The 1153433-nt window shown below is 41.1% G+C and overlaps 2 protein-coding genes across 2 annotated transcripts; both read right to left on the bottom strand.

Moving 5' to 3' along the window:
• Positions 1 to 68805: 68805 nt before the first annotated feature.
• OXGR1 (oxoglutarate receptor 1) lies at positions 68806 to 95220 on the bottom strand. Its single transcript, XM_089679999.1, has 2 exons — positions 95067 to 95220; positions 68806 to 72033 (listed from the first exon to the last, which is right to left on the bottom strand). Exon 2 carries the CDS (start codon positions 72024 to 72026, stop codon positions 71040 to 71042), a length of 987 nt encoding a protein of 328 aa, XP_089536125.1. The 5' UTR covers positions 72027 to 72033; positions 95067 to 95220; the 3' UTR covers positions 68806 to 71039.
• A 108364-nt stretch (positions 95221 to 203584) lies between these two features.
• On the bottom strand, positions 203585 to 919796 carry LOC149460211 (heparan-sulfate 6-O-sulfotransferase 3-like). The gene is made up of 2 exons (XM_089679996.1): positions 918865 to 919796; positions 203585 to 209442 (listed from the first exon to the last, which is right to left on the bottom strand). Exons 1-2 carry the CDS (start codon positions 919488 to 919490, stop codon positions 208734 to 208736), a joined length of 1335 nt encoding a protein of 444 aa, XP_089536122.1. The 5' UTR covers positions 919491 to 919796; the 3' UTR covers positions 203585 to 208733.
• Between the last annotated feature and the right edge of the window lie 233637 nt (positions 919797 to 1153433).

Consider the following 1153433-nt stretch of genomic DNA (forward strand, 5'->3'; position numbering starts at 1 on the left):
CTGATAGGTGTCCGTTCACTCGCACTCGCGCTGTGGGGGCTTTATATAGAGACATAATATAGGTCAAAAAGCGCAAAGGCAGTCCAATGCCAATCAAAACTGCCTCTAGGTAATCCCAAGCTAGTCTGTCAAATGCCTTCTCGGCATCTAAAGAGAGAAAGAATCCGGACTGTTGATTTTGGGTTAACCAATGATGTATATTTATGGCCCTTATTGTGTTATCTCTGGCTTCTCTTCCCGGAACAAAACCCACCTGATCCGGAGATACGATGGAGTCTATAACATGTAGTAGACGATTAGCCAGAATCTTGGCAAAGATCTTCAGATCAACATTCAATAGGGAAATAGGTCGGTAGTTTGCTGGGGACGTGTGATCCTTATTCTCTTTGGGTATAACCGTAATGTGAGGCTCGGAAAGATTGCGCATGGACTGCCCCGGAGTGTTTAATGAATTGAAAGCCTGGAGAAATGGGAGTGCTAATACGTCAAGAAAAGATTTGTAATAAGAATTAATAAAACCGTCAGGTCCTGGACTTTTACCAGGTTTCAACTGCGTAATAGCTTGTTGTAGTTCCGCTAACGTCAGAGCACTCTCTAAATCTTTTGCTTGCGATCTAGAGATCGGTTTAGGAAGATATTGTGTGAGGAATGACTGTATAATGACCTCACGTGGCCTAGTATCAGCTGCTGGTTTGGACGGTAGGGATAAATTATATAAATTAAAGTAATACTCCTCAAATTCCGCTGCAATATCCGACGGTGTTTTCAGTATGCGTCTATTTTTGGAATGGAGCTGATATACGTGCCGAGCAGCCTTTTTGGATTGTAAAGCCCGAGCAAGAAATTTGCCACTCTTATTTCCATGTTCGTAGAAAAGTTTTTGTTGAAGAATAAAATTACGTTTAGATTTCTTTTCCACTACCTCGCTGAGTTGTTTACGTGCTTGCTCCAGCTCATTAAAAGATCTTAATGCCATAGATCGTTTATGGGAGCACTCAAGTGTGCGGACTTTGTGCAATAATGCGTTGAATGATGCTTGCGCCATACGTTTTCGCTCAGACGAGATAGATATTAGAATTCCACGTATCACACATTTGTGCGCCTCCCACCGTACGAGAGGGGATGTGTCCGAGGATGCATTTTCTTGAAAGTAGTTCGTCAAAGAACTACGGATCTGAAGAATAACTGATGCGTCCGTTAGGAGAAATGGGTCCAGTCTCCATATTTTGGAAGTACTTGGTGTATCCAGGAATTGCAAAGTGATCATAATCGGGTGATGGTCTGAAAGGATCTTCGGTTCGATCGAGGCTGACTTCAAGGCGTATAAATCTTGTTGCGAAAGAAAGAAATAATCAATTCTTGAATGGCGTTTGTGAGGCGCAGAGTAAAAGGTGTAATCTTTGTCCGAAGGGTGCAAAGTACGCCAAGCATCATGTAGGAGAAGGTCTTTCAATTCAATTTTAATTTGCTTAAGTGCTTGGAACGGGGTGGATGAGACCCCCGAAGATGTATCTTCCAATGGGTTCAATGCTACATTAAAGTCGCCGCCTAGAATCACAATACCCGATTGAAATGTAGCAAGTAACTTAGCTATGTTACGAAAAAATCCTACTTGTGCTGTATTGGGACTATAAATGTTGACTAAGGTAAGTGGTTTATTAAAGAGGGTGCCTTTAAGAAAAAGGAATCTTCCCTCAGGATCCTCGAGCGATTCAGAAAGTTCAAACGGAAGAGTCTTGGAAAGTAAAATGGATACCCCCTTGGCTTTCACCTCCGCATTAATCGAATGGTATGCCGTGGGATAATGAACATTGGAGAATCTAGGGACTTGGTCTGCTCGGAAATGAGTTTCTTGGATAAAGAGCACATCAGCACGAAGGCTTTTCATGTAGGTAAGAAGTTGCGAGCGTTTTTCAGGTACGTTTAGGCCCCTCGCGTTAAGAGAGGCCACGGAAAGTGTGCGAATTGACCGATTCGATGTGTGGTTGTTCGTCATTCTGTGTTTTTTCATTATCCACAATGAGACACACATACAAGTCCAATTACCTTGGAGTCAAGTCACTTTGAACAAGCGCAGGTTGAATAACCCCTCATTGACTCATTGACTTTATACCTTATACTCCTAACCTCAGATATCCCAGAATCCACTATATTTCTCAAAACTGGATAGGGGATATCCCCATGGTGAAGACTGAGGCATGGGGTGACATGCTAATTACCAATGGAATTCAGATAATCTCTGCCAAAGATCATTTTATCCAATTGATAATGCAACATAAGGGTACACTTGATCATTCTTGCATATGATGTGGGCTTGTCTATATATCAGGGACTATTGGCAACAGGTTTTTTTACTGCCATAGGCATGATTGTGGACACAGTGTTAATGGGTGACCTGGCCTTTTTCTCTTGGGTTTAAAGTATGTACGAAGCTATCACGAGCTACTGAACTCTTTATATTATTTATTTATCATAAAATTTTTATGCCCAGAAAAACATTTTCTTATATTGCAAGCTGCAAGACCCTCCTGCATTCTCAGAATAGAAATCTTTGGTCAATCCAGTTATTCCTCTGTGTAAACTAACTTATCTTAGTTGTAACTGTCTTAAGAAATTTGGGAAAATCTGGTCTGACTGGCTGACGTGTTTGTTCTGATGAATAGCTCCTCATAATCCTCTGAATTTGCCACGGTAAAGGAATTGTAAATTCTGTATACAATTGTATTCTATTTTGTATGCCTTGCCTATATATTGCACACTGCACTCATTGTGCACACTGCATTAATAATGTTTTAATTATGTGTGCATTCTTTAGAAACATTGAAACTTAGAAACATAGAAAAGTGACAGCAGAAAAAGACAGAGCGGTCCATCGAGTCCGGCCATTTGTTGTTGTTTTTTTGGGGTTTTTTGTTTTATTTTTATTTATTTTTTTCTGTCTTTGTCTGAGTATAGATCTATGCTTGTCCCAAGCATGTTTGAAGCTATTTACTGTTGACTAGCTCACTTCCTCTGTTGGAAGTTTATTCCAAGCATCAACTACGCTTTCAGTAAAATAATACTTTCTGAGATTAGTTTTGAACTTTCCTCCAGTTTGTTTAAGGTCATGTCCCCGTGTTCTTGATTTTGGTTTCATGTTGAAAAAAATTACCCTCCTGAACCTTAATCACCCCCTTGATGTATTTGAAGTTTTCAGTCATGTCTCCCCTTTCCCTTCTTTCCTTCAGACTGTACATATTCAGTTCCTGAAGTCACTCTTGATAAGTTTTATCCCCCCAGCACTTTCACCATTTTTGTTGCTCATCTCTGGATTTGTTATATCTTATCAATATCATTTTGTAAGTGAGGTCTCCAGAACTGGACACAGTATTCTAAATGAGATCTAACTAAAGATCTATACAGGGAAATCAGAACCTCATTCCTCCTGCTGGTGATCCCTCTAGTGAAGCATCCTAGAATTCTATTGTCTTTTCCCACTCCTTGGCCACACTGTTTGCTTATTTTGCAATCATTTGAAAAAAGTACCCCAAATCCTTCTCCTCTGTAGTGCTGGGCAACATTGTACCCCCAATGTTATACTCTCTCAAGAGATTATTTTTCCCCAGGTGCATTATTTTACATTTAGAAACATTGAACTGCAATTTCCACTTCTTTGACCAATCTTCCAGCAATGACAAATCATGTTCCATGTTACATCTACAGGGATATCAACCATATTGCAAACCTTTGTGTCATCAGCAAAAAGACATACCTTACCCGAAAAACCTTTAGTTATGTCACTTATATATAGATTACATAGAAGAGGACTTAGTACAGAAGTTTGGGGTACACCACTAGTGACTGGTCTGTGTTCCTAGTGAACCCCATTTACAACCACACTCTGGTATCTATCCTTTAGCCAGCTGCATATCACTGAACCACCCAAGGGCTAAGTTCTAGCTTGTACAACATTTGTATTAGATCATTAAGTTGAACTGTATCAAATACCTTGCTGAAATCAAGATATGCTATCTCCACAGCACCACCCTAGTCCAAAACTTTGGTAATATAGTAACACAATCCAATCAGATTAGTCTGACATGATCTGCTCTCTGTAAAGCCATGCTGCTTTGGGTCCAGTAAATTGTGTGTTTTTAAAGTGATCAATGAGTCCATTAACTTGACTACAACCAATGTTAAACTCACTGGTCTTTAATTGCCAGCTTCTACCTTGCTGCCCTTCTTGTGAATAGATACAATATTGGCTGTCCTCCAGTCATGGGGAACTTCTCCTGTTAGAAGAGATTGATTAAAAAGATCTGGTAATGGTCCAATAACTATACATCGAAGTTCTCTGAACTCTGAGATGAATACCATCAGGGCCCATTGCTTTATTCATCTTTAACCAAGGCAATTCCTCTGCTACCTCTGTCTCCAGAAATCCTAAAATCCTGATTAGAAATTAGCCTGCTTACATAACGTCCCTTGTTACCATCAAAGTACAATTGCTATATTAAAGTGATACATACATAATCATGTGTATAAAAGACATTTATTAGCACCAAATAAACAGAACAGTTATTTGAAAAGATGTAGAATGTATCTTTCTGTGTCTGTTTCCTACTGAAGTAGTTATTATTAATTTGGAACCACTAATCAATATGAGGATAGGAGCTTTATACCTCTGTACATTAACTACCTGTGCAATACTTGTGGGGCCTGTTCTATAAGAAGACTACAGTATGGTATTGCTCTTCATATGACCATGTCTTATTGTTAAAATGTCTCTGCATGCCTTTCTGTGACCCCTCAATGTCAAATGTCACTAATCTGTACCCATTATGTTTGTATTGTGTTGTATTGTATTTGTATTGTGTTGAAGGCAGAAAGAACCTCAACTGATAGAAAAAAAAATGTGTGACCGTGAATTTGAAAGCTTCTTCCAACTAAGGTACAGTAATGCAGTAAGAGAGATATAAATCAAATCAAGGACAGATATGGCCCTTCAGAGTTATTTGCCTCGCATTGGTTGCCTGCTAACTCACTAGCTATTATACTGAAGGGCTGTCTCAATTTCTCCTATTTTATTTGAGTACTGTCCGTGATACATTTTTTATTTGCACTAACAAACAATTTTGAGGACAAGCTTTCGGGGAGTGTCCCCTTCTTCAGGTCCAAGCAGTACTGCTTGGACCTGAAAAAGGGGACACTTCCCGAAAGCTTGTCCTCACAATTGTTTGTTAGTGCAAATAAAAAAGTATTGCGAACAGTACTCAATTGTTTCTGCCGCAAATGCACTAATACGGCTACAATCACCTCAAGCTCCTATTTTATTTGACACCTTGTTGGGTTCATACCCTACTTTTGTACTTTCCTGTTCTATACTTACACACAATCTCTTTTTTACTTACTCTGTTTTGATATATTCTTTATTTTAATCATTTTTAAATATACAAAATTCAGAAAACAAAGTTAATTACATGTAACAGAAAGGTAAAATAAAAAAGCTGAAGAAAATATAATTCAGTATTTCAGACCAATGGTTAAATTAAAATGCATTTAAAGAAAAAGAATAAATCATCTGCAGGCAAGAACTATGTTATCTGATATTTTAACTTTTACGTTTGTCTCACGTGGGTTAATACTTATATTTGCTATCACTGTAGTTTAGGGTTCTGAATTATTAGAATGTGGAAGAAATCTTTTGAACCTCACTGTCTGTTTAAAATGTGATACATTCAGGGTCGGTGCAAGGATTTTTGTTTACACAGATGAAGGTGCATTTTGCTGCCCCTACTACACCCCCCCTCCCCATTGTCCTCCCACCACCCCCTTTCCCTCTATAATGGCAGTGTGTAATGAGGGCATGCATTTGCTGGCTACAGGCAGTTGGCTAACTAAACTTTTCACTCAGTGCAATATTGGGGAACTTTTTGTTTACATATTTTAAAAATCATTTTAGACCTAAAGATTACTTAAAACCCGCAAAACATGATATATTTTTTGAAAGTAGATACCCTAAAGAATAAAATGTTGGTAGTTCCATTTTTTTTATGTTACACAATAATGACACAATGGTTTATTAAACACAGCATTTCAGTAAAAAACACACTAAAGTTAAAATTTGGACACATAAATGCAATTTATTACCCACTTTTTGATAAAATATAAAAGATTAGCTGTGCTGAGTAAATAGATAACCAGCATATCAAACCTTAAAATTGCATGTACCCGTGAAACAGTGAAAAACTTCAGTACCCTATAATTTTTTCCTAGGCAATGCTTCAAAAGACCCTGCAGTTCATTAATTTAGAGTTACACAGGAGCTCTGATGCTAAAATTATTGCTCTCACTCTGCATGTGCAGTGATATATAACATGTGTAGGGAAATCGCCGTTTTCCTATGTAGGTGCCCAATGCATGTGTTTTTGTATGTGTGTGTAGGGGGATTCTAAAGCTTTTTTTCTTTCTATATTTTATGTGGCTCTTTTAATGCTTTTTTACCTATTTATTTTTACATGACTGTATTGCTATCCCATAGAGGACCAATAGCCTCCTATATGATAGCATATTGATGACAGGTTCTCTTAATGAGACATCCGGAGTCTATTAGACCCTGGTAGTCTCCTCTGTACTCCACTGCAGTTGAGCAGTGTGAATGACAGTTTAGAACCAGGAAGTAACGTCATACACCTCACTTTCTGGTCTTTGCACAGGAGAGAAGCTCAGCGGATGGATGTCCATTGAGCTCCGCTCCGGTCCTACTCAGCGACATCTGCCATGATTGCATCGGGCCCACATGTGGGACAGCGGTGTCTGGTAAAAATGGTTTGTGGAAGTGATCAGTAGCTTCACAGCTGCTTGCATCACTTTCACATTGAAAACCAAAAGCTGGCTTTACAAAAGTACACACACAGAATAGCAGCCAATAGTGTGTTAAAAAACACGTCGGCATAATGGTAAAGATCCAAATCCCCAGCAATCTCCCCAATCCAGATGCCCTAAGGTGGCTGCCTAAGCTGCCTTATGGTTGCGCATGCCCTGAATACTTTTATCACTGGCTTGACTTTTATCCCCACCTACTGGCATCAGGAACTATACTCAGTACAGGTGGAGAGGGGTCTGAGAGCAAGACTGGTATTGACTGCCTTCTTGAGGCCAGACTTTAGCCCTGACCCCCGGAGCAAGCAGTAAGAGGACCATGAGGTTGCTTGATAAGAGCAGGGCACTCTGCTTCAAAGATGAGAGTGCTTGCTGCTTGATAACTCAACTTCAGAGTGACACAGGCTGCATTAGAGAGGTTGGGAAGAGCTTGAAGACATTGTACCATGGGCTGAGCTGCTAGTTCTGTACAGGGCAGAGAAACAGAAAGTTGCAGAGGACCCAGGAAGGGAACCAGGCTGCAGAGAGTGCCGCTGTGTTGAGCCAGAGGATTCACATGGGCATCAATCACAGGCTGAAGCTTGACAGGGCCCCAGCGTGTGGTGTGACCTCTTGTTTTGCCTCCCAAGAATGAAACACTGAGACTTGGAGACACCTATACAGAATCAGTGGTGAGAGACCTTTTTGGCCACCAGCTTTTGTGCTAATCTTGCTTGCTAGTTCCCTTGAGACTTTGCTGCCATAGAAAAATCCAGCCCTGACAATTTGGAGAGTTTCCTTGTGGATTACAAATTCTCTCAACAGGAGACAGGGTGCTCCAAGAAAAGTCACAGACTCTATCACCGGAAGATTGTATATCTATTCTCCTACTGACCAGTGGTATATTCAGCACTAAAAGATAAGCTACCCTGCTATTTTTTATGAATGTGGTGATATTTGCTTCTGCAAGTTAACACAGTTGTTCCCTTTATTTATTTTTATTATTATTATGATTGTTATTATAATACAGGATTTATATAGCGCCAACAGTTTGCTCCACTCTTTACAATATAATGGGAGACAATACAGCAACAATACAGTTCAATACAAGAGGGATAGGAGGGCCCTGCTCCTTGGAGCTTACAATCTTTATTTAGTCTAATGTGTTCCATCTGGACCCTTGACAGGCAATTTAAAGGAACAAATATTATTTGTGCAACTGTGTTAACCATTACTTTAGTTATAAAACCCTTTGCTCAGTTATCGGTGTGTTGGAGAGCTTTCGGGTCTAGATTTGGATAATCTCCTCCTCTATGAGCCGATGCATACAGTCTTGAAACATCGGTCTTGAGGGTTGCTCGGCATATACTGGGGAGCATTATATCCAAGTTTTGCTTTACTAAAAGGGATATACAGTCCAAGTGGGAATACCTGTCTTTGAAGTCCTATACCATATCCCCTAATCTATGGGGTAGAATGAGGAGGAGGTGTCGAAAGATCTGGATGTTTACACACTTAATGTGACCTGTGGTGTGCCCTTCTGATCTATGCCTGGGGGGTTTCCACTATGTCCGGGTTCACCCAGTCTTCCAACCATAGGAGGCGGCAGCATTTTAAAGTACCATGTCTTTTAAATGGGTTGAAAACTCAACAATTTTTTCTGCACTTTCATGTATTATGATGTCACCCATATGCAGAGTTCTTCTTTTTCCCTGAAGAAGGAGTGAAGTCACTGCAAAACGCGTTGGTTCATAGAGAAAGTATCTTTGTAATCATATGTATGGATGGTGATGTTACAACATTTTTAGTGGCTAGTCAAACATAGTCATACTGGGTATCCTTATCATGCAATTTATACTTTTGATGGTGATGCTATACTATGACTTTGGATGATGTATTGTATGGTATGTCTACCTGTTAAAATACGTTTTTGACACGATAAAAGGCTTGTACTTTTTATAAAATATTTTTCGGTACATATTAATGCCTTCAAAGTCCCAAGTCCTACAGGGAGTCTTTTCCCTTTATTTATCTAGTTAAGGGCAGGTCATCACTAGGAAGGGCTGTAGAACCCAAACATTCCAGCATTTCCTGGGAGGAGTCACTGCTATATAAAGAAGATGCTTCTTTCAACCATGTGTGAACTATTGGCGCTTTATAAATACTGTATAATAATATAATAATAATGTGTGTAGACCTTATTTCTCTAGTTTCTTCTTGTCTCCCTAAGACAGTCTCAGAACAGCATTTGTCAGCCAGTAGATAAACAGTACTCTAGAAACATACTTTCTCTTTTTCTCTTGCCTTCTAACTGCTGTACTATTGATTTACAGGAGCATAAGGGTCTTGCTGCCTTTGGGCAAACAAGTGGTATCATCAGCCAAGTGGAGAAAAAGGGAAAGAAACAAATGGACATGATTAGTCTGTGGCTCAAAACAGATTCTGACTGGTGCAAACCTTAATAAAGGTAGGTGGTATGTAGACTTGTTTGCGATAGTAATTTAACCTCACTAACTGGGATATTGACTAAGGGGGCAGAGGCTGTTTACTAAGCAAGTGAATGTTTACTTTGCAAGGTGTCTATTGATGAAACTTAGAAAAGTGAAGCTTTGTTCATTTTAAATGCCCATGATTGCACAAGATTGGATAGGTAAAGTGAATTCAGCTTCACCTCTTTTACAAAGCTTAGTGAATGTACACTTAACAATGTGAAAATGTTCTATTACTTTAGTAAATAAACCCCAGTATTAGGAATTGGTACAAACAAAAGACATTCTAAATGTGTTTTGTTCATCTCTAGATTTCCTAACAATAAATAAATAGTATAACTTGTATAACTGAGAGAACTTATATTTGGCCTTTAAAATTGCCCTGTGTTTAAGGTGCTTAAGGTTATTGCCAAGCAAGTTTCAGTTTAAAAGCTGTATTGTTTTCTGTTCGGTTAATACGCTTGGTTGTTTACAAATCCAAACTATTAGTCACACAGGCTTGAAATAGCAAGATCACGCTTCCTTGGAGAGCACATTCCTAATGACTATCAAACTGGTTGATTATGTAAGAAAATGTATCAAGGGAATAAACTCAACATACTTAGGAAAAGAGTGATCATAACAAGCAACACATTATCAATTATATTTATTTAAACTAAGAAACTAAGTTATCTTTATAAAAGTATTAATGCATGCATATAGTAGTAAATACCAGTCTAATGATAGTATAATGAATGTTGTGTTGGAAATAGAGAACGTACTTAAAATATATGGTGGAAATGAAAAAACTTTACAGAAGAATTCCAGCCATCGACTTGTTACATTGATTCAGCTTGGACCAGAGTAACTATGTATATAACATACTTGGTCGTTGCCCCTGGAAGCAGGAAATCACTGAAGTAGACAATGCTACTTCAGTGATCTCCACCTCCCCAGAGACTCCGGAGTGCAGGGATTAGTAGAGATGCTGGTGTCAATTGAGAGACCAGGGCCAAAGAATCTCTTGAGGCACAGGTGTGGAGGAGTCGCTGGAAGCACAGGAGTGCAAGGATCTCTGGAGGCACAAGAGTGAAGGGGTCTCTGAAGGCACAGAAGTCACAGTCACTGGAAGCAAGGAAACACAGGAGACACAGGAAGATGCAGGAGGCATGGGGGAGCTAGGCTTAGGCATAGCTTCATGTTGCTTGAACATCGAGCAATCTGGTAATAGTGCTGGCAGATGTATGCGAGAGGGAGACTCAGGGCTGGATCCCAGAAACAATATACAGTATATGATAATACCATATTATTATACACCAGCACCATAATAATATCTTCCAGCACAATGATAATATTCATCAGCAATATAATGTACACCAGCATGTTATGTACTAGTTCCAGTACCACAATAATATCGAGCGTAACCTTAATAAAGTCTGCCAGCGCATAACAAGATGTCCACCAACAGCCAACACTAAATATAAGTATAAACAGTTGTACATTTAAATGTGTATGCTACCCTTTTTTAACTTTTAGTCACTTGAAACTTATTTTCAGCTTTGCAAATAAATTATTTCTTAGAAAATATATAAACATAATGCAGGGTTTCTCAAGCAGGGTTCCTCCAGAAGTTGCCAGGGGTTCCTTGAACAATGAGCAATTTTTGCCTCTTGGGTAAGAGAAACACCGTTGATCGTTTTAGCATTATGTAAGGTAATTCTTTCCAATGACCACAAGTGTAAGGAGCATTCTTACCTCTGACTATCACACTAATGTATCATGAATTGTAGATATAATAATTTTTAGCAGGGGTTCCCTGAGACCGGGAGGTTAGGTCAACATTTCCTCTGAGTTGAAAAGGTTGAGAAAGGCTGACATAATGTATCACTATTAGTACTGCCCTAGATATTGACTTTCAGATGACTAACAGTTACATTACAAATGTCCCAACCACACTTACATGGCAATAAAGTCCCAGAAACATTCAAAAAATTTTTCCCAGGGTGGAATAAAGAAATGGGCTCATATTGGTTAAAGTGTAACAGGTTCACTGCAGAGTGGAATTAGGTGGGGAAGAAGGTAAAGAGTAAGACAGGATATCCCACAGGATTGAGTCAAAGACCAGGCTAGGCTGTAATCCATTTCCAAAGCCTCACTTTTAACAGTCTGTCATATTTATTTACCTCCTGCAATCCAGTGGCAATACCCCCATGCTACTGTAAGGCTGTGGGCACTGATTTTTTGTGGAGTGTCATGGCTGCACCACTTGATGTGGTGGTGCTCTGGATCTATCATTTAAACTCAAACAGGACACATAGTCCCCACTCAAGCAATGAGCTACTATGCTTCCCTGAGTTCCTGCAGTCTCTGTATACCAGAGCTTCAGCATATGCAATCATACCTCCACTGCAACTGCAACCAAGTCTCCACTTGCATTTAGTTTTTCCCTTTAATAGATATTAAAGCACAGTTTGTACCTTTGCAGTCTCCACTGCATCCATATTCTGAACTTCTGCAGTCTACGCATCATCAACAGTCTGAAGCTCTTCAGGCTCCGCTGCATCCACAGTCTGCACCTCTGCAGTTCCTGCTGCATTCACGGCCTGCAACTTTGCACTTCCTTTCTCATAGTTTCAGGGAATGCCTGAATGATTCATTTAGTCAGATAAATCAAAGGATCCACATTGCCTCCAATACAAAATAACTTTATGACTTAATTATTTTGAGTTCTTTTGCCATGCTGACTTATTTAAATAACCCAAAATTGATGTAAGTACAGACTGCACAATATCAAAAATAAATATAATAAGCTACAGCAAGGGTTATTGTAATTGGCCTATTAATTTATGCAAGCAAAATCACCAGAAATTATAATTACCCTCCATGTATCAGGTAGGCTTTTAAGTAGGTGATGACCACACCCAAAGATGGTTGCCGATTAATGGGTGAAATTTGTCTTCCCCAAAATGATGTCTAGCTGTGCTGGAGCTGTGTCTCCAATGGTGTGATGGTATGATCTCTAGATGATGGGCATCTGTCCAGATGAGGGGCTGTGTTTCTTCAGATGATGTGTGTGTGTCCCTCTCTGTCACTTGACTTGCCATCTTATTGAGTGGCAAACAATACACTCAAACAATATTAATAAACCTGGCCCAGAAGGTGTAACTTCCGCTATGACTATTGGGTCAGTATAATTGTCAACCCTGTGTTTGCATATGTATTAACTCACTTGGTCACCAGATGGAAACCTAGGGCTAGAAATGACTTTCAGTTTTCCAGTGGAAATGGATTTTATAACATAATCTGTTATAGGACAATTTAATATTTTACATGTTGGACTAGATGATTCTATCTAAAATACTGTATATCAAATGCCTAGGAGAGTCTAGTGATTTCTAATTTATGGTAGCAACAATTAAATGGGAAATTTTAACTATAACATACACATACAGAGTAAAGAACATAAAAAAAAATTTGTATACTTAAACTTCTTATTGATTATAGCCACCCTATAACACAAATATGTTTTTAACAATGGAGATCACTTACAAACAAACCGTATTCATATTAAGAAACCCTTTTTACTCGTAATGGGAGATATTGTAATGATAAACTATTTTTGTGTCCAATCATCGTATATACCTTGCAATATTGTGTTACAATTTAAAGTCCAATATTTATAGATAGGTCCATGATAACTATAGTGACTTTGTCTGGTAAAAGAGTTTATAATCCATTAGCTTGTAAGCACGCACAGATATACAATATATATTGTATATATATATATATATATATTTACACACACACACTCATGGGCCACTTTATTTGGTACACCTTGCTTGTGCCAGGTTGGTCCCCCTTTTGCCTTCAGAACTGCCTTAATTCTTTGTGGCATAGATTCAACAAGGTGATGGAAACATTCAGAGATTTTGGTCCATGTTGACATGATAGCATCATGCAATTGCTGCACATTTGTTGGCTGCACATCCATGAACCGTTGCAAAAAGGCAGGATGGATCCATGCGTTCATGTTGTGTACACTAAATTCTGACCTTACCATCTGAATGTCGCAGCTGAAATCGAGACTCATCAGACCAGGCAACGGTTTTCCAATCTTCTTTTGTCCAATTTTGGTGAGCCTGTGTGAATTGTAGCCTCTGTTTCCTGTTCTTAGCTGACAGGAGTGGCACCCGGAGTGGTCTTCTGCTGCTGTGAGTTCAGAGATGGTATTCTGCATACCTTGGCTGGCATGAGTGGTTATTTGAGTTACTGCTGCCTTTCTATCATCTTGAACCAGTCTGCCCATTCTCTTCTGCCCTCTGACATCAACAAGGCATTCTTGTTGCTCAACGGATATTTTTTCTTTTTTGGACCATTCTCTGTAAACCCTAGAGATGGTTGTGCATGAAAATCCCAGTAGCTCAGCAGTTTTTGAAATACTCAGACCAATCTATCTGGCACCCACAACCATGACACGTTCAAAGTCACTTAAGTCCCCTTTCTTCCCAATTCTGATGCTTGGTTTATATTTTGGCAAGTCGTTTTCTCCACATCTAGATGCCTAAATGCATTGAGTTGCACCTAATAAAGTGGCCGGTGAGTATATATATATATATATATTGTATATGCTATTAGACAGTGTCATGAAGGCTTAACCTTATGACTTATATAGAGTCTATGAACTGTCTAATTTTATATAAATACTTTGAATTAGGGAAATAATAGATATTTATAAGCAGTTCATTTCTGTGAGTGGACTCTTGTCCTGTGTTTCTTTCCCAAAGCTGAGACAATGGTGAGTCACTGGATAACCAAGCTTGTTTACAAACTGAATTGGTCCAGTTTCTACCTTTTGGTAAAACTGTCCCTTGACCTGTTTGAAATCTGGTTATATGTTAATAGGGCCATGTCTCTATCTTGGCTAGAAAACTCCTATAGTCCAAAACTAAAATGATAATATATATATATTTATCTCATAACAGTTCTGACAGTAGGGAACAATCATTATTGTTTCCTCTAGTTCAAGCACATTTTAGTCTCCAGCTGACAAAATTTTCCGGAAAATCTCAAAGGAGGGAAGATCTCTGCTTCTACCAGATCCCCAGGCACAAAGACCTTCGGAGAGAGACAGCAAGATATTTACAGCAATATCTTCACAGGGGGGAAAAAGCCGAGGAAGGAAGAGGTAGAACAGGATGTGTCCCAAATATGTAACAGCTCTCCAGCTCACAGACCTTCCAGGCTGCTAATTGGCTAGGTCATTAACCACTTCCCACCTGGCCTATAGCAATTTGATATCCCAGCAGGGCTTTTGACGGTGGATGTCACTTGACGTCTTCCTGGAACAAGACTGTGGGGCCACACTACGAGCGCAATCTGTCATGGCAGTGTCCATCGGACATAGCTGATGATTGATCAGTGTACCGGCCTGCTTCTGGTACCATGTGATCGCTGTGACCAATCACAGCAGACCACATGACAACTGTAAACAATGAAAACGATTCATCCATTCATTGTTACAATTGTTAGCTGTGATTGGTCACAGTGTTCGCATGGTACAGACAGGGCCAATCACAGCTTATCTGTACTATGTGATTAGCTGTGGCCAATCACAGCTAATCACAACAAAACTAAATGAATGAATTGATTTCATTCAGTAAAATGCTTGCTTATAGCAGTAAAATTCAATGCGGGTACGTCGCTTTGCCTGTATATGAAAAAGTACTGCGGGTGGTCGGCAAGTGTGTGTGTATATGTGTATATATATATATATATATATAATTATAAATACTTTATTTTCTTTTTAATAAGTGATCACATTACCTCTGTTCTAAGGTGCTGTAAGGTAAACCAGATTCCCAGCACTAGAAAACCAGCCCGGACTTATGCTCATGTTCGTGCGCATGCGCATTGCACACAGCAGCAGTTGCTAAATGATCTTCAGCTTGCACCTGTATTCCTGAGTACTGATCCACTGAACCTGCTTACTGTACCTGACTTGGCTTTCCCCTGGACTTTGCCTTTGCTCCTGTCTTGATCTGATCATTCTGAACTTGTCTTTGCCTGCTGATTCTTTACTGTACTACCCGGCTGTTACCGACCTTGGCCTGTTTTCTGTACTTGCTCTGTCTGCTGACTAGGTCCCTCGTTGCCTAGCTGTTGCTGGTCGCTGCCTGTAAACTGGCTCTGCCACCATCTCCTGCTCTGGTCCAAGCTGCTTCAGCATCCTGTCCTGAGGACAGCTACTCTGGCACTCGTGCCATTTCGTACCCTCACACTCTCCATCTCTACCTTCAGGAGTGTTGTGCAGGAGATGCAAGAGGGGCCTCTATAACATTCCAGTCATCACCAGGCACATGATAGCTGCATAAAGTTCTGAGGGTGGAGAAACATCCGCACACTAATCTCCCCAGTGAATGGTTGTGTGTTCCAGCACAAGTCTTGGCCATTGGAGGACAGGCAGACTGTCAACCCAGCATTGCCAGAAAACTGATCATGGATGTGGATGGATGTGCTTCTATGCCTAGAATGGTCACTTTGAAATAGGAGTGTAGGGAGGCTAAAAGGAACACCAGGCATTTCACACAGAGGAAGCAATACAAAGAGAACAGGATACTTTTTTAACACAAGTCCATGGTACAACAAACACATATTAGGAATATGAAATGTTGGGGTAACATATTCTTTAACCACTTGCCCTCCAGAGGATTTACTCCCCTTCCTGGCCAGGCCATTTTTTGCGTTACTTTAACTGACAATTGTGCGGTCATGCAACAGTGCACCCAAATTAAATGTATGTCCCTTTTTCCCCACAAATAGAGCATTCTTTTGGGGGTATGTGATCACATCTGCGTTTTTTATATTTTGCGCTATAAAAAAAAGCAGCTACCCAAAAATGCAAAATCACATATATATGTGATTTTGCACACCTGTGCCACACTGTAGCAGTATATCTGCTATAGGGTGGACGGTTAATGCTATGCTATAACCAGCCTGCCCTGATTTTTACATGTTCTGTAGGTTTTCCCTAAGCCTGGTGAGCTGATTACTTTACCCTTTTGCTAGGAGGAGGCTCCTGTGGTCAGTGTGTAAAGGATTAACTGTTATGTAGCAGGGGAGCTTGTCAGCTTTTTATCCATTTCCTGCTCACTCCCAGGAAGAGTGACCTTGTCTTAACAGTGTACCATGGGCACAAGCCTTCCCCCAGGGGTAGCAGCAGTAGGGTCACCTGTCTTGGCTCAGCCAGTACCTACTGGCAGTCCTCTGTAAACCTTTTTTATGCCTTAAACCAACAGACCCTGCTTGACTCTTGGGCAAAAGATTTTTTTTGAGGAGATGCTCCCGTATGAAGGTTAGAAGAAGGATGAGTCCTTGCCAGAAATGCCTATTAATAGTACTAAGTCAAAAAAGCAGATCTATTTGCACACTTCCCTTGAAGTTGATGGCATTAAGCTCCAGTTACAAATAAACCAGAATAGTTCAGAGAAATATGATGTGAGAGGAGGGATAGGAGGCCTTCTACTGAAGGGTGTATCAGAGTCCAAAACCTCAAAACATGGGAATGAGAGAAGTACCATAAAATAAATAATGTCCATCTACTGCTCTAGGCTTTCCTTCTATGGAGATACTAAAAGAATAAAGCCCAATTGCCTATATGTTGACCTGTTCTGGTTCGCCCACAGAGAAAACCCAGTAGTCACTATGCTTGTGACTACTCAGAGGTATACGCTGGAGAGATGAAAACTGTTTGGGAGCACCTTTCCAGAACTCTCTTATCCCTTCTCCTTTGAGGGAGGTCTGTGTGAAAGACTGCTGTCAAGGCCTGGCCTCAGCATGAACCATGTTTCTAGGGACCTGGATACCAAGCCACTGATGGAAGTGCATACCTGAATGGAGTTGGGCTGAACAGAGATACTCTTGCCTAAAGAGGGCCGCAGGTTAGCTGGGTAGGAGTTGCTTTCTGAAACCAGTAAGAGTGTTCTTTGCCCAGAGACTCAGATATTTTTCTCTGGTTACAGAGTGACAGAGGTCAGATTCAGGAGCAATGAACACCATGGCTGCTCTCAAAGGGTCACAGATTTATTTGATTTTCCCCTGTCTATTAGCACCTAGAGGTTGCTCTCATAGAACCTGATTAAGTATATCTTTCCTCCCCATTTGTGCTTATAGGGTATCCCACACCCCTTTAAACCCTCTCTCCAGTTAAGGAACTCCATTAAAATTAAAAAGACCCTTGACTGCAAGTTTAACATTGAGGTCTTGGATCCAGATGAAGGGCAGGTAGCCAAGGTACAGGAGTAGTAACAAAACTCAATTATTAAAATTTACTCTCTTGGAGTCGTCACTATATTTTTGGTAAGCCCAAAAAACTAGCAGTTGATCTTGACAGAAATGTAATCTTTTAATATTGTTTGCAGGACTACAGAACACTTTCTCCTTATAGTATGAAGACGAGGCTAGGGGGAGGAGTTCTGCAGTCATGTCCTAGAGTAACAATGCTGATCCTCCACAGATATAGTATGGTAAGTGAGTGTTGTCACTGGAGGACAAGATGGGGTTGATTTTCTAAAGATAACTAGACTGTGCACTTTGCAGGTGTGGTTGCCCCCATTTTCCCCAGAGTTTACTGAGAATGTGATGAAGCTTTACTCTGTAAATAATACGCAATCAGATGCAAGGAAAATAAAGAAACAGCATTTTTGTCTGCACATGACTGGATAATGGAAATCAACAGAGCTTCACCACATTCCCTAAGCTCTGGGGAAAATAATTGATACTGCTGTTGCAAAGTGCATAGCCTATTTACCTCTAGTAAATCAACCCTGAAGTGTTTTAATGACAGGATCTTCAGGATAAAATAAAGGAAAAGAAGCCTGAAAAAAGAAACCCAATGAATCCACCACATCTAAGAACTGTTAAACTTCAATAAATAAAATTTTTGTTCTTTGATTTAGAAACACTTTAAATTTGTTGTGGGGTTCATATTATAAATCAGTTCAAATTCTATATTAATGGTACCACAAAAATGTAAAAATAAAAAGACAGAAGCAAGATATGCTAAAATTACAATTTAACACATTTAATTGTGTCCTTTCCAAGAAAATGTCACCTATTTCTATTTATAAAATCCTTAGCCATCTGTTCAGATGGCTTTATTAATTTTGGTAAAATGCAATAATTGACAAGATGATAATGCTACTATATGCCTGCGGCGGGTGCTGGTAGAGATGCTAAAACATTGTCTGTGAAGCTTTGAGTATCACATTGGCACTTTGTACTTGAGAATAAACTCCTTAACATATGTTCCAAAGATAATTTGCTTGATTTAGCCATATTATATGGCACTGTTTGTAATTGTTAACACTGTGGACTTTTAAAGAGCTAGAATATTTATTTTTCATTGAGAAAACATAGAGAAACCATATTCCTTGGTGATTATCTTCTCACTTTTCAGATCAGATTGACATGAACACACATTTATAAATGTATTTGAAAAAATGTTGGAGCAGAAAAGTGTTTTTTGAAGAGTACTGCAGTACAATAATCCTAGGGATGAGCTTCTGGTTCTTGTTGATCATGAGTTAGATCTGAACCCAAGCTGTTTACAGTTCATTGAATGAGTGCAAATTTATTTAGCCGGTCTGTCTGCCTGCCCAAACCACTTGCTGACATGTCCTAAAGTCATTAATTTTGTGGCAGTATTACTACCACTACTAAATGAAGATTCCAGCTGCCTGCCTGCTGGCTTGTTTCATTTTGTAAACAACCCTTTGGACATCCCAGATGAAATCAAGACCAAATATGGTCAAGATAATATTTGGTGAATGGTGTCTGCCAAGTTCCCCAGGTGTCTGGTGATAAGAGTCCAGTGGGAAAGGCAGTAGTGCACAAGTTGTCCTGTTTGTTTCAGTGGTGCGTCATTCATTGTGATTGACAATGGATCTATAACAATGTACAATGTGATTGACATTGCGGACTAAGTGGAGTTCTCTTGGTGGGCGGGGGATTTTTGCTGACAGGATGAGGTTTTTCTTTTTTGTGAATAGTGGATTTTTCTCTACTGTGGTAAGGATGTTTTTTTTTTTACTGAAGATGGAAGGAGGTTTTCATGGGGGTTTCTGCTGATGGGGATTATTGAGGAGCAGGGGCGGACTGACCATTCGAGCACTGTCCAAGGGCCCGGGGTCAGTAGGGGGCCCCATGAGATGCCCGTGGTACCTTTCCTTGGCTTTTTCATAGGCCTTTTTGGGTGTGGGCAAGGACACAGGGGCCCCATGATTTCCTATTGCCTGGGAGCTCCATGAGTTGTAAATCCGCCCCTGTTGAGGAGTGTGTTTTTTTGCTGCTGGTAGAGATCAGGGATTTTATTTGGGAGGCAGATTTTTGAGGTGAGGAAAAGCCTTGAGGAAAAGATGTTTGCTTCAGTGCATTAAGATTTGTGCTGGGGGTAGAATTTTTAGTACTGATGAGGTGATGCTGGAGGTTTTGAAGGGTTTGTTACAGGATGGCAATTTGTATTTAGGGGGAGGGTTGCCTACTCCTATCTCCTGTATGCTGTAGATTACATATTACTAACATTTTCTTTTTGTGCATTACATACCCCTAACCCCCATACTCTGTACTTTACTATACTTAATACTTAATACTTAATACTTAATTCAGCACTTGTGCATTACGTACTACTGACATCTGCACTCTGTGAGTTACATACTTCTGACCCTGACACTCCGTACATAACAAACTAGCACTTGTGCAATATATACTTCTGTCCCCTGCATTCTGTGAATTACATATTACTGATCCACGTACTCTGTACATTGTACACTCCTGACCTCTGCACACTGTACATTACATAATACTGACCCATGAACTTTGTACATATTACATATTACTGTCCCCTGCATGCTGTGCCTTATAAACTTTTGATCCCTGCATTCTCTGTATTATGTACTCCAGACTCCTGCAGGCTGTGCATTACATACCCCTGTACTCTGTGTTTTACATGTGACTGGCCCTTGCACTTTGTTTGTTACATACGTCTGACCCCTGCATGCTTTACATTACATACCAATGACCCTTGTATGCTGTACATTACATACTCCTAACCCTGTCATGCTGCACAATACATTCCTTACCTCTGCACTCTATATGCAATAATATACACAATATACTCCAAATTTTATGAGTACAAGGACTTTGGCATATGTGCGAGTAGGCTTAGGTTCTATTTAACTATTCCTTTTTAGGTCCCTTCCACTTCTAGCACAATATGAGGAAGCAGGGGGAAACAGCAGGTGCTTATGCACCCACAGGGAAAATGTGTCTGCTGCCAATGCACTCAGAAATAGTGACTGGGACATAGGGTGGCTCATCTCTAATTACAAGTAAAGTACGTACAAGTACAATCATACACAAATATGTTTTTATTGTTACATGATAAACAATTGCTAAGTGAAACTCACACTCAAAGTGAAGCTGTCCTCAGCAAAGGTACGTGGAATCAGCTTTAGAGCTGAATAGCAGGTATAATTTGGTGCCTATACAATTTACCACAGTTTTGAGTAAATTGCACTCCAACAGACCCTTGGACACATGTTGTATGCAAATGCTAACTTCTCCAAAAATGTATCTCTCCTTCCCACAAAGCAATCTGTGTCATTTTGTATACGTATTTGTATAAGTACCTGTAGTGCTCACACTACACACAGCAGGATACCTGTTATTGCTCAATATTTCTGTAAATATATGTCCTGGGTTTGGGGGGTTTCCAGAATAAGCAGCAGTGCTCATTTTGATGTCAAATATCAATTTAGTTTTAGTCATAGTCTGTTGACTAAAATGCCATTTTAGTTTTAGTCATATTTCAGCCATTTGAATTGTTTTAGTATTAATGGTATTTTAGTTGACTAAAATCTAATAAGTTCAAGTAAATTGTAATTAAGCATTTCTCTAGAATTACCAAACTCATTATATATTCTAAGAGTAAAAATCTAATAACATGGTATTATTTATAGTATTAAGGTTTTAAACCTACACTACAGATTTAGCCACTGTGATATATAACATCTTTACCCTGGGTTCACACTTCTGCGGTGCGATATATCGCATGTGATTCGCACAAGAACCACATCACATCCCTGTGCAAATAACATGCAAATTCTGTGTGGTGCAATTTGAGCCATACATTTTGTATGGTTCAAATCGCACCGCATCTGCACCAAAAAAGTGCAGGACCCTTTTTTTTGTCCGTACTAGAATCGGCTCACATGGGCATTCACACCCATGCAATCCGAATCTGCCCATCGCACCATCTTTTGCAAAACAATTTCGGGGTGTTGTTAACTTAACATACACACTCGGAGTGGTTCACATGTACGGGGTGCTATTATGATGCGGTGCGGAATTCGCACAGAAACTGGTGCATCAGTGTGAACCCAGGCTCAGATATAAAACTAAGTTTCATTAACAAACAAGAATATCACTTTAAGTGCTTTTAAAAAAAAAAAACCCTGTAAACTATATTGGCGTGGCTGTAATGCCATTGCACATATTACATGAATATAAAAACTTTAACAGTTCAAGTAACTTAACACAACAAAAAATGTCTGCAGCTACAAGCACAGGCCCAGCATAACTAAACCAATACTCGAGGGTAATTATTATTTCTATCATAAGAATCAGTTTACTGTTCACAGTTTATTATTTCAACAGTTCTAATTCTCAAATACATTCAAAGAAAAATTGCACAGTCTACAATGTCATTAGTGTGTGGAACTATAGCAATCACCACTTTTTATCAACTCCTCTCTCAGCATTGACAATAGAGGTAAATTTCACACTAAGAACACACCCTTAACCCCTTCCTGCCAGCGCCCTGCAGCCCTTTAAGATTTTTCAGGCAGAGGTGGACATTTCGGTTATGTGACTGCCGTCATTGACTATCACAGTGGTTACCTGATCAGAAAGCTCCCCGATTGCAAGTAGTGATCAGGAGCTTTCTGTTACCTACCAGTAATTGTGCCTGGAGCGTGCAGGGTGCGCACTCTTGATGTAGCATTGTTTACATTTTGGTACGCATATATGCAGCCTCTCAGTGTTAAGGCCCACCCACTGAGAGGCTGCATATATGCGTACAACCGGTGGGAAAAACTTAACTTACAATGAGATGAATATTGTTGCTTTAGGAAGTGCTGTCAATAGCAGAGATTAGCATTCAGTTTATTGACAGCACATGAGCATCTATAGCCACGACTATATTTACATTTCTGGCACCACATTGGACAGGTGTAAGGTAGGACAGCCTTATGCTAAGGTTCTGGTGGCTCTGCTAGAGGGAGGACCCTGACATGACCCTGACGTAATGTTGCCCTATACAAAGCGCTGGACAGGCATTGAATAGGGCAGCCTTACGCTGAGGTGTCTGGGGTCCTTGCAATGCACCGCAGGATACCAGAAACCTCAGCAAATAGGCAGAAAAGGCACTTGCACAGCACCCCTCTATGGATGGTGCTTGTATGCACGCGCCTACTCTGCCTAATTATAAATCCATCCCTGCATAAAGGTTTAGGAAGTACTGTCAATAGCAGTAATTACTATTCACTGCTATTGACAGCATTCATTCCAACAATATGTATCTAATTGTAAGTAACTGGTCTATTTTTCTTTTTCTTTAGTGTGCTATTAACCTCTATTGTTAATGCTAAGAGAGAGAGAGGAGTTGATATAAAGTGGTGGTTGCTGTAGTTCCACATACTAATAGCATTGTAGACTGTGCATTGAATAATAATTTGCAATAACCAAAATCCACAAGTATTTAGGTATGATTCTTATGTTATAAATAACTGGAGAATAAAACAGTTCTGTATGCTTCAATTCATTTTAAGGAAAGGACTTTGTGCCAACCTGACTTTGCTCTATTCCACTGGCCTCTAGAGAAGTCACCTGTGACACTAAATACCCTCTCTGCAATGGCTTAAGAAGCTGTAATAGCCAACAGGTATAATGCACAAGGTTTTAGATAGTGATAAAAAGTATCATTATTTGCCGGCCATAAATCTGTGCTGGAGTCATCAGTAATGGGTTATTGCAAAAGATCTTCCTTTTTTCTGATCAGCGGCTCTATGCTGTTTGGTCTGCTGCATTTTGAGAGATCGAACGATGTGGATGGTGCTTATTCCTTTGATCTTTCAATGTTCTCCTCTTCCACATCATCTTCATTCAGATCCTTATCTTGTGTTTGGGGCAATATGAATTTTCTTACCACATGCTTCTTTGCCTTTTTAAGCAGTTCCTTAATATTATCATCAGCCACATCAACAAGGCTTTCACAGACAGTAGAATTGAAAATACAAGCAGTTGCTGCAAGTGACGAGCACATTTCATCAGTTGGATCTACTGTAAGAATGATGCAAAATGCTGGTTCACATTTCCTTTCATTTTCTGTGCAATTGTGGCAAGGTCTTGATAGCCAGTGTTCTGTTTAAAGTCCTCAAGGTGGCTGAGAAGGCCAAAGGGGAAGGGACAGCCATGGACCCACCCTGGAGGATTTTAGTATGTTCCACAAAAATCAGCAGTAGTTCATGCAATGATGTAAGCTTCTGCCATTAACTAGGGAGCAAGCTGTCCCATTCCATGCTGTTTGCAATTTGGCAGGCCGACTTGTTCAGTTTGAGGAGTCTTGCGATCATATTCAATGTGCTTGACTAGTGTGTGGGGCAGTCATTTAAAACAGTAAAGCCACACTGCTTGAATATCTTCTATGTTGCAATGGAAGACTTATGGAAGAGGTTCACTACTGATCTTACTTTATCTCTTAACACTTGCCTCCTTTTGCACCGTGTGGACCACAAGTTGTAAGGTATGCACCACACACGGTGTCCGGTCCATGTCAGTCTGTTGGTACCTAACAGGAGGAATACAGTCAAATAAACATAAAGTATAGAAAAGTTTTCCATTCCATTTTAACCCTCAAAATCTTCATAATGGGAACACTTTTACACAAGATTACAAATAAAGTGTTAAAATATTAAAGATACACCAGTAGAGCATACAGCCCCAATATTTATTATAGGTACTTCTATAGTGCCATCAATTTACGCAGCTCTTTACATATATATATTGTACATTGACATCAGTCCCTAACCCTCAAGGGGTGTACAATCTAAGGTACAATACCAATCATCTCATATCCATGTGAAAATTGATTGCCATGTAAAAAAATAACAAATAAAAATAACTCACTGCAGATCATCAATTTGGGAGTCACTTTACATCATGGGAGAGTATTCCTTACTAGAGCTGGGTGGTTCTTCTGCTGCTGCTGCGGTTTGTTTAAATGCTGCCACCATATTACTCTCACCAAATTATCACTGTAAGGATCTTCCTTTTTTGTATGTCCCACTCTTGCAAGCATTTGTCCACTCATAATTTGATTGACTGTGCAGTGTGTTGGTGTGCTATTTGTTCAAGGGCCAACAATAAGTGTTCAAGTTTATTTTATTCAACACCAAAGTAGAACGCACTTATAGCAAGGAATTAAGCTGTTAGTCTTTATTTTTGTCCACAGATACTCTCCTGGGCCAGGCAACTGCAAGTCTCTTTGAATTTTTGTTTTTCATCTTCATGTTTGTCAATCAGATTGTTTATTTTGGTTTTCTTTGGGACAGTTAGCTTCCTGTCTACTGTCTGCATTGTGTTAACAAAGTCCACATCTTTAATTGTTCTGACTGGTTCACCCAATCCATTTTGCTATGGCCTTCTCCCTGGCCTGTTTTTTCTTGATTGGCTTGATTGACCCATCATTGGAAGCTTTCTGTATCTGTGGGGTTGAATATAAAGAAATACCAATTAAGTTTTTGCTTTCTCTCTCACCCATCCACATGTACACACAGCTTCAAGTTGTCATTCTATAATATACTATATTTATGCCCCCTCCCAGGGCTGGCCTTTAGGGGCCCTGTGCTAAAATTCTTCACAGTACCCTTCCCTGACCACATCCCTCTGTATATATAAGAGAGTGTGTGACACGTGTGAAAGATATACAGTATGTTTGTGTGTGTGTGTGTGTGTAAGAGAGATACACATATGTTTATTCACTAAAAGGTAAATTGCTGAAGAGTTTAAAGATCTAGGTCAAAATAGGCACATCGGGAAACATTCTCCAATTTAGTTCATTTTGCAAATCAGAAAACACACCAGTTTGGTTACCTGACTAAATAACATTAGCCTAAAAAACATTTCAGTGTGCTTACCTTAGTGTGAATTGTGGGATGACTTGTCTGCAAATGGTGCTTCAAGTTTGTTGTATTTTTACCAGCGATTGTTGCTCCACATGGTTTTCAAAGGGTCTTGTTCTCCTTAGTATCAAATGTAAAATGTATCCATAGATCTCTTCTTTTTCTCCCAGCCCCAGACGCCAAGTTTTCTGTACAGTTTGTGCAGCAAGTGAGGATGGGGAAGTAAATGGGAGTGAGGGAGTGCACATGGCAAAGAACTGGACGGTCTGGGAAGGTTGTTATTTTTCACAGTGCTAAGCACTAAGCACTGCTACCTTGCTGGGAGGGGAAACACTCACCTTGTGGTTTGAAGGGTAGGGCACTCCCAGGCAGTAGGCAGACAGTGGGAGCCTGCGTCTCTCAGCCAATACAGCTTGCCGATAGAGTCAAGGGGCTGGTACTTTACCAAACAGACAGGTGGCACTACGAGGAAAGTGGAAGTTCAGGTGGGTAAACGTCCCTCCCTCACATGTTTGTTCCATTTTTGTTTGTTGATGAATATTGGAATTGATTTTAGTTTAGTTTTCAGCACTAAAAACATGCAGCTGATGAAAAATATGATGAAAATATTTTCACATGGGATATGCAGTCCACAGAAACGGAAAGTAAACAGCAGAGGAGAAGCTGCAAAATATGCAGGGAGTCCATGCCGTTGTAGAAAGAGATGGCCAATAGACATTCAAAACTTATACCCTGAAAGGAGATTTTTCAATTATATTAGCATTTTAAAAATAACTGTTTGCATTGCTATTACAATACTGATGTTATAAAATCATCATAGAGTATTCAGATATGAGAACACCATAACTTTATTGAATTAAGTTACATTTTAAATTTAAAGGACCCTCACAATGGTTAAAACATGATGTGGTAAGGAACATAAAATGTTAAAGAGAGATATAAATGATATAGCAGTATACAAGTTGAAAGCTGTAACGTTGCATTTTATCCTATTTCATCCAATGTAAATTCTTCAGGGTCTGCTGTGCAGTGGTGTTGGGTATGTCTCTGAAGGGGCCTCTTATCTACAGGTAATCTTCTTTGCTGTACCTGCAAGAATGTTGGTTTCCTTGGTGAAAAGGAAATCCTATCACTAAGCCTAATCCCTTTGCATGGTGACAGTGTGTTGCTGTCCCTGAGAAATGAACTGCAATTTGAAGTGAAAATTCCCCTTTATAGCAAGCCTATAGTTTGAGGGTTTGCCACTTGTTTATAGATAATGAAGAAAGACCAGCCACAATTTTGAGAAAAGTCTTTTGCTTACAGTATCACATATGACTGTGCCTGCGCAAACTACAACAAATGATCTTTAGTGGAAGAATAGTCTCAAATGGTTGCTCATGTTTGGTTGCTTAATAATACATGCTATTTAGACAATGCAGATTTCAACAATATTTATAGGGATCTCTGGAAATAGCTATTTAAAAGAACTGTGATGAACTGAAAGATGATACTGTATTCTATCTGAAAAGATCCCTTACCTAGACACAGAATTCATGCAGAAGATATTATAGGATGCTCCCAGCTACCAGCAGAGCAGTAAAAAGCACTTACCAAGGATGCTTACACTAGTGATATCTGAGGTCTACTGAAACCACACATTGTATAGTTGGAGTCTGAACCCTAGGATAGCCATGCTGGTAGCAACACGCAGGTCTGACGAACCAAGAAGGAGTGCAAGTTGGAATCATAAGGCACTGTCATTGTCAATGTCAGGACAAAGCTTAGTTACTAGCAGACTTCCTAACAGGCAGTGCACCTTCAGAAAAATGTTCACTTTTAAGATGAAAAAAACAAGTTCCCACATTAGAGAATGTCTACTAGCATATACTCCTAATCAATCTCCATTTATCAAGGGGCACTCACCTAGAGGCTTGTGGAAAAGGCCATGAAAATGAGGGAGGAAAGAGCAGGTGAGTTTCACATGGGCCTATTTTACAGCATCTTCAAGTCTGTACTTCAGCTACTGGACCTTGGCTTTAGGCCTTTCAGTTTTAGATAATCCCTCTCAAACATGATCCCATTCAAAACCACAAATCTGAGGTTTGCTGAATAATATGGCTGAATATTTAAATGGGCGTTAGTTCATTTTTAAGGCACATCCCATTTAACCTGAGTAATCTGCTTTTATTTGGAATATCTGCCTGGGTCACATGGGCCTGTGTTAAGAAAGGCTTACAGGAGACTGTGGCTAAAGCTGTACAAGCCTCTAAGCAGTTTGAATATTACACTAAAGTGTGTGCCAACTCCAGGTTGGAACAAGCCAAATGTGTCTGACTAGGTTTTGGTTTAGTTTTGTTACAGCTGCCATAATAGAATATAGCAGTTTAGTGATGAAGAAGTTTAACAGAGAAGCATAGGGAAACATTAACACCGATTTGAGCCAATGTTGTGCATCCACTTCCAAATGTTTTAGGAAAGTGCTATATATTTGCCACAGAAATATGAGAAGATTGCTTCTTTAGATCACTCAATCACTTATTTAATTTTTTATGACTGTTACCTTGGCAACCAGAAGATAGATATTCCCATAGTAACAACTGTATTGGCAACAATAGGTAGCAAGAAAAGACTATGAAAAAGATTAATGAAGAGCTTAGGGCAATGAAAATAGAAGAAGATAAGCAACAAATACCTTTTCAGAAACAATTTTCTTGTGGATTAACGAGTGGATAGAGATGGTCTTTTATCCATCTCCTTCATGTCTATTTATGTTTAACAATGGATAAATGTATTTTATTATTTCAAATAGTTTTTTTTTAAATTGAAATTTGTAAAACAAATATAGAAGATGTTGTTATATATATATGTGTTTCACATTTTTCTAGAACTGATGGTTCATGCAGTTTTATTTGCAATTTTTCAGTTCACAATAGTATTTTTTCACCAACACAAGTGAGAAAAAAAGTCAATTATCTCAGTGCTGTCCTGACCCTCACCTGCCATAACACGGTCAAATATAACGATAGGATAACTCACCCACAGCAACACAAGCTGGCTACTACATTTGTCGAAGAGAGACCAGTGTAGTAGCTGCCAGCATATGTTTTTGTGGGCTTGTATTCTTGGGAATGATGCCACTCCTCTCCAGCCACCATCATTCTCAATACAAGCTGCCAGCTACAACTTAAGTATTCTCCTCTAAACTAGCTCACAGGTCCAGGAGGATGTGGGCTCAGCTTTTATCAGTACAAAGAAGGGAGCAGATGATGCACCGGGCAGTATAACAGGGAGGGTTGAAGAATAGAGAGGAGGCTGTGGCTTCAGTGCTGCCTATGTTTCCTGCAGGAATGCCCACAATTTGGACTTCTGACTGGGTGGAGCAACAGCCAGCACTTTCAGAAATAAAAATGACATTGTTTTTTCAAAACATAGCATAGATTTTAATGGGGCCAATGCTATGTGCACTGGGCTCCCTGGGGATTTAACAGGTCATTTTAACTTCAGGTGAGAGTTCTTCTTTAAGGAGTTAATGTTTGATTTAAGGGATGGTTTAAGAGTAAAAGATTTAGGTTCTGAGAACATTGGCCAAGTTTCTTTGAGGTGCTACTTATAAAGGAAAGGTTTCCAGGTTGGCTAAAGGAGGGCAAGTTATACAATAATAAGGATATAATGATACACTGTAGAGGTAATACTATACTGGAGGGTTAAATTGGAGGGAATGACTGAAATTTATGCAGTCAATTTATAAAACATTTTGCTGTTTTTTTTATCTCGGAAAATGTTTACTACAATTTATGCCACAGTAAACCAGGCAGGACCTCTTATTTTCAAAGCAGAGTACAATGAAAAATATTTTTGTCTTGATGGTGTAATTTATTTTCTATGTATTTGAAAGTTTATTTTGATTAGTTTTTGCTAATCTATGCTGTTAACATTTTAAAACATCTTTTACTTCATGTTAACATTGCAACTTCAATTTGCTCATTACTAGAGATGAGCGAATCGAACTTGGCGAAGTGGAATTCGTTTCGAATATTAGGAAAATTAGCAGACTTCGGATGCGCGAATCGAAATTTTTCCAAAAATGGCGGCGACATGTGCGGCGATGGAGCGGGGATCTCTGGGAAGGCGCGCAGACAAGGTGCGCTGACCCATAATGCATTCATTCATGACATGTGATCGCATTAGCCAATCAGCAGCCAGCCAGCCAGCACTGTGTAATGGTCGAGCTATAAATTGCGGCCATTTTAGAATTCTCCATTAGCCTCCAGTCATTCAAGAGAGACAGACCACCTGTCTGTATTGAGGGACAGAGTTAGGGCCACAGAATCGTTACTTAGGGACACAGAACCGTTACTTAGGGACACAGAACCGTTACTTAGGGACACACAATCGTTACTTAGGGACACAGAACCGTTACTTAGGGACACAGAACCATTACTTAGGGACACAGAACCGTTACATAGGGACACAGAATTGTTACTCAGGGACAGACACAGAATTGTTACTCAGGGACAGACACAGAATTGTTACTGAGGGACACAGAATTGTTACTGAGGGACACAGAATTGTTACTGAGGGACACAGAATTGTTACTCAGGGACAGACACAGAATTGTTACTCAGGGACAGACACAGAATTGTTACTCAGGGACAGACACAGCATTGTTACTCAGGGACAGACACAGAATTGTTACTGAGGGACACAGAATTGTTACTGAGGGACACAGAATTGTTACTCAGGGACAGACACAGAATTGTTACTCAGGGACAGACACAGAATTGTTACTCAGGGACAGACACAGAATTTTTACTGAGGGACACAGAATTGTTACTGAGGGACACAGAATTGTTACTGAGGGACACAGAATTGTTACTCAGGGACACAGAATTGTTACTCAGGGACACAGAATTGTTACTCAGGGACAGACACAGAATTGTTACTGAGGGACACAGAATTGTTACTCAGGGACACAGAATTGTTACTCAGGGACACAGAATTGTTACTCAGGGACAGACACAGAATTGTTACTCAGGGACAGACACAGAATTGTTACTGAGGGACACAGAATTGTTACTGAGGGACACAGAATTGTTACTGAGGGACACAGAATTGTTACTCAGGGACACAGAATTGTTACTCAGGGACAGACACAGAATTGTTACTGAGGGACACAGAATTGTTACTGAGGGACACAGAATTGTTACTCAGGGACACAGAATTGTTACTCAGGGACACAGAATTGTTACTCAGGGACAGACACAGAATTGTTACTGAGGGACACAGAATTGTTACTGAGGGACACAGAATTGTTACTCAGGGACAGACACAGAATTGTTACTGAGGGACACAGAATTGTTACTGAGGGACACAGAATTGTTACTCAGGGACACAGAATTGTTACTAAGGGACACAGAATTGTTACTCAGGGACACAGAATTGTTACTCAGGGACAGACACAGAATTGTTACTCAGGGACACAGAATTGTTACTGAGGGACACAGAATTGTTACTGAGGGACACAGAATTGTTACTCAGGGACAGACACAGAATGGTTACTGAGGGACACAGAATTGTTACTGAGGGACACAGAATTGTTACTGAGGGACACAGAATTGTTTCTCAGGGACACAGAATTGTTACTCAGGGACAGACACAGAATTGTTACTGAGGGACACAGAATTGTTACTCAGGGACACAGAATTGTTACTCAGGGACAGACACAGAATTGTTACTGAGGGACACAGAATTGTTACTGAGGGACACAGAATTGTTACTCAGGGACAGACACAGAATTGTTACTGAGGGACACAGAATTGTTACTGAGGGACACAGAATTGTTACTCAGGGACAGACACAGAATTGTTACTGAGGGACACAGAATTGTTACTGAGGGACACAGAATTGTTACTCAGGGACACAGAATTGTTACTGAGGGACACAGAATTGTTACTCAGGGACAGACACAGAATTGTTACTGAGGGACACAGAATTGTTACTGAGGGACACAGAATTGTTACTCAGGGACACAGAATTGTTACTGAGGGACACAGAATTGTTACTCAGGGACACAGAATTGTTACTCAGGGATAGACACAGAATTGTTACTGAGGGACACAGAATTGTTACTGAGGGACACAGAATTGTTACTCAGGGACAGACACAGAATTGTTACTGAGGGACACAGAATTGTTACTGAGGGACACAGAATTGTTACTGAGGGACACAGAATTGTTACTCAGGGACACAGAATTGTTACTCAGGGACAGACACAGAATTGTTACTGAGGGACACAGAATTGTTACTCAGGGACACAGAATTGTTACTCAGGGACACAGAATTGTTACTCAGGGACAGACACAGAATTGTTACTGAGGGACACAGAATTGTTACTCAGGGACACAGAATCGTTGAATTAAAGAGTATGTCAGACAACACGCAGAGGAGTGGCAGAGGAGGCAATGTTTTAGGAGCGAGCAGACGTGGCAGCAGAGGAAGGGGTCGAGGCAGCACTAGTCGCAGCCAGAGGCCAGTGCTCCCGGTGTCATCCAGCGGTCGTGTCCCCACCGACAACCCTGCCGTCATCGATTGGTTGGCTCGGTCGTCTTCCTCTTCCCAGGTCACCTCTGACACCTACAGCCAACGGTAGGTGGGTACGTCAGACACAACCGTTAGTTGGCATGGCCCGGGAGCAAGTCCACTGAAATCACGTGTCCTCTACCTGCCCCTGTCCTTTGGTGTTCCCTCACCAAGCGAAGTATCGCATGCTGTGGGCTCAGCCCCACTGTACAGTGAGGAAGAGCTAACAGAGGGCGGTCAGGAACGGGGGGAGACATCCGCCTCTTCAGCAGCCAGGCGAAGAAGTAGTGGCGAGGAGAGTGGCTCGGTAGCCGGTCTAGAGACAGGTCTGTCTCCTGACCCACACGCAGCCGAGGGGGCTAGTAGTGAGGCGGAGACCGTAATTGATGATGATGAGGCTGATCGCACTTGGCAGCCTCGTCGTCATCAGGCTATTGCTTCCGCATCATCAGGAGAAGAGGGTGCCAGCTTGGCAGCGAGCAAAACAGTCGGTGGGTTGCCCAGGAGGCAGCAGGGTCGCAGCAGTGTCAGTGGAGGCAAACGGCCACGGAGTAGAGCACCAGCTCCACTGCAGCCTACCACCACGGCCAGTAGTGGTGCCGGTGTGCACGGAGGAAGTAGCAGTCAGCCAGTGAGGAGTAGCGGGGGCAAAGTTTCCTACTCGGCGGTGTGGCAATTTTTCGTCAAGCCGCCCGAGGAAGTAAACGTAGCCGTATGTCGACTATGTGGCCAGAAAGTCAAGCGTGGCCAGGGGGCCCATGTTGGGACTACAGCGTTGCGTCAGCATATGCAGCGTCGCCATTTGGTGGCCTGGGAAAACCGTGATAAAGATACGACGGTTCTGCCTGCCCCAGCCCCCGCTCCATCACCCGCTCCATTACTTGCTCCGTCACCCGACGTCAATTGCCCTCTATCAGCCAGTCAAGGCTCCAACACCTCTGCTGAGGGGAGTTGTCGCTCGTTGGCATCTTCCGCTCGTTCAGATGCTCCTTCTCCTGCTACTCCTCTTCACGGATTCCGTCAGCAGTCTTTCTTGGAATCCGTTTCCAAGAGACAACAGTTTGCGAGCACGCACCCGACGGTGCAGAAGCTGAACGTCCTCCTGTCCAAGTTGCTGGTGCTGCAGTCTCTCCCTTTCCAAGTGGTGGACTCAGCACCTTTCCGAGAAATGATGGCTTGTGCCGTGCCGCGGTGGAGAGTGCCAAGCCGGCATTTCTTCGCCAAAAAGGCAGTGCCAGCCCTGCATTCACATGTAGAAGAGATGTCGGGCCAGTCTTTGAGCATGTCGGTCTCTGCCAAAGTGCACGGCAGCGCCGACGTGTGGAGCTGTAACTACGGTCAGGGACAGTACATGTCATTTACGGCCCACTGGGTGAACGTGGTGCCGGCACAGCCGCACCAGCAACTTGGACAGGTCATGCCGCTTTTGCCTCCACGTTTGCACGTCCTTGGTCCAGCAAAGATGTCCGCCTCTACCACCTCTTCTTCCGCCATGTCCTCAGCCGCCACCCCCGTGCCAAGTCCCATTACCCGACCGGCATATCACATGTGCAGGGCGCAACGGTGTCACGCTGTGCTGCACCTGGTATGCCTTGGCGAACGTAGTCACACAGGGGAGGAACTTCTGAGTGTAATGAACAGAGAAATCGACAGATGGCTGTCTCCGCGCAAACTGAAAATCGGAACCATGTTGACCGACAACGGAAAGAACATGGTGTCTGCTCTGCGTCAAGGAAGGTTGTGCCATGCGCCATGCATGGCTCACATGTTCAATCTGGTTGTCAAGCGGTTCCTAAAATCCACCATCCCACTGCAAGACATCTTTAAAATGTCACGTAAACTTTGCATGCATTTCAGCCATTCCTACACCGCAAAGCACACCCTCCTTGAGCTGCAGCGGCAGAATGGAATTCCACAGCATCGCCTGATCTGCGACGTTGCAACAAGGTGGAATTCAACCCTACACATGTTAGACCGCCTTTACGAACAGCGAAAGGCCATCACCGATTTCCTGATGTTACAAGCGGATAAAGGTACTCCCCTGTGTAACTTTGATGTCAGCCATTGGCAGCTCATGCGTGACACCTGCCGCTTGCTCAGGCCCTTTGAGGAGGCCACTCTATTCGTGAGTCGGCAGGACTATGGGATGAACGACGTCATTCCTCTGTTGCACGTCCTGGAACAAATGCTGTTAACAATGGCTGGTCAGGGTGCGGTAGACGTGGCGCACAGATCTCAACGCCACATGACCCCTGTGGGGGCAGGACAGGAAGAAGAGGAGGAGGTAGAGGAGGACATTGGTGCTCTGGAATTATTGAGTGAAATGGGTGGTTTTTCCACTCAGCGGACAGGAGTGGAGGAGCAGGAGCATCTGGTAGAGGAGGAGGAGGAGGAGACAGAGGACCCAGACGCACCGTGGCAGTATGCTGTGGAGATGGAGGCAGGGAGTCCCTCGCATTCCTTGGCACAAATGGCCCATAGCATGCTCGGTTGCTTGCGTAGCGACAGCCGAATAATAACCATCAGACAGAGGGATGACTTTTGGCTGTCCACCTTGTTGGACCCTCGCTACCGTTCAAAAATGGTGGCCTTTTTCACACCTGCTGAGAGGGAGGCCAAAATAACGTACTATAAAAACCACCTATGTAGTCAGTTGGTCTCTGCCTTTGTGCGCCAACGTCCATCCTCAGACACTGTGGGCCCTGTGCACTCGCGTTCCGCTGCCATGGCAGCAGGGGAGGGGTGGGGTGGTAGGAGCAGTGGCAGCTCCACCAGCAGCGGCTGCCTCAGTCTGCAGTCGATGATGAGTAGCTTTCTTCACCAGCGCAGTGAGGAAACTACTAACCAGCCGCAGCAGCAGCAGCATCAGGTGGACCTGGAGCAGGACCTCAAACAACAGGCTTGGGCCTACTTGGACAGCACCCTGCCAACCGAGGTAGACAATCCCCTTGACTACTGGGCAACGAAACTTGACCTTTGGCCCCAACTAGCTGAATTTGCCCTTGAAAGGCTGTCATGCCCGGCCAGTAGCGTGGCATCGGAGCGCGTGTTTAGTGCGGCAGGAGGTATTGTAACTCCGCGGAGGACACGACTGTCCACCCAAACTGTGGAGAGACTCACGTTTGTGAAAATGAATCAGGCGTGGATTAGTCTGGATTTCAAACCACCAGTTCCTGACACAACTGACTAAATCCGCCATGAATCATGCCCCAAACATGTTAACTCTGCCATGTGCCACTTTCAAGTCTCCTCACACTGCTGGTGTGTTCCATTTTGTCATAGGGTGCTGGCAGATTACGGGCCTCCCATTGCTGCTGCCAGGCCCGTAATCTGCCATGGGCCCCTGTACCGCCTCCTCATGCTGCTGCCAGGTCCAGAGTCTCTCATGGGTCCCTGTACGGCCTCCCATTGCTGCTGTCTCCATCGCCACACTCTGCCATGTGCCACTTTCAGGTCTCCTCACACTGCTGGTGGGTTCCATTTTGTCATAGGGTGCTGGCAGATTACGGGCCTCCCATTGCTGCTGCCAGGCCCCTAATCTGCCATGGGCCCCTGTACCGCCTCCTCATGCTGCTGCCAGGTCCAGAGTCTCTCATGGGTCCCTGTACGGCCTCCCATTGCTGCTGTCTCCATCGCCACACTCTGCCATGTGCCACTTTCAGGTCTCCTCACACTGCTGGTGTGTTCCATTTTGTCATAGGGTGCTGGCAGATTACGGGCCTCCCATTGCTGCTGCCAGGCCCGTAATCTGCCATGGGCCCCCGTACCGCCTCCTCATGCTGCTGCCAGGTCCAGAGTCTCTCATGGGTCCCTGTACGGCCTCCCATTGCTGCTGTCTCCATCGCCACACTCTGCCATGTGCCACTTTCAGGTCTCCTCACACTGCTGTTGGGTTCCGTTTTGTCATAGGGTGCTGGCAGATTACGGGCCTCCCATTGCTGCTGCCAGGCCCGTAATCTGCCATGGGCCCCTGTACCGCCTCCTCATGCTGCTGCCAGGTCCAGAGTCTCTCACGGGTCCCTGTACGGCCTCCCATTGCTGCTGTCTCCATCGCCACACTCTGCCATGTGCCACTTTCAGGTCTCCTCACACTGCTGGTGGGTTCCATTTTGTCATAGGGTGCTGGCAGATTACGGGCCTCCCATTGCTGCTGCCAGGCCCGTAATCTGCCATGGGCCCCTGTACCGCCTCCTCATGCTGCTGCCAGGTCCAGAGTCTCTCATGGGTCCCTGTACGGCCTCCCATTGCTGCTGTCTCCATCGCCACACTCTGCCATGTGCCACTTTCAGGTCTCCTCACACTGCTGGTGTGTTCCATTTTGTCATAGGGTGCTGGCAGATTACGGGCCTCCCATTGCTGCTGCCAGGCCCGTAATCTGCCATGGGCACCTGTACCACCTCCTCATGCTGCTGCCAGGTCCAGAGTCTCTTATGGGTCCCTGTACGGCCTCCCATTGCTGCTGTCTCCATCGCCACACTCTGCCATGTGCCACTTTCAGGTCTCCTCACACTGCTGGTGGGTTCCATTTTGTCATAGGGTGCTGGCAGATTACGGGCCTCTCATTGCTGCTGCCAGGCCCGTAATCTGCCATGGGCCCCTGTACCGCCTCCTCATGCTGCTGCCAGGTCCAGAGTCTCTCATGGGTCCCTGTACGGCCTCCCATTGCTGCTGTCTCCATCGCCACACTCTGCCATGTGCCACTTTCAGGTCTCCTCACACTGCTGGTGGGTTCCATTTTGTCATAGGGTGCTGGCAGATTACGGGCCTCCCATTGCTGCTGCCAGGCCCGTAATCTGCCATGGGCCCCTGTACCGCCTCCTCATGCTGCTGCCAGGTCCAGAGTCTCTCATGGGTCCCTGTACGGCCTCCCATTGCTGCTGTCTCCATCGCCACACTCTGCCATGTGCCACTTTCAGGTCTCCTCACACTGCTGGTGTGTTCCATTTTGTCATAGGGTGCTGGCAGATTACGGGCCTCCCATTGCTGCTGCCAGGCCCGTAATCTGCCATGGGCCCCCGTACCGCCTCCTCATGCTGCTGCCAGGTCCAGAGTCTCTCATGGGTCCCTGTACGGCCTCCCATTGTTGCTGTCTCCATCGCCACACTCTGCCATGTGCCACTTTTAGGTCTCCTCACACTGCTGGTGTGTTCCATTTTGTCATAGGGTGCTGGCAGATTACGGGCCTCCCATTGCTGCTGCCAGGCCCGTCATCTGCCACGGGCCCCCGTACCGCCTCCTCATGCTGCTGCCAGGTCCAGAGTCTCTCATGGGTCCCTGTACGGCCTCCCATTGCTGCTGTCTCCATCGCCACACTCTGCCATGTGCCACTTTCAGGTCTCCTCACACTGCTGGTGGGTTCCATTTTGTCATAGGGTGCTGGCAGATTACGGGCCTCCCATTGCTGCTGCCAGGCCCGTAATCTGCCATGGGCCCCCGTACCGCCTCCTCATGCTGCTGCCAGGTCCAGAGTCTCTCATGGGTCCCTGTACGGCCTCCCATTGCTGCTGTCTCCATCGCCACACTCTGCCATGTGCCACTTTCAGGTCTCCTCACACTGCTGGTGTGTTCCATTTTGTCATAGGGTGCTGGCAGATTACGGGCCTCCCATTGCTGCTGCCAGGCCCGTAATCTGCCATGGGCCCCTTTACCGCCTCCTCATGCTGCTGCCAGGTCCAGAGTCTCTCATGGGTCCCTGTACGGCCTCCCATTGCTGCTGTCTCCATCGCCACACTCTGCCATGTGCCACTTTCAGGTCTCCTCACACTGCTGGTGTGTTCCATTTTGTCATAGGGTGCTGGCAGATTATGGGCCTCCCATTGCTGCTGCCAGGCCCGTCATCTGCCACGGGCCCCCGTACCGCCTCCTCATGCTGCTGCCAGGTCCAGAGTCTCTCATGGGTCCCTGTACGGCCTCCCATTGCCGCTGTCTCCATCGCCACACTCTGCCATGTGCCACTTTCAGGTCTCCTCACACTGCTGGTGGGTTCCATTTTGTCATAGGGTGCTGGCAGATTACGGGCCTCCCATTGCTGCTGCCAGGCCCGTAATCTGCCATGGGCCCCCGTACCGCCTCCTCATGCTGCTGCCAGGTCCAGAGTCTCTCATGGGTCCCTGTACGGCCTCCCATTGCTGCTGTCTCCATCGCCACACTCTGCCATGTGCCACTTTCAGGTCTCCTCACACTGCTGGTGGATTCCATTTTGTCATAGGGTGCTGGCAGATTACGGGCCTCCCATTGCTGCTGCCAGGCCCGTAATCTGCCATGGGCCCCTGTACCGCCTCCTCATGCTGCTGCCAGGTCCAGAGTCTCTCATGGGTCCCTGTACGGCCTCCCATTGCTGCTGTCTCCATTGCCACACTCTGCCATGTGCCACTTTCAGGTCTCCTCACACTGCTGGTGTGTTCCATTTTGTCATAGGGTGCTGGCAGATTACGGGCCTCCCATTGCTGCTGCCAGGCCCGTAATCTGCCATGGGCCCCCGTACCGCCTCCTCATGCTGCTGCCAGGTCCAGAGTCTCTCATGGGTCCCTGTACGGCCTCCCATTGTTGCTGTCTCCATCGCCACACTCTGCCATGTGCCACTTTTAGGTCTCCTCACACTGCTGGTGTGTTCCATTTTGTCATAGGGTGCTGGCAGATTACGGGCCTCCCATTGCTGCTGCCAGGCCCGTCATCTGCCACGGGCCCCCGTACCGCCTCCTCATGCTGCTGCCAGGTCCAGAGTCTCTCATGGGTCCCTGTACGGCCTCCCATTGCTGCTGTCTCCATCGCCACACTCTGCCATGTGCCACTTTCAGGTCTCCTCACACTGCTGGTGGGTTCCATTTTGTCATAGGGTGCTGGCAGATTACGGGCCTCCCATTGCTGCTGCCAGGCCCGTAATCTGCCATGGGCCCCCGTACCGCCTCCTCATGCTGCTGCCAGGTCCAGAGTCTCTCATGGGTCCCTGTACGGCCTCCCATTGCTGCTGTCTCCATCGCCACACTCTGCCATGTGCCACTTTCAGGTCTCCTCACACTGCTGGTGTGTTCCATTTTGTCATAGGGTGCTGGCAGATTACGGGCCTCCCATTGCTGCTGCCAGGCCCGTAATCTGCCATGGGCCCCTTTACCGCCTCCTCATGCTGCTGCCAGGTCCAGAGTCTCTCATGGGTCCCTGTACGGCCTCCCATTGCTGCTGTCTCCATCGCCACACTCTGCCATGTGCCACTTTCAGGTCTCCTCACACTGCTGGTGTGTTCCATTTTGTCATAGGGTGCTGGCAGATTACGGGCCTCCCATTGCTGCTGCCAGGCCCGTCATCTGCCACGGGCCCCCGTACCGCCTCCTCATGCTGCTGCCAGGTCCAGAGTCTCTCATGGGTCCCTGTACGGCCTCCCATTGCTGCTGTCTCCATCGCCACACTCTGCCATGTGCCACTTTCAGGTCTCCTCACACTGCTGGTGGGTTCCATTTTGTCATAGGGTGCTGGCAGATTACGGGCCTCCCATTGCTGCTGCCAGGCCCGTAATCTGCCATGGGCCCCCGTACCGCCTCCTCATGCTGCTGCCAGGTCCAGAGTCTCTCATGGGTCCCTGTACGGCCTCCCATTGCTGCTGTCTCCATCGCCACACTCTGCCATGTGCCACTTTCAGGTCTCCTCACACTGCTGGTGGGTTCCATTTTGTCATAGGGTGCTGGCAGATTACGGGCCTCCCATTGCTGCTGCCAGGCCCGTAATCTGCCATGGGCCCCTTTACCGCCTCCTCATGCTGCTGCCAGGTCCAGAGTCTCTCATGGGTCCCTGTACGGCCTCCCATTGCTGCTGTCTCCATCGCCACACTCTGCCATGTGCCACTTTCAGGTCTCCTCACACTGCTGGTGTGTTCCATTTTGTCATAGGGTGCTGGCAGATTACGGGCCTCCCATTGCTGCTGCCAGGCCCGTAATCTGCCATGGGCCCCCGTACCGCCTCCTCATGCTGCTGCCAGGTCCAGAGTCTCTCATGGGTCCCTGTACGGCCTCCCTTTGCTGCTGTCTCCATCGCCACACTCTGCCATGTGCCACTTTCAGGTCTCCTCACACTGCTGGTGGGTTCCATTTTGTCATAGGGTGCTGGCAGATTACGGGCCTCCCATTGCTGTTGCCAGGCCCGTAATCTGCCATGGGCCCCTGTACCGCCTCCTCATGCTGCTGCCAGGTCCAGAGTCTCTCATGGGTCCCTGTACGGCCTCCCATTGCTGCTGTCTCTATCGCCACACTCTGCCATGTGCCACTTTCAGGTCTCCTCACACTGCTGGTGTGTTCCATTTTGTCATAGGGTGCTGGCAGATTACGGGCCTCCCATTGCTGCTGCCAGGCCCGTCATCTGCCACGGGCCCCTGTACCGCCTCCTCATGCTGCTGCCAGGTCCAGAGTCTCTCATGGGTCCCTGTATGGCCTCCCATTGCTGCTGTCTCCATCGCCACAGTCTGCCATGTGCCACTTTCAGGTCTCCTCACACTGCTGGTGGGTTCCATTTTGTCATAGGGTGCTGGCAGATTACGGGCCTCCCATTGCTGCTGCCAGGCCCGTAATCTGCCATGGGCCCCCGTACCGCCTCCTCATGCTGCTGCCAGGTCCAGAGTCTCTCATGGGTCCCTGTACGGCCTCCCATTGCTGCTGTCTCCATCGCCACACTCTGCCATGTACCATTTTCAGGTCTCCTCACACTGCTGGTGTGTTCCATTTTGTCATAGGGTGCTGGCAGATTACGGGCCTCCCATAGCTGCTGCCAGGCCCGTAATCTGCCATGGGCCCCTGTACCGCCTCCTCATGCTGCTGCCAGGTCCAGAGTCTCTCATGGGTCCCTGTACGGTCTCCCATTGCTGCTGTCTCCATCGCCACACTCTGCCATGTGCCACTTTCAGGTCTCCTCACACTGCTGGTGGGTTCCATTTTGTCATAGGGTGCTGGCAGATTACGGGCCTCCCATTGCTGCTGCCAGGCCCGTAATCTGCCATGGGCCCCCGTACCGCCTCCTCATGCTGCTGCCAGGTCCAGAGTCTCTCATGGGTCCCTGTACGGCCTCCCATTGCTGCTGTCTCCATCGCCACACTCTGCCATGTGCCACTTTCAGGTCTCCTCACACTGCTGGTGTGTTCCATTTTGTCATAGGGTGCTGGCAGATTACGGGCCTCCCATTGCTGCTGCCAGGCCCGTAATCTGCCATGGGCCCCCGTACCGCCTCCTCATGCTGCTGCCAGGTCCAGAGTCTCTCATGGGTCCCTGTACGGCCTCCCATTGCTGCTGTCTCCATCGCCACACTCTGCCATGTGCCACTTTCAGGTCTCCTCACACTGCTGGTGGGTTCCATTTTGTCATAGGGTGCTGGCAGATTACGGGCCTCCCATTGCTGCTGCCAGGCCCGTAATCTGCCATGGGCCCCTGTACTGCCTCCTCATGCTGCTGCCAGGTCCAGAGTCTCTCATGGGTCCCTGTACGGCCTCCCATTGCTGCTGTCTCCATCGCCACACTCTGCCATGTGCCACTTTCAGGTCTCCTCACACTGCTGGTGGGTTCCATTTTGTCATAGGGTGCTGGCAGATTACGGGCCTCCCATTGCTGCTGCCAGGCCCGTAATCTGCCATGGGCCCCTGTACCGCCTCCTCATGCTGCTGCCAGGTCCAGAGTCTCTCATGGGTCCCTGTACGGCCTCCCATTGCTGCTGTCTCCATCGCCACACTCTGCCATGTGCCACTTTCAGGTCTCCTCACACTGCTGGTGGGTTCCATTTTGTCATAGGGTGCTGGCAGATTACGGGCCTCCCATTGCTGCTGCCAGGCCCGTAATCTGCCATGGGCCCCCGTACCGCCTCCTCATGCTGCTGCCAGGTCCAGAGTCTCTTATGGGTCCCTGTACGGCCTCCCATTGCTGCTGTCTCCATCGCCACACTCTGCCATGTGCCACTTTCAGGTCTCCTCACACTGCTGGTGTGTTCCATTTTGTCATAGGGTGCTGGCAGATTACGGGCCTCCCATTGCTGCTGCCAGGCCCGTAATCTGCCATGGGCCCCTGTACCGCCTCCTCATGCTGCTGCCAGGTCCAGAGTCTCTCATGGGTCCCTGTACGGCCTCCCATTGCTGCTGTCTCCATCGCCACACTCTGCCATGTGCCACTTTCAGGTCTCCTCACACTGCTGGTGGGTTCCATTTTGTCATAGGGTGCTGGCAGATTACGGGCCTCCCATTGCTGCTGCCAGGCCCGTAATCTGCCATGGGCCCCTGTACCGCCTCCTCATGCTGCTGCCAGGTCCAGAGTCTCTCATGGGTCCCTGTACGGCCTCCCATTGTTGCTGTCTCCATCGCCACACTCTGCCATGTGCCACTTTTAGGTCTCCTCACACTGCTGGTGTGTTCCATTTTGTCATAGGGTGCTGGCAGATTACGGGCCTCCCATTGCTGCTGCCAGGCCCGTCATCTGCCACGGGCCCCCGTACCGCCTCCTCATGCTGCTGCCAGGTCCAGAGTCTCTCATGGGTCCCTGTACGGCCTCCCATTGCTGCTGTCTCCATCGCCACACTCTGCCATGTGCCACTTTCAGGTCTCCTCACACTGCTGGTGGGTTCCATTTTGTCATAGGGTGCTGGCAGATTACGGGCCTCCCATTGCTGCTGCCAGGCCCGTAATCTGCCATGGGCCCCCGTACCGCCTCCTCATGCTGCTGCCAGGTCCAGAGTCTCTCATGGGTCCCTGTACGGCCTCCCATTGCTGCTGTCTCCATCGCCACACTCTGCCATGTGCCACTTTCAGGTCTCCTCACACTGCTGGTGTGTTCCATTTTGTCATAGGGTGCTGGCAGATTACGGGCCTCCCATTGCTGCTGCCAGGCCCGTAATCTGCCATGGGCCCCTTTACCGCCTCCTCATGCTGCTGCCAGGTCCAGAGTCTCTCATGGGTCCCTGTACGGCCTCCCATTGCTGCTGTCTCCATCGCCACACTCTGCCATGTGCCACTTTCAGGTCTCCTCACACTGCTGGTGTGTTCCATTTTGTCATAGGGTGCTGGCAGATTACGGGCCTCCCATTGCTGCTGCCAGGCCCGTCATCTGCCACGGGCCCCCGTACCGCCTCCTCATGCTGCTGCCAGGTCCAGAGTCTCTCATGGGTCCCTGTACGGCCTCCCATTGCCGCTGTCTCCATCGCCACACTCTGCCATGTGCCACTTTCAGGTCTCCTCACACTGCTGGTGGGTTCCATTTTGTCATAGGGTGCTGGCAGATTACGGGCCTCCCATTGCTGCTGCCAGGCCCGTAATCTGCCATGGGCCCCCGTACCGCCTCCTCATGCTGCTGCCAGGTCCAGAGTCTCTCATGGGTCCCTGTACGGCCTCCCATTGCTGCTGTCTCCATCGCCACACTCTGCCATGTGCCACTTTCAGGTCTCCTCACACTGCTGGTGGATTCCATTTTGTCATAGGGTGCTGGCAGATTACGGGCCTCCCATTGCTGCTGCCAGGCCCGTAATCTGCCATGGGCCCCTGTACCGCCTCCTCATGCTGCTGCCAGGTCCAGAGTCTCTCATGGGTCCCTGTACGGCCTCCCATTGCTGCTGTCTCCATCGCCACACTCTGCCATGTGCCACTTTCAGGTCTCCTCACACTGCTGGTGTGTTCCATTTTGTCATAGGGTGCTGGCAGATTACGGGCCTCCCATTGCTGCTGCCAGGCCCGTAATCTGCCATGGGCCCCCGTACCGCCTCCTCATGCTGCTGCCAGGTCCAGAGTCTCTCATGGGTCCCTGTACGGCCTCCCATTGTTGCTGTCTCCATCGCCACACTCTGCCATGTGCCACTTTTAGGTCTCCTCACACTGCTGGTGTGTTCCATTTTGTCATAGGGTGCTGGCAGATTACGGGCCTCCCATTGCTGCTGCCAGGCCCGTCATCTGCCACGGGCCCCCGTACCGCCTCCTCATGCTGCTGCCAGGTCCAGAGTCTCTCATGGGTCCCTGTACGGCCTCCCATTGCTGCTGTCTCCATCGCCACACTCTGCCATGTGCCACTTTCAGGTCTCCTCACACTGCTGGTGTGTTCCATTTTGTCATAGGGTGCTGGCAGATTACGGGCCTCCCATTGCTGCTGCCAGGCCCGTCATCTGCCACGGGCCCCCGTACCGCCTCCTCATGCTGCTGCCAGGTCCAGAGTCTCTCATGGGTCCCTGTACGGCCTCCCATTGCTGCTGTCTCCATCGCCACACTCTGCCATGTGCCACTTTCAGGTCTCCTCACACTGCTGGTGGGTTCCATTTTGTCATAGGGTGCTGGCAGATTACGGGCCTCCCATTGCTGCTGCCAGGCCCGTAATCTGCCATGGGCCCCCGTACCGCCTCCTCATGCTGCTGCCAGGTCCAGAGTCTCTCATGGGTCCCTGTACGGCCTCCCATTGCTGCTGTCTCCATCGCCACACTCTGCCATGTGCCACTTTCAGGTCTCCTCACACTGCTGGTGGGTTCCATTTTGTCATAGGGTGCTGGCAGATTACGGGCCTCCCATTGCTGCTGCCAGGCCCGTAATCTGCCATGGGCCCCTTTACCGCCTCCTCATGCTGCTGCCAGGTCCAGAGTCTCTCATGGGTCCCTGTACGGCCTCCCATTGCTGCTGTCTCCATCGCCACACTCTGCCATGTGCCACTTTCAGGTCTCCTCACACTGCTGGTGTGTTCCATTTTGTCATAGGGTGCTGGCAGATTACGGGCCTCCCATTGCTGCTGCCAGGCCCGTAATCTGCCATGGGCCCCCGTACCGCCTCCTCATGCTGCTGCCAGGTCCAGAGTCTCTCATGGGTCCCTGTACGGCCTCCCATTGCTGCTGTCTCCATCGCCACACTCTGCCATGTGCCACTTTCAGGTCTCCTCACACTGCTGGTGGGTTCCATTTTGTCATAGGGTGCTGGCAGATTACGGGCCTCCCATTGCTGTTGCCAGGCCCGTAATCTGCCATGGGCCCCTGTTCCGCCTCCTCATGCTGCTGCCAGGTCCAGAGTCTCTCATGGGTCCCTGTACGGCCTCCCATTGCTGCTGTCTCTATCGCCACACTCTGCCATGTGCCACTTTCAGGTCTCCTCACACTGCTGGTGTGTTCCATTTTGTCATAGGGTGCTGGCAGATTACGGGCCTCCCATTGCTGCTGCCAGGCCCGTCATCTGCCACGGGCCCCTGTACCGCCTCCTCATGCTGCTGCCAGGTCCAGAGTCTCTCATGGGTCCCTGTATGGCCTCCCATTGCTGCTGTCTCCATCGCCACAGTCTGCCATGTGCCACTTTCAGGTCTCCTCACACTGCTGGTGGGTTCCATTTTGTCATACGGTGCTGGCAGATTACGGGCCTCCCATTGCTGCTGCCAGGCCCGTAATCTGCCATGGGCCCCCGTACCGCCTCCTCATGCTGCTGCCAGGTCCAGAGTCTCTCATGGGTCCCTGTACGGCCTCCCATTGCTGCTGTCTCCATCGCCACACTCTGCCATGTACCATTTTCAGGTCTCCTCACACTGCTGGTGTGTTCCATTTTGTCATAGGGTGCTGGCAGATTACGGGCCTCCCATAGCTGCTGCCAGGCCCCTAATCTGCCATGGGCCCCTGTACCGCCTCCTCATGCTGCTGCCAGGTCCAGAGTCTCTCATGGGTCCCTGTACGGTCTCCCATTGCTGCTGTCTCCATCGCCACACTCTGCCATGTGCCACTTTCAGGTCTCCTCACACTGCTGGTGGGTTCCATTTTGTCATAGGGTGCTGGCAGATTACGGGCCTCCCATTGCTGCTGCCAGGCCCGTAATCTGCCATGGGCCCCCGTACCGCCTCCTCATGCTGCTGCCAGGTCCAGAGTCTCTCATGGGTCCCTGTACGGCCTCCCATTGCTGCTGTCTCCATCGCCACACTCTGCCATGTGCCACTTTCAGGTCTCCTCACACTGCTGGTGTGTTCCATTTTGTCATAGGGTGCTGGCAGATTACGGGCCTCCCATTGCTGCTGCCAGGCCCGTAATCTGCCATGGGCCCCCGTACCGCCTCCTCATGCTGCTGCCAGGTCCAGAGTCTCTCATGGGTCCCTGTACGGCCTCCCATTGCTGCTGTCTCCATCGCCACACTCTGCCATGTGCCACTTTCAGGTCTCCTCACACTGCTGGTGGGTTCCATTTTGTCATAGGGTGCTGGCAGATTACGGGCCTCCCATTGCTGCTGCCAGGCCCGTAATCTGCCATGGGCCCCTGTACTGCCTCCTCATGCTGCTGCCAGGTCCAGAGTCTCTCATGGGTCCCTGTACGGCCTCCCATTGCTGCTGTCTCCATCGCCACACTCTGCCATGTGCCACTTTCAGGTCTCCTCACACTGCTGGTGGGTTCCATTTTGTCATAGGGTGCTGGCAGATTACGGGCCTCCCATTGCTGCTGCCAGGCCCGTAATCTGCCATGGGCCCCTGTACCGCCTCCTCATGCTGCTGCCAGGTCCAGAGTCTCTCATGGGTCCCTGTACGGCCTCCCATTGCTGCTGTCTCCATCGCCACACTCTGCCATGTGCCACTTTCAGGTCTCCTCACACTGCTGGTGGGTTCCATTTTGTCATAGGGTGCTGGCAGATTACGGGCCTCCCATTGCTGCTGCCAGGCCCGTAATCTGCCATGGGCCCCCGTACCGCCTCCTCATGCTGCTGCCAGGTCCAGAGTCTCTTATGGGTCCCTGTACGGCCTCCCATTGCTGCTGTCTCCATCGCCACACTCTGCCATGTGCCACTTTCAGGTCTCCTCACACTGCTGGTGGGTTCCATTTTGTCATAGGGTGCTGGCAGATTACGGGCCTCCCATTGCTGCTGCCAGGCCCGTAATCTGCCATGGGCCCCTGTACCGCCTCCTCATGCTGCTGCCAGGTCCAGAGTCTCTCATGGGTCCCTGTACGGCCTCCCATTGCTGCTGTCTCCATCGCCACACTCTGCCATGTGCCACTTTCAGGTCTCCTCACACTGCTGGTGGGTTCCATTTTGTCATAGGGTGCTGGCAGATTACGGGCCTCCCATTGCTGCTGCCAGGCCCGTAATCTGCCATGGGCCCCTGTACCGCCTCCTCATGCTGCTGCCAGGTCCAGAGTCTCTCATGGGTCCCTGTACGGCCTCCCATTGCTGCTGTCTCCATCGCCACACTCTGCCATGTGCCACTTTCAGGTCTCCTCACACTGCTGGTGTGTTCCATTTTGTCATAGGGTGCTGGCAGATTACGGGCCTCCCATTGCTGCTGCCAGGCCCGTAATCTGCCATGGGCCCCTGTACCGCCTCCTCATGTTGCTGCCAGGTCCATAGTCTCTCATGGGTCCCTGTACGGCCTCCCATTGCTGCTGTCTCCATCGCCACACTCTGCCATGTGCCACTTTCAGGTCTCCTCACACTGCTGTTGGGTTCCATTTTGTCATAGGGTGCTGTATGGCCTCCCATTGCTGCTGTCTCCACTGCCACACTGTGGCTCCACACTCTGGTTTTGGCCCCGTGACTGCCAAAATGAGTGAAGTGTGCGGTGATTCTAAGATCGACGGCACTCATCTGCATGTCATACTGACTGACAGTATTATTTCTCTTCCCCAGCAGACTCCAAGGGCATTTAAATTAAAGGTACAGTGTTCTGCACTAATATAAAGGCTCTCTGAAGCCTAGAAACACCCTTTTTATAAGTTAAATTCGCAGCGAATATATTCGCATCGAATCAAATTTATTCCTCGAATTCGCCGAATCAGCCGAATCGAATTTTTGAATACTTCGCTCATCTCTACTCATTACTAATGCCAAACCTCCAAATCAACTGCTCCTTGCAGAATAGGAAGTAAAATACTATAGATCCAGGTATTACTAGACTTTTATGCTGTATGTCATTCACAGATTTCTATATCCAGCCATCAGCCTTAATACAGTGTTGCTTGTGTTTGTACCAGTGTATGTTAATATATGTTACGTCCGTAAAGCACTTTGTAATTATATGAAAACTTCAGTGAAGAATCAACAGAAATTGTACAACATGATATGTCCACCTAATATTTATTTCAAATGTGAGCACCAGTGGTCTGTGTTTTGTAGATGGCACCCTTTAGTGTGCTACTAGAATAGTATAGGGAAATCTATTGTGTATGACTCATGGTTACTGTGTAAGTCTATGATTAAGGTTGGGTTACTGCAGGTCAAGCTAAATGACTTAACAGGCTGGGGACTCTATTGCCTCCACCTTGTTCTGGAGGACCATGGGAGCCTTTTAGAAGCCAGTAGATGGAATAGGTGGAGACCTAATCTGCATGTTTGTGGGAGTCTAACCAACTCCCAGTTTTGAGGCCCTGGTTCAGTGGTGGACCAGTCCATAAATATGTGATAGTGAGGCCCGCTAGGGAGTAGGTTGGAAGATGTAGTGCTGAGGAGACTGTTGGTGGCCTGGAAGGGGTCCCCTAGGTCTGGGGGGGGGGTCTTCAGGCTGGGGTCTAGCTGACTCAGGAGGATCCATTTATCAACAAGGCATGAGCAGGATCAAGGCCTGGGAGCAGTGGAAGCAAAGGGGACAGAGTGAGCCACTGAACCCCAGCAGTGGCTGAGGTTCATGTTCATCCTATGTTAAGTCCTTCTAAAGTCAGTGTGAACTGTGTAATCTTGTCCACAGCAACCGGTATGGCCTATTGCTTTGTGGATTACAAATGCCCAGTTGCCCAACCGTGGCTGGGGCCCTGGCCCCAGCCACATAGAAATCTGTAAACGACATACAGCATAAAAGTCTAGTAATACCTGGTTACATGCCATATTATTTTGAGACACGTTCTGCAAATATCAGTGGAATGTTCTTGTGTCTCTGCCAGAAACAGCTCTTCTTAAGCCTGCAACCCAGTCAGTACACGCCTGCTCACCTGAGCAGGGATTATCACAAGTGTGGGAAAAGTCCTGCAAAACAGTGCTACTGGCGCCAAAAAGTCTGAGTGAGGGGCGTGGCCACGCCTTAAAGTCCGCCCAGTGCACCCAGCGTGGAGAGTGTGAGAAAGAGGAGAAACACGGTAGGTTACCTGCAGCTTCATGACCAAATGGCAAGTTTTGCTACAGTACCGGGGTCGGTACCAGACTATCAGATGGTGGATACTGGGGTGCACCTGGAACTCTGGGAGGGATTCGCTCTTGGCATGATCAACAGAATGGAGAGATTTTGCCTTCTGTGTCCTGACTGACGGAAACCCACTGCAGTGATTAGAGCCTGACTAAGGTGTGGGCACTGTGACAAATCACTGCTGAGACTGGAGGCCAGCAACCTGCCACAGGTAATTTATTCTGTGGATCTCAAGTCGGGACTATGTGTTGAGAGGAAAGAGGAATCCCAGTTGGCTGGAGGAAATCAAGAGGTGTGTGGCGTGCAATCCTCCAATTGGTCAGGTATCCGCCACTACGCTAACCAATCCTAGGTTTGGAGGCCCTGGTAGGGTGGTGGACCAGCCCTTAAATATGGGATAGTCAGGGCTGGGGAGCCAGGTGGAAGAAGGAATGCTGAGGAAACTGTTGGTGGCCTGGGAGGGGTCCCCTAGGTCCTCTAGGTTTGGGGGAGAGGCTGGCCTCCAGGCTGGGCTCTGGCTGGCCCAGGAGGATCCATTCAGCAGCACAGCATGAACAGGATCAAGGCCTGGAAGCAGTGGGAGAAAAGAGGACAGAGTAAGTACATAAGCACACCCTGAGATTCACAATGGGAGAGACTGCCATCTCCTGGGAGATCTTCAGAGCAGCCAAGGGGGCTGGTAGTGTCTGCAGCTTGTGGAGCTGGGAACAGTTCTGCAGGGGAGAGGAGACATATTTGCATGTAGCCTACAAGAAGCTAAGTTGATTTCAGAGGGTCTATGAGTTCCTTGTCTGTAACGGGCTGTTGCTACTGATCCGCAATGACTGATGGTTATCAAGGAAAAGAACAGTCCAGGATCTTGTCTGATCATGATCATACTTGATGTAATAAAAACACATAACCAAAATTATACTTGTTTTAAATTTTCATAGTACAAACTAAGTTATATTTTAGATTGTGTGTAATATATCCATTCTTGCTTGTTCTGGTGCTTTTGCTAGTATAAAAAAATGTATACCCCCTGTTGTGTTCAGCTGCAGTACTGCAGCCGAATGCAACCCATTCAGTTGAATTGGGCTGCGCAGCAAGTCAAATGTTGGGCAACAAATTTCTACAAAACAATTGGGATCTTGCTTAGTGTCCTGAAATTGCACAGGCTACTTTTCACATGAAGAATCTATTAAATAGCAAAGAGTAAGTCATGTCTAGTGTAAGACTTTGGCTAATGATGGTCCCAGCTCAGACATTATAAAAGGCTACTCTCCCAGCAGCCCATTTTTAGTTTGTTGGAGTTCAGTAAGAGTAAGGGACAGCTGAAAAAAAAGGCTTGGGGCCCCCCACAAACTCCATACCAGACCCATGTTGATGTAAGGGATACTTCTTTTCATTCACATAACACTTTAAATAGTAACTAAATACATCAGGCACTTTGACAAATGTCCAAGGGAAAGATAAATACATCAATCATGATGACCCATATCAATCATGCAGAACAATGGCAACAGACCTACCAAAAGTAAAATCATTCCGACGTCTAAGAGGATCTGCTGCCAATTACTGCTCACTTTAATAAAATAAGAGAGAGATAACTGTGGGCATCCCTTACTTTGAAGAGGGCTTAAGGAAGGCTTCCAGAGTCAGGTATACCTTCCTCATACTACAAAGCGAAACAAAAACGAGAAGCACACAGACCTTGCGCATTACCTCAATAAACAAAAATTTATTAATAAGAAAAGGTACAAACAGCGAATAAAATCAGGCATGTAAGTCCTCACAGAGACTTCAAAGATAAGGAGCCAGAGCGAGTCCCATCGTGGGGGTAGACACTCAGTTCACTGACGCGTTTCGAAGGCCATACCTTCTTCATCAGAGCAGGTATGGCCTTCGAAACGCGTCAGAAGAACTGAGTGTCTACCCCCAAGATGGGACTCGCGCTGGCTCCTTATCTTTGAAGTCCCTGTGAGGACTTACATGCCTGATTTTATTCGCTGTTTGTGAGTACCTTTTCTTATTAATAAATTTTTGTTAATTGAGGTAATGCGCAAGGTCTGTGCGCTGCTCGTTTTTGTTTCGCTTTGTAGTGTTGGTCGGGCTTCCCCAGCCTTGTTTGGAGCTGCACAACCTTTGATGCACTGGTGGTCGCTTTTTTTCAGTTTTGGGTCCATCAATTTGCCACCCGCCTGGGTCCTAGAGCGCAGAAGAAATCGTGTTTGGTCTAATACCTATCTCATAGACTGTTTCATAGACAGGTTTTGGGCATCCCCCAAGCTTGGCACTTAAAAGAATTTTGCAATTTTAATGTTTTACTTTAAGCATTATTAAAATCGCTGCTCCCTGACAACATTTTTTTTTAATGGTAACGCCCTCTAAGTTAGCTAGATAGAGTTTGTTCTTTTCTTTTTTTAAATGGAGGCTGAGTAGCAGCCTGGTATGAGTCAGCTTGGGAGTGAGGAACTGAGTTCACCTCAGTGCAGACTGGAAGGTTCTACATGGCAGGGCCTCTGGAGCCCTTCCACCAGAAACGTAAGAACTTTCTGGAACAAGGGTGGAGGAGGGGAGGAAGTTCAGATCTGCATGTTTGAGGGACTCTGGCCAATTCCCCCAGGAGGCTGGGCATGGTGACCAGGGCAACCCTCAAATATCATAGAGCCTGGGGAGGAAGGGGAGTCAGGTGGAAGATGGATTGAGAGAAGGCTGAAGTGTGGAACCTCGGAGGGGGCCCCAGGAAGGGGAACCTACCTACAGGCTGGTTGCTGGACAGGGGGATCTCCACTGCCCAAAGTCCTGAGCAGCAGGGAAGGAGCCAGTCCAGCAAAAGGTGTGAAAGTAGCTACCAATCCACCACACTGACAGGACAGGACTACTACACTCCCTGGGCCAGATAAGGGGAGAGGATGGTCAGGTGCAATATCCAACTAATCTTCATCCAGGACGGCTTACCTGCAAACTCTTGGGACCCCCCTTGATCAGGGATACCCATAGTACAGCTGGGTGAACAGGATGCTTCATCCGGGGTCTGAGGAGGTACACCAAAAAGGGACAGTACTATATATTTGCTAGTCCACATTTTCTGTACATAGCTGCTAAGAAGTTCGACCTCAGGTTTTACACTTCCTTGGGTATTCCATATACTCCCAGATCCCATCCAAGTTGTTAACCCCTTAATAAAAACAACTAAAAAACAGCTCAAGGACTGTTGTACTGACTCTGAAAGTACAAGTGTGAAAAAATACATGTTGCCTGGCTGTGCTAAGCTTAGGGGGACCAGATCAAATCCAGCAGCCCTTACAATGGTAGTGCTACATAATTTAGTTTTTTTTTTCATTTGGGCACGTCTCCCAGGACAGTACCTAGCTCCCCATGCCCTTTATGTCATAATCCCTTGCCTTTTATTCTAATGGCCATTACAGATTTCAGATATTCAGCTCCATTTGATTTCAGTGGGGTTTGGATTCGTAATCTGAACTTCAGGAACTGAATCTGGGTACATTCGTATCATCACTAGTGAAGAGTAAGTATTGCTTCAGTAACAGGATTGGTCTCAACATTTGAAATAAAAAGCCAGAGTTAGTACATTATAGTAGAACCTCAAAAAAGCTGATATCCTGATATAAAATAAAAGGAAAGGTTAATTTGTCCTTGAGACTGAAGTTAAAGCCATTGGATTTAGATCATTCTTTAACTTGGTGGAATTTCAGATAAATATAGTTTTTTAAATGGCTTCAACATGCATTATACCTGACCTAAAATGAAAAGGTTGATTTCAAGAGAGTATTAAATACATATTTTGCTCTTAAATGCGTTGAATGAACAATGTCTATATAATATATAATAATCCATAACATACTGTATCCTTGTTCAAGAAAAAAACACATTTCCCACTCTTGCTAAGATATTGTTTAAAAAGAGCAAGGGACTGTGTTCCTGGTAAAGAAAAAAATGTCAATACAACTGAATTTTAATCCATCTAGCTGAGAGAAAAAAAGCTTTTTTAACCCATGAGCCTGCAGGGCACTTATAACCCCTTCCTGCCCAGGCTAATTTCTAGCTTTCAGCGCTGTTGCACTTTGAATGACAATTGCGCGGTCATGCAACACTGTACCCATATGAAATTTTTATCATTTTTTTGTGACAGATAGAGCTTTATTTTGGTGGTATTTAATCACCTCTGGGTTTTTTATTTTTTCTTAAACAAACCAAAAACTACTGAAAATTTTGAAAAAAAACGTTTTTTCTTAGTTTTTGTTATAAAATTTTGTAAATAAGTGATTTTTCTCCTTCACTGATGTGCGCTAATGAGGCTGCAGTGATGGGCACTGATAGGCTACACTGATGGACATTGATAGGTGGCACTGAAGGGCACTGATGAGGAGGCACTGGTAAGTGGCACTGATGGGCATTGACAGACATCACTGATGGGCACTGAAAGGCAGCACTAATATATGGCACTGATAGTCGGCACTGATAGGTGGCACTGATGGGCACTGATGAGGAGGCACTGGTAAGTGGCACTGATGGGCATTGACAGGCATCACTGATGGGCACTGAAAGGCGGCACTCATATATGGCGCTGATAGTCGGCACTGATAGGTGGCACTGACTGGCACTGATAAGTGGCACTGACTGGCACTGTTAGGGGGCACTGTTAGGCGGCACTGATAGGCAGCACTGGCGGGCACTGTTAGGCGGCACTGATGCACACTGATAGGTGGCACTGATTGGCAGCACTGATTGGTGGCACTGACTGGCATTGATAGGTGGCACTGACTGGCACTGATGGGTGACACTGAAAGGCAGCTCAGATGGGCACTGATATGTGGCATTAATGTGACACTGATGGGCACTGAAATGTGGCACTGATGTGGCACTGATGGGCACTGACAGGTGGCATGGATGAGCACTGAGAGCTGGCACTGATGGACACTGACAGGTGGCGCTGCTGGGGCTTCACAGATCATCAGGGCACACTGATCATCAGTGCTCTGATGATCTGTGTACATGTCCCCTCCGAGGAATGCCGATTACAGGCTCTCCCCTCTTCACGAGCTGTCAGCGTGACAGCTCGTGGGGAGAGAAATGCCAATAACCGGCATTTCCCTGTTTACATGTGATCAGCTGTGATTGGACACAGCTGATGACATGACCGAGCCAACATCTTCGGCTCATTTTGTGGATCGGTGATCCGCTGTGTCCGAGGGACACAGCGCACTGCTGATCGCCTCCGGGAGCCGCGCATGCGCAGTTAGAATGGGAGAACATCATATGACGTCCTCCCAGAACGAGAGAACCACCTTGCGTCTGTCATATTACTATATGGCAGGCGAGAGGCGGTTAAAATTAATCTTTCATAGTTAAAGGCTAATTTCACAAAATGCAGAACTTTGTAGGAAACAGTATGCTAAGAACATGTTCATGGCCTTACCTCCAAGATCATGTACTTTGTCAGTCATTCATGTTTATGTGTCTATCAGTACATTTTGTCATCCTGGGCAAGCTCCATCATCCATCTCACAGACTGAGTGATCCTACCTTTAGTCAGACACCCGTGGTCCCCCATTTAGATGCCAAAACTCAAGATAAAGTTCCTCACCACAGGAAGACCCTGTGTCATTTGAGACCATTTACTACATGCCATGAACTCTGTCTGGAACAATGGGTGTGAATGAATGAGTGAGGGCATTTGCCTTCCCCTATCATTGTTCAGCCAAGTGTTTCACAATGACGTTAGTGTATTTAAAGATAAAATTGTTTTAGTTTTGGATAGAGTAAGGACTCGCTATCATATTTTATTGTGGTCTGTGTTTCCCTTGGGGAGATCCACCCCTATATTAGTTCTGGTGACCATTATCTCCAAGACAGAAAGTGAGGAGAAATTCCACATCCATTGGGGACAAATATTCTGGTGACAACTGTCTAAGATGGGAATGCCACTTATTTTGCAGAAAGGTCTTCTGAAGATACTGTGAACTCAAGAGGGTAGGAAATGCTTTTTTCACTTTTGCCTTTTTGTCACAATACAAACATCCTCTAGAGAAATTAACAGTGGATGTATAACTTGATATCTCCAGTCCATCAATCAGTTTTTCCACCCTTGGCTGAAACTATTGCTTATGTTTCAAACTTTGACACTTTGCTTAACTTCCTTGGACTACATTCACAAAGCAGTTTAGCAGTCGATAATTTGCTGCAATCAAATGCTGCTCAGATGAGCGGTAACATGCAAACAGTAATGGTGCCGGTCAATGATGTTGACAGCTGTTTGAACACAGTGCGCTGATTTACTAAAGACAAATAGACTGTAGACTTAATAAGGAAGTGTAACCCAGAGTTTAGTGAATTAGGTGAAGCTCTGCTGACTCCCATCATTTAATCTTGTGCAAGCAAATTATGTCTTATAATTGGAAGTGGTTAATAACATGATAAAATATAGAAAAACAGAAAATTGTATCATACTTACCATAATTTTCCTTTCCTGACGCCAATCCATGGCAGCATACATGAGATATATCTCCGCCCCTATATCCACCCACGGGACCTGTGTATATCTATAAAAGTCTGACTGAGAGCAACCTCCCACATTCTCCAAACAATCAAAATCAAACAAGGGAGGGTTCATATGCTGCCATGGATTGGCGTCAGGAAAATAAAATTATGGTAAATATGATACAATTTTCCGTTTTCCTGATGCCAATATGGCAGCATACATGTGATAAATAACTAGCTAAACAGGGAGGGCTAAACTGTATAATCAAACTGCATTACAATGGACATGGAAGCCTAGACTACTATTCTGTTGAAGTCCATTGACGTATAAACCCCTGGATCTCTCCTGTAGCGACTGAGGTAGGTGCACTTTGGTAACTAGCCTGCTGTTTTGCAAAAGTCTTCATAGACACTTTGCATGCGCTGCCCCAAATGTAGAGATGGACCTGGCTTAATAAGCCTCTACCACTTCTGGAGGCTCTAGCCTGGCTGCATTATGTTTTCAGGATGACCTTGACTGCAGCTTCCTCCTCTGAATTTGCCTGTTGGAAACACGAACAGTCTCCCAGAGGATTTAAACCAGGAAGCAGCTTGAAGGTAGGCATCTTAGATACCTGGTATATCCAGCTTGTGTTGGTTAGGTACCATCTGTGCCAGAAAGGATGGACTCACTAATTTTTCAGATGAAAACTGAAGCCACCTGGGGCCAAAGGTGCTCGAGGGGCATAGGCCACAACTTATTCAGAAGAAAGAAGGAGGACTCTGCAGCTTGAAGTGCTTGCAGGTCCAAAACTCTGCCCCTTGAAGTTATCGAGGGACACTGCTTCGAGTGATGTCCTACTGAAGACTCCTTTCTATTGGTGCAAACAGAGACCTGGCAAGAAAATCCAGTGCCAGAATAAAACCCCATGGGGAAATGTTTGTCTCAGGACCAACCTCCTGAAACACTCATATTCCCTGAAGAAGCTGAAATGGCTGAAAATCCCAAAAATGGGCTTTACCATATGTGCGGCAAATCAGCCACACTAGCCTGCGGGGGGTCCTCTCAACAAAACTCCTGTAGGGGTTGAAAGGAACGAAATGGACCATGGCTGTTCTTTCTTCAGAAAGGTGCCTTTACACACTCTTCCACCAGCTCTTGAAGTTTCTCACTCTGGCGAAATAGTCTTGAGTCTTGAAATGTAAAGTGCGTCAAACTAGCCAAGAGAACTGACCTGAGCCTTGACCCCCTATGAAGGGGAAAGCCAAACTAACCATTGACAGCTCTTGAAATAGTGCTTAGCGTAGGGATGCTGATTGGTATACAGAGCTGCCTGTCAAACAAGAGCATTAGGGCTTGTTTGCATGGGCAGATAACATCCTCTGAAAAGTGATCCCACATAGTCGCTTTTTATAGGGCATTTAACAGTTGGTTTAGTATTGTCCATATCTTTACAGTGGAGTGCAGTGCTGTAATGTGTGTTACTGCAATGCATGTTAAGTGCGTTAGCATGTGGCCCTGCCATTATCTTCAACAGAGAATTGGTATTTTCCTCCTGGATAGGGTATAATTTTGCAGCTGCTTACTAATGAAAAACGTTATACCACTATTGCCACTCCTCTTGAACAACCTCTTCATCCTTCCATTCATTGGGGGCAGTGCAAAGTTGTGCCTTGAAAATGTGAAGTATGTTCTGACTTCGAAAGGCAGTCATCTGGCTCATCCTGTTCTGGGCCTGCTACCCTAATGAATGACTGGACCCAAGAGACACTTGAACCCTGCTTAACCTTGTCAAGGAGGATGATTGACCTTCTTCCACCTCTGGTGAAGCCAGGTGCAAGGCAAAAGTGAATGGCTTGGATAAAGCTGCCTCCAGAGCCAGGAATAAAGATGGCTATGATGGACTTGGGGCCCCCTTGGTAAGGAGGGCCATGGTGCCCTGTACTGCTGTGCAGAGCTGCATCCTTGACGTTTTGCCCGGAGTCTACTGGCATAATTGATTGGAGAACTCAGAGGATCATTAACTATTTGTCCATGAAGGACCGTGACTTGCTGGCTCCCAGCCTCCTTTGTCCTTAGAGAGGTTTCAGTGGTAATATCATCAGACATGTTACTCTGGTATTAGGTCCATGCCACAGACTCAGCACTCTATCCTTTGTCACTCTTAGAGCTCAGGGAAGCAGAGATGCCAACACTCACTGGGAATTCTGCGGGGCTGGAAGAGCCACTGGACTCGTCATGGCATGGCAACGGTATTTCAGCTTGACCTTAGGGTCGGTTCACACTATAGAAATGCAGTCCAGATGTGTTCCGGATGCGTTTTTGCATGCTCATTTTTTACGTGTTTTCAGCATGTCACAGTGAGTTTTTTATGCATTCCAGTGAGTTTTTCCCTTCTCTATTGCTTCAATTAAAATAGGGACATATGCATTCCAGTGCATTTTTGGCGCATTTTGGTGCATTGCGGTGTGTTCCAGTGCACTTTACTGCGTTCTAGTACAGTTCTGTGCAGAAATTTTTTAAAATTGAATTTAAAAGTTTAACCAAGAGCTTAGTGAATTAGGTGAAGCTCTGCTGACTCCCGTCATTTAATCACGTGCAAGCAAATTATGTTATATAATTGGAAGTGGTTAATAACATGATAGAATATAGAAAAGTATTTTGCTGTATCCAGGGGCGGACTGATCATTCGAGCACTCGGGCACTGCCCGAGGGCCCGGGGCCAGTAAGGGGCCCCATGAGATGCCCTTGGTACCTTTCATTGGCTTTTTCATAGGCTTTTTTGGGTGTTGGCGAGTTCACAGGGGCCCCATGATCCCCTATTGCCCGGGGGCCCCATGAGTTGTCAGTCCGCCCCTGGCCGTATCATATGAGTAGGAGGAGTTAAGATAAGATATTAAAATATAATAAGGGGTGTAGTTACTGAAATAAAGATTTGAAACAGTATACAGATAGTTTAATAGTATAATTTGTACAGAAGGAATAGTGAATTCACCAAACATAAGCATGAAGTCAACCAGGACTATCTACACCCTTCTAACATTTAGAGAATGTTATAAAGTTTGATCCATGCTCGTCTCAATGGGAAAGATAGAGCCTTCACTTGGTCAAAGCATATGGCAACTTCACTTCCTGGTCAGCTTTGTTGTTTCCCCAAAAGTTACATGGTCAAGTCCCTCATCACTTTTTCCCAAATCCATTTCATCCCCTGTAACTATCTGTTTAACCAGACTTTTCAGACCAGCTAGGCAACAGCATTAGAATTTTACCCACTACCCACTGACCTGGCACATATAAGGGCCCTTTTGGTGGGTGGGCTTTAATGTTGAGCAGGCAAGTATATGTGTCTCTAGGTAAACACTATACTTCACTGAGAGCACACTCCCTGCGCGCTCCCAGCACAGTAACAAGCGAGTACCAGAAAGCTCATGGAGCACTTGCGATCGGGAGCTTTCCAATCATGTAACTGCTATGCCTGCCAATCACAGCGGTCATGATCGAAATGCCCACCTCCCGGCATTTAGATCCTTTTAAAAGGCTGGGAAGCAGCAGTGGGAATATGTTAACAGAGGAAGCCCAGCTACTGAGAGAAATTAGCTGAAAACACAATGAACCCCTTAACTTCTATACAGGGGCTAACAGTGATTTTAGACTATTATTATTAAAATATTTTATAAAAATATGGTCTTATTTTTACCATCACCTGGATAACTTTCTACTATGCTGATGTATTTTAGAATGTACATATATGCTGTCACTGGCTCTGTATGGACAATTTGGAACTACTTTGATGTTTCTTTTTTTGGAATGTTCAATTAACTTTCTTCTGATTACAAAAAAATAAATAAAAATATGGTCATGCCTTATAATTACTGCCAGCTGAATCCAGTGGGTGGAATGCAGTGTGAATAGAAAAAGGGCACACAGAGAACCTCTGCAAGCACTGCTGCAAGTGCTGTGTTTTACTAAGGGATTGGCAAGTGAAATATAATAGGCAACAGACAAGAACTGGTAATCTGCTTATTTATTGTGTTACTGCATATTATTAAGTGTTCTTGCATGGCAAGACCACTTACTGTTATCTCACATATATATTCTTATTATTATAGCCAAATGTACCACCCTAACTGCTCCCACAGTTTTTACACTACATAGACAGTAATATACCGAAACGTGCGGATTGTTCCCGATTGGTGTGCTATTACTTTGTGGAATGTTTCGCCGAATGGTTCACAAAATATCGGCTTTTTGTGTGGTGAAATTGGTCCCATAGGAATGAATGGCGGAATGTTCAAAACTAGAGTGGGAGCTGACAAAAGCTAGAGTGGGAGCTGAAAAATCAGGACATGATTTCTAAACTGCCATCACTCCCTCATTTTCAAGCCCACCTACACAAATCTTATATCAAAATGTTCAGCTATCCCTGCTGCCACTAAAAATGTCCACGGCTAAGCCATAGTCCTGATAGTTTTCACAATATGACCATTTGTTTGCAACTCACGCCACCCATTGACATTCATTGAAACTCCACTCTAGCCGCCTCAAATTTGAAGGGCAATTTCTAAACCGCGACTGTGCCTTCATTTTTAATATTTCACAGACATACTATGCATCAAAATGTAGGTCTGGGTCTTGTGATTCTCTTCGATGTAGGATTTATAATTTTGAAACTACAATCGTTTGAAGATGGCAACTGCCAGTGAATTGAGCAAGTTGGAGCAGTTTGTTTTTAACTGCTCTTCTCTGCCCTTGCTGTAGAGTGAGTTGCCATAGGAACCCAGGTATGTGAGCAGGCAGCAGAGTGACAAAAGCTAGTTACTCAAGCCACTCCACTCAGTTACTCCACCCACTCCAGTTGTAGACTACTGGTGGAGGCAAGAACACTTCACACAATTTCCACAGAAATTGTAGCTTTTCTAGTTTTACATGTTTTTATATTGTTTTAAAGCAGCGGTTCTCAACCTGTGGGTCGTGACCCCTTTGGGGGTCGAACGACCCTTTCTCAGGGGTCGTCTAAGACCATCGGAAAACACATATTTCCGATGGTCTTAGGAACTGAGACACCGCTTCTCTATATGTCTCCAGGTGGGTCCGCCCACATGCAGATACGCCCACATATGAGTACCCGGTGTGATGACATCATCACGCCAACCCCATCACATACAGTGCAGGCAATTGCTGACTGTGCAAGCAGCTTGCCAGCCTGCCAATGCATTGTATGGGCTGAGCAGCCATCGCTATTTGTGCACACTGGTCATTCCAGACATAGGAATCGGCACATTCCTGCAGCTGGGGAGGGGGGAAATCGCAATATGTGCCAATAACTGGTCTGATCAATGCTTTCTGCCTGCTGCAGCAGAAGTCTGATGGGTCAGGTAGTAAAAAAAGACTATGAAAGTTTCAAGACAAGGAAAACTTGTTGAATCAGTCATAAAAAGTCTGCCAAGAGTCCAAGTTCATTAAATTAATTTCTGTAAATGACAAAGTGGCTTTGCTACAGAAAACCCCTCATCTGTGTACAGAAAAATCCCTGCAAATCTTGGTGAACACCTACCCTTTTTACAAAACACCGCCACACAGAAGGGCATGGGACTCTAGAACCACAAGGTTTTGTGCACAATGAAAATAATTTTATGGTTGGGGGTCACCACAACACGAGGAACTGTATTAAAGGGTCGCGGCATTAGGAAGGTTAAGAACCACTGTTTTAAAGGATCTGTTATCTGCCTGTCTTTATCTGTTAAATAATATTGCAGCCTTGGTTAAGAGAAGCACTACACCCTAATAAAAATCATTTTCAAGTCACTAAAACATAAAAATGTAGAAACAACAGATTATAAGCTACAATTAACAAATTCAAAATGTCAACCATCTGCATGGGTTGCCAAGCTAACATCAGTAACATCAATTTGGCAAGCTTATTATAAATCTGTTTTGCATGTTATTTTCTCAAAGGCAAATAACACATTGCAAGAGCTTTGATCTATAAAAGCTCCACCAATAACATTATGTGACTGTTAAAATGAAAATCAATCCAAAGTGACCTTTTTGCCTTGAAGTATTGTTTGCTTAATATTTAAACATTTAAAAATCTATCAGTCTATCAGCTGCATGTTACACTCCCTTACCAAAGCTTTGCTACTAGATTTAACATAAATGTTCAAAGGTTACCAAAAAAAGAAACAAAAATAAAGTAAAAATTATGAAGGTATTTTTAGTTATACCTTTCACTTGCCATACTGCCCAAAGCTCAGCCCAAGTAGCACCTCAAGGTACAAATAACTATAATCAGAAAAGAAGCCTCCCATCTATCCTTTGCATTGCAAGGAACACTGCCACTAAGCCATACACAGCACATTAAATCTCATAAACCTGCTATAAGGCTGCATTCATATCTGAGTGTTGCTTTTTTTCGGGTGTTTTGTTGTGCATTGTATGAGTGTTTTTGAGCTTTGGTGTATTTTTTAATAGCCAATGGAAAAAAAAATCATCTGTTTAATCATTTGTTGCTAGGTTTTTTAGCTTTGTTTAGCTTTTCCATCCAGCTTCCCTTCCATCTTTTATTTCATTTTTTACTATTATTCATTTTTTATTATTATTATTTTTTTTTGTTAGGGTAAGGGGTTAGAGTTAAGGTTAGGTGTAGAGTCAGGGGTTGGGTTAGGGGTTAGAGTTAGGTGTAGAGTTAGGGGTTGGGGTCAGGGTTAGGGGTTAGGGTTAGGCGTTAGATTTAGGGTTAGGTGTAGAGTTAGGGGTTGGGGTTAGGGTTAGGATTTAGGGGTTAGGGTTAGGCATTTGAGTTAGGGTTAGGTGTAGAGTTAGGGTTAGGGGTTGGGGTTAGGGTTAGGAGTAAGGGGTTAGAGTTAGGAGTAGGGGGTTAGAGTTAGGGTTAGGTGTAGAGTTAGGGGTTAGGGTTAGGGGTTAGAGTTAGGAGTTAGGGGTTAGAGTTAGGGTTAGGTGTAGAGTTAGGGTTAGGGGTTAGGGTTAGGAGTTAGGGGTTAGAGTTAGGAGTAGGGGGTTAGAGTTAGGGTTAGGTGTAGAGTTAGGGTTAGGGGTTGGGGTTAGGGGTTAGAGTTAGGGTTAGGTGTAGAGTTAGGGTTAGGGGTTGGGGTTAGGGGTTGGGGTTAGGGTTAGGGTTAGGGGTTAGAGTTAGGAGTTAGGGGTTAGAGTTAGGGTTAGGTGTAGAGTTAGGATTAGGGGTTGGGGTTAGGGTTAGGAGTAAGGGGTTAGGGTTAAGGGTTAGAGTTTTGAGTTAGGGGTTAGAGTTAGGTTAGGTGTAGAGTTAGGGTTAGGGGTTGGGGTTAGGAGTTAGGGGTAGGGGTTAGAGTTAGGGTTTAGGGTTAGGTGTTAGGTATTAGGGTTAGTATTAGGATTAGGGGTTAAATTTAGGGTTAGGTGCTAAGGTTGGGAATTAGAGTAAGGGGTTAGGTGTTGGGGTTAGGATTTGAGTTAGGGGTTAATATTTTATTTATTGTCTTCTTATTATGAATGTATTCATTTATTTTGTGTTAGGGTGTTTATTTATTTTATTATTATAATTTTTATTATTATTATAAATAATAATAATAATAATGAATAAATAAATATATTTTTTGTTAGGGTTAGGGGGTTAAGGTTAGGGGTCATTTTAATTTCTTTATTATTACATTGTTTTTTATTAATTTTATTCATTATTTATTTATGATGATTATTATTTATTTTTGTGTTTATTTTAAAAAATTTTTTCATTTGAGCAGAAAAACACTTCTAAAGCGCATGACAAAATGCACCAAAATGCAATAAGGAATGAAAAACACTCAAAATTGCACAAATCTGCCCAATTTGAGTAACAAAAAGCTCCAAAACATAAGCTTCGGGCATTTGACTTCAGCCGACTTGGAGTGGAGATGTGAACTATCTATTGAGAATCATTTTGGAGTTTCGAGTTACAAATTGCTCAAGTATGAATGGGGCCTAAGAAACTACATGTTTTGTACTGGTAGATTATTCAAAAATGCCCTGAAACTGTTTACGTTTGTTTGGTGTATTCACATGTTACAGAGAAAAATAATAATACAGTCATTCCTGCTAAAATTTATATTTCAAATTGACTAGATTTTAAAATGATGACAAATGTTTTCAAATGGTAACATGCTTTATACATTTTATGCTGAATCTGTAGCTAATTATTTAGTAATTTTAATATTATTTATTTGTGCTGCAAATGTTCACAGACTGGACTGGTCTGTATGCTTATTTTATTCTTCTTAATTAATGCTGCACAAAATAAGTAAGAAATATGTTTTATGCAGGAGTGCCATCCAGTGTTCAACAGAAGGAACTGCAACTTCAAGGAAAGTACCATGGCTAAAGGTGAAAAAAAAACCTCTCTGGTGCATTAAGGTTCTTCTCATGAATCTCTTGAAAAGATTCATCTGCTGAAAGATTATCAAAATCTGGAACACTTCCAGGTGTCCTGTAGATATTTAATGTTAGGTGGGAGCAACCACAGCTTGCTGTGGGGGACCAGGCATCCACAACATCCAGAAGTTTGTTGGATGTTTAAACAATAGATCAAAGACAGTCATGGTGAATCAGAAAAGCATGTCTTTTTTTTTTTTTTTAAATCATGGCCCTTTGCTCTATGGGCACATACAATATTCACTAGCCCACCATCAGAGTTGTTTGAAATGCTATCCTCACATTTCACCATGTGACCATTTCTCCATACAGGTTCCTGAAACACTGAAGAAATCTGTTTATCTGCACATGATTAAAGCTATGTATTTATGCCCTAATAAAATTTGCACAACTGAATTGTATACTTTGCATGGTGATCCATGGCTATATGTCTTAATTTTCCGACTATACTTTTCAACTTAATTAGATTTTTATAAGTTCTTACATTGCTACAATATTGCAAACTTTCAATAAAAATGGATTGAAATAGAATAATACATTTTTTAGATGACAATGTTGTTTTATAGGATAGGTTGGCAATTAACAATCTGATAAGGAGGGGTAGGCAATGGCATTCCTTACACTTCTCTCTCACTCTAATTTAAACATCAATGAATACTATGTTTTTTAGAATCTACAAAGTGGGGTGACTAATTAGCCTCTTTATGATTCTATCCTTTTCAAGTGGACTCCTATCATTTTATGTGTAAGTCAATTTTTTAAATGATGTCTATTTTTAAATAAAATAGTAATAAACATTAAATAATAGTTGCAGATAATTTGTATTGTATTGTAATTGTAGATACTTTTATATGCAAGTCAATTTTTTAAATAATGTTTTAAAATTGGAGATCATTTTTTACAGTGGGGGGGGGGGACATGCATTGTTGTTGCTGGGGGTCTATTGGTGCTGGGGTGGATCTATTGTTTTCTTGTTATCATTAACAAATTCCATACAAATTACTTGGCACCACAAACTATATTTGGTTCTATATTCTCTAAAAGGAGCAGTACTGGGAGGTGGGTAAGGAGTGGAACCAAAGGACGGTGCTCAGAGGTGGGTGGGAGGCAAATAGTGACTCAGAAGGGGAGAGTTCCTGCACCTATTTTGAGAAAAAATCCCTGTGTAGTATAATAAAAAAAAATCAATTTTTCCAAGGTCTTGTAAAATAAACGTTATATTGTGGATACAGAAGACATGTAGAATCCATCATTGAAGGAGAAGTACGAACAAACCTTTTTTGGCCACATTTCTCTTGTGGGTCACAGAAGTGCTCTACTTTTGCTCTCCTGTGATCCAAAATCAGACGAATGACAGCGGCATTCAGAGTAAGCAATATATTCTATCATTACATAAAGGTTGTGGAAGCTTTCTATTCATTGATAAAATACATCGCTTAATGGCTGAGCAGTGCACCACAGTGACAGACCCTATTGTGTTCCGTGTCTAAGACTGGCAGTCTCCATTTGAATCCGGAACAAAGTGTGGTATGCTGTATGTAGCCACAGGTATACTATATACCAAGTTTATACTGCATTCAGTGGCCTCACAGGTTAATGGGGGACATAGTTTGTTTGGGCCAAGCTGGTCCAAATGAACTATGTAAAGTATAGCGAAAGGTGAAGATTAGCATTAACACTTCTGCTGCCACTGATTTAAGGCCACGTTCATAGCTGTGACTGGGCCCAACACCGATTATATGTGAGTACCCCAGCAGGGATTCTCAGCAATTACCTGCAGAAGGAAGCCTCATTTAAAGCAACGGGAGGCTGCTGCTTCCGCAGCTAGTTCTGGCTTCTCATATGTAATTGCTCATGCTGCAATTAACTGCGAGTATTCAGTCCTGGGTGCAGACTGTCCCTATTAGGAGTCCAGACCATGTCTACATCCAGGGCTGATCACTCACAGGTGATCTCTGCATGAGCCATTACAAGTGAGCAGCTGCAATTAGCTGCGGGAGCCTATAACCTTCTATTGAGTTCAATGAGACTGCTTCCTGCAGCAAATCTCTTGGAACCCCCGCTGGGGTTCGATGTTGGGTCCATTCTAATGTGTGAGCATAGCCTTACGGCAGGGGGCAGCAGAAGGGTGGATTAGGGGGCATACAGCAGATTCCTGTGGCTGGGATCATAGGCGTCTGTGAACAGTGGTGGGGGGAAAGTCTGTTCAAAGTAATGACAGGCTGACAGGAGCCGTGGCCATTCTCATGTATCCACACGCCTGCAGATAGGGACAGATGTCCAACCCAGGTCTTTCTGTGTCCAGGGTCGCTCATCCATCAATAACCATAGCTGACCCATGGATGTACGGATACATGGGAAAAGCTGTGGCTGCTGTCAGTCTGTCATTGCTTTGTATTACCCAAGACTGGGGCATTTCTGATAAAAAATAAAATAATACAATATTTAATAGCATCTGAATCTATACCTTTCAATCAACATGTCATTTTAGCATGCTGCTTACACAAGAATGGAAATTCTGGTAAAAATAAAATATGCTTGATTTACCTCAATACTGCTCTAACCACTTGCTGACCTACCACAGTACATTTACTGCGGCAGGGCGGCACATGCAGGCTCAGTCACGTACTGTACATATTCACATGATTGTGCCTGCTTCAGTTTAAGAGAGTTTAACTGAACCTCTCCAAAACCGAGTTTCTTGTCTTCCCCCCAGCCCGGACCCCACCCCCCATTGACTTCTCCATCACATCCAACAACGCCAATATCAAATCCGCCCTGCAGGCCAGAGTACTTGGTGTCATTCTGGACTCCAACCTCTCCTTCCAGCCCCAAGTCCAATCTTTAACAAACTCGTGCAGACTCCACCTCCGCAACATCGCCAAAATCCGCACGTTCCTAACCCCAGAAACCACTAAACAGCTCATCCACTCCCTCATCGTATCACGACTCGACTACTGCAACTCCCTCCTCACTGGCCTGCCTCGCCGCTGGCTATCCCCGCTTCAGTCGATCCTGAATACGGCTGCCAGACTCATTCACCTGTCCAACCGCTCTGTCTCCGCCACCCCCCTCTGCCAATCCCTCCACTGGCTTCCGATTGCGCAACGGATCAAATTCAATATCCTAAAACTGACGTACAAAGCCGTCCACCATACTGCCCCGAACGACATCACTGACCTAATATCCAAGTACTGCCTAGCACGCACACTCCGCTCCTCACAAGACCTCCTTCTCTCTAGTTCCCTGGTCTCCTCCTCCCATGCCCGCCTCCAGGACTTCTCCAGGGTGTCACCCATCCTCTGGAACTCCCTGCCCCAACCCATCAGATTATCACCTACTCTCCTCTCCTTTAGGCGCACCCTGAAAACCCATCTCTTCAGGGAAGCCTACCCAACCCCCGGCTAACTTGACTGACCTCCTCCACTCTTCCTACCACCCCATCCCCCACAGCTATCTCCTCCTGTACCACTATTCCCTCCCTCCTAGATTGTAAGCTCGAAAGAGCAGGGCCCTCAATCCCCTCATGTTTTGCATTGTATTGGTATTGTTCTGTCACATGTTCTGTCCCCCTTTGTAAAGTACAGCGCTGAGCGAACTATTGGCGCTTTATAAATACTGTTTAATAATAATAATAATAATAATAATAATAAGAGAGCACAGCGTGCCCTGTTATCATGTGATCGCTATGATTGGTCGCAATCACATGATAACAATGTAAACAACCTGCCATGAATGGCTTTCCTTTCAAGAACAGCTTGCTTACTGTTGTGATCTGTGATTGGCTCACAGCAAACACAAGGTATCTGACTACCTGTACTATATGATTGGCTGAACAAAAGAGTAAGCAAGCTGTTCATGAATGGGAAACCCATTCATTTCAGCTAATCCTGTTCTTTATACAGTGATCAGCACTGTATAAGTGATAGCAGTGTAAATAATCCCTGATCACCCCCACCCCCCTTCCCCCAGAGTAGTACAGTGTCACTATGATGACAAGATGTAAAAAAAAGTAGAAAAAAGAAAAGACTGTTAAAAAAAGAAAAAATTATAAAAAATTTTTTACTACTGTCATCCGTCAGTATACCTGATCACCACCACATCTACTTTCCAAAAACAGATCATTTGGGGGGTGTTTGCACTGTCCTGGAATTTTAAGGGTCTAAAAAAAATGAAATATGCAGTCAGCACATACTGTATATATATATCTATCTATCTATAGATAGATAGATATAGATATATATCATAGTTTGTAGACACTATAACTTTTACACAAACCAGTTAATATACACTTTTTGCGAATTTTGTCTTTACATGCAGCAGAATACATTCTGGCCTAAATTTTTGAAGAAATTTTAATTTTTTTTATTTTTTTTATTGGCTATGCTCTATAACAGAATGTAGAAAACATTGTTTTTGTTTTTTAAATTTTCAGTCTTTTTCTGTTTATATAATAAAACATAAAAAAAACCCAGTGGTGGTCAAATACCACCCAAAAAAATCTCTATTTGTGTGGAAAAAAATTATATAAATTGCATTTGTGTACAATGTTGCATGACTGCACATTTGCCAGTTAAATTGACACAAGTGGTTGCTGCAGTTGAGAAACACAGTTCGGTTACTTCCCTACCCCCAACTTGTGAATGAGCAGTGATGGAGGAGCAACAGATTGGATGACTCTTTTTGTTTTCTCTGCTGTTTAATTTCAGATTATATGCTTATGGTACCCTAGTGGCCCCAAATGAAGTTGTACAGGGGTTTACAAGAGACTGAGATCAAGATAAATACAAATTAGTTTATTTGCTACGCCTTCCATGCCAGGAAAATCAAAATTGTTTTTGAAAATATAATTAACATTGGATAAAAATATGTGTCATTGGCAACTACACATGACCTATGATTACAGTTTACCATTCAAACTTTGTTTTGTACACAGCAGTCCCCTATTATTTCAAGTACAATCATAGTAATGTAATATTAAATACAACATATATTGGTACTCTGTGTCATTAGCAGCATGTCCTTTGCAAAGAATACTGTACTCTTGACAGCTCATACATTTAATTATTCACTAGAATCTTTGAGGGAAAATTCGTTCCATGTTTCAGACTAAAACTGTTCCTACAGATAGGCAATATTTCATTTATAATAATATATTTTTATAATATATATTTGAATACATTTTTTTAATAATATATATGGAATTTGCTTTGTCTAGGTAAAATATTTACAACAAAAGTTTACATGTTATATTTATATATACACCATAGTGACTGTTTGGGTGAAATACATTAACACAATAATTTTCCTATTCACCTGTGATAGATGGTATTGTAAAGGTTAAATACTGTACTGAAACTACTAGGATATACTATTTTTCCAAGACAGAGAAAGCTTTACAGTATGCTCAAAGAGATTTGAAGTCTTTAGCAAAATCTTTCACTGTGCCACAAAACCCATGTGAATAATGCTGAACTTCAACTCCCATGAGGTCTAGCAAATGATCTTCCTTTCCACAAGTTCATCCCTTTGTGAGAAGCTGAAATATAGAAACATTTTGATATAGCAGAAAAAGTGGTCCATAGAGTGTGTCCCTTTTTTGATTTATTTTTTTATTTTTATTTCACTTTAACCTTTTTTGACTGATTATAATCAGTCTGTTTTAATCTGTTTTAATTCACTTACTGTTAAGTGACTCATGACCTCTGCTGGAAATCTTTTCCAAGTATCAACTACTGTGAAATAATACTTTCTAAGGTTACTTTTGAACATTCCTTCTCCTGGTTTGATGTCATGTCTCTTTGTTCTTGACCAGAGCTTCATAGTAAAACGTATTTCCACCCTTACAGCAGTATTAAACCCCAAAACAAACAAAGAAGTGATCTTTTTTTATTTCTTTTTGCAATATATTACATTTTTGGTTTTGGGTTTAATACCGCTGTAATGTATTTAAAGGTTTTAGTCCCTTCTTTCCTCAAGACCAGGGGCAGACTGACCATTTGGAAACTCGGGCGCTGCCCGAGGGCCCGGGGTCAGTAGGGGGCCCCATGAGATGCCCCTGGTACCTTTTTCATAGGATTTTTTGAGTTTGGGCAGGGACACAGGGGCCCCATGATCCCCTATTGCCCGGGGGCCCCATGAGTTGTCAGTCCGCCCCTGCTCAAGACTGTACATATTATCATCCTACAGTTTCTCTTTAATGTTTTATCCCTCAGACCTTTAACCATTTTTGTTGCTCAACTCTGGACTCATTCTATATTATCAATATCTTTTTGTAAGTAAAACTAATTCACAGAATGAGAGCTGCTACCAAATAAGGTAGATAAACTGTATCGAATCTGACAGATCCTTTAAAATGTATGCACTGTGAACATAGGATCTTACAAGGGACTAACTTTCTTTGGATTTTATTTTAAGCTGACATTGATTAATGAAAGGCTGTTAATATGTGGGGCAAAGTGATCTACTGCTGAAAGGTGTTGAAAAGCACCTTTGAACTCTGATGCAAACATTGTCTGGAGTCCTATAACAACTTATATTAGTGCCTCAGGAAATATGACACATTTCTTAGCACATGTATCGTCTAGCTGATAAACACACTGGTTGGTGGGGGAGGGTGGGATTTACTAAAACTGGAGGGTGCAACATCTAGTGCAGCTCTGTAGTAAGCGTCCAGGTTTTATTGTCAAGTTTTAACTGAGCAAGCTAAAGTTAAAAGCTGATTGGCTACCCCATGCACAGCCGCACCAGAGTATGAGTGCTCCAATTTTAGTAAATCCCCGTCAATATGATGAATCTTTCACTGGCATAACGATGGGGAAATGTGAGCCCACCGAGCCAGTAGCAGGTGCAACCTTGGATATTCCAGTTACTGCATTACTCTTCCTTGAAATCTTTTATGAGTTAATATAGTTCATACAGTTATTACTTTTTTGCATATTATCAGTCTAAAAGGTGCAGACTGCTGGTTACATTAAGTAACAATTATTGGTACAAATGTGTATTTTAGGGAGCCTTATGGCTGCTGTTTATAAGGATTGGACTTATAAATTGACTGAATAGCCTGCTGAAAGTTCCCTCCTACCACAACATAAAGTAACAAATTGCCAAATGTATTCAGTGAAGCTATTGGTCTAGAGGCTAAATATATAGCATGAATATGTTTTTCATATACACAGTTTACATGGTGTAGTCGTGTTTCAATACGAATAGCTCTAAAAATATGTAAAGGAAAAAAACAAACATAAAACACCACCAAAAGAATGACAACAAGCCTACGAGCCTTTTTCTTTTGGACATCATCAGTATAGGGTCCATTTGCCAGGCTACAGTTGATACAGGTGTAGCAAAGAGTCACCACCAACAATGGTAAAGCAAACCCAATAGTAGTGAGACAAGCATTGTACCAGCGTACATTGTACCTTTCCAGAGACACTGCAAAATCCATGCAAGCTACAGTATCTTGTATGTCTCTCATAAAAATAACCATTGGAAGGACCTCAATTAGTGCAATCACCCAAACAGCTGCACAAGCTATAACTGCCCATCTCCGTTTATGAATGGAATGAAATTTCATTGGATGAACAATGACAATATAGCGGAAGATGCTGAAACAGGTGAGGAAAAGAATGCTCCCATACAAGTTGAAATGAAAAACAATGCGGATCAGTTTGCACATGAAGTCCCCAAGAGTCCAGTGCTCTTGATTAACATAATTGTAAACCAAGAATGGGAGGCTGCTGAGATGCATGAGGTCTGTGATGGCCAAATTCAGCAAGATGATGATACTTGTTCTCCATGGCCTCATCTTCAAAACATACACTGAAATTGAAATAATATTCCCTGGAAATCCTATTATGAAAATGATACTGTACATTGTTGGTAGAAAGTAAACCTTTATTATACTGTCTACTATGGCACTTGTACAGTTTGTTGTTGGTTCTTCAGTGCTGTACATAAGCGTGGTGTTGGTGGTAAAGTCAGATTCATTGTTTATGGTCATCTTCCCACTGAAAAAAAAAATCATATCATATTCACAGGTACAGTATTTACAGTAAATATATCAACTGCAAAACATATTAATAATAAAGAATATTTCATATAATAATTAGAGATGAGCGAAGAAATGAAAAATTCGATTCGACTGATTCGGCGAATTCGTGGACAATATTCGATTCGAGTCGAATAAATTCGCTGTGAATTTAACTTAAAAAAGGGTGTTTCTAGGCTTCAGAGAGACTTAATATTAGTGCAGAACACTGTACCTTTAATTTAAATGCCCTTGGAGTCTGCTGGGGAAGAGAAATAATACTGTCAGTCAGTATGACATGCAGATGAGTGCCGTCGATCTTAGAATCACCGCACACTTCACTCATTTGGGCAGTCACGGGGCCAAAACCAGAGTGTGGAGCCACAGTGTGGCGGTGGAGGCAGCAGCAATGGGAGGCCATACAGCACCCTATGACAAAAATGGAAACCACCAGCAGTGTGAGGAGACCTGAAAGTGGCACATGGCAGAGTGTGGCGATAGAGACAGCAGCAATGGGAGGCCGTACAGGGACCCATGACACACTCTGGACCTGGCAGCAGCATGAGGAGGCGGTACAGGGGCCCATGACAGATTACGGGCCTGGCAGCAGCATGAGGAGTCGGTACAGGGGCCCATGGCAGATTACGGGCCTGGCAGCAGCAATGGGAGGCCGTACAGGGACCCATGACACACTCTGGACCTGGCAGCAGCATGGGGAGGCGGTACAGGGGCCCATGACAGATTACGGGCCTGGCAGCAGCATGAGGAGTCGGTACGGGGGCCCATGACACACTCTGGACCTGGCAGCAGCATGAGGAGGCGGTACAGGGGCGCATGACAGATTACGAGCCTGGCAGCAGCAACTTGGACAGGAGGACGTTCAGCTTCTGCACCGTCGGGTGCGTGCTCGCAAACTGTTGTCTCTTGGAAACGGATTCCAAGAAAGACTGCTGACGGAATCCGTGAAGAGGAGTAGCAGGAGAAGGAGCATCTGAACGAGCGGAATATGCCAACAAGCGACAACAGTGGCCCATGACAGATTACGGGCCTGGCAGCAGCATGAGGAGTCGGTACGGGGGCCCATGGCAGATTACGGGCCTGGCAGCAGCTATGGGAGGCCCGTAATCTGCCAGCACCCTATGACAAAAAATGGAACCCACCAGCAGTGTGAGGAGACCTGAAAGTGGCACATGGCAGAGTGTGGCGATGGAGACAGCAGCAATGGGAGGCCGTACAGGGACCCATGAGAGACTCTGGACCTGGCAGCAGCATGAGGAGGCGGTATAGGGGCCCATGGCAGATTAGGGGCCTGGCAGCAGCTATGGGAGGCCCGTAATCTGCCAGCACCCTATGACAAAAAATGGAACACACCAGCAGTGTGAGGAGACCTGAAAGTGGCACATGTTTGGGGCATGATTCATGGCGGATTTAGTCAGTTGTGTCAGGAACTGGTGGTTTGAAATCCAGACTAATCCACGCCTGATTCATTTTCACAAACGTGAGTCTCTCCACACTTTGGGTGGACAGTCGTGTCCTCCGCGGAGTTGCAATACCTCCTGCCGCACTAAACACGCGCTCCGATGCCACGCTACTGGCCGGGCATGACAGCCTTTCAAGGGCAAATTCAGCTAGTTGGGGCCAAAGGTCAAGTTTCGTTGCCCAGTAGTCAAGGGGATTGTCTACCTCGGTTGGCAGGGTGCTGTCCAAGTAGGCCTAAGCCTGTTGTTTGAGGTCCTGCTCCAGGTCCACCTGATGCTGCTGCTGCTGCTGCGGCTGGTTAGTAGTTTCCTCACTGCGCTGGTGAAGAAAGCTACTCATCATCGACTGCAGACTGAGGCAGCCGCTGCTGGTGGAGCTGCCACTGCTCCTACCACCCCACCCCTCCCCTGCTGCCATGGCAGCGGAACACGAGCGCACAGGGCCCACAGTGTCTGAGGATGGACGTTGGCGCAGACAGGCAGAGACCAGCTGACTACATAGGTGTTTTTTATAGTACGTTATTTTGGCCTCCCTCTCAGCAGGTGTGAAAAAGGCCACCATTTTTGAACGGTAGCGAGGGTCCAACAAGGTGGACAGCCAAAAGTCATCCCTCTGTCTGATGGTTATTATTCGGCTGTCGCTACGCAAGCAACCGAGCATGCTATGGGCCATTTGTGCCAAGGAATGCGAGGGACTCCCTGCCTCCATCTCCACAGCATACTGCCACGGTGCGTCTAGGTCCTCTGTCTCCTCTTCCTCCTCCTCTACCAGATGCTCCTGCTCCTCCACTCCTGTCCGCTGAGTGGAAAAACCACCCATTTCACTCAATAATTCCTGAGCACCAATGTCCTCCTCTACCTCCTCCTCTTCTTCCAGTCCTGCCCCCACAGGGGCCATGTGGCGTTGAGATCTGTGCGCCACGTCTACCGCACCCTGACCAGCCATTGTTAACAGCATTTGTTCCAGGACGTGCAACAGAGGAATGACGTCGTTCATCCCATAGTCCTGCCGACTCACGAATAGCGTGGCCTCCTCAAAGGGCCTGAGCAAGCGCAGGTGTCACGCATGAGCTGCCAATGGCTGACATCTAAGTTACACAGGGAGTACCTTTATCTGCTTTTAACATCAGGAAATCTGTGATGGCCTTTTGCTGTTCGTAAAGGCGGTCTAACATATGTAGGGTTGAATTCCACCTTGTTGCAACGTCACAGCATGAGGAGTCGGTATAGGGGCCCATGGCAGATTAGGGGCCTGGCAGCAGTTATGGGAGGCCCATAATCTGCCAGCACCCTATGACAAAAAATGGAACACACCAGCAGTGTGAGGAGACCTGAAAGTGGCACATGGCAGAGTGTGGCGATGGAGACAGCAGCAATGGGAGGCCGTACAGGGACCCATGAGAGACTCTGGACCTGGCAGCAGCATGAGGAGGCGGTATATAGGGGCCTACGGCAGATTAGGGGCCTGGCAGCAGCTATAGGAGGCCCGTAATCTGCCAGCACCCTATGTCAAAAAATTCAACACACCAGCAGTGTGTGAGGAGACCTGAAAGTGGCACATGGCAGAGTGTGGCGATGGAGACAGCAGCAATGGGAGGCCGTACAGGGACCCATGACAGACTCTGGACTTGGCAGCAGCATGAGGAGGCGGTATATAGGGGCTTATGGCAGATTAGGGGCCTGGCAGCAGCTATAGGAGGCCCGTAATCTGCCAGCACCCTATGTCAAAAAATTCAACACACCAGCAGTGTGAGGAGACCTGAAAGTGGCACATGGCAGAGTGTGGCGATGGAGACAGCAGCAATGGGAGGCCGTACAGGGACCCATGACAGACTCTGAACTTGGCAGCAGCATGAGGAGGCGGTATATAGGGGCCCATGGCAGATTAGGGGCCTGGCAGCAGCTATAGGAGGCCCGTAATCTGCCAGCACCCTATGTCAAAAAATTCAACACACCAGCAGTGTGAGGAGACCTGAAAGTGGCACATGGCAGAGTGTGGCGATGGAGACAGCAGCAATGGGAGGCCGTACAGGGACCCATGACAGACTCTGGACTTGGCAGCAGCATGAGGAGGCGGTATATAGGGGCCCATGGCAGATTAGGGGCCTGGCAGCAGCTATGGGAGGCCCGTAATCTGCCAGCACCCTATGTCAAAAAATTCTACACACCAGCAGTGTGTGAGGAGACCTGAAAGTGGCACATGGCAGAGTGTGGCGATGGAGACAGCAGCAATGGGAGGCCGTACAGGGACCCATGACAGACTCTGGACTTGGCAGCAGCATGAGGAGGCGGTATATAGGGGCCCATGGCAGATTAGGGGCCTGGCAGCAGCTATGGGAGGCCCGTAATCTGCCAGCACCCTATGTCAAAAAATTCAACACACCAGCAGTGTGTGAGGAGACCTGAAAGTGGCACATGGCAGAGTGTGGCGATGGAGAAAGCAGCAATGGGAGGCCGTACAGGGACCCATGAGAGACTCTGGACCTGGCAGCAGCATGAGGAGGCGGTATATAGGGGCCCATGGCAGATTAGGGGCCTGGCAGCAGCTATGTGAGGCCCGTAATCTGCCTGCACCCTATGTCAAAAAATTAAACACACCAGCAGTGTGAAGAGACCTGAAAGTGGCACATGGCATGAGAGACTCTGGACCTGGCAGCAGCAGGAGGAGGCGGTATAGGGGCCCATGGCTGATTAGGGGCCTGGCAGCAGCTATGTGAGGCCCGTTATCTTGCAGCACCCTATGTCAAAAAATTTAACACACCAGCAGTGTGAAGATACCTGAAAGTGGCACATGGCAGCAGAGTGTGGCGATGGAGACAGCAGCAATGGGAGGCCGTACAGGGACCCATGAGAGACTCTGGACCTGGCAGCAGCAGGAGGAGGTGGTATATAGGGGCCCATGGCAGATTAGGGGCCTGGCAGCAGCTATGTGAGGCCCGTAATCTGCCTGCACCCTATGTCAAAAAATTTAACACACCAGCAGTGTGAAGAGACCTGAAAGTGGCACATGGCAGCAGAGTGTGGCGATGGAGACAGCAGCAATGGGAGGCCGTACAGGGACCATGACAGACTCTGGACTTGGCAGCAGCATGAGGAGGCGGTATATAGGGGCCTATGGCAGATTAGGGGCCTGGCAGCAGCTATGTGAGGCCCGTAATCTGCCTGCACCCTATGTCAAAAAATTTAACACACCAGCAGTGTGAAGAGACCTGAAAGTGGCACATGGCAGCAGAGTGTGGCGATGGAGACAGCAGCAATGGGAGGCCGTACAGGGACCATGACAGACTCTGGACTTGGCAGCAGCATGAGGAGGCGGTATATAGGGGCCCATGGCAGATTAGGGGCCTGGCAGCAGCTATGTGAGGCCCGTAATCTGCCTGCACCCTATGTCAAAAAATTTAACACACCAGCAGTGTGAAGAGACCTGAAAGTGGCACATGGCAGCAGAGTGTGGCGATGGAGACAGCAGCAATGGGAGGCCGTACAGGGACCATGACAGACTCTGGACTTGGCAGCAGCATGAGGAGGCGGTATATAGGGGCCCATGGCAGATTAGGGGCCTGGCAGCAGCTATGTGAGGCCCGTAATCTGCCTGCACCCTATGTCAAAAAATTTAACACACCAGCAGTGTGAAGAGACCTGAAAGTGGCACATGGCAGCAGAGTGTGGCGATGGAGACAGCAGCAATGGGAGGCCGTACAGGGACCATGACAGACTCTGGACTTGGCAGCAGCATGAGGAGGCGGTATATAGGGGCCCATGGCAGATTAGGGGCCTGGCAGCAGCTATGTGAGGCCCGTAATCTGCCTGCACCCTATGTCAAAAAATTTAACACACCAGCAGTGTGAAGAGACCTGAAAGTGGCACATGGCATGAGAGACTCTGGACCTGGCAGCAGCAGGAGGAGGCGGTATAGGGGCCCATGGCTGATTAGGGGCCTGGCAGCAGCTATGTGAGGCCCGTTATCTTGCAGCACCCTATGTCAAAAAATTTAACACACCAGCAGTGTGAAGAGACCTGAAAGTGGCACATGGCAGCAGAGTGTGGCGATGGAGACAGCAGCAATGGGAGGCCGTACAGGGACCCATGAGAGACTCTGGACCTGGCAGCAGCAGGAGGAGGTGGTATATAGGGGCCCATGGCAGATTAGGGGCCTGGCAGCAGCTATGTGAGGCCCGTAATCTGCCTGCACCCTATGTCAAAAAATTTAACACACCAGCAGTGTGAAGAGACCTGAAAGTGGCACATGGCAGCAGAGTGTGGCGATGGAGACAGCAGCAATGGGAGGCCGTACAGGGACCATGACAGACTCTGGACTTGGCAGCAGCATGAGGAGGCGGTATATAGGGGCCCATGGCAGATTAGGGGCCTGGCAGCAGCTATGTGAGGCCCGTAATCTGCCTGCACCCTATGTCAAAAAATTTAACACACCAGCAGTGTGAAGAGACCTGAAAGTGGCACATGGCAGCAGAGTGTGGCGATGGAGACAGCAGCAATGGGAGGCCGTACAGGGACCATGACAGACTATGGACTTGGCAGCAGCATGAGGAGGCGGTATATAGGGGCCCATGGCAGATTAGGGGCCTGGCAGCAGCTATGTGAGGCCCGTTATCTTGCAGCACCCTATGTCAAAAAATTTAACACACCAGCAGTGTGAAGAGACCTGAAAGTGGCACATGGCAGCAGAGTGTGGCGATGGAGACAGCAGCAATGGGAGGCCGTACAGGGACCCATGAGAGACTCTGGACCTGGCAGCAGCAGGAGGAGGTGGTATATAGGGGCCCATGGCAGATTAGGGGCCTGGCAGCAGCTATGTGAGGCCCGTAATCTGCCTGCACCCTATGTCAAAAAATTTAACACACCAGCAGTGTGAAGAGACCTGAAAGTGGCACATGGCAGCAGAGTGTGGCGATGGAGACAGCAGCAATGGGAGGCCGTACAGGGACCATGACAGACTCTGGACTTGGCAGCAGCATGAGGAGGCGGTATATAGGGGCCCATGGCAGATTAGGGGCCTGGCAGCAGCTATGTGAGGCCCGTAATCTGCCTGCACCCTATGTCAAAAAATTTAACACACCAGCAGTGTGAAGAGACCTGAAAGTGGCACATGGCAGCAGAGTGTGGCGATGGAGACAGCAGCAATGGGAGGCCGTACAGGGACCATGACAGACTATGGACTTGGCAGCAGCATGAGGAGGCGGTATATAGGGGCCCATGGCAGATTAGGGGCCTGGCAGCAGCTATGTGAGGCCCGTTATCTTGCAGCACCCTATGTCAAAAAATTAAACACACCAGCAGTGTGAAGAGACCTGAAAGTGGCACATGGCAGCAGAGTGTGGCGATGGAGACAGCAGCAATGGGAGGCCGTACAGGGACCCATGAGAGACTCTGGACTTGGCAGCAGCATGAGGAGGCGGTATATAGGGGCCCATGGCAGATTAGGGGCCTGGCAGCAGCTATGTGAGGCCCGTTATCTTGCAGCACCCTATGTCAAAAAATTAAACACACCAGCAGTGTGAAGAGACCTGAAAGTGGCACATGGCAGCAGAGTGTGGCGATGGAGACAGCAGCAATGGGAGGCCGTACAGGGACCCATGAGAGACTCTAGACTTGGCAGCAGCATGAGGAGGCGGTTTATAGGGGCCCATGGCAGATTAGGGGCCTGGCAGCAGCTATGTGAGGCCCGTAATCTGCCTGCACCCTATGTCAAAAAATTTAACACACCAGCAGTGTGAAGAGACCTGAAAGTGGCACATGGCAGCAGAGTGTGGCGATGGAGACAGCAGCAATGGGAGGCCGTACAGGGACCCATGAGAGACTCTAGACTTGGCAGCAGCATGAGGAGGCGGTATATAGGGGCCCATGGCAGATTAGGGGCCTGGCAGCAGCTATGTGAGGCCCGTAATCTGCCTGCACCCTATGTCAAAAAATTTAACACACCAGCAGTGTGAAGAGACCTGAAAGTGGCACATGGCAGCAGAGTGTGGCGATGGAGACAGCAGCAATGGGAGGCCGTACAGGGACCCATGAGAGACTCTGGACTTGGCAGCAGCATGAGGAGGCGGTATATAGGGGCCCATGGCAGATTAGGGGCCTGGCAGCAGCTATGTGAGGCCCGTAATCTGCCTGCACCCTATGTCAAAAAATTTAACACACCAGCAGTGTGAAGAGACCTGAAAGTGGCACATGGCAGCAGAGTGTGGCGATGGAGACAGCAGCAATGGGAGGCCGTACAGGGACCCATGAGAGACTCTGGACTTGGCAGCAGCATGAGGAGGCGGTATATAGGGGCCTATGGCAGATTAGGGGCCTGGCAGCAGCTATGTGAGGCCCGTAATCTGCCTGCACCCTATGTCAAAAAATTTAACACACCAGCAGTGTGAAGAGACCTGAAAGTGGCACATGGCAGCAGAGTGTGGCGATGGAGACAGCAGCAATGGGAGGCCGTACAGGGACCCATGAGAGACTCTGGACCTGGCAGCAGCAGGAGGAGGTGGTATATAGGGGCCCATGGCAGATTAGGGGCCTGGCAGCAGCTATGTGAGGCCCGTAATCTGCCTGCACCCTATGTCAAAAAATTTAACACACCAGCAGTGTGAAGAGACCTGAAAGTGGCACATGGCAGCAGAGTGTGGCGATGGAGACAGCAGCAATGGGAGGCCGTACAGGGACCCATGAGAGACTCTGGACCTGGCAGCAGCAGGAGGAGGTGGTATATAGGGGCCTATGGCAGATTAGGGGCCTGGCAGCAGCTATAGGAGGCCCGTAATCTGCCAGCACCCTATGTCAAAAAATTCAACACACCAGCAGTGTGAGGAGACCTGAAAGTGGCACATGTTTGAGGCATGATTCATGGCGGATTTAGTCAGTTGTGTCAGGAACTGGTGGTTTGAAATCCAGACTAATCCACGCCTGATTCATTTTCACAAACGTGAGTCTCTCCACACTTTGGGTGGACAGTCGTGTCCTCCGCGGAGTTACAATACCTCCTGCCGCACTAAACACGCGCTCCGATGCCACGCTACTGGCCGGGCATGACAGCCTTTCAAGGGCAAATTCAGCTAGTTGGGGCCAAAGGTCAAGTTTCGTTGCCCAGTAGTCAAGGGGATTGTCTACCTCGGTTGGCAGGGTGCTGTCCAAGTAGGCCCAAGCCTGTTGTTTGAGCTCCTGCTCCAGGTCCACCTGATGCTGCTGCTGCTGCTGCGGCTGGTTAGTAGTTTCCTCACTGCGCTGGTGAAGAAAGCTACTCATCATCGACTGCAGACTGAGGCAGCCGCTGCTGGTGGAGCTGCCGCTGCTCCTACCACCCCACCCCTCCCCTGCTGCCATGCCAGCGGAACGCGAGCGCACAGGGCCCACAGTGTCTGAGGATGGACGATGGCGCACAAAGGCAGAGACCAACTGACTACATAGGTGGTTTTTATAGTACGTAATTTTGGCCTCCCTCTCAGCAGGTGTGAAAAAGGCCACCATTTTGGACCGGTAGCGAGGGTCCAACAAGGTGGACAGCCAAAAGTCATCCCTCTGTCTGATGGTTATTATTCGGCTGTCGCTACGCAAGCAACCGAGCATGCTATGGGCCATTTGTGCCAAGGAATGCGAGGGACTCCCTGCCTCCATCTCCACAGCATACTGCCACGGTGCGTCTGGGTCCTCTGTCTCCTCCTCCTCCTCCTCTACCAGATGCTCCTGCTCCTCCACTCCTGTCCGCTGAGTGGAAAAACCACCCATTTCACTCAATAATTCCTGAGCACAAATGTCCTCCTCTACCTCCTCCTCTTCTTCCTGTCCTGCCCCCACAGGGGTCATGTGGCGTTGAGATCTGTGCGCCACGTCTACCGCACCCTGACCAGCCATTGTTAACAGCATTTGTTCCAGGACGTGCAACAGAGGAATGACGTCGTTCATCCCATAGTCCTGCCGACTCACGAATAGCGTGGCCTCCTCAAAGGGCCTGAGCAAGCGGCAGGTGTCACGCATGAGCTGCCAATGGCTGACATCTAAGTTACACAGGGGAGTACCTTTATCCGCTTGTAACATCAGGAAATCGGTGATGGCCTTTCGCTGCTCGTAAAGGCGGTCTAACATGTGTAGGGTTGAATTCCACCTTGTTGCAACGTCGCAGATCAGGCGATGCTGTGGAATTCCGTTCTGCCGCTGCAGCTCAATGAGGGTGTTCTTTGCGGTGTAGGAATGGCTGAAATGCATGCACAGTTTACGTGACATTTTAAGGATGTCTTGCAGTGGGATGGTGGATTTTAGGAACCGCTTGACAACCAGATTGAACACGTGAGCCATGCATGGCGCATGGCACAACCTTCCTTGACGCAGAGCAGACACCATGTTCTTTCCGTTGTCAGTCAACATGGTTCCGATTTTTAGTTTGCGCGGAGACAGCCATCTGTCGATTTCTCTGTTCATTACACTCAGCAGTTCCTCCCCTGTGTGACTACGTTCGCCAAGGCATACCAGGTGCAGCACAGCGTGACACCGTTGCGCCCTGCACATGTGATATGCCGGTCGGGTAATGGGACTTGGCACGGGGGTGGCGGCTGAGGACACGGCGGAAAAAGAGGTGGTAGAGGCGGACATGCTTGCTGGACCAAGGACGTGCAAACGTGGAGGCAAAAGCGTCGTGACCTGTCCAAGTTGCTGGTGCGGCTGTGCCGGCACCACGTTCACCCAGTGGGCCGTAAATGACATGTACTGTCCCTGACCGTAGTTACAGCTCCACACGTCGGCGCTGCCGTGCACTTTGGCAGAGACCGACATGCTCAAAGACTGGCCCACCATCTCTTCTACATGTGAATGCAGGGCTGGCACTGCCTTTTGGGCAAAGAAATGACGGCTTGGCACTCTCCACCGCGGCGCGGCACAAGCCATCATTTCTCGGAAAGGTGCTGAGTCCACCAGTTGGAAAGGGAGGGACTGCAGCACCAGCAACTTGGACAGGAGGACGTTCAGCTTTTGCACCGTCGGGTGCGTGCTCGCAAACTGTTGTCTCTTGGATACGGATTCCAAGAAAGACTGTTGACGGAATCCGAGAAGAGGAGTAGCAGGAGAAGGAGCATCTGAACGAGCGGAAGATGCCAACGAGCGACAACTCCCCTCAGCAGAGGTGTTGGAGCCTTGACTGGCTGATAGAGGGCGATTGACGACGTCGGGTGACGGAGCAAGTAACGGAGCGGGTGATGGAGCGGGGGCTGGGGCAGGCAGAACCGCCGTATGTTTATCACGGTTTTCCCAGGCCACCGAATGGTGACGCTGCATATGCTGACGCAACGCTGTAGTCCCAACATGGGCCCCCTGGCCACGCTTGCATTTCTGGCCACATAGTCGACATACGGCTACGTTTACTTCCTCGGGCGGCTTGAGGAAAAATTGCCACACCACCGAGTAGGAAACTTTGCCCCCGCTACTCTTCACTGGCTGACTGCTACTTCCTCCGTGCGCACCGGCACCACTACTGGCCGTGGTGGTAGGCTGCAGTGGAGCTGGTGCTCTACTCCGTGGACGTTTGGCTCCACTGACACTGATGCGACCCTGCTGCTGTCTCCTGGGCAACCCACCGACTGTTTTGCTCGCTGCCAAGCTGCCACCCTCTTCTCCTGATGATGCGGAAGAAATTGCCTGATGACGACGAGGCTGCCAAGTGCGATCAACCTCCTCATCATCAAGTAGGGTCTCCGCCTCACTACTAGCCCCCTCGGCTGCGTCTGGGTCAGGAGACAGACCTGTCTCTAGACCGGCTACCGAGCCACTCTCCTCGCCAGTACTTGTTCGCTTGGCTGCTGAAAAGGCCGATGTCTCCCCCCGTTCCTGACCGCCCTCTGTTAGCTCTTCCTCACTGTACAGTGGGGCTGAGCCCACAGCATGCGATACTTCGCTTGGTGAGGGAACAGCAAAGGACAGGGGCAGGTAGAGGACACGTGATTTCAGTGGGCTTGGTCCCGGGCCATGCCAACTAACGGTTGTGTCTGACGTACCCACCGACCGTTGGCTGTAGGTGTCAGAGGTGACCTGGGAAGAGGAAGACGACCGAGCCAACCAATCAATGACGGCAGGGTTGTCGGTGGAGACACGACCGCTGGATGACACCGGGAGCACTGGCCTCTGGCTGCGAATACTGCTGCCTCGACCCCTTCCTCTGCTGCCACGTCTGCTCGCTCCTAAAACATTGCCTCCTCTGCCACTCCTCTGCATGTTGTCTGACATACTATTTAATTCAACGATTAGGTGTCCCTGAGTAACAATTCTCTGGCACTCAGTAACAATTCTGTCTGTCCCTGAGTATGAATTCTGTGGCCCTGAGTAACAATTCTGTGTCTGTGCGAGTAACAATTCTGTGTCTGTGCGAGTAACAATTCTGTGTCTGTGCAAGTAACAATTTTGTGTCTGTGCGAGTAACAATTCTCTGGCACTCAGTAACAATTCTGTCTGTCCCTGAGTAACAATTCTCTGGCACTCAGTAACAATTCTGTCTGTCCCTGAGTAACAATTCTCTGGCACTCAGTAACAATTCTGTCTGTCCCTGAGTAACAATTCTCTGGCACTCAGTAACAATTCTGTCTGTCCCTGAGTATGAATTCTGTGGCCCTGAGTAACAATTCTGTGTCTGCGCGAGTAACAATTCTGTGTCTGTGCAAGTAACAATTTTGTGTCTGTGCAAGTAACAATTTTGTGTCTGTGCGAGTAACAATTCTCTGGCACTCAGTAACAATTCTGTCTGTCCCTGAGTAACAATTCTCTGGCACTCAGTAACAATTCTGACTGTCCCTGAGTAACAATTCTCTGGCACTCAGTAACAATTCTGTCTGTCCCTGAGTAACAATTCTCTGGCACTCAGTAACAATTGTGTGTCTGTGCAAGTAACAATTCTGTGTCTGTGCAAGTAACAATTTTGTGTCTGTGAGAGTAACAATTCTCTGGCACTCAGTAACAATTCTGTCTGTCCCTGAGTAACAATTCTCTGGCACTCAGTAACAATTCTGTCTGTCCCTGAGTATGAATTCTGTGGCCCTGAGTAACAATTCTGTCTCTGTGCGAGTAACAATTCTGTGTCTGTGCAAGTAACAATTTTGTGTCTGTGAGAGTAACAATTCCCTGGCACTCAGTAACAATTCTGTCTGTCCCTGAGTAACAATTCTCTGGCACTCAGTAACAATTCTGTCTTCCCTGAGTAACAATTCTCTGGCACTCAGTAACAATTCTGTCTGTCCCTGAGTATGAATTCTGTGGCCCTGAGTAACAATTCTGTCTCTGTGCGAGTAACAATTCTGTGTCTGTGCAAGTAACAATTTTGTGTCTGTGAGAGTAACAATTCTCTGGCACTCAGTAACAATTCTGTCTGTCCCTGAGTAACAATTCTCTGGCACTCAGTAACAATTCTGTCTGTCCCTGAGTATGAATTCTGTGGCCCTGAGTAACAATTGTGTGTCTGTGCAAGTAACAATTCTGTGTCTGTGCAAGTAACAATTTTGTGTCTGTGAGAGTAACAATTCTCTGGCACTCAGTAACAATTCTGTCTGTCCCTGAGTAACAATTCTCTGGCACTCAGTAACAATTCTGTCTGTCCCTGAGTAACAATTCTGTCTGTCCCTGAGTATGAATTCTGTGGCCCTGAGTAAGAATTCTCTGGCACTCAGTAACAATTCTGTCTGTCCCTGAGTATGAATTCTGTGGCCCTGAGTAACAATTGTGTGTCTGTGCAAGTAACAATTCTGTGTCTGTGCAAGTAACAATTTTGTGTCTGTGAGAGTAACAATTCTCTGGCACTCAGTAACAATTCTGTCTGTCCCTGAGTAACAATTCTCTGGCACTCAGTAACAATTCTGTCTGTCCCTGAGTATGAATTCTGTGGCCCTGAGTAACAATTCTGTCTCTGTGCGAGTAACAATTCTGTCTCTGTGCGAGTAACAATTCTGTGTCTGTGCAAGTAACAATTTTGTGTCTGTGAGAGTAACAATTCTCTGGCACTCAGTAACAATTCTGTCTGTCCCTGAGTAAGAATTCTCTGGCACTCAGTAACAATTCTGTCTGTCCCTGAGTAACAATTCTCTGGCACTCAGTAACAATTCTGTCTGTCCCTGAGTAACAATTCTGTCTGTCCCTGAGTATGAATTCTGTGGCCCTGAGTAAGAATTCTCTGGCACTCAGTAACAATTCTGTCTGTCCCTGAGTATGAATTCTGTGGCCCTGAGTAACAATTGTGTGTCTGTGCAAGTAACAATTCTGTGTCTGTGCAAGTAACAATTTTGTGTCTGTGAGAGTAACAATTCTCTGGCACTCAGTAACAATTCTGTCTGTCCCTGAGTAACAATTCTCTGGCACTCAGTAACAATTCTGTCTGTCCCTGAGTAACAATTCTCTGGCACTCAGTAACAATTCTGTCTGTCCCTGAGTAACAATTCTCTGGCACTCAGTAACAATTCTGTCTGTCCCTGAGTAACAATTCTGTCTGTCCCTGAGAATGAATTCTGTGGCCCTGAGTAAGAATTCTCTGGCACTCAGTAACAATTCTGTCTGTCCCTGAGTAACAATTCTCTGGCACTCAGTAACAATTCTGTCTGTCCCTGAGTATGAATTCTGTGGCCCTGAGTAACAATTGTGTGTCTGTGCAAGTAACAATTCTGTGTCTGTGCAAGTAACAATTTTGTGTCTGTGAGAGTAACAATTCTCTGGCACTCAGTAACAATTCTGTCTGTCCCTGAGTAACAATTCTCTGGCACTCAGTAACAATTCTGTCTGTCCCTGAGTAACAATTCTGTCTGTCCCTGAGTATGAATTCTGTGGCCCTGAGTAAGAATTCTCTGGCACTCAGTAACAATTCTGTCTGTCCCTGAGTATGAATTCTGTGGCCCTGAGTAACAATTGTGTGTCTGTGCAAGTAACAATTCTGTGTCTGTGCAAGTAACAATTTTGTGTCTGTGAGAGTAACAATTCTCTGGCACTCAGTAACAATTCTGTCTGTCCCTGAGTAACAATTCTCTGGCACTCAGTAACAATTCTCTCTGTCCCTGAGTATGAATTCTGTGGCCCTGAGTAACAATTCTGTCTCTGTGCGAGTAACAATTCTGTCTCTGTGCGAGTAACAATTCTGTGTCTGTGCAAGTAACAATTTTGTGTCTGTGAGAGTAACAATTCTCTGGCACTCAGTAACAATTCTGTCTGTCCCTGAGTAAGAATTCTCTGGCACTCAGTAACAATTCTGTCTGTCCCTGAGTAACAATTCTCTGGCACTCAGTAACAATTCTGTCTGTCCCTGAGTAACAATTCTGTCTGTCCCTGAGTATGAATTCTGTGGCCCTGAGTAAGAATTCTCTGGCACTCAGTAACAATTCTGTCTGTCCCTGAGTATGAATTCTGTGGCCCTGAGTAACAATTGTGTGTCTGTGCAAGTAACAATTCTGTGTCTGTGCAAGTAACAATTTTGTGTCTGTGAGAGTAACAATTCTCTGGCACTCAGTAACAATTCTGTCTGTCCCTGAGTAACAATTCTCTGGCACTCAGTAACAATTCTGTCTGTCCCTGAGTAACAATTCTCTGGCACTCAGTAACAATTCTGTCTGTCCCTGAGTAACAATTCTCTGGCACTCAGTAACAATTCTGTCTGTCCCTGAGTAACAATTCTGTCTGTCCCTGAGAATGAATTCTGTGGCCCTGAGTAAGAATTCTCTGGCACTCAGTAACAATTCTGTCTGTCCCTGAGTAACAATTCTCTGGCACTCAGTAACAATTCTGTCTGTCCCTGAGTATGAATTCTGTGGCCCTGAGTAACAATTGTGTGTCTGTGCAAGTAACAATTCTGTGTCTGTGCAAGTAACAATTTTGTGTCTGTGAGAGTAACAATTCTCTGGCACTCAGTAACAATTCTGTCTGTCCCTGAGTAACAATTCTCTGGCACTCAGTAACAATTCTGTCTGTCCCTGAGTAACAATTCTGTCTGTCCCTGAGTATGAATTCTGTGGCCCTGAGTAAGAATTCTCTGGCACTCAGTAACAATTCTGTCTGTCCCTGAGTATGAATTCTGTGGCCCTGAGTAACAATTGTGTGTCTGTGCAAGTAACAATTCTGTGTCTGTGCAAGTAACAATTTTGTGTCTGTGAGAGTAACAATTCTCTGGCACTCAGTAACAATTCTGTCTGTCCCTGAGTAACAATTCTCTGGCACTCAGTAACAATTCTGTCTGTCCCTGAGTATGAATTCTGTGGCCCTGAGTAACAATTCTGTCTCTGTGCGAGTAACAATTCTGTGTCTGTGCAAGTAACAATTTTGTGTCTGTGAGAGTAACAATTCTCTGGCACTCAGTAACAATTCTGTCTGTCCCTGAGTAAGAATTCTCTGGCACTCAGTAACAATTCTGTCTGTCCCTGAGTAACAATTCTCTGGCACTCAGTAACAATTCTGTCTGTCCCTGAGTAACAATTCTGTCTGTCCCTGAGTATGAATTCTGTGGCCCTGAGTAAGAATTCTCTGGCACTCAGTAACAATTCTGTCTGTCCCTGAGTATGAATTCTGTGGCCCTGAGTAACAATTGTGTGTCTGTGCAAGTAACAATTCTGTGTCTGTGCAAGTAACAATTTTGTGTCTGTGAGAGTAACAATTCTCTGGCACTCAGTAACAATTCTGTCTGTCCCTGAGTAACAATTCTCTGGCACTCAGTAACAATTCTGTCTGTCCCTGAGTAACAATTCTCTGGCACTCAGTAACAATTCTGTCTGTCCCTGAGTAACAATTCTCTGGCACTCAGTAACAATTCTGTCTGTCCCTGAGTAACAATTCTGTCTGTCCCTGAGAATGAATTCTGTGGCCCTGAGTAAGAATTCTCTGGCACTCAGTAACAATTCTGTCTGTCCCTGAGTAACAATTCTCTGGCACTCAGTAACAATTCTGTCTGTCCCTGAGTAAAAATTCTGTGGCCCTAATAACGTTTCTGTGGCCCTAAGTAACAATTCTCTGGCACTGAGTAACAATTCTGTCTGTCCCTGAGTATGAATTCTGTGGCCCTAACTAGCGTTTCTTTGTCCCTAAATAACGATTCTGTGGCCCTCATTAACAAGTCTGTGTCCCTGAGTAATGGTTCTCTGTCCCTAAGTAACTTCTCTCTGTCCCCAATTCTCGTTTCTGTGGCCCTAACTCTGTCCCTGTCCCTAGTACAGAGCGGTCTGCCTCTGTTCAATGACTGCAGGCAAATGAAGATTTCCAAAATGGCCGCTATATATACCTCGACCATTACACAGTGCTGGCTGGCTGGCTGCTGATTGGCTGATGCGATCACATGTCGTTGAGGAATGCATTATGGGGCAGCGCGCCTTGTCTGCGCGCCTTCCCCGACATCCCCGCTCCGTCGCCGCACATGTCAGCCGCCATTTTCGGAAAAATTTCGATTCGCGCGTCCGAATTAGGCTGTTTTTCGGATTCGGCACGAATCGAAATTTTTCCGATATTCGACTCGAATTCCACTTCGGATACTTCGATTCGCTCATCTCTAATAATAATGTACTAACATATCTAGTAGTGTGTTACAGATTAGAAAATCAACAAAAAGCCACTCTGCTATTGATTCTCCCAATCCACTGCATTTGCTAGTCTACTGGTATTTATTTATTTATATAAAGATGAGGTTGGGAGGGTTTACATATTTGCTTGGAGTGATGGTCTGATATTTTAAGGAATGTACTACATGTAGCTTTTAATGTAATGTAATAAATTTAATTGTAATTTAATAGTTAAGTAATACCTTATAATAGCTGTAAACAATATTACAAAAAGAAACAGATCACACTATGACCAGAAATTTCTTGGAATTTACCTCATTCATTGTTGGGTTACTCAGTGCTTTTATACATTTACCTTACTGGCATGTTTTCCTGACAAATACTGAAACACTTTTTTTTTATTATCAACAATTTCTAGTTATACTGTATTTATGGATTTAATGTACAAAAAATGGAGAGTGCAAAATCGGGTGCAGCTTTGCATAAAAATCAATCAGCTTCCACGTTTATTTTGTCAATGCTTAATTGAACAAGCTGCAGTTACAAGCTGATTGGCTACCATGCACAGTTGCGCCAGATTTTGCACACTCCCGTTCTAGTAAATCAATCCTTATATGTCAGGCAGAGAGGAGTAGCAGTCATGGTTTGATTAGTGAGGTGTATAAGTCTAGCAACAGCATTAGTGAAAGACTTATATACAGGGTATGGCCTGTATAAAGGTAGGCCAATGAGAAGAGAGTTGCAGTAGTCCAGGCGGAATATAACCAAGGAGAAAATAAATTGTTTTGTTATGTAGTTAGTTAGGAAGGGGAGAATTCTGGAAATGTTGCAGAGATTAAGGCAGCAAGATTTAGCCAGTTATTGGATGTGGGTTCCAAAGGAGAGGTTGAAGACGAAGATTAAATCTACCACCCTTATATATGTGAAGGGACCAATAATTGTGCTGTTGATCTCAGTGGTAAAGTCATGAGGGGGATACTGGGGAGGAGGAAATATTACAACCTCAGTTTAAGACAGATTGAGTTTGAGGAAATGGTGTGACATCCATACTGATATGTCACTCAATAAATTTGTGATATATGACGAGATTGGGGGTATGAACTGGGGAGTACAGAAATAGATCTGGGTTTCATTGGAATAGAGGTGGTATTGGAAGCCTTGGGAGGTTATCAATTGGCCCAGGGAAGAGGTGTAGAGAGAGAATAGGAGGGGCCCATGGGCAGAGCCTTGGGGTACCCCAACAAAAAGTGGAAGAGAAGCGGAGGAGATAGAGTTGTAGGTGACACAGAAGGTGTGCTGAGATAGGTAGGAGAAGAACCAGGAAAAAGCAGAATCATGGAGTCCAAGGGAGTGGAGTTTGTTGAGGAGGAGTGGGTGGTCAACTGTGTATGGAGTAATGGCTGTTGGTTTTAGCAGTTGGTAGGTCATTAGTGAGTTTTAGTAGGGCAGTTTCAGTGGAATGTTGTGGGTGGAAGCCAGACTGTAGGGGGTTGAAAAGGTTGTTATCAGTGAGGTAGCAACTCATATGGTTATGGAAAAGGTGTTTAAGAGGCTTGGAAGAAAACAGGTGCAGAGGGATGTGTCTTAAGTTATTCAAACAGGTGGGGTCCAGTGAGGGTTTTTTTAAGTATAGGGATAACCAGTGCATGTTCAAGCAGGGAGGGGAAAGTGCCAGTGAAGAGGGAGAGTTTGAAGATGTGGTTTAGAGAGTGTAGGATAAAGCAGGAAAGGGAATGTAGTAGTTATGAGGGGACAGGGTCCAAAGGACAAGTGGTGAGATAGGCCTCAGAAAGGAGTTTGGCAACTTCCTCAGTGGTGACAGTGTTAAAGGAGGAAAGTATTGAGTGTTGGAGGAGAAAGTTGGACACTGGAAATCTCATCATGAATTGTATCAATCTTATTTTTAAAATGACTGGCAATCTCCTGGGCAGTAAGTGGGTTAGTGGGGCAAGAGTTGTATTTGAGAAGGGCAGATTTGTAGAGGGTGAAGTCTTGCAGGGATTTAGTTTTACACCATTCTAGCTCAAGAATATGGCTATGTCTCTTGTGACTTCTGTAGAGAGAGGAGCAATTGTGTCTAGAGAGCATTAAAGTAAGTTGCTGTAGACAGAAGTGGCTAGGTCAGGGCAGGACAGGGGTATGATTTTGTGGAAGGGTTGAGGTGGTGAAGGTTTCTATGGGTAACTGTTTCTGTTTGGAGGCATAGGAGGTTTGCAGTTAGAGACAGGAAGAGCATGAAACTGATAAGGTTGTGATTGGATTGGTTGTGATTTCAAAAGGGTCTTTGAAAAAGTCATAGGAAGTGACGAAACGCGTCAGTGACACGTGACGTCAGACGTATCGACGCTGACCGGAAGTGCGATCGCGGCCATCTTGGAAGTGGGAACATGTGGCTAATGTTTCCCTAACTTGTCTGCACCTGTATCCCTGTGAGGAGGAGCTGCTTCACCCATATCTTTATGTAAGTTGCTAAATAAAGAAGACTGTGTTTTATCTACCATTGGTAATTGTGGATTCTCTCATGAGGGAAATGGAGGAATAACCCTTACATTGGATGAAAACCTGAAACCTGAATGATGAGATGTTAACCCAGAGTGGTGCTAAGCCTTGTCATTTCTGACATAGGGTAATTATCCATCAGCACATGAGTTGGAGTTTGCTGGTTTGGGTTTAAGGTGTACACTAATGTATATAGAGTGTGGTGATACACATAGTTGCAGTAACAATTTTGAGTTCGTTTTCACTTACTGTGTAGTTGACACTTTATGTGAGTGTTTTTATTTATATATGTATTTTAGGTACACATTTTATTATTTGCATGTGTATTGATACTCACCTATAGAGTATACACACTTTTATAGAGATTTTGCATGTTGCACAGAGAGTGGCACGTGTGTTTTTATTATTTAAAAGATATGACACTATGTTGAGTTTTTTTTTCTTTTGAGGTTTATTGTCATCAGGATCTGCGGGTGTTGAAAAAGATAGTTTGAAGAAGAAAGAATATAATGATTTATGTTTGTGAGGATTAATTTTGACAATTTTTGATATTTTGGACATTATTTTGATATTTTGGACACTTTTTTTTTGTACGGGTGGATATGTTGATATATCTAATTTATATTTTCTGTTAAAAAGAAAAGTTTTATATTTTGTTTTGTTTGTTTGGCCTTCAAGGGTGGAGGTGGATAACTTTTCTGGGATATTATATTGGGATTTTTTTTTTTTTTGCTGTGTATTTTTATATAGGTTAAAAGAAGAGGTTAGGTTGAATAGTTGAGAGGTTGTTGCGGTGTTACCATTGACTTGAATGTTAAAGTCACTGAGGATGATTGTGGGTACTTCAGAGGAGGGAAAGTAGGGTATCCATGGACAGAAGTCATCGAAAAAGCACAAGACTGGACCAAGAGGCCAGTAAATCACTGCAGTCCTCACAGAAACTGGAGAAAACAGACAAGAGTGCACTTCAAAGGAGCAAAGGGACTTAGAGAGAGGTGTAGGGAGAGTCACATGGGTGCTTTGTTGGGAAAGGAGAAGTGCAACTCTGCCTTCTTTTTCTTCTGCTTGGTCTGGGTGTGTGAGACCAGTGACGACCACCATGGGAAAGGGCAGCTGGAGAGTCAGAGCTGGATTCCTGGAGCCAGGTTTCAGTAACAGCAAATGGGTTGCTCATTGACAAAGGCAAATTTGTTAGAGCCTGAGTGGACATTCCAAAGGGTACATAATAAGGGGGAGGGGGGATGGGAGCTGGCTCATGGAAGCAGAGGAATTGGCACACTGAGCAATTAAGCTTTGACAAAAAAAGATGAAGCTGATTGGTTTCTATGAAGAGCTGCACCAGATTTTGCACTCTCCAGTTTAAGTAAATCCTCCCATTGTGTGTAACACTCTACATGCTTCCAATGAGGCTAAAATTATAAGAAAACATACTTCAACCTGTTGTATTATCAGTTGGGCAAAGTTATAGGAAGGCAGGTTATATCAGTGATACAAGTTATTTTAATGTTGACCATGGTTTTTAATATGACTTCAATTACATGTGCTATGCAATTAAACGTATGACATATTAATAGGTGACTTGTGGTTTGTGAATATTTTCACATTTAAACATTTTAGTTGTTTTATATATTCATTGAATCCACAATTCAGCTGTTGCTTTTTCGTACACATATTGATTTATTTACTGGTGGGAGGCTTTTGAACTTAATATTTTAAGTGCAACGCAAAGCCATTACATTTATTTTAGACTATTCAGCCCCAAACTTTTAATTTAGTAAATGTTATATTTCCATACCCTATTTATATTGAGGTATTGGGTGTTATAATAGCTTAACCAATAGCCGCCTGGCCAATAGCCGTTTGGCGGCTGGGAAAAGGCTGTAGATTTCTGGGAGGATGCCATATGGTGTCCTCCCGCATATGCGCAGTTTTCACGCTTGCAGAGCCGCGCAGTGGCGCAATCTGTCACCGGCCGTGTACCTCGGACTCGGAAAAAAAATACTGATCACTTCCCCAAAGTAGTACAATGTTACTATGGTAACATTGTACTACTTTGGACATAGTGAAATATGAAAAAGAAATCTTAAAAAAAGAAAAAAAAATTAATAAAAAATGTAAAATAATAGAAAAAAAAAAAACCCTGATCACCGCCATGCCAGTTATATGATGACGCTGTACTGCGCTGCACTGGTAACAGTATGTAAAAAAAAAATAGTGAAAATAATTTTTTACATTTTTTCATTTTCCGAAAAATTATGAAAAAAAAAATACAACTTCAAATAACTCGCCATGCCTCTTATGAAGTACGTTGGATTGTCTACTTTGCAAAAAGGGGTCATTTGGGGGATATATGTACTGTTCTGACATTCTTGGACCTCAAGAAATTAGATTAGCTGTCAGAACTTCAGGATTGGTCAATATTCAGATCTATACCATAGTTTGTGAACTCTGTAACTTTCTTACAAACTAAAAAATACATCCTAATTTGTTTTTTTTTCACCAAAGACATGTAGTAGAATACATCTTGGCCTAAATTTATGAAGAACAATTATTTATTTGCAAACTTTTATAACAGAAACAAAGAAAAACGTGTTTTTTTTTCAAAATTTTTGGTCTTTTTTTGTTAATTTAGCAAAAAATAAAAAAACCCAGCGGTGATTAAATACCACCAAAAGAAAGCTCTAGTTGTGTGAAGAAAATGATAAAATTTTAGTTTGGGTACAGTGTTGTATGACCGCGCAATTGTCATTCAAAGTGTGAGAGCGCTGAAACCTGAAAAATGGCCTGGGAAGGAAGGGGTAAAAGTGCCCGGTATGGAAATGGTTAAAAACTATATTTAAGTACGTTTAAAATTACTGGGAAAATGTGCTTCTAAAAAAGTGATAGCATTAGGTACATTTCTATTGTTTTAAAACAAGAAAAGCTTTAGCTTCTTTTGATATACCCAACTTTTCAACAATCATACCATTCCCCAATTATGCATTTAGTATTTGTGAAATATAACACTGAACATATAACTAATGCATCATACCTCTAGATTATCAGATTATGGCTATGTTACTACACAAGGTTAATTATAGGCAGTTTGTTATCTGTTCTGCAATTTTAAATTTTGGTTGGCAAAAGTATAAAATACTCAGTAAATAGTTTATCTATCTATCTATCTATCTATCTATCTATCTATCTATCTATCTATCTATCTATCTATCTATCAGTTTATCTATCTATCTATCTATCTATCTATCTATCTATCTATCTGTAAGATAAACACCTTCCAGAATGATAACAATTTCTCTGTAATATGGGTTTGAAATCTTAATTATATTGATGTCACACCTCTTACGATTGTCATTAGTTGATTTTACCTTGAAGTACATCTTGACGATCTGTTTTAAGTGCTAATTTAAGTCTAATTTAATTTTAGTGCCTAAAAAGCAGTATAAATGACAATATACATATTATTAGTTGCACCACTCAGTACATTTGTATTGTTTGTACAATATATTATAGCTACATATTATATATAAAATACCTCTTACCTGTCCTAAAATAGAGGTCTTGTCAGTGTTGGTCACTGTTGTTGTTGTTTGAAAAAGCAGAAAATAATTCTGTGGACATGCTGTTATGGAGAAAATCTTTGGTTAGACAAAACTGTCTGCTTGGCCCTGTAAAGAAGTGCACAGAGAAAGGACAGCTACGTTTTGAAACATCAAAACAGCATTTAGTAATTCAGACTAAACTACTGCCAGATTCACTCCTCCCACTGGTAATTACATATTGACATATTAAAGGGAGCAGGTCTACTTTTGAGTCTTGTTGACGTAAGATGCTGTGTCATCCATGGCCATGAAAAAAAACTTAGTGTTTCCATCAGTTGGCTCACTAGAATGTTCTGCATTGTAGTGTACTGGAAATTCTGCATGCTGTATTTTCTATATGTGCATCTACAGTTTGGCTTTCAAGTCAGTTCAAATACAGACTATTACAAATGCAAAGCAACACATACATGCCAAAGCAACGATTATTAATGTAAGATTTCTGGTGAGGACGAGCATTTAGAGTAGGTTCACACTAGAATACATAAGAATTTAATTTACCTGACGTGAATAGCAAATTAACAAAATACAGAATATAGGACTTTTTACAGCACACTGCAGTACAAAAATTTTGCTTGAACAAGTCCATGTATTTTTTTCTACAAATCACAATACAGCAAATGCATGGCAGCATGCCTGGACTGAACTGCCCATGAAGTTGGCAATAGATTGTAGTGCCGGTTAGCTGAGCAGGCTCAGTAAGACTGCCTGCAGACATATTTTCCTGTTAGAGAAGTGTATAACCACTTGCTGCCCCGTCACTGTACATATACTGTGGTACAGTCACGTATATACAGTACATGTACATAGTACATGTGACTGCTATCTTCCTGGTCTGGGGCTTGGGCGCCCCCTGCCAACCCGTGTTGTGATTGGACACAGCACGAATTTGGCAGCTGATTTCAGACAATGCTTTTGGCTGAAATCAGCTGATCGGCTGCGTCCAATCACAACACAGACTTCTAAGTTTACAAAACACAGAGCTTTGTACACAGAAATCAGGGCTCTGGCTGTTTTTTCTCCCAACACAGCAGGGAGCAAAAAAAACCCATATAATAAAGTAAAAGCAGTACATATTACACATTATTAGGCACACAGTTAACCTTTTAATTGCCCCTAGATAATAACCCCTTCCCAGCCAGTGTCATTAGTACAGAGATGGTGTAAAGTATTAGCACTGATCACTGTATTACTGTCACTATTGATGTCAGTTAGTGTACCTCCCAGCCAGCATCAGCTATTGCCAGATTGCCTGCCAAACTATCACAGTCCCACTATAAATCGCTGATCACCGCCATTACTAATATAGCCTCATAGCTGAGCAAATTCCAGTATCTACAGTATGCTAGAGTTTGCAGACGCTATAACTTTCGCACAAACCAATTAATATACACTTATTGAGAATTTTTTTTTTACCAAAGACATACATTTTACATGTATAGCAGAATACATTTTGGCCTACTTTTTTTATTGTTTGATTTTTTTTCATTAGATATGTTTTATAACAGAAAGTAGAAAATATTTTTTTTCATTTATTTAGAAAAAAATAAAAATCAAAGGGTGATAAAAAGAAAGAGCTCTTGTGTGAAAGAAATTATATAAATTTAATTTGCGTACAGTTTGGCATGACCGTGCAATTACCAGTTAAACAAGTGCAGTGCTGAATATCAAAAAATGTTCTGGTCATGAATGGCTAATGGAGGTCAAGTGGATAAATATGCATAAATATGCATTGTTTGAATGTTCATGCTTATGGAGATGTAAAGAGGAGCATACTCAAAAGTCTTCAGCACCAGCTGACAGTAATCCAGTTTAGCCAGTTTCCTGTAACATCTGTTGGGGTCTGGGATTGACCATAAATTTAAAGATCATCTGATAGCTATGATCACCTAAATTAATCTGCAGCATACAAATCTGAGTCCCCCAAACATGTGTACCTTATTCAAAATATACTTTGTTGGTGTTCTGGCCACAAAAGAGATTGGTAATTCAGCTAAATGAGATGTTATGATATTTCAACGTTTTTTGGTGATGCGAATATGTTAATTAAGCCTCTCAAAATCCATCCCTTGGCCTTTGGCCCTTGGCTTTGCTGTTGGGCCATTCTGCCAGAAAGATTTGGTAGTTGGGGATCAGTTACTGTGGTGATGGGGCAGCTAAGGATAATGTAGTCTTGACCCAAGTATAAAGTTACCTGTGGTTGTTTCACATACAAATACCAATCTTGAGTTTTCAGCTGATTGCATGGAAGACCCTACTAAATATGAATGTAAAACTGTGAGAAAGATGCATTTAAGGTACTTTCCAAACACATTTTTTAATTCAGCTTCTCAATCCTGCATACAAATGCATAGAATATTCTTCAATGACACTGAAGCAGTACAGTCCCTATCTTTATTGTTCAAGATTTTCAGTTGTTTTTTCTGAATACACAGACAACTTCCTTTGGCAGTTAGAATGTTTAAAACTGCACATTAGTAAACATAATTCTTTAAAGAGTGCAATGGCAGAAACAATGTACATCATATTGCTGTTTAAAAGACACATCCATAATAATATACGCACACACAGACACATATATAGTATATTGTATATACAGTATATATCAATCAGCCCTTTTCAACCAGGGTGCCTTCAGGTTTCTTAGGGGTGCCTTAGCAAATGGCCTAATAATTACCCAAAAATTATATACAAGCCTGTCACGTACCTGGTTGGGGAGCCTGACGTGGAGAGGAAGCGTCCTCTTATGACTCCCGCTCGGAGCCCCTGATAGTGGGAACAGAGGGTGCAGAGCCAGGAGTGGCACAAGTGCCGGGTAGGTCTGGAGCTGGCGGCAGGTAGCTGAAGACCCAGGAGATCCGGATGCAGGCCAGGTGCAGATGCAGGAACATAGGTGCAGCAGCAGGCAGGTATGGCGGCAATCAGGATGCAGACTGGGACTGGACACAGGAGTGTGGATGCAGCTGCAGGCAGGTATAGCAGTGACCAGGATGCAGGCTGGGTGCAGTACCGTGGGTGCAGCAGCAGGTAAGTATGGCGGTGACCAGGATGCAGGCCAGGTGCAGGACCGTGGGTGGAGCAGCAGGTAAGTATGGCAGCCGTCAGGGTGCAAGCCAGGTGCAGGTACAGGTAAGTAGGTGCAGCAGAGTCAGACAAGCCGGGTCAGTATCGCACGAGCAGATCAAGTACAAGGGAGCAGGCAAGCAGATAGTAAGGGATAGCCGAGGTCAGTGCAGGTGGAATTCTTTCTTAGTCAGGTCAGATCAGGATACAGGCAACAGAATCAGGTAATAGAGTGCAGGGACATTATAGACCAGAAGGCATTGATTACACTGTACTGCAGGTTTAAATAGCCCACCTTGCAGTGACGTGTACGCTACTGTGCATGCGCGCACTTGCACGCTTCTGCACAGGCGCACCCACACGCTTCTGTGCATGCGCACTCTCACCGCCACAGCCTAAGGGGATCCGTCGCACGGCTGCACGGCGACAGGATCCCTGACAAAGCCGGTGGATTATCCTACATTTTAATTACACATAACCACAGGTTTTCCTTGTGCACCATTAAAACTTTCTAACTACTGGCGTCCTAACAACCAATGATGTTGATAAGGAGGACATTAGGTGCCTACACAACATTCTTGGTTGCACCTCCTCTGCCCCTCTCTGTCAGCACTGGGGTCACATTAACTGAGTGAGGGACAGAAACGGAAGGAGAAGAAAAACATTGGAATACTAATCAGTACCAGTGTGCAAAGGTGTATTTGCTTGGAAGAATTTATCCTGTTTGTAAATGTTGCTCCGTTATGTAAAACTATTATTGTAGTTTTTTTACATTTTAGAACAAGGTGCCCTGAGATTGTGCATAATTTTAAAGGGTTCCTTGACTGAAAAAAGGTTGAGAAACACTGGTATATATTATGAAAACCCTCATTTTGTGCTAAAATAGATATAGCAGTCACCAAAGGTGAAGGTTTTATCTTGAATCAGTCTGATGATAACAGGAACATACAATCATCTTTGTTGAAGTGAAGAAGGCCTGGTCTAAGTTATCAAATAGAGTGTACAACCCTCACACTCTTCCTCCCTTATCAATGACAGCTACTCTATCCTAAGATTCAATGTCACCCTCATCACCACACGTCACTAAGTGAGATGCTTAGTAAAGACAGAGCCTGTTGGGATACATGGTTTTAGTAGAATTGCTTTGCTTTTTCCAGTTCATGCCATTAAATCTGTTGGGATAAGGGAAAATTATATCATAAAGTCAACAATATGACATAATTTGTGTTTAAGAAGATTGCAAAAATTGTGGGAACACTCTCTGCTGTCGATTTGTTTGCTGACTTTGCCGTTACAATCACTCCCACCCTGGCCTCTTGTAGTTGGCATGAATGGGGAGATGGAATTATCTGTGCTTGACCCATACCCTTCTTTCATGCTGACATTGGGGTGGATTTAGACTATTTGGCAAATAAAACTGTGCAATTTTCAAGGGAAGTTGAACCCATTTTCCCCATGCCACAGTTTTACCGCCTCCCAACAGCTACCCCCTTTAGCTGTGGATACAGCTGTTGGGAATGTACACATGCCATGGCCACGATGATTTTCTTCACAGCCGTGGCAGGAATTATGCCCCCTTTCACGTTTGACAGGTGAATGGGGGCGCTTTTGTGATGTCCAAAGGGTTAAAGCAGACAGTTAAGGTGGGTGCAGGATTGAAAGAACATTTTAATAGATTGTAAGCTCTAACGAGCAAGGTCCTCTTTCCTCTTGTACCAAATTGTGTTGTAACTGTTATGTCTACCTTCATTTTGTAAAGCATTGAGCAAACTGTTGATGCTATATAAATCCTGTATAATAATAATAACAATAATATGACCTCTCAAAACTATCAAAACTAGGAAGCTCTCACCTGGCCATTTACCTACAGTCACTTGGTGGGAAGCAGTTAAATTAAATTTGCTTGCTTTCTCCTTTAGAAATAGTGGCCTGTCCAAAAAGGGTATGAAAGCTGTGCTGCCAGTCAGTCTGTTTTCCACATCAGTCTGGAGAAAAAATAATTTTTATTGTAAGGTGCAATGTGCTTTCTCTCTCTCTCTCAGAAAAAATGGACAGTCTAAAAAGGTTTAACAGTTGTGCAATAAATTTGTAAAACATAAGTGTAAAAAAGGAGACCATTTTTATTGCAAATGCCATATGATTACATTTCTATCACTAATACATTATGACATTGTCAATCAAGACTTCAAAGTTGTACTGAAAAGATGTAAGTTTTTTTTAAATTTAAATGTACAAATATTAACATGTCACATATGCTTCATGAATTTAGTGCAATAAATTATCCAAAAGGATTAATGCCAGAAAAGTTGGGCAGCAGCTTTATTTAATTCCCTCTATTGTTTGTTTATTACAGATCAATTTTGCCTGCTCTCTTCTGACATAGCATCTAACCAAAAAGGCATGCATATGGTCCCGCAAACCAATTCAGTTTTCCTGGCTTGTGGCTCTGAATAGCACATTCTAATTTTTTACATGATACAACTGGCTGAGTTGCCACCTCATTGAGAATAACCTTCTCGATCCTCTTCAGTCTGGATTTCACCCACAACACTCCACAAAAACTGCTCTCCTATAACTCACAAACGACTTACTAACAGCTAAAACCAATGGTCACTATTCCGTACTCTTACATTTGGCCCTCTCTGCTGCCTTTGACACAGTTGACCACCCCCTTCTCCTCAAACTCTATTTACACGGCCTCTGTGACTGTACTCTCTGTTGGTTCAAATCTTACCTATCTCACCGCACCTTCAGTGTCACTTATAACTCTACTTCTTCCTTTCCTACTCCTCTTACTGTCGGCATCCCCCAAGGTTCTGTCCTTGGACCTCTCCTATTCTCGCTGATAGCTTCCCATGGTTTCCAATACCATTTCTATGCTGATGACAAACAAATCTATCTCTCTACGCCTCAGCTCACCCCATCAGTTTCCTCACATATCACCAATTTACTAACAGACATAGCAGACTGGATGTCACATCACTTCCTAAAACTCAATCTATCCAAAACTGGGCTCATAATATTTCCTCCCCCACGTGCCTCTTCCCCTGATTTCTCGGTCAGGATCAATAGCACAACTAAAAAACCCATCCCCACATACCAGGGTGCTGGGGGTAAACCTGGATTCTGAACTATCCTTTCAGTCCCACATCCAATCCCTGTCCAAATCATGCCGCCTCAACCTCCGCAATGATATCACAAAGCTCCTAATTCACTCACTGGTTATCTTTTGCCTTGACTGCTGCAACTCCCACATCATTGACTTACCTTTACATAGGCTATCCCTCCTCCAGTCCATCATGAATGCTTCTGCCAGGTGCATCCACTTTACCAACCATTCAGTGTCTGCTGCCCCTCTCTGCCAATCCTTTCACTGGCTTCCACTTGCCCAATGGATAAAATTCAAAATACTGACAACAACTTACAAAGACATCCACCACTGTGCCCCCAACTACATCACCAACCTGGGCTCAAAATATCAACCAAACCACTCTCTTTGATCCTCCCAAGACCTTCTGCTCTCTTGTTCCCATGTCACCTCCTCCCATGCTTGCCTACAAAACTTCTCCCGAGCTTCTATCATCCTATGGAACTCTCTACCCCAATCTGTCTGGCTATCTCCTAATCTATCCACCTTTAGAAGATCCCTGAAAACCTTTCTCTTTAAAGAAGCCTATCCTGCTTCTAACTAGTAAACTGCCTTTTATTTCCTCCATCAGCTCATCCCCCACAGCTATTACCTTTTGTATTACTCCACCCTTCCCCTTAAATTGTAATGTCTACCTTCATTTTTTTATGCGCTGTGCAAAATGTTGGTGTTATATAAATCCTGTATAATAATAATAATAATAATACAGCCTGCCTAGTCACTCTGTCTTGCATTGTGGCCTGCTAAAAATGCATTCATCAGTGGCATAACTACCAGAGTTGCAAAGGTCGCACTTGTGATCGAGCCCTGGAGTTCAACCACTGTGTGGGTGTCCCCAAGAGCCCAGACTGTGGCTCCCCAGTGGGGTTGCTGACTGCAGGGCTCTGATCTGAGAGTGTATCTCTCACATAGCCCAGAGCCAGTGCTGACAATTCTCCCCTCCCTCCCTTATCTCTTTTGCCTCCCAGTGAGCACACTGGGTAAGAAAGACTCAGATGTAAGGGGTGCTCTGTGGACTCTGATGTAGGGGGGCTTCGGTGAGCAGATACCCCATTACATCAGATTTTCGCTTTAAATTCCCCAATCCACAGCATTCCCCCTACATCGGAGCCCCCTTTAATCAGGGTTCCTGTTTACATTGAAGAATCTGCACAGATCTCCTTTACAGTGTAAGTGGAAATTCTGCAGACTCTGATGTAAGAGACGCTCTGCAAACTCTGATGTAAGAGACGCTCTGCAAACTCTGATGTAAGGGGCTCTCTGCAGGCTCTGATGTAAGGGGCTCTCTGAGGACTCTGATGTAAGGAAGCTCTGCAGACTCTGTAGATTCAGATGTAAGGGAAAGCTCTGCGGATTCATATATAAAGGAGAACTATGCAAATTCAGATGCAAGTGGAAACTCTGCAGATTCAGATGTTAAGGGAAACTATACGGATTCATAGTTACATGAAAAAAAGACAAAAGTCCATTCGGTTCAACCAAAAAAAAAGAAAACCAACAATTGATCCAGAGTAAGGCAAAAAACCCAGCAAAGCATGATCCAATTTGCTCCTGCAGGGGAAAAAATTCCTTTTTGATCCCCCGAGAGGTAATCGGATATTCCCTGGATTAACTTTACCTATAAATGTTAGTATCCAGTTATATTCTGTGTATCCAAGAAAGAATCCAGGCCTTTTTTAAAGCAATCCACTGAGCTGACCAGAACCAACTCTTGAGGGAGTCTATTCCACATTTTCACAGCTTTTACTATGAAGAAACCTTTTTAAAAATATATTTTTTTAAGATATATTCTTCCGATTTTTTTTCACATATAAAAAAGTCATTTTAACATATATTTTTACATATATTTGTAAATGCATTCCAAAAATGTAGATTTGTATTTTTAAAGACATACAGTATATTTGAGATGTATTTCTGAAAATATCATTTCATATATTTTGTAATAAAAACACATTTCAACATGCAGTATACTGTATATATATATATATATATATATATACACATATATATATATATTTATTGAAATATATTTTGAAATATATTGAAAATGGCCAAAATTGTAGCATTTCAAATATATGGCAATATATTTGGGAAGAAAATTTTTAAAGTATATTTCAAATATATTTTTCTGCCATATGGGTACACTCTGTCATTCTCAGGGTGACCCTGAATTTGACTGGCTCCACAAAATTCGGCCCGTCGTAAATCACCTTAACCAAAACTTTGCAGATGTCTATACTCCTCAGCAAAAAATCTGCGTTCTGGCCGCCTTGCATTCAAACAATTTCTCCCCAGCAAGCGTGCCAGATATGGGGTCAAGATGTATAAAACCTGTGAGAGGGCAACAGGCTATACATATAGGTTTCAGATTTACGAGGGAAAGGATAGTCACATGGAGTCCCCCGCATGCCCAGACTACATGGGGAGTAGTGGCAAGATAGTTTGGCACTTGGTGTCATCCATATGGGGTACCACTTATACGTGGACAATTTTTATTCAAGCGTGCCACTATTTAGAAATCTGTACAATCTTGGAATTGGAGCATGCGACACCTTGCAACCTATTGGGTATCCACCATTAGAAGTGGGTGGATGCAGGGCGGTATATTCTAATGGTGGGCATACCACACACTTTCTGGCAGAGATTTCTTCTCTTTTCTTCATTCAGCCGACAGGCTACATACAAAAAAAAAAGAACATAGCATATACACCCAACAAGGACCATCGACGTACTGGTACATCACTGGACTTTGAATGGTTATACCAGGATGATGCCTACAGCTGCAGGCATCATCCAGGTATAGTTTTTTTCAGCCGGCGATCGGCTTTCATATAAAAGCAATTCTATTGGCTAATTAGCTGCAGGATTGCTTTCACAAGCAGCGGGAGATGTTTCCCTCCCTTGCTGCCTTCCACGGCCTTCTCGGGCAGTCCCGTGGCATGGGAGGAGCCTGAGAATGCAGCCGGTGTTTCTGCTAGCTTACCATAGAGCTGATTGGAGACTGGAATGGTGCCAATCATCTCTATAGCCTAGGAAATCAGAAGCTACAAGCATTTAATCACTTCAGTTTCACAGGATATAAGCAGCGCCATTTGTAAATTGGGAAAGCATCTGATCACACAGATCTTGGTTGATTAGACTAGGGTGTCTGCTTTAAAAAAAATATATAATGTTTGGGGGTTCAAAGTAATTTCCTAGCAAAAAATACAGATTTTTTTCATGTGAACAAAAAGTGTCAGAAAAGGCTTGGTCTTCAGGTGGTTAGAAGAGTGAATGATGTGTGGCATAAACTTCTAATGCTGGGCATAAAATGCCCCCACCCCCCAAAATGACTCCTCTTTGGAAAGTAGGCACCCCCAAACTATTTGCTGAGAGGCATGTTGAGTCAATAGAAGAATTTATTTTTTTACCTCAAATTTATGGAAAATGAAAAAAAAAATTTTTTTTTTTTACACAAAATTGTCACTTAAATGATTTATTGCTCACACATGCCATGGGTATATGCGGAATTACTCCCCAAAATACATTCTGCTACTTCTCCTGAGTATGGGGGTACCACATGTGAGAGACTTTTTGGCAGTCTTGTCAAGTACAGGACCCCAAAATCCAATAAGCACCTTCAGGCTTTTAAAGGGCTTTATTTCCTCATTACACTTCCTGACTACCTATCACAGTTTCGGAGGCCCTGAAATGCTAGGATAGCACCAAACCCCCCAAAATGACCCCTTTTTGGAATGTAGATACCCCAAGGAATTTGATAAGAACCATGGTGAGTGTTTTGCAGATCTTGTTTTTTGCAACACGTTTTTGGAAAATAAAGAAAGAAAACAAAAACATATTTTTTCTTTTTTTTATGTTTCAAAAACATTGTGAGAAAAAATTAGATCTGCAAAATACTCACCATGCCTCTTTTTAAATTCCTTGGGGTGTCTACTTTCCAAAAAGGGGTCATGGGGGGGGGTTGGTGCTATCCTGGCATTTCAGGGCCTCCGGAACTGTGATAGATAGTGAGGAAGTGAAACGAGGAAGTTACGCACCTTCAGGCTTTCAAAGTGGTCATTGGATTTCAGGCTCCTGTATGTAGCTAGTCTCCCAAAAAGTCTCACACAGTATGCCTCTCAGCAGACAGCTTAGGGGTCATTTGGGGGTGTTTGTACTATCCTGGTATTTTAGCACCTCAAGATATGTAATGGGCAGTCAGAAAGTAAAAGCTGTGTAAATACCATTATCTATACCATAGTTTGTAGATGCTATAACTTTCACACAAAGCAATCAATATACACTTATAGGGATTTTTTTAACCAAAAACATGTTGCAGAATACATTTTGGCCTAAATTTATGACGAAATTTGAGTTTTTGGGATATTTTTATAACAGAAATGAGAAAATACAGTTTTTTCAATAATTGTTTTTTTTAAAAAACTTTTTTGTTTATAGCACCAAAAATAAAAAGTGCACAGGTGATCAAATACCACCAAAGAAAGCTCTATTTGTGTGAAAAAAAGCATAAATTTCATTTATGTACCATATTGCATTTGTCAGTTAAACTAGCGCAGCGCTGTATAGCAAAAAAATGGTGTAAATTGCAGTATCTATACCATAGTTTGTATAACTTTCACACAAAGCAATCAATATACACTTATTGGGAATTTTTTACCAAAAACATGTAGCAGAATACATTTTGGCCTAAATTTATGACTAACTTTGAGTTTACTATATACTTTTATAGCTGAAAGTAAAAAATTATAATTTTTCTTCAAAAATTTTGGTGTTTTTTTGTTTATAGTGCAAAAAATAAAAAGCGCACAGGTGACCAAATACCACCGAAAGAAAGCTCTATTTTTCGGAAAAAAAGGATGTAATTGCATTTGTGTATAGCATTGAATGACCGTGCAATTATCAGTTGAAATACTGCAGCGCCGAATAGCAAAAAGAGGTCATTAAGCGGGGTAAATCCTCAGGATGGCAAGTGGTTAATTAAAGAAAAATGTCCAGATGCTCTTACACAATTAGAGGTAATTCAAAAAGAAAATGACATGCTGCTCTATTGTAAACAGTACATATTAGAGTGACTTTTTTAAGTGGCATATTGTCCTTCTTTAGAAAATTTTACATTATGCTCCTAGTTAATTGCTTAATTCATAAAATCCCCAATGGTACATCTTTTGGTGTAATTTAGAATATTTAAATTGTAATCATTGACACTATTTAGAAACCTTGAAGTATCATGTTATATTGTCTAATGTTCAGGTTGATTAAAAATGTTAATTGTTTATGAATAAAGGTTGCTGATTGAAAACATTTTTTACATCATAATTATTTACAGTCCGGTTACTACTTCAGTTTACTGGTCAAAGATATTTAAAAAAATGTTTTAATTAGGTTCTGCATGCTGGTAACTGCTGAATGCTGGAGAACTTTGTACTGCATATTTCCTATGAGTGCCCTCCCCAACATTTACCTGCTATTATTTGAAAATGGATTCACTGTCTGTAAATAATGTAAATGAGATGTAATTTGCAATATATACTCCTTCAAACAGGCTATATAAAAAAACAAAAAAAAGGGAACAGAGCTCTAATTCTCAGCTTGCAGATGCACCTATTTTGGCACAGTATATATTCGCAGAGAATGATGGACATGTTCCACACTGCTATAGTCTGTGTATAAACCTCATAATGGACAATGGCACACAGACCGATTGTTAATGTTTATACAATGAGCAGCCACCTCTGCCAAATATTATACACACACTGCCCACCTCCCAACCTGTGCCCCATTTCCTTTTGGAAACCAATTTTCACAGAGCTTTACAGCAGGGACATAGATATTTTTTTTTCTGGGTGGGAGGGGTCAGTTCTCTAAAATTATTAAGTATTGTTTACACTTGGGGGTAGTGGTTTGGTAAAAACATGTGGCAGTGGAGTGGGGACCATGATGTTTTGCATTGCAGTGCAGCAAAAATGACCTCCCTATCATGTTCACATGTATCAATGTATCACATGTATCAATGCCACAAAAAAAGCCTGGGCAGGCGTGTCGGGGTGTTGTTGGGTATATTGTAACTGGTCTTTTTTGTGGCAATAGTGCAGTAAAGGCTTCTTTCTGGCAACTCAATCATGCAGCGGATCTTGGTAATTGGGACCCAGTGATCGCTATGTGATCACATGATCACAATGTTAGCAAAGCTGTTATGAATCAATCTGATTCCTCACAGCTTTGCTTTTTTCCTGGTGAGCTGTGATTGGCCCACAACTCTCACATGGGCTAATCACAGAAGTATATAATATGTGATTAGCTATAGCCAATCATAGAGCACTATTATTTTGAACTGTCCTGAACTTAACCCATTCATGACAGTTCAAAGCAAGTATTACATTGCAGGAGCAATAATCTCTGTACTCCTGAAATGCAGTGTAAAAAAAGAAAATCCTTGATCATCCCCCCAGAGTAGTACTACTCTGATGAAAGTATTTTTAAAAAATAAATAAATAAAAAATAACATTAAAAAAATTTGAGAAATTAAAAAAAAACATTTTCAACTACCTGCTGTCTGCAATGTGAGGGCGAGCGGCGGCTCTGGGCAAAGCAACATACCCTTACATTGCTTTCATTTTCAGGTGTGAGCGCGCATGTGTGTGCCCCCCACTGCCCCCCCGTTGGTCCAGGAAGAGAAGAGAGAACACCACACTGTGAGTAAAAGCACTACATTTTACACACGTAAAAACATCAGTTAGAGTAAGTGTCAGTGCTCCTCCCAGTCAGGGTCAGCTCGCGTTAGATTGCCTACACACTATCGCACTCACACTAGAGGTTGCTGATCACCGCCATTACTAGTCTAGTGTTTGTACGGATCAGTATATTGATCATGAACAGAACTATACTAGTTGTACCATTAGCATAGTGTCCCCAAAAACGCAGTGTTAGTAGGATTAGCCCCGTTCACTGCCAGCACCTCCACTGTGTTTCACTGAAGATTTGTATCAATTGATTGCGGACCAAAGCAATTTATATGCACAACAATGCATCGCTGCCCACCCAAATTCAGCTCTTGCCAGACAAATCTCATGGAAACCAATCACGGTTTCCAAACTTAAATCTTTTTTGGGCCTAACCCTCAACATGGACATTGCAAAAAACAAATTAATTACGGTAATATTGGTCCACAGACCCAATTCATCATTTGTCCATGTTCTCTGTTGTTACATATACTGTATGCCCAACAAGGAACAGCAACGTACTGGTATGTTGCTGGACTTTGAGTGGTTATACCAGGATGAAGCCTGCAGCTACAGACATCATCCTCATATACATCCACTATCTCCTGCACTCAAGGACTAAGACCAGAGGAAGATTATTTAACAACCAGTATATTTATCCAATGCTGATCAGAGGTTGTGCAGCTCTATCATGAAGCTGGGGAAGCTTGATAAAACTGTAGAAGTGGATAAAAGAAAGAGCACACCAACCTTGCGCATTACCTCAGTAAAGAATTTGTAATTTTATTAAAGAAATATACTCACAAGAGTAGCGATAAAACAGGCATAAAATAACCATAGTCCACACAGGGTTACAGGTCACATGCAAATTCCATCCAAAGGGGAGATAAAAGCTAACGCCTTTTGAAGGGTGATCCCTTCTTCATCAGAGCTGGGTTTGGCAGATAACAAAGCCTCAATTCGGCAGAGTTCCCATAGCTAGGATGCATTCAGCCATTGAGTGTCAGTATTAGCTTATATCTCCCCTTTGGATGGAATTTGCATGTCATATTTGGTATCTATTTACTTGGCATAACATCACTATTTATATCTTATCAAACAATTGGAAAATATATTGTGTGTTTGAGCATTAAAATTCAAAAACGTACTTTTTTCCCAAAAATTGCGTTTGAAAAATCGCTGTACAAATACTGTGTGACATAAAAAATTGCGACCCCCAATGTTTTATTCCCTAGGGTCTCTGCTTTAAAAAAATATATAGTGTTTGGGGGTTCAAAGTAATTTTATAGCAACAAAAACAGTTTTTTTCATGTAAACAAAGTGTCAGAAAAGGCTTGGTCTTCAAGTGGTTAGAAGAGTGGGTGATGTGTGGCATAAACGTTTAATGTTGGCCCTGAAATGCCAGGATAGTAGAAACCCCCCCCTTCCAAATGACCCCTTTGTGGAAAGTAGACACTCCAAGGTATTTGCTAAGGGGCAGATCTCATTTGTTGCCACATGTTTTTGGAAAACAAAGAAAAAACAAAAATGCATTTTATAGTTTATTTTTGTATTTTTCAAAACCCTGTGACAAAGAAATTACATCTGAAAAATACCTAAAATGCCTATTATAAAATTCCTTTGGATGTAAAAAAAAAGGGGGGGGGGGGGTGTTTGTACTATCCTGGCATTTTAGAAATATGTTCTTTGAAAGCCAGGAGGTGGTCATTGGATTTTGAGGGCCTGTATGTGGCTAGGCTGCCAAAAGGTCTCTCACATTTGGTATCCTCATTTAAGTGAGAAGTGTGTAGAAAAAACAATTGGTCATTTTTCACAAATGTGTGACAAAACTAAAATCTTCCATAGACTCAATGTGCCCTTCAGCAAATTCTTCAAATTCCTTGGGGTGTCTACTTTCCAGAAAGGGGTCATGGGGGGGGGGGGGGTAGTACTGCCCTGGTATTTTAGAACCTCAAGAAATGTGACAATGTGATAAGCAGTCAGAAAGTAAAAGCTGTGTAAATTCCAATATACTGTATATACTATAGTTTGTGGACGCTATAACTTTCACACAAACCAGTTAATATACACATAATGTTAGATACAATATTTCCTTCTCTATTTGTAAATTATTCATAATAGCACTTCCATTTATGTCCATAATACCCACTTTCCAGGGCAGTGTGGGTGGAGTGATTCAAAGAGCATCTAAATCTTAGGGCTTTTTTACAAAGATTTTTTTACTGGAGAAAGTAAGAAGCATTCGGTTGATGGCAGATGAGTATTTGTATTTGCATTCTATGGTTTATTTCTGTTCTTTTAATACTAAAGATGTGGTTCATAAACAGAGTACTGCAGCTGGAACACTGCTGTAATTGTATTATGAAATTCATAGTTAAAGCCCTGTGTGTATGTAATTCACATTGGACAATGAATGCCTTTTAAATGTAAATATCTATATTGTACTTATTATACAGTATCTATATTGTACTTATGTACTCTTGCAAAATTCATTCAAAATGTATATACCAAAAAACATAAATTGCACATTTTGTGTAGGCAGAGCACACAAGACATTTTGCAAACCTCCTTCAGTGAAAACTTTCATGCAGCACAAGGGAAAAGGTTCAGAATACTAAGCAAGTACAGTTTAGTAAACACTGATACTATAATTATACAGCTATGTGATTTTAATAACAGCTTGGATATCACATTACAATACAAAACAGTAATATTACTTATGAGATTTCATTTACAAACAACAAAATGTAATATGCCAAAAAAAGGCCAAACAATATATATATAACATTACAAATGATCCAGATTTTGGTCTGACAGCAGGATAGAATATGAGTGTTATCTATAAAGTCTTCATTAGATGGCTAGAGGACCTTCCAGTCCCATGGGATTGCAATTAGCTATGTGGACCATGATCCCTCTGTCTAGTGTTTTTGTGTTATATGCTCTCTGGCATCAGCTTTTATTTGTGTGATCATAGTAATATCTAGTTGTAGAGCACAAAGCAGCAGCATGGTACCCTAATGAGTCCAAGAGTCTACAGCATTACATTTACTATATTTGTATATTTACTACCTATGATAAAAAACAATAAAATTCTTATACCCCAAGAGTCTGCAGCATGGACATTATTATACCGAGCTGTAAAATACTCTGCAACTTGTGAATGTCACAAGCAGCATGGCATGAGAATGCTTACATTTAACTATCAATTTAATAGTACACGTTGTAGTAATAAATTAATATGTTTGCTACACCAACAATACAGCTGGAAGCATATGGCACTGATCTGTGAAGCAAAATAAATCAAATGAAACTGTTGCTCATAGAACTTAATTTCTTCTGTTGCTGTTCCAAAGTAGTCATTTACTGTATATATACAGTACATATGCACGGGAGTGCATTCTTGTGAGCCTGGGTTCACACTGATGTGGTGCGGAATTCGCAGCATTTTCTTTGCGAATTCCGCACCACATCAGAATCGCACCCCTTTCATGCGAACTGCTGCGGGTGTGTATGTTAAGATAACAACACCCCGAAATCAGTCCAAAAAACGTGGTGCAATGTGCAGAATCAGATCGCATGGGTGTGAATATTCATGCGATCCGACTGTTTATTGTTTATTTACTGTTTATTTACTTAATTTGCACGTAACTGAATGATTAAAGTGAATATTCACACAAGTAAAACAGTCAATAGTGTTAGGAATAGGATTTTACGTTGCCTGTGTGTGACTTCTGTTTTTGGGTGTGCTGTCTGGAAAAAAAGGTAATGTACCATATAAATCTGAGCATACACAAACTCTTTTTCGACTTCTACATTTCTACTCTGTACTGTAGTGATATGGAGCCAGCAGTAAGAAGCAGTGAGAGCTGTGGGAGACACAACTGATCAACAATTGGGAAATGCCAATTTTAAAAGAAACATTATGCAGTAATTTTTCTTCATTGGAGCCAAGTAGTGGCAAGTATATATATTCTCCTTTACAGGTAACTCTTTAGTTTAAATTTTTATATTGGTGACAGGCAGTGGTGTATTTAGATTTTGCACGGCCCTAGGCAACACAAAAATTTTGTACCCCCCCCCCCCCAATGAGAAAGCAAGAGAGTTCAATAAGTGTGTGTATGTATATATGATTCTCTCTCTCCCTCTCTTTCATTTCTCTCTTTCCTTTCTTTTCTCTCTCTCTCTTCCCTTTCTCTTCTCTCTCTCTTCCCTTTCTCTTCTCTCTCTCTTCCCTTTCTCTTCTCTCTCTTCCCTCTCTCTTCTATCGCTCTCTCTCTTTCTTCCCTCCCTCTCTTTCTATCCCCCCCTCTCTCTCTCTCTCTTCCCTCACTCTCTCTCTTCCCTCTCTCTATTCCTCTTCCACCTCTCTCTCACTCTTTGCTGTCTTTCCTCTCCCTCTCTTCTCTCTCTCTTCCATCTCTTCTCTCTCTTCCCTCTCTCTTTCCTCTCTCATCCCTTGCTCTCTCTCTCTCTTCCCTTGCTCTCTCTCTTCCCTTTCTATGCCCCTTCCCTTCCTCTATCTCTCCCTCTTCTCTCTCTCTCCCCTTTCTCTGCCCCCCCCCTCCTCTCTCTCCTATCTCTCACTCCCCCCCACTCTCTACAACCCTCTCTCTTTCCACCCTCTCATCCCCCTCTCTCTTCCCTCTTCCTTCTCTCTTCTCTCTCTCTCTGCCCTCAATTCTTTCCCACTCTCTTCTCTCCCCTCTCTTCCCTATCTCTCCCCCCTCTCTCCCTCTTCCCTACCCCCCCCTCTCTATCTCTCCTTACTCCCCCCTCTCTCTTCCCTCTCTTTCTCTCTTCCCTCTCTTTCTCTCTTCCCTCTCCCTCTTCCTCCTCTTTCTCCCTCTTCCCTCTCTCTTCTCTCTGTCTTCCCTCTCCCCCCTTTCTCTCTCTTATCTCCCCCCCTCTCCCTCTCTCTCTCTTACCTCTCTCTCTCTCTTCTCTCTCTCTTCCCCCTCTCTCTTCACTCTCTCTTCTCTCTCTCCATTCTCTCTCTTCCCTCTCTCTTCCCTTTCTCTCTTCTCTCTGTCTATAGGGTATCAGCCCTATAGCAGTAATGAAGATGTAATTTTTTGCAGCACTCTGTAGATAAACATGAGACCATATTGTGCCTTGTACGTAGTTGCCAGAGTTGGGGATTCTTGTGGTGATATTTCAAACTGGGCTGAAGCTATATGAAACCAGCATGTGATTTAACATTCCAGCAACCAATGAAATGAATGGTTGTGGTTAAAGTCTGACTTATAACATTGTAAGATTACTGGCAAGAGCAAAATTTAAAATTAACAACTTAATTGAACTAACTGTATCTGAAGCCCAATATCCTAATCCCGTAGATAAGCCAAGTTTTTTTCTCTTGTTGATCTTTGTTTTCTATAAAAGAGACATTTATCTGTCTGGCAAATTGTCAAAATTGTGTTGTCAAGGAGATTTCTGCATCACTTGAGGACATGTCAGTTCTAAAACTTGGGAACAGTCATAATACTAATTTGGAGTTTGTGCAGTAATATTACTGTTAGTAGTAAACAAGAATCTTGGCCAGTAAAAGTCAGATTAATCCACCCTTGCGTCCAATGAAATATACTTCTCCAAAACCAAAATACAATGCCTGGTTTTCTATATCCAAGATGTTTCTGTAAGCCTTGAAATGTGGAGGAATCAGGCACATTGATCTGGTTTTGGGCAGTACAAATGTCTAAAAATGTAGCTTACTAATGTTATGGATCTTTGTACAGTACAGACGTCACTTCTGTAGAACAACTTTTACCAAAATCAGTTGGTGAGATCAAATGCTGTACGACAGACAGCTCAAACAAGAAATTTGTATATCAGATAAGGTCAACACAAAGCTTGAGGCAAGACTGCTAAGACACTAAGGGGTTGATTTATCAAAACTGGAGAGTGCAAAATCTGGTGCAGCTCTTCATAGAAAACAATCAGCTTCCATTTTTTTTATCAAAGCTTAAGTGAACAAACTGAACTTAGACGCTGATTGCCTACCATGCACAGTTGCACAAGATATTGCACTTTTCAGTCTTAGTAAATCAACTCCTAAGAGGCATGTTTATAAAGTTTTAAATGTATAAATTCCACAAACATTCACACATGTTTAATCATTGCTTGTATTTGAAACTCATGCAGCAGGAATATTAACCTGGAATAAATATTTCATGAATGCCACATTCACTGCCCTATAAATATGCCCTCAGAGGTTTCAGACTCAAGACAAACTCAGGTTGTACAGTAGGAATTCAGTGAACTGCAGGTGGGTTCTGCAAGAATTTCCATTGTGACAATTTTTATAGAGGTATCAATATGGCACTTCCAAACTTTGTGCAACACATGTTAGCAAAAAGTTAAATTAGTGGCATAAAGGCACCTATTTTGGCAACACAAGCAGATTTTGATAATGTATAACATTTTCCGTGTCTAACAAGTACAAGCCCTTCCTCTTCTTCATCATCAATCCCATTTCCATCAAAAACTCAAACTGTATCACCACCATCTCCTGCTACAATTTGTTCACAGTATCCATTTCTTTTTTGGCAAACAATTCTTTGTCATCTTCAACAATTACCAAAAAAAGGAACAGGCAATGCAAAAACAGCCTGGCGTACAATACCACAGTTTTTTGTTGTACTGGGCCATTATCACTCCTACCAGCAATGGTATCAATCTTGCTTCCAGACCTGCAAAGCAGCCTTCCATTGTAATATGTCTGGATAGGAAATCTTAGTTATATGATTGTCTGCTTGCTAAATTCTAACAAGAAGATCTTGTTGCACTCACTGTATAGTTAGTCAATTACCACTTGTAGTACTTTCAACTCCAATGGAGTATATAGCTATACCATCATTTTTATAACAAAACTTCCCCTGTGAGATATGCTGAATGCTAAAATGGTCATTTCCTGTAGCCAGGTACATTCAACAATGAGAATTCATGGCAGAAGCTATGGCAAGTGACATTATTTATATTTAAGAGTGCATGAAGCCACCTGATTATCCAGCAGTAACAATGCACAGTGCTTATAACCTTTAATACCATCTATCATATACATAGCATAGAGGACAAAGTGATGAGAGGGCTTCCCTTACACCTTTGGTCCAAACACCCTTGAAAGTGGTGGCAGGGAGTGAAAGGGCACAAAGTGGCATGTGTAATGAGATCCCAGTCCACTGGTAACAGTGCTGGTGGGTAGCTTGGCAGAGAAGTACTTTTGTAGATTGCTGAGGAGTTCACTTGAGAACCAGAAGAAGAAGCCACTGAGGAGCAGACTGGATCAAGTTACTGACAGAGGCACCAGCACCAATGTCTCTGCCGGAACCAGAGACAGAGGTGGCCAGTAGTAGGCAACCTGGAAGGCAGATATCAGGTGAAACAGAAGGCAAACCTGGTCAGGAGGCAAGTTGAGGTCAGTGATGGATACACAACAGGATCATTGTCAGGAGGCAAGACAAAGTTAGCAATGGATTGACAGCAGGATTGTGGTCAGGAGGCAAGCTGAGGTCAGAAATGGATAAACAGCATGATTCCCTTCTACAGTATATCCCTCTTTTAACAGTGATCCTCATCTTTAAAAGTCACTGCTGCTCCCCTTACTCTATTATACTGTAAGTTGAAATGATTCAATGCTGTAGTGCAGCTCATGATTCTGGGGTCAGGAGCCAGCTAAGCAATGGTTCCCTGATCATATACTGTATATACTAGCACACTGTTGGTCCCCCCTCCCCACAGGGTATAGTTATCAGCAAGAAAAGCAAAAGCTTTTTCACTCACTTTTTCTTGGGCTAGGAAGGCCAGAAATCACTGTCTCAAGTACCAAAACTTTTTCAAATACCAAAAACAAGACTGTAGGGGCAGAATTCCTGAAGCTTATGCTATGTAACATCCTATCTCTCTCTCTCTAACCTTGCACAATTGCAATGAGTTTGCAGTGTGTATTCCAACATTAGCAACAAGTGTTTTCCAGAACAAAATATGCCTAAAAATCCAAACCTACAAATGGAAGCATGGCTCTAAGCAAGGTAGAATGTGCATGTTACATATATCTCAAAACTTATTTTTCAATTTTGACTAACGTTTACCTCAAAAATGCTCTCTTGACCATGCAGGGATGTTTGTCATTTTTAATAGTTATTCTAAAAAGGTCTCTGCAGTGCTATTCTATTCTATAAGTCCCTGATTGCTTATTTGAGCAACTAAAAGCATTACTACATTATAAATCTCTATTTACCCAAGCTAGGATTATAAACACAATTGTGAAAATGCCAAGAAAAAACTAATAAGACAACTAAAGTTGCCGCTATTACAAAGGTTCTGTAACCTTAAATGATGATATCCAAATGCACAGCACTGCCCACCTCTAATACATGAATACATTCAAATATTAAACCACAAAATAACGAAGCATGTACTGTCTAAATATAAATAATGATCAGTGTCCAATACAATCTCCATAATCTTGTGCTGGTGTTGAATAAACCTGTGCATTTGTTCGATTGCTTGTGCTGATGTGCAGCTACTTCTCATATCTGGTGTATGAATCACAGTGCTGTGCCCCCCTCCAGTGTTCCCACACTCAACAAAGGCTGTAGACTCCCATACAAAAGCTTTGAGAGTCATATACATTTAATATGCAGGTATTTCTGACACCTAAGGGTTTTCTGGATGTACACTCCTCTGTATCTCTCCACTCTCCCATAGCGTAGTTCCATTTTATTGTACAAGCCCACAGAAATTGTTTACACTCACTTAAAACTGATGATATGACAGATGAAATCGCTAGATCCAAGCAACCTGGCTTATCATGATAAACGCCAGCAATGAACATGATGACGATATCAGCAAAGAATTGTAATGGGTTCGAGAAAGCAATGCAAGTCTGACATTATGGACTATTAAGTATGCAAAGTGGACCATTGACATAAAGAATATGTAAACACAACATTTCATATTCTTGATATGTGCCTGCTGTACCATGTACTTGTATGAAAAAGTATCCTGTGCTCTTTGTATTGCTTCCTTTGTGTGGTATATCTGGTGTTCCTGCCAGTCCCTCTGCTTTCTTAAAAAAAAATTGACCACACTAATCAGGAAAGCATATGTGGTGTAGACCAAAATCTGGGCTTCAATATTATCAAGGGGCAAATATCACCCATGGCAACCCTGTTCCAGAGACCTTGTCCTCTCATTCCTTAATTAAAGCTATTGTAAAGGTGTCACATACATCTCTCCTCCTGTGCATTCACTGGTTACTCTGTGGTACCTGGTTCTTTCAACCATTCACAGGCAACTCTTTTTCTTCATCTTTGCATGGCAGGTCTCTGAGTTAGTACCTTATCCAGTAAAAAGCCTTTCCTAATGTTACACAAGACAAGAGCCTCCTGAAGCCAAGAGCCTCTTTCCTCCCTTACGTGGTTTCCTCCTACCATCTCAACCAGGACATGGTCCTTGCTTTCTTCCATATGTTCTGCCTTGAAACATCCCAAAGAAATTTCTCTCCACTGTCTTAACATAGTACTCACTGAAAGTCTACATCTTGGCCAGAGCCTCCTTTAGACAATAGATTCCCTCTTTAAACTTCACAAGGGCTCTCCACAGTTGCTAGGTGGATTATATATACAAGTCCCAATTTGAGCTTAGTCTATAGGATAGGCTTCTGTGCCTGTTAATGTTCACTTTACCAGATTTGTTAATGGTTCATGGGATTTTCAGCATCAGGCATCTGTTTATTAGATTTGCAAGACTACAGCCTGGGGTTCTATTCACACGTTTGCTCTACCAGATGGATGTTCAGGTTTCCTTTGATGCTAGTTTCATGTGTAGGGTACTATGTACTGCTCACTGTTTCTCTTTATTTTTTTTATTAGGTTGGCCTGATGGTGTTTGTTTGCTTTGATGCCCACCCTTCAGTTGGACTGCTTTTGACCATCCCTTGTTTTAAGACTTGTCCTGTACTGTACAACTAATCTCCTGATTGCTTACTGTAAAACTGAGGCTAGCTTTGAATAGGAGGGGTTATATAGGGATATGTCCCTACAACATTCTCTTTTTCCATTGTGCATTCACCTGAAGGTATCTGCATATAATCTATGGTTTAAGACTAAGATCCTGTTTCCTGTACCCTACTCCAGGAAACACATTTTTACAGGTTAGTAAAAAATCCTATTTTTCCTAGCAATGAGATTTAAAGGCAGCTTTTTTTGCTTTGGACAAACTCCTAATTTTTCAGATGTCAGTTTACACACAAATATGATATTCTCTTCAGGGCATTTTATTTTTTTCATGGGCAAACTGGAAAAAAAATGAGCACAACATTTTCAGGAGGTGAAGGTAAGAATCTGATCCCCTAGGGCCAACACACAAAAGATCAACCAAAATTTACCATGATTGCCCCTGGCCAATGTAACTAATCACAATGAATGACTATATTAGGGTATTCCAATGCCGACTTCAAATTGAAGCAATCATAACCCCGCTCATCAACTGACCAGAAAATGAAATCCTTCAGAATAGTCATGCTATTCTCCCCTTTCCTGGTCACATATTTACTTCTCTGCACACTACTAGCCCAGATGAACTTAAATCAATGAAAAATTTGAACATTAATGTCTAAAATGGTAGTATGCCCTACACTTACATACACTTCTATTGCAGACCCATCCCCTAAACTGCCATTTTGTGACTTAAATAATGAGGGGAAAGTCCCCTTGGCTTTGAGCCACCAACAGCTCCTCCTTGCATTTGTTTTGGAGACTCCATAAATTGCATCTATAATGAAATTTCTTGATGACCCCATCTCAGGGACAGACATAAAGACATATGCAGACAAAAATTTTCAACATAGGTCAACCATGTATTGCACCAAATACATTGTATATATCTTCAGAATTGAGTGTAAATAACAGATGAGGCCAGAGCACCAATATGATGATTTCTCATCAATAATGCTTCCCAGTATTACAAAAGTCTAAAGCCAGTTATAAAGTGTGCAAGGAATCAGATGATATGTATGCCTTTCCTTGTCCTCCTCTCTTCTACATGTCCTTTATTGTGTTCTTATTTTTCAGTGGCAAAGTGGCAAAAGAGTAAAAATGTGAATGTTTCAGACTTTCTCCCTAAGCTCTTCTCTTAACATATGCCCTCAAAAGTCCTTCAAAACCAAAATGTGCTTCACTTTGCAACCTCTGATATTGGCACTGATTTATCACCCTGTTTACCTCACCCTTATCCTTACCTTATGTGGTAATAGGGACCACTGAGGAATCAACACCAGCCAGCATTGCTACAGAAACTGCGCTGCTAATGTTAATTTGATGTCACACCACTTTTGGGCCAAGAAAGCATAAAACCAGGGTTTGGTGCAGGAATTTTAAAAGCCCTTTCTTCTTCCCTTCGTCTTTCCTTGTGGCTTTAAGAGCAATTCTGATTGGTCATGTGCTGGCACAAAACCACTTTGACCAATCCAAATTTTTGGCTCTGTGCTTAGCAGTTAATTATACATTTATTTCCTATTCATGCTTCACCACATTTAGTCACTATTTAGAATTTAGTTCTTTAGATATCTAAAAAGCACTAAAATGAAAAGATGTACTTGCAAAGAACTAAAAAAAATGGTAAAATGTGACCAAGCCATTGGAATGGGGGACAGATTCACAATTTAGAATAAATTTACAGTGATCATGAAGCAAAAATCAAACTGTTTAATTTCTTGTATAAATAGAATGTAAAGAGTGACATGGAAAAACCTACAAAAAAGCAGCAAAATTATAAATGCATTATGGTAAAAAACCTTTTGAGTTTAGAATCACTTTTAGAATGTAGAAGAGATTTTGGGGGAACTGTAATTAAATTAACCTATTTTGCATTTCAATATGTATTCAGCAATATTAGGCCTAGTAACACAATTTTTGTATTGTAGATGAGGTGTATAAATTTGTACCCACACCATTGACTGTATATTGGTATTTTCTCCCTTGGGCCAGTAATGCTAAGATTATTGTTGAAGATTATTTACTGTGTTTAAAGTAGACCTAACATCAGATACTAAATATTTTTTTCAATTTTAATTGGGGATTAAGAAAACTGAGAGTTTCCATTTTCTCAAAATTTCATGCTGAAGAAATGCATTGGTGTCAATGGGCAAGGATAAATTAGAATGATTTTTAAGTATACAATGGGCTTTATATGGCATCTGAGAGTTACAGAAGCTGCTTTTACCTACCCGGGACCTATTCTTGTGCCAAATAATGGGTCCTCACTAGCCTCATTATTTTGCACAATATTTTATATAAAAGAATTTAAAGCAACAACAAATGCACAAAAAAACAGGAAACAACTTTAACACAAAGGTCATTAATTTAAATACATTAAACTACCCAAAATAGGACCCAACCAACCCCAAAAACCCTCTAAAAAATGTGAAATGTGTATTCTTTTTACCAAACACATTTCACCAGTGTTTAACAGCCCAATTACCAATATTGAGAGTTCAGCTAAATTTACCAACAGTAAAATCAATTTCACAGAAATAACTCTACACACCCTTAACCACTTGCCGTCTTGGCACAGTAAATGTACAGTGGCGGGGGAGCACGGGCAGGTACAGTCACGTATATATACATGATGTGCCTTCTTCCAGGTTTGCGCAAACTGCATTGTTTGAAAAAATAAGTATTGAAGACTATTGCTGCTTAGTAGATGGCAATAGTATGTTAGGGTTTATTCACACCATTCTCTGTGTTACAATGCAGCAGCTGATGTGTGGTGCGATCCGGTGGGATCACCGCGGTGCCGACATGTTGATCTTGGTGCATCACACCGTTAACGTTTTGTAGAAAGGAACTTTATTGAAATGTCATACAAACATTAAGTTCAGTTGGCTGCCACATGGTTTGAGACAGTGGTTTGACTTGCACTGCGCTGTGCTGAAAAAAGTATACTGCAATCAGTATATTTTCACTGCACAGTGTCCACGCACCACCACAATGCAGTGGTATGAACTTTTGCCTTTTCATGCTGTAGAATTGTTCTGAAAAAATCTGCCCAAAACAGTTCCACCGCATCTGGTGAAAGTAAACTCTTACATAGTTACATAGTTAGTCAGGTTGAAAAAAGCCCATTTGGTTCAACCAATAAAAGGGGGAAAAAAGGCAAAAAAACCCCTGCAAAGCATGACTCAATCTCTCCAGCAGGGGAAAAAATCCTTTCCTGATCCCCCAAGAGGCAATAGCATATTCCCTGGATCAACTTTACCTATAAATGTTAGTATCCAGTTATATTATGTGCACATCTACTGAGCTAGTGTCAGGAACCATGAACCATGAACCAGAGGCAGAAAGTACAGTTAAAACCATACCTTTAATGAAACAGCAAATATAACATAGATCAGGGACGTAGTCAAAACAGAAGCCAGGATTTGTATGCCAAAGCGGGAAATCAGATGAGCCAAAGTCAGTAAAACCAGAAGTCAGTGTAGTCAGGAGCCAAAAAACAGAAACAGAAATTGGAAGAGAAGTCAGCCAGACCGAGTTGTACACAGGAACACACTGGAGATCACAGACCATGCAAGGTCAAGGAGAAAATTAACTAAGCTGCTAAAATAGGCTGAACTAATGAGGCAGGTAATGGTATTCAAGTGAGTCACTGTGGAGGCAATGAGTGGTTAGTAACTAACCGACAGCTGAGCAGCTTCTGAGCACTGAAAGAAAAGAGCTGCTTGTTAAGTAGCAGGAGCCCAGCCCTGACAGTGCCCCCTCCTTAGCGACCCCTACCTTGGGGGGGGCACCAGACTTGAGAGGAAAATGTAAATGTAAAGCATGGAGGAGGGCAGGAGAATGTACTCCCGAGGATGAGACCCAACTGCAATCTTCCAGATGTAACCCCTCCAGTGAACTAGATATTCTATGAGTCCACTAAACCTACAGGAGTCAATGATAGATTGTATCTCATATTCCTCATGGTTGTCAATCTGAACCGGGCGAGAGTGTAGTCTGAGGTGGTATAGCAGTTACACACCAAACATTTTAATAAGGAAACATGGAATACAATGGAAATACGCATGTTGGAAGGAAGATCTAATGCGTATGCCACTGGGTTAATTCTACAAAGTATGTGAAAAGGCCCTATGGAGTCAGAGATTATGGGAAGACAGCCAGACCCTCTCCCCAACTTGATCGGAGGGTGCAGGTAGGCATAGGCATTGCAAGTATTCTTCCATCTGCACCCAAATAGAATGGAGTTCTCGAAGATGTTCCTCTAATGCAGGAATTCCCTGTGGAACGAAATTATCAGACAACATGCATGGCTGGAACCCATAGTTTGCCATAAATGGCGATAATCGGGAGGCGGCAATGATGGCATTATTGTGAGAAAACTCCGGCCAAGGTAACAGGTCCGACCAGTTGTTATGTTAGTCTGAAATATAGCAACGTAGGAACTGTTCCAAGGTTTGGTTGGTGTGACAGAACCAACTAGGACAGGATATTTTGGAGAGGACTAGGGGCTAGCCTTCTACCCACTGATTATGGCCCATGGAGTGAGCAGATCATTCTCTAATGATGGATAACCATGTGATCAATACTAAGAGTGAGGCTTGGATTAATTATCTGCATAAAGATAGTAAATCTTCCATTCTGGAGTGGATGGAAAGATGTAATATTAATCTTGCCAGCAGTGCTCTGCCCTGTTGCCAGCGCTTCAGCTCGGGACCCCACATCCTCTGCTCTGGCTAACTGTTGAGGAGGGAGGACGACCACTTCCTCTCCCGGGCTGTGGACTTGGGGAGGTGAGCCAGCTGCTCCATCTTCCATACCCTCATCCGGTTCCTGGGATGACATTTCTCTGGTACTGTCTCCCAGGTGCGCGGAGCATTGCTGGGGAGGGAAAACAGTTTCCTACATGCTGGCTGACTGTTGGGGAGGGAGTACGACTACCTTTTTTCCTGGACTGTGGAACCGTCACTCGGGATAGAGGACGACCACCTCCTCTCCCAGACTGTGGATCTTCTGCTGGGGAGGGAGGAAAACCACCTCCTTTCCCTTGGCCCCTGAACTGCTGCTCTGTGTGGGGCAGAGGTTTTGGATCCTCTGTCTTTCACAGTACGAAGTGCGGGTGCCATTATTGGGGAAACAACCATACAAGGAGTGGACAGCTGAATTAAGCAGGCTGGTCTGGGCAGAGATGTGGGTGGACGAGAGCTACAGAGCTCTCCGCTGGTATGTAGCCCAAGTGTGCTATTGGACAGCAGACGACAGCCTGATGGAAGGCTTTGGCTATGGAGGAGCCACTCCTTGGGGCTGTTGTATGTAAAGCTGTCATGGGACCCTGACTTCGGGAGCGATCTGGAGTGGCATTTGGATGAAATCATGGATTACAGAGACAAGATGCTGAACATCTCAGAAGTGGGTATGGGTTGCAGAACACCTACTGGAAGGTGTCGGGATGTTTTATTCTGAGCACACACAGGAGCACACATGGGACAAGCAGCTACAAAAGTGGTCACATCAGCATGGAGACTAGGCCACCAGAATTGTTGAGACATAGACGATATGAGTTGATTTTCCCCTGGGTGCCCAGGTGCTTTAAAAGAATATTAGGTCTGGAGCAAAGCAGTAGGTCTGGAGAAAAGCAGTGCAGAGATTCTCGGGGAGAAAGCAGCGGTCATGAGGTTTTCCAGGAGGAGAATAGATTTAAGAAGCCAAAATTCTCTCACCCAAAGGTGAAGTGAGACTAGTGTGAATAGTGGACAAAATGCAGTTCGGAGGTATCACAGGAGTGGGAACAGAAATAATTTTGGAAGAGGAGGAAAACTGCCGCGATAATGCATCTGCTCTTATATTCTTTGTATAGGGTAGGAATGAGATTATGTAATTGAAGCTTGACAGAAAAAGGGCCCACTGAGCCCTTCTAGAAGATAAGCATTTGGCCTCAGACAAGAATGTGAGATTCTTATGGTCAGTCAAAGGGAGGACCGGCACAGTAGTACCCTGGCGGAGATGCCTCCAATCTTTAAGAGCTAAAATGATGGCTAATAATTCTTTGTCCTTAATTTCATAATTTCACTCTGCTGGAGACAATTTTTTAGAAAAGTAGCCACAAAGATGCATAGGGCCCACAGGGGTAGGACATTGAAGCAGGAGAGTGCCTACTCCAGTCTCAGACGCATCAACCTCAATAATGAAGGGTAACATTGGATCAGGATGTTCTAGCACTGGGACTGCAGCAAAGTCAGGCTTTAACCACCTCCCATCCGTTGTATATAAATGGCCGGACGGTGGCAGTGCAGGGTCGGGTGGCACCCTGCTTGTGCGTGCTCCTTGGGAGCGCGCAGCACCGCGATCCGGTGACCGCTCTGTCCTCCGGACACAGTGAAACACCAATTGTTGTACGGGACCTCTGTACGAGGTCCCGATCATGTGATCACTGATTGGCCAATCAGTGATCACATGCGAAGTCGTAAGCAAGATGTCACTTGTGACATCATTGCTTATTACGTGTGAAATCTGTGAATGATCACAGAGGTCACATGGTACAAGGCTATTCACAACAGCCTTGTACCATGTGACCAATCACAGCTCACTCAGTAGTTCTCAATGGCTGCAAGAATGCAGCCAGAGAGAAGGAGAAATGATTGCTTTTACATCCTTTCAGTGTAAAAAAAAAAAAAATCTTTATCACCCCCACAAGTAGTACAGTGTCACCATGGTGACACTGTACTGCTAGGGTGACAGTATGTAAAAAAAAAAATAAATAAAATATAATATAAAAAAAATGTAAAAAAAATGTTTAAAAATTATAATTTTTGGTTATAAACTAATTTGGGTTATTTTTTTTTACTAAAAATATAACGGAATAAATTTTGGCCAATATTTATGATGCAATACTATTTATTTTTAATTTGCATAGCAAAAAAAAATAAAAATCCCAGTGGTGAATAAATACCACCAAAATAAAGCTTTATCTGTCTCAAAAAAATGCTAAAATTTTCATATGGGTACAGTGTTGCATGACCGCGCAATTGTCATTCAAAGTGTGATAGCACTGAAAGCTGAAAATTGGCCTGGACAGGAAGGGGGTAAAAGTGTCCTGACTGAAAGTGGTTAAAGGAATCCAGAGACCAATTCTGTAGGTTGTCCTCCTTTCTGGTCATATCAGTCAGCGGTTTGACCAGAGAAAATAGATTATAAATACATTTCCAAATTGGCGAAGCCAAGAAAACGGTGTAGAGGATGTAGACCTATTGGTTGAGGCCGCTGTAAGACTGCAGACAGTTTCTCATGTTCCATCGAAAACCCAGCAGCAGACGACATAACTCAAAAATGTAACCTGATCATGATGAAACTTGCAACTTTCCAACTTGCAATACAGGTTGTTCTCTCCCAATCCCTGTAGCACACGGGAGACATCTGTGTAGTGGTTCTGTAGGGATTTTGAATATATGAGAATATCATTGAGGTATACCACCACACATTGCTGCAGCATATCTTGGAGGACATTGTTAATACATTTCTGAAAACTGGTATTTGTAGTGTCTGCTCCTAGTATTAAATGCAGTTTTTCATTTGTAGCCCCTTTAATCCTCACAAGATTGTATGCCCCTCTCAAATCAAGCTTAGTGAAGACCATTGCTCCCTTGAGGTGGTCAAATAATTCCGTTATCAATGGGATCGGATAAGCATTTTTAATAGTAATGCAATTGAGACCCCTATAATAGATGCAGGGTCTCAGTTCACAACTCTTCTTTTTCACAAAAAAAACCCCAGCACCAGCAGGAGAAGAGGATTTGTGGATAAGACCCTACCCACTTTCTGAAATAAGTATAGTGCATTGTGGTGACAGATCCTTGGCTCTATGCCAATCAAATGAAGGATTGTGCTTCTGTAACCAAGGATAACCAATGACAACTGGGTAATGAGGTGAGGAAATGATTTGGAACTGGATTTTCTCATGGTGAAGGGCCCTTACAGCCATGGTCAATGGAGCTGTTTTATGGGTCACATCAGGGCCTGATCTAGCAGAGGGCAGATGACAGGAATTATCAGAGCAAAGGGCAGAGATCAGCAGTTGTAGGGCAGTGTACAGGGGGTCATCAGGACAGAAGACGGTCAGTCAGCAAAGCAGAGGACAAGGGTCAGTATGGTAGTATATTGCAGGGTTCAGCAGTTTGTAGGCCAGTGTACAAGGGGTCAGCAGGGCAGAGAACAGACAGTCAGCAGGGTGGAGGACAGGGGTCAGTATGGTAGTGTATTGCAGGGTTCAGCAGTTTTTAGGCCAGTGTACAGGGGTCAGCAGGGCAGAGGATGGTTAGTCAGAGGGGGAGTGGACAGGAGTCAGTATGGCAGTGTACAGGGGTCAGCAGTGCGCAGGACATATATGTTTTTAAAGGCAAACTTAGCTTCTAAACTGTATAAACAATATCTAAACGTTGACAATATTAACAATACTCATAACAAGTAATCTGGCTGGTTTTACAATTAAAAAGTCAAATCAGGATGACAAAGTGTGAGCAAGATTGGGATTATAAAAGACATGGGGCACCCTGGGAAAGAACAGAGAAATACGTTCTGTGGCTGGCTAGTGGGAGGGTCTTAAAGGGGGATTGAACAGAATCTGTGTCTGCTGTGTACAATGCACACCTATACCACACTCCTCGTACCCACAAAATACTAAATAAGTGTCACAACTGACAGTCTCAAAGACACAAACCTCAGGACAAAGGAACATTTTTTTTTAATTAAATGTTTCCATTGCATATGTTTTTATGCACACAAAAGTTATATTTTTTTCCTTGGCGACCATACATGGATCAAAATTCCTCTGCTTCAGTGGGCAGTCACTGGTTGAATTCCGATCCATGTATGTGCAGGCTGGTTGTACAGAAGTCAATGTACCGATCAACTTCTGTACAATCAGTCTCTAGGAAAATTTCTGCATGATCAGCAACGCCGACTATAGCTGGCAGCACTGATCAGTGTATTCTGGCGGCATTGAAATCTCTTCACTTTCAGAGCACATTACTTCAGCGGGAGTAATCAAGCTATTTATTTTTTGTTCAACCCACTGTTGAACAAAAAAAATAACTAACGTATAGGCTAATGTACAGGCTGCTTTACTGAGCCTTTCCTGAAAGAAGAACTTTATTAAAACCAGTACAGGGGTCAGGAGTATGTAAAAAACAAAACATATGGAGTGTAGCAGTCAGGATGAACATCACGTTGGGGTGTACACATACTGCCACTGTGATGTTCTGTGGCCATGGCAGAAATGATATCCTCTGTTGCATTATGTGGGCACAGTGCCTGCTGAATGTGACCCATTCAAGTGAATGAGGGTGCTCTGCAAGCACCCCACAACTGCACTAGTGTTCTAGGCATTAAAGCAGGTGGTGAGGAGGCAATACAGCATCTCCTCACTGCCAGCCAACTGCTCTCTGAAGAGTTATCTGAATTCAGATCTCTCTTTAGAGACCAAAGCTCATGTGATCAATCCCCTAAAGGATGGGCAGGAAGGGGTTAAACATAAGCAACACAAACTTGAGAGAAACCTCTATCAGTTTATCCAGCCAGCAGATTGTCAGCCATCCCCAATAATACTACATTTTTCCCTGAGTGTTAACTGGACAAGAACATAGAGGGGGAAATGGAGGGGGGGGGAGGAGAGAAGGAGGGGGGAATGGAGGGGGGAAGGGGGAGAGAAGGAGAGAGAAAAGGAGGGGGGAGATGGAGGGGGGAGAGAAGGGAGGCAATGAAAGGGGGAGAGAAGGAGGGAGATGGAGGGAGGAGAGGGGGAGAGAAGGAGGGAGATGGAGGGGGGAGAGAAGGAGGGAGATAGAGGGGGGAGAGAAGAAGGAGGGAAATGGAGGGGGGAGAAGAAGGAGGGAGATGGAGGAGGGGTAGAGAAGGGGGGAGAAGGACAAAGGGTATAAAAGGAGGGAGATGGAGGGGGAGAGAAGAAGAGAGATGGAGGGTGGAGGGGAAGGGAGGGAAATGGAGGGGGGAGAGAAGAAGAAGGGAGATGGAGGGGGGGAAAAAAGAAGAAAAAAGATGGAGAGAGAGAGAGAGAAGAAGGAGGGAAATGAAGGGGGGGAGAAGAAGGGGGGAAATGGAGGAGGTAGAAAAGAAGGAGGGAGATGGAGGAGGGAGAGAAGAAGGAGGGAGATGGAGGGGGGAGAGAAGGAGGTAAATTGAGGTGGGAGAGAAGGAGGAAAATGGAGGGGGGAGAGAAGAAGGGGGGAAATGGAGGGGGGAGAGAAGAAGGAGGCAGATGGAGGAGGGAGAGAAGAAGGAGGGAGATGGAGGGGGGAGAGAAGGAGGGAAATTGAGGTGGGAGAGAAGGAGGGAAATGAAGGGGGGAAAGAAGAAAAAGGAAAATAGAGGGGGGAGAGAAGGAGAAAGGACATGGAGGGGGGAGCTGCTCGTTAAGTGGCAGGAGCCCAGCCTTGACAGTTAGCCAGAACCAGCTCTTGATTGGGTCTATTACACGTTTTCACAGCTCTTAATGTGAAGAAACCTTTCCGTATCTGGAAATTAAATCTCTTTTTCTCCAGACATAAAAAGTGACCCCTTATCCTTTGTGCTAACCTTAAAGTGAATAACGACACCAAGTTCACTATGTGGATGACTTATGTATTTATACATATTGATCATATTCCCCCTTAATCTCCTCTTCTGAAGAAAGAATACATTCAGTTCTTCTAATCTTTCCTCATAGCTGAGCTCCTCCATGCCTCTTATAAGTTTGGTTGGCTATCTCTGCACTCTATTCTCCAATTCCCTGATATCCTTTTTTTGAATGTGTGCCTAAAACTGAACTGCATAGTCTAGATGAGGTATTGCTATACCTTTCTTAATACAAGAAAGGATTTTGCCTTCTTTGGATACCACAGCTTGGCATTGCATGCCATTATTAAGCTTATGATCTACCAGAACACCCTGATCCTTCTCCACCATTGATTCTCCCGGTGCATAACATTACATTTATCAACATTAAACCTCATTTGCAACATAGTTGCACAATAAAAAAGTTTTAATATAATATATTAAAAAGTAAGGGTCCCAGCACTGAACCTTAGGGTACACCACTAACAACCCTAGACCATTTAGAGTATGAATCATTAACCACTACTCTCTAAAAATGGTCTTTTAGCCAGTTTTCTATCCAGTTATAAACTGATTTTTCCAAGCCTGTAGAATTTACCTCACACCTTAGCTGTGTGTGGGGAACACTTTTGCAAAATCTAAATATTCTATGTCCACAGCCATTCTTTTGTCTAAGGCTTTTCTTACCTCATAAAAAGAAATCAGATTTGTTTGACAATCCTAGATTGTAAGCTCCGAGGAGCAGGGCCCTCCTATCCCTCTTGTATTGAATTGTACTGTTGCTGTATTGTCTCCCATTATATTGTAAAGCACTGAGCAAACTGTTGGCGCTATATAAATCCTGTATAATAATAATAATAATAATAATAATAATACTTTCTGTCTTTCATGAATCCATGCTGTCTGTTGCTTAAAATATCTTTTCCAGCAGGAGGTCATCTATGTGGTCATTAATTAAACTCTCCAGTATCTTCCCAACTATAGAAAAGTAACTAACAGATCTTACTTGGTAAAGACTTGATCCCTTTTTAAATATAGGCACCACATGGTACTACGTTAGTCATTAAAGAGTCCCTAAACATTAGAAACAATCGCTTTGAAATGGCAGAACTCAATTCATTTAGGACCTGTGGGTGTATGCCATCTACTCCAGGAGCTTTATTCACCTTTATTCTGTCTAAGTATTTCTGGACCATATCAATTTTAAGCCTTTGTATATACAGAGCTGAAGAATATATCTAATAAATTTTCCTTGTCTTTGTCCCCAGCCACCCACTCTAGATTATTTTGTAAAGGGACTACATGCTCAGATTTTACTTTTTTCTTATTAACATATTTAAAGAATTTTTGAGGGTTTGTCCTACCACCCTTAGCAATTTGTAGCTCGTTTTGAATTTTTGCAGCCTTTTTTTACATGTTCTGTTATATTCCTTGCAACAATTAAGTAATGATAGCATTCCTTAATTTTTATATTTTTTAAACGCTCTTTTCTATTTATAGCTTTTTTAACTTTGGCCGTGATCCACAAGTTCTAGCTTTAGAATAAGGAAATAAGGAAAGAAAGTAGAGCAGAAGAGGGAAAACGGAAAGAGGTAAGGAAATGAGGGGGAGAGAAGAAGAAGAAAAAAAAAAAAAAAAGAAATTAAAAGGGGGGAAAGAAAAATCATGTCGAGTCTCCTTCTGAATGCAGTACATACAAAAGGAATGGAGCAGAGAGAGATTTCGAAGCTGAGTATAGACTTTACACATCAGTTAATCGTGGATTCATGATCTTTTGGTAATGAGAAGATGATTGGAAATGTATCCAGCACATCCAAGTTTTCCGAAATTTATCCATCTATCTAACGATGTGGCTATCAACTCCTCCATCTCAACAGTGTGATTGTGTCTCGAAAACCAATCCTTCAAGGATGGAGTTCTAGTTTGTTTCCAAAACACTGGGATACACATACGAGCTGCACTGATCATGTGCATGACCAGAGATTTGCAGTAGGATCGTCCCATGGATACAGAATGATGAATCAGGTATTGTAGTGGGGAGAAGTCGATTTGATATGAGGATACCCTCACGATTATCTCATGTACTTGCAACCAGAAAGGGCTAATCTTGGGGCAATCCCACCAGATGTGGGTCATTGTACCTGTCCTAGAACAACAGCATCAGCAAGTATCTGGGACCTGAGGAAAGATTTTATGAAGAAAATTGGGTGTTCTCTACCACTGTATAAGGACTTTGTAATTGTGTTCTTGAGTTGAAACATTCAGAGAGCCCTTGTGGACCGAAAGACAAACACTCTCCCAATCCTCTGTAGAGAGATCAAGAGAGTGCTCCGCATCCCAAGCCTTAATAATAGGTCAGAGGTATTGTGAGTCGAGTCCTGAAAGCATAGAATAAATGGAAGATATCAGATGTCTCTGCGGCATAGTGGGCGAACATAAATTTTCAAAAGGAGTCAAGGATCAGTTAAATTCCTCTCTGAATTTGGAGCAAATTAGGAGGTGTCCAAGTTGTAAGTACAACCACCAGGACAAAGGTAATAAGGGGGATTGAATAAAATATCTTCCAGAGTGTGAAACCAACCTCGTTGGAAGAATTGATGGGCCCTAATACTCATGTTTGACTGGTCCAATCCCCAAAAGTTGGGCTCCAGCCCTGGGGGGAAGGAAGGATTGTTACCTATTGGAGTCTTAGGGCCAGGAATCCCAGTCAGGGAGCCGTCGTTGCCTGTTCCCTTCATACTACACAATGTAGGAGTGATAAGCGAATGAGGTTTGCAAGATTCGATGCTTATAGTCGGGGAAAGCCACGTGATGTCAGTCAGAGCACCATTTGCCCAGTGTTGTTCCAAAGAAACCCAGTCCTTGAGGCATCTATGCACGTGCCAGTCCACCACTCTGGTCAGGAGTGATGCTCTATGATACCATTTTAAGTTCGGTAGGCCAACACCGCCTTCCTCCTTAAAGGCCATGAGTCTTGCCAAGCTAAGTCTGGGTGTCTGTTCTTTCCAAAGGTATGCCGTCCAAATCAAATGAATAGTTGTAAAGAAGGTGGAAGGTAAGTGGATGGGAATGGTCTGAGATAAATATAGGAAGCGGGGTAGAATATTCATCTTAAGTGCCGCAACTCGACCAAATCAGGGGAGATTAGGATGATCCCATCCGATAAGGTCTTTTTAATCTCTTGAATAAAAGGGTGGAAGTTTAGTAGGTAAAGATCCGATTAAGGTTAAAGGGAAGCTGTATACCCAAATATGTAATGGATGCCATGAGAAGGGAAAAGAGTCTCGACATTCCTGAGCAAGTAGTGTGGGCATGGAGACGTTCAACGGAAAAGACTTAGCGAAATTTATTTTGAAATTGGGTAGTTTCCCAAAGTATCGTAGTACTGAAATTAGGGCAGGGAGGGTAGTTAATGGGTCAGTAAAAAAAAAGAGAATATCGTCCGCGAATGCTGCGATTTTATAGGTCCTACGGCCTACCTGCACTCCCTGTATGTCCAGGTGTGATCTAATACATCTTAACAGGGGTTAAATTGTTAGAACAAAAATAATTGGGAAAAGAGTGCACCCCTGTGTAGTTCCATTTCTGATTGCAACATTGCATCTCACAATTAACGAACAACTGAACAACAATTAAAAGATTTTGTTGCTCAATTGGTCATTAATTGTCCTTCCACCAAACATATATATATGTTTGGCTATGGCCTCTGCCCCTAGTTTGACAAGGGAGCGCGTTTTCGCCCTTAGTGGTTTAGAGCATGCTCCTAAACATGTTGCTATGCATGCTGGTCCACACACGTTATCACGTTGATGCCGACGTTGCGCCTCAAGGTGCATTCCAGACGCCATCTTTAGAAGACAGTACATGCCGGCCGGCAACCTTGATACATCTACGATCTTCTTAGTGCGGACGCGGCTGACATGGAAAGGACACAGCCATCCACCTACTCAGTTGAGCTTACTTTGAGTTTACACAATGTGAGTGGTTCTACATTGTTTGCCAATAAACATTGTCTTATACTGCACTTAGAGGCGCTTCTTTTTCTCTTACTTTCATACAGAGTTTACTACTACTACATGAAGCTGGCCCTAGTGCTCTATGGACTTTTAGCCTTAAATTGGACTTTTATGCTTTATAATAAATGTTTTAATAGCACTTCCTAATATATAGGAGCTGGGTGTTTGCTCTTTGCACTGATTTTCCTCTGTAGAAAGATTGGTCCAAGCCTATTGATGTCAAAACCGCTTCCATGAAGTCCCAGGTGATCCTGTCGAAGGGCTTTTCCGTGTCAGTCAATAAAAAGAAGCTCTCTGAACCAGAGGAAGATAGCCAGTGGTGAATATTAATGGCCTTGATCGTATTGTCACGTGCTTCTCTACCTGGTATGAAACCAACTTGATACTAAGATATCAACCAAGGAAGAAAAGGAAGCAATCTATTCGCAAGGATCTTGGCAAAGATCTTAACATCTACATTAAATAGTGAAATGGGCCTGTAATTTTGAACCTGCGTGCTATCTTTGTCCTTCTTATGTATAACGGTAATATGCGCCTCTAGTAGCTGAGGATTATGGTGCATCTGCTGTGAAATGGTCTTAAAAGCTCCCAAAAAATATGGTGCTAGCTTTGATGAAAAACTCTTGTAGCATTAAGCAGGAAAGCCATCAGGCCAGTCATGAATAGGTTATATGCATGATGGAGGGACAGGAGCGCAGGAGTCACTGGTAGTGAGATTGTATAAATCCGAATAATAGTCTGCAAATTGTTGTGCAATATCTTCATTTTTGTTAAAGCATTTACCTGACTTATTACGAATAGAATGAATAGTCATTTGAGTCCTTCTACAATGAAGCATTTTGGCCAGAAGTTTGCCACTTTTGTTTGTCTGCTCATAGTATAGTTTGGACACTAAGACAAAATTATAGCGTGTTTTAGCACTGAGGGCTTCAAGGAGATCCTTCCTGGCATCCACTAAGGTGTCAAAAACTTCCTTCGCCCTACTCTGTGTATGAGATAGTTCTAGAGAGCGAATTCGTGCAAGAAGAGCTGAGATATGAGCCTGATGTTGTTTCTTATTCTGGGTAGTCAAAGAGATGCATTCCCCATGAAGTACACATTTCTGGGCCAGCCAAAGATTCATGGCTGAGGTTTAAGTCGATGCATTAAGAGAGAAGTAGTCAAGTAAAGATGAGTGGAGTTTAGCAAGATTCGCCGAATCACCTAGTAGGGAGGAATTTAGTATCAATCGGTTGGGTTTGGCCTGTATTTCAGGGAAACGCAAGGAAATAGTCACAGGATGGTGGTCCGAGATGTACATGGGTTTGATGCTGGCAGAATGGAGAAGCGGGAGGTCAGTTTGTGAGATAAAAAAATAGTCAATAAGTGAGTATTTGCGGTGAGGCGATGAGTAGAACGTACTGTATAGTCTTTAGTATCTGGGTTTAGCATCCTCCAAGAATTATGTAAAGATAGTAGATGCAACTGAGATTTCATTTGCTTAAGAGCCCTATACAGAATGGCAGAAGTGCCGGTAGAGGAATCTAAAAGCGTGTTCAGGGGGACATTCATATCTACACCCAGTATTATGATACCTTCATAAAAATGGACTAAATGGTTGGTTACCCTGCGGATAAATGAGACTTGACCCTCGTTGGGACAATATACATTCACAAGTGTAATAGGGCGTCCATAGATCCTCCCTTTCAAGAAAAGAAAACAACCCTCTTTATCCACTAGGTTGTCAGATATTTGGATGGAAAGATTCTTTGATATTAGGATAGCCACACCACAGAAGGTTTTTTACCTTCATGCATAGAATGCCTGAAGGTAAAAAAACCTTGAGCCTTTACAACCACTTTAAGTGATTAACATCTCTTGGGAAAGTGTTTCATTTCTGTGTTTGCATATGTGTATGTTCATTAAGTTGTTTACCAAAGATACTGTCTGTTGTCTTGGGCTAGTTCAGATTACACTCACTGGACACTTTATTAGGTACACCTTGCTAGTACCAGGTTGGACCCCCTTTTACCTTCACAGCTGCCTTAATTCTTTGTGGCATAGATTCAACAAGGTGTTTGAAACATTCCTCAGAGATTTTGGTCCATATTGACATGAGTTACTGTTGCCTTTCTATCATCTAGAACCAGTCTGCCCATTCTCCTTTGACCTCTGACATCAACAAAGCATTTTTGTCCACGCAACTGCTGCTCACTGGATATTTTCTCTGTAACCCCTAGAGATGGTCGTGCGTGAAAATCCCAGTGGATCAGCAGTTTTTTGAAATACTCAGACCAGCCCATCTGGCACCAATAACTATGCCACGTTCAAAGTCACTCAAATCCCCTTTCTTCCTTATTCTGATGCTCAATTTGAACTTCAGCCATCTTTACCATGTTTAGATGCCTAAGAGCTGGTACCATGTGATTGATTAGCAATTTGTGAAACCAAGCAATTGAAGAGGTGTACTCAATAAAGTGGCTGGTGAGTGCACATCTCAAGCCATTTTTTTTCTCAGTTTTAGATGATAGTGAAGGGTTCACATGCCTGTTTTTTTATTGCATTTTGTATTCCTGCTGGGTAAATTTACATTCCTATCTGATGGCAGTTTACCTTGGGCTAAAATATTAATTTTGAGCTATCTCAGAATAGGAATAAAGGGGAAATCTTCCAGTGGGGACACTTCTACTGACAACGGTCTAAGAGGATCAACCCCACATGAAGATTAACCCTATATTTCTGTTGTTTACATGACAGTTATTGAAAGCAAATCTCTTGAAGGGACAATGTTTTAAAAAAAATTGACAGGTGTATTAATCTTTTATTTCAATATGCAATATCTTAGGTAAACATGCTGGTTGTACTGAAATCAATCAATTGGTCAGCTTCAGTACAACCAGTCTGCCCATAGATGGATAGAAATTTTGATCCATCTATGGTTGGCTTAAGACTTGACCATTCCCTTCTTCTTGAACAGGCTTGTTCCCCCAAACATTGACTCCATGAAACAGTACTTCAGGTAGCAAAATTAAATGGATCATTGGAGATGTAGTATCATCAAGTTTCAAGAAATGATGTCTAAGTAATCTATCCCCCCCCCCCCAACATTACCTAGTGATTTGGGTGGAGGGAGCATAGATATAATGTCATAGTGACTATAAGAAATTATTTAAGGATGCAAGAATGCTTTATTAAAAGAAATTACCCATAGCAGAACAGTAGTGGTAGTGGAAGAGAACATTTAATCTTGTCTTCAGGTAACCTTTTGTTGTACTTTATTATTACCATTCTAATATAGCTCTTGTAGAGCATTTTATATTTTTGTAAGGAATATGGTAAAAAAAAAAGGTTTCACAAATCTTGATATACTTTTCCTGTTATCTAGAAAGCACAGATTTCCAAATTATTATGAAATTATGCTGAAGAAATAAAAGTCGAGGGAAATGGAAAAGGTGATGCAAGGTAAAGAAAATAATGACTATAGAAGCTAAGATGTAGTTTTAAGGTATGTAATTTACAATCTACAAATGGCATTATGACTCAACTAACTATAAAAATAGATTAAACCCATACCTCAAAAAACTGCAGTAACAAATATGTGAATGTTAAACTGAACAGACAGGATGCATAGCTTTAATATATATGCAAAGGAAGAGAAAGAAATGTAGAAATGTATTTCCTTTGTCTAGTGTTAAAACAGCTATAACTACTAGATGAGACTGACATAATGATGATGCCCTTCTGTATGTGGTTTTGGTATCATTGCACTTTATCCTTGTACATGGGGAGGTGTATAATTTCATAGGACTGGGTATAGCAATTTATCCAGCCTTGAGAGCACAAAGCACTTTCAGTCTCTGCTGTCATACTGGTTTTGTCACCAGATCTTCTGGAGTTTTATACTAGCATAATGGACATAATGATTCTAAGCCCATAGGCAAGTTCCATTATTTAATCTACACAGTGAAAGGTCAGTTTAAGAAAGTAAATTTAGATTTGTTAGGAAAATTAATAGTGAAATGCCTTTTCAGTATCTTTGGGGTTGGGATGTTAATGTGGAATTGCAGTCAGTTTTAGTTTGAAAAGATTGGGTCAGTAGTTAGGCCCTATCAAGCATTTATTGCCATCTGTGTCACTGCTGGGAAGATTTCTCATTTTCTGGCCTGTGACACAGCAGGAAGGAAGACAGCAATACAATCTCACAGAGGCTCTAACCCTTCACACTATATTAAAAAAAAAAAGAAAAAAAAAACATTTCAGCTGGAGCACCCCATCGAGTGTGGGAATGAGCAGGATGTTCCATGGGACTGGTCAATGAAACCCACTTGCCATCTAATGAAAAAATCAACACAACTTTAAAAACTGTTTCAGGACAAGGAACGTAACATCTATCTATTTATCTATATAAATCTATCTATCAGCTATCTATCCTGTATTTTGATATATGGTCATTAAACACAGTGGTGGTGAGCATTTTTATGTAAGTATATGTCAGTCCAAATTGGGTTTAAGGGTTTTCTGTCCCACTTTTATTAAAAGGGAAAAAAACGTAAGCCAAAGTTCAAACAAGTTTGCCCATGCAGAGGATTTCCAAAAGCTCACAGATAATGGAAAAATGCCAAGTGACCTGGCTATCTTGTCAGTAACACCGCTGCTATTGGCATTTGGTCCTTCAGACCCGGCTCTCTGGCTCTCCTGACTTACTTGTTGCAGCCTTGCTTGTTGTAGCACCTTACTGCACAGGTCTAGTCCTGAACTTTAGATAGGGGTTTTCTTGACACCCTGTACTCTTTCACTCCTCTGAGGCTCACAGAATTCCTCCTGTCACTGGATTCAATAGTTACCTCAGCTCTCTCAGTCCTGCTGACTTGCTCAGCTGTTCCAAACTTCCCAGTCCTGCATGTAAGGAATATATCCCATATGAAGCTCTGTCTCCCAAGTGGATCACTTCTGGCTGAAGCACACCTCTATTTCTAACCATGATTCCTGAGCTATGGTCCTGATGAAGTCACAAGGTCACGTGACGCAACGTATCAACGGCATTCACGTGTGACGTACTCCCGGCTTGTCGCCATTTTTAAATACCTATCAGCACTTTTTCTTCATGCTGTATACCTTGCACATTGGATTCTACCTTGATTCATGCTGTATACCTCGATCATTGGATTCTACCTTGATTCAAGCAACATTTATGTGAGTGCACTTCTGGCTTCTTATCTATATGCCATTAAACAGTAATACACTATGGAGATTGTGTTCTCTTCTCGTTTTATGGGCATATGAGTTGTGATGTTTATGAGAGTGCTAATCTGCCTGCTGACCTGTCCAGTGGAGTAGTGAATACTTATGACCTGCTGACACCATCTGGTTAAAAGAGCGGTTACTCTGAGGATCCAGAGGGGAGATATTTTGCTTTATGACCCTGCAGGGTCATGAAGTAGAGGTGAGAAGCCATTTTTCTGTGATGTGTGTTTCACATGGTGTTATATTTTGATCCCTCAGCAGGGATTCACTTCTGTGTTTGTTACTGTTATATTGTGTCCCAATAGGGCACCTGGGGTCACGATTTAATTTATCCCCATGTATATTGGGGTCACGATTGTCTATATGATCACCTATCGGTCTGCTTTCTAGACCTTTCATACGTATATAATTTGTTTTATACACTTTATATCACCCATGATTGTTTATTTTAATTAGCACTGCATCATTAATATGTTTATTTGATTTAAGACCTATATGGTAAGCTAGCTGCTTTTTAGCGTTTATATATTTTCTTTCTTTTCCAACATAAGAGCACAGGTGGATTTTGTCTTTTTTATTTGTTTCTCTCCTGAACTATGACCAGCTCCTGTTTTATAATGAATAAGCACACCTATACACGCATATGGCTTTCAGGTCTCCAGCAAGACCTGGACACAAAATTGAAGGCTTTGTCCCACCAAATACATTTTGAAGCCTTCAAGCTCCAGACCTCAATCCGGGCTTACAAAACCTGGATAAAGCTGCAAAAACAGTTTTCCTTGCTTGGCAAAAACACTCTGAAGCTTCACACTCTGCCCTAATGCAAATCCTGTGTTTTTCCTGCCTATACTCACACAGTGGCAGGGCCTATAGCTATATTGTGACAGTGTGAAAGACAAAGTGATTGATGGACACTATAGTGTCACGTCGCATGCGTTCATATGTAGGGAACTAAAGTGGAATCTGGTCCGGGTTTTCCAAGTCACAAAATTTAAAACACAATTACGATAATGTTCATTTATCATAGCATAGATTAGTGAGAGTAAATTTCAGAGAAAGAAAGACACTAAATACAGTGTCCATTATATTTTAAAAATAGCTAAGGTCAAGTCTTAATTATATCTCAAATGTATTGAGAGAAGGTATGTTACAAACTACTGCACTTACAAAAGCTTTTGCTGGAATTAACCTAACAATTTTCCCATCTTAGTTGGTAAACAAAAATATCTCTTGTAAGCAAGCCTGTAAGTCCTGCCCAGTTGCAAGCCTGGTAAGTGCATTTTTCACTCTTTGACTGTCCTGTGTATCTCTATTGTATGCTGTACAAAGGACAATAACATACAGGGCCATGGATAAGAGGGTACCACCAGTCCTCATGTACAGGGAGGGGGTACCACCAGTCCTATTGGATGTAGGCAGGGAGGGTAATTGGTATGGTGGGAGGGGGAAATTACTGGAACCAATCCCCTGTATGACTCTCTCTGCAGCAGCTGAAAGTTGGCTTCTTCTCCTCTCCTTCCTTCTGGCTTTCAGCTGCTATAAAGAGAGCCATACAGGGGATCGTTTCCAATAAAAACCCCCCCTTCTGCCCAGGCCCCCTTTGTGTGCTCACCCCCACAGTGCTGCCAGCTTCCCTCCTCTACTTTCAGCACCTGCAAACACACAATACAATCTTTCAGGATGGAGAGTGGGGAAAGAGTCCAGTAAATACATCACATTTACCAGCACGTTCCTTTTCTGAATGAAAAAAATGAGTGATTGGTACCAATGACTAACTGTGTACATTAATACCTGCAGGATAGTAGACTATGTTTTTCTGGAAGGGGGGCTGCAAGGCTGGCTGTATGGGCCCCATGGTTTCTAACAGCAGCCCTGATAACAGAGGCTGTCTTCTACTGTTTTTGCTGAATAAAACTTCTGAACTTCTCTACTGAGTATAATCACAAGACTTGCTATATGTGAAAGGAAGAATAGTCTTTGAGTGTGTGCCCCAGCATCATAAATAGGTATATTTCAAGGTCACAAGCAAAAAGGATTGAGGTGATCTAATGCAGGAAAGCAAATTCTGCAAAACCTAGGCTTTTCTCCCAAATATGCTAAGTCTTAGTTCTCAAGTCTAACTGAAGTAAGAAGTGCATTACTATTACTGCCATTACTTGTTTAGGTTTGGCACTTTATTATCACTGACTTGAAACAATCATGCAGCAAATAAAAGATAGAATAAAGTCAGAATTCTATACTTGTTTTGGTTCAGAGACCCAATGTATTCAAACAAAAGCACAGGCATATGACAGCCAGGCAACTAGTTTAATTAAACTATTGCAGGTAGAGGTAGATAAGCAGACTGGAGTCCAATTCAGATCTGGAATCACGTGTTATTGGTAGAATTGCAAGCAATGCAGAGTATTCATAAGATTAGCAAAGTGCTCATGCGCTATAGTCAAAGCATTATTTATTGCTAACTTGCTGAAGGAAACCCTTGAATGCCGCTGCATGCACCAGATATCAACTTGTCAGCTGCACCTTGACAATTATAATTAAAGAAGTCTCTCTGTGCCACACAGACATGTCAAAAGGAGAAGAAGCAAGCCCTACGGTTGGTTTTTACAGCAATTTTGCTGTGTTTTTACTACATTTGCAGAGCATTTTTTGAGTCACATGTCCTTAAAAAATGCATTTCAATGGGGAGGTGCATTTTTGGTGCATTTGTTTACTGCACCAAACCTGCATCAAAAATGCAGCAGGTTTCACTGGACCCGCAACAGATTAGTGTGAGGAGCTCCATAGGAATACATGGTCACCCTTTTTAATGCAAAAGCAGATGAAAAATGGATCAGTGTGAAAGCAGTCTAATTATAACAGTACAGCAATATAGCAAAAATCAAACTACAGTATATCTCAAACTTTTGCCTGTAAAACAGTGTCTAGAAACATTAAAACTTCACATAATCCACCAAAGACTACATAAACGTGAGACTGGGGAAAGTTTGTTTGAGGGTCACACACAGGGGCGGACTGACAACTCATGGTGCCCCCAGGCAATAGGGGATCATGGGGCCCCTGTGTCCTTGCCCAAACTCAAAAAAGCCTATGAAAAAGGTACCAGGGGCATCTCATGGGGCCCCCTACTGACCCCGGGCCCTTGGGCAGTGCCCGAGTTTCCAAATGGTCAGTCTGCCCCTGGTCACACATAATACTAGAAAGGATATTTTGGTCTTAATATTATTAACTCAAAAACAGCCTGGAAAAAAAAATAGAGAGAGAAGAAAAATATCCTTGCCTGCAATTTCAGAAAAAGGCTCCAATCTCAGTGGGGATTCAAGCCCTGACAAGCCCTGGAACATAGTCTTTGTATGCCACATATGTCTTGCTTTTCACTTACTTTTCACAAAAAAATAAAAAATGTACTAACACCCTATGCCCTACTAACCACCCCCAGTCCCTGCTACACTTACTGGATGGTCATGGATAATCAGCTGTCACTGCCCAGCAGTCTGGGGATTCAAAATTCACAGTGAACAATAGACAACAAACTGATTCAAAGGATCGCTGTCCCCCAACCACATTATCAGCAGATCATCTAGCTTCCATATTATTGTAGACTCAGAAAGGGGTTATGATCTGAAAAAATACTGTACTCCTCTCACCACCCCCTGTATAAGTTTGCCAGAGAGAGAGAGAAAAGTAGTTGTGGGCTACAAAAACTCCACTGTTTAATTATGAATTCCTGCAACTCTTTCGTATAACTGCTGTAAGTTTTTAATTGATGTTTTAAGGCTATAACACCCAAATCATGGGGAATTGATAAGTACAGTGGTTTAACATCCAATGTCACCCATGATAAACTCTCTTTCCAGGATAGACATTGGATGTGAGAAAAGACTGTACTTGCGTACAAGAGGAGCAGGGTTTCCTTCAGTAAGTTACCTATGATTAAGTCTTCAGCTAAAATGCGTTAGCACTTTACTGATCATATGATGCTTGCAATCTTACTTGAAGTTGAAACTTTAAAATGTGATTCAGGATCTGAAATGGACTCCAGCCTACTTACGGTTTTGGAGGTATACAGGAACCTAGGCTTTTTGAAACCAAAAGATTTACATTATGTTGCTATGTAGGTAGAGTCACTTTCTGTGGTGTTTTAAACTAAAGTAGGTACCTATATTTTACTTAGTAGTTGCTTTTTGCAATCCCCTATAAAGAAACAGACTGGCTAAAGGAAGGATCAGTACAGGTAGTGGGATAAGGTGTGCTGCAAATTGTGCTGCAAATGTACTGACAATGGAAGAGAGAGCAGAGTGAGTAAAGATATGACCTTATTAATCTTCTGCTGCTCCTTCACTGCCCAATCAGCAGTCTGCATGGTGAATATGTGACACCACTGTGTTCGTTATCTGTAAGCTCTCATGCACACTGGACGTTTTGATAATGCTGGTAATGTTAGCTGTGTAAAGTCACATTAAAAACGTATGTTTTTCAAATTTTTTTAGTGGTTTTGCATTAGTGTTTAGCTACATTTCGCCGCAATTAGTAGTGTTTCCCGCGTTTTCCCACGTTTGCATTTTTTAGCAGTTTTTAGTGTTTTTTTAACAAAAAATATAATTTTTTTGGTCAAAAAAACTCCAAAAACGCTGATTTGCAGCGTTTTACTGCGTTTTGCTGCGTTTTGAGCATTTCTCAGCGTTAGAGTGTTTTTACAGATAAAAAACTCCTCTAGAAACCCACTAGTCCTGTGTTTTTTTCCAGCCCAAAAACATCCCTGCCAAAAAAAGTTGATTACAGTCTATGTGTGCATGGACACATAAGATAACATGCTGGGGGTTTACTAGCTCTAGAAAAAAACGTCAAAAGCCAAAAACAGCAGTTGTAAAAACATCAAGTGTGCATGAGGACTAAAGAGAAAGTTCTGCCGTCTGCCTGATTGAGATATGTAATGGTACTCTGCAAATCTCACTATAGTATTGAAAAGAATGCAAATCAGGTGGCTGATAAAACAGTTCCTGTATATGTATTTAGATGTTTTTCCAGGGTTTAGCTTTAACTGAAACAAATTATGGCTGTTAAAAAAATTGTTAACGCAAAAGAATATATTATATGTTATAAAATGACAAGAGAACATACAGAAGTCATCTACAATTTTAGTCAAGCTAAATGAATAATCAGGTAAAACAACTTCTTTAAAGAAGTGCAGTAAAACATTTTACCTTCAGCTTGTGTACCAGTTCATCAGAATTATATTTAATTCTGCTGCCTCCCTTTCCTAATACAACCATTGCAATCTGAGGTGCCATTTAGATGAGAAATACCTTGACACATTTCATGGAACAATAATGTTTTTATTTGTGTGAACATACAGTACTCTCTGGAGAAAATGCTAGGAAATTAGGGGTTGATTTAGTAGAAAAGACATGTTTTACTTAGCCCAAAATATCTCTGTCTGCATCAAATCACCTGGAAATGTAATCAGTACTGAGTGAAATATACAGGATGCCAATATAGTTCAATCCTTCTTAAAATACTAATTGCCTGGCTGTCATTGTATTCCAATGGTTCTGCTTTTTCTAAGTCACTGACTTGGAAGAAGCATTCAAGGAGGGATTTGAATTCTGTCTGACCTTACCCACTTTTTAGTTGTTTCAGGTTAGTGACTTGACTTGACAGTGTTAAAGATAGAGACAGCCAGGAAAATAGCATTTTCAGTAGCATATCAGCTATGACATCTTTTTTTATTTCTCTAGGTGCAATATTTTTTATAAATTTCGATCCCCTCATGTTTTGCATTGTATTGTTGTTGTTCTGTCACATGTTCTGTCCCCCTTTGTAATGTACAGCGCTGAGCGAACTATTGGCATGCATTGTATGCAGATTTGGTGTGTCACATGAGCACAGGTTTAGTGATAAAAGCTAGTGAATGACCCCCCTGTAGCAAGAAAAGCAAAAGACAGATTGCCATCCATTTTCTTAAAGCCAATGTAAGCTCATACCTATACTTTATAGAAGTTCTAACCTTTCTGCACTCTATCCAAAAGGTAGAATCTGACATAGGTTTTAGAACCCTGCCCATTCACGGTTGGCAGTTCCACCAAAAAAATCTGGTATTTGGCCACCATAGTAACCAGTACACTTTCTGGCCTTTACACTTAGATCAGTGAGCTGAGAAGGACCAATATAGGGGCTTTTACATAAGCCAGCATTCTCACTGTAAGAGGTTTGGTTTCCACATGCCACATTAACAATGTGCTTTAGCTGTGAAAGGGAAAACATAGGAAATGCTCCTGGTAATGTCCAGTGTAGGGCTTGTAGGCACTGAATCATGGGTGTTTTATGTTTAATCTCTTTTTATTGTAAAGTATAAAGCATTTTTAAATAATACAAAAGTGCATTGCATTTAAACAAAGCATATGAATAACTAAGTAAAAGTATAACATCCTCATGCGTAACACACAATATAAAATTATAAAGCTATAACAGAGAGGAATAATACGCAAAACAGCTATGACCAGATATAGCCAAAGCCTTGGGATCAATTATGCTATCATACCCCATACCAGTAAGAGAGATAACATCCGGAAAGCATACTTAAAGTCAATGCGCCCTGTATATAAGTGATATCATAACACTGTGAAGCTGTTATTGAATAGGACAAAAGAATAGGAACCAGAAAGGGTAGAAAAAGAAAGAAGAAAGAGAATAAAAAGAATATAGAAGAAAGAGAAAAAAAAGAGGAGGGGGGAGTATATTCAATTAAAAAAAAAACAGGGGGGGGGGGGGGAATGTCAACCTAAGCTGAAATGAAGGAGTGAAACCCTGTTAACAATCTGAAGTGAGACCACACTGTCCACATAAGTTTGAATGATTCAGATTTATTCTCATCCCAAGTAATCATCCATTCCATATACTCAATCTTGTCAACCTCACAAGTCCATTCCGCTATAGATGGAGCCTCAGTCTGACGCCAATACCTGGTGATTACAGAACGAGCTGCCGTAATAAAGTGTTGCACCAGACTTCTTTTAATTTGCTTATATAAACCTGGCAGTATAGAAAATATAGAAATCCTAGGCTCATTTGGAATGTAGTCTCCCACTAATGTAGTGAACAAATTGAGAATCTTCTCCAAAAAAGGTAACATTTTTGGGCGAGTGCCCCAAATATGGGCCATGGTCTCAGGTTCTCTCAAGCATCTCCAGCATGTCTCAGGGATAGATGGGTCAATTTTATGCAAAATCGTAGGGCAATCATACCATCTAGACAGGATTTTGTAATTGCGTTCATGAGCATAAGAAGATACAGATAATTTGTATGATACAGCCAGAATCTTGTCCCAGTCCAGTCCCTCCGCCAATGTGTTTAATTCCTGCTCCTGTTTAGAAAGGAATAGAGGGGGATGCCGTTATGAATCCATATACAATCAGATAAGATACCATTGGACCGAATCCTTGCAGGACAGGTATATAATGCCAGGATTTTAGCATCATGGGTGTTTTATGATATATGTGGGCCTATGTGCAAGCTCATAAGTTAGGCCCTATTGCATGGAATAAAAAATGTAGCATGCTTAAAGCGAAGTTCCAGTGAAAATAAGAAAATATAAAAATCAGCAGCTACAAAAACTTTACACTTACCTGTCCATCAGTGTGTACCCCGCAGCCAGTTTCACCAGCTGCCCTGTGTTCCTGGCACCAGCATCTTCAGTGTGGGCACCCAGCTATGACAGCCAGGTGCTCACTGTGCATGCGCGAGTAGCACTGCGATTTATGAATGGTCTCATAGTCTTCTGGGACCTATCACGTGTCCAAAAAGACTATGTGGAGGGAGGGAGGGGGGAAAGGACAAGTGGGAGTGGGTTTCTGTCAATTTCGGGTACCCACCTCCCCCCCCCACTCTCCTAAAGGTGCCAATCCTTAATAGGGAGCGAGGGACCAATCCTTAAAGTGGAACTTCTGCTTTTGGGTGAAGCTCCACTTTAATGCACCATGGTGAAGAGTGGTCATTGTTTTCATTGGACCAGGAGTGTTGCCAGAATTAGGGCACCTTCAGTAGATCAGTAATGCCAAATTGTGTTAACAGTTAATTGTCTAATAAAAACGTGAAAGTCTTTTGTATATATAAAATATCCTTAGATTGCCGTGTCACAAGTAAGAGTCTCACATAAATGTACAAACCTCAGCATCATTTTTTTTTTTTTAACAAAACTCTTCCATTACATATGATTTTGTGTACACTGAAAATAGACAGAGAGAGGGCTAACACTTTAGCAAACAACAACTGTGGAGAAAATTAACACATTGTTCTGTATAGTGTATAAAATTCAGGAGTCTGTAATCTATAATATAGCATATGTAGTGCAGGAGTTTATAATATACAATATGGTGCAGGACCCTGTTAAGCTGCCCAAAGATGATTAGATTTTTTTTCTTTTTCAGCCAGTGAAAAGAGATTCCTCCATCCAAACAAGTTAGGTGGATAGAGATATCTCTCCTACTGGGACATTGTCTGTCTCCCAGTACAATACCCCCCAAGTCAGTCTGGCCCCTACTATAATCCCCCACAAGTCAGTCTGGCCCCCCAGTACAATCTCCCCTGTTAGTCCTTCTTGGGGGGGGGGGGGGACAGATTGACTGTACTGGAGGGCAGACTGACCAGAGGGAGGAATGATTGTGCTCAGGGACGGACAGACCTAGGGGGATTGTACTAGGGGACAAACTGATCTGGAGTATAATTGTACTAGGGAACATACTAAGTCTGTTTTCCAATGCAACCCTTTTAGGTCAGTTTGTCTACTAGTATAATCATCCTCCCCTGGCAAGTCTGCCTCTAAGTATAATCACCCCCGCCCCCCCAGATCAGTCTGCCCTCCAATACAGTCAGTCTGCCCTCCAGCACAATACTCCCCCCAGGTCAGTCTGTCCCCCCGTAGAGTCAATCTGTCCCCCAGCACAGCCACTCCTCCCAGGTCAGTCTGTCCCAGGGGCGGACTGACAACTCATGGGGCCCCCGGGCTATAGGGGATCATGGGGCCCCTGTGTCCTCAATCACAGCCAAAAAAAGCCTATGAAAAAGCCATTTAAAGGTACATTTTTGGGCGAGTGCCCCAAATATGGGCCATGGTCTCAGGTTCTCTCAAGCATCTCCAGCATGTCTCAGGGATAGATGGGTCAATTTTATGCAAAATCGTAGGGCAATCATACCATCTAGACAGGATTTTGTAATTGCGTTCATGAGCATAAGAAGATACAGATAATTTGTATGATCTGATCTGATCTGGAGTATAATTGTACTAGGGAACATACTAAGTCTGTTTTCCAATGCAACCCTTTTAGGTCAGTTTGTCTACTAGTGTAATCATCCTCCCCTGGCAAGTCTGCCTCTAAGTATAATCACCCCCGCCCCCCCAGATCAGTCTGCCCTCCAGTACAGTCAGTCTGCCCTCCAGCACAATACTCCCCCCAGGTCAGTCTGTCCCCCCGTAGAGTCAATCTGTCCCCCAGCACAGCCACTCCTCCCAGGTCAGTCTGTCCCAGGGGCGGACTGACAACTCATGGGGCCCCCGGGCTATAGGAGATCATGGGGCCCCTGTGTCCTCAATCACAGCCAAAAAAAGCCTATGAAAAAGCCAATTAAAGGTACTAGGAGCATCTTATGGGGCCCCCTACTGACCCCGGGCCCTGGGGCAGTGCCCGAATGCCCAAATGGTCAGCCCGCCCCTGGTCTGTCCCCCAGTACAATCACCCCCTAGGTCTTGCTGTACTCCAGCACAATTACCCCACAGGTCAGTCTATCTATCAATATAGTCAGTCTGTCCCCTAGCACAATCACTCTCCCTGGTCAGTCTATTGCTCAGTATAATCAGTGTATCCCCCAGTACAGTCAGTCTGTCCCCCAGAACAATCTCCCCACTTCTCTGAAAGACCTCAGACAGACCTCAGGGGGATATGAGATTTCCTTCATCCAGGGCTCAGGATGATATCAGTGCCCTGTCCCCCAGTGATGCTAAACTTGTACCCAGAGTTGACAGCCACCTTTGGATCCCAGACAGCAACAGGTAGTGGGGACACAGGCAGTGGGGTCAAAGGAAACAGGCAGTGATGAGCAGGGCTGCAGTGCCTACATATTTAAGGAGCACTCCGCATGACCGTCATTATTTTGGTATCTTAGTTCCCCTCCATGGGATCATTGTTTGTCAGAACAAAGTGAGCCCCACCTCTCTTGGGGTCCATGTGCACTGCACACTTTGCACCCATGGATGACATACCACTGCACTGGCTGCTTGTTTAAGGTAGATTTCTGGGTTTTTACTAACCATGACTAAAAACACCCCCCAACACCTATATCCTGTGACAAAAATGTATATACTTACTTCTTCTCAGGCCACTGCGGTCTGCTCACATGATCTCCCCTGTGTCAGCTGGCATATTTTCTAATTGTTGTCTCTACAATTATTTGTTTTCACAGTTTCTTTGTAGGTTGCCTCTGTCCACATGCACTACAGTGATAACAAGCTTCATGTCCTTTTTTCCTATTTATTTTTGGCTATGATTGTTTTTTTTTTAAACTCTTTCCAGCCTGTCTCTGTCTACTTGGTGGAAGTTGTTTTTTTCACATGGCTTATATAATTGGTGACAAGTAGGGTTACACTTGCCTCTCCTAAGACCTAGTGTGAGGACTCTCCAGCATGTGGCAGTTGGCACTTCCAGACTTCACTCTGTCAGGAAGTTTGGATGAATAATTAAGTCAGTGATATTGATTGCTTAACTGACAGACATATGACGGTGCCTCTAATATAACATACATTATTAAATATAAATACATTGACTCAGTTAGTAATTCCCTGAATTTGTGTTCTATGCAGATATTTTTAAGCACAATACAATTGTGTGAAAACATGGGCTGCAAAAATAGAAAAATAAACTAAGATGTAATTAACAATTAAGTCAGTAACAATCAGCAGCAGGATAGCAACAGGATAAATAGTATGACATAGACACATAAAATATATATTCCATACTAAAATCATTACTTATACGGCTAAAATTGTATGCCTAATAATAGAATAAATTGGATAATTTATTTCCACTTGTAGACCTCGGAAGCCAGGTACAGACTATCAATAATCGAACTAACCTAGCGGACAATAGGTCCGCATTTATCAGACCGTCCCTTTTGCTTCCTCTGCAGCAGAATAAAGGGGGTCAAGTCCATCTACAGACTATGATGATACAGCTTGGATATGATTACTTATTTCCTAGGGGATTGTGATACTGGCAGTGGCAGGTAATGTCAAAATCCAGCACACAAATAAGGAAATATATCCAGGTAAGTTACATTCAGGAGTAAGGATTTTTTCTAGGTAATGATCACATTATACATTACCCAGAAAGTAATTAGTGTTGAATTAGGAGCCACATCCCAGTAGGATCTTCAGGATTGGATTGGATTACTTATTTCCTAGGGGATTGTGATACTGGAAGTGGCAGGTTATGTCAAAATCCAGCATACAAATAAGGAAATATATCTAGGTAATTTATATTCAGGAGTAAGGATTTTTTCAAGGTAATGATCACATTATACATTACCCAGAAAGTAATTAGTGTTGAATTAGGAGCCACATCCCAGTAGGATGTTCAGGGAAATCAACTGAGCATCTAAGACTGAGAGAGTGTGCTGTACAAGAGCGTGCTGATGGTGATGATAAGGATGATGATGATGATCAAAGATGACGATTAAAGAGGATGAAGCTGAAAAGATGATGATCATCCCTTTTCTCTCTGAATCTCCATTTTTATTCCCCAAAATCCTGCTATCTAGGGACCAGCCTAGAGGGTGTAGTTTGGAATATTTCCTCACTTCTGGGACTAATATCACCAATTATCTGATTGTTTGCACAGTCAGTGGTTTCACTTGTCCACCAGATGGCACTGTAAGACCATATTATCCTAATATAGTCCTAATGTTAGTTCCCAGAGGACCTAATATCCCTATATTAGGTCTTCTGGGAATAACTTTAGATTTTATTCAATCTTATCAGGGATATAATAGTTTTATCCGTAGATTAACTTAAATATGTTAGTTTACTTATAGGGTATATATATTTCTAATGACATCTGTGGTGTATGATCTAAATATTTGCTGCATTATCATCTTAATCATGTAACACTGGCTAAAGATGTGTGATTTTATCCAGTGATCCATGTTAAGGTATTAATTATTACTCCTCAAAGGATGTAAAGTTATTCACTTTGAGGTCATCACAGAGGACAGGGGGGCACTCTTTACTTCTGGAGGAAAAGAAATTTAATCTCCAAACATTTCTTCACAGTAAGAGCTGTGAATATGTGGAATAGACTCCCTCAAAAGTTGGTTCTGGCCAGCTCAGTGGATTGCTTTAAAAAAGGCCTGGATTATTTCTTGGATACACACAATATAACTGGATACTAACATGTATAGGTAAAGTTGATCCAGGGAATATCCGATTGCCTCTCGGAGAATCAGCTGGGGCACATCAGGATAGGAGGGGGGGCAGGTAGGCCCCAGTGGGACAGGAAGGGGGCAGCGGGACAGGTGGGGCACAGTGGGACAGGAGGGGGGACATGTGGGGGCAGTGGGACAGGTGGGGCACAGCGGGACAGGAGGGAGGACAAGTGAAGCACAGTGGGACAGGAAGAGGGACAGGTGGGGGGCAGTGGGACAGGTGGGGCACAGTGGGACAAGAGGGGGGACAGGTGGGGCACAGCAACACAGGAGGGGGGACAGGTGGGGCACAGTGAGACAGGAAGGGGGAAGCGGGACAGGTGGGGCACAGTGGGACAGGAGGGGGGACAAGTGGGGCACAGTGGGACAGGAGGGGGACAGGTGGGGAACAGTGGGACAGGAAGAGGGTAGCCGGACAGGAAGGGGGCAGTGGGACAGGTGTGGCACAATGGGACAGGAAGGGGATCAGGTGGGGCACAGCAGGACAGGAAGGGGGCAGTGGGACAGGTAGGGAGCAGTGCAACAAGAAAGGGGCAGTAGGACAGGTGGGGCACAGCAGGACAGGAGGGGGGACAGGTGGGGCACAGAGGCACAGGAAGTGGACAGCGGGACAGGAAGGGAGCAGTGAGACAGGAAGGGGGCAGTGGGACAGGTGTTGCACAGTGGAACAGTAGGGGGGACAGGTGGGGCACAGTGGAACAGTAGGGGGGACAGGTGGGGCACAGTGGGACAGGAAGGGGGCAGCGGGACAGGTGGGGCACAGCAGGACAAGAAGGGGGCAGTGGGGCACAGCGGGCCAGAAGGGGACAGCAGACATCCCTCTGCTGTCACGATGGCAGTAGGATAGTGTGTGTGTGTGTGTGTGTGTGTGTAGGGGGGGGGGGGCTGCTGGATGGAGGGGAGGAGAAGAGTCACCAAAATGCTCCTGTGTACTGTAGACACAAATCCTTGCACTGGCCCTGAGTGTGAATCAGCATGTCACTGTGTGTTCTCATCAGCAGGTGCTGCATGGCTGTCACAGTGTTACATAGATGTTGGGGGCTGACTTTGGTAACTTCTGGCTGTACTGTATTACTTACAGTCTAATCTGTTACACACAGTACAGTCAGAAATCACCAAAGTCAGCCCCCAACATCTATGTAACACTGTGACAGCCATACAGCACCTGCTGATGAGAACACACAGTGAGGACTCTACCCAGATATTCCTGTCACTCACTGTGTGCAGCTACCCTCCGATATAAGACCCCCTCCTGCTCCTAATAGCTCTCAGTCTGCCCTGAGCCTGCCACAGTCCTGCCATGCTGATGATTTCCTCTCAGCCAGAGCCCACCCTCTTCTCAGCAGTCAGGAAAGAAGATTATATAATTCCGCCATCTGCAAGGAGTGTGAGCTGGTCATTTATGTGGGAATGCTGCACAGTCTGCTGTGTGAATCCGCCTGTGCCAAAAAAGAAAAAAAAGTCCTTCTATTTTACAGTCTCCCGGGCCCCTCTGGATGAACTGATGGGCCGACCCACAGCCCAGGGAATATGATTTATTACTTTGGAGCCACAGGGGAACAATAGATGTTTACATTATTTATGCACATGTGTACTACATTATGAGGTAGGAAGCTGCTGCTGGCCGGGCCCTCCTGTTAAAGTGATGAAGTCGGGCCCCCTACAGGAGGCCTGGTGGTACCCCCTTATCAGTGGTCCTGCCCATCAGTGCTCCCTCATCAGTGCCCATCAGTACAGCCTATCATGTCCATCAGTGTTCCCTCATCAGTGCCCATCAGTACAGCCTATCAGTGTACATCAGTGTTCCCTCATCAGTGCCCATCAGTACAGCCTCATCAGCGCACATCAGTGAGGGAGAAAAATTACTTATTTGAAAAACAATTTAACAGAAATAAAAACTTTTTTCAAAATGTTTGGTCTTTTTTAATATGCTAAGCAAAACGTAAAAAAAAAAAACACTGTTGATTAAATACCTCCAAAAGGATGCTCTATCTGTCTAAAAAAAATAAACATTTTGTTTGGATATAGTGTTGCATGACCTCACAATTGTCATTCAAACTGTGATACCACTGAAAGCTGAAAATTGTCCTGGGAAGGAATTGGGTGGAAGTGTCCAATATTGAAGCAGTTAATATCAGAAAAACCCTGACAACTCAGGAGACAGTTCTCTTGTCTGGTGCCACAGCCAATCAGTAGATAGAACTCTTGATTGGTTCCACCTCAAGTGGTGAGGCAATATGTAGCTTGGCATTTATGCAACACATTGCTATGCTTCAGCTAAGTCCCCTTCTACAGTTCTCCCTTGTGCACTTTATGCATCCTATAGTATCTTAGCATTCTGTGTCATCTGTGTGCCCTATGACTCCAGGGCTCCGCACGGCATCTGAGCATCCTGTCACCTGTGTGCCCCCTGACTCCAGTGCACCTCACAGCATATGAATATCCTATGCACTCCATGACCAGTGCACCCCACAAGATCTGAACATCCTGTGTCATCTGTGTACCCAAAGACATCAAAGCACCCCGTGTCACCTTGCTACCCCAATACATCTCTTTGCATGCCATTAACGCCAGTGCACCACAGTGCATCCTTTGCTACCTAGTGACCCCACTGATTTTCTGTGTGTGCCATGACTCCATTGCACCCCAGTGCATTCTGTGCCATCTAGTGACTCCTTGTGCACCTCTGTGATAAGAGTGTCTCTACACAGTCTATTGTTAGTACCCTCTGTTGCCTCTCTATCGTCAGGTATGCTCCTGCTATTACCCAGACAGTCCTTCTCTCACTGAATATAAACCCCTGTCTATGACAGTTTGCTTGTACCATACACCCATCTGAGCTACCCATGCTGGCTACTGATTCTAGCTATTATCTCTATCAAAGATTCAATTCCCAGGAAGTGAGCCAAGTCCAGGAGATCTGACATATCCAGGCCCTCTCGATCTCCTTGGATCAACCACAGGTCTCTTTCTAGTTCTTCCGAACAAATCTCCATCATATACTTCTCCAGTGCAGCTGATTGTCTCACCTGTACCCTTCACTTACTGTCTCCAGGTTTGTAAATCATTGTAATATTAACTTTGAGCTATGTCTGCCAAACTTTCCTAAGGATTGTGCTAAAGTGGCCTATATAATCTCAAGCTCTCTAGGGAAGCATTGACCCGGGCATTCCCGACCTAGGAAAAAAGTGACTCTATGACCCACAACATTTTTGCACTTCTGGTTCCCTTTTGGAGAATCTTTGATAAGCCTGCTAGGCAAGTGCGCATCAATGGCTTTGCCAAAATTTGTTTGCAGTTGGCCAGGACATAGTTACATAGTTAGTCTGGCTGAAAAAAGACAAAAGTCCATCCAGTTCAACCATTAAAAAAAAAAATTATAATTCTATACCAACAGTTGATCCAGAGGAAGGCAAAAACTCAAGCAAAGCATGATCCAATTTGCTCCTGCAGGAAAAAAAATTCCTTCCTGATCCCCCGAGAGGCAATTGGATATTCACTGGATCAACTTTACCTATAAATGTTAGAAACCAGTTATATTCTGTATCTAGGAAAGAATTCAGGCCTTTTTTAAAGCAATCCACGGAGCTGGCCAGAACCAACTCTTGAGGGAGTCTATTCCACATTTTAACAGCTCTCACTGTGAAGAAACCTTTCCATGTTTGGAGATTAAATATCTCTTCCTACAGAGTGCCCCCTCTGTCGTCTGTGATGACCTCAAGGTGAATAGCTCTACACACTATATGAACCATTGATGTATTTATACATGTTGATCATATCCCCCTTAATCTCTTCTTCTCAAGAGAGAATAAATTCAGTTCCTCTAATGTTTCCTCATAGCTGAGCTCCTCCATGCCTCTTATCAGTTTGGTTGCCCTTCTCTGTACTTTCTCCAGTTCCCCAATGTTCTTTTTGAGAATTGGTGCCCAAAACTGAACTGCATATTCCAGATGAGATCTTACTAATGATTTGTACAGGGGTAAAATGATTTCTCTCTCTCTGGAGTTTATACCTCGTTTAATACAAGAGAGGATTTTGCTTGCATTAGATATCGCAGCTTGCCATTATTAAGCTTGTGATCTCCCAGAACTCCCAGATCCTTCTCGACCATTGATTCCCCCAATTGTACCCCCCCCAGTATGTATGATGCATGAATATTCTTAGCCCCCAAGTACATAACCTTACCTTTATCAACATTAAACATGATTCAGTTCTGAAATCTTGCAGCTGAACTCACCTGATATATTGGGCATTTAGGACCACCTTCTGGCAGAGGTTGTCTGAATAAATGAAAGATCAGTTGGCTGAACACCAGTTTTAGGAGCGCTCACCAATGGAACTCACCTGTGAAAGGCTTTTTACACTCCTCCAGAACCAGCTTTCCTGCAACACTCTGAACTGGCCATGGCCTCTGTTTCATATCCCCAAGCAGAGCGTGTGCAACTTGGTCACTCATGGTTATTCCATGAAGAAAGGACCTGGCATCGGCCCCAAGGTATTTTTCTGTGATCCAAAAAAGGACTCTTTGTTAAGAACTGTCCTCAGCAGCAAGGAAACGCAAATGTCAAGCATGCCTGGAGGGAGGGCATGCTTTACCTCTCTTTTCACCCCTCTTCCCCATGCCTGATGATTTCTGTGCATTTAAACAAATCCACTATTACCTTGAAAGACATCCTGGATATGGCAGCAACTGGCAACTTTCTTCTTCCTTTGAATATCTCCCCCAATCCCTTTGTTTCCACAGTAGATGTTAACGTATTTTCCAGTGGACACATCTGATCTCATACCACGCCCAATGAAGATGTCTGTTGGTGTGCTTCACCAAAAGACCATCTCCTTTCCCTTTTTTCCAGAAGCCACTTTTCTGCTCATGCTGGACCTTTACAATGGACTCTCACTCTCCTTTAACACCCAAGACTCTGAAGATCATTTTTCTGACAACTGGCATCTTAGCCATGACATATATCCACTATTCTTGCAGATGAAGGAGGTTTCTAGATATCTCTTTGTAGTTTTCTTTGGCCTATCATCCACAGAATAATGGACACACTGAGAAGACCAATCAATTATTTGCAACAATACCTTCATGCCCTAGTGTGTGCCTTTCATGATGGGTTTCCTACCTGCCTTGGGCAGAATTTGATCTTAGTGTTTCAACAAGGAGTCTCCATTCTTCATTGTTTATGGCAGGCATGTTTGTCTTCCTTTACCCATACCTTGTTCACCAGAGGTGCTATGCAGCTATGCAGAAAGACTTTAACCAAACATGGTTCCAGACTCTAGATGAACTCCCACACTCTGCCCTCAGACACAAGATATTTGCAGATCAGCAACCTTGAAAAGCTCTGGATTCTTTAACCTAGGGATAAAGTTTGGATAGCCACAGAAAAACATTTGTATCAAGGTTCCCTCCATGAAGGTGGCTCTGAATTTTATTGAGCCTTATGTAATGAATCCAATCTACTACAAACGTTTCTTTCCGCTGTATCTCAGGTTATTGAATTATTTCCTAGTTTAATTGCTGAAACCTTTGATCCTGAATAGATTATCTCAGTATCATCTCTAGCTACTCCCTCAGCCAAACCAGATCAACAATGTGAGATTTTCCAAATCCTTTGCTCCAAATTTTCCTTGGAAAAGGAAAGCAGTTTTTGCTGATAGTCTGCTTATGAGCTGAAATATTTACAGTACCTTGATGTATCCTTAAAAAAACAAAAAAAACAAAAACACTGTGCACCCAAAACACTTCACACCCTCACTTCAGGTGCACCAGAATCTCTTACTATAATCCCCATAAACCCATATAGTGTTTGGTCTTTTATTAGTTAAACAAAAATAAAATGAACGTATTGATTTTTTTGGTAACATCTGCATTGGATATTTGGCAGTCCTCTGTGATCCAGTTCTGATTCAATTTAATAAAAGTCAATTTCTCAGTCACAAATCCTTCCTGCAGCACTGAAGGCCCTCTTTGCCATAACAGGACAGGGTAGGCTAGTACCTCGAATGGATAATATCTTATAGTCAACTATTGGGCTACCTCTATCAGCTACAATTTTTGTTTTTTTAAAGTGTTAGTTCACCTTTAAAGAAAAATATGTACGGGGCAAATATTACCTCCAACAGTCCCTACTGTACTTATCTCTCAGGTTGCTGTACTGTCAGCACCCCTGCAGCCAGTCCAGCGGTCCAGGGATTTGAAATTCCCCACTCTTCTCCCTCTTCTCTGTGAAGCACTTCCAGGATGGACCAGATGAATTCTGTCTCAGTGAATCAATCTTTTCTGGTGGGAGAAGAGTAGGGATTTGAAATCCTTGGACCGCTGGGTTGGCTGCAGGATGTAAGTATAGCAGGGAATGGGGGGTGGATGAGGAGGGTGTATTATGTTAGTTCACCTTAACAATTTTTTTCTAAAGGTGAACTAACCCATTAAATCTCCTAGAATATTGTACCCATTCACAAGAAGGGTTGCAAAGTAGAACCTGGTAACAACTACAGGCTAATGAGTTTAACATCTATTGTAATAGAATCAGTGGAATCACTCCTAAAAAGAAGGATCGATGACCAACTGGAAACACAACTTGCTGGACCCAACCTGGCACCATGTTACACTCTATATAGGAGTGTAAAAAGTAATAAGGTGTCAAAGTTTGAGTTAGCCTTTCAATGCTTTGGGGGGGATAAGGTAACATCAATGGAAAGCACCTTTCCAGGTTCTGCTGACTACTGCTACATCAACATTGAGAGTAAGCCCACCTGGATCTATGCCTCCCAGTGTCAGAATGTTTTACTCTTATCTAAGAAAACCTTTTTTCAAGTTGGAATGAATCAGATTGAATTGCTGTTGTTACATTTAAGCCAAACAAAATGTAATAGTTAAAAAAATAAATTACACACCCAAAATATGTGATGTCAGAATGTGGAGTTGCAGACACTGTCCTTGAAAATTGTATTGTTCTGTACCGCATTCAGTTTAAAGGCATCTCCCAAGCATGTCATTTAAAGGATTGGTAGTTTTCCCATGTCACCTTCAAAGTCATATTAAAAGGACTCCTTCTCCACTGTATGGCATTTTCTTGTTTTGGCAAATGTTCCCCATGGAAGTAACTAGCTCTATATGTTCTTTTTTGGACAATAGCTTGTCTATTAGCTTTGAAAATAGTCAGAATTTATTATCAAAACCATAGACTTCAATAGGGCTTGCTGCTAAGTTTGGAGTTCTTGGATTTCAAGCAAAGTTCAATCCCCCCCCCCCCAACCCCCGGAACTGAACTTGGACACCTTTGTTCATCCTTAATCTAAATGTTTCTGATAAAGTTTCCCTACTTTTGGAAGAATAATGGCTAATACTGGCCACTGGATATGTTCAAGATAAGAAGGGCCACAAATAATTCTGTAAACAGAGTAGATGGACACGTGGTAAACCATTCATTGGTTATTTAGTAAAATCCAAATAGCGCAGGAGTTCCAATGGTGAATTCTGGGGTCAATTATGATGGCCATATACGTAAGGATAAAAATGAAGTAGATCTGGTTATGCAAATGATGAAAACTTTGTCATGTCTCTATGGGTTGATTTACTAAAGCTGGAGAGTGCAAAATCCGGTGCAGCTCTGCATATAAACCAATCAGCTATTAGTTTTTTTTTTTTTGTCAAAGCTTAATTGAACAAACTGAAGTTAGAAACCGATTGGCTACCATGCACAGCTGCACCAGATTTTCCACTCTTCAGTTTTAGTAAATCAATGCCATTTTGGTATTTACATTGATTATTCAGCATATGTTGGCTGATTTTTCTTGTTACCTAACAGATAGCTGTGTCATTGACAACTGCTCCAGTGGTTTGCTGGTGCAATGTTTCCAATTTAGCTCATTTTGTTGTACTACTGTATCATTACTGCTCTAAAAACTATGGTATACTACTCTTTTCTTGTATTTGATAATTTTAACTTGCTATTATATGATGTTTTCTATTTTTAGAGTATTTTATTTAATATATTTGGAAACAGGGAGGTCAGTTCTTTTTGAAAGGTACGACACCATACATTCTTTTAGGCTATCTATTCTTTTTAGTTAGATTGTACATTCTAAAAAAAAGTACCAAAGTTAAATATTTCTTGCAATGTTCTGACCTTTTACAATATGAAAAATTTGCACTCAGACCCGACAGGACCTAAAGATAGTCTGTCAAATAATGTGCAATCTTGTGAGGCTTTCACTAAATATAACTGGATCGTTTCTGAATACTTCAGTGGAATGCTACACAAGCTGATAATATGAAAAGTTGTCTGTATATACTAATGTATTTTTGTTCAGTTAATATAGCAAGTAATTAAACTGAATAAAGAATTTCCAGGCTGAGGCACATGACTAAATGTTTGAAACTAGAATATTATTTCTAATAAAAGTAATATATTTTCATAATTAAATAGGGATAATTTCCAGCAGAGTTGGAGTGATTTCGGATGCTAAATTACTCAATGTTTTTTTCAGTTGATTTATGTCCTTGTTAACCATTGCTCCAAAACATAATGCAATTGTTTTACCACATGAATCAAATGCAGTCTACTATATTGTAGATTAAATATGCTGTCTCTTACATGTGCCGATTTTATTAGTTTAGTTTCTTCAGAACTTGTTAATCAGTTTTGTTAAAACTCCACAGATAACTGGTATGGAGAGCCCCTTTTTCCAGCATTCCATCTCTACCAGAACACACAGGTAATTCAAGATTACAGTTGGCAAAAGCATAACACAATTTACATTACAATGTGTTAAATAAAGATGAGCTCTGGGAAAGAAAAAAACGTTACCTGTGCAGTCAATCACTCACTGCACTAGAAGGATTAACTGCCCATTTTGCCTAGGGTATGATGAATGATGTGATATTTGTACCTTAATTCTCACTGGCAGCTGGTGCTCTCCACCACTGTCAGACTTCTTGAGCTGTTTTGCAGGTTCTCTGCATCCCCATGTACAGTGCAAAAGTGTTGTTCATGCATTACATGGGATGATCATATAGCTGTGACCAGTTGTGCAGTGAAGAGGATTGTCCTTGGGAGACCGGTTGTATGTGGAGGAAGCCTAGAAAAACAAGCAATTAACCCTTGCAGTGCGGAGGGGTTTCCACTGCAAGGGTAAGGTTTTTTCTTCTTTGGAGTATGGCTTTACATTTTTATTGTTTAAAAGTGATTTTTGTATTCAATAAAGGCATCACCATGTTGTTCAGGCAATTTCTAGGTATTTTAACTCACAGATTATCACTCCTTCAGATAAAGCTAGCTTTAGGATGATGATAATTGCATTTTAATGAGGTGTCTCCAAAGGAGAGTAGGAAATGTAGCCCTTTAGATTACCTGTCATGACTGTCAATACCAATACAAGAGGGCGAGTTCACTGCAAGGGACCTGACTGGTCAACTTGGAAACAATGGAAACAAATATAATCCCAGATGTCATAGAAAGAAGCTTCTGTTTTGTAGAATTAAATAGATAATTTTACATTTTGACCACAGATACACATTACCAACAGTAATTAATTACTATGCAATAATTGGTTGAATAAATACCTAGTGTTCAAAAGATTTTCAGCATTAAAACAAAGCAAGATCCAGAGATCAGAGAGGAAGAATGCTAAGGCCAGCAGATCTTACTGCTCAAAGTCTGTTGTAAGTTGAGATGTTAGGATCTTAAGAAGCTAATTGGATAACTAAATAAAACATAGTTGTAAAAGGCAAATAAAAAGGAACAGTCAGTGCATACTGTTGAACTTAAACCAGGGATGGCACCAGGTGGGTGCTTGGGGCTGCTGAATCAGCCCCAAAAATTCTTTTGGCACCCCCAAAGTGTACACACTTGAATTTGCAATATAATGTTACATAATTTTTTAAATAGCATTTTACCTGCATGTCCTGTGTGCAGAGAAGGTCTGGGAAATCTTTCTTATAGAGGATAGATACAGCATCCCTGGCTGCATAAGCCGATTATTTTCAGTGAGTCCCAGCAGGTGGATTGATCCCAGTGCTGTACAGAAATGCTAGATTATAAAAGTACTGGGACACATGGCGCCTCTGCATTTGCCGGCCACGCTAAGGAAAGGAAAGAGGGAGAAGCTTGTTGCCCAGCCCATGGAGGAAGGTAATTATGCACTCTCTCTCCCTGCATACAAGCCGCATCCAGACCTCTTTCTCAACACCACACCAGTCACCACCAGGCAGACAGGTGCTGTGGTTCCTTGTATGGAGCTGCCTGCAGGCACAGGATAAGAGGGTTTTTTTTCTTGCCTCAGCCCTGGAGAAGGAAGGATTATTTCTTCTGGAAATGCAAGCAGGCACCTGCCCGGCTCTGTTCCCTATTATGGAGCTGCCTGTTGTTCCAGGACAATGAAGGGGGGCAGTCCTTATCTATGCAGAAATTATAAGACTTGTCTTTTTGATAACAGGCTGCTCCTGTCCCTCACCACCTCACAAAGTGCAATGACAGGCGGGTGCCTGTTTCTTATGGAGGAAGGGACAAGGAATGGGGGGGTTATCTAGTCCTCATTTATGGTGGCGGGTGGCACAGTAGGCACTGATCTAGGGGAATGCCTGGTCTGGATCTTTAAGGGGAGTCCTGTGCTCTGGGCACTGCAATCATTAGAGTGCCCGGGTCAGGTGTCCCCATTTAGATTGCACCATTAGACTCTAAAGGAGTCTCTCCTGCCTGCTCTGGGCACTCTAAGGGGACACTCTCCTGCCTGCTCTGGGCACTGTAAGGAGTCACTCCTGCTTTCTCTGGGCACTCTAAGTGGGCACTATCATGCTCTGGGCATTCTGTGGGGACACTATCTGGCTCTGGGTACTCAAAGGAGACACTCCTGCTCTGGGCACTCTAAAAAGGAAGCTGCAGAAACCTATTTATTTTTCTATTTAGCCTCAAAACAGTAATATAGTATTTCTGTTGCTTTTTAGTTTATTTGCTGTTATTAAATTGAAGACTACTTCAAGTTTGATTATGCTTCAGATTTCTATATCTATCTGGGCCTGTTAGAGAAATTTTCCCTCATTTACTGCTGTGTGAACAAAGGTTCTACCAGACAGTTAAAAACCTCTGGTAGCAGCACAGGCAGCTATAAGAATATATATGTTTTATAGTTGTAGGTTTTATAGTAGGTTTATAGTAGGTGAATGCTAGAACCTTTGTCAGCTTTTTATTGCTGTCTGTTACCCTGTTGCAGATTTCCTTTGTCTTGAGCCTGCTTTGAAAGCTCAACCCCTGCTGACACCACCTTAAACCTTTGACTAGGAGGACCCCCTGGCTAGGAACCATATATAAACACACACAGTTTAGGGGAACAAGTATTCTGATTATATTGAGGTCAGAATAATAAGAGTGCAAGCACAACAAAAAGATACCGATAGATGAGCAGGAAATTAAAGTTAAATGGTCTAGAAGGTTTAAGAAAGTATTGTAACACAGTATCACTTTAAGCAACTCCCATACAACCTGCAGGATCAGAATTTACCATCAGTCCAAGATCCTGAGATATCTCTACCCAAGTGAGCTGGAAGGAACTATCTAACTGTCAGACTAACTCACTTTTGGGCTCTCAGTTGCTGGTGACTGGGTTTAACTCTAGAGGTGAAGTCCTTGGTGAAAAGCACCAATGTCCCCTTTTGGTATCTCTTTTTTTTTTAGAAAAAGTGTCCAATCTTCTGCACGCTCGATGGGGCCCTATTTGGTGCACATTAAGGTTCAGATTATTTTTCCCTTGTATGAAAGCAAGTTTCCCTCAAGATGGAGTTGTCTCAGTTAAAGAAAACTCTTCCTTGAAGTGATGTTGAATTTAAGTGAAATGTCTTTAATACAAAGGGTGAAGGCAAAGATTTACTAAGATTGTAAAAAGGGCAGAAGCAGACTTTAGCAAAAATGAACTCTTCCTCAAAGGTGGTGAGCTAGTCCAAAGAAACAAATTCCTTGGGTGCTATAAGAGACTTGAAAGGAGACACTAAAGTGATTTTGTATACAGGGTGTCTATACTGTAGCAAAGTTCTGCTCCTTAGAATGTTAATTAGGATCTAATCAGTAGGCCGCAATAAGCTGGACAGTCTGGGCCTCAGTATGATAAGCTGTGATGTGAGGTACACTGAACTGAAAGAAACAATTGAACCTAACACAGTCACTTGCAACTTGTGATGATCAGGGTATGGAACCCTCTCACCCTGTCTGCAGCCATGGTAGCGTAGCAGGTAGTCTGTCAGTAGGGGGCCACCTGTGTTCTTTTGGTCCCTCTGTTAAGGAGTGATGTTGATGGCATTACCACAATCCGTCTGCCTGCAGGAATGTCTGTTCTCCTTGTCATTGATACCAGTGGTCTGTGGTCCACTTCTTCGCTCTGCAGCTTGGCCTGGTCTGGATCTCCAACATTCTTCACAACATTCTCCACACTCCCATTCTCTGTCCCTCACCATCCACTTCCTTCCTGTAAAGTTTCCAGGATCTGAATATATATGCTCTTGCGGTTTATTGATTTTCACTTTTACACATTTGTTTATATGTTTTAGGGATTAATGCTGGAATATATATTACCTTATATCTATTTCATGTTTTTTATATAGATGTGATTTACTATATCCTGATTTAAAGGATAAATTCACCTTTTGCAACATGTAACATGTTACAAAAGGGTCGGCTCCTGCTCCCCCGCAGTCCTCCATTTTGAAAGCTAGCGAGGGATCTTCTCCTTCTATGTCACAATAACAGTGGCTGTGCAGTGCTCTGCTGCCCGTGCACCTGCCTGGCCGCATCACTCATTTACAGTATTCTGTGAATAGGAAAACTACAAGTTCCGACAGGCTTTGTGGCTGTCAGCTTGTAGTTCTCATTGGAGTAACACGGTGCTGTTGAGTTCATTGATTTTTCCTGTCAATGTGTATCTGCTTGCCCATACGAGGTACAGGTACACTGACAGGTCTGCAGGAGTCCTGAATTGCACCACAATTTTGCTGATTGCTGGTGCAATGCTTTACAGGCTCCAAAAACAAAAATAATAGGGAAAGCACATTTTGTTACCTGCAAAAAAAATGTGCATTTATTATTTTTTGTTAAAAGGTAAACTTATACTTTAAAGTAAGGTAGCAGCAGTGAATTTTGGAGTATTATTTTGTGAGGTCAGGGTCAGGGTGGTGCTGTGGACATAGCATATTTTGATTTCAGCAAGGCATTTGATACAGTTTCATATGATCTAATACAAAAGTTGTACAAGCTAAGACTTAGCCCTTGGGTGGTTCAGTGAATATGCAACTGGCTAAAGAATAGATACCAGAGTGTGGTTGTAAATAGGATTCATTCGAAAAAGAGGCCAGACACTAGTTGTGTACCACACGGCTCTGTATGAGGCCCTGTTCTATGTAATCTATGTGTAAGTGACATAACTAAAGGTGTGTTGGGTAAGGTATGTATTTTCGCTGATGACACGAAGGTGTGCTATAGGGTTGATATCCTGGGAGGTGTATGTAACATTGAACATGATTTGGCAATGCTGGAAGATTGGTCAAAGAAATGGAAAATGCAGTTCAATGTTTCTAAATGTAAAATAATGCACCTTGGGAAAAATAATCTCTTGAGAGAGTACAACACTGGGGGTACATCGTTGACCAGCACTACAGAGGAAAAGGACTTGGGGGTACTTATTTCAGATGATTGCAAAATGAGTAAACAATGTGGCCAGGCAGTGGGGAAAGCAAACAGAATTCTAGGATGCATCACTAGTGGGGTCACCAGCAGGAGGAAGGAGGTCCTCATCCCCTATATAGATCTTTAGTTAGATCTCATTTACAATAATGTGTCCAGTTCTGGAGACCTCACTTACAAAAAGATATTGATAAAATAGAACAATTTCAGACAGGTAAGAAAAATGGTGAAAGGTCTGGGGGATAAAATATATCAAGAGAGACTTCAGGAACCTAATATGTACAGCATGGATGAAAGAAGGGAAAGGGGAGACATGATTGAAACCTTTAAATACATCAAGGAAATGAATAAGTTTCAGGAGGGCAGTATGTTAAACACAAAACCAGAATCAAGAAAAGAGGAATATGACTTTAAACTAACTATAGAAAAGTTCAAAACTATTCTCAGAAAGTACTAATTTACTGAAAGAGTATTTGATGCTTGGAATAAACTTCCAGCAGATGTAGTGAGCCAGTCAACAGTACATAGCTTCAAACATGCTTGGAACCAGCAGAGATCTATGTACTGTATGTATTTTTTTAGCTAAAAAGTAAAAAAAACCCCAAAAAACTCAAAAACCCAACACAAAAAAACAAACACCCCCTAAAAAAACAAAACACACACACATACACACACACAAATGCAGACTCAATGGACCACTCGGTCTTTTTCTGCTGCCACTTTTCTATGTGTCTGTGTTTCTAAGAGGTACACTGGTTATAGATAGGATCAATTATTATGATCATTTTTGTTAACATTTTTTTGGTGCTTCTGCCTTGTTGGCACAGTATTTTGAGTTATTTGATACTTCCCATAGTGTTGGATTCCTGGGCCCTCCTTTCCCCATGGGTTGTGGTTCTATCCACTCTATCCACCAATAGCCACTATAGGACATAGCAATGATGTAGGGGTTTGTGGACTGAGCCACATCGTGCAACAGAGGACACAGGAATTCAACACTACCAGAAGTGCTGGATGCTAAATTCTGGTGGAAGCTGCAGAGGTGGAACGGAGAGATACATGGAGGCACCAGAGAGGTGAGTAGATTTTATCTTCTACTGCTCAACACTTTTAGTTTTTTTTTTTTTAACAATGCAGTATTTACGAAATAAAGTTCCACATACTTTGAAAGTCAGCAACTTGTAATCAAAACATCAGCTACTGAATTTACAGAAACAGTGACAGGCAATTTTGAAGTGCACTTATTGAATTAGTAAGAGGTTCAAGTACAAGTCTTACTTTTGTTTGTTTTAAGTTTTTGTAAAAAAGCAGCAAAAAAAAAAGTTTTAACAGGCCTGAAAATCTACTTAGCGCTAGCAACAATTTTAGGAGAATATTATAATTTTGTTATGAAAAATACTCTTATTTGTTCGGTTGTCTTCCAGGGGGTGAAGACCCGGATGAATGCTATGCTGATTAATGAACAGATGTCTAGTATTCTTCATGATTCTCATCCGAGATTCCTTAAGGTTTGGGAACCTTGGATACGTTATTCCTTGCCATCCTTGCCTCCTACTAGTTATGGCCTCTTATAGTCGCTGCCTGTGCTAGCCCTGGATCTGTGATTCTTCTAGTTTCTCTTTCCTCCATGTTTTCTTTCTGATTCCTTTTTTTTTTGTCGTCTTATGTTCTTTATCCTTTCCTCTAACCTTTTTTCTTTTTTCTTCTTTTTCCGGAACTATGTTGGATTACTGCTGCTATTATTTGGTTCGACTTTTTGCCGTCCCTCCTTGATGTCATTTGTCATTGGACATTTTGTTATTTGGCTAATACAAGTCAGCAGGACGTATCTGTCTATGTGTTATTGTTCTGCTCTGCCCCTGCGTGGGTGTATCTTAAGCTTGTTATATTCTTAAAACAAAACTTTCTTAATAAAAATATTGAAACAGAAAAATACTCTTATTTGGAAATGTCATGAAGTGTACTTTTTAAAGAGTGATGAAGTGAGAAACAATTGGATGCAAAGCTCATTTAAAATTGCATTGGTCATATTAACCAGTTGCCGCCCTGCGTATAGCCAGATGGTAGCTGGGCAACAGCTCGTCCCTCCGGGTGGATGCCAAATGGCGTCTTTTTCAGGCATGCGCATTGCGCCTGCCTGCAGGGCCGCGCAGCGGGGCTATCTGTCACCGGCCATGTACCTCGGACACGGCCGATGACAGATCTGTGTACCTGCCCCGTTGCCAGTACCATGTGACCTTCTGTGAACAATCACAGCAGGTCACATGACAGTTGTATACAATGGATGGCTTCCTTTCATGCCATTCATTGTATACAAGTGTGTCTAGCTGTGAATAGTGACAGCGATCACATGCACAAGCTTGGCCAATCACAGCCCAGCTGTGTCATGTGATTAGCTAAGGCCAAATTACAGCTAAGCATGAATAAAAACCCTGAATGAATCGATTTCATTCAGGTAAAAGGTTGCTTATAGCAAAGTAATTCTTTGCTATAAGCAAATTATGTAAAAAAATAAAAAAATACTGATCACTTCCCCAAAGTAGTACAATGTTACTATGGTAACATTGTACTACTTTGGTCATAGTGAAATATGAAAAATTTTTTAAAAAAGAGACAAAAATTGTCAGGGCAGGGCTGTGGAACGGACAGGTAGGCCTAGTGGCAGGGTAAGGCACTGGCTGACGACAACCACCACCAACAGACCGAAGTCCCTCAGGGCGCGGAGTCTAAGTCCCAGGCTGCCCTTCACCAGGGCCCCTGATGGTGGGGATGGACTTGACGCAGCCAGGAACCAGGTCGCGGCCCCCGAGATACCCCGGCTGCGGTAATGGCCGCCGCCAATGGCGTGTAGCTGGTGAGAATGACAATAGCGTAGTCAGGCAAGCCGAGTCGACAACAACAGGACAAAACAGTACAGAACAGTAGACAGAGAATCACAGGTCACGGGCCGGGTTCAGCAACGGAAGGTCAGATCGAAGGAAAACACAGAGAATGGTCTTAGTCACAAGCCGAGTCAGAATACCAGAAGAGTCACGAGCATATACACAGAGCTGTAGCAAGACAAAGACACAAGACACAAGTGCAAAGAGCATGTGCGGATCACAGGCTTATATGTACTCAGCCACACCCCTCTGGGGGATGGACCTCAGAGACCTGAAGGCATAAAAGCTTCCCACCATGCTCAGCAGAAATCCAAGATGGATGCCAGCAAATGGAGTAACATAACCTCTGGGAAAAGGTAGGACCTTGACAGTACCTCCTCCTCAAGGGCCCCTCCGCGGCTCAACAAAAGGTTTCTGAGGAAAGCGGGTATGAAAAGCGCGGAGGAGGGCAGGAGCATGGACATCCGCGGAAGGAACCCAGGAACGCTCCTCGGGACCATAACCGCGCTAATGAACCAGGAACTGTAATCGACCGCGTACCAATCGAGAGTCCAGGATCCGACTCACCTCATACTCCTCATGACCGTCAACCCGAATGGGACGGGGCCGAGGCAGAGAGGCAGTGAAGCGATTGCAGATCAGAGGTTTCAACAGTGATACATGAAAGGTATTGGAGATCCGCATCCCAGGTGGAAGGGCAAGGGCATAGGCCACCGGATTCACCTTGCGGAGAATGCGAAAAGGACCGACAAAACGGGGAGCTAGTTTGGGTGTGGGCACCCGAAGATTGAGGTTACGAGTAGACAACCACACCCGATCGCCGACCTGGTATGAAGGAGCGAGCAACCGTCTGCGATCAGCCTGGAACTTCTGACGCTGAGCCGAGTCCCTCAAAGCCCTCTGGATCTGCCCCCATGAAGAACGCAGGGCAGCAAGATGGTTCTCCACAGCCGGAATGTCCTGTGGTGAGAACCTCTCAGGTAATACCGCGGGTTGGTACCCATAGTTGGCCATGAAGGGAGACATCCCGGAGGAGGAGTTGACCGCTGAGTTCCTGGCAAACTCTGCCCAAGGCAGGAGATCAGCCCAATCGTCCTGATGGTCCGAGACATAACACCTAAGGAATTGTTCTAAGGCCTGATTGGAACGCTCCGCAGCCCCATTGGACTGCGGGTGGTAGGCTGAAGAAAAGGAGAGACTAATACCCAACTGGGAGCAGAAGGCGCGCCAGAATCTGGACACGAACTGACTCCCACGGTCCGAGACAATCACCTTGGGCAACCCATGCAGGCGAAAAATCTCCCTGGAAAAGACCGTGGCCAGTTCTTGCACTGTTGGTAACTTCCTGAGTGGAATACAATGGCACATTTTGGAAAAACGATCGACAACCATGAGAATGACCGTATGACCCCGAGACACAGGGAGGTCTACAATAAAGTCCATGCCCAGGTGTGACCAAGGACGCTCCCCATTGGGAATGGGTTGCAGAAGACCCATTGGAAGATGCCGTGGAGATTTATTCTGGGCACAGATCGAACATGCCGCTACATAAGAGGCGATGTCGGCACGGAGAGTTGGCCACCAGAACATCCGAGAGATGACCCAAGACAACTGGTTCCTCCCCAGATGCCCGGCAGTTTTGGAGTTATGGTAAGTACGCAGCAGATGGGTACGCAACCCCTCGGGTACAAAACATCTACCGTCTGGTCTCTCGGGAGGAGCGTCAGTTTGAGCCGCCAAAATCTGCTCCCCAAGGGGAGAAGTCAGACTGGTGCGAATGGCAGCCAGGATCTGATCCGGAGGTATGACCGAGGTTGGCTCAGAGTCCTCCCTGGACAACTCAGAGTATTGCCTCGATAATGCATCAGCCCTGACATTCTTGGAACCAGGCAAATAGGAGACCACATAGTTGAACCGCGACAAGAACAAGGCCCATCTGGCTTGACGGGGTGTCAATCTTTTGGCCTCCGAAAGATAAGTCAGGTTCTTATGATCGGTAAGAATGAGGACCGGAACCGCGGAGCCCTCGAGCAGGTGCCTCCATTCCTTGAGAGCCAGAATGATTGCCAACAACTCCCTATCTCCAATCTGGTAGTTGCACTCTGCAGAGGAAAGCTTCCTGGAGTAGAACCCACAGGGAAGTAGGGGTCCATCGGGTGACCGACGTTGAGACAGGAGAGCGCCTACTCCTGTCTCGGATGCATCGACCTCAAGGACGAAGGGCAATCCAGGATTGGGATGAGACAGTATCGGAGCTGAAGCGAAGGTGGATTTCAGAGCCTCGAAAGCTACGATGGCCTCAGATGGCCACTCGTGAGGGTTACTGCCCTTCTTGGTTAGGTCTGAGAGAGGCTTTGCCAGCGTGGAGAAGTTCCTGATGAACTTCCGATAGTAGTTGGCAAAACCCAAAAAGCGCTGAATGGGCCGAAGACCATTGGGACGAGGCCACTGCAGAACCGCCGAAACCTTTTGAGGGTCCATGGAGAATCCCTCCGCAGAAATGATGTAGCCTAAAAAGGCAACTTGGGATCGATGGAACTCGCACTTCTCGAGCTTACAAAAGAGTTTGTTCTCCCGTAATCGTTGCAGCACCCGCTTGACATCCTGGATATGGGACTCCATGGAGGTAGAGTAAACCAGGATGTCATCCAGGTAAACCACTACGCACTGCTGCAACAAGTCACGAAGGACATCATTTATGAATTTCTGAAAAACTGCGGGCGCGTTACACAACCCGAAGGGCATCACCAGGTATTCGTAGTGGCCGGTTCTGGTGTTAAACGCGGTCTTCCACTAATCCCCCTGTTTGATCAGTATGAGGTTGTACGCCGCCCTAAGGTCAAGTTTGGTAAAGACTGTTGCCCCCTTAAGGCGGTCGAACAACTCAGTAATCAAGGGAATCGGGTATGCATTCTTAGTGGTGATTCGATTGAGACCCCTATATATCAATGCAAGGCCTCAATTCACCACCCCTCTTCTTTACAAAGAAAAAGTCCGCTCCTGCTGGGGAAGTAGACTTACGAATGTGCCCCCGGGAACCGGCCCACGGATGCACCCGGCCCCACACTGTGGAGACCACGAGAGAATCTCGGCAGTTTGCCAATTGAAGGTTGGATTGTGCATCTGGAGCCAGGGATACCCCAAAACCACCGAATAGTGTGGAGAAGAAATCACCTGGAAACAGGCCAACTCCCTGTGAACAGCCCCAATAGCTACCTCAACTGGCATAGTCTCGTGGGTAACCTGCGGTGGTTGCAGGGGCCTGCCTTCTATTGCCTCAAGAACCGATGGGGTAACTCGAGCCGGCCCCAGAATCTACCAACGCCTGGGCCGTCACCGAGCCCTCCGCCCAAGAGAGGACAACGGTGATCAGTGGCTTATCTCTGCGGAACGCCGGGGACGAGGAGACTCCACCCAAGATCTGTCCCCGACAGGATCTCAGGTGCGAGCGTTTCCCGGACGGACCGGACAGGACTGCCGAAAGTGCCCACCAAGACCACAGTACAGGCAGCGACCCTCCCGACGCCGAGCGGCCCGCTCTCCCTCGGAAAGGCGAGCAAACCCCAGCTGCATGGGCTCACCACCAGACAATCTATCCCCAGGAGGCGTGGGAGGAGAGGGAGGAATGGGTGGGACAGAAAACGCAGGTGCCAGTCGATTGGAAGGCCTCCGCAGGCGTTCCTTGAGTGAAGGCCTCTCCCTGAGCCTGGTATCAATCAGGATCAGGAAGGAAATTAGTGCTTCCAGCTCCACAGGCAATTCCTTGGCTGCGATCTCGTCCTTCAATGCATCAGAAAGACCCTGAGAAAACGCAGCCACCAGAGCCTCATTGTTCCAACCCACCTCTGCTGCCAGGGTATGAAACTCTATGGCGTACTCGGCAACGGTCCGTGAACCCTGATGCATAGACATGAGCAGCTTGGCAGCCGAGGCGGAGCGAGCCGGTACGTCGAATACCCTACAGAAGGCATCGACAAAACCGGAAAACTCATGAATCACTGGGTCATTCCTCTCCCATAAGGGATTCGCCCAGGCCAAGGCCTTGTCTGAGAGTAGCGATATTAGGAAACCCACCTTTGACCTCTCAGTCGGAAAAGCGTGGGGTATTAATTCGAAGTAAATCCCCACCTGGTTGAGGAACCCACGACACTGACTCGGCTCACCCCCAAAGCGCTGTGGAAGAGGGGCTGAACCAGTCATACCTTTGGGTGCCGCGGGTGCCGCAGCAGTCACGGCTGTAGGCGCAACAAGCGGAACAGCAGCGGGAGCGACCACCGGAGTGACAACCGGCCTAATAACACCAGGAGTAAGGTGCGCGGTGCGTGCCAGCAGAGTTTGCAACGCCTGAGCGAACTGATCCAACAGGAGATCCAGTCAACATTGGAAGCGAAGGCGTACCTGCACCGTCAGGATTCATGGCACTTGTGTAATGTCAGGGCAGGGCTGTGGAATGGACAGGTAGGCCTAGTGGCAGGGTAAGGCACTGGCTGACGACAACCACCACCAACAGACCGAAGTCCCTCAGGGTGCGGAGTCTAAGTCCCGGGCTGCCCTTCACCAGGGCACCTGATGGTGGGGATGGACTTGACGCAGCCAGGAACCAGGTCACGGCCCCCGAGATACCCTGGCTGCGGTAATGGCCGCCGCCAATGGCGTGTAGCTGGTGAGAATGACAATAGCGTAGTCAGGCAAGCCGAGTCGACAACGACAGGACAAAACAGTACAGAACAGTAGACAGAGAATCACAGGTCACGGGCCGGGTTCAGCAACGGAAGGTCAGATCGAAGGAAAACACAGAGAATGGTCTTAGTCACAAGCCGAGTCAGAATACCAGAAGAGTCACGAGCATATACACAGAGCTGTAGCAAGACAAAGACACAAGTGCAAAGAGCATGTGCGGATCACAGGCTTATATGTACTCAGCCACACCCCTCTGGGGGATGGACCTCAGAGACCTGAAGGCATAAAAGCTTCCCACCATGCTCAGCAGAAATCCAAGATGGATGCCAGCACATGGAGTAACATAACCTCTGGGAAAAGGTAGGACCTTGACAAAAATGTAATAAAAAATAAAAAATAGTAAAAAAAAAAAAAATGAAAAAGAAATTATCAATTTTTTTTTTTCGTACTGTCACCAGTCTGTGTCCCTGATCACCGCCATGCCAGTTAGATGATGATGCTGTACTGCACTGGTGACAGTATGTAAAAAAAAAAATAGTAAAAATCATTTTTTAAATTTTTTCTTTTCCGAAAAATTATGACAAAAAAATTACAACTTCAAAAAACTCGCAATGCCTCTTATAAAATATGTCAGACTGTCTACTTTGCAAAAAGGGGTCATTTGGGGAAATATCTGTACTGTTCTGACATTCTTGGACCTCAAGAAATTAGATTGGCCGTCAGTACTTCAGGATTGATCGATTTCCAGATATATCCCATAGTTGTGAACTCTATAACTTTCCTACAGACTAAATAATGCATCCGAATATGGGTTATTTTCACCAAAGAAATGTAACAGAAACAAAGAAAAACGTGTTTTTTTTCAAAATTTTTGGTCTTTTTTTGTTAATTTAGCAAAAAATAAAAACCCCAGTGGTGATTAAATACCACCAAAAGAAAGCTCTAGTTGTGTGAAGAAAATGATAAAATTTTAGTTTGGGTACAATGTTGTATGACCGCGCAATTGTCATTCAGAGTGTGACAGCGCTGAGACCTGAAAATTGGCCTGGGCAGGAAGAGGGTAAAAGTGCCCTTTATGGAAGTGGTTAAAGAAACTATTTAGAGCACCTTGATAAATTGCAATGGAACTTTTTTTTGTGACAAATGGGTCACTCTAAGTTTAATATTCCCTATTATCTAAAAAATGTGAAATATATCTCAGAATTTTAAGGGGTTGTGTCACAAATCTGGTATGTTATATCAGATTGCTCTGAGATTTTATTTAGAATGCAGTGACTTTAAGGATAATTTACTAAAGAAGACAGTGTGGTAATGAGACAGTTCACATAATAAATTGTGTGAAGATTCACTTTCTTATCCAATCATGTGAAAATAATATTCATGTTTACCCAAATTTATCTGCATAAGATTTGTATAACTAAAGTACCGGTATATCTTCAGTCAATTGAACATTTTCAAATCTTTAAGTAGATATTTTGATTGTTCTGAAAAATTATTTCATTATTGTCAGAGGGTTTTGAAGTCTTATTTTTACTTGGTGCCAGAACTCTTCAATAACGTATTTCATAACTAAACAAGTAAAATGGATTAAAGATTCATTACAGAAGAATTAAAGTGCTTCTAAAGGTTGTAATATTGTTCTTATAATAAAAAACATGTTATACAGTATTTACCTGCTCTGTGCAATAGTTTTACAACCCTGATCCTCCTCTTATTGGATCCCCTGCCAGCAGTCCTGGCTCCTCCCCCATGCTGAGTGCTGCCAATAGCAAGCCTCTTGTGGGCACTCAAGCAGGCTCGCTCCTGAGGTGTGCTCCTGTGAATGAACATGTTGTGTGAGCCAATGAGGAGGGAGAGACCCAGCAGAGTTGCTGCTCTCATGCACATCTCTGTATTGAGATGGGGCTCAGGTAAGTATAAGGGAGGGGGGGATGCTGGGAGGCAATGCACCCAGAAAGTTTTTTACCTTAATGCATAGAATGTTCCTAAATTCAGAGCAGAGTTGCCACACTAATGTAGGCTGTGCTTGCTTGCGCTAAAGTGGATGAGAAACTGTTGTGGGGGCGTGGTTATCAGCATTGTCACTGCTGATTAGCTTATCGATAAGCACATGGCCAGAATTGTATGTAAAGAGATATAACGTGTATGTACACTCAAAAGAGAATTATGGGAATAAAAGGAAAGAAAGAAAAAGAGGACAAATAAAAATGGAAAGAAATATGAAAATAACTATCTCCATTACTCCACATGGGTCAGTCCAAGCAGCGTCCATATTTCCCTTGTGACTCTATACTCCTGGATGGTGTTCAGGATTCCTGCTCCCACTTCCAGCACATCAACGGGATTACCTTATATTGTCCGAGTTAGAGCGGCGCCGCAAGCCTGCTACATAACTCTGCCCACTGCTTTCTTTATTGACAGCACTGCCTCTGTTGCTGAAACCTTCCCACATTGAGCTGCAGTTGCAGACAAAAATGAAGGAGGATAAGGCTCAGTCAAGTAAATTAATGTACACTCACCGGTCACTTTATTAGTTACACCTGTTCAATTGCTTGGTAACACAAATTGCTAATCAGCCAATCACATGGCAGCAACTCAATGCATTTAGGCATCTAGACGTGGTGAAGATGACTTGCTGGAGTTCAAACCAAGCATCAGAATGGGGAAGAAAGGGGATTTAAGTGACTTTGAATGTGACATAGTTGTTGGTGCCGACAGGCTGCTCTTAGTATTTCAAAACCTGCTAATCTACAGGGATTTACACACACAACCATCTCTAGGGTTTACAGAGAATGGTTCAAAAAAGAAAATATCCAGTGAGTGGCAGTTGTATGGACGAAAATGCCTTGTTGATGAGGTCAGAGAAGAATGGGCAGACTGGATCGAGATGATAGAGAGGCAACCGTAACTCAAATAACTACTCGTTACAACCAAGGTATGCAGAATGCCATCTCTGAACACACAACAAGTCGAACCTTGAAGCAGATGGGCTACAGCAAAAGACCACACCAGGTGCCACTCCTGTCAGCTAAGAACAGGAAATGGAGGCTACAATTCACACAGACTCACCAAAATTGGATAGAAGATTGGAAAAATGTTGCCTGGTCCAATTTCAGCTACGGCATTTACATGGTAGGGTCAGAATTTGGTGTAAACAACATGAGAGCATAGATCCATCCTGCCTTGTATCAGCGGTTCAGGCTGGTGGTGGTGTAATGGTGTGGGGGATTTTTTTGGCACACTTTAAGCCCCTTATTACCAACTGAGCATTGTTTAATTGCCACGGCTTACTTGAGTGTTTTTGCTGACCATGTCCATCCCTTTATGACTAGAGTATACCCATCTTCTGATGACTACTTCCAGCGGGATAATGCACCATGTTACAAAGTTCAAATCATTTCAAACTGGTTTCTTGGATATGATAATGCGTTCACTGTATCCAATGGCGTTCACTGTATCCAGTCGCCAGATCTCTATACAATAGAGCACATTTGGGATGTGGTGGAACGGGAGATTCGCATTATGGATGTGCAGCCATCAAATCTGCAGCAACTGTGTGATGCTATCATGTCAATAAGGATCAAAATCTCTGAGGAATGTTTCCAATGCCTTGTTGAATCTATGCCACAAAGAACTTAGGCAGTTCTGAAGGCAATATAACATTCATCAAACATACCCTGGAAGTGAATCAACCATTATAATTTGAAACACATGCACCTGGAAGATAAACCTGCAGTGAATATTCGGTTAATGTCTTGTTCCCTGCTTTATAAATGTGCTTCTCTTGTATGTTTGTTGTAATATGGTCTTCTTTAAAGGTTACAGTGTTTTCAAACATTAAATACATGTGAAATTCATTTTTATACACATTTCATGGATTTGCATTTTCAGGGGGGGCTTGTTTTCAGTACAATTACATGCTTTTTCAGTGTTTTTTTCCCTACATATTCAAATTAAATGGAAGTATCATACAAAGTGTACATATGTACATGAAGTTTCTTAAAATTAGTACTTTAATATATTACACACTGCAATTAAAGTTTTTTAATGGTTTATTTTTTTGATGGTTAGATAGTCCTTCATTAGTTAGAATATTTTTACCATGCTCTTTGTTAATTAGTAACAAAAATTCCCCGATGGTACATTTTTTAAATTTAATTTAGAATATTTAGATTGCAATCAATTTCTAAGTTTATACGTCTTGAATCTTTGATGTTATATTTATTCAGTAGACAGTGCATTTTCAGAACCTTTCTAGTTGATTAAAACTTTTAATTGTTTATGTATAAAGGTTGCAAATTGATTACATGGTATTTCAACATCATAATTCATTTAAGTTTGGTCATAATTTATTATAGTTCAGTTATGCAGAACAAGTTTTAGGCTACAGTAATGGTTGAGTAAAAGTTTTTTTTATACTGATAATTACAACTGTGTTTAACAAAGTGGTGCTCAGCGTCGCCCCTGAAGGTTAATAAAAGGGCCTTCCTAATTGTGTCAAACTTATATTGGCTAGGAAATTATTTCCTTAACAACAATATACAGTACCCCCAAGGTTCATAGCAGAGGCATTGAAGTTGCAGCCCCTTGCCTCCTTGTCAATAGGGACATGGCAGCCAGCCTTTTAATGGGAATACACTTCAGGTCCTCAGCAACAATTGCAACCCATCTCTGTTGTGAACTTTAACAATAAATTACTTCACATTAGCTGCTGCTATAGAGTCACTACTACTTGATAAGAATGTGTAAATACTTTAATGTCCATGGCTACAGCTTCACATCAATCTTAAACTCGAGCAATCGTTTCATGAAAATACTCCACAAGTCTAAACTTAACCCCCATGACCCTTACCCCAAACCTAAAGTAACCTTTAATCTAGTGCCTAACACTAACTTACCTATAAAATTCTATTTTTGTCAGGAGCCGTATCTATCTGTTCAGAAGAAGCAACACTGAGCTGAAATCTGTTTGTGCACCTGATGGTACAGAACACAATGAGAGACACTTTGGTGTGCCACACATTTACTGGCCCTCCAACCACTAGAATACAAGTTAGAATATGTAGCATAAATGTATCAATAAGTCAGGTTTCAGTCAGTTTAAAGTATTAAAGAAAATTAAAGCATATTTCAATGCAACATAAATAATAAAAAATATGCAGCACAATACATACACATTTCGTATATTTTATTCCTTTAAAGACCCTGCAAATATGGAAAAATACCTTTTGATCTGCCAAAAATGCACTGAACTGTTAAGCCCTGTTGTAGGCTGACAACAAACAGCTTTTTTTGGACTGGGTGGTGTCAGACCTCCCAGTGACTATAGCTAAACTATTACATTAAAACTGTTAGAGCTCTTCAACACAAGGTCGAATTATTCTGTAGTTGAAGATAAGGATTAGGAGGGATCTTTGTGATAACACAGAAGACATACGACAGTTCTAAATTTCTCACAAGCAGATATAACTAAGCTAAAGTTGAAGAAAGCCGACAACACAGTCTCGTTTTCAGCAATCAATCCTTTACTGCATGGTAAAATCTGGTACAGAATGATGCACGTTTCTATTAGATTCTCTAATCATACCAGATTTTACCATGCAGTAAATAAAGGACTAATTGTCAAAAACAAGACCATGTTCCCAGCTTTCTTTAACTTTTATTGGTATCGAAAAGTTATCAGTTACTCTTGCTTCTGCACTGGTCCCTTCAGTCCTTCAGGATTTAAGAGTTTGAACACTGCTGTGTCTCTATTATATATAACCAAATGCTTCCAATGGTATATCAAACAGTACTGTCAAATCTTGGGTGAGAACCTTCTTCCATCAGCCAGGGCATTGAAAATGGGTCGTGGATGGGTATTCCAGCATGACAATGACCCAAAACACACTGCCAAGCCAACAAAGGAGTGACTCAAGAAGAAGCACATTAAGGTCCTGGAGTGGCCTAGCCAGTCTCCAGACCTTAATCCGATTGAAAATCTGTGGATGGAGCAGAAAGTTCAAGTTGTCAAACATCACCCACCAAACCTTAATGACTTGGAGAGGATCTGCCAAGAGGAGCGGGCCAAAATCCCTCCTGAGATGTGTGCAAACCTGGTGGCCAACTACAGGAAACATCTGACCTCTGTGATTGCCAACAAGAGATTTGCCGCAAAGTACTAAGTCAAGTTAAGGGAGTCAAATACTTTTTTCCCTCATGAACATGCAAATCAGTGCATAATTTGTTAGACATGCATTTCTTTAGATTTTTTTGTTGCTATTCTGTCTCTCAGTGCTACAATTCACCTACCATTCGATTTTTAGACTGATCATTTCTTTGTGAGTGGGCAAGCATTCAAAATCAGCAGGGGATCAAATACTTATTTCCTTCACTATATATATATATATATATATATATATATATATATATATATATGTATATTTATTTATTTATTGAAATATATTTTGAAATATATTGAATATGGCCAAAATTGTAGCATTTCAAATATATGTCAATATATTTGGGAAGAATATTTTTAAAATATATTTCAAATATATTTTTCTTCCATATGGGTTGGTAGGAACATTTAACATGTTCCAGCAGGTGCACCCTCTCCCCCCTCCCTGTGACAATTAGCGGGGGATCTTTTCCCTGTGCCTGTTGTTACTATTTGAAAAAAACAGCTGTGCGAGGCTATGTCCACACAGTTGCATCCTTCATTCACAGTTTCCTATGAATGCACAAACTACAACTACTGTCAGCCTTTGTGGCTGATGGCCTGTAGTACTGAATGGGCTGTGAGGTTGCTGATGAGTGGACTCGTAGTTCATTCACAAGCCTTGCAGCTTGTACACAATCAGCCCATATGCAGGTGTGGGCTGAAAGCTGCAGGCTTGTCTACAGGAGTCTGGCATTGCACCCCTGATCCACTGATCATGGGTACAATGCTTTCCAGGCTCCTTAGGGTAAAAATAATAAATGCACATTTTTTTCCTGCAAAAATTGTGCATTTATTATTCTTTCTCAAAAGGTGAACCTATCCCTTAAAAATTTGTACACTGTACCTGATTTCAAAGAAATGATAGTGCTGCTTAAGTTCTGGGATAGATCTTAGTGTGGATTTTACTGACCTTTAACAGGAGGACACTTTAATGTGGCTTTAACATACAAACAAGTCACAAGGTTTGTTTTCACACTACCTTAAACACACAGGTAAGCAAAGTCCAAACTTTGGTATGATCTGGTTGCATGTAGGACATGTAGAAGCAAGAGCATCCCAAACATAATCTGGAAAAGCAGTAATAAGTTTCCTTTTCCCAAAAATCCAATTAAAAAAAAAATTATCACTTTAAAAACGCTAAAAAACGGCCATTTTGGCGTTTTACCGTGTTTCAGCATTTTTACAGCTGAAAAACTCCTCTAGAAACCCACTAGTTTTGGGTTTTTTTCTAGCCAAAAGACACATCCAAGCCACAAAACGTTGGTTATAGTCTATGTGTGCATGGACACATAGGATAACATGCTGGGGGGTTTACTGGCTGTAGATAAAAATGTCAAAAGACAAAAAAATACAGCTGTAAGAACATCAAGTGTGCATGAGGACTAAAGATAATGTGAAAGTCACTTCAACATCCATGCCACAGACATCTGTTGCTTCTGCATCAGTATTTCTTGACATTGTATAGTTTGTCTGCCAGCACCTTTGACTAACTGGCTATTACCAACCAACACAGCCAAATAAGCCTTCCACTGGCATTGACTAAATAAGGTATACACTTTGAAAAAAATCTATTTCATTTATTTATTATTTTTCTTCACAGATTCCTTGCTTGGTTTGTTCATTATTTTGCTGTTCTTAGAATACTCCAAGAAAATGTTAAATTAAGAATTCTCTATTGTTAAAAAATCAATTTTTAACTTCTTTTTCTTGTGCATCATCATCAACATAAGTAGCTTAGCTGCCTGGTCGGTTCTGAATGCTGCACTTAAAAAAGAAAAAATCAATTTTCTCCTTAGGCTTCTCTGCTTTCTTGCTTCTCCTGGAGCTACCCCAACAGTGCTGCAAAGAAAAAAGAACATTTGAGACTGCCAGCCCCATGCTCAGACTCTTTTAGAAAGAAACTGTCCACAAATGTAACTTACTCTATTGCCTTCAGCAAAAAAACTTTATTTTCCTGTAATCATTTCTGGGTACATTCACACCGGTGTGTTTATCTCTAAATGAGAACTCAGTAGGGAGCATTTCTCCTCTGTTTTTCCATGACAAAAATTAATTTAACCACTTCAATCCCAAAAGTTAAAATTCAGGATTTGCTTGCAGGTAAGTATTTGGAAAGTAAGCCACATAAGTGAGTTAGGTAGTTTGTCAGTGCATGTGTCTGTGTTCTTGAGAACACCTGAGATTCATTGAATATAAAGTCCTAAGACCTAAATTTCTTTACATCACAAATGTTTAGTAATTCTGTGGTGTAATGGCTTGTTCACACTATGTGTGGTGACCTTCATTTTTCATGCAGAACAATTGTTTTCTTTGTGCCATGTTTACACCACAACGCTGATGTGATGTGCGGTTTGTAGAGCATGTCACCACACTGCGGAACCATGCACTACAGTATGTGACTTCAAATAAAAAAAATAAATTACGGAGTATGATGTGCACATCAATTCACACATCACATCGCTCCCTGTTGGAGCTCAGCTGAAGCTCACACTGCCTGCATAGTAAAATGTTCTGTTTTACTGTGAAGATGAATGTGAACATAATCTGCTTCACTGCAACACCCCAGATAGAGACTTCCCTTTATTGTTATTGCAGCTTCCTGTGTTACCTCTTTTCTCTTTGGAATGTAAAAGAGCATGGTCATACTGCTGAGGTCCTCTATGTGCTCTTCTGCTCTTATCAACTTCCAAAAAACCTTTGCTTCCATATCTAGAACCTGAAAATGTGTCCGGGGCAAAGCATTGTGCACTGACAGAGAATATAATTTACTCTCACTAGTACTGGATTTTGAGCAGATGCTACAAAGTTGGATTCCTGAAAGTTATATGGTCTCAGTTTTGAAACACATTACATGACTTTTGTTTTGTACATTATGTCTTAACTGTACCAAAGGGTACTTCTAAGACTTACTTCCATTTTTCTTTGCTAGTTGGGAATAAAGTAGCATAACACTATACAAAGCCAGGTTACATGCTGTGTCAAACACTTGCAAAGACTGATGGAAAAAATGCAAAGGAAAGGAGTAACGGAGTTAATGTGCATTTAAGGTAAGCTTCAAAAAGAAGTGCAGGAAAAGAAAAAACAAACATACTTACTTACCTGAAAATAAAAGATATTAGCGAGCGCTAACAAAAATAGCAGCAATGCACCAGAAAAAAGGAACTACAAGTCCTTTCAAAAACAATCATATAAAACTCACAATAGTGCAGCGCATGATAAATATATGCAAAAACAACCAATTAATATACCGGTATGTGAAGAAATGTATGAGTCTTAGGTATGGGAGTGTTACTTGGGCAAAGGATATCCACCAAGTGTTTCACATATATTCTGGAAGCAAGGAAGCAGCCATAAGATGGTGAGTAAATGACATCCGGTGGTGTGCGAAAGATTAGTGGAATTGCAAGGTCACCAGAAGCGCAATCGTAATGCACATTGGATAATAATAATCAGCCTGGAGAACTCCCATCAATGGAACCTGGTCTGGGCATCACCCCTTCTGAGGACGTATATTTATATGAAACGTGTTAAGGAGGAGCCCCACTACCCAGAGAAGTCACGCCGCCGGATCACAGAGGTCCAGCGGCCATTACATCTAACTGACTGGTCAGCAACATTGCCAGCACAGGCACATGGCTGCTTCCTTGCTTTCAGAATATATGTGAAACACTTGGTGGATATCCTTTGCCCAAGTAACACTCCCATACCTAAGACTAATACATTTCTGCACATATATTAATTGGTTGTTTTTGCATTCATTTATCATGTGCTGCACTATTGTGAGTTTTAAATGATACTTACTTACCTAGGTGGATACAGCACCAATGCGATGTTGCATCTGTCCCCCACTAAGGACTGAGCATTCAAAGACTGATGATCGCTCAGTTCTTCATCTTCAGTGAGCAGAGAGCTGGTGACTATCAATCACTGACTCTCTGCTCTGCAAATCCAACGATGACTGGAGCACCGAGCTCTGGAGGAGGCAGAAGCAGCTGGCTCAGGCTCTCAGTGGCTCGATGACAGTCTGAGCCAGCTGCCAGCCCAGGCATCTGGGTGGATCCTGCCTTTAAACTGGAGATCTCTCCAGAGAATGAACTGACTGAGTGACATCAGCTGACCTGTCAGGACCTGGTTTTCCTGCTGGCGGTGTTGGGGTTCTCTGGTCAGAAAGATGTAGTTTCAGTGTCCACCAGCAGGTGTCTCCTAGCAGCCAGCAAGTTACAGCAATCAGCTCCACCTGTCCCAGCAGGAAGTTTACTTAAGCCTTCTCTCTACTAATACATCTGTCATCAGTGTTTCGGCTGTCTTGTTTGCTGCCAGATTGTGAATGCTGGTTTATCCTGCTCCTGTGCTAGCCTTGCATCATGTACCCTGCTGCTTTACTTCTGTTCCTGCGCCCAGTCCTGATTCCTTCCTTTCCTTGCATTGCTGGTATCTCCCTGTTACCCATGCTTCTCATATTGTATATATTTTGTACATATTGTACAGTATATAGTTAGTTTGCTAGGTTTCTGTTTAGGCATTTTTGCTTGTGGGTCACTTTTTTTTATGTTCACTGTTTACTGATGTGTTCTTGTCTTTTGCTTTGCTGTTATGACTTCTTTATATATTGTTTGGTCCCAGTTAATTTGTGTAGCTACACATATCTGGTCATCTCTGCAGCAGACTCCTGGCATAACACTGAAGCCCACTAATGACCAATCAGCTGCACTTGGGAATTGGGAGCCATTTGCGCTGAGTATTTGCTACTCTTTTATCAAGATGCTTTTAGTGAAGGTTATTTGTCATATTAATTGGCATTAGAAAATAAAGATCATTGTCGCTTGATTTGGCAGGATTTCACTGTTGAGGAACCATTGGAATGTGCTCAGAAAACACATACCTTAGTTGATCATGGCAGATTTTCACTTAGTGAAACATAACCTTTGGTTCAGGTCTGTTCTGAATTAGTTTTGCATGCTGTATCTCATGGCCATGATGTTTTCTCTCCTCCCTTTAGTGTGCTTCAGGTTACGTTTTTGGTATGGTTGCTGGCAAAAGGCACAAGTTTCTTTGAGCAGTATTCATCTTGTTCACAACAGGTGCTCTTAGATTGTATTACTGCTGTGAACTCTTTAGTCAAGCTAGGGAAATGCAAACTGACCTTAATTCAGTCCCCATTAGGAGCCTGGTCAGAAATACTACACCCAGGTTCAGATAAGTCACACCATTTCTACCACTAAAGATCAGCAATCTCTTCCTTTATTACCCTAATTAGCAACCACAACTGCTACTGAGTGTTCCCTCTCTGTCTCATGTAGATCAGTACTCTGCTTTCATTAACCACACTTTCCTTGCATTTAACCTATTGAAGGCTCACCCAGCAGTTCAGTTACCCATAGCAACCTCTCAGACACCTTCCTCTGCTTCTGTTCTTTCTACGATTCCCAGTACTGAAACTACCTTTCCATCAGCAGCACAGTCTAGTCAGCACCCTACAATTACTTGCAGTTCTCCAGCATTTAAGCCAAAAAAATAAACAAGACTCATTTCCTACTCATACAATCCTGCCACTGTCCACTGCTGCTTCAGCTGTTATTCAGCGAGTTCCAGGTTCCATGCGGCCTGATGAGGGGGCTCAGTCCACTTCCATGCTGCCTGATGATAGGGTCTAGTCAAATTCCATGCTGCCTGATGGGTTCCAGTCCACTTCCATGTTGCCTAATGATGGGGTCCAGTCCACTTCCATGCTGCCTGATGATGGGATCCGGTCAGCTCCAATGCTGCCTGATGATGGGTTCCAGTCTGCTTCGATTCTGTCTGATGAATGGGGACCAGTCTGCCTCAATGCCTGTTGGTGGGGTGCAGCTTACCTCAATTCCTGCTGGTAGGGTTTAGCTTGCCTCAATGCCATCTGATGGGGTGCAGCCTATCTCAATCCTTGCCAATGGGGTGCAGTCTGCCACTGGTGACCTACTGTCTACTGGCAAGCCTGCAGCTGGTGCCCTGCTGTCTGCTGCCAAACTTATTGATGGTGATCTGCTGTTTGTGGGCCAACCTGCCTCTGGTGACCTGCTGTCTACTTCCATCCTTTAGATTGTAAGCTCCACGAGCAGGGCCCTCACATTCCTTCTGTACTGAAATGTATTGTAATTGTACTGTCTCTCTTATATTGTAAAGCTCTGCTCAAACTGTTGGCACCATATAAATCCTGTATTATAATAATAATAATAATAATAATAATAATATGATTGCCTCAGGAGAACCTCTGTCTTCTGCCAAGCCTGTTTGTGATCAGCTGGTCAATGCTGATCGCTGCCCAGCTGAACTATGCTGATTCCCTGGCCACTGTCCAGCCAGACAATTCTGATTCCTGCCCAGTTGGGCTATGCTGATTCCCTACTTGTTTCCCAGCTGGACTCTGCTAATTGTCTTAAGCTCCTGCCTGCTGAGAGAGTCTGACGCTTCTAAGAGGAGTCCATTACATGGCTTGCATGGGTCCGGGAAGTCCAGATACACACTTTGAATGTGAGCGCTGCACCTACTATTGCAGGCCCAGTAGTACTAGAATTATGTTTAAGCCTTGTCCTGACCTAGGCAGTATCTCTGCAATCCCAGGTGCATTTGGGGACCTGAGTTGAGTAACCCATGCCCTGGGTTAGGTAGCAGTTAAAATGCGTGGCAGTCTCTAGCTACCTAAATGGTGAAGGTTCAGTTGTGATGGGACAGTCTGGCATCAATGTACCTTTATGGAATGTGTAGTCTAGTGTTAAGCCTTCAGGCTGCCTTTGGAATCCCAGCATTGGGACTGCATGTTTCAGAAATTGCAAGCTTCAAGTGTTGCGCCTTCTCTGGGACCTGGCCAGCAGGGAGTTCAGCAAAATGAAATAAAAAACAAAAAGCGCACCAGCCTTGCGCATTACCTCAGTAACCAAAATTTATTACTTGTAAAAAACATACTCACAAACAGCGAATAAAATCAGGCATGTAAGTCCTCTCAGGGACTTGGAGATAACATGAGTCCCATCAGGGGAATTGGTGTTCAGTACAGCTGACGCGTTTCGAAGGGGGTCCCTTCTTCCTCAGAGCTAACTGAACCATAAGTGCTCCCTCCTATATATACACATACCTCTGGACTAAAACTAGGCCCTCCCTACCGGGTTGGGCAGTCTCAGGATAGTAGGAGGGGCCAGAATCTTGTAAACTGACCATCAAAATTTGCAATAACATTAGAGAGAAATAACATAAATTATAAAATATATAAAATATATAAAAAATGCATAAAACACACATACAAAACAAAAAATAAATAAAAAACTCATATATATAAAAAGACCACATTTTGCACCCACCACTTAGTGTGCATCTAATCCCTCAATTTAACAGTGACATCAAAGGAGATGATGATCATCAACAATTATAAATAGTTGTCATGTTCCATGTTACATTAATGAACCATGTGTCCTATGGACATTTCATCTAGAGGACTTGTCATAACGCTGGATGGAAATATAGCGATCAATGTGACAATAGACATAAATTGTTAATATAGATTGTTCATCAACGGTTATCTATTGGTTAAGAATCCATAGTGACACAACTGCATGTATATATATGTATGTACAAGCATATAGACTTAACCACCCACACTCAGGCCTTCAGCCCGGAGCTGTGTGTTTTTTGCACCTCCAGGCAGCTGCATGCGTTTCATAAATGATGAGGGGGATTAGATCGACTGCTCTTGGATCCATGATGCTTTGTAGTCAGCTGCAGAGGGAGCAATGGATCCAAGAGCAGTCGATCTAATCCCCCTCATCATCGGATTATGAAAGGCATGTGGCCGTCTGGTATTATAAAACATAGAGCTTCGGGGTGAAGGTCAGAGTGTGGATGGATATGTCGGTGGGTCTGTAAATATATGTAGATGTATATACATGTGGATTAAGAGTATTGATCTAATCCTCTCTACCATCGGATCATGAAACGCATGCAGCTGCCTGGAGGTGCAAAAAACACACAGCTCCGGGCTGAAGGCCTGAGTGTGGGTGGTTAAGTCTATATGCTTGTACATACATATATATACATGCAGTTGTGTCACTATGGATTCTTAACCAATAGATAACCGTTGATGAACAATCTATATTAACAATTTATGTCTATTGTCACATTGATCGCTATATTTCCATCCAGCGTTATGACAAGTCCTCTAGATGAAATGTCCATAGGACACATGGTTCATTAATGTAACATGGAACATGACAACTATTTATAATTGTTGATGATCATCATCTCCTTTGATGTCACTGTTAAATTGAGGGATTAGATGCACACTAAGTGGTGGGTGCAAAATGTGGTCTTTTTATATATATGAGTTTTTTATTTATTTTTTGTTTTGTATGTGTGTTTTATGCATTTTTTATATATTTTATATATTTTATAATTTATGTTATTTCTCTCTAATGGCATTGCAAATTTTGATGGTCAGTTTACAAGATTCTGGCCCCTCCTACTATCCTGAGACTGCCCAACCCGGTAGGGAGGGCCTAGTTTTAGTCCAGAGGTATGTGTATATATAGGAGGGAGCACTTATGGTTCAGTTAGCTCTGAGGAAGAAGGGACCCCCTTCGAAACGCGTCAGCTGTACTGAACACCAATTCCCCTGATGGGACTCATGTTATCTCCAAGTCCCTGAGAGGACTTACATGCCTGATTTTATTCGCTGTTTGTGAGTATGTTTTTTACAAGTAATAAATTTTGGTTACTGAGGTAATGCGCAAGGCTGGTGCGCTTTTTGTTTTTTATTTCATTTTGCAGTGCTGATTGGGCTTCCCCAGCCTTGGTTTGGAGCTGCACAGCCCTTTATGCAGTGGTGGACGTTCTCCCCAGGCCTGGTTCCATCTTGTGCCACCTGTCTGGGTCCCGGAGCGCAGGAGAATTCTCGTTTGTTTTTTCAGCAGGGAGTTCAGCCAGGTTTTGAACTCCTGTGGCGGGGTACCCAGTCAGCTTCCAGACCCTGGCAATGGAGCGTCCAGATGCTGCTTCTTAAAGCAGGTAACTACAATATCAGGACCTTGTTCACCTGCCGGTGATGCTGTGGTTCTCTGGTGTGTGCATGTCTTTTGCTTTGCTGTTAATAAATTTACTTCATCATGTATTGTGGTCCCAGGTTCCTTGTGTAGCTACACATATGTGGTCACCTCTGCTGGAGACACTACTGGGGGGGGGGGGGACTACAGAAGCAGAGGTTGAGGGCAGCTCTGTGTAATACCATTGCACAGAGCAGGTAAGTATAATGTTTGTTATTTTAGAAAAAAAATAAGCTTTACTACTTTAAATTGATTTTACAAAGTAACTTTCCACCATATTTAATCCTGTTTTCCAAAGCTCAGAAACAGCATATACAACTGCAGATAACCTCCTTCCCCCCCTGACTGACACTCTCAACGCTTACCTCCAGTCCTGGCTGCTGTGACTGTGTCTATGAGTTACTCCTATGCTGACTGAGACTTTCTACCTCTCATGTCTCAGCCAGCCAAGATGCTGTATACCTGCTCTGCCTCTTCTCCACTGGTTTCTGGGATAGAGTCAAAATGTGGTAGTAGGGGAAGGGGGTGCAGCTATAATGTAGGCATGGTGTGATTGGCTGAGACTTTGGGAGGTGGAGCATATGATCACAAAAGATATCTCCCCATGATAGCTTTGGACAGAAGGCTGACAACCCTTGGTCACCATTGCTCTAAAAGAACTGTTGAGATAAGAGATCAGTCACCAAGGGAGTAAATAATATTTCTTCTGACTCATTAGGGAGAGTGCAACATCTGATGCATCTGTGCATAGAAACCAATCAGCATCCAGGTTTTTTCTGCCTAATTAAACAAGCTGAAGTTAGAAGCTGATTGGCTACCATGCACAACTGCACCAGATTTTTCACTCTCCAGTTTTAGAAAAAAAACTCCATTGGATTTAATTTACTAATAAATATGTGTGCATGTTCACACATTGATGAATTTACTGTATGCGCATAAATATGCATGCCCGGGGTACAGCATATTAACATGGAATTTATAAACAAGTGTGGTTTTCTATAGAATGTAAGCTCCAGGATGCCAGTTAAGCCATGTACTTAAAATAAAATGTGATTTCTATACTGTATTTCTGTCTTTCTACACTCTTGGAATTTTTAAAATATGAATATGGTATAGGAATAATCTTCCATTTTGCTTGAGGTGATTGTAGCCGTATTTGTGCATTTGCGACAGAAACAATTGGGTACTGTCCGTGATACTTTTTTTATTTGCACTAATATACAATTTTGAGGACAAGCTTTAGGGGAGTGTCCCCTTCTTCAAGGTCCAAGCAGTACTATACAAAATCCAAGATTTTGTATAGTACTGCTTGGACATTAAAGAAGGGGACACTCCCCGAAAGCTTGTCCTCAAAATTGTATATTAGTGCAAATAAAAAAAGTATCACGGACAGTACCCAATTGTTTCTGTATAGGAATAAAAAATGCAGCAAGTACGCATTGCTATTATTAACACTGGGTTTACACTTTTCTGGAGTGATGCATTGCAATAACACACTTTTTTTGTATGTTAACATGCCTGGCATTAAGACATTCAAGTGAAAGACTGGCAATAAATTGAAATGTCCTTTTAAAAATGACAGGCACCCTTTTTGCCAATGCAGTGCACCTCAATGCTTTGGTGTGCTTTCGTGCACTGCATTGCATGTACTTTGGAGCTGCATTGCTGGGGAGCTGCACATACATACATACATATACATCAGTGTATGTCAACTAGGTAGTTAGGTATAGGGATCGAGATCACTATATGTGCAAACATCTGAACATGCATGGAGACCAGCAATCTAAACATGTAGCACAGCAAACCTGCATATACCGAGTAATATGGCTGCCACTATGTATAAAAGATAATTTAAAATTATGCATAGAAACATCATTTTAAAAACATTAACATTCTGATATGATTATTTAATCAGCTTCATTTTTTGATGGATTTATCTGCACAAAAACTGAAAGGAGTATGCAGTAAATTCCCTTTAACAAGAAACTGCAGTTCTGTAAAATGACCAGCAGATGACACTATAGCACAAAATAAGCTCTTACTCTGAGGCTCTGCTTTCTGAAGATTCACTGCACCTAGGGGCTTACTTCTTGGTGTTTTTAGTTGAAAGCCAATGTAAAGACAGTATGCTTGCATCTGTAAACCCTATGTTTTGACATATCAATTTAATAGAAAGGTTTCAAGATACAGGTGAATTATTAAATGTCATTAACGAAGGCTATGATACTGTACAGATGACTACGTTTATGTTACCTTTACAAGATTGAAACTCATCTGTCAATTGTAGTCTGTATATGTGTTGCATACTAAGCAAAATAAACCAAAAAATCAGTGAATGTGACATTCACAAGAAATTCTCAGGTGGGTAATCATTTTGTGTCATGGTAAAGCACATTAACGAGGGAGATTCACCTGCAGTGAATATTTTGTGAATGCTGTATAAACATGCTGTAACATTGTATTGCAGAATGAGACACTGTAGAAACTACTACTCTGACTGCTACTGCCTAAAATCCTGGTTGGACTTATGAGCAACTGCTCCGGAAAAATCAAAGATTTTTTCTATTATTTTTTTAAATCTGTGACAATTTAGGTTTTGAAAATACAGTATCAAACAATATACATCATTAATTGTATATATCTGATTTTCAGTGAAAAATACTATAACACAACTCTTTTAAATACATAGTGCTTCTTCATTCATATGGCATGTCTGTTTTATACACAGGATCCTGCATATAAGTGCTCTGTGCACTGCACACATGTAACATTTAGCCTCTTCCCGCCCATGTACATAAACGGCCGGATGGGAGCAGTGCAGGAGCGGGTTGCTGTTCATAAATGGCGCCAGCATGTTCAGCCTGTGTGCGATCCGGAACACCGATCTCTGTACGGGACCTCTGTGTGAGGTCCCGATCATGTGATCACTGATTGGCCAATAAGTGATCACATGAATAGTAGCAAGCAAGATGTCACTTCTGACATCATTGCTTACTACTAGTGAAATCTGTGAATGATCACAGAGGTCACATGGTACAAGGCTATTCGCAACAGCCTTGTACTATGTGACAAACTGTGACCAATCACAGCTCTCACAGTATTTCTCAATGGCTGCAAGAATGCAGCCAGAGAGAAGGAGAAATGATTGCTTTTACAGCCTTTATAGGTGTAAAAGCAATCAGTGTAAATAAAAAAAAAAAAACCTTCGACCCCCACAAGTAGTACATTGTCATTATGGTGACACTGTGCTACTAGGGTGACAGTATATTAAAAAAAAACATATATAATAATATAAAAATAATAAAATAAAAATGTAAAAAAATATTTAGAAAAATTATATTTTTGGGTTATGAACTAATTTGGGTTATTTTTTTTTTTACTAAAAAGATAGCTGAATACATTTTGGCCAATATTTATGAAGAAAGATTATTTATTTGCAAAATTTTATAAGAAAAACACTTTTTTTTCAAAATGTTTGGACTTTTTCATTTATATAGCAAAATAAATAAAATTCCCAGTGGTGAATAAATACCACCAAAATAAAGTTTTCTCTGTCTCAAAAAAATGCAAAAAAATTCATATGGGTACAGTGTTGCATGACCGCGCAATTGTCATTCAAAGTGTGATAGCGCTGAAAGCTGAAAATTGGCTTGGACAAGAAGGGGGTAAAAGTGTCCGGACTGGAAGTGGTTAAGCAACATTTGCATGTGTACAGCCTTACAGTGCAAATAGCTTGTATTGACCACCACCACTGCTCAGCTAGATGCTAGGACACTGCATCCTAGCAATGAAGGATGCCAATCCTGCCACCAATGCCTATATAATTGCACAAGCACTCAGCTCCCCATTAGATCCATTCCAATGGCTGGTGGGAGGAGCAACAACACACTAGCACCATTCTGACTCCACCTCCACATGTACCATTAATTTGGCTTTGAGGGTGGTGGGAGGAGCTGTTTCTCACTATGAAGAATTTAATGGTCCAGGGCCAATCAAATTCTGCAAATACAAAGTGGCCCCACTCACTTGCCATCAGGCAGACCTGATAGGGGACAGTAACACACTAAAACCATGTCCCATTAGATCCTCTCTGAGCATTGAAGCACTAGCGCCTCTAACATAATGTCGAATTAATGACTTACGCATGTACTATCAATAGTGTGCAATCAGCCCTTATGACTTTCACATTTGTTCATATTTACATATTGGCCCTGAGTAGTAGCAGCAGCCAATAATACCACCGTGTGCTGTATGTGAATATGCATGTAAAGGTTGCAGAAATGTTGATAAGATAAGCTAGCCACACCTGCCAATATATATATATATATATATATATATATATATATACACAGCATATCAAATGTATGCTATTTGTTTAATCATTTAATTCACTATATTATGATCACATTGTACTGCATAAAAATGGGAATACATACAAGTGTTCTGTGTCAGTCTCTGCTTCAGAGCTACAGTAGCATTTTATAAAAATGAGTGGAAATCATCATCTTTATTGTGTAATTTTCATTTTACCTTGACTAGACAAAAGGAAAACTTACTACTTATTGCAGTCCAATGGACAACTGAACACACTGCAGACTGACAATGCTGCTGCTATTTACGAGTCACCAGTATATCATTAAAAATGATTTCATTAAGAGGCATGGTACCAAAAGCACCTAAAAATAAACTTGGGGGTTTCGTAAACCTTAAACTGATTGCCATGGGAGAGTACATACAATTCTTTTTTGTTAACCATTTGCTGACCTCATAACCTAGTTATATGGTGGCAGAGTGGTTCTCCTGTGCATTACTGGTATAATATAAATAAATAAATAAACAAACAAATAAATAAGTAAAAATTCCAGTATATATATCATATGTTGTAGATGCTATATCGTTTCTGTAAATCAATCAATATATGCTTATTGGGATTTTTTTTACCAAAAATATGTAGCAGAATACATAACATCCTAAATTTATGAAGAAATTAGATTTAAAAAAAAAATGTTTTCATTGGATGTTTTATAGCAGAAAGTAAAAAATATTGTTTGTTTTTCAAAATTTTTCTTTCTCATTTATAGCACAAAAAATGAAAAACAAACAATGGTGATCAAATACCACCAAAAGAAAGATCTATTTGTAGGAAAAAAATTATATAATTTTATTTGTGTACAGTGTTGCATGGCTATGCAATTGTCAGCTAAAGAAATGCAGTGCCAAAAATCAAAAAATGACCTGGACATGAAGGGAGGTCAAGTGGTTAATAAACAAGCTAACTGCATGCATTTATTAAACCTTTACATAGCACTGTAAGAACATTTGTACGTTGAAGTGTCTTACCTCTAGGTTTCCGTTAGCAAGTGGCATGGACTAATGACGATTAGGAGATAAGAGCAATAATGAAAATTAGAGATAAAAGATAACCTAATATGTCCAATTACTCTGTTATTCATCCGTACTGAAAGAATATTTGTTTTGCCCAAGATAATTGTGAATTGGTAAAAAGTAACCAACATTTCAGTTTGCAAATTGAAAATCAGGCCCCCAACAGAATACCTTTTTAAAAATTTCCAACGTTCCTGTTTGGCAGAAGTTGATCCTTAGATTGACTTCTATTGAGTGGGAAGGACTATAAATGGATTGAAATTCAGCCAATTCCATCTATAGCTTAAAGCTACGCTATAAATCAGGGGCGGACTGACAACACATGGGGCCAACGGGCAATAGGGGATCATGGGGCCCCTGTGTCCTTGCCCAAACTCAAAAAAGCCTATGAAAAAGGTACCAGGGGCATCTCATGGGGCCCCCTACTGACCCCGGGCCCTCGGGCAGTGCCCGGGTTTCCAAATGGTCAGTCCACCCCTGCTATAGATGGAATCTGCTGAATTTCAATCCATCTATAGTCCTTCCCACTCAATAGAAGTCAATCTAAGGATCAACTTCTGTCAAACAGGAATGTTGGAAATTTTTATTTGATGCAGTTAATCAACTGCAGCACTTATTAGTGTATTCTGACAGTGGAAGAGTCCCCACTATCAGAATACAATAGCACAGTGGGTAGGATTCCTCCAGACACCTTGCAGCAGGCTGATTGAAAAAAAAAATGACCCATCTATACCCAGTTTTAGTCCAAACAAGATTATATTGTAAATAATTTTCCATGTTTTATGTTCAAATTATTCATGTACAATGGCCCAGAGGAGAAATCTACCCAAAAATGGCAGGTCATTCTTAAAATATACTTCCTGGGTTCATCAGTGACTCAGGACCCTATTTATAAAAGCACCAGTGTAACCCAACTGGGCCATAATGCTGATTAGAAAAATAACCATGCCACATTTATAAAGCAGAGTCATGTACTCCTTTACGCCCCATATAGAATTGTAAGTGTCATACCCTGCTAAGATTTATTCTGTGCATTTGTGTCCACCATAAGTTCCTACTGATAACCCAGCAAGGGGTGAATGACATATGTAAAACCAATGCTTGGCATAAATCATAGTGTGTCAAAGCCACAGAAAAATAGATGAAGTTGGGTTTGTAGGGATATACTTCTTATGCTTTATAGTGTATTATAGAGAGGTTTTAATTTAATTTATATTTCTATAGCACTTAGGAGGTGAGGCAGCCATCTTGGGCACACTAATTTGGAGTGTGGGAGGAGCCTGAAGTACCCAAAGGAAACCCACACAACTACAGGGAAAACATGCAAACTCCATGCAGGTAGTATTCCAACTGGGATTCAAACTTAGGCCCCTAGTGCTGCAAGGTGGCTAACCCCTAAAAAACAGTGCAACTCAACCTTTTATAGCTTAGCGGATTGTTAAAGTGTTACTAAAGCAGGATCCTGCATTCACTATATCTGGTCTCCCACATTACACAGATAATACAGTATGAAGCAGCTGAACAAGAACATCGAGCAAGGACTGGTCAATGATCTACAAGTCATATAAACTTTCATTTCAGGTACAGTATATTGCAAAAATGTACCTGACTAAATGTTTGAGATTGTAGAATTTAAAATGTTACTAAACCCAGGCCCCCGCATTCACTATATCTGATCTCCCACAGTACACAGAACATGGCAATGCAATTATTTTAGTAAATATAAACGGCTAAATACCTTTTCTCATTAGCAGTTAGAGCAGTCTGTGAATTTTATCAGTGTCCAGCAGAGTACTGGTTACAGCTTGTAGGAGGAGTTTTCTTTCTCCTGTAGGAGGATGCAGGACCTCTGACCTCTGTCTAGAGAGTGCTTATTGGACCTGTGCTGATCACATGCACTCTCCCAAGAAAATAAAAACTCTCTATCAATACACTGCAAACTGAGCATGAGCAGCTCATCCCTAGCCTCTGTTCTAGCAGGAGATATTTGGGAGACACTGAAAGAAGAGGAGGATCACAGAAGAGAGGATCAAACATCCCTTTTACACAATGCAGAGGATTAACCCCTTAGGTTCCACAGTGAGTATAACAAGCATGCTTTACTGCATATACAGACTGATCAGTTGTTAGAGCAGTCTTGTGACTTCTATCAGTGTCCAGCAGAGCACTGGTAAAGCTTGTAGGATGAGTTTTCTTTCTGCTCTAGGAGGATGCAAAACCCCTGACCTCTGTCTGGACAGTGCTGATTGGCCCTGTGCTGATCACATACATCATCCCAAGAAAAAAAATAAACCTCTCTAGCAATACACACCAAACTGAGCATGTGCAGAGTGTCTCCACATGATATGTCTTATCAGGACATAAGAGGGAGGCACTAGAAGAAGGGGAGGATCAGAAAAGTCAGGATCAAACAGCGTCTTTACACAATGCAGAGGATTAACCCCTTAGGTTCCACCGTGAGTATAACAAGCATGCTTTACTGCATATACAGACTGATTTTACTGTTGTTGGTTTAGTAACACTTTAAGCTCATCCTAAATTCATCAAAAGGAAAACAGTCTATTTTGTTTGGACTTATCTTTTAAAAAAGCTGCTCATTTATTGTGATATTTGTTTGATAAGGCTCCAATTATGCTGCCATAAGGTAAACTGTATCATATTAGTTTATAGAATACACAGATGATTACTGTTCTATATATCTCTTCAAAGAGTTCTGATAATTAATTTACATTGTTTATTCTTAAAATAGTTTATGTAAAATTAATGAGCCAGACTTAGGCTGCAAATAAACAATAATTGTTTGGGTTTTTTTTATAATATTTCAGCATATGTAAATAAAACTACAGTATTTCCCTATAGTCAATAATAAAATGCTTAGCAAAACTACTTTTTTTAATCACAGTGTGAGCAGTGTGATATGAAAATGTAATTAGATAAAGGTTACAGTTACTGCATTGCTAATATTGAAGGGAAACTTTTCCTAGCTATATTAGTATTTGAAATGATTGAATTATTAATCATGAACTTCGTGTTGAAGACATACTGCAAATTAGTCATACTTTGTTCACTGAGTTCTGTGTGTAGCATAACAAATTATGAGTACATTTTATGGAAACTAGCAGGATGATAAAGCATGTTTGTTTTTTAGGTTTTTTTAAATTTTACTTTTTCTTTTTAGCTAAAACATAATCTGAAAGATGGAAAAGAGCCCTTCATCTTGTGACTTTCTTATACAGGTTATAAATTGATATTATTGTAAAGAATCTGTCAAAGTTGAGTATAACCAAAACAAATATTTTTATATTAGGTTAATGCCTTCAATTAAAACTAAACAAATGGATCCCACATGGTATAGGATGGCATAAATCACTGGTGAAATAAACCTTGGGAAGTCATAAATTACTGGCCTGCCAACAGATATTTATTTTAAGGATTGTATTGTCATTAAAATGATAGGCAAAATATCCCACATTTGATTTACAATTAGGAGAAACTACTGGAAACTGGATAAAAACAATCCTTGGGGGCAGCACAGTATAATTGGCTTAGGGCTCACATAAATAAATCTGGCCTTGGAAGTATATAAAACACAAACAGAAATGTGTTTGATTTGTAGAAAACACAAAAAGATCCACCTCTACTCATCATGATGTTCTGTGCTATTAAGAGATCTTTGTCACTTGAAAAGGGAACACCCTTAATACTATTTAGAGCTTGCACACTCAGGACCAGAATTTGGTGATTGGGGTTATAGGAACGCCATATTCCTAGATCCTGGATGACAGTGTATTTTGTTTTATAGCAAGCCATAGTAACTGTGTTTGCTTTCTCGAGATATGAGCATAGGGATGGGAATATTGGTGGCTTCCACATAAGCAAACTTATGTTTTCTATCTTGGGAGGAGAGATAAATGTAAAACAGTGCTTACTTTTTTAAGACATCAGTATGTGGTCCAGTTATATGTGTAGTACTACTCCCAAAGGAGCCGCTTGGTAATTTTGGGTTCATTGTTCTGTGCCTCGACTCCAAGATACCCCCTCATGCACATCCGGGTAGTGATAGACACTATAATACCAGAATTTAGACTCACACACAGATTAGAGTAGACTGATATAAGGTTTATATTAAACTTCAATGTAAACAGTGCAAGCTGATATTGATAATTGAAATAGCAATAATTACTCTTACAACAACTCTAAGCAAACAAGCAACACCTATAGCAGAAGCTCAATCAATGTTAGCAGTCCTGCTTTTTAGAAATGTACCCAATGCCTCTGACCTGAGATGATGTCAACTCCAGTGAGGAACGAGGACTAGCAACAATGAGACTAGCTCACATTGAGCCCTCAGAATCTAACGGCAAGGTTTAAATCTGAATTAAAGAGCTCTTTGACTATTGTAGTCAATGTTCCTTTACATGCAGTGAAGACCCTTCTGCACGCTAACTGGGACCCAGTTGGTGCACAAATAGACAATGATGTAGGTGATAGTCCCTGACAGGATTGATACAAAGGGGAGGTAGAAGAAAGAACAAAGACTTTCCCTTTAAATGACACTTGACTTGGGTGTTTATACCTTCAATGCGCTGGAAAAAAACAGCTTCTAAGCAAATAAAGTATTAACTGACAAATGGGCTTGTTGGCAAAAGGGCAACTCCACTATGGGATGCGGTAACCAACGGTAATGTCAGGGCTCCGGGGTGTGACCAGAGGTATGTGACTGACGCAGGGAAACGCAGGCTTCAGATAAGTTATAAACAATATAATTTATTAAAGACTAACAATACAAACATAAACGCAGTGCAATACTAAAACATAACACAGTGCAAACGAACCAAACCAAACCACCCACAGATAACAGTACATACAATGCAAGCGTCATCAGGCAGGCCGGGTCAATAACAATCGGGCAGGTAGGTACAGGGGGTCAGGCAGAGAATGGTCGGGGTCACAAGCCAGGGATGAAACAGGAGAAGTCAGCAGAGGTCCGGATCAGGCAGGGTCAGCAACGAATCAGACAGAGACAGAGACAGGGACAGGGACAGGAATGCAGGAACAAGATACAGGGCCCAAGAAAAACACACACCAAGGCAGAGACTGCAGGTCTGGCCATCCCTTAAATACACCTGTATAATCAACTTCAGGTGTTTGGCTGGCTGCAGGGTTGAGTCTCTGATTGCTGGGAGCACCCGCTGGCCAACCCTGGTACTGCAGCCCACAAGGCAGGTGAGCCCCACCATTACTGGCAAGTCCATTCCTGACAGGTAATGGTGGTAGAAGTTCCTTTAGAAGGATAGGCAAATGGTTCAGAGAGCACTGATGGCATCTGGCCTGCAGGAGGCGAGGTCAGCTCTGCTGGTTTGACTGTACTGCCTATGTGTTCAATGGTAGCAGCTATAAGAGATAGGCCACAATATGTGTTAACTGAATGTAATGTCCACAACTGAGTACAAGTATAGTAGCAGGTATAAAGAGAATGTGTGTTCTCTAGCTTAACTGGTGTATGGGACTCTCTCACCCAATCGGTGGCTTCCAGAAGATCCTGGTTGTTTCTCTATCTCGGTGGATGGGGCCCCCACAAGTGCAGCAGCCTCACGTGCATCCGGTCACTGCTCTCTGGGTCACCTGCTGGCAGACTGCCTCACTGAACAAGATGGCAAGGTCAGCGGCTCCTCCTTACTTCTTCTCTCTGACGGCCTGGTCCAGTTCTCTGGCAGTTGGCATCATTCTCTCCCTCTCAGATGTGCCAGGTGGCGTGGTTGTCCCTTCTTGATCTCCCCAGATCTCCTCTCCTGGGTCAGCCCTCTCCTTCTCTTGCTGCTAGGGCATACTGGGGGCTGAAGTTCATGCCGTATTGTATCCTAAGGGCAGACTGTCTTCTGGAGCTACATATCCCCTGGTGCACCAGTCCTGTCCCCTCATTGGTCTCTGGCTCTGACCAATGGGGAAGGTAGTGAGGGAGGAGTCAAGCAGTCAGCATGCCCATTCAGAGCGTCTCTCTCTCTCTCTACCTCTCCCGTGCTCCTGACAGAGGAAAAAGGGGAGCCAGCGGTGTGTGTGTGTGTGGGGGGGCAATAACAGCCCATGCTCACCTTCCCCTTGCGCAGGTCCATGGTGTCCATGGCTCGGTCGGGGGGGGGGGGGGAAGAGCACCGCACCTGTCACCCTCCCTGTGAGGGAGGGACATTGCTACAACCCTGCTTCGTATGGTTAACATGTTGGTCATTTAGTTGGTGGAAAACAAAGGATCATATATTTTAGTAGATGGTATCAATACAAATCAGTTTATATCCACTGCTGAATTTGGAGGAAATTAAATCTATTTTTACATAGCACTGTAAGAACAATTGTATGTTGAAGTGTCTTACCTGGACTAATGAACTAATGAAGACTAATGGACTAATGAAGATTAAGAGATAAGAACACTGGTGATAATTAGAGATAAAAGATAACCTGATATGTCCAATTACTCTGTTATTCATCCGTACAACAGAATACCATTTTTATAAAGGAAGATTTAAGCTGGCTATGGATGGAACCAGCTGAATTTCAATCCATCTATTATCATTCTCACTCAATAGAAGTCAATCTAAGGATCAACTTCTGTCAAACAGGAATGTTGGAAATTTTTATTTGATGCAACCAATCAACTGCACTTATTAGTGTATTCTGAAAGTAGAAGAGTCCCCACTATCAGAATACAATAGCACAGTGGGTAGGATTCTTCCAGCCACCTTGCAGCAGGCTGATTAAAAAAAAAATGACCCATCTATACCCAGCTTTAGTCCAAACAAGATTATTTTGTAAATAATTTTCCATGTTTTATGTTCAAATTATTCATCTACAATGGCCCTGAGGAGAAATCTATCCAAATAGGTGAAACCATCTTTTTGTAGATGGTATCAATTTAAATTCAGTTTATATCCACTGCTGAATTTGGAGGAAATTAAATCTAGATTTTTTTGAGAACTTTCAATCCATATTAAGAAGGAAGATCTACTTTTTGTACTAGAGGTTTTAAAAACATTAAACAACTAATGCCCCTCTGTCATTATCTACATATTAAAAATGTATGCCGCAGGAGAGCATGTTTCGGGGAGGACATCCCAGAACTAGCCTACCTCTCTGTAGCAGTCTTTTGGATATAGCGTGGTTGGCAAATGGTTAATGTATGTTATCACAGTATTTTTAATCACATATGCTGCCTTCTACGTATGATGTTTAAAAAAAAATTCAAAAACTATCATCAAATGTCCTGTTGCATTTGCAAGTCAAAGCAGAACCATGATAAAATTAAGTGAATTGAGGGAATAGCTACCTTGTGATATAAACCAGATAAGGAATTTAAGTAACATGCTATTTATTGTGTCACTATTATTTTATTTCCATTTTTACCAGAAAACTAAAAATGACTCTTGCAATTTGTAAAGAAAATATGGGAAAGCAATTCAATAGTTTGTCACTTTCAGACAAAATAATGGCAATTTAGGGTTTTGAAAAACATCAATGGAAAGTCTTTGCTGTACTTTAGTACTAAGCAGTAATTCTTATGATTCTCATGGTTACATGATTCTGTACAAGTAAAATGAAGGTGTACTGGCTTCTGCATATTAAAATAAAAAAGTTGCAGCTAGGTTCCTTGCCTCTTAATCACTAGAGCAGAATCTGAAATGAAGGAATTTCTCCAATTAGCACTGGTATGCAGTCATCCTTTTAAACAGAAAAGTCAGGCAATAAATGATACCAGTCTGTAAGATACAGAATAATTCCAGCAAATGTTACAGCTGTGCTAAAATCAGAACGCTCTTTCACCTTACTCTGAGAAGCCTGTTATTTACTGTTGAAAGCAGCTCACAGGTTTACTGGGTGTGTGTTTCCTTGACCAATGCTGTGTAACTTGCTCTGACTCCCTCTGCTTCCTGTATCACCAATCACATTCAGATTTACAAGCAAGTCAGAATCAGAAATTTGGCTTTAAAAAACAGCTTTCAAACCTGCATGCCAGGTCCTCAGATAATCAGATTTCTGATGGAATAGTGTAGAGCCTTACAGCCACACCTACATAAGTAAAAGCACTGATCAGGTAGGTTGTGCTTTCTGTTCATATCCCAAGGTTCCATGGTTTCACATTTTTATTTAAAATTATATCTAAAGTGTTACTAAACCCACAACAGTAAACTCAGTCTGTATATGCAGTAAATCATGCGTGTTATACTTACTGTGGAACCTAAGGGGTGTAAAAATGATGTTTGATCCTCTCTTCTCTAATCCTCCCCTTCTTCCAGTGTCTCCCAAATATCTCCTGATAGATCAGAGGCTAGGGATAAGCTGCACATGCTCAGTTTGGTGTGTATTGCTAGAGATTTTTTTATTTTCATGGGAGAGTTCATGTGCACAGGTCCAATCAGCACTCTCTAGACAGAGATCAGAGGTCCTGCATCCTCCTACAGGAGAAAGAAAACTCCTCCTACAAGCTTTAACCAGTGCTCTGCTGGACACTGATAAAAGTTACAAGACTGCTCTAACTCCTAATGAGAAAAGGTATTTAGCAGTTTATATTTACTAAAATAATTGCATTGCCATGTTCTGTGTACTGTGGGAGACCAGATATAGTAAATGTAGGGGCCTGGGTTTAGTAACATTTTAAATTCCATAATCTCAAACATTTAGTCAGGTGCATTTTTGCAATATACTATACCTGAAATGAAAGTTTATATGACTTGTAGATCATTGACCAGTCCTTGCTCGTTGCTCTTGTTCAGCTGCTTCATACTGTATTATCCAATTTAAACCACAATAAAAATTATATTAAACATATAGCAAAAAAGCATGCATTTGATGCTTTTTTATACTTTTTACTTCAACTAACACTTACAGTTCCAATCCAGTTCCAGTCTTCAAGGTGAAAACACTACTATTCAATTTCACTGCAGAACAAACAACATTGTCACCCTATCACAGGAAGTGAATAACAGATTTACTAGCAGGATCAACAGGTAATAAAACTATGTGACTGCATTATATATTTATTTTTTTATTTTGCGGTTGGTTTACCTTAAGCAAGTGTTTAATTACAGAGACACAACTGATAGTGGGGCTAGTTCATTAAAATTAAAAGAAATTCTCACACGAGAAGTTATTGCCAATAATGACCAACCATATTTCTTTTGTTTTCTTTTGGAAATATTAAACAGGAATTCTGTTTGGTTACTTAGGGCAGTAGCTCCATTTTTTTGCTAATTTTTTTTACAGGTTTTAATGAATTGGGACCAGAGTGTTTCTCCACCTGTATGTTTTCTACCATAATTTGACCACTAATGGTTCTTTTCCCATCCATTCTTCTTTGTCATTCAGCTAATGCAGGCTATCCTATTGCTACCCATTTAATGTTAAGTTACAAACTTTTGTTACCTTCTAAAGAGACTCCAGGTCCATTGAGATGGCCTCCTTGTGTCTATGGATTATCTTTAGAGAATCTCAGGACCTTCAAAATTTGGGCACCTTAATACCTTAAAGTGCACCTTAGTGCACTTTAAACAATGCATGGATTCAGAAATATAGGCAAAAGTATTTACATTGCTAACCTGTATCTGTCTATTTAAATGTAGAGCTTTCCTCTATCCACTCTAAACCTTCCTATTGTTCCTCTCCTGTAATGGGGTGCCTTACCAATGAAGAGAGAGGAAGGAGGCAATGCAAATCAGCTTTTACAGGACAAATTAAGATTTGCATATAAATTAAAATTCTTGTATCTGGCAATAAAATTGTTGATGTGCATGAAGGGATATATCTAAACTAAAGAATGGAAGATGAATAGGAATGTTGTTTCCCCTGAAAGATAATAGGGATGCAAATGTACATGTTGTGCATTCCACTTTTAATAAGTTAACTAAAACTGAAATGAAAGATAGTAAAGTAGATAATTGTACTCTATACTTTATTTGTTTAATACCTAATTTTATTAAGTGGCAGTTTCTGTGTTACAAACTGATCCTTGAGAGTTGAAAGAAAAGGTGTATAATAAAGGCATGTTGTGGATTTAAGGGATTCCTTTCTGGATAGATCCATAATGTGTGTAATGGGTAGTTGGTGACTTGTTAAAGACAGACTTCAATTTGTGCAATTCATCTAAACTTTATTGAATACCATTTTCCTTTCCTTTCCTTCACAGGTAAAATAGCTTTCCAGTTTAAAGGTTTACTATTGATATTGCATGTTGCATAGAGTTCCTTTAAAATGGAACTCTCAGTAACTTTACAAGTCTGCATGAAACGTTTCTTTAAATATAACAGTATAATTTTTTTTAAAGCTGGACCTTTTTTCATTAAAAACACACCTTGATCCCAAAACCGACAACTTTGCCTAGGCTGAGATGATGGCATCAGTCTACTACAGAGGGAATGAAGAATGTCCTCAGTTACAGGCAGGGGTGGACTGACAACTCATGGGGCCCCCAGGCAATAGGGGATCATGGGGCCCCTGTGTCCTTGCCCAAACTCAAAAAAGCCTATGAAAAAGGTACCAGGGGCATCTCATGGGGCCTCCTACTGACCCCGGGCCCTCGGGCAGTGCCCGAGTTTCCAAATTGTCAGTCCACCCCTGGTTACAGGAATTGGATGATAACCATAAATAGTGCCTAAAAATAATGATGCTAGACTTCTCATAAGAAAGAGGTGGAGACATTGTTAAGAAGAGTACAGAGATCTATGCAAGAGCTAACCAATACAGTAAGTGCATTGCATAGCATGTAACATAAAAAATATATCTGAAGTTAGGTCCAGTTTAAGTCAAAAATCTAAAAATGCTGAAAATGATACTGGTGCCATATAATATGAAATGTCAGGAGACCTGGATGATGAAAGATTATAGTGGTTGCAACTGCTGCCTCTTCTGATAAAAGCTAGTCACTCCGCTATCATGCTGTTTCAATGGCTTTTATTCTTCTGATGCACAGACCTGGAAAAAGTTTGCTGATCAGGAATTCTACCTTCACTCTGACTGGCTGGATACTTATTCTAGGTCAGTAAGTATTGAAGTAAGAGGCAGCTGTGTAAATGATATTTTCAGAAGGAAAACCACAATTGCAGTTACCATATTTCTACTACTGCAGGTTTTCTTTAAAATGTGCTGTTGGGAACTTTAGCTGCAGCATATACTCCTGTATTTTAGACAGTAGAGAGCATCATTGTACAAGCTTCTAAAAGATCAACTCTGGCATACTGGACTGCATTGGAGGAGTCTGCATTAGGGAGGATTGCAGTCCATGCTGAGATGATGTGGAAATAAAACTCAATTTATGAAAAACAAACCCATAAGAGAAATCATAGCAATGTCTTTTCTTTCTTGACACATCTTTATTATAATGACCATGTACATATGTAATAATGGATAGTAGTTTATTGTTGACCAGGTACATAATGGCACACTACCTTATCAATTGTTTATGTTTATAAAATAAATTGAACAAAATCCTCAGAACCTGACTTTTTTTCTGTGATTTTTAAAAAAAAATCTTTGTGACATTTGCACTTTTTTAATAAAGCAAATTAAATATGAATAATGTTCTTACATTTTAATAGTATAAACAAATGGTCTCGTGTTCACTTGTGGCTGTTACATGGAATTAACCATTTTGATTAAACCACAACAGATGAGAATATAGTAAATTAATTTTGAATATGACTGCAATTTCAGTAAACATTATACATTTGTACTGCAGGCTATGAAAAAAATGCCATGATCTTTTGTGAGGATATAGTAAGACGCTGATTTACCAAAGGAATCGAACATTTTCATTCAAACAATTGATTAAATATTCATTTCAGTTATTGAATCATGTTATAAGCAAAATCCCTGTTACTTATTTCAACTGCACATTACTTTTTTTTTTAATGAATAGGAAATAGCTTCTATCATGATTGCATAACTGAAGAGAAAATTCATCCTATATATATATATATATATATATATATATATATATGCCTCCACCCCAAAAAAGTGCATTTCAGCATTTCACGTCAGCCTGTTTCACCTTGTAGGTCTATGATCATAAACTGACTTAGTAGGTAGAGGTATAGTGCTGGTAAAAAGACTTTAAGTAAACCTGTCATGACATGATACTGTTGCTCCAACCAGCTGCCAAATGCTACAGAGTTCATTTTGACAACAAACTACATTCTTCTACACATACAAATCACTGTCCAAGTCCACACAAACTGATCTCTTATTTCAATAAGCCTGGATGAACCCAATTAATGTTTGGAATAAAACCTCACTTTGGACTCTATTTTGGTTGTGTGTTTCAGATTTAAATATTGTCTTCACATCCCAAGATTTTTGTGGTAGTTCCTTGGTGGAAAGAAGCAGCCCATATACATACAACATTGTTAAAATATATTTGGAACACAAAAAAGCATCACTTACCATTATCCTAAGGTTTCCAAGCCATCAGTTTACTACTTTAAGCATGACAGAATAAAAGGTTGCCATTTCTGGCATTCTGAAGAAAATACTAGTTGCCTGAATGTCATGCCAACCCATTGGATTTAATAATCTCTGAATCAGATACAAGATACTGTAAATCTGGTAAGTAATATAAGATATTCCTTATTCCTGTTCTGGATTTGTATTCTTGTTCAGGATGAGTGACTCAAAATACTGGAGCAAGAGGATCAGCATGAGAGTCAGGCAGCTAACATCTTTAGAAAAAGGCCAACAATGGCGTCCTTCATGTTTCTCTATTGATAGGTATAGCCTAAGGGCTGACTTCAGCTTGAGGTCTGCTGTTACACATATTAGCCAGAAAATGGCATACTTGCCTATTCATTTTATTAATATTACAAAGAAAACAAAACAGACAATGAGAATTGGTTTAGAAGAATTCCATATTTTTTGGAGTTGCGTAGAAATAGGTGACAATCTGATCGATTCCTATAGACAGCATATTCAGTGGTCTCACCTCACTCTTAAAATGATTGTAAATGTTCAAGTTTTTCCTCTATGGCACCTTAATATTTGAATATATCCAATTCTGGACTCAATCAATAAGGTAGCATACACATTGCTTTGTTCTCCCTTTTCCTCCTGTGTAGTTATTTACAGATACTGTATATCATTTTTTCTATTAAAATTCCTTCACCCCTTTCTTTTTTATGTCCCCTCCTTTTTTCTTACAGAAATGGGCTGGAAGTTTTGTAGAGATTTACTGATCCCCTTCTTTTCATCCTATACACCCTGCCACGGGGCAGTTAGTGGGAATTAGTAAGAGTGTAACTGATACTTCTGCTGGTACATGTTACTGTATCGGACTTCGTTATTGTACCTTTCTTTAGATGAGTCTTGTAAGATGCTTGTGTTTTCTTTTCCCTAGTGGGTTGTGATCGGATAGTATCTATTAGTTGCTAATGTTTGTTAATTTATTTAAGATGAATCATTAATCGTTTTTGACTCTATTAGCATGAAAACAGCTTTATTGAATGTCCTGAGGAAGGAAAAGGCATAGACAGAAGTTGATGTGTCTAGATGAAGTCTACAATTTTCTTTATGGGGTTATAGCTTTCTAATAGATTTAATATTTTGTAATCAATAAAAAGGATCTTTATATAATATTTTAGGTTGTGAAGTTTCATGTACAACATTGGGTAAGGTATATTTAAAGTCCCATATATTCCCCACAGGGGGGTTTTGGTTGTTTGTTTTGCACCCCAGGTTCCTTCCCTTTTCTATGTGCCACCGCATAAGTCCTTTTCCTATGGTGGCACACATGCAGGCGTAATCCTGAGCTGTGTGCATCTATTGATGCACACAATGAGGCTCGGCCCTGCCCTCACTCAGTCCTCATAGAATTTGATTGACAACAGCAGGAACCAGTGGTACAGCACTGCATTGGGCACAGCGCTGCATTGGGCACAGCACTGGGACCAGATTGGGCTCAGGTAATTATTTAAGGGGGTAGGAGGAGCTTTTTTACTTTTATGAAGAAAATGCTTTAAGGTAAAAACCTTTACAATCACTTTAACTTAGACACTAGTGATGAAAGTTGATATTTGTGCTTAAAACAGATTATTTCGATATGTATTGTTTAAACAAACATTTTTTTTTAAGAGCTTTGTGTAAGGTTACTACAACTATAGTTAACAAGTAAAGCAAAAAAAACACAGGATTCTCTGAGCTGATATTTTGTGAGGATATTTTTCAGTGTAAGGCTTTGTGTAGCATGACAGTTTATATGGCAAGTGTTCTGCTTCTGTAAAATTTTGGTTTTATTGAGGAAATCCAGATTATACCTCTTTTTTAGCATGGGTCAAAGTATGAGCATGTGTACACAGGGGAGGACTCACCATTTGGAAACTCGGGCACTGCCCGTGGGCCTGGGGTCAGTAGAGGGCCACATGAGATGCCCCTGGTACCTTTTTCATAGGCTTTTTTGAGTTTGGGCAAGGACAGAGGGGCCCCATGATCCCCTAATACCTGGGGGCCCCATGAGTTGTCAGTCCCCCCCGTGTGTACAGTAAGTGCTTTCTCAATGCAGTTAAAACTGAACTTTAGGCAAACACAGATGAAATACATACCTCATTTGCATTTCTGTTAATCTAATTCTGCAATTTACACAGATCTTCACTACAGCACAGTCTTGTTTGGCAGGAGAAGAGTTCTGATCTTTCATTGCTTCAGTTTCACTATCACCTACAGGCTTCCTCACCACTCCCACTGGACTGGACAATGAAAAAAGAAGCAGTACATTGATATGCTTATGTCTGTCACACCGAGTGTTCCTTTTTTCAGCATGTCATTTGCACTTGGCTCCTTGTTCTGCTTCTCATTCATCTGCTCTGAGATCTGCTATGCAGACTGTGCAGTAGACTTCAGGAGGCTAATGCAAAGTGGAATTCAAGTACTTACACTGATTCTGTTTTAAAATACTTTTATTAATGTATTACCTATTACAAAGCTGCATTAATTTGTGTCTGTTTTATCTGCCTGGAGTTCAACCACAACAGTCATGATCTGTGTTTTGCCATTGTTTAGAATATATACATTTTGTCTGAATTTTTTGGGGTATGTATCGTTCATTAGTTTTATATCTTCTTGTGTATCACAGATATAGTACATAATGGTATGGTTTCTATATAACTTTAAGTATTTTAGTGTAGAAAGTACATAGAAAGCGGGAATGGAGAAGTCAAGGAATAATTTTGCAAAAATCAAGGAAGTAAAACCTATATCATATAGGCAACTTAGATAGTCATCAATAAATCTCTGGTATACTTCTAATGAACATATATGTGGGTTCATTGATAATTGATGGAAAGAAAACCTTTGAATATGTTGAAACATATTCAATAGTAGAGCAACACATGAAAACTAAAATTAGTTCTATTGGCCTATTCAATAAATCAGTGCAAAAAGACCAAAGTAGTGGTTTTTAGTATAGTACCAAATCGTTCACTCTTTCATATTTATAACTGTAGGAAACTGAAATGCGATTGGTTGCATTAAGTTACCTGTTCTTTGCACTGATGATTGCATCTAGAAGAACTTCCTTAAATAGTATTCCAGCTTACATTTCCTTCTCTCTCTTCTCTCCCTAAAGTCGCTGGACACGTAAAAAAAAAATACCTTTATACTTACCTTTAAACCAGCAGTCTTCAAGTTGGTCTGTGGACATCATGGATCCTTTTTCTTCTCTTCGGTCCTTCCTTCTGGACAACATGAAGGGCAATCTCATAATCACTTGTGAATGCCACTCTGTCCAGGAGTACTGTGGACCTAGGCTGTTTGATGATGCACCCCCATATGGCGTATCCATGATTGTCTTGGTTCACAAGAAGTGGGCATCAAGTGATACTGATGATCATTCAACCCAGTAGAAGACTGGCAGAGGAGGGAGTTGGAGACCATGATGGAAGTGTGGAGAGGGGAGTGGTGCTTTTGGACTTTTTTTTAATACTGGAGGGGCAGGAAGTATTTTTTAAGAAAAAAAGGGTAGAGTTAAACTTTGTAAAACACAACATTTTCTTTTCATTTTATCACACACTGTACACATTAAAAAAGGGTATTTCAATCTACTGCAAAGTATAGGAAACAAGCTGTTTAAAAAAAAAAGCACAATAGTTCATTTGACATTTTCACAATTCTACCTGTGTGTCTAATGCTGACATTTTACATCTGAAGTTTTAATGTATGATGCCAGCAAAGACCATGTCACAAAAGTAAAGAAGTTTAAAAAGTTTGAAGAATAATTTTTGTATATTATGGTAACACTCCATAGAATTAAACTGACAATAAGTGCAACTCATCCAGGAAATGCTCAGAAAGTCTTTTACTATTTCCTGTCTTATTGACTTTTTTTTTACTTTGAAATAACCACGTTAACTTGATCAATTAGGCTTGAAAAGTTCAAATTGAAAAGATTAAAAAAATGTTTGATAACAAATGAATGTTCATTACCCTATAGTTCTTTTTAAAGAAAAACCTGGCAATATCACCATCTTGCCACTTGACTATTATAATCTTCAGTTGTGGCAATTTCTGATGATCTTTCTTCCTTGTGCAGAATGTGGGATTTATGTTCTCTAAGAAGTCTTCTTTCCTCCTTTCTCTTTTCTCTTTTCCTCTGATGTTCTAATTGTCTGGTGTACTGGAAACGTTGTAGAAAAAGGTCCTTAGCATATTCATACAGTTGCATGTCCAAATAATTAAGTTCCTTTATTCTTTCACGAGACCATTTATCAATGTCCACATTTGAAGCCCTGGTAGTATTGAACTGCGTAAATGGTGAAATAAACTTGAGATTGAATGTCCTCTCAAATAGGTATTGTGTTTTTCTTTGAAATTCAGTTAAGCCATAAAAGGCCATATTTTTAAGATTATTTTTGGCACTCTGTAGAAGAATGTCATTCCTTTCACTTTCATTCATAAAAGTTAAATTGTAACAGCCAACAAGGCTAAGGTCTGCTAGCATGCGGACTTGGCGATTGTTGGCTAGGTTGTAGCTACAGTCCATGAATTCTCGGAGTGTGACTCCAGACCAGTCATCTCCAAGATAACATGTTGGCAGCTCATCTGGGGTGGGGCTTCTTCCATCACAAACATGGAGGGATGCCTTCCAGGTTGCGCCTCTCTGGACATGTTTCCATTCACTTAGGTATCTGGACACTGGGTCTCTCAACATTGTTATATAGTAAAAGTTCCTGTAAGGAAGAATAAGGAAATATTATTCTACCATCAAAAATTCTCAGAAAATATTTTTAAACTGTGTGTTTTTCTATTGGACACAAAACAAGTAGATAAAGAGCATGTTCATTCTGTGATCTACGAAGGGCTAATATTTTTTACAAAACCTTACATTAGCAGAAACCAGTTTCTGGAGGAACCAAGGATACAAAATGTTGTCAACAATTCCACAGGAAAGCTTCTCTTTACAGAGTGTTTCGTAGACACATGTAACTGGGTACAGCTGTGGGTAATACTTAATCTAATCATATAATAAGACAACATTAAGAATTTCTGGATAAGTTGCTAAAAATTACAATGTTTTGCAACATGCATTTAAAATGAAACTATAATATATTTGTGTCAACTGTATTTGATTTTTTTGTTTTATGTCAATCTTTATTATGAATGTAAAATCTTTAGTTCATAATTGAATATTTGGTACAGGGTTCATCCATGGCACTATTATTGCAAAGCAACCTAGCTTATCTAAAAAAGAAAGTTTAAAGAGGAGTTCTAGGCTCCCCCACAAAAATTACAAGTCAGCAGCTACAAATACTGTAGCTGCTGACTTTTACTATAAGGACACTTACCTGTCCAGAGGTCCAGCGTCCCTTTCACCCGGGCTAGTTCTTCACTAGCTTCCGGGTTCCAGGCGCCAGCATTGCAAATAAGATAAACTGGAAGTGCAGCCTTGTGCCTTCACATCTGGTTTCCTACTGCGCATGCGTGGGTCATACTGTGCTTTGTGATTGCTCCCATAGTCTTCTTGGACCTGCAAAGTATCCCAGAAGACTGCGGGGGTGGGGGAAGGAGGAAGAGGGGTGAACTGAGCCAAAAAACTGCCAAATGTGACAGTGGAGAGGGGCAGGTGTAAGCAAGTTTCCCTTTTGGAGTTTTTCTAGCAGCTCAGTTTGTGACTGTCTCTGTAACTGAAACTCCATGCTGTGGGTAAAGTGGAACATCAGTTACTCAGTTGTATAGACAGCGTGTTTCTTTCAGTAAAGCAGTAAAAATTTGCCTGATAAACATGTGAAAAAGTGCCCAGAGCAAACCCATTGGATGAAAGCAGTTAATATAAAATATTCATAAGCAATATTTGTATTTAGCTTATTAAATGAGATCAATATAATGACAGTTTGAGCTTAGGAACTGTTACATTCATAGTATTGTACATTTGGCAAAGTAATTGAGACCTGCATTTCCCTTTAAAAAAATGAGTGCGGTGAACAAAATTCAAAACAGTGCATGAATGGGGAAAGTGCTTTTTAAAATCAGTATGGTGAACCATGTCATAGGACCCAGTGGATGACTGTTCAGTAAGGATTTGACAAAAAAATCAGTTAGTAAACTATATACCAGGGTTTTTGGCATTTTAAGCAAACGTTTTATAGAACTCCTGTTATTTAAGCTACATTTTGTCCAACCTTGGTTACTAGAACAATAAATATGGATAATTATGTCTAAACATCTAGTTTAATTTTTCATTAAAATGGTTCTAGACAGCATCCTTGCAAAACATATGACATCATGAATTTGCTTGTTTTAATAATCAATAGTCTATTCTCAAACCACTCTTCTTAAAGAAAACAGTATACAGTATTTAAATTAGGTGTATGCCTACAAGATTTAACACATAGCCCCAGTAATAGAAATATACCGTTGATTATTAGTGGTAGATCATAAAGCTAATTTTAGAGGGGGTCACTCTGAATATTAAGTAGTCAGATTGCACTAAATGCATTTGGGTCAATTAACCCAAGGTCAGTGCAGGCATAGACAACAAGTTTAGCTTCAAATCAGTATAGGCATTAGAGTTTGCACTTTTCTCTATTATATGTATGCATATAGAGAAATAAACAAATGCATTAAAATATACATTTTTCAACAGCACAATGATATATTCCATTTGAGTAAAAATGGCCACCAAATTCACCTGGTACATTGGAAATAGACAAATAATTAGTAATTCTACTGTGTGCAAAAAGTATGTAGAAACCCTTCAATTTATATTCTTTTTCTTTGGATCTTCTCTGACAACTCAGTGCAGTAAAGTTCTGGAGAAATTTTCCCCTTACTTTCACTGACTTTAACAATAGTATGTGCTAAAAAGACTGATATTTCTAAGAACATGTAAATGAGAGCTGTCATGGCTTGTACAGCTTTAAAGAGTCCTATCTAATACAATAATTACATTCACTGTAGCCATTCCCTTGCTCTCCATTGTGACATATTATAACGTCATAATATTATTGTTCAAACAGTTTTAAGAAAGTTAAAGTGTTATATAATTTGAATGTCATGGCTGTTTGTACCTAATGTTTAGAAATACAGTATATCTATCTAATGCTGTCAGACTTGTATAGGAGCTATGCATCTAAACATTAAGAGATGCACATACCAGTTAGGGTACCCACAATGAACATTTTGCAAATTTGAACATGCTGTTTCTCCACATTCTACTGGCATGTGCATTAAAGAGACACTGTTGCCTTTCTCATTTAGGGCAAAGTGACAGTTCTCTGCAAAGGGCTTCCTCCTATCCTGTATAACATATTTGACCTGCACTCCTCACCACTCCTTGCTCATCCACAGCCAGCAATGATAGGTGTTTGTGGCTCTGATAATATGGTACTCCATACCAGAAAGTTCTGAGTATTGTCATCAAGTGCAAAGGAGGAAAGATTTGCAGGAGAGGGCTTGTAAGGTGAATATAGGGGTCAGGTGAATCTTTGCAAATACGTTGTCACACTTCAGAGACATTCCCACATGTAGAACAATGCACCTGCTCAATGTGCAATGCATTGCAGTGCTATTAATTGCACAGTAGAGCACAATGAACCACAGCTCATCTCAATGCACCACAGCTAACCTCTATAAGGACCCATTCACACCAATTGTGGCTTGCAAAATGTGCATTTCTGTGCTCATTAGCCACATCACACAGGATGTGTGCCCTCATTAGAAGTCTGAGGGGGCTATTAGCTGTTATTGCATCTAACAAACATGCACAGGTTGTGACCACCACACAGCATGGTACCACAGTGCCATGAGATTTGGTGCAGTTCATTTTTAAAAGTCATGCCTGACATAGGAATGTGCAAAAACCCTTGCGCATTCTGGTGTGAACAGGCCCCAAGTAGGAATTGTGTGAAAAGAAACAAACAGAGGGCGCATGAGCCTAGTGCATTACCTTCTAAAAATGAGATTTATTGAATAAAAGTAGTATACTCACAAAAGAATAAAATCAAAGGCACATCACAAAAAAGACAGCATGGTCCAATCTTCCTAGATGGTGGCTGTTGGGGGACTGTAGGCCTCCAAATGGCTGACGCGCTTCAAGGCAGAACCTCTTCCTCAGAGCCAAACTTTGTTGTGTTTGTGATGTGCCTTTGATTTTATTCTTTTGTGAGTATACTACTTTTATTCAATAAATCTAATTTTTAGAAGGTAATGCACTAAGCCCGTGTGCCCTCTGTTTGTTTCTTTGCACACAGCTCCTTTGGATTTCCCTGGTCCGTTGAGGGCAGCAAGGCTTGCATTCCCAAAAGTACTCCATGTGGGGTTACTGACATTGTGGAGCTCATCATCCAGTGCAGGAGTTTCAACATTCATTTGCTCATGCTTTTTTATCACATTTCCCAAGTGGGAATTGCCCCAGACTATTGTCACCTGAATAGGTGACTCCCTTGGAAGATACTTTCAATACTCCTATTCTAGTGATCTGTAAAATATCGGATTTCCCCTCACCCTCTGTCCCATTGATAGTGGTCATCATGACAAATAGTGAGGGTATATCTCCTCTGCATGGACACAGAAATGAAAACATGAAAAAATTACTACATGTTCAACACTATCCAAAACAAGAAAAAGAGTTTTGGGCGGAAGTGCTAACTAATCCCTTTAATTACTGACTGATCTGAATTACAAAAGTTACATGGCTGAATAAATTCAAGTATGGCACAGAATTAATAAAAATAGAATCTGTATGGTTTACAAGTCAGTAATTAAAGAGATGAATTGTCAGTGCTAAGTGATAATAGTAAGAGAATTCTTTTAAGAAATGTGATTATTTGTGGGTCATCACTGAGAAGGTCAATGCTGCATACTGAGAACGTTCAGCTTCAGCTCAGCAGCAAGTATAACAGGAATTCTGTGGCATGTGAGACAGGTATAGCTAAATCACAGCAACCTATGAGGTTAATTTTCAGGAATCCCCAAATCACTGAAAGTGTTTTTAGCAAGTTTCAACAACATCCAGACAAGATAATTGTTTGTTGTCTGAGCTCTAAATTAATTAAACTGCCCTTTCTAAGCATAATTTCATTAGTCCTATAAAGGTTTAATGCCGCAAGCAAATATATGATTTACAGCCTTTGAACTGTGTAGCCATAGTGCCATATCTGCTTCATCTTAAAATTGACCAACAATTAAAAAGTAAAAATTTGTTACATTATACGCAACATTTGGAAACGTCTTTTGTGCCCAAACAATATCCGGAAAATGAAGCTTTTCTCTGAAAAATAGCATTGCATTTCTTGGTATGTGAGTGTGCCTAAGCAAGTTTCAGATCTCCAGTGTGAGATCATCTAAGGCACTGCTGCTAGTTCAGATTTGGTGATGTTACTACTGTGCTGCATGCTGGAGAGGAATTTACACTTCATGCACTTCCCTGCTACTGCTTAATTCATTTTGTGGATCTGTGCTTTGTGAACTGCTCCTGCTGCTTTCAAATGTTTCCCTCACAAGTTGCTAGGGGACAACTCTTACATGAGAAACTTAGCCTTTCTCCTTCACCCAGATGGCTGCCTCTACAAAGCAACACAATACAGAACAAGACTTAGTAAGTTAGTAATGAAGAAAATATCTGCTGCAGTGGGCCCATAGGAAATACCGGGGATAGTGCTTTGTCCTCTTTCTGCAGAGTTCAGGTCCTATGCCAGCAGAGCTTGCAGAGTTCAGGCTCTCTTTAAACCCAAGCCACATGTAGCCAAATTATTCAGGCATAAAATCAGTGGGTAGTAGTGACCGTGGAGCCCAATACATATTTCTATGAGTAGACTCTAGAACCCCTTTTCAGCTTTTACTGAATCTGTTCAGCTCTTGCACTTCTACACCCGTCATGGGCCACAGCATTTTTAAATTTCAGCCTTGAGTCTAATCATTTAATGAAAATGTTGTCTTTACTTAAAGTGATATTAAAGTCATTTTTTACCAAATAAGCTGCTAATACCACAACTTACATGGTCTTGCTGTTGTTTTTATAATATTTCATTTTGGAGCTTTCTTCTCATACTGCTTACCTGCTGCATCACCCAACTCCAAAGTGTCTGCCAGGACCTATGGATTCCCTCTGGAGTGTCCACTCCTTCCACTATTTAGAACTTAATCCTTTCATGCAGCTGTTCCCAAGAGGGACACAGACCCAAAGCCATGCCGAACCACTGACCCTCTGTCAATTATTGCTGCAAAGGAAAAGGACAGGCATGGCTTTGCCTCTGTGACTCTTTCACTCTGCCTGAGTATGTACGGTGCTGGGAATTGTTGCACAAAAGATTGTAGCTCTAAATAAAAGCAAGCACATAGTGTAGACTCCAGTGGGACTCCATAGGTTGCACCCACGTACCTGGAGTTGGGTTGCATGACCAGGGGGCAGTATAAGAAAGAGTCGCAGAGGAGAACAATTATGAAAACCAGCAAGAGCATGTACTTTCTGCTATATATGAATAATACATACCATATATAAGGTCATATTTTGGTACAAATAATGCTTTCTCTATTTTCTTTTCTTTTGAATCTGTAGACTAAAGATGTAACAAAATGAAAAAATATTTTATATTTTGACCAGTGTTAGTTTTAAACCAAATACTGTTAGTGCACATTTTATTCCATAAACTGAGTACCTATGACACTAGAAGTATGTTTTTATTGTTACAAAGCATGGCAAAGTTATTTACAATTTAAATCATGATTTTCTTCAATAATTTTTTTAATGTGTCATTTAACAATGAAATAACAAATAGAATAAAAAAGAAGATTAATAAAAATGTAATACATTAGCAGCAAAAAAAAAAGCTAAGGTTAAAAATAAAGGAAGAAGTTAAAGAGTATGTTACTCCAAAATTTCACATTCCTGATATGTGTCTGTTGTACTGTTGTGCAGGATACCTAGTAATGCTGTCAGTCCCCCTGCTTTCCTATTTCAAACTTACCATCCTTGGCATGGTAGCACATTCATCCTACAGTGGACCATCTCTGTCTGTGCTGCCTGCCTGTTCTTCAATGGCCAAGACTTGTGAAAACACACTCTTCTTCACAGCTTCTCTCTGGGAAGATAAGTGTACTTCTCTCTCTCTGCCCCCTGCTGACACACCCATGCAGTCTTCACCATAACCTCTCTTAGCCCATTATGCAATGGAGAACAGAGGTCATGTGTTCATGGTATTCATAATGTTATATATATATATATACTGTATATATGCGCACACACACATGCACACACATACACACAAATGTTTTGCCTTTTATTTTTTATTTTTTTACTGAGTGGGTTCACATATACTTTAGGGTTTTATGTGGACTGTGCCTTGACCCTTATAGGAAAAAAGTGTAAGAGGTTGTGGAAGTTCTCCTTATCGTCACAAATGTGATGTTCAGAAGAGACAGTTCTCTTTTCATTAGCGATAAAAAAAGGCAGTCAGACCTTAAAGGCAGATTGAGCCAACAGGGATAATGCTTTTGAACTGCAGTGAGCTAGACCAATAATTTTGAGATTTGGGTTTGAGTTGAACATCAGACAATCAGCTGAATAAACTGGCCATATTTTCCCACTTTGTCTGCCGTTATCCCCAGCTGCTAGAATGCAACTGCCTGAGATTCCAGATGAGATCATTAAGCAAATATGGTCATGGCCATTCTTGGTTAATGATGTGACCTAGCACCTTCAGGGCTTTATATTTACATTAGGGCAGTGCAGGAGATTCTGTTCCAGGAATAGCGGAGGGCAGTGAGTCATCATCAGACAGAGTTAACAAGGTGGTGAGAAAACATTGTCAGATGGTGGGTCATCGTGACTGATATGGATTTACATCACTGGACAATGAGATTGATGATGGTTGCCTATTTTTTTTGGGCCAATAAAAGCACTTCAGGGTGCCTGTGTTTATTTAATTTTGACTAATTTGGGAGAATACTACTTACCCAGTACTCATTCACTTGAGAGAGGGTGGCTATCTGGAGGGCCCTTTATTCTGAAGGGGGCTTAGGAGGATGTGGGGAAGAGGTTCTTGTCCCTCAACCTTTGGATAAGGTACCTTGCCTTGCAGGGTGGATATCAAAGGGGGATCCATTAATGACCTGCTGTCTGAAGATGTTACCCCACTGTACTATAACCACTAAATGACAGATCCCTGGTACTGTAGTGATTTAAACACGAGTCCAAGGATCCTGGATGTTGTAATTGACTAGATATGGTAATGACAGCTTTATGGCATTCCCCAAGCATGTTATTTATATTTCAATATATTTATTAAGAATTTTTAGAAACATTATACAGAAAAACAGGAGATGCAACCCGCCAACATGACGAGTTGCAAAACATAAACAATAAGACAATAAATTCAAGTACAATGTGTAGCAACATAACAGAATCGACCAATAGAGCGTAATGAGGAATACACTGGCAGCATAAACAAAGATTGGTCGATTATGAGCAAATTGCTCCATAAACAAGGTGGTATGAATAATATCATTAATAATAGACAAAAATATAGTGAACAATAAAAAAAATGAGGAAAGAACTAAAGAAGAAAATAAAGAATAAAACCCAGGAGAAAAAAAAAAATAAGAGAGAGGGACAGCCAAGAGTTTGTTAAATAGCAGAAATATACCGAATCCATGGATCCCAAGTGCTCTCAAATTTAGAAGTATTGTTGTTAAGTATACTAGTAAGTTTATCATTACTCATAATCCAATTAAGTTTCTGCTTAACTAATTCCAGCGAAATTTTTGACTGTTTCCAACATTTGGCTATTGTAATTATCGCCGCCAACAGGATATAAAGAATCAGTTTAACCAATTTCTTAGGAATATCAGTGGCCAATAAATGAAATAGAGCTATTTCAGGGGATCGTTGAATATTAACCCCCGTTGCCGAATAAAGAAAGTTAAATAAATGGACAACAGGGCATTTCCACCATAGTACCCTCTTGTCCACAATGTCAAAAACAGCTGGGTGACACCGAAGGGTACATTTTAGCAAGATGTGTATGGACCAGATACCACCGAAGAAGCGTTTTGCAATTAGATTCAATAAGTGTAGTGTTAATCGAGATTTTAGATAGAGCATCAGCCGTATTCCGCCAAGTGTCCAGCTCCAAAGAAATATTTAAATCCCTTTCCTAATGTACCATATAAGAGAGCTTAATATTTGGATAAACAAGGGAAGTATATGTATTAGACAGACGACCTTTCACTGTCCCTGTAACCAAGCATGTTATTTAAAGGATTTGTATATTTGTTAAGTTGTCTTGTAAGCCACATAAAAAAGCTCTTACCACCAAACTTTTTTTTTTTTCATTTATTTGTAATTTTTTATGTCTACACCTTATGTTCATACCAGAAGGGGAGATAGATGTCTCACCTTATATCATTCATGTTGACATGTATTCTCACCTATTGCCATCCTACCTCTTAAAATCTCTGCTGCTGGTTTGACACAGAAAAACTCCAGCTTAAACATTTTATTTTCTCCCTGCTACAATAATATTATAGCAATTATTATGCTTGTCATTTAGTCTTGACATTTACCACCCTAAAATACCCCTTGTGCAAATTATGCTAAAGCATTTGGTGTTTACTTAACTGACCTGGCTAACAATGCTGCTCCAAATTTTCATGTCCTTCCTTATTTATAATAACATTTTTATGTCAAAATTAATTGTAGAATTACATAGCAGAAATAGGAAAGTGTGCACAATGAAAAAAAGGAAACAAAGGCATTGAAAATAGGAAATAAAATGACTTCAATGTAGTTTGAAGGTATGTAATTTGCTACATGCACATGGCAGTACGACTAACCTAACAATAAAAATAGATTAAACCCATACATCAAAGTACTGCAGTTGCAAATATGTGAATTTTAAACTAAACATACAGGACACAGCAGATTAAAACCAAGAGAATTAAATTAATTATAGAAAAACTATGAATAATTAAACTGTGTCAAATAAACTGTGTGTACCATTGAATATATGCATAAATGTGTACATTTGGAACAGTCAGAATGCTATAAAATTGACTGTGTTTCTGCAACAGTGACCAATGTCTTACGTGTATTTTCTGTTTTTCCCTGGTTCACTGCCCTTTGCTCCATCTATTATTTTTTCTTTATACATCTGTACATCTTTTTTCTGTTTCTCTGTATGTGCCCATGATTCTCAAGAATTGGCATGTAATGCCTAGGTCTCGTCAAGTCTGGCAATGGTTGCACCCTTTTATTCACCATGTTGAAAGAGTTATCTTTACATCCTCTTTATCACTTTTCCTAAGTTAGCTGATAAATGTTAAAGCGGAACTTTACCCATAACAATTTGATTAAAAAGAATGCTCTTTAGAAAGGAACATACATTCCACATTAATAATTATGCTACCAAAATCAGAAAGTGCTGTTAATTGCCCCCAGCATTGATTCTGTTTCTTCTTGCTGGAGGCTGCCATTTCATTGAAGCGCAGAACACAGTGCTGAAAAATAGAGAGCAACAGAGCATGTGCAGACCAGGGTGAGACAGTGTTTTACAATTTTAAACAAAATAGGCACTTATTTATAACGTTTTACGTAGCAATACATGCAAAAGGGGCCAACCTGAAGTGATTTACCAGGATTTAGCTTTCTAAGTAAAGTTCCACTTAAAATCTCAGGTAATGTCAGAACTGCTGCAATCAGAGTTTACATTTATGAGACAAAAAAGTGATCAGTGCTAAAAATATGCACTGACACTGTACTAATGACACTGGCTGGGAAAAGGTTAAACATCTGATCAAGGGGTTAACTGTGTGCCTAGCTATGTGTAATGTTTACTGTGTGTGCTGTTTTCACTAGGTAATGTGCTGAATTCTATTCCCTGCTTGCAGGGAAAGAGAATCCAGCACATTGCCACTAATAGGACACAGATCTGCCTTTTTTATAAATGCAGAGCTGTGTTCTGTTAATCTCCTAGACAATCGGCGGGTGCCAGCGCTTATCCATTGGCTGGCACCCACTGATCGGCTTCTGCTGTGACCAGTCAGAAGTGGCACACCAGCGACATGAATGTGCACCGCAACCAGGAAGTGCAGAATCAAATTTTTATACGTGATTTTGCATAGCGCGGCCAGCCTGTAGCAGTATATCTGCTATGGGGTGGTCGGCAAATGGATATAGCCATATTTGGGATCTATCTGAGTTGTATGTTTTCTATAGTAATGTAACCCATTTTAGGAATGTAACTCTGATACAGTAGAAATCATGGAATATTTATGAAAGCTGGTTGTGGGGGTCAGTACCCCAATCTCACAGTTGTACATTCCTAAACAGCATACCAGACCATTTACAATGTGGCCATTTAAAGCAGGGCTTCATCAGATGTCCTTTGAAGAACCTTGGCTAATTAAGTTTAATGATGCCTGTACATTTCCTCTAAGTTGAGTTTTGTTAAATGTACTGTATTCCATGGCTGCTCAATCAAACATAGGAGATTTCAATCTGAAAAACACACCAATTGAAGGAAACGAACCAAAGGATAAAAAAGTCCAAATTAATGTATTAACAGTAAAAACAGACATTTTGTGAGTTAGAATAAATAATTTCATGCTGTGGTCCAGCGCTCCTTCCATTGGTGCATGTTTATTTATCGCACTCATTTTGTATGAGCTCACATCAAAGTTCCAGCACCTCCTAGATGTTTTTTTTTTTTCTTATTCATAAGAAGTTTTGATCTGACTGTCTTTTAACCAACATTTGAATATTTGGAAAATGATGGTAGCATTATGTTCAGCACCACTTCCCAATTCTCCGCACAGTTTTGGGTTTGTCAGACCTTACTATGATTACACAGGCACCTTGTGGAGCATGCAAGAACCAGCATTTGTCTTCAGTTTAATTGCCTTGTACAGTGCAGAACCCGAGATCTTAGGAACAGTCTATATAACAGGCATTGACATTCTCAGAATTAGGATCAACCCCTGCATCCTCTGGACACTAAGCCATGTCAGTAACAACAAATTCTCTGACATTTGACAAATGCAAGGTAGACAGTTGAAATGTTTTCTAGAAGGGGCTGGGGGTTAATGCTGACTTAACAAAAATGTTAAGGTACCATACATTGCTAGTAATATTCATTTATATACTTTGGTGGATATGACAGGTTTTAGATACACTTATCTTTGAAAAAAATGTAAAACTGTTACAAGTTAGTGAAATAGCTATTTTTCAACTAGGCCAAGGCTTGTAGGGTAGATTGTAACATAAAGCTAAAAGAAGTATAGACACATTTGGCAGTTAAATATTACATTTACTTGTACAAATTTCTACATCAGATTCTGGGTTTTAGGGTTGCTATACACACTACAATCCTTAAACAGTTGCAGTTACATTTTCCAAAACTATTTAATATGAGTAAACATCTATACCATTCAGTTAATTCTATCTAATCACACAGCCTTCTGTATAGCACAGTTTTTAGTGGAACTAAAGTAAATTCTACAATCAGATTGTATAACGTATGGCCAGCTTAACATGGAAGAATTAGTTCCACAACTAGACTTCACGTCCAATTATGCCATAGAAAAATACTGTTTGCTTCAGCCTAAAAAAGCTGCTGATATAACAGAGCATGTATGTTGATCCTTTTGTTCAATACTAATGTCTAGTGGCGATGTCCCTGTGCTTGCATTCCCACTGATGAAGCTCCCCTGATGCAGTAGGAAGCACTTGGCTTTTTCATCTTTGGCACCGTTTAAATTGGATTTAATAAAAACAACAACACGGTAATTCTATGCATGTCATGAGCAAGCATGTGTGAAGAGTCACTAAGTTGGCACAAGCTATTTTCCACCTTTGTTAGCAACTAACATGATTATCATGTTTTTATAGAACAAAAATTGTAAATTGATGTTAATTGGAGAGTCATCATTTTGTTGCCTGGTATGTGACTGCTTCATGCATTACAGAATATTTGCAACAAGCTGTTATCTCTAATCCCAGCACTAAACAATGCTATGTAGTGTTAATTTGCTAAGTCTTAAAAGACTAATACACTTAACTCATAAGGTGTTTTTTGCATAAGAAAAAGCAATAACAGTTGCAAATATCTTTAACAATGTAGCCATACCTGTACAAAAACTGCACAAGGTTACAATGAATTTAAGAAAACTGGGCATTCAATTGTCTGTTGTTATCAGTCACCTTAGGCTATTGGCTATTTAAGGTACCTACAGACCTTGAAAAAAATTGCAAAATACAACACCTGCAAGGTGATCAGCTTGGGTGATATTTCCCATCTGATCACCATCATTCCTCACTTTTGTGTGACCTACAGTATATGATCCCAAACCTTTATTACTGAGAAGAGAAAATGAAGTTGTTAATCTCAACTGTGCCACTTTGGGTGGATCATGTGTGAAATAGTGTTGTCAACTGCCACAAAACAACAGGTGAATGTAGCTTTTTCTATTTTTCTCAAAAGAGCAAGCATTGTAGGAACATCTCTGTACATAATAAACACCTTTGAATTTGATGATGTCCATTGATGCTTAAAACTCAACTTTAACACAATCTGATAATTGCAAATGATGCTCGTATGAGGAATATTGGTATGACCAAGTATGACCATTCTTACAAATAGTAAGTGGTAGTATTCCTACTTTGGATTACCCAAACGTAAGATGTGTGCAAACAAATGTTTAATTCAGGTATATTCACTTCTAATAAACTCCCAATATCTTTTATATGTTTTAACATAGAATGCATTAAGGTGAAAAACCTTTTACTTTTAGAACCGCTTTAAATTATAATATGGCTGGTGTAGCAATTATATATGTTAGATATTTTTTAAATTTTATATATATATATATATATATATATATATCGAAAAGTATTGGGATGCCTGCCTTTACATGCACATGAACTTCAATGGCATCCTAGTCTTAGTCCGAGGGTTCAGTATTGAGTTGGCCCACCCTTTACAGCTATAACAGCTTCAACTCTTCTGGGAAGGCTGTCCACAAGGTTTAGGAGTGTGTCTATGGGAATGTTTGACCATTGTTCCAGAAATGCATTTGTGAGGTCAGGCACTGATGTCATCTGAGAAGGCCTGGCAAGCAGTCTCCGCTCTAATTCATCCCAAAGGTGTTCTATCGAGTTAAGATCAGGACTCTGTGCAGGCCAGTCAAGTTCCTCCACCATACTCACTCATCCATGTCTTTATGGACCTTGCTTTGTGCACTGGTGCGCAGTCATGTTGGAACAGGAAGGGGGCATCTCCAAACTGTTCCCACAAAGTTGGGAGCATGAAATTGTCCAAAATGCCTTGATATGATGACGCTTTAAGAGTTCCCTTCACTGGAACTAAGGGACTAAGCCCAACACCTGAAAAACAACCCCACACCATAATCCCACTTTACACTTGGCACAATGCAGCCAGGCAAGTACAGTTCTCCTGGCAACCACCTAACCCAGACTTGTCCATCGGATTGCCAGACAGAGAAGTGTGATTTGTCACTCCAGAGAACATGTCTACACTTTTCTAGAGTCCAGTGGTGGCGTGCTTTACCCCACTGCATCTGATGCTTTGCATTGCACTTGGTGATGTAAGGCTTGGATGCAGCTGCTCGGCCATGGAAACCCATTTCATGAAGCTCTCTATGCACTGTTGTTGTGCTAATCTGAAGACCGTATGAAGTTTAGAGAGCTTTAGCTATTGACTGCAGACAGTTGGTGACTTCTGGCTCTGTGTGCTTCAGCATACACTGACCCTGCTCTGCTGTTGTTCCCAGTTGCTTCCATTTTGTTACAATACCACTAACAGTTGACTGTGGAATATTTGGTACCACGCTTGAATTCACTGAGCTCCTGAAAGCGACCCATTCTTTTACAAATGTTTGTAGAAGCAGTCTGCATGCCTAGGTGATTCATGCCTGAATCCACCAATGATTTAGAAGGGTGTCCCAATACTTTTGGCAATATAGTGTGTGTATATATATATATTTATTTATTTTTAACGAATGTGAAGTTTTCACCTCAGCATACCTCTAAAACTATCTTCCATCCAGAAATCATGATGGTTCTTGTATTGTATTTTATATGGTGTAAGTAAAAGTAGACTATTTAATCCTAGCAAGTGCTTATCCTTCATCTGTACCCCATGTAATTAAGCTCTAGGGCTATGCAGGCTTATGCTATTTTGTCTACTGACCAATGCCTGTGCAGAGAAAGGACTGTTTCATTTAGAAGCGTAAGTTCAGTCATCTCACGTCTTTGAGAGACAGAAACTTTCAAGTGCTGTGCTTTATTGTGTGTTTTAATTAGATGTCCGCTACTATTTCCAGTAATGGGCTGCACTCTGCTCAAGGACCAAACTTCTGGCCATGACATCTGAAAGAATTATGCTAAGTATTTGTAACACATTCTGTCGAAGCTCAACATAACTTGCATTTATTTTAATATAAACAGCGGTACAGTACTTCTATTTCCTGCTCGATATAATGACATGGCAAACTATATCTAGGGAATGCTGGTTTTGCAGTCTCAGACAATAGGATACATTCTGCATTTGGAATTTTGATTTGTTCTTTTTTGCTACATTTTTCCTAATCTGTCCGAATTGAAGAAACATGCTCTAAATCACTAAATTATAAAGATTTACAAAGTTCCCAAGAGTTTTGCTGACTTCTAGCTGTCTCCAAACTTTTAAAGCTATGCCATGGTGGATTTTTTACAACAGAAACAGCTGTGTGTGACAGAATAGCAGTGTTTATTTATCACCGGCATCAAGAGCTAAACACTTGGGAAAGCATAGTGGGGCTATATGAAGATTAATGATCCACCAAAGAATAACATTCTAAGATGCATCTATCTTACACTAATCAATATCAGTCTTAAAATGATCTCTCTGTGAAACACTATTCTTGTAGGCATAGCTGCCAGGCTTCCTTCGATCACATGTCATGTTTTTACCCAATAAATCTTTTCACTGGCAAGGGCTACTCAAATTCCAGGGAGGACAAGTGCCAACCTGCAACAGGATCTTAAACAAAGCGGGCATAAATGCCAATTACACTGAACATATTGTTTTAAATAGAATTCAGTGGCCTCATTGACGAGTCCAAACAGGTGGTTAAATGAAAACTGCTGTGCAGGGCTGAATTTAGACATCATGCTGCCCTAGGCAGTGTGTGTGTGAATAATGACCCTTTTTTTCACAAGCCCCGCACATTTTGCCATTTGTTCATTTAGGTATAACCTATTGTTAGAATGCACTATTAAGACTTGTTTACACATGCTCACTTGGATCACTTTTCATAGGCATTTGACAGGCAGTGAGGAGGCAATATTTCACCTCATCACCACCTGTTTTAACCCCTTAACCACTTCAAGTCCGGACACTTTCACCCCCTTCCTGTCCAGGCCAATTTTCAGCTTTCAGTGCTATCACACTTTGAATGACAATTGCGTGGTCATGCAACACTGTACCCATATGACTTTTTTAGCATTTTTTTGAGACAGATAAAACTTTATTTTGGTGGTATTTGTTCACCACTGGGATTTTTATTTTTTTGCTATATAAATGAAAAAGTCCAAAAATTTTGAAAAAAAAGTGTTTTTCTTATAACATTTTGCAAATAAATAATCTTTCTTCATATATCTTGGCCAAAATTTATGAAGTTATCATTTTAGTAAAAAAAATAAACCAAATTAGTTTATAACCAAAATTATCATTTTTAAAACTTTTTTAAATTTTTTTAATATTATTATTTATGTTTTTTTTTAACATACTGTCACCCTAGCAGTACAGTGTCACCATAGTGACACTGTACTACTTGTGGGGGTGATGAAGATTTTTTTTTTTCTTTTACACTGATTGGTTTTACATCCATAAAGGCTGTAAAAACAATAATTTCTCCTTCTCCCTGGCTGCAGTCTTGCAGTCATTGAGAAATACTGAGAGCTATGATTGGTCACAGCTTGTCACATGGTACAAGGCTGTTGTGAATAGCCTTGTACCATGTGACCTCTGTGATCATTCACAGATTTCACAAGTAGTAAGCAATGATGGCAGAAGTGACATCTTGCTTACTACTATTCATGTGTTGAGGGCATGTCACCTACGGTCCCCCCCCTTTTTCCTGGCCTGCCAGGCATGTGCTCAGATCAAGAGTCTGGTAGGAATTTAGGGGGGATCCCATGCTTTTGTTCCAACATTTTTTGGGGGTGGGGTTCCCCTAAATGTCCTACCAGCAATCAAAAATGACTGTCCCTTTAAAAATGGTACTTTTTGAAATGTATTATTTCTCTGATTCAGGTCTCTCAGTGCAGTACCTGTCACCATACCCCTTTTATGGCCAATAACCTGCATATAAGCATTCAAAATGGGCAATTTTGAGTTTACAAGTTCGAGTCCCATAGACTTGCATTGGGGGCACTAGGTTATCGCATGCGTTATGTCGGTCACATGACCACATACTAAAAATGTCAATTCACTAAGCTAAAACACTCGTTACATAGCGCATAAAAAGACCTTAAAGTCAATTCACTAAAGGAAGTAAATAATTAAATGCATGCAGTAATTAAGTAGTTGTCCAGGCATGTGATATGTATTGGTATCTGTCAGTAACTATCATGGCTTAAGGAGTGGGTGGCCGCTGAGTTCTTAACACCCTCTGAGTCATTAGCCCATGAAATTGCAAAAGCATGACTGCAACTTTTACAGGGTGTTCAGTGATTGTGTGCCTTTAAGGCCCCCTTTGCAGGACCTATCTTATTCAGTGGAATGAAAAAGCTACCACGACCAAGCCAAACTCAAGTGGTTTGGCTTGGTCAAACTACCTATCCCAGGTAAGTATTCATTTTTTTAAATGTTAACTCTTGCTGTACTACTAGTCTGCCAGGGTGGTCCCACAGGTGGGGGGGGGGGGCATTACATGCCCTACCCCCCACCATTCTGGTACTGTTGGCAGATCAAATTATTAAAGAAATATAACGCTGGACTCAAACTGTGGATTGATAGGCCATGGCCCTTTATTATAGGTATTCAAGACTTTTTTAATCCAATAACTTACAAATGTTATTTAATTAACATACGCTTAAAAACTTATAATAAAACATACATAAACAGCTTGTTTAGCTCAGCTATTGAAGCTCGAGCTAACTATACTACAACTTACAGTTCCATACGCCAGGCTCAACCACAAAGAGCCTGGTACCCCACCCGGTCCACGGCCAACTCAATACAATTTTGCAAGTCCAGGTTCAATATTTCCAGTGCAATGTCAGATAAGTGAACATTGTCAGGTCTGTAAAAACCCAGCAAGCCACCTTTAAGATCAACATGTAGGAGAAACCATTCAATAATGGCATACATTTTGCAACAGCCCTGTTTGACCTATTTGCGGATCTTTTCAATATATTTAGATTCAGAGCTATACCAACATAATCGAAGAATGATCTACGAAAAAACAAGGACACAGCTTGGCAAAACAGTGTTCAGATGCAATAAATCCAATTTAATATGTGAAATAATGTCCACTTGAGACCAAGATCATTTCCAGCCAAATGGAAAATAATAACCTGAGGGGCAGGCCAAGACAAATACAATGAAGATAGGGCTGAATGTAAATCCTGTAATTTCATCCCCCTCATATCATACCAATAAACATCAAATTTAAATATCAGCAAGCCCAAAGTAGGACCGTAAATTCTGTCTTCTGGTCTTCTCTTGGCCCAAAATATATATGAATGGCCGACAATCCAAACTGTAAACGGCATTTCTGAAATTAAGGACAAAAGTTCGGTCTTACATATGAACAATGAACTATAACAATTTGATCTCCATCCCCCAATACACTTAATACCAGATTCAGAAAAAAACAGCTGAGCTGCTTCCGTAGCCACCCCTATCCTAAATTAAATGCAAAGGTGGCCAAGATGCAAAAAAGACAAACATTTTTTTAACACTGCATTAAACTGATAAATGCTTAAAGGAGATCCCGAAGCATGAATAAGAAATTGCTTTTCAAAGGCAAGCCTCTGTAACAAAAATTGCCATACAAGGGAATAAACACAAATTGCCGAACTGCGACAAGGTCGCAGTGCAACCCTAGCCAAATTGATCTGTCTTGCTCTTGTGAAGTATGATTTGTAGAGCATCCCAATGCAAAAACAAATCTGAAAACATTAAACCAGAAACAGCTCATACATTATGCGGAAGCAATACCGAAATTCAAAGTGCCCTAAAAAAACAAAGGCTGAAAGCCATTTTAGAAAGAAAAGAAGAAAATTAAATTGATTTGGTATCTATACAAATACGCTCCAAAAGATCTGCAGAGAGAGGGAGCTGACGATCAGCTACAACATTACTCTTATGGTAACCCTTCATTGCATGCTGCACTGAATAAAAACTAATGCAGGGGGGTTTTCCACATAAACGCAAGAAGAAAGACACTCCTGCTAAAATTTTCAAAATGTGAGAAGAATAATAATTCCCAGATATTAGCAAATGTATAAATAACAAAATCAAATTTTTAGAAACCACATCAAAAGGCAAATTGAGACTCGATAAAAAAGAGAGCCAAGAAGTCCATGCTGCTCTGTAATACACCCACATGGACGGTGCTAATGAGCCATGCAACACAGTAGCTATTGGCATCAAATTAAGTCCCACAAATGTGGAGGGCACTCACAGACAACTGGATTTGCCTCCAGCACCATCTCCTGAAAGCGCTCCATCTGTAGACGTGACAAAGAATCAGCAACAATATTGGTTGTTCCCGAAACATATTTAGCTTTCAGATATTGAAATTCAAACACTTAAAAACTAAATGTGGAAGAACTAAAATAACTGGCAATGATTTTGACAATAAACAATTTATCGCAAAAACGACCCCTTTGTTGTCATAATGCAACAATATCCTGTGATTCTAAAAATGACCCCATAACTATAGAGCTACAAGAACTGGAAAGATTTCTAAAAGAACAGTATTACTCATAAAGCCTTTTTCACGCCACTTTTTCAAGGTGCCAAGCCCCAGCAGACCAATGGCCTTGCCAAAATGCCCCATAATCATGCAAACCCTGTAATTAAATGCATCTGTAAATAAATTCAAAGCCAAAGCAACACATAATGATGTTTACCATAAAAAGTTACCATTAAAGGAAGACAAAAAATTACTCCAAGCTAATAAATCCTCCCTAGCATGTGACGAAATTCTCACAAAATGGAATGGAGGAGAAATGCCGGACATAGAACAGTATAAACATTTAGAAAATATTCTGCCCATGGGCATAATTCTCAATGCAAAGGCCAAAAGACCCAATAACAATTGAATCGTCTTAAGTTTTACCTTACGTTTGGACAAAATAAAATTAATAGATAACGAATTTTAATTATTTTGTCCTGAGGAAGACAAAATTCCATAGCTGTTGTGTCGATTGTGATACCCAAAAAAAAACGAAACACGTCATCGTATAGACTGACTTTTCAGAAACTAATGGAATACCAAGAGATCTACAGACAATCTGAAATTCTGTAAACAAGTATAAACAATCATCAGTACCAGCGTTCCCGATGAAAAGAAAATCATCTAGGTAATGCAATAAATTATTAGAACCCACTTGAACACTCACTATCCATTCAAGAAAGGAAGAAAATAACTTAATTTATTTGCAAGATAGGGCATTTATCGAAGTAAAATTTGCCCTGAAAGTAAAAACCCAATGTATTGAATGCTGTCAGATGGATAGGTAGCAATAGAAAAGCAGATTTAATATCTGCTTTTGCTAAAAGAGCAGAAGATCCAACATTTCAAATTTTAACCAGAGCATCATCGAAAGAGGAATAAGAAACCGGACACAAGGTCTGGTCAATTTTGTCATTCAACGACAAACTATCAGGTTAGGACAGATGATGGATTAAACTAAACAAATTTGGTTCTTTTTAGGAAGAGCTCCTTGTGGCAACACCCAAAAATTACTAAAAGGAGGAGAGGCAAATGGGCCTGCAATTTTACCTCCAAAATTTTATCATGAACAATCTGAAGGTGTTCCTTAACCGAAAGTAAATTTTCAAAAATTGTGCAACCTACACCACAAAATGATGGCAACTGGAAGCCATAAGAAAATCCATCATATAACATGGTTGCTGTCAGGCAGTCTGGATACAGATGAAGCCATGGTAATATGTTTTTTAGTATCACTGGAGTTACTGCTTTTTTGAAAAAGATCCCTGGACGTCATTGTATTGGACACCAATTTTTTAAAACACAAGGAAGCAGGGTGGACCCCAGAACAGTGACCACATTAATGCTTATACTTGCAAGTGTTAGGCCACTTGCACTGTCCCTCATTAAAGGTTAAACACATGCCCTGTCAAAATAATCCCATCACAGTCGTAGTTTGCTTAAATTGTGGCTTCTGTGATATAAGCAAGTTCAACCACAAACCGACGTCCTTCATTCCTCATTTCAAGGAACGATGAACAGCAAGCTTCTGACTAAATGATTCATCATAAAAGAACAATGCCAGGCCTGGAAAGTTCTTATACTAGAATTATATCTACATGTTGGAACAAACCACTGCATAGTTCAGGACAACATTCACCCATGACACCAGCATAGAACAAAATGCTTGCAACCATTTATTGAAGCTGCGAATCACAGATTTACACTTATCATGTTCAAATTTATGAGCATCTTTTTTCTCCAGTCTGTTATCTTTAGCTGATGGGAGCAGAGATAAGATATTAACATACTCCCTTTTCCAAATTCTCTCTTTGATAGAACCTTGCTAATGAAAACCTAATGGAGAAACTTCACAAGAGAGAACTTATTTCATACAGGCTTCTGGAAAAGAAGAAGGATAAGTAATTGGAGCTCTCGCAGGCACCTGTGAAGTGACAGAAGTTGTCACTGGAATAGAGGTCGGTACAATAAGAGGAACAGTATTAGCATCGTTGTCTGTCCAAATTGAAGTAATACCTGAATTTGTTTGCATATTAACATTAGAAGACAACATCTTAGTTAACAAACCAGCAAAATCATTCAGTAAATCTGTATTTAACTCTCCTGCAGACATAGGCCCGGCCATCATTGGAGGAGTATCCCCCTCTATTGATGAAAGGACAGAGGTCCCAACTATTTGCGCAATAATAGGTACATCAATGGACACCTCATCCAGGCCTTGTTGCTGCCCAGGAATAGCCACTGCTGCACCATCTTGCAGGGTAGAAGTAGGCCAGACTTAGGCCTATTAGTAATAGTAGTACCTTTTTTATGTGAAATTTACCTGTCTTTAATTTTTTTTTCACTTGCCTTGCAGTGGATTTGAATCTGCCAGGTCTCCTATGCTGCCTCTTTGTTTTCTACCTTTTGCCGGCACTGCGCATGTGCCCGCCAGAAAGTTTTGAGACGAGAAGTGAAGAAGAAGTCAGAAGGAGGATCCATAGCTGAAGATTGCTGTTCACATGACCTGGAAGAAGACGCAGTCGGAAGAAGAGGATGTGAGGGAGCCGATGTGTCTTCTTGTGACAATGGCCGAGAAGTGAGCATGGAAGGAGGGAATGGAGACCTACCAGAGGGAGATGGAGAAGAAGGAAAGGAAAGGCAGCGCAGCATCCACTCATCGCTGTCGGCAACCCCGGCCCTCTCTATCACTTGTCACAGTAAGGACTTCATTCTTAGCAACCACATATGTGCCTTTTCATCTGTCCACCGCCAACTGCTTCACTAATGATGCATTTCTTTTGTATTCATAGACTGCAGCTCGTGCCCAGGACCATTTGACCGCTCAACTATCAATCCCAGGTAAGTATTATTTTTTTTAATTGTAACCCTTGCTGTACTACTAGTCTGCCATGGTCCCACAGTTAGGTACAGTTAGGCATTTCATGCCCTACCCCCCACCATTATACATTAAATATAGTATGAGAAGGTTAGATCTTCAATAACATGTGCAGACATTGTATTAGTAGACAAGAACCTTCAGGTCCTTGGATGTCAGCTCTGCCTTGGCTGGATTCTCTGGGGGAGTTTGTTGATATGCCTGAAACCTGAGCTTCACAACAAATCTCATGGAGGATTGTGTGTGAGTTTACCCTGCAGCAACTATTAGAAATTTGGAGTAGGTTGCAAACTTTGAGGAGCAATGCAGAATTTACCCCAAAAACAAGCAACAAAGAACAGACAGTGAAGAGTGCTGTGGCATTCTGTTTACATTCAGTATGTGAGAGCACAGCCCCAGGGTACCTAACTCACTGCTCCTGGCCTGGTGGGCGCCTTGTATGCGGTTAGAGTCTGGGGGGGCATTACTTTCTACTAGCTTGATTGTGGCATGAACTCCCTGACCCCTGCAACCAATTGCCTCTCTGCATTGCCTCACAGGACAATGTCTGGAGACTGTCTATGTGGTGAATTGTCCCCTTTTTACTGCCTGAGCCCACTATCAACTACCCCACTGTATAAATGTGAAAGGGCACCACCTGGATTGTGTGTGTGGGGGAGATTTACTAAAACTAGTGCTCTCAGAATCTGGTGCAGCTTTGCATGGTAGCCAATCAGCTTCTAACGTCAGCATGTTCAATTAGGCTTTGGCAATAAAACCTGGAAGCTGATAGGTTTCTATGCAAAGTTGCACCAGATTTTGCACTTAGCAGTTTTAATAAATAGCCCCCTAAATGGTGTATAGACTTGCAGTTAATTCTGTTTAATAAGATAATATTTGGACCTGCACATTTATATATATAATTGATTTGCATTTGCACCCGACTTTCCTGGGAAACTGGGCTGTATTCTCTTTAAGTAATTTTTTATTACATGTTAGAGTTGGTTTTGCATATTTATAAGAGAAAAGGTAATGTTAGTAAGGTTGCAATCTCATAAGACAAGCTAGAGAGAGGGTTTGGGCAAGAGAATAATTTACTTACATCCTTTTGTATACTGACAGTTTTTTCTATGTAAGATGGCAAAATCAGTTTTAACTACAGGATCCTGAAATATAAATGTCACTATGACATAGTAGAACATATTACTTTACCAGATTCTGATCCCCTTTATAGCCTAGACAAATCTGTCGAGGAAGACATTAAACAGATGTTGTGCCACTCCTGCAAAACCTTATGACAGTTTCATTTGGTGAAATATTGAATCAAGTGCCTCAATGCTGAAAAAATTGTGATTGACAGAAGATTGCATGTGTTCAAAAGCAGTTGTGAAATTATGTTACACCTATCTTGACAGGTAAGATGTCAAGCAGCTTTAGAATAATTACTATGTAGCTGTAGAGGCAACATTTTTTTTAGGGTGTTTTAATTTGATACATGTATGAATATAATTTGATGTTATTGCTCATGAAGGGTTCAAATGCAAACATAGAGGACATATATATAATGTTTGTAGTCCTACTGACCTGAATGCAAACCTGTGCCCATGCAGGAACCCTTCACCACTACCACTATCACCTAAAACCTAAGCCCAGCTGGAATCAGAAATACAGTAAATATTCAGACAGACAGACAGACTTTGTACTAATAACCTCCATCTGTATTGTTTATGAGGCTACTCATCTATACCAGCTAACAGTACTGGAATGGAAAGGCAGAAGATGCATTTTCAGGAAAAAAGGTATTTAAAAATATTTTAAGTAAAAATCAGTCCCAAATCATAACATACAGTGATACAACACTATAAAGAAAAAAGGCTGTGAAATTCAAATTGGGCTTTAAGTTGTGACATATTATCCACTGCTCTGGCTACAAAGGAGCTACAGCCACAGCAGTGGGGCATGTGGGTACTAATAATAGGTGAGATCTGTGTTCAAGCAGACCCACTGATTGGTTGGATCTACCTAAATAAAACCCATGAGACAATAAACAAGAAAAAAAAAGTTAAGGTTGGAGATACATATTATTCTTTTTTACAAATAATATTCACTTTATAAGAAAAAAAAAAGTATTTTTTTATTAAATACTGTGTTCCTGGTTAAAGGGAGTCTTTTTACCTGTACCTCTTTCCTGACCCTCACTTTACACTTGCCTATACACGGAGCCTAAAAAGTATAATATAGGATGAGATGGCCCTCAATTTGGAATACAGATAGGTATTTAGACAAAGGGTCTGGACTAGGCAGCAACGAGTAAATTCTGTACTCTTTCAGTAGTAAAATGTGTAGATGCACATTTAGTTTATCAGTCCCATCTGCTCGACAAACTTCAATGCATAGTCTGTTCAACACATCCTAGCCTTTTCTTGAAAATCATAATTTTGGGTTATTGTCCTCCAATCTATGTGCATTGAAAGCTCCATTCATTAAAAAAAAAAAAAAAAAAAAAACATACTCCACCTGCTCCATTGGCATATTGATGGCAGCACATCAGTGGAGGAGGAGCAGGATCTGAAAATAAAGATTTCCAAGCAGAGGCTATACATTGCTGAGCTGCAAATTGTTTAGAGGGAGGGCATCAGAGCCTGTTAAGGCCATGTTTCTATGTTTCTGCTGTCATGCATTTTTTCTAGTTTTGTTCATAGTGTTTGTGTGTTTTTGTTATTAACCAATGAAAATGCTTTTCCTGTAGTGACATCTTGAGGGACAGTGCTTCAATGTATTGAGTTGAGGAAACATGGCTCATTTTACACCCCTGTTTGCAACTTCCAAGGTGTCCAGGGAAGATGCTTGTAACCATGGGATGACAAGCTGCCATGTGCTCACCCACAACAAGTTAAAACTGCATGAAAAAATAAATGAAAAAAATGCAATAAAATGCACAATGCATACTCATGTACTTCCATAGATGTCAGTGGACAATAAATGCAGATAAATGTGTGTAAAATCAGACATGGCTCATTTTTTACAACACAGTGCAATGCAGCAAAACGTGAACAGCTTTGTTGGACTTAATGTAATTCTATGACACATGCATTTTATATGCTGAAGATCGCACAGTAAAACACACACGTGTGAACTAGACTTAATGCCAAGTACACTAAAAATACTTTTGTTATTATTATTATTGGTCTTCTTAGCTTACTTATTGTCCTTTCTGAATAACTGTCCATGACCATTTTAACATAATTTGTTTTTAACTGTGACCGGCTGAGTGAAGAGGTATTATTTCATTTTGATTGGACAACATCATTAAAGAGCATGTATGGTATAAACCAGGGGTGGGCAAACTTTTTGACTTGAGGGCCGCAATGGGTTCATATATTGGACCCGGGGGCCGGACCAAGAGTAGATGAATGATGTGTATGTGTCATCCATAGTAAGTATAGTAATATTCCCCCATAGTAAGCATAGTAATTAATCCCCCATAGTAATTAATCCCCCATATAGTAATTCATCCCCCATATAGTAATTCATCCCCCATATAGTAATTCATCCCCCATAGTAATTCATCCCCCATATAGTAATTCGTCCCCCATATAGTAATTCGTCCCCCATATAGTAATTCGTCCCCCATAGTAATTCATCCCCCCTATAGTAATTCATCCCCCATAGTAATTCATCCCCCATATAGTAATTCATCCCCCATAGTAATTCATCCCCCACATAGTAATTCATCCCCCACATAGTAATTCATCCCCCATATTAATTCATCCCCCATATTAATTCATCCCCCATATAGTAATTCATCCCCCATATAGTAAGTCCTCCATATAGTAATTCATTCCCCATATAGTATGTCCTCCATATAGTAATTCATTCCCCATATAGTAAGTCCCCCATATAGTAATTCATTCCCCATATAGTAAGTCCTCCATATAGTAATTCATTCCCCATATAGTAAGTCCTCCATATAGTAATTAATTCCCCATATAGTAAGTCCCCCATATAGTAATTCATCCCCCATATAGTAAGTCCTCCATATAGTAATTCATTCCCCATATAGTAAGTCCTCCATATAGTAATTCATTCCCCATATAGTAAGTCCTCCATATAGTAATTAATTCCCCATATAGTAAGTCCCCCATATAGTAATTCATTCCCCATATAGTAAGTCCCCCCTATAGTAATTCATCCCCCATATAGTAAGTCCCCCATATAGTAAGTCCCCCCCCTGTGTCAATTCACTTACCTTTGGTCCGCGCGTTCCTCTCGTATTCCCGCGCCGTTCTGGTCTTCAGGGAGGACTGTGAGAGGAGTTCGTCACGCTGCCCCGCCTACATCCTGGCTGCCCCGCCTACATCCTGACAGCTGCAGAGTCCTGACGTCCGAGAGGAGGGAGGGGGGCGGCCATCCGAGAGGGGGGGCGGCCATCCGAGAGGAGAGGAGGGGAGAGGAGGGAGGGGAGCGGGCGCCCGGCACACAGGAGAGCCGCATCTAAATTTGTAAAGAGCCGCGGCTTGCCGACCACTGGCCTTGCGGGAGCCTAGCTCCGCGGGCCGGATTAAAAGGTCCGCCGGGCCGTATACGGCCCGCGGGCCGTAGTTTGCCCATTGCTGGTATAAACCCTTTCCTGCAGATCTATTTTTTGGTAGAACAAGAGCTGAAAATCAATTTTTCACCAACTGCTGCACCATATGCATGAAATTGCGGTCAGCCAGTCAATAAAACAAACAGAAGGATAAGGGTTCTCTCTACTACAAGGAAATCTGGGCTATAAGGTCATCTCTGTGTAAGTATATGAAAGAATCAGAACCCGCTGAGCATTTATTTTATTATTAAGGAGCCCTAAAGGTGGTCTCTCAAAGATGGCTGTAGCCGTCACACTTAAAACATGCCACATTACCAAGCTCTTACATTTTTGTTTTTCATTATACTGTTTATATCATTAAAACATAATTATCTCCTTATCTGAATTGCAGGGCAGCAGGTAAAATTACCTGACAGGAAAAAACAATAAGAATTATTACACTGACCTACAGACTTTCCCTTCAAATTAATCCAAGTGTAGAGATGATATAAACCAGTTTATTCCTGTCGACAGTTTCCAAATAACTTGATGCTTTTTAATTACTGGGGTAATTAACCTCTGCAGTATTGCAGTTTGTTTTATTTCTTAAAGAAACCATTTATAGGACCTCAAGTATCTTCAAAGTAAAAAAAAAAACCAAAAAACCTATTTGTATGGAATACTGTTGATATGCACTTCATTTGTGTGTTTATATGTATGAACGTTTTTATTTAATGCATTTGAGACTGCAGAATCAGTTGAATTTCATTTAGAACAGATCACCCTCTTTATGAAATCAGAATATTTATATTTTTATCATGCTGTCACAACCAGGGATGAGGACCCTGCTCTGCTGTGTGGTAGATGGTGCTCCACCATTGACTCCCTCACAGGGGTTTGGCTCCTGGCTACTCCCTGGAAGCAATAGTAAGACCTGAGGCTGGGGTTGCTCGAGATGGTGCAGCAGAGGTTCAGACTGCAAATGTAGCTGAGCATGCGTGTGCAGAGATGGTGCAACAAAGACTATGTATACAGCTGAGATGCAGCGGAGATCCTGCAGAGACTATGGTAGTAACAAAGGTGCAGACTGTAGACACTGCAGCTATTGAGGTGCAATATATAGTGCAGATGAAGCAGAGTGCAGTGGGGATGAAGGGTTGGCTGCAATTGCAGTGGAGACTGTGGATGTAGCAGAGAGAATCAGAGGTGCAAAGGTGGCTGTGGGTGCAGTGGAGACTGTTAGATATAGCAAAGGGCAACCAAGGTACAAGAGTGGCTGAAAGTGCAGCAGAGACTGTTGGAAGTAATAGGTTGCAGCAGAGGTGCAAGAGTGGCTTCAGATACAGCAGGCATTAGGGCTTACATCATTTCCAGTTTACTCAGAATTAAAAGGCGCCATTTAAAAAAAAGAAAAACATTTAATCACACCAAGCTTGGTGTGATTAAATGCTTTTAAGGGCAGTGGTGGTATCTGGGGTCATATTGGCCACAGATCTCTCCATAAAGAGTACCTGACACATGCCTATTGCTGTGACAAGGGATGTTTATATTCTTTGTGAAAGCAATTAAACGGATCAAAAAACAATTTTAAAGCAATAGTGTAAACATAACAAAAATTATAAATAATACATACAAAAAAAATGTAAAAACTTAAGTACCTCTGCTCTTGAGTGCAAAGGCAAACACACGTGTCGGTCCCTAACACACTCAAACAGCAATCGTCCCACACATAGAAGGTATCGCTGCTAATGTCAGATCATGGCCAGTAATTCTAGCACCAGACCTCCTCTGTAAAACTAAAGTGGTAGAGGCTTTTAAAGGGTTTCCTATGGATAGTAAAATTTATGTAGTTTGTTGCCATTACACAGGTGTGCACAATTTTAAAGCTTGACATGTTGGGTATCTATTTATTCGGCGTAACATCATCTTTAATATTTTACCAAAATCGGGTTATGTTTTTTTTGTGCTAAAATTTTGAAAAGGGTATTTTCCCCAAAAATTGCATTTGAAAAATGTGACATACAAATTGCAAAACCCACCAATTTATTCTGTAGGGTGTTAAAAAATATACATAATGTTTGGAGGTTCTAAGAAATTTTGTAGCACAAAATACTGATTGCTACATGTAAACAAACAGTGCCAGAAAAGGCTTGGTCTTGAATCAAACCCTAAGTGCAAATAAATCAGAGCTGATCTTGTGTTAAGTGAATTCTGCTTTGCTGCTATAAAGTTTGTTGCTTTACTTCTTGCATAGTCTATTAAATATATCTATTTTGATTAACCACATGAGGAAAAACTGTTGTTAAGGTTCTGAACTGAAAAATACATCAATTGTACCTGTATAACAGCTAAAATACTTCAGAACAAATTAGTGGCAATCAAACTTTCAGTCATCTTTAATTTACCCAGCCAGAGCTCATAAGTTTTTAAAAAGATTTTGTCAAAAGCAGAATCACTATATTTCTCTGGAAACAGACATGAGGCTAAATTCAATTGTTTTATTTGATTATATAATGAGTTGACTGCTAAACCAATCTAAAGCTTTTTCCACCATTAAAAGTAAATTAGGTTATGGTGCGCATCAATTGAAATCAGAAGTATATAAATGGATTCTTGTATAATTGTATCATTGTTTCCCAGACTTTAATTAGTTGTTCATCACCATCAAAGTGCTTGATTGCTGATTGTCCAGTTATAAGAACCTGTAACATTTTGGCTCATTTACATACCTTCCTGTTACTTCCTTTGACAGTGACAAATAGTGCCAAAACTTCACATGTATCCTAAATAACAAATAGACACTCTGATGCTAAATATTATGTGAATGCCATGTGCAAACAATTAACCCCTTCCCACCCAATATATATATATGGAATCTTTGTCGATTTGGGTAGACGCAAATGCAATTGGTGTCTCGTACATGGCTCCTAGAATGCATATCCATGAGCCCTGTGATCTTTGTGTTCCCCAAACACAGTTGATCACATGACTGGGTACAGGACCAAAAATATCACAATGATGTAGCAGTAAAAGTATCACAAAATTTAAATACATGCTGTATGAGGAAGCCATGGGCTCCCTTTGCTTACATAGCAGAAAAAGCTGATACTAATATTATAAGTGTTGCACAGTCTGTCACACTGTGTTCATACATAAAACACACTACCAGCCAGCTAACAGTGTCCGTGATCTCTGCCCAACAGTCCCTGGAATTTATAAAGACTGGTGCAGACAGATTTTGCGGAAGTGTCTCTCATGTATCCTAAAAGGGTGCAGCAGGACCCAAACTCATGTACCTGTCTAGAAGTTGGACTCAAATTTAATGCATTGTGCACCACTTTTTGAATACATGTGAGACACTTAAAATCTGTTTGCACCAGTTTCTTTCTCTGTAGAGAGTTGGTCTAAATTAGCTCCATTTTCAATAGATGCAAACTGTTGGTACTATGTTTTGAATTTTATGCATTCATTGCACCAACATGTAAAAGTGACACATTTTAGAACTACTTCAATTTGGTCCAAGAGTCATTGTCAGTGGTGTTGCATATGTTTCATGAATTTGGTGCAATACATTAACAAGAGGGTTAATGCCAGAAAAGTGGCACACCAGCTCTATCTCCCCCCCATGTGTAGTGTGAATAAATTGCACCGAGCCACCTGTTACCTTCCCAGTGTCACCAGTGCCAGAAACAGTGTACCTAACTACTAGTTACACCAGTCGGTGTCACCAGACCAGTGGTTCCAGCCTGTGTCCCTAACTGCAGTGACTGCCAGACTGCTTTACAGCAGCACCAGTGTCCTGATTACTGCCATACCAAAGTCTTGATCACTGACATAACAGTGTTCTGATCACCGCCACATTAACCACTTCCCAAATGCTGCTACAGGGTGGCAGGGCTGCGCAAAATCATGTATATATACTTACGTGATTTTGTATTACCAGGTAGGGGTGCGTGCGTCCTCCCCCTGCGCCACCATTGGTGGCTACAGCTGTCAATCACTGGGTCCCAGCCAGAGATTCCCTGCCGGCACCCGGCGATTCATGAGTATCACTGACTGAGTAGAGGTCTGTATGCAAACAATACAGATCTCTCCCCTGTCAGCTCCAGCATGCTGTTTTGTATTGCTCTGCATAGCAGAGCAATACAAAACAGCATGCCTCCCTAGTAAAACACACACATAGCACATAGTAAAATACACACAGCACACAACCCTTTGATCACCCCAAGTGTTAAATCCTCTGGAGTGCAAGTGGCTAATATTCACAGAGCCAGTGTCCCTGATTACAGTGATGCCACACTGCAATACACCAGTACCAGTGTCCTTGTCACTGCCAGTACCAGTGTCCTGATCACCGTCCATGATTTCCACACTAGTGTCAAGAGACAGTGTTCCTGATTGCAGACCTCTATACAACAGCACCAGTTTCCTGATCAATACCACCCCAGTTTACAGTACAGTTTCACCAGAACTTGCACTCCATATCCATAAAAATGTCCACATGTGTGGAAGCATTCAAGATTCTGAGCATGGCAGACGACAGTAGCAGGGAATTCTCACTTCAGATTTAGATTCTGAATATGAACCCTTGGAGAGCAGCAGTTCAATACAAATTCAGAGGAGGAAAGGGTCCCAACAATAAAAATGAGGTATTCTGAAAAGCAGCAATCACCAGCAGCGCAATGCATCCCTGTGAAGTGGCAGCACCAGCAATGCAGAACACCCAGACGAAATGCCAAGTACAAGTAGTTGGGTGTCACATCAGCCATGAAGGATAAGGGCCCACACTAGTGCCCCTGAGGTACTTTCAAATCCTGTATGGCTACCTTCAAATTATGTCTATAATCCCCCATTTACAACGCAGCCAGGCATTCAGGCAGAAACAACACATTTTTTTGCCCATTTGGTTTTTTTAATTACATTTTCACAGAAGATTTTTTCAATTCCGTTGTGGATCAATGCAATCTTTATGCCAAGCAGTGCATCACCAAAAATCCCAGTTATGCTTATGATCATCCTTTTGAGTTAAAACTTGTCACAGTTCAAGAATTTAAAGTGTTTCTTGGCCACCAAAAAAAACACGAACTGCAGTCATATTGGTCCACTCACCCCATTCATCGTATGATACTCTATTCCTATATTATGTACAGGACAAGTTATGAATTAATTGTGCAATTTCCATATTTCAATGACAATTCCCCCCCTCTGAAATCACCCCACATTTAGCAATTTTTTGAAAATGTAGCCACTGATCAATTACTTTATCCCAAAATATTGCAAAATGTATACTCCTCACAGCCGTGTTGTTGATAAAGTCTTAAAGTGCTCCTTGGATTTTGTGCCACTCTATTTGACTAGGCTGTGGAAAAGTATCACATAGCAGAATGTGTTTTGAGGTGTATTTTTAAGTATGCCTATTGCCTTTGTTAGAAATATCTTAATAATTGACAACTTTGTGTAAGAAAATACATTTTTATTTTGTTTCCACATTTTACAAAAGCTTGCATCAAAAATGACACTTTCAAAAGCCTCACTGTGTCTCTTAGAAAATGTGTGAGGAGTTTCTTTCCAAAATGTGGTCATTTTGTGGGTGTTTCCATTGTCCTGGTGCTCCAGGGCCTCCAAAAATGTGATAGGTATTCAGAAAATGATATGCATAATTTATGCCCCTTGAAAGCCTGAAGGTGTTCCTTGAATTTTGGGCTTTGTGATTACCAGAAGACAGTGAGCAGTGTCTATAGCTAATAACAGGTAGTCAATCACAAGGGGAGAAGATCTGATGGGAAACTAGTGTCTGAGAGATGAGTCTTGGACCTCCAAACTTTAAAACTTCTCAGCACTATGCATTCTGTGTGACATTTGCAGCAGTGGGAGGAAGCTCAGCTATACTGCCGGCAGAATGTCCATACAGACAGGCCATTTTCACTGTGTCTCCACATGTTGTGCATGCCCCAGAATCATATACCTGTTTACAACATGTACATGAATATGCCACCCACACCAAAATTTGTTGTATGAAGGCACGTCACAATTTTAAAGAATCCTAGTCACTCTTTAGAATTCTGTTTATTCTGTATAATTCTGTATATATTTGTTTACACCTACAAATAAACTTCCTGGAAATAATTATAATGCATATTAGTAAGTCAAAGCTGTAACTGTAAATATGCTGTAAGTAGAGATGGCTTCTACCTAAATTACAATTTGCATGCAAGTTTTGACAAACTGCAATTAAACAAAATCTTGCATTTTGCTTGTTCAGGTGCACATTTTCAGTACCTGGTTGGCCTTCCTATAATGTCTTAGATGCATTATGTGCCTCCCTTGGTCCTTTCACCACTTACAATAGATTACTGTAGTAGGGTACATCCCTCATTTAAAAGCTTACATTAGATACTGTGAAATAGAGTTTGCTAATATAACTGTTAAACTTAAGCAAAAAGTAGTTTCTGATTTTTTTTTCTAGCAGTTGCAGATTTGTGTGTGTGTCCTTCAGAATCACTTTGATCCATAAGCGGAGACTGGCTGTTTAGGGATACAAAAAGGTTGGGGTGTTGCAGGTTGTAGAGACAGATAATAAAGAATGGGTCAGAGAAGAAAAACAGGGGGAAAGATCTCAGCCACCTGTGTAACTTAAGGTTTCGTAAGGTACAAAAAGGGCATTACAGGGCAAAAAAAGTGACAATTCTGTAGAATGCTAAAAGGTTTATTTTACACATTTTTACATTTTAGTGTCTGACATGATAAAGCATTAAACTGTGGCATTATTTCACACTGTGTTTTTGAGGGTCTTTTGTGATGTGTAACTAAAATTACAATCAATTTTTCCTCATTGCATTCCTTGTTCTTCTTACTAGGGATGAGCTTTGGGCTTAGGTTGAGAATGGTTTTGCAGTGAACCCATCTCTTTCTGATGGGTCGCCCTTCTGATAGATGAGTCACTGGTTGTTAGTATGCCAGCGGGTGTCAGCTTCCTAGCAACCAGGAGAAAACTGTCATATTCAGCAGTGGTAATAATGCCACTAATAAAGGTTACTGTAAACTTTACTCAGCAGCTGGAGGTTCACTCTGCCATTCCCACAATATTCTCCATAGACTACACACAGTGCAGAAGTCTCCCTATGTTATGTCTTTTGCTAGTCAAATGTACTTAGCCTGTTAATTCTCAGGCTGAATGTCTTTAAGCAATTTTTTTGTTAGGGTCAAATGTTAGGGATTGTTGTATTCACCCGGCTAAAGGCAACAGGAAAACTTTTACAACATATTTTGAAAATTATAGGAATTATTTGTCATGCTTGCACGAATGCTAAAGCATCTGCAAAGCAAATGTTTTTAATAAAATGACCCCCAAGACTCAAAGAACATAGGAACAATGGCATGCAAATCTCACCACTGAAATCCTCCATAGATACAATATAAGAAGTCAGTAGGTTACTCATTCTACCAGGCTCACCCATTGCAAAAAAGTCATTTATTGATGAAGCGTCCCTTTAATAATTACAAGTGACCAAAAATAGAATGTATTTATGAAAAATATATTTTGTACAAATGAATTTTAAAAAAATGAACAAGTACTGAAACATTTTTTATTCAAATACTGCAATACTTTACTACAGCAAGTGAAGACTGAAGTATTCAGCTGCACTTCTATCACTTTGAAATGACCTTCTCAAAAGTTATACATTCAAAATCTATTGCTGCCATATTGACTTTATACTTCCCTTGAGGATAGAAAAGTAGAACATTCATAATCATGCCAGGCTTTTGTTACATTGTCTGAAAAAAAAATGCCAAGAGTATATGCAGAAAGCTTGTGAAGAAAAAAAAATGTACAACACTTAAAAAAACAGCTCTTAGGCTGAACCTATTAAATTCATATCAGGAGTAAATCAATAGTTCTTGCATGGAACAAGAGAAAAATAAAATTCTGTTACAGACTGTGAAACTGGGAAAGAATTATTATATCATGCCGCTGTAATCAGATTTGAAGAAATATTAGTATAGTCAAACTGGGTACAGTACAAAGGGTTTTGATTCAGTAAAGATCGATAAAACAGTAGGTCATATCAAACTAATATTTAGATTTGTTTCATTTACACGTATTCTTGAGATGTGAAAGTAATATGAAACAATTTAGAAATAGTATTTTTATAGAATTCTTAATTTTTGCACATATTAAAATTCATATTTGAAAGGTTTTAAGTATTTATCTGTTTTCTGTTAAAAAACACAGCTATCTATTAAAAAATGCAGTTTTATTGCATATAGACACATATACAGTATATGTAGGAAAAGCCATATAAGACAAGTTTCATGTAAACAGCACCAAACTGGCATGTTTAAATACATTTTGCTAATTTAATTTTTCTCTGATCACATATGGTCACCTAAGAGATGGTATCATTAACCACTTGCCTACCAGGCACTTATACCCCCTTATTTACCAGGCCAATTTTCAGCTTTCAGCGCTGCCGCACTTTGATTGACAATTGCGCGGTCATGCAACATTGTACCCATATGAAATTTTGATCATTTTTTTCTCACAAATAGAGCTTTCTTTTGGTGGTATTTAATCGCCACTGGGCACTTTACTTTTTGCGCTATAAATAAAAAAAGTGCAAAAAATTTGAAAAAAAAAAAAAAGTTTCTTTGTTTCTATTATAAAATTTTTCAAACAGGTATTTTTTCTCCTTCACTGATGTGCGTTGATGAGGCAGCACTGATGGGCACTGATAGGCGGCACTGATTGGCACTGATAGGCAGCACTAAAGGGCACTGATAGGCAGTACTAATGAGGTGGCATGGATAGGCGGCACTGATAGACAGCACTAATGAGGTGTCACGGATAGGCGGCACTAATATGCAGCACTGATAGGCGGCACTGATAGGTGACACTGATGATGGATACCGATAGACGGCACTGACTGGCATCACTGCTGGGCACTGACTGGCAGCACTGACTGGCACAACCCCTGGGCACTGACTGGTGGCACTGACTGGCAGCACTGCTGGGCTGCACTGGTGGGTGGCACTGGTGGGCAGCACTGGTGGGTGGGCACAGGTGGGTGGCACTGGTGGGCACAGGTGGGTGGGCACAGGTGGGTGGCACTGCTGGGCACAGGTAGGTGGCACTTCTGGGCACAGGTAGGTGGCACTGCAGAGTGGCACAGGTGGGTGCACTGCTGGGCACAGGTGGGTGCACTGCTGGGCACAGGTGGGTGATCTGGGCACAGGTGGGCGGAGCTAGTGGGCGCACTGCTGGGCGGAACTTGCGGGTGGCACTGCTGGGCACCGATCATCAGGGCACTGATCATCAGTGCCCTGATGATCGGTGCCGATCCCCGCTCTGACAACTGCCGGTCCTCGGCAGTACTTTCCTCACGATCTGACAGCGTGAGGAAAGTGCAGCCGAGAACCGGCACTTGCATTTCCCTCTGATCAGCATGTCATTGGACACCGCTGATCATGTGGTAAAAGGCCGCTGGGAGTGGCCTTTTACCACATCACGTGATCAGCTGTGTCCGTAGGACACAGCGATCACGGAGATCGCCGGGTGCGCGCCCCCTGGGGCGCGCAGGAGAGCGCGTTCTGGGAGGACGTCATATGACGTCCACTCAGAACTGGCCGGCCGCAGTGTAGCCGTCATTTGGCTATCTGCGGTCGGCAGCTAGTTAATGATCACTGCAGTCGTAAAACAGCTTTGATGTCTCCACTAGGGATAAGCCTATGGTTAGATCTGAACCTAGGTTTAGACTGAACTTTAGCAGTTTGGTCATTCGGACGAATGCCCAAACTTACTCCACAAAGTTTCCTCTTTCACTGGTTCCTAAGGAAGCACCTACCATGTCCCTAGGTACCGCTAACATCACCAGTAAGCCTTGCCATGTAAGCAAAGAGGCAGGGATATCAGTGACATCACTGCCCAAATATGGTCACTGGCCATATTCAATCAGTGATGTCATCACTATCACAGGTCCTTCCCTTACAAAGCTTATAACAGCTCGCAGAGCTGTCATTCAACTATGTGTGCCATTGGGATCAGTTGTGTGCACTGAGTTGTCGGGTTTTTGTTTTCAGTTAGTTGCCAGGCATTGGCATTAAGATTGATGATGGATTTACAACTAGGAATCTTTGCTTGGGATTTTTACTTTTTTAATAACTTGTCAACAGTTTGAGCTTCTTTATTTCTAAGATACATTTTCTGGTGAATGAGTAGTGGTAATGTGTACCCCATACTCATTTACCTGGGGTCCCCCTTATGATTAAAGGGAGATTCCAGATTTCAATAATCTCCCTGCCCACAAACCCCACACAACCATTGACCAGGGTTGTGGGGAAGAGGCCCTTGTCCTCACCAATATGGAGACAGGGTGATTTTCCGGGGGGGGGGCATGTTAAGGGTATAAGGCCTGGTATGGTTCAGAAGGAGGGGCTGCACACTCATCCCCTACCTTCCTAATGCTTTGTGATACTTGTTTCCCTTCGGCTGCCGAAACTAGGAAGGAAGTGGACAGTGACCTGCACAGGCTGAGCATTCAGCAGGAATCTGTGCACTGCCTGCTATGTCAGACACAGCCCAGAGCATTGCACCCCTCATTGTTCTATTAAGGTCAGCCAGGCTGCCTGGAGGGAAACTGACTGACTGCCACAAGGGAATAGGAGGCAGGGGATGCCTATGGGTTGCTCCAAAGCTTATTGTGATTATGGGTGACTGGGGAGATTGTTAGTGCCGTGTCCCAGGAATGAGGAAGTGTGCAGTGAATTGGATGTGGAGTCCATGTTGTCACCTACCTTAGCCACCCAAGCACCCATAGTCACACAGGACCGGGATACTGCAAACCTCGTGGCACCTTCCAGCAGTCTGCCTATACTGCATACACATTTGAGGTGTGTTTATGTCTGAGACACGACAGTTTAGATGAGAAATTAATTTTAGTGTACCCAAAGGTTTGTTCATTCATACTTACTAATCAATAGAGACATCGTATAAGTTATAGCAACATTAGTCAGCTAGTAAGAATGTTCACATACCATTAGTAAGACAGGGACATACTGCATGATGCAGTACTCAGTGATAGTAAACAGTCCATCTGTAGACCTTATCCCCATAGTATATACCTTAGTATATCCTATAGTGTATCTTAAAGTATGTACCCTGTTATTAATGCCTGTAGGCTTACCAGCTACACCCTAGTGATGGGCTCCATAGTACATGTGTGGCATGTGCACAGTATTGCCTGTGCCCTTTAATTGTGTTTGAATGTTTTATAAGAAATTTTTAAGAGATATAACTTTACTTATAATTACACTGCAACATCAAACTGTTTTGAATTTATGTAAAAGTAGAAGTACAGTACATCCCGAAACTATCAAAGGTATTGCATGGGCCGGGGGGATGGTGGCGATGCCTTCAAGTTCGTACTGCTGTTAAACAAAGCTGGTGTTAGATGGCCTTCACTTTCTGATGAGAAGACATGGGAACCTAGTCATCAATAAGGCTTAGTTCTCAAATTAAAATTATGTTGCATGCAAATTGCACTTTTACACATGCTTTATGTTAGTTTTAGATATGTTAGCTTTAAGCTCTATGTAACATATGTTTGGATTGAAACTACATCACGGATGAACCAAGCAGTGTTTTTTTACCCGTAATGCAACTTCCGCATACAGAAATGAATTGGTCCTTAGATCACTGAGTCTTTGGCTCCTGGGTTCTAAACTCCTGTCCACCCAAAGGATCACAGAAGTAGCGATGTCAGAGTTATGAACCCAATTAAAGCTGAAACAGTGTAACACACTGAAAATGTTGGAAAACAAAATGATGGAATGGTGAGCTGTGTTTTTGCCTCCTCTACATTCTTCTGGCCATTAAAAAAGACCTCTTTAACTGGAAGGAAAAGGAGGTACTTTATGCTGCTGTGCCCTGCATAGAGTCAATTAGGTAACGTGGAGTTAGATTACCAAAATTTCCAGTGCATTGTCAATGGGAGAAGTGGAGCTGCGTGTGTGTGTGTGTGTGTGTGTGTGTGTGTGTGTGTGCGTGTGTGTGTGGGGGGGTTCTTTTATCCATGCTCAACAGGGTCTTATGATTTCTAATGGCAATGGGAGGGGTGGGACATATGTCTGTGTGTGTCTGTGTGTGCGTGTGGGGAAATATGTACATATTTGCCAGCACACCATGGATCTTCAATATGGTCCAAAAAAAGGTTTTTAATCCAAAAATCACAACAGAAAGTACAACGGATCAGAGCCACGCAGGACCCCTTCGTCAGGCATGTGATCACGAAGGGGTCCTGAACGGCTCTGAAACATTGCACTTTCTTTTGTGAAGTGATCTTTTTGGAATTAAAACCTTTTTTTGGACTATATTGGAGATCCATGGTGTGCTAGCGAATATGTATGTTTGCTTATGATGTTTACGGTCCCAGCTGGTAGTCGCTACAGCACCCTCCATTGATGAGCCATACTTCCAGGAATGTGTTCGAAGGGAATATAGTTATAGACTGTGTATGTGGGGCTTCTGTTATCTATGCTGTAGAGGGCAGCATGATTTTAACGGCAGCTTTACACTCACAGCTCAGCCATTGACTAAAAAGCAAGCAAACAGACATCCCTTTCCTCCTCTTACTCCGGGAGTTGCAGAAAATGACAATGATCAGTCAGAATGAATGATAACTGAGATAAGGGTAGACTGATGAAATGTGTAAAATTAGATCAAATGGGGCACCACACCAAACCTAAACGTGAAATAAAGGGAGAAAAAAGGGAAGCAGCTCTTTACAGTATAAACTACTCTGTGTAAAAAAAAATATGTTTATAAAAAAGGCGCTCACCCCACTAAAAATACATTTGTTCCCAATCTGTAAAAAACATATCACAAATACATCAAAGTGCTAATATTATTAAATGTTAATCAAAACATGATTTAAATAATGTCCAATAAATATAATTAATACATTAAAGAGTGTCCATAAATAAAAGTCAATCTACTGATTTTTCATCCCTTATGTGCCCAACACCTGTGTAAATTCCACTTGCTGCTGATTCGCCAACACATGCATTAAAATTAAATGCTTACCAGAGCCATAATAATTCATGCATGCCCAAAAACAAGAAAGAAGCAGATGCCACCAGGATCTTCTTTTCGAATAAACCAGTATGACAATACACACACTCAAGAAACAAAGATGCTTCCCATAGTGTAGTAAAGTTTATTAAATCCAAAAATATTAAAGAAGAAAAATACACTCACATTTAATAGTGCCGCCCCCAGCACTTGCACAAAGTGTAATTGTGGCTAAGTCTCCAAACACTGCCACTCCAACAAGTTGAGCCAGCGTGCATTCCACAGACTGCAAACCAAGTCACCGTAAGTGGTGCATTCAGGGACGGGATATGACAAGAACGGCCAGGCCTCAATGCATTTCATGGAGTCACGTCATCAGGAAGCTCAGGAAATGCCTCACTCTGTCTGCAGCACATTGATACGACATCATTTTGGCAGAATGCACCTCTCAGACTTTGAGAAATTGTGTTTGACTGCAGTAACGTAACTGGAGTTAAATGACTTATTTTTACTGAGAAATAGGTAATTAAACTGTTGCTAAAATTTTTGAGATGCCAGACTTGTCAAGACTTGTAACGCTGCTAATTGGTTTACAATAATGTTTGACAACAAAGGCAAGCAAAAGAATTCCAGTCAAATAACCAGTAAAATAAAAATGAATTGGAAGGAATTAGAAGCATAAGCAGGAAGGATTAATGCATAAGGTCGTTCTAAGCTTCTTACATACGATATATATATTTTTTGGTAGCCCATAAAAGAAATTGTATTCAGCACATAAAAAAAAGCTTTTCAAATAGCACTCATAGCCGAAATGTAAATGTTCATAATTTGGCCATAAAGATCCTAGTTAGCAGAAGCCTGTGCTAACACATTGTCAGGAGACAACATGCCTAGTCTGGAGCAGCTCATTAAAACAGATTTATCATTTATAACACTAGGCGTGTCTCTGCACTTTATAACTTTAGATCCTCTCGTGTGTAATCCAATACATTAATAAAATAAATTACCTATATACTGTATATATTTCTGCCAAGCATAATGACAAGCATTCCAGTGACATGCGATATGCTGGATAAATGTAAAATGTAAGCCATTTATATTTGGATCTTCTTTTAAGCTGCAAAGATAATTTAATGCAGTTTAATGTAATGTGGGTTAGAAAATTCTGTGCATAAGGATTTTCAATCTCTAAGCTATTTTAATGTAGTATTTTGTACAGAAATTTAAAGCAAAGGATTTTTAATCCATGGGAATCTACATTCAAAGTTAATGTTTGCTTAAAATCTATGTATAAAATGGAATAAGCTATGAACCAGATTTTACCATTTATATTTTCTCTTTATATACTTGTAAAGCAAAATAACTACATAACGTACTTAATAATTCCCAACAACAATTTAGCAACATATATCCTTTGAACTCTGCACTAATTTTTGAGAAAGCTGTGAGCACAAGGCTAAGCAACCAAGTTCAAACGCATTTACCTTCCATTAGATTTATGCCCTTTTTGGGGTGTTCCAAACTGCTCTTGGGACAATTGGAAGGTTATTTTGATTTTTGACTTCCTACTAGCTATATAGTGCAGTTCCTGATGGTCCCAGTTATGAGTTTGTTTCTCTGTCTACTAGGGCATAAATGTGCTGTACCTACAGGGGTTGATTTACTAAAACTGAGGAGTGCATCAGCGTCCGGGCTTTTTGTCAAAGCTTAATCAAATTTAGAAGCTGATTGGCTACCATGCACAGCTACACCAGATTTTGCACTTTCCAGTTTTAGTAAATCAACCCCACAGTATTTATACCCTTGAAAAACAAGGAAATTTTTGCATTGTTTGAGATAGAGAATTCCTGCTACATACTGGAGGTGCTGCCTGTCACCAATCTTTTGAACTTAATTTCAGTAACTAGTATTGACCGAATAGTAGGGGTGTTGCCATTTATCTTATTTCAACTTTTAATATCCATGTCAAAATTGAAAGACAGTATTCAACTATGACATTATGCTTCTTTTTGGTATATAGTGTCATAATTAAACCCCAAGTTTACTTAAATGAAAAAACACAGCACAGGGGACATTACTTATCTTCTGTGAGTTGTATCCCCTGTGCTGCTGTGTGCTCCCTTCACCAAAATCTTCATCCTCCTATTCCAGGAATGAATCAGGATCTGTGAATAGAGGAGGGGTGGATGATTGATAGGTTGGCTCCCTCCATTCACTGATCCTATTTCATTCATAGAAGCTGCAGTAACAGCTTATTTGAATAGAGAAGCTTTGCATAAAGGGTGGGCATAGTTACTTGATGAGTGCCTGTCAAAATCCCTTAGTTCTATTAACCCCTGTTGCATCTGAAGATTGCAGTACTGGGGGTGGGGGTGGGGTGGGGGTACTGGAGAAGGAAGATTTCACCAAAAAGTAGTATACAGCAGCACAGGGGACACATTTTGCTGAAGGTAAGTGATGCCCCTTGTGTTGATTTTTACATTTTTTTGTTTTAGGTAAACAGAGAAGTTTAACAATACCTTACAGGTGCTATTGAAGAGCAAAAAGCAAACAGAAGGAACTATACATCTTATAAGAGATATAAATATACTTGTGGACGTGAACTGTACTTACATTTTGTCATCCATTCATTATGTAGCAAGTAAAGCTCTAGAAGAGGTGTTATTAAGTAAGAAAAACTACTAAGTAAAACTACCTAGGTATTATTAAGTTGACATAAATGTACACAAAGAGAAAGCTCCATCCGTAGCATATTGTGATATAAATAACTATGCCTGAAGAATTAATGAATATGTAAAGGAAAAGAGGACACTGAAATAGGAAAGGAAATTACTATAGTTATGTTGATGCCTACAAATACTTGTTCTAAAAATATTCCCCCCTATTGCTATAATTATTTTAGTATTTTGGCATTTGACTATGCTAAAACAGTGTAGGAATAAAGGTTGTTCTCTAGTTTTGAATCTATCTTTGTTTTTTTTTCTAAGAAAACATGAGTTAGAGCTAGAGATGAGCGAATCGAAGTATCCGAAGTGGAATTCGAGTCGAATTTCGGAAAAATTTCGATTCGTGCCGAATCCGAAAAACAGCCTAATTCGGACGCGCGAATCGAAATTTTTCCGAAAATGGCGGCTGACATGTGCGGCGACGGAGCGGGGATGTCGGGGAAGGCGCGCAGACAAGGCGCGCTGCCCCATAATGCATTCCTCAACGACATGTGATCGCATCAGCCAATCAGCAGCCAGCCAGCCAGCACTGTGTAATGGTCGAGGTATATATAGCGGCCATTTTGGAAATCTTCATTTGCCTGCAGTCATTGAACAGAGGCAGACCGCTCTGTACTAGGGACAGGGACAGAGTTAGGGCCACAGAAACAATACTTGGGGACAGAGAGAAGTTACTTAGGGACAGAGAACCATTACTCAGGGACACAGACTTGTTAATGAGGGCCACAGAATCGTTCTTTAGGGACAAAGAAACGCTAGTTAGGGCCACAGAATTCATACTCAGGGACAGACAGAATTGTTACTCAGTGCCAGAGAATTGTTACTTAGGGCCACAGAAACGTTATTAGGGCCACAGAATTTTTACTCAGGGACAGACAGAATTGTTACTGAGTGCCAGAGAATTGTTACTCAGGGACAGACAGAATTGTTACTGAGTGCCAGAGAATTCTTACTCAGGGCCACAGAATTCATTCTCAGGGACAGACAGAATTGTTACTCAGGGACAGACAGAATTGTTACTGAGTGCCAGAGAATTGTTACTCAGGGACAGACAGAATTGTTACTGAGTGCCAGAGAATTGTTACTCAGGGACAGACAGAATTGTTACTGAGTGCCAGAGAATTGTTACTCTCACAGACACAAAATTGTTACTTGCACAGACACAGAATTGTTACTTGCACAGACACACAATTGTTACTCAGGGCCACAGAATTCATACTCAGGGACAGACAGAATTGTTACTGAGTGCCAGAGAATTCTTACTCAGGTCCACAGAATTCATACTCAGGGACAGACAGAATTGTTACTCAGGGACAGACAGAATTGTTACTGAGTGCCAGAGAATTGTTACTCAGGGACAGACAGAATTGTTACTGAGTGCCAGAGAATTGTTACTCTCACAGACACAAAATTGTTACTTGCACAGACACAGAATTGTTACTTGCACAGACACACAATTGTTACTCAGGGCCACAGAATTCATACTCAGGGACAGACAGAATTGTTACTGAGTGCCAGAGAATTGTTACTCAGGGACAGACAGAATTGTTACTGAGTGCCAGAGAATTGTTACTCTCACAGACACAAAATTGTTACTTGCACAGACACAGAATTGTTACTTGCACAGACACACAATTGTTACTGAGTGCCAGAGAATTGTTACTCAGGGACAGACAGAATTGTTACTGAGTGCCAGAGAATTGTTACTCAGGGACAGACAGAATTGTTACTGAGTGCCAGAGAATTGTTACTCAGGGACAGACAGAATTGTTACTGAGTGCCAGAGAATTGTTACTCTCACAGACACAAAATTGTTACTTGCACAGACACAGAATTGTTACTCGCACAGAGACAGAATTGTTACTCAGGGCCACAGAATTCATACTCAGGGACAGACAGAATTGTTACTGAGTGCCAGAGAATTGTTACTCAGGGACAGACAGAATTGTTACTGAGTGCCAGAGAATTGTTACTCTCACAGACACAAAATTGTTACTTGCACAGACACAGAATTGTTACTTGCACAGACACACAATTGTTACTGAGTGCCAGAGAATTGTTACTCAGGGACAGACAGAATTGTTACTGAGTGCCAGAGAATTGTTACTCAGGGACAGACAGAATTGTTACTGAGTGCCAGAGAATTGTTACTCTCACAGACACAAAATTGTTACTTGCACAGACACAGAATTGTTACTCGCACAGAGACAGAATTGTTACTCAGGGCCACAGAATTCATACTCAGGGACAGACAGAATTGTTACTGAGTGCCAGAGAATTGTTACTCAGGGAAGACAGAATTGTTACTGAGTGCCATAGAATTGTTACTCAGGGACAGACAGAATTGTTACTGAGTGCCAGAGAATTGTTACTCTCACAGACACAAAATTGTTACTTGCACAGACACAGAATTGTTACTCGCACAGAGACAGAATTGTTACTCAGGGCCACAGAATTCATACTCAGGGACAGACAGAATTGTTACTGAGTGCCAGAGAATTGTTACTCAGGGACAGACAGAATTGTTACTGAGTGCCAGAGAATTGTTACTCTCACAGACACAAAATTGTTACTTGCACAGACACAGAATTGTTACTTGCACAGACACACAATTGTTACTGAGTGCCAGAGAATTGTTACTCAGGGACAGACAGAATTGTTACTGAGTGCCAGAGAATTGTTACTCAGGGACAGACAGAATTGTTACTGAGTGCCAGAGAATTGTTACTCAGGGACAGACAGAATTGTTACTGAGTGCCAGAGAATTGTTACTCTCACAGACACAAAATTGTTACTTGCACAGACACAGAATTGTTACTCGCACAGAGACAGAATTGTTACTCAGGGCCACAGAATTCATACTCAGGGACAGACAGAATTGTTACTGAGTGCCAGAGAATTGTTACTCAGGGACAGACAGAATTGTTACTGAGTGCCAGAGAATTGTTACTCTCACAGACACAAAATTGTTACTTGCACAGACACAGAATTGTTACTTGCACAGACACACAATTGTTACTCAGGGCCACAGAATTCATACTCAGGGACAGACAGAATTGTTACTGAGTGCCAGAGAATTCTTACTCAGGGCCACAGAATTCATACTCAGGGACAGACAGAATTGTTACTCAGGGACAGACAGAATTGTTACTGAGTGCCAGAGAATTGTTACTCAGGGACAGACAGAATTGTTACTGAGTGCCAGAGAATTGTTACTCTCACAGACACAAAATTGTTACTTGCACAGACACAGAATTGTTACTTGCACAGACACACAATTGTTACTCAGGGCCACAGAATTCATACTCAGGGACAGACAGAATTGTTACTGAGTGCCAGAGAATTGTTACTCAGGGACACCTAATCGTTGAATTAAATAGTATGTCAGACAACATGCAGAGGAGTGGCAGAGGAGGCAATGTTTTAGGAGCGAGCAGACGTGGCAGCAGAGGAAGGGGTCGAGGCAGCAGTATTCGCAGCCAGAGGCCAGTGCTCCCGGTGTCATCCAGCGGTCGTGTCTCCACCGACAACCCTGCCGTCATTGATTGGTTGGCTCGGTCGTCTTCCTCTTCCCAGGTCACCTCTGACACCTACAGCCAACGGTCGGTGGGTACGTCAGACACAACCGTTAGTTGGCATGGCCCGGGACCAAGCCCACTGAAATCACGTGTCCTCTACCTGCCCCTGTCCTTTGCTGTTCCCTCACCAAGCGAAGTATCGCATGCTGTGGGCTCAGCCCCACTGTACAGTGAGGAAGAGCTAACAGAGGGCGGTCAGGAACGGGGGGAGACATCGGCCTTTTCAGCAGCCAAGCGAACAAGTACTGGCGAGGAGAGTGGCTCGGTAGCCGGTCTAGAGACAGGTCTGTCTCCTGACCCAGACGCAGCCGAGGGGGCTAGTAGTGAGGCGGAGACCCTACTTGATGATGAGGAGGTTGATCGCACTTGGCAGCCTCGTCGTCATCAGGCAATTTCTTCCGCATCATCAGGAGAAGAGGGTGGCAGCTTGGCAGCGAGCAAAACAGTCGGTGGGTTGCCCAGGAGACAGCAGCAGGGTCGCATCAGTGTCAGTGGAGCCAAACGTCCACGGAGTAGAGCACCAGCTCCACTGCAGCCTACCACCACGGCCAGTAGTGGTGCCGGTGCGCACGGAGGAAGTAGCAGTCAGCCAGTGAAGAGTAGCGGGGGCAAAGTTTCCTACTCGGTGGTGTGGCAATTTTTCCTCAAGCCGCCCGAGGAAGTAAACGTAGCCGTATGTCGACTATGTGGCCAGAAATGCAAGCGTGGCCAGGGGGCCCATGTTGGGACTACAGCGTTGCGTCAGCATATGCAGCGTCACCATTCGGTGGCCTGGGAAAACCGTGATAAACATACGGCGGTTCTGCCTGCCCCAGCCCCCGCTCCATCACCCGCTCCGTTACTTGCTCCGTCACCCGACGTCGTCAATCGCCCTCTATCAGCCAGTCAAGGCTCCAACACCTCTGCTGAGGGGAGTTGTCGCTCATTGGCATCTTCCGCTCGTTCAGATGCTCCTTCTCCTGCTACTCCTCTTCTCGGATTCCGTCAACAGTCTTTCTTGGAATCCGTATCCAAGAGACAACAGTTTGCGAGCACGCACCCGACGGTGCAAAAGCTGAACGTCCTCCTGTCCAAGTTGCTGGTGCTGCAGTCCCTCCCTTTCCAACTGGTGGACTCAGCACCTTTCCGAGAAATGATGGCTTGTGCCGCGCCGCGGTGGAGAGTGCCAAGCCGTCATTTCTTTGCCCAAAAGGCAGTGCCAGCCCTGCATTCACATGTAGAAGAGATGGTGGGCCAGTCTTTGAGCATGTCGGTCTCTGCCAAAGTGCACGGCAGCGCCGACGTGTGGAGCTGTAACTACGGTCAGGGACAGTACATGTCATTTACGGCCCACTGGGTGAACGTGGTGCCGGCACAGCCGCACCAGCAACTTGGACAGGTCACGACGCTTTTGCCTCCACGTTTGCACGTCCTTGGTCCAGCAAGCATGTCCGCCTCTACCACCTCTTTTTCCGCCGTGTCCTCAGCCGCCACCCCCGTGCCAAGTCCCATTACCCGACCGGCATATCACATGTGCAGGGCGCAACGGTGTCACGCTGTGCTGCACCTGGTATGCCTTGGCGAACGTAGTCACACAGGGGAGGAACTGCTGAGTGTAATGAACAGAGAAATCGACAGATGGCTGTCTCCGCGCAAACTAAAAATCGGAACCATGTTGACTGACAACGGAAAGAACATGGTGTCTGCTCTGCGTCAAGGAAGGTTGTGCCATGCGCCATGCATGGCTCACGTGTTCAATCTGGTTGTCAAGCGGTTCCTAAAATCCACCATCCCACTGCAAGACATCCTTAAAATGTCACGTAAACTGTGCATGCATTTCAGCCATTCCTACACCGCAAAGAACACCCTCATTGAGCTGCAGCGGCAGAACGGAATTCCACAGCATCGCCTGATCTGCGACGTTGCAACAAGGTGGAATTCAACCCTACACATGTTAGACCGCCTTTACGAGCAGCGAAAGGCCATCACCGATTTCCTGATGTTACAAGCGGATAAAGGTACTCCCCTGTGTAACTTAGATGTCAGCCATTGGCAGCTCATGCGTGACACCTGCCGCTTGCTCAGGCCCTTTGAGGAGGCCACGCTATTCGTGAGTCGGCAGGACTATGGGATGAACGACGTCATTCCTCTGTTGCACGTCCTGGAACAAATGCTGTTAACAATGGCTGGTCAGGGTGCGGTAGACGTGGCGCACAGATCTCAACGCCACATGACCCCTGTGGGGGCAGGACAGGAAGAAGAGGAGGAGGTAGAGGAGGACATTTGTGCTCAGGAATTATTGAGTGAAATGGGTGGTTTTTCCACTCAGCGGACAGGAGTGGAGGAGCAGGAGCATCTGGTAGAGGAGGAGGAGGAGGAGACAGAGGACCCAGACGCACCGTGGCAGTATGCTGTGGAGATGGAGGCAGGGAGTCCCTCGCATTCCTTGGCACAAATGGCCCATAGCATGCTCGGTTGCTTGCGTAGCGACAGCCGAATAATAACCATCAGACAGAGGGATGACTTTTGGCTGTCCACCTTGTTGGACCCTCGCTACCGGTCCAAAATGGTGGCCTTTTTCACACCTGCTGAGAGGGAGGCCAAAATTACGTACTATAAAAACCACCTATGTAGTCAGTTGGTCTCTGCCTTTGTGCGCCAACGTCCATCCTCAGACACTGTGGGCCCTGTGCGCTCGCGTTCCGCTGGCATGGCAGCAGGGGAGGGGTGGGGTGGTAGGAGCAGTGGCAGCTCCACCAGCAGCGGCTGCCTCAGTCTGCAGTCGATGATGAGTAGCTTTCTTCACCAGCGCAGTGAGGAAACTACTAACCAGCCGCAGCAGCAGCAGCAGCATCAGGTGGACCTGGAGCAGGAGCTCAAACAACAGGCTTGGGCCTACTTGGACAGCACCCTGCCAACCGAGGTAGACAATCCCCTTGACTACTGGGCAACGAAACTTGACCTTTGGCCCCAACTAGCTGAATTTGCCCTTGAAAGGCTGTCATGCCCGGCCAGTAGCGTGGCATCGGAGCGCGTGTTTAGTGCGGCAGGAGGTATTGTAACTCCGCGGAGGACACGACTGTCCACCCAAAGTGTGGAGAGACTCACGTTTGTGAAAATGAATCAGGCGTGGATTAGTCTGGATTTCAAACCACCAGTTCCTGACACAACTGACTAAATCCGCCATGAATCATGCCTCAAACATGTGCCACTTTCAGGTCTCCTCACACTGCTGGTGTGTTGAATTTTTTGACATAGGGTGCTGGCAGATTACGGGCCTCCTATAGCTGCTGCCAGGCCCCTAATCTGCCATAGGCCCCTATATACCGCCTCCTCCTGCTGCTGCCAGGTCCAGAGTCTCTCATGGGTCCCTGTACGGCCTCCCATTGCTGCTGTCTCCATCGCCACACTCTGCTGCCATGTGCCACTTTCAGGTCTCTTCACACTGCTGGTGTGTTAAATTTTTTGACATAGGGTGCAGGCAGATTACGGGCCTCACATAGCTGCTGCCAGGCCCCTAATCTGCCATGGGCCCCTATATACCACCTCCTCCTGCTGCTGCCAGGTCCAGAGTCTCTCATGGGTCCCTGTACGGCCTCCCATTGCTGCTGTCTCCATCGCCACACTCTGCTGCCATGTGCCACTTTCAGGTCTCTTCACACTGCTGGTGTGTAAAATTTTTTGACATAGGGTGCTGCAAGATAACGGGCCTCACATAGCTGCTGCCAGGCCCCTAATCTGCCATGGGCCCCAATATACCGCCTCCTCATGCTGCTGCCAGGTCCAGAGTCTCTCATGGGTCCCTGTACGGCCTCCCATTGCTGCTGTCTCCATCGCCACACTCTGCTGCCATGTGCCACTTTCAGGTCTCTTCACACTGCTGGTGTGTTAAATTTTTTGACATAGGGTGCTGCAAGATAACGGGCCTCACATAGCTGCTGCCAGGCCCCTAATCTGCCATGGGCCCCTATATACCACCTCCTCCTGCTGCTGCCAGGTCCAGAGTCTCTCATGGGTCCCTGTACGGCCTCCCATTGCTGCTGTCTCCATCGCCACACTCTGCTGCCATGTGCCACTTTCAGGTCTCTTCACACTGCTGGTGTGTAAAATTTTTTGACATAGGGTGCTGCAAGATAACGGGCCTCACATAGCTGCTGCCAGGCCCCTAATCTGCCATGGGCCCCTATATACCGCCTCCTCATGCTGCTGCCAAGTCCAGAGTCTGTCATGGTCCCTGTACGGCCTCCCATTGCTGCTGTCTCCATCGCCACACTCTGCTGCCATGTGCCACTTTCAGGTCTCTTCACACTGCTGGTGTGTTAAATTTTTTGACATAGGGTGATGGCAGATTACGGGCCTCCTATAGCTGCTGCCAGGCCCCTAATCTGCCATGGGCCCCTATATACCGCCTCCTCATGCTGCTGCCAAGTTCAGAGTCTGTCATGGGTCCCTGTACGGCCTCCCATTGCTGCTGTCTCCATCGCCACACTCTGCTGCCATGTGCCACTTTCAGGTCTCTTCACACTGCTGGTGTGTTAAATTTTTTGACATAGGGTGCAGGCAGATTACGGGCCTCACATAGCTGCTGCCAGGCCCCTAATCTGCCATGGGCCCCTATATACCGCCTCCTCCTGCTGCTGCCAGGTCCAGAGTCTCTCATGGGTCCCTGTACGGCCTCCCATTGCTGCTGTCTCCATCGCCACACTCTGCTGCCATGTGCCACTTTCAGGTCTCTTCACACTGCTGGTGTGTTAAATTTTTTGACATAGGGTGCAGGCAGATTACGGGCCTCACATAGCTGCTGCCAGGCCCCTAATCTGCCATGGGCCCCTATATACCGCCTCCTCCTGCTGCTGCCAGGTCCAGAGTCTCTCATGGGTCCCTGTACGGCCTCCCATTGCTGCTGTCTCCATCGCCACACTCTGCTGCCATGTGCCACTTTCAGGTCTCTTCACACTGCTGGTGTGTTAAATTTTTTGACATAGGGTGCTGCAAGATAACGGGCCTCACATAGCTGCTGCCAGGCCCCTAATCTGCCATGGGCCCCTATATACCGCCTCCTCATGCTGCTGCCAAGTCCAGAGTCTGTCATGGTCCCTGTACGGCCTCCCATTGCTGCTGTCTCCATCGCCACACTCTGCTGCCATGTGCCACTTTCAGGTCTCTTCACACTGCTGGTGTGTTAAATTTTTTGACATAGGGTGCAGGCAGATTACGGGCCTCACATAGCTGCTGCCAGGCCCCTAATCTGCCATGGGCCCCTATATACCGCCTCCTCATGCTGCTGCCAAGTTCAGAGTCTGTCATGGGTCCCTGTACGGCCTCCCATTGCTGCTGTCTCCATCGCCACACTCTGCTGCCATGTGCCACTTTCAGGTCTCTTCACACTGCTGGTGTGTTAAATTTTTTGACATAGGGTGCAGGCAGATTACGGGCCTCACATAGCTGCTGCCAGGCCCCTAATCTGCCATGGGCCCCTATATACCGCCTCCTCCTGCTGCTGCCAGGTCCAGAGTCTCTCATGGGTCCCTGTACGGCCTCCCATTGCTGCTGTCTCCATCGCCACACTCTGCTGCCATGTGCCACTTTCAGGTCTCTTCACACTGCTGGTGTGTTAAATTTTTTGACATAGGGTGCTGCAAGATAACGGGCCTCACATAGCTGCTGCCAGGCCCCTAATCTGCCATGGGCCCCTATATACCGCCTCCTCATGCTGCTGCCAAGTCCAGAGTCTGTCATGGTCCCTGTACGGCCTCCCATTGCTGCTGTCTCCATCGCCACACTCTGCTGCCATGTGCCACTTTCAGGTCTCTTCACACTGCTGGTGTGTTAAATTTTTTGACATAGGGTGCAGGCAGATTACGGGCCTCACATAGCTGCTGCCAGGCCCCTAATCTGCCATGGGCCCCTATATACCGCCTCCTCCTGCTGCTGCCAGGTCCAGAGTCTCTCATGGGTCCCTGTACGGCCTCCCATTGCTGCTGTCTCCATCGCCACACTCTGCTGCCATGTGCCACTTTCAGGTCTCTTCACACTGCTGGTGTGTTAAATTTTTTGACATAGGGTGCAGGCAGATTACGGGCCTCACATAGCTGCTGCCAGGCCCCTAATCTGCCATGGGCCCCTATATACCGCCTCCTCCTGCTGCTGCCAGGTCCAGAGTCTCTCATGGGTCCCTGTACGGCCTCCCATTGCTGCTGTCTCCATCGCCACACTCTGCTGCCATGTGCCACTTTCAGGTCTCTTCACACTGCTGGTGTGTTAAATTTTTTGACATAGGGTGCAGGCAGATTACGGGCCTCACATAGCTGCTGCCAGGCCCCTAATCTGCCATGGGCCCCTATATACCGCCTCCTCCTGCTGCTGCCAGGTCCAGAGTCTCTCATGGGTCCCTGTACGGCCTCCCATTGCTGCTGTCTCCATCGCCACACTCTGCTGCCATGTGCCACTTTCAGGTCTCTTCACACTGCTGGTGTGTTAAATTTTTTGACATAGGGTGCTGGCAGATTACGGGCCTCACATAGCTGCTGCCAGGCCCCTAATCTGCCATGGGCCCCTATATACCGCCTCCTCATGCTGCTGCCAAGTCCAGAGTCTGTCATGGTCCCTGTACGGCCTCCCATTGCTGCTGTCTCCATCGCCACACTCTGCTGCCATGTGCCACTTTCAGGTCTCTTCACACTGCTGGTGTGTTAAATTTTTTGACATAGGGTGCAGGCAGATTACGGGCCTCACATAGCTGCTGCCAGGCCCCTAATCTGCCATGGGCCCCTATATACCGCCTCCTCCTGCTGCTGCCAGGTCCAGAGTCTCTCATGGGTCCCTGTACGGCCTCCCATTGCTGCTGTCTCCATCGCCACACTCTGCTGCCATGTGCCACTTTCAGGTCTCTTCACACTGCTGGTGTGTTAAATTTTTTGACATAGGGTGCTGCAAGATAACGGGCCTCACATAGCTGCTGCCAGGCCCCTAATCTGCCATGGGCCCCTATATACCGCCTCCTCATGCTGCTGCCAAGTCCAGAGTCTGTCATGGTCCCTGTACGGCCTCCCATTGCTGCTGTCTCCATCGCCACACTCTGCTGCCATGTGCCACTTTCAGGTCTCTTCACACTGCTGGTGTGTTAAATTTTTTGACATAGGGTGCAGGCAGATTACGGGCCTCACATAGCTGCTGCCAGGCCCCTAATCTGCCATGGGCCCCTATATACCGCCTCCTCCTGCTGCTGCCAGGTCCAGAGTCTCTCATGGGTCCCTGTACGGCCTCCCATTGCTGCTGTCTCCATCGCCACACTCTGCTGCCATGTGCCACTTTCAGGTCTCTTCACACTGCTGGTGTGTTAAATTTTTTGACATAGGGTGCAGGCAGATTACGGGCCTCACATAGCTGCTGCCAGGCCCCTAATCTGCCATGGGCCCCTATATACCGCCTCCTCCTGCTGCTGCCAGGTCCAGAGTCTCTCATGGGTCCCTGTACGGCCTCCCATTGCTGCTGTCTCCATCGCCACACTCTGCTGCCATGTGCCACTTTCAGGTCTCTTCACACTGCTGGTGTGTTAAATTTTTTGACATAGGGTGCAGGCAGATTACGGGCCTCACATAGCTGCTGCCAGGCCCCTAATCTGCCATGGGCCCCTATATACCGCCTCCTCCTGCTGCTGCCAGGTCCAGAGTCTCTCATGGGTCCCTGTACGGCCTCCCATTGCTGCTGTCTCCATCGCCACACTCTGCTGCCATGTGCCACTTTCAGGTCTCTTCACACTGCTGGTGTGTTAAATTTTTTGACATAGGGTGCTGGCAGATTACGGGCCTCACATAGCTGCTGCCAGGCCCCTAATCTGCCATGGGCCCCTATATACCGCCTCCTCATGCTGCTGCCAAGTCCAGAGTCTGTCATGGTCCCTGTACGGCCTCCCATTGCTGCTGTCTCCATCGCCACACTCTGCTGCCATGTGCCACTTTCAGGTCTCTTCACACTGCTGGTGTGTTAAATTTTTTGACATAGGGTGCAGGCAGATTACGGGCCTCACATAGCTGCTGCCAGGCCCCTAATCTGCCATGGGCCCCTATATACCGCCTCCTCCTGCTGCTGCCAGGTCCAGAGTCTCTCATGGGTCCCTGTACGGCCTCCCATTGCTGCTGTCTCCATCGCCACACTCTGCTGCCATGTGCCACTTTCAGGTCTCTTCACACTGCTGGTGTGTTAAATTTTTTGACATAGGGTGCAGGCAGATTACGGGCCTCACATAGCTGCTGCCAGGCCCCTAATCTGCCATGGGCCCCTATATACCGCCTCCTCCTGCTGCTGCCAGGTCCAGAGTCTCTCATGGGTCCCTGTACGGCCTCCCATTGCTGCTGTCTCCATCGCCACACTCTGCTGCCATGTGCCACTTTCAGGTCTCTTCACACTGCTGGTGTGTTAAATTTTTTGACATAGGGTGCTGGCAGATTACGGGCCTCACATAGCTGCTGCCAGGCCCCTAATCTGCCATGGGCCCCTATATACCGCCTCCTCATGCTGCTGCCAAGTCCAGAGTCTGTCATGGTCCCTGTACGGCCTCCCATTGCTGCTGTCTCCATCGCCACACTCTGCTGCCATGTGCCACTTTCAGGTCTCTTCACACTGCTGGTGTGTTAAATTTTTTGACATAGGGTGCTGGCAGATTACGGGCCTCACATAGCTGCTGCCAGGCCCCTAATCTGCCATGGGCCCCTATATACCGCCTCCTCATGCTGCTGCCAAGTCCAGAGTCTGTCATGGTCCCTGTACGGCCTCCCATTGCTGCTGTCTCCATCGCCACACTCTGCTGCCATGTGCCACTTTCAGGTCTCTTCACACTGCTGGTGTGTTAAATTTTTTGACATAGGGTGCAGGCAGATTACGGGCCTCACATAGCTGCTGCCAGGCCCCTAATCTGCCATGGGCCCCTATATACCGCCTCCTCCTGCTGCTGCCAGGTCCAGAGTCTCTCATGGGTCCCTGTACGGCCTCCCATTGCTGCTGTCTCCATCGCCACACTCTGCTGCCATGTGCCACTTTCAGGTCTCTTCACACTGCTGGTGTGTTAAATTTTTTGACATAGGGTGCAGGCAGATTACGGGCCTCACATAGCTGCTGCCAGGCCCCTAATCTGCCATGGGCCCCTATATACCGCCTCCTCCTGCTGCTGCCAGGTCCAGAGTCTCTCATGGGTCCCTGTACGGCCTCCCATTGCTGCTGTCTCCATCGCCACACTCTGCTGCCATGTGCCACTTTCAGGTCTCTTCACACTGCTGGTGTGTTAAATTTTTTGACATAGGGTGCTGGCAGATTACGGGCCTCACATAGCTGCTGCCAGGCCCCTAATCTGCCATGGGCCCCTATATACCGCCTCCTCATGCTGCTGCCAAGTCCAGAGTCTGTCATGGTCCCTGTACGGCCTCCCATTGCTGCTGTCTCCATCGCCACACTCTGCTGCCATGTGCCACTTTCAGGTCTCTTCACACTGCTGGTGTGTTAAATTTTTTGACATAGGGTGCTGGCAGATTACGGGCCTCCTATAGCTGCTGCCAGGCCCCTAATCTGCCATGGGCCCCTATATACCGCCTCCTCATGCTGCTGCCAAGTTCAGAGTCTGTCATGGGTCCCTGTACGGCCTCCCATTGCTGCTGTCTCCATCGCCACACTCTGCTGCCATGTGCCACTTTCAGGTCTCTTCACACTGCTGGTGTGTTAAATTTTTTGACATAGGGTGCAGGCAGATTACGGGCCTCACATAGCTGCTGCCAGGCCCCTAATCTGCCATGGGCCCCTATATACCGCCTCCTCCTGCTGCTGCCAGGTCCAGAGTCTCTCATGGGTCCCTGTACGGCCTCCCATTGCTGCTGTCTCCATCGCCACACTCTGCTGCCATGTGCCACTTTCAGGTCTCTTCACACTGCTGGTGTGTTAAATTTTTTGACATAGGGTGCAGGCAGATTACGGGCCTCACATAGCTGCTGCCAGGCCCCTAATCTGCCATGGGCCCCTATATACCGCCTCCTCCTGCTGCTGCCAGGTCCAGAGTCTCTCATGGGTCCCTGTACGGCCTCCCATTGCTGCTGTCTCCATCGCCACACTCTGCTGCCATGTGCCACTTTCAGGTCTCTTCACACTGCTGGTGTGTTAAATTTTTTGACATAGGGTGCTGCAAGATAACGGGCCTCACATAGCTGCTGCCAGGCCCCTAATCTGCCATGGGCCCCTATATACCGCCTCCTCATGCTGCTGCCAAGTCCAGAGTCTGTCATGGTCCCTGTACGGCCTCCCATTGCTGCTGTCTCCATCGCCACACTCTGCTGCCATGTGCCACTTTCAGGTCTCTTCACACTGCTGGTGTGTTAAATTTTTTGACATAGGGTGCTGGCAGATTACGGGCCTCACATAGCTGCTGCCAGGCCCCTAATCTGCCATGGGCCCCTATATACCGCCTCCTCATGCTGCTGCCAAGTCCAGAGTCTGTCATGGTCCCTGTACGGCCTCCCATTGCTGCTGTCTCCATCGCCACACTCTGCTGCCATGTGCCACTTTCAGGTCTCTTCACACTGCTGGTGTGTTAAATTTTTTGACATAGGGTGCAGGCAGATTACGGGCCTCACATAGCTGCTGCCAGGCCCCTAATCTGCCATGGGCCCCTATATACCGCCTCCTCATGCTGCTGCCAAGTTCAGAGTCTGTCATGGGTCCCTGTACGGCCTCCCATTGCTGCTGTCTCCATCGCCACACTCTGCTGCCATGTGCCACTTTCAGGTCTCTTCACACTGCTGGTGTGTTAAATTTTTTGACATAGGGTGCAGGCAGATTACGGGCCTCACATAGCTGCTGCCAGGCCCCTAATCTGCCATGGGCCCCTATATACCGCCTCCTCCTGCTGCTGCCAGGTCCAGAGTCTCTCATGGGTCCCTGTACGGCCTCCCATTGCTGCTGTCTCCATCGCCACACTCTGCTGCCATGTGCCACTTTCAGGTCTCTTCACACTGCTGGTGTGTTAAATTTTTTGACATAGGGTGCTGCAAGATAACGGGCCTCACATAGCTGCTGCCAGGCCCCTAATCTGCCATGGGCCCCTATATACCGCCTCCTCATGCTGCTGCCAAGTCCAGAGTCTGTCATGGTCCCTGTACGGCCTCCCATTGCTGCTGTCTCCATCGCCACACTCTGCTGCCATGTGCCACTTTCAGGTCTCTTCACACTGCTGGTGTGTTAAATTTTTTGACATAGGGTGCTGGCAGATTACGGGCCTCACATAGCTGCTGCCAGGCCCCTAATCTGCCATGGGCCCCTATATACCGCCTCCTCATGCTGCTGCCAAGTCCAGAGTCTGTCATGGTCCCTGTACGGCCTCCCATTGCTGCTGTCTCCATCGCCACACTCTGCTGCCATGTGCCACTTTCAGGTCTCTTCACACTGCTGGTGTGTTAAATTTTTTGACATAGGGTGCAGGCAGATTACGGGCCTCACATAGCTGCTGCCAGGCCCCTAATCTGCCATGGGCCCCTATATACCACCTCCTCCTGCTGCTGCCAGGTCCAGAGTCTCTCATGGGTCCCTGTACGGCCTCCCATTGCTGCTGTCTCCATCGCCACACTCTGCTGCCATGTGCCACTTTCAGGTCTCTTCACACTGCTGGTGTGTAAAATTTTTTGACATAGGGTGCTGCAAGATAACGGGCCTCACATAGCTGCTGCCAGGCCCCTAATCTGCCATGGGCCCCAATATACCGCCTCCTCATGCTGCTGCCAGGTCCAGAGTCTCTCATGGGTCCCTGTACGGCCTCCCATTGCTGCTGTCTCCATCGCCACACTCTGCTGCCATGTGCCACTTTCAGGTCTCTTCACACTGCTGGTGTGTTAAATTTTTTGACATAGGGTGCTGCAAGATAACGGGCCTCACATAGCTGCTGCCAGGCCCCTAATCTGCCATGGGCCCCTATATACCGCCTCCTCATGCTGCTGCCAAGTCCAGAGTCTGTCATGGGTCCCTGTACGGCCTCCCATTGCTGCTGTCTCCATCGCCACACTCTGCTGCCATGTGCCACTTTCAGGTCTCTTCACACTGCTGGTGTGTTAAATTTTTTGACATAGGGTGCAGGCAGATTACGGGCCTCACATAGCTGCTGCCAGGCCCCTAATCTGCCATGGGCCCCTATATACCGCCTCCTCCTGCTGCTGCCAGGTCCAGAGTCTCTCATGGGTCCCTGTACGGCCTCCCATTGCTGCTGTCTCCATCGCCACACTCTGCTGCCATGTGCCACTTTCAGGTCTCTTCACACTGCTGGTGTGTTAAATTTTTTGACATAGGGTGCTGCAAGATAACGGGCCTCACATAGCTGCTGCCAGGCCCCTAATCTGCCATGGGCCCCTATATACCGCCTCCTCATGCTGCTGCCAAGTCCAGAGTCTGTCATGGTCCCTGTACGGCCTCCCATTGCTGCTGTCTCCATCGCCACACTCTGCTGCCATGTGCCACTTTCAGGTCTCTTCACACTGCTGGTGTGTTAAATTTTTTGACATAGGGTGCAGGCAGATTACGGGCCTCACATAGCTGCTGCCAGGCCCCTAATCTGCCATGGGCCCCTATATAACGCCTCCTCATGCTGCTGCCAAGTTCAGAGTCTGTCATGGGTCCCTGTACGGCCTCCCATTGCTGCTGTCTCCATCGCCACACTCTGCCATGTGCCACTTTCAGGTCTCCTCACACTGCTGGTGTGTTGAATTTTTTGACATAGGGTGCTGGCAGATTACGGGCCTCCTATAGCTGCTGCCAGGCCCCTAATCTGCCATAAGCCCCTATATACCGCCTCCTCATGCTGCTGCCAAGTCCAGAGTCTGTCATGGGTCCCTGTACGGCCTCCCATTGCTGCTGTCTCCATCGCCACACTCTGCCATGTGCCACTTTCAGGTCTCCTCACACACTGCTGGTGTGTTGAATTTTTTGACATAGGGTGCTGGCAGATTACGGGCCTCCTATAGCTGCTGCCAGGCCCCTAATCTGCCGTAGGCCCCTATATACCGCCTCCTCATGCTGCTGCCAGGTCCAGAGTCTCTCATGGGTCCCTGTACGGCCTCCCATTGCTGCTGTCTCCATCGCCACACTCTGCCATGTGCCACTTTCAGGTCTCCTCACACTGCTGGTGTGTTCCATTTTTTGTCATAGGGTGCTGGCAGATTATGGGCCTCCCATAACTGCTGCCAGGCCCCTAATCTGCCATGGGCCCCTATACCGACTCCTCATGCTGTGACGTTGCAACAAGGTGGAATTCAACCCTACATATGTTAGACCGCCTTTACGAACAGCAAAAGGCCATCACAGATTTCCTGATGTTAAAAGCAGATAAAGGTACTCCCTGTGTAACTTAGATGTCAGCCATTGGCAGCTCATGCGTGACACCTGCGCTTGCTCAGGCCCTTTGAGGAGGCCACGCTATTCGTGAGTCGGCAGGACTATGGGATGAACGACGTCATTCCTCTGTTGCACGTCCTGGAACAAATGCTGTTAACAATGGCTGGTCAGGGTGCGGTAGACGTGGCGCACAGATCTCAACGCCACATGGCCCCTGTGGGGGCAGGACTGGAAGAAGAGGAGGAGGTAGAGGAGGACATTGGTGCTCAGGAATTATTGAGTGAAATGGGTGGTTTTTCCACTCAGCGGACAGGAGTGGAGGAGCAGGAGCATCTGGTAGAGGAGGAGGAAGAGGAGACAGAGGACCTAGACGCACCGTGGCAGTATGCTGTGGAGATGGAGGCAGGGAGTCCCTCGCATTCCTTGGCACAAATGGCCCATAGCATGCTCGGTTGCTTGCGTAGCGACAGCCGAATAATAACCATCAGACAGAGGGATGACTTTTGGCTGTCCACCTTGTTGGACCCTCGCTACCGTTCAAAAATGGTGGCCTTTTTCACACCTGCTGAGAGGGAGGCCAAAATAACGTACTATAAAAAACACCTATGTAGTCAGCTGGTCTCTGCCTGTCTGCGCCAACGTCCATCCTCAGACACTGTGGGCCCTGTGCGCTCGTGTTCCGCTGCCATGGCAGCAGGGGAGGGGTGGGGTGGTAGGAGCAGTGGCAGCTCCACCAGCAGCGGCTGCCTCAGTCTGCAGTCGATGATGAGTAGCTTTCTTCACCAGCGCAGTGAGGAAACTACTAACCAGCCGCAGCAGCAGCAGCAGCATCAGGTGGACCTGGAGCAGGACCTCAAACAACAGGCTTAGGCCTACTTGGACAGCACCCTGCCAACCGAGGTAGACAATCCCCTTGACTACTGGGCAACGAAACTTGACCTTTGGCCCCAACTAGCTGAATTTGCCCTTGAAAGGCTGTCATGCCCGGCCAGTAGCGTGGCATCGGAGCGCGTGTTTAGTGCGGCAGGAGGTATTGCAACTCCGCGGAGGACACGACTGTCCACCCAAAGTGTGGAGAGACTCACGTTTGTGAAAATGAATCAGGCGTGGATTAGTCTGGATTTCAAACCACCAGTTCCTGACACAACTGACTAAATCCGCCATGAATCATGCCCCAAACATGTGCCACTTTCAGGTCTCCTCACACTGCTGGTGTGTTCCATTTTTTGTCATAGGGTGCTGGCAGATTACGGGCCTCCCATAGCTGCTGCCAGGCCCCTAATCTGCCATGGGCCCCTATACCGCCTCCTCATGCTGCTGCCAAGTCCAGAGTCTCTCATGGGTCCCTGTACGGCCTCCCATTGCTGCTGCCTCCATCGCCACACTCTGCCATGTGCCACTTTCAGGTCTCCTCACACTGCTGGTGTGTTCCATTTTTTGTCATAGGGTGCTGGCAGATTACGGGCCTCCCATAGCTGCTGCCAGGCCCCTAATCTGCCATGGGCCCCTATACCGCCTCCTCATGCTGCTGCCAGGTCCAGAGTCTCTCATGGGTCCCTGTACGGCCTCCCATTGCTGCTGTCTCCATCGCCACACTCTGCCATGTGCCACTTTCAGGTCTCCTCACACTGCTGGTGGGTTCCATTTTTTGTCATAGGGTGCTGGCAGATTACGGGCCTCCCATAGCTGCTGCCAGGCCCGTAATCTGCCATGGGCCCCCGTACCGACTCCTCATGCTGCTGCCAGGCCCGTAATCTGTCATGGGCCACTGTTGTCGCTTGTTGGCATATTCCGCTCGTTCAGATGCTCCTTCTCCTGCTACTCCTCTTCACGGATTCCGTCAGCAGTCTTTCTTGGAATCCGTTTCCAAGAGACAACAGTTTGCGAGCACGCACCCGACGGTGCAGAAGCTGAACGTCCTCCTGTCCAAGTTGCTGCTGCCAGGCTCGTAATCTGTCATGCGCCCCTGTACCGCCTCCTCATGCTGCTGCCAGGTCCAGAGTGTGTCATGGGCCCCCGTACCGACTCCTCATGCTGCTGCCAGGCCCGTAATCTGTCATGGGCCCCTGTACCGCCTCCCCATGCTGCTGCCAGGTCCAGAGTGTGTCATGGGTCCCTGTACGGCCTCCCATTGCTGCTGCCAGGCCCGTAATCTGCCATGGGCCCCTGTACCGACTCCTCATGCTGCTGCCAGGCCCGTAATCTGTCATGGGCCCCTGTACCGCCTCCTCATGCTGCTGCCAGGTCCAGAGTGTGTCATGGGTCCCTGTACGGCCTCCCATTGCTGCTGTCTCTATCGCCACACTCTGCCATGTGCCACTTTCAGGTCTCCTCACACTGCTGGTGGTTTCCATTTTTGTCATAGGGTGCTGTATGGCCTCCCATTGCTGCTGCCTCCACCGCCACACTGTGGCTCCACACTCTGGTTTTGGCCCCGTGACTGCCCAAATGAGTGAAGTGTGCGGTGATTCTAAGATCGACGGCACTCATCTGCATGTCATACTGACTGACAGTATTATTTCTCTTCCCCAGCAGACTCCAAGGGCATTTAAATTAAAGGTACAGTGTTCTGCACTAATATTAAGTCTCTCTGAAGCCTAGAAACACCCTTTTTTAAGTTAAATTCACAGCGAATTTATTCGACTCGAATCGAATATTGTCCACGAATTCGCCGAATCAGTCGAATCGAATTTTTCATTTCTTCGCTCATCTCTAGTTAGAGCATTAAGTAGGCAATTAGAAAAAAAGTACCACTGCATATTGCAAATCCTTCAATACAAAAAAATCCTGGCTCTGACTATAAATCCTAAAACATTATTTATTAATAATCTCAATACAGCACACCAAATAGGATATACAAAATGATCATAAAATCAACACCTTATTATTCAAAATATCACAAATGCTGATAAGATCTGCCCTTTTGGTTAAACACTTGTGTTACAGTCAGTAGAAGAGTCCACATTGTCATTCATAAGGTAAGTCACGGTAATATTCCATGGAATATATACAGTAGAATGAACTCAGTGAGCATATAACACTAACTGCCACATATTCTTCAAAGACATACATAGAAAGTAATTGTCATAATCAACCATGCAAGTAATCATACCATTGCATATTCATATTTCTTCAGAGTGGTACACTTGCAAAGCTTATCTTCAACATATTCTGTTATGTTTATACAATATTCAAGTTTAAATTGCTCTATGATCACATATATTCATCCTAAAATGATCCTAAAAGCTATTTAGGTGCCACAAATAATTACGAGTCCAAACACCATTCCATTCTCATAGTCTATATGGCTAATTACCCACTGTGGCTAAGTGTCTAGCACTTTCCCCTTTTAGCACTAATCATCGGTCATCAGTTCAAATCCCAACCATGGCACTACCTGTCTGGGGCAGGGGCAGACTGACCATTTGGAAACTCAGGCACTGCCCGAGGGCCTGGGGTCAGTAGGGGGCCCCATGAGATGCCCCTGGTACCTTTTTCATAGGCCTTTTTGAGTTTGGGAAAGGACACAGGGGCCCCATGATCCCCTATTTCCCAGGGGTCCCATGAGTTGTCAGTCCGCCTCTGGTCTGGGGTATTCATATTCTCCCTGTGCCTGTGTGGGTTTCCTCTCACACTCCAAAGACATGCTGGTAGGTTTATTGGCTCCTGTCTAAATTGGCCCTAATATATGTATGAATGTGTTAGGGACCTTAGATTGTAAGCTACTTGAGGGTTAGGGACTAATGTGAATGTACAACATATATGTAAAGTGCTGCGTAAATTGTAAATTGCACTATATAAGTACCTGTAATACTGTAACAATCCACCTGTGGCTGCAGTGTGTACACAGTCCGCAGTCAGCAAGCTCATTCTCTTCTTCTGGAGTACATAGAAAGGTTTATATTTGCCGGACCTGCAGCCTCCCCTCTAACATATACTGGACATTTCTCATTACTGTAGTGCACTCTTTTCACAACTGACCTCATTAGCAGTGTGTAGATTGAAATCAGTCCTTTCTTTCTGCACTGGATTAAAGTGCATATTTCCATACAACTGTATTTTGAATTCTGATTCAGTAAGATTTTTTTTTGATCATCTACCTTTGGCATTGCACCTTGCCAAGAGATCTGGCCCCTACTGGTGAAATGGAGGATCCACCGTATCCTGTGAAATAGTTGGTCCACTATATCCCTGTTGCTATTACAAAAAAAGGAAACCTTCTGTGGTTGTTATACAGACAGTTTTCAATTACTTACACAAATGAGTTGCCGCTAAATAATAAATTATAAAGATTTATTCTCTTGCCTTTTGATAACAAATTGCTATTGTAAGGGGGTACTGAGGTACAACTAGAGAGGTACTTGTTTCTAATTTCTCCTATAACTAATCTACCATTTAGGTGCATGCACTCATTCTTCTTGTACCAAATAAACTTTATTGTGACAAAAAAATTACAAACCTCACAAGTGCAGAAGTAATGGCAAGATAGCTGGGCAGTCACAAAAAAAGCACAAATTAACATGCCCACACAGGGACAATACATTTTGCATGAAGAAAAGCTGAACATGTATGTGTACAAGGCAAATTCTGAAACAGCTTGGAATAGAGTTGCCACCGAGGAATCCAAAGAAAGAAAAACAATTAGCTTAGAGAAAAGGGAATATCCGATTGCCTCTTGGGGGATCAGGAAGGAATTTTTTTTCCCTGCAGGAGCAAATTGGATCATGCTTTGCTGGGTTTTTTGCCTTCCTCTGGATCAACTGTGGGTATAGGAGTATAACTTTTTTTTTCTTTTTTTTAATGGTTGAACTGGATGGACTTTTGTCTTTTTACAGCCAGACTAACTATGTAACAAAAGCTAATCACTTTATGCTTGATGCTGTCCTATTTCTTTCATGGATAACTTTGAGGGCCTACTCTGCCTGGAATAATAACCTTGCTTACAGAGCCATGATATGAATGAAATGATGACAAAGTAATGTAAATGATGACAAAGTAATGTAAAGTAGAGGTATACCAAGAAAAAATCATGAAATCAAAAGGCATATGTGGAGGATGGGTGTAGGGTTAATATTCCCTCTGGAGGTACCATACCTCGATATAAATGTGAAACAACAGCACTTGGAGTTGGGACTATAAGTGTACCTCCCAAGGTATAAAACAAAAACAAATATCAGTACATAAAAGCAATGGATTAAAATGGCGACAGAGAGGAATTTTGACGATGTGCTCCATGGTGGTTGGTGGTATAATATTTGGACTGGGATCCTAGATCCATCTTTTTGGATACCAAGCAATACTTATAGACAACATATGGTTGGTGTTTCAAATCCAATAACTAAATGGAGTTGTGTTGCTAGTGATGTTACATCTATTTTTGAAATCCATTGGGTTTTATAATGTTGATTTTTGAGTAGTCCTTTGCAAGCGTTGCTGATTTTGGGCCCCTCCCCACAGGCCCGGCAGGTGCATGTCATTGGACACACATTTTCGCACATGTGAACACACATTTTTTTTACAAACTAGATCCAAGGTCCTGAGGAAGCCATTTTTTTTCCAGTGAAAGAATGTTGTTCAGGTCCCTTTCTAAGCAATTACAATAGAGGGGAACCTTATCAAATGTTTTGCTCAATATTGAGCTGTATAATAAAAACAAAACACCTTTTTATAGTTGAGGTAGTTCTGCAGAGGGATTAGAAAGTTTTGAGAGATTTGGGGGAATCATCAGTAGAGATTCCACAAAGTACCATAGTTGCAAATAGCAAAAAAGTTCCCTAGATGGGACTTGATGAGATTCCCAAATATGTTCATATGAAAGTGCTCCTCCTCTCAGAGGGCGATCAAAAAGATGTAGATGAGGTAAATGAGCCGATGCCAATCTTGACGAGTTTTTAATTGAATCCCAAACATGCAGTGTGTGAGCTAGGACTTGTTGAGATTCTTAGGCTGAGATGACGTTGTGAGCCATATGAGAGAATATAGTGGGATATGTGTGTAAATCAACTATATTGAGAAGATCCCAGAGTGATAGGTCACAACCAGAATATAGCTGAACCAAGTGAGTGATTTGAGCTGCTGTATAATAGTGGTGTACACCAGGCACCCCAAACCCCCTCAAACATCAGATGCTTATAGTAGCTGTCTACTCAACCTAGGCCACATGGAGCTCCACTTGAATCTCAAAACTTGGGACAGCAAAATGCACAAAATGTGGGATGGAACACAGATCAGTAGAACTTGTCATGGGTGGAATAATTTGGGTAGGTATGTCATCTTATTGTATGTCTGTGGCCAAACCAGAAAAAAGACATATGATCCCATAGTGCTAAAAATCTTTTAAGATTTATGTATATGGGAGGGATGTTACCATGATAAGTGAATCATAAGCGGGTATAAGTGCAATTCCCAAATATGGAAGGGTAGAGGACCAGATGAGTGGGAATCAACGAGGTTGATATAAACTTGGTGTACTGAGTCTGAATAGACTGGAGGACTGAAGCCAAAAGGGAGACATTCATGGCTATAGATTTGGATGGGTGTACATGGAGGCCAGACATATTAGCAAATTGAGAGAGAAGCACCAGCAGATTCGGAAATGAGACATGTGGGGTTGTGAGATATATCAGTATGCACACATGTTTCAACAGATATGGCTTTTGCAGCTAATTGTAGTGCTCTATGTTCTTTTTGGCAATGTGCTAGTTCATCCTAGGTAGAATAATATTGTTATCATTAAGGTCCAGCGAAAATAAAAAAAAAATTTGAATAGGGTGTGGAGGGGTTAGATTCCTTGTCAGGATTTTTGCCATTATGACCTAGTTAAAGAGACTTTCTTACACTTTCTGTCCTACTAAATGAGGGAAAGTGAGGGAAATTCTGAAGCAGAATTTTTCTGCTTCTGAAGCAAGAAGCATTTTTATTTCTTTCTATGTTGCATTTGGGGATTACCCCACCCACTTACTATCTAGTGAAGCCATTGTCAGCAGAGCAGAAAGTGAGGGGAAATATATAATGCAAATTCCAGATAGCAGTGAAATCTAACAGGGGTTTTAACTTTTGCCCACTATAAAAAAAAAAGTTTTGCTTTGGCATGCAGTTTGAAGAGGCTAGTCACAATTTAGCTTATGCAAGAATCGGCAGTGCACTAATCTGTCCTCTGCTGTGTCCCATGGACACAGAGCTTCACTGATGCAGGTAAACAGCCAATGAAATTGTCTGTTTACCATGTGATCAGCTGTGTTCTATCACAGCCCATCACAAGTGTAAACAGACATCGGTAACTTGCTGTTACCGCTTCTCCTTCTCACACACGGATCCTGTGCACCACACTGCCCTGATTGCTGTCACACTGCTCTGATTGCCTGTCACAGCTGCCCATCAGTGTACATGTCAGGGGCGGACTGACCATTTGGGAACTCGGGCACTGCCCGAGGGCCCGGGGTCAGTAGGGGGCCCCATGAGATACCCCTGGTACCTTTCATAGACTTTTTTGAGTGTGGTTTGAGTGTGAACGAGGACACAGGGGCCCCATGATCCCCTATTGCCCTGGGGCCCCATGAGTTGTCAGTCCGCCCCTGGTACCGGCTAGAGCTGCGCATCAGTGTACCTGTCACAGATGCCCATCAGTGTACCTGTTACAGCTGCCCATCAGTGTACCTGTCACAGCAGCTGCCCATCAGTGTACCTCTCACAGCTGCCCATCGGTGTACCTCTCACAGCTGCCCATCAGTGTACCTGTCACCAGGCCATCAGTGTACCTGTCACCATCCCATCAGTGTACCTGTCACCAGCCCATCAGCGTACCTGGTACATGTCACCAGTCCATCAGCATACCTGTCGTTATCCCATCAGCGTACCTGTCGCCAGTCTGTCAGCGTACCTGTCGAAACCCATCTGCGTACCTGTCAGCATAGCCCTTTATATACCTGTCAGCACAGCTCATCAGTGTACCTGTTGTATAGCCCATCAGTGCACCTGTCATATAGCCCATCACGTACCTGTCAGCACAGCCCATCAGTGTACTTGTCATGCAGCCTGTCAGTGTACCTGTCAGTACTGCCCGTTAGCGGACTTGTCAGCACAGCCCATCACATACCTGCCAGCACAGTCTATCAGTGTACCTCTTTCAGTCTGCAAGCACAGCCCATCAGTGTACCTGTCGTTCAGCCTGTCAGCACAGACCATCAGTGTACCTGTCAGTACAGCCCATGTACCTGTTACAGCTGCCCATCAGTGTACCTGTCACAGCTGCCCATCAGTGTACCTGTCACAGCTGCCCATCAGTGTACCTGTCACAGCTGCCCACCAGTGTACCTGTCACAGCTGCCTGCCATAGAGCCAAGATGTCAAAAAAAAATTCACTAGTGAGGAGGCTTTCAAAATCCTTAGCATGACTGACAAGAACAGTGGGGAGCTTTCACCATCCAATTCTGATTCGGAATATGAGCCAGTAGAAAGCAATGGATTGGTGACAGTGTACCTGTCAGGCAGCCTGTCAGTGGATTGGTGACCGAATCGGAAGAGGAAGCAGTCCCTCCTAAAAGAGTAAGATGCTCTGAAGAGCAGGCAACCATGAGCAGCGCTAACGTACCAGTGCCATTACACCCAAATGGTCAATCGGCAAATGCCAATGGAGCTAGACCCCAGGATGAAAGGCCCAGTACCAGCACTGGAATATCACGCCAGACCCCAAGAGTCAGGGCCCAAACTTACCTCCCAGATGCTGGCAAACCCTTTGTGGCTACCTTCCAGCTCAGGATCAGCTACAATCCCCCCTTTTACCGTGCAACCAGGCATGCAGCCCAACACAGAAAATTGTTCCCCAATTTATTTTTTACATTTGTTTTCCCCTGATGATTTCTTTCAATTTATTGTGGATCAGACAACCTGTTTGCCCAACAATATATCGAAGACAACCCCAATTCACGCTATGCCCGTCCATTTGAGTGGAGACGACTAACAGTAGAGGAGTTTAACCCCATTCATGCCTAAGGGCAAAACAAATCTTAACGCCTAATCTTGCAACTTTGACACGTGTTAGTAAAACCCTACATATCATCACAACTACTTTGTACATCCAGGTGAATTATACCTTGTTTTTTTTTCAGGACAAATTGGGCTTTCATTTGGTGGTAAGTGGTAAAGGATATCTCCTGATTTTTTTTTATTATCAAAGGAAAACTGGCCCAAAATAGTAAAAAAAAAAAATCTTTTTTTTTTTAATGTAGCTGTGTGTTTCTTGTTACTACCATAATCTACCACCAAAGAACAACCCAAAATAAAATTTTCAGCTCTTGACAATCACAGCAATACCATATATGTGCATGTTGTTTTTGTTGTTTGTGCCTGTACTACAGCCTAGTAACAATAGTGAGCATTTTGTTTTTTGGGTTTTTTTTTTTACCTAAAACACACTGACACTGACTGACACTGATACAAATTAAAAAAAAAAAATTCTGACCTTTGACCTTGTCATTTGACTATGGTCTTGAAGCAAACACTAACCCTGGCACTGAACTAAATCAAACCTTGATCTAGGTATTTTTTCTTTTCTTTTTTTAAATATTTATTTATATATATATATATATATATATATATATATATATATATTTTTTTTTTTTACAAACAGTTTTTTTTCTCTACAAGGAGATACAATGTATCTCTCTCCTTAATTCAGAGAGAAAAAAAAACAAGGGGGGTGGGCTTCACAGGGACTGATCACTGTGATAGCCAATCAGAGGCTATCACAGCAATCATGTGACCTGGAATCAGGAGTCCTGATTCCTGTTCGTTAGAACGGGAACCGGGGCTCTCAGTGACACCCCGGTCTTTGTGCTGGGAGCATGCTGTGCGGCATGCTCCCAGCACAAAGACATGTACGCAAATATGTGGCCCCACTGAAAAAAGCCCAGTTCTGTGATGCTGCATATTTGTGTGACGTTGGTGTGAAGGGGTTAAATTGTTTTTGGGCCTTACGATCAACATGGGACTTACAAAAAAAATTATTTACATTCATATTGGTCCACCCACCCCATCCATCACATTCCCATCTTTAACAGCTGTAATGTCCAGGTCACGCTATAACATGATAATGCGCTTCCTGCTTTTCAGTGACAATTCCCAGTGCCCTCCCTGTGATCAGCCTGGCTATGACAAACTCTATAAAATTCGCCCACTTATTAATTTTTTTTCTAAAATATATTCTAAACTTTATGTCCCTAACCAAAATATCTATGTGGAGGAATCTCTTGTCCACTTTACTGGCCAGCTGGGAATCAAGCAATACATTCCCAGTAAAAGGGTCAAGTATGGACTGAAGCTCAACAAGCTCTGTGAAAGTGCCACGGGATATGTTCATGCCTTCCACGTGTATGAAGGCAAAGACTCCCAGCTCCAGCCCCCTGGGTGCCCAACTTACATTGGCACAAGTGGAAAAATTGTCTGTTACCTAGCCTTTCCACTTTTCAGAAAGGGGTATCACATCTATCTAGACAATTATTAAACAAGCCTGCCCCTTTCCGCCACCTGTACCTTGAAAAAACGATGGCCTGCGGTACCACCCGAACAAACAGGAAGGGTTTCCCACAAAATTTAGAGAACACAAGGCTACAAAGGGGGGAATCTGCAAGTCTGAGGAACGAGGAAGTGTTGGCCATGAGGTGGAGGGGTAGGAGAGATGTTTACGCCCTGTCCACCATCCATACTGACACCATGGTGAAAATTCACGGAAGACGAGGTCCCAACCCGAAAGCCAGAGTGTATCCACAATTATAATCTATTCATGGGGGGTGGATTTAAACAATCAGATGCTGCAGCCCCATTTATCAAGAAGGAACCTTTTTGTTTCTTCTAACCTCTTCTGGTTTAAAAAAGTTACAATATACTTTTTCCACATGGTCATTTTTAGTGCATACATCACCTATCCAAAGTCAATGGAAAGACCTACCACCTTCCTCAAATTTATAGAAGATTTTGTCACTGCCCTAATCTATCAGCAAGGATCTCCACCACAAAGCATGTGCTCCGATTGCGTCAGCCGACTTCATGAACGCCATTTCCCTCAGAACGTTTCACCATCAGAAACAGAAGACACCAAAAAAATATAGGGTATGCAACAGGAGAGACACCAGTTTTCATTGTCTCCAATGTACCTCCCAACCAGCCCTATGCATTGGAGACTGCTTCCGACGTTATCACACGTTACGTAAAATATTAGTTCCCCATATTTTTAACAGCCTGCAATTTCCCCATTTTTTTTAATCTGTGCTGATCTTTTGCCTGCTGCCTTGATTGACCATGCCTCTGCTTTGTACAATAACTGACCCTGGCCTGTTTACCGACAATGCCTCTGCTTGCTGTCTGAATTGTTTCTAAACCACATTCTGCCTCCCACCGGAACTAACCCTGGCCTGTTTATCAACTATGCTTTTGCCTGCCATCTAGATTATCAACCACATTTATGCCGTCTTCCTGGACTGACCTCGGCCTATTAAATCGACAATGTTTTTTGCCTGCCACTTGGATTAATCTTTTGCCCTGCTACTGCAGTAGTGGGATTCAAGAAAACACATAGGTCTCACATATGTGAGGGGCTTCGGAGTAGAGAAAAAACAGTTTTTGGTTATCTCCAGGTTTTGTAATTCCTGGAACATGGTCTGTTTGTCTGGAGTCTTCAAAGAGATTGGGTGGCACAAAGCCTCTACCCCTGTGCGCCGGTCCTACCTGACCTAGGCCCTAAGCCTGATGTTCCTGCCTGCTGCCTGGACCAATACTTTAGCTGTGCTGATCATATCTCTACCTGCTGCCTGTATTGACCCAGGACTTTTTATGGACTATGTTCTTGACTGTTGCCTGAACCAATACTTTGGCTGTGCTGACCATATCTCCTCTTGCTACTTGTACTGACCCAAGACTTTTTCGGACCCTGTTCCTGCCTGCTACCTGAATGTCAACCTTCTCCCTGTTCTGACCCTGGCTTGTTTATCCACCATAGTCCTGCCTGCTGCCTGGGCGATTCCTGTGGCTTTTGCCTGCTTCCTGGTCCAATGCTCTTCTCTGTGGATAACTGCTCTACTAAAACCACAGGTAATCTTTTGTTTATCCTTTCTTCAGCTAGGCTGTGAAAAAGTATCACATGTGGCATTGTCATGTTCAGGAGGAGTAGCAAAATTTATTTTTTAGTATAGAAGAAATATCCTATAAATTGACATATTTGTGTAATATAGAATATACGTTGGAGTGTTTTCTTTCCAATATGTGGTCATTTTGTTTGTTTTTCCATTGTTCTGGTGCCTGGGGCCTTCAAAACTGTGATAGGTAGTCAGGAAATTACATGCGTAATTTATGCTCCTTTTATGCTCCTAGAATGCGGGAAGTTTCCTTGCATGTTGGGTCTCTGTATGTGACCAGTCTGTGGAAAAGTCTCACACATGTGGTATCACCGTACTCAGAAGGAGTAGTAGAATGCGTTTTGGGGCATCATTCTTGGTATGTACATGCTGTGTGTTAGAAATATCTTATACATTGACAACTTTGTGTGAAAAAATGTTTTAATTTTTCTTTCCACATTTTGTAAAAACGTTTGGAAAAAAATAACATTTTCAAAAGACTCATTATGCCTGATTAAATATACTGTGGGATGTTTGCTTTCCAAAATGGGGTCATTCTGTGGGTGTTTCCATCGTTCTGGTGCTCTAGGGCCTTAAAAACTGTGGTAGGTAGTCAGGAAATTAGATGTGTAATTTATGCCCCTTTTATGGTCCTAGAACGCGTGAAGGTGCTACTTGGATATTGGGTCTCTGTATGTGGCCAGATTGTGGAAATGTCTTGCACATGTGGTATAACAATATTCAGGCGGAGTAGCAGAATGTGTTTTGGGGTACAATTGCAAGTATGTCTGTGCCAGGTGTGAGAAATAACTTGTTATTTTGACAATTAAGTTTGAAGAAAAAAAAAAATTCTTCATTTTCCAAAGAATTGTGGGAAAAAATTACAACTTCAAAAAACTCAACATGTCTTTTACTAAATACCTTGGACTGCCTATTTTCCAAAAAGGAGTCTTTTGGGGGTTATTTGTAATTTCCTAACATGTTAAGACCTCAAGAAATGAAAGGTGTGATCAGGTGTGATCAATTTTAAATGATTGGTGTCATAGCTTATAGACTCTATAACTTTCATGCAGACTAAATAATATACTGATTTGGATTATTTTTACCAAAGAAATGTAGCAGTATACATTTTTGCCTAAATTTATGAAGAAAAATTACTTATTTGCAAAATTTTATAATAGAAAAAAAAAACCTTTTTTATTTAAAAAATGTTGGTCTTTTTTTGTTTATAGTGCAAAAAATAAAAAATCCAGTGGTGATTAATTACCACCAAAGGAAAGCTCTATTTGTATGAAAAAATGATAATTATTATTATTATTATTATTATACAGTATTTATAAAGCGCCAATAGTTCGCTCAGCGCTGTACATTACAAAGGGAGACAGAACATGTGACAGAACAATACCAATACAATGCAAAACATGAGGGGATCAAGGGCCCTGCTCTTTCGAGCTTACAATCTAGGAGGGAGGGGGTGGTGGCACAGGAGGAGATAGCTGTGGGGGATGGAGTGGTAGGAAGAGTGGAGGAGGGAGGCAAGTTAGCAGGGGGTGGGGTAGGCTTCCCTGAAGAGATGGGTTTTCAGGGTGCGCCTAAAGGAGAGGAGAGTAGGTGATAATCTGATGGGTTGGGGCAGGGAGTTCCAGAGGATGGGTGACACCCTGGAGAAGTCCTGGAGGCGGGCATGGGAGGAGGAGACCAGGGAACTAGAGAGAAGGAGGTCTTGTGAGGAGCGGAGTGTGCGTGCTGGGCGGTACTTGGATATTAGGTCAGTTCTTAGAATAAGTTCATATGGGTACAGTGTTGTATGACCACACAATTATCATTCAAAATGCAACAGCACTGAAAGCTGAAAATTGGCCTGGGCAGGAAGGGGGTAAAAGTGCCCAGTATGGAAGTGGTTAAAATACATTGAGACATTGGTATTGATATGCTAAAAGCACATAGGCGGTTCACTTTTGCATTTTGCAAGGAAACTTGCCCCAGGGCTTAGTAAATGTGCTGAAATTTTACTTTGCAGAGAGTACCCGATCTTGTGCAAAGGAAATAAAAAGGCAACATTTTTGCTTGCACATGCCTGGATCATGTATGTCAGCACAGCGTATCTTCATTCATTAAGCCCTGTGAATAATTCCCTTGCAAAGTGAATATTCTATTTGCCTTTAGTAGATTAACCCCACTGACCTTGACCAATCAAGCAGATTAAGAGCACGAGACCAAAGTGCTTTTCTGCATTATTATTCACATGAGTGACTTTACAATGTGCTAAAGCCATTGCACCAGTACGATAGCCAGGGAACTATTCTTTTCACAAGGGGCAGTCAGCAATGGCAGCTTTCATCCTTCCTCATTCCATGTTTCATTCAAAGTTGTTCTAAAGCCAAATTTTTTTACCTCAATGCATTTCCTTTCATTTTCTTCACAGGAGGACCCAGGCAGCAGCAGGAGTCAATGGTTGCTGTCAATCAAATGCTGTGAGGAAAAAGTGAGGGGCGGGGGCCAAGCTGCACAGTGTGTCTATGGATTATGGTTTCATAGAGGCACACAGCTCAGGAGCAAGCATAAATGTGTGCCCCCATAGCGGGCAGCTTGCTATGGGGACATATGGAGCAGAGGATGAGCCAAGATCACCAGCGGGGGACTCCAGAAGAAGAGGTTCAGGGCTGCTGTGTTCAATACCATTGAATAGAGAAGGTGAGTATAACATGTTTATTATTTTTTTAATACCTTTAGTAACACTTTAACTATGGGAACTGTTATTTGACAATGTTGCAGCCATAGGTACACCAACTGTCAAACTGCAGCTGAGGTTTCTGAAGGCTATTTCTAAAGCTAAACAAGGTGCAATTTAAGTAAGAGCAATTAGGAGGGTAATTATAAACCTTTCTAAAGCCTGCACAGATATAATATTTTAAGAATGAACATTCACATTCTTGCATAAGCCCACTAACGGTTGGCTCCTTCTTAAAAAAAAGATTATAGAAAAAAATAAGAAAACCTTAAAATGTTACTGTTAGCCACAGTAGTCAAGTCTACATTTCAACACCTGCAGTAGGTGCTAAACAATCAAGTTTCACACCATCCAAGTGGGAGTGTGATGTTTAGAACAAGTTGGAGCACACCTTGTAGAATTAAAATAGCAAGTTTGGTGCTTTTGTTTAAATATAGAATTAATGCTCTTAGTTTCAGAAGCATACAATAAAAAGAATGCTTACTGTATTAGACTGACACTTTAACTAACTTTGAAAAATTATGCTTATTTTACCCTAGAAAAGAAGATAAATGTCTTCGTCATTTACATTCCAGCCATGCCAAACCATATAATATACTTAGTTTGTTGCTATAGTTCTCCTGTCTCCTTCAAAGAGGGATGCAAGCAACACACTTTAGTACCATGAAATATATTCCACAACAACAGTCCATAAGTCTCAGCACAGTTATTATTTTTCAGTTGACAAACAACAAAGTCACAGATATTCTATAATTGGGACCTGGATGGACAATAGCCTTATCTGCGCAATGCACTGTATAAATCAAAATAAAACACTAACTTTGCTGTGGCACATAGATCCTGGAAGGCCAAGGATTATACGGAGCAACCATAAGTATTAAACATTACAATGGAACAATGCACATTTTTCCTAAAGCTACTCTTCCATTTTAATTTTAAGTTTGCTTGCTTTAAATGTGTCCTGTCAGCTGAGACCTTTACTTCACTTATTCCAAATGAAAGAGGCATCACTTTATATTAGATTTTATTCATTTCACGCTGTTTCTGAGCTATTATGAAATATGAAACCAAGCGTCAAAATCTAAGAACAAATTTTAGCTCTACCAATATGTAGCTTATACAATATTTCCAGCCTCCAATCCATCTATAAATAGAAAATTCCACTGATTAATAAAATGTGGAGTTAAATGGAAACAAAAATGTACACATTGAAATTATAATAAATGAGATGCAAAAAGAAATATGGGAAATTTTAACAATGTATTTTTACTTGCAACCTAATGGTATGGAAAGAGATTTTGTGATATACAGAATGCTTCTAAATGAAATTGTTCAAAACAATATATGATGGGCTGTAAACTTATCAAGGCTGGAAAATTATCAAGAAAATGTTAACTTTTAAACTTTTTAGTGGTCCAGAAGAAGGACTACAGAAGCATCATGCACTGGAGCATTGAGCAGGAGGACTAAATGCAGGGCACACTCTTTTTATTGCATCACAGAACATCAAGAGTAGTGTGACAGCTGACCAGTCAGACAAACTCATTAAGTCCCCAGTCGCAATCCCCAGTCGCTAAGATTTACAGCAACAGAGCCCCGGGATTCAAATGTATTTTTAGATATTCCAAAAGCTGAACCCTAAACAAGGGTTAACAAGCTCCTTCTATCCTCATATAACAGAGTTCAAGGTTGAGCCTGTCAGGAAGACAAGGATATTGTCAGGTGTTTCTCCATACCCATATGAACCATTTATTTATGGAGCTCCAGTGGAGTATGTGGAAAGCAGTAGAGCACAAAGAATGAAACTTTCCTTACCTTACATTGCCAGTTTTGTAGTGATCCCCTTACTTTGCATATTGGGAGTGAAGTATAAGTTTCTTTTAAACTATATGTTGAAAATGAGAGGACTGCTATAATACACGTCAAGAATGATGCTCTAAATGAGGTAAGAACCAAATGTTCTCTGAATGTAAAGTAGCTATATACTGCATTAATTAAAAGAAGCAAATTCAACTGACAGACGAGTCAGATGAATTTTGGCATGGTGCACAGATAATTTCTAACTATACATTTTTTTAAGGTGCAGGTTTATTAACATGTATGGAATGCACAGTTTTATGTCATGACAGGAGTGATGTACAATGGTATTCGTAAACAGTAAGTATCATAAATTAAAGCATGGGTATTATCAATAAGTATTAAGAATTGTTACATGTAAATGGGAATATATCAGTGTAAACGCTAAGAGTGTTTTATATTTTTAAAATTCTTACAAATAATATAATAATATATATAATAAAACTAAATAGGTAAACAGTAATGACTTGGCTTAACATGAATTGATGTGTTATGCTAACAATATAAAGTTGACAATGTCACCCTAGTCTTTACCTTTTTTATTTGCTATCTGAGTAAAAAGTTTAACTACACAGTCTAACTCATTTGATTTTTCTGGTCCTGGGACCTTAGAATTTTGTGGTTTATAGCATACAACCTGCTTTGTTTCAGTACAGAGATGCTCCTGATACAGAATAATGTAAGAAAGGGGGATAGGGCTAATTTTTGCTAGGACTTAGTTTAGTGTAACGTTGGATAGAGAAGGGAATGATTAAAACAATTTTTTTTATTTTTGATCTCATTTGAGAGTATTCCCTTCATGTCCTTTAATGTAAGCACAACAGGAAGTAAGAAGAAATCTCTTAAGTGAGATAAATCCCCTCTTAAACAATTGTTGCTGGAACATGTGTTCCTATTGGAAGATTTATTCTCTATTTTTGGTCTGGTCATAACTCAGAATGTTTGATTTTCTTTTACTTTTAGTCCTGGTGACAGTATTCACCAGGGCAAAGAGAGAGAGTGAGAGAGAAAGAGAGTGAGAGAGAGAGAGAGAGAGAGAGAAAGAGAAAGAGAGAGAGATTAAATTTCCCTAGCAGGGACACAGTCAGCACTAAAAATAAAACAGAGGTTCTGAGCCCTTACTATTCTATCAATAGCCATATCTAAATAAAAGTTTTGGCTTTAGATACACTTCAAGGCATTAGATTAGCTTAAAAATGAAAGTGGTTCTCCACCCACAAGGAAAAGTTCTGCTATCCCCCGCACCCCATTAAGGATTGGCACCTTTGGGGAGTAGAAGGGAATGGGTACCTATCAAAATTGGATCGCCTAGGCTATCAAAAGCTGAAGCTTTCCCCCCTCGCCTCAGTCTTCTGGGACACATTACAGGTCCCAGAGGACTATGGGACCATTCGGAATGCATAGCGCTGCTCGCTTGCTCGTGCACATTGCACACCCAGCTGTGACAGCTTGCTCTTAAGATGCTGGCGCTGGGGACACAGAAAGGCTGGTTAACCTGGCTCTGGTGAGGACACCGTTGGATCCTAGGGCAGGTGAGTGGCTGTTTTTTTTGTAGGTGCTGACTTTTATTTTTTTTCAAAAGAAAGTGCAGCTCTGCTTTAAGTTTCATTTGCTTATTGGTTTTGTTATATCTAAAATTTTATTTTAAAAAATACTTTATCGGGGTTAACGCTCCTCTGTAGTGCAACACAGTGCATTAATACACTACATTACAATACAGTCCAATCACATAGTAAATTACATTCACTCAGTGGTAGGATGCATGTCATGCATGATGCCACTTTGCCCAGTATCAGCAAAATATCTAGCAGCACAATGTTAGACATGCAGTGCCTGAGTTGGAACCTGAACCATGTGTCTTGCATAGCCACACAGCAAAAAATCAACTGTGCAATACTTCAACAAGGAGCATGTGTGCTAGGGTATAGGGAAGTGGTAAAGGGGGGGATGAGTTTACAGGCCCAAAAGTTTATTGACAAAGACACATAGGGGAGAGTGGGGGAATGGAACAATCTTCTCCGACATCCTCTTCCTCCTTCAAATCCATAAGGTCTCTGAGCTCTATAGACTAGTCATCAACTAATCCTCTCCCTTTGCTAGTTGAGGCACTCACTTCTGCATCACGAAGCATCCTTAAAGCAATACAGCACCCACCAGGTGCCATTAATGTCCTCTTGTGCAAATGCACCACAAAATAGGTGATGAAGCACCCCAAAGTGGGTGATGCCTGTTTGTGGTACAAAGTCTTTCAGTGCATGTTCCAGAGCCCTCAAAAGATTCTGTACAAAGAGGCATTGCCAGAAGACATGCAAAACATTTTCTTTGTAAATGATACAAAAGAGGTAGTGCCTATATCTGCACAAGCTTCTGGCATGCATTAAAGTCCTCAAATTTTAAAGTTTAATTGACTTATATTTTGCCTTACCTGGTCCTTCCCTTCTCCCCTCATCAACATGCTAATAAAACTGGAAAGTGTTTCTTCTTTATTCAATGTAGACAGATCATGGTGGATAGTGCCAGCAGGATGCTGTACATAGTTCCTGAAAACATCACAGCACCTTGCCTCTGTACTTCTTTCAGGATGCAAGCAGTGAATTGGTTCTTTGGAGGAGTTATGCAAATATCAATATGTTCTGATGAGTGAATGTCAGTCTCAAATAGTGAACATTCCTAGGCAGGTTGCTTTTCCATGCAGACTGCCCTAGGCAATGTCCACATGTGTTTCAGATCCTTCATGACTAAATGAACTAAAATCTATTGAATGAAATAAAGGCAGGACAGGGGCAGTCAGGCTGGGGATGAAACAGCTAAAGCAGTGGTCTCCACACTGCAGCCCTTGGATCAAATGTGGTCCTTTGCTAGCCTTTATCTTACCCTTGGGGTGCTATTCCTCCCACTGATAGAGGCATTTTTCCTCACACTGACACAGATAGAGGGGCATAGTTCCTAACACTGAAACCAATAAAGGGGCACTATTTGTCCCATTGATATCAATGATGGGACACTATTGTTACCACTAATGCTAATGATGGATACTCCTCCTCCCACTAATACCAATGATAGGACTCTATTCCTCCCACTGAAACAAATGATGGGGACCTATTCCTACCCTACTGACCACAGGTGCTAGGTAGAAATTTGACTCTCAACAACCACCAAACCAGAGGCATTGTTTACTCTCATCGATGCGGGGACATTTTCTACCCCATTGGACATAATCCAGCCCCTGTAAATCTTTAATGACTGTAAACTGGCCCTTTGTTTAGAAAGTTTGGAGACCCCTGTACTAGTGATGAGCCAAACACCCCACTGTTCGTTTCGCGGTCGAACATCTGAACCTACCGAAAGTTGGACCATGAACCTTGAACAGGGACAATTCACTAAGCAGTATCTTACTGCATCTGAGTAAGCTACTAAAATACCGCATAAGTTTTATTATTATGTCATGTGGTATTTTAGTAGTGAAGACATTCTTTAATGTTTCAGCTGTCAGCGGGGTTCGCTGCTGACAGCTGAATGTAAAAAGAATTGTCAGCCCTTCGGGTTTTGTATTGTTTTTGAGGGGAACCCCCATGCCCCTAAACCATTCCAGGCCACATGCCCTCAACATAGGGGGCTGCTTTGGGTAGGGGGGCCCAAAGCACCTTGTCCACATGCTGATGGGGACAAGGGCCTCCTCCCCACAACCTTGGCCGGTGGTTGTGGGGGTCTACAGGCAGTGGATTATTGGAATCTGGAAGCCCCCTTTAACAAGGGTGCCCCCAGATCCTGGCCCCCCATGTGAATGAGTATGGGGTACACGGAACCGCTACCCATCCACAAAAAAAAGCATAGTGTAAAAATGACAATTTCTTTATCAAAAAAAAAAATTTTAAAAATGCCTCCCAAAGTAAATCCAATGTCAATCAAAATGCCTGCTGCCACTGCCGAAAAAAGAAAAAAAATGCTCCGTTCTTGATGCTGGGTCCCGCCGCGTGACAGCTGCGCCGGGATGACAGTTCTTAAATACTGTGATGACGTCATAAAGGGTGGGGTCACCCCGCCCCATTGTGACATCATCTTGTGTTATGTTTGGCCAAAGCATTGCACCTGACTCGAACATGAAGCCCAACCCTACTCTGTACTGTTGTACATCTGTAATGTTGGATGTCTGTACATCTCTGTACATGTTGTAAATCTGTAATATTGGATGTCCTCCAGTCAGGAAATGACATGGGTTCTCTTTTACTTGATGCTGCTTTTAATGTACAGAGTAAGTGGGAGAGGAAGGGAGCCTGTACTGCTGTGTAAGATGGAAGGTAAGTCTGAAGTTCAGCTTTAAATGTGGGCCAGTACCCTAATCTGAAATAACCTATTTTGGTTTCACTGATCATCTTTACATCATGTATGCAATTTTTTGAAATGCTATATACATTTTGGATACTATGTCAGGGAAATAAAGACATTTAAAAGGGATATTAAGATAATGTACTTATTTAATTACATGGTATATTATGAACAAGCCCTTAACCGTACAGACAGCACTGCCCTTTTTATTATAATAAGTATGTATTCTTTGCAACTTCTGATGTATAAATGAATATTATCTCTACCTGATAAGAACTCATTTACTTTCCATATCGTGAGTCTATTTAAGTGGGTAAATGATCTGCTTAATCCCTTTTCTCAACAGAATTATTATCTTTGCATTAACATCATAAAATTAAATCAAACTGACAGACATTATTATTTTGTCTTTCTGCCACTGGGCAAAGTTATTACTGTATTAGACAGTAATGAATCCAAGAATCTAGATGTCAAAAGGAGAAAGTTTACTTTTGAAAATATATGGGGCATGATCTGTACATCAAAGTCAGTAGTAATATACTACCTAAACATAGTAGATTAAGGGCACCTGATATGGACACAGACATGAAATGATAATTGGATCTGCGTGCATAATCTGATTGGTAAACAACCTTTGTAGACCCTAACAATGACAAAGCCACATCTGTCATAGATTAATTAGAGCAATTTATTGCATAGTTTGATTTATTTACATAATTGATAGTACAAAATGAAAATGTAAAAATTTCAAAACTGAGGCTATATCACTCATGGAACTCATATAAAAGGTTTCAAAAAACATTCCCAGTGAGCAATATACAGAAAAAAATATAGACATACAGAGATCCTTAAAGCGTCAGGTGCCTAGGCATCTACTAAATTATGGTCAGGTCTGTTACAACTGTGAAATCATTACATGCACTAAGTTTCTACTATTTATTTCTATTTTATTTCATTTTAATGTATGTGTATCAATAAAGTTGTTTATACTTTTTTATATACATGCTCACATATATTTCTTGCCTACAATAGTCCCAACCAGTAGAGGGTATTCTTTTTGATATATGTTATGGGGATGAGGGCATTCCCAAAAGCACTCTACCGTATCTTTTGTATAGCAAATTGAATACTGTGACTAGCATTGGGAATTATACAGAGAGGGTATGTGAGAAGTTGAAAATCCTTCTACAACCTTGAATATAATTCCAGCATGCACATACTGGATTTGAAAGAGAATGATGTTTTCATGGTTTCTAGTTGTGAGAATGGAAGAGAAATATTTTGTGAAGACAATTTTTTTTATAGCTGATCTTTAAATTGGAGATAAAGCTAGAATGGTCATGGGCTGTTATTAAATTAGTGATAGAGATATGTGATTGAGAAATAAACAAAAGGAGGCCATCAGTAAAAATAGGCAATGTAGATTTCCTTGTGACCTATACATATACATGGATAGAGGGGTGTAGGTTAAGGTATCTAATGAAGAGTTCTAAGATCAAGATAAAAAAGGATAGGGGAAAGTAGGTATCCCTGGAGGGTACTATGGGTGAGGTGTATAAAGAAATTATCCAACATTTTTCAGGGTGGCTCACATATAGTATAGTCACAAACAACTTTGTTGAAGGCCTTCTCTAAAATAAAGGATTGGAGAAGGCCCTTGAATTTATTTATTTCAGGTACTTATATAGTGCCGTCAATTTAAACAGTGCTTTACATACATGTATTGTACATTCACATCAGTCCTTAACCCTCAAGGAGCATACAATCTAAAGTCCCTAACTCACATTCATACATACACATACTAGGGACAATTTAGACAGGATCCAATTAACCTACCAGCATGTCTTTGGAGTGTGGGAGAAAACAGGAGTACCTGGAGGAAACCCACACAGTCACAGGGAGAACATGCAAACTCCAGGCAGGTGGTGTCGGGGTTGGGATTTGAACCAGCGACCTTAGTACTGCCAGGCGGAAGTGCTAACCATTTAGCCACTGTGCTGCCCCAATCACTTTCTTTTTAAACTTCTGCAGTGCTGGAAACATGTCACTGGGAATAAGAAAAAGGCTGTGGATGTTAATTGTGAAAGTAGAGATAAGGGAGCTCTTACAATCTTTCTTTTTCTTTTTTACAAGTGTATATCTGCCCATAAGGTGATATGATTATGGTGGAAGCTCTTTCCAGGGTATAGTGCGTTTATACTCCTTGAACTTGTGCATTGACCAGGGTAATATGCAAGAAATATATAGGAAAATCCTGTTCCTTAACAGACCTGTACAAATTCAAGTCTCTGGTTATGGCAGTGATAAATGTAACAATTAAAATTCATCAAAAAACGCTCACCTATTGCATGCCCCCATATTTCTTTATTGATAAGATTACAATATTAATATATGTTATGACAAAAAAAATGTTCATTTCTTCTGCATATATACAATTTTATAAATTGTGCCTAGATTTTAAGAACTTAGTTTTATGTCTTGATGATATGGCTGGAGGTAAAGATTAGGTACATGTAATGGCCGCTCCTAAGAGAAATTATTGTGTTTAGTGTGTTATATTTTATCCTTGATGAAACCCTATAGGCATTATTAAGTAAACGAAGACTTATTCCTCTACTTTGGTTTTTAATTGTTGCAAGGCCTGGCACATGTATTTCCTTTGTAGTGAATTAGTAATAGCTCCTGTGACAGTCTCCCTAGGACACTGAGTAATATTTGATTACCCTGCAGCCAAAGCAAGTAAAGCTTATCTTCATTCTGCAGGTATTCCACCACAATTGTTCTGCTGGAAGGGATGCAACATCTGCCAAGATAAACTTGTTTGTGTTTGTACGGAAGAAAAGAGAAGCAGCCATTACTCTTTCTTTCTACTGGAGCTTACATATTAGATATTTCACAAAAAACAAGAGAAAGTGTTCATACACAAAATAATGTGTGTCAATATATATCAATCTGTCTGCTTATCTGTCTATCTATCTAGCTGGAAACATCCTGAATCCTGCCCCAGGTTGTAGGTTGTTGGTTGTTGTGTGGAGGATAATGCTGCATATAGACTTGCCTAGGTAACAGCATTGTGCAGGTTAGAATAATAAGACATAGAGGATCACTACTACGAAGATGTTGGCCAATATACAGAAATTAGATTAATGAGATGCTCACTAACATCTTCACTCTAGTGACCACCTCTAATGATGCACAGGGAGCACTAGAAAAGGTAGCTTGGTGCCTTGTTTAAAAGATGAGACTTCAACACCTTCCATAAATTGACCATGATTATGAAGTACTGAAATACTTCAACATAGCCTGCTGAAACTTTTGGTCTCCTTGTTTGTAAACAGATGTGTTCATGCACATATCTCAAATTGCTAATTGACCACCAAAGATCCCGTGCAATGGTAACATGTATGACTGTAATGCCTGATGGCTTCAAAGGACCCTTGTTGAACTGTCTGATGAGGACTATAGAAGAGGAAGACATGTCCCCATAGTGTAGAGAGGTGTAGTTAGTTTTTAAATGCTTCTTCAGGAAAAGAAAACCCTCACAGAGTGCCATACGTCACTGGGTACTGGAGAAGTACTAAAAGAAATAGTATCCTGAAATGTAATAATCACATTTAGCATATGAGTAGATGAATGAATTGTGAAACATTAAAAACTGTTAATGCTATCCAAAAAAAAAGAGACCAGTTGATATGAAATACTGCATATCAATACAACATGTCTGATTGCAGGCTTTTTCATAAATGCATTGAGTGCTAATTTGTGACAAGATGGCAGCTTTGGAATGTTCTTTACACTGATTTACCTGCATATGGATAGCTACTCCATGCTGTTCCATCTTAACAATCTGGTTACTAAAAAAAGACAGTACCTTTTTTGCTTTATACAATAACAGCAATCTACAGTATAACATAGGTGCTGACTACTTGTATGTATAAATTGAATAATTACATTATACTTGAACATCTGTCACTGGGTCAGAATAAGCAATGCTTCAAGTTAATTACCATTATCATAACCCTTAATTTTGAGTCATCTGAAAATAAACTTAATTGGATAAATAAGGCATGAAATCAACTTAGACACAGGGGGATAGAGGAAGTGAAACGCCAAGCCTGTATAATGAGATTATTTTTTTTTTCATATAGCCGAGACAAAAACTAAAAACAATGTCATATCATGCCACTAAGGCAGACATCAGAACAGCATGTATAGTCAGCTTATTTAGTATTTTGGTTTCTGGCAGTTTGCCTCCTGGAACTATTTGCTGTTAGACTTTGTTAGTCAACATATCTTCTTCATCCTCCCTGATAAATGACTATGCTTCCCATGTGCATTAGAGTTCATTTTCATTAGGACTTTCATTAGACTTTACACTCGGGTCCCATTATGTTTTGCATCCACAGTTTCCAGACAGGCATGTACTTCCCAAGCTCAAAATGCTGCCTAACTGGCATACATACTTTGAGCAGACAGTGCCACTTTTACAGTGGCAGAAAAAAGAACAGATGCTCTGGGTCCATCAGTGCCCCAATGAACAATGTTTTGGTTTGTTATCCATAAGCCTGCTTGCATAATTTACTTGTCACATCACCCTCATCTACGTGGTCTGGATTTGAGCCCTTTGATCATTGGCTGCTCAGGCTGTATTGTGCATGCTGGTCTGCGCAGACAACTGTAGCATCATGAATACTAGATTGTTTTAGAGAAGAATGTGCTAAATCCATTCTCATTTTTTTACCACGTGTGTCCAGTTGGTTAGATTTCCCTTCACTTCTTGTCCCAGGGAGACAACATGAAAACTGAAAAAATTTTACAAAGTTAGGGGAAATCCCCTTCTTAGACAGTTGTCACCAGACCAAGTGTCTCCTTTAGAAAAAGTACCCGCTCCTCTTGCTCTGGTGACAGATCTAAAATTGTGGATAGCCCATCACTTACTGTCTCAACGACAATGATCACCAGCACCTAATAGGAACATACACTGCAAACAAAAAAAAACCAACATGGGTTCTAATGCTTCTCAACTAGAAGCAAAACTGAAAAACGTTTTGGCTTTAAATACCCTCCTAAACTGAACTCCTGGCATGTAACTACAACCTCTCTTGTTCTCCTGCTGTCCTCACAGCCCCCACACCACTGTGACATACTTTAACATGCTTTAGATATCCTCATTGTGTGAATGTACAGTCATAGGTATGTATTGTTAAGCATATGGTACAGTATTTCAGAAACATCTCTGAACATTAGCTGCATGACTGTTATTTTTAATTAATGACTCATAACTTTCCCAATAAATTTATAGTGCAAATTACAGGTTTATAACATTAACAAGAGTGTCTATGGCTAGAAAGGAAATTTGAATACAATTTGAATACTATTAAAACATCAGTGCTGTATGGCTTGTACAGATTGCAGAAAGATGGCAGACGGATTCAAAAATGTAAACACAATGCATTTATATATATATATGTATATATATATATACAGGGCTTGAAAAGCCGCTCGCCCGCTCACCAAATGCAAAGGGAAATTCTTGTGTGGCGAGCACAGATGGAGCGGCTCCACCTGCTCTCCAAGCCTCATTGTGAAGCCAAGTTCCAGTTTCCAACTTCTGGCTTCTTCTTCGGCATCGCCATTACACTGGCAGCACCGCTGAGGGGACAGGTGCAGGAGAGGTCCGCTCCCCTCCGCTGAGAGGAGACACCCGCTCTTCACTGCCGCGGGGGACTCGAGGAGAGGTCCACTCTTCCCTGCTGCGGGGGACACGAGGAGAGGCCCGCTCTCCATCGCCTTGGGGGACACGAGGCCCGCTCTCCACCGCTTTGGGGGACATGAGGCCCGCTCTCCACTGCCTTGGGGGACAGGAGTCCCACTCTCCACCACCTTGGGGGACACGAGGCCCGCTCTTCGCCGCCTTGGGGGACACGAGGCCCACTCTACACTGCCTTGGGGGACACGAGGAGATGCCCGCTCTATACCGCCTTCGGGGACACGAGGAGAGACCCGCTCTACACCACCTTGGGGAATACGAGAAGAGGCCCGCTCTACGCCACCTTGGGGGACAGGAGGAGAGGCATGCTCTACACCGCCTTTGGGGACACGAGGAGAGGCCCTCCCTAAACTGGTGTGGGCGACACGTGAAGGAGAGACCCGCCAACGGTGCACATCACTATACCATCCAGCTTAAGGTAAATTACATTTTTTGTGCTGTGCTTTGGGGTTAAAATGATTTTGAAAAGAGTAAAAAAAAAAAACCCCAACAACGTTAAAAAAAATCCAACCACGCCATTTTAGTGCTGCTCTCAAGGGGCCTAAATATTTCAAAAAGTAAAAAACAAAAGGAAAAAAAAAGCACAGCACACCTATGCACAATCAGCTACAAATTTAATTTAAAATAAAAAAAATATTTTCAATAACATTGGTAGCTGACTATGCATAGGAACACATCCTCATATGGTAGTGATGAAAATTATAAGTGCCCTCCCAGTTTTGGACTGTCGTATCTTATATGCACCCTGTTTATTTTCCAAGGGTCACCATTGGTCCCTCACAATTGTAATGTGTGGACAGACCCACCAAGCAAGCAGCTGTGCTTCACCCTGCTTTTGAAAGGCAGCCCAGCCAGCAGACACACTGAGCCACCAGAGGAACCTTCAAGCAGACCAGGCTTCAATCAGGCCAGCCTTTAATCTGAACTGCCTTTAATCTGAACTGCTGTTAATCTGAAATGCCTTTAATCTGAACTGTCTTTAATCTGAAGCGGCGTTAATCTGAAGTGGCATTGAGCTGAACTGCCATTGAGCTGAACTGCCTTGTTTAATCTGACCTGCCGTTGAGCTGAACTGCCATTGAGCTGAACTGCCTTTGATCTGAACTTCCTTTAATCTGAACTGCCGTTGAGCTGAACTGCCTTGCTTAATCTGAACTGCTGTTGAGCTGAACTGCCTTGTTTAATCTGACCTGCCATTGAACTGACCTGTCGTTGAGCTGACCTGCTGTTGAGCTGACCTGCCGTTGAGCTGAGCTGCCTTTGATCTGAAATGCTATTGAGCTGAACTGCCTTGTTTAATCTGAACTGCCATTGAGCTGACCTGCCATTGAGCTGACCTGCCGTTGAGCTGAACTGCTGTTGAGCTGAACTGCCGTTGAGCTGAACTGGCCGTTAATCTGAACTGCCTTTGATCTGAATTGCCTTTAATCTGAACTGCCGTTGAATTGAACTGCCTTGTTTAATCTGAACTGTCTTTAATCTGAACTGCTGTTAATCTGAACCGCTGTTAATCTGAACTGCCTTTGATCTGAATTGCCTTTAAACTGAACTGCCATTGAATTGAACTGCCTTGTTTAAACTGAACTGCCTTTAATGTGAACTGCCGTTAATGTGAACTGCCGTTAATCTGAACTGCCTTGTTTAATCTGACCTGCCGTTGAGCTGAACTGCCTTGTTTAATCTGACCTGCCGTTGAGCTGAACTGCCATTGAGCTGAACTGCCTTTGATCTGAACTTCCTTTAATCTGAACTGCCGCTGAGCTGAACTGCCTTGCTTAATCTGAACTGCCGTTGAGCTGAACTGCCTTGTTTAATCTGACCTGCCATTGAACTGACCTGTCGTTGAGCTGACCTGCTGTTGAGCTGACCTGCCGTTGAGCTGAACTGCCTTTGATCTGAACTGCTATTGAGCTGAACTGCCTTATTTAATCTGAACTGCCGTTGAGCTGACCTGCCATTGAGCTGACCTGCCATTGTGCTGAACTGCTGTTGAGCTGAACTGCCGTTGATCTGAACTGGCCGTTAATCTGAACTGCCTTTGATCTGAATTGCCTATATAAAAATATACTTAAAATAACATAAAAATTAAAAATTAAAAATTTGTGAGAAAACAATTCAAATCTATATCGACATTTAACCCAAATGGTTGCAAGGAATTTAGTGGATTTATTTGGATTTATGAACTAAATTCCTTGCAACCATTTGGGTTAAATGTCGATATAGATTTGAATTGTTTTCTCACAAATTTTTAATTTTTAATTTTTATGTTATTTTAAGTATATTTTTATATAGGCAACTATGATATGATATATGGGAGATTGTATGCTTTTTGTACAATTTTTGCATTATTTTTGTATTATTACTAGAGTTCCCCTTTATTTGTGTTTAAAGTGTTACTGGCCCTTTAAGTTCCCTTTTTGAAACACAGTCTTAGAGGGTGCTGGCCCGTTAATGTATTTATTTATTTAATTTATTTATCATTAGTGTTTTATTTAAATTTTTTTATTCTATTTTTGTTCTCTTGTTTTAAAGTTTTTTTGCTTGTGATGGCAAATATATTGGATACATTGTATATCCTTTGTGGACTCCTGTCATCTGTGGGGCGGCTTGCTTTGCTTGATTCCCCATTGATGTCAGCTGTTCGTTTCCTGTGAGTGAATATTTAAGGAGGTTGAGACGTCTCACATCTATCCGCTCCGTGAGGACGTCGATGACGAAACGCGTAGGGCGGAGCTTGATTGATGTGACGTCATTACGTTTTTGGCTGCCAGCTACTGCGCATGTGCTGAGTAGCCAGGCTCGTTTATGTGATTGCTGTTATGCTGTTGATGCTGGTGTCGGCTGGGACACCTCTTGAGTAAGTGCAATGAGTACCTAATAAAGGAATTGGTTTTTATAATATTGCACCATGAAGTCTTTCTGTTTCTCTCGAGTGCTTGGCATTTCCCCCCATGGATACGTTTGAAGGTGGTCCTTTATCTATTGGAGAAGTGGATTTTCGATTAACTACAAAGTTTTTCATCCTGTTATTTCGATCGATGAGGATTGGTGTGTTGCAGAGTTTCCGTTTCTGAAGATATATTTATGGATGATCTGCCATTATATTATCAAGGTTTTTTGGTGAAATTTTTCATATTTAGACACTTTTTTTGCACAAAAGTTTTTTGCACTTAAAAGTTTTTTTTTTTTTTTATATATTTTTTTGTGGTATTGGCATATATATTTTTTTTTTCTGGACTTATGATTTGATGATTTCTTTATATATATTTATATATTTATACACATTTACTAGCGCAAATTATTTATTTATTGGTACATGTAAAGTTTGCAGTCGGTACCCCCAAATTTCAGATGAAAAATGGGAAATGGCTTAAAAGCTCCATTTAAAAGAGAAACTTTTGTATGGCATGACAAATGTAATAAACACAAAGAGAATATTGATAAGGCAAAGGCTAGAGACAACCCTGAAGAAAGACCTTTAGCTATGTGTATCAGAAAAATGGACGCAGCAATGTTTCAGCACATGACACACATGTTTAACATTGCTTATTACGTAGCTAAATGTGAAAAGCCATTTCTAGATTTCCCTGATTTATTAACATTGAGTGCCAAACTAGATGTGCCAGTTCTTCAGAAATATGGAAGTAATGTTCAATGCAAACAATTCATTCATTACATTGCAAGAATAATCAGAGAAAGTCTTGTGGCAAACATTAAAAAGTCACCTTTTGTTAGCATCATGATTGACGGATCTACAGATCGAACCTACACTAAACATGCAAACATTTATATCCGTTATGTTTCAGAAGGAGACGTCAAAGAAGATTTTTTGGGTACATTTGCGCTAGAAAATGCTACAGCCGAGGTTATTTCAAAGAATTGACTGCCTTTATGGATAATTTGCATCTTAATTACAGAGGCTCTCCATGGGTTGCAGGCTTGGGAACGGATGGAGCTGCAAGCATGCTTGGCCACAAGTCAGGTTTAGCAGTCCAGATGAAAGAAGTCTGCCCACAGATGATCAGCATACATTGTGTGGCTCATCGCTTGCAGCTTGCGATCTTGGATGTTTGCAAGGAAATGCCATACCTATAAACATTTAATGAGGTGGTGCGGCGTGTTTTCAAATATTATCATTGCTCAGCAAACCGCCTTATGCAACGTAAAGATCTCGCAAACACTTTAAGTGAGGAAATCTTGACAATGAAAGATGTACACACAGTGCGCTGATTATACAGCTAAGTTGAGGCCTTGCATGCTTTTCTGCAAAACTGGAAGACAGTAGTGAGCCATTTTGAGCAGATATCAACTGAGGGATCATCTGAACCTGCTAAAGTTAAAGGCATCCTGAAAGACCTGAAACAGCTGAAGTTTGTGAAACTTTTGCATTTGATATTCGATTTTTATAGCAAGCTGAAACCTTTGTCAGAGGGTCTTCAGAACAAGGAACTTATGATCTGTTAGGTAAAAAACAAACTAGAACATGCAGTTAAAACGTTTCAGGATCTTTCTGATGGGAAAGGAAAAAACGAACTTGAATTTCTTAGTAAGTTTACAGAAGATGAAAAACTACATGGGCTGCAGCTGACCAACCTTCAAGCTGGTGACAGAGAATTTCAGTATATACGCCAATCTGTATTGGCCAAAGCAGAAAGATATTTAAATTTGAGGCTTTCCTCATTCTCCTCAGATATTGTACAATCTTTCAATATATTTAACAGCGTGTCTTGGCCAGACAAAGCACACGTCCTCAACTTTGGATTGACTGAATTGCACACAATTGCAAAACATGTAATGTCAACATGTAACATATTGATAATCAGTTTGAAGACAAAATAGACCTGTTAGAAGCAGAGATGGCTGACCTAAAACTCTCCATTGAAAATGGACTCTCGGTTAATGAGTTAATGAGACTGAAAAGATTGAATCAGCAGAAAGAAAGATTCCACAACATACTCCCTCTGGTCAATTTCTGTGCCGTGCTTCCCCCAACAACCACCTCATGTGAACGTGGCTTTAGCTGCCAAAACAGAATAAAGATGGTATATCGTTCATCACTGACACTGGAGACTTTGGATGATCTTTTGATGATTGCCGTTAATGGACCACCACTAAAAGATTACAACCCAAACACAGCCATTGATAAGTGGTCATTTTCATCAGAAAGGGGACATTACACAAGTCTTGGTCCTGCTGTACAACGAAAACCATAGGAATTCTTGATGTGAAACTGGCTTCCTACTGCTTTTTGGCATCCAAAAAATGATTTTTTGGTGTGTTTTTCTCTTAATTGAATAGAATGCAATCCACACACAGCCATTGAAGTGGTATTTTGCATCAGAAAACGGGTATTATACAGGTCTTGGTGCTGCTGTACAACACAAACCATGGTTGCTCTATTAGCACATCTTTGGTAAAATGTTTTCTATTGTTATGCCATGTTTTTTTGGCATCTAAATAAGCACTTTTTTGTTTTTTCTTAATGCACTAATTCTCTAAGCTCTCTTTTAATAAGATGCTGGAGATAAAAAATGCAAAATGTTTACATTATTTTATGCAATTTTTTTGGCCATCAAAAGAGGCACTTTTTCTTATGCTATACTTCTGTAAACTAAACTTACATCTTTTAAAAGAGACTTTAGTTACTAAAGTCTCTTTTTAAAGATGCAGGAGATAAACAATAAAATTACAAAATGTTCACTACAGGTTTAAAGCTGTAAAACTTGATATTTTGATTGCACCCTATTGCTATTAAACTATTGCTGTTATGTTTAAATTGACATAATAAAGCTATGTTATAATTGCAGTTTCTTATATTTTGGACTCTTTATTCTAAAGAAAAATGTAAATTCATAAGCTTTAAGGGGTCATGGTTGGGGGAAGGGCTGGGGCGGCTCTGGGGATGGGCCAGGGGTGGGGTTGGAGGCGGGCCTGGGCAAGGTTGGGTGGGCAACTGGTGGAGAGTAAGCTTTGTGCCTGGGTAGTAGGTCTGGACTCAAAATTTTAAGCACTGTATTATATATATATGTGTAGATAACACAGCTCAGACAGGAAGTATAAACCTCGCAGAACCTGGATGCACAAAAAAATATAAAAATAAAATATATATTGATTTGAAAGACGTGTCTGCACAGCACTGCATAAACTTCAAATGTCCTAAAGCACCAAGGTACTGTCCTTGGAAATAGTGTAAATATATATATATATATATACTGTATACACTATATTTCTGACACTTTTTCTTTACATGAAAAAACAGGGTTTTCTTTGCTAGAAAATTACTTTGAACCTCCAGACATTAAATATTTTTAAAGCAGAGGCCCTAGAGGATAAAATGGTGGGTGTTGAAATTTTTTTATGCCACACAGTATTTACGCAGCAATTTTTCAAACGTAATTTTTTGCGGAAAAAATACACTTTTTAGAACTTTATTGCACAAAAACACAATATATTGCCAAATTGTTTGATAAACGTTAAAAGATAATGCTACAGCGAGTAAATGGATACCAAACATGACATGCTTTAAAATGGCGCATGTCCGTGCAATGGCGACAAACTGAGTACATTTTAAATATCCATAGGTGACACTTTAAAATCCCTTACAGGTCACCACTTTTGATTTACATAGGAGGTCTAGTGCTATAATTATTTACCTCAATCTGATGTTTGTGGTGATACCTCACATGCATGGTGCAATCTCTGTTTACATGCTGACGCATTTGCATGTCTCACTGTCTACATTCCTGCAATTCACCAGTGCCACCCATCCTCTGTGGACAACTGTACTACTGAAACCACAGGTACTCTTTTTTTTACCCTTTGCTCAACCCTTTGTACTTCCCAGCTAGTGAACATAGCATTGTGCTATGGGGGCAGTCACGTACCAGGTATGTTAGGCCTGCTTGGCTTTTAGGAACAAGGACTGCTGTAGGTGAAGCTACACTATGCTATTTTCACTGAACATTCCTACAGAGGAGACCATTACACTACACTTTCTGTACAGTGTGCTGCGTGTTAGAAATATCCTATTAATTGACAAGTTTGTGTTAAAAAAACACATTTTAATTTTCTTTCCACAATTTCCAAAAACATGGGGCAAAAAATTACATTTTTATTTGCTCTCCAAAATGTGGTCATTTTGTGGGTGTTTCTGTTGTCCTGAAACTCCAAAAAGGTGATAGGTTGTCAGGAAATTAGATGTATATTGTATGCCACTATAACACCTGAAGGTGCTCATTGGGTGTTGGGCTCCTCTGTGTGGCTAGGCTGTGAAAAATTCTGACAGGTGTGTGATATTGTCATACTCAGAAGCAGTAGCAGAATGTGTTTTGAAGTGTAATTCTAAGGTTGCCTATGCTGTGTGTGAGAATTAACTTGTTAAAATGACAATTCTGTAAAAATAAGAAACTTAATTTACGTTCATAATTCTCCATAGTATTTTGGCAAAACATTACAACTTCAAAAAACGTATCATGTATCTCAGTGATTACCCCAGACTGTCTACTTTCCAAAAAGTTGGGGGGTATTTGTGCTCTCCTGGCATTTGAGGGCTTCAAGGAATGAGATTGGCAGCCAGTACATCAGGAGTGATCAATTTTTAAATATATATACCATGGTTTGTAGATTCTAACTCTTTCACTCTTTCACACTAAATACTATACACTGATATGTGTTATTTTCACCAAAGAAATGTAGAATATACTTTGGACTAAATTTTAAAGAAATATTAAATATATGCAAAAACAAAGAAAAAAATGTTTTTTGTTATTAGCAAAAAAAAAAAAATGAGTGGTGGTTAAATACCACCAGGAGAAAGCTCTATCTCAAAAAATGATAAGCATAATAAACATTTAATTTGGGTACAGTGCTGTTTGACTGTAATTGTCATTCAAAGCGTGACAGCCCTGAAAGCTGAAAATTGGCTTGGACTGAATGGGGATGAAAGTGTCCGGACTTGAGGTAAAGTACTACTAAAGTGTCACAGTTTTGCCCTAAATACATTTGTATTGGTCAGTTGAACATAGGACATAGAATCTTTGCTTTTCAAAATGTCCAGAAACACTAAGAACTGATATGTTTAGTGCCCCCATTCTCCAGCTTGCTGTGTGCTGCTTCCCTGAACTTCCAGTTGGGGAGAGTTCATTGTACACTGCACACCATCACCAATGAGTACTTTTTTGGTAGCCACTCTAAACAAAGCTATTGGAAGAAGAGTTGGGGCATGACTTTAAATACAGGGCTTAGAGGCTTCCTGCAAGGAGCACACTCATATGGATGTCTCCCAGGTACCCTGAAAAAAAACAGAGCCACCCTATAGACATTAGTGTAGTAAAGAGATATTATAAAAAGAATTGACAGGCTGGAAACAAACTGCATACTTTAAGCAGAGGAGGAAGTAAAGTGTGTCGCTATATACAGTATGTTTTTTCATATGGAGTGTTTAACAACATTTTAATACAAACATTGAAAAATGCATAATTTTCCTCTAAGTCCAGCAATGATAATATCAGATCTAAAAAATTATTCCAACAAAGTTGTGTAATCCACAAGTTATTCGCCATATTAGAGTGAAAGAAACCAAGTTCACTGTAATTTAAAGAAACATTGTCCATGGAAACTGGGTTAAAAAAAGCAACCATAGTTGATTGCAACTAGTCACATATGATTGCATTCACACCTGAGCAAAGTGTATTCCTGGTGATTTTGAGGTGTTTTCGAGGGATTTAAGGAAATTCTATGGGCATTTTACAAGCGTATTACAAGCATTTTGCATCAGTGTCAAGCTTCAGGAGTAGCTTTCCTGGCTGGGCAAGGAGAGGAGAGCAGTTCTTTAGTAGGAGGGAATTTCTTCAGGGGTAAAAATGCAAGTATCATACATTTATTTTGCTCCCATTGAAGTCTATGGGACCAAAGATGCTTGAATATGCTAAAAAGCTCATGTATTTTTTTGAGCCTAGGGGCTTGAAACATAGGGTGACTATGTACACAAGTGTGAACAATTAGAAAGAATGGAATTCTACATGTTAAGTGTAGTCAGGTGTAGGTAAATGAGCATAAAAACACTCACATGTGAATGAAAGCCAGTGGTGGTAAAAATAATGATTAATCCATAGAAGCATTGTCCCTTGAGACAGTAAAAATCCAAGTTAAGGCTGTGGGATGATGCCACCCCAGGGGCTGGGTGCATTCCTGAGCTGAGGAAATAAGTTTATTGATACTGGTCATCAGGGGCGGACTGACAACTCATGGGGCCCCCGGGCAATAGAGGATCATGGGGCCCCTGTGTCCTTGACCAAACTCAAAAAAGCCTATGAAAAAGGTACCAGGGGCATCTCATGGGGCCCCCTACTGAACCTGGGCCCTCGGGCAGTTCCCGAGTTTCCAAATGGTCAGTCCACCCCTGCTGGTCATAGCATACACAGGCTTTTGAGAGAAGCTAAAATGAGCCTGCATCTAGGCTATGGACATTTAAATAATTACATATTCTTAAGCAGTAAAACAACTTTAAATCAAGACCTTACTGACCTCTCTCACTGCATATACTTGTATCCTCAAGATTCAAAAGTGGTTGTAGTCAGTTTCTCAGCAAGCTCTGCTCCCTCTGCTCCTTCTCACAGCAATGACTTGACAGCATGCGCTTATTACCATTATCTCCTAATTGTAGATAACTGTTTTACAAGTTTTAGGTCACTAAAGAATTTCCTTAAGTCTTATGAACAGTTTATTATTTATTAGAACTCTATACTGACATGATAAATATAGCAAGCAGAGGTACCGCTTGAACCTGTCAACAGTACCCCTAAGATACATATACAACTGGCAGACAACTTTTTATAATATATTTTACACATTTGGAAATCTGGTAAGTAGTAATGGCATCACTATTGTTAGGAAAAGGCTTTTGTGATATCATTAAAAATATAAAATAAGCAAGAAAAGGAAGTATTAGAGGAAGAAACCATCATATAAATCTTACATTTTTTAAGATTTATCTAAGAATATAATACATTTAGAGGGTATATTTATAAAGCAGTAAATGTGACATTCACCAAACATTTACAGCAGGAGTATCTTCCTGGGGCATCTGTTTTAAATCACAGTGATAGGTTTACCTGCAGGGGATGTTTAGTGAATGTCAACACTGCTTTATAAATATGACTCTTAATGTAAATAATCTAAATGATGTAAAGTGCCTTTAAAGCATAGTTTATGTGTATGGTTTATGTACAATAAGTAAAAAAGACAATGCTTTCTGCTTAGTAGTATTTCACAATAACTTCTTTACTGCTCCTCTCTGTGCAAATCCATGCGACTGAAAACAATGTTAACTGAGCATCTCTCAACACTCATTAAGTAGGCTCACTAATCATATTCCCTAATCTATAAAACAGCCAGCAAATAAAAAAAGTTGGAAGTCACATAAAAACTGACCTCTAGGTAAATGTTACAGTAATAACACAAAATGGGTACTGGAAGTACACTGAATTGTTATTTTTTTAAATGTGGTCTATGATGGAAATTTTAACATACATTTGGATATAAAAACCACTATAAAGGAGATGTTTGCCCAGAGTACTTAGTATGTGGACTAAGATTTGTTTATATTTGCGCTCTAAATTTTGTTGTATGCTTTTACAATGATAATAAAGCTTTCTATTCAATTCTGTGTTTATGGGACAGTTTCAATGAGCAATGCATTCCTTCTGTTAAAGAAAGATATTGGAGGTTCATCGATGTTCCATGACATATACTGTATACAAATAATCATCTAGGTAGCTATGGAATACCTTTGCCCATTATTATTTTATTTACTTACAGTAGGTAGTGCACCATCATAACAGTGGTTGATTTCTCTATGAATGGCTTATATATAGTACACCAGAATAGTTGCTAGGGTTCTACAGTAAAAGATCCGGGGCACCCTTAGGCACCTAGATTAAAATGTAACCAGCAATTCACTAAAAATGCCGTAATCCCAAATTCACTAAATTATCTACCTTAAATTATTTTAAAAACTGTGAGGGAAAAACGAGTTATGTATATATATAGGTTAGCATGTATGTACAAAATGCAAAATATATTTTACAGCCAAGTCTAGAAAATATTGAAATATGTTTGCCTACAGTATCATTTACTGCAAAGAAGACTTGGACCACTCAGTAGAAGACCCAGGTATGTACCCTTGTACCAAGGTCTAGCAACACCCCTGCAGTACACTGATAGTGTGGAGATTCCCATAGACCTAAGAGATTATTTGGCCTTGCAGGCACAATCTGACCACCATCCAGCACCTGTAATCCTGGGCAGGGTAATGACTAACAGAACTCTCGGCTGGGCAGATTGTTCCTATTTATGTCTGTAAAGAGAAGGGGAATGGAGAATGGATTGGGCGTTGCTCAGTGAGTGGGACAGTCACAGAGGTGGGATTTCTAGGCTGTATGATCCATGAATGGTCAGTGAATGTCTGCTTGCCCACATTGAGAACATCACCTAGTCCTGACATTTTTAGTCAACTGTCTTCTCCTGTATGTGGGTTGCTTTAGCCTTTAGAATTCAGCATAATTTAAAACTTTAGTTAGTTTGCTCATCACATTTCATAGAAGTGTTGTTTAATCTAGCAGCTGCAGTTGAGGAAAGTTAAAAATGTGGCTCAACCCCATGTTTTTACCCCCCTACCCAGACACATGTGTGAATGAGGCCTAGTACTTGGATCTTTCCTAAATGGCACAGCATAAATATAGCAAGCATAATGATCTGGAAGAGAATATGCAGCTTATTAGTATGTGTACTGTTTACAGAGTGAACTGAATAAAGGTGTGACTTTTCAGGGAGAATGTTGCAGTGTTCCTAATTTTTATATTTTCAAATTGACAACAATGAAAACTTTGCTAGTTATGCTAAAAATGTATAGAGTATCTCTGAGATCTGCACTACATGACTGGAGCTGTTGTTTGCCATAAATTCACTTGAAATGTTTTTTTTTATTAGAATTCTGAAAACTACAATCCCTTTTTCTAAAAGCATTTTAAATGTTTTCTGGTTGAAAAGCATTCACAACTATGACATAAACACACACAAATAAAACATATAAATGACAAAATATCAAAAGATATTTTTAATTTTAAGAAACCAAAATGTGGCAATGTTCTTTTTTGTGATATTTCACTTTAACATGACAGACCAATAAATGTTTTGTGGCTCCATCTGATAAAAGGCAAGGCACTAAAAAAATATGTTTCTCTAAATAGAAAATCTTGTCAAAATGCAGTAGTGAACATCTAAAAGAATTAGAATAAGAATATTAAGAACAAGAATATATATGATATATAGGAATAATATAGAATATATAAGAAAAGCAATTCCCCTTAAACATTTCAGTAAACAGTATTAATTCAGTACATGTGATCTGCAATTCTACCAAAAAAAGGAATGCATTAACCTTTAAACGGCCATCTTCTAATACTGAGCAAGTAGAAATCTAGTGAAACACAATTTAAGCATTCCATCTGCATATGTTCAAGGTGTTATTTGCTTTTTATGACTTCACTATTTGCAAGTTATCCATCTGGTGGTCAAGTGAAGCACTAGATTATAGCCTATGGCATGAATAAATGATGGCCATTTGACAAGCCCTGTGCCAGATCACTGCCTTGCTTGCCAAATTAAATCCAGCAATTTATCACAGTAAAAATGTTTGTGTTATTTCCACAGGTTGCTACTTTTAAGCTTTCACAGTAAATAGACAAACGTAAAATATATTTAGTCCATCAAAAAATAAGACGGCTTTTTAACACAAAACACAAACCTGAATGTAAATGCTTTTTTATTTATGATTTCATTCCCATGTGTAATGTGTGTAACTTGTAAGGTTTCACAGCAGTATTTTATAATTCTGTTCAATGCAGATGATGAACAAGGAGATGCTGAAGAAGCCATAATGTTCTTGGTTCTTTCATAGATTTCTTTTGGAATCCTGATTCTGAAACATCTAGGATGTAATGGGATGAATCTTTTCCCATTGTACATGCCTCACTGGCTTTCTTTTTACCCTGTGTCTGTATATGTGCAGTTTAGCCTCTAAGAATTTTATGGGGCTGGTAGATGGATCACCTCTATCCTTCCATTGGTCTGATGGAAACTTTGTTCAAACATTTTCTTAACCCTAAAGTAAAGCATATATTGACATATTGGAAATTCATAGCATAAAAAAACAGGCAGTTGGCAGGCACCTAGAGGTCATTTTGCATACATTCTATACCTTTAGTGCACCCATTCTGCTGGAATGCTGGAATATTTTGATCAAGCAAAGCTCCACGATTATTCGGTAGTGTCAAATTTGCTCACTTTCTCCCATCCCCAAAAATTGGCTCATAGTTATGATTGCTTGTACCAATGGCCAGCAATGTGGGAGGGGCAAACAAGCTTCATAGTCATGGCAATAAGAATAAAACCTGTTTTCTACTTACCACAATACCAGAGTAGTAAGCTTTGACCACTCAGAGGAATTCCAAAAGGAATTAGTTTATAGCTTTAGAAATGAATATGGGGTATCCCACAATTACTTAAATGTTATACATTTTCAAGTCACCTAAATATGTGTGTGCATATTTTTCTTTTCTTTTTTTTACCAAAAATTACGTTATTCATGAACCCTGATTACATAGATCTACAAAGTACAAAATACATAGTACATAGTTCTCTACAGAATGACCCCCAAAGTTGCAACCTGTTAAAAATATATACCAGCTTTGCCCAATGTTTCAATCAATCACTTATTTGAAATGTTAATCAAAAGATGCAGCTAAGATAATACACCCAAGAATACACTTCAATACTTTTAGCATTAAACTCAAGGGGCCAAGCCTTAAGAGTTTGCTATCCATCTGCTTTCCTTCTGTAGTAATGAATTATGCAAGTCTGTTGACCTATTTTTTTCACTACCTTGGGCATATGAGTGCCAAATTTGATAAAATATTTCAGAGAAGTCTACACATCAAATCAATTCTGTTACATTTTATGGCCATTCAGGCAGCTAAAAGTAGAGAAAGAATGTTGGTTGACATATTGTTAAACATTACATTAAAGATTACATATATGGATAATGAAAGTGAACTGCTGTAATTTAGGGAGAGGACCACACTGAATGACTCACAGGAATGTTAGGTGAATGATTTGGGGGGACTGGTTAACTATTTGTTTTTTATCTTGCAGAAGCATTTTAATTATGGCTTAGCAACTGCCTCCCACAGCTTAACTATACAGCCACTCAGTGATCAGAATCTTCTGATCAATCACCTGAAATTAGCTAAGCAACAACATCTGAATGGCTAAAATTTGGTCAGTTTTCTACGGAATGCATAGCTCCACCTTAAAACGTACAGCTAATGGTTTCTCCTGCAGCCTGTGGAGATGGATAATCATCCAGCTAGGACCTCCATTGGGCTGCTCTTTTTGACTACATAATCACCCCTTGACCCCTTTTTATCTTCCCTAATAGAGGCACTTCTGAGGGAATTTATCTTATCAGCTGAAAGTAAAGATAGAGTGGAGTAGCACCTGTTTAGCCCTACCCCCCCTTACTATACAGCCTGCAGACAAAGCCTAAGATAAAGTTCAATCCCCCCAGACCTTGACAGCACAAGTGGCTTTCAGTACAGCAGCCCCCTGAACACTCACTGCCTGGTAGTATTTATTACAGTGGAACTGGTGCAATAGCTCTAGTAGACACTCTCACTTACAGAATCAACAACACTCTCTTCTATCTACTTCTTCCAGGGATCTGACCAAAAACCAAGATAACACTGAAAAAGACTGACACAGGGATGTTCCTAGATCATCTACTAAGCTTACTTAGTTAGCTTTGGGCCTTTTGCATATATTCTGTTGTAAAAAGAAAAAAAAAAAATCTGTGTGCTGGTTTATTTCATCATGAGGATATTATTTTAGAAGCATATTGTAATTTTGGTGGTTTAACGTTGTATGCTTGTGGTGAAAGTTTTTGTCAAAAACTGGCAGTAAACCCATCCCATGAAATCCTTTGAATAAGAAAAAGGTATTGTTAAATGATGATCAATCTTTACTTTGCTTTTGTCTTTTTTGTCTAGGGTAATCCCCAGGGGTGGATGTTTTTTTTTTTAAAAGTTTGTCTATGACCCCTAGAGGTTTGAAAAGTATTTACTGTCATGTTCATGTTTCTAGAAATGTAAATGAAGATCTCTAACTCTGTCACCTGTGTCCTGAAAATTTTATTGAACGTACAGTTTGGCAGACAGAATATATAGATAATATGGTAGTTAGTATTTTTGCTTATGCCTCAGGTTCAATTAGGTTTGGAAAATTTTTGGAAGGACACTGGTATGCTAGGCCATGAAATGCTATTAAATCCTCGAGGTTAAAAGGAACATGGTTTTATTTGAATTATCTCCTGTTGTTGTCTCCTTGGTAATATTAGATGAGTGTTTATGTATTTCATGTTGTGAACCCCTATGCAGAGACTAATGTTTAATGTTGTTTAATACATTTTTAATGGTATACAATAATGTTATTTTTATAAAGCTCAATTTTCTTCTATATATCCACACAAAGTCCATGACTACTTATTATGTTTATAATTGTACATATTGAAACATTTTTACCTTAATGCAGGGAATGCATTAAGAGAAAAAAATGTTTAAGACTTACAACCACTTTAATATATACAACTTGCTGCCAGCAGGTGTATACAAGTTCTACCCTCTATAACATTTCTTACCTTTAGTCAAAGCACAGATCCCCTCCCCCAAACCCCTCTTGGCTATCAAAGTAGATAATATCCTTAAGTAGTGGATTGAGCCAGTAAGCATAAAGGTAGTGTTGGATTTTCTTTTTAGAAAGCCAGGGATGTTTTTCATGCAGAATGTTATGGATGTATGAAAGGGTTATTTGCAAAATATAAATGAAATGCAAATAATAAAAAGATAACACAAATATCAGTTTATAAACTATTAAAAAATATAAAATAAAACTGTCCTAAAATCATTATATCATCATGGTTTCTCTTAATTACTCCATTTGTTTTTGCTTAAAATTGCTTAGTATACTTTTAATGAATGTAATGTCTGACAATGCTAGTTACACTTAAAAATATTATAGTTGGGGGGCACAGTCTCTGATGGGGGTGCTGCTTCAGATTGAGTGCGGCTTAGAACGAGTGCATAGAAGAAGCAGTTAAACGCAGCAATCTAATTATGCCTTCTCTACTTTCACAGGTAAATGCACCTTTCTCCCACCTCCACTCTTAACTCCAAAACGCATTGACTCCTGCTGCCTTCCTCCTGGGTAAATGCACCTTTCTCCTACCTCCACTCTTAACTCCAAAACGCATTGACTCCTGCTATATTCAGAACAAATGGTGTATTTATATTTGTGTATATGTTGACCAGCTCTCACCTTTAGCTGCACCCGTTTTACGATTGTTGTCTGTTTCCTGAGAGAAACATCCCCCACTACTCATGTGATCCTTATTAGCTTCTAATTGGGGTGAAGTTGAATGCTCATTTGAGCATCTCCCTATAAATTTAGATCAGCTCATGGGGGAGATCTCTGATGGGGGGCACAGTCTCTGATGGGGGTGTTGCTTCAGATTGAGTGCGGCTTAGAACGAGTGCATAGAAGAAGCAGTTAAACGCAGCAGTTGAACTAAAGCAGGAGAACTCAAGCAGCAGGAAGACACAACAACAGCAAGAAGCTCTACTGCATGCTGGAAGACTGCAAGCAAACACCCTGGGAAACCTCTTACATGCCTGAGTCCCACTCTGTGTACCTTTATATAATACATCCCCTCTTCTCCTTATCATATTACTATCCTCTGTTCCCAAATCTCATTTCTTTACCCCTCTGCTCCACCCCACAACCTGTACATCTCCCCCTCACTGCTATCATCTCCTTACTATTGCTCTCTTCACCTCCCCAAAATGCCTCTTCCACTCCTCCTTCTCATGTTTCTCTCCTCCATTCCCAAAATCCATTCACTATATCCCTCTGCCCCTCCCAAACAATTGTATATTGTGTCCTCACTGCTCCCTTCGCCCCTCTATGGCACCCACCACCTCCTCCTATTACTCCGCTCTCCCACTGACCCCAACACCTCCACTAGGAGTTTCTCACGCTCCTGCACATCCCGCTCCCATGCCACCTTTCTCACCCTTCTCCTCCTCCTAACCGTGGGGGACATCTCCCCGAATCCTGGCCCTCCACCTCCCTCACCCGCTCAACACCCTCCCACCTCCACGTCCTACTGCAACCCCCACAACTTAGTATCTGTCCCCCTGCTCCCTAAAATCTCCCCCCCATTTTCATGTGCACTCCTGAACGCCCGTTCGGTGTGCAACAAGCTTACCGCCATCCACGACCTCTTTGTTTCCCGCTCCCTCAACCTCCTAGCGATCACGGAAACCTGGATCCAGCCCACTTACTCTACCTCCCCTGCTGCACTCTCCTACGGAGGTCTCACCTGGACCCACTCACCCAGGCCTAACGGTCGTAAAGGTGGTGGGGTTGGTCTGCTCCTGTCACCGCAGAGCACCTTCTGAGTCCTCCCACACCCCCCCTCCCTATCCTTCTCCTCCTTCGAGGCCCACTGCGTCCGACTATTCTCCCCAACCCCCCTGAAGATTGCTGTGATATACCGGCCTCCTGGATCCATACCCCACTTCCTGGATGACTTCTCCTCCTGGCTACCCTTCTTCCTCTCCTCTGAGCTACCCACCATCATCCTTGGGGATTTCAACATCCCTGTCAACCTCGACAACCCAGACACAGCCCGTCTCCTCCACCTAACCTCCGCCTTTGCACTTGCACAGTGCATACAATCCTCCACCCACTGCGACGGAAATATCCTGGACCTTGTCTTCTCCAACCGCTGCGCTCCCCACAACCTCACTAACACCCCCTTCCCTCTCTCTGACCACAACCTGATCACCTTCTCTATCTCCTCGTCCTCCAACGCCTACCCCTCCAAATGTCACACTACTACCAGCCGTAACCTCCGCAACCTTAACCCTGCCTCCCTCCACTCTGCAGCTGATCAACTCCACGACCGCATCCTCCCCCTGTCCTGCCCCCACTTGGCTTTAACCGCCTACAACAATGCGCTCTCAACAGCCCTTGACTCACTAGCACCTTTAACCACACGCAACATCAGACCCCGACCGCTCCAGCCCTGGCAGACTGATCACACCAAAACCCTCAAACGACAAAGTCGTGCCCTGGAGAGACTATGGCGCAAAACCAAATCCCAACAAGCCTTCACCCGCTATAAATCTGCCTTCCGCACCTACACCTCCTCCCTCCATGCTGCCAAACAGGCATACTTCTTGACCCTCATCAATGCCCTCTCCTCCAATCCTCGCCGACTCTTCTCTGCCTTCAGCTCTCTACTCTCTCCACCCCCACCTCCACCCAGCACCTCACTCACTGCCCTTGAGATTGCCAATCACTTCAAAAACAAGATTGACACAATTCGCAAGGACATTGCCGCAACTCACACGCCCTCTCAACCCGTCCCCTCTCACACAGCTACCCCCTTATCCCCCCTCCCCCTTGACATAACCCTGCTCAAACTCTCTCCAACCCCCTTCACCCTCACTCAGCTACCCCCTCATCACCCCTCTCCCACGGCCCCACCACTGCTCTGACCTCCTCTTCCACCCCACCCTACATTCCTCATACTGAAGCTCCCCCCACACTCCGCACCTTTGACCTTACTACCATCGAGGAAGTCTCCAAGATCCTCTCTGATGCGCGCCTCACCACCTGCCCCCTCGACCCTATCCCCTCACAACTCCTACGACCTTCCTCCTCCTCCATCCTATGCTCCCTCACCCACATATTCAATCTCTCCCTCTCCTCAGGCACTTTCCCCTCCCCTCTGAAACATGCACACATCACCCCCATACTTAAAAAGCCCTCCCTGGACCCCAATGACCCGAACAACCTCAGACCCATCTCCCTGCTCCCATTTACATCTAAACTCCTCGAGCGCCTAGTCTACACCCGCCTATGCTCTCACCTCAACGACAACAACCTCCTCGATCCCCTACAGTCCGGCTTCCGTCCCCTACACTCCACCGAAACTGCCTTACTCAAATTCTCCAACGACCTGCTAACCGCCAAAGCTAATGGCCACTATTCAGTGCTCCTACTCCTTGACCTCTCTGCGGCCTTCGACACAGTCCCCCCCACACTGGGGTATTTAAGGGATGGCCAGACCCACAGACTCTGCCTTGGTGTTGTGTTTGTCCTGGGCCCTGTATCCTGTTTCTGTCCTGCATCCTGTTTCTGTCCTGCATCCTGTTTCTGAACCGCTGCTGACTTCTCCTGCTCTGATCCCGGCTCGCTCCTGACCATCCCTCTGCCTGACCCTCTGTACTACGCTGCTTGCTACCTGCTGAACCTGGCCTGTGACCCCGACCAATCTCCGCTTGCTCCCCCTGTACCTACCTGCCCTATTGATATTGACCCGGCCTGCCTGACGACGCTTGCTTGTATGTACTGTTATCTGTGGGTGGTTGGTTTGGTTTGGTTGCACTGTATTATGTTTTAGTATTGCACTGCGTTTATGTTTGTATTGTTAGTGTTAATAAATTATATTGTTTATAACATATCTGAGGTCTGCGTGTCCCTGCGTCAGCCACACACCTCTGGTCACACCTGGGAGCCCTGACACAGACACAGAATTGTTACTGAGGGACACAGAATTGTTACTGAGGGACACAGAAGTGTTACTGAGGGACACAGAATTGTTACTCAGGGACACAGAATTGTTACTCAGGGACAGACACAGAATTGTTACTCAGGGACACAGAATTGTTACTCAGGGACACATAATCGTTGAATTAAAGAGTATGTCAGACAACATGCAGAGGAGTGGCAGAGGAGGCAATGTTTTAGGAGCGAGCAGACGTGGCAGCAGAGGAAGGGGTCGAGGCAACACTAGTCGCAGCCAGAGGCCATTGCTCCCGGTGTCATCCAGTGGTCGTGTCTCCACCGACAACCCTGCCGTCATCGATTGGTTGGCTCGGTCGTCTTCCTCTTCCCAGGTCACCTCTGACACCTACAGCCAACGGTCGGTGGGTACGTCAGACACAACCGTTAGTTGGCATGGCCCGGGAGCAAGCCCACTGAAATCACGTGTCCTCTACCTGCCCCTGTCCTTTGGTGTTCCCTCACCAAGCGAAGTATCGCATGCTGTGGGCTCAGCCCCACTGTACAGTGAGGAAGAGCTAACAGAGGGCGGTCAGGAACGGGGGGAGACATCTGCCTCTTCAGCAGCCAGGCGAAGAAGTAGTGGCGAGGAGAGTGGCTCGGTAGCCGGTCTAGAGACAGGTCTGTCTCCTGACCCACACGCAGCCGAGGGGGCTAGTAGTGAGGCGGAGACCCTAATTGATGATGATGAGGCTGATCGCACTTGGCAGCCTCGTCGTCATCAGGCTATTGCTTCCGCATCATCAGGAGAAGAGGGTGGCAGCTTGGCAGCGAGCAAAACAGTCGGTGGGTTGCCCAGGAGGCAGCAGGGTCGCAGCAGTGTCAGTGGAGGCAAACGGCCACGGAGTAGAGCACCAGCTCCACTGCAGCCTACCACCACGGCCAGTAGTGGTGCCAGTGTGCACGGAGGAAGTAACAGTCAGCCAGTGAGGAGTATCGGGGGCAAAGTTTCCTACTCGGCGGTGTGGCAATTTTTCGTCAAGCCGCCCGAGGAAGTAAACGTAGCCGTATGTCGACTATGTGGCCAGAAAGTCAAGCGTGGCCAGGGGGCCCATGTTGGGACTACAGCGTTGCGGAAGCATATGCAGCGTCGCCATTTGGTGGCCTGGGAAAACCGTGATAAAGATACGGCGGTTCTGCCTGCCCCAGCCCCCGCTCCATCACCCGCTCCGTTACTTGCTCCGTCACCCGACGTCAGTCGCCCTCTATCAGCCAGTCAAGGCTCCAACACCTCTGCTGAGGGGAGTTGTCGCACATTGGCATCTTCCGCTCGTTCAGATGCTCCTTCTCCTGCTACTCCTCTTCACGGATTCCGTCAGCAGTCTTTCTTGGAATCCGTTTCCATGAGACAACAGTTTGCGAGCACGCACCCGACGGTGCAAAAGCTGAACGTCCTCCTGTCCAAGTTGCTGGTGCTGCAGTCCCTCCCTTTCCAAGTGGTGGACTCAGCACCTTTCCGAGAAATGATGGCTTGTGCCGCGCCGCGGTGGAGAGTGCCAAGCCGTCATTTCTTCGCCAAAAAGGCAGTGCCAGCCCTGCATTCACATGTAGAAGAGATGGTGGGCCAGTCTTTGAGCATGTCGGTCTCTGCCAAAGTGCACGGCAGCGCCGACGTGTGGAGCTGTAACTACGGTCAGGGACAGTACATGTCATTTACGGCCCACTGGGTGAACGTGGTGCCGTCACAGCCGCACCAGCAACTTGAACAGGTCACGCCGCTTTTGCCTCCACGTTTGCACGTCCTTGGTCCACAAAAGATGTCCGCCTCTACCACCTCTTCTTCCTTTGTGTCCTCAGCCGCCACCCCCGTGCCAAGTCCCATTACCCGATCGGCATATCACATGTGCAGGGCGCAACGGTGTCACGCTGTGCTGCACCTGGTATGCCTTGGCGAACGTAGTCACACAGGGGAGGAACTTCTGAGTGTAATGAACAGAGAAATCGACAGATGGCTGTCTCCGCGCAAACTGAAAATCGGAACCATGTTGACCGACAACGGAAAGAACATGGTGTCTGCTCTGCGTCAAGGAAGGTTGTGCCATGCGCCATGCATGGCTCACGTGTTCAATCTGGTTGTCAAGCGGTTCCTAAAATCCACCATCCCACTGCAAGACATCCTTAAAATGTCACGTAAACTTTGCATGCATTTCAGCCATTCCTACACCGCAAAGCACACCCTCCTTGAGCTGCAGCGGCAGAACGGAATTCCACAGCATCGCCTGATCTGCGACGTTGCAACAAGGTGGAATTCAACCCTACACATGTTAGACCGCCTTTACGAACAGCGAAAGGCCATCACCGATTTCCTGATGTTACAAGCGGATAAAGGTACTCCCCTGCGTAACTTCGATGTCAGCCATTGGCAGCTCATGCGTGACACCTGCCGCTTGCTCAGGCCCTTTGAGGAGGCCACGCTATTCGTGAGTCGGCAGGACTATGGGATGAACGACGTCATTCCTCTGTTGCACGTCCTGGAACAAATGCTGTTAACAATGGCTGGTCAGGGTGCGGTAGACGTGGCGCACAGATCTCAACGCCACATGACCCCTGTGGGGGCAGGACAGGAAGAAGAGGAGGAGGTAGAGGAGGACATTTGTGCTCAGGAATTATTGAGTGAAATGGGTGGTTTTTCCACTCATCGGACAGGAGTGGAGGAGCAGGAGCATCTGGTAGAGGAGGAGGAGACAGAGGACCCAGACGCACCGTGGCAGTATGCTGTGGAGATGGAGGCAGGGAGTCCCTCGCATTCCTTGGCACAAATGGCCCATAGCATGCTCGGTTGCTTGCATAGCGACAGCCGAATAATAACCATCAGACAGAGGGATGACTTTTGGCTGTCCACCTTGTTGGACCCTCGCTACCGTTCAAAAATGGTGGCCTTTTTCACACCTGCTGAGAGGGAGGCCAAAATAACGTACTATAAAAACCACCTATGTAGTCAGTTGGTCTCTGCCTTTGTGCGCCAACGTCCATCCTCAGACACTGTGGGCCCTGTGCGCTCGCGTTCCGCTGCCATGGCAGCAGGGGAGGGGTGGGGTGGTAGGAGCAGTGGCAGCTCCACCAGCAGCGGCTGCCTCAGTCTGCAGTCGATGATGAGTAGCTTTCTTCACCAGCGCAGTGAGGAAACTACTAACCAGCCGCAGCAGCATCAGGTGGACCTGGAGCAGGACCTCAAACAACAGGCTTGGGCCTACTTGGACAGCACCCTGCCAACCGAGGTAGACAATCCCCTTGACTACTGGGCAACGAAACTTGACCTTTAGCCCCAACTAGCTGAATTTGCCCTTGAAAGGCTGTCATGCCCGGCCAGTAGCGTGGCATCGGAGCGCGTGTTTAGTGCGGCAGGAGGTATTGTAACTCCGCGGAGGACACGGCTGTCCACCCAAAGTGTGGAGAGACTCACGTTTGTGAAAATGAATCAGGCGTGGATTAGTCTGGATTTCAAACCACCAGTTCCTGACACAACTGACTAAATCCGCCATGAATCATGCCCCAAACATGTGCCACTTTCAGGTCTCCTCACACTGCTGGTGTGTTCCATTTTTTGTCATAGGGTGCTGGCAGATTACGGGCCTCCCATTGCTGCTGCCAGGCCCGTAATCTGCCATGGGCCCCAGTACCGCCTCCTCATGCTGCTGCCAGGTCCAGAATCTCTCATGGGTCCCTGTACGGCCTCCCATTGCTGCTGTCTCCATCGCCACACTCTGCCATGTGCCACTTTCAGGTCTCCTCACACACTGCTGGTGTGTTCCATTTTTTGTCATAGGGTGCTGGCAGATTACGGGCCTCCCATTGCTGCTGCCAGGCCCGTAATCTGCCATGGGCCCCCGTACCGACTCCTCATGCTGCTGCCAGGCCCGTAATCTGTCATGGGCCCCTGTTGTCGCTTGTTGGCATATTCCGCTCGTTCAGATGCTCCTTCTCCTGCTACTCCTCTTCACGGATTCCGTCAGCAGTCTTTCTTGGAATCCGTTTCCAAGAGACAACAGTTTGCGAGCATGCACCCGACGGTGCAGAAGCTGAACGTCCTCCTGTCCAAGTTGCTGCTGCCAGGCTCGTAATCTGTCATGCGCTCCTGTACCGCCTCCTCATGCTGCTGCCAGGTCCAGAGTGTGTCATGGACCCCCGTACCGACTCCTCATGCTGCTGCCAGGCCTGTAATCTGTCATGGGCCCCTGTCCCGCCTCCTCATGCTGCTGCCAGGTCCAGAGTGTGTCATGGGTCCCTGTACGGCCTCCCATTGCTGCTGCCAGGCCCGTAATCTGCCATGGGCCCCCGTACCAACTCCTCATGCTGCTGCCAGGCCCGTAATCTGTCATGGGCCCCTGTACCGCCTCCTCATGCTGCTGCCAGGTCCAGAGTCTCTCATGGGTCCCTGTACGGCCTCCCATTGCTGCTGTCTCCATCGCCACACTCTGCCATGTGCCACTTTCAGGTCTCCTCAAACTGCTGGTGGGTTCCATTTTTGTCATAGGGTGCTGTATGGCCTCCCATTGCTGCTGCCTCCACCGCCACACTGTGGCTCCACACTCTGGTTTTGGCCCCGTGACTGCCCAAATGAGTGAAGTGTGCGGTGATTCTAAGATCGACGGCACTCATCTGCATGTCATACTGACTGACAGTATTATTTCTCTTCCCCAGCAGACTCCAAGGGCATTTAAATTAAAGGTGCAGTGTTCTGCACTAATATAAAGGCTCTCTGAAGCCTAGAAACACCCTTTTATAAGTTAAATTCGCAGCGAATATATTCGACTCGAATCGAAATTTTTTCACGAATTCGCCGAATCAGTCGAATCAAATTTTTGAATAATTCGCTCATCTCTAGTTCTGAACATTCTTCACTCTTCTTGAAAATGTGTTTTTCTACTGTCTGTGTTTCTGTTGAAGAAATTTTCCTTTTTTTTCCTTTTCTGCCTAACACCAATCTAATAAATAGAAACTTCTGTCTTCTTGTTCTAGCTACCAAATGAAGAAACATACAGCAATAAAAAGTTGGAATGCACTATAACCCTTCCCCATGCCATGTTAAACTAAATGCCATGTAAAAACCATAGCAGGAGTTAGACCGAAACAGTGGTGGCCATGCCCAAAAAGTGGAGTTCTGGAGTTCCCAGAAAATAGCATCTAAAAAAGTAGTGAAGAGCAAAGATGTTATAACAGTAAGATTACACGCTATATTGCACATGGGATCTCATTTTTCTGTTTTTAAAATCTTCAAGAGTACAGTTGCAAGAAAAAGTATGTGAACCCCTTGGGATTACGTGGAGTTTTGCATGAATTGGGCATAAAATGTGCTCTGAACGTCATCTAAGTCACAACAATAGAAGAACACAGTCTGCTGAACATAATACTACACAAACATTAGATGTTGCCATGATTTAATTGCACATAACATGCAAACATTCACAGTGCAGGGAGAAAGAAGTATGTGAACCTTTGGACTTAATACCTGGTTGACCCTCCTTTGGCAGCAATAACCTCAACCAAACATTTCCTGTATTTGCAGATCAGACCTGCACAACGATCTGGAGTAAGTTTGGACCAATCCTCTTCACAAAACTGTTTCAGTGTAGCAATATTCTTGGGATGTCTGGTGTGAATCGCTCTCTTAAGGTCATGCCACAGCATTTCAATCGGGTTGAGGTCAGGACTCTGACTGGGCCACTCCAGAAGGCGTATTCTGTGCTGTTGCAGCCATTGTTTTGTTGAATTACTTGTATGCTTTGGGTCATTGTCCTGTTGCATCACCCATCCTCTGCGGAGCTTCAGTTGGCGGACAGATGGTCGTACGTTTTCCTGCAAAATGTCTTGATAAACTCTGGAATTCATTTTCCCATCAATGACAACAATCCGTCCAGGCCCTGAGGCAGCAAAGCAGCCCCAAACCATGATGCTCCCTCCGCCATGTTTTACAGTGGGGATGAGGTTTTGATGTTGGTGTGCTGTGCCTTTTTTTCTCCACACATAGCGTTGTGTGTTCTTCCCAAACAACTCAATCTTGGTTTCATCTGTCCACAGTATATTTTGCCAGTAGTGCTGTGGAACATCCAGGTGCTCTTTTGCAAACTTCAAACGTGCTGCAATATTCCTTTTGGACAGCAATGGCTTCCTCCGTGGTGTCCTCCCATGTACTCCATTCTTGTTTAATGTTTTCCTTATTGTAGATGTGTCAACAAAAATGTTAGCATGTGCCAGAGATTTCTGTAGGTCTTTAGCTGACACTCTGGGATTCTTCTTTACCTCATGCAGCATTCTGCGCTGTGCTCTTGCAGTCATTTTTACAGGACGACCACACCTAGGGAGAGTAGCAACAGTGCTAAACTTTCTCCATTTGTAGACAGTCTGTCTTACCATGGATACATGAACATCAAGGCTTTTGGGGATACTTTTGTAACCCTTTCCAGCTTCATGCAAGTCAACAATTCTTGATTGTAGGTCTTCTGAGAGCTCTTTTCTGCGAGGCATGGTTCACATCAGACAGTGCTTCTTGAAACCAGAAAACCCAAACCAGGTGTGTGCTTTTTAAGGGCAGGACAGCTGTCAGTAACACATCCAATATCATCACACTGATTGGAGTCAAGGTTGGCTCACTCCTGGCTCCAATTAGCTCTGGGAGAAGTCATTAAGCTTGGGCCTCACATACTTTTTCCTCCCTGCACTGTGAATGTTTACATGTTATGTGCAATTAAACCATGGCAACATCTAATGTTTGTGTAGTATTATGTTCAGCAGACTGTGTTCTTCTATTGTTGTGACTTAGATGACGTTCAGAGCACATTTTATGCCCAATTCATGCAAAACTCCACGTAATCCCAAGGGGTTCACATACTTTTTCTTGCAACTGTATTTTGCATTGTTGTAAGGAGGAGATATTGTCCAGTACTGCTGCAATTCAAGTTTAGTGGCTCTTTTTGTGCTTGAGGAGAATGTTTCAAAGGCTATTTCAATAGATTTCTGGAGCCGTCAATTTTTTTGGGTGAAGCAACTTGAAGGGATTTTAGAAACTTATTCACTGGTGGCTTTAGTGCTAGTAGTTGAGGTTGGTGGGAGAACATCAGCAAAAGTAACATCTAGGTCTAGCATAGTGCTAGAAGGAAATAAATTAGAAAGAAGAAAAGGCCTTAATATCCACAGGATTTAATTTTGGCATTTTTTTTGCATATGACTGAAGAATGCTGTTTGCCAACATATTTATCCATGGTTCAAAAAAAAAAAAAAGTCAATAAATCCAAGTGTGAAAATAATTAAATTATGTTAGTCAGTACTTAAAAAAAAACAAGATTACAACTTTCAGGGAGTTTGCCAGGTATGTGGTATTGTGTGGGGATGTTAGGTGGTCAAAAGTTGCATGGGTATTACTATGTAGTCAGCAAAATAGGGAAAACAGTGTCAAGCACCAGCAGATATTGTAAAAAAACAGTACAACCCCTGAACAATACAGTAGATATTGCTTTCCTGGCACAATCAGGTAGCCACATTAGGCCACCCAGTAGATGTGAAGAGTCCTCTAACAAAGGTTTCAGTGTAATGTTTCTCCTGCAGACTAGTTGTTCAGTTAAAAGGAGGAAAGTACCACAGCAGGGAATGTAAAAATAGTCTAGCTCCATAGTGGGTAGGAGACAGATGTTCCAATGAAAGCTACAACTGTTTCATAGTAAGACATCTAGGTGATGCCAGAGGCAAGCTGATGTCCTCTTGAAGACTACTCACTGCTCCTGTACTTATTTCTATTGTGGTGCACAGTGGTCCCATTGAACTCTGTCTACTTTTATTTGGTCTCTAGATGGCTTGCACTGGGGTATTGAGGTGGCCTGTCCCTATTGGGAGCTGCAAAAATTTGCAGCACATGTGCAGGAGAGGCATGGGTGGCTGACACCAAGCAATAGCAATGCTCACTGTGCTGATCTGATGCAGCTTCCAGACCTCCTAGGACGTTGCGCCCTGGGATATATGGTCAGTGGAATACTGCAAAGAAATAGAATGACTATTTTTCTGCAACTAAATCAGGCTGCATGGAGCCGTGGTTAAATGCAGCTTTTCACTGTGGCTCCACCTACAGAAGTCTATCTTTGCAGCTTTAAATTATCTGTCCTCATTCTACAATGAAGCTGTTATGTTGTGTTATGGACACAGCAAACCTTTATGGCATGTTGTTTTCACTTAGATAGTAAAGACAGTATGACAGTGCTAATTGAATATTACAAAGACATAGCAGAAAAGGTTATTTATCATTATTTCTGAAGTAAATGTCTAAATTGGTCTACAGCAACCAATGTAATTTATTTTCTCCAGCTCTCATTATGTAGTGCACCTGATTAGTTGCTATGGAGCAACACCTTTTTCACATTAGACAATAATTAATGGCAATAAGGCAAAAAGGGCAATAATACTAGGCGGCTGGTTCCTTTGCATTAGCCATTCAGTTTATCCAGTGAAGCAAATCCATTGGCAACATACATAGTTTGTACATTTCCCTTTGTAGGTATGTACTGTAGGTTGCCTTTTCTGCAAAATGCTATTAATCTGGCTATCAAGCTGACTCAGCATTCTGTATAGAGATTCAGAGTTTTGATTTCACTTTTACGCTAATGCCTAATTATTATGCATTAATGACTCAAAAAAAAAAAAGAAATCAGCTAACAGAACAAAATATCTGCCACGCATAGCACTTTTGGAAAAAAAGTACAACCTGCTTATTTCTTTTTTTTTTTTTTATACAAAGTTTTACCATAAAGCAAATCTGTCACACTTGAATGCTCAGAACAGAGGGAATGGCACAAGTGGATGGACTGTTCACTTAAATAAACTTTTATTTGAAGTGGGTATCTGGTTTGCAGCCTTCATTTTTCTAGATTTTGGAAGATAACACTGGCAATGCCAAGTAAATAGCAGAAGAAACTTCTTGATACCACTTTATGCTCTATGCCCAAACACAGATGGATTGATTTACTAAAGGCAAATAATCCATTCACTTTACAAAGGAAGTTGTACTTTACAACGGAATTTGCCATTACTTAGTAAATGTGGTAAAATTTCACTATTTAAACCATACTTAATCATATGCAAGAAAAAAAATAGAACTTTGTGTGCACATGATTGGATGGTGAAATCAGCAGAACTTCACCTTATTTGCTAAGTTCTGGGGCAAATTTCTTTACAAAGTGCAACTACCCTTGCAAAGTGAACAGTCTATTTACCTTTAGTTAATCAACCCCAAAGGATTAAATATTCAGTAGCGTTGTATACTAGAGAAGTAAAAGAATATTCACTGTGCAAACTGATTGTGCACTTAGCTTGATAAATAATGCAACACTCTATTCCCTTTAAATATCGAATTGTCTGCAAGGGAAATAAAAAACAAAAAATGTTTTTTGCTTGTACATTATTAGATAGAATAATTACACATTAATATGGACACTGAGAGACTCAACAGAAAAATTTTATTGAATCCAGCTATTGAACAGCTGCATGCTAAAGTGCCCCTTTAGTGGCCTTGAAATATTTATCGAAGAGAATCTGAAAACTAACTTCATTCCAATCAGCATATTGCCAGAAAGAAAACTGCCACTCATGCAATGACCTTTTTTTCCATAAATGAAATGTATTGCCTCCTTTGCCTTGTTCATGTAGGATGAACACTGCAAACATTTGATATTAATACGATCTTTAGACAAGATATGAGATTACTCAGACTAGATCAGATGTTCTCTGCTATGAGGGAACTGTGTGATAGCCACCAGCCATTCATTTGCATTCTGCTACCTAAGGCACATTCTGCGCTTTAAGTAGAGGCAGAAATAACATTGCATCAAGACTCGGTCCCCTTGAAGACTTCATGCAGAGTGTGCAAAATAAAAACAGTATCTTACTGTGCAGAATATTTCACTTTTTGTACAGAGCAATAAAAAGCAAACAATTTTCTTTTCTATTGAAAATATTGCTAAAGGGGCAAAATTGCCAGATAAGGTCAACAAGCTGCCAAATAATAACCTTTTCATTTTGTTTTATAATGAAATCTTTAAACCACAGTCTACCAAACATTACTAATTACACTAAAGGCTCACATGCAAGGCTTGCAAATGTGAATGCAAAAGTAATTCAAGACAGCTTAAAGCAGCTCAAAACCACTCCTTCAGAAACTCAAATTCAAGTGAAAGCAAGCCAGAAGCATCCAAATAAGACTTCATTTGATACCTGTGCATGTGATATTTAATACACCGCTCAAAAAAATTAAAGGAACACTTTGAAAACACATCAGATCTCAATAGGGAAAAATATTGTGCTGGATATCTATACTGATATGGACTGGGTAATGTGTTAGGAACATAAGGATGTCTCTTATTTTGATGGAAATTAAAATTATCAACCTACAGAAGACTGAATTCAAAGACAGCCCGAAAATCAAAGTGAAAAAATGATGCGGTGGGCTAGTCCATTTTGCTGAAATTTCATTGCAGCAACTCAAAATGGTATTCAGTAGTTTGTATATATATATATAAATATATATATATATATATATATATATATATTTTTTTTTTTTTATATGCCTCCCCAGACCATCACTGACCCACCACCTAAACTGTCATGTTGAACGATGTTACAAGCAGCATAATGTTCTCCATGGTTTCTACAGGCCATTTCATGTCTGTCCCATGTGCTCAGGGTGAACCTTCTCTCCTCTGTGAAAAGCACAGGACACCAGTGGCGGACCTGAAAATTCTGGTATTCAATGGCAAATGCCAATCGAGCTCTATGATGCCTGGCAGTGAAAACAAGGCCCACTAGAGGACGTCAGGCCCTCAAGCCATCCTCATGAAGTCTGTTTCTGATTGTTTGGTCAGTGACATTCACAACAGTGGCCTGCTAGAGGTCATTTTGTAGGGCTCTGGCAGTGCTCATCCTGTTCCTCCTTGCACAAAGGAGCAGATATTAGTCCTGCTGATGGGTTAAGGACCTTCTACGGCCACATCCAGCTCTCCTAGAGTAACTGACTGTCTCCTGGAATCTCCTCCATGCTCTTGAGACTGTGCTGGGAGACACAGCAAACCTTTTGGCAATGGCATGTATTGATGTGCCATTCTGGAGGAGTTGGACTGCCTGTGCAACCACGTTAGGGTCCAGGTATTGCCTCATGCTACCAGTAGTGACACTGACCAAATGCAAAACTAGTGAAAAACAGTCATAAAAGATGAGTAGGGAAACAAATGTCAGTGGCCTCCACCTGTAAAACCATTCCTGTTTTGGGGTCGTCTCATTCTTGTCCATCTAGTGTACCTGTTCTTAATTTCAATAACACCAAAGCAGCTGAAACTGATTAACAACCCCCTCTGATATTTAACTGACCAGATCAATATCCCAGGAGTTTAAATGACTTGATGCTATACTCTTATTAAAAAGTGTTCCTTTAATTTTTTGGAGCAGTGTACATTTTAGTTTGTGCTTTGAATAGTCCTGTGAAATGTAAGCTTGCTATAACTAAAGTGGTTGTAAACCCTTACATATATCCAGTGAAGTGACTGGCCTCAGAGATGAGGCAAATCATCCTACATAATTTGTACCTGTTTGTCTGCAGCCATTTGTCCTGTACATCCTTGAAAACTCAGAGATGAATACAAGATATGCATGCAAATAAGTGATTCAAAGCACTGGTCAAGGTGTGGGAGACCGCAAACGGCGCTCAAATGAACTACTCAGTTTTGTGTTTTTCCGTCCATGTAGATATATTGGTCTAAACAGAAGGGATATATTAACTAGTACACATCTCAGGATATAAATTCATTCAAGCCCACATTCACATACATACACATACAACACCCCCACCCCACACACACACACACACACACACACACACATACATATAAACATGTACTTTGTGCAGGCTGATGATGTATTCATGGAAAATGCTGCAATCAATACGAGGCTCTGCAATAGAGACATTCTTTACTGATGATGCATTAAGGAAAGATGCTGCAATCATTATGAATATCTGCAAACAAAATGAACAAACTTTTAATACATACAAGTCAGCTTTTGAAAAGAAATATCATGAAAGGTGGGTTTCTAACAGCCGCCTGTCTGCTGCCCTTATAAATACCAGCATATCTCCTCATTCACTGTACCTCCATTGCTGGTGGAATAAAGATATTTTACCAAGAAGCTCAAAAACACAGAAAATGTAGATTATCAACACACATCTTTATGCATTTCAGAAAAGCTCATTTGAAGGTTATTTGAAAAGTAAAGATAACACACACAGTGGGGAAGCAAATCTCATTATGGATAATCTCTTACCAAACTGCACATCTTTCCTTACACATATTTATGGTCAGCTTATAGTTTTTCTAATTGTTGTTTGCTTTGTAAATAACTAAACTCATTCAGCATGTAGTTTATTTTCCAAATCTGCCTCTCCTACTGTTGCTCATTACATAATATAAAAATAACACCCCTAACTCACTCCAAAAAGTTCAGAAATACTGTACACAAATGAAGCTCTTTTGTTTGAAATAGGCTTCCTAAAGTGAACCTGTCACAAGCCTAATGCACATCTGTTACCTCAATGAGTACCCAGTGCTTCCTGAACAGAAAATCATACAGCTGCTGCATTGTTTCCACCTAAAAATGGATGAGGACCTGTCATTAACTCAAATACCTGTCTGCTGGAAGCTGCTATTGACTACTATACAAGCTGCATGCTAGTTCCAGAACAGTCACCACATTCTTAGGGCTCATGTGCACTGCAGCTGATAAACTCACGTTTTGGAGCTGTTCAGCTTTTTTTCAGCAGCCCCTGAACTCACCCTAATGTTTTGCTATGTGTCCATGTACACATCTTCATTTACAGTCATTTGAGTTTAAAGTGTTTTTTTGAACACAGAAAACTTGCGTTCAGCAGTCGATTTTTATCAGCGTTTCAAATCCAAAATGCTTCTAAATGCGGCAAATCGTGTTTATAAGCATTTGCATTTGAAATTTTTTTTTAATCCTTTCAGTTCCCAATGCTGTCCAGAGCCTTTTTTCATCATGAAAAATGCATGGAAAGTGTTTTCAAGGTACTCAACTGGACAAAACACTGAACACAGAATGTTCCCACCAAGCTTGTCACACATTGTAATAACCAATTCACACCTCAGACCTTTCCCATCCTTGGAAACAAAAGATATGTTAATGACCATTCACACCTCAAATTCCACATGAAGACCCCCTGCCAGGTGGCCTTAATGACTCACTGCACCAGACACCTTTCCCACCCTTGGAAACAAAAGAAATGTTAATGAGCAACTCACACCTGCTAAACTCAGCACATACTGCTGTCTCTGCTTCTACTCTCTGTATTTCTCTGAAACAGTCTGAAATAGTTAACAATTTACCACTTTTCAGTGCATTCTGGGCATTTGGGAGGTTCTCCAGTGCTTATCTTTAAAAAACGCTTCTAAACTCAAACGCACATAAACGCGCATAAACACGTTATGCAAACGCAGCTAAACAGACATTTTTTAACCTGTTTTCCATCAGTCAGTTTCCATCGTTCAGAAGTGTCCCGTGTACATGGAGCCTTAGTGATGCTAAACTGCTGCTGTGCTGCCTTGAAATTAGCAAGAACAATGTAAATAAAACAATTAACTAAATTCACTAAAATAAAAAGTACACATTTTTATCAACTTCTCATGCATTTTTGAGCTTGGAGAAACAGTTTGCATGTACCAGAACGATGCATAGTATTGTGTGTTTCTCTGCCAATATTCTTTGTGGGTTAAATTTTTCACATGCTCACTGGATCTTTTGCAGAAAATTTTGCATGCTCAGATGACAGAAAGCACACAAAATATAGTAATAACAAGGAGGAGAGTATTCCCAGATTGATGCAGCTAGACAAGAAAATTGCCAAGAGGCAGGCTAAGAAGGGATATCTTATATTATCTAACAAATGAAGCACAATATAAAATAGAATATAATTTTCAACACCTATGACTAAAAAACAAAGTTTTAGGCTTCATCACATGGCCCTAAATAAAAAAGCATATACGAGTGTTTTTTTTAAATTATGGATCTGAACACAACTGCATTCAGAACCATAACACAGAATCCAAAAATCGGCATCTGAGAACATGCACTTTATGCACTTATGCTAATAAACACGTGTTTGTAAGTGTGTAAAAATGATCATTATGCAGTTTTCAAAGAACCCTGCCACTTAACAGCCAATAGTAAATTTCTACATGATGCACGCAATGAAGTAAGCACCTAAAAAAAGGACCCAACCTCCACTTGCAGAAAGAATAGAAAAAATTCAGGACCCATAGATGGGGAGAGCACACACCAGTTCAGTTTACAGGAACATTTTATTGTCAAATGTATAAATATTGAACTTATTTTGGAAACCCTGTGAAACTTATTAAGGATTCTGCCTCCTGGCAACTCCTTGAGGATACTGAGAAGCAACACTTTGACATACAGTTTTTGATTAATGTAATTACCTTGGGTGCCATCATGATTGCCCACCCACTTTGAATTTGCTTCTGGCTTGTCCTCTTTGGATCTTGCGGAGTCACACTTCCACAACTCCTGGGTGAGACTCCCATGGCGATCACCATTTGGAAATACTGTCATATGTATTTTTAGCTGATTTATATTATACATGCATTTACTCCTGAAGAAGTGAACAAAGAGTCATGAAACGCATCAAAATTTTGGATGCAATTTTAACGTAATTATGTATTGACATCTGGATTGTATACGGTCAATAGTATATCCAATTATGTATGAAATGCATTAATATGGATTTATTACATATCGGCTTGTTACCATTTTATCCTCTTTTTGTATGCAATGAGAAGTTTATTCATTTATTAAAAATGAATGTCGGAAAATAGTTATTCAATGGTCATGTGTGTTATGCCTCATTTAAAGTCCCAGGACAAAAACATTGGTTGTATGGACATGTTAAGGAATGGAGGCACATCACTGGGTGCATCAGGTCACATTCTATCTTTGTTCCAAAGCTTCCAGAAAACACTCAATCTCCCCTGTTTTTAGCTAAATATCACATGCTGTAAAAAGTAGGAAAATGGGTTGTCTCGGTTTTATACTTTACCACTAGAAAATCATTGGCAGATTAGATACAGAAAGCACATGATGCTTGGTCATTGTGTCATCAAAGTGGTAAAAAAATTGTGGATTCTTAGAGTTGAGCTTGCAAAAACATTTGCAAATTAATATTGTCCAATAATGGATTTAGAGCAAATTACCATGTAATGTTAAAATTCCCTAGTAAAGTGAACCGACTATTTGCCTTTAATAAATTAACCCTGTAGTTGCATAGTTGATCAGACTGAAAAAAATACAGGTCAGTCTGGTTCCATTTGGTTCAGTCAAAGTTTGTGTGTATATGCGTGTGAGTTTGAGTCTCTAAGAATTGCCATAACTCTGTATATTATTTTAGTGAGGAAGTAATATATAAAATTTAATGTACAAAGCCAGAAAGATACATATCAAAGGATTACTAATATATCCCATAGATGGACTACAATGATGGTTGATTTTTTAGAATATCCCTCAAGTTCATCATTGTAGTCCATCTATGGGATATATTAATAATCCTCAGTGACATTGGTAGTTATATAATCAGGATTTAAACCTTTGATATGTATCTTTCTGGCTTTATACATTAAATTTATATTTTATGATATATACATTAGATATATCCATGAAGGGAGGGTATATCAATATAATGTTAAAATTGCGGAGGTAGGAAATGCTTAGGCTACAAGAAAATGGCCACAGGTTCGATTATATAAACTTCTAGAGCTTGGGGGTGTCCAATCATATCACCCTGAGGAAGCCACATGACCCTGTGGCGTAATGCGCAGGGGAGGGTCTTGATAATGTCACGAAGCTTGCGGTCAGCCGTTACACTGATACCACAGATATGCATACGAGGTGACATTTTGGAAGTATATGTGCATGATATCAGGTGCGATTGAGCATCTACACAATATGAGTGGCCATTTTTATGTTTTTTATTAAAGTAGTGTCAGTAATCCGGATAAGACTAGAGATGTGTGGACTGACACAGGGAATATCAGGCTTCAAGAGTGATGTAGATAATCTAATTTATTGTGAGATACACCAGTATACAAAATGCACAGTGCAAACAAAAACCAAATAACCAAAACCTTCACCCAATATATCCATGTACAGAAATAAAAGCGTAGTCAACGCTAGCCAGGGTCATACACAGGAGATCAAGCATGGGGTGCAGGTGGGAAGACAGGACATGGAATAAAAGCGTAGTCAGGGCTAGCCGGGGTCATACACAAGAGATCAAGCATGGGGCGCAGGGAGGAAGACAGGACATGGAGTGGATCACAGGAGTAGGTAACAGGTAACAGGTTCAGGGAAACAGGATCACAGGATAACACAGGCTCATGGGAAACAAACACCAAGGCACTGATTACAGGCCTGATTACTGTTTAAGTACACCTCCTGCAATCAGCCTAAGGTGATGGCTTGATTGCAGGAGGTGAGATCCTGGCTGCTGAAAGACACTCACTGGGAAGTCCCGGTACTGAAGCCCATAGAACAGGTGAGCCACAGCACCACCAACGGTGGGCCCTTTCCTGACAGTAGTGTGTTAAAAGGATAAAGCAGTATTGTGTTTTACTCATTTTCTCCAACATATGCATGCTGAGTGGAGGAGGAAGGATTAAAGGGATCATTCACCACTGGAGGAAGATTCTAGATACAAGACATTCCCGCGCATTACATTACACTTCAAGGGATACATGCGTTTTTTGATCTAACTTTGTGTGAGGTCAAAAACTCCAGGGCACATCTGGTATTTGTGGTGGTGGATTAATCTTAAGAAGACATTTAGCTATATTGGATTTTTTGAGGCAGAAGAAGCATCATTATTAAGAGACTTTGCAATTAGGATTGTTCACAATATTTTATAATATTTGTTTGTATTTACATGTGATTTTTTGGGGGGTATTCAGAGGAAGCGCAGCACTATATGTTTATTTTATTTAGGTTGTGCACATGTTATGAGTATATGTAAGTGTGAGCAGCTTTCTGGTTTGTAGGTATTTAGTTACACTCACTGAATAAGCTGATATAGTGTGGAATAATATTTAAATTGTTTTCTTTTTTCATTTTGGCTGCTCGTGAGAATTAATTGATTTTATTGGTTCCACGTTTTCACAGTTGTAAATCAAACCTCTATTTGTCTGGTCTTAACTTGTGGCCACGTGTATTCTTCTGGGACCGTAGAGTAAACAGTTTATTACTGTTACTGGAGTCACCTTTGTTATAGATGTACATTGAGATCATATTCTCTTATAAGCACCTCCTCTCTGGAGTAAATAGATCTAATCTTTGTAATTGTTACCTATAGCTGAGGTACTCCAACCCTTCTAATAATTTTGTTGCCCTTCACTAAACTCTTTTTAGTTCACAGATGCATCCTGGAAAAGCTACATCACCAGTGCCTTCCCCTTAGATGATGTGCTATATCACATGGTCTCTTCCTCCCATTAATGTTTTACAAATCACATGTTCCAGGAGACAAACCTAGAGTTCTTGGCAGAGTTCCAAGGAGTAAAGGGAAACAGATTAATCTACCCTTACTGAAAATGGCCATCATGAAAGGAATGGGGAGGAAAAGAAAATTAAGGTATATGCACTTCCTCATTCCTTGTTAAGAGTTTGATCTGAAAAGTACAGTTTTTCATAATTGCCTATAGTCCTTTACCATTCCTTCAAATGATTTTTATACAATGCATGTTAGGCTGGCTGGGCTATAGTTTCCAGGTATTCCTGGTAGTTTTCTTTTTAAAATATTGGTACCATGTTTGCTTTATGCCAATCAGTTTGTACCATTCCAGTCAGTGTGGTGTCTTTAAAAATTAGAAATAGTGATTTACCTATAACAGAGCTAAGTTACCTGAGGACATGTGGATATAAGTAATCTGGTTCTGGTGATTTTTTCACATTGCGTTTTTTCTGGGCCCGTTTTGAACGTAGAATTCTGTCAGCTAGTATATGCAATATATACTAAAGAGAAAAATTAATTCATAATATTTTTGCCTTCTCATTGTCAAAAAAACAATTTGCACCCAATAGTCTATATTATCAAGATAGACACACATTGGCATTGACATGCAAATTGTTCTACTGAAAACCAATCAGACATAAACATTGAGGAGATATATGTGTTGCTGTCATTCATCTTTTGTAGAGTTGGATATAAATGACAGTATGCTTTAGGTATAGCTTACATAATTTGTAAGTGTTTGCATATGTTCCAGATAGCCTATTTATGTTTCTAAGTCATTTGAAAAATCTATTTTGCATCCCAATTGCTTGAGGTACTAAGCTGGCACCAACAAAGTTAGCTTATTATTTAAAAGACAGTCCAAATACTGCAATAACCATGGTAAACAGGTTGGGATGACTACCTTCAGATTTAATTACATAAGGTTACTTACATTTCTGACATCAGTAGTCTGAAGACTGGTAATGTCATCACTAACACTTATAGCTTCTGTCTACAACATACAATAAAATCCAATAAATCTATTGTTAATGAAAATGTCTTCAAACTCCACTGTATTTTTGTGCCAATTTGTGACAAAATGTGTCAAACTTAAATTTTTTAGTTTTCAAACTGAAGAGGTCACATCAGTATGACAGTAGAGTGGTAAATATCACCAAGCAGTCAGTGAACCTTTTTAACTAAATTAGGTTTTCTTCTATAGTTGACATTTCAAGATATTTAAAAGGCTGGAATAATTTTATGTGAGATGACACATACACACTTATTAACTTAGAGCAATATTTTTACATTCATAGAAAATTGGGAATTAAACTTACAAAATTATGAGATCTGAAAGGAAAAATTTTGCTGGATATAAAATAATGAGGAACCAACTTATAAAACTTATAACAAGAAAAGTGAAGGAGTTGATACCAAAAAAAAGGAATTGCAACTAACTTTCCATATTAGAACCCAAAAAGTTGGAATATTCAGCCATCATTTATCTACTTCTTTTCTTTTTTTACTTTAGATGTACTAAGGCATTATCTTGTAAAGAACACTTTTGTGCTTTTGTTTTTGCAGTATATGAGCTAATTATCTTTTCGTTGCATCAGGCCATGGCAGATACAGCTTTAGAAGAGATTACAGTAATGTCTTTGAGAAATGTGTTTTTTCAAGATTTTTTTTTATTCTTTCTTTATATTTTGAACTAAAATATATTATTAAATATATATTATTATTTTATACAGGCACATGTGAAATACAAATTTCAGATTGAAAGTAGTTTTTTTATTTAATAAGATCACTGCACTTACACAGACAGCACATCAGGCCCCCTTGTACCAGATCTGGGCCATATCAGTTCAAAAGGAGGGCTCGGGCACCTTCAGAACAGGAGTACTGGCTGTTCTGCCTTATCTCAAACACTGATGCTCTTCTGGCTCGCCCTGCAGTACTTCCGGCTTCTCCTCTCTCGATCTTCAGCTGCACTACAGGGGAATTGAATCTTGTATTTGTGCCTCCCTCCCAAGCTCTAATCATCCCAACCCTGCTGCTGTCTGGCTCCCCCTTTGTGTTCCCTTTCACCTACTATCTGGGCCCGCTGTGTGCCCATTTCCTTGCAGTGCTGTTGGCTTCCCTCCTTCCTTGTGACAGCTGAGGGCACACAGGGGGGTCATTTCAGGGGAGAGTGGAGCAGGCAGTAAATATGTTATATTTAATATTTGTTGCATAGTATTATATGTATTAGCCTGGTATTCTTAGTATGCTGCTGCATTATAGCTGCATTATAGCATTACTAATGACAGAAAAATGGCTGCTGCACTCCGCCCAACTGATTAGGATCAGGTGCGGACTGCATTTAAATGGAGTCCGTGGTCACCAGCTCTGTATCCCTGGAGAAGTCACATGTTATCGTGATACAACATGTTGGACTAGAGTGTGGTGATGCAATTACGCATGGACGGCAGCCATCTTTGGACTCCCTATGCAAATACCCTGACTGTGGTTTATACAGTTCATGCCTGGTGGGTCTATGACCTGATTTTAATGTGTGAGTAGGTCTTTTGCATTTGTGTATGGTACAATAAACTTTACTTTATTACACTATGGTGGCTTTTTCTCTGATTCCCTGTTTATGAGGCATTGGGAGAGTGAAGGAGTTTTTTAAAGGTGCCTTACCATTGTAATGGTTGATTAACCGTGGACTGTGTGGAAGCTGATGCTGTGTCCATCCAGAGAGTGAGATTCATCCCACCTGGGACTAACTGGTGATTTGTTATGCCTTATGACTCCTTGAGGGTCAAAGAGTGGAGGTAAGCATGCACGCGAGACGGTGACAGATGGTCTGATGCACTTGAGCACGTATTAATTTTCACGGTCAAAGATTGATTCATCACAGTTATACGTTTTGGACTTTGTGCTATATGATTTATGAATATTGTTCATTTATGATCACATGTATTTATATTTGGTTAATATTTGTTTCACTTACTGTATATCGCCTATCACTTATATTTAGTCACATTCTTGATGGCATGTTTTTGGCCTACACATTAGGTGCACCACTGTACACCTATATATTTATTCATATAATTTATGTATTCACCCATTTAATATCGAGTCCTTTATTTATTTTTTATGTTTATTTTCATATGGTACTAGCGCTACACCACCTTATCTACTTATGTCATATTTACCAGCCCCTTCCTTTTCTAAATGAACACAGTGAGTGATTGGTACCAATTGTTCACTGTGGTCACTCATCACTGAAGCATAGTAAACTGTGTTTACTATGTTTCAGTTTGTGAATAAACAGGAATCCTCCTGAGCACTCTCTATTCATTCAAATTGAACTAGGGAAACTAGGCCCTCAAGTAAAAAATTTAAATTTTAAAACAGGTTAAAAAAACATCTAAAACATTATTTTTGAAAAATGAAGCGCTTGGTCAAATGTGCTTTGCTTTCTGAAGAGCAGTCAGCATTCTCTTCAGAGAGCATTTGACAGAGAGTGAGGAGGAATATCATCTCCTCGCTGCCTGCTTTAGCCCTGCATTAGCATTTCGCAACTGTGTGTTTTGTACCTGGTTACAAGGCACTTGCAGAGCAGCACTATTCACTTGATTGGGTCTTGTTCAACAGGGGTATAATTTCTGCCATGGCATAGTATTGTGGCTGTGGAATGTGAACACCCCTATCCACTGCCTCTGTCTGTGTTCAGGTCTGTACACCTGTACCCACATTCCTTTCAATTTAGGACTTGTGGCTGTGTTCGTGTAGCACCTGTGTCCCCATAGCATAACACAGGCTGCCTGCACACAGACGGTTCCAGCCTCATATACAAACCACTGATTCACACTGTACAGGCCACAGCACCCAAGTGTGTAGGAACTGTGTTGTGTCTGTATCCACTAATAATGATTTTAGTGTATTTTTAGCGAAAATACTATTTTATATTTTTGGGACGGGGGGGAAGTCGGGTAGACTGTACAGGGCCCCGTAATTTCTAACAGCAGCCCTGCATACATAAATCAAAATTCATCCCATTCCTGCTGAACAAATGTCAAACCATATATGGCCTGCTTATGTTCGCGTTTCAAGACAATTATCTGATAATTAACTGTTCTATAATAATTATCCACCTTTTTCATTACATCCACTTGTTTTATGGACTAAAAATAAGAGAAATGTGTTAACGTGAAATAATCATACTAATAAGTATATTAAAATGGTTCTACTGTGATTTGTACATTCAAATATTTTGAACATATAGCCAAGAAAACATTCTGAGGATGCTGTGTGCACCTTTTAGAATAGAAGAAAAAAGTCTGTAGAATTACATTGAATCAATGTGAAATGCTACCATAACAGCTAAGAAAACAGCAGTTTACTGGAAATAGATAAACTAGCAAAAACCCAACGGCATAAAAATACTGACAATCTAGATATTTATATTTTTAGCCTGACAAATGAAATATGAAACATGCAATATTTAATAAGCATACATACAGTATTAATTTATTTATGGTATCCTTATAATGAGATGCATATGATATAAATGTATTCCAATGACTAAAAAATAACTTGTTCAACAAAATGATTAAAAAGTGGCATTCTTTTAAATAATGCAAATTCAATTTTCTAACAATTACACAAATATTTAAAATATTTTTGGCACATAATTATCAATACAATATAACTCTTTGGTGACATAGTATTTTGTGTGTGTGGGGAAAATCCATTATAAATAGTTAATGAAATAGATAAAGTTTAATACCATGAATGATGCCTAAAACTAGTCAAGAAATAGGGAAACCTGACATGCAGCCAAAGAACAATTTGATTGGTGGGCATCACAAAAACAATCAACATATGAAGCCAATGCTAAACTACATTTGCATAAATAAGGCAACAAAGCCTAAAAAATGCTAGGCCATTTAACTAGAGGTAACCAATGAAAGACTCACATTGTTTCTCTCAATGATCACAATAACACCCCCACCACTGACCCAAAACAAATAAATTCTATACTAGAGCATTTTTATCATCTACCTTAATTGTCATGACCCATTGCCACAGAAGGCAGAGAAAGTTTTCTGAACAATATTACATTGCCTACTTTTCCCCACAAACCTCTAGCTAACATAAATAGACCAATAACAACTGTGGAAATTGAAACTTCCATAAAAAAATCTACCGAATGGCAAAATTCCTTGGCTAGACAACTACACAGGGGAATTATAAAAATGACTACAGACTCAACTACTAAACACCCTACACCTAATATATAATAACATGTGGGAGGGAAGCAAATACTTACCCACAGACAAAGAAACATATATCAAAATAATTCATAAAAAGCTAAAGATCAAACTTTACCTAGCTCATATCCCCCAGTATTCTTAAGCTGGTCATAGATGGTTTGGAGCTCGGCTGGTTCAGCAGGGATGAACCGTGATTCAAACCATCTATGGGCAGACTGATTGTACCGAGTTCGATTGTTGTACGACTTGGGGACAACCAGACTGTCGAGTTTGTCATGAGATTATTGTCAGTGGCTATAGCCACTGGCAATAATCATTGTGTCCTCCCAGAAGGGACGGCTCCCCCCGGGCCCTCCAATTCCAGGAAAACACTATATCTCTGTGGGTGGGATTCCCCCATCATCACTGACTGTGCTGATGGGGAAAACAAGCTCTTTTCTTTCCTGCAACCCGTGGTTGCAGGAAAGAAAAGTCGCATCATCTATTGCCAGCTTTAATCAACATGGATGTCACTGATATGTGCCGTAATAAATGCTTATAATGCAAACCTTTCTTATGCATGACTACCTAGGCAAAAAATTATTTGTATGTAGCTGACTGGCTTTTGTAACACGTCTGGACATACACTGCTGAAAAAAATGAAAAGGAACACATTGAAAACACATCAGATCTCAAAGGGGAAAAATATCATGCTGGATATCTATACTGATATGGACTGGGTAATGTGTTAGGAATGTAAGGATGCCCCATCATTTAATGGAAATGAAAATTATCAACATACAGCGGACTGAATTCAAAGACACCCCAAAAATCAAAGTAAAAAAATGATGAAGCAGGCTTGTCCATTTTGCTAAAATTTCATTGCAACAACTCAAAATGGTACTTAGTAGTTTGTATGGCCCCCACGTGCTTGTATGCATGCCTGACAACATCTGGGCATGCTCCTAATGAGGCAACTGATGGTGTCCTGGGGTATTATCTCTCAGATCTGGTCCAGGGCATCACTGAGCTCCTGGACAGTCTGAGGTGCAACTTGGCAGCGTCGGATGGACCTAAACATGATATACCAGAGGTGTTCTATTGGATTTAGGTCAGGTGAGTATGGGTGCCATTCAATGGTATTAATTCCTTCATCCTCCAGGAACCGCCAGCATACTCTTGCCACATGAGGCCAGGCATTGTCATGCACTAGGAGGAACCCAGGACCCACTGCACCAGTGTAGGGTCTGACAATGAGTCCAAGGATTTCATCATCCACCAAAACTGTCTTGCTGAACGATGTTACAAGCAGCATAATGTTCTCCATGGCTTCTCCAGACCCTGTCACCTGTTCTCATCTGTGAAAAGCACAGGGCGCCAGTGGTGGACCTGCCAATTCTGGTGTTCAGTGGCAAATGCCAATCGAACTCTATGGTTCTGGGCAGTGAGCATAGGGCCCACTAGAGGACGGCGGGCCCTCAGGCCACTCTCATGAAGTCTGTTTCTGATTGTTTGGTCAGAGACATTCACACCAGTGGCCTGGTGGAGGTCATTTTGTAGGCTCTTGCAGTGCTCACCCTGTTCCTCCTTGCACAAACGAGCAGATACTAGTTCTGTTGATGGGTTAAGAACCTTCACGGCCCTGTCCAACTCTCCTAGAGTAGCTGCCTGTCTCCTGGAATCTCCTCCATGTTCTTGAGACTGTACTGGGAGACACAGAATACCTTCTGGCAATTGCACGTATTGATGTGCCATCCTGGAGGAATTGGACTGACTGTGCAATCTCTGTAAGGTCCAGGTATCGCCTCACGCTACCAGTAGTGACACTGACCCTAGCCAAATGCAAAACTAGTGAAAAACAGTCAGAAAAGATGAGTAGAGAAAAAAATGTCAGTGGCCTCCACCTGTAAAACCATTCCTGTTTTGGGGCTCGTCTCATTGTTCCCCATCTAGTGCATCTGTTGTTAATTTCATTAACACCAAATCAGCTGAAACTGATTAACAATCCCCTCTGCTACTTAACTGACCAGATCAATATCCCGGGAGTTTAATTGACTTGATGCTATGCTTAGAAAGTGTTTCTTTAATTTTTTTGAGCAGTGTATATTAATATATTATGTATAATTGTATTAATTTATGTACTTGCAAAAAAAATGTAATAAAATGTTCTGGAAATTTTTTCAAAAAAGAGATATAAATATACTATATACAGTATATATACATATATATATATATTTATTTATTTAAAATATATACTGCATATCACTGAAAACCACAAGTCGTTTGGGGATAAAATTCAGAGGCATAAAATAAGGTAATGAAATTATGTACGCTATAGAAAATGTGCTCAATTCTCAATGGTCTTCCACAGGTAATTTCAAATATATTTCCTGTGGACCCCAGCTTTAAAAATATCCCTACAATATGCTGCCATCTCTATAGGAAAGGAATTTATCATTATGCCCCGTAGACTTAAATTTACTGTGGAAAACTTTGAGTGATAAGCCTTGAAATACAGATAGATAGGCAATAACCCATTTGGCAATAGATAAAACCTAGGTTCACAGGGGCTACAAGAACATTTAAAAAAATAAAAGATATCTTCCAGATACATTTAATTAAATAAAAAACTGGATTTTAAGCCTGCTTGGTTACAGTTACAATTAACACAATGACTGAGATCTCCAATAAAATGTCCTCATTATTGCAATTTCCCACATTTTCTCCCAGAGATCTAAAATATTATACTATAGTAAACTTTAAAGTAAAAATGTAGGCACATAAAATACCTTAATTTAACTCAGGTATACATTAATGAACTGCTTGCCCACCCGCAATGTACTGCGGACAGGCGGCAGCTACAGGCAAAGCAACGTACAGGTACATCGCTCTTGCTGTACTAATACAGGGGGGCTCACCACCCACGACCGCTGTGTCCGTTATGCAATCACATGATCACAATGTTAGCAAAACTGTTTTGAATCAATATTATTCATAACAGCGCTGCTTCTCTTCCTGATGAGCTGTCATTGGCTCACAGCTCTCACATGATACATGGGGCCAATCACAAAACCCTGTACCATGTGACCAGCTGTAGCCAATTACAAATCACTATTATATTGCACTGTCATGAACTTAACTCATTCATGACAGTTCAAAGCAAGCTTTGCATTGCAGAACAATAATCTTTATTTGCTCTTGCAAAGCAAAGTGGAAATCCCTGCAACACTGCACTACTCTGATAAAATTGTTTGAAAAAATGAATGAATAAATAAATAAGTAAATAAAAGTAATAAAATTAAATGAAATTAAAAATACTGTATTGAGAATTTCCCCCAAATTTTTTTTAAAGGTTTTTTTTTTTAAACTACTCACTGACCGCCTGCCTGCCTTGTGCGGGTGTGCAGCGGCTCTGGGCAAAGAGACGTAACCTTATGTCACTTTCTATTTTGGACTGTGAACGCGCCTGCGCCCTACGCTGCCCCCCCCCCCCCCACGTTTTTCCAGGGAGAGAAGAGAGAACACCACACTGTGAGTAAAAGCACTACATTTTACACACACACACACACACATTAGATTAGAACATTTAACCCTCTGATCATCCTTATTAACCATTTGATCACCCTATCATCCAGCTAGTGCCATTAGTGTCAGTATATAGAATTTTTCACTGCCACTAGTGACATCAGATAACATCAAGGTCTGTAAGCTCCCCTCCCAGCTAGGGTCAGCTAGCATTAAATTGCCTGCACACTATCGCACTCACGTTATAGGTCACTGATCACCACCATTACTAGTATAGTGTTTGTGCGGATCAATATATTGATCGCCAACAGAACTATACCAGTACCTCCTTTGTATAGTGTCTCCAGTGCTAGCAGTGATCAGCCCCATTCACTGCCAGCACTAGCATTTAGCCCCTCCACTGTTTTTCACAGACGATTTGTATGAATTGATTGTGGACCAAAGCAATTTATACACACAATAATACATCACTGCCCACCAAAATTCAGCTCTTTCCAGACAATTCACATGGAAATCTATCACAGTTTCCGAATTTTAACTTTTTTTGGGCCTAACCCTCAACATGGGCATTACAAAACAGAATAAATTATGGCCATATTGGCCCACAGAGCTGATTCATCATATGCCCATGTTCTCTGCTGTTACATATATACCCACCAAGGACCAGCAATGTATTGGTACATTGCTGGACTTGGAGTGGTTATACTGGGATGATGACTGCAGCTACAGGAATAATCCTGCTATTGTTTTTTTTCAGCTGGTGGTCAGAATTCATGTAAAAGCAATCCTAGTAGCCAATTAGCTGCTGGATGGTTTTTATAAGCAGCGGACGTTCCTCCCCCCTCCCTCCGCCTTCCATGGCTTTCTTGGGCTCTCCGGTCCCACAGGGGAATTTGAAAATGCAGCCGGCAGTTCTGCCGGCTGACCATAGAACTGTTTGGAGGCCAGAATGGCTCTGATGATCTCTATGGTCTAAGAAACTGGAAGCTACAAGCATTTCATCATTTTGCCAGATATTAAAAGCGCCATTTTTAAGGGCAGAGGAGAAATCTAGAGTCTAAAATACCCCAGATTTTTCAGAAAAGAGCACCTGTCATTGCCTATTGCTATCACAGGGGATATTTACATTCCATGTGATAACAATAAAAGTGATCAAAAAATAAAAAAGAATGGGACAGTGTAAGAAAAATAAAATAAATAATAAAAAAAAAAAATCACCCCCCCGCCCCCCCTTCCCGTGCTCATGCACAAAGGTTAAATCAAGTGTTGGTCCAGTGTCGATATGTAAACAGAGATTGCACCATACATGTCAGCTATCACTACGAATGTCATATCAAGGGCAGTAATTCTAGCACTAGACTTCCTGTGTAAAAATAAAGTGGTGACCAGTAAAGGCTTTTAAAGCGTTGCCTATCGATATTAAAAATGTACGTAGTTTGTCGCTGTTGCATGAGCATGTGCAATTTTAAAGTATGTCATGTTTGGTATCTGTTTATTTGGCATAACATTACCTTTTTATTTTATCAAACAATTAGGTAATATATTGTGTTTTTGTTCATTAAGTTTCAAAAAAGTGTATTTTTTCCAATAAATTAGCGTTTGAAAAATTGCTGTGCAAATATTGTGTGACATAAAAAATTGCAACACCCACCATTGTATTCTCTAGGACCATTGCTTTAAAAAATATAGAATGTTTGGGGATTACCACAGATTTTTGGAAAATTTATTTTTTCTTTTCTTTTTTCTTTTTCAAAACCCTGTGACAAAAATGATATCGGTAAAATTCTCACTGTGACTCCTATAAAATTCATTGGATTATCTACTTTCCAAAAGGGGTCATTTTGGGGGTGTTTGTACTATCCTGGCATTTTAGGGACTCTGAAACTGTGATAGATAGTGAGGAAGTGATATGAGGAAATATGCCCTTTGAAAGTCTGAAAGTGGTCATAGGATTTTGGGGGCCTGTATTTGGACAGGCTGCCAAAAAGACTCTCACATGTGGTATCCCCACACTTGAGAGAAGTAGCAGAATGTGTTTTGGGGTGTTATTCCACATATACCCATGGCATACATGAGCAATATATTATTTAAGTCATAACTTTGTGTAAAAAAAAAAAAAAATTTTTAAACAATTTGTGGCAAAAAAATTAAATGTTCAATGGACTTAACATTCCTCTCAGCAAATTGCTTAGGGTGTCTACTTTCCAAAAAGGGGGATATTTGTACTGTCCTGGCATTTTAGCACCTCAAGAAATGTGATAGGCAGTCAGAAAGTAAAAGCTGTGTAAATTCCATTATCTATACCATAGTTTGTAGATGCTATAACTTTCATACAAAGCAATTAATATACACTTATTGGGGTTTTTTTTTTACCAAAGACATGTAGCAGAATACATTTTGGCCTAAATTTATGACTAACTTTGAGTTTATTGGATATTTTTGGTAACCAAAAGTAGAAAATATCTTTTTTTTTTTCCAAATTTTTGGGAATTTTTTTGTTCATATCACAAAAAAAATAAAAAACCCAGTGGTGATCAAATACCACTAAAAGAAAGCTCTATTTGTGTGAAAAACACCGCATACATTTTGTTTACCAGTTGAAATAGTGCAGCGCTGAATAGCAAAAAATGGCCTGGTCAGGATGGGGGGCAAGTGGTTAAAAACATCCTTAACGTGATACTAAACCTTTTCTTTTCATTAAAATAAAACATATGTTATACTTACCTGCAAGGATTTTGTACAAAGCTGTGGCTTACCTCCACTTTTTTTGGACTCCTATCTGCACTGTCTCCTCCTTCCTGCAGTTGCCCTCTGAGCAAGTCATGTGCAGAGGGGCACCTGTGAGGGCGCACTCCTGAGTCGGGCTGTGCGAGTCTGTAGACACACACAGTGTGGTTCAGTCACATCCCCTGTTCCCTCCATACAGGATTTGGCTGACAGCAGCAACAGGAACCTATGACTCTTGCTGGTCTTAGAGTCTCTTGTGAGACTAGGAAGAGAGAGCAGTAGTGTTGCAGATGGGACAGTAGTGGGATGTTTGTTCCCTTAAGGCAGGGAATGCATTAAGGTAAAATCATTTTAACTTTAGAACCATTTTAAAATAAATGTAAACCTTAAAGGTTACCTTGATCTCATTCCTCTCATAACTTATGATCCACCTAGATGACATCACTGCCACAAACTCTACATTCCACGTAGTGGCCTATAAAGAATATATCCCAAAGTGGAGCATACTACCAGCTGATACTAGATGACTTTTGCCTAGCCTTTGAACAACCAAATTGGGCACCTCTGCCAATAAGACTACAGATGGGTTTTTTTTTTTGCACTGAGTCATCCTACCAATTTGTTCACCCACCTAGGAACCCCACAGAGCACCCAGAATGGGAATACAGGCATAGAAAGTAACCACACTGACCATGCGTAGAGATAGGTTTTCATCTAGGAAGGCAATGTTTTCCCCCATTCCTTTGTGACCACAGCCTCAACAGTTGTAAGCTCAATTTGACTCTTTTAACTTTTATTGTGGAAACACTTTATCCTTGTTTATGAATTCATATACTACACTATAAGGGCTCTCTCACCTCCATCTCTTTTCTTTTTTCAGGGGATAAACTGAGCTTTACCAGAGACCCTGGTCAGCTCCTCAGCATCTTTTGGTTCACAATCTACTACCACACCTTAGACCCAAGGGCAGTAATGTGACAGGAATCTCTGTATTAGAAATCCAAAAGTAATTTTTTTTAAAATTTGTTATCAGCTATGATAGTCCATCGATCTTTGATCGAAACAAGTTGAGGTTTGATGATGCAACTTCCGCTGATGTCACATCCAGCCTATGGAATGCACACTGCTGTGAGGAGCTCTTAGCACAGCGGCTTCCACACATCAATAATAAGGCTGAGTACACCAGGTGCCCGGCACAGGCGCTTTACTTGTGAGTGCAATTTTTTACTTATTCTTTAATAAAACATTATACAGTTTTACACTGTGGATACCCCTTCTTGCTCTTTTTGTGATATGTCCATCCCGAACTTGTGGTGATCTGGAGAGAACCAACTTCACTGGGTTATACTCCACAAGCATTGTAGACCACTCTAGAAATAGATGGTAATCGGCTAAGGGTGAGTTTTAGCCCATGTGGGGCACCTTTTTTTGAGCACTACAATTTATTTTGTATATTACTGTAATGTTTGAGTCATCTGCACTTAATTATATGTATAATATCAATGTGCGGTCTGCCTAGACCTTTATAGTCAATACTTACATACTTCCATTGAAAATTTAGTTATTTGCATTTGCTTCCACTTTAAGTTTTAACTCAAATGACTCCTTTATGAGAAAATTATGAGGGTTGCAATTGCTGGGCCTTCATTGATAATACTAGTTGCCTGGCTGTGTCTGGCAATTAAAGTGGAAGTAAAGAGTCCAAATTGTCTTGTCAAAAACATTTCAGCTAGTTTTCAGATCCTAATATTTCTGGCAGACAGCACTGATAGTATTTGAAATGGCTTTTCTCTAGTGAAGAGGCAGAAACACACTTATTAGGTCAGCCCTGTGCTTTCCTCTCCTGCCAGCCAGTTCCTTGTGCACTGTGCAATCTAGTAAAACCTGATTGACTTGCAGTGCTGCCCATTCCTCCCCATTATGAATCATGATGTACAGGGTTCTACAAGAGGCTAATTTAAAGATTGACTGAGGTGTTAATAAACACATAATTAAGGATTTTTAAATTTATAATTATACAATATTTATATAGCGCCAATAGTTTGCTCAGCGCTGTAAGTTAAATAAATATATAACTTGGTTAAACTGCAGCATATTCTATCTGCTTACATTTTTCCTTTAAATATAATGTATCACCTGAGCAAAAATGTTTTTTTTAATATGAAGCTCATAAATAAACTGAAATAATTGAAAGAGCTTAATACCTGTTTGATCAACAGGATCGCCCAATGTTTTAATAGCAACATCTGCCATCTTTGAAAAAAAGAACAAATGAGAATTTGAGAAAAAGCTTGATAATCTGCAATAGTAATCAAAGACAGGCAACGGAAACACAACTTACAACAATTTCTGAAATGTAAAATCACTTAAAACGGATTTCTTATTTCTCTTCTTTGAATATGTTGGTGCCATTGAAAATTAGACAAATTAAATTTTAAACAAAGACTCTTTTTTAGTGAATTAGGCCAAGATCCAGTACTATGGCAATTTGTCAGGTTATATGTGTTTTCTTTATTTTAGCCACTTAAATCTTGCTTCTGGCTCCTGTGCATATGCACGTTACTAAGGAGTACATGGCTAAGTGGAAGAGGTTCATATGTGCTTCATAAATGTGGCAAAATGTTTATTTTCTTGTACATGAATGGATGATGGAAGTCAGCAGAGCTTCACCTCATTCACTAATATAAGGAAAAATCAAACTGCAAAGTAAACAGCTTATTTGCCTTTAGTAAATCAACATCACAGATTGTGAATCTTTAAATCATCAGTAGATCTGTGCAATGGATTTTTTTCAAATAGGATTACTTCCTTTTATAACTAAAAGTGAACATATTAATTTCATCAATTTTATATTGGAGGTCACAACAAAATCAGTGATTTTGTGAGAACAACTTTGCAGTTATGCAGTCTAGCTTTGCAAGTCAACACTTTCACAAATTTTTCCCATTTGTGATAAATCCCCAAATAAAAGAGAAAACTGCAGCATACAAAACTGGGCAATCTATACCACTATTAATTCCAAGATGGGTCTGTAATTTTCTAAATAAACTAACAGGCAATCTAGAGAGAATGCAGGGAGCAGCTTAATTTCTATTGATCCCAGGCCTATATTTCAATTTTATGGTGCATTCCCCCATAACAAATGATGATATACATAGCTAATTACTTTCAGCTTGATTTCTTCTGTAGTGTTGAGGACATCATGCTAGTAATCCAAACAGATTTTTCAGTTTTAATGAGTGTCAGGAACATACCCCAGCATTTATAGCTACACAGATAACTCAGTCACCTTAATTCATTAACCATATAATTTGTCAAGGATCAGTGTTGATTGATCAGGAACGTGGTGGGAAGTTTAAAAGTTTGGAAGCCACCCTATTTTACATAAACTAGTTACCATTTTGCCATGAAGTCTGGAACATTTTTGCTATACTCCTGCACCGGTTACAAGGTGTACACCTCAACATGAATGACCATTTATCTCAGAAGGTTCTCAGTAGTCACCAAAAGTGGCCATGGCACAGTTAGCAGTTAGTCACATTCTACTGGACTTGTTCTGATAACAATTGAAGAAGCTGCTCGGATAATTAGTGAAATGCATTTAACATTACATAACAAGTCTAAATAATTATGAACTACTTCTAGCTATACTACCAACCCTTTTGTAAATTGTTATTCTTGCAGAAACTACTTTTGATGGAGTTTTCTGTTTTTCATAGGCAGAGCTACATTTCCTTTGTACAGACTAGAGTTGAGATTCAATCTTGATCAAGTGCAAATAACTTTTAGTGCAGCACTCCGCAATTACAATTCAGAAACAAACATATATAAATTAGTGTTAATAATAAGCAGTGAATAATTCATAACCTGCAAATAATTGTACTCGAGTAAATTATAAATGCATAAACATACATAACAAATAATTGTGCTCAAATAAAACAATTAGGGTATACATTGTAAATAAAGCCCTATATACAATGTTGTGTTGTGATTACTTATGTGTCCGTTTATGAACCAGCGGTAATAGATCGCTGCTCAGTTCTCCAGCATTCTCAGAGAACACAGTTCTCCTGTGAATGCAGTTTATGAAGCAGTGTAGATCAGTTCTCCAAACGAAGGGAGAATGGTCTACAAACGCTGGAGAACGGTCCACAAACTCTGGAAAACGGATGATTTTACTATAATCTCACGAGATTACAGTAAAAGATCAGTTTACTAAGCAGAGATAAATTATCGCTGCTTAGTTTGCGGTCCCTCCGATTCTCCAGCTCTGGGTTGGAGAATCTGGAGGGAGAACACAGATCTCCAGTGAAGGGCTGAACATGTTCTCTGCTGATCTCCTGAGTGTCATAAACTGTGAATGACCAGAGAATAGCTGCGATCCTCTGAATTGCAGCTATTCTCTGTGCCATAAACAGACACCAATGTCCTTTGCTACATATCACACCAAGAAAAGTATGTATTATATATCACATAAAAAATGTTCCACAATGTTCATCAATCAAAATTTTACATGTATCACAGTCTCTTTTTGAACAAAACTGACACTTTGTTATCCTCCACCTTCACCAAATATGGTGTGCAGGCTGGCTCTTTTACTAGGATTTTGAGTTGTTGAACAATGGTACACATTTTGTATAGTTTCAAACTTGGTTTAACCTCCCTAGCAGTATGATTATGTCAGTATTTCTATGCTCAAAGCGGTACATTGTTTTCAATGGAAATATGTTGTTTTTTTATTGTAGGCCTGTAATTCTTAGGAATAACTCACTGAAATCTGTCCGAACAAGAATCTAGTAAACATCCTGGGTATGATACAATTTGAAACACGAAATCATAAATTATAATATAATAAATAATCATAAAAATAATAATAATAAATTTAATTTAATAATATAATCAAACCAAAAACACTGAAATTTGAAACGGGGCGCCAAGTTTGCACATCACTGAGCTCAGTCGCAGAATCGTTTTCAGTGTCTGATGACGAATTTCCCCATGAATCATTATCACTCAATTCTGCAAGTGGTTCTAATTTACTATCACTGTTCTCTAAAACTGCTTTTGACCTAAAGGGACACTTTTTGGTCGCCATGGACGTTTCTCTGTTTCCAGGCAGAAAGAACAGTAAAAATGCAAGCAGGGCACAGGACAAAGCACTAGGGACAAAATGTATGTGAAATGGTTTGATACAGTAATGTGATACTATCAGATTTTAGTGTATTATGTGTATGTAAAATATTGATATTTTTGAATCTCCCGCCAGTTCCGTCCCTCGTATGTCCCTACACTCGTAGGGAATGAAACCCGGAAGATGGATGCCAGCATCGGCAGGAGGACATGGCCGGGGACGCAGCGGAGGACAGCGTGGGATTGCGGGACAAGGTAAGTGATCCAGGGATCCCAGAGCAATGCTGAAGTGTCATCCTGAGTGCAGCTCAGGGTTACCGCTTCTGGTACTGAAACTTAACCCCTAGCTACACTTGGGAATACCGCCAGGGGGGTTAACACCTTCCAACCTGGTCTATAGCAGATTGACAGCCAGGCGGTACACCCTTCTGAGTGGGCATCATATGACGCCCTATGAGAAGGTGCCGCTCACACGGCTGCGGTGCCGCGCAGTGGCGTGATCTGTCAACGGCTGTGTCCACAGGACACAATCAAAATCAGATCACTACACCGGCCCGCTACCAGTGACAAATCATAGCAGATCACATAACAATTGTATACAGTGGATGGCTTGCTTTCATGCCATCCTTGTATATAATTGTGATGTTAGCTGTGATTGGTCACAGTGGTCACATGGTACAGACAGGGCCAATCACAGCCCATTTGTACCATGTGATGAGCTTTGCCCAATCACAGCTAATCACAACAAAAGACTGAATGAATCAGTTTCATTCAGTAAAAATGGTTGCTAATATCAATGAAATACATTGGTATTAGCAATTATAATTAGCAATAAAAAAAAATCCTGATCACATGCCTGGAGTAGTACAATATTACTATGGTAACATTGTATTGTTCTGGTCACAGTGTTTTGAAAAAATAGTAAACAAAAAGAAACAAAATATATAAAAGAAACAAAACAATAGAAAAAATAGAAAAAAATAAAAATTAAATCATTATTCTTGTATATTTTTTATTACTTTCTGTCACAAATCAGCGTCCCTGATCACCACCACACCAGTTATATTATAACACTGTACTGGACTGGTGACAATATGTGAAAAAACATTCATTTTCCCAAAAAATTGTGACAAAAAATTACAACTTCAAAAAACTCGCCATGCCTCCTACTAAATACCTTGGACTGTCTATTATCCAAAAATGGGTCATTTAGTGGGTATTTGTACTATCCTGGCATTTTTCTGGCCCTCAAGAAATTAGATTGGCCATCAGTATATCAGGATCGATCAATTGTCAAATATATATTCCATAGTTTGTGGACTCTATAACTTATTATTATTATAATACAGGATTTATATAGTGCCAAAAGTTTGCTCAACGCTTTACAATATAACGGGAGACAATACAATACAACAAAAATACAGTTCAATACAAGAGGGGTAGGAGAGCCCTGCTCCTTGGAGCTTACAATCTAAAAGGGAGGGGCTAGTGGTACAAAAGGTAGTAACTGTAGGGGATGAACTGGTAGGAGGAGTAGAAGATTCCATTATTAGCTGAGGGCAGGATAGGCTTCCCTGAAGAGATAGGTTTTCAGAAATTGCCTAAAAGTGAGCAGAGTAGGCATTAGTCTGATAAATTGGGGTAGAGAGTTCCAGAGAATGGGGGAAGCTCTGGAGAAGTCCTGGAGATGAGCATGGGAGGAGGAGACAAGGGAGCTAGAGAGCAGGAGGTTGTGCAAGGAACGGAGAGTACTGTTTGGGTGATATTTGGGGACAAGATCGGTGATGTAATTTGGGGCAGAGTTATAAATGGCTTTATATGTTATTGTTAATGGTTTGAATTTTATCCGTTGGGCAATGAGAAGTCAGTGGAGGGATTGGCAGAGAGGGGTGGCAGATACAGAACGGTTAGTAAGGTGGATGAGTCTGGCAGCAGCATTCATGATAGACTGAAGAGGGGATAGCCTGCGATGAGGTAGGCCAATGAGGAGGGAGATACAATAGTCAAGGCAAGAGATAACAAGGGAGTGAATAAGTTGCTTAGTAGTTTCAGAGGTTAAGAACGGGCGTATCTTGGAGATGTTGTGGAGTTGAAGTCTACAAGATTTGGACAGCAATTGGATATGGGGCTGAAAGGACAGATGGGAGTCCAGGATTACATCTAGTACCCTGGCATGAAGGGAGGGGCTGATGGTTGTATTATTGATCAGGGGAGGGGGCACGGGCTGGTGGGAATACTAAGAGCTCAGTTTTAGAAAGATTGAATTTGAGGAAGTGACGTGACATCCATGCCGATATGTCACTTAGTAGGTTAGTTTCCTACAGACTGCATAATATACACTTTTTGGGGTATTTTCACCAAAGAAATGTAGCAGAATGCATTTTGACCTAAATTTATGAAGAAAGGTTATTTATTTGCAAAATTTTGTAACAGAAAGTTTACTAAAACTGGTGCACTCCAAATCTGGTGCAGCTGTGCATGGTAGCCAATAAGCTTTTAACTTCAGCTTGTTCAATTTAACTTTGGCAACAAAACCTGGAAGCTGATCGCTTTCTATGCAGAAGTGAGCCTGATTTTGCACTCTCCAGCTTTAGTAAATAAACACCACTATATACATAATTAGTATTTATTTTGTTTGTAACACTAGGCATTCTGGGCTATACACTTACAGGAAAATTAAATATATATTGAAACATAACAAAATCCAAACTTCAGTTTCTAAAGTATCATTTTTATCAGACCTGCCATTTTATTTTAGCAAGCTAAACATTAATTCAAACTCTCAAACTCTAAAACTCTTTTGCAAAGAAAACACAATAAATAGAAGAATGGGGATCCCTTATTTTGTAATACCATCAAGCAATTTAATGAATACAAATAAAATAGGATCAAATAAATGTGTAGTCATAAAACAGGAGACTATAAACACAGTAGAAAACTTTGCATCAAGAATACGAAAATATAAAGTGAAGCATGATATGAAGATAGAGATAACCATAAACTTGAAAATGTATACAATTAAAATGCCAAAACTCAGTAACTTGCCTTGTTATATGACATGGTACTTACTCTGTTAAATTATGTACAGTAAGTTACACTAATTCTTAATATACTGTATGTAACTGATGGGTGATATCATATGTAATATAAAAATAAAGATTTGGTGATACAATCATAAAAACATGCCAAAAACCATGCTGAAGCGTGGAAAATATGTGCAGGTAGTTTTTTCCAAAAAAGAAAGTGAACAAGCAGTGGCCCAATATAATTTGATATCCTTGATTTAAACAGGAATGTACAATGTATAATATACTTTTTCACTGTAAAAGTACTTAGTAGTCACTTTGCTATCTGTAGCCCCTGTCAAGGGTAAAACTCAATTTCTCTAATAGAAGTCTTGAAATGGGCAGGTATAAAACTGAGCTGAGACTCAAGTGTTTCTTTTTCTTCCCAAATATCTTGCATTGCAGCTGTAATGATGCAGTAGGTTACAGTTGTTTTGTAACATGCAGGTTTGCCTTAAAGTAGATGAAAACTCTATCTAAAGCACTGTCTACAAGAAGCAACTCTAATTTATTCTAATAAAATATTGTTTTTGCTAATTATTCATCTTTGGTTTATCGCACTGTTGCTGATTTTGTGAAGCCTCTTTAACCCCCCTGGCGGTATTCCCGAGTGTAGCTCGGGATAAACTTTCAGTACCAAAAGCGGTATCCCTGAGCCACACTCGGGAATACCTTGCAGCGTTGCTCTGGGATCCCTGTTTCACTTACCTTGTCCTGCGCTCCCGCAACATCCCCCCTGCAGCGTCCCATGCCATCTCCTCTGGCCGATGCTGGCATCTGTCTTCTGGGTTCCGGTCCCTGCGACGTCAGGACATACGGGGGATGGAACCGGCGGTAAAATCAAAAATTTTAAAAGTGACATTCAGTCAATACACTAAAATCACATAGTATAACATTACTGTTTCAAAGCATTTCACATACATTTTGTCCCGAGTGCTTTGTCCTGTGCCCTGCCTGCATTTTTACCGTTCTTTCTGCCTGGAAACTGGCGTCCATGGGTCCAAAAAGTGTCCTTTTAGGTCAAAAGTGGTTTCAGACCAGCTAGAGAACAGCGATAGTAAATCAGAACCACTTGCAGAATCGAGTGATAGTGATTCGTGGGGAAATTCGTCATCAGACACTGAAAACGATTTTGCGACTAAGCTCAGTGATGTGCGAACTTGGCGCTACATTTCAAATTTCAGTGTTTTTGGTTTGATTATATTATTGAATTAAATGTATTATTATTATATTATTATTTTTTATGATTATTTATTATATTATAATTTATGATTTCGTGTTTCAAGTTTTATCCTACCCGGGATATTTACTAGACTCTTGTTCGAACAGATTTCAGTGAGTTATTCCTAAAAATTACAGGCCTACTATAAAAAAAACAACATATTTCCATGCAAACAAATGTACCGCTTTGAGCACAGAAATATTGACATAATCATACCTCTAGGGAGGTTAAATTAATTCCTGTCTACATGGACTGACTGCAGAGATAGGTGCATGAGATTTTACAGGGTTTCCTGATGGTGATCTCATCAGACCGTGCCTGCATAATATATGATAAAATGGCCACTAGTCTACAAGGAAAACCTGTGTGACAGGGTGGTAACACAGGAGCACAATCGGGAGACAGGCGTTAACACACTATAAAAGGAAGTGCCTGGATTTTCATGTCAGGATCGCCAGATATTATTTTACTAAAAAGATCTAAAGATTAGAAATAATTTTTGACATGACAATGAAAAGCTTATATGGAATTTTAGTTATTACGCTTACATACACTTTAAATAGAATTCTCATACCATTTTAGTTTGAAACATTATAAACGTATCAAATGATGTTCCCAAAGTATATCCCTGTGTTTCCTCACTTTCTTCTCATTAGACGCAGACTGACAGCATGATATTGCTGCCTCCAAAGATTGCTGCAGGAACAATGCTTCTTTGGAGATAAGCCACTCTAAAAATGTATGGATAAATGGAGCTGCAATTCATGCAACACTATTTATTTTATCCCTCGTTTACTAGACAGTACACTTCAAGCATCATAACCTCATGGGTATTTCAGAATTCCTGTAAAGGCTAAAGGCTTACATTAGTGACATTTAAGCAAGCCATTGACTTGCAAATGAAAATGTCATATTTCAGAAAAGTAAATCAGAGGGCATTTAATATGATGTTTCAGGCACTGACTTAATCTGATATATGTCGTTCCTTTCTTATTAGACTATCATTATATTTTTTAAATATCAGTACAGAAAACACGACAAACGTAGATTTTGAAAATGGAGCTTGGTTGTATACAAAGTTGTAAACTGTACTTTCCAGTAGCACCCATGAAAAGTAGGAGCTTTGCACTACGTAAACAATCCTCTATTAACATTACTTTATCCCAAAAAAACAACAAGGCTGCATACGAAAAGAAAGATATGAGGTGTACTCTGTAAACTCACAACACCCAGATTTCCTTTTTTACAGTCAGATAATAGGTTATTAATGGTTATTGCTACTGGTAACTATAATTGACATTCCTATTTGCTCTAATTTATTGATGATTTTACTATCAGTTTAGGAAAGGTTTTACAGAATATGCATTGCCTTCACTGCCCAAACACTGGGGGGTGAACAGTTTGTATTGCTTAAATGCAGTAGAGAAAAGTCAGGCCAACATCTTGACTGTTGTCTCCTGTCTTTGAAGATCTCAGGAGTGAATGGACAGACATAAAAATACTTTTGCATGTATGTCTGTAATGGTATTTCAATGTTATATTTCTTTATGTACCTAGAGTCCAGAATTAAGCACTTATCCTTGGTTAGATTTATTATTTGGGTCACTGTATTCATCTTCAGACATTATAAGCTTCCAGGTGGTAGCCAAATGTCTCCAATTATCCCAAAGATTGTGGAAATTACTTTCAGATAAACTATTTGTATACCCATTCATCATACTATGTTATTTTCTAACTGTTTACAAAATGAAATGAAGGATGGGGTTAGGTTAATCAAATTCATATCAAGAAGGGTGGGATATAATTGATGCCTAGTACATACTGGCTATATTGAATTTGCTGAACTCATCAATTTGAATACATTCAACCCTTAGGATGTGTTCATATGTGTAATACAGTAAATGTGTACAAAGAGCTCTAGCCAGGATAGATACTATTGCTGCTAGCTAGATTCATCAACAGCTATGATAAAAATTATCTATCTTCAGCTCCTTTGTTTACATGGCAGAGGATTCCTGGCTTTGTAACTGAATGGGGCTGGTGACATCAAGTTAAAGACTTGGCAATGCCTGCACCCACTAGCATCCTTAACAACAATTGACAGTGGAAAGCTTTCATGTATGATAATGACAGTGATAACACTATTATATACAATTTTTGGCTCCCAGTGGATGGATAAATGTTTGGGCATTCATCATTGTGTCTGAACAGCCAAGGTTCTGTCCGAACATGTGTTCAGACTAAACTTCATGCTCATCCCTAATTATCACTGCATGGGTAAGGTAACATTGTCACTGCATTGGCAAGGTTACAATATCTTAATGGAATCCCATCACGGTTCTCAGCTGGCAGACATCATAGTCATTCCTTGCTGTGTATTTGGAAGAAGGAAGAATTTAGTTCTTTTGTCCATCTTCTTGTTGCTCATTAACCCTGTCACATCCAGCTGAGCCCTTTTGCCTCTGCCTGCCAATACTGCAGAGCTACTTCCTTCTGCCTTTGTCACTGCTGCTGCCTTAAATATATACAAATTTGTTGACTTCTTTCCAACTAAAGTTCAGAACTGGACTAGGATGAGTCTTGTGTAGACAGGCAACTCACTGGGCTTACAAACAAACAAACAAACAAACCTGCAAGTCTCTGCTGCTTTACTGTATCATAAATATAACTCTCTCTCTCTCTCTCTCTCTCTCTCTCTCTCTATATACACACTATATTGCCAAAAGTAATAGGACACCCCTCCAAATCATTGGATTTAGGTGTTCCCATCACCTCCATGGCCACAGTTGTATAAAATCAAGCACCTAGGCATGCAGACTGCTTCTACAAACATTTGTGAAAGAATGGGTTGCTCTCAGGAGCTCAGTGAATTCAAGCGTGGTACCGTGATAGGTTGCCACTTGTGCAATAAGTCCATCCATGAAATTTCTTTGCTACTAAATATTCCACAGTCAACTGTTAGTGGTATTATAACAAAGTGGAAGAAACTGGGAACAACAGCAACTCAGACACGAAGTGGTAGGCCATGTAAAATGACAGAGTGGGGTCAGCGCATGCTGAAGCACACCTTGTGCAGAAGTTGCCAACTGTCTGCAAAGTCAATAGCTAAAGACCTCCAAACTTTGTGTGGCCTTCAGATTAGCACAACAACAGTGCTTAGAGAGCTTCATGGAATGGGTTTCTATGGCCGAGCAGCTGCATCCAGGCCTTAAATCATTAAGTGCAATGCAAAGCGTTGGATGCAGTGGTGTGAAGCACGCCGCCACTGGACTCTAGAGCTGTGGAGACGTTTTCTCTGGAGTGACGAATTACACTTCTCTGTCTGGCAATCTGATGGACATTTCTGGATTTGGGGGTTGCCAGGAGAACGGTACTTGCCTGACTGCATTGTGCCAAGTGTAAAGTTTGGAGGAGGAGGGGTTATGGTGTGGGGTTGTTTTTCAGGGGTTGAGCTTGGCCCCTTAGTTATAGTGAAGGGAACTCTTAAGGCATGAGCATACTAAGAGATTTTGGACAATTTCATGCTCCCAACTTTGTGGGAACAGTTTGGGCATGATCCTTTCCTGTTCCAACATGACTGTGCACCAATGCACAAAGCAAGGTCCAAAAAGATATGGACAAATGAGTTTGAGGTGGAAGAACTTGACTGGCCTGTGATAGAACACCTTTGAGATGAATTAAAGCAGAGACTGCGAGCCAGGCTTTCTCGTCTGACATCAGTGCCTGATCTAACAAATGCACTTCTGTAAGAATGGTCAAAATTCTCCATAGACACGCTCTAAACCTTGTGGACAGCCTTCCCAGAAAAGCTGAAGTTGTTATAGCTGCAAAGGGTGGGCCAACTCAATATTGAACCCTACGGACTAAGACTGAGAGGCCTTTAAAGTTCATGTGCGTGTAAAGGCAGGCATCCCAATACTTTTGGCAATATAGTGTAAATATATATATATATATATATATATATATATATGATCAGCCACAACATTAAGATAAATGACAGGTAAAGTGAGTGACATAATTATCTTGTTACAATGGCATTTGAAAGTCTGTGGGATATATCAGACAGCAAGTTACCATATTGTCCATGAAGTTGATGTGTTGAAAGCAAAAAATGGTCATCACAGTTTATTGGGTATGGGGCTTTGTACTCACAGACTAGTCAGGGTGCCCATGCTGACCTGTGTCCGTAGCCAAAAGCACCTACAATGGGTTTGTGAGCATCAGCAATGGACCACAGAGAAATGGAAGAAGTTGGCCTGGTTTGATTAATCACATTTTCTTTTATTTCTTTTAGTTATTTACTTATTACAGGTACTTATATAGAACAGTCTATTTATGCAGAGCTTTACATATATTTTGTACAATCACATCAGTCCCTGCCTTCAGGGGCTTACAATCTAAGGTCCCTAACTCACATTCATACATACACATATTATTGCCAAGTTAGACAGGATTCAATTAACATTGTGTGGATGTCTGGGTGTGATGGCACTGTGGTGCAGTATGGCAAAAAGACAAGTCAGGAAGGAAGTGTGATGCTTTGGGTAATATTCTTATGGGAAACTTCGGTCCTGTCATTCATGTGAATGTTACTTTGGCACGTACAGTGACCTCTTTCAGCAGGATAATGCAGTCTGCTTCACTGCAAATATGGTTCATGTATAGTTTGAAGAGCACGGCAATGCATTCAAGTAGTTGACTTGGCCTTCAAATTCCTCAAAACTCAATCAATCAGGCATCTGTGGAATGTGGAGGCCCCACTTAGCAACTTACAGGACTTAAATGATCATCTACTGTTGGCTTGGTACTAGATACCACAGCATACCTTCAAAGGTCTAGTGACATTCATGCCGCAATGTGTCAGAGCTATCTTGGTGGCCAAAGGGGCTGTTTTGGCTGCAAAAGTGGGGCCTATCCAATATAAGGTGGGTCATCATAAATATATATATTAAGGATGCAATAAGAAGAAGGGTCAGCCGCACACCGGAGGATAGATGAATATAATGTGTATTTATTGATCCATAGGACACACAAAACACCAGGACATGAATACAGGACTTGTTAACGCATTTCACATGATCTCATGCTTAATCATAACTAACTCTTTTATAGAAGAGTACGAGTACTGATACTTTTGGTCAAGCACTCTCTGATACAGAGTACTGATACTTTGCTTTGCGATTTGCACCAATACCAAATTTATGGACACAAATTGCACCACAAAAGAATAGAATGTGATTTGAATAGGAATTCAGTTTCTGTCCAAGTCACATGTAGTTTCTCCACTGCTCCTGTATGAACCCAGGAGTGGTCCAGGGAAGTTTTTGGCAGGGGAGAGTGGGCATGTGGGGATGTATACTATGGAGGCAGATGCTCCATATTCTCAGTGGTAGGAGAGAAAGTGAATTTGAGATTTGCGTGGCTTTATCTCCTCTCCTTGCAGGGATGACAGTTAGGGCTAGAGGGCTTTTGATTGATCAGCACTATCACATGGATGGTGCTGACCAATGAGATGCCGTTTAGCCTGTACTGTCATTCCTGCAAGGAGAGGGAAGAAAGCAGTAGGGAGAGCATAAAGGGTAAATATAGGCAATAGGGATATACTACAAATAAAAAGAAAAGTATTATCAGAATATGAATAATCAGAAAATGTTTCATTACAGGTAAAATATTTTTCATTCCTCCATCACATTACCAGACCTGCTTTGGATCTGTTTGTCCTTCAGGTGCTGTTTACTGGCAGCTCTGCCTATGTACAAGTGTTCAATGCACAGCAACATGGATTGTGCTGTTCTTTTTATGTTCTACTTTCATCTTTCCCTTGGTGGCTAAATATACTCCTAACTATGCCTCTGGAATAAAGAGAAACATAGGCAGAACAGTCAAAGCTGTATTTCAGCATCACTGTAGGTCATTAATGTGTGTCTATGCTTGTTACTTTGATTATTTATTAAAGCGTTATAAAAAGTCTGTTTATCTGGAACTATACAGTAGAATGCTTAAACTCCAGGAAGAAAATGAGCAGAGAATGCCATGTGTATAGACACCTGTGCTTATAGAATTCAGCAACATTGTTCAGCATGTCCTGGCCAATGTACTTTGCTACTAGTTACGGCTGGCTCTAAAGTCACAACTATACTGCTTCATTTGAGCTTTGTATTGCTACAGAACAGATTTCACATACATTTAACAAATATAGCTTTTATCAGCATTAAAGTACTCAATTAGAATGTTTATTATGTATTGAATCTGTTTTTTTATATACAGAATTAAAAGAAAAATAATCTTGTATGTGAAATTATTTAAAGTCTTGAGTTAAAATTATATGTAACAATTACTAGTAAGGGGAAAAAAAAAGAAACAAAAAAAAAAAAGGAGAGGAGAAAGATAACAGAAGAGTTCTCTCCAAAGAGTCAAAGAAGAAAAAGGAGAAAGGATAGAAAAGAAGAGGGAGAAATAGAAAAGAGAACAATGGGAGACCTAGGCGACCAAGGAGAGAAGATAGTGCTTAATCAAGTTTGAGAAGAAAGTAATGCTCTATCTTCATAAAGGATGCCCACGGTTCCCATGTGAGATTCAAACATAGATTGTTTACCATTAATCACACTAGCAACCTTTTCTTGGATCATAATCCAGGAAATCTTATGTTTTATGCAGTTTTTGGAAACAGAGGACCTCTTCAATGACCCTGAAATGGTGATTTTGGCCGCCAACAGGACAAAATAGACCAAGCGGCACATGGGATGTGGCAAACCTGGTGGTGGCTCATTCAACAGTGCTATCTGTATTCGCTGTTCTATTGGAGTCCCAAATAAATTGCGAAGCATGGAAAAGACCTTGTTCCAGAAACCGCGTATGCTAGGGCATTCCCACCAAACATGAAGCATGGTGCCACTCAGTGAGCAGCCCCTGAAACACTCAGATGATGCCATTGGGAACATTCTAGCCAGGTGGGGAGGTATTAAATACCTTGAGACCAGCTTCTATGAGAGAAACATTTAATATGCCCTTGTAGGATTTTTGAAGCCTAGAGCACCAAACCTCTGGCTCTATTTCACAACCCAGGTCCTGTTCCCATGCAATAATACTGTATAGGGCTGTTTCTGAGGAGAAGAAAGCAAAGAGGTATATGCCATTGAGATACCACTTCTTGAGTCCTGGTCCTTAGTACACCACTTTTCATAAGCTGTGAAGGAGGGAGGGTCCTCAGCAGAGTAGAGAGTCCCCAAAAAATGAGCAATCTGGGCAAACTGAAACCATTCAGTAGTAGGCATTTCCAGATTTGTACTACAGTGGGAGAGAGTAAAAGGACCTCTATAAGGGAAAAATGTCCTATGCGATATAGCCTTATCAGTCCACCATTGAAAAGCTTGAATATCCATACCTGGAGGGAATTTCGGATTATGAAACAAATGATCTAGAGGGGTAAAAGCGAACACTAGTGTGGGACTACAACATAAACGATCCGAAAGCATGGGATAACATCGGTGCTAATATGGAGGGTCTATCCATGGGGAACACCACAAGAGGAAGTCAATAGTATGGGAAGGGACTGCCTGATGCTCCATGTGTACCCAATCAGGTCATTCATGGTGGGAGTACACCACCAACAATTGTATTAATTGGGCAGCCCTATAATAGGCCCAAAGGTCAGGGACCCCAAGCTCGCCATTATTCCAAGGGGTGTATAATGTAGCACGAGCTAGTCTATGGCCTTTAGCTCCCCATATAAATTTGAGAATTTTCATTTAAAGTGGCGCGAGATCCCTCCTGCAAAGGGGTATAGGCAATGAACAAAACAAATAGAGTATTTTGGGCAATAAGGCCATTTTGACTGCATGTATTTTCCCAATCCATGAAAGATCGTGCAGGGCCCATCCTGACAGGAGACCTTCCAAGCAGTGGAAGAGGGGAGGGTAATTAACTTAATTAAATAAGAAGCAAAAAGGTATATACCTAGATAGGGTAGAACCTCATCTTGCCATGGGAACAGAAAGGTGCCATGCATGTTTTGATACAAAGGACCGGGAATATTAAAATAAAGGGCAGAGGACTTGGTCTCGTTTACTTATAATCCCGAATGCACGCCAATGTCTCATAGTGTCTGGATGATAATGGGAAGGGAGGTGAGAGGGGACATAAAAAAAGGAGAGCATCATCCACAAATAGCGTGCATTTATGTTCCGCAGGACCACACATCACTCCTTTGATGTCAGGATTGGTCTGTATGTCTATAGCAAACTGTTTCAATTGCAATTGCAAAAATAGGAGGAAACGGGACACCCTTGATGAGTGCCCCTCACAATTTCAATGGGGTCAGAATGGTAACCTGCTAACCCAACCTTAGCCTTTGGGTGTGAGTATAAAGTTCCCATAATCCTAAGAAAGTAGGGCTTGAATCCCCAGGCCTTCAGAACTTAAAACATGCATGTCCAAGACACCAAATCAATGCTTTCTGCAATTGACAGATAAGAGCAATCCTGCCTGAGGAGTACCTCCTGCCCATCCCGATTGCATATGTAAGATAATATTAATAGCTCTCCTTATCTGATCCAGGCCTTGTCTGTCAGGGATAAAGCCCATCTCGTCCTTGTGAGTCTAACTCCGGATAAAGGAGGACAATCTGGTGGCCAATACCTTCGTGAATAATTTAAGATCATTGTCAATCAGAGAAATTGGGTGATAATTGCCCACTTCACCCGGATCTTTAGCAGGCTTTGGCAACAAAGATATGTGCTAATTGTGAAGGAGGACCTAGGGGAGCTCCATCCAGTAAGACGTTAAAGAACCCGGCCATATGGGGGTCCAGTAGGTTTTGGAATTTGCTATAATATAGAGCTGGAAAGCCATCTGGGCCCAGGGCAGAGCCTGTTTTCCTAGTTTTAATCGCCGCCAATGTTTTGGGCACCATACGTTCCTTATATTCAGAAGATATCTTAGGCAAAGCCCTGCAAATATCGTGCACAAGATTGAGGGTTGTCCCCCGCTGGGGCTTTATATAAAGAAGAGTAATAGTGTCTGAAGATTATCAAGACCTTCTGGGGGTTAAGCTCAAGCCTTGTCTGTTCAATGAGTTGGAGGAGAGAAGGACTGGATAAGTTTACTCTGTGCTGTCTCTTTATGTGCAGCCCATATGGATACTGGAGAGACATTTTCTGTGACATTGTCCCTGGATATACCGAGTCAAGCTAAGCCTGATCTCCGCACCCTGAAAAGGATCTGTGAAGAGGGATTCATTTAGACACCATTGCATTGCTTAAGGGGGCACAGATAGAGTTGATGTGGAAGCATACACTAGGGAATGGTCGGACCAGGCAACTTCTCTAATAGTGGTGTTGACTGTACTAGGCATCAGAGCACACAAAACAAAAATATGATCTATGCGGGAATAAGTGGAGAGAGGGGCTGAATAAAAAGTGTAATTTTGCATGGAGGGTGAAGTTCCCGCCATACATCCACTAAATTGTAATCATGCAGACGTTTAGCCACACCAGTGCCTGCTTTATGAGCCCTCTTGAGTACAGAGTGCTTGGGAGTTGACTTATCCAGGCTCAGGTCAAGAGCCAAATTATAATTTGACCCTCCAGGTATGAATCCAAAGCCCGCATCAGTTTAGTCATAAAAATGGCTTGGCCATTGTTCAGGGCATAGTAAGATATAAAAGGGCAAAGCTGTTCACCCACCAAATCCTTCACCAAGAGGAATCGCCCATCAGGGTTTCTGATCTTTTGTTGTAAGGTGAAGGAGATACATTTGGCAAAACATATAGTAACACCTCTAGTTTTGTCAGGGGCATTTGCCAAGAAAAATACTGGGCAATGTTTGTGTAAAAAAAGAGGGCCTGTAGGATTGGGGAAAATGTGTCTCCTGCAAAAGGAGGATATCACCCCGACATGCATGGTAATGTTGAAACGCCTTTCAGCTGTTGACGGGAGAATTAAGACCCTGTGTATTGTGGGACGATACCCAACAGGGGATTGGGGAAGTAATAGGTGTACTCATAGTATCAAAGCAGAATCTCCATGGCATATTACAACACTTACCTTCTCCCAATAAGTGCGGATTCCACTAAATCAGTGCATGCTGACATGGACGGCAAGGCACAAACCAGGGCCTAGGTCTCCAAGGAAAAAGAAAAGGTTAGTAAGAGAGAGAAAAAAATACAAGGTAAGTTGACATAATATATAACCAGGGGGTAAAAAAGGAAACCCCAGGTTAGGGCAAAATAAATTCGCACCACGGGGTACAAAAAGCGGGCCAAAAGCCTGCAAAAGCAAGATATCAGCTTGATAGCTTGAAGGGTGTACAACAGCTGATCAGGCCAAAGCCATAAACTACTGTAATGAAAGAACCCTAGCAAAAGTAGAAACATAATATATGTGCAATAAAAACTAAAGACTCCATGTCACCCAAAATAAAGTACAACTGGAGAGTCCCTGTCCCGGGAAGGCCCACAGGCCCCCAGACAGGGAGTTTCCCGAAACAACTCTCCAGGAGACAAAAAGTTAAACATTTAAGTAGCTAAAGTTAAAAACCCAGTCAGTGATCGGTTCTTCAGGACCCGCCACTCCTAACAGGGAGAAGAGCAAATAAAGTGAGGTGAGGCCTCCAGTCCCCATATGGGACCATCCTGGCAGTTTCGGGGGGTTTAGAGGTCCCAGCTCACCTAGAAGAAACTTTGTACCAGAATGGAGACAGAGAGTGGGCAGAGCTGTTAGGGGAGTCAGTGGTCATAGAGGCAAAGGTTTTCAATGGAGAGCCATCTTGAGAAATCAGGCCAAGACGCAGTAACAGTTCCTCTCCCTCCTGGAAGGTCGTGAAGGATATACAAAAAGGGAATGCCCATCTATAATTGAAAGCCTTGCGTGTCAGCACCTGCAGTAAGGGCTTCAAGGTCCTGCATTTCTGAGCTGCGAAAGGGGAAATGTCCCTAAAAACTTGGATATCATGGCCAAGGTGGGAAAGGGAAGATGCTTCCCTAGACTTCTGCATAACCAGCTCCTTGTTTTTGTAGTAGTGAGGCTTGACAATGATATCCCAAGGTGGGCCATCAGAGAGTACCAGTTGCAACGCACGGTGGACCCTGTCCAGATAAAGGCATTGGACAGGCAGCTCAGGTAATAACTCGGAGAGAAAGATGTGCATAGCAGAATCAAAATCAGTGATCGATTCTGGCAGTCCACGAATATGGAAGTTATACCTCTTGGAACGATTCTCTAAGCCATTGATTTTGGCCAGGGCCTCTCAAGGCAGGCCATGTTCTGATTGGTACAAGTGACCGTGGCCTCCAGGTTATGTTCAATGGAAACAATCCTGACGCCCAGCTCTTGCAAATCAGCCTTGATCGTTGTAGCAATATGTTTAGCCATTTTAGCTTGTTCCAACAAATCCAAAAATTTAGCAAAGAGAGCCTGGTGATCCATGTCCTCAATGGGGATCGAGCTAGCCAGTGTTTCAAAGCCGGTCAAGCTAGCCGGGGATTGTATGGGCTGGGAGGAGATTAAATCAACCATCTCAAGCAGTGACTCAGTGGAGACTGGGGATTGATGTGGTGGAGGAGACTTAATTAGAGAGGAGGGGGAGCCTTGATTCTGCATAGGTTGCTCAGGATGCTTTGCACCCCCAGAAGGTCTTACTTGCTGAAAATAAGACTTACTAGGAACAGGCACAATCTTGCTTGAGGCGGCCGAGGAGCAAGTGGATGGTGGGGGGGCTGTAGCAGTCCCAGCGCTCAGTTCCTCCAGCCATCTGGCGATGCCCCAAGGCAGGGGACTCTTGGGTGAACAGCTGCAAGCAAGCAGCTATCTTGGAAGCTGTGCGGATGCGCCCTGCCCCAAAACTGAAATTTACTATTTTAAGCAGGCAGTGGTGGTATTAAAGTGCAATTCTCTCATAAATAGACCTTCTAATTTTCTGTTAATGCTGAGAATCTAGGGGATAAGGAAATATTTCACACTATTATCTGACATGTCAGTTGCAGTCATAGCGAGAAGCCACAATGTCAACCTAACAACTACTGCAAAAAATGAAATTTCTTTATTGTACATGACAGAACACAGAGCAGGCTATTCATGACTATGTGGGTTACAGGTGAATGGACACTGGCCAACCAATAAGAAAGGAGATCCTCTCCTATATAACCCCTCCTATACAGGATGTTTTTTCGCCAGTTTCTGTAAGGTGTATGGTCACTGAATGTGTTGCTGTGCTCTTGGAGCATACCTGAAAGTCCAGAGAATCGGGCACTTTAATTGGATCCATTCGGAAGGCTAGGAGCTAAAATGGATGGTACACAAGGCTTGGTGGATAAGGAGAAGAATCCTCAAGGTTTTGCCTGTAATGCAGCCTTACGGTTCTGGAACCCATGCAGATGGAACCCTGTGCAGTTTTAAACCTGACCAAGGCACTTCCAGTGGGGTGTTGTATGGGTCAAAAGGCATTAGCCCCTCATCATGGGGACTGACTGCTTGAAGGTCTGTATGACAATGACCACAGTGAAGGGTGAAGGTCAGTGCCTGACGGAAGTCAAGGACCTGCGGCAGGACTGGAAAGATATCTCCTTTTTTTCTCTCTGTAAAGAGAAACCAACAAAGCTATAAATTGGAGGTAAAAGCAGAGATGTTGTGAATGTGCATACTCCCCTGAGGGGGAGGTGTGGACCAGTAAGTCAGGAGCTGACCTAGTTGGCTCATAAGGCAGCATTTGCATTGAGTGTTTTTTTCAGCACACTACTTGCATAGCTGTAACACTGTGATCTGTGTTACTAGTGGAGGTGCACAGGTTTGTGCTATTTGAAGTAATGTCTTCCAGAAAGCAGAGTGGGGAGGTGCAGCAGGAAAGCTCACTAATGTACCACTGCCAGGTCCTCAGGAACCTAGCCAAAGGTCCGCTGTAATATCCTCTCCTAACAGACCAGAAGTGAAGAAGCGACTGGGTAGTCTGAGCTGCTACTTCTATCTGGCATTGTGGCTACTCCTGGGGCTTCTGCCCCAGCATATGTAACCATGGATGACTTTGCTTCAGTGGGTTTAGAAGACAAAATCACTGGGATGATTGCATCAGTTTCTCAGGGGACTAAGAAGCGGGATAGATCAATGACAATAATGGTAGTTATGCGCTGCCTAGGCATAATTACACCAACATATGCATATTGTCTCATACAATAATTCTTCACATAGTCCATACACTGTGTATAACTGTGCAATCTGTAACTGTATCTGTGCTGTGATCTTCTTAGAGGTTGTGTATTCAAGACTGCTCGAAAGTGTTCAGGGCCACTTTGCACTTTCAGCCAAGATGGAGACACAGGACATTAAACCGATATTTTCTATGCAACATCAGTGGTGGTGTGATGAAGGAAAGGAACAAACCTCATAGAGTATCAATATATCTGGAGCTGTAGAATGGCACACACGGTGGCCTCACCTGCTGCCTCACACTGACTGCTCTTCCGTTTCTAGGAACATTTATTACAGAACATGGAAGGCTTAAATTGCCTGGTGTGAAGTTCACAAATGGCACCCACAAAAGTATGTGATTGGCAGGATTCTGTTGTTTATTCAAACAGGGTTGCAGACGAATTTGGCTGTTGGTACCATTAAGGGGCAGGTTTCAGCATTAGCTATTTTTTTCCAGAGGCCCATTGCATCTCACTCTTTGGTCCACACTTTTTTACAAGGAGTGATGTGTATTGCTCCTCCTGTCAGATTGCCTTTGTATCCTGAACTTGGTTTTTGGAGGTTTTGCAAAAGCCACCATTTGAATCTCTTAGAAAGATTCCACTGGTCCTGTTGACTCGTAAGGTGTTGTTTCTAGTGGCAATCACTTCTATGAGAAGGGTGTAGGAGCTGGCAGCTCTATCTTGCAGAGAACCATTTCTGGTTTTGCATCATGATAAGGTGGTGTTGCGACCTCATTAATGCCTTTTTACAAAGGTGGTTTCTGGTTTTCATCTCAATCAGGACATAGTTCTGCCTTCATTCTTTCCTAGGCCTCAGTCAGCAAGAGAAATATCTCTGCATACCTTGGATGTGGTTCTTGCTGTAAGGGTCTTTTTTAAGGCGACAGCACAGGTCAGGAGGTCAGATGCTCTATTTGTGCTGCCAGAGGGGTTTAGGAAGGGGCAGGCGGCATCCAAGGTAACTAGTTCTCATTGGATCTGCCAATTGATCATTCAAGCCTATGGTTTGAAAGGTAAAGTCCCACCTGTTCAGATGAAGGCACACTCCACCAAGAGTGTGGGGGCATCTTGGGCAATCCGCCACCAGGTGTCAATGTGTCAGGTTTGCAAGGCTGCTACATGATCTTTGGTTCACACATTCACAAGGTTCTACGAGGGTGATGTCAGAGTCGCAGAGGATTCTGCCTTTGGCTACAATGTTTTACGGACAGCTGAGTAGGTCCTGAGGGGTTATTGACAGTGGCTATCATGGTGTCACCCTCCCCTCAAATTTCTTATTGCTTTATGACATCCCACATAGTCATGAATAGCCTGCTCTGTGTCCCATGATGTACGATAAAGAAAATTGGATTTTTTTCTACATACTTCTCTGTAAAATCCATTTCTTGGAGTACATTAGGGCACACAGAGATCCTGCACCTCTTTCTGGAATGTCATTACTTGGTACAAAAACTAAAGTACTTCCTGTACAGGAGGAGTTATATAGGGGAGGACCTCCTCTCTGATTAGTCGGCCAGTGTCCATTCACCTAATGGTGGTCTATAACCCACTTAGTCATGAATAGCCTGCTCTGTGTCCCATGATGTACTCCAAGAAATGGATTTTACAGGTATGTAGAATAAAATCCAGTTATCATTTCAGGTGTAGTTGCCCTTTAATAGTGCCAAGGTCAAGGTCTCTGATAAAACTGGAGCAATTAAATACTGGAGTTTGGGTTGCTGAAGAGCACTGTCCTATATGCTAGGTCAGGGCTCAAAATTTCCACTCGCCTGCTCGCATTTGGCGAGTGAAAACAACATGGGGGCGAGTGTTATTGTTGGCTACTCCTTGCCCATTACTGACTGCTCCTGCACCTTCTATCACTCCCTTTTTTTTCCCTATCAACTGTACTGTATGAGGTTCTCCTGCCTCCCCCCGTGCTTGTGTCCTGTGGCTCATCTAGCTGTCTGTATCCGATGGCCATTCTGGCGTCAGATGTTGATATGGTGATGTTGGGTGCATGCAAACCCCCTCACACAACCTCCTCTCTTCTCCCGGGACTGGAAGACAGACTGATCAGGATCCCAGAGAACGGGGACGGACTGGAGGTGCAGGCAGCCACGGACCGCTCCATCTCACATCACATAGATTCGCTGGAAGGAACAGAGCACCTCCTGTCCTCACCAAGGCCAAGACCGGACCTTGCCCCCCTCCTGGCTTTCATGCACATCCTGCTGACATGGAAGGTATCGTACTGAGCATCACACACACCTTATCACACACAGCAGATGAGTATTGGGACAAGGGGGCACAGGAGGAACTGCAGACAGGGACAGGCTAGGGGTCTCTCACACCCCTCTCTCTATGACTCCCCATCCCTCTCTCTCACACCCCCTCTCTCTCTTTCTCACCCCCTCTCTATGACCCCCCTCCCACTTTCTATACCCCTCTCTCTTTCTCCCCCCCTCTCTCTGACCCCCCTCCCTCGTTCTCACACTCCCCCCTCTCTCTTTCTCATCCCATCTCTCTGACCCCCCTCTCTTTTTCACCCCCCCCTCACCCCTCTCTTTGAGGTTGAGGTGCCTAGATTTCAGTCCATGGACACCTCCACCCTAAACTGAAAGTCCGAGGACCTCGGTGTCTCCACCACCATACAATAGTTCTACTTCATTCCTTCTCCACTGAAGCATGCAGCATGTATGATGGTGGATATGCTGAGATTCCCTGGATTCTCAGTTAAGGCTGGAGGTGTACACAATTCAGTGTAGGAGGAATGAAGTGGGACTATTGCATGGTGGAGGAGACTCCAAGGTTCCCTGGATTTTAATTGGGAGTAGTAGTGCCTTAACTTTGGTTTCAGTGGAAAGAATAACACATCAGCGTTTGTATCAGTGGGAGGAATTATACCCTGTCATTGGTGTCAGTAAAAGGAACAATGCCCCATGCTTGGTGTCAGTGGGAGGAATAGTGCCCCATGCTTGGTGTCAGTGGTAGGAATAGTGCTCCATGCTTGGTGTCAGAGGGAGGAATAGTGCCCCATGATTGGTATCAGTGGGAGGAATAACGCCCCATCATTGGTGCCAATGGGAGGAATAGTGCCCCATGCTTGGTGTCAGTAGGAGGAATAGTGCCCCATGATTGGCGCAGTGGGAGGAATAGTGCCCCATCATAGGTGTCTGTGGGAGGAATAGTGCCTCATCATTGGTGTCAGTGGGAGGAATAGTGTCCCGTCATTGGTGTCAGTGGGAGGAATAGTGCCCCATCATTGGTATCTGTGGGAGGAATAACACCTCAGCTTTGGTATCACTAGTGCCTCAGCCTCATAATGATGTAAAGCACTCATTTTCCTTTTATGTTTACATTGCTATATGCTAATATTGTTAAAGGTGTTGTTAATATTTATTTATAGTAACTTTATTTTGCATAAAACATTTAACAGTGTCATTTTATGAGTTAATTTTTGAGGGCATGTTTAGGGACGGGATTAGGGGTGGGGAAGGGTAGGGCACAGGGGCGGACTGACAACTCATGGGGCCCCCCAGGCAATAGGGGATGATGGGGCCCCTGTGTCCTTGCCCGAACTCAAAAAAGCCTATGAAAAAGGTACCAGGGGCACCTCATGGGGCCCCCTACTGACCCCGGGCCCTCGGGCAGTGACAAGTTTCCAAATGGTCAGTCCGCCCCTGGTAGGGCAACTGGTGGTGAGTAACTCTTAAGGCCTGGATAGTAGCTCAGGACTTGAAATTTTGAGCCCTAAGTCAGTCTAAGTATTAGTCAGTTTAATACTTAGACTGACTTAAAGAAACATTAGAATAAAATAGGTTTTCTTCAGTTTATCTGCTTTTGCTGCTCACTTCCTCATTTGCTAAAATAAACCTTCAATCTCACAGTGATTGATTGCAAGCATATTCAGACATGGCTCTGCAATGCTTCTTGGTATAGTTTTGTTTTTTTGCCATAAAACTGTAAGCGCTTGTCATTGTAAACAATTTGTATGCTGTCTGTATCATCCATCCTTGTTATATCTATTTTTTTTTAACAGATAGAGTTTATGAAAGTTTGATACAAATATGTGGTTTGCAATTAACAATAGCCAGTAGTTAAACAGTCAGTACAGTGCACTGGGTGGATACAGCAAAGGTAAAGGCACATGACCATAAATCATCCAGAACAAGATGTAGGTCACAAGCAGGGGTGGACTGACAACTCATGGGGCCCCTGGGCAATAAGGGATCATGGGGCCCCTGTGTCCTTGCCCAAACTCAAAAAAGCCTATGAAAAAGGTACCAGGGGCATCTCATGGGGCCCCGAGTGATTCCGGGCCTCGGGCAGTGCCCGAGTTTCCAAATGGTCAGTCCGCCCCTGGTCACAAGTGTATGCACCTAGATCTCATTATAACCAGGGTGCAATCAGACAAATGGCCACCCTTCTTTCAATTCACCAACTTAGGAGCCATAACAAGGGTAAGAATGTAGCAGAGGGGACAGGGGAGAGGAACATGAGGTGGAAGTAAGCGGGGGGGATGGTTGAAAGAAGGAAACGCAGGAGGGGGGGAGAGGGTAGGGGATGGGGAGGAGGAGGGGGTCAAAGTACTGAGGGAGGAAATTAACAGCAGAGGTATCCAAGGCTCAGCCAAGTTCTAAATCACCTCCCAAGGAATCTATCCAGGTTTTCCATTAACTTATCAAGTTTCTTAGGACAATTGAGACTGGCATAGGTAAGTTTTTTTGTGGCGAGTCAGCGTCACTGGATGCCGTGGTTTATGATAGATTAAAGAGATGGAAACTTTTTTTGGCTTTGTTTTTTTTTTGTTCAATAAAGGAATTTTTCAAACGTCTAGTGTCTATTTTTTACTGAATTTAACCCTTTTGTGAATGGGTGGGGGTTCAAGTACCCCTTACTCATTCACAAGGGGGGCAGCATCAGGTAGCCCTCTTATTTAAAGGGGTACCCTGATGCTAATGAGCTCCCCTGCCCGAAGGCCTCCACAACCACAGGGCCAGGGTTGTGGGGAAGAGACCATCCCAATGCTGAGGGCACATGGCCTAGTAAGCCACAGGGAGGGGTGGGGCACTCGATCCCTCCCTCTTTCCTGGCCTGCCAGACCTGTGCTCAGATCAAGGTCTAGTAGGAATTTAGGGAGGCACGCTTTTTGCCCCCATTTTTCAGGGGTGGGGTTACCCTTAAAAGTCCTACCAGGCCTAAAGGGCCTGTAATGGCTTTTAGGGGGAGCCCCATGCACTTTTCCCCCCATTGGACCTTAAGGGCCTGGTATGGCTTTTAGGGGGAACCCCACACTCTTTTAAAAAAATTTTTTTTTACTGTGGGGCCCCTCCTTACTTTCCTACCAGACCTTAAGTGGGGGGGGGCACACTGTTTTTTTTGTATAAAAATGCATTTTTTTATGTCAGTCCTGCATGAGGTTCTATACATTGTACAGAGGTGCAACTTTGCAGGTAGTTTAAGGGGACCCCCAGGCATGATATTTAAAGGAATTTTTCCTTTTCTTTATTTTTTTTAGTTTAAGCAGTGAAAAATTACTACCCCTTTAAAATTGGTACTTTTTTTATTTGTTTTTCACTGATTCATGTCCCTAAGGGCAGTACATGAGTCCCTATACCGCTTTTTTGGCCAATAACGTGCATATAAGCCTTTGGCACTTTTTAATTTACAAGTTTGAGTCCCATAGACTTGCATTGAGTTCAAAGTTTGTGGTTGAACATTCATTAGGTTTGAATGTTCAACTGCAAGCTGAACACAGGGGTGAATCAAAAAATCCAGGGCAGATAGAGACCCTGAAAGGAAGTTTCAATGGGAACATGCAGCATATATTTTAATAGATTTATTGAGAAAAAAGATGTATGTACAGTATCAAAATGTATACATATAGAAAAGGAGCTAAAAACCCCTATCCACCACCACTTTAACCCCCCCCCATTTCCCTTCCGCTCCATGCCCCCACACTTACTTTCTTCCTGTCCATCACATGACCAGCTCTTTTTCTTGGCTGTAGGGAATCCTCACTACTTTATAGAATGGTGCTCATGTAACATGTGAGTGCTGTTCTATGCAGCATTATAGTGTGAGCTCAGGATGCATAATGGTGTACCCCCAAGGGTGTGTTATTGACAACCTGGGCTCACAGGAAGTAGATTGATTGATACTCTCTGTAATTCAACCTGTAATAGGATGTGTGGCCAGTAATGGAGTGGGAAGAATGGGGAAAGTAAATTGTACTTTACAAAGTACTTTTTGAGCCACTGGGGGATGAGATTTTAAAATGTACCAAAAGCTGGGTTTAAGGAAGGCTCAAGATGACAACCCCCGGAGTGCACACCTTTAAATACATGTTAGCAATGGCAGTACTCATATTTCTTATAGGTTCACTTTACAGTGCTTTTCAACAGTATATAATGCATTGTGCTAGATACCTGTACAAATCTGTGACTAAGATGGGCTAATTTATCTGTCAGAAACTCTAAAACTAATCAATTCAAGTCTAACACAAATCCCTTTTGTATTAAAAGTTTTAAAGTTTCTGCCAGAAACTCACAAACCTCCGAAAGCAGATAAGAGATTACAGAGCAGTTGAAGTAAAAAGTCTGTAATCTTTTGAGCATGGAAGACTATTTCTCATCCATGCAATATCTGCTTCTAAAGAGGAAGAGAGAAAGAAAGCATCTTTTCAAATCTCATGGAAAAATAACTTGTCTCATCCACAATTTAGCTACTGACAAATTTCATATTACCCCAAAAGCAATATGTGCAGATAATAACATTTTTCAGAGGAGATAAATCTAATTGATGTGAGTGATTGTATATTTCTTTGTCCCTAAACTTCCAACATAAAACCAAAAGGAGAAGCATCAGCACTTAAAGTACCTGAAATATTCGGTGATATCAGTTTGGTCTGAGCCATTGCATTGTTAGAAAGATTAAACTGTAACAGTAGAAAGGGGGAGATAGCCAGAAAACAGTTATACTTTGATTGTATTATTTTGGCACATTTTGACAAGTCTAGCAATTTTTTGCCAAAGATGTCTTTAGAATATTTTAAGCCTTTAAACATTTTTTACTGGCATTACTGTTATTTTGTTATTTAAACACAAGTGAACTTTCCATTTAAATGAATTAAATACAGTCCAGGTGCATCAAGACAAAAGATGTGCAAAACCTTACTGTTTTTTTTTTTTTTTAGAAAGCAGCCTTGCTCTCTGTGTGAAAGCCCTGTCCAGGGGCGGACTGACCATTTGAAAACTCGGGCATTGCCTGAGGGCCCGGGGCCAGTAGGAGGCCCCATGAGATGCCCCTGGTACCTTTTTCATAGGCTTTTTTGAGTTTGGGCAAGGACACAGGGGCTCCATGATCCCTTATTGCCCGGGGGCCCCATGAGTTGTCAGTCTGCCCCTGGCCCTGTCCTTTGAGATCCAGCACAAACTCTGCTGAGTCACAGCTGAAGCTAGTGCTCCCTGATGATTGAAGAGCTCTAGCTGTGAACAGGTGTCTAACGGGTGTTAGACTTCTGCAGAGAGACCACTGCTTCCATAGAAAAAGCAAAGGTCCATCTCTTCATCATGCTGGATGGGACAAGTATATTTTCAGACAGTAGTTACTTTCTAAATAATATGACCTGTAAGACACCTTTTGTTTTCATGCACCTGGAATGCATCTAGCTGATTTGACCTCTGTAAGGTTTCCCCCCTTCATGATCAGGGTATTTTTTGTTATTCAGCACTGTGCTACTTTAACTGACAATTGCTTGGTTATGCAACAGTGTACCCAAATTAAATAAGTATTATTTTTTTTACATACATAGGGCTTTATTTTGGTGGTATTTGATCACCACTGGGTTTTTATTTTTTATTATATAAAACATATCCTATAAAAAATCAGAAAATCTAATTTCTTCATAAATTTAGGTCAAAATGTATTCTGCTACATGTCTATGGTAAAAAAAAATCACAAAAATGTATATTAATTGGTTTGTGTGAAAGTTACAAACTATAGTATATATACTGGACTTTACACAGCTTTGGACACTGCACTAGTAATGGCAGTGATCAGTGACTTATAGTGGGACTGTGATAGTGTGATGGGCGCTAATAGACATTGGTTGGGAGGGACATTACCTGATTACCTGACACTGACATACCTAGTGGCACTAATACAGTGATCAGATATAATACTGTACACTGTACTAATGACACTGGATGGGAAAGGTTTAACATCTAGGGAAAATCAAGGAGTTAACTGTGTGCCTAACAAGTGTAATGTGTGTAATGGGTGCTGCTTTTACTCATAGATCTGGCTGTTTTTCCTCCCTGCTTTTTAGGAAGAACGAACAGCCTCATTGCTCCTTTGTTTACACAGAGTTCTGTATGTTTGTAAAAACAGAACTCTGTGCTGTGATTGGACACAGTTGATCAGCACGTTTCTGACAAAATGAAACTTGCTGACAAACTCATGCTGTGTCCAATCACAGCATGGGTCGGCAGAGGCTAGCACATACACACACAAAACCCAGAAGCCAGTATGGGTACGCCACCTAGCCTGGCTGTGCTGTCAGCCTGCAGTACATATGCTGTGGGTGGACAGAAAGCGGTTAAACTGAATGTACAATTGGGCTTAAGGTATAAACAAAATGTTAAAATCTCAAAAACTGATTTCTGCTAATAATTTTAGAAGTATGGTTTTAGAAAAAGCAAATTGCTACTAAATTAGTAGACTGAGTGAGATGGGGAATATATGAGTGCCTAGGCCTTTTGGATCAGATCTGATATTTGTGATTTCTATATTTGGAATGCTGCTTATCTGTTACTGTAATTGAAATATATTTTTTAATTATTTCAGTTGTTCCTTTCAACTAATTATGTGCAATTAAATACTGAAACCCACTTACTCTGCAAAGAGAATACCAGCACTCAGCATTGACAATATTGCCTGATAGTGCCATTGAATCCAAAATGTAAATTGTTTATGTCCTAGTTTGTTCAAACAAATAGGAGTCAAATGAGTAAAAATAGCGTATCTGATGTCAAAGGCTACGTAGATTGAAATGGGCTGTTGATTGAGCGTTGTGTAAGGAAAAATGAACTGTTAACTAAAGAGGAAGGGTTCATAAAATGAACCAGCTGGTATCCAGGGGAATCCGATGATTAGCAGCAGGGGGACACAGGATGGGTAAACATTGGCAGCAATAAGAAGCATGGCTTGAACACAAGCAATACACAAATTCCTAAACAAGCCAGATGGTGTGCTGAAAACTAAGCTACCACACTGCTGTGTTCAGTCAATGGTGTAATATATGTTAAGTACCACTATAAAAGAATTACATGGAATGTTAGGAAGATAGTGTCTGCCTTATGACAAGGCAGTGCTGTGTTCAGAGAATTTTAAGAGCCATCATATGATCCTAAATGCATTTGCCTTTACGCAATTGTAAATTTAACAAAGTTCATTTTCAGGTGTTTAAAGGAATGCTGTCACCAAGAAAAGAATGCTTTGACATGAAGCCATTCACTAATTAGGAGAGATAACGTGTTTCCTCCTAGGCAGTAAATGTTTAGAATAAAGTAATATACACTATACTAAATATATATATTTACAATATATATATAAACAAACCAAATAATTTCCTGGCACTAGCAAAAACAGAAAATAAAGACTGCTGCATCTACTACACAATCTAGATACTAGATGTAAAACAACTACTTGAAAAAAAAAATTCCAAATTCCAAAGTGCAATTGTGCATACAATATCAAACCATATTATTTTAGAGAAAATAGATAATGTGAGCTCAATATATGCAATAATCTAAATAAATATAAAAATAACATCACAAATAAGGTAGTGTCAAAACACCATAATCAACTTTCAAATAAATAAATAAATACATAAATAATAAACCTAGAAGAGTATATATCCGTACAGATGGACAAATGTGTGTATGGACAATAATAAGCTAGATGCCTGAATATGTCGAAAGCACGCAAACCTAAAAGGTGTATGTGATATAACCCAGTACTCCACTGTCAAAATAGCAAAACCATTATAAAAGTGTATATATGCATACAGATGGGCAAATGTACATATGGACAAAAGTTAAATGAACAAGCATAAATATTGCAAACAAAGTTGAAGATGAATAAAGCAATCAAATGTGCAAAATGTCAGTACAGATGAATAAGTATCCTGATGAACAGTCCAAAATCAGGATAGAAAATTCCAAAGGAAAAGAAGATACACGTCTAAGTGTAAGATGGAGAGCATTCAGTGCTACAGGAATAGAGGGTGCAAGGATATCACACCACCCATATGTAAGGTGAACTCCTTACCAGAAACACTGATCCCACATAGAGATCATGAAGCACCTTGCTGTCCCACAGCACACAATATTCAGACACGCAACTCCATTTGGATGCGATCTTGTGTACATGTGTTCAGTACAGAGGAGTTAATCAAGAAGGGACCACCATAGTGCAGTATGTTAAAACCAAGGGCTTTTAATATGGTAATGTATTTACAATAACAATTACAATAACAAATGATGAGCATCACAGGATTCTGCCAGCATGTATAATAGCATCACTTATTTGGCCCTGCAACAACGCGTTTCACTGTAAACAGCGTCTTCAGAGGATAGAGGCATAACATGGGACATCCATTGCTTTCTCTATAATAATATGGTTTAATATTGTATGCGCAATTGCATTTTGGAATTTTTAGGAGACAGAGCACCCCTTTTTTTCAAGGATATATATATATATATGCAAATAAAATAAATACAACATACACCAAAATTCACTCTGAACACAGCTATATTGAACAACTACTAGTCCAGGAATATATAATCATCTGTACCTGACTCTATTGCTCTATGTCATTTTATGTGTAGTCTTTGGAGATTTTAATATACTACAAACTCCTGATTCTGCATCCGTGATGAAACATTGACAGCAACTTCTTGAGGACGAGTTAACAGTAGAATGGACAGCTGCTGGTACAGCAGCATGCTGTTGTACAGTGTCTGTTGTACAGTATGATAAAAGGCATTTTACCACAGCATGCTGCTGTTTTTTGTGTGTCCTTGTGATGAACGGATTTTTACAATGCACTAATGCGCCTGTCACCACACTATGTGTGAGTTTACCCTCAATGTTTTAGCTTGCACTATAACACCATGAACCTGCCTCACATCTGACAGACTGCTTCAAGTGTTACTCAAGTGTTACATAGTTCCATAGTTAGTCTGGCTGAAAAAAGACAAAAGTCCATCCAGTTCAACCATTAAAAAAAAAAAAAAAAAGTTATAATCCTATACCCTCAGTTGATCCAGAGGAAGGCAAAAACACAGCAAAGCATGATCCAATTTGCTCCTGCAGGGGAAAAAGATTCCTTCCTGATTTCCCCATGCTGTAAAAATGTGTGGTAAATGTGGCAATGTACTGTCAATATTCCCATTGCACATATTCCTGCACATAGGCTCATCAGTAACAACCAGCTGGAAACTGGGTTCATCATGAATCAACACACATATTCTCCAGCACACCATGGATCATCAAATATCATGCAAAGCTTTTACTACAGAAAGATCACATCACAAAGGACTAAGTGAAAAGTTTCTAAGCCACGCAGGATTTTTCTATAGGACCATTTTGTAAAAGTGCATGGTAAATGTGGTAAGGGGACTTAAAAGACATATCCAACCCAAAATGGATTATTTAAATTGGATTTCCTTTAGCAAGACCTCTTCTGGGTTGTGTGATTTGGAGTGGTTAGGCTCTTAGAGAGATGTGCTTTTAAGTGAGATTGCGTCACTCTGAACTGTATTTTAAAAGGTTTAGCAGTCTACTTATATTGAAAAAAAGGCAAACCAAAGTCCAACACAATGTACTGTTTACATAAATTTTCCCACACAGGGTTTTTCAGCAGAATGACAAATAACTGAAAATGCTAAAATGCTAGCTCACCTGGCTATTCTTCAGCAGCTCCACTGCAATTAGCACTCTTCTCTAAGACAATGGGTTCTTCAGGCCCACTTGGCCTTTTTGTCATAGCACCTAAATTAATGGGCCCACTCCTGGCCTCCAGAGTGGGTTCTATCATCAAACAATTCTCAAGAATTCTAACTCCTTCAACCTCTTTCCCCATGGACCTGCTAGTCCTCTCAGATTTCTCAGAGTCTCTAGACCAAGTAGCTGTGATGACTCTCCCAGTCCTGTGGGCAAGAGGTCCCCCCCCCCAACATTGGGTCTTGGCTCCTGAGTAGGTCACTCCTCCTGGCTGGAGCACACCACTAGCTACACACAAAGCCTGTATCTCCAAATGGCACCAACTACCGTGATATATTCTCAGACTTGGTTTAAATGACCCTGCACACCTGTGTACTCACACAGGCTGCAGTCCTCCAGCAAAACTCAGACCCAGGATGGAAGGTTCCATCCATTCCAATACACCTTGGAAACTTCAAGTTCCAGGCCGTGACATGGACTACCAAACCCAGAGAAAACTTAAAACGCAGCTTTCTCTTCTCAGAGACAATGGTCTGGAACTTTGCATTAAACCTTATTGCCAACCCTGTGTCATTTTTGTCATTTCTACCTTCATTTGCTAATCTCACATTGTTGCAGGGCCTCGCACTGTCACCATTGCTAAAGAAAACTTGCAGAGGATAGATATCCTCACCCAGAAGAGCTTTATGCTGCAAATCAGTGACCCTATGCAGTGCTGCCTTTCTATATTCCAGTAGAAAAGATCTATAAGATGGTGACAAAGGCACCTGTGTCCAAGAGACACTTACACCCTTGCCACTCAACTCCTTTTGGAAGTAATTAATTCTGATGGATTTACTATTTTCTCTCTTTCATGACTAATTTAAGAGGCAGAGAACTTGAATCTAAAGTATCAGGCAACACCTCTGTAAAATAATTGATCACTTTTATGCTGCATAATAGCAATCCAGATCCACTGAACATCATAAAGATATACAGCTTATATACAGCTCATTTTAGTCAGGTCTTAACAGACTGGATGATATATTGCTGCTTTTCAGTATTCAGCTCTGATATCTGGTTGGATCATAGAATATTGCACACTTCTTTATTTGACCGAATACCATCACTAATAAAGATTATGTCTGAAGTAGTACCTCCAGTTTAATGTGGTCCTACTGTTCAGAATCCCCAATCCATAGCATTTTACTGCTCTTTTCTGGTGTGTGTTCTTGTATTTAAATAAATGCTTATTATATAAGCAGAGAGAACACAGGAGCCGGAATAAACCAATGAGCATAACATTTGGGTGCATGCCTGTATGTGTGAGTGAGCATGCACATTTGTATTGCTCCCAAGCCCTTTAAGAACTTATTTAGCTGATCATACATTCATTTTCAAAAAGTTTTGTGTGGTTCGCTCTTGCTGTGCTTTTACACCCCCTGTTCCTGTAAGGTGCACCACCAGTTTTTAAGAATAACCTGAAACCAAAAATTGTGACTCATTCAGCAATGAAATGCTCATATGCCAAGCTAAAAGGTATTTACAAAACTCCTGTTATATAAAAGGGCAGGTGTACTGTATGTACAAGTATTTATCATTGGAATCTGTATTCTAAGCAGCAGCTGATGGAATATTGTAGGCTAACTAGTATTTGAACTTTTGAGACTACTCACAAAGATCTGTGCATGTGCAGTATGATACCCCTCTATATATGGCTCACTGGGGCTTTTCATATTTAGACAATCATTTTTTTTTGCAATCTTCTTTAAAGTAGAAGTGTAGTATAGGCATATAATACCTTCCTCTGTCCCTTTCTCCCCTGTGATCAACCTGCAATTAAAATTGTTCAAGAAGAACATTTAATTTTCAAGGAAATTTTGAGACCCAGTGACATCACCACTGGGTTTTTCTACTGATCTTTGCTCCAAAGTAAGACCACATTTGGTGGGAGGAGTCAGCAGGCTTTTGTAAACTTTGCAGCACCCTGCCTTGGGTCTTCTTTCAAGACTATGATGTGCATGCTCTTCCCTGCTGCAAACTTTAGCAGTGCAATCTGTTGTTCTCTTGGAGTGTAATGATTACAGATTGTACAGCTTAAGTCCGCACTGCCCAGTGGCCAGCAGTGTGGAGCATGCACATCTAAAGGAATGCAGGGGATGTGTTCTTTTACATAATGTTCGGAAACAGCAGGACAGTGATTGACACCAGCTCTAAAAATCTTGCCCACACATGATGAAGAGCAAAAATGCTTGATGTCAGAGAAAGCTGAGAGATCTGAGAAGTGGCCCAATGATACTACAAATCAAGAGAATGGGAAATTGATGATAAGTGAAGCAATTCAGATAGGAAATTAAAGATGGTGCAGTTTCAAAGGCTTATATTGTGAAATTGAAAGTTTACAGGGATTTGAGATTTGATAAGTGTCATTAAAAGGGGTGAGACTGAAGTTCAGCTTTAATGTGGCAACTACATCTAAAAATGCTAACACTATTTAGACCCAAAAATAAAGAAAACAAATCATATTGGCATTTTAGGCATGTTACAGTTTAGCTCGTGTGCTTTGGGGACTGGCACATTCATTGTATACAGAAGGCAAAGCACACATGTTAATAAATTTTGCATATGTTTTCTATAGCCTGTGTATAATTATTCTAGCACAGTGCAGACAAACAATAAATTCCTTGAGCACAGATTTTGCTAATCTACATTCCATCATTGTGCGATTGTACGTGTTTATATATTAATAATTCAGACCCACTGTGATGGCCCTGTTAAGTTTCATAGACTACTAGGCCCAATATATACATCTGGGTGTTTGAAACTCATTTTGAATAGTATTATCATTATTTAAACATGTAGTTCCTGCATTTTTCCAACTGCATGTGCAAAGTAAAGAAACAAAATATGCCTAATTATGTACAATTTTAAATAAGGTATTTTCCTCATCACTGTTTCTGTGTTCACTAAATTATTATGTCTCATTAACAATTTTAACTTTCACAAATTCTGAACTGGAAGCCACATTTAAAAAACTATATATGACAGGGGTCACATTTTATGATATTTTTTGTTTTATACCTGTGAATGTTTAAACTTTCTTCTTCTTTTTTTCTATCTCACCCTTTTTCTAAGATGACCAGAATAAGCAAGAAACATAGGCATAATGATGAAAAATTATGTCTGTGTTTCTATGGTTTGAGCTACCTTTGGAGGCCTGTTGAGAGAAGCCTTGCTATGTGGGGGCAGCCACTCCACAGCTATTGAGTTTGCTTGAAGTTTTCCTTCATCTGACTACACTTGCAAGTTTAAAAAGTCCCAGCGCCTCTTTGAGTATGTTGCTCAACAGTGCTAAACAAGTGTAGAGGAGGGAAGATCATCTACAGTGAGACCACAGGTAATACTGGAAAGCGGTCCATTGCTGTCTGCCTGCCTTGTTTTTGGCACAGCCTTCACAGATTTGTTCATTGTCAATGTACTATACAGATTTAGACTTGTACATTTTTAAAATAAAAATCTTTTATGGTTGACCTCCTTAGAACCCTAGCAGTAACAACAATAGGAAATACATATGCATTGCTGTTCTATGGGTCTTGTAATGCCGCAATGTTGTCTTCTAGAAAAGCTCTCATTTCAGATCTCACAACAGTTTAAAACATAATCAAGCATTCACATAAAAAGTATTTTAGGATTGGTCATCTGCAAAATATTTCACCAGATGATTTTGTTATTCTTCAACCAAAAGACGAAGACTAGAATATCTGATTTTTTTTATACCTAAATTTAGTCAGTGGCTATGTATTACATAATATCTCTAAAACTGAAAAACCCACAGTATGTAAAATAGAGAAATAACATGGAATAGCTTTGGTCCCCATTGTTTTGGGCGATGTTAGTTATTTAATGGTGTGTTATTAAAGAAAAATATCACATGCAATATTTTGTGTAGCCTTGCCACATTGTCCTATTTTATTTGTTAATGTAGTATGAGTTGTGATGAAAGGCTGGCTAAATCAGCTTAAATCATGCTAAAAATTGCATGCAATTTACATCTCAGAATTTATTAATCTTCTATATGTGGAGTTTCGGAAAGATCTTCAAAAAAACAGCACTGCATTTTACCTTTAACTCATCGTTATTATAAAATCCATCTGAGTAGTTGGCAAACAATGTACAGCTAACCAGTGTCCTTCTCTAATATAATTTGACATGTTCTCTTCTATTATGCCAGCCAAGCAGAGTGCAACTATAAATAGCCATGTGAATAGGTCACAGGCTTATCTATAGACAGCATCTCACACACGAAGATGTGAAGCTCTTTAAATTAATAATACAAGCTTCTCCATCTGATCCATCACAGTGTCACCACCATTAGCAAATGATTGTCATTGGATAGCTGCAATAAAATCATATCTAATTAATTAATTAGGAGAAAATTAATTAGATAAAGCGTATTTCAGTCCTCTAATGTCACATGTAATTATCATGACTTTCACACTCTGATTAAGTATGAAAGAACATTATTTTAATTGCTTTAAGTCAAAATAACAAGCTGTTACATTAAACATAAATCATTTTAATGATGGATGTGGGAAAATCATCAACAGACCCATACGCCAGTTTCCAACCCTCGAGATGTCATTGACGGAGACCTGGTTTTTCTGATGATATCCCTCAGATCACCGAAAAGGGAACAGTTGTCGCATCTACTCAATCCGTGAAGCTATTGAAAGAGTCAGTATCATGTTAATATTGTGCTGTTTTGTGAGTGTTGATTTTTTTCTAGACTTGTACTATATAGTTGGTTTGAGTTCTCAAGCTTCATAGAACTGAACTTTAGTCTTTGTTTTACAAAAGCTTGCTTAAAGTTCCTACATGGTGTTCAGCTTAATTGAATGCATTCTTAAAATCTATATTATACTTATCTATATTATGCCTAGTACAGTTTAGTCGTAAATGTTTATGCTAGTGGACTGTGCAAAGTGCAGTGCAATAAAACTATAAAATGGTAATATTACCTAAATGTCCTCTGCCCCAATGTATACAGTATAGTGTACATCAGTTAGCCCTGGAACTTGGTGAAAAGGTCAGCAGGGCAGAAAGTAAGGAGGGCATTTCTTTAATGCACACAGTCATTCTCCTTATTGCAGAAAGCCAGTTCAGTGTCCTTCAGACTTTTGAGGGGGGCTGACTGCTGCCAGTGGGAATAGAAAATGTCTGTCAGTGGTCAATGGAAGTAAACAGTTCCAAAGTTTCTGTGGTCAGTAGGAGCAAAAAAATGACTTAGCACCTGAGGTCAGTAGGAGGAGAAATAATGCTCTGCCTTAATGTTTGTATCAGTGGAAGGAAACGTGCCTTATTGTTGGTGTCAGTGGCAGAAATGCATCAGTGGAAGGCAATATAACTCTTCATTGATGCCAGTGGAAAAAACAGCATTTTTTCATTGGTGTCAGTTGAAGGAATAGTGCCCTATAATATCAATGGGAGGAATATGGCCCCGATGGTAGGGTTAAGGTGTGTGCTGTATCTGGCCCTAAGGCTGCAGTTTGGGGACTACCATTCTATTCAAAATCTGTTTTAGCTAAAATTACAATTTAACCAACCAAAATAAATTACCATTTGATGAAATGAATCATAACAGTATTATCCAATGTGTGGGACAAATACCACAAGATTATTGTACCTAATGCTTTGTGAAAAGAAATTCTGCCATTTGCAGAAGTTGGAGTAAGCAAGTTAATTTAACATACAGATTGGGGACATCTGTGTCTATTTTGGAGGCAATTGCTAGATGGAATGTTAGAGCTGTAGTTGATTTGCACATTTGATAGCTTAGCCAAATAAAATAATCTAAATATGCATCCAGATATAAATAATATAAGTATAAAAGCAGAGGAAAAGGTAACATTGGTTAGATTGTTAGTTTGAATTCTACATGCTTCTAAATGTGTATCCCTTTTCATATGTATGCCAGTTCTACACCAGGTAACTTCTGGCAAATGTGTGAGGCACATTAAATTGTTTCAGTCCAATAACATGAGTATACAAAGTAGTTTCATGTTTCTTTGCCAACAATCTGTCTACAAACCTTAACACCACAGATACTTCATGCTGAAAGGTAATACAGACGCCGAAAGCAGCAGACTATACTCATGTCAAATGAGGAATAAAAATTGAATTTTGCAAAGTGTGCTACATTGACACAGAAACCCCATCACGGTCCAGGAATATAACTGTAATCTCTTATCTGTTTCTAAATTGCCTGAGTGATTTAGTCCCTGTTACTGTTGAAATGATTTTCTCTCATTTTGCAGATGCTTGGAGTCACAAGGTTTCATGTGATACATAGTAGTTCATTGGGTCCTCATTACTCACCATACTTACCAGTCTTCTCTTATTGAGGTTTTATTAACTAATAACACAGGAAAATACATGCATTTTCTATAGCAGCTACTCTGTCAAGGGAGATCCTGGGTTTGGAAAATATGACAAGCAATTTATATGGCACAGATATGGTTTTTTTTTTTTACAGTGGTAAAATTATGTCATTCAAATTACTAAGAGAATGTCTAATATTTGCTCTCACAATTAGGTTAGCTGTGAATCACTGCAATGTTCTTAGTCTTATTGTTAGAATTATTGAAAACGATGGATGAAGACCATGCCTGAGCTATGTTCTCAGGTGTCCAAGGTAAAAAATTCTTCATTAGCATGCCAGCCAGCAGACCTGGTATTCTCACAACCTAAAGACCACAGCTAGTATTCCACACAAGCAGATATATTTTTTATTTTATACCTTTTTTTCCACAGTCTGTTTTTCATACACAAAGTAACTCTAGTAACATGCTCTCTGGCTTCAGTTTTTCTTTTAAAATCATATTTAACTACTAGCTGTCATGGTATTAACCTTGAATGTGATTTCCCAAAGTTAAGAACGTGTAAGAAATAGAACAATTTTTTAAAATCATATTATAAGCAGAAAATGTTCAGAATAACCCAATTCACCAACTGGCATAACAAGACATTAAAAAACCTTTACTTTCCACTGAAATTTTGTCAGGGACTTCTGGAAGTTTAGTACAAATCACCTAAATTCCTATTGGCTATTGGGTAATTTTCAAATTATAAATATAAAATATATATATACTGTACATATACACACTATGTTGCCAAAAGTATTGGGACGCCTGCCTTTACACACACATGAACTTTAATGACATCCCAGTCTTAGTCTGTGGGGTTCAGTATTGAGTTGGACCACCCTGTGCAGCTATAACAACTCTTCTGGGAAGGCTGTCCACAAAGATTAGGAGTGTGTCTATGGGAATATTTGACCATTCTTCCAGAAGTGCATTTGTGAAGTCAGGCACTGATGTCGGACAAGACCTGGCTCGCAGTCTCTGCTCTAAATAATCCCAAAGGTTTTCTATTGGGTTGAGGTCAGGCCAGTCAAGTTCCTCTACCCCAAACCTGGTCATCCCTGTCTTTATGGACCTTGCTTTGTGCACTGGTGCACAGTGATGTTGGAAAAAGAAGGGGCCATCCCTAAACTGTTCCCACAAAGTTGGGAGCATGAAATTGTCCATAATGTCTTAGTATGCTGATGCCTTATGAGTTCTCTTCACTGGAACTAAGGGGCCACGCCCAAACCCTGAAAAACAACCCCACACCATAATCCCACCTCCACCAAACTTTACACTTGGCACAATTCAGTCAGGCAAATACCGTTCTCCTGGCAACCTCCAAACCCAGACACGTCCATCAGATTGCCAGACAGAGAAGCGTGATTCGTCACTCCAGAGAACACATCTCCACTTCTCTTGAGTCCAGTGGCGGTATGCTTTACACCACTGCATCCGATGCTTTGCATTGCACTTGGTGATGTAAGGCTTGGATGCAGATGCTCAGGCATAAAAACACATTCTATGAAGCTCTCTATACACTGTTGTTGTGCTAATCTGAAGGCCACACGAAGTTTAGAGGTGTTAACTATTGACTCTGCAGACAGTTGGTGACTTCTGCACACTGGGTGCTTCGGCATGCATTTACCCCGCTCTGTCATATTTCATGGCTGAGTTGCTGTTATTCTCAGTTGCTTCCAGTTTGTTATAATACCACTAACAGCTGACCGAGAAATATTTAGTAAGGAAATTTCACAGATGGACTTATTGCACAGGTGGCAACCTATCACGGTACCATGCTTGAATTCATTGCATGCCTAGGTGCTTGATTTTATACACCTGTGACCATGGAGGAGATTGGAACACTTGAATCCAATGATTTTGAGGGGTGTCCCAATACTTTTGGCAATAACTATATATATATATTTATTCATTTATTACAGGTACGTATATCCGTCCATCCATCCATAGGTCCATCAATTTACGCAGCACTTTACATGTATATTTTACATTCACATCTGTCCCTGCCTTTAAGGAGCTTACAATCTAAGGTCTCCCATTCATACATATACTAGGGGCAATTTAGACAGGATGCAATTAACCATGGTTGGGATTCAAACTGACGACCCTAGTGCTGGTAGGCAGAAGTACTAACCACCTAGCCACTGTGTTGCCCAATATATATATATATATATATATATACTAGATAGATAGATAGTGTAAGGGATTTCCGGTAAGACGAATCCCGATCGGAAATGCGCATGCACATAGGAATTCCCGCAGGAGAATTGCTGGTTGTGCGCATGCGAGCAGAAATGCGCGATCGCGCATGCGCACGGCAAAGATTAGCGCCAGATGGCCTATTTAAGGAGTGTCTCTGCTCATGTTAAGTGCTGACTGGTCTTCAGCTCCCCGGTGTCCTGCTTGTTCCTGTGCAATTCCTCTGTTACCGACCCAGCTTGTTCCTGACCTGACTCTGATTGCTCTCCTGATACTGGTTCCTGACTTCAGCTCTGCTCTTGACCTTGGCTTTTCCTTCTGATTCTGTACCGTGCTGACAGACTGTTGATGACCCTGGCTATTCCATGACACTGCTCCTGTCACTTGTCCTCACTACCTGCCTTACTCTGGTGCACGCCTGGCAATCTACAAAACCTGCTCTGCCTACTACTACTGTGCCAAAATCAGAGGATCATCAGCCTTCCAAGGTCATCATCTGCAAGAGCTGCAAACAACAACCACTGGCGCTCTTGTCCCCCTGGTCCCTAGACTCCCTCTGTTCCAACTCCAGCAGGGTCAGGGCTAGTGACACAAGTGAGGCCGACCTCGTCATTTCAGTCTCCCATTAGGTACGTGACAGATAGATAGATAGATAGATAGATAGATAGATAGATAGATAGATAGATAGATAGATCGTTTTTTATTTATTTATTTTTTGTTTACTATTTACAACCAGATCCCTGTTCCATCTCTCTAAATAGGCAAGGAAAACACTGAAAATGATCACCACTGTTCTTAGTTTAGTTTTGACTATGGTACAGACAGTTCACACTACCTACTTAGCTGAACATTTTATTTTCCTTCTGCTAGTCTCCTGACTAGAATTACAGCTTTCATACATCATATCATTCAAACAGATAAACACTGTACTTTACAATGCACACATCTGTCTCATGTGGGTAAAGCCCATTGGCTTGTTTCTACTTTTAGGTTTCCTTCCAAATATAAATGTTTTTTACAACACTAATTTTATCACATAAGTTTGTTACCAGAATTGAACTTTATATTTCCTTGGGTACCATTAGTTTACATGCATTAATTTTCCTGCCAGTGTATTTAGGTGGGAATATTTAAGAGACACTGGGATTTCTATCCTTTCAAAAGCTCATTGTGTATGGTAAGTTGGCTCCCAAAGCAAACAAGTCTACATTGATGGGTACCTGGAAGCTGATTAACATGCAAACATGCAGAAATAGGCACTGACCAAAACAAGTATTAATGAACCCCTTAGTTACTAAGGGTAAAACAAATCTAAATGCCTAAACACAATTTTGCAACTTTAACATGTGTTAGTAAAATTGTACATATCATCACAACTACATTGTGTCTCCAGGTGGATTATACCTTGGTTTTTTTTGTTACTACCATAACCTACCAGCAAAAAACATCCCAAAAAATTTTTTACTGCTCCTGACGATTGCAGTGACACCACAGTTGTGTATCTTATTTGTTGTTTGTACTTGTAGTAAGGCCCAGCAACAATAGTGCACATTTTGCTTTTTTTATCCTACATAAAACACACTGACACTGATATTAACTGACACTGATGCGTCTTCTAAAAATGTTTTTTTTTAAATCCTGCCCAAAATTGACTGATCATGACCTTTGACCCTGACCTTCACCTCTTTACTTGATCCTAACATTAACCCTGGCACTGACCTAGATCTAACATTGATCTATGCATTTTTCTTTATTTATTCTTTTATTTTTAAAAATCTTTATTTTATTTTTTTACACACTTTTACACAATGTCTTCCTGCATGAGGGAAAGAAACATTATTTCTCTCCTGCATTCAGAGAGAAAAGAAAACACAGAGGTGGGTTGTACAGTGACTGATAGCCAATCAGAGGCTATCACAGTGATCAGGTGACCTGAAACTGAGAGTCCTATGTCCCGATCATTACTATGACAGCATGGTATCTGTGCTGGAAGTATGCTGTGCAGCATGCTCCCAGCAGAAACACAAGTAAGCATATATGCGGCCCAATGGGAAACAGCCCAGTTCTGTAGGGCCGCATATATGCATACTGTTGGCTGACTTGTAAGAATTAAAAATTAATTTTTCCATTGGCCAGACCTACTATCACATCATGTGACATCATCAGAATGAAATGAATGAAAGTAATTAATTTGTTAATTTATTCATACATTTTCTTTCAGATTCATTGACATTTGTTACTACCGTATTTTCCGGCGTATAAGACGACTTTTCAACCCCTGAAAATCTTCTGAAAAGTCGGGGGTCGTCTTATACGCCGGTGCGAGCCGGAGTCAGGGCGGCACTTTTTCGAGGGGCGGCGCGGCGCCGCCCCCCCTCCTCCTCCAACGGGCACTAAGTACAGGGGTGGGCAGAGGAGCTGCTGTACCTTACCTGGCTCCGGTCCCACGACGATCCGGTCCAGGAAGCGCGGCTGCTTCTTCTTTCAGTTCGGCCGCTCGATGGTCACGCTGCCGCTCGGCTCCGCCTCCTCACCGGTGATTGGGCGCCAGCACTGGAAAGGCACACAAGCGACCAAACACCGGCGAGGAGGCGGAGCCGAGCGGCCCTGCGAAAATCGAGCGGCCAAACTGGAAGAAGGAGCAGCCGCTCCTCTCCCCCACTGACACTAACGATGGGGCACTATTGCTCCTCCACACTGACACCAACGATGAGGCACTGTTCCTCCCCCACTGACACCAACGATGAGGCACTGTTCTCCCCACTGATACCAATGATGGGGCACTATTCCTCCTCCCCACTGATACCAATGATGGGGCACTATTCCTCCCACTGACACCAACGATGGGGCACTATTCTCCCCACTGATACCAATGATGGAGCACTACTTCTCCTCCCCACTGACACCAACGATGGGGCACTATTCCTCCTCCCCACTGACACCAACGATGGGGCACTATTCCTCCTCCCCACTGACACCAACGATGGGGCACTATTCCTCCTCCAGACTGACACCAACGATGGGGCACTATTCCTCCTCCCCACTGACACCAACGATGGGGCACTATACCTCCTCCCCACTGACACCAACGATGGGGCACTATTCCTCCTCCCCACTGACACCAACGATGGGGCACTATTCCTCCTCCCCACTGATACCAACGATGGGGCGCAATTCCTCCCACTGACATCAACGATGGAGCACTATTACTCCCACTGACACCAACGATGGAGCACTATTCCTCCCACTGACACCAATGATGGGACACTATTCCTCCCACTGACACCAATGATGGGGCACGATTCTTCCCACTGACACCAATGATGGGGCACTATTCCTCCCACTGACTAATGATGGGGCACTATTCGTCACACACTGACACTAATGATGGGGCACCATCATTGGTGTCAGTGGGAGGAATAGTGTCCCATCATTAATATCAGTGGGAGGAATAGTGCCCCATCATTGGTTTCAGTGGATGAAATAGTGCGCCATCATTGGTGTCAGTGGGAGGAGTAGTGCCTCATCATTGGTGTCAGTGAGAGGAATAGCACCCCATCATTGGAATACCATACTGAAATAGCATACCATATTGAAATCAAATCTGATGTTTTTTCATTTTTATTTGGTGTGCGTTGGAAGAGGGGTAGTCTTATATGGCGAGTATAGCTCAAACCCTATATTTTAACAGGAAAAGTAGGGGGTCGTCTTATACGCCCAGTCGTCTTATACGCCGGAAAATACGGTATGTCCATTCAGAGATTTATATACATCCAAATTTTCAAAAATCAAAAATCGTTACAAAATACAACGCACAAGTCTAATGGTTTTCTTAAAAGGACACACTGGGTAGTAGTTTTGTTTTAGTGATGTGGATTTTAGTTATGATAGATGAGTTTAGAGGTAAGAGTTGCCCTAAATGAATATGTCTGGATAAAAAATCAAAACTGGTATCTACTGTATCTTTAGAAATCTATATGCAGAAAACATACAGAGAGACATATGATGCAAGTTCTCTGTTGCAAAGATTGTGTGCAGTTTCCTTGGTTATTATTACTGGAATCAGCACTATGAAACACTGCAACTGTGAAACCTGTCACATGTGGTTTAGTCAGTCATAGTACAGGGTGACTGTAACATGCACCATTATCTTTTGCATTAAGTGGGAGTGGGATAAGCAGCTTCTGTTACAGTTTCCGTACATCAATGACACAGAAGGAAAATCCGGGTCATATCTTGACAATACTTTTTGACATCAGTTGTTGAAAAGGCTAAATTAAGTCTGACACATTTCTGCCAGATAACTCCAATTACAAACACAATTTGTTTTAATGTCTAACACATGCACTTTACAATGTCTACCAGCAGCTTAAATTAAATTTTCATTGTCTGATGAGTGATAGGTCCCACGTTGCCAAGCTTGTCTGTCAAACAATAAAGCAACAAATAGACTGAAACTTTTTTTTTGGGATTGCTGTATCGATATTTTAGTTTTATTTTGGCAAATCCTTGTCAATCAAGTTTAAAAAATTAAAGCTAATGTCATGATTGAAATCAACAGCAACTGAATACTAAATGACAGTATTAGCATAATCACATAACATTTTAATATTTGAGAACTGAATATGCCATCAGAAAATATCAGTGCAAAGAATTCTTGAGAACTGCCATATAGGACTGACAAGCAGGACGTTATATTTATCCAACATTGTCATTTGTCAATGTTCACTATAAACATCTGATCTATTCACTCAACTCTTAATTACTTAAGCAAAAGATAAAACCAGCTGTTTCATGATCAATAAGAGGGCAGCTAATGGGGGGACAGAGTTCCTGCAATTGGGTTCTGATATAGACTGTAGCTCAGAGCCCATCATCTCCTCAAAAAAGCATCAACTAAACACTCAAATACCTCATAAAACATAATTGGGTTAATTTACTAAAACTGAAGAGTGCAAAATCTGGCTGAGCTGTGCATGGTAGCCAATCAGTGTCTAACTTCAGCTTGTTCAATAAGCTTTGATAAAATAGACCTGGATGTGGATTGCTTTCTATTCAGAGATGCACCAAATTTGGCACTCTCCAGTTTTAGTAAATCAACCCCAATATGCTTGTAAGCATGAAGTCCTTCCCTAAATGTTTAACCACTTGAGCCCAAAACCAGTTCAGACATTCCTCTCCTACATGTAAAAATCAGCATTTTACTTTTGCTAGAAAGCTACTTAGAACCACCAAATATTTTTTATATATATTATTTTGGCAGAGGCCTTAGAAAATAAAATGGTGGGTGTTGCAATTTTTTATGTCACACTGTATTTGCGTATTTGTGTATTTTCAAATGCAATTTCAACACTTTTCACATGATTGGATAATTGAGATGAATATGTAAAGTTAAAATTTAGGTATGGATTGTATTGCATAGGTATGTATGCATGTGTCATACCTGCAAGATTCCTGTGGAAGCAGAAATCACTGTATTATGCACAGCTATTACAGTGATTGCCTATATCCATGTCTTATGCTGAGCAGATGCTTTGCAGCTTAGTGAACACAGAAGGTTGCTTGCTCAACATGGGCACCATTCAGAGAACACTTCGCATTTTCTCAGTGATTTTAAAGCATTTTCTGATTGGTCAAAGTGGAAAGATGGGGTGTTGATGCCTTAATCTACAGGTTAGTCTAGAGACTAGGTAATTCATCAAAGCAAACAATTTACTCCCCATACCTGAAAATCTGTATAGAAACTAGATAAGAACTTTACATCCTGAGTTCCTTACCCAATCAGAAAGAGGTACATTTCTCTGTAGACCTTCAATGGGGTAGAACATTGAGTGTACAAAATGTCAGTTCCAACCACATATGAGGACCTTCACATTCATGTCATCTGTGTGGGCCAAGATCCAAGATGGTTGTGTGATACAGGAGCTCCTGTCAGCCAGAGACCTTGCATCGATATTAGCAGAGGAGCGGGTGAGACAGAGCCATTACATGATGGGGAAAGCGGACCGGAAGGTCACCAGCTCCCATTCCTGCTCTCCGCGGGCACATAACCCCCAGCAATCTAGACATATTCAGGAGCTGTTCAGCTCTCAGCAGAGGGACAGGCCACATGCAGCATTCCCCTCTCCCCCCCTCCTCCCTCCACTACAGCAACATGTGCTCAGAGCGCAGACACTGGGGCTGGCATTGCATCTGTCCCACAGCATGATCTCTCTTCAGACACTCATACACTTTTTTTAAGAGATCTGCAGGCAGTTGCAGCTGACATTAAAGCTACTTTTACCACAGCCCTCAGTGACCTAAGGGAAGACCTTCATTTGTTAAGTACAAGAATAGCGGAGGGTGGAATTCACAAGCAGATCTAATGCTGATGCTATAGTGGAGATACAGCAGTTGTCAGTATTGTACACATCTCATATCCGTGATTTTTATAGACAGATTGAAGATCTGGATAATAGAGGTTGCAGACATAATATCAGATTGCGTGGCTTGCCTGAATCTGTGGAGCCGAGCGACATCCCCAAAACAGTAATTGCGATCTTCAATGATCTGCTGGGCCATCCACCTGCTGCACCCATTGATCTGGAACGTGCACACAGCGCTTCGCTCCAGAGGCAGAGATTCTGACCCCCCAAGAGATGTGGTGTGTTGCTTGGTCAGCTTTCCAATCAAAGAAGACATTCTCAGAAGGGCCAGAGAAAGAAGACGCCTTTTATTTCAGGGTAATGAGATACACCTGTTCCAGGACCTCTCCTCCATAACCTTGCAACAAAGGCGAGAACTTCGCCCCCTGCTGGACACACTTCGCTCTCATAACATACCATACAGGTGGCGATTTTCGTACTGTCTCTCCGCTCAAGCTCAGGGGCGCACAGCCTACCTGCGAGTTCCAGAGGATCTCCCCAGCTTCTGTCCGCACTGGACATTCCTCTAGTTGAGCTTCCAGATTGGTACAGATCTTTGCGTCTTCCAAATGCTACTGAATCTGGTCAAGTACCAAGTGACATGGATTGGCAAGGCCCCCATCTCCGCAGCCGCCGATCGGTCCCTTCCACTCCCCTGAGACTTCCTGCCAGAGGCTCCACCACCAACAACAGCCCAATGGCCTCTCCAGACCCCACCATGATGCCTAAAGGCCTTTCTTTGATCTTTTCCCTGACTTTCTCTCATCAGCAATACTTATCCAGATTATGATCTTATCGGATTCCTCTCATCCGACTCCAGGACCATGCCGGTAGCACCTCGGGTCCTATTTGGCCCCTTAACTGGACACCTTCACCCTTTCATTTTCTGCTCTCTAACCCATCCGCCCTGGTCCAGGTCTTTTGATGCCCCTGCAGATGTTGCCAAATTCGCCTCATCGATCATGAAGACCTTTTCCCTCTCCGTCTCAGCTTCTTCAATGGACCGCCAGTCCTGATGTACCTCTGCAGGCACCCTCCATGTCACTGGCCTTTTTATTGCTGCATTTTCACTACCTCTAATGGAAGCCTGGGGGATGGTACTACAGTCTTTTTCTAGCCCTGTTAGTAATGTATATACTGATTTGTCCGCTGCATAGAGTCTCTGGAGAGTATGGATCTCCAGACCCTCTATGTCCGGCCCCTGTTTGGTTGTATGGCCTCCCAGGGGTCTTTTGATGATCTTGCAGTGGTCAGAGGTGAATTCCATGCCCTCCATTACATATTGTCTGTATTTCCCTGACCATGATCCCTACTGTTCTTCATTAGAGTTTACTGTGAGAGGTTTCATACTCCAGCTCACCTTTATACCTTTTCCAGGGGTGGTGTGGGATGGTGGGGGGAGACTGGGTTGGGGGGAGGAGGGGATCCAGGACCCGGGCTGTCATTTCAATACTATTATTATTTTACATATCTGTTTGAAATCAAGTATCACCTTGTTACACTCTCCAGGTGTTGTTCCCTGCAGGGTCCGGCCCCCTCCTTCACCTCATGTCATAACACCCATCTAAACCACATTTACTGCTTACAAGTTTTGAAACCTTCATTCGGAGTTTCTGCTGAGCTCCCCCCCAGTCCCGTCCTCTCCCCTTTCCCCTTGCCTAGCTACCGCTATTTTTTCTTTTTAGACACGAGGTGCTACTTGGTTTTTAGAATGTCATGGAGTCCTGCGGGAGCGGGGTGGGAGATGGTTGGTTTGAGCTTTTGAGAGGGAGCCAGGAAGAGAAGAGTTAGGACAGATGAGAGATACCTTAGGGTTCCAAAAAGAAATGGCGCACTATGTCTCATTTTTCCCAATTGTTTCCTTTAATGGTTGCTTTTTTTTTTTTTGAATGGTTGTCCTGCTGTTTCTGTGATGTTGCATTGTTTTTGCCATAAACAGATTATGATACGATTTGCTTTTCATCTTAATGATATGCAGGTTTTCCATCTGGCTTTCACTGATGTTTTATTTTCAGCATGGACTCGCACACTGGCCCTACCACGGCACACCTACGATACCACAACTCTGCCCATAACTTTAGGATCATGCCACAACTGCATTCCACTTAGATGTGCATTTTCTCATTTCCCTACATACAATGCTTCCACCACTATACGCTCTAATGACATATATTCGGTTTCCTTGCCCTCATGACATTTATTACATTTTCCTTCTGATATCCCTAAGCTTGTTGCTGCGTCTTACCTCACCCATTATGTTGGATGATGGCTGTTGTGCCCCCATCTATATCTTCATTCAAACGAATTGTGCTCACCCTCCCTCCCTGATTCTTGCATTTTTTTAAGGTCCATGACCCAGCGGACTCTTTCTTTTTGGATCTAAGTCCACCGCGTTTCCCACACAGCGAGCTTTGAGAGCTCTCGCTGAACTTTTTCCAGCCGTCTTTACTCTCTTGTCCTCTGCCTCTCATCTCCTTTCATTCCTTGTTCCTCTTTCTGCTATTTCCCTCCTACCCATTCTTCTTTCTTGTTCTTCTTTCCTCCTTCCCGTAACTTGGTGGGTCAGCTGGTCTACCCCCACAGCCGGTTATCTCTCTCTCTCTTTTCTCCCATTTCCCTCTTCCTTTTCATTTCCTTTCTTTTCCTTCCCCTCTCCCCCCCTTCTTTTCTATTTTTTTTTTCTTTCCTCTCTTCTCTCTCTTCCCGATACCCCCTTTCCCATCCCTTTAGGTTCACTTTACTCTCTCGGACATGCCTTCTCTCAATTCCCTGTCAGGACATATTTTGCTGAAAGTTCTGTCTATTAATGTGAAGGGTCTGAATACCCCTGAAAAGCGCTCTCTCCTGCTTTCGCACCTTTATAAACAGAGAGCGTATATTGTTTTTCTTCAGGAAACACACTTCCGTCACGATGCCATACCCAAGCTTACTAACTCCCGTTTTCCGACAGTTTATCATGCTCCTAACTCTCATGCTAAATCTAAAGGTGTTTCCATTTTGATTGCAAAGCACCTCCCTCTGGTTATCTCGGAGTCACTTCCGGATCCGGATGGTAGATTCCTGTTTCTAAAAGGTAATTTTGCCAATAGGCCCATCACTTTAGCAATTCTTTACACACCCAACACTAGACAGGTATCCTTTTTCCGCTCCATTACCTTTTCACTCTCCTCCTTCCAGACGGGTATCCTAATCTTGGGAGGTGATCTTAACATTCCCCTATGCCCTTTATTGGACTCTTCCTCGGGAAGCTCTTTCTTGCCATATAAATCCATTAGACAGATTCACACTCAACTTCATGATCTGAAACTTCACAACTCTTGGTGAGTCCTTAACCCGAATGTCAAAGACTATACATTTTTCTCCCCTCCACACAACAAATATTCCAGAATCGATTACCTCTTTATCACGCAAGCTGACTTCTCTTTCCTCCATGATTCTTCCATCGAACCGATGATCCTCTCTGATCATCACCCTATCACTATGACATTACGATTTCCAGAGAAACATTCCCGTTCTAAGATATGGCGTTTGGATGCCTCTCTTCTTTCTGACTCGGCCAATGAAGCAGAGGTTCGCTCCCAATTAACGGACTACTTTTCGAACAATCAAACTCCAGATACCTCTTCGTTAACTCAATGGGAGGCACATAAATGCGTCATTCGAAGAGTCCTAATAGCCATGGCCACAAAACGTAAAAAAGAGAGACAGACTCGCTTACAACAACTCTCAGATCACATTAAATTCCTGGACAAGGCGCACAAACATAATCAGGCTGCCTTGACTTTATCTGATCTTACGGACACCCGCACACAGCTCTTAAATGAACTAGGCAAGGCAGCTAAGCGCAGATTCATTTTGTCGCACAAACTTTTTTATGAATTTGCTAACAAAAGATTCTTAGCCAGATCCCTCCAAACAAAAAAGTCGAGTTTAACGGTTCACAAGATTAGGGGCTCGGATTGCTCTTTGGCCACCTCAAATGCAGATATAGCGTCTCACTTCAAGCAATACTACAAAACATTATACAATCTCCCTCCAGAATGTCGCCCTTCTGAGGCCAATAAGCCTAGAGACACCCTAATCTCTGACTTTCTTCACCTCTATAGTCCTTCCACTGTACCTGATCATACTGTTCAGGATTTCCTCTCCCGAGCCGTCCAGCAAATGAAACCTGGTAAAAGCCCAGGCCCTGATGGTCTTTCTGTGGCATATTACAAGGAGTTTCTAGATATTTTGAGTGGGCCCTTCCTCTCCGCCTTCAACAATTTCTCTTCACCCTCCACGCAACAGCATTGCCTCCTGGAAGCTCATATCACTGTCATCCCCAAAGAAGGTAAAGATGTCACTTTGGTTACCAATTATAGACCCATCTCTCTTTTGAACGTAGACATCAAAATCTACACAAAGATCCTAGCCAACCGTCTCCTTCTCTTGTTACCCTCCCTGATTGACCTTGACCAAGTGGGCTTCATCCCGGGAAGGGAAGCAAGGGATAACACCATCAAGGCTCTTAACCTTCTCCACCGGCTTTACGATTCTCGCAGTTCAGGATTTATTCTTTCCCTAGATGCCGAGAAGGCTTTTGATAGGGTGTCCTGGGATTACTTAAAGGCATCCCTACAGGCGATTGGTTTAGGGGACACCATGCTCAATTTCATTATGGCACTGTATTCTGCTCCAACAGCTCAGGTCCGTGTGAATGGGCATCTATCTCATCCATTCCCTCTTGGGAATGGTACGCGCCAAGGTTGCCCCCTATCCCCGGTTCTTTTTGTGATATCACTAGAACCATTGTTACGCAAACTCCGCTTAAACCCAGATATCAGGGGTATTTTCGTGGCGAACAAGGAATACAAACTTGCTGCCTATGCAGGCGACATTCTTTTGTTTTTGACGGAGCCCCGGATCACCCTGCCCAACCTACTTAAGGATTTTTCCTTTTTTCAATATATCTCGAACCTCAAAATTAATCATTCCAAAGCCTATGCCTGAAACATTACTCTTCCTCCAGACCTGGTTTCCTTTTGTCAGTCACAGTTCCCATTTCAATGGGAAAGGGACTCCCTTACCTATCTGGGAATACAGCTTACGAGTAAACTCTTTGATCTTTATGTCAAAAACTTTCTTTCAACCCTTGGTGCCATCCGAGCAGACCTAACTAGGTGGCATCGCCCATGCTTCTCCTGGTTTGGTAGGGCTGCTATACTAAAAATGAATATCCTCCCGTGCCTCCTCTTTCTATTTCAAACCTTACCTATCCATTTACCACCCGCCTTTTTTGTTTCATGCAGAAGAATGTGCTCTCTTTTTCTCTGGAATCATAAACGGCCACGTATTTCCTTCTCCCAACTTGTGCTCCCCAAATCCAAAGGGGGGATTGGACTACCTGACCTGCAACTCTACCATCGGGCCTGCCATCTTACTAGGATAATCAATTGGAATATTCACTTTATCACCAAAGGGTGGGTCCAGCTGGAACACTCTTGTTCCACTTCCCCCTTGGCATCGATCCCGTGGCTTCTGACCAAACACATTCCTCAAGACCTCCTCCTACATCCAATAATCGGTCCTTCCCTTAAAACCTTTCGCTTAGCCTGTAAATCGGCCTCCATTTCGGATGCCCCCAACCCACTAACTTCTCTTCGCCTCAATCCGGACTTCCCTCCTGGTATGTATAAGTCCTTTCCATCAGCACATTGGCCACACAGTCAAGTTTTAGCGAACCATTTTTTTCACAAAGGTCAGCTGAAGTCTTGTTCTTCCCTGGCAAGTACTATGGGTGATCTCACTTTTCCCTTTTGGGCCTATCTTCAAATCAGACATTTTCTTCTCTCTCCTGCATATTGCCATAAATGGGTCCACCCTCTCACCTCCTTTGAGTCACTCTGTTCAAAGGCTGAACCTGAGGCATTTAGTATCATTTACCTATCTGCTTCTTCTTGGTGACAGAACCTCTGATTCACTTCCCGTCTGCAAAGCTTGGAAAAGAGACTTAAACATTGACTTTTCTTCCTCTGATTGGGACCAAATCTTTACCTTTTCTCATAAGTGCTCCTTGAATGTTTCGGTACAAGAAAACGAATACAAGTTGGCGACACGTTGGTACAATACACCTTCTAGAATCCATCATTTTAATCCATCCAGACCCAGTATTTGTTGGAGATGCGGGGCTCCTGTTGGATCTCTTCTTCATATCTAGTGGGACTGCCCTATGGTTCAGCCCTTTTGGCAGGAGGTACATCGGATTACTTCTTCGGTGTCTACTTTTGATATTGAGTTCTCTCCGGCCCAACTCTTCCTCCACCACACTCCGCTTCCCAAACGTCTATATTTCAAATCTCTGGCTATGCATATGCTTAACGCGGCCAAACTCTGCTTACCGGTTCTCTGGGGGTCTGTGCACCCCCCCACAGTGCGAGATTGGTTCATACGCTTGAACAGAATTGCTGAAATGGAAGAGCTGATTGCTTCTTCTCTGGATAACCCTACTAAATTTTCTCATATGTGGTCCTGTTGGATTCACTTCTGAACGACTCCTGAATATTGTTCTTTCATGGGCTTTGCTGATTGATTCTGAATCTCTGATACCCTGTAGTGTTTCTGGCGATATATCGGCTCTCTGTTTTTTCAAGGTTGGGATTGAGGTCCTTTGTCTTGATGTCCTGTACTGCTTGGAGCAAGCTACGCTTGGCAGCCTGATACGCCTGCAACTGTCCCCAGCTCGCTTCTCTGCCAGGGTTGCGCATATCTCTCATGTCCTGGGAGTCTAGAGTAAAGGTGACTTACCTACCCTCCTACTCCTCCACACCTCCTCCCCGTCCGACCCTTCCCCAACCCCCCACCCCCCCCACCCCTCCCCCCCCCCTTTTTTTTTTCTTTTTCTTCTCCTCTCTTCCCTTCTTTTTCATGCTTATTCTTAAATTCTTAATTCCCATTTCTCTGCTTTCTTACTCAGAGTTTAGCTTTCATTCTCCCCTTTCTATTTTGGTACACTTCTCTACTCATAGGAGCCCTACTCCCTATCTGCAATCCAGCTGCGCATATGTTTTACTTTTACATATCTCCTTTCCCGAACCCTTTACCCACGTGCTGGCAACCTGTAGTGGGTTACCTCAGTTTCATCAAAAGTACAAGGCCATATCCTACAAGCCCTTGCACCCCCCCCTCCACACCTACTGTATACATTTCCAATGCATACCTTTGACTCACTGGCCCTGCTCTTTGCTGCTGCTCGGTAACTGAGGTTATATATCATGGACCCTGCCAGTGCTGTGATTCCAATATGCTGAATAAGGGCTTGAGACCAGATATGCCTTTAATGTTCCTGCACTCGCATGTTCTCATTTTTCCCCTGTTTTCTTTTCCCTAGGATGACTTACATCTGATTCTTTGTCTATGTATTGCTATGTATCTTTTAGTTCACTGTATGTGCATTACCTCCTATTGTATTTCCGACTGATACCTTGTATTACCTGTACTTATTGTATGCTCTGAGTTTATTAATAAACTTTATGGAAAAAAAAAATGTCATCTGTGTGGTTTACCAGATAAAGTCAATAATAAGGTGAATGGTCCACAGTTGTAACAGTACACCCCCTTTAGCAGTACACCTTATCATAGGACTAGCTCTGTCTCAATGCAAGAGAATTAGTCTATGGCCCTATGCAAGTTCAAGCTGGATTGGAACTTACACGGAACATCTTCACTCCCATTTCCAGTGGCTGAACAGAGAGGGAGGGTAGTATAGAAAGGTAAACTGCTGCACTGGGGGGGGGGGGGGTTTGAATCTTTTACTTTACACTTTATGGGCAAAGAAAAGGTTCACATTAAAGCTAATCATATTAAAATGGATGTATAGCAAAAAAACCCTCTTTTTTGTTTTATATAAAGAAAAATGTAATCACTATCAACTAGTGTGAAGAGTTACGCTGCTTGTCCACCCACTTGTGTGCTCTCTGCCATTCAGAATGCTTGTATTACTATTCTAACACATTATGTTCTGTGAATGGAGGAGCAGCTGACTAACAGGATCTCCAATGACCATTCACAGAACACCATGCAATGTGGGAGAAGTTTCCCTTATTCTCTGTCTTGGTGGCAAATACAGGGGTGAATCTTCCCTCTCTCTCCGCAGCGACAAGGACATCAATAAAAATCTAAAAAATTGTATTAAACTTTTAAACTGATCGAATACAAACACATACTATATATATATATATATATATATATATATACACACACCGCTCAGCATGAATGAGTACACCCCAACAGATTTGTCAGAAAACCTTTACTTTCCTTTCAGAACCAACATTTTCTATTTGACACTATACTACAAAACATTCCCAAAAATGTGGGTCATTGTTTGTAAACATTTATTAATTTGCACACACAAAATATAATTTTTCCAAAATATTTCATTCAAGACCATGTTGCAAAAATGAATACACCCCATTGAAAGCTCTAGGAGCAAAGCTAAATTTTAGACAAAAAAGTATTGACAAAAATTCAACTACAGGGGAGTCTAATTATTCATTAAACAGGTGTCCAGCAGACAGTTGATTATAAAAGGGCATTACTTAACAAAGAAAACCCCTTTCCATTTCATGCTATCAGCAGTGGCACCACATGGAAGAGAAATGTCACAAGGCCTGAGAAAGCAAATAATTTCTTTACACAAGAAAGGTGATGGCTACAATAAGATCAGCAAAGCTTTACTTATGAGTCAGAATACTGTAGAAAAAGTGATACAAAAATTTATGGAACTGTAACCATCTCACAGAGACGTCCAGGCCATCCACAAGAGTTAACACTTCAACGAGAGCATCTTCTGATGAGAAGGATTAAAAAAAATTGCCATGCAAGTTCACTGCAGTTAGCTAAAGAAGTAGAAAGCTAAGCTGGAGTGATTTTTTTCTCATGGCACAATACGGTGTATGCTGCAGAGGAATGGCATGCATGGGTGTTGTTCATGAAGGAAGCCTCTCCTAAAGCCCATGCACAAAAAAGCCCACCTAGAATTTGTCAAGGCCCATGCTGAAAAATAAGACGACTACTGAGACTGATGAGACCAAGGTAAATGTTTTTGGAACTGATGGCTTCAAACCAGTATGGCATAGCAAAGGTGAGGAGTACAAAGAAAATGCATGGTGCCTACAGTGAAATATGGTGGTGGCAGTATCCTTCTGTGGGGCTGCATGAGTGCTGCTAGTGTCCTGGAGCTGCATTTCATTGATAGTATCACGAATTTACAGGTGTTCTGCTCTACAGTATATTGAAAGAGAAGATGCTACCATCACTTTTTGCCCTTGGTCGTTGTGCACTTTTCCAACATGACAATGATTCAAAACACACATCTAAGGCCACTGTTGAATTTCTGAAGAAGAACGGGGGGAAAGTGATTCAGTGGCCAAGTATGTCTCCTGAACTGATTGAAATCAAACACCTATGGGGAATTCTGAAGAGACAAGTTGAGCATCACTCTCCATCCAGCATCCAGGCTCTACAAGAGGTACTTCTTGAATAATGGAAAAAGACAGATGTTGCAACATGTTGCCAACTTGTTAATTCCATGCCTAGAAGACTTGTTGCTGTCCTTACAAATCATGGAGGTCATACAAAATACTAGATGTAGTAGTTTTTGTTGTGGGGTGTATTAATTTTTGCATCAACCAATTTGAGTAAAACTGAAGATTTTGAAATCTAAGTTATATTATTAACGTCACTTTCATGTAATGAGCAAAACAAATGCTCTTTAAAACTCAGCAAGAGACGGAGTGGAAAATTAAGCAGGAAATAGAGCAATTCTTTGAAGAAAATGTCTCTGAGGAAGTGTCGGTAGCTACGGTATGGGAAGCACACAAGGTTTATATTAGAGGTATTTTAATAGCGATAGGAGCAAAAAAGAAGAGGGAAAAAAGAGAAAAAGTAAACACACTCTTAAGGGAACTTTGTGATTTAGAGCTGACACATAAAAATAGAGTAACAAAAGAGATTACGCAGAAGATATTAAATAAAAGAGAAGAATTAAATAACGTCCTGGAGGAAGAGAAGAGGAGAGTGTTTAATAAAATGATAACTGAGAGGTATAGATGGGGGGATAGACCAGGAAGTATTTAATGAGGGCTCAGAGAAAAAAAATCTAGGAATTATATTGAGAAAATAAGAGATAATAAAGAAGAGTTCGTTCATTCAACCAAAGATATAGTCAAAGTGTTTAAAGAATATTACAATAAGTTATATAATATTAAGCCCCAGGGTACTATAGGAGAAAATTAAGTTAGAGATAAAGAGAAAAGACAGGCATATTTAAAAAAGGCAGGACTACTGAAATTAGGTGAAGAACAATTAGAATCCCTTGAAACGGCAATAACGCAGGAAGAAATACACCTTGCATTAAAAAGTACAGTAGCGGGGAAAAGTCCAGGACCTGATCGGTATACCGTGAGATATAAAAAAATATGAAGAAATTCTATTACCTAAATTGAGAATATATATAAATTCTTTGGGAAGAGAGAATGGAGATGAGAAAGGAATCCCTGCAAGCTCATGTTGTTCTCATACAAAAGGAAGGTAAAGATAATACTCACTGCTCAAGCTATAGACCGATTTCCTTATTAAATATGGACACTAAATTATATGCAAAAGTTTTGTCAAGTAGATTGAAGGACTTAATGCCAAGTTGGATACATATAGATCAAGTGGGATTTGTACCAGGGAGAGAGGGTAGAGACAATGGTTTAAGATCTTTGTTCCTTATACAAAAAAGTAGGAAAGAAAAAACTCTGGTGTTGGCACTTTCGATTGATGCTGAGAAAGCATTTGATAGAGTAAATTGGGGATATATGTTAGATACCTTAGAAGTAATAGGTATAGGACCCAGAATGAGAGAATGGATTAGGAAATTATATAGCCAACCCTCGGCAGCAATAATGGTAAATGGGGAATTATCCGAGTATATTGAGATGCAGAATGGAACAAGACAGGGATGCCCTATGTCCTATCTTTGTAATCTCTTTTGGCTACTATTAGGAATAATATAGATATAAAAGGAATCTGGGTAGGAGAAATCGAGCATAAGGTGGCAGCTTATGCAGATGACATGTTGTTCTATGTAGAAAACCCGAGGATAACATTACCAAACCTAATGCAATCTTTAAAAGAATATGGAGAAATGTCAAACTTAAAAATTAACCCAACTAAAACAGAGATCTTAAATATAAACCTTAGAAATAGAGAGAAAAAAATGTTACAGGAGGAATTCCCTTTTATTTGGAGAGAAAGAGATCTAAAATATTTGGGTATAAAACTTACTGTATCTTTAAAGAACTTATATAGATTAAATTATATCCCACTATTAAATGAGATTAAGGACAAAATAAAGAAATTAGGAAGAGGATTTCAGTCATGGATTGGTCGGATAAACTTGCTAAAAATAGTAATCGTTCCTAAAATTCTATATAAATTTCAAATGATACCAATTAAGCTCCCGGAGGCATATTTTACAAAAATTAAAAAACTTATAACATCATTTATACGGAGAAATAAGAAGCCCAGAATAAGCTATGAAATCTTAAGTAGAGATAAAAGAAAAGGCGGATTGGGGGTACCGGATATGAAGAGATACTATAACTCAGTAATATTGGCAAGAATTTTTGATTGGACACATAATGCACAGGGAAAAAGTTGGGTAAATTTAGAAAATACATTAAGTCACACGAATTTAGGTAGAATCATTTGGTTACCTCCTCAATTTAGAGGATTAAAAGATAGCACAAATTTGTTTACACATAATGTTTTGAGAGTTTGGGATATTTTACATAAACAAAGGGGGTGGGAATTTAATTCCTTGTTAATGCCCCTGGGATCTACAGAGTTTTTTCCTCCAGGTAAAGAGAGTATTACATGGAAGTGGATAAAGAAGAACGATGTTCATTTAAAAGATATAATGGTGGGAGAAGAATTGTGTCCACTTAGAGAACTGGAAAGTAAGAGGGATATAGTTACGAGGATGGATGAATGGAGGTATGGACAACTAAAACATTTTGTAGGTAGTCTCTCAATGCCATTAAGAAAAAAAAAGACTGGAACCCCTTTGAGCACTTATAAGATACAAGAGGAGATGGGAAGCATGGGATCACTAAAATATATAACATTCTCACAGAATTAATCACGGCTACAAGGCCACTATTTATAGAGAAGTGAGAAAGGGATTTAGAAGTAATAATTGATGAGGGAAAACAAAAGAAAATATATAGTTTAATTCACAGGAATGTAAATATGAAGGAAACGGAAATTAATTATAAGTGTTTAGTAAGATGGTATATTACACCGAATGTAGCACACAGGATAAGTGGAGATAACTCACCTTTATGTTGGCGGGGATGTGGAGAGAGAGGTACAATGATACACTTATGGTGGGAGTGTCACAAAATTCAAGAATACTGGGAGGGCATAGTGAGTATAATTCAAGAAAAATAACAGAGGTAAATATTCCTAAGGACCCCGAGACTTGCCTTCTTTTTGGTACCGAGTTTTCGGTTAAAAAATATAAAAAAACTGGATTATTGTATTATCTAAATGCAGCGAAGGGACTGATACCCAAGTTTTGGAGGAAACAACAGACACCGAAAATAAAGGATTGGGTAGAAAGAGTGGAGAAGATATACAGAATGGAGGAACGTTGCCATATGGAGGAAGATAAAATGGAGGTATTTTGTACAAGTTGGGAAAAGTGGGTACAGTTTAAAAAGTCAGAGGCATACCCAGAATATGTGAAATAGGGAAAAGAAGGGAAAGGGGATAATTATGGTACAGTACAATACCAGTAACAGCTAAGGATCAGGATTTCTAGAATTAAGTTAAAAATGCATACTCAAAGGGGGGAGATAGGAAAGGGGAGGGGTAAAAGGTCACCGAGAGTAAGGTTATTTCTGGGGAGTGTTATGACAGAGATGTGTGATGTATGCTGTCTGTTTTATTAGCTTTTGTACATTTGATATGGTGATTTGAAAAACAATAAAAGATTTAAATAAAAAAAAAAGTTAAAAAAAAAGGAAAAAGCCAGATGTTGCAACATGTTGCCAACTTGTTAATTCCGTGCCTAGAAGACTTGGTGCTGTCCTTTTAAAATTATGGAGGTCATACACAATACTAGATGTAGTAGTTTTTGTTGTGGGGTGTATTCATTTTTGCATCAACCAGTTTGAGTAAAACTGAAGATTTTGAAATCTAAGTTATATTATTAACTTCACTTTCACGTAATGAGCAAAACAAATGCTCTTTAAAATTCAGTTTTGTCATAATTTGGAAATTGTTCTTGTGTTCATTGAGATATTGTTTTAAATCTTACTGTTCAAAAGGGGTGTACTCATTTATGCTGAGCACTGTATATGTATATACACACACACACACATACATATATATATATATATATATATATATATATATATATATATTATAATTTGCACTTACATGCACGTGAACTTTAATGGCATCCCAGTCTTAGTCAGTAGGGTTCAATATTGAGTTGGCCTACCCTATTGCATCTATAACAGCTTCAACTTTTCTGGAAACACTATCCACAAGGTTTAAGAGTGTGTCTATGGGAGTGTTTGATCATTCTTCCAGAAGCACATTTGTGAAGTCAGGCACAAATGTTGGAGAAGAAGGCCTGGCAAACATTCTCCACTCTAATTCATCCCAAAGGTGTTCTATCAGGTTGAGGTCAGGACTCTGTGCAGGCCAGTCACTTCAGAGAAAACAGCTCTAGAGTCCAGTGGTGGCATGATTTACACCACTGTATCTGATGCTTTGCTTTTCACTTGGTGAGGTAAGGCTTGGATGCAGTTGCTCAGCCAAGCAAACCCATTCCATGAAGCTCTCTATGCACTGTTGTGCTAATCTGAAGGCCACACGAAGTTTGGAGGTCTTTAGCTATTGACTCTGCAGACAGTTGGTGTCAGGGCTCCCAGGTATGACCAGAGGTGTGTGACTGATGCAGGGAAACGCAGACTTCAGGTATGTGATAAACAATACAATTTATTAACACTAACCATACAAACATAAACGCAGTGCAATACTAAACATAATACAGTGCAAACAAACCAAACCAAACCACCCACAGATAACAGTACATACAAGCAAGCGTCGTCAGGCAGGTCGGGTCAATATCAATTGGGCAGGTAGGTACAGGGGGAGCAAGCAGAGAATGGTCGGGGTCACAGGCCAGGTTCAGCAGGTAGCAAGCAGCGTAGTACAGAGGGTCAGGCAGAGGGATGGTCAGGGTCACAAGCCAGAGATCAAAACAGGTAACAAGCAGCGTAATACAGAGGGTCAGGCAGAGGGACAGAAACAGGATGCAGGACAGATACAGGGCCCAGGACAAACACAACACCAAGGCAGAGTCTGTGGGTCTGGCCATCCCTTAAATACCCCAGCATCATCAGTTCCAGGTGTTAGCTGGCTGAAAGGTTGAGTCTCTGATTGCTGGGAGCACCCGCTGGCCAGCCCTGGTACTGCAGATCAAAAGGCAGGTGAGTCCCACCATTGCTGGCCAGTCCATTCCTAACAGTACCCCCCCCCAAGGAGCGGCCTCAGGACGCTCCAAACAGTCCCAGCTGGGCAAAATGTTCCACCGCCCGGGTCTGGTAACTGGCGGGATATCAAAGACTGGCACACCGGGCAGGACTCCGGGCAGCGGCACACCGGGCTGGACTCCGGGCAGAGGCACACCGGGCTGGACTCCGGGCAGAGGCATATCGAGCAGAGGCACACCGGGCAGAGGCACATCGAGCAGAGGCACACCGGGCAGAGGCACATCGAGCAGAGGCACACTGGGCAGAGGCACATCGGGCAGGACTCCGGGCAGAGGCACATCGGGCAGAGGCACATCGGGCAGGACTCCGGGCAGAGGCACATCGGGCAGGACTCCGGGCAGAGGCACATCGGGCAGGACTCCGGGCAGAGGCACATCGGATTACCAGGCGAAGCAGCAGGCACCGGGCCCCCAGGCGGAGCAGCAGGCACCGGGACCCCGGGTGGAGCAGCAGGCACCGGACCCCGGGCGGGGCGACCGGGCCCCCGGGCGGGGCGGCAGGCATCGGGCCCCCGGGCGGGGCGACAGGCATCGGGCCCCCGGGCGGGGCGACAGGCATCGTGCCCCCGGGCGGAGCAGCAGGCACCGGGCCCCCGGGCGGAGCAGCAGGCACCGGGCCCCCGGGCGGAGCAGCAGGCACCGGGCCCCCGGGCGGGGCGACCGGGCCCCCAGGCGGGGCGGCGGGCGCCGGGCTCCCAGGTGGAGCGACAGGTCTCGGGCCCTCAGGCGGAGCGGCGGGCGCCGGACCCCCAGGCGGTGCGACAGGTCTCGGGCCCTCAGGCGGAGCGACAGGTCTCGGGCCCCCAGGCGGGGCGGCGGGCGCCGGACCCCCAGGTGGAGCGGCGGGCGCTGGACCCCCAGGCGGAGCGACAGGTCTCGGGCCCCCAGGCGGAGCAGCGGGCACCGAGTCACCAGGCACGACAGTGGGCTCCGAGTCAACTGGCATGACCGCGGGCACTGGGTCAGACATTGGATCGTCTGACCGGACAGCGGGCATCGGGTCACCAGGCATCAGGTCATTTGGCTCGACAGCGGGCACCGCGTCATCTGGCAAGGCAGTGGGCTCCGAGTCAACAGGCACGACAGTGAGCACCGGGTCATCAGGTACCGGATTGTCTGGCTCGACAGCGGGCATCGGGTCACCAGGTATGACAGCGGGCACTGGGTCACCAGGCATCAGGTCATTTGGCTCGACAGCGGGCACCGGATCAGGTACCGAATCATCTGGATCAACAGCGGGCATCGAGTCAACTGGCCTAATAGGATCGTCAGGCTGGATCAGTTCATCATGCTGGGTAGAGGCATCAGGCTGAATGCCGGCGTCCGGCTGAGTAGAGGCTTCAGGCCGAGTAGAGGCTTCAGGCCGAGTAGAGGCATCAGGCCGAGTAGAGGCATCAGGCCGAGTAGAGGCATCAGGCCGAGTAGAGGCTTCAGGCCGAGTAGAGGCATCAGGCCGAGTAGAGGCTTCAGGCCGAGTAGAGGCATCAGGCCGAGTAGAGGCTTCAGGCCGAGTAGAGGCTTCAGGCCGAGTAGAGGCTTCAGGCCGAGTAGAGGCTTCAGGCCGAGTAGAGGCATCAGGCTGAAGAGAGGCATCAGGCTGCATACAGGCATCAGGCTGAAGAGAGGCATCAGGCTGCGTACCGGCATCAGGCTGAAGAGAGGCTTCAGGCTGAGTAGAGGCTTCAGGCTGAGTAGAGGCATCAGGCTGAGTAGAGGCATCAGGCTGAGTAGAGGCTTCAGGCTGAGTAGAGGCTTCAGGCTGAGTAGAGGCTTCAGGCTGAACCACGGAAGGCAGGCTCACCGGTTTGGATACTGGCAGGATGGTATTGGTTGGAAAGAATTTTCGCTTTTTTCTGGTTTTAACTACTGGAGCACTGCAAGTAAACGCAGGTCTGCAAACGAATGGAGCAGCTGGAGACAGAGAAGAACTGGAGGATGGAACAGGAGAGGGAGCAGTTGCTACAGAGGGCTCTTTTACAGGGTTAAAGGCAGGATAGGTGCAGCGAGTGGGAACAGGGTACTGACATGCGGTAGATAGCAGGGCAGGAGGAGCTGTTGGGAATGCAGGAATAGAGTTTTTGAGGAAATAGATTAGAAGCAGGACTGGGTCTTTGTAAGCTGACTGAAGCTGGGTGCAACAAATCTGTCCATGTCTGCAGTATGGGTTGAACAAAGCTGAGCTTACACAAAGCCTGTCTGGTCAATGACTGCACTGCGTTTATACAATCTCTTAGTGTCTGTGGTGAACATGTGGAATAACGCTCCAGAAAGTAACCCACATCATCCTCTAATAACCACACCAGGGATTCTACCTGGTCTGCACTAAATGGTGGCAAAAATTCATCCCTGCATTCGGGGGAACCAGATGAAACCAACTCAGCACAAACCTCAATCAAAGGCTGCACCTCAGAGAACTCTGTGCCCTGATCTACTAGAACATGAGCGAGCCGTATACATTCTAGCAGTTCATCCCGGGTATACTCCTTCAGAGTTTGATAAGCATACTCCCTGTCATCAAACACTAGCAGAGATAAATACTCAACCTCATCAAGATCCATCCTTCCCATCAACAAGCCAAGATGGCTTCCCTGTGCAGCCACTTCTGGTCAGGATTGGCCTTGGTGTAATGTCAGGGCTCCCAGGTATGACCAGAGGTGTGTGACTGATGCAGGGAAACGCAGACTTCAGGTATGTGATAAACAATACAATTTATTAACACTAACCATACAAACATAAACGCAGTGCAATACTAAACATAATACAGTGCAAACAAACCAAACCAAACCACCCACAGATAACAGTACATACAAGCAAGCGTCGTCAGGCAGGCCGGGTCAATATCAATTGGGCAGGTAGGTACAGGGGGAGCAAGCAGAGAATGGTCGGGGTCACAGGCCAGGTTCAGCAGGTAGCAAGCAGCGTAGTACAGAGGGTCAGGCAGAGGGATGGTCAGGGTCACAAGCCAGAGATCAAAACAGGTAACAAGCAGCGTAGTACAGAGGGTCAGGCAGAGGGACAGAAACAGGATGCAGGACAGATACAGGGCCCAGGACAAACACAACACCAAGGCAGAGTCTGTGGGTCTGGCCATCCCTTAAATACCCCAGCATCATCAGTTCCAGGTGTTAGCTGGCTGAAAGGTTGAGTCTCTGATTGCTGGGAGCACCCGCTGGCCAGCCCTGGTACTGCAGATCAAAAGGCAGGTGAGTCCCACCATTGCTGGCCAGTCCATTCCTAACAGTTGGCCTCTTCTGTGCACTGTGCACTTCAGCATGCCCACTCCGGCATTTTACGTGGCCTACCATTTTATTGCTGAGTTGCTATTGTTCCCAGTTGCTTCCACTTTGTTATAATACCACTAACAGTTGACCATGGAATATTTATTAGCAAGGAAATTTTATGGATGCACAGGTGGCAACCTATCACGGTACCAAGCTTTAATTCACTGAGCTCCTGAGAGCAACCCATTCTTTCACAAATGTTTATAGAAGCAGTCTGCATGCCTAGGTGCTTTATTTAATACACCTGTGGCCATGGAGGCGACTGGAACACCTGAATCCAATGATTTGGAGGGGGTTCCCAATACTTTTGGCAATATGTATTAGGCATGATCTTCATAGCTGCAGGATGATGTGGAACTACATAGATGCATACATACAGTATTACAGAGCATAAGCAGCACATTTCTGTGATACTTTCTAAATGAAAGTAGAGCATGAATGTGATATTCAGTTTATCTAGGGAAACACTTCTGAATACCCAGCATTGACTAAATGGAGTAAATCTGTTTAAATAAGGTTAAGGTTACTTTCAAGAAAGCCATAAGGACTTAAATTTAATGAAGTGTGAATTAGTTTGAATGTATATTCAAGCTGGGATCATTTGATTCCCTTAAAACCACTTGCCTTTTCAGAGTCTTAAAAGGAATATCATTAGAAGTACACTTTTTTTCTTTCTATTCCAATGCTTTTAAAATGTTCTTTCTTTTAGGATTTGTCAAGCTTGTATATGTTCTGTAGGAGGCCAGTGAATCGAGGGGGTCCCAATGAACAACATTACTTTCGCAGCAAGCCAGCTTTTTATAGTTCTGAAAAAAATTTTACTTTAGAAAGTTTACCCTCTAATCACCAAAATGTAATAGTGAGATTATTCCAAAATTACAGCTAAAATGTTTTTAGTCTGTGTCCAGATTCAAACAGAGTGGTTTACTAATAGGGCCAGATCTCTGTATTGCCAATATAGGACATGGCACACAATCACCAACACATCATGTTATTGACTGCCAGGAACACATTTCTGTGCATAATAACAAACTGCTGCCATAGCTGCCAGTTCACCTAATTTGGGTCTGAACCTAATTGTTATCAGTTTAAAAGGGTGATAGTTTTCCCTTTTTGTGCTGTCATTTCTAATTGTATTGATGTAGAGTGGCAAACTACTGTACTTTTTTGGCTTCTCTGGCCCTGGGCGGCATGCCTTTCATGGCTCTGACTTTGGATATTTTAGTGTTACTGTATATTAGAGCTAGCAATTTTATTGGGATAGGAGGTGGATAGCACAAGGCAAGTCTAGTTGGGCAATATAAATCTGTTTCTTTTGAGTAAGCAATCATTCCATTTAAGAAATTGAATTCTCATCAACTGACGTTCCAACATTATAGGAGGAACCATCATCTGGCTTGTATCCTTAGCTGTCTTGAAGATATTGATGTTTTTTAGAAATTCTCACCTCCCATGTCACAAGGCATGGGCTAGTTCAATGACCAATAGTGAAATATAGGATGAAACAGGCTTTGCAGATAAAATTAATATTTGCAATTTAGCATGGCTTTTGAGACTAGAGATGAGCGAATTATTCACAAATTCGATTCGGCTGATTCGCTGAATTTGCGGAATAAATTTGATTCGATGAGAATTTATTCGCTGCGAATTTAACTTATTAAAAGGGTTTCTAGGCTTCAGAGAGCCTTTATATTAGTGCAGAACACTGTACCTTTAATTTAAATGCCCTTGTAGTCTGCTGGGGAAGAGAAATAATACTGTCAGTCAGTATGACATGCAGATGAGTGCCGTCGATCTTAGAATCACCGCACACTTCACTCATTTGGGCAGTCACGGGGCACGACGAAGAAGATGAAGAAGAAGATGAAGAAGAAGAAGAAGATGAAGAAGAAGAAGAAGATGAAGAAGAAGATGAAGAAGAAGAAGATGAAGAAGAAGAAGAAAGAGAAGAAGATGAAGAAGAAGATGAAGAAGAAGAAGAAGATGAAGAAGAAGATGATGAAGAAGATGATGATGAAGAAGATGATGAAGAAGAAGATGATGAAGAAGAAGATGATGAAGAAGAAGAAGATGAAGAAGAAGAAGAAGAAGATGAAGAAGAAGAAGAAGAAGAAGAAGAAGAAGAAGAAGATGAGGATGAAGAAGAAGATGAGGATGAAGAAGAAGAAGATGAGGATGAAGAAGAAGAAGAAGATGAGGATGAAGAAGAAGAAGAAGATGAGGAAGAAGAAGAAGAAGGAAAATAGGAAGAAGAAAAAGAAGAAGAAGAAGAAGAAGAAGAAGAAGAAGGAAAATAAGAAGAAGAAGAAGGAAAATAAGAAGAAGAAGAAGGAAAATAAGAAGAAGAAGAAGAAGGAAAATAAGAAGAAGAAGAAGAAGGAAAATGATGAAGAAGATGATGAAGAAGAAGAAGATGAAGAAGAAGAAGATGAAGAAGAAGAAGAAGAAGAAGAAGAAGATGAGGATGAAGAAGAAGAAGAAGAAGATGAGGATGAATAAGAAGAAGAAGAAGAAGATGAAGAAGAAAATGAAGAAGATGAAGAAGAAGATGAAGAAGAAGAAGAAGAAGATGAAGAAGAAGATGATGAAGAAGATGATGATGAAGAAGATGATGAAGAAGAAGATGATGAAGAAGAAGATGATGAAGAAGAAGAAGATGAAGAAGAAGAAGATGAAGAAGATGAGGATGAAGAAGAAGATGAGGATGAAGAAGAAGAAGATGAGGATGAAGAAGAAGAAGAAGATGAGGATGAAGAAGAAGAAGAAGAAGAAGATGAGGAAGAAGAAGAAGAAGGAAAATAAGAAGAAGAAGGAAAATAAGAAGAAGAAGAGGAAGAAGAAGGAAAATAAGAAGAAGAAGAAGGAAAATAAGAAGAAGAAGAAGGAAAATAAGAAGAAGAAGAAGAAGAAGTAGGAAAATAAGAAGAAGAAGAAGAAGGAAAATGATGAAGAAGATGATGAAGAAGAAGAAGATGAAGAAGAAGAAGAAGAAGAAGATGAAGAAGAATAAGAAGAAGAAGAAGATGAGGATGAAGAAGAAGAAGAAGAAGATGAGGATGAATAAGAAGAAGAAGAAGAAGAAGAAGGAAAATAAGAAGAAGAAGAAGGAAAATAAGAAGAAGAAGAAGAAGAAGGAAAAGAAGAAGAAGAAGAAGGAAAATAAGAAGAAGAAGAAGAAGAAGAAGAAGAAGAAGAAGGAAAATAAGAAGAAGAAGCAGAAGAAGAAGAAGGAAAATAATAAGAAGAAGAAGAAGAAGGAAAATAATAATAATAATAAGAAGAAGAAGAAGAAGGAAAATAAGAAGGAGAAGAAGAAGAAGAAGAAGAAGGAAAATAAGAAGAAGAAGAAGAGAAGAAGGAAAAGAAGAAGAAGAAGAAGAAGAAGAAGAAGAAGAAGGAAAATAAGAAGAAGAAGAAGAAGAAGAAGAAGGAAAATAAGAAGAAGAAGAAGGAAAAGAAGAAGAAGAAGAAGAGAAGAAGGAAAAGAAGAAGAAGAAGAAGTAGAAGAAGAAGAAGGAAAATAAGAAGAAGAAGAAGAAGGAAAATAAGAAGAAGAAGAAGGAAAATAAGAAGAAGAAGAAGGAAAATAATAAGAAGAAGAAGAAGAAGGAAAATAAGAAGAAGAAGAAGGAAAATAAGAAGAGGAAGAAGAAGAAGAAGAAGAAGAAGAAGAAGAAGAAGGAAAATAAGAAGAAGAAGAAGAAGAAGAAGAAGAAGGAAAATAATAATAATAAGAAGAAGAAGAAGAAGAGAAAGAAGAAGAAGGAAAATAAGAAGAAGAAGAAGAAGGAAAATAAGAAGAAGAAGAAGAAGAAGAAGAAGGAAAATAAGAAGAAGAAGAAGAAGAAGAAGAAGAAGAAGGAAAATAAGAAGAAGAAGAAGAAGAAGAAGAAGAAGGAAAATAAGAAGAAGAAGAAGAAGAAGAAGAAGGAAAATAAGAAGAAGAAGAAGAAGAAGAAGAAGAAGAAGGAAAATAATAATAAGAAGAATGAAAATAAGAAGAAGAAGAAGAAGAAGGAAAATAAGAAGAAGAAGAAGAATGAAAATAAGAAGAAGAAGAAGAATGAAAAGAAGAAGGAGAAGAAGAAGGAGAAGAAGAATGAAAATAAGAAGAAGAGAAGAGAAGAAGGAAAAGAAGAAGAAGAAGAAGGAAAATAAGAAGAAGAAGAAGAAGAAGAAGAAGAAGGAAAATAAGAAGAAGAAGAAGGAAAAGAAGAAGAAGAAGAAGAGAAGAAGGAAAAGAAGAAGAAGAAGAAGAAGAAGAAGAAGAAGTAGAAGAAGAAGAAGGAAAATAAGAAGAAGAAGAAGAAGGAAAATAAGAAGAAGAAGAAGGAAAATAAGAAGAAGAAGAAGGAAAATAAGAAGAAGAAGAAGAAGAAGGAAAATAAGAAGAAGAAGAAGGAAAATAAGAAGAGGAAGAAGAAGAAGAAGAAGAAGAAGAAGAAGAAGGAAAATAAGAAGAAGAAGAAGAAGAAGGAAAATAATAATAATAAGAAGAAGAAGAAGAAGAGAAAGAAGAAGAAGGAAAATAAGAAGAAGAAGAAGAAGGAAAATAAGAAGAAGAAGAAGAAGAAGAAGGAAAATAAGAAGAAGAAGAAGAAGAAGAAGAAGAAGGAAAATAAGAAGAAGAAGAAGAAGAAGAAGAAGAAGAAGGAAAATAAGAAGAAGAAGAAGAAGAAGAAGAAGAAGAAGAAGAAGAAGAAGGAAAATAAGAAGAAGAAGAAGAAGAAGAAGGAAAATAATAATAAGAAGAATGAAAATAAGAAGAAGAAGAAGAAGAAGGAAAATAAGAAGAAGAAGAAGAATGAAAATAAGAAGAAGAAGAAGAATGAAAAGAAGAAGGAGAAGAAGAAGGAGAAGAGGAATGAAAATAAGAAGAAGAAGAAGAATGAAAATAATAAGAAGAATGAAAATAAGAAGAAGAAGAATGAAAATAAGAAGAAGAAGAATGAAAAGAAGAAGAAGAAGGAGAAGAAGAATGAAAAGAAGAAGGAGAAGAAGAATGAAAAGAAGAAGGAGAAGAAGAAGGAGAAGAAGAATGAAAATAAGAAGTAGAAGAATGAAAATAAGAAGAAGAAGAAGAATAAAAATAAGAATTCCAGTACAGCAAAAAGTGTATCTGCAGAGAGCTCCGCTATTTCTGACAGTTCTCTGACAGTTCCTTCACATTTACAGCGGTTGAAACATTGTATCTATTTGTTTCCGAATAAAAACATCTGTATCCTAAATGGAAACAAATAGATACAATGTTTCAACCGCTGTAGATGTGAAGGAACTGTCAGAGAACTGTCAGAAATAGCGGAGCTCTCTGCAGGGACACTTTTTGCCGGCTGTAGAATAGATGAAAATCGGCCGATCGGGAAAAATTCGATTCGTGCATCCGAAGTTTGCTAATTTTCGGATTCGGTGCGAATCGAATTTTTCCTAATATTCGAAACGAATTCCACTTCGCCAAGTTCGATTCGCTCATCTCTATTTGAGACTTTAGAACTCTAGGAAATAACTGTCTGGAGTTCAATTTACAAGGAAACAATTACCTACAGGTATACCACCAGCATATTACTACTCTGGAACATGATGCATATAAGAAAAGAGGATAGTAGCAGAGATCCTGCTTGACTCGTGCAGTTGAGTTCACAAATAACCTTTGTAACCATTATAACTGTGTTATTTTTATTACTTATTGACATCAAGAAAAGCATGCAGTAAATTATATGACAATCTAGCCAATTAAGGGTTTAGTGTTACATATCTCTATTTACATTGTCATATATACATAATGTACACTCACAAATACCCAGCCTGCTGTCACAAAAACTAAACAAAGTGGTTTGGTTTTCTAACAACTGCATACTTACATATGATAGCAATATGCAGAGACCACTGCATATGTTGAACTTGTATCTGATTAATATGTTAGTCATATTTTTAGTATTTCTTTATTCTATTTCTCTACTAGAATACTTCAGGTACCATAGCAAAGCAACAAAGATCCATGATAACAATTGTCCAGCAGCAAAAACAGCAGTTTGAAGTGGATTACATAATACTTCCATAAAGAGAATTGATTGGTAATTGTTTAATCAACTCAGCCAGTGAGTGCCATGGATATTTCTTATTTCCTTTTGGAATCTGAAGCTTAGCTCAAAGCAGAAAGCACAAAGCAATCATGTAACTCATTATAGCCAAAAAGAATTCCATTTATAGCAAATTACATTGGACTGACCACTTATGATTAACTGCCATAGGTAGGTACCCATCACAAGTATAATACTGTGGCATGCAAAATAAGCAAGCCTTGAGGTCATGCTATCAGAACAATCCTAAACATGAAGTTGTAATTGGGTGACTTTTTGAACTTCAGATGGTAATAAAACTATTTTACCAATGTACTATGTCCTTAAAAATATCAAAATACATATAATTAATGAAGCCCATATTTCAATTTACATTATTCAAATGTTTGGGTGTGTCTGTGTTTTTCTGTATTTTTACTCTAAAAATCTTCCAACCTCTACCCACTATAGAGTGTGCTTGACTTTGTGGAATTAGTGAAGTATACATGAGCATTCAGATTTCTTAAAGAAATAAAATACTAGCTTTTTGCCCTAGCAGATATGTTTTTTTTCAGCCTGTAAAATCAGATAGGAATTTCGTACTGTCAAAGCTGATTTCCAGCAAACAGGTAAATATATTTAAGGGTACTGTTGTAACTGCCAAATTATGTCTATTCAGTCCTGAGACTTACACAGCTCAGACATCCAGCAGAGTTGTTCTGCTGCAATCTACTTCTTCTTTCAGGTCCCATGCCATCATCTTCCTCTGTGATGTCATAAGGAGGAGGCAGTATCTTCCAGACTTGGGCAACCACCTCCCCATGATGCACCGGTATGCCTGCCACTCTGCTTCTTTCATGCATGAGAGCTGATACCTCCTGGAATATGTGGAGTGCATATCCCTGGAGGCTCTGGGGACCCAATGCATCATGGAACTGTAGGCAGTAAAATAAAGACCACAACTCTTCTTGTTGTTTGGTGCTAACTTGGCCATAGCCGTTTTATTATTGGTTTAAATATTATTTTTATATTAACACTTTTATTTATACATATAGACTTACAAATCATTGTAAAACCTTTTTAAACTTAAAGTTGTATTACTCAAAATCCCAACTTAGTCACTATGACTCAAGCTGTACTTTTTAACAAAATACACTTATCAACCATACTCAGCAAGTATACAACATTTTAAATGTACATACTTTCTTTATTTCGTAATCTGTAAATAATAAATACCAATAGCAAATATCCATTCTAATAACACTTCATTAACACATATTAACTTAAATCAAAGCATTCAAAACCTGAGCTTAGTCACTATGACTCAAGCTGCACTGAATAATATACTTACCAATATACTTACCAATAATAATTGGCCATGACAAAATAGGGCAGGTGGGAGGGAGCACCACAGAGATGCCTCCCAAGATACTGATGGTGACTGTTAGAAGACCCCCTTTATATAGCCCTCTCCACCTTCCTTCAAACTCTTTACCTCATTGGTCAATTTTACCATCCAGGAATGTCCAGGTGTAGTGGGCGGCTAAAAACTGTCCCTTTCTGGAATATTCCTCATTATATCATATACCCAGGGGTGAACTTGAAACTTCACAGGTGTAATGGGGGGCTTAAATCTGCTTTTTTACAGAAGCTTCCCCATTGTATTGATATACCATTGGGGGGCTTGAAATGTTTTTTCTTCCCTCATGCCAGTTGGAGGGACTGAAAACGCTCCTGCTTCTAAAATGTTCCCCCACTGTAAATATACAGTGGGGGACTTGAAACCTTATCTCCCAGCCACAGTCCCATAACAAAAAGGGGGCCCTTATTTTCCCCTTTTCTTTTACCATTCTGGCCTACAAAATTAAGGTACTTACACTAGCTGCATTCAATACATTTAATTATTTATGAAAGAATACAGTACATAGTTGCATTATTTGTGTCTTTACTATATACCCAAAATTCAGATTTAAAATGTATTATTCAGATTAACCACTTGACCTCTGGAAAATTTACGCCCTTTCATGACCAGGCCATTTTTTGTGATACAGCACTGCTTTATTTTAACTGACAATTTTGCGGTCATGCAGTGTTGTACCCAAATAAAATTTATGTTTTTTCCCCACAAATAGAGCTTTCTTTTGGTGATGGTTTTGGTGTGTTTTTTATTTTTTGTGCTATAAACAAAAAAGATCAACAATCTTGAAAAAAAAACAATATTTTTTACTTTCTGCCATAAAACATCCAATAAAAAAATATAAATATCAAATTTCTTTATAAATTCAGGCCAATATGTATTCTGCTACATATTTTTAGTAAAACAAATCCCAATAAGCATATATTCATTGGTTTGCTGAAAAGTTATAGATCTGCAATCTATGGTATATTTTCTGGAATTTTTAAAAATTTATACTAGTCATGGCGGCGATCAGCGACTTATGGCGGGACTGCGATAGTGCGGCGGACAATAAATTACACTTTTGACACTTTGTGGGAACCAGTGACACTAATACAGTGATCAGTTCTAAAAATATGAACTGACACTGTATTAAGGACACTCACTAGGAAGGGGTTAAACATCTAGGGCGATCAAAGGGTTAACTGTGTGCCTAGCTAGTGTTTTATTGTGCACTGTGTTCTGCTTTTACTATGGGAAGTGATGGATCTTATTCCCTGCTTTGCAGGGACAAAATATCCATCACTCCCCCCTGTCAGAATGGAGCTCTGCTCTGCCTTGTTTACATAAGCAGAGCTCCATTCTGTGTCTCTGCCCCACGATCGGCGGGTGCTGGCGGACATGGCCGAAACCTGCAGATCAGTTTCTGCTGTGAGTAATCACAGCAGAAGTAGCCTGTCAGTGGTGTTAATGCATGCCCCCTAGCCCCCTAGGCAGAAGTGAAGAATCACATTTATATACATGATTTTGCACAGGAGGGTCACCCTGTAGCAGTATATCTGCTATAGAGTGGTCTTTAAGTGTTGAGTTTTTTTTTTTTAGACATTTAGACATTTATTACACTGACAGAAAACTACTAAATACATTTTTAAAATGTAATACACTGTTTACATAATGGCACAAATATACCCAGAATAGTATTTGCAATTAGACTTTTTTTCTAATTCATGATGCTGTTGCTTTAGAAACATAAAACCATTATTATGCAGAATACATCTAAGACTTTTCTAGTATATTGAGAACTTTAATAGAGAGAATATATTCTTGTTTCTATGGCTGATGACATTGATCTCCTTAATAATTTTTTGAAATGTTTTAACATTAACTAAATTTACATGACAAACATTTATAAAGAATATACGATTGTACTCAGTTGCTTAGCTGCTGTTGTTTAACAGCAGTTCTCTTTTTATTACAGATCCATCTTGTGCTTTTTCAGCTTCAATTGATTCTGAAATTATATATTTTGCATTAAGTTCTGTGTTTATAAATATACAAACACACACACTTTCATAATTAAAATAAAAATATTTATTAGGGATTTCCGCACTCTTATGCACAATATATCATGTTTTACTTTAATAGTTTGGTAGTAAGAGAAATTAAACTTTTTACACTTACACTTTTAAACAAAATGTTTAAAGAAAACCAAAGTTAATTCAAACATTGAAATATACGTCACTAATGAAAAAAGCCTTCAACTATTTTCCTTTAATCATCAGTCTTTTTCTAACTAGCATTCCTGTTAGGAAAGTGATAAGAAAGCCTTAAGGTACCCACGGACATTAGACACTCATCAACAGGTTCAGATGATGAACAGACTATCAGTTGGGCACTGACAGCTACAGCTGGAGATCTCTGATTGTGAAAAACGTAGTTTAAAGATTGGAAAAAATCAACATAAGGTCTGGAAAAGTGAAGTAATGGGTATAGGCTATGATGGGCTGATGGTTCAATGAAAAAGATGGGAGGTGAGGCTACCCCCCAACCTCCAAACCACAGTCTTCTTTTTTATATATGTGTAACTTTCCATTTATTTATTTTTCACTGTGCACACTTCTTATGGTTCATATGATTTTATGATTGTCACTAGTTTCAATGGTTTTATTTATACACATATATATATATATATATACATATTTGTATAGACCTTTTGTGTTTACTTACACTATGTCAATTGCCACTGTGACTCCTCCACCTGCACAGGGGAGTGTCCAGGATGGCCCATGTGACCTTTGGTTTAACTAGTAGTGAGCATATAAAAGAGGGAGCAGACATTTGGTCAGTTGGCTCTGAGGGAGAGGCAAGTCCTCGAAACGCGTCATCCTTTTGGATGTCTACACGCCCTATTGCGGACTGTTACTCAGCGCGGTGTTGACCCAGCTGTTCTTTGTGATGTGCCTTGACTATATTGTTGTTTGTGAGTACAACACCTACTTTATTTTTTATTAAACATTTTTTATGGTAATGCACTAGGCCTGTGCGCCCTCTCTTTGTTCTTTCCCCATACAGTCTTCTTTTGACCTGGCCAAATGTTGATTTGGCACTGGTCCATTAACACTTTCCTCCATGTGAAAAGAAGAAAGACTGGTGCGTATTACATTGAGATTTTATAATTAGTTAAAAATCTCCAAGTTCAATAATGGAAAATTCCAAAAGTCAGACCTTTTACTGCTACATATTAATGCCTACATTGCCTAATCATAGCAGGTAATTCTCAGATCTACCTGAGTTTGGGCCATGTATGACCATGGCAATGAGCGGTGAATGAAGGGAATATTTACACCCTATGAGTACAAATTCATATATAACAGGTGGGGCACTGCTTCAAATTATACAGATGGGGAAAAAAATTAATGTATGATCCTAAGTGTGATATTGACTAAGCTTTATTGCTTCACCCCCCTATAGCTAATTCCACAGTAGACTAAGCAAAAAACAAAGGCATGACCAAGTACCAGGGGTGGACTGACAACTCATGGGGCCCCCCGGCAATAGGGGATCAAGGGGCCCCTGTGTCCTTGCTCATGCTAAAAGCACACCCAAAAAAGCTTTTAAAACGTACCAGAGGCATTCCACTGGGCCCCCTACTGACCCCGAGCCCTCGGGCAGCGCCCGAGTGCTCGAGTGGTCAGTCCGCCCCTGCCAGGTACAGAAACATAGGAAGAATTCCTTACTTGAGTTAAAGGGGAATCAATCTGTCACCCTACATACTCAGATAATGTAAAGTAAATGTTTAGCAAGGGACCTTCAGATTTTCAAAACGCTCAACAGAAAAACATATATAGATCTTTTTGAGCTTATACACAGAGATAACTAGAAGAAAACATTTTGAAGGAAAGTGTTATATAACAAAACATTTTAAAGACATAAATAATAGGTGAACCTCTACAATTATATTTCACTTCATCAGCTATATCATAGGTCTGGCAGTTCAAAACATAAAATATTGAAGTACAAGGAACTTCTTATTGAAGTTAAGGGTAAATTATATTGTATACAATATAAATCAGTTGTGGTACAACACAGCAGCAGTACAAGTCCACCAGTCTGTATCTCAGATGATAGAAACATTGTGGATCTAAGGCAGACCTCTAAAAGCATGATTAGCACATTTTGACAGTGGCAAAACACGCTGTTGTAATTATCTGTCTAATCATTATCAACACTTCCAGATCACATGTTTGCCATTGCAGTTTTGCTTGATTTGGTTGTAATTCTTACCCATAAATGTGAAGCATTGTCAGCGTTATGTGTTAGCACTTCAGTCTTGTTAAAGACTCTGTGGGTAACCTGTTAAGTTCCTATGATGTGTGATAAATACTTTATATTGTATGAAATAAACTTTACATTTTGATTGGAACTCAGGTGCACTGTTCTTGGTGTGTGATCTTTCTTTGGGAGAAAATTTAAAAGTCCTGCTCACCTCTTCATCCCCAATATTTCTGTTTTAACACGTACCAACAAAATAATTGAAACTTAAACAATAATTAAATCCCTTCTTTATTCACAGTTAGGGCCTGTTTGCACTTTTTCATTTTGATGTAGCTTAATTCTTGTATTTTGCTGAATGAAAATGCATGTCTAGTTGGGATTGAGATGAAAGAAAACCCTCTGTTTTTAATGTAAATTGTTAGACATGGCCAATTTGGTTGTTTTGAAGGTTGGCTGGTAAGTATGCTGGGAAATTTGTTTGTTTACAATCTGATTTGCCCTTCCATGTGCACCTTGACCAGTTATAGATTAGGGTGGTTGTCACTTTTTTGTACAGTTGGACAAATTGGGTGCAATGAAGCACTAGATGCCTTTGTTGCCATTGTACTCTTGCTGGGCGTCAAATGTATTCCTGTGCCTTTAAGAAGGGGTAGGCTTTCTCCAGGCACACCTGCCCTTAATTTATCCATTTTTATATGTGCTCCTACTATGGAGGCTCTGGCAAGGGCACTGCAGCTAACACATGTATTTGAAAATGTGTGCAAACCAAACCCTCTGTTTTTAATGTAAACTGTTAGACAGGGCCAGTTTGGTTGGCTGATAAATGTCCTGGGAAATGCTGTGTTTGTTTGTGATGTGCTTTGCCCCTCCATGTGAACCTTGCTGCTAAGCCCAGTTTTAGGTTGGGGTGGTTGCCACTTTTTTTTTACATTAGGACGAATTGGGTGCAGTGATGCATTTTGCATTTTGGTCATGCTTCACACGCCAAAAAAAAAGTAATTTTAAACTGGACGTGTGTTGCATGTCCAGTCCTTCTGCCCTGCTCCTCCCTCCTAGTACACAGCAATCTGGCTCTGATTAATCAAAGTCAGGATTAATGTGTACACAGAGAAGGTCTGAGAAGCTGCATCTGTAAAAAAAAAAAGCAGTAAAACAATGTTTATGAACAAGCTACACAGATGCTATACAAAGATACAAAGTAATAATGTTACTTTTGTATATATTCTGTTCTGTTCAAAGGGTTCAACTTGAATCTGCAGAAGATGGCAGTTAAAGCAACCTGACAAGTAAAACATTTTTTAAATGCTTTAAAATATTTGACTGTTTAACTCTTAGTTTGCTCCAATCAGCCCTGATTAACTACTTATTCTCCTTATTCATTCAGTTATTATTGTCCTGCTGTTCCATTATATTAAACATTAATATTAAAAAAAAAATGTTTTTATGTGTTTTGTTTGTTAATATTTTAACATGTTTAACATATATAGTCATTACCAGATCTGGAGCAGTTGGTGAGAGAGGAGTGGTCCAAAATTCCAGTGGAGAGGTGTAAGAAACTCATTGATTGTTCCAGGAAGTGATTGATTTCAGTTATTTTTTCCTAATACTAAATATTAAACTGAGGTTACCAATAATTTTGTCCAGTCCATTTTTTGAGTTTTACATTTAATGTGTCATATTTGGCTTTTTCTTTCTCCACTTTTTTATGTCATACCAATACAAACAAAAGAAATAAACATGAGAATGCCTAAATATTTGTAATTGCAAAACTTTTCTGGGTGAAGTAGTGCATTGTCTGATAGAAATGCAGGGGTGCCGATATATTTGGCCACAACTGTATTTACGCATTTTAAAAAACTCAAAATTGAAAAAATAAACTTTATTTGATTTGTAAATACATTTGTAATACTTTCCTACCAGAATCATAATTTTAGTGCCATTTTAAACAGAACAAATTACAGAATAAAATGCACACTTTTATTTTCAGTAACACTATTTATTTTTAAGCTAACACTTGTCACAAAAAGAAAATGTTCATTTTGTTTAGTGTTGTTAGGTTTATTTGTCTAAGAATTGCAAAAAAATAATTCTTGCAAGACAATAACTACAAAAAAGCCTTGTATGTCCTAAAAAATCTAAACTTGTATTACCTTGTTATCTTAAGTAATGAAAAAGTTGTCCATAGAAGATATGTACAAATTGCTCTGGTCCATAGAGGGTGAACAGGTGTGAGAAACAAAGTAGTTGCACAAATAATTGCTTATTTTTTGGGACTGAACATTAAAGACTGAAAAATTGTACAGATTTGCACCACAGCTATTAAGTTTTTGTGGACAGGCTGCAATTTCCCAAGGACTCACCAGGCCTTTTGCATCTGGAAAGAAATAAAATGCGTCTGTTTCAAATTGAAGATAAAGGTGTCCTATTATCATGCAGTGATAATAACCACTGCTCAGTTCTCTGGCATTCTCAGAGGAGAGAGTTCTCCTCTGAATGCCTTTTATCGCTTCATAAAAATTTCTCCGAATGAAGAGAGAAGTGATCTACAAATGCTTTGAACTCTAGAAAACAGCTGCTTTTACTGCATTTTCACAAGATTACAGTAAGAGATCAAACACTGTTTACTAAGCAGCGGTAAATTACCACTGCTTCATTTGCGGTTTCCCCGATTCTCCAGCTCTGGGCTGGAGAATCTGAAGGGAGAACACAGATCTCCAGTGAAGGGCTGAGATCACTCCATATACTGGCCATCTGTGTGCTGAGATGATCAGCGGAGAACATGTTCTCTGCTGATCATCTCTGTTTCCTAAACCACTAATGATCTGAGATCAGCAACGATCCTTAGGATCGCGGCTGATCTCTGTTTCATAAAAGGACACCAAAAAGTACAGATTTGCAGTATACCTTTTAAGCCTTTTTATGGTCAGAGAGAGAGAAAGCACACTTCATTTTGAAGTATTTTTCTTTTAAGAGTCTAAAATCAGAAAAATGTTACAGACTTACACCACACATCATAAGCCTGTATGAACAAGCTGCAAAATCTGACTGACAGAGTAAGCAGGTGACTTGCATCTGGAACAAAAAAAATGTGTCTTCATTGCCTTAATTCATAGATTAAGAAGAGAAAAATATTACTGTTCATCATCAGAGCTCAAAAAGCCTTTCTGGACAGGTCAAAATGTCTTATGGATTGAGCAGGCATATTGAATCTGGGATGAAAAAAATTAGTGTCTAAGAAATAGTTTATCGGAACAGAAGAGGAGTGAGGCCTTTTTCCTGCCAATTGCTAGCATTCAGGTGCTGCTCCCAATGAGCTACATGGTGAAAAGTGGTGTGTCTCTTTATACACGTAATTCCCTAAATGAGTGATGGTATTGCCACGCTTGATGCACTTTAGGCAGAGACTGCAAATTACTATAGTGTGGTCTATAGCACATGTTTTGAAAATGGTCCACACAGCTTAGCTCTGGAGAGCAGACTATGGTAAAACAGTGTCCTGCACCCATGGAGCTCTGCTATCCCATGGAATAGAATGGCTTATCTATCCACTCCATGCGTCTTGTCTCCGAATGACATCCTGCCTTGCTGATGTTATGCCTCTCATTCACTTTCCTCCTCTGCTATATCTAGCACCAAAGTACAGTCAGAGACCTCACCCCCTCCTCATCACTGGAGGCAGCTTAGCAGTAGCCTGCAGCTGCAAGAACAATGCATCTGTGTCAATCAGTTCTTTTTGCCTGTTGTCATCTCTCTCCATGCATTGTTCTTCATCTTTATTGATGCCCATCATCATGCAGTAAGAGGCTGACACTCAAATAACTCATCCAACTCCTCCATGTCAGTTGGAGGGACAACAGCAGGAGTAGCTGTGGATGAGTAGGCAGAACAGAGTGCTTTAGCAGCTAATGATGACTTTAGCCCCTTCACTCCGGCGCCTCCTGGCCCTTTAAGGGTTTCACAAGCCAGGAGGCGGGGTGGGGTTTAGGGTCAAATGACCGCCATGACACGCCGTCACGGTGGTCACATGATCGGGAAAGGTCTCAATCAAAAGAGGAGATCGGGACCTTTCCATGAGTACCAGACATGTGTGCTGGGAGCACGCTTTTTTAATAGAATGCAAATGTGCGGCCACTCGGCGTCTAGATCCAGATGCCTGGGAGGCCGCACATTTGCATTCAGCTGGCGTGAAGAGGTTAAGCTACTCTGCTAATTAGAGACAGAGGAAGAGGAGGATAAAGGCTTGGTTAGCCCCTCCACCACCTCATCTGCATGCTCTAGTTATAGACCATACCCACTGCCAGATAAGAAAGCAAGGCACACATGACGCACCTCTAGATGCTGCACCACTGCCTTGGCATGTGGATACAGATGCTGCTGGCAAGAGCTGTATTTGGGATGTGGTGCTTGGATCAGGGGCAGACTGACAACTCATGGGGCCCCCGGGCAATAGTGGATCATGGGGCCCCTGTGTCCTTGCCCAAACTCAAAAAAGACTATGAAAAAGGTACCAGGGGCATCTCATGGGGCCCCCTACTGACCCTGGGCCCTCAGGCAGTGCCCGAGTTTCCAAATGGTCAGTCTGACCCTGGCTTGGATGATCTTGGAAATCAGGTGTTTTTGTAGACAAAAATAATATGTGATGTTCCACTGTAAACAAAATGCAGCTTTTGTGGTGTCACAAAAAAAAATACCTTAACAAAATGAAACACAAATAAGATACAGTTGAAGGACAAAAACGTAATATATCTAAAAAGCAGCTACTCTAAGAAACCATACAAGCACAATAAAATACCTTTCTTTTTAATGCAGAAAAAAAGTAAATGCTAAAGACAAATAAAGAGAAAAAAATAAATACCTCTAAAAAAGCAAATAAAAAAGAGGTAGAGCAACACATTACCAGACGTTGTTGCTGACACCCAGGTAGTCCTAAAAAGGACTGATAGGTCTTAGCAAGGGTTTCAAGCTAAAGAAACACCCGCCTTCCCTCCCTCTCCATCATCTTACAGAGGGAGGTTCCATTTTTCACAGAAAGTCAGCATGTTTTCTTGTAACCGTCTTTGAATGTTGATGTTAATTTTAGCCACATATACAAAGTATGTTGTCTCTATACTCTTTTTATACATTTTTGTAATAAAGTGCATCTATATATTTTATATGCAGATATGTTGCCTTTAAAGTCCCATAACTCAGGGGAAAATTTTTTGGTCTATACCTCTGAGATGTTGGCAAGCAGGCAATGAAACCTGTGGTGTATCCATTTGTTCGATGGGTCTTAAAAAAGCACAGTAAATACAGGTGGGCTTACAGGTCACTCAAAATGCAATTTGCTGTTAAGTATCACTGGCAATTTACAGCACTGAATATGATGCTGTGTATAACACTGTATAGCTGTAGAAGTACACTACGCACAACTGTGCCTTACACTAAACTCCCACATACTGACAAAAGGCTAGGACACTGTTTGGGTTGTAACTGTGTTAAAAACCATCATTGCCCAAAGTCTTGTACCAAGACTAGGTACTAGACATTGGGTGAGAAGAGCTTTTGCAATGCATTGTATTATGGGATGTTCAGAGGAGCAATTTCCGCTAAACTTCCCTACAGTTCAGATTTGATCCAAGCAGCCGAACAGTCAAAATTCAGAATCTAAGTTCAGACATATTTCTCAGTGTAACAGTATAACTCCATCAATAATGAGTTTGTACATCCCACACCACTCCTTTAAATAATTACAATATTACCCTGTATTTTAAATACTAAGCAAAGGAAAAAAAAACATTAAGCACAGACAAAAATGAGCAGCTTAAAAAAGATATGAACATAAAAATGTTTTAAGGTGTCAAATTTTGCCTACTTTTCAAATAATGAAAACAGCTACTGTACATTGAAAAAATATCCAACATGTACTAAAATAGTAAATTTTAGCTAGAACATTGTATGTGTGCAGCAAACTGCACATTAAATCTCAGAACCTAAGCAAGGTCCCATTAAACTAGGACTGGCTGCAATGTTTCTTTCAAAGCCAACCAAACACTATATGGAGAAATGAGCAGAAATGTTGCAACAAACTAGTACAGCTAATGCTAATTCTTCTGCAGCTCATGCTAATTCTTCTGCAGGTACTGCTCATTCTCGTGCAGCCAATGCTCTTGCACGTGTACCAGAACACAGACAAGCCCAGGCTAATATCAACTGCGCACTGACTCGTAGGTGCATTTCTGTGTGCCAGTGCGCATTGCCGTGCACATCTTTGCGCACTGGTGCCAAGCTGCCTATTTAAAGCAGACTCTGCTGTGTACTATCCGCTGGATGTTCTTCAGCTTTCTGTGTTCCTGTTTGTACTGACTGATCTTCTGTTGATCTGACTCATTCCTGAACTTGCTCTTTGGATTCTGGATTCTGACCTCGGCTTGTCTTAGACTACTCTCTGTCTGATCTCCTGGTGCTGATCACGGCTTGCCTTTGACTACTCTTTGCCTGATCTCCTCGTTTTGACCTCAGCTTGCCTCTGACTATTCTCTGCTTGATCTCCTGGTGCTGACCTTGGCTTGTTACTGGACCTTGCCCTGCTTGCTAACCTGGTACTGACCCCAGCCTACCTCCTGACTATGCTGCTGTCTCACTCTGCATGACTCTGGCTCAGCTTGACTACATCCCTGACTGTGGCAGTCACCTGCTGTCAAGTTACTGGCACTCATGCTTCTTTGAGTCTTGTACTTCTGTCACCACATTCAGGGGTGCTCGGACCAGAGCTGCAAGGGAAGCCCTTGCATCAACTTGGCCTCCAACCAAGGTATGTGACACATACATTTCAGTTCTTCAATCTCTTTTTCTTCTAACTGTATTACTGTCACATGTGGTCAGCTATGCTTCATGTGACAGCTTAATGGACTATCTTTGGAGAGTCTTTTAGCCCTCTGAAAGGACCAGAGATTGATTAGATAACCACAAGATCATCTGGTAATTTTTAGGGAGTTGCCTATGTTCTCTTTTTGTGCTGCCATGTTAACTCTCTTTCTTGTATTTTGAAGTGACTGTGCAGTGACATTAAATAAGATATTAGAGCTTTTCAGTACTTAGGGATTGGTCCTTGTGTCTGTTCCTGGCATTGCTGGGTCATTGGCTGTAGAAGCAGAAGTACTCAGCACTCAGCAGAACTGGGTTCATTCAATGCTGTTAAGAGAATGTTAACTTTTTCAAATATTTAGGTGAAAACTGTGGGCTAGTTTGGATATAACCAAGCAGTTGTTTGTACATAGACCAAACATCAGATTATTCATTTAAATAACCTGTCATGGTTGGGTGCCTGCTTTAAAGTAAACTTGCTGGCAATGGAAGGGCTAATGAACATCTATGCTGTTTAAGAGCAAGTAATAGTAGCATAGTTCTTACCTGTTAGCAGCATTTGAAATCAGAAAGCCAAGACACAGGCATATGTGTTACAGTGAACAAATCGAGTTCATCAACATGTAAAAAAAAATAGAAGAAATATGTTAACCTTTAATATTAATTAACAAATTAATATCTTTAATACCTTTAATATCAACACATTATTTTGTTAATGTATTTAATGTCAAAATATCACATTACATGTGTTAGTGAGAAGAATAAAAATATTTTTTTCAACAGTTACTCAAGAGGCTTGTGGGTATTTTTCTTATTCTACGTACATTATTGCAACCATTCACAAAGTGTATACTTTATTGCCAATGGCTTGCATTATAATCATTGACTATTTTGGATTGCAGTGATTGTCCTAAAGTCATCCACATCTCAATGGTATCAATCACAGTTAGGACAATTGATGATGAACTAATAATAAAAAAAATACCCTACTAGCAGTTTAAAGATCTGAAACTTTTATCAAGTGAACTATTTTATTTTTGTAATTACTGTTTTTTATAACGTAATGAAAAAGCATATCCCCCTTCCCTGTGGGGAACAACAAACATTAGGCTTACAGACAGGTATCCCCATAGCAAGATAATTTTGTACTTCCTACTCACTGGTACATTATTCTTCATGTTCTTAGGTATTGAGCAGGTCTTTCAGAAAATGGCTCCTTTTCTCAAACCCTAGACCAAAACTGATTGAGTCTGGGACCCTTGACTCTTCTTCCTAATTGTTTCCCAGAAGGTGGTACAAGAACTGGGAGTGGTCAAGAATGTTAAACCCATGACTTGCTCACCTTGATGTAAGTAAAATTTTAAACAAACAGCTCAGCTCTGCTGTTGCAATGTTTCTTACTCATTCCATGAAGTTTCGAGCCATGACATCTTTGGAAACACGGCATAGGAACCCTTCCAAAATGCTATACTCCAGTTAACAATATGATTCCTAGTGATATTTATTCTGGACTTGGACACTTAAAGCAAAGATTTTGTGGTGCACTTCCACGTTAATCCTAAATAGTCAGTCTGCCAGTGGGCCCTAAGGGATGCCAAGTAGGACTTCAGACTACAGGACTAAATACATTATCCTATTGGGTGGGTGAGAAAGGAGGTAGTGTATTACAATTTTCAGAGAATTTAACATGAGTAGTAAATAATGTGAACATCAAAATATGTGTTTCTTAGCAAAGAATGTTTTGTGTTTTATCCCTTGACTAATAACAGTGGATGCCACATTACCAAGATAAAAAGTTAAAATATTCATGAACATATATGTAAACCAATTTTTAGTTAGAAAATAAATACCCAAGATAAACCCATTACATACTCTCGTTTGACACTTGTAAAAATAGCATGTACTGTACATCCATGACTTCTCTATTTAATGTCCTGGCATTGATCAAAATGAAGGATTCAACTAGGGCAATGATGGAGAAAACTAATTTCATGGTGAAATAATTCTAAAATGTACTTTGAGCACACTGGCTCAGCTATTTTTAAGAGAATCTGATTTCCAAGACATTTATGCAAAGATTGTATTCTGGACATGTATGATCACTGAAGGGAAACTATAGCATTTTTTCTATTATTCCAGGTCAAGTTCCTTGCCCAGGCCAGTATAAGAGGGACACATGGATAACCTATTGATTACTGGAATAAGCCAAGGAAATCATAAAGCTTAAAGCTAAACACATTTTTAAACTTATTTGTGTTTTAAGCTTTTAGTTAGCAGTGACAGTTTTTTTTTCTTTATAGAAGCAAAATGCCAAGACTTAAAAATGCTTACATTTTCATTATCTTTGTCTTAGAAAATGTAGAAGTAGCCTATGGATCTCTTTATTGTTTGGATCAATTAAGAGGCAGACAGGCACAGCTAAAGCAAAGCTGTGCCCGTTCTACATCAGCCCGAACCTGAAAGCAATAAGTCAGTCAGGTTGCTCTACAGATTCATTTTCATTGTTTTAGAAAAGTACCAACAGACAGAGTAGGCAGCTGGAGGGCAATGACAAACAGGTTCCTGGTGTGAAATTCATCAAATATATTCTGAAAATGAGCGATTTTGATGGCCCTAATTGGAAACTAAAAAAATTAAAGCAGGATTACACTAACATGACTTCATGTTTAAACGATAAAATAGATGATTTACAGAAAAACAACAAGCATGTAAGAAATCCTAAATTTTGGAAAGTGCTATTCAAACTGCTGGTGTTATATAAATCCTGTATAATAGTGATAAAAGTAAATAAATAATAATGCATTATAATTTTAAAGTACTGAACACTCACCAAGGAATTCAACAAACTAGAATTCCAAGTCACAATTTGCTACTGTCGAGTGGGACTATCAAATTGGTAAACTAGAAAACATAGAAGAGTTACTTATTTGTTAGAATCTTTCCTAATGTGCAGTGAAATTAACTGTCTGAAGCTATATACCACATTGCTATGGAAGAACTGATTGCGACTGCACTTGACATGCCGACCAAATACTCTCATGTATGGGCCTGCTGGACCCACTTTCTAACCACTCCCACATACAGATCCCTCATGGGTCAAGATATCTGATCTAACTTAGCCCTACTGCTGGTGATATTCCTTTACCCTCCATGGACTGGATGGCAGTGCTCTTCACCCGACTGCTTGACACTGGTGATAGTCTAGAGCACAGGCTCATCCATTTTTGACCTACTGTACTGACGACAACACAAAATCCGCAAGTTTCCACCTCCCATACCTCATCCCCTCCCACTGCTCCCCTCCCCCCTCCCCTCCCTCCCCCCCCCCTTTTTTTTTTTTTTGTGTTTCCCCTACTCCCAACTTTTCTTCTCTTTTCTTCCTTCTCTTACAGGTTCCTATATATATATATATATATATATATATATATATATATATATATATATATTTCAGTTATTCCTTACAGGAACATTTGGCAGGTGGATAGCATACCGCCCTTATTTTTATTAGTGGCTCTCACTACAGTTCACACTTGTATTCCGATATCTCTATCATCTTACGATTGTAATAATAACTTTTACATATGTTCCGAATATATCCTCCCTCCCTGTACAGACTTACACATTGACATATATTTGATGGCGGTACGACGCTTCAATCCTCTATAGCGCTTAAGAATAACACCTGAGTATTACAGGCCTATCCTTGTCGTGACCCGATGTGTTAATTTTACTCACAGTGTTGCATTTCCTTCCATTTTTCCTGTTTCTTGTTTTATGCTTTGTCAAACACCTGATATCTGATTCATACGCATATTTCCTGTACCATTCTGTATCTCACTAATAAACTTTTATGGAATAAAAAATATAAGGTAGAAAAAAATATATACCACATTGTTCTAGCATTTGTACAGTTTCCTTGTCTGGTTGTGGCTGCATTTAATTTATGGACTCTGTCTACGTCACTAGGATCAACTTTCTTGGAAATCACATGGACTTTTTCCATTCCCTGCTTAGTGTACATTAGTGCATTCATTCTGGTTGCTGGTATATTGTGCGCATGCTCACAGGGTATTGCCTTTATGTGTACAGCATTTTTGGCTGTTTCTACAAGTGGGATGTTCTGAATGTCTGTCAGTACATATCAGAATTTGTAGACTGTAGAAAATGAGCACACCCACATCATCATTCTAGCTAATTTCCCTATACCCTCATGGAAAAACAAAAATGAGTAGTAGCATAAAAGCACAGCCCAAAATACACATGTAACCCAAAACTAAGATGGATAAACTACAAAAATGATTATATACTACAACAAAGACCTAATGGCAGCTAAGATGACTTCTTCAAAACCTACAGCCACAAAAGTGTAATTACCCTTTAACATAACAAAAATCATTAAAACAATATTGTCCATAGGAGAGAGAGTCTTTTTAATGCGACTTCCAGAGCAAAATAAGAAACACATCGATCTTTGCCCACTTTGTCTGAACATTTTGAGCTGAAACCCCTCCCATAAACTCTAGTGGAAATTTGTTTCACTTTTGTTATATTTTTATATTTACTTTGTTTTCATATGACAGAAATATAGTGAACAATGTTTCCAAAAATAGAAGCTACTGTGACATATTTATCCTGTATTGTTGCCTTTACCATTAATTTCTATTTTCATGTAAGATTTAACAAAACTAACCACGTACTCACATGGTTGGAGGTCTAAAAATGTACTTTTAAAAATGTTTTATTTAGAAATACACTTCATGTATTTCTATATTGTAGCACAGTCCGTACTCAGAGGTCTTTCAGGGTGAAACAGAATACAATTTAAGCATTAGAAAAATCTGTTCAAAGATACCAGGTGTTTCTAGGCTGGCAAAGGCTCTAAGCACTGGTCTGAATCCAAAACTTGGTAATTCAATAAAGTGAATATTGCTGGTGTGGGCATACTTTTTGGAACTTTATGGATCTGTATTTACAGAATGATTAAACTTCTTAGGTCAGTTCAGTGATTCAGAGTTAGGGATAAAAGAGCACAATTTCAGAGTAAAATACTATAAAAAGTATGTGTCTTTATTAAAATGTCAAATAAATGAGAAACTGCTGATACTCTACTCATGATGCTTTCAAAAGCTTAACATGTATTCCTCCTAGCAGGAAGCGATATTCTGCTTTAGTTCCTGTTCCAGCATTTTTTGTGTAATCTCTTTTTACTAAAATACATTTTTCCAAACAAAATACAAAGAGAGTACAAGACATAGAAAGAAACAGATACGGAGACAAACATACTGTAGCCATGTATTTATATGTCGAGTAGCCATCTGCCTGCTGTCAGTGCATCAGGTACAGGCATTTAATAAACCACAGAAGGACCCCAGTGGCTATGCAGGGGCTACGTCTCTGCACATGACCAGTAGGTTCTCAAATTGGAGTCTGGTTTTGTCTTATCAAAATCACTGAAACAAAAGAATGACTTAAACAAACTTGTTTGATGGCATGCAAATGTGAGAAGTCTAGCTACAGGCATGGGAAAAACAGAAAACTCCTTTAGTACATTCTAACGTCAATCTGCCAGCATGCTGCATTTAAAGGGTAATCTATGGTTATATAGTGATATCTATGCTTACTGGGAGCAATTTAAGAGTTCAGGCACTAATTAACCTTCTGATTCATTTATTTTAAGTTCTTTTGAAGCTGTCAATAGTTTTATTGCATAATACCTAAAAAAAAATGTATATATAATATTCAGTTAGTAATAATAAACAAAGTACATAATAGGGCTGATTTACTAAGGAAGGAAAAATGTGCACACATTGGGGTTTATTTACTAAAACTGGAGTGTGCAAAATCTGCTGCAACTCTACATAGAAACCAATCACCTTCCAAGTTTTTTTTTTTGTTCCATAATATTTTTATTGAAAATTTGTACAGAGACATATACAATAACACAACACAATAGGACACCTCCAAGAAGCCATTATATATGTTGAAACCATCATGCCAGTCACTGGGCCATCGCCAGCTATGCAAGGCCTACCCGCATTGGAGAATCTGAAACAGGACATGTGTATTATAGTGAAACAAAATACAAAATAAGACAACAGAAGATAAACATAAAGGATGTCAAGATAGGAAAAGAAATGAATGCAAGTTAGTTCCAGAGCCAACATCTGGGTATCATTGTGATCATGTTCACAATCTAATACAAATAAAGCCCTAATGTCAGCAAGAACATTAGACATGTGAAAAAGCTAGAGGAAACCAATTCACTCCCAAGGCATGAAGGGTAGAGAAAAAGAGGGGGAGAAATGTGAGGGGGAGTACACTGGGGAAAAAGGGAGGGACTTAGGTGGAAGTGAGGAGGAGGGGAAGGGAAATAGAAGGTGGGTGCCCTACTTGGCCAGGCAGCAGCATGCTTCAGACTGAACCACCCCATCCTGCAGACCCAGCCACCAGCTGTGGAGCAGTCCATCAATGGAGTGCATAAGCAGAACGGTTATAGCAAATGCTAAGATAAGCAAAAGTATCAGATCAATGAATTAACACCAGCTAGGGCTACAGCTCCCAAAACTGCCTAAATCAGAAACATAACTCGTTTGTACTCACCTATACTTTTATAGTGTATCCAGCTTGCCTAGGTTGTGGTAAAAGATTAAATTCTGTCATGGGCGGTAAGGATCAAATCCTCCATCACTAGATTCCAGGGTTTGTTTCAAAGCCTAATTGATCAAGCTGAAGTTAAAAGCTGATTGGCTATCACACCCAGCTGCACCAGATTTAGCACTCTCCAGTTTTAGTAACTCAACCCCAAGAGAAGATTACTGCGATCAATCAAACTTTCTGTTAATTTGCTTTTCAATAAAAAGAGAAGTTATACCTGATTGGTTGCTACTAACAACAGTTTAATTTTGTGTTTATTTCTTTTCTCTAGCTTTAATGACTTACTGCCAACTGCTGCTTTGTGTATATCTTCAGTAACTTCTCAATTATTTAATATATTAAGTGCAGGCAGAAGAATGATTTTTTTTTTCTATTTCCTTTGCCCAATATTCATAAATTAGCCCTGGCAAAAATGCACAAAGATGTGGAGGGTGTGTCTAAAAGCTTCTTAAATTCTAGATAATGTTATGCTTACTCTTATAAGCCTGTGGACCCTATAGGTCAGATGGCCCAACCATGACAGTTACTTCCTGTTTTATGCCAGATACTCTATATGCATAAATTATGTTCCATAAAGATTATACCAGGTTTTTCTCTTTCTTGTTTCCTTTTTCTTTCTTATTTGCTGTTTTAGCCTCTAGGCTTAGAAAGATTAAAAGTAAGGTGAAAGTTTCCCCAGCTGTATTAAAAATTGGTACCTCAGGAACAGTAAGAAACATAGATAGTAGAACTCCAGACAGATAGTAAAAACACACCATTAAAGTCCTTTTATAGATGTTTTTAATAATTTCTACATGTGTGCTTTTACAAAAACAAAAATAAATACCTAAAATCTCATTGATATAAACCTCTTGTAACCCCTTGCATAGTAACACTCAGATTGAGACAGGTAGAGACAGTACTCTAAGCCAATCAACATCCTTAACCACTTTTCTACCAGGGCAGTATTTTATTTATTCACAGAGGGGCGGACTGACCATTTGGAAACTCAGGCACTGCCCGAGGGCCCGGGGTCAGTAGGGGGCCCCATGACATGCCCCTGGTACATTTTTCATAGGCTTTTTTGAATCTGGGCAAGGACACAGGAGCCCCATGATCCCCTATTGCCCGGGGGGCCCCATGAGTTGTCAGTCCGCCCCTGTATTCACACATGTTAAAATCTGCATTTCTGTGATTGACAGCAGCAGAAGTCAATGGGCCAATGAGGAGACAGAGACCCAGGATAGCCATTTCTCTCATACACATCACTAGATTGAGAAGGAGCTCTGATTAGTATGAGTGGGCACTGCACCCAGAAGGTTTTTTACCTTAATGCATAGAATGCATTAAGGTTAAATAAAACCTTCTGTCTTTTGAACCACTATAAACAGAGGCCCTGTAGAATATGTAGAATAAAATTATACACTAAAATGAATTTTAGCATACACAAACTATGATGCCAAAAATTATGCTGTTTACATTAACATGCATGTCCTATGTGCATTTTCAGTCAGGTGTGCATATGTTAATTTTCTTTAGAACTGCTTTTAACTTTTTTTTCAGCTAACTGTATTGCTATTATAGGGGGTAAACAAGCCACCAAGCCTCATATGTGATAGCAGGGGCAAGTGACAGATCGTTATTATATTGGATCCCTAATGTCACCTCTGCCCACCCCTGCAACTAACCAGACACCAATTGTGCTTGATTAGCTGCTTTTCCAGCCACAGAAGTGGGGGAATGGCAGCAGTGAACCTAGGAGTGACTAAATGCTTAAATGCTTGTCATTTTCAGGTTAACTCATCCCTTTCCATTCTGAGGCAATTTATCACAATCTTGGGCTCACTGTGTGTGTGTGGGGGGGGGGGAGGGGCATTCATTATACAGTAAAAGTGAGCACTTTTACATGAATGCCTAACCCTGAGCTTGTTTTATCAGGATATTTATAATAATACCTTGATAGACAAGAAGCTAAACAGACCCTGTCACCAGACCATTAATTTCAACAAAATGTTTTCCTTAAGATTAAAATGTATTTAACATATTTAATGCATGTTATATATCTGTAAAAGCTTTCCTTGTGTAGAAATCCATAAACCCTGGGTCTGGATGTAATGTCAGCAGCCCCAGAAGACTTAGAGCTGTCATTCAAACAATTCATAGTTTTCCCTTTGTTTTTCCCCAGGCAGCTACATAAAAGATTATAAAGGAAGGTGAGGGGGAGAGGTGGAGAATTTAAAGATAGATTCACCTTTTAGAACATGTTACATGTTATATCATATTTAGGGAGCGCAGCATAGTTGAACACTTTCAAAAGGGGAGAAGACTATGACAGAAGGGGGGGGGGGGGGTTGCTAGGTAACTAACTAGTCAATTTTTCTAGCAAGTTTAAAGGCACAATTCAAGTTAAGAATAGTTTATGGAAAACAAAAGCACTACAAGCTAGCATTACAATGCTTGATTTTTCTGTGCTTTTACCTGAAAATTTTTAACGTTGGTGACAGAGTCTCTTTAAAGTAGAAGAGAGAAGATTGATGTTGTATTGTGTGCTGCTGCTTCTTCATCATTGTCTAATCATAAGGTGGAAGCAGGTTGGCGACCAAGATCTACTACTTAAAAGCACAAAGGGAAAAGTACGGTCACCACCTTCCTTACTTTGAACATGTAAAACAGTTTGTGTATATGCATTTCAACCATCTATTTAGCTGTTTGCATTAGGTTTAGCTTTAAGATATAATAGGGTCCCATTTTAAAGCTTTAACTGCAGTGTCCTGTGGTTTCTCACATGTTGTGGATGAATGAAATAGAGAAAAAGTAAAGGTATATTGTGTTTTTATTCCTGAGGATAGCTATACACAGCCTAATCAAAGCAGACAGTGATAATGAGCACTTCCAAGCAGAAAAGCACTGTTATCGCAAGGAGATATTCTCTGACATATTGGAAAATGACTGTGACTGACAGCGATCGTTTTCATTATTTCACAGAAAATGGAAAGCTTTCATCATCAGCTTGGCAATCTCTATGAAGATAGGCATGTCGCTCACCACTCATGCTATTTGGCGATAGATCTATCCATGGATGAATTCCCATAGTGAAGCACATTTGAGACACTCTCTACTGAATGTAAGAAAGAAAAGGTCCTAAATAAATCTTCTGGTGTGCCAAGTTACTAACTCAAATGAGCAAGAAGCTAGATCTCAACACCAAAAGACAGATAATAACAGGAGTTTTTATAGTGGGAAGAGGATACTGCCATCTGCTAGACACTGAAAAGTTACCCCATAACATACCTGAATTTTACATTTCATTTGTAAAATGCAGATCATAGTGGGGAGCCTGTGGTGTTATAAGAAGTTACGGTTTACCACAGCAGAGAGAACTTCAAGAATTGAAAACAGGATAATGACTGGTCATGTAACCAGGCTCTCCTCTTGTCCTTTTTTTCAAAACTTTATTCATATATACAGTGTACATTTGGAGTTCCAAAGCAAGTGGAGCAATGGGTGGGCTATTCTTTGCAATTTATTAAGATAAGGAAAATTTTTCATTTCAAAGTGACAGAAACAATTGAGTACTGTCCTTGATACTTTTTTTTATTTGCACTAACATACAATTTTGAGGACAAGCTTTCGGGGAGTGTCCCCTTCTTCAAGGTCCAAGCAGTAGTACTCAATTGTTTCTGTCGCAAATGCACTAATACGGCTACAATCACCTCATTTCAAAGTTAAAATGTCCTTGCAAACAAACAGCCTTTTTGTCTTTAGTAAATCAGCCCCATTATGTCACAGAAGGAGAAATAATTTCACATTACTCTGTTTATGTTGCATACTAAGAGGACTGATTAAATTTGGCAAGACTATTGGGTAGGCTGCTTTGGTTTTCAAAAAAGTGCAATATAAAGTGCTATATAAATCATAACTAACCACAGGGCAAGCAGTAGAGATCCACAATGTTAAAATAATTACTATATAATTAAATATATTTGCCTTAAAATTGCAAATATAAATCTTCAAAATTAAATCTATCTGACCCTTTTAATCTTACCTAATAAATGTATTTCCTTGTGGATTGGGAAATGCCATCGAAGGCTATGAAGAGATAGTCCCTTTCTGCTTTTGGTAGAAGAAAGATTTACAAGAGCATTTACATATTTCACATAATTACATATATATTACAACCTGTAAAAATGATGAATCTTCATTTTTAAGCAGACTATTTCCCCTTTGAAATCATTATAATCCTATAATGACAATTTCATTGCGAAATGAACACAGGCACCTTTATGTGCCATGAAAGTAGACTCATATTGATTAAATTATGTTAAGCTCCAACTCATCTCCCTATTGGTGAGTATTTTGCTGGCTCAGAGTATCCTTTAAGAGGCAAAGAAGTGCTTTGAATCAATACTGTCCTACCCAATTGTTCCTCATTGCTATCAAGGACACTTTTGTAATTAAGAAGCTATTCCATTAAAATGTTTCAGCTTCCAGAGGGAATAATCTGTAAAGTGTCCTACAAAATACATTTCATTTCTCAGCTTTGTATAACATAAGTGTATGCTATGCTAATGCAGCATCTGCAAGTAGGAAAAATATAGTTTTACCTTGCGAAAACTGTAGTTTTTCCCACACACCTCATGCAAAATAATAATCACATATTAAGTTTTATTAAAAAATGCGTTTAAATATAATGCCTTTACCAGATTTCACTGGCAGTTACATCAACGAACTTAGTTCTAGCTTCTGTGGCCTGAGTGTTGTGCAGCATCATGTTAGTCCTTATGCTCTATTGCTATGCTTTATTGCCTAATTATTTAATTAAAGAAACTTGATTGAAGGAAGAATAGGTGAAAGTGTTTTAGATATCTGAAGTGATATCTGGTAGAGATGCACAAAAGGAGATCACAGATAAAGGACCAGATGTGTGGCCAGATCCAGGTAAAAAAATGGCTGCAAACTATACAATCTGATTGTAAAATTTCTACACTATCTCCTTTAGCTTTACCAAACTATACAATATGAGAAGAACCCAAAACAATTAAATCAATTTGTATCCAATCAGACAGCCCCTTGTGATAAATAGTTGTTCGCATATTTAAAAGGGATTGAACAATCAGCCTCAATTAATCTCTCAAAACAGTGTCCCCTTTACAAGAGTAATTTACACAATTAGAAATGTGGATACCTGCACTCTTATGGAGTATTTAAGTGACAACTAAGGATGAACTAAGGTTCTGGCAGAACTCAGTTTGGCCTGAACCCACAGGAAACTGTTACATGACAGCAGACCACCTTCCCAGTTGAAACTAGTGTGTAGAGCTTCTATAGCACGGCTCCTGGCTTCAGAGGTCTCTGAAAACCTCCAATCTCCAATGAACATAAGTAAAGATTGGTGCCAGTGTAGATCAGCTAAAACATGCAGTCCTTTATTGATAACAGTGACAAAAAGCCATAAAAAGCCAATGTGTTTCAGCTCTTAGTTACTTTTGGCCATGAAATTCCCCACTGTGCAGCTGAACATAATAAAGGGATGGGGATTCTAGTGGCACTATTCACATAATATGGCCAGGTGGCCATATTATGACACTGTCCATCCCTAGTGGAACATTTCAAAACACAGTCTATTGGTAAGATAAGTATATATCCTTTTCTTTTTATCAGGACATTCTGATTTAACTTTTAGCCCTGCAGTGACAGTAAACAACGCGAATTCCTTTTCTACCAGGGAAATGTTATAATTATTTCATAAACTCATGAAAAACTAAACTTTAATCTGTTTATTAATAATCAGGTAGATTAAATAAATTGTTATGTTGTCATTTTTGCTAATGGCATACAATTATGAAAAATTAAAACCAGTGAGTTGATGTAGTGAGGTGCCACAGATGTGTTTGACAAAATGGCAACATAGACAGTTAAATTGAAACACAGAAGCTGGCCACAAATTTAACATACAGTGAAATATTGGAAAAACTGAGTTTGTTCTTTTTGGAAAAAAGATGTCTACTGTATAAGGCAACTAAAAGCAAAACTTTATTTTTTAGTTTTTGATAGAGTGGAGAGGGATTAAAACATCTGTAAGTTGTTATTGCTGGCTATGCCCCCATTAGGGATATTCACCCCCTCTATTCATCCTGTTTACTATTATCATTGAAAGTGACACAAGCTGTCTTTGATGGGATGCAAGCCAACAAACTTTTCTCAACCTTTCTCTTCCAATGCTTTCAGCTTCCTAGCGTTCTTCCCTAGAAGAACTTACAGAACTTGAGGTCATGAATTCTATCAAGTCTCTAAAACCTAATAAATGACCTGGCCCAGGTGGCCTTTACAGCCTTATATTAGAAAAAGTTCACTAATCTTCTTTCACCCTCATTGCATTTAATGCCTTACTCAAAGGGCATTCCTTTTGCCCAGACTCCCTAATAGCTGGAATCTCTTTGTTGCCTAGGCCCCAATCTGATCATACCACATGGCAGACAATTACAGACCCATCTCCCTTCTTAATTTAGATATTAAAATCCTGGGCAAAATCCTATCTGCACAGCTGGACTCTATCATAGGCACCTTAATACACAAAGTTCAGGTGGTCTTTATCCCCCTCTGCCAAGCTGGAAACAATGTACGCAGAGCGGTTTTGCTAGCACATGCAGCTCGCACATGCCTCATACCTGCCTGTTTCCTCTCCATAGACATAAGCCTTTGATACAGTCTCATGGCCATATTTACAGTTCATCCTACGCAGATGGGGTTTTGGCACTCACTTTCTCCAATAGATATCCTCCCTTTACACTTCTCCGAGGACATATTTGAGCTATGCAGGATACAAGTCAGACCTTTTTCCCATATAATGGGGGAAAAGGCAAGGGTGCCCCTTGCCCCCCCTCCTCTTCTCCCTAGCTACTGAACGTTTAGTGCAGCTGATTAGAAGTAACCCAAACATTAAAGGACTAGAGCTTGGTGGACACCAACAAAAGTTATGCTTATTTGCTAACGGCATTCTCCTCTTTATGTCCTCTCCTTTGGTCTCAGCACCTAACCTTCTCCAATTCCTAGACAAATTTGAAGCATTCTTGGGCCTGGTTATGAATCCCAAAACGTCTACAGTGCATAATGTTCCTTTACCCTCCTCAACCATATCTCAACTACATAACTCTTTGCCATTCTCTTGGTCAAGCCAGTATATCAATTATTTTGGAATCAAACTGACAGCTGACCTCAATACTCTATATTCTGCTAACTACCCTCCTATTTTAACAGACCTTACAAATTTTATGTCATCCTGGTCCAAACTACCCCTTTCATGGATGGGTCATATCACGGTTGTAAAAATGTAAATTCTGACCAAAATCTTATATTTTTTTTAGGTCTTACTCATATCTATACCTTCCCACTTTCATCAAATATTACAGTCACATGCAACCACTTATGTATGGGGCACTGTTAAACCATGTCTACCCAAATACATTCTTACTATACCAAAACTTAAGGGCAGTCTGAGACTTCTGAATTTTTTAAAATATTTTCAAGTGGCACATCTTGCTTAACTCCCTAAGAACCACTCAGTAAAAGAAGTCCCTCTATGGGTTGCTTTAGAGTCAGTACATTGTGACCCCTTGTTAGTTGCCAATTTAACATGGTTGCACCCCAGTGACCGTCGCTCACTTCAAAACCCAATCACTCAACACTACCTATCTATCTGGGACAGTCTTAAGCTTCGATACACCTTACAGTCTCCTTATAACCCACTTCTATCTTACCTCTGCAACCCAGCCTTTTATCAAGCGTGGATATCTCCATCTTCTATTCATTCTTGGTCTAGAGCTAGCCTAATTCAAACTCATAATTTCGTGACACCAGACTCTTTTATATCTTTTCCGACTCTATGTGACTGTCATGAAATCTCTGCATCTGAAATTTGTAGATTACTTTAGATCAAACACTTTTATTCCCCGCTCTTACACACTGATACCTCCCTTCCAGACATAACTAGGTTTGAACACATATATAAATGTGACCCCCATGCCAGAGGTTTGATTTCCACCTTATATGCACAGTTGTTAGCTCCACCACCTCACACTTCTCTACCATATACAACCAAATGGGAGACCTACACTTGGAAGAGATTGACTGGGCTGACATGTGGTTTGCTACAAAATCCTCCTCCCAAAATATAGTAGCCATAGAGACTAATTACAAAACTCTCATGTGCTAGTACCTGATCCCTGCCCGGATTGCTACATTTGTCCCATCCTACTCCCCCACTTGTTTCCATGGTTGCTCTGAAACAGGCACCCACCTCCACATTTGGTGGACTTGCCCGGCTACTGCCTTACTTAATTATAAACCCCAAGAAATAGGAATTTAAACTACTCCTTCAGATCACCACTGTGGCTAAACAAATGATTGCAAAACCTGGAAAAACCGCCGCCTCAGTATCACTGAATCTTAGAATAGGGTCACTCGAGCCATAATGCATGCTAAAGTAGAAGCGGTCAGGTTAGACAGAGTACATAAGTACGAACAATTATGGCAACCGTGGGTTGACCATTTTCAGCCCTAAAATTTTGATGAAACTTTACTCTCACTGTAGCCTCAAGACCACTAAGTAACCCACTACTCACTTGCTATCCCACACAGGCTCGCCTCCTCCCCCTGGGACCATCTCCTTCCCCCTTGTCTGTACCCACTTTTGCCACTACTGATGTTCTTTTCTCTCCGTTGCTTTCTTCCTTTTCTTCTTTCCTCTCACCTTCTCATTAGCTCTTTACTTCTTGCGGGTTTTCCCTAATCAGGGCAACCTACACTACCAGTTTGCAGTGGAGCCGGCAGGTCATCCACCCGTCTACTGACAGTACTTACATACATGTTGAAATATTATCAATTAAGTGCCTCAAACATATACTCCAACTAACAGAGTACTAGAAATTACCATATGGTATACAGTAAGCAACATGTGCCAGTCTCTCGACATTTACTCCTCCCGATATCACTGTTATCCTTTGTTAAAGTTACTGAGTAAGAACTTTGTTTGTACTGTACAAATTATAACCAGTAAGCTACCTTTAAGGGTTGCACCTCTTCTGACGTACTGTTGTTTTATGACTACTTAGTTCAACTAAGTCCTGGAAACATATTGCTATGAGATCTTTGCAACACTGTTACTTTTTTCCAATTAAATTTATAAACAAGAAAGTGAAAATAAAAGAAAATCCCAAATTTTGGGTTGACATCTGAACAGTAATGGAGGGGAAGTCTTTCAATGGGGACACTCCAGGATTCCCTCACTTTGGAAGGATTTCCTCTCAAATCCTGTTTTAGCTATAGGGCAGGAAGTGAAGGAAAATCTCTCCAATGGGACACAGACAATGGCAAAACAAACTGACAAGGGTTATAACGCTCCCTTACTCTTCACAAAATGAAAAAAAAAAACGTTTTGTCTTTAGTTACACTTTAATTAACATGTGTAAATTTTGCCAAGGCCAATATAATTAATCCCAAGGAATGTAAGGACTAAAAAAAAACTGCCATTAAAAATAACATTTATATAAAATAAAATTAAAAATGCATACCTTGGCCCAGCTTCCAGAGGGCACGAGTGATTTTTCTCACAATCCCACAGATTGTGCTTCAGCCCACTGGGAAGTTTCTGAGATCAGGCTGAAATAAGTATTTTTTTTTTTTATAAACTTTTTTCATTTTAATTTTTAAATCCATTTGTGTTTTGGAATGGGGATGGAGTCCCACTTTAATGTTAGTTTATATTCTACAAATCATTTCACAATTGTCCTGTTTATTATTTATAATAAATATATTGTCCCTTAAGTTATTCAAAATGAGCTATATTCATTTGTTAGCTATCATCTATTGTACGTTATTACAGTGATCACCCACTATGCAAGGCCATTCTTAGCAATTGAAATGCATATATGTTTTGCAGAGAAAAATACATTATTACGTAAGCATCATTATGATAGAAAGAGTCAACATTGTCACCTTTTCTGGCAGAATGAGTGCACTTTTAGTAAATCAGCACCACTGCCTGTTTTATTTCTCCACTAAAACCTATAGCTATTAGAACGATTTTGTTTTGCAGTGAAATACTGCACTTGTGACAGAAGCCATTTAGCTTTTTACTACTGCAACAGATAACCATCTTGATTAGAAACTCTGAATAACCAGGGTTCAACAAATTAAGTGGATAGATACTGTGACTTCTTTTACGAAGTAGCTAGTCAATGCACTGGAAGATCACAATGCAGATTTAACTCAGGTACAACCATTCAATCACCAAGTTGCTAAAGCCAAAAAATGTCACAGCCAATATATCAAAAGAGCTACTGCCACATTATATGCATCTATTCCTTGGAGTTCTATAACAATTTCCTCCACTTCATTTATACAAAATGCCAAATGCCAGTGTCAGCTTTACAATTCCCAGTACTGCTAAACAGATATATGTGACTCTTCCTTGGTTGGTTACAAAATGAGCCAACTTTACATCAAAAAGCAACAGAAAAGGCATATACATTTTCATTCCACATCTATTTGTGAAGTTTTTTGTTGTTGTTTTAGATTTCTTAAGTAGATTTAAACCATGCATTGATACCATTTAGTTTGCTAAAGCACTGTGTATCAGAAAAAAACTATGATTTTATCTTTAATTACTGTTTTTGCACCTAAATACTGCTGATTTTCCCTAGTCTCTTTGTAGCCATGTCTGTTCACATGTGCCTGCTCCAATGTAGGCTAAATAACATTACTCAGGGTCAGCATTCTGATACAGTGGTGAAAGAGGCCAAGAGGCCTGGGCAGTATGCTTCAGTAGCACAGCCACTTGTTGTCTCCACCAAAGAGCACATGAAGATAACAACACAGGAGAGCATTTGGGAGGCAGGGACAGAGCACTATTCTACCATAGCAGGATGTGCCTAAACAGGGACCTTTATGGCAGGATCACCAAGTATTATTTAAATGAAAGCTGTATATGTAAAATGATTTGTTTTGTGTTTTCATGCTTAAGGCTAAGGTCTAATGAAGTGCCCATTTACTCACACGCTCAGATGCAGGTGCAGCCGTTTAAATCCATCTTCCTCCACACCCTGGGTTCTAGGACATTTCCAGGAAAGACACATTTCTCTGATTCCCTCCATCAGTGATCAGAGAGACCACACCTGGTGAGGCAGATGTAGCTGGGCAGGGGATTTGCAGCCAGGTGAGAGGCTGTCCACTGTCAGAACTAGGGTGCAGGCAACTGTACCAGAGCACATGGCTGCTCCTAAAGTCTCAAATACTTTGAGGAGCACCTCACTAATTGTTATAGGAGTTCTGCAGCTCTAGGGCAATGACACTTTACCCTCAGTTCTTGGATCCCTTGACATGGTCCCCTGAGAGGGATTCTGCATATTAGGATAAGTGCAAGTTTCTGTTCTGAATTGTTTTACTGAAGTTGTGGTTCTCGGCCAGACTCTTTTTGTTGCTATGAAGCATCCTTTCTCAACCTTTTAACCTCAATAAACCGCTAAAAACATTTTAAGATCTGGGAGAACCCCCAGAATAATTTTCTTATCTAAAACTTGCGGTACATCAGTGAGTTGTAGATATCGCAATGAATATGTAGATGTAAAAAACTCAAACACTGATAAAATATAAAAACTAATATATAAATATATTTATCTAAATGACAGGGTCACAAAAACACTGAATATGCAAAACTAGCTTTGCATTGGTGCCCAGTGTAAAATTCAAACTTTGCATTTGTGTTTAGTAAAAATGCAAAGGAAAACTTATAAAATTGCTGCACAAACCATTTTGCTATTTAATGTTATTTAAAATTACCTTTCCAATTTAATCTTCAGGCATTGTAATTTTCTAAAGATGTAAAAATAAATTACGTGCAATATGGCAACCTGGAGGCATTCCATACACCACTATGTAGTTTCCTGTTTGTGTGATTGTCTCATTGATTTTCCAGACTTCTGCAATAAGATACAAGTAAACGTTTAGGCATCCCCTGCAATAAGAATTTCATTTTTAGTAAGATACTTTCTAAGGGGTTAACTACTTCTAAAGCAAAGGAGACACTGCAGCTTTCTCTATCAGAACACTGAGAGTGCACCAGGTGGTTTTAATGAACATAGGAATCATTCTGAAAAGGACATGGCAAACTAAACAGCTTTTTCACCAGAACAGAAAAAGGAAGGATTCTGCTGCAAAGTTTATTAAAATCCTTGAAATGTACATTGATTAACCAGAGGTTTTTTTTCTCAACAAAAGTGGAGTTATACTTTAAGTTTCACTGGTGTTCAGAAAATGTCCAACCTTGCATTGGCTTTTGCAGAAAACTTTAATGGTATGTAATAGATGAGGATGAGATTGCAAGGCAGAGGCAGGCTACTTAAATACTGTCTAACGCAGCACAAATACAGGGCTCTGGCATCTCTCTTCCAGCATCCCCTGCCCTGGAGTCATCAGCTTTTTCAAGGGGCCTCTCCACCCCCTCTCACCTACCAAGCTGAGATCTGCCTGCACCGTCTCAGCTCATGCAATGTTCTCTTCTCTACTCAGGTCAGGAGAGGTGCTCCTACTGTGCACGCACTGGAGACCATATAGATTGCCTGGGTTGGGAGTGCCGTGCAAAAGCTCAGGGACTCTAATCAGTGGGGCGTTGTCAGTGCGATGGGGACACTTTGTGAAATTTCTAAACAGCCAGAAGTATAAGTCACTCTAAGCACCCTTGTTGTCCTTATATCAATTAGTGCCAGTTGCAAGAGGAAATGTGAAGCACTTTTGGGTGGAAATACATCTCCTGCAATGGCAGAAGAACTCCTGGGGACCTCTCACAGAACCCTGAAGTTACACAAAGCCCAACTGAGAAATCCTGCTATAGAGTCTTGAAGGGACTATGCTATCTAGCCACATGTTACCCTGATTAAGCCACAGAGACATTGCTGTGAAGAATCCATGATTGTACAGCTGTCATAATCTATTCTGTATTATTCTGTAGTGTAGCCTTGCGCTTTGCCATTCTGGCCCTGTTTTGCATTATTGATTCTACTTTTCACCTGCTTAGAAAACTGCAAGTTCCACTTACTCTGTGCCTGATCCTCGGCTGATCACCAGTCCTGTTACACTATTAACAAGCTTTTATGATCATTTGTAATTGGGTCTAGGTTTACCTTAAATTTAAGCTCACTGTGTTTCAAATTATGAACAATGAAAGTAAGCATAACTAACGAAGACACATAAATCACTTGATCAATGGCTTAATTAAAAGTGAGTCAACCACTGGAAAGTAATATATGTGAGCAGTCTAAATCAATCATATAGCCAGATTAGCTAAACAGACTGATAGACAATCCACGAATAGACAGACAACAGGTGGGATCTTTCTTGTGTCTGTTTACAACCAGATACCTCTGATCTAGCAAAAACAAACTGAAGGGGGATCCGTCTGGTTGGATCAGATTGGGGGGCAGTTGGGTGTAAACAGACAGTTTACATCTGACTACCCATAGAGCAGAGCAGGCTGTGTCTGTGTCCCCTCCGGATAAGGGGCACGGTCGTCTGGCCGCTCAGCTAAGCAGGGGATCTGACCTGTGTGAAAGGGGCCTAATAGGTTGGTCACAATGTTGCTGTGATTGCAGTACTCACAAAGGTCATGAACTATTTCAGGATGATGTTGCTTATCACTCAGTTTTATCACCCATCTTATCATCCAGTATTATTGGATCTTTGATACCTTCCATTTTTTCACTGTGACAAATTAATATTTAATTTACACACAGCATTCCTCAGAGCTGCAGCAGATATTGGCTTGCAAAAGAATACATCCTTGTACTTTTATGGAGCAATGAAGTCTACTGCAGCATTAAGTTGTATTCTGAGAGAATGAGAACACCTTTGTGGTTTTAATACATATGCAGATGTGTGTGGAAATTGCAGTGAAGAGGTGTATCTGTCTGATGCTGTGCCGAAAGACAATTGTTATATGCAAAATACAAAATATAGCAGCCAGATTTTATCATATGGTAATAGAACTAATATAAGATAAACACACTCTTCATTAAATGATTAGTTCTCATTTGTGTGGTTGAGGGGATTTGCCTGTAGGAGCTGTAGAAGTGAAATGATTGAGAAGCCCAAGGTAAAGTCTAGTCACTGCTGCAGTCTGTTTGTTTTTTTTTGGTTTTTTTTTATAATTCTTTTATTTGTGGAATTAACATACAGTAAAAAAAAATCCAGGAGAAACGTTCACCAGTATACAGAGAACAATGGTACAAATATCTAAATAATGCTTGAAATAGTCACTGGGTGGCACAGTGGCTTAGTGGTTAGCACGTCTGCCTTACAGTAAATGGGTCATGGTTTTGATTCCCGACCATGGCATGGAGTTTGCATGTTCTCCCTGTGCTTGCGTGTGTTTCCCCCGGGTACTCCGGTTTCCTCCCACACTCCAAATGCTAGTAGGTTAATTGGATCCTGTCTAAATTGGCCCTAATATGTGTATGTAAGTTAGGGACCTTAGATTGTATGCCCCTTGAGGGTTAAGGACTGATGTGAATGTTCAATATATATGTGTAAAGTGCTGCGTAAATTGACAGCGCTATATAAGTACCTGAAGTAAATAAAAAAACTAAAATAAATAGTCACTTTGAATCTTTAGGGGTTCATCAAGTTAGTATGTGAGATTAATGGACCATGAGCAGAAATATCACATATATGATGACAAAGCAGGACCAGAACAAATTATTGTGTGATAGTTTAAATAACATCCTAAGGGAAGGGGGGATTATGCCAGAGCATAAAGAATGTGGACTGACTGTATGGTTACAAAGATGTGAAAGGTAATGTATAAAAGGATATTGAACTGACATAGCAAAGACTATACCAGTATTGAAAAAGTCATATTAATATGAGGAGAGAAAGTGAGGGGGGAACACCGCAGTAAAACACTGTAGGGGCCAGTGTAAAATGGAGAAAAGAAAAAAGGTTAGAACAGCGCAGAGGGAGTTAAATGAAAAAGGAGGGGAGCAAAGGGAGAGAAAAGATGGGGTATAGGAGAAACAGAGCAAGATCCCCTGGGATTTGCATCCCTTCCCGGGGTGTGAAATCAAGGCAGGTAGAGGCAGGACTTCAGTGAGTGTGAGTAAATTCAGCCAGGTATGCATCTGTAAATACAAAGTATTGCCAATGGCGCCAGGTGTCCTGAAAGAACTCCTCTGTATTATACAGAGTGGCCGCAAGATCCTCCATGTCCCTAAGCTCGTTCACCTTGGAGAACCACAATGAAAGGGTAGGAGGGTGGTTGTCTTTCCACCCTATAGGGATGCAAGCCTTGGCCGCGTTAAGCAGATGAATAGTGAGAGAGGCCTTATATTTTTGATGGGTCTCCCCGAAAGATGCAACAGGCAGCCCATCGGGTCATCAGTCTGTTTTATTGCGATAAGCAAAGAAAATGTCTCATTAAAGATTTGTGAGCATTAAGACAATTATCCACAATAAGCCATCACTGCATCTAGTGTATTCTGTGCAGTGCTGCAAGGTTACCCTCTAGATGTAAGGTTTTAACTTCTGTATGTATACAAATATCTAAATCTGTATTTGTATCTAAAACTAGGAACTTAAAATTAGGTCCCTTTCATATGGGGTTCGGCAGAGGTGAAGACCCACACCCGACTCATATGATTCGTGCAGTAAATATTCATTATTATGTTTTTGTTTTTGTGTGAAAATCATGTTTTAATGGTTTTGTTCTTTGTTCTTAACGGTTTTGTTCATTTTGTGCACCTATGTATAAATATATACCTATGTTTTGAATTTTAAAAATCATATTTTATTTTTCCAATTAAGAAGGGTTCGGTGAATGCGCATATGAAACTGGTGGGGTTCAGTACCTCCAACAAGGTTAAGAATCACTGGTCTAGATTCATCTGTCGGTTTTTCAGATGGATCCAGAATGAACCACAATGTATGTCTATGGGTAGGCGGATGTAAACAGATGATCATCTCGTTACATCCGCCTACATCATGTCCATTCAGGTCTGTTTTTTTTAAAATGGAACAGCCAATGTCTAGATGTGTTGAAGTGGAAGAGAATGGATGTAAACGGATGCCATCTGTTTACGTCCATTCCACTTATGTCCATTTTTAGGAAAGAGACATTGTTTGTTTATACTTTTGTCACCTCTGATTGGTCTCTGCAACAGCTTAGAAAAAACAGATGCAAAAAAGGATGTAGACTGATGTAAACTGATGTAAACTGAACTAAAGTACAAACTGATGCAAAGTGAGATAAACTGAACTGAAAAATGAATGTGCAAACTGATGTATACTGAATCTGTTTTTTCTTTGAATAGATGTGACTGAGCGGATAAGGTCTGTGTGAAAGGGGCTTTAAAAAAGAAATGATTCAAAGAGTTTATACATGTTACTAAGGGAAAATGGCAAACTTTGGCTGTATTAGTATTATTTTTTCCATGTCATTTTAAAAGTATTTCATGTTTTGACATGGCTTTTCATATTTGATATCAGTTCAAGAAGGGGCAAAGCTATATTTTATTCTTTGTACATTTCTCCGTAGAGTGCACCTAAGATGAAAAGATCTGGTTTGACAAAATAACAGTTGAAAAAAGCTAAAATGCCATGTGTCAAGGTTCATTGAACATTAATTAGTGAAGTTTCAACAGTTGTGTATCATATTAACACAGACAATATACACAGTAAGTGTTTTATCTGCAGCAAACTATGGGTCAGCAGTGGTTCAGTGATCTCACAAATAACATAAGCGGAAATTCCCCGAGGAAACATTTAACTGTTTCCTTTGCTTGCAATATTGTCAAATCTTCTTATAAGAAGTCCATCTGTTCTTGTTGCAGTCATTTGTATGGACTGTAAATAATCAGAAGCACAGTTAGTAGCAGATCAGGGTAATTAACCACTTTCCCTTCGGGAGATTTTACCACCCTTATGACCGGGCTATTTTTTGCTATTTGGCACTGAGTTATTTTAGCTGACAATTGCACGGTCATGCAACACTGTACCCAAAAGAAATTGATATAATTTTTGCACACAAAAAGATATTTATTTTGGTTGCATTTGATCACCACTGGATTTTTTATTTTTGTACTTTCTGCAATAAAATATATCCAATATTTTTTTTAACAATCAAATTTCTTCAAACATTTAGGCCAAAATGTATTCTGCTTCATGTTTTTGGTAAAAAATATCCCAATAAGTGTATATTGATTGGTTTGCACAAAAGTTCTAGTGTCTACCAGGGGCGGACTGAACATTTGTAAACTCGGGCACTGCCCGAGGGCCCGGGGTCAGTAGGGGGCCCCATGAGATGCCCCTGGTACCTTTTTCATAGGCTTTTTTGAGTTTGGGCAAGGACACAGGGGCCCCATGATCCCCTATTGCCCAGGGGCCCCATGAGTTGTCAGTCCGCCCCTGGTGTCTACAAACTTTGGAACATATACTGGAATTTGTATTTATTTATTTTTATACTAGTAATGGCAGTGATCAGCAACTTATAGTGTGACTGTGTTAGTACGGTGGGCAATCTGACACTAAGGGGTTTATTTACTAAACCTGGTTGACTCAGAATCTTGCCCACTTCTGCATAAAAACCAATCAGCTTCCAGGTTTTATTGCTGAAGCTTAACTGAACATGCTAAGGTTAGAAGCTGATTGGCTACCATGCACAGGTGCCCAAGATTCTGAGTCAACCAGTTTTAGTAAATCTCCTATTAACTGACACTTTTGACACTTTGTGGGAATCAGTGACACTAATGCAGTGATCAATGCTAATAATATACACTGACACTGGGCACAATTCACTAAGGCTTATCGCAAGAGTTAAGTCAGTCACATGACCACATATCGCATGCGATACTCCCTTTAGCAAGGGGGCCCCCAGATCCTGCCCCCCTATGTGAATGAGTATGGGGTACATGGTATCGCTACTTGTGAAAGAACTGACCCAGTACGCCCAGGTCGATGATGTCACATGGGGGTAGGGTCACATGGGTTATATCTCTGGGTGGCCCCACCCCTTGCATATTTAAGAACTGTCAAGCCAGCAAAGCAGTCAGACGGCCGGGAGCTAGCGTTGGGAGCCTTTTTTTCTTTTTTTGAGCGGTGGTGGCAGGAATCGTGATTGATGTTGAATCTACTCCGGGGGACATTCTTTTATTTTCCTTCTTTTAATAAAGGACTTGGCAAAGCTTATCTCCTGTCTTTTTTCACACTACAGATTTTTTTTGTGAATGGATAGCAGTACCATGTACCCCATACTCATTCACATAGAGGGGCGCCAAGATCTGGGGGCCCTCTTGTTAAAGGGGGCTTCCAGATTCCAATAAGCCCCCCACCCACAGACCCCCACAGCCAGCGGCCTACCTGCCCCAAAGCACCCCCCCATGTTGAGGGCATGTGGTCAGGTATGCTTCAGGAGGGGACGCCTACTCACCCCCCCCCCTTTTCTGACTTGCTGGGCTGCATGCTCATATATAAGGGTCTGGTATGGATTTTACAGGGGACCCCTAGACCATTTTTTAAAAATTTTTAAATTTTGGCATGGGGGTTCCCCTCAATCCATACCAGACCCGAAGGGCTCGGTATGGATGGGGGGTGACCCCACACAATTTTTTAAATTATTTTTTAATGTCCAGCAATTATTTCTTTTACATTCAGCTGTCAGTGGGGAACCCCGCTGACAGTTGCAACTTTAACGCATGGTTTTCACTACTAAAATAACACATGACTTGATAAAATAACTCTTGCAGTATTTTAGTAGCATTTTTTAGTAAATTCAAACTTTTTTTAAAAAATGCTGTGCGGTATCCTACCACATACTTGAATGCGGTAAGATACCGCTTTGTGAATTTTGCCCACTGTACTAATGACACTGGCTGGGAAGGGACAATCAAAGGGTTAACTGTGTGCCTAACAGTACTTGGTGCATTCACTATGTGCTGTTTTTACTAAGGGATGTGCTGGTTTTTATTCCCTGCTTTGCAGGGAAACAAAAACTGTCTCATTCACACTGTAATGACAGAGCTCTGTGTTGTTTACAATCACAGAGTTCTGTCCTGTCTTCCTCTTCACCAATCAGCGGGTCCCAGCTGTCAATTATTGGCCAAGACCCATTGATCAGCTTGTGCTGTGACTAAGCACAGCACAGCTGGGGCGACAAGAGCTGGATCACATATTATATACATAATGCAGCGCAGGAGAGCCGGTCTGCTTCCGTACTCCTACATGAGGAGGTCGGCAAGGGGTTAAAGAGGTTAGAATATCTGACTGTAAACAGCTTTAAAGGAAACCTCTGCTGAGAGGGATATTGAGATTGTCAGTCATTCTAAAAATATTTGGTGTCTGTCATGTTGATCCAGTTTCTTCAATACTGTCATTCAGTCAGAATAAACATGCATACAAAGAAACAAACAAACAAACAGAGAGCTCATGGGCCTAGTGCATTACTTTTTAAAAGATCATTTATTGTGTAAAAAAGTGGTAATATACTCAGAAAGGAACAAATATCAAGGGCACATCATGTAAAGTACGGCAAGGTCCAGTCACTCTGGATGATATCCGTAACGGGACTCCTAGACCTCCAAATGGCTGAGCCGGCTCTGAGGAAGAGGCAAGCCCTTGAAACGCGTCAGCCATTTGATATAATAAATGATCTTTTAAAAGATAATGCACTAGGCCCATGCACCCTCTGTTTGTTTCTTTGCATGCAGTACTCTGGATCCCCTGGTCCGTTAAGGGCAGCAAGGCATGCAGCTTCTAGGCATCCTACTTGTGATTTTAACCTCTGTGGAGTCCATCCTCCAGCGCAGGAGTATATGCTTATGCCATTCTTTGTCAGAACAAACATGAAACCTGCGCAAGCGGGCCAAAATGGCGTCACCGCTCTCCACCACGCATGTGCGCGATACACTATAAATATCTTCATACGGCTAGGGCATGCTCGTAGCACAAAACGCGTAAGGGTGGAGCCTAGCTGGTGACGTCACTCCACTCGGGCCAAGTGGAGGCCAGCGGCCATCTTTACTCCTGTCTCATGCTGATGTGAGTTGTTTTGTCTTATGTGATCCATTAATAAACTGGAAATTACTACACTATCGAGATCTCTGCTTAGGATCGTTTTATTGCTAGCTCCCCCCTTTCAAGGTGGATCCCCATTTCTGGTGCCACATACCTAGCATTTATGAGGTCTTCCATGGTGGATGGCATAGTATTTCTAACACTTGGTTCCTGACCCCCTGCTGGACGGATGAGTAATAGCAACTGGAGAGAGATGATACAGCAATCACCTGTCGTGCTGAGATTTTGAGAGATGATCACCTGATCCATTCCTTTCCAGACCCAGATGACCAGGAGTGGTCAGACAACTCAAAGGTGCACGTATATGCGCTATCTGGTTAGTGCATTATAGACTCATTCAGAATCACAGGAATCACTGATCTCACCATTGCTGTGATTTGAGGACGTTATGGAAATATAAATGATGGGCTAATATGAACAGATATGGAGATAGCATTATATTTATAAGCATGCACAATTGTCAAATAAAATCTATCCAAGTATAGCTGAACAAAATCCATGCTCCTCCTTAAAGTTATACTCACAAATGCTTGTAATGTGGAGAAAGAGAGACGAATATTTCTGACCAGGTCCGTGAGGCCTTGTTCACACTTGTGGCCAGGGGCAGTAATAACAAGTTGTTGATCCATGTTTTTACTAGACCAACCACCCACCTTAACCTTGCAATGGGGGCCAGAGGCAGCACATAAAAAATGTTACAGCTTGTCATATTTGTTAGGTGAAACCACCACCAAACATAACCCATTCAATTAAATGTACACGCACCACAATGGTCCTGCAGCCGCATGTAATGCATGTGGTTGCAGTACTGCAGGCTTTCAATGATTAAAACAGGAGGCAACATTTTGTTTATGAGTCACCTGTCAATTGCTTCTAAAAAGTGATCCACTGTGCACCACTTTTCAGAGTGGCAGTAAACAACACCACACATGTAAACCAGCTCTTAGAGTGCACTGTACATTGGGGTTAAACTCTGGTGCCTCTTTGACACACATTTAGACGCATTGCACAATTGCTTTAACTGAAATGTGTAGTTGACTGTACAAATGGAAGTTTTAAATAAAAAAGCATATTCACAAAGTGTGTCCAGCAGCAATCACAGCAGGTAATCACTGGCTGTGTGAGCAGCCATGGATACTGTAGCTGCAGCCACAGGCGATCTACCACTTAAGTGTCCTAGCTGTTCAAGGTTGGCAAACATAGCAGCAGGAATCAGAAGATTCCTGCCGCTGCCATTCTCACCAGGACTCAACACCCAAGAGAATTGTGCTTCCCAGGTTGCACATCTTTAGTACATGAGTAGCTTGCAAAAGAATATTATTCTTTATAAAAAGGCATTTTGAAACTTAACATTTTCACAACAATTCTGTGATAATCATTACTATAGTGGCTAACAAACCTTAGCAAGCAGGGAAGTGCAAGACATTTTCTGTTAAGAAAACAGCTGAATTTAAAATATCCCATTTACATCACTCTAATGGTCATGTTTAAAGAGATTGCAAGGTCATCAGAGACAAGAGTTATTTACGACCTTCATATTGTAAAAATGCACTTATGTTCATAACCTTTCTTTAAATGTATTATCATCATTGTCATTATCATCCCTTATTACACCTCCTGGCATGTAAGGCAGCAATGAAGGTCTTTCAGTTCTGCTTGTCTCAGACCAGTCCTGCCATTGTGCCCTCTGTCTTTTATAAGCTCCTCTGCTTCCACTGTATTTTTGCTCAGTCCATCCCGTGCGTTTCCCTTCTGGTGTGCAGCAAAGGGCAATGCTAATGATTAAATTGTCCTTTAACACTTTTCTTTTAATAATTCTGTATAACTTTTTTATAGCATGTGTCATATTTAATTGATGTATTTATAAATAATGCAATTTTCTATAATTTCTCATTATTTCAAATGTACAAAACATCTATCAATGTAGTTCAGGAATGCAAGAACTTGGCATCTTAGTGTAACATGTTTGAAGCCCAGGGCATGTTAGCCCAATTTTGTCTTTTTGAGATAGCTGTGACAGATTGAATGGCTTTGAGGGTCTGTCAGTAACAGTTAGAGAATGTCATACGTGTGTTAATTATAAAAGTATGATAAAAATTATACTACAATGAATGGCCTAGTATATTTTTTATAGTAAGATTGCATTTATAAGCATGCCCCTTTCAAAGTTTTGTATTGGATTATGTTTTGTTATCTTTTCTTTAAAAACATTTTTATTTTCTTTGAGGTGACATAATTTAATTTAAAAATATATCATATATTGAAATTATTATTATTTTTTTTTTTCCAAAAAAGTTTTATTGAAGTATGAAAGGCAAAACAAGTCATAGATAGATACGGATCGCAGTCCGTGCACATCCTCTTACATGTTCTCCCGTAACGCAGACGGGATCAGGACATTAGATTAAATTGTAGATCATCATGAAACGAAGTCCCACAGTAAGGCAGATGCAAAAGATATAACCATAGCAGTACTGATAACAATATGTAATTTAGATAAATACGGTATACACTAGTCTCTATGTAGGGAGAGCTCAAATAACAGGACTATGAAGTGCAAGACAAAAGTATCATCTCAAGGCATATATGTCCTATGTTTCCATATCCGAAAAGTGTGGGTTAGTTTTGTGGATTATTGTTACACTTGTACATCTATGAGTGTTCCGTACCTTATGAAAAATATAGCTAGTTAGAATATGAGAAAAGGGGGTGCAAAAGAGAGAAAGAAAAGAAAAGAAAGAGACGAGCGTGGGAATGGAGGAAGAATATGAAAGGTAATATCATAATGAGGTGGGGGGGAACATAGAGGACAAATAGATAGGGAAGATGGGGAAAAAAAAAAAAGGGGGGGGGGGAGGATGAGGTTTAGAATTAAATTGGCATAACCAAACCAATCACATCAATTAGCATCGCCAGGCTGTAACAGATTCTATCTTTAATTAGGGATATAATTCAGTGAAAGTCCATTAATGGAGTTATTCCTGAGGTGAAAGTGCTAGAGGCTTTCCGTGTCTCCAAATCTTTCTCGCTCATTCCTTCATTAAGCCATGATAAGTATCAGTAGATTGGAAATGAGTCCAACAAGCCCAAGTCTTCCTGAATTGCTCGGGGTGTTCTTTTGCCACTGAGATCAGCTCCTCCATTTCCGCGATCCTATTGATCCTAAGAATCCACTCACGCACGGTGGGAATATAGTCTGATCGCCAATAAACAGGAATACACTGCTTTGCCGCATTTATCATGTGTAATGCAAGCGACTTACGATAAGTCCTCACAGGAAGTGAGGAGTGATGGAGTAGACATTGTGCTGGGGTAAAGTCTAGGGTGCATGTAGTTACTTGTGCGATTATGTCCAATACTTTTCTCCAGAAGGGCTGCAGCAGCGGGCATTCCCACCATATATGTAGAAGAGTACCTGTTGCCTGGCAACATCTCCAGCATAAATCTGGAACGTTAGGATCAAATTTATGAATCACAGATGGAACTCTGTACCATCTGGAGAATACTTTATAGTTGCCTTCTTGTGTAGAAACACATATGGAACCTTTATGCATGTGGTCATAAATGTGGTCCCAATCCTCTGGTGAGATTGGAATTTGTAGATCACGCTGCCAGGCTGCACAGGTCTTCCGCGAGTAAGATGTATTGGCACTTTCCAAAAAGGAATATATCTTAGATATTACATGCCTCTGAGGGAGGTCTGTAAAGCAGAGCTTCTCAAATGCAGTAAGCGGTCTTGAATAATCCTTTAGATGTGGGGAGTTACGTAAGAAGTGGTGGATTTGTCTATACATCCAAGGCGTTAGAGTAAGGGATGGCCACACCTTTGTAATGTCTTCTCTAGATAAGAGCTTAGAATCTTTGAGGAATTGACGTACTGTTAGGTTATCTTCTCGGTTATACCCAGCGAGAAAGGTCGGAGACATCCCTTGAATAAAGTCCGGATTCATTTTGATTGGAGTAAGAGGGCTCGGAGAGGAAGAAAGTTCTTTTTTCTGGAACAATTGCAAGCTACAGCATAAAGTGGGACCTATAAGTGGGTGTTTCCGAAACTCAGAAGGGACGTGGGAGGTTTTCAGCCATGGGGAGGTGGAGAGTGGTATCTTTGAGAAATCAGCCTCCAAACCAACCCAGACCTTTTTGAATGTGGTTCGTGGTCCAGTCTACTAATCTGGCTAGGTGGCAAGACCTGTAGTAACGTGAAATTATATTTCCTTATATATATTACAAAAATTAAAAATACCTGTATATGGCCATGCGTTATTCTGAGTACAGTATTTGTTTTTCTGTACCAGCGTATCACAAATATACTTATTTGACTTTCCTGGATTTTTTTTCTTGTGCTGTTGTTATACATATCCTATTGTATAGAGTAAAACATTATTTAACATTACATAGTGTGAAAAGTAATTAAAACAGACTTCGGGAACTTTCACATCACTCTAAGATTAGTTTTCCTATACAAATTCAAAATAAAAACGTTTATATTCTTTTATGAATGCTGATAGTGGTTTCCTTGCCCTAACCCACTAATGTCAACAGCATATTTCTCCTTAGAAGTGACTTCATAAAATTTAAAGCCTTTTAAATACTTAACTACAGTTAGGTCCTTATAGATTTGGACACAGGCACAATTTTTGTTTTTTTCAGGAATTGACCAAAACATATTCAAGCTATAGTTATATAATGGATATGAGGGTATGTACATCCAAATTGGAGGAAAGGTTTAGGAATTACAGCTCTTAAGAGTAGCCATCCCCCTTTTTCAAAGGGCCAAAAGTAATAGGACAATTGAATATTATCATAAATAAAATGTTAATTTTTAATATTTTGTTGAGAATCCTTTACTGGCAATGACTGCCTGAAGTTTGGAACCCATGGACATTACCAAAGACAGGGTTTCCTCCTTTCTGATGCTTTGCCAGGCTCTAACTGCAGCTGTCTTCAGTTGTTCTTTGTTTGTTGGTCTTTCTGCCTTTAGTTTTGCCTTCAGCAAGTGAAATGCATGCTCATTTGGGTTGAGATCAGGTGATTGACTTGGCCATTGCACAATATTCCACTTCTTTTCCTTTAAAAGCACCTGGGTTGCTTTTGCAGTCTGTTTTGGATCATTCTCCATGTGTACTGTGAAGCGCTGTCCAATCAAGTTTGCTGCATTTGGCTGTATCTGGGCTGACAGTATATCTCTAAACACTGCAGAATTAATCCGGCTGCTTCTGTCTTCTGTCACATCATCAATAAACACCAATGATCCAGTGCCAATGGAAGCCATGCATGCCCATGCCATCACACTGCCTCCACCATGTTTTACAGATGACATTGTGTGCTTTGGACCATGAGCTGTTCCAAGCCTTCTCCACACTTCTTTCTTCCCGACATTTAGGTACAGATTAATCTTAGTTTCATCCGTCCAAAGAATGCTTTTCCAGAACTGGTCTGGCTTTTTTAGATATTTTTTGGCAAAGTCTAATCTGGCTTTTCTATTCTTCAGGCTTATGTATGGATTGCACCTTGTGGTGAATCCTCTGTATTTGCTCTCATGAAGTCTTCTCTTGATTGTAAACTTTGACAATGATACGCTCACCTCCTGGAGAGTGTCCTTCACTTGTCTGGATGTTGTGAAGGGTTTTTCTTTTCCATAGAGAGGAGCTGCGATCATCTACCATTGTTGTCTTCCATGGACATCCATGCCTTTTTATGTTGCTGAGCTCACCAGTGCATTCTTCTTTCCTCAGAATGTACCAAACAGTTGATTTGGCCACTCCTAATGTTGCTGCTATCTCTCTGATGGATTTGTTTCATTTTTGAAACCTTACAGTGGCCTGTTTCATTTGCATGGACAGCTCCTTTGAACGCATTATGCAGGTTCACAGCAATAGATTCCAAATGCAAATACCACACTTAAAATCAACTCCAAATCTTTTACCTGCTTAATTGATGAAGAAATAACGAAGGAGTAACCCACAACTGGCCATGAAACAGCTTTCGCTTCCCTTGAAAAGGGGGGGTTGCTACTCTTAAGACCTGTAATTCCTAAACCCTTCCTCCAATTTGGATGTTCATACCCTCAAATTAAACCTGAGAGTGAGCACTTTTGGCCCATATCCATAGCTTGAATATGTTTTGGCCAATACCTGAAAAAATACAAAAATTGTGCCTGTGTCCAAATATATCGGGACCTAACTGTACATTTCTAACTTGAAAAGCCGCTGTTGGCTGTTGGTTATGTCAATCACTGGGTCCCGGCCTGCAATTTCCAGCCAGGACTCAGTGATCTTCATCAGGCCTGAGAGGGGAGAGATCTGTGTGTAAACAACACAGATCTCTCTCCTGTCAGCATGGACGTGCTGCTTTGTATCTCTCTGCACAGCAGAGAGATACAATGCAGCATTTCTCCCAAGTAAAACAGCACACAGCACACATAGTAAAACACACACAGCACACTGTTAACCGTTTGATTGCCCTAGATGTTAACCCCTTCCTGCCCAGTGTCATTAGTACAAGAAAAATTGTGTTCAGAAGGGAGTACAACAACACCACATCCCTAAATTAGGAAATATGCCAAGAGAAGAAAAGAAAAAATAGAGAGAAAGAAAAGAATGAGGAGAAAAAACTCCTATATGAAAAGAAATATCCTGGGATTTTTAAGGTGCCAAAAAATATATATATAACAATGAACGCTAAAATGTCACAATACATTGAAATATATCAAAATTCATGATGATACTTATTCAAAAATATATCCGGTGCAATATTTCTCTCAGAATGACCTCTTAGCATATGTTATTAGTTCAGTGACAGTGCTTTTTATTAGCACTGACCACTGTACTAGTGTCGCTGGAGATATATATCCGTTGCAATATTTCTCTCAGAATGACCTCTTGGCATATGTCATTAGTACAGTGACAGTGCTTTTTATTAGCCCTGATCACTGTATTAGTGTCACTGGAGATGTCAGTGGCAATTAGTCAGTTCCCACCCAGTGTCAGAATGCCTGCTGCAGTTCCGCTGTCCTGCTATAAGTCGCTGATTGCCACCATTACTAGTATAAAAAAATTAAAAATAAAATTCCAGTATATATACTGCCATTTGTAGATGCTATAACTTTCATGTAAACCAATTAATTTACACTTACTGGGAATTTTTTTTAAGCAAAGACATGTAGCAGAATACATTTTGGCCTACATTTTATTTTTTTATTTTTTTTTTATTTAATATGTTTTGTAGCAAAAAGGCAAAAATATTGTTTTTTACTCAAAATTGTCAGTCTTTTTTTGTTTACAGTGCAAAAAATAAAAAATGCAGAGGCGATCAAATACCACCAAAAGAAAGCAATATTTGTGGGAAAAAAGTACATAAATTTAATATGGGTGCAGCTTTGCATGACCATGCAATTATCAGTTAAAGTACTGACTGGCTGACTTCTGGTGTATGTCTTTAAAAATGACAGCTCACTAAGTGTGAATGTTTGGTGAAAATCACATTTACTGCTTTATAAATATACCCCTTAGTGTATATGCAGGTATACCACCTTGATAATATTAAAGTGTATGCCACAAAATGATGTATATAAAAAGCCAAACAATCCTCTATACATATGTTAAGCAGGTCATAGACAAGTCAAAAACCTAACTAATCTTTTTGTTGATCATCTGTTTTTCGCATCATGTGCCAGCTGTGACACCTTATTTTGTGTGCCTCAATCGAAAGTGCCTTATCCAACATGCTGAATTTTTTTTTCGAAAAACGAAACAAATGATGGCACAATCATATGCACCATTTCCTTTTTAGGATCAACAGAAGGTTCATTTTTTTGAATCGTTTATAGCAGGCCGTAGTTAAAGAAAAGTAAAAAACTTATAAAGCCATGGATCAAGGGATCATGGAATCAAGGGATGAAGGGAATCAGCAACATAGCTGAGTCAAAATGTGTTTAGTGCTACAATTTACAACAAAAATAAACAAACAAAAAATAAATAAAATAAAATGAATAAAAATGGAATACTGTATATATAATAAAGTTGTATGTTTCTACAGATTACATTCTATGGGCTTTGTCTATTATTTCTGTCTGTGTAATACGAGCAAGATATAAGATGACCCTTATATGCAAATGTATCTTTTGGTTTTGTAGAAAAACATGAATGCCTGTATGCATGCATATGAACTTATGAGTTGTGAATTCATGCAGCACTTTCATATTATTCCATCTCTTGCTATAGCAATGCATATAGGGGCCTCCTGTCTAGGTTTTATTCTTTTTCCCACAGTCTTCCTATTGAACGGTCTTTTCTTTAGAAACATATTTCCAATAATGATATCAGATTGCTCTTGATCGCACTGCAATTTTGCAACAAACAATAAGCAATGCTGCCAACGTGTATTTCCACCTTTGCATGCAAATTAGGTTTAACCCTTATTTTATATTTGTTACATGTTACATAGTATAACAGTATAAAAAAAGTGCAGTTTACCTTTTTATATTTTTATATGTTTTTACTGAAAAGCTCAGGCCTGAAATCATGTTTTGTTGTTCCTTACTATGTAATATTTATGAGGTGGACTGTGAGTGGTGTTTGCCATAATTATTCTTGTCTGTACTGTGCTGTTTCATTATCAGTCGCTAAATTGATGTGCAGGACTGCCTGTCCTAACAAAGGGTTACACATCCCATGGCCTGGGTGGTACATTGTATGTTAATGCAAAATCTCTCAGTCTGTCCATTCACTCTGCCCCTTATCCCCACATTTCCATCTATTGAAGGCAATAGGAAATGTCTAAAGCTGGAAAAACATAGTCCAAACCAAGAACCAGCCAACATCTGGACCATGTGTACAGCTGTCCTTCTGACACAAGCCAGTCTAAGGACTGCCTTTTGTCAAAGGGACATGCTTGAGAACCATCATACGATCAGCGCTCACAGCCAATGGCTGACAATTCTAATTGCTGTGTTCTGGCTGGGGGACTCCCCTTTCAGAGCACAAAGGCACATTGGGAGAGATCGCTGCACTAACATTGCTTAGTTAGAACAGCAATCTTTCATTTTTTTTTTTTTTGTTCAGCCTGCTGGGAAAAGAAAATTATTGTGTATACTAGGCATTATGTATGTATAAAGCTGCACCAAATAATCACTATAAGGGTAAGAAATATTGTACAATATATATTTCTAGTGCAAATGAGAACACATAATAAACATAGTTTTTATAGTTTCAAATTTGACTGGAAAGGGGGACATAAACGTTAAAAGATAAGTTCACCTTTTCTAACATGTTACATGTTACACCCGTATTCAGGATGTAACATTTAATATGTTAGTGCTGCAGCAGCCCCCGTGCCCCACTCGAATCCCCACTGTAACAGCAGATTGGGGATCTTCTGCCCATGTCTGCTGTCACAATTCAAAAAAGATGCAGCAGCACGGAACCAGCTGCATCATTCATTCTTGTACAGACCTGTCTGTAGTTCTGAACTACTATGGCACTGTTGAGCACTGCGGTAGTTCTTTCTCTCTTCCTTTCCTGTCTGTTAATATCTGCCTGCTCATATGAGGTACGAGCAGGGGCGAACTGACCATTTGGAAACTCGGGCACTGCCCGAGGGCCCGGGGTCAGTAGGGGGCCCCATGAGATGCCCCTGGTACCTTTTTCATAGGCTTTTTTGAGTTTGGGCAAGGACACAGGGGCCCCATGATCCCCTATTGCCCAGGGGCCCCATGAGTTGTCAGTCCGCCCCTGGGTACGAGCACACAGATATACAGACAGATCTGCAGGAGTCCTGCATGGCACTCATGATCTGCTGATCACTGGTGCAATGCTTTCTAGGCTTCAAGTAAAAAAAATAATAAATACACATTTTTTACCTGCAAAAATATGTGCATTTATTATTTTTTTTACAAAGATGAGCTTATCCTTTAAGGTAACATTTGGAGTGACAGTTAGAAATCTAGAACATTACATGCCCAGGGCTAATGTATTTCTGTTAATAATGGCAATGAATGGTGAATTGTTTTTGTATTTAAAATCTTAAAACAATGGAATTTGCAAGGTAATTCTAATATCTACATGTTCGTCTTCTGCAAATAAAATATGAGCACCTATTTAAGTAAAAGCTGAATGATTCTAGCAACAAACAATCCAATTTTTTTCTTGTGATGTGATCAATGCACACAGTAATGGAGTAGCTTAGGCAGTGTGTTTCTAAGACATTATGCTGCCTGAGGCAAAGAGTAAAAGGTGTTCTCCTCTTAAAAAAACAAAAAGTAAAAATAAAAGTATCTTATAAATCCAAGCCCTACAGATGTCATGTGATCAATCAATTTGGTAACTAGTAAAAGAATATGACTATAATTTATCACACAAAGCCAGTGACTATACTTGAGAGAAAGCCTGATTCCCTGAATTGTAGAAATATAAATATAAGAAACACCATTTTGTGAAGGTGTAAAATTACTCATACCTGAATGACTTGAATACCAAACACTATAAAATGATAATGTGTATGCAGTACATGTAGATTGTAAGAAAGGTAAAATATAATATATAATATAATTATACAGTTTTCCATCCCAGAAGCCATTCAGTATACGTCCCACCTCAGCAGCCAAACATCCTCCAACCCTAACCCCATCTCTACCATTTTCCAACACATATAAGCATCCATTCAATTTAAGGCTCAACTCCACAAAAGTATGGATAGATCATGTAAGAGTTTTATTTTTAACTCTTTATTGCTATCTGTTTCTCTGTTACAGGGATTACCTCACTTGCTTCCACAGACAAGAAAAACATTTTTGAAAGAGTGGAAAAGGGTAAGAATTTCTGGCAATGTTTTCTATTTCTTGTATCAGAAATCTCACCAATCAGGTCACATGCAGAAATAAAAACCTGAACAGACATGTCTCAGCAGATGGCAGGTTTTGTTCTTTCAGTGGACTGGTGGGAGGCTGCATCATGATTAATGCAGCTTTACATCACTAAATGTTGTGATTGATGTCAGATGTACATCATGGGACTTTTGTTTTTATTTTTAAAATGGCTTGTCTTTATTTACGCTTTACATTTTTTGTGCATGAGTAGGTACTATGTACCCCATACTCATTCACATGGTTGGGACAGTATCTGGGCACCCCTTTATTATTAAAGGGGGCATCCAGATTCTGATAAGCCCCTCACCTGCAAACCCCCACAGCCACGAGGCCAAGGTTATGGGGAAGAAGCCTTTGTCCTCATCAGCCTACTGTATTATCCCAAGGGTACTTTATTGATAAAGTATAAAAACATACTCACAAACAATAAAGAGATTACAGCATGTAGAGCCACCTGCTCATGGCAAAGTTGGAACCAGAAAGTACAAATTCCGAGTAGACGCCGTCCGGGATCCAAAAACAGCTAGATGGCTTACATGTTTTGCAGGTAACTCCTCGTCATCAGAGCCAAATGTATACAGCAATTGTTTTTACTTTGTTCTAATCAACATTGCGAAAAGGTGCTTTGCCAGGAAAGACCCCCCCTGGCAAGGTATCCCCCCATGTTGAGCGAAGGTTGCCTGGTATCGTTCAAGAGCGGGGTTTGCATGATTGTCCTTCCCCTTTCCTGGCCTGCCAGTTTGCATGCTTGGATAACAGTCTGGTGTGGATTTTTGGGAGGGGCCCTAATTTATATCTATTTTAGACCCTCACCTGGGAAGTTGGTCTGTCATAGATAAAACTGAATCCGCTCTGGTAACAAAAAGAATGAAGACGCTGGCAGCTGTTGTTTACCAGCAATTTAAAACTGGAAATGTCAGTCTTGCTGCAGTAAGTTGAATACATCACACATCACCACTTTCTAGGCAGGGTTAGGGCACCCCCAGGCATGTTATTTACTGCCAAATTTGCATTTTAATATTTAAATTTAAGCATTACTAAATGAATATACCATGCAAACATAATTTTAAAACTTGTATTTTTTTGTATATTTTCAGCAGGTCAGTGCCCATCCCCCAGTTCCATGTGTTTATCAATGCATTGCCTTTTGGCTTAGACATTGGCTACTACTGTTTTTTAACATTTGGTTCTTGTTTTCATTGGGATTCAGATTAGGCCCCCAGCCTTTAGTCATGTTTACTGAGCCTGTCACCAACCAAATCAGCTCTTCACTACACACAAAGCGGATCTTAAAAAGTGAGAAGCATATAAATGTGATTCTCATAGAAAAATCTAACACAAATGGGACAATTGGCTTATTTACTCTAAAGTCTTGATTGTAATTTGACTTATTAAATCCTTGGTTAATGAGATCTATTACCCAAAGTGGTATGGCCCACACCAACATGCATCTGCAGAAGCTGTGACATCCCCTTCATTTTTGATTTTGTCCTTTTTCCAGTTCAGTCCCAGTTGTTCTAGTTTTTGCAGTGCTTATGTTCTCATGTAGCATTTTACACCATCAGCCACACTATGTTTGTGATACCATCAACAATTTCCTCAGGTACACATTGCATATGATATATGACATGACATCCTCTTTTGTCCCCACCAGAAATGTCTAATCTTGAATGAAGTGTTTATGTGAAACAAAGTAAAGCATTATACTGTATGGAGCAAGAACCTATTGTATATCTGATACTGTGATGATGGGAATGTAATCTTAAAGCATTCCACCTTTTGCTGTTATATTTACACACAAGCCTTTAAAACCAATGACTCCGAATGAATGTAAAATGTAGAATCTATAGTTAAATGAGATGTCATCCCAGTGTGTCTGTCCTTGAAGCTCTTGCAGCATTGTTTTTCCTGTATGAAAAATGCTGCCTAGCTGTCTTGCTAACTCTTTGGATTCTGAGTCATTGAATAAGAACAAGAACTTATAGAAAAAATTCTGACTTTTTCCTGACTTTTATTTACATTACACTTGCTCCAGGGTTTTGAATAAAAATAATGAAAGCAGAGAAAGACAGACAAATACTAGTGTCCTCCTATTTGCTTCTTGGTAGATTTCCTTCAAATGAAAAAATTAAATTTCTAAACCTTGGAAAAAATTAAAAGCCCACAAAGTAGGAGTTCTGCTGTGCTGTGAGTTTTTAGCACTCTGACCAAAAACACTTCATTGCCTAAACATTGAAAATTACCTTGTTATACCTTGCTACTTGACTGCTAAACTCTTTTATAGTGGTGGTACTCCAGGTATCATCTTTTTTTTAAACTTACATTGGTCCAGCTTGGCTCAATGTGAGTATCCCTATCATATATGCAGAGGACTGCTGAAATTCACAGTAGTACAGTGAAAAACGTTTGGGTGCTGTTTCAAGCTTCCCCTCTGCACGCTGAATGCAGGGGATCGCTGACTCAGCATCACCACCATTAGGAGAATGCCTTTGAGTATTTTCAATGAATAGAAGGCATTCTCTGATTGGGTGTGGTAGAGATCCTCAAATCCACATCCATTAAGAGAATGGTTTGTATTTCTTTTTCTAAATACAAGGGGTTTTCTGAATGGTGGCAGTGCCGATTAAGCAACCCCCTGCAGTCAGTGTGCAAAAGGGAAGACACTGGAGCAGCACATGAAAGATAATGGCTTTTACTGTATGTAGTGCAGACTACTAAAGCTATTACTGTATGTAGTGCAGATTACTAAAGTTATTTTCAGCACCCCTAGCAGCCTTCCAGATATCAGATACACAGTAGATCCTTAAATTGAACCATGCTGAATCAATGTAAGTATGAAAAAATATATATATACACACACACACACACACACACTAAATTGCTAAAAGTATTGGGTCACCCCTGCAAATCATTAGATTCAGATGTTCCAATCACCTCCATGGCCACAGGTGTATGCAATCAAGCACTTAGGCATTCATACTGCTTCTACAAACATTTGTGAAAGAATGGGTCGCTCTCAGGAGCTCAGTGAATTCAAGTGTGATACCGTGATAGGTTGCCACCTGTGCAATAAGTCCATCCGTGAAATTTCCTTGTTATTAAATATTCCACAGTCAATTGTTAGTGGTATTATAACACAGTGGAAGTAATTGGGAACAACATCAACTCAGCCACGAAGTAGTAGGCCATGTAAAATGACAGAGCGGGGTCTGGCAAGGTATCCCCCCATGTTGAGGGAAGGTTGCCTGGTATCGTTCAAGATAGGGGTTTGCATGCTTGTCCTCCCCCTTTCCTGGCCTGCCAGTTTACATGCTTGGATAAGAGTCTGGTGTAGATTTTTGGGAGGGGCCCTAATTTACTGACACCAATGATCTTTTAGCTATCTGTAAGGGAACATTCTTCCCAATGATCCCCACATTGATGTACTCTGAGCTGTAAATATAGTAATTATCAGCAAGAGTTCTCTGAGTCAAGTTATTTCATAGGTTCCAGCAGGTTAAAAAGTTTGAGAAAGGCTGAAATAATATATTGGAAACCTAACTAATTCAACTTGACTATTCTGACGAAACTATGATCTTGCTAGTACTAACTATAATTGAAACTAGTGTTAATCATTTAATATGGAAATCCTGGGAATCATTTTCTTTCTCCAGTCAGTCGAAGTAGAACTTTACATTCCTGTTCAAAAAAAGTTTTCCATTGACAAGCCTTCTTCTCTACTCTATTGAATTTTCCAAGCTGAGTTGATATATTAAGCCTGATGCAGGCAGGAGCAAGCCTTTTCTCTTTTTCTTCTCCCCCAGTGACCTCTCTGATTGCAACATTGTAACATTGTAGAAAATCACATGGTGAAAGCAATGAACTAAGCTTTCAAGGAATTTGTAAGCACTGCAACACAGGTACTAGGATATATGTCTGTGTCATCTCTAGGCTTTTGGTAGCTTAAGAAGAAGATATTAACACCTCCTATGAGAGAAGTAGTGGTCAAATAATGAAAGATGTAAGTGTAAAATACTCATTTTGCAGCACATTCATACAAAAGGGCTGTATGGAAATGAACGGGAGGAAATTATTGAAGACAATGAACAGCAGAAAATCTAGAAATGCATAAATAGCAGTGAATATTAACTAATCCAGAAAATGTGCCAGTGACAGATGTGCTTTATATCTATGGTAAATGATAGCAAAACAACCCAATGGTCAAATATGTGTTAAATATGACGAAAATGAATTGATGATTCACCTCTTTAGAAATACGGCACTATAGTTTGATTCGATGTAAACATAAACAAAAATGCAGCCTTTATCAACCACCATGAACCCTAGGGTTCCTCCAGAGATTGCTAGGGGTTCCTTGAGCAATGACGAGCAACTTCTGCCTCTCAAATGAACATGCACCTACTCTTTCAGCTACCCAAAGGCATTTACATCTAGCAAAATTTTCTCCGGTAATATATATAACTTACAGCATCTTAACAATCAATTCAATACACTGTTTACCTGCTACAGATTTTTGATTGTGGATTTATTCTATAAAAATAATAAAATAGAAATGGTATTAATCAAAGTGGTTGTATTCTGTAGCATCTTGCAATGCCTGTGTTTTAAGGCTGTAGGACTACTCTGCAACCTTGAGAGTTTTCATGCCAGTTCCATTCATGGCTACAGGAAGTCTGAGTGACAGCATCATTTATCTACAACAACAGGGGAGATAGTTTGTTCAATCCATCTAGGTTTCCCAGGAGAATCCATCCATACTTTCATTAGAAGAACTTGATGTATTTTCTTTGCAGAAATTCCCATTTTCAAATGTTCCTTGTAACTCTTCTCCCTATGCTTTAAAAGACTGCACTGTCCCTGTTCTTATGCAAAACTGATAAAATCTTTATAACACATTTATATACAGAACGTCTCCAACATGTTATTTTTTCCTTCACTATTTTAAACAGTGTATTTATTTATTTGCAAATCCCATGCCCCGATGTCACGGGGAAGGGGGATTGGGGGGAGAGGGTGCAGATGCTGAAACATGTTACATGTTCTACCCTAAACACGGGTGGAACATGCAACATGCTCCAAAGGTGAACCTATCCTTCAAATACATTTGTATTTGTTGTTTATGTTTTTGGTACTCAAAAGTATAAAAAAAAACATTAAATAGTATAATAACTGCTGTTCTCAGCTATGTAATAACAGTACTACTTACCCTCCAGATTTGTAGCAGATAAAAATGGAATGATGGACAAACTTCATTATGTGAGCTCTATTCTAGTTAGGCATTGACAAAGATTTCAGGATTTATACTGTTCAGGGACAATGTAGGCATCATTTGGTAAACATAAAGAAATTAAAATAAGTACTAAATTTGGAGGTGTTGCCAAGGCAAAACATTTTACCATTCCACCATTCTTTGCACAGAATTCACAGCATTCCAGTGGAGCTGACAGATATTGTGGATGTTTCACTAAAGGAGTAAAGCATATTCACTTTGAAAATTGGATTTTTACACATTTTTTTTATTACAGAATTTGTTTATTGAGAAAGATAAGACAGCATACAAGAATACCTGCAATCAGGTGGCATAACAAAGGCAGGCAATTTGACATAGGTCATAGGTAGAGAAATGTCATATATTCATATCTCTCTAAGCAATGAATGTTTTAAGAATTTGAAACATACTGCAGCAGATACTTCCTAAGTAATGGGTTATCTAAAAACCTCTAGGCACACCAGGGATCTAGGTGTTTTAAGAAGATGAGGAAGGGAAGAGACAAAGGAAACTGGAAGAAGGCATAAAGAGAGAGAGAGCACCAGCTCTCTTGAACCCTACTCCCCCATCCAGAAATTGTGGTATCCCTCAAGGAGTCTGCAGGAAGACATAAGGTGACGTTTCTCACCCCCATCATTTCTATACTGTTTGGATTCCAATTGTTTACCAATAACTGTGACAGACTTCAGTTGTTTTGAAATGAGTCTAACAATACCAGGCAGTATTACATTTTTTAATTAATTTTCAGTTTATTTCACCTCATTTACTAAGATCAGTGAAAAGTTAGTTTGCAAGGTGAAAAGTCACTTTAAAAGTAAATATGCTATACATCGATGTTTACAGCTACAGTCTTTGCAAATAAAGTATGCAAGCAGCACAGTGCAATAATCTATAACAAGAAATCAAAATTCTCTACTCTCTTACTAAATCCAGACCAGTGCTTGATGGATTGCAATGGGCTAACTGGCTGCTAGTACACTCTGCTTCTTGCACTGTTTTATTTGGCAAACCTGTTAGGTTGCGTTGGATAAGGGGTGATGTAGGCTTTTTTTTAAATTGCCTTGTGTTTTCACCTGTGACCTTATGAGAAAGGAGATTTGGACTGTGGCACACAATTTCTGAGGAAACTCATTCCTATTACCCAGCAGTCCAATGTGTGCAGGAAAAATCTAATTTCTCTGAAAGGGCGCTAATATTACCAGCTATAAAGAGCAATGTGGTGCCTTTGGGGAAGCAGACATTTATAATACAGCTGTGTTATGAAACATGCAATGGAAAAGCTCTCCCTAAAAAAGCAAGCATTGTTTGAGGTACCAGGTATATTAAAATAAAAGACATACTGGGCTTGCTACCATTGACCAAGTCGCAAAGTATTCAATTATTTTTGGTCAGTACCACAATCTATTGTTCTTCTACCTCTGTAGTGAATTCAGGCAAATTTCGAAGATACATTTTTCAATTTTGTTGCCATCCTCCTGCATAAACACACATTTATCAGATCTTTGTTACTGTATTAATATGGTAATCTTAGCCTAAGACAGTCACATTTGTTCTATCAAAGAAACTATTAAAAAGTCCAACTGTATTTATGAAGAAAACCAGAGTCTCCATTGTTTCCTAGCTATATAATCACAACATAAAAATGGGATTACAGACATTTTCAATTAATGCTACATTCATCAATAGTGTGATACAGCACCCACACGGCATGTTCCAAATACCACAAAACTGTTAATGTGGATATTTTATAGAAGAACAGCTAATCTTTTAGGTGTATGAGATTTGTGTAATCATTCAATATTTAAAGGTGGGTATACAGATACAACAAATGGTATACCTTGCAATACTATTAATATTAGCCCTCTAATGTGATTTTGTGTAGTTCATCTTGTTCTTGTAACCTCAAATATTATTTCATAAGACACTAACATATCACTATCTTACCTTAAACTGTACACCACTAATATTCTATGTACAATAAAATAACATTTACTTTTCCTGGTTTTAAGTAACTTTAAGGCAAAAGCAGAATGTGTAGGCTGTTCACTTTGCAAGGGAATTATCACTTAGCTTAGTGAATGAGGTGAAACTCATCATCTTCCATCATCTAACCATGTGCAAGCAAAAATATTTATTTATTTCCCTTGAATATTATTTGGCATTCCTTGCAAAGTGAATATTACCACATAAACCAAGCTAGGGGTAAATTCCCTTGTAAAGGGAACAGCTGAATTGCCTTTTAGTAAATCAGCTCCATTACTGTGAAAGTCCTTGTAACATGATTCTAGTTGCTAAGTAGGCTTTCACTAATTAAAAAGGCATGAATAAAGAAGCATTTGAGTCTTAAAGCAGAACTAAATCCACCTATCTGTTACAGCCAAGAAAGCCCCCCCCCTACAAAAAAAAGAAAATCCCCAAAACAACCAAATAGGTAAATCAATTACACCAGGACAAAGTGAATGCAGAACGTTAGTGAAATGGTACTTAAATGCCTACTTTGCTTGTTGCACAATGCTTATAGTGCAATTGTCATTAAATCCCACATGGAAAATACTCATTGGTTATGGCACAAATTTGCCTCAGTGTTATTGTGCTATGCAATGCAAGCTATACACTAGTTGTGAACTATTACAACATATATATTTTATTAAAAATAAACTTTAAAACCACCCTGACATCTACTATATTTGAAAAAAGGAAACTATTTACAGGATATGGAACTCCAAAAGGGTTTGTAACAAACAATGGCCCTCAGTTTAACTCAACAGAATTGTATGGAAGGTTTGCTAAAGATAATTTTCAGCATACAACTTCAAGTCCCAACTTCTTATAGTTAAATGGATAGACTGAGAGAAATAGCTAGACAGTCAAACTTTTGCCCTCAAAAGCAAATTTGAAGAGATCCATAAATGCACTTGCTGAACATTAGAGTACAGCTACAACTACAGGTACAGGATCACCTGTTATTGAGTTAGCAGTTGCATTCAGCTCTTAATATGACAAGGCAAGCAGATTTAACCACGGGTCATTACACAAGTTATTGTCAGTCAACTGTCAAGATTAAATAACAAATACAAGCTAAACACTACATCAAATGCACCATGTGGGTGGCCGTGTTGGGAACACCAAGATCAAGAAAAGTCAATTTCTCAATCAAATTTATGCTGAGAGAACTGGGTGGAAAATTGTAAGCCAGTCAGAACCTGTATCAAATGTATTTTGAAAACCAGTGGTGCCTCTGTAAGTGTGAATGGAGAAATCTGTTAGATTTTCCCATTCAACCTATAGGCTGTGTATTGCCATCATAGGAAAAGACAATATAGAGAATACAGAAGGACATCAGGCAGCAGAGACAAAAACTGATTAAATGTATACCAATGGTTTGGCCAGTGCAAACGTACTATAAAATGGTTGCTACTAATTCTAAAACTTTCTCTTTGCATTTATTACATTTATATGTTTGTATGAAATAATGAAGATGTAACATACATTAGTGAACGCCAGGTTGCAGCATGACAAGGTGTAAACAATCTTGTAGTTGTTGAATATACTGTTTGGAAAAACCTTATATTTCTACTGTGTCCAGATGCCAAGCAAGCACATAAAATATCACAGCAGAACTTTACACCTTATGAGATCTGTGCATGCAAGCCATCTGCTGCTCGGTTTGGGGGGGGGGGGGGGTGGTGGAAGATCACCCAGCAGTATAATCCATGTAACAAATGCTTAGTTAAAAAAAAAAAATTAGTCAGAGGGTTGCCACCACTAGACTTGCTATCTTGAGTTGTTAAACCATGTTTAAATGCATACATTTTAAATTGCTATCAGTTTTCTTACTTGAACATGAAACTTATTCAGTACTCAATCAGCATTTCTTCACCTATATAAGCCAAGTTCATATATCCTATAGATGTGAATGTAAAAAGTTCAAGTAAAACAAAGTGTAACAGAAGTGATAAGTAGAGGGTAGCTGTCGGTATGATAAAAACGGTTAAATGTGTCCTAAAATTAGAGATTGAGTGTGTTATAACTCTGTACAGAGGACAAAACTCCCCCCCCCCTTTCCTAGACACCATTGGCTTAGTTAATTGTTCACATGTTAATCACAATATTTATTTATATAATTTTTTTTACAACAAACTGATGTACCAATAAATCTCTTTAGCTTTGCTGGGCTCTGAAACATATTTGGATACTGCCCAGGTTAATTCATGTAATGTTCCATAATGTGCATTTAAAATAATTGCTATAATGACTTGCATTCATTATCGAACTTCAGGTAAATAGTAGCTACTGTAAATGCTGCCATTATTATTCATAAAACAAAGAGGTTCCTAGAGAGGTAATCCTTAAAACAATGAAATATTAAAATTCTCTTGTAAAATGTCTTGGAGAAAGGGAAAGTTTTTAATGATTTTTACTTTGATTATTTGATTATTTAGATTATTTAAATATTTTTTTTAAACGATAGGATAAAAATAACATATATTCCTATTATTCTAAAAGAGTACGTAGATTAATAATGACCATCGCACATACTAGTTGATTCTGTTGGATTGTCTATTCATTCATGTATATGCTTGCTAATCCTCCTAAAACTGCTGAGTGTCTAGCTGTTTCCTGTCCATTCTCATTGACCTGGAATGCAAATGCAGCACGTGATGTCTGAGTAAAGTCAGAGCACCTAATCTCTGTACCTAAAGCAGAATTAAACCCTCTTGTCCTTAGAAAAACTGAAGGTGGCATCACCTTAGCTTCTGTATCAGGGGCGGATTGACCATTTGGAAACTCGGGCACTGCCGAGGGCCCAGGGTCAGTAGGGGGCCCCATGAGATGCCCCTGGTACCTTTTTCATAGGCTTTTTTGAGTTTGGGCAAGGACATAGGGGCCCCATGATCCCCTATTGCCAGGGGCCCCATGAGTTGTCAGTCCGCCCCTGTTCTGTATGGATCTGCAGATGCCATGGTACTGCACATGTGATCAGCCGTTGCTGTCATGGTGCAAGCAATCTGTGTTCTAGGCATTCATTCCTGGGCTCATACTGTCTTAAACTTTAATACCACTCGGCTCACCATCCAGCCCTGTCCAGCAGCAGCTGACGGCCTCTCATAGAGTTTTACAGGCTGTTAGTAGCTGGACTGGATAGTGCACCTTTGCCTTGCAACTGCACCTAAACTCAGAAGTCTGGTGCACCAGGGCTAAACACCCAGCATGCACAAGGCCTTACATGACAGATTATAAGGCACAATAGTGATCTCTTGACAGACACATCACCGTCATATGTAGTAGACAGCAATGGCAGGCACTAAGGTACTTGAGTGTCTTCTTATGTCTTTGATCCTTTTTGTATGTTGAGGTAAATTTCTCACAGTCTTCCAGTTACAGCTACATACTCACCGTTATCTCCACTCCTCGGTGTCTTCATCAGGTAGCAGAATTAGCCAACATCAGGACTTATTAATGTTGAATAAAGTTGTGTTGATTAGATGGAATTTTGCAAAATGAATAATTTCTTATGAAAATCTAATTTTTATCAGTACATTGTCATTAAAAAAATAAAAACATTTTATTCAAAAAGGAAAAATACATCTCAAGCTGAGGACTGCACAGGATTCCTTTTTCAGGGCATTCTAATTTTGCCTCAAGAAGAGGATTCCAAAACTTCAGGTAATTATGTATTTTTTTTATCTTTGTGTACAAGCAAAACAATTAATTTGCATGAAGGTGCAGTGGTGAAAATTTCAGCTTTCTGTGGTGGCACTATCCACCAATTCACTACAACATTCAGTAAAATCAATGTGCACCCCCCTGGTAATGAATAGAACCGCATTCCTAATGGAAAAAGAAAGACTGCACTGCTTCCAGCTCCTAAAACAGCCCCTGGGGATGTCCACTGCTCTGGGTGCAGGTCCCAGGAGCTCGTCTAGCTCAGTATGTATAGCAGGATCGAATAACAAGGCTGCACTCCACGGACATCCCACTGGTGGGTTTGTTGTGTGTGGCTGGCTGTTGACACAGTCCCGGCCCTTGTGCCACAGTCCTCTGACAGGTTTTGCCCCTCCACGGTCTATGATAAAGCCATTGGATGGGTGAAGCATGTCGGGGGGTGTGGTATGGGGACGGGGCTGTGTCGGCTTCCAGCTACGCACAGTGAACTTGCCAGTGGGATCTCCATGGAGTGTGGTCTCATTTTTGGATTTTGCTAAGCAATCCTAATGGATTTCTCATTCTGATGACCAGAGCTATAGAAGTTACTGCTGCTCATAACATTAATTTGAATGGACTCCTGTGCCCCGGGAGTCCATTCACTTGGGAAATTGCAGCCGCGGGGAAACCAAGGTTCCCAGTACAGTTGGGATTTCCAGTGCGGGCGACATGCCATTAAAATTAATGGTATCCGCCTGCGGGTCCCACATTCCTCTGGGTGGGTGGTGCAGGTATTTGTGCGAGTCCCACAGCGGCACCACCCACACAGATGTGAACCAGGAGTTATTAACCCCTTTACGCCGGGCCACACACAAATGTGTGGCCTCCTGGTGTCTGGGCCTAGACGCCGAGTGGCCGCACATTTGTGTGCAATTAACAAAAAACATATGTGCTGAGAGCACGCGCCCTGCACGCTCCCAGCCCACATGTCTGGTACTCACGGAAAGGTCCCAGTCTGCTCTTTCGATTGGGACCTTTCCCAATCATGTGACCGCCATCGTCACGGCAGTCACATAATCCGTAAACCCTGCCTCCTGGCTTCTGGAACTCTTAAAGGGCTGGGAGGCGCCGGCAGGAAGGGGTTAAACTAAAGGCTGAGTTAGCGTGAGTCCCAAACCACTGAACTGTGCTGTGCTGTCTGTACTAATATTCTGAATCTGATTCCGCCACATTCTACCATCTGATTCTGCCAGGATTCCGCCCTCTGCGGACTTTTAATTGCCATATATGACGTGACATTTTTGGAGGAAATATTTTCACCAGCGGTGCACTCTGGATGTATATACTGAGATAAAGGGGGTTACTAAAATATTTGAACTTTACCTTTTCAAAAGATAAGTAATGGATAGTTCATGTTATGACAGGTTTGCTTTTCCTATATAATGTTTATAGATGTTATACACTCATATTACCTACTCTCCTTTAGGCGCACCCTGAAAACCCACCTCTTCAGGGAAGCCTACCCCGCCCCCTGCTAATTGCCGATCTCCTCCACTCTTCCTACCACTCCATCCCCCACAGCTTTTCCTCCTGTACCACTCCCTCCTAGATTGTAAGCTCCAAGGAGCAGGGCCCTGGAACCCCTCGTGTATTGCATTGTATTGTTACTGTACTGTCTCATGTATTGTCTCCCATTGTAATGTACAGCGCTGAGCGAACGATTGGCACTTTATAAATACTGTATAATAATAATAATAATAATAATGTGGGTAAGCCTTTATGGTTTTCAGTAAACACACCATCTTTATTCATGATTTCTTGTGGAGTCTTTAGCTATTTTGCCTTTTTGCTCTACCAGCAAATATAGGCTAAAAATACAAGTTCATTTAAGCAGGTGACCATACTTGAATTCACCCATTCTATTTAAATGTTCCTAACCCAATACTGCCACTGTATATGTGATAGTCATCCTGCTGCATTCTCTGCATTGTTCAAAATAGACAGTAAAAATAAACAGTGAAATCAAATGCAGAAAAGTTTGGGCATCAGCCCTAATATTTATAAGATGATGGTGTAAGAGACTGTTATCTGCCCAAAACGAAAATGTGAATGTTGAGTGAGATCTTTGTATAGTAGAAAATAAAAGATTATGCCCTGACTGTTAAAATGCAACCCCTTTTTGCAATGGTTTATCATTGTATTTACCAAATTAAAAAAGAAAAAAGCGCCACTTACAAAAAACACCAAAGTGTCAGCAGCATATCCCACCCAAAAAAAATTTTGGCAACAATAATCCAAATTAAAAGGTATGCGCTAATAACAAACTTATACAAAAGTGTATATCATCATCCAAAAAACATTAGTGTTTTAAATAAATTATAGTGTCCAAACATAAATTAGTGTCCAAAAAAATATATATATATCTTCAGTGACTTGAACCAATTGTGAGAAATCCACCACCAAAGGAGATTAAATGAACTCACCAGAGCTAATGGCTGGTCAGATTATAAACCAGCAACAGCACTTGTGCTCTGGGAGCAATGAACCCGATGTCCAAATAGATATGGTGATGTTTCAGATACTTCCAGATAATAATAATCACAGCCAAACAACTTTGCAGCCCAAGCTCTTATGATGAACTTCTCCACTCTTTCTCATACCTCCATGAGAGCATGCAGTACAGTCAGGGACAAAAAAGAGAACATAATGGTGCAATACGTTTTTTTCATTTATCTCTTTAATAAAAAAGTATAAGGAAACTCACAAACAAGGTGTCCAACAGATACCAGCTTGAATCGCAAAAAAGGGTTGAGATACAGTTAACGCTCACCGCAGATCTCTCCCATACAGCACAGACCAGCAAGGCTCTCTAACGTCCACATCAAATAGGCTACGCCCAACCGGTTTCGTCACACCGAGGTCATTAAGGGGCGGTACAGATGGGAACGTCAGACAGCTCTTATAAATACCACCCTTCATCTACATAGTTTTAACACCCAGCCAATCACTGCGTTCCTAGTCTCCTTAATCACGCCGGCTAGAACAGGTGTTTCCCAATTTAATTATACATATACACTCTAAACAAAAAAGCTAAATATATATACCCTGCAGGTTTGAACCAGCACAATACCGTTCTCCTTCAAAATCACCCACAAAAAAATATAAATATAAAAACATAAATATATGCAGAAAAGCAATATATACCATCCTGTGCATGGCTCTTCAAACCACAGAAAAACCCTTAAAGGGCCATGCACAGAACTTAAAGCACAACTCTTCTCATACACAAAAAAATTTAAAAAATAACATTTTTTTATAAAAATATAAATCAAATTAAAATAAACTATATATAACGATCACTACATGTAATCAATATTTTCAAATATTTATCTTAAAAATTAGTCAAAAAACTATTTAAATCAATATCTATGTTTAAACCTCTTGGTACTAAAGACTCCAATTCATATATCCAAAAAGTCTCCTTTTTTGATATTTCTTTAATCAGATCTGAACCCCTCCAATGACTTTTTACTCTCTCAATTCCATAAAATGTCGCTAAACTCGGATCACTATTGTGTCTTAATTTAAAATGACTTGAAACACTATGTTTGTCAAACCCTCTCTTTATATTGTTCAAATGTTCATTTATCCTAGTCTTCAACTGTCTCCCTGTTCTTCCAACGTACTGAAAATGACACGGGCATTCCAAAACATAAATCACATGAGAGGAATTACACGAAATAAGTTGTTCGATCTTATATTCTTTCTTAGTTATATTTGAAATAAATTTCTTCCTCTTTATTTTATTCGATCTATTTATCGTTCTACATGCTTTACACCTGTTACAATGAACAAATCCCTTCAAATCGGGAAAAAAAATCCACCTCTTTTGGTGGATCTAGAACATTATACACTAATTTCGTCCTTATAGATCGATTTTTCTTATAAATAAATTTAGGTTTTTTTGGGATGATCTTTTTCAATACCTCATCTTTTAACAAAATCGGCCAATATTTCTTGAAAATACCCTCAATCTCTTTATACTGATTATTAAAGTTGGTAATAAAAGCCATATCAAAGTTGTTATTCTTTATCTTTCTATCAGACAGAAAAGTACTTCTATCCTTTTTATCAATCATTTCCCTTTCTGTTGACAAAAAAGGTTTTTTATATCCTTTCTCAATAAACCAATCGATCAATACATCAGTTTGATCAACAAAATCTTTCCTTAAACTGAAATTCCTTTTAATTCTCGTAAACTGACTTCTTGGGGTATTATATAGCCATTTAGGATGATGTCCACTTGAAACCGGGATATAGCTGTTTTTATCAATATCTTTAAAAAAAGTTTTAGTATAAATCTGTCCATCATATTTATATAAGATCAAATCCAAATAATTAACCTTTTCAAAATCTTTAGTAACAGTAAACTTCAACCCATAACGGTTTTTATTAATATAGTTTGAAAATCCTTCAAGATCTATTTCAGAACCCCTCCAAATTACTATAATATCGTCTATGTAGCGCCTATACAGCGCCACCTGTGGCCATTTTTCAAATATACATTCTTCTTCCCATTTATCCATAACGATATTAGCTACACTGGGAGCATACTTAGCACCCATAGCAACGCCCCTACATTGCTGAAAAAAAGTATTATTATACCAGAAGAAGTTATTCGACATCACAAATTCTAGTAATTCACAAATAAATGCTCTTTGAGTTCTTTTAATATGTGATTTATGTTTCAATGCCCATTTAACTGCTTTCAAACCATCATCTTGTTTAATGTTGGTATATAAGGACTCAACATCAATAGTGACCAAGTAGCAACCTTCAATATTCTCTAAACGCGCCAAAATACCAATAAGTTATTTATAAGAGCTGTCTGACGTTCCCATCTGTACCGCCCCTTGATGACGTCGGTGTGACGAAACCGGTTGGGTGTAGCCTATTTGATGTGGACGTTAAAGAGCCTTGCTGGTCTGTGCTGTATGGGAGAGATCTGCGGTGAGCGTTAACTGTATCTCAACCCTTTTTTGCGATTGAAGCTGGTGTCTGTTGGACACCTTGTTTGTGAGTTTCCTTATACTTTTTTATTAAAGAGATAAATGAAAAAAACGTATTGCACCATTATGTTCTCTTTTTTGTCCCTGAGTGTACTGCATGCTCTCATGGAGGTATGAGAAAGAGTGGAGAAGTTCATCATAAGAGCTTGGGCTGCAAAGTTGTTTGGCTGTGATTATTATTATCTGGAAGTATTTGAAACATCACCATATCTATTTGGACATCGGGTTCATTGCTCCCAGAGCACAAGCGCTGTTGCTGGTTTATAATCTGACCAGCCATTAGCTCTGGTGAGTTCATTTAATCTCCTTTGGTGGTGGATTTCCCACAATTGGTTCAAGTCACTGAAGATATATATATTTTTTTTTGGACACTAATTTATGTTTGGACACTATAATTTATTTAAAACACTAATGTTTTTTGGATGATGATATACACTTTTGTATAAGTTTGTTATTAGCGCATACCTTTTAATTTGGATTATCATTGTATTTGCCTAGATTTGATTTTTGAAACAGGCTCCAAATATAAATTACACTGTTCAACAGGTAAAAAGTTTTGGGCATAAAATTAGCTACTCTTACATAATTTTGAGGTGCTGAAAACAAAAATGACCCTAAAAAATGTTGATTGGCTCTAGTTTCCATGATATATTCACCCATCTAATGACGTAAGCCATTCAAAATTATGATGCAACTTCAGCTGCATATTGCGCAATTGATACTGGTGACCAATAGAAGATTGCATGTATACTGAGATGATGCAATATTAGCCTTTAATTGCATCACTTCACTGCATAAAAGCTGCAGTATCTGTAGCTGATTGTAGTTCGACAGCGTCTTTACATTTTGTTTTATGCTTATATAGCCTACTCAGTAATGCCTCGAACTTGTGTGAATAAAGCAGATAATTTCTGCTATATCTGCGGTGAAATAACTTTTATCTCACAAAAAAGGAGGATAACAGGAATGATTAAGAAAGCCTACAACTTGTCTTTTGGCTGCAAGATAGGAGACCAGGACAAGAGCTGGGCACCACATATATGCTGCAATTCTTGTGGGACGGCACTGGAGCAATGGTTGAATGGAAAAAAGCCATCTATGCCTTTCGCTGTGCCAATGATTTGGAGAGAGCCAACAGATCATGTTAGTAATTGTTACTTTTGTATGGTGCCTCCAATTGTAAAAGGGCTAAATAAGAAGAAAAAGTTATCTGTGCACTATCCAAATATTCCATCGGCAATACGTCCAGTTCCTCATGGAGAGGGGCTACCAATTTCTAAAGCACCAGAATCCTTCGTGGTTGAGTCAAGTGAGGAAGAACCTGAAGCGTGTAGTGACGTGCAGTTGTAAGAGATAGCCCTTTCCTCGAATACAAGAGAAAAGCCAAGAGAAGCAAAACCGACACAAACTGAAGACAAAACTAGTGAGAATCCTAAGTGAGAATCCTAAGTATTAAAATGATTCAACTTAGCTTATGGCTATAATTTTTCTTGGTAATCCTATGCAATATATTATGCCATTTAGGCTTTGTTATGTAGTCAATATCACTTGCTTTATATTTGTGGAAAGACATCTATCTATATAATTATTGTGCATTATGTAGTCATTACGCCTATAGTAGAAAACTTTCCGTTTACAGAAAAACTAGAGCCAATTGACAAATTTCATTGTTATATTTGAACTCAGAATGTGAAATTCATTAAGAAATGGATCCTTTTGTTTCCAAAACTGGCAAAAAATAAAAATTTGTTGAACAGTGTTACCTTTATTAAGATCTTCCATACAAACTGATGCTTCATGTCAACTGTACAACAGGTGATTTCATAAAAAATATCAATTACAAGAGCTTCATACACACATAAGCATAACTATCAAATCTTTCTTCATTTAAATTCCAAGCAAAGCATTAGCTGAAAAACTCAATTACTCATTGAGTCTGCCCATTTAATAATCCGTCAACTAAAGGGATTAACGTGCCTCATGTTTTTGGAATTATGGGGCAGCTCTGTCACAGTCTGAACCAAAGAGCTATTAAAGAACACAATCTTAGCATGTATTAATATTTCTGAGCTGCCATCGGATAATATATCCCCTATGTGTTGAGAAAAATGTCACGTCTTTGAAAAGTTATGTGCCACAGTGCATAATATAATTAATTAATGCTAATTCAGGTGCCTTGCTTGACACTTATTCAAATTATTTTTTTTTTCTTTGCAATAACATTTGGAAATATTTTTTGATTCAAAGTTGTACAAAATTATAGCAAAACCTGTCAAAATAAATTGTGACATACTCAGAAAGGTAAAACTGTGACTGCCCTGGCTGCTTAAATGCAATTTTAGACTATCAACTGAAAATGGATATTTGTCAAGGAGAAAAATAATACATTTGGTTTCAATCATCGAGATAAACCACAAGTAGTGTCAGACCTTAAGCATGATCTCTGGTTTTTCAAATGTATATAAATTAAATCAGATCATGAATATCAGTCTAACTTAATAAAGACATAAAAAGCACAATATGGATTTGCAAAGTTTAATAGTAGCAGTAGTACCACAGCAAGCAACCAACTAAAAAGAATATCTCAATAGATTTGACTACAGCAAAATAACTGTAGACAATGGGTTACTGTACTTTTGATATTGCTGCTTGCACTACTTTATTGAAAAAGAATCACCAAAAACCATAATTTCCTACAGTTTTCATTCTAACAACACCAAGCCACCTTGCTGGTACTGCTGAGTAATCTAGTGTCCAATAGTACATGGGAGAAGTGAAGCCTCTCCTCTTTCAAGTAACTAGTCACTGCAACTAATGTAAGGGAACACCTCTGACCATTAATAAATGGGGCACTTTACAACCCATGACCTATCTAAAGTAGTGCGAAGGGTCGCTAAATCCCCCAATGGATAAAGCATCAATCCAATGCTGCATCTGTCTCCCGAAGGTTCTGCAGTGAGAACTGAGAGATCAAACACCGCTTATCGCTCAGTTCTCCCCCTTCATTCTTAGCAGAGCTGGGACTATTACTCACTGGAGTGCTGGGCTGTGGCCACAGTTCTCACTGCAGAACCTTCGGGGACAGATGCAGCATTGGTTTGATGCTTTATCCATCTAAATCTGCAGTCTTGTTTGTCATCAAATGAAGTCTGTCCCATGCAAGCTGAAGTATAGAATTTTTGGATTTATAAAAGGACATAAAGAGGTTTTAAAGGTTTCCTGTGAGCTTCTGACAGCACCACCTTACCTAGAGGGAGGATTATCCTGGATTAGGATCATATCCAACTCCTAAAAGGGACCGCTACAGATTCATTTAATGCGTATATACATTACGCATCTGGTGAATGCGTAATTTTACCACACTATTTGGATCACAAATACTGGATTCTACTGCTAATTCACACCCAGATCTGCACAGACTGTCACCTTTTAATTTGGTTGATTCTTGGCATATAATTTTAACCTGTTTAAATGTTTATGGACATTATTAATATATTTATGATTTTAGCACTGCACCTATTTATTTAGTATGATTTTCTGAAGGTTTTTTATTGGTTGCCTTTGGTGCTTTAGCTGCTGATTAGAGAGCGCTCACTTTTCCATTGTATTTTTATTATCCAAATATTGAGTGGGCAGAAGGAACAGTTCACTCATTAAAGGATCGTCATTTCCTAAATATCTTACATGACAACTTCATGTGCCAATTGGTAGATGCCCTGACTAGAAAGAATGCATTGCTAGACCAATTAATTACAAATAACACAGATCTGGTCACAGATGTGGAAATAGGGGACAACTTGGGGACCAGTGATCAAAGGATAATTACATTTAACATAAATCATAGGAAAAGGAGGCACAAGGGAAGTACAGGAACACAAAATTTCAAAAGAGCCAACTTTTGTAAACTGTGCTCAATAGTACAAGTTTTTTTTTCTTTTTAAAATTTACGTTTATTGCATGTTCAATAGGCAGGTTCCATGGTAACATATTACATATCAAACATATCTGACAAATACAATAGGCAGCAGAGAACTGAAGCTGTGAGTGTATATACTCAAAGGAAATTAGCATTCAAGGGAAATCAAACATGTCAATTCACATCCAATATCCAATCTAAAGGCCTCTCCAGAGAACACCATGTCCTCTATCCATGAGCAGTCAGAACATGTTATGCATAACTCAGTGAGTCCAAAGACATAGACCAGAGGAAGGGGATTCTGACACACAAGTTTTTATCTTTTATTGTTTTTCCCTTTATTTTGGGGGTCTGCAGATAAGAGAAATAAGAAAAACAGATAAGAGAATAACAAAGTATACAAGGAATAGTAAGAAAAGTAAAGAAAAGCAAGAACAGGGATGGAGAATATGAGGCAGAAGGGTTAGGTAACAAGAAGAGGGGAGGACAAAAAAAGGGGAGGGAAAATGGGAGGGTACTTCTGGTACAAACCAGGGAAGGGAGCAATGCAAATTGCTAATCATCAGATCCCACCTCAAAGAGTATTTTTCCCTCATTGGAATACACAAGCATATCCCACAAAGTCCAAGTTTCGGAATACACATGTCGTTTATGCTGTGAAGTCAACACCAAATCTTCCCTCAAATTTATTTCCTCCATCTTCTGAAGCCATAAGCCTAAAGATAGTGGTTGTGTTTTTTTCCATGTCAGAGGGATTCAAGACTTGGTAGCGTTAAAGAGATGGCAAAGTATTGACAGGATTAAATTATGGTCGGGATATTGGAAATGTGTAGAAAGAACAATGCCGGGTCATTCAGGAGACTGTAATGAGTACATTTTTGGGCTATTCTTTGATTACCTGCCAATAGACCATCAACTTGGAGCACGGTCAAAAGAGTAATAATGTATAAAGCTTCTAAAGGGGGCACTAACTGTCTTGAACAAAATGATATATAGGATCAATCACAATAGTACATATATGCAAAAATTAGTCTAAACGTATATACATAGTTCAGTCTATAGACTGTACAATATACAAACAAAATGTGCAATAGACAATTAATCTTACTGTGCATGTAAACAAAAATAGTAGTATCCATAAATCATCCGATTGAATCCAAAGGAACTGTGAGTCTACAATGTTGTAGGGTGCAAAAAATCCTTCATCTTGACATATCCACACATCACCCAGTGGTGTGGTATAACTAAATAACTCACCAGATGAACATATCCTCTTTAAATCAATATTCATACCATGTGGGCTCAAAGTATTAAGTTCATATATCCAATAGGTTTCATTTTTTTATATTTGTTTAGTAAGATTACTACCCCTCCAATTTTTAAAAACTCTGTAGCATAAAATCTAAGTAATGTAAGATCTTTATTATGCCAGAGATGAAAATGATTAGATACACTATGATGTTTAAACCCCCTTTTGATATTGTTCACATGTTCATTTATTCTAATAATCAAATTACGTGTTGTTCTGCCCACGTATTCAATACAACAATGTTATTCCAACACATAAGTGATAAACTTTGTGTCACAAGTGATAAACTGTTTGATCTTATAATGTTTGTTGGCACTAAAAGGTTGAAAACCCTGTATTTTAATTTTTTTGCTATTAGTTCTTCTACGTGCTTTACATCTCTTGCACCGATAAAATCCAACCCTATTCCTAAGCCCCGGGGCCTTTCTATAAACAAACTGGGGTTTCTTGGGGAGAAGACTACCAAGGGTAGTGTCCTTCAATAGAATGAGCCAAATTTTTTTGAAGGCCTGTTCAACTTCTGTGTATTGGATATTGAAACCAGTAATAAAGGTCATTTCTGGTCCTTTGGGGGTTTTTGTTCTACTCTCCAGGAGTGAAGTTCTATCCATGCTAAAAACTTTATCCCTGATCTGTACTAACTCTTTTCTATTATATCCCTTTTCCAAAAATCTGTTCATGAGTATCTTGTATTGGGCCCAATAGTCCATATCCTTATCGCAATTGCTCACAAAAGAGTAATAATGTTCTTTCTTCCATACATCACCAACACCTATTCATAGCATTGGAATAGTATTTATGTAGCAGTGAGGTACCACCGCACGAGGATATTAAAGTTAGTTTCCTGGTATTTCATACAGGTAGATGATTTTAACGAGAACCGTATTATGTTCGCCTTCTGTACATCACTAAAAGTCCAATTCAGGTCTGTCGCCCCTTGGTCTAAGAAAGGTGGACTGAATTCCTCCAATAGAGCAATCAAAAAAAACATACATTTTTGAAAGTGTATGGGGCACAACCCCTTAGTCAGTAAAAATGTTTTCCAGCTGGATCAACCCACATGGAAGAAAAATATATTTGAAATATATTTTAAAAATATTCTTCCCAAATATATTGACATATATTTGAAATACTACAATTTTGGCCGTATTCAATATATTTCACAATATATTTCAATATATATATATATATATATATATATATATATATATATATATACTGTATATTGAAATGCGTTTTTATTACAAAATATATGAAAATATTTTTTAAAATACATTTTCAAATATACTGTATGTCTTTAAAAATAGATTTAATCTACATTTTTAGAATGCATTTACAAATATATATGTAAAAATATATGTTAAAATTACTTTTTTATATGTTAAAAAAATCTAAAGAATATATTTAAAAAATATATATTTTTAAAAATATTTTTCATATATTTTGTAACATGCAGTATATATATATATATATATATATATATATATATATGTATTTTGAAATATATTGAATATGGCCAAAATTGTAGTATTTCAAATATATGTCAATATATTTGGGAAGAATATTTTAAAAATATATTTCAAATATATTTTTCTTCCATGTGGAAATCTACAGTTGAATTTGGCTGGAGAGGATTAAGATCTCAAAAAATGGTGCAGTTGTACGTCCCGCCAGAAGTCCAGACAAAAAGGTCCACTGGCCATCAGATGCTGTAAGGAGGGCCAGGTACCCCCAACCAAAAAGTGTGAAGCCTGATAGTACCTTGTTTCCATGATAAAATGGAAGAATCCATCTTGCAAGTACGGGTTCCCCAAAACGGGGAAAAGGGAAGAGTCTGCAGAAGAAAGGTCTGTAGTGGAAAATAGCTGAAAGCAGATACGAACTGTCGTGCCTATGAATGGGTGAGCTTTAAAAGAAAGAGATAGGATACTATAGCTTTGGCCTTGTTCTGTGTGTAGCCATAGTGTCAAATCTCTATGCTGACACTGTCTATAAGACAGGCCATATAGGCCGCCTGATAATATTTATGAAGGTCATAGGCAAAGTCAGAAAATGACAATGGAGTAGAGGGCATTTTTTATCCCAAATAAACTCAGTGATAAGGGCCTGGGCATGTTTGAGATAACTAGAGGGAATTTTGATGGAGAGCACTTGGAAGAGATACAAACATTTTGATAGGACACACATTTTAATTGTATTGCAGCTCCCAAACCAGGAATGCAGGCCTTTATGTCATGTCTCCAGAAGTGTGCATATAGTTTTAAGTAATGGCAGAAAGTTAAGAGCAAAAGTACGAGGTAGACTTGCTGGGATATAATTACCCAGGTATTTAATAGCTACATCCATCCACTTAAATTTAAAGCTACATTGGAGAGATCGAAGAAGGGTTGGCTGTACTGCTTTAGCAAAGTTTATTTTAAGATAGGATAAGGCACCAAAGACCTCATATTCTTTGAAGAGATTATGTAGTGATACCGCCAGATTAGTAATCGAGAAGAGCATATTGTTGTTGTATGCCAAAACTTTATGCTGAGTGCTTCCGACCCCCAGTCCAGTGATATCAGGATTCAGGTGTATCTCACATAGGAACGGAGTGTAATGGCAAATAGAAGAGATGACAAGGGGCACCTTTGCCTAATCCCATTAGTAATGAGAAATGCCCCTGAAGAGATGCCATTTATCTTGACCTGTGCAAATGATTGGGAATAAATACTGGAGTTCCAAATGCAGCATGTTATCCCCCAAACTAAGGTAGCATAGTACCGTAAACATAAATTGCCAGTACACTCGGTAAAAGGCTTTTTCTGCATCTGTTCCAAGAAATATGCAAGGGTGTGAGTATGACCAGCCACCTGTACCAGGTTAAGAACCTGAATAGTATTGTCACTGGTTTCTTGAGCTGGGATGAAGCCAACCTGGTCTAGATCGAACAACTGTGGTACATGTTGCTGAAGACGGGTGGCTAAAATTTTGGTAAACAGCTTCAGATCAGTGTTCAGCAATGATATTGGCCTGTAACTGCCACAGACCGAGGGGTCCTTTCCTGTCTTCGGTAAAACCGATAGATGGTCTTTGAGGGACTCAGAATGAAAAGACACCTAGCTGCCAAGAGCAATAAACATGTTAACCATCCTTTTTTTTTTGCTACAATAACATTTAAAGGAAAAAGCTGCTGAAACGCATGTAGTGCATTTTTGCCACGTTTTGGGTTTTTCTCTGCCCAACAACATAAAATTTAAAAAAAAACACACGTAAAAACGCACGTGTAAAAATGCAAAGTACAATGCAAAAAGCATTATAAAATGGATCAAAAGCAAAAAGCATAGGTGTGAACCAAGTCTTCCTCTCATTTCTTATTTTGGCTATGAGACAGTAATTGAAGGGAAATCTCCCCAATGGGACACTGATGACATTGGTTATAACCCCTTCTTACTCTATCCAAACTGAAATGAGTCTTACCTTTAGTTCTAAAAGCAAAGAAGAACTAATCTTTATTTTTCCCTGCCAGTGAGTCACTTATCCACTTTCCTTTACCTCATTTGTAAAGGTTCATATCCACAAAAAAAATATACAGTTAACTTTGCACACTAAAAGGCAACAGAGATTCAGCATAGTGATAAGGGTAATCTTCGATTGTATGTGCATTTATTGTTCTGACTGCCCAAAGATGTAGAAAGTTAACAGAAATGTATCATTGTTATTGATTTACATATGTCACTTTTATGTATTCATCATTAAATATGTCTGCTCCTCTCCATCTGTTATACAATCTAAAGATAAATTGCTCTGCACAATGGGATTAAAATCTTTCTATAACATACCATATGTTTTTCCTTTTCTGACTAATTATTGTAGAAACAAATGTCCACATAGAAACATATTACTGATAAATATGAATAATAATAGAATTTAAATGTGCTTTGTATCAATCAAAATTACATTTTTCTTAACATTCTTCACACTCTTTATCCTTGGATAACACTCTTTGATGTCTAATTGTCTAGACATACACTATACACATTTTCTGTGAGAAATTATTCATCTTGCACTTTTGTTTAGCCATGCTACCATCATCTCTCCTTCAAACAAGATAAAACAGTATAATGAAAATAAAAACAAGAACGCTACTAACTGTTTGTTAGAAAAAGTCACCACAGAAATGATTTACTAAGGGACATGTGTTGTTTGCATGTCCAGTGATGTTTTGTCCGTCGTAAAGCTCTACCCGGTCTTACTGGAAATAAAACATAAAAATGTACTCATCAGAGTGGTCTTCCCATTTTATACCATATCTGAAGCACCACTGCAAGTATTGTAGCCATGAATTAAGATATGATGTATCATACCTACAGTGTGCACTTCGGTCTGCTCAGTATTTCTAAACAACAGAAGAATATGTGCATTGTTGCTTCCCCAGGATATTACTTCTTTAAATCTAAGAAACTCCTTTAAAATAATAATAAACCCCTACATAGGCCCATGGAGATTACTAGCCTCAAGAGATGAAACAAATCTTCCCAAATATGCTGTAACTGTTTATCTGCAACCCTCTCTTCTTCAGAGCCCCCCAAATTACACAGACTAAATGGCACTTCATAGCGTCCATGAGATAGGGGATGGGATCTGATGTTACACATTCCACAGCACAAAGCAGAGAGCTGAGCAAAACCTGCTGGGTGCTAGAGGAATGGAAGAGGCAGGCCATTATATTGGATTGCCTGCTGTTGGGGAAAACTGCCAAGTGGCAGATGCAGATTGCAGGGGAAGGAGAGGGCAGTCAGGATTCACACTGTGCACTATGGATTGAGGTAAGTACATTTTATATGAGTATATGCTTTGTTCATGTTTCACTTTGTTAGATAATGAGTTTATGTGAAATCTCCATTAATGGATGTAAATAATGTTATAATTACAAGTATATTTTAGTTAGATGGAAATATACAGTATTTAAACCATTGAGTGTTTTGCAGCATCAAAACTTTCTAGCTTCCATACTGGTGTAAATATATATAGAGTTTTCCACTATACAAGTTCTGGCCTTTTGTTGTCCCCTTAGCATATCTCACATGAGTGGTAAACAGCAGCCTTCTGTGAACTTCCAATCAGGCTGTGCCCAATATACCTTGGCTAGGTACAGAGTAAAATTAGTGAGCATTATATTAGCCATAGTACAGACAGGAGGGGGGGATATAAGGCCTGGTCACCCAGCTGGAGGTCTCTTTGTGCTGGGACGGCCAGCAGGCAGCATGAGCAGACCTGAAGTACCTCTCAGTAGTTACCTGAGAGGTAACTAAATTTATACCTGTATTGTACATTGTATTGTAAACATGGTTTTGTGGGTAAATTGTAAATATCGTATAAGTCAAGAGACTTAAACTGTACATTGTGTTATAAATACTGATTAGCCTCTAAGTTGTATATATTATGTACATCTATCAATAAATGTATATTGCAGATGGAACTACCTCTTTTGTGTAGGAACTCTCAGATCTAGCTGGATATATGTAAATACTCCTACAAGGATCGGGGTGTATTCACAAATACAAGTAACCTAGTCAACAATTTAGGAGAATTAAATGTTGAAATAAACCAAACCCTTGTAAACGAGGAATCTGTGACTATAGTCTAGTGTTCATTTACTAAAGGGGTAGAGCATGTCCAGTTTGCAAAGTGAGTTCTAACTTTGCAAAGTTATATTTCACTTTGCTAAAATGATACAATCATGTAGAAGGAATAAACAGAAGCATTTTCATGCACTGAATTGAACAATAGAAGCTCAGCCTCATTAACTAGGTTAGGAAAAAATTAACTTCGTTACGTGACAGATATCTATGACATTAACATCAATAACAAGCTAATTTGCTAAAGGAGCTGATAATCTTCACAGAGTAAACTGTAACAATCAAAACCAGAGGATGCCTTTGTTTTATACATTTACAAGTACTCTGTGGACACCATCCCTAAATTAAATCAAAACACCACTCAACCCAAATCCAAGCAAGGTGGGGTATACGTATAAGATGGGCCTTTAGGTGTGCCACTCAGAGAAAAACAGACACAAAAAACAATACTAATTTATTTTAAAAATTAAAAAGTGTGTTTAACACTTATAAAATATGACCATCCATGAATATTAACAGAATTTCAACATGGATCACATCATATACATTTTTTGTCTATGTATGACATCTGACAATATACACTTCAATTATCCAGTCATGTGAAATGTGAATTCCTGTTCACTTTCAGTACCTAATGATGTGCAGATTAAATTAGTAAATAAAAATTTGCTTTTCACAGATGCTTCTTTACTAAATCATTCTCATTTGTGTGGAGAGGGGGGATTAACAGTATACATATACACATATAAAAGGAGCATAACGTAATGAGTGCAAGCCCTCAGTTCTCTGTTCGCTCTGCTCATGTAGTAACTGCACTAGCAGAGGGAGGGAAGTGGGCTGTCTGGTGACAGCTTACATCCTGTATACCATGTTAGATGTGGCTGGGATTTTGGGCACTTTTCTATATGGAAAACGGTTGCAATCTCTTTGTTAAATGGGTGCAGACCCTGGGTGCAGGTGGCACAGATAGACCTGAAACAAGTATCTGGTAAGCTAATGTGGCACATGCCACTCCCAACAGTTTCCTGTGCCATTATAATGGTGGAGGAAGCTCAGTTAATGCCCCAGATTGTGTTTGTATGGTTTTGTGACAGCACCAGGTGGCACAACAGGCACAATCTAATCTTGCAGTTCTAAGTCCTAGCAGTGCAGCAGGCACAGTTGCCAATTTAAGTGTAAAACACCCAGAAATATTTTAATGAGGCAGAAAAAAATGCCTTTTTCTTACAATTAAAGCTGTTATATGCAGTATATAACCAGATAGTGCACCTGTCTTCATCAGTGACAACATATTACCTTACTACATAGTAGTGAGACTGTAGATCAGTAAAAGCAACAATAAAACGCAATAATTCCTCTAAAGAACTGGAATTATACGTCCAGGTCTTCTTGGAGGAGTTATAAAAATATCCTTCTGATCAATTTTTATCTTCTCACATCACCCACAACATTCTGTCAAATCCAGTTTCTGACACAACATTGTCAAACTAATCAGAAAATTATACATTTCTGTAAAATGTTCTATTTTTCCCATGAAATATGATTAGGATGCATTTTGAGGGGAAGTCTATTTGTGCAGGAAATTGCCAAAAATGATTTACTTTACACCCTGGCTTCCATCCATGACATCTAAGTGAGGGTGACATCATAGCCTTCTGGAATGATGGTGGGAACAATTAGGGTACCAAATCTCACAAGAAGATGCACCAGCACCATGTACTTGTGTCATTTCAATGTTCCCAGAATCTTGTCAGAAGGTCCCTGGTATTACCTTCACCTAGGTTCCAGGGCTGGAACCTATGATGTATGGTAAGTATATATATATTTTAATTTTCTAACATTTTTGTATGCAGTCTTTTTTACAACAGACTAACTAATTAGAAGATACTGCATTTTGATGCAAGGTCAGCATTAATCTACACATTTATATTAAGCAAATAAAAAGATGAAAATAATAATAAGACCCTAACATGACCATAGGCATTGATTATTGTTACTCAATCCTGTTGATTTTTGCACAATGTGGATGTCTGTGGGATTTTTAAGAGCTAAGCAGAAGTCCAACACCATCTATGTTCAGGCATCATCCAGGGTTAGCATCTACTTCCTGCACTGAGATACTGACCCACAGATAAATAATTTGTCTTTTACCTTGTGACAAAATTATAAAGTGATTAGGGTGAACACTAGAAAGAGGGGACAGGGGAAATGCTTCCTCCTGTATGTGCAAGACTGATGATATCATGAAGGGAGGAAATCTTATGGATATGGGGAAGGGTAGACAACAGCAGAAAGTGTAGAATCCTACAGCCATAGACTGTCTGCCCTTCCGCAAATGAGAACTGTCTAAAAAATGAAGGCAAGCCTAAAATGAGAGCTAGAAGTGCTGCTACATGAATGTAATAGGTGGAAAGCCTTGCTAACGTGGCCTCCTCCTTCTACCCCTCTTCCATCTTCTCCCCCCTCTATTCTTTCTACCCTTCCTCCTTCACTCCTCTTCCTATCTCAGTATGGCTCTGGGGAGTTGGAGTCATCTCTGCCCTAGTTAACACCTTCCCAGCCTATAGCAGATTTATGGCGGGACATCCTTCCTTCTGAGTGGACATCATATGATATCCTCTCAAAAGGTGCTGATCAAATTGCTGCAGGGTCATGCAGCGGCGCGATCTGTCACTGCCTGTGTCTACTGGACACAGCCGATGACTGATCAATTGTAAAAAATGGATGGCTTCCTTTCATGCCACCCATTGTATAAAATTTTGTTGCTAGATGTGATTGGTCAAAGAAATCACATGGTACAGACATGGCCAATCACAGCCTTCTGTACCATGTGATCAGCTTTGGCTAATCACAGCTAATCACAATAAATGAATCAGATTCATTCAGTGAAAATGGTTGCTTATATCAATCAAATTCATTCCCCAAAAGTAGTAGTGTTACTATGGTAACACTGTATTGCTCTACACACAGTGTGTTAAAAAAAAGTAGTAAAAAAGAAAACAAAATGTAAATTGTTATTATTAATATTTTGTATTCACATATTGTCTCCAGTCAGTGTCCATGATCCCTGACTCACCAGTTCTATGATAACGCTGTGCTGAACTGGTGACAATATGTAGAAAAAAAATGTGAAAAGAACATTTAATATCTTAATTTTCCAAAACATTTGGACAAAAAAATTACAACTTCAAAAAACTCACCATGCCTCTTACTAAATACCTTGGACTGTCTACTTTACAAAAAGGGGTCATTTGGGGGGTATTTGTTCTATCCTGGCATTTTCAGGCCTCAAGAAATGAGATTGGCTGTTAGTACATTAGGACTGATCAATTTTCAGATATATATAATATATCTGTGGATTCTATAACTTTCCTACAGACTAAATAATATACTGATCTGGGTTATTTTCACCAAAGAAATGTAGCAGAATACAATTTGACCTAAATTTATGAAGAAAGGTTATTTATTTGCAAAATTGTATAACAGAAACAAAGATAAATGTGTCTGTTTTTAAAATTTTCAGTCTTTTTTTGTATTTAGCAAAAATAAAAAAAGGTGTTGATTTAAATACCACCAAATGAGAACACTATTTGTGTGAAAAAAATATAAGAATTTCTTATGGGTAAAGTGTACACCGTGCAATTGCCATTCATAATGCGACAGCACTGAAAGCTGAAAATCGGCAGAAAATGTAGAGGCCAATTAGCCTAAAGATTTACTGCTGTTCAGGAGCTCCGGGCCTCAGCAAAATGACAGCTTCCAGCAAAAAGAAACAGGAACAATGCTGGAAGCAATTTACAACACACACTAATTTTGGTAGTATAATTATTATTGTGGAATGTATGCTCCTTGCTAAAGAACATGGTTGTTATGGGAAAAGCTTTAAGGGCCTGCACACACTACAATGCCATGCTCCCCAATGAATGCATTTTTGTGCATCATACCATGTTGCAGAATTCTCTGTTAGTCAGCTAATTTAAAAGTGTTTTTCAACACAATTCAACAATTGATTTAAAAGTGCAGGCTGTGTTACAGCAGAGCCTTGGTGTGAATGGATTCAAAAGAAAAAAATACTCAACAGTGGATGTAAATGGAGATCAGTGAGGGCTTGTGTTAAAGTTTATTTACTGCTTGTCAAGAATAATTAAATAGCAAAATGTCCGTAACCTGACCACAGTTCTACTATAAGCACAGTAAGTGTTTTAAACAAATACTACTGGTCCAATGGTTTGCATACGAGGTACCATGACTCACCAATAGTTTAATCTATTTATTTCCCTATATCCTAATTAACTATATTCTACAATAGAATATATAACCTCTATAGATGTTCTTATTTTGTTACAATTTCTTTACTTGTAAATATGAAGCTATTATTCTTATTATTCTTATTATTATTATAGTTCATCTCCAGGAAAATGTAATGTTTTCCCTTGCAGTGGGGCTGAGCCTGCACTGGAAAGCTTAACTGCTTTTTTCTGTTGGAGATGGTAAAAGTGGTTTTACTTACCCAATCCTTCACTTCCCTGGCAGGCGGTGCTTCCCCATACTCCGGAAGTGGACCATCCCTTGGCATCCTCGTGTCCAATGCAAGACTATGGGCTCTGCATCAGTCTTGATGACATCAGAAGTTCTTAGACTATTGGGACATAGGAGAGAATATACTGAAGGGACAGTCTAGTAGTGTAGAGGAGTTTGGGGAAGGGAGGATCAGGCAAGTAAAACTGCTGTACCCATTCCATTAGAAAGAAGCAAGCAAGTAACTCTTGCAGTGTGGGCAGAACCCCTCTGCAAAGGGGGATATTTAGTTATCCCAGGGTTCAGGTTTAATATTGTTATTATTATTATTATATGATGCTGGTAGTAGTATTAATAGTAAGCTCCAGGAGCAGGACCCACCTATTCCTTCTGTATTGAACTGTATTATAACCATTCTGTCTCCCTTTATAGTGTAAAGCACTGTGCAAATTGTTGGTGCTATATAAATCCTGTATATTAATAATGATCTTATTCCTTACCACATTGTAAAATACAGTTTCCCATAGTAACCATAGTAATTCAGCTTTTTACCATACTGTTCCTGTAAATTGAGGCCTAATTTGCTCTACTATAGTAAACCATATTAGTAGAAATAGAACATCATCGTGATAGTCAAAGTAGCAATAAGATTATAATTGGTGTTCATGAAAAATGTAAAAACTCTAAACACATAATGTAAAAAGTATTTTGTTAATTAAGTCACTGAAACACTCACAGCTTTAGTAGAATGTCATATCATTTGTAATATACCTAAATTACTGCTACTCATAAATGCATAATTGTCTCTGCTATCAGCATATGCTAGAGCTATTCTTGCCAATGTTGTTAACAAGTGGGTAAGTAAACTGAGAAAATTAACAGGTTGTGCCCTTTGAATGTGCTGATAAATTACACAGTGTCTGCAAACTCCCCTGTACCTAAAATAATTATTCAGCATATGGTTTGTAAATGGATCAGTTAAAGGGAATCTTTCCATTCTGTAAGCATGTAAGCAAAGTAGTACATTCATAATCCTCTCCATCAACTATTTAAAATATGCTCCTCCTTAAAGAATAACTAAAGGGAAAACCTCTTTTTTAGATTGAGATTTAGAGTGGTGGCAGTTGGAACCACTGTGAGGTTGTTATTACTGTCTGTGTTCCCATTTGGGAGATCCACTCTCTTTAACTGACCTGATCACCAATGTCACAGGAACTAACTGAGAGTAAATTCAAAACTTTGAATTGGAATCATAAAAGCAATAGAGGGGAAACCTTCCATAGGGAACACTTGTTCCCATGTCAACTGTCTATTAGGGGATTTCTCTTACACTGGAAAAATATTCTCTTACAGGATAGATATTAACCCGAAATATGCAGCCTAAGCAGACCAAACAGTGGTGTTACTGATATTCAAATGTAGAATTTTCATTAAATGTCAAAGTTAAGCCTTTATCAGGTCAGGGAAGTCTTTAACGTGCAGGCTGTCCCTGACGGGTTGACCTCACCTTCTTTTTACTGAGCAATTGGCAAGATGGAAGCACCCCTTGTGGGGGTAGCTGGCAATGACAATTTAAAGTGGCTTTGAAAACATTTGCCAAAGAAAGGTTTGTATCAACAATTTAACATTATACACAGTAAATTACATGAACCAATAAATGGCACACTAATATGCTGTGATCAAATCGGTAATATGCAACAGCTTTGGTCTAAACTTTTGTATGTGAGAGTTTATGTATAGTTAAGAGGTTTTTTTGTACAGTGTAGGAAAAGGTTAAAATACCCATCAGTTGTTGTTTTGCTTTTTGTGTCTCATTTGGGAGCTATCCCTTTACTTCTTGTCTTGGAGACACAACACTCAATTTCTGACTCAGTGACAATGGTTACAAGGTCAAAAAGAAAGGGTAAATCTACATAGCAGTGACACAGACAGCAATAAAAACCTGACAGGGGTTCTAACTCCTTACTATACAAAAAAATGATTTCACTATACATCCATTCATGCATACTGTATCTATACTAAAACACAGGGATGCATGTGATGCCTACTTCCACTAACCTATTAATTTTTCAGTGTTAGGTCAGAGAGCCTACTGGTGAGTCTCAAACTTTAGCTCATGGTCCTAAGAAAATTCAATGTTTTAGGTTTCAGAGAGTGATAAAAAGTGAAATTCAATTTTTCTTGAAAAACCATACATAGTGGAATATTGCTACATAATGTGAGTAACTGGGTCAAAATTGTACAACAAGTTTCTGAGATAAAGGGCGGTAACGATAACATGAGATGAGCTGATTAGCTGATTTCCCACATTCTCTGCTGATTGAACAAAGGCAAGCCAATTTTCTCGATCATGGTACTCTAGTTGACATGCTGTTCTTTATTCAGCAAACAAACCAAACGGTATGCAAGCAAAGTGTACAAAGGCTCTAATGTAGCTTATGTTGTAAGTTCTTACTAGATGATGTGCTTTGGATTGCTTATGACCTCTGATCGAATGCATAATATAATCATTATTGTTATTTTTAATATTAGTGTTTCAATTGCAAAATACATATTATTAGACCCTTATGTTAATAAAGTATTGTTTTCCTTCTGTAGTTAAATTTTGAAATTAAAGCTAGACTCCAAATAAAAATACAAAAACGAATGGAGGTCAGTATTCATAAACACGCTTTTAAATTTATTTTTTAAGATCAGGCAATATAAGTACCTGAAATTGACTCAGAATCTACCTTTTGCAGTCCCTGTACAACAGACAGCAGAACAGGAATGGAGAAGCAGCACAGGCAATCAGTCAGTTGTTCTACAGTGCAAGGAACATCCTGATAAGAGGGAAGAGCAGAGAGTCAAATCCGGTCTCCTGCCCTGCCCTACCCTGCCCTGTGGCGTGGCATAGCTATGTAAAACTCAGGACTGCAAGAGTAGAAATTCAGATTTAAATACTATACATCATAAGATCATTTTTATTTTGATTATCCTATCATTTTCAGATTTAATTAAAACCGTGAAGAAAATTAAAGAGGAAAAAAAACTGTTGTATCACATATTTTGTATTATTCATTCAATTTAATTGCCACTAATTCAGTTTAATTATGTAAATACAAAGATATTCATAGAAGTTAAACAACTGTGATTTTTATAGCAGGTAGGTATGTAACAAAGGTTGAAAGGACAAGCTTAATGGAGCATACACAATTGCCAAGTAAAACTTAAAAAAAAAAAATTACAGTAGAGCCCGCTATCTTCAAGTATAGGCCCAGTCACTACTATATGATTAGAATATGCTTAAAGTTGGCCATAGGTTAGCAGATTTTCTTTTTTTTTTGTTTACAAACAATTTTATTTTTCAAGAAATAGACTGTAAAATGACATTACAGCTTCAAACGGTGTGTAAAACAGTAACAAGGCACAACTGAAATGTACATTTCAAAAAGGCACAATCATATAAGGTGAAGAAAAAGTTAAGAGAAGAAGAAAGAATAGAGTTTGAGTACATGAGCAATATAAATAAAGAGGTAGTCAGAGTTATACAAGTACCAACAGAGAAAGTCAAACAACCCAAATAAGAAACGTCTTTAGTCATGTAGTATATGTCTATGAGTTCTCCAAATTTCCCATTTTTTATCAAATAAGTGCATCTTGTCCAGTAAAGTGTAATGAATTCTTTCCATGAGCATCACAGCATCAACTATATGTAGAACAGAGGCCAATGATACTGTGATAGATTTCCAGTGTAGGGCGATGGCCCATAGTGTGGATATACAAATTGTATGGATTAGCCTCAAAACCTCAGTCTGAACCCCCCGGGATACGAGCTCCCAATAGGTAGGACTGCATAGTCAGATGCACCAGGGTACCCGCCATTGCAGAAGCTACCTCAGAGATCTTGCGCCACACCAAGGAGAGGACTGGGCAAGCCTAGAATGTATGCACCAGAGTACCAGCAAGGCTAGATTAGCAGATTTTCAAATGAACATTTGCACAAATATTCATATGAATATTCATACTAAATTTCTCAGTGCATTTGTTGACTTGGTAAAATTGTATTTAGTTTTGAATTAAATGAATTTTACCAAATGAAAACCATATTCACTGTTAGAAATGCATTTGTTTGAGAAACGTTTTCCATCCTTCTTTGAATTTTCTTATCTCTGTAGTTGAAAATGAAAGTTGATTTGACCCCACTAATGATTAGAAAAACCAAATTAATATTTTTAAAATAAAAAATTTCAAATGAAATTCTACTAGTATATGGTCAGCTAAACGGCTCACTATAGCATGGTTTGTGCTTTTTAGTTTACTTTGTTTGCATTCATATTTTTCATTGAATGGTTAATATGAAAAGGACATATGTTTTTCCCCAATCAAAATCTAAAACAGTACATTATTGTACAATCAAATTAATCTAATTAAATGACCTTTTGGTTTCCACTTTTTAGAAACTGTAAGGCTCTATAAAAGATTAGCCTGTCATATACACTCACCGACCACTTTATTAGGTACACCTTGCTAGTGTTAAGAAAATATCCCCGACATCATTACACCACCACCACCAGCCTGAACCTTTGATATAAGACACGATGGATCCATGCTTTCATGTCGTCTAAGCCAAATTCTGATCTACCATCTGAATGTTGCAGCAACAAGTCTGCCCATTCTTCTCTGATGCCTGACATCAACAAGGCATTTTCATCCACACAACTGCGCTCACTAGATATTTTCTCTTTTTTGGACCATTCTCTTTGATGGTTATGTGTGAAAATCCCAAAAGTTCAGCAGTTTTCGAAATCCTCAAACCAGCCCGTGTTGCACCAACAACCATGCCACGTTTAAAGTCACTTAAATCCCCTTTCTTCCCAATTTGAACTTCAGCAAGTCACTTCACTACATCCAACTGCCTAAATGCATTGAGTTACTGCCATGTGATTGGCTGAATTAGCAATTTGTGTTCCCAAGCAATTGAACCGGTGTACCTAATAAAGTAGCCGGTGACTGTACATTGCAACAGATTTTGATGAACTAAATATAGGGGGCACTAACCAGTTTACTTTAAATAGCTTTCTGATTTGTATATCTCTACATAAATATGTAGTCATATCAGAGTATGTTTACAAAACTGTAATCATCCTTATTAAATTATGGAGACTTTTTAATGGCTGGGGTTTTATTTTGATTCCTTACATATTTAGACTGTTTATGATCTAAACAATAAAACACAATTTCAGAATTCTACCAAGCAATAAAATGCAAGATAATTATATTTTTTATAACCCAAGATGAAAATGATATATTTGCTGATTTTGAGCAGAACACAATATTATAATATTGGGCTTAATGACATTAAAGCGCAGCTGCAGTCTCCTGTGAAACAAAATTATTATCAGCAGCAACAGAAACTGTAGCTTCTGACTTTTAAAAAACAGCCGCTCACCTGTTCCTCAATCTAGCAGTGTGCTCACCTCTAAACTCTGTCTTGAGCTCTGGCATCCTAAGTGTGGAAACCTGGCTATGACAGATTGCAGCTTCACAGCCGGGTTCCCAGTGCACATGCGCAAGCAGTGCTACACAATGTATATGGTCCCCCAGTCTTCTGGGACCTGTCACGTGTCCCAGAAGACTGCAGAAGGGGAGGGAACCCACTACCACCCCCCCCCCACTCCCCAAAGGTGCCAATCCTTAAAGGGGAATATGTTACAAGTCCTAAAGTGGAAATTCCACTGTAATTATTTGCAACATTCATTTAAAATAGTTAATGTGTCTGCAAAATGCAAAACTTTTAAAAATCCAGAAAACCAAAAAAACAGAGCAGCAAGAAAGATATGTCAGTAATATAAAGGTTGATATACACAAAGACATTGGTTATTAAACACAATTTATAATGTGTGTTATGTATGATGTGTGTTATTTTTTTTATCATGTTTTCTGTTTACTTATTCTAATGGGAGGGAAATTCTCAAAACAGTACCTTCCCCTCACGTTAAAGCCCCAGTATGTATTTTATACATTTACACCTTTTCCAAGATCTTCCCTGGCCCTTTTTAGATCTTCCCTGGCTGTGGACTCAGAACTCAAAACAGCAGAGAGCAGCACTAATGTGATAAAATCATTGCATTATTGCAAGTAAGTGCAGGTCAATGTTGTGATTGTCCCAAAGGAGGTGGGTCCATAGTGCCTCTCAATCACAGGATACCCTTAGATTAAGAACATCTAGTGTGGTAAAGGAATTACTGGGGTTTTTTTTAACTGCTGGGGTACAGTTTATTAATCCTTTTTTAATCCTTTGACGGCCAGAGCTGTTTTTGCTTGTTTGCACATATGGTATGTTTAAATGCATGTTTTAGACTTGAAGATTAGTTAAAATCCTCAAACATTATTAATTTTCTGCACCTGGAGATTAACATGGCAGTAGCTACAAATGTTATTTCACACAATATTAGTGCATCTCTTTGGCAAACACATATTTTCGGTTAAAAATTACACTAAAGTTAAAAGAGAATTAGGTATGAGGCTTTTTTGTGAGTCACAGAAGTGCACTCACTTATGCTCTCCTCTGAACCGGAAACAGCTGAAGCCCACTGCCATTTAACATAGCACAGCCGCTCCAGGCAGGATTCTCCCAGCTGCTTAATTGACAACTGGCTCTGGCTTTCAGCTGCACCCTTCTCCTAACCAGCCCAGTGATTCAGTGAGCACTGGAAGGGCAGAGTGGATAGCAGTGACTGACAGTCAATGCTCTTCACTCCAGAAAGACCAAGAACTGAGTGATCAGCAGTCATGTGATTGCTCAGTTCTCGGTCATTGAGCCAACATCACAGTGATGCTGCAGCAAAGAGGTGAGTATCAATGTTTGTTTTTTATCAACCCCATACATCTCCTTTATTTTTAGTGCACAAACCTTATATATTGTATTACCCAATTTTTACAAAACAATAAAATACTGTCAGAACTTTTAGAAACAAAATAAGTATATTTTATCATTTTTATGCTTGGACTGTATGAAACAAATGTCAAACAAATCAAAGTAATACTTGCAGTTTAAGTTTTACCTTCCCATCAGAGAATCTCTGTTTTTCTCAACTGAAACTGCTGAGAGTCTACAAACAAAGCTGTTTACAGAGCTAATCTTTTTGAATGAATAAAATGGATCCCCCCCCCATTTTAAGTCTAAGAGAGATTCTCATGATTTTCGTGCATATACTATTTATTTGACAAGTCCTTGGAGCTAACAAATACAGAACAACATTTAATGGCACAAGACACAGAATGTCAGGGGGAACATAAATACATAAATAAAAGCACTGGTCTGGGTTTGTGAGAATCTGGATTTATTTGTCCAGGTGGACACAACAAGTTAACAGACTAGCCATTCAATAACTTACCATTTTTTCAACTCTGGGAAGGGTAAACAAGAGACAAACACCACTCATTAAAAGGATTTTCCATGGGAAGTTAAACAGATGAACCTTTGAACTATTTATATGTTTAAAACTATCCCCATAACTAAACTCTTTTTGTGGACAAAACCATTATGAATATCATGGACTTATTTTGAAATATATAATTTTAAATTATAACACAATTTCACAGGGTATCTATAGAAGATTTTATCCAGAAACAAGGTCTTATTACTAGAAAGGTATTCTGAATATTAACACCAGTTTTTATGTGTAATCCCACTATATTTACTGTGTTGAAATGTATCTTTTTGCAGAAATAGTGTATGTGTGCTGCCATATCTCTAATCAATAAGTAGTTAAGTATGTGAATTATTAGGTTTATATGTAGATATACTACAGTTAGGTCCATATATATTTGGACACAGACACAATTTTAGATTTTTTCAGTTATTGACCAAAACATATTCAAGCTATAGTTATATAATGGATATGGGCTCAAAGTGCACACTCTCAGGTTTAATTTGAGGGTATGTACTGTACATCCAAATTGGAAGAAAGGTTTAGGAATTACAGCTCTTAAGAGTAGCCACCCACCTTTATTCAAGGGACCAAAAGTAATTGAACAAATGAATATAATCATAATTATAATGTTCATTTTTAATATTTTGTTGAGAATCCTTTACTGGCAATGACTGCCTGAAGTCTGGAACCCATGGACATTACCAGAGACTGGGTTTCCTCCTTTCTGATGCTTTGCCAGGCTCTAACTGCAGCTGTCTTCAGTTGTTCTTTGTTTGGTGGTCTTTCTGCCTTTAGTTTTGCTTTCAGCAAGTGAAATGCATGCTCAATTGGGTTGAGATCAGGTGATTGACTTGGCCATTGCAGGATATTCCACTTCTTTTCCTTCAAAAGCTCCTGGGTTCCTTCCATCAGGACACACAACCTTCTATCTGACTCCATCTGACCATCGATCTTACTGCATATCTGACACACAACTCCTGCCTATCCATTTTGTGAGAGCTCATCTTTGGTTTACCTGAGAATTCGAGGGTAGCTATAATCTATATTCTGGTAATTCTGCTTGACTAAATGAATAAGCATATTGTAATTTTTGTGGTAACCTAATTGTCTCCTCATGATAAAGTAACCACCCACATTTATATATTTTAGTTTTTGGTGTTATTATTATTTTTGTTCTTGGGCCATTGAGGCATTCAGTTTTTGACATTTATCCCATCTGCAGGGGAATAATTATTGAAATTCTGTAAAACACAGGTCTGCCACTAAAAAGCGGTTTGATTATTTTCATCTAATTTCCATGTATTTTGGTGTGCTGAAAACAAATAAAATATTGAAAAAACTCCTAGACGTCATGATTTGCCACAAAATGCAAAACTGTCTTCAAATTTATCACATTTTTTTTAATTTTTGGTATTTTTTTATATTATGGGTTTTTAACCAAATTTAAAGTCCAAATTACTATTAATTAATTCACATAAGTGCATTTAAGATATAAAATGCCAAAAAAACCTTAAATGGGTTGTCCGAGTTATGTAAAAAAAAAATATAGCACTGTAAATCTGATGGTCAGCAAAATATTTATAAGCTAAGGAAGTTTTAGGGAAAAAAATGCTATTTCCTCATTTCCCTAGTTCTCTTCTGGCCCTTTGTTGTTAATTGCAGGTAAGCAATCTCTGCCCCTCCTCCCCTGAAAAGGGGGTGAATACAAGTGCTGCTCTGAGTGACATGTCTGACTACGGGGATACTCAGCAGCATGCTGTATGTGTAATCCTCAGCCCTGAGTCTGTGCTTCTAATAGTAGAAGGGGTTAATCTTTCCTGATGACTCAGTGGGAGGGATACCAAATACCCTTGTTTTCTGTGTCTATGGGACAGTCGAGACCGACAAAATTACTGGACCAAGAAGAGTTGGCAGCCAAGGGTGCTAACAGTCGGTGAAAAAAATGTCCTCCAAGAAACTTTGGTACCACCTTGACTACTTTCCTGAAAATGTGGGAGCTGTGAGTGAGGAACAATGTGAACGATTCCACCAAGACATTAAAGAGATGGAAAGGAGATACCAGGGAAAATGGAGCATTACAATGATGGCAGACTACTGTTGGATGCTTCAGAGAGACATTCCAGATGCTACTCACAAGCGTAAATGCACCAAGAGGAGCCTCACAGGGAAGAAGAATCAAGTTTAGTGTGTGTAGGTGAGCTCATTTCAGTTTAAAAAAGGATTTTCATGAAAAAATTTTAATAAAATTTTTATTTTATGAGTCTATTTCCATATATTTTGAGGTATTGCCTTATTTAACATATTTACCTAAATTGTCAGGAAACGTGATGTCCTATGACAACATGGAGGTCATTTTCGGATTCAGCGCACCACAAAACATAAAGATTACGTGGAATAACCAAAACAGCTATTGTAAAAAATTTTTTTGCATACCTGTGTTATTGTCTGATAGTTATATTAATGGTTATTTTGTGTATAAATTAATTATTGAATTAATTCATCCATATCTATATATATATGTAAGTTATTGACACATTTTGTGGTGTTTATGAACATTTTCTTGGTATCTACGTGCATCACAATCAGCTGTTATATTATGTGTTTGTATGTGACTTATTGTAAATAAATAATAATTTATTTCATAATTTGTAGTCCATATTTACACTGATCGAATTTGTGTTTTTAAAAAAAGAATTTTGTTTGGCTCAAAATTAACTCAGATATATTAATTAGGTCAGTTAAATTATTTTTATAAATTATTGTTATATTTGGAAGCACCTTTATCTGACTAAATTAACTGTCCAGGCATTTCCTGGCATAACAATGCACAGCTGTGTCAAATAAATACTTATGAAACAGGAGTTTGAGCTGTTTTGAGCTTTTATTTTTCCCTTCCTGTAAACTCCTTTAGATGTTAGCCTATGTGTCCATGCACACTATAGGCGTTTTCAGGAGTTTAGTGGAAAGGGTGTTTACAGGCAGAAAAAAAAACATCACTTGTGCGTCCAGGAGAGGAGTTTTTCAGCATAAAAATTGCACAAGAGTGAAAAAATGCTCATTAGTGCGCATAAACGCCAGACATAGGAATGCGCTTTAATGAGCATGCAAAAATGCAGCTTTTGACTGCGCTTTGATGCTGAAAACTCCTGTGGGGGGAAAACGTTTTTGAGCTTCACAGTGGCCTTATAATTATGCGAATGTGTGAAATGACAACAAACTTCAGTACCCAACATTGTTCATAGATGATGCTTTAAAAGGCTTTATGGGACATCAGTTTTGATATAATTGTTTAAGATGATGACTCTAGAATTATTGCCCTCACTCTTCCATATGCATCAATATGTAACATATGTAGGACAATCATGCGTAGCTGCACTCAATGCATGCACTCATCTATGTATATGTATATACATGGGGCGGAGCCTATACTTATTGTTTGAGGGTTTTTATACAGCATGTTTCTTTAATTTGTTAAATTTTTTTACTTAACTTTATTAACCCCTTTGCGCCGGCCGCACACAAATGTGCAGCCTCCCGGCGTCTGGGCCTAGACGCCGAGCGGCCGCACATTTGCGTCCATGTAACTAAATACATATGTGCTGAGAGCGCGCGCCCTGCGCGCTCCCAGCACACATGTGTGGTACTCACGGAAAGGTCCCGGTCCGCTCTTTCGAACGGGACCTTTCCCGTTCATGTGACCGCCATGACGCGTCATCACGGTGGTCACATGATTCCTAAACCACGCCCCAACCGCCCCGCCTCCCGGCGTCTGAATCTCTTAAAGGGCCGGGAGGCGTCGGCGGGAAGGGGTTAACATCACATTGGGCGTCAATAGCCCCCTATGTGATAGCATGCTGTATATGACATGTCCCCTCAAAAGCGACATCGGGGTTATACTATACCCATGATGTCACCTATGATCCCCACAAAAGCTGATAAAGCACAGATTATGCTTGATCAGCTCCTACCCAGCCACAGAGGCTAGGAATGACAGCGCTAAACCTAAAGGGGACAAAATACATGTCATTTAGGTGTTCATTTACAAAAGAAGAGCAAACATATGTTCTTTCTGCTCTACCCAGCGACACATGCAATTGTCATCCCTAGTCCATATGTAAGACAGCAGAGCAGCGATGTCACATAGGGTGAGAGGGTTGTTTTTGGGAGTAATTCACTTCCACCTAAAAGTCCACAGTTGGCAAACCAAATGTAAACACTTTCCTGCTTCCTTTAGAAGTCAGAAGTGTGTGTAAAAGCCCATGTAAATCCTATGTCAGTGGTAGCAAAAGGGGTAAACCACATCATATGTGTAGAAATTATTAACATGCATGTACATGCATTCTGAATGTGCTATAATGTTAGTGTTGCTATGGGAGCTGTGCTTTCTCTAGTCCACACAAATGAGAAACTTAACTTTTTGTGACTCCTGTGTTATGGGTGTATCCTATATTTAATGTTTATTTGCCCCAGCAATACTGGACTCTCTGCTGAAAGAAATCGGGCTGTTTTGTTCAATGTGAGAGAAATTGTCTGCTGTAAAAACGAGCTGGTAAAGAAAACAAGAAAAGTAAACCATGATTTACAAGTTGTATTGACTGCCAAAAAAAATATTATATAAATAGGCTATATACTTCTTAACCTCTTCCCAACTGCCCTATAGCAAATACACTGATTCAGGGGTGTGCAAAATCACGTATATGTACACATATTTTTGCATTTCCGGGTAGGGAATTTGCGGCTGGTTATTATTTGCCGGCGCCCTGTGATTGACAAGCATCTCTGATGGGGAGGAGAACTGTATGTAAACAATACAGTTCACCTCCCTGTCAACTCGTGCACACTGCTTTGGATGGCTGTGCGCAATCACACACACAGACACAAATAAAACAGCACACAGTTAACCCTTTGATTGCCCCTCATGTTAACCCCTTCCTGCTCGGTGCCCTTAGAACAGTGTCAGTGTCAGAATTCCTGTCACAGTCCCGCAGTCCTACTATTGCCACCACTACTAGTAAAAATTAAAAAAAAGAAAAAATTCCAGTATCTATACAGCCATTTGTAAATGCTATAACTTTCACGTAAACCAATTAATTTACATGTATTGGGAATTTTTTAAGCAAAGACATGTAGCAGAATACATTTTGGCCTAAATTTATGACGAAATTTGATTTTTTAAATTATTTTTACTGGACATGTTTAATAGTGAAAAGTAAAAAATATTGTTATTTTCTCAAAATTGTCAGCCTTTTTTTTTATAGTGCAAAAAAAAAATGCACAAGTGATCAAATACCACCTAAAGAAAGCTCAATTTGTGGGAAAAAAAGGACGGAAATTTAATTTAGGTGCAGCGTTGCATTACCACGCAATTGTCAGTTAGAGTAAAGCAGCGCCGTAACGCAAAAAATGGCCTGGTCAGGAAAGGGGGTAAATCCTCAGGAGGGCAAGTGGTTAAAAGAGAAGTAAGGGTTTGATTTTCCCCCCACATTATACTTACCTAGGTGGATGCAGCATCTGTCCAATGTTGCATCTGTCCCCCACAGGCTCTAAGTGTAAGAACTCAGCGATCACATGACCGCTGATCACTTAGTTCTCACAGCCATTCTCAGCAGACAGAGGTGACTGTCAGTCACTACTCTCTGCTCTGCGCCCCGTGCAGAGCTGTAGAGGGGGAGGGAGTAGCTGGCTCAGGTTCTTTTTAGCCAGGTGCTGCTCCAGACTGTAGGGTGGATCCTGACTTTAGGGTGGGTTCACACTGATGCGGTGCAGAATTTGCAGAATTTCCTGTGCAAATTCCGCACCGCATCAGAATTGCATCCCGTTCATGCGAACCGATGCGGGTGTGTATGTTATGTTAACAACACTTCAAAATTGGTCCGCAAAACGCGGTGCAATGTGCATAATCGGATCACATGGGTGTAAATACCCATGTGTTCCGATTCTAGTGCGGACCCAAAAAAGGGTCCTGCACCTTTCTGGTGTGGGTGAGCTGTGATTTGAGCCATACATAATGTATGGCTCCAATCGCACCGCACAAAAATCACGTGATTTGCACAGGAATGCGGTGCAGTTCTTGTGCGAATCATACTGTATGCGATGTACCACACCGCATGAGTGTGAACTCAACCTTAAAGTCAGAATCTTTCCCCAGACTGGGCCTACTGAATGATGTCAGCCAACAGCAATATTCAGCCCACTGTCAGCTGGAAACAGGTCACAGGAGTGCAGAATGAACTACACTCCTGTGATCCACAGCAGAAGTACAGACAAAAGCGCTTTGGCTGTACATCTCCTTAAATATCATCAATTGAGTTTGAACAAAATAACTGCCTTGGAGGCTGTAAAGGCTGCACAGTATTTTCTGTGAGCACAAATTAATGAAAATGAATAACAGCTTTCTGAGAGGTGACAATAATATTTTGTTCTTTGCTTGCAAAATCCACAAAAGACTGGGGACTGTCTACAGACCTACAGGACTGTGGCATCATCAGTTATTTGGATGCCAAAATGTTAAGGACAGTTATATGCTAAAAGAGTTTTCAATTGTAATGTATAAGCTCTTTAAAATATTTTGCCCTTAAACCTAGTATTATCCTTTAGAGGGAGACCTAGTTGCCTTTAGAGGGCGACCTTCTATTTATGTTGCCCTGGGGAATGGCAGAGCGTTGGTATTATACATTTTTCTGTCATTATGAATAAGATGAGGGCAGGCTGGTCATTTCTTGTGTAAAGTGCCATCACTGCACTAAGTGCATGACACTTAACACGGGAACACTTTTAACATGGGAATATCTCATTATCCTCTCATCATGTCTTCTCTGCTCTGCTCCTTCAGGTAATTGAGTCCACTCATCCCTGCAAAACTAAGCCACTTTGTATGAATACAATCCTCATCTGCCTTGCCGTCACCGTCAGTAAATGACTCCACTCTTCTCTGAAACACTGGGCTATTTTACATGACTGAAATCAATATCTGGCTTGCTAAGACTTTTCAAACTGCTGTTTATACTTATATATATACAAAGGTGCAGCACTGGTATCAATCTATGTGAAAAATGCAAATAAACATGTGAACTAATATCCAATAATTGTGCAAAAAAAAAATATGACATGAATTATAAATAAAGTCTAAAAAAGGGTTCAATGTCCAACAATATTGTGTGAATCAATGGTGATCAATAGAGATGAGCGAATTATTCAAAAATTCGATTCGGCTGATTCGCCGAATTTGAGGAAGAAATTCGATTCGATGCGAATTTATTCGCTGCGAATTTAACTTATAAAAAGGGTTTCTAGGCTTCAGAGAGCCTTTATATTAGTGCAGAACACTGTACTTTTAATTTAAATGCCCTTGGAGATGAGGAAGGAGAAGGAGAAGGAGAAGGATGAGAAGAAGGAGAAGGAGAAGGATGAGAAGAAGGAGAAGGATGAGAAGAAGGAGAAGGATGAGAAGAAGGAGAAGGATGAGAAGAAGGAGAAGGATGAGAAGAAGGAGAAGGAGAAGGATGAGAAGAAGGAGAAGGATGAGAAGAAGGAGAAGGATGAGAAGAAGGAGAAGGAGAAGGATGAGAAGAAGGAGAAGGAGAAGGATGAGAAGAAGGAGAAGGATGAGAAGAAGGAGAAGGAGAAGGATGAGAAGAAGGAGAAGGATGAGAAGAAGGAGAAGGATGAGAAGAAGGATGAGAAGAAGGAGAAGGATGAGAAGAAGGATGAGAAGAAGGAGAAGGATGAGAAGAAGAAGGATAAGAAGAAGAAGAAGGATGAGAAGAAGGAGAAGGATGAGAAGAAGAAGAAGGATGAGAAGAAGAAGAAGGATGAGAAGAAGAAGAAGGATGAGAAGAAGGAGAAGGATGAGAAGAAGGAGAAGGATGAGAAGAAGAAGAAGGATGAGAAGAAGAAGAAGGATGAGAAGAAGGAGAAGGATGAGAAGAAGAAGAAGGATGAGAAGAAGAAGAAGGATGAGAAGAAGGAGAATTCCAAGCCGGCAAAAAGTGTATCTGCAGAGCTCCGCTATTTCTTAGCGGAGCTCTGCAGATACACTTAGCGGAGCTCTGCAGATACACTTTTTGCCGGCTTGGAATTCTTCTTATTTTCATCCTACTTCTTCTTCATCCTCATCCTCATCCTCTTCTTCTTCTTCTGAGGATGAGGATGAAGAAAAAGAAGAAGAAGAAGTAGGATGAAAATAAGAAGAATTCCAAGCCGGAGTGTATAAATGGAAACAAATAGATACAATGTTTCAACCGCTGTATCTATCTGCAGAGCTCCGCTAAGTGTATCTGCAGAGCTCCGCTATTTCTGACAGTTCTCTGACATTCACTCCATACAGCGGTTGAAACATTGTATCTATTTGTTTCCATAAATGGAAACAAATAGATACAATGTTTCAACCGCTGTATCTATCTGCAGAGCTCCGCTAAGTGTATCTGCAGAGCTCCGTTATTTCTGACAGTTCTCTGACATTCACTCCATACAGCGGTTGAAACATTGTATCTATTTGTTTCCATAAATGGAAACAAATAGATACAATGTTTCAACCGCTGTATGGAGTGAATGTCAGAGAACTGTCAGAAATAGCGGAGCTCTGCAGATACACTTAGCGGAGCTCTGCAGATACACTTTTTGCCGGCTTGGAATTCTTCTTATTTTCATCCTACTTCTTCTTCTTCTTCATCCTCATCCTCATCCTCTTCTTCTTCTTCTGAGGATGAGGATGAAGAAGAAGAAGAAGAAGTAGGATGAAAATAAGAAGAATTCCAAGCCGGCAAAAAGTGTATCTGCAGAGCTCCGCTAAGTGTATCTGCAGAGCTCCGCTATTTCTGACAGTTCTCTGACATTCACTCCATACAGCGGTTGAAACATTGTATCTATTTGTTTCCATAAATGGAAACAAATAGATACAATGTTTCAACCGCTGTAAATGTGAATGTCAGAGAACTGTCAGAAATAGAGGAGCTCTGCAGATACACTTTTTGCCGGCTTGGAATTCTTCTTATTTTCATCCTACTTCTTCTTCTTCTTCTTCATCCTCATCCTCATCCTCAGAAGAAGAAGAAGAATGAAAAGAAGAAGAAGAAGAATGAAAAGAAGAATGAAAAGAAGAAGAAGAATGAAAAGAAGAAGAAGAAGAATGAAAAGAAGAATGAGAAGAATGAAAAGATTCTTCTTCTTCTTCTTCTTTTCATTCTTCTTTTCATTCTTCTTCTTCTTTTCATTCTTCTTCTTCTTTTCATTCTTCTTTTCATTCTTCTCATTCTTCTTTTCATTCTTCTCATTCTTCTTCTCATTCTTCTTTTCATTCTTCTTCTCATTCTTCTTTTCATTCTTCTTCTTCTTTTCATTCTTCTTTTCATTCTTCTCATTCTTCTTTTCATTCTTCTTCTCATTCTTCTTTTCATTCTTCTTCTTTTCATTCTTCTTTTCGTTCTTCTTCTTCTTCTTTTCATTCTTCTTCTCCTTCTTTTCATTCTTCTTTTCATTCTTCTCATTCTTCTTTTCATTCTTCTCATTCTTCTTCTCATTCTTCTTTTCATTCTTCTTCTTCTTTTCATTCTTCTTTTCATTCTTCTCATTCTTCTTTTCATTCTTCTTCTCATTCTTCTTTTCATGAAGAAGAAAAGAAGAATGAGAAGAATGAAAAGAAGAATGAAAAGAAGAAGAAGAAGAATGAAAAGAAGAATGAGAAGAAGAATGAAAAGAAGAATGAAAAGAAGAATGAGAAGAATGAAAAGAAGAAGGAAAAGAAGAATGAAAAGAAGAAGAATGAAAAGAAGAAGAAGAATGAAAAGAAGAATGAAAAGAAGAAGAAGAATGAAAAGAAGAAGAATGAAAAGAAGAATGAAAAGAAGAAGAAGAATGAAAAGAAGAAGAAGAAGAATGAAAAGAAAAAGAAGAAGAATGAAAAGAAGAAGAATAATGAAAAGAAGAAGAAGAAGAATGAAAAGAAGAATGAGAAGAATGAAAAGAAGAAGAAGAATGAAAAGAAGAATGAAAAGAAGAAGAAGAATGAAAAGAAGAAGAAGAAGAATGAAAAGAAGAATGAAAAGAAGAATGAGAAGAATGAAAAGATTCTTCTTCTTCTTCTTCTTTTCATTCTTCTTTTCACTCTTCTTCTTCTTTTCATTCTTCTTCTTTTCATTCTTCTTTTCATTCTTCTCATTCTTCTTTTCATTCTTCTCATTCTTCTTCTCATTCTTCTTTTCATTCTTCTTCTCATTCTTCTTTTCATTCTTCTTCTTCTTTTCATTCTTCTTTTCATTCTTCTCATTCTTCTTTTCATTCTTCTTTTCATTCTTCTTCTCATTCTTCTTTTCATTCTTCTTCTTCTTTTCATTCTTCTTTTCATTCTTCTTCTCATTCTTCTTTTCATTCTTCTTTTCATTCTTCTTCTCATTCTTCTTTTCATTCTTCTTCTTCTTTTCATTCTTCTTTTCATTCTTCTTCTTCTTCTTTTCATTCTTCTTCTTCTTCTTTTCATTCTTCTTTTCATTCTTCTCATTCTTCTTTTCATTCTTCTCATTCTTCTTCTCATTCTTCTTTTCATTCTTTTTCTCATTCTTCTTTTCATTCTTCTTCTTTTCATTCTTCTCATTCTTCTTTTCATTCTTCTTTTCATTCTTCTTCTCATTCTTCTTTTCATGAAGAAGAAAAGAAGAATGAGAAGAATGAAAAGAAGAATGAAAAGAAGAATGAGAAGAATGAAAAGAAGAATGAAAAGAAGAATGAGAAGAATGAAAAGAAGAATAAAAAGAAGAAGTATTCCAGTACAGCAAAAAGTGTATCTGCAGAGAGCTCCGCAATTTCTGACAGTTCTCTGACAGTTCCTTCACATTTACAGCGGTTGAAACATTGTATCTATTTCCGAATAAAAACATCTGTATCCTAAATGGAAACAAATAGATACAATGTTTCAACCGCTGTACATGTGAAGTAACTGTCAGAGAACTGTCAGAAATAGCGGAGCTCTCTGCAGGGACACTTTTGCCGGCTGATCGGGAAAAATCCGATTCGCGCACCCGAAGTATGCTAATATTCGGATTCGCCGCGAATCGAATTTTCCTGAAATTCGAAACGAATTCCACTTCGCCTGGTTCGATTCGCTCATCTCTAGTGATCAACGGTGTGAGGTGACATCTGTGAAGGGTACATCTGTAACAATCCTCCACCACTATGCGCTCACCAGAAGCAAGTAATAAATAGGCTCTGTACAGAAATCCCTCCAAGAGATATAACCTTTCCACTGCAGGAAGTAGGTATATGGCAAAAACAACATTCACTGCGCTGAGCTCTATATGGTCATTCCTTAAGATGGATCTCCCAGCTCCCATACACCAATCAGCGATCAATCCAGATGTGGCAAATTCTGAAAAAAGATCAAATACCAGAGCCCAGAGACAGCAGTATATAGTGTAGTATTTTATTCAGTAAAAATACAAGGCATCCACGTGGAGCATAAAAACAATCAACAATCACTCACATGGACTCGGCGGAGTGACGGCAGCACGTAGACTCCTTCTGACGCATTTCTTCCACACACACGCACTCAGAGTGAACCTACTCCTGCTGTTTATACTTGTTTGTATTGAATTACATTTATTTATCATGGTTCCTTGGCCAAGATCAAACATTTAGCTTTGTAAACATCTTTTGCTGTCTCTATCCTGCTTTGCAATTTGTTTAGAGCAGAAAACCTTCACTTTCACAATGTGTCCTCCCCCTACTCCATCCAAGTATAAATTCAGAAAAACTCTTGGGATGGCTGGCTAGGGGAAGTGCATGGCACTTATAATATGGTAACATTTTAACTATGCCATTTCAACAAAGGCAAGTAGAAACATTTGCACTCCCCTCCAAGTTCATCTTTTCTCTCTTTCCTTAGTCTTCTTTTCCCCTCTCTTCATCTTATAACATGCTTTTGCTAATCTTTTTCTTTGCAACAATGCCCTCTCTCCTCAAACTCCCAATTCCTCTCCTCTCCACCCCACAACCTGAACATATCACCCTCACTTCTGCCCTCTCATTATTACTGCACTTATCATCTCCTGATTCCTCTGAACCCACATAATGTCACTACTTCCAATTCATTGCAACATTTTCCCTTGTATAAATCTGGCTCCCACCTCACCGCCCTCACCCTCTGATTACTCCTCATTTCTGGAGATATCACCCCAAACCTGGCCCTCCACTATCCAACTCTCACCCCCAGAACCGACAGTCTCCCTTCTCTGGCAGCAGCCGCAACCATCACTCTCTTATTTCAATTCCCCTGCTTCCACGAAAAATTCCCCCCTCATATGTCTCTGTAATGCCTACTCAGTCTCTAATGAACCAAAAACTTTTTCCTCTCCAACTCCCTCAATCTACTTACTATTACTGAAACCCAGCTCCAGAAATCTGACTCTGTCTTTCCAGCTGCCCTCTCCCATGCTGGCCTCCTCTGAACTCACCCAGACCCAGTGGAAAAAAACAAGGCAGAGTTGAACTCCTTTCCCACAAAGCACCTTCTAAGTTATTCCCACACCCCCTCTCTGTCCCTCTGCTCTTTTGAAGTGAACTGTGTTCGTCTTTTTTTCTTGCAGTCATTTGTCAGCCTCCTGGCCCAGTGTCATGCTTTCTCAATAACTTCTTTGCATGGATACCCTAATTTTTCTCCTCTGAAGTACTCATTATCATCCTTGGTAACTTTACCTTCCAGTCAATGTTAACACCTCAGCCACTTCTGCCTTTATGATAAAATCGCATCCCTGCCCTGCTCAGATCTGGCCACTTCTGTCTAGAAAACGTACTGTCATCCTCCCTGGACACACTTCCTCCTCTCTTTACACACAGAACCAGACCTCACCTGCTATGACATTGGGAAACAGATGACACCGGAAGTCTCAAGAAATGCAGCCACGCCCTTGAGCGAGCATGACGTAAAACAAAATCTCTGCAGAACTTCGCCCACTGCAGATCTGCCCTTCTCAAATACAACTCCTCCCTCCATGCTTCTAATCAAACCTCCTACACCACTCTCATCAAACCCTCTCATCCAATCCTCTGAAATTCTTTTCTACCCTTAATTCCTTACTTCACCCCCCCCCCCCGCTTCAACCCACCAACGTATTTATTGCTCTGGAGATTGCTAGTCATTTCAGAAACAAGATCAATACAATTCGTGAGGAGATCTCCAGTGTCCAGCTTTCTCCAACCAACATAAAAAGTCCAACATTACAACATTTTTTTTCCTTTGACCCTGTTACCAAGTTGCCGAACTCCTTTCGGATGCCCACCACAACACCTGCCACCTGGACACTGTGCCCTCACAATTTTTACAACCCCCTTTGTTGCTCTATCCTAAACTCTCTAACCCACATCTTTAACCTCTCCCTCTCCGCTAGCACCTTTTCTTCCCTGCTTAAACATGCACTGGTTACCCCCCATGCTTCAAAAACCTTCACTGGACTCAACCATTTTGAATAACTTAAGACCCATCTCCCTGCTTCCATTTCACTCCAAGCTTCTTGAATGCCATGTCCGCAACAGTATGAGTTGCCACCTCACTGACAACAACCTTCTCGATCGCCATGAGCATGGCTTCCACCCACAACATTCCACTGAAACTGCTCACCTAAAACTCACTAACAATCTACTAACTGCTAAAATGGCCATTACTCCATACTCATACTCTTAGACCTTTCCACTGCCTTTGATACAGTTAACCACCTGCACCTCCTCCTCAATAAACTCCAGTCTCTTGGCCTCCACAACACTGCTCTCTCCTGGTTCTCCTCTTACCTATCTCAGTGCACTTTCAGCATCACATACAGCACCATCTACTCTGCTCCTCTTCCTCCTCACATATCACAAATTTATTGAGCGACATATAGTATCAGTATGGATGTCGCACTATTTCCTCAAACTCAATCTTTCTAAAACCTAGCTTGTAATATTTCCTCCTCAATCCCCTAAACCCCCATCACTTTACCATTGAGATCAACAGCACAACCACTGATCCCTCTACACATGCCAGGGTGCTAGGTGTAATCCTAGACTCTGACCTCTCCTTCGAGCAAGACATCCAATCACTGGCTAAATCTTTAACCTCTGCAACATTTCTGGAATTCTCCCCTTCCTGACTAACAACACCACACAATGATGCATTTACTCCTTGGTTATATCCCGCCTTGACTACTGAAACTCCCTTTTCACCTTTACACAGTCTATCCTCCCTTCAGTCTATTATGAATGCTGCTGCTAGACCTATATACCTTGCTAACTGATTCATGACTGCTGCCCCTCTCTGCCAATCCCTTCACTGGCTTTCACTAACCCAATGTATACAATTCAAAATACTAACCACAATTTACAAAGCTATCCACAACACTGCTCGCCTTCAGGACTTTTCCGGAACCTCTCCCATCCTCTGGAACTCCCTACCCCAGTACGCCCAGACAACTCCTATCCAATCTGCCTTTAGGCAATCATTGAAAACGCATTTATTCAGGGAAGCCTACCTCACTTCCACCTAAAAACCGTACTTGAGTCGCCTCAATTAGATCATCCCTTCAGCTATTACTTTTGTCCCACCTCCCCCTCTCTTTAGATTGTAAGCTCCACAAGCAGGGCCCTCCTATTCCTTCTGGATTGAACTCTGTTGTAATTGTACTGTCCCCTTTATACTGTAAAGTGCTGAGCAAATTGTTGGCACAATGTAAATCCTGTCTAATAATACTAATATAAATAATAATTATAAAATAAGGGCTCTCAACAGCAAACAATAGTTGATAAATTTGTTCACATATTGTCAGCTCTATATTTGTGAGCTGATCAATGTATTTGATCTGTGGATAAATTATGTTTAGACTCTCCCCTTTATGAAAATTTCCCATAATTGGAAGAAAATTTAGCCAATGGTGGCTATAGCCAGAAACCTCTCAGTCAAGAAAAATAATAATTTTATTGGAAATATTGGAAATTTACATGTTTGCTTCAATGGAGTAATTTTACTGGGCATAACGCAGTCAAATGAGAAGTTTGATATTGCAATAAGATATTCATTATGTCTCCCAAAAAACTAGAGACAAAAGGCTCAAAAATGCTTCGGATGATAAGTCTATATGTAGGCTTAATGATGCATTCAGTGAAATAAAAAAAAATGGTGGACACCACAACAACTCATTTTGTCACGTATTTATGGAAAGTATGCAAAAAGAAATGTCAGTCATTTTTTAGGAGAACGGTAGAGGTAGAAACATGAATATCTGCCCTAGAAAATCAAGTTATTTGAGCATGTACTCACAAAACTATAAAAAGAGAATGTCTGACTAACAGATAAAGCGGATTATCTGTAAAGAAGATCAACGTGGGAAAAAATCAAAATAGTGGGCCTGAGTCTGTTGTGGGAGGGCAAGAGATTGGAGGAATTTGTTTCTGGAATACTACCTTAGTTTTTAGATGTGAGAAAGGAGAATATCCTAATTGAAAGAGTCCAAAAGACAGACCATCCAACAACAAAAAACATGGGATGGATATCTTTAGATGAATGAATTTCCAGGAAAAAACTGAGGAATTTAACTTTTGGCAGAGAAAATAATATTTTTTCTTTATTATACAGAGCCAAACTTCACCTGGAGACTGACCAATTCCCAACCTTCTTTATGGTTGTTATACTACTGAACGAGTTCCTGAACCAGGTTAGGATCTAGAGCTTCAAAGAAGTCAGAAAAATTATGAGGGGGCACAGTAGGGGCTGAAACTGAGATGTGTGTTTTCGAATTTGGTTTTCATTCCCCTATTAGAAGACATAGAATAGTAAGATTTGTAACAAGGATAAAGGCTAATATATTGTGTTTACATGAGACAGTGCAGTTTATATATATATATATATATATATATATATATATAGTGACAGTATGAACGGTGAGGTGATTGATGGACGCTCTCGTATGCGATCATACTTGGGAGTTTAAGGTGAAGTCCACTCCAGGTTTTCTGGGCCACTATGGCAGAGGCGGTTTCACACCTGATTTTGTGGTCCATTGATGACCACCAGCAGGTGCTATAAATCAGGCAGGGCTGGAGCAAGAAGCTGCTCATGGCCTGGGACTCAGAGAGCCATTCCTGAGAGAGCTGTGCATTGAAGTGTGTGTTATACAAACAAGAGAAAAGGTTTGCTTATTGTTTTGGTTTTGTTGGTGACAGGGAGAAGACCTTCACTAGTGAAAGAGGTAAACTTCCATGTTTAGTTAGTGCCTGGATGGCAAGGGTTTATTTTGTGTTTTGTTTGTGTTTGATATTTTGCAACCTTTAATAAAACTGATGACCAGTCAGATTTTAAAAAGAGCCTGCTGTGCGGTCTACCTTTTTTCCCAGGGAAGGTGATCCTCAACCTGAGCTAACCCCACTATATATATATATATATATATATATATATATATATATATATATATATATATATATATATATCTCAAGTAAGATTCTAATCAATATCTCAATGAACACAAGAACTATTTTTTCAAAATTTTGACAAAACTGAGTTTTATAGAACATTTGTTTAGCTCATTACATCAAAGTAAGATTAATAATATAACTTAGATTACAAAATATTTAGTTTTACTCAAATTAGTTGATGCAAAAAATGAATACACCCCACAACAAAAACTACTCCGTCTAGTGTTTTGTATGACCTTCATGATTTTTAAGGACAACACCAAGTCTTCTAGGCATGGAATGAACAAGTTGGTGACATATTGCAACATCTATCTTTTTCCATTCTTCAAGAATGACCCCCTTTTAGAGCCTGGAGGCTGGATGGAGAGTGATGCTCAACTTGTATCCTCAAATGTCCCCATAGGTGTTCGATTGGGTTCAGATCAGGAGACATATTTGGCCACGGATTCACTTTCACCCTGCTCTGCTTCAGAAATGCAGGGTGAAAGTGAAGGCCTTAGATGTGTGTTTTGGATCATTGTTATGTTGAAAAAGTGCACAATGGTCAAGGACACGGAGTGATGGTAGCATCTTTCCCTTCAATATGGAGCAGTACATCTGTGAATTCATGATACCATCAATAAAATGCAGCTCCCTGACACCAGCTGCACTCATGCAGCTCCACAGAAGAACACTGCCACCACCACCAATATTATTATACAGGATTTATATAGCGTCAACAGTTTGCTCAGCACTTTACAATATAAAGGGAGGCAATACAGCAATTGGGTGTAGAGTTATAAATGGCTTTATATGTTAATGTTGATGTTTTGAATTTTATTTGTTGGGCAATGGAAGCCAGTGGAGGGATTGGCAGAGAGGGATGGCAGACATGGAATGGTTGGTAAGGTCGATGAGTCTGGCAACAGCATTCATGATAGTCTGAAGAGGGGACAGCCTGAGATTAGGTAGGCAAATGAGGAGGGAGTTACAAAAGTCAAGGTGAGAGATAACAAGGTAGTGAATAAGTTGCTTAGTGGTTTCAGTGGTTAAAAATGGGCGTAATTTAGAGATGTTACAGAGGTGAAGTCTGCAAGATTTGGATCGTGATTGCATTTGGGGCTGAAAGAACAGATGGGAGTTCAGGATTATACCTAGTATCCTAGCATGAGGGGAGGGAATGATGGTTGTAATATTGATCTTGATGGAGAAGTCAGGTGAGGGTAAACGGGCTGAAGGGAATATTAGGAGTTCAGTTTTAGAAAGATTGAGTTTGAGGAAGTGGAGTGATATCCATGCTGATATGTCACTTAGTAGATTAATGATGTGACAGGAGACTGAAGGGGTGCGGTGAGGAGTAGAAAGATAGGCTTGTGTATCATCAGCATAGAGATGGTACTTAAACCATGGGAGTTTATCAAGTGACCAAGGAAGGAGGTGTAGATGGTGAAGAGTAGGGCCCCAAGGACAGAACCTTGAAGGTCCCCTACAGAAAGTGGAAGTGGAGAGGAGGAGATAGAGTTATACGTAACACTGAAGGAGTGCTGCAATAGGTACCAGGAGAACCAGGAGAGAGCAGAGTCTCAGTGGCCAAGAGTGTGGAGTTTTTTGAGGAGGCAGGCATGGTCAACAGTATCAAAAGCCGCAGAGAGGTCAAGTAGTATGAGTATGCAGTAGTGGCCACTGGTTTTAGCAGTTAATAAATCATTAGTGAGTTTTAGTAGGGCAGTTTCAGTGGAGTGGAGTGAAAGAAAGCCGGACTGTAAAGGGTCAAAATTTTAGAGGTAAACAGGAGAAGGGAGATGGGTCTTAAGTTGTTAAGGTTGGTGGTGTCCAGTGAGGGCTTTTTAAGTATGGGAGTGATCTGTGCATGCTTTAGTGGGGAGGGGAAGGTGTCAGTAGAGAGGGAGAGATTGAAAATGTGAGAGAGGGAGCATAGGATAGAAGAAGAGGGTGACCGTAGTAGTTGTGAGGCAACAAGATCCAGGGGGCAAGTGGTGATACAGGCTTCTGAGAAAACTTTAGTGACCTCTTCGGTAGTAGCAAAGTCAAAAGAGGAAAGTGTTGAGGGAGATTTAGTATAAGGTATGCTAAGTGGGATAGATGTCTGTGCACTGAAGGTGTTTCACTGTAAGCACCATGCATTTTTCTTTGTACTCCTCCCCTTTGCGACACCATACAGTTTTGAAGGCATCAGTTCCAAAAACATTTATCTTGGTCTCATCACTCCAGAGTACAGAGTCCCAGTAGCCTTCTTCTTTTATCAGCATGGGCCCTAGCAAATTCTAGGTGGGCATTTTTGTTCATGGGCTTTAGGAGAGGCTTCCTTCATGGACAACACCCATGTATGCCATTCCTCTGCAATGTATGCCATATTGTGTCACGGGAAACAATCACCCCAGTATGGCTTACAACTTCTTTAGCTAACTGCAGTGAACTTGCATGGCAATTTTATTTAACCCTTCTCATTAAAAGACGCTCCTGTCACGGTATTAACTTTCATGCACGCCTGGATGTCTCTGTTAGATGGTTGCTGTTCCATCTTTGTTAAGATTTTGAATCACTTTTGCTACAGTATTCTGACTGATAAGTAAAGCTTTGCCAATCTTCTTCTGGCCTTTCTTGTGTAAAGAAATTATTTGCTTTCTCAGGCCTTGTGACATTTATCTTCCATGTGGTTCCATTGCTGACAGCATGAAATGGGAAGGGGTTTTCCTTGTTAAGTAACGCTCTTTTCTAATTAACTGTCTGCTGGACACCTGTTTAATGAATAATTGGACTATCCTGTAGTTGAATTCATGTTAATTAGGATTTTGTTGTCTAAAATTTAGCTTTGCTCCTAAGACTTTCATTGGGGTGTGTTCATTTTTGCAACACTGTCTTTGTTAGGAAAAATACTTTTTTCCTAACAAAGACTTTTACACAAAATACTTTTTTGTGTGCAAATTAACAAATCTTGTTTGCGGGAGTATTTTGTAGTACAGTGTGGAATAATAACTTTCTGATAGAAAAATAAACGTTTGCTGACAAATCTGTCGGGGTGTACTTATTTATGCTGAGCACTGTGTGTATGTGTGTGTGTGTGTGTGTATATATATATATATATATATATATATATATATATATATATATACACACATACTGTGTATATATATAAATATATATATTTGTGAATTTTGTTATAGAAAATAGATTATAATAGGAGAATAGTTTCTTTGAAAAATGAGATCTACTTTTAGTTGGGGATTTTAACATAATTCAGTCTATTCAGGGACATTTTAGGAGACATGAATGGGTCCAAACAGAGACTGAGTGAAAAGAAAAGTGAGGCATCTATTATAACAAAGGTTAGGATGCAATTGGATTTGTTTGATCCATGGAGGGTGTGAAAATAGCTGTACTTAAAATTGTCATGGGTGACACTTTGAATGCCTTTACAGCTAATCAGTTTAAGTTAACTATAAATAAGGGACCTAGAATTATTGCTCTCACTCTGACTTGCAGATATGTGGCACAATAATTTGATTCACTGTGTGAATCCATTTTTTTTTTCTACATTTAGCTTTACATTGCTATTGCAGGCTATATATATACTAGTTGTTGAACTAGTTATAAATAAATAAACAGCAGTTTGGGTCCATTGCAAATAAAAACAAATAGATGTTACTCTGCTAAAAAGTTAAATGCTACTATAACACAATAAAGAGACTCTTGGTCTAGATAGATATAGTTCAGACTTTTATAGAACACTATATAGAGAAACAGTTTCTAGTTTATCTAAAATGTACAAGTCATGAGATCGCTGAGTTCTCGGCCCGAGGCACTCTCACAGCCACTCTACCTAACACTTACCCTGCAATATCGGCTCTCTCAACTCTGCTGGAGACAGAGACTACCACTGGGCACTCTTTTTGCTACACCATCCTGGGGATAGAACATTTTCTATGGATTAATTCACAAGCGGCCTCTATTAGAAGTTTGAACATTATAGCTTCCGCCAAAAAACAAAACACCCCCTACTACTCCTATCTACTGATGCCAAAAAGGCATTTTATAGAGTAAATTGGACCTTCCTGTTTGAAACACTTAAGCATTTGGGAATGCCCTCCTCTATCTTATCCTGGAATAGTGCCCTTTATTCTTTTATTCCTACAGCTACCATCCAGGTAACTGTCTTTAACTCTGACCCTTTTGTAGTCTCCAACAGCAGTAGACAGGGTTGCCCTCTTTCACCTCCCCTCTTTGTGCTTACCCTAGAACATTTTCTCCCACACGTCAGCGACAACCCGAATGTGAAAGGTCTGCAAGCTTCAAATTACCACTCAAAGTTGCGGGTCATGCGGTAGACCTCCACTTTTATGTTTCGGACCCTTTCATCTCCTTACCTTCCTTGTTACAAGAACTAAAGATTTATGATTCCCTATCCAATTTCAAAGTGAATCTGCAAAAATCAGAAGCCCTCAACATTTCATTAACGGACAATGTCCTCTCCAAGATAAGTCCAGATTTTCTTTTCTGCTGGGCTACAAATTACATACAATATCTAGGGTCGAAAATTCTGACCTTACCACCACCTTTAAACTTAATTATATTTACTACAGGCTTTGCCAATTAAAATCCCACAGACTTACAGTATTTCTATGCTGTGCGGTCATCCTCTATAAACGTTATGTGGTACGGGAGAACACCGCACCTTGGTAGGGCCCTCTTACTTAGACCAAAATTGAAAGGTGGTCTAGGTTTTCCGGATCCTGCATTGTACTATACTGTAGTTCATATGACTAGAGTAGTGGACTGGCGCAGACATAGCTCCCACAAATTATGGGTTTCTATGGAACAAGACTTTGTAAAGGCTCCATTGATAGGCCTACCCTGGGTGGTGTCCTACATGCTAATTATCATTCTTCTCACCCTCTGATTGGTCCCACTCTGGCTGAAATCGGAAGGTTGTACAAACACACATACTTGCAGTGCTTCTGTTTGACAACATCAATTATAGGCCACCCAGCATTTCACCCATGTCTTTCGGATCCAAGGTTTGTTGAACATGCCCCTCAGGGGCTATTACATGCCTCTTTCTTTCTTCGGACAACAGGTTGGATACCAAGTACCAATCTCTTCATCAGTTTGGGTCCCCACCCGATGAACCACTGGAGGGAACTCCAGTTATAAGATTTTCAAACAAACACCACCCAAACCACATCTCTTTCAGAGTACCCTAACTCAGTTTGAGGAACTATGCATGGTAGATAGATCGATCCGAAAAATGCTATCCTCCTTCCATATGCACATTAAAAACTTGGATGCACATTACTATGGCTTGTAGCCTTTGAGTATGATGAATCCTTGATCTGCTCTGACTTGTACTTCTGGTATGCCGTACCTCCAACTACACTCTAGAGTATTATTTGGACATTTAACTCCTATAGTCCTTAATGTTGGATACCCAGAAGTATTGATACAAATATTGTATTGTCAGAGATTACCTTACCTATTTGTTAAGTATTTTTTCTATGGTCTGTTGACTTTTTTGATGGAACACAAGCACTGTATTATTTGATATTCTGTTACTTTTTGTGCATCTCTAAATAAATATAAAAAAAAACCAGGATGCAGAATGACCTCCTATTGCTTCATATCTTGATATTGTTGAATGTCTGGAGAATATCGTATGGCTAATAATTAGCAGTCATATATCTAAGATTGTTGAGATTTCCTGAGGGGTAAGACAGGTTGTCCGCTCTTACCCTTGATTTTTAATCTTTAGTGGAAATGCTAGCTGTTATGCTTGGAAAACACCTGCCAGCTGTACTGGAGGTAATGAAATCAGTAGATGTTTTGTTTAATGCAGATGATTTGGTTTTGTATATTTCTGAACCAAGCCTGCACTTATCAAACATTACTGATCTGATTGAAAGATTTAGGTCTTTTGCAAAATATAATATTTATTCTGAAAAATCAGAATATACGTATATGGCCAAATAATAATTGTGGGCATGCCCCTCCTGGTAAGGAATGTGAGAAGAGGTTTCAATATTTGAGACTATACTTTGTAAGTTGGATAAAATATATGCTTTAACCACTTAACCCACATCTGCATTGCTTCTCATCCACTGTTTATAGACTGTGGGTGGATGGGAAGCAGCACTGATGCAGGTTAATGTAGCTGTATGTCAGCCCACATTGGTGGCTCCTGATCAGCTCACAGAGTGCATACCCGTGAGCCCTGTGATCTGTGTGTCGCCCAGACACAGCAGATCACATTACTGCTTTGTCATGTTATAATACTGCTGTATTGGTAAGAATTGCTTTAGTCTCACCTTTAACAAATGACGATGTAACTGATTTGTTTCGAAAATATGAAGAATGCAAGTCTGAGAATTCATACTATCTGCCTACCCTACTTTCTCTCCTCTGAAATACCCCCTATCATTCTTGGTGATTTTAACATCCCCATTAATGTTAACAGCCCAGTTACCCAACTTTTCAACCTAACCTCATCTTTTGCCCTAACACAATGGACACAGTCATCCACTCACTCTAATGGGAATACCTTAGACCTTGTTTTCTCCCATCTTTGCACTCTCTACAACCTCACTGACACCCCCGTTCCTCTCTCTGATCCAGCCTCATTACATTCACAGTGTCCTTGCTTTCAACCACCTATCCCCCCAAGCAGCAAACAGATACCCACAGAAACTTTTGACACTTTAATTCTTTCTCGTTTCTATTCTGCCACCTCTATAACAGAATGTCTCCCCTGTCCTGCCCTGATCTGGCCACTTCTGTCTACAACAGTTCACTTTCATCCACACTGCACTCACTTGCTTCTCTAACAACACGAAATATCAGGCTATGACCATTCCAACTTTGGCAGACTGAGGACACCAGAAATCCTAGAAGACATAGCAGTGCACTGGATTGATTGTTGCATAAAACCAAATCCCAGCAAGCATTTACCCTATATAAATCTGCTTTCTTAAAATACAATTTCCTCCCTCCATGCTGCCAAACAAACCTACTTTGTCACTCTTATTAATCCCTTGTCAACCAGTCCTTATTGTCTCTTATCTACTTTTAACTCTCTACTTTCTCCGCCACCCCCATCAAGTAACTCACTCACTGTTCACAAGATTGCCAATAATTTCAGAAACAAGATTGATGTAGTTCATGGGGGCATCTCCACTTTACAGATATCAATCACACTTAGCATATTTTATAGAAAACTGCCCTCAATACTTTTCTCTTATGACCTTGCTACTACCAAAGTTTTCTCAGAAGCTTGTCTTACCACCTGTCCCCTAGATCCTGTCCCCTCACAACTACTGCGGTAACCTTCTTCTTCTATCCTTTGCTCCCTCACTCACATCTTCATTCTCTCCCTCTCTACTGGCACCTTCCTCTCCCCTCCAAAACATGCGCTGATCACCTCTATACTTAAAAAGCCCTTACTGAACCCCACCACCTGAACAACGTAAGACCCATCTCCCTGCTCCTGTTTACCTATAAACTCTTAGAACACTTAGTCTGCAAGCATCTGAGCACCTATCTCACTGATAACAATCTTCTTAACGCCTTACAGTCTGACTTTCGCTTACTACACGCCACTGAAACTGCCCTACTAAAACTCACTAATGATTTACTAACTGCTAAAACCAATGGTCAATACTACATACTCTTACTACTAGACTTCTCTGCAGCTTTTGATACTGTTGACCATCCCCTCCTCCTCAAAAAAACTCCACTCTCTTGGCCACCGAGACTCTGCTCTCTCCTGGTTCTCCTCCTATCTATCACAGTTCTCCTTCAGTGTTACCTATAACTCTGTCTCCTCCTCTCCACTCCCTCTTGCTCTAGGGGTCCCCCAAGGTTTTGTACTCGGTCCCCTTCTCTTCTCCATCTACACCTCCTCCCTTGGTCACTTGATAAACTCCCATGACTTCAAATACCATCTCTATGCTGATGACATACAACTCTATCTTTCTACTCCTAACTTCACCCCTTCAGTCTCCTTTCACATTCTAAATTACTAACTGACATATCAGCATGGATGTCACACCACTTCTTCAAACTCAATCTTTCTAAAGCTGAGCACATATTATTCCCTCATGCCTGGTACCCCTCCCCTGACTTCTCCATCAAAATCAGTAATACAACTATCAGTCCTTCCCCTCATGCCAGGGTACTAGGTATATTCCTGGACTCCAATCTGTCCTTTCAGCACCAAATCCAATCACTGTCCAAATCTTGTAGACGTCACCTCTGTAACATCTCCAAAATACACCCCTTTTTAATCACTGAAACCACTAAGCAACTTATTCACTCCCTTGTTATCTCTCGCCTTGACTATTGTAACTCCCTCCTCATTTGCCTACCTAAGCGCAGGCTGTTCCCTCCTCAATCTATCATGAATACTGCTGCCAGACCACCTTACCAAGTGTTCCATGTCTGCCATCCCTCCATGTCTGCCAATCCCTCCACTGGCTTCACTGGCTTCCCATTGATTAAAATTCAAAACAAAAACATATAAACTACAACTCTGCCCCAAATTACATCACCAATCTTGTCTCCAAATATCACAAATACCATCCTCTCCACTCCTCCCAAGACCTCCTGCTCTCTAGCTCCCTAGTCTCCTCCTCTCATGCTCATCTCCAGAACTTCTCCAGAGCCTCCCCAATCCTCTGGAACTCTCTACCCCAATCTGTCTAACTAGCACCTACTCTGTCCACTTCTAATAATAATAACTAAAATAATTAAGTCTCATTTAGGAAATTTTTTCAAAATTGTTTTTGGAAAAAATCCTACTAGAGTTGTAATGTATATAATTTAATTAACACTTTAAATCAACAAAAATAAAAGACCAATTTATTAAGAAGTGGATGACTACCTTCCTTGAAATGAAAGACCTAGAAGAATTAATAGAGGATGGCTTGAATATGGTTTGTTAAAAAATCTGGGGTCCAACCTTATAGACATGTACTGCAAAATGATCAGCCAGAGCTTTTATTTCTACATCAAGATGCTGGGAGTGGAAACTTGATAGTAACTCTTGTTTGAAGTGTGGGACTCTATTTAAAATCTAAACCATACTGTATATTATTCAATTGTTGTCAAGAGGCTTTGGAAAAGGGCTGTGGGGTGGATCTGTGGTTGCTGGAGAGACATATAAACTTAATTAAAATTATTGTGCTCCTTCCTAGTCCCAAAGAAAGAGATGGCAACTTAATATTTATGGTAATAATGATTATATTAAAAGAACTGCTTAAAAGATGGCCTGGGGGAAATTTACCTTGAATAAGCAATATTATATATCAAATTTTAGATTTTTATTATTGGAGTTTTAAGGAGTTTTTGGTAATAAAAGAAAGAATACCTTTAAATTCAAATGAGCCAAATATGGAGATTATTTTTCGGCATCCCAATCAACTGAATAGGGTAATGTGTTTACCTTGACTTCATATAATTTTTCTATTTATGCATTTTTATTATGTGTATGTCGTTTTGATGTGAAAAAATAAATTTAAATGGAAAAACAACAAAATGTAATTTTAGGAAGGCTTTATTAAATTCTCGGTTCTTTTCTAATGCCTTTGGAACAAAATTCCCTGAAAATTTGTGTATGCTAATATGCCATAGCATTGGCACAATTCCGTCTAGATATATAATTTCCAGCTAGTATTTTTTTTAGCTTAATACTACTTCATACTTCAGCTTTGTCATATTTTTCTGGTAATAGAAGTCTCATACGGTTGTCTATTCACAAAAATGCTTTTTAAGTAAAAGAATTCCATACATATTTATAGATTTGATAAATGTGAATATTTATCTTTCATGAAAAGACATTTTTAGTTGACTTGACAAAAATGGCACAACAGGGATTCATGCAGGGAACATATAAAGCAATATTCTGCCTTTACGATTATTATTGTAGATGTTGATTTAGCTTTTAGTGTTAATCTACTTCTGACAACACTTGCAGAGCCAAATGACTTGCATTCAATGTGCACAATAATTGTTATAAAATTCAAAATGTAGGCTTTGACTGAGAACACTTCAGTGAATTGCTACCAGCAGGGGTCATTTAGTAACATTTTACAAGGCAGATTTTTTTTGCTACACAGTCACTTTAAAAAGCAACCATAACATGGTATAGTGTTTTTTGTGGTCTGCAGAACATTTTACAATTTGTAGTTTAAAAGAATCTATTCATCTGGCTCACAAATAGCAATCTTCCACAGCACCTTAGCATTAAAGAAAGATTTAAGTTGTTTTGAATGTTGACGTCAAACACAAGTCCAAAAACGTTTAAAATAAAACTTTTAGAGTACACTTAGAGTACGCTTTGAGCACACAGACTTATTCATATATCTGTTTCACATATTTTTCTAATAGTTTATATGCTTTCTTTGTATTTTTCTGCAGGATTGCTTTGACAATTGAATTTTACAGTTAAGAGTATATTTAGACCAAGTAGATCTAAACCCAATCCCTAAAATCTAGTTTACTAGGTTAATGACCTCTCCAAAGCTATTTTTAATCTTTCTTATGGAGTGACAACTGTCTCCCGGCTGTGCTAGAACCCCTTTTTAAAGCAGTCAAGATGCATGCTTTGATTACGGGTCTGGTATAGATTTTTGGGGGGACATCATGCATTGTTTTGTGTGTGGAGATCCCCTATACTCCATAACAGACTCTAATGCAGGCCATAGATGGGGAGAAAAACGGCAGATTTTTCTTTTAAAAAACGAAAATTCGGTCGTTCAAGCGGCCGACGTTGCCATCAATGGTAAAAAAAATCGGCCGATTTTCATCCCTTCTACAGCCAGCAAAAAGTGTCCCTGAAGAGAGCTCTGCTATTTCTGACAGTTCCTTGACATTTACAGCGGTTGAAACATTGTATCTATTTATTTCCATTTAGGATACAGATGTTTTTATTCGGAAACAAATAGATACAATGTTTTAACCGCTGTAAATGTCAAGGAACTGTCAGAGAACTGTCAGAAATAGCGGAGCTCTCTGCAGATACACTTTTTGCTGGACTGGAATTATTCTTATTTTCATCCTACTTCTTCTTCTTCTTCTTCTTCTTCATCCTCATCCTCTTCTTCTTCTTCTTCTTCTTCTTCTTCTTCATCCTCTTCTTCTTCTTCTTCTTCATCCTCATCCTCTTCTTCATCCTCATCCTCTTCTTCATCCTCATCCTCTTCTTCTTCATCCTCATCCTCTTCTTCTTCATCCTCATCCTCTTCTTCTTCATCCTCATCCTCATCCTCTTCTTCTTCATCATCATCCTCTTCTTCTTCTTCTTCTTCATCCTCATCCTCTTCTTCTTCTTCATCCTCATCCTCTTCTTCTTCATCCTCTTCTTCTTCTTCATCCTCATCCTCTTCTTCTTCTTCTTCTTCTTCTTCATCCTCATCCTCTTCATCCTCATCCTCTTCTTCTTCTTCTTCTTCTTCTTCTTCATCATCCTCATCCTCTTCTTCTTCTTCATCATCCTCCTCCTCATCCTCTTCTTCTTCTTCATCATCCTCCTCCTCTTCTTCATCCTCATCCTCTTCTTCATCCTCATCCTCTTCTTCTTCTTCATCCTCATCCTCTTCTTCATCCTCATCCTCTTCTTCTTCTTCATCCTCTTCTTCATCCTCTTCTTCATCCTCTTCTTCATCCTCTTCCTCTTCTTCTTTTTCTTCTTTTTGTCTTCCTCTTGCAGGTCACTGCTCATGCGCAGTTTTTTTATCGGTAAAAAATCGGCCGATTCGCCCACTAATTGCCGCGAAAATCGGCCGATTTTTTTCCAACTTTACCGAAAAGAAAAATGGCCAAAATACCAAAAATCGGCCGACCAAATCGCGCACTAACGATCCGAAAATCGGCCGATTTTATTTTCGGCCGAAAAATCAGCCGATTTTCGACCCATCTATGGCCTGCATAAGGGGGTTATTTACTAAAACTGCAGAGTGAAAAATCTGGTGCAGCTCTGCATAGTAACCTGTCAGCTTCCAGGTTTGATTTCCAAAGCTTAATTGATCAAGCTGAAGTTAGAAGCTGATTGGCTACCATGCACAGCTGCACCAGATTTTGAGTGCTCCAGTTTTAGTAAAATCCACCCCTAAGGCTGGCCATACATTATACAATTATCTTCTAATTTTCTGCCCAATTTCCTTTAGATTTACCTTCAACTGTGTAGTGCAAGGGCCTGCCTAATTGGATACAACTGAAAGTGTTGTTTAGGTTTGTCCTCCTATTATATGGTTTTTGGTAAATCTAAACCAAAAATCTCCAGATAATTGTATAATGTATGGCCAGCCTAAGAGTCACACCTTTTTTCCATTCAGTAGGATGTGCTACAGCAAAAGTGACATTTTAAAAAAAAAAAGAAAAACATAGTACAGAGTAACACAGACCTTTTGAGGGCTCTGTGTGCTGTTTTTATTTTAGAAGCTGGGGATGAAATGTCAGTTGCTGGTAATTTCAGCAAAGATGTGCCCTTCACAGGCAGGATTTGTGGAATCCCCAGGCATGTGGCATTTTTAATGTTTCACTTAAAGCATTTAAAACATTTTACAATTTTTATTTGCATTTTTTATTTGCATTGGTGCATGTTACTCCCCCCCCCCCTTGCTTTTGTTTTAAACTCCCCTGCCTATTAGCCCAGAAATGAGCATTTTAATTAGACAGATTCAGCTCCAATTAATTTCACTGGGGTACGAATTCAGCATCCAGAGTCTCTTTGAAGTCCTCTGAACCCTACTCAAAGTGAGCTCAGGGCAGTTCAGCTCATCCCTAGTCCAGAGCAATAATATGAAATTGATGCCAGAGTGAGTGCACAAAGAGAGGAATTGGCTAAAAAGGGCTGCTGGTAATCAGTACCTAGGAGATGGAAAAGTGGATTTACAAATTATGAAAGGAACACAGTTGTTTTAGCAAACTAAACATAATGCATTTAAGATTTAGATCCAGTATAAGTGTAACAATGTACAGGTGAAACTCGAAAAATTAGAATATGGTGCAAAAGTTCATTTATTTCAGTAATGCAACTTAAAAAGTGAAACTAATATATGAGGTAGACTCATTACATGCAAAGCAAGATAGTTCAAGCCGTGATTTGTCATAATTGTGATGATTATGGCTTACAGCTCATGAAAACCCCAAATCCACGATCTCAGAAAATTAGACTATTACATGCAATCAATAAAACAAGGATTGTACATAGAACAATATCGGACCTCTGAAAAGTATAAACATGCATATGCACTCAGTACTTGGTTTGGGCCCCTTTTGCAGCAATTACTCCCTCAATGCGGCGTGGCATGGAAGCTATCAGCCTGTGGAACTGCTGAGGTGTTATGGAAGACCAGGATGCTTCAATAGCAGCCTTCAGCTCTTCTGCATTGTTCGGTCTCATGTCTCTCATCTTTCTCTTGGCAATGCCCCATAGATTCTCTATAGAGTTCAGGTCAGGCGAGTTTGCTGGCCAATCAAGCACAGTAATCCCACAGTCATTGAACCAGGTTTTGGTGCTTTTGGAAGTGTGGGCAGGTGCCAAGTTCTGCTGGAAAATGAAGTTAGCATCCCCATAAAGCTCGTCTGCGGAAGGAAGCATGAAGTACTCCAAAATCTCCTGGTAGACGGCTGCGTTGACCCTGGACTTAATGAAGCACAGTGCACCAACACCAGCAGATGACATGGCTCCCCAAATCAACACAGACTGTGGAAACTTCACACTGGACTTCAAGCATCTTGCAGTTTGTGCCTCTCCATTCTTCCTACATACTCTGGGTCCTTGGTTTCCAAATGAGATGCAAAAGTTGCTCTCATCAGAAAAGAGGACTTTGGACCACTGAGCAACAGACCAGGTCTGTTTTTCTTTAGTTCAGGTAAGATGCTTCTGACATTGTTTGTTGTTCAGGAGCTGCTTGACAAGAGGAATACGACATTTGAAGGCCATGTCCAGGATCCGTCTGTGTGTGGGGGCTCTTGATGCACTGACTTCAGCCTCAGTCCACTCCTTGTGAAAGTCCCCAACACTTTTGAATGGCCTTTTCCTGACAATCCTCTCCAGGCTGCGGTCATCCCTGCTGCTTGTGCACCTTTTTCTTCCACACTTTTCCCTTCCACATAACTTTCTATTAATGTGCTTTAATACAGCACTTTGGGAACATCCAACTTGTTTTGCAATTACCTTTTGAGGCTTTCCCTCCTTATGGAGGGTGTCAATGATGGTATTCTGCACAACTGTCAGGTCAGCAGTCTTTCCCATGATTGTGATTCCTACTGAACCAGATTGAGAGACCATTTAAAGGCTCAGGAACCCTTTGCAGGTGTTATGGCTTAATTAGCTGATTATAGTGGGACACTTTGAGCCTAGAATATTGCACCTTTTCACAATATTCTAATTTTCTGAGATTGTGGATTTGGGGTTTTCATGAGCTGTAAGCCATAATCATCACAATTATGACAAATCACGGCTTGAACTATCTTGCTTTGCATGTAATGAGTTTATCTCATATATTAGTGTCACGTTTTAAGTTGCATTACTGAAATAAATGAACTTTTGCAGGATATTCTAATTTTTCGAGCTTCACCTGAATGCTCTGGCATTGGCAACCTTTTGGCAGCCAGGAAAGTTTAAGTTATCTTTTCTTTTCACCTCATTAGTGGATACTGATGGGTCTTTTTCTGTTGTAAGCTATTTACCTGTTTATTATTAGGTTTCACAAGAGCATTGTTTTTGTTAACTGTTTAAGACACAAGAAAGTGATTCTAAACATATTTAAAGCATGGTTTACTTGACCATTTAAGTCTGTAACTGGCATCAGTTAATGTTATACTAAAAAGTTGTTTTCAAAATTATTCTTGAGTCTCCAAAGTTGGCAAAAGAATTTTGGGATATTCATCTGATATAAAAACAATTTAACAAACAGCAGTTGGAACATAGCTTGCAAGTACTATGATTTGGAAAAAAAAATGCCAGTCATTGCTGAACTCCACCTTCCTGTCAGGAGGCATGTTTGCTAATGCTGGGTACACACAAGAAGTTTTTTTTCTCCCAAACCAGTTGGCTGTTTGAAAAAACCTTACAGATTGCCGTGCTAACATAAAGACTGCTTTTACCTGTGTTGCTACAGATCACATGGGGGAGATTTACTAAAACTGGTACTCTCAGAATCTGGTGCAGCTGTACATGGTAGCCAATCAGCTTCTAACTTCAGCTTGTTCAATTAAGCTTTGGCAATAAAACTTGGAAGCTGACTGGTTTCTTTGCTGCAGAGCTGCACCATATTTTGCACTCTCCAGATTTAATTAATAACCCTCAGTGCTGTTGTTATAAAATATGACATGCCAACACACCATGCAATTGTTTACAAATATAGCAGAAGGCTCACACCCATCACAATGCTCCAGTATTGCCATTTCCAAGCCTGAAAGCCTAAAAGGATGATTATTGGATAATTTTTGAATTATACTTTTGTAAGAAAAAGATATTAGCATCTTACTTATCTATGGTAATACTAGATATACAGTATTTTTGTAAACATTCAGATAATTTGTTATACTTTTTCAGCTGTGAGCTATGATATATTTTTGATCATGTTGAATATGATCAAAAATATATTAGTTGGGTCAGGGATTATAGTTAGTGCTACATCTATTCCATATGCTTTCCTTTTTATAAATATTCTATAAACCTCACAAAATTTTAAATGGAATTCTCATTAAAATGTGTGGTACCATACTATCCACACTGCATAAGAAAAAGAAAACACAATTACAGCAAGCTAAGCTGAAATGTTGCTAATTATTATTTCTAATGCCATAGTAAAATACTAACATGCCAAAGAAAACACGACAGCAGGCTTCAAAGCTATAAATGTCCCATTTATGGTTCCAAAAGTGGACAGCTCACTCATAATGCCTCATTCCAGACCACTAGACATATACAGGGTACTAAAAAGAATTTCACAATTCGAGTCTTGCACAAACAACCAGATATTTAGGCTGTAACAAATTTGACTTGAGAAAGGATAGAAAGATTACCTAAAACTTTGATGTTAAATGGTACATTTGTGATTGCTAATAGGCACATAAAACAACTTGTTCTCATGAGTAGGGATGAGCATTTGGTTCAGGTCGAGCATGGGTTCACGGCAAACCCAAGCTGCTCACAGTTCATGAAAACAGTGATCTAATGTGGCCATTTGCTGCCATAACAGCTAACAACCAACAATGTACTTCTTGGCCTTTAGACTTGGGTCAGGTGGCTTAGAATTGCCAATAATGGGCACTTTGTTAGGTGCCAGCTGGCCCCCTTACTCTAAAAGGAAGAGTTGCTGCTAATCATATTGAAAGTGTGCTTAGCTGAGACAGGTAAAGCATAGGAAGTGCTAATAACGTGCATAGTGACAGCTTAGTGTAGGACGTATAGGCCCTGATCTCTTAAAGTAGATTTAAACCATTAATAAATGTCTTCTAGCAAAATGCTGTGTATCTTTGAGGGGGGGGGGTATTTACATCTTAATGCTGCTGTAACTTTTTTACATCCTCTACGCATGTACTGTCTACAGTCATAATAGGCTCAAAGTAAAAGTTCACTCAAAACCTAAATAACTCTAAACCTACTCACAGCCACATTCTAAAACTAATCTATTTAGCCCTGTAAAGAAGAAATCGCTATACATACCTTTTCTGAAGCCAATCCAGTCCGTTCTTCAGCGGCGGATGCTGTGTGCAGGAAAGAACCAGCAACTGCTGTGAAATCCCTGGGAAGTGACATCATCCATAGACTTACTATGGGGCTTCCATTGTCAGCTTCCTCTCCTGCACACGCCTATACACTGAAGCTGCTGCTGCCAGCTCAACGTGGGACAGGACCGGAGCAGCTGCAGAACAGGTATGTATAGCGGTTTCTTCTTTACAGGGATCAATAGATTAGTTTTATAATGTGGCTGCGAGTAGGCATAGATAAATTCATATAGGCTTACAATGCAACACAATAAGCAGTGTTCACTGGGAAAGGGTGATCTAAGTGTATACACAGGTTTAGATTTGGCAAGCCCTAGGGCAATGCCTCTATATGTGTAGTAGAAGGGGAGATTTACTAAATGGTAGCATGCAGAATATGGTGCAGGTCTGCATAGAAACCAATCAGCTTAAGGTTATATTGTCAAAGCTTAGTTGAAACGTTTGGTTGAGGTTATTGCTGCCAAAGGAGGGTCAACCAGTTAAGTCCAAAGGTTCACATACTTTTTCCTCCCTGCACTGTGAATGTTTACATGTTATGTGCAATTAAACCATGGCAACATCTAATGTTTGTGTAGTATTATGTTCAGCAGACTGTGTTATTCTATTGTTGTGACTTAGATGACGTTCAGAGCACATTTTATGCCCAATTCATGCAAAACTCCACGTAATCCCAAGGGGTTCACATACCTTTTCTTGCAACTGTAGCTGATACACAGCTGCACCAGATTCTGAGTGCTCTGGTAAATCTCCTTGAATGTATCACATTCACCATATCTCCAAAAGAAAGTCCCATTGCCTCAGAAATAGTTGCCATTGAATCCATTATAGGGGTGCGTGAGAGAGAAGGTAACCATATCAAATTAACAATATTGACATACAGGGGCAATTCATGGATGAATAGTAAATATGCTAAAGACACAACCTGAGTAGCTTATGTAATATTTTGGTGATATAGATGCAAATGCCAATCACAGCTTGCAGTCATTCCATATAAATTTCAGGAGTTTCCTTTGCACAGCACATATTATATATTTAGGAATTGGGAATGGCAGGACCCTAAAGTTATAAAGATGTTTTGGTAAATATGTCATTTAAAGGACATGGATCCTGAAGAGGTAAGAAGGGCAGAAAGTTCCTTAAAGAGAGTAGGGTATTTCACTCTCTGGTACTCAAAAGAAGGGGTGAAGGTGATGCCCAGCTAAAGTAAGGAGGTGGGCTAGATAAAATGATAGTTTTCACCATCTGGCAGAAAAGTCAAGGACACAAAGTCAAGTTCAGGACCTTGGATTGAATAATCCACAAATGTTCTACATACGTTTGGTAAAGAGATGTGGGGGGAGGAGACATGCAAGAGAATGTTGTTGCCCACCAATTATACACCCCTAATAGTAGGGAGCACATGGATTGCAGCTGCCCAAGGCTCAAAGGTCAAGATAAAGAGGATCAGGGTTAACAACAGCCCAGCTGGCTAATCAAGAAACATTTGAAGCTGTATGCTGCAAAAGTGCATGTTATAAAAACGGTAATGGCCAATTTCTAGGCTAATATTCTAGAGACTGTAAAAAAAAAGCAAAAGAAAAAAATTATATATATATCATGCCTGGGGGCTACCCTGTCCCCACTTATGAAGTGGTGCATCTGTATAATGTGTACAACCCACTGTGGCAAAATTGACTATTACAAAGAAAAAAGTGTCTAAATTTCTGGCAAACTGACAGCTCCAAATTGCTTTATTCTTTTTGTTGAGGGTCCTTTCATTTATACCAGACCTTTATCCCAGGTGAAAGTCTGATACAGATTTTATTGAGGAACGCAATGCAAAAAATGTGGTTTGGTGTGGTTCAGATTGGAAGCTGCACACTCATTCCCTTCTTTTCTTTCCTGCCAAGTTGCATGCTCTGATAAGGGCCTGGTGTGGATTTTTGGGGGGACCCCACACTTTTTTTATTGGGCTTATTTCTTAACTTCTATATTAAATCCATAGGGTCTGGTATAAGATTTAAGAGAACCTCACCCCTTTCTTTTATTAAATTAGGCCTGCCCCTTTAATGGCAAGTGAATGGGGCCAGTGACATCACTGGTTGTTAAGGACACAGCATTCTTACCAACTAATGATAGGGCAAGTGTTATGTATAGTAGTAGTAGCAATACTGCTATTTTAGATGATGTTTAGGTCCAGCTGAATGGTTAAATGATAGTCATTTGTTTAAAAGCCCAAACAGCTAAGGTTCATACATGATGTCCTCTGGCAATCCCCATCTGAGAAGGGTAAAAAACATGTTTTGACAAGAAAGAGTTCAACCAAAACCTTTGTCAATACATTCCCATGCATGGTTAAGAGTGAGATGGGTCAATAGTTAAACTGGGAGTAAGGGCGAGAGGGTGGTTTGGGTATCATGGCAACATGGGACTGCAGGGATTCCAGGGGGAGATTGTTCCCTTTCTTAAGATAGGTACAAGTTGATGAGAAATGGGGAACAAGGACTCCTGATAATTTTTTTACAGAATAAGACAGTATAGCTATCAGAAGCCGATAGTTTGCCAGGTTTAAAGCTTTTAATAGCCAGGCAAATTTCATCCCCTGTAATGTCAGCAGTCAAGAAGGAAAGATTTTGGCCAGAGATGGTAGAAACTTGTCTCTCTCTCCTTCCTATGTTGGTCCCTTTGACTCAATGTCAGGAAGCAATTTGAATCAAATGACTTTCACAACTGCCTTGTATGCCTCCCAGACCATAGTGGGAGAGTAGATGGAATCCATGTTAAGCTGAAAATATTCAAATGTGATGGTCCATAACATACAAAAGGGACCAAGATAACATTTTGGATCTTTGTAGAAGGGGGAGACAATGGAGAACAACTTGATCATGGTCATATCAGTGTACAGAGAGGATAGTAATAGACATGTGCATGCCGAAAAGTTTTGTTTCGTTTTGTTTCAGATGCATTTGTTCATTACAGAATTTTGTTTAGTTATATTCATTATGTTGAACAGATTTGTTTTGTATCTTCAGCAATGATTTTGTATATCTGTTGGTTAGGGTGGATTAAACAAATTTAGCAGTTTTTCTGGTAGATATCTATATATATTCGTTATATTATCAGATCAGATAGATTTAAATTGGAAGGAGGTAGATAGCAGGCTGGGAAGTTCCGTGGGGATGACCCTGCTCAGGTCAGAGAGACCAAGGAGTGGTATCAGAGTGTAGGAAGGGAGGATACGTATTCAGACTGATACCACACATCCCAAATTTGATTAAATTGTAATAAAGTATTATTGACTGAGGCCGTTAGATATTCCATTCTATGGATATCAGTTATAATATTCAAAAGTAAGGCAAGGGTGGGTGGTGGGTAGTTCCACTAATAACCAGCACATCAGGATGGCTCTTTGTGCAGCCAGTAAAATATGGGAAATCAACTGTTTAACTGATTTGCTAAGACCCAAAAAGGGAAGACCACGCAGATAATGAATTGGATCCAATGGTAGAGATACATTAAATAGTGTTTGTAGGTGGGACATCACGGTAGTCCAGAAGGGTTGTATCAGGAAACACTGCCAAAAAATATAAAAATGAGAACCTATGCCAGCACTGCATTATCAACATAATTGGGAAAGTGATGAGTCATAGCAATGCAGAACGATAATAACTTAAAAGCAATCCCTTGCAGCACCATACATCAAGATGACTTAGAAACGGAGCTCCAATATGTTTCCAAACAAGGAAGGGGTATGGGCCTATGTAGTGCATAAGTCCTTTTTTTATATCAGACTGGAGATCTGCAGTGAGGGGAGTGGCTTCATGAAGTAATTTGTAGATGGAGAAAATTAGATGGAGTTGATAATGGCCTTGGGTGCAGATATTTTCAAATTTGGTGGGCCTGTCCGAGGAAAGGAATGGAGACAAAGATGAAAAATGGTGTTTAACTTGGAGGTAGGAGTAATGCAAATGTTTGGAAATATGATATTTTATTTGCAGGTCTCCAAAAGAAAGCAGCTTATAAGCGGTTAACAAAGTGGTGTAGCTGAAACAAGGTAGCTTGGGCCCAAGGACCCTTTAGAAAGATATTAGGTATAAGAGGATTGAAGAGTACAGTGGGGGGGGGGGCATGGTGAAGAGAGAGTTCCTTTTATTAGTAGCACACCAGATCTACATAGTAAATAACATAGGGGCTAAACAAAAATGTTTTGATACAGTATCAGTATGTAGAGATTGGGACCACAACAAAGTGCAAGGATGCATAGGGTAGAGAGAGCCCATTTCAATTTCTGACCATCAATTTGGAACATATTGGATGGACCAAGACGCAATGGTGCATAGGTGGGTAGCACAGTAATATTTAATGATATCAGGGGCCCCCAAACCCCCACGTGTTTAGGGAGAAAATACCAGAGAGCTGGCAATATAATAAGCCTTGTTATGCAATATAAAATTAAGAAACCAGTGATGAAGTTTTAAGTTGGGACATATGTATGGGAACAGGTAAGATTTCAAAAAGGTAGAGTAGTTTAGGTAATATAGACATTTTTAGGATGTTTATCCTACCCAAAAGTGAGATAGGGTATGTTTACCACTGTTTCAACATACAATTAATGTCTTTAAGGAGAGGGGGATAGTTGGCAGTGTAAAAGGAGGAGTGTGTGGGCATCAAATGGACTCCTAGATATTTAAGGAACTGGGACACCATCTATAAGGATACGTCTGTTGTAAAGTGGCTACGGGATCAAGGGGATGAGGAATACGAGAGATTCCGTTTTGGAACAGTTAATCTTAAAACCTAAGATATGTGAAAAGCTTTTAGAGTACCTATAAGGGAGTCCATCTGAACCAGGAGACTTACAGAATGTGACGGTAAATGTTTGATGACATGTGTTTGCTCTTCTAAAGATGCGTTCAATAACTGTTAGTTAGAAGAAGATAGTTTGGGTAGGTTTAAAATAGCAGGTTTTTAGGTTTCAAACAGTTATAGAGCTTTGGGTAAAAGTCTCCCATATGGAAGAAAAATATATTTGAAATATATTTTAATAATATTCTTCCCAAATATATTGACATATATTTGAATTACTACAATTGTGGCCATCATTTTCTGAAAGCATGGGGCCATTAGAATAAAAAGATGGTGCTATTGATATTGTAGGTCATATGATTTTTGCGCAAATGTTTATCAAACCAATATTTTTTATAAAAATACTCTATTTGTATTCTATTTGTTTATATATAATTATTTGTAAACTTTAAATTATGCCTTCTGGAGGCTGGCTGCACATCTTTGGTTGTGGTAATGCTGATCGACATTGCCTTTTCTGTTCTGTGTTGATATGTATTGCAATAAAATGGTTCAGGCCTTCATTTTATTGCAAAACTGTGCAGCAATTCATCTCAGTATGCTGCTGCATATAATGTTGAAATAATGTAATTTAAAAAAATGTTTTAAATAAGTAAAACAATAAGCGTTGTGATGTGTTATGTGTTACAACAATGCACTGCAATACATAGGCATAACGTTATTTGCATTATGTGCACCAACACACAAAATGTGCATTACCACAATGTGTAGGGCACATGTGCATTTAAGGTGTGTCATTTGTGTATTTAAGTGTTAGGTTCACTTTTAAACATGTTGCATGTTACACCCATATTTAGGGTGTAACATGTAACATATTCACACAACCCCCCCATTCCCCCAATCCCCCCTTCCTTGTGACAGTGGGTGGGAGTTCTTCTCCACAGCCGATGTCCCATTTTAAAATGTAGGGCAGCCCATGGAAATCAAAGAGCTGCCCTATGTGTGTTATGGGAAAAACGAGCTAAGAAATGTGCACTCCCACTACACTATGTGTGAATGGGACTTGAAAGTGAAATTGGTATGTTTACACAAGAACAGTGAGATTCCAGTCACATTCTGAATGCATTGTAAACTGCACATAAAATGCATGTTTTACATGCGTTACAGAGACAAGCTACAAATTCATCAAAAGGCACGGTAAATAATGCACCACGCTCAACTCTAAAAAAGTTCTAGAGCTTCTTTGGGGCCTCTTTCAAGTGAATGGGCTGCCCTATGCATGAATAGCAGAAACGCTCCAATACAAAAAAAAAAACGTGAGTTCCCGCTATGTGAAAATCTGAACGGGGCCTGATAGCTGAATGCTTCCATCCAATCCCTCCTATTTACTTGTATAAAGCTGGCCATACACTATGCACTATAATCTTCTTTATATTTACCACAACTGGTATAAGAGTACCCACTTGAACAAATCTATTCAATTTGTATCAAATTAAATCAGGCCCTTGCACCACATAGCCGATGGGAGATATAAAGGAGCTTGTACAATCAGATTGTAATGTGTATGGTCACCTTAAGAGAAGAAGTAGGAAAGTGGGTAGAAATAAAACAAGAGGCGGTAGTATAGTAATGAGGTGTGGTTCAGACGGGTAATACATGAGCTATCACACCCTTTTCTGTGATGCAACAACACAGTGAATGATGGGAGATGACCTATAGGAAGTAATGCAAGCAAAAATAATTTTTTAAAACTCAGACAGAAAGATGAAATTTCAAACCCTCTGTGGATGAGGTAACAGAGATAAGAACATTGGGATGGCTGGGCCAAAAATGATATTACAAAAGAATTTGATTTTTTAAAAGTGAAACTCTGCACGAAAAGGTGAACTTTGCCTTTTTATAAACTTTTTTTTATTTAGATTTCATCTTTTTTCCTACTTAACTGGTAAAGCCTCCTATGTAATATCACAAAGGAAATGACAGGTTCTCTTTATTGAGACATTACAGGTTTATTAAACCTGCTGTCAGAGTCTGAATCTGGGACCCTTCTAGCTGTAACTCTTCTTGCTGTGCTACCAGAGATACTGGACAGCTCCCTGCTTGGTCCCTTGGGCAACCTGCCCTGTTTCTTGTTTCTGTTTAAGCTCTCCCATGAACTTCCTAATTTAAGCCATGTCTCTGCACTTCCTGCTTGCCAGATTACTGTGCTCTATCCTTGTTCCTCGATTACACTACTGCTTAATTCCAACATGCAACCATTAGTTACTGACCTTTAGCTTGTTTACTGACTATGCTTCTGCTTAATCCCGACCTACTACATCTATTACCAGATCCTGACTTGCTCACCTCTTGGTAGGGCAATCCTGAGGACTGGCACTATCATGCAGGAACTCTGGAGAAGACCAATTAGTGTTATACCCCGTACCTAGGTTAAGCCCATGTCATCCACCAGGGTGGCCTGCTTGTGTACTTATCCTGCTGGTTGGTGTGAATCTCTCTACTGCTTTAGCTACTGGTCTCTAAGGCTGACCCCTGACTGTGACACCTGTACTCCATTGAAGCTAATCAATGACAAACTGTGCTTGATTGGCTTCTTTCACAGCCACAATAGCTCTGAAGCCAGAATTGATTAAATTCTCATCTCTTCTGACATCATTAACTACAACTCTCCCTTCTGACATTGCTGACAATTGCCATGGATATCCTGGGTGCCCAGGAGGGGCAATGGGGCCTGGGATACGTGGTAGAGGGGTAAGTTATGAGGGACAGCACATTATTGCATCCATGGAAGTGAATAAATAACTTACATAAGAAGGCCAACAGTTTCCATGAAGAAGTACACATGCTCCTGGCTATATGGCAAGCAGCCTAAGGGCAAATGATTAGGAACTGAACTTGTCTGCCCTTACCCCTGGCCATAAGAGACCCTTATCCATTTCCCAAAGTAGGCGATCCCACAACCCTAAGAAAATGTGGCAAAAATGTTGTAACAGCACATCCTGAAAGTAAAACATTTTGGTCTTCATTTGAGAAGATGGCAGTAAATGCCCCATTTATACCCTTGTATTGGGGAGAGGAGCAGCACAGTGGCTTAGTGGTTAGCACTTCTGCTTTGCAGTAATTGGGTCATGGGTCCGATTCCCAACCATGGCTCCTCCTGCATGGAGTTTGCATGTTCTCACTGTGTTTGCGTGGGTTTCCTCCTGGTACTCCGGTTTCCTCCCACACTCCAAAGACATGCTGGCAGGTTAATTGGCTCCTGCCTAAAATTGTCCTAGTTTCATCCCTGGCCATGCGGGATCTCCTGCATGGCAGGAGTTGGGGAAAGACCTGGCAACCTACCCTGTAAAAATAATTGCTAAGAGAATTCATGGAAAAAGTCGCTTTCGAGTGACAGTCCATGCAATCGCCAAGGGTACGGCTGAATGGATAGATAGAGATTGGGGAGAGCTGAAACATCCTCCCTGAATCTATCCCAAATTTCCCCTTCCTCACTACCAACACGCCAATCCTGCTCCTTACTGCCAGCACCTCTTCTGCCTCCTGCTGCCACATGGCACCAAACATTCTGCTAGAGGGCAGGGATGGCATTCCATGCAATTTAGTGGTGGCTTATGTATTGCTTTCTGGGCAAATTAATGGTGGCTGAGTATCTGACACAGTGGTGTAACACAGTCCACAAACTTGCATAAAGTGGTGTTTGGCAAAGCTGGCACAAAATGTTTTGCATGGGGATGATTTGTGGAATTTTTCTCTTCTGCTCCTGCAGCAGAACTGGTAACAGCAATGAAAAGGTCAGACAACTGCTTGTTACAGTTGGTGGATCTATTGCAGGATTACCTAAAGTAGAATAGGGAGAGGAAAAATAGAGACACAAGTAACAGTGTAAAAAATCTGCTCTCTGCATACTAGAAGAGAAGGAGGAATAAAATAATGAAGAACACTTTTAGAAATTAAGAGGCATGGTGATATTTGAGGAGATAGAAAGGGTGCATCAGCAGCACCTAAAAAGTAACTGCTATGTGCCCTTTATCAAGGGAAGGAAACATCAATATTAGTATCCATTGAAGGCAAGTGGATGCTCTGCTCCTGTGTAGAGAAAGGAGAGAAAAACTTTGCTAGACACTTTATTTTCTCCTATATGATTCACCCCTGGTAGGGTGAAAAAAATAAATTCTCATAATTTCTCCAAACTGCCATTCTGATATGTGTGACTTCAAAGGAAAACTTGGAGATGGATGGGCAGCCTATGGGCATAGGATTCATCACTCACTTTTTTAACTTTTGTTGACCTTATTCCTCCTCCCCTCCTTTCTGCAATTTGCACATTTTTTAGGAGGGATATCTATTTTCAGCAGAGCTCACCCAGCACTTCTGCCATTCTCACCTAGGCAAGAATGATTTTACCCCTTACCCACCTGAAGCCTCCTGGGATAGCAGTGGCATGCGTCCCAGACTTATGTAAAACCCACTGTGCATCTGTAGGTGTCATTAGGAGGGTGGCTGCCAGGACCCAAAATAGACAGTTGACCTCCTGATGATGTCAAAAAGAACAGACCCAGGTGTCTTTTGTTGGGTTACAGCAGAAAAACACTGGACATCACTGGAAGAGTGAGTATGCTTTTTCAGCTCAATCTGATCAGGTAAGAATGGATTCATTTTAAAATTATCTAAGCGAGTGATGTTTCTATTTAACATTTTGCTGCTGCCTGCATTTCCCTCTGAATATAGAATGTGTCCTCTCCATATGCTGCTGCCTTCCCTCCCTCCTGTATTGTGGGGGGCAGCCTTTTTTTTTCTTGCATAGGAACAAGGAAATGATTAAGCTTAGGACTTCCTTTTTCATAAAGGTAGGTAGTACTGAATTTGCATTGCTGTCCCTGTCTTTGTTTCACCAGGGCAGGCCTTAAAGAAAGAAACACAAAACAAAAAAAAATAACAATTATAAAATAAAACTGTAATTCTATACATACTATTAAAAAAACAAAGGTACTACCTTTGCATGCAGAACCTTTGCCTCTCACTTGCCCACTTTCCCTTTTTTTATAAAAAGGAATGCTGTGACTGTCCTTGGTAAAATAAAGAAGCCTTTGTTTGAAAGCTTGCCAGCTTTTCTCTTTCCACAAAAGACACTAAAACACACAAGCATTAAATAAGAGATGATAAAAATTTCACCAGAAGAATATGTTCCACTTCACAGAGTTTGGTCAGTTTATGGTAGAAAGCTAATCATGTTTTTGACAATTAAGCACTAAATGAGCCTTTTGGTACTGTTAATACCAGCACCTAAGAAAAATATAATAAGTAATTTAATGTTGATACATCTGTCTTATCCAACCAATTACTAATAATATCTAGTAGTTAAATGTATATCCATTTACCTGTTTTAAAAAAGGCAGTTTTAAAACATTTCCTTAATGGAAGGGACATCCAAGTAAATTATACTTTTGCATGCTGATTAAAAAAAAACTTGCTGGATAAAAAAAATCTACCAAAAGCATTGCTGTGTACAAACAGCCTTTACCTAAAGGCTGTTTCTTCCTTTAAAGAAGCATATCTGGATATATTTGCTAGTGAGCATTGCCTACAATCCCCTAATTGTGAGAACTTTCATTTAGTGTTTTACATGTTGATCAAAACCACCAGTCTTAAGCAGCCCATACATTATGCAATTTTATTTCCTTCCACCATAGGTGGAAGAAAAGAAAATTGCTTGATTTCCCAATTGACTGTGTTGATGGGGGAATCCCTTCGGGCAGTGCTATTAAGTTCTGCTGGCAGGTGGAAGAGGAGGGGAAAGAAGGGAGGGAGGAGAAAGAGAGCACATTATAAAGGATGCTCTTCCCTCTGATATAGGATTTCCCTTCTCTATTTGTTACTGCTTGCCCTTCCCCCTGCATGGTGCAGGGTTTGGCAGCCTATGACAGTAGGTTTTCCCCCTACAGTTATGCCTCCAGTGCCCTGACTATACTAAAATAAAGGAGATATAAAAATAAATTCAAGATAAATATAAAGACCCTCACCGTGCCACATCCTAAAAATTGTACACGTTTATTTGAACAAAGTTACCAAATAAGAAAAGGCTAAGTTTATTGGCACAACATAAGGCAACTTAATTTCTTAAAAAAATACATATTTTATTTCCACATAAATTAATATTTGAATAAAAGACTGAATAACATAATTTCAGTGAGGGTCCTCTAAACTAGTGTCCACAATGTCTCTAAGCTCAAAAGTCAATGCACTTTGCAAAGATTACTCGCTTTCTCAGGACTGGTTGGGTGGGCACTGTTGTAAGTTGAAGAGTACAACAATAGTATAAGTATCTAAAATATACAAATACTCATGTCTCAACATTCATATACATCTTTCATGTATTCATAATATGCTTGCCTGATCAGGACATCTGTAAGAGATAGATGGTTAAAAAGGTCTTGGGGGCGAATGCAGGAGCATACAGAAAGAATTATTCCTGGGTTGGACCCCAGATGGACTAGTGGGCAGTCCACAGACTGTACAGATTCAGATCTTGCAGAATGAACTAAATAAAATACAGAATATAGCAATATGGCAGGCAATGTAATATGCATTATCCTAGGTGGTAGATCAGTTGCCTCATGTTGTGCTGATAAAGTGCGCCTTTGTTTATTTGGTAACATTGTTGCAAATAAACTTGTACAATTTTTAGGATGTGGCACAGTGAGGGTCTTTATACTTTTTTTATTTTAGTATAGTCAGGGCACTGGAGGCTGCACAGGGAAAACCTACTGCCATAAGCTGCCAAACCCTGCACCATGCAGGAGGGAGTGCATGGCCTCTGCTAAGTGCAGCCCAACCACTGCATCAATACCAGAAAATACAGAAAGAAAATTAAAGCTGCCATCCAAAGCTGCACTTTACAGCCACTGTACAATATTTATGGCTATTGTCTCTGAAATAAGACGTTTTAATGTTTATTCATAATAAATATTATGTTAATGAATAATAATAATAATATGATATTGATCTCTAACTAAGCTACCATTTGTGCAAAGGGGGAGATTTACTAAAACTGGCACATTCAGAATCTGATATAGCTGTGCATGGTAGCCAATCAGCTTTTAACTTCAGCTTGTTCAATTAAGCTTTGACAATAAAACCTGGAAGCTGATTGATTTCTATGCAGAGTTGCACTAGATTTAGCACTCTCCAGCTTTAGTAAATAGCCCGCAAAGTGTCCAGCCACTTAACAACATTTGTGGATAAGATAAGATAAATCTTTTAGATAATGCACGCTAATTTTAATTGCAAGATAAACCCTGCCTTGTCTATTTTTATTTGCTGCTTATTTAAAAGCTGCTGTACTGTCCTTGTGCCAGCCAATTTCTAAAAAACACATACCTGAAGTCTATATTCTCAATATATGGGAATAATTTGGGATACCAGAAATTTAGGGGGGTTAGAGAAAGTGAGGTTGGAGGCTAGGACATTTTTTTGTGCACTCTGCTTTGACATTTTAATAAACATTTAAGACAATACAGTGTGATACTTAAAAAAGAGGCTCACAAGCTATATTACTAAACAGTTTTTTGCCTGTGTCCAATTTGTATCAAATTGAGGGTTTTAGCTTTATTTTTAGTAAATGTTCCAAAAGCTTTTTGATCTATTGTGGCTGCTACTTTCATCAATAAATTCAGGCCCCTTATTGCTTAATATTAGTGACACCCGGCACCCTATATCATCTATTTGGCTGTCCCCTGACAGCTTCCCTCACAGTCGGATGCTGAGCCCTGGTGTTGTGAACCTTGTCACTTCCACCTGTCTCCTACTTTCTCTTGTGAGTGCAACTTTAAATTTTTTAAATAAAGTGTTAGTGTTTATTACACTATGGTGCCTGTTTTCTCTTTTCCTGTGCGTGTATCTTGGATGGAGTATCCCCTCCTGATCTGAGGGGCTGCGACACCCACCTGTCAGTGTACCATTTCTTTGCATAATGTTGTCTACCCACTCAACAGATTCCATTGTTGTATATTAATTTGTGGTATCACATCTCCTTTTTGAAATTATTAAATGCTATACTGCTACTTTGACATCACACATTAACTATTTGGTTTCACTATTTTGTTTTCGCCTAACCTTTCAGGGGCTGCTTTGTGGAACGCTGTGGTCTCAGTGGATTTCTACTGGGCAAAAATTTAATGTCATCTACCTTTGGTTATCTTTTTCCATGTCATCCTCAAAGTTTCAATAAAAGTTAACACTTTTTGGGGGAGAGGGGTTGCTAAATGTCCCCAATAGTAGTGCCCAGCTCCCTGTGCCATTTTTAACAGTAGCTAGCCTATTAGCCTTCAATATGTCCAAAACTGATTATAAATATTCACCCTTTCCCCTTCCCCATAACTCCAACTGGGTCCTCTGCAAAGTTCAGGTTTGACAAATTTGAAATAGGGTTCAACATTTTCACAACCATAATTCTAAATATCAAGCTGTGTTCAGAGCTAAACCATGTAGAGGTATGACTGAAAACTTAAGCAAGCAGTCTGACTTTACTATTACCTGTGGAGCAGACAATGACAAAGATAATACTCAAGCAGTTTAGAAGCCAAGCAAATCCTGTGCTTTGCTAAGAATACACAGTTCTTGCATAATTTTTGCTGAACTGCAATAAAAGTTAAGGTTTACAAATAAAATAGGCTTTCACTTAAAATAAATAATTGCTCAGTTTTATCACCTCTCCATGTTTTTTTAAATGCTACCCATTTACCCATTATATTTAGTGATGATGCTAGCAAGGTGAGGGTTAGATGTGCCTGTAATGATTGTCAAACAATATTTGTTCAGTAAATTAGCACATAATGCTTTTATTGCATGAGTTTGCATGATATATGCCTGTGTTCTCAGCTTACAACATTCAGCTTCAAAAATAACAGGTTGAGAAATCAAATCTATCAAATAGAGTTTCCCTTCAAGTTTTGTCATCTGCAGGCATCTCACAAGGTATGAATGTACCAAAAGTATCTTTTATTTATCTAGTGTCATGGAGCTAAACGATGAGACCATGATTTATATTTATGTAAACCGCTCCATTTATAGGTCTAAACAGGAGCAATGTTTCTAAACAGTATTATGCATGAATCTTAAATGAAATTCCCTTAGACATTAATGCCATTGCTCTTTCACTCTGCGTCTTTATTATTCCTGACATATATCAGCTGCAGACTGATGTACCACAGCAGATAGTTTGAGTCAAATGAGGTTGACTAATTGCTATATAACTCATTGCCACTGCAGCCTGAGGAAATGATTTATGTAAACACATAAACACATTTCATGACATGTTTCCACTTAAATTTTTCCAATTTGTCTTCCTAGAATACACTTAAATATAGTGGAATAGATTGGAAGTTATTTGTCACAGTAACTTTCATGCTCCATGTAATAAGACAAAGAACAAGGTTTTGTTAAGACTAATTATAGCTATTATGTAAGGGTAGTTTTGCCACCTATTTAAAGGTAATGCTGCACATTGCAACAGTGATTTAATAACAAGAGATGTACTTTGTTGCTTAACTGAATTAAGTATTCACCGATCAGCTCTGCTAAAGTGTAATTAATGTCACTTGTCATTTGGTACTTAAATATATATCTTAATTCAGTTTATATAGCAACTAGTACTTTTGGAAACAGAACATATTTAACCACTTCAACTCACATTCCTGTGGACCAGCGCATTCTGACATCTCTATTATGGGCCTGTTTATTAGGCAATGACTTGCCATTACTTAGGATAACAAAGTAACACATATATAGTTTTCTTTTAAGGACAAACAGGGCATAGCAGTGCAATGACTTCTCTGGCTCCATGTTTTAAAGGGTATAGATGATATGAACAGTGTTACTTTGCCAAGAAGGTACAGTCCTGCTGAACTCCTGCACATTAATAGTACTTCTCCTGCCTCATTTCCATCTGATTTTAGAGCAGTGCTTGGCAGGCTGCATCATCTGCAAACACAGGTCTCAGCTGTATCAGACTGGAGAAACAGATTACAATGGCTCAGAGGCATAGAGAAGTGGTGTGCACAGAAGCAGAAGAGGTACAAACTTGCTGGTTGTTGGATAAACTTAGAATTAACAGGCCAGCTAACTCATTTATCTTTCCGTTATTGTTTATTCACTGGATAACATAATGAATCTGATTAGGCTGAGACTGAATATTTGTCAGGAGATGAGGAACGGTGGTCTTTTTCCTCAAACACAAGCTAGGCTTGGCTTCAGAACTTGGCTTTCTAACTAAATGGGATGCTATTCCTTTTAGCATATCATGATCATCTGTCAGGGAAAACTCAAGGAGGTATGCACATTAACAAAGGTTGGTGTAGATATTGTTTCCTGGTTGGTAGTAACAGTAGAATGCTGACCACATTATTTTCTTTGGGAGTTTACAGTAGTGCTTATTGTTGCTGTTTATGTTCCCCCAAGTGTTAAGGCTAATGATGAATTGAAGGATCTTCATGACAACATCCACTCACTTCAAAATAGGCACCCAGTGGCTTTCTGTGTGATTGCTGTGAATTTTAATTATGTCAGCTTGGCAGGCATTTTAGCAATGTTTCAGCACATCAGCATTGCCACCTGAGTAGTGAACATGCTCATTAGAGCTATCCCTCATCCCCAATTGGACCTTTTCAACCACATTCCCATCATGTTTGTCCCTGCATACCTTGCCTAAACCTACAACATAGGCTATTGAAGCGTGGACTGTGTTGAATTTACTAATTGGCAGATCTTTAGAGAGGAAATGTAAAGCGTCATAAATACGGACCTAGAGGAATAGGCATCATCAGTTATGGGCTACGTCAGCAAGTGTGTGAAGGATGCACAACTAAAATGATTACTACAAGGAGTCTTCAAAAAGATTCTGCACTTTTATATAAATATACAGTATATGTTTAAAAACATGGAAATGTTTTGAAGAACTCTTGTATCTATCCCAACAAGAAAACCTGGGTGAATGCAGATGCTTGCTCTCTACTTAAAACCTGAGAGTCTATGGCCATGACTGGTGACGCATTTTTACTCAGAGCAACAAGGAGAATACTCATTTGGGTATAAGGAGGGCCAAGGCTAACTATGCTCTCAAAATTCAGTCACTTTTCTATCAACCTCTCTATGAAATATGTGGATGAGCCAAATACAGAACAGTATTATGTTTTATTTGTCTCTGTGCCTGTGGGGAAAATCAATTACATGGTCAGCAGCTGAACACAATTTTGCGGACCAGACTGGTACAAAAATGCAATGCAAGTGAAAAAAAGTACAGCTCTATACCTTAAAAACTATGCATAAAGAATGTGTAAAATAAAATAAAACTTTTTTTTTAGAAAAACATTTGATGTGTTTGTTATTATTTCAATATTAAAATATAATGAAATAAAAATAACTTTCATTCCATACTGTATCTTCAATTTCTGTGCTAAACCATAGAACTGTGCAAAATCACAGATTATGGCTCCATACTATCTGCAGAGTAAAGATCTTCAATCCTTACGGTGTCTTCAATTTCTGTGCAAAACTGCAGATTATTGCTCCATACCATCTGCAGAGTATTACTCTTAAACTTATAATAGGGTATAATTAACCACTTCCCACCTGGTCACTGTACATAAATGACCAGCTGGGAGCTTCACCATTCGGACATACCCACATGTCTTGCAAAAACTGGAGCAATGCAATGGCACAATCCTGTGATGGCTGTGTCCCTTGGACAAAGCACATCACAGATCAGGACATGGGCTCTGTGATTGGCCCTCCCAAACATGTGATGGCTGTGTCCAATCACAGCCATCACACAATCTAAACAGACACATGTCTCTGTAGCTGCTCTCCCACTGAGATCAGTGAGAGCTCAGTGTGTGTGTGTATGTGGGGGGGGGGGGGATTACTGCTGCCTGTCAGATCTCTGTGTAGCTGATGACTTTACTGTTCATCTACACAGAGATCACAGTTAGTGCAGCCATCCCACATAGAATACCAAGCACCATCTGTCCCTGTCCAAGTGTCCCATCGACATCTGTACCAGTATCACATTAACATCTGTACTAGTGTACCAGTGCACAAACATCTGTCACAGAGAACTAGTGTCCCATGAACATTTGTCACAGTGTACCAGTGTCACAACAATATCTGTCACAATGTACCAGTGCACAAAACATTTGCAATAGTGTTCCATTGCAACACCAACATCTGTCAGTGTCCCTAGTAGACTGTTAACATCTGACAGTGTCTGCCAGTGGATGATCAACATCTGTCACAGTGTACAGGTGCACAAAAACATCTGTCACAATATACAAGCGCACAAAAACATCTGTCATTTTACCAGTGCCCCATCAACATCTGTCGCAGTGTACACACTGATCTTGTGATCAGATGCTTTTAGGCCAGAAGAGACATCTGGGGTCTAATAGACCCCAGATCTCTTCATAAAGAGTACATTTCACTGCCTATTGCTGTCACAAGGGATGTTTACATTTCTTGTCACAGCAATAAAAGTGCTAAAAAAATTTAATGAAGCAGTGTAAAAATTTAAATGCATAAATACATAATTTAAAGTGCCCCCTGTACTTGAGTGCAAAGGCAAACGCATGCGTTGGTCCCATATACGCATATGTAAACAGCGATCACACTACACATGTGAGGTATTGCCATGAATGTCAGAGCAAGAGCAATAGTTCTAGCACCAGACCTCCTCTGTAACTCTAAACTGGTAACTTGCAAAGACTTATAATACTTTCGCGTATGGAGATTTTTAAATACCAATGTTTGGCACCAATTGCATGCGCAATTTTAAAGCATGATATGTTTGGTATCTATTTACTCAGTGCAACAATATATACTATATTTTACAAAAAAAATTGGGTATCCTATTTGTGTGCATTAAATTTCATTAAAGTATATTTTTGTGTTAGTGTGTAAAATTGCAATAAAAAAACTACTGTGCAAATATCATGTGACATAAAAAATTGCAAAACCCACCATTTTATTCCATAGGGCCTCTCATTAAAAAATTTAATGTTTAGGGTTCTAAGTAATTTTCTAGAAAAAAATACAGATTTTTACTTGCAAACAAAAAGTTTCAGAAGAAGGCCTGGTCTCAAAATGGATAATGCCTCAAGATGTTCCTTGGATGTTGGGCCTCTCTATGTTGCTAGGCTGTGAAAAAAGTCTCACATATGTGGTATCGCCATACTCAGGAAGAGTTGCAAAATGTGTTTTGTGGTGTAGTTGCAAGTATCCCTATGCCATGTGTGAGAAATAACTGGTTAATATGACATTTTTGTAAAAAAAAGAACACATTTTTATTTAACTTCTTCATTTATCAAAGAAGTTTGTTAAAGTACAACTTCAAAAAACTCACAATGCATCTTATTAAATACCTTGGACTGTCTACTCTCCAAAAAGGGGTCATTTGGGGGGTATTTGTACTGTCCTGGCATGTTAGGGTCTCAAGAAATCGGATAGGCACTCAGTACATCAGGTGTGATCAATTTTCAACGATAGGTACCATAGCTTGCAGACTCTATAACTTTCACACAGACCAAATAATATGCACTGATTTGGGTTATATTTACCAAAGAAATGTAGTAGTCAGTCAGTACATCAGGTGTGATCAATTTTCAACGACAGGTACCATAGCTTGTAGACTCTATAACTTGCACACAGACCAAATAATATACACTGATTTGTGTTATGTTCTTCAAAGAAATGTAGCAGTATACATCAAAATGTATAAAGAAAAAATACTTATTTGAATTTTATAAAAGAAACGGAGAAAAACATTTTTTTTCAACATTGTTGGTCTTTTTTTGTTTATAGCACAAAAAATAAATACCTAGTGGTGATTAAATACCATCAAAAGATTTATTTGTCTCAGAAAAATGATAAAAATGTCATATGGGTACAGTAGTGCATGACTGAGTAATTGGCCTGGACAGGAGGGGGTGAAAGCTTCCTGTGTTGAGGTAGATAAACAATGCTGTATCCTTTGTGAAAATAAACATAAATTGTGCAAACTGCAAAAAATATTGTTCACCGTGTCTTGCAGAATATTGTTCTTATGTTTCCAATATCTTGCCATACAAAAACTGCAGATTATTGCTCCATAACATTTCCAAACACATTATTAAAGTGCATTCAAACAGTGTCCTCACTTTCTGTGCAGAAACTGTGCAAACTGCAGAGTATTCTTCTGTGAGATAAAACAGAAATATCTGCATGTACTGTAAAACCTTCTTTATTTATTATCTTCACAAACTTCATTTCATACAATCACATAAAATCGCCATAGGCTTGTTTTCTTTCTAGTAATCAAACACTTCCTGGTTTCCAAGATGGCAGTGTGGTTCACCAAGTGGAAGTGGCATCACTGATGAAACCCCGCCCCACGCTCACAGAGATTTTTCCAGATTCTCAAATCTTTTTGTGATACTATGTACTGTAGATGATATTATATTTAACCACTTCCATACTGGACACTTTTACCCCCTTCCTGCCCAGGTCATTTTTCAGGTTTCAGTGCTCTCACACTTTGAATGACAATTGCGCAGTCATACAACATTGTACCCAAACTAAAATTTTATCATTTTCTTAACACAACTAGAGCTTTCTTTTGGTGGTATTTAATCATCGCTGGGGTTTTTATTTTTTGCTAAATTAACAAAAAAAGACCAAACATTTTTAAAAAACAACAACAAGTTTTTCTTTGTTTCTGTTATAAAAGTTTGCAAATAAATAATTGTTCTTAATAAATTTAGGCCAAAATGTATTCTACTACATTTCTTTGGTGAAAATAATCCAAATTAGTATTTATTATTTAGTTTGTAGGAAAGTTATAGAGTTCACAAACTATGGTATATATCTGAAAATTGATCAATCCTGAAGTACTGACGGCCAATCTAATTTCTTGAGGTCCAAGAATGTCAGAACAGTACAGATATCCCCCAAATGACCCCTTTTTACAAAGTAGACAGTCCGATGTATTTCACAAGAGGCATGTCGAGTTTTTTCAAGTTGTAATTTTTTTGTCATAATTTTTCGGAAATGAAGAAATAAAAAAAAATATTTTCACTATTTTTTTTTTTACATACTGTCACCAGTGCAGTACAGCATCATCATATAACTGGCATGGTGGTGATCAGGGACACTGACTGGTGACAGTATGAAAAAAAGAAAATTATAATTTATTTTTATTATTTTTTATTTTTTTATTACATTTTTTTCTCTTTTTTTAAGATTTATTTTTCATATTTCACTATAACCAAAGTAGTACAATGTTACCATAGTAACATTGTACTACTTTTGGGAAGTGATCTATATATATATATATATATATATATATATATATATATTTACACAATTTGCTTATAGCAAAGAATTATTTTGCTATAAGCAAGCATTTACCTGAATGAAATCGATTCATTCAGGATTTTTTTTTCTTAACTGTGATTTGGCCACAGCTAATCACATGACACAGCTGGGCTGTGATTGGCCCAGTTTGTGCATGTGATCCCTGTGACCATTCACAGCTAGCCACACTTGTATACAATGGATGGCATGATAGGAAGCCATCCATTGTATACAACTGTCATGTGCCCTGCTGTGATTGGTCACAGCAGGTCACATGGTACTGGCAACGGGGCCGGTACACAGATCTGTCATTGGCTGTGTCCGAGGTACACGGCCGGTGACAGATTGCGCCGCTGTGCGGCTCTGCTGGCATGCAAGCTGTGCATGCCTGAAAGGACGCTATATGGCGTCCACCCGGAGGGACGAGGGTTTTTGCCGGCCGCCATTCGGCCATAGGCCGGGCGGGAACCGGTTAATGTCTTTGAAAATGTAAAATTTTATATTGAGGAGCATTATTCTGAAATTGTTCAACAATTTTTAGACACAGCTTTTCACAGGTTGGTTAAGCTCTGCCCATCTTTACTTCTGAGACACTGTCATTCTCTGAGATGCTCTTTTTATACCCAATCATGTTATTGAACAATCGCCAATTAATCTAGTTAGTTGCAAAATCTTCTTCCAGCTCTTTCGTGTTAGTTTGACTTACTTAGCCAGCTTTTTATTGCCCTGTCTTAACTTTTTTGAGATGTGTTGCTGCCATTAATTTCACAATTACCTTTTATTTCCTTAAAATTGTAAATTTTCTCAGTTTAAACATTTGATATGTTTTCTGTTTTCTATTGAGAATGAAATATGGGTCTATGAGACTTGCAAATCATTGCATTCTGTTTTTATGTAGGTTTTACACAGCGTCCCAACTTTTTGGGGTTATAAAAGCTAATAAAAAAAGGTAGGGTAAAGCGAATAATTTAAAAAAGTGAGAGCCATCGCTGCATCAAATCTTACTTTAAAAAAAACTTAAATTATAATACCATTTGGAGGTACATTACCTAAAATTACCTAAAATATTTCTTTCTTTAAATATAAAAGGCAGAAAGTGAAAGGCACATTTTACTGGAAATATAAAACTCTCATGAGGCAAAATTTAAAATTCAAATATATGCACTCCTAAAGTGCAAACATTAATACAATATTCTTCTTTTTCTTTTATATGCCACAAAAACTAGAATGGACTACCTAAGATTCAAAACCTTATAAGCTCCAGTATGAGACAAGCTAATAACAAGCCATATCATCAGATCTTTTAAACAGCAGAAAATCCTGCAACTTGCTGGTAATCGTCTTCCTTAAAGAACTGCCAACACACTGATAGGAGAATGTTCCTATTTATAGACTTGGCAGTATTCTAGCTAGCAATTCACAATTTAAGATATATTTTTAGAGCTTCACAATTTTAGGAAAATCCTATTTAACATACATTCAGTATCATATTTATGAAAATCATCTGAGCAAGGTAAATTATCTTAAGCTGCTGTCTTTAACTTAAAATAAGCGTGATTATTTGTATTTAAATGTGTGATACTTCTTCATACTGACAGAGCTGAGAAAATATATACATTTTTCCCAACATTGGACAAGTTTATTGCTATATATTTTATTAAATCTAGGTTCAAAGTAAGTCTAGCGCTGTATCCATGGAATATACAGTATTTGATCATATTTTCATAGCAAACTGTAAAATCAATACGGTGTGGTAATTTCAAATGAACCTGGTGCTAGAAAGTCAGAAGCCATTTTGCTTCTTTAGTCTTCCATATTAAATTCTACATGTCTTTTCATATTACAGAACAGTGCAGTACATAACCAAAAAAACTAGATAATAACTATAGTCAGAGTTATGGATTGCTGAATCCAGCAAACCTAACAGCTTGTTTAGATGTTTATAAAATAATTTACTGTATTCCTCTGTTTTATGGCATGTTTATTTAGTTTTGTTTTAAAAATGCAGCGCTAAAGCTCTATGTTTAAAATATACTAAGCGTTGCCCAGAAACTACATGAACTTCTGACCAAATTCATACTTTTTTAATGTGAGTCATGTAATTGTGAAAGTGATGTCAAATGGATTTTCCAGGTATAAAACGAAAGAATCTCTGTCCTGATATACAAAGATATGGTGTAGCAATAAAGAAGGGACAGCATGAAACACTTCTAAAAATGTTTTCACACTGTGGCAAGTCAAAATTCTTGGAAAACTCAGGGAATATGCAATCATTAGTAAGGAAAAAGAGGCATTTTTTTTTTTTTTTTAAAAAGAGTACAGTATATGAAAGTGACTCTTCATATATAATGCTACTGCACTTAATATAAAACTCTGTGGTTCTGCAGAGCTTTGTTTAAAGTGCAGTATCAGAAACGTCTGGCTGTAGACTATTCTTTAAATTATAACTGAAGGTAAAACTTTTTGTTTGGTTGAGGAATTAGAGCTCCTGTCAGGTTTTGTTGCTCAAGTGTCCCAATTAGGAAGACTCACCCTCTCTATTTGTTCTGGTGACCACTGTCACTGAAAGCAAAAGATTAAAAAGAAAAACAATTTCTGAGTGGTATCCAGAACAGGAATGGAGGGAAGACAAGAAGTGAAGGGCATGCATCTTTCCAATGGGACACAGATGGCAAAAAAGACATGGGTTATAATCCTCCCTTACTCTATCTTACTCAGCAAGTGAAGGGCATGAATCTTCCCAATGGGACAGATGGAAAAAAGATATGGGTATAATCCTCCCTTACTCTATCCAGAAAAAAATGTTGCCTACACTCCTACTTTAAGGTATTTGAGAGCTCAATAAGAAAAAAAAAACTCATTGGTAGGCCTCAAATTGTATTAGGAAGTTAGAGCTTTGGTTTTAAAGGCTATGTTCACCTTTGTAAAAGAAAAGTAATAAATGCACATTTGCAGGAAAAAAAATGTGCATTTATTCTTTTTTTCAAAGGAGCCTGCAGTGGATTATGGATGCAATGTGAGGTTACTGCAGACAGCTCTGTGCGCATACCACTGGATGAGCTGTAAGTTTCAGAGCTGTAGGAAGTGTGAATGGACTACAAATGCGCTGATCAGCATGCTTGCAGTCCATTGAAAGTACAAGTCAATCTGCTATGGGGGCTATTGTAGCTTTTGCATTCAAAGATGGCTGTGAACGAATGACATGTAAATGTATTAATAGCTGTGGGGGAGAAGAATCCTAGCCTGCTGTCATGGGAGGGGGGTTAGGAGATGATGGGGTTGTGCTGTGCAGGAACATGTGGCATGTTATGCCCTAAATGCAGGTGTAACATTTAACATGTTCAACAAGGAGAGCCAATCCTTTAATCTGGGAATGAATGTAATTTTAGAACAATGTAAACATCAAAGTATATTTAACCTTAAATTGGATGTCATTTAGTTTCCACTATGTAACCTAAACAGTTACCATGTTTTTTTTCTTTTAAAAAATTATAATTTTCAAATTTTTAAAGCTATATTGTGGCTGCCTTGGGGTTTATTTACTAAAGCTGAAGAGTGCAAAATCTAGCACTTCACTTTGCATTGTGGTGATGGGGGAGGGGGGAGGATTCAGAGCATGTACCAGAGAGGGAGAGAACTGAAGTAAAGGCATCATGCGATGGAGGATGCAACACAGGGGATACTTTTTTTGTGTGATGAAGGGAGCTGATTTTTAAGATTGTGCACAGTGCTTTTTAGCTACAATGGCCCCTTTACAAGAACATTGAAAATATTTAAAAGTGAACTAAGCCTTTAAAGCATTCTATATTTCCTACACAGACACTTGTGAGTCACAATGAAATGTTCCAAATTATATTAATTAAGTTAATATGAAATGATGCTTCCCATTTGTTGACACAGCACAGCATTCCACATCCACAAGGGAAGCTGTTTCAAGCTGCTAATTACAGCAACTTTTGCAAAACCCATTTTGTCCAAAATTGCAGTGGCAGTATTTGGTGGATCCAATGTTAGTTTATATTTAATAAAAATCTAATTAAAAAGACATGTTTAAAATTATGTAGAGAAAAATAAATAAAAAAAATGCCATATTCTAATAAAGGTCATGTCACGTCTCCTTTCCTAATGTGCACAATAAGCCTACTACAGGCATGAGCAGTAAATCACAGCATGGAAAAAGGATTTGGTGGAAAGGATAATACCAGGGGCAGACTGAGAACTCATGGGCCCCCCCGGGCAATAGGGGATCATGGGGCCCCTGTGTCCACACCCACACTCAAACCACACCCAAAAAAACCTATGAAAGGTACTAGGGGCACCGCATGGGGCCCCCTACTGACCCTGGGCACTCGGGCAGTGCCCGAGTGCCCGAATGGTCAGTTTGCCCCTAGACAATACTACTTTATTTTACAGGAGTTAGGTTGGGATTTCTGGAAATATGCCTTATTAGCACCCCATAGATAAAACTTTGTACCACAAGTTCGTAATGTATCTTAAACCATGAATACAAATGTAATATATTGCAGGTTACCAATCTTTATAAGTAGTAGTTGCATTCATTTTCTATTTTTTCATAATTGTCCTAATTTATATTAGTCTGCTGAGGCTACTAATACACTTCCTGTCCTAGGGTGGCAACTCTTATTTACTGTACAGTTTTATGTAGGAGCAATGCAGTCCCACTAGCTTTCCCTATTAATTTGGACCACAATCACTTATCCCTATCTCTATAACATAATGCATAGGTACATTGTAGTCCACAGAATAGACTTGGAAAGGCTGATAACATTGTATAAGATGTCAGTTCTGTATATACAAATGTACAAGCTGGGTTTCTGGCAGGTTCAACACATAATTTTGTACTTGCACTGCAACTTTTTTTTTTTGCTTAATATTCAATCCTTTGTTAATTTATAACCTGTCACTACAATGTATGTCACATGCTGTTTTGCTTTTATATAAAATGTTTAAAAGTATAAAAAGTGTTTAAAGGCTAAGTTCACTTTTTAGAGTATATTACCCATTACACCCATATTTCGAGTGTAACATGTAACCTGCTTCACCACCTGCCCCCTGCACCCCCCAACCTCCCCCCCATGACAGTGGGTGGGGGTTCCTCTTCCCTGCACCTGCTGTCACATTTCAAAATTGGCATAATTCAATTACAGGAATCTGTGAATTAAAAAAACTAGTTCTACCACAGCAGATGGTTTGAGGTTTTCAATGAACTGCGAGGACGCTGATGAACATCCTCATAGTTTATTGACACTTCCTCCAGCTTTCAAACTGGCAGCCTGTTCAGAGGTATTGGCAAGAAAGCTGGAGGCAGTGTCTGCAGGAGCCTGAAATTGCACCTGCAATCACTGATTATGGGTGCAATGCTCTGCAGGTTTCTGTGAAAACAAATAATAAATGCACATTTTTTTCTGCAAAATTATGTGAATTTTTTTTTCAAAGGTGAACTTAGCCTTTCATTTAAAAAAATACACATATGAGGGGCATTCATCTTGTCACAAGCAGTACTGGAAATAGTGTATGCCAACATATATCCTAACAATCTGTTTTATCATGCTGTAATAACTCAACTTATTTTGACACGTTTTTGATGTGTTCACAATATGTTTCTTTCAAGAATATCCTGCTGCTCTTCAAACATGTCGTACTTCACTCATCTCATGCATCATGTTCTCAAATCTCACTCATAAGCCTTATCCATGGGTCATCAGACCTCCACATGTCTTCACCTCCACTGAACATTTTCAGGCAAAATGACTGCAGGATGCTCTGCTTACTATAGTGGTGGAAAGCTAATTTTCTTTTTTTATAAGAATTTAGGCCAACTGCTTTTTTCTTCCTTGTTTAAGACATTAATATATAAAGCATATATGCAAAGTATACTGTTTGATTGGACACACATACACACAAATATAAAACTTTATTTATCATCCTAGGTTCTGTGAGTGTCCTTACCTACTTGCCGCTACTTATATTTTTATGAGAAATCCAACACATTTTTAAGGATTATTATTCTATAGTATTCCATTTACCCAGCTCTACGAAATTGAAGAATCCTTATTAGCATCCAAAAAATACCTCCCAGACACAACATATGACATGACCTGGCAAAAAGATTTATATTGAAACACCAAACACAGTTTGAAGCACTGTTTGCATTTGTTACTTACATACTATCCCAGTTCACCAGCTATAGCTCTCTACAGTACATGATTAAACAAATTAAAATATAGTTTTTTAAAAAACTCAGTTCAACCATGTTAAATACCTTAACTTTTTGATTTGTAAACAAACTTAGGTATCTTTCAAACACCAACAGTTTAGTACTAATGAAACTTTAAAGAAGAATAAATATCAGTTTTGTACCGTAATTAATCTATAACAGATCATACATCTTTAGTCCCATTGGAATCACCAGTGGCACATGTTGATATCTTCTTTTGCCTTTAAAATTTCCTTCTTTTACTGAACTTTTGGCATGTGCAATTCATCTTTGTCAAGGGTCCACGGGCCCACCCACACATTATTTCATGAGAACTATTTTATTACTTATACAGGACCTCACCATTGTACTGTATAAATATTTTTTTTCCTATTAAAAAGCTATTAGACTTTTGGATTTTACTATTTAGTAAATTCCAAAGAAACTCCCCCTAAACATTTTGTACTTATCACACATTTGCATATACCTTTTATCTAATTCAAATAAGCCTGACTTTAGAATAATATGTATATTTTAATTTGTGAGAAGCAGGGGGGTTGGTCATTTTATTCTTTTCTTACATGGTGAATTTAGATTACCAGTACAGGTCACTTGATATGTATATCCAATCTGTAAATCCTAAATTTTAAATATAAAGTGCTAAATATTCCATTAAAAGTGCATAGTACCAAAAAAGTGCAAATAACGATATACAATAATTATTGCTTTGAGTCATCATAAGAAAAATGCAACACTCTGTGACTTTCCAACTCACAACAAACTTTTCACTGTATTAGGTGCCCCACAATTTTCTGTGACCAAATTTACCAAATGATGTTGACTACCCGAGTGTATACTGAGGTAGGTCAAAAATGCTATCTCACAGTCCTGCTGTGTATGACAAATATCTCAGGGTCACTGCATTTCTGATTATCTCATGTCTATTTTGTTCCTCTGTTCTCTTAGCAGCTTTTTGACGTCCTGCTATTCAGGGAGGTGAGAATTGCCTACAGATTTCTTCAAACAACCATAAAATGTCCCACTCCACTGTGATCAAAATTTTACCTTTACATGTTGGGCCTAATGAATGAAGTGAATGAAATGACAACAAAAAAAGCACCAACATATTTTGGATCCTAAAACCCCTTTCATCAGGGCTCTAAAAAGAGATGATATTCACGGGGGATTGAGCTGCATCATCAGTCAAGTTATTTAACACTCTTTTTTTGGCTTACATACACATATAAATATCTATATTAGGCAATAGTCATCATCACTATTCCCATCTCTTTTTCTCATTATAGTTTTTGACTTCTATGAGGCTATCAAAATGTATATTGGTTGATGATACTTTGCATAAGTTTGTGAAATTTGCAGACTGTTTGAGATTTGTGTAAAAACTGCATTGCATTCCAGTTTAATTTAAATCTGAACAGATACATTGAGGACAATGAAAAAGATACATATATATATATATATATATATATATATATATACATGTACTGTATGTATATATAAAAGATATGCTCTGAATCCCCCCCCCACCTAAGTGCAAGTCCAAAATCCAAGGCTTAGGCAGCAGGCTACAGAAAAAAGCTGTTTATCTCTGTGTAGGGAAGCAGATCACTTAAAGCATTCAGTCATGCCTCCTGCTGAGTCACAACCACAATTGGCCATCAAATAAAGCATTTGGCATTGAAAAAGTAGAATGCTATTAGGTGTCTGGATATTGGCTAGAGGCTTTGGATTTATGAGATTATTGTATTGGTGGAGGGAATGTTGAATGTCAAGGGCCCACTTTAGCGAGGTTAAGTATTATTATCAACAGAGGGAAGGTTAAATGTTAAGAGGCTGCTTTAGGGTAGGTTAAGTATTAAAGGCTCACTCTAGAGGTTAGGTCAAGTGTTAGCACTGTTAGTGAGTTTTATGAATCAGATTAAGGGTTAAAGAGACTCTGTTATGAACTTAGAAAATTTGCTGATAAAAGCAAAAAATAATTTTAATGCTTACTTTTTTCTCTTCCCTAATTATTTTTTATTACGTTGCAATGTGCCTACTGCCATGACATAGCCCTATAATCTTCTTTGAGTGTCTATTTGCTCTTTGTGCTGGCCTAGCGTATCCACCCCTCCCTTTACCTTCCTACATAACCTATTATGTAGCCAGAGTGAGGAGAGATACATCAATTTAGTAAGAGCTTTGAGTCTTTTGGGGCTGCTGACATCATATTCAAGATGGTAGCACTCAGCAGCAGTCTTCAGTCTCAGTTTCACCCTTTTTAGTGACCAGAATGTGATTGGAAATCCACGTTTTGGCTAGATACACATTTTAGGTGTTACATAGTCGGGACTCATTTTGTAGGGAACAGGTGTCAATAGTGAGGTTAATCTGTTACTAAACTCACAACGATAAAATCAGTCTGTATATGCAGTAAAGCATGCTTGTTATACTCATTGTGGAACCTAAGGGGTTAATCATCTGCATTGTGTAAAAATGCTGTTTGATCTTGACTTCTCTAATCTTCCCATTCTTCCAGTGTCCCCCCTCTTATCGTCTGATAACTGATAAGATATATCATGTGGAGACACTCTTCATATGCTCAGGTTAGTGTGTATTGCTAGAGAGGTTTATTTTTTCATTGGGAGAGTGCATGTGATCAGCACAGGGCCAATCAGCACTGTCCAGACAGAGGTCAAGGTTTTTGCATCCTCCTAGAGCAGAAAGAAAGCTCCTCCCACAAGCTTTACCAGTGCTCTGCTGAACACTGACTGCTCTAACTTCTGATGAGAAAAGGTATTTAGCAGTTTATATTTACTAAAATAATTTCATTTCCATGTTGTGTGTACTGTGGGAGACCAGATAGAGCTAATGCAGGGGCCTGGGTTTAGTAACACTTTAAGTGTTAGGGGGATGCTTTATTCTAGGGTATATATTCTTTAATTCCTAAAGGACCTGCTTATCCTTAACCTGTTTTCTCATATTTTTCCTATATTGTAAAGGAAAATCATTAGGCATACTTACTGCATATTTAGGTTTAGGCCTTTTGGCTTAATACAACAATTTGGCCTCTTCTCCACGACCCTCAACTATAGTTGTAGGAGTCTGTGGGCAGGGGGCTTATTGGAATCTGGAAACTCCCAGATCCTGCCCCCCCCCATGTGAAGAGTATGGGGTACATGGTACCGCTACTCATTCACAAAAAAATAAGTGTAGTGTAAAAAATGACAGTAGACAGTCTTTGACAAGTTCTTTATTAAAACAACAAAAATTTAAAAATGTCCCTTGAAGTAGATCCAACATCAATCATGATGCCCACCACCACTGACCCCCCCCCCAAAAAAAGAAGCTCTGATCTTGACGCTGGCTCCCACCATGTAACAGCTCCGCCAGCCTGACAGTTCTTAAATGTCTAAGGGGCAGGGCCACTCGGTGATGTCGCCAGGGCATGCTGGGCAGATGATGTCACAAGTGGGCGCTCAAACAGATGCTGACTGGAGAAAACTATTTCCCTTTCATTTCTACTGCTCTAATACGCAGTGTGAAATATTTGTTATTGCTGTAGATCTATGTTCTTTCTGAGTGATGTGGTGGGTGGCACTGCTTCTGACAAGTGCAAACGATTGTCTGCCACAACTATCAAGAGACTGGTAACACACTTAAAACAATACACAAAAATGCCTAAAACAACATATGTAAAAGTGACACTAAACTAAATCCTTATTGTCCAAATGTAATCCATACACATACACTACTCAATAGCCTTGTAATCAATTTTTCATAAAATTATTTCTTACTACATTTTTCTGCCTTGTGTGTAGGGTCCTCTGTGGGCTTCTGAACTTCTCCTTTTCCCCTTCCCTTCCATTTGAGAAACAAGCAGTGCACGTTAGTTGCGGTCATGTGTACTGCTCTATACACACTACAAATCCCCTAGTTCATAGTCCAGAGTCTATAGTCCATCTCTGGAGCAAGCAAGCAAGTGTGGATATGTTGCTACATACAAATGGACCAAGGAGAACGAACATAGCCACTTTCAAACAGGAAGTTGGATCACAGCAGCAAAAGCAAAAGGTATGTAGAGATTTGGAGGAGGCTGAGAGCAAAAAAAAGGTACTTTTTGAGTTTAGAATAGATACATGAATAGAAAATATGCCTTATATAAATCTTTAAACCAGAGTTTAGTGTCACTTTATTGTATACGTGGCAATGCATATACTAATGCACATTGTAAATGCATAAAAATAGAGACACACACAATCTTTTAGTTTTATTGTGAAGTTTCCTAATGACTGTTCAACCTGTCACAACTCAAATATTAATCACTAAAGGACACATTACTTACACTAAACCTGCAGGGTGAAAACCAAAAAACATAAGCTGGCTGTCTTCACACAAATTGGCTTTGGTCGTACCATTTATACGTGGCACAGGAAAAGATGTCCTTTGCATGTTGCCCTTTTTTTAATGTTCCAAGATTTTAAAAAAAGTCTTATTCAATGAGTGAGAGGCCCACAGTTTCTTAACTGCTTCCCGACCACCCTATAGCAGAAATACTGCTACAGGGCAGCATGGTTCCGCAAAATCACATATATATATATATGTGACTTTTAATTTCCTGGTATGGTGCCGCGGCTGCCAATCACCGGGTCCCGGGCGGTGATTACATATGGGCACCTGGCGGTTTCCGAGGATCTCCGATGGGGAGGAGAACTGTTTTATTTACTAACAGTTCTCCCTTTAAGCTCGGGCACACTCAGGGGCGGACTGACCATTTGGAAACTCGGGCACTGCCCGAGGGCCCGGGGTCAGTAGGGGGCCCCATGAGATGCCCCTGGTACCTTTTTCATAGGCTTTTCTGAGTTTGGGCAAGGACACAGGGGCCCCATAATCCCCTATTGCCCGGGGGCCCCCATGAAGTGTCAGTCTGCCCCTGGGCACACTGCTTTGGATGGCTATGAACTACACAGCTATCCAAATCAGTGTGAGAACAGTGAATCACACTGACACAGCCCCCTAGTAAAACACTCCCAGCACACAGTTAACCCTTATGTTAACCCCTTCCTGCCCAGTGCCATTAGTACAGTGTCAGTGCTTTTTTTTAGCACTGATCACTGTATTGGTGTCACTGGGGATGTCAGTGACACCAATTCAATTCCCCCTAGTGTCAAAGTGTCCAATGCAGTACCACAGTCCTGCTATAAGTCACTGATTGCCACCATTACTAGTAACAATAAAAAATAAAAAATCCCAGTATATATACTGCCATTTGTAAACGCTATAACTTTCACATAAACCAATTAATGTACATGTATTGGGATTTTTTTTAGCAAAGACATGTAGCAGAATACATTTTTGCCTAAATTTACAATGAAATTTGATTTTTTCAATATTTTTACAGGACATGTTTAATAACAAAAAGTCAAAAATATAGTTTTTTTCTCAAAATTCTTGGCCTTTGTTTTCTATAGCACAAAAAATAAAAAACGCACACACGATCAAATACCACCAAAAAAAAGCTCAATTTGTGGGAAAACCTAGCATTAACATTAATTTTTTTTTTATATCTACAACCTTTTATAATAAAGCCTGCTGTCTACAGTCTGCTTATGTATTCCCCTCAAGTCTGAGTGTACCTTAACCTCAGAAATACTGAACTCTGAAAGAGTACATATGGATATATATGCTCTATATTGCCAACGTTTTGGGATGCCTGCCTTTACACACACATGAACTTTAATGGCATCCCAGTCTTAGTCCGTGGGGTTCAATATTGAGTTGGCCCACCCTTTACAGCTATGCCAGCTTCAACTCTTCTGGGAAGGCTGTCCACAAGGTTTAGGTGTGTCTATGGGAATGTTTAACCATTCTTCCAGAAGCACATTTGTGAGGTTATGCACTAATGTTGGATGAAAAGCCCTGGCTCGCAGCGTCCGCACTAATTCATCCCAAAGGTGTTCTATCGTGTTGAGGTCAGGACTCTGTGCAGGCCAGTTAAGTTCCTCCACCCCAAACCCGCTCATCCATGTGTTTATGGACCTTGCTTTGTGCACTGGTGCACAGTTATGTTGGAACAGGAGGGGGCCATCCCCAAACTGTTCCCACAAAGGTGGGAGCATGGAACTGTCCAAAATGTCTTGGTATGCTGACGCCTTGAGAGTTACCTTTTCTGAAACTAAGGGGCCAAGCCCAACCCCTGAAAAGTAATCCCATAATTCCCCCTCCACCAAACTTTACACTTGGTGCAATGCAGTCAGGAAAGTACTGTTCTCCTGGCAACCACCAAACCCAAACACGTCCATCAGATTGTCATACAGAGAAGCGTGATTCATAACTCCAGAGAACACTTTTCACTGCTCTGGAGTCCATTGGCGGAGTGCTTTACACCACTGTATCTAACAGTTTGCATTGCACTTGGTGATGTAAGGCTTGGATGCAGCTGCTTGGCCATGGACACCCATTCCATGAAGCTCTCTACACACTGTTATTGTACTAATCTTAAGGCCACATGAACTTTGGAAGTTTAGCTACTGACTCTGCAGACATTTGGCAACTTCTGCACACTGACCCGGCTCTGCCATTTTACATGGCCTACCACTTTGTGGCTGAGTTGCTATTGTTCCCAGTTGCTTCCACTTTGTTATAATACCACTAACAGTTGACTGTGGAATATTTAGTAGCAAGGAAATTTCACGGATGGATTTAGTGTACATGTGGCAACCTATCACGGTACTACGCTTTAATTCACTGAGCTCCTGAAAGCGACCCATTCTTTCACAAATGTTTGTAGAAGCAGTCTGCATGCTTACGTGCCTAATTTTATACACCTTGGCCATGGAGGTGATTAGAACACCTGAATCCAAAAATTTGAAGGGGAGTCCCAATACTTATATAATTTCAATACTTATATAATTTCAATATACTTCAATATATTTAAATATATTTATCATTTCAGTTTTTTTTGCATTTAGAGCATTTAGAAGAATATACAAAAAGGATTAAAAAAAACATATTTAAATTATTCCATTTATGGAAGATGTCACTGTAGGAAGTGTGTACTGTATTAGCCAAGCATACTCTAAATAGCACTTGGCTGACAAAGGAATAAAAGATTAAATAGCAGGGTCACTGTAAATTCACAGCACCAGTAAACAATCCTGGGGTCTTGGCAACAGCATCTAAAAATATGTCTTCAAACAAAGAAAACAAATGTTGCCTATCAGCAATGAACTGAGGAGTAAAACACCATCTGAGCTTTTTTTTTTTTAACCAAGGCTACAATTAATTTGTCAGTGTGATCTTAAATCATGATCCCTTGCTTTTCAAAGTTGTATTTTAGCAGCAATTGAGCTAAAATGGAGAAACTACAAGCTTAATAGTCAACATTTTAGGTGTCCATAGTGTATGCAAATTGCTATACCTTTGCTTCTTTCCAGCGAAGGCATTCATAGTTTTTAATTTTTAATTTATTTATTTTTAAATGAATGCTCCAATTTACAGAATAAAAGGAAACGTATTTTGAGAGACTCAGACTGGGTTCACACCAATGCGGTGCGGGATACCACAAGTAATTCACATAGGAATTGCACCACACAGACGTTGCATTTAGTTCACACAAGAATGCGTTGCCATTCCTGTGTAAATTACATGCGGTATCCCACACCACATTAGTGTGAATCCAATCTGAGTCTTTCAAAATTCGTTTCCTTTTATTTTTTAAATTGGAGCATTAGTTAACAAAAAATATGTTTGTATTTTGTATGACTCAAACCGCATTGCATCCGCACCAAAAAAGATGCAGGACCCTTTTTTTCTCACTTCTGAAATTTGCATCACGTTTTGCAATCTGTTTCAGGGTGTCATTAAGTCAGCATTGAAACCTGCACTAGATTGCAGGAACGCCATGTGCTTGCAATGCCCTGCAGGAAACGCACAGGATTCACAGCGTTTCCCTCACCGCATCAGTTTGAACCTGGTCTCAAGGTGGCTAAGTTATTCGCACTTCATTTTTTATTTTAGCTTGTGATAATTTTCACCTAAAATTTTTTTACTAAAAAATATAAATATTGCTTGGAGCGGAATTGCTATTGTTATCCATGAAATGGGCCATTAAGTGTTGAGCCTTAGTTTTACATTTCTACCCTCTTCACGTAAATTCACATTTCACAAATTTCAAGCCCCTGTCTACGCAAAGGACTAAATGTGGTTTAAAGTGCTAATAGATTTGTGTGTGTAAGGATTTGCACTTCTGCTAGGTTTTTATTGCTTTTTGTGACCCTGATGGGGAGACCTCTCCTTACTTTCAGGTTACCTGTCATCTGGACTAGGGAATCACTTTAATAGAAACATGTTTTACATGATGGTGATTGCTGTCTGTTCCACAATGGGGAGATTTTGCACTGTATGTCAGGATGTTATAAGGTGTTACTGGGATAAGCAGTGGTGGGAAATCTCTGAATATGTGAAGGAGAAAAGAATAAAAGAAGAATCAGACAAAAGGGAAAGGAAAATAAACCAATTTTAGGAAGCCATTTACATTCACTAAAATCCTGTAAACTTGAGAAGAAGCTCTAACCTTTTTTTATCCAAAAATAACACAAACTGAAGATTCAAACACATTAGGAAGAAAAAAATGTGGTTCCATCATTCTGAAAAGCAATAAGATGACATATTGAACAAGCGCAACAGCTAATCATGTCATTTGAAGTAGCAGAGAAGAATGTTCTTTTCTAAGAAGAGTGCATACATTTTAATATTTGAACATACGGATGAGAAGGCAAATCAATTCCAGGATCATCACTACGCTGTAAAATAACAGATTTTTATGTATAAATGTTTCTTGGAACTGAAGTAATCAATTCAGTTCAGAAAATGTGCAACATATAAATTGATTTGTTCATACTATACGTGCATTATTGTATTGTTTTTCTGTAACAGTGCTATTCTAAAATTGTACAGCAAAATCAGTGGATTAAAAACAACAACAGTAGTAGTATTTTATATGAGATTTTATGAAAACATAAATAAATGTAGTCCCATTGCTGGCACTGCTGGAAGTCCAGATAACTCCACACAGTGGGGTTTATTTACTAAAGCTGGAGAGTGCAAAATCAGACTCCCTTCTGCATAGAAACCAATCAGCTTCCAGGTTTCATTGCCAAAGCTTCATTGAACAAGCTGAGGTTAGAAGCTGATTGGTTTCTGTGTAGAAGGGAGTCTGATTTTGGACTCTCCAGCTTTATTAAATAAACCCCATTATGTCAGTCTTTGAAGTCTATGATAACTATCCTTCTCCAGGATAGACACTGGTTATATAGAAACTAAATCAGTACATATCCAGATGATGACCTCAGTTAATATTTGAGATCTTCTAATTTTCAATACATATATACAGTATGTCATAATTTTTTAAAATCCAAACAACTTTTATTGTCTAGAGAACAAAGAAAATGGAACAGCACTTACAGAATCCACAATGATATTACTGCATCAACAGGATTACACATAAATAGAACAATGTGGATACACAGATCCCGTAATGGACAGAATAACAGAAATGGTAATCAAACAAAACAGAGACCACGAGGATCCAAAACCTTCTTGACAATACTTTGCTTTTTCCTTTTTACCTTGTATTCCTTCCAGTCCAGATGTAAACATAAATGGGGGAAAGGAACAAAACCCAAAACATGCCTTCAAACAAAAAAAAAACCACATCAACAACATCTGGTTCACCCGAGACATCTAGTCAGAAAAAATGGGGGATGCACATGATCTCCCCTAAGGGGAAGAGTGGAGCCACACACCTAATATCAAATGTAACACACGCAAAAGTCGGTGCAGTATCAATTGAGGAGGGGAGAGCCCAGGTGTATCTAGCCAACCCTGGCATACCTGCTGGAACTTGCTATAAGCATCGCGATGTTGGTACGTGAGTTTTTCCCACGGGAGTTACAAACTAACATAATCTATGCATTGCTTATTAGTCGGTGGAGCCGACGATAACCAGTACCTTGCTATCAAATTCTTAGCCAGATTTAAAAGTTTAGATACTATAATATACACTCCTGGTTGGTCCAGTGCCCCCAGCAAACATCCCAAGGGATTCTGGGGGACAGTATATTGTGATTCTAGAGAAATAAACTGGAGAACCTCACTCTTATTTCTATGTATTTTGGGGCAGCGCCAGCAGGGGCGTATTTGCCACGAGGCAAACAAGGCATTTGCCTAGGGCGGCACTTTTCAGGGGGCTGGCACAGCGGCAGTGCTGCCCCCCCTTTCCCACAGAAGGGACACTTCCGTGGGAAAGGGACAGGGGCAGGGCTGAGGGTACAGCAAGGAGGGTCACCTGGGCCAAGGGAACCAGCTGCAGAGGAGAGTGGAGTGGTGGGTGGATCATCGGTGAGCGCTTGGAGCACTTGAGAGGCGAGACGCGCTGTGAGTGTGCTGGGATGTGCAGGAAGGTGCCAGCGAAGGAGGAAGCAGAAGAGGACGAGAGTCTGGGTGGAGGAGCCCACATGCTCTTTTGCAGCCGCCACCACCAGAGATCATGTCATTGACACCAATGAGGGGGCACTTTTCCTCCCACTGACACCAATGATGGGGCACTATTCCTCCCACTGACACCAATGATGGGGCACTATGACTCCCACTGACACCAATGATGGGGCACGTTTCCTCCCACTGACACCAATGATGGGGCACGATTCCTCACACTGACACTAATGATGGGGCACTTCCTCCCACTGATACCAATGATGGGGCACTATTCCTCCCACTGACACCAATGATGGGGCACTATTCCTCCCCCTGACACCAATGATGGGGCACGATTCCTCCCACTGACACCAATGATGGGGCACGATTCCTCCTACTGACACCAATGATGGGGCATGATTCTTCCCCCTGACACTAATGATGGAGTACTATTCCTCCCACTAATTCCAATGATGGGGCACTATTCCTCACACACTGACACTAATGATGGGCTCCTCCACCGCCGCCGCGACCACATGGAGGTTCGGCGGCCATCTTAAGAATTGCATATGGTCAGTGTTTTATGTTTCTTGTTACCTACATTCAATTTAATAAAAATACTTTGGAATACTGCACTATGGGCTTCCCTCTTTCTGGCTCCTTGTGAGCGGATACTGATACAGAGCCCATTCTGGAGGACGGCTTGAGGTGCTGCAGATTACCCAGGGAAAGGGGATACATCTCTCTTTGACCAGACCAAGCTGCTCATATCCTTAAGGGGACCTCCGGCAGACAACACCATATATATATATATTGTGACAGTAGGCAGGTGAGATCACCTGGTTGCGTCCTGGATGGACGATACATTTGTCCAAGGTTCAGACTTTATGGGGATTTGTTCCACTAGAGGGAAGTGCTGAGTCTTTCAGCACTGAGGCAATGAGCCCAGCTGAAGGTAGTGGGCTCATTAAGGCCATTATAAAACTTCCCAGCTTGCTTAGGGAGTTGCTCCAACCTTGAACCAGATCTATGCCTGAGCTGACTGGGGAGCAAACATCTTATCTGTGTGCAGGGAGACAAAAGCCTGTGTGGCTAGCCTCCAACTACTAGCAACTTGGTATAGCATCAGGCTGTACCTAGTGGGTAGCTAGGGAAAGCTGTTGGTACAGTAAATAGCCAAGTTGGCCAGGATTTAATTTGATATTTCTTTTTGGTTTGACATTTTCTGTACATTTTGTAAATAAACTGCACCTTTTTGTTTTTTCACCTCCACTGTTGTGCTGTGCCTGTCTTTTTGTGTTGTGCACCCATCCAGGGGGTCACACACACCCGCTGCCAAGCGAATCCCGTTACAATATATATATATATATATATATATGTGTGTGTGTGCGTTACGATTGCGCATCTGGTGAGTGCGTAATCCTAACATATTCACAGCACATCAACTGGATGATATACGGAGCACTTACCTGAGATCTTTCAGACAGACCCTCACATTCTAGCACTTTTTTGAACATTTAAAGATTATAAAAGATATCTAGCACCATCTAGTGCTCACTAATACCACTTGGTACACTCTGATGCGTATTATTATGTATTTGCACTTCGTCATGTTATACACCACATATATGTGATTTGTGCATTTCATATGGATGTATATGTATATGTAGGATTGCATTTATATCTACTTGTGGTTCTAGCGCCGCACCTTTCTGTTTTTGATTATTTTGGAGGTTGTTTTGGTTTGCCTTTACAGTGCATTGGCTGCTTGTGATTGTTTAGCGCTCGCTTACCCTACTTTACACACTGATTCATAAAGGGCTTGGGACTCTTTCCAGGTGGTGCAGTTACCCCATACTCATTCACATGTGGGGGGGCTGGGATCTGGGATCCCCACCACCAGGGTTGTGGGGAAGAGACCCTTGTTCCCTTCAACATGGGGACAAGGTGCTATGAGGAAGAGCCCCCCTCCCTCAAAGCACCACTCATGTTGAAAGCATGTGGACTTATATGGTTTGGGGGGGTGCTCGCTTGTCCCCCCTTTCCTGTACTTCCGGGATGCATGCTCTGATAGGGGTCTAGTATGGATTTTGGGGCCCAACGCTATTTAAAAAAATATTTTGGCGTGGGGTTCCCCTCAAAATCCATGCCAAGTCCAAAGAACCTGGCATGGATTAGGAGGGACTCCAATACTTTTTTGTAATCAGTTGCCCTTCGCCCTAAACAGAGCTAACAGGGGAGAGACCTGTGTGTAAACAACACAGGTCTCTGCTGTCAGCATGAATATGCTGTTTTTATCTCTCTGCACAGTCCCTAGTAAAACACAACACACATCACACAGTAAAACACACACTTTACACAGTTAACCCTTTGATTGCCCCCAGATGTCAACCCCTTCCTGCCCAGTGTCGTTAGTACAGTGTCAGTGCTTTTTATTAGCACTGATCACTGTATTAGTGTCACTAGGGATGTCAGTGGCAGTTAGTCAGTTCACATCCAGTGTCAGAATTCCCACCGCAGTCCTGCTATAAGACGCTGATCGTCACCATTACTAGAAAAAAATAAATTCCAGTATATATACCTCCACTTAACCCAATTAATTTACACGTATTGGGATTTTTTTTAAGCAAAGGCATGTAGCAAAATACATTTTGACCTGAATTTATGAAGAAATTAGATTTTTTTTACATTTTTATTGGATATGGATTATGGCAAAAAGTAAAAAATATTGGGGGGGTTTTTTCAAAATTGTCAGTCTTTTTTTGTGTATAGCGCAAAAAAAAACCACAGAGGTGATTAAATACCATCAAAAGAAAGCTCTATTTGTGGAAAAAAATTACATAAATTTCATTTATGTACAGTGTTGCATGACCGCACAATTTCTAGTTAAAGTAATGCAGCACCATATCACAAAAAATGGCCTGGTCAGGAAGGGGGTAAATCAACTGCACTTCTTTTGTTTACATTTGTCTGTCAGCAGTGAATCAGATGACAGCCAATGAATCATGGTTGTTATGGGCGGAGCAACCACCAGATCATTAACTACTACAGATATTCAAAATGATTTCAGATCCATCTGAAGTTATACCTGGTGGATTATAAAACTTTTTTAATCCACCTGGTAAGACAAATATACACAGCAAATCCCGAAGAAACTAAACAAATCCCTAAAATTAACTTGATGCAAAGTTTATCCAACTTGCACAGCACTTTTTTGATTATCATTAAACCTGAAGGCTTGAATAATCTGTTAACACCAAGAAGAGATATTTGGAGTGGTAAACTTTTTTTTATAGCTGTTTCTGTTAAATGATTGCAGTGCAGCTTTCCTTCATTTATATTTCATATTAAATTATGTGTGTACCAAAAAAGGCTCCCATTAAAAAAGTAATTATAGTATAGTTAAGGAGATTAATTCAGTTAGGAGGAATAATGTGGTTAATGAAAATTATTGCATTATTACAGCTACTGTCGTATGTCAAAGTCATCGTTAACCATCAATGGTAAAGAAAATCATTATTCTCATTCTCTCATTTGCAAGTAATATTGGTGATTATCTGTTCATATTTAAGAGGATTTTTAATATTCTAGTTTTTTTTTTACAGATTTTTATTTACAAAGTCTTACAGCAAGCTTTCTGCATAGAAATGTGATACCAGTGCCACTGTGTTGTGTGTAAGGAAGCAACTGGAGGTAAGCATTGAAGAATACTTTAAGTTCTTTTATGCTTTCAGGGCCCTGATACCCTTCATCGTTTCAGAAATGCAGTAACTTTACTGGAAGTGCTGCTCAGGGGAGATCTGCCCTCTGTGGTCTGCCAGAAGCACCACAGCCTGTACTCAAAATCCTCTCATCATTTACATCACTTTTCTGAGTTCCACTGACTCCAGTAGTAGTTGCAGATAAATATAACAGGAATTATTGATGGTCACAGTACCATATCCCCAACTATACATTCTTACATGCATGTAATCCAAGTGATTCAACTATATATTAAAAAGAGATAATATTTGAACCACATCCCAACCGCCATATAGCAGATATACTGCTACAGGGTGGCAGGGGTGCTCAAAATCATGTATATATATATGTGATTTTGTACTTCCGGGTAAGGGCACGCGTGATCCACGTGCACGTCCTACCCGAACTGCCATTCGCGGCTTCGGCTGTCAATCACCAGGTGATTACCCGCCGGAGCCTGGTGGTTACTGAGAATCTCCGATAGGGAGGAGGACTGCTCTGTTTACTAACAGTCCTCCTCCCTGTTGGCTCGGACACACTGCTCTGGATGGCTGTGCTGTGCAGTGCCATCCAGAGCAGTGTGCTTACAGTGAAGCACCAACACACCGCCCCCCAGTGAAACACCCCCAGCACACAGGTAACCCTTTGATAGCCCCTCATGTTAACCCCCTTCCTGCCCAGTACCATTAGTACAGTGTCAGTGCTTTTTGTTAGCACTGATCACTCTATTGGTGTCACCAATGGAAGGGGCTCTTCTATAAGTGAACAGAGGTTTGGGAGGAATAATTTGAGAAATTCTGGAAACGGACCTAAGTAGATGCCAGTATTTTTCAACGTATTTTTTTACTGTTTCATGTTGATATTTGCAAATCACGATAATCCTAAAAGGTAATTCTATTCCCCAACAAAAGGTGAGTGCAGAACTGGTTACAGGCTCAGTTGAATGCTTTCTATAAACAAGATTTTAAGTATCCCCTGTCTAGTAACCAAATCCTAAGGTCATTGGTCTGCTACTCCGAATTCATATGGTATGTATGGTACGGTATGGTATTTATATGCTATATCTAGCCTGTGGGGGCTTTTTATCATCTTACAAATAAAATATTGATACTTTCATATTGCTGTGTGTTTTGGTACCTCAAAGTTCCAGTTCCGTATTTTCCTGTTTGTGGTTTCACTGTTGTAGTACTATTGGGACATGGTACATCTAGTTTTTCACTGGAGGTCAGGAACAGATTTTATTTCATTTAGTGCCCTATAGTTGCTTCATAGGTGTCATCTCAGTGGTAAACATGTATGGTTTAAAACCTAACCTAAACCTACTTTTTCAACGTTCTGTTGATTTTATTGTAAGCACTTGTTTGACCACTGCAGGTCTTTAACCGCTTGCCGTCAACCCTATAGCAGAAATACTGTTACAGGGTGGCACAGGTGCGCAAAATCATGTATATATAGGTGATTTTGCAGTTCCAAGTAGGGGGTGCGTTCAGTTGTCTCCCCTGTCAGCTCCTGCACACCATATCGCAAAAAATGGCCTGGTCAGGAAGGGGGGCAAATCCTCTGGAGGGCAAGTGATTAAGTTATTTCTTTAAGGAGAAGAGACATGCATACAGTACTGATCTGGCTTTTTGGTTTCTGTTTGTGTCTATCTCACTTTTCTGTCCTAAGCACTGCATGGCACATTCAGTAGCTGCTTGTTCTTGAACCCTCTAGACTCTGGTTTGTTACAATGACTGTTGTAGAAAAAATGAATGGAATTATTGTGACACACATTAACATGTGACACAATACATGTTTACTAGTGTACTGCAAATGTGATTCAGGCCAATAGGAATCAAGCAAGCTAGCAACAATTCGAAGTGTGAATGGTGAATTTAGTGTGGTGAACAGGTATCATACGATGATGCCTATTACTGTACGTATATTACTGCATGCAAGATTTGGGAATGACCTGGGGTATGCAGATCAGCATGAACAGTGATATGAAGACACCTCAAATTCCAAATCTCAGCAGGTGCAGCAAAGTTTGCGCCTCAAATATCCAACTATGAGTAGAGAGGTTCTATTATTAAAAACACTGCACAGGATTTGATGCTTATGTTTACATCAATATACTTTACCTCGCTGAAATTCATCTACTCCAAATTTTCGTAAATCAGACCCTTAGGCCTTGCTACAATGTGCCATACTAAAACAATAAAAGTGTGAGATTAAATTATTATCATTAATATATATTTTTTAAAACATGCAATTGATTTACATTTTTCTCTAAAAAACCTAACCAAATGTACACTGGCAGTCTACAAAATATATCTAATGGTATAAATAGTTTATTTTGAAAACTACTATTACTACAACATTAAAGCTAAACTCCAGGCACAAAAAAACATTAAAATATATTTCTTAATAGCGAAAAAAAGAAATAAATCCACTCCATGTGCACCAAAAACTATTGCAAACCCAATTATAACCATATAAAGTAACAGAGACATTATCACTGTACTGTAAGTAGCCTGTGCAGACTGTAGAGCTGTGGAAGGGACCCAGTAGGCCCACCCACTACAGGAGGCATACAGAAAACTACAGGGGGCAGATACAAGACCAGTCAGCCTGCACAAGGAGATCCAGTAGCAGTGACTGTTCTTTATTACAGGAAGTTCCCGCACAAAGGCAAATACTATTTTTTGGTTAGTGCAATGATCAGGATGTAGCATACAAATCACACCAAGATTCATCTAAGAATGAATATGTCTTTTGTATTTAGACAATATTTGCTTATCCAAGAGTTCAACTTTACTAGAGTCAATATTTTTGTAGAATCATGTGTTTCTGAAATGCTTTTATTCCCACTTGAATTACTTTGATTTGCCTTTCAGTTGCTTAAATAGAATCTTTGAGTTGCTTCCGAATTGCTGTTAATTGATTTGAGTTGCTTTTGCTGTCACATCGACTGGCATGGGAAAGAAAAACATCTCAGACACAAACAAAACACCATGTATAAGTCTTCACCTTGTCTTGTTTGTTTAGCCATTCTTGAAATTTTGTAGTAGACAATGCTTTTAATCATTATTTCCATCTGCATGACCTAATTATTGATTATTATCAATAGACTTTTTATTTTGTTTTCAGCTTTTACGGTAAGTAAATAATTGTTTTCAGATATCAGATAACATCTAGATTTCTTCATAGATTTCTTTATCTTTTGCTCACCATACCCTGGCTTTCTGCAAGAGATTATTAAAATCATTCTAAAGACTTCTTGATTACACAAACATAGAACAATTATCCACTTATGGATCTGTTCCCAAAGCTCATTTCAAGCATAAAGTTCTTAGTAACTATACTCTAGAATTGCCGGGTTCCCTTTATGTGTGGTATATTTTGTGCTTACTTACCAGGACTATGCCTTAGAGAAATGAAGAGAATCAATTTTAAATGCATGCAGTATTACATTTAAAATATGTATCCCCTTGAAAGACATTTAGGAATTATGCAGACTTTATGTTAGAAATCACCTAGCTCTCCAGAGTGTTATTGACTTACAGTATACTATACCTCAGTAAATTAGTATAGATAGTTGAAGTGTGTTTGTGCTGAGCACTGCTAAACAAGTAGAGCTAATTGAAGCTGTTTGGTGTTTCTAAGCTCTGTGACCTTGTTTGGAATATTCCAATGCTCCCTCTCATTAGGCTTTGTAATTTCTTAATGCAATTCTTATAAAGACAGTTTTATTGCCTGTGTATTATAGGACTAAGGTTGAAACTGAACTTTACTTTTTTTAGCTAGCTAGATCCTATGGCTGCATTGTGGCTTGTTACAAATGTCCGAAGGCACCGTTTATTAGAAATCCATTAAAAATACAACCCCTATATTTTTTATGCCCATAATGTCATCCTCAAGTACCATATTTAACCTTAATCAATAAAGGAGTTCTTTTTTAAAAGTTAACATGTGCCCAGGTCATGCACACTAAAGTATTTAGAAATTCTGAGCAGGCAGTAAAAGCAATTCAAAACAAGCCCTCATTCACCTCTGTATCTATAGGCATTGTGGAGAAATTAATTTTCCAAATTCAAAACACGGTCATTGCAACTGACTTTAGAGTCTTTTTTGTGATCTTTGACGATTTGTGAGACTGAATAACGTCTCATTAGAAGCTGCTAGAAATGAGCATGATGGCTTATTTTGAAGTTCTTTTACTGCTTGTTAAGAATATATAGTTTTACATCCATAGTCTGGACACAGGTGCAATTTAATATTTAAAAAACAACAATAAATTAGAATGTACTCTGTTAGAGTCAGACCAGTACAGTTTAGGGTCTGATTGGTAACTATAGGTTAACTGCACCTAAAAGGTAACTATATCTTTAAAATAAAATTGCAAGCAGCAAGACCTTTTATTTGATTAGAAGCATACTATGTCTTTCCTGCAATAAAAGCTTCTTACCTTCCTGCTTACAATCTTTTCACAGCTCATCATGTCTGAGGCTAGGAGAGAGGTGACATCACCCCCTTTGTCAAGTGACAGTGCTTGGGCCTAGTGATTGGCTGCTAGTTCAATGTTATGTTATTGGGAAGAGGACACATGATAACCATGGTGTATCTACAGTGGGGAAAATAATTATTTGATCCCCTGTAGATTTAGTAAGTGTGCCCACTTACAAAGAAATGAAGGATCTATAATTTTTATCATAGGTATATTTTAAATGATAGAGACATAATATCAACCAAAAATCTAGAAAAACACAATACAAATGTTATAAATTGAGTTGCAGTTCAGTGAGTAATATAAGTATTTTGATCCCCAAGCAAAACATGACTTATTACTTGGTAGAGAAACCCTTGTTGGCAAGCAAAGAGATAAGACTTTTCTTGTAGATGGTTACCAGGTTTGCACACATCTTAGGAGGGATTTTGGTCCACTCTTCTTTACAGATCTTTTCTAAATCCTTCAGGTTTCTTGGCTGTCACTTGGCAACTCAATGTTTCAGCTCCCTCCATAAATATGATAAAAATTATAGACCCTTCATTTCTTTGTAAGTGGGCAAACTTACAAAATATGCAGGGGATCAAATCATTTTTTCCCCCACTGTATCTATTGACTATGTATGTTTGTGTGTATGTGTATAGTGTTTATAATGTATAGAGAGTCCAGTATATTGTATTGTTACATATTTCAAATAATCAGTTGCCTTGAAAAGATACACACTTGTATGAGTACAGAAAATGTATATCCATTGCTGTTCTCTTTGCACATTTTTGTATCAAGAAGGTAACAGTAGACATAATTTACTGAAAAACATTAAGTATAAATAAATAAATGAAGAGAATGCTGTTTGCGTACAGAATTTTAGTATCCCATGTGTTTTTTTTAAATACCAGATGTTCTGAGAAGAAATAATAAAACAAGTCTAGAATTCCTCCCTCCTAGTGGCACAAGGGGTCCACTTTGAGCAAAATCTTTACCATCCAGCTGGGTAAACACAAATGAGTTCACAGTAACATGCAGCAAGAGGCTTAGGAGATCGGCTAGCCATGCATGAAATTGATTTTTTAATAACAAGTATCTGTTGCCTTCTATAAAGCACACACCTAATTCTAAAAATGGGTAACAATAAAAGCAAATCATTAACTGTTCCTAGGAAATGAAGCATAGCAAAATATGAAAGAAATCTTCTGCAAGATTGACCCTAAAGTTTATCCAATGTCTGAGTAATTAAATTATAGGATTTGTTAATTAGATCACACATTTGTCTTTGAAGTGCTGACTTTTCATTCATTTGATGGGATAGCTGGTATCAACCCAAGAAAACAAAGTAAAGCTGTTTGAAACCATATACTTCAAGCAATATTTACCAAAAGCAAACAAAAAAAAAAGAAAAGAGACTTAAAAAACAAACAAACAAACAAACAAACAAGAAACAATACATGGGAGAGCCTATGTAGGTTAACCAATCTAAATATTAAATATGTACAATAATTAATTGGAAAAAATATATATGACCAGAGACTGCAGACACAGTCTGTGAATGGCCCGGCGTCTTCTGGGACACATGACAGATCCCAGAAGATGCTGGGCCATTCACAAAGTGCAGCGCTTCTCGCGCATGCGCAGTGTCACAGCCAGGTGCCCACACTAAAGATGCTGGCGCGGGAAGACTGTACAGCACTGGACCACGGATCAGGTAAGGTCCTGCTGCAGAGAAGAGCTGAGCAGCTGGCCCAGTATTCTGACATGGTGTCGGCGGCGGAAATACCGGACCGGCCGCTCCATATCCGCTCCATAAGACACACTGACATTTTCCCCCCTTTTTTGGGGGGAAAAAAGTGCGTCTTATGGAGCAAAAATACGGTATATATATATATTAATACAGAGTCATGCTAGAGCTTACTGCACTTCAAAAAGGGCTAATTTTTGGTGCCTGATTACCTGGTGCCTCTGTGACTGAAGTTGCCCATTTATTTGCAGTGTCATGAGGTACAGTATCAAAGGTTATGACAGTTTATATACAGTAGTTTCTGGGAAAACATCAACTGATAAGCTGATAAGCATAAATGCGGTCGACATGGTCAACTAACCGAAAGAGGCAAAAGGACAGGATTGTAAGAAAATAACTGCTGCAAAAGTCCTATCCTGAGTGCATTGTCTCTTCAATGCTATACCTATGATCTATTTTTCACACCCATACCTTCATAGGATGGATTTTTTTGATTTGCCAGAACCTGGGGATCAGGCTTTTAGCAGCGTTTAGTGTGGTAAGAGGGACATCGTATATTGCACTATGATTTGTTATGATTAGTTATTTGATTCTGTGTTATGGAATAAGTATCTCCAGGGCTCGACTGGTATTTGCTCTCCTGTTATTTCTATGATTGTTTTTATACTTTCCTACCAGAAAGCCTATATTCTAGGGCACTCCCACCACAGGTGCGCAAAGGTTCCTGGTGAATTGCATCCCCCCCAAACCCCTGGGCCCTCACCGGGGTTACATACCATCCTGCAAAAAGCTTGAAACACATTTCATTCATCTTTGCATCAACTGGGGAAAAACATAATTTTAGATTCTTCCTCTTCTGATATTCATTCAGTTCAACTCTCAATTCTTGCTCCCATCTCCTAAAATAGGGTGGGAACTTAGGTTCCTCTCTCTTCGCCAAAACATTCTGAAATGCTGTGCAGTATACTGGAGGGAGAACTGAATAACCTCTCTATTGGTCGTCAGTTGTCGCTATCCTGTAATGGCCATGGCAGTGTCTGTACAAAGTGTTGTATTAGTACATATCTCCATCTACCTAGTAGCATACTACCCCTTTTTTGCCTTAAATCAAGCAATGAGCATAAGCTATCCCCTTTATTACATATTTCAACTGTTCAACCTTCAACATCTATCACCTCTTTTTTGCCCACCTAGTGAAATATAAATCATCCTCTTTTCCTGGTGTAAAATAATTTGTATTTAGGAAAGAAATCAAAGGTGAGTTATGATCCCAGTGGTACTGCCTACAGAGTCCATCCCATATTCTAAAAACATTTCTCGTTAATGGGTTAGCACTATTAGCTAATTCTCAACATGGTTGTGGAATTCAAATCATCTTACCCAGATCCACCTTACTCTGTGTCAACTCTATCACTATCCAACTTTTACCTGTATCATTGTGAATCCAGTCAACTATTCATTAAATATTAGCCGCTTGATTATATTTTTTAAAGTCTGGTAGTTCTAGTCCTCCTGCCTTTTTATCCTTAGCCAGTACAGCATAAGAAATCCTTGAACACTTATGTAACCATATGTACAGTATTTTAATTCAATGAATCTCAATTTCCTAAAATATTCATGTGGAAGAATAATCAGGAGCATTTGAAATTTACACATTAGCTTGGGCTAAACTTTCATTTTTAACTAATTTATTCTGCCCAACCACAAAAGTGGTCTATATTTCAGAGAGTTTAACTCCTCTTTAATCGCATTAGGTAATAGGATATAATTAGCTTTATTCAGGGCCTTCAGTGATGCTGTTAGTGTATTGCCATGATATCTAAGTTCATATTTATGCGGCACAAAAGAGAACATGGGCTGAATTTCCTACTGTTCTGACAGTGGCACTGTTATATTCACAATCTCCAACTTAGATGTATTAACTTTAAAATTAGATCGTTTTCCATACCAACTTAACTCCTCTGTGAGATATAAAAGAGTGTACATTTGTATACTCAGCAACTATATACTTCTCCCCAATTTTGGAACCTTTTACATTTATGCTCTTTCAAATTGCAGCTAACAAAGGCACCAAAGACAGGACAAATAAAATTGGTGATAAGGGGCAACCCTGCATGGTTCCACTTAATAACTCAAAAGGCAAGGCTAGACTTCCATTTACTTGTACATTCGCCATCAGATGATAATATAACGCTGTGTTCTGCTGCATCCTCCTAGGACCTACTCCTAAGTGCCTCAGGGTTTCAAATATAAAACCCCAGTCTACCTTGTCAAAAGATTTCTCCTCCCTGACTCGTCTCGTGCTACGCACATACTCATAGGGGGTATGCTATCCCCCTATGAGTATGTGCGTAGCACAAAACGTGTCAGTGAGAAGCTACAACGCTGTGACGTCAAGCTGCTGAGACCCTGTAGTGGTCCAGCAGCCATCTTGCCTACATATGGTCAGTGTTTTTTTCTGTTACCTACTATATACCTTAAGTGGAAAATACAATTTTGAAGCAGTATCACGCTATGTAGCCTCCTCCTTTTTTGGACTCTTTATGAGTCCAACCATCTGCAGAGTTCTGTTCAGAGGACAGGGAAGCTGCTATCATCCAGGAGGTACCCAGGGAGGAATCCATATCAGATGGGAGAAGCCCTCTTCAAGGCACTCCAGCTGACCCAGTGAGATATTGTTTTCTCAAATGCGCAATTACTTTGTGCATCTGGTGAGTGCGCAATTTATTTATTTATTACCAGAAGTGGTTGGGAAGATATCCTCAACACCATATTTCATATCTTGATCATTACATGGACTTTTGATTGTGCACCACATACTAATTTATATGCTTATTTACCGCATGATATATATTGTTGATTTTACAAGCGCTGCACCTTTATTTTCATTTTAATTTCCCAGACTTGTTACTACGCAAATATCTCTCTTTCATAACAATTTGGAATGCACGCTTTGTTTCTTTCTCCATAAGCACACCCCATTCTTCCCTTTTCCTGATCAATTCCTGTTGCTATGGTATACCCTTTAGCTTAGACAGATGATAAAAGTTGCCAAGCCACCTGGCTCCCTCTTCAGAGGCACCACTGTTCCTTTCACTGGTCTCTCAGAATGTCTCACCCAGCTTCTCCCGGCTCTCTGGGCTTTTCTGGTACACTCAGTCTGTGGTTACAGCACCCTGCTGTACGGGCCCGCTCCTGGCCTTTCAATAGGAGTTATCCTGACACGTCAGGCTCTCTCTCACCTCTAAGACTTACAGATTCCTTCAGTTCCCTGAACTTGCCTAGTTGTCCAAGCTTAATCAGTCTCTCATACTCGCTTAGCTGCCTTAACTCTACCAGTATTATTGACATAGAATCTCTTCTCCAGCATGGAGAGCTGTCTATTGAGTAGAACACTTCTGTATCCTAACAGAAGAATGCACACCTGCCTCCAAATGGGAGGACTGAACTATCCCCTAGCCTAACATTATATTGGCACACCTGCACACTCAGCCTGCTGGTCTTCTGCAAGATCTGCAAGATTTCTGCCCATCCAAAACACTTCAAAATCTCCAAACTATGGTGCCCAATCCAGGAATAACAAAATACAGATAAATTCGTAAAAACTGTTTTCTCTGCTTGTAATCAATACTCCTGATGAAAGGATCATTTACTGTAAAAAATACATCTCTTGCTTCTCATTATTAAAAATATTTTTAATTTGTCAAAATTTAGTCAGGTAATTTTTGATTGCCAAAATGCTAAATCATATTTCATTGTTTTTCCAATATGTAGGTTCATGAACTGTGTATTTAAAACTGCACATTATGTGTAAGTAACTGGAAAACAACATATTTTAGAATGTCATGTCTGTATGGCTTCACTGAATTATAACATGTTTACATCTCTTCTTACCAAGCCCTGTAAAGTTTACATTTTTCTTTTATAATATTTTCTTGCTTGAGGCCAAAATAATGTAAATCCATTCTCCACACTCTAGTGATCTACAGCTCTTATGAGAGCCTTACAAATCACCACATACCTTGCAGTCCCTGAAATAAAATTGACAGAGATAGATGTGTTTTAATGAATTCCTTATATTTTATAATCTTATCTTACCTTCTTTGCACACCAAATGTATATCAAATATCCTAGCGTGTTTTTATGACATCTAAGCATAAGCTTTTTTAATGATAGCATATGAAAGCATACCTCAGTGTGCTGTATCTTATAAATCTATTTCAAAGCAATAAAGTTTGGGAGTTCAGAATATTAGCTTGGCATTTGTGTTATTTCTACCATATATTTCAAAGCCAGAAATTATTTTAAAAGTTAATGAAAGTGAATTCTGTCTTTTCAATGCATAACAATTACATTACTTTGTTAGATTAATGTTATTGGTGTAAATAGGAGAATTACAGATGTCTAGTTAAAAAGCATTCATATGGAAATTCCTGTGCAACTAATCCAAACCCCTTATTAGTGATTCACCAACAAATATGGAGTGGGTGGGACACAAATCTTTAAACTCATCTCCATCTTTGTAAAAGGAATATCCCCTTCCTTATCCTCCTCCCTAAAGCTCCTATTGCTCCCATTAAAAAAAAAAATAAACACAGCTTGAATCCAGCTGATTTTGGCAAGTCTGTTGACCAGTCCTTCAACTACTACTCCAGCAATTACAGAGCACAGTCCTTACTGAGGACTAACTCATGTAAAGCTGTAAGAGCAGGATTCTGTGCTGTAATACCTAAAGTCATGACCAGCATGTTGAAGTTGGTTATATGAAGCTGGCTTTCATTTAACATGGAAGAGGAGAGCCATCTAGCAGTTAAGAGGACATTCTGCAGGGGACAATGCAAGAATGAAGGTGAGTTTTGCAGCAAAAGTTGATTTTTTTTCTATATTTTATTTTAACCTTTTTTTTCCCTCATGCTGGTTGATTTTGTTTATAGCAGTCATGGCTGAGAAATATGAGTTTTGACAGATTGTCTAAAGCTCATCATACACTATGCAATCTATTTGTACTTTTAGATCTACTCAGAGATGTAGTTCAAAGGACTGTTGGTTTTGATACAAATTTAATGGATTGTTTAGTTGTGTCGTACCACATAGTTTAGGCAAAATCTAAAGGAGATTGCATAGATAATGTATAGTGGTCTAATGGTCATATCAAGTTTACTTCACTTTGTTTAAAGATCTAATTAAAATTAACTAATTAGAAGTATAATTAATGCATTGTTATCCATTGAAAATTCACATTTCTATGTACAGTAATGTTTGCTGAATGTAATTTCCCAGTATATCATATACACCATTGGCACCCAAGTTATTAGAGCCATGGAAAATATAAATGTGGCTTCCTAAAATCAGTTTCAGGGGGAGTAGTGTTTTAAAGAAATACACGTCGCCCAGTTTTATTTATACACTTCAACACGAAATGACAAAATCTGCAGTAAATCTGTTCTGGTAATGTAAGACAATAAAACAAGAATTGAATGAATTCACCATAGAAATCGATATTTCATTTTTATACTTCACTTAGGAGAAATTCCATAAAGCAAGTCATTTGTAATACATACAATAATTCCTGCACCTAGTAGGTTACCATGGATTGTTTGATTAGAATCATATTGCAATTATCTTTAATGAGGAAACATTCTTTATTAGCATTGTTGGCAGTTCTAGCCTGTATTTGTAAAATCCATTAAACTACATTTTTTTTTTACTTTTGCTATATACAAATATTCTCTATATCTAAATTAGTAAAGCCAACTTTAAAATGTGTTTTATTAAAAAAAAAAAAAGAAGATAGCAAGATAAGGCTATTCATACTTCTATTCATCATGTTGAGTGAGAAATAATACACCTACCAAATTTCAATAATCATAGCAACTTCAGGACTAAATGCTATTTAATCCTTATGGACCATACCAATCTTAAATGTTTCTATGTAATCACATTGCCTTCAGTCTTTCTCTCTGTCTGATTGAAACTCTGTATAGCCCCATCTGAACAGATTAGGGAGGGGGAAAACTGGGGAGGTGAGTCCCTCTTCTGAGTCATTGGGGTTGATTTACTAAAACTGAGGAGTGCAAAACCTGGTGCAGCTCTGCGTAGATGTCAGGAATGGACTAGCCAGCAATGGTGGGACTCACCTGCCTTTTGATCTGCAGTACCAGGGCTGGCCAGCGGATGCTCCCAGCAATCAGAGACTCAACTTTGCAGCCAGCTAACACCTGGAACTGATTATGCTGGGGTATTTAAGGGATGGCCAGACTTGCAGACTCTGCCTTGGTGTTGTGTTTCTCTTGGGCCCTGTATCCTGTTCCTGCTCTCTGTTCCTGTCTGATTCTCTGCTACCTGTTCTGATCCCTGGCTTGTCTGACCATCCCTCTGCCTGACCCTCTGTACTACGCTGCCTGCTACCTGTTCTGATCCCTGGCTTGTGACCCTGACCATCCCTCTGCCTGACCCTCTGTACTACGCTGCTAGCTACCTGCTGAACCTGGCCTGTGACCCTGACCAATCTCCGCTTGCTCCCCCTGTACCTACCTGCCCAATTGATATTGACCCGGCCTGCCTGACGACGCTTGCTTGTATGTACTGTTATCTGTGGGTGGTTGGTTTGGTTTGTTTGCACTGTATTATGTTTAGTATTGCACTGCGTTTATGTTTGTATTGTTAGTGTTAATAAATTATATTGTTTATCACATATCTGAAGTCTGCGTTTCCCTGCGTCAGTCACACACCTCTGGTCACACCTGGGAGCCCTGACAGTAGAAACCAATTAGCTTCCAGGTTTTTTGTCAAAGCTTAATTAAACAAACTGAAGCTGGAAGCTGATCGACTACCATGGGCAGCTGCACCAGATTTTGCACTCTTCAGTTTTATTAAATCAACCCCAAAGAGTTATGTAAGTTGAATATTAAGCTTTGTAAGGCTGCTTTAACACTGATCCATTTTTCTTACACTTTTGCATTTAAAAAAGTGGAAGAAAAACATAGAACCATGTATTCAAATGGAACTCTTCACATTAATAAATATATAAACAAATAAATAAAATGTAACTGCATGCAAAAACACTATCACAATCTCTTTATAGTGATATGGGCACAGACACAAAAACATTCTCAGTGTCAGTGTATTGTTTATAGAATCAGTTATTATGTAATTTACCAGCCACTACCATTTCAGAAACAAAAATAATTATTTAATTGAGTAAATGGAGTCTATTTAGTAAATTAGGTTATATTTTCAGAGCTATACTTCTCTGCCATTGAAAAGTATAGAATTTTTTTTTTGGGATCAGACTTCTTTCAACAGAAGAGAATCAGACATACTTTTCAGGCGAATTTTAATTTGATAAGCTTCCTGAATATGTTTGTGTTAATTTGCTCCATAACTGGAGCCCTTGTTGCCAGCATAAACTTCATATTTTTGGGATCAGTCTAATGGATACATGCATATTCAAGAGAATCATTGAATCATCATTCCTCTAGGTCTGTTTTGATTACTTAAATCAGAAATAAACAGAATTCATTTAGTCATCTTCAAGTAATTGCCTTATTAGAATATCACAATCTCTATCCATCTACAGATTTTCTATCCAAACTATTAAAAAAATGTAGATGGTTTAAGTAATACAACTCGCAGTGAAAAAGTACAGATCATACTGTATACTCATATATTCTGTAAAAGAGGTGTATCTTATGTTTCTCATAGCAACAGATCAGTTTCTTTAATTCATCTTGATACAGACAAGTTAACTGCAATACTATCGGCTGCTCAAGACCAGTGGGGGCAACTTGTTAGCTTTGGAGGCTTTAAATGTGGTCTTTAAATCATCTTTATTTTTACTCACTGTCTTGTTGTTGATTGGGTACGTCATAAAATGATCATATGAATATAATAATAAATACTGAAATGAACAAGAGAAGTGATCTTCACTACTGCTAGAATTTGCTTTGCCAAGCATGCTAAGGGGTAGAATTACTAATACTGGTGCATGCAGAATCTGGTGCAGCTGTGCATGGTATCCAATCAGCTTCTAACTTCAGCTTGTTCAATTAAACTTTGGCGATAAAACCTGGAAGCTCAGTGGTTACTATGTGAAGCTGCACCAGATTTGGTGTCCACCAGTTTTAGTAAATCCCCCAAGAGTAAAATTAAAATATAACTTTTGTAAAGGTAAAAACCCCTGTCAGTTTTCTTCCCATCTGTGCCCCCATTGAAAGATTTCTTCTCTATTCTTACTTTGGAGGCAACTCAAAAATTTTGTTTCTCCCTCACTTTCATTAGTAGCTATTATATTTTAATAGGATATACTATTATACTATACTATTTGCATTAGCTATTTTAGGTTTCCATATTTTTCACATATGCATGGTAAAGGTCCTTTTGAAAAAAAAAAAGAACAAAATTACCTTTTTTTTTTCTTAACATGAATTGAGGGCATCCAAGGTTGCCCAGTAGGGATGCAACTGTAATTGTGTAAGTTACAGCTCTACTTTGCCTTTAATATTCACATGTTTTCCTTAACATATAAAGCTATACTTGAGTATTAAAAGTTCGCAATTATTACCTACAGTTCAGCAATTTTAGATATAAGTAGTTCTGTAATTATCTGCAATTTTCTACAGAATCATTATTGCCCTCAGAAAGGCTAACAATATACTGTATAACAAGCATGGGCAAAATATACTAAAAGGTATTTTTCAAGATGCAAAACATTGTGAATACAATGATCAATAGCAAAGTCTGCTACCCACTAAATGTGGCAAAAACAAGAAAACCCATCTTACATTGAGTTCAGTGTTCACTAAGGGCTAGTAGATGCTCAAAGTTAACCTGAGCTGGAATCAATTATTTCTAAGGTTACAAAATTAGTAAATTACAGTACCTGTGTTAGTCTTGAAATCAATCCCTGTGTTCCTGTGGAGCCCCTAACATCCTATGCCCAATCTCTGAATGAAGCATTGGCTGTTGCCCAAATTTATATTAAGACCTGTACCTCCAGATGCTAAGAAATGTGTCTGTATTTCGACTATCAATTTCCAAAACTGCCTGCATTTGACAGTTAAATGATGGAGGCAGATTTGGTGCAAGAAGGGGTGGGGCTTAATCTTTCTTGGGCGAAAGGTGATAAGCCCCATACACAGCATAGATGACATAGTGGGGTTTATTTACTAAAGTTGGAGAGTCCAAAATCAGACTCCCTTCTGCATAGAAACCAATCAGCTTCTAACCTCAGCTTGTTCAATGAAGCTTTGGCAATGAAACCTGGAAGCTGATTGGTTTCTATGCAGAAGGGAGTCTGATTTTGGACTCTCCAGCTTTAGTAAATAAACCCCAGTGTATCTCATCAGCTCACCAGCAAGCTTGTTTTAAAGTGCAAAGCTCTTTATTCTAGTCTTATCATATAGAAAAACAATGTGTACCAAGCAGGAAACCCTCTTTAGGCATATCATCATATGCCTGAGGAGGAATACCTGCCTGGTCCCAAAACATTGGTATTCTAGGTGATCATACAAGAATAAAGAGCGTTGTACTTTGAACCAAGCTTGCAGTGCCCTGGTGACATATTTTATCTATGCTGTACACCAAGACCAAATTGCAGTTGTTGCAGCACCATTTAAAAACATGGTCAATTCCAGTATGGTATGTAAGTGGAATATTCCACATACTATACACAGCACAGGGCCACAATGTATCCAGAAATCCCTAACAAGTGTTTGCAGATGACATAAATAACATAAGCTGCCTGCACTGTTGTTTTATGCGGTGTCAGGTTTACTTTAAGGCTGACGTTGATACTTTGGAATTTCTATTGAATTCAGAGGTGCATATATTTGGTATTGTAAAAGAGTGTTTAAAACTGTGGTGTGGCTGTAGGTCATTTATAGGTACATACCAATCAATAGACTCAAGAACTGTATCGTGTAATTTGAAGCTCCTCAACCACAAATATTCATTTTCTTTTCTATTTCACTAATTGATGAGTTCACATACCATCGTTCCTTTAATTTGCGCGACAAACAAAGGCATTTAAATTATGAAATGGAGCAAACACAGATGATATAGCTGGGAAGCAGGCAATGATCTTCAACAGATATTCTTTAAATGGAAAACATAAGACCTAACTAATAGTGTTTGAGATTTTAAAATACTTTTGAAATACTTATAGTGTTTGAGGTTTTAAAATACTAGGAAGTGGTTAAATTGAACCTAGATGTAATATTTTTTTTTAAATCAGAAATAACGTTTTTTAACGTTAAAGTCATACAAATCTCAAAACGACAAAGCAAATACAGAATGATATCAAAGACTCAATCATTAATAAACTGAACAGCATAATAAATTAAACCTTCCATCGTCATCAATTAGACAAGAAATTCAAGAGTATCTGCATCATTACAGAGATAACATATTACAATGCAATCAAATGACATGGTAATTTGCACATACAAGACAATAGGAGTATCCCCACAACAGTAGACCCACAGGAAACAGAGAGCACCCCGACCACCACCAGAGAATGCAGGAGAGGCATAGGCTAGCCATGAAAAAGCCATAATCAAATTACAATTAGGGACAATTATAACAGCCTATGCATTATTAAATCAAAAGGGGTTAACCCTGGAGAGGCCAACCAAGCAACCCAAAGTTTCTCAAATTTACCCGAACTTCCTCTATGCTGGTAAACTGCACATTATCGTAAAATAATTCCCATATTCTGCTTCCAGTTGGCAACAGTGCGAGGAGTATCTGAGGTCCAGTGCACATGAAGAGCCTTGAGCACCTGAAATAAGGCCTTGGAAAGGGCCTCCAATATACCCAAAAGCACTGCTTAGGATCCAACATTAAATTAGTTTGAAACACCAAGTTAAGGGTAGTCACCACCTCCTCCCAATACAGTTTTGGACATCTCCACAGCATATGGATCAGATCTTCGTGGTCTCGCTTGCATCTACCACAAAGGGGGTCCTGACGAAGCCCCATCTTGTACAATTTTGCAGGGGTGTAATGAACCCTAAGCAGAATATACAATTGAGAAATGCGGTGGGAAACCGTCAATGAACTAAGATGTACAGAATGCAAAGCAGCCTACAACTGGTCATTCTTGAAAGTCCCAACATCTCATCTCATCTCATTCTCCATTAGCTGTGCCTGATGAGTGACCTGAGCCTTAAATTTCCTTGTTTTAGTTTTCAATGCAGAGATCTCAGACATGAATACGCCTCTGAGAAATGCTTTAAATGCATCCCAGATTAGTAGAGGGTCAGAGGAAAGGTAAAAATTGGAAAAAATGGTCAATCTGTTGTGTCACCGATTTATGAGAAGGAATCAGCTTCAACCAAAAATCATTTAGTTTCCATGAGGCCCTAGGGAGGGACGACCCAGGACCAACACGGAGCTGGAGCACCAAGGGGGAGTGGTCAGACACACTTTGTGGGCTATTGGAAATTGTTTTGACAAAGGAACCTGCTGCTAAGGAGTTACCTACACACATATCTATTTGGGACAGGGTACCGTGAGTTTTGGGAAAACAGGAGAACTGGTGGGAAGTCGTGTACCGTATCCGGCAGAAATCCACCCAGATCACCTCAGCCAAAAAACAACTAAGGGGGATGCTTATCCAAAATAGGGTCCAGGTACCCAATGAAATCATCCAAGACAAACAACGGTACATCAGGATTGTCCAGCAAAAACTCTACAAGTCGCCCCTAAATAGCAGTGGAAAAGGGTGGTGGCACATAAATACAGCTAGCACACAGGTAACAGAATATATCATGCAAAACAAAAATACAAATCTACTCTCAGGATCAGTTTCACATGCCAACTCCCTGTAATGAATGGCCCTATGTATCAACACACACCCCTTGGGAATAGGTGGTGTGGGTGGAGTGATACAAATGCCCAGCCCAAGAAAACTGTCCGAAAGCCAAAGTGTCCACAGTGAGATGAGTTTCCTGTAGGCCACAGATAACAGGATGATGCTTGCACAGTATGGTCGATATCATAATCTTCTTCAAGGGGTCATTGAGGCCTCTAATGTTCCAAGAAATCAATAAGATGCTCTCCATAGCCAAGTAAATGGGTCAGGGAAGGGGTAATTATTGATAAGGGGAAAATCCACAGCAAATTCCCCTGGCTCCCCCAATAGGCAAGGGGCATACTCCATCCTGCGGAATACTATAGGACTCTTGGAAAAAAATGGCATAAAAGGCACTGAGCACTGGAAAAAAGACTGGAAAGGTCAAACAAAACTGATGCACAACAGTGACTAACAAAACATATCCAAAAAACAATCAGTGAACCCATAACTCGCATATCCACTCGGGTCAGGCAACCGGCCCCCAAGTGCAAGTAGATGACATCAAATAATGGTAACTGCCACTGAACTAGTAACATGAGCACACACTGTAACAGTAAGCAGAATCAGAGCTCAAAATTGCAGCAGTCCATAGATGTCTCTTCCTGGTGAGATAGGAACAGAACATATCAGGGATCTCCACATACTAGCAGGATTATAATAGCAGGGATTAATTATCTGGATTGCGTGGGCGATGATGCAGATAAGCTTCATGCGCATCCACCCAATCTGAGGCTGCAGCAGCAGAATAAAAAAACCGTGCTTGCTTATTGGCAATGATTTTCAGGCGGGCATGATACAGCATAGAATATGTCAGTTGAAGGTTCCGGAGGCGGCATTTAATCTCAAGGAATTTAAACCTTTTGTGTTGCACCTCTGCAGAAAAGTCAGGGTAAAAGGAAATCTTGGCCCCATTAAAATGAATGTCGGCATGTTCCCTGGCAAGACGCAGTATGATCTCACAGTCCTTGTAGTTGAATAAACGTGCCAGGACAGGCTGGGGTGGTCGTCCAACCGGCAATGGTTGAGTAGGGGGTAAGGTGTGACCTATCTAGTGCAAAAAGAGGAGAAAATACTTATTTGCCACAATACGCACATTGTTGCTTCACAGACGGTTTTCAAGATCATCCATTCTGACATTATTAACCTTAGCCAAATGCGCAGTGGAGTGGGTATCCAAGAGCAACGGGGGGAGTCTATCTTCCAGATCACTTATGCGACTTTCTACTGCCGTGGTCCTTTCTCTAATCTTCTGAATATCATGACGGAGAAAGTTCACCTCTTCTCTCAGATCTCCCACATGCTCCTTCACTGAGTGTACCAATGCAGTAGAGTGTCACACTGCCTTGAGGATATCTATTAACATGGGTTGTTCCTGCTCAATATTATCAATGTCCTTCTCAGCACCCTGCTCGGCACTCATGTCCATCTCCACTCCCAAAAGTTGCTGCTGCTATGGTGTAGTAGGCTGCACAGGGGGATAAAGGATGGAAGTCCCCTGAACATCCAGGTCCAATGACCCTGTAATCCTCTGGGTATAATAAAGCATGTCCCTGGAGCCTTCCTTCCCCGCAGGGTGGCCCGGCTAACCAGACCTTCCAGCGGTCTCCTTCAGCTTATCACCTCCTCCTCTGTTCACACTCTGCGGCTGTGGAGTGCCGGTGCCATTTTAGATGTCCGTGCCAGCCGTTTTTTCCCTATTTTTCTGGGTCATCATGGCAGGGAAAAGCTGACCCTGGGGATGCAGAGGTGCTCCGAACCAAGACCGCTGCACAGGAGCAGCAAAAAGTGCAAAAATCTTACCGGTACAGGATCAATGACAGGATGATTAGCGGGAGCTCAGTGAAGCACAGCCACTCACATGTCCTGCATGGCCACGCCACGCTACCTAGATGTAATATATAAGATGTAACAGTTTTCAGAAGCACATCCTCATGTTTCCTGCTTTTGTAAGGTGTCATTATTTAATTTAATCAGCTTATCTAAAATAAAAGTGTAAAAGTGTATAAAAGCAACTCAACATGGTGTCATGTAATGCCAGGGGTCATTACTAAAATTTACCAACATTTTGATTTTTCATTTTCCATAAAAATCAGATAACATATATTGTGTATGTCTAGTTTTCCATAATTCCTTCATATTTATTTTGTAGCCCTGTAAAATATCCTGACTGGATATTATTTGCATAAGGATGACTTTGCCCACCCACTGTAGTTATTAAAAAGAAAAAGAGCACTGAGAAAAATATGTTGGCTGTTGCTCCAGGCAGGGCCATGGATAAGGGGGTACAACCAGTCCTCTTGTATAGGGTCCAGGCCAGCAGGGGGGCTCAGACTGAGTGAATTGGATGTGGGCATGAAGGGTGATCAGCATGGGGTGGGGGGGGAGTGAGGGAAGGGTCCCTTCCTTTCCTGATTGAACACAATTAGTGATTGGTACCAATCACTCATTGTGTTCATTCATAACTGAAGTTTAGTAAACTGTTTTTTTAGGGGGTGTGGGGCTGTCAGACTGGTTGTATGGAGTCCTGTGGTTTCTAACATCAGCCCAGGCTGCAAGTCACACCTTTTGAAAATGCTCATTGCCAGGCTGTCATGCTGATCAAATTAGGCTAATTGTTTACTTTGATTATTCCATTGTGTGCAAGGAAAGGTAAAAACACAAGAAGATATTTGCTAGCACATGCATGGCTAAATATCCTTTTAATATTTTTAAGCTCAGTGAATAGTTACTGTTGCTAACAGTCTGTAAATGGCTTTACTGCTCCCTGAATAACTGACCTTGAAAAGTATGTAATCAGAAGTTTTCATTTCACCTGTTGTGTGCTTGTTCTATGTCAGTAATGAAGGCTGAAGCAGCAAGGCAATTTGCATTTTAGAAATACTGTAGGTCCACAATGGCAGACATGTATAACACTTAAATATAAATGATTAAATATTATATTATTAATAAACAGTAGCTACACCTCCATTCACTGTTACATACTGTATATGACATACACATTATTTATGTAAGTAGATTTTTTCTGTGTTTCATAGCCCTCGGCATCCTGGTAAGGAAGATCAATATCTATCTCCTACCAGGGTTACCCATTTCATACCAATGTGTCAATGACCTTTGGACATGGTAAAGTGGTTTATATCATATTGAATGTTTTTAAAGGGGTTATAGAGGCACCATGTGTGATATACTGTACACATTGATGTATGATTTCTTGAATAAATAAATCAGTAATTACTTTGAATATATCTCTTGCAGGTTTAGTTTTTTGTTACAGCCCTCATTTTAGTACTAACTGCTACACAGCAAACAGATTGATAGGTATGCCTTATAAATTCAACACATTGGTTAATAATAATAATTGTATAATAATGCAGAGAGCATGACAGGTGACATAACTAGCTAATACTGCACATGAAGCTCTCAAAATTAATTGCTGTACATATACTGTAGCTATAGCTTAATTTTTTTAATGTCGCTGATGTTTAATGTTTGTACTGGAATTCCCACGAAGTGACTTGGGATACTCCACCTACTACTACTATCACTTTAGAGGACTGTTTTTAAGGTTTGTAAATATGATACCTCTTTTTGAAGAGCTAAATAACTGAGACATTAAACAGGCTAAAATGGTTCTGAAGAAACTGTACTGCAATGGATTGTGATCACGTATACATGTTTCATTTATTAAACTCAAAACTTATAACAATTCCAGATCAATGCTGAATGCCTTCTCCTACTGAGGGTTAAATATCATTCTTTTTCTTAGGCCTTTATCAAGGCATAGCCCAAATGTACCTATTAATGAAATGGAACCTATCAATTCCCTTTTGGAAGCTTTCTAAATTTCTTACATCTAGATAGTACTTTGGGATTGTAAGGGACCGCCTGACAGCACCTCTATCAATCCCCTGGCAGAGCCTCCCCAGAGTGCAGAGTCTAAGCACCGGAGCACTTGTTCACCAGGGCCCCTGATGGTGGGGATGGACTTGGAGCGCTCTGGTACCAGGTTGCAGCTGCTAGGCATCTCCAACAGGGGTAGAGGAGTCTGACAGGAGCTCCGGGGGCTAAGAGTCTGATGTGAGGGAGCCTAGTGATCCCTGCGGGATGGATGGATGAGCTAAATCAGAGTCATACAGGCCAGGTTGGTAACTAGCGGGTCGGTGAGGTACAAAACGGTAGGCAAAGGATAGTCAGGTCACACGCAGGGTCAATACCAAAAGATCAGATTTAAAGGGGAACATCCAGGAGCAGAGTCAGGCAGGCCAAGGGTCAGAATAGGAGAAGGCAGCAAGGTCAAACAATCCAGATCAAGATACTCACAACACAGGTAACAGCATACAAAGACCATTCGGCAACAAGCGTTTGTGCAGAGCTGGTTTAAATAGCTCGCCCTGCACCTGACAGGCGTAGCCTAGGTCCTAGTGCCTGCCTAGTACTCTCAAGACGATGGGTGCGCCTGGGTCCTAGTGCCCTGCCACCTACACGTCTTGGCAGACACCTACGCCTGTGTAGACCCATGCGTCGCGATGGTCCCTGACAGGGATATTGTCCTTTCCATGCAGAGATTCAGGAAATTGTCTGCCAATACAACATACTGAGGCAGCCAGACACAGACTTTTCACTTCACTGTATCCCAACCAAATTAATTTACAAGATTTTACTGCTATCTGTTAAGAGAGTCAATTAGGTGCAATATTAGAAGGCTCATCCTGCATATTTCTGAAAGAACTGGTTGCATTATTTTCCAGCATGTGGCTAGTGGAGTTCATAGCTTTCTACCAGCCAGCAGGTGGAGCTTTCAGCTCAAATTTAAATGCTTTCCAGTATCTACTCTTCCCTTGTGCTATAAAAAGTCTGTTTCTACCTAGCTAAATAATGTAAGGTGACATTTACTTACTAGTGAGTGGGCCAGACCTCACTGCTAGGTTTTATAAGTGAAATTATGCCTAAAAGAAGACAGCTACTGCTATGCTCTCTATTCAGAAAGAAAAGTGCTCTAAAATCGTTTGTTATGTACTAAAGGTTTATTTATAAAATGTATGGCCATATATCAGTAAATTGTCCTCCTTTACTCAACCACCTGAACCATTTACGTCATTGTTCAACCATAACATATACAGTAGATTGTCATGCAGATCTGTCCAGACAGACCATCATCTCCTAAACAAAGTATGCAGATTGGGAAAAGACAAAAAAAGAAGATATAAAATGACCACAAACTTTGACACACATGGTAGTGTATGGTTTATCCAAATTCTTCTTCTCTTCCCCTTACATCTCCCCCTACTTTCAAAACTGCAGGAACTAATAGTAGGGCATTTTGTTTAGAAGGTAGAGTGGATTATGTAAGGACTGGCAATCAAGCCATGTACCACGGATACATATCCTTGTCGTTGTGTCCCATAGAGGCCAGGCCACAAAGAGGGCAATCATTATCTACAGCACTGGCACACCCCTCTGTCAAACTCCACTATAAGATATTGCTGCATGTTTCTACAGTTGCTAAATTAAACATATTCCTTCTACTGCACTGATAGTAAAAGTGGCACAGATACTACTACATATTACAATATTACCAGAGCATTACTATTATTACAGATATTATTATTTAAAAGTAACATTTTCCTACATCATAGGTTTTTTGTGCTAAATAATCATGTATACAAATGATGGGATCACACAACTGTTAAATCTATTACGAAATAAGCACTGCTAAAAAAGCATGTTGAGCCAAGGATTCAGCTGCATATCATGACCGGCAGCATGCCAAGAGACTGTAAAAATGTCCTTAATGAGCACTCTTGGGTCCTCTGTACAAGACTATAAAATTAATTTTGCTGAAACACCATTTGGCATGATATAGCCTAAAATTCTTATTAAAGAAAGAAATTTATTTTGGAAAGACAGATGTGGACCTTGTACATCATTTCATTTCAATCACTGGACATCACAATGTTTCCACTCTGTTCACAATTAGTATTATATATATATATATATATATATATATGCAGTGATAACAGGGTACGTTTTTTGGATATGCAAACCGCTTCATATTTTCTGGATCACATTTCCAAGAAATATTGTAGAGATAAAGGTACACCAAGAAAAGTGTTCTTGTAATTAACATAAATGCTCAGTGCTTGAGGCAGCTTTTCGACTTTCCATTTGTCAAAACACTAGACCTAGTATGAGGTTGCTTACGTGCCCAATTGGATGCCTTCAGGGTGAGAAGCACATAAATTACTGAGTTTGCAAAACAGGGTAAAAGAAAGTTTTCTTAACTGTCATTGGTCAATAACAATCTGTAACTGTATTTTGTTTCCTGGCTGCTAGTATTGACTTCCCTTCATAACATACAATATTATATGGCTCTGGAGAGTAAGTTAGGGTTCTTTTAGCATTATTCTTCATAACTAGCTCAATTCTGATGGGATGTGTTACTTGTAAACAATCTAATGATGTTGCACTACTTTTCTCTTTTAAAGTTTCTAACAATTTCTTATAGATCTTCAATCTATTGCTCTAGTCAAACTTTTATGTTAAACAACAGAGCAAACTTTTAAAGGGAATCTGTTACCTATCCAATGATACCAGCCAGCAATACAGGCTCCAACTACATGAATCCTCAAATTGGTGCCAGCTCAGGGACAACCATGTCACTGGCAACCATGTAGCTGATGTCCACTGCCAAAAGTATTAACACTACCTCTGGGAATATTCTAGTGGCAGCATCCATGCCAAGTTGAGAGCCTTAGCCATTATAGATACCACCCAATTCAATGCTGATTTAAAGGATGAGTTTACCTTTTGCACAAAAATAATAAATGCACATTTTTTTGCAGGTAAAAAAATGTGCATTTATTTTTTTAGCTGCTGTAGCCTGTAAGGCATTACACCATTAGTAGATCGCTGGTGCCATGTAGGTCTTGCAGACCTGTCATTATATCCTGAAATATTGAGAGGAAGAATCAATAAACTACCACGGCACTGTGGAGAACTACATTGTAGTTCATTGAGAACTACAAGACGACAGCCGCTAAGTCTGTCAGGACTTGTAGTTTATTAATTCACAGAACACTGTGAATGAATTACGCGGCTGTGTGGGTGAAGCCCCGCATGGCTGTGCTGTTATTAATTACTGACAGCTAATATGGGGAACTTCTCCCTGTACTTCTGTCACAGGGAGGGGGCAGCGGGGGGCGGCTGCAGCATAGGAAGCATGCTACGTGTTCCACCCCAAAAAACGGAAGGAACATGTAGCATGTTCCCAAAAGTGAACTTATCCTTTAATGTTAAAGATGAGCCCCATCTTTACCTGTAATCTGTCCCAATTGTACAGCCCTCTCTCCTGATAATAGAATATATAGTGTGCACTATTTGCTGCTTTATCACTAAACTTCCTTTATGGGCTGTAAGGCACCAAGATACATCCAGTCCCTTCTTTCCCAGCCTGGCTGTCATCAGCCCTCCCCTTTCATTTTACTAAACTGCAGATGTGAAAAGAAGCCTCACTAAGCCTAAGATATTATACAAATGCATATGTCCTTTTTTTCGGTGAAATCTCTAGTTAATACAGAAAACTGCAGCTTCATCTACTCTTAATTTGTTATCTTGTGATCTAGGTCCTATTTGATAATTGTGCCATCACAAGTGTAACGTATGATGGATCTGCTGTCTTTCTGTTCTTTTTCTTGATACTATGCTGCAAGTTTAGTTTGAAGAAAATTATTTTCTTTTTCATGTTCTTATCAATAATACCTGCTTCACATTTTGACATTTGCTAATGGCATACAAAGAAATAAAATATTCAGTTCCACTAGTTCTTGTTATATGGGAGCAAATAAAAACAGCAAACACTATACATGCTGAAAATTAATTAAACAAAACAAAGAGCAAATATTACACATAAATCTAATCACTTATATGCCAAGAACTTATTTGAAAATCTGCCCTTGACAGATTGCCATGGGTTACAGCACTTTACATTTTTTTCTCAGCATAACATTTTAAACAAATGCCATTTTATATTTGGCCACACTTACGGTGATTCTAAACTCATTTTTTAAAATAACAAACATGTCACACTTGCTCTGTGCAATGCTTTTGCACATAGCATCCTAGATCGATCTCTTCTTGGGTCATCTGTTGGCACTCCTGGATCCTCCTTCCTGTTGAGGGCCCCCATACCAAGCAGATTGCTATGGGGGTACTTCTGCAGGCTCACTCTCGAGCTGGCACTGTGTGTCCATAGACACATCAGCCCTGCCCCCGCTCTTTCCTCACTGGCTGTAATTACTGCCTTTCTGTCTAGTGAGGAGAGAGAGAGTCGCTGCTCCCATGTTCTTCACTGGATTGAGATTGGATTTAGGTAAGTATTTAGGGGGCTGGGTATGAGCTGCATGCAGAAGTGTTTCTTACCTTAATGCAGAAAATGCATTAAGGTAAAATCATTCTGCCTTTAGAACCCCTTTAAAGGATTAATTCACAGAAAAGTACTTTTCTGGTAGAAGCAGGGGCGGACTGACCATTGGAAACTCGGGCATTGCCCGAGGGCCCGGGTCAGTAGGGGGCCCCATGAGATGCCCCTGTTACCTTTTTCATAGGCTTTTTTGAGTTTGGGCAAGGACACAGAGGCTCCATGATCCACTATTGCCCGGGGGCCCCATGAGTTGTCAGTCTGCCCCTGGGTAGAAGCAAGCAATATTGTGCATTAATTTAACACTTGGCTGATAGCAATATTAGACATACATCAGCTTGTGTATTCCATAGTGTAAGAGTTCCTGCAGCATCTCAGTAAGATCTGGGGAGATCAAAAACTAAAGCAGAATAGAAGATAGACAAGTGTGCAGGAGAGGGTTAAAATGCTGAGACAATGACACACTTACATAGAAATAACCTATCTCCATTACAATTAACATTCACAGAGGTGCAATGCAGCAGCAGCCAGGAGGTCCCATGCAGCACAGAATGGTAGATGCTAAGCTCTAGTATTGGCCCACTGGATCCACTATAATAAAGCTGGTCATAGATGGATCGATATTTGGCCTGTTCACCAGGAACCAGATGAATTTTGATCCATCTATGGCTAGTCCTGTTTAAGCATAGTCAAGCTACTGAATGACTGCTCATGAACAGGCTTGTTCAAAAACTTTAGTTTGATCAGCACCGCTGCCAAAAGACTGCAGTGCTGATCAATGTATTCCAAAAGTGGAGACCTCCGGCTGACTCTTCTGCAGTCAGAATACAATGACACATCGGGGAGGATTCCCCCACCCACCTCAAGATTGTGTGGATGCAGGAATTGATTAATTTTTTTACATATTTCATGACTGCAAGCAGTGTTTGCACTGTATACTATTACTACTCCTGTCAAGAATAGTAATAGTATAGCAAACACTACAGCCTGTGTCACATTCTAATACTATACACATATTAGAACCCTACCAAAAAAAAATTGCTTAGATCTTGCAAGCCTGCCACTGCTGTTGCCCCCTGCAGGAGCTCTAATCCAGCTCTCAGGACACATTCCCGTGCACCAAACTTACTGAGGGAGTTAGGCAGATATACCTCTCTGCCAGGGCTGCAGTGACCGGAACTAAAAACTTAGTATTTGCAAATGCAGACTGGCCATCACCTCATCCATGCCAAAAATTAAAAGAGGTTCTGTGGCTACTACCTACAGCCTCCTGGTCCCCCATGATCTAATGAAACGATGGGGCCCATGGAAATGCTATGGACCTATATTTTCCCCATGTGAGTAGTATGTGTTAGGGCACAGTCGGCTCCCTTTCCCTAAGAGCCCATGTGTTAAAGCTCATTCAAAGCTGAACTCTAGGGAGATATAAAACACAAATGAATGTAGCTCTGTAATCAGTAATACATCAATATATTTATTTTTAAATACAGTGTAAGTACCTGATTTGGGTAAAATATCAGCCTCTTGCAGTCCCTGTACAACAAGGCTATAATGTGAGAGAAAGAAGCAGTATAAAGACCAAATAAGTTCATGTGCTGCCAAGACGAATACTGATAGGAAGAGAACGCAGACTGACAGAGCTTGGGAGTTCATCACTGTGCCATTTGGTATTTCACTGTCCAATCACAGGCTGAGGCAGGTCCAGAATTACCTGGCCTTATAGAACGAGGGTTGAATGGTGTTGACCATCATTGGCTGAGGACATCAAGTGGCAGTAAAAGCTGGTTTTGTTATTTTATCTTGTAATGTTTGCATTAATATAATATTAGGTATAATTTATTGAGTACTTTTAGATCCACATTATTGTTAACAGGGTAAGGTGGAGAAAAAGAGCAGCAGAAAATGTGCCCATCCAAGCCAATCATCCTCTGCTTTATAAGACCTTTGCTTATACACCCAAATCTGCAGCAGTGTCATTGTACAGTGCAAATACATTTGAGATACTGTGAATATATGGCCTTCCTGCAGACAGAGAAAGGAATCATAATTTATACATATCCACTTCAGAGTCAGTATCACTTCTATACCTTATTTAGGGTCCATTCACACCACACATTATATTTGTTTCTACAAGAATGTTACTACAACACATCATTGCAAACTGTACATTACCATGTGTTGTGGTTACACTCAGTAAAATGTATGCTTTACTGCAAGTTGCAGCAACACACAAGCCTGAATAGGCTCCTAATTTATTTATAACAAGTCAACACACTTGGACATATTCATTAACCCCTTTAACACCGTGCTATAGCCAAAAGACGCTTTGGGCATGCTCTGTGATTGCTCTGTCCTTTGGATACAGCTGATCACAAATCGGGGTAAAGGGCCAATTTACAGTGGCCCTATACCATGTGATAGCTGTTTCCAATAACAGGTGATCACATATAAACAGACTTGCTGGTTATCGGCAGTCCTTCCCTCACATGCTGTGTCTGTGTGGGGAAAGGAGAGCCAATAACCAGCAAGGCTGTCAGTACATGGTTTAAAACTGATTATCAGTGAAGCCCCATCAGTGAAAATCAATGCTCATCAGTGTAGCATATCAGTGTCCATCAGTGCCTAGGGGCAGACTGATCATTCGAGCACTCGGGCACTGCCTGAGGGCCCTGGGTAAGTAGGGGGCCCCATTAAATGCCCCTGGTACCTTTTTATAGGTTTTTTTGGGTGTGCTTTGTGTGTGGGCAAGGACACAAGGGCCCCATTATCCCCTATTGCCCAGGGGCCCCATGAATTGTCAGTCTGCTCCTGTCAGTGCACATTGGTGCCACCCATCCATGCTCATCAGCACCACCTATCAGTGCCACCTCATCAGTACTGCCTCATCTATGCCCATTAGTGCAGCTTATCAGTGCCCATCAGTGCCACCTCATCAATGCCACCTCATCAGTGCAGCCTCATCTGTGCGTATCAGTGCAGCTTATTAGTGCCCATCAGTGCAACCTCATCAGTGCACATCAGTGAAGAAGAAAAATTACCTATGTGCAATATTTTATAACAGAAATGCTTTGTTTTCTATGTAGAAGTGAGCCTGATTTTACACTTTCCAGCTTTAGTAATAAAAACACATAGTATATATACCCTACACATTTTGTAGCTACTACATAACAGGATTCTGAATGTTCTATATATTCTGTCACTGATTTCCCCACATAAAATGAAAAAAGGGAAAAGATACTGTTCTTGTGTAAGCATAGCCTTTTATGTTTTAGCATCCATAAAAAGGTGTATAAACTTGTTTATTTTAAGTATGTGGTATGCCCATTCAGGATATGATTTCTCTGCGCTATAGACTAGAGCTGTAAATTACACAGCAGCAGCAAAAGATCATTTCAGAAGTTTGAACAATCAAATAAAACTGCAAGTTTCCTTGTTTTGGGAACTTCCCTAAAATCTTGTTTCATGAAACTCTTGCTACATTGATCACTTTGTTTAGAAACAAAGAGAAATATCAATATAAAATAAATGTGTATCATCCATCTTCATTTGTGCAAAATGTCACAAACATCTTAACTATCTGTAGAGATTTCAATAAAACAATTACTGTAGATTTCAAGCAGTAAATTAAACCATTCCTGTAATCATTGCCAGTAGATTGCTTGTGTTGCAATTATACAGCTTCCTTCCATTTCCAGTAAACATTCACTACAAGCTTCTCTATTTCCATTCTGGACTTTATTGGCTGTGATAAGGAAATTGGTGAACTTGAAATAAGTAAAACTTCAAGGGAAATCCTTCAGGAATCCCAAAACATTGCTAAAAGATACACATTTATCTGTGAGAAGTGAAGATATTTATATACAGTACACTGCAAACAAAAATATGGTAGCACATGGTAGAATATCAGTGCTGCATTTAAATATGTTCATTTTAAAAAAACAATTAAGTTATTAGGTGTGGTGTAGACCTGCCTTTCTCAAACATTTTTTCATGGAAGAATTCTTAACATAGTTTTAGGTCTCCGGGAACTTCCATTTAAATTATGATACCTGCAGCTTATCGTACAACAGCACAATCAGTAGTTTACGGAGAGTTTTAATTAAAGAATAAAGAATGGAGTGAGCATAACCTAACCACTTGCTCTAAATTGTTTGATTGACCAATTCTTAGTCACATAATAATTGCTAGTAATTGATCCATATAATGTGTTAGCTCATAATGAATCACCAGTATAACCCCAGTAAGGGTAGTATCAGCCTTTTACCTCTATGTACCTTTTATATTATATTATTTTTATGTGTGCTTACTTATGTTTAAATACCAAATAAACATTGTTCTTTAAAAAAAAAGACAGAAATGAAACACATGCAGCAAATAGGCTTAGTAGGGTGTTGTGTTTTTCTCAGTTGAGTTATTTAAGTCCATCTCCAGCCAAAACCTGTTATTTTTCTTTGGATAGAGCTTAGGAAGGTTAGTGCTTCTGTCAGGTTGGTATTGCAATCTTTGCCCCTTTTGTGAAGACTATTCCTTATTTATTTCCTCAATGGGGGTACACACAAAGCAAACATAAATAAAAACCTTTTGTAACTATTCCCTACTATATCCAAATTTAAAAGGAATTAAGCTGTAGTTAGGCTTTAAACACATTTACCCCCATCATGTGTAAATATAGTAATTTGTAGCAACGACTGCAGAAGGAGCCACTGACAAAACTGGGTCCTCCTTACTTGTCCAGAGGATGCCAATCTTGTTTCCAGTCCCAATAGCTCACCAACAAACTCAGGCTCAAGTCTTACTACTATGTATTTCAGATCTCAAACAAAAATGCAGGGAGGAGGGTTAAGAGTCTAGTCTACCTTAGACAGAAGAAAATCTCTGAGGATAGCTTCAGGAAACATCCCAGCATTAACAGGCACTTTAGGCAGCAATCAGAAAGTACTACTGACTAAAAGGGGATAGCCACATAAACCCATGACTCTTTGACAGCAGTCACAGTCTTTCTGTAGTTCCATATGGTATTTGACCCTTAGTAAGAAAGCTCCGCAATATTTGGAGCTGTAGGTTATAAGTCCTTCTAGGTCCTTCTCACAATGTTAGGATGGCAACATTCACTGAGGTCCCCGTCAACACTCTTCAGTGAGGGATTTTTTCTCCAGCCCAGCTTCAACAGATGTTTCTTTTTCAGGCTTCCAGTCCATTAGCACAAGCTGGCGCAGTACAGGTGGAGGTTTCACAAACACACATGCCTTTTCCCAGGGGAAGCCCGAGGTGAGGGAAAGACTGTTTAGCTCCTCCCAAATATTTACCCTTCTCCCAACCATACCTTCTGAGCTAGCCTTCCAAGGATTGGATCAGTTGGATACATATTCATAATTCCAGAGGCTAATCCTCCCGCTCTATTTACTGGAACATTCTGCCACCAACAGGCAGAAGTAATCAAGCACCGGATTTAGGGAGAGCCTGCAGAATCCTAACAGTTTGATTAAGCTCAGCTGGTTACAGCTTAGCCATAGCACAACATTTTGTCAGCCCAGGATAGGAGCACTATACAATAATATGAACTTTTTAACACATTTTCAAAATATACTAAGACAGGTTAGGACCATTAAAAAGTGCTTGTTTTTAAATAAGTGATCCTGGCAGAGGAAGCAGTGTTTTGGGCACCAAACGATGTGTGCTTACAGGCTCCAGTAATGGAAATCCAGTTCTGGCAGTATCTGCACTAGCTATTATAGAAAATATCAGGGGCATTAGTATAGCAACTGATATGATAGTGGTAGGGGGATAGACAAAATAATATCCATATTAGTTATATTTGTATGGTTGATTTAAAATTACAAGTTACACAGGCAGAAGAGGTAATGTTGCTTGAAGATAGATTCCACATGTGTTTTATTTTAAGGCATCATGACACTGCACTGTTACTTAACTGAATTGTATAATTGTAAGGCAGTAATAATTGATTATTTCCATTTTAGAGTGGATACAAAATAGGCTCATTTACTGCAGTTATTTTAAAAGCAAATATGTATGTAGGTTGCTATTGCAGACCTCTGAAAATGCTACCTGCTCAGCTGTCAATTTAATCTTATGACTTTCTGTGTCCCTGACCTGGAAAAAGAATACAGATCAACAGTTCTTATTGTAAATGCTGCACATTTTCACTGGGTTAGCACTCCAGAAAGTAAGAAGTAAGCAATGGGAATCTACATACTTCTCTTAACACAGGTTTACATTAATATATATATACAGTGTGTAACGTAAGTGCTTGAAATAAGATAATACAAATCACAGGTTATTTGTTGGCTGATTTTGAGACGTATGTCAATTAATAGAAATGAAAACCAATCATCTAGTACAGCTTTCTGTAAACTTTTATTCTGTCTGTGGTCCCAGTATGGACAACAAATGTTATGCTTACTGCAGACTGTGGTGAAACTACTGGCTGCACCACTAAGACAATATTCATTTAAGTGATTTTGAACATGGCATGGTTATTTGTGACAGATGGGCTGGTCTGAGTATTTAAAACACTGCTGATCTACTGGAATTTTCATGCATAATCATCTCTAAGGTTTACAGAGAATGGTCCAAAAAAGAGAAAATCCAGTGAGCAGCAGTTGTGTGGACAAAATGCCTTGTTGATGGCAGAGGTCAGAGGAGAATGGGCAGACCAGTTCGAGATGATAAAAAGGCAACAGTAACTCCTGTCAATATGGACCAAAATCTTTGAGGAATGTTTCCAGCATCTTGTTAAATCTATGCCAGGAAGAATTAAGGCAAGAGGGGGCACAACGTGCTACTAGCAAGGTGTACCTAATAGAGTGACCAGTGAGTGAAAGTGCATATTATTTGCTGTTTGTGTTAGTAGTAGGGTCAGGGAAAAAAATGGCACATTTTGCTTTTTCTTACCTTTTTTTTGCTTTTTCTCCACTTCCAACACTAGGTCAATTCTGACACTTCTCACATTTATGTAAAAATCTTCATATTTTTTCCCTAGAAAATATCTTAGTATCCCACACATCATATATATATATATATATATATAATTTTTAGCAGAGACCCTAGAGACTAAAATGTTGGGTGTTGCAATGTATTATCTCTTATGGCATTTGCACAGTGGCTTTTCAAACACAATTGTTTTGGGAAAAATACATATTCATAAATCGTATTGGACATGAAAAAAATACAATACCCACTTTTTGGTAAAATATAAAAGATGATATGCAGAGTAAATAGATACCTAACATGTGATGCTTTAAAATTGTGTATGCCCGTGTAATGACGCCAAACTATAGTACATAAAATCCTCCATAGGCAACGCTTTAAACACCTTAACAGGTTACCGGTTTAGAGTTACACAGTAAATCTGAAGCTAAAATTATTGTTCTCACTCTGACATTCGCAACGATACCTCACATGTGTGGTGTGAACACCGTTTACACATGTATGCGTACTTTAGTGTACGTTCGCATTTCCTCGTGAGCATAGGGGCACTTTAAAACTGGGCCATGACAGGTCTCTATATGGCCTGTCATGGCCTCCAATGCAGCTGATCAAACACAGATTGGTCTGCTTGGCTGCTTCCCTGGCTACTCACGGTCAGTTAAACAAAGATTTGAAACCGGAAGTGGCGAAATCCCCATTTCTTATGGTTTCTGGGGTCACAGTGAAAGAGGAACAATGTTAGTTCCTTTCTTTCTGTGTAAGGCAAATGATGCTGACAGTCAGAGTTGTCATGAGAGCCCAGGAAAGGTGGCATCAGGGGGGGAATCCCCTTCCACCGCCCGCAGACATGATCGAGTGGCTGTATCTCCTGATTTGCAGGGCATCAGTTGCTGTAAATTTTAAAACTGGGATGATGCCTCATGTCAGAGGCCCCATAACATCAGAGCAGGGGCGGACTGAAAACTCATGGGGCCCCCGGGCAATAGGGGATCATGGGGCCCCTGTGTCCTTGCCCAAACTCAAAAAAGCCTATGAAAAAGGTACCAGGGGCATCTCATGGGGCCTCCTACTGACCCCGGGCCCTTGGGCAGTGCCCGAGTTTCCAAATGGTCAGTCCGCCCCTGCATCAGAGCCTTCTATTGATCAGAGGCTTTCCATATATTAGAGCCCCCTGATACTGGGAAACCTGGGTCCAATAATATAGATTGTACAACTTAGCTGATCGATCTCAGTGTTGTAACAGCAGGTGGAGGCATCATCCTGGTATAACAGCTGAAAGCCCAGGACATCATGTGATGTTCACTCGGGTGAAGTGGTTTCTCCCACCTAAACACAAATAAATAAATAAAAAGTGACATTCGACTTCTGACCTTTGAATCTTAATTGTGACCTTTGACCCTGACAGGAACCCAGATCAGAACCCAGTCCTGAACTATTTTGTCTTTTTAATTATTATTATTATTACGCACTGGCTTTTTTTTTTTGTTTACATTTTTCTCCTCTGCCTAGGTGAAAAGATATAAGATGCAATATACCTTTTTCTCCACTCAAACAGAGAAACAGAGTTCAGGGACAGGTTCTACTGACTGATCATAGTCATAGCCAATGGTGATCACACAATCAACTACTGGTTCTCCTGGCCCCCGATCATTAGTGCAAGACCCAGAGTTGTCGGTGACAGCTCAGTTTCTGTGCTCTATGGAAAGAGCTTTTAGCTGCCAGTGTGCATGTGGTGTCTCTGGAGATGGCCCATTTCTGAGATGCCACATATATTTGGGATGCTGGCAGAAAAAGGTTAAACACTTTTTGCTTTGATGCACCTGGAATGCATTTAGCTGCTTTAAATGGAGGGTCCAGTTGGGCTTTTAACTTTCAGCTAAATTGCAGTCTGTGCTATAAATCTGGAAAAAAAGGAAGAATGTTTGTGGCTCATGTGATTTCATAGTCTGCAATCATTATTTAATGTTTATGGCTTTTAGCTTAAAATATACTATAATTGCAATTTATGCAAAGCAAACATAGGAACTGTGGAAGCTGAACTAGTTACAATGCAGCCAATCAACTCAAGTGTAAGTAATGTCAGCAGGAGGCATGTGGCTGCTTCCTCCTGTAATACATTTTGGTTTCTCATTAAGTGCCCTCCATTAAAAATTGTTTCTAAATTTCACCATAGCACCAGCTTTCCCTAATGTGGCTTTCATCTGCTTTACTCAATAACAGTGTTTTTCAGTCTCATTCCAATCCTTTCTTTTTCCTGATATACAGCAGTAGCCAAAGCCACAAAACATATTACCAGAGTTATGAAAGTGTGCACATTATCTCCTGCTTTACTTAGATTGAATAAATGCTGCACATTAGAGCTTTGTCACATCCAGAGTACTTCTCTTGTACTCCTACAGCTTTTACAAATGATGACTGTTTTCCTTGTTGTTTCAGAGTGCTGACATCTCTGGAGCTTAGCATACTTAAATCAATCATTCTACAACATGGTCTGTCAACTTGAAATCTTCTCTTTGTATTCAATTCCATTGTATCTAAACTAACTGTGCTAGCCAGTGTTTTAAATACAGATATGATATTAGGCTGCATTATTTCAAACACAGACTGTGTTTGTATGCAGATCAAGGTTTCCATTTGAGCTTGAAGAAGTGTAATTTTTGGAAATGTAACAACTGGCACATTTTGCATTGCTATTTTATTTTACAGTATTAAAATCGTCACCATATTAAAAATGCCAGGTATCCATCATTTTTTAATAACAAACATGTTATACTTATCTGTTCTGTGCAATGGATTTGCACAGAGCAACCCCGATCCTCCTCTTCTTGGGTCCCATGCTGGTGCTCCAAGCCCCTCCCTCCTGCCTAGTGCCCCAAAGCAAGCAACTTGTTCTTGGGGAACTCATACGTGCCTGCTTACGAGCCACTGCTCTGTCCATTCGCAAATGGAGCGTGGCTCGGCCACACCCTTGTTCCCTCCTCATTGGCTCACTGGCTGTTATTGATAGTAGCAGGAGACAATGGCTACAGTTGGTGTCTCAGCCAATGCAAAGTGAAAGCTCCGGGAGAGCGCGAGGCTTTCATGCACATCGCTGGATCGAGATGGGACAAAACCTTGAGCCTTTACAACTACATTAAAATGTCCTGTGCCCAAGGCCAGTGCTTCCACTAGGCAAACTAGGCGGCCGCCTAGGGAGACTACCATTTATGGGTGCCTGGGTGCAGCACTCTCACTCTCTGTGTGTGACGTCGCCACGTCATGAATTATCCTGCAGCTGAGAGCAAGGGGCGGCAGAGGGGAGGAAGAAAGGACAGAGGAAGATGCCCATTGTCTCGGGCCAGTGTAGCAGCTGAGCTGCCACTCCTTACAGGATTCCTCTCAGACTCAGTCTTTTACTGCAAGCCAGCTGACGGCTGCTGATCATTGTGGAGTTCCAGCCCTTCTCTTCTCATTCAACAGCAAAGGCGGAACTGTGCCTGTGGAGGAAGGTAATGTCTGACTCTGATGTCTCGTGTCTGTGTTAGTGTGACCCAGCCAGCTATTCATCACATGTGCAATGTGTCAGTGAGTGATGACATTATCACAATCCCACAGCCTGCTCTTCTAGTGCATGATGGGCCTGCTAATCTGTGTGAGTGTTGGTGGTGGTATGTTGTGTCTGATCTGTCCCTGTTTGGGATTGCTCAGTTTAGGTGTTCTCTGTGTGTGTGTGTGTGTGTGTGTGTGTGTGTGTGTGTGTGTGTGTGTGTGTGTGTGTGTATGGGTTGGGCTGCCTGCTGTCACAGCATTTTATCTCCCCCCATTGCCTGGGGAATTCCAGCCTGGGATCTGTCAGTCTGGATCCATCATCCTCCAGTCACTGCTACTGTCACCCTGCCACTGCCAGTCACAGATACAATCCATCCATGACACTGATCTTGTCTTTATTATTGGTGATGGTGGCATCTTATGGCACTTGTTTTTGCAAACCAAAAGAAATTTAGCAGTTTCATGTTTTGTTGATTTAATATTTTCTGCTGTTTTTAAAAATGTGTGTTTATTTATATTTTTTTTTTTTGGGGGGGGGGGGCGCAAGTAGCTGGTCTTACCTATGGTGCAAAATAGTCTAGCACCGGCCCTGCCTGTGCCAGTTGGTGTTTCAAGGGGGGGTTTGGCTTTCTTTTCTATTTAATACATTCTTTAGGTCTGAGCATAAGACAACTGCTTGATAAGCTTTAGGAACACATAGCCACCACTCAAATGTAATGTCCCTGTACACTATACAGCCTATCTATCAAGAGATACATTTTACTTTTCTTCACAATAATTCACCTTACAAAATGTAACAAGCTGTCAAATGTAATTTCAATACTGTTCACACTAATTCCCTCTCTAAAAGTGCAATTTGCCCACAAGGAAACTAAAAAAATTCAATGAAAATGTTTGCCATTTTGGAGGGTGGCTATTCTTAATTTAGAAGCTTGTTTTTGATTTGATATATTTTTTATAAAAATCAAAATGCAGAAATTGTGCTTCCCATAAATTGAGCTAGCAAGGGATCCTTTAGACTGCTTACCTGTTTGACTTGAGGCCCCATATAATATGGAAGGTCTTTAGAATTAAAATAATGACTTTTCACTAATGATTTTAAATAGTGAGTTAGTATAGTGTTGACTATACTGAAAGACTACTCACTATATGTATACATATATTATTTTTAATATTTTGTTTTTATATAAAAGCAGAACAAAACCTTTTATGACCCCATGTCAGGGAGCAATGCTCCCTATCACCCCGTTTTACATCAGTTCTTAATAGGAATATTATTAATACAGAATTCCCTTGGAGGAATAATGGCTTTTTAGATCCAATTATACCTTTCTAATTAACTTGGCTTTTCTGAAGAATTACTTTAATGACATAAACTTCACTCTTTGAGATTTTACCTCAAAACCAGAAAGAAAAGAATATTTAACTTGAATTACAGAAAAAGGGTAGAACTGAAGGTTTGCAATGCCAGTGTTCAATGTTTTTTAAATATGCCCATCCCAAATAGCTGTTTCCATCATATCATTGCCCGTATGCTCTGACATGTTATTTAAATGATAGCTAAGCTCCAAATCCAGTGCATGCCATAACTGTTAATATTATTTTTTGTCAGTACAGTACAAAGACACCCAACTCATTACAGATCTGGAGAGATCCTCCTAAGCAAACTAAAGCAATGCAGGCCTGTAGAATTTACTTTTCTGTGTTTCTGTCAGCTCTTTCATAACATCTAACATAAAGCAATGGGTTTTTTTTCAAATCCCGTGACTATTAAAGATTTAATTTGCTAAGTATCATTGTGATAATGTATGTGATACATTCTGTAAAGTATCAGCCTCAATTCTTTAAAATTTGAATGTTCATGCTTCATAAAGGCGGATGGAATATTTAAATTTTTCAGTTTACATATTTCATTACATCCCCTGATTTTAGAATGCCACCACCACAGACACACCTCATTAAATCTTGCATTTGGATGCTGCTCTGACTAGAGCTTGTGTGACATAATTGCAAAGTTGGCAGCATTTTGGAGGATGATTCCAAAGACAGATTCTTAAATAACATCAATCTTCTGTACCTTGTCTTCACAGAGAAGGTGGCTCAGGTGAAATGAATTTATATACATCACATAATACTATACTGCCAAGGCAAAAGTCTGCACAAGCTCTGTTTTCCTATCTAGAAAATTTTGAGCGTCAAGGTCCAAAAACCAGATTTCTAAAATAATACTGTTAGGCTATGGTTGTACATACAAAAGCCTATTGTGAATCACTATTTATTTTAACCGCTTGTCGACCCGCCGTGTTTTTACTGCGGCAGGGCGGCACCTGTACGCACAGCGCTGTCTTTTAACGTCTCTGTGCAAAACAGGTAGGGGGCGCGTGCCTGCCCTACCCGTCCTGCCGATCGTGGCAGCGGGTGTCCGTCACTGGCTCCAGGCAGGTAATTTCCCGCCGGGTGCTGACGATTACAAGTAATCACTGACAGATAGCACGGCTGCAGTGTTTACATTGCACCTCTGCTATCTGTCAGTTTAGAGAACGCTGAACCTGAGAGAAGACTTTATCTCTTCGGATCAGCGGATCAGCGTGTTCCTGTGAAGTACACACCCACGCCCCCTAGTAAAACACTCCCCTCACACAGTTAACCCTATCATTACCTAATAAAAGTTAACCCCTTCCTCCCCAGTGCCATTAGTACAGTGTCAGTGTTTTTTTTTGCACTGATCACTGTATTGACTGTATTGGAGTCACTGGGGATGTCAGTGACCCCAAGTCAGTTCCCCCCCAGTGTCAAAATGTCCGCCGCAGTCCTGCAGTCCCGCCATAAGTCACTGATCACTGTCATAAATCGCTGATCACCACCATAAGTCGCTGATTGCCGCCATTATTAGTATAATTTTTTAAAAAATCCCAGTATCTTTCCCGCCATTTGTAGACGCTATAACTTTCATGTAAACCAATTAATTTACACGTATTGGGATTTTGACATGTCACAGAATACATTTTGGCAGAAATTCATGACTAAATTTGATTTTTACATTTTTTTTTACTGGACATGTTTTATAGCAAAAAGTCCAAAATATTGTTTTTTTTCTCAAAATTGTCAGCCTTTTTTTTTATAGCGTAAAAAATAAAAAACACACAGGTGATCAAATACCACCAAACGAAAGCTCAATTTGTGGGGAAAAAAAAGGATGTAAATTTCATTTATGTACCATATTGCATGACCGCGCAATTGTCCGTTAAACTAGCGCAGCGCTGTATAGCAGAAAAATCGCGTAAATTGCAGTATCTATACCATAATTTGTAGACGCTTTAACTTTCACACAAAGAAATCAATATACTCTTATTGGGATTTTTTTTACCAAAAACATGTAGCAGAATACATTTTGGTCTAAATTTATAACTAAGTTTGAGTTTACTATATATTTTTTATAGCTGAAAGTAAAAAATATTGTTTTTCTTCAAAAATTTTGTTTTTTTTTGTTTATAGCGTGAAAAATAAAAAGCGCACAGGTGATCAAATACCACCGAAAGAAAGCTCTATTTGTGTGAAAAAAAGGGCGTAAATTTCGTTTGGGTGCAGCATTGCATGAACGTGCAATTATCAGTTGAATTAGTGCAGCGCCAAGTAGCAAGAAGAGGCCTGGTCAGGAAGGGGGGGGGGGTAAATTCTCAGGAGGGCAAGTAGTTAAAGATATTTTTATAGTTAGTGTTATGTACTTAGCAGTGTAAAAGCATATAGCAAAATCATAAATCTAGCTGTGCTATTGTATGCAGGGATCTCTCTGGCTGTGCTATTGTATGCAGGGATCTCTCTGTCTGTGCTATTGTATGCAGGGATCTCTCTGGCTGTGCTATTGTATGCAGGGATCTCTCTGGCTGTGCTATTGTATGCAGGGATCTCTCTGGCTGTGCTATTGTATGCAGGGATCTCTCTGTCTGTGCTATTGTATGGAGGGATCTCTCTGTCTGTGCTATTGTATGCAGGGATCTCTCTGGCTGTGCTATTGTATGCAGGGATCTCTCTGGCTGTGCTATTGTATGCAGGGATCTCTCTGGCTGTGCTATTGTATGCAGGGATCTCTCTGTCTGTGCTATTGTATGCAGGGATCTCTCTGGCTGTGCTATTGTATGGAGGGATCTCTCTGGCTGTGCTATTGTATGGAGGGATCTCTCCGGCTGTGCTATTGTATGCAGGGATCTCTCTGGCTGTGCTATTGTATGGAGGGATCTCTCCGGCTGTGCTATTGTCAGGCTCCGCCCAACGGGATCTCTAGTGGTCCACGGCACGGGGTTTCCCAGGACACGGAGTCTAAGTCCCAGTCTGCCTTTTCACCAGGGCCCCTGATGGTGGGGATGGACTTGGCGCAAGACTGAAACCAGGTCGCGTCCCTGGGCACCCCCGGCGGCGGCAGAGGGGTCCCGCTGGGGGTATGTGCCCGGGTTGAGCCTGCTGTGAAGGGGACGACAGATCCCGATCCAAGCGGGATGGATGGAATGACAGATCCCGATCCGAGCGGGATGGATGGGATTACAGATCCCGATCCGAGCGGGATGGATGGGCGACTGTCAGGAGTGGGCGAGGTCAGACTAGCCGGGTCGGTATTGTGCGGGCAGCGTGGTACAGGGGGAGTAAGCGGAGAATGGTCGGGGTCACAAGCCAGGTTCAACAGGTAGCGGGCAACGAGGTACCGAGGGTCAGGCAGAAGGATGGTCAGGAACGAGCCGGGGTCAGAGCAGGAGAGGGTCAGCATAAATCAGAACAGGCAGAGTTTGGCAACTAGGAAGCGTACTTACAGGACAGGAACAAGACCTTGCGGCAACCTGGAGATGCACAGGGCAGCTTTAAATAGAGCGCCCTGTTTTCCCATTGGTGCGGCCGCGATCGCTACTGCGCATGCGCGGCCACCGCCGCGATCGCCGAGGACTCGGCGCTCGCCGGCTGGGACGGATCGGCAGTCTGCGCATGCGCGCACCACCGAGGACCCGGGATCCCTGACATTGCCCCCCCCTACGGGCAGCCTCCGGATGCCCAACTGACCCCTACTCAACGGCTGGTTCTGAAAAAATTCCCGCACAAGCCTTGGGGCGTGCACATTTTGGGCCGGCTCCCATGAATTTTCCTCCGCCCCATATCCTTTCCACTTAACCAGAAACTGAGTTTGGCCTCCCCTCTTCCTACACTCTAAGATAGCTTCAACCTCAAATTCCTCCTCCCCATCCACGTTTACTGCCTCCGGTGGTTTAGACCTTCGATCCGGGAAGGGGTCTGGAGTCGCCGGTTTCAACAAGGACACATGGAAGACCGGATGAACCTTCATAGACTCGGGCAGTGCCAGTTCATATGCCACTTTGTTGATCCTACGTTTGACCCGAAAAGGCCCCAAGAATTTGGGAGCCAATTTCTTTGAAGGGCAGGACATTTTTAAATTCGCGGTGGACAACCAAACCTGGTCCTCCGGCCGCAAACTCAATTCCCCCCTTCTTTTCCTATCAAATGCCCTCTTATTGTCATTCTGGGCCCTTGCCATTGCTTCCTGCAATACCTTGCTATTGGCCGACAGAAAGGTCAGCATATCCTGCGTGGCTGGGACTGCGACCTCCGGGATTAGATCAGGCAGGAAAACAGGGTGGAACCCATAGTTCGCGAAAAACGGGGACTGTTTAGTCGCAGAGTGGCTTGCATTGTTATATGCGAACTCCGCAAGCGGCAGGAGAGTAAACCAGTCATCTTGGAGGAAGGTGGTATAGCACCTGAGGTACTGCTCTAGGGTCTGGTTTGTACGCTCCGTCTGGCCATTGGTCTGTGGGTGATAGGCTGAAGAGAACGATAACTTAATACCCAGGGTTTCGCATAGAGCTCTCCAGAACCTGGACGTAAACTGAACCCCTCTGTCAGATACAATATCCCTGGGAATTCCGTGGAGTCTTACCACTTCCTTAATAAGTACCCGTGCTGTCTCAAGGGCCGTAGGTGTGTCCTTTAGAGGTACAAAATGGGCCATTTTGGACAGGCGGTCGACAATCACGAAGATTGCTGTGTGGTCCTGAGAGGGTGGAAGTTCCACGATAAAATCAATGGAAATCATGGTCCATGGCCTGTCGGGTATGGGTAATGGGCGCAAGAGACCCCAAGCTTTGTTCCTGGTGGGTTTGTTTCTCTGACAAACGGGACAAGTCTTTATGTAGGTTTCGCACTCTCTGGCCATATTAGGCCACCAGAAAGTACGCTGCAGCAGCTCCAAGGTCTTACGTACCCCTAAGTGCCCGGCCAGCGGGTGATCGTGGCAGTATCCTAATACCAAGGTACGGGCCTCCTCAGGGACCACAATCAGATCCTCCTTCCAGAAAAGTCCTTCCCTATTTAATAAGGGGACACCGGGTGGACCTTGCATCCCTACGGACGCGGTCTGCAGTTGCGAATGGAGCTCCGATTGAAGGGCTAGGAAATTCCCTGGGGTCAGGATAGTGTCTGGCTTGGGATTCTCCTCGGGATCCCCAAACATGCGGGAGAGCGCGTCTGGTTTTGTGTTCTTAGACCCTGGCCTATAGGTTATGTGGAAAAGGAACCGTGAAAAGAACAGCGCCCACCTGGCTTGACGTGGCCTCAAACGTTTAGCTGTCCTCAGATATTCTAAATTTTTATGATCCGTAAAAATCAATATTGGGTGTACCGCTCCCTCTAACAAGTATCTCCATTCCTCCAGTGCCACCTTGATTGCCAAGAGCTCCCGATCCCCGATATCATAATTCCTTTCCGCAGGAGTTAGTTTCCTGGAGAAGAAAGCCACCGGGTGCATGAGATTCTTTGATGCCCTTCCTCTGGGACAGGATCGCCCCGACCGCATTCTCGGATGCGTCCACCTCCAAGATATATGGCAAGGATGAATCAGGGTGGCTCAAAATAGGAGCTGCCGTAAACAACTCCTTTAAGGCTTCGAAAGCCCTCTGTGCCTCAGGTGTCCATTGGAAGCGAACCCCCTGCCTGGTCAGCTGGGTGATTGGGGACACTAGGCCCGAAAAGTTCTTAATGAACTTTCTGTAAAAGTTAGCGAAGCCGATGAAGCGTTGGACCGCTTTCTTGTCGGTGGGGGCTGGCCAATCTAAAATGGCCGAAACCTTTTGGGGATCCATGGCTATTCCCGTGGGAGAGATGGTTAGACCCAGAAACGAAATACTACTTTGTTCAAAGCAGCATTTGTCTGCCTTGGCATATAAGCTGTGTTGGCGGAGCCGTTCCAACACGCGCCTCACGTGGCCTCTATGGTCCTCCAAGGTTGGGGAAAAAACAAGGATATCATCTAGGTATACGATGACGAAGATATCTAGGTAGTCCCTGAACACATCGTTTATGAAATGCTGGAAGGTGGCAGGGGCGTTGCATAGGCCGAAGGGCATAACCAAATATTCATAGTGCCCGAATCTGGTACGGAATGCTGTCTTCCACTCGTCCCCCTCTCTGATACGGACTAAATTATAGGCACCTCTCAAGTCTAGTTTAGTGAAGACAGATGCAGACTTCAGCCTCTGAAAAAGTTCGGGGACCAGTGGTAGCGGGTAACGGTTTTTTACTGTGACCTTATTCAAGTCCCGGTAATCTACGCAGGGCCGGAGGGACTTGTCCTTTTTCTCCACAAAGAAAATGCCCGCCCCGGCTGGTGACGTGGAGGGTCTAATAAACCCCTTATGGAGGTTTTCATCTATATATTCCTTTAGTACCCCTAACTCCCGTTCGGATAAGGGGAATATCCGCCCAAATGGGATTTCCGACCCTGGGAGGAGATCAATTGGGCAGTCATAAGCTCGGTGCGGGGGGAGAGAGTCCGCCCCCCGCTTGCTAAACACATCCAGAAAATTATGGTAGACTGAAGGAATGACTTGCGCCAGCTCCGCATCTGTCTCTAGACACAACAAGGTCGGCGGAATCGGGGAGATCTTAGGGAGGCAGTGCTGCTGGCAGTATGTGGAGAGGAACTGGATAGAACCCGCCTTCCAGTCCACCTGGGGATTATGGGCACGTAACCACGGGAGCCCCAAAATAATGGGAAATAATGGGGATGCTATGGCGTCCAACCGAAGGAGTTCTTCGTGATGGGTCGATATGGTAGTACGGATAGGTGGGGTCTCGTGGTCCACCACCCCTGACTTAATACGTGACCCATCTGCTAGAAAAATATTCAATCCCACCTCCTTGGTTTGTAGAGGAATTTGTTGCTGAACTGCAAAGTCTAAATCTATGAAGCAACTACACGCCCCAGAATCCACAATAGCCGTGGTCACTACTGTTCTCCCTGGCATCTGAAGTGACACAGGTACCGCTAGGTAACTAGTGTTGCCCACACTGTTAGAAGATACCGTAGAGAAAACAGCGGAACACTTACCCCTCTTGGCTGGACAGGTACGTACCATATGGCCTGCTCCCCCACAGTAGAGGCAGAGATGGTTGGTAAGATGCCTCTGGCGTTCCTCGGGTGTTAGTGTCGGCCGGATCCTTCCTGATGACTCGGTCTCAGGTATATCCATAGCATCCTGATTCTGGCTTGCCGGCTGGAACAGGGTTGAAGCCTGAGGAGGTGTCCCCGTTGGGCCTTGTCCTTGGTTGCACCTTTCCTGCCTGTGCTCCCGCAACCGGCGGTCAATTTGAATAGTCAAAGCTATTAAGGCCTCCAAAGTGCTAGGTATGTCTATTCGGGCCAATTCGTCCTTCAGGGATTCAGCTAACCCTACGCGGAACTGGTGGTGCAGAGCCGCCTCGTTCCATTGGCAGTCACTACGCCAATGCCTGAATTCGGCGGCATACTCCTCCACTGTCCGGTGACCCTGCCTGAGCGTATATAGGGCCCTCTCGGCCATTGCGGTGCGCAGCGGGTCGTCATACAAGAGGGCCATAGCCTCAAAAAATACCGTCACTGACTTCAACAGTGGGTCTCGATTCTCTCGGAGCCGGTGGGCCCAGTCCTGGGGTCCTCCCTGTAGTAGGGAAATAATGAACCCTACCCTCACCGATTCGGAGGAAAAGGTCCGGGGCTGGAGGTCAAAGTATAACTGACAGGAGTTACGAAAGGCCCAGAATCTACCTCGGTCTCCAAAAAAACGTTCCGGTGTGGGGACACGGGGTTCTGGTGCGGGTAACAACCCCGGTGTCTCCCTAGTGGGTTCCCCAGGCCCCCTGGTAGAGGTAGCTAAGGTCTGCATGCGACTCTCCAATTCCATATAACCTTCCTGTAGGCCCCTAATTCCCAGTGTAAGGGTCTCCATCTGTTGGCAGATGTCGTCCAGAGAGGAAGTTCCCCTTCCAGGCTCAGTCATGGCCGCAAGGTACTGTCAGGCTCCGCCCAACGGGATCTCTAGTGGTCCACGGCACGGGGTTTCCCAGGACGCGGAGTCTAAGTCCCAGTCTGCCTTTTCACCAGGGCCCCTGATGGTGGGGATGGACTTGGTGCAAGACTGAAACCAGGTCGCGTCCCTGGGCACCCCCGGCGGCGGCAGAGGGGTCCCGCTGGGGGTATGTGCCCGGGTTGAGCCTGCTGTGAAGGGGACGACAGATCCCGATCCAAGCGGGATGGATGGGATGACAGATCCCGATCCGAGCGGGATGGATGGGATGACAGATCCCGATCCGAGCGGGATGGATGGGCGACTGTCAGGAGTGGGCGAGGTCAGACTAGCCGGGTCGGTATTGTGCGGGCAGCGTGGTACAGGGGGAGTAAGCGGAGAATGGTCGGGGTCACAAGCCAGGTTCAACAGGTAGCGGGCAACGAGGTACCGAGGGTCAGACAGAAGGATGGTCAGGAACGAGCCGGGGTCAGAGCAGGAGAGGGTCAGCATAAATCAGAACAGGCAGAGTTTGGCAACTAGGAAGCGTACTTACAGGACAGGAACAAGACCTTGCGGCAACCTGGAGATACACAGGGCAGCTTTAAATAGAGCGCCCTGTTCTCCCATTGGTGCGGCCGCGATCGCTACTGCGCATGCGCGGCCGCCGCCGCGATCGCCGAGGACTCGGCGCTCGCCGGCTGGGACGGATTGGCAGTCTACGCATGCGCGCACTGCCGAGGACCCGGGATCCCTGACAGCTATTGTATGCAGGGATCTCTCTGGCTGTGCTATTGTATGCAGGGATCTCTCTGGCTGTGCTATTGTATGCAGGGATCTCTCCGGCTGTGCTATTGTATGCAGGGATCTCTGGCTGTGCTATTGTATGCAGGGATCTCTCCAGCTGTACTATTGTATGCAGGGATCTCTCCGGCTGTGCTATTGTATGCAGGGATCTCTGGATGTGCTATTGTATGCAGGGATCTCTCCGGCTTTGCTATTGTATTCTGATAGCAGGAATGCCATTGGCTTCAAGTTCTGATCAAATGTTGGTTTTCCAGCAAGACCGTTCAGCAAAAGGCAGCCACTAGACCAGCTTCTTTTGAACAGACAGAGGTACACATGTACAGGAACCGGCCAAATTTCGGTAAATGTGTACTAGGCATGTGACAAAACACCACAACTGCCACATGGGAAGAGTCCACATTCCTTTAAGCTACAGCTTGACTGACTTCTCCTGCTTTCAGCAGCTGAACTAATCAGTATAGGAGTAAAGGAAAAGTGAGTATACACCACTGGGAAGAGAGGGGACAAAAGTCAACCTGTGCTTTGTCTTGTTTAACACTTTAACCGCCTCCGGCCGGCAATATAGGGAAATGGCGAGCGGCGGTTCTCTCGTTCTGGGAGGGCGTCTTATGACGTCTTCCCACTCTAACTGCGCATGCGTGCTCCCGGGAGTGCGCGGTGCTGTGATTGGTGGTGTGCTGTGTCCCTGGGACACAGCGAATCATCGATTACAGTAAAGAGCCGATGACACACATTGTGTCATGTGATTAGCTGTGTTCAATCACAGCTGATTGCATATAAACAGGAAATGCCGGTTATCAGCAGTCCTCTCCTCACACTTACAGCATGTGAGGAGAGGAGAGATGGTAAGCAGCATTCCTCCGAGGGGACATCTACAATGATCATCAGGGCACTGATCATCAGTGCCCTGATGATCAGTGTACTCCAATCAGTGCCCCCTGTCAGTGCCCATCAATTCCACCTGTCAGTGCCCATCATTGCCACATACCAGTGCCTATCAGAGCACATCAATGCCATATATCAGTGCCTACCAGTGCACATCAATGCCACATATCAGTGCCCATCATAGCTGCCAGTCAGTGCCACCTATCAGTGCCAGTCAGTGTTGCCTATCAGTGCCGCCTAACAGTTCCAAAGAATGTCGTCTTACAGTTCCAATCAGTGCCGCCTATCAGTGCCAGTCAGTGCCACCTATTAATGCTGCCTATCAGTGTCCATCAATGCCGCCTATCAGTGCCATTTATGAGTGCTGCCTTTTAGTGCCCATCAGTAATGCCTGTCAATGCCCATCACTGCAACCTCATTAGCTCACATCAGTGAAGGAGAAAAAGTACTTATATACAAAATTTTATAACAGAAACTAAGAAAAAACTTTTTTTTCAAAATGTTCAGTCTATTTTAGTTTGTTTAGCAAAAAAATATAAATCCCCAGTGGTGATTAAATATCTCCAAAAGAAAGCTCTGTCTAAAAAAAAATAACAATTTTGTTTGGGTACAGTGTTGCATGACAGCGCAATTGTCATTCAATGTGCGATGACGCTGAAGGCTGAAAATTGGCCTGGGCAGGAAGGGGGTGAAAGTGCCCAGTAGGCAAGTGGTTAAATGACATGGAATGTCTCGCTGTCAATCTGGCTGTCATACATGTTGATTTGTTAAAGGAAAAATAGGCTGTTCACTTTACAAGTGAATTTTCCCTTAGTTGAGTAAATTTGGAGAAAGCTCACTTTGCAAAGAATACCTAGTCATGTGCAAAGAATATAAAAAAACAACATTTTATGTGCACATGACTACATAATGGAGGTCAGCAGAGCTTCATCTCATTCACCATACTAAAGGAAAATTATTTTGCAAAGTGAAAATTTATTTGCAAAGTCAGCAGCCTGTTTACCTTTAGAAAATCAACCTAAAATGAGTATTTACATACATACATTACTAACAAAAGGTTTTGTATAGTTCCTATTAGTCCCTAGCTTGAGACCAAAGAAACAGGTGTTGCTGTGATCTGCATCCTCATATAAAAATGGTCTGGATGAAAAAATTAGTAGGACCACTTTCAGTGGGTCCTGGCCAATGACTTATAGCCGGAACTCACTGATCGGTTGAGCAAGTGACAGAAGAGAGCCCTGTGTTGGCTGCAAAGCAATGGATAAAAACAGTCACATCACATAGTAAAAGCAGCACTCACTACACATTTTACACTTGTTAGGCATACCGGTGATGTTAGTATCAATTAGTCAGTTCCCACAAACTGTTAGTGTCAGATTGTTCATTGATCTATCACAGTACCATTATAAGTCGCTGATCACCACCATTATTAGTAATTCTAGTATATATGCCATAGTTTGTAGATGCTATATATATATATATATATATATATATATATATAGTCTTTCATTTATATACTACAAAATTTAAAACACAGTGGTTATAAAAGAGAGAAAGCTGTATTTCTGTGGAAAAAAAAATGATATAAATTTAATTTGGGTACAGTGTTGCATGACCGCGCAATTACCACGTAAACTAGTGCAGTGCTAAATAGCAAAAAAAATTGCCTGGTCATGAAGGGGGTAAAATCTTCCAGAGTTTAAGTGGTTAAAGCAGTACTAAACCCAAAAGCTAATTTTTATTATATTGTAATTTACCAATTTTTAGAAGTGGTGGCTTCATTAGTTTTCTTTTTTAGGTTTTCCTTCTTTTATTTTCACCAGTTGATCTTGCCAGTAAGTATGTTATTTTTCAAAAGAACACATTCTTCTTCAGATGTAGAAGGTTCAGGGATGTGACAAACCATTTAACAGTGACAGGGAAGCTTACAATTATCAGCTTTTATTTATTTATGTAAAATCTTCATCCCAAAGGGATTAAGGGTTACCACTTATAAAGTATTATCTGGAGTCTTGTGTATTTAAATCTGTTAGTACATTTAACACTGCCCTCCCCCAGACTGACAAAGCTGCTGTTCAAAGGTGCCCTCTGAGCTCCTTCTTCCAGAGTGAGGGCACTTTAGTACAAGAGGTGTGTTACTGGCCAGAACACCCGGTAAAAAAAGAGGGAAAAGAGCCTATGAAAAGAAAACAAATGCAGCCGCTACATCTAAAGATTGGTAAACTGCCATATATTAATCTTTTTTATTTGGGTTTAATATGACTTTAAGAAAATTGTGTTACACTGGAAACCTGTTTATAGGACCTTTGACCAATTCAATTAAAGGCAAAAAATATTTAATTTTTACTTTAAAAAAATGTAAAAAAAAAAATAGAAAACATTTAATTAAATTAAACACACTTTGGTAGAATTTGTATTTTTAGATGGTTCAAATTTCTATGCTTTTATATTTTACAATGGACAACAAATAATATTATCAAAACATTTAAAACATTGTAAATAACATTTCAGAGCTACCCATTGATAAATATGCCCCACAATACTTCAGTTTTACTAATCACACATAAGAATTATCATTTTTAAAAAATCATATTTAATTACTACATTATGCAGTTATTTACCATTTTAAAGTTTTGATATTCTGAAGAATGGTTATGGTTCACCATCAATTTACCTGTGATAATTAGCTACAATAGACATATTCATCAGCAGGTGAAACAGTACAATTGCATAATGAAATTCCAAATTTGATGGCTTTAGGCAATTTATTAATGTGTGCAAATAGTAATTTTAATGCCCCCAATGAAATTTCCAGCAAGCTTTGATTCCAGATGTTTTGTACTTTGCTGTCCATATTAAATTGCACTTCATGGTATGTGTGAACAACTGAAAATATAAAATTGTTTCCTCCCTAGGTTGAACATATATTATTATTATTATTATTATTATTATTGTACAGGATTTGTATAGCACCAACAGTTTGTGCAGCTTTTTATAAAATAAAAGCAGTTACAATACAATTCATGACAAGAAGAATCAGATATGGGATCCTTTGAACCTTTTACCACCTAACTAGTTGCTTCGTATTGCAGTGTCTCAATTTTAATAAACAGCTGAATTCTGGTTTGTTAATAATCCTTCTTTCTCCCAGTTTTAAAAGTGAAAAGCTTAAAATATTGTATTCTGATAACTGTAAAAAGTTAAAACATTTAATTGTTATATACTGTGTATGTATATATATATAAAACTGCCTTATATGTCATACCTAATACATGAATGGAATTTTTTTTATGTCTTTCTTTATTTATGTATGTATAGGTATTTTGTTTCAGCCCAAGCTGTCCAGAAACAGTGACAATTGCATGGGTTGGGGCAAACTACAAGTACTGCATGAGATGCTTGATGCTTCAAATAGTTTTCCTTTATGAAGATTTCAATTATTTGAATAAATGTTAAAATTTGTAAGCCCACTTAAAAATGTTATAATTTTTTTTAACCCATGTCGCTGTCATTTGTTTTGGACAGCTTGGCCTGAAAGTAAAAATTAAAATTAAAAAATGTGCATTAAAAAATGTACAATATTTTAGGAATATTTTGCTATTGCAGTCCGGTGAAATTAGGCACTATTGTAACAACAACATGCCCTAATAAAACTAATATAGTAAAGCATAATGGCAGGAAACATCACCGAGAGACAATTATCATTACAACTTTCATTCATATCTACTTTTTTCACTTTGGTTCACCAAAAATCACTTTGATGGCTTGAGTTCACTTTTTAATAACGTTCCCCAAAACCATGATTAGGAGGCACCATACTATTAAGCTCAAGAGAAAGGAAAACATTTTTTATAGGACTTTACCAAAATTCCAGTTAACTTCCAACTTGCTTTTAAGGGGAATTTAACAAACAGAAATATTGATGTCAAATAAATGTTTTATCAGAATTTAGCAACAAAATACATAAATAAATAAAAGTTATAGATAATTCACAATATTAACAAAACTTTTTTTTTAACTGGTCGGCTTAAGGAATGTTCATTCCTTTATTACCTTGTGAGAGCCTTGGGAGTGTAAAGTACAAGTCTGATTTACACTAAAATGTAAAATATTGCTCTATTGTCAACTAGTATTAGGGAACTATATAATAAATAATTATATAAACTGTGTCAGCATGCACTGAAAAAAACTATACCACCTAACAATTTACTTATAGAGCCAGCACACACTAAAATGTGCTTGACAATTTTTTCACATCGAAAACAGCCCAGGCAATTGCTCTTCTATGTAAGCTGTTTGTAACCTCCTGCAACCTAAGAGGTCAACATGTGAGGGTAAATGCCCAACCATTTATTACACATAGAGGTGGTTAACAGGGCCATCTTAATGGCATCATGGGCCCCTGGGCAAAGTACTGCACTTGGGCCCCTACCAGCCTACTCCAGTTTAGGAGGAGAGGAATGGGGGGTGAAAGCAAGGGAAGGAGGGATGAGAAAGAGAGGGGTTTGAGAGAGAATGAGCAAGGGGGATGTACAGAGATCACTTCCAGTGGTATCCACACAGTGGTTACTCCTTCCATAGGACTCTGCAGCTCTGTTTATTTTCTCATTGTGAACTAACTCTTTCACATGTGTTGTTGTGGGCTGTAAAATCATGTGGTTGAGATATGGTCCCCTTTAGGGTATATTCACACCAGATTCCTTCACAGTCCCACCACATGACAAGGCAAAGTTCCTTGTCTCTGGTATGCGCAGTGCGAGGCAATTCATTGCCTTATACCGCATGGTGGCCAGCTGAACTATATGAAATGTTTGTGTGACATTTCAATAAAATTCAGATTGCTTCATCCTATTCCCGCAGCACACTGTGCTGGGCACTGCCAGGCCTGTGTCTCTCAACATCCCATTTCTCATGCCAAGAGAGCACTATTCATGGTGGTGTGTGTTCTATCATCATCATGTTGTCACACCATTGATCAGCAGCTATTGGCAGTATAATTCTATGAATAAAGGGTGAAAGAACGTAATGTTTTCTAAACACATTTACACCCCGGTCACACCGATCCAACTTTGAAATCGTGCGGCTTCAAGTGAAGTCTCACGATTTCAAAGTCGGATGGTATTCCGACTTGAGGTGCAACTTGCAAGATATCTATGGCTTGCAAGACACAGATGTCTATGCAAGTTTCACCTAAAGTAGTGCATTGGTAAATTGGTGTGACTCCGACTGCTGTAATTGCTGACAATAGGGTGCAACTTGTCATGTGATTTGCAAGTCACATGGCAATGCAAATTGCATGCCAAGTTGCACCCGGTGTGACCGGGGTCTTAAGCTCAGTGTAATAATTGTTCAGACAGTGGCAGTGACATAATGGTGATCAAATATGTATGGGACATATACTACATCTCAGACAACTCATGCCATTTTAGAAACCTGCCTAGGAAGAAATGCTTAGCTACATAGGGGTTCACTGACCTTTGTTATAAGTATATGGGCAATATTATTTTTGGACCAAGGGCAAGATTTTTCTTTTCAAAGGGTGTGTAAGCCAAATTGAGAATGAATCCTCACATAGATCATTTATGATAGATCTTCATATATAAATAGACACATATACACATTTCTCTCTCTCTCTCTCTCTCTCATATGCAGTATAATATATATATATACATTGTTGAAGCTGCTGAAGAGGCAAGCTCCAGCTGCGATTTTTATTTTTATCTCTCCATTACTACCTGTAATATTCATATGCATATTAGGTATTGGGACAGGTTTTGGATAATAATATTGTAACTTCCAGTCACTGTCATCGATATAGCGGAAACATGAAAAATATTCAGAAAAGTGTCAATCTTAGGAGTTGAGAAATCTGTACACGTTACCAAGAAATCATATGGCAAGGTAATTCTGCTTTAGTTTGCAACATAATGCCCAAAGAAGTGATACAATATTATTCAATAAAACCTACATAGAACAATTCACTATTTTAAATGTAAATGTAAAGTAACAGTATTATTTATTCTGTAATGTGAACTGCTAGAATATAGCAGCATAGCGAAGCCAATGTTCGTGTGATAAAGGCCATGTAATTTGGGCAAGTAGGAAATCAATTCTTATCTAAGACAGAAAGGAAAGCAAAGTTATATCAGAAGACATTAAGCCTATTTCACCTAATTTTGCACAATCCAAAGGTGTAAAATAAAAGCCATAACACCTGATGTCCTTATGTGTTAGGTGATCATGTGTGATTTGAACATAGTTCTTTATTAAATTACTCATTAAACAATTTTACTTTTCATTGCTAATAAGAAATTGAAATCTATAGCATTCTCATTAGAGCAAGTTATGAATATTTGTAGCTATGTTGTTTGTAGGGAAAAGGCAAAAGTGCATGCATGAGTATTTGTGTGTTTAATACATGTTGGTATGTATTAATAAACTTCACCTAACACCACCCATGCAACATATTTTAGAAATAAAAATGAATACACATTTGTTAGACTCTAGCTGGATATATCAAAAAGCACAAAAAACACTACCTTCTTTATATTTTAAATAAATATGATTGTCGTATAAACGCAGATTACATGTAGGTGTGCTCCAACAAAGCACCCTTAACTTTACTGCACAAAATGGCACACATCAATACCTCCCAGTTAAGCTGGCTATATATGGCTAGTTTTTTTTTTAATTCAGCCAGCAGGGATAAAAGGATCAACTTCTGATAAGTGGGGACAGTCACATACTGATTCAGTAGATGTGTGGTTCGTTTGGCTCTGAATTGTTGTTGATTCAGTAGACATGCAGTAAAATACAGTTTAGTAAATTTTCCCCAAATTCCTTTAAATATCATGCCTGGGGGGTCCCCTAAAACTACCTGCAAAGTTGCACATCTGTACAATGTATAGAACTTGCTGCAGCATGACTGACATTTTTTTTTTTATTATATTTAAATTTTTTAAAAAGCGTGGGGTCCCCCCAATCCTTACCAGACCCTTTAGGTCTGGTAAGAAGGTTAGGAGGGATCCCATAAAATGGGGGGAAAAAGCATGGGGTCCCCCCTAGCATAGGCCTGGCAGGCCAGGAAAGGAGGTGGACAAACAAGCACTCCTCCCTCTTGAACGGTAGCAGGCCACATGCCCTCAACATGTTGATGGGGACAAGGGTCTCTTCCCCACAACCCAGGCCTGTGGTTGTGGAAGCCTGCGGGGGGTGACTTAACAACTTTAACAAGGGGGCCCCCAAATCCTCCCCCATGTGAATGAGTATGGGGTTCATGGTACTACTACTCATTCACAAAAAAAAGTGTAGTGTAAAAAATGACAGTAGACAGTCTTTGACAAGTCCTTGTCTTAAAAATAAAGACAAAAAAATGGTTCCATCGATGTAATCCATCATTAATCATGGCGTCCAGTGTTGTCACAATGACGTTGATTCGCCAAAATAAAAAAAAAACAATGCCCGCAGACTCGTTCGCACCCACAGAGCACTCACCACATCTGACATTTGCCAGTCTGATGTAAACAATGAGGTGGAGCTAGCGGTGACGTCACCGCTAGTTCCGATCAGTTGTGCTGTGATTGGCCAAAGCATTGCACCTGACCTGTGGTGAAAAGTTTTAGCAGAGTGCTAATAAGACAATCACAAGTGTACTAATATGGCTACAATCTGGAGCATTAAAGCTAAACCTCTGAGTAGCATGACAAATCAGTAAGCAGAACTGGAGTATATAATACATAATTATGAGTACTGTCATGTCCATATATAATGACAGAAAATACAATAGTTTTAAAAATAGTTGATAAGACTTACATCAACCTGATCTCATTGACATGGATTTCCAAAAAAAAATCATTAAACAAATATAGATTGCCATAAACTGAATATGTTTGTGTGATCATCTTTGAACATCATTGCTTCAGTAATTGTAAATGAATGCAGCAATTTTGAATAAGTTAGAGTATCTAGGTAACTGTTATATATAATAATATTTGATTAAAAAATCTGTATTCTACGGAACAGCTATAACATGCACATTTTTTAGAACAATTATAATCCTTAATTGCTGTTCAGCAAAGCAGAGTGAAAACCAAATTAGTTAACCTATCAGGAATTTCAAAACGTAGATTTTATACCTGAATAGCAACATAGATTTTATACCTGAATATTCACAAATTATATTAGAGCTAGTCTAAATGAGAATTTATTTTGTGTTAATTATAGCAAATGAACAGTGTTTGCTTTATTATTGCAGCATTCCAGTTAGCTGTTTTCCTCTCTACTATGACTTTATTGTTTGCATGCTTAACTGTACAAAGCTGACAAATCATTTATCATTTCACCAGCCAGGAGCTAACAATGGCTTATTCTAATGGAAAGAGTAAGAAAATGTGACTGTACAGTTTTGAAGAAGTTTTATCTTTGCTGTATTATGGCATATAGTGTATGAAAGCAACTAAATGACACAAAATACAACGTGCTAGTTAGATTTATACTCAGATGAAACCACTAAAATGTTTTTTCCTGTGTTTACTTCAGAGAAAAAAAAACAGTCTACCTATTTCAATATATCACTGTTGGTGCTCTTCTTGGGGAAATGTTCCCTTACATCCTATTTGGTTACCCTAGGAGAGAAAGTAAGGCAAAATCTCTATCAGAAATACAAAGAGAAATAAAAGCAACATTTTGTCTGGAAAGAAACTGGATTGTTATCTATGTCCCCATTATCCCCTTTAAGGAAATTGCCTATCATTGCCTTTGTGGCTGCTAGTGCAGGAAGTGGGAAAATCTATTCTAGCCTATGTCAAAACAGTAAGGATTATGGAAAATGAGAGATTTCATTTCCCCTGAAATTTTTGTGAAAATTTGGAGATTTTGGTAAAATGCCACCATTTTAGTGAAATGCATTGAAATCAATGAGAAGAAGAAACTAAAGGTTTTATTAGACATTTTAAAGAAGAAAAAAGGCTTTCAATGGCTCCTGAGTGTTACAGACGTTTATTTCAACTACCTTGGATATATTCTCGAGTCAAAAAAATCCTCAATAGCCTCATTGTTTTACTTTTTTTTACAGGAAATGAAAACAAATAGAGGAAAAAAGTAATAAAATTTTGTACAAAAAATGATAAAATAACACATAAGAAAAGAAAAATACAAACAACACTAAATTTAAATAAACTAAATGACTCAATATACAGAAAAAACACTACCTCTAAAAAAAAGAGCTATTTTTTTCCAAGCAAGTTTTGTTGGTAATAGTTCAATCAGCTAAGCTTAAACTTTTGGCTTTGGTGAATTGGTAATTTACCACCAAAACTAAATTTGTCAAACTCACTCTGCACAAATCAAATATTGTCAGAAGCATTTTTGGGTAAAGAAATATAAAGAAAAAACAAACATAAAAATACATTTCAACCTTAGCTATCTGAGCTATATATTTGATGTAGCACATTAAAATGACAAAATAGATAGACCTCCACAGTTTGGAATTCACTTAGTGCTCCTTCCTGCTTGCATTTGGAAAACTCTCAGTCTGTGTAATTATAGGTATAAACAAGAGATTTCATGTTAGAAAAGCCTTGGGAATCAAGACCAAGGCTTTCAGGTGTAGAAATAATGTTTTAATGTTTTTTAACATTTACTTTACAATAAACTACTTTATAACCAACGTATTTCACTGCCAGAAAGCTATAAGATCAGGAAAAGTCCAAGAAGTGGCAGTATGCAATTTTGTGTCCCTTCAATTTTATGTAACCTTTAAAAAGTATTTTAGAAAACATATTTAGTTTATTGATTATACTGAGTTGATTTCTTGGTGCTGTTAATAGACTAAGTGGTGGAAACAAAAATGTTTAGCCTCTCTATATAGCACATAATTGGTATTAGCAAGATAGTATGGAGTTTATTTACAAAAACTGCATGGTGCAAAATCTGGTGCAGCTCTGCATAGAAACCAATCAGATTCCAGGTTTTATTGTCAAAGTTTAATTGAACATGGTGACGTTAGAAGGTGATTGGCTACCATGCACAGCTTCACCAGATTCTGAGTGCACCAGTTTTAGTAAATCTTCCCCTTTGTGTATAGTGTATGCATGTGTGTGTGTGTGCGCACGCATGCATATATGTTAGTTAAGGCTGAACTCTGCAAGAACTACTAAATAAATGTGTGTGTGTGTGTGTGTAGGTACCTGATTTTACTTGTTACATTTTTGTTTATCCAATTTTTTGTGATTCACAGATTGCTATCAAAGCACGTCAGATAGGGAGACACCTGTTTTGTCATTATGGAATACAGTGGTGTAACTTCCTCAGCCTGCTGCCTTGAAAATGTAAGGTCAGTAGCACACTAATGAGGACATCTCTGTGCTCTCTTCTGTAAGTATGATCACTGTGTTATACCGACAGAACTATGCAATGCAATAGAGTAGTCTTTCTCCATCTTTTTGCTCTAGAGGAAGCTTTGAAATCATTTTTAGGTGTTAGAGAACCCCTGCTGGAAATTCTTATATGTGCATCTCAAGGTACAGTTTTGGGATCACCTAGTTGCAGAACATTTTAAAGAAAACAATTAAAGAATGTGGCATATGAGGGGTATTTTGTTTCCAAAGTGGATCATTTTTAAAATCTTCCCATTCTACACTGCAAAATTATTTTTAGAAATAATCATATGATGAAAGATGAAACTTCACTTTGTAGAAGTGACCTCTTGCATTGAATGTCAGTGGAAAATTCTATCCCTAGAAGAATAGATGGGAAATCAATCTGTTCAAGGATCTGGGAATCCCTATCAACCATTGGAGGAACCTTAGGGTTCCACAGTACCATGCTTGGGAAAATGCTGCAATAGATCCTGACTGGTTGATGGTAATGTTCTACCTTCTCCTAACTGGGAATTCTAATGTTCTAGGGATTACAGGGAGCTGGTTCGAAAACAAATTAAGATACCTCTAATATCTGTATTTAATATGCATTGAATATTTTTAATGAATACATAATTATATTCATTTTTTTCCTTAAATCTCCTGGTTGGGAAAGGCGCAATTAAGCCTGACTGCTTGACAGTACTGTTCTACCATCTCCCATTTATGAGTTCTGGTGTTCTAAAGATTACAGAAAGCTAGTATGAAAACACATTCAGATACTTATACTACCTATTTAAAATGCATTGAATATTTTTAATGAATGCATAACTACATTCATTTTTTTTTATTTAAATCCTGCTGGAGTTGGCTTTAATTTAGTTATTTTTATATTTTATTCTCTACAATACGGGTGGCAATTGCAATTTCCCAACAGTATGTACTGTAAAAGAGAAATATCTAGAACAGATGGCAAAGTAATGTCAAGGTCACAAATATTATGAATGTGAAACATTTGTTTTTGCCTTAAATAGAATACTTGATGTGCATTTTCTTTTAAACTAGTACAGAGTAGGGTTTTGTCTTTCTAAATATATTTCATAACACCCAGTGAACCATGAAAGTAACACATGCTACATTAGCAGTAATACGATTGTTGAACCATAGTTGTTGCTTAATGAACAAAAGTACATTATAAGTGTCTTCAGTTTTACATTAAAGTTGACCTAGTATCAGATATATTTCTGCATGCTGCATACATGGTAGGTATTGTGTAAGTGTAATGCTTACTGGCATGCCAGAAGATTGGCCCTATCTTAGTTTAGGCCTCATTAAGGGTCAGTATCTACCTGTCAGAGTATGACACTGCCCCAGAGATGAGATCACAATGTCTTTGCAGCAACCTTTATGTTCTTGGATGTGTACATATATCTCACATAGCTCAGCTCATCAGCCTCCTAATTTGTGACCAGCCAATGTAAAAATCCATCACTCTCATACAGCTGCATGCCTCTGCTGTCTTTCACTCTGCCAATGTAAAAATCCATTACTGTCTCACAGATCAAACCCATCTGTTGTCCCTTGACATGCCATAACTCTACAGTGAACAGAGCAAAGAGTGATAGAGTAAAGAGTGAGAAAATGCTTCCTCCTGGCTGCATTAGACTGGTGAAATCTTTTTCCCAGAAAGTGCCTCTCAGACATACCTTGCAAGACTATGGGATTGATTTGCTAATGTAGCTGAGGCTGCTCACTAGCAAAGTGAAAGTTCCATTTTCCAAGTGAATGTTAGTAAATAAGATGATTCTCTCTTCATTTTGAATACTCCATCTTGTACTAAAAATATCCTGTATTTTATTTAATTTCCCTCTCACAAGAGTGGATATTGAAAATGAACAGAGGTTTGCTCCATTCACTAAAATTTACTTTCCAACGTGAACATTAACTTTGTTAGGTGAACAGCTTTTATTCTTTAGTAAATCAACCCCAGTGTTTAAAGTCTGTGCAGTTTTTGTGTTTCACCTGGTAGTGTCCGGTCTGCCTTGGTTTCCATCTGGTAGTTTTTCCAGTGTTCTCTGGTGGGTGGGTCTGTGCTGATCCTAGACCTCTGTAATTTTCAGCAGCTGTATATTGATGTAGGATTTATAGACTTGGTTTAAGCACAGTGCCTTAGTATTTTGACAATTTGCTAGTCTGCTTCATGCTCAGGCTGTATCTTCTTCAGCATTGAATCTTATAAGGCAAAGTATTCCATTCTACCTAGTGTTTTGTCGTGCCTAGTTTGACTTAGTGTGTCTTCCTTCAGTTGTAAGCCTGTACTTGTCTAAGTTTTCACTTTGATCTGTTACTCTGTATTGTGGCCTTATGCTATTTATTTTTTACTAACTTATGTGCCTTGTCAGATGTCTTCACTTTGCATTCATATGTGTCTGTGCCTTTGTCATTCACTACCTTTCCATACACTTGTCACAATACATTCTTGTTTTCATGTGGTTTTGTGTCTGACTCTGTACTTTACATAATTTCCTAGCCCCTGAAAAGGATTTCAGTGTGGAGGCCCTTTCACAATGCTAAGGCAGCTACTTGTTTGTTACTCAAAGGCTGGTTTTCAAAAATGAAAAGCTACAGTTTTTTATGGATATGGTTGCTGTATATTAAATGTATTTATGCAGACTTGTAAAGTTACTTTATGTTGGAAACATCAGTCATATCCAATAAAAGAGCAGGGTTTCTTTTTTTTATTATTTTACTTAGCCTCAGTTTTACCAAACCATTGTGCTTCAAGAAACAAAACAATACATTACCCATACAGGCCATACAGAGGGAGATAGGGGGTAAATCTCCCTTATAAGCAGCAGAAAAAAACTTACAGGGGTTTGCATCCTTCTCTACTCTAGCAAATATGACTTTCTCATGTACAGTACATGTATGTATATAATTACAAACTGCACATAAAGCATTTTAATACACCTAGATTGATGCCATTATTTACAATAGGCAGGTCTCTTTTTTTAAATATTTTTAAAATTTGTGGAAAAGATTATATTTGCCTTCAAGGACTAGTCCACCAAGGTGATATTTAGGTGAAGCATGAGTGGTTAAATCAGCCTCTGATGTGTTATATACATTATATTGCCAAAAGTATTGGGACACCTGCCTTTACACGCATATTAACTTAAAGGACATCCCAGTCTTAGTCCGTAGGGTTCAATATTGAGTTGGCCCACCCTTTGCAGCTATAACAGCTTCAACTCTTCTGGTAAGGCTGTCCACAAGGTTTAGGAGTGTGTCTATGGGAATGTTTGACCATTCTTCCAGAATGCATTTGTGAGGTCAGGCATTGATGTCAGACGAGAAAGCCTGACTCGTGGTCTCCTCTCTAATTCATCCCAAAGGCATTCTATCGAGTTGAAATCAGGACTCTGTGCAGGCCAATCAAGTTCCTCCACCCCAAACTCACTCATCCATGTCTTTATGGACCTTGCTTTGTGCACTGGTGCGCAGTCATGTTGGAACAGGAAGGGGCCATCCCCAAACTGTTCCCACAAAGTTGGGAGCATGAAATTGTCCAAAACGTCTTGGTATGTTGATGCCTTAAGAGTTCCCTTCACTGGAACTAAGGGGCCAAGACCAATCTTTGAAAAACAGCCCCACACCATAATCCCCCTCCACCAAACTTTACACTTGGCACAATGCAGTCAGGCAAGTACTGTTCTCCTGGTAACCTCCAAACCCAGACATGTCCATTGGATTGCCAGACAGAGAAGCATTATTGGTCACTCCAGGGAACACGTCTCCACTGCTCTAGAGTCCAGTGGCGGCGTGCTTTACACCATGCTTGGATGCAGCTGCTCAGCCATGGAAACCTATTCCATGAAGCTCTCTACACACTGTTGTTGTGCTAATCTGAAGGCCACATGAAGTTTTGAGGTCTTTAGCTAGTGGCTCTGCAGAGAGTTTGTGACTTCTGCGCACTGTGCGCTTCAGCATGTGCTGACCCCACTCTGTCATTTTACGTGGCCTACCACTTTGTGGCTGAGTTGCTGCTGTTCCCAGTTGCTTCTACTTTATTATAATACCACTAACAGTTGACTGTGGAATATTTAGTAGTAAGGAAATTTCATGGATAGACTTATTGCACAGGTGGCAACCTATCACGGTACCACACTTGAATTCACTGAGCTCCTGAGAGCGACCCATTTTTCACAAATGTTTGCAGAAGCAGCCTGCATGCCTAGGTGCTTGATTTTATACATCTGTAGCCATGGAGGTGATTAGAAAACCTGAATCCAATTTTTTTATAGGGGCGCCCCAATACTTTTGGCAGTATAATGCATCCTGGGTACTCCAGAAGTGAAAATCCCATCAAAATCCAAACTCTGTTTATGAACACATGGAAAATTTGGATGTCCCTGCCCTCCTTTTTGTGTTTTAATAATTTAACTCTGCAGTGCCTACCAAATATGCTTTGTGGTATCAGTGTCTAATCATTTCCTATTGGATCCTCAGCATGTGCCCATGCCCCCCCCCCCCAAAAAAAAAAACACCAATAGAACCAAAAGAAGAAACTTCCATTGCACAATAAAGCAGACCATAGACGAGTCAAAAACCAAATGAAAATTCTTGGTTGTTTGTTTTTTGTGCCAGCTGTGACACAATTTTCATATCACAATCAAAAGTGTCTGATCCAACATGCTGGATTTTGTTTTGAAAAACAAAAAAATGATGGCACAATTGTATGCACCATTTTTGTTTTTCATTCAACAGAATGTTTAGACTCATCTTTGGCCTATCTATCATTGCACATTTGTTTTCTGGTGCACCACAATATACATGCATAACTTGTGCACAACACACGATAATGTTCATTACAATGTGCACACATGGGAGTGAAGCCAGCAGATCTTGCATGATTTATGTAGTTATGTTGCAGGCAGTGTGTGAAATTAGGCATTCTATTTGATTGCATATAAAATGCTTACGCTTGATAACAGTGTGATTTCTCCTAAGCATATTGATACCTATTGTGTAACACTGATCGCTATTTGTGCTTATTGCAACACCCTGAAAGACAGGAAGGTAACATATTTTTCTGTGACACCCCTCTCTTATCGTTAAGTACCTTTCCCTTTCTGACTGTAATATTTTTAGGTTACAGGTTTCCTTTACATAGATAAACATGTAGCCAATATGGTTACTGCTAATTACAGTATGCTTATGAAAATGGAAGATATGTTATCACTTCCAACACAACTTTTATTTTCTCACTGTACATTCAGATTCTTGTGTGTATAGTAGAGATACAATAGCAATTATAAATGTAAATGTAGCCTCAGGGGCAAATAGGAATGATTTACATGAACCAGTCCTTGTACTTAAAAAAGAGGATAAAATAAACCTTTTTATGTACTATACGTTGCAATGGTTTCATCAATGAGCTTCCTTTTTTGGCCCAACTCAGTAAATCTCAAATTCAGACATAAACCTTTCAAAATGTAAGTGTTATTAATGGTTACATTTAGAAAAGCAAAAAAAAATTGCTTTAGTCCTGAAGAGGTTATTTAGCTGGTCAGAATTGGTTATCTCCAGCTGGGACACTGGGGGGTTTATTTACTAAAGCTGCTTCACTCAGAATCGCATGCTTTTCTGCATAGAAACCAATCAGCTTCCAGGTTTTATTTCTAAAGCTTAATTGAACAAGCTGAGATTAGAAGCTGATTGGCTACCTCGCACAGCTGCATGATATTCTGAGTGAACCAGCTTTAGTAAATCTATGTGCTTCACAGTATTGCTTTGATTAAATGTTTGCTACTACATAGGTTGCAATGTAAATACTAGCCTATGATCAATAACTTAAAGTGTTACTAAACCCACAACAGCAAAATCAATCTGTATATGCAGTAAAACATGCTTGTTATACTGTAGAACCTAAGGGGTTAATCCTCTGCATTGTGTATAAAGGCCATTTGATCCCGATTTTTCTGCCCCTCCTCTTGTTCAAATGTTTACCTGATAAGACAGACTGAACCTGTAGCCACATGCAAATGCTCAGTTTAGTGTGTATTGCTAGGGAAGGTTTTTTTTCTTGGGACAGTGCATGTGATCTACACAGGGCCAATCAGCACTGTCCAGACAGAGGGTCAGGGGTCCTGCATCCTCCTAGAGCAGAAAGAAAACTCCTCCTACAAGCTATAACTAGTGCTCTGCTGAAATCACAAGACTGCTCTAACCGCTGATGAGAAAAGGTATTTAGCAGTTTGTATTTACTAAAATAATTGCACTTCCATGTTCTGTGTACTGTGGGAGACCAGATATTGCATGGTCCTGGGTTTAGTAACACTTTAACAACCCAGTGCTATGTAATAACAGTGGCTGTAATAAAAAAGCAACCTATTCACTTAGCCTAGCTATCCTATATTAACTAAATTATAAAAATTGAGACATAAGGCAGACTCATTTGAATGTTGTTAAAGGTATTTTTAGGGGGAGCACATTCATCTGTTTTAGGAAATCAGTTGTTATGGAAATTTCTATAAGTATTAGTGACCTTTGAAAACTTTGAATTAATGCCCCTTTTATGCCTTCATCCAGTGTTACAAAATAGATCTAATATATTTAATGTATTGCTATACAAGTCTTGGCAAATTCAGACTGCATCTCTAGTCTTTTTAATTGTCATACAAAACAATTCAGTGCTACCTGTAATCTAAACAGCAGAACTAATTTCACAATGTTACCAACATTTTATTGATATTCCAGCTATATTTCTCAGTCTCACCAAAAAATGTGTTATGCATGGTTAATGTTATGTGATGAGACTACCTTATTTAAGTTTGGCATATATATAAGGTGTTCTATCACATTTACAAAAGCTTTTTTCAGTAATTACCCACAATTATTCCCAGCAGCTTCCCACATTCCTGAGCAGTGCATATATTAACAAAGTGTAAAGGTAAGTACTTGTCTACTGTTTAAATAAAAAATTACTAGACACTACGGTGCAGCTCTGCATAGAAACCAATCAGCTTCCAGATTCTATTGTCAAAGCTTAATTGAACAAGCTGAAGTTAGAAGCAGATTGGCTACCATGCACAGCTGCACCAGATTTTACACTTTCTAGTTTTAGTAAATCAACCGCTATGTGTTGCAAAGTTTTACTATGTCTGACACAAAATTAGTGAATTAAAGCTGAACTTAAGTCAAAAATAATTTTGCTCCTATATCTGAAATCACATCACTTATACTGGAATGATGTATGTCCCATATCTGTCAGGCAGCTGGATCCTATAGAAATCTTCTGTGCAGTAAGGACAGGTCCTCTTACTGCTGCTTAACTTTCAGCACTCATGGAGTTAATAGCTCCAAGTCTTCTGCAAGCTGAAGTGAAAAGGGTTCAATGGAGGCCTGACCCCTCCTCCTTCCTTCTTCCATCGTGCATTGATTGCACTACATGTAATCACCATTTGTGATTGGGGGGAGAGAATTTTGTCATCAGACTTTTTTCCATTCACAAATCATGTTACATGCATGTTACACCATTAATAGTTTTTTACTGCAGAGAGTGGGCAATAAATCCCTGTGCCAGTGTCTGGAAGGAGCTGTTGTTGCAACAATATCATAGTATCAAAACGACATCCTCCAGCTACAGAAGTGTTGGTGGAGATGGGAGGTTGCATTTTTAGCCCTACAACAGTATTATTAAGTGTTCTTGCATGGCAAGTCCACTTACTGTTATCTCACATATATATTCTTATTATTATAGCCAAATTTACCACCCTAACTCCTCCCACAGTTTTTACACTACATAGACAGTAATATACCGAAACGTGCGGATTGTTCCCGATTGGTGTGCTATTACTTTGTGGAACGTTTCACGGAATGGTTCATGAAATATCGGCTTTTTTGTGGTGAAATTGGTCCCATAGGAATGAATGGCGCAATGTTCAAAACTAGAGTGGGAGCTGACAAAACCTTTTCACAGTTACTCCAGCCACTCCAACCACACAACAGCTACTCAAGCCACTCCACCCAGTTACTCCGCCCACTCCAGTTGTAGACTACTGGTGCAAGCAAGAGCACTTCACACAATTTCCCTAGAAATTGTAGTTTTTCTAGTTATTATTATAATCATTATTATCCTCATGATCACCATTTTTATAATTTATCTGAAAATAATAAAACTATGTAGTATGAAATATACCAACCATTAATCTTGCTCCTTATAAAGAGCAGTTGTGTGCAGCAAATATATTTTCCATTTTAGAAGGCTGTTTATAGAACTGTGAGACATGTTTGCAATTCAGTGAATCATTTTTAATGCTGTTTCACTGCAGGACACAAAGCAATGTACTGAACAGAATTTTATATGATATTTTTTCTTACCACTATGTTCTAAAGAAACAATGTGCTTTTTATTTTATTTTTTTTTACACGAATATGTGTAATCGCTACTTGACCATAGCCATTACATGATTACATAGCTCAGCTAAAAAGCACAGCATTGCTATTGTGGTGCATCTGTTCTCATTTGCCTAATACCATTCAAGTGCCAAGGTAAAATCCAAAAAGGTTTCATCTTGAAATCGCATCTTAATTAGTACAATTTATCAAGATGACACCTGTTCCACAAGACAACATACAGATGTCTTTTGTTGCTATGTAGGGTTTTAGCTATAGTTAGAAACTGAAAAAAGTGATTAAAACTTGTGTTAACAATGTATTTTTAATTCTTCTTCTCAAACAGAACCATTACATTACCTGTTTATTCTAGTGGAAGGATGAGTTCAATTTTGGGACATTTGGCAAGTGAATTTGACTGATAAATGTTTCCTGATTTGTTTTCATAAAAAGAAGCAAACAGATTAGCATGCATATCTTAAGTCATAGCCAAATTTATAAAAATGTATTTGTAAAACAGACCCTAAAATGAAAATCCAGCCACAGAAAATATTTTGTTTTGGATAGCACCCATCCACAAGTTTCAATACTGTAAATACATTAATGTGATTTTTGTTTACCTCCTGTGTGGTCAATAGGACAGAAAGTGAGAGGAATCTCTACTATTGTCAAACTGTTCAGCACAGACAACAATTAAAAAAACATTTCAGTGAATTGAGGAAGGGTCAAACCTCTGCCATATTTTTCTTTCTATCTGTGTTGTAAAATTTTCTATCACTTCCTTTTCCACAATGAATGCTTACTGGGAAAGGAATAGCATTATTATTCTGAACAGGCGCCAAAAACTGTTTTGTAACCTGAGCGTCTAAACTGTTCTTCCTCCAAAACAAAAAAAAATACATTTTAGTTTTTAGAACTTGGCCCAACTGAGCATTGTTTTTCAGCTTTTGTTTGACAAGACTTACCTTTTGTTCTTATGGTCAGTCTTTGCAATCTGATACATGCCTGAACTCTGCTACGTAAACCTCTCCAACATCACCAGTCACATAGGAGAGATTGTAGGTTTACATATGGGCTGTGTGCAAAAACTTTCCGTGTGAACCTTGCTCTAAAAATCAGTTATAAATTGAGAAGGTTGTCATTATTGTTTAGATTTCCGGATATGTGCAGGGATACATTAGTTGTCTTCAGCTGCCATTGTGCTTTGCTGGGCTTCTGGTGTGTCCCTGCATCTTTAATCCGAAATGGGTTCCGGGCAGGCATATCACCCCTTATCCATTGCTATATATGCTTCAACATAGAGACTATCATGGTCTAGACGCAGGGGTGGCTAACCTGTGGCTCTCCAGCTGCTGCAGGACTACAAGTTCCATCATGCCTCTGCAAGTCAGTAACTTCCCATCTTTGCAATGCCTCATGGGAAATGTAGTTCCACAACAGCTGGAGAGCCACAGGTTAGCCACCCCTGGGAGTAAGGACAGCACTATACAGAGGGGCCTTGATGATGCAGCAAGGCTCTCACATATCTTTCGGCTGGTTTTTTTTTACTGGCTAGCTGGTAAAATGGGAAATTCATTCTGTTTTGTGTGCTGTGCGCAAACCCCTTTCATGTGCACCTTGCTTTAAAAGCTACTGTAGTCATAAAATTGTCCATTTTTTGGTTTACCGAAGTGTCACCTGTTTTTAAAAATTTGGCAAGCTCACTTTCATTTGCTGACCTAAGGTAAGTTGAGGGTGTGCTCATGTGTGTGCAATGTAAGTGTCCAAAATATATTCACATCCCATTTTCTGGACGAAGTGGGGTGTATATTTGCTGGCAGCATCTAGTTGCATGCATCCATACAGTATTTCAGTAATTCTCCTGAATGTACTTTCACTACAAGCAATGGGTTCATTATTTATTCCCACACCTTATTCTCAGGGGTTTATACACTGATATATCTTATTCAGTACAACACCTGTTTATTATACAAAGTTTTTCCTAGAAATGTTCTGTTGACCGTATGAAGACCTGAATACTACTGGCAGAACGGAGGTAAGGAAGTGAAAAAAACAACAATGTGGCCATCTTTACAAACAGAAAAAAAATAAGAAGGAAGTAAGCAAGCATAGTATAGACCATATGGTTCAATATGTTTTTCATTGTTAAATGTGTCATTATCCTCATATATTGAACACAAATATAAGAATTGTTTTTCCTGCCAAAGTATTTACAGCTGCATTAATTGGTGTTTTCATATATGCCTAGAGTTTGACATCAAAGAAGTACGGCAAAGAAGACATTACATTCAGAAGAAAATAGGAAAATTGAAGTTCTATTTATTTATGTCAGCCTTTTACTTTATAGTACACAGTTTGGAAAAGCACAAAAATGTTCCATAAAGTTTTATGCCATCACCATTAAATAAAGATTGTCTGCAATATGATGTTGTTCCTTTGTTAGAATAGCCCCACACAATGTTATATTCACCAAAGAACATCTCTCCCCATTACCCATCCACAAAATGCTTTCATTGTTATGAAAGGATACACAAATGGTAGGGGAGCCTAAGTAGAGAAGAACAATTCACGTAGAAAGTATCTATTTATGGAACCAATGTAAATCATGTAAATCTGCTCTCCTACTTTGCTCCTGTTGGCGGTATGAAGAAGCTATTACAGGCATGCATAAGCAATCCAATTTTCACAGGCATGTGGGGGGTCCCAACCATGGATCAAATAAAAGTGATTGGGCAGAGCTACAGCCACCCAGCTTTCTTTTACAGAACAGCCTGGACCGTGAAATTGTTTGAGTGTCTTCACACTTTGGACACACTAGACATGCCAAAAGAGGAAGATAAAAACATATTAATGCCATTTATAGAGCAATAAGGATGTTCAAAGTGCAACAAGCTATAGAAAAATTGGATAATGATTTTTACCTGATCTGACAACAGGAATGTTAAATGTGACTGGTTAGTATGGGTTGCTGCAATTTTATCTTCCTAACTGCTGCTTGTACAGCTTTTTGAGAATCCACTTCTGATAATTACAAATTTGTCTGGGCAGCCTGTAAAAATACAAGTAGAGTGATGGCCTCTCATTTAAAAAGTATGTGCATCAGTTTAAACCATTGGAGGGTCTTCTCCGTTCTGAACGGCAGCTGGCATCACACTTATTTATGGCAACTAAATTGACAATTGCAAGGGCTTGGAAGACTCCTGTCCTTAGTTTTGAGGCTGTCAAAAACCGGATGAATTTCATCATGGTTAATGAAAAATTGACGGCCATATTGTTGGATAGCCATACAAAATTTTTGCAGATATGGCATCCCTGGTTGGATGTAGCTCAACCCTCGAGATTCGACCAATCCCTTCTGTCGATATGAGGTTGGATTTTGCTGTGATCCCCTTGGAGCCCCAACTTCCCCCCCTTCCTTTTTTTTTTTTTTTTTTTTTTTTTTTTTTGTTGCTTGTGCTGTCCGTGTCTCTCTACTGTATGTCTTTTCCTATCCTGCTGTTCAATTTGTCCTTAAATATATTTCACGGATTGTGCTTGTTGTTTTCTGCGCTACATCCGCAATACTATTTACGCAATTTAGATTTTTTTTATACACTCTCTAGATTATGAACATGAACAATTTTTTGGAGAAGCCTCTTCTCGTGCCTCTCCTGTTTTCTATAATGTTGATGTAGCTAAAACTCTCTTTGGAGTTTACATTACCATTGACCCACAAAGGTTTGTTAATCATTCCCTTATAACCCCTTCCTCCACCCTTTCCTACAGGGCTTCTATGTAAACTCTTCAGCTTATGCCTTTATTGATGCATGCCCTGAACAAGCTCCTCGTCATTTAATATGATTCATAATTGTTGGTCTTTGCATTTATGCTCCGAATGTCTGTTTATTTTTGCTTAATATTCAATAAAGCTCTTTGTAAAAGAAAAAGTATGTGCATCAGGACTTAATTATAAGTACATCTGCACTTACAGTTTTCTCCCTGCAAAATCTCACATATACCTATTGAGCTTGCCAGTGTAGTCCACCTAATGCAGCTTCATGTAATGGTGTGTTAATGATGCTACACTGTGAATTCAGAGCTCTACCTGAATTCAGAGCTGTGCCTGCTTGCACTACTGTTGGGATGACAAAATGTTTCAACAGCATAGTTACAAGCACTGTCATTGCTGATTCAAAAGGCTGTATCTTTTCAATCATCCACTGGCCACACCTAGTTCTGCCCACTGCTTTATGGATTGACAGTACTGCCTTTGTTGCTAAAATCCTCCCACTGTGAGCTGCGGAGCTCACTGTGAGAGAGAAAATATGACATACAAATAAAGGCAGATTTGTCTCATTCAGGTAGGTAAGGGAAGGTTCTTGTTTACTTTGTGAGGCTTGTACATCACATATTAACTAGATTTTGTACATATTTAGACTGTCATATAGGAGCTTTTAGTTGTACTCTAAAAGCATTGATTGTAAATTCTGAGATGAAATGTACTGTCTAATATATGTACATAAAATGAGGAGTGTGATCATCAAAAGGATCAAAAGGATCAAAGGATGAGGAAGAAATGTCAGCAGGATTGCCCACTTTATGTTGCCCAGATGACTCCAATGCAGGTGATCTCAGGTCACCCAGCTGGATAAATGTAAAGAAGGTAGGTCCCTGAACAAGTTTTAAAATACAAAAATCTAGTAGCAGCAGTAGTAGTAATAGCGACAGCATTGAAGTATTGTTAAAATAAAATACATCCAGACTGTATGAGTTGTTGAATCAAGAAAGCTACACAAAAATTAGGTAAAACACTGGAGGCTCTGTACATTTAGGATGTGTTCTCACCAGCAAGTTAGTTAATCTTAGGAATAAATATCTACACTATATAACTGTTATTATTGCATTGTTTATCTTAATTTCCACTTTTGTAGTCAAATTTGAGAAAATCCCACTGTATGTGTGCTATGTGTTCCCATTCTCACAGCATACCTATTTTTTCCTGCCTTACAAATGTCTTTTAGGAGATGGTGCCATGGCAGACTGCGCACCTTTCTGGACAAGTTCAGAGTAAAGCAGGCCTTACATTAAACAATTTTCTTTCCTGCAATGATGGGTTGCAGGAAAGAGAACATGATTCCCCCCCCCCAGCACATTCAGTGTTGATAGAGGAATCCTTCCCCTGGAGCTTTTGTATTCTTACAGGGGCAGTTTCCCAGCCATCAGAATACAATGATCACTACCAGCTTTTATAGCCATTACCATTGATCGATTGAAAAAAACCTGACAGGCTGGTTGTACTGAAGTCGATTGATGGATTGACTTCAGTACAACCAGACTGCCCATAGATGGTTTGAAATATAGCCAGTCCCTGCTGAACTGGTAGAATTTCAATCCCCCTATGTTCAGCTTAAAGCCTGGTACACACATTGAGGGTTTATTTCTTTCCTTCAACCCAGCGGGCTGAATGAAAAAAAGAAACTGAGAGATTGCAGTACTAGCTAAGCAAGGTTAGTACAATGATCCCTCCTGCTGTGCCTTTATGTTCTGACAGGAGGATTGCCCCCCCAGAACACACTGATCAGCACTCACAGCCATCAGCTGTGAGCTCTAATGGGATGCTGGTTTCACAGTATGCCCCTTTGACAAAGCTGTTCCTTAGTCCTTAGACCTGCTTCTGTAGGAAGGACATCTGTACACATGCAGGAACCAGCTGACATTGGACCGTGTGTACCCAGCTTTAGTCTGTTCTGATTTTAAAGACTTCCTCTCATTAACAAGTTTGCTCTTCCATGTATACTATAAAGAGATTTGTAGATTAGTCATTAGAGGAAGTTCAGCTCTGTTAGCCATGAGCTTGATTTACTAAAACCGGAGAGGGCAGAATCTGGTGCAGCTGTGCATGGTAGCCAATCAGCTACTAACTTTAGCTTGTTCAGTTAAGCTTTTAGAATAAAAAAAATAGAAGTTGATTGGTTTCTGTGCATAGCTGCACCCGATTTTACACTCTCTAGTATTAGTAAATCAATGTCTTTTGTCTCTATTTTAACAGCTTTTGTGATATAACCTGAGTCACACATGGAGAGCATTGTTTTCAGAGTCTGTCAACTCACTGAATTGCATTATGAGAAGAAACAGTAAAGCACAACTGTTGTGAAGCACAGCATATAGTAGATGAGTAATGTGTAAACATACCAACCTCTATGTACATATAACATTACAAATTATACACAGATACAAGGTTTATAAAACATTATGTGGAGACAGTGAACAAAAGCAAAACAGGGCGCACGCTCATCATGCATTACCGTGGTGTTGGATTTTAGACACATATAATACTTCTTTTAGTGTCTTGAGGCGATTATGAATGAAAGAACCATTGAAATAAAAAATGAAGTGTGATTTTATTCCATCACACAATGGTTTAACATAACAATGTAAAGCGTATCATGAACAGTTCCATGTAGATAAAACTACTGTAGAAATAGCCCCTGACTACCTCACCATCCTGATCCCCAAGTTCCACCCTACCCGTACCCTTCGCTCTTCACAGGACTTCCTTCTATCTTGCTCCCTGGTCTCCTCCTCACATGCACATCTGCAGGACTTCTCCAGGACCTCCCCCATCCTCTGGAACTCACTACCCCAATCCATTGGACTGTCACCTTCCCTCCTCACCTTCAGCTCTCCTTCATTCCTCCTACCACTCCATCCCCCACAGCCACTTCCTCCTGTACCACGACCCCCTCCCTCCTAGATTGTAAGCTCGAAAGAGTAGGGCCCTCCAACCCCTCGTGTGATGTTTGTAGTTGCTGTAATGTTTCATGTATTGTCCCCCCCTCTATTGTACAGCGCTGAGCAAACCCTTTGGCGCTATATAAACTCGATGTAATGTAATGTAATGTAATATCAAGCAAAAGTTTAAAGATAAGTCACAATTATTTCTCATGGCTGTCCTGGCCATGTGCTGTTCTCCATGTTCTTCTTGTGCTTCTCATGTCTTTTGGGAAGAAGCCGGAAATAGACGGAAGTGACGGTCTTTGTCTTGCAGCATGCACCTGTTGGATTTTCTCAGAATGTCCTAGACATGTATGTGTGTGTGTCAGAGTGTCAGTGTTAGCGTGTGTGTGAGCTCTTGTCCTCTGTCCCTTATGGACCTTTTATGCAGAATGAGTGTGTCATAATGAGAGATTCGTAATACCTTGTATGGCATAGAAGGGAGGGGACGACACTCACATAATGTTTTCGATGGACAGGAACATATGTATGCTGATGTACATAATATTGTAAGCTGATAATGTAACCTCAGCTATTCATATTTAAATGATAATATAACTTCAATGTATAATCACTAATCTATATATGCATCAATATTAGAAACATATACTAAATACACACAGCTACTATTAAAATACATAATGTAATAGTAAGTCTATAATGAGTACTCCTAATACCTTTGACATTTTACTACCAGAAACTTTTAACCAGCTATGCCTAAATATAGTCTTCAGCTGGTTTAGCTGGTCTCAGCTAACTCCTGTCTTATTTTACTGTCTCAGCTTAACTTATATATCTTTTGGTCTCAGCTATAGCTATATCTCAGCTATTTTACTGAAGAATTAAATATTATCATCGGTTTAAGGCGACAATTCACACATATTAATATTAATTATGATTAATCATAAAATCCAAATATTTTGCAAGCTTGCCATCAATATAAGTGCCGAATCATAAATTTGATTTCTAACACGTGGTAAAACACAAATGTATTTAAAAGCATCTATATGCATACTCACAAACCAAAGGGATATAAAAACAGAGAAGAGTGCGTAATAACAGTCCAAAGTGACAGTAAACCCTTGGACTGTTATTTCGGACTCATCTTCTTTGTTTTTATCCCCCTTTGGTTTGTGACTATGCATATATATATGCTTTTAAATAAATTTGTGTCTCACCACGGTAATGCATGAGGAGAGTGCGCCCTGTTTTGCTTTTGTTCACTAGTACCAAGGTTTCCCGATCTTCTAAGGGCTGGACCTCAACGTTTGGCATTTAAAGTTATCCTAGTCTGCATGAAGATTCCAGCGCTGGTTTTGTTTGTTTATTATGTGGAGACCATTATTATTTTCTATTACAGATACCAAGCCGTCAACTTACAGAGCACTTTACATTTATATTGTACATTCACATCAATCCCTGCCCTCAAGGAGCTTATAATGTAAGGCCCCCAAAATCACATTTATACATACACATACTAGGGCTAATTTACCTACCAGTGTGTCTTTGGAGTGTGGGAGGAAACCCATGCAGGCACAGGGAGAAAGTGCTAACTCTGGACAGGTAGTGCTGTGGTTGGGATTTGAACCGATGACCCTAGAGATAGTAAGCAGAAGTGCTAACCACCTTAGCCACTGCACTCCCAACACATTTGCCTTAATAAATAGAGATGAGCGAATCGAAGTATCCGAAGTGGAATTCGAGTCGAATATCGGAAAAATTTCGATTCGTGCCGAATCCGAAAAATAGCCTAATTCGGACGCGCGAATCGAAATTTTTCAGAAAATGGCGGCTGACATGTGCGGCGACGGAGCGGGGATGTCTGGGAAGGCGCGCAGACAAGGCGCGCTGACCCATAATGCATTCCTCAACTACATGTGATCGCATCAGCCTATCAGCAGCCAGCCAGCCAGCACTGTGTAATGGTCGAGCTATAAATAGCGGCCATTTTGGAATTCTTCATTTGCCTGCAGTTATTGAACAGAGGCAGACCGCTCTGTACTAGGGACAGGGACAGAGTTAGGGCCACAGAAACGATAATTGGGGACAGAGAAAAGTTACTTAGGGACAGAGAACCATTACTCAGGGACACAGACTTGTTAATGAGGGCCACAGAATCGTTATTTAGGGACAAAGAAACGCTAGTTAGGGCCACAGAATTCATAATCAGGGACAGACAGAATTGTTACTCAGTGCCAGAGAATTGTTACTTAGGGCCACAGAAACGTTATTAGGGCCACAGAATTGTTACTCAGGGACAGACAGAATTGTTACTGAGTGCCAGAGAATTGTTACTCAGGGACAGACAGAATTGTTACTGAGTGCCAGAGAATTGTTACTTAGGGCCACAGAAACTTTAATTAGGGCCACAGAATTTTTACTCAGGGACAGACAGAATTGTTACTGAGTGCCAGAGAATTGTTACTTAGGGCCACAGAAACTTTACTTAGGGCCACAGAATTTTTACTCAGGGACAGACAGAATTGTTACTGAGTGCCAGAGAATTGTTACTCAGGGACAGACAGAATTGTTACTGAGTGCCAGAGAATTGTTACTTAGGGCCACAGAAACTTTACTTAGGGCCACAGAATTGTTACTCGCACAGACACAGAATTGTTACTCGCACAGACACAGAATTGTTACTGAAGGCCACAGAACTGTTACTTAGGGCCACAGAATTGTTACTCGCACAGACACAGAATTGTTACTCGCACAGACACAGAACTGTTACTGAGGGCCACAGAACTGTTACTTAGGGCCACAGAATTGTTACTCGCACAGACACAGAATTGTTACTCAGGGCCACAGAACTGTTACTTAGGGACAAAGAAACGCTAGTTAGGGCCACAGAATTCATACTCAGGGACAGACAGAATTGTTACGGAGTGCCAGAGAATTGTTACTCTGGGCCACAGAAACTTTACTTAGGGCCACAGAATTTTTACTCAGGGACAGACAGAATTGTTACTGAATGCCAGAGAATTGTTACTCAGGGACAGACAGAATTGTTACGGAGTGCCAGAGAATTGTTACTCAGGGCCACAGAAACTTTACTTAGGGCCACAGAATTTTTACTCAGGGACAGACAGAATTGTTACTGAGTGCCAGAGAATTGTTACTCAGGGACAGACAGAATTGTTGCTGAGTGCCAGAGAATTGTTACTTAGGGCCACAGAAACTTTACTTAGGGCCACAGAATTGTTACTCGCACAGACACAGAATTGTTACTCGCACAGACACAGAATTGTTACTGAAGACCACAGAACTGTTACTTAGGGCCACAGAATTGTTACTCGCATAGACACAGAATTGTTACTCGCACAGACACAGAACTGTTACTGAGGGCCACAGAACTGTTACTTAGGGCCACAGAATTGTTACTCGCACAGACACAGAATTGTTACTCAGGGCCACAGAACTGTTACTTAGGGACAAAGAAACGCTAGTTAGGGCCACAGAATTCATACTCAGGGACAGACATAATTGTTACGGAGTGCCAGAGAATTGTTACTCTGGGCCACAGAAACTTTACTTAGGGCCACAGAATTTTTACTCAGGGACAGACAGAATTGTTACTGAGTGCCAGAGAATTGTTACTCAGGGACAGACAGAATTGTTACGGAGTGCCAGAGAATTGTTACTCAGGGCCACAGAAACTTTACTTAGGGCCACAGAATTTTTACTCAGGGACAGACAGAATTGTTACTGAGTGCCAGAGAATTGTTACTCAGGGACAGACAGAATTGTTACGGAGTGCCAGAGAATTGTTACTTAGGGCCACAGAAACTTTACTTAGGGCCACAGAATTGTTACTCGCACAGACACAGAATTGTTACTCGCACAGACACAGAACTGTTACTGAGGGCCACAGAAACTTTACTTAGGGACAAAGAAACGCTAGTTAGGGCCACGGAATTCATACTCAGGGACAGACAGAATTGTTACGGAGTGCCAGAGAATTGTTACTCAGGGCCACAGAAACTTTACTTAGGGCCACAGAATTTTTACTCAGGGACAGACAGAATTGTTACTGAGTGCCAGAGAATTGTTACTCAGGGACAGACAGAATTGTTACGGAGTGCCAGAGAATTGTTACTCAGGGACAGACAGAATTGTTACTGAGTGCCAGAGAATTGTTACTTAGGGCCACAGAAACTTTAATTAGGGCCACAGAATTTTTACTCAGGGACAGACAGAATTGTTACTGAGTGCCAGAGAATTGTTACTCAGGGACAGACAGAATTGTTACGGAGTGCCAGAGAATTGTTACTCAGGGACAGACAGAATTGTTACTGAGTGCCAGAGAATTGTTACTTAGGGCCACAGAAACTTTAATTAGGGCCACAGAATTTTTACTCAGGGACAGACAGAATTGTTACTGAGTGCCACAGAATTTTTACTCAGGGACAGACAGAATTGTTACGGAGTGCCAGAGAATTGTTACTCAGGGACAGACAGAATTGTTACGGAGTGCCAGAGAATTGTTACTCAGGGACAGACAGAATTGTTACTGAGTGCCAGAGAATTGTTACTTAGGGCCACAGAAACTTTAATTAGGGCCACAGAATTTTTACTCAGGGACAGACAGAATTGTTACTGAGTGCCAGAGAATTGTTACTCAGGGACAGACAGAATTGTTACCGAGTGCCAGAGAATTGTTACTCAGGGACAGACAGAATTGTTACTGAGTGCCAGAGAATTGTTACTTAGGGCCACAGAAACTTTAATTAGGGCCACAGAATTTTTACTCAGGGACAGACAGAATTGTTACTGAGTGCCAGAGAATTGTTACTCAGGGACAGACAGAATTGTTACCGAGTGCCAGAGAATTGTTACTCAGGGACAGACAGAATTGTTACTGAGTGCCAGAGAATTGTTACTTAGGGCCACAGAAACTTTAATTAGGGCCACAGAATTTTTACTCAGGGACAGACAGAATTGTTACTGAGTGCCAGAGAATTGTTACTCAGGGACAGACAGAATTGTTACCGAGTGCCAGAGAATTGTTACTCAGGGACAGACAGAATTGTTACTGAGTGCCAGAGAATTGTTACTTAGGGCCACAGAAACTTTAATTAGGGCCACAGAATTTTTACTCAGGGACAGACAGAATTGTTACTGAGTGCCAGAGAATTGTTACTCAGGGACAGACAGAATTGTTACCGAGTGCCAGAGAATTGTTACTCAGGGACAGACAGAATTGTTACTGAGTGCCAGAGAATTGTTACTTAGGGCCACAGAAACTTTAATTAGGGCCACAGAATTTTTACTCAGGGACAGACAGAATTGTTACTGAGTGCCAGAGAATTGTTACTCAGGGACAGACAGAATTGTTACCGAGTGCCAGAGAATTGTTACTCAGGGACAGACAGAATTGTTACTGAGTGCCAGAGAATTGTTACTTAGGGCCACAGAAACTTTAATTAGGGCCACAGAATTTTTACTCAGGGACAGACAGAATTGTTACTGAGTGCCAGAGAATTGTTACTCAGGGACAGACAGAATTGTTACCGAGTGCCAGAGAATTGTTACTCAGGGACAGACAGAATTGTTACTGAGTGCCAGAGAATTGTTACTTAGGGCCACAGAAACTTTAATTAGGGCCACAGAATTTTTACTCAGGGACAGACAGAATTGTTACTGAGTGCCAGAGAATTGTTACTCAGGGACAGACAGAATTGTTACCGAGTGCCAGAGAATTGTTACTCAGGGACAGACAGAATTGTTACTGAGTGCCAGAGAATTGTTACTCAGGGACAGACAGAATTGTTACCGAGTGCCAGAGAATTGTTACTCAGGGACAGACAGAATTGTTACTGAGTGCCAGAGAATTGTTACTTAGGGCCACAGAAACTTTAATTAGGACCACAGAATTTTTACTCAGGGACAGACAGAATTGTTACTGAGTGCCAGAGAATTGTTACTCAGGGACAGACAGAATTGTTACTGAGTGCCAGAGAATTGTTACTTAGGGCCACAGAAACTTTAATTAGGGCCACAGAATTTTTACTCAGGGACAGACAGAATTGTTACTGAGTGCCAGAGAATTGTTACTCAGGGACAGACAGAATTGTTACGGAGTGCCAGAGAATTGTTACTCAGGGACAGACAGAATTGTTACTGAGTGCCAGAGAATTGTTACTTAGGGCCACAGAAACTTTAATTAGGGCCACAGAATTTTTACTCAGGGACAGACAGAATTGTTACTGAGTGCCAGAGAATTGTTACTCAGGGACAGACAGAATTGTTACCGAGTGCCAGAGAATTGTTACTCAGGGACAGACAGAATTGTTACGGAGTGCCAGAGAATTGTTACTCAGGGCCACAGAAACTTTACTTAGGGCCAGAGAATTTTTACTCAGGGACAGACAGAATTGTTACTGAGTGCCAGAGAATTGTTACTCAGGGACAGACAGAATTGTTACTGAGTGCCAGAGAATTGTTACTTAGGGCCACAGAAACTTTACTTAGGGCCACAGAATTGTTACTCGCACAGACACAGAATTGTTACTGAGGGCCACAGAACTGTTACTTGGGGCCACAGAAACGTTAATCAGGGACACAGAATTGTTACTGAGGGCCACAGAACTGTTACTTAGGGCCACAGAATTGTTACTCGCACAGACACAGAATTGTTACTCAGGGACACAGAATTGTTACTCAGGGACACATAATCGTTTAATTAAAGAGTATGTCAGACAACATGCAGAGGAGTGGCAGAGGAGGCAATGTTTTAGGAGCGAGCAGACGTGGCAGCAGAGGAAGGGGTCGAGGCAGCACTATTCGCAGCCAGAGGCCAGTGCTCCCGGTGTCATCCAGCGGTCGTGTCTCCACCGACAACCCTGCCGTCGTCGATTGGTTGGCTCGGTCGTCTTCCTCTTCCCAGGTCACCTCTGACACCTACAGCCAACGGTCGGTGGGTACGTCAGACACAACCGTTAGTTGGCATGGCCCGGGACCTAGCCCACTGAAATCACGTGTCCTCTACCTGCCCCTGTCCTTTGGTGTTCCCTCACCAAGCGAAGTATCGCATGCTGTGGGCTCAGCCCCACTGTACAGTGAGGAAGAGCTAACAGAGGGCGGTCAGGAACGGGGGGAGACATCCGCCTTTTCAGCAGCTAGGCGAAGAAGTAGTGGCGAGGAGAGTGGCCCGGTAGCCGGTCTAGAGACAGGTCTGTCTCCTGACCCAGACGCAGCCGAGGGGGCTAGTAGTGAGGCGGAGACCCTACTTGATGATGAGGAGGTTGATCGCACTTGGCAGCCTCGTCGTCATCAGGCAATTTCTTCCGCATCATCAGGAGAAGAGGGTGGCAGCTTGGCAGTGAGCGAAACAGTCGGTGGGTTGCCCAGGAGACAGCAGGAGGGTCGCAGCAGTGTCAGTGGAAGCAGTGTCAGTGGAGCCAAACGGCCACGGAGTAGAGCACCAGCTCCACTGCAGCCTACCACCACGGCCAGTAGTGGTGCCGGTGTGCACGGAGGAAGCAGCAGTCAGCCAGTGAGGAGTATCGGGGGCAAAGTTTCCTACTCGGCGGTGTGGCAATTTTTCGTCAAGCCGCCCGAGGAAGTAAACGTAGCCGTATGTCGACTATGTGGCCAGAAAGTCAAGCGTGGCCAGGGGGCCCATGTTGGGACTATTTGGGCCATGTTGGGACAATGGGAGACCTCCCATTGCTGCTGTCTCCATCGCCACACTCTGCCATGTGCCACTTTCAGGTCTCCTCACACACTGCTGGTGTGTAGAATTTTTTGACATAGGGTGCTGGCAGATTAAGGGCCTCCCATAGCTGCTGCCAGGCCCCTAATCTGCCATAGGCCCCTATATACCGCCTCCTCATGCTGCTGCCAGGTCCAGAGTCTCTCATGGGTCCCTGTACGGCCTCCCATTGCTGCTGTCTCCATCGCCACACTCTGCCATGTGCCACTTTCAGGTCTCCTCACACACTGCTGGTGTGTAGAATTTTTTGACATAGGGTGCTGGCAGATTACGGGCCTCCCATTGCTGCTGCCAGGCCCCTAATCTGCCATGGGCCCCTATATACCGCCTCCTCATGCTGCTGCCAGGTCCAGAGTCTGTCATGGGTCCCTGTACGGCCTCCCATTGCTGCTGTCTCCATCGCCACACTCTGCCATGTGCCACTTTCAGGTCTCCTCACACACTGCTGGTGTGTAGAATTTTTTGACATAGGGTGCTGGCAGATTAAGGGCCTCCCATAGCTGCTGCCAGGCCCCTAATCTGCCATAGGCCCCTATATACCGCCTCCTCATGCTGCTGCCAGGTCCAGAGTCTCTCATGGGTCCCTGTACGGCCTCCCATTGCTGCTGTCTCCATCGCCACACTCTGCCATGTGCCACTTTCAGGTCTCCTCACACTGCTGGTGTGTAGAATTTTTTTGACATAGGGTGCTGGCAGATTACGGGCCTCCCATTGCTGCTGCCAGGCCCCTAATCTGCCATGGGCCCCTATATACCGCCTCCTCATGCTGCTGCCAGGTCCAGAGTCTGTCATGGGTCCCTGTACGGCCTCCCATTGCTGCTGTCTCCATCGCCACACTCTGCCATGTGCCACTTTCAGGTCTCCTCACACACTGCTGGTGTGTAGAATTTTTTGACATAGGGTGCTGGCAGATTATGGGCCTCCCATTGCTGCTGCCAGGCCCCTAATCTGCCATAGGCCCCTATATACCGCTTCCTCATGCTGCTGCCAGGTCCAGAGTCTCTCATGCCATGTGCCACTTTCAGGTCTCCTCACACTGCTGGTGTGTTGAATTTTTTGACATAGGGTGCTGGCAGATTATGGGCCTCCTATAGCTGCTGCCAGGCCCCTAATCTGCCATAGGCCCCTATATACCGCTTCCTCATGCTGCTGCCAGGTCCAGAGTCTCTCATGCCATGTGCCACTTTCAGGTCTCCTCACACTGCTGGTGTGTTGAATTTTTTGACATAGGGTGCTGGCAGATTATGGGCCTCCCATAGCTGCTGCCAGGCCCCTAATCTGCCATAGGCCCCTATATACCGCCTCCTCATGCTGCTGCCAGGTCCAGAGTCTGTCATGGGTCCCTGTACGGCCTCCCATTGCTGCTGTCTCCATCGCCACACTCTGCCATGTGCCACTTTCAGGTCTCCTCACACACTGCTGGTGTGTAGAATTTTTTGACATAGGGTGCTGGCAGATTAAGGGCCTCCCATAGCTGCTGCCAGGCCCCTAATCTGCCATGGGCCCCTATATACCGCCTCCTCATGCTGCTGCCAGGTCCAGAGTCTGTCATGGGTCCCTGTACGGCCTCCCATTGCTGCTGTCTCCATCGCCACACTCTGCCATGTGCCACTTTCAGGTCTCCTCACACACTGCTGGTGTGTAGAATTTTTTGACATAGGGTGCTGGCAGATTATGGGCCTCCCATTGCTGCTGCCAGGCCCCTAATCTGCCATAGGCCCCTATATACCGCTTCCTCATGCTGCTGCCAGGTCCAGAGTCTCTCATGCCATGTGCCACTTTCAGGTCTCCTCACACTGCTGGTGTGTTGAATTTTTTGACATAGGGTGCTGGCAGATTATGGGCCTCCTATAGCTGCTGCCAGGCCCCTAATCTGCCATAGGCCCCTATATACCGCTTCCTCATGCTGCTGCCAGGTCCAGAGTCTCTCATGCCATGTGCCACTTTCAGGTCTCCTCACACTGCTGGTGTGTTGAATTTTTTGACATAGGGTGCTGGCAGATTATGGGCCTCCCATAGCTGCTGCCAGGCCCCTAATCTGCCATAGGCCCCTATATACCGCCTCCTCATGCTGCTGCCAGGTCCAGAGTCTGTCATGGGTCCCTGTACGGCCTCCCATTGCTGCTGTCTCCATCGCCACACTCTGCCATGTGCCACTTTCAGGTCTCCTCACACACTGCTGGTGTGTAGAATTTTTTGACATAGGGTGCTGGCAGATTAAGGGCCTCCCATAGCTGCTGCCAGGCCCCTAATCTGCCATAGGCCCCTATATACCGCCTCCTCATGCTGCTGCCAGGTCCAGAGTCTGTCATGGGTCCCTGTACGGCCTCCCATTGCTGCTGTCTCCATCGCCACACTCTGCCATGTGCCACTTTCAGGTCTCCTCACACTGCTGGTGTGTAGAATTTTTTGACATAGGGTGCTGGCAGATTACGGGCCTCCCATTGCTGCTGCCAGGCCCCTAATCTGCCATGGGCCCCTATATACCGCCTCCTCATGCTGCTGCCAGGTCCAGAGTCTGTCATGGGTCCCTGTACGGCCTCCCATTGCTGCTGTCTCCATCGCCACACTCTGCCATGTGCCACTTTCAGGTCTCCTCACACACTGCTGGTGTGTAGAATTTTTTGACAGAGGGTGCTGGCAGATTACGGGCCTCCCATTGCTGCTGCCAGGCCCCTAATCTGCCATGGGCCCCTATATACCGCCTCCTCATGCTGCTGCCAGGTCCAGAGTCTGTCATGGGTCCCTGTACGGCCTCCCATTGCTGCTGTCTCCATCGCCACACTCTGCCATGTGCCACTTTCAGGTCTCCTCACACACTGCTGGTGTGTAGAATTTTTTGACATAGGGTGCTGGCAGATTACGGGCCTCCCATAGCTGCTGCCAGGCCCCTAATCTGCCATGGGCCCCTATATACCGCCTCCTCATGCTGCTGCCAGGTCCAGAGTCTGTCATGGGTCCCTGTACGGCCTCCCATTGCTGCTGTCTCCATCGCCACACTCTGCCATGTGCCACTTTCAGGTCTCCTCACACACTGCTGGTGTGTAGAATTTTTTGACATAGGGTGCTGGCAGATTACGGGCCTCCCATAGCTGCTGCCAGGCCCCTAATCTGCCATGGGCCCCTATACCGACTCCTCATGCTGTGACGTTGTAACAAGGTGGAATTCAACCCTACATATGTTAGACCGCCTTTACGAACAGCAAAAGGCCATCACAGATTTCCTGATGTTAAAAGCGGATAAAGGTATTCCCTGTGTAACTTAGATGTCAGCCATTGGCAGCTCATGCGTGACACCTGCGCTTGCTCAGGCCCTTTGAGGAGGCCACGCTATTCGTGAGTCGGCAGGACTATGGGATGAACGACGTCATTCCTCTGTTGCACGTCCTGGAACAAATGCTGTTAACAATGGCTGGTCAGGGTGCGGTAGACGTGGCGCACAGATCTCAACGCCACATGACCCCTGTGGGGGCAGGACAGGAAGAAGAGGAGGAGGTAGAGGAGGACATTGGTGCTCAGGAATTATTGAGTGAAATGGGTGGTTTTTCCACTCAGCGGACAGGAGTGGAGGAGCAGGAGCATCTGGTAGAGGAGGAGGAGGAGGAGGAGACAGAGGACCCAGACGCACCGTGGCAGTATGCTGTGGAGATGGAGGCAGGGAGTCCCTCGCATTCCTTGGCACAAATGGCCCATAGCATGCTCGGTTGCTTGCGTAGCGACAGCCGAATAATAACCATCAGACAGAGGGATGACTTTTGGCTGTCCACCTTGTTGGACCCTCGCTACCGTTCAAAAATGGTGGCCTTTTTCACACCTGCTGAGAGGGAGGCCAAAATAACGTACTATAAAAACCACCTATGTAGTCAGCTGGTCTCTGCCTGTCTGCGCCAACGTCCATCCTCAGACACTGTGGGCCCTGTGCGCTCGCGTTCCGCTGCCATGGCAGCAGGGGAGGGGTGGGGTGGTAGGAGCAGTGGCAGCTCCACCAGCAGCGGCTGCCTCAGTCTGCAGTCGATGATGAGTAGCTTTCTTCACCAGCGCAGTGAGGAAACTACTAACCAGCCGCAGCAGCAGCAGCAGCAGCAGCATCAGGTGGACCTGGAGCAGGACCTCAAACAACAGGCTTAGGCCTACTTGGACAGCACCCTGCCAACCGAGGTAGACAATCCCCTTGACTACTGGGCAACGAAACTTGACCTTTGGCCCCAACTAGCTGAATTTGCCCTTGAAAGGCTGTCATGCCCGGCCAGTAGCGTGGCATCGGAGCGCGTGTTTAGTGCGGCAGGAGGTATTGCAACTCCGCGGAGGACACGACTGTCCACCCAAAGTGTGGAGAGACTGACGTTTGTGAAAATGAATCAGGCGTGGATTAGTCTGGATTTCAAACCACCAGTTCCTGACACAACTGACTAAATCCGCCATGAATCATGCCCCAAACATGTGCCACTTTCAGGTCTCCTCACACTGCTGGTGTGTTCCATTTTTTGTCATAGGGTGCTGGCAGATTACGGGCCTCCCATAGCTGCTGCCAGGCCCCTAATCTGCCATGGGCCCCTATACCGCCTCCTCATGCTGCTGCCAAGTCCAGAGTCTCTCATGGGTCCCTGTACGGCCTCCCATTGCTGCTGTCTCCATCGCCACACTCTGCCATGTGCCACTTTCAGGTCTCACACACTGCTGGTGTGTAGAATTTTTTGACATAGGGTGCTGGCAGATTACGGGCCTCCCATAGCTGCTGCCAGGCCCCTAATCTGCCATAGGCCCCTATATACCGCCTCCTCATGCTGCTGCCAGGTCCAGAGTGTGTCATGGGTCCCTGTACGGCCTCCCATTGCTGCTGTCTCCATCGCCACACTCTGCCATGTGCCACTTTCAGGTCTCCTCACACTGCTGGTGGGTTCCATTTTTTGTCATAGGGTGCTGGCAGATTACGGGCCTCCCATAGCTGCTGCCAGGCCCCTAATCTGCCATGGGCCCCTGTTGTCGCTTGTTGGCATATTCCGCTCGTTCAGATGCTCCTTCTCCTGCTACTCCTCTTCACGGATTCCGTCAGCAGTCTTTCTTGGAATCCGTTTCCAAGAGACAACAGTTTGCGAGCACGCACCAGACGGTGCAGAAACTGAACGTCCTCCTGTCCAAGTTGCTGCTGCCAGGCTCGTAATCTGTCATGCGCCCCTGTACCGCCTCCTCATGCTGCTGCCAGGTCCAGAGTGTGTCATGGGCCCCCGTACCGACTCCAAATGCTGCTGCCAGGCCCGTAATCTGTCATGGGTCCCTGTACCGCCTCCCCATGCTGCTGCCACGTCCAGATTGTGTCATGGGTCCCTGTACGGCCTCCCATTGCTGCTGCCAGGCCTGTAATCTGCCATGGGCCCCCGTACCGACTCCTCATGCTGCTGCCAGGCCCGTAATCTGCCATGGGCCCCTGTACCGCCTCCTCATGCTGCTGCCAGGTCCAGAGTGTGTCATGGGTCCCTGTACGGCCTCCCATTGCTGCTGTCTCTATCGCCACACTCTGCCATGTGCCACTTTCAGGTCTCCTCACACTGCTGGTGGTTTCCATTTTTGTCATAGGGTGCTGTATGGCCTCCCATTGCTGCTGCCTCCACCGCCACACTGTGGCTCCACACTCTGGTTTTGGCCCCGTGACTGGCCAAATGAGTGAAGTGTGCGGTGATTCTAAGATCGACGGCACTCATCTGCATGTCATACTGCCTGACAGTATTATTTCTCTTCCCCAGCAGACTCCAAGGGCATTTAAATTAAAGGTACAGTGTTCAGCACTAATATTAAGTCTCTCTGAAGCCTAGAAACACCCTTTTTTAAGTTAAATTCACAGCGAATATATTCGACTCGAATCGAAATTTTTCTACGAATTCGCCGAATCAGTCGAATCGAATTTTTGAATACTTCGCTCATCTCTATTAATAAATTTTAAAAAAATTGAGTCGGCTATAAATTTCCTTTATTTTAAAACACACAAACACTACTAAATAAAAAATGGTGAGGCAGCCGATCAGTGCTGGCAGTGCATACAAAACCCATTCTAAGATGCAGCAAAGAAGACACTAATACAGGAAGTTTCTAAATATTTGGAAGAGCATGGCCATGGACTGACATTTTTTTAATGGCAGCAGCAAGATAGATTTGTCATTTGTTTTTACTTTATGTGCCCTTTAAACTGTAGTAGTATAAATGAAATGTGTAAATTAAAATGAAATAGCTAAGTAAACCAATTTCAGAGACATTCCTATAATGTTTATGAAATGCACATGTACAAAATGAGAGCTGCTAGAGATTACAGTTCAGCTAAGTGTGATCTGACTGTCAATTATGCTGCTCAAGGTTCTGCTCACTGCATCCTGAGAGCAGCCTATTTTAACATAGTTATTTCTAGCTACGAAGTTGATTTACAATGTCTGCTGCATCACATTATATTTAAAGAACACCTAAACACAGAGTGCCTTCAAATACTTCTAGCGGAACAACTAAAGTGTAAGTCAGGATATCATTATTTCAGTCTGCATATTACTGGTACAGAAGTTTCCATTTTCAAATATCCTAAAAAAGGGGTTTGACACTTTAAGGACTTCATGTTCTAACATTCCCATCAAATCCTTCTCATGTTACATTAAAATGGAAATTTTTTTAATGCCATGCAAATGCTTACTAATGTCCAGCCCGGTGTGATTCCTCTCAGTAAATCATTATGTCTGATTCTTTATTGTTTTGGGTTTTTTTAGTTGCTCAATCCTCTTGGCAATTAATGGTTGAAAAATGAAAATCAGAAGCATATAACGAAGTTTTTTTATGAACCCATTGCTCAATGTTTTGCAGAAATTGGACAGAACTATGGCTAGGCACATGCCAAAACAGTATTACATTTGGTCTTGTTTATGCAGTGCCAATAGTGCATAATTACAACCCATTAGGGTCGATTTACTAAAGACAAATGCACTGTTAACATTGCAAGTGAAATTGAGCTCTGCGGGTTTTTTCGCTGTGCAAGGAAAAAAAAAACAGTAGTATTTTTGCACATGATTGGATGATGAAAGTTGGCTTAACCTTATTCACTAAGCTCTTGGGAAAATCCCTTTGCAGAGTGCAACTGCTCTTGAAAATAAACCCCATTATGTTCCAACAATGCTTCCTGCTAAAACTGTGAAAAAAGGAAAATATGTTAATATGTATAAGGTGCAGTAACTTAGAGCAAACATTTAAAGATAATGTTCCAGAAGGTAACACTACTCATAGCTCATATATTAGTTTCCTGGCATATGGCTACAATTACCTTAAGCACATACTGTAGTTGCTGGGAAGTTAAATTGATGTAAGCTTCTAATATCTTTCAGGATTTCAGCGAAGTGCTATCCCTACCAAATATTTTAGTTTATTTCAACTACTGCAACCATCTTTAACCTCTTTTAATCTCCCTAGCGGTCTGATTATGTCCATATTTCTGTGCTCAAAGCGGTACTTTTTTTGCATGGAAATATGTATTTTTTTTTATTGTAGGCTGTAATATTTAGGAATAACTCACTGAAATCTGTCCGAACAAGAGTCTAGTAAACATCCCGGGTATGATAAAATTTGAAACACGAGATCATAAATTATAATTTAATAATCATAAAAAATAATAATATAATAATAATAAATTGAATTCAATAATATAATCAAACCAAAAGCACTGAAATTTGAAATATAGCGCCAAGTTCGCACATCAGTGAGCAAAGTCGCAAAATCGTTTTCAGTGTCTGATGACGAATTTCCCCACGAATCATTATCACTCAATTCTGCAAGTGGTTCTAATTTACTATCGCTGTTCTCTAGCTGGTCTAAAACCGATTTTGACCTAAAGGGAAGCTTTTTGGACGCTGTGGACGTTTCTCAGTTTCCAGGCAGAAAGAACAGTAAAAATGCAGGCACTTTTTGTCATTTTTAAATTTCCCGACGTTCCGTCCCCCATACGTCCCGAAGCTCGCCGGGGACAGAACCCAGATGACAGATGCCCAGAGGACATTGCCGGGGACACTGGAGGAGGGACATCGCGGGAGCGCAGGACAAGGTAAGAGAAGAACAGATGCTGGAGCAGCGCCGCATGGTAAGCCCGAGTGTAGATCGGGGTCACCGCTTTTGGTACTGAAACTTTACCCCGAGTTACACTCGGGAATACTGCCAGGTAGGTTAAGATATGGAAGAAGCCAGTAGGAAATTCAACCCACCCTACCCAAAATGGATATACAAACTTCAGTGGAGTGACAATAGTAACTGAGATGTTACCCTATTTTCTACTGAATTTTGTACATAGGAAATGCCGATGAAATTGTTTAATAAAGTAAACCTGCCATCAGAGAACAATGAAGACTGCTCCTAAAAATGTCTTTTTTCTTGCTATTATGCTGGCTCTTTGTTTCAGTACCTTGAGTCACTGATCAAACACTGGAATTCAGAGAAGGACTTCTGACTTGTTTGCCAACTGTATAGGATTGTTTTACTGAACTCAATCATTTACAATAAACAGGTATATGAGACTGGATACAATACGGTAGCAAAAATGTGCCTTAAATTGGTTGTAAAGGCAAAAGGTTTTGTTACCATAATGCATTCCTTGCATTAAGGTAAAAACCCCTGTGCTTTTAGCTCCCACCCAGGCCTAAGTCCAATCTAAGTCCAATCTGGATCCAGTGCTGTGCCCAAGAGCAGCAGCTCTCTCCTCTCTCCCCCTCCTCACTGGACACGGAGGCTGCACTGGGAGCCATTGGCTCCTGCTGCTGTCAGTCACAGCCTGTGAAGAAAGGGGCCGGAGACAAGCAATGCTGTGTGTGTCAATGGACACACAGAGCCCACCCAGCCTGCTTGAGTGTCCCCATAGCACACTCAGAAGAAAGGAAGAACCAGGCTTGCCAGCGGGGGACCGTAGAAGAGGAGGATTGGGGCAGCTCTGTGCAAAACCATTGCACAGAGTAGGTAAGTGTAACATGTTTGGTATTGTTTTTTTTTTCATTTTCTTTTACATTCACTTTAATGTTCCTTTTGGGTACCAGGAAAACTAACTAGAACAGGCTAAAGAGGTAACTTACCATATAAGTATTACATTATTACTACCATGAAGGCTCAGATGATTGTTTTGACACAAATAAATATGCTATTTCATTTATATGCTATTGTATTACCATTAAACACATTTCTAGAAATACAGGTTGTCAGTTATAAATTGTACAAAGTATTTTAAATGTTCTTTATTGTTTTAAAGGGAGAGAAACTGGCAATGCTGACTTTCATTGTCTGGAAGAAATACACAAGTAGAAAGTGCAGCGCTAATAGATATATACTCCAGTCTGGTAATAGATAATAATAATAAATGATAAAATAATAGTAAAATAATAGACCAGTAAAATAATATAATGATAAAATTGGTGACTGTTCGTGGTAGGTGATGGGTACAGGAGGTGATAGTGACTTCACGTTTTGGTGGTGTGGTGATAAATTGTAAAAATATGCACTCACCTGATGCGTATCTTTCAGTACGCATATAATCAATAAAACCAGAGGTCCCCCTCATGGGATGGTATGGATGAGGGGGACCTCTGATTTTATTGATTATATGCGTACTGAAAGATATGCATCTGGTGAGTGCGTATTTTTACTATTTATCACCACACCCCGGAACGTGAAGTCACTATCAACTCCTGTACCTATCACCTACCACGAACTGTCACCAATTTTATCATTATATTATTTTACTGATCTATTATTTTACTATTATTTTATCATTTAATATTATAATCTATTACCTACCAGACTGGAGTATATATCTTTTAATGCTGCACTTTCTACTTGTGTATTTTATGAGGTTTTATTGTGGTTACCTTTTTTGTGCTATAGCTGCTATATTATTAAGCGCTCACTGATTTTATTTATTGCATGTCTGGAAGAAATGGTTGGGTAAGTGATGGTAAGGTATAAGATTATTTATGACAGAAGGATGTTAAAGATACATTGTTGTCAAGGATTGTGATCCCAATTGTGTGTCATCCATATGACAATGTCCTTCTCATAACATTGGAAAAATAGGAAGAAAACCTCTAAATTTTAAATACCAAGCAAGACTAAGGGGTTGATTTACTAAAGGCAAATATACTGTGCACTGCAAGTGCACTGAAAGTGCAGTTGCTTTATATCCAAGGGGAAGCTCTGAAATGAGGCAAAGCTCTGCTGATTTGTTCCATCCAATCATCAGCAAGCAAAAATGCTTTTTTTTCCTTGCATGTTCCCTACAGATCTAGAGCAACTGCAAGTTTAGTGCACTTGGAGGGCACTTGCAGTGCACGGCATATTTGTCTTTAGCAAATCAACACCTAAGACAACACTTCAGAATGCTAAAAAAAGACGTATCAACAGAAACACTAGAAAATAAATTAAATTAATGGCACAATTAGGGGTTAAAGGCACACCCTATCATATCTGTAAATTACTAACTAGAAGAAAACATAAAATAAGACGTATGTCTTTTATAAATGCATACAGATCATTTCAAATCGTTTCAGGCAAGAGACCAGAAAAGCAATTACAAACAAAGCAGCATTGGATACAGCAAATGTGAACCTAATTGGAGCCCCCAAGGCAAAACGTCAAGTGACAGGTTGTGCGAGACCTGCCAGCACACCACTAAGAAGTAAAACAAAAAAAGGAGGGAAAATCTGAATAGATGTAAAGGTATTCTCAAAGAACAGAGTGTTTTAGAAAGGTAAATTACTACTGTCATGGAACAAGCCACCCTGCTGCTGCAAGTCACTTTATTGCTTGTAACTTGGTGTTGTAAGAAAACCAGCTCTTGGACCATTTAAATGTACAATGTATGAGCTTAATTAATGATAGATAAGATATTTGGATAACAGTCTGTTTGGCATATCATAACAGAACACATTCAATATAAATTGCGAATTTTATCAAAGACACAAGTTTTGTGCATCTCTCTTGGATGCCATCATGACATTAAAAATGTAACAGCAATATATATAACAAATTAAGCTTTGTATTAATTAAAGAATATCTAAACCCAACACTTCTATTCCTGTTATGTGGCTGCTCTACCATGTACTTGTATGAAAAATTATCCTGCTCTCTTGTTTCCTTTGTGTGTGCCAGTCCTTCTGCTTTCCTATTAAAAGCTGACCACACTAACCCCTTCTCCCCCCCCCCCTCACAGCCATTCACTGGGAAGTTTAGCATGCAGCTGTTTCTCCTCCCCCAGATCTTTTTCAATGACATAGGCAAAAGGGTTTTTACCTTTTTTTTATATCTATGCACACATGTTTTGCCTTTCCCAGAATCCCAGAATTCAGGTTGTCACCAGAAAATGAATAGAAGGGAAATCATCCAATAGGGACACCAGATCTAGTTACCCTGGTGACAACTAGGGATACCCTCACTTTAGAGGGATTTCATCTAATTTCCTGATTTGACTACAAGATAATTCTTCCCATTGGGACACACTGATGGTAAAAAAACTGCCATGAGTTGTAACCCTCCCTCACACAATATAAAATATGTTTTGCCTTTAGCTCTACTTTAGATTGAGAAACTTTACACAATATATTGAGTGAATATTTACTTCAAATATCCGGTCAAGTGAAAAGAAAATTCTGTTGACTTCATCTGCACTTCATTGGAAGCCGGAAGTAAATATTCAATTTATTATGTGAAATTATTATTATTATTATTATTCTCAACCCATTTAGTAAATCCATTCTACATACTCCAGTTTGCATCTTTGATCCTCTGGCTTTAACATTAGCTTTGTCTATGGGGTAGAGCTAGTAATGGAGTAAAGCTGGTTTGTTACTGAAGTCAATGTTCACTTTGCAAAGCATATGTTGACTTGTATAGTGAACATTGGTAAACAAGATGAGCCTGTTTTCATTTTGAATACCCATGGTAAAAAAAAGAATTTCAGGGAATTTAGGTGGTTCATTTTATTTACTAACATTCACTTTGAAATGATCAATTCTACCAAGTGAATAGCCTGTACTCCCATAAATTAATCAGCCAGGGATAACCATTAGAACCAGTGAGCTAGCATTTCTAGAAGGGCAAGTCAGTACTAGCACCCCTCTAACACACGACAGGGTACAGGTTTGTTTGTTTTTTTTTGTTTTTTTCAGCATTCCTATTTTATTGCCTTATCTTTTTAAAATAAACTACACTCTTATGACTAGAAAAGAGCTATGTTTGAAATAGCAGAATAAAAGAAACAGCACTATTAATGATATTAATAGAAGAGATATAATAGTTGTAATTTTAGTGTCACATAATTATCCATGTACAATTTGCAAAGAGTAAATCTACGTAAATACATTCATTTTGATTGTTCTGCTGTTGCTTTAGTAACCCTGATGTCTGTCAGTACAATTACTAGCTGTTGAAATTTAATAACGAGCAGCCATTTAGGAGAGCAAATGCTTGAATTAAAGTGTCTTGGATATGTTTGTTGCTAAGTCCAATTAGCAAATATTATTTCAGTATGTGGGGATAATCTAGGAAACCACTGCAATGTTTGTTTACTTGTTTAGGTAGTTCATTATCACCTTTGCTTGTGAATTAACTGCTTTATTGCTCTAAGTAAGGTTTTTGTTAGAAGGTTTGTGGGCAGCAATTTTCTAATTTTGTTTTTATTTTAATACAATTCCTAACCTCACAATAATATATTACAAGAAAAACAAAAACAAAAACCCAAAAAACAAGTATCCCCAACTACACAACAACCCTAGAACAGAGAACCTACTATCCAAGGTACATGCAGTACACTCCTTTTCACAGCAATGGCACTGTATATACAGTTTACCGTATATGTTCTAACACATAGGGAGTATCTATAAAGAATGCAAAAGGTGCAAACATAAAGATGAAAGCATACCTGTAGATGCTGTTTCTTGTTTTAATATGTGTTCTCAAGAGTAAGTTAAATCAATCAACAGTAAGTAAATTTAAACATGCTTGGGATAAACATTGGTCTATCCTTAGACATAAATTTAAAAAAAAGTACCAACTTGATATTTTTCTGCTGTCATTCTTCTGCATTTCTATGCTTTTATTTATGAAGATAAACATTATACATTTTATTAAAAAATCTGTCCAATTCCTAAATATGAGCCCAGAAAATCTTTGTATAAGCTATAATGGGGGTCTGTTGCAAAAATGGCATCGGAACCCTGTGGTCTTAAAGTGGAACTCTAGGCATATAGCTAATTACACTGGTGAATCATATACATTATCTATGATTAAACCCATCAGATGAAACATGTCAGGGGGTGGTCCCAAGAACAGGAGCACATACTGATGCTTGTCGACTGATTAAGGTTTTGGCTTTAAAGTTTTCTCTTGGATTATGCTGACATATACATTGGATCTGTTTTTGCTGCTAACTTAAAGCGGAGCTCCAGTCCCCATAATCAATTTTTTTTTAATTCCCTTGTGATTCTTATTACTTGTACATTTAAATTAGAATACTGTTAGAACAATATTCGTGCTGGTTAGCTTTAAATCTTTAAAAATGTACCTGATCTCAGACGCAGGCAGGTGGCCATTTAGAATGTGGGCATCTGAAGCCCACGTGTGTCTTTTTCTGGGATTCAGTGCAGCTGGCTACCCAGCATGCACCTCCCGATCTCAAGCCTGCGCAGTAATGACACTGCGCGGCGTATTGTGTTTAGTGCAGGTTGCCATAGCAATGGCATCGTCACGGAAGTACTCACCCAGTTGCTATGGCAACCTATCAATCACATTACATTATTAGGCTTCCCAAAGACTCCTGGGATAGATGACGCCGATATCCCAGGAATCAATGGGAATCACCTGATGACGTCATCGGGACAGGAAGTGCCGCCCGAAGAATTATAATAAAGGTATTTAGAAACAAACAAAAAAAATAATTTCCATTTCGCACTGTACATTGAAGGGGCATTTGAAATATTTGAAGTTTAAAAAAAGACTGGAACTCCGTTTAATACTGTTTCTATCTATCCAGTCCTGAGATTTACGCTGGTCTGACACATAGTGTAGACATGTACAGCAGGGCAGGAGACCTGAATTTTCTCTACTGCAGTTAAGTAACACAGGTTTTGTCCCTCTCCTAGCCTGTGAATGGACAGTGAAATTAAAAGCAGCAGACTGATGAAATCATCTCTCTGTCACTCTGCTCTCTCCTCCTTTCAGCATTGCAGTAAATCTAATTGGCGTCTTGAGTTGCATCTCCTTCTTTCAATCTGAGGTTTGCTGTACAAGGATTGTAGGAGGATAAGATCAAATCAAATTTAGGTATTTACATTGCTTACATAAAAATTATATATTTATTATGATAGAGCTATAACAATTTGTGTTTTTTTTCTCCCTGGAGTTCAACTTTAAGGTACAGTTCTGACTGTGAAGCTTTCCTAACTTACTACAGCTGACATTTACAAAGCAAAAAATGCTGTTTAAATTGCCAGAAAATGACAGCTTCAGCCTCTTTACCAATGTTTGTAAATTATAGACCAAGGGTTCTCTTTATCTATACCAGACCCTTATCCTAGATGAGAGTCTGATGAGGATGTAAATCAGGGAACCCCATACACAAAACAAATGACGCTTGTAAGGGTCTGGTATGGATGTCAAGAATGACCCAATGCAAAACAATAAGAAAAAAAATCACGTGGTTCCCCCAATTCCATACCAGACCCTTAGGACCTGATATGAATGTTAAGGGAGAACTCCAAGCAAAATAACAAAAAAGTGTACCCTCCCAGAAATCCATGCTATGCCCTTATATAAGCATGCAGCCTGGCTAGTCAGGAAAAGGGGGGGGTAAGCTTTTTCCCTCCAAATCATACCAGGATACATGCCCTCAACATTGATAAAGACAGGGAACTCTTCTCTACAACCCTGGTCTGGCCAATGTAAGGGTCTGTGTGTAGGGGGCTTACCAGCATCTGGAAGTCCCATTTAACAATAAGGTGACACCCATGTGAATGAGTAAGGGGTACATAGTGCCTCTACTCATTCACAGAAAAAAGAGAAAACAGTAAATAAAGACACTTCCACAGCTTTGGAGGAAAAAAAACACCAAAGTGTCATGATGTATGTGCATCTGCAGTCACAGTGTTCAGAAATGCAGATTCATGTCAATCACAATTAAGAATGTTTGACACCTATCAAAAGAAAAAAATCCTATCGACCAACTGGCAAATGCAATCCTGTCACTGACTCACACCGAATGACATCTCCCTGGGCCCTACTAATAAAATTAAATGAAGGAGTGGGGTCTCCCAGGTGACATAATTGATGAAATATGGCTATGTGGGCATATTTGGTCAGTGATATCCTGCCTATCGAATGGGGAAAGAACAAAGAGAGGGCGCACAGGCCTAGTGCATTACCATAAAAAATGTTTAATAAAAAATAAAGTAGGTGTTGTACTCACAAACGACAATATAGTCAAGGCGCATCATAAAAGAACAGCTGGGTCAACACCGCGCTGAGTAACAGTCCGCAATAGGGAGTTTAGACATCCAAAAGGCTGACGCGTTTCGAGGACTTGCCTCTTCCTCAGAGGCTCTGAGGAAGAGGCAAGTCCTCGAAATGCGTCAGTGTTTGTTTTTTCCCCATTCAGTATATTTGGATTCCCCCGGTCCATTTGAGGGCAGCAAGGTGTGCATGTTCCAGGACATTCTTAATGTGGTTGTAGCCTGCATCGAGTCCATCCCCAAGGGTAGGAGCATTTGTGTTTGCTGGTTCTTTATATCCTGCCTATCCCCAGCCCTTTGTTCACATGGCCAAGGCTTTCCAGCTAGTAAATGAAGTGACCGGGTGAATTGACCCGATTGCTAAAGACACAGCAGATAGTGACACCTGCTCCTGGTTTTTTCCTGCAACTAAGATATTTTCACTTCTGTTAAAAGACAGCAGAATTGCCAAGGTAATGATTGAACCTTTAGGTCTGTATTTGAAGTGGATGACTTAGCCATAACTACTTTTCTTTATTCTAAACAACTTTTTTATGTTTTTCAGTGAGAACAGTACATGAGAGGAGTTAAAAATACTATTTATTGGCCATTTATTGGCTAATTCAAAATACTGAAAATTGTAACTTTTACATCAGGTACAATAAAATAGTTGGTTATTTCATATTTATATACTGTTGGGGGGTTAAGTAAAGCAACAAATACATCTATTGTAGTCAACTTTATTAAAAGCAAAAAAAATATAGTCTTACGCATCTAATAAACGTATAGCAAGAACAAACACACCTACAGAGGGGTTTAAGAGACAGCAAACACAATAAAATGTATTATTATGCTGTCCTCAAACAGTGTTGCCATAGGCATTTGTCTAGCTGTATCATATTAAGTGGTTTGTCTGCCGTATTAAAAATTGCCAAATGGTTCTGTAACATTGCATCCAGTGCAGGGTATTACAGTTCTCTGCTTCTCTTGTATTATGTCAGAGATTGTAAAATACCAACAAAACATCTGTTTGTGCGATAGGCATTACTTTTAGTAAATTTCACAGCTCCAGTTCTGTTTGCTTGCCTACCTTTAGATTCCATTCTCAGTAAAGTTCTGGCTGACACATGGGGGTTTATTTACTGAAGTTGGAGAGTGCAAAATCAGGTGCACTTCTGCATAGAACCCAATCGTATTTCAGGTTTTATTGCCAAAGCTTAATTGAGTAGGCTGAGGACAGAAGCTGATTGGATACCATGCACAGGTGCACCAGATTCTGAGTGAGCCAGCTTTAGTAAATCCCCCCCCCCATGCTTTTACTATAGTAAAATGGCACCTGTCCACACACAACCTTGGAACTGTAAACCTTAATTAAATAAGAATGGTTTCAGCTTTGCCCCCCACCCCTAGGAGACCCCCTAATGCGTTTCACCCATACGGGGCTTAATCGTAGAGGCCACATGGCATATGCTGTTGTTCTTAAGGCCTCATGTCCACAGGAGCTAAAAACGCATCTTTTACAGGTGTTTGACATTTTTTTCATCTTGTAAAAGCACTTTTATGTTAGCCTATGTGACCATGTACACATAGGCATTTACATACATATTACAAGAAGAGCATTTACATGCTGGAAAAAAAAGTCACCCATGCATTTAGGAGAGGAGCTTTTGGGCAGAAAAAACTCTTGATGCATGTAAACACATTTAAGTAGGTCTAAACACACCTAAATATACAAATAGACTGAAAAATAGTTTTTTCCCTGCGGCTGTTAAAGCATTGAACAGCTAATTATTAGACAATATTGCATTACTGTATATTTTATTCACCATATTTCATCCATTAATGCACTACTCATTGCACTGATTATGGTATTACTGTATTTTCCATACCCAGATTTTTGTTATATTGTTATTTATTGTAAATGGGCCATTTATGCACTTCTGGCTGGATGCTAACTGCATTTCATTAGCTCTGTACATGTACTTTGCACAATAACAATAAAGCTGAATGTAATCTAATCTAATCCAATCTAAATGTTAGATGGGTTTAGTACTTGAGCATTCATTCACTCAAATGGCCAGAATAAAGTAATATTCTGGCCAATGGAATCCATAAATGTTCAATCTCTTGATGCACCTAAACGTGTGTGCAATGCGTGGCTGTGAGTACATTTTTTAGCTTTTTCCTGCCAGATGTTGGGGTGTACATGTAAATATACCTACATACATACAAATCCTAACATAGTTGTTAAGGAATTAATATACATATCTAGGATTCAAACCATATGCAGGCAACATACACTCCTTGTCATTGTATATTATACACTTAATAAAAGTATGTTATGTCAGTATACAAGTTCTTTCGTAGCCTCCTTGGCGGTATTCCCAAGTGTAGCTCGGGGCAACGTTTCAGTGCCACAAGCGGTAACCCCGAGCTACACTCAGGCTTACCATGCGGCGCTGCTCCGGGATCTGTTCTTCTCTTACCTTGTCCTGCGCTCCCGCGATGTCCATCCCGCTGTGTCCCCTGTAATGTCCTCCGGCGGATGCCGGCATCTGTCTTCTGGGTTCCGTTCCCTGCAACGTCGGGATGTACGGGGACGGAACGGCGGGAAATTTGAAAATGACAAAAAGTGACATTCACTAAATTCACTAAACTCACATAGTAAAACATTACTGTATCAAACCATTTCACATACATTTAGTCCCTAGTGCTTTGTCCTGTGCCCTGCCAGCATTTTTACTGTTCTTATTGCCTGGAAACTGAGAAACGTCCATGGCGTCCAAAAAGCATTCCTTTAGGTCAAAATCAGTTTTAGATCAGCTAGCGAACAGCAATAGTAAATTAGAACTACTTGCAGAATTGAGTGATAATGATTTGTGGTGAAATTCGTCATCAGACACTGAAAACGATTTTGCGACTTTGCTCAGTGATGTGCGAACTTGCAGCTATATTTAAAATTTCAGTGTTTTTGGTTTGATTACATTATTGAATTACATTTATTATTATATTATTATTTTTTATGATTATTTATTAAATTATAATTTATGATTTTGTGTTTCAAATTTTATCATACCCGGGATGTTTACTAGACTCCTGTTCGGACAGATTTCAGTGAGTTATTCCTAAAAATTACAGGCCAGAACATAATCAACAAGTTAAAAACATAAAAACATCATCTTGCTCCTATGCACAACATTAGGTTGCTATTATGAGTGATCAGCTAAGCTGAACTATTTTACCATTTTCATTCTGTTCTCCCTTTAAAAACTTTTCTAATTAAATTGTAAAGCTTACCAGTAAGATCAACTTATCACTGTATACCTTGAAATATTTTTGTACACTTTTTTTTAGTTTATTTGCATATCAATAACCAGTGTTGTTTAATCATGAATTATGTATGTCAAAATATACTTTTCCAAGAAGAAAGTTTATCAATATACATTTTGTTTCAAATCACAGTAAAATAATATTCTATTACAACACTTTACAATATTGCCAGATGTCTAGTACTATATATCTAATATAAATAATAAATGTCAGACTTGTATTCATAAAATGATTTCACAGTATTTAATATTTCATAACACTAGCATTAGAATGCAAATTAAATTTATTAGTGTCAATGCAATTTGTAAGAATAAAACAATAATTGCCAAAATCAATTTAAGTAAACAAACATATGCATAAAACAGAGAAGGTCAATGTTGGTACTATGTATTCTGTACTATTAGCTAGTTTAGCCAAATTTACTATACAGGTAACATTTTCTGAGTTTATGACCTAATACAATAGACATTATGCGAAGAAAATTTAAAGAATCTGTTCACAGTGTAAGAAATGGTATGTTAACATTAAAGGATAAGTTCACCTTTAACACAAATAAGAAATGCAAATTTTTTTTTTGCAGTTAAAAAATGTGTATTTATTATTTTTGGTTGCAGGAGCCTGTAAAGCATTGCACCAGCGACCAGCAAATCACTGGTGCCATGCAGGTCTCCTGCAGACCTGTCAGTATATCTTCTTGCCTGTATGGGCAAGCAGATATACTGACAGAAAGATTCATTGAGAACTACAAGCCAACAGCAGCACAGACTGTTTTTAGTTCATTCCTTTACAGAACACTGTGAGCGGAGCCCCACACGGCCACGCTGTTTAAAAAAAGACACAGCTAGAACGGGGAGCTTCTCCCTGTACTTCTGTCATGGGGGGGGCAGCAGGCATCAACTGCAGCATTGGAAACATGTTACATGTTCCACCATGATAATGGTTGGAACATGTAACATGTTCCCAAAGGTGACTGTATTGTTTAAAGTGCATCTCTGCCCAAACTATGAACAATAAATTAATTACACCCAAACATATTAGACAATTTGGGTGAAGATGTGGGGGTGGAAAATTCAGAGGTGACAACCCTTGATGTCACTGCTACCCCTAACAGCTGTGAGAGAAGCTCAACTAGTAGGGGTGGTGAGGGTAGTGTAGGAAGGCCTAGAAAGTGGTTGGTAATAGGAAAATGGTAAGTGGAGGCTCCTTAAGAATCACTTTAAAGAACCAGGCTGCAAGTTGAAGGGAAGAATCTCCAAGGTGCTATTCTCTGAAATATTACATGTGCCATGTGTAACACAGTAAAGACACAGGGAGCTTAGAGAACTAAATGCATGGTTAACCATTTCAATACCGGGCAATTTTACACCTTCCTGCCCAGGCCAGTTTTCAGGTTTCAGCGCTCTCACACTTTGAATGACAATTGCACGGTCATACAACATTGTACCCAAACTAAAATTTTATCATTTTCTTCACACAACTAGAGCTTTCTTTTGGTGGTATTTAATCACCGCCGGGGTTTTTATATTTTGCTAAATTAACGAAAAAAGGCCAAAAATTAAAAAAAAACACGTTTTTCTTTGTTTCTGTTATAAAAGTTTGCAAATAAATAATTGTTCTTCATAAATTTAGGCCGAGATGTATTCTGCTACATGTCTTTGGTGAAAATAACCCAAATTAGGATGTATTTTTTAGTTTGTAGGAAAGTTATAGAGTTCACAAACTATGGTATAGATCTGAAAATTGATCAATCCTGAAGTACTGACAGCCAATCTAATTTCTTGAGGTCCAAGAATGTCAGAACAGTACAGATATCCCCCAAATGACCCCTTTTTGCAAAGTAGACAGTCCGACGTACTTCATAAGAGGCATGGCGAGTTTTTTGAAGTTGTATTTTTCTTGTCATAATTTTTCGGAAAATGAAAAAATTAAATAAATTAGTTTCACTATTTTTTTTTTACATATTGTCACCAGTGCAGTACAGCGTCATCATATAACTGGCATGGCAGTGATCAGGGACACTGACTGGTGACGGTATGAAAAAAATATATATATATATTGTTTTTTATTTTTTTTATTATTTTTTATTAAATTTCTTTTAAGATTTTTTTTTCATAATTTACTATGACCAAAGTAGTACAATGTTACCATAGTAACATTATACTACTTTGGGGAAGTGATCAGTATTTTTTATTTTTTTATTTTTTTACACAATTTGCTTATAGCAAATAATTACTTTGCTATAAGCAAGCAATTACCTGAATGACATCGATTCATTCAGGGGTTTTTTTTTTTTGTGCTTAGCTGTGATTTGGCCACATCTAATCACATGACATGTGCATGTGATTAGCTGTGACCATTCACAGCTAGACACTAGTATACAATGGATGGCATGAATGAAGCCATCCATTGTACACAACTGTCATGTGACCTGCTGTGATTGGTCACAGCAGGTCACATGGTACCGGCAACGGGGGCCGATACTCAGATCTGTCATCGGCCGTGTCAGATCACGCCGCTGTGCGGCTCTGCAGGAGCGCAATTTGCGCATGTGCGGGAGGACGCCAAATGGCGTCCACCCGAAACACTGATGACATTTGCCGGCCGCCATTTGGCCATAGGGCAGGCAGCAAATGGTTAAAGACCTACTGTAAGAGGGAAGACTTGCTGTTTCTAGAGCACCATGCTTACTTTTTATTGGGGTACAACCTATATGCTAAAGATGATTTTCACCTAAATGAAATGGAGTCTTCTGTGCTGGGGAGAGGTTTTTGGAAAGGCTGGAAGAGTATTTAAACTAGAATTGAAGGATGGGGGGAGGAGCAAGCGATCTCAAAATAAGTGTGAAAAAAGACCTAGTTGATGGAGAGTGTCATGAGGCTGAAGCATTATAGGTGTCACTGCATATGGGTGTACATACTTTATCATTAGAGTTTGTTATAGGCCACCCAGTGCACCCAGTGTTAATGAGGTGGTGGACACTCAGCTTTCTATCTGGCACAGATAGAAAAGGCTGCAAGGGCTGAGACATTGATGATAATGGGGTATTGTAACTAGCCTGAAATTGACTGGAGTAATGGCACTGCTAGAACAGTTAAAGGGCAAACATTTTATGGTATAGTTCAAGGAGAATCCCAACTAGAAATGATGCTTTGCTGGACCTGGTCATCTCAGACCATGCAGAACTTAATACTAATGTTCATATAAAAGAACATCTGGGTAGCAGTGACCATAAAATGCATTTACTGTAATTAATATTAGCTGTTAACAGCCAGCACATGCTGGAAAGATAAAACTTTAAAGAGGAACTTTACGCATAAGAAGTTGATTCATAATTATGCTACCAAAAGTTAGTATGTGCTGTAAATTGCCTTCAGCATTGTTCCTGTTTCTTCTTGCTGGAGGCCACCATTTTGTTGAAGCTCAGAGCCCCTGAGCAGCAGTAAACCTTTAGGCTGTAAGGCTGTTCAGCAGTCTCTAAAAACAATGCATCTAAGCATGTGCAGAGCAGGGTGACTGGATTTTAAACAGTATAGGTACTTATTTTTAATGTTTTACATAGCTATTGCCTTCTGAAGTGATCTACTGGGACTTAGTTTTCTATCTAAAGTTCCACTTTAAAAGAAAACATTTTTCAAGGCGGGTGGCTGCTCTCCAAGTTTTAGACTGGGAGGGAATATTGGCAAAGAAGAACACAAAACAGAAATGGGAATTATTCAAAATAACTGTGCAAACATACTGCAAAATACATTTCCATGGACAATAAGTGGAATAAAAACTTATGTGGCTCATGGCTAAAGTTAAAAAACTATAAATATTAAAAAATATATATTATAAAAATGAAAGAACACTATAATCATGTAAATGTTACCAAGAATATAACAAAATATGTAAAAAGGAACTCAAGGCTGAATAAAAATCAAAATGATCAACAGATTGCAAAAGAGAGTAGAATGAACCCACATTTTTTCAAATACATTAATAATGAAAAGGTCTGGTCCAAGCATGTAGGCCCTGTACAAAATAATGTAGAGTGGGTGACTGGGGACAAAGAGAATGCAAATTTATTAAATACCTTCTTCAGCTCTGTGCAAACAAAGAAGAAAGGGGGAACTCAAGTCCATAATGCAGATGGTATTAACATATTTATATGGTCCAAAAATATTTAGGCAGAGTAAAGGTGAGTTTTTGCAAGAAAAAAATATTTTAAACAATAGACAGCATGGATTCATGAAAGACAGAAGTAGCCAAACACATTTTGGTTATGAAGAAGTAAGCAAAAACTTAGACAAAGGAGTGGCTGGGGATATAGTATCAATCAATTCAATATTCTGCACTATGGGTCTGCTACCAGGTGCAACTGTCCCCACCATACTTTTATCCTATGAATAGGATACAACCAAGGTAAGTAAAGACAATATGGTGTGGCTGTCGCAATACTACAACACAGCAACTCCCCTAAACAATAATAGAAATAAATTCTCTTCAGTGACACTATATACATGAAACTGTACTACAACGCACCTCCCTCAGTAGAACCCATAACTAATTAAAGTGCATGTATTAGTAAAGTGCATAAATCAGTAACACACACAATTTCAACTATAACAATCACTGTGAAATATAGTGCATACATATTGTAAATTATATAGTGCATAAATATTGTAAACAATATAATTCTGTGCAAAAGTCATCAACACAAGTCTCTTTGTAAAGTACATTTGGCCAATAAACAGTGTTAAAATTCAGTGTTCAGAAAATGTTCTTTAGAAAGTGCCTTGTGCCTAGAGGCAGAAAATCCAATATCTTCACTTATTGTGACCGATATGTGCTCCCCTTGTGAACACCACACTCACCATATGTCCATGACCCCCTACAAATGGGTCTTTGGCACTTTAGGAGTATATCTTCCCTCCAGCAACTTTATGCAGATTTGCTCCACAGGACCATTTCTTCATAAACTTTCCTCCAGTTTGTATATGTAAAGAGAAAAACCAGGAGGCACGCTCCAATAGTGTAATTCTGCATGTATTGGCAATTTAAAGCAATTAAAATACACTTACTCCCTAATGGTGCTTGTACAGTATATACATAAGCTACAGTGCATGTAAACCACTTCCTGGAGTTACCTGCTCTCCACAGACAGTAAGTAAGAAAGTGTAAGTGATGTGGTAAGCCCCGTCCAACTAGTTTCATCACACTGACATCTTCAGGAATGGAGCCATCTTAGTACACTCCACTATTTATATATCCTGCATGGATTGTTTGCTATAGCCTGTTCTCCTAACCTATGTTGGCTAGAACTAATGTCCACAAATTCCCTCATTGATTCTCACTGGTATGGCAGTATGGACAGTACTGTGGATATAGTATACTTGGATTTTGCAAAGCATTTGACACATTTCCCTGCACATGGCTATTATGTAGAGGTAAAGTCTACAGGCTTGGAAAAACCAGGTTGTAAATGGATAGAATACTGTGTAAAAGGTTGTATTCAGCAATTAGTGGTTAATGATTCATACTCTGAATGGTCTAAGGTTATTAGTGGTTTACACCAAGGTTCAGTGTTTGAACCTTTGCTTTTTAAAATATTTATACGTGAAATAGAGTCTTGCATTAAAATTAACATTTCAGTCTTTAACCATTACCGCCCGCCCTATGGCCAAATGGCAGCTGGCAAATGTCATCAGCGTTCCGGGTGGACGCCATATGGCGTCCTCCCGCACATGCGCACTTTTCCCACTTGCAGAGCCGCACAGCGGCGTGATCTGTCATCGGCCGTGTACCTCAGACACGGCCGATGACAGATCTGAGTATTGGCCCCGTTGCTGGTACCATGTGACCTGCTGTGACCAATCAGTTGTATACAATGGATGGCTTCATTCATGCCATCCATTGTATACTAGTGTCTAGCTGTGAATGGTCACAGCGATCACATGCACATGTCATGTGATTAGCTGTGGCCAAATCACAGCTAAGCACAAAAAAAAAACCCTGAATGAATCAATGTCATTCAGGTAAATGCTTGCTTATAGCAAAGTAATTCTTTGCTATAAGCAAATTGTGTAAAAAAAAAAAAAAAAAATACTGATCACTTCCCAAAGTAGTACAATGTTACTATGGTAACATTGTACTACTTTGGACATAGTGAAATATGAAAAACAAATCTTAAAAAAAATAAAAAAATGTAATAAAAAATAATAAAAAAAATAAAAAAAATGTTTTTGTTTTTTTTTCATACTGTCACCAGTCAGTGTCCCTGATCACCGCCATGCCAGTTATATGAAGACACTGTACTGCACTGGTGACAGTGTGTAAAAAAAATAGTGAAAATAATTTTTTGCATTTTTTCATTTTCTGAAAAATTATGACAAAAAAAATACAACTTCAAAAAACTCACCACGCCTCTTATGATGTACGTCGGACTGTCTACTCTGTCTACCCTAAAAAGGGGTCATTTGGGGGATATCTGTACTATTCTGACATTCTTGGACCTCAAGAAATTAGATTGGCTGTCAGTACTTCAGGATTGATCAATATTCAGATCTATACCATAGTTTGTGAACTCTATAACTTTCCTACAAACTAAAAAATACATCCTAATTTGGGTTATTTTCAATAAAGACATGTAGTAGAATACATCTCGGCCTAAATTTATGAAGAACAATTATTTATTTGCAAACTTTTATAACAGAAACAAAGAAAAACGTGTGTTTTTTAAAAAAACTTTGGCCTTTTTTTGTTAATTTAGCAAAAAATAAAAACCCCAGTGGTGATTAAATACCACCAAAAGAAAGCTCTAGTTGTGTGAAGAAAATGATAAAATTTTAGTTTGGGTACAATGTTGTATGACCGCGCAATTGTCATTCCAAATGTGAGAGCGCTGAAACCTGAAAACTGGCCTGGGCAGGAAGGTGTAAAATTGCCCGGTATTCAAATTTAAAGTTAAAGATGACACCAAGCTATGCATCTCTACAGGATGTTTCTAACTTACAAGCAACCTCAATGAGTTTTATAATTGGGCAACTATGTGGCAAATGAGGTTTTAATATTGATAAATGTGCAATTAGGGGCTAAACTTATACGCATTATACATACTAGGAAGAGAATCAATGGTGGAGAAGGATCTGGGTGTTCTCATAGATCATACGGTTAAGCATGGCATGCAATGCCAAGCTGCGGTTTCCAAAGTGAGCAAAATCCTCTCTTGTAATAAAAGAGGTATAGACTCCAGAGACAAAGACATCATTTTACCCCTGTACAAATCATTAGTAAGAACTTATCTAGAATATTCAGTTCAGTTTTGGGCACCAGTTCACAAAAAGTATATTGGAGAACTGGATAAAGTGCAGAAAAGGGCAACCAAACTGATAAGAGGCATGGAGGAGCTCAGCTACGAGAAAAGATTAGATTAACTGAGTTTATTCTCTTTTGAGAAGAGAAGATTAAGAGGGAATATGATTAACATGTATACATACATAAGAGGTCCATATAGTGAACTTGGTGTAGTGTTATTCACTTACAGGTCATCACAGAGGACAAGGGGTACCCTTTAAGTCTGGAGGAAAAGAGATTTAACCTCCAAATATGGAAAGGCTGTGAAAATGTGGAATAGACACCCTCAAGAATTGGTTCTGGATAGCTCAGTATATTGTTTTAACAAAAGGACTAGGTTCCCAAAATATAACTGGATTCTAATTCTTATAGATAAAGTTGATCCAGGGAATATCCAATTGCCACCACTGGAACAATTGGAATATGCTTTTTTGATTTCCTGTGGATCAACTGTGGGTATAGAATTGTGTATATGGGGGGTTTCTATTTGTGTGTGTGTATGTGTTTTGTTTTGTTTTTTTGTGGGTTGAACTTGATGGTCTTGTGTCTTTTTTCAACCAGACTAAATATGTATACATATTCTTACCGAGTAGTAAAAAAGCTTTGAAAAAGCCCTCACCAACCTCTCTAGCTGCTTTTTTTGTGAAGTTATTTATTCTCAAAGATCATTAAAGATCGCAACAAAGACTCTCTGTTTTCAGTCCAACAGCTTAGAAACACCCACTGCTTGTTAATACTAAAGGCCTGGCAGGCTGCCAAGATTCTGTCTATTATAGAAAAACATTATGCTTTAGGGCTGGTTCACACTATTGCAGTGTGAGAAACCGTAAGTGATTCAGACAGGAATCGCACCACGTTCCTGTTCAAATCACATGAGATTCTTTGCAGTGCGTTTTGAAACATTTAATTTTGTATAGCTCAAATTGCACCGCAAATCACATTGTGCCCTCAGGAAAGGTGCATGCACCTTTTTTTTGTTCCCACTGGAATTGGATCACCCAATTGCACTGCGTTCTGCAAACCTTTTTGGGGTGACAATAACTTAAGATAAACACCTGCATCAGTTTGCATGAAAGGAGTGGACTTTTGCTGCGGTGTGGGAAATGCACAGAATTCACTGCAAATCTTGCACCATATCAGTGGGAACTGACACTTAATGCATGTGCTATGAAATTTGAGAATTATTTCTCCTCAATGTTTATAGATACAGAATTGAATAAGAGCTCCTTTTAAAGTTCTATTACTGCTTGTTCAGAATATTTAAATACTTTTGGTCTACTTTAAATGTATTATTAAAACCCAATACAGCACTAAGGAAAATATGTATATTTTATAGAACACTATCATTATCCAAAGGCACAAAAGAACATTAGTTAGGAACCAGTTTTCACATCTATTGCTTTTACAAAGAGGGGCATACTCTGCGAGATTGGGGGGGGGGTGTTTTGTTTTAATACTGTTAATAGTTTTTCCCAGAGTTTAAAGAATCATATAGTTTACTTTAATACAATTAAAGTAATGAACAATAACAAAAACACTTCCAATCCCTCATGCAAACTTATTCTGTAACACAGATCCAAGTGCAGTGGTAATGGGCAGAGTACCAACCTATTGTTATCAAACAGAAATAATCTCTAAAGCTCGCGATACACTAATAGATTTATCTTTTGTTTAATGTTTTTAACATTTGATTATGGAATGAATGTAATTTTCTGAGTGAAAACTACATACACTGTTAGAGATTCATTTGTTCAAGAAAAAAATTTTAATTTTCCCATCACTGTATGAAAATGAACATCGATTTTACCCCACTATTTACAAAATTGAGCAATCATTAGAATAAAATTTTACTAGTGTATGGTCAACTGATGAAACTACAGAAAACGCATAGCTCATTGGTTGCTGTGGGTTTTTGTAATATTGGATTGCCTTAATGGAAAAGCCCCTAAAAAGAGTAGCTGGAAGATACTACATAGTTATCTATCAGTGCTGAACACTACAATTGGCTATTTTAAGATATTAGTTTTCCATGATATAACGTTTGGAACAAAGCACACCTCTGAAAATCTTGAAGAGTAAAGTGTCTGGCCCAGAAAAAGCAGTGCTTTCAAGCAATAGCTGCCTCCAGCACTGGACTTCCATGGCTTTGTTAAACAATCTTTTAAAGGTAAGGTAGGAGGTAAAGCAGTCCATATATGCGTAATTCTTTTAATTCAACCAGTGGGTTGAACAAAAAAAAAAAAAGACTTGATTCCCCCATCTATACACTGGATGGGGATGGGGAAATCCTCCCACCTAGCTATTGTATTCTGACAGTGGGGAATCTTCCCTAATGACAGAATACACTGATCAGCCCTGCCAGCTATAACCGGCAGAGCTAAACTGAGCAGAAAAAATCTGACAGGGCAGATGTACAGAAGTTGATCAGTTGATCAACTTTTGTGCAACAACCCTGCCTACACATGAAGTGAAATTCAGCCAGTCCCTTCTGAATCGGACAAATTTTGATCCATGACTGGATTAATGGGTTTCCTTACTTTAAAAACTGCTCACCATTATTCCCTAATCAAAACTCCAATTTTTAATGTTTCTTCTTTGATTTCTATCTAAAAAGTTTTAAAGCCTATCTCCATGTTTAATGTCCATTTAAATGATTTGTTTGGGCCAAGCTGGTCCAAATAACTACAGTATTTACTGCACTTACAGGTGCACTTGCAGGTCACTCTGTATTAATTCTATGTAGCATTAGCTAGATACAGTATGCATTGCTGTGCTCCAGCAGTGAGACTGGGACTTTCCATCCCACTCCCAGAACAAAATAGTGTCAGGCTGAGCAGTGCTCAGCCATTCGTGGGAAGCTTTGTATTATTTCATATCATTAGTATATTTCATTGTTGATTTAATACATCTAAATATCAATTAATTATGTGTGAATTTAACAGGTTGTAAGTATCTAAATATTAAAGCTGCTTTATTACACTAAAAAGTTTAATACACCAAAGATTTATGTGTCCAGTAAAAATGAAAATACTTTCACAGTTATTTTTAAATAATAAAAGATAACATTTCTTATGATTTCATAAATGAGACAGTTTTACAGAGACATTCTATGTGGGAGTTCAGCAGAAAGTAAAGCTGGATAGACCATCTAGCATATGCAGCTCTTGTTATAAAGAGAGAGTTTTTCAGTGTGACAGTGCACCTGCTGCTTTATTCGCAGAAATTGCAGGGTGAATATATCATTGTTAAGGTTCTTCATTAAAGTCTTAAAACATAGCCTAGCATTATTTTAGGATATGCAACTTTTAAAAAGAATAGCAGGGATATAACTTTATATAATTTTTTTTTTATTACAAATGATTTTATTTTTCAAGAAATAGACAGTAAAATGACATTACAGCTTCAAACGGTGTGTAAAACAGTAACAAGGCACAACTAAAATGTACATTTCAAAAAAGCACATTCATATAGAGTAAAGAAAAAGTTAAGAGAAGAAGAGAGAATAGAGTTTAAGTACATGAGTAATATATATATAGAGGTAGGCAGAGTTATAAAACTACCAACAGTAAGTCAATCAACCCAAATAAGGAATGTCCTTAGTCATGTAGTAAATGTCCATGAGTTTTCCAAACTTCCCATTTTTTATCAAATAAGTGCATCTTGTCCAGTAAAGTATAATGAATTCTTTCCATGAGCATCACAGCATCAACTCTATATAGAACAGAGGCCAATGGTGCTGTGATAGATTTCCAGTGTAGGGAGGTAGCCCATAGGGTGGATAGGCAAATGGTATGGATTAGCCTCATAACTTCAGTCTGAACCCCCAGGATACGAGCTCCCAATAGGCAGGACTGCATGGTCAGATGCACCGGGGTACCCGCCATTGCAGAAGCTACCTCAGAGATCTTGTGCCACACCAAAGAGAGAACTGGGCAAGCCCAGAATGTATGCACCAGAGTACCGGCAAGGCCACAGCCCCAGAAGCATAGGTGGGATGTCCCTGGATATAGGGCATGTAGTCTAGATGGGGTAAAATACCGTCTGGTTAATACCTTGAGGGCTGTCTCACGGACAGAGAGAGATCTAGAGCTCTTACGTATGTTATCCACTATAGAATCCCAATCCTCATCCGAAAAGGTGATACCACTATCAGCTTCCCATTTTTGTCTATATAGAGGGGGTGTGGGAAAGGAGCTAACCAAGAACTGGTGATACAAATCAGAAATGAGACCCTTTCCCCTGTGGGAGAGTCACGGCTATTGCGTTCGAAGAACGAAATCAGAGATGAAGGTATAAGGCCAAATTGTGAATTAAAAAAAGTCTAATCTGTCAATAACTCTAATATTCCCGAAGCGAGATATCAAAAAGTATACGTAGCATCTCAAAGGTGATATAAGATCTTCCTCTTTGAAAGTCAGATAACCTGATAAAAGATATATCGTACCACCAACGAAACGCCTGTGGAGAGGAAAATGCCGTAATAAAATTCGGGTCACCAAAAAATTATGCACCTGGAGAGACAGGAGACCAGATTTAATTTAAATTTGTATCGGGACCAAAGCGTCAATGATTGGGCTACAATGGAATTATAAGTACATAACAAACAGGGGGGGGTAATTTGGACCACAATATGCCTGGTAAGTAAAAAGGATGTATAGATTGAGATTCAAATCTGATCCACGGGATCTGGGAATTAATAGTCGCCCATTGTGATAATTGTGCGAAACGGGATGATAGGTAGTACAGCCAAAAATTGGGAAGACCGAGGCTTCCCGCCCCTTGCGACCGGTATAGAACCAATGAAGTAAAGTGGGGACGTTTGTTACGCCAGATAAAATTATTAATCATCCGTTGAAAGTGATCTAGGAATGTTTTCGAGACAGGGATTGGGGGTGCTCTAAATAGATATAGTAATTTAGGCAAGATATTCATTTTGACTGCCGTGACTCTACCCAAGAATGAGATAGGGTAACCATGCTAGATCTTCAATAGAGTAGGGAAGCGTTTCACACATGGTGGGTAATTAGCAGCAAATATTTTTGAGTATCTTGGAGTAAGGTTAATACCCAAGTAGGAAATCCAATCTGTGACCCAATGAAATGGAAAACAATTACGCAGAGATGCACTCAGGGAATCAGGAACATTGATAGGCATAACTACTGATTTAGTAAAATTTACAGTAAGACCTGACACTATAGCAAAATCATTCAGTACTGTGCACAAATTAGGCAATGATATTAACGGTTTAGTAAGGAAAAGCATAACATCATCAGCATACATACAGATTTTAAAGTGTGAAACCAATAATTGGTAACCAGAGATATCCGAATGTAATCTTATTGCAATTGCCAAGGGTTCCAAAACTAGCGCAAATAATAAGGGCGAAAGAGGGCAACCCTGACGGGTACCCCTGCCCAGTGTAAAAAATTTAGGGTTGCAGCCTGTGAGCCTTATTCTTGTTTTGGGGGAGTCATACAAGACATGTACGCCAGACAGAAACTCGTCACTGAAGCCCATCCTCTGCAGCAATGAAAACAAATAGGGCCAGAGAACACTATCAAAGGCCTTGTTAATGTCCAGGCTCAGTAACAAGACTTCTTTAGAATGCAAATTGGCATCCTGAATAACATTTAATGTGAGACGAATGTTATCCGTGATAAGTCTGTCTGGGATAAATCCCAGTTGGTCCGGAGAGACCAAAGAGGAGATAGTAGGGGCTAACCTATCTGCCAGAATGCGGCTGAATATTTTAAGTCATTATTCATTACCGAAATTGATCTATAATTTTGAGGTAGATGATGGTCTTTTAGCGGGTTAGGTAATAGAGACATGTTAGCCAACAGCATCTCCTCGGGAAACCTACCTCCCTGCAAGACAACATTAAATAAAGACATTAAAAAGGGAGCCAATGTATGGGGCAAAATGTTTATAATAACTGGCAGTAAACCCATCTGGGCCCGCTGCTGTGGAAGTTTTTAGTGTGCTAATTGCACGGGTTATTTCCTCCAAAGTGCATGAGGAATTGAGAGAGGATATCTGAGAGGGTGTGGGAGCAGGGAGGGGTATAGAATCTAGCCGTGAGCAGTTTGGGGAAGTGGAAGTTGATTGCGGGGGAGCTAATAGGTTGGAGTAGAAATTTTCAAAAATACCCAGGACTTCATGAGGAAGAGAGGAGATACTACCAGATTTAGTACGCAACTTATAGATGTGTGGGGGTTGTATAGAATGGTTTAATTTCATTGCGAACACAGTAGACGCTGAGTTACTATGTAATAAAAAGGAGGCCTTCGACCAGCATAGAACTTTTTCAGTTTTCTGGGAAAGCAAAGCATTCAATTCTAAACGGTTTTGTGATGACAACTTTTTGTTAAGGAGAGATGGATTACCAACATGAGTTCTATAATGTGCTTCTAATTCTCGGGTAAGTTTTTTAATTTGTTTCCACCGTTCTCTATTTCTAGAAGAAGCCATGGAAATAAGGCAGCCCTGCAGGACCGTCTTATGAGCTACCCACAGTGTGGCTGGAGAGATATCGGCAGTTGTATTTGACAGAAAGTATTCCTTAATGGAAGTAACAACCTCCTGGCGGGAGTTAATATCAGTGGGCATAGAGTGGTTAAGTCTCCAGGAGTAGGGGGTAGGTGCTAATCCTATAAATGTGATGGATAGCGCGATAATATTGTGGTCCGGCCAGGGGCTTAAACGGATGCAAGCTTTTCTAGAGTTAGCTAGCAGGATGGGGGAACAGTAGATATAATCTAGTCTAGCATAAGAGTCATGTGGGTGGGAGTAAAATGAATAATCTATAGCTCCTATATTTTGTGCCCTCCAAGAATCTACCAGCTGGAGTGAATCCAATTTTTTGGTAAGGGATTTTGGGAAAGCTTGGAAGGATGGTGAGAATGAGCATCGGTCTAAAAGGGGGTTAGCTACCAAATTAAAATCACCTCCCACCAGTAAATGGGGGGATAGAAACCCATCGAGAATCTTGAAAAACCGGGGAAAAAAGGATGCCTGCGCCGAATTAGGTGCATAGACATTAGCTATCGTGAGTTCACGACCCAAGAAGGTGCCTTTAATAATGATAAACCTGCTCTCAGGGTCGCAATAGACCTGTTGAACATCGAAGGGAAATGAGTTGTGTAAAAAAATGGCCACGCCTCTACTTTTAGTAGAGTGTAAGGTGTAGAACCCGTTTGTAAGATCTATGAAAATATGTCGGGTGTTTAACAGCTGCAAAATGGGTTTCCTGTAGGAAAATAATTTTTGCCCCAAGGCGTTTATATTGAAGAAAGGCAGTTTTGTGCTTTTTTGGTGTGTTGAAACCCTGGACATTATGTGAAATACACTGAATTACCATGGCAAACAAGAATCATATCTATCGGCATTATAGTATACATTTGAAAGATATCCCATATAGTATGTCTAAATAGTGGAACATACAACTTTATATAATTTAAAGCTGAACCCAGTCTCACCTTCAGTATTGTACTGTTGTACAGGCTCCTTCCCTGTGCTGAAATTTCTTCCTTTGATTTTACTGCACACTGTGAGCTTCTCACAATTTGAAATAAAAGATGCAGCAAGCCAGATAGAGCATGCCTTTAAGTGTCATTAAACCTACATTATAACAACTATCAATAAATGCTGTATTACATGCTGTTCATACTCACTCATTCACTATAGGATTAGTTTTCTCTATTCTGCAAAAACCTGGTTGATCCTGCTACTCTAAGTATCCCCCTTTTGATCATGTCCCCAATGCAGTTAGGGATTTTGCAGACCAGTGAGTTTCTATGCTGAACATTTCATCCCTATCACATCTGAGCAGCCCATGTGACTATAGAGTCACACATGTGGGAATATACACAGAGGTAAATGACAGCCCACTCCCTTCCTCCCCCTCTATGCCCACTAACCAGCTAAACACAATGGGGGGGGATATTATATCTTGATTTATGGAGTCTTTACCTCTCTGTTATTCTAGGACACAGGCTGGACTGGCAGAAATCTACCCACACCATGTTATTGTTAACAATTAATAAATATTTTTTAAAATATATATATATGTATGCCAATTTAAAACAGTTTATTGTTAATAATTATTTATTTTATGCTGTATCACAAAGGTGCTGTTTTGCTTTTTTAATTGTGAACATGTGACCATCAGAAGAGGACTAGAAGCTCCTCCTGCTTATGTTTAGCTACAGACAGGCTGGGAAAGAACTAGGTCATGTGATAACCATAAATCAATTAGAAAAAAAAAGATTTTTTTTAAATTAAAATAATTACAGTAACATCATACACATACAGAAAGAGAAAGGGTAATGTAAATTAAACAGTATCACTTTAATTCCTAACTGGAGGATGTTTATCATCATCATCATCGTATGCTTTCCTACCCAGCCTGACTCTCCTTAGCCCACCCATTTTATTCATTGGACTTTCAATCCACTATTCAAGTTCTTTCAATCATGCAGAAAGTCACAGCTACACTGTTTACTTGTAATATAAAATCATTAAACAATTTTATCAGCACCACATTGATCTAATGGGCTCTGCTATCTGGAGCATTACATTTACCTTGACACATAAAGTGTCTTTTTTTATGCCAGATTAGATTGACAGATGCCCTGATGTTTGTTAATGAATGCACCTGGACCATTAACAAAAAGAGGTTAAATATTAGTTAAAAAGTTATATTGTTCTGGCCTATGAAGGCAAGGTGAACTTGCTTCTTTGGAATCAAAAGTAAGTTCATGCTCTTTTTTGAAAAAGGAAAACCTCCTTTTTCAACTGAATTGCTTCTTCATAATTGTCTAATACTGATGTAAAACACAATAGTGCATAAAGCTGTCCTTAAAATGAATTATTTAAAAAGAAGAAAAAAATATATTTTGTAGATTTCACGGTGCGTCAAAATGCAGTCTCTCAAGCAGCTTAACTGTTCTTAACATGTTTCTGTTTTATAATGTGCAATATGATAAAGTTTACCACAGTAGGGTTGCTGCAATAACACATAAAAACATGTATTATTTTATTAAATTATACCCAATGTCAATCAATAGAAATTATTTTACAGTGAAACTCTGATATGCAGTAAACCCTGTTCATGAAATACCTGGCTAACCTTCTGTTCTATATTTTCATTTTCCTGTAATTGTATAAAGATCAACAAGAAAAATTGGCCTCCCTAAGAAAATGAGACTCTATATAGCCTATTCACTGATATGTATGTAACTAAAAAAAGGTTAGCCCACTGTAATAGACACAATAACAAACAAAACTTATGGCATCCCTAGGAAAATTTTGATTTAATATAACCTATTCACTGAAAATGTATGAAATGTTAACACACAAAAGCAATTTACTAGACATAAATAAGGCAATGTAAGAAGCAAAAATAAAGTACTACCTATAGAAACCTGAAAAATCAATGATATTTCTAAATCTCATTGTCTCTAAAATACAAAACAATTGCTGATTAATTGCTATTGATTAGTGCAGTTTGCATGTTATTTTTTTTTTTTATTCAGTGAGTCATCTGCTGATATACCTTTTCTAGTCACTGGACCATTATTATTTTTAATTAGTATGTCAGACTGGAAAGCCTCACAAGTGGAATAACCCTTTATAGAACAAGTGCATATTTAAGTAACTACTTCATGTTCCACCAATCTCCATGAACATATGTAAATAATATTATAATTAGAAATATATTTTAGTTATGAGTGGCATTCAAGTCAAACTGGGACTTCTGAGTTATATAATAAATGAATACATTTGCAGTGGAAACTGCATTTATTTTTTTACATACTCCCCTGCTACTTTTATACACTTATCCCAGTGTTTAACAAATGCCTGGAAAGTTTCAGCATAGAAAGATTTTTCAGTTCAGCATGAGCATGACGCTGACCAGGAGGTCAGTGTGAGAGCTCCCGGATAACTGTCGTTCCCTGTGACCCGTGAGATAGGACTGCCCAGGAGGCTCTAATTTACCTGGGGTTCGGGGCTGCTGCCGCATGGGGACCTGGTTGCAGAGTGGGCCCCCTGTGTGGAGAACCATTGGAGATGGGCGAAGGTGGGGAGGACGTAGAGAGAGGTGGACCATACCAGAGGCTGGTGTGTCGGACACCAGGTGGTCATGTGGCCACCATGGAGGAGCATTGAGAAGCAGGGACATTGTGTTGTAAATACTGTTTAGAGTGTAATTTGTATATATTATGTAACTCTATCAATAAATGTATATTGCAGATGGAACTACATCTTTTGTGAAAGAAATCTCAGATCTATCTGTGTATATGTAAATATTCTGACTTTAATTAGTATGTATTTACATATACATATAACCTAGTTAACAAGAGGTGTCTGCCTATAATAATCCTTGACTGTGAATGGCACATAAACCAAGCTTGTGGAGGTAGAGATGTCCACTGTTTAGTATGTCTAGGTATGGTGTATACTGTCAAGAGAAGGGGTGAATACATGTTGGGTGGTTCAAATTAAAACTGGCTTACAGTCAGGGGCGTATTTAGCACAAGGTAAACAAGGCATTTGCCTAGGGCAGCATTTTTCAGGGGGGCAGCACCATTTTTCAAGGGGGCAGTGCCACCCCCGAAAGAAAGGTTGGAAGAAGGGACACACACAGCATGGGGACCAGGTGGGATCTGAGAGAGGCTGTGGGCTGTTTGATTGTGTATGCAGAGCCTGGCTCTTGTTCCCAGGGATATATAAGAGTTGTGAAGGGGAGTGTCTTCTCTCTCACCATGGTAGGGGGAGATTGCCACTGTATGGGGGATGGTGGTAGTGGAAGGCTCTCTTGGGTGGGGGGGTTGAGGTGTTGTTGGTCAATATCAGGCTGTTATGATCCGCCAGGCGGAGCCTTCCGGCTGCCAACTGATAGACCAACCCAGAGCGTGGGGTCTAAGCCCGGGCTGTGCCTTCACCAGGGCCCCTGATGGTGGGGATGGACTTGAAACAGTCCCGGGCCAGGTCACGACCTCTGGGCGGGCCCACCAGCGGCTGGGAAGGCCTCCGGGGATGCGTGTAGGTACCGGGAGAGCCAGATATGAGGCGGATGACGGCCCCAGCAGGGTGGCACGGATAGTGGTTCCGTGGGGGGTAAGCGGGGTACCAAATCAGCGGGCAAGGAGTAGTCAGGTCACATGCAGGGTCAGCCAGGTAAATCAGTCCGTAGAATAGTCAGGATATCCGAGTCAAAACGCAGGAGCAGGCAGAGTAGTCAGGACAAGCCGGGTCAAACACAGGGGTAGGCAGCGTAGTCAGGGTCGAAAACAGGGTCACAGAACAGGAGCAGGTATCCAGGATCACATAAGACCTTGCGGCAATGGGTGACAGTGCAGGGCATCTTTAAATAGTGCGCCCTGCACTGTCATTGGCTGGCTGGGACGCGCCCCCGGCTGTCATTGGACGCCTGAGGCGCGCCCTCGACTCTCTACTGCGCATGTGCGGCGTCCTGTCAGCCGCGGCTCGCCGCCAGTGCGCATGCGCGGGGGGACGGCGCCGTGATGCAGGATTCCGGCGCCGTGATCCCTGACACAGGCTTTCTTCGTGAGGGAGGGGGATGTTGGTCAGTGTCAGGGTCTCTCCGTGGGGGGGAGACAGTTTTTGTGCTGCCTGGGGCAGCACAAAACCTAAATACACCCCTGCTTACAGTAGGTTGTTCATTGCCTTGATTATCTACACAAAACTTCTTACCATAAACATCCATTGCTTTTGACAAATCATCAAGAGAGCTGCAAACCATTTGGGCAAAATTCAACTGTCAGTGAAAAAAAAAACACCACGGGAGCTTCAACACATTTGCAGCAACTGAACATCACACTTATTCTTTATATATAGTTATATATAGTAGCGAGTCCCCTAAAAGACAAGGACAGAGTTTTTTCAGGATACACTTAGTCTCCCTCTTCATTCATACAAGCTTTGTTTTCTAATAGGCAGAACAAATGCATAGTTAACACTTCCAGCAATTTCTCAGCAGGGAAAATGCAAGCAAGTGTAATTATTCGCAAATTAAACAAAATATTGAAATTACACCCACATGTCATATAAAATTACATCAGTTCTACTTAATCTTTGATAACTGCAGACAAAATAGAACATGCAAGACACTGTCTACTGAATTTCATTTAACGCATCCTTAAAAACACAATAACAATACTGTGAGATTAATTACAATTATAATCTTTAACACTTTCATAAAGCAATGGCTGTCTCTCTCATAGCCTATGAGTTGGCTACAGAACAAAACTATTATTTCACATTTTTGATGGTCAAGCCTTTCTTTGCACACATGTTAAAATGCACATTTTAGACTTGAAGGTTACTAAATTTTTCCAAAAGCAAAGACCCTGTAAAATAAAATGATGGCAGTCGAAGTTTTTTTTTTTCAGGTAGCACGATATTAGTGTTGTCTGTTTATATAAGTTTTATTTTAAGTAAAAAAATACACCTAATTTAATTTTAGTCCACAAAAACACAATATAATATCCACATAATTGATACAATAAAAAGATGAAGTTGCAGCAAGTAAATAGATACCAAACATGTCAAACCTTGAAATTGTGTGTACCCATGAAATGGCAAAAAAATACCCCAAATTTTTCTTAAGCGACACTTTAAAAGCCTTTACAGTTCATCAGTTTAGAGTTAACAGTAAATGATGGCCCAAGAATTATCGTTGTCACTTTGGCATTTATGGCTATACTTAATATGTGTGGCACAATTGTTTTTCATACACAGGAGCACCAGATAAGCATGTTTGTATGTGTATATGCATGTACATTGGGGCAAAGGTCTTTAAAAATATTTTTTTAATATTTATTTTTTATTAAACTTAAATGTTTTAAACTTTTTTTACTTAAATGTATTGCTATAACAAGGGGGCTAATAAGCCACCTATGTGATAACAAAGTGGACAGATTCTCAATAAGGAGATATCAGGGATCTAATATACCCCTAATGTCATCTTCAAACTCTTTTGACGATAATTAAGCAGAGATTGCACTCCATCCTGGCACATGCCTTGATGGGGTTTTTTTGCATCCAGGAGTGTGTGTGTGTGCGCGCGTGTGTGTGTGTGGGGGGTCACATTAAATACGGTACTTGTAAATATGTTTAGATGGCTGTAAAATCACTTCCACAGGAAATCCAGTCATAAATTGAGAGAATAAAAGCAGTCTCCCGGCTGGTATAACAGAGGGAGTCAGTTTACAGGTACTGCTGCCAACATAAGCATTAGTTGCAGCAACAGCAAAAGGGTTAGATCACAGCTATTGCAGGGTGACATATAGCAAAGGGCCCCTACAGCAGGAAATCAGCCAAACTACAGAGCCATACTGCACATTTTTGTAAGCCCAGCCACAGTCCAGATCCACTGCTGCAAACAAAGATGTTATGATATACACATATATGTACATATTGATAGGTACACCCTCACTCCATTTGAAAGTACTTTTGTCTAGTGATGGCAGGCACCCAGCATTGTGAGGTGGAGAAAGCAGCATACACATTTGCTTCAGGCCTACAAGTCTGGACATTACAGAAGCCAATTACTTTGAATAAAGACAACTGCTAGGTCACTTTGCTTTTTGTGAACCCCCAATACCAGTTTTTTTTAACCACTTGACCCCCAGGCCAGATTTGACACTTTACATTCTGTATAGAGATGAGCAAATTATTCAAAAATTCGATTCGGCTGATTCGCCAAATTTGAGGAAGAAATTCGATTCGATGCGAATTAATTCGCTACGAATTTAACTTATTAAAAGGGTTTCTAGGCTTCAGAGAGCCTTTAAATTAGTGCAGAACACTGTACCTTTAATTTAAATGCCCTTGGAGATGAGGAAGGACAAGGAGAAGGAGAAGGATGAGAAGAAGGAGAAGGAGAAGGATGAGAAGAAGGAGAAGGATGAGAAGAAGGAGAAGGAGAAGGATGAGAAGAAGGAGAAGGATGAGAAGAAGGAGAAGGAGAAGGAGAAGGATGAGAAGAAGGAGAAGGATGAGAAGATGGAGAAGGAGAAGGATGAGAAGATGGAGAAGGAGAAGGATGAGAAGAAGGAGAAGGAGAAGGATGAGAAGAAGGAGAAGGAGAAGGATGAGAAGAAGGAGAAGGAGAAGGATGAGAAGAAGGAGAAGGATGAGAAGAAGGAGAAGGAGAAGGATGAGAAGAAGGAGAAGGATGAGAAGAAGGATGAGAAGAAGGATGAGAAGAAGGAGAAGGATGAGAAGAAGGATGAGAAGAAGGAGAAGGATGAGAAGAAGAAGAAGGATGAGAAGAAGGAGAAGGATGAGAAGAAGCAGAAGGATGAGAAGAAGGATGAGAAGAAGGAGAAGGATGAGAAGAAGGATGAGAAGAAGGAGAAGGATGAGAAGAAGGAGAAGGAGAAGGAGAAGGATGAGAAGAAGGAGAAGGAGAAGGATGAGAAGATGGAGAAGGATGAGAAGAAGGAGAAGGAGAAGGATGAGAAGAAGGAGTTTCAACCGCTGTATGGAGTGAATGTCACAGAACTGTCAGAAATAGGCTATTTCTGACAGTTCTGTGACATTCCCTCCATACAGCGGTTTCAACCGCTGTATGGAGGGAATGTCACAGAACTGTCAGAAATAGCCTATTTCTGACAGTTCTGTGACATTCCCTCCATACAGCGGTTGAAACATTGTATCTATTTGTTTCCATTTATGGAAACAAATAGATACAATGTTTCAACCGCTGTATGGAGGGAATGTCACAGAACTGTCAGAAATAGCGGAGCTCTGCAGATACACTTAGCGGAGCTCTGCAGATAGATACAGCGGTTGAAACATAGGCTATGTTTCAACCGCTGTATGGAGTGAATGTCACAGAACTGTCAGAAATAGGCTATTTCTGACAGTTCTCTGACATTCACTCCATACAGCGGTTGAAACATAGCCTATGTTTCAACCGCTGTATCTATCTGCAGAGCTCCACTAAGTGTATCTGCAGAGCTCCGCTATTTCTGACAGTTCTGTGACATTCCCTCCATACAGCGGTTGAAACATTGTATCTATTTGTTTCCATAAATGGAAACAAATAGATACAATGTTTCAACCGCTGTATGGAGGGAATGTCACAGAACTGTCAGAAATAGGCTATTTCTGACAGTTCTGTGACATTCACTCCATACAGCGGTTGAAACATTGTATCTATTTGTTTCCATAAATTTAGCTGTATCTATCTGCAGAGCTCCGCTAAGTGTATCTGCAGAGCTCCGCTATTTCTGACAGTTCTGTGACATTCCCTCCATACAGCGGTTGAAACATTGTATCTATTTGTTTCCATAAATGGAAACAAATAGATACAATGTTTCAACCGCTGTATGGAGGGAATGTCACAGAACTGTCAGAAATAGCGGAGCTCTGCAGATACACTTAGCGGAGCTCTGCAGATAGATACAGCTAAATATATGGAAACAAATAGATACAATGTTTCAACCGCTGTATGGAGTGAATGTCACAGAACTGTCAGAAATAGCCTATTTCTGACAGTTCTGTGACATTCCCTCCATACAGCGGTTGAAACATTGTATCTATTTGTTTACATAAATGGAAACAAATAGATACAATGTTTCAACCGCTGTATGGAGGGAATGTCACAGAACTGTCAGAAATAGCGGAGCTCTGCAGATACACTTAGCGGAGCTCTGCAGATACACTTTTTGCCGGCTTGGAATTCTTCTTATTTTCATCCTACTTCTTCTTCTTCTTCTTCTTCATCCTCATCCTCATCCTCTTCTTCTTCTTCTTCTGAGGATGAGGATGAAGAAGAAGAAGAAGAAGTAGGATGAAAATAAGAAGAATTCCAAGCCGGCAAAAAGTGTATCTGCAGAGCTCCTCTAAGTGTATCTGCAGAATAGAGGAGCTCTGCAGATACACTTTTTGCCGGCTTGGAATTCTTCTTATTTTCATCCTACTTCTTCTTCTTCTTCTTCTTCTTCATCCTCATCCTCAGAAGAAGAAGAAGAGGATGAGGATGAGGATGAAGAGGAAGAAGAAGAAGAAGTAGGATGAAAATAAGAAGAATTCCAAGCCGGCAAAAAGTGTATCTGCAGAGCTCCTCTAAGTGTATCTGCAGAATAGAGGAGCTCTGCAGATACACTTTTTGCCGGCTTGGAATTCTTCTTATTTTCATCCTACTTCTTCTTCTTCTTCTTCTTCATCCTCATCCTCAGAAGAAGAAGAAGAGGATGAGGATGAAGAGGAAGAAGAAGAAGAAGAAGTAGGATGAAAATAAGAAGAATTCCAAGCCGGCAAAAAGTGTATCTGCAGAGCTCCTCTAAGTGTATCTGCAGAATAGAGGAGCTCTGCAGATACACTTTTTGCCGGCTTGGAATTCTTCTTATTTTCATCCTACTTCTTCTTCATCCTCATCCTCAGAAGAAGAAGAAGAGGATGAGGATGAGGATGAAGAGGAAGAAGAAGAAGTAGGATGAAAATAAGAAGAATTCCAAGCCGGCAAAAAGTGTATCTGCAGAGCTCCTCTATTCTGCAGATACACTTAGAGGAGCTCTGCAGATACACTTTTTGCCGGCTTGGAATTCTTCTTATTTTCATCCTACTTCTTCTTCTTCTTCATCCTCATCCTCAGAAGAAGAAGAAGAGGATGAGGATGAAAAGTAAGAAGAAGAAGAAGTAGGATGAAAATAAGAAGAATTCCAAGCCGGCAAAAAGTGTATCTGCAGAGCTTCTCTAAGTGTATCTGCAGAATAGAGGAGCTCTGCAGATACACTTTTTGCCGGCTTGGAATTCTTCTTATTTTCATCCTACTTCTTCTTCTTCTTCTTCATCCTCATCCTCAGAAGAAGAAGAAGAGGATGAGGATGAAGAGGAAGAAGAAGTAGGATGAAAATAAGAAGAATTCCAAGCCGGCAAAAAGTGTATCTGCAGAGCTCCTCTATTCTGCAGATACACTTAGAGGAGCTCTGCAGATACACTTTTTGCCGGCTTGGAATTCTTCTTATTTTCTTCCTACTTCTTCTTCTTCATCCTCATCCTCTTCTTCTTCTTCTGAGGATGAGGATGAAGAAGAAGTAGGATGAAAATAAGAATAATTCCAAACCGGCAAAAAGTGTATCTGCAAAGTTCCTCTATTTCTGACAGTTCTCTGACTTTCACATTTACAGCGGTTGAAACATTGTATCTGTTTCCGAATAAAAACATCTGTATCCTAAATGGAAACAAATAGATACAATGTTTCAACCGCTGTACATGTGAAGGAACTGTCAGAGAACTGTCAGAAATAGCGGAGCTCTCTGCAGGGACACTTTTGCCGGCTGATCGGGAAAAATCCGATTCGCGCACCCGAAGTAGGCTAATATTCGGATTCGACGCGAATCGAATTTTTCCTGAAATTCGAATCGAATTCCACTTCGCCTGGTTCGATTCGCTCATCTCTAATTCTGTACATGTAAACATTAGCATTTTTTAACTATATAATTACTTAAAATCCCCACACATTATATATTTTCTGAAAGCAAAGGCCCTGGAGAACAAAATGTTGGTTTGTGCAATTTTCTATGTCACATGATATTTGAGCAACAATTTTTCAAACACAAATTTTGGGAAAAAAATACACTTTAATGACTCTTACTGCACATAAAAACGATATTATACCCTATTGTTTGGTAAAATATAAAAGATGATATTATGCAAAGCAAATCGATACCTAAAATGTCACACTTTAAAACTGCACACAATGCAGTACTTAAAAATATCTATAGACAACTCTTTAACCACTTGCCCTCCAAAGGATTTACCCCCCTTCCTGACCATGTGTTATGGCGCTGCATTACTTTAACTGACAATTGCGCATTGCCATGCAACACTGCACCCAAATTAAATTTACATCCTTTTTTCCCACAAATAGAGCTTTCTTTCAGTGGTATTTGATTGCCTGTGCGATTTTTATTTTTTGCGCTATAAAAAAAAGAAATACCAACAATTTTGAGAAAAAAACAATATTTTTGACGTTTGGCTATTAAACATGTCCAGTAAAAAAATTCAAATTTCATCATAAATTTAGGTCTCAATGTATTCTGCTACATGTCTTTGCTAAAAAAAAATCCCAATACGTGTAAATTAGTTAGTTTATGTGAAAGTTATAGGCTTTACAAATGGCGGTATATATACTGGGATTTAAATTTTTTTAAAATTAGCGACTGCAGGACTATGGTGGGCATTCTCACACTGAGGGAAACTGACATCCCCAGTGACACCAAGACAGTGATCAATGCAAATAAAAAGCACTGACACTGTACTAATGGCACTGGGCAGGAAAGGGTTAACATGTGGGGTGATCAAAGGGTTAACTGTCTGCTGTGGGCTCGCACATGCCCCCTACCCGGAAATGCAAAATCACGTAAATATTTTGTGCACCCCTGCCGCCCTGTAGCAAGTGGTTAAAATGCTTTACAGGTTACCCATTTAGCATTACACAGGAGGTCCAATGCTAGAATTATTGCGTGCACTCTGACGTACACAGCGATACCTCAAATATGTGCTGTGATTGCTGCTTACATATGCATTTGAGACCAATGTGCATTTTTGCATTTGTGAGTAAGCATGATTGGGGGGCACTTTTTTTTTTTTTAAATTTAAATTAATTTGTTACACTGTCTCTTTAATTTTTTTTATCAACTTTATTGCTATCACAATGGATGAACAACATCCCTTGTGATAACTGGGGCAGTGACATGTAATCTTTACTGAGAGATCTGGAGCCTATTAGACCCTTGGTCTCTCCTCTGCCCCCAAAGCAACCAAGAAAACTCAGATCAGTTTGATAAGATGCTTTACAAGCTATAAAAAAAGCCCCAAACCAAAAGTGAAAAAATCCTCTTCACTTCCGGTTGCATAGACCATAAAGATGATTGGGGAATGGTAGTTTCTCCTTTATCCCTATGGTGTGCTACCTCTATGGGCACGCCGGTGGAATGGGAGAGCCTGAAATGGCAGCGGAAGGTGGTGGGGGGACCACATTCTACATGTACATATAATCCAGTGACTGTATAGCCACTCAGATCACTTTTACATTATAGAGCATCACCAGCTACATAAAAAAGATACCAGGCTCATGATTTAAGCTGCAGCCATGACTCTGGTAGAACCACTGAAACTAAAGGAGGTACAGGTGTGTCCATTTTCAGGAAAGTCATTTTGAAGAACTCATGTTTAGTTAAACATTGAACATTGATTTAAATAGCTTGGTAAGTTACAATTAGAGATGAGCGAAGAAATGAAAAATTCGATTCGACTGATTCGGCGAATTCGTGGACAATATTCGATTCGAGTCGAATAAATTCGCTGTGAATTTAACTTAAAAAAGGGTGTTTCTAGGCTTCAGAGAGACTTAATATTAGTGCAGAACACTGTACCTTTAATTTAAATGCCCTTGGAGTCTGCTGGGGAAGAGAAATAATACTGTCTGTCAGTATGACATGCAGATGAGTGCCGTCGATCTTAGAATCACTGCACACTTCACTCCTTTGGCCAGTCACGGGGCCAAAACCAGTGTTTGGAGCCACAGTGTGGCGGTGGAGGCAGCAGCAATGGGAGGCCATACAGCAACCTATGACAAAATGGAAACCAGCAGGAGCGTGAGGAGACCTGAAAGTGGCACATGGCAGAGTGGGAGCAATGGGAGGCGGTACAGGGACCCAGGTCACACTATGGGCCCAGCAGCAGCGTGACCAGGCGGTACGGGGGCCCATGGCCGATATGGGGCTTGGTGGCACCTATGGAAGGCCTGTAATCTGCCAGCAACCTATGACAAAATGGACAACCGCAGGAGTGTGAGGAGATTTCAAAGTGGCACATGGCAGAGTGGAAGCAATGGAAGGCCGTACAGGGACCCAGGTCACACTGTGGGACCAGCATCAGCGTGAACAGGCGGTACGGGGGCCCATGGCCGATTTGACCTCATTCATCCCATAGTCCTGCCGACTCACGAATAGCGTGGCCTCCTCAAAGGGCCTGAGCAAGCGCAGGTGTCACACATGAGCTGCCAATGGCTGACATCTAAGTTACACAGGGAGTACCTTTATCCGCTTTTAACATCAGGAAATCTGTGATGGCCTTTAGCTGTTCGTAAAGGCGGTCTAACATATGTAGGGTTGAATTCCACCTTGTTGCAACGTCACAGCATGAGGAGTCGGTACGGGGGCCCATGGCAGATTACATGTCTGGCAGCAGCTATGTGAGGCCCGTAATCTGCCTGCACCCTATGTCAAAAAATTTAACACACCAGCAGTGTGAAGAGACCTGAAAGTGGCACATGGCAGCAGAGTGTGGCGATGGAGACAGCAGCAATGGGAGGCCGTACAGGGACCCATGAGAGACTCTGGACTTGGCAGCAGCATGAGGAGGCGGTATATAGGGGCCCATGGCAGATTAGGGGCCTGGCAGCAGCTATGTGAGGCCCGTAATCTGCCTGCACCCTATGTCAAAAAATTTAACACACCAGCAGTGTGAAGAGACCTGAAAGTGGCACATGGCAGCAGAGTGTGGCGATGGAGACAGCAGCAATGGGAGGCCATACAGGGACCCATGACAGACTCTGGACTTGGCAGCAGCATGAGGAGGCGGTATATAGGGGCCCATGGCAGATTAGGGGCCTGGCAGCAGCTATGTGAGGCCCGTAATCTGCCTGCACCCTATGTCAAAAAATGTAACACACCAGCAGTGTGTGAGGAGACCTGAAAGTGGCACATGGCAGAGTGGGAGCAATGGGAGGCGGTACAGGGACCCAGGTCACACTATGGGCCCAGCAGCAGCGTGACCAGGCGGTACGGGGGCCCATGGCCGATATGGGGCTTGGTGGCACCTATGGAAGGCCTGTAATCTGCCAGCAACCTATGACAAAATGGACAACCGCAGGAGTGTGAGGAGATTTCAAAGTGGCACATGGCAGAGTGGAAGCAATGGAAGGCCGTACAGGGACCCAGGTCACACTGTGGGACCAGCATCAGCGTGAACAGGCGGTACGGGGGCCCATGGCCGATTTGACCTCATTCATCCCATAGTCCTGCCGACTCACGAATAGCGTGGCCTCCTCAAAGGGCCTGAGCAAGCGCAGGTGTCACACATGAGCTGCCAATGGCTGACATCTAAGTTACACAGGGAGTACCTTTATCCGCTTTTAACATCAGGAAATCTGTGATGGCCTTTAGCTGTTCGTAAAGGCGGTCTAACATATGTAGGGTTGAATTCCACCTTGTTGCAACGTCACAGCATGAGGAGTCGGTACGGGGGCCCATGGCAGATTACATGTCTGGCAGCAGCTATGTGAGGCCCGTAATCTGCCTGCACCCTATGTCAAAAAATTTAACACACCAGCAGTGTGAAGAGACCTGAAAGTGGCACATGGCAGCAGAGTGTGGCGATGGAGACAGCAGCAATGGGAGGCCGTACAGGGACCCATGAGAGACTCTGGACTTGGCAGCAGCATGAGGAGGCGGTATATAGGGGCCCATGGCAGATTAGGGGCCTGGCAGCAGCTATGTGAGGCCCGTAATCTGCCTGCACCCTATGTCAAAAAATTTAACACACCAGCAGTGTGAAGAGACCTGAAAGTGGCACATGGCAGCAGAGTGTGGCGATGGAGACAGCAGCAATGGGAGGCCATACAGGGACCCATGACAGACTCTGGACTTGGCAGCAGCATGAGGAGGCGGTATATAGGGGCCCATGGCAGATTAGGGGCCTGGCAGCAGCTATGTGAGGCCCGTAATCTGCCTGCACCCTATGTCAAAAAATGTAACACACCAGCAGTGTGTGAGGAGACCTGAAAGTGGCACATGGCAGAGTGTGGCGATGGAGACAGCAGCAATGGGAGGCCGTACAGGGACCCATGAGAGACTCTGGACCTGGCAGCAGCATGAGGAAGCGGTATATAGGGGCCTATGGCAGATTAGGGGCCTGGCAGCAGCTATAGGAGGCCCATAATCTGCCAGCACCCTATGTCAAAAAATTCTACACACCAGCAGTGTGTGAGGAGACCTGAAAGTGGCACATGGCAGAGTGTGGCGATGGAGACAGCAGCAATGGGAGGCCGTACAGGGACCCATGAGAGACTCTGGACCTGGCAGCAGCATGAGGAGGCGGTATATAGGGGCCTATGGCAGATTAGGGGCCTGGCAGCAGCTATAGGAGGCCCATAATCTGCCAGCACCCTATGTCAAAAAATTCTACACACCAGCAGTGTGAGGAGACCTGAAAGTGGCACATGGCAGCAGAGTGTGGCGATGGAGACAGCAGCAATGGGAGGCCGTACAGGGACCCATGACAGACTCTAGACTTGGCAGCAGCATGAGGAGGCGGTATATAGGGGCCCATGGCAGATTAGGGGCCTGGCAGCAGCTATGTGAGGCCCGTAATCTGCCTGCACCCTATGTCAAAAAATTTAACACACCAGCAGTGTGAAGAGACCTGAAAGTGGCACATGGCAGCAGAGTGTGGCGATGGAGACAGCAGCAATGGGAGGCCGTACAGGGACCCATGAGAGACTCTGGACCTGGCAGCAGCATGAGGAGGCGGTATATAGGGGCCTATGGCAGATTAGGGGCCTGGCAGCAGCTATAGGAGGCCCATAATCTGCCAGCACCCTATGTCAAAAAATTCTACACACCAGCAGTGTGAGGAGACCTGAAAGTGGCACATGGCAGCAGAGTGTGGCGATGGAGACAGCAGCAATGGGAGGCCGTACAGGGACCCATGACAGACTCTAGACTTGGCAGCAGCATGAGGAGGCGGTATATAGGGGCCCATGGCAGATTAGGGGCCTGGCAGCAGCTATGTGAGGCCCGTAATCTGCCTGCACCCTATGTCAAAAAATTTAACACACCAGCAGTGTGAAGAGACCTGAAAGTGGCACATGGCAGCAGAGTGTGGCGATGGAGACAGCAGCAATGGGAGGCCATACAGGGACCCATGACAGACTCTGGACTTGGCAGCAGCATGAGGAGGCGGTATATAGGGGCCCATGGCAGATTAGGGGCCTGGCAGCAGCTATGTGAGGCCCGTAATCTGCCTGCACCCTATGTCAAAAAATTTAACACACCAGCAGTGTGAAGAGACCTGAAAGTGGCACATGGCAGCAGAGTGTGGCGATGGAGACAGCAGCAATGGGAGGCCGTACAGGGACCCATGAGAGACTCTGGACTTGGCAGCAGCATGAGGAGGCGGTATATAGGGGCCCATGGCAGATTAGGGGCCTGGCAGCAGCTATGTGAGGCCCGTAATCTGCCTGCACCCTATGTCAAAAAATTTAACACACCAGCAGTGTGAAGAGACCTGAAAGTGGCACATGGCAGCAGAGTGTGGCGATGGAGACAGCAGCAATGGGAGGCCATACAGGGACCCATGACAGACTCTGGACTTGGCAGCAGCATGAGGAGGCGGTATATAGGGGCCCATGGCAGATTAGGGGCCTGGCAGCAGCTATGTGAGGCCCGTAATCTGCCTGCACCCTATGTCAAAAAATTTAACACACCAGCAGTGTGAAGAGACCTGAAAGTGGCACATGGCAGCAGAGTGTGGCGATGGAGACAGCAGCAATGGGAGGCCGTACAGGGACCCATGAGAGACTCTGGACTTGGCAGCAGCATGAGGAGGCGGTATATAGGGGCCCATGGCAGATTAGGGGCCTGGCAGCAGCTATGTGAGGCCCGTAATCTGCCTGCACCCTATGTCAAAAAATGTAACACACCAGCAGTGTGTGAGGAGACCTGAAAGTGGCACATGGCAGAGTGTGGCGATGGAGACAGCAGCAATGGGAGGCCGTACAGGGACCCATGAGAGACTCTGGACCTGGCAGCAGCATGAGGAGGCGGTATATAGGGGCCTATGGCAGATTAGGGGCCTGGCAGCAGCTATAGGAGGCCCATAATCTGCCAGCACCCTATGTCAAAAAATTCTACACACCAGCAGTGTGAGGAGACCTGAAAGTGGCACATGGCAGCAGAGTGTGGCGATGGAGACAGCAGCAATGGGAGGCCGTACAGGGACCCATGACAGACTCTAGACTTGGCAGCAGCATGAGGAGGCGGTATATAGGGGCCCATGGCAGATTAGGGGCCTGGCAGCAGCTATGTGAGGCCCGTAATCTGCCTGCACCCTATGTCAAAAAATTTAACACACCAGCAGTGTGAAGAGACCTGAAAGTGGCACATGGCAGCAGAGTGTGGCGATGGAGACAGCAGCAATGGGAGGCCATACAGGGACCCATGACAGACTCTGGACTTGGCAGCAGCATGAGGAGGCGGTATATAGGGGCCCATGGCAGATTAGGGGCCTGGCAGCAGCTATGTGAGGCCCGTAATCTGCCTGCACCCTATGTCAAAAAATTTAACACACCAGCAGTGTGAAGAGACCTGAAAGTGGCACATGGCAGCAGAGTGTGGCGATGGAGACAGCAGCAATGGGAGGCCGTACAGGGACCCATGAGAGACTCTGGACTTGGCAGCAGCATGAGGAGGCGGTATATAGGGGCCCATGGCAGATTAGGGGCCTGGCAGCAGCTATGTGAGGCCCGTAATCTGCCTGCACCCTATGTCAAAAAATTTAACACACCAGCAGTGTGAAGAGACCTGAAAGTGGCACATGGCAGCAGAGTGTGGCGATGGAGACAGCAGCAATGGGAGGCCATACAGGGACCCATGACAGACTCTGGACTTGGCAGCAGCATGAGGAGGCGGTATATAGGGGCCCATGGCAGATTAGGGGCCTGGCAGCAGCTATGTGAGGCCCGTAATCTGCCTGCACCCTATGTCAAAAAATTTAACACACCAGCAGTGTGAAGAGACCTGAAAGTGGCACATGGCAGCAGAGTGTGGCGATGGAGACAGCAGCAATGGGAGGCCGTACAGGGACCCATGAGAGACTCTGGACTTGGCAGCAGCATGAGGAGGCGGTATATAGGGGCCCATGGCAGATTAGGGGCCTGGCAGCAGCTATGTGAGGCCCGTAATCTGCCTGCACCCTATGTCAAAAAATGTAACACACCAGCAGTGTGTGAGGAGACCTGAAAGTGGCACATGGCAGAGTGTGGCGATGGAGACAGCAGCAATGGGAGGCCGTACAGGGACCCATGAGAGACTCTGGACCTGGCAGCAGCATGAGGAGGCGGTATATAGGGGCCTATGGCAGATTAGGGGCCTGGCAGCAGCTATAGGAGGCCCATAATCTGCCAGCACCCTATGTCAAAAAATTCTACACACCAGCAGTGTGAGGAGACCTGAAAGTGGCACATGGCAGCAGAGTGTGGCGATGGAGACAGCAGCAATGGGAGGCCGTACAGGGACCCATGACAGACTCTAGACTTGGCAGCAGCATGAGGAGGCGGTATATAGGGGCCCATGGCAGATTAGGGGCCTGGCAGCAGCTATGTGAGGCCCGTAATCTGCCTGCACCCTATGTCAAAAAATTTAACACACCAGCAGTGTGAAGAGACCTGAAAGTGGCACATGGCAGCAGAGTGTGGCGATGGAGACAGCAGCAATGGGAGGCCATACAGGGACCCATGACAGACTCTGGACTTGGCAGCAGCATGAGGAGGCGGTATATAGGGGCCCATGGCAGATTAGGGGCCTGGCAGCAGCTATGTGAGGCCCGTAATCTGCCTGCACCCTATGTCAAAAAATTTAACACACCAGCAGTGTGAAGAGACCTGAAAGTGGCACATGGCAGCAGAGTGTGGCGATGGAGACAGCAGCAATGGGAGGCCGTACAGGGACCCATGAGAGACTCTGGACTTGGCAGCAGCATGAGGAGGCGGTATATAGGGGCCCATGGCAGATTAGGGGCCTGGCAGCAGCTATGTGAGGCCCGTAATCTGCCTGCACCCTATGTCAAAAAATTTAACACACCAGCAGTGTGAAGAGACCTGAAAGTGGCACATGGCAGCAGAGTGTGGCGATGGAGACAGCAGCAATGGGAGGCCATACAGGGACCCATGACAGACTCTGGACTTGGCAGCAGCATGAGGAGGCGGTATATAGGGGCCCATGGCAGATTAGGGGCCTGGCAGCAGCTATGTGAGGCCCGTAATCTGCCTGCACCCTATGTCAAAAAATTTAACACACCAGCAGTGTGAAGAGACCTGAAAGTGGCACATGGCAGCAGAGTGTGGCGATGGAGACAGCAGCAATGGGAGGCCGTACAGGGACCCATGAGAGACTCTGGACTTGGCAGCAGCATGAGGAGGCGGTATATAGGGGCCCATGGCAGATTAGGGGCCTGGCAGCAGCTATGTGAGGCCCGTAATCTGCCTGCACCCTATGTCAAAAAATTTAACACACCAGCAGTGTGAAGAGACCTGAAAGTGGCACATGGCAGCAGAGTGTGGCGATGGAGACAGCAGCAATGGGAGGCCATACAGGGACCCATGACAGACTCTGGACTTGGCAGCAGCATGAGGAGGCGGTATATAGGGGCCCATGGCAGATTAGGGGCCTGGCAGCAGCTATGTGAGGCCCGTAATCTGCCTGCACCCTATGTCAAAAAATTTAACACACCAGCAGTGTGAAGAGACCTGAAAGTGGCACATGGCAGCAGAGTGTGGCGATGGAGACAGCAGCAATGGGAGGCCGTACAGGGACCCATGAGAGACTCTGGACTTGGCAGCAGCATGAGGAGGCGGTATATAGGGGCCCATGGCAGATTAGGGGCCTGGCAGCAGCTATGTGAGGCCCGTAATCTGCCTGCACCCTATGTCAAAAAATGTAACACACCAGCAGTGTGTGAGGAGACCTGAAAGTGGCACATGGCAGAGTGTGGCGATGGAGACAGCAGCAATGGGAGGCCGTACAGGGACCCATGAGAGACTCTGGACCTGGCAGCAGCATGAGGAGGCGGTATATAGGGGCCTATGGCAGATTAGGGGCCTGGCAGCAGCTATAGGAGGCCCATAATCTGCCAGCACCCTATGTCAAAAAATTCTACACACCAGCAGTGTGAGGAGACCTGAAAGTGGCACATGGCAGCAGAGTGTGGCGATGGAGACAGCAGCAATGGGAGGCCGTACAGGGACCCATGAGAGACTCTGGACTTGGCAGCAGCATGAGGAGGCGGTATATAGGGGCCCATGGCAGATTAGGGGCCTGGCAGCAGCTATGTGAGGCCCGTAATCTGCCTGCACCCTATGTCAAAAAATTTAACACACCAGCAGTGTGAAGAGACCTGAAAGTGGCACATGGCAGCAGAGTGTGGCGATGGAGACAGCAGCAATGGGAGGCCATACAGGGACCCATGACAGACTCTGGACTTGGCAGCAGCATGAGGAGGCGGTATATAGGGGCCCATGGCAGATTAGGGGCCTGGCAGCAGCTATGTGAGGCCCGTAATCTGCCTGCACCTTATGTCAAAAAATTTAACACACCAGCAGTGTGAAGAGACCTGAAAGTGGCACATGGCAGCAGAGTGTGGCGATGGAGACAGCAGCAATGGGAGGCCGTACAGGGACCCATGAGAGACTCTGGACTTGGCAGCAGCATGAGGAGGCGGTATATAGGGGCCCATGGCAGATTAGGGGCCTGGCAGCAGCTATGTGAGGCCCGTAATCTGCCTGCACCCTATGTCAAAAAATTTAACACACCAGCAGTGTGAAGAGACCTGAAAGTGGCACATGGCAGCAGAGTGTGGCGATGGAGACAGCAGCAATGGGAGGCCATACAGGGACCCATGACAGACTCTGGACTTGGCAGCAGCATGAGGAGGCGGTATATAGGGGCCCATGGCAGATTAGGGGCCTGGCAGCAGCTATGTGAGGCCCATAATCTGCCAGCACCCTATGTCAAAAAATTCTACACACCAGCAGTGTGAAGAGACCTGAAAGTGGCACATGGCAGCAGAGTGTGGCGATGGAGACAGCAGCAATGGGAGGCCATACAGGGACCCATGACAGACTCTGGACTTGGCAGCAGCATGAGGAGGCGGTATATAGGGGCCCATGGCAGATTAGGGGCCTGGCAGCAGCTATGTGAGGCCCATAATCTGCCAGCACCCTATGTCAAAAAATTCTACACACCAGCAGTGTGTGAGGAGACCTGAAAGTGGCACATGGCAGAGTGTGGCGATGGAGACAGCAGCAATGGGAGGCCGTACAGGGACCCATGAGAGACTCTGGACCTGGCAGCAGCATGAGGAGGCGGTATATAGGGGCCTATGGCAGATTAGGGGCCTGGCAGCAGCTATAGGAGGCCCATAATCTGCCAGCACCCTATGTCAAAAAATTCTACACACCAGCAGTGTGAGGAGACCTGAAAGTGGCACATGGCAGCAGAGTGTGGCGATGGAGACAGCAGCAATGGGAGGCCGTACAGGGACCCATGACAGACTCTAGACTTGGCAGCAGCATGAGGAGGCGGTATATAGGGGCCCATGGCAGATTAGGGGCCTGGCAGCAGCTATGTGAGGCCCGTAATCTGCCTGCACCCTATGTCAAAAAATTTAACACACCAGCAGTGTGAAGAGACCTGAAAGTGGCACATGGCAGCAGAGTGTGGCGATGGAGACAGCAGCAATGGGAGGCCATACAGGGACCCATGACAGACTCTGGACTTGGCAGCAGCATGAGGAGGCGGTATATAGGGGCCTATGGCAGATTAGGGGCCTGGCAGCAGCTATAGGAGGCCCGTAATCTGCCAGCACCCTATGTCAAAAAATTAAACACACCAGCAGTGTGAGGAGACCTGAAAGTGGCACATGTTTGAGGCATGATTCATGGCGGATTTAGTCAGTTGTGTCAGGAACTGGTGGTTTGAAATCCAGACTAATCCACGCCTGATTCATTTTCACAAACGTGAGTCTCTCCACACTTTGGGTGGACAGTCGTGTCCTCCGCGGAGTTACAATACCTCCTGCCGCACTAAACACGCGCTCCGATGCCACGCTACTGGCCGGGCATGACAGCCTTTCAAGGGCAAATTCAGCTAGTTGGGGCCAAAGGTCAAGTTTCGTTGCCCAGTAGTCAAGGGGATTGTCTACCTCGGTTGGCAGGGTGCTGTCCAAGTAGGCCCAAGCCTGTTGTTTGAGCTCCTGCTCCAGGTCCACCTGATGCTGCTGCTGCTGCTGCGGCTGGTTAGTAGTTTCCTCACTGCGCTGGTGAAGAAAGCTACTCATCATCGACTGCAGACTGAGGCAGCCGCTGCTGGTGGAGCTGCCACTGCTCCTACCACCCCACCCCTCCCCTGCTGCCATGCCAGCGGAACGCGAGCGCACAGGGCCCACAGTGTCTGAGGATGGACGTTGGCGCACAAAGGCAGAGACCAACTGACTACATAGGTGGTTTTTATAGTACGTAATTTTGGCCTCCCTCTCAGCAGGTGTGAAAAAGGCCACCATTTTGGACCGGTAGCGAGGGTCCAACAAGGTGGACAGCCAAAAGTCATCCCTCTGTCTGATGGTTATTATTCGGCTGTCGCTACGCAAGCAACCGAGCATGCTATGGGCCATTTGTGCCAAGGAATGCGAGGGACTCCCTGCCTCCATCTCCACAGCATACTGCCACGGTGCGTCTGGGTCCTCTGTCTCCTCCTCCTCCTCCTCTACCAGATGCTCCTGCTCCTCCACTCCTGTCCGCTGAGTGGAAAAACCACCCATTTCACTCAATAATTCCTGAGCACAAATGTCCTCCTCTACCTCCTCCTCTTCTTCCTGTCCTGCCCCCACAGGGGTCATGTGGCGTTGAGATCTGTGCGCCACGTCTACCGCACCCTGACCAGCCATTGTTAACAGCATTTGTTCCAGGACGTGCAACAGAGGAATGACGTCGTTCATCCCATAGTCCTGCCGACTCACGAATAGCGTGGCCTCCTCAAAGGGCCTGAGCAAGCGGCAGGTGTCACGCATGAGCTGCCAATGGCTGACATCTAAGTTACACAGGGGAGTACCTTTATCCGCTTGTAACATCAGGAAATCGGTGATGGCCTTTCGCTGCTCGTAAAGGCGGTCTAACATGTGTAGGGTTGAATTCCACCTTGTTGCAACGTCGCAGATCAGGCGATGCTGTGGAATTCCGTTCTGACGCTGCAGCTCAATGAGGGTGTTCTTTGCGGTGTAGGAATGGCTGAAATGCATGCACAGTTTACGTGACATTTTAAGGATGTCTTGCAGTGGGATGGTGGATTTTAGGAACCGCTTGACAACCAGATTGAACACGTGAGCCATGCATGGCGCATGGCACAACCTTCCTTGACGCAGAGCAGACACCATGTTCTTTCCGTTGTCAGTCAACATGGTTCCGATTTTTAGTTTGCGCGGAGACAGCCATCTGTCGATTTCTCTGTTCATTACACTCAGCAGTTCCTCCCCTGTGTGACTACGTTCGCCAAGGCATACCAGGTGCAGCACAGCGTGACACCGTTGCGCCCTGCACATGTGATATGCCGGTCGGGTAATGGGACTTGGCACGGGGGTGGCGGCTGAGGACACGGCGGAAAAAGAGGTGGTAGAGGCGGACATGCTTGCTGGACCAAGGACGTGCAAACGTGGAGGCAAAAGCGTCGTGACCTGTCCAAGTTGCTGGTGCGGCTGTGCCGGCACCACGTTCACCCAGTGGGCCGTAAATGACATGTACTGTCCCTGACCGTAGTTACAGCTCCACACGTCGGCGCTGCCGTGCACTTTGGCAGAGACCGACATGCTCAAAGACTGGCCCACCATCTCTTCTACATGTGAATGCAGGGCTGGCACTGCCTTTTGGGCAAAGAAATGACGGCTTGGCACTCTCCACCGCGGCGCGGCACAAGCCATCATTTCTCGGAAAGGTGCTGAGTCCACCAGTTGGAAAGGGAGGGACTGCAGCACCAGCAACTTGGACAGGAGGACGTTCAGCTTTTGCACCGTCGGGTGCGTGCTCGCAAACTGTTGTCTCTTGGATACGGATTCCAAGAAAGACTGTTGACGGAATCCGAGAAGAGGAGTAGCAGGAGAAGGAGCATCTGAACGAGCGGAAGATGCCAATGAGCGACAACTCCCCTCAGCAGAGGTGTTGGAGCCTTGACTGGCTGATAGAGGGCGATTGACGACGTCGGGTGACGGAGCAAGTAACGGAGCGGGTGATGGAGCGGGGGCTGGGGCAGGCAGAACCGCCGTATGTTTATCACGGTTTTCCCAGGCCACCGAATGGTGACGCTGCATATGCTGACGCAACGCTGTAGTCCCAACATGGGCCCCCTGGCCACGCTTGCATTTCTGGCCACATAGTCGACATACGGCTACGTTTACTTCCTCGGGCGGCTTGAGGAAAAATTGCCACACCACCGAGTAGGAAACTTTGCCCCCGCTACTCTTCACTGGCTGACTGCTACTTCCTCCGTGCGCACCGGCACCACTACTGGCCGTGGTGGTAGGCTGCAGTGGAGCTGGTGCTCTACTCCGTGGACGTTTGGCTCCACTGACACTGATGCGACCCTGCTGCTGTCTCCTGGGCAACCCACCGACTGTTTTGCTCGCTGCCAAGCTGCCACCCTCTTCTCCTGATGATGCGGAAGAAATTGCCTGATGACGACGAGGCTGCCAAGTGCGATCAACCTCCTCATCATCAAGTAGGGTCTCCGCCTCACTACTAGCCCCCTCGGCTGCGTCTGGGTCAGGAGACAGACCTGTCTCTAGACCGGCTACCGAGCCACTCTCCTCGCCAGTACTTGTTCGCTTGGCTGCTGAAAAGGCCGATGTCTCCCCCCGTTCCTGACCGCCCTCTGTTAGCTCTTCCTCACTGTACAGTGGGGCTGAGCCCACAGCATGCGATACTTCGCTTGGTGAGGGAACAGCAAAGGACAGGGGCAGGTAGAGGACACGTGATTTCAGTGGGCTTGGTCCCGGGCCATGCCAACTAACGGTTGTGTCTGACGTACCCACCGACCGTTGGCTGTAGGTGTCAGAGGTGACCTGGGAAGAGGAAGACGACCGAGCCAACCAATCAATGACGGCAGGGTTGTCGGTGGAGACACGACCGCTGGATGACACCGGGAGCACTGGCCTCTGGCTGCGAATACTGCTGCCTCGACCCCTTCCTCTGCTGCCACGTCTGCTCGCTCCTAAAACATTGCCTCCTCTGCCACTCCTCTGCATGTTGTCTGACATACTATTTAATTCAACGATTAGGTGTCCCTGAGTAACAATTCTCTGGCACTCAGTAACAATTCTGTCTGTCCCTGAGTATGAATTCTGTGGCCCTGAGTAACAATTCTGTGTCTGTGCGAGTAACAATTCTGTGTCTGTGCAAGTAACAATTTTGTGTCTGTGCGAGTAACAAATCTCTGGCACTCAGTAACAATTCTGTCTGTCCCTGAGTAACAATTCTCTGGCACTCAGTAACAATTCTGTCTGTCCCTGAGTAACAATTCTCTGGCACTCAGTAACAATTCTGTCTGTCCCTGAGTATGAATTCTGTGGCCCTGAGTAACAATTCTGTGTCTGTGCGAGTAACAATTCTGTGTCTGTGCAAGTAACAATTTTGTGTCTGTGCGAGTAACAATTCTCTGGCACTCAGTAACAATTCTGTCTGTCCCTGAGTAACAATTCTCTGGCACTCAGTAACAATTCTGTCTGTCCCTGAGTATGAATTCTGTGGCCCTGAGTAACAATTCTGTGTCTGTGCGAGTAACAATTCTGTGTCTGTGCAAGTAACAATTTTGTGTCTGTGCGAGTAACAAATCTCTGGCACTCAGTAACAATTCTGTCTGTCCCTGAGTAACAATTCTCTGGCACTCAGTAACAATTCTGTCTGTCCCTGAGTAACAATTCTCTGGCACTCAGTAACAATTCTGTCTGTCCCTGAGTATGAATTCTGTGGCCCTGAGTAACAATTCTGTGTCTGTGCGAGTAACAATTCTGTGTCTGTGCAAGTAACAATTTTGTGTCTGTGCGAGTAACAAATCTCTGGCACTCAGTAACAATTCTGTCTGTCCCTGAGTAACAATTCTCTGGCACTCAGTAACAATTCTGTCTGTCCCTGAGTAACAATTCTCTGGCACTCAGTAACAATTCTGTCTGTCCCTGAGTATGAATTCTGTGGCCCTGAGTAACAATTCTGTGTCTGTGCGAGTAACAATTCTGTGTCTGTGCAAGTAACAATTTTGTGTCTGTGCGAGTAACAATTCTCTGGCACTCAGTAACAATTCTGTCTGTCCCTGAGTAACAATTCTCTGGCACTCAGTAACAATTCTGTCTGTCCCTGAGTAACAATTCTCTGGCACTCAGTAACAATTCTGTCTATCCCTGAGTATGAATTCTGTGGCCCTGAGTAACAATTCTGTGTCTGTGCGAGTAACAATTCTGTGTCTGTGCAAGTAACAATTTTGTGTCTGTGCGAGTAACAATTCTCTGGCACTCAGTAACAATTCTGTCTGTCCCTGAGTAACAATTCTCTGGCACTCAGTAACAATTCTGTCTGTCCCTGAGTAACAATTCTCTGGCACTCAGTAACAATTCTGTCTGTCCCTGAGTATGAATTCTGTGGCCCTGAGTAACAATTCTGTGTCTGTGCGAGTAACAATTCTGTGTCTGTGCAAGTAACAATTTTGTGTCTGTGCGAGTAACAATTCTCTGGCACTCAGTAACAATTCTGTCTGTCCCTGAGTAACAATTCTCTTGCACTCAGTAACAATTCTGTCTGTCCCTGAGTAACAATTCTCTGGCACTCAGTAACAATTCTGTCTGTCCCTGAGTAACAATTCTCTGGCACTCAGTAACAATTCTGTCTGTCCCTGAGTAACAATTCTCTGGCACTCAGTAACAATTCTGTCTGTCCCTGAGTATGAATTCTGTGGCCCTGAGTAACAATTCTGTGTCTGTGCGAGTAACAATTCTGTGTCTGTGCAAGTAACAATTTTGTGTCTGTGCGAGTAACAAATCTCTGGCACTCAGTAACAATTCTGTCTGTCCCTGAGTAACAATTCTCTGGCACTCAGTAACAATTCTGTCTGTCCCTGAGTAACAATTCTCTGGCACTCAGTAACAATTCTGTCTGTCCCTGAGTATGAATTCTGTGGCCCTGAGTAACAATTCTGTGTCTGTGCGAGTAACAATTCTGTGTCTGTGCAAGTAACAATTTTGTGTCTGTGCGAGTAACAATTCTCTGGCACTCAGTAACAATTCTGTCTGTCCCTGAGTAACAATTCTCTGGCACTCAGTAACAATTCTGTCTGTCCCTGAGTAACAATTCTCTGGCACTCAGTAACAATTCTGTCTGTCCCTGAGTAACAATTCTCTGGCACTCAGTAACAATTCTGTCTGTCCCTGAGTAACAATTCTCTGGCACTCAGTAACAATTCTGTCTGTCCCTGAGTATGAATTCTGTGGCCCTGAGTAACAATTCTGTGTCTGTGCGAGTAACAATTCTGTGTCTGTGCAAGTAACAATTTTGTGTCTGTGCGAGTAACAATTCTCTGGCACTCAGTAACAATTCTGTCTGTCCCTGAGTAACAATTCTCTGGCACTCAGTAACAATTCTGTCTGTCCCTGAGTAACAATTCTCTGGCACTCAGTAACAATTCTGTCTGTCCCTGAGTATGAATTCTGTGGCCCTGAGTAACAATTCTGTGTCTGTGCGAGTAACAATTCTGTGTCTGTGCAAGTAACAATTTTGTGTCTGTGCGAGTAACAATTCTCTGGCACTCAGTAACAATTCTGTCTGTCCCTGAGTAACAATTCTCTGGCACTCAGTAACAATTCTGTCTGTCCCTGAGTAACAATTCTCTGGCACTCAGTAACAATTCTGTCTATCCCTGAGTATGAATTCTGTGGCCCTGAGTAACAATTCTGTGTCTGTGCGAGTAACAATTCTGTGTCTGTGCAAGTAACAATTTTGTGTCTGTGCGAGTAACAATTCTCTGGCACTCAGTAACAATTCTGTCTGTCCCTGAGTAACAATTCTCTGGCACTCAGTAACAATTCTGTCTGTCCCTGAGTAACAATTCTCTGGCACTCAGTAACAATTCTGTCTGTCCCTGAGTAACAATTCTCTGGCACTCAGTAACAATTCTGTCTGTCCCTGAGTAACAATTCTCTGGCACTCAGTAACAATTCTGTCTGTCCCTGAGTAACAATTCTGTCTGTCCCTGAGAATGAATTCTGTGGCCCTAAGAATTCTCTGGCACTCAGTAACAATTCTGTCTGTCCCTGAGTAACAATTCTCTGGCACTCAGTAACAATTCTGTCTGTCCCTGAGTAAAAATTCTGTGGCCCTAATAACGTTTCTGTGGCCCTAAGTAACAATTCTCTGGCACTGTGTAACAATTCTGTCTGTCCCTGAGTATGAATTCTGTGGCCCTAACTAGCGTTTCTTTGTCCCTAAATAACGATTCTGTGGCCCTCATTAACAAGTCTGTGTCCCTGAGTAATGGTTCTCTGTCCCTAAGTAACTTCTCTCTGTCCCCAATTCTCGTTTCTGTGGCCCTAACTCTGTCCCTGTCCCTAGTACAGAGCGGTCTGCCTCTGTTCAATGACTGCAGGCAAATGAAGATTTCCAAAATGGCCGCTATATATACCTCGACCATTACACAGTGCTGGCTGGCTGGCTGCTGATTGGCTGATGCGATCACATGTCGTTGAGGAATGCATTATGGGGCAGCGCGCCTTGTCTGCGCGCCTTCCCCGACATCCCCGCTCCGTCGCCGCACATGTCAGCCGCCATTTTCGGAAAAATTTCGATTCGCGCGTCCGAATTAGGCTGTTTTTCGGATTCGGCACGAATCGAAATTTTTCCGATATTCGACTCGAATTCCACTTCGGATGCTTCGATTCGCTCATCTCTAGTTACAATGTTATTAACCAAATTAACCATTTTACCTCCATTACTTGCAGTGGGAGAACAGATAAATGTTTTTATTGGGTAAAATAATGTCTCTTCCTACACTTCATGTTCCTTACTGTCAGTGAAACTCATGTTTCATGGTAGCAGGGAAAGCCAATTTGTTTTCCTATCTAGACATTTTTATCTATGCTTTAAAGGAGAGACTTGAGCTGATACTGTATGCTTGGCAAATATAGGGACTATTATGTCAGCATTTTAGATGCATGTGCCATTTAAAATACTATGAACACAGCCTATGGGTGGCAATAGATCCTTCTCAGTAGAACATTTAGCTGTATAAGTTTTTCAAATAATTGTTAATGTTTCTTCTAAAATATGGCTGGCTCGGGGTGCCTGATAACATTTCTTCCTATCCCCTCCAGACATGAACATTCATACAGAGTTTGTGTGTGATTGTACATTTAAACTATATGGTTAAAGGATAACTTAATCTTTGGAACATGTTACATTACTGGTTTTTAGGGTGGAACATGCAGCATGTTCCCATAGCCACAGCAGTGCCCGCCATCTCCCTCCATCTGACAGATAGTACAGGGAGAAGTTTCCCTGTACTATCTGTCAAATCTGAAAACAGTGCATCCATGCAGGGCTCCGCCCACATGGCCATGTCACTCATTCACAGAGTTCTGTGAATGAGTGCCTAAAAGTCCTTAGGGGCTGTGGGCTTGTAGTTTTCAATGAACTACTACGGAGCTGTGGAGAGCTGTGGTAGTTCATTCAAGCTTCCTGTCAAAATATCTGCTTAGCCGTACTTCCCGTATGGCAAGCAGATATTCTGACAGGTCTGCAGGAGACCTGCATGGCATCAGCGATCTACTGATCGTTGGTGCAATACTTTACAGGCTCATTTGGACAAAAATAATAAATACACATTTTTTTTACCTGCAAAAAAATGTACATTTATTATTTTTTTCCAAAAGGTAAACTTATCCTTTAAACGTGTTTACATCAGCTATGATCCAAAAATTTTTTTTTTCACTCCACAAAAAAAATAACTAGATATATTAACAAATAGCTGAAGCACTGTTCAGCCAATATCCACTGTGAAGCTGAAGTAAGCCATATGCAGATCATGTTATTATATTTACTGCAGAAACAAAAATCACACAACAGTGGCAAATAACTGCATTTTAGACCAAAATAGGTTGTATGCTATTTTTAGCCTAAGCCTCTTACATAACTGAAAAGTTTCAAAGTGATTTGCCTTTTATTTACATTTTTAAAAAATTCCCTCTCTCTGCTTTTATAGTAGCTGATTTTTTTATCCTATTATATATTATATTATACAGTACACACCACTCTATCTTGTCTGTCCTTTTGGGGACTTATTTATCAGTGGTTTTACTAAAGATTTACACAACTTTTATCTTAGAGTTACACATTTTTCACATAAGATTCAATTAGAAAAATATGTGACTCTTGGGTGAAAGTTATGCAAATCTTCTGAAACGTCTGATAAATAGACACCTTAAACTATATCCCCTTTCCGCCTGGCCTATTGTAATATGATGGCTTGGCATGAGCCCTATTATCCTGGGAGGATGTCAAGGACAGCTGATGACAGATCACTGTACCGACCTGCTGCCAGTACCATGGGATCACTGTGGCCAATCACAACAGATCACATGACAATTGGACACAATGGATGACACTAATCCATGCCATTCATTGTGTACTATTGTGTTGCTTTCTGTGATTGGTCACAGTGATCAAATAGTACAGACAGGGCCAATCACAGCCCATCTGTACCATGTCATTAGCTGTGGCCAATCATAGCTAATCACAATAGTAATCACTAAGCACTTTTATGCGTTTATTTTCTGCATCAAAAACAGTGTTTTCCAAGTATTCCAATGGCTCTAGTTCACACCAATGCAGTCAGTTCCCAGTGCAGAAAAAAAAGTAGAACATGCTGCATTTTTTCTGCACAGAACTGAAGTGCATCAAAACTGCACCAGAACAGAGTGTGGTGTCAACTGTATACAAAAAATGTATCCAGAATACATCTAGACCTGGTATTTGTGGTGTGAACTAGCCCTTTGTACCAATGTACCATTCAACAGTTGTTTGCTATTTGCAATCGCTCATTAATAATTGCATTTCATTCACATTCAAAGTTTACTACAAACAACATACAGACAGGCAAGTGAAGTATAGGTATAGGTACAGTTTTATGGTGAAGTTACTTCTGTCTTGCTATTTCTGGTTCATATTACAAAGTACACCATACAGTATTCTTAAAAACATAGAAACAAATTCCGGTGATGTTGCAAAAAATAATATTCTTTGCATGCAGTCAATTACATTTTGCTGCTAGGCTCAGCAAAGAAGCCAGATTAAAATTATCTCTGCTGATCGGGATGGAAAAAGAAAATGTATTAACTAGAGAAATCCATTGCGCTATAAACATATTTTAAAAGTAAAGGTCATTAAAATTCATATTAAAGTAGATTCATCATTTTTCAAATATATAGGGTACCTTAAGAAAAATGTAAATAGTTGCCAATAGGCTTTCAAATGAATCTAGGTGTTGGTTTGAAGCTGAACCCTAGGACTTATCTGTATTGCATAAGTACATTGTTCCAGCTTGACAAAATAAAGTATGCATATCCCATATCTGAATAGCTGTTAGGGAAAAAATCCTTCAGTAATCAGCACAACTACAATGATAGCTGCAATATTCTGGGTCCTGCTTGAGTTCTGTGTGAGTGGCTTTCTCTTCTGCCCACTGACCACAGGGGTTTCTTCTTCAGACCTACCACCATTGATAGAACCCCTCTTTTTTAATGAATACAAGATGTTCTCTGACTGGACACGGTGGAGACTGCGACATGTTGGATCAACTACTATGCATGATATCTTGCCTCCATAGTGGAATACAAGGTATTAAATGTGCACACCAGGGGCAGACTGACAACTCACGGGGCCCCCGGGCAATAGGGGATCATGGGGCCCCTGTGTCCTCGCCCACACTCAAACCACACCCAAAAAAGCCTATGAAAGGTACCAGGGACATCTCATGGGGCCCCCTACTGACCCTGGCCCTTGGGCAGTGCCCGAGTACCCGAATGGTCAGTCTGCCCCAGTGCACACTTACATTGTGCTATGCTGCACCTATGTGAGTATGCAATACAGATAATTTCTGAAAGTCAGCTTTAAATTATATATGTCAACTGTTATAATAATTATTACAGGGTGTGGTTCTTTATTAAAATACTGAGTGGACTTTTTAACTTTAACACAATCGCAGTATTTGCTGGATACAACTTCACTTGCCTGGATTTGCTCTTGAAATCTCTGATACTTTAGCAAAGATCAGCCAGACAGCTTCATAGAATTCCATGAGGAATTAGATATTTACAATGTACACTATGCCTGGATGCTGCATTCTACATGGTCACATCAAGAATTGATTTCTTACGTAGTATCAATTTAAATCATACACAAAGATATCTGATAAAAATCTGTTACTTTGCTTAGTAAATTGCTGTAAGTCTTTACTGAGTTGACTAAACCTCCAGTAATAATACAAATACAGATAACATAAATAGTACACAACATTATACATTAAAGGAGTATTAAAAACAAACCCTTCATTATACTGCAGCTTATCAATTCATAGATGTAATGGCTACATTAGTTTTTATGCTTTCCTTCATTTAGTTTAACCTGGTGAGCTGGCTAGTAAGCCTGTTGTTTTTCAATGCAACAAATTCTCATGCAAATGCAGCAGTTAGAGGGATGAGACAAGCCATTTACCTCTGACAGGTGTTCTTACAATGATCAGCATTTATTTATTCATATAAAGAAAAAAAACTATTGCTGTAACTGCTTGTGTAACTGCAGTGTGCTCTGGAGTTTGGATCTATTTGTTAGTGTATCTAAACCTGCTAGTACATCTAACACTCCACACCTCCAAGACTGACAATGCTGTTGTCCAAAGGTGCCGCCTGTGCTCATACATCTAGAATTGTGTCTCACTAATGCTGTCTCACTAAACACACTAAAGGTGTGTTAGTGGCCAAATCATCAAGTGAAATCAGAGGAAAAAAAAGTCTAAAAATAAAAAAACTGATGCAGCCATCACATCTAATGATTGGTAAGTTGCAAAATATTACATTTTTGGTTTGAAGTTTAATAACACTTTAAAGACTATTCCACAAATTTTGTACAGAATAAAACTACAAACTGGGTAACCTTACACTTCAATGTGAACCCAGTGAATAGTAGGATCATTTGCATTCTGCACAGATCACCTGTACTTCATAACTCAACAAATACAAACCAAGGTTTCCACAGTCTGTGAAAACATGCAAGTTGAGAAAAGTATGCGTGAAGTGAAAGAATATCTATTTTATTATAAATCAGAAGTCTGTGTATATGTAACAAAGCTGAGTTACTGTTATGCTTTGCTGTAAAAGATTTCATCTTCAGGTGTAAAACACATTTCAGTCAAGTATGTCAACTAGTCTTTGAAAGATTATTATGAAAATAGCCTTACAGTATATGCTGGACGTGGCTGAAACCACTGAGGCTAAAGAATACTAGAAAGCAAAATTGATGATTTGATCTAAATTTATGAAAAAAAAAATGATAATAAAACATTTTTATATATATATATATATATATATATATATATATATATACACACACACAGTATTTTCTGGCGTATAAGACTACTTTTTATACTTAAAAATATACCCCACAAATTGGGGGTCGTCTTATACACGGGGTATAAAATGTGAACCTTGAGTTTGTTTGGGTCAAGCTGGCTGGATGTGTGGTAATACTGTACATACAGTATACCGCGCTGAGCCAAGCTGCCTCAAAACAAATATCCCTATGACAGATTAATCTGTCAGCCCACTGGATGTGCGGTATGCACAGTATACTGCGCTGAGCCAAGCGGTTTCAAAACGTACCGGTACGTCCGTACTGTAATCAGCCCGCTGGATGCGTGTATGTACGGTAGCTGCGGCTATATACAGTATAAACTGGGCCAATCACGGCGAGTGATGTATTCTACTAATGAATACAAAGCCTGCTCGGATTGGCTGAGTCAGAGAGGTGAGCTGATGATGTCATAACCTCAGCCAATCCGAGCAGGCTTTGTATTCATTAGTAGAATACATCGCTTGCCGTGATTGGCCCAGCGTATACTGTATGTAGCCTCAGCTACTGTACATACACACATCCAGCAGTCTGATTACAGTAGGGACGTACCGGTATGTTTTGAAACCGCTTGTCAGCCCGCACATCCAGCGGGCTGACAGATTAATCTGTCATAGGGACATTTGTTTTGAGCCAGCTTGGCTCAGCGCGGTATACTGTATGTACATTACTGCATATCCAGCGGGCTGTATATCCATATGATGACTGTCTTACAAATGTATCACAAGATGTCATTCATTAACTTATGATGTCAGGGGATGAACATGAGGATTGTGAAGGATTTTAAGTACCGGTAAGTCATAACCATTTCAGTTAAAAATTCTGATGTTTTTAAATGGTGTTGCCTCGGAAGGGGGGTAGTCTTATACGGCGAGTAGAGCCCAAAACCTATGTTTTAACTGGAAAATTAGGGGGTCGTCTTATACACCCAGTCGCCTTATACGCCGGAAAATACGGGATATACTGTATATATATATATATTTATTATTACATTTTTTTGGGGGGGGGCTTCAAAAAGTTTCCTTTCTTTTTATTTTTATATTTTGAGGACGGGAGGAGAAGTGATTAATTGTGTCTGAGAGTGTCATGTGACTAACTATTCTGTCTGGCACACCGGCTGACCTTACAGTTTAGTATAAGAGTTTTCACGTTGTTTTTGAAATTCTTAATAGAGTAAAAAAAGTGCAGAAACTTTTTTGAAGACCCCACGTATAGATTTCAATATTAGCATATTAAGATGGAAACCAGGCATCAGACACTCTTAAAAGTGTAGGATGCAGAAGAATTTTTTAGCCAGTGTAACTTTTTAAGAACAAGGGTTACTAGAAGGTTTTTTTTAATGCTGGGTACATTCAAGCGCTCAAGTTACAATGTGTGTAAAGATTTGTAATGAACAGAGCATAAAAATGGTGGAAAAAAGTACAATGGCTTGCTGTGCATTCTGTACAGGAAAAGAGTGCCATTGATAGGCTTTTGGAGAAGAACTCTTGGAGATAGTAAGTATACGGTATGTACATTGTTCACTTAACAAAATTCCAATACAGTTTTAGAGAAGCAATACATCTTTTCATATAAAAACCTCAGACTGGATTTACACAGCTGTGGTGGTTTACAGCACACATGTTGACATGGGCTAGGTTGCACATTTCATGCATTGTGGTTAGGAAGCCCATTCAATTTGGAAGGGTCTCAATGCACAGCAACGCACCGCAACACAAAGCTTTTTACTGATCTACACCTTCGCAGAGATGTGAATTTGGTTTAGTGTTTTGGGGTCCAAATTGCTCTAAGAATCACTGAATTGCAGAAAAATGTAAACATGCAACATTCCTCTGTGGTGTCCACTCCTGTACACATCACTAAAGTCAAGTCCATATCCTACAAAAATAGATAACACCTGGCATCCCTTTGGTCCCTATAGATGTAAATCTCCACTAGAATGTTCACCAACATAAATAAACACATGCTAAATATGTTGTGATTAATTATTTTATAACATGTCCAAAAGAAACTATTGTACCATCACTACATTCTAGTGGTACAGTCATGTGCAAATTTAAGAAAACAACAGTGCAGCACTATAAAGTTACAATGAAGTGAAATATCCAATCATAAAAATGTGTGACACAATTATAATAAAATTAGAACTTGTGTACACAAAATTACTTAAAGTGCTAAAAAAGAAAATAAAAGTACCAACTGAAGAGCCAAAAGATAAATTAAGTATTCTATGCATAGCAAGAGAAGGATAGCCTTCAAACTTCCCTGTAGTGAAGCCACACACCACCTCAGTGTAAAAAAAAGGGAGAGAGCTTACCAGAATTGAGTGACCCCCAGTAACGAGTGGTCAAAAAACGCTTTACGTACTACACAAAGATATCCAACTTCTCCTCAATGGTTTGTCAAACAACAGCACCACCGTGTTCCCACAGGTCAGTGTACAATTGGACTCATGTACAATGGCATCATAAAGAAAAAAAGAAGACACTTCTCATTGTGTAAACTAGTAAAGAATGCAAATTTAATAAGGTGAATTCACTTACAATGAAAGGATGGCCAATATTCACTTCACATCACTTGTAACAATCGGATTCCAAAAACCAAGATGGCCACGGTTAGTTTGTGCATGCACAGTGGTAAGTGATCTGTCTCCGCCCACACACCACTGCGCATGCGCAAACTAGCCGTGGCCATTGTGGCTTTGTTTTTCTTCAATTGCATTTAATAATTTTAACGCTTAACCATTTGTAAACTGCGTTATGTGATTTAATTACTTGTATAAAATCTATATTTTACAAATAAACACTTGAAATAGGGCACTTCAGTTTGCAGAACATGCTGAGCTATGCAATAAGGATTAGCTTCCACACTTGTTGATTGCTTCAGCAACTAGAAATCCTGACTGTTCACTTTTTTGCCTGCAGAGAGGGAAGGGCTGTACCTTTCCTTTTGAATCAATAATGTATTTGCTTGTAATTAATATGTGCTCTCAACATTCAGGTTTATTTACAGCATTTTAAAGTTATTCTCAAATAGGCAACAAACCAGGCAGCAGAACATTTGCAGTTGTATCCATATGCTTGCCACCTGATGAAAAATATACTAAAATATTTTTTTAGTTCTGAAAACAATAACATAAGAGAGTGTATCTGGAAAAACTATATATTCCCTTTAGAGGGTTGAGGTTATTTAGTTTGAAACTCAGGCACATTATAAAGTTGAATCGAAAATCCAAGCTTCTGAAATGGGTTTTTCTAATGGAATGGGTGGAATCCTGTGTGTCAAATTTGTATTCCCTATTATTTCAGTGAATGTTTTTCCTAAGATAGAAACCAATAGGATTCTAAGAGACAAACAACTACCAAAATCTAGATACATTCTGGATACATTTTTATTTGAAAAAGTTTCTTCTGACAATTTTTCTTTAAACTCAAAATCTGTGAACAAATTACAGAATGCCGAGCTATAGGAGTGGTCACAAAGAAATGATCAATCCTAACATACTACCTGCAGGCTATCTGCAATCGGTTGGGGATTTATTTTCATTTTGCTTTCTTCTCATCATAGAAAACGAATGTAAGAGATATGAAGACTGGAGCAACGTTTAAGGCTTTTTTCTCCTTGCTGTCTAAGATAAATAGAACCAAATACAGACTGATAAGCAGTAACAGAAAGTATACATGCCTTTTCTTACATACTAAAATGCCCAAAACATTGAGTTAGAAAATGTTCTATACAGTGACAACCTGTTTTCCCCTTTATTTTTCTAAAGGATAGATTGCATTTCCATTAAGCTTCAATGTACAGTTGAAATTCTTTTTTGTAATTACCCAGCTTTATCATCTGCAAAACAATAGGTGAAAGAGCAGTCTGATGTCATCCAGCACATACCTGAAATGAAAGTGGTTTATATAGGGTGTTTTAATAAGAGCACATTTTAATGGCTTGTTTTATTTTATCCTTCAGATTGGCATTTTAATCAGCATTTCTTAGCTCAACATTATCAAGAATGAATGTGTTGCAGAATGATCTGCCCCTGATTACAGTCCAAGCTGGAAAAATACAGACAGTAAAATGTTTTCAATCCAAGATATCCAGTTTTCCTCAAAACCACATGTCTAATGATGGTACTACTGCATTATATCAGATCACTGTGCATATATACTCAGTTGGACACAGTATCATGAAAAAGAAAAAGACAGGCTCTCCTTAGTGTAATCCAGATTAAAACACCAATTTAATGTGGGAAATGCACTTACAATGAAAGATGACAGTCAGGCACTTCATATCATATAAACAACTCGTATTCCAGAATTCAAGATGGCTGCAGAGGGATCACGTATGTGTAGTGGCGTGTGTTTAGTTTCTGCCCTGCAAGTTTCATCAAAGATGGCATAATCGGGAACATGGGACACATGCTGCCACTCATCCCTTTTTTACAAAACAATACAGGAAGGAAGACATCATAATTAGTGCAAAGTACACAGGGTGGAGATTTATAGTTAACTCTGCATACAAATTGCAGTGCCAGACACATTCAGTCTCATGAATGGTGCTATAGCAACATAAATGTGTTGACAACTTCTATAATGTGTCATCTTGTGGTCAAAAGTAAAATTGACTACAAAAAGTTAAAAATAAGTGCAAAGAATTAACAAAAATGATCAACATAATAATATCCTTCGTATATTGTTATAATTTAATAACAAGAAAGTTATTGCACAAATATTAAAACATCTTTTTGTACAGATATTATTCCCTAAACATTCCTGGAAATGTATTATCCACATATATCTATATATAAATATTATTGCCAAATATAAGATCTTCAACATCATTATATCTATAGAAGCCCCTGAAATTTAACTGACAAAAAAAGAGAAACACTGAACCAGAGGTCAAGAAAGGTGGGACAAAACCAGAAACAAAAACTAAAACTGAATATAAAAATTTTAATTGTAAAGATGTCGTTTTTGTAAGGATGTTATCTTTGCAGCCCAAAGACCTGAACTGGTGCTCTGGAGGAGATACATAGATGACATCCTCCTTATGTGTAATGGTGGTGCAGACTCCCTTGACTCATTCATGGCTTCTTTGAATAACAACCAAAGGGGCATTGTCTTTAACCATGAGGCTAGCTCTGTGGAAATACATTTTTTGGATTTTACTACAAATGTGTTGTGTATGTGATCCCGCTGCAGCCATCTTGGATACTGGAATATGAGTTGTTTATATGATATGAAGTGCCAGATTGTTATCTTTTCATTGCTAATGCATTTACCACATTAAATTGGTGTTTTAACCTGGATGACACTATGGAGAGCCTTTCTGTTTCTTTTTCATGATACTATGTCCAACTGAGTATATCTGCACAGTGATCTGATATAATGCAGCAGTACCATCGTTTGACATGTGGTTTTAAGGGAAGCTGGATATCTTGGATTGATACACAACTGCTGGCTGACAACTCTTAATTGGGGGTCATATGATTCTGGTAAGCCTCCCTTTGTTGTACACCGAGGTGCTGTGTGGTTCATCATTAAGTAGTTTTGGTAGTGTTTGACATCCACATCTGTCATTTCCCTCATAATGAAAGTACCACTGAACTCACAGTTTTTGGCTTCACATTTGGATTCCTTTATTTGTTCAATTTGTGGTGACACATAAGAGTTTGATACATTTGCATTGCACTATTGTATTGCACTCACATTTTATTTTATATTCACACTGCACTATTATTTTGTGATGTTTATTATACTATGTATTATGGTATCGTGCTAGCTGCTATGTTTTTTCACATCCGACAGAGTCCTAGCATGTTTATTTTTCATTCTCAGTAAAATTGTTTGCATAAAAGATCCAAAGGTAGACATTTTGGCTGCTAATACTCAGATGGCAAATGATATAATGAAAGCTCCTGAAATGAAATTTGGATGAACTATGGAGTCATTTTGAGAATGCTTTAAAGTTAAATCATTCAAATATGAACATTTTGCCTCTAAACTAACTCAGGGGAACCGACCTATCATTTAAGCAGATACGATTTTAATCCTGACATCTATCTTGTGTTAATGAGTACCCTGTGAACTAAGTCCTTATAGCTATCAATGTTTTCATCATCAGAATGGCCCTCAGTCTGGGTCTATCACAAAGTGAAGTGTTGGCTGTCTGAGCACTATGATATGTTCAGAAAAAAAACATTGAAAGAGACAGAGAGTTATGGCAACAGCTGACTTTCCACCCAAACTGAAACAGTGTAATAAGCTCAGTATATCTGGCTGAAATAAAGTCTATAGATATAGCCATTTTTTAAACAAAAGCTGAGGCCCAGTAGATGACGTCTCTTAACTGTCAAAGAACTAGTATGTTACACATTAGTTAGGGAATGTCATCTTCCATCAAAGCCTAGTAACACAGATGTTTTGCTTTGTGATAGGATGTCTTTAACCTAACACGACAAGTCTTTATTAATTTTAAATATCTGCATTTTTTAGCAGTTTTTGACTAACAATGCTTGTTCCCAGAGTTGAGTAAAATTCTTCTGTACATATCAGTGCATAAGACAATACAAAAACTAGTGTGGTTTCTCTGGAGATGTTAAATTCCTAAACCACATCCCGCTCTTTGGAATCTAGCCAACATAATCAATTTTATTGATAGTATGTGATTTGGGAATTTGACAGATGCAACCACTCTCCAGTTTTTCCAAAACCAAACAGTGTGATAGCTGCAAAGAAATAACCTGAATGCAAATATCTGTCACTGTATTCATAGCCTAATTCCACATTTGTTCTAAATATTATGTTCAAAGTTTTTTCAAGCTTCAAGACCTGGAATTAAAAACTAGTGCAGAATGAGCTTTTCATGGCAAAAATATAATAAAATTGTTTGTTGCTTGCTGACATTACAGTGCAAAATGTTTGGATTGCCAGTTGCGAAAACCACTTCTCCAAATGCATTTAGTTGTCCTGAAGATAGATTAAATAGTTCAGGGCTGATTGTGAGTCCTTTAAAAAAGATATTTAGTGGTTTTGTACATATATATATATTTTTCTTGGTTAAATCATTGATTTAATATATTACTCCTTTTTTCAGTCAAGTAAAAATGAAATATTGCATATGAATATTTTATATTCTGATTTTCAGACAGCAGGTGAAGCTCTAAGCTCCTTTTCACATGTCTTCCCTCCATTCAATATCTGCCGAGAAGAACCTGTTTACAGACCTCAATAGCTCAAACTGAAATTTAAAGTTACTCACTAAATTCCAAGTTTACAGAGCAATCAATAATCAAAAATAATTACTTCAACACCCCTCCTGTAAACAACTTTTCAAAATATTATGTGCCAAAAAAAAGTGCAATCGTGCAATAAATAAAATAAATATTCAGTTCATATAACAAACATATTGAACTATAACTATTATATTACGTGACTATAATATATGAGAATTGTATTCTGTGACTATAATATATATATGAAAGTCCACCATAGATATAAAAATTGTGTTCTGTGACTATATTATATATGAAGGTCCACCATAGATATCAATCAAACAACTCCATGTGTCTTCTTAGCATGCATCACCAATGAAAGTTCTTCCACCACCAGATAAAAAAAATAAACTCACCAGAGCTCCAGGCAGGTAATACTATAAACCAGCTATGAAAAAATGAACTCTGGGAGCAATGATCTGCAGCAAACTCACTCCTTCTCTCAGGCAGCCCTTCGGCTAGATGCTCACACTTTTACCCTTATGGTCACATGAAAGAGGAAGAATAGGCGAAAGCTCCCATCACATAAAACCATTAAAATGTTTTATTGTTAAAAACAATCACATTAAACTCATATTAGCAAGTGTCGCCACTGACACAAGTGTATATACTGCAATCTCAGAAATGGGTTTCTTCCCAACTGCTGAGTGTAATGGCAAAGAAGCAAAAGGTCTGGTGTGTCATGGGTGTTATGGGTGCACATGTATTTGTAAAACAAACATTTTATATAAAGAGTAGAAAAATTATTACAAAAAAAGTTACAGTTTCAATTGAGATGTTTGAAAATGGCTAAGATCTTTATTTTTTATTTTTATTATTTTGTGTGCATTTTTACCTATCCCGATTACATTACAGGATTTTGGATTAGAAGTTCCTAATGGGAAACAAGCAACGTTTTATTTTTATTTTGTTGCCATGTGAGAACTTGTACACTGCTGTTCAGTTATCTGGCCTCTGAAATATTTAACATTTTAAACTTGGTTCCCAAATAGTTTACAGAAATGGGGAAAAACTTTTTGGGCTCCTGCTCTGCCCTGAACCTTAATATGTACATCATATCTCTGTATAAGACAAGCAACCATTTACAATTCTGTGAAGAACTTATCTCCATAATGAAGAGGAAAGAAAGTATAGATCTGCCTATTACTTTTGGCACCTGTCAAAGATCTGTAATAAACTTGACTACCATTAATGGCTCTGTATATAGAAGTTATCACTAGATATAGTTTTACATAACCATTTTGTGACTAATTTGGTAAATATGAACCTTGGAGCAAGAGTCTAGACTTAGCACCATATAAATCTTTATACTAGACATACATCCAAACGTGAGAATGGAACAAAGCACCCTTGTGGATGGGCGATATAAAGCTGCACAGTGTCACAGCACATTGTGTGGCTACCTTGTTGAGAATAATGGGTGCACTTAGATGGGCATGCTTAAATAGAGTCTGAGCTTAGATGCTGCATTCACTGCATACATTTACCACAGTTCCTTTATCCACACAATACGCCTTAATTACTGAGCCACAGGTGACAGTCTCACAGACACACATAAACCTCATCACAAAAGATAACTTTTTAAAAATGAAACTTTTCCATTACATATTCTGTTCTGCATGCATAGAGATATTAAACTTTGTCAGAACTTCCCCTAATAAAAAAAACTTTAACTGCTTAACCACTTCAAGTCCGGACACTTTTACCCCCTTCCTGTCCAGGTCAATTTTTAGCTTTCAGTGCTATAACATTTTGAATGACAATTGCGCAGTCATGCAACACTGTACCCATATGAATTTTTTAGCATTTGTTTGAGACAGATAAAGCTTTATTTTGGTGGTATTTATTCACCACTGGGATTTTTATTTTTTTTTTGCTATGTAAATGAAAAAGTGCAAAAATTTTGAAAAAAAGCATTTTTCTTATCAAATTTTGCAAATAAATAATATTTCATCATAAATCTTGGCCAAAATTTATTCCATTATCTTTTTAGTAAAAAAAAAAATAGAGGAGCTGCCTGAAATTAGATTATAAACAAAAATTATGTTTTAAACATTTTTTTTGAATTTTTATTTTATTTTTTTTATATCATTATTTATTTATTTATTTTTACATACTGGCACCCTAGCAGTACAGTGTCACCATGGTGACACTGTACTACTTGTGGGGGTGATGAAGATTTTTTTTTTTGTTACACTGATTGCTTTTACACCCATAAAGGCTGTAAAAGCAATCATTTCTCCTTCTCTCTGGCTGCATTCTCGCAGCCATTGAGAACTACTGTGTGAGCTGTGAATGGTCACAGCTTGTCACATGGTACAAGGCTGTTGTGAATAGCCTTGTACCATGTGACCTCTGTGATCATTCACAGATTTCACACATAGTAAGCAATGATGTCAGAAGTGACATCTTGCTTACTACTCTGCATGTGATCACTGATTGGCCAGTCAGTGATCACATGATTGGGACCTCGCACAGAGGTCCTGTACGACGATCAGTGTTCCACTGTGACCGCAGGACACAGCAGGCACCGGATCACAATGCTGCATGCTCCAAGGGAGTGCACACAAGCAGGGGACGGGGAGGCCGTTTATAAAGGCCATCCGCCCCTGCATTGCCACCGTCCAGCCATTTATATACAACGGCCGGACGGGAGGTGGTTAAGGACTCCCCCATATCAGATATACTGCTACAGGGCAGCACCTGTGCACAGAATCATGTATATATGTCATTTCACATTTCCAGGTAGGGGACGCACCCACACCACAATTCATGGCCGGCACCTGGTGACTACAGAGAATCTCTGACGGGGAGAAAGATTGTTTTGTTTACAAACAATCTTCCTCCCTGTCAGCTTGAGCACACTGCTTGGGATGGCTGTGCACAGTACAGCCATCCCGATCAGCGTGATTACACTAAAACACTCCCGGCACACAGTTAACCCTTTGATCGCCCCTCACATTAACCCCTTCCTGACCAGTGCCATTAGTACAGTGTCAGTGCACTGATCACTGTTTTGGTGTCACTGGGGTGTCAATGACACCAAGTTATTTCCCTCCCAGTGTCAGAATGTCCACTGCAGTCCCGCTAAAAGTTGCTGATCACCGGCATTACTAGTAGGAAAAAAAATCTCTTTATCTATACCGCCATTTGTAAACGCTATAATTTCCGCATAAACCAATTAATCTACAAGTATTGGGATTGTTTTTAGCAAAGACATGTCGCAGAATACATTTTGCCCTAAATTAATGACGAAATTAGATTTTTTCAATTTTATTACTGGACACGTTTAATAGCAAAAAGTACAAAATATTGTTTTTTCTCAAAATTGTGCTTATAGCGCAAAAAATAAAAACACACAGGTGATCAAATACCATTGAAAGAAAGTTCAATTTGTGGGAAAAAAGGACGTAAATTTAATTTGGGTGCAGCGTTGCATGACTGCGCAATTGTCAGTTAAAGTAACGCAGCACTGTAACACAAAGAATGGCCTAGCCAGGAAGGGAGGTAAATCCTCAGGAGGGCAAGAGGTTAATAAAACAGTTAAGGGCTACATCACAACCAGCAACTGACAATAAACACCTCGGTCAAAACTATGGGGTGTATTTATAAAAAAAACTGCATAGCAATTCACCCAGTGAAAGTGAATGTATATTCTTTCTGTGCAAATGGGAAAAAAAAACAATGTCATTAGCCTGTTTCCTGGATGAATGTTTTCCATTTATTTAATATAGAAAATACTACATTTTGCCACTAGATTTTGCTATATAACATTGGAATTTCTTGTAACTCCCCAAAAAAAGTTTACCTTGACATAAATTTTAATCAAAGAGTCTTCATACCATGCAGGCAAATTTAGAGTGTTCTTTGATTGTTTGATAAATGCAAATAACATCACAGTAATTTAGGTACAAAAATGATCTTAACCCTTTCACTGACAGGTCCGTACACTGTACACCAGGAGATTTTATACACAATCCAGTGGTTGCAGCCACCAGGATTGTATATAAAACTGACAGGCAGACTCTTGCCTGTCAGGTGGAAGCAGTCAGGCAGCTCCTCTGATTGCTTCCACAGTCCCCAGTGATAATGTCCCCTCTGCAGGTGCACTCTCGCCATGTAAAGTGGCTCTGCTTGCCCATCTGTGGACCCGGGGAGAGCCATGAAGCGTGTTGGCAGGTGGTGGGGATAGAGGAGAGCTCTCCTCCCCTTCTTTGTGTGAGCTGGAAGGCGACGTCCATGACGTCACTTCCAGGTCACGGTTGTCACTTTCCTGTCTAGAACAGCCATGGAAAAATGTATTGTATTGCGGTATGCAATACGTCTAATGGATCACAGAGGAGACATGCAGGGTCTTTTAGACCCTGCATGTCTCAATGAAGAGAGCCTTTCACTAAAAAAATAATCACATAGGGGACTTTCTGTCTCCTACTTGATGAAAAAAAAAAATAAGTAAATGCACACATTGGGATGTTGTCAGGGCAGGGGCCGAGGAACGGACAGGCAGGCCTAACAATGTAATGCACTGGCTGACGACAACCACTACCCACAGACCGAAGTCCCTCAGGGCGCGGAGTCTAAGTCCCAGGCTGCCCTTCACCAGGGCCCCTGATGGTGGGGATGGACTTGACGCAGCCAGGAACCAGCTCGCGGCCCCCGAGACACCTCAGCTGCGGTAATGGCCGCCGCCAATGGCGTGTAGCTGGTGGAAGAGACAAAAGAGTAGTCAGACAAGCCGGGTCAACAACAACAGGACAAAACAGTACAGGACAGCAGACGAGAATCACAGGTCACGAGCCGGGTTCAGCAACAGAGGGTCAGATCAGGGGAGAATACAAAGAATAGTCAAGTCACAAGCCGAATCAGATACCAGGAGAGTCACGAGAGTCAGAACAGAGTAATAGCAACACAAAGACACAAGACACAAGTGCAAAGAGCATGTGCGGGCCACAGGCTTATATGTCATCAGCCACACCCCTCTGGGGGATGGACCACAGAGACCTGAAGGCATAAAAGGATTCCCATCATGCACAGCAGAATCCAAGATGGACGCCAGCACACGGAGTAACATAACCTCAGGGAAAAGGTAGGACCTTGGCAGTACCTCCTCCTCAAGGGCCCCTCCCCCTCCGAAAGGCAAGCAAACCCCAGCTGCATGGGTTCCCCACCAGACAAGCTATCCCCAGGAGGCGTGGGAGGAGAGGGAGGAACGGGTGGGGCAGAAAACGCAGGTGCCAGTCGATTGGAAGGCCTCCGCAGGCGTTCCCTGAGTGAAGGCCTCTCCCTGAGCCTGGTGTCAATCAGGATCAGGAAAGAGATGAGCTCCTCCAACACCACAGGCAGTTCCTTAGCTGCAATCTCGTCCTTCAATGTGTCAGAAAGACCATGGGAGAACGCAGCCACCAGAGCCTCATTGTTCCAACCGACCTCTGCCGCCAGGGTACGAAACTCTATAGCATACTCGGCCACGGTCCGTGAACCCTGATGCATGGTCATGAGCAGTTTGGCCACCGAGGCGGAACGAACCGGTACGTCGAATACCCTACGGAAGGCATCGACAAAACCGGAAAAATCTTGAATCACCGGGTCGTTCCTCTCCCATAAGGGATTTGCCCAGGCCAAGGCCTTGTCTGAGAGTAGGGAAATTAGGAACCCCACCTTTGACCTCTCAGACGGAAAGGCGTGGGGTATTAATTCAAAATAAATACCCACCTGGTTGAGGAACCCACGACACTGACTAGGCTCACCCCCAAAGCGCTGTGGAAGAGGGGCTGAACCAGTCATACCTCTGGGCGCCGCTGATGCAGCTGTCGAGGTGGTGGACGCAATAGGCGGAGAAGCTGCGGGAGAGACCACCGGAGTGACTACCGGCCTAATAGCACCAGGATCAAGGTGTGCAGTGCGTGCAAGCAGAGTTTGCAACGCCTGAGCGAATTGATCCAACAGGTGATCCTGTTGATCGAGTCTGGCGACTAGCATTGGGAGCGAAGGCGTGCCTGCACCATCAGGGTTCATGGCACTTGTGTAATGTCAGGGCAGGGGCCGAGGAACGGGCAGGCAGGCCTAACAATGTAACGCACTGGCTGATGACAACCACTACCCACAGACCGAAGTCCCTCAGGACAAAACAGTACAGGACAGCAGACGAGAATCACAGGTCACGAGCCGGGTTCAGCAACAGAGGGTCAGATCAAGGGAGAATACAAAGAATAGTCAAGTCACAAGCCGAATCAGATACCAGGAGAGTCACGAGAGTCAGAACAGAGTAATAGCAACACAAAGACACAAGACACAAGTGCAAAGAGCATGTGCGGGCCACAGGCTTATATGTCATCAGCCACACCCCTCTGGGGGATGGACCACAGAGACCTGAAGGCATAAAAGGCTTCCCATCATGCACAGCAGAATCCAAGATGGACGCCAGCACATGGAGTAACATAACCTCAGGGAAAAGGTAGGACCTTGACAGATGTCTACGTATGAAACCATTGATTGCAATACACGTGTTACATATCGCCACGCATGCTGGAGTGAGAGCAATAATTCTAGCACCTGACCTCCTTCATAACACTAAACTAATGACCTGTAGTGGCTTTTGAAGTGTTGTCTATAGAAAATACAGGGTACTAAAGTTTGATGCAATTTCATTGGAATTTCTAAGTTTGGCATGTTGGGTATCTATTTACTTAGAAGAACCTCTTTTTTTATATTTTACCAGAAACTTGGGTAATTTATTGTGTTTCTTTGCCCTAAAATTAACTTTAGTGTGATATTTACAGAAATTTTGCGTTTCCTAGACCTCTGCAATAATATCGTGTGACAAAAAAAAATTGGAACTACCACTGTTTTATTCTCTAGGGTGTCTGTTTTCAGAAAATATACAATGTTTGGGGGTTCTGTATAATCTTTAGGCCTAAAATTATATTTTAAACATGTGTGCAAAAAATGCAAAAACGGCCCTGGCAGCAAAAGGGTTAAATGACTAAACAAAAGCTTAAATATCAGTCAAAATAGATTTCCAAAATTATTTTGTGCCAACAATCATTTTTGATCCTTCCACACACTTGACAGTAAGGCTCATTTAATATTTGTGAATTGCGGGAACACACTCAAAAATTCACACTTTCCTGCAATACACAAAAACGTGCAGTCCTTTTGCAGATGTGCAGTGGTGTCAAGAATTCTTCTGCTGACATACATGCGCTCACACATGCCTAATGCATGGTAACAAAGTACCATACTTTTTGTTGCAGAGCAATTTTTCAAAAGGGTCGTGCACTTCTGTAGTGCAGTTTTCATCCATAGGGCAGCCCATTGAAATGAAAGGGCTGCATTGAATGTCACATGGAAATGCACAAAAATGTGCTGATCTGTGTATTATGATGCGGGCTCAGAATACCATAGCACAGTGGGAGAGATAGCTGCATCCACATCACTTGTGTGAGCTTTTTTCCATTCAACATACTGGTTAAACAAAAAAAACAAAAACAAATCAAGTTATATACCCAGCTTTACATTAGTATTATGATGATACAAACCTTCAACACAAAGTGTTTTTGTCCTTTAAAAAATACATTTAATTAGTAAATATTAGATAACTATTAATCAGTTTAAAATGTATCTGAAGCCATTTTTTTAGTTCTAGTAATGCTGAGAAGATTTAGAACCCCTGGTTTTTTGTTTATCTGAGTCCCCTCCTGGGAGATTCACACTCTCTTTTTTGTCCTTGTGACCATTGTGAATATGAGAAAATCCAAAATTTAGAGTTGTCAGTAAAACAGGAATAGAGGAAATATTTACCTAATAGGAGCACTTGTCCCAATAATTAGTGATGAGCCAAACTGCTCTTGGTTTGATTCAAGTAGGGTTTGGATAACTTCAAGAAAAATAATTACATAAGCAAAAATAGATAAATAAATAAATACATAATAACCATACAGCTGAAAGCAGTGATTTTATTTAGCACTGACATTTACAAAGGGAAAAAAAAAGTTTTAAATTACCAGCAAATGTCATCTTCCTACTGGCTTCTTTTTTTTAAAGAACAAAATTGCACATAGACTTCAAAGATACCCCAAAATACACAGCACACCTCTAAGGGGCTGGTATGTATTGTTTAAGAACTTTTGAGGGGTCTGTGTGCTGTTTTTTTTTTTTTTTTAAGAAACAGGAAATGAAGTTTTATTTGCTAGCAATTTAAAATGTGTAATTTTTTTATTTGTCAATGTCACTTTTGCTAGAGCATATCCTACAGCAAGAATGAAAAATAATTATGTAGACCCCCCTCTAAAATGAATACCAGTCCCTTTGAGGCTGGCATAAATTTTAAGGGGGTACCTCATGCAGAAATGTAATAATAAGGGTAAGGATGCCACAGTCGCAAGCAGGCACTGCTTCTTTAGAAACTATTGACAGCCCAGATAGTGCTGACATTATGGCCAAAATATGGCCATGTGGGCATATTTAAGCAATGATGTAACCCACTCCATTCTCTGCCCATTTGCCTAGATGGCCAGGGAGTCTCAGCCAAGTAAGTGAATGGACCAAGTGACATCACTGACTGGTAAGAATGCAATGGGAGCAAGCAGCTGCTGCTTCAGTAGCAACCATTGACATCCGGAAATGTATGTTCAGACTGCATACGGAGCTCATCCTTACCAGTTATAGAGATGAGCTGAACTGCCCTGGGTTTGGTTAAGCATTAGTCTGCAAACTTCAAAGATGTTCATGTGCTGAACCTGAACCTCATTGAAATCAATGGGAGTCAAATTTGTCAAATTAACAAATATCAGTTTTCTAGGCTAATAAGCAGGGGGTGTAAAAAAATGCAAAATATATATTTAAAAAATCCTTTAGCATTTTTAAAATCTTATAGTTGCTCACCCTGTTTTCTTTTCAGCAGCTTCCATCACTGTAACTGGTTAAACTTAAACAAATGTATAAAAAGAGGTAAAATGATGCCCTGTGAAATACAGAAAATAAATGGATATTTTTTGTGTAATGCAGCTAAAAAAACGGTTGCTACAAAATCAGGACAGGATGTAAACTCAAAGTCAAGCAATGATATTAAGAAGACTACTATCACTGTTTGCACCTGAATTAAAATAAAATGCCTCGGAAAAATATATTTACTTGACTATTTTGCTGCTAAATGTCCAAAGACATTTTACTAAATTCTAAACCTATTAGAAGAAGATAGGTAATTAAACTCATATTGATTTTTTGGGAGACGAGAAAAACAGTTATTTTCATCCATCACTTTTAATTTGCAGGTCCAATTTAATGTGGTCAGGAACACTATAATTATTTCCCAGAACACAATAAACTGAGAAACTCAGTATGTAAAATTGAAACTTGCTTTGCCTGACTGAAATAGCTGCAATAGCTAACAGAATCTGCCAAGCATACTGAGCACACCCGAATGTACTGTCTTTCCCTAGTTTAACTTGGCACCTCTCAGTATGGTTCATAAGACAAAGACTGACTCAAAAGACTGAACAGACTAACATATGACTGCCAAAGATAACAAGGATCCCATTCATTCCAAACAGGGCCATCCTTGACTGAGCATGTTCAATATCATATAACTATAATAGATAACTATGTTTACATGGTCTATTCTCAACATATGCAATGCACTGTGACTGGCCTGCACTGTCTGTCTGGCAACTCTGGCATCTGCCAAGTTGGTTAGAGCAAGCTTCTTGCAAATCAAATTATTTTAAAGATGAAACACTCGCTGTATATAAAAAATGGCAATAAATGATACCAATCAACTGTTGTTAAAAGAGGTTTTTGAGGTCAAAAAGGAATTTTACACTGTTTACACTGTAGATAAATACACTACTTAAAAAGATTAATGAAACACTTTGAAAACGCATTAGATCTCAATGGGGAAAAATATCATGCTGGATATCTATACTGATATGGACTGGAGAATGTGTTAGGAACGTAAGGATGCCCCATCGTTTGATGGAAATGAAAATGATCAACAGAGGACTGACTCCAAAGATACCTGAAAATCAAAGTGAAAAAATTATGCAGTAGTCCATTTTGCAGAAATTTCATTGCAGTAACTCAGAAAAGAACTCAGTAGTTTGTATGGCCCCCATGTGCCTGTATGCATGCCTGACAATCGGTGTCGGTCAGTGAGCACAGGGCCCAATAGAGAATGTTGGGCCCTCAGGCCACCCTCATGAATTCTGTTTCTGATTGTTTGGTCAGACACATTCACACCAGTGGCCTGCTGGAGGTCATTTTGTAGGGCTCTGGCAGTGCTCATCCTGTTCCTCCCTGGACAAAGGAGCAGATACAGGTCCTGCTGATGGGTTAAGGACATTCCACGGCCATGTCCAGCTCTCCTAGAGTAACTGCCCGTCTCCTGGAATCTCCTCCATGCTCTTGAGACTATGCTGGGAGACACAGCAAACCTTCTGGCAATGGCATGCATTGATGTGCCATCCTCGAGGTGTTGGACTGCATGTGCAACCTCTGTAGGGTCCAGGTATTGCCTCATGCTACCAGTAGTGACACTGACCCTAGCCAAATGCAAAACTAGTGAAAAACAGTCAGAAAAGTTGTGTAGGGAAAAAATGTCAGCGGCCTCCACCTGTAGAACCATTTCCGTTTTGGGGATTGTCTCATTGTTGCCCATCTAGTGCACCTGTTGTTAATTTCATTACCATCAAAGCAGCTGAAACTGATTACCAACCCCCTCTGCTACTTAACTGACCAGATCAGTATCCCAGGAGTTTAATTGACTTGATGCTATACTCTGATTAAAAAGTGTTCCTTTGATTTGTTTTAGCAGTGTATATATTGTATATTGGATGCATATACTGTATACAGTGTGTGTATGTGCGTCTGTGTGTTGGATATCCTTTTTTTATTTTGTTTCTCTTGATCTCATATAGAGACTTTGGAAAATCCAGGATAGTTGTGCAGTGTCTGTGAGGTTGCACAGTATTTTGGTGTACCATGTTACACTGGTTGCTTAGCAATGTTGTGGATTATATATTTACTCTTTTCAATGCAGTTAAATGTGATCTGAACACTTACCTGTACACCTATTGAACTTGGGGAAGAGTGGGGATGCCTGAAAGCATTGTGTATTTGCTTCTGCTCATGGCCTTTTGAGATTAGTCATGCAAGTGGTTGAGAAATAAAACTATTACATTTGCATCACACTTGTTCGGCTTGCCTTTTTGTTTTACTGTACAGTATACTGTATATTCCTAGGACACAATGGCGGACTGAGCTCTGGATCACATCATAGAAATGCAGATGAGTTCCAGATGCATTTCTGTGTGTGTGTTTTGGATGTGTTCCAGTGCACTTTTGATGCATTTTTGATGCATTCTGGTTAATTTTTTCTCCCTCTCTTTTTCGTTAACTTAAAGAATAAGTTCACCTTTGGAACATGTTACATGTTCCACCTGTTTTTAAAGTGGAACACGTAACATGTTTCAATAGCTGCAGCCGCGCCCTTCGCTCCCCCTTCCTCTGACAGATAGTACGTGCAGAAGTTTCCTCATACTACCTATCAGATTTGAAAACAGCGGGGCTCCACCCACATGGCCACGTCAATCATTCTTACAGAGTTCTGTAAATGAATGCCTACAAGTCCCGGCAGCCTTAGTGGCTGTCGCCTTGTAGTTTTCAATGAACTACCATGGCGCTGTGGAGTACCGTGGCAGTTCATTGAAGCTTCCTATCAGAATATCTGCTTGACCGTACATCCCGTATGGCTAGCAGATATTCTGACAGGTCTGCAGGAGACCTGCATAGCACCAGTGATCTACTGATCGCTGGTGCAATGCTTTACAGGCTCCTTTAGACAAAAATAATAGATGCACATTTTTTTACCTGCAAAAAATTGTGCATTTATTATTTTTGTCTAAAAGGTGAACTTATCCTTTAAATGCATTCCAGTGCATTTCAGGTGCATTTAGGTGCATTCTGGTGCATTTTTGGTGTGTTTTGATCTTTCCAGTACAGTTCAGTGCAGAAAAATGCAGCACGTTTTATTTTTGTTCTGGAACTGGAATGCCCTGGAATTGACCACACGGGTGTGAACTATGCCATTGGAAACCATGTATCCTGCTATCACTCCATTTTTGATGCAGAAAAAAACCCCTCTGGACTGCATGTGGCGTGAACTGGGCCTTAATGTGGGTAATGTCAATTATCTGTGAAGGCCTGAAAATATACATTGGTGTGAAATTATTTGCGGAGACCCAAAAAAGGGTGCCAAAGTGTAGTTTCATGGAGGGCAAATAAAATAAAAAGATAGAAATTCTTACATCACTTGTTTAACTGTTTTAACTCACTAGTGTACGTACCTCTAATGCCGAGTAAACACTATTAGACGCACAGACAAACACTTGTAGCCACTGGCTGTGAGTGCAGATTGGATGCCGGTCAGCTACTGGTTTTCCAGCATGCCCGTTTGACAGAAGCCGGATGTTAGGCCAGCTTCTGTCAGACAGGCTGCTGTACACACTAGCCAAATGTCAGATGGTTTCTGTTGAGCTGGACGATACTTGCCAGTATTCGGCCAATGTATACCAGATTATAACCATATTTTACATGGCTAGTGGCTGAGGATAAAAGCTGAGTAGATAAGCAACTGAAAATACATTGTCTACCTGATTTAACAGCTCTTGAGAAAAGATAGCCACATGGGAAGTGCATTGTTTTCAAGCACATCACCATTTCATAGACCTGCTGAATATACAATGAGCAAATATGAGTACCCCCCACGTACATACAGTGAGGAACAGATGTATTTGAACACCCTGCGATTTTGCAAGTTCTCCCACTTAGAAATCATGGAGGGGTCTGAAATTCACATTGTAGGTGCATTCCCACTCTGAGAGACAGAATTTTAAAAAAAATTCAGGAAATCACATTATATAATTTTTAAAGAATTTATTTGTCTTGCACTGCTGAACATAAGTATTTGAACACCTGAGACAATCAGTGTTAATATTTGGTACAGAAGCCTTTTTTTTGCAATTACAGAGGTCAAACATTTCCTGTAGTTCTTGACCAGGTTTGCACACACTACAACAGGGATTTTGGCCCACTCCTCCACACAGATCTCCTCTAGATCTGTCAGGTTTTGGGGCTGTCGCTGAGCAACACAGAGTTTCAGCTCCCTCCAAAGATGTTCTATTGGATTTAGGTCTGGAGACTGGCTAGGCCACTCCAGAACCTTGATATGCTTCTTACGGAGCCACTCTTTGGTTATCCTGGCTGTGTGCTTCGGGTCGTTGTCATGTTGGAAGACCCAGCCACGACCCATCTTCAATGCTCTGACTGAGGGAAGGAGGTTGTTGCTCAAAATCTCACAATAAATGGCCCCATTCATCCTCTCCTTAATACAGTGCAGTTGTCCTGTCCCCTTCGCAGAAAAGCACCCCCAAAGCATGATGTTACCACCCCCATGCTTCACAGTAGGGATGGTGTTCTTGGGATGCAACTCATCCTTCTTTTTCCTCCAAACACGACGAGTAAAGTTAAGACCAAAAAGTTCTACTTTGGTCTCATCTGACCACATGACTTTTTCATTGGCAAACTTCAGACGGGCCTGGACATGTGATGACTTAAGCAGGGGAACCTTCTGTGAAATGCATGATTTGAAACCACGACGGCGTAGTGTTCTACCGACAGTGACCTTTGAAACTGTGGTCCCAGCTCTCTTCATGTCATTGACCAGCTTGTCCCTTGTAGTTCTGGGCTGATTCCTCACCTTTCTTATCATCAGTGATACCCCATGAGGTGAGATCTTGCATGAAGCCCCAGTCCGAGGGAGACTGACAGTCGTCTTTAGCCTCTTCCATTTTCTAACAATTGCTCCAACAGTTGATCTATTTTCACCAAGCTGCTTGGCAATTGCCCCATAGCCCTTTCCAGCCTTGTGGAGGTCCACAATTTTTGTCTCTGGTGTCTTTTGACATCTCTTTGGTCTTGCCCATGGTAGTAGTTGGCGTCTGACTGACTGTGGGGTGGACAAGTGTCTTTAAAGAGCTCAGACAGGTGCTACTAAGTTAGATTAATGAGTGGAGTAGAGGTGAACTTTTTAAAGGCATAGTAACTGGTCTTTGAGAATTCTTGCTGTTTCTTAGGTGTTCAAATACCTCTGTTCAGCAGTGCAAGAGAAATAAATTCTTTAAAAATCATACAATGTGATTTCTTGAATTTTTTTTAAAATTCTGTCTCTCAGAGTGGGAATGCACCTACAACGTGAATTTCAGACCCCTCCATGATTTCTAAGTGGGAGAACTTGCAAAATTGCAGGGTGTTCAAATACTTCTGTTCCTCACTGTATGTACTTAAAAACCATACATAGTAAAAAAAAAACTAAGAAAAGTACAAATTGGTAATACATTGATCAAAAATATGATACATAAAGCTGATCTCTTCTACATAAATACAAAGAAAAATGACTAAAAAGACTTTCACTTTGAGGGTTGTATTAAAAATGATCCTAGTGTTTAAACTTCTACAGTATGGAGCTTATTGAAGTGCATTGTTTTCAATCACATCACCAATTCATAGACATGCTGGGTATGCAATGAGAAAATAGGGCTGCCCCCACATACATATGCACTTAAAAACCATACATAGAAAAAAAACAAAAACCTTTAGAAAAATACAATTTGGTAATCCGTTTATCAATAATACGATACATAAAGCTGATCTCTTTTACATGAATATAATGAAAAATTACTAAAAAGACATTCACTTTGAGGGTTGTATAAAAAATTATCCTAGTATTTAACCTTCTACAGTATAGAGCTTATTGAAGTGCATTGTTTTCAATCACATCACCAATTCATAGACCTGCTGGGTATGCAATGAGAAAATAGGGCTGCCCCCACATACATATGCACTTAAAAACCATACATAGAAAAAAAACAAAAACCTTTAGAAAAATACAAATTGGTAATCCTTTTATCAATAATATGATGACTAAAGCTGATCTCTTCTACATAATTATAAAGAAAAATGACTAAAAAGATATTCGCTTTCAGGGTTGTATTAAAAAATGATCCTAGTATTTAAACTTCTACAGTATGGAGCTTATTGGTGACATGTAGCTACAATTCATAAACAAAAAGTACCTACCACAATATTTAGATATTTTTTTTGTTAAATGTACTTGACATTTGCCAACATCTGCCAAACACTGATATCAACATTTCTCATTTAGACACTTAGCAAAGGGAAAACTCAACTGCAAGTATTTGATTAATGTCTAATTTTACTCATTTATATTGCAAATAAAATGTGCATAGAGGAGAAATAGATCCATGTAAGTATATAGAAGTGGCTATTCCTCTGAGGCCTTGTTGTTATCAGTGCTGCAATGCTACAAGCTGTCTGGGATTATAAACACGACAACAAACCACAGTCACTCCTGGTAATTAATATTTAATAGAATTCTTCCTGTAGGAACTCAACAGATCCAATGTGTTGATTAAAAAGAAATTGGAAATACCATCCTGTCAAGTTAATTTAGTATTTCCAGATTAGCTATTTCTAAGCTAGACCATTAACCATTTCTTTCAAGCAGCATTTCTGTTTACAGACCCCAGATAATATCTCTACAGAAATTCCTAAAACTTGAGGTGTATATTCCTATCTATCACACTCATTAATGTTGCATTTTAAGTCTAAATCTAAGCAAACAGTTAAATATGCTGAACGATAATGGAGCTGTTTTTTTTTATTATTATTATTATTATTATTATACAGTATTTATAAAGCGCCAACAGTTCGCTCAGCGCTGTACATTACAAAGGGGGACAGAACATGCAACAGTACAATAACAATACAATGCAATACATGAGGGGATCGAGGGACCTGCTCTTTCGAGCTTACAATCTAGGAGGGAGGGGATGGTGGCACAGGAGGAGAAAGCTGTGGGGGATGGAGAGGTAGGTAGAGTAGAGGAGGTCGGCAAATTAGCAGGGGGTGGGGTAGGCTTCCCTGAAGAGGTGGGTTTTCAGGGTGCGCCTAAAGGAGAAGAGAGTAAGTGATAGTCTGATGGGTTGGGACAGGGAGTTCCAGAGGATGGGTGAGACCCTGGAGAAATCCTGGAGGCGGGCATGGGAGGAGGAGACCAGGAAACTAGAGAGAAGGAGGTCTTGTGTGGAGCGGAGTGTGCGTGTTGGGTGGTACTTGGCTATTAGGTCGGTGATGTAATTTGGGGCAGTATGGTGGACAGCTTTGTACGTCAGTGTTAGGATTTTGAATTTGATCTGTTGCACAATCGGAAGCCAGTGGAGGGATTGGCAGAGGGGGGTGGCGGAAAGAGAGCGGTTGGTAAGGTGATTGAGTCTGGCTTTCATATTCAGGATTGACTGAAGCGGGGATAGCCTGTGGTGGGGCAGACCAGTGTGGAGGGATATGATGAGGGAGTGGATGAGCTGTTTAGTGGTTTCTGGGGTTAGGAACGTGCGTATTTTGGCGATGTTGCGGAGGTGGAGTCTGTATTAATTTGTTAAAGATTGGACTTGGGGCTGGAAGGATAGGTTGGAGTCCAGAATGACACCAAGTACTCTGGCCTGCTGGGTGGGTCTGATAGTGGTATTGTTGGACGTGATGGAGAAGTCAATGGGGGGTAGTGTGCGGGCTGGGGGGAGGACTAGGAGCTTGGTTTTGGAGAGGTTCAGTTTAAGGAAGTGGAGCGACATCCAGTCTGATATGTCGTACAGTAGGTTTGTGATTCGGGCGGAGACTGAGGGGGTGAGGTGGGGAGTTGAAAGATAGATTTGTGTGTCGTCGGCATAGAGGTGGTAGTTGAAGCCGTGAGAGTGTATGAGTTGGCCAAGGGAGGAGGTGTAGATGGAGAAGAAAAGGGGCCCGTGGACGGAGCCTTGAGGGACCCCAACAGAGAGGGGGAGTGAGGGGGAGGTGGTAGCATTATAGGTAATGCCGAAAGAGCGTTGTGATAGGTAGGATGAGAGCCAGGAGAGAGCGGAATCTCTGAGGCCGAGGGAGTGTAGTTTTTTGAGGAGGAGGGGGTGGTCGACTGTGTCGAAGGCAGTGGAGAGGTCAAGGGGTAGGAGCACTAAATAGTGGCCATTAGCTTTGGTGGTTAGAAGGTCATTGGAGAGTTTGAATAAGGCAGTTTCGGTGGAGTGTAGGGGACAGAAGCTGGACTGTAGGGGATCGAGGAGGTTGTTGTCATTGAGGTGAGAGCTTAGGCGAGTGTAAACTAAGCGCTTGATGAGTTTGGATGTGAATGGGAGCAGGGAGATGGGTCTGAGGTTGTTCAGGTCATTGGGGTCCAGGGAGGGCTTTTTAAGTATGGACCTGAGCTGGAACAATTGGTGTGTTTTTACCCTATGATCTTACCATACATGACGCTGCATTATAAAATGCATTAGGTCATTGCTAAGAACTATTATAATTCTATTCTTTATAAGTAAAGTAAGAACAATTGCCAGCCCCAAACCCTGCTTGGTGTCTTCCTGATCCGGGTGTGTACAAGTTCTTAAATATATATTCCTCCATGAGACTATTTTAAGTGCTAAAAAAACGTATTGCCCGCCTCTAGATGGAAGCTACCCCTGCCCCCCCCCCCCCCACACACACACACACACTTTTCAAGCTTGGTTGGCCGATGTGAACACTACACTCCCCTACAAAAAGCTGGTCTACCTCCACAGGGGATGCCCCTCTAAGTAAACAAAGATATGGGATGAGTGGCTTGTACAGTCTGATACTTGTGTCTGATTTATATGATGTTTTAAATGCTTGCTCATATACATTGACGTGAACTAACTTAGGTGCTACTGCAATTCACTCAGTCCTGTGGTATGTCACCCTATGTCTCAGAATATGTTCTTCCAGTCCATCATTTTTTCCTCCTTGTTTTCACTCCAACTGACACTCTAGGTCAATTATGTATGGAGCTCACCCCATATATATACAGGCCTGCAGTTAGAAACCACGGGGCCCCATACAGCCAACCTGTCAGCCCCCACCCCCCCCACCCAAAAAAAAAACACATTTTACTATTCTTCAGGTGTGAATGAAAACAGTGAATGACTGGTATTGATCACTAATTGTGTTCAGCTAGGAAAGGAAGGGGAGGGTAATTGAGACATATTTATCAGACCCTTCCTCCACTCTCTATCCTGAAGGATCCTATTGTGTGATTGCAGCTGCCAGCAGGAAGGAGAGGAGGAAAGCTGGCAGCACTGTGGGGGCACACAGGGGGGCCTGGGAAGCAGGGGGAAATGTATGGTGCACATGGAGGGTGATGGGTGCAGTGGGGGAGGGGACAGTTACTAGAGCCGATCCTCTGTATGGCTCTCTCTGCAGCTGAAAGACAGTGGGAGGGAGAACAGAAGAAACCAGCTTTCAGCTGCTGCAGAAAGAGCCATACAGGGGATTGGTTGGTTCCGGTAATTGCCCCCTGCCCTCACTGCACCCATCGCCCTCCCTGCCCACGTCTGATTCACCGAGTTGATTGGGCCCCTCTGCTGTCCTGGGCCCCACACAGGAGGAGAGGTGGTGCCCCCTTATCCACGGCCCTGTATATATATGCATTTTTACTTAAGTCCTGTCCACTACAATATTGTTTTGTTACCCCTTTTAATGCCTTTATGTGGTCTCACTATGGAAGTCTGGATTTTGAATCTATTATGTACTCTGGTAAACCCTACCCTTGTCAATTCTATGTACAAAGTTTGAGTTTTGAAAAATAATGATTACCAGGACGCTGGGGTAATTTTCCATTGTGGGAACATATACTACAATAAAACCCCATAACTTTTCCCCACACTATCCAAAAACTAAAACACAAAGTTTTTGCTGGTATTAATATAGGGGATTTTCATACTTTGTCCATTAAGATCTGTTTTTTTTGCCACCACACATGTATGGTATGAACAGAGCACATAGAAAACAACTGTTTCTAAAGTGTAAGCCCAAAAACAAATTGCATATTGCAGTTTACCAGTCTTTGTTGTTGTAACTGCATTAATTCTCTTTTTTCTTTTCTTCAGTATTTTTTCCTTTTTTTTATGAAGATCCTGTACTTGGTACACTTTCTGTCCTAGGGTAATAACATTCACTCACTGTACTGTATTTATATAGAAGTGGCATTGTCAGCCTAAGCTGCTTACTAAAGATTTGGATTCCTCATCTCCATACCGTACAGGGAAGGTGTTCTACAAATCACAGAAGTGAACTAGGCAGAGCTGTTTATACTGCTTGAGATGGCTCTGCAGAGGACAGAGGAATTTACAAGATTTCTGTATTTCTATGTGAAACAAGCTATGTGAAAGAGAAAATACTTCCAAACAATAGTGACAAATATATCATGTGAAATAAATCTAAAATTAACATGAATACATTAAAGTGTTATAGTGCCCAGGTGATTAAGTCTATACAACACAGGTACAATTACTACTTCCTGCATTCAACCCCACTACTATAGATGAGGTTGCTAAACTTTTTTCTAGCGCCCACCTAACCACCTGCACCCTGGACTCCGTTCTATTGCAATGGCTAAGGTCACACTGTGGCTCTATCCTACACGCTCTAACTCACATCTTCAATCTCTCCCTCTCTTTCGGCATCTTCCCCAACTCTCTAAAACATGCATTAGCCACTCCTTTTCCTCCAAACTCCTTGAATGCCTGGTCTACAACCAACTGAGTGACCATCTCACTGAGAATACCCTTCTTGACCTCCCTCAGTCCAGATTTCGCCTTTAACACTCCATGGAAACTGCTCTCCTTAAACTCACAAATGATCTACTAACTGCTAAAATGAAGGGACACTATTCTGTATTCCTACTCCTGGACCTCTTTGCTGCCTTTGACATAGTGGATTACTCCCCCCTTTATATTCACCCTATAGCAGATTTACTACTACAGGGCTGACGTCCTGTGCAAAATCACGTATAGAAACTTGATTTTGCACTTCCACCACAGGGGGGGGAATGGGTGCACTGCCCAAAGCGCCGCTTCTGCTGTGATTGGATACAGCAGAAGCAGATCAACAGGTGCCGGCCAATGGATGAGCACCAGCACCCGTTGATATTTACAGAGACTGACAAACAAGGCAGAGCTGTGTTCTGTCAGCAGCGATCTGCTAGATTTTATTGAGGGAATAAAATCTAGCTAATTGCCTGGTAAAAACAGCACATAGCAAACACAAAAACACTGGCTAGGCACACACTTAAACCTTTCATTGCCTAGATGTTTAACCCTTTCCCTGCCAGTGTCATTAGTACAGTGACAGTATATATTTTTAGCACTGATCATTGTGTCACTGGTTCCCACAAAGTGTCAGTGTCAGACTGTCCTCCACAATATTACAGTCCCGCTATAAGTCCCTGCCATTACTAGTATAAAAAAGTATTAAAAAAACGCTATAACTTTTGCATAAACCAGTCAATATATGCTTATTGGGATTTTATATTACCAAAATGCATGTAGCAGAATACATTCTGGCCTAAATTTATGAAGATGTTTCTTACTGGATATGTTTTAAAGCAGAAAGTAAAAAATATACAGTATATTTTTTTAAAAGTATGTGTTTTTTCATTTATAGCTTGAAAAAATGAAAAGCCCAGAGGTGACCAAACACCACCAAAATAAAGCTCTATTTGTGGGAAAAAGTAAAAGTTAAAGTAACGAAGTGCCGTATCGCAAAAAATGGCCTGGTCATGAAGGGGGGTCAATCATCCGAAAGTCAAGAGGTGGATTTTGCATAAATGTTATGCTTTTATGAGAGTATATCCAACGAGATACATGTGTCACTATTGTTTGGAAGTATATTATGTTTTTACATAGCTTGGGGATTTAGTTATATATTTTTTCAGTACGTTGATCATTGTTTGTATTAGTTTTTACATTAAAGGGTGTTAGTGTACCACCAGCTGCTGGAGGCAGTGTGTTTAACTTTTGTTATAGTGCAGGGAATTAGTTGTAAGTGTGCATTCTTAAGGCTTGATATGTTTGGCATCTATTTAGTTGAAGCAACCCCATCTTTTATATTCTACCAAAAAATTGGGTATATTTTTGTGTTTGGTCACAGTAAAATTATTCGTGTATTTTTTCCTGTCACAATTAATTACTCATATGATACCTTCTTTAGTAATTAAAGTTTAAGTGACAGGAAAAAACTGATAGCTCTATACAGCTATCACCCAAAGTAAAATTTGAATATTGGACCGCCAAGCAAGTTTGATAACCACTTATCCATGTTCCCCTTTCTACATGTGTGCTAAAATTAGGTTCTTTCTTTTCCTTGAATTTGAGACATCTGATCTGCCTAAGACAAATAACCTCTATATCTAAATACTGTATTTACTAGGTGATTCTGAGGGCAAAGTTTACACTGTAATTACATAAGGCAGCCCATCATGACTAAAATGAAGAAAATACCTTTGGATTGACTGTTCTATTTCTAAGGTTAGTGTCAAAATGTCTATGCAGGTACATTAATCTTTAAAATTAGGTGAATGTGCTTTTTTTTCTTTTCCACTTAGGTAGAGTCTGCTTTTGTATTTATAAGTACAGTAGTTGGCCAACATTTGAAGTTATAGATTATATAAATTATTATAAATAATATTATAATTATAATAATAAATATTATAAATAATATTGATTTACATGTGGGATTTTGTTAAGGAAAAATTAGAATTATAACACCAATGACAGCAGCCATTTACACTGCATTGAAATGCACACCACAGCTAGATATATTCTTATTGTTTGTGTAAAAGAAATAAAAGTTAGCACTGTAAAAATAGTGTCAATATGTTTTCTCACCTTCAAGAAGACAACCAGCTAACCCCAAACTTCATTGGTAATAACCCCGTCACAGCTGTGCTTCTGCTATCTCTAGGTCAATCTCATTTATAACAATGACAATTCTCTGCATGTCATAATGAGGAATAGCCCCTGGGAGAGCAAATGATATCAAGGGAACTGAATTCCCATTGAAGCTTCAGGGTACAGAATGCTAAACTTTGCCTTTCATCTGAAAAAAAATATAGGACAATGGCTTAATATTATTTAGGAATATTTGTTTTTTCTATTTGTGATTGGTGTATACATTTATGGGAATGTAAAATAACTGCAGAGTAAATAAAAAAGTAATTTAGAAGAAAAAAACAAATAATGTATGTACTACATTCTTGCTTGACCACATAATTATTTTGCTTGGTGGTCACAGCCAAATAATAAACATAGTCCTATGTATTTACATATTTTATTCATTTTTTTACATAGTATTTGAGAAGCATAGCTGCATCTTTGCAATATTTTCAGATTTCCTGCATTTGACATTCAGCTACAATTTCACAGAGAATTACAATGAATGAATTACAAAAAATGACAAAAAAAACTCTAAAATGCCAACATTAGTCCTATATAAAGAGAAAGGTAAGGCATCAACCTAGGAAGAAGACATTAAAGGATAACTTCACGTTTAGACCTAAAACAATAAATGCACATTTTTTGCAGGTAAAAAAAATTTGCATTAATTATTTTTGGTTGCAGGAGCCTGTAAAGCATTGCACCAGTTATCAGCAGATTAATCGTGACATGCAGATCTTCTGCAGACCTGTCAGTATATCTGCTTGCCCTTACAAGATGTACAGGCAAGCAGATATATGGGAAAATTCAATGAACTACCACAGCACTTCACAGCGCCGTGGAAGTGCATTAAGAACTACAAGCCAACCGTTGCTAAGGCTGCCAGGACTTGTAGTTCATTAATTCACAGAAAACTGTAAAGGAATGACGCAGCCGTGTAGATGGAGCCTCACATGGCCATGCAGTTTTTAAAAAATAAAAGCTAGTACCGGGAACCTCTCCCGATACTTCCATCAAGGGGAGGGGGGATGGGGCAGCGGCTGCAGCATTGGAAACATGCTATGTGTTCCCAAAAGTGAACTTATCCTTTAAATTAATGAGGTAGAACATCAAGTGTATTAAATAATTTGAAATACAACTCATTTGACACATCTAGCTAGATGTATTGACAAGAAACAAATGAAAAAAAGCAGTCCATGAACTTTGGATGCTTGCTAGATATTGGGAAAATACCTAGTCACATCTTTTTATTAAGTATGGAATGGTAAAGTAGTATTAAATACAATTTGGTAAAACATTTCCAGTGGGATAGATAGCCTTTCTGGCAATGTTTCTAAAGGCAATTTGTAGCAATCTATTATGTTGCCCCTTGAGTTGCCTTTACACATAAAAGTCAGCCCACCTAAAAAAGATCTGATCATGGTGAAGAACAATTGTTTTCTACAAATAATCAGAATTGTATATTCTGTTTTAGATTTAGTGTAATTGATTTAAGATTCTATCAGTTGTGCTAAATTTGTAAAATAATTCTTAATCACCTCGATGCCGGGTACTTTCACCCTCTTCCTGCCCAGGACAATTTTCAGTGCTGACGCACGTTGAAAAAGAATTGCGCGGTCATGCAACACTGTACCCATATTAAATGTTTTAAATTTTGTTCACACTAATAGAACTTTCTTTTGGTAGTATTTAATCACCACTGGGTTTTTTATTTTCTGCTAAATAAATGAAAGAAAACACTTTTTTTCATTTCTGTTATAAAATTTTTCAAATGAATAATCTTTCTTCATAAATTTAGGCCAAGATGTATTTCTTTGGTGAAAATAACCCAAATCAGTGTATATTACTTAGTCTCTAGGAAAGGAATGGTATTAAACTATGGTACATACATATATACATATGAAAATTCATCAATTTTCTATGCTGACGACACCCAGATCTACTTCTCCACTCCCCAGCTCACCCCCTCAATCTTCTCACGTATCACAAATCTACTAAGCAACATATCAGTATGGATGTCACACCACTCCCTTATACTCAATCATTTTAAAACTGAGCTTGTAATATTTCCTCCCCCCCCCCGATCCATTGTTCCTTCCCCTCATGCCAGGGTGCTAGGTGTAATCCTAGACTCTGACCTCTCCTTTGGGCCCCACATCCAATCAATGGCTAAATCCTGCCGCCTCAACCTCTGGAACATTTCCAAAATCCACCCTTTCCTGACCAATGACACCACAAAACAACTTATCCATGCCTTGGTTATATCCCGCCTCGATTACTGCAACTCCCTCCTCACTGGTCTACCGTTACACACGCTATCGCCCCTTCAGTCTATTATGAATGCTGCTGCTAGACTCATACACCTTACCAACCGATCAGTGACTGCTGCCCCTCACCCAATCCCTTCACTGGCTTCCACTAACTCAATGTATAAAATTCAAAATACTAACCACAACATACAAAGTGATCCACAACACTGCCCCTAGCTACATCACCAACCTCATCTGCAGATATAGTCCAAATCGCCTGCTCTGCTCCTCCCAAGACATCTCGCTCTCTAGCTTCCTCATCACCATACCCCAGTATGTCCGGTCAGCCCCCACCTGGTCTGCCTTTAGGCAATCTTTGAAAACTCACTTCTTCAGGAAAGCCTACCCCACCTCCACCATCAGATCATCCCCTGCAGCTATCACCTTTTGGACCACCTCCCCCTTCCTTTAGATTGTAAGCTCCACGAGTATTGTAATGTATGTAATTGTACTGTCTCCCTTTATATTGTGAAGCGCTGAGCAAACTGTTGGCACTATATAAATCCTGTATAATAATAATAATAATGTACTGATGGCCTATCTCATTTCTTGAGGCCAGAAAATGCCAGGACAGTACATATATCCCTCAAATTACCACTTTTTGGAAAGTAGACAGTCTGAGGTATTTAGTAAGAGGCATGGCGAATTGAACTTTATTGTCACTTTTTTTTAGAAAACTAATTATTTACATTTTTAAAAATATTTTTTTCTTTTTTATTAAATTCTTTTTTTATAATTTTTTTTAACATACTGTGACCAGAGCAACAGTACTACTCTGGGGAGGTGATCAGGATTTTTTTTTACACACTATGATTGCTTATGCCAGTGAATTTTACTGTTGTAAGCAACCATATTTACTGAATTGAATTGAATCAATTCATACAGTGTTTATTATTGTGGTTAGCTGTCCACAGCTAATTACATGGTAAAGATGGGCTGTTGTTGGCCTTGTCTATACCATGTGATCACTGTGGACAATCACAGAAATCAACACAATAGTACACAATGAATGGCATGAATCAATGCCATCTCTTTTGTACAACTGTCATGTGATTTGCTGTGAGAGTCACAGTGATCACATGGTACTGGCAGCGGCTGTGTCCAGTGAAGTGCGTAGGGTGTAAGTGAGGCGCACTGCGGGGAGGACCCTGTGTGATGTTCACCCAAAATGGAGAATGCCCAGCCATCATTTGTCTATAGGCCAGGCAGGAAGTAGTCATAAACCCTGAGAAACATTTTACTTACTCAAAATCATTTTAGGGATAGTTATGATTCAAAAGAGCTATATAATGCTATTAAACTTCTAAATTATTAAAACATTTACACTTTAGCTATGCACAGCATAGAACAGCTTAGTTTGTCCTTTAAATGATCAGGTTGCATTGTTAAATTCACAACACTTCCCAAGAAAAATCCCTAGCTCACAGCATGTACTGGTATTTGTTTTTATCCTAGTTAGCATGTACAAAGTATACCTGAACCTCTCACAAGACTGAATTGTATATATAATTTTCTAATTGGCTGCCTTAAGTGACCATGAGCTATGCTGTTGGCACAATCACTTGTAATTTGCATTTCAGCTGTGTACATCCTTTCTCAGAAAAATATGAAAGAATAATAATCTTTTCCACATACCTGTATATATGCAAATTATGTTTACAACAGTCTGATCTAATAGGGCTATGTTCCCACAGAAGCTAAATATTTGGACTATGCTTGACAGCTGCACAGAAATCAATTGCATTTTTCAAATAGATCATTGATCTAAGTGCACAACATACCAATGTTAAATGAAAAAAAATGAGTGGTGGAGAAAATAAGAAAAAAAAAAAAAAAAAAAAAAATATATATATATATATATATATATATATATATATATATATTTGTTTTGTTTTTTTTGTTTGTTTGTTTTCTTTTGTTGTTTTTGCTTACACTCAAAATGTATATCCACTTTTTAAAGTAAATTTCAGCAACTATGGTTAAGCTGTGTTTAATTTGAATACCTAATCAAGTGCTAGCAAAAATACACTTCTTCACCTGTATATAACTGGGTATTCAAAGTAGACAGTACATCACCTTATTCACTATCATACACTTTTCAAAGTGAAAATATACTTCCCAAAGTGAATAGCCTCTATACCCCAAGTAAATAAAGACCGATGCATTATTTAAATAAACAGTTCACCACTTTATACTCCCTAAATAGATGGATTAGTTAATTTTCTATGTACCCTCTTATGTGCACATTTATCATTTTAATCCAGTATAAACACTCATAAAGCTTATATAAGTTAGCTTTTCTTAGCTTTATTACATGAAGTGGGAGGGATATTTTTCCATATGATCTCAACAAGGGCCTTGCTGCTTATTGTGAAATGCTATACAATAGCAAAAGTTCCCACCAAGTCGTGAAATCAAAAACAAAATTGATAGTAGGTCATTTAAAATGAACAAATGTGATTTTCACAATATTTTCAAGCTTATACATATTATATACAGTATATGTATATTCGCTTATAGCAAGTAGCAGTTATTTACTCTAGGACACATGTGTCATGAAAGTTGACTCCTTCATTCTGTGTGTTCTGTGCTTGATTAGCTGCACTGGAAGGTAGGGGGAGAAATTGGGGGTCTAATAAGCCCTAACATTTCCATAAAGAGGTCCTGTCACCGACCCATACTATCAAATTGGGGTTGATTACAATAAAATTAAATGAACAAAAAAAATACATGTGAATGCAAATGCCTGCATAGGGCCACATTTATAAACAGTGATTGAGCCAAACATGTGAGGTGTTACAGTGAACTTTGGAGTGAAAGCAATAATCCTTGAGCCATTCATGGTTAACACAAATTTAATAACCTGAAAAGGCTTTTAAAGGATCATCTATGAAAATTTTTAGGTACTATAGTTTTATGGGTATTATACTGTGTTTTTGTGTACTAAAGTTCAGTTCAGTTTAGTGTATTTTTTCCCCCAAAAAAAAATGCCTTGATAAACAGCAAATTATTGTGCAAATGTCATGCAACATAAAAACAAATCACAACTGCCACTATGTTAATGTGCAGATCCTCTGTTTTCTGAAAATATGTAATTGCTTGGGGGTTCTAAATGATTTTCTAGCAAAAATTACTTTATTTATTTACATTACAGTGTCTATTTTGGTTTAGGCAACACAGAAAACTTACTAATAATTTAAAGCCTGTCTTTAGATTTCAAATTTGATTAGGTTGGTTAGGCAGTATATTATTCATGTTTGGGTTGTAACAATGAATTCTTGTGTTATTCATTCTTTTTTAACTTTATGCCTAACAAATGCTGCATGTAAATGTACAATGTATAGATAGCCATTATTTATTTTTGTTTGTTTTGAATGGAGTGAGAAGGTATTAGAACCCCACTAGGTTTTAATTGCTTTCTGTGTCCAAATTAGGGAGATTCACAGCTCTCCTTACATTAAGCCCAAGTTCTTGTTTATAAAAATATAAACAGTGTAAAGCTCAGCAGACATGAAAGCTTCTCTGGAAGCTATACTACACACTTGTCACTGTACCCTACAGACTTAGTACTCTGCAATTTACCATCATATTCAGGTTGTGAGATCGTGGAGTTGTGTTGTAAGAGAAAACATTAAGAAAACATGCAGGTAAATCTGAACTAAAATCTGCTGGGTGGGTGAGCTATTGTCATGATGTGCAAGCATACACAGCGTACTTGCACATTAAGGCCCACTCAACTGACACAGTGCCCTCCTCCAGTGATGACAGGTCCAGGCTCCAGACACCACTCCATTCCCTTCCACCAACTCCTCTGACTACTTCTGGGTCCTATGATACTCTTCTTCATCCATTGGATGACCACTGGTAATTTTATTTGTGTATATGCACACAGGACCTACACTGTCCTCTTACAGAAGTCGGCAATGAGCCAGGTGTGTACATTACACAGTGCATAAAGTGTACAAACAAAATAAAAAACTGCTAGGAGCCAGAAGAACATTTTGGGGGGGGCAAAAGAGATTTTTCATGTCTCTTCTGCCACAAAAACACTACCTTCTAGCAGTTTTTCACAGTAACTCTATAGTTCTTCCATTGTGCTTTAGTGTTGAAGTCATAAAAATAAGATGCTCTAACACTGATACTTAAAATTAGAACAAAGCAGTAATGTAGGTAAACTAGATAAATAAAATTTTTTATAATGTTGTTTCATGATAGCCAACACCAAAACATAGTCTTTACCAAAACGAGAAAAGCTGTTTCAGTATTTAGTTACAAATGTGGCTGTGGTCTTTTAAAGGAAACTTAAAAGAAACAACCATCCATTTGCATCTAGATACAATATCATTATCACAATTTATTTTGAACAAGGGTGGTTTATTACAATAACATAGAACAAATTATAGCTTCATAATTTTGAAACATATTCAGCTGTTACAAAAGAAAATCTTGGATGTGCAACATTGCAAAATCTTTCTTGGTAGACCAATTAGAAACACATTAGATGTTCATTAAGGTACATTAGAAGAAAGATGCTATACTGTTACATTTATAGGAAGTGGCATTGCATTAGGGCAGCTAATATAGCCTATTAAAAGGTATTATAGGAAACAATTCAGTTTACAAGTGTAACAGAGAAAGCAGGAAATGCTTGTTAGTAATTACTGACAATAGTTTTAAATATAACTGCATGTTGTCTGCTGTAGATATTTCTGTCGTTAGAAGGGATATAGTATAATAAAGGGCATTAGTAAATAGTAACTATGTGCTTGTTTATTTATTATATTACATTGACTACTTGTTAACTGTATTGCAGTTTGTGTAAAAAAAAAAAGCTTACTAACTGTGCCAACAGTTTCCATCCATTCGTATCAAATTTAAAATGTATCTATTGTACCTTTTTTTTGGATAGAGAAGGGAAAGACTAGAACACCCACCAGGTTTTACAGTTGTCCAGGACTCACTGCCTTGGGGATAACCTTTCTACTGAAGAGGAAGTGAAGGAAACTACCCAACAGCAAAACATGCAAAAGGAAAAAATGCTTTTTTTTTAAACTTTTTTTAAATTAATTGCAACTTACAAAATCCCCCAACAATTTTATACATAATCATCTACCATTTATTACAACATTTTTCCAAAACCCCTTATCATATCCCCCCCCCCCCCAAGACCTCCCTTTTTACATTTTTTATTATTTCTCTAGTGTTCCATCTTCACACGTTCATTTCTCCTCTAACCTCTTATCACTATCTCTCTCCTTCTATTCATTCCTCTTTTCTCTTTATTCTTCTACACCATCAACTCAACGAACCTCTTTGCAGATTTACAATCAATCCATTCTTTCCAGATTTTTCTGAATGTACCTATTTTATCTTCTCCACTATAATGTAATTCTTCCTTTCTTTCTATAAATTCTACCCTCTTTATCCAGTCTTTTAACTTAGGGGTCTCCTGGGCCTTCCAAAACTTAGGAATAAACCCTTTTGCCCAGGGGTGGACTGACAACTCATGGGGTCCCCAGGCAATAGGGGATAATGGGGCCCCTGTGTCCTTGCCCAAACAAAAAAGCTTATGAAAAAGGTACCAGGGGCATCTCATGGGGCCCCCTACTGACCCCGGGCCCTCAGGCAGTGCCCAAGTTTCCAAATGGTCAGTCCGCCCCTGCTTTTGCCACATTGATTAAATGAGGTATCATTGTATTCTTATATTGTTTTACTGTTAGGTCAGTGTTATGCAATAAGCACACCAATGGATCTTTGGATATTTGCTTATCTTAATTTCTCCTATTTGTTGAACTACATCCTGCCAAATTTTCTGTATTTTGGGACACTCCCACTATATGTGTACCATTGTGCCCTCCTTCCCACAACCCCTCCAGCATAACGGTGAATTCTCTGCATGTGACTTATGAGCTCTACTGGGTGTAATATACCATCTTGCTATAAATTTGTAGTTCATCTTCACTGTGCGTATCACTGTGTGTACCAACAATACCATGTGCAATCCTAGAATAATTTTTTATCTGCTGCTCACTCAACTGTGTTTTCAACTCTTTTAACCATTTACCCATATACAGTGGTACAAACGGTTCAGCCATAGTAGAAAGTGTTGCACGAAGTGCAAGTGTTTTGTGTTCCTTTTAAATTCAATAATTGCTCTAATAGATTTAAATTGTTCACCTTTCTCAAATGCTTTTTAACAGCTTCCTGACCACCCTATAGCAGAACTACTGCTACAGGGCAGCAGGGCTACTCAAAATCACATATATATATGTGATTTTGTATTTCTGGGTAGGGGGTGCGTGCGAGCCGTGTGCACGTCCTACCTGCACCGCTTCAGCTGTCGATCCCCAGGTCCCAGTCGGTGATTCTGTATGTAAACAATACAGATCTCTCCCTGTCAGCTCCTGCACACTGCTTTGTATGGCTCTGCATACCACAGCCACACAAAGCAGTGTGCTTACATAGTAAAGCACAGCACACAGTAAAGCACACAGTTAACCCTTTGATCGCCCCAGATGTTAACCCATTCTTGTCCAGTGTCATTAGTACAGTGTCAGTGCTTTTTATTAGCACTGATCAGTGTATTAGTGTCACTGGGAATGTCAGTGACAGTTAGTCAGTTCCCCCCAGTGTCAGAATGCCCACTGCAGTCCCGCTATAAGTTGCTGATCACCATTACTAGTATAGAAAAAAAATTCCAGTATATATACACTGCCATTTGTAGATGATATAACGTTCACGTAAACAAATTAATTTACACCTATTGGGATTTTTTTTTAGCAAAGACAGGGAGCAGAATACACTTTGGTCTAAATTTATGACAAAATGTGATTTTTAAACAAATTTTACTGGACATGTTTAATAACAAAAAGTCAAAAATATTGTTTTATTCTCAAAATTGTTTTTTTTTTTTGTTTATAGCACAAAAATTAAAACCGCACAGGAGATCAAATACCACTGAAAAAATCTCCATTAGTGGGAAAAAAGGACATAAATTTAATTTGGGTGTAGCATTGCATGCTCGCACAATTGCCAGTTAAAGTAACGCAGCGCTGTATTGCAAAAAATGGCCTAGTCAGCAAGGGGGGGTAAATCCTCTGAAGAGCAAATGGTTAAGAAGGGCAATGCTAAAATCCTTTTCAGCTTTTCAATGTTGTCTCTGTTGCAGATATCCTTTCACATCCTATCTGGTAAAATCTTGTTTCTAGGACAGAAAATGTAGGAAATCTCTCTAACAGAGCCCTCAGATAGCAGTAAGTGAGATTGATTAATAACAGCCAAAAAGGTTTGAGTAAAGATTATGTTTTTCTTTATTATCTTTTTGTGACAGGTTAAGCATCCACCTTATCCCATATTTCGTGTATGAGCCTCACAGACAAAGAATGTGGGGGAAAATCTCTCCATTGGGTCAGTACATTCAGTACAAGAAATGTTATCCCTGCTTTACTCCCTACGAAGCTAGTAAAGGTGCTTGAAGTTAGGCTTCAGGTCTCTGATTTCCCCTCCAAATAAAGTTCTGTCATACAGACAATCTAATAAGCTCTACGGTTCAGGGGAGCCCACAGTACCCACTTGTGACCCAAGAAATTTAATATATACCAATAATCTGCTGTCAGGATGGAAGTTTTCAGTCACAGCTTATTGTCTTCTATTGTCAGTGTGGAAGAAGACTGTCAATATCTCCCTTACCACCAAGCTGTCCTTTAACCTAATTGTTATTTGAAGGGATTGCATGTAGACTAGTCTGGTAAATTACTTACAATACACAGTCTTGAATTCCATCCTGATTGGCTCATACAATGGTATCAGTTTCTTCTGCATGATAAAGATAAATACATTTTTTCACAACAATGGCCTTCAAACTAGTACAGTGAAAGGAAGAAGGCAATTGTAAACCTGGCTTACAGAGTGGTTTTACTAAGTTATAGAGAAAAAAAAATTCCTTTGAACTTAAATTATTGTTGCATAATGCCTTCTATTTAACTCAAATGACACTGTTACTGGTAACAGTTGCCCAAACAATTTGCATAGGAAAAAGATATGTACAGCTTGTATAGACTTACTAACGTCAACAGCAACAAGCAAAACTATTTATGTGTATATGTTTACATTAACCTTGAAGAAAAATGCAATCTTTTCTCTTTTTAATGTTATTCAAACTGCAATAAAATATGTTTTCACCATTGGATTCTAATACATGAATTGGCATAGAGAGAGCTTGACCTATGACTCATTGATTTACAATGAACTACAGAAGTTTGAATGTAATACTGTAAATCAGGGAACAGGTAATGCAAGTATTTAGGTCTTGTTCATATAAACCCAATACTTTAAGCTGCAGTGATGCATTTATTGATGATACATTTTTGGGGCTTTACTTTGTCATTTTCTTCATTAAGACATATTTTATTCGACCTTTTTATATTCTAAGGTTCTTGGGGGGATTATTTTATATAGGACTCTTTTTTGATCATCTAGGAGGTTATGGAACCTCAGATATCACAACACTGCTTAGTTTCAAAAGTTAACGTTGCCACTGGAACTGCATCTTCCTCAACATTAAAGCTCCTTGTTAATTAGTAAGGGCTCATTTAGACATCTTTTGACATTTTAGATGTTACAGGTGTATGTAAGGAGGAGAGCGCCTACTGCAGCCTACCGGCCACCACCAGGTGGAGCATGGTGTGAGGAGGTGCATGGAATGTTTCTGCTGATGAACCCAGGTGACCTCGGGGGAGTGTGGTAGCCTTGAGGATCTCTCCAGGAGGGCTGTCTTATTATCACAGTATATCTAGATGGCAATAAGGTGAGATTGATATTGAGTTTTGGTAAGGGTATTCACTCCTTACTTGAATTAGAAGTGTACACTGTTTTTGATGCTTGTTTTTGTGGCACTTTTGAGTGGTTCACAAGCATGTTTTTTACACTTATTTTCACGTGTGTGTCACACAGTTGAGTGAATTCACACATTGTTTTTGTTATTATGTAAAAGGATAATGCACTATGTATGATTTCTTTCTTTTTGAGGTGACACTGGTCGTGGAAGCCTTTGGGACGCTCTGACATTTGGACATTTTTGTGGAAATCACCTTTATGATATTTTTGAGGGACATTTGTGTGGTTTATTAATTTTTGGACATTAATTTTTGGACTTTAATCTTTGAACTTTGATTTCTTTAATTATGTTTACATTTATCTTTCATACGGTGGGGGGATATTTATTTTATTGGCATATAATAATTATTGATATTTGCATCTTCAGGGGTGAAGGTGGAGCATATGCTATAAGGGTATACTATATTATTATATTTATTTACTTTGGAAGTGGTATAAGATTTTAAATATGCAGATGAAATGCCTGCTTTTGACACTAGTGTAAATGTAGCCTAATATGAATACAGTAGTCTGGTGAATATTTTAAGATTGTACATAATCTTTTCACTTCAGCTGGGACATCTATGTATCAACTGCCTCAATGTATTCGCCAGCCTCAGTTGAAACCCTGAAACAAAACAGCAGAAAAAAATCGAATAATCTTACTAATCTCTTTCTTCCTAGCTACATTACTGACATCTATATATTAAAGTGGAACTATGGACAAAGTAAACATGACAAATATGATACAGTCTGTCACCAGCATTAAAACAACAGTCTTCATCACTCTGAGTCCCTCCTGTAACACAGTTGTATTATCTGTTGATCCTGCCAGTAAGTCTACTATTTTTAACTTCCTTCAGCAGACTAAGCTATCCAGCAAACGTGGCAGTTAGAGGGTTGAGATAAGCCATTTAAAAAAGGTATGGATTTCTTACAATGGTCAGTTTTAATTTCTATAGTTAAAATGTTTATCCCAAAAAGAAATAAAAAATATTGCTTTACTAACTAAACTCTTTTTCTAGCTCTACTCATCCATCTAAAACTACCCTTTCAAAAATTGACAGTGCAGCTGTCCAAGGATGGCTATGTTGTTTCTCCAAAGTTACGGTGGAGGAATGAGGGGTGTGCTATTGGACAGATTGCCTGGTAAATGATTGCCTGTAAAGCATTGCACCCGCGATCAGCAGATCATGGGTGCAATGTCAAGCTCTTACAGACTCTCAGCACACTGTCTTGCATACCTTCGATATGGGCATTCGATTACTGCAGTCCAGGTAGCTCAATGGACTATGACATTGAGAACTACAAGCCGTCATCCTTTGTGGCTAACTGTACTTATAGGCATTCATTCACAGGAAACAGTGAATGAGATTGAGTGACAAGGTCATGTGGGTGGAGCACCACATGACCGCATTATTTCTAAATTATGACAGTGCATGTGGGGATAAGATCCTTGGTCTGCTGTCACAGGTAGATGGGAGAGGCTGCAGCTGCTGGAACATGTTACAGGTCCCATCCTAAAAATGGGCAGAACATGTAACATGTTCCAAAAGGTGAACTTCCTTTAACTTAATTATTCATTTTCTTTGTTTGCAGGCTGGACTAGGAATAGGGCCAAGGCAAAGAGCTTGTATAGGACCTAGGTTTAAAATCAGCACTACAGCTAGAGTTACTGTTTAATTTAGACTAGGTTTGGTGCTTGGGTTTGAGCTAGGGTTAACAATACACTCTGTGTAATTTTCCTGCACTAACACATGGAATTAAAAGGAGGTAAAGTATGCATTCAATTATAACACCAGGATTAGGTTTCATTTTACATGCCAAAATCCATGTGAATACAAAACATTATATGGAAGACTAGATGCAGTGGCACAAATCACTTTGGATGCTGAGCTATATTACAACTCTGATGTTAAAGTGGATAAAAAATAAGTCCCATTTTTGGCAAATCCCCTTTAGTGGGCAAACTCCAGACATATTTATTAATTCAATAACTGATTATAAGTATTTTTTAAATTACTAGTTATTGGTCCTGATACATCTCTCATTGGTCCTGATTCCCTAAATTGCCATCCTGTAAGTTAAGTAGTGGTTAAAGTATTTTACATGATGATACTGGTTTGGAGGCCACTTTTGCATGTTTAAGCTCTTTTAAAGTTGCATTAAAAGTTACTGGAGCTTTATCAAGCAGGAACATAACCATAGCATGCTGTTCAGGTACACAATTATGGTCTACTGCTGCAGTGGTAGTATAAAGAGCCTAGTAAACAAAAGCAGAAAAAATTACCTTGCTCATCTATCACTCCTACATCTGATATCAGTAACCCCGTTCCTCATATTGTAATTTCAAAAGGAAGCACAGGAAAGACTGACATAAACTAATAATGGTAGAACTATGCACAATCATTGTTGATGCATTTCATATAATGATAGTACCCTGGCTCTACTTGGTCACTAACCTGGAACACGTATGCAATCAATGAAAACACAAGTGTGTATATTATTTGAAGCAATAGGATTAACATGGTAGTCAGGAAACTATGAGTTTCTAAAAAAAGTTCTAACATGACATGATGTCTCTGGCATGATGGCATGATGCCTCTGTTTAACTTGGAAACATAGACTTTGTTGACACATTTCCACAGTGTAGAAACAAACATCTCATCAAAAAAGCACTACTTAAGCTCACTTAGCTTAAGCCAGTGTTCTCTGAGAGCAAAAATGTATGGAAAATATAATACTTCACTGACAATTGTTTTTTCATAATTACTTTCTAGCAAATGAGACAGGCAATTTGTTTAAAGCAAATAAGAATGGCAAGCTGAAAGATGTTTGCCACTTTCTTTTCTTCCATGGTGTAATATTCACACATTATAATGAGATGTTAATTACACTAAAATTCCATTGACATTTTCCAAATAGGTACTAGCTGCTTAATGATCAAAACAGAAAGGTTTGAGCTTTCATCATTGCACCAAAAAGGCTCAAATAGTTGATATTTATTGAACAGCAGTATGTCTAGCTAATGACAATAACTCAAGCATAAACCATCCTTTATTTAAATATACTCATATGTAATTACACCATATGCAGCAAATAAAGGACCTTGTGACACTAACACCTTAGCTAAATGCTAGGACTTAATCAAATAAGTTAGGTTTAGGTAATTTTCTCACTTTTCACTTTCTCATTGCTTCTTAATTTAATTTGTGACCTTCATTATGTAGGATTAGCTTCATGCTGTATTTCCTTCATTCAGACGAGTTCCAGATGACTAGGCAGCAATAAAAGCTGGGGAGTAACTTTTCTGAACACAACTTGTAATATCATTAGTTCAAGAGACTGAACAACTGGTAGGGATTATTACTCTAGTAAGTTCTTTGATGCTTTGACATAATGCTTTCTGTGCATGTGAGATCTCAATTACAACTACAGTATATAATTCAAATCACAACTTGGAATGGATGAGAAATGCTAACAAATAATTGAAAACATTTAAAATATAAGTGTATCAATGTAGCATTCAAACATTTTAAAAGGAATGTTTATTTATATTTTATATACAGTATAGTTCACTTTTTGATTTATTATAGTACGTTGATATTTTTATACTTACAGAGTAGGTGGTGTCTACCTGCCTTGCTAAATAAAGCCTGCCGTTTACTGAGCTCCATAGTTCAGTATCAAATTTACACACAACTAAATGAGTCACAGATTGACAGAGAAATATGTTTCTGTTTACATGGTGTGGTTGATGTGATTGGGCACAACCATCACATGATCAGGAGGGCCAATCAGAGAGTAGATCTCTCAATCTGTTATGTGCTGTGTCCAAAGGCACATCCTCCCAGATCAGTGCTTGTCTCACCTGGCCCTTTTTCTACAGTGGCTGGGTGGCAAGTAGTTAAGGTTTAGCGGTCAGACAAAGAGTCAACTCCTGGTCTAAATTCTATTTTAATAGTATGACCTTTTAGGTTTATATGTGTTTAAGACTCCCACTCATAGCACAGTAATTAAGGAATAGTGTGTGGGTGTAAAGATTGCGAACTGTGCACAATTTATACCATAATTAGGTTCAGACTCTACTATAAGTCATGCTCAGTTATTAGCAAAAAGTAACCATGACCCTTTTTGCCACATCATTTCTATTTATTCTCCAGGTGCTTCTCTTTGCCATTCGTTTTGATGTGGTATGCATATTGTACAGGGCATCAGGAATCTTTCCTGGATGGCAGGTACATTTCCATGATATTTGGGTTGTGGTCTCTTTAGGAGGAACAGTTGTGGAGACAATGCTGTACTCAGGGATTCTCACCCATGCAGGGTGAGGTGTTATGTGGGGAGTTTGGCTAGAGAGAGGACTGATTTCCAGTACTAGGGACATATTAGGGACCTGGAATTTTGGAGGTTCTAAGAGATTTGGGTGGGAAGAACCTCTAAACCCTGACTACTGGACTCTGGTCCCAAAGGGGTTAAGCCCCATACAAGGGCAAGGGCAAGGCAGCAGAGGTAAATGAGCACCTGTGTCAGGGAAGTAGAGTGGAGAGGGAGGCACACAAGCTGTGAGTGAAAGTGTGAGCTCTCAGACAAGTTGAGACACTGGTTGCTGCCTCCCTTGTGGCCCGACTGGCATCCTTGCCATGGAGGAGCCCTAACCCAATGTGGGACCAAAAGATTGGTGGCGAGCTTGCTGTAGAGTTTGTTGTACTAGGACTTTGAACTAACCTCTTTTGATTAAAGAAAGCTGCATTTGTTTATCTATTTCTCAAATAAGCAAACTGTTTTTATCAAACAGGCTGACTGTCATTCTCAAGCTCCCTCTTTTTTCACTTTTTCTCACACTCACTGTTTGACTTTTTAACTATAAAGCAATGCAGGTTACTTGTTGTGGGTATTCTTAACATTTACATATTATTTATACTGTTATAATATTGATTGTTTTAGTTTTAACAGGAGCTTCAGTCATATTTCTGGTTGTCAGTAAAAAATGTGCTCTGTCAGTAAACTTAGCAAATTTTTTTAGTAATAACATATGGGGAAATTGGTAACCCTGTAGCTTGGGATCATGGAATTTAAATAGCAAAATTATGTGATAAAAAGAAAATCTGCTCCATTATTCTTTGCATGTACTGTTCATTCTCCTACTAAGTGTTTCTTTATATAATGTTTCTGTTTTTAATGTAAGTTGAATTTCAGGATTCTGGACCACCTGCAAAGTAATGGATGATGCCTTCCCTGGATGTAAGTAAACAACAGGGACGTAGATAAGGGGGGTGGTAGGGGGGTCTGAACCGTCACAGGGCATCCTTCACAAATGCCCAGGTTTTGCCCCCAGGCCAGCTGACAGCATCCTCCTCCACTGCCCACTGTTGTCAGTGCTAGTGGTTGTTTGCTAGGACCACCAATGTCCTAGCAACCAATAACATTCTTGCCCCAACCCCAGACCCTGATATTTAGAGAAGCAGGAGGGCAAGGACAGAACTTCCTCATCCAGACCTACCTGGTTCCAGTGCCCCGTATTCCAGCTCATGTAGCTGCCTACAACAATAAGAAGGAATGTACCCTGATGTGAGGAAGGGGGAACTTTGGGGACCCTAACAAAAAGGAATGGAAACTATGGACCCTGATGTAAGGTGGGGGACTCTGGAGACCCTAATTTAAGGAGGGGGAATTTTGTGAACCCTTATGTAAGACGGAACTCTGGGGACGCTGATTTAAGGAGGAGGGGCTATGGGAACCCTGATGTAATTTGGGGATTCTTATGAAAGGAAGGACTCTGATGGGAACTTTAGGGACTCTAATGAAAGGGGGGACTCTGATGTTTAGGGGAATATTGGGACCCTGATTTAAGGACGGGGAACTCTTCAGACCTTGATTTTAGGAGGGAGGACTCTGGGGAGCCTAATGAAAGGGGGGAATTTGAGGACCCTAATGAAAGAGAGGCTCTGATGTAAGGAGGTGACTCTGGGGACTCTGATGTAAGGAGGGGGAAATCTGGGGACCCCAGTGTAAGCGGGAATCAAGCTGTACATGGTTAGGCCAGCTGACAGATCACTCCGCCTGTTGCCTGCCAGTCTCTATTATTGAGTCTTAAGTTGCATTTGCATGGGCTTTTAACCATGCTGTGAATCCCAGTGGCAAGAGTCTACTGATCCTATGGCTAGGAATGACAGCTGTGTGTGGATAGCTGTGGCCATCGAGCCTGTACAAGTCAATGACAGGATGTCAGCGGATGAAGCTATTTCTGACTGTTCTCACAGCCATCAATAACCTGTGCTTCATATGAGTCCAGCTACAATCAGCACAGGTAATCACTGGCTGTATGAACAATTGGAGCTATCTGCCACAACTGTCAATCCCAGCCACAGAAGTCAGTAGATTCTTGCCACCGAAACTCACAGCCAGGTCAAACACCTGTGCAAATACAGCCATAGGCCCTGTTTACATGGGCTTTCTGATGAGGTCCACCTATCAGACTGACCTGATCAGAAGCTCCATGCATATCTATGTGCAAGAAGATGTAAATGGATTTATGTCTATTTACAACTGCTTACCTCCGAATTCATTGAGGTAAAAAAAAAATGGAACAGAACTGTGTTCTTCACCATTTTTTACAGACCTCAATGTGACAGATCAGAAGAAACCTGATGTAAACTGACACACGTACATCTGGCAGCCCAAAGATCCACCACAGGTCTGCAAATGTTTGCTGGCAAAATACTGAACGTCATGGATAAGACAAAAGTGATATCCGTCCCATTCTGCTCCGATTCAGCAGGGGATCTGCTCTTAAACACCCTGATGAACAGAGCAGAGCGTACTATGTGAAAGAATCCTTAGTGGGCAACCTGAACAGGTGCAAAGGGCATCATTTTGTGTTAGGCAGTACACAATAACAGTAAAAATTGTGTTATAAATAATTTTATTAAATCATCTGTGGTGGGCAGTTGGCAGGTGGTGGGAAGACACTAATATTGCCTCCTTGATGCCTGTTAACATAACACTTAACACTTAAAAATCTGCACCACAACACCGCAACTGCATGGTGAATGGATAGAATTTGTTGGGTGCTACTGCCCACTGAGTTTGAGTAACCCTGTGTGCTGCCTTTGCAGCTTAATGGGGAAGGGTTGTGGGGCTGTAAAAACACTCAGCTGAGCACTGAACCCCCCAAAAATAAAAATTATCTATGGCCCCGATAAACATAATTATTGCTGCTGTGTATTGAAGATATTTTCCATTTAGAGACTAAGTAATCATTTAGATCTATACTGTATGGTATTTATTTTGTCTAACATACTGTATATTTATTCTATCAGCAGTTTAGGTACATCAGAACAGTGAAAGATAACTGCTGAATGGTTGCTATAGGCTTCAAAACTTTGAATTGTGCTCACTGATGTATTACAAAAAGACAGTGCACTGCTATTAAGGACCATTTTTATGCTCAGTGCACAAAGTTTGAAATAATGTCTCCATTGTCAGTACATTTGGCCACCTTACAGTCACTTCACAAGCTCTAACACCTGAAAATCTGGCAACACTTGTAAAATGATAATTGTGGGATTCAAGCTCCACTGCCTACCACAAGCACAGAGGTCATGCCCATGGTACAATGCTTTTTTACTCTTTGTTTTTTGTGCTTGCCCACACCCCACTGAATCTCTAATCATTACATTAATAATCTGTAAGCTTTATAAACACAATATGGGTTTCTTTATGTGTATCCATATTTACTGCAAATTTATACATTTTAATAAACTAACCTTTATGAGAAAAACTGGAATGCATCAATGTAAAGAAACTGATATTTGATCTGCAGCTACATGCTGTTTTCTCTAAGGTCAGAAACATAAATAGTTTTATCACAACAGGAGAGATGGTACCAGTTTGCCCCTACATTTGTTTTATTTTTTACAGAGAAAGAAAAGATGCAGCAGTACCTCTGTTATAATATTTTTATTTATTCACATTGAACTTAAAACAGAATTTAAAAAGACTATTTCAGGAAGGTATGCATTCATAAAAAGGGAAATGTTAATGGTTTGGGGTCAGTTTAACCTAAATGTATGTTTTTTCAACTGATGCATTGAATATATGAAATTTACTATTTACAGAAGATGTTAAGTTTTAAAAAAAAACATGTAACACAGGGTTCTCTCATGACACAGGTGCCACAGAGCCCTATGAGTGTTTTGGACAAAGAGGACAGCAGAAACTGTTTACTTTGACACTATCTCACTCTTTCACTCTCTGTAATTGAAACATTATATACCCCCCCCCCCCGAACTCTAGAGAAAAGGATAGAAAGACAGGGGTCAATGTTATGTATGGGCATTTAGGAATGAGCAGTTGAACTCTATAAACAGCAAGATTCATCTTAAAAGGGCAGCAATGATTATACAGGTAAACTAAGAATACACACAAACCATGTAAAAAGAAGCATAGAGCTCCACATGCTGACTATAATTGTATGTTAAATGTGAAATAAGCATATGCATTCAATTAAAATGTGCATTCAAGTGTAATTAGGGTAAGTACCTGAAGTTATCTTCATATCAAACTTCTGTTACTAACTAAATGGTGTACACATATACTCCTGCTCTTGGGGATGGACTCCACAAAGGCTACAACCACATATCAAATACTTTGGAAAGTGCAAGCCTTGCTGCCCTCAAAGAACCGGGGAAGTCCAAATGCACTGGACACAAAGAAAAACAAACAGGGGCACACAGGCCTAGTGCATTACCTTAAAAAACATTTATTGATAAAAAATGATAGGTATTATACTCACAGATGACAATAATGTCAAAGACACATCATAAAAGAACAGCGCTGTCCAGTTTACACTTGGTGATGTCCACAATGGGAACCCTGGACCTCCAACATGCTAACCCATTTCAAAGACTTGCCTCTTCCTCAGAGTCAATGGCAAGAGGCAAGTACTTGAAACGTATGAGCCTGTTGGAGGTCCAGTGTTCCCATTGCAGACATCACCAAGCGTGGACTGGACAGTGCTGTTCTTTTATGATGTGTCTTTGACATTATTGTCATCTGTGAGTATAATACCTATCATTTTTATCAATAAATATTTTTTTAAGGTAATGCACTAGGCTTGTGCGTCCTCTGTTTATTTTTCTTTGTATCCATGTTCTGTTATTTCCTATACAGCAGCACTAAGAAAGGAAGGACCAGTACTCAGGGCTGCCTAACAGGGTTACATGAATCACAGGCTTAGCTGCACAGAATTATGAATCTTTTGGTAGGTGAATCCGTAACCATATTTTCAACCCATTTTCTTACTTCTTGCCTATTGTTTACCTTTATAGATGTTTTGAAGTTTTCAAACCAAAATAATGACCCCTTCAGTAGAAATGCAAGAGATGCAGGTTTTTGAGCTAACATTAATCCCTTCACGATGAGGGCATAAAGTATCCTGAATTCCTGAACACAATTTTGTGTGCTAGTAAAACTAGATATCATCACAACTACTTTATTTATCCAGGTCAATTACACTTTGGTTTTCTTTAAGACAAATTGGGTTTCATTTACTGGTAAATGGCAATGGATATCTCCTATTTTTGTATTATCAAAGGAAAAATGACCCAAAATTACCCAAAATAGTAACAACACCCCCAATTTAGCTCAAGTTTTCTTGCTAATGCTATAACCTACCACTGAAAAAAACACAAACAAAATAAATTCTCATACTTCTGACGATCATAGTGATACCACATATGTGTATGCTATTAGCTGTTTGTACAAATTAAACAATGGTACACATTTTTTTCCTATCTAAAACTCTGACACTAATTTAACTAAATGCTTTAAAAAAATGTACTTAAAATATGCTGACCCTGACCTTTGATTCTGACTTTGACCCTTGACCTGGATCAAACCTTAATATAGATATTTTTCTTTATTTTTTTATGCATTTATTTACACACGCCTTTGTTTATTTACATTTTTCTCCTCTAGCAAGGAGAGAAAGATACAATGAGGGAGATATACTAAAAATGGAGTGTGCAAAAACTGGTGCAGCTGTGCAGAGAACCAAGTTGGCTTCCAGGTTTAATTGCCAAAGCTCAATTGAACAAGCTGAAGTTAGAGCTGGTTGGCTATCATGCACATCTGCACCAGATTTTGAGTGATCCAGTTTAAATCTTTCCCAATTAATCTTTCTCTCCATTCAGAGGAGAAAGCATACACAGAGGCAGACTTTCTAGTGATTGATCACTGTGATCAAAGGCTATTAAATGATTGTCAGCTGGGTTTTCCAGTTCTCAATCATTAGTATGGGACCCGAGGCTCTCAGTGAGAGAGCAGTCCCTGTGCTGTATACATATATGCAGCTTCACAGAAAATGACCCACTTCAGTGAGGCCACATATTTGTGTACAGGTGGCAACAAGGCATTAATCAGCTGGATTTCAGTATTCCCAGTGCTGTCCAAAAACATCATTGAAAATCATAACTCACAGTAATCAATTGAAAATATATAAGCAATTTGATATAGCATTAAAAGTTTAAGTAAAAAAAGTACCTAATTATTGCCCTGAGTCTGTTATATCACTTTTACCCTATATCAGGGGCGTCCCTAGGCAGGTGCGGGGGGGGGGGGGTGCGTGCCGCACCGGGTGACACCTTTTGCACAGTGTGGCACCGGTCCCGCTCCACCAGGGGCTGACTGACCGAGGGCCTGGGGTCACTACAGGGCCCCATGAGAGGCTCAGTCCGTCCCTGTATGTGCTGCTGCTGAAATAAGCAAGCATTGAGGGGACGGACAGTGAGGAAGGCACTTCGGACACCTCTCCTCCTCGAAGTTTCAGCAGAGGGGTGGGTCCACATCCCTGCCACGGGTGCTGAAGTCGGAGAGCTGGAGGGGCGGGCAGAGAATGTAGCAGGTCAGTGTGTAATCCCCCGACCCTGGTGACAGCACTGCAGCTTCATGTAGTGGGTAGGGGAGAAAGAGAGAGGGGAGGGGGGGGAGAAAGAGGGCAGAGAGAGGGGGGGGGGAGAGGGCAGAGAGAGAGATAGAGAGAGGGGGAGAAAGAGGGCAGAGAGAGAGAGATAGAGAGGGGGGGGAGAAAGAGGGCAGAGAGAGGGGGGGAGAAAGAGGGCAGAGAGAGAGAGATAGAGAGAGGGGGAGAAAGAGGGCAGAGAGAGAGAGATAGAGAGAGGGGGAGAAAGAGGGCAGAGAAGGGGGGGGAGAAAGAAGGCAGAGAAAGAGAGAGGGGGTTTCACCAAGTGTTCCGGCACTGGGTGACACCAACCCTAGGGACGTCCGTGCCCTATATAACATGGCCCCTGATTTCAAGTTTTGCAGAGAATCTACTGTTTTTCGACATTTGAACCCTAGTTAAAGAGATAAGAGAACCAGCAGAATGTAGCTCCCCTTTATACTGTATATTCAAAAAATATGACTACTCACAAAGGAAGCCGAAGCTGGAACTTGTGAAAAAGTGTGTCACAACAAACCATGTCTTCTAAGAAGACCCACCTTACAAAATGCCTACCATACAAAAAAGTACGATGGTTCACCTGTTTCCTACAGTTTACCTACAGTTTTCAAAAATACATACAAAATTGAATGATTTATCCGACTGTCACTAGAGTCAGGGAGCATTTTTCCCTTAGTTAAAACAAATTGTGACCTACTTTATATGTTTTTTTTTACCATCCTCTGGTTTCTGAGGATTAAAGTTTTTATTTTTAGGTTGAATTTCATAAACATATGCAATTTTAAATCTCTGTAACTCGTGGCTTTATTGCTAATTTACTGCTTCATGTATAATTCCATTTTATTAGCACTGTATATATGGTTTATATGTATAAACATTTTTTTTCTCAACATTTTCTATCTAGTGATCACTATTCTTATGCCAATCCCCGTCAAAGTGATGCTCAAGCTGCTTCCCCAGCTGTCATCTTTTTCTGGCTCTATCTCCAATTTACATGTTCAGTGTTAGAAGGGTAAAGCTTCACTCTTAATTACTCTAAGAGCAGAGCACAATTTCCTGTGTATTCATTGTTCCTTTTCTTTATCGCTGATTGCTTCGCCTTTTCTTATAGTATAGTGCCCACACAAATTACAGACCAAGGCAAGCTATATTGAAAGCTTGGAACAAAAACATCTCTCCAAGAATATGTTTGTGCTGTTTATGTCATTAACATTACTGGTTTACCATTGAGAAAACAACACAAAAAATAACACATACCTAGCAAAACCAAGTATAACAGGAAAGAAAATAAGCTGGGGACAAAAGACTGTTAGCATAGGAAAATGTTTAATGTTGATAATTTTATATCTATTTTGATCAACTGCTTTCATCACGCTGCTGCTTTGCTATTATATTGAGTCTGATGAGAAAAATCACACCACTTACATTTACAACATATTAGAAAAAGGAATAAACCACCTTGACTCGAGAGCATTAGTAGATAAAACAATACTGTATATTGAGAGCTTCAGGTGTTCTCTTACATCTAAAATATAATTAACAAAAAAGAACAAGAACATATATATATATATATATAGCTAAACCTGCTACTGTAATTTTTTATCATCCAAAAATTTTGGGTGTGCCAGATGCCATTGTTTTCTAGCCGTAATTCCCTCATTGACACCCCGCTATTATATTCCTACAGTATGTAAGGGATACATCAATGATATAGTGGTTGGGTGAAAGGGTTAATAGTTAACTAATGTTTTCTGTGTGCCTACTAACTAGTTTATTTTATGAACAAGATTTCCCTTGGGATTGAAATGCTATTATCTATGCACACATTTCATTTCTGAGAAATTGCAGAATTTACTAGGTTGCATTTTTGTTTTGACTAGCCATAGAGTAGTTTACTGAAATCTTTTTTCTGTATTCTGATTGGTGTTTTATGGAAACTACCTGAAATATGTATCATTGTATGTTTTCACACTGAGGCGTTGCGCTTGCGGTGCGGTGTAAAAACTCCTGCTTGCAGCGTCTTTGTGAGTTAAAAAAAACGCCTCAAAATACCTCAAAAGCACCTCTGGGAAGCGTTTTTGGATCCGTTTTTAAGTCACGTGTCCTTTAAAATTGTTTGGCAAGTGCGGTAAAAACACCTATATGTTTTTGCTGGTTTTTGCGGCGGATCAGTGTGAAAGTAGCCTAACAGCAGGCATCTTACACACCTGGAAATGTTAAATTCTGAAGATTCATTGTTGTTAAGATGATGGACTCACCCTAAGCAATACCATGCAGCCCTAGCTTGAGAATGTGTATATAATTTGGGAGGGGCTGCAAAGGGACTGGAGATCAGTAGCTCTGAAATACCAAGAAGGATGAAAAAAGATACACAGTACTCCGGTAAAAAAATATGTCATCCAGTTAAGGATATACTTTCAAAGTCAATTACTACCCTGAGGAGGTGCAGTGAACTTTTAAGTAACATAAAAATATATAGTATAAGAAATAAAACAATAAGTAAATGTGTTTATTTTGAAATAAATTTGTGTATTTTATTATCTTATACTATATATTTTTATGTTAGTTTGCTTGAGGTGATTGTAGCCGTATTTGTGCACTTGCAACAAAAACAATTGAGTACCTTCCGTCATACTTTTTGTATTTGCACTAACATACAATTTTCAGGACAAGCTTTTGGGCTGTGTCCCCTTCTATGTTATTTTAATGTTTACAGTGCCTCCTCAGATTAGTGTATGTCTCTCATTTGGTTATATGACATTAACCCCTTCCCGTCCAGCCCATGTACATAAACGGCCAGACGAGAGCAGTGCAGGAGCGGGTTTCCGTTTATAAACGGCGCCCGCATTCCCTGGGAGCATGCGGCACCGTGATCTGGTGCCCACTGTGTCCTCCGGACAAAGAGGAACACTGATCGCTGTACAGGACCTCTGTGTGAGGTCCCGATTCATGTGATCACTGATTGGCCAATCAGTGACCACATGAAGAGTAATAAGCAAGATGTCACTTCCTGACATCATTGCTTACTACGTGTGAAATCTGTAAATGATCACAGAGGTCACATGGTGCAAGGCTATTCACAACAGCCTTGTACCATGTGACAAGCTGTGACCAATCACAGCTCTCACAGTATTTCTCAAAGGCTGCAAGAATGCATTCAGAGAGAAGGAATAATTATTGCTTTTACAGCCTTTATGGATGTAACAGAAATCAGTGTAAAAAAAAAAAATCTTCATCACCCCCTACACTATGGTGACACTGTACTGCTAGGGTGGCAGTATGTTAAAAAAACATAAATAATGATATAAAAAAATAATAAAAATGTAAAACATTTTTTTTTAAATTACAATTTGGCCAAGATGTATGAAGAAATATTATTTATTTGCAAAATATTATAAGAAAAACACTTTTTAAAAATGTGTGGACTTTTTCATTTATATAGCAAAAAAAACTTAAAATCCCAGTGGTGAATAAATACCACCAAAATAAAGTTTTATCTGTCTCAAAAAAAGGCTAAAAGATTCATATGGGTACAGTGTTGCATGACTACGCATTTGTCATTCAAAGTGTGATAGCACTGAAAGCTGAAAATTGGCCTGGACTGGAAGGGGGTAAAAGTGTCCAGACCTGAAGTGGTTAAGTTTCTATTTTAACATGGCAGCAGTGAATTTGAGCATGTATAGTTTATTTATTAATTTTGTAATGTGCTGTCCTGACGCAGGGTTTTTTGCGGTTTAATATTTTCAGAGTAATCAGAAAATTATTATATGTATATAGGTGGCCTAGCGAGCGCGCTTCAAAGCAGCTAAATGCACAAAAAGGAACCACAAAGACCTTTCTATAAGCAAATGGAAAATGGAAGTGCAGCGTTAAGATGAATAGTAACAATAGGATCAAAATCTTATGTAAGAATTACTAAAAGATATAAAGTCCAATGTGGTAAACTAAATAGGTGAACAGTCCAAAATGATATATCGTGACTTTAATCAATATGATCACTGCTCCAGTATCCCGATGTGAAAGTATGGAAAGATTGCCCACTCACCGGAAGCGCAATCTTCATGCACATATAGAGATCCCAACTAGCCGGAGGTACTATGCAGGTACTAGGATGATCCTCAGGTGGTCCCTCTAGCCAGAGGTCCTATGCAGGTACTGCCTGGTACTAGGATGATCCTTACATATTTTACATTCTACATGATATTATTATACCATATTATTATACCTCATTATACTTTTATTAGATATTTATTCTCATAATGTATCTTTTATATATACAGGCTAATCTAACCTTTTACTGTTGCTTGAGAACACTATTTTATCGACATATCTCAGATTGGGGACACATTACACCCCTTCCAATTTTATAATTCTTATGTCGTTTTAATACAATTTATGTATATTTCTAACGTACACATTATCTGGGCTCAGTTTTTTAGCATATTATATTTGCCTTGATTTGACCACCAGTAAAACGCATGCGCAGTAATGAACGGCGCTTTTTAAGTGTTCACAATCTTTTTATACATATATTACACTAAATTGTACATCTTTTGGTTTATCTTATACTTTTTATAGTATTTGGCAATTTGATTGATCTCCCAAAATATAGATTTTGACCATCCCCACACTTTTATCCTACATATAATCATGCTGTCTGGATAAGCACCTTCCTGCTTGCGATTTAATTATCAGGAAAATGGCGACTGCGCCACTCACGCACGCGCATTCAAGTGCGGATCTCCATGTTTTCTAACCAACAAAATGGCGACCGGAACACTCGCGCATGCACGATTCTATGCGCATCTGTCATATCTGAAATCTACAAGAATATGGCGCCCGCGCATGCGCAGTAAGCTGAAATTCGGCAAGATGGCGCCCGCGTGATTACGCAAGCATTTACCCTATATATAGAACAGAGTGACGTCTGGCAGGCATGGCATCACCCCTACAGCAGATGTGTCTTTACACGAAATGCGTCTAGGAGGAGCCCTTACACGCCTTGACGTCACACCACCTTATGGTTCACACTGGTCAATATATTCAGCAATTCATGCTACTACTACTACTACTCACAGTCACCTTGTGCATTTATTTAATCCATTTATGCTTGTATTTGATACATTACTAATTCATGCTTAATAAATCCTTTGGAATACTACACTGTGAGCACCTATATCTTTATTGCTTTGCACTGAGCTTCCACACCTCAGCCCAGTATTTCAGGTGACTTGTCCAGGCCTAGGAAGCAAGCCCTAAGACCAGACCAGTATTCCCGTTACCTGCCACCCAAACTGAGGGACCACCTGAGAATCATCCTAGTACCAGGCAGTACCTGCATAGGACCTCCGGCTAGAGGGACCACCTGAGGATCATCCTAGTACCTGCATAGTACCTCCGGCTAGTTGGGATCTCTATATGCGCATTAAGATTGCGCTTCCGGTGAGTGGGCAATCTTTCCAAACTTTCACATCGGGATACTGGAGCAGTGATCATATTGATTAAAGTCACGATATATCATTTTGGACTGTTCACCTATTTAGTTTACCACATTGGACTTTATATCTTTTAGTAATTCTTACATACGATTTTGATCCTATTGTTACTATTCATCTTAGCGCTGCACTTCCATTTTCCAATCAGAAAATTATTGTGGGTCTGCTTAAGAACGCCAAACAGGACTACCAATAGTAAGGATTTGTAGCTATATTAGTGTACTTGTACTGTAAGTAGAGTAAGAGCTGATTCACATATGTGCGGTGTGATTGAAGCTCAGGTTTCATGGCTAATTAATACAGTAGTTGTTCACAGGTTCACGTCAGTTTTGCATCAGGTTCAGGACAGGATTAGCTCAGGATCTTATCTTGCTCACACATATGCGGTTTACAAACGGTTCCCATAGAAGTCAATAGGCTGTATGCCACACCTGAACCGGACCGCACTGCTCAGAAATCGTACTTGATTTTTTTAAAAACTGCACTGAATCCGCACTGGACATATGTGAACATGCACCACAGAAAGCAATGTTTTTTCACGTCATGCGGATTGGATGCGGTTCAAAACGCATCCAATCCGCATACTTTATATGTGAATGGTCACTAAAGCTAAGTTCACACCTGTTTGGGTTGTTCCTGCTGCGGGTCCACACCTGTTCCCACAGCCGCAACCACCCACACAGAAAAATGTGCATTTCAAGAGGCATGGCAGCCCAGTAAAATTAATGAGCTCCGGCAAAACGATGTTCGCAGAGCCGCATGTATGTGAACCTAGCCTAAGAGAGGTGAGAATGGCCATATGAGTATAGATAGTGAGTTATAAAACCAAGATTACTTTTTTCCTCAGCTGAGGGATTGCTTTAATTAAGTAGTTACTGTTACCGCTATTGCTTGTGTTTTTCAAGATGTAGAATATTATTTAAATGAGTTCCGATCAAATAACAACTTACTTAATAGTTAAGTGCTATATAAATAAGACCATTAAAAGCTTCAGTATAAATTGTTGGCAAATACTAAGCATATAATGTTCAACTTCAGCTTAATGCTTTCAATAAGGTGATTTGAAAAAGCTAATTTAATTAAGGCAGTTTAATTACTGTTAACAAGTTTTCTATTTTTATCATGAATTAATTAGTACTTTTTATCTGACGAGAAGCCTATTTACACATACCCAGAGTACTACTTTTAACATATAAAACACATCAAATTTTTGGGTCTACACATACACATACAAAATGATGGTAAAAGATATATAAAGAGAATGATACTGAGGGAGACATCTGGTCAACATTTGCAAAGCAAGTATCCTTTGGCTATTGTTATGTGACTTACCCAATGAATTGCAAGTATAACTAATCAGTGAAACAATAAAACAGTGTAAAACATGAAATAAATCCAAAATAATTATACACAAATCATAATAAATTCTGTGGTTATAAAATCTTTTTGATTCTTATCAAGGCACAGCAGCATTCCCTTTACAATTTTTCACATAGTTCTTGTGGCGAAGGTTGTTTTTGTTTTAAGTATAACTAATTGCTTCCTTCCCTATTCCCATTGAACCCGACCACAATTTTTTCAAGACATTGAAATATCTCTTGGCAGCCAATCAGCATCTAACTGCAGTTTGTTCAATTAAGCTTTGACAAAAAAAAACTGAACGCTGATTGGTTTCTATGAAGAGCTGCACCAGATTTTGCACTTTCCCCTTTTAGTAAATCAGCCCCAATTTCTTACAAGATGTTATTTTCTATACTTGCAAAAAATATACTTCATCTGAAAAAGGGAAATCAATGCAGCCACTGGAGTAAGGACTAGTAGGCTGCAAGATATTATTTTTATTTCTAGGATTTAGATATACTTTAAACCTCCAAAGGCACAATTGGTGTTCTATCAGAACTTTATACCATCAGATCTGGACTGAATCAGGCCATTTTTTAGGTAGATTGACGCAATCGACTTTATAGGTGGCTTTGTAACAATGTAGAGCTGAATTAATTAGTCCTTTCCAACAGAATAATGACAGATGATCTGACTTCTTCCAGCTGGTGATAATGGGCTTTCATGTATTAAGTACTGAAATACCAAATAAATTCCAGGTATCGGTTGTCTGTGCAATCCCCTCTTCCAAACCAAGCAGAGAGACAAAGACCATTGGGGTAATCCTCAAAACAGCAATATCTTATGCAAATCGGATAACCTCCATCCAGACATTTTGTATCTTTGGGCATTCCCAAAAATACGAATAAAATCATCAGGATGGGCTGGACAACACTAACATTTATAAAAACAACAGTGGGGTAGATATCAGCTAGTCTGGCAGGAGTACGTTATGCAGTAGTAAGGCTATAGATAATTTTTTAGCTCACACCCTAGCTTTAAAGGGTCTATACATTTGGGGTTTTTTTTTGGGGGGGGGGTTTATCACTTGTTCTTTAGCATTGAATTTGAAATCAATACATGCAAAATAATATTCAATAAAAGGCAATCAATTTATTCTTGATTAAACATATAGGTTTTTATGAGCTCTTTCCTTTATTTTATTATTGTATATTCACTTCTGTAGAGAAACTTAAACTATACCATAACAATATTCTTAATGTGAGAACACTTTGCTTTAAATATTCTGGCAGCTTATCAAGCAGGCATTGCTGATTTCTTCTGAACAGACATATACATTTCAACAATGACTCAATCATAAAGCAATCTTTAGCATTTTCAGCATGGATTCTGACATCTTCTTTAGATTCTGAAAGTGGCATGCAGCGAAATGCTAACTTTTATATCAAGCCAATGAACAGAGAGAAAAAAGGTAAAGGGTTCAGGACATTCTTGTCAGCAAGAATAGAGAACAATAAGCAGCAGCTGCCTCTGTAAAGACTGCAAAAGTTTGGTGTTTTACAAAACATTTATACCTCTTTTTAACAAATAAAGATGTCCTTGTTTAAATTTACTTTAAAATAATCAGAATCACTGCAACCGGAATAAAGTAAACGAAAAAATATAGGAATATTTATTATAAAATGACTAGTTTTCAAATGCATAGTTTTGCCAAGGCTGTAGTTTAGATGGGTTAGACAGGTGGGTTAGAAAAAGTAGACATACAAGTCAATCATCTTGCTATGGCATAGATCAATGTTTTTCAGCCTGTGGATCATGAACCCCAAGAGATACTTCTAAACAATTTTGAGGGGTACTTCTTACTGCAAAAGTAAATATATGCTAATAGTTGTAAACTTTAGCACAGTAGCCAAGAGACTAGCACTCTCAATTTTTGGAGCATCGGGGTCATTTTCTATATTACATTTGCATGTTTTCCTTGTGTATGAATGTCCTGCCATAACCCCAAATTACCTGTACTTTAAAGTAGTATTAAACCCTTGTATTAAAGTAAGCTCTCTATTTAAATTCTTTTGATCTCTTCAATAATTATGTTAATGGTCAAGTACTCCTTTTTTAAACCTTTGATTTACCTTTACCTTTATTAGATTTATACAGCTCACCCCCACTCCAACTTCTAGTTGGAGAACATTCACAGTCTCTCTCATTTATGGCAGGACTACAGGTCCCATGACTCCTTGCATGAGTGTGGTCAAGGCAGAAGCACAGTGAAGTCAAAGAGGGCTTCTGTTGGTCTTTCCACCCTCATGTCAATCAAAGTCATGTGGGCAGAGAGGTGGGAGAGGTCCTCATCCTCTTCTGCAGCAGAGTAGATGGAAGAGATGACATTGAAAGCAAAATGAACTTACATATAGTAATAGAGTAACAGTCGCTATCTATTAATAGTTACATTGGGTTTCAAAACACTGTAATCACTTGCCAGGCATTTTTACCCCCTTCCTGCCCAGGCCAATTTTCAGCTTTCAGCGCTGTCGCACTTTGAATGACAATTGCGTGGTCATGCAACACTGTACCCAAACTAAATGTATATCTATTTTGAGACAGATAGAACTTTCTTTTGGTGGTATTTAATCACTACTGGGATTTTATTTTTTGCAAAACAAACTAAAAAAGACTGAAAATTTAGAAAAAAAAAGTTTTTACTTAGTTTCTGTTATAACATTTTGTAAATAAGTAATTTTTTTTCTTCACTGATGTAAGCTAATGGGGCTGCAGTTATGGGCACTGATAGGCTGCACTGATGGGCACTGATAGATGGCACTGATGAGGAGGCACTGATAGGCGGCACTGATGAGGAGACACTGATAGGTGGCACTGATGGGTACTGACAGGCATCATTGATGGACACTGAAAGGCAGCACTGATGGGCACTGATATGTGGCACTGATAGGCGGCAATGATGAACACTGATAGGTGGCACTGATCAGTACTAATAGGTGGCACTGATTGGCACTGATAGGTGGCACTGATGAGAAGGCACTTATAGGCAGCACTGATGAGCAGTGACAGGCATCGCTGATGGACACTGAAAGGCAGCACTCATATATGGCACTGATAGACGATAGGTGGCACTGACTGGCATTGATAGGTGGCACTGATTGGAACTGTTAGGTGGCACTGATGAGCACTGATAGGCAGCACTGATGAGCACTGATAGTTGGCACTGATGGGCACTGATAAGTGGCATTGATTGGCACTGATAGGTGGCACTGATGAGCACAGATAGGATGTACTGATAGGCATCACTGACTGCCACTGATAGTTGGCACTGAAAGGCAGCTCTGATGGTCACTGATATGTGGCATTGATGTGCACTGGCATGTCGCATTGATGGGCACTTACAAGCAGCAATTATGGACACTGAAAGGCAGCATTGATAGGGCTGCACTGAATTTCAGGGTACTGATGATCAGTGCCCTGATTATCAGTGTAGATGTTCCCTCTGAGAAATGATGCTCCCTGGCTCTCCTCACATGCTGTCAGCATGAGGAAAGCAGAGTCGAAAACCAGCATTTCCTATTTACATGTGATCAGCTGTGATTGGACACAGCTGATCACATGATAGAGCCTGTGTTCCAGGGACAGAGCGCACCACCGATCACCACGCCACGTGCCCCCGGGGGCGTGCATGCACAGCTAGAGTGGGAGGACATCATATGACATCTCCCAGAATGAGAGAGCCACCGCCCACCCTTCATTTCTTTATATAGCAGGTGGGAGGTAGTTAATTGACATCCGAACAAGTGGCATGTGTGTATGTGTGAGAAATCCTTTGTGAGGAGGGATTGGTATGATGTCAGCACGATAAAATTAATAGATAGGAAATGAATTACCATAAGCATAAGTACCAAACATATAAACATATATACAATATGTAGGGATATATGTAATAAAGGTATTTAAGTCTAGGGTTACTTGCCAACTGATACCAGAAGTTACATTGTGGGCTTATGTATTTTTGTAAAAGGGTACATAAAATATATAATATAATAAAAAAAACTGATGTCAATGCAATTAAATTTATGAATGTATACTCAAAAGAAAAAAAACAAACCCATGCATATTTAATTATAAAGTAATATGCACATTCAGTAGTGTGTATGATCAGCTAGTACTACTTGCATGAGGTGTGCATGTTCTCCTTATGTTTGCATGGGTTTCCTCTGTGTTTTCCTTTGTCTAAAAACTGGTCCTAGTATGTGTATGTGTATTCAAGTAAAGGTAAGGGTCTTAGTTTGTAAGCTCTATGATGGCAGGGAATGATGTGATTGTACAATATGTAAAGCAATGCATAAAAATACTTGCTCTAAATAATAACTGAGATCAATAATACAGCGATAGGGAGTGTATAAATAAATATAAAAATGATGCAGCGCTCCTCCTCCTCTTTGTGAATAATATAAAAAACTATTCTTTTAAATTAACAAAAATTAATTCATATTCCCAAAAATTTTTTTACATAAACCAAATTAAATCAATATTGAAAAAAAGAAAAACATGTGATCTACAAAAATTGTGACATCCAGTGCCTATCATATGCAAATAATAAGTCTCTGTGAATAAATGGTGACAATTCCCAGTGATTCAAATCAATAGATATTTCCAGGTGACTTCCTTAGTAAGATTAAGATGTGCGCTCACCTCCAAGATAGCCTTCAATAGGCTAATAACGCTTTTGTTTACTAAATGGAACTGGTGTGTTGTATGTTGCACCATATGAGGAATGGTGGATCCCTCTCAGCTGGCTCCCCATCTCTTATCCCTGCTGGGATCTTACTTTCCTGCTGCTTCTCCCTTGCCTTTGTCTCTCCTTTGTATATGCCCTCAGTGGAAAGAAAAAATACTCTAATAAGGTACCCAATTGCACTCACATGTGACAAATATAAAAACCGCTTTTGTATAAACAAAGTAGCGTCCTCAGCACGCCAAACACCGCATGCCTTGTGTGAACCTGTCGTCCTCGAATGGCCAGTGACGTCTTAGCCCCTCCCCTGCGCATTGCAACCCCCTGATGAAGCCTTGTGACCAGCAGCGTAACGTGTAGGGGAGGGGCTACGACATCACTGGCCATTCGAGGACGACAGGTTCACACAAGGCATGCGTGTTTGGCGTGCTGAGGACGCTTCATTGTTTATACAAAAGCGTTTTTTATATTTGTCACATGTGAGTGCAATTGGGTACCTTATTAAAGTATTTTTTAAATTGGATAAAGCACTATTTTTGGAATTTTTCTTTCCACAGGTGCATTGAAGGTAGAGTGTCCATATGGATGCTCTGGTCTCAGTGCTCCTACACATTTGGTGCATGCCCCAGATTCATATACATTTTTACAACAGGTATATTAATCTTTTGCCCGAACCAACATTTGTCATGTGAAAGCAAGACGAAATTCTGAAGAGTATCTTAGACCATATCTATATGGTGCTCTTACTCCTCCTCCATTGGTAAATCTATATCTATAAACCAATAGAGACATTTCTCCCTGTGTTTTATGTATCATTAATATACACAGTATTATACACATTATCTGTCTATCACGACAGATAAATAGATAGATAGATAGATAGATAGATAGATAGCTCTAGGTAGCACTGTAAGTAGAAAGTAGGGGAACACATTTTTTAGAACATGGCTTTTTTATTTACTATAAATCTGTTCAACTTTTGTATTCTAAAAAAAAAAAGATTACCTTTTCTATTTCATTATAGTAGACAGATTCTTGAGAAGACAAATCTTTCCTCTGCACAAAACATCATTTCTGTCCTTAGTATTGTTTATATAATTTAACCAGCTTCCCGTTGGCATTACATAAATCCATAAATAGAATTGTCCTCCAATTCTTTGAGCAGGAGAAATCAGCAGAAGCCTGTACTGCCAATTTATTGCCATTGAATCTCGTATACTTCTTGAATCGCTTCCAGAACACTTGATAAGTATATAATAATGTGCCATTTACAGCTGATACAATGTTTTTAATTATCTAGTCTTACTAGGGATCTTGATCACAGACTTTTCAATGTGCTCTCTAGGGTAACAACTATAGACCGAAAGAATTATCCCATTCTTTATTTTAGATTTATTTTAAGCCACTTTGTTATCCTTCAGACTAATGTAAGATCAATTGCCTTTTTTCATCTGTGCCAACTGAATATGTTTTATGATGACACTGGAAGTCTCTTATGGCATGTGGAAGATGTTAAATAACTCATCCACAATATGTAATTTTATTATATAAGACCTTGTCTCAAAACAAAATCCAATATCACTTCTTTCTACTAACATATACACAAATACTGTTTATAAATGCTGCATTTCAGCCACAGCAGACACCAAACATTGACAAATATCTTTACTACTACGCCACGGAAAAGCTATCCAAAGAGTTCTAAAGCAATCTCAAATGTACATGGTAAGGCTGGTTAATTAAAAAGTACCCCCAAAAAATCAGATAATGCCTTCATACAGTATTATTGGCTCATATCACGACTATGTTAAGTTATTTTGCTCAGTTATATAGTGCAAACATATTTTGCTTTAATTTACACTAGTCTCTGTTCCTACCTTGGTCTAATCATATAGAAACAGATACACATGATGTCAAAGATAATTAGACCTCATATATAGATAGCTACATACAGTCAAGCTACAAGCATACAGTGGGCCCAATGACATTCAAATCAGGACCATAGAGATGCAAGTTCATGGCACTAACCAAGGCAATGCTGCAGTGGGGCTGTTATAGCTAAACTGTAACTTAGGGTAAAATGACCACATGTGTGTTCTTTAATAACCACATCACTTGTAACCTTTAGCATGGTGATTTAATAACATTACATTTAATAAAATAGTAATAATACAATGCCTAGTACCATTGCATACATTGTTATTAAAGTGGTAGTATAGTCAGTAATTACAAAAAGCACCATCATGCAGGGTTTTTATAACAGAAAAGATTCAAGAGGTCTCTTCTGTCATAAATGTCCCCCCTACCTGTCGGTGGGTAATGTGCACATGTGCAGCTCAAACTACATTTATGGCCTGTGTTCTGTGTGCCGTGGTGATGTGACTCCCATGCCCATGTACAAGAGTGGCATCAACTTGGCCTGGCCATGTAAGTGACTGAAGGTACGAAACCTGGAAGGAAGATCAGGTGAAGGATGAAGCGCTGGGGACAAGGGAGAGTGGCGCTGGAATGCTCCATTTGTAGGTAAGTCTGTCATAATGTAATAGTATGCATTGCATACTAGTACATTAAGTCTTAAACCTGCAGGAGGGGCAATTTCTTTAATTTATCAACAAGACCTTACTATCACTTTAAGTCACAAAACCCATCAGCTGTCTGCATCAGAGTAGAGTCACTGGTCTGCCAGTATGATTCTATGTACTGTTTTCACATAGTTAAATATTAAAATTGAACTTCACCCAAATATAAAATATAGCAGCTCTGTATTCATTAATAGACTATCAAATGAATCTTTTTAATGTAATATTCTAAATTTGGCCAAGCATCAGCCTCCTGTGTTCACTTAGCTTAGTCACAGGTTGTGCTGCAGTGCATGGAGCTTGGTAATAGGAGGACAGAGCAGAGTTACAGAAAGATGAACGCATTACTCTGCTGCTTCTCTTTTCACTGTCCAGTCACAGTAAAAGGACAAAACATGTTAGTGTCACTGAATTACAGCACAGAAAGACAGGATTCTTGTTCTGTCAGACAGTCCTATGCAGTGTGGCAGAGTGGAGTAAACCTCAGGACTGGATGAACAGAAATACAAATCCTTTGGCAGGTAAAACATATCCTATATATAGTATGTATTTCATCAGTATTTGCCTGTTTGCCTGCAGTTTTACTGTATAGACTGAAGATTAAAGAGTGCAGAGTTTTGTATGAATGACATATGTGCCAGTGAGCGAAGCGACCTCCTATGATATCTGTACTACACCTGGAACTACAGGTCTCAGCAGTAGACATATGGTGCAGACAGGGGAGCGCAATCTGAATACAAAAATGCTGCAGCAACCAGAGATGGGGCAAACTTCACTGGAGGTAACTTATTTTATTGTGCAAATGTACAAAAATCATTTTTGGCTATACTTCAGCTTTTCTAGAGAAAGCTCAGTTACAATGTAACTGAGCAATGTAGTAGATAAAACCTACAGTGGTTTGTTTTTTCCACATTAAAATTTGATAGCTAGAGATACAGTCACTGGCCACTTTATTGGGTACACCTTGCTTATACCGGGTTGGACCCCTTTTGCCTTCAGAACTGCCTTAATTCTTTGTGGCATAGATTCAACAAGGTGTTGGAAACATTCCTCAGAGATTTTGGTCCATATTGACATGAGTCACTGTTACCTTTCTATCATTTCAAACCAGTCTGCCCATTCTCCTCTGACCTCTGACATCAACAAGGCATTTTTGTTCACACATCTGCTGATAACTGGATATTTTCTCTTTTTCGGACCATTCTCTGCAAACCCTAGAGATGGTTGTGTGTGAAAATACCAGCAGATCAGCAGTTTTCAAAATACTCAGAACAGCACGTCTATCACCAACAACCATGCCACGTTCAAAGTCACTTGAATCCCCTTTCTTCTCCATTTTGATGCTCGGTTTGAACTTAAGCAAGTCATCTTCATCACGTCTAGATGCCTAAATGCATTGAGTTGCTGCCATGTGATTGGCTGAATAGCAATTTGTTTGTTACCACGCACATGAACAGGTGTAGATAGATAGAATAATATATGCTACATTTGCATATATTTTTCTGAGTTTACCTATTCAAAAACAAGTCACAAATATTTGTTACCTTACATAGCTCTGTCTCTATAAGGGATGTGCCCAGTATGAGCATTGCATGAGATCAAGTGAGCACTGGACTGACCAGGGAATCCCTAGTGGATGATAACAAGTGCTTCCAATGGGTCTGTTTCTAATTTATTCAGATCACAGTGCAGCTAGTAGTAGTTAGTTATACTGCACTTCACTTGTTCTGTAATATTGAAGATAGCTTGTAGCGTATCCAAATCACTTCTTCAGCTCTAATGAGTGTCAGGAATATATCCCAGCATTTATACAGGTAGCACAAATAAAAAAAGGGCTATTCCCACCCTATCCCCATTGTGAGAGATAGTGGGGGATCTTCTCTTCCCTCTTAGCTGCGTCACTCATTCACAGTCCTCTGTGAATGAGAAAACTACAAGTCCCAACAGCCTTAGTGGCTGTTGGTTTGTAGTTCTCAATTAATAACAGCTGTGAGCGCTATGGTAGTTCATTGATTCTTCCTGTCAGAGTGTACGGACTTGCTCATATGGGACGTATGGGCAAGCAGATATACTGACAGGTGTGCAGGAGACATGCATGATACCAGCGATCTGCTGATTGCTGGTGCAATGCTTTACAGGCTCCTGCAACAAAAAATAATACATGCACATTTCTTTACCTGCAAAAAGCAGATAAAAATAAAGCCTATTAAAATGTCTTCAGGAACACAAAGCACCAGTGACGTACCTTACCACTAATGGAAAATACCAATAATGAGAAATCCCCTTACCTTAGTGGTACGTTATGTCACTGGTGCTGTATGTTGTGGCGGCTAAGAGTGGAGGCTGTGTCAGGGAAGGGATTTCTATATTCACACTTCCCTTCCTTTCCCTCTTCCATTCACAAAAAATCATGTATTCTTTTCATAAAATGGATGAGGGGAGATCCTGTCATATACTGTGCCTGCCCCACCTCTCCCCACATCCATTCACGAAACAGGAAGTTTCCACAACTCCCATCCTGTCAATAAATATCCATTTTGACACATTCCATGGTGATTTAATCAAAGTGTCTGCATTACCTGTGTGGATATAAATTCTAGGATATATTTCTATACCTCATTAGAACTGAAGTGGCTTCGATATGCTATAAAACACCTCTAACATTACAGAACCACACAAGTGCTTTTAGTTGACAGAAGTACTAGTTATCAAACATTTTCAAGCATACTTGAGAATCTATATGCAAGTAGGCACTGGCTGTTCCATTTATGATGAAAAGAATACTTATTTCATCACTTGCACATTGCATTGGCATTTAAATTCCAAAGAAAATCTCAGCAGTACCTCATGCCATGGCAGCAAGTTTGAGGACATGCAGACACCTCACATCATTCTCCATGAGAGATCTGCTTATCTACGGCCATTGTGAATTGCTTTATCCATATCATCAGGTGTGCCAAGGTCTTAATTATCTTTCTCCTCTCTTTTTGGATTAATGTGTTACAGGACATGAGCTTGGGCCATCTGGTAAGACAGAGATCTGGGACTTAAAAGGTGTTTAGAAAAAAAGGAAAGCACAAGGCAGCACCTGAATAAACTGCAGGATTAGCCTTGGGAATAAAAGGTTGGATGACCTCATTAAGCCTTCATCTGGTAGACACACTGTACACATCTTTCATACATAAATCTGGTCAAGCAGGGTTGCCAGCATCATCTTTTTTGTAACAAAAGTGACAGCAACAGAAAAAATAGAATAATAAGAAAAGAATCAAAGGTGACAAAATGCCATAAGAAATTGTGAAGATATTATGCAGTGTTGAAAAACACAAGGCATGTACATTTACTTACAGTTTTAATTTATTTACAATAGTTTTATTGAAATTTGCAAAGATTCAGTAAGCTGTAGCAAAGGGTTTAGTGGTTACAATGTTGCAACTGTAAGCAATTGTTAGTGCTTTGGTGAAGAGCCCTATATACACTCACCGGCCACTTTATTAGGTACACCTGTTCAATTTCATGGTAACACAAATTGCTAATCAGCCAATCACATGGCAGCAACGCAATGCATTTAGGCATCTAGACGTGTTGAAGTTCAAACTGAGCATCAGAATGGAAGAAAGGGGATTTAAGTGACTTCTCTAGGGTTCACAGAAAATGGTCCGAAAAAGAGAAGATATCCAAAAATGCCTTGTTGATGTCACAGGTCAGAGGAGAATGGGTGGGCTGGTTCGAATGATAGAATGGCAACAGTATCTCATGTCAATATGGACCAAACTTTCTGAGGAATGTTTCCAACACCTTCCTGAATCTATGCCATGAAGAATTAAGGCAGTTCTAAAAGCAAAAGGGGTTCAACTCAGTACTAGCAAGGTGTACCTAATAAAGTGGACTGTGAGTATATACAGTTTTGTATTAGGTTATGAGTGCCAGCATCCCTTCCATACATAAATCAAAGTTTAAAAAATTCTGTTGAAAGTCACAGTTTATTACTACTATAAAACTTGTAGAGAAAATTCATCAAAATAATCACTAAGAGACATAAAAAAAGGATCTGCATACTCTTGGTGATTTAGCTATCACATTTAACCAGCACATTATAACACTTCTCTGTCTAGAGGTGTTTTCAATGTAAAGAAGTGCCTTTTTTATATTTTTGTTATGTTATTTTTTTTTTATAGAAAAGATAAGAATGTACTGCATTTTTAGGACCAGGCCATAGCTTCTGAGTTAACTTGATTTAGCATATTGTATTCAGAGCATAACAAAAGTATTCAAACAACAATACAAACAGAAAATGGAAACAGAAAAAACAACAATTAAATTATAAAACCCCCACATTTAAAAAAAGTATACATTTTTATTGCTGAAATATGGGTTATACATAAGGTCAACCCCTGTAGGTTTTAAGGTGAAGAAATCTCAAACTGTTAAATGAATCTGTGGATTGTTCTTTAGAAAAGGGGAGGGTATAGTGAGAATAGCGATGGCAGGGAATGGCGGAAGAATATTATCATCCCTGTGGGAATGTCAGTATGCAGGGCACAAGGATGGGGAAAGGGGCACAGGTATAGGAGAAGAAGGTAGCAGGATAATAAAGGGGAGAGGAAGGTGGAGGGAAGTATAAGTAAGGAGAATTGGGTGGGAAGAGGAAGTAGAGGGAAAGGGGACTTTAATCCAATGAAACCAAGTGTTATAAAATCTTTCATTAGAGAATTGGTAAGGTTCTCTGTGTGTTTAACCCCTTTACACCGGCTCCTCCTGGTCTTTTAATGGGTTTTTGAGGGGCGGGGTTTATGATCAAGTAACTACTGTGATTGGCTGTCACAGCAGGCACATGATTGGAAAGGCACTGCTAACTTGCTGTGAGCATGCACAGCACAGTTTGTTTACATTTTGGTACACAAATATGAGGCCTCTCAACATGATGGCCCAGCCACCGAGAAGCAGTATATTTACGTACCCTTGGCACCAAGGAGTTAATGACATATAATTTAATAAACCAAGGTTGCATTGTTGGTTTTCTAAAGAGCAGGAATACATACATGAGCAGAGTTTACCAATGAATAACCATAGCAATACACTTTGACATGATGACATTTCAAGGATATTTATTATGTCAAAATTAAAAAAAAGATATTATGGGGGAGATTTACTAAAATTTGAGCATGCAAAATCTAGTGCAGTTCTGAATAAAAAGTAATCAGGTGCCAGGTTTTATTGGTAAAGTCTAATTGAACGAGCTGAAGTTGAAAACTGATTGGCTACCATGTATAGTTGCACCAGATTCTGAGTGCTCTAGTTTTAGTAAATCTCTCCCTATGTCTCTGCAATACACACACATTTCCCAAGGTTTTTATCTTTTTAAAAACTCTACAAGTATGTAAAAATGTCTCTTGATTCTGTCAGAAATCTAGTGAGCTCCTACCTTCATGATGTGATCCGTAAAAGTGTTGTCAGTTTACATTTATGGCTCACTGAGTTATATTTTGTTGTATTACAACATCTCTCCCTATCCTAATCCAGCAAACAAGATAAGAGTGCAGATATCAGGTGTAAAGCAATCAGTTAGGGCACAATGCCAACCATATGCTTTGTTTTTAGCAAACAAATACATGATCAGTTTCCAAAGGAAAAGATAGAGTGCAACTTGCCATAGGGTATGGCTCCTTTCATAGTAAAAACTATTTATAGCAAGTTTTTGTGTTATCTATTTGATGCAATTTGCCATCCTCTAGGCAAACCAATGTCAATCTTGTAATCCAATGTGAGCAACAAATAGTCATATTAGTCAAGTAAGACAGCTAATAATAAAACATGAATAGCTTATAAAATAGATTTTCCATAGACTGTGACTTGATATACATCCCTGGCCAAAAGTTTTGAGAATGACACAAATATTAATTTACCTGCGAGGAAACACATGAACATTGCTTTGCACAAAATGGGATTCACAAGCAAAGATGTTGCTGCTACTAAGATTGCAACTAAATCAACCATTTTCCTGATGATCAAGTACTTCAAGGAGAGAGGTTCAATTGTTGTGAAGGAGGCTTCAGGGTGCCCAAGAAAGTCCAGCAAGCACCACATAAATGAAAGGCATAATGCAAGCTTGTAATTCACTTTTCCCAAACTTATCAGAGATCATTTGAACCTCAAAACATCTTGATGTTATAATCAACAGTATCATGGGAAGCGCAACCATCTCACTGCTTCAAACAAATGCTTCAAAAATATATCTCAATAGCAGTCACAGTAACAAACAGTATAACATTGTTATCAAGACCTTATAATAATCATATAATTGAATACAGCAGACAATACAGTACTGTGCTGGCAAATGCCAATATATAGCCTTATTAAATGGAATCTTAGGAATCTGAGGTCAGTGATGAAGAAGAGACTAGGCCCCAACCCATTTTGTTGGTTTTGGCCATGTGCTTCAGCACTTGATAAGTGAAACTGGTTACTTTTGGGAAAAATTTTAATGACACCTATATGTTGTATGAACAAATATTGTATTAGCTATGAAACAGATGCTACTGTAAACGAGAACCACCTGTAGCACTAACATGAAAGCTACATTACTCTTTGTGTGACATACATCATCAATAGCTCTATACAAGTCTGCATACATCCATGTGTGGAAAAGAACAGTTTTGCATATATTGCATTTACATATATACATGTACCTACATATTAGTAGGTACCAGAACAGCATGTCTGCTGTATCCAGTTATATGAATATTTCAAGGCTTGCTAACAGTTTTATACTGTGTGTTGCCATGAATATTATAAAGATATATTTTTTAAATATTTTTGCCACAGTGAGAAGGTCATGTTTCTCATAAAGCTGTTCATACCCTCAAGATTCTTAGAGAATAAAATCATTCATTATCCCTGACACTTTTGAACCAAGTGGAATACAAGCTTGTATAATGCTTTTCAATGCTATTTATTCTGTAAAGGACTATAGTTGGTTTGTTTACAATCAATGATTGCATGTTTTTCATACTTGTATAGATATGCTATGTGACGTGGTTTGCATGCTGAATAGATACCTTATGTGACATGGTTTGCATGCTGAAGCATCAATGTAAGTGGTATGTGGAGGGGTTGTAATTTTAATGAGACTGAATCATAGTTTTTACCACAGAACCAACCTTGTCAACAAAGGAATCTGACATCTTAGTCATGGTCGGTAGCTGCCCTGGTGCTGCACGTGATCAGTTATGACACCAACCATTTGACTGCTTTACAGCTCAGTTGAGGCAACTATGGTTTTATATGCCCAGTCTATCTGTTGTATAGTGAGTTTCCAATTTGCTTTATTTTAATAAACGGAATTGTCTCATACTGCAATTAGTCTGGTGCCCCTCTGTGTTCTCTTTTTATACAGCTATCAGAGCTTCAGCTTCACTCTGGAGGGTGCTGCCATTGGTGCCTACATATAGTTTGTATCATGGACATTCAATGGACTTATTATGGACTCTTTTGTTCCATTCAATTTAGTTTATGGTTGTATTTTTGTATGGTTCTTGGCAATATTTGCTTTTTTAGCACCTATCTCCCCCCTTTTTTTTTCTTGAATGTACAGTAACTGTTTCTGGAAAGGTATGAGGGGATCAGAGACGCCACTAGCTCAACAGGTGGAGAGAAATGTGAACTGCATCAGCCATAAGCTCTTCCCAAGCCCTGTCCCTGATGCGTTTCACTCTGCCCATCAGGGCTTAATCATAGAGATCTCCCTATTCCCTCATACTTCACTGCTTTCTGAATTAGGCATAAGACAACCTGCACACTTGTATTGCTGTGAGACACCGGATCTACCAGAGTACCTTGAGCAGTACTATAAGTGTCACAAGGTATTTCAGGGAAGGGTTAAATTGGTGTGATTAATTCTGCTTCAACTGTGTTCTTTTATATAATTATTTGGTAGTATGGGAAGTAAGAAGCAGTATCTGGAATGATTTTTATTACACTATATGGAGAAGCATACAGTATATTCTCTTATGATTACTAATTTCACAAACAGGGAGTTTTTTTAAATATTTTGTTTTAGTTGTTAGATTACCAGATACATGGAACCCCTTAGGACCTTGTAGTCCCTACCTTAGTATGTGTGATTTTGTATCTCCTTAACCCTGCAATAACCTCGGGCTATATTCCTAGTTAGGCATCTGTCAAATTCCTTTGGTAACATCTATACCTAACTATTTTGACTGTGGCAAGTTACCTATTATTTGCTGTGTACCTCTGGCTTGTTATCACATTATAGTTCCGTTCCTGAATAGTCATTCAGTCATTCACTTTCCATAGCTTGCAAATGACCATCCTGCTTTTGCTCTATAATCCACTACATGTGTTTCTGTGTATACCTGTGTAACAATGTATACACAGAAAGCATCCTTAAAGGGGTGGCAGCTTCAGGTAAAAAGCAATGTTTAACACATAGTGCTTGAGTTAATGCATGTGCTGTACAAAAAGCTGAGACTTCAATGATCACAGGTTTCTGCCTATAGTCAAGGCGCAGCATGCTATCTATAGCAAGCAGCATAAACAGTCTTCTGGTCATGTGCCATTAGCCTGCTCTTGTATCAAGCTCAGGAACAGAGCACATCCAGAAGAAGTGATGTCACCCATAAAAACCAGACAGCTAAGGTATTGTCATGGAATTCCTGTGAGAAGCCTGGCACACAGATATGCACATGCACATAGTATGTCCCACAGAACGATGACTAGGCGAGTTAATGGTCACAACAATGCATTCTTGCTCATGTGCTTGAGCACGCGCACACAGATACACAATACCCCTTGGTGCCAGGTGGGCTATTTAAAGGATGCTCATGCTTATTTTCTGTGCTGATTGATCTTCGGCTGTTCCCTGTGTCCTGCATTCATCTTGTATGATTCCCTTATTGCTGACCCGGCTTGCTCCTTACCTGAGCTTGGATTCTGCTCCTGACTTAGATCGCTAGTTCCTGACCCAGCTCTGTTCCTGACCCAGCTCTGTTCCTGACTTTGGCTCTTCTCCTGATTTGCACCTCACTGCTCACTTGTTCATGACCCTTGCTATTCCTGTGACCATGTTTCTGTCTCTGATCATGGCTTCCCGTCCTGTGCAATGCCTGCCTGGCTGTCTGCTGTAGCTCTGACAAGTCACACATCCTGGACCTGTGGCACAAGTGGAGTTCCCCTTTAATCTCAGCTGGACTACAGAGCACAGCTACTGTTCCTATCCTGATGGTCCACCAGTCTCCTTAGAGACCACATCCCTTGTTTCAAGTTCTCCTATCAACATCTGCTGCCACTCATGTTCCTCCTCTGTTCCACTCTCAGTGGGGCCTGGGCTAAAGATACTAGAGGGGACGACCTCATCATTTCAGTCTCCTATCAGGTGCAGGACATCTATGCCTAATTTTGTATTTAGTGGCTCTTCTTTGCTGTTTTCTTGTTGGTAGTTTCATCTGAGGAGAACGTGCATTACGACTACAGTATGCTATAGCTATACTTCTTTTTTCCATTTGATTTGAAGTCACTATGTTAATCTAGGCTGTACTTTTATTTTAGGATGATGAAAGATCAAAGACAGTTTATCTCTGGAATGTTATACTAATAAAGCTCCTTATTCCAAGTGCTCCGAAGTCACCACATAACTCAGAGAAGTTGTGCTCTAGACAGCAGAAGTGGCCATAAACTGGAATTGTGACTGAACAGCGCTGCACCATCTGTCTAGTCTAATGTTTCAGATTATCTGATATTTGCATTGAAAATTTCCCCTGCAGCTGTCTTACCCTTATCTATTTATTTCCCAGACATAAATGTCATACCACAAAGAGCTCCTTCTAAACAATCAATATTGTTCATCTTAATTGCTTTATTGTCGAGTTCAAAGGACTTTTTAATCTATCAATCTCGTTTACATGAAAAGACTAATTACATTATTAAACAAGGTGTCAGAGATTGAAGCACTTTATACTGAATGTCAGGAAGAAAAAAGGCATTTTTCATTGCCCTGTTTGATTCTCTGAATTATGAATTATAAAGAGATAGTCTTAATTTATGTGTATTTCCATTTACGCAAAGCATAATAAAACAGGTAGATCATAATTTAATGATATAAATTATTCCTCACCGAACAGCTTAGCAACAGCTTTTTAATGACTGGCTCAAAATTAATGATACAGTATACTATTAAATAGAAAACCTGCACACATACAGCAATTATTATTAAATACAGTAATGTAAAACTTAGATTTTAGTGAACTCAAATATCTTTATGTTCAAAAACAAGATCAAGTGCAAAATAGCAGCATGTCATGCTTCTTAATAAACCAAAAAAAGCAATACAACAAAATATGAACATCAATGAAGTCCCTCCAGAACTTTTGCTATAATTGACTTGTTTGTTCTCAAGCTTGATATCTCAGTATTTTTTTTAATAGAACATTAACAATTGGCCCTGAACTGCACAAGAGATGCAGTCAAGACATGGCAGCATTATGTAGAAGGACATGAGGAGGGTGGGTTTACCATAGGAGCAGAGAGAGTACACTCACCAGCCACTGTATTAGGTACATGAGATGATAGAAAGGCAACAGTAACTCATGTCAATATGGACCAAAATCTCTGAGGAATGTTTCCAACACCTTGTTAAATCTATGCCACAAAGAATTAAGGCAGTTCTGAAGGTAAAAAGGGGTCCAACCCGGTACTAGCAAGGTGTACCTAATAAAGTGGGCAGTGAGCATATGTTCACTTAGCTTAAATATTCAAGTAAATCTGTGTCCATTTTAAATACCGAATCCTGTGCAGAAGAATTGAAAAAAATTGGATTTTTGTTTGCACATGTGTAAACAGTTTAGTTTTTTCCACTTTGCCCATAAACATTCTCTACTTCTTTAGAAAATTATCCCCACAGTATCTACTTCTCACTAAGTGACATCTTATTTTAGGGAAAGATTTGTTTGTATGTAAGCACATGCTTTGTGGCAGATTCTTCCCACAGTTTTATTCTATTAGCTACATGTGAGGTGTACAAGAGCTAATATGCCAAACACTTTTCTTGGATCGTTTTCCTGTGTTTTACATGCATTTCCAAGGTTAATAAAATTCATTTATTTGATGTTAGTCCTGTGATGATCAAACAATATTTCAAACATTTCCATCTCCAGCATTGAACTTTCAGATTGGATTAGTTGTTGTCGATACCTGCATTTCTCCAGATTATATTTCCTTTGAAGATTTTGATCATCAACCAGGCTCAGTAATATTCTGCTGATTTTATAGCACATATATTTTTATTAACTAAAATTCAAAAATATACTAAGAAAAGGATCTGAAAAGTGGATGTATGGAAGTGTTTCTTGTGTTTATATACCAGTAATCTCAAAAAATGTACTGTATACCTTAAATAATCACGGGACTGTTACTGATTGCACTGATTTATAGTAAGCCCTTTGATGAGTTTTTCTTACAGAATTAGAGATGTTATAGATACTGTATACTTTAAAATTTTAAAGGGGAACTGCCCTATGTCCCTAAAAAAGTGTCCCCTAATTCTCCATATCACTATCCAGGAAAAACAACTGGTCCAGCAAATCCTTCATTGACCTATTCTCCCCTATCTTTCTTAAACTGACCATACTGTCCAGCATCAGGATACTGGTACACTGATGCCACATATCCCAGGTGCCAACAGCTTCCCCATTCATCAACATCTCCATTCATCTGGCACCTCATCATCAGGAGTCGGCTGTGTCTTCTCAGTTCTTGTAGTAGGCTCCATGATGATGTTGATAAATAGGGGAAGCTGTTGCCACCTTGGATGTGTAATGCAAGTATCCCAGAAGGCTGCAAGGAAGCTTCATGTAAAAAGAACAAAGTATTCACTCTCCCCCTTTAAATGTGCCATAATAGGAAACTTAACAAAATTGTAAAAATATACACATCTTTATTACAGACAATAATAGAAGTTACAGTAAAAAACTATATCCAAAAACATCATATGTGAAGCCATGTACAATATATCATCAGACAGGTAAGAAATATATTACAATATTGAAGATTGTATTTGCTTCTGCCCGAACAACTAACACTTAGCTAACACTGCTTCATCTGTATCCACACAGAATAAACACAATGGCTGTGTATATTTAAATACAAATATGTAATACAATATTATGAAAATATATACTGTATATGGGGACAGTGGCAAGTGTGGGAAAAAACACACATATACCACCTACTACACCTCAGAGAGAAGAGGGAAAAATGGACTGTGGTGTGGGCCGTATCTCCGGTGACAATAACTTCCCCATTCATCAACATCTTCATTCTTCTGGCGCCATATCATCAGGAGTCGTCTGTATCTTCTGGGTTCTTGTAGCTGGCTTCATGATGATGCAGTGCCAGATAAATGAAGATGTTGATGATTGGGGAAGATGTTGCCACCTTGGAAATATAAAGTCAGTATCTCAAGAGGCTGCAGGAGGAAGATTTATGTAATTCTCTCCTAGATAAAAATGAAGGCAGATACACATCGATCATGAGAAAAAGGTACATAGACACAAATGTTTATTAAACAGCTCTACTTTTCTTAGATTGTAGATGGTTGCTATGCTAAAACTTATTATTGAGTGAAGGTCTACTTTAAAGAGTGTAAAATGCATATTTTAATTTTAGTTAAGATGACAAGTCCTTTAATGAAATACTATAGTTCAAATTACAGTCAATAAATGCACAAAAGGAGCATGCAAGTGTGTAGTAAATATGTACTCAAATGTCATTTTATAGCAGTTTATTAGACTACAAGTCTAGATTTAAACACAGTTTGCTAGAAAGACTGTACCCACTGCTATGCCAGATAGCCCAAATGAACATTTTCTTGCCTTCACCTGTCTTTGAACAGCGTTATAAAAAAAAAAAAAAAGATAGATAGATAGATAGATAGATAGAAGCAAACCTGTGTTAAGGAAAAAAAGGTACTGTCTACATAAACACTGACAATGAACTCGTCCCCAGTGATTCCCTTTGGTCTACTAAATATAACATTAAAAGTGTTTGTTCTTTGCATTTATCCCTTGTTTTCTTGATTTCTGTAGCATAATATCATGCAATGTTATTAGTTCAGCTTTGTGAAATACTGAAAACCTATCCCCTATGATATGGAGATGAGAAGGGGGGAGGTGTTTTGAAGTCCTAAACAGATTCTCTTTTAGGATGAAAACGGTGCTCCTCCACAGATACAGTACAGTAAGCATTGTCACCCTAAGATAGAAAATGTGCTACTGACGGGATCACTGGTTTAAAAAAATAAAGTGAAACAAAGCATTGTAAAGATAAAATAAATTCAGCTATAACATATAAGGACCGATATGCAATCCTACAATGGCTGCATTCCATTTCTCAGAGAGGGGTTCCCCATGGAGACAACAGTGGACCATATTGTGATTTGTGCATTAAAACAGCCTAGATGTGTATCAAAAGCACAACTAATAGAAAGGGACAAAACATTGTTACTCTATAACAGAAAGTGCCTGAATAGGAGCAATCATGGCAGGATCACCACGGCAACATAATGACTTAGCAGTTAACACTTCTGCCTTGCAGTGCTGTATGCCAAATACTATCAGTGAACTGCATGGGGTTTGCATGCTGGTATGTTAAATGACTAATTTCTAAATTAACTCAAGTATGTTTTTTGCATGTATGTGTATGGATTGGGAACTCAGACTGTGAGCTCCTTGAGGACAGGGACTAATTTGAATGAACAGAATGTAAAGTGCTGCGCAAACTGTCAGCACTATATAAAAGCCTATAATAAATACATGTTCATAAAATCTGCAGATTTAAAAATATTGGAAATTACTTTTGAAAGAAAATATCATTAAAGGGTTTGTAAAGCCTAATTTATTTTGTTTGTTTGTTTTGAATAAAGCGGGGGAGGGTTAGAACCCCTGTCAGGTTTATACTGCTATGTCCTCGCTGGGGAGTTTCACCTTGTTTATTTGTGATGGAAAATTCAACAGATTTGAGCTGCTACCATTTAGCAACTGAATGTGCATATACTTTAGGACTAGGACTAATGGTGCATAGCAGGCATCTTAACGGAATGTACTGTGTTTTAAAAATGTGTTTTCTTTTAGTTTTAATATTAATCCAAGCTGTACACATATATGTGGCAGCATGGAGGTGGGGCTGTGTGGGGTGATGGGAGTGCACCCTAGCACTGTCACCTCCAAAGGGAGTCCTTAAAATGTATTTTTGAAGAGCGATGTAGAGTTTTACTAACACATGCCAATGTTGAAAAATTGAGTTTGTACATTAAAGTTTGTTTGACCTTTGGCATTAGGGGTTAAATATTGCATAGAAATATTTAAACCCTGGTGTCTGCAGAACTTAACCACTTTATGTCCGGGCACTTTTACCCCCTTCCTGTCCAGGCCAATTTTCAGCTTTCAGTGCTGTGACAATTGCGCGGTCATGCAACACTGTACCCATATGAATTTTTTTGAGACAGATAAAACTTTATTTTGGAATTTACGCAGCATTTACTTTCTGACTGCCTATCACTTTTTGGAAAGTAGACACCTGAAGGAATTTGCTGAGAGGCATGTTGAGTGCATGTAAGATTTTATTTTCTGCCAAAAAAGTTTGGAACATGATAAAACAATTTTTTCGTTTTTTTACATAAAGTTGTCACTTAAATAATATATCGCTCAAACATTCCATTGGTATATGTAGAATAACACCCCAAAACACATACTGCTACTTCTCCCGAGTATGGGGATACCACATGTGAGAGACTTTTTGGCAGTCTAGTCACATACAGCCCCCAAAATCCAATGACCACCTTCAGGGTTTCAAAGGGCATATTTCCTTATATTTCCTCATGCCTCATCCTTACTACCTATCACAGTTTCAGAGGCCCTAAAATGCCAAGATAGTACAAAGATCCCCATAAATTACTCCTTTTTGGAAATAAAACATCCCAAGGAATTTGATAAAGTGGCATGGTGAGTATTTTTCAGATATAATTTTTTGTCAGAGTTTTGAAAAAGAAAAAAAAATAAATGTCATTTTCTTTCTTCATATTCCAAAAGCTTGTGGAAACAAATGAGATCTGCAAAATACTCACTGCTTCTTACCTTAAAGTGTCTGCTTTCCAAAAAGGGGTCATTTGTGGGGGGGGGGGGGGGGGTGCTTCTAAGGGGTCATTTGTGGGGGGGGGGATTTCCTGACATTTCAGAGCCAACATTAGAAGCTTATGCCACACATCACCCACTCTTCTAACCACTTGAAAGACCAAGTCTTTTCCGACACTTTTTTTTTACATAAAAAAGTTTTTGTTAATAGAAAATTACGTTGAACCCCAAAACATTATATATTTTTTAAAGCAGAGGCCCTAGAGAATACAACGGTGGGTGTTTAAGTGCACAAAAACACAATATATTGACAAATTGTTTGATAAAGTATAAAGATTATTTTATGCCGAGTAAATAGAAACCTAACATGACATGCTTTAAAATTGCACATCCATGCAACAGTGACAAACTATGTTAATTTTTAGTATCCATAGAAGATGCTTTAGATCCTTTACATAGGAGGTCTAGTGCTAGAATTACTGCCCTCAATCTGACGTTCATGGTGATACCTCACATGCATGGCGAAATCTCTGTTTACATACCGTCATGGGACCGACTCTTATGTTCGTCTTTGCGCACAAGCAAGGGGAGAAGAGGGCTAGGATGATTTTTTTTAATTATTTATTTTGCCTTTTTTATTTTTACACTGCCCCTTTCATCTTTGTGGTAGCAATAGGCAATGACAGGTAGTCTTTTCTGAGAAATTCAGTGTCTACTAGACTCTAGATCTCGCCTCTCCCTTAAAGCATCTGATCCCACCGAGATCAGTGTGGTCAGATGCTTTCCCAATTTTATATCCTGTGAAACCAAAATTATGAAGTGCTTGTAGCTTCTGGTTTCTTAGAGCATAGAGATCATTGGAGCCATTCTAGTCTCCAGTAAGCTCTATGGTCAGCCAGCCGAACTGCCGGCTGCATCCTCGGGTTCCCTTGTGGGACAGGAGAGCCCAAGAAAGCCTTGGAAGGTGGCAGGAGGGTGATGAGAGTCTCTTCCTGCTGCTTAAAATAGTGACCCAGTGAATAATTAGCTGCTAGGATTTCTTTTACATGAAAACCAACTGCCATCTGAAAAAAACGACACCAGGATGATGCCTGTAGCTGAAATCATCATCCCGTTATAACCACTCAAAGTCCAGTGACATACAAGTACATTGCTGGTCCATGTTGTGCATATATGTGACAGCAGAGAATATGAGCATATGATGAATCGGGTCTGTGGTCCAATATAAAGAAATGGGAACATCCTCCTGCACTCATCTATACGGGCCCCTATAGTATATGCCAGCTGCTATCACCTAATTCCTTATACCTCAGGATATAACAAAGTAAACCAATAACCGGTGAAGCGCTAAACAAACACAATTCAATAAAAATAAATAAGTTGTGCTAAATATTAAAAACCAAAATCCACATTCATAATTGATAATAATACTCAATAAATATTATATAAATAAATTATTATACAGTGATGATAAAAAATAACATACATAAGTGACTCCAACAAATGTTATATAAGTGACACGTGATAGGTTTCCATGCGATTTGTCTGGCAAAAGCTGAATTTGGGTTGGCAACCATTTATTGTTGTGCATATAAATTGCTTTGGCCCACAATCAATTGATGCAAATCTTCAGAGAAAAACAGCGGAGGGGCTAAAAGCTAGTGCTGGCAGTGAATGGAGCTTTATTTTTTAAACTTTTTTTTAAAAATTTTTTTTAATGCTTTCATCAGAGTAGTGCAATGTTACCATAGTAACATTGTATTACTCTTGGGGGCGATCAGGGATTTTTTTTTTTTACACTTTGCATTGCAGGAGCAATTAAGATTATTGCTCTGCAGTGCAATGCTTGCTTTGAACTGTCATGAATGGGTTAAGTTCATGAAAGTTCAAAATGCAGTGACCTGTGATTGGCTTCAGCTGTTCACATGGTACAGGGTGCTGTGATTCGGTCATGTACCATGTGAGAGCTGTGGGCCAATCACAGCTTTCCAGGAGCAGAAGCAAAGCTGTTATGAATCAGATCGATTCATAACAGCTTTGCTAGCATTGTGATCATGTGATCGCTTACCGATCACATGATCACCGAATCCCACTTACCGGGATCTGCAGTAAGCAGTTGTGATCGGTGGGGGAAACTCCGCAGCCCCCTGTGTTAGTACAGGCAGAGCAACATACCAGTATGTTGCTTTGCCTGTAGCTTCTGCCCATCCACAGTAAAAGTACTGCGGGCGGTCGGCAGGTGGATAATTTAGTTTCCCTATTGTAACCACACACAGTTGAGCCACAGAATAAGAAGACATTACTACCTGTCATAATATCATATTGGGGTTGATTTACTAAAGCTGGAGAGTGCAAATTCAGACTCAATTCTGCATAGAAACCTATCAGCTTCCAACCTCAGCTTGTTCAATTAAGTTTTGGTAATAAAACCTGGAAGCTGATTGGTTTCAATGCAGAAGTGAGTCTTCAGTAAATGAACTCCATTGTGTCTTAAGATAATTCATTAATAATGCAAAGATGACACCAATTTTAGAGCACCTGATTATGGCCGATAGCAGTTCTTTTCAATTTCTGTAAAAGTCTTAGCTTGGGGGTTCTTTGTTTCAAGGATCATAGACTCTCTCTCTCTCATATATATATATATATATATATATATATATATATATATATTTTTTTTTTTTTTTTCCAACACACTGCTATTATTTTGAACACAACTGTGTGTGTGTGTTTTTATATATATATATATATATATATATATATATATATATATATATATATACATATATTGAGAGAGAGAGAGCTAAGACTTTTACAGAAATTGAGAGCTGGTATATATATTGTAATACCTTCAAATAAATCAACAAGCTTTAAATAAGTAACAATATTTTTCATAGACCATTATAATACATTAATTATTGATTAGCATAAACAATGTGAGCTTGCCACCCAGTTGTGTGCTGTAATAAGCTGCATTATTTGAGAATACAAATGTCAGGATTTGCTGGGGCACTGTAGCTGTAGATCACTGATGAGGCATGACTCGACTGACCTTTACATTTCCTTCATTCTGTGCAGTTTATTCAGTTATATAAACCAAAGGCCACAGTGCAGAGCTAAACAAGTGGGGGCACTTTACCTTAATCAATATTCATGAAACAGATAGCTTTCCAGACCATTTATGAAAGGCAAAAAACAATCCATCTTGTCTTTTGGTTTTGCTCCAGTTACAGCACATCAGCAAGAAAATAACTCTAAGATGAATAATGATTTGGTGCACATAAAAAAACACAAGGTAGATGTCTAAAAGAGGTAAATGAGAGTTGGACTAAGGTCATGCAGAAATCTCCACATGATGAAACAATGTCTTATTTTTCATTCTGTCAAAAAACGACAATATGACACAATATTTTACACCTCATTAACACACAATTTTTAAACAGACAATTAACATTTATATCACAGTGGTACCTTTGTGCTTTCATTTTTTGCACCTGTTATCCTGTGTTCTAAATTACTGACAAATTCGTAGATTCTTGTTTTAAAACATGAACATTTGCTAAGAATGATAGTCAGGGCACAGGTTTCAACAGTGCCCCTCTTATGGGTTTTCAGCAGCCTTTTGTCTCATCTATTCACATGTGCATGAGTCCAGCTTGTGGATCTTCACATGAGGCCATAGAATGCTCTAAAGGGACCCTCAACTTATAAAAGGAGATCAAGGATTGCATTACTCCATATTGGCATTGATCAATTCCCAAAAGAATCTCGTACTGTTATCATGCACATACTAGCAGCTGCTAAAATTAATCTCACAAAACTGTGGAATTCCACTGAAACCCCCTCTCTCACCTTGCTTATATTGGATCTTAAGGTCCAATGCGATATGGAGAGAAGATCAGCTCTAACTACCTTCTCATATCATAAATTTAAAACTCAGTGGGATAGATGGCTGCAAAGCCCAAACTGTTCCGTAAATTACTAACTACTTAAGTGTACAAAACTCGAAATCTTCTATAATAGACATTAGACTGATTTATTACTTTCCCCCCTCCTTTCCCCCTTTCCCTCTCCCTTCCCACCCTGACCTTTGTTCCTTTTTCTTTCCCCTATTGTATAAACTATACCCTCACCTACGGTTCCTTACTCAAATAACCATCTCTGTTAAAAATAAATAATGTTAAATAGGCCCCCAGCCAAATGGTGGGGAATTTGTTTTGCACATTCATTTTCCTGTTGTTTTATATATGACTTGAACCGTAACTGGATACCATGACATGTTTAAAATGTTTAAAATGATCAATAAGAAGCATTGAAATTAAAAGGAGATCAAGGAGACACGCAAGTGGCAGTCAAATCCACAACTTGCCCACCCACATTATTCTTTGCCATGGCCATTGTTATGGTTTCCTAAAGAATTTTATATCACAACTCTAGCCAGCTACACCAGCACTCATTTCATGTTGAGTTAATTATCTTTAGTATGCTTGATTTATGGTCATATAAGCTGTTTTGAAAACCAATAATAAAGAGCTGCAACTAATATCTATCCAAAGTTGTTCGGTGGTATTGGAGGTGCTGCCTGCAAACCCATGTGGGTAGTATGCTGTAAAAAGAGACAAATATCATGCCTTACAAATTTCATAGAGTATAGAAGGCAAAGCATGTCGCACAGGATCACATGAAAGTACATGAATGCTTATTTATTATAAGTTGCATGAACTGGCCTTTTATTTCAAACACAAACTCGCAATTGGGTAAACAATTGTTCTCAGAGAAGATAAGAGCAGCAAAAAATAGTGTGCAAAGTACAGAAACCATTGTCTGCCGTCATTAATTAGATATTACTGATATGGTTAATAAAAAAATTATATTTATTGGTTCTGTGTCAGCATTTGGGAGATTTCTCTTTGTTTCCGGTCTACATAATGGGTGTCGAACATGTGGGTGGGTGCAGCATGGTGAGGCAATGAACTCACTGAGTTCAGTAGCAATGAACAAACTTGTATTGAAGGAACAGCTCAACAGATACAAACAGCCCAGCAGGAAGGCTCCCAATGGGGTACACTCACAGTTATGTGCCAAAAATGTAGAGCGGAGCAGGATCTGATGCACGGACAGCATTGGTCTCTGAGGGTGGAAAGCAGCCTGGCCAGCCTGAGCCCAATAAGAGAGGATTCCTAGGAATGATAATGTGTCCCTACTCATCCGGAACCTTTCCCTACAGCTATTCACTTTCCCTCACAAAAGGGTAACCTGTCCCTACCCTGTCCACTCACAAAAATACACACCAAACACCTAAACAAACTCTGCCTAATCCAAGATGACTGCTAGAATCACATGGGGTGGCAGCATCTAACCAGATTTCTTCAGGAAACCATAAAGGAATATGTTCCTCCTGACTTCCTCTCCCTCTGCAGTGTCTGACCATGTATGACACAGTTGGAAGGCTAACACGATCAGAAGGCAGTTGGAAGGCTAACACGATCAGAGCTCTGAAGAAGGAGACATGTCATCCAAAACGCGTTAGCCTTGCAATGGTCATACATGGTCAGACACTATCACCTAATGGCAGGCATTGATATTTAACATTCCCTGTTAAGTTTGTGAGTATGCAGTTGAGTTTAGGATCCATTAAACATTCTTGGTGGTAATGCACTAGGTGTTTGCTCCCACTTCTGTGTAGCTTTTAAGGCAGTCTTTCCCCAGAGGGACCTGTGTAATATTTTTTAGATCTCAGGGAGCACCTCCTAAAATAGTTTCCTAATTACAGGTTGTGTTACATTAGCATGATCGGTTAGTTGTAATAAATAATAATGGCTAGAAAAGAAACACAAACTGTGAAAATAGTAGATAAAAGAAAGGTAAAACGAATGCTGGATAACGTAGTGAAAGTGATACAAGCCGCTGGCATAAAAGGCAAAACCTCAAAAACCTCCTGATAAAATAGCTAAAACATAAAATATGCAGCGCTAAACCAAATATGAACAACTAAAATGTATATCAAATAAAAAATGCATATTATGCACATGAACAATAAAGGGATTGGTGCGGAAACCAATGGTTGAAATTATGCTAAGGTGTCATAAAAACAAAGCATAGCGCATTGGAGTAAACAGACCTACTCCTGGTCACTGGATCAGGGACACTGCTAGAAGGATGGTCATCAGTTAAGCAACCTCCAGATACTCTGTGTCGTCTCCAGGTGTACCGTCGGCAGCCACCAGAGGGATATTCCACGATCACTCGTATCAAGAATCACCTTCTGTCATCAACCACCAGGGGAATGTAGTGCACTCTTGTGTGTCAGGAATCACCTCCTTGCTGCAGTACTGTTCCTGATCCCTTTCACGTGTTTTTGTTTGTGCTCACCTAAGTCACCTAGGACCCCAACAGAGAGGGGGAGAGAGGGGGAGGTGGTAGCGTTATAGGTAACGCTGAAGGAGCACTGGGAGAGATAGGAGGAGAGCCAGGAGAGAGTGGAGTCTCTGAGGCTGAGGGAGTGTAGTTTATTGAGGAGGAGGGGGTGGCCAACTGTGTTGAAGGCCGCGGAGAGGTCAAGGAGTAAGAGGACTGAGTAGTGGCCATTAGCTTTGGCGGTTAGCAGGTCATTAGAGATTTTGAGTAGGGCGGTTTCGGTGGAGTGTAGGGGACGGAAGCCAGACTGTAGTGGATCGAGGAGGTTGTTGTCAGTGAGGTGGGAGCTTAGGCGATTGTAGATTAAGCGCTCAAGGAGCTTGGAAGTGAATGGCAGCAGGGAGATGGGTCTAAGGTTGTTCAGGTCAGTGGGGTCCAAGGAGGGTTTTTTGAGTATGGGGGTGATGTGCGTGTGCTTTAGGGGGAGGGGAATGCGCCAGTAGAGAGGGAGAGATTGAAGATGTGGGTGAGGGAGCATAGGATGGAGGGGGAGGGTGCCCGGAGGAGTTGTGTGGGGACAGGGTCAAGGGGGCAAGTGGTGAGGCGGGCTTCTGAGAAGACCTTGGTGACCTCCACAGTGGTGGCAAGGCTGAAGGAGCGGAGTGTTGGGGGGGTTATGGTGTGCGGGATGTTAAGGGTGGTGGGGGGCAGGGCGATTGCGAAGTCAGAGAACAGGAAAGTTGGAGGGGTTGTAATGGGAGGGAGGATAGGTGGGGAGGTAGGTGGAGCATTGGCAATTTTCTTACGGATTGCGTCGATCTTATTTTGGAAGTGAATGGCAATCTCGTGGGTGGTGAGTGAGGTACTGGGTGGGGGTGGGGGGAAAGAGAGTAGGGAGTTGAAAGTGGAGAAGAGCCGACGAGGATTGGAGGAGAGGGTGTTGATGAAGGTTACGAAGTAGGTTTGTTTGGCGGCGTGGAGGGAGGAGGTGTAGGTGAGGAAGGCAGATTTGTAGAGGGAGAATGCTTGAGGGGATTTGGTTTTGCACGAGAATCATTCCAGCGCGCGACTGCGTCGTTTAAGATGTTTAGTGTGGTCGTTCTGCCAGGGTTGAAGCGGTCGGGGTCTAATGCTACGTGTGGTTAGGGGTGCTAAGGAGTCTAAGGCAGCTGATAGCGTGTTGTTATACGCAGCAGTGGCCAGGTCAGGGCATGACAGTGGAAGGTTACTGTCATACAGACAGTCAGCTGCAGAGTGGAGAGGGGCCGGGTTCAGGTTGTGGAGCTTTCAGTGCAAACATGTCCCTCTACATTGGGGGTCAATAGAAAAACGCCTCCTCACTTTCGATGTCAGTGGAGAAAAGCCCCTTTACATTGGTGATCGGTGTAGAATTGATCCCTTAAACTGGATGTTAGTGGGAAATTGCCTCCTCTTATTATGGGTGGGAGATCAATCTGTCAATGCTCAATTGCTCAAAGAACCCCTAGCAACCTTTGGAGAAAACTTAGGGTTTTGCAGAACCCTGGTTGAGAAACCTGATCTAAGGCATTGTGCTAGTCTCATAAAATATGTAATATGTGGTGATGTCACTAAGTCAGGAGGCAGCTCAACTATGAGGAATCAAAGACCTACCTCTACCAAGATGGTTGCCTCTACACAGAGAATGCAGTATAAAGCATGGTAAGTCAATAATAGAAAAAAATCATGCAGGGAAACCACTGGCAATACTGGCGACTAGTCCTTTGCCCTCTGCTTGCCTTTTTTGGGCACAGATTCTACAGTTCAGACCCTCTTTAAAGTAGATGTAAACCCTACATGGCTGACTTTTTAAAAATAGAGTACTGTGTATCAAAACAATTTCCATTTTGTTTTTAATGAAATACTTGTTTTAGCTTTCTATCATCTTTTGTTGCATCTCAGTGCTGCTGGTATCAGGAAGCTTCTTTACAGTGACTTCCTGTCGACATGCAAGCAGTCCAGCAACTGCTGCATGGAATTTCTCAGGTGGGATTTACCTGACAACAGTGGCCCATACCTGAATAATATACACCAAAACATTCCCTGGTGTCAGAAGCCCATGCAACAAGGTGACAATGCTGGAAAACCATTGGGAGAAATGGACAGAGTGTTTTCATCCTATAACTGAAAGTGCATGAACGTGGACCCTAATGGCAGGATCAGTAGACTTTATACTCCTTTATTTTCTCCTTTTAATCCTAGCAATAACACACTTTCTGCCTTATGGTGGCAATGCTTACAGTGTGTACTGTATCTAGAGTATAGAGCAGCAGCATTGTCACCTTAGGCTAGGACTACAGAAGGAACCCCCTTTCCCTGTAACATTTTTTAGAGGTGTTTTGTAGTCCACAGAGATAGTTGGGAACTAGGGATGTCCTTGATGATTGAGTAGAACATCGGGTGTTCGTGGATTCTGCGCCGCCCGTCCTGCCCCACAATGCACTGAGTGGCCCTGCCTCTTAAATATTTAAGAACTGTCAGGCCGATGCAGCTGTCAGATGGTGGGAGCAAGCATTTTGTTTTTCTTTTTTCGGCATCGTGATTGACATTGGATCTTTTGGGGGATAGTTTTTACATTTTTGTTGTTTTGATAAAGGACTTGTCAAAGACTGTCTACTGTCATTTTTTACACTACACTTTTTTTGTGAATGAGTAGCGGTACCATGTACCCCATACTTATTCACATGGGGAGGCTGGGACCCCCCATCTGCAGACCCACACAACCACAGTTCAGGGTTGTGGGGAAGAGGCCCTTGTCCCAATCAACATGGGGACAAGGTGCTTTGGGGTGGTGCTTTGGGAGGGAGCCCCCCTGCCCCAAAACACCCTCCCATGTTAAGTGGCCTGGTATGCTTCAGGACCTGCCGGGCTGCATGCTCGGATAAGGGTCTGGTATGGATTTGGGGGGGCCATGCCATTTTTTTTCATTTTGGTGTGTGGGTTCCACTAAAAATCCATGTTAGACCCAAACGGCTTGGTATGGATGGGGGGAAGAGACCCCCACACTGTTTTTTTGCTAAATTTTTAATTGCTGGCAATTCTTCTTACATTCAGCTGTCAGTGAGGAATCCCGCTGACAGCTGAAACATTACCGCATGTTTTTACTACTAAAATACTGCAAGACTTAAATAATTCATGCGATATTTTAGTGAATGACAACTTTTTTTGGAAAGATGTTGTGCGACATCTTACCATATACTTGGATGCGGTAAGATACCGCTTAGTGAATTATCCCCTGGGTTCGAAGTTTGCGGTCAAACTTTCATTAGGTTTGAATGTTTTACCACGAACTGGGTGTTCGAAAGGAAAGTTATCAGCTGACAACATTTCTGTCAGGATCAACTTATTGCAGTTATCGAACAGATAAAACAGAATACTAAACTGTATATTTAACAGATCAAATATGTGCAAATAAGAGAAGTTAATTCTTAGGGTTTATATAAAATAAAATGTTTACTTATGTTATTACATGTGTTTTCTAGGATAAAAGTTCCTGTGTGATGATTAGTAAAATACTTAAGTATAAATGCATTTAAATACATAAAGTACCGCCTACCACACTTTTACTGCGGCAGAGTGGCCCCACTGTCACTGGTGATGTCAGTGGCAGTTAGTCAGTTCTCACTCAGTGTCAGTTAGTGTCAGATTGCCTACTGCACTATCACAGTACCACTATAAGTTGCTGATCACCACCATTACTAGTATAAAATAAACAAATATTCCAGTATACCATCATTTGTAGATGATATAACTTTCACACAAAGCAATCAAAATGTACTTGGATTTTTTTTTACAAAATTACCATTTAGCAGAATACATTCTGGCCTAAAGTTATGAAGAAATGAGTTTTTTTTTATTGGATATGTTTTATAGCAGAAAGTAAAAAATATTTTTTTTCAAAATTGTGGTCTTTTTTCATTTATATAATTGAAAAAAAGCCAGTGATGATCAAATACCACCAAAAAAACTATTTGTGTGAAAAAAAGATCTAAATTTAATTTGGACACAGAGTTGCATGGCCGAGCAATTGCTAGTTAAAATAGCGCAGTGCCAAATAGCAAAAAATGCCCTGGTCATGATGGAGTAAAATCTTCCGGAGCTTAAATGGTTAATTCCCCCCTTTTGCAGACTTAATTTGCACTCTTACAAATGCGTATACATGCATTTATACACATAAGCGCATAAAGCGCATATTCTTAGATGCAGATTTTTTGTATTCTGTGTTAAGGATCTGAATGCAGTGTATGTGTATGCACATGTGTGAATGACTCCTTTGAAAACAATGATGAATGACATTGATGGGATATTCTAAATAGCATTTTGGCAAAACATGACATTATGAACAGCATGAACCTCCTAATGTATTAAAGTTTTTAAAATAAGCAACAAAAACTTAATTGCCATAAAAAGAACAAATTGTTATAACAAATGTTAAAGCATTTAGCATTTCTTTTTGTACTGACTAGATGTTTGTTGTCCCAAATGCAGCATTAAACAGATGACAGCTGTCACACAAATTTGCAAGAAAGAGAAAAAAATAATAACTTATGAAGGCACACATGGGAGAATGTTTGAGATCATTTTTTCTTCGTTTACTAACTCAAGAAGCGTGTTTCTGCAAAAACAGACTGAAACTTTTTTTATGATCAAATATATCAAAATGCTAGTAAAAAATATGCTGTAAGAATTTAGGGGTTTCTGGAAACAATAAACACTAATCTGAGTCATTAATGTGAATTGCAGATAGTGATGCCATGAATCCGTAATTGGAATTTTTCTCTCCTGATTTGAATTGTTAGATGTCTTATGTTATTTTGTATTCATCACTGCAGGTGAAATGTTTAGCAGTGTTAAGGACATCCGAAATAGGAATGGTTCCCCAGCAGAGCCCAAATGTCAGTGTGGGTGACAAATTCATTACCTATTGTAGGCAGGTACATGAATTTGGGGTGCACATTGAGTGTGGAGGCTCACTGACACCAGAGCATCTATAAAGACACCACGTCTCTCAGTGCAACTGTGCTTTTTCACCATGGCTGCACAGACAGTGCAGTCCTGGAAAGTTTTGTACCTGATAAGGATTCACAGACATTAGTTTCCCATCAGGTCCACTCCCCTTATGATTGACAGCAGGCAATGAGTGGATCCTTCACCAACAGACAGCCTGCTGTTGGATATATAATCTGCATACTGCATGCTGTCAAAGCAATTGCAGATCCTGTGGGGAGCTAGTGTCCCAGCCAGGGGTGGACTGACAACTCATGGGGCCCCCAGGCAATAGGCGATCATGGGGCCCCTGTGTCCTTGCCCAAACTCAAAAAAGCCTATGAAAAAGGTACCAGGGGCATCTCATGGGGCCACCTACTGATCCCGGGCCCTCGGGCAGCGCCCAATTTTCCAAATGGTCAGTCCGCCCCTGGTCCCAGCTATCCCCATCTGTGAAGCTGACAGCATCCTCAACGACCAGTGACAGGCAGAGAATAGCATTAGTAAATATGTCACTCTGCTACACTGCGTATAGGAAGAGGCACTCTGACTGTCTCTGTATGCCAAGAAAGAGTAAGTCTTAAGTACCTCCAATTTTGTTATTTACAAACTAGAGGCAATTATTTTTTAATTTGGTGCATTTATAGTGCGACTATAAAAAGTGTGATAGGCATTTTTGAACTTGGCACTGGCCATTTTAAAGGGTCTTAGTACCAGAAAACTGACATTAGTGCTTTATTAAATTCCCCAATTGTGGCAGCTTTTTTACCCTTACCTCTACTGTGTTCATGAAAAGCCAGGTGCACCCAAAACCAAAAGGTTTACTATTTAAACATTGTATAATGGATACTGAGCTCCATTCACAAAAGCAGATCGCATGCAGTATTTTGTTGATCTGACACATTTTTTCCAAATACTGCATGCGATGCTGAAAATGTCAATTCACTAATGCTTTGTGCTGTATTTACCTCAAAAAACAAAAAGTCTCTGTAAATACCACATAAAACAATGGTTAAAGTAAACTCACTAAAGGAAATAAATAAATACGGTAATTAAGTAGTGGTCCAGGAATGCGATAGCATGGTGCCGGCACCTGCTGGTGTCTTTAGGAAGCAGTTATTGCTGGTTGTTAAGGAGTAGCTGCCCTCCCCAGTCCAAGAAGAGGAGTGAGATATGGCCACCTTTACCCTCTCCCCCCCCCTTTTTTTTCTTTCTTTCTCCTTTCCCTCCCCTTCTCATACTTCTCATATACCTTACTCTGCTGTCTGTTTGCCACTCCACATAGCCTGCCTCCACCACATCTCCCCCGCAAGGGCCCTATTCCATCTGCTCAGATGGACCTATATGTGGAACTAGCTCTCGCAAGATTGTTTGATCCCCACATCTTTCCCAATGAGCCTCATTCCAAAGTCCCCTTCACATCGACATCTCCCTGCGAGGGATCTAAGCTATCTTCTTCCCTGATGCTTTTCACATGACCCACCCCTCCCCCCCCCTCCTTCCCTCCCCTTCTTGGTTCGTACTCCCTCTTTCCCCTCACCCCCCCCCTCCCACAGGGGCAAAGCCCCACCAGTTCATTAATGTTTTGTTCAGTCTTATGACCAGTACATGTTGTACTTGCAAGTTGATCCTTGTACTACACTGTTTGAATCTATCTCATTTCTCATGTTTGTATGGCTTTTACTCCTTCAACAAAACTGTTTGTGGAAAGAAAAAAGGAGTGGCTGGCCACTGGCTTCCTTAAGAACCAGTGACTGTTATGGCTGTTAATGAGGAGGCGACCACAGAGTCCTTAACAACCATGAGTCACATGCTGTCAGAGGAATTCCACGCTGGCAGCAGAATGTAAACAAAAGAATTGCCAGCATTTAACAATTTTGAAAAAAAGAGCATGGGATCCCCTCAATCCATACCAGGCCCTTCGGTTTTGGTATGGATTTTAACGGAAACCCCATGCCAAATTTTTTTTTTAAATGACTTGTGGTCCCCCCCAAAACCCATTCTAGACCCCTATCTGGGCATGCAGCCCGTCAGGCCAGGAAAAAGAGAGGACAAGTGAGTGCCTCCCTCCTGAAACATACCAGGCCACAAGCCCTTAACATGGGGTGGTACTTAGGAGCATGGGGGCTCACCCCCAAAGCAACTTGTCCCCATGTTGATAAGGACAAGAGATTCTTCCCCACCACCCTGGCCCGATAGTTGTAGGTGTCTGGGGCAGGCAGCTTATTGGAATCTGGAAGATACCTTTAACAAGGGGGCCACCAGATCCTGGCCCCCATGTTAAAAAGTATGGGGTATGTAGTACTCATGGTCAGTGAGTTCATGGATCAAAGGAAAAGTAAATGTATGCATGTGTCTGTAAGCATCAGAAGTCCTATTGTAGCTGTCAGTAAAAATGTTTCTGAGAGCACAAGTTTAATATTACAAAAAAGAAAAGATTAAAAAGAAAACCTTTTTAATTGATCACTAATGAACTCCATTAACAAAATGTGGTTATGCTATTATGTTAAAAACATCAAAGAATGATCACTTCAAGTGTTCATGTTTCAGACATTTTCCTTTTTCATTCCCTTTCTCTATTATTTTAACTACTTGGCATTTACAAAGTGATTTCGAAAACCGTAGAAGAAAGGTTTGGAGGTAGGGAATAAGTGTATATAAAGTTAAGTTACTACATTTTTACAGTTATCCTTGAAAAAAGGTATAGAGCCAGAAACACTGGTTGGTCTTTTTCTGTATAACCTGCATAACGAGATTGTAACTTTGTGCTGACTCCTAAAAGGAGTTGTGTGCATTGACTTTCTGACTAAAGTTGAACTCCTTGCAGATATTACAAATACCACTGAATGCAGTTATCCGTCTATTAAAAAATGACTACATGTCCTTTAAATGCAACAAGGAAAAAAATAGATTTTGACTTTGTGAGATGGGGAAACAGCTCTCATTGAACACTGTTTGTGTGGAAGTAAATTAATGATTGACTGACATTCTGCAGTTTAGCCACAAGATGTCACTGTTTTTCTAACACAGCCTCAGACTGCATAGATATTAGTATATTCATGAAGAGGTGGGGTTTTGCACTCAGAGTTGGAGTTTAGTGAACAGGAAGAGGATACTGCAGCCATGTTTTGGACGATGCTGAATGAATCACCTGCCAAAATTTGACAGTAAAAATATGATGTTGCAGGACTGGACTGAAAGAGTGCGAAGTGTGGTTAGAATGTGTAACCAGACGTCCGAGCTGCGGGCAGAGGTTACATTGGGGGCTCTAGAGGGTCACGTCAGACGGACAGTAATGGTAAGGCCCAAATCTGTTAGAGACACCCTAGAGAAAATCTTCTCCCTGCTGGAGAGAGCCCAAGGGGGGGCGTGCTAAAGTAGTGCATCTGCGGAGCCACTTCTTCAACCGATCACAGCAAGAGGGCGAGACCCTGATGCAGTACTCCAATGCCCTACAGGAGACGCTAAATGAAATACAGCAGCAAGATCCAGAGACCATGGGAGCTTTCCGGGAGGTGGACTGGGTACTACGAGACCAGTTCATAGTGGGGCTCTCCAACAAGTTCTTACAGGACAAATTGCAAGAGATGACCCGGACGGCGCCCAACATGACATTCTACAGCATCTACTTAGCCGCTGTGGAGAGAGAGGAAGAGTGCATCTCTGTGGCGGCAAGAATAGTGAGTAGTACCCATGCTACAAGAGGTCAGTCTGCATCTGAAGACTCAGAATCCTTAAAGGATGTGGTCCAGGCCCTGCGGACAGAATTAAGAGAACTTTGGTTGGAAGTGTCCCAGATGAAGGCAGAATCCCCCTGGTCTCCGGAAATGACCTCAGCACCTCACGCCACTCCACTCAGGATAACTCAGCTGCGGGGGCACGTCAAAAAGGGACCCCTCTGTTGGGCTGGTCGACAGTATGGCCATATGGCCAGAGAGTGCCCAGAACAGATGAAGTCCGAGCCAACATTAAACTTCCAACCGCCGCAGTAGCTGGGCGTCTCACGGCGGTACACCAGAAGCTAAGCCCTAAGCATGAGGAACACGACCTGTATGCCAGCAGCCCCGTTATGGAAGCCGAGTTGGAAGGCCAGAAGGTATGCTGCCTAGTTGATACATTATTGGCACCCTTATGCCTCTGGAGTTCTTCGAAAGACACTTTGAACATATGATGGAGCCGGAAGACGGGAGCGTCATCAAGCTGACGGCTGCCAATAACAGAGAGATGGACGTCTGAGGAATAGTCTGGGTGCGGGTCCGGCTGTGTGGGAAAGACGTCGGCAAGAAGGGGGTCGTGCTGGTGGATCATTGGTCCCGGAGAGGGATGGACGTGACACTAGGTATGAACGTGCTGAGGGACCTAGACCACCAACTTTATGCCAAAGAAGGGCCGAGGTATTGGCAATGGGCCACCACACACCGGCCAACCCAGAAGGTTCTACAGCAGATTTTGAGGAGCTGTAGTCTGCGAAAGGGCGACATGTCCGGTCAACCCATTGGACATGTGAGGGTGCCGCGGAGGACCCCGGTGAAGATCCCGCCTCGACATGAGCGAATATTGATGCTGCCGGTTGGAGCTGGATGACGACTGAATGGACTGGAGGTCCTGATCGAGCCCGCTTACCAAGAAGAAATGCAGACTCATCCATTGGTAGCCCGGGCCCTCGTTATTGTGAAGGATGGATTTGTGCCTGTACGCTGCCTCAACGTTGAAGACTCTGAGTTAACTGTCCCTGGGAATACCTTGCTGGCCGATGTATATGTGTCCGAAGGGGATATTCCTTGACGGAGGAGCTTCACGCTATGGGCAGATAGGAGATCAGCCTGGACCTATGCTGTAGAGGTCCATCAAAGGGAGACCCCGACAGCGGAGTGGAACGGTCCAGTGATCATGGCCCAGATGGGAGTGGACTGCAAGATCCTGACTCCAGGACAACAGAAGTTGCTGGAAGACACCCTTTGGGTGTTTCAGGAGGCCTTCTCGAAACATGATGAGGACTTTGGGTGTGCCTCCACCATCGAACACGAAATCCCCACCAGCAATACTGCACCGATCAGGGAACGTTACCAGCAAATCCCGCCTAAAATGTACCAGGAGGTAAAGGATATGGTGGCCAGCATGTTGGAAAACCAGGTGATCCAGGAGAGTCAAAATCCTTGGGCTGCTCCAGTAGTTTTGGTGCGGAAGAAAGATGGGAGTCTCTGTTTCTGCGTGGATTATCGGAAGCTGAATGCCCAGACCGTCCAGGATGCCTACCCCCTTCCGCGGATTGAGGAGTTGTTGTCCGTCCTGAGTCATGCGAAGCTCTTCTCAACTCTTGACCTGGCCAGTGGGTATTGGCAGGTACCGGTGGCCAAGAAGGACAAAGCAAAGATGGCCTTCATCCTACCTATGGGTCTCTGCGAGTTCAACCGGATGCCATTCGGCCTGTCGAATGCCCCGGGAACATTCCAGCAGTTGATGGAGCACTGTCTGGGAGATCTCAACTTCAAGTCGGTATTGATATACCTAGACATCGTAGTGTTTGGGGCCTTTTTTGAGGATCACCTCCAGAAACTGCGACAGGTCTTAGGACGGCTGCGAGACCATGGGCTCAAAATCAAGCCCAAGAAGTGCCAACTGTTTCGACAGCAGATAGAGTATTTGGGACATTTGGTCACCCAGGAGGGTGTAAAGCCAACCCCCGACAAGGTGGAAGCCGTCCAGAAGTAGCCCCAGCCGAGTACACTACGAGAGGTGCGGGCGTTCATTGGACTGGCCGGCTACTACAGGAGGTTTATACCCAAGTTTGCTCATTTGGTGGGCCCGCTAAACGAGTTATTAAGGGGCTAAGGGGCACCGCAGGGGGCCCGAAGAATCATCTCATCGAGTGCGGGACCCCGGCAACAAGGGGCCTTTGAAGCAGTGAAGGGGGCACTGATCAGTGCCACGATTCTGGCTTATGCGTGGTTCAACACCCCATTCCTGCTGTACACTGACGGAAGTCTACATGGTCTGGGGGCTGTGTTATCCCAAGTCCAGGATGACCGTGAGAGAGTCATTGCCTATGGCAGCCGGGCTCTGAGGGAGTCAGAGCGCAACCCTGACAACTACAGCTCCTTTAAATTGGAACTACTGGCACTGGCACTGGTGTGAGCCCTGACTGAAAAGTTTGTGAAGTACCTGACCGGTGAAGAGGCAACCGTGATGATGGACAACAACCCATTAGCACATCTGGAAAATGCCAGACTCGGTGCGCTTGAGCAGAGGTGGTTGGCTCGCCTTTCTAAGTACCAATACCGCATCAAGTTCCGGTCAGGTATAGAGAACGGCATTGCTGACACACTCTCCCGAGTCCCTGTAGGGTTGTCGGCTCAGAGTGCCAATGAGGAGCTAGAGGACACTGAAACTCCTGACCTTGGTCGATTACCCATGTTCCAGGACGTGGCACATTCAAGTGGGGTGGCGTCCGGGATGCCAATGGTGCTGGGAAAGATGTTGGCTGATTGGGAGAGGGTCCAGGATAGCTGCCCGGACCCCAATGGTGATGCCAATGGTGCTGGGAAAGATGTTGGCTGATTGGGAGAGGGTCCAGGATAGCTGCCAGGACCTGTGGAAAGTGAAAGAATGGGTCCATACCAAGATCTGGCCTTGGTCAGAAGAGTGGGCTCGTCTGACTCCCGAGGGCCAAAAGTTGTTGAGGCAGTGGGATAAGCTAACTGTTACCCAGGGACCCCTGTGTCGGACCATATACTTGCAGTCAGAGTTGCAGTACCGGCGACAGATTGTCATCCCCATGTCACTGGGACCGGAGGCTGCCCCGGAGGCCCATGAGAGGGGTGCCCATTTTGGGAGCGATAAAACGTTCAAGTGGCTCCAACGGCTCGTGTACTGTCCCGATTTGGCAGACATGGTGGCCGAGGCATGTCTTAAGTGTCGGCCCTGTGGGCTGAGTAAGAGTACTGAACAGAGGGCTCTTGTCCAGGCCATCCGGACATCAGCACCCCTAGAGCTCCTTATGAAAGATTATGTACAGATTGGGTACTCTACCTCGGGACACTCGTACTGTCTAGTCATGACAGATCATTTCATAAAGTATGCGGTGGCTGTACCCACCAGAGACCAGACGACAGAGTCGGCCGCTGAAGCGGTCTGCAAACACTTTATACAGGTGTTCGGGTGTCCACAGAGAATACATTCGGACCAGGGGGCATGTTTTCAGGGTACACTAATGAATGATTTGTACCAACTGTATGGGATCGAACGTTCCTGCATCACCCCGAATCACCCCCAGGGAAACAGGGCGTGCGAGCGGTTCAACTGCACCTTGCTCCAGATGCTGCGGACTCTGGAGGACTGCCAAAAAGCTTGGTGGCCGAATACCTACCTGAACTGATGTAGGCCTATAATAACAGGGTACACAGTACCACCGGATACTCCCCACATATGCTCATGTTTGGGAGAGCCGGACGGGAGATTGAAGATCTCCACATGCCCGATCCGATGGAGCCACCACCAAGAAATACTACCGCATGGGCGCAAGAGCACCGCTGCCGGCTGAGAGCGATCCACAAGGTTGTGGGGGAGCGCCTTAGACAAGTGGTATACCCCAATCCAAGACCAGTGCAGAAGGAGGGGTATGCCCCGAGTGATTGAGTGATAGTCAAAGCCAAGCGGCCATTTGGAAAGTTGGATGGGCGGTGGGAGGCGGTCCCAAACACGGTGAAGAGGAGGGTAGACCCTGCCATCCTGGTCTATGAGGTAGAGCCAATAGGGACTGGGGGGCCCTCACGAAACTTGCACCGTAACATGTTGAGGTGTTGTAATTTTGATGAACCAGTGTGCGTGGAGGGGATGGCTCTTCTTGCTCAGAGTACTGAGGAAATCCCCTTAGAGGAGGGGGAGGAATGGTGGGTTGTCCCTGCCCCGGTACCCACAGAGGCTCCAACCATAGCAAGTTTGCCACAAAGGGAAAGTGTTGAGCGGTCAGCAGCTCCTCTCCCATTAAATGTGCCTGACGTCCCCAGTGCTTCTGAGCCTGTCACTCTACGAAGGTCAACAAGGCCCAATGCTGGTGTGCCCCCACAGCGTTATGCCCAGAATTAGTTTGTATGGGGAGGGTTGCCGGGGACAACAACCTCTAGTGGGGTGGCATGTGAGATGGGGAAACAGCTCTCATTGTTTGAACACTGTTTGTGTGGAAGTAAATTAATGTTTTGACTGACATTCTGTGGTTTAGCCACAAGATGTCACTGTTTTTCTAACACAGCCTCAGACTGCATAGATATTTGTATATTCATGAAGAGGTGGAGTTTTGCACTCAGAGTTGGAGTTTAGTGAACAGGAAGAGGAGACTGCAGCCATGTTTTGGACAATGCTGAATGAAGGGGCCGTGTGAGCTGATGAGATTGCTGCCAGGAAGCTGATGAGATTGCTGCCAGGAATGCTGATGAGATTGCTGCCAGGAAGCTGATGAGATTGCTGCCAGAAAGACTGATGAGAGTATGGGAACTAAGCAACATATAGGGCAAGACCGCATGCTTGTTGGAGAGACATTTGTTCTGTCCAGAGTCACCAGCGGATACAAAGCAGACCCGTGTCGGTAAGATCGTGCACGCACCTCATTTCAGTGTTGGCACCTTGAGACTGAGTCCAGGCCTATAGTTAGTTAGCTAGGGTCCCTGTTTGTGTCAAGCAACAAGTGTTGTCACTGATTATTGGAAGGACTCCACAACTTAAAGTGACATTTCACAATGGAGAGCTGATAAAATCCTACAAACTCAAGCCAGACTGGCATTTTGCTCAGAAGGAATACTCAGGCACGTGCTACAGGACCAGTTATGGGAGGGGGAATACTGTAGATTTGTGTAAGATTGTAAGCTGTTGTGCTGCACCGCAGGCTAGCCCGTACCGTACACCCATACACTGATTCCTGCTCTTTTAGGGTAATAACAGGTAAGGTGTGGCAGCTTATTTGTGCCCACCAGTAGGTAAATTACTTCACTTTCTACCTTCATCCTTCAGAAGGTGCCGTTCTGTGCAGCACATGGGTCTCAGCCTTTGGGCTGGGTGTATGTAAATTTATTGTATGTTCTCAGCATTTGTGGTTGTGTTTATTTGTCACATCTAAGTAAAATTCTGTTGTGGCAAAAGCTGGTGTTGGGGTTGCTTTCCTCGTTATTGACTTCACTGTATCCTGGGGAGCCCACCCCAGTACACGGCTTACAACTTGATGTCAGCTTCTTGTAACCCCCTTTACAACAAAACTCAGACTGGAAAGGGGTAAATTGGGCATTCGGAGACATATGCTAAGAGGAAAAGAGAATGGAGAGATGACCACATCAGTCTGTTGCTGCCGCTCCATTGTTCAGTCACAGGCTACAGGCAGGGATACCTTGTTGTATTGCTTAACTGCAGAGAAAGATCAGGTCACCAGAAAGTCTGTGCTGTCAATAATGGCTTTGTAAATCTAAGAACAGAATGGGAAGAAATACAGATTATTTGGTAGGTAAGACAACTCCCAGATTTTATACACTTTCGGACTATTGCACCACAGTAGAGCATGTTACCACAATGAAAGCCCAAGCACATTATCGCAATGTGTGTCAGTGCATGTCTCTATGGCTGGTGCACTGCTGTGCCATCCATTTTAAATGACACGGCACATTGTAGCAGTCAATGTATGCCAGCACATCACAATACACATGCCATGGTGAAAAGAAAGGGTCATGTGCATTTCTGGACAACTGCAAGGTATTAGCAGCCCATTCATAATATTTAGTCTGCCTTAACACAAGGCGCGTTAACTCCCAACATAGTTTTCATTAATGCACTAAAGGTGACTGGATATGTCTGAGTGGGACTGTTATATTTACTTGTTGCTTGTTGTTAACCACTTGCCCTCCTGAGGATTTATCCCCCTTCCTGACCAGGCCATTTTTTGCGATACGGCTCTGCGTTACTTTAACTGACAATTGTGCGGTCATGCAGCACTCTACCCAACTGAAATGTATGTCCTTTTTTCCCACAAATTGAGCTTTCATTTGGTGGTGTTTGATCGACTGTGCTGTTTTTATTTTTTGCGCTATAAAAAAAAGACTGACAATTTTGAGAAAAAAAACAATATTTTTTACTTTTTGCTATTAAACAGTTCTCCCCCCATTGGAGATGCTCAGCAATCACGGGGCGCTGGCGATTAATCACCGTCTGTGATTAACAGCTGAGGCTGCGAATGGCTGTGCAGGTAAAGCGTGCGCGCGCCACTCGTGCCCACTACCCAGAAATGCAAAATCACGTATAAATTTTGTGCACCCGTGCTGCCCTGTAGCAGTACTTCTGCTATAGGGTGGATGGGAAGCTGTAAAGTTGTTACTATAAGTATATATATTATAAGTATTCTATGTGCATGTACTCTTTTATACAGCATTGTGTTACTTACAATTAGCACGTCATAATACATTTGGCAGGGATTTGTTATGTTGCTTACTAGTTTTAATGCTGCTTATATTTTGGCCAAACATTGCTGCTATATATAAATTTCTTACTGCATGAGTTCCATCATAACTGTAACTTTGCACATACTATACCACGTTAAAGAGTAACTCCATTTTTGTTGAGGAAAAAACATTCCCCTCTGGGTGATTATTAACATTACAGGGATTTTAATAAATGTTGTAGCAGAGTCCTCTGTGTTGCTTTGAAGAAATAACTGTTTATTTCACTATCTCCCTTGCAAACTGAATTTGAATGGGGGTATTAGTTCATTATAATCACCTGGTCTACTCCCAGTGTTCTGATAAGAAAAGCTAGTGTCTGCATCACTTTGGAAGTATTTAACTCTTGGGGAGTATATTACCAAAACAAAATTTTCTGCTGTAGGGGATGCCCTAAACTTTGACTTTTATCTTAGTGCAGACTTTTAGGAAAATCAGTGAACCAATCACACAAGCAGGAAATGACATTTCTGGAAGCATATATACACCATCTGTGTACAGGAGGCCTCCAGGTTGCTATATTGCATAGAATTTTATAGAAAATGATAGCACCTGCAGATTTAAAAGGAAAGGGCATTTTAATAACTTTAAATTACAACATGGATTGTGTAACAATTGAATTTGCTATTTATTTTTTCACAAAAGTGTATTTACTTTTTATACATTTACACACTCATGTAGTATTTGTTTCACAGTTTTGTTACTATGTTATTTTAGGCTATGTAATATTAGAAGCAACATAATCTGTTGAGTGTTGTTTTCTTTCTTATTCTAGTCAATAGTTGCGATTGTGGTTCATTGTGGTTCAGTACCCCTTACTTGCTATTCTCATAGGAGTATGGAGCTGGGGATCATTTTAAAGTTGTGTAGTTTTTTTTAAGTATGTAGTTGCAGTTCCAGAAGGTGACCATAAATTAGCATACTGAGAAGAAAGATATTTTCTAGATCTTAAAGCGGCACTCCACCCAAAATGGGAAGTTCTGCTTTAAGGACTGCTCCCCTGCTCCTGGTGCCTTTGGGGAGCAGGGGGGAGTGGGTACCCAAATTTGACAGGTACCCGCTCTCACTTCCGGTCCGATCACCTAGGTGATCATAAGCAGAAGATGTCCTCCCTCCCTGTAGTCTTTTGGGACATGTGACAGGTCCCAGAAGACTACAGGACCATTCATGAAGCGCAGAGCTACTCACGCATGCGCAGTGGGTACCCAGCTGTGAAGCCGCAAGCTATCACAGCCGGGTGCCCACACTGAAGATGCCGGCCTCCTGGAATACAGGACAGCCGGTGAAACGGGCTGCAGGGGACATACCGCGGGACCAAGGGACAGGTAAGTGGCAGTTTTTCAAAAGTCAGCAGCTACAGTTTTTGTAGCTGCTGATGTTTATTTTTTGGCAGGGTGAGTGGAACTCCGTTTTAAGGGAAGGTGCTTAGGACTTATTCAGAAGGATATTAGTTATTTTCTGCTGCAGTTATTTTGTTCTCAAAACTACCAAAATTGAGTCATTATTGTCAAATGCAGCCTTGCAGCATGCAGTACTGAATCCTTCTTTCCTACACTAGCCAATTGTCTCCACAAAATGCACCAGGGTCCTTTTCCAACCAAAACTAATTTTGTTGCTTTGGATAGAGAAAGTAATGGTAAGAATCTCCATGAGGTTTTTATTGCTGCTTGCTTTGACATTGGGAAACCATGTCATAAAGTGTGCAAAATGTCTTTACAAGGCATACAGCAGCAAATAAAACACATTTTTATTGACCAGGGAATAGTTATAACTTCTTCAGGGTTTGAATCCTGTTTAACACCCTCCCTTTTAAAGTACTGTTGCACAGAGATTTTTGCGACTAAATTGGAAACCCTATACTGAATAAGTATTTGCACTTCAAAGGGAAACATTACATTCGTACATTCTCTGGGCCACATCAGACCAATAATCCTGCCACTGACGACAACTTACCAACAACTGGCTCATTCACAAGCCAAGTACTTTTTTCTATAGAGTTGCTTGTTCACTAGCCAAACCAATATGATGCCACTCTAGCTAATCCTTCCCTAGCAATTGAAATCTTGCAGTGTTTGAGGCCAGCAAGGGAGTGATTTCATTAGAGTAAGTGGTTTTCTTGCCTGGGTGATTCTGCAGCTGGTGATGTGTTGCCAACAGCAGATTTGTTCATCTGGTATTGCCATGAGGATGTCCTGCATGGACACATCTGTTATGGCCTCAAGAGATCAGGCTATGTATTGCCACACTTAACAGTCATTTTCCTGATTTCCATCATCTCATTGTGTGTTTATAACTAAGTGAATAACTAACTTAGCAAAATGTAAAAAGCTGAAGGAGAAACATATCAAGCTGAAAAAAAACTTCCTTGAGCAAGTACTTAAGCACAAAGAAAAGATATGAAAGGCTTTCCAGTCAGTGCAATCCATCTTGGTAAAATCATAGATGAATCACAAAATAAGTGCCCCTGCCCTACTTTCAGCAGCAATGAATCATCCTCCAGAGGTGGTCCTGTAATGAGGCACAATGAAAGGCCCATCTCCAACAAAGGTTTTAAAATGCAGCAAACTTTGCTAGCAATTTACAAGGGTGTCATTTACGGAAAACAAAATCTTAACATTTTATTGTTGTCACTTTCTGAACTTGGGGACATGTAGTTTCTCTTTTCTGGGAAGCATGGAAATAGAGGAAATGACAAGACTTTCATGTTCAATAAATCTTTAATCTCTAATCATATATGCTCTGCATTTGACGTTGATTTGTGTAGGCGTTGAGAAGATGTGTCATTTTCATTTTCACCTCAAGTGTCACAATAACGTAAACCAACATCCACTATTCCATGCACAGCAATCTCTTCAAAGATAAGTTTATCCAGTTTACTGCCTGTCTTTAAAGCACTGACACTGGCGGAGCACCAGGGATATCAATCTTAGGTGCATCTAGGCCCAGAACTCTGGGGGATAGTATTACCACTTGTCCACTTTTACTGTGGCAGAGTGACCCCACTGTGCTGTATTACATGCATGTACATGATCCAGCATTTCCAGGTAGGGGGCGTCTGCGTGCCTGTTGCCCAATCCATGCTGTCATTTGCTCTGTACAATGGAGCAGCGATGCAAATCAGAGAGAAAAAAGAAACACATCTAGCAGTAAAATCAGTACATATTACACATTGTCATATTATTGCCCCTGTATTTTAACACCTTCCCAGCCAGTGTCATTAGTACACTGACATATCATAATATTATCACTGATCACTGTATTAGTGTCACTGGAGATGTCAGTGTCAGTAAGGCTTGGCTCACATCTGTGCAGGTGCTGCTGCTGCGGGACCCACATCCGCACTACCCACACAGAGGAATGTAGGACCCGCAGGCAGTTGCATTAATTCTAATGGCACATTGCCCACACTGGAAATCACAACCGTACTGGTAACCTCGGTTCCTGTGTGGGCTATGATTTCCCAAGTAGTGAATGGACTTCCCTGCGTGCCCCGGGGCACTGGAGTCCATTCAAATGAATGGGCTCTCATGCCCGTGCAAATCACGGCCTGCATGGCTGCATGTATGTGAACCAGGGGTTAGTTCACATCCAGTGTCAGATTGCTGATCACACTATCACAGTCCTACTATCAGTCGCCTATTATGGCCATACTAGTATAAAAATAAATAAATATTCCAGTATTACATACAATCATATGTAGTACTATAAATTTCTAAACAAACCAAACAATATACATTTATTGTGAATTTTTTTTTTTCTACTGAAGACATGTTGCAGAATACATTTTGACCTAAATTTATAAAGAAATTAAATTGTTTTTTTTTTTTATCTGATATGTTTTATAGCAGAAAATAAAAGATATTGGGGTTTTTTTCAAAATGTTTGGTCTTTTTCAGTTTATAAAATAAAAAATAAAATACCACTAAAAGAAAGCTCTATTGGTGTGAAAAAATGATATTATTTTCATCTACATTGTGTTGTATGAAGAGCACAATTGCCAGTTAAAATAGCACAGTACCAAATAACAAAAAATGGCCTGTCATGAAGGGGGTAAAATCTTCCAGGGCTGAAGTGGTGAAGATACTCCCCGAAGGTGAGGAAAGTGGAATCTGTTAACAGTCAAAAATGTAACCATGCACTCCCTCCATGCGAAACCCAACTTGTCTTAAACTGATATTTCTGTACTGGAGAACTGCCTATAAAATAAAGGCTTTTTACATCACATACAAGGAGTTTCCAATAAAGCATCCAGCACTTTAGTAGCAAATTGCTGTTCTCTTTCAGAATGTGTCCCTAAACTTTTCAAAATGAAAGTGAGAGTTTCATGTTTCCTGCACTACAGAGAGCTCATTGATCTTTCAATATCCCCTGAATCCCCTTTACATTTTTCTCTGAATACAGCGCTAGTGTCCAAAGGAGAGAATAAAAGGGGAAAAAAGGAAAAGTCATTGCGATTGCTAGACTTTTAGGCATAGGAATGTCTTTTTAAACCTGCTGTCTTATACATATATGGTTTTATTAGATTGGACTAGATTAAGAGAAAGCGGTCTTTTGTATTTAATTTTTCCTTATCTGGCCATCTCTAAACAACCATGGGTACATTCAAGCACTAAACTAAACGTGGAGGGTTCAGGAGGTGAGTCACAAGACCCAAGGTTGAGTTACTCTGTGCAGTCCGGTGGTAACTAATTATCATGTAACATGATTTATTTAAAAAAAGAATAAGCCTATACAAAAGGAGCATTGTTCACCTGCACCTAGGGCTGAGAGTCTGAGTTTGCAATGTTACACTTATCACTTTGATTATTAAAGTTTAGTGGTCTGAATGCTGATTGATTTTTCTGAGTGACTGTATTTTGCATGCTAAAACAGCTGTTATCATGAGCTACTCAGTACAGACCTCTTTTTAAATATCTTCAATTAAAAAGTTATACCACCAAAATATGGGGACCAACCTCCTGGGGATTCACTGATTTGAAAAAAAAGAACATACTAAAAACCTGTTTAGGAAAAACTCAATTTCAAGTATGTACAGTATGGTGTAGGAATAACAGACTTCAGCATTCAATCTTAGAAATTCTACAATGGCAGGAATCATTACAAGCTGTTGGACCAGAATGAGTGACAATACCTTGTTTCAATATGTTTAGGTTTTCTTTAAATGTACTGATCAAAGAGAAAGGCTGCATAATAATTTGCTTTTGGTATAACATCCTGGGTAAACTGAAAAAAATTGCATTTTTCACACAAGATATATGCTTTACCATTTGTTCCCAACAAGTTAGCTACACCAGTATTGGTGTGGAAACTGTTTTTTTTCAGTTGGTATCTATATTTGAAGCATATGTTATAACTGTCCCGTGAGTGCCTTTTATCAGCAAGAAAAATCCCACTATTAATAAATAGCAAAACAAATTGCTAGCAGAAATTTGTGCAGCAAACAGATGTCTAATAGGAAAAAACACCAGCATCCTTGCAAAGGATATTAAAAAAGTAAGTAGGATCTATGAAAACTGTCATACATCTCAATATACATTTTGGAGAGATTTAATCAAACCTGGCCACCCTGGATAGTAAGTCACAAAGCAATATCATTGGTACCTGAGAGCTGCTCTTTAAAGCTTAGACTTTGAGAGAATGTTGGCATCGAAGAACACAGAACAGAAATGGGAATGTTTCAGATCGTCTGTATGCAAATACATTTAAAAATACACTCACCGGCCACTTTATTAGGTACATCTGTTCAATTGCTTGGTAACACAAATTGCTAATCAGCCAATCGCATGGCAGCAAATCAATGCATTCAGGCATGTAGACAAGGTGAAAACGACTTACTGGAATTCAAGCCATACATCAGAATGGGGAAGAAAAGGGATTTAAGTGACTCTGAATGTGGCATGGTAGTTGGTGCCAGACTGGCTAGTCTGACTATTTCAAAAATTGCTGATCTACTGGGACTTTCACACACAGCCATAACTAGGGCTTACAGAGAATGGTCAGAAAAAGAGAAAATATCTAGATAGCAGCAGTTGTGTGGACGAAAATGCCTTCTTGATGTCAGAGGGGAATGGGCAGACTGGTTGCTGTGACATTCAGATGGTAGGGTCAGAATTTGGCATAAACAACATGAAAGCATAGATCCATCCTGCCTTGTATCAAAGGTTCAGGCTGCTGGTGATGGTGTAATGGTGTGAGGGATATGTTCTTGGCACTAGCAAGGTATACCTAATAAAGTGGCTGGTGAGTGTATATTCCTATGAGCAATACGTTTAAAAGGCTAAAAATACTGTAAAAGGCTAAACATTCAAAGTTAAAATAGTTATAAATAACAAGCAAGCATTTAAAAATTTAAAAATTAAGGAACAGTGTCATAATTAAAAATTACAAAGAATGTAACAGAATATGTAAAAAGGAAATCAAGGCAGGAAAAATGGAAAATGAGCATCAGGTTGCCATAGAGAGTAGGACAAACCCCCAAAAGTTCTTCAAATATATTAACTGTAAAAAGTTCAGGTATGAGCATGTAGGCCTTTACAAATTAATCTAGAGTGGGTGACTGGGCACAAAGAGAAGGCAAATGTATCTGTGTACACCAATGAGCATGGGAGAGCTCGAGTCCTTAATGGGGATAGTATTGACAAATGATGCACAAATTTGACATGGTCCAGAGACATTTAGACACAATAAAAATGAAAAAAGCACCCAGATCAGATGGCTCATACGCAAGGGTCCTCAAAGAGTTGAGCTGTGTTATATCTAAGCTATTGTTTCTAATTTTTAAAGACTTCTTAAAGACTGTCATTGTGCCACTGGATTGGTATAAGGCTGTATTTAACCACCTCATTAACGCACCACAGCCAAAAGATGGCTACAGTGAGGCTGCCTCATTCTGAGGGGGTGTCCATGGAGATCCTCCCAGAACGCACCTTCCATGCACTCCATGTGTCGCACTTTGGGCATGCTCTGTGACCGTTGTGTCCTTTAAACAGAGCTGATCACAGATTGAGGTAAAGGGCCAATCACAGCGGCCCTTTAACATACAGTTGCAAGAAAAAGTATGTGAACCTCTTGGGATTACGTGGAGTTTTGCAAGAATTGGGCATAAAATGTGCTCTGAATGTCATCTAAGTCACAACAATAGAAGAACACAGTCTGCTGAACATAATACTACACAAACATTAGATGTTGTCATGGTTTAATTGCACATAACATGTAAACATTCACAGTGCAGGGAGGAAAATGTATGTGAGGCCCTAGCTTAATGACTTCTCCCAGAGCTAATTGGAGCCAGGAGTGAGCCAACCTTGACTCCAATCAGTGTGATGATATTGGATGTGTTGCTGACAGCTGTCCTGCCCTTAGAAAACACACACCTGTTTTGGGTTTACTGGTTTCAAGAAGCACTGTCTGATGTGAACCATGCCTTGCAGAAAAGAGCTCTCAGAAGACCTACAATCAAGAATTGTTGACTTGCATGAAGCTGGAAAGGTTTACAAAAGTATCTCCAAAAGCCTTGATGTTCATGTGTCCACGGTAATACAGACTGTCTACAAATGGAGAAAGTTTAGCACTGTTGCTACTCTCCCTATGCGTCGTCGTCCTGTAAAAATGACTGCAAGAGCACAGAGCAGAATGCTGCATGAGGTAAAGAAGAATCCCAGAGTGTCAGCTAAAGACCTACAGAAATCTCTGGCACATGCTAACATTTTTGTTGACACATCTACAATAAGGAAAACATTAAACAAGAATGGAGTAATGGGAGGACACCACGGAGGAAGCCATTGCTGTCCAAAAAGAATATTGCAGCACAATTGAAGTTTGCAAAAGAGCACCTGGATGTTCCACAGCACTACTGGCAAAATATACTGTGGACAGATGAAACCAAGATTGAGTTGTTTGGGAAGAACACACAACACTATGTGTGGAGAAAAAAGGCACAGCACACCAACATCAAAACCTCATCCCCACTGTAAAACATGGCAGAGGGAGCATCATGGTTTGGGGCTGCTTTGCTGCCTCAGGGCCTGGACGGATTGTTGTCATTGATGGGAAAATGAATTCCAGAGTTTATCAAGACATTTTGCAGGAAAACGTACAACCATCTGTCCGCCAATTGAAGCTCTGCAGAGGATGGGTGATGCAACAGGACAATGACCCAAAGCATACAAGTAATTCAACAAAACAATGGCTGCAACAGCACAGAATACGCCTTCTGGAGTGGCCCAGTCAGAGTCCTGACCTCAACCCGATTGAAATGCTGTGGCATGACCTTAAGAGAGCGATTCACACCAGACATCCCAAGAATATTGCTACACTGAAACAGTTTTGTTAAGAGGAGTGGTACAAAATTACTCCAGATCATTGTGCAGGTCTGATCTGCAACAACAGGAAACGTTTGGTTGAGGTTATTGCTTCCAAAGGAGGGTCAACCAGTTAATAAGTCCAAAGGTTCACATACTTTTTCCTCCCTGCACTGTGAATGTTTACATGTTATGTGCAATTAAACCATGGCAACATCTAATGTTTGTGTAGTATTATGTTCAGCAGACTGTGTTCTTCTATTGTTGTGACTTAGATGACGTTCAGAGCACATTTTATGCCCAATTCATGCAAAACTCCACGTAATCCCAAGGGGTTCACAGACTTTTTCTTGCAACTGTATGATCAGCTGTGTCCAATCACAACTGATCCCATGTAAACAAACTTGCTGGTTATTGGCATTTCTTTGGTGTAAAGTTATTCCCTTTCAGGTCATTACAGAGGATAAGGGGGACTCTTTATGTCTGGAGGCAAAGGATTTAACCTCCAATATGGAAAGGCTTCTTCACAGTAAGAGCTGTGAAAATGTGGAATAGACTCCCTTCAGAGCTGGTTCTGGCCAGCTCAGTAGACTGTTTTTTAAAAAAAATACCTAGATACACATATTCCTAAATACACATAATATAATTGGATACAAATATTTAGAGATAATAACACCAGGGGTAGTTGATCCAGGAAATAACCGATTGCCTCCTGAAGGGATCAGAAAGGATTTTTTTCCCCCACTGGAGTGAATTGGATCATGCTTTATTGGGTTTTTTTCCTTCCTCTGGATCAACTATGGGTAAAGGATTGTGTAAATGGGGGTTTTCTTTTCCTTGTTGGTTGAACTAGATGGACTTATGTCCTTTTTCAACCTCACTAACTATGTAACTATGCACGGTACCTGGAGAACTCCCCAGAAAGCACTTTGGTCACAAAACATGATCCTTTGCCAACCAAAAATTCAAACACGAGTTCCTTTAAAGCACAATACCATACAGTTTCATGAAGAATTCTTTATATGTTGCTTAAAATGAGTAAAATTCTCACTGGTACCCAAGGATATATATTTACATCTAAACCCCAGCCTTACATTTAGTCTTGCACTATAGTACAGGTGTTTTGCTTCTACTTAAATTACTACTTACTTACAATGTAAGTATCTCATTGTGCATTAGAAGCTGCAGCCTTCAACTCATTTTCTGGCTGGAGGACATTCAGCATCATCTAACCTTTTCCACCCCAGCCTTACTGTCTTTGGCCCACCTCCTTCATTCATTGGATTTTCGTTTTTTTTCAATCATGGAGGCTCAGCATCACATGTGGGCATTACCTGGGATGTTCTGTATACAAATGTAGCTTGCCTAGGGTCAGCCACTAACATGCACCCATGAAGGCCTTTGTAATATTTGCATAACTCCTCTCAAGAGCCAGTCCACTGCTGTTTTCAGATAGCTATGTATAGCACCCAATAAGCCCCTTCCCCTGTTCATGATCCGTCTGCATTGCATAGAGAAGCACACAGATCCAGTGATGAAATCACTGGTTCTAAAACAGAGTTTGTAATGAATAGTGTAAATTTTTCATTTAAAAACTGTATTATTATGTTAATGGAAAGAAGGGCAGAACTAAGGAGGGCAAAATATAAGCAGTTTAAATTTCAGTTTAAAAAAAACCAAAAAAACACATAAATAGAAATAATAGATGTGCTCTACTGCCCTCACTGTTACATGACACTTGGCATTGCCAAACCTGTATGATAGCATGCACAAATATGTTTGTTATAAATAAAATGTTAAAATAAATGCATTTACACTGGGTTTTGAATATGTTATAGTTAAGCCATTAATTAGATAACTTATGTGATTTTTATGGATATTGCACAAACACATGAAATATGAATAGCTACATTTGCATTCATCTTTTTGGACATTTATAAAGTAGACAGCCAGCTAAATCTTAGCCTTCACTTTTTAACAGAGCAATTTTAGCCAGCTTTGTTTGCAAAGTAACTTTTCCCTGACAGTTCTCCTATGCATTAAAATTCAAGCTTGTCAAACAGAGTTATTCGAGGTGATATTGACATTTTAGTCACGTTGACCACCATTTCTCAGGACGCATTGAGGGGATAAAGTTGTAAAAATATTTCACACCGGACTACACTAGCACTGCTAAAGGATCAATAATCATGTTGGCTGATCAGGGCTGCTTAGAAATAAGTTTATGGAAGCTAGGTTGGCTGTGTATGAAAAAATATTGTCTGTACCCTATAACTGGGATTACACAGAAAAGAAAACAGCAGGAAATAGCAAAAATGTTCATACATTTAGGAATATCAGTTAAAATAGGAATCTGGCTTTGCATAATTCAGTGACTATCTTAAGTTAGAAGCATTCCAATAACTGCATTGGAACTGGCTATACTGATAATTATGGAAGAAGGAAAAAAGGGGAGGGCATGGGGATACAGTATTTATTTTACTATACCAGGATTATTTGAAGGCCTTGTTATTAGCAGGTACACTTCAAGCATTGTTAGTATCTTCATGGTTCAGTAGGCTGGGTCTAATTGGTAGCTGTTTGAGAATCTGTAAGCCAAGCAGTATGCCCATTTTAGATAACGTTTAATGTAAGTATTGCATTTGTTAAGCAAGATTTCCTCCATAGGGAATTAATGGTTGATTTATGCTGGCTATTTATTCTGGATGTGTTGTGTCTCCAGTATTGAGGGATTGAGGCTTTGGCCTGCTTTTTTCAGAGAGAAACATGGCTGATAGATTTGGTTCTGCCCTTGAAATAATTTTATAACATATTTGGATGAAACAAACTTGTTGCCATGATTTGGCAGAGATCTGTATTTGCAAGACCCAATTCACGTTACTCGTTATTGCCATGTTATGCTTCTTTGTTTTAAATTTATTTTATATCTGCATTTGGTATAAACATACGCTGCTTTATTTCTTACATATACACATTATAAACTTGAAACATGAATCCTGAAACATTATTGGTTAAAGACGGAGCACAGGAGAAGTTACTTCCTTTTAGGAAGGCTGTCTCTTACTAAACTCTCTGACAGAGCCATTTGAGGGGGACCAATGCACTGACTCATTTACTTGTGAGCATAAATTTTACTTTGTGCTACTGAGCTCCATAACAACAGAATTTTACAAAAAAGGATATGTGAAAATAACATCACCTGCTGGCTGGTTATATGAATACATAAAATATATAATAATAATAATAATAAGTAATGTTTTATCATTTAAAAAATAATATTAAGAAAAAAATTTTAAACAGGAAGAATCTACTGAGAGCGGCAGAAAGAACTGATCGATCAGCAGTATTCTAACCATCAAAGTTAAACACTATGGGGCAGATTTATCAAAGGCAAATAGACTGTTCACTTTGTAAGGGAATTTGCCCTAGAGCTAGTAAATCAGGTGAAACTCTGCTGAATTCCATCATCTAAGTATGTTTAAGAATAAAATTACTTTTATTTTCTGGCTATGTGATTAAGTATTTTTTGCAAGATGAAATTTTTACCACCTTCACTAAGTTCTGGGGAAAATTCCCTTGAAAAATGCAATTTACCTTGCAAGGTGAATAGTCTATTTGCCTTAAAGTAAAACTAAAGTAAAACATGTTTTCAATTTGGATAGAGTAAGGGAGTGTTATAACCCCTGTCCGTTTTTTGTTGCTATCTGTTCTCCTTTGGTCAGATTTCCCTTCACTTCCAGTTTCTTTGTGAAAACAGGAAATGGGAGAGGAAATCCCTCCAATTTGAGGGAATTCTGGCTGTCACCAGGGTCACCAGAACTAGTGTACCTATTGGAAGATTTCCACTTTATTCCTGTCCTGGTGACAACTCAAAATTGGGAGTTGCTTTCACTTTCACACTTAGTGATAATGGTAAATGGTAAACATGGAGAGGGCAAATCTTCCTAATAGGAGCACAGACAGCAACATAAACCTGAAACTTATTCTAATCTTTCCCTACTTTGTACAAAACATAAATGGAAAAGTACGGCTACAGCTCTTTTGGCTGTACTTCCCCTGTGGATCACAGAAGTGCAGTTCATTCGGCACTCCTGTGACCCTTTTTTATCTGACAGCGGGCTAAAGTCCACTGTTGAATGATATCACTCAGCTCAGGCTGGAGAAAGATCCTGACTTTAAAGTCAGGATCCACCCAGATGTCTGGACTGGCATCTGGCTCAACCTTTCAGGGAGCTGCTGAGAGCCTGAGGCAGCTGATCCTTCCCTCTCCACAGCCCAGCACTCCAGTAAGCACTGGGGGTGGCTGAGCAGGCAGTGATAACTGACAGTCACCGTTCTCTGCTGAGAGCGGCAGAGAGAACTGAACAATCATCAGTGTCTGATCACTCAGTGCTCACCCTTAGAGCTGGCGGGGGACAGATGTAGCATTGGACTGATGCTGCATCCACCTAGTTAAGTATGATTTTTTAAAAAACCTCTTCTTTAAAAAAACATCTTTAGCCTTTTCTGCAATGTGACTGCTTTATTGCAGCATATTTTATTATACAACATATTTAAGTCATTTCTGTAGTTCGGGCACATTTTCTATACAGCTTTAAAGAGAACACTAAACAATTTACACAAAGTCCTTGTCCTTGAAGGTGCTAACAGTTATATATCCTGTCATGCCATACATTTGAAATAAATTTGGTGAAAAGCATTAAGCTCACCAGAATGATTTTGGATTGCAGGAGGCAAGACAAGCACCAGGGTAAATACCTTGAAATCATTGGGAGAACATTCAAATACTATTCAGACAGTGCCTTGATGATAACTACTGTATGCTTATGACACCAGCACAGCAAGACAAGGTGTTAAACAATGATGCATTTTTTTAAAATATGGCATAAATGTTTTACAGGAAAGGTTTTTGTTTGTAGTCCGTAACCCATATGATCATAGTTTTATTTTTCTTCTTTTCACTCTAGTATTTTGCGACTTCTCTTTAAAGCCCAACTACAACAACACCTTTAATTATGATTTGTATTATTATTATTAGTAGAGATGAGCGAATTATTCAAAAATTCGATTCGGCTGATTCGCCGAATTTGAGGAAGAAATTCGATTCGATGCGAATTTATTCGCTACGAATTCAACTTATAAAAAGGGTTTCTAGGCTGCAGAGAGCCTTTATATTAGTGCAGAACACTGTACCTTTAATTTAAATGCCCTCGGAGATGAGGAAGGAGAAGGAGAAGGATGAGAAGAAGGAGAAGGAGAAGGATGAGAAGAAGGAGAAGGATGAGAAGAAGGAGAAGGATGAGAAGAAGGAGAAGGAGAAGGAGAAGGATGAGAAGAAGGATGAGAAGAAGAAGAAGGATGAGAAGAAGGAGAAGGATGAGAAGAAGGAGAAGGATGAGAAGAAGGAGAAGGATGAGAAGAAGGAGAAGGATGAGAAGAAGGAGAAGGATGAGAAGAAGGATGAGAAGAAGGATGAGAAGAAGGAGAAGGATGAGAAGAAGGATGAGAAGAAGGAGAAGGATGAGAAGAAGAAGGATGAGAAGAAGAAGAAGGATGAGAAGAAGGAGAAGGATGAGAAGAAGAAGAAGGATGAGAAGAAGAAGAAGGAGAAGGAGAAGGAGAAGGATGAGAAGGATGAGAAGAAGGAGAAGGAGAAGGATGAGAAGAAGGAGAAGGATGAGAAGAAGGAGAAGGATGAGAAGAAGGAGAAGGATGAGAAGAATGAGAAGGATGAGAAGAAGGAGAAGGAGAAGGATGAGAAGAAGGAGAAGGATGAGAAGAAGGAGAAGGATGAGAAGAAGGAGAAGGATGAGAAGAAGGAGAAGGAGAAGGATGAGAAGAAGGAGAAGGAGAAGGATGAGAAGAAGGAGAAGGATGAGAAGAAGGAGAAGGAGAAGGATGAGAAGAAGAAGGATGAGAAGAAGGAGAAGGATGAGAAGAAGGATGAGAAGAAGGAGAAGGATGAGAAGAAGGATGAGAAGAAGGAGAAGGATGAGAAGAAGAAGGATGAGAAGAAGAAGAAGGATGAGAAGAAGGAGAAGGATGAGAAGAAGAAGAAGGATGAGAAGAAGAAGAAGGATGAGTAGAAGAAGAAGGATGAGAAGAAGGAGAAGGATGAGAAGAAGAAGAAGGATGAGAAGAAGAAGGATGAGAAGAAGGAGAAGGATGAGAAGAAGAAGAAGGATAAGAAGAAGAAGAAGGATGAGAAGAAGAAGAAGGATGAGAAGAAGGAGAAGGATGAGAAGAAGAAGAAGGATGAGAAGAAGAAGAAGAAGGATGAGAAGAAGGAGAAGGATGAGAAGAAGAAGAAGGATGAGAAGAAGAAGAAGGATGAGAAGAAGGAGAATTCCAAGCCGGCAAAAAGTGTATCTGCAGAGCTCCGCTATTTCTTAGCGGAGCTCTGCAGATACACTTAGCGGAGCTCTGCAGATACACTTTTTGCCGGCTTGGAATTCTTCTTATTTTCATCCTACTTCTTCTTCTTCTTCTTCATCCTCATCCTCTTCTTCTTCTTCTGAGGATGAGGATGAGGATGAAGAAGAAGAAGAAGAAGAAGTAGGATGAAAATAAGAAGAATTCCAAGCCGGCAAAAAGTGTATCTGCAGAGCTCCGCTAAGTGTATCTGCAGAGCTCCGCTATTTCTGACAGTTCTCTGACATTCACTCCATACAGCGGTTGAAACATTGTATCTATTTGTTTCCATTTATGGAAACAAATAGATACAATGTTTCAACCGCTGTATGGAGTGAATGTCAGAGAACTGTCAGAAATAGCGGAGCTCTGCAGATACACTTAGCGGAGCTCTGCAGATACACTTTTTGCCGGCTTGGAATTCTTCTTATTTTCATCCTACTTCTTCTTTTTCTTCTTCTTCTTCTTCATCCTCATCCTCAGAAGAAGAAGAAGAATGAAAAGAAGAAGAAGAAGAATGAAAAGAAGAATGAAAAGAAGAAGAAGAATGAAAAGAAGAAGAAGAAGAATGAAAAGAATAATGAGAAGAATGAAAAGATTCTTCTTCTTCTTCTTCTTTTCATTCTTCTTTTCATTCTTCTTCTTCTTTTCATTCTTCTTCTTCTTTTCATTCTTCTTTTCATTCTTCTCATTCTTCTTTTCATTCTTCTCATTCTTCTTTTCATTCTTCTTCTCATTCTTCTTTTCATTCTTCTTCTTCTTTTCATTCTTCTTTTCATTCTTCTCATTCTTCTTTTCATTCTTCTTTTCATTCTTCTTCTCATTCTTCTTTTCATTCTTCTTCTTTTCATTCTTCTTTTCATTCTTCTTCTTCTTCTTTTCATTCTTCTTCTTTTCATTCTTCTTTTCATTCTTCTCATTCTTCTTTTCATTCTTCTCATTCTTCTTCTCATTCTTCTTTTCATTCTTCTTCTTCTTTTCATTCTTCTTTTCATTCTTCTCATTCTTCTTTTCATTCTTCTTTTCATTCTTCTTCTCATTCTTCTTTTCATGAAGAAGAAAAGAAGAATGAAAAGAAGAAGAAGAAGAATGAAAAGAAGAATGAGAATAAGAATGAAAAGAAGAATGAAAAGAAGAATGAGAAGAATGAAAAGAAGAAGGAAAAGAAGAATGAAAAGAAGAAGAATGAAAAGAAGAAGAAGAATGAAAAGAAGAATGAAAAGAAGAAGAAGAATGAAAAGAAGAAGAAGAAGAATGAAAATAAGAATGAAAAGAAGAAGAAGAATGAAAAGAAGAAGAAGAAGAATGAAAAGAAAAAGAAGAAGAATGAAAAGAAGAATGAAAAGAAGAAGAAGAATGAAAAGAAGAATGAGAAGAATGAAAAGAAGAAGAAGAAGAATGAAAAGAAGAAGAATGAAAAGCAGAAGAAGAATGAAAAGAAGAATGAAAAGAAGAAGAATGAAAAGAAGAAGAAAAAGAATGAAAAGAAGAATGAGAAGAATGAAAAGATTCTTCTTCTTCTTCTTTTCATTCTTCTTTTCATTCTTCTTCTTCTTCTTCTTTTCATTCTTCTTTTCATTCTTCTCATTCTTCTTTTCATTCTTCTCATTCTTCTTCTCATTCTTCTTCTCATTCTTCTTCTTCTTTTCATTCTTCTTTTCATTCTTCTCATTCTTCTTTTCATTCTTCTTTTCATTCTTCTTCTCATTCTTCTTTTCATTCTTCTTCTTCTTTTCATTCTTCTTTTCATTCTTCTTCTCATTCTTCTTTTCATGAAGAAGAAAAGAAGAATGAGAAGAATGAAAAGAAGAATGAAAAGAAGAATAATGAAAAGAAGAATGAGAAGAAGAATGAAAAGAAGAATGAGAAGAATGAAAAGAAGAATGAGAAGAATGAAAAGAAGAATGAAAAGAAGAAGAAGAAGAATGAAAAGAAGAAGAAGAATGAAAAGAAGAATGAAAAGAAGAAGAAGAAGAATGAAAAGAAGAATGAGAAGAATGAAAAGATTCTTCTTCTTCTTCTTCTTTTCATTCTTCTTTTCATTCTTCTTCTTCTTTTCATTCTTCTTCTTCTTCTTTTCATTCTTCTTTTCATTCTTCTCATTCTTCTTTTCATTCTTCTCATTCTTCTTTTCATTCTTCTTCTCATTCTTCTTTTCATTCTTCTTCTTCTTTTCATTCTTCTTTTCATTCTTCTCATTCTTCTTTTCATTCTTCTTTTCATTCTTCTTCTCATTCTTCTTTTCATTCTTCTTATTTTCATTCTTCTTTTCATTCTTCTTCTTCTTCTTTTCATTCTTCTTCTTCTTCTTTTCATTCTTCTTTTCATTCTTCTCATTCTTCTTCTCATTCTTCTTTTCATTCTTCTTTTCATTCTTCTTCTTCTTTTCATTCTTCTTTTCATTCTTCTCATTCTTCTTTTCATTCTTCTTCTCATTCTTCTTTTCATGAAGAAGAAAAGAAGAATGAGAAGAATGAAAAGAAGAATGAAAAGAAGAAGAAGAAGAATGAAAAGAAGAATGAGAAGAAGAATGAAAAGAAGAATGAAAAGAAGAATGAGAAGAATGAAAAGAAGAAGGAAAAGAAGAATGAAAAGAAGAAGAAGAAGAATGAAAAGAAGAAGAAGAATGAAAAGAAGAATGAAAAGAAGAAGAAGAATGAAAAGAAGAAGAAGAAGAAGAATGAAAAGAAGAATGAAAAGAAGAAGAAGAATGAAAAGAAGAAGAAGAATGAAAAGAAAAAGAAGAAGAATGAAAAGAAGAATGAAAAGAAGAAGAAGAATGAAAAGAAGAAGAAGAAGAATGAAAAGAAGAATGAGAAGAATGAAAAGAAGAAGAAGAAGAAGAATGAAAAGAAGAATGAAAAGAAGAAGAAGAATGAAAAGAAGAATGAAAAGAAGAAGAAGAATGAAAAGAAGAAGAAGAATGAAAAGAAGAATGAGAAGAATGAAAAGGTTCTTCTTCTTCTTCTTTTCATTCTTCTTTTCATTCTTATTCTTCTTTTCATTCTTCTTCTTCTTTTCATTCTTCTTTTCATTCTTCTCATTCTTCTTCTCATTCTTCTTTTCATTCTTCTTCTCATTCTTCTTTTCATTCTTCTTCTTCTTTTCATTCTTCTTTTCATTCTTCTCATTCTTCTTTTCATTCTTCTTTTCATTCTTCTTCTCATTCTTCTTTTCATTCTTCTTTTCATTCTTCTTTTTATTCTTCTTCTCATTCTTCTTTTCATGAAGAAGAAAAGAAGAATGAGAAGAATGAAAAGAAGAATGAAAAGAAGAAGAATGAAAAGAAGAATGAGAAGAAGAATGAAAAGAAGAATGAAAAGAAGAATGAGAAGAATGAAAAGAAGAATGAGAAGAATGAAAAGAAGAAGAAGAAGAATGAAAAGAAGAAGAATGAAAAGAAGAATGAAAAGAAGAAGAATGAAAAGAAGAAGAATGAAAAGAAGAATGAAAAGAAGAAGAATGAAAAGAAGAATGAAAAGAAGAAGAAGAAGAAGAATGAAAAGAAGAATGAGAAGAATGAAAAGAAGAATGAGAAGAATGAAAAGAAGAATGAAAAGAAGAATGAAAAGAAGAAGAAGAATGAAAAGAAGAAGAAGAAGAATGAAAAGAAGAATGAAAAGAAGAAGAAGAATGAAAAGAAGAATGAAAAGAAGAATGAGAAGAATGAAAAGATTCTTCTTCTTTTCATTCTTCTTTTCATTCTTCTTCTTCTTTTCATTCCTCTTCTTCTTCTTTTCATTCTTCTTTTCATTCTTCTCATTCTTCTTTTCATTCTTCTCATTCTTCTTCTCATTCTTCTTTTCATTCTTCTTCTCATTCTTCTTTTCATTCTTCTTCTTCTTTTCATTCTTCTTTTCATTTTTCTCATTCTTCTTTTCATTCTTCTTCTCATTCTTCTTTTCATTCTTCTTCTTCTTTTCATTCTTCTTTTCATTCTTCTTCTTCTTTTCATTCTTCTTCTTCTTCTTTTCATTCTTCTTTTCATTCTTCTTTTCATTCTTCTCATTCTTCTTCTCATTCTTCTTTGCATTCTTCTTCTCATTCTTCTTTTCATTCTTCTTCTTCTTTTCATTCTTCTTTTCATTCTTCTCATTCTTCTTTTCATTCTTCTTTTCATTCTTCTTCTCATTCTTCTTTTCATGAAGAAGAAAAGAAGAATGAGAAGAATGAAAAGAAGAATGAAAAGAAGAAGAAGAATGAAAAGAAGAATGAGAAGAAGAATGAAAAGAAGAATGAAAAGAAGAATGAGAAGAATGAAAAGAAGAATGAAAAGAAGAAGTATTCCAGTACAGCAAAAAGTGTATCTGCAGAGAGCTCCGCTATTTCTGACAGTTCTCTGACAGTTCCTTCACATTTACAGCGGTTGAAACATTGTATCTATTTCCGAATAAAAACATCTGTATCCTAAATGGAAACAAATAGATACAATGTTTCAACCACTGTACATGTGAAGGAACTGTCAGAGAACTGTCAGAAATAGCGGAGCTCTCTGCAGGGACACTTTTGCCGGCTGATCGGGAAAAATCTGATTCGCGCACCCGAAGTATGCTAATATTCGGATTCGCCGCGAATCGAATTTTTCCTGAAATTCGAAACGAATTCCACTTCACCTGGTTCGATTCGCTCATCTCTAATTATTAGCATTAATATTATTTTACAGTGTCAACTATTTATTGGTGTTCTCATCCCCATTTGGATGATTCTCCACATTACCTATTTAGGAGGAAGACAGAACAGAATGTGAAAGGAAACATTCTCAATGGAAAAGACAGAAGAGAAATATTTTTCCTCAGTAAAGCAATTCGGGATTAAAAAATCCTATTATGGTTTTATTGCTGTATGTATTCCTAACAAGGAGATTTTGCCACACAAGTTTCAAACTGAAAAGCAAATTCTAGACTGTCTATTCCAGGGTCACAAGTGATGGCATGAGTTAAGAAAGATACATTAGGGGTCTATTTATAAATGTTTTCCTCCAAGATTCACACAACTTACAGTCAGGATTTACGTTTTTCTATTTGAATTCAACTAGATAAATGTAAAGGAGTTTACACACTGATCAAAATATGGCCGGTTCAGCATGAACCAGCTGAATAATGGTCTGTGTGTGGCTCATCTTGTTGAACAGAAAAGGACTGTCAAAAAGCTTTCACTCTATCAGCAGATGCAGCCAATCAGCTGCAGCGCTGATCAGTGTATTCTGACAACGGAGGAGTCCTTGATTTCAGAATACAATAGCACAGTTGGGAGAATTCCTCTATCCCACTCGCTTGTGTGGATAGGAGATTTTGTTTTCTTTCTTTTTGTTCAGCCAAAAGGCTGAATGGAAAATATACTGATTCTTTGGTGAAAGTTATGTGAATCTTGGATGAAAACATTTATAAATAGACCAAACATTTTAGACAAGCTGTCTATTAATGGGCTTCACCGTAGTACCCATAACAAGCATACATGACAGAAAATAAAGCATTTCAATGTTGAATATCAAGGGAATCTGCCACAAACAGCAGTATTTAGAAATTCAGCATTTTAGTATTTGCTGGCTGATTTAGGTCAGTTGCTAGGGTTGCCACCTCATCCCTTTAAAACTGAACACATATTATTTACATAGGTTCTGTGGCTGATTAAGGTGGTAATTAAACTTACCTAGTGCCTTATCTGCATTAAATTAGCCTCAGAACCAGTGTAATTAATATGTGTTCGGTTTTATAGGGATGATGTGGCAACCCTATCAGTAGCCAGACTAGGGTTGCCACCTCATCCCTTTAAAACCGAACACATATTAATTACACAGGTTCTGAGGCTACTTTAATGCAGATAAGGCACTAAGTGAGTTTAATCACCAACTCAATCAGCCACAGAACCTGTGTAATTAATATGTGTTCGGTTTTAAAGGGATGAGGTGGCAAACCTAAACCAGACCAGCCAGACCCAGTAGCTCTTCCCCATTTTGTGTCTGTTTGCCCCAGGTTTACATTGTGTCCTCAGTAGCATTTGCAATGGCAGGGCAGAGTAGGATTGGCCAAAGGGGATTACTTTGATGCAGTTGGCCAGCTTAAACATGTATTGCAATATGTGTGAACCAATAATCCCTATTTTATCCCAAAATTTGCAGGAAAGGCTGTATAGCAGTGTGCAGAGGGGTTTTCCAGAATTTCTAGTGTGGTTACACCCCTTTAGCACCTGATAAATAAATGTGTGTACAAGCTATTGCGATTTGAGCACAGGTATATCTTACTTCTCTTACCTCACATGAGACAAATTAGCCATAATAGCTGTTATCAATACTTTCAAGCGCAGCAGAGGCAGCATAGGAAATGTAGGTGTCTGCAGATAACTATGGTCCTAGCAAAGGGATATCTGTAAATTATTAGACTTGTTTTTTCATCCCTAATTGCGTAATACAGAGCTGCAAGCAGATTTTCCTTCAATGGAGTGAGTTTGAAAATCTTTGCAACTGAAGCTGCAGACATTCATAGCATAGATTTTCATTGTCAATGGCTCAGTAATCTCTATACTACTCAGTAATCCCCAGCAATGCTCAATTGTGAAAACATAAAATTTGAACAAAGCCCTGGTAAATACCCACTCCATTCTTTTTAGTCAGCATTACCTTTTTGGGAAGAAATGTTGGGCTACTTCTTCATTTAAACAAACCTCACCTGCAATATCTCTCCATTTAAAACAAATTATTCTTGCATCCAGTGGTACAAGCAAAGAGCTTTTTTTTCCAGACAAAACATTGTTTTTCTAGTTAAAGGGGACCAAAGTAAAATATTTGCTATACATTTTAGAAAGGCATTAGCAGTGTTATAAAATGTACCCATCAGAGCCTGAAAGAAAATTCTCACTCAAAGAGAAGAAAAACACCTAGTCTCATCCGTATGTAGAGAGCCAATTATATACACAGTACCCAAGATACATAAAAATCTGTCCCCACCTGGGATACTGATTGTTAATGGAATTAACTTTGTATGTGCAAGGTTAGGGAATCATACAGATGGCTTTCTACAGCCACTAGTACAGAAAACATCAGCCTACCAAAAGGACACTAAGGCTTGGTTCACATGTATGCATTTTGCATGTGATGCTTTCTCCAGTGCTTTTTGCAGTTTGTTTTGTGTTTTTCTACATGCGTTTTTGATGCGTTTTGCATGTTGTTCAGCTTTTTTGTTTGTTAACCACCTCCCAACCGGCCGTTGCATATAAACGGCCGGACGGTGGCAGTTCAGGGTTGGATGGCCGTTTATAAACGGCCTCCCCGCACCCTGCTTGTGCGCGCTCCCTGGGAGCGCGCAGCACCGCGATCCGGTGCCCGCTGTGTCCTCCGGACACAGTGAAACACCGATCGTCGGACGGGACCTCTGTACGAGGTCCTGATCATGTGATCACTGATTGGCCAATCAGTGATCACATGCAAAGTAGTAAGCAAGATGTCACTTGTGACATCATTGCTTACTACGTGTAAAATCTGTGAATGATCACAGAGGTCACATGGTACAAGGCTATTCACAACAGCCTTGTACCATGTGACAAGCTGAGACCAATCACAGCTCACTCAGTACTTCTCAATGACTGCAAGAATGCACACAGAGAGAAAGAGAAATGATTGCTTTTACATCCTATATGGGTGTAAAAGCAATCAGTGTAAAAAAAAAAATCTTCATCACCCCCCACAAGTAGTACAGTGTCACCATGGTTGCATATAAACCATATAAACCATATAAACCATGGTGACACTGTACTGCTAGGGTGACAGTATGTACAAAAAAAAAATAAAAATAAAAAATAAGAATATAAAAAAATAAAATAAAAATGTAAAAAAAAATGTTTAAAAATTATAATTTTTGGTTATAAACTAATTTGGATTTTTTTTTTTTACTAAAAAGATAATGGAATAAATTTTGGCAAAGATTTATGATTAAATATTATTTATTTGCAAAATTTTATTAAAAAAACACTTTTTTTCAAAATTTTTGGACTTTTTCATTTACATAGCAAAAAAAATAAAAATCCCAGCGGTGAATAAATACCACCAAAATAAAGCTTTATCTGTCTCAAAAAAATGGTAAAAAATTTATTTGGGTACAGTGTTGCATGACCGCGCAATTGTCATTCAAAGTGTGATAGCGCTGAAAGCTGAAAATTGCCCTGGTCAGGAAGGGGGTAAAAGTGTCCGATTGGAAGTGGTTAAAGTGGATTTTTTTTTTCGTTGTGGGGCAGAATAAAAATGTAAAACGTCCCTGACCTTTTCCAAAAATGCAGCAGCTTAAAAAAGCATAGATGTGAACATATTCTAAAGGCAACCATGTTAAATGCAAAAAGCACTAAAAAAAGCATTAGTGTGAATGGAGCCTAACCCTAGGTTCACACTTATGGGGATTTCAGTGCGTTTTCCAGTTTGCAGAAATTCACTACAGTTCATTTAACAAGATTTCCTATGGATCTAGTTCACACTGGTGTGTTTTGAGGCAGTGCTGATTTTTTTATGTGTTTTTTCAAGACCCGTCTTTTCGCCAAGGTGATGAGGGATAAATCTCTAAAAATCTGGAGCTTGTCTCCTTTAAATTCCAAAAGGGCTTGTTACGAGTAGAAGTGAGCAGGGCTTCTTTGCTGTCAAATGAAAGCAGATGATCACATCTCTAGGCCTGGTACCCTCGGAAGGCTTCGGGCCTAACGACCAGTGGGCCCAATCCATACGCCGATCGATATCCGGGACCTTGGAGGCCTGAGTAATGAATAGGGACAGCAATGACAGTGAACTTGAGTATCAGAGACCGTTTTGGATATGAAGCGGTTACGGATATTCTGGCAATGTTCCCTGTTTTCCAGATCTTCCTGCTGAATTTGTAACTGGGGCACAGAATGTTTCTCGCATTATCCTCCTCCAGAGCATGGACATATTGTACCAGTTCATCAAGTTTAGACTCAAGGTGCTCTGTACGATCCCCTATCTGGGTAATCTCCCCCTAAGCTCCTGGGCCAATTTCCCAACTTCCGCTGCAATAGTACTGGTAATATGTATGAATACTTGCAGTCTACTGTCCAAGGAATCCACCGGTGGGGGATGTGAAGCAGCAGGGGGATCTGTGTCCTTCCCCTCCATCTCCTTGAATCCTCTGGAACACTCGCTGGGGCCGCTACCGCTACTTGAGACGGGGGATGCTTGCCTTGTAAAGGAGCGGTCCAGCACAGAGGGCCTGGGGTCCGGCAGAGTCGGCGCAGGCGGCTTCCAGTACCCAATCTTTCTCATGGGGGTGCCTAAGAATGCCACAACCTAGGAGAGCACACTTCCAAAGCTGAGAAGGCGGGGCACAAGGAGCAGTAGTGCTATCTTTAACGTTCCATCATCACTTAGATTTTGCCTCATGTGGCTACTAGGTAATGAATTTCAATTTAACACAGAAAAAAGGCACAACTTTTTTTTATTTTGAATAGAGCAAGGAAGGTTTATAACTTCTGTCAGGTTTTTTTGGTCACCTGCGTTCCAAAACAGGAAGTGAGGAAATTCCTGGATGTCACCAGTGTTAACAGAACTAGTGTTCCAACTCGAATATTTCCCCTCTATTCCTGTTCTGGAGCTAAACCAAAATGTGGGGTTTTCCTGCACTGTATCTCTTGGTGGTAATAGTCACCAGGGCAGTTAGAGAGAGTGAGTCTGCATAATGGGCATGCAGACAGCGAGAAAAACCTGACAGGTGTTCTAATCCATCTCCTCTCTATTATACCTAAAACAAATTTGCCTTTAGTTTTACTTAAGGCATGGGAATACTTTTGAAGACAATTGTTTGGAGATGTTTGATAATTTATATTACCTGCCTCTTTTTGATAAAGCTTTGATTTGAACCAGGGCTGATATATCAAGTAATCAGGGAATGGAAACATTATGTTTTTTTCAAACGTGCGTTTCCTTATTGACATGGGGGGGGGGGGGGGTTGGTGTTATTCTTCAAGAAACTCAAAACTGGGGTTATATCTACTAAATTAAAGAAAGAGGCATGCAAAAACATCTATTACAAAACTGTAAAATGTATTGAGCAAATTGATAAAGACAGTATATAAAACCCCACTTAGAGGTTTAGGATTTATAAGGTAAGGAATATATATGAAAACTGATGGCAGATGTATTTTTTGCACTTACATACATTTTAAGAAAACTGCTGTAAGTGCCAATTTGAGGGAGATTTATTTAAAATTGATAAACAGTAAACTATATGTGGGGATTCTTAGTTAGCATATATTGTATATGTGCAAGCTGACCCTATTTTACAGATTTGCCAACTCAAGTTTGCCATTTACTAAAATAGCTACTCTTTACTCTTGAGAGTATGGCCAAACTCTCAACAGTAGGACTGGCCAGGCAGGGGTCACTTTGATGCAGATGGCTATATACTGTGTGTATGTGTATATATATATATATATATATACTGTATATTATATACAATGTATATGATATATATATATATATAACAATATAAAAGAAGGGGTAGATACCCAGATGTCAAGCCTTAAAATTGTCCACGCCTGTGAAATGGCAATTTCAGTGCACAATATTGTCCATAAGTGAGGCATTAATCCTTTCGCTACCAGGCCCTGTGCTCCACTTTTAAACTCAGGTGGCCAGCTCATTTTTGCAATTTTTCCATTATTTTTTTATTTTTCCCTTACAGCTTTCAAAGTTTTCTGGAAGCACAGAAGCAGTAGAATATAAAGAAGGTGTTACTGTTTTTTAGGCCCTGTGATATTTGTGCAAATGTTTACCAAAACAATAATTTTGCTAAAAATACAAAAATAAAATTTATTCCCAGACAAAAACACAGCAAAACGTACAAACAAATTTGCAAGGGCTAAATTCCTACTAAGTATAAAAGCTAAAACTGTATTGAGCTAATAAATAACAAATATTTGTGAATTTTAAATTGCCACTTTTTGTGAAATGGTGAAAATGGAAGGTAAACAAAACTGTAAATAGAAACAATTTACTCTGAAAATCTGAGGTTATGATTTTTTACTTACAGCTTTCAGAGTTTGCAAAAGACCCCCCCCCCCCCCAAACCATATATTTTCTGAAAGCACATGACCTTTTTTTAGGCCCTGCAATAGTTGCACAAAATTCCTACTAAGGTTTTGTTCACATGGAGCGTTCTAAAGTGTATGTGTACTAAAGGGTTATGTTTATGCGCATGGGAATGCAGAGTGTTATGTGCATCCCTGTGCAGCCATTCCCATTCATCTCAATTGGGATGCAGCAGCTGCATGGGCACAGCTGCTGCTCCCAACCTGACAACTATGTGGATGCATGACCCCAAATGCAGACAGTGTGAGCTTTAGGGACATGCCCCTGGACCCACACTGATCTCAAATTGGTTAGAGCAGCTGTGCCCATGCAGTTGCTACATCCCAATTGGCATCAATGAGGCTGCCTACACAGGGATACAGGGAACAACTGTACATTCCTATACGGGTAAAGGCAGCTTCACGGGGCATACACTGTAGTATGCTTTGTATGAATGAGGCTGTACTAGGTCTACTTTTTTTTTTACAAATTATTCATATTTTATATATAATTTAGTTTTGGGGGGGGGGGGGGTTTGGAGAGATAACAGGTATCTAAACAGACCTGATGTCTCCTATTTGAGACAAAGAAAGGGACTGAAGTCATCAGTCCCTTTCTCTGCAGCTTCAATTGTTGCACATATGAATTAATAGAAGTCTCTGGATAGAGACTCTTATTCATCAGAAACTGTACCATATCAAACAGTGTTTACTATGCTGCAGTGATAAATTAATATAGGAGTGATCTGTACTAAGGAGAAGGGAAAGTCATCCAGCAGCACTGTCTGGAGAGGTGTCGAAGGATCAATGAGGCGGGATGTATGAAGCATTGTTTGTTTACCCTCTGAAGCTCCCCTGCAGCTCCCAAAGCTGGGGGAGGGCAGAGGAGGGAAGGCGACTGCAGTGAAGCCACAGCCACAGTGAATAGTGCTGTGGATAGGCAAGATCTGTGCAGGGGGTTGTAAAGTAAATGTTGCTGGGATCAGTGCGGTGGATGGGGGAAAGAGGAGCAGCGGTGGGGGAACTGAAGTTTAGCTAATCGCACTGCGGGGAAGCAGGGGGTTAAATGTCAGTGAAGGGGGGTACATTTTAGGTAATAGCTCCGATCAGCAGACTGTCATCCACTGATTAGAAATATCGGTGTATGAGGCAGAGTCTGCACAGTTTTGCTATATGCTCATGGTCATTGAAGTGACCACGAGCCTATAACAGAAGGAGGAATGTTGTGTCCGTACGCCATACAGACCTGGCATTGAAAGTGTTAAAAGACCTTACAGATCATTAGTTTAAAGTTAATCATAAATACTGACCTAGAATGACCCACCTTGTGGGTGGGGGGCTTTACATTTTTTGGGGAGTTTAAGGGTTTTGGTGTAATTTAATTTTTTTTTAATTTTTTCACTTAACCCTATTGCTATTACATTGCTATTACATAGGGAACTCCAAGACCTCTAATGTATTCCTGCCCTCTATGGAAGCGTTGTGCTTCATTAGCTTCTTCCACCCCCACAGCAGCCAAGTAAAGTGGCAGCTGAAATTGGAAGTGACTTAGTACCTGTCACTTCTGAGTTTTGTGGTAAGGGCAGATCAGAGAACACACATTTTCTGGTCTGCCTCTTCTCTACACAAAATGCCAGTCTTGGGCCAGCAGGTAGGATAGTGGAGCCCAGGAAACATGGTGTGGTTGTCATGCAGGAAGGAGGACTAGCACACATTCCAGTGGCCTGAGAAGGCAATCCAGCATCTCTACAACTACCAGGTCATGTCCATCTGAAAGCGGACAGTTAGCTTTCACTGTCTGCAGGGATACACGAGTGTGTGGATTAGCTGCCATGCACAGATGCACCAGATTTTGCACTCTCCAGCTTTAGTAAATCAGCCCCAGTGTATTTTTTACTCTAAATTCCTAATCTTGTGTTTTCAGTCTTACCTACTTCATTTGTGATGCCTTACAAAGAAATCCTCACTCCTTTTCATCTAGATAATCCGTTTTTGCATGCAGGTAGATAGCACAGGAATTTATCAGCTTATAAGATTTTTGGCAAAATCAGCAGGTAATGTTTGCATTTATTGAACAGATATAACAAAAACTTTGGTTTAGCAGACAGGTTCATTTGTTAGGGATTCCATACTCATTTATTTAATCAGTCACTCATTTATGTTATATCAATAACAAATACATTTTTAGTCAATGCAGAAGGTGGTCGCCAAACCTTGAAATGTTGAAAATATTTTGTATGGTATAAGAAAAATACAATCATATATTGATCCCTCTGTCCCAGGCAAAGGTCAAAAGATGTTCTGTTCTACTGCTTTGACACAGAAAGAGATATCAACTTATAATATAATTATAATAAGTTTTAAATCTTAAAAACCTTACCACAGCAGAAATTAAGACATTGTGGACATTTCATTCCTAAGTAAATATATTAAGGAACAGATGGTACCAAGATCTTTACGTTGGGACGTCCCACCTGTTTCAGATGATATTAATGGTCATCTAGAATGGTATCAATTTTTTAATTCTGCTGGTATTGATCTCCTAAAGTTTTTAATCTTAAGGAAAAAGAAAAAACTGGCACACCAAGATAAAGAAATGACTTTAATGCGAGAAAAACTCATACCATTTAAAGAAAATGAGAGCTACAAAAATGAATCAGATAGACTAAAATTGCATATGGAAGGGGTAAAAAAAGAACAAAAACAAAAGAAAAAGAAAAAATATCAGAGGGATCATAGAAATTATTCTGAACAATTAGTATTTAATTGGCAGGAAGATAAAGAGACTCCCCAGGTACCACCCAGTACCACTCCTAAACCCTCAATACAGAGACCCAGACCTAGACCAGCGTATAACAATTCTCATAGCAATAGAACTCAACATTACAATATCACCACCTCTAATCGGTATGGACCTCTCCAGGACCTACATGATGAGAATATAGGTTCCAGGAATTCTCGCTGGCACCCTAATGGGAATACACCAGCCTACCCTAACATGAATACTCCTCATAGAAATTTCCGTAGGGGTCCCCAACACCGCGATTTCTCTCGAGTGGATAGAAGAGATAATACCTACTATGCATCTCCACGTCAATATAATAGACGTCCATACCAATCTAATAATAGGCCACATTGGCAGGGTCCGATAAAGAATAATCAATCTCATGCCCAAGAGACATCTCCGATTACTCCCAGAAGGAATAATAGTTATTATAATAACAATAATAATATTAATAATTCCCGACAGCCTTTTTTAGGGGAAGGCAGAGTAAGAAAACGGAGAGACACCACAGAGTAAAAAGAGGAGGGGGGAGAATACACAGGCATAAACAAGAAAAGGAGGATATAGTGGGAAAAGGGCTGTTCAACCTCAGCAATGTAGATCTGACTACAGAAGAATTACGATTATTAGACAAGGGTCTTAAATATGCCCCTGCCAATAAATTAAATACATTTCAAGTGTATATGGATATACACAAATTTGCTAGGCAATTATCCCTAAAAAGATTTTTTGCCAATAAACCAACTATTAACAAAATGGCAAAAGATAACTTTACACATTCTAATCTACACAACGCCTCTACCTACAATCCACCCCCACAGGCACATTCCTATGTAAATGTATTCAAGGACAACGTTCTTAAAGAATTGGGTAATCTATTAAACGGCCTTATAGGGGGAGCCAACAGAGCATGACGTCACAGCCGCCTGGAGCCACGAGGAGGCCCGGCAGCCATCTTTATTAAGGGGTCAGTATAACTCTTTATTACTACAGAGATTTATGGAGTGTTTACTACCCTGTTTTATATATTTGCATCTTTGAATAAAGTCTTCATAAATACTACACTATGGGCACCTTTTTTGGCTCCCATTGGAGCTAATCAATTTCCAGGACATCCTATTGCAATCCACTACCACCAGAGGGAGGGAGCCCTGTACCCAGGCTGTGCACCAGTCCAACCTTAAGGGGACCTAGCAGTTTAATTATTCATCACCAAGACAAGATTACCTACCTTTAGATGGAAGCTCACCTACTCCGCCTTCTTAAGTGACCCGGGTGGATATTGATTACATGAGCATTATCTATGCACGTCCAGTGAGTGCGCATTTTTATCATGTGTTCCTGCCACAACTTGTCTTGGTATCCTGTTATAACAAGTGGATCATCTTATATATTTTATGAACTGTTCATTTATGCTTCTAATTATTTTTTGGGACATTTTATTATGCATTTATACTTTTTATAATCACTGCTATTACTTAGCGCTGCACTTTATTTTATATATTATTCTATGAGGTTTGTTGTGATTACCTTAAGTGCATTGGCTGCTGATTTTAGAGCGCTCACTTTTTATGTATTTATGGACCCTGAGGAAGTCACGTGTTGAACGTGACGCAACGCGTTGGTACGTGGGGAGGAGCTTCTGATAACGTGGTGACATCACTTCCGGCGTGGGGGCCATATTGGATCACCCTGTTTGAATACCCATGCAGTACACCCATAGCATGAGGTAGATATCTGGAGGAAGAGACGTTTTGCAATGTGAGTGAAATACTTTTTATCTGAATATTTATCTATTAAACTGGTTGCACTATGGAGGGTCTCTGCTTGTGTTTCATTATGACCCTGGGAGGAGCTGGCTGCTAGTCTGGTGAAGGCTAGAGACGTTTACCAACAGTGAGGGGAAATCCTGAGAGGAATCTATTCTTACAGGATCGCTTGATCCTCAAAGCGTGCTGGCCCTGTGGGGTCTAAGTAAGGAGGTGAGGGGGCATTTTGGATGTTGAAGGATTGGCACGTGTGAATCACGTACACTGCACAATACTTTGCATGAAGAGTGAAGTGGGAGGACCACCTTAAGCATCGCAATTATTTTCAGACTTTGGAATTGATTATTTTTTCACTAATATTGTGCACTATTGTGTTTTTTTCATAGTATTGATTTAGGGTTGTATTTTTCACCCTATGCACTGGATATTCTCTTATGAGGGAATTCACGCATGACACTATTATTTATATATGTGAGTTTTTTTCCCCCGAGGTTTATATTCAGGGGATGTTTATTTATTTTGTGTATTGTAATCACCGATTCACATAATATTTCTTAGTAATAGCGCTACACTATTTATTTTATTTATATATATTTAGTTTGTGTATTGTAATCACCCATTTATGTATTTTTAGTATTATTAGCGCGACACTGTTTATTTTAGTTGTTTTATCACTTATTGGGTATAAGGTTAGTGTCAGCAGATTTTGAGGGCAGGATTCCATTTAAGCGCACAAGGTTTTTTCCATTTATTGCAATCCACTACCACCAGAGGGAGGGAGCCCTGTACCCAGGCTGTGCACCAGTCCAACCTTAAGGGGACCTAGCAATTTAATTTTACATCACCAAGACAAGATTACCTACCTTTAGATGGAAGCTCACCTACTCCGCCTTCTTAAGTGACCCGGGTGGATATTGATTACATGAGCATTATCTATGCACGTCCAGTGAGTGCGCATTTTTATCATTTGTTCCTGCCACAACTTGTCTTGGTATCCTGTTATAACAAGTGGATCATCTTATATATTTTATGAACTGTTCATTTATGCTTCTAATTATTTTTTGGGACATTTTATTATTCATTTATACTTTTTATAATCACTGCTATTACTTAGCGCTGCACTTTATTTTATATATTATTCTATGAGGTTTGCTGTGATTACCTTAAGTGCATTGGCTGCTGATTTTAGAGCGCTCACTTTTTATGTATTTATAAGCTATATACTACCTTTTTGTTGCAAGCAACACTGACTTTTTATACCACTTGTAATATGTAAAGGAGTTTATTTGATTTTATTCTCTCTATCTTGTCAAATATTGTATGTCCTTTATAATATTGTATACTTTATTGCCAAAAGTATTAGGATGCCTACCTTTACACACACATGAACTTTATTGGCACCCCAGTCTTAGTCCGTAGGGTTCAATATTGAGTTGCCCCAGCCTTTGCAGCTATAACAGGTTCAACTCCTCTGGGAAGGTTGTCCACAAGGTTTAGGAATTTGTCTGTGGGAATGTTTGACCATTCTTCTAGAAGCGCAATTATGAGATCAGACACTGAAGTTGGACAAGAAGGCTTGGCTCACATTCTCCACTCTAATTCATCCCAAAGGTGTTCTATTGTTTTGAGATCAGGACTAGTCAAGTTGCTCCACCCCAAACTCACTAATCCATGTTTTTATGGACCTTGCTTTGTGCATTGTGCCCTGGTGTGCAGTCATGTTGGAACAGAATGGGGCCATCCCCAAACTATTCCCACAAAGTTGGGAGCACACAATTGTCCAAAATGTCTTGGCATGCTGACACCTTAATAATGCCCTTCATTGGAACAAGCCCAACATATGAAAAACAACCCCACACCATAATCACCCCTCCACTAAACTGTAAACTTGGCATAATGCAGTCAGGCAAGTACCATTCTCCTGGCAACTGCCAAACCCAGACACATCCATTGGATTTCCATACAGAGAAGCATGATTTGTCACTCCAGAGAACATGTCTCCACTGCTCTAGATTCCAGTGGTGGCATGCTTTACACCACTGCATCTCATGATTTGCATTGTACTTGGTGATGTAAGGCTTGGATGAAGCTGCTCGGCCATGGAAATTCATTCCATGAAGCTCTCTACACACTGTTGTGCAAATCTAAAGGCCCGTTTAGAGGTCTTTAGCTATTGTCCCTGCAGACAGTTGTGCACTGTGCACTTCAGCATGCGCTGACCCCCCCTCTGTCATTTTACATGGCCTACCACTTCATGGCTGAGTTGCTGTTATTCCCAGTTGCTTCCATTTTGTTATAATACCACTAACAGTTGACCATGGAATATTTAGTAGCAAGGAAATTTCATGGATGGACTTATTGCACAGGTGGCAACCTATCACTGTACCATGCTTGAATTCAGATCCTGAGAGTGACCCATTCTTTCACAAATGTTTGTAGAAGCAGTCTGCATGCCTAGGTGCTTGAATTTATACACCTGTGGCCATGGAGATGATTGGAACACCTGAATCCAATGATTTGGAGGGGTGTCCCAATACTTTTGGCAATATAGTGTATATTGAATCTAAAAAAAAATACACAGAGTAAGGACAGTCCTTTCAAAGTTAATAATTATTTCTTATGGAGCCATTGTCGGGCTGAGGTCTCATCATATTTTTTCTGTAAAAAATATTGTGACAGACCACTTAGCGCCCCGCTTGAGTGCCTCCATCAGAGAACTGCTTCTTTGCCCCTGGAATCCAGGAACAAGGTATTATAACTGGGTAAAGCACCCAGGAACTAGACAACACTAGCTTAAGTGCAACAAGGAACTTCTTATTGAACAGAAATACAGGCTTTTATAACTTCAAAAATAGAGGAAGTCCCCACATGAACAATAAAAGCAAATATTACACATTGGGATAAACATTCAACAGTGATTAGGTAATGAGGTAAAGTAGGAACCTCCAGGAGGACTAGCCAACAAACAGAAACAATAGGTGTCTCAATTAACTCAATCAACAATGGGACAAAGACACAACAGTAAACACATCACAACCTAATAAACAGATTACTTCAAGAGAACTCAGCACCGGGTTGTTTTGAACTGATTATATTAACATTTGCTCTGAGTGTCTGAGTCTAGGAGGGGGGTTGAAGCAGTCAATACTGGTTTGGACACAGAGACCTTAAATCTGTATCCTGGTCCTCCAGTTCTCAAAGTTTGTATGTTTAGGGGAGACATGGGCTTGAATACAAAATAAAACTACTCCAAAGATCCCCCCCAGGTACACACCTCCAAAACAATAGAGCCCCCTCAGATGCCAGGGTCCATTGTCAGTAAGGAAGAGGCTAGCCTGCAGTCGCCTCCAAAAGCCCCTGTCCCAGTTGGGCCTGTTACAAATATCAACATAATATCAACATTATACAAATTTTAGCAAGCATAACATTGAGTCATAATCCATGCTTCAAATGAAGCAGCAGAAGTGAGGCTGCATTTCAAGGAAATGCTAGGCACCTCAGAAACTGACATCCCATATGAAGAGATGTCTTTCTCCTAACTTAGCTAAGGTTCTTGGTGGTTTGGGCCTTTAACAAGTGGGATATCATATAACGTATACTAACATTATAAAAAGTAGAAGGGGTTTCTTTTTTCCATTCTAAAAATTAGTTACATTCACAGAACCAAATTACAGTGCACTGTTAAGTAATTGTTCAGAATCAAAGTTAAAAGTATAATTTAAGTGTCATGAAAGGATTGTTAATTGTTCTTTCTAAAGTATAAGAATAAAACAAATGAGATGTATAAAAGCCCATAACATAATGGTTATTAAAAGTGAAAGTGGAGGATTTCTGTGAGCATTTGAACAATATAACAATAGAAGAGAATGTAAAAAGCAGCTTCCTATTTTTTGGGTTGAAGTTTGTATGATAGACTGAAAAAAAATGACATACTTTCACATTTTCCACTTTTACCTATATTGTCTTTGGTTTAGTTTGGCCCAGTTTTTGCTGTTCCGTGAGCCAAAGAGATCCTATTCTAGGGTATTTGGAAAACTGCCAATGTGCTACAGACTGTGCAAGTCTTGCAGAGCTTCAGATTCAATCTCAAGCAGTGAAGGCACCAACTGAAATATCTGATCCTCACACTGGACATGACCCTGGCATGAGTTTTCCCTCCCCAGGAAAAGCTTAAGACTCTTTGGTCTGAGTTATGGGAGTTGATTTACCTAGAACGCCCCTCTTTTCACTTCTGCATGAAGGTGCTGGAGTTGATGGTAGCCTCCTTTGAAGCAGTCTCATACATTCAGTTTCATTCAACACTGTTACAACTCAATATCCTGACATCATGGGATAAAAGGAGTCTGTCCCTGAATCACTCCATATCACTGAGCATCAAGACAAGGTTAGGCTTGGGATGGTGGCTGTCCAGCTCAGCATTGGAGATCATTTCTCTCTTGAGGTGTGGAAAGCACTGAGGACAGACACTAGCCTGTCAGGCTGGGAAAGAGTCCTGGGCTTACTGTGGTTGTAGTTATCAGTGGAAGCCCAGATGCCAATCAATGTCTTGAAACTCAAGTGATTCAGCCTGCCCTTCAACACTGGACCCCTCTGCTCTGGAGACTGCCAATCAGGATCAAATCACACAATGCCATAGCAGTGGCATTAATAAATCATCAAGTACCAGAAATCAGTTTGCTCTTCAAGAAGTGGAAATTATTGTGACCTGTGGAAACTATATGTTCAGATTTTGTCTGAGGTGTACATTGCTGATGGGGAAAATTGGCAAGAGAACTTCTTAAGTGACCAGTGGCTGGATCCCAGAGAGTGGTCCTTACACCAACAACTTTATCTTCAATTGAGGATACCAGACATAGACTTAATGGTATACAGACTAAACTGCAAACTGTAAATGTTTCTGTCCAGGTCCATGGAGCTTCGGGCAGGGTAGCTGCCCTAGTAACTTAGTTCAAATGGATTTTTGCATTCACCCACCCCCTCAAGCTTTTACAAAGAAGGCTTTTCAGTGATTTCTATTGTCCTGAATTAGCCCAAGAGGGCATGGTACTTGGACATAATCAGACTCCTAGCGGATTCTCCATGGTCCTACTTCATCCAAGGGAAGGGCAGCTCAAATTGTTCAAACAGTGGACCTCAATAGAGCCAAACCTACCTGGTTTCAGTTCAGAGCAGGTGCTGCCAACATGACTAAAGTTCAAATGCTGAATCCAAACCCCAGCCCTCATAGGCAAGAGGGCTGGTACCTTGCCATAGGGGACATGTACCAAAGCAAAAACAAATGTTTTAATTTAATTTAGGTGATAGCTGGGATTTTAGTAATTCTTAAAGGGGAACATTAAAAATGCAAAATACCTTTTCATATTATTCCTTCCAAGATATGCCCCACCACCTACAGACCCCCACCAGGGTTGTGGGGAAAAGGCACTTGTCCTCACCAGCATAGGTACAAGGTATCCGCCCACATTAAGAGCATGTGGCGTGATTTAGGAGGGGGCTCACACTTATCCCCTCTTTCCTGACCTGCCAGGCTGTATGCTCAGATCTTTCTTATTTTTCTGTTGGATTCCCCCTTAAAATCTATACCATTTTTGGAGGTACCCACACACCATACTTTTTTAAACTAACCCCACGACTTTACTTACTTGGCCAGAGTTTCCAATAGCATAATCAATTCATGTGCATGTGTCCTGTGAAAGAAACTCCTACAACAAGTAAGGGATGTTACCGGTAAGAAAAAAATCCTATTGTTGTTTGTGACCTTGTTGGGGAAATTTCACCTCATTTCCTGTCCTTGAGACAGCAGGACAAGGAATAACAGCGGTTGTCAAGGGAGTAGGAAGACACAGGTAGTAATAACAATCTGGCACACTTTACTGAAAGTTACTATCCTTGCAAGACAAGAGAGAATTTCCCAAATGGGGTTAGAGCTGACAAATAAAAAACTTCAATAACCTCCCCAGTCTGTCCAAAATTGCCATTTTTTTTAAGCGTAGCTATCCCCACTCATTAGCCAGCATGGGTGGGGATTACTGGCAAGTGAAAGAGGCAGATAACTGCATTTCTTGCTGTTGTGATCTCAGTGATTTTTTTCAAATCTCTTTTTGGTGTGCTAGCCATTTTTCGATTTCTGAGGTGTCTCCATTGGCCATGTGCCCAGGATCAGACGAGAAAGGTGAAGGTACAGAATGGATAATATTTCAGGATTGTATTACAGTCTGGGTCTCTGCTGGGGAGATTCACTCTTCTATTTAATCTGTAACCTAGTTCCCTCCAAAGTTAGGAAAAATCCAAAATTTTGAGCACTAGAACAATATTAGAGGGAATTAATCATGGCTTTTCCAGTGACAACTGTCCAAGAGGACATTTCCCTCATTTGCCTTTTTTCTCCTGTTGTGTTTACAGAACAAAAAAGGGATGGTAACTCTACCAAATGGGACACAGATGGCAAAACTTAATAGGATTTAACCACTGCCTGCGCTATGCAAAACTTTTTTAAAAATGTTTCTGGCTGGGGATGTACTTTAAATGATAATTTCATGTGAAAAATTACTCCACAACATAGTTGTCATTTTTGTAGATTCACTATATTAAAAATGGACATGAGATAAAACAATACATGGAGTTAAAATAACTCACCCATCTTTGTGAATTGAGACTCATACTGTATGTGCAGATTTATGTATTTATTGTAGAATGTGAAGCAGTGAAGCAGTATGTGTATATCTTGATGATAGGTTTGCCAGCTCATTCTGAATTACAGCCTTATTACTATCTGTCAAATATGTGCAGCACTTGCTTCACTGAATAATATATACAAAAACTTGATGCTCTATTCACTGTAACCAAATCAGATATTTTGTAAATCATAATAATCTTTTTTGGGCTGACCTGAGTACTTCTTGCTGAATTGTGCTGCTGGTCCAGGTTCACTGGCCTACTTATTCATTGTAACACAGTTTCAGCTTCAAAAAAACAAAAGCACAATCCATTGAATCATTCACATTTTGATATTATACCTTATTGTATTAGTACATATGGAATTTATACCTGACTTATAGGGATGTAAAAGTCTAAATACAAGTTGATTTGAAAATAAAATCTTAAGGAAGATTGTGTACAAAGCCAAAACATTTCAAAGTTGAAGCCTCATCTTCTTTATCAGAGTTTGATACATATTAAACAATGTATGTAGATTGATTATTATTTAGGTGATTGTGCGGTTTAATGGAATTTTGGTCTGGCAGGTTATTCATCAGCAGCTGACTGAAAGCTGCTAAAACATTCGGAAATGCATCCACTGTAGGTGTGCTGTGTTGTGGTGCCAATCATTGTGAATGGTACCACACCACACTGTACAGTGGAGTACAACAAATAACACACTGCGCCATTTTGTAACTATAGTAATGCGCATTGTAGTGCTCTACATTGCTAAATCCATGCAATGTTGATATGGTGTTTGTTGGCAGCCCATTTGATACAAATGAACTGCTGTAACACAATGCACATTAATGCACAAATTAATTCATGTTAACACACTGCAATTGTTAGGTAATGTTTGAATAATCCCACAGGAGCAGATCAACCAGATACCACAGAATGGGTATCCCCCAGGTTCACAAAAGAGCCAAAACTAGGGACAGCAACTTTCTAAATACTCATGTTGCCATGGTCATTTTCAAAGGGCAGAGCCACAAAATAAAAATGTTGTTCCCCTACCTCAAAGCGTAAGTAGCACTGATGAAGTAGAAATGTAGAGATATGCAGTTAGGCATCTTTGACGTACATCAAAGCCAAGAATTCTCCCCAGATGGAGGGAAGCAACCAGAAATCGTATAGATTCTATATGCTACTTTTCAACATGTAAAAACTTGTTTAAATGCTTCAGGTCCATACGCAGGTTAGAATAGTAACCATGGAAACCTTCCCAGAACTGGAATAGGGGCAGTGGCCCCCTCCCCCACAGCACAACTTGTCCAGAGCAGTAAAAGGGTTGCTTTTTGTTGAGTGCAGTATGTATTTTCAAAGATGTTAAAGGATAAGTTACTCTTTGCACATGGGTGTAAATCTAGCATCCTCTGCCATGTTCTAGCATTCTCCTGTAAGATCTCCACCATGATAGTGAGCAGCTGCTGTCACATTTAAGATCATCAAGGGTTTCCCCTGCACAGTTGCATCATTCATTCACAGGGATCCACAGCAGCCAGACATATAGTTCTCAGTGGACTATGCATGCACTAATTAGTGCACTCATAGTCCAGTGACACTGCCTGCATTTTTCTAATTGAAAGCCTGTATGGAGGCATGGACAAAAATCAGGAGGATGTGCCTGCAGGAACCTGAATTTGCACCCACGATCCACTGATTGTGGGTACAATTTGCAGGATCCTGTGGGGAAACAAAAATAAATGCTCATTTTTCTTGCAAAACTATGTGCATTTATTATGTTTTCCCTAGAGGCAAACTTAGTATTTAAGTGTAGAGGAAGCAAGATGTGAAACCTCAGTTCCAGGTAGTACCCCCGAGACACAACATTTCGAACCCAGGTTTGTTGCCATCTTGGCAGGCTTGTTACTCAAGGACTTTTTAAAAAAATAAGTTTTCCATCTTAACCCAGTGCTCTGAAAAGAATGGAAGGAACCCTTTTTGGTTACAGATGAAGACTGCCGATTCTTTAGAGGTAAGAAAGTGCTCTTTCCTCCAGTGATTTTTTTTTTAATGTATAAATGTATCCAGAGAAATGGCAAAAGGTGTTCACTCTTAAAAGGCATATGTTCCAACTGCTTCTTGTAGAGGAGCTCTGATAAGCAACATATTAGCCACAGCACTCACCCTATGTGTATGAACAAAAGCATCAGGCACAAGAATTGCTAGAGAGAATCTCTAACAAATTCATACAGGAGCATAATGTTTTCAGGCAGAGCTCTAAGTATTGCCTGGCTGATATGTCTGACCTAATTCAGGTTCTATTGCCATGCATTTTGCCCAAACCAGCAACATCTGACAAACCCCCATAGATTCAATGGTGTGTTGCATAGCTGCACTGGCCTTGGAAAAAGACACCTTAAAGAGAGGCTCAACATTTTAAATATATATATATATATATATATATATACATATATATGTAAACACCAATCTCTGGCACTTTAAGGATCTTATGTAAGTAAAACACTGCACTGCAAATGTACAATTACCTGGAGGTGGTAATCACTATATCCTGTGATGTACAATGAAAAAAAATATTACTCGTCTTAATTCAACTAAAAAATGGCAGGAGTTTGGTTTTAAATTCTTATTTTATAACGACGTATTATTATATCACACATGGGTTTATTTTGTCCCATACTAAAATGACTTCCTCTACTGATCTCTTCAATAGATTTTCCACTGACTCTTAAGGTTATATCCAGTTTGAAGTTGACAGTTTCTTTAACGTGTTTATATTTTGCCTTCCCTGATTACTCCTTCCCCCCCTCATCAACATGCTATTACATTTTTAATTAAAACCATTCTCTTTTCACTACATAATTATTTTAGACTCAGTGATTTTATTACTGGCACTCTGTGCTTTTCCGTGCAATGATAAGATAGTAGAGTATGGCAAGGAGAAATGGCCAGCAGGATGCTGTATATAGATTTCTGAAACAATTACAGTACCCTGACTCAATATTCCTCTCAAGAACCCTCAGCTCTGAGATATAAAGTGAGGGGAATGTTACAATTTTGGAGACATAACAGGAGGTGATAACTGTCAAATGCTGAAATTTAATTCAGTTTTGGTAATTTTCTTTTACTTCAACTCATACTTCTAGAACACAAAGTTAAGAGAAGTTTCCCCAACTGATATACCTGTAAGAGCAAAGAGCCCGACAGTGACTACTCAATCTACCCAAAACAAAAAATGTCCAATGAAGGAGTTCACAATACTTGCTACATAAAGTTGACAGTTTGTAACTTTTACTTAATAAACTACTTATATTATAATAATATTTAATGAAAATATTTAGTACTTCAAAAACATTAACATAAGTGATATACACAGAACATATTTCATGTAGCTGTCTCCTTTAACCCTTCCCACCATCACCTCCTGGCCCTTTAGGAGCTTCTAAATACTGGGAGGCGGACATTTGGGTCATGTGACCGCTGTGATTGGATGTCACAGCGGTCACATGATCTTAAAGCTCCTGATCGCAAGCATGCATCGTGAAATTTCGGACCCCCACTGGTAACTGTGCTTGGAGTGTGCTCTCAGTGCAGAAAAGTGTTTACATCAGGCCGCATATATGCGGCCTCACGGTGTTAATGCCCACCTATTGAAAGGTCGCATATAGGCATACTATTGGCAGGAAGAGGTTAAGAAAATCCTTCTTTCCCAACAGGAAATCAGCATAAAAAAAATGGTCAGCATAAAAAAAAAAATCATAACTCAATTGGAAAGGATGCCATATGTCACAAGTAATAGACATAGGGGTTATTTGCTAAAACTGGGGAGTGCAAAATCTGGTCCAACTGTGCACAGAAACCAATCAGCTTCCAGGTTTTGATTGCGAAAGCTTGAGTTATTGAACAAGATCAAGTTAAAAGCTGATTGGCTACCATGCACAGCTGCACCAGATTCTAAGAGCTCCTGTTTTAATAAATTTCCCCTGTGGCGTAATATTGTCTTTATACAGTACTTAATTCATGACATAAGAGTGCATAAGGTTTCAACGCACCTTCCAATGAATAGGTTAATGTTCATTTTCCTCTTTTGCAGGTGACTTTCTGTTTTATTTGATTAATTATTCATTAATTAATTAAGGAAGAGACAGGATTGCTTTAAACTAACTTAGCATAGTTAATTGAACCTGATGTTCTTTAGAGGGGAATATATACAGATAGGTCTTTTATCCCCTTATAAAAAATTACAAAGTGTATTAGTCATTATTTGATCACTTTTTAAAGCTTCATCATACCAGTATCCAAATATATAGCTTATGAATGACTTTGAGGTACTGTCTCTTAGTGCTGTGCATTGTTCATGTTTTATTTAAGAAGTAAATGAATCTTTTAATAAGTAAACAAGCTTTCACTTCACTTTTCTTTGTGCAATATTCACATGTGCAAATACCACATAAACTGAAATGTTTTTTAAGTAAAGTGTAGTTTGCACAGCCTGCTAATATACCCCATACAGAGACACAGTAAAGGCACAGCAAGAGGCAAAACTCTTAAGTAAGTTTTTAATTGCATTACACGACTATCTTGAATAAAGTGCTCCATTTTCAATATAATTAATTGGCACTGGCATACCGTCCCAACACAATAATATATCACAAAGACAGAGCACCATCGAACATAATTTTTATGAGAAAACATAAGAGTTAAAACAACCTTACAATCTTCCCATGAAGCAATAAGAATTTAGTTAGTAATTCTAAAGGATACTTTTAGTTTATTGAATGATGAACGATCAACTGGTACTGCAAATGAATAATTAAGAAACTTAAGTAGAACCATGGGCAAAATAAAAATGGCATGTACAATATAGTCTAAAATTAACACAACAGGTTTTTTTTTTCTGAGTCTCTCTATAACAGTTTTAATACATATTGTTCCTGCTAGTAGATCTGTGTTTTTTTTATTTTGTTTTTTTTGTTCCTTTAACCAAGTGACAGAGTTCTTCATTCTGTAATGAAATCGTACACATCGTAATGTCACCCTATTAACAGGATAGTCTTCGTAAGTAAGCAACACATTAAAATCAGCTAACATGTTTAAGCAGTAACAGCATATTTTTTTAATTGGTGGATTGAATTGAACTTTTCCCAATGCAACCAAAAGTTACATTTTAAATTTAGCAGTGGAGGAGAAAACTTGCAGTGGAGACACCTTCTCTAGTAACAGTCATTATGATTTACCAATGATTTTACCCTCACAATTAGGTTTCTAGAACAGAAAGTGGGGGAAAATCTCCCCAACTGAAGCAATAAAAGCCAACATAGGTTATAATGCTTCCCTCTATCATCCAAAACTAAAAAAAACAGATTTTTTTGTACTTACTATAAAAATAGTTAATTAACCTCCCTGGCGGTATTCCCGAGTGTGGCTCGGGGTAAAGTTTCAGTACTACAAGCGGTAACCCCAAGCTACACTCGGGAATACCATGCGGCGCTGCTCTGCAATCCCTCGATCACTTACCTTGTCCTGCACTCCCGCAATGTACCTCCTGCAGTGTCCCAGGCAATGTAATCTGGCGGATGCCGGCATCTGTCATCTGGATTCTGGATGTGGTGGCAACCCTAACACTACTGGGGGGTAGTGTTAGGGTTGCCACCACATCCCTTTAAAACCGAACACATATTTACAAAGGTTCTGAGGCCAATTTAATGCAGATAAAGTACTAGGTGAGTTTAATTACCACCTTAATCAGCCACAGAACCTGTGTAATTAATATGTGTTTGGTTTTAAAGAGATGAGGTGGCAACCCTAAGCAGCGTGCAGCCCAAAGAGCTGTCTGTAGGACCTTACATCCAAAGCTTGCATGCACTGAATATCCATCTAGAAGAGGCCTGGATATCCATCCAGTAAAGCTTAGGAAAGGTATAAATGGAAGACTACATGGCAGCTTTGCAAATCTGAGAATTAGATGCCTGATGCCAGGAGGCCAACTAATTGTACATAAGGGGAATTCAAAAAGTGGATGTGAATTTCTGTTCAAATCTGAATCTTTTCCATTTATTTTTCCATGGTGAGACTTATACTTCCTCCCTGATTATTCATTTATGGCAATTTATTGTCTCTTTGAATCCAAATAGAACAGCCAAGAGAATCACTCAGAGCTCCAGAATGTTGATGGGAAGAAGAGCCTGAGGCTCTAAGAAGAGCCTCCAGTGTTCATTGCACTGGTCATGTGTCTAGGATTTCTTCTCAGTCTGAGATGGAGCCTAAAGAGGAAGGGGTGGAGTTTGCAGATGAAAGGGTGGGGCAAATTTAGATGTGGGGGTGTGCCCAATTTTAGTCTTGCCTAGGGCAGCACTAAACCAAAATACACCACTGATCCCACTATGGAATTGCCCTGGGAGTGCAGGCAAGCTAATATTGGGGTCAGTACCTTTGTGAATTCTTGGGGCACAGAAAACTGCAAAGGACTAAGAGTGCCTCAGGTAGCATTGATGTGCTGGAAATATAGGGATTTGCAAGTACCCATCTCGGATGCCCACACAGGCTAGAAAATCACCCTGATAAATGGAGGCTGTGACAGTTCTGGTTATCCTGGAATCCAAAACTTTTGCACTCAAATGAAGACACTGAGTGCCTCCAAATCAAAGATGGGGTGAATGCCCTTTTTGCTTAGGGAACTGTGAACATGTGCAGGTAGAAACCTTGAAACCTTTCCACTTCTGCAACAATGACAATGACACCTTGATTTTGGACATCTGCCAGAGCAGCATGAAGGTCTTTTAGCCTGTAAGGAGATACAGGTAGGTTGCAGTACATAAAACAGAGGGGAGGCAGACATTGCAGCTCTAACTCACAGCCCCTGAACACCATTACTTGAAATTTAATAGCAATTTTTCATTGCTAAGAGAATTTGTCTACAAGGTTTGAAGATTTGGGAGTACTGGACCTGTGATTGAACTGGGTTTTGGACTTAGAGGCCTGTGACAAAAAAAAAATCTCTTCTTGGCTTCAGAGACAGGAGGAGTTTTGCCAGTTTGAGGTTTAGGTTCCTTTTCTTGAGGCAAAAGAGTATGTTTTCCGCTAATGATATATTTATTAAAGTTGTCCAGGGAAGCACCAAAGGAATATTTTGCATCAAAGGGCATACACAGCAAACATTTGTTTTTTTTTGCATTGTGCGCAGGCCAACATTTAGACCAAACAGTTCTTGGCATATTAACAGATAGGAGACTCATTCTGTATATCCACTAACCATTCAACACAATAGTATAATGCAGTGGGTAAAAGCTCTAAACATTCCATAACTGAATGGTCAATAGGCATAGTTTTGGGGTCATCGGACATACGCTTAGCCCATATTTTGAAAGCCTGATAAGTCGACAGGAGAGCTACAGGTTGCACAGCAGGGCCTACTCTGGAGAACAAAGAAATTGAAAGGGCTTCCAGTCACGTGTAAACCTGATTCTTAAACACTTAAACATCCTCAATGAGAACAGTGTTTTATTAAAGCTTGAAATAACCAGATCCACAAGGAGAATGGTCCTCTACTTAATAAATGCCTCATTAAAAGGATATTGCTCATCAAAGCATCTGAGAGGATAAAATAGTTTGTCAGAAGTAATCTAGTTTCCTTACCAGATAAGTTCAAGTAAGGAATGTACTGAAAAGGATTTGACAGTTTTAGACCTTTAAAAGGTGTCCTAAACTAGTAACTGTATCAGCTTTAGACATAGGTTACTCCAGTTCATGTGCACGCCATAAGAAAACTGCAGTAAGAACCGATATGGTATCTTTAAGCCAAGGAACTATATCAGCAGAATGAGGAGTGTGTGGATTCAAGCAAAAGACAACAATCCAGTCTACCATCAGTTCCTTGATGAGGGATTCTGCAAGCTGCCCCAGAGCTATTAGTGTAGTGTATCATGAGTTGGAAAGGCCTGTGGGGAGGCTCCTTTTGTGTTTAGGATCCAACATACTTTTCTTCAAGTGAAAAAACATAATTAAACACACCAAAAACGACCTTGGCTACTTACAAACCAGCTGTTGAAAGCAGGAGAAGTTATATCACCAGAGCTGAAAGTCATGGTAGGCAGTAGCAAGGACAAAGGAGTGGCCTTTGTGAGTAGGACCTTATGCTGAAAAGGCTTGAAAAGATGCACACGACACTTCAGTTTGTGACAAAAAAACGTATTTTTCCAGTGCTTTAATCCTTTTGGAAAAAAAAATGTCAAGGAAAAAAAATATTAGTGCATCATGCTTATATAGGGCTAAGTCCAAGAAATGTTCCATAGTCAGAGGCCTGATGATAACTCTGTGATGAACAAGCACAGTATCAGTCCTCATGCACACTGGACGTTTTTACAGTTGCCATTTTTGGTTTCTGGCATTTTTTTCTACAGCCAGTAAACTCCTCAGCATGTTATCCTATGTGTTCATGCATGCATAGGGCTTTAATTAGTGTTTTTTAGCAGAAGTGTTTTCTGGATGGAAAAAAAACCCAGAACTAGTGGCTTTCAAGAGGAGTTTTTAGGCTGTAAAAATATTCTAATGCTGATAAAAGCTGAAAAACGCCAATAGAAGCTGAAAAACACAAAAAAAACTATCTGGCATTTATGAGCGTTTTTGAGACTGAAGATTTTGTGGGAGTATAACTTTGCTAAAAAATACAAACGCTGAAAAACACCAAAAAAAAGCTGAAAAAAGCTAATGCAAAAACTCTAAAAAACATAAAAAAAAACCTCATGTTTTTATTGCAGCATTCTACAGCCTTAGGGTGAGAGAGAATGCCATAGACAGAATTTAGTGATTAAATGCCACATTTCAAGAATGTTTCACCCCATTCATGGACATAGTCCTAAGAAAGTCATCAGGGACTGAGACTAGGAGGGGTTACACCTGGCTGGCCATTAGATTTTTTGTCTACCAATGTCCAAAATCTCCAGGAGACAGCAGTATAACCCAAGAGTTTCTGATTTACTTTTGATCCTGTGCCCCTTAATCAACAATAAAGGAAAAATATTAGTTTTTACTACTTATTATTTTTATGGCAAAATATTTAGTAGCTCAAAGTTGTGCTATAAAATGGATTTGAATATAACATTTAACAGTGAAATAAGATGTTTCTTTACCTAATAAGATATAATATAGGTGTTATTCAAGTTATTCATTGTTACAGGTGGAGCTAACATTTTACAGACAATCAGCAATATGCACAGTAAGCATAAAGCAGTCACCTTTACCTTTACAGTGAGGAAAGGACATTATCTTACTGGTTGTTGTAGTTAATTACACTTTGTATTGCCTTTTCATTTTCTAACTAGATACAGATATCGGGATGGATTTCTAAAGAGGCAAATAGGCTGTTTACTTTTCAAAGGAATTTTCTCCTGATAACCAAGCATAGAGCAACCAGCATGTAGGAATCAGGAACCAGGTATTACACACAAACTGTTAAGCAAATAACACATACAAAAGTTTTACACAAATGTGTGCCATTAATATTTACACACCAGGTGGCAAAAAAAAAGATCTCATGTAAAACAAAAAAGTATAATATGTAAATGCCTGCAATTTAGAGAAAAAAAACCCTGTATTTTAATTTGAAAATATACATGTGCCCATTAAATTATATTTTGTAGACTACTACGTTAAGAAATAATATACTTTCTGCAATGTGTTTATTATCTGTCTGGAAAGCAAGGCACAAAAAATAACGTATGCATGCTTTTTATGCAAAGTTAATAACACAAAGCTTTCATGTGCGACAAGGCTGGCCAGCCAATCAAGCGACTACAAAAGCACAAGATCATAGCTACATTTATTTGAAAAGCAATAAAAGTGATAAAAGTCCCTATGAGCAGTAAATGTCAAGCAAGATATTCCCTGATAAAACATTGCTGGCTTCTCAAATATGCCTGATTTGATTTAGTGTTTATACTCTTCATAACGCATACATAAATATTATTTAAACATAAAAGGACTTAAAATGAATTCAGTTAATAGCAAAACTCAGCTGGAAGGGCTCCCCATGACATATGGATTTGGACATATTATAGGTTGATATATTAAAAGGTATAAATGAAGTCTTGTGAAATATTCTTTCTGTTTCCTGAGTTCAATTTCAATTTTTGTAAGATATGCAATCACGTCCCAAAGTAATTTGTACTTTTTAATGTTGGGTTACTCATTCAGCCATTTTGAAATATATAGTATGGTAAAATGACTGTAGACATTTTAAACATTTAAAGGAAGATAGATTTGCTGAATTTTAATAAATTCTGTATTTTCGAAGCGGTCCAGTACTGTGTGATATTCACTGCATTGCAATGTTTGCTACAAAGTTAGTTATAAAAAACATACATATCTGAAATAAAATTGTTGGCATGAAATGTTTTTGTTGACTATTCCTGGTACAGTATATATAACAGCTAATAGAAAGAATGCCAACCAGACTTCTTCCTTTGACTATCTGCCATATGATTGTCATGCTTAGCTTACGTGACTTGACATAACTTTATTCCAGCCAGCCATTTTTAATAATTTTTTGGAGGTTTTAAAACATAAAGAGGGTTACACTTGTACAACAAAAACAGATGTAACAATGAGCTTTCGGAAACTTCCATGTTTCTATTATATGTAAATATCATCAGTTCTCTATGCATTCTTGGAGCATGTGTCTTAGTTTTACTAAAATTAACCAAATGCATACGTTCTATAGCAATGCAAATACTATGTTGGAAAAATCTATTTAATATAGAAACTATACATATAATACTATAAGTAAAAGTAAAAAGTGGAGAGTCAATGCACACAAAAGACTATATGCTAGCTAATGTCTGAAACTCTTCTGAAATTCTGTTGTGTGCGGACAGGCCAGTACTCTTTAGCTTAGCATACTGAGGAATGGCCCTGGATTCATTTTCATTAATATGTTTGTTTGTTTTTATAGGAAATACAAAACTTTGTTGGCAAATGTGTTTTTCAGCAATGCACAGTTAATAGTAGGAATACATCTAGGGATCAAATTAATGGATAAGTGTACTTTTTAATAAAAGTACACTTACCCACCATCTCTAGACTTTACGATCCAAATTGCACCCCCCCCCCTTTATTTTCCAAACTGCCTATTTACCTGAGTAGGACTGCCATGACTGCTGGGGCATTTTCCTTACCAATTTGAGCCCTTTTAGACTGATGCAGGGCTGTCTCCAAGGCATTGTCAGTTGAGGAAGTAGAGGATTTTGTATATACTCCATATTTTTATAAATTATATATAGAGAGTCTAGACCAGAGGGCCTGGGTGTAACCTACACAGAAGAAGGCACTCACAGAACTTGGTAGAAGATAACATAGAAAAAGGCATATCAACGGTCAAAATATAAAATCATATATTAATTTCCACATTGCAGTTATTTCTAGCCTTTCTATTATTAATCTGAGCAATCTTGAACTTTGTAAACTTGCTTTAAGAATCCCACAGATTTACTTGATTGAAATCTCTGACATATATTCACTGTGTCCTGTGAGTAGACACTGCTGTGCCACACAGGGAACAGAGCCTGCCTTCCGAACTACAGAGGTGCTGATGGGAGGAGTTTCAGGAACTAGAGGCAGTGCAGGAATAATTGTGTTCAGGAAGCAAGGTACCATGGGATATGTAGTCCTTAGAAATCAAAACAATGAGCAGAGGAGAAGCTGCACAGCATGCAGAGCATCCAGGAAGTTGTGAAAAGAGATGCCCAGCATATCAGCAGCACTCATAACATGAGAGAAGGTTTTTCAAGTAAGCATATATTGTTGGATTGTTAAAAATAAAACTATTGTTTGTATTGCTATCACAATGCTGATGTTATAAAATTAAAGTATATACTTGTGTATACACATATACAATCACACACACATAATTATTATTAATTGTATTATATATAGTTAAAAGTATTTCAAGGCAGTAATAAAAATTGAAATGTATGTTAGTGAAACTGTACTTTGAGGACCATATATAAAGGGGTATGAAAATGTGTTCTTATAGAACATTTAATCTATTCAAAACTCATTAGCAACACTAGACTGAACCCACTTATGGTCATTAAGGCAGGTTAATGGAACATGACATTAGTTGACCTACTCAATAAATAAATTGCATTTTATAACACAAGGTCATTAGTATGTTGGTAGTAACCCATGGTAAACCAGATGAACATTGCTATATTCTAATGTGGCAATAATCAGTTGATTTCATGGTATTAATATGTCTCTTCCTATTATGAATAACAATAGCAGCATTTCTCACACTGTCAGAAGTAGTATCTGCTAAGATATAACAATGAGCTTGCACGCATCTGGTAAATTTATGTTGGTTTTTGGTAAGTACTTGTACTACTATCATGATATTTTATGTGACCCACTTAAGAAAACCTAAAGAAATAAGAATACTTTTCTTTCAATGCAGGTATTGGAGTTGATTTAATAAGGACAAATAGGCCGTTTACTTTGCAAGCAATTTTTCCTTTAGCTTAGTGAATCAGTGAAGCTCTCCTAACTTCCATAATCCATTTATGTTCAAACAAAAGTACACTTTGTTTTCCCTGCATGTAAGTGAGTATTTGTTGCAATTTTTTTAATTTTCACCCCATTCACTAAGCTAACTGAAACTCTCCTTGCAAAGCGCACAGCCTACTTACCTTTAGTAAATCAAATCAATTTTCTGAAAACACTCTAAAAGCTGGTTGGATGGACAACAATTTTTTGTTTTCTCAACACATTCAGAACTTCCAAAAGTTTCCAATTGCCGAGATCCTTGCTGCTATAAGAGAGTGCATTTATAATGAAGCTTTAAGCTTTTTCCATAGATCAATATATTCATAGGGTTGTCAGCTTTTCTGTGCAAGAGAAATTTTCAAAGCAGGTAAGAGTCAGTCTTGTTATTAACCCTCTCACTGCCAGAGCCGTTTTTGCATATTTTTTTTTGCACACATATTTACAAAATCATTTTAGGCCTGAAAATTACACAAAAAATAGTGGTAGTTCCAATTATTTATGTCACACAATATTACCGCAAAGGTCTAAAGTGATTTTTGGGCAACAGGGACACCAAACATGTCAAACCTTATATTTGTGTGCGCCTGTGAAATGTTTACAAACCTCAGTACCTTATAATTCCAATAGGAGACTCTTCAAAAGCCCCTACAGGTCATCAATTTAGGTCAGCCTGCTCCCTGGTTTCAAGCATCACCCTCTGTAGGCCTAGAGGGGTATGCTGAACAGTACAGATTCATGTGTCAGGAAGCTGAGACCACTACAGACACTGTGAAAACCTTTTGCCTTTAGTTGTAGTGGATTATAAAATAGATCAAGCTGCATTAAGTGCAATGTGTGACTTTAGAACAGTTGCATTGTTGCCTCTTTCCTTGTTAACACTATTGGTTTACAATGATTTTATATGTTGCATTAAGTTGCTATTAATTCTTAAAAAAGACAGTTCAGACATCTATTTCAGTTTAAATGCCTGATAAGATAGAATACTAAATAATATCCATATGTATAAACAAATATGTAGTACTTGGCTCAGTGGTTAGCACTCCTTCTCTGCAGCACTAGGGCCCTCAGTCTGGATCACAACTAAGCCACTATCTGTATGGAGCTTTAATGTTCTCCCTGTGCTTGCATTGGTCTCCTCCCTCACTTCAAAGACATTCTGGTAGGTTATTTAACCACTTGCCTACCAGGCACTTATACCCCCTTATTTACCAGGCCAATTTTCAGCTTTCAGCGCTGCCTCACTTTGATTGACAATTGCGCGGGCATGCAACATTGTACCCATATGAAATTTTGATAATTTTTTTCTCACAAATAGAGCTTTCTTTTGGTGGTATTTAATCACCACTGGGCACTTTACTTTTTGCGCTATAAATAAAAAAATTGCAAAAAATTTGAAAAAAAAAAAAGTTTCTTTGTTTCTATTATAAAATTTTTCAAACAGGTATTTTTTCTCCTTCACTGATGTGCGTTGATGAGGCAGCACTGATGGGCACTGATAGGCGGCACTGATGGGCACTGATAGGCAGCACTAAAGGGCACTGATAGGCAGTACTAATGAGGTGGCACGGATAGGCGGCACTGATAGACAGCATTAATGAGGTGTCACGGATAGGCGGCACTAATATGCAGCACTGATAGGCGGCACTGATAGGTGACACTGATGATGGGTACTGATAGACGGCACTGACTGGCATCACTGCTGGGCACTGACTGGCAGCACTTACTAGCACAACCCCTGGGCACTGACTGGCGACACTGACTGGCAGCACTGCTGGGCTGCACTGGTGGGCAGCACTGGTGGGTGGGCACAGGTGGGTGGCACTGCTGGGCACAGGTAGGTGGCACTTCTGGGCACAGGTAGGTGGCACTGCAGAGTGGCACAGGTGGGTGCACTGCTGGGCACAGGTGGGTGCACTGCTGGACACAGGTGGGCGGAGCTAGTGGGCGCACTGCTGGGCACAGGTGGGCGGAATTTGCGGGTGGCACTGCTGGGCACCGATCATCAGGGCACTGATCATCAGTGCCCTGATGATCGGTGCCGATCCCCGCTCTGACAACTGCCGGTTCTCGGCAGTACTTTCCTCACGATCTGACAGTGTGAGTAAAGTGCAGCCGAGAACCGGCACTTGCATTTCCCTCTGATCAGCGTGTCATTGGACACCGCTGATCACGTGGTAAAAGGCCGCTGTGATTGGCCTTTTACCACATCACGTGATCAGCTGTGTCCGTAGGACACAGCGATCACGGAGATCGCCGGGTGCGCGCCACCTGGGGCACGCAGGAGAGCGCGTTCTGGGAGGACGTCATATGACGTCCACTCAGAACTGGCCGGCCGCAGTGTAGCTGTCATTCGGCTATCTGCGGTCGGCAGCTAGTTAAAGAAAAACAAAACGTCATGGGACTTTACTGGTGCAATCAGCGGACAAACTTGTATTCATACATTTACATGTTTATTGAAATACATCTTACAATGACATTATATCAATGCAATACTTGGCTTATCAGCCCAAATGAACGGCATATTGTTCTATGACATAAGGATCCCCCAGAGGTCGACGCGTTTCACTTGTTTAGTTTCTTCAGGAATCCAAAATTGGAGGCGAGGAAATCAAATGCCTTAGCTAGAAGATATATATATAATAGTGATAATATAATAAGTGATATATATAATAGTGATATCACAAACATCAAAAACCTTAAAAAACAATTCTCCGCAAACTTACATGTCAACATCCGCCGTGATGCGGAGCAGCAGCACTGACACAGAAAGTCAGCAAAATGGTCTCGAGCGAGCTTCCATATCCACAATTAGAGATGCCATACGTAACAATTGGCACCTATTGACCGGCGACCCTATTTTGAATAAATACATTAGGGACTGTCCCCAAACTACATTTAAAAGATCTAAATCACTTAAGGATTGTTTGGTTAAAAGCAATTTTTGTGATAGACCATCTAATATTGAGGAGAGGAAGGGCACTTTTAAATGTGGATTATGTGACTACTGTGCTTGGATCATGGAGGGAACATTTATACCCTTACCTAATGGGTTGATACATAGGACTAGACAATTTGTATACTGCCAAACTAAAGGGGTGGTTTATATTATGTTATGTAAATGTGGTGCCTTTTATGTTGGCAAAACCATTAGAAATTTTTGGAAACGCATATATGATCACATTTATTATATTAGAAGAAATTTACTCTATACACCCATTAGGAGACATGTAGCTCTGAAACATGGTCATAACACAGACAAGATACGGTTTGCAGCCCTAGAAAGGGTATTTGAGGACCCTCAGGGAGGAAATTTTGACCAAAAAGTGGTACAGAAGGAGGTGAGATGGATTTACACTCTAAATGCAACTTCTCCTGGTCTGAATGAGACACTAAGCTGTACACCATTTCTGTAAGAAATGGGAGAGGAGAACCATTTTTATTAGTGATATACCCTTTGGGGAATAGACAATGATCTCCTATGCCATTACTTTATGAGATTGATGCTACTATGCTATCTGTGCTGTTGATATACAGTACAATAAATACTTGATGAGTTTGTATGGTGCTTTATTTTTATGTTTGTATTTATTAAACTGTTCTCTGCATTGTTCTGACATGTGTCATGTGATGGTGGTGTGGATGTCGCAGCATTTACTGGATTGTCCGGCTTGAGTGGGTACTCATGCCCTGGGCTCTTTTATTGTTTCCATCATGGATGGAGTGTATGTGGGCATATGGGGAATATAACTAGATCTGTCTCTCCTCCATTTTCTGGTGATAACTATCATGAGTAACAGGGGCTGCTGGCTATGGACAATATCTGGGAGAATGGACTGCTACAGTCCAGGGTCTCCCGATGTGGTAAAGCTGAGGTGGTGGTTTCCAGGCATTGCTATGTTTATCACCATTTTGGTGCTGTTTATTGCTGTTTGCTATAGGTGATAAGGCTGTGGGGCCGCACTATGGATTGAGTATGGTGCGCACGTGCCTTCACTGTGGATGTGCTGCACTTCCACCCATTGTTTTTGTCAGGGCAGAAGTGATGTGTGATTGTAAGGGAGTGCGCAAGGCGCAATACCGCTCGGGTGCATGGTTCACTTCTGCCCTGTGGTTGTCCAGGGCAGCGGTGATATAAGTGATTGAGGCTCTGTCTCCTGCTGATGATGCTATTTAGGTGCCTCACTGCATGCTGCTTTTGGCGCCATTTGGGAAGCATACACGGTGGTCAGATGATGTTATGCAGTGACTTAGAGGTATGAGACATGCTGATTGGTATGATTGATAAAGTAGTTATTGGGGGGTGTTGAGCAGGACTTTCGTTGTTTTACAGGAGTCACTGATTCAGAAGACTTTTTGGATTGATATACATGATATACAGTATATGGTCATTTAAATTAGAGAATTTGTATTATATAATACTGAGGTCCAGTTTTGGATTTTCCATGCACCTTTGTTGCCATATTGAAAGTATTAGGTAGGTGTCTAGGAATGACTTGATGGATTCCCTTGTAATTTTCAGGATGTGGTTATTCTCATATTGATTTTTACATATTGTTATATTCAGATTCAGATCTTGGAACATATCCATGGAATTTAATTTACATGGATGAGTCCACATATGAGTCCTCCTAGATTGTAAGCTCGAAAGAGCAGGGCCCTCGATCCCCTCATGTTTTGCATTGTATTGGAATTGTTCTGTCACATGTTCTGTCCCCCTTTGTAATGTACAGCGCTGAGCGAACCATTGGCGCTTTATAAATACTGTATAATAATAATAAAATAATAATATGAATATACCTGCTACTTGTCCCTTGAGTAAGTGATTGACCGGTTGTTGGTTATGTTTGGAATTCATTATCCCCTTTTCTTCTACCTGTTCCATCTCCCTTTTTATTGGGATTGTTTTCATTTGCTCTTTGGAACAGGACTCCATTTGAATGGGGAAAAAGGGGAGGGGTTGTGGATATGGACACAAGACCGTTTTGCTGACTTTATATGTGAGTGCTGCTGCTCCGCATCACCGTGGATGTTGACATGTAAGTTTGTGGAGAATTGTTTTTTAAGGTTTTTGGTGTTTGTGATATCACTATTATATGATATACGGTATATATATATATATATATATATATATATATGTACATATCTTCTAGCTAAGGCATTTCATCTCCTCGCCTCCAATTTTGGGGTCCTGAAAAATCTAAACAAGCGAAACGCGTCAACCTATAGAGGATACCTATGTCATAGAACAATATGCCAATAATTTGGGCTGATAAGCCAAGTATTGCTTTTATATAATGTCATTGTAAGATGCATTTCAATAAATATGTAAATGTATGAATACAAGTTTGTCCTCTGATTGTACCAGTAAAGTCCCATCACGTTTTGTTTTTCTTTAAATTGTTTACTAGGGATGAGGTACATATGCAGTCTATAACATAATTCTGGTAGGTTAATTGACTGTGTCTAAATTGACCCTAGTAGGTATGCATGCTCCTTAGATTGTAAGCGCATTGAAGGCAGGGACTGATATGAATATACAACATGTAAAGCAATGTGTACATTCTCTGCACTCTAGAAATACCTATAATAAACAAACTTTTTAGAGAATTTGCACTAGACTGGCTGATTGCATGTTTTCAGACTGGTAACCAGAAAAAGAAAAAGAACTGGAGGGTCAGTATTTGAGGGGTAGTCTGCTTCCTCCCTTTATAACTCCTCATCCTACCCAGCTGAGGTCAGTACTCACCATGTGAAATTGCAATCATATTTTATGACAATATGGTGAAGTGACTTGAACAAACCAGAAAGAATATGGAGAATAAATGGTTAAAGATGTTCCAGTTGGAAATTAAAGGAGATTACTGGAAAATGCCTATTGTATACACTCACTGGCTAATTTAGTAGGTACACCTTGCTAGTATCAGTTTGGACACCCTTTCACCTTCAAAACTGCCTTCATTCATCATGGAATAAATTCAAGAAGGTGTTGGAAACATTCCTCAGAGATTTTGGTCCATATTGACATGAGTTACTGTTGTTTTATCATCTCAAACCAGTCTGCCCATTCTCCTCTGACCTCTGACTTCAACAAGGCATTTTCATCTACACAACTGCCTCTCACTGGATATTTTCCCTGAAAACCCTAGAGTTGGTTGTGCGTGAAAATCGCACTAGATCAGCAGTTTTTGAAATACTCAGACCAGCCCGTCTGGCACCAACAACCATGCCATATTCAAAGTTACTTCAGCAAGTTGTCTTCACCACATCTAGATGTGCAAATGGATTGAGCTGCTGCCATGTGATTGACTGATTAGCAATTTGTGTTATTGAGCAATGGAGCAGGTGTACCTAATAAAAAGACATGTGAGTGTATATTGTTATGAATTGTAATGGTTTAACACATAAAAGTAAAATCAACTTGATGAAGCTTTTGGCTATCTATGTCCACAGCACTCCAAACTGGTGTGCTTCTCAAAAGTGTGCATTTACTAGAGGTACACATTAGCCTTCTGTTGCTTATTAAATCCAGTGAAACCCTCAACACTTTCAAGTGACTTCGATACAACCAGATTTGACTGTAGTCCTCGCAGACTAATGCTTGAAAAAGCTACCTGGTGGAATAATAGTCACATGAAAAGGACTCAATGGTGCTGCTGTCATTTCTTTTGAGCTTATATCTTCAAGCCAGTATACTGTATATTACGGAAGGAAAATATTATTCATAGATCTTGCATAAATTAAATCAATGTCTCAAATAAGGATTTATTTAAAGATACATTACTTTGCAACATTCATTCATTATTGTGTGAAGTGCAGTGCATAGAAAAGTATAAAATACTTACATTGCTGTTTTATATCTGGTGCACAAGCAGCACACTGTGTTAAGTTTAAATGCCAGACTCAGTTCATGAATAGACTATTAAAGAATAGATGTGAAGTAATTTATTAAAGTAAACCATGTGTCAGTAACTCATCATCTAAAACATTTTACATCTATCCTTGATTTAACTGATGTGTACAGAAATGTTCTTGTACATCTATCTGTATAGATACATTTTAAGTGTTTAACAAAGGTACAGCTTTACAAGTACATGCAGGATGGACAATAAAAAATACATCAAGGTATTTTGCAAGCTCAGTCATTTTATGAAATACCCACAGGTTTTTTTCAGCACATAAACTAACTGCCACTAAAAATTTGCAATATAAAGAGAAGTTTACAATTACACAGGAAATCTCCCAACCAAAATGCACCTAATCACATCCAATAATACATTTTATTTTTCTATGTATCTGCCAAAAACATAATTGTCTATTGCTAGCTGTGCCAAACTGCAAACTGTAGTCATGAATTTCATTCTTTTAAATAGAATGAAATGTTTTGTAAAACATCTATTGCACCTTAAATAACCTATATGTGCCATTCAAAGACCCTGACATGTTACTTCAAGACTCTGAAAGCTTCTCATTAAATGTAGTATAGCACTTCAAAAAATCAGTACTTTATAGAACACATTAGTCTGTTTAGCAGACAGCATCCATAATCTTCAGTACTACAGTAAAGAAACAATAATAATAATAAGCAGACTATACTGCATTTCAAATCAGAGATGCATTGACATTCAACGTATGATGTATTCTCTTGGAGTTAATTTCTGGAGTCATTTAAAGTCATTTATAGCATAGTTGCATTAGTCCTTGCATATCTCATCCCTGAATGATTACTGTGTAAGCTGCAAATCAATTTAGTAGCTGCTAATGCTGACAGTTGAGGCTACTGGCAGTTTCAAAGGTGCCTCGTTACTAGGAAGAAGCCTTGGAACCAGCCTTGGTTGTTTGGAGGGCAATGTCTTCTTTGGAAAGTATGTTTTGCCTTAGATTTTGGTACAGGAAGACTAAGATAGATGAAAGGGAATTTTTCTAGCCTTGGGAGTAAAGAATCTACCCATAGAGGTGCAAGCCTTCTCTTTCTGGAGAAGAAGAGTACTTTTACCCCCTATAATCTCCTTAAAGTACCAATCTTTAAAGGTACCACACAGGTGTACACATTCATGGGGCCTCAGCTTCTGAGCATTTAAGGCAAAGGATCCTGCACATGTGAATGGGGAGAAGACATCCTTAAGATCTATATGTTATTCACACAGTAGCATAAGAGTGTAGCACAATGACTGTGGATTTAGGAATCTGTTAAGATAGAATTAGGATCTTGGGCCATGCATTTGGACCAAGCAAAAAACGGTCTGGAAAACTGTAATTGAAGCAACTGCTGATTAAATAGCTAGGCCAGGGGCAGACTGACAACTCATGGGGCCCCCGGACAATAGGGGATCATGGGGCCCCTGTGTCCTTGCCCAAACTCAAAAAAGCCTATGAAAAAGGTACCAGGGGCATCTCATGGGGCCCCCTACTGACCCCAGGCCCTCTCGCAGTGCCCGAGTTTCCAAATTGTCAGTCCGCCCCTGAGCTAGGCCCACCAAAGACAAAAGAATTTTAAAGAAGCCCTCTAACCTCTTGTCCACCAGGTTCTTGAACATAGAATTATCCTCCACAGGGGCAACGTGGGTCTTGTTAAAAAAAACAAATGCAGGATCTAGCACAAAAGCTGCTGACATTCATTGGAAACATTCCTCAACAGGATACTGCTGAGCAAATCATTTTTGAGGAGTAAACATTATCTCTGGATCTGATCAGTACCCATAATAAACAGGTTCTACCAGCAAGTGGACCAGAAAAAGTCTTAGCTGGTTTAGACAACTTAAAGAACCCCATGCTCGATACTTTCAGATGAGCAGACTCTAACTCTAAACAGGAGCATAAAGGAATGTACAGTGCACAGGATCAACAGGTGTAGCTATGGTATCCTACGCTTGGATGAAAGATTCACTATCAGTACATCGTTTCTCAGAAGGTTAGTGTTCATTTTAAACTAACATCTCCTCCTCAGGTATAGTGTTGGCTCAAGAGCAAAGTCAAAGACCTGTTTAGGAGAAAAGGTTGAAAAGACACAGGTCTGGCCCTTGCTGTCTATAGAATCAACAAAGCCTTAAAATCTACCCATGAAATCTGACACTGTGGCAAAATATTCCTTTCTGGACAGGAAAAAGGAGACTGGGTGGAAGATAGGCAAGCAGGGGCAGGGAATAAGAATGATGGCAACAGTCAGAATAAAGTGAGAGAATAAACTACCACCTCCAATGGAGCTAAGTGCTGAGCCTAAGCAAGCTATCTGACCCTTTTTTTCTTACACTTGTGATTAGCCACGCCTGTGAAATATTGAACCCAGAGAGATACTCATGAGTTCAACTGCTGTGTGAGAGGAAGGCCTCAAAGCCAAGCACTTATAGGTTTCTGTAAACCCAGGTTGTATGGAGAAACCACTATAATGTGCCAATGGAGGTGAGCCAAGAGCTGTTGTTGGTTGAAAAGTGCTCCTTGAAAATGTAAAGGGCAGGGTACTCAGTCGCAGTACACCAAATTACAGTGAGGTGGCTCAGGCGCAGTGAGTGACAGGGCTACATAGATGCAGTAAGCACCCAGTTGTGCAGATGCACTAGGCATCACTAGGGAAAGGTTGCAGAAGCACAGAACTGATACTGTTGCTGTATATTGGGACATGTCAGGAACTGATTCATGCAGATATGTAAATTTACTGGGAGGTCCTCTTTAAATAATCTTAAAAACATTGGAACTAGGCTGAAGATTGTATTATGATTTCTATACTTGTGTCAGGACTCATAATACCCTTAAAAAACAATATCATTCAATCTGATACTCATATTTTGAAAAGTGTAACATAAAGCCTAGCTTTAACATAATGCCTATTTTAACCACTTGCATACCGGGCACTTATACCCCCTTCCTGCCCTGGCCAATTTTCAGCTTTCAGCACTGCCGCACTTTGAATGACCATTGCTTGGTTATGCACCACTGTACCCATATGAATTTTTTATATTTTTTTTACTCACCACTGGGTGTTTTTTTTTGCGCTATAAATAAAAAAAGAGCAACAAATTTGAAAATAAAAGTTTTTCTTTGTTTCTATTATACAATTTTGCAAACAGGTAATTTTTCTCCTTCACTGATGTACGTTGATGAGGCTGCACTGATAGGCAGCAACGATGGGCACTGATAGGCAACACTAATGGGCACTGATATGTGGCCCTGATAGGAAGCACTGATGAGGTGGCATGGATAGGCAGCACTGATGGGCATTGATAGGCAGCACTGATGAGCTGGCCCTTATGAGGCGCCACTGATGGTGCTGCGCTGATATGCAACAATGATGGGCACTGATAGGCGGCACTGATGGGCACTGATCGGTGGCACTGATGGGCATTCATCGGTGGCACTGATGGGCATTCATCAGTGGCACTGACTGATGGCACTGCTGGGCACTGACTGGTGGCACTGCTGGGCACTGATGCGTGGCACTGAAGGGGGGCACTTCTGGGCACATGTGGGTGGCACTGCTAGGCACTAATGGTCACATGTGGGTGGCACTGCTGGGCACAGGTGGGAAGCACTGGTGGGTGGCACTGCTGGGCACTGACCATCAGTGCCCTGATGATCTGTGCTGATTCGTCCTTTGACAATTGCCAGTTATCGGCAGTACTTTCCTCACGCTGTGACAGCGTGAGGAAAGTGCAGGCGATAACCGGCAACTGCATTTACCAGGCGATCTGCTGTGTCATTGGACACAGGTGATCACGTGGTAAAAGGCCACTGTGATTGGCCTTTTACCACATCACGTGATCGCACACCATGTGCGTTCTGGGAGGGCGTCATATGACATCCTCCCAGAACTTGACAACCGGGCTGTAGCCGTCATTCGGCTATAGCATGGTTGGTAAGTGGGTAAAGAAGACTTTGCATTATGACTACCTTAACCACCTGCCAATTGCCCACAGAACTTTTCCTGCGGACGGGCGGCAGCTACAGACAATGCATCCAACCGGTATCAGTCTGATTCATAACAGCTTTGCTTCTGCTCCTGGAGAGCTGTGATTGGCCCACAGCTCTCATATGGTACATGGGCCAATCACAGCAACCTGTACCATGCAACCAGCTGGAGCTAATCACAGATCATTGTATTTTGAACTGTCATGAACGTAACCAATTAATGACAGTTCAAAGCAAGCATTGCATTGCAGAGCAATAATCTTTATTGCTCCTGCAATGCAAAATGTAATAAAAAGAAACAATCCCTGGTCCTACCCAGAGTAGTACAATGTTACTATGGCAGCATTGCACTTCTCTGATGAAAGCATTGTTTTTTTTCAAATAGTCAAAAAAAGAAAAATAATTATAAAAACTAAAGATAAAATATTGAGAACATTTTTTTCAAAATTTTTTTAAGGTTTTTTTCTTTTAGCTACTTGCCAACCGCACGCCCACAATGTGAGGGTGAGCAACAGCTCTGGGCAAACTGACATAACCTTTCGTTTCTTTTTATTTCTGGGTGTGCGTGCACATGCATGTTCCCTATGCTGATCCAGGGAGAGAGGAGCACACCACACTGAGTAAAAGCAGTACATTTTACACAAACATGTTAAATTAGCACATTTAACCATTTGATAACCCCTATTACCCTTTGATCGCCCTGTCACCCAGCCATTGCCATTAGTAGAGTGTCAGTATATATAATTCTTCACTGATCACTGTATTACTGCCACTAGCAACATCAGATAGCATCACTATCGCTAGCACAGCGTCGCTAGCACACTCATGATATAGGTCGCTGATCACCGCCATTACTAGTATAGTGTTTGTACAGGTCAATATATTGACAGAACAGAACTATACTAGTGCCTCCTTGTCCCCAAAAATGCAGTGTTAGCATGATCAGCCCCGTTCGCTGTAAGAACTAGTGTTTAGCCCCTCCACTTTTTTTCCACAGAAGATTTATATCAACTAATTGTGGGCCAAAGCAATTTATAAGCACCCACCCAAAGTCAGCTCATGCTAGACAATTCACATGGAAATCATGGTTTCTGAATTTAAAACTTTTTTGGGCCTAACCCTCAACATGGGCATTACAAAAAAGAATGACTTGCGGTCATATTGGTCCACAGCGCCAATTCATCATATGCCCATGTTCTCTGCTTGTTACATATATGCCCAACATGGACCAGCAACGTACTGGTATATCACTGGATTTTGAGTGGTTTTACTGCGATGATGCCTGCAGCTACAGGCATCATCCTGATACAATTTTTTTTCAGCTGGCAGTCGGCTTTCATGTAAAAGCAATCCTAATGGCTAATTAACCACTGGATCACTTTTACAAGCAGTGGTAAGGACTTCCTCCCACTGCTTTCCACGGCTTTCTCGAGCTTTCTCGAGCTCTCCCATCCCACCAGGGAACCCAAGAATGCAGTTGCCCATAGAGCTGATCAGAGACAGCAATGGCTCCAATCATCTCTATAGTCTAAGAACCCGGAAGCTATGAGCATTATATCATTTTGGTTTTGCCGGATATAAGCAGCACCATTTTAAAATTGGGATATGACCCCAGAATTCTCAGAAAAGAGTACCTGTCACTACCTATTGCTGTCACAGGGGATACTTACATTCCCTGTGTTAACAATAAAGTGCTAAAAAAATTAAAGGGACAGTGTACAAATAAAAAAAAAGCAAAATAAATATTTTTTCAAATCCTCCCCGCCCCCCCCCCCCCCCTTGCTCACGTGCAAAGGCAAATATAAGTCTCAGTCCAGTGTCAGTATGTAAACAGAGATTTCCCCATGTATGTGAGGTATCACTGCGAAAGTCAGATCGAGGGCATAATTGTAGCACTAGACCTCCTGTATATATCTGAAGTGGTAACCTGCAAAGGCTTTTGAAACATCACCTATGCATATTAACTACATGCCTACTGGTCACTTATAACTTTGATTTTTCGGTATCTCCCGAAATAACAGGAAAAGATTCCCACAATCTCTAGTGAATACCAGGCTACAAAGAGGGAAATCAACAAGCCTAAGAAATGATACAGTGCTGGCCCTGAAGTGGAAGGATAAGAGAGATGTTTACATCCTTTCCACCATCCACAACGACACCTCAGTGGAAATTACTGGAAGACACGGTCCATTTCAAAAGCCTGCGGCCACCCAAGGTTACAATCTCTACATGGGGGGGGGTGGATTTCAACAATCAGATGTTGCAGCCCTATTTAGCAACAAGAAGGGCCCATTTCTGGTATAAAAAGGTTGCAATCTATTTTATTCATTTGGCTATATATAATGCGTATGTCACCTACACCAAATCCACAGAAAGACCCACTGCCTTCCTCAAATTTATAGAAGTTGTTCCGATTCTGTAAGCAGACTTCTTGAGCGCCACTTCCCTAAAAGCATTCCACCAACAGAAGCAGGTTGAAGATGCCAGTGTTCCCACAGCTGCGCTTGCTCGGTTAGAGTGGGAGGACATCATAAAACATCCTCCCAGAATGAGAGAACCACCACCTGTCCATCATTTCCATATATGGTGGGCGGGAGGCAGTTAAAGATTTACGTATGAAACCCGAAAAAAAAAAACAATTGCGCTGCCAATGTGCTAAGTAAAGTACAGAATCAGTAAAGTATACCACATATAATGAGCTGTTGCAAACACGTGTTATGTGTGTCTCATAAAGTAATATGCAAGTGAATGAAGCTGTTGCTCTGCTCAAAACAAACGAAATTGTGAAAATACAGTGAATAAATCAAAGGACAATCTCCAACGTGACTATAGTCCACACAAATGATGATGGAAAAAACTCTTCAAATATTCCAGAAAGAGAAATTAATCTTCCTACTGGTGACTGCACCCAGAATCGCAGTGCAATCCTCAAGACATGTGAATCACCACAGTGAACATAGAGGTCCAGGTGTACCCTCACCTTCTCATATAGACCTGTATGTGAACACAGGTCAGATAGGCATCTCCCCTATTAGTGGGGCTAACACATGGCTTGCTCCTCTGTAGGTAATCTTCTCCTTATGGACCACCGCTGAATCTTCCAATAGTACCTGATATCAGTATAGCCGGCTCAGTGGGTAAAACTCGACAACCAGAAAGATGACCATAGTGCAGCATGCTTCTTAAAATGGCATGTAGATTATTATAAAACATATACACTCACATGGGAACAAGTAAAATCGTAAATAAAATCAAAGACAAAGCAGTCAATATAAAAGTGGTATCCTGCCTGACTGCACGTGTTGCAGTGCTGACATCACCCGACTCCTCCCCATGCATATCGTCACACACCACATGATTTCATGAGTGGTGCATGACGATATGCGTAGGGAGGAGTTTGGTGACAATAATCCCTTTTTGGAAATTAGACACTACAAGGTATCTGCTAACAGGCATGGTGAGTATTTTGCAGCTCTCATTTGTTACCACAAGTTTCTGGAAAATAAAGAAAGAAAGCGAAGATTTATTTTTTTCTTTTCTTTCTTTCTTTTTCAAAGCCCTGTGACAAAAAATGATATTTGAAAAATACTCACCATGCCTCTTATCAAATACTCGGGGTGTCTACTTTCCAAAAATGGGTCATTTGGGGGTGTTTGTGCTATCCTGGGATTTTAGAGCCTCCAACACTGTGATGGAAGTGACATGAAGAAATATGCCCTTTGAAAGGTGGTCATTGGATTTTGGGGGCCTGTATGTGGCTAGGCTGCCAAAAAGTCTCTCACATGTGGTATCCCCATACTCGGGAAAATGAGAAGAATGTGTTTTGGGGTGTGATTCCACATATATCTATTGCATGTGTGAACAATATATAATTTAAGCGACAACTTTGTGTAAAAAAAAAAGTCATAGTCATTGTCATTTTGCAAAACTTTTTGGCAAAAAATAAAATCTTTCATGGACTCATCATGCCTCTCAGCAAATTCCCTGAGGTGTCCACTTTCTAAAAAGGGATTAATTAGGGTTTTTTTTACTGTCCTGGCATCTTACATCTCAAGAAATGTGATAGGCAGTCAGAAAATAAAAGTTGCATAAATTCCAAGATAGATACCATAGTTTGTAGCCACAATAACTTTCACACAAACCAATTAACCACTTGCCTTCCAGAGGATTTACCCCCCTCCCCCCTTCCTGACCAGGCCATTTTTTGTGATATGGCGCTGCATCACTTTTACTGACAATTGCGCAGTCATGCAAAGCGATACATAAATTAAATTTATGTAATTTGTTTCCAACAAATAGAGCTTTCTTTTGGTGGTATTTGACAACATCTGTGTTTTTTATTGTTTGCACTATGAACAAAAACGTTCAACAATCTAGAAAAAAAAATATTTTTGACTTTTTGCTATAAAACATATCAAATAATAACATGTAAAAAACCAAACTGCATCATACATTTAGGCCAAAATGTATTCTGCTGCATGTCTTTGCTGAAAAAAAATCCCAATAAGTGTATATTAATTGGTCTACATCTACAAATGGCAATAAATATACTGTAATTTTTTTTTTTTTTATACCAGTAATGGCAGCAATCAGCAACTTATAGTGGGACTGCGGGACTGCAAGACTGTGGCGGGCATTCTGACACTGGGTGGAAACTGACTAATGGCCACTAACATGCCCAGTGACACGAATACAGTGATCAGTGCTAATAAAAAGCACTGACACTGTACTAATGACACTGGGCAGGAAGGAGTTAACATCTAGGGTGATCAAAGGGTTAACAGTGTGCTGTGTGTGTTTTACATTGTGTGTTGTGTGCTGTTTGACTTTGGAGACATGCTGCTTTGTATCTCTCTGATGTGCAGAGAGATACAAAGCAACATGTCCATGCTGACAGGACAGAGACCTGTGTTGTTTACACACAGGTCTCTCCCCTGTCAGCTTTGCTGACAATCACCAAGTCTCAGCCTGGAATCTCTGGCCAGGACCTTGTGATTGACATCCCCAGCAGCCAATAGCAGCACAAGAAGGGCAGTGCGAACACATGCCCTCTACCCAGAAATGCAAATCACATATATATATATATATATATATATATATATATATATATATATATATATACAGTATATACGTGACTTTGCGCAGCTGTACCACCCTGTAGCAGTACTGCTGCTCTAGGGCAGAGGGCAAGCAGTTAATATACACGTATTGGGATTTTCCTTACCAAAGACATGCAGCAGAATACATTTTGGCCCAAATTTATGACTAGATTTGAGTTTAGTGGATAATTTTTATAACAGAAAGTAGAAAATGTTGTATTACAAAAAATAAAAATCTCAGTGCTGATCTCATACCACCAAAAGAAAGCTCTATTTGTGTGAAAAAGGGACAAAAAATGTTGTTTGAGTACAGCCTTGCATGACCGCACAATTATCATTTGAAGTAGTGCAGCGCCAAATAGAAAAAAATGGCCTGGTCAAGAAGGAGGGTAAATCTTCCGAAGGGCAAGCAGTTAAAGATGATCTCCACTTTAAAAAAGAACCCTGCCCTCCTCCACCCTCCAATAATATTTTTTCTATTATTTTTCCCAGCAGTCTTTCTGCTGGCCACTTGTCCTTCCTCTTTTACCCTGACATTGACAGCTCTAAATGCTGCAGAGAACGGTGCTCACGTAGTTATGTAACCATTTATCTCCACAGCATTGCGCTGTGGTCCCAGGCTGTCATGTTGATGCACCCAAGAGTATGTGTTTGTGACAGCCTGGGCTTACAGGAAGTAGGCTGTATGATTATGGACATTACTCAATCCAGAAAACAAACCGTAGAAGAGGAAATGGAGGTCAGTACTCGAGGGGATGAGGAATTTAAAAAAAATAAAATTCAAACACTTTTAGAAAAAAAATTGCATCTATAATATTATTTCAACTCAATATAATCCCATACATGACGTGTTATTTCACCTCTCTTGCTCAGATATTGCTTGCATTAGTGGGTGTTGATTCAGTGTCTCTGCCGAAACAGATTTCGACAAATGGCAACTGATTTATCAGGGTGCAATAGGAAGAAGGGTCAGCTGCACACTGAAGGATAGATGAATATAGTATGTATTTATTGATCCATAGGACACACAAAACAACAGGACATGAATATAGGACCTGTTAACGCGTTTCACGCGATCTCATGCTTAATCATAACCTGGTGTTTTGTGTGTCTTATGGATGAATAAATACACACTATATTCATCTATCCTCCGATGTGCGGTTGATCCTTCTTCCTATTGCATCGTGTGTGGTGGCGAGACAGAGCCTGCACCTGTTGTGGATTGATCTGGATTGTTTGCCTGAGCGGTATACCTTTGGTTTTTTTGATTTATCAGGGTGTTAAAGTGTGGAAGAAAAGCAGAGCACTTCAGACACACTAAACCTATGAAGACCTCATAGATAAGAGTCCAGTGGAAAAACCCAGGACTCTAAAGCTGTACCGTATATATATCAAAGAAGTACTGTGTAGAAAATGGGGGGAACATGAAAGATCATAGGCAAAGTTTACTAGTTACTACTTTTTAAATGTTAATTACATTAATATATTTCCTTACGGTTCATCTTTCTATATGTCAATAGATTTCTCTTTGACTTGATAGGATGGATGTGATATTGTGAAGTGAAGCTGAATGTATAATGAATATGGATACACAAGCAGTTTTTTTCTTTTCTGTAAGAAAATTTCAGTAAGAATTGTTTCAGATCAGTTAGAAGTGTAATGTTTGACATTTATTTTAATTAGAAACAAAATAGTACAGCCCCTTCCAAAGAGAAAATCCCACACCAGACCCCAAGGGAGTCATATGATTTGATATTTGTTTTATAGAAAATTACTTTTGCCAGCTCCTGGATTGTCTCTAATGGTTACCTGCATATCTACTACTGTCAATTCATGCAATGTTGTTGCAAGCATTTGATCCTACTACTCAAAATGAATGTATTTAAATTATTGGTGGTGATATCAAGCTTTGTCTACCAAATCAACTGTATCAAATAAAAAAAAATGATTTTTGTATTACTATGCTGTAGTTGATAGTTCTTTAACAATTCAAATATATAGCATACATGTTTATCAGTCATTATAAGCTATGTTCTATATTACAATTTTGATGATGGGATGCATACAAACATACAATAGGAGCATGACCTGCTACTGTATGACTAGAAACATGGCCTGCTACTGTATGACAATAAAAATACAAATTTCAGCTGTAACTGTTTAAAGTCCACAATCCACGCATCACATACATTAACAGGCCACAAATCAGCATTATTTATCAAAGATTTTTTTTTTTTTACTAAAATGAGCACCTCTTCCTTCCTTCCTTCCTTCCTTCCTTCTTTCCTTCCTTCCTTCCTTCCTTCCTTCCTTCCTTCCTTCCTTCCTTCCTTCCTTCCTTCCTTCCTTCCTTCCTTCCTTCCGTCCGCAACTTAGATCATATGTATTCTAGCTAGTAATCTGAGGCTGCAGACTTTGTCTGCTTGGTGGAAGTAAGAAGAGGCAAATATGGCTGTCCACAAAACTTAACCTCTGTTACATTTTTATAATTTTCTCTGTCCTCGTTTTTCCCTTTTTTTCTGTCCTGGTGGCACAAGAACAAGAATGACAAAACTGGGGTGTCACCAGGACAGGACAACACAGAGATCAAAAAAATCTGACTGATGTTCTAACCCCTACCCACTATACTAAATGATTACACTTTTGTGTATTTGCTTCTGTCACTGTTCCTATCAGAGAAATATCCCAACACTTCCTGTCCTTATCATGACTTGTCAAAGGGACTAAAAATGAGGATACATCTACCCCAAGGAAATAAAAATAGCATCATGTTTCAGTAACAACTGGAAATTTTTGTTTTCTTATCACGTTGTACCAAAGGCAATGGTTACCAGGACAAATATAAATAGGCAATACCTCCAACATACAGTAGATGGCAATAAAAACTGACAGTGATTCTAACCCTTCCTAGCTTTGTACAAAACTAAAATAAGAAATCATTTTGGCAGATGTTGGGTTTTAATACATAACAAATATTAATATTGTTAACATTAAGATGTTTTTTTTAAAGGTATAGCTTCAAAAATTAGAAAAATAAAGCTGGCAGTTTATCTATATGTGTGCTCACAAAAAAAACAAAGATACCATAATGATAAAATGTATACCTTAAAAATGCTACAAAAAAAATTAAGGAAAGGAAAAAAAAGTTTAACATACAGATAGAGAAAATACACCTGTATTAATACATTTGAAATGCATTGGTGTTTTCATAAATAAATCTCATTTGTAAAAAGAAAGGATCTAATTAAACAGCGGGATTTATGCATCAATTACATATATAAACATGCAGCAAATCCTGGGTAACAGTCTACAGAATAATGAATCTCAACCTTAAACTGTTAAATAATCTGCAATAATCTTAAACCAAGGACCTAGATAAGGGTTAAGCTATAGTAAGGTTTAGGCCTCCTTTAAAACAAATACGACATCTCCTGCACTCAGAGACCCAGATCAGTAATAGGTGCATTGACCGACCTCCATAATAACTTGTCCACCGAAGGAACAAAGGTTGTGCAGCTCTTTAGCAAGGCTGGAGAAGCCTGACCAGTACTGCAAATAAAACCAAAATTAGGGAATTTCATTTGTTCATTTTAGTGAGACCGATGCTGTGTTCCTTTCTCTTCATCTCTGAGATGGAGGCTTGGATCACAGCCTAGCTTTACCCGTGTACCGGAAGTGACATCTCTGGGAACCAGAAGTCGCAGATGGAACGCCCATGGGCAGCTGGGCACTTTTGGGAGCCTTTGGTGGTGGCTGGAACACTTTGCGCAGCTGCACCCCAACTGCTCACACTGGCATGGGTTCCACCAACACCTGGAGCCACCACTGAGGTCCCCCCTACTGCTGATCACCACCATTAACTTCTTTTTAGCCAGTTCCCTTACTTTGGAAACCCTTACCAACCCCCACCAATAGAGGACATGCAAAAACTGTCATTCTGCAACACTCTTTGGTTCATCGATCTTCTGTGAGTACTTCTTAGATGTTTTTTAAAAGTCGTTTAACATTTTCTAATGCTTTTTATGTGATGTAATGGTCAATCTTACTTTTTTACTTTTACTTATAATATTGCATGTATGGATTGGTGCAGACTGTATGCTGTACCTGATTACAATTTCACTTTTCACTTTCATTCAAGTATGTTTACCCTGTCACCTACACCCCTCCCCCTTGTTCTGACATATCCAGCCCATATGGGAGTGTTTACACAAATGTCATATATATATATATATATATATATGAAGGCAATCTGTATCATGATGGCTCTGAAGAAGAAGGGATCTCCCTTCGAAATTCATCAGCCTTATACAGAGAGTCTCCCTTCCAGTGGGATTTGCACGCTACTTGAACTCTTGTGACATAACATGCTTTTTATATTGCTACATTTGTGAGTATACATTTTATTTTAATAAAATTGCTTTTATCGCTGAGGTAATGTGCAAGGTTGGTGCCCTTTCTTTTGTTCTTATTTGCAGTTAGGCCTCATTTATACATAATTTATGTGTGAGGTGCAACAGTGGATTCTTGCAGCTTGATTCACATGTGGATAATTCATTTGTTTGTTATTGTCATAGCACTGTATTTGTCTTGATGAACATGTTTCCCTTCACTTCCTGTCTCAGAAAAACAACAGGTAGCAAGAGAGAGGAGATAATCTCACTAAAGGCATCCTCTCATATTAGACAACTGACACTGGAACAAGCATTCTCCCTGGAAAATGTACCTTTAGTGACACCTACAAATTATTAGGCTTCCCATTACTTCTGTCCAGGTAACAAGGGTCACCAGAACCAATAGGCAAGGTCAATCTTCCCAAAAGAGACACACAGCAGCATAAACTCCCACAGTAGAACATAAAAAAATAAATATTGGCCACAGATACATTTAAAATATTTGCACGAACATGCTCAGTGCCAGAAAATAAGGTACTGAGGAAAAAACAACTTTTAACATCTATTTAATATATGCTTTTTCAACTCAGTTTGCATAACACCTACTTCCACTTTATGATCCTTTCTACATATAATTTACCGTTTCTTCACTTTAAATTCAACGTTTACACTTTATTTATTGACTGTGCTATGTGTGGAGGTTGCGCTTTTCACACAGTAGATAAAAGTTGATTGTGGATGATAACTATTCAAACAAATTTCCATCATAAATGTAATTTGCTTTGATATACATACCTGTTAACATGTATATTAATTACATACCTTGCTACCGTCCTTATTGTGGTAGGGGTATCAACATTGTTTTAGCCAGAATGTGCAGGGTTTAGCAGTATATGAATTGTTTAACGCACATGTAGACGTGTGTTGGGGGCTGGGTGGACCATGTGCAGGATCAATGTCCCTAATTTAATCTGAAAATACTAGATTGCATTCGGTTAAAGAAAAAAGTATTTTTGTTCATAACCACAATATTTTACTGGCTAGGCAGATTCTGTTATTCATTGAACCAACCATGAGAATTCCTCTGTATACAGCTTGATTTAATTGAAACAACTGGGTTTAAGTGAACTTGTATAAAAGGCTTCTGAAGAATTTGGGAGTGCTAGCTGGCAGATAGCACTAAAGTTGTATTTGCCACCTGACACTCGTGGTCCACTGCAAGGAGCAACAGGGATAAAATGGACATCATGAAAAAAATCACCAAAAATAAAAATTACATTGCTTTCCCCATTATTTTGTCTTTTAACAGGCCACCTCTAGTAATGTTATCTTTTTTTATCAATAGCATCTCAGCACTGGCAGCCTAAAGGATAAGCTCACCTTTCAACAAAAAATAACAAATGCACATTTTTCTTGCAGGTAAAAAAAAGGTGCAATATTATTTTTTCTTGTTGGAGCCTGGAAGGCATTGCGCAAGGGATCAGCAGATCACTGATGCCATGCAGCACTCCTGCAGACCTGTCAGTACATCTGCTTGCTCGTACCTTATACAGGCAAACTAAAAGGAAGAATTAATGAACTACCACAGCTCTCACAGCACCGTGGTAGTTCATTGAGAACTGCAAGTCTTAGCTGCTGTCGGTACTTGTCATTTCTCAATCACAGAATACTGTTAATGTGTGACGAGGCCAGGCAGACTTTTTTTTTTTTTTACATTTTGACAGCTAGCGGGGGGGGGGGGGGTTCCCTGCTAGCTGTCAAAGCAGGGTATTGGGTAGTGCGGGGAGCGGTCATTTCATAACATGCCACATGTTACACCCTGAATATGGGTATAACGTAACATGCTATAGAAGGTGAACTTATACTTTAAGGTATAGAGCCCTGTTGCTGAAAACTCACTATTAAGACCCATCACACTAACTCTGTAATTCTATCCCTAACCCTCCCTGTAACTCCCACTCTCATGTTAACCCTGTTTTTTTTTTATTTCTGTTTGTGCTTTGCTGTAGCTTCACCCCAGGCTAAAGCCCATGTCATAGGAAGTTCTAGGAGGGAGCTACAGTCATCACTGTAGTCACCACCCTCTCCAAGGTTCTCACTGTAAACAGCCCTGCAGCATTGATTGTTCATTTACAAATTCAATAGTAAATCCACAGATCTAATATACACAGCCCTGCAGCATTGACTGATCATCTACTATTGTGACTAAACAGTCATAGCTGGTGGGGTTGTGTGATAGATCCATGGCTGCTAGTAAACTTACACTGCACCAGACAAACAGATCTATCACACAGCCCTGCAGTTCTGATTATTTCTTATTAAATGTATGATTAAACTGTCAGTGCTGTGCATCCGTGTGATATATCTGCCGCTGCAGCATATGTTTACTAGAAGCTGCAGCTATATTACTCAGTCCCATAGCACTAACTATTCATTCACAAATGTATTAGTAAACCATCAGTCAGCACTGCAGGGTTGTGAGTTCTATCTGTTGGCTGCTAATAAACATACACTTCACAGGCTGATAGACCACACAGCCCAGGAAGGTTCACTGATTATTTACTTGTGTTGTGAATGGGGCTGATTGAACCCCCTTGTGTGCTGAATGAATACATTTTAAAAAGAAGCCATACTTCTTCTTTGTACCAAAGAACAACCCCTAAGTTTCAAAAAACTAGTGTCAACATCCCAGCACTGAAATATTCTGTTCCACACCACTGGACACTAGTTCAGAAATCAAGCAAAGGATCAGTAGGGAGAAGGGACACAGGAGGATTAAACAGTATGTCTGAGCTGTATGTTACTATGTAACTATGTAGTTATGTGTTCCCTGGGCAGTGCTATGGACATGTATAATATTTTGATATCCATATTTAACCTTATGCAGGACTTCACAATAATGTCATACTTAACTGCTTTGTAAGTTTTGGTTATGTATTTCAAGCAATCATTCTGCTTTAAAGGTATAATATGACTTGATAAAGGGATCCTAAGCATCCTAAAGTTTTAGAAAAAAAGCTTAATTTACTACATAAATGAGTTATCACACTGTTGAATTCTCTACCAAGAAAGTTACTAATGTCACAGGCCTGCTGTGCCTAACTATAAATCCTGTCTGATTAATATACATGACTGTACAGCTGCTCAGCAACTAAAGATCCAACAAGAAAGAGTGTCTGAAAGCCTGCAGCCCATTCATACCGTGATTCATTTCACTTTCCCTGAGGGCATGGTCAATAAATCCTAATTTACAAATGCCCTAGGCATGCCTTAAGCTGGTGCAAATGAGTAAAAAATTAAGTATAAAGACTTCTGGGTGATAAGAGGCCATTTATACATTCTTCTCATAAAAAGAAACAATTTGTTCTAGTCCTGCAAAGTTATTGTAGAATGGAAAATTAGCTTGCTATTTTCTTTTTTGTATTGGTGGTATAAGTTGCATTCATTGCTCAAAAATAAGAAAACAAATTGTATCATCAGCAGAACAAATAAAGTATAGCACTGAACCTTGATATAAGTAAAGACAGTTAATGGAGCTTCAAATAACTGCTTCACAGCAATTACAGTATAGAATAGGTTGCTTGATTAGTTTCCAAAGCACATATTTTCTTCCACACAAAAGAGAAAAGTGTTGACATGCACTTGGGAATAATTGGGGTATTTATTTATATTTTAGAATATTGATGGTAAGGTCCAGTGTCTGCCAACTCTGGTCCTCAAGGACATCTGAGTTTTCCATGTGTCATGCATGATTCTTTTACAACGTATGTTCAAGGTAATTCAAGATGCAACATCTACGTATGTGCAAAGCATAGTTACCTACAGCAAAAAAAGCTGATTTTTATTTACTGTAGTCAAACACGAAAGGTTGATGAATCTGCTGGTTGGCATTAGTTAGCACATGGGATTGTAAATGGGGTAAAAACCTATTTTTTTCTATCATCAAGTGGGCTACACTGATGGTTAAATCTCTTTGGCACTGAGCGATTAAAATGCTTGTTACCAGCAGTTATCCCATTATGGTCCCATTGATTTCATTATGCTATAAATGAGGTGGCTACCAACAAGCAGTAAAATAATCCAGTAGTAAAGTGGTTTAATCACCACTGTATCCCTAGCCTTAGGCTGGCCATAGATGGTTTCCTCCATCCACCTTGTTTATGTGCCAAACTGATTGACAAAACCTTTCCAGCATATGCCTTCCAAAGAAGTCAATCAAAGGATCGACTTCTGTTGAGCAGGGACAGCCACACCATGATTGAAATTTGGCTGGTCCCTGCCAAACTGGCTGAATTTTGATCAGTCTATGGCTTTAATGTCTAAGGACTTGTTCCCATCATCATGTTGCTGTAACATATGGCAGAGCACCAAGCAGAGTGCACTACAATGCATGAAAAAGAATTTTGCAGTGAATTAATTACTGCAAAGCAAGTAAGAGTGAACGGGTCATAAAACTAAAAACATAGTTTGCATTAGTTATTATATATACTGTACTGCTCTGATGATATTCTCCCAACCTACCCTTTGCCTTCCTGTTCATTTACCTATGTGTAATGAAAAAGCACAAACTTTAATAAAATAGTATATACAGTATATATATATATATATATATATATATATATATATATATATATATATAGTTTGTGTGTGCTTCCAAATTTGCTTAGTTTTATTCAAGTTGATTTGAACAATTTGTGTAACACTTCCCTTGCATACCACATTATAGTCTCAATAGGTTATTAGCAATATCTATATAACTTCTAAGATGCAGAGCAAAATTGTTTTATGTTTAATGATTTAATCTAGCATTAAAATGTCACCTCCATCAAAGATTCAAGTCTTTAACTCTTGTTAGTGCCAACAAGTTCCTTGTTAACAAAATGCTTTATATACAAAAATAAACTACAGTACTTGACTTGTTACCTGCCCAACATGGACACTCTTGCATGTAACCATAATTTTGCTCACTTAACTTATGCCGCCGAAATATCTCTCTTTCCTTTTCAGCTGATCTGCTGTGCCACACTCTCACGCTAGACACTCTTTAAGCTCTGCAAAGCTATTTATATTCAGCTAGAACTATATTTCACAGTTAGCTTCACTGCAGAGATGTGCAAATCTTCTCTGTTCTCTTAGTTCGCCATTTATGTTTTCTGCCTCATACTGATTGTCCAGAGCCCCTCCACCATACAATTTTGCCAAGCAGCCAGCCTGCATAATAAACATGTTATTGGAATGCATTTTCATTGTAGCAAAGTTTTGAAGATCAGGAACATGCACAACCCAGCAAGGTAGTCTCACAACTAGAAACAAACAACAGATTTCCATGCCTACATAAAAAAAATAAAAATGGCACTATCTTGGTGAGGTATTACAGCATCCACATAAATCTGTAAATGTGTGCAACTTAAACCTCTGTTTTAATGTAACTTGTTAGACAGTGTCATTTTTTTTTTTTTTTGCAGGCTAACTGGTAACTGTGCTGGGAAATATTTTGTATGTTTGTACTGTGCAATGCCTTTCAATGTGTACCTTGCAACAAAAGCTAAATATAAATGGTTGACATTCTTTATTGGTCTCACAACTACCTATGAGAAAGTCCTAATTAGAGGCATTAGAGGCAGACCCTTCCGGTAGAACTTACTTATACTTTGGTAGAAAATTCTATAAATCACTAACTAACGAGGCTTGGCCTGTTTCACATGGGCTTCAGCTTGTATAACAGAAGTGTGAACAGCAAACTTTGACAAAGCTTTTGCAGAGCTTTCAGCAAGCTTTGTTGAAGCATTTACAGTACCATTCAGCTCCATTTTGTAAATGTTGAACCAGGGGTGGACTGACCATTTGGAAACTCAGGCACTGCCCGAGGGCCCAGGGTCAGTAGGGGGCCCCATAAGATGCCCCTGGTACCTTTTTCATAGGCTTTTTTGAGTTTGGGCAAGGACACAGGGGCCCCATGATCCCCTATTGTCTGGGGGCCCCATGAGTAGTGAGTCCGCCCCTGCTGCCCAAGGGCCCAGGGTCAGTAGGGGGCCCCATGAGATGCCCCTGGTACCTTTTTCATAGGCTTTTTTGAGTTTGGGCAAGGACACGGGGGGCCCATGATGCCCTATTGCCGGGGGGACCCCATGAGTTGTCAGTCCACCCCTGTGTTGAACACAGATCCTAATAGGAGTGCTGATTGCCACTTTAAACAAGCTGCTAGCAGGCTGCAGCACTTCTTGAAGCTTGGTGAAAGCCTGCTCAAGCCTGTTAGCAACTTGCTTAAAGTTGCAATCAACACTACCATTAGGATCTGTGTTCAACATTCAACAAACTGGAGCTGAATGGTACTTTAAGGGCCTCAACAAAGCTTGCTGAAAACTCTGCAAATGTTTTTCAAAGTTTGCTGTTCACACTGTTCTTATACAAGGTGAAGCTCATGTGAAACAGGCCTATAAAAGATACAGCGCACCAGCCTGTCTAAACTTGAACATTTGGTTTTAATCCACTTTCCTTACAGTGTGCTACACTTTGCACTTTTGTCACTTTACCACTGCATTTTGTGCTATGGCAATAGTAAGTTCTTATAAAAGATTGTTCAGTAAGATAAGGACACTAGATACAGTAAAAACCATACTATTACTGGACTTTAATACTGCTAAGTAACCAGTGAGATCTGGGCCACTGCAAAATGAGTACTTATGCAACTCACTGTAGGTATAGAGGATTATTAAGTTGCAACATTTCCAATTGCTGTAGCTCATTGTGACCAATCAGAATTCAAATTTAACCGATATTAGTAAAAAATAAAAGGAAACCCAAATGGCATCAGCTTGCAGACTATAACCAGTTAAAATTAAGTATGGGCTTACCTTTCACCTTATTTAAAATACTTGAAACCACAGATCCAGTGTTGTTCATTTATTTTGGTTTAGATCAGGGGCGGACTGACAACTCATGGGGCCCCCCGGGCAGTAGGGGATCATGGAGCCCCTGTGTCAAACTCAAAAAAGCCTATGAAAAAAGGTACCAGGGGCATCTCATGGGGCCCCCTACTGACCCCGGGCCCTCGGGCAGTGCCCGAGTTTCCAAATGGTCAGATAAATGTTTATGTGCAATGAGGAAAGTAAATGTACCTCAGGGGGCTTGTGGAGATGAGACATTACTGTGGCAGGAAAAGAAAGTTTTCACGGCTTTTTACAAATGTAATCTCATGCTGCTTTTCTATTTCTATTTGCTGTTGCAGTGGTGGGGTTTCACACATGAACTCTTAGACTTGTCCAGCTTCTACAACTATTGAAACCATTGAAAAGCCACATGATAGATTCACACTCATCATCTGTTTTTCCATAATTAAGAGGTTTGAAGCCTCTGGGAGATGTAGGAACCTGGTAGGTGCCAGTGCCTTCTAAAAAAATTTTACTATTTTGGTAGAGTTGTCCTTTAAATATTGATGTGGCCTGAATAGGTGACAGGGGCGAGTACATGTAAGAAAACTATTCTTGTTACACTGCTGAAAAAAACATTGTTGTAATAATACTTTGATGTAATTATAGTAGAGGTTGGTTTTGTTGCTGGCAATGCATTACATCTAATAATATATACACAGTTCCTGAATTGATGGTCAAACCTATTTTTATTTGGTTTCATGTTCCAAATTTCTGATCTGAATTCCTGGCAGGAAAAAACTGTAATAGGTAATTCATGATCTATGACTCAGTTTCTTATTTGATGACTAAGCATGTGAGCAATGCACATAGCTGATAGTTAGCACTTAGTTTCCTGCAATAATAACTAAAATTTAAGCCACTCTAAAACTTTAATATCACAGTACATCATCACATTATCATCACATTATACCGCTATGTGCTATAAACTGAGTTACATAAAAGATTAATGGATTCATACCTACATGCTATGTATAACTACTGATCATAACTAGCTACAGCACAGGTTTATTCTGATACAGAGAAAGTATTGATGTGCCACAGATGTACGTAAAGCTACCATGACACAGGGATGTTGTACCTTGGCTTGCTTGTTTCATTGCTACTGAGCTCAATTTAATGGAAAAATCTTTATACTATATATTGTATTGATATAAGAATAAACCGCTTCCTTTTCTAACATGAGAAAGGCAGCAAAACATTTTCCATGCATAAGACCACGTTTAGCCTAGGTTCACACTGTGCACCACATGTGAATCGCACAGGAATTACACCACATTCCTGTGCAAATCACATGTGATTCTATGTGACGCAATTTGAGCCCATTCATTTTGAATGGCTCAGATTGTACTGCATCCACATCCAAAAGGTGTAGGTAGCTTTTTGGTTATTTTCACTTGAACCAGATTGCATGGGTGTTTGTACACATGCAATCTGGTTCAGGCAAATGTACTGTATCTGCGACCTGCTTTTGGGGTGTCGTTATCTTTCCATTGACAACCACAACAGATCACAGAACACAGTGTGATTACTTTGCAGTGTGGGAAATGAACAGGAATTGCTGCGGTTCCCGCACCGCATTAGTGTGCACTATAGTTAAGTTTTACAGTATGAAATAGTATTTTGCTTTTCATGCACATAGCAAAGTTTTCTGTTTTTGACTAATTTAGTGCCTAATTCACTGTTTACACATTCATATATGTGTAGACAAATGGTGATACATCATCAAACATTTTCAGCAACTGATATGAAGTTCATATATTGGTATACCACCCATGTAGACTAACTGCCCAAGTCTAGTTGTAAAGCCTCAACATTTATTTAACCACTTGCCTACCGGGCACTTTTACCCCCTTCCGGCCCAGGCCAATTTTCAGCTTTCAGGACTGTCGCACTTTGAATGACTATTGCGCAGTCATGCAACACTGCACCAAAACAACATTTTTATATATTTTTTTTAGACATAAAGAGCTTTTTTTTGGTCGTATTTAATCACTGCTGGGTTTTTTATCTTTTGCTAAACAAACTAAAAAAGACTGAAAATTTTGAAAAAAAAAGGTTTTTTTTAGTTTCTGTTATAAAATCTTGTAAATAAGTAATTTTTCTCCTTCACTGATGTGCGCTAATGAGGCTGCAGTGATGGGCACTGATAGGCTGTACTGATGGGCACTGATAGACGGCACTGATGAAGAGGCACTGGTAAGTGGCACTGATGGGCATTGACAGGCATCACTGATGGGCACTGAAAGGCAGCACTCATATGGCGCTGATAGGCGGCACAAATTTGAACTGTTAGACAGCACTAATGGGCACTGATAGGCAGCATTAATGGGCACCTATAAGTGGCACTGGCTTGCATTGATAGGCATCACTGACTGGCACTGTTTGGCAGCACTGATAGGTGTCACTGACTGGCACTGATAGGTGTCACTGACTGGCACTGATAGGTGTCACTGACTGGCACTGATAGGTGTCACTGAAAGGCAGCTCTAAAGGGCACTGATATGTGGCATTGGTTTGCACTGGTAGGCACTGATATGTTGCATTGATGTGCACTGATGGGCACTGGTATGTGGCATTGATGAGCACTGACAGGTGGCCTTGATGTGCACTGACAGGTGGCACTGATGGGGGCTACACTGATCATCAGGGCATTGATCATCAGTGCCCTGATGATCAGTGTAGATGTCCCCTCTGAGGAATGCCGCTTACCGGCTCTCCTCTCCTCATGTGCTGTCAGCATGAGGAGAGGACTGCCGATAACTGGCATTTCATGTTTACATGTGATCACCTGTGATTGGGCACAGCGTATCACATGACAGAGCCTGTGTCAATGGCTCTTTACTGTGATCAATGATCTGTTGTATCCCAGGTACACAATGCACCACAGATTGCTGCGCACAACCTGGGGTACGCATGCACAGTTAGAGTGGGAGAATGTCATATGACATCCCCCCAGAATGAGAGAGCAGCCGCCCGCCCATCATTCCCTTATATGGCAGGCGGGAGGTGGTTCATCTTAATTGCATCTGTTACATAAGGAATATGTAAACCCAACATTTCATATTCTTTATATATGCCTGATGTACTATATATTTGTATGAAAAAATATCCTGTTCTCTTTGTATTGCTTCCTTTGTGTGAAATACCTGATGTTCTTGCCAGCCCTTCTACTTTCCTAATAAAAACGGACCGTGTTAGACATGAGAACACAGTGTGGTCTGTTTCATAGCTGTGCTGAGAATTCAGCCTGCTCTTCTCCAATGATCATACTTGTGTTCACATCCCCCCCCCCAAAACCCCACAAAACCAATCATTGGGAAGACCAATGTGCTGCTGTTTCTCTTCCCACAACTCTCTAAACTCCTTATGCAGATGAGAATAGAGAGTATGGGATCACTTATAAAAAATGGGAAAAGATATTTATATTTTTTTATATGAATTTGATTTGATTGATCACAGTGAGCTTCTCACAGTGTGCAATAGAACCTGCAGCAAGACAGACAGAGCCTGTCCCATTTCCAGCCTGGAGGATGCCTAATTTAGACTTTCCTCCTCAGCCTGACAGTTGCTGGCCCTCCCCTTTCCTTTATTGGATTTTAGTTCTTTCAATCATTAAGGTTCAGCATCACATATGGGGGGTTTCTAGGAAGGTCTGCATGCAAATGCAATCTACTTAAGAACATCAACTTCTCAAAACTGATATCCACCCATTAAAGTACTTTGAGATTTTTTAAAACACCTCCTAAGAGCAAGTATACTGCTTGCATCAGAGCTGAGAGATCTTAAAGGGAGATCTGAGGCAAGGTGCCCCAATGTTTAATGTACAGTGCCCTGCTGGCCCCTCCCATCACCCATAATCTGCCAGCATTGCACTAGGACACTGGGCTTAAAATTTGGTATGTAAAAAAAAGGAAAGTTTATTTAAAGATAGCACTACTAAGTTATTGAGAGGTGGGAGTGTCAGGAAACACAAAATATAAACATATTATTTTCTAATTCTTGATAGAGCAAGGAACAAGTAAAACTCCTGCCAGAACCCTTTTAGAGAGATGTACTCTCACTTCCCATCCTGCTGGTAGCAGTTACACCAGACAGGGAGTGAGAAAAAATCTGCAACTGGGACCCTAACAAAAATAAAAATCTGACAGGGGTTCTAGACTCCTCCTACTCTACTAAAGAAAAACAATGTTAATTCTATATTGTTGGTCTTGGAGAGTTCCCCTTACCTCTTGCCTGGTAAAATGTTGTCAGCAGAACAGGAAGCAAGGGGAGAATTTTCTAACTCAACCCCGAATAGCAGTGAAAAACTGCCAAGGGTTCTAATCCTTCCCCACTCTATTCAAAACTAGGAATGAAGGATTTGGCTGGAAATGCACTTAAGGATATGTAAAACTATCTGACTACTTTGTTTTACCTCTCTCATGGTTCAAATTCACATACTGTAAGTACATATTTCAGTATACCCATATTCAGTTTTAAATTATTCATCTAGTCAGGTTTCACTAGATATTTGAAAGTTACACTTGAACATTCATGGATGTATATTTGATCACCTCAAGGTAAGTTTAGGCAAAACTGGCTTCTCAGTTTTTGATGGACAAGTGCAAGTTCAATAACTTCTGTAGAGATCTTTCCCAAGAAAACTGTTCAAATCCCGTTTACTCTCTCCACTAATTTATCTAATAATTCCAGCAGAGACAGATAACTGCTGCATAACCCTCAGGTACAAATGTATATGAACTGTGGGCTCATTTACACTTGCTTCAAAATGTTGCATCTGATATGCTTTTTTAAAGTGGTCTGAATGCCAATCAAAGCACCTTTTTATTTAAAATGATTACTTTACAGTCCTGTTTACACTGTTGTGTTTCCTTTGCTTTGCTTCAAAAAGTATACTCCACATCACTTTCTTGGTGCCTCAAAGCTCTCCAAAGACCCCACAGAAGGCTATGACATTACTTGCTAACAGCACCTGCAGCTTTTGAGGGGCTTTTAATCACAGTTAGACCTCATCAGCAGTCACTTCCGGTTCATGTGTATAATTTTGGGAAATGTTTGATGCAGATGTCACATCTGGTGTGCAGCATGAAGTTGTGGGAAGGTGGGGTCCAGACTGGAGCAAAGCAAGTAGCAGATAGCACACATGATGTGCAACATGGGAATTCTATAACAGAAGATTAGCAGGATCCAGAGAGACAGGAGCAGCAGAAGATCAGCAGAGCTGGGTGACCTGAGCAGGAGACACTAGCAGATGTCACATGTGGTGAGCAGTGTAGGAACAATATAGTGGGATATGAGTGCTGACCAGAAAGAGAAGAGAATTATCAAACCTGAAGAACAGCAGAGTTGGGGGTTACTACTGAGTGGGGGATCAGCAAAGCTGGTGGATACTACTGAGTGGGGGATCAGCAGAACTGGAGGTTACTACTGTGCAGCTGGGGGTACTATTGAGTAGGGCATCAGCAGAGCTCTGAGCACTACTGAGCAGGGGGTCTGATGAACAAGGGTAATAATAACCTGGGGATCTGCTGAAGGTGGGTACTAATAAGCTGGGGATCTGCTGAACGGGGGTACTCGTGAGCTGGGGATCTTCTGAGTGGGGGTATTACTGAGCCTGGGTTTTACTGGGCCCCTTCAAAAGAAATAGAAAATCAACACACACAGGGCATCTGTCAAGCTTCATTAAAGATTTAAAAAAAGCATCATTGAAGTATGACAGAAGCATGACAGAAGCATCAAAAACACATACAAAAGCATGTTGAGGTGGTAGGCACTTTAATGTGTGTTAAAGTCAAAGCCAGTGTAAATGAGCCCTAATATTAACAGGCTTTTCTCTCCTCTAGGTTTTTCAATGTTTTACTTAACTTTTAACAGCTAATTGATTAAGATTGGAAAAAGGGAAATTAGTACAGATGTGGAGTTCTGCATAGGAACTATTCAGTACTTTTGATTATGGTAATTCTTCCGTTAAAGTATTAAAATGAGGTAGGACCTGATTGGTTGCTACTGGCCACAACTTTTAGATTCTTTTTTTAAAATAATAAATCAGCCCCTTAATTAATTACAAGAGGCGACAAGGTCTAATCAAGTGCTTCAAATTAGGTGAACATGTCCTATAGCGTTTCAATTATTAAAAACATTTATTTTACAAATTTTCAATATGTATTCTGCAATATAACCCTTGATACATCAATAATTTGAAGCTGGTGTCATTATAGAACCATATTTGCTGTTGAGCAAATTGAAAAAATGTTTTATGTCAGACTTGTTTTTCAGTCTATAGTTGTAATTTAATTACCGTAATATAGGTACATTTGGGTTGATTTACTAAAACTGGATAGTGCAAATTCTGGACCAGCTCTGAATGGTAGCCAATCAACTTCTAACTTCAGCTTTTTCAATTAATCATTGACAAAATAACCTGGAAGCTGATTGGTTTCTACAAAGAACTGCACCAGATTTTGCACTCTCCAGTTTTAGTAAACCAACCCTATTGTGTAGGTACCCCACCAGTCATTTCAGCTGTAATTACAAAATAAAAGTACAAAAAAAGTGTAATTCATTTAGATTTTTTTTTCAAAATTTAGATTCAACATGTGTTTATTATATTTTATTAGCTGTGTGTGCATTTGTGTGTGTGCATGTGTGTGCATGTTAGGTTAGTGATGTGAATGAGCGCTAAGGGTTATGATTTCCCTGAGAAAGCATTTGTATTATAGATGCTCAAATGATCGAGATGCTTTTCCTGCCAGTGCTGACTATGCATACATCTGTGAGTTATAACAGCACTTTATTGTTACACAAAGATTTCACTGTATTTAGTTCTTCAGTAAAGCAATAAAGAAGGAAAGAGAAGCAGTTGCTGAATGCTTTAACATATATAGAAATGCCTGTTGATTTTGTGGGGCGAGGTTTTATCATACATAGAGTTGCACTACTACAATTCTAAGAATAACACTATTACATTACTAAATATAACTTTTACATATTGCTCCTCCCTAAAGGTTACTTTTCTATAATATAAATATAATAATAAATAAAGGTGTGTAGAGCATTGGGATTCCCTGTGTCTTAAAGCTTACCTGTGCTTCACCCATGCAGAGCAAAGCAGCAAGATTGCTTTAATGTCCTCTTCCATAGTAGCACCTTTTCCTTGCTTCCCCATCATTACGTTCCACTGACAGCAGCAAAGAAATGGTATTAAAAACACATGACTAATCATGTGAAAGGGCTGGTGCTTGTTGATTGGCCCAGTACTGTCACATGGGCAAATAGAGAATCATCAGCACTGTGTAAGCTCAGACTAGAGTGACTCAGAGCTTACAAAGGGCTGCCTTTATTCACACCAGGCAGTTGAATAAAATGTGTGATGTGAGTAATTAAAGAAACAAGCAAACTTGGACTACCTATTGACAAGCAGATCATACCTATAGAAGAGATGTGCTTGTCTTTACTAAAGCTGACATATACAGTATATACACATAGCTGTTTTTAACCACACACAGATGATACCAAGCACAAGCACAGGTTCAGCGAACAAATCATTACATATACTGAAAACGGGAAAAATCGGTTATTGATAACAGATTTTTCAACATACTGGAAAATATCTGTCAAAGATAATGGGCACTCATACTTGCTTAATTATCTTTCACAAGGGTACAACTTCCCCATAGTGCATTTGCTGCCTGAATACGTCTCACAGTTATTTGGATGAACATCTATTGGTTGGACGGAAAAATGAAAAGTGATTCCTGATTGGCTTATTTAGTCCATCCCCACTGCTGTCTACAATTATGTAGCAAATATAGGACCCATAGACAAAATTATTTAGTTTCCTCTTAAATTGTAAACTATGGAAGACATTAATCCAAGTGAAAGATTCATTTACAAGTAACTCTAGAATTATAAGGATCAGCTGAACCCTTACAATAGTTTTTTCCTCTATATCACAGGAAAATCTATCCTCTATTGTTGCGTGTGGCAGTAAAATATTTTATTTAGGTTTGATGAGGTCATTGATTATTTTGACAGTCTGAAAAAAGCTGGGAATGATTAATGATGGTCTATATATGAGTATACTCTATGTTTATGCAGATAAAAATAACTGTGTTATTTTGGATTCTGTATATCAGGGGAAATTACTTAGTGATTCTACTCAGCTTATCAGCTTCTTTTTCACTTGTAAAGATGTGCATAGTGAACTGCATATGAGCAACCCTATGTCAATGTTTGCCCAAAGGTGACACAGAGAGTAAAAGCTGTTTCATGCCTTTACAAGTAAGGCATTTAATATTGTCTATATATTCAGTATGCTTCAAATATTTATTTCAGGTACTTCATTATTGAATATCTTGCAGATTGGCACTATTACCTAAACAGTAAATTTATGCATAATGTGTGAATTATTGCTAACATATTAGCAGGTAAGTAGAAGTTATTCCATTTTGAGTCATATAGTGAACTAGTGCTTTTTTAAGTAATAAATCCCAACTTAAGCAAACACTTTCAACAGAGTGTGTAGGACAGAACTTCTATCAAATGGTTATTGCTGTTGGTCTCCTTATTGGAGAGATTTATGCTCACCCCCTGACCCATTGACATCCAGACAAAAATAAGAATGTGCAGGTTTCACTGGGACAGGAAGACTCAGAAAGCAAAAATAACAGTTGCTATAAACCCTCTCCATGCTAGCAAGTAAATGTGTTGTGTATCTGTTTCTGTTCACATCAGAGAGATATACCAGTCTTTCCTGTCCTTATGATATTATATTATTGGAAAAGGAAGTAGGGTTAATTGTCTTGAAAGTCCACTTACAGCAATGAAAACCTATCTGCTATTCTAACCCTTCCTTTATCTTTGCAAAACTAAAAACAAAATGGGTGGAGCTGGACTAATATTTTTGCTGTTCTATGGTTATAACCACACTATTTTAGTTCACATATAAACAAACTGGATCTAATATTCTAATATATTCTTTTCTGCCCAGCTTGATGATTTTACAAAAGAACTGTTTGATATGGTAACTGACACATTGCCCATAATTCAGCTACATGCTTTACTAGATGAGGCAAATTAAATCAAATGACTTACTTTGATATTGTAACCTACAGTAAGAATCAGGGAGGTTAGTATTAGTCAGGGGCGGACTGACCATTCGAGCACTCGGGCACTGCCCAAGGGCCCGAGGCCAGTAGGGGGGCCCATGAAATGCCCCTGGTACCTTTTATATGCTTTTTGGTGTGCTTTGAGTGTGGGCAAGGAGACAGGGGCCCCATGATCCCCTATTGCCCGGGGGCCCCATGAGTTGTCAGTCTGCCCCTGGTATTAGTATAATGAAAGTGAGGAGATCAGAATTACACATGTATTGATTAGCTACAAGAGGAAGTGAACAGTTTAGACTATAGGAAACTTGGTCCTAAACTAGTTATAAAAGGTAAGTACTGTGTACATTTTATATTTGCTGTTCAAAATAATCTGTTAATAGGATCTGCTTCGAGCTTCATAAATCAAGTTATAACATTTCATATAGAGCAGTCACTGTATAGGATGAAGGTTATTCTAACACAAAAGCCTCCCACGCATTTATGCCAGATAATGCAGTTCCAAAAGACAGAAGCAAGAATTTCAGAAAAGATAGTCTAAACCAACATTTCTCAAGAAGAGTTCCTCCAGCAGCTGCCAGAAACAATATCCTAAACCAGCCTTTCTCAAGTAGAGCAGCTGCTTCGAGTTCTTTGAGCAGTCAGTAGTGACAACCTTTAAAATTGGGGGACTTCTACACTGACCATCAATGTAAGATATTACTTTTCCTCTGACCCCCAAAGTAAAGATGGCACTTCTAAACCGATCAGTCACTTTTCTTTTGTTCACTAACTTAAAGGCACACTAAAGGCTTCACTGCATGTGTTTTATTTACTGGATGTTATCAGTAAACTTTCATGTCAAGGTATTTACTGAAAAAAGAGTTTATTTGTCTAATAGCATGGATGGTTGTTAAAAATCCTCTCTTGGTGCCAAATATGAATGTGTACACCACATTTCACATCCTTTCATTTCAAATAATATCTACAACGTACTTGCCATCATTCTTGTACCCTAAGCTATATATATATATGTCCTAAAACCTAGAAGTTCCTTTATGGAAAAAGGTTAGGAAACTGCTGCTCTAAACTCTACAGCCACCATTAAGATATATCATAGCATAGCACCTTTAGATACCCAAGCCTCTGCAAAAATTCCACAAATTATTTTTCAGAAAGGCATAACTACTCAGAGCACATACAAAGTTCTGTAAGTGCAGTGAACAAGTGTAGCTCCACACCACATATTGCGGGTCCATTATCAGTAAATGATGTGTCTGCAGGAGCACTCTATCCAGCATCTTCCACAGCACAATTTCTTTGGTAATGACATACTAAGCTGCCTTTTCGCAAAATGATTGTATATCCTTAGGGTAATGTTCACATTGAGATATAGACCACTAATTAACATGTCTCAGTAATTACAGCATCATGTATAGATAACACCTGACATACATTATGCATTACAGAGTGCAGAATTAAGTTTTGAGCTCAAAATCTCTTGTGATTGGTAAAGATCAACAGTCAGAACAATAAAACAAAAGACAGAACATAAGGATAAACCTAACCATGAACTAATGTAGTGTATCCATTCATAACCTGTAAGTGTTTGAATGCAATGCAGCACCGTCTCCTACATTAGTGCAAGCAGGTGCCTGCTGTCCATGATGCTGAAATCTGCGGCTGCTGGCCACAGTGCTGAACACCACGGTCACTGGCCATGGTGCTGAAACGGGGGCGCTTCCTATGCTGGTGAACTGCCCGGAGCGCTGTCCATGGTACTGAAACCTGCGCCCGCAGCCCACAGTGCTGAAACCTACGGCCGCTGTCTGCGGTGCTGAAATCTGCAGCTGTCTATGAACAACACAGCTCTTCGGATGATTTTCAAAGCCAGGACCTGCAGGACTGTGTACTACATTTGACATTAAATACACACACTGTCCTGAATCCAAGGTAATCACATGACTGAAACAAATCTTGCAAGATCACATTGATAGCATGTACATTGGAAGATGTGCCTGTTGTACATTGACTAGCCCTGGTATAATCAGCAGACAGATGTGCCCCCTTGCACCTGGACCTGTAAGACGGATCTTAATACAGTGTAACCCACTGCCAGCAGTGCACTGACCTGTGATTTTTCTGGCTGTCCTTTTTCTCCATGATTGCCGGTACACAGTTGGTGAGTTCAGTCCAGTCTGCATGCAAACCACAACTCCAGCCTGTAGAGAAGCGAGAAAACAACCAGGTCTCCTTCCTCCCAGGACGGTGACAGGTGCACTTTTTCTGTCCTGGCTTACAGTCACAGGGCTGTTCCAAACGGATATTCCTAACCAAATGCCTTCCAAAAGTAGTCCCCCCTGTCTTCTGGATGTGCAGGAACACTATCACATCATCCCCCTTGATGTTAAAATCCACAAATCTGTAAAGGTCTTTGGCCATGAAGCTGAAGGTCGGCTGGAATTTGGGGGGGATGTTATCCTCTGGAAGTTCACTCTCATCCTCGTCACTCTGCCACTGAGCCTCTGCCATGGCAGGCAGCTCAGAGGATTGCTCTCTTCCAGGATCCCCTGCCCTGAAATGCCAGGAGCCGGTCCCAGCTGGGCAGATGTACTGGTAGACAATCATCACAAAGAGTACAGCTAGAACAGGGGCCAGGATCAACTTGTTGGCTCTGTCATCCATGATTCCAGAGAAGCCTTTTTCCTGAACGCTCATAAAGGAGAATGCATGCACCTTTATTCTGTTGGCTGACATCAAGTAATATAAGAAAGCCTGGCTTTCAGTTTCAGGGTGATCTGTTGGTTCTTGCTGGTACCCATCCCAGCCTGCGTGGCATGCATGGATTGCTTTGTGCTGCAATACAAATCACTAAGTTCAATGCAGTAACAAAGTTACAAGAGTGTGGAGGACACGTGAAGGTGCCATGAGCTGAGCCTGGCCGCTCGGCAGCATTCCTCAGCTAGATCCTCACACTGCCTGCACAAGGAAACCCTCACGCCTTCTGCACAACGGGATGGGAGCTGAATGCTGGAATTTCTCATTCGCACCGAGCCAATGGCAGAGCAAAGTCCTACTCCCCATACCCAATCACGGGGTTCTATTGGGAATGAAGTAGACGGACTTGTGGACCAATGGAAAATGTAAACAGGGAGTAGATTGACTCCTACACTGCAGACAGCAAAGCTGAGCCAATGAGAAATGCAATGGCTTCTGATGGGGTGGGTGAAATCTTCGACGAGCCAATATAGAATGGATGAAGCTCAGCTGTTCTGTGGGAAAGAAGACATCCCCGGCATACCTTTACATGTGCTGCTTCCAATCGTCCACTGCGCAGTGCAGACTTCTGTCTGAGATGATGATCAGTTACTCAACCAATTATCTGAAAAACAGGGGGATGCCATAGCTGAGCACCTTATAAAAAATGTTGGGGACTTGGCTATTATGCTGACCCAGAAGAAGAATACAAATTAGGAGAAAAAAAAAAAGAAACACCCTAAAGCAGATTTCCAGCTAAAGCCTAACTAGTCTTAAAGGATAAGTTCATCTTTAGAAATAAAATTAAAAATGTTCATTTTTTGCAGATAAAAAAATGTGCATTTACAATTTTTTAGGAGCTGGAAAGCATTGCACCAGCTATCAGCAGATGGCTGGTGCCATGCAGGTCTCCTGCAGACTGTCAGTGTAATCTGTCTGCCTGTGCATTGTATTGACAGGCAATTTCACGCTGACAGGAAGAATCAATTAAAGTGTTACTAAACCCTGGATCCTGCATCCACTATATCTGGTCTCCCACAGTACATACAACATGGAAGTGCAATTATTTTAGTAAATATAAACTGCTAAATACATTTTCTTATCAGCTGTTTGAGCAGTCTTGTGACTTCAGCTGAGCACTGGTTAAAGCTTGTAGGAGGAATTTTCTTTCTGCTCTAGGAGGATGTAGAACCCCTAGCCTCTGTCTGGAGAGTGCTGATTGGCCCTGTGCTGAACACATGCACTCTCCCAAGGAAAATAATACATACTAAACTGAACATGTGCCAAATCGCTCTGCTCTAGAAGGATGTAGAACGCCTAGCCTCTGTCTGGAGAGTGCTGATTGGCCCTGTGCTGAACACATGCACTCTCCCAAGGAAAATAATACATACTAAACTGAATATGTGCCAAATGGCTACAGGTTCAGTCTGTCTTATCAGTGTGGACATTTGAACAAGAGGAAGGGCAGAGATTTCAGAATCAAACAGCTTTTTTACACAATGCAGAGGATTAACCCCTTAGGTTCCACAGTAAGTATAACAAGCATACTTTACTAAATATACAGACTGATTTTACTGTTGTGGATTTAGTAACACTATAACTACCAGACTGCTCAACATCATCGTGGTATTTCATTGAAAACTACAAGCCAACAGCCGCAATGGATGTCGGTACTTGTAGTTTCCCATTCACAGAACACAGTGAATGAATGACGTGGCTGTGTGGGCAGAGCCCTGTACAGGGCCGCAATCATTTCAAAAAGTGCCAGCTGCTACGAAGAATGTCTCCCCATACTGCTGTCATACAGAGGCATCGGATCACTGAGCAGCTGCAGGAGCAGGAACATGTTACATGTTCCACCCTAAAACAGGTGGAAAATGTTTTGAAAAGTGAATTTATCCTTTACAAATCCTCCCTCCTAACACCTTGAATAACTAATTTGTGTAAAAAAAAAAGATGTATATACTTACCTTTTTCAGCCTGCTCTTGTCTGGTGACATGATCCCCTGTGTCACCCAGCAGCAGCTGCAGGGGAATGGAAAAAGTGCCTAATGATAACTGGGAGCAGTGATGTCACCCATAGGCTCCCATGGTGCAGCCATTGTTGGTAGTCTCTTCTCTCTCCTACAGGTGCAGCAGGCTGACACAGGGGAGCCAAATCACATGACTAAATGGGCTAAATATAGGTAAGTATATACTGTACATCTTTTTTACACAGGTTAGTTAGTTTGGGTGTTAGGAGGTGGAGAGGCAGCATTTTTAGGACTAGGTAGGCTTTATCTGGAATTCTACTTTAAAGTGTATATAAATTCTACCAATGACTGTGCTCCCTCATGGACTGCTAAATATATACATAAAATCATTTTGTTATATCCTGTTTAACAAGTGCAAAAAATAGGTGTTCATCCTGCCAGAAATTGTGTGAGCCATTGACTTCTGCAATTACACATTATCAGTTAGCATTGTTTAGAGCTACAGAATATCAGCTGACTACAGAACACCTCTTCAGATGTCATGGAAAGGGGAAGATATTATGTAATCTCTTCCTCGAGTGACAATGCTCCTACTTCTAGATACAATATGGTTGGCACCCTGGGACAGCAAGTGTATTCCTGGCATGATCACCAGGTGGAAATACAGAATAATAATGTTTGAAAAAGTTAGGTGAATTCAGCCACCTTGTCTAGGAAAAAGGTAGGTTGCAATAAATTCAGTAACTGTTTTGGGTTTAGATATGCTATATAAACCCAGGAGCATGTACAAAAAATTTCTGTTGATCCTGTTTGAAACATTTTGTCTTTGTAACATCCTGTTTACTGAAATGAAATCTCAAACAATGTCTTTACTTATTTTCTGTGAAATAAAAAACAACTATGTCCTATGTAATAGAGATGGAGAGAGGGGGAGATGTTTGTAGTCCAAATAAGCAGAGTAGCCTAGGTTGACAATGCTGCTTCTTTATGGATAAAGTACAGGGAGTGACCATTGTCACATTAGGACAGAAAGTGTGTTGCTGGCAGGATCTCCAGATGAAAATGTAAATGGTTGAAAACCCTTACATATAACCACTGAAGTGACTAGCCTCAGGTGATACACTGCAATCTGTCCTGTACAGCCTTCTACAACACACAGACTTTACACAGAATTTGTCAGTATCTCTAAACAGCACAAAGCAGGGGGCAGGGATCTGAATTCACACACTGCACAGGTAAGGGAGAAAAGCTGTGAGTGTGATTAAAGCAAAGGAACACACATCCCTTGCCTCACACTACACAGAGAAAAAGCACAGGCAGGGCTGTCAATCACAGACACAGGCTGTACAGCTCTCCTCTCCCACCACCTTTTTACTTTTTTTCTCTTGGTTTTGGGAAAAACTGTCAGAAGTGACTCTCAGAGCTTTGGATAGAACCAACTAAACAGTATAGAAGGATGTGCTTTGTTCTGATTGTTTACAACCATGTTAAGATAAGAACTCCTGCAAAAAGTAAAGTAATACAGTCACCATAGCCATGGAATGGTAAGCTCCAAAATATTACTTTTTCTTTTTGCATTTTGATATGCTTTAAAGCAGAACTTATCTCTGAATTGAAAAAACTTAATGGATCCACTCACAAAGTGGACACAATGGGGTTTATTTACTAAAGCTGGAGAGTCCAAAATCAGACTCCCTTCTGCATAGAAACCAATCAGCTTCCAGGTTTCATTGCCAAAGCTTCATTGAACAAGCTGAGGTTAGAAGCTGATTGGTTTCTATGCAGAAGGGAGTCTGATTTTGGACTCTCCAGCTTTAGTAAATAAACCCCAATGCTTCAGTAAAAGAAAGCAAACAGCTAAGACAGTCACCACAGACTAATCTACTAGTCATTACTGTCATTACAGCAGCAAATCAGAATTCATTTTTACTGATCTAATTTCAGGTAAGTGCAGTGTGTTTCATCACTAAGGGGCATATTTATACTGTAAAGCAGTTACCTGTGAATGTCATCTAAGATTCATTGGTGGTGAATCAATGATTGTTATTTAAAACACATTCATCAGGAAGATTCAACTTAAATAAATGTTTGGCAAATGTAAAATTTGCTGCTTTATAAATATGCCCCTTAGGATTAATGTACTTTGCATATCTTGAACATTTGTTGTATGGATAAGTCTGCATAAGTCTCACTTTAAAGTTATTCATGTTATAAAAAGTCCTTATCTCTGCAGACTTCAGAATAATTTACCACTGTTTTTAGACCTTTAACCACTTCCTGCCCAGCCAATATACATAAATGGTGGGGCAGGAGCCTCCTTTTTCCAGGAGGACATACCCTTATGAACACCCAGAAGCGTGCCATGTGCTCACTCTCTGGGTCATGCAGAGGTCCAATCTGTGACCGCTCTCTCCACTGGACACAGCAAATCACTGAATGTTGTACCAGGCTGCGTTGAGTGGCCCTGGTACCATGTGATCACTGTGACCAATTACAGCAATCACAGTTACAGTACCAAGCAAGGCTGTCATTTATAATGCCTTGTTTACTACTGTGTGATCTCTGTGATTAGTCACAGTGATCACTTGGTACCAGAGCCAATCACAGTGGCCCTGTACCATGTGATAGCTGTGATCAATCACAGCGTCACAGTAGTAGACAAAAGTTTCATGAAGGGAACCTTTGAACAGTGTTACTGATTACACTGTTCAACAGGTAAAAAGTTTTGGGCATAAAATTAGCTAATCTTACATAATTTTGGGGTGCTGAAAACGAAAATGACCCTAAAAAATGTTGATTGGCTCTAGTTTCCATGATATATTCACCCATCTAATGACGTAAGCCATTCAAAATTATGATGCAACTTCAGCTGCATATTGCGCAATTGATACTGGTGACCAATAGAAAATTGCATGTATACTGAGATGATGCAATATTAGCCTTTAATTGCATCACTTCACTGCATAAAAGCTGCAGTATCTGTAGCTGATTGTAGTTCGACAGCGTCTTTACATTTCGTTTTATGCTTATATAGGCTACTCAGTAATGCCTCGAACTTGTGTGAATAAAGCAGATAATTTCTGCTATTCTGCAGTGAAATAACTTTTATCTCACAAAAAAGGAGGATAACAGGAATGATTAAGAAAGCCTACAACTTGTATTTTGGCTGCAAGATAGGAGACCAGGACAAGAGCTGGGCACCACATATATGCTGCAATTCTTGTGGGATGGCACTGGAGCAATGGTTGAATGGAAAAAAGGCATCTATGCCTTTCGCTGTGCCAATGATTTGGAGAGAGCCAACAGATCATGTTAGTAATTGTTACTTTTGTATGGTGCCTCCAATTGTAAAAGGGCTAAATAAGAAGAAAAAGTTATCTGTGCACTATCCAAATATTCCATCGGCAATACGTCCAGTTCCTCATGGAGAGGGGCTACCAATTCCTAAAGCACCAGAATCCTTCGTGGTTGAGTCAAGTGAGGAAGAACCTGAAGCGTGTAGTCACGTGCAGTTGTAAGAGATAGCCCTTTCCTCGAATACAAGAGAAAAGCCAAGAGAAGCAAAACCGACACAAACTGAAGACAAAACTAGTGAGAATCCTAAGTATTAAAATGATTCAATATGCAATATATTATGCCATTTAGGCTTTGTTATGTAGTCAATATCACTTGCTTTATATTTGTGGAAAGACATCTATCTATATAATTATTGTGCATTATGTAGTCATTACGCCTATAGTAGAAAACTTTCCGTTTACAGAAAAACTAGAGCCAATTGACAAATTTCATTGTTATATTTGAACTCAGAATGTGAAATTCATTAAGAAATGGATCCTTTTGTATCCAAAACTGGCAAAAAATAAAAATTTGTTGAACAGTGTTACTTACTACAGTGACCATCACTGTAAGAAGCAATTACAGTATAAAAAAAATCCCTGATCACCCCCCCCCCCTCGAGCAATACAGTGTCACCATGGTGATAATTCATTGCTCCGGTTACAATATGTAAAACAAATGTTTAAAAAAGTTTAAAAATATATATATATATACAGTATATATTTATATTTTTGATAACATACTCCAGAGCAAATTAAGTGTCTCTATGGTGACATTGTGGTGGTGTGACCTCGGCTGTGGTGATCATGTACAATGACTGGCTTCTCTGATATTACTGTATTTCAGGGCTGCCAGTCATTATCTGTGATCAATGCCACAACAGTACAATGTCACCAGACCAGTTCTGCCAGTCAGTATTCTTAATCACTGCTGTCCACTCATAGTGTCCCTAATCACCACCACCCACTCACAGTGTCCCTAATCACCACCAGAGCCAGTCATATTGTTCCTAATCATCGCCACACCAGGTATAGTGTCCCTGATCACTTCCACATCAGTCATATTGTCCCTAATCACTGCCACACCAGTTACAATAACTCTGATTACCACCACACCAGTTACTGTGTCCCTGATCAACACTACATCCATCATATTTTCCCTAATCACAGACACACCAGTTACAGTGTCCCTAATCACTGCCACACCAGTTACTGTGTCCCTGATCACCACAAACCCAAGTCCATAATTATTGCCACACCATTTAGAGTGTTCCTGACCATTTTCACACCAGTCAGTAATCAGTAATCAGTCCCTGATTACTGCCAAACCATTAATATTGACTTTGATCAATGCCACATCAGTTGCAGTGTCCATGATCACAACACCAGTCATATTGTTCGTAATCATTGCCACATCAGTTAAAATGTTCCTGATCACTGCCAAACCAGTCATTTTGTCTCTGATCACTGCCGCGCCAGTCATATTGTCTCTGATCACTGCCATGCCAGTTGTATTGTCCCTAATCACCACCACACCACTTACAGTGTCTCTGATGACTGTCACAACAGTTACCATGTTCCTGATCACCGCCATATCAGTAATATTGCCCCTGATTACCACCACACCAGTGCAGTGTTACCTCTGTGTGCTGCTTGTGGTAACCCTGGCCTGTTTATAGACCATATTTCTGACTGTCACCTGGACTGATCTGTTTCCTGTTTGCTGACCATGTGTCTGCTTGTGGCCTGAACTGACCCATCTACACATTCCACTGACTATGTTCCTGTGAGACATCAGGCCAGTGACACATGGCATTCCTTGGGTCAGCCACGTACTAATAAGCTAAGCTGGCTTGGTTTATAGAAACTGGTTGATTTGTGTGATACAAAAGATATGTCCTGTGTATAATCAGTCCAAAAATGGAAAAAGTCTCACACATGTAGTATCTCCATGCTCGGGAGGAGTAGTAGAATATGTTTTGGGTTGTAATTCTAAGTAAGCCTATGTTGCATATGAGAAATATTCTATTAAATTGACAAATGAATTTTAAAAAATTATTTAAATTTTCTTTTCACATTTTCCAAATACTTCTGACAAAAATATAAAGTCTTCAAAAGACTCACCATGCTGAGTTTAATTTGCAAAATGTGGTCATTTTGTGGGTGTTTCCACTATCCAGGTGCTCAAGGTCCTCCGAAAATTTAAAAAGGTAGTCAGAAAACTAGAGGCATAAGCAATGCCCCTAGGAAGCATTAAGGGGCCCCTCTATATTGCTAGGCTGTGAAAAAGTCTCACACATGTGGTATCACCATACTCAGGAGGAGTGGTTGAATGTGTTTTGTGGTGTAATTCTAAGTATGCTTATGATGTGTGTTAGAAGTATCATATAAATTGTGTGTCATAAATGACATTTACAAAAGACCTTGGAGTGTTTGCTTTCCAAAACAGGGTCATTTTGTGGGTGTTTCCACTATCAAAGTGCTCCAGGGCCTACAAAAATGCAATAGGTAGTCAGGAAATTAGATTTGCAATGTATGCTTAATGAATGCTGCTTGAAACACCAAAGGTGTTCCTTGGAGTTTGTGCCCCTCTATGCATCTAGGCTGTAAAAAAGTCTCACACATGTGGTATCCCCGTACTTAGGAGGCATAGCAGAATGTGATTTGGGGTGTAATTATATAATATAATTAAATAATTAATATATTTTGGTGTGAGCAATTACTTCTTAAAATGACGACTTTGTTTAAAAAAAAATGAATCTCTTCAAAATTGTGACAAAAAGTTACAACTTCAAAAAACTCAGCATTCCTCTTTTTAAATACTATGGGATGTCTAATTTCCAAAAGTATGTGATTTGGGGGGGTATTTGTGCTGGCATTTTAGGGCCTCAAAAGATTAGATAGGCAGTCAGTACATCACAACTGATCAATTTTTAAATATACTGTATATGCCACAGTTTATAGACTCTATACCTTTCACACAGACTAAATAATATAGACTGATGTAAGTTATTTTTACAAAAGAAATGCAGCAGAATACAGTTTAGCCTAAATTTATGAAGAAAAAGTATTTATTTGCAAAATTTTATAACAGAAACAAAAAAAATGTTTTTCAAGTTTTTGTTATTTTTTCATTTAAATTGCAAAAATATAAAAACAAACCCAGTGGTGATTAAATATAACAAAAGAAAGCTCTGTCTGTTTTAAAAACAGGATAAGGATTTAATTTGGTATAGTGTTGTATGACTCAGTAATTGTCATTCAAAATGTAACAGACCTGAAATCTCAAAATTGCCCTGAGCAGGAAGGGGGTGAAAGTGTCTGGTAATGAGGTGGTTAAATAAAAAATTGTGTTCAGCAAAATCATGGACTTATTTTTCCTAAACCTTTCACCAATTTGTGCAATTCTAACTGCACTGGATGAGAAAATACAAATGCAGAGGTTAACGTCAGTGAAGTAAATATGTCAGAGCAATCAGTAGATCTAAAGATACAGGCAGCTAAAGGAATATGCAAATCTCAACCTTTTCTTGTAAAAGTTCAGCTCCAACCTTTGTTGCCTCCCAGGACTCCCTAGTGGCCCTAGGGATAGACAATGTAACTGATGAGTAGGTAGGCTTGGTAGTCAGGAGCAGGTAGCACTAAGTTAAACATAGAAAAGGTCAAGATCTGCATGTTACTGGTGCTGCTTATATTTCTAAATCGTCTGATATTTTTGACATATAGGACCCTATGTATAGAGCAATGGATTTACTGCAGCCATAATGCTGCTTAAAAAATAAAAACACAAACTGCCCAAGCAAATAATATTAAAATAAATGAAAGGGGAAAAAGCTTGTAGTTACAAGGACTGTCAAGAGCATTAAGCGGAGAAAGATCCACACCTTGGCTTGCATTTTATGAATGGTATATAAAGCACAGGTTGCAGTGTAGAGAAACTTTGTAGAGTACAGTGGAGAGTGGATAAGGGTGTCTGCTCTCTGCTATAAATACATATATAGACTCCATTGAAGGTAACCTTGTATATTTACCCTATGTGCTTAATTTGAAACTGTGGAAAAGCATTAGAATTTAGAACAGTGCACTTAAGGTAATTTAAAAGTAAAACAACAAAACAATCATTGAATGAGGGGAAGCTTAAATAAGCATATTAAAAATAAAAGCTATGATTTCTTACCTAAAATTTTTATCACATGGCAGGTTCAGTCCTAATACCTCTTTCTTCTGGGCTGTAGTATGGAAAGGTCCACATTACTCCCTTGTGAATTATTCACATTGGCCTATGTAAATGTCCATCCCACGGGTCTCTAAGGTACACTATATTGCCAAAAGTATTGGGATGCATGCCCTTACACATGAACTTTAATGGCATCCCAGTTTTAGTCCATATATTTAGTTTTAGTTCAATATTGAGTTGACCCACCCAATTCAAAGTGTCTGCTTTAATTCATCCCAAAGGTGTTCTATCGGGTTGAGGTCAGGACTCTGTGCAGGCCAGTCAAGTTCCTTCACCCCAAACTCGCTCATCCATGTCTTTATGGACCTTGCTATGTGCACTGGTGTGCAGTCATGATGGAACAGAAAGGGGCCATCCCCAAACTGTTCCCACAAAGTTGGGAGCATGAAATTATCCAATATGTCTTGGTATGCTGACAGCCTTAAGAGTTCCCTTCACTGGAACTAAGGGGCCAAGCCCAACCCCTGAAAAACAATCCCACACCATAATCCTCCCTCCACCAAATTATACACTTCGCACAATGCATCACTCCTGAGAACATGTCTCCACTGTTCTAGAGTCCAGTGGCAGCGTGATTTACACCACTGTATCCGATGCTTTGCATTGTACTTGGTGATATCAGGCTTGTATGCAGCTGCTCGGCCATGGAAACCCATTCCATGAAGCTCTCTAAGCACTGTTGTTGTGCTAATCTGAAGGCCACATGAAGTTTGGAGGTCTTTAGCTATTGACTTTGAAGACATTTGGAGACTTCTGCACACTGTGCTCTTCAGCATGCTCTGACCCGCTCTGTCATTTTACATGGCCTACTACTTCGTGGCTGAGTTGCTGTTGTTCCCAGTTGCTTCCACTTTGTTATAATAAGCACTAACAGTTGACGGTGGAATATTTAGTAGCAAGGAAAGTTCATGGGTGGACTTTTTGCACAGGTAACAACCTATCATAGTACCATGTTTAAATTCACTGAGCTCCTGAGAGTGACCCATTCTTTCACGAATGTTTGTAGAAGCAGTCTGCATGCCTAGGTGCTTGATATTATACACCTGTGGCCATGGAGGTGATTGGAACACCTGAATCCAATGATTTGTAGGGGTGTCTCAATACTTTTGACAATATAGTGTACATCAGAATGTCTAATATCCTTAATGTGAGGATGTCATGATGTCACAACATGACAGGTAGCAACAAGACTGATCACCTATATACCTCATACCAGTATCCTGATCACTGCATACACTAAAGCAGCATCCTGATCACCACCATGCCCCATACCAGTGTCCTGATCACTGCAATGCCTCATACTAGTGCCCTGATCACCGCAATGCCTCATACTAGTGCCCTGATCACTGCCATACACCATGCCAGTGTCCTGATCACTGCTATAAACCATACCAGAATCCTGATCACTGCCATACACCATACCAGCATCCTGATCACCACCATACACCATACTATCATCCTTATCAGTGCCATACTGTATACCAGAATCTTGATCACTGCTGTACCCCATACCACTGTCCTGATCTCCACCATACCCTATACCAGCATCTTGATCACTGCCATACCCCATACCAGCATTCTGATCACTGCCATACCCATGTCCCGATCACTGCCATACCAGTGTCCTGATCACTGCCATACCAGTGTCCTTATCATGGCCACACCAGTGTCCTGATCACTCCCTTACCAGTGTCTTGATCACAGCCATACCAGTACCAGTGTCAGCAGAGCCAGTGTCCTGGGATCTCTAAAAATGTGATAGATATTCAGGAATTTAGATGCATAATGTATGCCCCTAGAACACCTTAAAGGGCTTCTTGTATGTATCCTGGCATTTTAGGGCCTCAGAAAATTAGATGCTAAGCAGTCAGTACATTAGGACTGATAAGTTTTCAAACGTATATGATAGTTTGTAGGATCTATAATTTTTATACAGACTAAATAATACACACTGTTTTGAGTTATTTTCACCAAAATTGTATCAGAATGCAACATAAAAAAAGTTTTTTTACAATTTGTTTTTTCATTTATATAGCAAAAAAAAGCTCTATAAATGATAATGTTATTTGGATACAGTGTTGCATGGCTGAGTAATTGCTGAAATCTGAAAATTGGCCTGGACTAAAAGGGAGTGAAAGTGTCTGGACCTGAGATGATTAAAGCTGAACTTTGGAAAACAGCTAAATACACAGATATTATACAGAGCTTTTGGATCTGCCAATGACATTTTTCTTTGCCATCCAGTTCTCAGGTTGTGAGGGTTGCTGGAGTTGAACCTGGAAGTTTGTGGTGTTTTGCCTTGTCTCTGCACTAGAAAGATTGCCAAAAGAATGTGTGTTATTGTTTTTTTTTCTATTGGTTGCTGCACAGGATTGATTTGGTCAGTTTTTTTATACTTCTGACAGCTGAATAAATATACTTTTTAAAGTATACCTGTCACAAGCCAAAGTATTCCATGGTAAGAATATGATAATTATTTTTTATCATTATGATAATCACAGCCAAGGGTTAATATTATTTGAAACTGCAATTCACAGGAATCAGCAGACCCAAATATATAGTTACCTATTATAAAGGTATTGCTGTAAAAGCTCAGTGTAACACCCCCCTCCCCTCAACCCCCTGGGCCTCTTCAGTGGTACTTTAACATAATGAGTGGCATCCTCAGTGACCGATAGGCAGGCTCAGATGGTTGGGAGGAGAGTTCCAGATGAATTTTCACAAGTTAAGATATAAATAACCTTAGCTGTTCTTTGTACACCTAGATCTTTTTATTTTGACATGCAGTTTTCCTCAATGATCTTTCAAAACCACTTATTGCCATCAACTTGAGAGCAAATAAGCAAAACAATGAAATCTGTTTTAGAAAGAAATAAATGGCCCGAGGTAAATGACCACAATCGTTTGAGGGACTCACATGCTACAAGTGGACTTTTCAGGACACTGGAGTCTCCATGAATGCATTCCTGACATGTCATAATTTTTCATTAAAAAGCTGTCTTTGAGCTCCACAGCACCAAGCTGATCAGATATTTGTGAACATACCCAAGAACTTCATATGCAACAGGATTTATATGATTGTGATTGAGCCAACATCTCAGTGCATGTAGTAGATGCTGACTTGGGATGATGAGTGAAGAAAGATGGCACCATTCTTTAGCAAATCATATGAAGGCATTGTCTTAGGCAGGTCTGTGATTTGTGTGAGAGGTAGTAAATAGCTTTAAGTGTTACACATTACAGAGCATGCATGTACTTATCGTAAACAATGTGTCTCATGTTTTAAGCAGTTTCTCTGTAGCTCTATAGCACAACCTCAAAATTAAATTAAATATACCAGCCTGCATTTTACAAAATAACTTACAGTGTCTTAAAAAATAAAATGCTCCAAGCATGACTGTTAATTATTGATTCTATCCAGAATCTTTATATGACTTTAAAATTAGTTGAGTAATCTAATCATAAAAAATAAAGGAAGCAGAAAACAAACCTTAATAGAGTACTTAAAAAGTCAGCATGCTACATAACTCTCAAAATGATATGGTGCCACAGTTGTACTTTTAAAACTGTCATTGTAATCTATTTCTTAAACAAGAACATCTCAAGGAAAAGATACTTAACAAGTTCTTTATCGAGAGTGTCTTTTTTGTCAAATGACTCATCAAGGGAGGGTAAAGATCATAAAGATATAGCGAATGAGTCAAATACAGAATGCCAAACCAGTAGATGCGTCTTCAGCCTGGAGCAACATTTGATTTCTGTTTGTACTTCTTGTTCTTGGTGTACAGCATCAATTCACAGCTCTATGGATGATTTTTTGTGGCAGACGCTACAAGTTCTATGAAATGTTCTTGAGAACAAGGACATGCACATGGTAGCATATAATCTTTCAGCAAGGAGATTCATCACTTTCAGATTTAGTTATTGTGTAAAATAAAATATCACCATGAACTGTATTTAATAAGTCAAATAAATATATAATATATCTTTTTTTATTGCTTGCATAATCTTTTCTATATTTCAGTATGTTGTTCACTACTTGAGATACTTTTTGTAATTGTAATATGGCAGCAGCTTATTCAAGATCACAATATGTGCTGACAAAGGGTTGTTCTATATCTGGATGATCTAATATTCACTAATGCCGTCCAGTGTTATGAAGAGTAAGCACTGGCATTTTAGCCAAGTCTGTGTTAAACACATTTTATTCAAGTAAAATATGAAGAGGTTTTATAAATCACCTCCAGTCCAACTGACTTCAGTAGGATCCTGTGCCAATGACACCCTTTCGGCAAGATGTACAGACTGTCTCTTGGAAAGGTAGTGAAGGAAACTCTCTCCAGTGGTGACACAAAGAAAAACTTTAAAACAACTCACAGAGGTTTTAACCATTCACCTCTCTTCTAAAAAAGTGTTCTAATTGATTTTTGTGCCTCTATTGGGCAATCTCCTCTTAGGTCCTGCACAGTAATAGGAAGACAGGAATGAAGAGTAAATCTCCCCTATCAGGGCAGAGATGGCAATTAACATTTAAAGCATATCTAAATCCATAAAATAGAAATACCACAGCTTGCCATTCTTTAAATGTTGTGGCTGCAGCTTTTTTGCTTTATTTTTACCTGGTAATCTAGCAAGTAACATGCTTCCTTTCTTAAGGCTGCTGCACTCTGCGGAGGAGCAATGAAGCCACCCTTGGACAGCAACACTGTCAATCTGTGTAGAGAGTAGTGCTAGATGGACGAGTAGATTAGATGGACTTGACTACCAAATTAAAAATGAACTATAACCAACACTTTTTAAGTAATTACACCAACAGATTTTTCCTTTTGAGATAAAGGAATGAAAAAAGGTAAATTAATAAAAGCTAACCATTGGAAGCAACCTTGCCAGTGTTAAATGGTTTGTCTTAACCCTCAAACTGTCACTTTTGCTGGACAGATTTATCTGTCAAATTAAGTTGGAAACTACTAGACTTATTGACTAGATTAACAGGTGAAAATAAAGGCATACAATATAAAAAGAAAGCTAAGGAATGGATGCAGGCAGCATATCTGAAGATTGGTAAACTGCAGTATATTAGATTTAGCTTTTGAGTTTCAATATGCTTTAAAATTCTCCACTTCATCTGTGTATTCAGCTGTTTATCTGGAATTCAGTTTTAGTAGAATGATACATACTGTAGCTTCTGAGCTATCATCAAATAAAAATTCAGTTTTCATTATTCTGACCACTTAAAAAGTAATATGAATTACACAACTACATTATGAAATCTGTCGGCACATGTCACATAAAAAGGTACATGTGGTTTGCTATCAGCTGACATACGGTGTCGTCCGCGCTAGCAACTAAGTTGTGGCTCTAGTATGCACTCTGGGTGCAGGATGCTGGGTCTGTGGTTGGCTGCGCATTGTATAGGCCAACATGTTACAGGCCCTGCCTCCCTTGATGCAGAGTGCATACTGGGGATGGTCAGGGTTGAGTCCAGAGCTTCTCCCTAGTTTCTAACACTGAGGATGTCACATGAAGTCTTGCTCTAAACCAGCATTTATGCTTTATAAGTTATATGCTGGGGATTACCCTAAATCTGTACATGCTTATATAGGAAAATGTACTGTATATATCCATTTAGTCTTTAATCTGTTTACAATAGGATTCTGTTTGCTGCGCTTTACTGTAAAACTTTTCTTTTTGCATTAGGTTATTAAATAATAAATGCAGAATTTTGGGAGATATATTAACCATTTGTGTGGGTGTACATTTGCTTTCATGCATGTGTGACTGTGTGTAAAGAGCAAAAACATAACGTTTCACCAAAGAAAATGTGTGCATGTGGATTTACCCTTTTTTTTTCTTGATATAGTGCACTTTTTCTGTAATAAGTACTAATATGACTACGACTACTGCTACTAATAATAATAATACTTATAATGACACTTTTAAAGTGTTACTAAACCCAGGACCCTGCATTCACTATATCTGGTCTCCCACAGTACACAAAAAATGGGAGTGCAATTATTTTAGTAAAAATAAACTGCTAAATACCTTTTCTCATTAGCAGTTAGAGCAGTCTTGTGACTTCAGCAGAGCACTGGTTAAAGCTTGTAGTTGGAGCTTTCTTTCTGCTCTAGGAGGATGCAAAACCCCTGACCTCTGTCTGGACAGTGCTGATTGGCCCTGTGCTGATCACATGCACTCTCCAAAGAAAAAAAAAACCTCTCTAGCAATCAGAGCAATCTTATCTCTCTTATCAGGAGATAAGATGTAGAAATCTGAACAAGAGGAGGGGCAGAGAAAAGAGGATCAAGCGACCTTTTTACACAATGCAGAGTATTAACCCCTTCGGTTCCACAGTGAGTATAACAAGTATGCTTTACTGCCTATGCAGACTGATTTTACTGTTGTGGGTTTAATAACACTTTGAATGCAAAATGGTGTTAGAATATTTAAAGGATCCGATAATTAGAGAAATTGTTTTTTCTCTTTAATAGCCTCAATATCAGCATCTTACCCTTTCCTTTCCAGGTAATTTTCAGTTTTCAAAACAGTGAAAACAATAATGTGTAATAATCAGATAGAGCTTTCTTTTGAGGTATGTAATAACCACCAGCAATTATGTTTTTTTACTATACAAAGATAAAAAAAAACAAAACAGTTTTTTATACTGTCTTTTATAAAACATATTACATAAATAGTCTTTATTCATACATTTACACCAAAAGTATTTTGCACACTACATTTCTCTGATGAAAATGTATGACAGTTATAGAGTGTAGACACTATTGTATATATTAAAAATGTATAACCTTTGATGCTATGACTGGCTATCTAATTTTTTGAGGCCCTCAAATGCCAGGATGGTAAAATACTCCCAAAACAACCTGTTGGAAAGTAGAAATCCCGTGTGTTTTGGTAAGGTGCATAGTGAGAATTTGAAGATCTCTTTTTTTTTTGCATGATTTTTGGGAAAATTCGTTAAGTAAATATATTTTTTGTTTTAACAAGTCATTCTCACACACAGCAAGTGCATACTTACTGTACAATTACACCTCAAAACACATTTTGTTAATCCCTTCTCAGTACGGGGGTACCACATGTGTGGGACTTTTTGCTGCCTAGCAACTGTCAAAGATCCGGATATGACCAGAGATGTGTGGACGGACACAGGGAATAGCAGGCTTCAGGAGTGATGTAATAATATAATTTATTAAGAGCTACACAAGTATACCAAAATGCACAGTGCAAACAAAAACCAAACCTTCAACTAATATCTGTATGTTCAGAAACACAGGCGAAGTCAGGGATGGAGAGGTAGAGTGGTCAGGCAGGCCGGGTCAGGAACAATCGGGCAGATCTGGTACAGAGGGGTAGGCAAACGGATAGTCAAAAAGGAGAGCTGGGTCGGTGCAGGCAGAGTTCAATCGTGGTCAGAATCAAGCAGGAAAATCAAGCAGGTAGATGACAGGATACAGGTACAGGACAACAAGGGCTCATGGAAAACAAAACACCAAGGCACTGGTTACAGGCATGATTGCTGCTTAAATACACCTCCTGCAATCAGCCTCAGGTGATGGCTTGATTGCAGGAGTGAGATCCTGGCTGCTGAAAAGCACTTACTGGTAAGAAATGGTACTGCAGCCCATAGAGCAAGTGAGCCCCAGCATCACCAGCGGTGAGTCCTTTCCTGACACACTCGCTGGTAAGAACTGGTACGGCAGCCCCTAGAGCAGGTGAGCCCCAGCACCACCAGCAGTGAGTCCTTTCCTTACACACTCGCTGGTAAGAACTGGAACTGCAGCCCCTAGAGCAGGTGAGCCCCAGCACCACCAGCGGTGAGTCCTTTCCTTACACACTCGCTGGTAAGAACTGGTACTGCAGCCCCTAGAGCAGGTGAGCCCCAGCACCACCAGCGGTGAGTCCTTTCCTGACAGCAACAGAGTAAGACCTGCAATCCATGGTCCACCCTCAGGCTTTCAAAGGAGTGTACATTAATGTGATTTCCTGACTACCTCCCATATTTTGGATGTCCTGACATTGGCATTCTTTGTGATTAGTGAAACTGGAAACACTGGCATTGGCTATGATCTGAAATGTTGGAAACACTGGAACTGGCTGTGTTCATCAATGCTGGAAATGCTGGCACTAGCCATGATCATCAATACTGAAAATGCTGGTATTGGTTGTGATTAGCAGCCTTGATTAGCAACATTGAACATGGTTAGAAACCTTGTAAACACTGGTTATGACTGTCAACCTTTGAAGCACTGGCTGTGACACTGACTGTGATCAGAAAACATTGCAAATCTTGCTATGACAGTGGTTGTGATTAGAACCTGTGGCTGTTGTTAGAAACCTTTGAAGTACCTGCTGTGACCAGCACCTAACAGCTCTGTGTATGTGAAAAGAAGGAAAGTGCTAGCTGCTGATTACATGTTGCAATTAGTCAAAGAGATCACAAGGTACAGAACCACTATTACTGGCTCTCTTACTGCTGTCTGTGGTCTCCACTGTCCAATGACAGCACAATCACAGGCACTGTGTGCACATGCACAGGAAAAAATAATTTTTAAAAATGTTCAGTCCCTTAACCGCTCCTTTGATTACAACAACCAATCATGGAGTGGTTTTAAAAATGCTGAATAGCTGGCTGCCATGACAATCCAGTGACTTTCTCAGTCACTAAACAGGAAAATAGTCAAAGTCTTGAATTTTAGCTTTACTAGCTATATGAATGTTCTGGGTCCATGGTTCAGCAAGGACTGAAGCCAGAAACAGTCAGCCAATTAGCATTTGCTAGTGAAAGCTGCCTACCTTTCTCTTTTATGATAAAGTATATTTATACCCTGAAAATAAAAAAGTACTTTTCACTGTCCATGTAAGAAATACAGGATTACACATGTGCACAACATGAAAGGGGAAGCAACCTAAAAGCTTAGACAGTTTTAATCTTAGTCTTGTTCCTTTGTCCAGCTGTTAGTGCTGCCCATACTCTATGTCAGTTCCATCAGCAAGAACGCCTTATACATTTTTCACATTCACTGCGTCGTTACTCATGCTGCTACATTCCCAGGAGCTTCAGCTGAGTTTATGGGGCCTGTGAACCAATAGGTTTCTCAGGTGAGGCAGTTCTTAGATGAGAAACTACTATTTCCTCTGTATCTGTTACTGCCCTCATTTTATGCTTCCTTCATTAAAGCCAACTTGCTATCGCACTGTACTATGTCAGTGTAATAATGCATAGAGAGCCTGCATGTTGTTACTTTACAGTACTCAGTCACATGGACTTAACTCTTGTCAGTCCATATCCAAAATTGCCCTCTACTGCTAGTATTGTAGTTACTCTATATGCAATCTGAAAATGAGAAAACTTTAATGCAGGCATATGAAAACCAGTAAAACTTTTACATTACCATCTTTTTAATATTCTGACAGTTGTGATATGTAAAATGAAGATACTTATTCCTACAACTTTCTAGAAATTGAAGTCATAGTTAGGCCATTTAGCAATTTATATTTTTTGCATTAGTAAAGATGTATTATACCGTGCTAATGCACATTAGCAAAATGGTTCAACAGCTACAGCTATCTGAGTGCTGCAAAAACACAGTCAGCCATTTCACAGTAATAGCAACATTTGTTTTCAACAATTTACTTTAAATTGCTACATCAATATTGACAACAGCATGTTACATGATCCAGCATTTTACTTAGCCACATTTACTTTTTAAGACATTTCTGTGTAGAGTCTCTATCCATCAGTATGTTGACTTGCTAATAGTGCTGATGACCTGATTATCAGTTAACCCTCTTAAAGTAGGTGTAAATCATTAAATATACCAACATGTTAACATTGTTTCAATAGTCATTTTCAATTAAATCTACAGCTTTTAATAAAATAAAAAGAATTTAATCTATGCATTAAAATCTTTGTTTCGGTACTTCTTTTTATAAAGTGACAACCCTCTATCTCTGTCTCTCAATTGCTCTCCTGCTTTATCACCATCACTTGCACTTCCAGTGGAAACAACACTATATTGCCAAAAGTATTGGGACACCCCTCCAAATCAGCGGATTTAGGTGTTCCAATCACCTCCATGGCCACATGTGTATACAATCGAGTGCCTGGGAATGCAGACTGCTTCTACAAATATTTGGGCTGCTCTCAGGAGCTCAGTGAACTCAAGCATGGTACCGCGATAGGTTGGCACCTGTGCAATAAGTCCATCTGTGAAATTTCCTTGCTACTAAATATTCCAGGGTCAATTGTTAGTGGTATTATAACAAAGTGGAAGCAACTGGGAGCAACAGCAACTCAGCCACCAAGTGCTAGGCCACGTGAATGACAGAGCGGGGTCAGCGCATGCTGAAGTACACAGTGCGCAGAAGTCACTAACTGTCTGCAGAGTCAATAACTAAAAACCTTCAAACTTAATGTGGCCTTCAGATTAGCACAACAGTGCATAGAGAGCTTCATGGAATGGGTTTCCATGGCCAAGCAGCTGCATCCAACCCTTACCTCAGCAAGTGCAAAATGTAGTGGTCTAAAGAATGCCACCAGTGGACTCTAGAGCAGGGGAGACATGTTCTCTGGAGTGACAAATCACTCTTCTCTGTCTGGCAATCTGATGGACATGTCTGGGTTTTGTGGTTGCCAGGAGAATGGTACTTGCCTGACTGCATTATGCCAAGTGTAGATTTTGGACGAGGGGAATTGTGGTGTGGGATTGTTTTTCAGGGGTTGGTCTTGGCCCCTTAGTTCCAGTGAAGGGAATTCTTAAGATGTCAGCATACCAAGACATTTTGGACAATGTCATGCTCCCAAATTTGTGGGAACAGTTTGGGGATGGCCCCTTCCTGTTCCAACATGACTGCGCACCAGTGCACAAAGCATGGTCCATAAAGACATGAATAAGCGAGTTTTGGGGGAGGAACTTGACTAGCCTGCACCTCAACTAGATAGAACACCTTTGGGAATTTGAGCACAGACTGAGAGCCAGGCCTTCTCAGCCAACAGCAGTGCCTAACCTCACAATTGAGCTTCTCTATGAATGGTCAAACATTCCCATAGACACACTCCTAGGCCTTGTAGACAGCCTTCCCAGAAGAGTGGAAGCTGTTGAAGCTGCAAAGGGTGGGCCAACTCAATATTGAACCATGCGGACTATACTGGTATGCACATTAAAGTTCGTGTGTGTGTAAAGGCAGGCATCCCAACACTTTTGGCAATATAGTGTATAAGCAGCCATGCCAATATCCATTGCAAGTGCATGGTCTGCTGTTGTTACTATCAGTAAGCCAACCCAGAGCAATAACAAACAGCTCAAAAGAGCTCAAATCTCCATGCCTCTCATTCCCATGATCAGCTCACACCACTTCACAGATTAACAGATTACTAATAATGAGGAGCTATGCCAATATGTATAACGCTCTCCTTTTCCTAAATCTTCTCTCTCAGGGTTAGTGTTCATGAAACAACAAAGAAGAAAAAAATACCCCAATGGTGCAGTACAAAATACATCTTTAATCACTAAAAGTAGACAGCCACTTACAAAAATTTGGCAAATAAAATGCCTATGAATACTGCATTAGATGTTATACACAGATGGGTATCAAGCAGTGTTCTCACCATTGCCGAATCCCAAACAATGGGGCTCCCAGGTCACTTCTGGTTCCGGTCCTGAACGTCACTTCCATGACCACTAACCCTGAGAAAGAAGATTTAGAAATAGGAGAGTGTTATCCATGTTGGCATAGCTCCACATTATTTGGAGAAAATAATGGGGCTTTTAAGGTACCATACCATTATGGGTATAAAGATAGTCATACACAATATTGAATAAAATAGAGCATATTTTATTATGACATTATAAAAAAAACCACACAGAGTGGTAAGCAAGACAGATGCCAATGTAGGCACATACATAATGAGTCAACAAAAATATAAAGAAATAATAGTGGGCAAAGACTCTGGCTCGGGATGTGAGAACGTCACGGGCAAGAGTCCTAAAACCCTATTGATACCATCAAAAGAAATGATCATCATCAAACTGGTGAAACAATTACAGACATGAAAGGTATGAAAAATGTTGGTAATTAGTGGAAATATCTAAATTCATATAGACTACCCAAATGATGGACCATTGGGTATAATTTGAGAAAGGTTGCAATTCCACTAAAAACCAAAAATGCTTTTCCATAAAATTGAATCCAAAACTGGATAATCAAAAGATCCAATGCGTTTTGTGGCATGTGACCCACTTCTTCAGGGAAAGAGGAAAAACTGAGCAACAATACCTACAGTGGAATCAAAAATATACAACCAATTAACAATGAAAATACAAATAAAGCATAACAATGTACACAAAATTATACAAAGCAAAAATAGACATAAATGAAAAAAGAGGCAGCAAATTACCAGTCGATGATAGCATTCTGTTCAATAGCAACACCTGATGTACATGAAGATCAGTAGTGATTGGATACACACAGGGAGATTTTCTGAGCACCGGGGAGGAAGCCACCAGTCCGAGAATACCTCATATCAAATTGGGTAGAAAACGCCAGCTCCCATCAATCTCTAATTTAATACCTAATTTTTAGGAATCTGTTAATCTGTGAAGTGGTGTGGGCTGATCATGGGGATGAGAGGCATGGAGATTTGAGGATAAACAGAGAGGAGTGAAACAATATCGATACTGGTTGACTTCCTTCCCACCTGGATTATTAAAATAAGTGATTCCAGCCAACCATGAGAATGGGGGGCATGGTTATTTGGTGAGTGCATACCTGAAAGGAGGAACACCTTCTTTATGAGCATGTGGTGATCTCTTTTTGGGAATTAGAAGAATTGGTTTGTTGGAAAGATATTTTTTGGACTTTTCATTTCACTTAGGTTGATTATCACCTATTTATGTATATTTATATATATTTTATATATATATATATATATATATTTTTTTTTTTTTTTTTTTGCGCTACTGAATTACTTAAGGGTTGTTTTGAATTGGTTTAAATGATTTTGTTTGAAGTGGCAGCATTGTTTTTTTGCAACATACATTTAATTTATTTTTATTGTTTGATTTTTATTGGTTTTCACGCATCTAGCGCAAAAGTTTTTGTTTTCAATAACAAACAGCTGCCTTTGGATCAAGTGCATATAGGCAGGTATTGACTACAAAGAAGGTGAAGGATAAAATGTAAAAAGCATAAAAAATTTCTAACAGTGAATAAAAAATCTGGCAGTTGTTTATGATACACAATGGTTTAGTAATGTTCAGCTGGTAAAAGTTTATATATACTTTACCACCATATAATGCAATAAATAACCTGACCATTCTATATTTTTTATGTTTAATCTTTTACATTAAGTGGGCAGTAATAGGAAAACCGGTAGAAGCAGATAAAAACCAATAGGCCTGTGCTGTCTGTATATACTGTATACTATATATGCTGCAATGATCTGGAGGTAAACCTTTTATTTTATGACAACAATGCAGTTCAGTTTGAAGCCAAGAAAAAAAGGAATGAAGTATCACAACTTGTTCCATAAAAATGTCTACTCTGACAATATATCTTATTGTGTAATTCTCAATATGCAGTTTAACCACTTCAAGGCTGGACTGTTTAACCCCCTTCCTGCCTAGGCCATTTTTCTGTTTTCAGTGCCATCACTCTTTGAATGACAATTACTCAGTCATGCAAAATTGGTCCAGATGAATTTTATAGCATTTTTTAGGACAGAGAGAGCTTCCTTTTGGTGTTATTGAACCACTAGATTTTTATTTTTATTTTTTGCTATATAAAGAAAAGACAAGCAATTTTGAAAAAAAAACTGTTTTTGTTATAAAATATTGCAAATAAATAATCTTTTTTCATAAATGTGGGCCAAAATGAATTCTCCTTGTCTTTGGTAAAAAATATCCCAGTGTATATTATTTAACCTGTGTGAACATTATAGAGTATACAAACTATGGTATACACAGTGGTTGGAAAAAATTATGGAAACACTAGATAAAAGAACAGAAACATTGCCTAATATGAACTTAGACTGCCTTTGGCATCGAAGATGGCCTGAATTCTCCTGAAAATTTACAAATATGGTGGATAGTGGAAATTGATATCACTATTCATGCAAAAATTGTTCCAGTTCTCACAGAGATGGTGGAGGCAGTAAACGAGCCCGAACCTTGTTCTCTAAAATTGATCATAGTGACTCTATGATATTGAGGTCCAGCGACTGCAGCGCCCTGGGTAGGTTTGAGACTTCTGTATGCTCATCAAACCACAAGACAGTCCTGAACCTAAGCTTGGGAAGGTGTTTTAGCCATACATAAACATGTCCGGTGGTTGGGAACAGTGTGAAGCTTGATTCATCATACCATATTACAGTCTTTCATTGATTGATAATCCACAATTTATGGGTGTTTCACCACTTTCTCCTCTTCTGAGAATTAATATCACTGTTTGGCAATTGCAGTTCCCATGTGAATGTTTTGCCTTTGGAGTTCCCTTCATGCAGTTTTTGTGGACATGGGCTTTAGAAGACTGAGAGTGAGCTCTGCAGTCACTTTTGCAGCAATTGTTTTCTTATTCTGGATCACAATCCTTGCTTATCAGATAACGTTTTCCTGGAAACTGTATATGCCATCATAACCTTTGATACTGTACCTCACGACACTGCAAATAAATTGTCAACTTCAGTCACAGAGGCATCAGCTAAGTGGGCACCAACAATTTGCCCTTTTTGAAACTCAGTAAGCTCTGAGATGACTCCATATTACTAGGAGCACACACCGTGAATGATGAAAGTGAGGCTTCCCACCTGGTAGCTAGGTGTTTCATCACACAATGGAAGCAAAAGAATGTTACATCACCTCTGCTTTCAGTGGAAAACATGTTGTCAATTTCACACCTGCAAATCATGTAGTATTTCCATATTTTTTTTTCAAATTCTGTATATTTGATAATTGATCAATCCTTTTGTACTGACAGCCATCTACTTTCTTGAGACCTTAAAATGCCAGGACAAAATACACACCAAACAACTCCTTTTAGGAAAGAAGATAGTTGGAGGCATTTAGTAAAAGGTATGGTGAGTTTTTTGCAATTGTAATTTTTTTCACAATTTTTTGGAAATAAAGGAAATTAAAATAAAAGTTTTTTTTTCACAAAGTTGCCATTTTAACATGTTATTTCTCACACACAGGCATAGGCATACCTAAAATTACAAAACACATTCTGCCACCTCTCCAAAGTATGGCGATACCACATGTGTACACCTTTTTAACAGCCTAGATGCATAGTGGGGTCCAGAATCCAAGGAGCACCTTTGGGCTTTCAAAGAGCATAAATTATGCGTTTAATTTCCTGACCACCAATCAATTTTCTTGAATCCCTGAAGTGCCAGGACAGGAGAAACACCCACAAAATGACCCAATTTTGCAAATCAAACACTCCAGGGTAGTTTCTGACAGGCATGGTGGTCTTTTGTGAGTCTTTTGAGAATTGTTTTTGGAAAATGCAGGAAAGAAATTGAAAATGTATTTTTTTACACAGTTGTCAAATAATAAGCTATTTCTAACACATATCATAGGCATACTGAAAATTACACCCCAAAACACCTTCTGCTACTCTTCCCGAATATGGTGATACCACATGTGTAGGACCTTTTCACAGTCTAGCTACAAAAAGGGGCATAAATCCAAGGAGCACCTTCAGACGTTCCAGGGGCAAAAATTACATATCTAATTTCCTGACTATCTATCATGTTTTTGGAGGCTCTGGAGCATCAGGACAGTGGAAACACCTACAAAATAACCCCATTTCGGAGAGTAAACACCCCAAGGTATTTTCTAACAGACATGGTGGTCTTTTTAAGACTTTTTTTTGGCACAAGTTTTTGGAAAGTGCAGAATAAAAATGTATTTTATTAGTATTTTATTAGTTGTCACTTAATTAGATATTTCTAACACACAGCAAAGGCTGTACTTAGAATTATACCCCAAAACATATTCTACCACTCCTAAGTGTAAGACTTTTACACAACCTAAACACATAAAGAGGCCCAAAATCCAAGGATCATATGCGGCTTTCTTTAAGAAGGTAGACATATGGTCAATAAACAGGCGAGAGCCAGTATAGGCAGCATGCACAGGCAACACTGCCCTGGTATGGTGGTGTTCAGGAACACTGTTGCTGGCTGCACTGATCTGGTAATGCTTAGACTTGTGTAGCAGTGATCAGGAACACTGTTGCTGGTTTACATTAGTTTGGTGACACTGGGACTGGTGTGGCGGTGCTAAGGAGCACTGTTAATGGCATACACTGGTCTGGTGACAGTGGGACTGGTGTGGCAGTGATCAGGAAAACTGTTGATGGCTGCACTAGTCTGATGTGGTGGCAAAAAGGAAAACTGGTTCTAGCTACACTGGTTGGGCAACACCATTACGGGTGTGTTGGTGATCAAACACTGTGACTGCCTACACTATTAGGACTCACTCACACGTGAGGTTAGGGGGGACAAAACCTTGAGGCTGAGCCATGGATTTACTGCCTCTCAGTCACCACCCCCTTTAGCTTCAGAGGCAGAGTCCAGGGGTGATGCATGCCACAGCTTTGATGCTTTGCTGCACAGTTGTGGCAGAAATTATACCCCCTGTACACCCACTGATCGTGACCCGTTCAAGTGAATGGGGTGCTTGTTCAGCAACCAAGGGGTTAAAGCAGGTGGTGAGGAATTAATACAATGCCTCCTTACCGCCTGTCAAATTCTTTCTGAAGAGTGATTCAAACATGGATCACTCTTCAAAGAGCATCGCACATGTGAACCTTATGTGAGTCCTTATGATGACAGTATGACTGGTGTGGCAGTGATTAGGAATACTGTGACTGGTGTGGTGGGGATAAGTTACACTGTGACTGGTGTGGTGGTAATCAGGGACACTGTGACTGGTGCAGGGGTGATTAGCCACACTGTGATTGATGTGGAGGTGATTAGGGACACTGTGACTGTCTCAGTGGTGATCAGAGCTCAAAGTATTTCAGATTTCAGAGCCGTCAGCCACTGTACATAATCACTACCACAGTGGTACAATGTCAATGTGCTGGTGACAGCATGTAACCAAAAAAATCATTTTCCTAATATCCTTCAAAGACTTCATTTATTCAGCCTTTGTTTACTAATGTGATTGGTCACAGTGATCACATGGTACAGGGCCAAAGAAATACAATTGTGAATTCATCTCTTACTAGAACTGTGCATCTCATTGGAATACACAGGTAAGGAAGCTCACATAAAAGAGGTAATAACAATAGAAGTGCTCAAAATAAAATTAAAGTGTATCGAAACCCAAGAACAACAAATGTGTATATTACAGCTTACCAGTTGTTAGATGTGGTGGCTGTATTAGTTTTCTCTTTTCAGCTCTTTTTTCTCCTAGTGATCCTTCCAGAAACACAATTCTTGTCTTATGGTGACAACACTTACTCAAACATTCTTTATCTACAGTATGGAAAGGCAGCATTTTCACCCTAGGCCTCTCTCTCCTGATGTGGACTACAAAATAATTCTACCTTTCTCACCTGTGGTAAAGTATAGTGTTTTGTAACCTAAGTGAACTTGGCAGGACTTAAACATGATGGGTCTGATAAGTGAATCACAAACAGAGAGAACAGGAAATTATTAGCCCACTGCATGTCTAGAAGTATCAACATGTATTTTTAACAGACAAAATGGATCAAATAAAACAGGTTAATTGTTAAGATTTACATCTTATATCTTATTTGTATCATAGGTCTATTTTAAAGGACAGAGACAGATTATCAACCACAAATTCAGAAAAAAAACATGATACAAATGTTATAAATTGAGTTGCAGTTCAGTGAGTAAAATAAGTATTTGATCCCCAAAAGTAAAACATGACTTAGCACTTGGTGGAGAAACCCTTGTGGCAAGCATAAAGGTAAGACATTTCTTTTAGTTGGTTACCAGGTTTGCACACATCTCAGGAAAAATTTGGGTCCACTCTTCTATACAGATCTTCTCTAAATCCTTAAGATTTCTTGGCTGCCATACATTTTCTATAGGATTAAAGTCTGGAGACTGGCTAGGCCACTCCATTACCTTAAAGTGCTTCTTCTTGAACCACTCCTTTATTGCCTTGGTGGTATTTTTGGGTCATTGTTATACTGGAAGACCCATCCAAGACCCATCTTCAGTGTTCTGGTTGAGGGAACAATGTTCTCATTCTAGATTTTACAATACATGGCCCCATCCATTGGCCAATCAATGCAGAAAGGTCGGCCTGTACCTTTAGCAGAGAAACAGCCCCACAGCATGTTTCCACCTCCATTCTTGACTGTAGGGATGGTGTTCTTAGGGTCATAGTCAGCATTGTTCTTCCTCCAAATGCAGTGAGTTGAGTTAATGCCAAAGAGCTCAATTTTGGTCTCATCTGACCAAAGCAATTTCTCCCAATCCTTCCCTGAATCATTTAAATGTTCATTATCAAACTTCAGACGGACCTGTACATGTGCCTCCTTGAGGAGGGGGAGCTTGTGGGTGCTGCAGGATTTTAATCTATAGCGACATATTGTGTTATCAATGGTTTGTTTGGTAACTCTGGTCCTATCTGTCTTGAGATCATTCAGGAGCTCCTCCCATGTAGTTCTAGGCTGATTCCTCACTTTGCTCATGATCATCCTTACCCCATGAGGCAGAATCTTGTATGGAGCTCCAGATCGAGGGCGATTGATGGTTATTTTGTATTTCCTCCATTTGCGAATAATCGCTCCAAAAGTTGTCTCCTTCTCACCAAGCTTCTTGCTGATGGCCTTGTAGCCCATTCCAGCCTTGTGCAGATCTACAATCCTGTCCCTGCATCCTTTGACAGCTCTTTGGTCTTGCCCATGATGGTTAGGAAGAATGGGATTCTGTGGACAGGTGTCTTTTATACACATAACGAGTTGTCATTAGGAGCACCTTCTTAAATTGACAGGACTAATCTGTGTACCACATGAGCACATTGCCAGTCTGTGAGAGCCAGAATTGTTGTTGATTGGTAGGGGATCAAATACTTATTTTACTCACTGAACTGCAACTCAATTTATAACTTTTGTATATGTGTTTTTGTTCTGGATTTTGGTTTATATTCAGTCTCTATCATTTAAAATACACCTATGATAAAAATTATAGACCCTTCATTTGTTTGCAAGTGAGCAAACATACAAAATCTGCCGGGATCAAATAATTATTTTCCCCACTGTAAGTGTTAATTCCCTAAGCTTGTGATAACCAGCTAGTGGCCTGGTCAAAATTCAAGTGAACTGGAAAATATAGAGTACATAAAGATACAATATACTTATCTAGCTAACTCTAAGTAATGCTTCTAGCAAACACAGTATCCAAAGAACAGCATAAACTAAAATAGATTAATTCACTGTGCACTGCAATCGGTGATCAACTCTTACTCCTCAACAAATGCAAATGAACTTGCCACAAACACTGTCTGTGGACATTTTTTTTGATGAAGTAATGCTGACGTTCCAATTACTTGATAAAATCTATGACCACATTTTGTACTTTTACAATGAATTAAAGATTGTGCCATATGGTAGTTGCCCCTTACCACATCAAAAGATTTTACTCTTCACTTCATCAGTAACTCTGTCTGAGACAACCTGCTGTGAGCGGATGGATGGAGCTGACCCGAAGGTTCCCTTTTCTTTCAAAGTAACTAAACATAAAGATGTATAAGTGATAGGGCTATAGAGTTCATCTCTGTGTATAATCTACACTTTCTTTTACATTCGCTAAACTATTCCAAAAAAAAAAGTCTTTTACCTATGACAGTAGTATGAAGATCTATGTTTTAAATACATCATTAACTGCTTGCTCACTTACAGTAATCATACTACCATTGGTACCACAATCAAAATCTTATACAAGATGTGCAGTAAGGGGGGATGGTATTGATAACATAAATGGAAGAATTTCCCCAAATATATCCATCAGTCAAAAAACTGATAATTAATAAACCTCATCAACAATATTAACAAATTTAAAAAAAAAGTGTAAAACCAACAGCTTCCCAAAAGAAGACACACTTACTGTGCCCAATGCTAAGTAGCAACTATGACCAGGAACCAGACCCATATAGACTTCAGTGAATTATAATAAAACAATATTTCATTAATGGAGATGCAAGGATAATTTGGACAGTTGGGAAAAAAAAGGAGAAAGGGAAGATAAAATGCCCCAAGAGAGATTCATATAGCTGAAGTAGTAGTTTACATCAAAAGTCATAAATGTATTTAAAATCTAAGTAAACAAGTATGTATACTCAGATCTTTGAGGTTGCAAGAAGCCCAGCTGGGAATAAAACAACCCTTTTCCAGGGTTGTGGAGAATATATCATGTTTCCTTTTTTTGTTGTTGTTGTTTTTGTGACATCCTGTGTGATGTGTTTTGCGTGTTTTGTTTGCATTTTTCAAGAATGAAAACCTTTCTAAAAAAAATCAGATATAAAAAAGAAATGAAAAAATGATTTGTAGGTTGTTTATTTATTATCTGCATCTCATTGTTGTTGATGAGAAGTCTACTCATCCACGGCTACCCTGTCTTGTAACTGTACCTTTTTTGTGTACTCTAGGGAAGGATTGGGTGCGTGCTCTTTTTGTTGCTATCGCTAGAAAAAGAAAAGTGATTTAGCTTTAGACAGAAGCAGGAGTGTTCCTTCTGACAGTATTAAATAGCTGTTGGTAAACCAATATTCTGGTGTCCAGCACATGTCTGAAAACAAGTACATGATTGAAACCTAATATCTGTTTCATGTATCGGTACAAATTGATTCTCCTTGATGTATCCGTTGTGACTTTTTTCTTGGATGTTTTCTGATGTTCCCTGTATTAATCAGTCCAGTTATTTCTGTTGGTATTGCTCTGTAGTTCCATCCTCAGTGCGCTGATGGCTTTTTTTCTTTCAAGATCAGAAGTCTTGGGAGATAATATCTGACATAACAAGCATAACTGCATGATCATAAAACAGAAAAAAATCAGGAAACTTAAGTGTCTTATTTCTCCATGTATTATTTAATGAATTTTCCAAATGATAATAATCTCTGATGCAGACAGTAGAAAAGGAAATATAAACATCTGATATGTTTTATGTGAACAAATTGCAATATTTTCAACTATGCTACAGTAATAACAAGCTATAAAAGACACCAAAACATAACCACATTTTCATTCTTAAATAATTACAAAACAGGTTTTAATACAAGTGGAATGAAAAATGTAATATCCACAATAAAATATGTCATTATGAATAACTCTGGTACCTGCACATTTCTGGGCTGTGTTTACAGATGTTTAACACAGAGCAGACCCCTGCAGCACCTCTCACTTTGTAACTTTTAAAAAGTCCCAATCTTGCAGTCTTATCATTGGTTAAGAGAAAAGTAATGAAACTATTTCTCCTTTGTGCAGCAGAATGATGACATCACTGCAGCTTAGGCAAATCCTCAATATTAACTATAAGATGTATAGCTTTTTTCTATCTAATAGTGTTTTATTTTGAAAAACACAATGTATTATAAATCTTCAAAGAAAACATAAGTCTGATGAAGGCATAAAAACAAAGCATAAAAGTGTCCGCTTACATAAAATCAGCACTAAATGACATAGACTATAAAGTAGTACCAGGGGCGGACTGACAACTCATGGGGCTCCCGGGCAATAGGGGATCATGGGGCACCTGTGTCCTTGCCCAAACTCAAAAAAGCCTATGAAAAAGGTACCAGGGGCATCTCATGGGGCCCCCTACTGACCCCGAGCCCTCGGGCAGTCCCCGAGTTTCCAAATGGTCAGTCCACCCCTGAGTAATACACATCACTGGGGTCCAATGCCCCTAAGCTATATATTCCTTTGCAACCTGCAAACTGGATGAAATCCAGATTCCAGAAAATATCACAGTAGGATATTCTAGAACTGAACCAGTACAACCTTAGTGAAGCCAAAATGGCACCGATAGAGAACTATGATCCTGAGCTATTTTCCTAATTATACTGTTGCTGCATGTCAGGATTTTATTCATGTAGCCTTGTAAAGTTAATGAAAGGTCTTAAAAGTGTATATTATGATTGTTATTTAATGAGAAAAATACACCATTTTCACTAGTAAAGAAAACTATGTATACTCTATATGAACATGCTTTTAGACACATGGGCATAACAGCCCAATTTCCTGCCATTTGAGCTGATTTAAAGATTTTTTCTGAAGGATACACGCTATATGTGATAAGCTTGAGCCCTCCAATTCTATTATATTACACTATTATTGAACAGTATGCTTCATTCCAAATGTTAAATATACAGCAGACTGTATAGAATGCATGGAATACGAGTATACAGCAAGGTAAATAATTATTTGATCACTTGCAGATTTTGTAGGTTTGCCCACTTACAAAGAAATTAGGGTCTATCATTTTTATCATATGTGTATTTTAAATGATAGAGACAGAATATCAACCAAAAATCCAGAAAAAAACACATGATATAAATGTAAATATAGAGTTGCAGTTCAGCAAGTAAAATAAGTATTTGATCCCCAAGGCAAACATGACTTGGTGGAGAAACCATTGTTTACAAGCACAGAAGTAAGACATTTCTTTTAGTTGGTTACCAGGTTTGCACACATCTCAGGAGGGATTTTGGTCCACTCTTCTTTACAAATCTTCTCTAAATCCTTAAGGTTTCTTGGCTGTCACTTGGCAAATCAAAGTTTCAGCTCCCTCTATAAATTTTCTATAGGATTAAGCTCTGGAAATTGGCTAGGCCACACCATGACTTTGTGGCGCACACACCTAGTGCATTATCCAAGGTTTATTGTAGGAATTAAATCATAAAAACATACTCACAGACGAAGCATGTATCTAAAAAGCATAGAAAAATGACAATGGCCACAACGGCGGGCAAGGTGTTCTCACAGTCAGTGCGGTCAAATGGCTGACGCGTTTCGGGGACGAATCCCTTTCCTCAGAGCTGATGACCAACCTCTGATGCTGATGCACGATGAATGGAAAGTAAAGTAAGAGCCTCGCTGTTGATGCCTGCAATAAACCTTGGATAATGCACTAGGTGTGTGCGCCACCTGTTTTCTCTCTATCCAGTGGCTGATTTCCCCGTCTGAGGAGGGCTGCACCCCTGGAACATTTCCTTTTGGTTGTCGCTGTCCTGGTACCCTTGGCTTCCCTTTTGGCTGTGCATATCCTGAGGAGCTGGAGAGTACATACGCACTCCATGACTTTAATGTGCTTCTTCTTGAACCACTCCTTTGTTGCCTTGGCAGTATATTTGTGGTCATTTTCATGCTGGAAGACACATCCACAAGTCCACGACCCATCTTCAGTGTTCTGGCTGAGGGAAGAAGGTTCATATACAAAATTTTACAATACATGACCCTGTCCATTGGCCCCGCAAAGTCGGTCAGTACCTTTAGCAGAGAAAGAGCCCCAAAGCATAATGTTTCCACTTCCGTGCTTGACTGTAGGTATGATGTTCTTAGGATCATAGCCAGCATTTTCCTTCCTCCAAACAGGGCAAGTTTTTGCCAAAGAGCTCAATTTTGGTCTCATCTGACCACAGCACTTCCTCCCAATCCTTCTCTGAATCATTTATATGTTCATTGGCAAACTTCAGATGTGCCTTCTTGGGGAAGGGTACCTTGTGGGCGCTGCAGGATTTCAATCCATGGCAGAGTACTGTGTTACCAATGGTTTGTTTGGTGACTGTGGTCCCAACTGCCTTGAGATTATTCACACGCTCCTCCTGTGTAGTTCTGAGCTGATCCCTCACTTTTCTCATGATCATCCTTACCCCATGAGGTGAAATCTTGCATGCAGCTCCAGACCGAAGGCGATTGATGGTTATTTTGTATTTCTTCCATTTGCGAATAATCACTCCAACAGTTGTCTCCTTCTCACCAAGCTTCTTGCTGATTGTCTTGTAGCCCACACCAGCCTTGTGCAAGTTTAATATCTTGTCCCTGACACTCTTTGACAGCTTTTTGGTCTTTCCCATGGTGGTGCCCATAAAAGACATTCTGTGGACAGGTGTCTTTTATACACATAACGAGTTGTTGTCAGGAGCACCTTCTAAAATTGACAGGACTAATCTGTGTACCACGTGAGTACATAGCCAATCTGTGGGAGCTAGAATTATTGTTGGTTAGTAGGGGATCAAGTACTTATTTTACTCACTGAACTACAACTCAATTTATAACATTTGTATCTTGTGCTTTTTCTGAATTTTTGGTTGATATTCTGTCTCTATCATTTAAAATACACCTATGATAAAACTTATAGACCCTTCATTTCTATGTAAGTGGGCAAACTTACAAAATCTGCAGGGGATCAATAATTATTTCCCCCAATGTATAATGCATAGTATACAGAGAAGCTCAATGTGGAGTATACAGTATATCATACAGCACAGTATACAAAGCGTACGTATATCATTCACAATGTGCAATGTGCACTGGTGTGAATTACACACTTTACAGTACAATTTGCAAGGTGGAGTTCTGTGCAGTATGTAACCCACTGCATGCACATTAGATAGTATACAACACTGTGTACAGCAGTGCTGGAACAAGATCAGCCAGCGCCCAGGACAAAGATGCCAAACTGCGCCCCTTCCATTATATGTGTGTTCAGGGGATCCTACCCTTAGCAGTCATCCACTTGTCAATAGGAAGATTTTTATTCAAGAGTGGAGTCATTGCAAGAACTCAGGCTGTGCATGGTGGGGGACCCCTGTGGCAGAAAGGAGCCATTTACCATCAGGTATATATAGACCTCTTATGACTTAGAGGCTGCTAGCGGGGTGAGCATATATTATTATATCTGTGAAGTCACATGGTGAAATCCTTGGGTATTAAAATTATTGGGCAAGGCCTGCATGAGAATCACATCTTCTATATGTTTACTGTTTTGCTGACTTTTTTGGACTGTGTTTTGGGAATTGTAATGTGCAAATTTGTTTCACAATTTTATTTGGTGAATTTTCTTATTTGGGAGTCATTTCTAATGCCGCACTATGATTGTTTGGGATAATATAGACAAAGTTGAATATAAGTAACACATATTGATATTGGGGATGAATTGTGACATTGTGTAGTCTCACCCATAGCACTGAACATTTTTCCTTTTTTTTGCATATAAATCCATTTGTTCAGCAGCTAAGCTTGTAGGTGGTTTCAAAGGGGCATCACTGCATGTTCCTTTGTCTTTTGTTTAATTATGTTTCTATCATTTTTTTTTATATATTTATGAATGGATTTGTGTTTTTCAGCAAATTCATTCATAGCTTTGCTCTCTGAAGTGATGACAGTGGTCAGTCACCACTGTCCTTCAGTCTTCTGCACTCATATGAATGGCTTTGTTTCCCTTCAAATCTATGTTTTCATAATCAATTGGTGTGAAACCAGTCTGGCAAATGGGTCTGTACAGACAGGAAGGAAGAGCTGGAGGGAGAGCTCCATCCCGCCTCCTCTTGGCTTTCTCCTCCACTCATACACACTTCAGCACTTGGATGTGGCAGCTGTGCTCTCTCTCTCCCCCTTCTTCCAGTGCAGCTCCTGTATTCCTGTGTCTACTGCTGCTGGCTTCTAAACACAGGAGAACACATCCTCCAAGCTCTCTACTGCTCTCCTCACTGCTCCCAGCTTTTGGCCGACAGGAGTAGTGATACTACTGTCAATACTCCTTTCAGCCATATAGACAGAATGGTGGTGCCCCCATCCCTGCAGTATACAAATGCGCCCAGGGCAGCTTCCCCTCCTGCCCACCCCTTGTCACAGCCCTGGTGTACAGAATGCTGTGCACAGTATACAATACATGGAATGCTGCATGACATAAACCATGGATCTGTGAACAGTATAGAAGTAAGAGTACAGAGTGGAGCAGTACACACAGTGTAGAGATCAGAACAGTGTGCCATATACAATGCATGGCACAATGCAGACAGGGGAGCAATGTGGAGTGTAAAATATACAGAGAGCAGATAGTGGAGTGTTGTGCAATATGTATGACCAGATAGTGAGTAGTGAGCTGTACTCAAGATACTGGTGTCATGTGCTTCCTGAAGAGTAATCTACTGTATATGAGTGCAAGAATCCTCCACAAGCCAGTCAACTGGCTTCTCACTTTATACTATATGGGATAGTAATAAGACACAAGATGTAAGAACTGTGAGGGTGAAACTGTGAGGGCATGATAATAGTGTAGGAACCCCTGGTCTAAATTTAGTCAGCCTGAGCTCTAATTGATTTTACTGATTTACCCTAAGTTCAGCATTATTGTTTTCTTCTGCCTGCTGTTGGGTAGTGCCCCTAGTAATAGAAAGTCTGATAACTAGAGATGAGCGAATTATTCAAAAATTCGATTCGGCTGATTCGCCGAATTTGAGGAAGAAATTCGATTCGATGCGAATTAATTCGCTACGAATTTAACTTATTAAAAGGGTTTCTAGGCTTCAGAGAGCCTTTAAATTAGTGCAGAACACTGTACCTTTAATTTAAATGCCCTTGGAGATGAGGAAGGACAAGGAGAAGGAGAAGGAGAAGGATGAGAAGAAGGAGAAGGAGAAGGATGAGAAGAAGGAGAAGGAGAAGGATGAGAAGAAGGAGAAGGAGAAGGATGAGAAGAAGGAGAAGGAGAAGGATGAGAAGAAGGAGAAGGATGAGAAGAAGGAGAAGGAGAAGGATGAGAAGAAGGAGAAGGATGAGAAGATGGAGAAGGAGAAGGATGAGAAGAAGGAGAAGGAGAAGGATGAGAAGAAGGAGAAGGAGAAGGATGAGAAGAAGGAGAAGGATGAGAAGAAGGAGAAGGATGAGAAGAAGGAGAAGGAGAAGGATGAGAAGAAGGAGAAGGAGAAGGATGAGAAGAAGGAGAAGGATGAGAAGAAGGAGAAGGAGAAGGATGAGAAGAAGGAGAAGGATGAGAAGAAGGATGAGAAGAAGGATGAGAAGAAGGAGAAGGATGAGAAGAAGGATGAGAAGAAGGAGAAGGATGAGAAGGAGAAGGATGAGAAGAAGAAGAAGGATGAGAAGAAGGAGAAGGATGAGAAGAAGGATGAGAAGAAGGAGAAGGATGAGAAGAAGGAGAAGGAGAAGGATGAGAAGGAGAAGGAGAAGGATGAGAAGATGGAGAAGGATGAGAAGAAGGAGAAGGAGAAGGATGAGAAGAAGGAGTTTCAACCGCTGTATGGAGGGAATGTCACAGAACTGTCAGAAATAGCCTATTTGTTTCCATAAATGGAAACAAATAGGCTATTTCTGACAGTTCTCTGACATTCACTCCATACAGCGGTTGAAACATAGCCTATGTTTCAACCGCTGTATCTATCTGCAGAGCTCCGCTAAGTGTATCTGCAGAGCTCCGCTATTTCTGACAGTTCTGTGACATTCCCTCCATACAGCGGTTGAAACATTGTATCTATTTGTTTCCATTTATGGAAACAAATAGATACAATGTTTCAACCGCTGTATGGAGGGAATGTCACAGAACTGTCAGAAATAGGCTATTTCTGACAGTTCTGTGACATTCCCTCCATACAGCGGTTGAAACATTGTATCTATTTGTTTCCGTTTATGGAAACAAATAGATACAATGTTTCAACCGCTGTATGGAGGGAATGTCACAGAACTGTCAGAAATAGGCTATTTCTGACAGTTCTGTGACATTCCCTCCATACAGCGGTTGAAACCGCTGTATGGAGTGAATGTCACAGAACTGTCAGAAATAGGCTATTTCTGACAGTTCTGTGACATTCCCTCCATACAGCGGTTGAAACATTGTATCTATTTGTTTCCATAAATGGAAACAAATAGATACAATGTTTCAACCGCTGTATGGAGGGAATGTCACAGAACTGTCAGAAATAGCGGAGCTCTGCAGATACACTTAGCGGAGCTCTGCAGATACACTTTTTGCCGGCTTGGAATTCTTCTTATTTTCATCCTACTTCTTCTTCTTCATCCTCATCCTCATCCTCTTCTTCTTCTTCTGAGGATGAGGATGAGGATGAAGAAGAAGTAGGATGAAAATAAGAAGAATTCCAAGCCGGCAAAAAGTGTATCTGCAGAGCTCCTCTAAGTGTATCTGCAGAATAGAGGAGCTCTGCAGATACACTTTTTGCCGGCTTGGAATTCTTCTTATTTTCATCCTACTTCTTCTTCTTCATCCTCATCCTCAGAAGAAGAAGAAGAGGATGAGGATGAAGAGGAAGAAGAAGAAGAAGAAGAAGTAGGATGAAAATAAGAAGAATTCCAAGCCGGCAAAAAGTGTATCTGCAGAGCTCCTCTAAGTGTATCTGCAGAATAGAGGAGCTCTGCAGATACACTTTTTGCCGGCTTGGAATTCTTCTTATTTTCATCCTACTTCTTCTTCTTTTTCTTCATCCTCATCCTCAGAAGAAGAAGAAGAGGATGAGGATAAGGGTGAAGAGGAAGAAGAAGAAGTAGGATGAAAATAAGAAGAATTCCAAGCCGGCAAAAAGTGTATCTGCAGAGCTCCTCTATTCTGCAGATACACTTAGAGGAGCTCTGCAGATACACTTTTTGCCGGCTTGGAATTCTTCTTATTTTCATCCTACTTCTTCTTCTTCTTCTTCTTCATCCTCATCCTCAGAAGAAGAAGAAGAGGATGAGGATGAAGAGGAAGAAGAAGAAGAAGAAGAAGTAGGATGAAAATAAGAAGAATTCCAAGCCGGCAAAAAGTGTATCTGCAGAGCTCCTCTATTCTGCAGATACACTTAGAGGAGCTCTGCAGGTACACTTTTTGCCGGCTTGGAATTCTTCTTATTTTCATCCTAATTCTTCTTCTTCTTCTTCTTCTTCTTCATCCTCATCCTCATCCTCTTCTTCTTCTTCTGAGGATGAGGATGAAGAAGAAGAAGAAGTAGGATGAAAATAAGAATAATTCCAAACCAGCAAAAAGTGTATCTGCAGAGTTCCTCTATTTCTGACAGTTCTCTGACTTTCACATTTACAGCGGTTGAAACATTGTATCTGTTTCCGAATAAAAACATCTGTATCCTAAATGGAAACAAATAGATACAATGTTTCAACCACTGTACATGTGAAGGAACTGTCAGAGAACTGTCAGAAATAGCGGAGCTCTCTGCAGGGACACTTTTGCCGGCTGATCGGGAAAAATCCGATTCGCGCACCCGAAGTAGGCTAATATTCGGATTCGACGCGAATCGAATTTTTCCTGAAATTCGAATCGAATTCCACTTCGCCTGGTTCGATTCGCTCATCTCTACTGATAACCTGAGTTATGAATATTTAGGTCTCCCTGACCAACCACTAAGAGGTTTATTGCCAGTGATACATGCTGGGGAAAGATATAACTATTTATGTTGATAGTGGAATGCTCTGAGGAAGCAGGTGTAACTGTGTCTCTTTTCCTCCCAGGCCCGCTATAAGAGAAGGGAATGCTTTGCTAGAGATAAGCCCAATCTGGGACCTGTAGCTTCCTGTTGTCCTTCTAGAGGGCAATTCCAGCAGAGGACATGCAGAAAGGTGATATATTGAAGCATCAGGGGTGAAACCTCATCTGCCATAGAGTGTCCGGAAGAGTTGGACAGAAGCTGTGGACATTGCAGGACGTTCTATTGGCTTGTCAAAAGATTACATGTGCTGCTTTGAAGCTGCTCTACAGTCTGGAGCATACAGAGTGCTGGTTTAGCTTAAAGGGGTTGTGTCTGTTAGTTGCTATACATGTGAGTTCACATTTTTGGTATTTTTTAGTACACTGTGCACTAATCACTTATAGTGACAGGTGCCCAATTTCTGCCACCCAACAACATCCAAGAATTGCACTCTGAGGTGAAATGCTAGCTCACCAAGCCATCTGGGGGTCCGCCATCACTGCCTAGGGGTAAGGGGTTGCTAAAATAGTTATCTGCTTTTGTAGCTGATTTTTTGGAAATAGGTTAGCAGTTTTCACCTAGAATACCCAATACCTTTATAGCATGGAAACTGGAAAAGTAGCAATAGTTTTAAAAAGGTAAAATTAGATTACACTGATAGTTATTCATGCCAGTGTTTAGTATAATAAGGCTTTATTAGGGTACAATTTTTTAGGTATATTGCATATTAATATTAATTGGATCACAGAAAAGGAATAAAACTGAATGCAGATCCAACCCTTTGATATTCTATTCTAAGTTGAAAAAAAAATTATGGACGAGCTGAAAAATATTTATTCAGTAGAGCAAACCAGTGTGCATTTTTTCAATCCAAAATATTAAGTTGTACATGTTTTGGAGTCTAAGTGCATTGAATAAGTTTGCATTAAGTATGTAAGTGAGTTTTGTGTATAAATCTAAGTCCACTGACAGAAAACAAGGTTTAATGGTCAATCCAGCATGGATATGCCTGTGAAACATTCAAAAAAGTATTTGTGCATCAATGTATTCTGATTTTTCCAGTGTGGATATTAGCCTAACTGATCTTTTACTGCTGTATAATTCTGCAATGTTTCCATATATTAGTACACATTCATCTCCTCATTTAAAGCTTAAAATGATGCAATTTTCTTCAAAAGCATATACTGTAGATGTTACAAATAAAAAATAGTAACATACAAAAGTGTATGACATTAGCAGAGCTTAGGAGGTCAAAGAAGATGTAAACTCTTTATGCATTAAGATATTATTTTGTGTTGTATAGTGTGTATTGTATTAGGGCATAGGTTAAATTATTCTATGAACAGTATGTTCTGCTAAAATGCATCTGGGAATAGTGCATTCTGCTACACTGCATGTATTGGCTAATGGAAAAGCTCAATGGCAAGTTTTATTCTATTGTTTGCTATAGTTCTATCAATAAATTCTCAGTAAATCAAATAGATACATATAATTTATTCCATACAAAGTACCTTGATTCACTGAATATTTTTATTCATCCATCTTTCTTCGCCTAGATATAATGGAATATTAGCCATATACTTCAAGAGCAAAGCTTTGCTACTGATTGATTCTTGTTGTACTGTATATGATAATAATGCTTAATCAAGTGACTTCTTAGGCTTGGGAGTACTCCTGTTTTATCAAATATAATACATTTTAATACAATGTGGAACTTAAATTTAAGCATAGAAATGCAATAAAAAATCGTTTTTCCACTTACCTCAGAAGAAAAAAATAACCCATAGTTCAAGGTGAAGGTAACAAATACAAGAGGGCTGTTGAAACCTGTTAATTTAAGTGTTACAGTTTTAAAGTGAAATAAATGAAACTTAAAGCAGTATTAAAACCAAAAATGTATTACATTGCAGCTTACTAATCCTTAGATGTGATGGCTGCATTAGTTTTCTTTTTAGACTTTTTTTTCCTTTATTTTCACCTTGATGTTGCCAGTAACACACTTTCTGGCTTAGGGTGTCTCCACTCTGGCTAGACACTAAGGAGACACCTTTGAACAGCAGCATTGTAATACTTGGGAGAGAGTAGTGTTAAATGTACTAGCAAATTTAAATAGGTAACAAATTACATCTGAACTCCAGCTAACACTTTTTAGTAGGTACAGAAATAGTTTTTTTTTTCATTTTGAGATAAAGGTTTTATATAATTAAAAATAGAACACAACCATTGTGAGCACCTCTTTCTTTGTTAAATGGTTTGTCTCAATTCTCTATCTGACACTTTTGCTGAAGAGCTTGAAGATGGAAAAAAAAAGACTTACTGGTAGAACCATCAAGTGAAAAGAAAAGAGAAAGCTCAAAAATGGAAACCAACGCAGCCACCACATCTACAAATTGGTAAACTGCAATAAAAAAAATGTGTTTTGGGGTTTAATACCACTTTAAACCTTTCTATACTTAAATGGAACTTGAGTACTGATGTCATGTAGCATCTCTACAGGAGGATAAAAAATACTGGTAAAAAGTGTCTGTCCTGTAAAAAGAAAACATCAATTGCATCATAAAAACCATTTATGTCCATCCAGCATTGTCTGGCAAATGAGTCTCACAAAAAGGGATTTTAAAAATCACACTTTTTTTTCATATAAGGGCGCATCACCAAATTCACTATGTGATGAGATAACGTCAAAATGCTGAAGCACCGAAAAAAATAATTTTCATATATAAAATTTGAAATCCCATATACCCTTAAAGTTTAAAAGTCTTAAAGGACAAGTTCTTTTTCATGCACCTTTTGTCCAAAGCCCCTCTTGCCTTTCGGAGCAGCCAGTAATAGTTTGCAACATCAGGACCCCAATCATCTGTTTCGTGGATCCTGATGTGGCAACAAATTACTGGTCCTGGAGAACACATGTGTGAGCCTGTACTATAGACTTCTAGGGGGAGCCTCTCTCTACCTCAATATATGCATATGCTTTAGGAACAGATGCACTGTGCAAAGAAGTAGGCCACTACATCAAGACCTAGGATTGGTTTATTGTAGCTAAGTATTTTTAATAGGGATGCTTAGGAAGGTGAGGAAAATTCCGACTAATTCCAACATTAATGTAAATGAACAGTGCAAATGGCAGGATTAGATCCAGAGGATGAAAGCAGTACACATCATAAAGCCCATTAATCTTTCAGCTCTCTAGATTGGTTTGTAAACACCAACAATGCTGTGATAAAAATAAAATAAACAAGATTGCACTAACAGTGCAGCAAATTTATTTTAAAGGATAAATTTACTTTAAAAAAAAATTATAAATGTACATTTTTTGGTAAAAAAATGAGCATTTACTGTTTTTTTTGGAGCATGGAAAGTATTGCACCAATGATCAGCAGATCACTGGTGCCATGCAGGAGTCCTGCAAATCTGTCAATGTATCTGTGTGGCCATACATCCTGTACAGGCAAGCAAATAAAGTCTGACAGGAAGACTCAATAAACTACCACAGCACTCCACACCAGGTAGTTCAGTGAGTATTGCAAGCGGACAGCCGAAAAGGCTGTTGGGACTTGTAGTCCATTCATTCACAGAACTCTTTGAACGAATGACACAGCCATGTGGGCAGAGCCCCACATAGCAGAGCTGTTTTTAAAACCTCTCCCTGTACTGCTGTCACAGGGAGTGTGGGGAACGACTGCAGAATCGGGAACATGTTACATGTTCCACCATAAAAACAGGTGGAACATGTAACATGTTTCCAAATGTGAACTTATCTTTTATTCAGCTTCAAAGGTAATATTAATAAAATGCACTCACAAGGAAGGAAGATAGAAGGCACTTATTAGTGACCTAAAAGTGCATTCCTGCAGAAGTATAACACAAAATCCTCCTTGCTAAAAGCTTCATTGGAAGAGCTTCTTAGCATGTTCTACTTCTTTGACCCAACACTGGCGTCCCTGGATGAGATGCAGTGCTTAACCCTACTGATGGCCACAGCAGGGGGACTGTACATTGGAGAAGGACTGCTCTTTTGGGCCACTGATAAGCACCATCTCTCTTCTTAGCTTTGCTGTGCTATTTCTGTGCACTAGTCACTTTATTTGTATCCCAGGAGGGTGAGGGGCTGCTTTGAAAGTGATCCTGTTGTTTTAACTGCATTTAAAAATGAAATAAAAGGTTCTCCTCTGCTGTTCTCTGACAAGAAAAGCATTTTAAATTATCACTCATCAATCATCACATGTCCAGCACCAGACCTCTGCATGTGTGTTCCCTGAGCCGCTTTGTAAGACATTTCAGTACATTAGCAGTAATCTGTACACTAGATACTGAGTAATTCTGCTTAACCCAATCCAATTCTCCTCAACCCACCCTAATCAACTTGTTGAGTACCCGACCTATTGCAAGATGTAACTATCCCCTCTGGAAAGGGCTCTGGACTAGCTACTTCGCTGTATCCATTTTAAATTGAGCCTACATGTCGAGGTAGATATAATATTATTCTAATGCACAGCCTGATGCCTAGGTCAGGGACTATAGTTAACAAGTGCTTCTTCTGACTATAGCAGCCCCCTTCCCTTTAGGCAAGCAAGCATACTGGTACTTGGTTGCTTTCAGGTCTAAGTACACAATGCTAGAGTCCCTGGCAACACAAAACTGGGACTGGGCAAGGATAACAGCTGCATGGCCTGTTCCACGATCTTGGGCTCTGGGTAGTGCAAGAAGGAGTCCTTAATGGCACTGGCCAACCTCAACCTGAACTGACTTCTCAGGGCTAGATCTTTCCATTCGAAGTCAGGTACCCACCAACAGAACTCTGAGCTGTATCATTCTGTAGTGCATCTTCCTCGCCACAAGACTCTAAAGAGGGATTCCGAATTGGAGACCAAGGGCTTTGAAAAAGCCATTCACAGACAGCAGGACTGTCTGAAAGTAAACTCTCCTGCAATAGGGAAATAATTATTCATACATGCTGGGTCTCCAAGCCAGGAAAGGGTGGTTATAGCTAAAAATACAGCATATGACAATGAATGTTTTAAAACAAGTGGTGATCCCCAGAAAAGCAATGAGGCAGGTTAACCTCAGATTATGGATCTGGCAGGGGAGACGGAGGGACTGCAGTTGTTGGACCTGGTGGGTGAATGCACACAGTTCTTCAGCAAACAAGTGGGCCTGTGAAGGATTCTTCTCTCCTCTGGTGGTAAAGTGGGCTTGCAATTATGTAGCACACAGCCCTATAGATGACCCTACAAATAGCAAGTGTTTCATCTGCCTATAGCAGTCCATGTTTCCTTAAAGCAAGCAGGCCACTAAGTACTTGGTTGCCCCCATGTTTTAGCACATAATGCTATAGGGAACAGATGTGGGAGCATGAGACTCACTCTCCTAGCACATATGCAAATAATGGGTATAATGGATAAGGTAATTCAAAAACAAGAATATTGAACAAAACACATTAACTCAAAGCAACTAATTAGAAATCAAATTGGAAAAAAATGTTTTGTGAGTTTGCACATCACTACTGCTCTTTGCACTGGCTGAAAAGGTCCACCAACACAGCAAATGAGACATGGCAATAGATGTGTTAAAGAAGTTCTAATGTTACTCCAACTTCTCCTACTTCATTGCATACTAGTTGCTTTTCATACTAGGGGAACATAAGGACCTCCATTAAGAGATTCTTCCCTACTTAATCTGTTGGCATTGATCACAGCTGCTTACAGACCCAGCTAATGAGCAAATGAAAAAGAAAGGGTTTATTTTCTGTGTTAAGGCATGGTCCTCCAGCCAGATATCTATATAGTAACACTGTGTACAACAAAATACAATAACATTTTGTTATATCCCCAGGAAAAGTTGCACTTCAAATGCTAAGATTTTCACTATAGACCAGTGATGAATACATCATACATGATGATTTGTGAATGTCTGAAAACTTGTTCCATTAACAAGTGAAGGTAATTCGTAGCAACAGCCGCACAGAATAACAGGTTCATCTATTCTCCAGAGGCAGAATCTACATTTTCAATTTTTACTGTCTTTAGTGTTCTGGGTGATTTTCCCGTCTAGACAAAGCCATAAAGTTAATGTGCAACGTCCTGGTATCTTTATTCACAGGAAAATCACTGCAACTAACTTGTTACATTTCATTTCCTTAACATGCCATTCAGGCATAAAACTTTTTCAGTGTTGTATTTGTTTGTTTTCTTTGAGTTAGTTTTGTTACACGGCACCACATCTCTGTTTTATGCTATCTTTTATCCATCACTGCACTTTGGACACCTGCTAAGATGTATTCTTATTTTTCAGCTCGCTTGATCGAGTATTGCAATGTTGTGGAAAGAACTTGTATAATACATTATTACTCATCTTTTTATGATGAAACACAACTGTTGTAATTTAGTACATGACATACGACAATGATACAACAAAACAGCATTACCTACTTTATTTTCTGCAAAATGCCATCTGTTTTAACTTCATTACCATAATCCCGAGTGTTCAGAAAGTGAAATTATTTGTTTCTGGAGCATTTTACTCTATGAATGTTGTTTGCAGCCAGGTGTCATACACATTTACAGTAGTCTGCTTTCCTGAGGTTGGATACATTTGGACACATTTTAGCTATCATAAAATATAAAATTCTTACATACTAGTAAAATGACATGTGGTGTTACGCACTGTTCCTAGGTTTATAGAATTTTCTATTCATAAAAATGCACAGTGTGCCATTGACAATATTGAGTCACAACACCAATGGAGATCAGAGTTTGTGCTTTAGGTTATTATATGTATATATTCAGTTGTGTTCAGCATAATAAATCAGGTACTAAATCTAGTATCAGCATACTAAATCAGGTATTAACATGTGGCATGTTATTCAAGATGGGAAAGATGATTAAAGTATATGAATTCCTCTTATTTGCTACCTTTTGGTCTGTAAAATTTTCAATACATTTAAAAAGTTTTGTTGTACCTGTTCAAGAAGTGCAAAAAATACTTGTTGATAATGTCAGAAATTCAAAGCTGCCCTGTGATGTGTATGCAATTACAGTGTTATCTCAAGGCTTCTGATTAGTCCTTTAAGTTCTTATCCTGGGAGTACAGAAAAAGTAATACCTCTGTTGTGGAGACAGGAGAGTGGGGGGGTTTAAATGGTTTAGCAAAAAACAACTGGACAATGCTGGCACCCCATGGTCCACAAAAAATGGTTGTTGGTCCAAAACAGGATGTAGGAGCTGGGTGCCTTTTTTCTGGCAGACAACAGGTATTTTCCTTTACTTATAGAGGTTTTAAATGGATAAAACACAGGGGAATGTATAGCAGAGATGCACTGGTTTTTTTTTCTTTTGCCCTGACATAAGCTTGAAATTTCCGTTTGTAACCCGTATTTCTTGTTTATAGATATTGATCTATTTAGAGTATTGATAATTAGTTCTTAAAAATGAGCCATGTTTTGCCTAAAGGATGACCACTATATGAAGTGGAACTGTTTTTACAAAATAAAAATTCTTCCATTACATAGAAATTCCAAGCACCAAGTAACTTCAATTTACCTTAATCTCTGTAGTCAGCCTTTTTATAGCTCCTCAAAGGATCAGTGGGAGTCTACCTCCAGAAGCCAACATCACTTTCTCTCACTCTGTTTCCAGTAGCACCAATTACTTCCAAACTTCCAAGGGAGGTTTGAATTTTATTCATGGCTGTTAGTAATGTCTTAGTACTGTATTTTGTTATAGCTCGCTTTCTGTATGTGAGAGATAGCATTCAACCTGCAGCAGGTGTGTTAGGGGTTTTTTAGGTCATCTGATTATTAACAAAATAGAGAGGAATTAACTGATGTAGTACAGAATTACCTGTAAAAAAAGAATTAAACAATAGTCCTTAGATGTAGTGACTACATTCATTTTTTTTTATTATGTTTTTTTATTTTGTTATATTCACCTGATGATTCTGCCAGTAACATGGCTTCCAGTCTTATGGGGACAATTATACAACAAACAGTGCACTGTCCCTTTAAATCATAAATAAACAGATTACCAAAAGATGTAAAATATAAAATAATAGTAATACAATTCCTATATAATAAATATCACCTAAAAAGAAAAAAGTTCATAACATAAATAGTCCAATAAAGAGGCTCCAGTGCTCAAAAATGTGCACAATAAAGAGTGAAGAGGCCTCTTACTAAATGCAGATGATCTCAAGTTATAGAAATCAAAAGCACTTGAGTCAAAGCTTTAGGCTGGCACTCTCACTGTCAAATCATCAGCCTATTGTGCAACCACATTAATGGAGTGTATGGATGAACCCAATGGCAGCTTTTAGTCTAAAAAAATGCTAATCGCAACCATATATATAAAGTATAAAAGGAGACGCCTCATAGTGCTGTAAAATTTAGTTTCAATTTAATAATAAAAGTTTTGCCCTCACATCAGGTAGGTAAACATGAACAGTAAAACACAAGAATGCCTACACGCTGGTACATAATGACGTCAGACTCTGCCCGATACATTTCCCCAGAACTGGGGTCCTCTGGGATTGGATATCTCCAATTATTTCAGTGGACCAGTGTAACATTCCAAAAGTCATATTAATAAAAATACACAAAGCTATGCATAGATGTGAACTATCCATAAATAAAGTGTGGCGCTTAATGAATAAAATAATAAAATAAATATTCAGATGATCTGAAAAGCACAGCAAGGTATGGGACACAAACTATGATAAATAACGTAGAAAAAAAGGTGACTAATACATCAGGTGAAAAAACATAACAATGTCCAGACAAAATGTCGCAGGATCCTGTGTGTAAAAAGCTGGATATATCAGGATCAAATGGTAGAATTGCGCACTCACCGGACGCGCTAAGGATATGCGCATATGACAAACAGACCACCGGAAATCCCTCATCTAGTGGGGAGAGTAGATATCCATCTGGGCACAGATAATCCTGATGCTCCCTCTAGTTGGTGTGTGGTAAGCAGTTTCCAGATCCAGGAGTCCACTCAGGGCTGATTAAACCTTTCCTTATAGGTATGGAACTCCCTCCGGTGGCAATAGTAGGCAATAGGGTATCCTGGAATTAGCTCCAAAAGAAGCCAAAAAAGTGCCTCATAGTGTAGTATTGTTTTAAAAACGAAAAATTTATTGTGTATATACAGCATAAAAACAGGGTGGAAACACTCAGGGAATAAAAGAGTGACTGACCCAAAAGTAAGATGGCCGCCGGGCCTCCTCGTGGCTCCGGGCGGCTAAGACGTCACGCTCTGTTGGCTCCTCCTAAGGCCTTTCGTGCCAGTGCACATCATCAGAGGGGAGGCCAACAGTAGCATGACAGACCTCAAACCCCTATATAGCATTATGCGGCAGTCGCGCGTGCGCATACCGGCGCCGCCATTTTTCCAAAGACCACGAAAAAGTGCGCATGCGCGACTCCGCGGGCGCCATTTTGTCATAGGTCTCGATTCGTAAGGCATCAATCTCACCTCTGGCTAATAACATAACCACGGTGTGTTGGGAAATCATTATATTGGGCTCGGTAATTTGGACATACTCAGGAATAATACATGGGATACAATATCTTCCATATATTAATATTATTAACGCCACGCGGAAGTGCGCATGCGCGATTTTTCGGGCGCCATTTTACCAAAGATCAAGTACACAAATAATTGCACATAATCATTGGATTCAGCAGCCCAACTAAAAAAACGGACAGTGGTGCTGAATTTGATCAACAATAGCATCCTAATGTGTGTCATATTTCATTATAATAACCATGTAACAGTATACAGATATAAAAATGTAAAGATATAAAATATATCACAAACTGTCATTCATATTATAAAATTCTCGACAGTATTTACAAATAAACAGGTAAGTAACCAGTATATGATATACAGTTGTGTCCAAAATTATTCAACCCCCACTGAAATTGAGTGTTTTGGCCAGTTTGACATTGCTTTTGATCATTCAGTCATCTTGCTTACATTTACATTAAAGAGGCACTTGTAGGTCAGACAAATATAACATAACAGTTATAATGAAATAACCACAAATGTCTTTTCTGTGCTCACAGCATTATCAGTTTTATTCAACCCCCAAGTGACATTCAATCTTAGTACTTAGTACAGCATCCTTTTACAGTTATAACAGCTTTTAAACGTGAAGCATAGCTTGACACAAGTGTCTTGCAGCGATCTACGGGTATCTTCGCCCATTCTTCATGGGCAAAGGCCTCCAGTTCAGTCACATTCTTAGGCTTGCGCACTGCAACTGCTTTCTTTAAGTCCCACCAGAGGTTCTCAATCGGATTTAAGTCTGGTGACTGCGATGGCCACTCCAAAATGTTCCAGCCTTTCCTCTGCAACCATGCTCTAGTGGACTTGGAGGTATGCTTGGGATCATTGTCCTGTTGAAAGGTCCAACGTCTCCCAAGCCTCAGGTGTGTGACGGACTGCATCACGTTTCCATCCAATATCTCCTGGTACTGAAGAGAATTCATGGTACCTTGCACACGCTGAAGCTTCCCTGTACCTGCAGAAGCAAAACAGCCCCAAAGCATGATTGACCCTCCACCATGCTTCACAGTAGGCAAGGTGTTCTTTTCATCATAGGCCTTGTTCTTCCTCCTCCAAACATAGCGTTGATCCATGGGCCCAAACAGTTCTAATTTTGTTTCATCAGTCCACAGAACACTATCCCACAACTTTTGTGGTTTGTCCACATGGCTTTTGGCATACTGCAGTCGACTCTTCTTATTCTTTGGAGACAGCAAGGGGGTACGCCTGGGAGTTCTGGCACGGAGGCCTTCATTACGCAGTGTGCGTCTTATTGTCTGGGCTGAAACTTCTGTACCCACATCTGACAAATCTTTTCTCAGTTCCTCAGCAGTCACACGGGGACTTCTCTCCACTCTACGCTTCAGGTAGCGCACAGCAGTCGAAGTCAGCATCTTCTTTCTGCCACGACCAGGTAGCGTTTCAACAGTGCCCTTTGCCTTGAATTTGCGAATGATGCTTCCTAAGGTGTCTCTTGGTATGTTTAACATCTTTGCAATCTTCTTATAGCCATTGCCCTTCCTGTGAAGAGAAATCACCTCTTCTCTTGTCTTCCTGGACCATTCTCTTGCCTTCACCATGTTTGTAACCACACCAGTAAATGTCTAGAAGGAGCTGAGTATCACAGTCATTTTAAAGCTGCCTAATTGGTGCTTATTATGCTTGATTGCTGCTCGGTGACATCCACTGGTGTTTTCAATACCTGATGGAAAGCACCTGTATGAACCTCTGTTCTTCAGAGTGGTAGTCTTTAAGGGGTTGAATAATTGTGGCAATGAAGAAACCACATAAGAACCATTTACTACTGTATTACATAAACAATTGATGTCATTTTAGTTGCATTTGGGTAGTTACAACGTCCTTGTAGGATTTGATTCTGAATACAATTCCAAATGTACACTATAGTCCCTAAACCCCTTTACAGCATTGGGGGTTGAATAATTTTGGACACAACTGTATAATGTCCATACACATATCAATAGGTCTATGATCATATCTAACACTGAGAGACCACCAAATATGGTTGTGATGGATCGATTTGTAATGACAATAGTCTTATTGTCATTGTCAAATAAAATTAAAATTAAAAATTAAAAATAGAAATTAAAAATAGGGGGGATTTATAAGAGCAAACCTAGACCAAGAAAATATCTACCCAGGCCAAAAAATATTAATAATATTAACTATTAGCAATAAAGCAATTTACGTCGATTTCAATATTAAGCCCCAATGGGTGTAAGGTACCAAGTTCGTATACCCATCTTGTCTCCGCCTGGGACACCACACGTGTTTTATTCCCGCCTCTCCAGTGGGGAGTGACAACATCAATAGCGGTAAATTTGAGGGAAGTGGGATCCATATTATGATGTATCCTGTAATGGTTTGAAAGGGAATGTTCCCTATATCCCTTTCTGATGTTTGCCACGTGTTCTCTCAAGCGGTCCCTTAACCGTCTTGTGGTGCGTCCCACATACTGCTTTAGACAGGGGCATTGCAGTAAATAGACTACATATTTACTGTAACAGGAAATAAAATTGTTGATAATGTATGTCTTGCCTGTTGTATGTGACACAAACTCAGTAGTCCTGCGTTTCCTAGTGCTATCGCATCTGCAAATCACACATCTATTGCATGGGCTGAACCCTTTCAGTAAAAAAAAAGGAGGATTTAGTCGGTAAAGGGTTATTTAACCTGAGTAATACTGACCTTAATGACGACGAATTACGATTGTTAGACAAGGGTCTGAAATATGCTCCTGCCAATAAACTTGATAAGTTTAAGGTGTATATGGATATACACAAATTCACAAGGCAATTATCACTAAAAAGATTTTTTGCCAATAAACCAGTCACTAGCAATACGCAGGTAGACCCTTATGTGCATTCCAATTTACGGAATGCCTCTACATACAACCCTCCTCCACAGACCCACTCCTACGTTAATATTTTCAGAGATAAGGTTCTGAAAGAATTGGGACAGTTAACTGTCAAACAATCACACAATAGGACAGGAGATATTAAAGCCATGAGATCACTACTCGAAAAGAAGGACTTAGTTATTAGACCTGCTGATAAAGGGGGAGGGGTCGTAGTCCTGAATAAGTCAGATTACATCTTAGAAGTTGTGAACATTTTGAGTGACCATACTACATACTCCCCACTACTTGGTGACCCACTCCCTGGCTATAAACGCATATTGAAGAATATTGTCAACTATGGCCATGAATGTGGGATTCTAAATAAAAAGGAGAAAGCATTTCTTATTCCAATTGCACCGAAATTGCCCATTCTATATATACTTCCAAAAATCCACAAAAATCCCACCAAACCTCCGGGACGCCCAATAATAAGTGGTATTGGATCCCTATGTTCGAAGGTGGGTGAATATATCGATCATTTCCTGCAACCACTGGTAGTACAAACACCTGCTTACATCAAAGACACCAAACAGGTACTCAATCTAACTAAAGATATTACAATATCAACAGACACATTCCTTGTGACGGCAGATGTTGCTTCATTATATACTAACATAAAACACTGTGATGGAATGGAAGCAGTCGATTACTATTTATCACACTACAGTAATCTGCCGATTATACAGAAAGAGTTCATTCTCAAATTACTTGATTTCGCAATGACCAATAATTACTTTTGGTTTAACAAAACCTATTATTTGCAAATCAAGGGTGTAGCTATGGGGGCCAAGTTTGCCCCCAGTCTCGCTAATCTTTTTATGGCGAGATGGGAGGAGGACATCATCTACGCCAGAGATTGGCCTGAATTGGCACTCTATGGGCGATATATTGATGATGTCCTCCTCCTATGGAATGGCAGTGAGGAATCACTTGTGAATTTTTTTGGAACATTAAATAATAATACACATAACATAAGTCTAACATATGTGTATAGTAAACTGCAAATAAATTTTCTTGATCTTACACTTTTTAATTTAGAAGGCAAGATATGTACGGAATCTTTTTTTAAGTCCACGGACCGTAATAGCTACATCCCTACACACAGCTGTCACCATCCTTCCTGGTTAGCGAACATCCCACGAGGTCAATTCACTAGGATAAGACGTAATTGCACCAGCTTGGATACGTACTATTCCCAGGCTTTGATCTTGAAAGAAAGATTTATGGAAAAGGGATATAGTAGCAGTACTCTGATGGAAACAATACGGTCTGTTGCAGACTCTGATAGGGACACTATGCTGCAGGATACTCGCAGACCGATTCAAACTAAAATTTGTCCATTTGTCACCACCTATAACATACAACATAGAGCCATCAGTGGACTGATTAAGAGAAACTGGGATATTTTACTTACTGACCCAGTCCTGAGTAACATCTTACCTGAACGGCCTGAGATTATGTTCAGGAAGGCTACATCTATTAGGCATAATTTAGCACCTAATGTAACTGATCCCCCAGCCCGCATCTCTCTTTTTCTGACATGAAAGGGTTCAGCCCATGCAATAGATGTGTGATTTGCAGATGCGATAGCACTAGGAAACGCAGGACTACTGAGTTTGTGTCACATACAACAGGCAAGACATACATTATCAACAATTTTATTTCCTGTTACAGTAAATATGTAGTCTATTTACTGCAATGCCCCTGTCTAAAGCAGTATGTGGGACGCACCACAAGACGGTTAAGGGACCGCTTGAGAGAACACGTGGCAAACATCAGAAAGGGATATAGGGAACATTCCCTTTCAAACCATTACAGGATACATCATAATATGGATCCCACTTCCCTCAAATTTACCGCTATTGATGTTGTCACTCCCCACTGGAGAGGCGGGAATAAAACACGTGTGGTGTCCCAGGCGGAGACAAGATGGGTATACGAACTTGGTACCTTACACCCATTGGGGCTTAATATTGAAATCGACGTAAATTGCTTTATTGCTAATAGTTAATATTATTAATATTTTTTGGCCTGGGTAGATATTTTCTTGGTCTAGGTTTGCTCTTATAAATCCCCCCTATTTTTAATTTCTATTTTTAATTTTTAATTTTAATTTTATTTGACAATGACAATAAGACTATTGTCATTACAAATCGATCCATCACAACCATATTTGGTGGTCTCTCAGTGTTAGATATGATCATAGACCTATTGATATGTGTATGGACATTATATATCATATACTGGTTACTTACCTGTTTATTTGTAAATACTGTCGAGAATTTTATAATATGAATGACAGTTTGTGATATATTTTATATCTTTACATTTTTATATCTGTATACTGTTACATGGTTATTATAATGAAATATGACACACATTAGGATGCTATTGTTGATCAAATTCAGCACCACTGTCCGTTTTTTTAGTTGGGCTGCTGAATCCAATGATTATGTGCAATTATTTGTGTACTTGATCTTTGGTAAAATGGCGCCCGAAAAATCGCGCATGCGCACTTCCGCGTGGCGTTAATAATATTAATATATGGAAGATATTGTATCCCATGTATTATTCCTGAGTATGTCCAAATTACCGAGCCCAATATAATGATTTCCCAACACACCGTGGTTATGTTATTAGCCAGAGGTGAGATTGATGCCTTACGAATCGAGACCTATGACAAAATGGCGCCCGCGGAGTCGCGCATGCGCACTTTTTCGTGGTCTTTGGAAAAATGGCGGCGCCGGTATGCGCACGCGCGACTGCCGCATAATGCTATATAGGGGTTTGAGGTCTGTCATGCTACTGTTGGCCTCCCCTCTGATGATGTGCACTGGCACGAAAGGCCTTAGGAGGAGCCAACAGAGCGTGATGTCTTAGCCGCCCGGAGCCACGAGGAGGCCCGGCGGCCATCTTACTTTTGGGTCAGTCACTCTTTTATTCCCTGAGTGTTTCCACCCTGTTTTTATGCTGTATATACACAATAAATTTTTCGTTTTTAAAACAATACTACACTATGAGGCACTTTTTTGGCTCCTTTTGGAGCTAATTCCAGGATACCCTATTGCCTACTATTGCCACCGGAGGGAGTTCCATACCTATAAGGAAAGGTTTAATCAGCCCTGAGTGGACTCCTGGATCTGGAAACTGCTTACCACACACCAACTAGAGGGAGCATCAGGATTATCTGTGCCCAGATGGATATCTACTCTCCCCACTAGATGAGGGATTTCCGGTGGTCTGTTTGTCATATGCGCATATCCTTAGCGCGTCCGGTGAGTGCGCAATTCTACCATTTGATCCTGATATATCCAGCTTTTTACACACAGGATCCTGCGACATTTTGTCTGGACATTGTTATGTTTTTTCACCTGATGTATTAGTCACCTTTTTTTCTACGTTATTTATCATAGTTTGTGTCCCATACCTTACTGTGCTTTTCAGATCATCTGAATATTTATTTTATTATTTTATTCATTAAGCGCCACACTTTATTTATGTATATTTTCTGAAGGTTTGCTGAGATTACCTTATGTGCTTTGGCTGCTGATTGGAGAGCGCTCACTTTTTTTTTTTTTCTTTTTTTTTTCTTTTTTCCAGATGTGAACTATCAACATAGTAATCAAATACATTAACAGGAAAGCAGACAGGTATGAAAAGGCCCTACAGAAAAACTGTGTTGAGAAAAATGCTAGAACACTAGTTTCCTGGCAGTCTCTGGCTTTCTGAGACAATAATTGGTGCAGTCATATCCCCTTAACCACTTGAGCCCCAGAGGATTTACCCCCCTTAATGACCAGGCCTTTTTTTGCTGTTTGGCGCTGCACTAATTCAAATGATAATTGAGCGGTCATGCAATGCTGTACCCAAACGAAATTTACGTCCTTTTTTTCACACAAATAGAGCTTTCTTTTGGTGGTATTTGATCACCTGTGCGCTTTTTTTTTTGCACTATAAACAAAAAAACCACGAAAATTTTGAAAAAAAACAATATTTTCTACTTTCAGCTATAAAAAATATATCGTAAACTCAAAGTTAGTCATAAATTTAAGCCAAAATGTATTCTGCTACATGTTTTTGGTAAAAAAAATCCCAATAAGTGTAAATTGATTGCTTTGTGTGAAAGTTATAGCGTCTACAAACTATGGTATAGATACTGTAATTTATGCCTTTTTTTGCTATACAGCGCTGCACTAACTCAAATGATAATTGCGCGGTCATGCAATGCTGTACCCAAACTAAATTTATGTTCTTTTTTTCACACAAATAGAGCTTTCTTTTGGTGGTATTTGATCACCTGTGCGCTTTTTTTTTTTTTGCGCTTTAAACAAAAAAAACACAAAAATTTTGAAAAAAAACAATATTTTCTACTTTCAGCTATAAAAAATATATCGTAAACTCAAAGTTAGTCATAAATTTAAGCCAAAATGTATTCTGCTACATGTTTTTGGTAAAAAAAATCCCGTGCATTAGCAGGCAAACTGGCGCTATCTAGGAGGGGCGCTAACACTATCGGAAGTCACCAGTGACACTAATACAGTGATCAGTAAAAATCTGTTCACTGTAATCAATGACACTGGTGACAGGGCAGTGAAGGAGTTAACTGGGGGGGGAGGGGGGCAATCAAGGGGTTATATGGGATTTCTGGTGCACTAGCGGGCAAACTGGCGCTATCTGGGAGGGGCGCTAACACTATCGGAAGTCGCCAGCGACACTGATACAGTGATCAGTAAAAATCTGTTCACTGATCAATGACACTGGTGACAGGGCAGTGAAGAGGTCAACTCGGGGGGGGGGGCGATCAAGGGGTTAGACGGGATTATTGGTGTATTAGCGGGCAATCTGGCGCTATCTGGGAGGGGCGCTAACACTATCGGAAGTCGCCAGCGACACTGATACAGTAATCTGTAAAAATTGGTCCACTGATCAGTGACACTGGTGACAGGGCAGTGAAGGGGTTAACTGGGGGGGGGCGATCAAGGGGTTAAACGGGATTACTGGTGTACTGGCGGGCAAACTGGCGCTATCTGGGAGGGGCGCTAACACTATCGGAAGTCGCTAGCGACACTGATACAGTGATCACTAAAAATTGGTTCACTGATCAGTGACACTGGTGACAGGGCAGTGAAGGGGTTAACTGGGGGGGGGGGGGCGATCAAGGGGTTAAATGGGATTACTGGTGTAGTGGCGGGCAATCTGGCGCTATCTGGGAGGGGCGCTAACACTATCGGAAGTTGCCAGCGACACTAATACAGTGATCAGTAAAAATTGGTTCACTGATCAGTGACACTGGTGACAGGGCAGTGAAGGGGTTAACTGGGGGGGGGGGGATCAAGGGGTTAAATGGGATTACTGGTGTACTGGCGGGCAATCTGGCGCTATCTGGGAGGGGCGCTAACACTATCGGAAGTTGCCAGCGACACTGATACAGTGATCAGTAAAAATTGGTTCACTGATCAGTGACACTGGTGACAGGGCAGTGAAGGGGTTAACTGGGGGGGGTGATCAAGGGGTTAGACGGGACTACTGGTGTATTAGCGGGCAAACTGGCGCTATCTGGGAGGGGCCCTAACTCTATCGGAAGTCGCCAGCGATACTGATCAGTAAAAATCACTTCACTGATCAGTGACACTGGTGACAGGGCAGTGAAGGGGTTACCTGGGGGGGGCGATCAGGGGGTTAAATGTGTCCTAGAGTGTTCTAACTGTCAGTGTGTAGTGTTTTACTCACTGTTTGGATGTCTTCTTCTCTGTCTGGAACGGAATGTGTCCAGGCAGAGAAGAATGACATCATATCCTGCCCTGTGTAAATGTCAACACAGGACAGGATAGGACAGGGACCGATCATGTGATTTCAGCCAGAAATCACTGGCTGAAATCTAATGATTGATCCCTCCTGGATCGAATCGTATCACCCGCGGGTCGGCGGGAGCGCGCGCGCGCGCCCCCTACCCGCGAATGTGTCGGGAGCGCGGAGCACATTTTAAAACGTGCTTTTGCGCTCCACTGCTGCCCTGCACACATATATACACAGTGGCAGGGCGGCAAGCGGTTAAGATCCGCTGAGGGTTTTTGGGTTCCCTCTCTGTTCTGAGCCTGATTTGGAAGCACAACACCTGTTGACACCACCGTAAAACCTTGATTAGGAGAATCCCTTGACCCAGGAACACAAAGTAATCACACAGTTTAAGGTGAACCAATATTTTGATTGCACGGAGATCAAAGCAAAAGAAATGGTGCAAACACAAAAGAGATAACAGTAAGTATGTATAGCTGCTAGACACTCTCGTACTGTGTTTGATTATTTGGCCGAGCCTTGCGCTTTAGAACAAACCCAAAATGTCCTGCAGTACCAGAGTTTAAACTCCAATTCCCACACTGAGATATCTTTCCCTAAAAATGAGCTGTAGTAGGATCAAGGATTTGGGCTAACTTACTTTTGGATTCTCAGTTGTCTAGGAACAGGGTTTAACTAGAAGATGAATATACAGATGTTAATGACCCCAAAATAAGAAAAAAAGAAAACAACTCTTCTGCACGCTTGTTGGGGCCCTAGTTGGTGAAAATTAAGGTCGAGGTCCTTTTTACTTAACAGCAAGATTTATTAAAGAAGGAAAAGTACAGTAGTAGGAAAAATTCCTCCCTTGACAAATGGTAGCAAAGTTAGTGGAAGTGGGCAAGGAGCAGTACAGATGAAGAAGGGGCAGTAGTGAACGCCAATAGAATTTGTGTTCCAATAGGAAGGAAAATTACTTGATGAAGCAAGCTCCTTTATGGTTATAATTGGCACATGCTGCAGTAGTAGCCCTGTGTTCAAAGCAAAAATGGGGGGACACCGAAGATGTAGTTTGCAGTACTGGGCTAAGAAGTCTGTGTTGCAGGTGGTAAACTATGATGCAAAATGTACTGCACTGAAGTAACTGAGTAAAGAACAGGATATCTGGTAAGTGAAGACAGTTTCGGCTGTGGAAACCTCTCACCAAGTCTGAAGTCTGAGCAGAGTGAAGAATGGTCTCATGGTTGGAGCACCCCCTTGTCCTCTTGGTTCCTCTGAGAATTGAATGATATCAGGTACAATTCCACAATCTGTTTCCCTACAGGGTAAACTTTCCTGCTTGTCAGCAATGCCAGCTATCTCTAGTCCTTCCTTTTGGCTCTCGGATGCAACACGATCTGGCCTGGGCCCATCAAGCCCTACATCAGCATCCAGCACATGTCCTCCCTCTCACACAGTCTCTCTCCTCCCTCCAGGAAGTTCCCAGGCTTTCGCGTTGTAAAGGCTCCCGCCCCTTTCGCCAGTTCCTCTGGGAAATGTAGTTTGCTTTCAGTCTGTCCGTGCATAACTGTCCTGCCTTCAGCATACAAGTTCAACAATACCTTGCTAAACTCAAGTATGTGATAGCTAAACTGCGAAACACCACCATCTTGTGCTCAATCAACATCCTGCAAACAGTAACAGTGCAGTGTGTTACATTGGGAAAAAGCATACAGATTAAAACATCAGAGCAAAATCACAGTGCACAAAATCACCAAAGTTCTAGTCTGTGCCACGGAATGCAATGAAAGCACTGGGTCAATATAACAACCAAGAAATTAGCAATTTCAACAAAGGAGGTTAACTATGGAAACCTTCAATTATTTAGAAAGGATGTACATATTGTGCACACTGTTTACCAGAAAGGAATTTTATTTGTATATATTTGTATATAATTTTTATATGTGATCATCCTATTTTTGTTTGCATGCTGTGCTATGTTTCCCTGAATGTCTTTGATAAACACATTTGCTTAGTCTCCCTGTAGTGACTATCTTTGTGTCAGACAGTTACTGATAAAATCATCTGATATCAAGTGATCTGCCACCGCATTTGCTTTTACATATTATAATATATGACTGCTTGCTGAGTTGCTGTTGAGTACAATATGCTAAGGTGTATTATGTTTTGTTAGAATATTGCTATTTTGCATGTTATGTTTGAGTGTCAAGCTGTGTTGCATGTGGTGGCTGTTGAATTAATTTTTGACAAACTATGTTTGCTTATATTGTAGTTTTGCTCTGTTATATTTTGGGTGTTATTCCACACTAAATATGTTGCTGAGCTTGTACAAAGCAGAAATGTTAACTGTTTTGCATGCTGAATTAGTACATTGTGCAACAATGGTAATTGTGTGAGATGGCATGTGTTGTATGGTGTGGATAAGGCACTATTTCTGTGTATTTTTTTTAAACCAGGAGGGAGCCTATGAACTGCAAATAACCCAGATCTCAAGGTATGTCAGATGATGAATTTCAACTTACATTAGCCCTAACAGGATTTATTCTGTTGCTGCCTGGAATACTGTAAAGACTCGATAGCTAGCAAGGGAACAGTGACAATGTGACAAATCCCAGGCTGGTGCAAGTTGCTTTGTAGTGATTCTGTCACTGTTAATGTGTTGCTAGTAGTCTGAAATGGTATTTACTCTGCCACTGTTGCCCTCTTCTTCTCTCAAGCCAATGCCAGATTAAAAGGTGTACGTGACCTGCTTGTATCCATATCACTCCACCCTAGGCCTGCTAGCTTGAGTTGGGTTCCCAGTCAGTGCTACATTACAGTGTTTCACCACTATTTCCATCTCACAGAAGCCAAAGCACTGTAGGCAGAATCAATACATAGGACTCCCAACCTTGCTTATCATCCATGAAAAAGAATTAAGGGGCCTAGCAGTTCATCCTCTTATTCAGTTACAAGGCAGTAACAGTTATAGGAGTTCCAAAGTCCCAGTTTTAGTGACAAAACAGGAGAAACTGTGTCTGTATACCCTAACAAATGTCTCTTATTTGATCCCTTTTAGTGTGTTAAATATACCATTGAAAGTGTTTTGTTACTACCTTTCCCACATCCTACCCCAGAGACTCTATGATAAATTCTTGAAAATGTATGGAGGAGCTCTTGGTACAAAGGTTCATCTGACCTGAAACTGTCACACTTACCCCTAATGCAGGTGTTAAAACACTATAGCTGGCTTCTGTGAGGGAATCCAAACTGGTAGACAAACAGGGAGCTTGAGCATGTGTTACAAATACAGTATCACAAGCATAAAACTGCAGGCTTGGCTGACTTAAATCAGGTTTGGTCTCCACCCAGACACTGGCCACATCAATCACCTTGCAAGTGGACAGACAGACAAGAATGTATCACAGCCAAAACGAGGATGCTGGAATGGGACCAGCAGCTGTGATGAAGCAGGAGCTCTAGCTGCTCCTGACAGAAACACTCTTTGAAAGTAGATTAAAGAGTATGTAAACCCAACATTTTATATTCCTGATATGTGCTTGCTGTACCTTGTACTTGTATGAAAGTGTATCCTGTGCTCTTTGCATTGCTTCCCTTGTGTGAAATACCTGGTGTTTCTGCCAGTCCCCCTGCTTTTCTACTAATAAGTGATCACACTAAGTAGAACAACGCAGCATGGTCAGTTCTCTAGCTATACTGAGAACTCAGTGTTCTCTTCTCCAATGATCAGATTTGTCCTGACATGCCCCCCCCCCACCCCATCCACACAGCCTTTCCTCAGCCAGCTCTTATGCAGTTGAGAACAGAGGGAAAGGGGGAAAAAGTATTTATATTGGTTTATATAATATCTATACACAAATGTTTTGCCTTTCATTTCTATTCTAACCTGGGTGAGTTGTTTTACAAGGTGAGGGCCTACATGTACTTTAAGATCACCAAACACAGCCAACACATTTCTAGAGGAAAGGCCTCCCCCTTTTTTACAGCTTGAACAATCAATGGTAATAAAATCACAACAGAATGCATTATTGTCTGTGTTAAGGCTTGATGAAGTCTAGTGTCTCCTGACAGTACTAAAGGTAACTGACCATAGAGAGTTCTTTAAGTGAAGTTTCTGTACCCATTGTTCTCTGGGTGGGCTTGTTATAGATTGGGGCAGTGGCCATTCATTTTACTGTTGATATATCGGCAAGGAGTGCACTGGACATCTTGGCTGCCATTGTGCTATATGCTGCGTGTACAATGTGCCCCTTTACCTTTAAGGAGGGGTGAGCTCCCTCCAGGCTTACCTGTCTTCAATCTGTCCATTATTATGCATGTGCTTCTACTATGCAGGCTCTCAAAATTGATAGCTTTAGGACTGCAGAAAATACTGGGGTGCCGTGAAGAGGGTGCCGTGTTTTAGTGTGAACTGTTAGACAGGACAATTTGGTTGGTTGCAGGCTGGTTGGTAAGTTGAGCTGGGAATTTTTCTTTGTTGTTGTTTGACATGTGTTGCCCTTCCATGTGCTCCTTGCTGGAAAGGCCAGTTATAGATTGGAGCAGGGCCCTCTGATTCCTCTTGTACCACATTGTATTGTAACTGTAATGTCTGCCTTCATTTTGTAAAGTGCTGCGCAACCTGTTGGAATGATATAAATCCTGTATAATAATAATAGTACATTAAGGTGCACTATTTTCCCATTGAAAATGGCTACACACAATTAAGCTTTGTGTTAACGCAGTGCATATTCTAAATGAGCCTGCTCCTGAAGTTCACTCATTTGGTGATCCCTATGTTTTTAAAGAAGTCAACAGAAATAAAGTATTTTTACTATATTTACACTTCTTTAGTTATTATCAATTACAGTTAATCATAGAGATAACGGAATTAAAGAGGTGTCCCTGTGGAAGTTGATAGATTTGAATAAGATGGTCCAAGTGAAATTTGACCCATATCAACTTCATAAATCAATAAAGTTCAGTCCATTTATGTGTTATCCCCTGCATTTATGCATTCCAGGGATGGCGACAGGTGGGTGCTTGGGGTGCTGAACAACTACTAAGCACCATCATAGCACCCCTAAAATTTACACACTTGTATTAGAAAAGTAATGTCACACATTTCAAAAAATATATATATATATTTTACCTGCATGTCAGTGTGACAGGTAATGTCTGGGGGCTTTTTCTTATTAAAGGAAGGATACAGCATCTCTGGCCACATAAGCCACTGATCTTCAGTGAGTCCTGGCAGGTGGATTGATCCGAGTGCTGTGCAGAAGAGCTAGGTTATAAAAGCATTGGGGCACGTGATGCCTCTGTATTTGCAAGCAGCACTAAGGAGAGGAAGGTAGGCGGGAGAAGTCTACTGCCCAGCTCTGCCCAGCCCAGCCCGCGGAGGAAGGTAATTGTCCCCTCTGTCTCCCCACAAAGCAGGCCTCACTCAGCACCTGCCTCTCTCCCTCAACACCACACCAGTCACCACCAGGCACACGGGAGCTGTGTTCCCTCATATGGAGCTGCTGCATGCTGAGTCAAAACAACAGGAGGGGGTTACTTTCCCAGCCCCAGAGGAGGAAGGATTACTTTGTCTGAAATGCAAGGAGGCTTTCTGTGCTTGCCCCCTCATCACCACAAACTCACTTGCCTGGCCCTGTTCCTTAATGGAGCTGCCTGCTGAGCCGGGACAAGAAGGGGGACCTGGGGGCGAGACAGTGACTCCAGTCCTCATCTGTGGCAGAAGGATAAGGATTGGTAATAGGCTGTGCAGTATGTCTGTCCCTCACCACCACACTACACCAGGCACTTATGGAGCTGCTGAGCTGGGACAAGGTAAGGGGGGGGGGGGGTCAGGGGGGGGGACTTCATTTCTCAACTATGGTGGTGGAACATCAGGCACTGATCTAGGGACATGCCTGCCTGGTCTAGCTCTCTAAGAGGAAACCTGTGATCTGGGCACTCTGATTGGGCACTGCAATTATTAGCGTGCCAAGATCAGGTGTTCCAATTTAGAGTGCACCATTAGACTCTAAGGGATCATCCCTGCCTGCTTTGAGCATTCTCCTGCTTTGAGAACTCTAAGGGGTCACTCACCTGCTCTGGGCACTCTGAGGGGTCACTCACTTGCTCTGGGCACTCTAAGAGGTCACTGAACTGCTCTGGGCACTCTGAGGGGGTCACTCACCTGCTCTGGGCGCTTTGAGGGGGTCACCCACCTGCTATGGGCACTCAGGGGGGTCACGCACCTACTCTGGGCTCTCTGGGAGGGGTCGCACACCTGCTCTGGGTACTATGAGGGGTCACTCACCTGCTCCGGGTACTCTAAGGGGTCATTCAAAGGGGTCACTCACTGGTTCTGGGCACACTGAAGGGTCACTCAGCGGCTCTGGACACTCTGAGTGGTCACTCACTGGCTCTGGGCACTCTGAGTGGTCACTCACCAGCTCTGGGCACTCTAAGGGGTCACTCACCTGCTCTGGGCACTCTAAGGGGTCACTCACCAGCTCTGGGCATTCAGAGGGGTCACTCACCAGCTCTGTGCACTCTGAGGGGTCACTCACCTGCTCTGGGCACTCTAAGGGATCACTCACCGGCTCTGGGCACTCCGAGGGGTCACTCACCAGCTCTGAGCAATCTGAGGGGTCACTCCTGCCTGCTCTGGGCACTCTGAGGGGTCACTCCTGCCTGTTCTGAGCTCCATACGAGTGAACATCTCCTCTCGGTATTCTAAGGGGGCAGGCTCCTGCTCTTGGCACTTTAAGGATCACTCTCCTGTTCTGGGCACTCCAAGCGATCACTCACCTGATTTGGGCACTCCAAACGGCCCTCACCTGCTCTGGGCACTCTGAGAGGGTCACTCACCTGCTCTGGACACACTGAGGGGGTCACTCACCTGCTTTTGGCACTCTCAAGGAGTCACATGCCTACTCTGGGCACTCTTCAGGGGTCACTCACCTGCTGTGGGTGTCCTAAGAGGAAACTCCTGCTGTGAGCACTCTGAGGAGTCACTCACCTGCTCTAGGCACTCTGAGGGGTCATTACTGCCTGTTCTGAGCACTACATGTGTGAACTCCTGCTCTGGGTATGTTAAGGGCTCTCTCACCTGCTCTGGGTATGTTAAGGGCTCTCTCACCTGCTCTGGGCACTCTAAGGGGTCACTCTCCTGCTCTGGGCACTTTAAGGGATCACTCTCCTATTCTGGGCACTCCAAGTAGTCACTCTCCTGCTCTTGAGCACTGTAAGGGGTCCCTATCCTGCTCTAAGGGGGCACTCCTGCTCTGGGCACTCTAAGGGGTCACTCCCACTCTGAGCACTCTATAGGGGCACTCATAATAATGGGACTCTAAGGGGGAAGCCTGGTCTATTTGGGCACTGTGACCTAAGGGGACACTCCTGCTCTGGGCACTCTAAAGGGATACTCCTAATCTGGGCACTCTAAGGGCTCGCTGCTACTCTGGGCATTCTAAACAGTCCCTCCTGCTCCAGTGCACGCTAAGCGATCACTCCTACTGTGGGCACTGTAAAGGGGCACTACTAAGGGGGAATTTGGTCTATATGGGCACTGACCTGAGGGGCCACTCCTGCTCTGGACACTCTAAGGGGTCATTCCTGCTCTGGGAACTCCAAGAGGTCACTTCTAATCTGGGCACTCTAAGGGGTTACTTCTGCTCTGCACTGTGTACTGCTCAATGCCCTCCACTGTATGCTGCTCACTGTCCCGTCCCCCCACTGTATGCTGCATACTGTCCCCCCACTGTATGCTGCTCACTGTCCCCCCACTATATATGCATTGTACAGACGGAACGCTAACCACCACTGTAGAGGGGGCACATTGACAAAGTATTGTTTTGCTCAGTCCTGACCAACACACATTATACGCTACATAGTGCTGACCCCTTCACTCTATATGCTCTGTTGTATGTTTCACAATGAATGAGGCACACTGACTGCTATAATCCTGGAGGTTAATATTATACAATGTTGGGAATTGTTGTGTAGTTCAGGTAGTTAATAATGCAAATTCCTGGGGGTTTATTACTGTGCTGTGCTGGTATTCATTATTGTGCCATGCTTGCTGTTCATTATTGTGTCATGCTTGCAGTTCACTATTGTGCCATGTTTGCGGTTTATTATTTTGCCATGTTTGCAGTTCATTATTGTGCCATGTTTGCCGATCATTGTTCTGCACTGGGGGTTTATTTCTGTTCCGTGCCAGGGGGTTAGTTATTATGCTGTGCTGGGTGTTATGGCTGGCCTTGATGTGTACTGGGGGTTATCACTGCTGGCCGTTATACTTGCTGGGGGTTATTGCTGACCCAGACACTTGATGAGGTTTATCATTGCTGGTCCCATTTGGGATTATTTTACTCCAGCAATCAATTCTCTGTGCCCCAGGGCTCTATTTTGTCTTTAAAAGGCACAGATTGTGAAGAAACACTAACTTTTCAGTCACTTCCACCTATGGCCTCACCCACCTTTGTCCACACCCACAAATTCATGGCACGCTGCGTTGGCCGCGTTACCTCCCCCACTACAGCTCCCAGCACCTATGTAGCACCTCAAATAAAATTGTCTAGAACCGCCTCGATGCATTCCCACATATGTTCCAGAATATAATGTTGTCTTAGTGTAGCGCTGTCATATATAAATAAACATATCTAAAGATGAACATAAACATGTGTACCAAAATTAAAAAACATCAATTCCTACAATAAAACATGCATTTAACAATGTGCATAGCTTCTTGAGAAATAAATGTCCTTTTACTAATCTGTCAGTTAGTGTTAAACAGTTCACTTATACCATCAATATAAACCAATACTAAATTCTCCAAGCATTGTTTAAATGTGCCAGTATTAATATGAAGATCCCAATTAATTTGCGATGTTAAATCAATTATTACCAATTACAGTGCTATTCCCTCCACAGACACATATATACACTCTCACCTCCAATACTTGACCCAAGATAATATTAGTTCAATAACACTTTTCCCTTTAACTCCTTCCTGCCTGGCCTGTTGCAATATGATGGCCTCTCAGGATCACACCTCGCGTTATCACATTTACAGACTGGGCCAATCACAGCCCATCTATAGCATGTGATCAGCTATGGCCAATCAAAGCTGATCAAAACAAAAAGTACTAAAATTTGTTGGTGTAAACAATCATAAAAAAAATCCTGATCAGTTGCCCAGAGTAGTACAATGTTACTATGGTAAGGATAAAATAAAAGGATATTCTCCTGCGCCAAAATGTAGATGTGAATGATTAAATGATTAAAGCAGCCTGTATTAGTAGTGCCACAGCCACAGCACCAAAAACAACAACTCAATATAAAACCAATTAATACGGCGCTAAGTGAGCAAAATTAAATAAACCATATAATATAAACCATGTAATAGCTGACATATATATAAGGAATGGCTGACATATATATTAAGAGTGAAGTAGACAGCTATACGGATAACATGCATGAAGGTGAGCAAACACGTGAATAATGTCCTTAATGAATAAACATAAGGTGAATGGTGTCCTTAATGGGTCACACAGACTTCATGCAGGTGTGAGCCACACTGTGCCAATCCTCTAAGGCTGGGGTGCCCCCTCACCTTCCTGCTCAGGCCCCCAGGGACCAAAGAGCTTGTAATGCTGTTTGTAATGATCCTGCTGGTCAGTGGATCCTGCTGGTAATAGTGGTGTCACTCACTCCTCCTGGTAGGTCTTAGTGTGGAATAGTAACCTCAGCACTGCCCGTGGTGTCTCTCCGATAAAGGCTCTCCAGTACGGTCACCAGTGAGGCAAGAGAGACTTACATAGTGTAAAACCTTTTATTATAGTAAAAAACAACCAAGAGCCTACTTACACGGGTCTAATAGTAAGCAGGCCTTTACACCTCTCCAAGGGTGTACTGTATTCAGGACTTGGAGCACCAAGATGGCGTCCACGCCGGATATGACGTCAAACCGTCGATCGTAGGAAGCTCCTCCCTCTGGCGTATCTACGCGTTACGTCACTCAAACACGTGACTTCATCAGGATATACGCCTACTAGCGGCGGAGCTTAATTTATTGGTCGATAACCCAATCATCATTGTTGGTGGGCGGTGCCGACCGCCATTGAAGTGAAGTCCAATGAGGGAGGACAGTCTTCTAAGTATCTTGGTAAAAATAAAATCTCAGACCAAACGATCGTATCGAGGGTTGATATATGGGATGAATATATATAAGGGTGGATTACGGTCACTCAGGTGCAAGCTCCGATAACGAAGTAAGGCAACCTAAAGCGGCACTCTACCCTCGATTCCCACCATAGACACAATAATATAAAAGAAAAATGTAAAAAACTTTTGGAATAAACTGGATTAAAAAGGAAATAAAACATTAGGGGAATCTATAATAATCAAACATATCAAAAATAGCCCCTAGTAATACCTGTTCACCAAAGGTGACTAGGTATATATCGTAAATATTGAAAAACCAGATCGCCTATATGCACAGTACACCATAGGGTTGGTCAATGACCATAACATTATAATTCACAATACAGAGCTTAATGCAAAACAGAGCATAGAATAAGGTAGGGGTCTGATTAATAGTTACTGATGAAGCAATTAAGGTCGAATTCAACGTTAAGGCCCCTCGGGGCTTGTGACCTCAAGAGGAAAATCCATTTGGATTCCATTTGACTAATAGATCTCACTTTATTGCTCCCCCTCCAGTGTCTTTTGTATTTTTCTATTGCCCAGAATTTAAGTTTGGACGGATCATTATGATGGTGGGTGGTAAAATGCCTGGGAACACTGTGTTTGGTGTGGCCCTTTTTTATATTTTGGATATGTTCCCTAATCCTCTTCCACATGGGCCTCTTAGTTCGTCCCACGTATTGCAACCCACACTCGCACTGGAGACAATATACTTGCTTCATCAGTAACTATTAATCAGACCCCTACCTTATTCTATGCTCTGTTTTGCATTAAGCTCTGTATTGTGAATTATAATGTTATGGTCATTGACCAACCCTATGGTGTACTGTGCATATAGGCAATCTGGTTTTTCAATATTTACGATATATACCTAGTCACCTTTGGTGAACAGGTATTACTAGGGGCTATTTTTGATATGTTTGATTATTATAGATTCCCCTAATGTTTTATTTCCTTTTTAATCCAGTTTATTCCAAAAGTTTTTTACATTTTTCTTTTATATTATTGTGTCTATGGTGGGAATCGAGGGTAGAGTGCCGCTTTAGGTTGCCTTACTTCGTTATCGGAGCTTGCACCTGAGTGACCGTAATCCACCCTTATATATATTCATCCCATATATCAACCCTCGATACGATCGTTTGGTCTGAGATTTTATTTTTACCAAGATACTTAGAAGACTGTCCTCCCTCATTGGACTTCACTTCAATGGCGGTCGGCACCGCCCACCAACAATGATGATTGGGTTATCGACCAATAAATTAAGCTCCGCCGCTAGTAGGCGTATATCCTGATGAAGTCACGTGTTTGAGTGACGTAACGCGTAGATACGCCAGAGGGAGGAGCTTCCTACGATCGACGGTTTGACGTCATATCCGGCGTGGACGCCATCTTGGTGCTCCAAGTCCTGAATACAGTACACCCTTGGAGAGGTGTAAAGGCCTGCTTACTATTAGACCCGTGTAAGTAGGCTCTTGGTTGTTTTTTACTATAATAAAAGGTTTTACACTATGTAAGTCTCTCTTGCCTCACTGGTGACCGTACTGGAGAGCCTTTATCGGAGAGACACCACGGGCAGTGCTGAGGTTACTATTCCACACTAAGACCTACCAGGAGGAGTGAGTGACACCACTATTACCAGCAGGATCCACTGACCAGCAGGATCATTACAAACAGCATTACAAGCTCTTTGGTCCCTGGGGGCCTGAGCAGGAAGGTGAGGGGGCACCCCAGCCTTAGAGGATTGGCACAGTGTGGCTCACACCTGCATGAAGTCTGTGTGACCCATTAAGGACACCATTCACCTTATGTTTATTCATTAAGGACATTATTCACGTGTTTGCTCACCTTCATGCATGTTATCCGTATAGCTGTCTACTTCACTCTTAATATATATGTCAGCCATTCCTTATATATATGTCAGCTATTACATGGTTTATATTATATGGTTTATTTAATTTTGCTCACTTAGCGCCGTATTAATTGGTTTTATATTGCAATGTTACTATGGTAACATTGTGTTACTCTGGTCACAGGAGTAGAAAAACAATCACAAAAAAAGTAATCCATTTTTTTTAAATGTATTTATTTATTTTTTTATATACTGTCACCAGTTAGTGTCCCTGATCACTGCCACACCAGTTATATGATGATACTGTACTGCATTGGTGACAGTATGTAAAAGAAATTGTGAAAAATTCTTCTTTCATTTCTTCATTTTCCACAATATTGTCAAAAAATTACAACTTAAACAAACTTGCCATGGCTCTTACTAAATACCTCAGACTGTCTACTTTCCAGACAGCAGTCATTTTGGGGGTATTTGTACTGTCCAGGTGTTTTTGGGCCTCCTGAAATGAAATCATCCGTCAGTACATCAGTATTTATCAATTTTTAGATATATAGCATAGTTTGTGGCCTAAATGTATGTAGAAAGATTATTTATTTGAAAAATGTTATAACAGAAACTAAGAAAAATTCTTTTTTTTCAAACTTTTCCATCTTTTTTCAGCGCAAAAAAATAGAAAACCCAGTGGTGAATAAATACCATCAAAAGAAATCTCTTTGTGTGAAAAAAATGAAGAAAAAAAAAATTGTGTGAAGAAAATAACAAATTCATATTGGTACAGTGTTGCATGACCACGCAATTGTCATTTAAAGTGCAACAGCACTGAAAGGTCAAAATTGGCCTGGGCAGGAAGGGGGTAAAAGTACCCGGTAGGCAAGTGGTTAAAACGGGTGGGCTTAGCATCAGATGTTTCTCCAGACTTATGTATCCCAGATATTCAATCCACCTCCATCATCCTTGATCATACCAACTATCTTCCATTTCCTAATATAATAGGGAGAAGACAGCCTTTCCATGGAAGGAAACCTGCATCAAAGTGATTGTCCAAGCATTGGAATTCCAAATACTACCTTCAGTTACAACTTTAATATACTGTTGAAACGTTTTGTATTACTTGTGATTTGTTGAAAATAGTACATGGATTATGTTGATATTGACACAATCATAAGTGTGTTACTAGTGTGGTAATATTATTTGTAAAAATTAATGAAAAAAATGATACTGCGCAAATGGTAAAAAAATACTAAAAGTAAGCTGCGACAACAAAATGTATGGGATAAACATACATAACAAACATCTTTCTCTATAGAATGCTGCTCTAACCAAGACGTATAGCGAATTTCTTATATAATCAAAATTAATAAAATTGTAAATGTGTAAATAATAAATACATAAACACTAGAGATGAGCGAATCGAACTAGGCGAAGTGGAATTCGTTTCGAATATTAGGAAAAATTTTTTGCGCGAATCGAAATTTTTCCTAAAATGCCGGCGACATGTGCGGCGACGGAGCGGGGATGTCTGGGAAGGCGCGCAGACAAGGCGCGCTGACCCATAATGCATTCATTCATGACATGTGATCGCATTAGCCAATCAGCAGCCAGCCAGCCAGCACTGTGTAATGGTCGAGCTATAAATGGCGGCCATTTTAGAATTCTCCATTTGCCTCCAGTCATTCAAGAGAGGCAGAGCTGTCTGTATTGAGGGAGAGAGTTAGGGACACAGAAATGTTACTTAGGGCCAGAGAAACGTTACTTAGGGCCAGAGAAACGTTACTTAGGGACACAGAAAAGTTACTTAGGGCCAGAGAAACGTTACTTAGGGCCACAGAAACATTACTTAGGGCCACAGAATCGTTACTTAGGGACACAGAAACGTTACTTAGGGACACAGAAACGTTACTTAGGGCCACAGAAACGTTACTTAAGGCCACAGAATCGTTACTTAGGGCCACAGAAACGTTACTTAGGGCCACAGAAACTTTACTTAGGGCCACAGAATCGTTACTTAGGGCCACAGAAACGTTACTTAGGGCCACAGAAACGTTACTTAGGGCCACAGAAACGTTACTTAGGGCCACAGAATCGTTACTTAGGGACACAGAAACGTTATTTAGGGACACAGAAACTTTACTTAGGGCCACAGAAACGTTACTTAGGGCCACAGAATCGTTACTTAGGGCCACAGAAACGTTACTTAGGGCCACAGAAACTTTACTTAGGGCCACAGAATCGTTACTTAGGGCCACAGAAACGTTACTTAGGGCCACAGAAAAGTTACTTAGGGCCACAGAAACGTTACTTGGGGCCACAGAATAGTTACTTAGGGCCACAGAAACGTTACTTAGGGCCACAGAAACGTTACTTAGGGCCACAGAATCGTTACTTAGGGACACAGAAACGTTACTTAGGGACACAGAAACGTTACTTAGGGCCACAGAAACTTTACTTAGGGCCACAGAATCGTTACTTAGGGCCACAGAAACGTTACTTAGGGCCACAGAAATGTTACTTAGGGCCACAGAAACGTTACTTAGGGCCACAGAATTGTTACTGAGGGACACAGAATTGTTACTCAGGGACAGACACAGAATTGTTACTCAGGGACAGACACAGAATTGTTACTCAGGGACAGACACAGAATTGTTACTGAGGGACAGACACAGAATTGTTACTGAGGGACACAGAATTGTTACTGAGGGACACAGAATTGTTACTCAGGGACAGACAGAGAATTGTTACTGAGGGACACAGAATTGTTACTGAGGGAGACAGAATTGTTACTGAGGGACACAGAAACGTTACTTAGGGCCACAGAAACGTTACTTAGGGCCACAGAATCGTTACTTAGGGACACAAAAACGTTACTTAGGGACACAGAAACGTTACTTAGTGCCACAGAATCGTTACTTAGGGCCACAGAAACGTTACTTAGGGCCACAGAAACTTTACTTAGGGCCACAGAATCGTTACTTGGGGCCACAGAAACGTTACTTAGGGCCACAGAAACGTTACTTAGGGCCACAGAAACGTTACTTGGGGCCACAGAATAGTTACTTAGGGCCACAGAATCGTTACTTAGGGCCACAGAAACGTTACTTAGGGCCACAGAATCGTTACTTAGGGCCACAGAAACGTTACTTAGGGCCACAGAAACTTTACTTAGGGCCACAGAATCGTTACTTAGGGCCACAGAAACGTTACTTAGGGCCACAGAAACGTTACTTAGGGCCACAGAATTGTTACTGAGGGACACAGAATTGTTACTCAGGGACAGACACAGAATTGTTACTCAGGGACAGACATAGAATTGTTACTCAGGGACAGACACAGAATTGTTACTGAGGGACAGACACAGAATTGTTACTGAGGGACACAGAATTGTTACTGAGGGACACAGAATTGTTACTGAGGGACACAGAATTGTTACTCAGGGACAGACACAGAATTGTTACTGAGGGACACAGAATTGTTACTGAGGGACACAGAATTGTTACTCAGGGACAGACACAGAATTGTTACTCAGGGACAGACACAGAATTGTTACTGAGGGACACAGAATTGTTACTGAGGGACACAGAATTGTTACTCAGGGACACAGAATTGTTACTCAGGGACAGACACAGAATTGTTACTGAGGGACACAGAATTGTTACTCAGGGACACAGAATTGTTACTGAGGGACACAGAATTGTTACTCAGGGACACAGAATTGTTACTCAGGGACAGACACAGAATTGTTACTCAGGGACACAGAATTGTTACTGAGGGACACAGAATTGTTACTGAGGGACACAGAATTGTTACTGAGGGACACAGAATTGTTACTCAGGGACAGACACAGAATTGTTACTCAGGGACAGACACAGAATTGTTACTCAGGGACAGACACAGAATTGTTACTGAGGGACACAGAATTGTTACTGAGGGACACAGAATTGTTACTCAGGGACACAGAATTGTTACTCAGGGACACAGAACTGTTACTCAGGGACACAGAATTGTTACTCAGGGACACAGAATTGTTACTGAGGGACACAGAATTGTTACTGAGGGACACAGAATTGTTACTGAGGGACAGACACAGAATTGTTACTCAGGGACAGACACAGAATTGTTACTGAGGGACACAGAATTGTTACTGAGGGACACAGAATTGTTACTGAGGGACACAGAATTGTTACTCAGGGACACAGAATTGTTACTGAGGGACACAGAATTGTTACTCAGGGACACAGAATTGTTACTAAACAATATGGTAGTGTGACAAGAGCACCCCTACCTGGAGAAAGTAGGTTACTAAATGATCCACGCGGAGTAATATGATTCAAAAGAATTTCCAACAATACTTTATTTGATCACATAGATCATAAGGAGGTTAAACATGAGCACGGTGAACATGTCAAACACATAAAATCATGTTAAAAAGCACTTGGCGTCTTCATTTCGGGGTCATCTTAGCACATAGAGTACCATATAAGGCAATGTAGGGTAATAATAAGATAATTATCCTAGATTTCCATGAGTTTCCAACTTGTATTAGAGTGAGCCATGTATTCAGCAGATATGTTCCCAATGTACGTCAGGAGCCTCCTGGTATGTGAGAGCTGGAACACAGAAATACATAATGTATGTATAGAAATATAAGAGCCGAATCACATCTAAAGCTCACCAGGCCTTCATAGGGTGCGGCGCCCACGAGGCGGGAAGGAACGGCGTGTCACAGCTCCCTGCTAGGAAGGCACAAGGCCCTCTGAAAACTACCATAAGGCTACTATTACAGCGGCTCGCAAACGACAATCCCCTAGGGGAACATACCTTCCACCGGTGGCAAGTTATTTAAGCTTACAGCTGTTTAGTTTATAGGGCATATATGGTGTTAAGAAGGCATGTCATATGGGCCTAATTTACCCTGTATACTCGGGGAATTTTTTGGAAATCCTCTTAGGAGGATAATATACATGTATATATATGCTATCCTATTCAGGTACTATATGCTGTGACATAGCCATATCCTTATGAAACCGCAATAATTTTCTCTATTTGAGCAATTTTTGGAAACCCTTCATTGGGTATATAGACTCAGGTACTTACGGCCTGCCAATACATATTACATATGTTTGAAATCCACGTACTGTGACTACCTGGTTCTCCACCCCCATATGCACCTTTTGAACAAGCATCAAGGACCTGATCCTATTTCAAGTCGACGGGAGTCCTCTTGATCTTTATTGATGGTAATATACCCACATTGTGTTTATTGTTTTCATGGTTTACTTGATGCCTGTGATCTATTCATTCATTTTTTATATATATCCCCAGAATCATTTGGTACTGTGGACCTTGTTTCACTTGGGGTGGTTACCCAGGAAGTCCCCATATTTGAGAAGCGGCTTTGATAGCCTCATCATTGAGAAGGTAATAGAAGTATCCATTGACTTGTGTAGAGGGAGGCCTGGTGAGCTTTAGATGTGATTCGGCTCTTATATTTCTATACATACATTATGTATTTCTGTGTTCCAGCTCTCACATACCAGGAGGCTCCTGACGTACATTGGGAACATATCTGCTGAATACATGGCTCACTCTAATACAAGTTGGAAACTCATGGAAATCTAGGATAATTATCTTATTATTACCCTACATTGCCTTATATGGTACTCTATGTGCTAAGATGACCCCGAAATGAAGACGCCAAGTGCTTTTTAACATGATTTTATGTGTTTGACATGTTCACCGTGCTCATGTTTAACCTCCTTATGATCTATGTGATCAAATAAAGTATTGTTGGAAATTCTTTTGAATCATATTACTCTGCGTGGATCATTTAGTAACCTACTTTCTCCAGGTAGGGGTGCTCTTGTCACACTACCATATTGTTTAGTATGCATTTTTCTGGGTTCATGGATCCACACTTGTACAAGTGAGTCGGTGATATGACAATGACACTAGCTATTTGTGTCATTTTGGGTGGCTTGTTTTTGTTCTATTTTTGTGATACACAGAATTGTTACTCAGGGACAGACACAGAATTGTTACTGAGGGACACAGAATTGTTACTGAGGGACACAGAATTGTTACTCAGGGACACAGAATTGTTACTCAGGGACACAGAATTGTTACTCAGGGACAGACACAGAATTGTTACTGAGGGACACAGAATTGTTACTGAGGGACACAGAATTGTTACTCAGGGACACAGAATTGTTACTCAGGGACAGACACAGAATTGTTACTGAGGGACACAGAATTGTTACTGAGGGACACAGAATTGTTACTCAGGGACACAGAATTGTTACTCAGGGACAGACACAGAATTGTTACTCAGGGACCGACACAGAATTGTTACTGAGGGACACAGAATTGTTACTGAGGGACACAGAATTGTTACTGAGGGACACAGAATTGTTACTGAGGGACACAGAATTGTTACTCAGGGACAGACACAGAATTGTTACTGAGGGACACACAATTGTTACTGAGGGACACACAATTGTTACTCAGGGACAGACACAGAATTGTTACTGAGGGACACAGAATTGTTACTCAGGGACAGACACAGAATTGTTACTCAGGGACAGACACAGAATTGTTACTGAGGGACACAGAATTGTTACTGAGGGACACAGAAGTGTTACTGAGGGACACAGAATTGTTACTCAGGGACACAGAATTGTTACTCAGGGACAGACACAGAATTGTTACTCAGGGACACAGAATTGTTACTCAGGGACACATAATCGTTGAATTAAAGAGTATGTCAGACAACATGCAGAGGAGTGGCAGAGGAGGCAATGTTTTAGGAGCGAGCAGACGTGGCAGCAGAGGAAGGGGTCGAGGCAGCACTAGTCGCAGCCAGAGGCCATTGCTCCCGGTGTCATCCAGCGGTCGTGTCTCCACCGACAACCCTGCCGTCATCGATTGGTTGGCTCGGTCGTCTTCCTCTTCCCAGGTCACCTCTGACACCTACAGCCAACGATCGGTGGGTACGTCAGACACAATCGTTAGTTGGCATGGCCCGGGAGCAAGCCCACTGAAATCACGTGACCCACACGCAGCCGAGGGGGCTAGTAGTGAGGCGGAGACCCTAATTGATGATGATGAGGCTGATCGCACTTGGCAGCCTCGTCGTCATCAGGCTATTGCTTCCGCATCATCAGGAGAAGAGGGTGGCAGCTTGGCAGCGAGCAAAACAGTCGGTGGGTTGCCCAGGAGGCAGCAGGGTCGCAGCAGTGTCAGTGGAGGCAAACGGCCACGGAGTAGAGCACCAGCTCCACTGCAGCCTACCACCACGGCCAGTAGTGGTGCCGGTGTGCACGGAGGAAGTAGCAGTCAGCCAGTGAGGAGTATCGGGGGCAAAGTTTCCTACTCGGCGGTGTGGCAATTTTTCGTCAAGCCGCCCGAGGAAGTAAACGTAGCCGTATGTCGACTATGTGGCCAGAAAGTCAAGCGTGGCCAGGGGGCCCATGTTGGGACTGCAGCATTGCGGCAGCATATGCAGCGTCGCCATTTGGTGGCCTGGGAAAACCGTGATAAAGATACGGCGGTTCTGCCTGCCCCAGCCCCCGCTCCATCACCCGCTCCGTTACTTGCTCCGTCACCCGACGTCAATCGCCCTCTATCAGCCAGTCAAGGCTCCAACACCTCTGCTGAGGGGAGTTGTCGCTCGTTGGCATCTTCCGCTCGTTCAGATGCTCCTTCTCCTGCTACTCCTCTTCACGGATTCCGTCAGCAGTCTTTCTTGGAATCCGTTTCCAAGAGACAACAGTTTGCGAGCACGCACCCGACGGTGCAAAAGCTGAACGTCCTCCTGTCCAAGTTGCTGGTGCTGCAGTCCCTCCCTTTCCAAGTGGTGGACTCAGCACCTTTCCGAGAAATGATGGCTTGTGCCGCGCCGCGGTGGAGAGTGCCAAGCCGGCATTTCTTCGCCAAAAAGGCAGTGCCAGCCCTGCATTCACATGTAGAAGAGATGGTGGGCCAGTCTTTGAGCATGTCGGTCTCTGCCAAAGTGCACGGCAGCGCCGACGTGTGGAGCTGTAACTACGGTCAGGGACAGTACATGTCATTTACAGCCCACTGGGTGAACGTGGTGCCAGCACAGCCGCACCAGCAACTTGGACAGGTCACGCCGCTTTTGCCTCCACGTTTGCACGTCCTTGGTCCACAAAAGATGTCCGCCTCTACCACCTCTTCTTCCGCCGTGTCCTCAGCCGCCACCCCCGTGCCAAGTCCCATTACCCGACCGGCATATCACATGTGCAGGGCGCAACGGTGTCACGCTGTGCTGCACCTGGTATGCCTTGGCGAACGTAGTCACACAGGGGAGGAACTTCTCAGTGTAATGAACAGAGAAATCGACAGATGGCTGTCTCCGCGCAAACTCAAAATCGGAACCATGTTGACCGACAACGGAAAGAACATGGTGTCTGCTCTGCGTCAAGGAAGGTTGTGCCATGTGCCATGCATGGCTCACGTGTTCAATCTGGTTATCAAGCGGTTCCTAAAATCCACCATCCCACTGCAAGACATCCTTAAAATGTCACGTAAACTTTGCATGCATTTCAGCCATTCCTACACCGCAAAGCACACCCTCCTTGAGCTGCAGCGGCAGAACGGAATTCCACAGCATCGCCTGATCTGCGACGTTGCATCAAGGTGGAATTCAACCCTACACATATTAGACCGCCTTTACGAACAGCGAAAGGCCATCACCGATTTCCTGATGTTACAAGCGGATAAAGGTACTCCCCTGTGTAACTTAGATGTCAGCCATTGGCAGCTCATGCGTGACACCTGCCGCTTGCTCAGGCCCTTTGAGGAGGCCACGATATTCGTGAGTCGGCAGGACTATGGGATGAACGACGTCATTCCTCTGTTGCACGTCCTGGAACAAATGCTGTTAACAATGGCTGGTCAGGGTGCGGTAGACGTAGCGCACAGATCTCAACGCCACATGACCCCTGTGGGGGCAGGACAGGAAGAAGAGGAGGAGGTAGAGGAGGACATTTGTGCTCAGGAATTATTGAGTGAAATGGGTGGTTTTTCCACTCAGCGGACAGGAGTGGAGGAGCAGGAGCATCTGGTAGAGGAGGAGGAGGAGGAGACAGAGGACCCAGACGCACCATGGCAGTATGCTGTGGAGATGGAGGCAGGGAGTCCCTCGCATTCCTTGGCACAAATGGCCCATAGCATGCTCGCTTGCTTGCGTAGCGACAGCCGAATAATAACCATCAGACAGAGGGATGACTTTTGGCTGTCCACCTTGTTGGACCCTCGCTACCGTTCAAAAATGGTGGCCTTTTTCACACCTGCTGAGAGGGAGGCCAAAATAACGTACTATAAAAACCACCTATGTAGTCAGTTGGTCTCTGCCTTTGTGCGCCAACGTCCATCCTCAGACACTGTGGGCCCTGTGCGCTCTCGTTCCGTTGCCATGGCAGCAGGGGAGGGGTGGGGTGGTAGGAGCAGTGGCAGCTCCACCAGCAGCGGCTGCCTCAGTCTGCAGTCGATGATGAGTAGCTTTCTTCACCAGCGCAGTGAGGAAACTACTAACCAGCCGCAGCAGCAGCAGCATCAGGTGGACCTGGAGCAGGACCTCAAACAACAGGCTTGGGCCTACTTGGACAGCACCCTGCCAACCGAGGTAGACAATCCCCTTGACTACTGGGCAACGAAACTTGACCTTTGGCCCCAACTAGCTGAATTTGCCCGGCCAGTAGCGTGGCATCTGAGCGCGTGTTTAGTGCGGCAGGAGGTATTGTAACTCCGCGGAGGACACGACTGTCCACCCAAAGTGTGGAGAGACTCACGTTTGTGAAAATGAATCAGGCGTGGATTAGTCTGGATTTCAAACCACCAGTTCCTGACACAACTGACTAAATCCGCCATGAATCATGCCCCAAACATGTGCCACTTTCAGGTCTCCTCACACTGCTGGTGTGTTCCATTTTTTGTCATAGGGTGCTGGCAGATTACGGGCCTCCAATTGTTGCTGCCAGGCCCGTAATCTGCCGTTGGCCCCTGTACCGCCTCTTCATGCTGCTGCCAGGTCCAGAGTGTCTCATGGGTCCCTGTACGTCCTCCCATTGCTGCTGTCTCCATCGCCACACTCTGCCATGTGCCACTTTCAGGTCTCCTCACACTGCTGGTGTGTTCCATTTTTTGTCATAGGGTGCTGGCAGATTACGGGACTCCCATTGCTGCTGCCAGGCCCGTAATCTGCCGTGGGCCCCTGTACCGCCTCCTCATGCTGCTGCCAGGTCCAGAGTCTCTCATGGGTCCCTGTACGGCCTCCCATTGCTGCTGTCTCCATCGCCACACTCTGCCATGTGCCACTTTCAGGTCTCCTCACACTGCTGGTGTGTTCCATTTTTTGTCATAGGGTGCTGGCAGATTACGGGCCTCCCATTGCTGCTGCCAGGCCCGTAATCTGCCGTGGGCCCCTGTACCGCCTCCTCATGCTGCTGCCAGGTCCACAGTGTCTCATGGGTCCCTGTACGGCCTCCCATTGCTGCTGTCTCCATCGCCACACTCTGCCATGTGCCACTTTCAGGACTCCTCACACTGCTGGTGTGTTCCATTTTGTCATAGAGTGCTGGCAGATTACGGGCCTCCCATTGCTGCTGCCAGGCCCCTAATCTGCCATGGGCCCCTGTACCGCCTCCTCATGCTGCTGCCAGGTCCACAGTGTCTCATGGGTCCCTGTACGGCCTCCCATTGCTGCTGTCTCCATCGCCACACTCTGCCATGTGCCACTTTCAGGTCTCCTCACACTGCTGGTGTGTTCCATTTCTTGTCATAGGGTGCTGGCAGATTACGGGCCTCCCATTGCTGCTGTCTCCATCGCCACACTCTGCCATGTGCCACTTTCAGGTCTCCTCACACTGCTGGTGTGTTCCATTTTTTGTCATAGGGTGCTGGCAGATTACGGGCCTCCCATAGCTGCTGCCAGGCCCCTAATCTGCCATGGGCCCCTGTACCGCCTCCTCATGCTGCTGCCAGGTCCACAGTGTGTCATGCCATGTGCCACTTTCAGGTCTCCTCACACTGCTGGTGTGTTCCATTTTGTCATAGAGTGCTGGCAGATTACGGGCCTCCCATTGCTGCTGCCAGGCCCCTAATCTGCCATGGGCCCCTGTACCGCCTCCTCATGCTGCTGCCAGGTCCACAGTGTCTCATGGGTCCCTGTACGGCCTCCCATTGCTGCTGTCTCCATCGCCACACTCTGCCATGTGCCACTGTCAGGTCTCCTCACACACTGCTGGTGTGTTCCATTTTTTGTCATAGGGTGCTGGCAGATTACGGGCCTCCCATAGCTGCTGCCAGGCCCCTAATCTGCCATGGGCCCCTGTACCGCCTCCTCATGCTGCTGCCAGGTCCACAGTGTGTCATGCCATGTGCCACTTTCAGGTCTCCTCACACTGCTGGTGTGTTCCATTTTGTCATAGAGTGCTGGCAGATTACGGGCCTCCCATTGCTGCTGCCAGGCCCATTAATCTGCCATGGGCCCCTGTACCGCCTCCTCATGCTGCTGCCAGGTCCACAGTGTCTCATGGGTCCCTGTACGGCCTCCCATTGCTGCTGTCTCCATCGCCACACTCTGCCATGTGCCACTTTCAGGTCTCCTCACACTGCTGGTGTGTTCCATTTTTTGTCATAGGGTGCTGGCAGATTACGGGCCTCCCATTGCTGCTGCCAGGCCCGTAATCTGCCATGGGCCCCCGTACCGCCTCCTCATGCTGCTGCCAGGTCCAGAGTCTCTCATGGGTCTTTGTACGGCCTCCCATTGCTGCTGTCTCCATCGCCACACTCTGCCATGTGCCACTTTCAGGTCTCCTCACACTGCTGGTGTGTTCCATTTTTTGTCATAGGGTGCTGGCCGATTACGGGCCTCCCATTGCTGCTGTCTCCATCGCCACACTCTGCCATGTGCCACTTTCAGGTCTCCTCACACTGCTGGTGTGTTCCATTTTTTGTCATAGGGTGCTGGAAGATTACGGGCCTCCCATTGCTGCTGCCAGGCCCCTAATCTGCTATGGGCCCCTGTACCGCCTCCTCCTCCCCATTGCTGCTGCCAGGAGGCAGCAGGGTCGCAGCAGTGTCAGTGGAGGCAAACGGCCACGGAGTAGAGCACCAGCTCCACTGCAGTCTACCACCACGGCCAGTAGTGGTGCCGGTGTGCATAGAGGAAGTAGCAGTCAGCCAGTGAGGAGTAGCGGGGGCAAAGTTTCCTAATCGGCGGTGTGGCAATTTTTCGTCAAGCCGCCCGAGGAAGTAAACGTAGCCGTATGTCGACTATGTGGCCAGAAAGTCAAGCGTGGCCAGGGGGCCCATGTTGGGACTACAGCGTTGCGTCAGCATATGCAGCGTCGCCATTCGGTGGCCTGGGAAAACCGTGATAAAGATACGGCGGTTCTGCCTGCCCCAGCCCAGGGTTCCATTTTGTCATAGGGTGCTGGCAGATTACGGGCCTCCCATTGCTGCTGCCAGGCCTTAATCTGCCATGGGCCCCTGTACCGCCTCCTCATGCTGCTGCCAGGTCCACAGTGTCTCATGGGTCCCTGTACTGCCTCCCATTGCTGCTGTCTCCATCGCCACACTCTGCCATGTGCCACTTTCAGGTCTCCTCACACTGCTGGTGGGTTTCCATTTTGTCATAGGGTGCTGTATGGCCTCCCATTGCTGCTGCCAGGCCCGTAATCTGCCATGGGCCCCCGTACCGACTCCTCATGCTGCTGCCAGGCCCGTAATCTGTCATGGGCCCCTGTTGTTGCTTGTTGGCATATTCCGCTCGTTCAGATGCTCCTTCTCCTGCTACTCCTCTTCACGGATTCCGTCAGCAGTCTTTCTTGGAATCCGTTTCCAAGAGACAACAGTTTGCGAGCACGCACCCGACGGTGCAGAAGCTGAACGTCCTCCTGTCCAAGTTGCTGCTGCCAGGCTCGTAATCTGTCATGCGCCCCTGTACCGCCTCCTCATGCTGCTGCCAGGTCCAGAGTGTGTCATGGGCCCCCGTACCGACTCCTCATGCTGCTGCCAGGCCCGTAATCTGTCATGGGCCCCTGTACCGCCTCCTCATGCTGCTGCCAGGTCCAGAGTGTGTCATGGGTCCCTGTACGGCCTCCCATTGCTGCTGCCAGGCCCGTAATCTGCCATGGGCCCCCGTACCAACTCCTCATGCTGCTGCCAGGCCCGTAATCTGTCATGGGCCCCTGTACCGCCTCCTCATGCTGCTGCCAGGTCCAGAGTGTGTCATGGGTCCCTGTACCGCCTCCCATTGCTGCTGTCTCCATCGCCACACTCTGCCATGTGCCACTTTCAGGTCTCCTCACACTGCTGGTGGGTTCCATTTTGTCATAGGGTGCTGTATGGCCTCCCATTGCTGCTGCCTCCACCGCCACACTGTGGCTCCACACTCTGGTTTTGGCCCCGTGACTGCCCAAATAAGTGAAGTGTGCGGTGATTCTAAGATCGACGGCACTCATCTGCATGTCATACTGACTGACAGTATTATTTCTCTTCCCCAGCAGACTCCAAGGGCATTTAAATTAAAGGTACAGTGTTCTGCACTAATATAAAGGCTCTCTGAAGCCTAGAAACACCCTTTTATAAGTTAAATTCGCAGCGAATATATTCGACTCGAATCGAAATTTTTTCACGAATTCGTCGAATCAGTCGAATCGAATTTTTGAATAATTCGCTCATCTCTAATAAACACCATAAAAGTGAAAATTTCATGTGATATAAATAAAAGTGAAAAGTTAATTTGATATAAATAAATAAATCTGTGAAGTTCATATACAAAGTTAAAAAAGTCCCACACCAAACATAATGAATCCCAAGGTGATTCTAAGCTATAGCAACCCAAGAGATGTTCTGTAGTTCCAAAAGCAGATGTCCAAGGAGAGGGAAAAAGCACCACGTGTCCTTTCAACCCATATGTGTGTATGCTTATCAGAGCTAGTGTGACTCTCTGTGAAGAGAAGTAAAAAAATGATTTGTGAGTGAACCTCACTATGTACTCCAGGATCATTTAGGATATTTCAACAAGTCTCCCTGGACAAATATTCCACCATCAAAGAGAACTACAAACCCCACATTGCATTGTGGGATTTGTAGTTCTCTTTGACAGTGAAACGTTGACTGATTTTTACACTTTTTAGTGCATGTTTTTAATGAAGTACCGCCTAAGATTGAATTCTATACGAGCCTGATGCTTTGTTATTCTTCATTTTTGCAGACCCCCTAAACAGTGGAATATTTGTCCGTGGAGGCTTACGAGAAGATCCTGGATGATCCTGGAGTAGATAGTGAGGGTCACTCACACAACGGTTTTTTTTTTTTTACTTCTCTGCACAGAGTCACACTAGTTCTGGTAAGCATACATTTATGTGGGTTGAAAGGACGTGGTGTTTTTTCCCTCTCCTTGGACATCTGCTTTTGGACCTACAGATCTCTTGGGTTGCTATATCTCAGAATCACCTTTGAATTCATTATGTTTAATGTGAAACTTGCTTTTTAACTTTCAATGTGAAATTCACAGATTTATTTATTTATATCACATGAACTTTTCACTTTTGTTTATTTAGATCACATGAACCTTTCACTTTTAGGGTATTTATGTCATTTCTGTATAAATTTTTTACACATTTACAAATTTATTAATTTTGAATATATAAGAAATTCACTATATACTGTATCTTGGTTACTGCGCCATCATATAGAGAAAGATGGTAATATTCCTTGCTGAACAAAGACTTTTGAAATAACAACAAGCTGCTCAGTCGTCAAGAAATATGAACACTTATTTCACCAGATTTCAAAGATCATGCTCTGAAAGGAAGATGCAACGCTACATACATGCATAGAAGATGCACAGTTTATTCATTATTGTAGAAGAAATAATAGCTAAATATCAAAGTACTACCTATACCAGGGTGAGCCAGATTTTGCTGGGATTATTACCCTTTTATACCTGTACTGGTAAAAAAAAGGAACCACGCACAATTTCCTTTAGGAAATCATTGCTCAATGATGCTCTGCCTTTCTACGCAATGTAATGAGGGTAGGGGATGCCTATTAAAGTTTCACAAAATCTATGCAATCTGACTAGATTCCCAGAAAATGACTTGAGTATAGTTATGGGGCATAGCTCTACCCTTATGTAAATTGCTGTACTTCTACCTGTGGGACTTATCTAGGTGAGCATGACAATTTAGCCTTTTCAGCATTTATGGTGTGAAACTGCTCTGTGTTGAGTTTGCAGGATAATGGGTTACATTCTCTTCTAAAAGAAGTTGGGAAGAAAGAGTCACTTGTGTCCTCCAGAAGAGCTTTATTTTTCCTAACATAATTCATTATAGTATGGGGTCTATAGGATTGGTCAGGTCCCCCAACTTACTTGATTTGGGCCTCCCAAGTCTTAAATATCCTGCATTAAATCTGGAATTGCTTGGCTCCATGCTTTGAAATATTAACTAATTGCTTCACACACTAGATTCTTTTTGCTTAATTACAGTGTGTTTTGAATTTGTATACCAGATTGTAGACTTGAATGTTGATTTGAAAATGTGTGAACTTGGTGGAAAGGTCTTCCACCAAAAAAAAAAGTTTCTGACATTTCCACCAATTTATGATCACACTGGTTCTGCTTTTGCTGATACATTACTAAAGTTTCTAAAGCAGCATAAGATTGATATAAATGACTTTCGTGGGCAAGTATACGATAATGATGGCAACATGTGAAAAGTATAAAAGCAGGCTCTTGTTTCCACAGTGTGAAAGAGTTGGGATCTTTATCAACCTTTGATTGCTGTCTGTGTTCCCCTTTTTTTGTCTAGTTGATCAATGTCAGACAAAACAGAATGAGATACAAAAAACCAATGAGGTACACTGAGCAAGGTTTAAAACATCTGTAAGGAATTTATTAGCATCTTCATCCCCATGAGGGAGATGTCCCCTCACTTCCATTCTATTGATAGGTGACAGACAGAATAGGAAGAGAAGAGAGACCAGATCTAAGAGGATACACAGGCTTGCCAATAGAGAGGGTACATGAAGTCCTCCTTTAGCAGGCCTGGGCCCCCAACAGAATGCTGCATCCGTCTCTTCCCCATTATGCCAACATTGTTCTAGCCCCCACCTCTCCCATACTGCACTTTAACTTCCCTATTCTCCTGATCAAAACTGCATTCTATGTATGCCCCTTCTGTAGCCCTAATTATATTTTAACCTCCAATGTTTGCCCTCTTGCCTATTTCCCACCTCAACTCTGCTTTCTCTCCTTCCTAACCCTGTACTTCTCACACTATTCAGGGCTTGGTTCTTTTACTGCTCACTGACTAATGGAGCCCAGGCATGCAGAGATTCCCTGCAGAATTAGGGTGTTCCTCCACTGGGACCCCATTTCTCACATGCACCTGCTGAGACTCCATTCCATTCCCAGTTCAGCTTTTACTATGTGTATCTGCATCGCAGCCCCCCGCAGCAGCAGCAAGAACAGGAGAGGGGAGAGCCTGGGCATAGAACATCCAGCCACACATGCAGCATGAGATAGGAAAGGAGAGTTGCTGCAGCAGACTTATTGAGGTGCCTGGTGGGGGGGCAATGCCAGGTAGGCTGTACAAGGTCCCATTATATCTTATGCTAACCCTGGGGATGCAGACAGTATTTAAACTCTTACTTAAAGTTTGACTGAATTTGGACTTTAATCTTCACAGGATCTCCTCATTAATTATTGGCGAAAAAGTAAGGCAGAGGGGATCTTCCAAAAGTTTTTATGAGACTCAGAACATCATACAGATGCCTCATAAGCCATCTAACAAGGTTACTAAAACATTAAAGACATTCTGAAAGCTTGTTCGCAATAACCAGCAAAAAAGTATTGTAAGAAGTGAAGTAATTGAGGACTTATGACATACGTCATTCCTGGAAATTGAGTTGCTTGCTGTCTTTAAGAATGATATTTCAAAGTGATTTTAATGGATTTCATAGAGACTAAGAGATATTATGTTACTAAATATGAGAAAGTAGCCAGAAAATGTCAAAGGATGAGAAATCTACAAATTAATCCTCTGAACCAAGAAAAGGAACCCAAGACCCACTTGCATTCTAGTGAGTGATTTAAAGTTGAATGTTTTCTACCAGTGGCCATTCTAATGTAAACTTTAAGAATGGATTTCAGCACAATGCTTATAGCTACATCAGTAGATGAGGGCTTGTTTTAAAGTTATTATTCTTCTTGCTCAGAATATGTAAATAGTGTCTTAGTGAGCATAGTCTGAGCAAAGGTTCATTTTAAGTGTTTTGTGTGAATTAAATTTTTTTAACAGTAGATGCCTTTATAATGTGGAAAAGGCAAAAAAAACCCTCAATTTCAAGGCTCTAGTATTGAGCCCTCTATGTTACAAAAAAGTTAGTCACCTTACGTAATAGGTCCATTCACTGATGGAGCTGTAATACAGTTTAGAACAAAGTTTAAAGCGGAGTTCCACTCGACCTATCAAAAAATAAAAGTCAGCAGCTACAAAAACTGTAGAAACATATTTGCATAGGCAGGTATCACCATACCTTTGTGCAGAGTAACAGCCATTTCTAGAAGTCCAGCTTTAAAGCTCTTCGCTATGCTTAAAGTTGGCTCCATGCACACTAACGTTTTGTTTTTTTTTAAGCTTCAAAAACACTGGGAAAAAACGCTGGTAATAGTGTTTTTTAGTCGCATTTTAGTAGTGTTCAAAAGCATTTAGAAGTGTTAGCGTTTTTACAGTACTTGTAGAGGGAAAAAAAAAGCTAGAAAAAAAGCTGCTAGGAGTGTTTAGCATTTTTTTTCTGCTGGAAAAATGCTCCAAAAAACTCTTCAAAAACACTAGGATAACACTATTTAGCTTCTAGGAGCAGAAAAAAATATGCTGATAATAGCTTCTAGGAGCTTAAAAATGCTAGTGTGCATGGAGCCTTAATCTCAGGTCTACTGTTGTTTTCTGTGATAAGGAAGCAAATGTGTCCTTGACTATAACCACACCCTCTTTATAAATTCTTGCCTCTCCCTCTATACTTTCCTACAGTGTGGATTTCTACAGCAGCAGCAGCACAAAGGAAACATGGGAGAACATATTTAACAATGACAAATGTATTTAAAATGACAAACAAAAAAAATACATATATATATATATATATATACACACACACACAGTATGTATTTCTATTGAGCAACAGCAATATTCAACCAGTTTTCTATTTTTGTGTGCCTGAATTTAAAGTATTACTAAACCCAGGACCCTGCATTCACTCTGTCTGGTCTACCACAGTACACAAAACATGGAAATGCAATTATTTTACTAAATATAAACTGCTAAATACCTTTTCTCATTGGCAGTTAGAGAAGTACTGTGACTTTTATCAGTATCCAGCAGAGCACTGGTTAAAGCTTGTAGGAGGAGTTTTCTTTCTACTCTAGGAGGGTGCAGAACCCCTGACCTCTGTCTGGACAGTGCTGATTGGCCCTGGGCTGATCACATGCACTCTCCCAAGAAAAAAAAAACCCTCTCTAGCAATACACACCAAACTGAGCATGTGTAGAGTGTCTCCATACTATATGTCTTATAAGGAGATAAGAGGGGGACACTGGAAGAAGAGGAAGATCAGAGAAGTCAGGATCAAACTGCCTTTTTTACACAATGCAGTGGATTAACCCCTTAGGTAACATAGTGAGTATATCAAGCATGCTTAACTGCACATATAGACTGATTTTGCTGTTGTGGGTTTAGTAACACTTTAAGGCCATTCTCTGACAAAACTATTTTACTAAGTGGGTTAGAAAAAAAGAGGGGCTTTACATAACATTAGCTGGGCTGCCACCGCTCAACTAAAGTGTAGTTCACTGTAACCAAAACAAGCTACAAAAATATTTTATGAACTAAATAGGCATATGCCCAAATTCTTAAAAAGATTATGTTTATTTGAATACAAAATCTCCTGTCCAACAACAGAATATATCAAGGTATACTATGCAAAAATATAAACACTCAGGCAAACCATCCCTTTGAAAACATTGTCTTACCACTAACAAACACAGACAAAGTGGTCACTGTTAGAGTGGATGGACAAGAATGTGTATACACACTAGACTCGTCGGTCCCTCTTTTGTCACTTTGGGAAAATAAAAATATTAGTCTGTGTAAATGAGGTGCAGTAGCTCCCCGTATGCTGGTGACTGAAATATTTATGAATAGGTAAATGCAATGACAATCCACAATTCCTCATTTATCTAAAGTCACCACTTCATAAGTGAAGATGTCATAAAGTGTAAAAATGGGTGCGTCCTTTGAGTAATAATGTTCAGTCCTCTAGCTATATGGTCTGTATATCTGCAGACTACCCGCTCCTGTTGCAGTCTGGACACAAACCGCACCTATACAATCACACATTGTATCATATATGCCATCAGCATGGTTATGCCATGTAAGATGTAGAGATAGAGACATATGGCTAAACACCACAGCCCAGGGGCGGACTGACAACTCATGGGGCCCCCAGGCAATAGGGGATCATGAGGCCCCTGTGCCCTTGCCCAAACTCAAAAAAGCCTATGAAAAAGGTACCAGGGGCATCTCATGGGGTCCCCTACTGACCCCAGGCTCTTGGGCAGTGCCCGAGTGTCCAAATGGTCAGTCCGCCCCTGCCACAGCCGTTCCACTTGGCATATAATCATGAACAGGTATTGTCCAGTCATCCAATCTGAACTCTTAAATATACTGCTTGCACTCTGCAAGATGTGAACTAAATGTTAGAGAGAAAAGATGATCCATCCATGCTGAGCTCTGAGGTGTGCAACCTGCACATTGTGGGATGGAGGTAATAAATTAATATGGAGACAATCACACCTGTCTACGTCTTCAAGTATCTCAATATCCACAAGTCACCTGTGTGTCTCTCAGTTGACCAGATTGCATCTGCTGCTTGTTGTGTGATGCTGCTCAAAAGGGGTTTCTTCATACGAAGATGATATGCACAATGTGCGTGCCAGGTGTAAAGATATTTAGACATTGCAGTCTCACCAATGGCATATTACATAGCCCGATGTCTGCACCTTACGATCAGACTTCACTCCCATAGGTAACAGGTGGCTACATGTGGCATCACTGACATTGTGACATCAACTCATTTCACCGATGGGTGTATTTCCTCTGCTTTATCAGGATCACGTTTGGTACAGACAAAGCTGAGGACCTGCAAAATACAGTATATTTACATCTGGTGCGCGCATTGTACATATCATCTTCATATGAAGAAACCCCTATCGAGCAGCATCACACAACAAGCAGCAGCTGCGATCTGGTCAGCTGAAAGAGACACACAGGTGACTTGTGGATATTCAGATACTTGAAGATGTGGACAGGTGAGATTGTCTCCATAGTAATCTATTGTCTCCATCCCACAACGTGCTGGTTGCACACCTCAGAGCCCAGCATGGATGGATGGACTTTTCCCTCTAACATTTAGTTCACATCTTGCAGAGTGCAAGCAGTATATTTAAGAGCTCGGAGTGGATGAATGGGCAATATCTGTTCATGATGATACAGTATGCCAAGTGGAACTGCTGTGGTGTTTAACCAGTCTCTATCCCTACATCTTACATGGCATAACTATAACTAACTCTCTCCATTATGCTGACACAATACATGCTACAACCTGTGATTATACTGTAATTAATCTTTTTATAATTTGGGTATATGCCTATTTAATTCATAAAGTAACCTCTTTTCTCTAGGTGGGTACACCTGGTGCCCCCCCATCCAATATTTTTGGGGTTAGAAAAGGCTTCCTCACTTTCCCTTCCTTTATTGTTTTTCCTTAATTTTCTTCCTCCAGTTCAGTACAATGTTCTTATCACTTGGGGTTTAAATTGATTGGATTCTGGATATGTAAAACTGATCATCACCCCCTCATGTTTCATGCATTCTTTAAGTAGAGTATGTACGTAAAAAGCTTTTTAAGCATCCATGCTTTAGTAGCCAGGATTCTTTAACCCATCATCAGAAAGGCATACTCACCGAAACTGTCTAAACACCTTCCGATAAGTTAAAACTTGTTTTGTGGATTAATCTCTTTACACTCAGTAGTCATCAACCTTACCCTGTCATGTGAACCAAAATTCTTAAAACATCTAAAATCTTACTTAGAGCACTAGCATGACCACTCTGATCACCCTGACGATCCACCAATATCTATGCAGAATGAGGGTCTGTCTTAATAAACACAGACCAAATGTACCTCACACTACATAGTCCAGGCAAAGCCAAAGAGACCACACAGAAACTGTACAATCATATTGCACAATGCAGTCTTTGGCTTTGTCAGGACTGTCTGGTGTGGGGTCTCATCAATTTGTGTGTATTCAGGCAGGAATGATGAAAATTATAAAGATCCACAACCAATGGTGATTTATTTTCAGTAATCCCAAATGTGCAATAAAATGTTTTAGTTTAGTTTATGTTTCGCATTTTTAGTTGACACTTTCCATGTGTCATCCTGTTAACACTTACATGTTTATTTTGCATAAAAAAAACGCACAGGTATTCTTATTCAAAACTGTAGTCCAAAATGCAAGTAGGGCAGTCAACCAATTAGATTTAATCTTTAAATTATTTTATTAGATCATCTGAAATATCATTGGTTACCAAATGTTATTGCACATAGTTATGTAAAATTAAGCCAAATACATATGTAAATGCCACCAGTTATGCTGAGCTGAATCATTTACATCATATACAACATCTTATAATATCTTACCTCTTATATATTATCTTGTAATTTCTGCTATGTCTATTACCTAAAATCTACATTCAGCACAAGTATTAATAAATGTGAAGCTTTAAAAAGGAGATGCTCCATTTCAAATGTATAACGTCTTATTAGGCATGACATTTAAATGTTTCCTTTCTGTCTTTCATCTGTGTTGACATCTGGAGATAGAGCGCTCCATGAAACTAATAATAATTTACTACGTGTGCTACTCTTCAAAGTACAGCAAGCCAGCAGTATGTAATTTATCTTTTGGATTACAGAGTGGTTCTAGCAGATGTCCAAGTAATAGAAGATATTAACAGATAGTCGATGGCTCATGTGCACGGTCATGTTTATGTGGAAGGCACTTCTGCACGGTCATGTTCATTTTTACAGCAAAAAGGTCAGGTACAATATGAAGAATGTAACATTTGAGTCTACAATTTAAAGACATAATACCAAAATTACCAATGCAAAGTAAAAGAAAAACTATCAAAAGAAAAAAAATGGCCTATATATGGCCCAACATGTCGTTACTTTAACAATTGTTCTAAAAATGATGTTTATTCTGGTAAATACGTTAACTTTGCCTTTTAAACATTTATAAATATAATTCAGATCAATCAATGTAATAATAATAAGAATATTGTAGTATAGCAAAATTAAAAGAATCCAAAAAGGTCCTACTAGCCAAAGCCACCTTAGCAAAAATACTGTATGGATTGTGGTTACTGCCAGAGGAGCAGCCCACAAAATAAACCACACAAATCTCATGAAACTTGGTTTACAGGTAGGATGCACATAGCAACCATGTAAGGCTATACAGCACCTAGGATGAGGCAGTGGGAGAGTGAACTACTTTTCATTTTTACATGTGGTGTGTGATCAGTTTATGGTACTGCCAGTGATGAAGGAGAACAAGGAGCACAGCTGATTTGTGGAAATTATTAGCAAACAAAAACCAGTTTGGAAAAAAGACGAAGTATAATTTGCAATTTAAAGGGGAGTCTCAATAATTAGACCAGTACATTTTAAAAATATATAGAGAGTTATAATGTTCTAGACAAACATGCATCCTTTTTTTTAGATAAATCACCAATAAGAAGTGACTGGCATGTATGCAAAACAAAATAAGTGCAAATACCTCAGAGCAACAAGTTAATGATAATTTGTTTTGTATGTGAAACAACACTTGGTTAACAACATTTTAATTCTAACAAGCAAAATAATTTAACCATGGTGTCTTATCAGCTTAAAGCTCATCTCCAGTTAAAAAAAAACACTTTTCCCTACCCACTCCACCTGTCCCTAGGTAAACATTAGGTTTTATTTAAAGGCTAAGCCCACTTTTCTGACCATGTTACACCCATATTTAGTGTGTAACATGAAACATGGTCACAACTGACAGCTCAATTTCACAAGTGCAGTGCAGTCTATTCATACTATCACCAGCCCCGAAAAAAGGGTCCACACCTTCGTACAGTGGCTGGAGGAATAGTCTACAGGAACATGTGCTTCACACTCAAAAAAAATTAAAAGGTCCAATTAATTGACTAAACCCATAGCCATGTTAGATTCAGGGTTCTAATTCTTCTTTCTTCTGGTTAGTAGTATGGAAAATTCCTTCTTGTAGTCACTTCCTTTGCGTGGATGTGAATGTTGCCCATTTGCTGCCAGAAGTATCTATCACTGGGATGGTATTAGAAGAAAAACCTACCCAACAATAATTTCCAGGGGCAAGAAGGACTAGTACCTTTAAATGTTTCCTCTTCCAGAACTGTAATGGCATCAAAAGTGAGTTTATTTTCTACCCACAAATAAAATCCAAGATCCTAATTTTATTCAATCCTTTATGGACAGAAAATAAGATGGTGAACCCCTTTGTGGAACAGGGACTCATGTAAATGCTTGATGTATTCTTCCAGGCACCGTTTAAAGGTTTGTACGCATTTAACTCTAAAGTGATTAATATGCTTAAACTCCCTTGCGGGCTGGTGTATTGCAGGTAAATCAAGTGTGAGGAGTGTATTCGCTAGGCATCATTCAGGCCAGGAGAGAACTAGTACTGTATTACAGTATGTGAGGGACAACACAAGGGACAAGATAAGCATTCCAGAAAAATATGCTATTTTTATTTTTACACAAGGTGAGCAAATGGATTTGTAAATTTGTAAAACAAAGGTTGAGTTAAACTTTACATCCTAATGTCTATAATTTATCAAATGAATAACCAGCTTATATCTTAGGCCTTTTTTTCTTGGTGACATGTTATCTTTACAACAGGTGCAAATCCAAAAAGACACCTTACAAATGGGTGGAAGAAAGGGTTTTGACTTCTGGATTCACAATTTTCTTTGTAATCCCTGCCCTATGTGAGGGCATTACTAGAACACGCAACATGCTCAAGGTCCATCCACTGATTAGTAGTTTTGATCCAGTTCCTCATGGTCATTATGTATTATGCACATATCATATTTTAGATGAAGATAGATTTTTCTGATTTATATTTAATTTGCACTTGGATCTTTGTGGTATCTACTGTAAGTTCCTGCAGGTACATAAAGTGTGGGAATAACCTTATTTTGTGTACTTGTGTACTTTTGCATTATAAATGATATCATTTTAACAACATTATAGCTGATCATGTGTTTTTGAAATCGTCATATGGTGGGCAAACCCCTAAAAAATTGGGTTCCACTAAAGAAATAAATTATGCATAGACACTGAAAGAAAATACTGGCAAACACACAACATAGTGGAATGAAGTCAATTAATTCTATAATTAACAAGAAATTGTTCTTGAACAATTATATATAAACCTCCAAAGGACAGAACAAGTAAATACTAATAATTTGATCCCAATATGTCAAATCACCAACATACAAAATTCCTCACAATCTCCTGTATGTGCAACAACCAACATCAACAATACATAAAATGTATATAATCACAAGATATATTATATACAGTATAAATAATAAAATATGAAATTCAAATCCTCGAAATCAACACAGTCTACGGTCTTCTTCATAAATGATGTGTTCTTATTGTGATATCACAAGCATCATTTTACATGTGTGCTTGCCGTGCATATTCCAAAAAAAAGTGTGTTCTCATTAGAGCCTCTTCTATGTCTGACCTCCACAAGAGTAAGTTCAAACAGCGCTTTCCCATTGATCTGGGTCACAATCCTCCAATGCATCCGGAAATTTATTTATTTATTTCAGGTACTTATATAGCGATGTCAATTTACAAAGCGCTTTACACATATATATATATTGTACATTCACATCAGTCCCTAACCCTCAAGGGGTGTACAATCTAAGGTCCCGAACTTACATTCATACATACACATATTAGGGCCAATTTAGACAGGATCCAATTAACCTACCAGCGTGTATTTGGAGTGTTGGAGGAAAACAGAGTCCCCAGAGGAAACCCACACATGCACAGGGAGAATATGCAAACTCCATGCAGGAGGCACCATGGTTGGGAATCGAACCCATGACCCATTTACTGCAAGGCAGATGTGCTAACCACTAAGCCACTGTGTCGCTGAAACCTGCTGACAGACCACTCTGTCACTCCATCCGGACTCCAGCCAATTCACCAAAAAAGAAGAAATATACCCCTCATGGTGTAGGAATAAAACAAGCTTAGCTTTTATTAAAAAAGGAAGAAAAACTACTCACAAATGGCATGCACTTTCCAATCTAGTGCACAGGATAATATTACCCTTTTTAAGATATAAAACACATCGTTCCTCTAAGAAAAGACATTAGTGAAAGCATATGCAAAGAGCCTACTTCCTGCTTCCTGACATGTTTCGTCATGGATCAGTGACTTCCTCATAGTGATTATTCACATTTTATGTATTTTTGATGTTGTTTGTTACAGGAGATTTTGAGGACTATTGTATCCTGGTGATTTGACACAGCAGGATTGAATTAATAGTATTTACTTGTTGCACTGTACTTTAGAGGTTTATATACAGTATCTTATGAGGTGTTGGAATGCATGACTGTAAAAAGCTGCAACATAGCAATTTTATTATGCATAATATACATAAACTGCTGTTTTTTTTTTTATTTTTTCAAATTTTTTTACATTTGTTTGGTGAGGTTGGTGATCTTTGTGATATGTAAATGTCCTTGAACAAGTTATCATATATCTATACTTTGTTTTACTGCATAATTTACTGTACTTATTGAAAACACAGCTGATTTTAAAAACAAATGAGTCTTTTTGTTGAAGTGATTCTAAAGGCTTTTTACATTTTTTGGAAATCGTAAACATGTCTATACTTACCTGCTATGTGCAGTGGTTTTGCACAGAGCAGCCCGGATCCTCCTCTGCTCAGGTTCCTCGCAGGCGCTCCTGGCCCCTCCCTCCTGTTGGGTGCCCCCACAGGAGCTTGCTATGGGGGCACCCACTGCTCCGTGTATCCATTCACACATGGAGCCATGGTCTGGCCCACCCCCTCTCTCTTCTCATTGGCTAACCGGCTGTTATTGACAGCAGTGGCAGCCAATGGCTCCTGCTTCTGTCTCAGCAAATGAGGAGAGGGAGTCCCGGGATAGCCAAGACTCCAGTGCACATTGCTGCATCAAGAGGGGGCTTAGGATGCTGCACAGAGAAGGTGTTTTACAAACATGCATAGAATGCATAAAGGGGAAAAAAACCTTGAGCCTTTAGAACAACTTTAAAGATTTTCCCATCATATTTAGAAGTCATAAAACACAAGCTACTAACTGCAAAAGTTCTGGGACAGTCAATTCTTTCTGTGTCCCCAGCAAAGCATAGTGTAGGACGAGAATATTTTACAGTATAAAAAGTAAAAATGTAGATAGCCCTCTAACAACACTCAGACTAAAGGCCTATCCAAACTATATGTGGCAGGCTGTACTGGGCAGCTTTGCTCAATGCAGTCCCATTGCATAGACAAGGCAGTTTGCCTTTAGTCCTATGAGATCAGTTCACACCAGCGTTGTGCAATAAATAAGGCATGTTTTGATGCAGTACATCGCTTTGCAACCTGATGCAGTTGTATTTAAGATGGTGCCACTGGTTCTACCCTCTCCTCCATGCTGCCATAAACTTGCTATGGCCAAAAGCAGCATGGTTGCTAACACATTGATGTTTTACGCAACTGGCCGTTCAATCAAAGTGGAACTAAGTAAAAAAATTATTATGAGGTAGATTGTTTAGTAGAAACAACTTTGCATGTCTGTTCTGCTAAAATCTGTTTCCATTAGCATTTTTGGACACTGATTGCAGTACATGCACAGTAGAGTTTACACTCTCAGTCTGCGTTCAACATATAGAACATTATAATGCTGGTATAATGTAACTGCAGTGCACATGAGCAGAAGTTACACCATCAATAACCACCCAATAGCCAAAGAGTGAAGATGTTTATTCGAAGAGACAGCCAAGAAGATAGCAGCAGCATCCACAGAATAGCAATGGAGTCTGTCAGCGCTGCAGAAAGGCAAACCCTGTATGTAGAGCTGCCGCTACCATGTTCTATAGTGCTGCTTTAATCTATCAGTTGTCTGATATAATTGTTTGATGCAACACAAAAGGTGAAAAACAACTGATAATATGCTAGATTAAAATATTGAGAAAACCATTAAATTGTACAGTTGGATTGATAAGTGTACGGGCCACACGAACTGTTAATTTTCCTTTCAAGCTCTAGATTTAAGATTTCAAACAGACATGGGATAATATTTGTTTTTGTTTGCCCCTTCAACCATAATCCCCAAAAAATGTTTTTTTATCCTTTATGGACAGGACACAAGATTGCGAACCCCTTTGTGGAAGATGGACTGATGTAAATGGTTTGATGTACTCTTCCACTCTACCTTTCAATATGTCTGCAGTATTAAATGTTGAAAACTGGATCTTTTAACTATAACATAGTTTTGAAGTAGAGATTTGCATTGGAAACTTTGGAGTGTAGGAGATTTAATTGCCTTAATTTCCAAAATAATTTTAATTTTTTAACCAATGAGAAGTAAATGTAAAGCTTTAGTTGGCCACAAGAAGTGTAGTTAGCTTTACAAAACAAAGGGGTGTAAATGATCCAATTAAGACTACTTTTCCAACACCTCTATTCACGCATCTCAAGTGCAGTGCATATATTACATAAAATATTCCTGTAAACTAAAAATGCAGCATAGTTTTAGGAAAAAAATATTATGATATATTGTTGAACATACATTGTGCACCTGTGTGTAATTGAAGGGAATGCTGCCTTGTATATTGTTTCTGTTCTTGTACTGCTTGTAAAAATAGGATTTCAAAGATCCAATTATTCTAAAGGACCCATAGGTTCATCTTAAAATAAAAAATATATTTGAAATATTCTTCCCAAATATATTGACATATATTTGAAATGCTACAATTTTGGCCATATTCAATATATTTAAAAATATATTTAATATATATATAAAATATATATATTATATATATATATATATATATATATATACATACACACACTGTGTATATATATATATATATATATATATACAGGTGAAACTCAAAAAATTGGAATATCGTGCAAATGTTAATTTATTTCAGTAATGCAACTTAAAAGGTGATACTAATATATAAGATAGACTCATTACATGCAAAGCAAGATAGTTCAAGCCGTGATTTGTCATAATTGTGATGATTATGGCCTACAGCTCATGAAAACCCCAAATCCACAATCTCAGAAAATTAGAATATTATGAAAAGGTGCAATATTCCAGGCTCAAAGTGTCCCACTCTAATCAGCTAATTAAGCCATAACACCTGCAAAGGGTTCCTGAGTTTGGTTCAGTAAGGAATCACAATCATGGGAATGACTGCTGACCTGACAGTTGTGCAGAAAACCATTATTGACACCCTCCATAAGGAGGGAAAGCCTCAAAAGGTAATTGCAAAAGAAGTTGGATGTTCCCAAAGTGCTGTATCAAAGCACATTAATAGAAAGTTATGTGGAAGGGAAAAGTGTGGAAGAAAAAGGTGCACAAGCAGCAGGGATGACCGCAGCCTAGAGAGGATTGTCAGGAAAAGGCCATTCAAAAGTGTTGGGACTTTCACAAGGAGTGGACTGAGGCTGGAGTCAGTGCATCAAGAGCCACCACACACAGACGGATCCTGGACATGGGCTTCAAATGTCGTATTCCTCTTGTCAAGCAGCTCCTGAACAACAAACAATGTCAGAAGATCTTACCTGGGCTAAAGAAAAACAGACCTGGTCTGTTGCTCAGTGCTCCAAAGTCCTCTTTTCTGATGAGAGCAACTTTTGCATCTCATTTGGAAACCAAGGACCCAGAGTATGGAGGAAGAATGGAGAGGCACACACTGCAAGATGCTTGAAGTCCAGTGTGAAGTTTCCACAGTCTGTGTTGATTTGGGGAGCCATGTCATCTGCTGGTGTTGGTCCACTGTGCTTCATTAAGTCCAGGAGTCAGCCGTCTACCAGGAGATTTTGGAGCACTTCATGCTTCCTTCCGCAGACGAGCTTTATGGGGATGCTGACTTCATATTCCAGCAGGACTTGGCACCTGCCCACACTGCCAAAAGCACCAAAACCTGGTTCAATCACCGTGGGATTACTGTGCTTGATTGGCCAGCAAACTCTCCTGACCTGAACCCCATAGAGAATCTATGGGGCATTGCCAAGAGAAAAATGAGAGACATGAGACTGAACAATGCGGAAGAGCTGAAGGCCGCTATTGAAGCATCCTGGTCTTCCATAACACCTCAGCAGTGCCACAGGCTGATAGCTTCCATGCCACGCAGTAATTGCTGCAAAAGGGGCCCAAACCAAGTACTGAGTACATATGCATACTTATACTTTTCAGAGGTCCGATATTGTTCTATGTACAATCCTTGTTTTATTGATTGCATGTAATATTCTAATTTTCTGAGATTGTGGATTTGGGGTTTTCATGAGCTGTAAGCCATAATCATCACAATTATGACAAATCATGGCTTGAACTATCTTGCTGTGCATGTAATGAGTCTATCTCATATATTAGTTTCACCTTTTAAGTTGCATTACTGAAATAAATTAACTTTTGCACGATATGCAAATTTTTCGAGTTTCACCTGTATATACTGCATGTTGAAATGCGTTTTTATTACAAAATATATGAAAAATATTTTTAAAAATACATTATAAATATACTGTGTCTTTAAAAATACAAACCTACATTTATGGAATGAATTTACAAATATATGTAAAAATATTCAAATCAAAAACCACCTCCAAAAATACAACTAAGACTCCCCCACAACACAATCACAATCAAAATAATATATGTGAAAGTGTTATCCAAAGAAACAAAAAATCAAACAACAATAGTGAAGTCCAATCATCAATTAGTCCATCATCTATTAACCCTAGCTTCCCTATTTCTTCACAGTGAAAATAATTCAGGCTGTAGAATATAATCAAATCAATTCTTCCAGCGATATCCCCGATGTATATACCTCAAAAAAAGAAAATATCATATAGTGCATTAGGTAATGATGGTTGATGATTGGACTTCACTATTGTTGTTTGATTTTTTTGTTTCTTCGGATAACGCTTTCACATATGTAAAAATATGTTAAAATGACTATTTTATATGTTAAAAAGCTGAAGAAAATATTTAAAAAAATATATATTTTTAAAAATATCTTTTTAACCACTTCCCGTCCGGCCGTTGTATATAAACGGCCGGACGGTGGCACTGCAGGGTCGGGTGGCCGTCTATAAACGGCCTCCCCGCACCCTGCTTGTGCGCTCTCCCTGGGAGCGCGCAGCACCGCGATCCGGTGCCCGCTGTGTCCTCCGGACACAGTGAAACACCGATCGTCGGACGGGACCTCTGTACGAGGTCCCGATCATGTGATCACTGATTGGCCAATCAGTGATCACATGCAAAGTAGTAAGCAAGATGTCACTTGTGACATCATTGCTTACTACGTGTGAAATCTGTGAATGATCACAGAGGTCACATGGTACAAGGCTATTCACAAAAGCCTTGTACCATGTGACAAGCTGTGACCAATCACAGCTCACTCAGTACTTATCAATGAGTGCAAGAATGCACACAGAGAGAAAGAGAAATGATTGCTTTTACATCCTATATGGGTGTAAAAGCAATCAGTGTAAAAAAAAAAAAAAAAAATCTGCATCACCCCCCACAAGTAGTACAGTGTCACCATGGTGACACTGTACTGCTAGGGTGACAGTATGTAAAAAAAAAAAAAAAATAATAATAATATAAAAAAATAAAATAAAAATGTAAAAAAAAATGTTTAAAAATTATAATTTTTGCTTATAAACTAATTTGGATTTATTTTTTTTTTACTAAAAAGATAACGGAATAAATTTTGGCTAAGATTTATGATGAAATATTATTTATTTGCAAAATTTTATAAAAAAAACACTTTTTTTCAAAATTTTTGGACATTTCATTTACATAGCAAAAAAAATACAAATCCCAGTGGTGAATAAATACCACCAAAATAAAGCTTTATCTGTCTCAAAAAAATGGTAAAAAATTCATTTGGGTACAGTGTTGCATGACCGCGCAATTGTCATTCAAAGTGTGATAGCGCTAAAAGCTGAAAATTGCCCTGGTCAGGAAGGGGGTAAAAGTGTCCGGTCTGGAAGTGGTTAAATATATATTCTTAAGATTTTTTTAACATATAAAAAGTCAACATATATTTTTACATATATTTCTAAATTAATTCCAAAAATTTAGATATGTATTTTTAAAGACATGCAGTATATTTGAAATTGTGTTTTTTTTAGTTTTCATATATTTTGTAATAAACAAATTTCAAAATAGTGTGTATGTGTGTATGTATGTGTATATATATATATATATATATATATATATATATATATATATATATTGAATATGGGCAAAATTGTAGCATTTCAAATATATATCAGTATATTTGGGAGGAATATTTTTTAAATTTATTTCAAATATTTTTCTTCCATGTGGGTAGAAACAACCATAGTGTCTCTGCTCAGATGCAGAGACATACAGGCTTGGATGCACATATGGCTATCATAGGTGGGCAATCAATAGACCTGCAACTAAACAGATAGCTCCATCAGAGGCAACCATCTGGAATCTGACAGAAGATATGCCTTAGTTTCAGATGGAGTTATCCATGCACACGGGAATATTTTTCTGAGAAGCAAGTAAGGGATTCCCCCTCAAGGGAAAGGCACACACCCCCATGAAGATTGGCAAGGTCACTATCCCTGTGCTGGGTTTGTTGAGTTGTGCTAAACGTATAGGGACTGCCCTAACTATACACAGGGGGAGGCATTAAACTAGAATGAAATTAAAAATAAAAAAAACAACCTGTGGCACACTCAGGGTGACTGAATAACCACCAAGGGGCTTGGAAGATTGGAAGTTATGGGAAAAATGGAAATACTCCCTGTCCAAGAATCAAAGATATGGTGGTTAACTGTCCTTCTGTGCATGGATGCTTGGTGGTCAAGACATTGCATGTCTTTTCTACACTGGCTTGCAAGTTACTACCCTGCAAGAACTGGAATTCCAGTGAAACATTTCTAAAAAGATGAGCTCAGACATGCCAGGTATCTCACTGACAGCCACATAGATGTAGCCAGGATTACCTGGATGAAAGTAGAACTGTGGAAGTTGTACCTTGGCCAGAAGAGCATAGTGATATGTGCTCTGTGAACAGCTGGGGAAAATGCTAGTATTGTTAATAGCCCCTTTTGGGACAGAGGTTGTAGTACCACCTAATCTAGAACTCATACTCCCCATGAATGTCAGCTCTTACTATGCATTGCAAAGCTAGACTGTCCTCACAGAACCCTTGCCTGGCTCTGTTTGTTGGCAGGAGCCTTACTGTGGTCTGACAAGGTATGGTACTAGCTAGAATCTGTAACACCAAGACTGTTCCAATCCATCTACTCTCTGGGAGAGCAGTGATGAAACTGACCCTAATCACAGACTTGATTGCCTCCAAGGTGGGGTAAATAGAGTTCCAAGAGTTTAATGGTTGTCACTAAAGGGCAAAAGTGAATATGACTTAGTGGTCAGCAGGAATCCACCAAGAGAGTGAAAAAAAGCAAATACTAACTGTTTACTACAACTAACCACTGAGGAACTGACACCCACTCACTAAAAAAACAGTACGACATCTATTGGATAAATGGTCAAAGGCGGCTGTTGCAATGGGACTGAACACGAGATACACACAGGAGAAAGCCCTCCATCCAGTAGAGATACCAAAGAAAACCTCCACACATCTTCCAAGAACTCAAGCAGATTCTAGACCTGATGATGCAACAAGGGATGAGTAAAGAGACTAAGAGCCAATGGGTGGCTCCAGTCATCTTGAGATTAAAAAAAAGGATGGCATCCTCTGCTTTTGTGTAGAATATAGGCATCAGAATGGACTAATATGCAAACCCAAAAAGCACTATCCACTCAAAAGTAAGATCGAGTTGCTAGAACATGTAATCTCCAAACAATGCTTACTCCCAAGTTCCCAGAACGTAAAGACCTTACAGGAATGAATGCTATGAATTAGGACACATTCTGACTTCCTGGATTTGGGAATGGAAACACCTGTCTAGAGTCTAACAGTTTGTTAAAGGCTGGTCATGGGAGAAGCAAGGTGAGGTGAAAACATCTAACTTCAACCCCCACCCTGGGGTAAGAGCTCTAGTCCAATGTAAAGGCAGCTCTCCACTGTCATAACCAACATGCAGGAAGTCAGGCAGGAGTCTAATAGCACACAGCTTCGCTGGAAGGTGCAAGTTACTGTGGGGAACCCCTCCCCAACTCCTTCCAAGTACTACAGTTTCAGTGGGATGGTCCTTTTTGCCTGTGTTACCAGAGCTATCCTCAAATTTACTGAGAGGGATGCTGTTTATGAGAATAATCTCATGTAGAGATCCGCTTCCCTCTAAATGTGTAAATGTCTGGGCTCCTGATATATTATGTATGTACCCAAGAAGGAGGAAGTGGAGAGAGAGAGAGAGTCTGTAACCACATGGCCTGTCCATGAAAAAACTGCTGTTAAATCCAGGCCAGAAGGGATTAATAAGCAAGTGTTCCTATGTTTAACAGTTTTCTATTGTTGCCCATAGCTTCTGGGTAGTACAGTAGGGAAAATAATCATTTGATACCCTGCAGATTTTGTGAGTTTACCCATTTACAAAGAAACAAAGGGTCTATGATTTTTATCCCATACCAACCAACAATAATTCTGGCTCCCATGGACTGGCTATGTGCTCATGTGGTATACAGATTAGTCCTATCAATTTAAGAAGGTGCTCCTAATGACAACACCTGTCCACAGAATCTCATTCCTCCTCACCATCATGGGCAAGATCAAAGAGCTGTAAAAGGATTTCAGGGACAAGATTGTAGACCTGCACAAGGCTGGAATGGGCTACAAGACAATCAGCAAATAGCTTGGTGAGAAGGAGACAACTGAGTTAATATTCTCGAATGGAAGAAATACAAAATAACCATCAATCACCCTCGGTCTGGAGCTCCATGCAAGATTTCACCTCATGGGGTGAGGATGGCCATGAGAAAAGTGAGGGATTATCTCAGAACTACATGGGAGGAGTTTGTGAATGATCTCAAGCATGTTGGGATCACAGTCACCAAAAAACCATTGGTAACACAATACACTGCCATGAATTTAAATCCTGCAGCACCTGCAAGGTCCCCCTCCTCAAGAAGGCACATGTACAGGCCCATCTGAAATTTGCCAATTAACATCTCAATGATTCAGAGAAGGATTGGGAGAAGGTGCAGTGGTCAGATGAGACCAAAATTGAGCTCTTTGGCATTACCTCGACTTGCCATGTTTGGAGAAAGAAAAATGCTGACTCTGACCCTAAGAACACCTTCCCTACAGTCAAGCACAGAAGTGGAAACCTTATACTGTGGTGCTGTTTTTCTGCTAAAGGTACAGGCGGACTTACTGAAGGGCCAATGGACGGGACCATGTATTGTAAAATCTTAGATGAGTACCTTCTTCCCTCAACCAGAACACTGAAGATAGGTTGTGGATGGGTCTTCCAGCACGAAAATGACCCAAAACATACAGCCAAAGCAACAAAGGAGTAGCTCAAGAAGAAGCACATTAAGGTCAAGGAGTGGCCTAGCCAGTCTCCAGACCTTAATCCTATAGAAAATGTATGGAGGGAGCTGAAACTTCGAGTTGCCAAGCGGCAGCCAAGTAACCGTAAGGATTTAGAGAAGATCTGTAAAGAAACGTGGACCAAAATCCCTCCTGAGATGTGTGCAAACCTCGTAACCAACTACAAGAAATGTCTTACCTCTGTGCTTGCCAACAAGGGTTTCTCCACCAAGTGCTAAGTCCTGTTTTGCTTAAGGATCAAATACTTAATTTGCTCACTGAGATGCAACTCAACTGCAACTGTTTTTTCTGGATTTTTGGTTGATAATCTGTTTCTAAAATACACCTATGATAAAAATTATAGACCATTCATTTCTTTGTAAGTGGGCAAACCTACAAAATCTGCAGGGGATCAAATAATAATTTTGCCCACTGTATATAATATGTACTCTGTGTGTGTGTGTGTGTGTGTGTGTGTGTGTGTGTGTGTGTGTGTGTGTGTGTGTATATAGGTATATATATATAGAGAGAGAGAGAATATATGTTTCCTTGTTATCTTATATTCACTATACCTGATAATTAAGTCTGGGATATGGTGTGCATGTGTAGCAGTCACCTTGCTGTATAATGGTCGATGAACCTGTTTATTGCAATAGTGTTTTTTATGCAGCTCCTGTTTTATTAGTTAACCATGTCCCTTCTCTTCAGAGATTCTATAGCTCCTTTTAACTTAGGATCCAATAATCAGCACAGGCAAGTGCCTGGTTAGGCATCCAATGGCCATTTCTAGTATTTAAAGATCCAGCTGCATGAAAGCTTAGAAACTACTAGGGGCTAAGACACAGAGTAGACAGGCTGACTGAGTTCCAGTGCCACACCATGGTTTCAGCTGGTAAGAACTTGCATACAAGGCTGGTTGTACAACGATTGGAGGATCTCCCCATCATCGCTGATCTTGTCTTCAGGTCACAAAGATGAACACTGCCTCATGATCAATCTCAGGGGCCCCTACAACTGAACTTTGCTGTAACATTCACCTGGAAGTAGCCTGATTAATAACTATATGTGCACAATTCTACCAGGACATTTGTTGGACCCTTTGCTGATAATATTTGTACCTTGGATGTATGTACTGTTATTAATCTTTTCTTATATAAAGCTTGTATTATTTCCATAATGGCATGCATCTATATATGTCAGGCGAATGCTATATGCTGGTTGCAGTAGTTCCTATAGGTTTTGTGCAATGTCCTGTTTAGGGAGGGTCATATTTCATAACCCCCTCTCCTCACCAAAGTGGGCTACACTCAAGTTACTGTTTGCATCCTGAACTGTTTTAATAAAGTTGTTGTTCTCAGCTAGACTTTCTGTTGTTAGAGTCTTACAGACTATGCTATTCAGCAACATTACCCAGATTGAGCCATTGTAGTTTATAAATGATCTTTGCCATCCTGAACCTGTTTTGCATTATCCCTTCTAACTTTGAACCTGTTTAGTAAACGGCAAGTTACAGTTACTCTGTCTGATCATTCCATTGATTAGCTATTCTGTTAAAGCTGTACTGTTAGATCTGTTTACAGCAGCAAAAGCTCATTACTGCAATGGAACACAGCTTCAGGTCTATAGCTTTATGAGAAAGTGGCAACTATCTATACTGTATATGTTACACTTAAACAATTATTCAGCAATACAATTCATCAGAAAAACATTAGCAAACTACAATTTTCACATTGACATACTGTAGTCATCATAGAGTATATCAAATGTTAATTTGTTACTGTTTCTTAAATCTATTAGGTCATTCTCAATTTGTAAATGATATTCCGTGGTGAATTATGTTTGGTTCTAGTACTCCATCTTTGTTTGTTGGGTGTCAAGCTGTTAGTTTGGACAAAAAGCTGTATACTGTATGTTAATTGTAAATATAGTAGAAATTTGTGGGAAAAACTTGCCTTTCATAGTAATAACTGTGTCTTCTTTTAAGGGATATTTTAAACATGGCATAATTAATACGTTGCCATGGCTTACAAAAGCAAAGAGTGTTCTTGTGTGCATCCTTTGTTGTGAAGATCTCTGAAATGCTATTTTTGCAAACTATACAAGAACAGAAACAAAATGCAAGACAGCATTCCCTTCAGTTACACATAGGTGCATCATTTACTGTATGTTCAACAATATATCATAATTAGCTTTTTTTTCTAAAGACTATAGTGTATTTTTATTTTACAAGAATATTTTATGTAATAAATGTAATGCACTTGAGATGTATAAATATGTAGGGAAAGTATTCTTGTTTGGATAATATAAACCTCTTTGTTCTGTAAAGTTAACTGCATTCTTGTGGCCTGCTAAGGCTTTACATGTACTTAGCATTGGTTAAAAGATGCCACAGCATCAGTATAAACCTCCTACTTCAATTGCACATCATAAATGTAGAGAATAGATTTTTTTGAAGCTATACCTTGACCTCTGACCACTCCGTTACTATATCTCTTAATGCAAATTGTTTTCCCCATAAATGCTTTTATTCTTTCATGTAACAGGTACAAGAGTAGACAGCAGAGTACAACAAACAATACAGCAGGCTTTGAATAATCAGTAAGAGTGGCCAAGGAATTACCTCCACTGCCAATGCAAAAAGGGTACAGAAATAAAACACTCACAATTTACCAGGTACAGATAGATTATCAATGCAATGGGTAGTAGACCACAATAGAAGAGAGAATACTAAAATAAAGAATGAGTAAAGGATCCTATAATAGTGAAAAAACAGGACCGTGAGAACACAGGGAATAAAAGGAGGAGGGGTGTGGGAGTGGAGGGGGGAAAGGAAAATTAGGGAAGAAACAGGAGAATGATAGACAAAAGGAGAGTTTCCCACAGACTTAATGATCAGCAACCAGTATGATAGAGTTGGGGCGTGATGCCTAAGGACATTATTCCTTGAGTAAGAATCAATCCAACTGGCCCAAATTTATATCACATTTTTAGGGCAATTTGTGCTAGCATAAGTAATTTTATACAAAGGCAGCACCTCATTAATTGCAGTCTTCCACCCATGCACAGAAAGAGCAGTTTGAGATTTCAATTTCAACAGGATCTCCCTCCATGCATAAAAAGCAGTATAGAAAATTCACAATTTATGATAGCAATAGGTCTCAATATTGTCAGTAATACCAAGAAGAAAAATAAGAGGGTCAATGTCAGGCAAAGTAAGGTTCCCCACAGCATTGATAGCTTGAACCACTTCCCTCCAATTATCCTGTAACTTAGGACATGTCCAGAATACATGGATAAAGGTGCCTACTTCCATACCACACTTAAGACACATAGCATCAGTCGATGGGTCAATGAAAGACAGTCTGTGGGGTTGTAGTATATATGATGTAAAAACCGTAGGTTGGATAAACCTGACTTTAGATGCAATTATAAATGTCAACCATTGTTGTAAACAAACATCCCAATCTTCATCAGAAAGTGAAGGAATATCTTCCTTCCGTTAAAGACGGAGGTCACATGGGGAGTGTATACCGGAAACAGATCACTGTATAAGAAAGAGAGTGATTTGGTCAGGGTATTCGCATATAGCAGTTGTTTCAGAGGGTCCCAAACCAGTGTAGGTGGTGCCCGTATGGTGTGCCAAAGCTGCAAAATCAGAAAAACATATGGTAAAAGAGTTTGAAAGTGTCAAAATTAACTAGAGTAGTTAGCCCAGAGCTGAGGGTTCAGTATATTATACAAATGAGGGAAATTGGGATTACTTCATAATGGGGTGGTGGCAAGTATGAATTATTCTATTTGAATTGAGCTCTAGCCCTCTAGCTCTATTCGCTTAGGGACAGTAACAGCTGGATTAGAATGAGGCCGTCTGAAGATCAGGTTTCTGAATTAGGAGTAACTGAGAAAAGTAATAACAGGAAAAAGATCCCAAAAGAATCAATGGGTGCAAGAGCGGAAGAGAGAGGGGGAGAAGATGTTGTATCATTAAGATAAAAGCATGTCACCTGCATACATAAACTCTCTCTTCCAAGGAGTCTACTGGGATGAAGAGCAATCACCAAGAAAAAAAAATAGAATAAAATCCTATAAAACCAATGACACAGTATAAAGTATCTTATATGTAAGTAAATCATGTAGTAAAGTAAATCATGTAAATGAACTGCATGAACACACTGCATAGTGATATGGTATACCCAGGGGTGGACTAACCATTTGGAAACTCGGGCACTGCCCAAGGGCCGGGGGTCAGTAGGGGGCCCCATGAGATGCCCCTGGTACCTTTTTTATAGGCTTTTTTGAGTTTGGGCAAGGACACAGGGGCCCCATGATGCCCTGTTGTCAGTCCGCCCCTGGGTATACCATTACTCGTGTATATACATAACATACTATTTGCCCATACCATAATACCCTAAATGGGTGTCAGCACACCAATAAAACACAGCAGAGCAATACAAAGTAGATTGTCTCCCTAATAAAACACACATAACACATTATGTAAAACACAGCACAGTACACAGTTAACTCTTTGATCGCCCCAGATGTTAACCCTTTCCTGCCCAGTGTCATTAGCACAGTTTCAGTGCTTTTTATTAGCACTGATCTCTGTATTAGTGTCATTGGGATGTCAGTGGTAGTTAGTCAGACCCACCCCCCCAGTGTGGGAATGTGCCCACCACATTCCCGCTATAAGTTGCCATTACTAGTGTAAAAAAAAAATTCCAGTATACTGTATTTACCACCATTTGTAGACGCTATAACTTTCATGTAAACAAATTAAATTACATGTACTCGGATTTTTTAAGCAAAGATATGTAGCAGAATACATTATGGCCTACATTTATGATGACATTTAATTTTTTAAACATTTTTAACTGGATATGTTTTATAACAAAAAGTAAAAAATATTTTTTTTTCAAATTCTCTCTTTTTTTGTTTATAGCGCAAAAAATAAAAACTGCACAGGTGATCAAATACCACCAAAGGAAAGCTCTTTTTGTGGGAAAAAAAGGACATAAATTTCATTTGGGTGCAGCATTGCATGACAGCACAATTGTCAGTTAAAGTAACGCAGTGCAATATCACAAAAACTGGCCTGGTCAGGAAGGGGAGTAAATCCTCTGGAGGGCAAATGGTTAAAGAGATGCTAACAAATATAAGAAAACCCATTATTCATAATAATATGAAGCATCCCATTCATGGTTGAGCCCTAACAGTTTCCTGGAGTTCAGAGTAAAAATCGAGAAGACTTCTTTTTTCATAATAATCTGAATTTATCACCTCCTCTCTTTGGAACTATAATTTTCTCCATGCCCTGTATACGCAAAGATGCGGAATCGCCTCCATGACACTCATTGAAGTGTTTAGCAACATAGGTAGAGTCTTTTTTTCTATATCATATAAATGGTCATACAGACAGTATCTCAGTCAGCAAGTAGTACGACCCACATGTTGTATGGAACAGAGGTTGCAAGTGATAACATACATCAAATATTTTGTGTTGCAATTTATGAAGGAGAAAATCTTATGCCTTTTATTAGTACTAGTGGACTGAACTACATCTCCTCCATATATGTGTGGACAGCATGTACAACTGTTTACTCCACAGTGAAAGGTGCCTTTAATTTGCAAGCAATGAGAAGGAGTTCTACCTTTGCTAGAATATACACTAGGATATACACTACCTAATTTTCTTTATATCCTTTAACAGATTGGTATGTGACATGCCCTTAGCAATATCCAAGGCTCTATTCTACATATGTGTGGAATAGCTTCAGGATTCAAATCTCTTCAACATTAACCCTGCTTCTTCCTCAACATTAGTGCTGTCACTGCAGACCATACGTAGCCTCAAAAACCACCCAACAGGGATGTTCTTGATGATATGACAGGGATGAAAAGAATCAGCTCTCAATAAGGCTTTACCAGCAGATGGTTTCATGTAAAGTTTAGAGGTAACTTGACCACCCTCAATCATCAGAGTGACGTCTAAAAAAGAAATGGACTCAGTGTCCATATGGCCCATAATTCATTGTTATTCAGGCAATCAAACCAATTTTCCAAATGACCTACCTCTCTGGAACAAACAAACAGTAGGCCATCAATAAATCCTAAAATAAGCTTTAAAAAAATGTTCGATAGGGACAGCTTGTCCCAAAGATGCGGAACCTCTAACACAAACCCATAAAAAGGTTGGCCAGGGATGGGAAAAACCATAGAAGCCCCACACCTCTGGAGGTAGCAGTCCCCATCGAACATAAAAAAACTATGTGTTAACAGGTATTATAAACCAGGGCGGACTGACCATATGGAAACTCGGGCACTGCCCGAGGGCCCGGGGTCAGTGAGGGGCCCCATGAGATGCCCCTGGTACCTTTTACATAGGCTTTTTTGAGTTTGGGCAAGGACACAGGGGCCCATGATCCCCTATTGCCCGGGGGCCCCATGAGTTGTCAGTCCGCCCCTGTTGTAAACTCTGCATGATGAACTCCTGGTGCACAAGAGAATAGTTGCTGGATTGCTTCAGGAAATATGAGACAGCCTGCAAGCCCAGAACATGGGGAATTGAAGAATACAAACTAGTCACATCACATGTGTTCCACACATAATCAGGATGCCATTTAAAATTCTGAAGCCTAGCTGACAACTGCTTGGTATCCTTAAGATAGCCCTGTAATTTGATTACTAATGGCTGTAACTGGATCAAATGTTCATTCAATGAACCAATGCCTGTTATGAATAACAGGTTTGCTTATTTTTGATAACATCTCTTTAATGTAGATTGTCTGTCTTTCCTACTACATATACACTATATAGTAAGTTATATATTTTGCTTTTTTTGTTTTTCCTGTTGTTGTTAGTGTTTTCCTATCCCTGTTTGTTTTATTGGTGTGCTGACACCCATTTAGGGTAGTATGGAATATTTCATACTCCTATGCAGTGTGTTTATGTAGTTCATTTACATGATTTGCATACATATGAGATACTTTATACTGTGTTATTGGTTTTATAGGATTTTATTATATTTTTTTTTTTCTGGATTCAGAGACACCACCAACAATCGATAATTGTTGATACATTGTTTCACACGAGATTGCTTACAATCAAGAGACCATTAGGAGCATCTGTGCATGTATGTGTGTGTGTGTGTATATATATATATATATATATATATATATATACTTGTGTGAACATTTCAGTATCAGCTATGGTTAAGCGCTGATGATGGCGTGAAATGCATTAGTGGAGTGCCATGTTCCCTCTTTTTTACATTGTGGAATGTCTATTTTGAATATGTCCAACTAAAGATGATTTTTTTGGATGTGCGGCTGACCGGATTTTTCTATTCTACCATAGAAACAATTGAGTACTGTCCATGATACTTTTTTTATTTGCACTAACATACAATTTTGAGGACAAGCTTTCGGGGAGTGTCCCCTTCTTCAAGGTCCAAGCAGTACTATACAAATCACACAGTTTTAGCAGAATGTTAGAAGAGATGAAAAAAAAAAAGAGGCTAGAGATAAGACACAGCAAAAGCAAAGGGGGGGGGGGACAACATTAGCAGAGGCAGTCATGCTTGAGCTGATAGTCATAAAACTGTTGGATAATGAGTGAGGAATCCCATGTCCAAATTAAGGCCATTATCTCTTGTGTCAAATAGAATTATCATTCTTTGTTCAAAAGTTTTTCTTTCCTGAAAGGATTTGAAATTTCCTTTAAGAACTAAAATATTGAGGTCTCCCATTGTGTGGTCTGGTTGTGCGAAATGGTGTCCCACAGGTGTGCAGAAGTCATCTTCTTTATGTTTCTTGATGGTATGTCTGTGCAAATTCATCCTTGTTTGCAACTTCTGACCTGTTTCACCAACATAAGATCCTTTGCTGCATTTTCTGCACTGGATAAGGTACACAACATTACTGGAGGTGCAGCTGTATGATCCAGAGATATTGAAGATCCCTTTTGAGTGTCTGACACTTTTTGATGGATTGATTTGGTTGCACAGTTTGCAGCGTTTTTTATTGCAGGGTTTGCTTCCATTATTTGTGACATCTTGAACAGAAGGAAGTTTCCTACTGATTAGTTTATTTCTGAGGTTGGGGGGTTGTCTGAAAGCCAGTATTGGGGGTTGCTGGAATATTTATTTCAGAGTTCCATCCTCTGTTATGATGGGTTGTAAATCTTTGATTATTTTCTTATTCCTTCTAGTGCTGGGTTGTATGTGGTTACTAGAGGTACACGGTTGTTTGTTTTTTTCTCTTTGTACTGAAGTAGATTTTCTCTTCGGGTTCTCAAGGCTATGTTTATGCTGGTGTTGATAGTTTTGTCCTTGTAACCTTTCTTATGGAAGGCATCTACTAGTGTCCCGAGATGTTTATCTCTGTCTCTTGGGTCAGAACATATTCAGTGGTATCTAATGGCCTGACTGTGTATGATGGCACGTTTTGTGTGTTGGGGGTGGAAGCTAGAACTGTGGAGGTAGTTGCATCTGTCAGTGGGTTTCCTGTATATTGAGGTGTGAAGCGTATCATCCCTGATGTATACTGTGGTGTCTAGGAAGTTGACGTGTGTGTTTGAGTATTCCATTTTTAGTTTGATTGATGGATGAAAAGTGTTGATCAATGAGTAAAATTGTTTTAGGTTTTCTTCACCTTCTGTCCATATGATGAAAATATCATCAATGTAGCGATAGTATCTGTATGGTTTTTGTTCCATGCTGTTCAGGAATTTTTCCTCCAGGTCAGCCATAAATAAATTGGCATATTGGGGTGCCATTTTACTTCCCATCGCAGTACCCATACATTGAAGATAGATGTCTTATATTTCCGGATCATACAGCTGCACCTGTAGTAATGTTGTGTACCTTATCCAGTGCAGAAAATGCAGCAAAGGATCTTATGTTGGCGAAACAGGTCAGCGTTGCAAACAAGGATGAATTTGCACAGACATACCATCAAGGAACATAAAGAAGATGACTTCTGCACACCTGTGGGACACCATTTTGCACAACCAGACCACACAATGGGAGACCTCAATATTTTAGTTCTTAAAGGAAATTTCAAATCTTTTCAGGAAAGAAAAACTTTTGAACTAAGAATGATAATTCTATTTGACACAAGAGATAACGGCCTTAATTTGAACATGGGATTCCTCAATCATTATCCAACAGTTTTATGACTATCAGCTCAAGCTTGACTCCCTCTGTGTGAGTGTTTTCTCCCCCCCCCCCCCCTTTGCTTTTGCTGTGTCTTATCTCTAGTCTCTTTTTTTTTTTCATCTCTTCTAACATTCTGCTAAAACTTTGTGATTTGTATAGTACTGCTTGGACCTTGAAGAAGGGGACACTCCCCGAAAGCTTGTCCTCAAAATTGTATGTTAGTGCAAATAAAAAAAAGTATCACGGACAGTACTCAATTGTTTCTGTCGCAAATGCACTATTATGGCTACAATCACCTCTATTCTACCATGAATCTATTTGGATACCTCAGATGGTAGGGTCAGCCTATAAAATCAAAAAATCCAGGGCTAGGGCAAATAATGCAGAGGAAAGATGGCAACAATACCTAGCATCCCTGTGGAGTTCAAATGACAAAGTTTTTATCCAAGAGATGAAATTGGGTCCAAACCCATTTTTACAAAGAACCTCCCAAAGAAAGGCCACTCTACTGAATTGAAGACCTTCTATTAGTCAAAAGACAGGACAATGCCTGGTCTGTCAGAAGAGCTGGCTATCAAAATATTTGTGAATAAATAATGGATATTTATGTCAGTCCTCTTGTATGACATAAGAGGAGTTTTCTCCTTGTGGATCAAGGTATAGGATAGATAGCCCGTGGGTAAGAATCTTTGTGAGGCTCTTAGCATCTGCATTTTAAAGTGAGATGGGTCATTATGAAGTGCAGAAGGGTGGGTCCTTCCTTGACTTAGGGTTAACCAGAGTAACAGCTTCCCTCATGGAGGCTGGAAGTATCCTGCTAGTTGCTTCTCAGCATAATGTGTAAAGAACTCAATAGGAAGGCCATTGGTGCATCCCAAGCTGCCCTTTGGGTACTGGACAAAGTAGGAAAACCAATAGTGTCCAGATAGTGGAGTAAAGCTGTTTGGTCATATTGAGTCCTGGAAGAGTATAGCATCTGTTAATAGCAAAAAGGCATTTCATTGACACATTGTCTACCTGTAGAGTACCACTCAGCTCCCTAATATGAGCAATACAGCAAGTGGAGGACTGTTCCCTTGCTAACCAGGCTAGGAATTAACTATTTTTTCACCTTTTTCAAAAATTTGTTGGGTCTGATACAACTGCTTTTTCTTTGCAGCCTCAATATGAAGCAATAGGACCTCTCTGTATGTGCCTTGTATCTCCTCATACACAGTGGAGATCCTGGTTTGGACATATTGGGATTCCGACTGCTGATCTCGAGCCTCAGCCTGTTCAAACATCCGCTGTTTCGAGGCCAACTCTGAGGAAGAGGCAATGCCTTGAAATGCGTCAGCCAGTTGGGTCCTTTCATGTTCTACCTTCAATGGTTATGTTCCGCAGGCTGGCACTTGTGGTTCTTTTATGACAAGTTGTGATATTTCAGTTGGTTTGTGAGTATGTTACTACATTTTTATCAGTAAAATAAAGCTTTGAGGATAATGCAACAGGCCGGTGCGCCCTCATTCTTTCTGCATCTTTTTATTGCAGCATCATATCCATAACTTGCAGGGTAATGATCTCTTGACTCTTGCTATAAGGATTAACAATCATCAGATCAGGTAGAGTGGTGTGTGGGCCCAGATTCAAGCCCAGCATCAACAGGAGAATGGAAACCAAGGCTTAGAATGATAAAAAATTATCATTATAAAGTTCCGGGGAAAAAAACACCCTGTGGTAGATGATCAAAAGATGGCAGACATGGCCAAGCTTACAAGTGATGCACTGCCTCTAGCCAGTGAACTGCATGAAAAACCTTGTGGCATCCCCATCCTGAACACAAAGTTTGGCAGGGAAAAGTATACTGTATGAAATAGCCTTACCACTTAATCAAGCATTCTGTTTGAGTGCAGGGTATCAAGTGAATAATCTTGCAAGATCAGTAGCTTAATGTTTTTGTACTTAAGTTTCCCCACTTTCCTAGCTTCCATGAGGATGGTGTTATAGTCTCTGACGTTTAGAAGGTTGTAGATGAAAGTACATGGTGGTGCCCCCGGGGGGCCACAAGCTGCAGGCCTGCAGTATGCCCTCTCTACTGTAAAGAAGCCAGAAAATGTAACTTGATGCAGGAGGATGAGAAGAATATTTTCTGTGAATATGGTAGGATCTTGTCCTCCAGCACCCTTGGGAAGCCCCACTATGCTTAGATTGTTGTGCATGTTTTTTGGTGTGCTTCACTCTGACCTCCAGAGGTTTCATTTTAGTTTGCAGGGTACGCAGGTAAACTGTGTGGTCATGAACTACATCTTCCACATTGCTCACATTCTCTTCAGCAGTGGTGAAGCGCTTCTGTAATGTGTCCAAATCCCTGCGGATCAGGCCTGTTTCTGTTTGCAGATGTTCTATCTTAGCAGTCAGAGCAGCCTGGCAGCTCAAAGTAGCAGCCATTACCACTGTGTAACTCTTCCAAAGAAGCAGGATCCTCAGAGTCTTTTTATGTAGCTATGTCTAGGCTAGCAGCAGAGCAGGTAGCTGTGCTGCTCTGATGTGATCTGGAATCACCAGTACATCTAAGGAGAGCTGAGGATTTCTCCTTTGGCATCCCCTGAAGCAGGGACAAAGGTAGTTAAGTGTAACAGGGTTCAAAGCAGTTTACACTGTAGGGAAGACTGGATAATAGAGACAAGTGGCAGAGCTGTTCACTTACACAGCCACTTTGTACAGCTTGCATGAACATTTTACAAGCAGTTGGAAGCACCTAGCAGACTTTTTTCTGTTCATCCCTTTACTATGAAATTTGCACTGTGGTTGTTACGTGAACGTGTGATTTACATGCTATGGTTTTTTAAAGATAGAGTAGTTATTAATGTAAACCAGTATATGTATTGACAGGCTTTTTATAATGTTGCCCAGAGAGTTGTACTTGTTAGACGAGTCCAGAATGGGGTTGACACCAATTAACTACTCGGGGGAAACAATATGGTAGGGGGTCAGTGCTGGCATCAAACACATGTCCAGGATCATGGTAGGTCTGTGGATCATGTAATGCTCTTATTCCTTGACTGATGACATTAAAATTGAAGTGTTGCTTCACTGTACTGTGCTTATGAAGAAGAAGAAGCCTAGAAGCTAAAAATCAGCATGGTGCAGACTTGCAGATATGTGTAGCCTTGTCAGGACTCTGTCCTCAGCAGAGGTGTTAGTAGACCTGGCACCCCTGCCAGTACCTTGCATGGCCGCAGAAGTTCACATCGGCTCAAATTTGGTGCCAAACGGCCTTTATAAGGAAGCCCTGCACTACTCTCAGGTGCTGGATGATCTCTGGCTCCCTAGTACCTTTGTTCCGTTGCTATCCTGACTTGTGATTTCCTGTTAACGACTCAGCTTGCTCCTGGACCTGTCTGCTCTGTTTAACCCCGACCTAACCCCGGATTGTCTAACAGATCTCTCCTGCTCTCTGTGTATGACCTCGGCTATCCCTTTTGACTATGTCTGCTCCGATCCCCACCTGACAGCCGACCTTGGCTCGGACTGGTTATCCTGTGATCCTCTGTTACCTGCATACCTCGCACTGGCACTCCCTGCCTGCAGACCCCCATCTCAGCACATCAGCCGTGCTCCTGGGTGGACCACCAAACAAGCACTCCCACAGGCGACCTGTGCTACTCTGGGCCTGACTCCTGCTGTCCCACCTTCAGGGAAGTCTGGAACTTAGCCGCAAGCAAAGCCCTCTCTCCATTGGTCTCTGTCACCAGGTACGTGATAAGCCTATTGGGAAACAGACAATTGTTTGTTGTTTTCCTCCCAGGGCAAATGTTCTCTGTCCTTCCATGGCTGTATAGGTTTTTGTTTTATATTAGGGTTTTCCCTGTTCATATCTTTAAAGCATATCTAAACCCAAAAATGTGATGCAGCTTACCAGTCCATATATGTGATGGTTGAATTTAGCCATGCTTGAAACCCAAGCTGACCATCAAACATTCCTGGCAAAGCCAATAGGTATTTCTGTTATTGCAAAAAAAGTTCTAAACCTGAAAAAGAAGTAATGTAGCCACCACATCCAAGAAATGGTAAAGTACAAGATATTAAATGTTTGTTTAGTTTTTCCTTAATTCTGCAGGAAGGACTGCATTGGCAATTCTTATTAAATAAAGAGAACCCTTCCTTTACCTCATGCCACAAGAGGAAATACTGCAGATCCCCATACTTGTTAAATGTTTGTTTACAGTAATACCAAAATAGATGCAATGGATGCTGGTTGGTCTTCAAGTAATTTTTTTTGGATGGTAAAACAAACAACTCTGATGTGGATGGTAACATAACCAGTACATTTGACAGAAATCACTATTGAGATCTTCAAAAGACACAAACCTATAACTATAATTGCTGGTGGACTAACATTAATTGAGGTGCAGTGTTCCTTTCATGTAACAGTATGGTGTGATGTCTCCTTTCAATGCTGTGAAATAAAGATAGTTTAAATTGTTGTTCATCTTTTCTATATTTCAAATACAGCTTATCTTTACTTACTGTTCTATTATTTTCAAAAACTCATTTGTATAATTGCTTTCACCATTTAAAACTCTGGCCACTTCTGCTACAGAGTGAATTAGTCTGGTTATATATGTATGAAAAAAAAAACAAAACAAAAATATATATAAATATATATCCTCATCTGAGAGCATGAGGGTCTCATATGGACTGGCGGCTATGTAAGTGGAATTTTCACTAAAGTTTTATGTTCCTATGTTCCTATGGTATAATAAATATACTACACTATGGGAGGATTCCTCTGTTTTGTTCTGAGAGATTGATATTTCACCTATACCTGGAGAAGAGCTTGAGTGGGAATATTTAATCTTGAAAAGCGGTTTCTGGAGTGCTGTGGTGCCTGGAGGATCTGTGAGAGGGATCCATTATTGCTCTTTGATCCGCAAGGGTCGAAGTGATGAGGTGAGAGGCTAATCCAGAAGGTGGTTGGATTCATAAGCTCTATCTACACCCAGACACCTGCACGATTTGTTTCACCTGTGGTCACTTTACAGTATTATTGGAAACACCGTTTACAGTTTTGTTCACCTACAACAATTTTTATATTGGACTTTTTTGTTTTGCGTTTAATAAGTAATCATTATTTCACTTCACATTTGCACGTGTGATGTAACTATATGTATGTGTATTTTTATGCACATGCGTATAGATTTAAGTTTGTGTTCTTTCATCTTTTTGGGTGTTTTTTTGATAATTTTGTTATCATTAAGCACGTATTATTCATTTATTATTATGGTCACTATTTGGATTTGTGTTATTGGATTCCACATTCACTTAATAAGTTTGAATGTAGCGCAGCATTTATATGGTTTATATTCACTTGATCACTGGTATATGATTTAATGCTAGCAGCTGTTTGGGGTTCATATATTTAATTTGCTTTAATTGTTTAAACACATTATTTGGAGCGCAGGAGGGTCACACCACTATTGCTATTATCATTTGTATAATTGCTTTCACCATTTAAAACTCTGGCCACTTCTGCTACAGAGTGAATTAGTCTGGTTATATATGTATGAAAAAAAAAACAAAACAAAAATGATACACTTCTACTTAATCTGCTAAAAAGCTTCAGGCAATAACTCTGTCAGAGTATTTCATACTATTACAAATAATACAGCAATCTATGCAAGTGAATTATTTGGAGATATTTCTGCATTTAAGGCTAATTATAAGGTCAAGGAGGATTGGATTTCTGGTACTTTGGTCTGAATGGGCAAGGTGGCAATTTCTTTTTAAAATAATCCCGTCATAATTTATGCACATTTATGCATATTAAATGAATTAGTAATTCAAGATCTATAAAAAAAAAACATAAATTACAAAATCTTACTTTCTCTTGTAAAATTCTAGCTTGTCCTGTCCTTCTGAGTTATCCACTGTGACAACACCCCCAATGACATTATCCTTGTCATTATTTAGTAGGAAAAGGTGAGATTTGCATAAAAATTCAGTCTGTATCTAGTGATTATTTTGACTCTAATCATGTATTTCTCTATAATTCATATCCTCACTTTGTGTTGCTCACCCATATGGAAAAAAAATATATTTGAAATATATTTTAAAAATATTCTTACCAAATATATTTTTTATATGTTAAAAAATCTTAAGAATACATTTAAAAAAAAATATTTTTTAAAATATAAATATATTTTAAAATATGTTCTTCAGATTTTTTTAACATGTAAAAAAGTAATTTTAAAATATATTTTTACATATATTTGTAAATGCATTCCAAAAATGTAGATTTGTATTTTTAAATACATACAGTATATTTGAAATGTATGTTTAAACATTTTTCACATATTTTGTAATAAAAACGCATTTCAACATGCAATATATATATATATATATATATATATATATATATATATATATATATATATATATATATGTGTGTGTTTATTGAAAGATATTGAATATGGCCAAAATTGTAGCATTTCAAATATATGTCAATATATTTGGGAATAATATTTTTAAGATTTATTTCAAATATATTTTTCTTCCATATGGGTAACGGTTCATGGAACTTTAGTTGGGGCTGTTTCTATATTTCTCTTGCAAGGTTCCTCTGGCCTTGTCAGACAGCAAATAAAACATAAGGAATTAGGTGCAAAAGATTAATAGCCCTTCTGGTCAGCATCCAATGTAATGGGATTCAAGTGTCCATATGTAGATAGCACTAGATCAAGCTGTTCAGGGAGCTGTAGCAGGCTCTGTAGTATGAAACATTAGTGAAGAAGAAAAGTGCCTCTAAGTGCAATATATCAAACAGTTTATTAAAACTCCAGAACAGGGCCACTCACATTTTAAAGGATGAAAACAGGCTCATCTGTGATCTGGGAAGCTGAACGAACCGATTGCTGATGGAGACACTAGATAGCACTGGTCCTATTACAGGAGGAAGGTGAAGGCCAGCTGGTCACTCACTGTGGGTCCGTGGAGCACCATGTTGGCATGATGACATCACCAGAGTCCAAAATAAAATGTGATGTGGTTTGAAGTATGGGCACTCCCTTCTGAAGCATGAAGAAAGTCTATAGGAGCCTCTTTATATGCACTTAAGACAGAAGCCCAGCTATTTTTTATTATCATGTGTATAATTTAATAAAATCAGAATATACCACCCTATAAAACTTTTCAAGATAGGCACCCTTTGCATGAGGCAGGAAGAAAACTGATTTAGGTTTTAAAAAAGTGTGAGTGATGGGAAGGTTAGTCCAAATCTGGATCACAGGTTTCAAGAAGGGGAAGGTCAGGGTCAGAGTAGAGTTGTCCTAGAATCTCTAGACCTAATTCAGTTGGAAATTATATGAAGTGAGTCTGTAATGGGAGGGTCAACATTTGTACTGGAATGGCTATTTTTCATTGGATTGGATGTGAAAAATTCATTTTAGACTAAGGTTTCTGACAAATTTGTTGAGATCTTTGAAGAGTGAGAAAAGATTGGATGGGGATGTTGGAGTGAAATTTAAGCAGCTACTGAGTACAGAAATGTATGTGTCAGTCAAAATGTGTGAGGATAAATTGAATACTGTCACAGTCTGCGCTGTTTGTTCTTGAATAATAGTTCTGAATCGATTTTGTTCTCACTCTACACCCTCTTCGGTGTGGTTTTTTTTTTTTTTTTTGAGGGTCATGCTGGGGGGGACTCAATTCTAAAAAGAGGATGTGGATTCTGATGAGATATAAGATGAGGCTGTATTGTGTATATTGGATGCACTATTGGAAATGGATAATTCCCTCTTTGTAGTAATACATGTTGACCTCAATAAGATATGGGGGAGATGTTTAGTATTGGATGGTCAGTAAAAGGAATGAGGGTAGTTTCAGCAATATCAGGTGGACTAATATTAGAGGGTGTTTTATGTCCTAATCCAGGAAGGGTTGGAATGGTTATTTTTTTACTCAAATTTTTATGTTGGATTTTTTGTTGTTGGGTATGATGATGTTTATTGTAGGATGTCTTGTGAAGGAGTTTTTTTCATTGATTGAGGCAGAGAAGGTGAATGGAGGGTTTCTGGGTTTATACTTGGACCACTAGATGAAAGGGAGATGGAATGGGATGGATATGGAAGAAAATGAGGGGGATCAAGGTTCAAAGCCATGAGTGGAGTGATATTTTTAGTTTTGGTTTTCCAGGTGAATACTCTATATTGTTATAATCATCTAGATCATGTCTAAATTTTCTTTTTGTTTTATGTTCTTTGTAAGGATTTGTAACCAAAATAGAGGGATGTTAAAACCAGTGTCTATAATCTCTTGGGTTAACATTTGTACTTGATGTGGAACTTGATTTGCCTCTGAGTGATAAGAACCTCTATCCATTTAGACATACAGAATTCTGATATATTAGTCCAGGTTTTATAATGGTCAAGATCTGAAAAAGAACATGTTCTCAGTACTCGCAAACTTCTAGGGGAAATTTTACAGGTAGGATACTTTTCCAGAAAGTACTTGTCCCACCACTGCTGGTTGGCAGTGTGGATGATTCTTTCTAGTTTTTATAAATTACCACACAAGGACCATCGTGCCGAGTTACACCTGGTGGAAAATAGTGTGGAGGGGAGTGTGGTATATAAGTCCTCTAGGATGCCGTATTTATTGGACTCAATGGGGTTATTTTACTAAAGGCAAATAGGCTGTGTACTGAAAGTTCACTTCAAGTGCACTTGGAAGTGCACTGAAAGTGCAGCTGCTCTAGATCTGAGGGGAACATGCAAGGAACATAAAAAAAACAGCATTTTTACTTGCACACGATTAAATGAAAGAAATCAGAAGAGTTTAACCTCATTTCAGAGCTTCCCCTTGGATCTAAAGCAACTGCATTTGCAGTGCACTTGCGGTTTACTTGCAGTGCACAGTATATTTACCTTTAGTAAATCAACCCCACTGTATTCTCCCATACTCCTTAGTATAGCAAATATCAGATTTCTGATGCAGCGTGATTCTCCTATACACTTCCCAAATTAGCATTTTCAGTCCACTTGCAGTGCCTAGCCTATTTGCCTTCAGTAAATCAACCCCAAAGAATTCTTATGCAAAGGTGCACCTGTTTTTTTTTGTACTGCTATGAATGGCTTTCAAAAGGTTGGTCCATACTCAGTTGATAGTTTTATTTTATACTTCCCCTAGCAAACCTAGCAAAAATACAAACAATGTACCATTAAGCATATAATTTGCATAGCACCAATGTTCATAAAAAGATTAGGATATTTCTTGCGGTGCATGACATTTTATGAGCCAATGAGACATCTCAGATATATAGAAAGGAATGGCTCTTAAGAAAAAAAAATTCTGGTTTCCAAAAAAAGGCAATAAATAAACCCATTGTGGATTTAGTACACTGAAAAGTATATGTACCACAAATTGAAAACCATATCAGTGCAGAGTATTACTTTCTGGAAGGACAAAAGAGCATTTCATGACTGTGTACTAAGTATATTTTTTGTGTAGAGCTCATGGCCATTAAAGACATCAACGTATAAGAAGACAGAAATACATGCAATAGGAAGGAAGTAGAATAGCAGCAATCACACATGAAAAAAATTGCAAACAAAAATTGCAAACAAAACATTGTCCAGAAAATAACCCATTTCTATTTTTTTATTAGATGCTTCTACAGATATACAGCAATAAAAAGAAGGCACTACCACATTTTTCCTTTAAATGTTTTTTCTCTATGCTTATTTATAAGTGCAGTGTACTCCCTCAAAAAGTTCAAATAAGAGAAAGGGGTGCTTTAAAGTGTACTTACAAGAATATTTTTTTTTTTAATAGTCGCACTAAAATTTGGTAATGTAAACTGTAAAAGACACTATTTATCTGCAAAATATACACATTTATATTGATTGCTGTTATAAATCATAATGTTCTGCAATTGGCTTAATAATCACCAATTAGACATGAAAATAATACAAATAGTGGCTAAAATCACAGCAGAAATTGACTGATCTACTGTTGACAAACAAGTACAGAAATCTGTAAAGATGATTTACTTTTGTTTTCCCCTATATGTTGCTATAGCCATCAGCAAAAATTTTTTTTTTTTCTCTTTTGTTGTTTTTTTTTTTACTAATATTTGCTATGCTGCAACTAGTCTAAAACATATGTAGGAGAATGAGGACTGTGGAATAAATACATACTGTATATGTAAGTATATACAGTAGGTACAGTATTATATAGCAGGAGGAAATATGGGGTTATCATGGACTGGGAGTTGGATGTTTATAGGTATGGTACTGAACATTTTCTAGTGCACGGCTTTGCTGCAAAAAGCAGACACCAACTGTCAGACTCCAGTGAAAGTAGGATTACAAAGTAACAAGCTAGCTGGTCAGTAGTCTGAGTCTTAGACACTATTACATTAGTTTTTCTTATCTGTTTCAGACTTGTAAACAAGTGTATGTTTTGCTGACAAGTAACAAAAACAGCAGACACTGCCTGTCAGACTTCTGTGTAAGCAATTTTCCAAGAGCACCGGCACACTGGCCAGTAATAAGAGATGCCAGTGTAGAATTGTACTAACTCTTATTGCAGTTCAATTTAATATAATCATTTCAGTGATAATAATACAGAAACCATATTTTTCTCCCACTCTGCTACATTGTATTATGCTAAATTACATACCCAGCATGACATGGCAGTCTGCTAATGGGTGCTGTTTTTATATTAAGGAAGTGCCCCTGCCTAACATTTATGAGTTTATAAATAACTATACAGTGTATCTGCCAAGTCAAGAAAATCTTTGAAAACAACTTCACTAGGTGTTTAAAAAGACCAGGAGGCAGACACTTGTCATGTCAGACTTTGCATCAGATTCAGGTGCCCACAATACATCTATGCATCTGTGCATATTGGATATCTATTACATCTGTGCATATTGGATACTTACATTCAGGGCTTTTTTTTCCTTGAAAATAGGTGCAGGAACCATGACCCCCCAAATCCCCCCCCCCACCCACCCACCCACAACCACACACACACACACACCCAGGGTCTTAAAGGAGCATTAAATACCAGGAGTGCATTATGTGCTGAGTTGGGGGGGGGGGAGGCAGTTACACACAGAGTGCAGAGTTGGGGGTTGAGCTATGTGCAGAGTTCAGGGCTGCACTGCATACAGACTGCAGAGTTTGGGGGTGTGCTACACACAGAGTAGAAAGTTCACTCTTCTTCCACAGCTGCATATCTCTGCATCCCCCATACACATCTCACTTTCACCCCTCTTCAGCTCTGAGCTCTGCATAAAAACTTCTCCTTAATCACCTTCCTACCGGGCACTTTTACCCCCTTCGTGCCCAGGCCAATTGTCAGCTTTCAGCATTGTCACACTTGGAATGACAATTGCGCGGTCATGCAACATTCTACCCATATGAAATTTTTATAATTTTTTCACAAAAATAGATCTTTCTTTGGTGGTAATTAATAGCCACTGGGTGTTTTATTTTTTGCGCTATAAACAAAAAAAAGCAAAAAAATTAAAAAATAGTTTTCTTTGTTTCTATTATACATTTTTGCAAACAGGTAATGTTTCTTCTTCACTGATGTGCATTGATGAGGCTGCACTTATAGGCAGCATTGGTGGGCACTGATAGGCAGCACTGATGGGCACTGATGAGGTGGCATGGATAGACAGCACTGATGGGCTGCACTGATGAGGTGGCACTGATGAGGCGGCACTGTTGGGCATTGATGAGGAGGCACTGTTGCTGCACTGATATGCAACTATGATGGTCACTGGTAGGTGGCACTGATAGACGGCACTGATGGGCGACACTGAGGGGTAGCGCTGACTGGCAGCACTGACTGGTGGCACTGATGGGCACTGACTGGTGGCACTGGAATCAACTTGACATACTTCCCCGAATACACCGCTCTAGCATAACCCTGCTCTTTTAGAATTGTTTTTTTATGCCAGACCCTCAATGCTGGTCCCCCAAAGGGGTTAAATATCTGCACCAACTCTATGCAGGCCAAATGTTTAAATCTTTTTTCAATTACAAGCTGATTTTCATCTCCTTAATACCCATTTATTCTATTATTACCAAATCACCCAGGAGACAATTTGGCTCCTTGACTAATCCCACCTGTATATCTCCTTTAGAAAAGCTCCTTAGATCCTCAGGCCCAAATGGATTGATATGTGACTACTACTTTGCACTAGACTTGCCCTAGCTATGTACAAGCTCAGCTGAAATGGACTTCTCCTGATATTTCACTGGATGAGTCTGATTGGTCTGAAGTTGAACTGTATTACACCAAGGTGGTTATAGCCTTTAGGGATCGTATTACTATTGTCAAGCTATTTCACCATAGCTATTACACTCCTACCAGACTGCACAGACTGGGCCTGCTTTCCTCACCAGCTTGTTTCTGGGGCTGTGGAGCAGACGTGGACTTTTCACTGCCTATGGCACTGCTCCATAGTCTCTGCTTTCTGGTCGGAAGTCAATGCTTTCCTTTCCTCTGCTTTGGGACTGCTAAATATTTTGCACCCTACAAATTACCTCTTGGGTATTTTTGGAGATTTACCTATTTTTAAGTAAAACAAACAGCCATTATGGCTACTCTATTTCTATGCAAATAAAATTACACTTCTGTCTTGAAAGAGTGCTCCTCCCTTGACTTTAAAAGCCTGGAAGGCAATGCTCAATAGTAGCTTACCTCTATATAGGTTAACTTATGAGCTCAGCAAATGCCCTAGGCTCTTTGAGAATGTATGGGTCTGTTGGGTGGACAGCCCTCATATGGCTGCCCATGCAGATCCAGGACTTTAGTTGTTCAATGTCCCTATCCAATTAATCTAGAGAAATGTTGACTGTTTTGATAGCACTACATTTGTTATAATGGTCACAATTCACTAAGCTGTATCTTATCGCATCTGAGTATGTGGTAGGATACCGCACAGCGTTTTCTAAAACAAATTTTAGAATTCACTAAAAAATGCCACTAAAATACAGCATGAGTGATTTTATTCCCCACTTACAGCTGTATGTAAAAGAAAGAATTGCCAGCAATTAAAAAATAATAAAATACCAGTGTGGGGTCACCCCCTCCATACATACCAAGCCCTTTGGGTCTGGTATGGGTTTTGAGGAACCCCCACGCCAAAATTTAAAACAAAATGGCGTGGGGTCCCCCCGCCAAAATCCATACCAGACCCTTATCCAAGCATGCAGCCCGGCAGGTCAGAAAAGGGGGGAGAGCGAGTGCCCCCCCTCCTGATCCATACCAGGCCACATGCCCTCAACATGGGGGATGCTTTGGGGCGGGGGGCTCCCCATGTTGAGGGCATGTCTCCAGAACCCTGGCTGGTGGTTGTGGGGGTCTGCAGGTGGGGGGGCTTATCGGAATCTGGAAGCCCCTTTAGCAAGGGGGCCCCCAGATCCTGACCCCCCAATGTTTGTTTATGAGTATGCGGTACATGGTATCGCTACCCATTCACAAAAAAAACTGTAATGCAGAGTCCTTTATTAAAAGAACAAAAATAAAAGAATGTCTCTCCCAAAGTAGATCCAATGTCAATCATGATGCCTGCTGCCGCCACTACCCACAAAAATAGAAAAAAAAAGGCTCCACTCTTTATGCTGGCTCCTGCCATCTGACTGCTCAGCTGTCTTGACAGTTCTGAAATATGTAAGGGGCAGGGTCACCCAGGACATCACGTCTTTTTTCACACTATAGTTTTTTTGTGAATGGGTAGTGGTTCCATGTACCACATACTCATTCACATGGGGGGACGGGATCTGGGGGCTGAGTAAAGTCAGCCACATGACCACATAACGAATGCAATACTGAAAATGTCAATTCACTACTGCTAGTAGATGGTATTTACTGAAAATAGCAAATATACTCAGTAAATACCGCATAAAAAGACCTTAAAGTCAATTCACAAAAGGAAATAAATAATTAAATGCAATTGGTAACTAAGTAGTGGTCCAGGCATGCGGTATATACTGGTATATGTCAGTACTGTCATGGGTTGTTAAGGAATGGGTGGTCACAGAGTTCTTAACAACCTGAGTCATCAGCTGTCAGCAGGGTTCCCCACTGACAGCTGAATGTAAAAAGAAAAAAATGCAGACAATTACAAAATAATAAAAAATTGGCATGGGATCCCCCTCTCCATCCATACCAAGCCCTTTGGGTCTGGTATGGATTTTGAGGGGAACCCCCATGCCAAAATGTTTTTTTAAATGGCATGGGGTCACCCCCAAAATGCATACCAGACCCTTATCTGAGCATGCAACCCGGCAGGTCAGGAAAGGGGGGAGCGAGTTGAGAACCCCCCTCTCCTAAACCATATCAGGCCACATGCCCTCAACATGGGGCGGTGCTTTGGGGGGAGCTCCCCCAAAGCACTTTGTCCCCATGTTGATTAGAACAAGGGCCTCTTAACCAAAACCCTGGGGAGCTGCATGCTCAGATAAGAGTCTGGTATGGATTTTGGGGGGGACCCCCATGCCATTTTTTTAAAAATTTTGGTGTGGGGGTTCCCCTAAAAATCCATACCAGACCCGAAGGGCTTGGTATGGACTGAGGGGGGACCCCACGCTGTTTTCTCAAATGAAGTAAGGTACCGCTTAGTGAATTGTGCCCTGTGTGTAAGATGCATAATTATATGCAACTTTCTGCTTTGTTGTCATACGACATACCTTTCCATTTTCTCATTCACCTTAGACCAGTTTTTTTATAGCCTTGTACATCTGCTGGGAAAAGAAGAAATACAACAGATGAAATAAGTTTATTTAAAACAATACATCTACAGCACTATAGGACAATCCTCAGATGTTATTCCGGAGTTATTAGATTCACCTGCAGCCAAATATTGTTTTCTCAATACTCAAAATATAATCATGACATTAAAAACTAGTTCTGATTCTCTATATATATTTTAAAAAAGTATTTCATAAACAAACTGAGGGAGGCTGTACAATTATAAGATACTTTGAAATTCTGGGTTTATTTACTGTAGAAAGGAGCTAGATTAAATATGGGAGTGGTATGGGGAGACTAAGTTTCTTTATGAAAGACAACTTTAAAAGATACTATATGTGGGGAACCAGTACTCAACTATAATGTTATGGATATTAAAAGGCATTTTGCATGTTCCTTGGATTTATAAAAATCCTAATAGTATTGGTAGGTCCATTTGACCAGCTGTACGGTATTACCAAGATTTTATAATGATGCATCATAATTCTGCTTTACATGGGCTGGCTTATCAAAAGGTTCATTTGAAGGATCATGTAGGTAAGCACTAAATTCAGACCATTACTACAAGTACATTGAAGATTTCAGCATAAACCAGATTCGGAAAGCGGTGCTGACACCTGAATATGATGAAAGCCATGGCTCAATAATTAACCATTTTCCTCTACTTGCCCATCTCATCTTACTTGTCATTTACAGCCTAATGTTCAATAGTTTCTTTACTTGGCCAATAAACTTCTTTTTTTATGAATCCATAAGCAGAAACCCAGTGCTGGTTGCCTGTTGAAAAGTATGCTAACATCAAAAAAATAAGCCTGTGTTATTATACTTTGAAATGTTACGATATTCAAAGACAGCAAGCAATACATCTTTCATAAAATGCTGGGAAAAGAAAGAGACCTGTATTTCTTAGCTTTGTTTCTCTATGAACAGACAGTGATAATCTCCACAGGTACATTTTTCTGAAGAAATATGAGAGGGAGTCTTTAATGTTGAAACAACTTTATTAAGACAATAAACTTTTGAAAGTGTGGCCACAGGCTAAAAAAGACTAAATCTTAGTGAAAAAGTACTCTGATCTATCTTTGAAATGTGAATGCCTTTGCTGTAAGAAGCCAATATATCAATATAAATACGACAGATTACTGCTCATTATACGATTTCAATCATTTCAAAAGCAGTGTTAAATACAGTCCTAAATCCTTCTAGTTGATTATATTTAAATTTATTTAAAGGTCCATTTTTGGTCTGTTTTTATACCACTCTGCAAAAAATACCTGCTGTAGAAAAACACAATGGGGTTGATTTAATAAAGGTAAACAGACTATGCACTGCAAGTGCAGTTGCTTTAGATCTAAAGGGAAGCTCTAAAATGACGTGAAGCTCTGCTGATTTCTTTCATCCAATCATGTGCAAGCAAAAATGCTGTTTTTTATTTTCCTTGCATGTTCCCTTCAGATCTAGAGCAACTGAATTTTCAGTGCACTTCCAAGTGCACTTGGAGTGCACCTGCAGTGCACATCCTATTTGCCTTTTGTAAATCAACCCCAATGCTGGGAATAATCTGGTGGGTTAAGATGACCTCCTAGGCTATGCAGAAAGAAACACACCATTTGACCACAGTTTATGGCCTATTGTTTCCTTTGTATACAGGGGGGTTAATTTACTAAAGGCAAATAGTCTGTTCACTTCAAGTGCACCGCGTGAGCACCTATAAGTGTACTTTAAGTGCAGTGCAAGTGCAGTTGATTTATAGCTGAAGGGAAGCTCTGAAATGAGCCAACGCTCTGCTGATTTCTTTCATCCAATCATGTGCAAGCCAAAATGCTGTTTTTTTTTCCTTGCTTGTTCCCCTCAGATCTGGAGCAACTGCACTTTCATGCACTTGCAGTGCACAGCCAATTTGCCTTTAGTAAATCAACCTCAATATTATGGATTAACAAAATGATCATCCCCTTAAACCCATTAGAAAGATTCCCATTTCTGGCTGAATGGATTGGGTATGCGGTAATTTTGTAATGTGCACTTATTGAATGACCATTCACATTATTCACCTGTTTGGGTATTTAGAAACTGATTGAACAGATTTCTCTTACCTTTTTTGCTGTGTTTGGTGCACAAACGTTTAGATGGTCTGTGTGAACTTTGATCTCTCATAAGTTAATATAGCACAGGGATAAATGAAGAAAGCTACCAGAAAAGTCTTCTATGAATGTATTTATTACTATGTCCAATATTGTTAGTCCCATCCGTTAGAACATAAAGGTGGCCCAAATGGGAATTGCACTACAATTCAAGGCCCACTCTCTTTCCCCTTTACAAATCACCAACAGATACCTGTAAAAAAATACATCTGTAAAAAAAGGTAGAAAAAATTCTTACTTTACCCCAGGACTGCACATTTGAGAAAGTTACATTACAATCCTTCTGGTGAGAACCTGATAATCCCAAATCTCATAATCTAGCACAGTACAGTATTATTATTATTATTATTATTAATTATTATACAGGATTTATATAGCGCCAATAGTTTGCACAGCGCTTTACAAAATGAAAGTAGACATTACAGTTACAATACAATTTGGTACAAGAGGAAACAGAGGGCCTTGTAGCATCTTTTTGTTAGATTTAGAGTATTAGAATCTTACACTAAGAAATTAAGTTCAAGGTAAACTTTAAGACAATTGCAGCACACACATATATTTGCAACATAGACCTCTATTTCTATTATATTTCAGATTAAATTTTTCTTCAGATACTCTGGTTTTTATAAACCCCAGCAGTTGGTTTCCTGTGGTGATATCCTTATTATAGACGTTGATTCCTAAATCCCCAAAAATCAACTTCTGTCCTATTATAGGAGGTTGTAAACTTGATTCCACTCAGCATTGTTTAAGGTCCCATTGAAATTCTTTACTCCCTCTTAACCCCTCCTCCCCACTTCCCCAAGTAAGCAATCAATCATCTTTATAGTGCTTCCATAAAAGCAGATCTGTTCGCAGTTGTAGATGGACAACTTGCAATTCCCTTGATCTCATAAAGAAAATTGCATATGAGGGGAAAAAACGACAGACCATAGCAGATCCTCTGTAAATTTACATGACAGTTGGCAACCCTCACAGACAGTTTGTAAAAATCATTGATTTTTACAACTGTCTGCAAGTATCAAGGGATCATTGGTCATGCTGTGTTGACTTTTTAAGTGTAAACCAGGCGAATGGCTTGTTATGAGTATTGTCAGTGTTTCAATATTGTGTTTATACTGTTTAAATATCAAATGTCTTAGTTTTTAATAGGAGTTGTGTCATTTTTCAGATTGTCAGTAAAAATGTGCTCCATCAGTAAATTTTCTGTGTTTTGTCAGTAAAAAATGCTTTGGGAGTTTAGCAACACTAACAATAGTAACATTATAAACACTTTGTTTATAATGTGTACCCTTAATACAAAAGGTGTTTTTACCTAGATCCAATAAAATCAGCTCAATGAAAACATTTACATTTCTTCTCACCAATGTCTGTTTCCTTAAGACCATCTCTTACTGCCTGAACACCTTTGTCATTATCATTTTACATGGTTACATAGTTGGTAAGGTTGAATATAGACAACAGTCCATCCAATTTGATCTGTGTGGGTGTGGATATGTTTGTTTGTTTATGTCAATACCATTCCCTGTGTCCCTGTAAATTGCTTTCACCAAGATGCCCAGTATTTTGAAACTATCAACACTTCCCACTGACATTACTGATTGTGGAAGGGAGTTCCACATACGTACTGCTCTGACAGTAAAGAACCCCCCTACACAGTTTATGGTTAAACAGCTTCTCCTCCAAATTCATTGAGTGGCCATGTTTCTTTTTAGGCTCCCTGAATCTGAATAGTTTTTTTTACCTATACTAGGATCACCATTGAGGTATTTGTATATTGCTATCATATCTCCTCTCAAGCGTATCTTCTCCAGGGAGAATAAGTGTAATTCTTGTAGTAGTTCCTTGTAACTGAGGTCCTCCAGTCCCCTTATTAGTTTTGTTGACCTTCTCTGGACTCTCCTTAGTTCCAGCACATCCTTCCTGAGGACTGGTGACCAGAACTGGGGGGTATGGCCAGACTAGAGTTTTGTAATTTGTTAGAATTACAGTTTTATTTATTGAGTAAATACCCTTTTTAATGCATGCTAATATTCTGCTTGCTGCAGCTTGGCATCGCATGCCATTGCTGAGCATGTGATCTTTTTCCATCCTGGATTCCCCTGAAAGGTTCTCCCCCAGGGAGTAATTTGTGTTTATATTTTGAGCCCCCAAGTGCATTATTTTACATTTTTCAATATTAAACCTTATTTGCCATGTAGTTGCCTTTACCTTTATTTTATTGAGGTCTTGTAAAATATTGTAATATATTCTGCTGTGACAATATTGCCCTGCTTAGCTTTGTATTGTCAGCAAACACTGCAATTGAGCTATTTAAACCAACATCTATATCATTTATGAATAAATTAAACAGAATTGGTCCCAGGACAGAGCCTTGGGGCACCCCACTTACCATTCCTGAACTTTCTGAGAACATGCTATCACCACCCTTTAGTTGCGAACCTGTAACCAGTTTTCTATCCAAGTACATAAAGTCCATGCCAACAGAACTCAATTTGTAAATTAAGCATTTATGGGAAATTGTATCAAATTCTTCAGCAAAATCTAGAATGCATCACATCCACAGGCCTTTCTTTATCTAGATGACAGCTCACCTTCTCATGGAATGTTAACAGATTAGTCTGGTAAGAGTGATATTTCATAAATCCCTGCTGATTACTACTAATGATACTGTTTTCATCAACAAATTCTTGGATATAGTCCCTTATTACCCATCCCAATAGTGTACATACTATCTATGTTAGACTGACTGGCCTGCAGTTCCCAATGGTATATATCTCTGCTCTTTTTTAAATTAGTGATCATATATAACAATTTTACACTGCAACAGGCAATAAACCAACCTTCTTGCAGTTTAATACATCCAAGGCAGTTTTAAACATCCTTGGTATCCTTCAAGTAGGAGGGTAGTATACACATTAGTGGTTGGAGATGTAAATCTATCAATCTGAACTGCCTAAAAGTAAGAGATTCCACACCAGAGACTAGTGGTCTGCCTAGGGGGATCGATTAACCTTTTATGGAGCTTTGGTAAAAATACCTAGGGTATTGTCAATGACACCATCATTATTTGTCCTCTTTACTAATCTGCTCACTTTTGCATATTGTGGGTTTTGGATCCTTCCTTAATTTAATGTATACATCCATATCTGCCAATGGTGTTTCAGCATCATACTTATACCTACACATAATAGCCAAACCTTCATCCAATTTGCCTAATTCCTCTAACACTACCATTTTGAAGGTAATCAAAATCTCCCCATTGACCTCTATGGGGACAAAAAAAGGTTTTTTAGGGAGATAAAATTTGGTTCTTTTGCTTGACCCAAAAAATTAGGCTCTACAGGAGATTTACTACACCATGACAATCTACAATACACGTGTTATAAATACTTCAATCAAGAATAAAAATGAAATAAAAAAAAAGATAGAAAAAAAAATATTGGCACAAAACCTTCAGGCTTCTGCTAGAAAGCTGAACATGAAGAGGAACTTCATCTTTCAGCATGACAACGACCCAAAGCATACATCCAAATCAACAAAGGAATGGCTTCAGCAGAAGATTAAAGTTTTGGAATGGCCCAGCCAGAGCCCAGACCTGAATCCAATCAGAAATCTGTGGGGTGATCTGAAGAGGGCTGTGCACAGGAGATACCCTTGCAATCTGAAAGATTTTGAGTGTTTTTGCAAGGAAGAGTGGGCAAATATTGCCAAGTCAAAATGTGCCATGCTGAAAGACTGAATGCTGTAATCAAATCAAAAGGTGCTTCAACAAAGTATTGGTTTAAGGGTGTGCACACTTATACAACAACATTATTTTAGTTTTTTATTTTTACTTTCCTCCACCTGAAAGATTACAGTTTGTTGTTCAACTGAGTTGTACAGTTTATAGGTTACATTAAAGGTGGAAAAGCTCTGAAATGATTTATCTTTGTCTCATTTTTTTTTTACATCACAGAAACCTGACATTTTAACAGGGGTCTGTAGACTTTTTATATCCACTGTATATATCTGAAACTTTGAACCCTTTTTATATAGTAAATCAGAAAAAGCTTTTTTTTATTTTATTATTTTTAAACCCCCAGCACCCACACACCATCATTGTTCATAACACAGAGGCCCAGTTTGATAATGTTTAAACCTACCAAGACAATCATTATAATAAACAATCTTACTATTCTAGTAAGTCAAAAGAGTACAAAGGAAAAAACTATCATGGCATGAATTTACAAAGGACAGATGGCAGGAACATATGTTTGCATTTATGTAAGATTATTCAAGACAACCTAAAGGGTTTCACAGATTTTAAGAATTTTGTTGACTCTAAAGCGAGGTTTGCAAACAAGAATCTTTATAATGCATTGTTTATCAGAGGTTTAAGCTAGTTACCGTATGTGTGAGCATAAATGAGTGAGCTGAAATTTAGAATAATTTCAGTGTAGACCAAATTCCTCATATGAAAATTCTTCTAAGGTGAAGTTGCTTATAGATAGATATTCACAGTACATTTTGAAACTTTGTCCAGTTTATGTAAAGAGTCTACTGGGTTATCAAAGTGCCTCATTTTTTTTATCTCAGTGTATTTGGGCGATGGTGGCAAATCATTATAAGCAGTTGTGGGGACTCATGTCTTGAAGAATATAATGGAAGAATACAAATGAGGCTGCTCTTAAAATTAAGTTACTGTACAATGTTATGGGGTGGATTATTTGGTGTAATACATGCAGGTTTAAATTCAGCACCAATAGAAACTTCATGTTTAAAAATCAATATTATTGTGTACAAGATACAACACATGTTGGGAAATTAACCACTTGCCCTTTGGGAGATATTGGTGGTATTTTATTTTTTTAAGTGTTTGTGATATAAATGAAAAAAGACCAAAATGTTTGAAAAAAATTACATTTTCTACTTTCTGTTATAAAAAATAAACAATAACCTCAAAGTTAGTCATGCATTTAGGACTATATATATATATATATATATATATATATATATATATATATTGGAATTTACGCAGCTTTTACTTTCTGACTTTTCTTGAGGTGCTAAAATACCAGGACATCCCTCAAATGACCCCTTTTCAGAAAGTAGACACCATAAGCTATTTACTGAGAGGCATGTTGTAAAATGTATTTTTTTCCACAAATTTTTGGGAAAATCACAAAATATTTCTTTTTTTTTTTACACAATGTCACTTAAATTATATATTGCTCACACATACCATGGGTATATGTGGAAGTACACCCCAAAATACATTCTGCTACTTCTCCTGAGTATGGGGGTACCACATGTGAGAGACTTTTTGGGAGCCTAGCTGTATACAGGAGCCCAAAATCCTATGACCCCTTTGAGTGCCTGATGGTGTGTAAATTCCTAATTTCACTTCCTCACTACCCATCACAGTTTCAAAGGCTCTGAAATTCCAGGATCGCACAACCCCCCCAAATGACCCATTTTTGGAAAGTAGACATCCTAAACTATTTGCCAAGAGGCATGTTGAGCCACATGTTTTTAGAAAAAAATAAGTTTTTTTTTGTCATATTTAGAGATGAGCGAATCGAAGTAGGCGAAGTGGAATTCGAGTCGAATATTGGAAAATTTTCGATTCGCGCCGAATCCGAAAAATAGCCTACTTCGGACGCACGAATCAAAATTTTTCCTAAAATGGCGGAGGACATGTGCGGCGACGGAGCGGGGATGTCTGGGAAGGCGCGCAGACAAGGCGCGCTGACCCATAATGCATTCCTTAATGACATGTGATCGCATTAGCCAATCAGCAGCCAGCCAGCCAGCACTGTGTAATGGTCGAGCTATAAATAGCGGCCATTTTAGAATTCTTCATTTGCCTCCAGTCATTCAAGAGAGGCAGACCGCTCTGTATTAGGGACAGAGTTAGGGCCACAGAAACGTTACTTGGGGACAGAGAAACGTTACTTAGGGACAGAGAAGCATTACTCAGGGACACAGAATTGTTAATGAGGGCCACAGAATCGTTACTTAGGGCCAAAGAAACGCTAGTTAGGGCCACAGAATTGTTACTCAGGGACAGACAGAATTGTTACTGAGTGCCAGAGAATTGTTACTTAGGGCCACAGAAACATTAGTTAGGGCCACAGAATTGTTACTCAGGGACAGACACAGAATTGTTACTGAGGGCCACAGAACTGTTACTTAGGGCCACAGAAACGTTATTAGGGCCACAGAATTGTTACTCAGGGACAGACAGAATTGTTACTGAGTGCCAGAGAATTGTTACTTAGGGCCACAGAAACGTTAGTTAGGGCCACAGAATTGTTACTCAGGGACAGACACAGAATTGTTACTGAGGGCCACAGAACTGTTACTTAGGGCCACAGAAACGTTATTAGGGCCACAGAATTGTTACTCAGGGACAGACAGAATTGTTACTGAGTGCCAGAGAATTGTTACTTAGGGCCACAGAAACGTTAGTTAGGGCCACAGAATTGTTACTCAGGGACAGACACAGAATTGTTACTGAGGGCCACAGAACTGTTACTGAGGGCCACAGAAACGTTAGTTAGGGCCACAGAATTGTTACTCAGGGACAGACACAGAATTGTTACTGAGGGCCACAGAACTGTTACTTAGGGCCACAGAAACGTTAGTTAGGGCCACAGAATTGTTACTCAGGGACAGACACAGAATTGTTACTGAGGGCCACAGAATTGTTACTTAGGGCCACAGAATTGTTACTCAGGGACAGACAGAATTGTTACTGAGTGCCAGAGAATTGTTACTTAGGGCCACAGAAACGTTAGTTAGGGCCACAGAATTGTTACTCAGGGACAGACAGAATTGTTACTGAGTGCCAGAGAATTGTTACTTAGGGCCACAGAAACGTTAGTTAGGGCCACAGAATTGTTACTCAGGGACAGACACAGAATTGTTACTGAGGGCCACAGAATTGTTACTTAGGGCCACAGAAACGTTACTCAGGGACACAGAATTGTTACTGAGGGCCACAGAACTGTTACTTAGGGCCACAGAAACGTTATTAGGGCCACAGAATTGTTACTCAGGGACAGACAGAATTGTTACTGAGTGCCAGAGAATTGTTACTTAGGGCCACAGAAACGTTAGTTAGGGCCACAGAATTGTTACTCAGGGACAGGCACAGAATTGTTACTGAGGGCAACAGAACTGTTACTTAGGGCTACAGAAACGTTAGTTAGGGCCACAGAATTGTTACTCAGGGACAGACACAGAATTGTTACTTAGGGCCACAGAAACGTTAGTTAGGGCCACAGAATTGTTACTCAGGGACAGACAGAATTGTTACTGAGTGCCAGAGAATTGTTACTTAGGGCCACAGAAACGTTAGTTAGGGCCACAGAATTGTTACTCAGGGACAGACACAGAATTGTTACTGAGGGCCACAGAATTGTTACTTAGGGCCACAGAAACGTTACTCAGGGACACAGAATTGTTACTGAGGGCCACAGAACTGTTACTTAGGGCCACAGAAACGTTAGTTAGGGCCACAGAATTGTTACTCAGGGACAGACACAGAATTGTTACTGAGGGCCACAGAATTGTTACTTAGGGCCACAGAAACGTTACTCAGGGACACAGAATTGTTACTGAGGGCCACAGAACCGTTACTTAGGGCCACAGAATTGTTACTCAGGGACAGACACAGAATTGTTACTCAGGGACACAGAATTGTTACTGAGGGCCACAGAACCGTTACTTAGGGCCACAGAAACGTTACTCAGGGACACAGAATTGTTACTGAGGGCCACATAACCGTTACTTAGGGCCACATAATTGTTACTCAGGGACAGACACAGAATTGTTACTGAGGGACACAGAATTGTTACTGAGGGCCACAACCGTTACTTAGGGCCACAGAATTGTTACTCAGGGACACAGAATTGTTACTGAGGGCCACAGAACCGTTACTTAGGGCCACAGAATTGTTACTCAGGGACACAGAATTGTTACTGAGGGCCACAGAACCATTACTTAGGGCCACAGAATTGTTACTCAGGGACAGACACAGAATTGTTACTGAGGGACACAGAATTGTTACTGAGGGCCACAGAAACGTTAATCAGGGACACAGAATTGTTACTGAGGGCCACAGAACCGTTACTTAGGGCCACATAAAAGTTAATCAGGGACACAGAATTGTTACTGAGGGCCACAGAACCGTTACTTAGGGCCACAGAATTGTTACTCACGGACAGACACAGAATTGTTACTGAGGGACACAGAATTGTTACTGAGGGCCAAAGAACCGTTACTTAGGGCCACAGAAACGTTAATCAGGGACACAGAATTGTTACTGAGGGCCACAGAACCGTTACTTAGGGCCACATAAACGTTAATCAGGGACACAGAATTGTTACTGAGGGCCACAGAACCGTTACTTAGGGCCACAGAATTGTTACTCACGGACAGACACAGAATTGTTTCTTGAGGGACACAGAATTGTTACTGAGGGCCACAGAACCGTTACTTAGGGCCACAGAAACGTTAATCAGGGACACAGAATTGTTACTGAGGGCCACAGAAACGTTAATCAGGGACACAGAATTGTTACTGAGGGCCACAGAACCGTTACTTAGGGCCACATAAAAGTTAATCAGGGACACAGAATTGTTACTGAGGGCCACAGAACCGTTACTTAGGGCCACAGAATTGTTACTCACGGACAGACACAGAATTGTTACTGAGGGACACAGAATTGTTACTGAGGGCCAAAGAACCGTTACTTAGGGCCACAGAAACGTTAATCAGGGACACAGAATTGTTACTGAGGGCCACAGAACCGTTACTTAGGGCCACATAAACGTTAATCAGGGACACAGAATTGTTACTGAGGGCCACAGAACCGTTACTTAGGGCCACAGAATTGTTACTCACGGACAGACACAGAATTGTTTCTTGAGGGACACAGAATTGTTACTGAGGGCCACAGAACCGTTACTTAGGGCCACGTAAACGTTAATCAGGGACAGACACAGAATTGTTACTGAGGGACACAGAATTGTTACTGAGGGACACAGAATTGTTACTGAGGGCCACAGAACCGTTACTTAGGGCCACAGAATTGTTACTTAGGGACACAGAATTGTTACTGAGGGCCACAGAACTGTTACTTAGGGCCACAGAATTGTTACTCGGACAGACACAGAATTGTTACTCAGGGACACAGAATTGTTACTGATGGCCACAGAACCGTTACTTAGGGCCACAGAATTGTTACTCAGGGACACAGAATTGTTACTGAGGGCCACAGAACTGTTACTTAGGGCCACAGAATTGTTACTCAGGGACACTGAATTGTTACTGAGGGCCACAGAACTGTTACTTAGGGCCACAGAATTGTTACTCGGACAGACACAGAATTGTTACTCAGGGACACAGAATTGTTACTGAGGGCCACAGAACCGTTACTTAGGGCCACAGAATTGTTACTCAGGGACACAGAATTGTTAATGAGGGCCACAGAACTGTTACTTAGGGCCACAGAATTGTTACTCAGGGACACAGAATTGTTACTGAGGGCCACAGAACTGTTACTTAGGGCCACAGAAAGGTTACTCAGGGACACAGAATTGTTACTGAGGGCCACAGAACTGTTACTTAGGGCCACAGAATTGTTACTCAGGGACACAGAATCGTTGAATTAAAGAGTATGTCAGACAACATGCAGAGGAGTGGCAGAGGAGGCAATGTTTTAGGAGTGAGCAGACGTGGCAGCAGAGGAAGGGGTCGAGGCAGCACTATTCGCAGTCAGAGGCCAGTGCTCCCGGTGTCATCCAGCGGTCGTGTCTCCACCGACAACCCTGCCGTCGTCAATTGGTTGGCTCGGTCGTCTTCCTCTTCCCAGGTCACCTCTGACACCTACAGCCAACGGTCGGTGGGTACGTCAGACACAACCGTTAGTTGGCATGGCCCGGGACCAAGCCCACTGAAATCACGTGTCCTCTACCTGCCCCTGTCCTTTGGTGTTCCCTCACCAAGCGAAGTATCGCATGCTGTGGGCTCAGCCCCACTGTACAGTGAGGAAGAGCTAACAGAGGGCGGTCAGGAACGGGGGGAGACATCCGCCTTTTCAGCAGCCAGGCGAAGAAGTAGTGGCGAGGAGAGTGGCTCGGTAGCCGGTCTAGAGACAGGTCTGTCTCCTGACCCAGACGCAGCCGAGGGGGCTAGTAGTGAGGCGGAGACCCTACTTGATGATGAGGAGGTTGATCGCACTTGGCAGCCTCGTCGTCATCAGGCAATTTCTTCCGCATCATCAGGAGAAGAGGGTGGCAGCTTGGCAGCGAGCGAAACAGTCGGTGGGTTGCCCAGGAGACAGCAGCAGGGTCGCAGCAGTGTCAGTGGAGCCAAACGGCCACGGAGTAGAGCACCAGCTCCACTGCAGCCTACCACCACGGCCAGTAGTGGTGCCGGTGTGCACGGAGGAAGCAGCAGTCAGCCAGTGAGGAGTATCGGGGGCAAAGTTTCCTACTCGGCGGTGTGGCAATTTTTTGTCAAGCCGCCCGAGGAAGTAAACGTAGCCGTATGTCGACTATGTGGCCAGAAAGTCAAGCGTGGCCAGGGGGCCCATGTTGGGACTACAGCGTTGCGGCAGCATATGCAGCGTCGCCATTTGGTGGCCTGGGAAAACCGTGATAAAGATACGGCGGTTCTGCCCGCCCCAGCCCCCGCTCCATCACCCGCTCCGTTACTTGCTCCGTCACCCGACGTCAATCGCCCTCCATCAGCCAGTCAAGGCTCCAACACCTCTGCTGAGGGGAGTTGTCGCTCGTTGGCATCTTCCGCTCGTTCAGATGCTCCTTCTCCTGCTACTCCTCTTCACGGATTCCGTCAGCAGTCTTTCTTGGAATCCGTTTCCAAGAGACAACAGTTTGCGAGCACACACCCGACGGTGCAAAAGCTGAACGTCCTCCTGTCCAAGTTGCTGGTGCTGCAGTCCCTCCCTTTCCAAGTGGTGGACTCAGCACCTTTCCGAGAAATGATGGCTTGTGCCGCGCCGCGGTGGAGAGTGCCAAGCCGTCATTTCTTCGCCAAAAAGGCAGTGCCAGCCCTGCATTCACATGTAGAAGAGATGGTGGGCCAGTCTTTGAGCATGTCGGTCTCTGCCAAAGTGCACGGCAGCGCCGACGTGTGGAGCTGTAACTACGGTCAGGGACAGTACATGTCATTTACGGCCCACTGGGTGAACGTGGTGCCGTCACAGCCGCACCAGCAACTTGGACAGGTCACGCCGCTTTTGCCTCCACGTTTGCACGTCCTTGGTCCGGCAAAGATGTCCGCCTCTACCACCTCTTCTTCCGCCGTGTCCTCAGCCGCCACCCCCGTGCCAAGTCCCATTACCCGACTGGCATATCACATGTGCAGGGCGCAACGGTGTCACGCTGTGCTGCACCTGGTATGCCTTGGCGAACGTAGTCACACAGGGGAGGAACTTCTCAGTGTAATGAACAGAGAAATCGACAGATGGCTGTCTCCGCGCAAACTCAAAATCGGAACCATGTTGACCGACAACGGAAAGAACATGGTGTCTGCTCTGCGTCAAGGAAGGTTGTGCCACGTGTTCAATCTGGTTGTCAAGCGGTTCCTAAAATCCACCATCCCACTGCAAGACATCCTTAAAATGTCACGTAAACTTTGCATGCATTTCAGCCATTCCTACACCGCAAAGCACACCCTCCTTGAGCTGCAGCGGCAGAACGGAATTGCACAGCATCGCCTGATCTGCGACGTTGCAACAAGGTGGAATTCAACCCTACACATGTTAGACCGCCTTTACGAACAGCGAAAGGCCATCACCGATTTCCTGATGTTACAAGCGGATAAAGGTACTCCCCTGTGTAACTTTGATGTCAGCCATTGGCAGCTCATGCGTGACACCTGCCGCTTGCTCAGGCCCTTTGAGGAGGCCACGCTATTCATGAGTCGGCAGGACTATGGGATGAACGACGTCATTCCTCTGTTGCACGTCCTGGAACAAATGCTGTTAACAATGGCTGGTCAGGGTGCGGTAGACGTGGCGCACAGATCTCAACGCCACATGACCCCTGTGGGGGCAGGACAGGAAGAAGAGGAGGAGGTAGAGGAGGACATTTGTGCTCAGGAATTATTGAGTGAAATGGGTGGTTTTTCCACTCAGCGGACAGGAGTGGAGGAGCAGGAGCATCTGGTAGAGGAGGAGGAGGAGGAGACAGAGGACCCAGACGCACCGTGGCAGTATGCTGTGGAGATGGAGGCAGGGAGTCCCTCGCATTCCTTGGCACAAATGGCCCATAGCATGCTCGGTTGCTTGCGTAGCGACAGCCGAATAATAACCATCAGACAGAGGGATGACTTTTGGCTGTCCACCTTGTTGGACCCTCGCTACCGTTCAAAAATGGTGGCCTTTTTCACACCTGCTGAGAGGGAGGCCAAAATAACGTACTATAAAAACCACCTATGTAGTCAGCTGGTCTCTGCCTTTGTGCGCCAACGTCCATCCTCAGACACTGTGGGCCCTGTGCGCTCGCGTTCCGCTGCCATGGCAGCAGGGGAGGGGTGGGGTGGTAGGAGAAGTGGCAGCTCCACCAGCAGCGGCTGCCTCAGTCTGCAGTCAATGATGAGTAGCTTTCTTCACCAGCGCAGTGAGGAAACTACTAACCAGCCGCAGCAGCAGCAGCAGCAGCATCAGGTGGACCTGGAGCAGGACCTCAAACAACAGGCTTGGGCCTACTTGGACAGCACCCTGCCAACCGAGGTAGACAATCCCCTTGACTACTGGGCAACGAAACTTGACCTTTGGCCCCAACTAGCTGAATTTGCCCTTGAAAGGCTGTCATGCCCGGCCAGTAGCGTGGCATCGGAGCGCGTGTTTAGTGCGGCAGGAGGTATTGTAACTCCGCGGAGGACACGACTGTCCACCCAAAGTGTGGAGAGACTCACGTTTGTGAAAATGAATCAGGCGTGGATTAGTCTGGATTTCAAACCACCAGTTCCTGACACAACTGACTAAATCCGCCATGAATCATGCCTCAAACATGTGCCACTTTCAGGTCTCCTCACACACTGCTGGTGTGTTCCATTTTTTGTCATAGGGTGCTGGCAGATTACGGGCCTCCCATAGCTGCTGCCAGGCCCCTAATCTGCCATGGGCCCCTATACCGCCTCCTCATGCTGCTGCCAGGTCCACAGTCTCTTATGCCATGTGCCACTTTCAGGTCTCCTCACACTGCTGGTGTGTTCAATTTTTTGACATAGGGTGCTGGCAGATTACGGGCCTCCCATAGCTGCTGCCAGGCCCCTAATCTGCCATGGGCCCCTATATACCGCCTCCTCATGCTGCTGCCAAGTCCAGAGTCTGTCATGGGTCCCTGTACGGCCTCCCATTGCTGCTGTCTCCATCGCCACACTCTGCCATGTGCCACTTTCAGGTCTCCTCACACTGCTGGTGTGTTGAATTTTTTGACATAGGGTGCTGGCAGATTACGGGCCTCCTATAGCTGCTGCCAGGCCCCTAATCTGCCATGGGCCCCTATATACCGCCTCCTCATGCTGCTGCCAAGTCCAGAGTCTGTCATGGGTCCCTGTACGGCCTCCCATTGCTGCTGTCTCCATCGCCACACTCTGCCATGTGCCACTTTCAGGTCTCCTCACACTGCTGGTGTGTTGAATTTTTTGACATAGGGTGCTGGCAGATTACGGGCCTCCTATAGCTGCTGCCAGGCCCCTAATCTGCCATGGGCCCCTATATACCGCCTCCTCATGCTGCTGCCAAGTCCAGAGTCTGTCATGGGTCCCTGTACGGCCTCCCATTGCTGCTGTCTCCATCGCCACACTCTGCCATGTGCCACTTTCAGGTCTCCTCACACTGCTGGTGTGTTGAATTTTTTGACATAGGGTGCTGGCAGATTACGGGCCTCCCATAGCTGCTGCCAGGCCCCTAATCTGCCATGGGCCCCTATATACCGCCTCCTCATGCTGCTGCCAAGTCCAGAGTCTGTCATGGGTCCCTGTACGGCCTCCCATTGCTGCTGTCTCCATCGCCACACTCTGCCATGTGCCACTTTCAGGTCTCCTCACACACTGTTGGTGTGTTCAATTTTTTGACATAGGGTGCTGGCAGATTACGGGCCTCCCATAGCTGCTGCCAGGCCCCTAATCTGCCATGGGCCCCTATATACCGCCTCCTCATGCTGCTGCCAAGTCCAGAGTCTGTCATGGGTCCCTGTACGGCCTCCCATTGCTGCTGTCTCCATCGCCACACTCTGCCATGTGCCACTTTCAGGTCTCCTCACACTGCTGGTGTGTTGAATTTTTTGACATAGGGTGCTGGCAGATTACGGGCCTCCTATAGCTGCTGCCAGGCCCCTAATCTGCCATGGGCCCCTATATACCGCCTCCTCATGCTGCTGCCAAGTCCAGAGTCTCTCATGGGTCCCTGTACGGCCTCCCATTGCTGCTGTCTCCATCGCCACACTCTGCCATGTGCCACTTTCAGGTCTCCTCACACACTGCTGGTGTGTTCAATTTTTTGACATAGGGTGCTGGCAGATTACGGGCCTCCCATAGCTGCTGCCAGGCCCCTAATCTGCCATAGGCCCCTATATACCGCCTCCTCATGCTGCTGCCAAGTCCAGAGTCTGTCATGGGTCCCTGTACGGCCTCCCATTGCTGCTGTCTCCATCGCCACACTCTGCCATGTGCCACTTTCAGGTCTCCTCACACACTGCTGGTGTGTTCAATTTTTTGACATAGGGTGCTGGCAGATTACGGGCCTCCCATTGCTGCTGCCAGGCCCCTAATCTGCCATGGGCCCCTATATACCGCCTCCTCATGCTGCTGCCAAGTCCAGAGTCTGTCATGGGTCCCTGTACGGCCTCCCATTGCTGCTGTCTCCATCGCCACACTCTGCCATGTGCCACTTTCAGGTCTCCTCACACTGCTGGTGTGTTGAATTTTTTGACATAGGGTGCTGGCAGATTACGGGCCTCCTATAGCTGCTGCCAGGCCCCTAATCTGCCATAGGCCCCTATACACCGCCTCCTCATGCTGCTGCCAGGTCCAGAGTCTCTCATGGGTCCCTGTACGGCCTCCCATTGCTGCTGTCTCCATCGCCACACTCTGCCATGTGCCACTTTCAGGTCTCCTCACACACTGCTGGTGTGTTCAATTTTTTGACATAGGGTGCTGGCAGATTACGGGCCTCCCATAGCTGCTGCCAGGCCCCTAATCTGCCATAGGCCCCTATATACCGCCTCCTCATGCTGCTGCCAAGTCCAGAGTCTGTCATGGGTCCCTGTACGGCCTCCCATTGCTGCTGTCTCCATCGCCACACTCTGCCATGTGCCACTTTCAGGTCTCCTCACACACTGCTGGTGTGTTCAATTTTTTGACATAGGGTGCTGGCAGATTACGGGCCTCCCATAGCTGCTGCCAGGCCCCTAATCTGCCATGGGCCCCTATATACCGCCTCCTCATGCTGCTGCCAAGTCCAGAGTCTGTCATGGGTCCCTGTACGGCCTCCCATTGCTGCTGTCTCCATCGCCACACTCTGCCATGTGCCACTTTCAGGTCTCCTCACACTGCTGGTGTGTTGAATTTTTTGACATAGGGTGCTGGCAGATTACGGGCCTCCTATAGCTGCTGCCAGGCCCCTAATCTGCCATAGGCCCCTATATACCGCCTCCTCATGCTGCTGCCAGGTCCAGAGTCTCTCATGGGTCCCTGTACGGCCTCCCATTGCTGCTGTCTCCATCGCCACACTCTGCCATGTGCCACTTTCAGGTCTCCTCACACACTGCTGGTGTGTTCAATTTTTTGACATAGGGTGCTGGCAGATTACGGGCCTCCCATAGCTGCTGCCAGGCCCCTAATCTGCCATGGGCCCCTATATACCGCCTCCTCATGCTGCTGCCAAGTCCAGAGTCTGTCATGGGTCCCTGTACGGCCTCTCATTGCTGCTGTCTCCATCGCCACACTCTGCCATGTGCCACTTTCAGGTCTCCTCACACACTGCTGGTGTGTTCAATTTTTTTGACATAGGGTGCTGGCAGATTACGGGCCTCCCATAGCTGCTGCCAGGCCCCTAATCTGCCATAGGCCCCTATATACCGCCTCCTCATGCTGCTGCCAAGTCCAGAGTCTGTCATGGGTCCCTGTACGGCCTCCCATTGCTGCTGTCTCCATCGCCACACTCTGCCATGTGCCACTTTCAGGTCTCCTCACACACTGCTGGTGTGTTGAATTTTTTGACATAGGGTGCTGGCAGATTACGGGCCTCCCATAGCTGCTGCCAGGCCCCTAATCTGCCATGGGCCCCTATATACTGCCTCCTCATGCTGCTGCCAAGTCCAGAGTCTGTCATGGGTCCCTGTACGGCCTCCCATTGCTGCTGTCTCCATCGCCACACTCTGCCATGTGCCACTTTCAGGTCTCCTCACACACTGCTGGTGTGTTCAATTTTTTGACATAGGGTGCTGGCAGATTACGGGCCTCCCATAGCTGCTGCCAGGCCCCTAATCTGCCATGGGCCCCTATATACCGCCTCCTCATGCTGCTGCCAAGTCCAGAGTCTGTCATGGGTCCCTGTACGGCCTCCCATTGCTGCTGTCTCCATCGCCACACTCTGCCATGTGCCACTTTCAGGTCTCCTCACACTGCTGGTGTGTTGAATTTTTTGACATAGGGTGCTGGCAGATTACGGGCCTCCTATAGCTGCTGCCAGGCCCCTAATCTGCCATAGGCCCCTATATACCGCCTCCTCATGCTGCTGCCAGGTCCAGAGTCTGTCATGGGTCCCTGTACGGCCTCCCATTGCTGCTGTCTCCATTGCCACACTCTGCCATGTGCCACTTTCAGGTCTCCTCACACACTGCTGGTGTGTTCAATTTTTTGACATAGGGTGCTGGCAGATTACGGGCCTCCCATAGCTGCTGCCAGGCCCCTAATCTGCCATGGGCCCCTATATACCGCCTCCTCATGCTGCTGCCAAGTCCAGAGTCTGTCATGGGTCCCTGTACGGCCTCCCATTGCTGCTGTCTCCATCGCCACACTCTGCCATGTGCCACTTTCAGGTCTCCTCACACACTGCTGGTGTGTTCAATTTTTTGACATAGGGTGCTGGCAGATTACGGGCCTCCCATAGCTGCTGCCAGGCCCCTAATCTGCCATAGGCCCCTATATACCGCCTCCTCATGCTGCTGCCAAGTCCAGAGTCTGTCATGGGTCCCTGTACGGCCTCCCATTGCTGCTGTCTCCATCGCCACACTCTGCCATGTGCCACTTTCAGGTCTCCTCACACTGCTGGTGTGTTGAATTTTTTGACATAGGGTGCTGGCAGATTACGGGCCTCCTATAGCTTCTGCCAGGCCCCTAATCTGCCATAGGCCCCTATATACCGCCTCCTCATGCTGCTGCCAAGTCCAGAGTCTGTCATGGGTCCCTGTACGGCCTCCCATTGCTGCTGTCTCCATCGCCACACTCTGCCATGTGCCACTTTCAGGTCTCCTCACACACTGCTGGTGTGTTGAATTTTTTGACATAGGGTGCTGGCAGATTACGGGCCTCCTATAGCTGCTGCCAGGCCCCTAATCTGCCATAGGCCCCTATATACCGCCTCCTCATGCTGCTGCCAAGTCCAGAGTCTGTCATGGGTCCCTGTACGGCCTCCCATTGCTGCTGTCTCCATCGCCACACTCTGCCATGTGCCACTTTCAGGTCTCCTCACACTGCTGGTGTGTTGAATTTTTTGACATAGGGTGCTGGCAGATTACGGGCCTCCTATAGCTGCTGCCAGGCCCCTAATCTGCCATAGGCCCCTATATACCGCCTCCTCATGCTGCTGCCAAGTCCAGAGTCTGTCATGGGTCCCTGTACGGCCTCCCATTGCTGCTGTCTCCATCGCCACACTCTGCCATGTGCCACTTTCAGGTCTCCTCACACACTGCTGGTGTGTTGAATTTTTTGACATAGGGTGCTGGCAGATTACAGGCCTCCTATAGCTTCTGCCAGGCCCCTAATCTGCCATAGGCCCCTATATACCGCCTCCTCATGCTGCTGCCAGGTCCAGAGTCTCTCATGGGTCCCTGTACGGCCTCCCATTGCTGCTGTCTCCATCGCCACACTCTGCCATGTGCCACTTTCAGGTCTCCTCACACTGCTGGTGTGTTCCATTTTTTGTCATAGGGTGCTGGCAGATTACGGGCCTCCCATAGCTGCTGCCAGGCCCCTAATCTGCCATGGGCCCCTATACCGACTCCTCATGCTGTGACGTTGCAACAAGGTGGAATTCAACCCTACATATGTTAGACCGCCTTTACGAACAGCAAAAGGCCATCACAGATTTCCTGATGTTAAAAGCGGATAAAGGTACTCCCTGTGTAACTTAGATGTCAGCCATTGGCAGCTCATGCGTGACACCTGCGCTTGCTCAGGCCCTTTGAGGAGGCCACGCTATTCGTGAGTCGGCAGGACTATGGGATGAACGTCGTCATTCCTCTGTTGCACGTCCTGGAACAAATGCTGTTAACAATGGCTGGTCAGGGTGCGGTAGACGTGGCGCACAGATCTCAACGCCACATGACCCCTGTGGGGGCAGGACAGGAAGAAGAGGAGGAGGTAGAGGAGGACATTGGTGCTCAGGAATTATTGAGTGAAATGGGTGGTTTTTCCACTCAGCGGACAGGAGTGGAGGAGCAGGAGCATCTGGTAGAGGAGGAGGAAGAGGAGACAGAGGACCCAGACGCACCATGGCAGTATGCTGTGGAGATGGAGGCAGGGAGTCCCTCGCATTCCTTGGCACAAATGGCCCATAGCATGCTCGCTTGCTTGCGTAGCGACAGCCGAATAATAACCATCAGACAGAGGGATGACTTTTGGCTGTCCACCTTGTTGGACCCTCGCTACCGTTCAAAAATGGTGGCCTTTTTCACACCTGCTGAGAGGGAGGCCAAAATAACGTACTATAAAAACCACCTATGTAGTCAGCTGGTCTCTGCCTGTCTGCGCCAACGTCCATCCTCAGACACTGTGGGCCCTGTGCGCTCGCGTTCCGCTGCCATGGCAGCAGGGGAGGGGTGGGGTGGTAGGAGCAGTGGCAGCTCCACCAGCAGCGGCTGCCTCAGTCTGCAGTCGATGATGAGTAGCTTTCTTCACCAGCGCAGTGAGGAAACTACTAACCAGCCGCAGCAGCAGCAGCAGCAGCATCAGGTGGACCTGGAGCAGGACCTCAAACAACAGGCTTAGGCCTACTTGGACAGCACCCTGCCAACCGAGGTAGACAATCCCCTTGACTACTGGGCAACGAAACTTGACCTTTGGCCCCAACTAGCTGAATTTGCCCTTGAAAGGCTGTCATGCCCGGCCAGTAGCGTGGCATCGGAGCGCGTGTTTAGTGCGGCAGGAGGTATTGCAACTCCGCGGAGGACACGACTGTCCACCCAAAGTGTGGAGAGACTCACGTTTGTGAAAATGAATCAGGCGTGGATTAGTCTGGATTTCAAACCACCAGTTCCTGACACAACTGACTAAATCCGCCATGAATCATGCCCCAAACATGTGCCACTTTCAGGTCTCCTCACACTGCTGGTGTGTTCCATTTTTTGTCATAGGGTGCTGGCAGATTACGGGCCTCCCATAGCTGCTGCCAGGCCCCTAATCTGCCATGGGCCCCTATACCGCCTCCTCATGCTGCTGCCAAGTCCAGAGTCTCTCATGGGTCCCTGTACGGCCTCCCATTGCTGCTGTCTCCATCGCCACACTCTGCCATGTGCCACTTTCAGGTCTCCTCACACTGCTGGTGTGTTCCATTTTTTGTCATAGGGTGCTGGCAGATTACGGGCCTCCCATAGCTGCTGCCAGGCCCCTAATCTGCCATGGGCCCCTATACCGCCTCCTCATGCTGCTGCCAGGTCCAGAGTCTCTCATGGGTCCCTGTACGGCCTCCCATTGCTGCTGTCTCCATCGCCACACTCTGCCATGTGCCACTTTCAGGTCTCCTCACACTGCTGGTGGGTTCCATTTTTTGTCATAGGGTGCTGGCAGATTACGGGCTTCCCATAGCTGCTGCCAGGCCCCTAATCTGCCATGGGCCCCCGTACCGACTCCTCATGCTGCTGCCAGGCCCGTAATCTGTCATGGGCCCCTGTTGTCGCTTGTTGGCATATTCCGCTCGTTCAGATGCTCCTTCTCCTGCTACTCCTCTTCACGGATTCCGTCAGCAGTCTTTCTTGGAATCCGTTTCCAAGAGACAACAGTTTGCGAGCACGCACCCGACGGTGCAGAAGCTGAACGTCCTCCTGTCCAAGTTGCTGCTGCCAGGCTCGTAATCTGTCATGCGCCCCTGTACCGCCTCCTCATGCTGCTGCCAGGTCCAGAGTGTGTCATGGGCCCCCGTACCGACTCCTCATGCTGCTGCCAGGCCCGTAATCTGTCATGGGCCCCTGTACCGCCTCCCCATGCTGCTGCCAGGTCCAGAGTGTGTCATGGGTCCCTGTACAGCCTCCCATTGCTGCTGCCAGGCCCGTAATCTGCCATGGGCCCCCGTACCGACTCCTCATGCTGCTGCCAGGCCCGTAATCTGTCATGGGCCCCTGTACCGCCTCCTCATGCTGCTGCCAGGTCCAGAGTGTGTCATGGGTCCCTGTACGGCCTCCCATTGCTGCTGTCTCTATCGCCACACTCTGCCATGTGCCACTTTCAGGTCTCCTCACACTGCTGGTGGTTTCCATTTTTGTCATAGGGTGCTGTATGGCCTCCTATTGCTGCTGCCTCCACCGCCACACTGTGGCTCCACACTCTGGTTTTGGCCCCGTGACTGCCCAAATGAGTGAAGTGTGCGGTGATTCTAAGATCGACGGCACTCATCTGCATGTCATACTGACTGACAGTATTATTTCTCTTCCCCAGCAGACTCCAAGGGCATTTAAATTAAAGGTACAGTGTTCTGCACTAATAATAAGTCTCTCTGAAGCCTAGAAACACCCTTTTTTAAGTTAAATTCACAGCGAATATATTTGACTCGAATCGAAATTTTTCCACGAATTCGCCGAATCAGTCGAATCGAATTTTTGAATACTTTGCTCATCTCTAGTCATATTCCTAACACTTCAGTTTCATGGGGTCTGGTATGGCTGATCTTAACAGGCACCTCTTTTCCATCGTACGAGCTACCTGTTGAGATGCTGCTGCTTTCTACAGGTTCATATTCTGAGGCGAATTCTGTCAGAGAGGCTTTCCTTTAGAGCTCCTCACTAGTGTACCTTTTTTGGGACATTTTGGTTTCTAAATTTACAGGTACCTATAGCAACTCACAGGAAAAAGAGTGCCTGGCTTTTAGGGACTGCTTGAACCGCTACCAATAAAATTCACCTGCGAGTGCTAGCAGATATCAGGCCTGATTCTGTTTTTGGTTTTGTGTGCAATGTATCACAGGTGACAGTGATCAGAAATTACACTGACACTGCTTAGGGGTTAAGGCGGGGCAAGGGTGTTGCGGCTAAATGAACGCTGGCAGCGAACGGGGCTGATCCCCTCTCTTATTACAAATTCTCTTCCTCCCCAAATCCCCCTGTCCTAGCACAATCATCCACAATCCCCGTTTCCTAGCATAAATCCTCCACCCCATGTCTCCATCCTAGTACAAGACCTCTTCTTCCCTACTAGCATAAATCCTCTTCTCCCCAATCCCCCCATCTACCACAAATCACCCCCCAATCTTCCCATTATAGCACAAATCCTGCCCCCTCCCAATCCTCACACCTAGCGCAGACCATTTCTCCTCAAATTTCCCCACCTAGTACACATCTCTTCCCCTTAATCCCTATCCCATCATAGTACAAATCCTGTCCCCATCCCCACCCCAAATCCTGTCACCTAGCACAAATCTCACCCTCTCTGAAATCCCCTTTCTACCACATACCCTCTATCCCTCTAAAGTCCCCCCCACACACACACACACACACCAAATCCCCCATCATAGCACAAATCAACTTCCACCCGATATCCTCCCTCCCAGCACAAATCCTCTCACATTCAGCACCATTCTTTTTACCCTCCCCTCCAGGCCATTCTTTATCCCCTGAACTTACAGACCTCAGACACAACATAGCATGGGAGGTGTTCTTCCACCCAGGTTCCGCTCATGTTGTGCCATGTGGCATGCCAGAGCCAAGAAGAAACCTAAGGGAAACTTTTCTCAACTCTGAACCGAATTGCTGTGACAGGCAGTCAGCAGGGAGAGATGTTGAGGACCTGGGAAACCCCACAGGAGATGTGGGATATGTGTCCTGGATTCCTCCCAAAACCCTCAAAATGCAATTAATTCTGGTATGAAGTTTTCACCTAGAACAGTGAGCAATGAGGCTACTGCCCATTCTTGAACCCTGTAGAACCCATTTTATTTTTCTATTGACTTGGCAAATAAGTAAAAAAGGTCCATGGTGGTTAAATATCTCCATTTCTTTTTAAACAAGTTTCCACTGATACAAACAAGTTTAATCCTTTAAAATCTAATAGTGTGAAAATTCCCATGTCACTATAGACAGTTACACTATATTGCCAAAAGTATTAGGAGGTTTAGGAGTGTGACTATGGGAATATTTGAGCATTCTTCCTGAAGTGCATTTGTGAGGTCAGGCACTGATGTTGGACAAAAAGGCCTGGCTTGCAGTCTCCACTCTAATTCATCCCAAAGGTGTTCTATCGGGTTGAGGTCAGGACTCTGAAGGCCAGTCAAGTTCCTCCACCCCAAACTCGCTCATCCATGTCTTTATGGACCTTGCTTTGTGCACTGGTGTACAGTCATGTTGTAAAAGGAGGGGGCTGTTCCCACAAAGACACAAGTGTTCACATGGTAAAGAGCCAACATCATTGGCTTTTTACCCTGATTGATGATGCGCTGTGTTAGTAGGACACCGCTGATTATTTTGCTGCACGCTCCTGGGGGCGCACATGAGCGGCAAGAATGGGAGGATGCCATATGACATTCTACTAGAATGAGAGCTGTCCTGCCCATCCGTCCTTGTACAATAGGAGGGCGGGAACCAGTTAAAACCTAAATCCAAGCTCACCTCTCTCTTTTGATCGTCTCCCAGAGGTTGGAGATCCTTAAAGTTTCAGAGAGCACAAATCTAATGACATCAGCACCACCCACCTCGTCAATACACCCTGCACTCTTTAGAAGACCTCTGCAGTCTTCCAGAATAAATGATGTTGGGCAGTAAGTATTGCAGAAATGCGGTTGGTTTGCCACCAGTGATGGGAGATTATTTTTTAAAAATTGCATGAACTTGGGCTGTCAACTAATATTTTCAAGTACATTGCTTTTCAAGCTCCTTACAATGTTTTTAAATTGCAACAGCTACCTTGTTTTTGTTTTTACCCTGTACAAAGCATATTTCAAAAGTAGTACATTTTTAAAACACAATTACTGAATGCAGTCAGAATTAATTAATGTACATATTATTCTTAGTCAAACGATGAAATTGGATGCTGAAAAGCATAATAAGCCATGGTGCAATTGTTTCGTTGTAAATTGTGCATTACTTATGGTACATATGCTTTCCAATTTGAAAATGGCATTTTATGAACAATTTAAATTTGTGTAGAAGCACTCAAAAATAACAATTATAAATGCTCACATGCAAGTGTTTTAAACTTCAATATTCAGAAAAGAATGTTTTATTTATGTGCGAAAGTAGTTACAATATGTTTCTGGGTCATCAGTCTTAGCATCACAGTACTAAATTTGTACATTTCCATATTTTGTATTTCATTGAACAGAAAATCTCCATCAGTCCTGTTTTCTTTGGCCAACATTTAATTGTTTTATCCCTTCAAGTATGAAGCATTTAAAACACAAGAATGTTTTTTTCACTAGGGAATGAGAGACCCTATGAAGGTAGTTCTTTATTTTCAGGGATAACTACAGCAGTTGCAAAATTGGGCCAGATTAGGGTAACTTCTCAGGAAAGGCACTTGTGCAAATAACACCTTCTCACAGGCAAACTTTATTTCCCAGTGCTTCTCAAAAATGTTTTATACATTTTCATTCAGTGTTATTTTAAGTAGTTTGGTTTCCCAAATGGTTCAGGTTGCTTCTGCTTTACAGATTACCTACTTTTTATGTTACCTGGGCACCCTTAGGTTTACTGCCAGTGCCAAAACATCACCCCTATCTCAATGTCACTAGTTCAAGTTTTGAAGTGGCTCAGGCTGCTTTTCCCTTATATATGCTTTCGTTATTATCTTAGCACCCTTTGCTTGAATGTCAGTGGCAGCAGGTCTTTCTCTTCTATCTTAGTATCCCCAATGCAATTTTTTAGAGATTACAGCTGCTCGGAGATATTGCTGGTTTTTCAAATTTCCCTAGACTCAATTCATCTCAATTTTTTTCATTTTCTTAATCCAACCATTTCATCAGGTGGCACTGCCAGCAGTGTTAATTTTGACATCAAACTTCAATTTAGTTTTAGTCATAGTATTTTGACTAGAATCCTATTTTAGTTTTAGTCGTAATTTAGTCATCTGAATTATTTTAGTTTTAGTTGTATTTTAGTCAACTAAAATCTGCAGTACATTTTAGTCAACTAAAATAATTTTTGTCAACTAAAATCTAAAGGGTTTAGTTAAATTGTAATGCATTATTTAAGCATTTCTCTAGAATTTCCAAACTCATTATATACTCCTGGAGTAAAAAAAAATCTAATAACATGTTATTATTTATAGTATTAAGGTTTGAACAAAATACACAGACACAGATTTAGCCATTTTATAACATCTTTATAAGTAAAAAGTCCCTCCCTCCGATTTTCCTTCCATTTTTGTTCGTTGACAAAAATTGGAATTGATTTTAATCATAGTTTTCGTCAATTGACGAAAATGTGGAGTAATTTTCATTTCATTTTTGTCACAGGAAAAAATGCCGCAGATGAAAATTATGACGAAAATATTTTCATTGACGAAATTAACAGTGGCTGCCAGGAGCTTCCCAAACAATGCTGCACAAATTTGCAACATTTGTTGCTCTGTAATACATAGGTTTTTGGGTCCAATTCGAATTCCTTTGACTCGTAACTGAGCTCAGAAGTTTGCTCATAATTAGTTACCATTATAGACCAATCAATGAAGACAAGAAAATGAGCAGCCTCTTTTCCAGTACAAGCATTTTCACAGCATAGCAAGATTGAAAAATGTCCAGGACACTGCAAGTCATGCTGCTTGAAACTGGCTTTATTTTCAATAATGGTAACCTATTTTTATATTTTTTTTTAGTACTGGAGGGTACAAAGGTATAATTTGTAGGGAAAGTGCAATTGTACATTCTGCTTAGATACCAAATATCGGGATTTCTCTAAAAGGATAGAATTATCCTACAGAAGATTGTGTTCTGTATTCATCCACAATAAAGACATTAATGAGCTTGCTTGTCTTGTACGCCTGATGGATTCTCCATATGAACATGGAACTAAATAGGTAAAAATGTGTGGAATGTGGAATCTGGTTAATCATGGCAAGTTAAGGAACTAATACTAGAGTTTGAAGATAATTTCCACAACAGCCTTTGTCAACCAAGGTTCCATAAAACTCTGGGGTTCCTCCAGAGGTTGCTAGGGGTTCCTTGAGTAATGAGGAGTTTCTGCCTCTTAAATAGGTAACTATTGGCACTAATGATCTTTAACTATCTGTAAGAGAGGCATTCTCCCCACTGATCATCTGATCACTAATATAAGGGGCTTATGCTTCCCACTGACCACCAATATAAGCTATATTTAATTGCTAATTCCCCCATAGAATTCTCTAGAATTGTTACATTGTATTTCATGTTCAAAAATTAATTTCCTATGCTTCTCAGCTATGGGAGTTTACTGCTGTCTAATAGAAGAATATTTGTTCAGAAAAGAAAATAGTCTAAATAATATTCATTTTTTCCCCTATTTGTAGAGAATGATGGTAATATGCAGAGTCACTGGAGAAGTGACTATAAATTTGTTTTATAAATTGTCCCCTTGGACTCCACCAAACTCCAAAACAACATTGTTACCTCTACAGACCATATAACCTAAAGCAGTTTAGGTCTAAACCCAACAGCTCAATAAAGAACAAAATTGTTAAAGGATAAGTTCACCTTTTGCCAAAAAACAATAAATGCACATATTTTTGCAGGAAAAAATGTGCATTTATTATTATATTTTGCCTAAGGAGCCTGTAAAGCATTGCACCCGTGATAAGTGGATCAGGAGTGCAATGTCAGGCTCCTGCTAACAAGTCCTGCAGCTTTCAGCCCTTACCTGCACATGGGGCTGACTGTTTACAAGCTGCAGGGCTTGTGAATGAACTACGAGGCTGCTCAACAACAACCCAGCAGTCCTATCAGAACTACAAGCCAACAGGAAACTGCACTTAAAAAGAAGGGTGAATATTTGCCTAAGTCATAATAAAAATAAAATCCACAGATCACACCAAATGAAATAAGGAAGAAGATGGCATATTGGAATACATAAACAACCACATATTAGACAAAGAAAATCATAACCCCTGGCAGAGAATTGTTGATTGCATTTCTGAATTCTGCTGATGAATAGTGCTACAAAAAAAAATAATAAACAAAAGAAAACCAGTAATTTTTGCCTATAGCAAGCAGCATATTTCATCTTTGATTATTCAATCTGCACTGACAAAATGAAACAAGTCAACTGATTGAAAAATAAAACAGTTTTTTGCAATGATGTTCCATTTAGTAAGCATTTAGAACTTTCCTGAAACTCCTGACACAGGACAGGAAAAGCAGCAGGATGATTATGATAGCTTGTGACAGCAAATCAGTAGATTGGGACAACTAGATGAAAAATAATACTAAACAAACTTCAAGTAACCTTCACGGAAAAAAAAACAATATAAAGTAACCAGATAAAGAAAGTTCAGACACCTACAAGAGATATTTGCATATGAGTGCATATGAGTTTAACCACAATGTACTACAGATTGGCGGCCCATAGAGGCACAGAGACATATCTGTACGTTGCTGGCCTCTTCTAGATACAGGGCATGCACACAAGCCCCCACCTGACGATTCCCACTGTGATTGTACACAATGGGAGCTTGTCAGCAGGTCCTGGCCAATGATTCATGTGTCCACTCACAGCCCAGAGCCCTGTGTTGACATTCAACACAGGACTCTGTACAGACAGAATGATCTTTCTGTTTCTTCTCCCTGCAAAGCAGGGAGAAGAAACAGAGATGTTTACTAAAAAGCAGAACACATTACAAACATTACGCATTATTAGGCACATGTTTAACCCTTTAATTACCCAATATGTTAACCCCTTCCCAGTCAGTGTCATTTGTACATTGGTGATGTCAGTGGCAGTTCCCCAAAGTGTCAGTTATTGTCAGATTGCCCACCACATTATCACATTCCCACTATAATTCTATGATCACCACTATTAGTAGTATTAAATAAATATATAAATAAATAAAAATTCCAGTATATATAACATAGTTTATAGACACTATAACATTCATGCAAATATATCAATATACACTTATGGGGATTTTTATTGCCTCAGACATGTAGCAAAATATATTTGGCCTAAATTTATGAAGAAATTTGATTTTTTTTTCGTTTATATGTTTTATAGTAGAAAGTAAAATACGATTTTTTTCCAAATTTTCCATCATTTTTTGTTTATATAATAGAAAAAATTTTAAAAACCCACTGGTGATCAAAATAAAGCTTTATGTGTGTGAAAAAAAATTATCTGAATTTCGTTTGGGTATAGTGTTGTATGACCACGCAATTACCAGTTAAAGTAAAGTGTTGAATAGCAAAAAATGGTCTGGTCATGAAGGGGGTACAACCTTTCAGAGTCGAAGGAAAGTAAATAGCTGGCTCATCCTTCCTGAGCTATTGGTGTTTAAACTAATGGGAATATTGGAGACCAATAAAGTGTTGAAGGCAAAATGTGGTAGGCTATTCATTTATTTTCTTTTCTTAAAATAAAGCAGGGAAAAAACCCAATGCCAGGAAGAGTTACAATGAATGTGACTTGTAACCAGAATTGTGGTGCCATCTATGAGCTGCCTTATGCAGCAAAGTAAAACTCTCCTGTGAACCAAACTCTTCTATTTAAAATTGAGGACGTTATTTAAAAACAATGACAAAGAAAAATCATTTAAATGCGTTTATCAAAACAGAAATAAATAAATAAAAAATAATGTGTTGCCAGCTATTCTAAATTGTGAGCATTGTCGTCTACTGAACAGATTCCCCTGAATTTAGTTCTGCCTGTGATTCATTTAGTGAATTAATGCTGAATAACTGAATCCTGCTGCAGTGATAAAATATGGGTCAAATGCAGAAAATGATTTATTGCTTTCTATTCTAGCATACGAATTTCACTGGAGTTCAAGCACCAGATCATTTCTTAATCATTCATACTTTCACATGAGAATCAGGCATTAATGACAGGCCAAAAGGGTTTTGGCAATGACTCCACTCACACAATGGAAAAAAAAACAAATATGCCTCCTGAATACCAATTGAGTTAAATTATGAAAAATATGATTAATTTTTTTTATTCTTTGGACATCAACAATCTATTAGCATTAGATTTTTTTAAATTGTCAGACAAGGCTGGATAAGACTCCTTTAAACTTGGGAAAACGTAGAACTATTTAGTTTTTATATTGTCCAAAATGATTCCCTACAATGTAAATTTAGCCAAAGATGACCCACAGTTTATATAAGTTTTGCAGGTTTTGCTGTGGCCTCACCTTTTCACTTTTACATCAGAACTATTGCAGAATTATGGTATACTAAGCTAGAGCAATGCATTTGAAATGAGTCAAACTTGCTAATACAAAAGATTTAGACTTTTACAGCTGAAAACCAATCTATCTGAGGCGAGAAGAGGTTATGATACAATTACATCTTCTAGATTTTAAATAAACAGCATTTTCCCCCTGAAAAATTATTAGGAAGCAAAACATGGGCACTGTTTGTCAAAATCAAAGCATTGATAGTGTTTAGTTAGCGTTCATTTGTGTAGAGATGGGTGAAAATCCACATACTAACTTCCCTGTACCCTAACAGTAATCCTTATACAAACAATTCTTGGAACTTTACTACTAACTTTCCTTGATATTTAACGTCTTGTTTGCATACTCACCTATCCTGCACTAGGATCATCTTAGCAGAAGATGATCCCTTTTCTGCTTAAAGATACCTGAAAGAAATCTTTGTCTCTAAAGATTCCTAGAGGTACAGAAGCCACCACAATCAAAGTGGGACAGAACTGCAAGTTTTAATTTGCTGTGGAATTAAACACTAAGGAAATGTAGAAACTGCAGAGTCACAACACTATGGGACCCATTTAAAGTGATACTACAGCTTTGGATTTAAAATAACAAACATATCTATACTTATCTTATCTGTGCAGCAGGGGATCATGGGGCCCCTGTGTCCTTGCCCAAACTCACAAAAGCCTATGAAAAAGGTACCAGGGACATCTCATGGGGCCCCCTACTGACCTAGGGCCCTCAGGCAGTGCCCGAGTTTCCAAATGGTCAGTCCGCCCCACCTATGCAGTGATTTTGCATACAGCAGCCCCAATCCTCTTCTTTTTGGGTCCCCGCTTGCTCTCCTGGCTCCTCCCCCTCGAGCAATGCCCCCTGGGGTCACCACTGCATACTCATCCCCAAACCACTGCTCTGTGCTTCCATAAGACATAAGATCAGAGGGGGCTCAGGTAAGGGTTGGGGGGGGACCTGGGGAGAGGGGGCGCTGCACACAGAATGTTTTTTACCTTCATGCATATAATACATGAAGGTAAAGAACCTTGGCCCTTTAGAACCACTTTAAGGCAACACTGCTTAAAAAAAGGAAATGTATAAAATACAGTGCTGTGCTTTAAGTTTTTGCTTAGAGCCTCACTTGACCAAGCATGGCCACAATTTAAAGGAAAGTGAGGGTACATGACCTGTCAAAGTCACATGACTGGCCTTTCCTCCATCACATCATTATGCAAAAACACCTTGTAGGTGACCACATTAAACACCCTTAATTGTATTAATTATTTACAAAATGCAGGTGTAGTGCATAGTAAACACTGCACTATCTAGCATTGATCTTTGATAGGTTGCTCATGTAAAACAATGTTATAATATCCTCTGCTACAAAGTACTAATTGATATATTGCATGTAAGTATTTGACATACATCTTCCAAAACCATTGAGATTATTTTATATGTGTGTAAGCAGGCGCTTCCAAGGGTTTTATTATAATGTGTTATTTCTGTTTTTGACTATTGTGGTTTTGATTACTTTGCATTTCTTTATAGAACTGTATACCCTAATTTGAGTTTATTGCACTGTTTAGTTGTGCTGAGATGGTACTCCTTATGAGGTAAGGGTTAACCCTGCTGACCAGGTTTTCCTATGCTTTTTGGGGACGAACAACCCTCTGCTGGGGCAAACACATAAAAAGGGAGGGAACCACCTCTCGTGGACACTGCAGTATGTAAGAAGGCCAGAGGTATGGTTCCAGGACTCCCCACTCAAGGAATAGAACGCTGCTAAAGATATGAACTACTCCTTTCATTTAATCACCTCCTATGGGAACCCAGTCAGGATTCCAGGAATATGGACTTATTCCACTGCTAAATGGACTTTGGGACCTATTTAAGGTATGACTACCTCTTGGGCATTACTGTGTGAATAGTTTGTTACTTTTTGAATAACTTCAGTAAAGAATATTTATGGTTTTTCAACTTGGCCTGATCTGAAGTTACTTGAGGAAAGTTGACAAAGCCCCTGGTAGTGAAAGAGCTTTTGTGCTGAGTCCCTTCCTTAATGACTGGAACCCCAATACTGGGTCCTTCACAGAAGATGGAGTGAGGCCTCAGAAGAAAAGTAAGCACAGGTTATTTACAAGAGTAGAGCTTCCTAGTATTCAGATGAATCATACAAATCTATGTCACGGGGAGTGAGGTGACGAGTTACAGGCTCAGAGGTGCCAGCTCAGAAATGCTGCACAATACCGCGAGGGGAAAAATTATGAAGTGTATTTAGGAACTATATCTGTACTTCAACAACGAATTGATATTTGGATTGGACAATGTAAAGAGTTGGGCCACAAGGATTTAATTGTGTTGTTATGGAGAAGTATCACTTTTAAGTTGGAGTGCTGCCTTAAACGTTAGCCTGGTGTATGCCATTGTGGGCCTGCCATTGGGGGCACTAGTAAGCATTTTCTTCGGTCCCACACATGGGCTCAGTAAACCCCACCCACATGTGAGTTTAGAAAGGGTAGTGCTGCCATGAAAAAATACTTATGCATAGTGTACTCTTGTCTCTAAATATTGTCCATATACTGTAAATCATATGAAGATCAACAATATATGGACTAAAAAATACTAGTCAGTGAGTACAAAATATGTTCTAAAAAAAGTTTTCAGTATATGATGCAAAGCTGGCTCAGCTTAAGCAAGAAGAGAACAAGTCAGATACCTTAAAACAGAACTCTGGAATAAGCAATATGAAAATGTTTGTGCCTGGTGTTCAGCTTTTAACACTAAGCCATTTAGGGCACCTTTATTAATGAAACAATTTCCCCATTCTCTGCAATAGAATCCCCCATTTTTCCTTTGTGGTTGAATGGGAAGAGAGCAACAAGTTATATATACTATTTAAAAAAAATAAAAGTACTACACTATATATATAATTCACAAGTATTCCTTTCTTCTGTATGTGCTTGTTGGAGGTAAGATCTCAACTATTTGTAAGGCTGACTTGAATGATCAGTAAACACAATGCATGTTTTAGTCTGTCTATACTCAAAGTTAATATTGTATTCTAAATTTATAGTTAAAGCGCATATTCATCTTTTACTATATCCCATGCTTCTTTGCCCACAACCTTTTTTTTTGGGGGGGGGGGGTAAATATAATGTGTAAGCCCCTTTGGCTTCCCTTTAGTTCTTGCTCTTACCCCTGGAAAGGACATTATGTTAATAATATTGAACATAAGGTGTTTGTTGTACACTATGCTGAATATTCAAGTGGTTTCATTGTATTGCTGTATGTTTTTTGTCATTGGTGATCCCTTGGGGTCATTATAGTAATTTTGTTTTCTTTCTCTGTTGTTGTTTATGTCACTGCATGTGCATCAGTACTTGGAAGTAATTTGGGATGTTCAGGATTGTGCACAGGTGTGTTCATCTCACACTTATGACTCCATCGCATCATTATGGGGCCTTCCACTTCACACTCAAGAAGCATTACACAGCTTGCTTAAGGTAGCATCAAGCACAGGATGGCAGATGAGACAGAATGGGCCTGAGTCATGAAAAGCAAACCAAGCCTTTGATATTTTGATATCATACCTCCCAACTTTTGAACTTCAGAATGAGGGACACTTGGAGGAAGTGACCTGTGGTGTGCGTAGCAGACCATGGCAAAAATGGGTGTGGCCAAATGATGAATGGTGGGAGGGGCCTAAGGGGCATGGTTAAACAAAACCCAGACTTACTTGTACCTATTTAATATGTTTTGATTGCTGTGCCACAAGCATGAGTCTCATATACACAAACCCCAGCACAACAGAGTGCAGTATTCAGGAATGTGTTACATACACAGTGAAAGGTTCAGGAGTGTGTTACATACAGAGTGCAGAATTTAGGAATGCATTACATACAGAGTGCAAGGTTTAGGTGTGCATTTCATACAGAATGCAAGGTTCAGAAGTTAGCTAAACCACAAAGACACCAAATAAACATACACATACATTCTAAAAATTTTGATTAACAGCATACAGGAGCCAAGGAAAGAATGCAAGCATCAGATGGATAACAAATGAGCTCAGCCAAGCAGGACATGCAGCAGTGTGAACATCTAGCACAGCCAGGGATTGGCAAACAAGCTGGCAGGGGTATGGCTGCAATGAGAAAGAGTGCAGCTGTAAAGTCCAACCTGTGATGTTGGGGATGGGAGGTTCTGAGGCTGCATTTCATGGGGTCTGCCCCTTTTAAAAATGACCTGTCCATAGGGAAACAGCCCGCATTTATACAGTGCCAACCAAGAAAAAGATGGTAAGGGGTGGGACCAATTGGAACTACTGCAAGTGCACATTTCAGGTTTATTATACACCGCTGTGGGTGCACATGCCGTAGTTCCAATTGGACCTGCCCCTTGTCACCGTCTTCCCTGGCCAGCAATGTATAAATGCTGGCTATTTGTCTATGTAGTGATTGCTTGACAAATTGGCGAAGACCCTGAAATGCATATCAGCTCCGCCCATCCCCGACATCACAGATTGGAGTTGACAGTTACACGCTCTCTCTAATTGTGGCTGCAAGCCCCACTGGGTTGCCCACCAATCCCTGGCTGTTCTAGGTGTTCACACTGCTGCAGGTTGTGCTCGGCTGGAAGTTAGCATATAAAGAATAGATAATCTGGGACAAAGCCCTGTATACCGGGACCATGGGACAATGATGGAAATGCGGGAAAGTTCAATCCGGGACTGTTGGGAGGTATGTGGTCTGTGGTCTACTTGCCGTATGTAATCTGTACCTGCCGAGGGTTATCTGGTTTTCATCCGTGTGAACTTGCTGATTCAAACATTGGATTTTCTCTAGTGTACACATTTTGAATGTGTTGTAACATGAGTTAAAGCACTCTTTTTACCTGTGTTAATCTCCGTTGAATAACTCTGACAAACATTTTTGTAATTTGCTTTTACCTCTAGCACTATTTCTAGTCACCTAGATTTTAGATTAGAATAAAGCATTTGCAGTATAAATTGAAAACCATCATGTTTACTTGGTATGTTAACCATACACAATAGGAACAGGCAATGACTTGAAAGTGCTGAACAGAAGAGCATGTCACTTTTTTGTCTGAAAGCCTGCCACTTAACATGTGAAGCGTTCATTCACTTGTCTCTCGCAGGCAGAATTTCATTGTTAGCTTGATTTCACCTCACGTTTATTCAATCAGCAATTTATGACATAGGCATTTATAGTAAACAGCACAATGCAGCTTTGTGGGGATTTGAGGCAGCTAGCTAAACACATTCTTCCCATCCACACAAGAAAGAACCTTTAGTAATTGTGTAATTCTTTCCTCTAAATTTAATTTCCTATTTATAATCTCGACATGTACAGCTACTTTGCCTTAGTTTTTGCTCAAACAAAAGGAGACTAAAGACCATAGTTAGGCAGATATCTTTCCTGAAATTTGGAATCTTCCTCCACAGAAGAGGGAAGGAATTGGCCAGTTTGCAGGTAGATTTAGAACATGGAATAAATGCTTGATTCTATTAGCCTTTTTAATGCCAGTCTTACTTTCTTCTTTTATAATGCTTTAAAGTAGTGGCCAGCAATGAGTGGCTTGTCAGTTCTACGTGGCTGTAAGGTCTATATAGTGTCTTGTCTCTTAATAGGTATTCGAGCACTAGCCTACCTGCATATCTGGCTGATGACTTGCTAAATTATGATATGCTTCCCATAAGCAAAAAACCCAAACATTTGAACATTTTTAAATCCATAGCCATTTGTCCTATGAAAATGTTGTTCAAAAGATGACAGTTTTTATGATTTTTACATTATTAATAACTAGTGGAGATGAACTGATTTTTCTATTTCTGTTCCTTAGTACTTAGAAATTGTGTCATTCTGAACACACATAGAGATTGTTAATAACACATCAAAATGTCCCACCTTGTATTGCTATGATACTCCTTGTAAGTTTTTTGGATCCCATCTGCACTTATACTGCCAAGTATACATTTATTCACTGGCAGGGATGAACTACATTGAGAGTTTTTACTTACCCTATTCAAAATTTCTAAAAACAAATTGGACTATTTCAACATAATAGTAGAAACTGAAAAGTAAGATTAAGATTTTTTTTGTTGGTTTCACACAAGGGTGCAATGGGCTCTAAAGTTAGGGAGCTAATACAGTTGTGAAACTTGGCCAGTACACATTCTTACTTTCATCACCTTGGGATCTGGCTTATGTCACTTATTCCATTGATGTGGGACAGGGTCTGGTTCTATAAACCACCAACATGAAGATGGGCATCAAAAGAAGGCCATGGTCTGATGCTGCAACAGACAATTCTATATATTATATATAATTCCTTGCATATATATCAGTGTAAATTATGTATTATTAATTCCTTATACCTAGATTCAATGCCTCAGGCTACTCTATCTTTGTGCCACAAAGAGGAGGATTAGACACTGGCAATTAAAACATTTGTACAGCAGCCCACCATAACCCCTCCCTTTACTAGCATGCCTCAGTTTCGTAGTGAAGGAGTACCAAGATCAAAAACACATAGGGGAGGAATATGTGTTCCTCAATGGACTCCAATAAAATGATTTTATTGTAAATCTTTTTACCTTTCTTGCACTGAGGGACACAGAAAGGCTTTAGCCTTCCAGGCATAGAAAAACATTCCAACTAAGGGGGTGGACAAAACAGCAAACAAATGCTAATGCCCCCCCCCCCCCCCCGAGAACTAGGGACTGTCTGCAAATCAACGTGTTGCCCAAAGTTGGCATCAAACAAATCCACAAGGTAAAATTACTTAGTAAACAAGTGAACAGAAAACCAGAAAGCACCCTTGAAAATCAGAGAAACATATTATATTAACAACAAGAAAGAGAATTTTGAAGTAATAATTATGATACTTGACATGTTAAAATCTGATTTATTTTATAGAAAAGCTATTAAAATCCATAGTACAAAACTTGCACAATATTAAAGTTAAGAAAAACAGTTGTATAGCACTGTTTTACATAGTATGAAATCCTCACAGCTCAATTGAGCACCATGTGACCATTATTTTGAAGGTTTGGTTCAATATTGTTTGTCAAATCTATAATATGAATATGCCCTATGGGGACAATGGAAGTGATGAGCAAACTTCATGCATTTCTTTGACAAACAGTCCACTTCTTCAGGAGTGAGCAGGAGGAAAATAACCTATATTATAATAAAATAATCAATACAACATTCAATAATATTAATCGCTTGAACACCTACCTTACAGCAGTCAGTGAGCTCAAGGATGCAATTCCAGGATAAAGATGACAAGTTATGTGAACAGGGTCCTTTCCAGGCAGCTGGAGGTAGTGGCAATAATCTTATCACCAATCAATATCATATGCATTAATATATCATCTTGTAAAAGCAATATATACAGTGTATATATATATATATATATATATATATATATATATATGTATATATATACTGTATATATACAGTTGTGTTAAAAATAATAGCAGTCAGACATCACTAACCTGATCAATCACTGTTTTTGGTAGAAATAATATTTCTACATGGCAAATAATTTACTAGCAGGTGTAGTAGAGTAATAGAAATCCAACAGACCCAACAGTCATGACATGCATGCTGATTCTGTGTAATTGAATCACTAATTGAAAGGGGCATGTTCAAAATAATAGCAGTGTGGAGTTCTATGAGTGAGGTCATTCATTCTTTGAAAAACAGGTGGTAATTATTGCCCTTATTTAAGGAAGGAAGGCAGTAAATGTTGTACATGCTGGTTACAGTGCATTTCTCTCTGAAATTCTGAGGAAAATGGGTCGTTCCAGACATTGTTCAGAAGAACAGCGTACCTTTATTAAAGAGTTGTTTGGAGAGGGGAAAACATATAAAGAAGTGCAGAAAATGATAGGCTGCTCAGCTAAAATGATCGCAAATGCTTTAAAATGGCAACCAAAACCTGAAAGACGTGGAAGAAAGCGAAAAACTACCATTCGAATGGATAGAAGAATAGCCAAAATGGCAAGGACTCAGCCAACAATCAGCTCCAGTAAGATCAAAGAAGGTCTAAAGTTACCTGTGAGTACTGTTACAATTAGAAGACGCCTATGTGAAGCCAAGCTATCTGCAAGAAGCCCCCACAAAGTACCACTGTTGAAAAAAAGACATGCTGAAGAGGTTACAATTTGCCAAAGAGCACATTGACTGGCCTAAAGAGAAATAACATTTGTAGACTGATAAAAGTAAGATTGTTCTTTTTGGGTCTAGTGGCCGGAGATAGTTTGTCAGACGATCCCCAAACACTGAATTCAAGCCACAGTACACTGTGAAGACAGTGAAGCATGGTTGCGCAAGCATCATGATATGGGGATGTTTCTTATACTACGGTGTTGGGCCTATTTATCGCATACCAGGGATCATGGATCAGTTTGAATACATCAGAATACTTGAAGAGGTCATGCTGTCTTATGCTGAAGAGGAAATGCCCTTGAAATGGGTGTTTCAACAAGACAACGACCCCAAACACACCAGTAAATGTGCAACATCTTGGTTCCAGACCAACAAGATTGACGTTATGGAGTGGTCAGCCCAATCCCCGGATCTTAATCCAATAGAAAAGTTGTGAGGTGACATCAAAAATGCAGTTTCTGAGGCAAAACCAAGAAATAGAGAAGAACTGTGGAATGTAGCAATCATCCTGGGCTGGAATACCTGTTTACAGGTGCCAGAAGTTGGTTGACTCCATGCAACACAGATCTACAGCAGTTCTCAGAAACAGTGGTTATACAACTAAATATTAATTAAGTGATTCAAAGGAAAGCAAAATCTTCAAACATTTTTCAGTTTACAGGTGAAACTCGAAAAATTAGAATATCGTGCAAAAGTTCATTTATTTCAGTAATGCAACTTAAAAGGTGAAACTAATATATGAGATAGACTCATTACATGCAAAGCAAGATAGTTCAAGCCATGATTTGTCATAATTGTGATGATTATGGCTTACAGCTCATGAAAACCCCAAATCCACAATCTTGGAAAATGAGAATATTACATGCAATCAATAAAACAAGGATTGTACATAGAACAATATTGGACCTCTGAAAAGTATAAGCATACATATGTACTCAGTACTTGGTTTGGGTCCCTTTTGCAGCAATTACTGCCTCAATGCGGTGTGGCATGGAAGCTATCAGCCTGTGGCACTGCTGAGGTGTTATGGAAGACCAGGATGCTTCAATAGTGGCCTTCAGCTCTTCTGCATTGTTCGGTCTCATGTCTCTCATCTTTCTCTTGGCAATGCCCCATAGATTCTCTATGGGGTTCAGGTCAGGCGAGTTTGCTGGCCAATCAAGCACAGTAATCCCACGGTCATTGAACCAGGTTTTGGTGCTTTTGGCAGTGTGGGCAGGTGCCAAGTCCTGCTGGAAATTAAAGGCAGCATCCCCATAAAGCTTGTCTGCGGAAGGAAGCATGAAGTGCTCCAAAATCTCCTGGCAGACGGCTGCGTTGACCCTGGACTTAAAGTGGGCCAACACCAGCAGATGACATGGCTCCCCAAATCAACACAGACTGTGGAAACTTCACACTGGACTTCAAGCATCTTGCAGTGTGTGCCTCTCCATTCTTCCTCCATACTCTGGGTCCTTGGTTTACAAATGAGATGCAAAAGTTGCTCTCATCAGAAAAGAGGACTTTGGACCACTGAGCAACAGACCAGGTCTGTTTTTCTTTAGCCCAGGTAAGACGCTTATGATGTTGTTTGTTGTTCAGGAGCGGCTTGACAAGAGGAATACGACATTTGAAGCCCATGTCCAGGATCCGGCTGTGTGTGTTGGGTCTTGATGCACTGACTTCAGCCTCAGTCCACTCCTTGTGAAAGTCCCCAACACTTTTGAATGGCCTTTTCCTGACAATCCTCTCCAGGCTGCTGTCAGGAATGGTCTTATCTCTGGTAGTGCTGGGGCTTACCTGCCTTGTGGGCTGCAGTACCAGTGCTGGCCAGCGGGTGCTCTCAGCAGCCAGTGTCTCACTCCTGCAATCAGGCCATCACCTGAAGCTGATTGCAGGAGGTGTATTAAAGCAGGACCAGGCCTGCAGTCAGTGCCTTGGTGTATTGCTCCCTTGTGCCCTGTATCCTGCCTCCCTGACGCTCCTGCTGGACTCTGACACTGCTTGAACTCTGCCCGTACCGACCCCGGCTATTCCTGACCACTCTTCTGCCTGCTCCTTTGTACCTTGTCTGCTCGTTAGCTACCGACCCAGCCTGCCTGACTACGTTTGTGCTCCATACATATTTATATCAGTTAAGGTTTGGGTTTTGTTTGCACTTCGTTGTACATATTTATATTAGTTTAGGTTTGGTTTGTTTGCACTGCGTTTGTGCATTGTATTACCTTTAATAAATTATATTGTTTTACACCTTACCTGAAGCCTGTGTTTCCCTGTGTCATTCCACACATCTCTGGTCATACCCGGATCCCTGACAGCTGTAGTCATCTGTCAGGAATGGACTGGCCAGCAATATTGGGACTCACCTGCCTTATGAGCTGCAGTACCAGGGCTGGCCAGCGGGTGCTCCCAGCAATCAGAGACTCAACCTTGCAGCCAATCAAACACCTGGAACTAATTATACTGGTGTATTTAAGGGACATTCAGACCTGCAGACTCTGCCTTGGTGTTGTGTTTCTCCTGGGCCCTGTTTCCTGTTCCTGTTCCTGTCTGATTCTCTGCTGACCCTGCTCTGATCCCTGGCTTGTCTGACCATTCTCCTGCTTCTGATCCCTGGCTTGTCTGACCATTCTCCTCTGCCTGACCCTCTGTACCACGCTGCCCGCTACCTGCTGAACCTGGCTTGTGACCCCGACCATTCTCCGCTTGCTTCCCCTGTACCTACCTGCCCGATTGATATTGACCCGGCCTGCCTGACGACGCTTGCATTGTATGTACTGTTATCTGTGGGTGGTTTGGTTTGGTTTGTTTGCACTGTGTTATGTTTTAGTATTGCACTGTGTTTATGTTTGTATTGTTAGTGTTAATAAATTACATTGTTTATAACATATCTGAAGTCTGCGTTTCCCTGCGTCAGTCACACATCTCTGGTCACACCCGGGAGCCCTGACATCATCACTGCTGCTTGTGCACCTTTTTCTTCCACACTTTTCCCTTCCACATAACTTTCTATTAATGTGCTTTGATACAGCACTTTGGAAACATCCAACTTCTTTTGCAATTACCTTTTGAGGCTTTCCCTCCTTATGGAGGATGTCAATGATGGTTTTCTGCATAACTGTCAGGTCAGCAGTCTTTCCCATGATTGTGATTGCAACTGAACCAGACTGAGAGACCATTTAAAGGATCAGGAACCCTTTGCAGGTGTTATGGCTTAATTAGCTGATTAGAGTGGGACACTTTGAGCCTAGAATATTGCACCTTTTCACAATATTCTAATTTTCTGAGATTGTGGATTTGGGGTTTTCATGAGCTGTAAGCCATAATCATCACAATTATGACAAATCACGGCTTGAACTATCTTGCTTTGCATGTAATGAGTCTATCTCATATATTAGTTTCACCTTTTAAGTTGCATTACTGAAATAAATGAACTTTTGCACGATATTCTAATTTTTTGAGTTTCACCTGTGTAAAGTGAATGTTTGAGTTTGTAAAGAAGAATACAAACACTACTATTTTTTTGAACAGTCTAATATTCACTTTTCTTTATTTTTTTTTAGAGGAACAACACAAATTTGATATATTTTTCTTCATGTTTTGATTTGGAATAGAATGTGTAGTGTTCCCAATGCATCTGTGTGTATGGAAATAAAAGCTATTAGAAGGATTTTGAGCTTTATTCACTTTTTTCAACACACTGCTATTATTTTGAACACAACTGTGTATATATATATATATATATATATATATATATATATATATATATAAACACACACACTATATTGCCAAAGGTATTGGGACACCCCTCCGAATCATTGGATTCAGATGTTCAATCATCTCCATGGCCCCTTCCTATTCCGACATGGCTGCGCACCAGTGCACAAAGCAAGGTCCATAAAGACATGAGCGAGTATGGGGCGGAGAAACTTGACTGGCCTGCACAGAGTCCTGACCTCAATCCGATAAAATATCTTTGGGATGAATTACAGTGAAGACTGTGAGCCAGGCCTTCTCGTCCAACATCAGTGCCTGACCTCACAAATGCATTTCTGGAAGAAAGGTCAAACATTCCCACAGACACACTCCTAAACCTTGTGGACAACCTTCCCAGAAAAGTTGAAGCTGTTATAGCTGCAAAGGGTGGGCCAACTCAATATTGAACCCTGCAGACTAAGGCTGGGATGCCATTACAGTTCATGTGTGCATAAAAGAAGGTGTCCCACTATGTTTGGCAATATAGTGTATATATGCACAAACTGGTCAGGACAGCACACACCTGGCATGTGACAAGATTATTCAGGTGTAAAGCAGACAATGGAGATCACCCAATCTCCAATGAGAAAAACAAAACAAAACATATGAATCATTCTTGTCATACCTGATGAAGTATTCAAACAGGTCCAAAATGGTTGTTTTTATGGGTTTGTAACTCTTTTAATAAATATACAAGCCACTGCAGCTATATCTCTATATTGCACCCTTAAGAATGAACCTCAGCATCACATCTATGAAAAAGCCACCTTGCTTCCATTTTTGGGAATGCGTGATGATGTCATGTAGTTCTAACTGCCGCGTTTCATCACGTACCTTGTGACTTTCTCAAGAGGCCTTAGGGGTCATTATAGAGATATTAAAGTGATCCTACCCAAGTGCACTGGATGAATATGCACTGTACTTGTGAGTGTTTTACCGTTTGATTTTTAATAAAGGGAATGGTTTTAAATGGTGCACAATTATGGTGTTTTATTTTCATCTGGTACTGGGACCCTGATACTTGTTGAAGATAGAAGATGATCTGTTGGTACATTTGGTGAATGTCCAGAGGTGGTGAAAACCCTTATTAAAAAGTCAAGGCATGAAGTGACCTATTTATATTGTGGGTCAATTTCTATAGGTAAACAGATGGTGTGCATGGTGATGGAACACTTTTGGTGACCATTAGAAAAAAAATTACACAGACACAAGGTGGAGGATTTAATGCACTTTGTTATGAATATTGGAGCAATGGATTACACTTATGGACTTGTGCAATCACACATTAGTTGATGTTTGGTTGTTACGTGAAACACATCCTGTATATATTACATGGTTTTGATCTTAAAATAAATTGTTACTGTTTTTGTTACAAACCGGAGCTAGAGCTTGATCATTTGTATAATTTTGTGATATTAGTTTTGTAAAAGAATATTATCCGGTTGGATGTTGAAACATATGATGGTATCCTAGTTGCAACAAAAAAGGTGGGAGTAATTTTCTTTTTTTACATAAAAAAATTAGGCATTTGGAATATTTTTTGTTTGAACATGGAACCACATGATACAGATCCACCACTGTCCCCAGTGTTCAGAGGAAAACAGATGTCTGCCTTTGTTTACAAGTGCTCCACCTTAATTCCTTTACCATGCTGCAGCTACTGTACTAGTTGTTAGGACATGGATATAAGGAGGCACTGAGAACTCTAATGGGAGCGGAATGCTAAGTATTCTGATGAACACAGACTCTGAGGACGTGTGTGTGTGTATGTGTGTGTTGAAGATACTTGTGTGAAGGGTGCTCTGAGAAAACTCAACTGAGGGTATTGGTGGCACTAGGGACCCTGATGTGAAGGGGGTCTGAGGACACTAAAGTGTGAGGGGTTCTGAGGATTCTGAGGTGAAGGGGGCTTTTAGGACTCTGATATGAGGGGGATCTGAAGACTCTGATGTGAGGGGGATCCGATGACTCTAATGTGAAGTGGGCCATGAAGACACAAATGTGTAGGAGCTCTGAGGACACTGACGTGAGGGGGGCTTGGATGTGAAGGGGGCTCTCAGAACTCTAATGTGAATGGGTGCTGCGATGTAAAAGAGGGGGTCCTGATGTGAAAGGGTGGGGGACTCTGATGTGAAGGTTTACAGACTCATAAAGACTGCAGAAACAGGAGAAAGCAATACTGTGACTAGGCAACCAGCCAGAGCTTGGAGTGACTGCACTGTCGCCCAGTGCAGAGGTGGATTAGTCAATCAATCACTTTTATGGATATGTAGTTAATTAAAAATAGTTAATTGAAAGCTTAAAAAGTTTACTTGCATTTTTTAGATCATTTTAAGGTACAGTAATCTAAAATATGGGTGTCAGATTTTTGGATAGGGGTCCAATGTCTATGCTTGCCAAAAGCGCTGTTTGCCATAACTATATCCCTGTTTTCTCCCACCCTGCACCATGGCCATTAACAGGCACCTTTCCCAACTTGGTAATGCAATGCATGATACAAGGCACATGTGTTCAGTGACATCACAGCACATGCATGCCAATGGCATCAGTATAAGGAAGAACCTGCCATAATACCACCTATAACCATCCACTTGCATCTGAACCAGAAGAGGGGTAACAAAAGGCCATAGGAGGTAGAGGCAGAACAGTGCCACCTATGGGAAAAATTCAACATGTCCCATTAGCCCCAGGATAAAAAAAGAGAGACCTGACATCCATATTCAGTGCCACACACCACAGAAAATAGTTGTCTCGCTTGTGCAATAAAAGTAAAAGTCACAAATATATTAACAAACATACTCCATATCAATGTACAATGCAAATACAGTAAATTAAATAATCATATTTATATTGTACAAAAAAATTACACAATGCACATCAACATCAGACAAAATAAAGAAAAAATTAAGAAGATAGAGCAGGCAGATTAATAACTATTGGGTTCATTTAATCTGGGTGTCATGGTAACCTTTAATTTGTAAATGTATTTTATTTCTGATTGTAGAATATACCAGTTGTGCTACAAAAGATACACACGATATGCTATAATGTTGTTGAAAAGCAGCATGTAGATCAACAGAAGAAAAGTCTCAATTGCCTAATACATTCTTACAAATTCTATGCCAAAATAGAAGATCGTTTTCCCAAAATAATATGTGCTATGTTTCCAAGACAACAATTATACTGTACAGGACTGATGGTTTTTGCAATTTACTTTCTGGGGTTAATTTACTAAAACTAGAGAATGTAAAATCTGGTGAAACTCTGCATAGAAACCAGGCAGCTTCCATTTTTTTGTGTCAAAGCTTAAATGAACAAGCTGAAGTTAGAAGCTGATTGGCTACCATGCAGAGCTGCATCAGATTTTGAACTCCCCAGTTTTAGTAAATGAATGTCTAGATATTACAATAGAAGAAAGACTATGCAATAGCCCCCCTTTTAAATGTTTCCTCTCCACAGCTCTAATGTTTTCTGCTAAATTGCAATGTAAATAACTGTTTTTACTTGACATCCTGGAACAGTCTTGAAAGAGATCACTTCCCCAAAGGAGAAGAAGTGTGCAAAATCCCTTATGGGTGGTGTAAGGAAATATGTCTAATTTAACTGGCATCCATTTTGTATAATGCCTCCATTTCTAGATGTGTGAACAGTTAGTTTCGATTTTGAGTTTGATTTGTAACTTCTCTCTTGTTTTCTGAGTTTAGTTTCATATCTCAGTAAATGGAACCACCTTATATGGTATTCATCAACCATTTGCAGTTTCTGTTCTTCATGTAACTATACTAATAAGAGTGGAATGCTTCATTGGTCATCCTAAAATTAAGCAATGCCTATTGAGATCTGTGTCATGCATTAAACTTTGAGAGATTTAGCTTTTACACTTCGGTGTCTGGAGATTTATTTCTCCCAGGGCTGGTGGTGAAAATAATCGAGGACAGGTTGGGCTACAGACAGGAATTGATTCTATCAGGTGGCAACAGGATAGTTGCTCTGGTACTTTGAAGGAACCTCTTAACAACTCTGGGTAACTTTGTTTCTAACTTGCACAGGGAGGAATGTACCTCCATGACAACATGTGTAGATGAATCTGATGAACTTCTTAGGCCTTTGAACAATGCCAGGGTTTTGATGAGCAAATCCACAGCTAAGTTGTAGGCTAGGTCTAGACTTTTAGTCCAACTCTTAATCAGCGTCTCCGTGTCAAGAAAACCCAATAGTGCTGATGTCTTCTATTAGAAAATTCTTCTTTCTTTCACAAGTGATAGACTCCTCTTCCTCCACTTAATACCCCTCTTAAAACTTTGGAAAAGCGTTCACAAAATCCACCTTCCTTCGTGGTTGAGCTCCTAAATCCATCCACTTTCATATGAAAAATGTACCTCCGAAGGAATTACATATAGTGTCATATCTTCAAAATAGTATACGTGCTCCCCTCATATTAAAAAAAAAAAATTTCCCAGTGCTGGTAAACACACTGACCACCACCTCATATCTCATGCACCTTACCAAATTATAAAGTCCACTTACATAAAAAATGGGGGGGGGGGCTACTCTCACTCCACAATGTATCCGATTCACAATGGCATCATAACATGTGACAAAGTATACTCAAAATAGTGTGGTAGGCAATGATAGGAATATCACTCTTTAATATTAAAATGTGCTTACAAACAAGCAAGGTGTCTCAGCATAAATTCCAATGGCAAAAACAGTATGAAAACCTTTTCCAAAATGGGCGCTCTGTAACTTCCGGTTTACGTCCGACGTCACATCCTGATGCATTTCATCACTTCCAACTTCATCTGAGGCTTAGCCTGGTGGTTTTGGAGGTCTATGGGTGGGGAGCTTATTGGAATTTGGAAGGGGCGCATTAAGAAAAAAAAAGTCTGTGGTAATTAAACATACTCACTTTTTTGACAAGTCCTTTAAAAAAAATCCCACAATGTAAATCCACCATCAATCACATTGTCCAGAGATGCAGATCTACCCCTGCCGACCAGTCAAATGAAAAAAAACCTGCCACCCGATGATTTGTCTGAACCCATCGATTGACTCCCATCGACTTACTGGGATTCCCATGATGCACTGACCAAATATGGTCATGTCCATATATGGTCAATTACATCACTGGAGACCCTGTCCCTTTGCTTTTATTGCATCAAGAATCCCCTACCCACAGGCCCATGCAACCACTGGACCAGGGTTGTGGATAGAGGCCCTTGTCTTCATCAACACTGAGATGTAATGAGAGGCCAAAGGGCAGGGCCCAACAGAAATGAGAAGGAATCATTGATGTCCTGGAAACATGAGGAAATGTAGTTAAGCATCTTTGATATCCTGTGTGGTTAAAAGTTGAAAGAGGAGAGGGACCAGCCACATCTAATGAAAACTCCGAGGACAGAATGGGCTTGAAGATAGGATTGCAAGATTCCGAGCTGCAGTTACCAGAAGCATTAGAAGGCGTGCTACAAACAGCCCCAGAACTAATAGTACATTGTAGAATGTGAGCTGAGACATTCAGGGATTGCCCTTCCCCCCCCCTTCATGTCTAGAATCAGCCATGTTGGAACCACGCAGATGGGTTCATGTTAAATGACAAGGCCTCAGGTACTAGTTAGTCTTAAATAGCAAAGCTGTAGAAAAAACATCCATCCTCCTAGGACACTAGAAGATAACTGTGGCATGCTGGTAGTGGAAGTGGTTTGCCAGTGACCAATGCTTCTGCAGGCGGCAGTATAACCCGAAGTTTAAAGACTTCCTGTGTCCCTCGATAGATGAGAATTAATTATGCACAGGCATTGAGATGCTTCACACAGAGACATACCATAAAATAACTTATAAATCTATCTACACCTACACTCTAAATAATTAAGTAAGTCATATAGAGAACTATATATATAATTTATTTTAGTACCACAACACAAATAAAAAGCCAGAAACCTAGCACTTTTGGTAGGAGAGGTCAGCAATAGAAGCATCTATGTTAGCTCAGTAGGGCATTCCTTTAAAACAATAATTGCTCGGATATCATCATTTTCTCATAAACCAAAATGACATGAAGGTTACTCCTCATTTTAGCATAGTGGGTAGAGATTCCTAGTTCATTGTTTAATGCTTCTAATGCTTAATGCAATTAAAATATCTAAAATGTCACTACTTGTGTGATTTCAGGCATGATTTGCGAATTGAAATTGCACCTGAAATCGCATCTAATGAATGTGAAGGTCAGTGTCTAAACATGTGTAATTTGCTGAAGCATGATTTCCAAAGTAATTCTTGCATTAACTTTTTCTGCAGTTTTTCTGTGATTTGACATACATAAATACAATGGAAATCGCACTGCAAGTTGTAAGAAATCATTGAAAATCTTTACAAGCAACAATAAAGTCACCAGTCACACCAACACAATTTAAAAGATATGTACGATTCCAGGTGCAATTTCTGAAGACCTTACTGCTACTTGTGAAGATTTTCAATGATTTCTTGCAATTTGCATTTCAATTATATTCTATGTATGTGAGAGCGCAACAAAACTGCAGAAAAAGTAATGCAAGAACTACTTTAGAAATCGGGCTGCAGCAAATCGCACATGTTAAGACACTGACATTCACATTCATTAGATGAGACTTCAGGTGTGATTTCAATTTGCAAATTACACCTGAAATCGCACCAGTATGACTGGGCACTAAGTTTAGGGGCACTTGAGATACAGTAAACCACACCAGAGGGTATTGATAAACACTCTCTTCTATAAACAGATTTAAAAAAATACAACACCAAGAGCACAAGGCGACATTTATCAATTTTGACACATAGCAAGTGAGACGTTTTTTATAAGATTGCAATTTCTCCCTCTGCTGCTCTAAAGTAGTACTGCAACAAACTCAGGGTTCCCTGCAGTAGAAAAATGCCAATCTCCACACGGGCACACTGAGAACAGTTTTTTTATGTTTTGTTTCCACGTTAAAAAGTAGGCTGCAAATGTGGAAGATTGCTGTGCCATAATCTAACAAGTGTGTATTTTTCCGCACAGCACCGCAGCTCTCTGACTGTGCCTGCATTTCTATGCATCACAGCTGCAGTGCACAGAAATGAGTAAAGTGTCACTTTGTAACATTTCAAAAAAAGTAAATGCTGCAAAAACATAAGGCACGCCCTACTTCCCATTTCATCCTTTAACCTAAAACTGATACCAGGCTACACAGATAAACTGATTTCCTGTGCAGGTATTGTGAATTTGTGAGCAAGCCATAAAGTCTCTATTTAACCATTTGCTAACTGAGCATGTGTTTAAAGTGAAAGTCTGTCTCATTTACAGTGCTAAATTTGTTGCAGATCTTTTCAAAACTATCTCAGCTGGCTGCCAAGGATAACAGGCACAGAGCCACAAATACACAAAATTGTCTCACATACTTGGTAAATGAAAGGCAGTCCGATCTGTCTAGTTTTGTTGCTAATTTCATTGATGAATGCCCCCCACTGAATTCTCTAGGCAACTCGTGACATGTAACACTAACAAGGTCACAAAGACCCTTCACAATAAAAAAAACTATCTGAACAATATGATACAAAACTTTCCCTACACTAATATAGGAAATCCAGCAAGAAAGGTAAATGCAAGGCATTTTTTCAGGGAGAACGTGGGGGAATGCATTTCTGGCACCTACAGCATTGAATGTATGTAATGACAAGGGTGCTGGGGAGTGCTGGAGGGTCTATTGATCCTGGCTGCTGGGGGATTTATTGTTGCTGGGGGTATCTGATGTTAAGGGATAGATCTATTGTTGGTAAGGGGGTCTTATGTTGCCGGGAGACTAATTGTTACTGGAAGGAATATACTGTAGTGGGAGGAATCTATTGTTGCTGGCTGCTGGGAAATTACTTGTTGCTGGTGATGTCTATTGTTTCCGTTGTGGGTCTACTGTTGCTATGGGAGTATTTTGTTTCAGGGGAGAGCTATTGTCACTGAGGGGGAGGGGTCTATTGTTGCCGGGGGGGGGGTATTTTTGCTGTCTTCATGTGATTTATTTTACTACTTTTCTTCTTATCAACAGCAAATTCCATACAAATTACTTAGCATCACATAAGGATACTTAGTTCTGTTTTCTCTAGGGACAGTAATGGGAGGTGGCTAGGGGTGGAAGCAAGGGACGGTGCCTGGGGGTTGGTAGGGGTAGGGTGCAAAAAAAGGAGTTATTAGGAAGGGGGGAGTACCTACACCTATGTTCTGACAAAAAAAAGCCCTGGATAAGGATAAATACTTTTTAAAATAACAAACATTTCATACTTACCTGCTATGATTTTGCACAGAGCAGCTCCAATGCTCCTCTTCTGGGGTTACACACCAGCGCTCCTGGCTCCTTCTGTGGAGTACCCCTCCCCCCCCATGCTCAATTGAGTACCGCACAGTGTGTGTCTATTGGAAGACAGTGCAGCTCAACCCCGTCCCCCACTCCTTCATCACTGGATTTGATTGACAGCAGCAACAGCCAATGACTCCCACTGCTCTTACTGAATCCAGTGAGGAGGGAGAAAGAGTATAGTGCCGCTGCCCTCAGGCACAGCACTGAATTGAGTTCCCCACCAGCACTCCTGGCTCCTCCTGCATTCAGAATACCCCTTCCTCCCTCCCCCATGCTCAATCGCAAGCTGCACTGTGTGTGTCTATTGGCACACACTTTACAGCTCAGCTCCTTCATCACTTGATTTAATTGACAGCAGCAGAAGCCAATGACTCCTGCTGCTCTTACTGAATCTAGTGAGGAGAGAGAGAGCAGTGCTGCTCCTCCCGGGCGCAGCGCTGAAAAGTTTTTTTTACCTTAATAAAGAAAATGCATTAAGGTAAAAGACCTTTAGACTTTACAACCACTTTAAAATTAGAGGTTAATGTTGCATGCACATGCAAAGGTATATGTGGAAGCCACACTGCTTCATCAAGGCCGCTCTGTAAAGTGTACTCCTTAATTCTAGTCTAACAGAGTTCCCATCTTGGGACTTATATTACAATGTATACAGTCAGGGCAGGTATGCCTGGAGGTATCCTATTCCTCCTTAAAGGTGTAAAGGTGTAGAGGCATAACAGAAAAGCTAAGCCCAATAGCAGATAAAGAATTGTAGATGTGTCCCTGCACCAAATCCAGCAAGCAAAACAAGAATAGCAACAGCTTCAATTTATAACTAGCTTCTTCAAGTAAGGTCCACGTGGAAAAGGCATTTCAAAGGACAATACAATACAAATATTTTCCCAGAACGTATACCAGCTAGCCAGCAAAAAATACACTTGGCATTGTTTCACCAAAATACATTGCAAATATATGTGGAAACCCATCTGGTTCATAAAGGTCCCTATGTGAAGTGTGGCCCCTAATAGTCTAACAATGCTCCCATTGTGGAACATGTAAATTGAGAGCAGGTTTTCCTGGAAGTAGTCCAATTCTCCTTACAAGAGCAGAGACACACCAGAAGCCCAGTACAGCTCAAAGGCAGCTGAAGACCTCCAATGTGTCCCTACAACAAATCCAAACTTTATAGGACAATGTTACTGTGTAAAGAGCTGCCTGACATAACATGGATTATTGATGAGAGCCCTTGTCCTGCCACTGCTTTCTAAGGCTCATCCTTGTATAGGCTTTCTAGGATTCTCTAATCTAAACCTAAGAAAAGAAAACCCTTCCTTACAAGTGTCTAATGTGTCATAATGTATGTGTCTACACACACAAAAATATGACAAACTATGACATGTTCATTGAGCAGATGTCTACTAATAGCCCTGAACCAGTGATTTTAAATATAACCTAACGAAGCATGCACACTCCGCAGCAAAATGGGATTTTTTTTTTTTTTTTTAATGTCTAGAAAGGTCATGTTTTCCAAGGTACAACATTTGGACACACAAAGTGCTAATAAGCAAAAACGTACAAACTTTTTCATAATGTTGTAAAGTGCAGCATAGGCTTGCAGCATAGTGGTATTTGTTTAAAATAGAACGATCACATTTCTCCAGAACAGTGTTACCCACCAGTGGCTTAAAAAACATACATTATATTGCCAAAAGTACTGGGACACCCTCCAAATCATTGGATTCAGGTGTTCCAATCACCTCCATGGCCGCAGGTGTATAAAATCAAGTACCTAGTCATGCAGACTGCTTCTAAAAAAATTTGTGAAAGAATGGGTTTATCTCAGGAGCTCAGTGAATTGAAGCGTGGTACCGTGATAGGTTGCTACCTGTGCAATAAGTCCATCCGTGAAATTTCCTTGCTACTAAATATTTCAAGGTCAACTGTTAGTGGTATTATAACAAAGTGGAAGCAATTGGGGACAACAGAAACTAACAGGCCACGTAAGATGAGAGAGCTGGGTCAGTGAATGCTGAAGATCACAGTGCGCAGAAATCGCCAACTGTCTGCAGAGTCAATAGCTAAAGACCTCCAAACTTAATGTGGTCTTCAGATTAGCACAACAACAGTGCATAGAGAGCTTCATGCAATGGGTTTCCATGGCCAAACAGCTGCATTCAAGCCTTACATCACCAAGTGCAATGCAAAGTGTCGGATGCAGTGGTGTAAAGCCACTATAATGATGAATCGCGCTTCTCTTTCTGACAATCTGACAGACATTTCTGGGTTTTGTGGTTGTCTGACTGCATTGTGCCAAGTGTAAAGTTTGGTGGAGGGGGGATTATGGTGTGGGGTTGTTTTTCAGGAGTTGGGTTTGGCCCCTTAGTTCCAGTGAAGGGAACTCTTAAGGCATCAGCATACTAAGACCTTTTGAACAATTTCATGCTCCCAACTTTGTGGAAACAGTTTGGACATGGCCCATTCCTGTTCCAACATGACTGTGCACCAGTGCACAAAGAATGGCCAAACATTCCCATAGACACACTCCTAAACCTTGTGGACAGCCTTCCCAGAAGAGCTGAAGCTCTTATAGCTGCAAAGGGTGGGCCAACTCAATATTGAATCCTACAGACTAAGACTGGGATGCCACTAAAGTTTATGTGCTTGTAAAGGCAGGCATCCCAATACTTTTGGCAATATAGTGTATGTAGGTCTCAGTTGCCTTTGATGTGATTTTCATCCTCATTCTAGCTTCATGCCCATAGCAACCAATTAGAAATTAGCTTTTGTCAGCTCTGTGTAGTCACTGAAAGCCTTTTTGGCTATTTTGGAATACTACAAACCTTATCTCTCCAAAATAAACATTTGATTTTCGGAATTTTTGTAGATCTTAGAAGTCAACTTTTTTATATAGTTAGTTATAGAGTTATGTTGACTTTGCATTCTGTTTGGGCTCTCTTGCCATTGGTCTTATTAGGCCCCTTTCAGATGGGGGTGGACCCGCCAGCGGATCAGTTTACTCAGCAGAGGATAAGGCCCCTTTCCACTAATGGTCCAATTGGGTCCACCTGTCAGTTTTTCAGGCGGACCCAATCAGACCATCCAGAGACCTCTATGGACTGGTGGGTGTCCTCTGACACCTTCCAGCATCTGATCAGATCCTGTATGCCGGATCAGATCAGACGACAGTGGGGTGGAAACGGACAGGCAGTCCATTTCCATCTGACCGACCCACAGGACAAAGCAGGTTGCCTCTGTGTCAGTGTCCACTCTGAAGCAGTGGAGCAGACACAGACCTGTCATCTGTTTGCTCAGAGATGAGGTATTTCACTCTATTTTAATCATAGATAATGTACACATTACCTAACTTAGAGCACATCTATTATAAGAAAAATATGGGGGCTGTCACTATTGTCTTGCTACTGAAAATATTATTAACCTGGCTGTGTCTGCTTATAAGGACTCATACATATGGATGTAATTAAATTATGCCTGTCACCAGCAGCAAGATCCAAAGCAAAAATGCATATAATATCATACAGCTTTTATAAACGTACAGGCATAAATGCATTCTAGTGCCTAGTATAATTCTTTATTCTAGCCATCAGAATGAATTTACATGCATTTATGCGTTCATGGTTGTGAGCAGGGGACTGGGAATTCACCCCCTAGAGGGCAGGTTGGAAATCACAAGCCATTAAAGTAATTCTCCATGCTACAGTTCCTAGAGCATTAACTATTTTATCCCCTGAATCAACAGACATTATTGGCCTCCTCCCTCAGTTTCACTATTCTCTAGCATTTTAAGACAGGAATGCAGAACATATCCCATACTTCACCAGCTTCCCATGTCTGGTTGTACATTTATCAATGTACATTGAACATATCCCATACTTCACCAGCTTCCCATGTCTGGTTGTACATTGATCTACCCGAAGGGAATTTTTTTTTTTCTCAAAAAACATGGCATTACTCTATAACATAAACCAATACCCAGAAATTACAAAAACAATGGCAATCACAATAAATAGCAACATACAATAGCCACCTGCCTACATGGGTTTTATACACATGTATAAGCATGCACATTCGTAAATTATTACAAAATGTGCATCCTGGGACATTTGTTTACAGATCTGAACACAGCGCTAGAATATCCTGCTAAATGCTGGGACAAGGACAAGTGCAAGGACACATTGGCTATTATTCCAATTTAAAAAAACACCATATGTCCATGTGCATGAACCCTAATCCTTCTTATTCACAGATGTAGAACAAGTATGCAGCAAAATAAGAAGTGTCAGAATTTCACACCTCTGTACTTCCCTGTTGGCATTAGCATTATATCCTGGCAAACAGCATTATTAGATTCAGTATCTCTGTATTTTCCCTCTTGATGGGTTTACTCTAACTTACTCCAAGGGCATAAACAACCTTCATGTTCTTCTCCAGTCAAATTTTGTTTTTTAGTTGTAACTAATGGAGAAAAGGGTTAGAACTTCTGTCAGGTTTTTATTGCTGTTTGTGACTCTACAGACTTCTTTTTACTTCATATCCCTATGATAAAAGGGCACACAGCAATGAAACACTTACAATTCTAATCACTATATTAAAAAGGCTTATTTTTTATGTATGTGTCCCCTGGAGACATTTCCTGTCATTTCTTGTCTTTTGAACCCACTGTCAAAGGCACAGGAAGTGATCTACAGCAGTTGGGCTTTAAATGTATTTAAAGAAAAAGTAAAACTGATGGTGTATGGAATGTCCCCAGGTTGCCATATTTTACAGAAAGTTACAGCACTAGAGATTGAAAAGAAAACGTGCTAACCATTTAGCACAGTGGCTAAATGGTTAGCACTTCCGCCTGGCAGTACTAGAGTTGTTTGTTCAAATCCCAATCACGGAACCACCTGCCTGGAGTTTGCATGTTCTCCCTGCGCCTGCGCGGGTTTCCTCAGAGTGCTCCGGTTTCCTCCTGCACTCCAAAGACATGTTGTAGGTGAATTGGATCCTGTCTAAATTGGCCCTAGTATGTGTGTGTATGAATGTAAGTTAGGGACCTTAGATTGTACGCCCCTTGAGGGTTAGGGACTGATGTGAATGCATAATATATATGTAAAGCGCTGTGTAAATTGATAGCGCTATATAAGTACCTGAAATAAATAAAAGGTAATTTTAATAACGTTCAATTGGTTTGTGCAGCAATTGTATGCTATATTATTTTTTTCCCTCGAAAGTGGAGTTACCCTTTAAACCTGAGACAAAAAAGTTGAGGCATCACTATCAAAGTAAATGTAATATCAGACCAGACACAAAAGAGGCTTTTTTGGACAAAGGAGGAATAAGAGGAATCTTGTCTAGCCTGCTTTAAGGCAGCATTGTCTTAGACAGAGAGGTGGACAGGTTCTCTTTTTGAATGCAATGATTAGGAAAGTTGGGATTGTTTCGCATCTTATGCATATTTTAGATTTAAGACGAATGCATGTCCTACAAGCTTTTAGAACTGATGCATTATTAATACCATTCTTTTTAATCTCGCAGTTCTTTTCTTATCATTATTATCCTGTCACTGTGGGCAGAAGTACACAATTTTTTCCCTGGAGTAAAAGCTACCAAATAAACATTGTTTTAATAACCTTTACAAGCCTAGTGTGCGCATGAGACTGCTCATGCTGCAGGCCTAACTAAAACAATCAGCACAAGAGAAAGCTGGTCACGACAAAAATAGAACAAGTGTAAATTGGAGTATTTGGGATGTTAAAGCCAAACTCCAGGCACATTGATAATTACATTTTTCAAAGCCTTCATATATTTTTTTATAACTCCTGTTTAATGAGCAAGTTTTGTTTTCTTACTTGAATACTTTGGTGTCTAAGTCCCACTGAGCAACTTTCAGAATGTAGAGCAGCCTCGATTCCAGCTCCAAGACGCAACTGAACAGTTTCTTTAACAGGCAGCAGTTCCAGTGTTGTACCTCTGCCCCCTCCCTCTGTTTAAATGCCCAGTCCACCAAAAATAAATACATGCATCCATATTGACTAATGCAGGCCATAGACGAGTCGTTTAGCGGCAACATTTTCGTCCACACAAAAAATCGGCCGATAATCACGCCGTTAGTGGGGCCAGCCCGTCGGCCATTTTTTGCGGATCTCCTCATTTATTTTTATCGGTCATGCTGGAAAATCCACAAAAACCGGCTGTTTTTCACGGACATGGATGACAACATCGACAATGGGGCCGACCGATTTTTCGTTTATCGGCCGAAAATTCAAGAATGTGCATTGATTATTTTGCATTGGAGCCTGCAAAGCATTGCAACTGCAGTTAGTGGATTGTGGATGCAATGCTCTGGCTCCTGTATTCTATTCCTCCACTTTGAGTTACAGCACGGCAGGGATTATCAGTAAATTACAAATGCAGTGACCTCACCGCACTTGTGCTCCATTGAAAACTACAAGTCCCTCTACCATGGTGGCTGTATTTTTTCATTCACAGATTCACAGATTAATGAGGAGGCTGTGCTGGCAGAGCCACCCACAGCTGCACCAAATTCAAACAATTCCAAGAGTCAGTAAGCAGAAGAACCTCTATGTAAGCACCCTGCTAGGTAGGCTGCTAGATAGACTAGGTACATTTAGTGCTTTTGGTTCCCCTGTAATCAATGGAGCAGTTTGTGATTACTTTGGGCTGTTCTAGGTTTCATTGGCTGCAGGTTGGACTGGTTCCCCCTGCCTTCTGGAGGGTTCTGGAATGTAGTAGGCTGGAAGAGGTAAATCCACAGCCTTTCTGGACTGTCAATCTGCAGTTCTACATGTGCTAATCAAGGTCCCAGCTATGCTAGAGCTGCAGGGCCTACTTGGCTGAAACGTGCTGGAACTGATAAAGGGATTTAACTAAGGATCTGGTCTGGAGAGTTCACTGGACAAATATCTGGATCATATTGGAAGTATCCAGGGACATAGCACACAGACACTAGGATCCTACACACAAGTCTGTGCTCACTGCTACTATCCTTTGTTTATTAGTGCCAGAGCGTGCTTGAATAGAGACATATCCTATGGTGTCTCCATGTTGCTCAAACCTTTTGTTGCTGCTAGAGGGACTGTGCTAAAAGGTTTTGATAAAGTGAAGAGTGTTCTCGCGTTACTACACAGTGCTAGTGGAGCATCCCACAGCTTCCTCGCACCCTATCCAAGTTCAACCTTTATTAAACCATCACAAATATACGCCTAGATTGTTCATTTATTCAGAAGAGTGACTGTTACTGTGTGCCTGGCTGGAGTGCCCTGCACTAGTTTGGGAAGAGAATGTGTAGGCCCTTTCATTGGTGAATGCTACCTGTAAGCTGAGCACTTCTGTCAGCAGAGAACCATGATCTCACCTCCTGCTTGATTTTGAGATTATGCTGATCTGTTGCCTGCAGTAATATCTGCCACCTGTTCTTATTTCCAGCCTGTAATAAAATGTTTGCATTCATTATCCATTACAAGAAGGCTGTAGCCTAGGAGCTTTCATACAGCTAATGTCAACCTACTTCCCAAGAATGAAAACTCTGACCCATTGGAAGCTTGTGTCTACTACTACAGAGGGCTTCCCAGTATCCATGACAATTACAAATGTATTTGGAGAGTATGATACTAACCTCCACAACTGTATATTGTCATCTATGCATTCTGTATTTAATCATATTGAGTTTTTCCATTATGTACGAATAAGTATACTGCGTTTTTAGATGTCACAAGTAGTAGTGGACTGTTGGTCAAATCTAAGGGTTTTGGGAACTCCTATGGCAAAGAATGTGATGTCAGGAACAGATGCCATAGCCAATACAGGTCAGATCAGAATGTTTCAGACACTAGGGACTAGTCCAAAGACAGAAACAGACAGTGGTTACTATAGTCACTACAGACTAACTCAGGCAGTTGCAACAACACTGTCTATTGAGAGCGAAGTTCCTTAGTAGCTATAAACACAAAAGAGATGAGTCACAAGTAAAGACACACTAATACAACAGTGCTGACAGAGAAAACATGTCAGCCTTTAGACCATCATTTTTTTTTTCAGGCAGATGGATGGGGCCTGTAGAAACAAGCGGCTAAGCCATGGTTTTATTGTCTCCCAGCCACCCACCCTAATTGTGACACTACAGCTGGACAAAGCTGTACATATGAGTGACCGCAATGCATTTATTTGCATCCAGGACACTGCCTTGGGGCGCAGAGTTTGACAAGTAGCACTACCTGTAAAACTCAGCCATTGAATTCAATGGAGCTGCACCAAAATCGCAAGTCGAACATTCGGCTGGCAGTTGCGGCGCAGTTCTTCAATGCAAAATTGCCATTTAGCAATTTTAAAATAAAAGTTAAAAAAAGGCACTCAGGAGGTGGCAGCAGAACCTCCTGAATGCCTGCCACCGCTATACCACCCACTGAAAAGCATTCAACCTCAGATCGCTAAAGGGAGGGCAGTAAGCAAGACTGAAAGTCTGGAAGAAGCCTAAGGGAAAACACACACCAGACATAGGATAATGGATAGTTTAACACAGTACTTAAAGGGTATCTATAGTCAAAACTTTGTTTTATTTAGTTTTGGATAGAGTGGAGAAGGTTTTTCAGCTGTCATTGGCTCTTCTGGAAAGATTCCATCTCTCCCCATCTGGTAAAAAAGGTTGTTGCCAGGACAGGATATGAGGGGAAATCTCTCTAAGCCAACACAGACAAGTTTAAATGTATTTCCACTTTTGCAGCAGAGTTTTGGAAAGACCCCCCCCCCCAATCCATACATTTTCTGAAAGCACACAACCAGTAGAATAAAAATATGGTGCTTTTGATTTTTTTAGGCCCCTTGATATTTGTGCAAATGTTCATCAAATCCATTTTTTTCACTAAAAATACTGAAAAATCCTTATTCACAGACACAAACACAGCAAAACTTACAAAATTCCTGCTAAATTCCTACTAAACATAAAAACTAAACTATATTGAGTTAATAAATAAAAAATATTTGTACATTTTAAGTTGCACATTTTTGTGAAATGGTAAAAACTAAAGGTGTGCAAAACTGTAAATAAACACAATTTACTCTAAAAATCTGGAGATTATCATTTTTCACTTACAGCTTTCAGATTTTGTAAAAGACCCCCAAACCATATATTTTATGAAAGCATATGACCTGTAGAATAAAAAAATGTGCTAATGATTTTTTGGGCCCTGCAATAGTTGCGCAAATTTTTATCAAATCGCTATTTTCGCTAAAATATACTAAAATCATTATTAGTGGACGCAAAACATGCAAAATTCGTGCTAAATTTCAACTAAATATAAAAGCTAAAACTGTATTCAGTTCATAAATAACAAATAATTGTAAATTATAAATTGCGCCTTGTTATGAAATGGTGAAAGCTGAAGGTGCTTAAAACTGTAAATAAACACAATTTACTCTAAAAATCTGAGGTTACCATTTTTCCCTTACAGCTTTCAGAATTTGTAAAATATCCCCAAACCATATGTTTTCTGAAACCACATAACCTATAGAATAAAGAAAATGTGCTAAATATTTTTTAGGCCCTGCAATAATTGCGCAAATGTTTATCAAATTGTTATTTTCACTTAAAATACAGTAAAATCATTATTAGCAGACACAAACATAACATAATTTACAAAATTCCTGTTAATTTCCTACTAAGGCCTTGTTCACATGAGGCGTAGTAAAGTGTATGCCTGTGGAGGGCCGTGTTTACCTGCACAGGGATGCTTAGGTGTTCCATGCATCCCTGCGCAGGAAGTTCCATTGATGTCAATTGGGATGCAGCAGGGACACAGCTGTTGCTCCCAACCTGACATCCTTGTGGGTGTGGGTGCATGGCCTCTACAGCTGAGCTCAGGGACATGCACCTGAACCCACATGGATGTCAACTTGGGAGCAGCAGCTGAGTCCATGCAGCCGCTGCATCCCAATTGCCATAATTGGAACTGCATGGGGATGCACAGAACACCTAAGCTTCCACATGCATATAAACACACAAGGGCATACGCTGTATACCCTGTGTGAAAAAAGATTTACTATTTTGTACATCTTTTTAATTTTTTTTTTTTTGGGTGGGGGGCTTTGGTGAGATATCAGAGATCTAAACAGACCCCTGATGTCTCTTTTTTGAGACAGAGAAAGGGACTGAAGACAATGTTCAGTCCCTTTCTCTGTAAACCTCAATGCACATGAATGAATAGCAATCTCTGCATTCATTCATAAACTGTCACATTGTAAACACATTTTTACCAGCTCCCCCCTCTCCAACCTGACAGCATCTCCCTTCCGAGCAGCAGCTGCAGCCAGCGGCAGAGAAAGAGGGAAATCCTGCTGACAGCACTGCAGGGGGGCACTACAGGGGGGATCGGAATGGTCATGGGGGCATACACTTTTGTGGGGTTTTTTAAATCTGTCGCTCCCTACTAGCATAGAAAACCTGAGGGAGGGCAGTGGAGGGATGCCAGTCTGAAACTGCAGGAGGAGACGATAGGAAGGATCAGTGGATAAGATCGGTGCAGGGGATGTGGGTGGTAGAGAAACTGGTGCTGCAAGGTTTAGGTGTCCTTTTATGAAATAGAGATCAGCGGCGATCCTAAGGATCGTTACTGATCTCAGATCATTAGTGGTTTAGGAAACAGAGATGATCAGTGGAGAACATGTTCTCCACTGATCATCTCAGCACACAGATGTCCAGTATATGAAGGAGTGATCTCAGCCCTTCACTGGTGATCTGTGTTCTCCCTCCAGATTCTCCAGCCCAGAGCTGGAGAATCGGGGGAACCACAAACGAAGCAACGATATTTACCGCTGCTTAGTAAACAGTGTTTGACTGATCTCTTACTGTAATCTCACAAGATTACAGTAACAGCAGCCATTAAAAGTTCAAAGCGTTTGTAGATCACTTCTCTTCTCATTCGGAGAAACGATCTACAGCGCTTCATAAAAAAGGCATTCAGAGGAGAACTCTCTCCTCTGAGAATTCCAGAGCACTGAGCAGCGGTCATTTACTGCTGCATGATAAAATGACACCTTAGTGAGGTGGGCAAGGGAGAATTGTACATGATGGGGATGAGAATCCCAGATGATTAGTGGCAGCAGCGGGAGAAGGGGGGTGCCACATTTAGTTGAATAGCTCTGATCAGTGGATTGTCATCCGCTGATCAAAGCTATGTTTTGTTCGGAAGTGTTTGCTGAACAGTTCTGGTATAAGACCATGGTCACTGAAGTGACCATGAGCATATAGCAAGGGAGGAATGCATGTCCGTACAGCATACAGACCTGGCCAGCTGAAAGCAGTGCTGTAGATCTGTATGCCGTACAGACCAGGCAGTGAAAGGGTTAAAAGGTATCTGCAAAGATAACCATACTTTTATTTTCAAAGTTGGAGTGCTGCTGCTCACAGCCATTTGAGTGAATTGCTTCACTCCAGGTTCACAGACTGAAGGAAACACACGATTTACCAACAGCTTGATTAAAACCAGTACAATACATGAACCTTGAGAAATGTCTCTCTATTCCTATGAAATGCATGCTCAGATGCCACTGCCCTCATTATATTTTTGAAAGTTGAACTTCTGGGAAATTTCAAAACTTGCTTTGCAGTGGAGCTCCCCCTAGCACTGCAAGGGTTAAATCTTTTTAGGGTCCCGTAAAAAGCAGTTTTACTTACCTTATCTCTCACTTCTCTGGCAGCTTGCACTCTCCTCCAATGCTCTCAGTTGTGGATAGGCCCTTGCCATCCTCCTTTACATTGTACCTAAAGAGGAGCTTCATTTTCCACACCAAAAAATAAACATCAGCAGCTACAAATACCGTAGCTGTTGACTTTCAATATAAGGACACTTACCTGTTCAGTGATCCAGTGCTGCCCTCATCCAGTTTTTGACCTTTCTTTGGGTCCCTAGTGCCAACATCTTAAGTAAAGCTAACCAGCGGTGAAGCATTGTAGCTTCACAGATGACTTCCCACTGTGCATGCCATGCTGTGCTTTTGAATGGTCCCATAGTCTTCTGGTACCTGTGGCATGTCCAAGAAGGCTGCAGGGAAAGGAAGGTGAGCAGGTTCCTGCTCCCCCCCAAAGAATTTAAGTGTCCAAAAGTGGAAGGGGGGGTAGACTGAAAAGCAGATCTTCCCCTTTTGGGTCAAATTACACTTTAATGACATTAGACTCTCTGCAACTGATGAAGCGCTAGCTGCATGGAGAGGAAAAGCCCTGTGTGAGGGATAAGGTAAGTAAAACTGCTTTTTAATGGTCCTTTAGCCAAAAGAACAAGCATCTAACTCTCGCGGTGCCAGGGGTTCCCACTTTCATTTTGAAATTTTCCCCAGAGTTCAACATTAAATGGGAACCCATAAATTAAGTGACAAATCTAAAAAATGTTGCTTTCTTGTTTATATATATCATTCACTGTAATTTTCTGATTTCCTCAAAGGAATACATATGATTAGTGTAGTCTTTGTTCTCGGAAATATAATTTCCAGTGCTGCTTTGATTGAAATTTATGTTCTACTTCAGCTTCTTTGTTGGAAGGAATACATTGTAATCATGTCTACCTGTTATTTGTATTTGTAACTGATGGAAATATGCCTAAGCACATGTTGCCTTCAATACAACTGCCTGTCAAAATGATCAGTATATTCAAAGGTATAAGCAAAAGTTAAATGCAGATCTTATCTTTTATCCAAAAGGTAGAAATTGTCACTGCTTCTCCTACCTACCAAATCTGCTTTTGGTTAGTGAGGCCACCTGTCATATTATAGGCCCAAAACAGAGGCTCAAATTTGATTGATTCAAATTTTAAAAAGAAAAGCAAGAATTGTTTGCTCTTTTTCATGGTATTTGGTTTTTGTAACTTACAGCAGGTAGAAGCAATATTTGTCATACTCTAAAACACTTCATAGTCTAAATTTGCATTCTATAGTGTTTTAAATTTACATAAATCTAATAAAACACAGTCTGCATTGTCCTGTATACTTGGCAAGAACATGTACTGGCTGTTGAAAAAGGGGCAGCGGAGCAGCAATTATTGAAAAGAATTTAAGAGAAGTATGGACTTAAAAAAAATAAACATTTATACTCACCAAGGTGGATGCAGCATCGTTCCAATGTGCATCTGTCCCCCACTGGCTCTGCAGTGAGAACTGAGTGATTAAATGTTGCTGGTTGCTCATTTGTCCCCTCAGTTCTGAACAGAGTGCTGCGATGGCTCTTTGCTCTGCCCCTCCAATGCTGGGCTGTGGAGGGGGAAGAAGGATCCAGCTCACTGACAGGCTGAGCCAGGTGCTGGTCCAGGTTTCTGGGTGGATCCCAGCCATAAGGTTGGGATCTTTTCAGAGCCTGAACCAGTTGAGTGACGTCAGTTGACAGCAGACTTTAACTCCCTGATGGTTGTAAATGTGTCACAGGAGTGCAGAACTAGATGCACTCCTGTGACCTACAGGAGAAGTATAGTTAAAATAGCTTTGGCTATACTTCTCCTTTAAAGGATTAGTTCACCTTTACTGACTTTTGCCTTAAACATCCTTAGTGACCCTGGAAACTCAAGAAGGCTAAGCTTCAAGAGAGCAAGTTGCACCTGCATAGATAGGGAACAAAGCCACGTACTCATTCATGAGTTTCCTATGCACATCCAATGCTCCACATGTCTTGCCACCTGCAGGACAGAGAAGTATGCAGCTTAAAAAGTAAGAATTCTGTTGAAAAAATAGAGCACTGCCTAGTAATGTACTGAGGATGCTGTAATGCTTGGGGATGATTTTAATAAAAGCCAGTAAAGGTGAGCTAACCCTTTATAGAGGTAACTTTCAATATCCATTCTATCCATATTTAAGACATCTCACTGACTGTCCATTAGACACTTAGCTCATCAGAAAAAAAAGAACAAGCATTTGGAGACATCTGAAACAAATTTGGCTAGCCCATCATTTCAAACATAAATATTGATTAAAAATTAGTTTTTGAAACCAGGAGCTAAATGGGATACAGAAAATACTGCAGATTTGCTTTCAGTGCAGCTTTAGAACACTTTGGATATGTTCCTTGCAGTAAATAAGAGCCTGGCTGAATTAGTCTTTGAAGTGCACATATTTAAAAAGAAATCCATTGCAATGCTGAGCATTATATATCCTTATAACGAAGCTCCAGAAAAAGAGGACTACAGTAAATCTGGCCATACGCGGCTTGAAATCTGAGTGGTGTGCAGCCCTGTCTGTTCTACCCAGTTTGACAAAAGTTAATTTTTCAATTGACATTTGTTGAAGGAGTGGAGTGGAAAATGGTTAGACAAACAATGACTGCTTCCAACTAGATCCAAACCACATACTGGGTTCTTATATTTCTTGGAATTTACAGGACTAAGATCTCACCCACAGTTTCTGGATTTGTTCTCTCCACCCACCTTTAAGAGTTTTCCCTTCCTCTGCTCCATTCTCTATTGCATAAAGTAAAATAAAGCCAACCAACAGATAAAAATAAATAGCCCATTAGTGATTTGAATATTATTACTCCTTCATTACCAGGCCAATTTTCAGTTCCCAGTGCTGTGATTTTTTGACTGACAGTTACTCTGTCATACAGCACTGTACCCAAATTAATTTTACATCATTTTTGCTTAGACAGACAGAGCTTTCTTCTGGGGATATATACAGTAATAACCTTTTATATATATATTTCACTATATATAGGAAAAAAGACCAAAAATGTTGAAAAAAAACACGTTTCCAGTTCTATCAAAATAAATATGCCATGGCAGTGTGAACATTCCCAAAATTACCACTTTTTGGAAAGTACACACCCCAAGATTAAAATGTATTTGCCACAATTATATGGAATTGAAAAAACATGTTGGTATTGGGGGGGGGGTTAAAACATTGAGCTTGGTAATGGTGCAATAGTTAGAGAGCATAGAGGTCATAATCAAAAGGGGGAGGAGATGAATAGGTTAGTGTACAGGTCACATACAGTGGAAAGATGAAGATAAGGGGGTCAATGTGCAAATTCTCATGAATGAACATTGGCAACAAGGTGAAAATAGAGAACATTTTTCTCTATTGAGAACAAGGAGTAAACTTTTCCATAGGATGACCCAGTAGCTATAAATAAGGTATTTTTCTAGATTGAAACACGTTAGTGTGGGTCCTGCTATGTTCTCAATAAAGAAGATTTTTCTCTACTTTCACCTTCTTGCTGACGTTCGTTCATGAGTATCTACTGGGAAGCAGGTGGAGGCTGCTAGCCTGTCACAGTAAAGTGCCATACCACAGCCTGAAAGAGGGAGAATTGGGTTGTAGCACCTTACCTGTGTGGCACTGCATGTCAGTGTGCACATGTGCATTAAATGGGAGGTAAAGGTTTAATATGCAAGTCACACAGAGAGACACTATGGAGATCGGTAATGTAAGGGGGGATGACAGGGTTAAACTTTGCTTGCAGATACTGTGCCCTGATTGGACTGTGTTCAGGAACTAATCAGTAGGACTCACAGATGTGATCACTGTGACTGGTCTATGAGCCTGGGGATGGAAGAATTACTTTAAGTTTTAAGTGCATGAGTGTAACTTTTTTTTTTACTTAACTTTATTGCTATTACATAGAGGGCGGACAGGTCATTTTGTTGTAATTGTCTGATTAATCAAAGTCAGCATTCCTGTATACTCAGAGAACGTATTGGCAGTTGTAGCTGTCAAAAAAACAGTCTGAATCAGTGTTTATAAACAACACTGCTACAGAAAGAATTATACAAAGATACAAAGTAACATACAGTCACATTTGTATCTTTCTGTTCATTCATCTGCAGATCAAAGGGAGGAACATAGATCTGCAAACTATGGGGTTTATTTACCAAAGCTGGTTCACTCAGAATCTGGTGCACCTGTGCATGGTAGCCAATCAGCTTCTAACTTCAGCTTGTTCAATTAAGCTTTAGCAATAAAACCTGGAAGCTGATTGGTTCCTTTGCAGAAGTGCACAAGATTCTGAGTGAGCCAGCTTTAGTAAATAAACCCCTATGTCAGTTAAGACCCTGGTCACACTGGATGCGAATTGACATGCGATTTGCATGCCATGCGACTTGCAAATCACATGCCAAATCGCAGCCTATTGTCCACAATTAGAGTGGTCATATCTGTGCGGTTCCTACTTGGTCGGAGCCGCACCGATTTCTAAAGTAGTACATGCACTACTTTTGGTGCGATTTGAATAGAAATCTGTGTCTGATGTCTTACAAATTGCACCTGAAATCAGCATGTCATTTGACTTTTGAAATCATGCGACTTCACTGACTTCACGATATCAAAGTAGGATTTGATGTGACCAGGGTGTAAAGCAACTTGACAATTACAAAATAGTTTTTTTTTTTTTTAAATAAAATGTTCTTCTGTTTAACCCATTATTAAGCTCAAGTTTACTCTAATCAGCCCTAATTAACTCCTTAGTCTCCATTTCTCTTCAACTATTATTTTTCTGCTGATTTTTTTTTGTTTCCATTTTGTCAACTATTAACATTTAAACTTTTTTTGTTTTTCATAAACAATTGAGTACTGATGTGATACTTTTTTTATTTGCACTAACATACAATTTTGAGGACAAGCTTTCGGGGTATGTCCCCTTGATCAAGGTCCAAGCAGTACAATTTAAAATATAGTTACACATTTCCCATTTAAAAAAGCACTTGCAATCTTTTGTACCAGAATCATAATTTCAGTGTTATTCAAACAGGACAAATTACAGAATAAAATACACACACTTTATGTAAAGTGACGTTATTTATTTTTAAACTAATACTGCTCAAAAAAAAAAGAAGAAAAAGTGTGTTTTGTTTAGCTTCGTTGCAGAAAAAGAAAAAGTGTGTTTTGTTTTTATTATCTAAAGCCCCATACACATGGGTTGAACATCAGCCGGTATTGGCTGGTTCAATAGAAACCAGCTGACATTCGGCCCATATGTACACCCACCGGTCAGGAAGTCGGCTGAATGGAGCGTTGCCAGACCATTCCTTTGAATGACATGCCTTTACACAGCTCACATATGAACATACATTAACACAGCACACACTGCACTAGAAAGGTATGGACCAAATTTTGGAACCTCAGGTTTTTATTGCTGTTGGTATTCCTGTTGGGGAAATTTCAACAGGAAGTGAACAGAAATTGCCCCAGTGGATATACAAAAAGCTACAAAAACCTAAGAGAGATTCTAACTATTCCCCCACAAACCAAAATTAAACAAACAAGGCAAGAGTTACTCTTTAACGTATTGGTAACCTGCAGCATACGTTGTTTTTATACTAATATTAGCTTAAAATGAACCGGTCATCCACAAATTTAAATACTAAAATCTATAGCTGTCTAAGAGCGGATACAAAACAGCTGTTCCTGGGCTATTGCTTCCTTTTCCTCTGTCTGATAACGCTATATGTTTGCCAACAAGGTCTCCACATCCTCAGTGTTGCATCAAAGTCCCATGTACCATGACTATAAATCCCAACCACCCTGACCCCCTGTCCATCTTGAATACCTTTACTAAATACCAAGGCTCTTTCATTGAACAGGACGTGCTAGGTGAGGCTTAGACCTTAGATCACAGCCTTATTAGCAGTAGAATGGTATTCTCCTTATGCATGCACCCAATGCAGCAATGACCACAAATTAATATATTAAAACAGAATGTACATTTAAAAAAATACTCACACCATTAATTCTACTTAGCTTGATGTCATGTCAGAATCCTCAACCATGTCACAGGCTTTGGCCATCTTTGTCCTATGGGCAATGGAGAGGGACCTTTGTTAAATCAATGCTGAAGGTATATCTGTATGATTGGGAATATTTCAGCACCAGATTTCATAAAAATGTAATGGATGGGGAGCTATAAACTATACTTTTTGGAAGAGATGGTGCTGGTACCAGCCTTAGATGAAACATGGGTATCTTTGTCAAAAATGACATCCAAAGATGTGTTTTCTAGCCCCAAATGTGAAAAGTAGGGGAGCTGACTGGGTAATATAGGCAACAAGCAGACATCTCAAGGATTAAGCCCTGTGTTCTCTTCCAAGTGTAAGATCCAGGTCCTGTACGATTCACATGCAGTTCTGTGTGGTACGACTCATTCTGAATGAGCTGAAATCGCACCACACCAAAAGTAGCGCATGCACTGCTTTTGGAAACTCACTGCATCCACATGGCATGGTACTTCTGTAGGCATTGTGTTTGCAACCTGCGTTTGGGTTGTCATTAACTTAATAGTGACACCCTCTGCAGATTGCAACTGCAGTGCATTTTGAAAGTGGTGTGGGAAACGCACACAGAATGTGGGTTTCCTGCACCATATTTTGGTGTGAACCAGCCCAAAAGGGCAAGGGTCAGGGTCAACAGCAGCCTCTGTCATCCTTAAAGGAAAAGTACAGCCAAAGCTCATTTGGCTGTACTTCTCCTGTTACCCATTTTCAGCTGACAGTGAACTGAAGTCCACTGTATGCTGACGTGACTCAGCCGGTCCAGGCTGACTGAAAGATCCTGATTTTAAAATCAGGATCCACCTCAGATTCTGGAGTGGCAGCCATCTCAGCCTCTCAGTGAGCCGCTGAGCCAGCTGCTCCCTCCCCCTGATCAGTCCAGGGCTCCTGTGAGCACTGGGGAGGGGGGGCAGAGCAGAGAGCAGTGACTGACAGTCAGAGCTCTCTGCTCAGAGTTGCTGTGAGAACTCAGCGATCTCAGCGAGCTCTCACACTTAGAGACGACAGGGGACAGATGCAGCATTGGACCGATGCTGCATCCACCTAAGTATAACTGGGAGAAAAAAAACAAACCCCATACCCATATGGAAGAAAAATATATTTGAAATATATTTAAAAAATATTCTTCCCAAATATATTGACATATATTTGAAATACTACAATTTTGGCCATATTCAATATATTTCAATAAATAAATCCATTTGCAAATATATGTAAAAATATTTTTTTAAAATGTCTTGTTTATATGTTAAAAACAATCTGAAGAATATATTTAAAAAAATATTTTTCATATGTTTAGTAATATATAAAAATGCATTTCAACGTGCAGAGTATATATATATATATATATATATATATATATATATATATATATATATATACAGTCAGGTCCATAAATATTGGGACATCACCACAATTCTAACATTTTTGGCTTTATACATCACCACAATGGATTTGAAATGAAACAAACAAGATGTGCTTTAACTGCAGACTGTCAGCTTTAATTTGAGGGTATTTACATCCAAATTAGGTGAACGGTGTAGGAATTACAACAGTTTGCATATGTGCCTCTCACTTTTTAAGGGACCAAAAGTAATGGGACAATTGGCTTATCAGCTGTTCCATGGCCAGGTGTGTGTTATTCCCTCATTATCCCAATTACAATGAGCAGATAAAAGGTCCAGAGTTCATTTCAAGTGTGCTATTTGCATTTGGAATCTGTTGCTGTCAACTCTCAAGATGAGATCCAAAGAGCTGTCGCTATCAGTGAAGCAAGCCATCATTAGGCTGAAAAAACAAAACAAACCCATCAGAGAGATAGCAAAAACATTAGGCATGGCCAAAACAACTGTTTGGAACATTCCTAAAAAGAAGGAACGCACCGGTGAGCTCAGCAACACCAAAAAACCTGGAAGACCACGGAAAACAACTGTGGTGGATGACCAAAGAATTCTTTCCCTGGTGAAGAAAACACCCTTCACAACAGTTGGCCAGATCAAGAACACTCTCCAGGAGGTAGGTGTATATGTGTCAAAGTCAACAATCAAGAGAAGACTTCACCAGAGTGAATACAGAGGGTTCACCACAAGATGGAAACCATTGGTGAGCCTCAAAAACAGGAAGGCCAGATTAGAGTTTGCCAAACGACATGTAAAAAAGCCTTCACAGTTCTGGAACAACATCCTATGGACAGATGAGACCAAGATCAACTTGTACCAGAGTGATGGAAAGAGAAGAGTATGGAGAAGGAAAGGAACTGCTCATGATCCTAAGCATACCACCTCATCAGTGAAGCTTGGTGGTGGTAGTGTCATGGCGTGGGCATGTATGGCTGCCAATGGGGCTGGTTCTCTTGTATTTATTGATGATGTGACTGCTGACAAAAGCAGCAGGATGAATTCTGAGGTGTTTCGGGCAATATTATCTACTCATATTCAGCCAAATGCTTCACAACTCATTGGACGCCGCTTCACAGTGCAGATGGACAATGACCTAAAGCAGACTGCAAAAGCAACCAAAGAGTTTTTTAAGGGAAAGAAGTGGAATGTTATGCAATGGCCAAGTCAGTCACCTGACCTGAATCCGATTGAGCATGCATTTCACTTGCTGAAGACAAAACTGAAGGGAAAATGCCCCAAGAACAAGCAAGAACTGAAGACAGTTGCAGTAGAGGCCTGGCAGAGCATCACCAGGGATGAAACCCAGCGTCTGGTGATGTCTATGCGTTCCACACTTCAGGCTGTAATTGACTGCAAAGGATTTGCAACCAAGTATTAAAAAGTGAAAGTTTGATTTATGATTATTATTCTGTCCCATTACTTTTGGTCCCTTGTCAAGTGGGAGGCACATATGCAAAGTGTTGTCATTCCTACACTGTTCACCTGATTTGGATGTAAATACCCTCAAATTAAAGCTGACAGTCTGCAGTTAAAGCACATCTTGTTTGTTTCATTTCAAATCCATTGTGGTGGTGTATAGAGCCAAAAATGTTAGAATTGTGTCGATGTCCCAATATTTATGGACCTGACTGTATATATATATATATATATACATATATACACTCTGCACGTTGAAATACATTTTTTATATATTACCACATATATGAAAAATATTTTTTTAAATATATTCTTCAGATTTTTTTTAACAAATCCACCAAAGTGCTCAATAAAGGACATAACAGCTTCTAAGGATGTGGAAGTATTGCCCAAATATAACAGTGTGTCATCCGCATAAAGGGATATCTTTTCCGAAAGAACATCCCTTGTAAAACCGATGATGTCCGGAGATTGTGGCACCAAAACCGGTAAAGATTCTAATGTCAAAGCGAACAAAAGGGGTGAGAGAGGACAGCCCTGCCTCGTTCCCCTCTGCAGCCTGAATTAATCTGACAAATCCCCTTTAACCCATATTTGGGCACTAGGGGCCGCATAGAGAAGGCACACCCAGCTAATGAACGTTGTACCAAAGTTGAATCTAGACCAGCAATAGGCAAACTACGGCCCGCGGGCCGTATACGGCCCGGCGGACCTTTTAATCCGGCCCGCGGAGCTAGGCTCCTCTCACAGTCCGCCCTGAAGACCGGTGTAGCATGAAAATCTGTCTCCTATGAGGATCTGTCCCCCTCGACGTATCTGCGCATGTGCCGGAGATCGCCGATCGGCTGCTAATGCCTGAAACTGGGACATGCGCAGATACGTCGAGGGGGACAGATCCTCATAGGAGACAGATTTTCATGCTACACCGGAACGGCGCGGGAACACGGCGAGAGGAATGCGCGGAGCAAAGGTAAGTGAATTGACACAGGGGGGACTTGGGGACTTAATATGGGGGATGAATTACTATAGGGGGGATGAATTACTATGGGGGATGAATTACTATGGGGGATGAATTACTATAGGGGGGATGAATTACTATAGGGGGGATGAATTACTATAGGGGGGATGAATTACTACGGGGGATGAATTACTATATGGGGGATGAATTACTATGGGGGATGAATTACTATATGGGGGATGAATTACTATGGGGGATGAATTACTATATGGGGGATGAATTACTATGGGGGATGAATTATTATATGGGGGATGAATTACTATATGGGGGATGAATTACTATATGGGGGATGAATTACTATGGGGGATGAATTACTATATGGGGGATGAATTACTATGGGGGATAAATTACTATGGGGGGTGAATTACTATGGGGGGATGAATTACTATATGGGGGATGAATTACTATGGGGGATGAATTACTATATGGGGGATTAATTACTATGCTTACTATGGGGGAATATTACTATACTTACTATGGATGACACATACACATCACTCATCTACTCTTGGTACGGCCCCCGGGTCCAATATATGAACCCATTGCGGCCCTCAAGTCAAAAAGTTTGCCCACCCCTGATCTAGACAATACTTCCCATAGATAAGGCCATTCCACACTATGAAATGCCTTGGCCACATCGAAAGACAAAATTGCCCCCCCCCTCTCAGGATTGTCCCCCAAAATTTGCAAATTTAAAAAAAGTCTACGAATATTATTAGCAGTCGCTCTAAACCCCGACTGATCTTTATGTATGATATTACCAATAATCCGCGCCAGTCTAGTAGCTAGAACCCGGGCCAACAATTTAGCCTCCGTATTCAGAAGGGAAATAGGTCGGTAGGAGTCAGGTTTTAATCGATCTTTTCCAGGCTTTAATAATACTATAGGCTTCAATAATACATTATAATATAATGGAGGGGGGCAAACCATTTCCATCCATGGTGGCATTCAGGACATTAAGTAATTCCGGGAGGAGCTGTGCACCGTATCTATTAAAGATTTTGAATGGCAATCTGTCTGAACCCAGAGATTTATTACTGGGGGTGCCTTCCAAAGCTTCAGATAACTCCTCAACAGTAATTGGCATCTCTAGTTCTCTCTGGTCAATCACAGGAAAAGAGCAGGTGTCTAGAAATTGCAAAAGCTCAGAATGGGTGGCTACAGTTTTAGAAGCATACAGATCATTGTAAAAGTGATGAAAAACTCTCAGGATTTCTGCATGACTCATGCAGATCACTCCATCAGCATCCTCAATCTTGTCTATAGTGGACACCCCTTGTTGTGACTTCGCCACAAGAGCAAGAACTTTCCCCCTCCTCAAAATATTTTTGTTGCAAAAAATATCGCTTATCTGCCGCTTGAGTAAGCACTGATTCATAAAGGGCTTGGGCCTCTTTCCAGGAAGTGCAGCTACAGGGGCTTGGGTCTTGGATCATCTGAACCTCCCACTGTTGAACATTCAACTGTAGCTTTTCCTCCCACTCCCTGGATCTATGCTTAACCGCTGAAATCTCCCGGATAATCAAGCCCCGCAGGAAGGCTTTTATCGTTTCCCAAACCATTCCTGGCGGGGACAAGCCTTCATTCTGCTGCAGAAAGTCTGACAACTCCCCCAGAATCAACTCGGACTCCGGAAACAGTGTCAACCAAACTGAGTTCACCTTCCACTGCGGACGAGAATGGGTATAACACACCTGTAGCTTGACCAAGAAGGGGCATGGTCAGACAGAGCCCTGGGTTCTGAAAGCCCATCATGAGTAGCAGAAAAACATTTTGCTGTCGGATACTTCATCCGCCACACATCCCGAAGACCCAGTTCCACCAATACATTAGCAAATGGGTTAGGCTGAGAGGATAACTGTCTGCTCCTAACACCCAAGGGCAATCTTTCCAAGCTAGGGAGTAAGCAATTGCGATCCCACAGTTTCTGCATATCTTGACGCACACGGGTCAATTCCATCCTCATCCCTTTCACCTCCCCGGTAAGAACCGCTACAGATGAGGTGTATGTAGTGACTGCAGAGAGAATTTCTCTAAGGGTGGGTTCAGGATTATCTTCAATGGAAACAGCAGGCTGTGTCCCATGAGACTGGAATGGAGGGATACTCACTGCGGGACTGCAGGATGGGATCTCTCAGTCTGCCAGTGCAAGAGTACTGCACTGTACAGCCTGCACTGTCTAAGTCCGGATGAGTAGCGGAGTCCAAAAGTTGTTTCTGGGAAGTTTCCCTGGTGAGTGGTCTGGCAAAGAACTTTTAAGCAGCCTCCCTCTGCTTCTCCTTGGATGCACAGATCGGGGTTCTTGCCCAGCCTCAGGCAAGGCCCGAATTTCTTTCCCCTTTTAGCCATCTTGGATCAGGATGATCGGGGTACCAAGTGACAGCAGGGGGGTCGGAGCACCCCCTGGGGACCTGAGATGCCATTGTTGCCAGGGAACAAGGTGCCAATCAGGATAATTAACAGGATGCAGAGCAGACCTTACCGAGCACACGTCATACTGCATGCGAAGCTGGCCAAACCCCCCATTAGACTGAGGACTTTATTATAAATGCATACTATCATGACCTTGCCCCTGAGGTGTCCTTCATTTACAGTGTACTGGTGTATCTCTCAGCAAAGACCACCCAGCCTGGAGGGAAAGTGAAGGGAAGGAGGAACCTGTGGCTTCACATGACCAGCCTAAAGATTTCAGAAAAGCCAAGTATTAAAGCAAAAAATACATAACGTACAGACAGTGCAGGGAACCAGGGGGATAATATGCAGGGTAAAACATGGAGCCTGGCATTACACTTCAGTAATCCAACTAAATAAATCCAATAAAAGGACCAATAATGGAGACTAAAAATAGAAGCCATAGAAGATGTTATTTGCCAAAATATTGAATACACTTAGGAGTGTATTTATAAAAAAAAGTGCTGTGTGAATGACTCAAACAATAATACACCTGTAGTTGGTGTAATGTTTATTTCCTATGATCATTAGCTCCATCTAGTGGCCATAACATGGTATTTTAGTGAAACACCTCAATCAGGCCACTAGATGGAGTCGACAATCATAGGAAGCAAGCTTATTACACAAATTACAGTGATAAACAGCTGTGGCAATGAAAGAGACGTTCCCAGAGTGATATTTTTTTACATATATATATATATATACACAGTCCCCTTAAAGTTAGTGCAGCAAAGTAAGTTGTAACTTTTAAGGAAATTAAAAGCAGAATGGAAGACCAAAACAGATATAGTGATGTGGTGAGTAAGTTATAAAATTCTGAATTGTTTCAGTATACATTATTCATGTCAATAACTTTACCATCTCAGTAGTATAATCATTTGCTTGATGCTTCCCAACATAAATATTTAGTATAGCCTCAAAATATGTATCTTCAAAGCTCATTTCTTCTGTAATACATACCAAATCTTTATCTTAATCAATGTTGCATACACAACAGTATGGGAGCACTTAACATGTGGAAAAAAAATTATTTTAAGTCAAAAGAGATTAGCAATTGCTTAACCAATCTTGACATGATTTACAGTTATGGTGTTATAGGCATTATATCTGTTCTAGTTTGTCAACTTCTATTTTCCATTTAAATTAACCTGCAATAGCTAGGTGATAAAATAAAGCATATGTATACAAATGGCAGCCCTCTGCATATTTCTATCTCTAAACTGTTCTCCTGGAATTTGCAATAAATCTATTCTGGGTTTTTGTGGAACTTGATTAGATTTTTTATGCCTAGCATCCACATATCTACAATATTACTGGTGTTTATCTTTCTTATAACGAAGTAGTTCTTTAAAGCTCTATAAATTCTGACAACTATCATGGTCTTCAAGCAGCTGGCCTTAGATATGGTTTGAATGTACAGAATGTGGAAAATTTTCCACATACTGTGATCAGTGTCACTGTCTAAGGCCAGCTGCCTCACTGTAAACATTGTGGTTAATGCTCATTTTTAATTATATAGTTACATAGTCTGGCTGAAAAAAAGACAAAAGTCCATTCAGTTCAACCATTTAAAAACAAGATATAATCCTATACCCACAATTGATAAAGAAGAAGGCAAAAAAAAACAGCAAAGCATGATCCAATTTGCTCCTGCAGAGGAAAAAAATCCTTCCTGATCCCTTGAAAGGCAATTGGATATTCCCTGGATCAACTTTACCTATAAATGTTAGTTCAATGCAGCCTTATAGATATACTGTTACTGTCCCCATTCAAGCCAAAGGAGCAATGTCTGTGAAAAGGCCCTGCTACTGATTCACTGATACTCATCTCTCAAGCAATTCCCTGCCACTTCTTTTTCAGTGGCAGATGGCAAAAATACCCGGTACTAAGGGATATGGGGTATGACCTCCTCCTATGTGACAATGCTTCCAAATAGCAGCCATTTTTAAAAAATTCAGTTTCTCAATAAGGCAGCACTTTAAGCAAGCAAAATATGTAGGTGAAATAAATCTGAGTGAGTGGCTCTACCTGCCAAATGCTTTTGCTCTTTTGTTCAGCCACAGCCAGGTCCATGGCCTCACTTTTCTTCCTAGCAGAGCAGCATGTAGTGACAGGACACTGATAAATGTAACAATAGCCTTACATGTTAAAGTCCACAAGACTTGCATCCCTCCCATAGGTCAAAGGTCCACGAGTTCCCTTGCTGGAGCTAGCATCTTTTCCCGGACTTTTCCTGCATGCCAGTCTTCATCTTTCTTGATTGACCAGCGTGAGATTAAATAAATCCTGTGAAAATGTAATCTGAGCTGTGGGTAGAACCAGAGAAATCAAGTGTTCCCCCATCCATCCTGATTGGAGGAATTTCCTTTGCCAGCCATTGTATTCTGACAGCCACTGCTATCACAGCTGTCAAAATATCTGAAAAATTACTATCACAGTTCAGCTGAGCAATTTCCATCCAGTTACTTTAATGTTCAGATCGAATTATGTTGTGCTGGGTGATGCTGCCAGTGCCACCAGTGGCTCAAATTTTGGGCAATTCAGTAGGAATCCGAACAAAATTCAAGCTGTACATGGTCAACATAACACATTATATTTGCATTTTTGCAAAAGCTGCAGAGAAGTACAAATATACACTGCTCAAAAAAATTAAAGGAACACTTTTTAATCGGAGTATAGCATCAAGTTAATTAAACTCCTTGGATATTGAGCTGGTCAGTTAAGTAGCACAGGGGGATAGTAATCAGTTTCAGCTGCTTTGGTGTTAATGAAATGAACAACAGGTGCACTAGATGGGCAACAATGATACGACACTCAAAACAGGAATGGTTTTACAGGTGGAGGCCACTGACATTTTTTCCCTACTCATCATTTCTGTTTTTTACTAGTTTTGCATTTGGCCACCAGGGTCAGTCTCACTACTGCGTGGTAGCATGAGGCGATACCTGGACCTTACAGACATTGCACAGGGGGTGCAACTCCTCCAGGATGGCACATTAATACATGCCATTGCCAGAAGGTTTGCTGTGTCTCCCAGCACAATCTCAAGAACATGGAGGAGATTCCAGGAGACAGGCAGTTACTCTAGGAAAGCTGGACAGGGTCATAGAAGGTCCATAACCCATCAGCAGGACTCGTATCTGCTCCTTTGTGCAAGGAGGAACAGGATGAGCGCTGCCAGAGCCCTACAAAATGACTTCCAGCAGGCCACTGGTGAAAATGTCTCTGACCAAACAATCAGAAACAGACTTTGTGACAGTGACTTGAGGGCCCCACATCCTCTATTGAGCCCTGTGCTCACTGCCCGGCACCATAGAGCCTAATTGGCATTTGCCATTGAACATCAGAATTGTCAGGTCTGCCACTGGCACCCTGTGCTTTTCACAGATGAAAGCAGGTTCACCCTGATCACATGTGACAGATGTGAAAGGGTCTGGAGAAGCTATGGAGAATGTTATCTTGCATGTAACATCATTACGCATGACCTTTTTGGTTGTGGGTAAGTGATGGTCTGGGTAGGCATATCCATGCAGTTACGCACAGACCTCTGCAGGCTAGACAATGGCACCCTGACTGCTATTAGGTATCGGGATGAAATCCTTGGACCCATTGTCAGACCCTACTCTGGTGCAGTGGGTCCTGGGTTCCTCCTGGTGCATGACAATGCCCGGCCTCATGTGGCAAGAATATGCAGGCAGTTCCTGGAGGATGAAGGAATTGATACCATTGAATGGCCCCCACGCTCGCCTGACCTAAATCCAATAGAACACCTCTGGGATATTATGTTTTGGTCCATCCGATGCCACCAGGTTGCACCTCAGACTGTCCAGGAGCTCAGTGATGCCCTGGTCTAGATCTGGGAGGAAATACCCCAGGGCACCATCAGTCCTCTCATTAGGAGCATTCCCGATGTTGTCAGTCATGCATACAAGCACGTGGGGGCCATACAAACTACTGAATACCATTTTTAGTTGCTGCAATAAAATTTCAGCAAAATGGACTAGACTGCTCCATCATTTTTTCACTTTGATTTCCGTGGTGTCTTTGAATTCAGTCCTCTGTAGGTTGATCATTTTCATTTCCATCAAACGATGGGGCATCCTTAGATTCCTAACACATTGCCCAGTCCATATCAGTATAGATATCCAGCATGATATTTTTGAGATCTGATGTGTTTCAAAGTATCCCTTTCATTTTTTTTGAGCAGTGCATAAAGCTCATAGTAAAAGTGCAACTATAGCTTACTGTTGACTAGTATTTCCCAGATCATCATCATTCTTTTCCATAATTGTATTTCATTTATTTATAGGTGACAATACCACTACCTTGAATAAACAAAATATAATCAGAGCTCACAAAATGCATGAAAACCAACCATGCTTTCTTTTGCTCTTTCTTGCGTGGTAGAAATATTGTTTTTTAATACTACTATCTTGGTCTAAGTAGCTTTTCATTTTTCAACAACCAATTCTATTTTCCATTTTATTTCTCATGTTGCCCTTTCATAAAACCCTTGTGAAATATGTCCTCATTCCGATGAGTTTTATTAAAGCAGTAGTAAACTGACAAAAAGAAAAAACAATGAGCCCCTGCAGGATAATGTAATAATTTGCTAGTGCAGACTGCATACTAGCACATTAGGACATACTTACTTTAAAATGAAGCCCTCCAGTCCCTACTGCCAGGGCTTCCATCTTCACTCAGTCTTCCGAGTTCGGGAACTTCTGCTGTTTGAATGGCTGAGCCATGATGATGTCACTACCACCCATGCGCACGGGAGTCACAGCCACAGCATAGAGCTCTGAATGGACACCACAGTCCAAATAAAATAATATAATATAAAAGAAAATAAAAGAATAGAATAGAAAAGAACATAATAGAAAAGCAATACAATACAATATAATAGAACAGAGAAAAAAAGATTACAAAATAAAAGAATAGAATAGAATAAAATAGAAAAAAACAGTAGAATAAAACAAAATAGACAGAATATACTGTAACTGTCTTCTGAAATTTGAATTTTGAATAGAATACATTTGAATTCACATAGAACACAATAAAATAGAAAAGAATAGGATAGGAAAAACAAAAGAATATAATTCAATATAATTAGAGATGAGCGAATCGAAGTATCCGAAGTGGAATTCGAGTCGAATATCGGAAAAATTTCGATTCGTGCCGAATCCGAAAAACAGCCTAATTCGGACGCGCGAATCGAAATTTTTCCGAAAATGGCGGCTGACATGTGCGGCGACGGAGCGGGGATGTCGGGGAAGGCGCGCAGACAAGGCGCGCTGCCCCATAATGCATTCCTCAACGACATGTGATCGCATCAGCCAATCAGCAGCCAGCCAGCCAGCACTGTGTAATGGTCGAGGTATATATAGCGGCCATTTTGGAAATCTTCATTTGCCTGCAGTCATTGAACAGAGGCAGACCGCTCTGTACTAGGGACAGGGACAGAGTTAGGGCCACAGAAACGAGAATTGGGGACAGAGAGAAGTTACTTAGGGACAGAGAACCATTACTCAGGGACACAGACTTGTTAATGAGGGCCACAGAATCGTTATTTAGGGACAAAGAAACGCTAGTTAGGGCCACAGAATTCATACTCAGGGACAGACAGAATTTTCACTCAGTGCCAGAGAATTGTTACTTAGGGCCACAGAAACGTTATTAGGGCCACAGAATTTTTACTCAGGGACAGACAGAATTGTTACTGAGTGCCAGAGAATTGTTACTCAGGGACAGACAGAATTGTTACTGAGTGCCAGAGAATTCTTACTCAGGGCCACAGAATTCATACTCAGGGACAGACAGAATTGTTACTCAGGGACAGACAGAATTGTTACTGAGTGCCAGAGAATTGTTACTCAGGGACAGACAGAATTGTTACTGAGTGCCAGAGAATTGTTACTCAGGGACAGACAGAATTGTTACTGAGTGCCAGAGAATTGTTACTCAGGGACAGACAGAATTGTTACTGAGTGCCAGAGAATTGTTACTCAGGGACAGACAGAATTGTTACTGAGTGCCAGAGAATTGTTACTCAGGGACAGACAGAATTGTTACTGAGTGCCAGAGAATTGTTACTCGCACAGACACAAAATTGTTACTTGCACAGACACAGAATTGTTACTCGCACAGACACAGAATTGTTACTCAGGGCCACAGAATTCATACTCAGGGACAGACAGAATTGTTACTGAGTGCCAGAGAATTGTTACTCAGGGACAGACAGAATTGTTACTGAGTGCCAGAGAATTGTTACTCAGGGACAGACAGAATTGTTACTGAGTGCCAGAGAATTGTTACTCGCACAGACACAAAATTGTTACTTGCACAGACACAGAATTGTTACTCGCACAGACACAGAATTGTTACTCAGGGCCACAGAATTCATACTCAGGGACAGACAGAATTGTTACTGAGTGCCAGAGAATTGTTACTTAGGGACAGACAGAATTGTTACTGAGTGCCAGAGAATTGTTACTCAGGGACAGACAGAATTGTTACTGAGTGCCAGAGAATTGTTACTCGCACAGACACAAAATTGTTACTTGCACAGACACAGAATTGTTACTCGCACAGACACAGAATTGTTACTCAGGGCCACAGAATTCATACTCAGGGACAGACAGAATTGTTACTGAGTGCCAGAGAATTGTTACTCAGGGACAGACAGAATTGTTACTGAGTGCCAGAGAATTGTTACTCAGGGACAGACAGAATTGTTACTGAGTGCCAGAGAATTGTTACTCAGGGACAGACAGAATTGTTACTGAGTGCCAGAGAATTGTTACTCGCACAGACACAAAATTGTTACTTGCACAGACACAGAATTGTTACTCGCACAGACACAGAATTGTTACTCAGGGCCACAGAATTCATACTCAGGGACAGACAGAATTGTTACTGAGTGCCAGAGAATTGTTACTCAGGGACAGACAGAATTGTTACTGAGTGCCAGAGAATTGTTACTCAGGGACAGACAGAATTGTTACTGAGTGCCAGAGAATTGTTACTCGCACAGACACAAAATTGTTACTTGCACAGACACAGAATTGTTACTCGCACAGACACAGAATTGTTACTCAGGGCCACAGAATTCATACTCAGGGACAGACAGAATTGTTACTGAGTGCCAGAGAATTGTTACTTAGGGACAGACAGAATTGTTACTGAGTGCCAGAGAATTGTTACTCAGGGACAGACAGAATTGTTACTGAGTGCCAGAGAATTGTTACTCGCACAGACACAAAATTGTTACTTGCACAGACACAGAATTGTTACTCGCACAGACACAGAATTGTTACTCAGGGCCACAGAATTCATACTCAGGGACAGACAGAATTGTTACTGAGTGCCAGAGAATTGTTACTCAGGGACAGACAGAATTGTTACTGAGTGCCAGAGAATTGTTACTCAGGGACAGACAGAATTGTTACTGAGTGCCAGAGAATTGTTACTCAGGGACAGACAGAATTGTTACTGAGTGCCAGAGAATTGTTACTCGCACAGACACAAAATTGTTACTTGCACAGACACAGAATTGTTACTCGCACAGACACAGAATTGTTACTCAGGGCCACAGAATTCATACTCAGGGACAGACAGAATTGTTACTGAGTGCCAGAGAATTGTTACTCAGGGACAGACAGAATTGTTACTGAGTGCCAGAGAATTGTTACTCAGGGACAGACAGAATTGTTACTGAGTGCCAGAGAATTGTTACTCGCACAGACACAAAATTGTTACTTGCACAGACACAGAATTGTTACTCGCACAGACACAGAATTGTTACTCAGGGCCACAGAATTCATACTCAGGGACAGACAGAATTGTTACTGAGTGCCAGAGAATTGTTACTTAGGGACAGACAGAATTGTTACTGAGTGCCAGAGAATTGTTACTCAGGGACAGACAGAATTGTTACTGAGTGCCAGAGAATTGTTACTCGCACAGACACAAAATTGTTACTTGCACAGACACAGAATTGTTACTCGCACAGACACAGAATTGTTACTCAGGGCCACAGAATTCATACTCAGGGACAGACAGAATTGTTACTGAGTGCCAGAGAATTGTTACTCAGGGACAGACAGAATTGTTACTGAGTGCCAGAGAATTGTTACTCAGGGACAGACAGAATTGTTACTGAGTGCCAGAGAATTGTTACTCGCACAGACACAAAATTGTTACTTGCACAGACACAGAATTGTTACTCGCACAGACACAGAATTGTTACTCAGGGCCACAGAATTCATACTCAGGGACAGACAGAATTGTTACTGAGTGCCAGAGAATTGTTACTTAGGGACAGACAGAATTGTTACTGAGTGCCAGAGAATTGTTACTCAGGGACAGACAGAATTGTTACTGAGTGCCAGAGAATTGTTACTCGCACAGACACAAAATTGTTACTTGCACAGACACAGAATTGTTACTCGCACAGACACAGAATTGTTACTCAGGGCCACAGAATTCATACTCAGGGACAGACAGAATTGTTACTGAGTGCCAGAGAATTGTTACTTAGGGACAGACAGGATTGTTACTGAGTGCCAGAGAATTGTTACTCAGGGACAGACAGAATTGTTACTGAGTGCCAGAGAATTGTTACTCGCACAGACACAAAATTGTTACTTGCACAGACACAGAATTGTTACTCGCACAGACACAGAATTGTTACTCAGGGCCACAGAATTCATACTCAGGGACAGACAGAATTGTTACTGAGTGCCAGAGAATTGTTACTCAGGGACAGACAGAATTGTTACTGAGTGCCAGAGAATTGTTACTCAGGGACAGACAGAATTGTTACTGAGTGCCAGAGAATTGTTACTCAGGGACAGACAGAATTGTTACTGAGTGCCAGAGAATTGTTACTCGCACAGACACAAAATTGTTACTTGCACAGACACAGAATTGTTACTCGCACAGACACAGAATTGTTACTCAGGGCCACAGAATTCATACTCAGGGACAGACAGAATTGTTACTGAGTGCCAGAGAATTGTTACTCAGGGACAGACAGAATTGTTACTGAGTGCCAGAGAATTGTTACTCAGGGACAGACAGAATTGTTACTGAGTGCCAGAGAATTGTTACTCGCACAGACACAAAATTGTTACTTGCACAGACACAGAATTGTTACTCGCACAGACACAGAATTGTTACTCAGGGCCACAGAATTCATACTCAGGGACAGACAGAATTGTTACTGAGTGCCAGAGAATTGTTACTCAGGGACAGACAGAATTGTTACTGAGTGCCAGAGAATTGTTACTCAGGGACAGACAGAATTGTTACTGAGTGCCAGAGAATTGTTACTCGCACAGACACAAAATTGTTACTTGCACAGACACAGAATTGTTACTCGCACAGACACAGAATTGTTACTCGCACAGACACAGAATTGTTACTCAGGGCCACAGAATTCATACTCAGGGACAGACAGAATTGTTACTGAGTGCCAGAGAATTGTTACTCAGGGACACCTAATCGTTGAATTAAATAGTATGTCAGACAACATGCAGAGGAGTGGCAGAGGAGGCAATGTTTTAGGAGCGAGCAGACGTGGCAGCAGAGGAAGGGGTCGAGGCAGCAGTATTCGCAGCCAGAGGCCAGTGCTCCCGGTGTCATCCAGCGGTCGTGTCTCCACCGACAACCCTGCCGTCATTGATTGGTTGGCTCGGTCGTCTTCCTCTTCCCAGGTCACCTCTGACACCTACAGCCAACGGTCGGTGGGTACGTCAGACACAACCGTTAGTTGGCATGGCCCGGGACCAAGCCCACTGAAATCACGTGTCCTCTACCTGCCCCTGTCCTTTGCTGTTCCCTCACCAAGCGAAGTATCGCATGCTGTGGGCTCAGCCCCACTGTACAGTGAGGAAGAGCTAACAGAGGGCGGTCAGGAACGGGGGGAGACATCGGCCTTTTCAGCAGCCAAGCGAACAAGTACTGGCGAGGAGAGTGGCTCGGTAGCCGGTCTAGAGACAGGTCTGTCTCCTGACCCAGACGCAGCCGAGGGGGCTAGTAGTGAGGCGGAGACCCTACTTGATGATGAGGAGGTTGATCGCACTTGGCAGCCTCGTCGTCATCAGGCAATTTCTTCCGCATCATCAGGAGAAGAGGGTGGCAGCTTGGCAGCGAGCAAAACAGTCGGTGGGTTGCCCAGGAGACAGCAGCAGGGTCGCATCAGTGTCAGTGGAGCCAAACGTCCACGGAGTAGAGCACCAGCTCCACTGCAGCCTACCACCACGGCCAGTAGTGGTGCCGGTGCGCACGGAGGAAGTAGCAGTCAGCCAGTGAAGAGTAGCGGGGGCAAAGTTTCCTACTCGGTGGTGTGGCAATTTTTCCTCAAGCCGCCCGAGGAAGTAAACGTAGCCGTATGTCGACTATGTGGCCAGAAATGCAAGCGTGGCCAGGGGGCCCATGTTGGGACTACAGCGTTGCGTCAGCATATGCAGCGTCACCATTCGGTGGCCTGGGAAAACCGTGATAAACATACGGCGGTTCTGCCTGCCCCAGCCCCCGCTCCATCACCCGCTCCGTTACTTGCTCCGTCACCCGACGTCGTCAATCGCCCTCTATCAGCCAGTCAAGGCTCCAACACCTCTGCTGAGGGGAGTTGTCGCTCATTGGCATCTTCCGCTCGTTCAGATGCTCCTTCTCCTGCTACTCCTCTTCTCGGATTCCGTCAACAGTCTTTCTTGGAATCCGTATCCAAGAGACAACAGTTTGCGAGCACGCACCCGACGGTGCAAAAGCTGAACGTCCTCCTGTCCAAGTTGCTGGTGCTGCAGTCCCTCCCTTTCCAACTGGTGGACTCAGCACCTTTCCGAGAAATGATGGCTTGTGCCGCGCCGCGGTGGAGAGTGCCAAGCCGTCATTTCTTTGCCCAAAAGGCAGTGCCAGCCCTGCATTCACATGTAGAAGAGATGGTGGGCCAGTCTTTGAGCATGTCGGTCTCTGCCAAAGTGCACGGCAGCGCCGACGTGTGGAGCTGTAACTACGGTCAGGGACAGTACATGTCATTTACGGCCCACTGGGTGAACGTGGTGCCGGCACAGCCGCACCAGCAACTTGGACAGGTCACGACGCTTTTGCCTCCACGTTTGCACGTCCTTGGTCCAGCAAGCATGTCCGCCTCTACCACCTCTTTTTCCGCCGTGTCCTCAGCCGCCACCCCCGTGCCAAGTCCCATTACCCGACCGGCATATCACATGTGCAGGGCGCAACGGTGTCACGCTGTGCTGCACCTGGTATGCCTTGGCGAACGTAGTCACACAGGGGAGGAACTGCTGAGTGTAATGAACAGAGAAATCGACAGATGGCTGTCTCCGCGCAAACTAAAAATCGGAACCATGTTGACTGACAACGGAAAGAACATGGTGTCTGCTCTGCGTCAAGGAAGGTTGTGCCATGCGCCATGCATGGCTCACGTGTTCAATCTGGTTGTCAAGCGGTTCCTAAAATCCACCATCCCACTGCAAGACATCCTTAAAATGTCACGTAAACTGTGCATGCATTTCAGCCATTCCTACACCGCAAAGAACACCCTCATTGAGCTGCAGCGGCAGAACGGAATTCCACAGCATCGCCTGATCTGCGACGTTGCAACAAGGTGGAATTCAACCCTACACATGTTAGACCGCCTTTACGAGCAGCGAAAGGCCATCACCGATTTCCTGATGTTACAAGCGGATAAAGGTACTCCCCTGTGTAACTTAGATGTCAGCCATTGGCAGCTCATGCGTGACACCTGCCGCTTGCTCAGGCCCTTTGAGGAGGCCACGCTATTCGTGAGTCGGCAGGACTATGGGATGAACGACGTCATTCCTCTGTTGCACGTCCTGGAACAAATGCTGTTAACAATGGCTGGTCAGGGTGCGGTAGACGTGGCGCACAGATCTCAACGCCACATGACCCCTGTGGGGGCAGGACAGGAAGAAGAGGAGGAGGTAGAGGAGGACATTTGTGCTCAGGAATTATTGAGTGAAATGGGTGGTTTTTCCACTCAGCGGACAGGAGTGGAGGAGCAGGAGCATCTGGTAGAGGAGGAGGAGGAGGAGACAGAGGACCCAGACGCACCGTGGCAGTATGCTGTGGAGATGGAGGCAGGGAGTCCCTCGCATTCCTTGGCACAAATGGCCCATAGCATGCTCGGTTGCTTGCGTAGCGACAGCCGAATAATAACCATCAGACAGAGGGATGACTTTTGGCTGTCCACCTTGTTGGACCCTCGCTACCGGTCCAAAATGGTGGCCTTTTTCACACCTGCTGAGAGGGAGGCCAAAATTACGTACTATAAAAACCACCTATGTAGTCAGTTGGTCTCTGCCTTTGTGCGCCAACGTCCATCCTCAGACACTGTGGGCCCTGTGCGCTCGCGTTCCGCTGGCATGGCAGCAGGGGAGGGGTGGGGTGGTAGGAGCAGTGGCAGCTCCACCAGCAGTGGCTGCCTCAGTCTGCAGTCGATGATGAGTAGCTTTCTTCACCAGCGCAGTGAGGAAACTACTAACCAGCCGCAGCAGCAGCAGCAGCATCAGGTGGACCTGGAGCAGGAGCTCAAACAACAGGCTTGGGCCTACTTGGACAGCACCCTGCCAACCGAGGTAGACAATCCCCTTGACTACTGGGCAACGAAACTTGACCTTTGGCCCCAACTAGCTGAATTTGCCCTTGAAAGGCTGTCATGCCCGGCCAGTAGCGTGGCATCGGAGCGCGTGTTTAGTGCGGCAGGAGGTATTGTAACTCCGCGGAGGACACGACTGTCCACCCAAAGTGTGGAGAGACTCACGTTTGTGAAAATGAATCAGGCGTGGATTAGTCTGGATTTCAAACCACCAGTTCCTGACACAACTGACTAAATCCGCCATGAATCATGCCTCAAACATGTGCCACTTTCAGGTCTCCTCACACTGCTGGTGTGTTTAATTTTTTGACATAGGGTGCAGGCAGATTACGGGCCTCCTATAGCTGCTGCCAGGCCCCTAATCTGCCATAGGCCCCTATATACCGCCTCCTCATGCTGCTGCTAGGTCCAGAGTCTCTCATGGGTCCCTGTACGGCCTCCCATTGCTGCTGTCTCCATCGCCTCACTCTGCTGCCATGTGCCACTTTCAGGTCTCTTCACACTGCTGGTGTGTTTAATTTTTTGACATAGGGTGCAGGCAGATTACGGGCCTCACATAGCTGCTGCCAGGCCCCTAATCTGCCATGGGCCCCTATATACCGCCTCCTCATGCTGCTGCCAAGTCTAGTCTGTCATAGGTCCCTGTACGGCCTCCCATTGCTGCTGTCTCCATCGCCACACTCTGCCATGTGCCACTTTCAGGTCTCTTCACACTGCTGGTGTGTTTAATTTTTTGACATAGGGTGCAGGCAGATTACGGGCCTCACATAGCTGCTGCCAGGCCCCTAATCTGCCATGGGCCCCTATATACCGCCTCCTCATGCTGCTGCCAAGTCTAGAGTCTGTCATAGGTCCCTGTACGGCCTCCCATTGCTGCTGTCTCCATCGCCACACTCTGCCATGTGCCACTTTCAGGTCTCTTCACACTGCTGGTGTGTTTAATTTTTTGACATAGGGTGCAGGCAGATTACGGGCCTCACATAGCTGCTGCCAGGCCCCTAATCTGCCATGGGCCCCTATATACCGCCTCCTCATGCTGCTGCCAAGTCCAGAGTCTCTCATGGGTCCCTGTACGGCCTCCCATTGCTGCTGTCTCCATCGCCACACTCTGCTGCCATGTGCCACTTTCAGGTCTCTTCACACTGCTGGTGTGTTAAATTTTTTGACATAGGGTGCAGGCAGATTACGGGCCTCACATAGCTGCTGCCAGGCCCCTAATCTGCCATGGGCCCCTATATACCGCCTCCTCATGCTGCTGCCAAGTCTAGAGTCTGTCATGGGTCCCTGTACGGCCTCCCATTGCTGCTGTCTCCATCGCCACACTCTGCTGCCATGTGCCACTTTCAGGTCTCTTCACACTGCTGGTGTGTTAAATTTTTTGACATAGGGTGCAGGCAGATTACGGGCCTCACATAGCTGCTGCCAGGCCCCTAATCTGCCATGGGCCCCTATATACCGCCTCCTCATGCTGCTGCCAAGTCCAGAGTCTCTCATGGGTCCCTGTACGGCCTCCCATTGCTGCTGTCTCCATCGCCACACTCTGCTGCCATGTGCCACTTTCAGGTCTCTTCACACTGCTGGTGTGTTAAATTTTTTGACATAGGGTGCAGGCAGATTACGGGCCTCACATAGCTGCTGCCAGGCCCCTAATCTGCCATGGGCCCCTATATACCGCCTCCTCATGCTGCTGCCAAGTCTAGAGTCTGTCATGGGTCCCTGTACGGCCTCCCATTGCTGCTGTCTCCATCGCCACACTCTGCTGCCATGTGCCACTTTCAGGTCTCTTCACACTGCTGGTGTGTTAAATTTTTTGACATAGGGTGCAGGCAGATTACGGGCCTCACATAGCTGCTGCCAGGCCCCTAATCTGCCATGGGCCCCTATATACCGCCTCCTCATGCTGCTGCCAAGTCCAGAGTCTCTCATGGGTCCCTGTACGGCCTCCCATTGCTGCTGTCTCCATCGCCACACTCTGCTGCCATGTGCCACTTTCAGGTCTCTTCACACTGCTGGTGTGTTAAATTTTTTGACATAGGGTGCAGGAAGATTACGGGCCTCACATAGCTGCTGCCAGGCCCCTAATCTGCCATGGGCCCCTATATACCGCCTCCTCATGCTGCTGCCAAGTCCAGAGTCTCTCATGGGTCCCTGTACGGCCTCCCATTGCTGCTGTCTCCATCGCCACACTCTGCTGCCATGTGCCACTTTCAGGTCTCTTCACACTGCTGGTGTGTTAAATTTTTTGACATAGGGTGCAGGCAGATTACGGGCCTCACATAGCTGCTGCCAGGCCCCTAATCTGCCATGGGCCCCTATATACCGCCTCCTCATGCTGCTGCCAAGTCTAGAGTCTGTCATGGGTCCCTGTACGGCCTCCCATTGCTGCTGTCTCCATCGCCACACTCTGCTGCCATGTGCCACTTTCAGGTCTCTTCACACTGCTGGTGTGTTAAATTTTTTGACATAGGGTGCAGGCAGATTACGGGCCTCACATAGCTGCTGCCAGGCCCCTAATCTGCCATGGGCCCCTATATACCGCCTCCTCATGCTGCTGCCAAGTCCAGAGTCTCTCATGGGTCCCTGTACGGCCTCCCATTGCTGCTGTCTCCATCGCCACACTCTGCTGCCATGTGCCACTTTCAGGTCTCTTCACACTGCTGGTGTGTTAAATTTTTTGACATAGGGTGCAGGCAGATTACGGGCCTCACATAGCTGCTGCCAGGCCCCTAATCTGCCATGGGCCCCTATATACCGCCTCCTCATGCTGCTGCCAAGTCTAGAGTCTGTCATGGGTCCTTGTACGGCCTCCCATTGCTGCTGTCTCCATCGCCACACTCTGCCATGTGCCACTTTCAGGTCTCTTCACACTGCTGGTGTGTTTAATTTTTTGACATAGGGTGCAGGCAGATTACGGGCCTCACATAGCTGCTGCCAGGCCCCTAATCTGCCATGGGCCCCTATATACCGCCTCCTCATGCTGCTGCCAAGTCCAGAGTCTGTCATGGGTCCCTGTACGGCCTCCCATTGCTGCTGTCTCCATCGCCACACTCTGCTGCCATGTGCCACTTTCAGGTCTCTTCACACTGCTGGTGTGTTAAATTTTTTGACATAGGGTGCAGGCAGATTACGGGCCTCACATAGCTGCTGCCAGGCCCCTAATCTGCCATGGGCCCCTATATACCGCCTCCTCATGCTGCTGCCAAGTCTAGAGTCTGTCATGGGTCCCTGTACGGCCTCCCATTGCTGCTGTCTCCATCGCCACACTCTGCCATGTGCCACTTTCAGGTCTCTTCACACTGCTGGTGTGTTTAATTTTTTGACATAGGGTGCAGGCAGATTACGGGCCTCACATAGCTGCTGCCAGGCCCCTAATCTGCCATGGGCCCCTATATACCGCCTCCTCATGCTGCTGCCAAGTCCAGAGTCTCTCATGGGTCCCTGTACGGCCTCCCATTGCTGCTGTCTCCATCGCCACACTCTGCTGCCATGTGCCACTTTCAGGTCTCTTCACACTGCTGGTGTGTTAAATTTTTTGACATAGGGTGCAGGCAGATTACGGGCCTCACATAGCTGCTGCCAGGCCCCTAATCTGCCATGGGCCCCTATATACCGCCTCCTCATGCTGCTGCCAAGTCTAGAGTCTGTCATGGGTCCCTGTACGGCCTCCCATTGCTGCTGTCTCCATCGCCACACTCTGCTGCCATGTGCCACTTTCAGGTCTCTTCACACTGCTGGTGTGTTAAATTTTTTGACATAGGGTGCAGGCAGATTACGGGCCTCACATAGCTGCTGCCAGGCCCCTAATCTGCCATGGGCCCCTATATACCGCCTCCTCATGCTGCTGCCAAGTCCAGAGTCTCTCATGGGTCCCTGTACGGCCTCCCATTGCTGCTGTCTCCATCGCCACACTCTGCTGCCATGTGCCACTTTCAGGTCTCTTCACACTGCTGGTGTGTTAAATTTTTTGACATAGGGTGCAGGCAGATTACGGGCCTCACATAGCTGCTGCCAGGCCCCTAATCTGCCATGGGCCCCTATATACCGCCTCCTCATGCTGCTGCCAAGTCTAGAGTCTGTCATGGGTCCCTGTACGGCCTCCCATTGCTGCTGTCTCCATCGCCACACTCTGCTGCCATGTGCCACTTTCAGGTCTCTTCACACTGCTGGTGTGTTAAATTTTTTGACATAGGGTGCAGGCAGATTACGGGCCTCACATAGCTGCTGCCAGGCCCCTAATCTGCCATGGGCCCCTATATACCGCCTCCTCATGCTGCTGCCAAGTCTAGAGTCTGTCATGGGTCCCTGTACGGCCTCCCATTGCTGCTGTCTCCATCGCCACACTCTGCCATGTGCCACTTTCAGGTCTCTTCACACTGCTGGTGTGTTTAATTTTTTGACATAGGGTGCAGGCAGATTACGGGCCTCACATAGCTGCTGCCAGGCCCCTAATCTGCCATGGGCCCCTATATACCGCCTCCTCATGCTGCTGCCAAGTCCAGAGTCTCTCATGGGTCCCTGTACGGCCTCCCATTGCTGCTGTCTCCATCGCCACACTCTGCTGCCATGTGCCACTTTCAGGTCTCTTCACACTGCTGGTGTGTTAAATTTTTTGACATAGGGTGCAGGCAGATTACGGGCCTCACATAGCTGCTGCCAGGCCCCTAATCTGCCATGGGCCCCTATATACCGCCTCCTCATGCTGCTGCCAAGTCTAGAGTCTGTCATGGGTCCCTGTACGGCCTCCCATTGCTGCTGTCTCCATCGCCACACTCTGCTGCCATGTGCCACTTTCAGGTCTCTTCACACTGCTGGTGTGTTAAATTTTTTGACATAGGGTGCAGGCAGATTACGGGCCTCACATAGCTGCTGCCAGGCCCCTAATCTGCCATGGGCCCCTATATACCGCCTCCTCATGCTGCTGCCAAGTCCAGAGTCTCTCATGGGTCCCTGTACGGCCTCCCATTGCTGCTGTCTCCATCGCCACACTCTGCTGCCATGTGCCACTTTCAGGTCTCTTCACACTGCTGGTGTGTTAAATTTTTTGACATAGGGTGCAGGCAGATTACGGGCCTCACATAGCTGCTGCCAGGCCCCTAATCTGCCATGGGCCCCTATATACCGCCTCCTCATGCTGCTGCCAAGTCTAGAGTCTGTCATGGGTCCCTGTACGGCCTCCCATTGCTGCTGTCTCCATCGCCACACTCTGCTGCCATGTGCCACTTTCAGGTCTCTTCACACTGCTGGTGTGTTTAATTTTTTGACATAGGGTGCAGGCAGATTACGGGCCTCACATAGCTGCTGCCAGGCCCCTAATCTGCCATGGGCCCCTATATACCGCCTCCTCATGCTGCTGCCAAGTCTAGAGTCTGTCATGGGTCCCTGTACGGCCTCCCATTGCTGCTGTCTCCATCGCCACACTCTGCTGCCATGTGCCACTTTCAGGTCTCTTCACACTGCTGGTGTGTTAAATTTTTTGACATAGGGTGCAGGCAGATTACGGGCCTCACATAGCTGCTGCCAGGCCCCTAATCTGCCATGGGCCCCTATATACCGCCTCCTCATGCTGCTGCCAAGTCTAGAGTCTGTCATGGGTCCCTGTACGGCCTCCCATTGCTGCTGTCTCCATCGCCACACTCTGCTGCCATGTGCCACTTTCAGGTCTCTTCACACTGCTGGTGTGTTAAATTTTTTGACATAGGGTGCAGGCAGATTACGGGCCTCACATAGCTGCTGCCAGGCCCCTAATCTGCCATGGGCCCCTATATACCGCCTCCTCATGCTGCTGCCAAGTCTAGAGTCTGTCATGGGTCCCTGTACGGCCTCCCATTGCTGCTGTCTCCATCGCCACACTCTGCTGCCATGTGCCACTTTCAGGTCTCTTCACACTGCTGGTGTGTTAAATTTTTTGACATAGGGTGCTGGCAGATTACGGGCCTCCCATTGCTGCTGCCAGACATGTAATCTGCCATGGGCCCCCGTACCGACTCCTCATGCTGTGACGTTGCAACAAGGTGTAATTCAACCCTACATATGTTAGACCGCCTTTACGAACAGCTAAAGGCCATCACAGATTTCCTGATGTTAAAAGCGGATAAAGGTACTCCCTGTGTAACTTAGATGTCAGCCATTGTCAGCTCATGTGTGACACCTGCGCTTGCTCAGGCCCTTTGAGGAGGCCACGCTATTCGTGAGTCGGCAGGACTATGGGATGAATGAGGTCAAATCGGCCATGGGCCCCCGTACCGCCTGTTCACGCTGATGCTGGTCCCACAGTGTGACCTGGGTCCCTGTACGGCCTCCCATTGCTTCCACTCTGCCATGTGCCACTTTGAAATCTCCTCACACTCCTGCGGTTGTCCATTTTGTCATAGGTTGCTGGCAGATTACAGGCCTTCCATAGGTGCCACCAAGCCCCATATCGGCCATGGGCCCCCGTACCGCCTGGTCACGCTGCTGCTGGGCCCACAGTGTGACCTGGGTCCCTGTACCGCCTCCCATTGCTCCCACTCTGCCATGTGCCACTTTCAGGTCTCCTCACGCTCCTGCTGGTTTCCATTTTGTCATAGGTTGCTGTATGGCCTCCCATTGCTGCTGCCTCCACCGCCACACTGTGGCTCCAAACACTGGTTTTGGCCCCGTGACTGGCCAAAGGAGTGAAGTGTGCAGTGATTCTAAGATCGACGGCACTCATCTGCATGTCATACTGACAGACAGTATTATTTCTCTTCCCCAGCAGACTCCAAGGGCATTTAAATTAAAGGTACAGTGTTGTGCACTAATATTAAGTCTCTCTGAAGCCTAGAAACACCCTTTTTTAAGTTAAATTCACAGCGAATTTATTCGACTCGAATCGAATATTGTCCACGAATTCGCCGAATCAGTCGAATCGAATTTTTCATTTCTTCGCTCATCTCTAAATATAATATAACCATCTTCCAAAAATCAAATAGAATAAATGTGAATTTGAATAGAAAAGAATAGAATAGAATAGAAAAGAATAGAATAGAATAAACAATAGATTAGAATTCAATAGAATATAACTGTCTTACAAAATTTGAATTTTGAATAGAATAAATTTTACTGGATTATAATAAAATAAAATAGAAAAGAATAGAATGGAAAAGAATGGAATAGAAAAAATAGAATAGACAAAAATTAGAATAGAATAAAATAAAATAGAATATAACCATCTTCCAAAATTCGAATCTCAAATAGAATAAATGTGAAATTTAATAAATTAGAATAAAATAGAAAAGAATAGAATAGAAAATAATAAAAAATGAGAATAGAAAAAAATAGAATAGAAAAAAATTGAATTCAACAGAATAGAATATAACTATTTCAAAATTCAAATTTCAAATGGAATAAATTTGAATAGTTTAGAATAAAATCGAAAAGAACAGAAAATAATTTTATAGAATAGAACAATAGAATATAATAAACTAGAAATAATATAACTGCCTTCCAAAATTTAAATTTCAAATAGAATAAACTTGAATTTGCATAGAATAGATTAGAATGTTAACCATTTCAATACCGTGCAATTTTACACCTTCCTGCCCAGGCCATTTTTCAGGTTTCAGCGCTCTCACACTTTGAATGACAATTGCGCGGTCATACAGCATTGTACCCAAACTAAAATTTTATCATTTTCTTCACACAACTAGAGCTTTCTTTTGGTGGTATTTAATCACCGCTGGGGTTTTTATTTTTTGCTAAATTAACAAAAAAAGACCAAAAATTTTGAAAAAAAAACACATTTTTCTTTGTTTCTGTTATAAAAGTTTACAAATAAATAATTGTTCTTCATAAATTTAGGCCGAGATGTATTCTGCTACATGTCTTTGGTGAAAATAGCCCAAATTAGGATGTATTATTTAGTTTGTAGGAAAGTTATAGAGTTCACAAACTATGGTATAGATCTGAAAATTGATCAATCCTGAAGTACTGACAGCCAATCTAATTTCTTGAGGTCCAAGAATGTCAGAATAGTACAGATATCCCCCAAATGACCCCTTTTTGCAGAGTAGACAGTCCGACGTACTTCATAAGAGGCATGGCGAGTTTTTTGAAGTTGTATTTTTTTGTCATAATTTTTCGGAAAATTAAAAAATTAAAAAAATTATTTTCACTATTTTTTTTTTACATACTGTCACCAGTGCAGTACAGCGTCATCATATAACTGGCATGGCGGTGAACAGGGACACTGACTGGTGACAGTATGAAAAATATATATATATATATATATTTTTTTTTTTATTATATTTAATTTTTTATTACATTTTTTTTTTTTTTTTAAGATTTTTTTTTTCATATTTTACTATGACCAAAGTAGTACAATGTTACCATAGTAACATTGTACTACTTTGGGGAAGTGATTAGTATTTTTTTTTTTACACAATTTGCTTATAGCAAAGAATTACTTTGCTATAAGCAAGCATTTACCTGAATGAAATTGATTCATTCAGCTTTTTTTTTTTGTGTGCTTAGCTGTGATTTGGTCACAGCTAATCACATGACATGTGATTAGCTGTGACCATTCACAGCTAGGCACTAGTATACAATGGATGGCATGAATGAAGCCATCCATTGTATACAACTGTCATGTGACCTGCTGTGATTGGTCACAGCAGGTCACATGGTACCAGCAACGGGAGCCGGTACTCGGATCTGTCATCGGCCGTGTCCGAGGTGCACGGCCGGTGACAGTTTGCGCTGCTGCGCCGCTCTGCATTAGCGCAAACTGCGCATGTGCGAGAGCACGCCAAATGGCGTGCACCCAGAATGCAGGAACACTTTTGAAGCCGCCAAACGGCCATTGGCCGGGCGGCTAATGGTTAAAGTATAGAATAGAACAGAAAAGAATAGAATAGAATTCAATAGAATAGAATACAACAGAATCTATCCGTCTTCCAAAATTCAAATTTTGAATAGAATAAATTTGAAAAGATTAGATTGGAATGGAAAAGAATAGAAAATAGGAGAATACATGTAGAATAGAATAGAAAAGAATAGAATAGAAAAAAATGATAGAATAAAATAAAATAGAAAGAACATAACCATCTTCTGAAATTCGAATTTCGAATAGATTTGAAGAGCAATTTGAATGCTCATTTTAATTTGGTCGAATTGAATTTGAAAACAAATAAACAAAACGAATTCTGAAAATTAATTAAACAAAACAAAATTATTTAAATGGCGAATCAAAACAAAACAATTTTTTTCGTTCCACTTTAGTTCCAGCACCACTGACAAACCGGGTATATCCGATTGCCTTTCGGGGGATCAGGAAGGAATTTTTTTCCCTACAGGAGCAAATTGGATCATACTTTGCTGAGGATTGTTTTACCTTCCTCTGGATCAACTGTGGGTATAGGATTATAACTTTTTCTTTTTTTTATGGTTGAACTAGATGGACTTTGTCTTTTTCCAGCCAGACTAACTGTCAGGGATCCCCTCGATCCCCGCCGCGATGGTCCCGGCGCAGGCGCAGTATGCCGCCCTGTGCAGGGACGCGGGCTCTAGGTCTGGGCCGGCCGCGGCGCGTGAGTTCGCGCATGCGCAATAGGAGCCGCGGCCGCCCGCTGGGCACCAATGGCAGCGCAGGGCGCGATATTTAAACGGCCCTGAGCTGTCATTCAGTGCCTTCTGGTCTTGTCCTTGCCCTGTATCCTGTATCCTGTATCTGGACCTGAACCTGTAAGTTGCTGACCCGGATTGTACCTGACCACTGCTGAATTCTCCTGCCCAGACCCTTGCTTTGCCTGACTTCTCTTCCGTATGTCCCCTATTGGATTTGACCTACTGTTGATGACCTGGCATGTGACCCGACTATTCTCTGCCCGCTGCCTTGTACCGTGCTGTCCTCCCCGTTACCGACCCGGCTTGCCTGACTCTGCACTTGCTCATCCATCCATTCCTCTCAGCGGGGTTCCCAGACCTCCTCATATCAGGCTCTCTCCCGTGGGAGCCCCTGGCGACCACCCCTACCACTGACGGGTGCCCTCAGTAAGCACGACCTGGTCCCGGGGTACTCCAAGTCCATCCCCACCATCAGGGGCTCTGGTGAACAAGTACTCTGGGACTTAGACTCCGTGCGCTGGGGACGCCTGATTAGTGGAGTGCTAGTGGTGTCGCCAGGCGGTCCCTTACAGTACCAGAAGGCCATGACTGAGCCTAGAGGAGGGCCCTCCCCGCTGGAAGAAATTTGCAGGCATCTATCTAACCTGACGCAGGCCGTAGCAGCCCTGCAGGATAAATGCATGCAGCTGGAGCACCGCTTCCAGACCTGCTCCCTATCTGACCCAGCCCCACAGGCCCCAGTTTCTGCACCCCCAGATGCTCTTGAGCCAGCATCAGGGGCCTCCGCCCCGCTACCTATGGCGGAACCCCGGGTACCCCTACCGGAGCGTTTTCACGGGGACCGCACACGCTTCAGGTCATTCCGTGAGTCCTGCCTCCTATTTTTTGAACTTCAATCCCGTACCTTTTTGACCGAATCAGTGAAGGTGGGATTTATAATCTCACTGTTGCAGGGCGAACCCCAAGATTGGGCCCATCGGTTAAGGGGAAACAATGACCCACACCTAGGAACAGTCAAGGACTTCTTTGAGGCGATGGCCATCCTATATGATGACCCGCAGCGGGCTGCTTCTGCCGAAGCAATCTTATACACACTCTGACAGGGCCGTCGGGCGGCCGAGGAATACGCCTCAGATTTTAGGCGCTGGATGGGGGACACTCGCTGGAACGAGTTTGCTTTGTTGCACCAGTTCCGCATGGGGCTATCAGAACCCCTAAAGGATGAGCTGGCCCGGGTAGAGGTTCCTGAGTCATTAGAGGACCTAATTGCCCTGACGATAAAGATTGACCGACGACTGCGGGAACGCAGGTTTGAGAGGTCCGGCCAGGGTCATGGAAACAACTGGGGTCCATTCCTAGGCCCCAGCCAACCACCTAGACCAAGTATCCAGAATCCACTCCCAGGAGATGTTCCAGAACCCATGCAACTAGGCCTGGCTCGACCCAAATTATCGCCAGAAGAACACCAGCGGAGACGCTCGCAGAACCTCTGCCTCTACTGCGGGGAAGCCGGTCATATGGTACGATCCTGCCCTCAGAAAATGAGTAAGTGTACCTCTTTTTCTTCCTTGTCTATTGGCAATGTCAGTCCTTCCCAATACTTAGTTGTACCCCTCTCCTTTCAGCTCCCCGAAAGGACCGTGGAAGTGACAGCCATAATTGATTCGGGGGCATGCAGTTGTTTTCTGGATTTAGACTTTGCTCGTCAGCAGAAAATTCCCCTCCAACCCAGAAAGAGGGGTTTTAACATATTTTTGGCCGATGGTTCCCAGATAAAATCAGGAGTGGTTAATCAGGAAACTCCCCCCATTGCCACTACCATTGCCAACCAACACCGGGAATTCCTCCGCCTGGATGCCATTGCGTCACCTCTGTTCCCAGTCATTTTGGGGCTCCCTTGGTTACGGGCCCATAACCCCCAAATTGACTGGGAAACCGGGTCAATCTTGTTCCCTTCCCCATACTGTCAGGAACACTGCCGCACTTCAGGCCCGGCAGGCCCCCAGGTCCTCCTATGCTCCGAGGGGGATTCTGATCTGAAACAGGTTATTCCCACAGAATATCATGAATTCCTGGACGTGTTCAGTAAACGGGGAGCAGATGCCCTGCCCCCCCACCGCCCGTATGACTGTCCCATTGACCTGTTACCCGGCTCTGAGATTCCTTTTGGGCGAATTTTTCCCCTATCGGAACTCGAATTGGGGGCCCTGAAGGAATACATTGAGGACAGTCTCCAGAAGGGGTTCATCCGTCCCTCCACTTCGCCAGCAGGGGCGGGGATCTTCTTCGTGGAAAAAAAAGACAAATCTCTGAGACCATGTATAGACTACCGGGAGCTGAACAGGGTCACGATTAAAAATCGTTACCCATTACCGTTAGTGCCAGAGTTATTTCAGAGCTTGAAGACTGCGGTCATATTTACTAAACTTGATCTAAGGGGGGCGTACAACCTAGTTCGCATAAGGGAGGGGGACGAGTGGAAAACCGCGTTCCGTACACGATTTGGGCACTTTGAATACCTGGTCATGCCATTTGGTCTGTGCAATGCACCAGCCACATTTCAGCATTTCGTAAACGATATTTTTAGGGATTACCTGGACATTTTCGTTATCGTTTACCTGGACGATATACTGATTTTCTCATCCTCCCTGAAGGATCACAGGATACATGTGGCGAGGGTGTTGGGGCGGTTACGTCAGCATGGGTTATACGCCAAGGCAGATAAGTGTTGCTTTGAGCAACCTAGCATTACGTTCCTGGGGTTGATTATCTCCACCGCGGGGGTCGCAATGGACCCTCAGAAAGTCTCGGCGGTTTTGGAGTGGCCGGTACCCGCGGACAAGAAGGGCGTCCAGCGGTTTATCGGTTTTGCGAATTTCTACCGGAAGTTCATTAAGAACTTTTCGGGTCTGGTCTCCCCCATAACTCAGTTGACCAAGCTTGGAACCCGGTTCAGATGGACGCCGGAGGCTCAGGAAGCCTTTGAGGCCTTGAAGAAACTCTTTACCTCGGCACCCATTCTGGGCCACCCGGACGCTGCCCTGCCATACATCTTGGAAGTAGACGCTTCAGAGAATGCGGTGGGGTCCATCCTGTCCCAGCGAAAGGGCACCAAAGAGTTGCTCCATCCTGTAGCGTTCTTCTCAAGGAAACTTACCCCAGCAGAAAAGAACTACGATATCGGCGATCGAGAGTTGTTGGCCATCAAAACAGCTCTCGAAGAATGGAGGTACCTGCTGGAAGGTGCCTCGCACCCCATCTTGATCTTCACTGATCACAAGAATCTCGAGTACCTAAGGACCGCCAAACGCTTACGCCCACGGCAGGCAAGATGGGCATTGTTCTTCTCCAGGTTCATTTTTCACATCACGTATAGGCCCGGATCTAAAAATACGAAACCTGATGCACTATCTTGCATGTTTGAAGACTCCAAAGAAGATCCGGTACCTGATACGATTCTGTCTGCAGGAAATTTCTTGGCGCTCCAGACGGACCTTCGGTCCAAACTATTGGAGGCATCCACGGCCGCGTCAGTCCCAGTTGGTGTGTCCCTCCAGAACAAGGGGGGACTCCTATGGAAGGATGGGTTGGTCATGGTCCCTGAAGAGGTCCGGACCCTTGTCCTGGGACATTGCCATGACCACCCGATGGCGGGACACTTTGGCCCAGCCAAGACCCTGGAGCTTCTCCAACGCTCTTTTTGGTGGCCAAGTATGGCCAAGGATTGTAAACTCTATGTAAGATCCTGTACCGTCTGCCAGAAAAACAAGCCATCGAGGAACAAGGCTTGGGGACTGCTGCGTCCCTTGCCGATTCCTGAACGACCGTGGCAAGGGATCGCAATGGACTTTATAGTCGAGCTCCCACCGTCCCAAGAACACACCGCGATCTTCGCGGTCATCGATCGATTATCGAAAATGGCTCACTTTGTACCATTGAGGAGGACTCCGTCTGCATCCGAGACTGCGCGAATATTCATCCAGGAAATCGTAAGGTTACATGGAATCCCGGAGGACATCGTCTCGGATCGCGGGGTCCAATTTACATCTAGATTTTGGAGGGCCCTGTGCAGGGCCCTGGATATCAAGTTGTCCCTCTCCTCTGCTTTCCACCCTCAGACCAACGGACAGACCGAGAGGACAAACCAGACCCTAGAACAATACTTGCGTTGCTACACATCCTTCCTTCAAGATAATTGGTTACCACTGTTACCTTTAGCGGAATTTGCATATAACAACGCAAGCCATTCAGCGACAGGGCAATCTCCGTTCTTCTCTAATTACGGATTTCACCCTGTCTTTCTTCCTGATTTGGTCTCTGAGTGCCCAGTTCCGGCAACGCAAGACGCATTAAACTTCTTCTCCTCGAACAACAAAGTACTACAGGAAGCCATCGCTCGGGCCCAGGAGGATAACAAGAATGCATATAACAAGAAACGAAGAGGGAATCTGGTGCTGAAGCCTGGGGATAAGGTCTGGTTGGCAACAACCAACTTGAGAATGCTTTGTCCCTCAAAGAAATTGGGACCTAAATTCGTGGGGCCTTTTTGTGTGAAGCGAATGGTCAACGAGGTGGCATATGAACTTACCCTCCCTGAAACATTCAGAATTCATCCTGTTTTCCACGTGTCCTTACTTAAACCTGTGATCCCGGATGCCTTCCCAGAACGTGAATCCAGACCTCCGGAGGCCATAACGGTGGAGGGACAAGAAGAATATGAGGTGGAAACGATCCTGAAGTGCCGAAGAAGGGGGGGCCAGACCCAATTTCTTATAAAATGGAAGGGCTATGGCCCCGAGGACAATTCTTGGGAACCAGCCCATAATGTCCATGCACCCAGACTTGTCCGGCGGTTTCTTCGTGACCACCCGTGGTGGAGAGATCGGGTGGGCATCCGGAGGTTGCCCGTAGGGGGAGGTTCAATGTCAGGGATCCCCTCGATCCCCGCCGCGATGGTCCCGGCGCAGGCGCAGTATGCCGCCCTGTGCAGGGACGCGGGCTCTAGGTCCGGGCCGGCCGCGGCGCGTGAGTTCGCGCATGCGCAATAGGAGCCGCGGCCGCCCGCTGGGCACCAATGGCAGCGCAGGGCGCGATATTTAAACGGCCCTGAGCTGTCATTCAGTGCCTTCTGGTCTTGTCCTTGCCCTGTATCCTGTATCTGAACCTGTAAGTTGCTGACCCGGATTGTACCTGACCACTGCTGAATTCTCCTGCCCAGACCCTTGCTTTGCCTGACCTCTCTTCCGTATGTCCCCTATTGGATTTGACCTACTGTTGATGACCTGGCGTGTGACCCGACTATTCTCTGCCCGCTGCCTTGTACCGTGCTGTCCTCCCCGTTACCGACCCGGCTTGCCTGACTCTGCACTTGCTCATCCATCCATCCATTCCTCTCAGCGGGGTTCCCAGACCTCCTCATATCAGGCTCTCTCCTGTGGGAGCCCCTGGCGACCACCCCTACCACTGACGGGTGCCCTCAGTAAGCACGACCTGGTCCCGGGGTACTCCAAGTCCATCCCCACCATCAGGGGCTCTGGTGAACAAGTAGTCTGGGACTTAGACTCCGTGCGCTGGGGACGCCTGATTAGTGGAGTGCTAGTGGTGTCGCCAGGCGGTCCCTTACACTAACTATGTAACTCAGGCCTGTGCTGCTAGTCGCAAGGCTCTCAGGAACTGATATGTCCCGCCACCAATGAAGTGCTTTCAACAGGAGCGGACTGACCATTTGGAAACTTGGGCACTGCACGAGGGCCCGGGGTCAGTAGGGGGCCCCATGAGATGCCCCTGGTACCTTTTTCATAGGCTTTTTTGCGTTTGGGCAAGGACACAGTGGCCCCATGATCCCTATTGCCCGGGGGCCCCATGAGTTGTCAGTCCACCCCTGGCTACAAATGACCTACTCTTATATTGTCCAGAGGGTTCTTCCCTTCTGCACACACTGGTAGTGAACTCCCAAACTTTTTACAAGTCTTTTTCATTTTTATCACTCCTTCTGCTTCCAAGCACACTGGATCCTGTAGTTTATTTTGCCTACAATAGTGTTGGCATCACTTCTAGTCCAAACTACATCTCCCAGCATTCAGTTTTCCATATTTGAAAGAATCAAGAGCGGAAAGATCAAGAAGCTCCATCTTGTGATGAGAAAGAGGAACTGCATTCAGGAACTGTAACAACAGTAATGCATTATAAAGCCTGCGTAATCTAGTAACAGTGATTCTGATTATACACACACTCACACAAACAAAAAATACTAAGTTTAACCAGTTTAACTTGCGGTATCCTTCTAGAACAGGGGTCTCCAAACCTTTCAAACAAAGTGCTAGATTACGGCCCTTCAGATTTTTTTTTTGGGGGTGGAGAGCAGATTGTGGCCAATGGGGGTAGAAAATATCCTGGGCCCAGCATCAGTGAGAATAAACCTTGCATTAGGCTTAGTAGTTAGTTTTATAGCACCTGTGGACAGTAAGAGGAGGAAGAGTGGCCCGTCATTGGTATTACTGTAAGGAACAGTACCCCATCATTGGTATCAGTGGAAGAAATAGTGCCCCATTATTGATAATATTGAGAGGAATAAGGCCCCATCATTGATATTAGTGGGAGGAATATTGCCCCATCATTATTCAATAGTGTCAGGAATTATGCCCCACTGTTGGTGTTAGTGGAAGGAATAGTGCCTCATATTACTGGGAGAAATAGCACCTCAAGGGCCAAATAAAGGCTAGCAAAGGGCCGCATCTGGTCTTCAAGCTACAGTTGGGAGACCACTGCTCTAGAAGCTGGGAATTACTGTAGTAGGCACCAATACTACAGTGATCTCCATTAGCTTCTGGGTCTTGTGCCAAGAGCTACCCTACTGCATTGTGAACACAGAATTTCAGCTACTTGGAACAGGTATCATTCAAAGAATGCTTTGCATTTTCTCAATGAATACAAAGCCTTCTCTGATTGGATGAGGTTGGGGAGTATGACATCACCATCCTGCCTATCCACCTCGTCCAATCAGAAAATGCTTTGAATTCAATGATAAATTGCAAAGCATTTTCTGAATGGTGACCTACCAAGTGGCTGTCTTCCTGTGTTCACAATACAGCAAGGCAGGCAGCATAGGACCTGGAAGATAGTGGAGATTACTGGAATAGCAGTGTTTACTACAGTGCTTTCCAGCTTCCAGAGGAATCCCATAGGTATGGCATAAGCATAGTTACCTTGTTCCAAGGTAGCCTATGTATAAAATGCCATAGCTGGAATTCTACCTTAAAGTTGAACTCTGGGAAAACATAAAGACAGTTAATTCAGTTCAACAATCATAAATACATCACTAAATGTATTTTGTGGTATAAGTATCTGAATTTGAAATGGTAAAAGCCTCTTGCAGTCTCCTGTACAGCAGAGATCAAAATGGGAGAGGGTGAAGCAACAAAAGGACCCAGACAGTGCTCATGTGCTAGTAAGAAGAGCAGAATGACAGAGAGATTGGCTCAATAGTATGCCGTTTCTCTTTTTAGTGCCTGTTTACATATATTGTGGTGACCAGCATTTCTCTGCACTCAAAGGACACCAAGCAGCACCCCCCTCCTCTGACTTCTCCATCAAGATCAACAACACAACCATCAGTCCCTCCCCTCATGCCAGGGTACTAGGTGTAATACTGGACTCCCATCGGTCCTTTCAGCCCCAAATCCAACCGCTGTCCAAATCTTGTAGACTTCACCTCCGCAACATCTCCAAGATACGCCCGTTCCTAACCTAGGAAACCACTAAGCAACTTATCCACTCCCTTGTTATATCTCACCTTGACTATTGTAACTCCCTCCTCATTGGCCTACCTCATTGCAGGCTATCCCCTCTTCAGTCTATCATGAATGCTGCTGCCAGACTCATCCACCTTACTAACCATTCCATATCTGCCACCCCTCTCTGCCAATCCCTCCAATGGCTTCCCATTGCCCAACTAATACATTTCAAAACAGTAACAATAACATATAAAGCCATTTGTAACTCTGCCCCAAATTACATCACCAATCTTGTCTCCAAATATCACCCAAACAGTACTCTCCACTCCTCCCGCTCTCTAGCTTCCTTGTCTCCTCCTCCCATGCTCATCTCCAGGACTTCTCCAGAGCTTCCCCCATTCTCTGGAACTCTCTACCCCAATTTATCAGACTATCTCCTACTTTGCTCACTTTTAGGCGATCTCTGGAAACCTATCTCTTCAGGGAAGCCTATCCTGCCCTCAGCTAATAATGGAATCTTCTATTCCTCCTACCAGTCCATCCCCCTCAGTTACTATCTTTTGTGCCACTAGCCCCTCCCTCTTAGATTGTAAGCTCCAAGGAGCAGGGCCCTCCTATCCCTCTTGTATTAAACTGTATTGTTGCTGTATTGTCTCCCATTATATTGTAAAGCGCTAAGCAAGCT

This window comes from Staurois parvus, unplaced genomic scaffold, assembly GCF_062004578.1.
Source record: "Staurois parvus isolate SC_StPar_1 unplaced genomic scaffold, SC_StPar_1.0 ptg000233l, whole genome shotgun sequence".
Taxonomy (NCBI): domain Eukaryota; kingdom Metazoa; phylum Chordata; class Amphibia; order Anura; family Ranidae; genus Staurois; species Staurois parvus.

Coding starts and splice junctions, on each gene's coding strand:
- OXGR1 (XM_089679999.1), bottom strand. CDS start 72,026: ATGACCATAAACAATGAATCTGACTTTACCACCAACACCACGCTTATG.
- LOC149460211 (XM_089679996.1), bottom strand. CDS start 919,490: ATGTCAGCCAACAGAATAAAGGTGCATGCATTCTCCTTTATGAGCGTT. Junction 209,443..918,864: donor GACAGCCAGAAAAATCACAG/GTCAGTGCACTG, acceptor TCTTCCTTACAG/GAACTTTTACTATATAACAA.